Source organism: Tauraco erythrolophus, chromosome 2 (genome assembly GCF_009769465.1).
Source record: "Tauraco erythrolophus isolate bTauEry1 chromosome 2, bTauEry1.pri, whole genome shotgun sequence".
NCBI lineage: Eukaryota > Metazoa > Chordata > Aves > Musophagiformes > Musophagidae > Tauraco > Tauraco erythrolophus.
The window spans coordinates 39,500,393-40,653,825 of record NC_141466.1 but is presented as its reverse complement, the minus strand read 5'-3'; the positions used below and the strand labels follow the sequence as shown (position 1 = coordinate 40,653,825).

The 1,153,433-nt window shown below is 38.0% G+C and overlaps 2 protein-coding genes across 3 annotated transcripts; one reads left to right on the top strand and one right to left on the bottom strand.

The window, feature by feature from the left end:
• Positions 1–500,906: 500,906 nt before the first annotated feature.
• On the top strand, positions 500,907–971,061 carry ADGRB3 (adhesion G protein-coupled receptor B3). Of its 2 annotated transcripts, XM_086608298.1 has the most exons (31): positions 500,907–501,660; positions 691,116–691,226; positions 693,537–693,566; positions 696,415–696,576; positions 703,832–703,996; positions 707,441–707,605; positions 708,478–708,642; positions 715,026–715,127; positions 715,679–715,785; positions 734,921–735,115; positions 742,202–742,270; positions 747,194–747,302; positions 770,560–770,706; positions 771,455–771,530; positions 778,301–778,403; positions 787,651–787,694; positions 871,290–871,416; positions 873,091–873,194; positions 876,396–876,498; positions 928,095–928,245; positions 928,807–928,876; positions 933,626–933,692; positions 935,872–935,957; positions 939,402–939,500; positions 939,848–940,019; positions 945,515–945,610; positions 946,991–947,030; positions 949,595–950,238; positions 961,411–961,446; positions 968,828–968,932; positions 970,873–971,061. In XM_086608298.1, the coding sequence occupies exons 1-31, from the start codon at positions 500,907–500,909 to the stop codon at positions 971,059–971,061; spliced, it is 4,593 nt and encodes a 1,530-aa protein (XP_086464424.1). The 2 variants fall into 2 exon arrangements, with proteins under 2 accessions (XP_086464424.1, XP_086464425.1); XM_086608299.1 differs by lacking the exon at positions 693,537–693,566.
• Positions 971,062–1,065,716: 94,655 nt separating this feature from the next.
• LMBRD1 (LMBR1 domain containing 1) lies at positions 1,065,717–1,153,083 on the bottom strand. Its single transcript, XM_086608297.1, has 16 exons — positions 1,153,004–1,153,083; positions 1,152,270–1,152,446; positions 1,141,037–1,141,097; positions 1,135,031–1,135,128; positions 1,134,009–1,134,076; positions 1,127,628–1,127,716; positions 1,123,641–1,123,714; positions 1,105,534–1,105,659; positions 1,102,597–1,102,749; positions 1,093,072–1,093,136; positions 1,092,227–1,092,329; positions 1,090,968–1,091,072; positions 1,089,586–1,089,735; positions 1,082,700–1,082,775; positions 1,067,827–1,067,918; positions 1,065,717–1,067,663 (listed from the first exon to the last, which is right to left on the bottom strand). Exons 1-16 carry the CDS (start codon positions 1,153,061–1,153,063, stop codon positions 1,067,544–1,067,546), a joined length of 1,617 nt encoding a protein of 538 aa, XP_086464423.1. The 5' UTR covers positions 1,153,064–1,153,083; the 3' UTR covers positions 1,065,717–1,067,543.
• Positions 1,153,084–1,153,433: the final 350 nt, after the last annotated feature.

Genomic DNA, 1,153,433 nt, shown 5'->3' with positions numbered 1-1,153,433 from the left:
ACAAAGAGCAAGGGAGGTATCTTTGCTACTGGCAAGGAATGGAACTCTAGGAAAAAAGAAATCTTTAAAAGGACAATACATTATTCATTGTGTACAAAGGTTAAATATCATATCAAAGAGCTAATTAGTGTGTTACAGTTTTTAACCAAAATTTGCCAGCTCTAGAGCAAATAGTGAGAAATCTGATGCAGAAATCATTTTTCCAGATTTAGAAACCGACATTCAGTTGCAATGGAAAAGCAAAACAAAAATAACAATTCAAGAAAACTGAATATAAATCAAGTAGAAATGAAAATATTAACTCAATAGCATATCTTCCCTAATGTACATACAGGAAAACAGGTTGCAAATCACTATTTGAACATTTTTGAACAGCGATTTATGTAATTACACTATTCACTCCACTAAGCAGCCACTCCTCCTAGCATGAGCAAAAGGTTTATAATACAGCCTTCAATTATTACTTGAAAGACTTTTATCTCTTACAAGTCGAAGTCAGGACTACAGGGTAGAAAAGATTATCTTTTTTTTTTTTTTTGTATTAGTGCATCGTAGTAAAGTTGGTATAAGAACAAAGCATATTAAAACTTTCTACAAAAATGAAACAAACAGAATAAAGGAGGAATGAATGAAAGGGCTGAGAGAGAAAGTGAAACTGTACAGCTTATAAGAACACCTTTTCACAGCATTTGTTCATCAGTTTTGTAAAATGGCCATTTCACCACCTTTTTTTAACTTATGCAAATAGAATCAGTTTTCCTGGAATCAATGTGTTTACACTAGCTCTAGCACAATGAAAAGTGACCATCAAAATTATAACTCCTTCTGGAGTTCAAATATCACTAAAGAGTAAATTTCAGCAATATTTACCTTTCCAAAGAGTGAAATTTTCAGTCAGTATAAGAGTCAGTATATTAAAATATTTCAATTTCCATGCTGAAAACTAAGGTCTGAACAATGTAGGCAAGACTATCATCTATTTTCACTCCTTGAAGCTCTGGGAAACTATGAGCAACAGAAGCATTGTAGCTATCCATTTTATTTGCTTCCTAGTTCTCACAGGAAAAAGGAACCATTAATATTGAGGGAAATAGTTATAATTTTAAACTAAAGCAGCATAATGGATAGCAAGCTGACCTTGGCTACAAAAAAAAACAGTTCAAAACTGTAAGAAATTGTTTTTTCTTTCCCAGAAATTTATGTTTTTTCTTTCCCAGAAATTTATTATAAATAGATTGCTGTTCCCAAGAATTTGAAACTGCAACATTAAGAAACAATACAAACGTTTTAGTTCCACTTCTGAGAAATTATATATTGATTTTAATAATAACCAAAAGGTCATTCCTCTGAGCTAAAACGCCCTATTTAACAAAAAATAAATCAATAAAGGTAATTAATTATGGAAAAATGCTATAGAATTTAATGATTATTTACTTGCATATTTCTTAAATAAGAAGTAATTATTTTTGTCAGTAGCAGTATTAAGTCTTCATTAATTTAACAATGAAAGTAAGACTCCAGAGAGAAGCAAACGTGTTTTAACTGCAAATTGTAAGGCTAAGAGAACCAAAGAAAGGTGTAATTAAAAATATTTTTACCACCTTGTCAATTACAAAGGTAAGCATAAAGCACTGTCCTGGTTCGGCTGGGACAGAGTTAGTTCTTCTTTTTAGCAGCTAGAAGAGCTCCATGTTTTGGATTTAGTCTGAGACTTGCTCTGAGAAGAATGTTGATTGTGCACTGAGTTTATAGTTGGCACTGAGGCCTCAAGGGCTTTTCAGCTTCTTATGTTTTTTGCCAGTGTGCAGGAGCACACAGGCTGGAGGGGAGCATAGCCAAGACGAAGGATTCACAACTTCTCTTATGATTTGAACTGAGATTTAGAATTGAAGGCTAAATTGGCCAATGAAGTATTCATATCATGCAACATCATGCCCAGTATATACACGAGGGTTGACCGGAAAGAAGGGCTTTTGCTCTTCCGGGGGCTCTCACTCTCAAAGTGCTATCTCTCTCTTACTCTCTTTTTGGCCTCTTGCTTGTCCAGGATTGTAATGATGGGATTTATCTGTTTTGGGATCATAACTGGGATGGGACAGGCGTTGGTCATCAGATGGTGAACAATTACACTGTGCATCACTCATTTGTTTATGGTATTATGATTATACATATGTATGCTATATTATTTTATTTTATCAGGTTGTTCTATCTCAACTCATGCATCTCTTTCCCATTTCCCCCTTTAATTCTCTTCCCCATACCCTCGGGGTTGGGGAGAGTGAGCGAGCGGCTGTGTGGCGTTTTGTTGCCGACCAGGCTAAACCATGACAAGTACCCTTGGAGAATGTAAAAGAGAAGAGAGCAGGATCATTAAGCTTGAGTATTCAGAAAGAACTCCAAATCAAATCAATCTGAATAATGTTATTTTACAAAACTTGAAAAAAAAACCAAGCAAATAACCACTAAGCCAGAGGGACTTCTAGTATTTTATCTTCCCACTCCTGTGATTCTATAGTCTTATTAAAAAAGTTCTAAATTTGAACCAAAATGAAACCCATGCAAATAACATACATATAAGGCACAGGTACAAGGAAAGCACAGACATAGTCATAAAGTATTTAAATAATTGAAGTAACTCTTGCTAAATAGAGCACATTAACTCAGTCATGAAAGAAAAGCACTGGTTTATTACGGAACACCAAGAAAAATCACTAGGATTTAAGTTACAGTGAAAACTCATTTGAGTTCATATTTCATAATGTATGAGCAGGTACAACAAAGCACATACAAACTTAGGAATGTGTCCACTATGAATTGTTTTAGCTTTGTGTAACAAATTTTGACTGTATACACCAAGTTTGAAGCAATATAGGCAAAATATCCAAAAAGGTAATTACTGTAATGCAAAGAGAAGACTAATAGGATAAGCCATCTGTATGCAAAATATGCTTTAAGGATATGAGGGTGAAGAGTGCTGTGAGGGTATTATTGTCCTCATATTTTAAGAGAAATTTATTTCTGACTAAATGCTTAGTGATAAATAAGCTTTTAGCATAGCTCTGGATCAAAAGGAGAGAGAATGTCTACAGGCTCATAGGAAAAATCTTATTGGTTAAAGATATTTGTTTTTATTGCCAAATGATAGTGTTCAGCATAACACAGTGCTTACATTTCCCGCATATCATGTTGCATTCACAGAATCACAGAATGTTAGGCATTGGAAGGGGCCTCAAAGGATCATCTAGTCCAATCCCCCTGCCGGAGCAGGACCCACCTAGATTAGATCACACAAGAACACGTCCAGGCGGGTTTTGAACATCACCAGAGAAGGAGACTCCACAACCTCTCTGGGCAGCCTGTTCCAGTGCTCTGCTACCCTTACTGTGAAGAAGTTCTACCTCATGTTTAAGCGGAACCTCCTATGTTCCAGCTTGTATCCATTTCCCCTTGTCCTATCAGTGGATGCCACTGAGAAGAGCTGGCTCCATCCTCATGGCAGTCACCCTTTACACATTTATAAGCATTAATGAGGTGCCCCCCTCAGTCACCGGCAGATCTGGTCCTAGCTAGAAAACGCTTCAATAAGCCCCAGAAAAAGGGCTTTCAAAAACTAACAAAAAAAGGGCTTACTCAAAAACATACTGTGGGTAAAGGGGACTGCCTTATGTGTGCAGCCAAGAACTTGCTATTAATCTAATTCTCTAGCAATCAACAAATAACTAATGAAAATATAACAGTACAGTTATTATCAGTGCTATTGCAATGTTACTAATACAGTAACTATTGCTATTGCAATATAACATTTAGCAATATAACTATTGCTAACATTTAGCAATATAACTATTGCTATTGCAATATAACATTGCTATTGCAATGTTACTAATACAGTCTGTTTTATAAAATTAAAGAAGAAATGTCTCCTTTGGAAAGTTTATCACTGTCATACATGAGCAACCATTTTCCTCTATCTATCTTTTTTTTCTCTGGTGCTATATTCAACCTTTCACTGCCTGTCTAGGTCCTGAGATTGATTGCACCTGCCTTATTCCAGACAGATACAAGGGACTGCAAAGATAGTGATACTAGAGGTTCTTCACTGGGAGAATATCATTTTGAGGGAGAGGGATTTCTTCCTACTCTGTCTTTGGTCTGCTTATGGTTCCTTTCACATCTTTGCTAATGCAGTCCGCTTACTTGCTCTTTCTTCACTGATCCCCTACACAGATTTGTTAAAATTTTATCATATACAGTGTTCATGAAGATAATCAAAATATGATAGTCAATCATTATCTGACCATTAAACAATTGTTATGATAGCTTAAACAACCTGAATCAGCTTAGGCCAAGACAAGTCTAGACAATTTATCAGGCTTCAGTGGTGACAAAAGCGTTTATCTTTTATTAGTCATAGCAATGACATATTTCTTGGGCTATAGGACTACAATTTCAAATATTAATTACTCCTTTAAAATATTCTTTTTATGTTCATCAGGAAACATTAGGGAAAAAAGAAAATATAGTACCAGATTGTCCATATCTAGAGAACAGTGCTTAGTATTTTGCAGGTTATTTTTCATACAGACAGTTCATAAGTGAACTTCATCTTTGAAGTAGCCTTGTTTGCAGTATTATTTCGAGTTGATCTGGTGAATTAAGGCATTATGAAGTTCTTAGAACTGAAAGTTTGTCTTATCAAACTTGACCTTCCTCACAACTGTACCTGAATTTTCAGGTTTCTGGTAACAGATTCCTGTGACAAATTTTTTGTCATAGTCTGACAAGGATGGGATCATATTTTTAGATATGCAAATATACATAAAATTTTTAGTAACCAGACAGAATGGCTTATCAGTCCTATGTCATATTCCATGTCTTTTAATCTGTGGACGATAGTAAGAATTTTCACATTTTAATCATGAGGGATAATAGTCTTATTCTGTAAATGGAAAATTTATTGGGATAATTAGAAATTTTATGCTGGCATCTAAGAAATGGTCCTGTAGAACTGAATTACACTTTATTTTCAGTCTCTTTCTTTTACCATCATAGTTTCAATGCTATGATTGTAATTAGCCTTCTTTTTTTTACTCTTGACAAATTATAGACCACACGAAATCTGATCTACAGATCAGATCAAAAAATTCCTACATCACTTAAAAGTAAAACTTTTCACTCACAATTTATCTAATTTATTTCTCATTACTAACCTCGAGAAATTATTTTAACTTAGTCTAGAATAAAGCTGTCCTGAGAATAATAAGAATTCAGGAATAAAATATTTTTTTTTCATTTTAAAAAACTCAATATTTATTTTTGTAATAACCTCAGGAGTTTTTGTAATAACCTCAGTGTTTCTTATTCCATAAGTTACATAGTTGTGAGTTTTATTTATCTGGATAATTATGTAAAGATGAGTGACTGTTGATTTAGTATTGGGTGTTATATATACTTCTATGAATCAGTGGTGATTATTTTTATAAATATGACAAAGAGAAAGAAACATCTTATAGGTGATAATAATCAAGCTTGGTGTATTCAATCTTGAAAAGGTAGAACTGAAGTAAATGACTGAAACTTGTTTCATGAAGTAAGAATGGAGAAAATACCTTTACCTGTTGCAGGACGTGGAACATTTATAGGTTAAAATCCTATATAATGCATCTGATATAAAATTATTAGATTTTACTGGAAGAGAAGATAACCATTCCTTAAATATCTGCTATAATGTATGAGAATAATAACAGTAGTGAGATTTAATCCACTTAATTCAAATACATATCTTCTCCATTCAGTAAATGAAGAGATTACAGTGTCTTTGAATGCCTTCTGAACTAGACTATATAGGGAACTTAAGCAATAATACAGGTGTTTTTTAAGAATTCATATACTTCTGAAAATAAAACCTACAAGCATAGGAAACTTCTGCCCTTATTTATGACCATTTGTGCTAGTTTTGCCTGACATAGAGTTAATTTTCTTCGTAGCAGCTAGTATGGGACTATGTTTTGGATTTGTGCTGAAAACAGTGTTGATGATACAGGGATGTTTTAGTTACTGCTGAGCAGTACTTACACAGACTCAAGGCCTTTTCTGCTTCTCACATCACCCACCACTGAGTAGGCTGGGGGTGAACAAGAAGCTGGGAGAGGACACATCTGGGACAGCTGACCCAAGTGACCAAAGGCCTGTTCCGTACCATAGGACATCACCATCAGCCATAAAACTAGGGGGGAGGTTGACGGGCAGGCCACTGCTTGGGGACTGGCTGAGCATCCATCGCTTGGTTGGTGGTAAGCAATTGTTTTCTATTTGCACCATTTGTCTTTTTTGGGTTTTAGTTCTCTCTCTTGTTATTTCCATTATATTGTAATAATATTTTATTTCAATTATTAACGCTTCTATCTCAAGCACGAGTTTTCTCACCTTTACCCTTTCGATTCTCTTCCCTTATACTGCTGGGGGCAAGTGAGAGAGCAGCTGTGTGGTGCTTGGTTGGAGTTAAACCATGACACTATTAGTTCACCAAGACTGGGATTTAGTGCCTAACAAAGACACTTAACTATGATGTTGGCATGTTGTTCCTGTTTTCATATGATATTTGTACTATAGGAACTCCTAAAGTCCCTTCCAACCTGAATGATTCTATGAATCTGACATTTTACTATGCAAATTATGATTTATATTATAGGTGCCTAAACCCTCATTGTAGTCCATAAATCCAGCCATTGCAGCCATTGGAGTCTAAAAAGCTACTTATCCTAGCCTAAATTGGATATTAGAGTTTGTAGACAGGGACAAATGAAAAACAGCAGATGAAAAGGAATACAGTTACTTTTGTAGAGTTAACAAAATTTTCTTAGTTAAATGCTCATAAACAAGCAAGGATTTGCTTTATTACAAGTAAATATGAGACGGAATAGGGTGAAGGGAGAATACTGTGAAATATAGGGAACTGTACTGTGAAGTAAAGAGCCAGGGCAACTTGCTCTTGGAGTTTGGCGCAGGAATACTCAGCATAGGGCTATATATTTGACTCACTGTGCAATTAATTAAAAAAATATTAACAAAAATTATATTAACAATAATTATGAAATTATTATATGAAACATTTGCTATGGAATCATTAAAAGAAACGTGGGCAGCAGGTCGAGGGAAGTGATTCTGCCCCTTTATTCCGCTTTTGTGAGACCCCACCTGAAATACTGCATTCAGATCTGGGGCCCCCAACATAAGAAGGGCATGGAGCTGTTGGAGTGAGTCCAGAGGAGGGCCATGAAGATGATCAAAGGGCTGGAGCACCTCTTCTCTGAAGAAAGGCTGAGAGAGTTGGTGTTGTTCAGCCTGGAGAAGAGAAGGCTCCAGGAAGACCTTCTAGCAGTCTTTCAGTACTTAAAGGGGGCGTACCAGAAAGATGGAGAGGGACTTTTTACAAGGATGTGTAGTGATAGGACAAAGGGCAATGGCTTTAAACTGAAAGAGGGTAGATTTAGATTAGATATAAGGAAGAAATTTTTTTATGACGTGGATGTTGAAACACTGGAATAGGTTTGCCCAGAGTGCTGGTAGATGCCCTATCGCTGGAAACATTCAAGGTCAGGTTGGACAGGGCTCTGAGCAACCTGATCTAGTTGGAGATGTCCCTGCCCATGGCAGGGAATTTTGGCTAGATGACCTTTAAAGGTCTCTTCCAACCCAAACCATTCTATGATTCTATGATTTTATGAATAGGAATGAATTCAAAAGCTATGAAACTAGCATATTTTGTTTCATAAATTAGTGTGTTTCCAAGAAATTTTAATAAGATTCAGGATATTAATATTAAAGGAAAGAAAAGAGAGTTGCTTATCAAAGTCTTTCTCAGTGGGAACATATTTTCATGAGCATTATCCTACAGACATAAAAACCAGAAATCATACTGAGAGTAAGTCAGCTGTGTGCAGAAGGTTAGAATGAAGTACATGATCTAAGCACTTATTTCTGTGAAATTTTATGCATTGGTTTTACTCCATGGGTGTTCTCACTGGAAAGTAACTCATAGTAATGGAAATACTAAAAATGGTGAGCATCCACAGAATGATATTTAGAATCAGTAGCAATTAAGATAGATGCACATATGCATTCTGGAATACCTATCTGTTACTCCGAAAGCCTCAGAGTTTTTAGAATTTTTCATGTATTTCTAGATTTAAATGAACTCCAGAAATCAGTGTAACAACCTTTCTCAGATCACTATAACAATCTTCCTAACTGCCATTGTAGAACAAAGAAGAATTTATTCTCCCTGACAATGTGTAAAAAAATCAACTAGAATTATGAACTGATGTATAATCCAGCACACCTGTGAGAGCTTTTTTTTTTTACATTGATTTCGATAAATTTGGCATTAGTTATGGGATAAATCCCTGTAGTTGACACTGACATTCATGATGGACATAAAAGATAAAATTTAACCTGACTTCCAATGTTGAAAAACTACCAACACCCTCCAAAATACAAGATTTTTATTAACAAAACAAAGGAATACTAGTTAAGAAAATAAGAAGTAAAAGATGAAGCTCAATTCAATAACAATAAACTACAGACAGATCCTGAACTTCTTGGTGTTAAACTAGAATAGAAATAGTTTATGAACTGCTGAATTCACAAGAGGAAAACTAAATAAGTAAGCAAGCAAACTTCCTTGGCGTAACATTTAATGACCTAGAGGACAGGAAAAATAGAAATAATGTTTAATTTCTAACTCTTTCTTAGGTCTCAAAATCTGGATCCTTCCTAAATGACATCTTATCTTATGAAATGAAATGAAATGAAATGAAATGATGAGAAAAGAAGGACAACTGTGTCCTGGGACATTTCCTGCTCTAGTTACTATAACCCCAGCCCAGGGTAGTTAAAAAAAAACCTCAAAACACCAAAAAGACTCACAGGCCTCTTGGCTGGTTTCTTGATACTGGCTTCTCAAAAAGCATTTTGAAAAGGTCTCAGTTATATTTTAGGAATAAAAAAAACCTAACAAAAACCACAAAAAACATTTTCAGAACTAACAAAATGAGTGAAGACTTTTTAAATATGTTATATAAAATATTAACAATAATTATTAATATCATCAGCTAATTATGTCATGTTCTTATAAAATCATTACAAGGAATGGAAGAACTCTTGTCCATAATGTCATTTCAACTTCCAAACCTAGTTTAAAATACTTAAAGATATTGTTTCATTATAGATTAATATTGTTTCATTATAGATTAATATTAAAGAAGGTGCCCCAGAATTGTGTGGGTGAGTTTTGATATAAATAAAGCCCTTGAGTATGTGGAACTGATCCACTAGTTAGAAATTCCATGGTAATAAATATTTGAGATATTTGAGGTATTTATGAGGGGCAGGGATTATCAGGATTCAGTTGGATCATTTATGTGAATTAAGACCAGTCTCCACACCGTTTAGAAGGATCCGATGGCATAATGGCAGGCAGGGCACCTTGATGCTCTGGTCAGGGACCTGAGACCGAGGGGACTCTCAGCTCGAGGAGCCAGGAGCCACCCCGCACCAGGAGTCAGTGGGGATGGCTCTCTGGGGCACCTCGCAGTCTGAGGAGGGTCACTACTCAGGCGTATAGGGCTCATTGTGGGATGCCAGGGAATGGAATTGGGACTTTACACAGGACTAGTCGTGGGACGTTTAGGGGAGAAACTGGAAGTGGAGAAAGGGAGAGATTGAGGTGGGCTGGGGAGGAAAAGGTGAGGAAACAAACAGGCGCATAGAAAAGGACAACCACATGTTAACCGTGACTGGTCAGTACTCTGTGCTCAGTACCTGATCAGCATAGTCTGTCCTCTATTTTTATTAAACTCCATTTCTAACTCATTTCCTTGGTGAAGGACTCTCTATTCTGTGCCCTTGTGTGTGTGGAGTGTTTGAGTGCCAGCAATGGAGTGGAACCGCGGGTCAGAGGGGCTATGTGTCTGGGGTCAGCAACTGGAGAGACTGAGGTGCATGCTCATGGTGTGAGTGCTTATGTCAGTGTGTGAGCACTAGGAAACATCAGATTGAAGTATTCAGTGAGCAGGGTAAGAGACTTGGGAGACAGGTATTGGAGGTGCCCTAATTCTGGGCTGAATACTTGAGAGACTACAGGGTAGGCCGGCTGTCCTGGCTGTCGAAGGCAAATTACCGGAGGGGTATGCGTGTGTCTGTGTGCTTGTCTATGTGTGCACACATGTGTGCGTGTCTATTGGAACACAAGCTCAACCTCATTACTTTGTGAATGTGGGGACACAAGGCTGTGTCAACCTCATATCCGTCAGGTTTGCCATCTTCTAACACAGCTGATTAGTGAAGCGACACAGAAAAAATACCGCTTAAGTCTTTATAGGATCATAGAATCATAGAACGGTTAGGGTTGGAAGGGACCTCAAAGATCATCTAGTTCCAACCTCCTTTCCATGGGCAGGGACACCCTCCACTACACCAGGTTGTTCAAAGCCTCATCCAACCAGGCCTTGAACACCTCCAGGAATGGGGTATCTGCAACATCTCTGGGCAACCTGTTCCAGTGCCTCAGTACTCTCAATGTAAAAAATGTCTTCCTTATATCTAATTGAATTCTACCTTCTTTCAGTTTAAATCCCTTGCCCCTTGTCTTATCACTATATCCCCTTGTAAAAAGTCCCTCTCCAGCTTTCTCATAAAATTCAAAATATTTAGCTGACATCATGATTAAAACAAATCATGAACTACACTATCATACAGTAAATTATAGAATACAATTGCAAAAAAAGAATGCCTATTCTAATACCTCTTTGGAGTTATAAAATAATACCAGTTCAAAATTTTATTCAAGAATGGCTCCTTTGTTGTGCTGTGCTGTTCCTTTGGAAGATTATTAGATCCACTTTTATTTTACAAATATCAACATAAACACTTAGAAGCTACAGCTATAATGATAGTGATAAGCCCTTGCCTTAACTCATCCACAGCTTGTGCATACGTCTCCCATTTCAAAGCATTTTATAGATGAGGAATCTCTGTATAACAACTGGGGACCTGTGTACATTCATTCCACGATCAATAAGAACATGGACTTTCAGAGTCTCTGTACGTACTCAACCATCCTTTTAATCCTTAGAGTCATAGAAAACACAGCTGGCAGAGGCCTTAAGAAAACATATTATTAATTTACTTATTCTTTTGCCAGTAAGCTTACATATCAAAAATTTGTATTTAATAAGCATAAAGGTCAGACAGGGAACTGAGAGCTGAGTGTTTGAAAAGTAGCTGAGCAGTGTACTGTAAAGATATAGTAGGGTTATTTAAGACTTTATTTATCAATACAAGACATAAGCTGCTTGGCTTAAATGGGTATATCTGTTACGCAAGACATAAAGACTGCTGCACATCTGACAATAGGTCCATAGGGACCAGTATAGTATCTCTGACAGTGACCACTGAGATGACTTAGAGAATTCTATAAGAGACAGACGTGTGACAATACTTCACCAGAAAGCTTTCTCAGTCTCAGCAATTTGTGGCTTATGAACTTCAAGATCTTCTCTTTCTGCCTGGGAATGATAAAAGGCTTTGCTTCTGTATATTTGTCCAGCAGTTTTTTCAGAACTCCCTGAAATTGCCTGACATTTTTAGAGATTTTTTGTTGTTGTTCTTAATTTTTTTACATATAATAAAATTTAAATGAAATAGGAAAGGTGCTTTTAAAATATCTGATATTGTTGCAGTAGAAGATCTCTCCGCTAAAACACACTGACATTTTATGATGTTAGTTATGAACAGCATAGTTGCATACTTATTTGTCTCCTTTAATAAACGCGTGGTAGAACGAAGCTATCGAAAGAGTAGTATTTAAAGTGGAGAAAAAAGAATTCAGTGGTATACAAAACAATGAAATTAGTGTTACATTAACGAACAAGAGAAAGCTGCACTGCGGAACTGCTGGCATCAATTGATGGGTTTGTGACTATAACTTCCTATATTTCCTTCGTGTGGGTCAGCTATACGTTGGTGATGTGAATGATTTAAGTAGAAACAATAAGTGCTTCAGAAAATCTCTCCTTAAATCCTTCAGTGAAATCTTCTGTGTATGTCTCAAATGAAAGGCACATAATTTCTCTTTGTGGAAGGCAGAGAGCAAATATTCACAGCATCGCAGAACAGTAGTGACTCAAAGAGGTCTCTGGAGACTGCCTAGTTCAACCCCTGGTGATGAAATCAGGGTCGGCTACAGCAGGTTGCTGAGGGATACGTTCAATTGGGTTCTGAGTATCTCTAAGAACGGCGACTCAACAACGTGTTACTTGGCAACCTGTTCCAGTGCTCAACCACCAACTTTACAGTAAAAAAGTACCGTCCTACTTTAAATGGACTTCCCTGTGTCTCGGTTTGTGCCCATTGCCTCTTGTCCTGTCACTGAATAACACTGAGAAGAGTCTATCTTCATCTTCTTTACCCTCCTGTAAAGAATTTATACACATTTCTCCATGCCTCTCTAAGTCCCTTCCTAATCATAAATAAAATTTAGGAACCTTGTTGCTCAGTGCTTTTACAGGTTATTTTGTTGTTATTTTACACAAATACCATATGGTTTATATAAACTACTCTCTTGTATTCAGCTCAGGGAGTGTTTAGAATATTCAGCAAGTGTCTGGAGAAAGTTGCACTGTTTCAAGGTTTATGTTCTATAGACTCTTCACTGAAACTTTATTTATACATTTATTATGTATGTATGCTTATTGATGTTCTAATTAGTGAAATATTTGCTATAATAATAATTCCAAACCTTAAAAGAAACTGTAATTTCTGTGGAATATCTCTGCCTTTTAGTGCAGAAAAAAACATACTGAGTTCAAAACAACCATGTCATTTCATTTGTTTTATTTTGAAAGAAATTTGACATTTAATTATTTCAATTAAACAGATCAACTTTAAAAAACAGGAAAGAGAAGATGACTGACAGGCTATTAAAGATCACAAGCTTTTTGAAATTGATATATATTTTTTTTGTGCTTGGGAAAGTTAAAGAATGCTTAAAATTGATTATAGCAATTTGAAGGTGCCATTTTGAAAGCTTCATTTGCAGTATTTAACATTTCATTTGTCTAAAGCGCACTAGAGTACTGTCATTGACATGTGTGATGGATTCATTTATTTAAATGTATTAGAAAGTGTGTGCAAGTCCATTACGTACACAGGCAGATCCTTACCTCTAACCCTCTCTCCACTGAAGTTACCCTCTATTTGCACTTGTATGAATAAGAGCAGAAAGCACTCTAACAGGTGGGGGAAAAAAAAAGGGTTTTATATACAACTATGTACAATATATCTTTATATTTATTACAGAATGTCCTGATTTTTTTTCTTCATCTTAAAGCAAGTATACTGTGTATTTTTCATGCAAGTGCTATTTTTTTCTAGACACTTATATCTCTGACACAATCTTATTAATTAAAATGTCCATCATGGTGTGCTAGAAATGGCTACTCACCTCGCATTACTTGCCAGATAGTCACTAGCAAATTTTTTTTTTTTTTTTAAAGGGCATATAGAAGAAGGAGTAGCCTTTCTAGTATTCACAGAAGGTAAAGCAGACTTTACTGAGACAAATTAAGGAATGAAAACCAATAGATGACATCTTGTCAGTAATTGCCTCCCACTTAAAACAAGAAATATCAGCTCAGAAGTTGCCACTGGCATCAACTGCAAGACTATGTTCATGAGAGAGCAAGCCAAACAGAGGAGCTGAGACATAATAGGTATATTATAGGTTAGGACAAAGACCCTGCATAGCCTGCAGAAGCTTTTTGAAAGCCATTACTTTTTAGAAAGTGATGTGATGTAATCACAACATGAAACTGCAGCTAACAAGCATGATCCACATGTTACATTGCTTCATTGTCTGAGTAGCCTCAAGGTGGTAAAAAATATCTATTTCATTACACCTGTATAATAAAAGGATAACAACATCATGGCAACATGTAACAGTCTCAAATGAACAAGATGCATTTTTTTCACTGTACACAGACTAAAAGTTTGGGCTTGGCTACAGTTGATTAACAATGAAGGGAAAGTCCTGAGTACATCTTAGGGTACCACTTTATGATCCACTTAAGCTAAACTAAGGCTGTATTTTTGCCAAAATAACACTCTCATCTTTCTCAGCTACAGCTTTTACTGCCTCCCTTCAGCCACTAGCAATCATGTGGCCCTGCACAAAGTCAAGATTAGCTATGACTGAAAACTAATTGTGGGGACAAAAACAAAACCCATCACCAAAACTAAATGTTCTGACTCACCTGATTGCAAGAGCTGATACAAGAATGAGAACAGGAAAGAACCCTTTTCAGCATCAGGCGGAGTTAATTTAGCTTAAATCAATTGTAAACCAATAAGTAGCCTTTAAAATGGTATAACACTAAAAATCTACCAACTCTTCTTCTTCTGTTTTTCCTAGACTAGACCTAGAATACCTCTGTTATTTCAGAATAAGTTTAAAGGTCTCTGGGAAGTTCGCATAAGCTCAGGAAAGAATTCATAGATACCTGACTAAGCTGAATGAAGAATTATCTAAAATATCTGAAGTCATATATATGACTTCAATATATGAAGTCAGATTCATTTGGGGCCCAACTTAAATGCCTCTGCGCTAATGCACGCAGCATGGGGAACAAGCTAGGGGAGTTAGAAGTGTGTGCCCACCTGTTGGAATATGATCTTATTGGCATCACAGAGACGTAGTGGGATGAAATTTATGACTAGAGTGTCAGAATGGAAGGATACAGGTTCTTTAGGAAGGGTAGGCAGGGGAGAAAAGGAGGAGGGATTGCCCTCTATGGCAAAGACCAGCTGGAGTGCATGGAGCTGCACCTGGGGATGGATGAGGAGCCAACTGAGAGATTATCGGTCAGGATTAAAGGGAGGTCAGGGACAGGGGACATAGTAGTGGGGGTCTGCTACAGACCACCTGACCAAGAAGACCGAGTGGATGAGACCCTCTACAGACAGATAGGAGCAGCCTCACGTTCATGAGCCCTGGTCCTCATGGGGGACTTCAACCACCCCAATATCTGTTGGAGGGACAACACAGCAGGGCATAGGCTATCCAGGAGGTTCCTGGAATGCATGGATGATGCACTTCCTTCTCCAAGTGGTAGAGGAACCAACGAGGAGAGGTGTTTTGCTGGACTTTTGTTCTCATCAACAAAGAAGGGCTGATGAGGAACATGACACTCAATGGCAGCCTTGATTGCAGTGACCATTAAATGGTGGAGTTCAAGATTCTTAGGGAGGCAAAGAAGGTGCTCAGCAAGCTCACTACCCTGGATTTCAGGAGAGCAGACTTCGGACTCTGCAGCGATCTCATTGGTAGAGTGCAATGGGATGAAGCCCTGGAGAGAAGAGGGGCCCAAGAAAGTTGGATAATATTCAAGGATCACCTCTTCCATAATCAAGAGCTGTGCGCCTCAACAAAGAGGAAGTCAGGTAGGAACACCAGGAGGCCTGCATGGATGAACAAGGAGCTCCTGGACCAACTTGGGCACAAAAAGAAGGCCTACAGAGGATGGAAGCAAAGACAGGTAGCTTGGGAAGAATACAGAGAAATTGTCCGAGCAACCAGAGATCAGGTTAAGAAAGCTAAAGCCCTGATACAGTTAAATCTGGCCAGGGACATCAAGGGCAACAAGAAAAACTTCTATAGATATAGAAGTGATATAGAACTTTTATAGATATGCCACTGGCAAAAAGAATCATAGAATCATAGAATTATAGAATTTCTAGGTTGGAAAAGATCTTAGAGATCATCCAGTCCAACCGTCCCTAATCTCCCATTAAACCGTATCCCTAAGCAGTACATCCACCCTTTTCTTAAGCACATCCAGGGATGGGGACTCAACCACCTCCCTGGGAAGCCTATTCCAGTGGCTGACAATCCTTTCAGAAAAGAAATTCTTTCTAACATCCAACCTGTACCTCCTCTGACTAAGCTTATACCCATTTCCTCTTGTTCTATCACCCATCACTAATGTAAAGAGCCCTTCCCCCACCTCCCCACCATCCCTTCTCAAGTATTTGTAGGCCGTAATCAGGTCTCCCCTCAGTCTCCTCTTCTCCAGGATAAACAGCCCCAACTCCCTCAGCCGCTCCCCATAAGTTTTATTTTCCAGCCCCTTGACCAGTTTAGTCGCCCTTCTCTGGACCTGCTCCAGGAGCTCAATATCTCTCTTAAAGCAAGGGGTCCAAAACTGGACACAATATTCCAGGTGCGGCCTCACCAGTGCCGAGTACAGGGGCAGGATCACTTCCCTGTTCCTGCTGGTCACACTATTCTTGATACACGCCAGTATCTCATTGGCCTTCTTGGCCACCTGGGCACACTGCTGGCTCATATCAAGCCGGTAGTCAACCAAGACCCCCAGGTCCTTCTCCGCCAGGCAGCTCTCCAGCCACTCTTCCCCGAGCCTATAGCGATGCTTGGGGTTTTTACACCCCAAGTGAAGGACACTGCACTTGGGTTTATTAAAGTTCATGCCATTGGCCTCAGCCCAACAATCCAGTCTGTTCAAATCCCTCTGAAGGGATTTGATCTAGGGAAAATATAAGCCCTCTCCAGAAGGAAACGGGGGACTTGGCCACCTGGCATATGGAGAATACTGAGGTACTCAATGACTTCTTTACCTCAGTCTTCATTGGCAAGAGCTCCAGCTGCACAGCCCAAGTCACAGAAGGCAGAGACAGGGAATGGGAGAATGAAGAATCGCCCACTGTAGGAGAAGATCAGGTTCAAAACCATCTAAAGAACCTGAAAGTGCACAAGTCCATGGGACCTGATGAGGTGCATGCGCGGGTCCTGAGGGAACTGGCAAATGAAGTTGCTAAGCCACTGTCCATCATATTTGAGAAGTCGTGGCAATCTGGTGAAGTTCCCACTGACTGGAAAAGGGGAAACATAGCTCCCATCTTTAAAAAGGGAAAAAGGAAGACCCAGGGAACTACAGGCCAGTCAGTCTCACCTCTGTGCCCAGCAAGATCATGGAGCAGATTCTCCTGGCGACTATGCTAAGGCACATGGAAAATAAGGAGGTGATTGGTGACAGCCAACATGGCTTCACTAAGGGCAAATCCTGCCTGACAAATTTGGTGGCCTTCTAGGATGAGATTACAGCATTGATGGATAGGGAAAGAGCAACTGACGTCGTCTACGTGGACTTGTCCAAAGCATTCGATACTGTTCCACACAACATCCTTGTCTCTAAACTGGAGAGACATGGATTTGACGGATGGACCACTCAGTGGATAAGGAATTCGCTGGATGTCTCACTCAAAGAGTTGTGGTCAATGGCTCAATGTCCAAGTTGGAGGCCTGTGATGAGTGGTGTTCCTCAGGGGTTAGTACTGGGGTTGGTGTTATTTAACATCTTTGTTGGTGACATGGAGAGTAGGATCAAGTGCACCCTCAGCAAGTTTGCAGATGAAACCAAGTTGTGTGGTGCTGTGGACACGCTGGAGGGAATGGATGCCATCCAGAGGGACCTTGACAGGCTTGAGAGGGGGCCTGTGAGAACCTCATGAAGTTCAACAAAGCCAAGTGCAAGGTCCTGCATGTGGTTCAGGGCAATCCCAAGCACAAGTACAGGCTGGGCAAAGAATGGGTTGAGAGCAGCCCTGAGGAAAAGGACTTGGGAGTGCTGGTGGACGAGAAGCTCAACATGAGCCGGCAATATGCAATTGCGGCCCAGAAAGACAACCGTGTCCTGGGCTGCATCCTCGCCATCAGATCGAGGGAAGTGATTCTGCCCCTCTACTCAGCTCTTGTGAGACCCCACCTGGAATACTGCATTCAGCTCTGGAGTCCCCAACACAAGAAAGACCTGGAGCTGCTGGAGCGATTCCAGCGGAGGGCTAAAAAGATGATCCGAGGGCTCAAGCACCTCTGCTATGAAGATAGGTTGAGAGAGCTGGAGCTGTTCAGCCGGGAGAAGGCTCCAGGATGATCTTGTAGCAGCCTTTCAGTACTTAAAGGGAAAGTACTTAAAGGAAAGCTGGAGAGGGACTTTTTACAAGGACGTGTAGTGATAAGACAAGAGGCAATGGCTTTAAACTGAAGGAGGGTAGATTTAGATTAGATATAAGGAAGAAATTTTTCACTCAGAGGGTGGTGAGGCAGTGGAACAGGTTGCCCAGAGAAGTTACAGATGCCCCATCCCTGGAAGTGTTCAAGGCTAAGTTGGATGAAGCTTTGGGCAACCTGGTGTAGTGGAGGGTTTCCCTGCCCATGGCAGGGGTGTTGGAACTAGATGATCTTTGAGGTCCCTTCCAACTCAAACCATTCTATGATTCTATGATTCTATGCTCAGTACATAGAGGAAAAGTTACCTGAGGGCCATTGCTCAGGAACTGACTCGGCATCGGTTGGCAGGTGGTGAGCAATTGCATTGTGCATCATTTGTTTTGTATGTTCTTATTCTTATTCTTATTCCTATTCTTATTCTTATTTTATTATTTCCCCTCCTTTTCTGTGCTATTAAACTCTTTTTATTTCAACTCATGAATTTTAGGTTTTTTTCCAATTCTCTCCTCCATCCCATTGTGGGGAGAGAGGGAGCCAATGGTTGTTTGGTGTTTAGCTGCCTGCTGGGTTAAGTCATGACAACCCATACCATCACTAGACATATAAACTAAGATAGTTATATACAGGGGAAAAAAAGAAAGAAAACAAAACATAACGGTGCATTCCATTGTACATCCAGTGAAACAGTGACTATGGTGATTACAGAATAAAAACAGACATCAGTTTAAAACTTAGGCTTTGTAGAGGACATAAATTTAAGTCTCCAATGCTCCAGGAAATTGCACTAAATAGTGAATGTTTTTGACCTACATTCCTATCAATCTTTTCTGGGGAAACTGTTTTACCTGAACATGTATTCATAGAACTTAAATATATGCACTTGCTGTCTGCCCAACATCTATTTGTGACAGCCCTGAGCACTGAGCTGTGGAGGTGGTCTGTTAACCCTCACTCTTACTCATCCTTCTTCTTCCAGAGCAGTGAACAGAAGCTTGAACTCTGCTAGTATCAAGGGCTAAGCAGTTTTGCCTGTGTCCACTGGATTAGGTCCTCAGATCTGACATGTAAACACACTCTGCCATCTGACACTCGACAGCAAAGAATAACATCCAGACAAATTTCTAGTCAGGGCCAACCTGCGCAGAGTCAAAACAAATCCATCAATATCCATTTTTATCTGAACAGCAAACTGGTATAATTTACACAAGCCAATGTAATGCTCACAATAATAAATTAACTATGCAAATTATTACATTATGTACACATATCAATTCACTTCATAAACAACCAATCTGTCATACAAACCTTGAGTTCCTTAGCTTTAATTGACCTGTCACAAGCCATTAAATTTGAGACATAGGCAGTAGCAGAATGTTGTGGACTGATCAGGCCATGAATTCCTCTTTTCTCTAAGCCACTAATTCTCAGTGGAGTCTTAGACATGGCACTAAGGTCAAAAGATAGAGATTTCAAACAAAATTAAATCCGTATATAGGCATCTAAATGAATCTACCTACTTTTCAAAGACATACCAGAGATTCTGTAATCTTCATTGATCTTGATTTGAGTTTCTCATATAACTATCAACCACTGGAAGCTATAGGTATGCAAAAAGTTTCAGAAGTAAGGCTATTTAATGATATAATATGGATTTTAGTGCCTGAAATTAGATAATTGTAAGAATACTGATCTTATTTTCAAATTAGTATATTTACATATTACAGACAATAAAAATTAATTGCTTATAATTGCCTATTTAGTTTTGATCAGTGTATCTATTTTATCAGTATTTCACCTGTATTTCATTTATACATTAATTTTTATCTGTATCTTATCTGTATTTCTGAGGAACTTGTACATACAGAAGTCGATGGGATCCAATGAGATCCATCCCAAGGTCTCAAGGTAATTGGCTGATGCGGTTGCCAAGCTATTCTCCATCGTATTCAAAAAGTCATAGCAGTCAGGCAAAGTCACAAATTTGACTTTGAACTTTTAACTTGGAAGAAAGGAAACATCACATCCAGTTTAAAAAAGGATGAAAAGGAGGAGAACCCTGGAAATTACCGACCAGTCAACCTCACCTCCGTGCCCAGTAAGAACATAGAACAGATCTTCTTGGAAGCTATGTCAAGGCATATATATGACAGGGAAGTGATTAGAAAAAAGCCAACATGGCTTCAGAAAGGGCAAATCATGCCTGACTGGTCTAATCATCCTTCTGTGATGGATTGATTGCATTAGTGGATAAAGAAAAAGCAACTGATGTCATCTACCTTGACTTCTGTAAGGCCTTTGACACGATCCCACACAAAATTAGAGTCCTGAGAGAGCTGGTGGATGTCATTGCCAAACCCCTGTCCATTATCTTTGGACGGTCTTGGCTCACTGGGGAAGTTCCACTGTACTGGAGGCTGGCGGATGTTACCCCCATTTACAAAAAAGGGCGGAAGGAGGATCCGGGGAACTACAGGCCTGTCAGTTTGACCTCGGTGATGGGCAAAGTCATGGAACAGGTTATCTTGAGTGCTATTAATGAGCACATACAGGTTAACCGGGTGATCAGGCCCAGTCAACATGGGTTTATGAAAGGCAGGTCTTGCCAATCAAACCTGATCACCTTCTATGACAGGGTGACCCGCCTGGTTGACGAGGGAAGGGCTGTGGATGTAGTTTTCCTTGACCTCTGTAAAGCCTTTGATACAGTTTCTCATAGTGTTCTGGTTGAGAAACTGATAACTGCTGGCCTGGATAGGCACACCCTCCTTTGGGTTAAAAACTGGCTGGATGGCCGGGCCCAAAGAGTGGTGGTAAATGGGGCTAAATCCGGCTGGAGGCCGGTCACCAGTGGGGTTCCCCAGGGCTCAGTGCTGGGTCCAGTTCTGTTTAACATCTTTATCAATGAACTGGATGAGGGGATTGAATGTACCTTCAGTAAATTTGCGGACGACACCAAGCTGGGAGGCTGTGTTGATCTGCTTGAGGGTAGGGAGGCCCTTCAGAGGGATTTGAACAGACTGGATCATTGGGCTGAGGCCAATGGCATGAGCTTTAATCAGGCCAAGTGCAGAGTCCTTCACTTGGGGTATAAAAACCCCAAGCATCGCTATAGGCTCGGGGAAGAGTGGCTGGAGAGCTGCCTGGCGGAGAAGGACCTGGGGGTCTTGGTTGACTACCGGCTTGATATGAGCCAGCAGTGTGCCCAGGTGGCCAAAAAGGCCAATGGGATACTGGCGTGTATCAAGAATAGTGTGACCAGCAGGAACAGGGAAGTGATCCTGCCCCTGTACTCGGCACTGGTGAGGCCGCACCTGGAATATTGTGTCCAGTTTTGGGCCCCTCGCTTTAACAGAGATATTGAGCTCCTGGAGCGAGTTCAAAGAAGGGCGACTAAACTGGTCAAGGGGCTGGAAAATAAAACTTATGAGGAGCGGCTGAGGGAGTTGGGGCTGTTTAGCCTGGAGAAGAGGAGGCTGAGGGGAGACCTCATTACAGCCTACATCTTTTCTCTACTTGAGAAAAGATGGTGGGGAGGTGGGGGAAGGGCTCTTTACATTAGTGTTGGGTGATAGAACAAGAGGAAATGGGTATAAGCTTAGTCAGGGGAGATTCAGGTTGGATGTTAGGAAGTATTTCTTCTCTGAAAGGGTTGTCAGCCCCTGGAATAGGCTGCCCAGGGAGGTGGTTGAGTCCCCATCCCTGGATGTGTTTAAGAATAGGGTGGATGATCTACTTGAGGATATGGTTTAATGGGGATTAGGGATGGTTGGACTCGATGATCTCTAAGGTCTTTTCCAACCTAGAAATCTATGAATCTATGAATCTATGAATATCCATGTTGCTGAATTGGAGGGATATGGATTTGAAGGATTTTGAAAGATGAACTATTCAATGGATAAGGAATTGGCTGGATAACTGTGTCCGAAGTCAACTACTGGGACCAGTACTGTTCAACATCTTTATAAATGGCATAGACTGAGTGCACTCTCAGCAAGTTTACGAATGACACCAAGCTGAGTGGTGCAGTTGATATGCTAGAGGGAAGGGATGCTGTTCAGAGGGAACTTGACAGACTTGAGAGCCATGTGAACCTCATGAAGCTCAACAAAGCCAAGTGCTGGTGTTTTGCCCTTTCTTAAATACTTTTTCCTAGGTGTGCCACCATATTGGCTGAGGGGCTTAGCTGTGCCCTGCAGTGGGTCTCCTGGAGACCACATTGTCCGTGTTTGGCATGAGGCAGCCCCAGCCTCTCCTCACATAGGCCATCTCTGCAGACCTCTGCTGCCAATACCTGGACATGGACACCCAGTACAAGTGCTTAAACTGACAGTAAATAAACTCAGTAGATGCATCCAGTCTGCAGTACATGTTGACCTGCTCAAGACTGAGGAATCATGGCTGAACAAATCCAACTTGCAAGAATGTCTTCCTGGATAAGAAATTCAACTTTCTTCTTTGAGTTGAGTTCCTCCTTAGAAACAAGTATGTTCTAGTCCCAGGGATAAGAACTTGTTCTTTATTGACAAGAAAGTAAAATAGACAAAAAATAGCAGAAAATCCTAGCAAACCCCAAAAATTCTGTCTCTAGCAAATATCTTAATGTCTTATGCTACCCTGATTATCATAGGCATAGTGAATTAACTTTCTAGTCAAATCAGATTAAAACCAGATGTTTATTATGGGTAGATTAGTCTGCCTTGCATCCTCATAGCTTGTTATAACTGAAGAGGATCTTTTCTGTAGTAATTATGTGATTCAAGGGCAAGACTCCATAGTTTATGAATGTCCTCTAAAATAAATACGTATCCTGCCAACAAAAGAACAAGATTTTATGGGACTTAACCATTTTTTTCCCATGTTAGAAAAACAGATACAAAATTTATGAGTGGAGATTTATTATTTAAAAATAATATTCTGCAGTCATATACTTTACACTCTTTCACTTGTATTTTAGTGTTACTCAAAATGCTTTTAATCCTGGTTTGGTGTGTAAATTTTTCTGCTTCAAGTTTACTGGAACATCTTGAAAATTCAATGTTAAAACTTGCATGCACATAAACCAGACTTTCCTGAGGTTTCCTGGCAATATGAAGAATATAAAAAGAGAGGAAATAAATGTTCTTCAGGCATTTCAGGACCTGAGGAATAACTGTAGGTTTGGCATGCAGAATTACACAATGGTATTGGTTTCGTAAGAGATTAATTTTGTAACCTAACTCCCTCCTTCTCCTTTATAAGGTTCTAAGAATCCAGCCAAATGAAAACAAATTATTTCTTTTTGTCAGCAATTCTTTTGCTTATGCATGCTTTTTCAATGAAGGCCTGAAAAGATCAGCTACTACTTTGATTAAAAATAGGAGTTTTGTATAAAATAATGTTTCCCTTCCAGTCCTGATTTCAACTCATTTTTTTACAGAATAAATGACTAGATGTTAAATATCACATCATGATTTGTACATTCACTTAGGATAATATCCTTAAAAAAATAAAATAATAAGGCAGATAAGCAAGAATTATTATTATTATAAGCAAATAGTAAACTTTTGGTTTTTTCTAAAACAAAAATTTTACCCTCGTCTGCAACCAATAGTAGTTACACTGCTCCACTGGAGATCCAAATGTAGAATTTCAATATGTTGGTTCAGTGGTATTCCAGTGTAGCTTTGCTGATAGCAAAAGAGAAACTTCCTTGTAAAATTTTGATGATTAATTCATTCTACCGGATACAATCTTGATGCTCTTTGGAAAACATTAACTTGTTTCTGTAGCTGAACATTTCTGAACATGTATATATCTGCGTAGGTAACACAAGCTCTCAGAAACTTTTTGTATGACAAAACACAACTGTTCCTCTACTTTCCTGTAGCGAGAAAGACAGTATGATTCTTTTTTCATCTGAAGTTTTTAAATTTCCTATATTAAAAAAAAAAAAAAAGAAGCTTTTGTAAAAGTGAATAAAGAGAATCATTTTGACCACTAATTGTTTTCAACAAAAATTATGCAATAGTCATAGGACTACATATATTTAATTTACTAATATCATTTTTCTCTTCCTCTACAAATGTACATAACATATAAATAAACTTCTGTTTATTTGACGTTTGTCTTCCCAAGTCACCGTTATGTGTGATGGAGCCCTGCTTTCCTGGAGATGGCTGAACACCTACCTGCCAATGGGAAGCAGTGAATTAATTCCTTGTTCTGCTTTGGATATATGTATGGCTTTTGCTTTATCTATTAAATTGTTTTTATGTCAATCCACTAGTTTTCTCACTTTTACTCTTCTGATTTTGTCCTCCATCCCACCAAGGACAAGGAATGAGTGACTGTGTGGCTATTAGTTGCTGGCTGGCGTCAAACCACAACATGGTGGATAAGATGAAAAGAAAGCTGTTAATCTCAACATCTCTCCGTATTCAAAGTAAATGGAATTCACTGAAACTAGTAGGTGATCAATTAAAAATCAATTTAAAACAGAAAATCCATCAGAAAATCAATTTGAAACAGAAAAAATAAAATACATCTTTCCCTAGTGAATTTCTGGAATGTGGTTCCACAAGAGGTTGTGGAGGCCAATAATATCGCTAGATTTTTGAAAAATAAATGAAAATTAAAAAAAAATAGACAGATTATTAGGCAGCAGATTCATATACAGATACTAAGGAGAAGTAGCAGGAACATCCTCGGGAAACAACTGCAAGTATTAGAGGAATACAAGGGTAAAAGACTGCAGAAGACAGTCATGCTCACAGGCTCTTTCTAAACAACATATGCTAGTGCCAGTGTCGGAAACATGATACTCAGCTAAATAGTTGACAATTAGTCCAACCCAGCTGGACATTTGAAAGCTACATGGCTGAATATCAAAATGTGGACAAAGAGATGAAAGTGAAAGCTATTTACATCACTTGTTACTTCCTCTCCTTCTACAACTACCATCAATAATTATATTCGTTTATTTTTTCATTGAACCTTCAGTCAAATTTCTCTCCATGATATTTAAAATGTATTTTGTATGCAGCCATTTCCACCAATACCTTTTCTGCTTTTCTTGTGCTTCTAATTTCACCTCCCTATCTCCTTACCCAGGGAGAAATTGAAGAAAGGAAATAAAAAAGAAACTTAAACATTAATGATCTAAAAGTCACCCATGTTATTTTTCTGCTAATGATTTTCTTATGTTTCAGGACCTGAATTTCTAAGAAATATATTCACATCAATTACCTATAAAAAGAAAAATTTACTATATGTTAGCAATCACTGGAAGCTGAATAACTGCAGGTATTTCAGGTACCCAGAATATGTTTGTTAGCTTTTGTCAAACATTGACATTTCAGTGACAGCACCATATATTTCAGGGAACAGGTCAAGCTTAAAAATTCAAATTTGAATTCTATTTTTCATTTCCCATAGTTTGAAAGTATTAAAATGTAAAATACGGCTTTGGTGGATTAGAAGCATGGTGTACAAACACAGTAGCACAAGTAATCCATAAATTTAATAGTTGGCATTGAAACACTGTAGACAAATGTTGAGTGATTCCTGTTCACTTACGCTTGTTGCTGACTATTGTAGTGTACAAATGTTTGTAAGAAATAACTGTCTGTTCAAGGAGATGAGAAGAATTTGTGTCTGCAAAATAAAGGCCCTATAGAAACCTGGCTCTATCTTCTCACCTCCAGCCATGCAGGAAGATAGGGAATGGGAGTTGCAGGTCAGTTCCTCACACACTGTTTCTGTCGCTCCTTCCTCCTCAGAGGGAGGACTCCTTACACTCTTCCTCTGCTCCAATGTGGGACCTCTTCCCATGGGAGACAGTTCTGCGTGACCTTCTCCAAGGTAAGTCCTTCCTGCAGATTGCAATCCTTACCCATCAGATTGCTCCAGTATGGGCTTTTCCCACAGAGTCACAGGTCTTAGCTTCTTAGGGTGCAGCCACCCACTCCAGCGTGGAGTTCCTTTCCACAAACCGCAGGTGCATCTCTGCTTTACCATCAGTCTCCAGCAGCGTGGGAGTCCTTTCCCACAGAGACAATCCTCCACAAACTCCTTTATGCACAACCATCTCTGCTCCCGAGTGGGGTCCTCTCCCACAGGCTGCGATGGGTCTCTGCTCCACCGTTAATCTCCATGGGCTGCAGGGCAGCCACTGCCATCTCACCACAGGCAGCAGGGGAATCCCAGCTCCGGCACACCTCCTCCTGCCCCATCTTCACTGACCTGGTGTCTGCACAGTTGTTTCTCTCACATCTCAGTCCTCTCTCTGCTGCAGTCATGCCGGGCCTGACTGCCCCAATGAATCTCAGCAGTCCTGGCAGGAACAAACTCCTTCCAGCAGGCACCCCAGGAGCAGGGCACTTCTGAGCTCTCTGAGCCACGCCTGTGTGGCCATCTTCAGTCGAGTGGTGGTGGTCCAACGAGAGCAGCCTCCCCCGCCTACCCCCTCTCTTCACTGCAGGTCCTGCATCACACGAGTTCCTTTGTCCCCTTCTTAAATATATCATTCACAGAAGTGCCGATCGGCTCAGCCCTGGCCAGAGTTGGGTCCGACCTGACCAGAGGCAGACCTGACCCGTTTTAGAGCTGGGGAAACTTGTCACAGCTCGTTGCAGCAACTGTCTCTGCAGTCTCTCTCCCACTACCAAAACCCCACCACATAAGCCTGGCACAACATGTTAAGTTTGAAGTCACTCAAATCTCATTGGTAATAACAAAAAAATAATTTTGCAATACCTCTTTTTGTTGTTTTTCAGATATAATTTTAAGTTGATGATCAACAAGTATCCTTTATCTAGGATATTGGAAAGGCCATGAGGGAAGAGAACTTGTCATAAGGGCTTCTCTGGTACATCACGGAGAAGATGAGAGCTCAGGCTGCATACAAAAAGATGTTAGTGTATTTACTGCTATATAAAGACTAAATAGACAGCAGTGGTCTACTGACAAGTGAATTCTTCTTGCTCCTTTCTGCAGTATGGCTTCCAGTGTCTGTGGTGATAGTCCTCATCTCCACTCAAAACTACCAAGGCTGCTTCCTGTAGGTTCTTGTTCATATAACTTAAAAGAAGGCTTTTTAGGAAAGAAACATTTTGGGCTTTTTATTAATCTTTTGCAGTGATGTGTTTCTCAATTTGTTTAAAGTACAGCAAAACTTATAGTTAAACAATATCCACTGCTGTTTTGCTTCTGCAAAGATTGCTTCCTCATCAGGTCATAATGCACCATAATATTAAATTTACAATTCTAAGGAAATTATTATAATTTTTCACTGTTGAGTATAGATTACATATGGAAAATTAAGAAGTTTAGCATGATTGGTTAGCGTGGGAGAACTTGCTGGTGCAACGCTGTGTGTAACACAATTGCAAAATAAGCTTTCCGTTTAACCATCATACTTTCTACTCTGTCATTATAACAATTTTCATAAAAGTGTAATATGTCCTAAAATCACAAAGAGCTACAGTCAGAATATTTTTCTGATGAAACATTTTAAATAATTTAGCTTCAATGATCCTTTGCATATCTAGGTTGCTGGGTTTGGATGTTTAATTTAATGAGAACTGATTCTTACAGTACATCTATTGTATGCACACAGCATGAAGAGCATGAATAAACTACATTATTGCAAGTGCATTTTTAAATAACTGTTAAATATGCAGGAGTGTTTTGTTATCATTACCTCCAGCTCTCATGATATAAATGTTCTACCCACAAATTCTTTAATTTTTTTTTTTACTTGTCACAATTAAAATAATATAAATGGATTTTTCTTTTTTTTTTTTTTTCTAATTTTATTAAGGTCCTACATCTGGGTCGTGGCAATCCCAGGCACAAATACAGACTGAGCGGAGAATGGATCGCGAGCAGCCCTGAGGAGAAGGACTTGGGAGTACTGGTGGACGAGAAGCTCAATATGAGCCGGCAATGTGCTCTTGCAGCCCAGAAGGCCAACCGCGTCCTGGGCTGCATCAAGAGGAGCGTGGCCAGCAGGTCGAGAGAGGTGATTCTTCTCCTCTACTCTGCCCTCGTGAGACCTCACCTGGAGTACTGCGTGCAGTTCTGGAGTCCCCAACATAAGAAGGACATGGACCAGCTGGAGAGGGTCCAGAGGAGGGTCATGAAGATGATAAGAGGGCTGGAGCACCTTTCCTATGAGGACAGGCTGAAAGAGTTGGGGCTGTTCAGCCTGGAGAAGAGAAGGCTCCGGGGTGACCTTATAGCAGTCTTCCAGTACCTCAAGGGGGCCTACAGGAAAGATGGGGAGAGACTGTTCAGGAGGGCCTGTTGTGATAGGACAAGGGGTAATGGTTTTAAAATAGAGGGAGGTAGATTCAGATTGGATATTAGGAAAAAATTTTTTACCATGAGAGTTGTAGAACACTGGAACAGATTGCCCAGAGAGGTGGTGGATGCTCCATCCCTGGAGACGTTCAAGGCCAGGTTGGACGAGGCCCTGAGCAACCTGATCTAGTTGGAGATATCCCTGTTCCTTGCAGGGGGGTTGGACTAGATGACCTTTGAAGGTCCCTTCCAGCCCTAACCATTCTATGATTCTATGATTCTATGATTCTATGATTCTATTAAAAAGAGCATTAGTGCAAACGTAACATTGTTGAAAAAATTTTTGTCCCCATCCCCCTCCCCTCCTCGAATATCTTGCTATAGCCTAGCTGGTAATTAAAATTAAGTGTGTGTATATATGAAAATGAATCTGTGAATCTTCTGAATTTTATTGGCTGAAAAATGAAAACACAAACTAAAGGTATCCCTCAAGATAAATCTGGCTTTGAAAAATTAGTGTTTGCAACCAAAACAGCATGAGGCCATTTAATTTTGTACTGTACTGCATGTAACTGTGGATGCAAAGATGCAACAGGAAGGCTTGTTTTACACGATTTTATAGATATTAAAAAAACTTCAATACTATGAAGACCCTGTTTGATATAATTACTCAAGCAACTTTCTACTCTACAGAAAACTTTTTTGTGTACAGGTATTAATTAATCCTTACTGTAATGAGTTAGTAATAAATAGAGAAATTTATGTTTACTCGTCTTTGAAGCACAGCAAGTTTTCATTCCCAGTAGATAAAGAAAATATATATGCATTCATTTAGTCAACTCTCTAGGGCACAAAGAAAGTAGACAGTCAAGATGAAGGAGAGACAATAGCAAAATATAGACTACGACCTCCATTCAGAACTCAGTGGGACTTCACATAAGTGCCAAAATCTGTGCAAGCAGGCTTGGTTGGAAGGTCTAGGCCAAATTAATAACAGTACAACCTGATAATACTGATTTGTTAACTCACCAATGCCGTGTGCTCTACTGCTAAGGCTGGACATATAAATAAGACACTGACTTATGTGTGTATCTTAAGCAGCTATTAGCCACTGGCAATCCAAATATCTAAATTAAATTGCTCTCTAGCAGACGAATACCTGCAGTTTTCAAAGAAATTCAAATCCCTGGGTGATATAGATATATGTACATCCCACAAGTGAATCTTTCTTACCAAGACACCTAGAAAAGTCTGTTCAGAAAGAAAATGGCAACATTTGCTCAAAAGATATCTCCTACACCCATCGTAATCATATGGTATCTCTTCTGCAAGAATTTTATTACCATTATTAGTCTCTGCTATATTGGGATAGGGAAATTGCCCTTTTCACAGTGGTAAGATCAGGATCATTAGAAACTGCTTAACCTCTTGTGTCTTTTGTAGAGGAACAAACTGTCAGAGTACATACGCATGAATTTAATCACCAGTCTCTAAAGAGTGTATTTTCTATGAGAAAACATTAAAACAAAAATCCTTAGTACAGAAGTGATTGTGAAAAATGCCGTTTTTTTTCCTCTAAGAGGCATTCAATGAGGTGGAGTATTACTGAAATTTTAATAAACTTGTTCCTTAGGAAAAAAGGAAAATTCTTCACATCTATGAAATGCAATCTGAACTGTCCATTTCTTGACATTACGGAAACAAAACTGACCAAAGTTTTAAACAAGATGCAAGATTTTTTTCCATTGCTGCAGTAAATTGCATTATCTACAGTTCGTTGATAATGAGATAGCCTACATGGAACCAGGCTTTCTGGCACCAGATGAGATTCACCTTTCTCAAAGGGAGATGAGGGTCTTTGTTCATCAGCTAGCAGGGCTCATAGACAGGGCTTTAAACTAGACTTAAAGGGAGAGAGGGATAATATTAGACTTTCCCGTGATAAGCTGAGAGGGTCTGAAGAGCAGCAGAAAGGAATTCCAGCTACTCCAGCCAGTAAGTCAACTTCATCAGGGGCCCAACTTAAATGTCTCTATGCAACTGAATTAGCATGGGAAAAAATACAAGAGGAGTTAGAGATATGCGCACTCCTGCAGGGCTGTGATCTTATTGGCATCATAGAGACATGGTGGGATGAATCCTATGACTGGAGTGTTGGAATGAAAGGATGGAAGCTCTTTAGGAAGCACAGACAGGAGAGATGAGGAGGAGGTGTTGCCCTCTAGGTAAAGCACCAGGTAGAGTGCATGGAATTCCACCTGGGGATGGATGAAGAGACAACTGAGAGTTTACAGGTCAAGATTAAAGGGAGGGCAGAGACAGCTGGCATTGTAGTGAGCATCTGCTACAGGCCACCTGACCAGGAACACCAAGCAGATAAGGCCCTCTATAGAGCCTCATGTTCAAGAGCCCTGGTCCTCATGGGAGACTTCAAATACCCTGATATCTGTTGGAGGGATAACACAGCAGGGCAGAAGCAATCCAGGAGGTTCCTGGAATGCATTGATGATAACTTCCTTTTCCAAGTGATAGAGGAACCAACAAGGACAGGTGATATGCTGGACCTCCTTCTCACCAGAAAAGAGGAGCTGATGAGGAATGTGAAGCTCGAGGGCAGCTTTGGCTGCAGTGACCATGAAATGATGGAGTTCAAGATCCTTAGGGTGGCGAGAAGAATGCATAGCAAGCCCACTACCTTGGAACTCAGGAGAGCAGACTTTGGCCTCTTCAGGGATCTACTTGGTAGAGTCCCATGGGAGAAAGCCATGGAGGGAAGAGCCCTCCTTGTAGTCTTCAGTTATTGTTTTGGTTTGGGTTGGGTTTTTTTCCTCCATATTGACTGGTATCTCTTCTTTGGCAGAGTACCTCATGCATCTGAGCACTGTAGAGAGTGATTTTTGTAGCTTAAATTTTTTTCTAGTTAGCACTTCGAGTTCAAGGTCAATTGACTACTAGGAACATTCTTATTGTCAGCAACAACCTCAGCTGACAACACAAGTTTTACTAAGTATTTGGCTTTTTCAACAACTTAGCAACAAAAATAGCAGCGAGCTTTTGTTATCATCAGACAAAATAAACAAATAAACAAACCCAACAAAAAGAACCTGGAGATGTTGATCCCATCTCCCAACAGATACATTTGTTAGCTTGGTGTCCAAGCTCCAGCTGAAATTCTGCACTGAGCTTGTAAACACACTGCAAGTCCAAACTCCCTCTAATATTTGTGAAGCAAATTCCCTCTCAGTAGAATCATCCTTTTCTTTACCTCGTCATTATTAGCTGAGAGTTTGTGGTATCAGTATAAGATGTCATTGTAGTCCAAATCCCAACCCATAAAGAAGAGTTACAATTTGAACTCATTCTCCAGACACAAAGGTTTAATTTCCCAGCACAGAAATGAATGTAACTCTGGATATTAAAACAATTTAATTTCTTCAACTAGATGATAGATTTTTTAAAACCCGAACTTTTGAGCTGACCCTTAGTAAAAGCAAATAAGTATCTTACTTCTTAGAATGTGCTATTATAGTGCAGAATCTTACAGAACAGCAGCCTATACAGCCTGCCTGAATTCAGCCTTCAACAATTTTCCTTATTATGTGAAAGAGAGAAATTCTAATGATACAAAATACATTAAGAAAGAAATTCTAATTTAATTTTGGTGGAGAAAAAGACAATGAAGAACGTTTATAGTGGGACATCTTTATAAATTTTAATTTTTATGAATGACAAAAGTTTTTAATCAAAAATCATTGCTACAAAAGTGACTGTAGCTGAACATTTATATGATTAACCAAAACAGAGTTTCATGATCAGTTTATCTGCTTCTGGAGTACTGTAAAGTCATACCCTAAGGACATAGCTTCCTAGCTGGAGAGACACAGAAAACAACCTGTGAATAGTTGATTAAATGCTTACCTTACCCGTAAATGCTATATATATTGACGTTTGAAGACATATATGTATCTGATATGACTGTGCATGAAAAATGAAACTTTTGTTTACGCTAAATCAATTAGGGCAGCATTAGAAATTACAAAACAGTCAAGACTGTTTCCATCAGATAACTATCTAGTGATGCTTTCCCACTGCTGTTTTCTATTACATTACATGCTTGGTCCCATCTAAGCCTGATGGTACATAATATTGAAGTATCCTTACTCTTCAGTGGTTTTTCTCGGTCATGTAAGGGGACAGAAGCAATCAGAAAAAAAAAGGACCAAGTATCCTTATAATGCATGTGATTCAAAGGTATGAGAAAGTAGGCTATCTCACAACATTTACTTCCTCACCTGCAGGCCTGTCTGTGAACCCCACAGGAAAGGATGACCATACTGCATTACTCTTACCATCAACCATGTAATGGCTTTCATCCAAGAAGATTAAATAGTCTTCCTATTTGTTTTCTAATTATATTTTGGGGCTTTCTGCCTGAATCCACTCCTAATTCTGAGCTGGTCAACATTCAAATGAAGATGTCACTGTTAGGGTAATGGTGGATTCTTGGAGAATACCCCAGACAAAGTGATTCTTGTCATCTTAAACTGCTTTTTGTATGAGGAAAAAACAGACATGGAAATTTCATGGAAATTTCTACTTCTGTGACAGCTTTGCAGATGGTAAAGAGAGGTTCATCTGGCTCCCCTGCATCAGGGCTAGCAGGATCTGCCTAGAGGCATAGTTTGGCAGCTCTAGACACAGGCATTTATCTGTAGTTCACAATCATGTTTGGTACACACAGAAAGATTTAATTTTGCTATGTATCACTCATTTTTTCAGACTGTTCCATCAAGGACTGATGGTACATTTGATGCAAATCAAAAGAATCTAGTTTCTGTGCATCAGAACTTCTTTGTGAATAAAGACAAGTCTCTCTAAATAAAACAACTAGGGAACCACTTTGAAACAGCTCCAAAACAAAACATGGATGTGGATACATAATGAGAAAATGTTTTGGGTGTTTTTCTTGCTTTTTATTTCTTTTTTATGAAGCTGGAGTATTTATCTCCAGTTATAAAAAATACATACAATAATCAGCAGTTATGTAAAGTTCTGTTAAATTGTTCTGGTAAATTGAGAGTGAGGTGTGTTAGAATGCTATATATCATTTAAAAATTTGGGAAAATACAATACGTGAAAATGCTGGAGCTTTTTAGAATTGCACTGTAAAGTATTTGCATTCAAAATCATCAAGTGGAAATAATAAGTAAGAATGTACTGTCTTTATTTTCTTCTTTCCTTTTTCTATACTTATTACTTTTGATTTATGCACTAATTTTAGCACTGTCTACTAAGGTACATCTCTCTATGTATGTCTGAGTTTCAAGTTTAAAGAGTATTTCTGTGCTGTCATGATAATTTTGTGATCTAGATAACTTTGCAGTGATACCTGTAAAATAGCTTAGAACTTGTCTTCATTTCTGTTGCATGAACATACTGATAAAAATCTTTGAACCAAAATCAAGTGCAAGACTGAGAAAATAAAAAAAAGCACCAAACCTGCAAATAATTGACTTTTTATTTTATCAGTGTAGTTCTAAGAAACCCTCATCCCAAATAAGTACCCTTCTTTATGACCCAGAGCAAAACTTTATTTCCTTCTGCGAAACTATACAAAAAACTGTATATTATGCACATTGATTAGTACAATGAGAAGCAGCTGTATGGGACAGTGAAGAATCTTTTCCTAATGTCTAGTCTGAAATTTCACTGATGCACCTTCATTCCCTTTCCTTGTGTCTTATCACTAGTCACCACAGAGAGGAGATCAGTACCTTCCCCTCCACTGCTGACCTTGAGGAAGCTGTAAACAGTAATGAGATCACCACTCAGCCTTCTCTTCTTCAAGCTGAACAAACCAAGTGACCACAGCAGCTCTTCCTAAGTCTTGCCCTTGAGGCCTTTCACCGTCTTGCTCACCCTCCTCTGGGAACACTCTAATAGTTTGATATCTTTTTTTATTGAGGTGCCCCAAACTGCACACAGTAGTTGAGGTGGGATCATACCAGTGCAGTGTATAGTGAGACAATCGTCTCCCTCGACTGGCTAGATATGCTGTGCTTGATGCATCCCAGGACATGGTTGGCCCTTTTGACTGTCAGGGCACAATGTTGACTCATATTCAACTTCCCATCTATCCAAATCCCCGGATCTCTTTCCATAGAGCTATTCTTCAGCCTCGTGTCTCCCAATTTGTATGTATAACCAGGATTACCCCATCCCAATCTGGTATTTTCTTTTGTTAAATTTCATACAGTTGGTGATTGCCCAGCTCTCTAGCCTATCCAGATCTCTTTGTAAGGACTCTCTACCCTTGATGGACTCCACAGCTCCTCCTAATTTAGTATCAACAGCAAACTCATTGTACATTCGATATGTGTGTCCAGATCATTTATAAAAGCATTTAAGAGAATTGGCCTTAAAGTTGAGCCCTGGGGAACCCCACTGGCGAATGGCCACCAGCCTGATGTAACTCCATTTATTATAACTGTTTGATCCTGATTTGTCAGCCAATTGCTCACTCAACATATTATAGACTCATCTAGCTGTGTGCTGGACAGCTTATCCAGAAGGATATGGTGAGAGACAGAATCAAAAGTTTTGCTAAAATCCAAATCCACCACATCTACTGGCTATCTAGGGTTGTTTTTTTTTTCATTTTCAAGGAAAGCTAACATCTTTAAAGCCTTTAAACATCTTTAACACCTTTGAAATTGCAGCTTTGCCTAAATACCTTCCTTTACATCAACATCTTTGTTGTTGTACTAGGGAGCCCAAAATTTGGACGTAACACTCAAGGTGTGGTCTCACAGGTGTGAAATAGAGGGGAAGAATCACTTTCCTGGATTCACTGTCTTCTTGCTAATGCAGCCCAGGATGTTGCTGCAAGGGCACACTTCTGGCTCAATCTAATTTCTTTTCCATCAAGACCCCCAGCTCCTTTTCTCCAAAACTGCTTTCCAGCTCATCACCCCCATCCTGTACTGCTGCATGGGGTTATTCTCTTCAGATGCAAGACTTTACCTTTCTCTTTCTTATTTTGTGAGGTTCCTGTGAAACCAATTCTCCCACTTGTTCAGGTTCCTGTAGATAGAAGAGCTGCCCTTCAATGTACCAACCATTGTTCCCAGCCCCTCCACACCTCTCTTCTCAGTTTTGTCTCAGCCACAGATATGCTGAGAGTGCACTCTATTCCACCATACCAGTCATTAATAAAGCCACTTAATAATATTATCCCCAGTATTGGCACCAATATCAATCCCTGAAGGATCTCAAAGTTCCCTCTGCAGTCAAAAAGAAAAAAAATGTACTTCCAGAGTCTGTCTCAGATCTAGAGTAGACTGACCATATTAAAGGATTGGAAAAACTCTGTGGCATGATTTCACTTAAATAGTCTATAAGACTACACAGATTATTTGAGATGAAGGTTTTGTAAGGATCTGGAAGTTTCTGAAAATACTTCTGTGAACAGATGTCGACTTTAAAACAGTCCTTTATGTGCAGACATGCAGTTTTTTCTCATATCTCTAGTTGCAATCTAAATTTGTTGCCTTCCAGTTCAACAACAGTTTAATTTCTATATTAAAATATACTTAAAGAGAAGAGGAAGAGGGAGAAACTTATATCTAGGAATAAGAACTGAGACTGTGAGTGTACTTATAAATCATAAAAATGATGTTACCATAGCACTTCTCTTTTTCCTATATATTCATAGTTTTGTTCTATGTAGAAGTACAACATCTACCCTAATCTACCTATAAAGTTACTATTAGAATAATTGAAATTGGGCTACCCTTCCCATTTGTCTCTACATGATCTATCCATAGTTACTGTATTAACACTTTCTAGGGCAGGCCTCTGCTGAATAAAAAGATAGTTACAAAACAGCTTCCTATTTGCAGCTTCCCAAATAAGCTATAAGAGAAAGAAATTCACAATGATTTGATTTGTAGAGCTGCTGCTAAAATATATGAGAAAAAAAAAGAAAAGAATATGGCTTTTTAAAATTACTTTATTCTAAGTCTGCTTCTTAAATAATATTTTTTATCTTTATTTCAGAATGAAATTGAATAATTAGTAAATGTGTCAAATTAACTGATCATAACTTTTCCCTTTTCTTAAGTTCAGTAAAAAAAATAGTCTTGTAGAGAGTTAGTACTGCATGTATGTCGTGTGCATTACAACAAATTTTGTTATTGTTAAAATGCAAATCCATACTAAAATCATAAAATCAACCATATATTTTGGTTTTTTGTTTACAATATGCGTTTTATTTTACTTTTCCTAAACTATTTTAAAATAAATCACACACATGAATATTCTCACAGCTATAAACATAGACTACAGAACTCCTGGATGTTCTTTGGGTGGGTGTAAAATTGCAGATCTCATTATTGTCCATTGTTTTCATCCTTAAAATCTGTTATGCATGCCTTACCAGTAGCAAAAAAAGAATGTGTGTGTTCTCTTTGAGAGAAAACAATGAAGAAATGTGGGCGTAGCATTTATTTTAACTAGCACAAATGGATTATTCCTATCACTGTCCCTGCAAAATATTTAGAAATGTCTCTCTTTTGTACATGAAGTAATGAATTATTGTGCATATATTTTGTAATTTTAGTGTAGATGAATATAGCTGTGGCTCTGTGGTTTGCTTGTTTTTTAAGGTGATTAAAAATATTCATATATTAATATTTGTTAATGTGTATTTTTGTATTCTTGTTTCTGAGATAAATGCATATTTTTCAAAATGAAGGTAGAAGTGAAAAATCTACACAGCACACAAAATTGAAGAAGAAATTGTCTTTACTAGGTATCAGAAGTTGAATGAATTAGGATTGAGTATTTGATAAAGAGCTGGAGATAAGAATTGAGGAGAAACAGAAATCTCAAACCAGGGTTCTTTCAACTAGTTAGAAATATAGCCAAGAAAAACAAGCAGCTCTAGTACACGGTATAGTAACATAGAGAAGTAGAGATTGTCAGGAACTTGGTTTTGTCTTCTCCTAGGCGGGACATCAAACAATTCATCCCCACACTGCAGCACTAGTGAAGTCCTTGGGGAAGACGTGGGAGTGCTGACTCATTCTACTTCCAGGAGCTCGTAGTCCTTCGAAGGACTACGGTATAGATGTTGGTCACGCCACCTTGTGTAGCTCACGGTTCTCCCTGGCAACACTTGTAAGATATCAATTGAGCCAAATCCTATTCCAGCTACTGTATTGCAAACATTTCTCTGATGTTGCATAAGTCATATGTAAAAACATTGAAGTTTGTGACACAATTTTTTAAATATACTTTGGTTTTATCTCTTCTTTTTGGTGGTTAGGTTATTGAATGTCAGCTGGAGGTCTGATGAATGCGTTAACAGAAAATAAGTGCCTTTGAACAAGATGAGAGCTCACTTCTTTACATTTTGCCACCTTGCAACGTATTCAGGAACTTCTTAGCAGAACTCAGTAAGCATTACATGAATTATTGTATTTTTAAAATTTGATAAAGCCTCTCAAAAACATCCCACCTCTCTTCCTCCCTCCCCCCCAAAAAAAAGAAAAAAAAAAAAAGAAAAAGAAAAAGGAAAGGAAATGTCTTCTGATAAATAGATATTTCTTTCAGCCCACTCTATATAAACCATATATAGGGACTTCTTATTTGTCTTCCTTGGCAAAGTTACCAATTTAATGATATCATTGTTTATTTTGCTTTGAGAATTATTTCCTCCTTAGAATAAATATTGAGGTATAAAATGCTGATGACACTATAAAGCATGAAAGAGATACAGCAGATCTGGGAAAAAATCCAAAGTGCTTCAGACTGACTTTTCTGCCAAGCTCAGGCTTTTTTACTCGAAGCTCTCAGTTCTCAAAAACACAGAGTCATCTTAAAGATAATGCAGGTGTAGTCTGAAAATATTAGACTTGTGTGATTGGAATGCAATATGTCAGCTCCTTTCATTGCAGTAGAAAAAAAAAATCTTTCCAACATCCACTGCTTAATAATTGTGTAGCCATTTATGGCTTAGAAACATAATTTTGAAATTGTTTGGGCTTTTATTTTCACCCACCAATAGTAGATATTTATAAGTCTTTCCCAGTACTATGCATATCTCAGTGAAGGTGTGTATGGGGAGGGAGGAGGGACACATTTTAACATGTGCTTTCTCTTTAGGAAACAGTTTCAAAGTGCAATCAGCAAAACTACATGAAGAAAGCAGTCAGACATTTAAATTCTACCATTAGCAATAAAAGGGATGTCAAATAGATTTCTTCCGAGAGAAAAAATGGTCTGCTGGATTTCAGTACTTTCATTGTAAGTCATGCAGCCAGAGAAGACTTCAGGTTTAAAGCTAACTTGCAGAACACTGTCACAGAGAATGAGAAAAAGTTGGACTGATTCTAAAGCACAGACTTATTTTTGTAGCTTTATCAAACAAATGAAGGGGGGGAAAAAAAGTCCTTGCTTAACTGTGAACTTAGGAAATCACCTAACAAGTTGAAAAAAAAAAGAGTCTCACATTCCATGAGGGGAAAATAAAATTGAAAAAGAAATTTGCGACAAATACGTTCCCGTGGAGCACAGTTCTGAATAATGGATTTATAGCAGATTTTCAGGTATTTGTAGCTGTCACTACCTTTCTTCTAAGGTCTTCTGCTCAGAGATGCCCAACACCCTACCAGAAACTCATGGGAAGCACTGCCAAAACCTACCCCAGGCTGGCCTTAGTAGTCACTCCTTGAAATGTTAGCATTTATTTTTTGTGCAGTCAAAAGCCGCTTTTAGAAAGATGCTTGCTGCTTCTGAAGAGGAACATGCATTTGTAGTCAGAAAGGATTTACTTTTTCATCCAGTAGCAGATTGGGTCAGGATATTTATGTAATGCAAAACACAGTAGCTTGTAGACAGTGAACGGGGAGGAACTCAAGCCACCCTCTGCCTGTGAAAATGCCACCATCCCTCTAGCTTTTGTGTTTAGAGAGATTTCACTCATGTTTGGAAGGCATCTCCTGCCAGAACAAGACTCCACGTTCTGAAATCCTAGGTGCACAGTAGGCACCTGCTAGATTCAGATATACCTGTGTTCCTTGTATTTTGAGTTGATTAGCTTAAGTGGCTGGAAGTATAGGCTCCCAAGACAGTCTCCAGAGAAAGTTCAGTGCCTTTCTTACTCTGAATTGATCTACCACCAAGGCTCCTGTACAAGCTCTGTATACAAAAAACAACTAAAGAAATGTGAGAACCTAGGTCAGGCTGCCTGCCTGGGCCAGGTACTTGTTTTCTGACATTGCAAAAGCTGAGATGCTTAATTCATCTGGCCTCTGAGCCCTTCAGCCATAAAATCTAGGTATGTTTCTGTGTTCCTTGCTTCAGTTACTTTACTAGTGGAAAAAACTAGTGATGGGTACATTTGAAAAGGTTCAGAGGTCTGGTTCAGTTCTACAAAACTATCAAAAGTGTGTATCTTTCTTTGTACAGTGAACCTGTGTGATATCTGAAAAGGTTCACATTTGCAAAAAGGTTAGATTTGTTCCTTTTTTTTTTACTTCTTTATGATGAATATTAGAAAAACACAGGAATTTTCTTACCTTTTGTTTGAAATTTAAATTGGAAAATCATGTCTTTTATAGTTAGACAACTAGTCAACCAATGAAGTAACAATATCATTACAGCAAGAAATTTGAATGGCAAAGTGAAAAAGCTCCAGTGAGGAAGATAAAATGCAGATTTGTTTGTTTGTTTGCTTGTTTGTTTGTTTGTTTTCATCTGTCCTTAAATAAATCTTGGAGATAAAACCTTCAGGAAAAGGTTTAGTACTCCAACTATTTATTTAAAGAGGTAGAACTCAATATTCTGAAGCTCCGAAGAACTTCTAAGAAGAGAAGGGAATAGCAGAACTCATTGGCACTCCTGATATATTTTAATGATTAAAAGCTGAAAAAACATAGCTTCTTTAAAATAAATCAAGTTTTCCAAATGTGATGTAAAGAATTTTTAAAGGAAAAGGATCTGTTTATAGCTCTAATTCTTTGTAAGCTAACTTTCATATTCCTTGTCTGAAAAATCAGACTTCCTTCAACAGATTGTCACAGGACATACTAGAGTGATCAGACAGGTTAGAAAACTATATTAACCAGCAGCCTGGTTATACCTGAATGGCCTTTTTTATTCTCTGCCACCCCTGTTCTCTGTTCTTTTTCCCATGCTTGTTTTTCTCACATTCACCTTTACCTATGCCTTTCTCTGTCCTCGTCTTTTCCTGAGAAGCCACTCCTAATTACTTTTTTGCCATTGGTCTCAGTATGTCTACCCCAATTTGGTATTTCTGTTGTGATTTCCCGAGTAATCTTCTCCTTTTGTGGTATCACTGATAGGTAATTCTGTTCTTATCAGATTCCCCTCTCAAAAATGTCCTTAATATTACATTTAATTATCTGAGAAGTTTTGCCATCTCTCTCAACTCCCCTGAATCATCTGTGAAATTGGCCGTATCTCGTGGCATTATCTGCAGCTTCTGTGAGCTTCTTAGCCTGTTGTGCCCATGAGTTCATTATGCCAAATCCAGTAGTTTCTCATGGTCTTTTCACTTATCTGAACCTCAGCTCAGCATCTAGTCATTCTCTGGGTACCTGAATAGTTTTCACAAAAGGGAAATAAAAGACTGAGTCTGACCGTTTCTGAAACACAACCCAAAACCCATTCTGCAAAAATATCTATACAAAGGGTCTGTTTTTTTTTTTTACAGTATAGGAATCCTCAATGGTCGCAGAAACAATAACTGAAGAGAGGGGACTTTCGTGTCCCGTACCCTCAACTGAACAGGAATGGGTGGTTAGTTATACCTATACACGCATAATAATCCGCAACAAAATCAGAACAATAAATGCCTTGGCATACTTCATGTGAAATTTAGAAGCTCAAATTAGAAGTGCTAATCAGTAGCCCTAAACAAGTCCTTTACTTAAGCATAGGTATAACACTGCCATTTGATACCTAGATTATCTAAGATAATATAGGGTATTTTAAGACATCCACAAAGTCTGCATGTATCTAGAAGATGCAACAGAAGAGCTAAGGGGAGATCATGCCCTTTGTACTAGCAGATACAAACCAGGAAGGAAAGCCAGAACATCTCAAATGATATTGTGCATAGTCAACTGAATCAAGACCTAGTGATGCGATGACTATACTGGTGGAGTTCAGACATTTCACTATGTGATAGTTTGATGGGGGGGGTGTTCTGGTGGCAGGGGAGGGGATTTGCTCCCTGTGCCACCAGATCTGAGTCCCATCCCCCCCCCGGGGGAGGTTGAGCCAAATTGGCGCCTCTGTGAATTGCCCTATTTAAGTTGGGACAAAGGGGCGGGAAAGGGCTTTTTGGCTCAGGAGCGAGGAGAGAGCAGGAGGGCGCTGCCCTCGCTCCCGGCTCCCGGCCGAGCGGCCGCTCGGGCCCGGGCCGGTGCCATGTGCTCAAGATGGCGCCGGGGGAGCCGCATGGGGGACTCGGTAAGCGCCCCACTCCCGGGGTGCCCGCCGGGCCGAGCTCCCCCAGAGAGGATTAAGATCTAAGAGAAAACAACCACAACGACCAGGTCAGTTAAGGATGGAGCAGGAGGAGGTGTACTGGAGCTGAGGCTTCCCTTGCAAATCGGTGTGAGATGGCAGGCGGCCCCCCTGCAGCCAAGGTGTACTCAGCGGAGCAGAGACCCACTCGTGGCCCGTGGAGAAACCCACGTCGGAAAAGAGATGCCTGAGCCCAGGAGAGGTCGTGGAGCAGGGGATGCGCGACCAGGTACTGTTAATAATGGGGCATGGAATGCACGACGAGGTCGTGGAGGCATCTGGAGTCCGTGGGATGCCCCACGCCGACGCGAGTGGCAGCAGCTCCCTAAGAGGCCGAGACTGGTAAAGCCCGAACTGGTGCAATCCATGGGGAAGGATTGCAATCCTGCGGGCAGGACTCACGTTGGAAAAGTTTGGGGACTTTTTTTTTCGTGAGTAGGGGATCCACCGAAGCAAGGGAAAAATGGTGTAAAGGCTCCTCCTCCTTTAAGAAAGGAGCGGCAGTTAACAACACGGATGAACTGACCTGCACTCCCCCATTCCCTGTTCCCCTGCGCCGCTGGGGGGAGGTAGAGCCAGGAACGGAAGAAAATAGGGGGGTGGGGAGGTTGTTGTTTTAACATCTGGCCTTGTTTTCTCTTTTCTCCTCTCAAGTAACCAGTTTCGTTCCCTTGTGTCTCTTGTTTAGTAACTGTTAATAAATTGTTTTGTTTTATGAAGAAAGCCTGAGTCATGTTTTTCCCGGGACCATGTTTGGTGGGTGCTCCCTTTCGGTTCTTGTCTCGACCCTCAGTCCAAAAACCACGACACACTAACATGAAGGTTTCTAAATCAGGGACTGAAACCTCATTCCTAGTAGATGATAGCTGAATTTCCCATTGACTGTATTATTATGATACAGTCTTCACTGATTATAAAATAGTAAAAACGTAGACCTCTCCATTTGGAGTCTTCCTCTCAGATTGAATTTCACCCTTGCAACATTATCCAAACATCTCTAGCACACTTGTCATGTTGGACTCTTCCTCTGGAAATACTGAGAGAGTGAACAAAGTGAAAGTCCTGGAAGACTTCATATACCATACAGGTGCAGAAAATCATGAGCAGATCCAGTTCTTAATGACACTGTACATATATGAAGCTCAGTCTTAGAAGCCAAACTTCCATCAACTCATTTCAACCCACACTGTTCAGCTGTACACACAGAAGCTATATCTTGAGATAAGTTTTCTCATCACCTACTTTTTCAAATCTTAAAGTACAAGAGCTCCCTGACCAAAACCTCCTCTTTCTCAAGTGGGAACTTAAATGTTCCTGGTTATGTACCCAGGCACTGAGTGCAGCTGGTAGTAAGGAGCCTGTATCTATGTTAGTACAATGTTTTAGACTTCAGAAGAGTGTGGCTGCATGCTAAACACATTGGAAATGATCTATAGAGTATTCTAGCTCCCACATTATGTCCAGGAGTCATTTTGGAGAGTTCTACTTTGCACAGACTGAAAACATCAGACCTCCTTAGCAGTTTAGCAGCAGAGATGATTGAGTTTCAGCACCGAGGAGTATTTCAGGCAATGTTTAATCTACAAGTAAAACCACAGCCATATGGTCTCCAACAAGGAGTAGCGCCTCATCATTCAGTCTCGTTAAACTGACATGTAAATCTGCTCACGCTGACCAGGAAAACCTGGAGTTTGCTATCCTCATGTTTTAGAGTAGTCTCTGGAAGAGTAGGGTAATCTTCAGCACCTGTACATGACTAGATAGATCTAAAAAGGCCATATAAATGTAGCACAGGAAGAAGACAAAAGGGAAGGGGTAATTTTTTCTACATACGTTTAAAAAGAAAGGAAAAAAAGAATGCTTTGAAACTAATCTCCTGAAATGACTAGGAAAGCTACTGAAGACTTTTTTTTGTCCTTGCTTAGTTGAGCTTAGTATTTCACTGAGCTTGTTAAAGGAAAACAAAAATGCTTTGAGTACTATATATTTACTGGCAATTTGTTTAGCTTTAATTTACACATTCAAAGCAGCATATCTGAAAATGGAAAGTGAGCTTTCTGTTTTTGAAAGGAAGAGCATGACATATGTATCTATATATAGTCAAAAGCTGTACTTAATCTAAGCAGTTACATATATGTCACCAGTTTGTCTGTCATATAATTCACTTCAAATAAACAGTACAATTTAGATGGATATCAGCATGATAAATTTGCTAACTGAAAAACACATGCTAATGTGATATTGGCTTCTAGTACCTAATAGAGCTTATTTTACTTGAAGCATGTGCTACATCTGTACAATAACTTCGCTTATCAGGTCACCCCTGGGTCCTTGGTTGTCTGAAGTACATGTGTTTTCATTTACAAAAAGAAGACTTTTGGAATTAATTAATTAGTGCTTTATACAATTAAAATATTGTATGGTCCTGGGTCAGTTAACTGCTCGCAACAGAAGCATAGACATCCTGCCAACTTTATCTCTTTTTGCTCTAGTCTTTTAACATAGGGCATACAACAAATATCTCTTTTTATGCTACAGAAATACTGCTCTTGGGAACAGTACTCTATTCCCGTACTGATCACGAACCTCCCTACACAGAATAGTAATTACATTTTGGAGAACAACACATAGACTCGAGAAGAAATCTGGATCAAGTGCTGAGCAGACTTCGTTGTGAATTGCTAGGCACTAGCCACACTTTAACATATGGAGCCGGGAACCCCAAGTTATCAATCCCTAGAATATACATGTAGCCACAATACTGTGAAGTACAACATAGACGGTTTACCTTCAGTGACAATGAAAGAAATTGTTCCTATTGTCTGCCAGGCTGGCAGTTAAGGTCTGGTAAGAAACTGAATTTATAAAGCTTTGTCGGATTTGTGTGGTGGGGTTTTGGTAGAGGAGGAGGGGATACAGGAATGGCTCCGGTGAGAAGCTGCTAGAAGCTTACCTGGCTCCAAGTCGGGCCCATGTCTTTAAGAAGGGACAAAGAAATTTGCACCATGAGGGACTGCAGCAGAGAGAGGGAGAAGCTGCAGGTACTGTCTGTGCAGGGACTACCCCTTCTCCCTCTCCTAGTGGCACAGAGCAGGGCAGTGGCCATGGCTCAGAGAAAATTGGAGCAATCAGAAGCTCCCCACTCTCGGAGTGCCTGTTGGGTGGAGCTCATCCTGTTGGGGCCACCAGAGTTTCTTGGGCTGGTCGTGACTGCAGCAGAGAGAAGAGTGGAATGTGAGAGAAACAGCTACACAGACACCAGGTCGGTGAAGGTGGAGGTGGAGGAGGTGTGCCAGAAGTGACATTCCCCTGCAGTCCATGAGGCAGCAGATTGTCCCTCTGCCGCCCATGGAGATTAACAGTGGAGCAGTTCCTGAAGATCTACAGCCATGAAGGACCCCACACCGGAGCAGGGAAAGAGTATAAGGACTCCTCCCCCGAAAAAGGAAGGAGTGACAGAAAGAATATGTGATGAACTGAACTGCAATCCCCATTCCCTACTGCGCTGCGCCTTTGGGGGAAAGAGACAGAACTGGGAAGAAGCGGGGAGGGAACGTGTTTTTAAGATCTGGCTTTGTTTCTCATTATCCTGTCTGAATGAACTGGTAACAAATTAAATTGATTTTTCTGCAAGCCAAGTCTGTTTTGCCCGTGACCATAATTGGTGAGCGATCCCTCCCTCTCCTTGCCTTGACCCTTGAGTCTTTTTTTCTGCTCTCCATCCCACCAGGGTCGGAGGGGGAGTGAGCGATTGTCTGTGTGGTGCTTAGTTGCTGGCTGGGCTAAACCATTAACAAAAGCTTTTTTTATGTTTACTTGAAATGAGACGTGTATGTTAAATGATGGGTTCTAATCTATTTCTATATCAAAACTCTTCATTTAAATATGTATCAGACTTAAAAAAAAACCAAATGCAAGATGTGTATCTTTAAAAATTCAATTACTATTCTGATAATTTTAAAAGCTAATATTTAGGATTTTTTTTCATGAGACAGAGCATTTAATGAAACTCATTTCACCATCCCTTTACAAAATACTGGCTATGCAAGTTTTTTTAAATGCTGTATGATTCACAAAAACAATATTCCTTTTTTTTTCTTTTTAAGTAACACGTTTTTCTGAAACAATGAAATACTTTTTTTCTTTAAAACTGTATGACTGAGGTGGCTTTGATTTTATTTTTCATCATTTTATGGAATTTTACACGCTATTCATATTACATAAAATCACCATATGCAGTAACCACACCAGTCACTGAGAAAGTCTCCAACCCTACAGGAAAAAATAACTTTTCTGATGTTGAACAGCATGAGGCAACTACTGATGGAAAAGGCAGTATGTAGTTTTCAGTGGCATTGCAAATCCAAGCATGTATGAGCAAGCAGACTTCCAAGTCTCTTACACTTTTAATAGTAATGTTATGAAGTTCTTCTGGGTTTTCTAGATGTTTTTTTTCTGTGCAAAATCAAGCCTATCAAAGCTCAGTTCTCCTAACACATTTATAATTTGAAGGGAATAGGCAAATTTGAAAGATAGTATGATGGCCTTTCTTGTTCTCATCCAATACAGGCGATTTTTTTTGATAGTTCATTGGAAGAAGGGAAGAAGAAGGTTGTTGTTATTAGCATTTAAGTAACCTTGAAGAAGCAGTGTTTACACTTTCGTAAATATAAAAACTGCAAATTTGCTTCAGGCTATGGAGGAAAAACATGGAGAATTGAATTTTTCCTTTCCTGTACCCTGTCATGCCATACATGACGTTTTAGCCTCGACCCATTTTTACCTACTAACCTACCTTGCAGCTGATCAATGCTTTTTACTTTTTTTTTTTTTTTAATACTCTTTTTAGTGATAAAAAAAGTTTCTTGGGTTTTGAAACTTTCATACATATATAATTATTATTTATTTATTTTTAAGTAACATGAAGCAGCCATCTAAATGTTTCAGGCAGCTTCCAATCTGAACTGAGAAATGCAGTTTGTTTAGATATGTTTCTTAAGCTTCAAGTTGATGTTACTGATTCATAAGTTTGATCTTAATAGAACAGCACAAGTGAATCAGACAGATTATCTAGACCAAAAGGCACTGTAGAACCAGCTGCTTGTTTCAAGTGAGAAATTCCAAAGACAAATCAAGGCACAGCATTCAAAATATCAGTGTGAAGTGGAACTGTATTTGTATAGACTTCAGTCTATATTCTTTATTCCCATCAGAGTATGTGAGAGGTGAAGTTGACTCACAGTTTGTTACTTTAAATAGATGAATATGGATGAATTCTTGTAATAAGTGAAAGGAAAGCCATTCAAATGCATGTTGGCATTTCTCAGATTGCAAAAGAAAAGATATGTCGAAGTGTAGAGGCAAACAGTCTTGATTCAAAATTCATCTTCATATTCAAAGCCTGTCTGGTCTTGTTTATTAATCAGAAAAGATCCCACACTTTCTCAATAATTTAGTGCAGTGATGTACAGGCAGCTGATACTCATGACATAAATATTCTCTTGTAAAGGCTCTGTGGGTGCCTTAGTGCAGCTATTAAGAAATTGCTGTACTGTATGTCTACCTTTCCCTACAACTGTATATCCTGAAAATAGTATAAAGGAGTTCTCATTATCTTCTGTTTCTCCATCTTATTGAAACTTTAATTTTCTTTTGGAAATAGTCTTTTTTTTGTGTGTGTTAAACAATATCTGTTTCGACAGATTCTTGTACATCGTGTTTTCAGCTTCTTTTGGAAGTTTTAACTACAAAATGGAGAGTATTAAATGGCTTTCTAATGTCTCCTTGTTCTTATACTACACCTAATATTCCTGGCAATTTGAAATAGATGTATGGTTTTGGTTTGCAATGTATCTTTCTGGCAGATATTTTAACCTGAAAGATTTTTGTAGAGTGGATTTGATTGTCTCATAGTCTTTATAGTATTTGTATGTATATATAAAATAAATTTTTAATAAATGCAGAAAAACAGCCATAGATGGTAATTATAAGAGAATAGGTTCATAATTTTAAAAGCATTTTGATAACTGAATTTGTGAAGATTATTCACTTCGCCTCTGACAGACATCACTGGGTTGGAAGGCAGCACTTGTGCTGCCTTCATATCTATATATAAGTGATCGAGTCCTGTAGCACTACACCTCAAGAGAGACGGCAGAGAGTACACATGGCAGTCACGCTGACAACAGCACAACATCTGGGATAAATATGTTGGTACTAGTGAAATGATACAGTTGGCAATATGAAGAGGCAGCTCACTCTATCTCCTTGTGCGCAGGTAGTCCTCAAAGGAAAATCTGCAAGTTGAATCTCTGGGCATTTTCCTAATTCTCTCACCACTGTTTCGTTAACACTGGGGAATAAAATGTGCCCACTAGCTTGGCATTATACATCATCCAGACGGTGTATAGTCGGGAATGACATGGATTTGGTGCCCAAAAACAGTCTGACTAGAATAGAACTTTGGTTTCCATTAATCAAATTCTTAAAGCATTATCTCCCACTTACTGAGCAGGTGGGTAAAGTACAAAAAAAACATGGCACAATTTCTGTGGTAGTCGTGGTTTTTTGTTGTTTTATGTATTCATATAAATCACTTTCATCTCTCAGTATGGCAGGAACAGGTGATGGCGAGATAAATTGCCAGCACAGCTATGCTATTAGCACATAAAATCCAGCTTTACCACCATTCAATAGGCACTGTAGGAGTACAGCTAGAACAAAAGCAAAAGTGGGAGAACAGGTACAGGAAACTGCAAATTCTTGTGAACCTTTGTCTTCAAAATAGCAAAAAATTATTAGCACCCTTGTGGATAAAGAAACTATCCAAACCAATAGGTTACCAACAACATTTAATGTCTTCTTGGTTTGGAATATCCAAGATAGAGGTTATTTTACCCTGAAATATATCATTGGCTTGTAGAAATGTGTATTATCATACTCATAGGAGCTTTTGATTCTTGGTTTGTTGTTTGTTTTTTTTTCTGGATGAATGCTCACTCTTCAGTTCCAACCGCTTGTTTGTATCCTGTAGGACTGTAACCTCCAGAGGCCAAGTGGTTTCAGAAACACTTCAGCCATTGTTAGCTATCCATAGAACAACAGAATCACAGATTGGTTGAGGTCAGAAGCAACCTCTGGAGATCATCCAGTCCAACTCCCCTGTGCTCAAGCAGGGCCAGGTTGCTCAGGATCATTTCCAGCTGGGTTTTGAATATCTCCAAGAATGCAGACACCACAACCTCTCTGAACAACCTGTTTAGTATTTGACCATCCTCACCAAGAATTTTTCTTCTAGTGTTTAACTGGCATTTTCTGTATTTCAGTTGTGCCTGTTGCTTCTTGTCTTTTCACCAGGAACCACAGAGAATAGTCTGGCTCTATCTCCTTTACTCTTTCCATCAGGTATTTATATACATTGATAAGATCCTCCATGAGCCTTCTGTTCTTGAAGTTAAACAGTCCTGACTTTCTCAGTCTTTCCTCATATGAGAGATGTTCTAACCCCTTTATCATTTTTGCTAGACTTGCTCCAGTACATCCACGTCTTTCCTGTACTGGGGAGTCCAGACTTGGACCTGCCACTCCAGATATGTCTCATCAAGGCTGACCAGAGAGGAAGGATCACCTCTCTTGAAGTGCTGGAAATGCTCTTCCTAATGCAGCCCAGGATACTGCAACTGTGCTGGCTTATGTCCAACCTGTTGTCCATCAGACCACTAGACTGTTTTTTCCAAAGCTGCTTTCCACATAGTTGGTCTCCAATCTACATGGCATTATTTCTCCTCAGGTGCAGAACTGGACTCTTTCTTCTGCTTAACTTCATGAAGTTCCTATAAACTCATTTCTCCAGCCTGTCCAGGTCCCTCTGAATGGCGGCACAACCCTCTGGTGTTATTGACGACTCCTCACAGTTTTGGATCATATGAAAATTTTAAAACTAATTGCTATAAATATTCCTGTATGCAAATTCAATTTTTTTTTACATAAATAGTCATAATCATTAAACTGAATAGCACTCATTTGCCCTAATGGGCAACAAAAAAGGTGCGTGGTGCTTTTGGTATGTTCTTTCTATAGCTATACAGGACTGTATAAAATCTGTATCCAAATACATTAAAAACATAAAAATGACACATAGGTGAATATTTTTTTTCTTACTTTAGTACTAAATAGAAGGTTAGAAAAATAAGAGACACATAATTTAAATTTCATATTGTCTTTAAGTAGAAGTCACCTATGTACAAAGGATTATCTCCAAGCCTATGCACAAGTTCTTATACAAGGCATATAAATGAAGTTTACCTTGCTCTATGTCTCATCTATTAGCTATTTCTGTATTGCTTTCTTGGGTCTGCTTCTATGCTATACTCGCTAGAGAGAACCTTACTTTCCATCACTTCCACAGTATAGAGAAGATGTAATTGCAGGGATTTCTTTAGAGGTATTTCTGATTTTCCTGCCACCGATGATTGTTGTTAAGCTCTGAATTTCCTTCACAAGTGAAAAGCTGTCGTAAGTATTTTCTCTACTAAACCAGGGCAACTCAAGGTGAAAGCAAATTACAGTAGATGAAAAGGTTAGAAAGAATTCTTAAATTATTTTTATGTTTTCCCCTCTTTTTTCTTTCCAGAAGGCCATGGGTTAGAATAGTTGTTACTTTAGTAGGGAAATAAGAAGTATGAGAATATAAGCTAAACACAATTCCCAGTCTAAAAATACTGTGTTGTGTTGTTTTTTTTCCTCAGTAAGCAATTTTAATGTAATAAATGTTTTCACTTTTGTCACCTAAGTATGTAAAATGATGGCGTATTAGTTTATAACTTCGGCAACTGTTTTAGAGTTTTATGTCTTATAGTCATGACTTGCTATTTGTATTACAAAACGTATAATACCATTTATATATCTAGCAATACCACTGCTGGCATTGAATACTATTAGGGAAGTTGACATACAGAGAGCTAACTGATGTTGCCAATAAGTTGCTGATAATTCAGCAGAGCTTCATATACAATAGCTTTAGAAAAGTTTGAGTAACCTGACAAATCATACGTTTAACATTAAGCATTTGTATGAGAGCTTTTCTGGAGGTGGATGCTACAATAATTCTGTAGTCATACCCTGAAAGTTATTAGAATTGTTTTTTTCTCTTTTTTTCCTAGAGAAAAAACCTGTCTCCTTTCAGTACTTTTAAATGTTTTCTTTTAAACCATTTTTGTAAGCTCTAGCTTCTAATACACATGAAGCAATATTACTCCTTTCTGAAGCAGAAATTTTTATAATTGAAGATATTTTTTCTAGTGAAAAAGAAAGGATTCTGTGAAATATTAACTAATTAAATGACATCTGTGCATATTTAATATGCTAGAACTAAATATTAAAAATATAAACACATTTTTAGAAGTTTGCAACAATCATACTGACTTAGGAATTTGAAAGCCATTTGATACTACTAGAAATTGTATGTGTTAGAAATAGGTATTGGAAACTTTGTTTCTGGTATCCTTCTGGTTTATCTTTCTGATTATATCTTAAAAAGTCAGTCAATGTAAGTTGGATTTATGAAATCATAAATGTATTTATTTCAATTATATTGTCAATTATAATGTTAGACAACTTAGTTTTTGCCCTGAAGCATGTCCTAGACATCAAAGGGTGAACTGACAATGTGAATTGTAGGAAATTGCACCACCATTCCCTCTAACAGCAATGACAGTTACACATTTAATTCCTTATTCATCACACTGAAAAATTCCCCCTCAAGAGTCATGAAAGCCAAGAAACTTACCATGGAGGTGAAACCCTTGTAATGGACTACTTAACTAGATTTTGATACCTGGAGAGAAAAGAAAATGAAATTTCAGGAGCTGTATTTAACTGATAACATACTACATTCCAAAGAAGGCTGTACAAGGATAAGCAGCAATGTTAGAAAAATGGTGCTAGAAGCAGTGATTGTACAGAAAGATAAGGTATAAGGGATAAAAGGAACAGGTTGTTACCCTTGGGATTAGAAAGGAACATTAAACTGCTGAGGGCTAAACATAAGAGCAGTTATTCTTGGATCCCTATTCATGACAAGAGGGTATCCTAAAGGAGCTTACTTATAAAAAGATGAGGGAAAGATGGAAAACTAGGCAAGGAGGTACAGCAGCCTTTAACGATGATCCACAAAGAGGAGGAAAGTAAAATGATTCTGACAATCTATTATAGGCATATGTAGGAAGGATGAGGGTAAGTGACTGTGAAGGTCTTTACCTGCAAGTGAATGTGTTAGGATGGGCAATGGGAACCTGCAGTGAAGTCTTCTGCTTTTACAGAGTTTGGGAAATGCTAGTCTCGTGAAAGTGAAAAGGCACTTTTGTAGGTAGGATTTTGTCTCAAAATTTCTTCTAAATCTTTCTTTTGTCTACATGTTTATTGCATATTCACCCTGCACATTTTCATCCATATCAGCACAAGAACCTCTCCTTTGCAGTCATATTCTTATGTGTCATTTCAATGTTTTGCTGAGTTTTACTCATTTAAAATGGCAGTGGAATAGCAGTTCCTTAGTCTTTGATTGTTTCTTCCATTTTATTCATATGGTTTTACATTTACTGTTAATACTTATTCCGTTAAAGTTTTTTATGTACAGTGATCTGAAAGTTACTATAAAAATAAGTATAGATGTTCTCATGTATGCATAGACATGATTTATTAAAATATAAAAGTAAGTTTAGGGTCCAAGTCCCATGTTTAACCCACCAAAGTGTGTTCTAACTTTAAATCTTGAAGATTCATAGACTTAATGGTAAGATTTACTAAGGGTCTTAATTATCAGATTAAAGGTCATCTAAAATAAAGACAGTTCCCAAAATTGAAATTATGTATTCCATTAAAAAAAAAGAAATGTCAAGTCATGAGTGTAGAAACTTCTGATTAGCTCCTGACTTATTTTGAAGGTAATGAAAAGTGATGAGTACCGGACTGTTTTTATTTTGAAGTTTCCTCTAATGTAGGGTTTTAAGTTTCCAGAGTGCTGTGAGTATCTAGTGTACAATAAAACAAACAGGTGTTATTCCTCCCTGTTGACTGTCAGCAAGGTAATCACATCATGTAATTTAAGGCATCTAATTTAGCTGCTTGGAGTCACCTACTGATTCTATAAGAAACAAGGACTTCTTATTTTAGGTAGTCTCTTTCACACCAGAAAGAAACACTTGAAGTAGGGGACAAGAATAACCTCACTCTTTGGCTTGATTCAGCCAATTTTAAAAAGTTGGTGATGTACCACCAAAAGCATTCAATAAAATAACTACCTGGCATCAATCACACTTACCCTTTTCTGTAACAAAACTTACTTTTTGAATTATCCTAATTGTGAAAATATATTAAAGTATCTGTGTTGTGGGTTTGTTGTTTGGGTATTTTTTTTTCTTTTTTGGGACCTCATTTGGGTTTTTAAAGAGTAAAATCCTGTAAAACAGTATTATGTACATGTAAACAACCTCACTGTTTAACAGTGAGAAAATTATTTTTTTTCCCTAGGGTTGTGTAGCTCTTCTAAGTTTCTACACAGACAGGTATCTCACTTGAGGACAGAATGGATTGGTTTATTTCTGGTTTTAGATGATAAGTTCCATGTTTTTTCTCTGAATAAAATTCTGATTCCACTGAAGTCTCATGATATTGGTCATGGATTTCACCTTCTGTGTTTAAAACATTGAGCTTTGCTTTCAGTTCAAGAGTAAATACTTCCAGTTAATTCCTCTGGGATCAGGATGGAGCTCAATATCTAATTCTTTCCCTGATATTAAAATACATTACTCAAACAATGGAGTTTTCATCAGCAAACCATAAAGAATTCAGCTGAGCCACACAGGAATAAAAATGTTTTTATTTTGGCACATAGTGTACAATAAGTTCTGCTATTTTTGTGACAAATACAGGAAAGAATCCCTGTATGGATACAGAATAAATCATCTGTATTAGGTAATCAAGATGGAGAGCTGATGCTGTTGCTTGTTTTAATCAATCCATGAAATGAAAGTGATTATAAACCACACCAGCACAATGTATCCCCATGAGCCTCTTGTAATTGGAATGATCATTTAATTGGCACATTCTCCTTCCACTGGGATGTGCCATTTAAGAGGGATACAGTTTACTTTGCAGTTACAGAGTTTGTTATATGATCTCCTCAGCTAATATTACTTGTATTGTGAAGAAAAATGAAAAAGATGTATAGACTTTTCATCTCTATTTTGTCAACTGCAGGAACTACAGGAGCCTTGGTTCTCACACTGAGCTGAGGAAAAAAAAAAAAAAGACTATTATGCTGTTGAGAAGGAACGTACATTTTTCCACTATGTTAAAAGGATCAAAGGAAAAATCTTCAGTAGCTGCACTCTTGTGCAGTACAATTGACATAGCTGTATGGCAAAAAGATGAACAGGGAAAACCATGAAGAAAGGGTAATATAAGTGGGAAAATGACTGAAAAAATAAGTAATTTAAGATAAGTACTAATTCTTGTGCATAGGTTTGGATTTATTTTTTTAATTTGTTTATGAAAAATATCCTTTTAAATTTATGGAAACAGCATAATCTATTTTAAGTATATTACAATAATTATGTCAAAGTTATAGCATTAGATTACTTTTCTTGTTCTCCTTGCAAAGCGGGTAAAGGGGGATTAACATAAACAAACTCATCTCAATCATCAACTTTCAAGATCTGGTGAAGGGACAGGGACTTACATAGGTAATATAACTCCAGGTATTCAGATTGTCTTCCAAGAATCTTCCAGCTGACAAAATAAAGAATTAACACACATGCATTTTATGTTCTTTAGCTCACACATTCATTGCAAAATTAAAACAAACAATAAAAAAATACAACCCACAAACAATAAAAAAACCACCACACCACAAAAAACTTCATGTTTTTTTCTTTCAAGGAACATCTTTCATTGTATTTCCAAAGGTATATCCTTCTACAAAGCTAAGATAATTTACCATTCTATTTATGATGGAAATAAATTACAGCTAATAAGGGCTGGAATTTGACTTATATAAAAAGTAATTTACAAATAAGAGAAATGATCACACAGTTGTCTATATCTCCTTTATGGATAACTTTTCATATTCTTTCAACTCTTTCATTTCTAATTAGTATTTCCCACACTTTTATTTTGACAAGCTAAAGGCACCTTTTTCCAGAGCTCCATAACTTACTTTCTACACAATCTGGATAACCTGTCTTCAGGATTATTAATTGTAAACAGCTTAGAGTGATTTTTAGTAGAGCAAAATTTTAAAAATATGCTTATATGGCTGAGTAAAAAAGTAAAAATTTCAGCTCAAATGCAAGTTGAAATCAACTCTGGAAGAAATAGAAACTTGATAGAATTAATATGTGAATTCCAGTTTGTGAAAGGATAACTGTATCCTATAAATACACCTTTGGTATATAAATTTTAAATGTACTTGTTAATGTTTTTCAATGGATTTCAGTCCCGAATTGTCCCTGAAGCCTGTTACCAGACTCTTACCAGAGCAACACCATGTCATTTGTGGCCACTGATCTTCAGTGGCTCCCCATAAGCCAGACTGTTTGTCTCTTCCACTCTGAAGATATGCTGGTGAAGAATCTTATTTCCCACATCCCCAGTAGCATCCTCTGCTCTGCCCACGTTTTTAAGCCAAGAGGAAAAACCTTCTTCTTCACTTCTCAATGTTGGCCCCTACCTATGTACTAGTCACCCAGACGACTTCCAAATTCCTTCTCCAATGGATTTAAAGTCCATTATACGGATTTTGTATTGTAGCCACCTAGGACTTAGATGTCATGTTTATGTGGATGTAGGTGATATCTTAGCAACATATCTTTAGTGGACATTACTTACATGATGTGCACCTTCTTTGTCTAATTCATACTTAACTGCAGGGTACACCACAAGTCTCTTTGTTGCCTTGATTGTCACTCTCACTTTGCCTGGTTTCAGCTTCCCACTGCCATTTCCCATTTGGATACACTCCCTCTCGCTTCTTGCTTTGTTTTCATTTCATTTAACTTGCTTCAACACACAGATGCTTTCTCAACTATCAGTCATTTTGCCTGCTCCTGACATTCATTAGTAAAGAAAAAATATCTATGAAGGCCAGACTCTCACAATCTATGCAATCTGAAATTCCCAGTACTTTAACAAGAATGTAATTTCAGAAATGTTGAATAGCAACACTGAAGTCAATAGAATCTATGCCTACCCAGTAGCTAAAAAAGAAAGCATCAGAGGTAGATTTATGAGAATAATACTGTGTATATAGCCTTGTAAACAAAGAAACAAACAAGAAGAGCAGAAAAATGTAAGATGAAAGTACAGAAAACCATCATTTATATCAGCCTTCATTTATTTCTCAAAGTTATGCTACATGCTTGTTTTCTAAATATTTTCTTTCTGACTGTCTTTAATTTTTTCCAGGAGAATGATGACATCAGTTGCTGTTTAGAAAAAGGTAGTTTGCTGCTAGATTAATAACAATGTCAATATTATCTAAAAAAAAAAAGAAAAAGAGTGAATACGAAATATTTTCTCAGTTCATTAATATTAAAAAAAAATAGATTATTTTACTTAAATCAGGTATACCAATAAGTACATCTGAGGGACATATTCTTTGCACTGGATATATCCTCTGCCACATTCCAAATTGTCATGGTTTAGCCCAGCCTGTAACTAAATGTCACACAGCCGCTCGCCCACCCTCCTCACCTCCAGGGAATGGAGAAGAGAATTAAAGGAGAAAAAGAAAGGAGACTCGTAGGTTGAGATAAGAACAATTTAATACTACTACTACTATTAATATAAGAATATATATATGTATAACAATAATAATATATACAAGCAAGTGATACACAGTCTGATTGCTCATCACCCGGTGACCAAGGACTGACTGCCCTGGGAGAGCAAAAGCCCTTCTTTCCAGTCAACTCTCATCTTTGTACTGAGCATGACATCACATGATACAGAATACTTCAGTGGCCAATTTGGCCCTCAATCCTAAATCTAAGTTCAAATCATAAAGGGAGTTTTGTATCCTTTGTCCCAGTTATACTCTCCCCAGCCTGTTGTGCTCCCGCACGCTGGCAAGAACATGGCAAGCTGAAAAGTCCATGAGGCCTCTATGCCAACTATAAACATCAATGCACTACCAACATTCCTTTCATAACAAAGCCCAAATTAAATCCAAAACACAGAGCTCTTCCAGCTGCTAAAAAGAACTAACTCTGTCCCAGCAGAAATCAGGACAATATCCACCCCTTAGTCCATACCATGCACATCATGCTCAAGTTTCACATATATACAGAGATACTATTCCCTTAGTCTATGGGTCATCTCTTCAAAATGCCTGTTGAGTTCATTTAGTCCATAACTCTGGCATCCATCTGTCATGGCAGTTTCTCCGGGCAGGAGAGATGATGTGAAGTTCTCTCAGTCGATAGAACACATGACATGTAGTGTCTGTTGCATGTGGCATAGTTGGTGTATCTGGCACAGTCCATGTCCACAGTCTGCTGGTTGAAGATGTCGTTGTTGAGGAAGTTACTGGGCTTCAGTTGTTGGAATCAGTTCTAGTTCTGTCAAAATTCATTCTTCGTTAACCTGGATGATTCTTAATATAGTGTCATTAGAATAATATATGACAACCATAGCGATGATGGTATGCAGTGACAGGGTTGTTCGTCAATTATCATACAATTCAATTCATTGTCTATTTTCACTCAACGTCAAATCCACTTGAGGTACACATCAGACTTCCTCGTCCTTCTGCATCACCTACCAAGTTCACTCAGGTCCTTGAGCAAAGCAATCCCATGAACGGATTTACCTTTACCCGAGGCAGGAATAACCCAGACTGTCTTCCCCACCATATTCCTAATGTGCACTACAGGGACTTTATCCCCTTCTACAGTGCGTAAAAGTTCTCACTGGGCAGGACCAGCTCGACTGGCAGATCCTCTAGTGTTGACTAACCAAGTGGCCTTTGCTAAATGTGTATCCCAATGTCTGAAAGTTCCGCCACCCATTGCTTTAAGTGTGGTTTGTAGCAGTCCGTTATATCGTTCAATCTTCCCAGAAGCTGGTGCATGATAGGAGATGTGATAAATCCACTCAAAGCCATGCTGTTTGGCCCAAATATCTATAAGATTGTTACGGAAGTGTGTCCCGTTGTCTGACTCAATTCTCTCTGGGGTGCCATGCTGCCACAAGACTTGCTTTTCAAGGCCCAAGATAGTGTTTCGAGCGGTGGCATGGGGCACAGCATAGGTATCCAGCCACCCAGTGGTTGCTTCCACCATTGTGAGCACGTAACACTTGCCATTACAGGTTTGTGGAAGCGTGATATAATCAACCTGACAAGCCTCCCCATACTTATATTTTAACCAACGCCCTCCATACCAAAGAGGTTTTAACTGCTTGGCTTGCTTGATCGCAGTGCATGTTTCACATTCATGGATAACCTGTGCAATAGTGTCCATAGTTAGGTCCACCCCTCGATCGCGAGCCCATCTGTATGTTGCATCTCTTCCTTAGTGGCCTGAGGCATCATGGGCCCAACAAGCTACAAATTTTTCACCTTTATGTTGCCAGTCCAGAACCACCTGAGCCGCTTTAATCTTAGCGGCCTGATCCATCTGTTGATTGTTTTGCTGTTCTTCAGTGGCCCGACTCTTGGGTACATGAGCATCTACGTGACATACTTCTACAGCCAGCTTCTCTACTCGAGCAGCAATGTCTTTCCACAATGGGGCAGCCCAGATGGGTTTGCCTCTGCGTTGTCAGCTGCTCGCTGCTCTGTTTCCATTGCCATAGCCATCCCTACAGGGCATTTGCTACCATCCATGAGTCAGTGTAGAGATAGAGCACTGGCCTCTTTTCTCATTCAGCAATGTCTAAAGCCAATTGGACGGTTTTCAACTCTGCAAACTGACTTGATTCACCTTCTCCTTCAGTAGTTTATGCGACTCGTCGCGTAGGACTCCATACAGCAGCTTTCCACTTCTGATGTTTTCCTACAAGACGACAGGATCCATCAGTAAACAGAACGTATTTCTTCTCATTGTCTGATAGTTCATCATATGGTGGGGCCTCCTAAGCACGTGTCACCTCCTCCTCCTCCAAAGTCTTTACCTTCAGTTAGTAATCACTTCCAAAATTCCTGGGCGATTGGGGTTTCCCATCCGAGCCCTTTGTGTGATCAGTGTGATCCACTTACTCCATGTAGCATCAGTTGCGTGATGTGTAGAGGGAACACTCCCTTTGAACATCCAGCCCAGCACCGGCAGTCGAGGTGCCAGGAGCAACTGTGCTTCCGTACCAATCACTTCAGAAGCAGCTCAGACTCCTTTATATGCTGCTAATATCTCTTCATTTGGAGTATAGTGGGCTTTGGATCCTTTGTATCCCCAACTCCAAAACCCAAGAGATCGACCTTGTGTCTCCCCTAATGCTTTCTGCCAGAGACTCCAGGTAGGACTCTTCTCCCTGGCTGCAGTGTAGAGCATATTTTTAACATCTTGACCTGTCTGGACGCATCCAAGGGCTACTACATGGACTATTTCTTGTTTAATTTGTTCAAAATCTTGTTGTTGCTCAGGACCCCATGTAAAATCATTTTTCTTCTGAGCGACTTGATAGAAAAGGCTTACAATCTAGCTGTAATCTGGGATATGCATTCTCCAGAAACCCACAATACTTAAGAAAGCTTGTATTTCCTTTTTGTTAGTTGGTAGAGACATAGCTGCTATTTTATTAATCACATCCATTGGGATCTGCCGACCTCCATCTTGTCATTTTATTCCTGAAAATGGAATCTCCCTGCAGGTCCCTTGACCTTACTCTGTTTTATGGTAAAACTGACTTTCAAAAGGATTTGGATTATTTTCTCCCCTTTCTCAAAAACTTCTTCCGTGGTATTGCCCCATACAATGTTGTCATCAATGTATTGCAGGTGCTCCGGAGCCTCACCCTGTTCCAGTGTAGTCTGGATCAATCCACGGTAAATGTCAGGGCTGTGTTGCCACCCCTGAGGCAGTCAATTCCAAGTGTACTAGACGTCCCTCCACGTGAAATCAAACTGTGGCCTGCATTCTGCTGCCAAAGGAATTGAGAAAAACGCATTAGCGATATCAATTGTGGCATACCACTTGGCTACCTTTAACTTCAGTTCATATTGAAGTTCTGACATGTCTGACATGGCAGCACTCAGTGGCAGCGTGACTTCATTCCCATGATAGTCTACTATCAGTCAGTCTCCACTCTCCATTGAACTTTCGCACAGATGAGCTAGAACTCCGTGTACAGATGTAAGAAATTTAATATTGGGAATAAAAGTATTTTTATCTTTCTTCTCAGTAATAATGAGCTTACAAGATGAAGCAATGTTTTGATTTTGATTTTTTTTTCCTGTAACAGTGTGTGCTAGAGATCAAACACAGAAAATGTCAGCTCAATTGGTTAAATTCTGGCAAAATAATAAGCAAATCAAAATGTGTTCTACAATTTGAAGTGGAATACTTTCTAGTCACTTACCATCTCAATTACAGAATATATATTATAATTTGTTTAAGAAAATGGGAAGTTATGATTTCATAAATTTTTGAATTGTTAGTGAAATTCTAGACGTTAAACCTAACAAAATTTTTCAATAGCAAAGTGAGAAGCTGGAAACACTGAAAGCGTTAATATAAAACCTGGAGCTTTGAAGTCTGTTGCCTTCTGGAATGAAAGGTTTCTTCACCTCAGGCATCGCTCCCTCTGTGTTGAGTATCCTTTAAACAATGGACACACTTGATTTTATGCAGTTTTATCAACTATCAACATTAGTTGCAAAACGGCCTTTTTCACTGTTGCTAATAACCCTTGAGTGTTATTTTTATTATTGTTGGTTTTAATGTTCTAAGTAGGTTAACAATTTGAGAATTGTGTTCAGTGATTGGAATCTGCCATCCCTCATTATACAGAGATGTATCAGTTGAGTTGCCTTTGACTGCAGTAATTTCCAGAAGGGCTTTAACAGTTTTATTGACATCAGAGCATTTAGGGCTCTGGTAGGCATAATGCATAGAAGTTTGCCAACTATTTGTTTTTTGATGTATTTCTCCCAGTCATCTCCTTTGTTTTTGAAAAATCAAGTTGTAGCTTAGAACTATACTTGATTACAAAAAAAAAAAAAAATCACACCTAACTTTTTAAGAAAAGTCATGAGGAGAGCATAGGCAAGCTGTAAGTTGCAATCAGTATTGCTAAATAAAAACTGCAGTGAGCAATAAAACCCTGCAAAAGAAATATCTATATTTTATATTATGTTTGCCCTGTCAGAAGCTACGGTTTAGCATCCCTCAGAACAAATATGACCAAATAACAATGTTTAGTTTATTTCTCCACAGGATCTGAATAAGCTGAACATTCCTTTAAAATAACCACCAGAGATAATAGAGCCTCATTTATATACTTATCACATATATTCGTACATATTTATGCTCAGTTAAAATTCAGAACTTCATTAGGCTTTCACACCATGGAATAACAGTAAGAGAGGGTCTACATTTAATACACACTAAAGATCTTTGTATGTGTCATTAGATATCAATTCATGGACATGTATCGCTTTCACCTTCACCAGTTAATGCCTGTCCCTTGCTCTTTGGCCTTGTCCCTAATATTTTTCTTTCTGTAGTTCTTTTGACTACTCTTTAATGGGAAAGGATGCTTCTATCCACAGCAGCTTTGGCTGAGGTCATACACAGAGGAGAAAAAGGAAGAATTAGCATTCAGAAACTCTTTACTTTTCAGCATCTCAGCTGAGGATTATCATGAATTTTGAAGTAGTCTGTGAAAGCACAGTACAACTACTTATGATATGGTGTTTACTAAGAGCACTTTCTTAGATGCCAACCTATTTATTTGGTTGTACTATTTATCCCCATAACACTTTAACATTTTTATCTCTCATTTATCAAGTTCCATTAGTAAATGACTTTCCTTGCAACTTTGGTGTGTGGGATCAGAGAAAGTGGTGAAAGTGACTTTTTTTTTTTTTTTAAATCATGAAAGATTCACCTGACATAAATGACTAATTTCAAGAAAGGTTATTCACAGAACTGTGGACTTCCTTTTCCCTTACAGACTGCTTGTTATCAGTTTGGTAACTAAAGCTTGTAGAGATGTGATCTTTAAAACCAGCCATCTCCTTGGTGTTTTGTGTTAGTTATTTAATACAAAACTTGAAAGAGTGGCTGGCACACCAGAGGACTGTGCTGCTATTGAGAGGACCTTGACAGGCTGGAGAAATGTGCTGACAGGAACCTCATGAAGATAACAAAGGCAAATCTTTACAGAAAAAGACCTAGAGATACTGATGGAATATGACCCAGCAATGTGCCCTTGCGGTAAAGAAGGCTAATGGTGTCCTGGACTGCATTAGGTGTAGTTTTACTAGCAGGTAGAGGGAGGTGATCCTTCCCCTCTACTCAGCACTGATGAGGCCACACCTAGAGTATTGTGTCCTATTCTGGACTCACCAGCACAAGAGAGACATAATGGACAGAGTCCAACAAAGGGCCACAAAAATCACAGAATCACAGAATGTTAGGGATTGGAAGGGACCTCAAAGGATCATCTAGTCCAATCCCCCTGCTGGAGTAGGACCACCTAGATTAGATCACAGAAGAACGCGTCTAGGCGGGTTTGGAACATCTCCAGAGAAGGAGACTCCACAACCTCTCTGGGCAGCCTGTTCCAATGTTCTGTTACCCTTACTGTGAAGAAGTTCTTCCTCATGTTTAAGTGGAACCTCTTATGTTCCAGCTTATATCCATTTCCCCTTGTCCTATCATTGGATGCTAGTGAGAAGAGCCTGGCTTCATCCTCATGACAGTCACCCTTTCCATATTTATAAACATTTATGAGGTCCCCCCTCAGTCTCCTCAAGGCTAAAGAGACCCAGCTCCCTCAGCCTTTCCTCATAAGGGAGATGCTCCACTGCCTTAATCATCTTTGTGGCCCTGCGCTGGACTCTCTCTCTCAAGCAGTTCCTTGTCCTTCTTGAACTGAGGGGCCCAGAACTGGACACAATATTCCAGATGCGGCCTCACCAGGGCAGAGTAGAGGGGAGGAGAACGTCTCTCGACCTACTAACCACATCCCTTCTAATACACCCCAGGATGATGAAGGAACTGGGGTATCACTTCTATGGCAAAAAGCTTAGAGATCTGGTTTAGCCTGGAAAAGAGAAGGTTCAGGGAGGATCTTATTAATGGATATAAATACTTGGCGAGAGTGCAAAGAAGACAGAGCCAGGCTCTTCTCAATGGCACCCAGTGACAGAGTCGATAGGCATAAACTGAAACACGGGAGGTCCTGTCTGTACATCAGGGAACATTTCTTTTTACTGTGAGAGTGACTGAGCACTGGAACAAGTTGCCCAGGGAGGATGCAGAGTGTCCGTCCTTGCAGATATACCGAAGCCATCTGCACATGATCCTGGGCAATCAGCTCTAGATGACTGTTTCAGCAGGCGGGTCGGACCACATGGCCTCCAGAGTTTCTTTCCAGCCTCAACCATTCTATGGTTCTGTGATTCTACGACTACAAGGCTCCCTGATCCGTTTACTGGATTTGCTATTGCTCTAGTAGGGATTCAACTCTTACTGTGCTTTGTATATGAAATTTCGTATGTATATTTACCATGGTGGAGATTATCTAAGGAAGATCTGGTTTTCCATGAGTTATCATCTTATACTTGCTTACTCTAGTTGTAGAAACTCATGCTTTTCCACCAGATCAGTGTTATTTCTTCTGACTGATCATCCTGCTTCTCAGATGCTGGTTACATTCTAACAAAAGCTGTATTCAAGAGCTAAATACAAGCCATTCCAATGAGGAAAATCGAAGAAGGAAATCATGAAAGACTGTCTTGGAAGGCAGTGACTAAGAGATCTAACAATCTCAGCATAAGCTTCTACTTCAATGTTCTGAGGATTAATGAGATTCCTGGATACAGAAATGTAGGAGTAAAATTTATACACAGGGAAATGCTCCTACTTCGGTCATTTTGTAGCAAAGCTATTGTACCTTCTGGAATGCCATGCTGTGTATAATTTTTATGTCCATTCTTTAAAGGAAATACAGAATATCAGAATGATTTATAAATATTACTAAAGAAACAGTCCTTGGACTGGAAAATAAATCTTATGATAGAAGTCTTTAAAAGTTTGTCTTTACCAAAGAGAACTTCAAGAGGTGACTCAATCACTAAACAAAGGAACACATGACAAAACATATTAGTGAATAGAGGTTCTTCACTGCTGATGACAAACAAGTAGCAAGATCCAGGGGCTGAAAACTAAAATTAGACAAACTGAACCTTGAAATAAGATGTAATTTCCTAGCTCTGAGGTAATTAGATATTAAGTAGAGGGTTAGGGATCTGGTGTTGCTTTCTGCTGAAATTTTCCTAGGAGAGATTAGATTTCTTTAATGAAGAGTAAGTTTTACTCCACTTTGGTAATCAAAATATTCAAAGGTGCAAAGGATTTGGGTCCTTAGTTGTGATCATCCCCTGGTTTTCAGCAGTGTATGCCTGTACCTATGACTCAGATATTCAGTGATTTGCATAAATGTAACTACTGTAAATAAATTTCCTGTTTAAAGACTTCTAGTTGTCTGTAAGATTGAGAAATCATTTTTTCTCTTGATGAAAAGTTGGTCAAATAGATCTTATTTTATGTTATTTCTCCATACTTTTTCATATCAGAGAGAAAACATTTGCCAGAGGTAACTAATATATGGGATTATATAGACAACTCTGTTTCTCAGAAATCTAATCTTTTTTAAATACTAAGACTCATGTTAACCAGTTAGTTTATGGTTATGAAGGAATCTTTTAGTCATGATTAAGAAGTCTGCAACAGATAATTTGTGTTGCAGGTTAAGATCATTTTGGTATATCTCATATAAATGAAAGCCTACCATAAAAAGATTCTGGGGAATTGGTGGCACTTTGATCTTTCATTTGGTTGATCTACAGCACACAGCTGTTGTTTTTTTTCTAAAACAGAATATAAAGTAAAGTAGTTGGTCAAATGTGAGCACATTAGGGATCTTGCTATATAGGAGGTCAATGGGACTTTGATATATAGAAAGAACATCAACATATCTGATCTAAAAATGCGTTGTAATGAGGTTTTATGAACTATGAGCACATAGCTTAAAATTTAGATTCAGTCTGATGTACAAATTATATTGCTTGAATGGATTAAAGGCTCAAAATATAAATACACTGAAAACCCAATATTAGTATAATGATTATATATATTGTGTATCGAAAGAACAAAAATGCACAGATTGTTTGAAAGAAAAATTATGCAGAAGCCATCAAAGCAAAAATGAAAAAATGTCTGATTCCATTAATTAAAATATTAATTTTTATTTTGAATAATAGTAAGAGACAGAAACAATAATTGGGAACAAAGAAGAGTGGAAATTTGTCCTAGGTTTGGCTAGGATAGAGTTAATCTTTCATAGGAAAAGTGGGAGGGGGCTCAGCTCGAGCAACTGATCGGAATTATTCAGAGGGCTATTCGATACCATATGCATCATGCCCAAAGACTATAAATTGAGGGAGCAAGCCGAGGGAAGGACTTTTTTTGCATCTTCAGCGATTGCGAGCAGGCTGGGCTGCGCACTGTTGGCACAGTAAGCATTTGTACCGCTCATTTTGTGCTGCTCTCTTTTTATTATTTTTGTTATTACTCTTTTCTCATTTTTTTTCCACACTGTTCTATTAAATCGTTCTTATCCCAACCCACGTGTTTTACTCTGTTTTCTTCCAATTTTCTCCTCCCATCCCGCTGAGGGGGAGGAGTGAGTGAGCAGTGGCGTGGTTGCTTAGCTACCAGATGGGTTAAACCGCGACAAAATTTGAGGGTAATTGCTCTAGATTTAAGCAAGGATTTTTTGAATCTGTTGAGAATTTCTTTTTAAATGAACTTTTGACTCTTTAAAAGGCTATAAAATTATGCCAGAAATATTTTACTGGGTTTGATCCAAAATATACTGAAGCCTTTACAAATGTCTTATGTATTGACATTGACTTTTAATGAGTAACTGTTGGTTCACCATAGTTGTAAATGATGGCAAGCATGTACTTCACAGTGTGCTAATTTTAGTTCACAAGCTTGCTGCCACTAGGCCCTCAGGCTTACTCTTCATCTGGATTTTGAAGTTTTCTGTTAACACTGTCATAAACAATCTGAAAAAAATGTACAAAACATCAAAGCACTCATGTGGCTGAAAATATAACTGAGAGAGCTGCTCATAGATATTATCCATGAGAACCATTTTTAAATTAGTATATTTTTCTTTTTATTATCAATTTGGGGCTATTGAGGCAAACTTGAATATTATCACATGGGAAACAATGCAAGAGAAGAGGAAATGGTGTACATGAATTGGTACAGAACTGCATCCCTTCACCTTACAGAGGCGTGAGATAGAAAATACGGTGTTATTCGTTACAGAAACTACAGGCATTTTGGATACAGGATTTAAATGCAGTTGTCTCAACTATAGTTTACATTCCATATCTGGGTTGCAAAAATGAAGAAGATAGCAAATCGTTTTACGAAGAGCTGTAAGCTTCTGTTCAGCACCTCTAAAGTGAGAGAAGAAGAGAAGGAAAGAAAAGATCTGAAATTAGTTCCTCTGAACACAAGTTTGTAGGATAGGAAATTCTGACCACCTTTAATTTGTGTCAGAATCTCTCTTTTTTTTTGGAGTGAACACTTGAAATCTGTAAAATAGATTGCTTTTCTCCATCATTGAGGAATTGAACTACATCCTTATCCAGGAAGTCCTGCAACAAGAAATAAAGAAAGGATAGCAAGACATAATAGAGAAGAAAGGATGTACTCCGAAAATGATTGAGAATTATCTTACAGAAATAGATAAAAAATTATATTAAAATGAAAAGAACAGAAAAGTAGGAAAAACACAAATTTTAACCTGGAAGCATTCATCAATATTACAATATCTTCAAATGATGAAGATAATGTATCTCAGATGAGATATTCTCACACAAAGAAAGAGGGAAGAAATATGGATATCAAACAATCTTTTAGAAATTCCAGACTCTAATTGTCAAGTAAGTATGCTGAAGAAGGCAGAAGGAGGACTGGGGTTGTTTCTAGTACCTAAAAAGAGCTAGGAAATCAGAAATAATCTGAATCTTAAACACAAATTTTATGGTAGATCTCCCAGGGTTTAAAAATTTAGGAATTCCCTCTTTCCTTCTCTGTCTCCTATCAGAATGACATCTTCAGTTTAGTGTATAGACAGTAATAGCTACAGAACAGTAAAAGTTACCTCATCAAAAGCAACAAGGGAGAAATGTGCCTGACCTAAAAGTGCTAGACAGCCAAGAGACTGCATAAATTCTAGATCTAAAAAAAGAAAGCAACAACCTATGAACATAGATGATAAAACTCAACAGCACGGTGTAACCATATCCACAGCAAGGAAAGATGAAAGGAGTACAAAACAGCAAATATATCGCACCTCTGGTGGCATCTGTGGGGGCTGACAATCAGGAAGGAGGAATGCAAAGGGTGTCACTTAGAGATGCTCACCCTGACAGATACTTAACTCTTCTTTTCTCTTTCAAAATCCCTGGTCTGTCCTATTAAAATGAATTACCCCTTATCTGCAGGTAAGTATGTGAAGAAGTTACAAAATTCCCTACATTTATGAAATGTACTCAGAACAGACCAGAAAGCGAAGCCCTTTAAAATCAACCAATCAGTAAGGATAACGTTATTTCATAACCAAGGTAGAAGCTCGGCTCAAAGAGACACCAGCTAACAGCTAAGCACTCAGCTGATCTATGTGACCTTAGGATTATAAGGAAAGGTTGTGCTTCTCCAAAGAGAAATGGTAATAGAGTTGCTCTCAGGAGGAAGCTGATAAAAGTGTGCTAGAGAACTAATAAAGCAGTGCTGTGCAGAGACTTTCTGTTGCAGAAATCATCCTTTAAAAAAAATCCTAAAGTCTGAAGAGAATATAGCGGTGTATTCTCATCGCAATAATTTCATGAAAGGAAAATGTAGGGTGGGTCTCAAGGGCTATTCGATCATGACTTTTTTTATATGCACTGAAATTGTCACACTTGGTGTAAGCTCATAAAATAATGTATACGTTTGGGAATGATGGTGAATTGTACTTGGGATGTAGGTTATTTGCCTGTATCTCAAGGGGATCAGATGACAGATTAAAGAATCCCTTGAGCATCTAAGCATCTCAGACAGCTTGGAGCTTTCTCTTAAATTTTCTTTATACGCAATGAGCAGTTTGAGCTTGAATTATTTACGCTGAATAGGGAAACAACAGGAAGGATATACAAGAAAGAAGTATTTGTATACACATGGATTCTTGAACTGCGTAGGGGGACCTTACTGGGAAAACTATATTCACCCAGAAAGAGCTCATTACAATGAAGATGAGAGAAAATGAATCAAATAGCTGTGCATTCTCTTACAAAGACAAGTTGTTGTAACTTAGAGGTCAAATATCTGCTGATCTCAAGCTCCATACAAAGCTCTGAGAAATTAAAGTGGCAGTAAGTATACATTGCTGCATTGAGGCCTCATTTTAGCTGATTGAATGCCATCTTCAAAAATGAGTCTTCCCGAGACAAATACTCGCTCACCCTAAGGAGTCTTAGTCTGATCAATGATCGAACATATACACTCTGTTTTCCCCAGTAACTGATGTCTACATTGATCCCCTTAAGGAAAACTTAACTACTAAATACCTTTATGGACTGGGCCACTGGAAACTTAACAGCTTACTTTAATCTAAAACCTCTCTTCCTGTTTGTATGTGCATTTCGGTCAGCTATAAATTGCTTCGAGGTCTCTGAAGTCATTATTTGCAAAAGAGATTTTCTGGTTAAGAAAGATTTCTCAGTGACCACATAAAACCAATTTGCAAGAAACTCTTCTGTTTTTTTCTTGGAAGGAAGGTAATAACATTTAAATTGTACGTTTATCCCATGATTCCTAACCGTTAGAAGTTGCTGAATCTGGTACCCAAACAGGGGCAAGGCTGTCATAGCTCCACATCCCCAGGTCCAGCTAAGAGTGAAGCTGAATGTGCGTTCCCAACAGGAATATGTACACATACACACTGTGCATATACACACGGTTGGCTGCCCAGATTAACACAGACAGAAAACACAGCACTTGCTCAAATGCAGACAGCACTAACAGCTTCATGCTGTTCCCTTCTCTCAGCATAAAAACCTGTTAGCAGAATATGTATACATATATATAAATATATACAATGTGAATTCCTTCAGTAACTGGTCTTAGAGATCCAGCAACTGGCCCTTGGATTCCCTGGTCTCCCAGTTGCATAGACACAGGCATACAGATCTCTCCAGTAGCTGACCTAGACCCTTGGCTACACCAGGAGCTGAGCCCCAGGCCTCATGGACTTCACAATCGGTGACTTGAACATCCTGGTCTCTTCAGTAGCCAACAAACAGACTTTTTGGTCTCTCCAGCACTCAGCCTAGAATTAGGGCACCTCCAATACCTGGCTCCCAAGTCTCTCATCCAGCTCACCCAGTCTGATGTTTCCTGGTTCTCATACACTGACATAAGCATCCACACCATGCATATGCACCCTGGTCTCTCCAGTTGCTGACCCCAGACACATGACCTATGGCCCCTCCGGCCCACAATCCCATGCTCACACTCAGACCTACACCCACACTCACACACAGATTCACAGAATAGAGAGTCCATCACCAAGGAAATGAGTTAGAAATGGAGTTTAATAAGAAGAGAGGACAGACTATGCTGATCAGGTTCAGGGTATAGCCAGACACACGTACTGACCATTCCTTTTTATCCCCTCATTCTTCTGTTTTACTTTACCCGTTCCTTCCCAAATGACCTTGATCCTTCCCTTTCTCTACCTTCAGTTCCGTCCCTAAACATCCCATGACCAGTCTTGTTCAATCTCTCAATGCCATTCCCTGTACCCCTAGGCAGTGAGCTCCTACAGCCCATGAGATGCCTTTGAAAGCTGGGGCTTTGAAAGTCACTGGGGCTGAGGATCCCCTAGGATAACCCTGAGGGTCCAGGGAAGGGGTGGTGAGGCACTGGAACAGGTTGCCCAGAGAAGTTGTAGATGCCCCATCCCTGGAAGTGTTCAAGGCCAGGCTGGATGAGGCTTTGGGCAACCTAGTGTAGTGGAGGGTTTCCCTGCCCGTGGCGGGGGGGGTGGAACTAAATGATCTTTGAGGTCTCTTCCAACCCTAACCATTCTATGATTCTATGATTCTATGATTCTATGATTCTATGATTCTATGACCTCTGACTGGGGCACTAGGATGCACCTCCCCACCATTGAGACTGTGTTCTCGTTTACGTGTGTGGGGACAAATTTTTTCTCTCATTGCTGAATGTTAGCCATGATTACGAGAACAATGACCCATTTGTTAAGGTCCGTAAATAACAGTTAAGAAAAAAATTGTGATTTTACTTTTATTGTATCTGAGTTGCTCTAGACTCAGGATAGATTGTTAGTTGGCATGCTATAATCACCATTCCCTTGCCTGTTATATACTTCTTTTTTTCCTAATAAGTTTTATAAATTAATTGAATGTTCTATCTTCGAGTAGTTTTTGAGATTCCATTAGAGCTTTCATAAATTTGGACAAAGATTTTTTTTTTTTTATATTGAAATCCTTGAGAAAATTGCTTCTTAAAATTTTCAAAACCAAATGTTCTTTTTTTCCTTATACTATAAAGCTAAGACGCTATTTCTAGTGTAGGTTTTTATTATATTGTTTCTTACGTTTGTTTTTCAGTAGTCTAGAGATTAAAGCACACACCGGAATTAAGATCTGATCATAAAACTGAGACTACAAAAGAATTTTCTAAAAGTTTTTGGGAGGCTGAAATCAAATCTGAATATTCTAATTAGTTGCAGAAACATATTTTTGTACGAGATGGCATTTTTACACAGACTGTTGCTTCTCAATGAGGCTGATACACTGTGTCACATTTCGACTTCAGAAATGCCTATACATGTGAAAAATTGGTAATGGCACCATCTCTGTCTCTGCGAAGCCTATGATGTTCCCAGAATAAAGGCTTCACTTCCATCTCAAAGATTGATTTAGAATTTCTGAATATGTTACATACAGAGAACAAAGATGTAGATCTTTAAGAGTATACATTTCAGATTATTTAGCATTTCCGTAGAACGATCTATAGTCTGCCCATTGGGAGTCAACATTGTCATTAAATATCTCAGGAGACACATGCATACCAACAAGGACCACTTACAGCTGTGCTTTAGATACAGAAAGCTCTTTCCTGCCATATGTAGTGTATGAAAAAGGTTGTGCAACATTCCCAGTACAATAAATCAATTAATATTGATCTGAAAAATATGTAACTCTAGCAATATAGGAACTGAGAGAACAGATCAGATCAAAGGTTCAGTGACAAACACTATTGAATGGTCACCAGTAAAAACTACTTCAAAGGAAGTTGCAAGAAACTGAAACTATTAGTTATGGAATAACATGTTCCCAGGAAAGTTTAATTCAATCCCCAAAGTTTACATAACTATGAAGTTGAGCTGTAAAATATGAATAAAATATTCAACATAAAAAAAACACTTTAAAATTACTCACTTTTTTTGTTTGAAAAACAAATTCAATGTTCCAATTATAATTAAATTATAATCGAGGTTCTTCATATATTTAACTGACAAAATTACTAAATAGTACCTTTGTTTTTCTGTCATTGAGAGAGGGTAGAGGGGAAGACAGAGTCCAGTGCAGAAACATTAATATAGAGGCCTATTGCTGAAAGTCCAGCAAGTGTAAGTTGAACTTACTCATCTATTAGGATCAGCAAAATCTTTGCATGCATTTCACTGAAATGCATTTTTCAAATCTTAAATCATGATTTGTGTAGTTCTTATTGAAGATGCATATTTTTGACGAGCTGAGAAAATTAAAAGGAGAAATTGTAAAAAATACTTCAGCATAAGACTTCACTCTTTGTAGGACCATGGAGAATCTGAACAAAACCATTACCACTTAAACCTTCCTCTAAATCACTGCTACCTTTTTCTCCAACATTAATAGAACAGTATCAATTAACAATAGATTGAATTAGGAATTGTTCTTTGGCTTCATTATCAAGTTGAGGCAGTTGTTAACTCAGTTTCTGATTCTCTGTTGCATGGCAAAGACTTCTAAAAGGCTCACAATAAAATCTTTAAGATAATGAACCAGAAGTACTGAAGCAAGTCTTGCCCGCAATCGTGTTCATGATACTTGGAGGCATAAAATCCTAAAAATTGCTTGGTCTTTTGTATTTTGATTGTCTCTCAGTATAACACATTCAGGATTCACCATTAAGAAATTATTATTTACCAGTCGTTACCATGGAGTTACTATAGTTACTTTTTGTTCATGAACTGCTACAGGAAAAAAAAACCAACTCCCTAAAAAAACTCTTCAAGAAAAACAAGCCACAAAGGCAGCTTACATATCGAAGGAACTAATGTGAGAACACTTTTTAACAGTGACATTAAATGTCTTTTTAAACAGTATTTAGTATCTACCACAAGTCTATGTTGGATTGGACTTTATGTGTGGTGCTATGCTGGGGCACTCTGAGCACTTCTCTTGAGTCACCTTCCTTCTGACACTTCCCAAAGCAGTAGTAAAACTCAAAAAGCAGGTGTTTTCTGTTCACTACCACTTTCTAGTATCCATCTAATAAGTGCAGACAATTGATTTCCTCTTTTTGGGGGAATGATACTCACTCTAGATCTTAGGAATCAGCAGCATAATGTCATCAATCAAATTGGTTTTCTGACTCTGTAATTATTATGTGGTTTTTAAATCACTTTCTTTATCCATCACATCTTTTTTTTTTTTTTCATTGTCAATTAGCTTTTGCTTTACAACATGCACATGCACACCCAAAAAATCTTCTTCAGACCACCTTGTTTGTAGACAACACCAGCTATTCCTGGTGAGGATTTTGGAAGTCAGCTAGAAGAGGAAGGGATGCCTCAGCCATTTTCCTTATCACTGACAATGCAGTCAGTGGACTCTGCCATTGAATGAATTAATCAATACATATTTAATGCTGTGTACACTCCACCGTGGGCTATCGTCAGTCTGAGCCTGAGGTGCAAGCCAATGACTTGGCAGATTTCCCCTTTGCTCCCATCTTAGTCTGTCAGCCTTCTTATTCAAAAAGAGATATTAATAAATTGTACTACTACTGACAGCTGCTTCTGCCTACTGCTAGGCATGTCAGACTCTGTTATATCATTGACAGATAAAAGAACTCTATAGTTTTCCAAATAGTTTCCTGCAAATAGAAACCAACCACTGCCACCCACTCTCCTTTCCTGATTTCTCATCACCCTCCCCTTTGCAAACTAGGCAAGTGAGAAGAAATGCAAGGCAGTGCAATGACAGCTATGTATGAAGTAGGCCCTTTTTGAGTCATTTAGTGCTGTAGGGAAAAAGAAAATGTATTATCCTTGTAAAATGGTGGATTTTGAAACAAGACTTGCTGTCATTTGAGCCTTTGGAGGAGTGGACAGGCATGTGCATGTGCATGCATGTTCACATGTATGTGCATGTGACTTGATTTGTGTATGTATGCTTGAGAAAGAAAAAGAGGGTACAACACAAACATGAGGGGAAAAACACCACATTTGACAAAATATTATTCTTCAAGAGGACTAATATATGTGGTGAAAAATTACTTCAGTGCAAAAAGGAGAAAAATCATACGTCTTTGTATAAAACTTCTCAAAACCATAATAATCATGCATCACTACAGTTGACAACTGCTTCTTTTTTCTTTAGGCACTTCAAAATTTTTTATATCAAAAAGTGAGTGGAACTGCTAATATTTAAAGTGTCTGTTTTTCTTGAAAACTAGCCTAAATAATCCTAGTCAGGAATTCCCCAAATGGAGCAATTTTTCACTGGAAAATATTGATTTGTCAAATAGAAATGTGTTGTGAGAATACTCTGGAGTCCATTAACTTCTGTAAAAGTAAAAACTGTAAAAAAACTTCTCCTGCTTTCCTTGGTGTCTTACAGGCAGCTTTCTTGGGATGCTAGGCATTGAGAGCCACAGTTTGTTGGTCTCCTCCCTCTAGGCGCCTTCCAGGTCCTCTAGCTTCCAACAAGCCTCCCTGAGTTTTCTAGCCCAAGGGAAAGGTGGGTGGATAGGAGGCCCACAGTCACAGGAGATATGAGCGCAGATGTCTGAAGCTGTGGAACAGACCTACAGCACCTGAAGTGTGCTGAGGTCTCAAGAGTCCTCCTGTTTTGGTGATACTACCTCATGGTGCTACTTACTTAACATATGGTGCTATTTATGATTTGGTAAATACTCTTCTTACTTATTAACTGCTTTTATTTTATAAAGTTTTCTTTCTTTTTTTTTTTCCCTTCTTCTACTTGAATTTCCTGCTTTGCTGATATTCTTTCATTCAGTTGGATGCAAAATAGATGGTTGGATTAATTTTTCTTTCCTTTTCATGTCTATGTTCTTGCTTTTATGATTCAGATTCCCTGCTTTCCTTGGGGGGAAGGTAGATATTAAGAACAGCCTTAGCCAGTTAATAACTTCTGTCTTGATTTTTATTTTGCATACCCTTTGACAATGTGATCCATCTCCTAGGAAACAGTGAGCACTAGCAAGAAAACAAAGTGTACCTGTTTGAAAGCTGGTGCTAGGAAAATGTTGTACATTTTGTTCATATTAACAGTAGCTGTAAATCAGGAAATATCTCCTCATTTGCGTTTCATCACCTAAAAAAAAAAAGGCACCACTTCCTATGAGAAATGATAATAACAAATGTTAGTGATATCAGGGATTTTGAATCAGATTTTCTTTTCTTTTTTTTTTTTTTTCTAAATGAACATTTTGTGTTAGTGAATACACTAGTGGTGTTAGTGAATATCAGGTTCTGCTAAATATAAAATTTTTAAGCATTTTGATAAAACTTTAAAGTAGAAGCATGACAATATTTTAAAAATGCAGAAAATAAAAAAAAGAATTCTGATAGCACAGACTTTTGAGAAAAAAAATCTTTCTGAAATAGACATTTTTGAGTAAGATACTTTATTAAAAAATTCATAGAGTTGCTAATGATATCCATGTCTCTTTTTTCATTTGCTTAAAGTTGCAGCAGAAAAATAAAAATGCGAATATATCTCATTGTTTATTTATCTTATTCTTTCAGTATCTGGCTAGCAGATATTGACCAGACTCCTCATTGACAAGGAGTTTCTTTAAAATGATTCATGAGTCTCATGATTAGAAAGTTCACAAAACATTTGCACTCCTACAATGTGAATGTTTCTGTAGTTCAGAAATTTGGGGTTCACTGTTTGTGAAGTAATTAGCAGCTGAAAAAAATGCCCCAAAATTTTTTCACCACAAAACTTACTTAAACTGTTCTTTGATTTTTGTTACCTAAACAGCAGAGTTAGAGAAAATTTTGTTCAAATAGGGAAAAAAACCCCGTACGTTCTTCTAGTAATCAGGAAGCCTGGTTCGTGTAAGAAAATGCGGCAGAGTTCTGTCTTGGAGGGATTCAAACATGTTATGAAACATTAAATATTTTAGGGGGCAAGTTAATCAGAAATGTATGTTGACCACTGAGCTTCACATAGATGTGTGATAAGAAAAAATTATGGTTATTATGTTCTCATGTACATCAAAAAGTAATAACTTAAAGTTATAAGGTTGCATGGGGACAATTTGTGTCTGTAGTAAAATACAAAAGTTTACTCTCAAGAAATTAAAATCTTTTTTTATGTCTCTTCTCTTCATAACATACTTCAACTTAAATTGAAGATTCATTTAGTGGTGTATTTTAAAGCTGCTTTCTCAAATGCTCAAATGTTTTGGCAAGTGCTCAAACATATTGAGCAGATTCTTTGCTATATGTAGAAAAATGGGGAATACTGTGAGGGCTATGGGACGAGTTCTGTACTGGTTTCTGTCTACAACGTCACATAATTTCAGAATAAGCATTAGAAGAGTAATAAGCACAGTAGTCTATAGCTTTCAGAATGGACTTGTGTAAACTGACAGAAAATGCAGAAATGTTTACAGTGGGAATTTTAAGATTTTGCCACTGTTCGCAAGCACTGAAGGCAATAGCAAAACCTTAGAAAGCATAAATTAAAAAAAATATCCTAAGCTTTGACATTTTAAACAGTTTTATATTTAGATGATGTAACTTTACAGTTCTCTGTAATACAGGTCAAAGTATGTAGAATAATTCTTTTCTTTGAACTGTGAAACAAGAATTTCAGAATTTAATTTAGAAATATAGAAATATGAACTATATGGCCAGATATTGTACTGGTCTGCTGTAGTCACTGTTTAAAATGTGACTCTGAGATTATCTACTTCCTACTTGCAAATCGTCAATCTTGGTGTGATGGATTGTTTGACTTCTCAGTCGAGTGTTCTATCATTTCTTTAAAATTGCTAACAATCAGAAGGGATAATAGGTTGTGCCTAGTCCCCAGGGAACAAGTGAGCCTGCTTAGCAGGGAAATGCTTCCAGACTGCACCGCATTTCTGAGAGGTTGTTAGAGAGGGAGACATAGCAAAAAGCTGAAAGTCTGTAGCTCACAAGAAGTCCAAGAGACTCTGAAAGAAGCAGCTAGTTAAGTTTCTTCCCAAGGACCTGTCCTGGTTTTGACTGGGACAGACTTAATTTTTCTTTTTAGCAGCTAAAAGAGCTCTGTGTTTTGGATTTAGTCTGAATCTGCTCCGATTTATCAATATACTACCTATGTTATGGACACACAAAAGCTGGTTATATTTACAGAAGTACAGAAGAAATTTTAATTTCTTACTGCAACTAATAGCTTTCATAAGGATTAAACTACTGGTCTTGGCCATAATACTGAAGACGCAGTACATGTTTAGCTGGTTGGTTTCAAAGACTGCTGAATTCTTTTCAGAGTCTATAACTCACTGTTAAAGCTATAAGAAAACAAGTACTACACATTCTCCAATTATATTCTGCATTCTATTTGTATGGCTATTTTTATGGCTTTCTATTTGGCTGAATTGAAATTCACTTTGGTTCATTCTGTTCATGTGAACAATCAATCTTTGTGTATCAGAAATAAAAAAGAAAGGAAAAATAAATAACATCCTTAGGCAAAGTTAAATTCTGCTTGAGAGAAGAACTCTAAATAGAGTTTAGTTAGATTTACATTATTTTTATCGTTCCAAAATAAATTTTGACACAATTTCCAGTATGTTTCTCCAAGTATGCTAACACATTATCTTCTATACAACATTAAAATAAAGAATATCCCACAAAATTTGAAAAAGCACCAAATAACTCACCAACAGAGTTGTAATACACAAATCTTCTCACCAAACTCTTAAATTTTTCATAGAATCATAGAATAGTTTGGATTGAAAAGGACCTTAAAGATCATCTCGTTCCAACCCCTCTGTCACAGGCAGGGACACCTTCCACTAGATCATGCTGCTCAAAGCCTCATTCAACCTGTCCTTCAAAACCTCCAGGGATGGGGCATCCACAGCTCCTCTGGGCAACTTATTCCAATGCCTTACCACCCTCAGAGTCAAAAATATCTTCCTTATATCTAATCTAAATCTACCCTCTTTCAGTTTAAAGCCATCACCCTTTGTCCTATCACTATGTGCCCTTGCAAAAGGTCCCCTCTCCAGCTTTCTTGTAGGCCCCCTTCAGGTACTGGAAGACTGCGCTAATATCTCTCCAGAATCTCTTCTCAGAGTTCTCTTCTCCAGGCTGAACAGCCCCAACTCTCTCAGCCTGTCTTCACAGCAGAGGTGCTCCAGCCCTGTCATCATCTTTGTGGTCTTCCTCTGGACCTGCTCCAACAGGTCCATGTCCTTCTTGTGTTGTGGACCCCAGAGCTGAATGCAATACTCCAGACGAGTTCCCACAAGAGCAGAGAAGAGGGGCAGAATCACGTCCCTTGACCTGCTGGCCACACTTCTTTGGATGCAGCCCAGGATATGTTTGACTTGCTAGGCTACAAGTGCACATTGCCGGCTTATGTTGAGCTTCTCATCAACCAGCAACTGCAAGGCCTTCTCCCCTGGGGGGCTGTCAATCCATTCTCCGCCCAGCCTGTACTTGTGTTTGGAATTGCTCCGACCCATGTTCAGGACCTTGCACTTAGCCTTGTTGAACTTCATTAGGTTCTCACAGCCCCACCTTTCAAGTCTGTCAAGATCCCTCTGGATGGCATCCCTTCCCTCCAGAATGTCAACCACACCACACACCCTCTTATTGTGCCTTCTTTTATGTATCTTCATAGAAAGTGTAAAACTCATGTAGTTGAGCTCTTCCTAATCATAAAGTCACTATATAAAACACATTTTCTTAAAAAAGCCCACTAGACATGAAAAGTGGTGTCAGGTCCAGGCAGTCATGTAATATAACTTCAAAATTTGGTAGAACTATTTGGTGCACTGTTTAATGTGACATCTGCTTTTCTCAACTACAAAGTATTTAATAAAAAAGAAAAACAAAAACTAAGTAATATCACAAAGTCTATTTAGGGATTTCAAATAACCTTTTGACGTTCTTAAAAATGGCTTTTGTATCATTCGACAGAAGAACAAGCTCCAGGTCATTTAACTTTCCTTTAACAATAAGATGTGGCTAAAAGTAGAGGCTATTCCAGGAAGGGAAGATTTCACTGCTACGCTTTTAACCCATCCCACAGACTTCACTGCCAGATTTCACAACTAGCCCACAATGGGTCCACCATCTGCTTTGTGAAGAAGACAGGATCAAGACTTTGAGTGATTCATTGTGAGGCAGCATTGCAAATATCCATCTTCCATTTCTCAAATAAATATTTTCTCATTTATTCAACTACAATGAAAGAGAAAAAGCTTAAACCGATCCGAAGAATTTTAGAAACTCTCTTGATACATGTCCAGGAATTTTCCTATGGTTTATATTTAGATAACTATAGCTCCCTCTGATATTATTCCAATGCCCATTCTGTGCCATACACAAATCAGAAAATTTTGATCAATTTTAATAGACTAATATCAGTCAAAACCAGGTATATTTTTTCAGTGTTTTGTTCAGGAATTCTTTCCGTAGAGGCTTAAATGCCACTGTCTCCTCTTTAGGCCTGTGTCTAGGGATTTTTAAGTGAAATATCTTTGGATTCAGACGTTTGCAATTACCCAAATGAATGATTCACTTTTTTTAAAGGTTTTCAGAAGGAAACTGATCCTATAAATAGATAACCAACCAAGAGTCAATTATTTCATATATTCCATCCAGTTTTAGATTTAGCAATACCACCAAGGAGGATCTCAATGGGATTTGTAATGACTTTATGCCACATACCGAGTTTGTTACTCATGCAGCTTTGATTCTTCTGCTCTCTTACGGCATTGACTTCAACGAGACACTGAAGACAATTAAGCTTTGTTCATTTTTTAAAGTTGTTTCCAAATGCACCTAGAGTTAATCATATTTTTAACATATAATTTAATTGTGAAACTGTCTATGTGTGATGTTCTTGATTCTCTGCTTTCTGCAGTACTGGATAGTAAAAATGATCTCTTTCAAACACAGAAATCCAGCTTATACAGTTCAGTGTTGTGGCTCGTTTCTTTTATGAACAAAATTTTATTGTTTAATGCCCTGTGAGTTATGCTAAATCACACTCGATATCATAATAAGTTCTCATTTTTCAGCTTCCTTTTTCTCACTATAATACTGTTTATGAATGTGAACTTCTGTTTACAGAAGGTAATAATAAAGGTTTAATACCTTTCTGTCCACTGTTTTGCTATTGCTCAATATTTTTCAGAAGAGCATATTCTTCTCCCATTGTAAGGAAGGTTAAGTCAATTAAGTAAAATACAGCCCTAGAATATATACAGGATTTATCCCTTAATGTTCTCAGTGACAGCTAACCTCAGTCAGCATGAAGTATTTTCTGTTGCTAAGACAGTGTGAAAAAAGCTTGATATAAAAAGTAGATACCTATGATCTTCTTTCTTGTTAAATCCCTCTCAGATTGTGTTATTATTGATAAGTAATTACAGTGACCACAGCTATCTTGTAGGTGTGGGAATGGTGAACAGCCAAGGTCTCTTGATATCCTGCCAGAAGCCTGATTTGGGATTTGTCATAAGGCCTACTGTCAACTGACGTAAAGAGAAGTCCAGGCTTTTGCTTATATATCACTGATTTATTTCTATTATTTATTTATTTAAAGCCTTATGTTTTACTCGGACTAAATTTATTGACACACAGAGATTTTTTGAGACCGTTTTTCGTTTTGATGAGTTTTTTTTTCCTCTGGAAAAATAAAAAAGTTTCTGCCCCTTTCTGACACACATAAATCATGGAAACTTGGGATTTTGTTATTACAACCACTTTTCAATTTGAATTTCATTACAGTATATAAATTATTCTTGACTGTTGTTTTTAAATGGCAGCCTGACTGTTACATGACATAGAAGTTCTTACCTGTCAGAGCTGGATTGAGGTTGTCTTATTTACCTTGCGTAACTCTCATATGCAATATAAAGCTGCTCCCACCAGAGAACATGCAGCCTTTGGTGGGACATCGTGGCCTTCTAAAAAAAAAAACAATGAAAATCTCCACAAAGCAGACAGGATGCAGAATGGTAGAATCGTAGAATGGCATAGGCTGGAAGGGGCCTTAGAGATCACCTAATCCAACCTCCCTGTCATGGGCAGGGACGCCTCTCAACTAGATCAGGCTTCTCAAGGCTCCGTCCAACCTGGCGTTGAACACCTCCAGGGAGGAGGCATCCACAACTTCTCTGGGCAGTTTATTCCAAAGTCTTACCACCCTCGTACTGAAGAATTTCTTCCTAAAATCTAATCTAAATCTGTTCTCCTTCAACTTAAACCCATTTCCCCTTGTCCTAGCAGTGGACACTCTTGTAAAAAGTCCTTCCCCAGTCTTCCTGTAGGTTCCTTTCAGGTATTGGAAGGCAGCTATTACGTCTCCCCGAAGTCTTCTCTTTTCAAGGCTGAACAATCCCAGCTCCCGCAACCTGTCCTCGTAGCAGAGGTGCTCCAGCCCCTGGATCATCTTCGTGGCCCTCCTCTGAACATGCTCCAACAGATCTATGTCTCTCTTATGGTAAGGATATCAGAACTGGAAGCAATATTCAAGGTGGGGTCTCACAAGAGCAGAGTAAAGGGGGAGAATCACCTCTCTTGACCTGCTGACCACACTTCTCTTGATACATCCCAGGATGTGGTTGGCCTTCTGGGCCGCATGAGCGCACTGCCGGCTCATGTGGAGCTTCTCATCTATAAACACCCCCAAATCCTTCTCTTCAGGGCTACTCTCAACCCACTCTGTGCCCAGTTTGTGCCTAGGATTGGCCCGACCCAGGTGAAGGACCTTGCATTTTGACTTGTTGAAGCTCATGCAGTTAACACTGGCCCATTTCTCAAGCCTATCAAGATCCGTCTGGATGGCATCTCTTCCCTCAAGTGAGTCCACGGCACCACACAACCTGGTGTCGTTGGCAAACTTACTGAGGGTGCACTCAATGCCGTCATCCATGTCACTGACAAAGATGTTGAACAGCACTGGACCCAGAACAGACCCCTGAGGAACACCACTTGACACTGGTCTCCATGTAGACATTGAACCATTGACCACAACTCTTTGAGTGTGACCATCCAACCAGTTCTTTATCCACTGAGTGGTCCATCTGTCAAATCGATGTCTCTCCATTTTAGAGACAAGGATGTCATGTGGGACAGTGTCAAACGCCTTGCACAAGTCCAGGAAAATGACATCCGTTGCTTTACCCACATCAACCAGCGCTGTAGCTTTGTCATAGAAGGCCACTAAATTAGTCAGGCACGACTTGCCCCTAGTGAAGCCATGTTGGCTGTCACCAACCACTTGGTTATTTTTTATGTGCCTTAGTACAGCTACCAGGAGAATCTGTTCCATGATTTTACCTGGCACAGAGGTAAGGCTGACTGGTCTGTAGTTTCCCGGGTTGTCCTTGGTCCCTTTTTTAAAGATGGGGGTTATATTTGCCCTTTTCCAATCTGTAGGAACCTCACCAGACTGCCAGGATCTCTCAAATATGACGGCTAGTGGCCTAGCAACTTCAGCCGCCAGTTCCTTCAGGACCCATGGATGTCCAGTGCTGTTGAACATCTGAGGAACTTGAAGGTGCACAAGTCCATGGGACCTGATGAGATCCATCCGCGGGTCCTGAAGGAACTGGCGGATGAAGTTGCCAAGCCACTGGCTATTGTATTTGAGAAGTCGTGGCGGTCTGGCGAGGTCCCCGATGACTGGAAGAGAGGGAACATAACCCCCATTTTTAAAAAGGGGAACAAGGAGGACCCGGGCAACTACAGGCCGGTCAGCCTCACCTCTGTGCCTGGCAAGGTCATGGAGCAGATTCTCCTGGGAACCATGCTAAGGCACATGGAGAGCAAGGAGGTGGTGGGTGACAGCCAACATGGCTTCACCAAAGGCAGATCGTGCCTGACCAACTTGGTGGCCTTTTGTGATGGGGTGACAGCATCAGTGGACAAGGGTCGACCAATGGATATCATCTACCTGGACTTGTGCAAAGCTTTTGACACTGTCCCACATGACATTCTTCTCTCTAAACTAGAGAGGCATGGGTTTGATGGATGGACCACTCGGTGGATAAGGAATTGGCTCAATGGCCGCACTCAGAGAGTAGTGGTCAACGGCTCAATGTCCAAGTGGAGACCGGTCACGAGTGGCGTCCCTCAGGGGTCCGTGTTGGGCCCGGCCCTCTTCAACATCTTTGTCGGTGACGTGGACAGTGGCATGGAGTGCACCCTCAGCAAGTTCGCCGATGACACCAAGCTCTGTGGTGCTGTCGACACGCTGGAAGGGAGGGATGCCATCCACAGGGACCTCGACAGGCTGGAGAGGTGGGCCCGTACCAACCTCATGAAGTTTAACCAGGCCAAATGCAAGGTCCTACATCTGGGTCGTGGCAATCCCAGGCACAAATACAGACTGAGCGGAGAATGGATCGAGAGCAGTCCTGAGGAGAAGGACTTGGGAGTACTGGTGGACGAGAAGCTCAATATGAGCCGGCAATGTGCTCTTGCGGCCCAGAAGGCCAACCGCGTCCTGGGCTGCATCAAGAGGAGCGTGGCCAGCAGGTTGAGAGAGGTGATTCTTCCCCTCTACTCTGCCCTCGTGAGACCTCACCTGGAGTACTGCGTCCAGTTCTGGAGCCCCCAACATAAGAAGGACATGGACCAGTTGGAGAGGGTCCAGAGCAGGGCCACGAAGATGATAAGAGGGCTGGAGCACCTTTCCTATGAGGACAGGCTGAAAGAGTTGGGGCTCTTCAGCCTGGAGAAGAGGAGGCTCCGGGGTGACCTTATAGCAGTCTTCCAGTACCTCAAGGGGGCCTACAGGAAAGATGGGGAGAGGCTATTCAGGAGGGCCAGTTGTGATAGGACAAGGGGTAATGGTTTTAAAATAGAGGGAGGTAGATTCAGATTGGATATTAGAAAAAAATTTTTTACCATGAGAGTTGTAGAACACTGGAACAGGTTGCCCAGAGAGGTGGTGGATGCTCCATCCCTGGAGACGTTCAAGGCCAGGTTGGACGAGGCCCTGAGCAACCTGATCTAGTTGGAGATATCCCTGTTCCTTGCAGGGGGGTTGGACTAGATGACCTTTGAAGGTCCCTTCCAGCCCTAACCATTCTATGATTCTATGATTCTATGACTTGTGCACCTTCAGGTTCTCCAGGTATTCCCGGAGCTGATCTACTCCTACCCTGGGTGGTTCTTCACTCTCCCAGACCTAGCCAAAATCCTCTGAATGTAATGAGGCTTCTGAATGTAATGAGGCTTCATGGAGCTTCTCAGTGACATCAAGTCTACCTACATGAGTGTCACCCTTGCCTGTATAGTCAAGCATTAAGAAATATTGCATGTCTTGGACTTCCGGACGGCAGACTTCAACCTTCTTAGGAGACTGGTTGGAAGGCTCCCTTGGGAGTTGGTCCTGAAAGGCAAAGGGGTCCAGGAAGCTTAGACAATTCTCAAGAGGGAAATCTTCAGAGCCCAGGAGCAGGCTGTCCCAGTGAACTGCAAGACGAGCCAGAAGGGCAGAAGACCAGCCTGGCTGAACAGAGAGCTCTGGCTAGAGCTCAGGAAGAAAAAGAAAGACTATGACCTATGGAAAAAGGGGATAATCACTCACGAAAGCTACAAGGATTCTGTGAGACGATGCAGGGAGAAAATTAGAAAGGCAAAAGACCAGCTGGAGCTTAATCTGGCAGCTAACATAAAAGACAATAAGAAAAGTTTCTATAAATACCTTAACAGTAAAAGGAGGGTTAGGGAGAATCTCCACCCCTTGCTAAATGCAATGGGAGAAATAGTGACTGAGGATGAAGAAAAGGCTGAGGTACTCAATGCCTGCTTTGCTTCAGTCTTTAATGGCCAGACTAACTCACTGGGTGATATGCCTCTAGAACCAAATGGTGGAGATGGAGAGCTTTATCAAGGTTTCTTTCAAGAGGAAACGGTAAGCGAACTGCTGCACAGCTTAAATGTGCACAAGTCTATGGGGCCGGATGAGATCCACCCAAGAGTTCTGAGGGAGCTGGCGGAAGTGCTCACCAAGCCACTTTCCATCATTTACCAACAATCCTGGCTAACAGGGGAGGTACCAGCTGACTGGAGGCTGGCAAACGTGATGCTGATCTACAAGAAAGGTAAGAGGGAAGACCCAGGGAACTACAGGCCTGTCAGTCTGACCTCAGTGCCAGGTAAACTCATGGAACAGATCGTCCTTAGTGTTATCATGCATCATGTACAGGACAGCCAGATGATGAGGCCCAGTCAACATGGATTTATGAAGGGTAGGTCTTGATTGACCAACCTGGTCTCCTTCTATGATAAAATGACCCGTTTAGTGGATGACGGTAGAACTGTGGATGTTGTTTACCTCAATTTTAGCAAAGCCTTTGACACTGTTTCCCACAACATTCTTCTGCAGAAGCTGGCTGCCTATGGCTTGGACAGGTGTACGCTTCGCTGGATCAAAAATTGGCTGGACGGCCAGGCCCAGAGAGTGGTGGTGAATGGAGTTAAATCCAGCTGGCAGCCGGTCACCAGTGGTGTTCCACAGGGCTCAGTGTTGGTGTCTGTTCTCTTTAACATCTTTATCAATGATCTGGATGAAGGGATCGAGTGTACCCTCAGCAAGTTTGCAGATGACACTAAATTGGGAGGTAGTGTTGATCTGTCTGAGGGTCAAGAGGCTCTACAGAGGGACCTGGACAGACTGGATCGATGGGCCAACTGTATGAAATTCAACAAGACCAAGTGCTGGGTCCCGCACTTGGGCCACAACAACCCCCTGCAGCGTTACAGGCTTGGGGAAGTGTGGCTGGAAAGCTGCACAGCAGAGAAGGACCTGGGGGTGCTGGTCGACAGCTGATTGAACATGAGCGAGCAGTGTGCCCAAGTGTCGTGGGTTAGGCTGCTCCAGCAACTGAACCCACAGAGCCAGTCACTCACCCTCCCCCACCCCCAGGAATGAGGGAGAGAATTAAAAGAGAAATGGGAAACCTGTGGGTTGAGATAAGAACAATTTAATACAGATGATTTAATACACAGTGTAGATGCTCACCACCCCGTCGTATGCAAAGCCCATCTAGTCCCGAAGCTGCAATCCCAGACGAACGTGAGGCCCCGAAATAGAGAGGTGCAGAGAGAGAGAGATAGTACTCAGAGAGTGGGAGTACTGGGAGAGAGGGAAAAAAAAAGGCAGAAGAGCGAAAGCGCAGCAAGCGCGAAAGAGCAAAAGCAGCAAAAGAGCCAAAGCGCAAAAGCCCTTCTGTCCGCCTGTCCCTCACTTTTATACTGGGCATGACGCTGCATGATATGGAATACTAATTGGCCAGTCTGGCCCTCAATCTTAAGTTCCACCACAAATCACAAGGGGAATCGTGGTCACCTTGTCCTGGCTATGCTCCCCCCTTATCCCGCCGTGCTTCTGCACTCCGGCACACTGAAAAGTCCTTGGAGTCTCACGTCCAACCACAAACATCAACTTGCTATCAACATTCTTCTCAGAGCGAGCCTCTGAGCAAAACCAAAACACAGACCTCTTCTAGCTGCTAAAAAGAAGAGCTAACTCTGTCCCTGCTAAAACCAGGACACCAAGCGGCCAAGAAAGCTAACGGAATCCTGGCATGTATCAAAAACAGTGTGGCCAGCAGGAGCAGGGAAGTGATTGTCCCCCTGTACTCAGCAATGGTGAGGCCACACCTGGAGTACTGTGTCCAGTTTTGGGCCCCTCACTTCAAGAAGGACGTTGAGGTGCTGCAGCGGGTTCAGAGAAGGGCAACAAAACTAGTGAAGGGTTTAGAGAACTTGTCCTATGAGGTGCGGCTGAGGGAGCTGGGACTGTTCAGTCTGGAGAAGAGGAGGCTCAGGGGGGACCTTATCGTCCTCTACAATTACCTGAAAGGAAGTTGTAGGGAGATGGGGGTCGGTTTCTTCTCCCACATTATGAATGACAGGACGAGAGGGAACGGCCTCAAGCTGCGCCAGGGAAAATTTAGGTTAGATATCAGGAAGAATTTCTTTACAGAAAGAGTTGTGAAGTATTGGAACAGGCTGCCCAGGGAGGTGGTGGAGTCTCCATCCCTGGAGGTGTTTAAAAACCGTGTAGATCTGGTGTTGAGCAATATGGTTTAGGGAACCTGACAGTGCAGGGTGAATGCTTGGACTCGATGATCTTGAAGGTCTCTTCCAACCAGACGATTCTATGATTCTATGATTCTATGATTGAGAAATCCTCTGAGATTGCTTATGTTAATGTTAAAACAGCAGATCAAATTATAATATTTAAAAAGTATAGTAAGCTGTAGTGTCAGCATATATCAAAAAACTATAGGGCAATGTCCAGTAAGTTTTATTGATTTTATTATGCAAAATCAACATAATATCAAGGCAATCAATATAGAATAAACTAATAAGAAAGGGATGAAAAATGATATAATAAGTTAGTGCAATAAAAATATTCAGGACCAGGCATCATAACAATGTAAATACTGGAAAAAATAGATTCATTTTCTTTATATTTTATTCTTTCTGTACAGCCATCAACCCACAAAATTGTTTCCCAGATATACCAAGTTTGAAGCAATCACTAGACTTACTGTTATACTTCATGACATTCTTATAAATTTGTTCAAGGCTTATGTTATGGTTTAACCCCAGTCAGAAACTAAGTGCCACACAGCCACTTGCTCACATCCCACAGTGGGATGGAAGAGAGAATCAGAAGAGTAAAAGTGAGAAGACTCGTGGGTTGAGGTAAAGACAGTTTAATAGGCAAAGCAAAAGCTGCATGCACAAGCAAAGTGAAACAAGCAATTAATTCACCACTTCCCACTGGCACGCAGGTGTTCAGTCATCTCCAGGAAAGCAGGGCTTCATCATGTATAACGGTTACTTTGGAAGATGAACGCCATCACTCCCAAAGTCCCTCCCTTCCTTCTACTTCCCTCAGCTTTATAAGCTCAGCATGATGCCATAAGGTTTGGAATATCCTTTTGGTCTGCTGAGGTCAGCTGTCCTAGCTGTGTCCCCTCCCAACTTCTTGTGCACACCCAGCCTGCTCGCTGGTGGGTGGTGTGAAAAGCTGAAAAGACCTTTGTGCTCAGCAGTAATGAGAACATCCCTGCATCATCAACACTGTTTTCAGCAAGTCAAAAACGTTGCCCCATACTAGCTACTACGAAGAAAATTAACTCTATCTCAGTCAAAATGAGCACACTTAACCAGAATAAGCAGTGTTCCATTATCCTACATTCTCCTATAAACAAATAGTATTTCCAATTAAGCTAAGTGCAAATTGTAATTAATTCTATTAAAGACTGTTTTATCATTTATCACCATCAGTAAGTTTAAACAAAATATTTCCATTTTCATGGAAGATTATAAGTAATAAATACTGTAGCTTTTCTATCTCATATTCCACTGACTTTTAATGTTTCTGAAAAACAGCTGAGAACTGCAAAGACAGTTTCTAAGGTTTGCATGTAAAGTTCCAAGTGATAATTGATTTACATGATAGTCCATTGTTGTATGAAACATCATTTTAAAGTTCTGTTCTCTAAACTCAGCCTTCTACTTTTGGAAATTAAGGTTAAATGTTCAGGTATTTTTTTTCTTTGTCTTTTTTTTTTTTCCTCCCTTGTATTATGGCACTGTAACCATTTCACATATCAAGATTACATCCAATAGCACTGTTTTATAGCTCTGTCTGTAAGGTAATCTTTGGAGTACAGCAAGAGAGAAAAATAGTAAGAGAAATCTTTCCTTCTGACATCAGTTGATTTATATGGAGTTGCACAGAAGTAAATCATCATGCAGCTTAGCCTCCTCTGGTGATTAAATCAAGTAATATAGATTGACTGTAGTAATTAGAGCACTCTAGGTTCATTCCAGATATTAAAGAAGGATCAATATCTGGAAAGACAAGCATTGAGAGGTTGAGGAAGAAAATTATGTTTTTCTTGTTTCGCTGTTAGCAGTATCCAGAAATACATATGTTATGAAAAACTTAACTATGAACCAGGATGAGACTGTGGAGACTGATTAGAAAACTCGAATCAGTCATGTGAGCTACATCAGAAGTATAAAATAATTTAATAATAATAATAATTTTATAGTAAAGAGATAAAATACATCACTACTGCAAAGACAAAAAACAGTGAGATGCAGAGAGTTAAATATAATATAATGGCAGATTAGGGACCAGTAGAGAAGTTTTAATAGAAGATACTATCATTCAAACCAACAGGCATAGGGACTTCTGTTGACATCATGAGCTGGGGATAAGCTTAACTTTAAACACAGGTGAGATAAGCAACACAACGATTTCCATTCATATTTTGGTGATGTGAGTAGAATGTGACGATCATATCTTCAGATTTCAACAGGGAAAAAGACTTGTTCAGTCATCTCAGACTGAGTAGTTTGTGTTTTTAATCCACTCCACTCTTAATCTATACAGACAAGAATGGAGTTTATATAAATTATCCGAATCCTTCATCATACATTTTTCCATTTTATCTATACAGGGAACATTACACAAAAACTCACAAAAAAAACCCAACAAAGGAACAAAAAAACAAATCAAAATAAAACTGGAAAGAAGAGTAGAGTTATAGAAGGAATTTTTAAAGAATTCCTCAAAGTCTTTGAGACCTATCCTGACAATTCAATACAGCTGGAACTGCAGTAATTTCTGCTGGAGAACCTCTTCTTCAGAAGATACTGAACATTTGTTCATATAGGGCTACTTAATAAGTGAGACATAAGATCTAGGGCTCTATAACACTTTTTTTTTTTTTTTTAATTTAAGAGGTTATATAGGAAACAAGAAATAAAGCTCATTTGTGACATGAGTAGAAAATCTCTGTATGATTTGTATATTCCTTCGAAAATTCTGATAGCCAGGATGATCTCCTTTCAAGTAATATTTTTTGTCCTTCTCGTCCACCACATAGTGATTAAAATATAAATATTGTTGCATATTTGAGCTCTGGTTAGCTTTACATAGAGCAATGCATCCTATCAATTATAATAAATCTACCTCTCGGTGAAATTCACTATTCATCTACAAAAGCAGACATATTCTAAATTACAGATACCGTTTCTTGATAAATACTATGTGATTTTTTTTTTTTGTTCTCTCATCGATTTATTGTTTCATGTGTTATTGCTAATATACTACATATAAAATTGTTCTTTATTTGATATTATATGAATTTTAAGCTTTTACATTTTAGTGACATATCGTTATCAACTGTCTACCAACTCTGATTTATTTCTTGGTCAGAAAAAATGACATGAACTTACTGAAGTTCTAAACTATGATTTTTCCTAAAAGCTTTTAATATACAATATAGATGAAGAATAAAGTGACAAAATTTTATTGAGCATTATGAACACAGGTAAAGGAAAAGGAAATGAAACACATCAAAAAGTAGCTATCCACCTTGTTATTGAACCTCTTTCTTCATACAGAAGATTTTCTATTATCCTTTGTAAGAAAAGAAAAGAAAAAAAAATCGGCACAGCTTACTGAAGATATGTGTATATAAAATAAGTTCAATAAATTCAATTATTTTCTTCTTCTTTCGTCCATCTAATAATATCCAAGGTAGATTTGAATGAAACTTCTTTCATAGCTTCTTTCAGCCTATGAATGGGCAGTAAGATAGCTATTCGTGGTTTGTTTTTTTTTTTCTCCTAGTATCTGTAGTTCGCATTATGCCTGGAATACAAAACGTATTTGTTTATTAATCCAGGGAAAATAAAACATATTTATTCTTTGGTCTATGAACATGTCACTACATTTTCCTGAGTTTTTCCTTAAAGCGATTAAGGAAAAAAAAAAAGAGAGAGAATGAAGCTTCCATGGACAGTTTTATAGTTGAGTAATTCCCTTTGAAAACACATTTACAAGAGTAAACAAAATCTATGATGACTATTTTGCCAGAGTAGGGTTGTCTGGATTCTACTTTTTCTGGGAAATGGGCATGACTGGGTGCCTCTCTAGAGTATGTGTACACTGCAGCATGGGGAGCAAACAGAAGGAATTAGAGGTCAGAGTGCTGTGGCAGGGCTACGACTTCTTAGCATCATGGAGATGAGGTCGTACAGCTCACATGGTTGGAGAGCTTTGTAGGAAGGACAGGCCAGAAGGGCAAGGAAGTGCCCTTTATGCAAGAGAGCAATGGGGATTCATGGACCTTTTCCCAGAATTAGACGATGAGCCAACTGAGACCTTAGGGATGGGGAACAACGGGCAAAGTTCTGGGTGTCAGCTACGGACCACCTGGTCAGAAAGAAGTGACTGAGATCTTCTTTATGGCTTTAAACTGAAAGGGTAGATTTAGATTAGATATAAGGAAGAAATTTTTCACTCTGAGGGTGCTGAGGCAGTGGAACAGGTTGCCTAGAGAAGTTGTGGCTCCCCCATCCCTGGAAGTGTTCAAGGTCAGGTTGGATGAGGCTTTGGGCAACCTGATCTAGTGGAAAAAGTGTCCCTGCCTATGGCAGGGGTTTTGGAACTAGATGATCTTTAAGGTCCCTTCCAATCCAAACCATTCTATGATTCTATGATTCTATGATTTTCAGATTTTATGATTCTATGATTCTTCAGACAACTGGAAGAAGCCTCACATTTGCAGGCCCTGGTCTTTATGGTGGACTTGGACCACTACAATACCTGCTCAAAGGAGAACAGAGCAGGGCACAAGCAGTCCAGTTTCTGGTGTACATTGATGGTAAGTTCGCAATTCAGGTGACAGAGATGATGACAAGGGGAGAGTCATTGCTGAACCTCATGCTTACAAATGAGGAAAAACTGTTGAGGGATGTGAAGGTGAGAGGCAGTGTAGGCTGCAGTGATCATGAGATAGTGGAGTTGAGGATTTTCAGAGGAGAGAATAAGGTAAAAAGCAGAATAACAGCCTTAGATGTAAGGAAATGGACTTTGGCCTGTTCAGAGATCTGCTTGGAAGAATATCAGTAAGAAGAATTGTGTTTCTGATTGGGTTACCGTGGTTCCCCTGCCTGCCATTGCGCTTCTTGTCCCCTGTCATTTGTGGAGAGTAGTCTTTAGTGACATAACCTAACTCTATTTCCTTTTTGATAGGAGAAGTGTTGGTTTTGGAAGTATATGTTAACTGGCAAGAAAATGCCATTTTCCATGGCTCTCTGAAAACCAGTAACTTCAATTGCCACCTCACCTAACTTCACTGCTAGTCAGTTAGACACTGTGGATATAAAAACTGGTGAGATAATTTGAATAGTGCTATCCACAACATTCTTACATCTATTTGCTGTGGTAGAGTGGTAGAGAAGAAATTCAAAGAGATTCCTCTCAATGCCTATCTCAGTTTTGTCCTTTTCTTCCTGCAACTCTCTTATGATTGTACATTAAGAGAAAGGATATTTCCCTGTCATATTTCAAGCCTTTGTGGATCAGCACAACTTATTGCACTCATTAATTGCTGCACCAAGTTTCTGACGTTCTTATTTCCACAAGTCTTGCCCAGTCAAAGAATGTATGAAGACAAATATATGCCCTATTGAAACGAATTTCTCATCCTCAAATTTATCTCACTGTTACTGTCTTTCCCCAGTTTGCACTGTAACTATTACCAGTCCTGTCTTTTCCATGATCCCTAAAGAAAATCAGTGCGGGTGTTTCTATGTTGTCTCCCCTGTGCTATTCAGTGATCACACCTATTGCATGATGCCTTGGCAAATGAAATCATTCACTGGGAACATTGACTTCCAGCAGAACTTCCTCAATTACTGCTTCAGCTGCTCTTTGGCTTCACCAGTGAGAATGATGTGCAAACATCTGAAAACAAAGTGTTGTTTTTTCTCTGTCAGGCTCAAGATTGGTCCTGTCCCTTTACTGTTTTCTGCAGAACTAAGGGGTGCAAACAGCAGAAAGCTGGGGGCAGGGAGTTGTTCTGAGACGTCAGCCTCAATCAGGGCCTGCTGGCACTTGTTCTTGTGACTAGAAGAATCAGCAGGGCCAAATTGTACTTAAGACTCTGGCAGATTATTTCATACAAGATCCATGACTACTGCTACACATTTTGATTTCTAAGGAAAAAAAAATGCTGCAAAGATCTTGACTTTTGACTGCTTTCTAGACTGTTCCCGGTTCTTTTTTAGCCTAGCTCGGCAGATCTGTATTCATTTCTTTCCTGCCCATAAAGACCTCTTCCCTGCACAGCAGATCAGACCCATAAACCTTTCATTCACTTAGGCATGCTAAAGGAAATTTATCTGCTGGACAAAAGAAAAGTGCAAGCTTTTGCAAATAAAAACAAAACCAAAAATACACTGCCAGAAAAGGAATCTTATCTTCAAGGAACGCTTTATTTAGAGCTGTTTGCAGATACTTGTAAATGTACAGTGGATTAAAAGTCACTGAGGGCTGGGGATGAAGGTGTTTGATGTCAAATCTTGCAGGAATATGTCAAATTTTCCCATCACTGCTATCATCTACATTAGCTCTCGGATATTTTTCTTCTTACGCTGAATGCAAGCATGCATTAGTTCCACTGAGGCATCTGAGGGCTCTGCTTTCTTCCTGTTTGCTTTGACCTACTCTGACCATTCTTTGATTGCATGGATAGGTAGAAATAGCCAGTAAGCCTAAGGCACAGTACTGGATATATTGTCAGTAAGAAAAATATACTGCAGAATAAAACAGCCATGTGGAGCAAGTCAAAGCTATGGGAATGAATTCAGAGGAATCCAGCTTTTGGGGCAGATCAGAGTTTGCAAGGTGCCATTCAGTTGCTCTTCAAATCTTATCTGGTGCTATCTACATGTCTTGAATATCCTGCGTGGCCTCCACCCGATATTCCGGAATGGTTGAGGTCATCTACAGGTTATGTATGATTTTTGCCAGTGGATGATTGGATACTTTAAAGGGCCTATAAATTATAATAGGTGCTTATCTAAATACCAAAATCTATTTTGTACACATAAAAATATTTGTAAATGGAACTACCTACAAGGTCTCATCTATTCTGTTGTGGGTAACCTGCTCAGTTTCTGGAATGTGGGCACTTTTTCAAGATGTCTGCATTACAATAAAGTAGGGAAGATCATCAGTAGACTGTTATATTTTTTAATTTTTTTTTTCCCAAGCCAAAGGAAAGGCCAGGTAACATTCTGTTCTGAAATCATATTCTAATCACTCAGTCTTGGAAGGATTTTTGAGATCATGTAGTCCAACTTCTCACTTAAAGTGAGATCTGGTCCCTCTGGATCCTAGCCAGCCAAGTTTTGAAGCTCTGCAGCACAGCATGCTCCACAGCCCTCCGGATTATTTATTTTAGAGAAATGGACAGAAGTTCATATTGAGGTTCCCACCTGCAGGGGTCAAGTGTCTTTTGCCTATTCTTAGTGACCATCTGCTGGGTAGACAAGTTTTAGCTCTTAAGAGAACCATCATGTATTTGTCTTTCTTAATGTCTTATAAATCTATATGTTCTTCAGTATTAAGTTGATTTTGGTTTGGTTTTGGTTATTTTTAATGGCTTATAAAATCAGAACTATTTTTTTCATACAATATTTCCAGTTGTTTTGTTTCGCTGAATGAATTACATAATAAATGTGATCTATAAAGTTATTTTAAAATATTTTTTTCCTAAAATGTTTTTTGTTTGTTTCCTTCCTGGTAATAGTTCCTCAAACTCTTGGTTCCTGGCTCAGGTCTGAGGGTCAGCAGTCTACATACCAACAGATGCTGTTATTCTTCTTGCAATACAGACAAAACATCTTAGCAGCCCAGATTTATCAAATCTATATTCTACTAACAGTGTATGGAGTTGGCATAATATATTATCCTATCCTTCAAACTCTAAGGAGTTTTTGTCTTTAAGGAGGCTTTTTTTTTCCAGCAGCTGAGACAATCTAATACTTGAGTTTAGCTGGAATTATAAGGGCACACAAATCATTAAGTGGGCAAGATGCATCCTGGATGATTCTGGCTGTTCATACTGGCAAATCTCAAATGGTATTACACCTTTAGGTTATAGAGACATATAGATCTGGCTGTCGAGCTCTGAAGCAACAGACATCAAGACAGCTTAGGGAAGAAAAATCTTCCTCTAACAGAAAGAAAAAATTGGACCTAAGTGAGTGAATGTACAGAGGGGATGTGCTCTCACAAATGAGGGCAGTAACACCTTACTGACATTAGAGGACTTGATTTTTTATGAAAGACAAGGAAGTTATAATGCAAAAAGCCTGCAGCATACCAGAGAAGGTTCTAGTTACAAATTATGATGAACACATGATGAAAAGAGTGTTGAACAAGTCAGCCATTCAAAAATTTTAGATCACTTTTGACTGAGCAGAATGCTTTTGGCCATTTTGCTTTTGCATCACATATCCTGGTACCATGACTGAATAAATTTCAGTGTGTGTAAACTTAACATCACATGGAACTATTACTTTACTGTAAATAACATAAAAGCCCTTCATTTTTTGCAGCTTCCTATAATATTGATTTCTGACCAGTTAATATCTTCATTTCATTTCCAGTAGCCTATTAAATCATATTGTATGCTGCATAGGTTTTATGTACATATGTTTTAGCTTCATCTTTATTTATTTATCATCTACTTTAAAGAAAAATAATCCAACTAGTGCAGTGTAATTTCTGTAAACTCCCATTATTAAGCATGGGTATAAGGTTTAAAATGCCAGTCTTATTTTAGTTTTCACTTATCAGAACTGAACTTGCAGACGAGGTAAAATAAATGTATAATGCAATTTAATTGGAGAAAAGCTTCCCTTGCACCTTCTGTGACCTCAGATTAAGTTGATTTTATTACACTCATTAAAACCTGAGTACAAATTCAGTTAAGATTACGAAGCTATTGAAAATCCTGGATGAATACAGATGCACCTAAACCCGTGTTTTACTCTGAAATACCTGGGAGGAAAAGAAAATTATGTTTTGAGTTTTTTCTTCCATCTTTTCACTTTTGTTTTCCCTCTGTATAGTGGTCCTAGGAAGACAGAAATTATACATGTCAGAACACAGCCCTTCTGAAAGCCCAGCAGGGATTTACAGAAGGAAGACGCCAAGAACCACTTTCTTCCCACCCTTAGTAACCTCAGCAGTCTTCCTCACATGCATCTTAGCAAATCTTCAAAATTTTCTAGTCCTTACTGAGGGTATAAACCAGTTTCTGTGTAAAAACCTGTAATCTCAATCCATTGGCACCACTATAAACTGCTTTAGATGTTTTTTCATTTGTTTCTGTCACACATTAATACATCTTCAGCCCCTCTTTAATTACCTGTGACTTTCCTGTGACATCGGCAGAGCAGGCCCTTGATCTAGTTTTTATTTGTCACTCTAAGAAAGAATAAGGATCCACCCTCCTACCCTGGGAAGCCTACCAAAGCATCAACCTGAAGGAAAGAATTCCCTTCATCTCCTGCTTAAACAAGACAAAAATTACATGAAAAATTACTTAAATACAGAAAATCTGACAACTGGAAAAAACTCATAACAAAAGCAAAGGGAGCAGGAAGGAGAGATCTATAAAAAGCTTCAGGCAGACCCTAGAAGACTGGCAAAGCTCCAATCCTCTGAAATAGAAAAATCAATTAGATACACCAAGCAGAGATACGATGCACCAGGGGAAAAGGGAAAAAAATCCTGTTCTACACACAGACAGAGACAGTGGCAGAGACAGAGAGAAGTAAATATGCACCCACATCTTTCTCATCAGGAGCAATTTGAGGCAAATCCACACTAATCACTCCAAAAGGCACAATCAGATCCATGTGGACTTCTGCATGAGTCTCAATAAATTCACGGCTCAAGATTTCAAACCCTGAAATGAAGGCATTCCTCACAGTCATCAAATGCCTACATTCTTAAATCCACAAAAAGACAAGCCAAACTCTATTTGCAGAGGAGGTGGTAATAAAGGTAATTAGATCAGGCAGACAGAAAAATCACCCAGCTGGATAAGTTGTATACTGTGCAGAATTCTAACTCCTTTACCTACTCAGAAGCTGTACAGAGCTGTGTTAGAGCCATTATCCTCTGAAACTTAAGACAGTAACAGAAACTTAGACAATAATAGAAACTTGGACAGAAACTTAGACAGTAACAAAACTGTTACTGACAATTGTTCAGTCAGATATCACAAAAAATTGAATGAAGAATTTAGTATTAATAATCGACCAAGTGAATTTACCCCCATTCTGCATATTTGGAACAGCTGCAAAAAAAAATATTTTAACACCGAATATTAAATAAATGGATTGGAAATGGAATGGAAATGTTTAACCTTAGAAGGAGCTCAGGGATAGAGTAGTGACTACTTATGGCTGTGGACAGTAAATTATTAAAGACTTGAGACATCTAATGCATCCTCAAACTCCTTGTGGTATAGTGAGAATTCAACATTCACCCAGTATGGAAATCTACATAGAGATGCCACCAGTTCTTTATTAAGACTCTCTACGGAAGAGAAAAATGCAAAAATTAAGATACAAACTCAGCAGCTAAGTTTCCTGGGCAGAACACAGCTAGCTACTGTCTCCCATGATGCTAAGCAGGTCAGATGTTCCTGAGAAGTATTCTTGTTAGGTGTCAAAGCTCTGCATCAGCAGAAAACCTACTGCAATTGTCTTCTTGATAGGACTGTTTGAGGTTCATGGTTTAGGTATTCTTAGTGCTATTTTCCCTCATGGGCTCCATTGACTAGACATGCTCTGAGTGAAGCTAAGATATATTGACAACACTGAGTTCAGCAGAAAATGCAAGTCACAGTCCATTTTATTCAAAATAAGGACAGACATCCTCATAGAACAGGTCTTTCTGCCTTGTGAGCAGAAACAATTTCTGAAATAGGTTTAACAGGAAAGTAAGTGTTGTGGTTTAGCCCAGCCTGCAGCTAAGCTACCACACAGTAGCTCGCTCACTTCTCTCCCTCGGTGAGATGGAGAGGACAAAAATATAAAAAAAAAGCCTGAGGATGGAGATAAGAACAGGGGTGGATCACCCACCAACCATGGCCCAAGGAAAAACAGATTCAGCTTGGAGACAAATCAATTTAATTTACTAACTGTTACTTGAGAGGATGAGAAGAAACAAAATCAGATCTTAAAACACCTTTCCCCTTCCTGACTCTATTTCCTCCTCCCAGTAGTGTAGAGGGACAGGGAATAGGGGGGTCGCAGGCCAGTTCATCACGTTTTTTCTGCCACTCCTTTATTAAAGGGAGAGGACTTCTTACACTTTTTTCCCTTGCTCTAATGGATCTGCTCCTCATGGGACACAGTCCACAGACTTCTCCAACATGAGTCCTTTCTGCAGGATGCAATTCTTACCCATCAGATTGCTCGAGCACAGACTTTTTCCCAAAGAGTCATGGATTCTTAGGGCACAGCCACCCGCTTTGGTGTGGGGTCCTCGACGGACTTCAGTGTTTTACTGCTTTATCATTAGTATCCAGCAGTGTGGGATCCTTCCCACTAAGGCATTCTACAACCTCCCTTAGGTATAGGCATCTCTGCTTCAGTGTGGGCTTCTCCATGGCCTGCAGGTGGGTCTCTGCTCCACCGTTAATCTTCACAGGCTGCAGGGGGGCCGCTGCCATCTCACCACGGACTGCGGGGGAATCTCAGCTCCAGCACACCTCCTCTCACTCCATCTTCGCTGTCCTTGCTGTTGCATAGCTGTTTCTTTCAGGTGTCAGTCCTCTCTCTGCTGCAGCCACACTGAGACCAATGACCTCAACAGTCCTGGCAGGAGGAACTCTGCCCAGTGAGCAGCCTAGGAACAGGGTTCTTCGGAGCTCTCCAAGGTGCACTGCTGTGGCCATCTCCAGTTGAGTGGTGGTGGCCCAGCATGGGCTGCCTCTCACCCGGGAGCCCAAGGGAGCCAACCTTCCACCTCCTCCTTTTCTTCACTGTAGATCCGGTCCCCTGGTTCCAGTTCCTTTTCCCCTTCTTAAATAGGACATTTGCAGAGATATTGATTGATCCGGCTCTGACCAGAGGGGAGGGGGGTCCAACCTGGCCAGCGACTGGTCTGACTGGTTTTGGATCAAGAGAAGCTTTTTCACAGCTTCTTACAGGGGCTATCTCTGCAGCCCCTCCCATGCTACCAAAACCCCATCATGTAAGCCCAGCACAGAAAACAACAGTCCAATTTTGTGGCATAAGCACTTTTTTGAGAAGGAGATCTCATGCCCGTATGTGAATGAGGCTACCCTGGCTGGACATCTGGTGCTCAACAAAGCTACTCTGTCACTCCCCCTCCTCAGCTGCACAGGAGACAGAAAATGTAAGAAAAGGCTTGTGGATCAAGATAAGGACAGGGAGATCACTCACCAGTTACTGTCAGAGGCAAAATAGACTCAGCTTGGGGAAAATTAATGTATTACTAATCAAATTGGAACGGGACAATGAGAAACAAAACTTAAATCTTATAACATCTTCCCCCTAACCCTCCTTTCTCCAAAGGCTTAACTTTACTCTCAATTTTCTCTCCTTGCTCCCCAGCAGTGGTACAAGGGGACGGGGAATGGAGGTTGAGGTCAGTTCAGCACCTGTCATGTCTGCCACTCCTTCCTCTTCAGGGGGAAGACTCCTCACACTCTTTCCCTGCTCCAGTGTGGAGTCTTTCCCACAGGAGACAGTTCTCTGGTAACTTCTTCAACATAGGATGCTCCCACAGGCTACTGTTCTTCATGAATTGCTCCAGTATGGGTCCTTTCCAGAGGGTGCAGTCCTTCAGGAACAGACTGCTCCAGTGTAAGCCCCTCAAAGGGTCACAAGTCCTGCCAGTAAATCTGGTCCAGCTTGGACTCCCTTCCATGCTGTCACAGACTCTGTCAGGAGTCTGCTCCAGTCTAAGCATGACATGGAGTCACAGCATCCTTGAGGTGCATCCACCTGCTCCAGCATGGGGTCCTCCACAGGCTGCAGGGAAACAGCCTACTTCACCATGGTCTTCATCATGGGCTGTAGGGGAACCTCTGCTCTGATGCCTGGAGTACCTCCTTTCCCTCCTTCTTCACTGACCATGGTGTTTGTGAAGTTGTTTCTCTCACATATTCTCACTCCTCTCTCCTGGCCTCAGTTGTGCAGCAGTTTTTCCCCCTGCTTAAATATGTTATCACTGAGGTGCCACCACTGCCACTGATGGGCTCAGCCTTGGTCAGCAGTGGGTCTGTCTTGGAGCCAGCTGGAATTGACTCTATTGGACGTGGAGGAAGCTGCTGGGATCTTTTCACAGAAGCCATCTCTGCATTTCTCCTGCTACCAAAACCTTGCTACCTAAACTTAATACACCGTTTGAACAGAAAATATATTCCTTCTTTAGGAGGACGGTGTCCCTTCCCAGTTCTAAAACTACTTGTCAGAATGGTTTTTAGGGTGCTGTCCTGAAAATTGAAAGTTGTGTATTTGAATTCCCCTGGAGTGGAAGTTAAGACTGCTAGTCAAGAAACACTTACATTACTAAACATGCATTTGTACATATGTATGTATATGAACACATATATATGTTACTTTTCATACAAATGCCCAAGGATATTTAAAATATGCAGGACCGAGCCCAGTTTCACAGGGATCAAATTGCCCTTGCACCTATGTAGGAGAGAGAATTTTAGATACCTTTATTTTTTTAACTGTTTCTGTTTTTTTTTCTTTCACGCGTGCTAACACACAGCTTGCAACTGTTGTGGAGAACTGCACTCAGTCTGGAGGAAAGTCAGGCATCCAATTGAGGACTGTGAGCTCTGTTACCAGTCCTGGAGACCTCATTAATAGTTTGAGTTAAAACTGGAATAGTAACATCTAAATCCCCTTTTAGATTTGGCTCAAAGAATTGAGGCAAAGCAAGTTGTCTTGCTGCCTTTCTTAACTTCTGAAATTCACTCCTTAATGTCTTAAGATAAAATGAAGTGGTAGCAGGGATGCACTTTGCACTCAGTAGTGCATAGAAACAAAAAGCTGGAAGCATTTCAAGGAACATTCTGCTCAGCCTAACAGGCTACCTAACATTCCCAATCCTCTTCATTTTCCATTTGCATGTTAATATGGTGCACAAAATGTACAAAAATAAATATTTTTGACAGCTTTGTGCACTTAACTACTGTTTAAGTGGCCTCTAGTTCTAATGGATATATGATTCTTAAACATGGTGAAAACTTTTAGCTTTTGTTGCACATGGCACAACATTTTGCAACACTTTGTTACATAGTTAATTACTAATTAGTCAAAATTAAATTAATTGTCTTAGAAGAGGTAATACTGAATGAATTTCCTATTTTTTTCCTTTGTTATACCTATGTGGATTCCAAACTCATTTATTGTATTTATAACTGAATATCTGCACAACTATATGTGCAGTATTTAAATTCATTTAATTGGCATCTAAAATGTAAACCAAATGTTGGTCCGTTAACTCAGCAAATACCTTTAAGGATAAGGCCTGACTAGGGTATAACCCACTAAAACTTTTGTCTTCCCACCTTTATTTTTCCCTCAATATCATATAGCGTTTCTTTGTATGTTTTTTCTTTTTTTTTTTCTGACCAAATAAATGGCTGAAGTGAACTTTTTTTGCAGGTAATTTGAGTTGACCTGCCAGCTGTGAATAAATATTTACTATCCGCTGTACAGAAATAGGTATATCTATACCTGCCCATCTGTAGTTTTGTAGAACGAGTCCTTACTCATAAATGTGGCAGCTGGCTAGAGTACCAAAGGTATGATTTTTTTATGACTTAGTAGGCAAGACAGAACATAAAACCTACACACAAGTCACCAAGAGATTAGTTACTTCAGCTTCAGGCTGCAGAAACTTTTGTTACTAACTTTTGTCAGAATCTCTCCACCTTCCCCCTCTTTCCCACACACATCCACACTTTAAGTGGGAAGGAAAGCTTTATCCATTTTTTATATCTTTCAGTCTTGAGCATTGAATTTAAGCTGTGAATATATGATTTCCATGAGTGTTGAAGACAATTATTTTATGCACTCTGATAAATGAGGGGATCTAAATATGGTTGTAATGAGTCATATTTTAGATCTGTTCAAGGATGATTCACCAAAACCTCATAATTAAGTTAAATGTTTACGAAGATACAGTGGCACTGTACATGAGAGATCCTCCTAGTCTGCCTGCCATAGCATCTTTCTTCATTGAAGACAAATTATATCTGTTGTCAAAATACATTTGCATTACATTACCATAAAAGGAAAAACACAAAGCCACAATACCATTATCAGTGCAAACATACACTTGAATTAAGTATGCTATTTGCCCTTTAATAAGTAGTCTAAGGAAAAGTTTCAGGGAATAGGTGTTGAGTGGTTATTCGGAATTATACTGTTGAATTGTTATCAGAAAATGTGATGTTTCCTTTTGCGAAGTTTACACTAATAATTTGTCCTTTGCTGCTTTAGATTGAAAGATGTAGAGAGTGGAAAATGACTTTTTTTCTCTTTTACCTGGTTCCCATTTAACATCATCTCACATGCTAATTTTAATTGCTCCCTATACAAGTTTATATGTTTGTTTCTAGGGAGGAATAAAATATTCTAGAGATCTTTTTAGGAAGAAGGTCCACGGAAAAGGAACAAGGTAATCAGTTCATTTATAGCTTCTTTTTTATTATATTGGTAGATAGATTAAAAAGCTCTACCAGCAAAAGCTTAACAGTAGACCGATTTTAGTGAAGATGGAGTCCATATTTTCCCTGCATCCTACATCACTGAATAAATAGGCTAGGAGTGCAGAGCAATCTCTGCCTTTACTTCTTAAAAGAATATTACTCTAGCTAAGATTTCAGAATTTTTTTCTACATGTTGTATGATATAGCACTTTATTACACTACAGTATTTTAATTAAAGCCATTGGAATTTATTCCTAAGCTTATTTTCTATGTATGTTCAGGAGAAGCTACACAGATCCATAAAGCACTTTACAAATAAGACACTTATCTTCCTCATTAGTACTGTTTATTATCTTCACCTTGATTCCTTTTTCACCCTTTTACACCTTCCCTGCAACTTTATGATTATTTTCCTATTCATTGCATTACTTTTAACCAAAGCAACGTACTTCTCAGACATTTCCTTTCTCAGTTCTCCCAGTCAACTTAAAAGCAATACAGCCCAAAATAAATATCATACTTCTCTTCAGTACTTTTTTCATTAGTAAACTTCAGCTATTCTTAACAGCACTGCACCTTGTCCATGCTGTTAAGAAAAGTCTTTCAGCTGATTGGTCCAAATCCAGCCTTTCCTCTCTCTCTTTCCTCTTTGCAGACATAGTTTATATAAGAAGTTACTCTTTTTTTTTTTTTCTTTTTTTCCTGTGCCCTGCTGTGATTTGTTTAGGTTCTTATCAGACTATATATCTACTGCAGATGAACCTGTCTCCTCTCTGTCTCTCTTCAAACCCATTGTATATTATCTTTATGCACTGAGAGAAATCTTCCTATATAAATCAATCTATATCAGTCAGTATACTTTCTAAATCCATTCATTGACTTCTCCTTCACTACAATCTGTAATTTAAAGATTCCTTTAGAATCATAGAATCATAGAATGGTTAGGGTTGGAAGGCACGTCAAAGATCATCTAGTTCCAACACCCCTGCCATGGGCAGGGAAACCCTCCACTACACCAGGTTGCCCAAAGCCTCATTCAACCTGGCCTTGAACACTTCAGGGATGGGGCATCTACAACTTCTCTGGGCAACCTGTTCCATTGCCTCACCACCCTCTGAGTGAAAAATTTCTTCCTTATATCTAATCTAAATCTATCCTCTTTCAGTTTAAATCCATTGCCCCTTGTACTGTCACTACAGGCCCTTGTAAAAAGCCCCTCTCCAGCTTTCCTGTAGGCCCCTTTAAGTACTGGAAGGCTGCAATAAGATCACCCGGGAGCCTTCTCTTCTCCAGGCTGAACAGTCCCAACTCTCTCAGCCTGTCTTCATAGAGGAGGTGCTCTCGGATCATCTTTGTGGCCCTCCTCTGGACCCACTCCAGCAGCTCCATGTCCTTCTTGTTCTGGGGACTCCAAAGCTGAATGCAGTATTCCAGGTGGGGTCTCACAAGAGCTGAGTAGAGGGTCAGAATCACCTCCCTCGACCTGCTGGCCACACTTTACTTGATTTCCAGTGTGTAACTCTACCTCTTCCTGTCCAAACCACTTTGCACTTTTGTCTTGCCTCTTGCATGTTATTTGCTCTTTAGGGAACATAACACTAACATTTTCTTCACCACATACGCCAAAATTGCATTCAATATGGAACGCGGATTTCTTATGCTGACATGGGTTGTTGATCATCTAGGCCATAGTACAATGGGCTGATATTCAGCTCTAACACCTCTCCTCCTCACCTCAGAGGGAGTATTTATTTTTTTTCTGTTTAAGTTCTCCATCTATAAAAGAGAGATTAAATTTGTCTTCTGTATCAATAAATGTATACAGTATAAATGTATATAGATCTATATATACATAGTATGGACATTCTAATATGTACAAATATTGTAAAAGAGGTCATATAGATATATTAAAATTCAGTTAAAATCTTTCCTTAACGCCACATCTGACCCATTTTTTGGTCGGTGCCATGGCAACAAAGAGATTAAATTCTATATTTCTCTATTTCGAAGTAGAAAATAGCAGCATGTCATCCATTAATCTTCCATTCTATAGAGGAGGATGGGATGTATAAAGTGAAAGAACCTCATTCCAGATGTCACCTACTTTTCTCTTGTTCCCTGTTTGAAAAAGATTGATTTAGTAACTCTTGCTTCTTTATGGAAATATAGCAATTAAATATTTATCAAGAATATATTTTAGAAAGAGAAACTCATTAATAAGCTAGTAAATGGCGCTTTAGAGATCCTTTGGATCACCCTAGATTAACTAATAGTTTATTAATTAAACCAGAGAGGGAATATTAGTCTGTCTCTAACATCCTAATCAAATACTCACACATCTGTTGGACTGGGTTGGGTTACAGGGACAAAGAAAGGAAGAAGTCTCTTAATTTTTGGGGAACGGTGCTTGCTCAAGTCAGAATCCTACCACAAAGTCTGAAAGATCTCATATTCGTTTCAATGTCTTCTGCTCTGTCTCTGTAGAGGAGTTCCTGTCTTCTTACCCTTCCCAAGGTGCTATTCAGCACTGGTACATGCTCCAAATTTTCCTGGTTCTTTTGTACTTCAAAATACTATTTCTCCAAGGATACTTGAAGGAAATGCCTAAAGAAATTATTTCACGCTGGAATTTCACCTCAATATTTTATATAATTATTCTGACATTTGGCCTTTACAGTCCGGCTCTATAAAAGAACTAAAGTACTGTAGTGGTTTAGCCTGAATGGCAACCAAATGCTGCTCTCTCACGCTCCCACATTCCTAGGGGATAAGGGGATTGGGAAGAGAATTGAAGGGGAAAAGGGAAAGAGACCCATAGGTTGAGATAAGAACAATTTATATTTATTATTACTATTAATAAATTATTATTAATAATATAATTAATATTAATATTGTAATTAATTATTATTAAAATATTATCAATGGCAATAATTTATATTTTTATATAATGATAATAATATGTACAAGAAAACGATGCACAGTATGATTGCTCACCACCCGATAACCGAGGCCTGTCCCATCCTGGCTAATGATCCTGAAACAGATAAATCCTGACACCACAATCTCAGGTGAGCGAGAGGCCCAAAAAGAGAGCGAGAGTGAGATTGCACTCTGAGAGTCCAAGAGTGAGAGCTCCTGGATGAGCAAAAGCCCTTCTTTCCAGACAACCCTCATCTATATACTGGGCAAGGCTGTGCATGATATGGAATACTCCATTGGCCAATTTGACCCTCAATCCTAAATCTAAATTCAAATTATAAGAAGAGTTGCTGACCCTTTGTCCCAGTTATGCTCCCCCCCAGCCTCTTGTGCACCTGCACACTGGTAAAACATAAGAAGCTGAAAAGTCCTTGAGCCTCAGTACCAACTATAAACATCAATGCACTATCAGCGTTCTTCTCATAGTGAATCTGAGATTAAAACCAAAACACAAAGCTCTTCTGGCTGCTAAAAAGAGCTAACTCTGTCCCAGCTGAAACCAAGGCAAGTATAAATTTTCACTTCCTCCTGTTCTTAGTCATTTTTATAAATGAATTAGTTTAGTCACTGTATTAAAAAATTTAGATAATTAGTTACAATAGCCAACAAAGTATAGATGGGAAAACAGTACAATATATCCAATACGTTATTAGACAAGAGAAAACATTCCTGGAGTTATCAGCATATGGCACAACTGTTACACGCTCACTGCTTTTTGTTTCTAGTACATTCACATAAATCACACTAGAACCAACAGCTTCAAGAACGGTCTTGAACTGTATTATGAAAAAGGAGGTCTTGGATTTCCTAGGGGTGTAATATTCCTTTTAATATATCAGCTGTTTTATAAAAAAGAAAAAAGAAACTTGTCTAGATTCCTCTGCAATAACCGACTTCAGAGAATTGAAAATACCCATTTTCATTTATTGCTAGGCTAATCAGCAATCCTTACTTCTGCTCTTGCCACTCTCCAACATAATCTCCACTTTAAGCTTATCTTGTAACTCACTCAAGCCTCTGCAGAGCTCAGAAACACTTGTTTCCAACCAGTGTTCAAAAAATAAACAGGAAGAAAACTAACCAAAAAAGAGACAGAGAGAGAGAGAGAATGAGATTTATAATAGTCCCTGAGACTGAATCTAGAGACTGGAACTATAATTATGTCCACCTGAGTGATTTCAGTTCAACACAGAGCTGGTGTAAATGTGTTCTTAAATTGATTTATTTGGAGAATTGTGGTGTATCATTAGACCACTCTGTGGTTAGTTTTGTTCGTGCTTTTATACTGTGACTGTCTTCAACGAAGGTCTATGTATGTTTCTCAGTCATACAAAGCACAGAGCATATTTTCGGTCTTCAAAGACTTACAGCTGAAAGGGTATTTTAACCCTTCGGTTGTGACATCAAGATTTTTCATCTATAATTCACTCTTGATAAGAATGTCTTTATAAATGATAAATTTGCCTTAAAGACCCAACAATCAAGTGAAAATTACCACTTTTCATAGGTCTTCATTTTGGTCAAACTATCAGAAGTGGTGGTATTTTAATAACCGGATGACATTTAAAGCATAAGTTTACTTTTGCAGTGATATATGATTGTGTAATATCCTCTCAGCTGAACTACAGTAGCCTAATGGCTTCAAAACACTTATCAAAAATCTGTCTGTGAGTGTTCATACAATGTATGCTGAACATCAGGCTGTGAAGCTTTTAAAAATATTTTTATTCCCTAGGTGGAGAAAAAGAAGAGGAAAAAAGGATAACACTTCTGTTATGCTCAGAAGGATTTGTGCTTTTGTAACTGAAAGAAAAAAGAAAGAAAAAAAACAGCTTTTCCGTAAGGGAGTACATTTTAAAATTAATTTTTAAATTCACTTGAGTAAATCTATGCCTGTTATTAAGTAGCACATTATTCCAGCATACAGAATGAAACTGGATTTGTTTTACTTAATGTCTAGTGGTATATGGCCATTTTTTTTGGGGGGGGGGGTGGGGGGTGGTTTTTTTCCCCCATTCTGTTTTTGTCTTCACTCTTGTCTGTCAGAGGGTGTCAGAATCAATCCTGAAGACCATTTCCAGATGGTCCTCTGCTTGGCAGATTTGATATGCCACGTCACATAAAAAGCTCATAAAACTGAAGTGGCATTCACTCCATACAATGCTTTGATTATCAGCATACATACAGGGAATGGCACAGCATCTCACTGCCAAGTACTTAGTGCCCACTGGTTCCATCATCCAAGCAGAGCACAACACTGTTTTAACGTTATAAGCCTTTTTGTCACACTTGTGTCTACTTGGCTTTTTTGGAGTCTAAGAACAGATATGTGCAAATAGATGTTTGGCATAGGAAAAACAAAAAAAGAAAACCCAAAAAACAACAGAAAAATATGTTAAAAAGAAATACCAGTATAAACTATTTTAAATTCTATTATAATATAGAAATGATGACATTTCAAATGCTATCTCCATTCTGGTTTTGGTTTAATCTTTGTCGTGATGTCTGTTTATATCTACATACTAAAGTTTGGGCAGAACAGAATTCTGCAAAATTTGTTAGAGAACATGGCTACTTTATTAAAGAACTTACTATTTTTACAGCAGAAGTTTGAATTAATATTTCAACAAATAGTATCAGTAAGACAGCTCTTTTTGTGTACTTTAGTTAAGCACTATCAGTAGGCTGGCTGCAGTAGCCCAGAATTGTTTTAGTAGTATAATTCACTACAGATACTTTTAAAATATGTGAGCCCATTCATTATGTGCAGAAGCTACATTCTGAATTACATTCTGCTGCTGGAACAGCAGCAGGTTTACCCTTTTCTAGATTTAACATAGTCAATGCCATCTTTACTGGCCTTATCAAAGCAAACAAGAATTAAAACAGCAATGAAGATCTGGCTTTCCCAATGAGTATTATACATATGTAAGTTTTAATTTATCTGAGTTTTTTTTCGTGTTTTATAGGTCTGACCTGGAAAGTAAAGGGCTTAAATGACATAGTCGGGTCCATTCCAAGAGACACATATATTAGTAGCCCTAAAAACTTGGATACCTGCCTGCTTCTCTCTCTTTCCATGAGCAATAGCTCTAAAAATAATGTGTCAGTTTAGTGGTTTTTTAGTGTTTCTGTCATTTTGCCTTGGAAACAGACATGAATGCCTAATCTGAGGAGACGACCTACAGTTCCCCTGGAATCAAGGTAGAAAGAGAAGTTTTCTTGAATATTATTCTGCTGCTACAAAGTCACCCACATCTTTCTCTTTGCCTTGACTATGTGCACAGCAACTGGGCTTCTAATGAAGGTATTCCAATAAAATGCCTAAAGTTAGAGGCAATATAAATCCAAGTCATGGAATGTGAAAATGTGAGCAAAATTATATCCTTCTTAATCCTATTGTAATGTGAAACAATCTGAAGAGGGATAAAAATGATCAATGTCATTGAAATAATGTCAGATTCATGTTTATGTAAGAAGAATTAAGATGTGTTTATTTATTTATTTAGCTATCTATTTTGAGAGCAACCTACAGATGGCGACTTCTGAGGTTAAAACTCATCAGTTGAGAAGTAGGGAAAATATGAAAGAGAGAAATTTAGACTTTCTCATTGCTGCCTATTATGAATATTGTCACACTCGTTTTTCTAGTTCATATTCTAAATTTATTTGTTTTCTCATCTATGAAAATATGAAGGCTATCCATAGTAATTGAATAAATATTTTAAAATACAGAAAAAATATTATGTATATGAAGTCCCTTTTTAGATAGATGTATCCCAAAACATTAAGCATACATTGTTAAATTGTTTTTGTTTATTTCTGTTATTATTCCTGTTGTGATCACTCTTTGTCCTGCAGCATCTATTGCTATAGCATTCGAAAATACTATCAATGAAATTAAGACATATGGCATTTATAGGAACAGATCCACCAATCATTACTTCTACAGATCAATTAGAGGTTTTGTACATCAAGGAGACTCTCCTAGTAAGAGAGCTTACAAATAAGCACTGTATTTTACCCAGATCCATGACAGTATTTTGAAAAATGTTCATGTTGCCTTCACAGAAAATTTCTACTTCTAGACTATAAAGCTCCATAAAAAAAATGTGAAATAATGACTGAGACAATAGGAAAAAAGAAAACATAGAATCCTGAATGAAACTGAAAAATAATATATGAGTAAAAAGTCAAACATAAGACTAAATCTGAGTTTTCAGTTAAATGTATGTTCTTTTGAAACCAGAGGAGAAATTTCTGATGCATTTACTGCACAGAATGGAGTGAAAGAGCTTTGGTTAGTTAAAGTGGAAAGATTATGGGTTTTCATCTGAAAATTAAGAATGGATAGCTACATGAGAGGTGTTTTCAGCAATGTTAAGAGCTCTATCCATAACAAAGTCACCATGTAGATATGAGACCATCCTAACATCTGTGTTGCTGTTATTACCATTCAAATTAACCTAATTTCAAAGTTCTGAAATCTATGTTGAGGTAACGAATTACATAATAAATTACTGCCATTAAAAATAAGCTATTTCTCCCCCTCTTCCTCTTTATATAATTGGATGAACCAAAAAAGATCTATATTTGTTACCTGACCAAAAAGTAAAAATTAAAAAATGCACCACTAGGAGTGTCATCCATGTCCGTCAATTTTAAGGCAATCTATTTTTTTCCCTAAAAGTCTTCAGTTGCGGATAATAGAAGGCAATCTGACTGTAACACAATTAGAAGCAGAGAGTAAGAGCTGTGGCCTTGGCTCAGGTACTTAGGTTCTTATTGGGAAGAAACATTGCAGCTACTGCCTACAGACATGACTTACTCTATTTCTGTCTGAATCAGCTCTCACTTGAAAATTTGGCTATGTAAAAAACTTAAAAGCAAACAGCTATATACCAGATAGGCACAACTGTATCTGTGCCACTGCTGATCCATCTGTATATTGTTCCAGTGCCAATAGCTTTTTCTAAGCTGTGTTTGGGATCAAGAGACATAATAGGAATATTCTAATGAACAATTAAGGAACACAATTATTCCTCTTCTTCTTTCATCTGTAAGTTCTTAATTTAACAATGGATGTTTAGGCTGACTGATACGCTTTAATTCCCTGTGCTGATAATTCCAGAAATACCAGTGGTTATTAATAAGTCATTATGTACTGGGGATTTTCTCTTCACCCTATCTTTTTCTTCTCATTTCCTACAAGAACCATTTAGCATCAATGATGGTTGCTCCTAGAATTTTGGCAGAGAATACACTACTTGATAAAGTGTGTATAGAAAAGGAATCTTATGTTCCTGCCAAAGATAACCATCAGCAAAATAAAAAGCTTAAGCAGGCCTACAGTAGTTTATTTGGCTGTTAGGAGGCAGGCAGTCATGCTTTAACTCTGGCTCATTATAGTTCCCACTTGACATTACCTATCTTTAGTATATCTCTTGTCTTGCATCAGTAATGACTGTCTTCAGATGCCTCAGGCTTTTCTTAGACTGCTTTCAACTCTTTTTTTTTTCCCCCACTTCTTTTTTTTTTTTTTTATTTCTCTCTCTTCTTAATTTTTCATGACTTTCAAATTGTCTATTGACTGTAATTACATGACTTCAGGCTTTTTAGCTTGTTTTACCTGGAAAGACTTTGTGAGAGTATACAATTACTTTACTTGATTAAGTATTTTATAAATTATAATGTAATATCAGATATACCTGTCAACGCAACAGTTATTATTAACTTCACAAACAAACAAAAAAATGCAGGCCCTATATATAGTGAGAGACTTTTAGATACAGAATGAGAAATGTGCAAGCCATATAACTAAAATTAAAAAAGAAAGTCCAAAAAGCTGAAAGAAGAATTTCACAATACCATGTTTCCGTCTACAGGAATATAAACGTGAAATGCAAGACAAATTACATAAAAATAATTCCATGTTTGTCATATCTATCTAAGGAATAATCTAAAAGAACCGTAATTGTGTCAAGAGGAAACCAGTATTTGAAAATTACATTCAACTTTTTTTTTCAGAAAACAAGTTTATATAAAAATAAAGCATTGTATTTAATAAAAGAATGAATACAAAAGAATGAATGCAAATACAGAGAAAGTATACAGTCATATCTATAAAGTCTACCACTTTCAAGAAGCCCATTCCAGCAGCAGCAATTTTTACCAACTCTTATAATTAAACTGTTGCGATGCAGGCACCACTGGTTGATAGTCTATGTTATGTATTCTCTGGAATAGACACCAACACAGATATCCTTTTTCTCTTTTAAATCTGTGGAGATAGTTGTCTTTTTTTATTTTGCTTCGAACCTGTGAAAAATGCTTCAGGTTTCAAAGTGATGAAATCTTTTTCTGAATATTATTGTTATTAATTGACATTATGGAAAGACTGAAAGTATTTATCAAGATACCAAAGCTGGTTTGTACTACACTCTGTATATCTTTGTCATTAAAATATATCCCTTGCCCAAAAAAGTTATGAGTAAAATGATAAAACTGGGTAGATACAAGAAAAATATAAGGACGTCACAAGGTAACAGCACAACAATTATGAGAAGGGTAAGAAGCAGAGGTCACAGAACTCCACCTGCCTAGACACAGTTGTACATGTCTTCTTTTCCCACATTTCTTCCTCTGTCTTTTAATTAAAAATAAGTGTCCTGATTTTCAAAGGTCTTGAACACCCGAAACCTGCACTGATTTCACAGGCAGCTGTGGGTGTCAGCACATTAGAAAATTAGGCCAAAAGTATTTTTATCTTCAGAAACTTCATAAGATTTACCCTTTAAATGTAAGTGACTAAGGGAAAACCTTGATAGCTGTAACTTTAAAGAGTGGAATAGTGCGGGCTTCTAAAGAGCGTGATAACTTTAGTATGCTATAGCTATGTTTTCTCTCAGACCTCTCTTTCTTTTCCGGTGTTGCATCTCATGCTTAACATCTTTCTCATCCATTTTGATTGAGGAAAAGATCTAATAGTCCTGGCCAAAGTTCATAATGTTTTCTCCTTATGTCAGGCAGTGAGGTGCTAGGCTTGGAAATTTAGCTCCAAGTTTAGAATTTCAAATAAATGTCAGATAAACAACCTAAAAGTATCTATATTATCCTAAGATTTCTTTTCTTCTTTATACCACAACTCTTCAATGGTAAGATATATAGGGGATCCCCACCATTAAAATGGTACTCGTTTGCTTTAATATATTGGAATTAAGGGTAACAAGAATTAAGGATGTCAAGCTTTTGACAAGAAGCTACGTGAAATTTACATTATTTTTTAAAACATTATTTTTAGGAAGGGTTTTTATAGAGTGTTAAAAATCTATTTTCAGTTAACTGCAGGAAGAACTACTACACTAGTGATAACAATGAAGATTCAGAAAGATCTGGGAAGATGAGTGAAAATAAAGGGAACAGTAATATGTATCTGTAGTCTCGTTATTGAAACACACCCAAAGCTGGCAAGCAGTCTTTTTTATTTGAACTGAAATTATTTGTCTGTCTTCATAAAAACATTACGTTAATGTAGGACGTCCTAGCTTCTTAGAAGGTTCTTGCATACCTTCAGTATGCACTTATATTTCATACCTTAGCTTCTGGTTTATTTTAACATAAATCTTTAGAGATGTTCTACCAATTCCATTATAAAATCTTCCAAAAATTGCTAATACTGTCACTTTTCATATCAGACACTTCATACTGCGGGATCAGCTGAACTCCCTGTTAGACTATTGCATAGCCCCTTTTGAGAATTACTTTGTCAGGGAAGGAGGAAGAGCCATCGCTGTGACATATTACTTCATTTTACTCCTTCTTGTTTTCCAGTGTTTTGTATTTAGGTGTGTATGATTTCTGGAGCTTCCATTTTTTAACTGACTTCGGTATTGACATTCATAGTGATAATACACTTCACTGCTGCTGTATTCATATGTACGGTATTAGCATAGTAATCTTAATGGATATTTTTGCTAGGATGTCTGGCAAGCTTCAAATTCTTATGGCACAGCTTGAAGCAACTCATCTGATGGCCTTCACTATGAACAGAGATCCCCAGAGGTCATCTATACATTTTCTAACTACTAGAATTCACCGAACACTGACAATCCATGTTCATTAATATTTGTGTAAGTGAAACAGATAAATTCATTTCAGCTGCACTTGTGTCACTTTTGTGCTCACTTTCTCTGAATATTGAAGTGACTAGTAATTGATTAACTTTTGACTGAGAAGATGTACTGATAACATATCTAAAACTAGAAAGAGATGCATATTTCATATTTTCAGCATTATGCCAAATGTTTTTTATGTTTTCATGTGCATTGATCATAAAGTATCTATTTTGCTTTCTTATTTCAGATACATAAAAGTTATTTAAGTAAATTAATTAAATAATATTTATTTATTTAGTGGCCTGGGAAGTAAAAGTGGTTTGTATCTTTAATGTCTGTAATTAAGAAAGAAGCGAGTATCCCCATCATAACAAGGACATGGAGCTGTTGGAGTGGGTCCAGAGGAGGGCCACGAAGATGATCCAAGGGCTGGAACGCCTCTCCTATGAAGACAGGCTGAGAGAATTGGGGCTGTTCAGCCTGGAGAAGAAAAGGCTCCGGGATGATCTTATTGCAGCCTTCCAGTACTTAAAGAGGCCTACAGGAAAGCTGGAGAGGGACTTTTTACAAGGGCATTTAGTGAAAGGACAAGGGGTAATGGCTTTAAACTGAAAGAGGGTAGATTTAGATTAGATATAAGGAAGAAATTTTTCTCTCTGAGGGTGGTGAGACACTGGGCCGGGTTGCCCAGAGAAGTTGTGGATGCCCCATCCCTGGAAGTGTTCAAGACTAGGTTGGATGAGGCTTTGGGCAACCTGGTGTAGTGGAGGGTGTCCCTGCCTGTGACCGGGGGGCTGGAACTAGATGATCTTTGAGATCCCTTCCAACCCTAACCATTCTATGATTCTATGGTCCTATTTCCCAGAACTGAAGATGATAAAATCTTTTTCACATATCTCCGTCTACAAAGTCTAATTCTTATTCAAAGCTATAAATATGATTATTTTTAATATAAATTCTTTTGGTCTAGTGGGAAATACGTTTTGCAAAGAATTTTTAACATTGAATTAAAGATTTGTTGAACTCAAGCAAATGAACAAAACTTTGGCTTTAATTATCACCAAACTTTTTACATTGTTCTCTATTCAGTTATTAAATGTCATAATATGCCAGTTCTCATTACACATTTGAATTTGTCTTTTTCATCTTAACTCCAAACAGGATATGTTGAAAGGTCACAGAAACCAGCTGATCAGCATTATCAAAGGCCAATTTAATTCCTTTTGCAGTTAAATGAACTTAGAAGAGGATGGTATTTAAAGCCTATAATCATTTATGATTCTCTGTCCATCCAAAATGAGCTTCAAATTCTTTCCAATAAAAAAATACAGAAGTCTGAACCACAATTTAAAAAATCTTGATACAACGGGTTATAGAGTGCTTTGAAAAACATATCAGAAAACTAGACAAAGTTACAAACGTATTGACAAAATTTGTATGTTCTATGTCATGACTTTGAAAATAAGAACAGATGAGTGACAAAGTTTGTTTTAATTCAGAAATCCTGTAGAATGGCTTAACATTGGAATGTCAAAGGCAGGTGATGCATTCATAACATTACTATAGAACTAATACTGCTGAATTATCTATTTAGATATTTTCGTTTTGTTTGCCTCTTAATTCTCACTCTGCCTGGAGAACAAAATGCAGATTAACAAGCTGCAGCCAATATATTGGCTATTATAATACCTTGTGCTTTGGCCATTTCCTTAGAGCAAAATATTAAACTAATTTAATTAAAAAGAAAAAAAAATACATCTAAAAAAAGGTTTTAGGCATAGTTGCAATATCTCAAAACAGTGGGACTATTCAAATATAAATAATTTACAACTGATGTATATAACCAATTGTATATGTCAATGACTTGCAGTTGAGCTGTCTGGTTAAAATAGAGATCTTCATTGACCATGGTTTCTCTAATTCTTATAATTCTATATAATTCAATATATGTGATTGTCAGAACCCATTCTAAATAGGTTCATGAAGTTAGACATTAAATACATGTTCTAATAACCATATATTTTTCAAGAGTAGCTGAAATCCAACCTATAACACAAGTATTTAGATCTACACCTAGAAAAAATTTCAGGAAAAGTACTTAAATTAATAAAAAATTGGACATTACGATCCCACACCACACGATTCCCTAAAAAATTAAGTTATTTCTAAAGATCCAGACTGTGTGTCATACATGCATTTAACAGGTACTCAAGGTTCAGCAGGTCATCTTTTTTCTCTACAATAAGTCAGAACCAAACACCTCAGGTTTCCATCTGGATACTGAACATATCAAAACATCCATTTTGACATTACACAATAAAAAACTATTATCTCCTTAAAAAAAAAATCTGAAACCGCATTTCATGTTTTATAAAATATATTGAGAATCAGAATGAAAGCAAGCGATACAAAACTGCAGCAAAACTGTCAGAAATCATTTGCGTATTTTTCTGGAATATTCCTTCAGAGAGTAATTTGACACATTCAAGTATTATTCTTCATTGGAACAAGAAATAATCTCAGAGTTCTTGAGAATGGAAGTTTGGTTTTCCATCTGGATGTACAGAATATTCAAATAAGGGAAAGTAAAAAAAATAGTCTGAAAGCATCCTTTTTTCATTAACATGTTCAGATAGCATTTATTTCAGGCACATTGAATTTGAACAGATGCCAATATGTATTTTCAAATCCACTGTTACTCTTTCAGGAAAACTATCAGTAAAAGTTCCACCTAAAAGCATTCCTAAAATTTAAGTTTTTAATGTTCAAACATTGGATTAGTTTAATTGCACTCAAAGGCCTGGATGAATCCTGCCTAACCGCATGTAATTTTGAAACAAAGAACCATGAAAGAACCAAAGTTGAATTCGTTCCTATCTCAATCACCTTTGTTAACTTCTTGAAGTGGAGATAGACTAAACTGTCACCAGATGTCTTACAGTACTTGAAATACCTCCTCTTTAAATCTTAGTGTTGTTATTTACTATACCATTATCCATTATATTTGAGAAGTCGTGGCAGTCTGGTGAAGTTTCCACCGACTGGAAAAGGGTAAACATAGTCCCCATTTTTAAAAAGGGAAAAAAAGAAGACCTGGGGAACTACAGGCCAGTCAGTCTCACCTCTGTGCCTGGCAAGATCATGGAGCAGATCCTCCTGGCGACTATGCTAAGACATATGGAAAAGAAGGAGGTGATTGATGACAGCCAACACGGCTTCACTAAGGGCAAATAGAGCCTGACAAATTTGGTGGCCTTCTATGATGACGTTACAGCATTGGTCGATAATGGAAAAGCAACTGACATCATCTAGCTTGACTTGTTCAAAGCATTGGACACTGTCTCGCATGATATCCTTGTCTCTAAACTGGAGAGACACAGATTTGATGGATGGACCACTCGGTGGATAAGGAATTGGCTGGATGGTCGCTCTCAAAGAGTTGTGGTCAACAGTTCAATGTCCAAGTGGAGGCCAGTGACGAGTGGTGTTCCTCAGGGATCAGTACTGGGGCCAGCGCTATGTAATATTTTTGTTGGCGACATGGATGGTGAGATCGAGTGCACCCTCAGCAAGTTTGCAGATGACACCAAGCTGTGTGGTGGTTTGGAAACGCTGGAGGGAAGGGATGCCATCCAGAGGGACCTTGACAGGCTGGAGAGTTGGGCCTGTGAGAATCTCATGAAGTTCAACAAGGCCAAGTGCAAGGTCCTGCAAGTGGGTCGGGGCAATCCCATGCACAAGTACAGGCTGGGTGGAGAATGTATTGAGAGCAGCCCTAAGGAAAAGGACTTGGGAGTGCTGGTGGATGAGAAGCTCAACATGAGCCGGCAATGTGCGCTGGCAGCCCAGAAAGACAACCATATCCTGGGCTGCATCCAAAGAAGCGTGGCCAGCAGGTCGAGGGAGGTGATTCTGTACTCTGCTCTCATAAGACTCCACCTGGAATACTGCATTCAGCTCTGGAGTCCCCAACACAAGAAGGACATGGAGCTGCTGAAGAGAGTCCAGAGGAAGGCCACGAAGATGATCCAAGGGCTGGAACATCTCTCCTATGAAGACAGGCTGAGAGAGTTGGTGCTGTTCAGCCTGGAGAAGAGAAAGCTCCGGAGTGATGTTATCGCAGCCTTCCAGTACCTGAAGGGGGCCTACAGGAAAGCTGATGAGGGACTTTTTACAAGGGCATGTAGTGATAAGACAAGGGGTAATTACTTTAAACTGATGGAGAGTAGATTTAGATTATATCTAAGAGAGAAATTTTTTACATTGAGGGTGGTGAGGCACTGGAACAGGTTGCCCAGAGAAGTTGTGGATGCCCCATCCCTGGAAGTGTTCAAGACCAGGTTGAATGAGGCTTTGAGCAATGTGGTGTATTAGAGGTGTCTCTGCCCATGACAGGGGATTTGAAACTAGATGATCTTTGAGGTCTCTTCCAACCCTAACCATTCTATGATTCTATGATTAAAAATTTCTGTGTTCCTTTCTTTTGATTTATCCCCCCGTATATGCTGTCATTCTTAAATAAATCTTTCCAATATCAGCTGCTCTATCATAGTTATACCAGTATATCTTCTCACATTTCTTCACACATATATTGCTTGAGTACCGCTTTTACAGAAAAGAAGAAGCAGTAGATCTACTAAGTAAGTGCAGTAAGATATTTATTCAACTCTTAAAATAACACAGGGTAGTATAAGAATAAATGCAATAGTTTTTAATGTCCATAATACTTCTGTTTTGTGTCACAGGCTTGCCCAAGTCGTTATATACTTGAATAAAAGTTAGATGAAACAGAAATCATCTGTACTATGGCTATTTTTATTCTTAATCTAAGAGGACAGTTGCAAAGTTACTGAGCAGCACTTATATGTTGGTGAGAGACAGTAAAATAAGTAACATCTTAAACTGTCATAATTTGGACTAATACATGGATGCAGAAAAGTGCGATAAAGAATCCAAAATATTCAGGAAATGCATAAAGGAATCATTTTAATATGACTTCGATTGGTTTGATTTTTTTTTCTCAGTTTTTTATTTCATTGAACTGAACGGCAATGTTCTGAGGTTTTGTTTCATTAGTGTCACAATCAATATCCAGATCACTTTTTCAAGAAGAATAATTCTCACTACTGCCTTTTAAATTAATGCAGGACTTCAGGAATGCACATGAATGGTGTGTATGTCATCAGCAATAGATGCCTTTGGACTTTTATACTGGATCTTCAACTATGAGAATCAGACTAGTATTAAAAATGACTTGGTCATTTATTCATGTTGCTCTATTAGCTTTCTACCATCGAACTTGTGAAAACTAGAAAATGTTTCAGCTTTGATGAAGATGATGATGAATCATTATGAGGTGGCAGGGATCCAATAAATGTGATACTGTGAGTTTGTATTGATTTTCTTATGTTTAGCGACTTGTGTTGCTCTACTTATTAATATCGGTACTTTAATCTTTGTCAATGTCTTCTACATTTTTATTTCTCCCCATGTTCCTATTCTGCCCAGAAAATATTTCTGTGCAATATCATCCTTGCATAACTCAGTAGAATTCTGATTCCTGCTGTAGTTATGAGTCTTGGTTGTTTGTAGGTGCTTGTCACATCTCTTATAACTTAAACCTTGTTTGAATTTCTCTGTAAGGCCTGTAGTCAGAAAATGTGACATTTGGCAACAAATACCATAGTTTCATTTCACAGTGGACAATAACAGTAATCTGGTGAGCACAATCAACAAAAGTTCAGGTATTTTATGTATTCAGACCTAGGACGACTTTTTTTTTGAAACAAAAAATTGATCCTAGTCATGGCTAAAAATCTTATGGATCTTCATACTTTAAATTTCCCTGTGAGGTGGTCAGACTTTTGCTCCAGAAGTCTGTAAAGGAAAATTATTTTTATCATTATTTAGCTGTGTTGTTATGCATATGCATTACAGTGCCTATTTGCCTGGAAATGTTCAACGAGTTAACAACGTCCATACTGTATTCTGTATATACTAAACAATAAGAGTACAGATCATACATGTATCAGTAAAATAACTTGTTAGTCTGTTGCTGGTTTTATTTGTTTGCTGCTTATTTTTCCACAGCAGAATTGGTTGTGATATTACCATCATAAGTGTAGAGCTACCAAATTCTTAGAATCCATGTTGATGAAGTCTGGTTGATATCCCAAGAAAATGGTTTTCACCTCATTACACAATCTGCAAGTATATATATTTCTGGTGAGAACTCAGATTTTAGATTTATACATACAAATTAAGATGTCTAGATATAAGTGCCTATAAATCATAGAATCATAGAATCCTAGAATGGTTAGGGTTGGAAGGGACCTCAGAGATCCCAAATTTGTCAGGAACAATTTGCTCTTAGTGAAACCATGTTGACTGTCACCAATCACCCCCTTTATTTTCCATGTGCCTTAATAAATGAAGAATAACATCTGATTTTTCTGTTACAGAGAACAGTGATGGATTAATACTCTGTGTCTCTTGAAGAATTTGTTCAACATGATGAAATTATTTTTGCACAACTTCTAAAATATCAAACTGTGTGTATTATTAAATCCCAAAGCTAAAATACTTTGCACAATTTTCCTATATGAAAACCACTCAAATGTTCTTTTATTCATTGTCTGACTTTAATACTTTTCAGAGCACAAACTCTACTAATTGGCTTTGTCATTTCACAGAGAATGAATATGCAGATATTAGAAATCCTAATCAACCCAGTAAAACACCAAGGATTTTGAATAACATCTGACATTAATGCACCCTGTAAGATGTGTCTAAATATTCTAAAACTATTTAACTATTAAACTATTCTAATTCTATTTATTGTCTGTGAGTATTTGTTTTCATAGATCTGGTTACAGTACTTATTAAAGTGATTCTCATTAGTGGTGTTATAAAAGGTCAGTTTCCTGTTTCCACTGTGATACCTGTTTATGACCTGGCTTTTTTCCCCTGATTTCACACATAGTGTCAGCTTCTTTCAAAACTAGGTGATCATCTATGAAATAATTCCATAGACAAAGAATACTAAAAATCTTTTCTATTGGTTTAAAATGTCTATAAAGACAAGAGATAACATTATTATATTATTGTATTATTATATTGAGAAGATTATTTTCAGATTTCAATAATTTCTTCTGAACCTCTGATTTTTACAGGTGAAAAGAATTAAGATGGTTGTTATTTAGTGTCAAAAAATAGCTCCTGGGCATACCAAGCAGGTAGCTTTATTATGCTTTACCTTCTGCTTAAATAGCTATAATAAATCAGAATGGAACTGAAATTATTCCATTGACATTTGATTATCCTAAAATCAACCACTTATTCTAAATCTCAATGGGAAAAGTATGTTTTCATTTTAAATTGCCATTATGCAACTAGATGTACAAGAAATAATAGCACTCACTAGCCAATTATTCTGACAATAAAGGAACACCATATTGACTTTTTGGTTGAAGAGGGGTCATTATTTTAACAGTAAGTGAAAGTAGTTTTTGAATTGACATGTGAGCATTATCACTTCAAAAGCTTTATACTGAGACAGTATTTTTACTTGTTTTTGTGTTTCATACTTTGGTATCAGTAGGACATAAGAAATTGAATGATAAAAGTTATTGTGTAAAACTAAGTTGGGCATGATTTAGAGAAAACACTCAGTGTAAAACTCTTAACTTACTACGTATATGATGCTTCCTTGCCTCAAACATACTTATGCTCATGGTGATTGACTACTAGAAAAAAAACAATACTGAGGTAGTTTAATATATTATTCAAGGCAAGGGGTGGGAGGGTGGAGGTGTCAGTTTTTTCAGTATTTCCCACCAGTCTCCTCTGTCATTGAAAATAAAAAAAAAAAAACAACACATGTCTTTTTGAAGATAGGTCATATACTATTCTCACCTCATTATAATGTTCATCCTCCTTGTATTTTAGAGCAGAGATGTCAAACTGTGCAGATATTTTTTCCTCAGCAAATTCTTTTGACTCCCTAGCAGAATTCTCAGGCATCCGGGCTGGAAGCTTTGGTGTTATCTCTTGGACTGTCATGTAGATACGTTGCTGATTAGTTCTTCTTGCTGCTGTATTCACCTTATTGTCATTGTCATTTGTCTTGTTTATGTCATTTTTCTTTTACTATAACTGGTGCTCTTCCATTTTTTGAAGGAGACTTTCTTGCAACTACCCCCTCATAAGATCTGTGTGTTAGATAATTTTTATCTGAGCTTTATAATAGCCTCATGCCAACAAAACACAGGTAGAAGGATCATTTGCTCACCTCATTTTCTCAGAGACAGAAATGCAGTCTTCCATTGTACAGTGAAATGCCTATGTAGTCATGTACTGTGCAAGAAAAAAAACATCTTGCTGTGAGTAGAGGCTCAACTTTTAATAAATGTAATGCATTAAAATTCATATTTGGGACTGGATTAATAGTTGAATGTGCTTCTGAACTCCTCTTAAATTAAAAAAAAATATTGTAATGATTATTTGCAGGGAAAGACTTAGATAATGCTACAAGATGTAAATAGTTTAAGTTTACTAATATGACTGCATCAGTAAAGTGAAAATGTACATATCTATGCTTATAGACATGACAGGGAATATGGAAAACTGTAGCAGTTTTCTTACTGACACTTATGTGATTCAGTCATTTTATACTCTTCTCTAGATTTTTTTCTTAAATGTATAAGTTCTGCTGCTTTTTGTTTTAATAAGTATATTTGATTGCTACTTACATTAGATTATTGTTTATTGATGGTAAGATTATTAGATTATTAGATTTTTATTTACAGTTAAACTTCATAATAGGAAGTAAATTGATGTGTGAATCCAAGAGCAGAATAACAAAAAAATCTAAATAGGTGACTCACAATGCCTTCCACATCTTCTTTCTTAAACACAAGAAATCTCTTGTTCAAGGTTCAAGTAATGGTATGTTTGATGTTAGAATCTGATTCAGATGACAGAAAATCATGTTAAAAGTTTGAAGATTATTAAATCTGCTACACAAATATTGTAATAACAACAGAGAGGTAAAATGGATTTTGTTTTTCTGATAGAGTCTGTCCTTCCTGTTTTCCCTTACATACATAAATAAAATTTTACTGAGAAAGGAAAACAAGTTAAAGTCAGTGAAAATCCTGTGGAAAATTGTGATGTTTTAATATAAATCAGTATTTGGCTGAAGGGAAATGCTTGAGACTGTATCTGATGAGAAAGAGAAATAATGGTAAGGTCTTCCTAGGAGAATCACTGAAGTGTATTAGAGAGGCTTTTAGCCAGTTGGTCCACAGGATTAGAGCAAAAGAAGAATAACATTTCAAACAAAAACCAAAACAACAATATATGGTTTCTTTGAGATAGAGTAAAGAGGTATAGCAAGGATAACAGATCTAAAGGGCTTCAGGGGAATTAATATAAAGCATAAGGTGACTGTGAGTATAAGTCACACATTGCTTACATGGGAAAACTCCATCAAAACAGTGTTGTCTGACTGTGATGTCCTAATGTAAGTTTAAAAATGTGTATTGATGTTGAAAAAGGGAAGAATTGCTTGGTGCAAGCAAGATATTGTAAAAAAGATTTGGAAATCTAATAAGACAAAAAAAGACAGGTAACAGGGGCAAACTAAAGGACAACACTCAGCATGAGCTCCAAAACTAACAGTATGAGAAAAGATTAATTTAATTCTTTTATGTGTTAATGAGAAAGCAGCATTTAGAAAGCGTATCTTTTTGCCTATGTACAGCACTTCTGAGTTGAAATGAAAACCCTTTTAAGATCAGTAGCAAAAAAAAATGAAAAACTTTTGCTGTCACTAAGCAAATCCATGAATAAAAAGAGTTACAGGTACACTTCAGGGGGTGGAGGATAATCCTTAAATTCTGGAGAATTAAAAGAGCTTGATCAGTTTTGTTTATGAGCATAAGATTAAGAAACATCATGATAACATTAAAAAAAAAAATCTAAAAAAAAATCCAGCAGTCAAAATCTATACAAAATATTTCAATGTTGTTGCTTACCTTGTGAAGTACATTTGTATTTGGTTTTGGTTTACATTTCAGAATCTTTCATGGAATTATTCTCCTAAACTTTTTAAAATGACAGAACCTTCTATGAGATAACAATTTCCCTGCCAAGTCTAACTATAGTGCATAAGTACTTTATAGGTAGGAAGCACTAAAGCTTTTATTAATGAAACAGACAAAAGTGTAACAAGAATCAAGGGCTGGAAACTGAAGCCAGACAAACTCAAACATGTCAGAAAACACAGATTTTTAACAGTGAGAATACTTAACTACTGAAATAAACAACTAACAGAAACAGATTTTCCATCACTGAACATTTTTAAAAATTATAATTGAGGGCACAATTCAAGCCGCCTCCTTTGTCTTGCAAGCCCATAAAGACACCCTCTTTGTGTACCTTTTCAGAACACCCGACTGATTGTCCTTTCTATAAAGAATATAAGGGCAGAAATACTACAGCTCTAGACATGATTTGATGGAGTTGACACAAGCCTTCATGTTAGCCTCACGAACCAGTGTGATATTTAACATGAACATGTAGTATGCTGCATGACTTAAGTCAAATAACACAATACTGATGTGAAGGTTCATTTCTCAATACTGAAAGGAGCTACTTGGACACAATCAACAGTAAACACAGAGATGCTTGTGAATATCTTACCAAACTGCAAGATTTTCCATCCACTTCAGATTCAGAAGACTGAAAGCTGTCCTTAGCATAGTCACCTAAATGATCATTATTCAGCTGTGAAAAGTATTGCTGTACACATGAACTCGATACTGTAAGAAGGAGGGGAGTAACTCAGAATGTGGGAAACTTGTGCTGAGTATGTGCTCTGCAGTTTGGGTTTTTTGTTGTTTGGTTGTTTTGGTTTTTTTTTTTTAAATATAAATGCCTTATATGACATGCATAAATAGCTCTGGGAAACAGAGACTAGAACTAGAGATACCTATAAGAGTGTTTTTAGCATGAAAACAAAGTGCTTCCTCTTTGTCTCCTGCTTAATACATTTCTCCCCTGGCTAAATTAATTGGTAGGGCTAGGCCACCTACTGAACAACCTTTTCACCTAACTAGTTTTAAAGTGTCTTTTTTCTTTTTTTCCTTTTTTCTTTTTTCTGGTCTCTGTGTTGATATGATTTTCTGTTGAGGTCAACACCTCCTGTTTTGCTTTAGAATTTATTCACAGATAGCATCACACTTTGATGTAGCTGAAGCCAAGTCAGCCTTCCTCTTCCTTTTAAATACATGAACATTGCACTCCGAATTTTTGTCAGCTAAGTCTGCTGATCTGAGTATGTATCAAAATGCCTGTGCAGCATCTTTGAGCTGCATGTTACTGTGAGTTAAAGATTAGATAGTGGAGATTTTTAAAGAAAGTATAGGAAGCCAGTGAAGAAGAGATGGTTAAATATTGCTTTTCTTTTTTCGCTAAATTATTACTGTTTTATAAAAAAAAAAATAAAAAAAACCCAAACTGTGTTGAAAAGTAGAGGTGTTTAGATCATTGGAGTAAGCTCCCTCAACACCCAGAAGTTCCAAAACTGTTCCAAATTTCTAAAGTGAAAACAAACTAACTACTTTCAACAGAAAGGATGTCTCAGAGGCCCAGGTCTGACCTGTACTGCACATTCCTTTAATTTTTCAAATACAGCTTTTTTTTGTTGTTACTAATGAACATGATTGTTGTAGGATGGTAGCACTCAAAGTCCCCAGTGAGGATAGTGCTGAGTGCTGTACAAATACAGATACATAGACAGCTCTTGCCCAGCAGAGCTTATGATGTGAAAGGCACAAAGAGTTGGGGGTTGCAAATGGAGATATAACTTCCAAGCAAATGAAAACAGTGATGATGATTGGCAGAGCTTTGGTAGCTGAATCCTTTCTTGTTCATTTGTCTTTTCTAATAGGAGTAGAGGTCAAATAGAGGGAATGACAGGGCTGTGGAAGTTAATAAAAAAAAAAGAACAAAATATGAAAAAGAAGAAACAATCACAGCTTGCTATCTGTCTGGTTCTGTTCTAACTACAGGAGTAGGTAGGCATGATATTAGAGGGAATTTGAAGAGATTTAAAGGAAATTTGAAGAGATTTAAAGAATTTATCAAGTTGCTTTTCAGATATAAGCAGGTTCTTTCTTTAAAATTGCAGAGGAAATGTGGAAACAGGTTATCCTGAGCCTCCAAGCCTCTATGCAAATATTTCCTTAAATAGATAACTTAGTAACAATGGGTAAAAAATGTGTCTAACCAAACCCTCAAACTCTAAATGTGAATTTGTCATACAGCTGAATAACAGATTTCTTCTCTTCAAGCAGTCAGTTACTTCAACCCAGTCTATAACTGAAACTAAAAATAAAACAAAAATCAGAACAGATGTAATTTTTAATATGTTTGAAAAGCAGAAATTGTTAGCTTAAAACCACTAAATAAGGGGAAAACCTTCTAGAGTTAATTTAGAAACCTGTGGATGCCAAGAGAGATTGCTTTATCCTCTATCTTACCATCTGAGGTCTATTACAATTCCTTTAAAGACTCCCATTCTGTTAAATTGCAGATGTGGATTGAAATCTGTAAAATAAGTACATCAGAAGTGGGAGGGCACAGTGCTCTACAATCCACCTGGCATTCAGAAGAGAAAGCCAGTTAGGGCCAGCCAGCAGAAAAAGCTTAAAGACTGCTTCCTTTCAGCACATAAGTGCCTCAGTCTATTCAAGTGAGAGTAATAATCTTGTCCCTGGTAAAGATCTATAATCCCCTAAATGGAGTTTATAATTCTTAAAAAGCTATCCATACCTATCCTTTTGATATGACAGCGTCCACAGTACTCTGTTTTCCCAGTGATTGGAGTGCCTGTTTAGGATGCAGTGCACAAGAGCTAAAGCCCCTCTTGTGTCTGAAGAGATTCAAATCCAACATCCCTTGTTTTCTATGAAAATAGTGTAAATTGTCATAAAACTGGTTAGACTGGTGTGATGAAGAGGTGAACTCAATTTTTACTGCTAAAACTTCTTTACTGTGCAGAAAATGTAAAGATAAAAATGATGTCACTGTTTAGTGGGACTGAAACTAACACCTACAAAATTTTAAGTGTAAATTCCGTAGGTATACTATTAAAAAATTGATGACATATGTTTTAAAAAATTATCTTTATCTTTCTTATACTTTAATAAAAACAATGAGCACACTGATTTGTTGTACTAAATAACAATAATAGCATGTCTTGCCTATGGTTCTAACTTTAATTATTAATAAAAAAATATGCGGTATACTAAAATATGTCAATGTCTGAAGTGTAATCAATTGCTCAATCACTATTAAAGAGGTAGAATACATTAAATTCCTAAACAACTTACAAAAAAAAAAATTAAAAAAAAAACACAAAAAAAATCACTTCAAAAATATAACATTTAAACCTGAAGGAACATGTACTTGTGTATTTTTCAGCTTTGGTACTTGAATAATGGTGAGGAATTATTTTATTTAGCAATTCCACTTCATATTCAAATTGCCTTTAAAGGGATCTATTTACAGAACAAATAAACAAAGGAAGAATTCTACCTTTTTTGTACACATTCTTGTGAAAATATGTAGCATGTTCTGACACTTTTGAAACCTTTGTTATCATAAGTGAGTATCTAAGATTTTTCTTTATAACCTTCCTCTTTCCATAGATACCAGAGTCAGCTAACCATAGGCATGGCAATTAAAAATTATATTACAGGAACAGGGAACAAGGATTAAAGACAATAAAGAAGTTAAGGGACTTGATCATATATCATGTTAAGTGTTCAAAAGTCTGAAAGTTAGACATCCAGTTTAGGAAATGAAATTCATAAACCTGGATTAAGAGCCTAAGGGTGGTGTTCATTGACGCTTTCCTCTAGTTGTAAAAGCTGCAGGAACTTTCTGCTCTATCCTCTCTCCCGGTTATTTATTCTTAACCTACACAACAGTATGCTGTTTTCTCAATCTATTCTGATGCAGCTGTGTGCCGAGAATATTGTACGTGTGTTCACTGGATTTTAAAAAAATGAGCTTAACAACAGCAACAACAGTAAAAAGGATTTTTTTTTTTAAACTAACCGACATCACTTCAGCGATTCCATTTATAATGTGGCCCCACAAACCTTAGCTCATCTGACAAGACAGTGAACTACGGTGTCAGGGTGCATGGCATTTTTACTTTCTGTGCTGCCAGAGAAAATACGCTCTCGAATCCACACCCAAGAATATGATTTAAAAGAGGCATATCTGTAAAAGGTGTGGTCCTGTAGTCATCTGTGTTATGTCATTTCATAATAATTTCATACTACATCTATTACTGGATCACAAAGCACTGCAGATCAGCTTGGAGCATAGGGTTATATTTCCACCCAGGTAATCAGAGCAGATGATATGAATTTTATGCTGACTTCATACTTTCAACCAAGGTTTATGCTTGCTGTAAGTTGGTAGATGACACCTGAAGCAGCATAAAAACAAAGTGCTACAGACAGATGATATTTTATCCAGCATAAGGCCAAAAAAGAAAAAAAGTTATTCCTTCAAAGGCTTATAAACCTGCTTGGTGAAATAGTCATGTGGCTGAAGACTTTTGATCCAGTAGTAGATACTCTAAACCCATATTTATTATCACATCAAAACACGGCATGAAATGGCTTAAGTCAGCACTTAGCTCAGCCAGTTCGAAGTGTTAAAAAGGGATCTGGTTGACTTTTCCTCACATAGCAAGCTAAATCTGCCCTTTGAATGTGAAGAATTTTCTTACTGTTTTCTTTATAAAAATACCCATTGAGGATGTGCTGTTTCTCTGTTTTGCGTATTAGCCTAGCTGTTAAATTATTTGATTAGAAACTTGAAACTGTGTGCTCCAGTTTATCCTGGTGCTAAAGTACTGAAACTTTGCAGCTGAATGTTTACCTATTGCCCTAATCAAGATGCTGCTGAGGATTCTGAGTGGAGTATTTCAGAGCGGGACAGCTGGGTGGCCAGAAATGATTCATTCAACCAGAGAGAAAAGCAGATGAGATAACATGCATCCATAGCCTAAAGATTAAAAAGCTCTCAGGGGCAACTTGGGAATACTTGTCCTTACTCCTAACACACATTGTGACTTTAAATCCAGTGATTTTTAGAAGGATAAGGCAGTCTCTGGATTCCTATCTTTTCTTTTCTGCAGTGTGTGAACTGTTAGTACATTGGTATTCTCTGTACAGATATCAGGAACTCATACTGTGCCTGTTTTCTCCAGAAAAAAAAACCCACAACTCGAACATCCCCACCCACCACCCGAACAAACAAACAAACAAAAAGCACAAAAATAAAACAAAGCTAAACTAAACAGAAAAACAAAACAAAACAAAACAAAAACGTAACACATCTTTTATCATTTAGGTGGTCCCCATAGTACCAATGATTTACCACAAGGTAAACAGAAATAAAAAATGATCTGTTCTTAGTACAGACAAAATTTCTTTCCCAAATTGTATTCAGTGTTCCTCTGGACACAGTAAGGGTAGATACAACCCTACATACTTCCTTTTCCTGGCTAATCCCTTTCACAAAACTATAGACTAGCACAGTTATTTTAGCTACAGCCAGAGGTGACTCCTTCCAGACCTCATTAGTGCCATTCGTAGGTTGGACAGGGATGATCAACAGCAACACATAGCGTTTATTTCTCACACAGACAATACAAAGATAACCCTTTTCTTCAAAAGGTGATTTATGACTGTCTAGAGTCACTATCTTAGACAGCCCACCAGGGCGTTTGTAGTATAGAATCATAGAATCATAGAATCGTCTGGTTGGAAGAGACCTTCAAGATCAGTCAGTTGCCGAAGGAGCTGTGCCAGAGCAGGACCGACCCACTGCGGAGCGGCAGACCTCGGCACACACACGGGCTTTTCTTGAAAAGTCGGGAGACACCAAGGGAGTGAAGTGACCGCTCCCCAGGAGCCGGCAGCTATCACGGGAGACGCTGACGTGTCCTGGGTGTTGCCTCCTATATTTGAGGTGGTCACTTTAGACTCTATTTGTAGTTGGTGGAGAAAACTTAGTACTTTCAAGTAAGTTTCATCTCATAATTGCCGCAGACATCTAAAATGCTGCAGGTAATTCATCTGTTTAATTTGAGTCTAAGGTGATTGGATCAGATGTAGGTGTCATCACTGTAGATATTAGCTGATATGAATCACATCCAAAAATTAATTGAAAAGGTACCATATCTTCTATTATTTCTATACAATAAACAATATGTTAATATAACCAGATGTGAAAAAAATAACTGTTCGTTGAGGCTACCAGGGAGAAAAATGAACAAAGAAAACAAAGGAGCACTACAGAGAAGATGATATCGGAAATATGTAATACCGGGAATTACTCTTGAAAGGTAAAAAAAAATAAGGCTACTGTTAAGTACTGAATTGGCAAAAAATATTTACTATTTTCATTCATTTCTAGTTATGATGTTGATGTAATTAATGAGTTAGCACTGCTGATGTTGATAAATCACTTTTTTGGGCAATGATCATCCTTTTCAGTGCCTACGGTTGTTGACTGGGCAGATTCCCTCACTGTACAATAAGGCTTGACAACTTTTCTAGAAAAGTTCCAAGGAAATTTGGGTGCCTGAGGAATGCGAATATAGATTATGGTTTTTTTGGTTTGCCACAAAAATGTTTTCACAAAATTCCGGGAAAAAAAAAACAAGCTGGAATTTCATTACATTAGCAAGCAGAAAAAAACAGAAGACAGTGATAAGCATTTCCCACCACTTGCGTTTCATAGAGCAGATTCACCTCCTAAAAGGAGGTGCTTTTGACATTTCCTTCAGATGAAAACCAAACAATATTTACTGATTGTATTGGGTTTACATGACACAATTTTGGTAGCGGGGGTCTGCAGGGTTGCCTTCTGTGAGAAGATGCTAGAAGCTTCCGTTATGTCCAATAGAGTTAATGCCAGCTGGCTCCAAGACAGATCTGTCACTGGCCAAGGCTGAGTCAAACAGGGACAGCGGCAGTGCCTCTGTGATAACACATTTAAGAAGAGGGGAAAAAAACCCAAGAAACTGCAGCTAGAGAGAGGAGTGAGAATATATGAGAGGAACAACACCAAGGTCCGTGAAGAAGGAAAGGGAGGAGGTCCTCCAGGCATCAGAGCAGATATTCCTCTGCAGCCTGTGGTGAAGACCACAGTGAGACAGGCTGTCTTCCAGCCCATGGAAGTTAATGGTGAAGCAGATATCCACCTGCAGCCCTTGGAGGATGCCATACTGGACCAAGTAGATGTCCAAAAGAGGCTGTGACCCTATGGGAAGCCTGTGCTGGAGCACGCTTCTGGCAAGACCTGTGGACATGTGGAGAGAGGAGTACATGTTGGAGCAGATTTGCTGGCAGGACTTGTGAGCCCATGGAGGACCCACACTGGAGCAATCTATTCCTGAAGGACTGCATAATGTGAAAAGAACCCATACTGGAGGAATTCATGAAGAACTGCAGTCCATGAGAGGGACTCGTGTTGAAGAAATTCAAAGAGAATTGTTTCCCATGGGAGATATCTCATGATGGAACACGGGAAGAGTGTGAGGAGGAAGGAGTGGCAGTGACAACATGTGATGAACTGACCACAACCCCCATTCCCCATCTCCCTGTGCCACTGGGTGCAGAGGAGATGGAGAAAATTAGGAGTAACGTTGAGCCCAGGAAGAAGGGAGAAGTTGGAGGAAGTTGTTTTAACTTTTACTTTCTTATTATCCTATTCTGATTTGATTGATAATAAATTAAATTAATTTTTCCCAAGATGAATCTGTTTTGCCCATGATGATAATTGGCGAGTAATCTCTCCCTATCCCTGTTTCGACCCATGAGCCTTTTGTTATATTTTCTCTTCCTTGTCCAGCTAAGGAAGGGAGTGATTTGGTGGGCACCTGACATCCAGCCAAGGTTAACTCTCCACCCTGGTGAACTACAATAGTAGGTGGAGTTGACATTAATACTTTTTTTTTTCCCACACAGCAGTTGAAAAGTAACATTCTGTTTTAGCTCATGGAAATGCCAATTTAATATCTGTCTCTACCTTATTAGATTCAAATCCAGTAACTCAAAAGTTCTTTAGCCACTAGCTTTGACTGTACTCTTGAAGAAGGACCAGGGTATTCTTTGCATTTCCTTTGGACTTGGTCCAAACCAATTTCAAAGAATGGCTTATTTTCTGGTGCTGACTTTAAGGGTCACTTATACATTCTACCTTATAAAAGCACTGATAAGATATTAAAAATATATGATGAACTGCCACCCATTAGTCCTCAGATGAACATATTGAACACGCATTAGACAAGATAGCCAGGCTTACATAAATCACCTCTGGTTCCAACACATTCTTCTTTATCGTATAAAAAGGGGAACAGTTTGGGTTTTTTTATGTTAACTTAATAGTACTGACACCTTAAAATAAGACATCTGGAGATGTGGAACATAAAGATTTGAACTTTGGTCCACAGACATAAATTGAACTCAGGTTTCTTATCTGATCATAGGGTCATGTTAAAAAAGGAGACTTCTATATCTTTGCTTTGAAAAGACAGGTTTACACTTCATCCACAGGGAAAAATTCCTGCTTATCCTTTCAAAAAGAAAGAGAAATTCTAAGTGCAAAAGAGTCTGGCAGAATTTATTTTTGACACAGCCAAGTTACTCTACTGTCAAGACCAAGGTATTTATTTATATACGTAGAAGCAGTATTTCTGGAACGTAAGAAACTTCAATGTAAAACTGTAAGAACTTATGCACCTACCACATCTCTAACCATCTACGTAAAGACTCCTAACATAGTTTGAAATGCTTTGATATCTTGAAATACAGAAGCTTAAGCTTGAATGACTATACGTAGCTGTCTATTGCTTCACTGGATGTCTGAGATTTTATTAATGATCTCTTCCCATAATTTCCTCCCTTCTTCTAGGCCAGTTTGCTTGGGCATCTTTAGCTAGGTACGAAGACACTCTTCAAGTAGGATGTTTACAGTCTAAAAGTATGCAGCAATTCTGAGTGAGTTCACACACATAAATATAAATAGGATCTAATAAGCTATGATGCCACACTTTGTCATAATATTCAGTGAGCTTTCACCAGCTGGGCAGATATCAGTGAGGAGGGAAGGGTCAGTGGCTGCAGCTCCTGGGAGACACCTTCAGGGATGTGGAACTGCCATCTTCCTCCTGTTGACAGCTTCAATGTTTTGACACCAGCCCAGTAATTCCTGATTGCCCGGTCCTGTGAGCTGCCCCAGCCACTGCTAGTTGATGGTAAAGAGAAAAAGGGCTAAGGAATGGCAGGTAAAGTCTACAAGTTGTACTTGGTAGCTGCACATAACTCTTAAACAAAATAACACCTAACACATATAAACACCGAGCTGTTCTGCTCATCATATTGGGAGTGGTAGTATGCCCAGATCTTAGAGGTGGCTCATTCATAAGGCGTGGATTGCACACCAATCAAAAGTACAGTCAGACAGTAATTCTAGTGCTAGTTGTCTAGGTCAAGAAGGAAATAGAAAGAGGAAACACTATGTTTGTGACGAGACACTACCACTATGGCTCTCTGTTTATAAATGTGTGATTAATGTATCTTCTTGCTTCTGCTATGAATTTTGCTCATGAGCTTTTTTTTTGGAGAGAAATGCTAGTGTAGCAGTGTCATTGCTCCAAAAAGTGAAAGATTACCACCCTGTGTGTCCAGTACAGTTTGTGAAGCCATACGTCGTATGTGAGGATACAACAATGAACCTCTCATGGCCTTGCAAGGTATTCGTTAACAGACTGGAGCAGCTCCTAGCTGAAACACTCTCTCAAACTGTGTTTGCCAAATGGAGCCTGAAGAAGTCCTAGCAGGTCCAGTAAAGTAGTCCTCACTTTCATCTCCTGTTGTTTACACGAGTCTTTTTTAATTTCAGTGTTCACAATCCACTTCAAAGATAGACAGATAAGCAGAGATAGAATGAGGATGGGGGTGCTCCTCAACACCACCTGCAAGGAAAGTATAGATGCAGTCTATAAAACTCTTTTTTTCCCACCTAACTGATGTGGTGGTCTATTATTTTTTCCACACAGACATACACTTCAGTAAGCCACTTAAACTCAGTGTGTTTCTATCCTCAAAGCTGTCGCATTTAATGGGAAATAATTCATTTCATTCCAGACACTCACATCAAATGGAAGTAAACTACCCAACATGCTTGCTGCTAAGATTTTCATCTCAGTGTATTGATTTTAAAGCTTGTACCGATTTCTCCCAAATTAACCTTTTATTTTCTTGAGTTATATAAATAAATAATGTGAAGGAAAGCAAGTGGAATCTAAGGGAGAAAAATCAACAGCACTGCTTTGAGATCCTGAGCAAACCACTCAGAGCTTTCTTCAAGGAAAAACGTTTCTATGTCTCTGATCTTATTTTGCTGTTAGATGTGTCAGTTTTACTGATACCACTAATATTAACCTGACCAAAATTTAACAAAGATAAATAGAGAAATCACATATTTAATGCATGAAATAAAAATGCATGCACTACTCTGCTGGAAATCTTTTATTTTGATATAATTCTCCGATATTCCTTAAGATTCTTATTTCAAATGTGAATCAGATAAAGAATTTATGATCAAAACTCTAAATCTTTCCTCCTGTGTCTTCTGATATACCCTTAAAGAACTGATTAGTAACACTTTATCTTGAAACAGTCACTGAAATATAAACAATTTACTCATTATTGTGTCCAGGTGGTTATGTAAATTCTAGCTATGAAAGAAATGGAGATTACAATCAGAAATGTTCTATGCCATGCCCACTAGAAAAGAATTTGTCAAGTACGCTGGCAAAATTAGTCTAACCTCTTACATTTAACTCAGTAGTGGATTCATATTTTCTGCCAGAAATACTCTACAGAACTCCAAGGTCCCTTATCTTGCCTTTTCCCGTAAAAGAGCCACAGTCTCAGCATCCCTTTTCTCTTTCTTTTAAGTGAGTTTTGTTACTGCAGGGCAATATGGTACCTGACCTGAGATGGCCTATATTGCCCTATGAAAACATGCCTTAGTAGAGAAGTGGGTAGGGAGCTTAATATCTGTCAGTGTATCAGGAGAAGATACTGTTTGAAAGGTAAGGGAGCTTCCCTCCTCCACCATCCAGCATTGTTTTTCTTCACAAAGATATGGAGAAAAGCTGCAACCTGGGAGAGCAGAGAGAGAACATTTGAAAGCTTGAAGTGATAATTAGTAATAATTTTGAGAGGGAGCAAGAGTTTGAGAAGAAAGTGGAGGTAGAAAAAACTGGGATTTACATGACTGGCCAAGAATCTCTCACATTTTATTATTTTTATTGTGCAAATTACCTCATTTTTTCTCATTTTGTTTGTATCATCTGACAGTTCTGTCTTGTACTTATAATTATTCCCCTGTAGAGTCTGCAACACTATACAGAATAGGATTGGATACATTTTCTTTTGCCCTTTGACTAATGTTCTGAAAACTTTTCTGCTTCTGGCTGCACTTCAGGGCTTACAATCCTCATTTCTGTTCTCACTTCAGGGATCATTTCTAGACTTGCAACCACACTTCTGTTTACATGATTATACTCATTACCCTAAGTGGGATCATGACTCCTTGCATTTTAGAATCCCTGTCCTAGGAACTACTCCAACATAAAGGATAAGTAATGAGGTGAAAAAAGGGAATAGGAAAAATACCATTGAGAAAAGTAAGGTCATATCAGAACAGAGAAGAAAATGACCAAATAAACAGAAACTGCAAGGAAAATGAACAAAAAAGAAAAATTAAATAGAAATTATATGGAGGAGGCTACATAACATTTTTAAGAGAGTGCTTTGAAAACGTGTCTTGTAATGTAAAATCGTTTCTAATTAGCTTCCAAAACAAAGAATTTCATATTGACATCCATTAATATAAAACTTTTTTGTGTTATTTACACAGAAACATACTGCATTACCTTGAATGAGTTTTATTATTGCTCTGGAAATTGCTTTGTTCCATAAGTAAAATGCCTGTGGCCCAGCTTAATTTTATATTACGCCACTTTTAAGAACAAATATTTTGAGTTTTATTCATCCTTTATTAACTGACACATACTTTATCAACATGTTCACAGTATGTTTCTGATTCTGATCTATGTGTATAATCCTCCCCAAATGTGAGCCCCTACCTTCAAATACTGTTAAATTATAACTATAACTGAAAAAACCCAGTCATATCTGCCTTCAGACCTTTTATTTGTTAGTATGCAGAGTCAATTAAAATATCACATTAATGAAAAAAATCTGAAATATTTCCACTGCAAGAGATTACTTCAGATATATCAGGATTGAATTTGGTAGTAAAAATCATGTAAGAATGATCATAGAAAAGAATCCCACAGATGAATGATTTCTGCTATTACAAGATTTAATCGACTTCTTAGCAACACATATACTATTTCAAACTGGTAGATAGTAGCTGTATAGCAGAAAGTAATAATAAATAATAATTATTAAAAAAAAAGATCCCTTACACCGATCAATTCTGGTGACAATGAGTAACAACTGAAAATAAGAGAGCTTAAAAATATTGTCTGTGTAGTTCAGACACTGTTACACTCCAACAAAATGCCACTCTCTTACTGAAAAGGAAGAGTCTTTCATTTCCTCAGATATCCTGAAAGAAATAGTCCCTTAGCATCTTAATCTGCACCCTGTAAAAATGTATACTGGTTCCTTCACCTTGTTCATATGTATTTCATGCTGGACAGTGTGTTAATTCTAAAAGCTGGCGTTCAGTATCTCAGATTGACTTTATCTCAGAACACAAATGTTCAAGGACCATGAAAAGGACAGAAAGGATCCCATCAATGGTGTATAGCAGAATTTCTAAAGGACCTGTGGTGACTATTTTCCTGCCAGTAGTAAATAACTCTCCAAAAGTGCATGTAGTTGAGACTTTAAACCTCTGTTTTTTGCAAAGGAACAGCTAGCTAAGGCATTAGAAGGAAATGCTAACCAAAGGAAATCTCACCACGTCTTTCAAAGTTAGTTGATTCTGTGTGATCCCACTAAGTAGCTCTACACTTTATTTAAGGAAGGCCCAAGTGAAACAGCAGGGAAGCAAAAGCTGATGCTATGAATAATAAATCTATCATTCCTGCAAGCAGTTATAAGAAAGTGATATTCCATCCTCTGCTAATTCTATAAACAGCTACCAGCTAGCTCATGAATCTGGCCCCATCCTCTATTTAATGGCCTTGGAAAGGAAGTCTGCCTGTCCCTGTGGCACGCTGACCTGCAGAGTTGGATCTTAAATGTTAAGACTATTAGACAGGAAGCAAAAGGCTGACATAATATGCAAAGATAATGAATTTTGTTTATGCTGAGAAAAGTTGGACCTATTATACATGCTGCTTCAGATAGCAAAGCAACTGAGATAGTGATAAAAGTCCTGACCAGCCCACAAATGAGACTTCTCAGATTAAGAGGTGAAAAATCTCTTGCCCAAGCCAAGGATGATAATTAACAATTCTAGTCAAAGTATTGCAATAAGCATGATTTACAACATTATATGCAACTCTCTCCATCTTCAGGTATTCAGATACCAAGCAATTCATTCTCCAGGCAATCCTTTGAACTAGACAAACAGCTCCATGATACATATAGGGAAACTAGTGGACACAGAAATAGGTTATGATCAGCTAGACATAAGTGACTGAGGGTTTACAGCTTAAGAAGTAATGACCCCCTCATCTCAGAAGATATGACTTTTTTCAACCACATTTGTCATCCATTACAAGTTATATAGTTTAGCTTTAACTCTCCTGAAGTTAAAATGATAAACTGCTGAACATTGTGGATTATTTACAATGGTAATAAGCACATCTTAACTGCAAGGAAATAATTTCTGTTTGAGGGACACCAGCCTTCTGAAATAGTTTTAACCTCATCTTTAAATTGATTGTACATAACCTTCATCAGATCTTAGTGGTAAAGATAAGAATTAATTTCTGCTATCCTTCCTTTTCATTATTAGAAAATTTAAACCACTAATGTAGTTTTAGAAAAATATACATAAACATAAATCTAAATTTAAATATAAATATATATAAAATACACATACAGACACACACACGTAATCTGAATACAAAACAAAACAATTCAGACCTAAAAGCTGTTCACATTATCCACTAGGAAAGTTTCCAGAAAAGCTTGAAAATTATTAGTTATGCAAGGATATTGAGTATGCAGTTAAGAAATTAAAAATCACATATAAGCTCTATCACACGGTGTGTATCTACATATTTACAAAAAAGGGCATTATGCCTTGCAGCCTAGCTTGTACAAAGCCAACTGTTTAATCTGGGGTTAACCACTGTTGGATTAGAACTAAGAAGATGTTAAAGTACTTTCCTGTCCAGAGCTGAAATACAATGTCTCTGTTATTTCAGCCTGCAAGTGCAAAATCTCAGAGGTAGTAGTCTCTTCTGTTGCCTTGTTGCACCTTTTAAAACAAGCTCCCACACTGGTTCACCGGACCAGTGGTGGTTCTAACCAGACCGATGGCACTTTTGAGTATTACTTTGAGAAGTGGTATTAATGCACACAAATTATATGTATCTATGTTATGATCAGAATCAGTCCTGACCTATATAGCATCTCAACACTGTGTTATTGATGACTGTTCCCCTGCAGCTAATTTATTTTGGAACAAGCACAAAGAGAAGCTTGGCATTCCTTGGTGTTTTGCCTAAGACAGAGCGTATCACTCATCTATTCTAAGAATGTTCTCATTCAGAATCACCCCAAATATATTCTTGATAATATGTCTTCTGATTCAGCGGAGCAGAAGAAATCTGCCACATTTAACCTACATTTGGCTACACTTCAACTGCAAGTGAAGTGAAACTTACCTATTCTTTATCCAGCCCGCAGGGGTAATTTAAGTCTCAATTAACAGATGCTAGTATGTGACTTTGAGAACATTAGGAACTATTACTCTACAGTTTAAGAAATAATGATTAATTTTGCATAACAGCTTTAAATACAAAGGAAAGATATGTTAAGTGTATAGTTTTGGTCAACATATCAAGACACTTGCAAGTAATTTAGTTGAGAATACAAATTATATGTTGTGATACGTGTTCACCTACATTTTTAGTTATATATTAAGAAAAAAGGTAAAACCTTAAAAAATGCAGTTACAATCTGTTTTTTTTTCTGCACACAGATACAGACTTTGTCATTATAATATTTGAGTGCTTTATAGTAATGAATGAATGCCTTATAATATTTTTTTCTTTGAGGAAAGAATGCCTCATTCTCAGTGTCGTAGACATGAGAGACAAATGCTCTGAAAGAAATTTAAGAATGTCTAAGTCTAACCATGGGAAAAATCATGTAGACTACACTTGACTATCTAGACATGCAAAGAATGGATGCTCAAGAATCTTACTGAGTCAGAAGCTAAATGACCTAATGACAGAATATTTATCTGTCATAAAGCCCATTTATTTTAGATACTTCTGTGATCCATCACCATTTTATCTGAGCACCTCACAGAACTTAATCATTTTGATGCCCACTCAGATTTGAGATATTCCAGTTACATTCATGCAGCGTTGTGTTTAGAGAAGGGCATACTAGTGTAGGTACCTCAATGGGCCTATATTGTTCCAAAGTCCAGAGTCATTGCTGCTGGACTGATTTCAGTATTTGTCAATTGTCCCACTATCAAATAGCAACCACACAACCACACACTTAACTTTGCACTAACAACTTCACCACCTATTAATGGGGCGGGGGGTGGGAGGAAGTTCCTATCCACATATGCTTTCCTATCCTTTGATATGCTTTCTACTACCAGTCTTGTGATCTGTTGCTATCTGCCTGTAGGCTTAGACCTCTTTAAGAAATACCACTAAAAGCTTTTTAGTATTTTAATCAATGCTACCTATCAGGATTGGTGACCCACTGATGTGTTTTACTCTCTGCTTGATGGACAATGTTACCTAAGGAAAGTTTTTTACTCTAGTTCTGTTTTGTATCAACACTGTATCATTAAATAAAATGATTTGAAGGGAGTGTTAATGTCCTGATGTCTCAACAGATACCATTTCTGCCTTACATAATTGTCCGCTATGAATAGGTGAAAGACTCCTTAAATTAAAAATTTACCAAAAGACATTCAACACATTCCAGACACTGGAAAATATAAAAAGTTTTATGGAGTAATTATAGATTCTCCAATCTCTGGAACAGGAGGTTCTGATTCTCTTTTCACTTGTGCTGATGTATTTAAGGAACAGTTTAATTTTAAAGGAATTTAATTAAGCAGTAATAAAATGAGAGGAGACTCCGGCACAAGTTTTCCAGTTCCTTCTCTAGGCTATATATTTTTCTTTTGACTTTAAGACATGTAATATAGCTTACAATGTATCAATTCTTAAGACCTAAGGTTATCCAGAAAACAAACCATTTATTTCTTGACTGATTTTGAAGGTTTTTTTCATTCCACCTCAGAACAAAGTGGGTCATTTTTGTAATTTTGTAAAAAGAAGGCGCGGAGAGTGTAAAATGCATATGCAGACAGCAGCTCAGCCGATATGGTATTCTGAAGTAATAGGAAGCCTTTCACTGAAAACTCCTCTTCCAAAGAAAGCAGTATGGATTAATATCATCAGCTTGTTGAATAAGTCTTTGTCTCTCCATGAACATTTAAACTCTGGACCTGTAGCTAGTTTTGATTTATTGTCATTTGCCAGTACACATCTGTCAAAGAGGTCTCAGGGAGGTTTTAAACTCTTCAAGGTAAAGGAATTTAATCACATTACAAAAGTTTTTAAGTAAGTATAATGATAGCTTGCTCCTTAATGTCTGTTCTCTATAGAACAATGAGAGGGTAGTTGTGTATTTTGAATTTTTATTATATTAACATACTGTAGTGTCAGATTTATATTCATGGCTTTTGTTCTGCTACTTTACATATAAATCTTTGGAGATTTTGTTGTATTTGACTCAAGTACATTACTTGAGTAATGTACTCATTACTTGAGTACTTACATTACTGCAAGTACATTAATTGGTTGTTTTGAAACATTTTGTTGCAGCAAAATAATATTTTTTTACTTCAGTTCATGAATGAGATTCTATCATCGATGTTAAAAGAGCTCAAAAATCATTCGTGGTGGAAACGCATGCTATTCAGAAAAATCTCCTTTACAAAGGCTTTGTAGCTAAGCATATCTAGAAGAGTTATCCTTTTTGCTGGGAGTCAGTGTAATGTCAGCATGCAGTGTTTACATGTCCTGCTCCAGCTCTTATGCAATAGCCTTGGGCAGGTTTGCTGTACACAGAGAAAGGATGCTCCAGAAAAAGAATATTCAGAAGGCATGTAACCACTGTGTATTTACTTTGGTCATTCCAGAATTGTAGTAATCAAGCACAAAAATATTTAAAAAAACATTCCATGTTCATTTTAAAATACCAATATCTAGAGCTGAGCAATTGAGTTCAATGAAGTTAACATCTTAAGAAATTTTTTTAGGGCTTCTTTTATGGCTACACAAGAGAAGGTCTCCATACAGGGAGGAAGGTACAGCTAATACTGACTCAGCACCACTTATTAAATAAACTATCTACATCTAAAAATATACATTTCTAAATGGCATTTAAGAGATATAGAATGTAATAGAATCCATTGATACCCTCTGTGTGGGTACTGCTCATTTTTTAAATGGTTGGCTTTTTATATGAGAAATGCAAAATATTTTTAAGGATTTGCTTGCATATATAAGCAATTAAGTGATAAGGAATTAATTATCCATTTTCTGATTTATTTTTGCCTGAATGACCACATCAGCTTTGCCTATGACTGCTTAAAAACTTACCAAGAAGCAAAACATCTCCTTTTAATGTACAGAGATTTCCCTTTTTAGTCTCCTTTATCGCCTGCTGCAGCAAGACCAGAAAAGTCAGAACACAGGGAAAAGAGAAAGAGAAGTATTGTTTCAATGTTTCTGTTATACTTTTTAATTCATGCTTAAGTGAAAGTGCCACTAGGTTCCTATGAGATACTCCTACTATTCGTTTTGGTAGAAAAAGAAACATTATGTTGCCATTTTAAAGATGAATGAGTACCTAAATTGGAACATGGATGCATCTGAGCCTTTATGTTAGAGAAAATGATAGCCTAATTGTAGTTACACTCCCACCCAAAATTGTACAATCTGAATAGTACATGTTGTAGCTCCTAGACTCAGACTGCAGATCTTTAAGTACTCTAATACATATACAGCTTTTAAAACTTGAGAGACATGAGGATGGCGGGTGTGGGGGGGGGGGCGGCGGCAAGTTTAAACCAGCAGACACCGGGATGTTTGATGCTATGCTATAGTCTTGTTTAGGGCAAATTCAGTGATTCACTGAGAGTAAAACATCCAGAAAAGTATCAGTCAAACCTGTAATTGTAGTTAAAAACCAGTAACCTTAGAGAGAAAAAGAATGGAAAGGGGAGATATGTGCCTGCATGATGATATGAATCTAATTATAATTTTTCCAGAAAAATGAATGCTTTTTTAAAATATTTTTAATATGCTGCTTCTTACATATCTTTACTCATATTTTGACAATAACTAACAAGTCACAAAATTACCCGACCCAAACACTTTCTTCCACAGTCAGCTTTGAACCAAACACTAGTATCAGAAAATACTTTAAGGATGTTATATATTATTTTACTGATGTTTATAGGTTTATCAGCTGGCTTAGACTTTAAGTCTTAGAGTCTGAGCTATGCTTTGATTAGAGGATGAATATAGAGTTTGAAGAGGGAGAACAGGTGTTCTTATTTAAAGGGCAGGATTTGTATATTACATCAAATCGATGTAGTAATTGATTACATGAAATATACCCTTTTAACTAAAGTTTTGGGATGTGTCTCAACCTTCTATCTAGAATGTCTTCTAGGAAAATACAGAAACAAAACAAAACAACTGAAGCAATTCTATTGAATTGAAACTCTGGAATAACACAAAATCTAAAGGGCAATCAAATCAAAGCCAAAAATCTCCTGATATACTTATGGTAATTTTGATTCGTTTGGGGAGGAAATGTGTAATTCAGGATATTTTTAAACATCATAAGAGAACAACCAATATCTCTCTATCCCATTGATTTAGAAACAAAACAAACAAAAAAAAATCAAAACAAAAAAAAAATATCTACAAAGACCTAAATAACAATCCTGGTATTAAAAACCAGAGATTTATTGTCCTAGGTTACAATGTTAAGATGTGCCCAAAAGTATGTATTCTATCACCATCTTCATGAGCTGTTGAGACCAGGTGGGGCAATGTTTCCCTTGCCTCCTTCCAGACTACCTTCTGTTAATGCGCCCATCAATGCCTTGCCGCATGACTCATGGATAACTCCCTCCAGGAGCCATCTCTATTTAATGGGCGATCAAGGATCCACCGCCAGACTCACAGAACAACACCAGCCCCACTGGGAGATGCTCCATTCAGGAGGGGAGGGGGCACCTTGCGACTGCACCCGTTCTGCGGTCGGTCGGGCTCTTGCAATCACCGGGGGAGACGGGCACTTCTCGCTGCTTGTTGATGAGTTGGAACAGAGCAGCCACTCGAGGCTTGCTGTGTGCCTTCCTCTCAGACCTGGGGGGCCTGGGTCGGTCGGCATTGACACTGCAGAGGAGCAGTTTTTCTTCTCCGCTGGGTTCCCGGAGGAAGACCGGGCCCCCCCGCAGCACCGCCGGACCTTTGGAGGAGGCCTGCGCCCTTCTGTGGGATCGCTGCTTCAGTGGAGCCACGTCTGCCGTTCCAGGAGGACTGCACCCACCATTTTGATTGGACTGCTGCCAACACGCTGACCTGCAGGGTGTCAGGTCGTATTCTGACTCTGTCAGTGGGTTTTGTTTTGTTTTGTTTTGTGTGTATTATTGCATTTGTGTGGGTTTTTTTTCCCCCTTCTCTTTACTCTTACTAGTAAAGAACTGTTATTCCTACTCCCATATCTTTGCCTGAGAGCCTCTTAATTTCAAATTTTAGTAATTCGGAGGGAGGGAGGTTTACATTTTCCATTTCAAGGGAGGCTCCTGCCTTCCTTAGCAGACCCCTGTCTTTTCAAACCGAGATGTTTATCAAATAAATAATCATTGTGTCCCATTTTCCAACTGTAAAGACTGCAATTTATGTATGTTCTGTGTATCTCCATGGCTTCTCTTTCGCACTTCAGATGTGTTATAGGTTAATTTCAATAGTTTGGCAAGAAAATGATTCTCAACAGCCAATAACTGTAAAATTAATAGTTAAAATTTATTTTGGGCAAGCAAGCAAAACAGCGCTGGGTGCACCGGGAGTCTCTGCTCCACCAAGACGCACACCTGCCGTAGCAGTTTTTCTTGTATTTATACAAACATACTCATAGCCCCCCCCCTCCAACGTCAGTCTCTCCCAGGAAATCATTTCCATAGTCCCCGCCTCAGGATCCACCTCAGGCTCCTCCTTGACACGCCTTCTGGTGATCGTGGGCGGGGGTCTTTAGGATGAAGGTCAGAGGTCTTCCTCACTGTGCACTTTTCACCTCTTCCTTAAAATCTCTGATTTGGCTGAGCTTGCAGTGCCAAACTGGTTCCAGCCTGGTCTGTCCTTGAGTGGACATCTGGTTGCCTTGCCTGTCACTATCTGAAGACAAATGTTAGTTTTTATTAGTCCTTATCTGTCCTACATGGGCTAGTTTCTGTGTATCCCTTCCTCCCTGCAGAGGTGTGAGACGTGAGTCACAGCCTTGCCGGAGTCCGTCTTATCTGTCTTGTCTTTTCTCACCAGCCTCCTTCTGGGCAGCTTGTATTTTACAGCAGGGACTAGCACTTTACAACTTCTAACATTTTACAGCAATAATCCATACAACAGTTAATGTGACAGTTAGTATTTAAACGATAATTGGTTAGTATTTAATATTTAAACAACAACTAATATATATCTTAGCTAATATTTATAACTAATATACATCTATATATAACTATATATAACTAATATATATCTCAGGAACTATCCTGAGAGTTGGTGGTTTCTATTTGATTGGCAAATTCTAATATATTACTTATTACAGATGGACATAGCAGATGTAGTTGATCTGTTTTCCAACCATTTGCACCCACAACCATGTACACTTCTGGAAGAGGACAGAGATACTTCTCCATCATGTGACACAATCATGGTGATCACATCTCTTCACCTCTTCTTTTGAACTTCTGCTGCATCTGTCTGTTAGTATGGCACACTGTGAATTTTGCATCAAGCCATCAGACAAAGAATGTCACTGTATGAACTGGAAATTGTTTGCCAACTAGTTTGTACACACATTTCATATTAATATTTCTGTCAGTGATCCTACAGCCAACTCTTTCGACATTTGTGGTAAATATTGAACATCTCACTTCTGAGAATAATCATCTGAGTTGCTCTATACGTTTGTTCTCATAGTTCACAAGTCATTAAATGAAGTAAAACCAAGAAGTTAATGATTGTCAGAAGTGATCTAACACTTGAAAATCTGTCTCCTATATAAATAAATACACGGAAATTATATTGTACCAAATTTTATAGATCTGTCTTTATATATTCACATATATTAATATCTCTCTGTAATAAGTTGGGAGAGATATCACTTGTTTATTTAACCTCAGATGAATAGAGGTTTTCTGAAAGAGTGAAGGATTAAAATAACAGAAATCGCCTTTTCCTCATGCTATGATCCAATAGATGATTTTCTTCTTTTGTTGTTTGGAATTCCAATGGAAGTCACTGGCATAAGTACTTGAAATAGCTACACAAGATTAAGATCTTTTAAAATATATTTTTATAATGTCAAAACTCCCTGAACGAATGTTTTCCATGTATGGTCACTGGGAACCCAAACAAAATAACAAACAAGAAAAAAAGTCTTTCCATTTCATGCAACTTGTATAAGTTATTTTAACAGAAGAACACTTTTGGTTTTATAACTTCTGTCTTCATAAAGTACAAGGGCTCATAATTTAATTGTAAAATCACATCAGTGCAAGAAAATTTTTTCTGATATAAACCTGAACTTAGAGCTCAGCCTTGAAAATACCTACACACACAAGTAATTTTATTTTAATGTTCATACTGCTGAACAGAGTATGACTAATCATGCTCATATTGTTTCTTTTCCTGAGTGAAAATTTGTTGGAATCAAGCTTCAGAGCTTTTTTAATTATATCAGTACCTTAACTTGGGGAGTAGGGTTAAAAGTAAATTAAATTCTAGGAAGTGATTTTGTTACTGGCACAAGTTATATATTTCAGTAAAAAAATTCCTCAGGTACTAATCAAAGAAACAAATCAGAACTGTATGAAACAGATAGATATACCTCTTTCTAAGGTTAATACTTAGATATTTTTAAAAAATGATCTACTTATTACTCCTGAGTCTTCAAGATTTTCTCAGGATCTATCTGACCCTCAGAATGATCACATGGCTGACTCTGCTCTACTAAATTTTTAAACACTGAGATCTAATACTGTGACTATAACCAAGTAGCATTTTTAATATTCTCTAGCAAATCAGTGTGCTGGAAGGCTACTCAAAAGCAGCAACAACAATGAGGAAGTTAGAAGTGGTAACAATTTCCATATTTCTAGAAATAAACACTGACAAAACTTGCAAAAGTGTTTTTGCATTCTGATTGTGTCAATGTTCACTCCTTTTACTGTTTTACATTTGCTAATGGGTGAAATGAGATAATCGTTTTACCTTCTTGAGAATGCATCTTTCATGGATGGAAGGTGGATTTCTTTTATCTTTTACTTTGTATAAAATCCTATTTCTTGATGAATAATTTTACCAACTTGTCATAGCTGATCTTTGTTTTAATTTTCTTGTAATGTAGACCTCAACAATGTAGACTTTAATTTACATTGCATCATATATAATGAATGTTTCAAAGTTGTGAAGTGCATTTACTTGTAATAGTATGTTACTTATGAAATGGCGTTTTGTGAATGTTCTTAGTGCAACTATAATATAGGAAAGTATACTTTACAACATCACTATGTCCAATATAAACTTATGAAATAGTCAAATGAAAGCCAGAATTACTGCTCTGCTTTGCTTATCCTCTTTGTCCCTCAGTAATGCAGAAGCTTCCTGATTCTTTTAACACATTAACATGCCAACTGTATTACTTTATGTAACTACAGCAGGAAAAGGGGAGAAGAAAAATAGTTAATGTGTATGAATGTGTAAGAGGAGGGAATGATAAAATAAAACTATGTGAATCAAAATTGGCTGCATACTTATATCAAGTGACATAGAGAAAAGGCCAGAAAGCCTAACCTCTTAAGCTCTGGTGCTTGGAAATTAATGTGAAACAAGTGCTACATCTCTGTAGAACTGTGGACATCTGCTCTCTGCATAACCTATTTGTCTCCCTCTCTTTCTGAAAATATGGTTGGCTCTGTGACTACAGGGTTGTGGTTTCCCATCCATACGATATTCAACAGCAGGCAAGAGTTCAAAATCACCTCGTTTGACTCAAGTATTCTGACTGTATTGAATTGTCATGGCACAGGAATTGCAGGCACAACAGAAATGTCTGAAAACCTTAATACATGCAGTGGAGCAGAGTCCTGAGCGTTATGTCAGCTGAGATATTCTTTAGAGAGAGGTGAAAAAACCACAAAACACATCAGTTTACTTTGTTAAAATCATCAATAAAAAGTGAATGATGCAAGAAGAGAAAAATAAAAGTGAAAAACAAGATTGATTGCCGTGTCTGGCAAAAATAATTAAAATGTGGAGCTATTCCAGAACAAATAAACAACAATATATTGTATTTTATTTTTTGGGAAAAAAGTCAGTGTATCTAGTACTGAGATCAAACTTTGAATCAGCTCTTGAGTGTTATCCAATGTGAATAGGTTAGACAACTCACTGAAAGGATTTTTACCTTTTGTTGATTTAAAGTTCTGAACTGACATTTCAAATATTTAATATGTTCTGGATTTTAAGCACAAATAGTACCATGAATGTTAACATGTCTGTTAGCCTTGTGTTTAGGTGTTTTACAGGTTCAAAACCTGATGTTCTGTGGCTCAGTTGAGAAATTTCACCAGTTTCCTTTGAAGCATGTTCGACAATGTGATTCAGTGACAGACCTTCTTGCCGTAAGACCTATCAAAACAAACTTTTCTTTTTGAATTGCTATGAAGATGAGTTATTTTCTGTTTATCTAAGCATTCAGTTCCTCACTGCACAGCTGTGCTTCTCAGGCAGAGCAAATGGGACACGTTTAGCATCCTGACCTTTTCATAAGGATCCTGTTAAGAATGCGAGTTTTAAATTGATGGTAGTTTTGTTCACATAGAGTCTCTGCTTCAAGTGCTGAATTTGTGTACTGAAATTCTCCAGATCCTCGCCTCTGAAGAGTATTCACAGAAGTGAATTTTGTCCTCTAAAGGCTCGTTTCCCTAGATTTCTTCTTAATGCAAGGGGAAAAGATATGTTTTCTGAGAGACAATTCATAGTGGTTGATTTAGACACCTCCTCCGAATCACTCTTCCAAGGACCTATCGTTGTCCATGGATTATGGAGGAAGCCAAGGGAGGATTAGCCTCATGAGGCCAGTTAGCCTTTATGATTACTGCCTGTAGCCTTATATTTTATCTATATATCATGAATTACAGCTGAGCTGGTGTTGCCAGGTGATAAGACTTGGACCATTAGTTCAGAAGACAGTAAAATACTTCTACTTGATATCACTTTCTTTGTACCATTTTATGAAAGACTGCTAAATAAACAACTACACATTTCTGTTATTAAAATAAATATATATTATGTTACAGTTTAATCAGAAATTATAGTAATGTACATTCTTTGTCATATATTTGCAGTCCTGCATATTCACACAGTGTATGCTAATAATGTAAATCTACAGAAAGCATACAATTTTGGATTACAGCCATAAGCACGAAGGCAATAGTCTTTGCTGTTATTTAAAAGGTATGAAGATTTGAAGCATAGTCAAAAGCTCCAAATGGCTAATCATCTTCAGAATGTGAGAAGAAAAACTTTGCAATAATGACAAGTAAAATTGTAGATCTAGAATAAGCAGTACTATAATAGGAGCATATCAGTTATTCAGTTATTTTAAATCTAAACAGTTTGTCAAATTTATACATCTATTATAAATGCAGTATTTTCCCTAAGCTTCATGCTAAAACAAGAGTGAAAAAAAAAATTCTTTTCAAAAGGGTAATTAACAGTTGTTAATCCAGACACCTTTTTTGAAATGCTCTTCTTCAAAAAACTAATTCTTGAAGAAGCCCATGGATGGTAATTACACATGTATTATATATGTAACGCTTTCGGTTTTCAGGTAGGTGTTTCCATAGGGATCCTAAGAAAAAGACCTACATGCACATGCTTTGGAATATAATTAATTAGATTACGTTTTCTAAAGCAAAGTCAATATAATATATGCAAAGTATAATTTATCTACAGAATTATCTACCTTCTATCAGTTAGAAAAATTAACGAGATTAACAATACAACAAATGTCTATAATAGCTCGATTAAACAACACATTTCTAATGTCAATGTGCAGAGTAACCATGAGAATTTTTACTGACTTTTTTATCTTGTCTTGTAATGGAAGCTCTTCGCTTTGAAACAAACCAAAACAAAACAAATCATGACATAACAAAGAACAACAAACACATTTTCTTCCTCAGTCGTGTACACTCACGTTACGGTTAGCAGTGTGAATTCATTGCCTAAAGACATGTTAAGCTTTATCTACCTAGTTTAAGCACTTTTATTAGTTTGGTCATGGGATCTTATCTTAAAGTACAGGCCAGAAAAGTGATTAAGAATCTTTGGTCCTGCACTTGCATTAATCTTCATATTACCATGGATATGTTACAGGTTTCCAAATAGGGTAATATTAAATGAAATACAAAACTATCCTGTCCTTAAAAGTACATTGCTGAGAATCTCACAGCAGAAAGTGAATGTAAGAAATCTACATTCAACTAGAATATCTATTTGTCATAGTATTTGTTTAATTTAAGTATATAAACATTATAAGAAAATTATTCCTTTGCTATTTGTCACTAGTCCTAAGGTGGTAAACTAATAACCTCTACTAGAATCCTGCCAACCTCCAGGACTAATGGAAGGAAATGAACAACCATACAAACAAAACCAAAAAGCAAACAAGCAAACAAACTCCCGTTTGGTTCTTACAAACTTTTGGAAAATACAATTTTTCATACCATGATACTGATACAATACATTTATATTTAGATATTGTGCTGTAACAACAAGCCACAAATGTAAAAAGTATTTCTCCTATTTGGATACCTGCAGGTTTGATTGAAATAGCTACTGACACAGGTCAAGCAATGTTGTCAACCAGGGCCATGCTGCCCAGTCAACTGGTTCCTTTCTTACCCTTGCAAACTCAAGAAACAAGAACCAGTACAGACCATACTGTATGCTGAAGGAAATAATTTCTAATGGACTGTAGTTACAAGATGTTGCAGAAATATGTACATAAATTCATTGCTAGAAATATGTATATCTTTTCTTCCACAGAGCAGTGTCCTTTAATGAGAATGGCCATATTCACCTTGATCTCCCTATACTCCATACCTCACACTGCTTTAATATTTATTTGATATCAGAAAGTGTCAGCACATTGAAAAACAGTGCCTGAAAATCACAAAAAAAATTGCACTCTTACCTGCAGGAAAGATCAAATGTCATAGCTCATCTTTTGCATATGATACGTTCATGAAAAGGAAGACTGTTTGTTAATTCTTATTTTTATGCAAAGCAAGTACAAAAAAAAAAAAAAAAGCACGTCCTGTACAAATTGAACTCATATAAGCAAACTGGCTAGAATTAGATTTGCAAAACATCCAGCTAAAGTGTTTACATTGTCACATTGATTAATGTCCAACATCTGTGCCAAGCAGGCTATAAAACTATCTTTTGTTCAAGTCCAGTTGATACTCTGTGTTCAGGATAAGAAAATAGGTGCCATCTTACTCCCTGAATAATAGCTTTATCCATGGTGACTTGAATTGGAGTTTATTTCCCCACAGACCATATAAGTTGATGATAATGTTCCATATTACAATTCCGCATGGAACTTCACAAGTGGGAGACAAAAACGTTATTTTTCTTCAACATGATGTGATAGCTTGGCCTTTATTTAAGATGAAATTTACATGAATGACCTTAGTGTTTTGATATTTCACTTTATCCCCACAGCTGCAGTGCAGATTTTAAAACCTAACTAATTCATTCTCTGTTTCAAGTTATTTTGTCATAGCTTGAAACTCTGTAGAAAAATTGATACACTTAAACATAAGCAAAAGGTAAACAAATTATCTGAAGGAATTACAATGATAAGAGTTTTTAACCCACAAACTAGAGAGATTGTGATTAATGTGATGGTCAGCTCTGTAGGATGCAATTCAGTAAGTTGCACAACTGTGTTTTAAGTTCCAGAAGTTTGTAAATGAGTTAAAATTAAATGAAATAGAATTAATAATTACCATTACAATTGACATTTCCTTCTAAAAACTAATATCATTTGTAATTAATACAAGGGTAATATTAGCCTAGCTTTTAAATTATCAGATGTACTGTTTGGTAAATGATTAATCATTTCATATTAAATTACTGGTACTTCAGAAATATAGAAATTCCACCTGTGCATACAAAGAAAAGTATTGACTGTATGAGAAAATTTAATTAAAAATAAGAGAATAGTTTTCCTTTAAAATCCTCTTTTGCAAATTAAGACTGAATTTTCCTAGAATCTGCCAAGTACTTGGAGATCTAGTTCATTTGCATTTGAATCTTTGTTAATACCAATAAAGGAAACCTGCTGAGTCATCTCCTCTTCTATTTGCATTTGGTTTTCTCAGAATTGAATCCTGACCCTGCAAAAATTTCTAAGTTTAACAGAAGTGGTCACACTGACGTCAGAAGGACCATTCACTTAGAAAGCCTAGCATGTGCATAAACATCTGTAGATTCAAAGCTGTAAAAGGTCAAAGTCAATCCTTCTGTAATTTGCCAGCATTTTGCCTAGCAGACCATCAAATATTCAGACAAAACAAAACACAAAGTGTGATGCTGAAAAAAACCAGAAAGAGGTGAATGTAGAATGTTTTAAAAACCTGCGCTAAAATAAATTTATATTCAGAGTAATAGAAAACTATTTGAGAATAAAGGATCTATACAGTAATATGCTGGAAGAGTCAAAAAGTAACATTTGATTTAGATATCATCATTAATTTTACAGGAGTATTGAAGTTGTTCTTGATCATATGAAGTTATACCATGCTGGATGATAAAAATTCATCTGTTAGCTACTAAAAACCGCATCAAGTACAAACACCTCTGAAGAGCACACTTTTTCCCCTTTGTGCTAGATTGCACAGGAGTGAGACATTCCTAAAAACATAGCATGCTCTGGGTTATGCATCTATAGTATCATGATATATTACCAGTGTGTATGGAATAGTTTTGAGTAATAAAATTTAGAAATTATCTATGATGTTCTTCATGGTAGTTTATTTAACAAGTGATTCTACTTTTCATCTTGAGAAAAAAAACAACAAACTTGTAATTTTACTTCTAAAAGGACAAGATTCAGTTTGGCCCTATAACCCTTGTTTGCCTAAATTTGCATGAGTAATATACAAAAGCAATACCAAATATTTTATTTTCTTTATTTGTGATTTTTATGAGACTGCATTTTAAATGTAGTCAAACCTCAAGTGTGGAATGTTAAACCAAACACAGGCATTAAAGATATTTCCCTTTAACAATAAACACCAAACATTGCATGATATCAGGATCATTAATTTTACATAACCAATTCTGGAGCAGTTACACGTGTACAATTAATTGCTGTTGTTGTCTTAAACATTTCCAACCAAGTTATCGCTATAGGCAGCTTCATTAGGTTGTTACACCATTCTATATCAATAACAGACCACTTCTATATATATTTAGTCCTGAGACCTCTGGCACCATTCTCTGCCCGTGTACCTGCAATGCCTCTGCTATTATATGCTGGCTCCTCCATTACAGTCTTGAGATGGTTCGCTTTCACACACATTCTTATTCTGGAGTCTTTAACTTCAGTTTAATTCTACACACTAGAGGTTTCTAAACTTATTTGTATGTACATCTGTAGCCCTTTCTCAACTATTTGTTATTGATAATTGATTTTAATAATACTAATAGAAATCATCAGTTGTTCACTTAAATTCCTTTGATACTCTTCAAATTACAATACCCTTTATTAAAACATTGAATTCATAGTACCAATGAAAAGAATTATAAAAATCTTATAGGAGTGAGCATTAAATAATGAATAGTGAAGCAGCTGACATTTGTAATGATTTACAACTGATTTTGAAAAGCTGTTATTTCTCCATTCTCAAATGGCTATACTTACGTTCATTTCCAACTGATGAAACAAGAATTACATGACAAGCTAATGACACTTAAAGCTTCATCTTTTAAAATTATAAAAAGGAGAAATATCTCTGAGAAGAAAAAAAAAAAGAAAACAAATTTTAGGCAGATTTTATTTCACTTTTGCTACAGGACTACCCCAAAGCATCCAGCATAGGCATGTGTACTACCTGACCGGTGTGAGATGTATTCTAAGAAGCATGTGCAGTATAATAACCTGTCTAAATCCACAGTCTATGTTTCTTTTCTTCATGTCTACATCACTTATTTTGTGAAATAAGTGAACATAAACTGCATGAGCTGTTGATTCTACTTAAAAATGTGATCCAGTACCTCCAAGGTTACAGAGACCTATAGATAGATATTTGCTGCATAGTTCTTGCTTTCTAAAAGATGAAGCAACTTGAAGGTCAATTAATTTCTGAATCTCATTTTATAGGACCACTATATACTGTATATTAGAAAATATAACCTGCATATCATAGATCTAGTAATACTCCCACTGAAATAGCTAGGCATTTATGCATTGACTCCAGTGGGAGTTCAATGAGGCTCTTAAAATAATTTCTATTCTATTTTCTTAATTTTTCTGTCCTCCTCCCAGGTCAGATCATCCTTCCTGCATGATGGGAAACTGAAATGCTTACAAAAGTGTAGGAGAGACATTATTGATATTGCATAATTGAAATACTACTATCCTCTAACGTTTATATTAAATCTTAAGACAATGTCAAGTACTTCTTGAAAAGAAGTAATTTTAACTCTTGTTTGTTTGAAGACAAGTTGACTAAGCAAAGATTTTGTTATGGATTCTGATCTCAGGGATAGCATGGAAAGAAGTAGCTTTTCCATCTTTCCTGTCTACCAAAGTTTTTATATGGCACAACCCATTCTTGTTCTAGTTCTGCAGAAGTAGCCAGTGAAATTTCCTCTGTTTGCACAATTACATAAAAACAAGCTTTGACAACTTCCTCCAGTTACAAACCAGAAAGGAAAAGAGAAATTGCTTGAGACCAACTACCACTCCTACAGGCAGACCTAGACATGAAGTGGTGGCTAGTATAGGCCCAATTGGCAAGTTGGATGCAGCTGCCCTGTTTTGAAGTACAAGAGTTTGCTTCACTGACTGCAAGTAGTATCGTGTCACTTGGTCTCGCCATCAGTGAGCAGCATACGACCCATTTTATGTAATAATTCAAATGTATCCTTTAGTACAACCTTTAAACAGGAGACAAGAAATAACCCAAAGGGACAGAACAAATTCCCAAAAGATTTCCCAAAAAATACTTAAGACTTTTAAACATAGAAAGATGTTTCCAAGCCTAAAACATGATTCACTGTGCTTTCTGACAGCAGCTCTGAAGTAAGCTGTCTTCCTCACTGAAGACACCATGTATTAGTTGCAGCATCTTCAGAGTGGATTCTTTTAGCTGATTTAAGAATTGCAGGACTAAAGATGTTGGTTGTTTGGGCAAAAATCCCTAATTTTTCAACAAATTCTATGGAAAATTCTGCATCTTTGGTAGGATTCATTGTACTTCAGATGTGCTGCGTAGTTGTCACATTTGGGTGTTGACTCTGGACACCATTCATAGTAAGAAAAAGAGGGACACTTTATGATATGAGCCACCTAATGTCTAGATTTGGATGTGTTGAATTGTACCATAGAAATCTCATTTTTGCTTCACTGTTTATAAATGTCTTTTATTATTTGTTGACTTTGTTCCCCAAAGTTGACAAGAATCAACAACAAGGTCAAGTACAGACCCTGACTGTGATCATGTTCATATACTGTGAGCAGTGAAAATACTAATTGATTTATAGAACTTGAGGAGTTTGCCATTTAAACGAAAATATTGTGCTTAGGAACTGAATTGGAATATTGGAGCTTAATTGAAAATGAGAATTCACAAGTTATATCTTTCCTATACTTTCAAAAACAGAGCTGCTAAAAAAAAAAAAAAGAAAACATTTTGAATAAAGTGTTAAATGACATTAAATATTTTTACCAAAGGAGAAGGAGAATAATCTATCTTAGGAATATGAATGTTTAAATAAACTGTCTTGTTGGAAGTACAAACTAGTTTTAATTAGAGAAGCAATATTCAATTTTGATGTTTGTATGACAATTTAGTTAAAGCACTGACAGCAAAATTTACACTCCTGATGTTAGAATTATGAGTGTTCTTTCCACTGTATGAATCAGATTATAACTCAGTGGTTTCAATTGTTTGGAGCAGTATTTTAATTTTTCAGATAATTATATTTTGCATTGAATAGGTTATTTCGTTTTTGAAAGACCTGTTTCTGACAATTAAAGTTGCTCGTAAAGCAAATAACCATAAAGCACTGGTGCCAGTCCTTCCATTTTCTTGCAGAAAGATACTTTCTTTACAAAGCATAAGAAAAAGAGGAAACATTCCTTTGCATTGCTTTTTTATTAGCAATCCGTGGAGCATCCTTCCAGAAGAATTATGTGAACAGGCTCCAGACAGTTTGTGGAGAGTCATTGCCTCTTTCCCTTTGTGGCTCAGTTTTTACGCATAACACAATTCATTACTCTGGAGCCTACATTATCGTCTTTGTTTCTTTTTAATGAGATTAACGTAAATGGGTTCATGCATGACTTGTCAATCTCCTGTCTCTTGTCCATCATCCAAGTGTAAGATAAACTCCTGCATATATTTTCTATTTTAGTTGAAGTGTCAACATTATTGAGAATTCTGCTTTTTACCTTTAATCCTCATTAAATTACTGGTCTCTTTGGAAGACAAAACGGTCTGATAATCATCCTACAAAGTCTCATCAGACCACTTCACAGTTTCCAGAAGATTGGAGATTCACTGTTGCTTTCACTAATGAGCATCTTTGAAGTAGGCAAATGTATGCACCAATGTTCAGTTATGAGGAAAACAATAAAGGAAAAACAACTCTTGCTCATTCAAGAAATCCCCAGACAAGATGGAGCTGTGTTTTAGAAGTATCTTGAATGAGACACAACCAGGAAGGACTAACTGAGCACAATATCTTTGCAGGAAGAGTAGAGAAAGGAAGTTTCACAACTGCATTTTGGAAACAGTAGTGTTTTGGATGTGTTTCCGAAATGAAATCACTTAATCTTCTGCAGCTGTCTATCATCCTATAGCATGGCTATAGCCTCTAATACAGTCAGTACTCTTTCACATAAGCAATGTCAATACAGTAAGTAGTGCTATTAATAATAACACATTAAAGCCAATTGTTAGCTTTGCTTATGAATTCTTTCAGTTAACTCACTTTTCAGGGGCAATATGTTTCACCAAGAGTATCTTATCTAAAAGCTATTGTCATATTGTGGCCTGGCATTTAATTGTTCTAAACCCATGCTTGCTACGTGCTACTTTGATAGCAGTCACCATATCTTTCAGAGATAATTCTAAAAATGTATTTCACCAAAGCTCGAAGTCTTTTTGAAGAATATAGCCTCTCCTTGATGCATACATGTATCTCCTAATAATGTTACTGACATTTGATGCATTCATTGATAGAGAACATAATTTGAGGACACAAGATATTTCCATACTATATAGATAACCATATCTCAAAGTGCTTAATTCTATCTTTATTTACAAGGTAGCTCTGAACTTTAAGTAGTTTGATATTAAGAGTCATTATTCAGCTCACATGCCAGTCTATCTACAGAAATTATCGGCCAGTTTGATTATCATCACCTGCATCACAACCATCTTTCAATCATATTCTTAATTTCATAAAGCTGGGACAGATCCTTAGCTTAGGTAAATTGAATCAAAGTCTTTTTCAATGTAACACGTTTCTCATAAGAATATACAGGATAGAAAAGGAAATCCAAAATATGGTAATGTCTCATGTTGTTTTCAATCCTTCTCAAACTGTTTCTAAGCTCCAAATTTTGATTTTAGGTGCGTGGGTATTACTCCTGCTGAAGACAGTGAGTCATATCTCTGCTGATGCAACTCTATTGAAATCAATGGCATTAAACCAGAAAAGAAAAAATAAATAGGCCAAATAGAAGCCTCAGTGTGTGTCTTGGAGCAGAATATCTATCTTCTAGTGAATCCATCATTGTTACGTTTGTGTGTCAATTTGACCCAAAGGGTTGTTTCACGAATGTATGTATGCATATGAGTGAAAAATTTGAAATTGCAATCATAATTCATTTTGCATTGAAATAAATTGTTCAGTAGGTGCTGTATACTTATTTTGCCAGGTAGAAATCCATGTATATCAATAAGGAACATAAAAATCTGCGAAAATGCTTACAATCAATGACTTCTTATGAAGATCAAGGCTAAATCCTCTGCGATATGCTTCTTCTCCTTATACGTCAAGGAACTCCCTTTGCTTACTGTCTTATCTTGATTTCTTCGACTTTTTCTTTTTGTATTACTGGGCCTTTCTCATGCTTTTTACACTATTCTTTCTCCTATCCCTGAAACACAAATGTCACTGAAGAATAACACAACTTAAACACTGCCGGTAGCTTAGGAGAATTCCGTTGGAGAATCCATAATGTACCTGTGCATGGTTGTGCATGCGTGTTTGTCTGTGGTTGAGAGGAGTCTGCAACTGAAGTGGAACTGTGGGGTTTGTGGTCTCATAATACACGAGTCAGCAACTGTGGTGTCCTGGCATCCAGGGGACAGTTACTGGGCAGACTGGAGGGATCCATATTGTAGATGGTCCCTCAAAGGGACTTTCAATCTGATCAGCTAGAGAGCAGAACAAGATGAGGCCATTAGTGCTGTTCGTGTCTGTGTGAGTGCTGAGCATATTGTCTGTGTTAATCTGTGTGCCTAGTTGCATGTACATGTACTCTGTTTATGTGCATGTATGCCTATTGGGAATATAGTATCACTACTGGCTGGACCTGTGGACATGGAGCCATGGCAGCCTCAGCTCTGTCAGCCTATTGGATTCAGTGACTCCTGATGTTTTTATTACTGATCTTCCACTCTTTCTGTATAAGCACTTGTAGCTCCCATAGTCCAATCCTAAAGAATTAAGATTTATCCATTAAGCTTTGCAAGAACTGCAGCAGCTTTTGCAACTGAATACCAAGCACTTTTCAGTTATTATAGGTTATTTTTTCTTCAGAAATAACCATAAAGTGAATCAAGAAAAGTACTTTTCATTAAATTCTTTTTCCTTTAAGTAAGTTTTAAGTTGCTCTCATAACTCCAAACCTTCTGTAGTTATTTACATCAATATAGTCTGAATGTGATGTGGATTATGCATGGTGCTAGATCAGAATAGCTTACTTTGCACAGCAGATGAAGAAAAATGGATAATAGTATTTACGTGTTCATATTTTGTTTAATAATTATGAAACCAATTTACCATTTATATTAAGAATAGCAGGCAGGTCTTTTAGCTATTGTAGCTTAATAGTTGTTACAAAAGAGACCTCTAGCATCATCTGTAAATATTTCTGCATCTAGCATGCACTTGGGTTTGATGTAAAAAGGTGTATCTCAAGCCAGTCATAGATATTTGCTTCTGAAATATCATTTCACTAGTGTTCATAGCATTCTTGCAGTGAAACAGGAGTTCTTCTAAAGATACATTAAATCAACATTAAATCATAAGTATTTTCAGTAATGAAGCGCATGATGACTCCCTACATAAATTTTACAGCGTGGTGAATTCCATGGTGATGGCTTCTGTTAAAAAAAATACGCACGCACACACACACAAAAAGCCAAAAAAACACAAGAACATAGAGATGGTGGGAGAAGAGTATACTCTTCTTTTGAATCACTCTATACTGCTCTCTGGCATAGGAAGAGAAAGGTAAAAAACACTTTTTTGAAATCTAATATATTCAGGAAATACTTAAAGTGTCAATCCATTTGTAATGCTACCGCAAGCTTTTTGATATGAAGTGGTTATGTAGTTCCAGTAAGGTATTACAGGAAGATAAAAACATGCTGTTATAGTTGCTTAAAATTTATGTTTGCCTTCCAACATAGTCTTTTTTACATCCATGCTCGTGTCTGCAAAGTACCAGCTTTTACACCTAGCAGATAGGAAATTGTGAGAAACCATACTAACTTCTCACAGTGTTCCAGAAACATGAAATGGGATAAAGTCTCTCCTCGGCAATGAAGACATACCAGGCCAGTATACTGGTATCAGAAACCTTAATGATGTAAACTGTGGTTTCCCATGGCTAGCTGGTGTGGGCTGTTAGTAAGAGCAAATAAATAGCTCAGGTTCATACTGCTTGCTTTTCAGAAGAGTCATAGGAAAATATATTCAGCTTCCTGAGACTTAAGACAGTTAGGAAAATTCTGATTTCTTCCCCGGGGAACGTTCCCCCGTTCTTAAAAGACTAAATAGCTAGACAAATTTGCTTATTGTGAAAGTCTGCCATAGAAAATCCGTTTCCATTGATTCCTGAAAAATACCAAACCCTTAGAAAGAGCCATTTATTTTATTCAAAAGTCTTAAGATAAAAACAGCTACCTCCTCAATTATCTGTTTGCTTGTTTGCTTATTTTTTTCCCCGTTGTAACTCGTGTTCTTTTGGGAGACTGTCAAAGCCATTAGCTCACAGGTCTGTCCTCAGCCCTCTTACATCCTATTAAAATGTCTAGAAATTTCTATCTACCTGCACTACAGTTGTAGAACTACAGAACTATAGCTTTTATGGAATGAGCTTAACCCCATTAACCATCATCCCCCTGTGCTGTTTGGGGAGCCAGGAGGAGGTAGAAGAGCTGTGAATGACTGAGTGAAGTTGAGCCCGGAAAAAGGAGACTAGAGGAAAGGGAGAGGAGGTGCTCCATGGTGGGTTAGGCACAGCCCTTTCCCCTTGAAAGGAGGGGAGCCCATGGAGAACCCACACCAGGGCAGAAGAACAGAGCACAAAGAATGGAACAGCAGACAGAAACCTCGATGTCCTGGCTGCAACCACCCACCGCAATGCCCATTGCCTCACTGAAAGCACTGAGTGTAACCCGCAGTAATAACAAGCAGGGAGGAGATGTGTCTGGATTGAAGCTGAGGCTGGGAGAGGAGGAGGAAAAGCTGTTTTCCCTAAGTGTGTAAATGTTTGTTTCTGGTGGTTTTTTTGGTTCTGTTTCCCATTACCTGAATCAGTAATTAAATACTTATTTTAATTGGCAACAAGTTAAGTAAATCCTTCCAAGTCAAATCTGTTTTGCCTGCAACAGTAACTGTAATCTCTTTATCTCAATCCACAAACTTTCTTGCTCCTGTTCTTTCTATTTTCTCCCACTGTATAGCTGAAGAGGATATAAGTGAGCAACTTTAAGAATAGGGTGGATGATCTACTTAGGGATATGGTTTAATGGGGATTAGAGACGGTTGGACTCGATGATCTCTAAGGTCTTTTCCAACCTAGAAATCTATGAAATCTATGAAACTAGATGGGCCCTTGGCTGCCAGTCAATGCTAACCCACCACAAAGTAAAATTTTGGTTTAGAGCAGATGTCAGTTAAAAAGCAGACGTTAAAAACTTCTTTCTTAGTTGAAATAAATTTAGCTACAAAACACAAAGCAAATGGGACTCCCTGACTAGTGAGTAAGTACTTTTCCTTGGCTACTTATACTAATCAAAGCATTCTTACCAATTATAAGGAATAGAAGAGATATCATCAAACCGGTTTAAAAAAAAATAATAAAATCTTTATGCACTGGAGGAGAAATGATACAAAACACAAATGAAACTTACTGAGATGCAGCTTCTGATTAGTAAACAGTTATTAGACTGCTCAAAAAGGTGTATGAAACCTCAGTATCTTTTGCATAGACCATGAGAGAGCCTTCAGATTGGGTCCCAGACTTATGCATACAGGAAATAATGAGAACAGAGAACACTGCAAATAATATCACCAGTTACTAAGTATGACCTCCCAGAAGACAAACCTTGCTCTAAGTAGCCGCAACATAAGTTTCACTCTAGGGTGATCTTATTGCAGCCTTCCAGTACTTAATGCAGCCTTCCAGTACTTAAAGGAGGCCTACAAGAAAGCTGGAGAGGGAATTTTTACAAGGGCATGTAGCGATAAGACAAGGGGCAATGGCTTTAAACTGAAAGAGGGTAGATTTAGATTACATATAAGTGTCGTGGTTTTATAATAAAAGGACTGAGGGTCGAGACAAGAACAGAGGGAGCACCCACCAACCATGGTCCTGGGCAAAACAGACTCGGGTTTCTTAAAACAAAACAAAACAGTTTATTAACAGTTGCTTAAAAAAAGACAAAGGGAAACAAAACTGGTTACTTGAGAGGATAAAGAGAAAACAAGGCCAGATCTTAAAAACAACACCTCCCCACCCCTCTTTCCTTTTGTTCCCAGCTCTACCTTCCCCCCACCTGCATAGGGGGACAGGGAATGGGGAAGTGCAGGTCAGTTCATTCATTTTATTACTGCCACTCCTTTCTTAAAGGAGGAGGAGTCCTTACACCATTTTCCCTTGCTCCAATGGATCCTCTACTCACGAGGAAAAACTCCACAAACTTCTCTCAGGCTGAGTCCTACTCACAGGACACAATCCTTCCCCATCAGATTGCTCCAGTGCGGGCTTTACCACAGTCTCGGATTGTTAGGGACTTGTGGCAACTCGCTTCAGCGTGGATCATCCCACGGACTCTAGATGCCTCATGACCTCATCGTGCATCCCAAGCTCCATTGTTAACAGTTACTTGTCTTGCATCCCATGCCTCACGACCTCTCTAAGGCTCAGGCATCTCTTCCCCGATGTGGGTTTCTACACAGGCTGCAAGTGGGTCTCTGCTCTACCGAGCCCATCTTGGCTGCAGGGGGGCTGCTTGCCATCTTGCCAATGGTTGCAAGGGAAACTCAGCTCCAGCACACCTGCTCCCACTCCCATCTTCATTGACCTGGTGTCTGTGTGGCCGTTTCTCTCAGGTCTTAGTCCTCTCTGGGTGAACTCAGCCCAGAGGGCACCCTGGGAGCGGGGTGCTCCCCGAGTTCCCCAAGCGGATCCGTCGCCGCCATCTTGAGCATGTGGCGCCAGCCCAGCGTGGGCAGCCACCCAGCCAGGGCCAGGGAGAAAGGGCAGTGCCCTCCTCCCTTCTCCTCGCTCCTGGGCAAAAGCACCTTTTCTGCTCCTTAGTCCCAACTTAAATAGGGCAATTCGCAGAGGTGCCTGATGATCAGCTCAACCCCGAGGGGGATGGGAATCCGATCTGGTGGCACAGGGAGCAAACCCCCTCTCCTGCTACCAGAACCCCCTCCCCCACATCGAACGATCACAATAAGGAAGAAATTTTTCACTCAGAGGGAGGTGAGGCACTGGAACAGGCTGCCCAGAGAAATTGTGGATGCCTCATCCCTGGAAGTTTTTAACGCCAGGTTGGATGAGGCATTGAGCAACCTGGTGTAGTGGAGGGTGTCCCTGCCCATGGCAGAGGGGTTGGAACTAGATGATCCTTGAGGTCTCTTCCAATCCAAACCATTCTATGATTCTATGACTCTATAAGCATTGCTTATATATACTGATGATACAGGGAAAATGCAGCACTATGCTGTAGAAGGATTTTCTGTTGTCTTTGCTGCCCAACTTATGCCTCCTGTCTTCACCGCTTCAAATAAAAGAAATCTGGGTTTAACCATGAAGAATATTACTATTGTCCACATCTCTTTTATCAACAATTCTTGTAATTAATAAGTCTTTCATGTTGTATCGCTCTCTGGGGACCTGGCTAACTCAAGCTACAAGAGGAAATATTGTCATCAGAAAGACAGTAAGAATAGTTCAGCATCAGTGAGGATGGTACTTCATTTAGGATGCTGATGTTTTGCATTTTCCTTCATTATTTAGAGCTGAGCTTCTCAATTCTTGTTACTACACTAAAATAGCTGAATCTTGAAGCTAAATGCATAGTTTTCTATTCTCATTCTATCTTCACTGCAGTTTACCAGTTTCTCTTTTTCCTTTTTATTTATAGTTTATTATCCTGACAGCAGCCCCCCAAGAACTTAGTATGTCCCATAAGACTGCCATGACTCCTGTGTACCTCATAACTCTATTTTGTATATAAATTAAAAAAGAAGAATGTTGTGAAAGTTTTAAAATATACTGCATTGAATAATTTTATCAATGAGACCAAGTTCTCAAATCTATTCAAAGATACAAGTGTTTTCTCAATATTTTACGTGAGAAGTATGCTATATGCCTTTCTTTTTCCAAACAACACTATTAGAAATTGAGTATTTTTTCATGCTTTTCTCATGGAACAGTAGACAAGGAAAGAGCTACGGATGTCTTCTATCTGGACCTTTGACACGGTCTCCCACAACATTCTTCTCTCTGAATTGGAGAGATATGGATTTGATGGGTGGACTATTTGATGGATAAGGAATTGGTTGGACAGTTGCATCCAGAGAGTAGTGGTCAGCGGCTCAATGTATGAATGGACATCAGTGACAAATGGTGTCCCTCAGGGGTTTATGTTGGGACCAGTACTACTGTTTCATATATTCATCAATGACATAGACAATGGATTCGAGTGCACCCTCAACAGGTTTGCTGATGACACCGAGATGAGTGTTGTGGTTGGCATGCATGAGGGATGGGATGCCAATCAAAAGGACCTGGACAAGCTTGAGAAGTGGGCCCATGTGAACCTCATGAGGTTCAACACGGCCAGGTGCAAGGCCTTGCACCTGGTTCAGGGCAACCTCCTGTGTCAATACAGTCTGGGGATGAAGGCATTGAAAGCAGGCCTTCAGAGGACTTGGGGGTACTGGTGGATGAAGAGCAGGACATGAGCTGGCAATATACACTCACAGACCAGAAAGGCAATCATATCCTGTGCTGCATCAAAAGAAGTGTGACCAACAGGTTGAGGGAGGTGAGAGGTGAGTAGAGGCCCCTCTACTTCACTCTGATGAGACATCATCTGGAATACTGCATCCAGCCCTGGAGTCCTCAGTACAAGACAGACATGGATCCGCTGGAGCAAATTCCAGCGGAAAGCGACAAAAATAATCATAGAATCATTGAATGGTTTGAGTTGGAAGGGACCTCAAAGATCATCTAATTCCAAGCCCCCGGCCATGGGCAAGGACACCCTCCACTACACCAGGTTGCTCAACCAGGATGGAACACCTCTCCTATGAGGACAGCCTGAGAGAGCTGGTTTTGCCTATCCTGGAGAAAAGAAGGCTCCAGGGAGAATTTATTGCAACCTTTCAATACTTAAATACTTATAAGAAAGATGAGGTAAAACTTTTTGGCAAAGTCTGTTGCGATAGGGCAAGGAGTAATGGTTTTAAACTAAAAAAGGGTCAATTCAGACTAGATATAAGGAAGAAATTTTTTAGGATGAAGGTGATGAAGCACTGGAACAAGTTGCCCAGAGAGTTTGTAGATGACCTGTCTCTGAAAACATTCAACGTTAGGTTGGACAGGGCTCTGAGGAACCTGTTCTAGATGTCCCTACTCATTGCAACGGGTTGAAGTAGATGACCTTTAAAGATCTCTTCTAATCCAAACCATTCTATAATTCTATGAAACAGCTCAGGAAATTCTCACTTTCCCTCAATGTGAGAATGTTCCTATCTGCTATATGTTCACTACTCTACTCACTGTATTACTGCTTATGTTTATGGAGTCATAATATAGACTGATACGAGAACTAGTGATCCAAGCTAAAAAGTTATATATTCACCTGTGATTGGAACATGGCCTTCATAAATTGTGATTCTGAGCACAAAGACCAGAGCACTCACAAGATCTTGTCAAAAAGCATGCATTTTACGTTTGCAAAGCAGAAATTATTCCCATTGTCTTTTTTTTTTTTTTCTAAGATGCAAAGCATCAAGCTGTGAATGCTAGAGAAATATGAAACATAAGTCCAAGCAGACTCTGATTCTGCCAACGGTTCTACATAAACCTAATGCTAAAATGGTGCATATTCTCACATATTGATGAATTTATTTTTTTGCAGAACTGAAATCTTATATTTCACATCAATTGCACACAGTGCTTTCCCTCTAATAATTATTCTATTTTAAATATTTCCCATCTACTATTTCTCTAAACAAAGAATTAGTCTGATTACATTTTTACTTTGCATGCATTTACAGTAATAGACCTACTGCCAGAAGTGAAAGTGATCTTTAAAGTAAGGTTTGTGGAAGAGTAGATCTTTAAGGTTATTCTTTTTTTCTCAGTACAGAAATCAAATTGTCCTCCCACTTACTATTCTGTTTAATACCCTAATGAGAGATTTTCTATTAATTATGTGATGCAGTGATAGAAACAATGTAAAATGTAAATGTGTAATACAAATCATTATTATCCATAGATCAGACTGTTAGTCAGGATTTATGTTAATCAATAGATGTGCTTTATATAGTACCTTCCTATGTAAAATTGAGCATATTGCAATACATCACACTCTTTCTTAATTACAGGATTTTAAAGTTTTCTCCTGAGGCATTCCTCTCCACAGAACACTATCTTTATCATTTTGATACCCATTAGTGCTGCCATTTCCCATGTATTATGATGCTGTTGTAAGCCAATGTTATTTGCAGGGCTTATGAGTCAGCTAGACAAACTCAGTTCAAGTTAAAACCCATCACCAGCATCACTCACCTGCTAGGTTATCTATTGCCGTTGTTGATTTTTGTGCAAATTGGCTTAAAATGTAAAATTCTGGAGCCAATCCTGACTGCATTTATCTTATACAATAGAAAATTTATATGACAGCAGTCCGTCTGATTTCAACTTACATTTTGAAAATTTAACAATAATTAATACTGGTTTTCCTAGCTCTTCTTTTAATGCCTGTCAAATGTGAAAATAACAGATAAAAAATATGACATATTGTTGGACTTTTTTGTAACATCACCATTAATAAGTTGTTTTTTGGGGATTTTTCCTTTTTGTCTTCTGTAATAGTGAACTTTATGATAAAGAGAAAATACCCGTCATTAGGAGTTTGTGAAACAGACTAAAAGGGCTGTATAATAACTGAAGGGAGATCAGATAGAAGGGGTATAGTAAAAGTCTACAAATCTGTGAGTGGCGTAGCGAGCATAGAGGAACTGTTCAGTTGTTCACTCTCTGTACCATTGCTCAAGTTAGTGATCTTCATTGGAAGTCACTAGAAGCCGGATTCAGAATAACCAAAAGCAGGTGATTCTCCACTTCATAGCAAGTAGATCTCTATTACTGAGCTTGTTTGACTCACAATAGGGCTAATCCAGTGTAACCATATACCCAGCACAAAATAAGCAAACTCTATAGCTTCACTCTAAATCACTATTACTTTATACTTTATATCCTTTTTCAGCTCTTTATACACCTGTGACCTGGTACCTACCTTTGCTGTTGCCTTTTTGCTATAATATTATTCTTTGTCCCATATGTGGATTAAGCTACTGATTTCCTTCTGTTTCTTAGTATGCAAAATTGCCTGGATTCCATAAACTCTTTGTCTTTGTAAAATTCTTAACTAAATCGTGAAAAAAAAAAAGCAGATACGGCAAAGGCCATAATAATAATTTTCCTGACACTTCTTATTAGTGTTTTGTGAGGGATAATTAACACAGTGTCTTAAAATTATCAGGATAGCTATGATCAGAGCGAGCTGGATATTTAATAACCCTAAGTATAATCCTGAGGCACTTGAAATAGTAAGAGCTAGGACGTTTGCTAACCATGCCCATCAGCCAAGGAACGGATTTCCTGCTGTTATCTACAAATCTTAGCCTGTGTTAGAATATGAAAGCAGACTAAAGGATTATATGTTTGCTGTTTCATTTAAGTACTCTTGATCACAAGCAATTTATACTAAATATACTGTGCTCCAAAGTGATAGGGGGATAGGTATAGGAGTAAGCATAAGACCACATAAAACTCTATTAGCTATTATTTCTATGGATAAGTATAAGAATAGGCATCAGACTACATAAGACTCTGTGAAATAAATAGCTCTGTGAAATAACTCTGTGAAATGTTAGAAGTTATCAAATAGTAATCCCTGCTTTGATACACTAACTACCCAAAAAGAAGGCCGGTAAGAGAGACGAAATAAATAATAAATGCTAGCAAGGTTGTAACTCGTGACCCATAGGGAGAAAGAAAAGACGAAGAGGAGAGATAAGGACTAACAAGAACTAACATTTGTCTTCAAACAATAACAAGTAGGAGACGACCAGATGTCCACTCAAGGACAGGCCAGGCTGGGAACCGGTTTGGCTCTGCAAGCTCAGCCAAAACAGGAATTCTAGGGAAAAAGTGAAAAATGCGCAGTGAGGAAGACCTATGGCCTTCATCCTGAAGACCCCCGCCCACGACCACCAGGAGGTGTGTCGAGGAGGAGCCTGAGGCAGATCCTGAGGCGGCGGCTATGGAAATGATTTCCTGGGAGAGACTGCCCTTTTGAGGAGGGGGTTATGAGTATGTCTGTATAAATACAAGAAAACTGCTACGGCAGGTGTGCACATTTGTGGTGGAGCGATCCCCCGTGCACCCAGTGCTGCAATAAACATACCTACTTTACAACTTTCCAAGTTGTGGAGTCTGTTTCCGCACGTCAAAAGGATTTTATGAGTGACAATTTCTGAGATCAAAGTTTTTATTATTGTGTTTCATGAACAGATTGTGATTTGTAGAAAAATGTAGCCTGTCAAACAATGTCATATGTGTCAAAAAATTGAAAGATAGAGAGGCCTACTTGAGTTCTGTTAAATTATGCAACTTCTGGCTATGAGTCTGGAAAGTATGAGAAGTATATGAGATATAGCAAGAGCCACTAATTACAGGCAGCAGACATTTCACATGGAGATTATGTAGTAAAGGGGGAAAAGTTGTAGGATATTCAACTACTGACTTCAGATTAAGGGTAAAAAATTGAGCAATCAGCCCAACTGGCAATATTCTTTTCTCTAAGAGCATGCATACATCCAATGTACCACAGCTAACAATTAACTGTTAAGTTACAGTACTGCAAGTATACATCTGATCTTTAACTGGCAGCTGTCAAAAAGTTTTATATTTAAAATTAAGTCATTTTACTTATTTCTTAATAAAAGAAACAAATTAGAAAACTGAAACATTGCTCCAATGAAATGTATGGCTTCAAATGTACATATATACGTACAAATAATCAAATAAAACCTGTGTCCAAAAGAATCAATAACAGCTTACCTGGTTCACCCCATTAGCCTGAAAAGATCAGCTAGTCTGTATTATTCTTTTCTTTAAAAGATACTTGGAGTGACAGAGGTCGTATAGCCTCTCTAGCAAATGTGTTCTGTTGCTTAACTATTCTTACAGTTACAAAAAATATTCCCGACATAAATAGCGCTTGATGTAATGCATCTTACTTCTTACCTATTTACAGGTGACATGGAGAAAACAGTTTATTACCTTTCTCGTGGTAGGTATCTTCTCTATATAAAGGCTGTTATATGGCCTCCTTTCTTTCTCCTTTTTGCCTAGATAAAATAATCCAATTTCTTCAATAATTTTTCCAATTATTCTCTGTTCTTATTTCATGCAGCTGATTATTTCTGCCTTGTAAATGTCCTTGCAGAATTGTGTGGGTTTTTTTGATTGTTTCTCCATTTTCTCAACTTCAACATGCTTACAGACTCCAGAAGGTTGTTGTCACCTGTGTATTTGCCATTCCATTAGCCAGGCTGCTAATAAAACTGTTGAACGTTGCTAGAGCCATCACAAACTCTCTTGGAATTCTCCCCAGTCCATTCCTCAAGTTTCATGGTAAACCTTTAATAACTTTTCTTTTTGTACAGCTTTACAACCAGCTTTTTCCTCACCTGATAGGAATCCTATGGGGAAAATATTGTCGGCAGCATTAAATAATCGCAAAAATGAAGCTATATGGCATCTCCTCACCTGTAGTTACTACTTTTTCTTCCTTTGAAAGAAAATAGCTGGAGTTTAATAGTTCTTGACAAAGGGAAGTTAGTGGCTTTCTATTCATCTGGTCATCTTTGGAATGATCAAAAAGTTAGATTATTTTGGTTTTTTGTCATCATAGGCACAGCACAACAAACCAAAAAATTCTTATACTAAATATATTCTTATAACTTAACTTTATAACTTAAAACATTCATAGAACTAAATATATAGCTTCAAAGTATATGTTTCAATAATATACTTTCAGTAAGACAACTCTCCCATTTCTTTTTAAATTTAATTCCTTTTAATGATGTATATTACAAGTGCCATTCCAAGTTTCTGCAACCTTGCTCATCTTCCATATTTCCATAGGTAACCATTAAGTATCATCTTGTAGAGTAGCCTGTCAACATAATATGTCATATTTGACTTTTAATAGCATGCTGTGATAACACTGTAATTAGAATTTATACTGCCAGAATTACAAATGCAGCAAATTTACTTAGCTTACATATTGTGTAATCATATGTCATTATCTTCTCTTTGTTGGTCTGTGTATAAACCAGAGAAATAAAAAATAAATCCAGTCAATTAAATAATTAATATGACATATATTTTATGCAGGTAGAATATTAAATTGTTCTTTGCAAAATGTACCTTAGCAAAGCTTAAAGTACTTTTGGAAAATCCCAAGTTTTTTCAAGTGCGTGTTACCACAGACAACGTTAAAGTGGTTTTAAGTCTTTTAAAAACACTTTTGTTTTAAAAATAGATGAGTTAATAATTTATTTCTGAATAATTTCTGAAGAATCAGTGTAAAAATGACATAAACATACAGTATAATGTAATTGTTAGACAAAAGCACTAGAGCAAATATAATTGTTGAAAATTGTTGATGCACTGTTTGCAAGACTAAGACTAGGTGCTTTTCTTTAGGACTTACTTACGTGACTTAACAGTTTTTCACCTCATTAATGTAGCTTCTCCAGACTGGACTGAAGTCGTTAAATCAATTTGATTAAGTATTTCATTTGAGGTGGGGCAAGAAGGGGAACGGTCAGGCTAATATGGGATTTCTTTATATTATGGTTTCATAAAACTATTTTGTGCAATAAGTGACTAAGCAAGCAAACAGTAGGTAGTATTTTACCAAAATAGGAATTCGTTTAATGTACTCTACAAGAAAGGAGTTAATTGAAATATTAGCTGCAGATTTATACCAAACAGTTATGCTCCATAAAACAATAAATCTCAATCTTTGATAAAGAAAATGTCATTCATCAAGTCTGTCAAATATTTTCCAATAGATTTCTCCATTGTAGGGAGAAAATTTGTGCGGCCAAAGATCTATTAGAGTTCAAACTGGCCAACACCATGAAGGACAACAAAAACGGCTTTTTAAAAATTATGTTAGCAGCAAAAAGAAGATCAGAGATAACATTGGTTTACTTGATGAGGCCGATTACCTCACAAATAGTGACATAGACAAAGAAAAGACATTTAATGTCTTCTTCGCCTCTGTCTTCAATACTGATGATGGGCTCTGAGACCCCTGGAACTCTGAGTTGGAAGACCATGACTGGGGGGATGATAAATTCCTAGTTGACTCTGAACCTGTTGAAGACGTGCTGCTCCAGTTGGATATAAATAAATCTATAAGGCACAATGAAATCCATCCCAGGGTTCTGAAAGAGCTGGCTGATATTGCCACGGGACGTCTCACTATTATTTTTTGTCATGGTTTGATGTGGAGCGGGGGGTGGTTCTGGTGGCAGGAGAGGGGTTTTGGTCCCTGTGACCTCCCCGGTCTTGGAACCGGGTTAGGCTTAGTTCTGGCCACCAGATCAGACTGCCATCCCCCTCGGGATTGAGCCGATAGGGCGCCTCTGCGAATTGCCCTATTTAAGTCAGGACAAGGGAACCGGAAAAGGTGCTTCGCCCAGGATCGAGCAGAGAAGGGAGGAGGGCACTGCCCCCGCTCCCTGGCTCCCGGCCGGGCAGCTGCTTGCGTCGGGCCAGCGCCGCCCTCGGAGAATGGCGGCGGCGGAGCCAGCTGGGGAACTCGGGGGCACCCCACTCCCGGGGTGCCCACTGGGCTGAGTTCACCTGGAGAGGACTGAGATCTGAGAGAAACAGCTGCATCGACAGCAGGTCAGTGAGGATGGAGCGGGAGGAGGTGTGCCGGAGCCGAGTTTCCCCTGCGGCTGATGGTGAGATAGCAGGCTGCCCCCCTGCAACCAGGACAGCCTCAGTGGAGCAGAGACCCACTTGCAGCCCGTGGGGAGAAGATGCCTGAGCCTGAGGATGGTCGTGTTGGGGTGCACGACACGGCAGAGAGGCATCTGGAGTCTGCGTGACGACCCACGCCGGAGCGAGTGGCTACAGCTCCCTAAGTACCCGAGACTGTGGTAAAGCCCACACCAGAGCAATCTGTGGGGAAGGATTGTTTCCAGTGGGCTGGGCTCACGCTGGAGAAGTTTGTGGATTTTTCCTCGTGGGTAGGGGATCCATTGGAGCAGGGGAAAAGGGTGTAAGGACTCCTTCTCCTTTAAGAAAGAAGCAGCAGTAACAGCACGGAATGAACTGACCTGCACTCCCCCAGTCCCTGCCCCCTGTGCTGCTGGGGGGAGGAGGTAGAGCCGGGAGGAAAAGGAAGTGGGGGGGGAAGGTGTCGGTTTTAAGATCTGGTTTTGTTTCTTTCTGTCCTCTCAAGTAATCGGTTTTTGTTTCCCTTTATCCTTCTAAGTAATCATTAATAAACTGTTTTGCTTTGAGAAAAGCTCTGCCTGTTTTGCCCAGGACCATGGTTGGTGGGTGCTCCCTCTGTTCTTGTCTCAACCCTCAGTCCCTTTGGTTTTTTTTTTTCCTCTCCTCTCTACTTTACTGGAGAGGAGAGACTGTGTGAGTTTTATTTGCTGGATCAGCCTAAAACCACGACATTTTTCAACAGTGTTGGGAGTCTGGAGGGATCCCATTTGACTGGAAGCTGGCAATGTCCTAATTTTCAAGAAGGGAAAGAAGGAAGACTTCAGTAATTTCAGGCCCTTTAGTCTCACTTCAGTGCCTCGTAAAATTATGAAACGCTATTGAAAAACACTTGAGAGACAACGCAGTCATTGGTCATAGCCAGCACGGGTTCATGAGAGAAAAGTCTTGCTTGACTAAATTTCATGTTAGGACAAGGTCACCCATTTTGTTGACCAAGGAAAGCCAGTAGAAATGTGTTGTGGGTTGTTGGTTGGTTTTTATTTTTATTTTATTTTAACAAAGCTTTTAACACTGCCTCTCACAGTATCTTTCTGGACAGAATGTCCAGCACATAGCTGGACAAGTCTGTAATACATTGGGTGAGCAACTGGACGATGGGTCAGGCTCAGAGTTATAGTAAATAGGGTTACATCAGGCTGGTGATCAGTCACCACTGGAGTTCCCCAGGGCCAAATTTTAGGGCCAATACTCTTCAATATTTTTGTAAATTATCTTGGTGCAGGAATAAAATGTACAGTAAATTTGCTGATGACAGTAAATTAGGAGGAGCTGTGCACTCCCTTGAGGGTAGAGAGGCCTTACAGAGAGGTCTGTATAGACTAAGGAGCTAGGCAATCACCAACCGTATAAAATTTGTCAAAGTCGAGTGTCGTATTCTCCATTTGGGATAGAATAATCCTGGTTATACATACAAACTGGGGAACGAGAGGCTGGAGATCAGCCCTGTGAAAATAGATCTGGGACATGGGCTGATGGGAAGTTGAATATGAGTCAACAGTGTGCCCTGGCAGCCAAAAGGGCCAACCGTGTCCTAGGGTTCATCAAGCACATCATAGCTTGCTGATCGAGGTAGGTGATTGTCCCACTCTGCACTGCACTGCTATGGCCCCATCTCAAGTACCATGTGCAATTTTGGATGCCTCAATATAAAAAGAATATCAAACCATTAAAGTGTGTCCAGAGGAGGGCAACCAAGATGGTGAAAAACCTCAAGGGCAAGACTTAGGAGGACTGGTTGGGTTAGTTGTTTTTTTCAGCTTGGAGAAGAGAAGGCTCAGCGGTGACTTCATTGCAGTTTACAAATTCCTCAAGGTGGGCAGCAGAGGAGGAGGTGCTGATCTTCTCTCTGTGGTGATCAGCGACAGGACACAAGGAAATGGAATAAAGCTGCGTCAGAGGAAGTTCAGATTGGACATTAGAAAAAGGTTCTTCACTGAGAGGGTATTCTGTCATTGGAACAGGCTTCCCAGGAAAGTGGTCATGCCATCAAGCCTGCCAGAGTTCAAGGAGCATCTAGATGACACTTTTAGTCATATGGTTTAGTTCTAGGTAGTCCTGCAAGGAGCGGGGAGTTGGACTCAATGATCCTTATGGATCCCTTCCAATTTGAGATATTCTATGAAAATATGATTCTATTTGAAAACTTTTATGGGCAGTTTGGGATCACAGTATCATTTAGAAATAAAACAAAATTAAAAATCTTTTGTATAATATATATTCCATAAGTCAGCTCATTGGTAAGGTCCCCAATTTCATTACATGTAGCACTGCTTGCACCCTAAAAGTCTAACACAAGGAGATCATCTATTTCTTCCAGCTCTCAGGAATTTGCTACATTATATTATAGACTTCCAAATTGCCTCTCAGTATTTTCTCTCTTCATCTGAACATTACACTAAAATGAGTTCTGTAATTGGATTTCCACTGATGTTTTCTTTTCCGTTCCTTATTCTAAAATCATAAACCTCAATCAGAGAAACTGCAGCAAAAAAATAAGCTATTAGATAGCCTACTGTTTAATAAAAGTCAGATATTTATTTGTTATACCCTTCAGAGAGCCTCACTGTAGATTTGAGAGTGGAACCAGCCCTTGAATTAAGGTAATCCAGGCATAGGACAAAGGATTAACTCAAGAGGTGAAAACCTCTGCACTGGTCTGTGGCAGGTAACAATGTGTGAAAAAATTTAGTGGTCATGAGTCATGCTGGATAGTACCCTTTAAACTTTTCTGCATAAGATCAACTTTGAATTATTAGGTTAGGTTACAATAAGAATGTTGAATTATGGTAAATAATCAGCCACTTCATTGCCCATTAAGGAGGCAGCTATTCATATCACCACCCTTGGTAAAGCTTGACTTTTTGATCAAGATAATTCTTTCTAGTTTATTTGTATTGAGAATTTTATGAACCAGGGGTTTGTGATACTTTTTTTTTTTTTTCTCAAGCAGGTTATAAATCTTTTCTGAATTATATGGAAGCTATCTTCTGTTAGACTAACACAGAAACAAAACTTTGAAGTCTCACTTTCCTGTTTTCTTGAATAATGCTAATGCAGTCTTGTTAAAATAAATCATGTCCATTAACTGATTCCTCAAGTTTTTCTTCTTTCTTCCTAACTTTTTTAGGCTATCAGTCCCTTTTAACATTTCTTACAATACCAGCACAAACACTTACAGAAAAAAATAACTAAAATCAATGTAACTCTCACACTAAATGCCTGAGATTTCTAATACATGCTAAACTCTGTACAAATAACAAACATTAATAATGAGAGTGTTAAATCCACTGAACCTCTTCAGGCATGCTGACATGCTCTAAAATTAAAGATATGGAGATGATAAAGAAGGTCTGAGGACTGTAAGGACTGGAATAGACTGTGATGAAAGGAATTTTGCAAATGAGCTGACTCCGGTCAGACAATTCTCATTATATAGGATTATTCATTGTGAGCCAAAACATCATAATGTGTTCAAAAGACACACTGGATTTAAAAGGAACATTTTAAGCACTTCATAGCTAAATATAGAGAATAACTTGTTGATACTAAATCATACAGGACTAATTTGGTCATGTGTCTCAGGGTATCTGTTTGAAACATTGCACTCTTTACACATTATCCAGAAGGCAGTGGAAAAAAAAAGTCTGGAGTCACAAGAGATCCTATTCACTCTTTTCCCACTGATCAAAATATGTTATTGTCTGAGCATCACTTTAATTCTACTATTCCTATGCACCTGACAGAAAAGCTACACCAAAATTAAAGTGTGCACTACACTAGACACAGATCTGTCAAAAGAGACTCTCTCCAATAGGAAAGACATAACAATCTCCCTGAGTTCCATTTTCCTCCTAAGGGGCACCGGGAGTAATGTAAAAATATGGTGGTCCTGACCTGGAACACATCATAATCTTTCAGTCTGGCTAATGAATCATAGAGGAATAGATCTGGGCACATATTCAATGTTTTCTTCTGTGTGTATTGGCATGCATTTTAAAATGTATTCACTAAACAGTTTTCATGTCCCTGTCTGCAGAAATATTTGAAAAATTAGTGAATGTTGAGCAAATATTAATACTATGAAAGAAACAGAGGAGTGATTTCATAATATTGCCTGATTAATGTTCTTCTACTCAAGAAATCAGTCTCATTAAATGTGAGAGTAAAACAATGCCATGTCACTTAAACTGTTGAATAAAAATTAGACAACAACAAAAAATGCACTTACTAAATGAGACAGTACTTGTACTGGTTTTAGCTGGAATAGAGTTAATTTTCTTCATAGTAGCTAGTATGGGGTTATGTTTTGGATTTGTGCTGAAAACAGTGTTGATAATACAGGGCTGGTTTTGTTATTACTGAGTGGTGCTTACACAGAGTCAAGGCCTTTTCTGCTCCTCACCTCACCCACCAGTGGGTAGGCTGGGAGTGCACAAAAAGTTGGGAGGGGACACAGCTGGGACAGCTGACCCCAACTGACCAAAGGGATATCCCGTATCATATGATGTCAAGCTCAGCATATAAAGCCGGGGGTAGAAGAAAGAAGGGATGAACATTCAGAGCGATGGCATTTTGACTTCCCAAGTAGCTGTTACGCATGATAAAGCCCTATTTTCTTGGAGATCGCTGAACACTTGCCTGTTGATGTGAAGCAGTGAAGGAATTCCTTGTTCTGCTTTGTTTGTCTGTGCAGCTTTTGCTTTACCTATTAAACTGGTTTTATCTCAACTCACGAGTTTTCTCACATTTACCCTTTCGATTGTCACCCTCATCTCACCAGAGGGGGTGAGTGAGAGACTGTGTGGGGCTTAGTTGTGGGTTTAAACCATGACAATACTAAAGACATGACAGAGAATTATCTTACTGTTTATAAAAAAAAAAAAAAGAGGAACAACAACAAAAATAAAGAGCAAGAGAGACATGGACAGCTTGGACATAACAGGACCAAGTCCATCAAAGGGTCATGAAGATGATTAAGGGTCTGAAGCTTCTTTCATATGAGGAGGGGCTGACTGAGCTGGGACTCTTTAGCCTGGAGAAAAGAATTCCTGCGAGGAGTAAAGAAGACAGAGCCAGACATTCCTCAGTAGTGCCCAGTGCTAGGACAAGAGGCAATAAGAACAAATTAACATACAGAAAATTTTCCTTAAACTTAAGAACAAACATTTTTCTTGTAAGGATGGTCAAACACTGGAATGTGTTGCCCAAACAGGTTCAAAACTCACCTGGAAAATATGCGTTGTAACCTGCTGTAGTTGGCCATGCTTAAGCATGCGAGAGGAATGAGAGAATCTTTGGAGGTATCATACAACTTCATTGATTCTGTGAGTACATTGCATCAGAGCTATCGAATTTCCTCAAAAAAACCCAAAGAAATTAGGCCAGAAGTAAGAAACAGATACATTGTTGAAAATAAATATCAATGAATATGTGTATTAGCAGGGGTTTATCTGTTAGGGGAAGCAGTATACCACCTGCTCTGTTGTGTTGTGCTGAAAATACAGTGACCCAGCTGGGCCACCATACTATATAAGCCTGTTTTATGGTTTGAGAGTCTCATAAGATGTGGTGACTAAACATAGATCATCTAAATCTCAGGAATTATCCAGAGGACTTGTTCGATGAAAAATTATGTCACAAGAATTCCTTGGGTTTATTGTAGTTTATTTCATCTGAGACAATACATGAAGAAGCATCTGTTTTCACACAGTTGTCATCTCCAGCTCCTCAATAAGAAGTTTCAAAAAGAGGTATATTACTTTGTTATTTTCAAAACTGAATATTCCTTTTTCTGTTCAATAGTTCCCAACAACTGAATTAATTTGTCCTAGAGTTTGACCACTCCTACAGTAAAAAAGTATATTCTTGTGTTCAGACTGAGTTTCATGTGTTTTATTTTGTGCCTATTCATGAGATCCCCTGAAGCCTTCTCCAGACTGAGTTGTCCCAAGTCTCTCAGCCTTTCCTCAAATTGAAGATGCTTCAGTCACTTCATCATTTTAGTGGCCCTTTGATGGGCTCATTCCATTCCATCCATGTGTCTCTTGCACTGGGGAGTTCAGACCTGGACCAACACCTCCAGATGAGTCTGAACAGCACTGAGCAGACATGGAGGATCACATTACCTGGCCTGGAGGCAATACTCATTCTTATGCACCCCAGGATGCTGTTGACCTTCCTTGCCATGAGGGCACCTTGCTGGCTGATGGTCAGTTTTTTGTTTATGAAGACCCCCAAGTCCTTTTCTGCAGAGTTGCTCTCCAGACAGTTAGCTTCTAGTCTGTACTAACGCCCGGGGTTATTCCTCTGCAGGAGCAGAACTTAGCATTTTCCTTTGTTGAATTTTGTGAGATTACTGTTGGCCCAATTCCCCAGCCTGTCCAGGCAGCAGATCTATCTGGTATATCAATCATACTTCCCAATTTTGTATCATCTGCAAACCTGCTGAGAGTGCACTTCGTGCCATCATCTAAGGTCATTAAGTAAAACGATAAATAGTGTTTCACTTAGTAACAGCCCCTGGGATACTCCACTGGTGACTGGCCTCCAGTTGGACTTTGTGCAACTAATCACAAGAATCTGGACCGAGCTGTTCTGCCAGTTTTCAATCCACTCGAAATCCACTTGTTTCAATACACTTCACTGTGTACTTATCTGACCTGAACTATCTAACAGGAGAGTGTGAAATGCCTTACTAAAGTCAAAGTGAACAACAAGCACTACTCTCTCCTCATCCACCAAGACGGTCATCAAGGCTATCGGGTTGGTTAAGGACAATTTCTCTTTCTTAAATACATTGTGACTATTCCAGGTCATTTTCTCTTCCATGAGTTTGGAAATTGTTTCCAGAATTAGTTGCTCCATCACCTTCCCAGACATTAAGGTGAGTCTGACAGACCTGTACATTTGTAGCTGCTCCTTCTTGCCTTTCTTGAAGAGTGACAGGAGTGACAATGTCTTTCTTCCAGTCTTCAGGAACGTCTCTCAATCATATGACCTTTCAAAGATAATCAAGAGTGGCCTCACAATGACATCAGTCAACTTCCTCAGCAGTTGCGGGTGCATCACATCAGGTCCTGTTGACTTATCTATGTCCAGGTTTTTTAAGTGCTCCCTGACATAATCTTCTTCCAAAAGTAAGTCTTCCTATCCAATGTCATCCATATATACAAGAAATAATCGATTTTCCTCTATAAATAATTAGTTGTGAATTATTTACTCAAACATAAAAGTATCCACTGAATTATGAAAATCAGTTTAATTGTTCTAGAAAAAATGTACATAATGTTGATATTCTGAATATAGAAAATATGATATGATTTACTTTTTGGACATAGGATATTTTAATTCTTCAAAATTATGTTTGGAAATAAAAAAAAATAGAGGCATAATAGGGTTTTGGGTTTTTTTCATTTGAGATAAACAAAATTAGATTATACTGTAGCTCTTTGATATGTGAAAACTTATGATTATAAATATAAATGTGCTAGGCTATCATGTCATCTGAAGTCAGCCTGTAGAGAAAAAAAAGAACATCAATATACACTTTAAGTACCTTTAAAAAGCTTCTTTGACAAACTCTTTAAAAGCAATCCTAAAAAAGATGGTATCAGGCTAAATTATGTCACATTTACATTTTGCCAAAAATGAGAAGTGACTGATAAACACTGGTACTCACTAGGCAGTGATAATCACTCATCTGAGCTTATTTTACAACCTGTATGATAAAGTCCTCTAATATCTCAGCCAAAACAAAAATGTTCTATGACATGTTTCTTTTAAAAACCAAAATGTTAAATTTAGATCATTTGCAATATGCATTTCTAGGGAAAATTTTGCCCCTGCTATTTTATATTATAACTAATAAAATTTGTTATACATCTTGTTTAAATTCTGAAAAGATATACTCTCATTTTGGTGTGCCAGAAGTCTAAAAAATGCATTGAAATTAGTGTTTGGGGCATGTTCTTTTCTCATACACCATCTGTCAGTGAAGTTATGAGTTCAGTATGAAAGTTTCTTCAGATTTATATTGTTTTAAGTTAGATTAAATTTCAAGTGTACATATTTATGGCTAATAATTCAATTCTACATTACTCCAATTACTAAACTACTTTTATATAATTATAATCATATTTATTTTTCTTCCTGTGTTTTCATTTGCCATTTAAAGTTCTGTAACACATTGTGGGTATATTTGAGTTTGTGGTTTGTGGGTTTTTTGTGGATTTTTGGGGTTTTTAGGGAGCAGTTTCGTTTTCTTTTGTTGTTGTTGCTCTTCCAGTATATCTTGAATTCAATTGTTCCTTTTAAAATGAAAGCTTGGCTCACGTGAATATTTTACACACCGTGTTTCTAGTTGGAATATCCTGATTTTTTAATTTAACATTACTTCTCCTTTAACAATCTTTACATGGGATTATATTTTCAACAGTTGTTATACAACAATGACCTCCAAAATTTTTGAGCAAGGATGCATTGAAACTGATGATATCTTGCTAAACAATAAAGTTTCAGTTAAAAATTAAGATAGACAGTTAAGCGGGAAGCAAACATTAGGCAAAGAGAACTTCAAACTCGATCTGCTTAACTTCTGATTAATTCAATAGTTAATCTTATACAATGGTCATTGGAAACAGGCAGTATTTTACATATATGTGTATATTTTAAGAGGCTGTGCATGTGTACATCAGGTTTGGTATCTTTTGTGGGATAGCCCCAGTAGGCAGCTAAGCACCACACAGCCAGCCACTCACTTTCGCCCAGTAGACCAGGGAAGAGAATCAGAAAAGTAAAAGTGAGAAAACTCATGGGTTGAGATAAAGACCTTTTAACAGGGAAAACAAAAGCTGTATGCTCAAGCAGAGCAAAATAAGGAATTCATTCACTATTTCCCATCAGCAGGTAGACATTTAGCCATTTCAAGGAAAGCAGGGATTCAGGTGCAACAGTTACTTAGGAAGATAATTGGTGTAACGCTGAACACCCCTGCATTCTTCTTTTCTCCAGTATCATGGTTTAGCCCCTGGCAGCTACTAAGCCACCACTCAGCCAATCACTCACTCTTTCCCACTCCAGTGGGGTGGAGAGGAAAAAATGTAACAAAATGCTTAGGGGTCGAGATAAGAAAAGAGAGGGGTCACCCACCAGCCATGGCCATGGGAAAAACAGACTCAGCTTGAGGACAAATCAATTTAATTTGTTATCGTTTCATTCAGAGAGGATAATGAGAAACAAAGCCAGATCTTAAAAAAAAAAAAAAAAGCCTTTCCCCCACCCCTGCCTTCTCAGCTCTACTTTCGGCCCCCAGCAGTGAAGGGGAATGGGGAATGGGGGTTGTGGTCAGTCTGTCACACATTGTTTCTGCCACTTCTTCCTCCTCAGATGGAAGACTCCTCACACTCTTCCCCTGCTTCAACATTGGGTCCCTTCCCATTGGAGATAGCTCTTCATGAACTTCTCCAACATAAGTTCTTAGCGCAGAATCCAGTCTTTACCCATCAGACTGTTCCAGCACAGGCTTTTTCCCACAGAGTCATGGATTCTTAAGGCACAGCAACACGCCCTGGCATGAGGTTCTCTCCAGACTGCAGATGCATCTCTGCTTCATTGTTTATCTTCAGCAGCATGAGGTCTTTTCCACAAGAGACAGTCCTCTATGAACTTCTTCAGGCCCAGTCACCCACTCTGGCTTGGAGTTCTCCATGGTAGATCTCTGCTCCACCATTAATCTCCATGGGCTGCAGGGGAACAATCAATGTGTAGTTGACCACAGCTTTCTGAGTGTGACCATCCATCCAATTCCTTTTCCACCGAGTGGTCCATCCATCAAATCTGTATCTCTCCAATTTAGAGACAAGGGTGTTGTGTGGGACAGTGTCAAACGCTTTGAACAAGTCCAGGTAGATGATGTCAGTTGCTCTTCCCTTATCCACCAATACTATAACGAACTTTATCAGACACTATTTGCACTTAGTGAAGCCACATTGGATGTCGCCAGTCACCTACTTATTTTCCATGTATCTTTCCATGTAAAGCATAGGTTCCAGGAGGATCTGCTCCATGATCTTGCAGGGCACAGAGGTGAGACTGACTGTAGTTCTCTGAGCCTTCTTTTTCTTCTCTTTTTAAAAATGGGGGCCGTGTGTCCCCTTTTCCAGTCAGTGGGAACTTCTTCGGACTGCCACAACTTCTCAAATAGGATGGATAGTGGCTTAGCAATTTCATCTGCCAGTTCCTTCAGGACCTGTGGATGCATCTCATCAGGTCCCATGGACTTGTGCACCTTCAGGTTCCTTAGATGGTCTCAAAACTGATCTTCTGCTACAGTGACCAGTTCTTCATTCTCCCAGTCCCTGCCTTTGCCTTCTGTGACTTGGGCTGTGCAGCTGGAGCTCTTGCCAGTGAAGACTGAGGCAAAACAGTCATTGAGTACCTCAGCCTTCTCCATATCCCAGGTAACCAGCTCCCCCATTTCCTTCCGGAGAGGGTCCATATATTCCTTAGTCCTCCTTTTGTCACCGACATGCCTATAGAAGCTTTTCTTGTTGCCTTTGATGTTTCTGGCCAGATTCCATTCTATCAGGGCTTTAGTTTTCCTAACCCCAACTCTGGTTGCTGAGACAATTTCTCTGTATTCCTTCTCTGTATTCATCTTCCTCATTCTCTGCGGGTGAAGGAGGGTGTGCGAGCGGCTTTGTGGTGTTTAGTTGCCAGCTGGGTTAAACCACAACAGTTCCTTTTGCAGTTTCAGCCTAGGTTGGCTTGCACTCTTCCTAAGAGCTCTGAATATGGTTTGGGAGTTTGGTGGGTCCATGGATCATTCCCAAAATGCAGTTTGCATATGACTGTCCTGATCTGGAGGGTACAGAAGTTTAACAGTATGGCTGTATGTTGTGTCTAGGCTCGTGGATCAGAATATAGCTCTTGCACTGTTTATGAGTGTAAGTTCCCCACACCCCCCCCAAAGTACAGTATATATCAGTATATATCTCCAAATTGCTTCCTAAAAAAGCTGTCCCGATTGTTCCAGCAATACCTAAGTTCCTCTCAAAGGTACGTACACTTCCTTCTCTGAAACCTCTTCATAACCTAACTGATCACAGATAATATAGAATGTGATCCTTTCTCTTTTCCACATCAAGTCCTTTCGCTAACGTAACTACCATGAGAACATTTGCCTGAGGTGTGGAACTTATATATAAAATCAATCCATTTCCTAAGCAGACAAAACCGTCTGTCCAAGGAGTTCCATCTCAATTTCCACTAGTTGGTTATTAGCTCTTCTCAGAAGAAGAATGAATGTTTTCTGGCTTTACCAGTGTTATCCAGTATTCAGTGGAGCAAGTAGTGAAATGCAGAATATCTCCCTCAAGACTGATATTTTTAAAATGTGCTGTAGAGTCATTCCCTTTCTTCTCCTTTTTTTACCTAACAAATAATTAAAATAGTTTATTTTTTTAAACCAGAGATTCAGTTTTCATATGCCATAGACTGGATTGTCTTTCTTTTTCACAAAAAATTCTATCCAGACCCAAGGATCAGGACCCTTGTTTTATTAACATTCTACTAAGCCCGATATATTTCACGTGTAGAGATTGGTGCCAAGTGACAATGTCTAGCATCACTGAGTTTAAAAACATTATTATTTTGTTTTCTTTAAAAGTCTTTTTTTTTTTTTTTTTGTGCAGAGTAACATTGGAATCTTAGCAGACCAAAGATTTGAAGGCAATATATATGGTACAATGATGAAAAATGATAACTCAGTGTAAGAATCTGATATTATTGAAACACGTTTCTGTTTTTACCAATAAATTTTTTTTTTTCTCTCTCCACAGGAAAACAATTTTGACATTACTCTTCTGCTTTCTTCTTTATAGTAATATGTTACTTATTTTGCCTCTCACATACAAAGTTAATTATATTTGATGACAGATGAGAGGGTAGAGATATGATAAGATCCTCTATTGCTTGAGTATTGTTCTAGGATACAAGAAGCTACCAGAAAATCTTCCAAAGAGGATTGATCATGTTGGAAAGTCCTATGCAAATTACACAAAGGATCAGATTATCCATTGAAAGAACACATCTATGTGGAGACAGGTTCCTGTATATCTTGTGTCCACACTGTGGTGGTTCTGCTCTCATTTCTTCTTTCTAGCCTTGCTTCAATTCTGTAACACAGTCTATCTGTGTCTTTTAAAAATGAGAAAGGAAAAAGGGTATCCTAATCAACATTAGGCTCTTCATTTTCTTATATTTCTTAAAATAGTCTAAGATCCTCAATTCTTTCTAGTATATCTGAACCTCTTTCAAACACACTGTTCTGTTCTACAATCATAATAATGGTTATGCCCTGGTGACCCAGCCTCAGACCACGAAATGTTGCACTATCCCCACATTGACCATTACCTCTATCCCAAAATATGTACTGTGTAGCAGAAGATGTAATAGTAGAATAGAAACAGGCAGAGGAGAAATGATCAATGTTGGCTCGCTTTTAGGCTAAGTTTGCTCATCTTCTGCTTAAGAGAGGTAGGATTGACAGTGATAATAAATATACATTTAGCAACTACTGACCACCCTGTTAGAGGACAACTATAACAGACTTGTATTGCTCCACAACAGTGCACCTAACAGTATCTTAAGCACTTGTACTCACAGTAAGGGCTAATGGCCATTCGTTATCTTTGGAAAGATGGACTGATCTTTTGTATAGGACAATGAAGTTGGAACTAGTCCTCTTTTAGTAAGGACAATGAACCATGAAATTGGGCAGAGATAGCAGTGAATCAATTTAGTTCATACAGAAACACAGAGAGACCAGTGCTGGACAGCAGAAATGTTTGTGGGGTTTTTTGTGTGTTTTTTTTTTTTTTTTTAAATTTTCATCCTTTCTGTTACCTGTTCTCCCTATGGGCATTTTTGTCTTTCAAATGTTTTACATGTACTGTATCAAAAAATTGAGGACTTTTATATCTGAAATCTTGACTAATATCTACATTATAATTGTTCTGTATGTAAAGAAATATTATGCTGCTATTATGCTGCTGTTCCCGTGAGATCTTGGGCTCCATTCCTATTTGGATAGTCATGTTGTCTTTCATATTTTTCCCCCTCTTGTCATGTATATGTCTTTCCATCCTTTTGTTTTCTCCATGCTATCTTCTTCTTGAGAAACACAGCTCTAATGGCTTCCTAATTCCACCGTTTCTGTTTCCTGCAGGAAAATACAGGGTTAAATGTTTTCCAGAGTGTGGAAACAGGGAAGCCAGATGGCCATTTGATCAGAGAGAGCATCTGATGGCTACCTGCCTATCTGTTAGCTGTAGAAAGTGACTCCAGTGTGCTATACTGGGTACTCAGTGGAGCAGAGACAAGAACAGAGTTTTGACACCAGAATGAGGGACCAGATGAGACGCTGACAAAAGCAATAATGGAAGGCATTTGTCCAATATGTCCTATTTCCTGAAGTGAAAATAAAAATTCAACAAAGGTTGACCATTTGTTGAGCCCTGCAGCCACTATGCATTTTGCCTTTGTTTTATTACTAGTTTTACTACTCAAGTCCATAATCTGACTTCTCATATGTCTCTCCTCTTGCTCAGTTGTGGTGCTCTTTGGGTTGATGTAGGTTTCAAATGAACTAAAATAAAAAGAAATTACTTTTCTATCATTAAAAACATTTTCCAGAATGCTACAACCATATCTATAATTAGACAGTAAACGATCAGAGGAGATGAAGTCAGGGGATCTCTCTATAAAGACGAAAGTAGGCTTTGATTGTCTTTCTCATCAAACATAATAATATGTACCTAGAAGAAGAACCTAGAAAAAAATGTCTAATAGACTTTACCCCTATGAGAAAATGCCTGTTCTTCCGTGTGCAATTGACATCTAAGATACAGAGAAATTGTCCTAGCAACCAGAGATTGGGTTAGGAAAGCTAAAGCCATGAGAGAATTGAATCTGGCCAGAAACATGAAGGGCAAGAAGAAAAGCTTCTATAGGCATGTCGGTGACAAAAAAAGGACTAGGGAAAATGTGGACCCTCTCTGGAAGGAAATGGGGGAGCTGGTTACCTGGGATATGGAGAAGGCTGAGGTACTCAATGACTGTTTTGCCTCAGTCTTCACTGGCAAGAGCTCCAGCTGCACAGCCCAAGTCACAGAAGGCAAAGGCAGGGACTGGGAGAATGAAGAACTGGTCACTATAGCAGAAGATCAGTTTTGAGACCATCTAAGGAACCTGAAGGTGCACAAGTCCATGGGACCTGACGAGATGCATCCACAGGTCCTGAAGGAACTGGCAGATGAAATTGCTAAGCCACTATCCATCCTATTTGAGAAGTTGTGGCAGTCCGAAGAAGTTCCCACTGACTGGAAAAGGGGACACACAGCCCCCCTTTTTAAAAAGGGAAAAAAGGAAGTATTATTTGGATTAGAAATTAAGATATCTGGTATATCAGTATCATCAAAGGAATCTGTTTCTTTAGCCATACTTATTCTTTGTTAAGCCATGATTTGAGATTTTTTTTTTTTATATGGAGGCCAGAGGAGACTTTATTTCCCCTCCATAGTTTTTTCCTGTATCTTCCACGCTTCTCTGACATCTTCACAGAAGTGTTCACAGCCAAAGAAAAAATGTATAGACAGGTATCAGTATGAGTATTTGCAATAACATTTAAACTTTTAAAGTCTTTAATTTCTCTCCAACTAATATGCGCAGGTTAAATTGTATCATTCATCTGGGGTGATTTTTTGCCTCCCAGACAAGACTGACGGGGTACAATAAATTATTTTGATCTATTCTGTATTGCTGGATAGTTTGCTTTAGGACTGAGATTGTTTAGGATTCTTTCATATCTTTTTGGCATTTTACAGTTTGGTCTTGTACTATAGTTTTTTATGTTACTAAAGGATCATAGGCAGCATTTTATGGTCGGTAATATGTCAAGTAGATATGAACACCTTCATAATGATAACCTATGTTATGTTGGATACAATGGCAAAATCCACTGACAGTCCTGTTGTTGTCTTCCAGTCTTATGTTCCAAGGAATAGTTGCCACTTCTTTGAATTATGAGAACTGGAGTAGATAGCCTCTGTTAGTCATCTCTGGAATTAGTTTCTATAACTTCCAACGACATAAATTAATTTCAACAAAACCAAATTTTGGTCCTCGTTCTACGGAGTGCTGCTTTGTGTTCTTCTCTTACATTTCCTTGACCATTAAAGACCCGGGACAATCCTTCACGGTTTCTGATCAACATATGGAATACTGAGGCTTATACTAAATAAGATGTGTTCATCAAAAAAGTATATGTGACCAGTCTTGAAACCCGTATACAAATTTCTCTTGTACCAAACCCTACTGACATTATATCGCCCACATATATTTTTTTTATTTCTTCCTGATCAAGATTACACAGCCATTGTATCCATCTGTTGTACAGAAAAAAATAAAAAACAAAAAAAACCCCACAAAATACAGTTCTCACTGGATAAGTGAAATATTGGAACAATCAACACATCAATGTTCAAGTGGTGCAATGTAGTCTTCCCACTCCCATTCAACTCTACTACTAGACAGAAAACTTCTGATGCATCCACAAGTGTTATTCAGTTAATGAATTTCAAATGAATGATTGCTAACAGCCAGATTTAGCTGTATTTGCCAGCAGATTACTTTATAATCAGATTATCACCACCACCACACTGACTCTTATGGCTGTATAAATTTTACTGTTCTTCAGTAACACAAAACTTACTTTTGTCTATGACGTACCAAAGTACAAATAAGCTCAATTTTAAATGGGAACTATCTTATATAATCTTTAAGTATAAGCCATTAATGTCATTCAGGAAGTGTCACAGTTTAGTGCTCAACACAATGTCTGTAAAAAGCCATCATCTAATGAATATAAAGCCAATATTGATTTACAGCTCATTGAGCTCATTGATATTTGTCCATGGGTCATTGACGGTAAAACAATTTACATCTACCATGATTGTGTTTAGATACATATTTATGTCCAACAGTTTATTGTTACAGTTATATAGAAGACTTAAAATTATACTGACTTTAAAGCAGCCTGTGTTAAGAAGATTCAGTTTAAAGGTAAAGTGATATCCTCATCAGAATCTTACAACAGGAACCTGTTATTATCCAATACTACCTAGCTCCATAGAAAAATGAAATGCATGTTTTAATCAATACTTTGTTTATTGCCTGAACAAAGCTTAAAAATGAATAGACTACTGTTGAAACCCCTGGATGATGGAGAATATTTTACAGGACTGACCTCTCATATGTATTCAAGCAATCCCATAGAGGCCTTAAGTCTACTGTTTCTCACTGGTTTCTAAAAGTCGTTTTATAAGTCAATGCAGTAGAACAGTAGGATTTGTATGTACATCAGTGTTATATTTTTATTTGCAAAAGACATCTGTATAAAGAAAGCTTTAAATATTCATTTATTTATATGATAGGATTTTATATCGTTACATAAAGTACAGCTATTTGTTACCATACAGTTACATACAAAACTTACCCTGAAGCTCGATAAGGTAGAGAAACAAAGACTATCTTCAAAACTAACACAGAGAGAGTGTAATGGCTTTAAGAAATGAAAATTACTGAGATATGTAGAAAGAAATTATAAGGTTATCTCAACTGTGAAAATATTATTTTTGTTTCACCATCTAGTTTATGAATCAATAATGCTCTGCTTTAGTGATAGAGATGAGTCTAGTCTATCAACTGCCAAATGATAGGATAAAAAATGTTTTAATCACAGAAGCTGTGTTTTCAGACTTCGGAGGGGTAACTAAAGTTAAAGGTCTAGGAGTTGAAAAGTCTCACTTTATTACAATAAAGTGACTCAGTACAAATGGACTGACTCAAATGACTGACTCAGTATAAACGGAACTGGAAGGATAAACCTGGCCATCTAATTCACCTCCACAAAAATGACTGTTATCTACAGAACTGCCTCACAATTCTTACCATAGAATTAATACAAAGAATTGTGTTGTTTTAAATAAAGAAAAAATTGTTTTTTCTTCTCGAGTTGAATAATAGTCTTGCAAAAGTCATATATTCTCACAATTAACAAATAAGACACCTGAATTCAACTCTCTTAAATTTCATTGCTCCACGTAGACATTTAAGTAAAATCTCTAATCTTAGCTGGGATGAGTCTGGTTCACATCCTTAAGTATGTCTGGAAATTGAATGCAGGTGAGTTTTATTTCCTTCTGTCCTTGCTTGACCAATTTTTATGTGTAAACTTACATAACTCACATAACAATTAAACAGAGATGAAAGGTATACGTGTTACAATGCCCTTTTTCACCTCTTTCTCTTGAGTCAAGATGATCAAGAACAGTTGTCATGCAAATTCTGTTAAAAAACTGTAAAAGCTGAAACTACAAAAGTCTAAACAAAAGAAATTCGCCTCGTCGAGTACTAGTACACCCATAGTACTACTAGTGACGCCCATAGTACTACTAGTGACGATCGCTAATAAGTGGGTGAAACACCCTCCGACCTACTGAGCTGCCAAGAGAAGGCAGGGGGAGTCGGACCCAAGGGTCTCGCCTAACTTGGGAGCTGGTATACTGGCCAAATTACCTCCTGTTTGTCTATTAGTGACGGATCCCACGATAAGTCAGACGAATCACCCTCCGACCTACTGAGCTGCCGAGAGAGGGCAGGGGGAGTCGGATCCAAGGGTCTCGCCTGACTTGGGAGCTGATAGACTGGTCTTTTGACCTCAAAACGTGACAGTAAAATTGGCATAGTCGGCAGGATGGCCATGGATAAACTGCTATGAAAACATAAATGTGCCCCTTCCCCAGTTGGGAAGGAGTGGGCTCAAAAGTTTTGGAAGGATAAAAAGAAAGTGGTAGAATGCATTGAAAAATGTCAGGCTGAGCAGCAATTTAAAGAGGGTAAAGCAGTTGTTTGTGCAGTGCTTGGAGCCCGTTTGTCTTGTGTACAGCAAGAAGCTAAAGATTTTTCTGCCCCCTCCAAACAAATTGCAGATGTAGAATACACTGCTTTAAAATCAGAAAATGAGACATTGAAATCATCATTAGCTTTTGAGAGGGAGACAAAAGAAAAACTGAAAAACCAAAACGATCATCTTAAATCAGAATTGGACCACCTTAAAACTCTGCTTGCTGAAGCACAGCGCAGAGAGAGAGAGGTGCTGGAAAAACAATCCTCTGTTTCGATCGAACAAGTCCGTAAGTCTGTTCAGTACACAGGCGCTGAGACTTGGGACGGAGAAATCACAGGGACCCCCGATCCCAACTCTCAGCCACTTTCTTTAAGACCGTTAATGAAGATCGAAACTACTGTTGATAACAGTGAAGAAATTCACGCCACTGTGCAAACAGTCCCCCGGTCCCCTGCTGAATCGGCAAAACTAAAACAAAAATACTCCAAACGTCTCGAGGAGTCAGAAACAGAATACGTGTGGCGAGTCTCTCTTACAGGGGGAGATCAGATTTTACTAAGTGAGGAGGAGGCAGAAGGTTTTTGGCGTCCTGGTGTGTTTTTAACTACTATACCTGGAAACCATTATTGTTCTTTAACTACACAAGTGGCATACTGGGCAGGTGGTATAGATCCTCAGAAAAAACGTGATCTGTTGAGAATTACCACTATGGGGTTCTCTCATTTGGCTTCCTCAGTGCCAAAGGTGGCATGCACACAAGCAATGCATGAGAGAGATCCGGCAAGAAAATCCTCAGTGTCAGCTCCCATTGATCGAGCACAATTAACACCTCTAATTCGTGGTCTCCCTAATAGTTTAAAAACATCAGTAATAACTGAAAAAGCTGCTGAGGATCTAAACATAAAACCCAGTCGCCACAAAGTAAAGGTTGTTGAGACTAAAGGAGAACAACCAACAGCAAAAACAGCTCTGTGGCTTCCAGGAGATAAAAAACTAACCCGTGCTGAAGTGCCAGTCGGTGCTGCCTGCACTAACATATTAAGCTTTGATTTGCTGTATGGCTGGTCATGGAAATTGCCTGATAGTTCCTTAAAGAGTTTTGCAGGGCGGCGTAATGAAGATCGGCTGTGGGTCGATTCTGATTTTGTAAAATTGAAACCCTTAAAAGTGTCTATTCCCCTGCCCCCATCCCGAGTCACAAATACAAAACAAAATCCTCTGCCAGCTGCAGCGCAGGCAGGAATTGACGGGGTGGTGAAAGAGGAGCGAGCTATTATTGCTCACTCCCCCTACAATTCTCCTGTCTGGCTGCTTGAAAAGCCAAACGGACAGTGGAGGCTCACCATTGGTTACAGGCAATTAAATGCCAACACTGCGCCTCTAACAGCAGCCGTACCAAACATCACAGAAGTAGTGACTCAAATTCAAGGAACCACTTCTGTCCCTCCGGACGCTCTGGAAAAAATAGAGCATGGACAAAATCCTTCCAACAAAAAGAGCTGCAGCAAACCCTGGGAACTTTAAGTTACTGGCGTAAACGCATCCCCAATTTTTCCATTGTTGCTCGTCCCTTTTATGATTTGCTCAAAAAAGGCAGATCATGGGGCTGGACCAACCAGCATGGAGATGCATTAGAGGTCCTAATAAAAGGACTGAGATTATTTCAACAACTCGGTCCCATCCACCTGATGGATCCTATCTGTGTAGAGTGGGAGTTCAGACCCTTTGTAGTGGTTTTAGGCTGATCCAGCAACTAAAACTCACACAGTCTCTCCTTCTCCAGTAAAGTAGAGAGGAGAGAAAAAAAAAAAAAACAAAGGGACTGAGGGTTGAGACAAGAACAGAGGGAGCACCCACCAACCATGGTCCTGGGCAAAACAGGCAGAGCTTTTCTCAAAGCAAAACAGTTTATTAATGATTACTTAGAAGGACAAAGGGAAACAAAAAACCGATTACTTGAGAGGACAGAAAGAAACAAAACCAGATCTTAAAACCGACACCTTCCCCCCCCCCCTTCCTTTTCCTCCCGGCTCTACCTCCTCCCCCCAGCAGCACAGGGGGCAGGGACTGGGGGAGTGCAGGTCAGTTCATTCCGTGCTGTTACTGCTGCTTCTTTCTTAAAGAAGAAGGAGTCCTTACACCCTTTTCCCCTGCTCCAATGGATCCTCTACCCACGAGGAAAAATCCACAAACTTCTCCAGCGTGAGTCCAGCCCACTGGAAACAATCCTTCCCCACAGATTGCTCCGGTGTGGGCTTTACCACAGTCTCGGGTACTTAGGGAGCTGTAGCCACTCGCTCCGGCGTGGGTTGTCACGCAGACTCCAGATGCCGCTCCGCCTCGTCGTGCACCCCAACACGACCATCCTCAGGCTCAGGCATCTTCCCCCCACGGGCTGCAAGTGGGTCTCTGCTCCACTGAGGCTGTCCTGGTTGCAGGGGGGCCGCCTGCTATCTCACCATCAGCCGCAGGGGAAACTCGGCTCCGGCACACCTCCTCCCGCTCCATCCTCACTGACCTGGTGTCGATGCAGCTGTTTCTCTCAGGTCTCAGTCCTCTCCAGGTGAACTCAGCCCAGTGGGCACCCCGGGAGTGGGGTGCCCCCGAGTTCCCCAGCTGGCTCCGCCGCCGCCATTCTCCGTGGGCGGCGCCGGCCTGACGCAGGCAGCTGCCCGGCCGGGAGCCAGGGAGCAGGGGCAGTGCCCTCCTCCCTTCTCTGCTCGATCCTGGGCGAAGTTGAAGATTATTTCAACAACTCGGTCCCATCCATCTGATGGATCCTATCTGTGTAGAGTGGGAGTTCAGTGAACATGATTCCCATTGCCACAAAGACCCGTTGTCTCTGGTGCGAGCAGAGAAGTGGGTAGCCACAAAGGCACACCACTACCTGCTGGCATTGCTCAGAACATTTTAACTAAATTTGCCGGTTGTATTAGCAACCGAGCACGTGTTTTTCTTTTTCTTTTACAGGTACTTTGAATGATCTGCACGTGGACAAGTGGATACACCTACACAAACATTGACTGTATACAGGGCATCTAAATATCATGGATTCTGAAGTATTGATGAACAAACTAGTCACCACAATCAGTGACTTGAATAAATTGGAGCATTCTTTATGATTTTCCCTATTGGCTTTGGGAACTAATCAATAGTTTTTATAAGGGAAGGTGAAGAAGGCACCTTACCCACTGAAATTAGGAAAGTGATTTGGGAAATTTCACTTATGACTCCACCACCAGCAAAGCCACAGCCTTTGTGCTAACTATATACAATGCTTCAGTATTCACGGTACACCCCATTATTGCATTAAAATTAAATCACAACGGAACTATACTCTATCCTCTAGAGCATAGAGTATGGACCCGGAAAAATGGAGTAGATATGAAAAACTATTCAAATCTTTGTGTGTGTAATTTTGTTGAGATTGTAGGATGTGACTTTACCTATTTAGCACCAGTCATATCTTCTCAACTACTGCAAGCAAATCTTACCCTGATTCGGGAGCTGTCACCAGTGCCTGTTGGAACGAAGCTGCTACAACATCAGGATTTAAAGGACTCTGATTACCATACATCAGAACACCGATGGCGGGATACCCTTTTTGGACGGTCACCCACTGCCACAGGAGTTTTCAACAGAATGCTTCACCCTGTTGTTGTTCTTTTAATCCTAACTATGTTTTGTTTTGTTCTACTGGCAGTGGTGTACGTGAGAATTTGGAAGAGCTTAACCTATCTAGAATCCATATCTAGTGTGCATAACACAGTTGATGTCCCACACACTATGGGCATCTCCAAACCTATTCAGGCATTGTGAAACTCGAGTGACTATAGTCACGGGGTGGATTATGTGGGAAAATGACTGAAATTGGAGGGGAATGGGAGAATATTGCTCCCCAGAATTCAGCTAATATTAGAGCAGCTCTGACATGAAGCACAGCTGCTGCTCTCAGGAACAAACAAGGCCTCAATATCCTTGAAATGGGGAGGAGAGTGATACGAAGGTATCATGGCTCATCCCTGTTATCGCGGACAAGAAACAACGGACAAGGCCCACGCAATACCCTTGAAATGGGGAGTAGAGTGGTACGGAGGTATCACGGCTCATCCCTGTTATCAGGGATGAGAGGCGCCTGGTAAAGATAACCATAAAAATGCCATCGAGGAAAGTGAATCACAACCGCTGCCTCAGCAGTGATGGCGAAATTGTGCCCTTCAGCTACTAAGTCACACCTCCGCCCGCCTCCGAGCTGCGACCACCCCTCAAACGAGCAATTTACACCAATCCCAATTAGTGAACACCCCTCACGAGAGAAATTTACACCAATCCTAATAAAAGTTATGTATGACTAGAGTCACTCGAGCTCCACCTAAAAGATATGAAAAAAGTATAAAATAGCGGCAAACAAAGGGGATGTTAGGGAGAAGCTCCCCCATCGGAACATCTGGGATCAGTCGACGGGCTGAACCTCTCTTCTCCCCCCCATAGGGATGTCTATTGGGTAAGAACTCTGTGTTATGTGCACTTACTTAATTACTTACTAACATCTTGCTAGCTATTTAGTATTATCACTGATCAGTAATCGTTTTATATTATCACTGCAGTATTTCAATTAAAGTTGTTTTTGTAGTCAGTCACTATCACCGGCTATCCTCGAACCTGTATTCTGTCACAAATAAAATATATATGCATGTTTCCGGAAACTTTTGAATTATTATAAGGAGTTGGCCCATAGTACTACTAGTGACGATCGCTAATAAGTGGGCGAAACACCCTCCGACCTACTGAGCTGCCAAGAGAAGGCAGGGGGAGTCGGACCCAAGGGTCTCGCCTAACTTGGGAGCTGGTATACTGGCCAAATTACCTCCTGTTTGTCTATTAGTGACGGATCCCACGATAAGTCAGACGAATCACCCTCCGACCTACTGAGCTGCCGAGAGAGGGCAGGGGGAGTCAGATCCAAGGGTCTCGCCTGACTTGGGAGCTGATAGACTGGTCTTTTGACCTCAAAACGTGACAAGGGCAATTCGCAGAGGCGCCCTATTGGCTCAACCCCGAGGGGGATGGCAGTCTGATCTGGTGGCTGGAACCAAACCTAACCCGGTTCCAAAACTGGGGAGGTCGCAGGGAGCAAAACCCCTCTCCTGCCACCAGAACCACCCCCCCCTCCACATCAAACCATGACACCCTTGCACACATATTTTCTCTTGACTTCATTCATACTACCTGAATCTTTTGCAATGCACCAAATTAATGAAAGTTCTCACAGTCTAACACTATTGGAGGATTTTAAAGATTGCTCATTTTCACAGTTCTAGGAACTCTCTCATTCTACTTGATTCAGTTCATTCCTTAAAAAAGAGGGGAAAAAAGTTTCATTCACATTTCATCACAAAAAAAAAAAGTGGAATTATTGCAAAACCAACTCTAATAGGTATATAAGTATCAAAGAAAAAGATAGATGTATTGATAAGCTGTTTTCATAGTTATACTTTATTTAACAGTGAAAAATTTGGCAACTCTTAGCTTTTAATAATATTTGAATATTTGAGTGTATTAATGTAATATGAATTGTATTTTTTCTCAAGCACATTGGAGTTTCCTCAAAAAATCTATCATGTTCTTTTTATTTTGCTTTTTCTTTATTAACTTTGAGATCTTAAGCTTCTGATCATAGACAACGATTGCAGAATCAGTATCTTATTTAATATAATCCTTCTTGATTTTCTCTTATTTTGAAATACATTTATGTTTGATATGAAAGTAGATCATGAATACAATTAAATATTTCAATGAAAGTTGAAGCTGCATAAAACAATCTTTAAATTTTACCAAATTTGTAGCATTTGCTCCTATAAAAATATAAAACATTACTAGGTCATATTATATATATCAATGTATTTCTATTTGTAATTTATACAGTCCTATAGTGATTTATATATCTCTATTTTAAAAGTTTTTAATTAAAATATTCAAATATCTTTCATATTGATCTTCTTTAATATTTATGTAATTGCAAAGTTAGTATCATTCCATCTCTACTGTAAATTAGACGATATCCACAAAGAAAATTGTGATATGGTTAGTACATATCTGAAGTTATAAACTGAGTGACATTATCCTGTTTCTATTCACAGATTTCAAATCCTTCACTGGATTGCACAGTCCTAAACAACAAAAGACTGGGTTAAGTAAGGAACATTTTTTGCCTAACAAGTAACTTGAAACATGACATCTGGCTGTTCTCCAGATTATCACCATATTCACCATTTCCTCTAAGTGAAGTAACTGATGGTCTCCTTACTAAATTGCCCAATGCCCTAATTTTCCTATTACTTGTCATTTAGAATTAGATCTGGTTTCTAATAGGAAGAACCAGCCCAATTTGATTAAAAGTTATTTAATGATTAAAATACTCTAAAGATTTGGTTGGGGTTTTCCTTTTTCTTTTATTCAGGTGAAGGCAAAGAAGAATTTTGTCATATTATTGAAAAAAATCTAATACATACTAAGCAACTTATGATGAGTAATGTGGAATTCTTCTCTGCTGACCTCCTTAAACTTAGGTAAAATTCATTAATTCTATTTTACACATGCAGAGATTGTGACACAAAGTGGAGTGACTCATATAGAAAATGCACTCTATAATTCACACTCCCACTCCTACTTACTGTATCATATGGGACTTGCACTAAACAATGTCAAAATATCCAGTCAGCAGGATTGTTTTAACATTATTTAAATGGTAATAATAAGTATATTTAAATGATGATGGGCAGCTAACTTTTAAATTATAAGGCATACCACTGAAATCAACAGAAAAGAAATGCTGACATGTTTTGTTGTTCACACATCACAGGGAGGACACAAAACCCTCAAAACCCAAAGGATTTAGGGTTTTCTTTGCATTGGCTTTAGTGCTGCTGAAATTACAGAAGGTGCTAAAATATGGAATTATGATAGAACGACTGAGATCAAGACTTACTGAATTTTTGTTATGAAATGGTTTTGCATTGGTATTGATTTTTCCCAAAGACTGGAAAAGGGGAAACATAGTCCCTATTTTTAAAATGGGAAAAAAGGAAGACACAGGGAACTACAGGCCAGTCAGTCTCACCTCTGTGCCTGGCAAGATCATGGAGTAGATCCTCCTGGAAACTATGCTAAGACACATGGAAAAAGGAGGTGACTGGTGGCAGCCAACATGGCTTCACTAAGGGCAAATTATGCCTGACAAATTTGATGGCCTTCTAGGACGGGGTTACAGCATTGGTGGATAAGGGAAGAGCAAATGAAGTCATCTAACTCAAAAGCGGAAAGCATTTGACACTGTCCCACACAACATCCTTGTCTCTAAACTGGAAAGACATGGATTTGACAGATAGACCACTAAGTGGATGAGATTTTGAGCAACCTGATCTCATGGAAGGTATCCCTGCCCATGGCAGGGGGCTGAAAGTAGATGATCCTTAAGGTCCCTTCCAACCCAAACCATTCTGTGATTCTATGATTCTATAAGGATTTGCCTTAATGGTAACACTCACAGAGTTGCAGTCAATGGCTTAATGTCCTGGTTGAGACCAGTGACGAGTGATGTTCCTCAGGGGTTGATGTTGGGTCCGGTGTTTTTTAACATCTTTGTTGGCAACACAGACAGTGGGATTGAGTGTACCCTCAGCAAGTTTGTCAACAACATCAACCTGTGCATTGCAGTCAACTTGCTGGAGGGAAGGGATGCCATCCAGAGGGACCTTGACAGGCTTGAGAGGTGGGGCTGTGCAAACCTCATGAAGTTCAACAAGGTCCAGTGCAAGGTCCTGCCCATAGGTGGGGCAATCCTAAACACAAATAGAGGCCGGGTGGAGAATGGATTAAGCATAGCCCTGAGGAGAAGGATTTGGGCATGTTGGTTGATGAGAAGCTCAACATGAGCTGGCAATGTACGCTTGCAGCTCAGAAAGCCAACTGTCTCCTGTACTGCATCCAAAGAAGCGTAACCAGCAGGTCGTGGAAGGTGATTCTGCCCCTCTACTCTGCTCTCATGAGACCTCACCTGGAATACTGCATTCAGCTCTGGGGTCCCAACACAATAAAGTCCTAGACCTGTTGGAGCAAGTCTAGAGGAGGGCCACGAAGATGATCCGAGGGCTGGAGCATCTCTCCTCTGAAGACGGACTGAAAGAGTTGGGGTTGGTCAGCCTGGAGAAGAGAAGACTCTGAGTAGACCTTCTAGCAACCTTCCATTACTTCTAGAGGGCCTTCAGTGAAGCTGGAGGGGACTTTTTACAAGGGCATGGAGTAACTGGACAAGGGACAATGACTTTAAATCAAAAAATTTTTATTAGATCTCAGGAAAAAATTTTTTACAATGAGGGTGATGAGGCACTGGAACAGGTTGCCCAAAGAAGTTGTGGATGTCCCATCCCTGGAAGTGTTCAAGGCCAGGTTGGATGAGGTTTTGAGCAACATGATCTAGGGGAAAGTGTCCCTGCCCATGACAGGGGGTTTGGAACTAGATGTTCTTTAAGGTCTCTTCCAACCCGAACTATTCTATGATTCTATGATTCTGTGATTCTATGATTCTATGATTGATTCTATGATCGGTAGAGTGAGTACTGACATAGCAACTAACAGTTGAGAGTAGTCTCTCGTGTATCTTTTTTATTGTACTCTCTCATCACAGAGGATTTGCACTTGGGTTATGTCTGGATTGGTACTAACCAAGTACAGTTTTCTGACTTCCAATTATCTTCTCCATTTTTCTGCTGTTATTCATCTCTTTTTTTAAGTGTATGTTAGAAGTGTTTTGCTCAAGTTAGCTTTTAAAAGTTCAACGATAGGATCTATGCCTTCTGTCCAGATAGGTTATTTCGCAGACTGAAAAGGTGCACTGTCTTCTGGAATGTTTCCTTATAGTCAGTCTACTCTTTCTTTTATTTGAGATTATCCAGCTTAACCCTAAACAATCTCTTCTCTTTCTTAGTGTTATGTTTATACCCTTCAATTACATGTCAGTCTGGCTTCACTGATTATACTGAGGTTTCATAGTGTAGGTGTTGTCATATAATAAAATTGCCTCTATTCTGAAAATCCTCTGTGAATAATAAGTAACTCCAAGGCACAATAAAAAAAATAATGGATTATTTCTTAAAACATTATCAGAGACTGGTCAATATATATTATTATTTTTATTTTACCAAAAGAAAAGCTAAGACACAGAGGGCCAGATATTTGTTGAATTCTTTGAACAGAATTGTTCTTAACTTTGAATGATGTGAACAAGACCAGAAACTGCCTCCAGGATCTTCAGTTACTGACTCAAAGCCGTCAGTGACATAGACGGGTTGAGAATACTTATTCTGCAGCTAATTCACGTTCTGTTTTATCATGCTGCCTCCAAAATGACTCAACAGCAAGAAAGCAATTTTGAAAGAGTAGGAAGAAGTGCAAAGAAGAAACACCAACAACCAGTGTTGCTTTACCTTTTCAAAAACAGTCTCCACCAGAACAGTTATGGAGTCTTCCAAATAAATCTGAGATTTCTAAAATTGAGCATGTGGAAGGGGTTTGTTCATTCATTTGTTTTCCTTTTTTTGTTCTTATATATTCTCATTACATTATGGAAAGTATAATAAATGTAATTGAAATCATCTTTGGTTAGTCTGTAAAATCTTTTGAACTGACTCAAGAGATTTAGTAGTATTCTGAGAGCTACATAATCTGTTTGATTTTGTTGTATTTTTGATCAAGGTTTGAGGACAAGAACTTCTTTAAAGAACAGTCAAGTAGCTAGCTGTGACAATTCAATATGGACTAAAATTGTGCATATATATAATGTCAGGAGAAAGCATTAAATTCAAGAATCATCAGATTATGCTTTTCAAAGCAGAATGGGATTATTCATTTGTCTGCAAACTAAGGAGTTTCTGTACAATATTGCAGCACTACAGCACTTCCTAAAACTATTTTGTAGCTCCTAAAAATGAAAGTTTATATGTAGAGAGGTATTGAATGAAATAAGTGTGATCTTAAAATATTACTAGCATTTTTATTTACATTAGTCTTATTACTGTTAGAATAAGAGTATCTGCAGATCCTAACAAATTGTGCTACATTAATATGTTTCACTTACAAATGATGAAACCAAAATATGTAGAGCATAGGTATACTCTATGCTTGTATTGAAACTATCTACTTGGAAATATAAGAAAAACAAAGAAAAATACTAGCAATGACACACTAAATCCAGCAGTCCTTACTTTGATAAAATAGAAGGGACTCTCATAAAAAAATCAAAATTGTAATCTAATCTATAAGCATTACTGGGGACACAATTATTTTGTTATTCCATGAACCTGATTGATGACTATTGAGTTCTGTATTGGTGACAGAACTATTGAACTATTGAATGATTTCCTCTGAATTAGGACTTATACAAGTATATATCAAAATTCTATGTCAGGCTAAACCAGGAGAAAGACCTTGATTACCTTTTTGGACATTTTTATCCAGACAGCAGCAAATATTTCTCAAAAAATATTCAGTCTTTCAATTATATAATTTCCTGTTACCTATGAGTCTGTTGCACCAACAAAGTCAAGATAATGAAAAGGGTTGATTTTTTTCCATTTAAGTATATATTTTCTTTCACAATCTTCTGTAATATAAAAGAAGTATTATGAAAGACAAGGATTGTTGCCAGAAAACACATAAATTGAGGATGAACTCATCTGTGGTGACTTGGCAGCCCACGTATAGTTGTCTAATGCCATTTGAGATGACTAAGGTACTGTGTCTGGCCTTTAGGCTCTGCTTCACAAGGGAACAGTTCTCCCATCCGCTCCAAGTCATGTTTGTTAACCTTCCTAATAACTTTAATATCCTATGCCATCTCAAATGCCAATTAACACTGACATCTGGGTGAGTGAATCAAGCTTGTCCTGTAGCCTGCACAAAAATTCCTGGGCTGATTGTTAAGTGAACTTTTGACTTCTTATTAATAGTGGTGTGATCATCATGCATCAGTATCATAAGTTCCATTACATTCTCATCTACAGAATTGTCCTAAACCAGATGTCACTCATACCTGTTTAGTAATTCTCTGTGGCCTCAATGGCTAGCAGGTCAAGGAAGGTGATCATTCACCTCTACTCAGCAGTCGTGAGATTCATCTGGAGTCCTGGGTCCAGGTCTGGACTTCCCAGTACAAAAGAGGCATAGACATACTGGATTTGGTCCAGCAAATGACCACAAAGATGATGAAGGGACTGGGGCATCTGTAATATGGGGACAGGCTATGTGAGCTGGAACTGTTAAGCCTGGAGAAGAGAAGGCTCAAGGGGGAGTCTTATCAATATGTGTAAACATGTGATGAGAGGAGGTAAAAAAGATGGATCCAGACTCTCCCCAGTGGTTTCCAGTGTTAGGACAAAAGACAATGAACACATTTTGAAATACAAGTTATTCTATTTAAGCCTAAGAAAAGGAAAACACTGTGAGGGTGATCTAACACTGGAACAGATTGCCCGAACAGGTTGTGGAGTCTTCATTTGTGGTCCTGAGCAACCTGTTGTACCTGACCCTGTTTGAGGAAGAATGCTGAACTAGGCAATCTCCAGGGATCCCTTCCAATCTCAGAGGTTCTGTGATTTTTCTTCCATTAATTGTCAGTCTCCACCAAACTTGTTAAACTTTTAACAGGTACAGCTTCCCAGGAAGAAACAGCTTGAGAACAGAAAATAAATCCCTACCCTCCTTGCCCCCTTGCCCACATTTTCCATTCCCCTCTTGATACTATAAACCTCTGTTAAGTCCTTCTTTACTCATATTTTGTTCATAATGAAGACTTCAAGTTTATTTGGTTGTGGCTTAGTCATTCTTTTCTCAGAAGTCATTTCATATATTTTCGCTTATTTCCTTTTCTGAAGCTTTCCATTCCAATAAATCTTTTTTGACATTTAGGAGTGTAGCATGTACATCCATTTAGTGAACTAATTCTTTATAGTATGGTATAATAATTCTCTATTCCTTTCAAATAATTTTTAACTTTACAATTGTTTGCTTGCATTCCACTGTTACTAAATATCTAACAAATGTTCATATCAAACAGTTTATCTTAACACTCAGATCTCAGATTAGGTCACAGTGGCCAGCTCAGAATACACCATTTTGTATGCAAAGTGATATGCTTATTTATTTATGTATATATATTGGTTTACATTTGTTTCTAATGAGTTTCACTTATCAGTGAATTTATTGCCCATCAGTATTTTAAGAACTTTTCATGATTCTTCACAGACAGACCTTGTACTTATTATCATGACGAACACGGTATCATCAGAAAATTTGTCACTTCACTATTATCAAAGGTGACATCAACATATCTTGCATAAATAGCAGCTTTCCAGTACCTAAAGGGGGCCTACAGGAAAGCTGGAGAGGAACTTTTTACAAGGGCGTGTAGTGATAGGACAAGGGGCAATGGATTTAAACTGAAAGAGGGCAGATTTAGATTAGATATAAGGAAGAAATTCTTTACATTGAGGGTGGTGAGGTACTGGAACAGGTTGCCCAGAGAAGTTGTGGATGCCCCATCCCTGGAAGTGTTCAAGGCCAGGTTGGATGAGGCTTTGGGCAACCTGGTGTAGTGGAGGATTTCCCTGCCCATGGCAGGGGGGTTGGAACCAGATGATCTTTGAGGTCCCTTCCAACTCTAACCATTCTATGATTCTATGATTCTATGAAATGGCTGTGGACCTCCCCTGTGAACTATGTCCACTGTGAAAATTGGTCATTTATCCAGATGTTCTGTTTTCTATCTTGTAACCATGCAAGGATCTTCACTCTCATCTAACACCTGCTAAAGTTTTTCTACGATTCTTTCCTTGTCAAAAGCCTTTTGGTAATCTAACAATCCATTTCAATGGGATTAATCCTATTCCCAACCTTGTTGACCGCTTGACAAAGTAAGTGAGGTAAGATTTCATTTTCCAAAAGCCAGGCTGATTTCTTCCAGTATTCTATATTCATGCACATAACAACTACTTCCATTCTTCATCTACCAATTTACTTAGTACTTGGTACTTGGTTTTACGAACCTGTAGGTCATTGCATGTCTCTTCAAACTTTTCATCAGAGGTGCATTTGTGTTTGTATAGTACATTTCCCATAAACAAAGAAATATTCTTAAGTATTACTGGAGTAAGTAAGCTGCAAAAGAACTACAATTAAACAAAGTTTAATACATAATATGAGAATATTAGTTGAGGTGGAACCTTAATGGAGCCTTCAGGAGTCTCAGTGCAGGAACATAAATGGAACCTCTGACTAGACACAATCAAAGTTACATTTAAGATTTTATTACACTTTCTAGTTGAGAATTGTTTCACAAATATTTTAGCTGTTTCAGATTTCTAACAGCTTGCAGTATGCAAGATATTATTAATCTAAAGGTAAATGAATCATCACTTTTGCAAACACACATTTTCTTCTTTGATGCCAATGTAGAAGACAGATCATCGCTCTGGGTCAGTTTCGTTCTAGTCTTGTAAAGAGCAAAGCCAAGTTAATCTGTACTTTACAAGGAAGAAGGAGAAGGACTGAAAAGAGACCAGGCTGGACATGCAGGGCTGCATATGTTAAGTGTCCTCTGATTCACTAGAAAGGGACATAGTGTCTCCAGGAGGTGTTAACCTATACAAGTAATCAAATCACGCCAGGTTCAATTCTTTAAAAAAATAACAGAACAAGAATTCAGCTGCCTGGTGTGTTGTAGAATTTCTTGTTAGTCCAAACTTGTGTTTTGAGCACATACTTTTTGATGGTCTGTTTGGTAATTCAAAAGCTAACTTCTCTTAACATTCAAGTTTATATTCGGTTAATCACTCTTAATACTGTTGTGTGCCAAGTATGTGTCTTCTTATTGAGACCTATTTCTTCTATGAACTGTGTAAATACATAATAAGATGCCCTTTGTCTCAGAGATATGATAGTATAAAAAGGAAGAACAGTATAAGAATGGGACAGGAAACTGAGTCTTAAATTAATGAAGAGGGGAATTAACTTCCTGTATCTTGAGTTAGCTACAAACTGAGCATCTACATATGATTCAACTCACTTAGCTTTAGTCGTCTGAATTTGTCTAACTTAAAGTAGTTGTCCAGAATCCATGTACTGCCGGTAAAGGAAGATCAAACTTATCACAGATCCCTACTTATCCCATTTTCCCAAGACTATGTTCACCTGAAGCAACAGAATGTGCACTGCCATTTGCCTGTGGATACTACTTGCTTAGTCTTTTAGTTTGGGGCATAAGCTGGATGTACCAGAACTGCCTTTCTGTCAGACTTCTCCTTTCGTAGGAACGTAGGTTTGTCCATATAGAAGAAGAAGATGAAACTGAGTTTTTCCATGTCCAAATTCATTCCAAATGTAGGATCAGGACATGGTTACAGAACACTCTCAGATTTAGCTTGGTAATATTACAGATTTCAACAGTTTAGTCACAACCACTGCAGATTTCAGCTTCAAATTATTGTAGGTTAGGAATTTGTCTTCAAAAAAATTATCTTGCCTGTCCATATCTTCTAAAAGTTACCATTTCACAACCAGATAGATGCCTAACAAAGATTTTCTGGTTACCTGTTATATGCTCATTTCTTTGTTGTTTATGTTTGGTTTTTTTTTGCTTTTGGTTTGTTGTCCTTTTTTTTTTTTTTTTTTTTAATTAATCTTCCTGAACAGCCTAAGGGAAAGACATGTTTCCTGTCAGTTTGCTCATTAGCCATTGAAGTACTAAATGACCACTGGAAAATGGTGCAAAAGCAGACATTTTCAGTTTGATAGTCATACTGAAATAAGTATAGCAAGGCATATACTTCTGGAAAGCAAAAATATGAAAAGATTATTTCAGTCCAATGTAAACCTTTTTGATCATCAGGGAAAATCTCATTTAATTTGGGAAGTGTTTAAAATATATCTCATCTGTAAGATAGACCATTTTAAAAATAAAAAAAAAACCTTTAATGAAAATGTAAAATTTATTTAAAGATATCTACATGTTCTGGCACTTCTTGAATGAAATGCTATTTTGACTTGGAACAAAAAAAGGTAAGTATTCATTAAGCTTGTCCTCAGAAATAATGTTTTGAACATCACATTAAAGCTGTTTACTAGAATGATATACATGAAGAAAGTAAAATATATTTCTATATGCCTGAGGAAAAATTTACATTTCAGTTCACTATGAAGCCAGAGTAACTCAATTGACAGTAGATCAGAATTGGCACTTACTTTGGGCTTTTTCAACCCCCAGTGGCATTTTTTATTTTTATTTTTAATTACAATTCTGATGAAAAATTTAATTCGGCAAAGTAATTATTTTGCTTGTTCCCTTGCCATCTGAATCTGTCATCTGACAGTGCCTCAGTATATTCATCGCAAGGGGTCAAGCATGGGTAATGAAGCAGTTACGAGTTCACTGGCAACTACTGTGCCAGTATTGTTACTGAAATGTAGTCTAATCCACTGATTACGGTCGTCTCTATCAGGGCATTGAATTTCTTCAGATTCTCTGTCTTAGCTGCATCATCATCATCATTCTCAATACTACTACAAATATTTTTCCTCAAATCAAACTATGAAGCCTTACTTTGTCTACATGTCAAAAGAAAGCCTTTGCCTTAAAGAGGCAGATAAAGAAAAAGGCCAGAAGGAAAAAGGGTTGACCTACTCATGGGATACTGAGGCATATTCTGCTTCAACTCTTTGTCCTTTCAGAATCACTCTATGTTTTAGTAGTCAAAATTGTTTTCAGATCCTTTTCACTTAATCTTCCTGAGTAACTTAATTAAAAGAAACTTTTCCTTCTGCAGAAATATTAAGCAGGGAAAGATTAAAGCAGGAGATGTTTTTCTTGTAGTTTGAGTTGTGGTTTGAGATAGCCTAAGTACGATATAGATTCAGCAATTATCTCCTCTGAGCTGAGGACAGTACATTATTCCCTAATCCTACTTCTCTTCTGAATGTTTTTGTTGAAACAGTTTTGAGGGACATGTTACTTTTATGGAGACTTTGTAGTCTAATGCTTATGAATCCTATGTATGTAACTGTGTAACAGTATTTACTAAGATTCAAATTTTCTTTTGAACTTCTAACCTCCAAAAATTAGGGAATTTTAAAATGAAGTTATTACGTCCTTTTATATTATTAACTGTATTCTTTGAGGGGAAAGACAATTTGAAAGACAGAAGAAGAGACATATCATATTTAATGTATCATCTATGATGGTATCTGAGTTATCAGTCTTATTTAATCTTTTGTGAGTAGTGAAATATTCGTTGCGAGTACTATGTTGTGACAATTCTATATTAATGATGATGCTAATAATACTGTATCTCATTTCATATTATGTGTATGGTAATGTGCCTTATTTTGGTTACAACTAGTATCTTATGCAGATAGATGATTGAGATGCTTATAGTATAAAATATATTCTTTTAGTGGTTTTATTTTCTCTTCATCTTTGCATAATATAAAAAAAATATCTCTCACAGGAAATAAAAAAGTATTTAATATCGCTCCTTTTTAAGTTCAGTGACAAACTCGTATTGAGTTCAATGAAGACAGAAAAGGTATAAAAAACTTGTCTTTCATTAGAAGTTTATACATCTCCTGCTTCAAAATCTTATGTGATATATAGTCTACTACTCTTCAAGAAAGCATTGTTAGGAATTGCAGTTATCAGGCATGACAGTGTGGTATTTCCCTGTTCTCGATGAATACAAGCCATTATTCTTTATTTTTCATGATGCTTCAACTACACTATTAGCTTCCTCAGAGGACTGAAATAGCAAGTCTCCTTCAATGAAGGATTCCTAAAGGAGACAGAATGTGAGTTTCTCTTCTTCTGGGAAACTGATTATATAATGGTGAAAATGTCAGATGTAATTAAGATGAATGATTGTGTACCCAACTAAACAAATTATTTCTTTGTAAATTTGACATTTTTCCTATACTGTTCATGAGTCTAACAGGAACAAATCAAATGCATGTCTTCTAGCAGGAGTCAGACACAGGATAAAGTAAAAGTGCTAAAATCACAGAAATCTGCAGACTTTCTTCAGACATAATCCTTTCCTTCCAGTCTTTTCAACATAAATTTTGAAGAAACAAATTTTATGCTTTTTGACTTAAATGTGATTTATATGAGAAATTTTTTCAGATTTCCTCATTCAGTTAGGATAGTAAAAAAAGTACATAGATTCTTAGTCACACTAACGACTCATTAAAAAGTTAACAAAGCATAATCTGACATTTAGTTAATTTAAGAGATAAGTGAATAAGACAAAAAATAATGCCCACTGCTGTTCTCTATTTTCTCTTTATCACTTTGTCCTGGTAACCTTCAAAACAATTTTGTGGCTTTTTTTTTTTTTTTTTTTAAGAACTATCACCTAATCCAGTCCATTACAACAGTTATTAAATTAGTTTCCAAATTAATTTCAGATTCAGATGAAGATGATCACATGCTTATTGTTTCAGGAAAAATGGAAAGTAGTTTACAACAACCTTGCTATCAATTATTTACAAGCACTACATAATCTAATAAATGTGTCTAAGTGTAAAGTACCTAGGGAAGATCTCCAGCTATTGTTAACCACTACCAAATTTACTGGAGAATTGTTGATTTATATTAAGTATTGCTCTGACTAAATATTTGACTTTAAGAAGTGAGCAGCAACTACCAGTCCTCAACATGCAATGGTCCAAGACAAAATAGTGTTATCTTTTGAAAGCCTGATTTCAGGAATCAAATAAAACCAGACACAGAGATGAGAAAGAGAACAAAGAAAAACATCCAATATATTTAAAATATAACATATACAGTAAATTCAGATATGACATGGAATTGCAAGCCAATGAATTGTAAAATCATAGAATGTTTTTTGTTAGAAGAGACCTTAAAGATCATCTATTTCCAACTTGCCTGCCATGGACAGGGACACCTGCCACTAGATCATGTTGCTCAAATCCTCATCCACTTCCAGGGATGGGGCATCCACAACTTCTCTGGCCAACCTGTTCCACCGCCTCACCACCCTTAGAGTGAACAATTTTTTCCTTAGATCTAATTGAAATCTGCCCTCTTGCAGTTTAAAGTCATTACCCCTTGTCCTAACACTCCATGTCCTTGTAAAAAGTCCCTCTCCAGCTTTCTTGTAGGCACCCTTGAAGTACTGGAAGGCTGCTAGAAGGTTTCCCTGGAGCCTTCTCTTCCCTTTCAGTCCAGTAGGGTTGAACAACCCTTACTCACTCAGCCTGTCTTTAAAGGAGAGGTGCCCCAGTCCTCGGATCGGCTTCATGGCCCTCCTCTGGACTTGCTTCAACAGATTCATGACCTTCTTCTGTTGGGGGCCCCAGAGCTGAATGCAGTACTCCAGGTAGGGTTTCACAAGAGCGGGATACAGGGAGAGGATCACCGCCCTCAAAGTGCTGTCCATGCTTCTTTGGGTGCAAACCAGGCTATGGTTGAGTTGCCAGTTCATGTTGAGCTGCTGATCATCCAACACCCCCAAGTCCTTATCCTCAGGTCTTCTCTCAATCCATTCTCCATCCAGCCTCTATTTGTGCTTGGGATTTCCCCCACCTATGGGCAGAACCTTGCACTTGGCACAGGCCCATTTCTCAACCCTGTCAAGGTCCCTCTGGATGGCATCCTTTCCCTCCAGTGTATCAACTACACCACCTACTTTTATGTCCTTAGTACACTTCCTGAGGGTGCGCTTAATCCCACTGCTCATGTCATTGACAAAGCTGTTTAACAGTGCTGGTCCCAATACTGACCCTTGAGGAATACTACTTATAACTCGTCTCCACTTGGATGTTGAGCTATTGACCACAAATCTTTGAGTGCGATCATCCTACCGATTCCTTATCCACTGAGTGGAAGAAAAGAACAAAAAAGCAGATAGTGCTATCAAAAATGTATAAAAATTATCTTAATGTGATCCAAATGAAGAGGAAGAAATCATTAGCATTGGCATAAGACTCCTCCTGGCAAAGAGCTTGGGATGATAATTTGCTATGAGCTACCTCTTCTTCCTGAAGAAAACTGGTTTCATCATCCCTGGGTCCCAAGGAATATATGAAGAGTAACCATATATGACCATTGTACCCTCTGCTTCTGAACCCTAGTAATGCGGTTAGCATAACTAATGCTGTTTTATCAGCTAAGTAGCCATACTTTGTGACAGAGCAGGTCACATATTCATTCCCTTTCCTCTTATTATCAGGCCCCAAAGGTCCTATGAATGAAGTAGACAAATCAAATAGATTTCTTCTTCTCCTCCCTACTAGTCTCAAGATTCCTGGACACCAGGCAAATTAGCCCCTTCCTTATCGGCCTTGAAGGTTCCAGACACTCAGTCAACTAGGTGTTGTTATTGACCCTATCACAGAAGAGGGAAGCGTAACAGTACACAGAGCACTGTCTACAAAATCAAGCAGTTACCAGTCTTAAGTGGGGAATTTGGACTGGAACTGCTGCTGGACAATAAGACTTGTGATCCTCCAGTGGCCAGGGACATCTGCACAATCCTCTGCTTCCCTCAAGGACTGAGTTACTCATATTCTTTTATATGATTTTCAAGTCTAGATATGGCTGGTATATTGATACAGCAAACCATGTATTAAGATCTAACCTGACCTGCAGAGGGTCCAGGTGATTAGAAGTTATAAGTTAAGTTACATTAGAGTCTAAGTGATCATAATTCATAAGTTAAGTTGTATTATAAATTCTGTATCACGCTACTTATAGATTATGTTATACTGATTTTGCTTGTAGAAATCCTGTACCATTCTAATCATGAACTCTTTGCTATACCAATCACTACATTCTGGTAGGAAAATAAAGCTTTAATTGTAATGATGATTTAGTGCCGTCATCATTCTGCCAGGGATCCCTAAAAGAACCTATCTGTCCCCTCAGTATCCGGTGACATCATAAAAACAGAAAAATGGCTAGATACCAGGAAGGTTTTGTATATAAGTTTGATCTGTATAATTATATGAGATGACCTGTAAAGATTAGGGAATTTGAACTAAAAGTGCTAACATAATTGCAACTGAACTCATAACTTTGGTTTGCCTGATAGTACATTAATTAGATTATTTGTATACAAGTCATGTTTTCTTTTGGTATGTTTGGGCTGATACCCTTGCCTTTGAGATCCACCAGTTAAAATTTCAATGTAACAAATGATAGAGAATATGGCTAACCCTGCTGTGACATCTGATAAGGCTGTTTTCCCGGAAGTATTTTGCTTGAAGTGTGACAACTGATTTTCAGCCATCCAGCATGTAAAACGTCTATTGGTGAAGCATAAAGACAATCTAGGCTGTAATTTGCAATACAACAGAAGACAAAGGTCAGTTATGCAGAGCTACACAATTAAAGTTGGCCTAGGAGAAACACACAACAAAGTAGCATGTCACTGTGGTCCTCTTCTCTGTGACTTAGCATAGGGAAAGATGTGGAAACATAAAAAATGGGGCAAAGATTTTTTTAAAAAACCCCAAAACCAAACAAATCCAAAAACCTTTTATCAGCTGTCATCAGAGAAAAAGGAAAGAGAAGAATTTAGGTCATGGGATTAGTAGATAAAGTTCAATATATCTTCCTCTCCCTACCTTATCAAAGGGACGTCATGGCTTGCCTGCTCAGTACCAGAGACAAATTTTCTAAATGGCTAGTGTCTTTAGAAAGTGTGGAATTCCAGGACATATTTTCTGCTCTTAAAAATGATCTTAAAAAGATCTTTAAAATGGTCACAGTACAACTGACACACCAAACAGAAGTAGTGCGTCCCCGTAATCAATATTTCAATTCTACTCTTTAAATTTTTAATGCAGAAATCTTCATCACACCTAATGAAACACAAACAGAAGTTCTTCAAAAAGCAAACACAAAAGTTACGGCAGAACAAAGAGTCAGCATCTGACAGCTGGCCTGTGGTACCTGCACGGATATTCAGCCTTGGCCTGTGGTCTCAGGTGTGGGAAAATAACCGAAATTGGGGAAATGGAGAAATACCGCTTCGCAAAGCTCAGCTCAAAAGCTGTAATATTAAAGGTAGCTCTGAGGCAAGGCGTGGCTGCTGCTCCCAGGAACACAATGCGGTTAGCATCAACAAGGCCTGCCCCAGCCAAACAGAATGTATAATGTCCTTGAAATGGGAAGCAAAGTTGTACCAAGGTACCACGGCTCGTCCCTGTTCTCAGGGATAGAAGAATGGCTGGCAAAAGTAACCACACCACTGTCAAGGAAGACGGCTCACGGCCCTCGCCTCAACAATGATGATGGATAGAGTAAGGCCATTTGGGCATGTCGATGTTCAACAAGTTGCCAAATGGCTGGCCTTTGAGGTGAACTTTGCTCATTATAATATCATTATAATACCAAAGCACATCTCCATCCCAAAAGCTACCCGCTCCAGGTAGCGATCACCCCTCACTGAGCATGTGTCCTGAATTTAAAATCTGGACCAATCCTGACAGAGATATGTTTGACTAGAGTCACTCAAGCCTCATCAAAAAGTATAAAATGGCTTAAGAGAAAGGAGTGTTGGGCGAAGGCCTCCATCGGAGCATCTGGGATCCATCAATGTGCTGGACCTCTCTTCTCCCCCGCTAGGGACGTCTGTTGGGTAAGAGCTCTGTGTTATGCGCATTTACTTACTAACACCTTGCTAGCTATTGAGTATTATCACTGATCAGTTCTGGTTTTATATTGTTCTAAATCAAAAGCTGTTTTCGCAGTCAGTCCCTGTCACCGGCTATCTTCGAATCTGTATTCTGTTGCAAGCATATGTAATAAAATTTATCATATATATATATATAAATATGTTTCCAGAAACTTCATAATTGATGTAAGGGATTTGGCCCATTGTACGGCCCATGGGATCCCCAAATAGGTTAGGCAAACACCCTCCGACTTAGCGGGCTGTCCAGGGGGGGCAGGCGGGTCGGGTACAAGGGTCTCGTCTTTCTTGCGAAGATGGTAGACTGGTCAAATTGCTCCCTGGTCTCTGTTGACCTGACCTTCTGTCATAATGTGACATCAGGGAAGTAATCAAGGTGAACTTTTGTCTCAGTAGAAGATTCCGTGACCTGATGATCCACGGTGGAGTGTTATTTGATATTGACCATTATACAATACCAACTCACGAATCTCCACTATAAAGTTTTATTAGTTTGTTTTTTTAAATATCTAGCATGTCAACACCATTTTGGACTTTGTCCAGTGATCAGGAAGAGAAGATACATACAGATATTTTCTAATTCAATATTTAATATTTCTAATTTAATTTTCTAATTTTTCTAAATGCTTTCACATAGATATAGCTAAGAACATTACTCAGATAGTAACAGCTTTTTGTGTTAAATTCAGAGGCTCTAGTGTCAATTCCTGCACATGAGCCAGCTGGGATCAGTGTCATATTCATAAAAGTACCTCAGAAATATCATACTGCTCAATACTGAAAACTTTCACAGCTAAAAAACATTGGTAGATGACAATATGAAATATTTATAATCAGCTGTCATCTTGATTTCAGTGGGACAGCTCACATCAAACAGATCTCGTAAGTGTTTAGGATCAGCCTCGGGCTCTGACTCTAAACTTTTGTTAGGCATAATCAGTGTCTCACACGCAAAAGCTTTAAGATATTTTTCAATTGCTGTAATGTGTGAAGTAGCATATATTATTTTTTAATCTTTTTTTCCTAAGAATTATGGAATAAAATTAAGGCAAGGTTGTAAAGCTAAAATTTAAATAAGCATTAAACAGATTGCTCAAGGAGGTTATGAGATCTCTATGACTGAAGGCTATTAAGAATAGATAACATAAAAAAGCTTTGATATAGTTGATTTTACCTTGGGATGAGATGATGGACTACATAGATTCTTGAGGTCCTTTCAAGAGCTAATAATTATGTTTCTGACATGCCCATGTAGAGGAAGCAAAGAAATATAAAGCAATTCTTGCTTCCCTGACAGGGCTGCAAACCTGCAGACTGCAGGGCATTGAGGAGAACAATGTCTTTGGGTTGGCGAGTTGTTGTGAAGAAGCAAATAACTATCACAGCTATAATTCAGTTGCAGACTGCTTCCTCCCCAGAGCAGGAAAGAAGTAGAAAATTTATTGCAATTCTGAATCAAAACTAATTCTCTAGCCCAGTCCTGAGTTCTAGACATACCCTTATTGCTGAAAGAAACTTTAGCATTGCAACCTATCCCCTAGAAAGAATATAAGGGCATAAAGGATACATTTATATAATAGTTATATATAGCCTTATAAAAGATGTGAGTAGATATTTGACTATGTCTGAAATCAGATTTATGGAGATGTATGATTAGGAATTAGGATATGTGTAGAGTATGTCAGATACAGTTATTATAAGGTGAAATGGCTTTTAAAATTGATAGGGCCATGACCAAACAATGTATGTCCAAAAGGGTTAAGGAAGTAAGGAGAGAAATTGAAGACGCTTTGGCAGACATTTTTATATACTGCTCTTCAAAATAGATCAAGTGAAATCTGAGAGGGCTGGAGAGTAGCCAACATACTGCCATTATTTTAAAATGGCCTAAGGAGAGACAAGGGAGATGGAAAGTCAGTAGCTCATTGGAATTCTCAGAGGATATGGCTGTCAACCTAGACAAAGGAGATATGCACATCACACACACTTTCAGAAAACCTTCAGTAAAATTCTGCATTGTAGCTACTGTCTTAGTTGCAAAATCAAGAAATAAATTAAAAGCAGACATATTAAACTGAATGGAGTAAACCAGATATAATAAATGCATGCTGAAAAGAGAAAATAAAGTTAATGAAGATGTTTTGGACCAAGAAGGCTGTTAAAAAATATATATAAATGAGAAGTAACACAGCTAGACTGCTAACTGCACTTCTTCTTCAAGGAGTCTTCCCAAAGGAGATTACTTACTTGAGATAGACTTGTTAATGTAGCTCCTTTCAAGTTTGACATGTTTGTAACACTATTGTTATACCTGCTGCTGTCAGAGCTCCCTCTGCTGTACTCCCCTTCTTCACTCTGTTAATAACAAACTGGTGAATTTTCATGCTCATTAAAACTTTTTCCTGGCATTCCTGGGAAAGAATTACTCTTTATTTTCACCATGGGGAGCTGCAGCATAAGGTTCCCACACTGTCCTGTGAGACTAGGGGGGAAGAATTCTTTATCTACACCCATTCAGTCCATGACAACTTTGATACTACATGCAACAGGACAATTTTATAGGTGGGGGATGTGCTATAGGTGAAAGTCACAAAGAAGCATAACAAATAAACATATTCCATTGAATTGTTTTTTAGCAACAACCTTTGGTAACTGGACTTAGCTAGATTTAGATTAGTAGGAAAGAAAGAAAAGACTGTGAATCTGATTACTAACTCCCTGAGCTATCCAGTCCTACTATGAATGTTATTTATGAATCATGTTTTTATGCAGGACTTCTTTTAACAAGCAACAGGTTTTATGGTACCTTTGCATGTTCTAGTCACCAGCTTTGTGAATTGTAACATTCTGTTTGTATCAGAAACTCCAGCAAGGTCAAACAACTAAATAATACAGATCAATTCCCATTCTTGCAGTAATTTATATCTTTTTCCATTCCATTTGAAGAAACCATATTAGTGGCACCAGCTTCACTGATCTGCAGAAATGCATGAATTGTTTCTCTTGGCATCCTACTCTCCACAGCGTTTTCAGCATAGTAGACCTATGTGAATAAGAAATTCTTTGATTCGCTGGATGAACTGAAAAAAGCTTTAGGAAAATTGTCTAGCTGAAATGAAATAATTCAAATATTTCACCAAAATTAACCTCCTAACCAAAAAGTCATTTTAGATTTCACAGAAATATTCAAATTCAACAGAAATAAACACTTTTTACTCTAGCGTGCATTTGATATACTGTTTTTTATTTCACATTTTAAAATATTTTGAATCAAATAAGAACCTTAACTCCAGAAGAATATCAAGGATCCAGTCGACCTAATTTATATGGAAGTATCTAGAGTAGGAGATTCTCTATATAGTTAGCAGAGATAGCTAAATAGTCTGAAGGTGTCTATAAGGAAGTCCCATCTGTTTCAGGAAACTCAAAGAAAATATATATTTGGAGGTCTGTTTTTTTCAGCGCACTCAGTCCAAGGCCTGGAACAGACAATATAGTGCAGACGATGTGAATTCAAGTCTTACTTGTTATTGGATCCGTGTGTATATTTTTATTATGCCACCAGAAGGCAATAGTATTCTGCTATCAGGTATTGTTACCAAGTCTGTCTTTCACATTTTATAGCATTTAGTTTCTTGTGGGGCTGTGTATGTGTTATACACATGCAAGTATAATTTATGGTCCTAAAAAGTCCTCTCCACAAAAAACACCCCATCTCCTATATGCTTAATGACTCTGTCTCAGAAATTTATTCACGTTACCATGAAGATATTGTGTTGTACTGGGCATAGTTGGCAAGGTGTTGGCAGAGGAGACATTGCAAGGTGGCCTCTGTGAGGAGAGGCCAGGGCTGCTCCATACCAGACAGCCAGTTCCAGTTCCAGTTCTCCACCACAGGGCACAGCTGACCCTGGAAGCCAAAGTGGTGGCGCCTCAGGGAAAATGTATTTAAGAAGGGGAGAAAACACCACAGAGAGAAGAGGAGGTAATGATAAGTGTGACAAATGTCCTGCAGACACCAAGGTCAGAGAAGGAGGAGGGGCAGGAGGTACTTCAGGTCCTGGAGCAGAGATTCTCTTGCAGCCCATGGAGAAGACCCTGGTGGAGCAGATGATAACCATCCGAATTGCAGCCTGCAGAGTATCCCACATCAGAGCAGGTAGATATTTCCTGAAGGACTGTTGCTAATGGGGACCCCATGCTAGAGCAGGGGAAAAGTGTGAGGAGGAAGACATGGCAGAGAGAAACTGTTGTGGATTGTTTGCTATGTGTCAGTTGGGGTGAGGAAGAAAGTAGAGGAGTTGAGAGTGAAGGAGTATTCTGGGAAAAAATGGGGGGAAGTGTTTTGTTCTAATTTGTCTGTGCTCTCACTTTCCAAATCTATTTTAACTGACAACAAATTAAATGAATTTTCCCCAATTTGAGACTGCTTTGGCCATGACAGTACTTGGTAAGTGATCTCCCTGTCTTTACCTCAAGCTTTTGCATCTTATTTTCTCCCTGGTCTTCTTTGACAGAGTGGCTGGGTAGTGGCCTAGCAGCCAGCTGAGGGTGATCCATCACATACATATGTAGCTTAAAATGCACTTCCTCCACTGGCAAGAGAGCAGCAACTCTGACAACATGAATAGGCAGAAGAAATGACTCCCTGAAGCATTTCTGTCTCTTTTCATTGTCCCTAGAGGGAGCTAAGATTAAACAATCAATTTATAAAGTCTAAGGTTACATGAGATTAACTCTGCTGTGGTTGGCACAATGAGGGTTAGAAAAGGAACAGAGATAGAATTAGTAAAAATAAAAAGTTCTTTAGATTTACCTGGTTGGATATGGTATTTTCCTATATCTGACACATGTCATAAGATTACATTAAGATAAGTGTGCTAGGTATTTCACTGAGAAGTGTTAAAAAAAGTAATAAATAAATCAGCAGATAAGAGACCTTCAGTCAGAGAACATATGCTACATACAAGACTTTGGAAAACCTTGACCAATAACTGAGAGATAAAAGGCCGCTCAACTCCAAGCTACTGCATTGAACCATAAAAATAAGAGTAGCTTGTGCTGTTTAAAATGGAGAGATATCATATACTGAAGTTAATGTTGCAGTAAAACAGAGGATTCAGCTAAAAATGGAAAATTCATGCTTGTTTCTATTTCAGTCTGTCTTTGTCATTAACTCCTCTCACTAAGCATAGGTATTTTAGGAGTCTCACAGTACCACTCAGGTAGTTATGTACATTTTGACCATCAGTGTCTCAACACCTGTCTCTAAATGAGAAAAGTCATAAGGTAAGTTATGTTGTTTTGCTTTTTTTTTCTTCATTTGTTTAAAAGAGTTTCACAAAAGATAATTTTTAATACTTTCTGACGCGTAGTTACTATGTCTGCTTGCTCGCTTCTACATAACAGAGATAGCCCTGTGGCTTTGCACCTAGTTTTCAGATCTGTCATCCCCTCAAGATCAATTACCCAGCCATGAACTTTACTAATAGGAAATCTTAATTCGGTAATGTTGCAATATCAAAATGAATACAAGGGAAGAAATGAAGATCACTTTGTAAGGAAACCCATATTTCCAATAGCGTACTTCATCACTGTTACCCAGAGCTTCTAAGGTTTGACTTAAAAAAAAAAAAAAATTCTTTTTAAAGCATATATTTGGAGTATTTACCCCCAAAGAACTACAATAACAGAAAGTTTTCCTCTAATTTTTTCTTCAATGGGCTAGCATTTGTTTGTAACTCAGTAATAAACATGAACTGTATATACACTATAGAAAAATAAAAAATAAAACCTTCTCTTCAGCCATAAATATATATATAGTAAATCATTAATTCCCAAATCGTAGTCTTTCAGTGCTATATGCTTAAAATTATGTCTGAACTTCAAACACGCACTCTACAGAATTATAGCCCTAGGGAAAAATATACTGACTTTTCATTTTGATAAGATATTGAATATTATAATTAAAGTAATGGCATAATGATATCATCTATAGTCAAATGGAAGCACTGGACTGCAAAAAAAAAGGAATTAGAAGACAGTAATTCCACAGGGATTTATGTCAGGTATTCCTTTTTTTTGTTTTCAACTGCAAAATAATAAAAAAAAAAATAAATAGTTGTACTGTCGAACTGCTTAGGAAGAACCAGTAAGGGGAGTGGACATAATATAAAACAAATATCACAAGTATTTCATATCCTATAAATTACATTGAGATGTATGATACATAAAAGCACTTTAAAGTATTGCTTTTCAGCACTTCAACATGCTGCTATTTTTTGTTTTGCATTGTGGCAATTTGTAATATGTAACAATCTTTTCTTTTTTTTTTTCCACTTACCTTGTTCAAGTAGAACTTCAAAATTACCTCTCAAGGTTATTTCTCCCTTAGCTTTTTCATGTTCCTAACATGAAAATAGGAAGAATTTTAGAGTTCACATTTATTTTCTTTGAAGAATATTAATGAATACTGGCACAGAAATGCCAAAAGTCTCTGACCAGAATGATTAGAAAGAATACTGAATAATGTTAATCTTCTATCAGTGGCTATCATCCAGTCCCTTCTCAGTCCTAAAGAACAAACTTCATATATCCTGACTGTGCCCCTGAATGTTTTTAGTTGGAGCTTTGACTTCTTGTTTATTTGAATGGCAGATATAAATATTATTCTCCAGCAAATTAAAAGGTCTATGTGAACTACAAAGAACTTTTGTATTCTAATAACCCTCATGAAGTATTAGAAGACACCAGGGAACATCACATAAGACAATTAAGATATCAAGCTGAGTCAGCAGCCAGCTGAGCATTATGTAATTTTTAACATTTTTTTCAGCAATGATAGTAAAAGAACTTGATGTAATCCTTGTTTCAGGCAGTAGCTAAAGCTCTATAGCACTTACATTGAAAACTAAACTCAAGAAAACCTGTAAGTTGTTCTGTTCTTTGTTAGCTACTAAATAATTGTACTAATCTTGCCTCCAATGAAGTGAATCAATTTTTATAAACTGCATACTTAAACATTCAAGAAAAAAAATTAAAGCTCATAAATCTTGCCAAAAAAAGACATCACTAAAGATATACTATACTTTAGTTGAAATAACACATAGAAGTGAATTTCTGTATAGAACCCATTGCTTCAATTTTCCAAAAAGTCTAATAAGACTAGTAATATCCTATATTAGAAGTACACTGATATTCCTGATATTCTTACAAAGTAAATGTTTTCTGCATAGATATATAGTACAACACACAATCAAACAAAAAACACTCACAAAAAAGCAACCAACCCCCCCAAAAAACAGATAGGCTTAGGTATTTCTAGTTCATGTATTGATAGACTTAATTTTATTTCAGAGCTTGTGAAATCTCTAGTAGCTGAGTTTTAGACAGTTAAAGATGTTCATGCAGTCATTTCAAAAAGGTATGATTTTTTCCAAAAGTTATATATTTTTCTTCATGATGCTTCAATTGCTGTCATATTTGTTGTGTTTACCATAAAGCTTTTGTAAAAAGTGAGTCATTTGTAGTTCATTGTAAATGGCCATGTCAGTATTTTCTGCCATGGCAGGTTGTTCTACAATGTCAAGTCACTCTCTCCTATGACCTTCGATAAATTTTATCTTCAGTATAACTTAGATGTCTACTTAAATCATCCTGAACATTAGCACTCATGTGCAAGGCCAGCCCATCATCTGAACGTGAAACTGAACATCTCCCACAGAGTCTTACACATCTCAGATGTGAATGACAGAGAAAGTGGGAGATGTAACAGTTGTCTGTAGCAGTGCAATTCAGAGGTTTGGTTCATCATCTGCTAGTCATACTTAGCTCCTCCAAAATACATTCTCCTCTTCAAAATACTCACATACCTTGTCCTTTATTTAAGCAAATAACAAACAAAAGTATTGGCATGCAACTAATCAAATCGAAAGATACAGAGTGCAGTCATCCAGCAGCTTGAATCTAAAGATTGTTAGCAATGGCTTTCCTTGTGTATAATTAAAGTCACACATATCCTCTTAGATTAGTTTTCTACCAAGAGTTTTCATGTTTTTCATCTCTCTTCCAACATCTTGCTGCAATTACATGCGTGGAAAACTTCTTGCTCTCGTTATTTGTTGAATTTTAAAAAGCCGGTTGCAAGTAGACGAGGCATATAAGGAGTTAATCATATTTGGCATTCATGTACTAGTAGCATATACACCCCATGTTTCACAGACTGCTACAAGATAGCTTTCATTTATTTATTTATTTGTTTGTTTGTTTATTTATTTAGTCATTCATTAATTTACTTATTTATTTATATATTTATTTATTGTCCTGTTTATTTATTTGTTTGTTTGTTTGGGTGGTCTTTTTTATTTATTTAATTAATTTTTGCTTGAACACCAATGTAAAACTGTCTTCTTGTCTTTCAAGCACAGGTATTTGTAGCACAAATATTAATACGTCACTTCGTAATACACCTGGCCTATACTAAGAACATTTTATGTGACTACATCAATGTGAACATTTTATTCATATTCTTATGAGTGTTCTTTTGTGGGGACAATTATGCAACAACATTCTGTTCACAAATAAACATTATCAGTTAAAATCATATGCTCACTTAAGATCTGCAATATATGAGAAAACTGATCTAACTAGTAAAAAGAAAGGAACTGCACAATGATCTGGTGGCTCTGAAGAGGAGAAATGGGCAGACACAAACCACATAGTAGTATGGAAGAGAGAGAAATCCGTCCAGAAACCTGGGAAAAGATGGAGAGGTTTCCCAGTTAAGCTTAATAAGTTGCTTCTAGATTTAAACATACTTTTAATTAAAATTCAAATTGAGACATTTTTTCAATAATTACCCAGATATTCACAGAGAATAGACTCTCCACATTTCTTCAGCAAATAATCATGAACCAAAGTCAACTGTCTTTATTCTAGGTACAGTACAGAGTTGAAAGGCTAATAAGTGAAAATAAACTTGTATAAAGAACACTGGAACAAATTAAAATAAAGCCAAAACAGAGGTGTTCATACTTAAAAGAGAAAATGTTTGATAAACCAAAATGATAATTAAAATAATTGAGAATATAGAGTATCAGAGCTTGATTTTTCAGCAATGCTTGGAGTTTCCTAAAGATAATTGTTATAATATCATCAAGGATCTATATTGCAGTTAGATGGATTTGTCTTATTTCTTTATCAGTTTCTATGTTTCTTTTTTTGAAAAGGAAGAGTTACTAGACAAAGCGAACTTCTTCAGAGTCGTGGGGACATGGATTCAGCTGCAAAAGAAATACATGTCCTAGAGAAAAAAAAAAGAACCACAACTAGTAAGTTGTGGTCAAGTGAAAGGATCACAACATTAGCAAGAGCAAGTCACTTACAAACATAGAGATTACTGAAAGGACCAGAGAAAAGGTACCTAAGTCTTAAAGATGATGGAAAACTGGAATTTCAGGCTCTATCGCAGATGGTTTCTGTAATTTCATGATGTCAGGAAGGTACTATAAGATTGAGAAACTGAAAACTTTGTACCTTCACTTGCAATCAGGAAAACTATGATCTGAGCTGTTATATGTCTATAAGTTTTATTTCAGGGAGATTCAAAATCTTGGACAGTAGAGAAGACTTTAAAGAAGATAATACATGGAGGTAGATAGAAATTTAGAGAAAGTGCTACACAAGTTGTCAGTAAGGTCAGTCAGTCTCACCCCTGTGTCTGACAAATTTTGTGGCCTTCTAGGACTGGGTTACAGTGTTGATGGATAAAGGAAGAGCAACTGACATCATATACCTGGACTTGTACAAAGCATTTGATACTATCCCACACAACATCCTTGTCTCTAAATCGGAGAGACATGGATTTGATGGATGGACCACTAAGTGGGTAAAGAATTAACTGGATGGTCGCACTCAAAGAGTTGCAGTCAGCAGCTCAATGTACAAGTGGAGGCCAGTGATGAGTAGCATTCTTCAGGGGTTGGTATTAAACATTTTTGTTGGCACATAGACAGAGGGATTGAGTGCACCCTCAGCGTATTTGCTGATGACACCAAACTGTGTAGTGCAGTCAAGATGCTGGAGGGAAGGGATGCCATCCAGAGGGACCTTGACAGGCTTGACAGTTGGGCCCAAGCAAATCTCAACAAGTTAAACAAGGCCAAGTGCAAGGTCCTGCACATGGGTTGGGACAATCTCAAGCACAGATACAAGCTGGGTGGAGAATGGATTGAGAGCAGCCTGGAGGAGAAGGGCTTGGGGTTGTTGGTTGATGAGAAGCTCAACACGAGTCAGCAATGTGTGCTTGCAGCCCAGGAAGACAACAGTCTTCCGGGCTGCATCCAAAGAAGAGTGGCCAACAGGTCAAGGGAGGTGATTCTCCCCTTGTATCCTGCTCTTTTGAGACCTCACCTGGAGTACTGCATTCAGCTCTGGAGTCTCCAGCACAAGAAGGACATGGAACTGTTGGAGCAAGTCCAGAAGAGGCCACAAAGATGATCCAAGGGCTGGAACACCTCTTCTCTGAAGACAGGCTGAGCGAGTTGGGGCTGTTCAGCCTGGAGAAGAGAAGGCTCCAGGGTGATCTTATAGCAGCCTTCCAGTACTTAAAGGGGGGCCTACAAGAAAGCTGGAGAGGGACCTTTTACAAAGGCATGGAGTGACAGGACAAGGAGTAATGACTTTAAATTGAAAGACAGAACATTTGAATTAGCGATAAGGAAAAAATTCTTTGCTCTGAGGATGATGAAGCAGAGGAACAGGTTGTCCAGAGTAGTAGTGGATGCTCTATCCCTGGAGGTGTTCAAGGCCAGGTTGGATGGGACTTTGAACAATGTGATCTAGTGGAAGGTGTTCCTGCCCGTGGCAGGGATGTTAGAACTAGATGATCTTTAAGGTCCCTTCCAACCCAAACCATGCTATATATCTATGTATCTATATATCTTTATGTTCCTTCCAACCCAAACCATTCTATTATTCTATGATTCTAAGTTTGGAAAGGTGAATTATGACAGATTAATATCACAACATTCTTCAACAAAACTTTTTTTTTTTTTTCTGGGAAAAAATAAAAGAAGGTGGCAAATGCTATCAACCTGAAATTTAGTAAAGTATTTTTATGTGGTACAACATGGTAAAAATTAGCTTCATATGTGTAAAAAGTCAGAGATTAATAGAGCAATTATAGAGTGAATAAACATCTCATAACAGACATGAGGTAAATAGGTAGTACTTTGTAAAGGTATTAGACTGATTACCAGCAGATCAAAGATCACCCCAGGGATCAATCTTATTTAATAATTTCATTAGTGATCTTGGCATAGATATTAGAAACATAATAATGATGTTTGCCAAAGACATTATGTTGGAAACATCATCAAGCAGCAGTTAAGAATATTGTAGAAAGAACTTGGTGACCTTGAGAATTATGGTAATAGAAACAAAATGAAATGTGTATAGCTCAGATGGAAAGTAACACACTTTGTGCTTAATAAGCAAAAGTTTTTGTCAGCGGAGTTATTGCCCGAAAATTGAGAAGGAAGAGAAGGACAAGAGTTTGATCATAGAATGTCTTTGAACTGCCAGCATTTTCCATCTGTGAAAGAGAAATGCAAGTGTAAGATACATCAGTTGATAATTTTTTCAGTAGAATTAAAGAAATATTACTTCTATAAAATATATTCATCAGAATACAGACCTGGTCAACCAGTTTTGAGAAAAAGAAGTCAAAGGGAAACAAGCAGAGGAAAGAGATAAAGTAGCCAAGGGAATGGAAAGTGTCTTTTACAACAGAAGAGAAGAGAAACTTTGCTCTTTTAACCTAGTAAATGAAGTCTAAGAGTTGCATTTATGCCACCCAGAGGTAAGATAATAATTTAAATCAAAATAAAGAAGTGCCAAAATTAATCAAACAAAAAACCCACAATCAAACTCGAGCTGCTTTTAACACAGAGATTTCTGTGTTTATGGAAAGGATAACAGTTTTTAACGCTAGATCAAGAAGCTAGAGTCAGTGAATTAAGGTATTCCTTCCAGGTTTGAGTTTCCAAAAGGAGAGTCTGTAGAAATTTCAAATTATTAAAGAAAGTAATACTGGATATGTTTATTTAACCATAACTGTACAGCAAGAATGATAATCAGTTTTATACACCGAGTATGTTGAAGTTGTAAGAATATTTTAAGACATGGCTTAATCCTTAAGTGATAGTAGTATCCATGTAAAGATCTTAAGTAAGAGATCAGAAATACACAGATTTTTGACAACTGTCTACAATGAATTCCAGTAAAACCGGTCATATTAAATAAGCTTCCATTGAAGGAGCTTTTTTAGAGTACATTCCATGAACACCTTCAAATTTTTTATTGAGGAATGCACCTTTTTAAATCACTTCATTTTGCTTTATATTTAGTACAAAAATAAAGGTAGAGAGGTAAGTCAACAGGATATATAATGATTTTATGAACAGAGCCATAAAGAAGGTCTATAGGGGAAGCAGTCATCTGAAGTAAGTTTACAGTGCTAAAATTATTCCTTTGCTAAAATTATTCAAAATGCTAAGCAATGCATTATTAACTGTATTCTGCTGGGTGCTACATAAAAACATGCTTCTCGTAGAAATAATGGTACCCACAGTACATCAGTCTATAAATTGCTACAGCTTTGTGAATGGTTACAGGATTTGGGAAACATGAATCCATGCTGCAGCAAGTGAGTTATTTTTTTCTTTTTATGGGTTTGCTGAAAAATGACCACATGAAAAATACAGGTGGAAATAAATGGAGTCATGATGGCTTAATCTGATGAGATCATCAAGACATCCAAAAAAGCTATGGGAGGGGAAGACAAGGTCGGAATACAACATTCTGCTAAATCCGGCAAATGTTAAAGTAAGGGGATCTCAGTGTAGGACTTATTTGAATACCAAATACGTTCAAGTTATTTGCATGATAGTCTCCCACTTGAATGCACGGAGCACATCTAGCTCATTTAGGTGCTGATTCAACTACTTTGATCCTTAAAGGAAAGGCAAAACTGTTGTAGGCATAAGGTATCCTTGGAGGAACTTTGTTTCCTATTTGGTTTCATCTTGTCAAAACAGCTTTCCATCACCTTCCAGAATCAGGACCTTTGATCTATCCTTCTGGTGTAAATAGAACAGATATGTCTAAGAGGCTGGAGTCTGAAAGACAGCATTGGACAAAGGATTCAAGTGAAAGGTGAATGTATATTGAAGGAAATAGGTTGGGACTGGGAAAAAAAGGCATGATAGACTTGCCTTATAGATGTTCCCAGGAAGATATGGTACCAAGGAGATTTTTTTAACACATCTTTTTTTTTAAAAAAAAAAACCACAACACACTAGAAAGAGGAAGAATGTGCACAGGATTCTGTTGATTTAACCATTTGTTTTATGTGTTCTCTATCTTTTGAGCCAAATAATAGACACAGCTTTGTTTTGAAGATACTGATACACATTTTGGAATGTATAATCCTAGAAGGAGACAAGAACAGTGCTTTGTCCAATAAATATCAGCTAGCCTGTGGGAAAGATTACTGCAAGGTAAGATTTGGGACTAGGAATCTCCTGTGCCAGGGACTTCTGAGACTGAGCTTGAGTTGTTGGAGGAGTGAAGAAAAAGAGAAACTGAAACAAGCTTGCTAGATTTTTCTTTTTTATTTTTTTTAACAATCAATTTTACTGTCCAAAGTCAAATCACCTCCAATAGTTATGACTCTGCACCTATACATAATAATATATGTATTTTAAACATATTCATCTGATTGAATATATATGGTTCATCTCTGAGCTAATCAGCATAGCCTCCTTTCTGTATATATAGTAATACTTCTACCTGAAAGCAGAGATCTAAATCGCATTAATCATATCTTAAAAGCAATTATTTTCAACTTGACTACAAAAGGACTAGAGATTGACGGACTCCGACATAAGTATTTATATTTAGTGTTATCAATCTCACTGCTGTGGACCTCTGTGTTCAAACCTTGAAAAGTCCAATATTTTTCTAACACACCTTTATTCAATCATGTTTCCCAGTTCATATTGTGAAGAGTAATGCTCTTAATTCTAACAATCTCTGCCTCAGCTCTTTATATAAAATGGTATAATTGGCATTTAATTTAGTAATTCCAGCGTGACAATTTTTTTAAAAAAAGTCATATTTCTTATTTTTAATATCTGTCAATATTGAGACGGAGTTAGCAATGCAGTGGTTATAACCTTGGAATAAGTATATGCATGGTGTTCCACTTAGCATATTCACATGAATATAAATAGAAGTAGTAACTAAGCTTACATATTTTTATTACATGTTGATGTTTTATGTATTTAAAAACCTACAGAAACTTGAAAAATATTTCTGTACATTCTTCATTTTTTTAAATTCTTTCAATATGATACACACTGGCTTTTCTTGTAGTAGTGCTTAAAACAACTCGTGATATAGGTTTCTATCCTTTTGCTTGTTCACCTGAAACACTGCTGGTGCCACTATTGCTTCAAGCTCTTTAAAAGTAATGGTTAAGGGCCAGAAGAGCAAAGACAAGGACAAAACACCATTGCTTCAGGGCCCTATTCAATTCTCTTTAATCAGGCGGAGCTGCCATTGAAAACAGTGACAGCTTTGCTTGAATAAGAAGGGCCGAATAGGGATTTCAGTAGTTTCAGTGTGTAACTTAACAATCTGCCCTACATGGCAGGAAAGGACTACCACTAAGAGCAAAGAAAGAACAAACAGTTTCTCTCTGTTAAAAAGTACTCTTTGTATCCTTTTTCTCTGGAACTGAAATAAAATTACATAGTTTTTTTTTGTGGAACATGTTCTTTTCTCTCTTTCTCCTCTGTACACATACAAACATCCCATATGGTTCATGATGTACTATAACTCAGCCAAAATCGCTCATCCCTATCCCCATATGTCTCTTATCCAGTGCCATGCTCACTTTTGCATTGGTGAGTTGTCTCATCTAAGCAACAGTCCTATCCTAGCCAAAAGGGGAATAAAGAAGAACCTAAGTGGGCTAATAACATGACTTAAGTAACTCTACTGTAACCAAAGTACTCTGATAATGTACCCCATAAAATGATGTAGGACAGAGATTTAAAATGTTTCCTCTTAATAGAAAAAAATTTTGTTTTCCTAAAATATATTCTGAAGTCTAAGGATATTCCCCAGCAGACTGCTTTGAGAACCATCGAGTCATGATATGAGTCTCTTCTTTAGAACACTCCTAACTAGTACTGTGGGAATAAAATGCCAATGGTTTATTGTCAGAAAATACAGAAAGATAGCAACTTGGTACTCTCCAGGGTTTAATATATACATTTCTAGTATCCCTATATTTACTCAGGCTTATAAGGTTTTGGTGAAAAATACAGTAGCCGTAACACACTTAAAAAGAGCCTCAAGTGTGAACTTCCCTGCTGCTAAATATGTTGTCCTTATTTATTGACAAGAAGAGTCACCTGGCATTCTCTGGTGAATTATAGATTATGCAACTTTTAATCAGTTATGTAATGCGCAAGCCTTCTTCACCCAATTGTACCAATTCAATTTAGGTCATTAAAATTGCCACAAGGCAGCCTTCCTCCTCTGACATTGACTGACGGTCTGGAAAGTCGTGATTTTCTAGCAGTACAAGTCAGCAGGCACCTGCTGAGAGAGCTGGTGTGGCTTTTAAAAGCTGTTTCAGCACAAGAAGAAAAAGAGAGCTGACACTAACTGTAATTGTCAGAAACTCAAGCACTGTGTTTTTAAACATCTGAGTAAGCCAAACTGGAAAGGAGAAGAGAAAAAGTCTATGAGAATGGTAAAAAAGATATCTAAGAAAGATAACCAAAGGGAAAAAAATGTTAAAAAATAAAACAAATGCAAAAAAAAAGAAAAGAAAGTTTGAACCTTAACTGCTTGATAGGAACGTATTGAAAAATAAAGCAGAAAAAAAATAGTCTCTTCGTATTTTGAAGTGCGTCAAAGCTTAGACTAATGGGTAATACCTCTAAAGAAAAACATATATTTTAGGGTTAACACTGTACGGAATTGGTCAAAGTTCATTGAAATCATATTAATATCTCTGCTGACCTCAGTCTGTATCAGTTGCAGTCTCAGGCAAGCAAAGAACTAGAATGGTAGAGGAAAAAAAGAAAATAAAAAGAGGAAAAAAGAACAATAGATAGGTAAACGTAAATATTAATGATTTATATATTATTGCATGAGTTTTCTGAGGCTGATTTGGCCCCATTCACTTGTAGTTTCTCAAGTAATATGAACTCTTGTTGAACCCGTGTATGATGACAAAAACTAATTTAAGTTATCCAGAGAGTTGAATCTTTTTTTATCTAAGAACCTACACACAATATGCTAGCATTGTGCTTGAAAGTACAACTACAGCAACAGAATACATGATAATATCCATGACTACTGGGCATTAATTCGAGATAATGTATATTTGCTTAGAGAAGATAAAAATATTAGTAAATATGAACTGCTTATTTGGATATGTTGTCAATGGATTTGAGAGGAGAAGAAAAAGGAAGAACAGGCTACCATGAAGGGAAGGAGGTGAGGTGGGATAGGAAGAAAGATTTAGGCTTGAAAATTCAGCCTCTGAAGTTAAAGCAAAAATCCTACATATCAAAGATAGTAGATGAGTTCATAATTGGTCTGTTTTTCACCTAGACTAATTATACCACAATAAGCACTAGAAAAGATATCTTGCAAATGAAATTACTAAAATTATTTTTTTTTTTAAATAAGAACTAGGTCAAATGAATGGTTTGTGGGACATTGGTTTTCAGTGAGCAAGTTGTTCTGCCTCAAGGCTGATATCTTTATTGCATCTGTGTACTGTAGTAGTTTTCCAAGATGAAAAAAGGATGAAGCTCTGGAGATCTCTGAAACACGACATCCTAGAAAAAATGTTAATTGCTAAAGCTAAATTGTATCTGAAAAGAGAATGGATTTTTCACTCGGATGCTGAACACTTGTCATGAACAGAAACAAATAAACATGGAATGAAGGTAGCAAAGCTAGAATCAGCAAAGAGCAACTCTATGATAGCTACTTTAGAGGAAGACTATAAAGTGTGAAAAAATAAGATGAATTCTCAGTTTCTGTGTCATTCTGGTGTACAGGCTTGAATATTTCAATGAACACTTTATTCAATGCTCTGGCTTTAGCACAGTTTTCCGAAGAAGCATGGTATGGGTAGATAGCAAAACAACTGAATAGAAACTATTGCCTTTACAAGTGGTTTATGGTAAGCTTACATCTGAAGTTGGAAAAAAAGTGAAAAGAAGAGTTATCACCAAAGGAGGCAATTTATCTAAGATAAATTGGTGAGGTGATCATTTCTAAAGGTAAGAGAAAGCTGACAATATGCAGAATTTCCCAGTCCTCCTCACTGCCAAAAGTGTGCAGAATTATCAAGATTCTATATGTTTTTCTCCCATTCTAGATAATTTGGAGTTTGGGTGAGAAAAAAAAAGCAGTTCTGTCACCCAGATGCAATTTATTTGTTTCAGACTGTGAAATACCTGCCACATTGACCTATTTTAAAATTTCCTTTCATACTGGGCACACATATGCTTCTAACAAAGGACTTCATAGGATGGTGGCTTCTTACAGCAAAATGTTTGTGTTCCAGAGTCACATTTCATTTTCTGAACAGAGAATCTGACTAGAACAGTCATATTGCTCCAGGCCAAAAACCTTTCTTGACCCTGTCTTGTGCACTGGCCAATATAAATGGTGACACTAGGAATGGTCTATCTGGTGCCACACCTCAGCTTTCCTATATTTGCCATTTTCAACAATGCAACACTCATGGTCCCTTTTGGTTTAAGTTATTGTCCCTTGTGATCATTTGGTTTCCCTCAAGTCTCTTTTTCTGTTCTTCACTGTAGGACAGAAAGCATTTAATATCTTGGAGAGATGATCTATTGTGTGTTGCTGCTTGGTATCAGTAAGAACTCTGGCCATTAGTAGTGAAGACTGACAAGGATGCTCTGCCTAGTCCCCTATCTGATATGGTTGGGTTTTTGGGGGGTTTGTTTGTTTGTTTGTTTGTTTTTTTGTGTAGAGGTGAAGGTTTGATCTTTTTTGTTCTACTTTACTCATTGTTTGTTCAGTCCTAAGAGGAAAATCAACAGGAACACTGGTAGATGAAGATGTCTAGGTAAATAAAAGAGCACTACAGTAAGGACAGAGGAATACTACTCTGGGTCTGCCCTCTCCTTTTCAATATTCTATGGCTTAGGGTTGTCCACCAATGATATCCACAATTTATGTTTAATAACCTGTGTGGGAAAATGACTGAAATTGGAGGGGAATGGGAGAATATTGCTCCCCAGAATTCAGCTAATATTAGAGCAGCTCTGACATGAAGCACAGCTGCTGCTCTCAGGAACAAACAAGGCCTCAATATCCTTGAAATGGGGAGGAGAGTGATACGAAGGTATCATGGCTCAGCCCTGTTATCGGGGACAAGAAACAACGAACAAAGCCCACGCAATACCCTTGAAATGGGGAGTAGAGTGGTGCGGAGGTATCACGGCTCATCCCTGTTATCAGGGATGAGAGGCGCCTGGTAAAGATAACCATAAAAATGCCATCGAGGGAAGTGAATCGCAACCGCTGCCTCAGCAGTGATGGCGAAATTGTGTCCTTCAGCTACTAAGTCACACCTCCGCCCGCCTCTGAGCTGCGACCACCCCTCAAATGAGCAATTTACACCAATCCTAATTCGTGAACACCCCTCACGAGAGAAATTTACACCAATCCTAATAAAAGTTATGTATGACTAGAGTCACTCGAGCTCCACCTAAAAGATATGAAAAAAGTATAAAATAGCGGCAAACAAAGGGGATGTTAGGGAGAAGCCCCCCCCATCGGAATGTCTGGGATCAGTCGACGGGCTGAACCTCTCTTCTCCCCCCCATAGGGATGCCTATTGGGTAAGAACTCTGTGTTATGTCCACTTACTTAATTACTTACTAACATCTTGCTAGCTATTTAGTATTATCACTGATCAGTAATCGTTTTATATTATCACTGCAGTATTTCAATTAAAGTTGTTTTTGTAGTTAGTCACTATCACCGGCTATCCTCGAACCTGTATTCTGTCACAAATAAAATATATATGCATGTTTCCGGAAACTTTTGAATTATTATAAGGAGTTGGCCCATAGTACTACTAGTGACGATCCCTTAATAAGTGGGTGAATCAACCTCCGACCTACTGAGCTGCCAAGAGAAGGCAGGGGGAGTCGGACCAAGGGTCTCGCCTAACTTGGGAGCTGGTATACTGGCCGAATTACCTCCTGTTTGTCTCTTAGTGACGGATCCCATGATAAGTCAGACGAATCACCCTCCGACCTACTGAGCTGCCAAGAGAAGGCAGGGGGAGTCGGACCCAAGGGTCTCGCCTGACTTGGGAGCTGATAGACTGGTCTTTTGACCTCAAAACGTGACAACCTGTATCAGACTTCTATCACCTTCTAAAGTTTTAGATCTGGAGTGTTTGCATCTAACCTTTATAGGAGAAAGCTTCTGAAAAACTTTCTTTTTCATTCAAGAATATTAAAAGCCAACATGCAAAGAAGTTCAAACAAACCTGTAAAGCTAAAATTCTGTAATCATCCAGCAGACTTGGAAATGTACATCTCTTTGATGTTTGCAGAAAACGGAGCAAGGTGAAGAGAATGGACTGGGGTACCCAAAGGAATTCACTGTGTACATAAACTGTTCTCTTTATTCCTCTTTTTTTAATCCATGCTGGTTCATCTGGTGTATCAGTAGACATAGATTTGCTGCAACGGACTAGAGATAATAGAAGCTTTCCAATGATGAGATCTTTTATTTAGAATAAAGTGCGATTGTAGGTTTGATGTACTGTAGCTTATAACACAATCATAGCAACTAACAAAATGATAGCATTTTCATTGAAATTTGGGGGGGGGGGGGGGGGGGGTGTCAGGGGGAAACACCAACAAACCCCAGTAAACTAAAAACAAAAGAGAATCGAATTATCACGTAGAAGATATTAAAAACATATTTTGATAAGTACTGATGCCTATTGCAAAGAGATTCTCAGGTGGTGCCATTTCTCAATATGTTCAATCATTTCAAGTTTATAGGATCCCTGAGAAACACAGAGAAAATTTCTCTACAATTAGATATTGGAGAGATATACATATATATATATACACATTACCCAAAGAAGAATGCAGGAGTATCTTATGTAACTAATAGAGTGCATTACAGTCTATACATTTCAACTTTAGCCTGAAAAAATAGCAATTAACAGTTGTTGTAGTCAAATTTGTTGTTTCACAAAATGGGCTGAAGTTTACTTACTAATAATCATGTCAATATGTCAATAGCAGGAGTTTAATGGATGAATTCTTTGCCAGTTATGGGTTGTGAGATAAGGAGAAATTTGGACTCAAAGTAGTTTGTTAGGATTCTAAAGAACAACAAAGTTTCACTATCCAGGAGGTAAAAATATTTAGCTGAATGTTGTGGTTTAAGCCAGTAGGCAGCTAAGCACCACACAGCTGCTCGCTCACTCTTCCACAGAGGGATGGGGGAGAGAATCAGAAAGGTAAAAGTGAGAAAAATTATAAGTTGATATAAAGATAGTTTATTATGGAAAGCAAAAGCTGTATGATCAAGTAAAGCAAAATAAGGAATTAATTCACTATTTCCCATGGGCAGGCAAGTGTTCAGCCATCTCCAGGAAAGCAGGGCTTCATCATACACAACTGTTACTTGGGAAGACAAAGATCATCACTTCGAACATCCTCCTCTTCCTTCCTCTTCTCCCAGCTTTTATTGCTGAGCAAGATAACACATTGTACAGGATATTCCTTTGGTCAGTTGGGGTCAGCTGTCCCAGTGATTTACAAAACACCAATAAATAACTCTAAGTTCCTGAAGTTTTGGTTATAAACTAATTCTATTGGATCTTGGGAAAGAAATAACAGTCTTTCAGACCCCTGAGACTGTATGGAAATCCTTTATGGGAGAAAAAAAAAAAAAAAAAGACACTAAAAATACCTCAATATGTTGTTAGAGAAAAAGTAACATTGTCCTCAAAAAAAAAAAAAAAAAAAAAAAAAAAAATTACATGGCTCCAAAACAGGAAACTGGCCTGACCGGTAACTAATGAAGGAAATCAGAATCCTATTCTGGAAAAACTCTGTGAATTGTCTGGTACCCTACTGAGCGGAATAGTTTGTAACTATGTTACAGCTTGATTCAACACTGAATGCAACAGTTAATCATGGAAACAGTCCAAGAAGGTGCCAGAAGGATGGAGCCCTAACTTCTGAACTTGAGTTTGGATGATATGAAAACTAATGTATTTCTTATTCTGACTAAAGTGGATGAGATCTATGTTATATAGATCACTCAGTAACTGACATTTGTAGAAGCTTATTAAAAATTTCTCTTAGTCTTTGAAAACAAATTCAGAGGATGAAAACATGCAAAGAATTTTTGGTTCCCCAGTGTTGACAGAAAAATGTTTGGTAGAAAAAAACCTAAGTAAATAGAGAAGATTCTGTAATGGGTAAATCAAATCTTCTCTTTATCCATTCTAAGTTATAGGCTTATATAATTTTAAATGTCATAATCATCAGACCTGTCGGAATTGGCAACTGTCTACTGGTATAACTTTGGTATGTCCAGTATATCTTTGGTATTAACTAATCAGTCCTCTTCACAGCTAATTGAAAATATTGCAACTTTTTGTTCACCTTGCATGGAAGATGCAATTGTGATAACTTATAGAATATATAAGCTATCTGAGTACTATAGACGCTTTTCTGGGGACTGTAAGGGATGCTACCCTGCACAACACATGATTAAGCCAAAGTGGAAAGAGGCAGGTTTCTCCACAAACTGATAGTAAATGTAAGCCGTACAGTCGTGACTGATTATATCTGAGGGTATTAAAAGTAGAAAGCAAACAGCAAACCAAGAGAAGCAATCATGACTGTGGTACTGAAAAAAAAAAAAAAAAAATAGAAAAGAGACAGAGACAGAGGTCTGGTAAATTTGCTGTTGAAGTATGTATGGAAATCATTAGGTAGAAATTGTTTTCTGTTTGTTCATGCTTTATTAAAGGAAGAAAACCCACAATCCCTGGTGCAAAACTGTTCTGTCACAAAGAAGGTGAAACAAAGAAAGGCCCAGCTCAAGCAACGTCTGCTAACAGAAAACGGGCAGTGATTCAAAGCCAACTAATCACTTTGGCCACAAGGAACAATTGTTTTGCTTTGATTACTCCATGGAAGAAAGATTTTGAACCTAAGCTTCCTAAAGTTCAAAGCAGGCACACAAATTTATACATATAATTTATAAACATAGAATTTGCTGATATTTGAATGTGGTCATCAGGAACTGTAAGTCAGTAGCACTACTTTCAAAAACAGAAAGCTGTGTTAATATACAGACTTCTGCTGAAGAAATAAATCAAATAAATATTCATCTTGATGCATCTACTCATTTTTCAATCTATGTAATATATTTTCAAATCACAGCTTCTTCAGATTTATTAATTAATCTAACATATTCCCCAGATACATTATGAAATTGTGTATTATATGAAATAAAAATAAAGAATTAGAAGCCAGGCAGACCTGGTTCAGGGTTACATTACACATCTGAAATCTTCTGTCAAGAGAGCTGTCCCAACTCACTCATTCAAAAAGAGGTTAATGGAGAAACTAGCATCAATAAACCAGTAAAATCCCTTTTACACCTTTCTAGAATGATCAACACCTCTGAACAATGTGATCCACTGTGGACAAAGATTGTCAGCCTACTTATATCAATAGCTAGACTGACAGAGGAAAATGTCTGCAAAACAGCCAATGGATTAGAAACTGCTTGTATTAATCTTTGGGTGCATACAGATAATCTAGTGAAATAGATTTAATGCTTTATATTTAAATTATACTACTGAAAATAATATAATTTAAAGTAATATTAGAGGCATGGCCGGTGGGGAGGTAACAAAGTTAGAAATCCTATCTCTGTAATTTACTTGCTTTTACAAAGCTCTCAGTCTGCACTTTACTTATAATTGGTCACTCACATTTGCCATCTAGGATGCTTTCCCTGTGCTTCCTGTCAAAATATCTACTGATAAGTCAAGGACTCAGAAGCTTAATGCTATAACGGCCAGGCTTGTATTTTCAGTTTTACATTAAGGCATTGCAGACTCCTGTGTTCAGAGATTTCCTGCCTTTGAGGAGACCTAAACTCAAAGTGAAGGGAAGTAATTTAAAATTGTGGGTAAATTTAACCTTGTGCAAACCAGTCTGAAGTACTGAGCAACAGCATATTACCTCATCATGTTACACATTTTGAAGCAGGATTCTCTCTTAAGGCATCCCATTGGGAAGTTCTGTGAAAAAAAAATAATGAAGAACAAGTCGGGCAAAAAGACCAGGAGGCCTGCGTGGATGAGCAAGGAGCTCCTGGACCAACTGAAAATGAAGAGGTTAGCCTATAGAGGGTGGAAGCGGAGAAAGATAGACTGGGAGGAATACAGAGAAACTGTACGAGTGACCAGGGATCAAGTGAGGAAGGCTAAAGCCCTGAAGGAATTGAATTTGGCAAGGGATATAAAAAGCAATAAGAAATGCTTCTATAGGTATGTAGGGGACAAAAGGAAGTCCAAGGAGAATGTAGGCCCCCTCCGGAAGGATACTGGTGCTCTGGCTACCCAGGACATAGAGAAGGCTGAGGTACTCAATGAATTTTTTGCCTCAGTCTTCACTGATAAAGCCTCTTGTCTTACCACCCAAGCTGTGGAAAGAACTAGCAGGGACTGTGAGGATGAACCACCACCCACTGTACTTGAAGAGCAGGTTCGGGAACATCTGAGGAACTTGAAGGTGCACAAGTTCATGGGACCTGATGAGATCCATCCGCGGGTCCTGAAGGAACTGGCAGATGAAGTTGCCAAGCCACTGGCCATTGTATTTGAGAAGTTGTGGCGGTCTGGCGAGGTCCCCGATGACTGGAAGAGAGGGAACATAACCCCCATTTTTAAAAAGGGGAACAAGGAGGACCCGGGCAACTACAGGCCGGTCAGCCTCACCTCTGTGCCTGGCAAGGTCATGGAGCAGATTCTCCTGGGAACCATGCTAAGGCACATGGAGAGCAAGGAGGTGGTGGGTGACAGCCAACATGGCTTCACCAAAGGCAGATCGTGCCTGACCAACTTGGTGGCCTTTTATGATGGGGTGACAGCATCGGTGGACAAGGGTCGACCAACGGATGTCATCTACCTGGACTTGTGCAAAGCTTTTGACACTGTCCCGCACGACATTCTTCTCTCTAAACTAGAGAGGCATGGGTTTGATGGATGGACCACTCGGTGGATAAGGAATTGGCTCAATGGCCGCACTCAGAGAGTAGTGGTCAACGGCTCGATGTCCAAGTGGAGACCGGTCACGAGTGGCGTCCCTCAGGGGTCCGTGTTGGACCCGGCCCTCTTCAACATCTTTGTTGGTGACGTGGACAGTGGCATGGAGTGCACCCTCAGCAAGTTCGCCGATGACACCAAGCTGTGTGGTGCCGTCGACATGCTGGAAGGGAGGGATGCCATCCAGAGGGACCTCGACAGGCTGGAGAGGTGGGCCCGTACCAACCTCATGAAGTTTAACCAGGCCAAATGCAAGGTCCTACATCTGGGTCATGGCAATCCCAGGCACAAATACAGACTGGGCGGAGAATGGATCGAGAGCAGCCCTGAGGAGAAGGACTTGGGAGTACTGGTGGACGAGAAGCTCAATATGAGCCGGCAATGTGCTCTTGCGGCCCAGAAGGCCAACCGCGTCCTGGGCTGCATCAAGAGGAGCGTGGCCAGCAGGTCGAGGGAGGTGATTCTCCCCCTCTACTCTGCCCTCGTGAGACCTCACTTGGAGTATTGCGTCCAGTTCTGGAGTCCCCAACATAAGAAGGACATGGACCAGTTGGAGAGGGTCCAGAGGAGGGCCACGAAGATGATAAGAGGGCTGGAGCACCTTTCCTATGAGGACAGGCTGAAAGAGTTGGGGCTGTTCAGCCTGGAGAAGAGGAGGCTCCGGGGTGACCTTATAGCGGTCTTCCAGTACCTCAAGGGGGCCTACAAGAAAGATGGGGAGAGGCTGTTCAGGAGGGCCAGTTGTGATCGGACAAGGGGTAATGGTTTTAAAATAGAGGGAGGTAGATTCAGGTTGGATATTAGGAAAAAATTTTTTACCATGAGAGTTGTAGAACACTGGAACAGGTTGCCCAGAGAAGTGGTGGATGCTCCATCCCTGGAGACGTTCAAGGCCCAGTTGGACGAGGCCCTGAGCAACCTGCTCTAGTTGGAGATATCCCTGTTCCTTGCAGGGGGGTTGGACTAGATGACCTTTGAAGGCCCCTTCCAGCCCTAACGATTCTATGATTCTATGATTCTATAAGTAGTGTAGAAGTGAAGACCACCATTGCAAGGTGGTCTCAGCAGGGAAGTTCAAGATTGTTACAATATAAATGCGTGCAATGTAATTCTATTATTTCCATGTAAAATAACTAATGATAATGAATATAGGACTGGGCTGAAGCCTCCCTTCTCCACCTCTCTCCTCCCCATATAACTACAGTATGGCAAGCCAAACGGCTGTAACAAAATTAGGTTTCATGAGGGATCAAGATCTTTTATAGAAATCAGGTTCTTAAACTGTAAAGACTCTGTTATTCAATCACAATGTCCAAAAAAAATTATTTCCTGCATATCAACCTCTACACAATCTGATCTATTGTTACTGCCTTTTCGTGTTAGTAATCTGCATTTAAGTATTGTCTTCTCTCAACACCTGGAAAAATGTAAATTACCCTATAGAGAAAGGGAGTACAGAGACTGAAAACGTGGTGCATTAGAAACAAAAGACCTCTCCTACTTACATTACTTTGATAAATGATTTGTATTTAAAGCTATTAGTTTAATCTTTTATAATCTCCTGTTTTATTTTCCTAAAGAAAAGTTTAATTACTGTGTCATACCTACTTGTCAAATGCAGATTTAGTGTTCTTAAACAGTTCAGAGGACATAAGAGAATGTTGAACAATTGCATATAACTTTTAGTTTTGTAATGCTAATTTCTGTACAAGAACATTATCCTTCCCAGACACTAGTACAAATACAAACCAGCTCTCAGGCTACATTAAAATTTTAAGTGTTTATCTGTTTCATTAGTAAGAGAGAAAGCTGTTTATGAACAGACTGTATTGCACAAATTAAGGTACTTATAGATAATACAGCAAACATTTCCTTTCTGGTAAAAAGAAGCCATCTTCATAAAAAGTTGTCTCTATTTACTGAAAAAAATCTCAGAAGATTATTAAAAAGAAATAAAGCCAACATTTTTGTTTACAGACATTGTGGAATACTAAGTATAAACCACAAGAAAGGATATTTTGTACAGACATTCTTGTTGGTGCCTTGAAACAAATCAAAGAGGGTCTAACCAATAATTTCCAAATGGAAACAGATATATTTTGTGTAAAGAAATACTGAGAATTAAAATACAGCTTAAACAAAAGAAAACAGTTGTGACGCTAAATGCACCCCAGATAAGTGCTCTTCAGGACAAACTCTGTAGCCATCCTATGTTCTGGGGAGGGCCCTTGATTTGAGGAAGTGACTTCGAAAATGGAGAATGCTGGGGGTGAAACAACAACTAATGAGACTGCAAAGTCTTCATTTTAAATCCCCTTCAAGTTTTGTTTCACTGAAACTGTCACAGGCTGTCTTGGAGTGAAAAGCACAGATCTAGAACTAAAGACCCCCTTTCTAGCACTAAGACAGAGAGAAATGGAAGAGAAACTACTGGTTGCACGGCCATTCTGTGACCTGGAGGCACTCTGTGAGAACATCCTGTGCCAAGCACCTCTGGAATTGCTTCACTGGGAAGCACTAACCACTTCTCTGCACATGGACATGTTTGAGTCATCCTAGATATATTTTGTGATACATCATGGACTGGATTTTGTCAGAAAAGCAAATTTGAAAACACCTCTGAAAGAGAGTAAAACTCTTTCACGGATCATAACCACGTCTCTCAACTGCCTTTTTTTTTGGTCACTAACTGCATGACTTTGAAGCTGCAGCAACACTTCTTTTTCCCTCTTCAGCAGCTTCTTATCAGCAGGGTTGAAAAGGGTAGATCTTTAAGTAGACTTCCGCACTTAAATCGGGTATCTATACATGGTTGCTATGTTGTCACAACTGTTCAGTGGGTAAACAAACATACACAAAAATAATAAATACTTGATTATACAAATAATTGTACCTGACTCCTACTCTGCCCTTTCATCTAAATTAGATCCTCCTGGTTTTTGTGGTCATTACATTTTCAAACCGAAATACATATCTCTGTTTAAATAACATTGTTAACATTTTAAGACGTTTACTAACATTAAATTACAAATGTGCGCAGCACTGCAATGCAGCAAGTTTTAGCCAGTACAAAGAGAAGAGGATAGTTCTGAATTAAAATATATTTATGTAAGAATTGGAATCTGCAACAGCCTTTAACAATAAACACTGCTTCACAGTGCCTTATTTTTATAAAAAATTATTTCAACAGTTTCTTACAGAGTATAAGTCACATTTTAGATATTTTTTATAATTTTTTGTTTCATTCATTTTTTGATTTTTTAAAAAACCCCACAGAATAGTTAGAGCAAGAAATCCTTGCAAGTGGTTCTTCTTCAGTCCTTATTAAAAATATATGTGAGATCAGGAGCTCTCAGATATTACCAGCTTTACAGCCTGATATCAAATGAATCTCCACTAATCTTTTATGAAGGATCCTCTTCTGTGATGCCAAGTCCCTCATGATTTCAAGAGCTTGTGAAAGACATGCTACTAGTCCAAAAGACATCACAGGTAAAAAGGTAAAAACAAGGACCTTAAGATTCCCCCCTTAGGATTCTCAGCCGTATTGACTGTATTATACGGCTCAAGAGGTTTCTGTAGTATCTATGAATTTCCCTGGCATTTTTGTGCTGTCTTAAGCCAAAGCATTTTAACTGATTGTTTTTTTTTCCATTTAACAATTGCAAAAATTTGACAACACAAAACCCACAATCTTTGGAAAGTTAGTGAGAAAAATGCAACTTTCTCTTTTACGCCTTGTATGTTGGACAAGATCCAAATGAAGTCCAAATAGTGGAATTAGTTTCTATTAAAGAGAAACGTAGCAACTGAAAGCATTAAGCATGTACTCGTTAAGTTTTCATGGTATATAATCCTCAACCCTGTTGTCCAGAGTGTTAAAAGATTATTAACCCCAATATGCATGTTTAAAGAACAATCCAGGACTGTAACCTTGGAAGCACTGCATAAGTTTAGTTAGTTAGTTAGTTTACTTTGCAGAACCTACTTTTGTTTAAGGACTTTAACAGGGCATATTCTCATAATGCTTTCAAGTAAGATAACAGCATGTAACTATAGTCAACAAGGAGACTCATTATTTGTTTAAATTTAGCTGATCGGAATAATGAAGAACCAATAATCCAGCAATTTTATCCGGATGATCCTTTTTCTTGTCTGATCTTTCATTTCATGCCTTTTTATTGTGTATTTGTTTCCTATGACTTGTGAGAGGTCAGACAGTAATCTTTTCAAGATGCAAATTAATTATTATTGCTGTTACACTATTATAGAACTTAACCTCCAGTAACAGTATTATCTTAAACTTGTAGGCAAAATTTAAAGAAGTTGTTCATCATTAATTGCTTTTTCTGTAAGTGAATAAAATTTCCATTAATATTGACAAATATAAATTCTATTAAACCTTCACATATATACACAAAGAGCTGTAGCGAATTTTAAAATTTAAGGTGAATTTTATTTCATTTACCTTCATCTAAAAGACATTATCTCCCTCAGTTCTAGACATAATGTAGGAATTTCTTATGTCACATTGTTTATATATCTTTCTATATGGAGCACACGAGGTAACTACTTCTTGCTTTTAAAATCTGCCTTAAGTTATAGGCTGTGAATTCCCATGGAATATCATGAGAGGTACATGAACAGTAGGAATTTGTTATCTATAGAATACATTTGTTTATTTAGCTTTATATAACAGGCATATTAACAATATTGCAGTCTAATTCTTCGTGCAATTCAACAGAAAAACTCTAATGCCACAATTTTAGAAGTTAATTTTTTTCTAAAAAGTTCTGGCATATTAAGAAACATTTAAAATAACCTGAAGATATCACTAACAATCTCTCCTCCACTAAGATTCAACATTACGGTTTATGGTTAAATAGAGTCATGGGATCACAGAATGGTTTGGGTTGGAAGGGACCTCAAAGATCATCTGGTTCCAACCTCCCTGCCATGGGCAGGGAAACCCTCCACTACACCAGGTTGCCCAAAGCCTCATCCAACCTGGCCTTGAACACTTCAAGGGATGGGGCATCTACAACTTCTCTGGGTAACCTGTTCCACTGCCTCACCACCTTCTGAATGAAAAATTTCTTCCTTATATCTAATCTAAATCTACCCTCCTTCAGTTTAAATCCATTGCCCCTTGTCCTATCACTACATGCCCTTGTAAAAAGTCCCTCTCCAGCTTTCCTGTAGGCCCCCTTTAAGTACTGAAAGGCTGCAATAAGATCATCCCGGAGCCTTCTCTTCTCCAGGTTGAAAAACCCCAACTCTCTCAGCCTGTCTTCATAGGAGAGGTGCTCCAAACCTTGGATAGTCTTTGTGGCCCTCCTCTGGACTCTCTCCAGCAGCTCCATGTCCTTCTTGTGCTGGGGACTCCAGAGCTGAATGCAGTACTCCAGGTGGGGTCTCACGAGAGCAAAGTAGAGGGACAGAATCACTTCCCTTGACCTGCTGGTGACGCTTCTTTGGATGCAGCCCACGACACAGTTGACTTTCTGGGTTGCCAGTGCACATTGCTGGCTCATGTTGAGCTTCTCATCCACCAGCACTCCCAAGTCCTTTTCCTCAGGGCTGCTCTCAAGCCATTCTGCGCCCAGCCTGTACTTGTGCTTGGGCTTGCCCCGACCCCGACTTATTTTACATTATAGATTATTTTGATTTTTTTTGCGTATTACTGCAACTGCTAAAGTATGACTACATCTAAACCACAGAACAGAAATACTTGATCACATTTTTTGGAGCCTTCACCCTCTGAAAATCTAGATCAAATACCTGGCCAGAGTTTGCTGTGGATACCATGTTTTTTCTTCTTGGAATTGTTTTGATATTGACCTAACAGAAAGACAGGACATAGGTAATGTGGGCACAGACAACTAAGACAGGGTGTACTTAGATCATATGTGTTTTCTTTAATAGATTAAATTTAATTGTAAATTATTATCTTGAGAGAAAAAGCTGAAATCTAGGACCAGAGTATTTCAGACTTTCTATTTCAAAACTGGTAGCTTGAACTGTATCTGGAAATCACCTAACAGTCAGCTACGTCAGGCATGCATATTCTGAAAATGTAGTTGTACTCTAGCCACCTGACCTTGAGATGACAAAGATAAAGACAGGTGTAGCCAATTTCTTATCTGAAAGTATAGGTTGGTCATTACTTTCTTTCTTCAAGAATAGCAAGCAGCTGGCTTTTCACCTGGCATTTCCCAGATCAATGGATCTAAATTGCAAATCTTGATCAAAGATGATGGGAATAAATTATGGAACAGAGATACTGATACATTTTCTTGCAGCACTTTGTCTTACCCTAGAAGAATTAAAATATAGGAACTTGTAAGAGTCTTTTCAAGTCATCAGTTCTTGAGCAAGCAACAAATAAAGACTGAATTTGTGTTCTGTCCCTGCATTACCTCCAACTAGAATGACTAAGGCTAGACACACTGTTGTCATCAACGTTGTCAAAACACTAACAAAAAAATTGAATTATCACAGCCTTTGTTTCTATATAAGAATTGTATTGTACTCTTGTGCAATCCATTCTTTATTCATATGTAATGTTCCTGAGATTTAGAAAAAAATCAGATAAATGCTTGAAGGCAGTTTCACTTCTTTGACTCAGTCAGCATTCCATATCAACACCACATTTAAAGACTAAATAATGAATTGCCCTCGTACTTGGAAATCAGGATGAATATAATCATCAGAAACTCTTTTCCACAAGAACTTTGTTTTAAAAAAAGCCATAAGGATGGCAACAAGAGATGTAATACTCTGCATATTCTTGTACTAATTGGGCTGGAAAAAGAAATAAAATATATATTCTTGCCTAATAAATGTAAAGGGGAAAAAAAAAAGAGTGTGGCTTAAAACTTAAAAATGTCAACCCAAAAATATGCTGGTTTAGTGAATCTTATATTTAAAATATGGCCTTTTATATATACATACCATATTAATAATTGCTTGCTATTCACTAGAAACATTATTTTCTTCCTTTTTTTTACAGATCTTAACTAACCACTTAGTACTGGTTTTCCATGTAAATAATTTATAATTCTCCTTTTAAATTACAATATTGTATATATAATGTACCAAAATATTTGTGGTTGGTTTTGGAGTTTCTATTTGAGAGGTCTTTACTGACTTGCTTTACGCAAGATATTCCTACAACGTGAAAGGACAAACGGTGACATATATCTTTCAGAAAACACAGACATTGAGTAAGGGGATTGGAAAATAAAGAATTAAAATAAAAATATGCACTGAGTTCTTAACTATTACAGACTAACATAACTTCATTGATCATCGTCTCCATGTGTAAAAGATATCAAATACCTCATTAATGTCTTCAGCCTGCTGCTTGTTTCTTTATCTATGAAAGACTTTGGGAATTTATTTTTATTTCAATGGCTAGTTCCCTGGATCATAGCAGTATATTACATATGCATTTGCTTTATGTAGCAAGAGTTCATACATGTGACAGCATAAAGGTTTGTGTAGCTGGAAGGTGAATGAAATCTCTACATGGTAATGGAGCGACAACACTCAGGGTGATGTTGCAAATTGACCAGTCTGCAAAAGGTTGAAGAAGTGAGCCATATAGTTATGAATTGATCAAACCATTTCTTTCACCAAGCCTGACCCTGTCTTATTGTTGTGGTTTAGCCCAGACAGCAACTAAACTCCACACAGCTGATCGCTGAACTTCCTTCACCCTCGGGGAATGAGGAAGACAATTCAAGCAGAAAAGGGAAAAAGACTTGTGGGTTGAGATAAGAACAATATAATAATAATAATAACAACAATTATTACTACTACTGCTACTATATATATGTCTGTATAATAACAATAATATATACAAACAAGTGATGTACAGTATAATTGCTTACGACTTGGTGACCAACGCCTGTCCCATCCTGGCAAGCAATCCTGGAACAGGTAAGTCCCAACACCGCAATCATGGATGATCAAGAGGCCCAAAAAGAGAATGAGAGAGAGAGACCAATCAAAGAGAGAGTCCAAGAGAGCTCCCAGAAGAGCAAAAGCTCTTCTTTCCAGTCAGCCCTCATCTATATACTGGGCATGACATTACATGATACCAAATACTCCATGGGCCAATTAAGCCTTCAGTCCTAAATCGAAGTTCAAATAATAAGGAGAGTTGCGAACTCTTTGTCCTGGCTACACTCTGCCCCAGCCTATTGAGCTCCTGCACACTGGCAAAAACACGGCAACCTGAAAAGTTCTTGAGGTCTCAGTGCCAACTATAAACATCAGTGCACTTTCAACATTCTTCTCATAATGAATCCCAGACTAAAACCAAAACACAAAACTCTTCTAGCTGTGTAAAAAAACCCCTAACTCTGTCCCAGCCAAAACCAGGACACTCATTTTCTCATCTTCTATGCAGTTAAGATGCAATCTCTTCTATTTATGACACTCAGAGATGGAACTCAGTACTTTAGCATAAGTAATTATTTCTGTAGACTAAAAATAAATGAAGCACACTCTTTTTTGTGGGTAAAAACCCCCAAATTAAACCAAAAAGAAACCTTTACACACCCAGGAGTCCTTATAATAATATTTGAAATTACACATGTACATCAAAAGAGCAATTCAACTAGGGGAATAAAGGCTTCAATTTTCCTCTCAATAATTCTTGCTTTTGTTAATAGAAATCTGCATAAGGTCTTAAAATAGAAAATGCATTGTATAAAGCTAAAAGAATAGTAATAATAAACTGCAACATTTGAAAAACACTTGCCAGTATGTAATTTTGTTTACTGAATTTGTTCCTCAACATATTCTGCAAGCAACAAGTCCTTTTTTAAAAGAGAAACAAAAGTTACAAACAGCAAGCACAAAAGCTCAGATCTCTAAAAAGCTATTTAGGCACTTAATTCTGTTTGTTTTGACAGGTGTTAAGTGCTTAAACACTTGTGTGGATCTGAGTCTTAATATTTACACAGCACTCTACATGTTCAAAAAGTACCTCAGAATGTTCACCTAATTAGTCCACAAAACACATGTATAATTCCCATTTGATAGACAGGTAAACCGTAGCACCAAAAAATGACTGGTGACATACACAGGTAGGTAACAAGTACAGAATTAGGACTCAAGACCTGGTTACATTCACCAAACACGTATTCTCTCACTCCATACAAATTTCTTGTAATTGAAAGGTAAACCAATAAAACTTACAAACGACACAATGACGCCTTCCCTGCTTCGACCAATGTCTAAGCACAGCAGACTGCCATGTTAATGAAATTCATATTGTATCTAAGAACATTTATGAGTTAGAAAACACAGAGTGTTTCATTCATAATCGAATTTCCTTGGGTTTGGGGTTGGGTTTTTTGGGGGGTTTTTGTGTTTTGTTTTTTTTTCTGGCACTCAGCTTTAAAAGTCTCCCTCTGTGTTTTTTTTTGTGTGTGAATATAATTACAGCCAGTTTTTGTTATCTGAGACTTTATATTTTATATTCAGTAATGTAATTCAATTTACAGTGCCTAACAGCAAGGGGTGAGTTTTCTCAGTGACTAAGTAAAGAGGCTGATAGCCATGATTATTCCTGAAGAGAAGAAGGAAAGAGAGAAGTGATTCTGGGAGTGCAGTTCTGTTTGTTTCTAACAAGGGGAGTCATGATCAATAAAGCTCATCAAATGAAATATAATTATGAAGAAAATAGTTTTGATCATGTTTATAAAGAGTTTGCTCTAAAATCTAGAGCACAAACAGGGAGAATCTTATAAAGCAGGAAAACAAGTTAATTGCAGCAAAGAGAATAAAAGTCTTCCTTGTTCAACAAACACTAGGAAATGGAAGCGGCATTTCCAGACATCAAGACATTTGCCTACACTGCAGTACAGATATGCCTGATAGTTGAATTACTGGGATCAAACCATATAGGATCTACAGCACCATTAAATGACTGAGCCAAAAACCTACTAAGAAAATATAACCAAATAATCCATATTTTTTCAGACCCTTCTGAATACTGCATCAATTATCCTGAAAATTTAGAATTGCAATCTTTTGTTCGATTTCACAACTGCAACAGCAATGTGACCTGAAGAAGGATAAGGGGTGATCCATGAATGACACAGCTAAGCTGGAAGAAACCTTTAGCAAAGATAAAATAGTATCACCAAACTGCACTTTACAAGGAGAGCTTGTTTTATTTGAAGTGATATAAATAACAATTACAGGGCAAAGTGCAGGTTTCCTGATATAATTTTATCTATACTAAAACAAGACTCCTTTGCTTGTATCACATGAGTGTGTTATGATTTATTTGTAGTATATGGCTGTCCAACAACAGCAGAGATTCCGAAGGATGAAGTGGCTGTGAGGGGAAAGTATCAGAACAGGGAAAAAAAATGAGTGTTTTCGGTTTTCCAGTCCACTATTTCACAGACCAGACAAAGCATGTGAGCAGCAATGATGAACTTATTCAAAAAGGTTACAAATGTATATATTCTATATTTATATATATTTTAATGTTGTGTGTGTCTTTTTACAAAACTTTTATGAGAAAAGATCATGAGTGCAGTAACAGATTAAAGTCCTGATTTGAAGAGGCCCAGTAGCTATCTTAAATGAGATTAATGGTAATTTAAGTAAAAACACTCCATAAAAGCTTAAGAAGTGTGTGTCTAGCCCAAAGCCTTCTCTCTGACAGTGGCTAGTAGCAGACGCTTTGGGGAAGAAAAATTATACAGTGTAAGTATAAACATATTAGTTTCCCTTAATGTTCTGCTTCAGAGTAGGAAGAAGGACCTTGCAACTGTTGTAAAATGCAAACTCACAGAACTTTGAATGAGTGCTACTTCCACTCAACTGACATAATGTATGCTGTCAAGTGAACAGAAAAGTTTTATCTTATATAGTAATATTCTATAAAATATTTACCAAATTAGGGGCCACCTGCCTTTTTGACAATATTTAAGACTCCATTTACTTCAAAAAATCAAGACTTTAGTCTTAATTTTTCATATTTTATTCAAAAAATAATGTAAAATATGATGTGCTTAGTACAAGCTGCATATTGTAAATCAGCATCTATCTTATCACATACTCATACAAGAATGATTAGCTCAAAGGACCAAAAATTATCAGATAAGATGACTTCTCAGTCATTTGCATTTCAGTCCTTCTGCCACAAAAGCTAGGATTTCCTGCCTTGGAAATAAATGGGGGAAACAGATGATCAACCCACCTCTATTCATGTGTACTGCACTTCAGAAAAAAAACAGTGTTCGCTGGGGCAAATTAATTGCTGTCGGCAATATTTGCTGCTGTTGTTGGTACAAAGGGCAAGTTAAGGCTGTAGTATTTTACCAGTGTCAGATAGCGTTGTGCAGTAAGAGGCTAGGGCAATTTAATGCAATGCCATTTATTTATAATGGAAGCCTGAATCTCCATCCACTGAGCTATAAACTTGCATTTTGCTGGATATAGAGTCTATTTCCCTAGATCACTGAAGCTATTAAAATCTGAAGACTAAGTTATTGATATGGAAACCTGTTGCTGAGTTCTTTAGATCTATCTAGTTCTCTAGCACATATATTTTGGAGGTATTAGATGTTTGCTTCTTTTTTTAGGCTTTATGGTATTCTTAAGGCTGTCTCACAGTCACTGTTTATCTTATTGATGATGTAATAGAAAATATAGTTTTAATAGCCAAATGGGACAGAAATTCTAACATGGTATAAATTGATTTGTCTTCAAAGTCAGCATATTCTCACTGACCCTGCGTGTTTTAAGAAAAAGGTTAGATATAATTTTGCAAGACAAATGTTCACTGGCAGTCATACTTGTATTCTGTAGTGGAAATGGGCATATAATTGTCATCACTGAATTGAAAAGTTTCATAGCGAGTAATATATGGAAACAATGAAGAAAGACAGTCAAAATTTATTTTTGCAGTTCGTAGTAATTTAAGCTACAATGCATGTATTGTAATGCTCTCTCTCTTTTCAAAACACTTTGTTACAAAGCATTATCCAAGCATCATACAGGAATGGAGATGAACTCAGATGTCTATTTTCAATAGGTCTGACGTACTCATGCCCACTGGACAATAAACTATGGTTACAATAAATCATATCCTGATATGGTTTACTAAAACAGTTTTTCTATATCTCACTAAACCTTAGCAATACCTACTGTGTCTATAATTTTCTTTCTCACTGCCAAGGATACTGCTCTATCAGGTCGATTTTATTATTTTTTTTACTCAAGGCAAGGTACACTTATTTAAAAGTATCTATATGAAACAGAATCTGTTTCACAGCATCTAGTAGGTAAAGCTTTCACTGAACTGAATATATCAAGGGCATAAGATTTCCAAGAATGGAAGTAGTAACATACGCATGGTGTGAGAACAAAATTGTCCAAGTTGTTTCTCCTAATGCTTGTACCAAGCTTGTTCCCACAAACCCAGGCATATCACAGTCAATACTGCCATTTTGGACATTCTTCCACTAATTCTGCTAACAGCTAGATAGAATTTATTCACAATCTGCCCACAATCTTAAATTTTAAAAACCTAGCTCAAAATTCGATCTTGGAAAGACCAGATAATATACTGAAAACTAAGTCAAAATTACCCGTTATTACTGTCTCTGGTGATGCAGGTGACCTCAGATCCTATTGAAGTCTACATTAGTTCTCTGCATGCGGAAAGTGTAGATAAGAAGTGTAAGCAAATACATTCAGCGTCTATTCATTCTCTTTTTTCTCTAGTTACAAACTTCTCCCTATTGAAGACATTGAACTTGTTGGATCAAATTAATTTTTGGTCTAGGACCATTAAAATCAATACAACTGAAAAAAAAAATTAATTTGATGAAAGTTTGGAGGTCTCTTAGTGCTATGCCTAAGGCTGAATCACAGTCAGTTGTTATAAAAAAAAAACAGAACTCCTACATTTATCATCAGGAGTCCTTGGCTTTCAGTCAACGTTAAACAGAACTGCCTGTTCCCCCAAATATTGGTTAATGGGCTTTTGTTTTCACCAGGACTTTCAACGTTTGCATATCACACGTCAATGATTACAGCTCAGGTGCATTGCCCAGAAGGCAGCAACATATACTGCTAGGTAGTACAAACCTATGTAACTTATGGACAAGACCATTACAAGGAACAAATTGTATCTGTGGAAACATGTCTGTTTATATCAGATAAGAGTCTAATGTGCAATGATATTCCCAGAGGTGATTACCAACCGTGAATTAAGAATGCATACTCCGTTCAAGGAGCACTTTGTTCCTGAAAGCAGAATTTGGGGTAACTACGCTTTAAGTACCTTTTTATTTGTTCATTGCAATTACAGCAATATAGATATTGACAAAAATAAAAGCAAATAGAAATGTTATTATATCCAAGTGCAAATTTAACAGGAAAGTAAAAGGGCTAGAGATCTTTCCTCTACTCCCAGTTAGTAACAATCAGTTTAATATTAGTGCTCTCAGAAAGTTACCGTGGCTGTACTTACCAAGTTTGACAGCTTTGCTTTTCTTTTCTTGTATATATTATAACTTCATGTGCCCTATTATAAATCATAAAAATCATAAATCATAGCCATGCCACCTATTGGGTACACAGACTTCAGACTTCTTCACGAAGATCCAGACGAGAAACATCTACAGGTTTTGCATCATTACTGCCAGCAGCTGGCTGTTGTTTCTTCTCCTTCTTTTCACCTTTTTTTTCTACTTTTTCCTTCTTTTTCTTTTCTTCATCTTCACCTTTAATTTGATCTTTCAAACCAGGAGACGGTGCGACTGCTGTAGGTTGGGGAACATCATCGGAAAACGAAGCTGTAGAAACGGTTGTACCAGGAGGAATTGCGACCTGTTTTACTCCATTTCGAATTTCTGCCTGAATCAGGCCTGACATCTCCCTACCAATGGAGCTGAGACGATAGATTCCATACCTTGACAGAACAAAGAAGTCAGTAGCATAGAGGGTATGCCAAAATGAAATAGTTACGATTACTCTGATTAAGTTAGACCGTTAGGTGATCATGTATGCAGGGAGCATGGGGCAAGATGGAGAAAAGGCACAAAGGAGCAGAGACTCATCCCTGTGAGTTAACTCCTTCAGCTGAATGATGAAGGTTCCAGTACTTTCTCCCTTTATGAGAACGATGAATAGACTGTTATGCTTTGGGGTGTTGTTCCTTTTTTCAGTGGTCACAGCCAAAAATCTATGATTCCTGCTTTTTGGTCCTCTGGACATTTTAGGAAGATATGATTTAGTATGAATATTATTAATATTATGAGTATTATATGACATGGCACAGACCTACTTTGTATTCAGACCTCAAAAAATCAAAGGTGCTTTGTCTCTGTAATGAAGACTGTAAGGTATGATATAAATGATGAAAGTAAGAATTATTCAGCACTACACATTCATTCAGAAAAAAAAAAAGAAAGCCAGTCATGTTCAGACATATATATTTGAAACATTTCTACAGATGAAGTCATGGCTTATTCTCACAGGAACAAGAAGTAAAAACCATTTTTGTTCAAGCTTAAATGAAAACATACATTCTTAACTTTAGTGGCAGTAATCTTAAAATTTAGAACACAGAATAATGCCAACTATTTAATAATAAACATCTCAATTGACATTATAATTTTAAGGACCAGACACATCTGTATTCCATCAAATTTCCTTCTGTGTACAGAGAAAGATGTTAATAAAGAAGAAGAAAAAAAAAAGTTTCAAATCAATGCCTGCCTAATTTTGTGAAACTATTGGGATCTCTCAGTACTTTGATGCTTTATGTATTAAGTCGCTCTAAAAGATTGCAATGCTTTGTGAGAAGTTTCAAGGACAAAGTGAAGGAGAACTAAATTATTGAGTAATGTTACTGCTTGTTCTTATATTTACATTTATCCTGGATGAAGGTAATTTATTGGGGGGGAAGGGGCAAAGAGAACCATACATCACACTAATGCAAAGTCCATGAAAAATTTATCCTTCATGCTGTGACTGGACACTGTCAAGCGAGGTTTATAACCTTTTTATCTGTATCTAAGAAAAGCTGCAGTATTTAGTTACCTCAGTTGTCACTAGTTACAATATTTTTCCTCTGTTTATATTTATGAGGGAAAGGAGGAAAACAATTCATCTGTTAAAAAGAAATAACCTCTAAAGCATAACCTCCAGAATCTGATGTATTGATTCTCTTATGTTTCCCCAGGTGGCAAAGTGGTGAAACAGAACCAAGAACACCCAGAGGCAGTTGCTGCGGCTTCTCTGTGGAGAATTTCAGGAAGGAGAAGCTTGTGCTTTCATTGTCCATGATATTGCCTGGGTTCCTTTTACATTACATGCATACAAATTCCCCTGTGAAATCTGTGAGAAATGAGATTTAAAATATACTGCAGTCATGACTAAAGAGCTGTCGGTGAAACCCTTGGTCTTAGTGCAACACTGTAGAGTAGATACTCAGACTCAGATTGAAATCTCACCAACATAGAACAGAACAGCACTGTAGAACAGACTGCTGGACAATAAGATTATGACAAATCTATGATGTTTTATTTTTGCAACAATGGGTTCATTTAAATTCAATTTGAAGAAAATTTCCTGCAAGAAAACTTAATCTTATTTTCATTGATATTCTGCCTACTGTAGCAAAGGCTTAGAATAGAAGCTTTGCTCCTGATAATTTACATTGTATTCTAAAACACGTGAATAATCACACATTATTTGTCTTCTTGAAATTAAGGAAGTATTTTTAAGATAGTGTTTACATACTCTAGTATTCTAAATTATGAAAGGAACTAAATTGAAATGAAATTAGAGGGGAAAAAAAACCCAGCAAAATCAACCCTTTCCAAAGACAGTAAAGTGTTCAGTTATAGTTAATTCTGCCTCTAGTCACATTATTTCCCACTGTTTTTTCCAGCAGTATTTCCATCTCTGTCATTTCATCTCAATAGCTCTGTCTGTTTCAAACGCAGAGATGCTGTTTTATGCCTGCTGCACCACAGAACTCTGAGCCATATGGATTGTTCCACAGAGACCCCTATGGGCTCCTAGAAAGGCTTTGCAGCCCACATGTCGTCTTTTGAAAGCCATTTTGATCCTTTCTAGACCCATAAACCTCATAGCTAATATGAGAAGAGGACTCAAAAAAAGCCCCAGTGCTGCTACAGATCATAAATGAGTATAAACAGACCGTCTTCATGAACATCCTATTTATTAAGAGATATAGAATCAATAGGATCAGTGCATCTGCTAATGAGTCTGGAATTTTTTATTCTCCACCCCCCCCCCCCCCAACAGGGCAAAGACGATAGTAGCAATAGTGAAAAAATTTATGCTTTATGCACTGGATAATTTTTTTCTGGCAAGAATTATTACACAGCTCTAAGCAAAACCTATTAAAATGTGGGAAAAAGACCAATACTATACAATATATCTTGTGAAAACACTCTGGGGAACTTATACTTTTAAAAGGGTCTTTCATTAAGATAGGATCACCTTTAATTGAAGCATCAATGTTCAGTGTATTTTCATCTCTTAATTTTATTGTGGAACATCACCTCTTGAAATGGGCCATGTAAATGCATTCAAATATCAAAATGAATGATATATGGAACTGTTCAAGAAGTTGATAATTAGCTATAGAACTTGATAGAACTTGGCATTTGTGAAGTTTAGCTGGTTCTCCCTTACTTGTGCTGGGTTACTGGTGAGGTAGAATTACTATAATTTTTTTCTAGGGATTGCATACTTCTCTTACTAATTCCTTTCACATTCCTTCTCAAGTCAGCATTTGGGTTTCCACTCCTTAATGGATGCAATACCTTTTATCTTTGTTTGATGAACTTTGGTAACAGACTGTAGAGGTTCGTGTGCAATTATGCTTTTCAAAAACAAACAAACAATCAAAACCTCGGTACCTTTACATTTCATGGTACAAAGGCTTTCGTTAAGTATTTCAGTAAACTATAAAAATAGTAGTATATTGATCTTTTATCAATTTAAATAATACTTATCTACCTTTAGATTACCAGGTTCAAAATAACAATTGTACTGGCCAGAACAGATATATAGGAGTCTTGGGTAAGGGATGCTGGAGCAATTCTGTGGGAAGCATCAATAATCATCCATTTCCCTTCTGAACAGATGTAACACACATATGGAAATGTACATCACAGCCTCATGGTATTTCTTGTACTGCAGCAGTAGTAAAACCATAGGAATAGTATAGGAGCACAGACTTATCAAAGGGCAGCTCTTCTCTGATCCTTCCTTGACCAAATTTCTTACTCTAAGAGAGTTTTATACTACCAGTGGCATCAAAAAATTCTGTTGCTGTAAAAGTAAATTCACCAGATCTTGAAAGTCTTTTTATGGATGTAGACCTACTATAAATTCAGAACATTCAGTTCAAGTTCTGCATTTACTTTTAATGGAACAGTACCACTGAACTCTTAGTTTGGTATTTTTGCTGTCCAACACCTTTCAACAAAGTCTGGATTTGCTCTGAACTGCTTTGTGTAGAGCATAGTTCTTTTATGGCCTATGTGCAGAATTATGTTAATAGACTGCACTCACCACTATCAAGAGAATGTCCCCTTATAGAAGCTAATGCCGTAAGTGAGTGATTAAAGAGTTTTGTCATCAAAACACTGGATAAGTCAAAACAGTATAATGTAATACTGCAAATATGTGCTGCACAATATGTAAGCACCGTTTTGTATACTTAGCTGTCATATAATTTCCATGTTTACATGTAATTTTCTCATTGTCTTGGATTTTAAACTTATGGTCTTCCTCAGACACGTGTTGAGAAGGGAATAGATAAATAGTTCTGGTTATTCCACACCGCGACACAGGTCTAAATCTGAACCAAGTCAGATCTTACAGTCTTCCATTCAGTAACTCCAAATTATTCTCCTTCTTCACAATTTGGAACGTTGAATTTCAAGTAGCCTCCTCATGAATTAATTAGCTGAAAAATTGCCTCTCAATCTTACTTTGTGATGTGGATTTTTCTCTAATTACCCTTCAGAAATGGGTATAATCAGACTAAATTTCCATTTTTTTTTTAGATTATAGAATCATAGAACCATTTAGGTAGGAAAAGACCTTTAAGATCATTGAGTCCAACTGTAAACCTAATATTGCCTGGTCCACCACTAAACCATGTCCCTGATTGCCACATCTACAAGTTTTTTAAATACCTCCAGGAATGGTGACTAAACCACTTCCCTGAGCAGCCAGTTCCAAATCTTGACAACCCTCTCAGTGAAGAAATTTTTCCTAATATCCACTCCAGACCTCTCCCAGTGTAACTTGAAGCCTTTTCCTTTTCTCCTATCACTTGTTACCTGGGAGAGGAGACCTAGAGTCACCTCACTACAATCTCCTTTCAGATAATTGTAGAGAGTGATAAACTCTCCCCTGAGCGTCTTTTTCTCCAGACTCCAGATTTTTTTTGTCTGATTAATAATATAAGAATGACCTCTAAAATGAAGATATAAATGATGATTGCATTGCAATATAATTGTACAAAGCCCTTAAATATATTACACTGTTTCAAAATGTCACAATGAGATCACAGAAGATTCCAGATGTTGTATCAGCAACTAAATCAAAAATAGGTACTTTTTTTCTCATAAAAGTATAATGGAATCCCATCTGGTACATCTAATCAGCTTGAGAATTATAACTTGACCTGGACCGTTTTCCAACTATATTAGCTCTTCATTAAGAACTTTGCAAAGTTTCTCTATTCATAGTGCAATAGGTATGTCTGAACTTACATGCCAATCATTTGAAGAGCCATGCAAAGTGATTTTTACACAGGTACGTAGGTAACAATTTCAAAACATAACTTACACTTCTCTGTATAAAATGAGACAGATGCCTGATTATACAAACTCATATGTGATGACAGTCAAGGTGAAGTCTTCTCTATTACTGTAAAATGCCGAAGTAAATGCAGAAAATTTTTTCCTCATTCACTCTTTATAGAGACTTGGTAACTGCAGACAGCAGGATATCACTTCTTCAGTTTGACACATTGTGCATTTCCGTCAGAAAAGAGAGCTTGTGCTAGTACATGTTTCAGGACCAAATCTTTGGGTCTTTCACTGATGAGTGGTCAATTGTCACTCATCTCTCTCCTGTCCACTAAATTAAAACAATTCAAATCCTTTCTGATATACTTTTAATCATTAAGTTGTTCAGATAAACAGAATTCTGGATTTCCATCAACTGTCCAGACACTAAATATCATCAGAGCAAACAACAAAAGAAATCTATATGGGTTTATGTTGTGCTTAATGCCACCTATGGCGAAGTTGCACTAATTGGGTCAGGTGAAAGGAGGAAAACTTCAAAACTGTCAGTTTGACCTGATGGTCTCTTCTGAATTTGTTTTACTCTCATGATTTTCTAGATCTACATAGGAATCACTCCATTTATCAAAAATCTTTGCTATATAATTTCAAAATATTGTTCAGGAATATACATATCTAAATAATTTCTACTGCTGCTATTGAATGAACACAAAAATCAAGTAGAGCAAGCATGTCCTCACTGATTTACTATTGTACATCACATAATACTGATGAATTTAATTGAAAATGTGGAAATATTACTCAAAAACTGCTATGGGGAAAGATCTTCTTTTCTGAGACAGCTGTACTGTGTGATTGTTACAGTCCCACTGTTGTACTGAGAATGCCAAAATGCCCTGAACTCCATTGTGCCAAATATGTAAGCTACAGGACAGCAATGACTCATGCAGATGGGACAGGATTTATTTGTAAAACACAGGTGCCTAGAGCTATAAGGAAGTCCCTAAGTATCCATATGGGGCTGACATACAATATGGGACCTGTGAATGACCCAGTGGCTGCTGGAAGTGACTTGAGCTGCCCACCCTAAGTTACCTAAACCAGCATTGGACATCCACATTTAGGTATCTGAATGACACACAAGGTGTGTGAAATGCCTGAACAAGCTCCTTTACTAATAAATTTAATTATACATATAATGGTTTTAAAACTTGAAATAATTCTATACAATAATCTAAAATGTGTATTTATATCTTATTGAAATAAACCTATTTCACGATTCCTTTAGGAAAATATTTGGCACCTTTGTTTGCTTTTGTAGCAGTTTAATTAATAAAAATGAATACCAGACTTGAAAAGCTAGAAAATCTGAAATATCTCAGTGAAAATAAAAAATTGAGCAGAGGGTTTATGTGATTTCTGTTTCACATAATTTCCTTTATGCTTGCACTTTTTGCACAAAATAACTATTATTTTTGTGCACAGTGTAGACAGAAACTGGATGTATTTCATCTCTGCTATGAAAGAAAACAGTTCCTAATACATGCCATTTGTCTTGCCAACTCTAAACTCCTTAACTCTAAAATGCTCTGTCATATATTTAGTATTTATACCTCTGTTTGGTATCTATACTCCAATTCTAATTTTATTCAGAATGTGATACCTTTTGCAAGGTACTAATGAAAGAAAAATAATGTAATCTAGTTGCAGACTGGAATAATATCTTTAGCTCTCCTAATGGCACACAGACTCTCTCTGCACCTTTTTTTCTTTTTTTTTGTGAAGTCTGACAAAACTCACAGTATGAAGACTGAGAATTAATGGTGCATCTACTAGCTCAGTTCCAAGTCTAGTTATTGTATTTATCTTAGATATATTTAATCATTGAGCTCATTATGAAGACCTATATAAAACTGTCATAATGGATATATAAGGACTGAATTTTCTTTCTGTATTATCCTAGTGTTTACAATAAAGAAAGAAATTACATTTATTTGCCATGGTGTACTCTGTTTAATTTATGCTGATTATTATATATCTTTATTAATATACAATTATTAAGCAACATTTTATGTTTCCCCAACATAAATTGAGTTTAACTCCTCTTGCTTTAATAGATTTTTCCTGCACATACTGTGGTGGCACAGAGAATAGCGCTTTGCTCAGTGACACTCTGCAGATGCTTTCAAATTTCTTCCTGTATGGAATCAGGACACAGGCAAAGCGCGCAGTGTGCATTTGGGGCTGGAAAGCTTCTCTAGGAGAGAAAGTTTGAGCGGTCCAGTGGAACCCACATTCCCGACTGGCGTCAAGAACAGCATAGAGCTTGGAGGTAAGGAGTCCTGATACACTAAAAATATCCGAAATATTACATGATATACGATATGCACAAAGGCTAACCTTTAGAGATTTCTTATACAATAATCAGACACAGGTTTTATTCCAAAAGAAGCATAACTTTTCTATTGGTTATTTTTGGTGATATAAAATGAAATTCAAATCTAAACAGGAATATCAGATTCTTCCAAAAAATGAAAAGTAGCAAGCTACCATAAGAGAGAAAAAGTCCCTTTCCAATTCCAAAATGGCTACCCGCTCCATAGGAAGCTGACCTCTTGAGATTTTAAAGTGGTGATGAGAAACATAGCTCATGCCAAAAAAAAGGGAAAAGGCTAAAAATTCAAATTGAAATATTCATTTTCTAGTAGCATGTAAATTAATAAATTTAAAATAAATAATTAAACAATTCTTAGCTACTGTGAACTTTTACATTTGCTTTAGGGTTATTCTGACTTTGTTGCATATTTGAATGAATGGATGCTTATGCTGTTTATGCTTATGGGATGGTGAAAAACAAGGACAAAACTGAAACATCCTAACCCCACCTTCCTTATTCCATAGGATAATGGATTTAAACTGAAAGAGGGCAGATTTAGATTAGATATAAGGAAGAAATTCTTGACTCTGAGGGTGGTGAGGCACTGGAACAGGTTGCCCAGAGAAGTTGTGGCTGCCCCATCCCTGGAAGTGTTCAAGGCCAGGTTGGATGAGGCTTTGAGCAACCTGGTGTAGTGGAGAGTGTCCCTGCCCATGGCAGGGGGTTGGAACTAGATGATCTTTGAGGTCCCTTCCAACCCTAACCATTCTCTGACTCTATGATTCCCAGCCTCAGCTTCACTCGCTTCACAGCTCCTCCCCACCCTGCGTGGTGCAGAGGGATGGGTCACAGGGGCTGTACTCAGTGCATAACAGGTCCTCTCTGCCGCTCCTTCCCTCTCACACTTTTCCAGGCTCTGTCGTGGGCTTTCCAAGGGCGACAGTTCCTTCAGGAGACATCCACCTGCTCCAGCGCGGGGTCCTCCTCAGGCGGATATATGCTCACCGTGATCTCTCTGTGGGCTGCAGAGGAATCTCTGCTCTGGTGCCTGGAGCACCTCCTCCTATCCTTCTTCACTGACCTTTGTGCCTGCAGGGTTGTTTCTCTCACATTTTCTCATTCCTTTCTCTCACAACTGCAGTGCAGCATTTTTACCCTTTCTTAAATGTTTTTCCCAAGGCACCACCATCGTGGCTGCGGGGCTCCGCCATGCCCTGCGGTGGGTTGGTCGGAGCTGGACCCGGCTGTGCGCAGCACGGGGCAGCCCCGTCGCTCCTCACAGCAGCCATCCCGCACCCCACTGCCGGCGCCGGGCACTGCGCCCGGTTCAGTCCTCAAAAATGTGCTTGATTTCCTTTAATATAAATGAAAGTGTTTTTTCAAACAGACTCATGCTTAATAAGAGTCAGCTTTAGATCTGTCCCTACTATCAATGGATCCTGTCAGCAATCTCACTGAAATTAGGGAGGACTTAAGCACCTAAATCTACATATAAAGCTGCTTCATAAATACTACTTAAGTTTTGACTGCTGTAAAAGAGATTATATCCATTACAGTTAGCAAAGAAATTGCATGAAACTGTGTGTGTTTCCTGCAAGGCTCTCGATGGAGACCTGATTTATCAAGGTCCTTCATACCATCAGCTGAGTCATAACTGTGATTGAGAAGACAGAGTTGGGGAACACTGTGAATCCCTTAGATATCTGGTATAATTGGAAAGTTCTTGTATTTGCTGATTAATTCTAGAAATGCATCATTACACACAACATTTTTTATTACAATCATAAAGTGTAATGTTGACCTGTCATCCAAGATGAAGAAATATTTTAAGTACAACTGGACAATCCTATTCTCCCTAGAAGTATCTTCTTCTGACATGTCTTCATTATGCTTTATGGCATTAATTAGAGACACAATATAGAAAGAGATTTCAACTGTCTCAGATACTAGACAAAAGTAATATACTTTCCTCACCAATGTGAACTAACCTCTATATTGAAAGTGCCACTGGAGCACATGAGAATATTGCCTTGATTGTCTATACTCCAAACTATTTATGCAATTGTAATATAGGTTGTCACTATTTTATTGGATAGATATCTTGTATTGTGGAGCAATGATGAACGATATCTTGTATTGTAGATTACAGAAGTTTGAGTTGTTTTGGGTGAACTTAGTGTCTTTAATAACAATAGGAACCTCAAAACTCTTATTGACAATAAATTGATTAAAAATTTTTTTAGCCCATGTTCACTTAGGAGAATACCTCCAACTTGGAGAGACAAGCCAGTCACAGGCAGTTTTCAGTCAGAACAAGATAATGCACAGTTACCTACGTGTGATAATCAAGCCTTCAGATACAATATTCTTTCCCTTTAAATAATAATTGGTCTCTAACTGTGTATCACATTGTTAATTGTCTGGCAACTAAGGTGAAAATATCCACACGGCCAAAGAACTCTGCAACGAACACTTTAGCCTTTAGCAGCTCTCCCCTAGCTATACCTGCAGAATAAAACAACTAACTGCTGTAGTCCAAGTGACCTTGATGCTGAATAGACTCAGCCAGCCATAATTATTCTTTTGCAGCTGGAAGGCTTGGCTCATTTTTTGCTAGAAACATTTAGTTATTTGTATGGCAGATTTTATGTGCAAATTAGCCTTCAGATGATCTGGACTGTGTTGTGCAGACACACACAGACAGAGTGTGTGTTAAAAAAAATATTTTTGTCATCTTGGCACTAGGAAACTTTTGCATGAAGAATGAGACTCTCAAACAGGACAATCAGTTGCTCTACAGATGGAAACAAGAATCTCTGTTGACTGCATCCTTTCAATGGTGTCTTCAGCTGGATCGCATAAGACTTCCCAAATTCATGTTCTGCCCAGCTCATAAATTCCAGCTGGCCTGTGGTCCTACATGACCGCTCCAGCTATTGGCTATCTTAACTACACATAAAACCTCTCCTAACTGTCCTCCCTACGTACAAAAGGCTGTCCTATATGACTATTTCTGCATCTGCTGCAATGCTCTCTACTGACTATTTACAAGTGCCTTATCTATGTACAATTTGGTTAGTTCTACAGCATAAAACATCCAAGGAATTTCTTGAAGGGCCAGATTCTCCACTTGGGATTTCAATTAACATATTTGAGCAGATGAAATTAGTACCGCTGGAGCAGGAGTTGCCTAGGGGAAATATTCTTGAAAACCTTATTGAAACCATCTTGAAATCTTCTGCCACAATTACTCAAATATTTTGTTGTGAAGTATGTGGGATCCCAGTAAATCACCTTGTCTCATGTTCAGTGTGTTGTCTGCAGAAGAATGGCTGGGAGAGTTTCTCACTCCCCAAGGAATTCGTGATCCAAGTTAACTGAACATGTAAGAGGCATCACTCTGATACAAAGCTATGCAATAATTATTATACGTAAACTTGAGTTTTGTACTTTTACCTAAAATTCTATAGTTTGCTATAATTGCAATACTTCATAAAAAAAGACTTGAAATATCACCAATATTTTAAGTTGTTCTATAAAATAGACTGTAACTAGTTTTGTAGCAGAACTAGAAATAAGGATGTTCAGAATTAATTCTCCGTTACATCTCCCAGAAGCATTTAGCTTCCAATTGCAGTAGATTCCTAAAGTTCTCCAATCCAGTATTCATACACCTCCACAGAGGCTATACCTGGACTCTGAATAAAAATAGACATGTAGGAGACTTTGCAGAAGGCAATGGACATGAAAGCAGTTTTAGCTCATACTTTAATCCCAGAAAACTTGGTACCTGCACATATTTCTATAGAGACATGGTCACATCTCTGCAGGTCTTTTACTTCAGGTCTTTTACTTCAGGTTAGTTCTTTGATCTAACACTACTGCTGCATATCAACAAAAATTTTGAGCAATTTTAGTTCCAGTGCTAGTCAGGTACATAACTAACTACATGAAGCATGGAAAAAGCAGTTGACTTTCCTTTGTTTAAATGAAGAACTCTTAAATTATGTCTAAACTGAGAGGTTCTTTTCTGCGAAATAGTTTTTCCAGCCTGGAATTATCTTCTGATCCTGACGCCAAACACTTTGCCTCCTCCCACAGTGATCTTTGTGGTCTCCCCCCACAGAGAAAGTAAATCCAATCTGGCTATTGAGGACAATCCTTCACGCATGATATTACTAGATTGCGCATGGGCATTGTCTGGAAAAGTGGGAATAAATACAACAAAACAGTACCAGGGACCATTTAACAGCTGACATACACAGAAGTATCAATAAAAGAAAAAGAGATGGGAGTTTTCAGAAGACTGATATGTTAGGTTAGTTATAAACTTTTGTGGAGTAGCACTCATTAACAACACCCTTCCTACTAACAGCTAGTTCTTCTTATCAGTCATTATCATCATCACTATGTATTAAAAGCAATCAGTCCTTAACAGTCACAGCCAACACTAGCTGCCAAAATACAATACCAAGGACCCGCTGCCACCTAAATAGCACTGATAGCTACAACCCTGGACTATCTTAGTCTCCACAGAGAAGGTAAGATGGATCTGAAGTGGATGTCTTCTCTCCACCTACCAAATTTCAGATCTTTTATAAGGCTAGTCAATTCCCAGCCCTGAGCCTCCACCCCAGGTAACTGGGGTGAATGCTACTTTTCCAGGCTGTGGCAGGTATCTAATCCTGCTGCTCATCTGTTTCTTTCCTTGCTCATCCACTTCTGCTTTTCTTAAAGCAAAATAAGTCTTTTTCCATTTCTCCAGGTTGCATTTTTTCAATGAGCAGTAACCACCCATCAGTGTGTTGTTAATAGCTCTGGGGATGCTCTTCTCATCCAGTGTTCATATTTTCCAGGTCCTTGATGTTAACCTACACTTAAACTGTGCATCACAAGAGATACCTGGCACCAAGCTGAGTTCACCTCACAGTTTCTCTGATAACAAGCTTAACAGGTCAGGTCTGGAACTTCATGTAGTTTACATGAAGCTCAATAAGCATAAGGCTTGTTGCTAGCAATGATGGTATTATTTTTACTGGGCTATTAGGAAAAAAAATGTTTGCACAGTTATGCTATATTACTGCGTTTCTGTCTGGGTTCAAAGCAAGCTACTATTAAAGTCTACTTTGCGTGCTTCTACATTTATAAGTGCAATATGCCTCTGCTTTAGCTACAGCTGTTTTATTGACTAGTGTAACTGTAGCATCAGGGACTAAATACTACATAAGGCTAGGCAGTTTTGTTAAATTTATAGCTAGATAAGCTTCCTTAGGAAAGGAGCAGCTTCTCAGGCTGTGTTTACCAGCAGGGGATCCCTTGCACATATTGATGGCATATTCTCAGTGTTGACTAGATTAGTTTCAGAAATAAAGCCAATCTAATTTCATAGAATCGCAGAATCATAGAATGGTTTGGGTTGGAAGGGACCTTAAAGATCATCTAGTTCCAAGCCCCTGCCACAGGTATGGACACCTTCTACTAGATCAGGTCATGCAAACCCTCATCCAGCCTGGTATTGAACACTTCCAGGAGTAGGGCATCCACAACTTCTCTGGGCAATTTGTTCCGGTGTTTCACGGCCCTCATTGTAAAAAAATTCGTCTTTATATCTAAATCTACCCTTTTTCAGTTTAAAGCAGTTCCCTTTCAGTCCTTCTTCAGCTTTCCTGTAGGCCCTCTTCAGGTACTGGAAGACCGCTGTAAGATCACCCCAGAGCTTTCTCTTCTCCAGGAAGAGAATTTCATACGTCTCTAGAGAATCCTACAAAAATCAAGTCTCAGATCAAAAAGCAACACTGTCCTCTAGGTCCTGCTACACCTTTACTAAACAGCTACAACTACCTTCTGCCTCTTCTGTTACTCCCTATTAGGCAAAGAAGCTACCACAGTTGTCCTTGTACATGTTAGTTAGCTTCAAGGTACATTCCTGTTCCAGTGCCATAACCAAAGTCCCTTTTGTGACTGAGAGTGTCAATAGCTATTGAAGAAGAGAGTAATGAGCTGCTATTCCTTTTTTTTTGAGTGACATACACTGCGTGACAGTTATATCACTTAAATTTCAAGTATTCACTGGTTGTATCCAAGCATTTTCTCAGCCTCATATATTTAAAACTCTGTAGAACAGCTAAACAGTGTGCAGCTGCTTAGGACAAAATCCAAAACATCTATTTAGTGTTCTAAAAATAGACATTTGAATTTACTTAATTACAAAGTACTAGGAACCCCACAGTACTGCAGCTATATAACCTGAAGGCAACAGAAATTCCCTATGCAGGTTAATTTAAATTCTCGCATCAGATCACCCAGGCACAAAGTATGTAGAGGAGCCCAGGCCATTGAACTGTTTCCACCTGCTTACTTGTAGCATTTCTTTCTCATCTGATTTCTACTTTCCCAGAAAACAATCACCTGGCTTTCACACCCAAGTTTGACAGTATTTTTACACACAGAATCTTCTATTGTCTACTCACGTACATCCTGTGTATTACCTGAATTACTGTTCATAATATTTACTTTTTCTTGGTTTTACACAAAGGACATAGAGGTTCATCGTGCTAAAGATTTGGCCTCAGGAGAAGACCTCTCCCATGCTGGCTTCCTAATGGACAGAAGTTAACTCCCAAGAGTTTTTAAGTCTAGGATTTGGACTCCGGAGTTTAGTTTCTCTGAAGTTCATTCACGCTCTGCTCTTAGTGATCTTGGCTCCCCTGGGGAGCTCACCTATAAAGAGGGACAATTAATCTTTTAGAGATATATAAATGTCTCCATCCACTATACCTGGAAATCAGCCACCTTGTTTCATCATTTTGCCTCACCAAGCTGGTGGGTTGACATTACAGTGCTAAGTATAGAAGTTGGGGGTACTCATTTTACAAGTTATTAAACAGGACGTGATCCCAGTAAAGGCCAGAATAGCTGCAGAACGAACATGTTGCAAGCAATCTTCCCATTAATTGAAGAATGGTGTATTGCATGTTTTCCTTTGCTGATCAATGCATAGTCCATCATTAATGTCTCCTAACAAGTGCTAATAGGGATATCTTATTCATTATTTTATCTGCACTTTCCATTAAATAACACACCTTGGAAAACAATTAGTCTGATTTTTTTTAATCTCATATATAAAAATTATCTTGATTTATAATAGTGGCAGTCCAGGAAATATGTTAGAAGTTTAAGAGAAAGAATGATAATACTCAGCAAAGGTAATCCTTCCGCTCATGTATTTCTCTGGCATTAAATATGTTTCCATTGTAATCAGTATTGTATCACAGTCTTTTTCTTCTGGTTTTGTTATGGCTCATCTTAATCAGGCAGTCTTTTTAGTATTCACAGAGATCTAGTGTCAATGTTTAGCTCATGCCAGATGAAAGTAAATGGATTTCAGTTAGCTTCTCAGATGCCAATCTAATTAAACACTTACTGTAGAAAATGAAAGTGACATATGTAACAGAGCATAGAGGTGTTCATGTAGTTTACATAGCAGTTTTCAGGTGTAAAACAACAATGATTAAAGGACTACACTGTTTATTTACTCATTATGAAGCAACTGGGCTGAGTTTTATGCAGAGCAAAGGCAGACTTTCAGTTTAAATTACTCTTAAGGGAGTTAAGTATCACTCAATAATGAGAGTAGGGAAAAAAATCCTGCTAAAACAATCCAGCTGCAAATTAAACAATTCAATTATCCTTTGCAATAGCTGGGGCAAGACCAAGTGCTAATGGGCACTAAATGAGAAGGTGACTTTTTTTCATTCGCTTGTTGGTCATATTCCATTGCTCTTGCACTTTGTCATTGTTAAGGGAGGACTGAGGTGGATTACATCAAGTAGTTAAGAATGTAGGCAGAAAGAAGAGTATCTAGAGTCTCAGGCTTAGGTTTAAGCTGCCTGGAGTGTCAAGTGGCCTGGGATGATCTAGCCATTACTGGTTGTAAAAGAAGCAGAGACAGGAAGCCAGAAGAGACTAATAAACACTCCTTAGAAAGGAGTAGATTGGTTGTAGTTCAACTACCATCTGGGTATCTCTCCTCTTTTAGACTCACAAAATCTTTGCATACCCAGCAAAATCCAAGCTTTCTAAGAAGCAGATCACACTTCTGCATCTGTCAGATATCCTCTTTCCTCTTGCCTTCTCTGAAGCATGTTTTTTGTGTGTCTCCATTAGGACTCCTACCTGCCTCCAGTGCAGCATCTTGCTCTCCAGGAATGCATTGGGTTCACTTCCACTTTCTAATCAAAAGCAGCTTTTTGGGACATCTGTTCTTCTCTCCATCCTATGCAACAACTCATTGCTAGTTAATTTGTTCTTCCCTTTTAGGGGAGTCTATCCTTCCTTTTGTTTTCTGGATTATCTTAAATGTGAATATCATGGTGTCCAGCTGTCCCGGACATTTCATCTCTTATATTCTGCAGTCTTCAAACAAAACCAAATGCTCTACATACAAACCTGGCCTAGAACCCTCCATTAACCTTTTACATCCATAAGTGTTTTTTCTACTCTATCTTGTCCCTGTAGAAACAATTTTGCATTTACATTTGTTGCTTCTTTCCTTTCAGAAATACTGTTCCCATACTGATTCTTGAAATATTTGGGTTGGGCTATATACACGGCCAGCAAATCTGGGCTCTGAAGCCCTGCATTCACAGATGGCTATCTTCATTGCCTGGCAGGTTGTCATGTTTTGAAGCTGGGGGGGGAGGGGGGGGAGGCTCTGGTGGCAGAAGCTGCCCATCAGACCGGGCTCCCATTCCCCTCGGGGCTTGAGCCAATCGATGCCTCTGCGAATTGCCCTATTTATGTCAGACAAAGGAACTGGAAAGGTGTGCCTTTGCCCAGGAGCGAGGAGAAGGGAGGGGGGCATGGCCCCCCGCTCCCCAGCGCCCTGCCGGGCAGCGGCCTGTGCCGGGCCAAGGCCATCTGCTGGGAATGCCCCCGAACAGAGCCACTTGGGGAGAGCTCTGCTCCGGGGTGCCCACCAGGCCGAGTTCACCCAGAAAGGACTGAGATCTGAGAGAAACAGCCACACCAACACTAGGTCAGTGAAGATGGGATGGAACAGCGTGTGGCCGCAGCTGAGTCCACCTTGCAAGCGGCCCCTTTGCAACCAGTCCTCGGTGGAGCAAGCAGAGACCCACTCGCAGCCCATGGAGGACCCACATCAAGAAGAGATGCCAGAGCCTGAGTACGGTACGCATCTAGAGTCCATGGGACAGCCCCCACCGATGGGGAGCTGCTTTGTTAAAGGAGATGCCTGAGCCTGAGACTATTGTGAATCATGGGCACAGGTCGAGGCGCATTTACACATCTAAGTCTGTATGGAGACGCATTTAAGGTTGATATGTTGACCCACGCCGGAGAGAGTGGCTACGACTCCCTAAGAACCCGAGACTGTGGTAAAGCCGCACCTAGAGCAATCCGATGGGGTAAGGATTTGCCTCCTGCGGGTAGGACCTCACGCTTTCCCTGTGAGTAGGGGATCCACTGGAGCAAGGGACAATGGTGTAAGGACTCCTTTTCCTTTAAGAGAAGCGGCAGTAACAACATGGAATGAACTGACCTGCACTCCCCCATTCCTGCCCCCGTGCGCCGCTGTGGGGAGGAGGTAGAGCCGGGAAGAAAAGGCAAAGGGGAGGGAGTGGTGTGTTTTTAAGACCTGGCCTTGTTTTCTTGTTATCCTCTCAAGTAACCGTTTTTGTGTGCTTTCTCTTTGTAGGTAGCTGTTAATAAACTGTTTTGCTTTAAGAAAACAGCCTCTTTTGCCCGGACCGTGGTTGGTGGGTGCTCCTCTGTTCCTGTCTCGACCCTCAGCTCTTTTATTATATTTTCTCCTCTCCATTTTACTGGAGTGGGAGAGCTGTGTGGGGTTTAGTTGCCGATCGGACCTAACCCACGACACAGGTATAGTTTATTCAGTTCTTCAGAGCACCTTCAGTTTGATTGATGAAGACACTAAATGTAGAAAAGTTAAAAATAATTTTTCCACACTTACTTACTAATGGCTTCTTGCAGTGGACTGTCTAGCATAGTTTAGGCTTGTAAGCATTAGCATCTCTTCTTTTAGCATAAAATACAGATTTAATTTATTTTTGTTCCTCTTTATATTAGCCTGTATTTAATATAGTCTCTGATCTCTTGGAGCATTTCCTCCAGATGTTCTAGATGCTTCTTTCAAGTGGTGTTAGATATAGGCAAATCACTAAAATACACAGCTGTATACCCTTCATATGTCTTCAAAGAATATTCATTAATCAATGAAACACTATTGGAGTGCCTTGCGATCTAATTGAAAGGACAGTAAATAAATAATGCCCTTTCCTAACTCTCCAAGTTTTAAATGCTACATTAATTTGACACTTGAGAGAAAGAAGCCTACAAATAATCTTTAAATTCAGAGTTCAGGACCTCCAATCTGTTCAACTACTTGTCTATAAATCTTGGCCATTCCATTTGAGGGTGTCTTCATCGTCATAGCACATTTATATGTAAGCTATACTTTTTAGGATTTTTGAATCACAACTCTCTCATACTTTAGTGCTCTATACCTCTCCAGGTTTTCATAATGCCATTGCTGTTTAAGCTTACTTTTTGAGACCATATGGCAGCATGTCAAGTCAGCAAATGCTTCAAAATAATTTCTGATCTGTCTAGAATATTTCATATGATATTTGAGCTTTAACTGTCTACTCCCTGCTCCTCAAAATGGTGTTATATCTGCTTCAGCTACAAGTTAGATCTCCTTTATGACTTCTAACACACTTTACAGCCTCCTGGAGCTTCTTTCCGTGGGTATAGACAACTAGAAGCGCAAAGAAACAACATCTTCCTTCTTACAGAAGGCTACACCTAGCCTTGTCATTGTTAAGAAACATAATCTCTAACATGTTAGTAAAACATTTGCCATTTACTGCTAATGGGCACTGAATAGTTCCTGGATGTTTGTTTATTTGTCATTTGCAGTTATCTTCTTTCTTCTCACTTTCATAGACCTTATTAAAAGAAATTAAGAACCATTTCTCTTATTTCAACCAACACGATCTCTCATTTGAGATGTTAATTAAATGTTCAACTTACTCATCTGGCCTCAGCCTCCAAATTTTTTCTTTTTTTTTTTTTTAATAATACCAAACTTAGTTGACACTTGCTGGTCAACGATAAGTTCAAATTATGAAAAAAATGAGCTTTTTTACATCTATTCTTATATATAAAAGCCAGAAATAGCTTCTTTTTGTGTAAGTTGATCCTGTGTAAAAACAAGGTTCAGTTATTTCAATTGATTTATATTTCTTCATCTCTTTCTGCTTGAAGAAAAATTAGATGATCTTTCCAGGTTTTTGGGAGAGAAAGGGGCTCGGAATGGGGGCAGAGAGGGGCAGGTTCACAGCATGACTATACCATGAAAGTTTTCCATCTGATTACTTAGAGCATTTTCTGGTTCTCCAATCCAGTTAGGACTACCTCAGCCTATTGGCTATTTATGTCCCATAGACTATTCTTCAGAGTTTCAGATAATACAGGATCAGGAAGCAAATGTATAGGAGGGCTTTTCAAGCTCAGTTTTAGCCATATTTACTAAAGATTACACTCCCTATTTTCATACTGCAGTAACAACTATGTATGAAACTGCTGAGAGAAGAACAACGGAGATAGTTCTGCTTTGTGGGGCTGCTTTCTGATGCTCAAAATGATTTCCAAATATTTATTAGTACAGATATGTGGTAGGTCATGAAATCTTATATTTGAATCAGTTTTCTTTTTTCCCCTCTATATTACAAACAGAGAACTGTATGTCCTCCTGTAAGGATTATTTCCTTATGTATTTTGTATGTTACCATTGTGATGATTCTACATTAAATCATTCTACTCGTAGAATAGTTTCCTGTTTTACAGCCCCGTTTTTTGTAGTTTCTATTCATGGTATGACTATTTGGATTTTCATCACTTTGAATTGTTATAATTTGAAGGGACCAATCTTCACCTGGAATACTGCATTCAGCTCTGGAGTCCCCAACACAAGAAGGACATGGAGCTGCTGGAGTGGGTCCAGAGGAGGGCCACGAAAATGATCCGAGGGCTGGAGCACCTCTGCTATGAAGACAGACTGAGAGAGTTGGGGTTTTTCAACCTGGAGAAGAGAAGGCTCCGGGGTGATCTTATAGCAGCTTTCCAGTACCTAAAGGGGGCCTACAGGAAAGCTGGAGAGGGGCTTTTTACAAGGGCGTGTAGTGACAGGACAAGGGGCAATGGATTTAAACTGAAAGAGGGGAGATTTAGATTAGATATAAGGAAGAAATTTTTCATTCAGAGGGTGGTGAGGCAGTGGAACAGGTTGCCCAGGGGAGTTGTGGATGCCCCATCCCTGGAATTGTTCAAGGCCAGGTTGGATGAGGCTTTGGGCGACCTGGTGTAGTGGAGGATTTCTCTGCCCATGGCAGGAGAGTTGGAACTAGATGATTCTTAAGGTGTCTTCTAACCATAACCATTCTATGATTCTATGATTCTATTATTCACCTTAAAACCCTTCTGCTTCTAGTATCTGATTCCACAAAAATTCTGCTTCTAACATTTTTACCTTAAAACATTGTTATTTGTTTAGAATCATAGAATCATAGAATGGTTAGGGCTGGAAGGGACCTTCAAAGGTCATCTAGTCCAACCCCCCTGCAAGGAACAGGGATATCTCCAACTAGATCAGGTTGCTCAGGGCCTTGTCCAACCTGGCCTTGAACGTCTCCAGGGATGGAGCATCCACCACCTCTCTGGGCAACCTGTTCCAGTGTTCTACCACTCTCATAGTAAAAAATTTTTTCCTAATATCCAACCTGAACCTACCTCCCTCTATTTTAAAACCATTACCCCTTGTCCTATCATAACTGGCCCTCCTGAACAGCCTCTCCCCATCTTTCCTGTAGGCCCCTTGAGGTACTGGAAGACCGCTATAAGGTCACCCCGGAGCCTCCTCTTCTCCAGGCTGAACAGCCCCAACTCTTTCAGCCTGTCCTCATAGGAAAGGTGCTCCAGCCCTCTTATCATCTTCGTGGCCCTCCTCTGGACCCTCTCCAACTGGTCCATGTCCTTCTTATGTTGGGGACTCCAGAACTGGATGCAATACTCCAAGTGAGGTCTCACGAGGGCAGAGTAGAGGGGAAGAATCACCTCCCTTGACCTGCTGGCCACGCTCCTCTTGATGCAGCCCAGGACGCGGTTGGCCTTCTGGGCCGCAAGAGCACATTGCCGGCTCATATTGAGCTTCTCGTCCACCAGTACTCCCAAGTCCTTCTCCTCAGGGCTGCTCTCGATCCAATCACCACCCAGTCTGTATTTATGCCTGGGATTGCCACGACCCAGATGTAGGACCTTGCATTTGGCCTGGTTAAACTTCATGAGGTTGGTACGGGCCCACCTCTCCAGCCTGTCGAGGTCCCTCTGGATGGCATCCCTCCCTTCCAGCGTGTCGACGGCACCACACAGCTTGGTGTCATCGGCGAACTTGCTGAGGGTGCACTCCATGCCACTGTCCACGTCACCGACAAAGATGTTGAAGAGGGCCGGGCCCAACACGGACCCCTGAGGGACGCCACTCGTGACCGGTCTCCACTTGGACATTGAGCCGTTGATCACTACTCTCTGAGTGTGGCCATTGAGCCAATTCCTTATCCACCGAGTGGTCCATCTTATTTCTCTCTTGTTTTAAGTCATTCACAGGAATCCACCGACCAAATTCTGTTTCTACTAACTTGCCATTCAGTTATAAGAGAGAAATGTCATTATCGTATTTGTGCAAACCAATTTCTTCTCTGGTTGTGCAATTTAACCTTCGATCTCTTAATAAAAATATTGTTCCCTACATACAGCAAGAGCAAATAAACCATGCAACAAAAAACCTGTAGATGCTTCAGTATACTGTGGTGTTAGCAATGCTACTGAATATTCAAGGAAAATATTATAGGGGCTCAGTTCTGATTTAAAGAGTGACTTACAAAAAAAGTGATAGACGGGTATTATACAGATGGGGTACTACAAAGCAAAACTGATCAATTGTACTATATTCTGATGGTGACCGTGACATAATGAAGGAATTGGTGTCTGGTTACTGACAGCCATCTTCTCTTCCTTTCTTTTCTCCTTTTGTCTCTCTGACTTATTCCCTAGGCTATACAATTGCTGGTCTATTTTCCCATCACCAATCATTAGCTATCTCTTATTAACAACTTTTTGGCCATTACAACACTATAGATGTCACAATATTACATATCCTTTGTTACTGCATTTCATCCTGCAATTTTTTTTAAATTGAAATGGGTGCTGAAGTAATTTAGGCTAAGGCAATACCAAAATGGAAGAGGAGACAATGGAGAAATATCATCATGAAGAGGTAAACGAATAATCTAGGGTCAAACTTATTAAATCTTAATTAAATATCCCAATAGACAGCAAAGAAACTTGAGCACAACTTAACTTTTATTTGTATTCCCTCTTAATTATCCTTGTATTGAATATTAAAATTTTCATAGCATAAAACCTGAAGAGAACGTTATTAAATACACATACATATTTATCCATATTTATTTACATGTGTGTGCATATGTATATCTACCTTATTACTAGTGAAATTTGTGTGCTTAAAAATAGTTGTCTTTTTCTCTGTCAAGTTTAATTCTTCTAGTCTTGAGTGAAGTATCATTCACCGTTTTCATCAATGACCTGGTTGACTAAGGACAGAGTGTTCTTATTAACCATTCCGAAAAGCTTAAGTCAACAGGAGTAACTGATATGCTCCTGGATTGAAAGAAAACTTAAAATTATTTTGAGAATTTGAAGAAACAATTGGATGAAATTCAACATAAGCAAGTGCCATGAGACTAATCATCTACATAAACATGTTTCAAAGGCACCTGATCAGGTAATAGTTCTGTAGAAAGGATGTAGGGGTTGTAGTAGATCATGATCAGAACATGAGTCGAAATACTGCCAAGAAAAGCCCAACCAAAACGAACTAGAACAAAAAGAGCCCAGAAATTATCATGAGGTATATGAAGAGCAGCGTTGCCTGTAAGATACATGTAGTATTTTTTTTCATAGATTTCATAGATTTCTAGGTTGGAAAAGACCTTAGAGATCATCCAGTCCAACCGTCCCTAATCCCCATTAAACCATATCCCTAAGTAGTTCATCCATCCTTTTCTTAAACACATTCAGGGATGGGGACTCAACCACCTCCCTGGGCAGCCTATTCCAGTGGCTGACAACTCTTTCAGAGAAGAAATACTTTCTAACATCCAACCTGAACCTCCCCTGACTAAGCTTATACCCATTTCCTCTTGTTCTATCACCCATCACTAATGTAAAGAGCCCTTCCCTACCTCCCCACCATCCCTCCTCTTCTCCAGGCTAAACAGCCCCAACTCCCTCAGCCGCTCCCCATAAGTTTTATTTTCCAGCCCCTTGACCAGTTTAGTCGCCCTTCTTTGGACTCGCTCCAGGAGCTCAATATCTCTCTTAAAGCGAGGGGCCCAAAACTGGGCACAATATTCCAGGTGCGGCCTCACCAGTGCCGAGTACAGGGGCAGGATCACTTCCCTATTCCTGCTGGTTACACTATTCTTGATACATGCCAGTATCCCATAGGCCTTTTTGGCCACCTGGGCACACTGCTGGCTCGTATCAAGCCGATAGTCAACCAACACCCCCAGGTCCTTCTCCGCCAGGCAGCTCTCCAGCCAATCTTCCGCAAGCCTATAGCAATGCTTTTTCTCTACTTGTTGTTGATAGGTCTCAGGGCTGCAACACTGAGACCAGAGGGTACAGGGAGAGCAATGAGAATGATCAGAGATCTAGAAAACATGACCTATGAGAAAACATTGAAAAAACCAGAATTGTTTAGCCTGGTGAAGACTAGGGTGGGTTGAGATAGCCTTCAAAAACATAAAAGACTGCTGTTGGAAAGAAAAGAATGCTCTCTTTACATGTTGTTATGTTACTTCTTTGAATACAATATATATAAAATGCAGAGATGTTTGTAGTAGAGCAGCAGAGCCTTTAAAAAGTACTGCTGTGGGACAGGCAAATGACAGCAGTATTTAAATATTTTTGCCAGATTGATACGGGTGGGCTTTACTTTGTGTCATGCCTCTTAAAAATCAAAAAACACGAGGTTGTATCCACCAGGCTGGATAATTCACATATTAATGCACAGCACTAGAGCATGTAAAACTTTAAACAAAACAAAATTTACAGGAAAGAAGCATCATGTCAATCCTTCCCTATCTCATGAATTTTCAAGCTTTTTTGAACTTCTTGAAAAGTTCACAAGCCTTTGAGCCAGGCTTACATGGCTCCAGTTAAGTCCCTGCTGTGTTGAGTATGTCAAAATCCATTGAACTGCTGACTGCAGCTGGCTTGATAAACTGAGCTGTTTATTTCTGGGAATTTTATGCATTTGACCAGTTTTGCATTTTTAATGTAACGCCTATGGCTTAGCACAGCAGAAAACAATAAAGTGAATCGTGCTGATTCTCATACTGCTTACATCGGTTTGTGTTTGAATTAACTTCACAAACGTCAGTGGAATTTCTTCTGGATTACACTAATGAAATCAACTCAGAATCAGGAAAGCTTTTTATAACAAAACAAATCTATGTTTATTTTTAAAAGTCTTCATCTCCAAGTGCTTTAAATACATAGTTAAACACCAAGTTAATAGCACGCAGCATTGTTCTCCCAAGCCCTGGCTCAATTTTCTCACTCTGATTAGCTAGCAATTTGTACAATTACACCTAAATGAATGCAATGCTGATTTCACCGCTTATTTTATTATAGCACTAAAGCAGGTACAGAACTATCTGCAATGCTTGTTTACAATATTACTCATAAACAATTTTTTTACACACTCTATTTCAATTTCCCAGCTTGATTAGCTACCAATCTGCACTAAAACACTCAAGTTAAAAGGAGAAGATAATTGCTCTGAGTTTTTCAGATCATTTACATGCAACAGGATTTACTGGTGCTAATGAAGCTCCAGAACAGGATGGCTTCTCTCTCACAGCATTTTTCTGCCTTTCTACTTAATAATAAAATACATAAAAAATGTCGATATGAGAAAGTGCTTTTAGGCTTGTAGAGTAACTGATCAATCTGACAATACCCTTAAGTCTGTGAAAAATCCACTGAAATCAGTGGAACTCTAGGAACTTTAACTGAAAAGATATATTTCTGGACTAATTATTTCAAGAAAAATACACAGTTACTTAAAAAATATCCTTTCCCAATTCCAGCATATGAAGTTACTCTTCCTAGCAGAGTTCGTCTGATTTTGATGCAAATCAGACTTACTAATTTGAGATCTTCTGGGCTCATGGCTCAATTTTACAGTGGTATCAATAAGTTTGGGGGTTACATTGTTTTTCCTTTTTCTTTCTTTTCTTTTTTTTTTAAAAAAATAGACAGGGGGAAGCAAAGTTGGAAATACTAAAAGAAGAGGTCTTTAATATAATTTTTACAATTTTTACAATTTTTACATAACTAACCCACAGTAGTTTGAACCAACCCTAACCATTCTATGATTCTATGATTCTGTGAAAATAATTTGTTCACTTCAGCAGAGGCTAATTTTCACTGCCTAATAGTGCTTTCTTTTCTCTGCCTTGACTGTTGTGCAATGTCCTGCAACGTGCAACATATTTCTCCTGCTGTGCAATTTCGTATTAGCTCAATAGAAGGGACATAAGTCTCCCACCAACCACAGCACAGTTCACGACTTGAAAAGCAAAGGCTTCTGAGTCTGAAAAGGCAGAGGCTAGGGAAAACACAGAAATCAGGTCTTGGACAAATAACGTGATCACTTACAACAATCAAGTCTATTTGTCCATTCACAATCTAAAGTTTTACTCAATTTTAAATTTTACTCACGTAAAACCAAGTCAGTTTTCTAAACGTTTCAGCTGGCCAGAGCAATGCACATCTCAGATGTGCAGTCCTGATGTAATGAGAGAGAAAAACAAGAACGAAGTCCAAAAACATGAAGGGGCTCATCTGCCTCTGAGGTGCACCGCAAGGGAATGAGGAGGCCACAATTTGCCTGGTACTTACAGCACTTGCTTGAGAAAAGTGAGACCTGACATCTAAGATCATCTTGGGCTGATGAAGTTAAAAGCTATAACCGCCTGAAAACTCTCTGCTGTCAGTTGTAGCTACCTTCTGCTTTTCCTACTGGAGAGGGAATGATGTGGAACAAAGTTTTTAATAATCAGGCCCAGAAAAAGCAAGAGAGAATTTGACTTTTGTGCTGGATCTGGCTGGGATGGAGTAAATTTTCTTCATAGAAGCCCTTATGGTACTGTGGTTTGGATCTGTAACCAAAATGATGTTAACACACCAGTGTTTCGGCGATTGCTGAGCAGTGCTTGCACAATATCATGAGCTTTTCTGCTTCTTACACTGGCCCCAAAGAAAACCCACTGAGTTTATCCTGTTTTTTTTTTTTTTCCTTTTTTCTCACTCTGCACCCTGAGTGAGTAGGCTGGAGGTAGGCAAGAGTTTGGGAGGGGACACAGGTGGGACAGATGACCTGAATTGATCAAAGGGATGTTCCATACCATGTGATGTCATGCTCAGCAATAAAAGCTGAGGAAGAATGAAGAAGGGGGGGGAAGTTTGCAGTTATGGTCTTTGTCTTCCCAAGCAACCAATAGTGTGATGATCTTTGCTTTTCTGGAAATGGCTAAACATCAGCAGGTGGATGGCATTCACATACTAGTGAATGAATTCTTTATTTTGCTTTGTTTGCACATGCAGCTTTTTCTTTCTCTATTAAACTGTCTTTATCTCAACCTACAAAATTTTTCTCACTTTTGCTCTTCTCATTCCCTTCCCCATCCTGCTCATGGAGAGGTGCGTGGGTTTAGCTGTCGGCTAGGGTCAACCCATCACAACTTTGTAGCCAAGTCATGAGAGCTGAGCTGAATTAGAGAAGCATGAAATACTCCTCCACACTAGTGTGAATCAGATAAATTCCTCAAGGATGACATAGATCACTGACAGTGTTTTAAATCCAAGAAAAAAGAAAAAGGATTGTTATAACAAAAATTTTAAGAATTTTAGGCTATTGGACAAAGACCCACTGGCACTGTAAAACACTTGCATTCTCCAAGCTGAAAGCTGTTCTTTAAATAAAGAGACTAGAGGGTTTTTTAACTGATTTATTCATAAGTAGAACATGTCCCTGACATATCAAAGTCACTGGAGAATATCAAACAGAAATTCACAAGTGCAATTTTTCAGAATTAGAATACAGAAGTTATCCTCTTAAAATTGTCATGGATATTCCAGAGAATCATAGCACCTTAGAATGGTTAGGGTTGGAAGGGACAGGAAAGATCACCTAGTTCCAACCTCTCTGCCATGGTCAGGGACATTTTCCACTAGATCGCATTGCTTAAAGCATCATCCAACCTGGCCTTGAACACTTCCAGGCATGAAACACCCACAACTTCTCTGGGCAACCTGTTCCAATTCCTCACCACACTCAGAACGAAGAATTTCTCAATTATAGCTAATCTAAATCCATACTCTTTTAGTTTAAAGCCATTGTCCCTTGTCCTATCACTATATATCTTTGTAAAAAGTCCATCTCCAGCTTTCTTTAAAGCACCCTTTAAGCACTGGAAGGCTTCTAGAAGGTCTCTCCAGAGCCTTTTCTTCTCCAACATGAACAACTCTTGCTCTCTCAGCCTTTCTTCAAAGGAGAGGTCTTCCAGCCCTGTCATCATGTTTGTGGCCCTCCTCTGGTCTCTGTCCAACAGCTCCATGGGCTTCTTATGTTGGGGGCCCCTGAGTTCAATTCAGTACTCCAGGTGGGGTATCATGAGAGCAAAGTAGAGAGCGAGAATGATTTCTTGACCTGCTGACTACACTTCTTTTGAAGCAGCCCAGGGCACAGCTGACTTTCTGGGCTACAAGTGCACATTGCTGGCTCATGTTGAGCTTCTCATCAACTAACACCCTCAAGTCCTTCTCCTCAGGGCTGCTCTCAATCCATTTCTGTGTCTAGCCTGTGTTTGTGCTTGAGATTGCCCTGAAAAAAAATTTCTTAGAAAATGTATGAGATGGGATACATGTATAGGAAAAGAATCATCCTTTGATACTTAGGTGATTACAAATGTTTATTCAGAACACATTGGACTGAATGATGTTACTTGTACATTGGCAGAAATAATCCTAGCAGTAACTAAATACATGTTGTGATGCCTAAATCCTAGAAAAAATATCACAGATGAAGCTATTGTCAGTTAACAGGTTATTTTGATATGAGCTTATTTTATTCAGTTTATACAATTTATTTTGATATGAGCTCAGAAATATCTTCACACAGACAGACCAAATGTTAGTGGTTTTCCAAAGCGTTAAAACTTTTTGAACGCAATATTATGATGACATTAGAAATTAATGAGATAAGCAAGCAGTTTCAGTAAATTCCATCCTGTTAAAATGTCAACAGTTAGACAAGCAAGACCAAACTATACATGTTCTAATATGAATTTGTACACAGAAAGAAACTTTACAGTTTAAAAATATTGTGGAATAACTCTTTTCAAGCAAATTAAATGAAATTCTATTTTGAACCTTTCCAAAGCCTGACATATTTGCTAGCCTTTTTTACTTATGTCAAAATATGGCTACTCTTTTAAAACTCCATAATAAAACTAAATAATGATAAATATTCTAAGCAAAGACAAGTTACAGATGCTGTGATAAAGAACAATATTCCAATAAATGGGCTATGGCCCCTATTATAGAGGACATCAAAGTAGATATTCTAATTGTCCCTCCAAGCTTCAGCAAAATCACGATTTTATAAATCTCTAAGAAAAAATATAAAAGGAGCTTAAAGTTAAAACGTGATATAGTTGAGGTTGTTTCAGGAAGCACGCTGACAATCATACCAGAAAACAATGGAAGCTGATACTCTTTGTCAAGTAGTTCATAACGAGTTGAACAAATCAACAAACTCGATCTGCCAGTTATACGGAAACTAGAGTCAGATGTAAGCACCGCACAATAATGCTAAGACACTAAGTGTCAATAGGGAAAGCTGAAGAGAAGAAAAGAATATAAATAGAGTTCTTGACTCTCTGTGATACCATCTGATGTTAGTCATATAGGGACTTGTACCCCCTGAAATATGAGCTTTGTTCACTAAGTGTAGAATTAAGACTTTGAAAATAAATGCATTTAATCCCGCCCAATACCCTAAAACCAGGGAATTTTTTTACATGTTAAAAAAAAATAATGAAGTATTATAATGAAAATAGCTAATAAACGTTGAAGATTTTTTAATTTTTAATTTCCAAGTAGAAAGTGATTACGAGAAAGCATGTTTATACCAAGTGAATCAAATGTCAAATGGGAATTTTATCAAAAGGCCTATGTAAATTAACTGACGGCAAGCTCATATAAGCTTGGGATGAAAAAGTTGAAACATATCACAGCACCAGACATCACAAAAGAAGTTGTCTAGATGGTGTAAAAGTACTTTTCAAGGATTTTAGTCAAATGGCACACATTCAAAAGCAGAGTTTTATTTAAAAACGGGTCTCTTCATTGTGGCATATTTCACAGACTAAGTCAAAGTTTGTAAATGAGAAAGAAATATGATTTTCTCTATTTATAAACCAAATAGGGTAGAAGATCATATACATGCTGTTGGGCTATTTCAACACCCTAGGATAGAAACAGTGATATTCTAGAATCAGTTTCAGGGCCTTTGTTTCAAGATCCAATTTATTCTTCAAACAGAACAAATCTAAAAGGAATACAAATCACTGCAGCTTCCTAATTAAAAAAAAAAAAAAAAAAAAGCGGTAGTTCCTGCAAGGACTTTTCCACTTTTTTTTTTTATACGTACTCTCGAAATAATACTTCTTACTTTAAGAGTTTATAGCATCCTCTGGCAGACAGGGAGTATTTAATCTTCTTTTGGGTTATTTTAACCTGTCCCAGAGGATATGTCCACACTGCAAAAAAAAAAAAAAAGGTGTGTTTTTAACTTTCAGTGTCTCATATGTCTTATGTAGTCTAAGCTAAATTAAGAAAAATCTTTTATTTCAAGGTTACAATATCCTCAAGTACTGAAGAAATAATCTAAACATAGAAAAGATATTTTAAATTAACTCTAGGCCTCAACCCCAGCAGATCATTCCCTAGCAGACATTTTCTCATTGTTTGTCGTTTTTAATTCAAACCATCCAAAACATAATATTTGGTGAAGACCTCCCCACCTGGCAAGAGGGATGTGGGAGTGCAGACAGAACTCCCATGGAGGGACATGGCTGTCCAGGTCTCAGGCTGTAGGGAGTGCCTGAGTTTCTCCACGGTAAGTAGTGAGAGCAGCTGTGTGAGGTGTGACCAGGTGGAAGATCTGTTTATCATGGTCGCAGAGCTGTGGGAGGAAGTAGAAAGGCTGAGAAGTATCAAGGAGCCTGAGAAAGAGAAAGATCGGAAGTGTCGGGCACTGCCCAACCTGAGGCAAGAACATAAACAGGAAGACCCAGAAGAGGCAAACCAAAACAAAGGGCAAAACAAAGCCTGGGACAGCTGGTAAGAAGATCTGGGGCACAGGTAATCTTTTCATCCATCCTTCCAGTTGCGAGCAATGACACTGGAAGAAGCAAGTTCATTCAATTAATTAATAAGTGGCTCCGTGGTTGGTGTCATCGCCACAATTTTGGCTTCTTTGACAACGGCATGGGTCACATGGCACCAGGCCTACTGGCACCAGATAGAACTTGTCTTTCTCAGAGGGGAACGAGGGTCTCAGCACAAAAGCTAGCAGGGCTCATTGACAGGGCTTTAAACTAGATTTGAAGGGGGAGGGGGGGAATATCAAGAATGATAAAGATATGCTGGAAGTACCTGTAGAACAGAAGAAGGGAATTCCAGCCGCTCCAGCGAGGAAGTCAGATTCATCTGGGGCTCAACTTAAATGCCTTTATGTCAGTGCACGCAGCACGGGGAATAAGCAAGAGGAGTTAGAGGTGTGTGTGCGCGCCTGTTGGGATATGATCTTATTGGCATCACGGAGACGTGGTGGGATGACTCCTATGACTGGAGTGTCAGAATAGAAGGGTATAGGCTCTTTAGGAAGCATAGGCAGGGGAGAAGAGGAGGAGGAGTTGCCTTCTATGTCAAGGACCAGCTAGAGTGCATGGAACTGCACCTGGGGACGAATGAGGTCCCAACTGAGAGCTTATGGGTTAGGATTAAAGGGAGAGCAGGGACAGGGGACATAGTAGTAGAGGTCTGCTACAGACCACCTGACCAGGAGAACTGGGTAAATGAGGCCATCTACAGACAGATAGGAGCAGCCTCACGTTCACGAGCCCTGGTCCTCATGGGGGACTTCAACCACCCAGATATCTGTTGGAGGGACAACACAACAGGTCATAGGCAATGCAATGATAACTTCCTTCTCCAAGTGGTAGAGGAACCAATGAGGACAGGTGTTTTGCTGGACCTTGTTCTCACCAACAATGAAGGGCTGGTGGGGAACTTGACGCTCAAGGACAGGCTTGGCTGCAGCGATCATGAAATGATAGAATCCAAGATACTTAGAGAAGCAAGGAGGGTGCATAGCAGGCTCACTACCCTGGATTTCAGGAGATCAGACTTTGGCTTCTTCAGGGATCTCTTCACTAGAGTACAATGGGACGAGGCCCTGGAGGGAAGAAGGGCCCAAGAAAGCTGGTTAATATTCAAGGATCACCTCCTCCAAGCTCAGGAGCGGTGCATCCCAACAAAGAGAAATTCAGGTAGAAACACCAGGAAGCCTGCATGGATGAACAAGGAGCTCCTGGACCAACTCGGACACAAAAAGAAGGCCTACAGAAGGTGGAAGCAAGGACAGGTAACCTGGGAAGAACACAGAGCAATTGTCTGAGCAAACAGAGATCAGGTTAAGAAAGCTAAAGCCCTGATAGAGTTAAATCTGGCCAGGGACATCAAGGGCAACAAGAAAAACTATAGATATGTCAGTGATAAAAAGAGATCTAGCGAAAACGTAGGCCCTCTCCAGAAGGAAATGGAGGACCTGGCTACCCGGGATATGGAGAAGGCTGAGGTTCTCAATTACTTCTTTTCCTCAGTCTTCACTGGCAAGAGCTCCAGCGGCACAGCCCAAGTCACAGAAGGCAAAGGCATGGACTGGGAGAATGAAGAACCACCCACTGTAGGAGAAGATCAGGTCCGAGATCATCTAAAGAACCTGAAGGTGGACAAGTCCATGGGACCTGATGAGGTGCATCTGTGGGTCCTGAGGGAACTGGTGAATGAAGTTGCTAAGCCACTATCCATCATATTTCAGAAGTCGTGGCAATCTGGTGAAGTTCCCAATGACCGGAAAAGGAGAAACATAGCCCCCATCTTTAAAAAGGGGAAAAAAGAAGACCCAGGGAACTACAGGCCAGTCAGTCTCACCTCTGTGCCCGGCAAGATCATGGAGCAGATCCTTCTGGCGACTATGCTAAGGCACATAGAAAATAAGGAGGTGATTGGTGACAGCCAGCATGGCTTCACTAGGGGCAAATCCTGCCTAACTATTTGGTGGCCTTCTATGATGAGGTTACAGCATAGATGGATAGGGGAAGAGCAACTGACATCGTCTACCTGGACTTATCCAAAGCATTTGATACTGTCTCACACGACATCCTTGTCTCTAAACTGGAAAGACATGATTTTGATAGATGGACCACTCGGTGGATAAGGAATTGGCTGGATGGTAGCACTCAAAGAGTTATGGTCAAGGGTTCAATGTCCCAGTGGAGGCCTGTGACGAGTGATGTTCCTCAGGCGTCAGTACTGGGACCAGTGCTATTTAACATCTTTGTTGGAGACATGGAGAGTAGGATTGAGTGCACCCTCAGCAAGTTTGCAGATGACACCAAGTTGTGTGGTGTTGTGGACACGCTGGAGGGAAGGGATGCCATCCAGAGGGACCTTGACAGGCTGGAGAGGTGGGCCTGTCAGAACCTCATGAAGTTCGACAAGGACAGGTGCAAGGTCCTGCACGTGGGTCGGGGCAATCCCAAGCACACGTACAGGCTGGGCGGAGAATGGATTGAGAGCAGCCCTGAGGAAAAGGACTTGGGAGTGCTGGTGGATGAGAAGCTCAACATGAGCCGGCAATGGGCACTGGCAGCCCAGAAAGCAAATTGTGTCCTGGGCTGTATCAAAAGAAGTGTGGCCAGCAGGTCGAGGGAAATGATTCTGCCCTTCTACTCAGCTCTCGTGAGACCCCACCAGAATACTGTGTTCAGCTCTGGATTCCTCAACACAAGAAGGACATGGGGCTACTGGAGCTAGTCCAGAGGAGGTCCACGAAGATGATCAGAGGGCTGGAGCACCTCTGCTATGAAGACAGGCTGAGAGAGTTGGGGCTGTTCAGCCTGGAGAAGAGAAGGCTCCGGGGTGATCTTATAGCAGCTTTCCAGTACCTAAAGGGGGCCTACAGGAAAGCTGGAGAGGGGCTTTTTACAAGGGTGTGTGGTGATAAGACAAGGGGTAATGGATTCAAACTGAAAGAAGGAAGATTTAGATTAGATATAAGGAAGAAATTTTTCGCATTGACGGTGGTGAGGCAGTGGAACAGGTTGCCCAGAGAAGTTGTGGATGCCCCATCCCTGGAGGTGTTCAAGGCCAGGTTGGATGAGGCTTTGGGCAACCTGGTGTAGTGGAGGGTGTCACTGCCTGTGGCAGGGGGTTTGGAACTGGATGATCTTTAAGGTCCCTTCCAACCCTAACCATTCTATGATTCTATGATTCTATGATTCTATGATTCTATGATATGTTTCCAATAGAATAGATATTCAATAAAAAATATAGACTTTTCTTCATTTCTTAATATACACTATTGGACGGTAAAATGCATCTCCATGTATGTCAGAGACAGGTGCCTACAGATTAGTAAGGTAGTGATTAGAAATATTTCAAAATGAAAGGAATAACGTGAAAGAGCATATCTGTGTACAGAATCTGATACCACTGAGAGGCTCAGTTCAGTTGGTTGAAAATTACTCTTACGCTATTTGATTCTCGTGGCCTTATTTGAATTTAAATGATGGTTTTCCCAATTTTACAAAGAATTTCTGTGATTTTCTCTCAATATCTCACCAACATTTACTTAGTACAAAATAAGCAGAATCTGTCTGTGCATGGCATCTAGACACTGATGTGGAGCTATGTTATGCTCTGACTGAAGAGCGTATTTTTGGAGAAAGAGTATACCAATTCTTAAAATTATTGTGTGGGCTAAGCTCTTGAAAACTTTGTTTAGCTGCAGGTCACTGGAAAGTAACAGAAACTCCAAGGTGTGTGGCAATGAGCTGTCAGAGACTTCTTGGCATGATTAAGTGCCCTGTGCACATAGAACACGTGTGTGTGTGTTAAGAGCTTGGTGCTGCTTGTCTGGTGTTAGATGCCATTGACTATGACTGATGTGGGAACCTTATAAATGACTGTGGAAATGAACACTTATGGAAGATGTTGTCCAATTCATTGACACACAGGCATTTAGCTCACTATTAACAGTCTATCTGAAGATGGAAAAAGACAGAGCATGAATATGCAGAAGTTATATTATACTCTTTGCATTTTTAATCTGGGTAAAAAAAGCTTTCAAGGTGTAATACAATATTATTTTGCAGAAACAGGACAGTTGTTCAACAGAAATGTAACAAATTTCCTTTTGATATTCATCATTGTTATTGTAATGAAGAAGAGGGAGCAAAGGAGTGTGAAGATGTTAGTTGTTTAAAAATAATTGCTTTTAACCATCTTGTAAAATATTGAAATTCTAAACAAAGTTGAAAGATACACTTGAAAAATACACTTGAAAAGTACACTGAGGAATAATTCTAAAAAATTGTTGACTGTTTTGTCAAGAAAATCAGTCAAGCCAACATAGCCAGGAGAGTAGCAGAAACTACAAGAAATATAAGGCTATGGATATAATTTTTTTTCCCCCTGTTAGGACACATGAAATTTAAGCTTTGCGTCCTTTGAAGCAAGCTAGTACTGCATTGTTTGGCCTAATCCTAGACTGAATACCACTTTACTAAAATAATTGAAAACTCTGGCATTATTTTCTCTTAAAAAGAAGAGAACAGAAGGTTAGGAGTGTTCTCGTGTTTTAATAAATCACCTGTATAACGAAATGATGCAACTGATACAGAAACCAAGCCATTTCTTTTTACATTCAATTCAATATATTTGTATTCATTTCATATTTACAGTTTGCTGATTATATTTCATATTTACAGTCCACTAATCTGTAGGTTTTGACAGTAAAGAATTGTGTAAGAAAGGGTTTTTTTAAAAAACTGGAAAACTGGAGATCATAGAATCATAGAATCATAGAATGGTTAGGGCTGGAAGGGACCTTCAAAGGTCATCTAGTCCAACCCTGGACTGGCAATGAAGTAGAAGATTGATGGATTTTATGAAATTATGATTGCGTTATCCAAATGGTATTCTCAAAACAACCAGCAGCAATTGACAGTACTGGTTTACGTAGCTGAGACTTTCAAAGATGGCACTGGGATTAGGCTCCCAGTTCCCATTAATACTCATATGTCTAATTTTTTCAACTTCTTTTCAAATCTGTATGATTTACAGTCAACTTTATATATCAAATAGGTGAAATAAATGAAGCATTCTGTGAGTAAATCTCAGGAAGATGGCATTTAATTTTTTTTTTCTTATTTAATATCATTTTCAGTAATCTCCATACAGCTAGAAAGAATGATGATATTTTCCTAATTTACAGTTTTTCTGATGAACAGCTTTCTCAGCAGTACAATATGTAGAAACACATTTTAATAATGAGAAAAGTTTTATTCCTACTCAGCTTAATTGTTAACAGAACAAGACCAAAACGCTTGGGCAAGTCAGCAGAAGCAGTTCTTGAACACAACCATTTTATAATTACAAAGGCAAAATGGATATTGGAAGAACAGTTTGGTTGCAATTTACTATTCCCAGATCTCAAAATCCTATGAATTCTCTGCTTTCCTAATGGTGTTTCCTTCTCCTTCTCCAGTGGTATTATGATCACCTAACTGTAGACCTTTATACTGTAAGCTCATATTTCAGAATATATTAGAATCATCCCACAGTTAGTAGACAAAAAAATTTAGTTTTGATAAAATATTTTAATATCGGATTTCAAATAAGATGAATGAGTTTTTGTGCTAATTCTCTCTATTGACCATAACGAGAGCCTTGTGTGATTAGTTCATACACAGAAATGTCTGTGCTTGATCAGATGAGTGTGTCTTACATTGATCCAAAAGAACTGCAGTTTCTACATACCTAGATCCGATCAAGCTTTAAGGAATCAGTTGAAAATACATCATTCTTCCTTTCCAGGTGCAACAGGTTGTTCTCCCTGATCTTACTAGGTGCTCCTGGCTGCAGCTTTCTACAACAGCATGCTGCTGATCTCTGCATAGAGGATACAGGACACATTCAGAAAGACCCTTAAAAGCAAGTCATATGTTCTGTCAGTACAAAGGACGGAACATGAGTAGATGGAAGAGTAAGAAAAATGGTTATCTTTTGAAGAAATGTAAATATGTTTGACAACAGTAGATAATTAGGTAGATTATTTTTAAATATAGTTTAAAAAATTGGTTTTGAACTGTTTTGTCACAACTATTTGTGATGTTTCTTCTTAGAAAGCAATACTTAATGAAAATAAAAAATTGTATACAATAATTTCAGTGCAATATGATAGAATCATAGAACAATTTGCCTTGTAAGGGACCTTTAAAGAACATGTAGTCCATTCCCACTGCCGTGGCCAGGGACATATTGCCACTAGATCCGGTTGCTCAGAGCTCTATCACTTTGAACACTTGGCATGATGGAGCATCCACAACTTCTCTGGGAAACCTGTTCCAATGTCTCAACACTCTCGTCGTAAAAGATTTCTTCCTTATGTCTAATCTAAATATACCCTCTTTCAGTTTAACACCATTATATCTTGTCCTTGAAAAAAGGTCTCTCTCAGTCTTTCTTATAAGTCTGCTTTATAGACTGCAAGATCACAGTAAGGTCTCCCTGGAGCCTTCTTTTCTCCAGGCTGAACAATCCCAACTCAGCCTTTCTTCACAGAAGTGTTCCAGCCCTCTGATCATTTTTGTGGCCCTCCTCTGGACCCACTCTCACAGGTCCATGTCTGTCTTGTACCAGGGACTCCCCAGCTGAAAGCAGTACTCCAGGTGAGGTCTCATGAGAAATGAGTACAAAGGAAGAATCAATTCCCTTTACTTGCTGGTCACTCTTCTTTTTATACAGCCCAGGATATGATTGCTTTCTGGGATGCAAGCAGACATTGCTGGCTCACGTTCGATTTTTCATCCACCTGTATCCCCAAGCCCTCTCCGCAAGGCTGCTCTCAATTTGTTCTTCCCGTGCTCTGTACTGATCTCGGTTATTACCCCTATCCATGTGCAGGACTTTGCACTTGGTCTTGTTGAACTTCATGAAGTTCGCATGTGGCTACTACTCAAGCCTGTAGAGGCCCATCATCAGCCTTCAAATTTCAAGAAATCATGAGACAAATTTTTGCATAAAGCAAGATTGGCTTAAAACACAATTAAACGATAACAACTTTCAAATCCTTTTAATTGTCCTCTGATACTTATCTTCATGTTTTTCTTATTTTCTCTGCATCCATAAGGACAAGAAAGTGTTTCCTATTTGTTTTTAAATAAAGCTCAGGCCAAAGCAGAGCAATACACAAGCCATAAATAATTTGCATTTCTAGAATGGCTGAAGCTATCATCAAAGAACTAAATTTAACAATATGATAAATTATGAGCATTATCAACATCAAATTAGACATACTGGAGAATGAGCAATGTAAACCATTTTGTTAAGCAGCTGCTTGAGACAATAATGGCTGATGGATGGGGAAAATAAAAATCTAGACAGAAAAATATCCAAAAACTGCATAACAACAAAGATTTCAATTTCCCAGTCACTTGCATACCCAACTATGTCAGTTCACTCAGGTAGTTTCAATGAGGGTAATGGAACTGTTAGTGGAAGACATAGCTGTCTGCAAGACTGGGGCCATAGAAGGTGATTCTATTTCTCTAATAGACAAGGGGACAACGATTTTATTACAGAGGCTGGAATTGTTTCAGAAAATAAGTGGGGCAGACTAATCTTCAGTGGCCACCAATTAACATCTTACAAAGCATGTTCCAAGACTGATTTTATCTCCCTCTTTGCTTTTTGTAAATATTCTTTACACATCGTTTAAATTTTTCAAAGGCCAAACTCAGAATTTTCAGTCATGATAATTGTTGCAGAAAGGCATAAGGAGATTCAGTTCAAAGAGCATACAGTCCTATAAAGCGGAGAATGAAACAGAAGGAAAAAACGTACAAACATAGGGACTAACATAAAATTGCCAGAGCCTGCACTTAATAGAATAAAACCAGTACGTGACTAAATGAGAATGATTGAACAAAATAGTTCTACTGGAGCAAATATTTATTAACAATATTCAAAAAGTTTGGAACTGATGTTAGAAATGGCTTGTTGCAGAATAAGCTGCAGGAACATATGATTCATTTACAGTAAATATTTTTTTTCAAAAAATTTATAAAAGAAAGCATTAGAAAAGTCTTTATAAACAGTTTATTTACTGGTCAATAATCAAATTTGAGTTAATTCTACCATTGTCTCCTGGTTTCATTTTCCAGAGGGAAAACTGAATGCATCTCACTTAACTCGTTCATTTTGAACTACAAACATCAAATCCCAAGGCTTTAGTCATTCTGTCCTTTCAGGGTAGGAGTGGTAGAAAGCTATGCCATGAGTAGCGAGTGCCATCTTTTGCTGCATCCTCTGCTGAGGATTTAAGTAGCACAGCAATGTTTATTTCCAACAAACATTGAATTTTTGCCAGGGAAGTAAACTGTTTTTCTAAATTAAGGATCACAGAAAGGGTGGGTGTCACAGCCGTACTTTCTAAATTCATTCCTCTGTGGAAGGGTTAGTGAACCGCCTGGAAAGTCTCCGGGCCTCCTCCTCCTGGGTTTGAAGCCTGGAAAACCGAAAAGCTGTATCTACGATTTTATAATGGAGGCGAAGTAGTGCAGTGTCCATAAATGTCTGCCAGTGCTGGGATGCAGTATGAGGATATGTCATTGCTGCTTGAGTGCTCTGCAATTTACTGCTATGAGTGTTTTTTGTGGGAGCTCAGAAGGAGCTTACTGTAGGTTGTTCACGAAGCATGCATAGGTGTCCAGGATGAGAACCGTTGAGGTCTTGCTCCCTGACATAACAGTGGTGGTATTTTTATAGCCACTCAGCAAACTTAAAATTTGTCTCTAGACCCAGAAGCACCTTTGAAACACTTCCTATAGGACAGATGGGTAAAATGTCAGACCCGAATTCCAAAACTAGAAGACACATCAGAGGGAAAAGGGAACTTCTGAGATTTTTTTTTTTTTTAAATAAAGCTCCATTAAGCAACAAATCACTTGAGAAGCTCTTGACTCCCATCTTTTTTCCTGAGAATCCCAGAAAGTAGTATCCTGCCCTTCGACACACTTAAGCTGTCTCTAATGCTCCCTGACTTCCAGGGTCTCTCTTGGCCTTTCCGACTGTTCTCTGATTATCCTCAGCGCTTGACTTCTTCTCTCAGATACTCACCTTCATCCTTTGCGACAGACCCTCTGTCTTTGATACTGTGATTTTCTGCCATGTCTTTTTTCACCTTTGTGCCTTTCTCACCACCCTCAGTCTCAAGGACTAAACTTTTCTCTCAGATTCTATCAGCAGGGATTTAAGGATTGGTTTCAAAGAAAATTATGCTCAGATGAAGCTGATGCATCACTTAACACAGACTAAAGCCTACATATGTGTAAAAAGACTTTCCCCCACACCACCAAATGATGCTTTTAGTAAGCACTGAAATGTGGAAGTTTAATATGCATTGTAAGTAAAGCAGCGGAAATTATATGCTTTTGTTTCAAAGTGCCACACTGCCATGGCAAGCTAATCTTTAATGCATTGTCTAAAAAAAAAATCTCAAAATCTCTTAGAAGACATATCTTCTATTGGTTGTAAAGTTTTTTAACATTTCTTTATTTAGCAAACTTCTGCAAGCCAGGAAAGCAACCAGTAACTCCCTCTCTTTACCCAGTCTTTCTGAATTCTCTGCATTGTCATGATCAGGTTGTTTCCTCAGCTGCAGCTTTTAAATGTTGATAAGCAAAGGTTGCCCCACAAAATGGTTATTACTGTGGAACAGACTGGGCCTAGGGTTGCCTTAAAACTACCGTAGGGGATTGGGTTTGGTTTTTCAAGAAAACATAAGTAATTGTAGCATTGTTTACTGTGCAAGGTGTCATGTCCAATCAGTGTCAAAGGGAATTTTAGGGCTGCAACAGGAAAGAAGGATTGCTTACACTTGTGTATCCTTATAGCTGCTAGCTACAAGTTCAGTTTATTTCCCTTGTAAGTAGCTGCTGTACCTGTGCATGAAATTTCTTCATAAAAGAGGCAGACAATTTTTTTTTGTCTTGACCTACTTTAGCTCTTAGGAAAACGAGTAATTTCTCTAAACACCTTCTTGCCTGTCTCCTGACAAACTGTTCTTGCATCTACTAAACTTAATCCAAACTGGTTTTTTTCTGTGCCTCGGAAGACTGCTAGAGTTTGTGTTTGGGAGATCAAACACAGTCCTTCACAGCTGCACAGCATTCCTTTCTTTATGTTTTCCCTCACTTGGAAGGTGTTTGTGATACTGTATTACATACTTAAAATTGACGCTTGTAGTGTATATATGAACATGAAAGGAAACAGTGAATCCCTTTTAGCCAGTTTTTTAAATTTAATTACTCCTTATTAAAAAGCAATACTTTTTATAGGTATTTTTAGGTTAGTGCTGCAGGTTTCATCTCTAGGTCCAAAATTTCCTGCAACTGCCATGGGAATTCTTAATGAATCGTATTAGCCAATGTCAGCAGTATTAAAGAAAGAACCACACAGAGTCAAAATTTAATTTAAAATCTGCACTCTCTAGAGATTCAAGCTCTGCCAGACATCTGGGGAAAATAAACTACCCCTAGGCACAGTTAGCAGGTAACAGGTTCTCCTCATCCTGGCACCTTGGGCCTTCCATATCGTGCAAGCCGTTACTCTTCCAAGAAATGCAAATTTATTTTTTTCCTCTGTTATTGTTTGCTTGATCCTTTTTGAGCTTCATTTACCCACTGATACGTAACTACAGTTCAGTTATAGAGCATGTTAATTAGAGTGCAGTTGCCCTTTACTAGAGGTTGTAATATTTCAGGATCTATATGGTCAAAAGCTACGCTTATTTTAGCCCAGATGCTCCCCTGTATATTAGATCTTGCTCCTTTAAATTAAAAAGGTCTAGTTAATGTATGGTTAAAAATTGCTTTTTTCTATGAGAACTTTAGGTCACAAGATTACACAAGAATCACCTCAACTTCAATGCCTCTATGCAAACACACGTAGCATAAGGAATAAACAAAAGGGGTTAGAGATCTGTGAATGCACGCAGGGCTATGATCTTACTGGCATCACGGAGACTTGGTGGGATGAATCCTATAAATGTACTGTTGGAATGGAAGGATACAGGCTCTTTAGGAAGGACAGGCAGGGGAGATGAGGAGGAGGTGTCGCTCTCCATGTCAAAGACCAGCTGGAGTGCATGGAGCTCCACCCGGGGACGGATGAGGAGCCAACTGAGAGCTTATGGGTCAGGATCAAAGGGAGAGCAAGGACAGGGGACATAGTAGTGGGGGTCTGCTACAGGCCGCCTGACCAGGAGGACCAATTGGATGAGGCCCTTTAAACACAGATGGCAGCAACCTCACATTCATGAGCCCTGGTCCTCACAGGGGTCTTCAACCACCCTGATATCTGTTGCAGGGACAACACAGGAGGGCATAGGCAGTCCAGGAGGTTCCTGGAATGCATTGATGATAACTTTCTTCTCCAAGTGATAGAGGAACCAACGAGGAGAGGTGCTATGCTGGACCTTGTTCTTAACAACGAGGAATGGAACGTGAAGCTCAAGGGCAGCCTTGGCTGTAGTGACCACGAAATGGTAAAGTTGAAGATCCTTAGGGCAATGAGGCGAGCACAAAACAAGCTCACTATCTTGACTTCAGGAGAGCTAACATAAGCCTCTTCAGGGATCTGCTTGGTAGAGTCCAATGCGATAAAGCCCTGGAGGGAGGAAGGGCCCAAGAGAGCTGGTTAATATTCAAGGATCACCTCCTCCAAGCTCAGGAGTGGTGCACCTAAACGAAGAGGAAGTTGGGCAGAAAGGCCAGGAGGTCTGCATGGATTAACAAGGAACTCCCAGACAAATTAAAGCACAAAAATGAAGCCTACAGAGAGTGGACACAAGGGCAGGTAGCCTGGAAGGAATAGAGAGAAATTTTCTGAGCGACAAGGGATCAGGCTAGGAAAGCTAAAGCCCTGATAGAATTAAATCTGGCCAGGGATGTCAAAGGCAACAAGAAAAACTTCTATAGGTATGTAGGTGGCAAAAGGAGGATTAAGGAAAATGTGGGCCCTCTTCAGAAGGAAATGGGACACCTAGTTACTTGGCATAAGGAGAAGGCTGAGGTACTCAATGACTTTTTTGCCTCAGTCTTTATTGGTAAGAGCTCTAGCCACACTGCCAAAGTCACAGAACGCAAAGGCAGGGACTGGGAGAGTGAAGAACCATCCACTGTAGAAGAAGATTAGGTTTGAGACAATCTAAGGAACCTGACCATGCACAAGCCCATGAGACCTGAGGAGATGCATCCACGGGTCCTGAGGGAACTGACAGATGAAGTTGCCAAGTCACTATCCATCATATTTGAGAAGCTGTGTCAGTCCAGTGAAGTTACCAGTGACTGGAAAATGAGAAACATAGTCCCCATTTTTAAAAAGAGAAAAAGGGAAGATCCAGGGAACTATAGGCCAGTCAGTCCCACCTCTGTGCCCAGCAAGATCATGGAGCAGATCCTCTTAGAAACTATACTAAGGCACATGGTAAGAAAGGAGGTGATTAGTGGTAGTCAACATGGCTTCACTAAGGACAAATTCTGCCTGACAAATTTGATGGCCTTCTACAACAGGATTACAGCATTGGAGGATAAGAGAAGAGCAACTGATATCATCTACCTGGACTTGTGCAAAGCATTTGACACTATGCCGCACAACACCATTGTCTCTAAATTGGAGAGGCATGGATTTGATGGATGGACCACTCAGTGGATAAGTAATCAGCTGGATGGTCACACTCAAACATTTGTAGTCAGTGACTCAATGTCCAAGTGCAGACCAGTGATGAGTGGTGTTCCTCAGGGGTTGTATTGGGACCGGTGTTAACATCTTTGTTGGTGACATGAACAGTGAGATTGAGTGCACCCTCAGAAAGTTTCTTGACAACATGAAACTGTGTGTTGTGATCGACACACTGGAGGGAAGGGATGCCATCCAGAGGGACCTTGACAGGCTGGAGAGTTGAGCCTGTACAAATCTTATGAAGTGCAAGGTCCTGCACATGGGTCAGAGCAATCCCAAGCACAAGTACAGGCTGGGCGGAGAATGGATTGAGAGCAGTCCTGAGGAGAAGGACTTGGGTGTGTTGGTCAATGAGAAGCTCAACATGAGTCAGCAATGTGCACTTGCAGCCCAGAAAGCCAACCGTCTCCTGGGCTGCATCAAAAGAAGTGTGGCCAGCAGATTGAGGGAGGTGATTCTACCCCTCTGGTCCACTCTCATGAGACTCCATCTGAAGTACTACATTCAGTTCTCAGGCCCCCAAAATAATATGGACATGGAGCTGTTAAAGTAGGTCCAGAGGAGGGCCAGGAAGATGACGAGAGGGCTGGAGCACCTCTTCTCTGAAGACAGGCAGAGAGAGTTAGGGTTGTTCAGCCTGGAGAAGAGAAGGCTTCTGGGAGACCTTCTAGCAGCCTTCCAGTACTTAAAGGGTCTTTATGAGAAAGCTGGAAAGGGAATTTTTACATGGGCATGGAGTGACAGGACAAGGGATAATGACTTTAACCTGAAAGAGGATAGATTTAGATTAGATCTAAGATCTAATTCTTTACTCTAAGTGTGGTGAGGCAGTGGAACAGGTTGCCCAGAGGAGTTGTGGATGCCTCATTCCTGAAAGTGTGCAAGGCCAGGTTGGATGATGCTTTGAGCAACATGATCCAGTAGAAGATGTCCCTGCCCATGGCAGGGAGGTTGGAACTAGATGATCCTTAAGGTCCCTTCCTACTCAAAGCATTCTACGATTCTGTGATTCTATGATTAATCAGTAAATGTTATTCCAGATACTTAAAAAAATATCTTTAGCATAATGGTATAGGAACAATCTGTTTTAAAAATGAAAATTATCTATAATTGCTAAAAGAGTAGACAAGATGTTAAGTGCAAAAAAGTAGCAGAATTTCTCATCCAGAATAATGTAGTTCACTTCATTTCACTGCCTTAGGCTCTGTTAAATAACATCACACATTTTTCCAATTGGCTACTTTAGTACACTTGCATATTGGGAGAACTCTTGACAAAGACAAAGACTGTGTAAATAACAGCCATTGCTAAGTCGTCAGGGAAGTCTACAAAACTGATGAAGACATAATTTTTTCCTGAGCTCCAGTTTCTATCTTTATTGCCCAGAAACACATTCAGTCTTTGTCAGGTTCGTTGTTTCCTTTCTCATCTTTTCCCCAACAAACATTTGTCTTAGAAGATCATCTTGAATGAGCTACTCTCAAAATTCATTCGTGATTTTTCTGTTGTATGTTAACTTCAGTCTGTCCACAAACACTGGTATAGTTCTGGATCTTAGTATCTTTTCTAATCCGTTCACTCAAAACTTCTCTGTTCTCAAATCCTGTCTCTATCTAAAGAGGTATTTTCAATTTCTTTTGTTAATTTGACTCTCCCTTCTTGCGTGAGTTGAAAATAATTTGTTTCCTTCAGATTTTCCTCTATGATATTATTCCACAGTTATTTGACTATGCTGTAAACTTGAAACTAATTATGAAACAATATTTACTGTGCATCCAGTCTACATTATAATCCCTATTTATGCAAATATTCCACTCATTTTAAACATCCAAACCTTAGAGAGGAAAAACTAAACCAAAAGCAACAAATCCCCTCCCCCCCAAAAAAACACAAAGAAAAGTCCAGAGTTTATGACCTTTACTTGAATTGTAAATAAGCATTAAATGTCTTCGATAATTTTTTTTCATTTAAATGACACAACAGAATATAAGCCAAGAAGCAAGGAAGTTATAATCAAAGAAGAAAAGCAGTATAGCTCTTACTTCTGCTTGCTAAAAGAAAGGAAAAACATATATGTGCCAATTTCTTCAGAAAATTGCAAGCTTTTATTCCATTCTGGAAGAAGACAGGAGACTGTAGACAGAAAGTATTTCTACATTCATGGTCTTGAGCAAAGCATCAAGGGGTTTGTGTCCAGCTTTGATGAGAAAAGAAATATGAGAATATAATTGAAAGTCAAACAGGAAGTAGAGAAATTCAGTTCCCTGTTTTGCACGCCTCTTACCATGAGTTCATATCCTCAGATGTTACCCTTGTTGCCTCTCTGCCTTGCAATAGGCTACAGGTGCCCAGTCCCCCATGGAGCTGAAGATCTCCCTGACTGTGGGGTATCCTGTACAGAAATCCAGTTATGAAATAGTGCTTTTGTTTTCTTAACTCTGCTGAAAATAAAAAAAAAAGAAAAAGAGAATTCTTCAGAAAGGCTTAAACATGTATACCAAATGATTTCAAAATTAAGAATAAGTACAATGATTAATTGTGATTTACAATAGTTGCGTATGTGATAAAGATTGTGATGTCAGCATAATAACATAGTAGTACTGACATAGCTTACACCATTATTAAAGTTCTGTTCCTCAGATGTGTTTACTAAGCAGTTTAAAGCTACTGAAACAACACATACACAAATGCCCACACAATCACAAACGTTCACACACATGTATATACTCATTCCTTTCACTTCTCTCCAGTTTTTGAGGAAATACTGACTTGTTGCTCACCAGCCTGGGCTGTGGCTCCAAGGATGTCATTGCATCTTCCACAGCAAGGAGGAAATGGCCCAACTTTTGTAGCCAGGGTCTAAACCTTAGTTAATTAGTTAACTCCATTCATTTCAAGCCAGCTGGATAATAATAATTGGATGCCATCATTCTCCCTTTTTGTTTTACAGTTTTTTGTTTTCAAGAAGGCTTTACAGTGAGCAGAGACCCAGTTCATTCATTCCAACTCCAGCTCACTTCCCTCTTTTAGGGTTGCAGCTTTACCTTCTTTACCAAAGGACTCTCACTCCAACTCTGGCAAGGGAGTCAGGGTCACTGTCTTCAGGGTCTCTCATGTTCGTATCACATCAGGGTCACCAGTTGTTGCTCACCAGCCTGGGCTGCAGCTCTAAAGACACCATTGCATCTTCCACAGCCAGGAGGAAATGGCCTGCCTTTTGTAGGCAGGGTCTAAACCTTAGTTAATTAGTTAATTCCATTCAATTCAAGCCAGCTGGATAATAATAATTGGATGCCATACTGACTTACATTTTATCATGAAAAAAAGATAACAATACTTTTGCAAGTTGATGTGAACCTGAAGTGACTTATCAACAGTGACAGCAGTATGTGTAAAGGAGACTCTAATGCGAACCTGAAAGCAAGGCAAATGTGGGTTTAGCTGTTGGCTGAGTAAAAAGGAAAGAGGGAGGCTGTGGTCTGCCAAATACAAAGCACGTGTACTGCTAAGAAAGCAGAGAAAAATATGGTTGACCTACTTATATCTGATCTGCTTTAACACTGTTTTACACGCAGTTCTTTAAAGCATTAGATGTTTTCAGGGTCCTCAGTGCATGCCCTGCAGTCCCCAGGGTTTGGCTGCTTGGGCTTAAGACCAACTTTGAAGATGCTCCTCTCTGGCCATGAGAAGCCCCAGTGGTGACCTACCCCCCTGTGCCTAGGAGCTGCTTTTAAGTTCAGGCTCTTGCCCTTGATCTCTGCCTGAACAATACTGCAGAGATGCCTGTGCGCAGTCCTGTGCCTGCTTGACTTTGACCCAGAGACTAAATTGCAGACATGACTTTGTGACTTTTCAGCTTCACCTTGGACCTTCCTCATCACTACAAACCGGCCTGACATTCTGGACTCTTGGTTGAACCCAGTGACCACTGCCAGAGCTACTCACCTGTGTCTTTCCTGTGTGGGCCCTGCACTGCCACCACTGCCTGCCTCCAGGTCACCTGCCCTTGCATAAGCCGCCTGCTCTTGCTGCTTCCTGGCAGCTGTAACAGCTGGAGCAGCATAAGCATCTGATTAGCAAGTGTAACCACTTATAGAGCATAAATTTCCTATAAATGCTGGGTGGAAGGTTAAAAATAAATAAGCACAAAAATATAACTCTGTCTAATGTAAAGAGAGCACTAGATGACTTGAACTTCTCTGTATCTAGTCTGTAATGGATGCCTGCCCAGTCAGTAGGAAGGAGATTGGGTGGTTTTGGTTTGATTTCGCTTCGTTTTCCACTTGTCATACTGCCTAAATAAAGGAGCTTGAGTGATGAAGCCAGCATGGAAGTGATCTGGTAACTGGATGCTTTGGGGTCCCTGAAAGAGATGGGAGGATCTCAGAGCTGTTGGCCACTGCCCAGTATATGAACAGCTGTGCTCTGGAGTAGTCGTCAAACAGAGAGGTCCCTGAAATATTCTGAAGAGAGCAGCAACAGCTTTCATATTAGAAAGGCCACATGTTTCTGTGCATGGCACATGCACACATGCATCATGCACTTATATCACATCTAGAAAAAGTTCTGAGGTTCTGGCAGCCTCAACATTTGCAGTATTGAAGAGCTTGTGACTAGAGAATTTAGATGAAAACAGAAAAAGAAAAAATTTTTTTTTTTTTTTTTAAAGTGTGTAAGTGCAGAACACCCAGTGGGTGAATTATCTCATTACAATTGCATCCTTGATCCAGCTGTATAATGCTCTTTGACACTCAGGGGATTCCCTGCAGTTTTCTGAGACTCAAAGACTTTCTACTTGTGGGTCTTCTACTGGCGTACTGACCTGAGTTGTCTAGCCTGAATCTGGGCATTAGTCTTCATTTAGCTGACATCACTGGCTGCAATCTCTGCTGCGACACAACCACAGTGAGAGTGACGATCAGTTCAATGCTCAAGAAAATATGAAATAATTATCATAATGGGAAAAAAAGTAGAGAAACCTGGGTAGATGAAGCCTACAAGGGAAAGCTTTTTTGTTTCTGTATTCTGTTCAGGGCTATTGTTTGGGAGAGGATTTTTTTCTACCTTTGGACAATATTACAAGGCTGACTTATTAAAAAGAAAATGTAATCATTCTCATGGTAGTGATTCTGCCTAGCAGGCTGACAGGTTGAGCACACATATATAATGCAGTCTCTGAAAAACAATCCATCTGATGTCAGGTCACATGAATGAGTCATGAGTATTTATCAGTATGTCTGAATATTTATAGTAGAAAAACAAGGTTGGATTTATATGGTCCCGTACTCTGTGTCAAATAGACTTATGAAACTATTAGACAGTCTAATACTGTCATTGCTGTAGATATCTAATTTTACACACCATGTACATATTATATGTTATACAATAAAAATAACATTCTATTGTCTTGATTTAGATACAATTTCTGCTGTAGCCTGTGATGGATCTGTAAGAAATCTTAATGCCACTTCCTTTAATACAGTAGTAATCATAAATTGCCTCATGTCAAGTATGTTGAGAGTCCTCTGTGGGTTTCATTTTATAATTTGGCTCTGCATATACCTGCAGCAAAAGCAGTGTTCAGTTACCTGGGGTCATTTTCATTCATAGGTATTCTGTAGACTTGTCATTTATAAATACCTAGGGTCCTTGTACACTGAAGCATAAACTGTTCATTATAGCTCCAATCATTTCACACTTATTAAAGTCAATAAAATACTGTATAAAAGATGTTGTCTAAGAAAAATGTACACTACTAAAATACTTAAACTTATTTATAACTTCTTTTTAAACATTCAAATAAGCACTCAGTGCCTGAATTAAATATATCTCTTGTAAAGGCTTCAGAGATTTTTTAATGTCTTTATATGAAAACCAGAAAATTCTTAGTTTAAATTTATTTACGCAGAAGTTCTCTAGACTTGCCTTTGAGATTTAAAATCATAATGTATTCAATTATGCTCAGAAAGTTCCATTCAAAGAGAAGACTAAAGAAATCAGCTCTAACAATTGAAAATTCCATAAGGCCTCGCTATTTTTCCAATGTTACAGGAAAAAAATTTGAAAATCAAATAGATTGAGGGAAATAATTTAATAGAATTAGTGGAGATATGTTCAGCTCTTGCTGAGATCACTAATTTGTTTGCGAACACTATTCTAAACTCCCACATTTTATATCACTATTCCAGATATTATTATGTGCCTTAAAAATAAGAAGAGATCCTGCATCTTAAAGCAAAATAGCATTTAAGTAGAAAAATGTGTGAACAGCTTTATTTGTTAAGCTTTAGACATACTGTCTCCAAGGTATTTTAAAACACATGCATTTGTAGATTTTCCGCAAATGCCTAAACAGATTATTAAAAAAAAAAACAACTCCCCATACTTTTAAATTATATTCATATCTTCCTTTGGCTTAAGATAAACACTTCATACTACTCAGGTTTTATCCATGCTCAACTGCTGATAGCAGCCCATTCAACCTCCTCATATATTTATCCTTAATATTTTTCTTACGTAAAGAATTATCTGCCACATAAAAATCAGTTTCTGTTCTGGTCTTAGTTTTCTCTTCTTGTTTTATAAGATATAACCTTTTATAAGATATAACCATGGTAAAGAGATATGGTCACTTATGAGTGCAAAGGTCCACCTGGTAAATAATTATTTAGTTGCTATAAGGACCATTTTAGGTCATCTTATTACTTTCACAGTAACAGAATTTTCTTATCTTGCTAACAGCTGCTTTGCAACTACTATAAACAAGATACTTATCTTCTTCAAATATCAAGCTTAATGCTACTTCAATACATATGTCCAAACCTTGTGTTTGGATGTGAAATGACAAACTCTAGATTTCTAAACATGATTTTTAGCATAATTTTGTTACATCTGTAAAAGCCCTGTCACAGCCCATTGCACTTTATTTTATTCTTTTGGTTTTGTGGTTTTGGTTTTGGTTTTGTGGTTTTTTATTATTTAATCTATCTGTCAGAAAAGAGAAAATGTGGGTGTAAAATGGAACACATTTTCTGTACTATCTTATGAATCATAGTGAAGACCTTATCTCTTAACTTTTTCTGTGTGGGTGGTCAGTCACAGCCAGTCTTAATTCTTGATCCTGGCCTACCACAGCTCATATACTGATTTTCTTTCAGTCCAAGTGATATTTTTCTAGATGTTCAGTTTGCCATTGGCTATACAGATTTAACATGCAGATGCTCAATATTTTTTTGCAGGGCTTTATGTAATATGATAATAACAAGAGAGGTTGTTGCAAAATCTTAAAAACCTACTGCAAAAATACACAATAATATAGCCTCTTCTAGGTTCCTAGAAATCCAGATAGAATTATTGTTAAAGGACAAAGTTGAGAGGAGTGAAAAATTCTGTTTAAAAATAACTTGTGAGAAAAAAAAGTAAAATTCTGTACACCAAAGAGACTGTGTCTACTATGTGTCTAGCAGCAGCTGCTAAACAGTGAAAAATTTGTTTTTGTTCTTAGCCAAGATATCAGATGTGTTTGTCTAACAAAATGTGGATGTTCCATTTTCAGGCTTGGTCTCCTTTTCTGATGCGAATTTAAATGAAATATTGTTGCTGTTCGTTGAGAATGTCTCAAGGCATTTCTTAACTCTGTGTATTATGATTTGAAGAATCTTGCTATGATTTCTTATTTTTACTCTATTATTTTTCCTCTGTTCGCATCTCTTCTGATGTTATATATTTTATTCTGTCTACACTTTAATTGTGAAAGTAGCTGTCACCATTAGCTTAAGAGCATGGGTCAAAATAAAGTAAAACCTGTAATGTTTAAATTAATACTGTGGGTAATATCTGTAATTTGAACAATAAAGACTCAGCATAAAGAATAACTAATCTATTTTCCTCTTGCATTGTCTACTATGAAACAATAGAACAGCTGGAAATTATTAAATTCTTTTCCATTGACACAAGGTCATTTGTTATTGTCTAACACAGAAAGGAAAGGAGTATATTTAAGTAACTGTGGACTCTCTCACACACACACAAACATGCATACACATTCCAAAAGACAAATGTACCCATCTCCGGTCATAGCCTTCTCTTCAGCTTCTGAATCATTGATTTTGCCTGTAGGACAATTTTGATCCTTCTTTGTTCTCTTTCCTAGTCAAGAGCATGAATTGTTTTCCCCAAGAAAGAACTTTACTGTCCAAACTCACTGTATAACAACCTTATTTTTAGGTGAATCTCATCATTGGTAAAGGAAACAGCTCAGCTGTGGCAAGAACAGGGACTGAAGCTGTTTTCAGACACTTCTCTAAAGAGAAATAAGCAGCAAGACTAAGAAATCTGTCAGTACTGCTGCTAAGAGAGTCTTATCAAGAATGTCTCAGTAAATATTGGAGTGTCCCAAAAGGAAATTAGATAGGAGAACGTATTAGTTCTGTTTAGCTGCCTAACAAAGGCAATGCTTTTGTAATTTCTCCAACTTCTGTTTTGATTTTAGCTACAATTAATAAACAGTTCCTGTGTATTGTGTTGTCCATCCTACATGATTATACCTGTACAGAAAGAAGATTCAAAGATCTTGTGTCATTGTATCAAGAGTGGTTGGTGATTTCCAATTTACCAGGAAAATAGCTTTTTTTGTTTCCTAATTAGAGTTGTTTGAAAGTAAAGTTCCAATTACTTCTGTTCTCTAGTATGCTGGATCTCACTTGAGAGTCTGCCTCTGGCTATTCCTTGCCGCTTGACTGGTAGTCATCACTGGACAGTGTTGAGGCCAAAGGGGCATTGGTAAAAGTCATTAATATGTACAGTTGTATTTTATATTTAGGAAGAAGACTGAAGAAAGAAAAGCCACAGCAAAGACAGATGTTGACGGTGGTACTGGGGAAAAAAAGTTTAATATTTATGTAATATATATGTAAGAGCTAGGCACTAGAATTAAACTTTCCACTTGAAAGTTGCATCATCTAAAACACCAGCCTGAAAAAGTAGATATTTCTGAATTTCTACGCTACTAAGGTGTTCATTCCATTCCCTGTCACTTCTTGCTACTTTATGTGTTGCTACAGTGGAACCTGATTTGGGAAAGGTTTTACAGCACACTTCAGAAAAATATGTCACTGGAAGATAGAGTGAATTGAGAAATAGACTGTACCCATAGAAGCAGCTGATTAAACAGCTGTTTACCAATTGATCTTCATAAAGCATCTCTGTTGTTTATATGTGTATCTGGCTATGCTCCACCCTAATTTGTTTCTAAATTTAATCTATTAGGAGTTTATATTACAACTGTGCCTGAAGATGATTTTCAGAAAGAGAACTCTGCATTTTTTCTTCCTACAGTTTCTTATCTGTGCAAGAAAATTCATGTTTTCAGGAAACATTTGCAGTATTTCTGCAGAACGATGCAAAGCAAAGCCATTTTTCTTTCAGCTGGCTGCAGTGTCATTAGCTTAAGTTTCAATATATCTCTTTTGACAAAAAGAGTGCGGTAATTTGTTTTGTCATTATTCCCTCCTGTTCTGTCAAATATATGACTATTATCACGTATTCTTGTTAATACTTTCCTCAAAAGTGCATGGGTCCTCATACAAAGTAACCTGCATGTATACATGTCTTTTCCTTCTTTTATGCTTGAAACTGGGTTAAGCCATGTTGAAACTGGTGAGAGTAATAAGTGCCCATCACTGAGGCTAAAAACAGGAGGGATAGCTTATGGAAACAGTGGTTAGCTTCAAAATGCTGAATGCTGTCTGCTGGAGCTGTTCCTGTTTGTTAAAATGAAGACATAAGCTCAAAGGACACACATGGATAGAAATGCTGGATACAAACACATGCAAACTTGAATAGTATCCGGAGCAAAGACCTTTGGGATAAGTGCTGGCTAGAACATGTCTTGGAATCTGAGCAAAATAATGGTCTCCAGCTGTTTGATTCTCCTTATGTAAGAAAGAAATAAGATTTTGCATATTTTTTTGTAAATATAATAAGCATCAAAGACCTATCTATTTTTAGCCATTTCTTCTGAAAACAGGAGCAATAGGCAGAACCAAACACAGGTGGCACACTTGGATGTATACATAAGAACTCTTGAGGATAAGCATCATGCATTCTTGTTCTTTTTTTTGTGTATGTGGGTTTTGTTGGGTTTTTCTTTTTCTGTCTGGATTACTTTCAACTGTATTTAGTAGCTAAACAAATCTACCAAAGACAAATTTAAGTACTGATTAAATGCAATTTTAAAGAAAGTACTGTAATGATAGATTGCCTATGTCATCATGATCACTTCAGACGTAAAGTCTATAGAAGTGCAAGTGAGAGGACTCTTATCAAATTCAGCATACTTTCAACCCAAAGATGGATGACTTGTCCAAGACCAAAACAGTAAACAAAGATCAAAGCTACAATCAAAATTCAGGAACTCCTGTTATTTTTATGCTTGAGCAGGAAACTATAAAGTTATAGGGTCTTATATTTATAATGCACTGAACCTATAGCAAGTGGAATTCCAGATTGTAAAGCTTCACATGTCAGTGCCAAAATCTTATTTTTAATTATGTAAACAGATTTACAGCTTTATATGATATAGAAATAATTTTAGAAATTCTATCTCATACATGTTTAACTATTCTGGACATCCAGTATCTGTTGGACTGATTTGAACTGCAAGTCTGACACTTTTAAATTGTTTATAACCCACACAGAAATTATGGATGCCTCTCAGATGCCTTGTTGTTGCTCTTTAGGTGGCCTGACCTCACAGACGTTTTTTGCTACCTCAGAAAACACAGGGAATTATAGAGATTTTGAAACAAGTGCTCAGGAGCTAATAGCATATTTTAGACCACAGAAAAAATGTTTCCTGTTAGAAACATGTGTTCAGGTCAGATAGCTGAACAACAGGACAAGACTACTGATTTCTTTCGGTAAGCATTTTGTCCCTGTGTTATATGAGAGTGCCATGGTGTATCACAGATTTGCACCAAAAAAAAACCCTTTGGATCTGCTCTAATAAATCTTTCTGGAACAACGTTTCTGAATTTTAATGATATTTTGTGAAATGTAGGCCACACCTGACATGAAAGAAAAAAAGTAATATTTAAGTAGAATTATTGCATCAGTCTATTGTCAAACTACCTTCACCCAAAGTTTTCTGTGAAGACTATGGTGAAAGGACAATAGGGAAGCATTAAAATAATTAAAGGTGCAAGGTTGAATTTTGAAAAGCATATGTTTCAGTCTGGCATATCAGAAATGTGACTAGTTTTTGTGCATCTTTTTTAAAATGTTATATTGAAACAGAAAAGTTCAAAATAGATGTATTAAGAAATCTTGATTAGCTGATGTTTTAAAAATCTATACGATACAAGAGAAAAATATATCATAGTTAATTGAGAAATATAGAAATGAAATTTGTCAATCTTAAAGAATATTACTGCACGCATTCCAATTTGCCAGTTAACTACTGTGTCTTTTTCAGCTGTGTAACTGCTACTAACTTTTAGGAAATTCTATAAAGCAAGGTTTGACAGAATAAGGGAATGTGCTTTGATGTCATTTCTTGTTGTCTCCATTATCTCGTACTCTGCTTCCTTTCTGCCCTTTGTATCAAGCTCAATTTTGTTTTCTCTTCATTCAGATCATCCCACCAGGCTACCCTAGTCTGTCTATGTGATGTGTTTCATTTTGTTCTTCTCCTTCTTCTTCTTCTTCCATGAAGCCAGCCTTGACTTCTCCATTTTTTTACATTACTAAGTTCGTTGTGGTTTTTAGGTCATGGTTCTAGTTTTGTGGTTCATAGTTCCTAAATTGTAGTTCTCCTAGGCAGCACCTTCTCTTGATATAGATACATCACAAAAATGGCTTCCTAAATACTTCTTCAGTTAAATGTCCATAAACTAATATAATTAACTTTGATGTGATGATCAAGATGTGGACGTATTACAAACGCATAGTTGTGCTATCTTATGGACACTCATTGTCCTTTCCCCCTGGTTCCAAAAACCCTGAGGAGTTCCAATTCTTCCTCTGGACGAGAGACTGGCAGCTTCCTAAATGTGGTGCTGATACTATTGGCTTCTTCCTTTGAATCTGTTTAAATTTCAGCAGTGCAGATGTGCATACATTTTCTAAGGAAATAAAATTTGGTCAGAAAATGATTCTTTGTCAGAAAATAATAATTCAATTATTGTCTGCTAATTACAGTGAGAACACCTCAGCCGGAGAAACTGTCCCCACATTCAGTTCAAGGTTCAAAGTTTTGCATATCAGGTGAGAATAACTCAAAATAGAGAGCTCCCTCACTTCCTCAGCTAAATGCGTATTTTCAGCTGATTAAATTTCACTTTCGTCAGCTCATGAGGATGCACTGCATCAAGTAATGTGCTGGTAGAGCAATTAGAGTACTAAAGATGGAGCACGACTGGAGAGTCATGTGGTTACATGATGAGAGAGATTTTAAGACACACAGCAGCCAAATAGTATGTCTTCTAAGGGATCTTTTCACCATAAACGTTTCCCTGAAATGCATTGCCCCAGCTGTTGTGCAGCACTCTGTTTTCTTGTCCATCCCTTGACCCATGAGCAAGGAGCAGCTGGTTACCAGATTAACCACCAACTAACTCTGTCTGGCATGTGAAGTAATGGAAAAACAGTAAGGCCAAGGTACCATGCTAGAAATACATGAGGCAATTATGAGAAGGGAGTCAGCACTGTGCATCTTACAATCAGTGCATGCAGTTTGACAGGTTTTGCATTCTTGCCAGTATCACAGCTCAGAATTCATTTCACTGAGCAGCTGCAAAGCTTGGGAAACTTCCAGCTCACAGGAAATTCTAAAATTTTTTGTTTGTTCATTTTGGGCTGTTTCGGAACAAAAACTTTTTTTTTTTCCTAAGAAATTTTCTGGAAATCATAATGCTGTTTGTTAGCCAGCTCTGCTTCATGAACTACTATATGGCAGCATGGCACACCAATTACTGACACTCTCAGTTTGGCTTGAAAGCAGAGTCTAAGCGCTGATGGCTATAAATGTCACTCTGAGGAAAGTCTGCCCAAATAAAATTATCCAAACATGAACTATCTAGGCTGTCCACTCAGTGTTCATAAATTTTAATAGATGTTTTCTCTTGCTGATTTAAAAAAAAAAAATTGTGCCAAAATGGAAAAAAAAAAAGGAAAAATATTCTTATCTTTGAAATAGTGCTCCTAATCTCTTTTGTCAAAGAAAGACAATAGTTTAAACCTACAAATTTAGTTATTCTGTAATGTATTAGATATTTATAAGAAAAACAAAAAATTGTATTTGGCATAGATTCTTCAGCAATTTTGTCCAGACCACACAGAAGTCCAAAGCAGAAATGGAAAACTTTCTAGCATATCACTTTAAAATTTTACAGGATTTGCACTAGAATTTTTTTCTGCAACCTCATGCTTGAATGGCTTTATAAGAGTAGAAATGCTCATCAACACTTCTCACGTACAGGGTAAATTCAGTGTGTTTCATCATAGTTTTAAACCAGCATAGTTTCCTCTGCAAAGTCAGTGATGCTTGTAACATCAGTGTCATGTATTACCATGAAAAATATTTAAACAAACATGCATTATAGCCCCAAACAACCACAACTACCACAGCACTTCTGTAAGACATTGAAACTGTCAAGAGATTTTGACATGTTCACAAGAATTGAATGAGCTAGTCATTTTCAACACAGCCCATACGAGCACAACAGAAGCAACATTTCTGAGGGTATGTATGTCCTACAAGTGGAAAGGAGAATCACAGAATAGTTGAGGCTGGACAGCATCTCTGGAGATCATCTGGTCCAACCTTTTTGCTGAAGCAGGGTCAGCTACAGCAGGTTTCCCAGGACCATGTCCAGTTGGGTTTTTAATATCTCCATGGATAGAGACGACTCAAAATCTTGGGACAGCCTGTTCCAGTGTTTGGCCATATTCAAAGAGAAGATTTTTTTTCTTATGTTTAAGTGGAATTTTCTGTATTTCAATTTGTGCCCATTATCTCTTGTCCCATCACTGGCCACCTGCGAGGAGAGTTTATCTCTGTCCTCTTTACTCTTCCTAGCAGTTATTTATACATACTGATAAGATTCCCTTGAGCCCTCTTTTCTCCAGGATGAATCATCCCATCTCCATCTTCGTATGTCAGGTGCTCCAGTCCTTCAATATTTTAGTGGTTTTTTGCTGGACTCGTTCCACTCTCTTGGACTCTCCACTGTTCATAACCCTCTTGTACTGGTGATCTCAGAATTGGACACAGCACTCCAGATGCGTCTCACTAGTGCTAAGCAGAGGTGAAGGATCACCTCCCTCAACCTGCAGGCAACACTCTTTTAGTAGGTGTCACAGTACCATATGTACCTCTGGAAACCTCTACTACTTCCTTTGTGTTGTGATTTAACCAGGCAGGCAGCTAAACACCACACCCCAAGTAAGATGGGGGAGAAAATTGAAAAAAAAAGGAAAAACTCATGGGTTGAGAGAAAAACAATATAATAGGACAGAAAAGGAAGGGAAAATAATAATAATGATAGAAGAATATACGAAACAAATGATGCACAATGCAATTGCTTATCTCTTGCTGACCGATGCCCAGCCAGACCCCAAGCAGTGGCTGTCATCCTCCAGCCAACTCCCCCCCAGTGTTATTGTTCAGCATGACGTCATATGGTACAGAATATCCCTTTGACCAGTGTGGGTCAGCTTTCCTTGCTGCGTCCCCTCCCAGCTTTTTGAGCACTCCCAGCCTACTCTCTGGCAGGGCAGTATGAGAAGCTGAAAAGTCATTGACTTAGTGCAAGCACTGACCGGTAACAACTAAAACATTGGAGTGTTATAAACATTATCATCCTAGATCCAAAACACAGCACTATGCCAGCTACTAGGAAGAAAATTAACTCTATCCCAGCAGAAACTAGGACACTGTTGTAAAGCTGTTCCTATAGCAGAAGTTTTCAGCATCAACTGTTATCTAGTATTTTCATGAACTATAATAAGAAATCAATGCTTATGAAAAGTAGGACTAAATATGTTGCAACTAAACATATAGTTGTTGGAGTCTGGGCAGAGATCTAGAAAACTCATGTTTGTAGACCTTCCCAATCCTCCAAACTCTGACTGCTAATGTTGGTTTTATTTTATCTTTAAATGTAGGAGTTAACTTCTAGCTCGTGTAAGTCTAGAAAATTTAGATCAAATTATGAAGTTAAAATTTCATCCTTTTCTTCTCATCAAATAAAGTTATTCCTTCCACAGTCCTTGAGGTATATGAAATCTGGTCAGTAGATCCTCAGTTTCAACTGGAGAGTGACCTTAGACTATTTGCATCAGTAGAAAAGTAAGCACCAAGTAGCTGTTGGTCACACTACAGCCATAATGCCATGGCCACTACTCACTCCTGTCATTGTCCTGATCCCTGTCCCAATTGTGCACATGATCTCATTAATCTCCTGACTTGCTGTTACTAAATGCAAATTGCTACATCACCAAGCACTTGTCCCAGGAACCAAGCAAAATTAACAGGTAGGCAGAAGCGAGATGTAAGTCATTTTTTAAACTGCCATTCAGTTCTCCTATCCTAAACTTTCCTGAGTGTGTTAGAAATGCTTACATTGGCAGACAAAGATTTGCATAGCTCAGCATTGAATAGCAGATAAGTGGCAGGATGCTGAACCTGCCTGAGTTGTACTGGATGTGGAGACCATCTCAGCCTGTTGCAAAATCAGGCAGGTTTGCTTAAACTGGTGAAGTCTTTTCGTCATCTGCCTTCAAGATATTAGATATTTTCTGTTCTATCCATTAGCTCTCAGGGAGCTGCAAGACCATACGTATTTTTTCCTAGACAGTTTCAGTGTAGTTTGAGAGACGACTGTTTCCTGTAGATTGGAATAGCAAATCTGAGGTTTGGACTTGTTTTGTTTTCAAATTGTGACTATTAATTATCAGATATAATGGTCAACATCATTAATGGAATTGATAAAGACACATAGACTTAAAGACATATAACTTAAAGACTTAAATCAGCGTATCACAACTCAAGAAAAACACCTGGACAGTTATGTGAAGTCACCAGCTTTCTATTCATTAGGAGTCAAGGCAGAAAATAAAAAATATTAAGATTTTTAAGAGGAATAATAATAAAAAAAAAGAAAACATTAAGCACCACTACACTGTTTTAGCTCTTCCTATAGGAACATCTTGCATGTAATTCTCTTCTATCTCAAAAGTAAACTCAAGCAGGTGCAGTGAAAGATTGCACAGAAGATCAATGTTCTGACTAAGTTTTGATTAAATAAATTAGGATACATTTTTCTGTAAAAAAAAAAAAGGAAGGTATTTTATGAAAGGTGTACTTGGACATGAATGAAAAAAATGAATAGGGAATAACTATATATATTCTCTAAGGATATCCTAAGGATGAGGGGCATAAAATCCCCCATATTTTAAAGGAACAAAGGGAGTGTTTTTATACACAGGACACTCCTGAACAACAAAACTGATTGCCACAGAATATAAAGGAAAAAGTATATATATATAAATTATTTCAAGGGAATGAGATGTAGCAACGAAAAATCTATTAAGGGTTGTCATTTAATGCTACATGCAACCACTAGCTCAGAAAATCCCTAATCTATAGTTTGAAGGGTAATATGGGAATTATCATTGTTCCCGTACTCATTTCAAAAGTTTCAATAGCAAAACAAGCCACCGTCAGACACAGGATATGTGAAAACAGTGTGGCTGTTCTTATGCTCCTGTATTTATAATCATCCCTCCGGATGAACCCACCAATGGCCATTGTCAAGTCAAAACAGTCAAGTCAATCTTTTATGCAATACAGATATAGACTATGATTTGCACAGAACAACAACAAAAAAAAAAATCACCTTTAAATAGCTGATCATGTTTCTGGTTGTAATTCAGACATGTCCTAGTGCTGTTTTTCCTCTTCCCCCAAAATGATTTTTCTTGAGTGTGAAAAATGTTTAACGGACTTCGTTGAACTCCCTCTCCACCTTTTTTTTTTCCTTAACAGATAAATGTTTAGTAAGGAACATGAACATTTCAAATATTAGTTTACCAACTGTATGTGATAGAATCTATTTAGTAGTTTCTAGAAATGTCATCTACACAAATTAGGGGATAAATTTTGTGGCCAGAACAAAAGTAATGAGATGAAAATGTATGGGTTGTGTCACCATCGCTTGCCCTTTGCCAAACAGGCACTGGAAAATGACTGTAAGAAAAGATTCCTTCCCTTTTTCTAGCATGTTACTATCAACCTCTGATCTAAATTGCAGCTTTGCGGAATACTTGAACTTCAAATTCTCAAATCTGTTGTTACCAAAGGATTTGTCTTCAACCCTAATTTATTTGGTTTTGTTATTATGGTGAATTAAATTGTGATTTCTTGGGCACGGGTTATTATATTTGTAATATTAGAAAAACTTAAAATGCAACCAACACATTTTACTTTATCAAAGCACAGATTTCGGGTTTTGATTGTATAATTGGAAACACAAGTCACACACAAAAAGTAGATGTTAAGAAAGCACAAACTAAAAATATATCTGAGATCAAGCTTTTTCTCCTAACTGTCATGCAAAGATCTCTGAGGCTTTTCTCAGCTAGGGAAGCCAAGGTAACAGCTGAATAGTATTTTGCTGCCAAAGTACTGCCTTTCAGAGTCCAATATGTTTGGGATTTAACAGGTAAGAGACAATTGAATAGTACTTCAGACTTAACATATAAAGCTAACTGCTAGCCTAGCTAAGCTAACTACTCCAATAACTACTAGAATAGATTACCTGAAAGAGGCTATGACTCTCCATGAATGACACTTTTTAAGAATATAAAGAAATATTCATCTATAATTAATCTTACGTTATGATAAGGGGAGGAGTCGTAGAGCAACGTAGAATCCCTTCCAAACCTATTTTCCTATGAACTATTCTTTTGTCTATGCTTTGCTGACATACATGAGCAGCCTTTTGTGAGACTCAGCAAAGAAAAAGGAAATTATTCCCCACATTTACAACTTTTATCACCAGAAATACATAAGAGATCACTACTTCCTCTGGAACATCTAATAAATTGCTGTGACATAATAAGTACAGTGGGAAATAATTTCTTAGTTGATATTTGAAAAATTCATACCATGATTGTAATACATTTTTTTTGTGTGTGACAGTATGACTTGCCCTCAATGAAAAAGTTAGCCAAATCACACTAATTATGCCCGATAAGCTTGCCTTATGAATCACATTGTTGAACATCATTCTTTTGATTCTCCCTTATTAATTATAGTGTTTTTCTTTCACAATAATTACAAATTCTACAAAGTGAAACAAAACATGTCATTATATATCTGGATTATTTACTCTGGATTTAAATTTTTACAGCAAAAAGCAGAAATAAGCCCCTTTTTGTTTGGTTGGTTTGTTTTTCTAATGAATACAGTGATTTTTCTTTTCCCCAGTATATGTCTCACTAGTAAAATCACAGGGATTTGGAAAGGTCACTTTTATTATTGGATTCATGTTTTATCACTGATACGTAAGGAAATAAACAATTTTGATTTAGTTTAGATGAATTCCCATTGATTCACTTAAATATTCACTTTAAAAAAAAATAATGGCTGATATTGATAGTATTTTAATTGATCTAATGATTTCCAAAGTTGGATTAGACATTTTATGAAAGACAAGAAACAAGAAAAATCCTGTTTTGTTTTATAAATTTTGTATTTATTGTCTTTTATTTCCTTTGAGTGTACTGCTTTGTCGATACTTTACAAGAACAAATATCCAATTTGCTTTTCTAGATTTGTATTATTTTGTGTATCAGCACAGTCATGTCCTATTTTATACATAAAATAAACAATCTCAGATTTCTATGAGTCAGAGAGCAATAATATTAAAATACTATTTGTCTTTATCCTAAAATGTCGTAGAAATACTTCTATATACTCATTGAGGAAAGCTTAGATATACTTTAACACAGGGTCACAATTTTTTCATTTTCTTATCTTAAAGCAGCTTTCCATTACCATATGGTGTTGCAACTCAGAATGAAGTAAATTGGATAAAAAAGCAGAGGAAAAAAAAAAATCAGCTCTGAAACTGAGAATTTAACACAATGAACCCAACTGGTAGAAGTTAACTGAAGCAGCATTCCTATGTTAGCCTGTTAGCAGGATACTCTTGTTCACAATTTTGCTAGTATTTCATTTGCTAGTATTTCAAATTCTGGTTACACTAGACATGATTTTACCTAGTGGGGAAATCAGCCCTGCTTCTTTGCCTCTAAATAGACAGATTTGTGCTATTCTATATTTCTCTGGAAAAAAAAAATCCCAAAAACACTGATAAAACCCCTCAAGCATTCACATTTCAAGTGCACTAAAATGAAGTGTCCAAGTTCTCTTTTTTCATTTGTCAAATAAAAGCATATTTAGTTTTTTGCTGTGCTTGCAGTAAAACAATAATTGATGAACACCAGAAGGGCTTTCTGGGGCATATTATACATTTGACAAAGTCTAAGTAAGCAGAAGAAGAAACCACAAAGGTTATCGATTTTCTATGAAAGGCCAAGACTGATATTTCTTCATTTGAAGGTTTCACTTTTCCACTGAATATCACAAAGGAAATTCAATGTATAAGGAAGGAACAGAAGAAAACATTATATCATAGAAAAAAAAAATTCAGAACTAAATCACTTCACATGCCATCCTACTGTCCGTAATAGGAAGAAACCCATTATGTACTTCAAAAAAGACACTTAATAAAGACAAATAAAGCCATTTCACATGTGTAAAAATATTAATCCATCCTTCTCTGCCACATATCCTTTCTCAGCTTGTGTTTGTGTTGACAACAAAAAAGATGCTCTCAAAGCATCCAGAAGTGTTTGTTTTCCTTTAATGAAGCAAACACCAGAACTCACCAGAACATCTGTGATGAATGGCAACTTTAACACCTCTAGTGTGTTTCCGAGAGATGTACTTTTTCCTCGTAAAGGTTTCACAGGTAAGGTAGAATGTCAATGGAAAGAGAGAAATAATAAGACTTTTATGTCTGATGGCTAGTGTAAAAACATATGGAAGGCTGAGGATCCAGTTCTTATCCTGCTAAATTCAAAACAATTCATAACCCCTCAGACAGAAGGGGACGAGAGCACTCACCTCATACTGGAAGCCCTGGCTTTGTCCTGAACGTCAATCTAATATTGTGCTCCACTAATTCTTCTGTTTTCCTTCCAGTGGAAAACAAAAGTAAATTTCAGAATCTCAGAAGTCACCATGCAACAGAACAGTCACTCTGCCGTCAGCTGAATAGGGTACAGACCTTCGAAGTCAAAAAGTGGGATGCCTTATGCCATTTCCTTTTGTAGTCACAAAATACTTATGTGCTTGGTCTTTTGGCTCTCTTCTTTGGGTTGGTTAAGGAAATCTCCTTCAGAGCAGTAAAGGCATCAAAGAAAGTCAGCTCTACCATTTTTCCAACTTTTTTTCCTATGTCCCTTTTGTGTATGGGCTTCTCAGTCACAGGGAAGAAGAACATAGAGGGCATGGAGACCAGTCTGTCTCTCTTTAGTCTAGTTCCTTTTCCTTCCTGAATGGCAAACTCAGGAATTCTGCAGTGATTAGACTGAGCCATACTCAAATATTAATGGTTCCTGCTAGGTAAGAAAAGAGTTAAACATAAACTGGTGCAGTACTTAGACTTGCTACATGAGGAGTGGTTGCTGTAGCAATAGAATCACATCATGGACAATCACCACAGCTGATTTTTAGGAAAAGTAAAATCACATGAGGAGAAAGAGAAAACTGCGGCAATTTAGATAGCCTTTACTGATCATGACCTCATATAAAAAATGGAAGTGACTATAATAAAAGTAAGACATAAAGCTTCTATGTCTATAAATAAAGTTTCATATTTTCATTACTATTTGTCATCAGAAAGGCCTTTAAGCTATAGCTTATACTTTCATGAAATATACAGCTCTGGCCTGTAAGTGTATAAAATGCTTTCTTTAGTATGAGATTTGTCATGGTTTAGCCCAGCTGGCAGCTAAGCTACCACTCTGCCGCTCACTCACTCCTCCGCCTCGATGGGGTGGGGAGGAGAAAACTGGGAGGAAAGGGCAAAACTGGTGGGTTGAGATAAGGGCAATTTAACAGGTCAATACAAGAAAAAATTAGAAGAGATAATAACTATAATATTACAAGAACTATAGAAAACGAGTGCTACAGCTGCACACCACGCGGAACCCAGAACTCAGCCCGCTCCTGATCTGTGAAGCGAACACACCTTTCCCAGCTATTTCGCTCAATATGCACTCTGAGCACGACGTCACATGATATCAGTCCCCTGGCCAGCCCAGGTCAGCTCCCTGTGCTGTCCTCTCTCTCAGCTTCCTGCAAAATAGTTAACTCTTCCCCAGACAAACCCAGGACAGATCAAATAAGCAAAATAACTTGTTTGACCTATGGTCAAGAGCCACTTCTAGGTAGTCAAAGAGAATCATACTAATTACTTTGTACCTGGCAGAAAAATGCATTATTTAAGACAGAAATCTGAATGGTATCTGTAGCACACTGAGTTTGTGTATATCCTAGTGTTTTATATGAGAATGTTTTTGAAGCCAATCTCCAAATCTTCCCCACTTACTGGGGTGGAAGACCACATCACCTTGTAGTCTTAAAACACATGGACTGGATTCTTTTCAGATTAAACTAAACTAGCAGTGTACTGCATACTCCAGCCACTGATGAGAATTCAGTACATGTGTTCAGACTAGAGCTAGTATAAGCAGGACTGCTAGAAAATACATGTCACATTAAGATACGATGTTGGGTCGATAGACGTCAATAGAAAGATGTTCAACATCTTTCTTCACTGCTTCTAGGACATGATGTATTTCATCGGTGTCATGATAAAAGGTAATCAGGGCCTTTTTTTCTATTGTCCTGAACTTGTCTCAGCAGTTCCTTCAAATCCTGGTGTGGTAGTAACTTTCTCACTAAGGTGAGGTTCATTCCAATAGGTACAGGTAATAGTTCTTGAATCAGGGTGTAATTTCATTGCAACAGTTGCGAAGATATCACAGGTGCTAGATAAGTAAAAGCACATACTACAATTTCAATGAAATTACGGACACAAAAGTTTTAATAATTTTTTATCTACAATAACATCGTCAATGGCTATGGAATCACAAAAAGTTCTTAGACACACACAACATTTGTCAATATATACCAGCATTGCTTTCAGCATTCTCATTAGGACAAATTTCAAGATGACGAATATTTTGTTCAGTGTCAAGACAAATGTCTCGAGCCTGGATGGTGTTACCTTCACAAATGAATCCTTGTTACTCTCGCACAATGCATGAATTGACATTAAATTTTTGCCATTTATTCCCATTTTTTCAGGTCTATACTCTACGCTCTAAAAGACAGAGTATAGCTCCATTGTGATTCAATCCTAATGCAATGATTTTGTATATTGTGTATACTGAAGCATTGTATATGGTTAGCACAAAAGCTGTGGCTATGCCTGTAGAGGAATCATCAGTAAAATTTACTAAATACCACCAAGATTGGAATTTCTTTTTGAAGTTAATTGCATTGTCCCAAATTATTTTTCTAATTTCAGTGGGTAAGATACCTTCTTTACCTTCTCCTATAATTGCAGCTGTTATTGATTACATCCAAAGTTGAGACTGGAAACAGCTAAGAGACAAGGAAATGTCATTTTGAGCTGCACCAAGTGCATCTATGATCAGGTCACTATTTGTGGTAACTAGTTTGTTCATCAATATTTCAGAATCCTTGCTGTTTAGAATTCCTAATTCTGTTCCCAGTTAAGTCTCTTTTTGTTCACCTTGGGATCTGTTTCAGTAGCCAGGTTGTCCACCTTTCATAGGAGGTTTTTAGAAATGATAAGCAGGCTGGCTGAGTTTCTGAAACATTATTTTGCGTCAATAATTCAACTCATTTGAGAGACCATGATGGATTAAACAGCATTTGTTGCTGACCTGTATTTCTGATCACATATGGTCTGATTTCAGAAATTTTCAGGTTGGTTACAATGGGTGGTTTGGTACTAGATGCTGTAACATTTATTTTTAGTTCTCCCCAGTATTTGGTGTGGTTTTTATTACACATGATCATATAAGGATCTTGTATGGAGGTCAAATTTAACCAACAATCTCGGTTTTAGTTTTCACATAATATAGTAGAACCTTGTGGTCCAGTTCCATAACTATCTACGGGTTCAACAAGGGATTCACTAATCGATCTACATCGTACAGTAATGTCATCACCATGAACTACAGTGAAAAAGGGTATAACTCCATCTTCATTATTGAAGGTGATTGGGGTATCCGTACCGTGATATGTGACTACTGCATCAAGCGTCATTAAGGGGTTGGCCACAGCATTTATTTTAAATTTAAATGTTAGACCCAGCGGAGTAGGCTGCTTTTGTTGCCAATGGCATGTCACATAGACAGGTTTAATCAAAGTAAAATTGTGACAACGATTCCGTTGTTCACTGATATAAGTTTTGATGTCTTCAACGTTTACCTTACTGGGGTCTAATGTGTCTTTGTTGCTATGCTGTTAGAATTTAGGTTTCCAGATTACCATGACTGGAAAGAATAGTATTACAGCTAAAAGTAATATTAATAGGCCATGTGTACATTTGAGGTAGGTGTATTCACTCTTCCACATGCAGTTCATCCAAATTTCCTGTAAAAGAGAGAAAAAAGGAAACATGCTCGGTTGCGAATACAACTGGCAAATGTTAACTAAAATGAAGGCATCATCCACCATCTGCAATGATGCTTGGTACCATCGCTGTTAAAGGTGCAGTGTTGGTATTCAATTGCCTGTAATCAATGGTGAGCCTCCATTGCCTGTTTGGCTTTTTAACCAGACAGACAGGAGAATTGTAGGAGGAGTACAAATAATAATACCTCACTCCTCTAAGTCTTTTACCACCCCATCAATTCCTGTTTGTGCTGCAGCTGGCAGAGGATATTGCTTTGTATTTGTGATTAGGGCTGGGGGCAAAGGAATGGACACTTCTAAAAAATTCAGGTTTACCTGAATTCAGTCATCCCATGCCAGATCTCCATCACCCTGTCCACAAAACTCCATACAGAACCATGAGGTAATTTCCATGACCTACCACAGAGCAAATCAAAGCCTAATATGTCAGTACAGGCAGTACTGACTGGCACTTCAGCACAGGTTAGTTCTTCCTCTCCTGGAAGCCACAGAGTTTTTTTGCTGTTGGACATTCTTTTACAACTCCTTCGATTCCTACAACCTTCACTTTGTGGCGACTGGGTTTAACGCCTAGATCTTCAGCAGTTTCTTCAGTTATTACAGACATTTTTAAACTATCAGGAACACCATGAATTAGGGATGTTAGTCTTGCTGAATCGATGGGAGCTAACATTGAGGATTTTCTTCTTGGGTCTCTCTCATGCATTGCTTGTATGCATACCACCTTTTGCACTGTGGAGGCCCAATCAGAAAACCCTGTAGTGGTAATTACCAGCAGATCGCCTCCCTCCTGAGGATCTGTACCACCTGCCTAGTATGCCACTCGTGCAGTTAAGGAATAATAATGATCTCCAAGTGTAGTGGTTAAAAACACACCAGGACCCCAGTAACCTTCTGCCTCCTCCTCACTTAGTAAAATTCGATTTCCCCCAGTGAGAGAGACTTGCCACACATATTCCATTTCTGACTCCTCTGGATGTCTGCAGTATTTTTCTTTTAGGTTTGCCAATTCAGTGGGAGACCAGGGAACTCTATGCACAGTGGTGTGAATTTCTTCACTGTTATCAACAGCAGTTTCAGTCTTAAAGGAAGCGGTTGAGAGTTGGGATCAGGGATCCTCATGATTTCACTATCACATCAAATGTCCCCATCCATCTCAGGGTCTGAGTAGCGTACTGAGTAATGGATTTGTCTGACCAAAACAGAGGTTTGTTTTCCAACAACTGTTTTTCTCTGTGTTCTGCTGCAGTGAGCAGAGTTTTAAGGTGGTCCAATTAACTTTTAAGATGATCATTTTCAGTTATAAGTTTATCATTTTCAGTCATAAGTTTATCAATCCAGTTTCCTAGTTTTTCTTTTGTCTCTCTCTCAAAGGCTAGTGATGATTTCAGTACCTCATTTTCTGAATTTAAAGCAGTATACACTACATCAGCAATCAGAGACAGGGAAATTTTTAGCTTTTTTTTTGTGCACAAGACAAACAGGCTCCAAGTACTTGACAAATACCCTTACCCACTTTAAATTGCTGCTCAGACTGACATTTTTCTATACATTCTACCACTTTCTCTTCATCTTTCCAATACTTTTGAGCCCACTCCTTCCCAGCTTGGTAAGGGGCGTATTTATATTTTCGCAGCAGTTTATCCACAGCTATCCTGCCAACTATGCCAATTTCAGCTCCGGAGCTCCCAACATAAGAAGGACATAGTGTTGGAGTAGGTCCAGAGGAGGGCCATAAAGATGGTCTGATGGTTGGAGCACCTCTCCTCTGAAGACAGGCTGAGATGGTTGGGGTTCTTCAACCTGGAGAAGAGAAGGCTTTTGGGAGACCTTCTAGCAGCCTTCCAGTACCTAAAGGGGGCCTACAAGAAAGCTGGAGAGGGAATTTTTAGAAGGGTTTCTAGTGATAGGACAAAGTGCAATGGATTTAAACTGAAGGAGGGTAGATTTCAGTTAGATCTAAGGAAGCAATTCTTCACTCTGAGGATGGTGAGGCAGTGGAAGAGCTTGCCCAGAGAAGTCGTGGATGCCCCATCCCTGGAAGTGTTCAAAGTTAGGTTGGATAGGTTTTTGAGCAATGTGGTCTAGGAGAAGGTGTCCCTGCCCATAGCAGTGGGGTTGGAACTAGGTGATCTTTAACGTTCCTTCCAATCCAAACTGTCCTACGATTCTCTGATTCTATATGAAGTTATTTTTATGTGAGATATTTTGTAAAAGTCCAGAACGTAAGTTACCAATGTAATTACAAAGCAATGCTGTATTTATTCAACCTCAGGGACTATATAGTTTGAGAGAAAAAATGTTCCACAAAATTATGACTATTTTTCTTTATATATAAGTACTGTGTAAGTGCTAAAGGTTAACTACATTTTAAAATATCATTTCGTATCTCTGAGTTCTCTTGAACAGTTTTGAATCTGAATTTATTTTTACTTAAAATTTAACAACCTACATACTTAGACAGCAACTTCATAACCTTTCACTGCTGTAACAGTTAGCTCCAGTACTTTGTTCTCATCATTGTTTATTAATATTGCTCTGATGTAACCTAAGAGTACATTTCACTGCTCATGCCATACGCACACAAATGAGGTAAGGTGCTTTGAGTCACTGTCCCTGGAGGTATTTAAAGGAAATGCAGACACGATGCTTAAGGACATGGTTTAGTGGTGGAATCGGCAGTGTTAGGTTAATATGTTGGATTTGATGATCTTATAATAGTTGGATTTGATGATCTTAAGGGTCTTTCCAACCTAAATAATCTTATGATTCTGTGATTCTATGAGCAAACTCACTTCATAATAAGAAAGGAAGTGAAGGAAATGTCTGTGAAGTCTTCGAGATTTCTACAACTATTGCCCTACTCAGTTTAATAATATAGAGATTTAATGAGTTTTCAAAGTTTCTGTAAAAATTTAGCTAAGTATGCAGAACTGGTACCAGGATTGCAGTAAGCTAGACTAAAAAGAATACCATTGAAAGTGTCACTATTGTATTTTAGGGTAGGTAGACTGTATCTCACAAGAAACTGAGAAGTTTGATAACAAAACCTCGAAAGTAATAAACAAACCTATGAGCACTCAAGCCCTAAGACGCAGTTTGAAAATAGAGACAATTCTGCATGCCCAACACTCACAATCAGAAGTACCGAAAAACTGAAATAAAGCAATAGGATATAAAGTCCATAAAGTAAAGTGAATAGTAAGATTCACAGGTCTAGCAGCTAAACTAGCGCAAAGGAGAGGCATTCATTTGAACTCAATGGATTTATGACAACTTGCATCAGATGCTATCTTTGCTATATTTGGTTGTTATTGTTGTTTAGATTGAGAAAGGATTTTTTTTTTCAATACAGAATACTGGCAAATTTAGGACAGAGAATACGTATCTACTCTTCTTTGCTTAGTTTAGTGCAGCATTCTTACGATCACTTTTGATAGGTTCATGCTTGATAAATAAATTTCTTCCATAGATAGGCAGATGGATGGGTGGATGGATGGATGAATGTATCTGTGTGCATTTGTGTGCAGGTTTTCATAAACTAAAATCTAATGCATGTATGCAATAGGTAGATTTACTTAACATATGTTACAACTGAAAGTTACATGTAAACATAGATATTACCTAAGAATGATATTCAACTCACTAAATGGGGCTCTGACAAAAAATGTCAGTTCTTTTAAAACTTACCTCTAGTGCTGTGTTATTTATAGTTAATCTTTGATAATTTGTGATCGTATTTGAAGACAGATTTTTTTCTGAGATTTATGTAGTATATAGGATTTGTGTGGGTTTTTTACATACTTAGGAAAAATAGTAATCGTTTTAAGAGCAAATAATTCACAATAGTGAACAACTCTTTAGTCCAAATGAACAGGTATTCTTTACTTAGGAAGAATGCCATTATTTGGTATTATGCATTTTTTATATATATTCTCAGGGTTTTTTTACCAACTCATATCTGAATTCAAAAAAGACTTAGGTCTGAAGAAGCTACAGTGCATTAATCTTACCTTTCCCCTTTTTATGTATTATGGATATAAAATCCAACATCATAGCTGGTGGAAGTTCTTTTTAAGTCAAGCACTTCATTGAAACTGTCAACCTGTTCAGGAATGAGTAATAGTTTATTTTGACTTCAGATTCTAGTAAACAGACATAAGGTAACTTATGAGTTGGAATAATTTTTATGCTCCTCTCAGTTCTTCTTGTGTAACACCTCCATCTACAACTGCTGGAGCTTTAAGATGTAGTAAAGGAAAGTAAGTATATTTCTGAAGAATTACGTACTGTTACTATTGCTATGTGTACTGCAGCTCCATATGTTGTTTTTTTAATGTTAATGAGTGTTTGTATGCCTCATATTTTTTTATTTGTTTACATCTGTAACATAAGAATTAGCAAAACTATTAGGATTCTGACATTCTCTCTTCCATAACTCTATTGCTCATCTGGTAAATTTTTCATGCATATTAATTAATGTACCCTATCTTAAGCGTTTATTAATTTCCTATATGTTCATTGCCCTCCAAGTACCTATGAATTGTAAAATCACAGATTAGTGAAACAATTTTTGTTTGAAGGAATCTCCAGAGATCATCTAGATCAATCCCAAGACTCAAAGTTTATGGATCTCATTTTGAAATTATTTCTATTTCTTGGTATTACTTAGTATTTCAATCTGTATATGTTCATATTGTGTATTGGGATGTTTTGGTGTATAATAATATTTATTATAAAGTGCCTATAAGAAGAACATGTGCTTTATCCCGATGATTGTCTAATGTTTTTTACAACATTCATATGAATAAATATGGCAAGATCTCCAATTGACCTTTATCCTCCCTAAAATAATTTTTACTTGTGGACACTGTGCAAATATCAGATGAGTGATTTTAGTTAAGGTGAAGTTAAGTATGTTAGATTTTTTTCCCCTCCAAAATATACATGTACAGTTCTTTACACCATACAGGTTTTGTATGTGTTCCAGATCCATATGACAAACAGCAGAACTCAGACCTGAAATGTATTGTGTCATATTCTAACTGTACTAATGATTTGGACTATTAGACAGTTAAAACACTAAGCGGTATATAAAAAAAAATATATTAAGCATGTCCATATTTTAAGTTTAACATCTACATTTGATCAAGTGAAATATACGCATCTAGTCTATACTAGTCAACCTCTTACCTTTAGATAACAGGAATTCTATCTGCAGGTTAAATATTTTTCACAAAACTTAGCATCCTTTGATGCTGTTACTATTCAGTCAATGAACTCTTAATAATACACAGTGATATCATATCTACTTAGCTTTTTTAGAAAATTCATAGTGTGTTATGTCTTTACAACAAAGATGAAGACAGATTAATCATCACACAGAAGAGTCTATTATTATCCATTTACAAGGACTATATTGGCTTCCTAGGGATTTTCCACAGGATTGTTTTCAATAAGTTCTAATTACACATGTGCATGATTCTTGTCGCTACCTCATGTTTACACATGAAAGACTTTTGTAGATTTTTTTTGTCACCAAATTGCTGTTTAAAGAAGTAGTTGTTAGTAAATCCACTTTTTCAGACGAGGAAGTCTGCAAAAGTACTTGGTAAAATATCTAACTAGACCAGAGCTGCTCTCATGTCTGTGAGTCAGCTGAGTACAAAACCTCATTTTTCTAAAATCACTAGTAAATACATTAATTTGAAAATATCCCTGCCCTCTTCCCAGGAGTTGAAAACATCATTGACATTAATATCAAAGCAGACTAAAATATTTTCTCATTTTAAGTCCTTCAAGTACTTCAGAAGCCAGACTAGGGAGAACTACAAGGATGAGACAGAAGATAGTGTGAGTAAAGGAGGAAATTTCTGTGTGGATCAGCAGAGCATAGGAGAGTTTGTTTATTTTTTAACATGTTAGAAGGTATTGGTTTCAAATTGAGTAAATCCTTCTCAGTTCATGGATCATTGACTGGGTAGATTGTAACAGCTCCTTTGGAGCCATTATGGTATGTCATTTCAATCCAGCCATTCAAAGTGTGTATTCAGCTTCTCTGTTCAAACTCCACATAAAATGTCATTGAAATCATTACTCTGTGTGCTCAGCATATGGTTTTTAAACCTTCACCTATTAGGTATTTATTTCTTTAAATATCATAAGTGGTTAGGCCATACTGTAAATGAACTGTTAAAAATGTATACTTTAAATACAAAAGCAATGGTATTAGTGCAAAAAACCCTCTAGAAATCAAACAAAAATAATCCAGAAACTTTTTTAAATTGTTGTTTAAATTAAAAAATATATGATTAGCAAAGTGGAAACACCTTCTTACACTAGAGCACTTTGCCAGGTTACATGAGTATGGAGGTAGTTGTCATTAGCATGCTGAGCATGCCGTAGCTCTGACCTGTTTGCTAAACCTGCAAATAAAGTCATGATCAGATTCAACAGAGGAAGCTTAAAGTACCTGAGAGAGGCCTCACAGTTGATGAGCATTTGGAAAATCTTAAAAAAGGAACTGAACCGTGCAAAGCAATTCCATCTTTGCCTTTTAGGTGTAGCAGATGCATCATCAGTCTTCAAGGTGAACAACACTGGACAAAAATAATCATTAATGTTGAAAAACAGATGCTTTTCTGGTGTCAAGCAGATCAGTGAAGCTATAGCTGTTTACATCCTCCAAAAAGACAGTTCCTTACCTTCCTCTTTCATCTGAATGTGCTCTTTGACCAATACATATATGCTATATTTTTGTATGCTATAACAAAACATTAAATAATATTAAATAAGAATATAAGAGGACAGCAAAGAACTATGGAAGACAACAACATTCATTACCTTTTCACATAACAAAAACTACAGCATAAGTCAACAGTACTTGCCCCTGTACTTGGCACTGGTGAGGCTGCACCTGGAATATTGTGTCCAGTTTTGGGCCCCTCGCTTTAAGAGAGATATTGAGCTCCTGGAGCGGGTCCAAAGAAGGGCGACTAAACGGGTCAAGGGGCTGGAAAATAAAATTTATGAGGAGCGGCTGAGGGAGTTGGGGCTGTTTAGCCTGGAGAAGAGGAGGCTGAGGGGAGACCTGATTACAGCCTACAAATACTTGAGAAAAGATGGTGGGGAGGTAGGGAAAGGGCTCTTACATTAGTGTTGGGTGATAGAACAAGAGGAAATGGGCATAAGCTTAGTCAGGGGAGATTCAGGTTGGATGTTAGGAAGTATTTCTTCTCTGAAAGGGTTGTCAGCCACTGGAATAGGCTGCCCAGGGAGGTGGTTGAGTCTCCATCCCTGGATGTGTTTAAGAAAAGGGTGGATGATCTACTTAGGGATATGGTTTAATGGGGATTAGGGATGGTTGGACTGGATGATCTCTAAGGTCTTTTCCAACCTAGAAATCTATGAAATCTATGAAATCTATGAAACAGTAAACACTAATCATACATCTGCAACACAGAAGACTTCAAAAGAAATTCTTTAATTCTTCCAAGTTTTAGCATATGTTATTTTAAGATCTTTTCATGGCAATGGAGTTCAAACTATGTTTCTTCTCTTAACAAAAAGGAAAAGAAAGAGCGCTATCACCAGAAAATACATGGTAAATATTTTCTGCCCTGCATGTGTTGATTTTTTCAACCGAAGGTAGATTCTGTTTTCTGACAAACATAACCAGTACCAAAATATAGTATAAAATGATGGTTTATAATGTGAACCAATATTTTCTTATTATATCTGAGAGCAAATGATAGGAAGTGTTGTCTTCAATGAGGTCAAAATAAAAAGATTTAGGAAAAAAAATCTGATTTCAAATTCTACATCTTTTGAAAAACAAAGCACATCAGCTAAAAAACAATTCAAATTCAACTTTTAAATATTTCATGTTTTCCATTAGCTGCCTCCTCTTTTTATAACACGTAACAATTGGTGTTTTGATGTGGTTCTAAACAGTTGTATTTACAAAGGAATCCTGTATTTTTCTATTGATTACAGAAAAAAACTCCTAATAGAACACAAGCTGAGGCACAGAAAAGGAACTCCCATAAGTGGTGTATTGCTTGTCTGCTTCCTCTCTTTCTTCTGAAATTCCAGCCCCTGCAACCTTTCACTGAAATCCAACCCCATTAGATTCATATTCAAAAGGGTTAACAGCGTACAAAATGTTATGCTCTCAGAAAAAAAGCAGGGCTTTTACTTGTCTAGAATTTAGAACAACATTATAAATGTGGCTGCTTTCCTGAAGCTGTTACAAATTCCAATATTCCTTTGAGACTACTGCATTATTTCTGCTAGATCTTAGAGCAGAAGCCCAGAGTCATTCATCATCTCCCAAAATGACATCTCTCTGACCAAGAAGTCACTTAGCAAAATCTCCCAGCTGGTTGGCAGTATTATATGCAAAGAGAGCAGCAAATCCCAGGGGGGAAACAGATCCTGTCCTCCCTCTTTTCTCTTGTCCAAAGATCACAGATTGCCTGGAAAACAGTTTTCAGGCATCTGTAATTGAATGTGAGATGAACTTCCACAAGCTTTAATGAGGAGTAATATTACTGCCCAGGCAGCAGAAGTTAGTGCACTGCTCCATGTCCCAAATTATTTCATTAATATTAACCAAGGTTTCCAACTCTCCCCGGGCAACAATGCTATAGCAGGGAAGAAAGATGCAAATAACTCTCACAGCCTCCTGACTAATCACTAGAACGTGCAGGAATAACAAGTATATAGAAGTGATGTTTGTCAGGTAAGGGGAAAAGGCCTTTTCCACAGGGAAAAGAGCTTTTCTTACTGTACTTACATGTGAAATCCTTTTGTACAGTATTTTAGCATTAAAAGAGCACTTTTCTTTTTTTGCCTTTGGCACTTCTACAAACAAAAATAATTCCAAATAACAAGAAGGCATTAATATTGCAAACTTTGCATTAAAAAGTATAAGCAATAAGAAAATCCTTTGTCATGGCCTCCCAAAGTACTGTGTTTAATGATAGATTAGTAGGACTTAATTTAAAAAGTAAATTTGAATTTAAATATAAGTATATATAAAGAAGACATGAAGTGCCATGAAAATTATTTTGAAGGGCAGGCAAGTGAGCTCTCATGGGCAGTGGAAAACCTTAATTTGTAAAATAACTGTGCAAGTGTTCAACATGGGACTGAGAGAAATCCTTAAGTTTGTGATGGTCCAAATATACACTGACATTATGTTTGATTCATGCTATGTTTTGAATATTTCCATACTAATCTTTGTGTGGAACAAAGTGGATCTAGAGACTCCCAGTAATTTGTTAAAATAGTTTTGTATGCATACTTCCTTAAAGTTCTCTCTTTCTTTCATCATCTTACCTAATAGATAACCATGTGATTGCAAATCACTTTTTAATGAAAATACTTAATATTTTACGATTTTACATCAACTATTTGACACTATTGGTAACCAACCATCATACATTTGTAATGAAGAGGCTCAGCATGACAGCAGAAGCGTATCTATCCATAGCATATGGCTATGTGCAAAACATATATCATTTGTATAGTGAATGTGTGCACACATTGCCAAAATCTAAGTATAATAGAATAATGTTTGTTCCATTCTAGTCATAGAGGGCTAATCTTCTGTGGTATTGTTATCTAATTACTTTCACTATTTCAGAAGACTTCTGGAGTCTCGTATGTAAGTATTTTAAAAATAATTTTATTTTACCCAGTTTGCCTTCCTTGGAGTAAGGAAGCAACGACTCTGCACAGTAGCTGGCCTGGTACATAGGATATTTTCAAGCACAGAGTCTATTTCTTCAAGCCATAAATTAGAACAAGACCTTCTTTCACCAGGCCCTGTGATAGTCCCAGAATAAAAAGTACCATTTTTTTTAAAAAAAAAATTACTTGATTTGTCACAGCAGGGTTGCTTTTTTCCTAATTTAATACAATTGATACCATTGTCAGAAGTCAAAAGTTTTGCATTTTTTTCCAGCAGTCATTTGTGTATTTAATTTATTACGAAGTTTGGAAATACTTTATAGGAATGGATAATGAACTATTCTACACTCCTACCCACAATCCCCATCTTCCAGGAGAATAGACTGCATTTGGGAATAAGGATGAAGGGGAAGGATTTATTACCAATAAGTGCCTAAAAATGGATTGTCAGTTATGTTAGATATATTGTCAGTTACTGCAGGGCCAGAGTATAAAACTAAAAGACTCTTGGCTAGAGAGCAGGAGCAGCAGGAGGCTGTGCTAATTTTGCATCTCATCCAGGGACTGTTGTGTGTCTCTCCCAATTTCCCTTTGACCCTCTGATTCCTACTCCCTTCTGAACACTCCCTTACTTCCTTGTCTTCATCCTGTCCTAGCCACATTTTCGTCATTACATCTCCCAGCCTATTTCTAGGAGATCCCTGGCAGCACATCACCCTTGCACAATTAATTTCTTACCCCCTCCAGTCTTGAGAGTTGAGGAATATATCTGAAAATTTCCTTCTTCAAATACATGTGATAAAATAATTTATTAAAACACAGACACATACACATTAGAAAGGATGTGAGCAATAAAGAACATAATTTTTAGCTGAAAGCTATACACATTTGTGCCTTGGTCACTGCAATGCGGTTGCAATGCCTAACGTCTAGGATCTTCCCTCAGTATCTGAATCACCAGCTTTTAGTCAGGTGCAAAGACATGAAGCATGAAAAGCATCTAGAAAAAAACACTATGCTAAGCTGGAAGCCATCAGTAAACAAAAACATTAAGGAAAATCCTTTCCTTTCTGTGCCAAAGGGAACTATTCTTTCAAGGATAGGCTCCCCTCTTCCCTCAGTGGTGCCTCTTTCTCCCTCTTTCAATATTTTTGACAGAAAAGCAACCAATCAAATTGCCAGGGTCATTCTTTTAAGGACCAGAGGGCCAGAGGGCTGGGGCACTAACTCTCTTCTTCACATAAAGCTCTGTGTGAGGCTCAGTATGCTAAAATTTGCCCAGGCTGTGCTCTCTTCTTTCTGCAAGGCAAAACAGCACCGATTGGAAGGCCTGAAAATGTTCCCGTTTCCTGAGCAATCTGAAATCTGGTAGCTGCACTGCTCTCTAGAGGGTTAAGAAACATAGGTGCTCTTGCATCTAAGACTTCAGCTAGGAAAATTCCTTTTTTTTCCCCTTTGTCCTTTCATTCAGATTTTGGGTTGAGTGTTTCATCCTCTATCATTAAGCTAGCATCCTTGCCCTGTTTCATGCCACAAACTCTTAATTCCATTCTAAACCTAAGACGAAACTGTTTCTCCAGCACCCTTAACAGCTTTTAATCTATTATTTATTATTAGACCATATAATTGTATTATTTATAGCTTTTCTTGTAAAGTATCTTGGGATGCATTTGTATGAAATGCTATTCAAAATAAAATAGTATTGCACTAAAGAACAGTTCTCATTTATTTTTTAATAATTATTTGATCTTGCCTTGATTTACTGAGTCACTAAGGCATCTTATTCCTGGTGATTTAAGGGATGCTGTGAAGTTAAAACTCATATAAACTCAGATCCTCAGCTAATGTAATAGGCAACGTTCCAACACAATCAATGGAGGTCTGCCAATTCACACTAGTTCTATCCTACAGTAGCTTTTAAAAATCCCTCCTCATCTATGTTTTAAATGATACTTTACATGCCGAATAATTTCTTTTAATCTACATTGCTTGTCACAATATACAGTTTATTTTTTGCATTTCATCTTACTTAGACAGGTAAACGAGACTGGTTTATTTCTAAAAGCCTTCCAGTTCTGTCTCTGATATAATACTACAATTCTGAAATGTTTTCACTGTTAACTCTGCAGGGAAATGCAATAAAATTGAAGCTATATGTTTTGAAATTTTTATGGAAACATTTTTGTTAAATCATAGTCACTGAAAACTTTTATATTAATATAACATCATAGTAACCATTCTCAAACAGTATAAGAATATCAAATAATATATACCTATGACAGCCTAAATTTTTGAGTGAATGAATGATTTTAGTTGCCTCCATTTTCAGACACGCAGCTTGAGAAATCATGGGGATGCCTGATTCAGCAAGATTCTGAAAAGTAGTGTAAATTGTGAATGCAAAGAGACTGTCAGGGTGAGAAAAATACAGTGAGAAAGACTTTCTTCTGTGTATTAAAAACAAGCTAGGTATCATTTGAATTTTTTCTATCCAAACTGTTTTTACATTTTGTTATTAATATTGGCAACAAATTGCTGCTAGTGTAAACGGAAGAACAGAAATCCTAAGCAAGGTCATCTAGTGATATGAAGTACAGTTTTACATCTTGATAACTTACATAACTGCTTCAGCTGAGCTCTGCATGTCTCTTGCTCTAGTAGTAAACCTTCACCTTTTTCTCCAATTTCTTATGTTTGAAAAACATATTTTAATAGTGAATTGCCACAGTTTAGCCCAGTTGGTAGCTAAGCTACCATACAGCTTCTTGCTCCATCCTCCCTCCTGGTGGATCAGATCGCTCCAGCACGGGCTTTCCCCACAGAGACACAGCTTCTCAGGGTGCAGCCACCCACTCTGGCATGGAGTCTGTTCCCACAGACTGCAGATGCATCTCTGCTCTACCATCAGTCTCCAGCAGCATGGAGGCCCTTTCACGCAGAGACAATCTTCTATGAACTCCTTTAGGCGCAGGCACCTCTGCTCCAGCGTGGGGTTCTCTCCAACGGGCTGCGGGTGGATCTCTGCTCCACCATTTCTCTGACAGGTGGCAGGGGAACCGCTGTTGTCTCACCAGGGGCTGCAGGGGAATGTCAGCTCTGGCACAGCTCCTCCCGCTCCATCTTCACTGACCTGGTGTCTGTGTGGCCGTTTCTCTCAGATCTCAGTCCTCTCTCTTCTGCAGCCATGCCTGGCTCAAACAGACTGAGGATCCTCAGCAGTCCCGGCAGGACAAAGTCTGCCCAGTGGGTGCCCTGGGAGGGGGGCGCTTCGGAGCTCTCCGAGCCGCACTGCCACAGCTGTCTTCAGCCGAGTGTCAGTGGCTCAGCATAGACAGACGCCTGCCCAGGAGGCTGATGGATGGGGGGCAGCTGCTCACCTCCCCGTTCTCTCTGCTGCAGATACCACCTGGCTCCTTTGTTCTGTTCTCAACTATGGCATTCACAGAGGTGCTGACTGGCTCAGCCCTGGCCAGAGGCAGATCCAACCTGGTCAGAGACTGGTCCAACTGGTTTTGGAGCCAAGGAAGCTTCTCACATCTCCTTACAGGGGCCATATCTGCAGCCCCTCCCCTGCTACCAAAGCCCCACCACATAAACCCAGAATATCAACAGAATTAGGTTTTATATTCTTTTGCCCTTGGTATAATATCTGTCATAGCCTGGCATCAGTAGGATCTCTAATGTCGTCCTCTCTCTCTAACATGACCACTGATTATTTCAAGCAATATTATTTTAACAGTACTTGTAAATAGTAAAAAACATACAATTTACTTCAGCTATAGGATACACAATTCACATGAAGACAGTAAAATTTCCTCAGTAATAAAGCTGCTTCTTGGCTAGCATTATTTTAAAACTTTTTACTATACTGAAGGACTAAAGTCAAGTATAATAGGGATTAGTGTTTCAACTTAATATAAGACAGGGAAGTAACTAAATTGCACCATATGTCTTTAGACTAACATCAGTACATAGATTTGAGGGCTTTTTGCTTCATAGAAGGCATATTCTTGCCTTGATTTGTATTATTTTTGCTATAGAACTGGAGATAGAATTTTAAAAAGGTTTTGACAATTTTCACACTTTTATTTTTGGGTTTTGTTTTTTTAAATAAGATTTCAGTTGGAACTGTTATCAATAGAGCATTTTGGGGTTTGTCACTTTTGTGTGGAAGGTTGGTTACTGGTACTCTTTCAACAAACTCTTTTAATTGGTTAACATCAAATGTAAAAGTCTGGTAAAAATATCAGTAGGATATTTAGGAAGTAGGGAAAACAGTAGACAGTAGAAACATGCATGCAGCCAGTAGCTCCTTTTCGTCTTGCAAATTCTGTGGAAAGAAAAATATATTTTAACTTTCCATAGTCTACTTTCTAGCACACTAGTGCATTTGAGGATGTTATTAAAGTTAAGACAGTGAGCAATCTTAATGATAAAGGAAATTAGTGAACGACTAACATGGTAAATTTCTGGAACAAATAAATATTAACAGCTAACTACTCACTCCAGAGTCTCTTTCGAGTAAAAGGAGAGAAATAGGTACTCCTAGCACACATTTTATCTAGTCAAAAGCAGAACTCTAAAATGGACCTAAAATTTCCATTCACTCTAAAAGGCTTTGGGGTGTCTGTCAACATCTAAGAGTAAATATCCAGCTGTTAACATCTAAGGAACTAGATGATCTTTGAGGTCCCTTCCAACTCTAACCATTCTATGATTCTATGATTCTATGATTCTAAGAGTAAATATCCAGAGCAGGATACAGTTTCAGATTGAGACATTTGTATTTATATGTCTACATTACAGATATATGTGGTGTCAAGGCTTACATTGTAGACAATGGAGACCTAGTAAATGCAGTCGATAGATTCAAGACAGCAAGCTAAGAAGCAATATGGTGTTTACTTTAGAATCACTTGTATAGTGAGCAGAACTGCTCTCCATGCTATACCAGCTAAGCTTTTACTGTCTGATATGGAAATTTAGTTGGCTGACTTACATGACTACCCACTGTCACACAGGTACTTACATACACATTACTTTATCTCAGATTGAATCTTGTATCTTGGAATAGGGTTCATTTACCTAAAGATAGATGTTTCATACCATTAAAGCAATATATTTATGTTTTACTTCTGCTGGGCTGCAAGCTGCAACACAGGACCTGTGGGGGCCTGTGCCCTTTGGGAGCAGCAGCTGGAAGCTGGGAGGGTACCCAGTGGCATCTCAAATGACACTAGACACCTGTGTTTAGGCAAACTTTTTTGGTCTTTCAGTTAACCACGTGCTGAATCACTGTATAATATTGATTGCTATATATTGTGGAATGAGGACTATAGCAGAGAATGACAGTCCCACTTCTGAATTCAAATTGTGTGGCTTCCCTGCTGACAAGCCTGTCTCAGTGAGTCTATGGAAAGTGTTGAGTCGTATATCGGGCAACTAGCCTTCAGTATTATGAAAATGGTTTCATATACATATAAATATTTTCATAAATTTTAAATGTGGTGGTTTTTTCAGTAATCAGTGGCTAAGTTTCTGCTGTCTGTGTGCAGAAGACTGAAAGAATGAATGACTGTCTGTAAATTAGAACTGTGCGAAGCAACCACACACATAAAATACAGCATATTAGGGTGTGTTTTTTTCCTCATGTGTATCATAGCATATTATTTCCATATTTGAATGGAAATATGTATCTCATCAACAAAGTCAAATATATTTTATCTCTAGAGAGGCAGATAATTATCATTTCTAGAAGGAGGCAATAATGGAAAATCAAATAAAAGCTTGCACTGCTACTATATTTCACAATTTCATATTTAAAATTCATGTTAAACTGGCACAGAGTCAGTATTGTGCTTCAGAAGTGAAATGTCCAGTTGCACTGGGTACTGGACAGGAACTTTTTGCTTTAGTCTCTATTTCTTCTTACAGTCATAGAATCATAGAATGGTTTGGGTTGGAAGGCACCTCAAAGATCATCTAGTTCCAATCCCCCTGCCATGCGCAAGGAAATCCTCCACTACACCAGGCTGCCCAAAGCCTCATCCAACCTGGCCTTGAACACTGCCAGGGATGGGGCATCTACAACTTCTCTGGGCAACCTGTTCCAGTGCCTCACCACCCTCTGAACCCTCTGTTCAACACTTCCTTTTCCTAAAGTGCTGAACAAACATTAACTGATTTACAAGGATCTTAAGCTTTTTTGGTACACTAGCGTAAGTTCTAGTGTAGTCTTGAAGTATGTGTACACATATATGTATATATAAAAAACAGTCAGAGTTACTTAGAAGCTTACAACTGAGTTGTTATCGGCTTACAACTAAGCACACTATGTACAACGACGTCTAAAACTGTGATCCATAAAAATTAATTTACTCAATGTAGAGTTGTTAATCTGCAGAAAATATGGATGAGAGTGTTTCTTGCCAAGTTTTGCCTTTATCTCTTCTGATTTCCATTAAAAAAAAGTAATTCTGTTTCAGTATTCTCTACAAAGGTGCAAGATGGAGCCCTTGCAGACATGCCTGAGCTAACTTTCAAGCAGCTAATCCAGGAATCAAATAGTATAAACATAGCATAGTTAAATGAAGTTCAGCAGACTCGTTTTGTTTTTAGGTAATATCTCATGATGAATTCTTTGCTACTAAGCAAGACTATATGTGGTACATAGATCAATAAAAAACTAACTCAAGATGTGTACACAAGATTCAGGCACACATTCAACTGGATCATCAATATACTTTTAATTTTGCCTACTGAATGTGCTCCACTTTGCATGAAGTAATTAAATAATCTTTCAGCCACAGAAAGAGAGTAAGTGTGCATTATTTCTCATTTCTTTAGAACAGCCAGCTGACAGACAGAGACATGGATCCAAAATCATGCCTCATTGGAAGTTTGTTTTGTGGACAGGGTAGAGGTAAAAACCTTGGTGCTCAAAATTTAGCATCTAGCTAGTCAGTTTGGCATAAGCTTAGGAACATATACTTAAGTGCCATAAAAACTCTCCCTTTTAGGGAAAAGAGAATAGCACATCATCTGTTTAGATCTAGAGAAAACCTGAGTGATGATTTTAAGCTCTAAGTTTTAGACTCAGAAGCTTATTCTGTACCACATACATATCTGCACCTCTCTTTCCCCTTTCATCCTCTGTCTGTCTAAACTATTTAAAAAGTAAAATCTGTTTTTTAGTCAATCTTCATCATATTGATAGGTATTATCACAGTAGCTAATAACTGTAAAAGTTCCTTTTATGACTGGTAGAGCGCTAAGCGCAAAGCCATAAATTTGGCCCAAAGTGACCCCAAGGATCACTGCAGTCTGAAATCCCAAATCAATGTCATCGAAATAATAAGTGTCTCCTAACTTCTAATTAATCTTTGATTAAAGCAGAACATCTAAAGAGATACATGTGGGAGCAGCATTAATACAAAATTAGTTCAGTCAGATCAGTTCTTTTGCTATGCATATAAAATTAATTCATCATGACAGGACACTTAACTTGTTACCAAACTATTTCTGAACCTGACCAAATACATCAAGTAAACAAACAAAGCCACCTATAGTTTAAGAAGTAATTTAAATTTTGTCACTTAAAGGAGCAGCGTTTGCTTTCCATGATATCAGAATAAAACCACAGTATGTACTTACACCAACTTTATGGGTGTTATAACTGTATTACACTAATGATTACATCTTTATTTTCTTATCCCAGCAATGTAAGCAACATTTTAATGTATACCAGTTGGAGCACTAAGGCACTGCAGTCCCTCAGAAGTCCTTTCCAAGAATCGTCCTCTCCAGTCTGGAAGACCAGACTACTTCTAAAGCCCTGAGTCTACCCATCCGTGGTCCAGAGATGGCATGAGCTGCACAAACTTCCATTGTACTCTATCTCACATGTGGAGTCCATCTTCAAAAATGATCGTGGTGGAGATAGGATGAATTACATTAAATTATATCTCCCAGTGCTTTAGGCAGGAAATGATAGGTTTTGTCCCCCAAAAGAAGCAGAATATACTCTAATAATAATTTTTCCAGCTATTTTCCAAAGATTTAATATGAAAGGGATAAGCTCTTCCCCTCTTCCTTTCTTGAAGAAAGTATGTTTCCAGGGCAAAAAGTCTCAAATTTCTTTTTCCAAGCCGTTTGTACATCAAAGAACTGAGTGGGCACAGTTTTATTTGTTTACTTGAGAAGAAAATTGTTTATGAATCAAAAGAAAGCTTGTTCAGAAATTTCCCAGTGTTCACTGTAGAATTATAATCCTTTGATAACGAGGAATAAAAAGCTAACTTTGACAAAATTTTAATTATAACAGCACTGCAAAGACCTCCCCCCCCCCCTCAGTTCACTGATGATTGTAGTTGAAAATGTTTATTTTACTCTCACTATAATTGTACATCTAAATCCTAAGGAGCCACAGTCTTTGGCTTGTGAAGATGTGTTTTAATACCAAGAGAACATAATGTCAGAAAAGGGAATAATAAATTTGGCTTTAGATGGATAAGCTGTGCTCAAAGAACTGCCTAAGCTCCAGTTTAGCCTGAGTACTAAAAGTGAAAATCTGTCGCCACCAAAAGAAATGTAGTTTTCTCAACGCTGTGGTTGTAATGCAACCAACTCCATTAATAGATAATTTTAAGACCATGTTTGTAAAGGTACCCTGTTATGACAGTAGAGTGCATCATTTACAATTTTGCCATAACGTCATATGCCAATAATATGTTTCACACAATTAAACGTCTCAGATTCCAACACTGCTATCATGTTCAAGACATTTGTAAATAAAGACAATGCCAATGTGAATTCAAGGAATTTTCTTTTTAAGATGTTTATAAAAATATATGTGGACAACTATGATTACAAAAATGCATGTCCTGTTTGCAGAGGCTTTGAGAAGGTAGTATATAAGTACACAAATACCAAAATGCAAAACTCTGGAGTTTTGCCTCCCTAATCTGTTCTGCATTTGATGCTTTGGGATCAAATTGCTGCTTCAATCTGTAATTCAGCAAGACTTGATGGAAACAGCTTTATACCCAAGAGTTCATTGTGGCTTTCTAAATACTAAAGTGTATCTTAAAGACTGGCTTTTAAGAAAAGAAGTAGCTAATTATGAAATGGTGATACCAAAACACTGATGACCATAATATTTAATGGAAAGTTTGATTTTAAGACCTCGAAACCATGATTACTACAGGATTGCACACCTAGTCCTGCTCTCATCTGAAGTGTCAAAATTCTGCTATCTGAATGTAATCAGGTCCTAAATCTGCTGCTTAGGGGATTGGCTGGGTCCAAAAAACACTTTTATGGAAGAGATAAAAAAGCAAAGAGATTTTCAGAGACTTTAAGGAGTTAAATTCTAAATAACGTAGAAAATGCTGCCTTTTCAGCATAGCACATTTTGTACTGGTTTCTGAAGTGGATCAAATCTCTAGTAAATAAAATTGATATTTCTGAAAACAAAACAAGAGTGACAAATTCATGCATGGAAGAAACTTGAAAGGAAGGGGAACTAGAGTTCTTTTTTCAGTAGCTTAGTGACTTACTGGCTCCTGTATGGTTTGGTTCTCCTCATGTTCTTTCCCTCTCTTTCTTTCTTTTCAATTCTGCTAGAAGATAAACTCTCAAATAAAAATCCTTCTGTTCAGATTTTCTAGATAGCAATTTGCATCTCTCACTTTTTTTTTTTTTTAACAAAAAAATATTGTATTACAGGCATTCTGGCTTTTGACGATGCCAGAATACCAGTGAACATATGTTATGCAGTGCATCTAACTAACTCAGTATTTCTTAAAATAAGGTGAAGTTTCTGCTTTTTCCTCTGTAGAAAAGCTTTCAAATTTTCAGTGTTTCCATTTTTTTTGACTGTATAAAAGAAATTCATTTATTTTATCATATTATTCTTGCAGAAGAGGTTCGATCTTTACACTCGTAAGGAACCTTTGAGCAAAAAAGGAAGTAAAGGCTAGTATAAACTAAAATTCATGTTTGCTGATGTGCTACCAAAATAAGCTATATATCCCATAAATATACTTTAATTCTTGTATTTATTCATTCATAACACCCTAAATTTCTTTTAATTAATGGTTAAGAAATGTTAGGAAGGCTAGATTTTATGTCTGTTATGAAGATACATGCACATATGTTCTCACAAAGTTGGTTCATATGGTCACAGCTTCTACTTTCCTCGATATATTAATCGATGTCAGAGGTGTTAAAATGTAACAGTTTCATGTTAGGATGTGGTGAAAATTATATTTAAAAATATAGAATAGATATCTATTTTACATATTCTAGATTATCACTGAAAATGGCCTTCACTTGCTTTACCCCATTGAAGTGGAACTTTATACATCTCATTTCATCAAAACCTAACTGAAAAATCCCTGCAGAGATTATATCACTAATATCACTTGCCTCCAATCAGCCATGAGTACAGTTCACATTTCCTCATTTTCTCCCACAGAGTGACCCTCCTCTCCCATTACTTCAGGCTTTTTTTCTAGTCATGAGTGTTATTCACCTTGCTTTCTTCTTATACCAATTCATTTGTTTTATGCAACTACTACAAAGTGTATTGCCATTCTTATTTCACATTCCTCCTTGAAAGTCAGTTTTATTTTTCTCTTTCTTTGCCATACCTGGTCAGGGCCAAGCATCAGACTAGTAGATGCAATAGTAAGAAGCAAGGAAAGTCATGTTATAGTTTTCTTCATAAAGGTTTTAAAAAATACATGTATGTCCTGAAGTTCAGGTTCTGGTCCTCCAAGGCCAGTTTAAAGCAAAACCAGACTTTAGTATGTTAATTTATTCTTATGTTTCCTTTGTTAATCACAACAATGTTCATGCTGCTCATGAAATTAGTATTTTATTAAAAGAAAAATACTCAGGTTCTCTCCAGAGACATTTTAAAGTAAAGATCTTGTGTATAATTACAATTAGTAATGTATTGATCAATCTCTTACATATAGTAACAGTATCCAGGTTTTCGTTTAGTCTATTTCTAAATATGTTAACTTTAGGAATTGCTCTTTTGTGAATTACCTCAGAGCTGAAACTTCACAAAGCTCTTCAAAGACAGGCGATTGATCAACTAATATTAAGAACTTCATCAGCAAGGGATCAGAATTTGCATAAATTTGATTCCTTATACTCACTGACAATAAAATATTTCCTGAATACAAATTTCAGATGACAATATTTTTCACTCCTAATGAATTGCCATTAAATTAAATCCATAATAGAATGGAATATGAGCTATGCTACCAAATTAAAGTGAAAAGGGCTCAGAAAATAAAGAAAAAGGGTATGAAGATGGGAGACTGACATGTTTTATAACCACAGAGACTAATTTTCAATTTCTACTTCTTGCAATATCTACTGGCAGTAATAGAAAATTATACGCAAAATAGGAAGTAGAGATATAGTACAAATCAGTGCAAATTTTGTGGTTTCACTACTTTGTCTTATACTTCAGGAACTGTGCTAGTGAAATGAATGGAATATTTGCTTAATCAAAGATATGGAATTTAGTTCATAATACACACATTTCTGGCAGTGTAAGTTCTCAAGCAGCTTTAAAAAGAAAACACTGAGGAAAAAAAGCACAAATGTAACCTGTTAATATACTCTATATATCAAATACACCGTTATCCAAAAAGCCATCACAAGCTGGCATGTATGACAAAGTACTTTGAAAGAGTTGTTCCTCTACAAAAAGCAGTTCAAGGGTTTATAAAAAATACTAAGTGTTATTTCAGCAGTATTAATTTCATTCAGTTTCCCTGACCTTGAGAGAGGTGTTCAAATTCTTGTCTAATAGGGTCATAATTCTGCATCCTTGTGCAACATTAAAAAACAAGATTACAAAAGTAGAGTTGCATTATAGACAAGGAGATAGTAACAAATCTCACAAAGTTCTGGGATTTGGTTAAAAATATTGAGTTCACAAACATTTTCCATTTCCACACTTCCCTCTGACATGCAATGGATAACTGACTTTCACTCTTTGCAACTACATGAGGGAAGAATATCAGACTACAGGAGGAATATCAATAACTGGTTTTTAACCTCATAATTCATCTTTCAAAATCGTTTTCAGAGTTGAAGATATCTCTATATGTGCAATGTATATTGAAGGATGCAGATTAGAAAAGTTTACAAAGTAAGCAGCTACTCAGTCACACAAACTGCTCCAAGCCCATTATCTCTGCCATATCACTGAGAAATATTGTGTTTCCCAAGCAAACCATGGTTGAGAAGCTGGATCAGTTGTGTAAAATGTGCTCACCACCACTGCCACGCTGCTGACTGCACCACCCATAACAGGTATTTCTGAGAAAGGAGCACACACAGACTGTAGGAAAAATATGGATAAAAAATGCCTGTTACGGTGGCCACTAAAATCTGCTGTTGTTTAGAACAGGGCTGAGAGATTATGAGACTAAATATAGAGACTCTTTCCACTCCTTCCCTAGCAACTTCCCCTATTCATGCCTCTTCAGAAAAGGACTTGCGAAATAAAGCAGTAACGATGCAAGGAGAGCTCTATAGGAACATAACTGACTAATGAAGTAAAATGTTTTATCAGTTGAGCAATTAGAATGAAAAATTGAAACCTTTACACAGAGAAAAAGGAGGAAAAGCTTTTGTTCTTTCAGGAGCTGAGAAGCTGTTTACTACAGAGATTTGTTTGCTTAACCTACTAAGTGACTCATTGCAGCAGAGAATTGAGCCCTTCACCTTAAACCATCTGCAGTGTAATAGAGTGTAAGAATTAATAGCTGGGTTCTGTGATCCAAAGTGATACTTTTCTCTATAGTGCCAATATATAGGAAAGTTTTTTAAGAGAATGGATTTAAAAACAGCTGAAATTCTCACACCACAAATTCTCCACGTAAAAGACATTTACTGAGTACCCAAAACACAGAATAGATAAAAGAATAATATTTCTTACCAAAAAGTAAAGAATATAGAGGAAGGTAAGGCAAAACCAATACTTAATCCTAATCTATGTGTTCTGAAGAACTGATCAAGTAATTTCCTTTCTTCAAAGACTGTCTATTTACAAAAACTACAAATGAGCCAAAATGAAAGCTTAATTTAAAGTTTAATTTTTATTTTCTCTTTTATTTCCAGGATTAATACACTTCATACAGAAAATACTACCCAGTATCCAAACATATAAATTACAGCGTGTCGTGGTTTAGTCCAGCGGGCAGCTAAGGTACCTAAGGTACCGTGAGACCACTAGGTCACTTACTTTGGGATCAAGATAAGAACAGCGAGGGATCACCCACCAGCCACGGCTCCAGGCAAAACAGACTCAGCTTGGGGACAAACCAATTTAATTTGATATCTGTTATTTCAGAGAGGATAACAAGAAACAAAGCCAGATCTTAAAAACACCTTTCTCCCACCCCCCCCCCCCCTTCTTCCCAGCAATACCTCCTCCCTCCAGCAGCACATAGGGATTGGGAATGGGGGTTGCAAGCCTGTTTGTCACACATTGTTTCTGTCACTCCTTCCTTAAGAAGAGGACTCCTCACACTCTTCCCCTGCTTAAGCGTGGGGCCCTTTCCCACAGGAAACAGCTCACCACAAACCTCTCCCACATGGGTCCTACCCGAGGGATGCAATCCTTACCCATCAGATCAGCTTTCCCCACAGAGTCACAGCTTCTCAGGGGGCAGCCACCCACTCCAGTGTGGAGTCTGTTCCCACAAACTACAGATGCATCTCTGCTCTACCATCAATCTCCAGCAGCGTGGAGGCCCTTTCATGCAGAGACAATCTCCTACGAACTCCTTTAGGCGCAGGCACCTCTGCTCCAGCGTGGGGTTCTCTCCCATGGGCTGCGAGTGGATCTCTGCTCCACCATTTCTCTGACGGGTGACAGGGGGGCTGCTACCATCTCACTGGGGGCTGCAGGGGAATGTCAGCTCTGGCACAGCTCCTCCCGCTCCATCTTCACTGACCTGATGTCTGCGTAGCCGTTTCTCTCAAATCTCAGTCCTCTCTCTGCTGCAACTGCACTGGGCCAGAACAGTAGTCCTGGATAAATGAACTCTGCCCAATGGGCACCCCAGGACCAAGGCGGTCCAGAACTCTCCCATCTCCGCTGTCACAGTTGAGTAGCAGCAGCCCACATTTGGCAGCCGCCTGGCTTGGAGGTCAGGACATGGCAGACCTCCCTTCTTCCCCTGTCTTCACTGAAAGTCCTGCCTGGCTCAGGTTCCTTTGTCTCCTTCTTAAATATGACATTCACAGAGGTGCTGACTGGCTCAGCCCTGGCCAGAGGCAGGTCCGACTGGTTTTGGAGCCCAGGAAGCTTCTCGCATGTCCTTACAGGGGCCATCTCTGCAGGCTCTCCCCTACTACCAAAACCCCACCACACAAACCCAGCACACAGGAAAAAAAATTAAAATCTTTTTTTGATTGTAAAAAATAAAAATCATATAATTCTTCTTGTTTAAAGCTATTGTTTAACGTAATTATTGCATCATTCTCTCTCAGTATACTGATCACCTTGTTTCTGAGAACAGAAGCGTTACTCTGGACTTGTGTAGAGTATTTGACACAGTCCCGTGCAACATCCTTGTTTCTAAATTGGAGGGACATGGATTTGATGGATGAATGACTTGATGGATAAGGAAAGAGTTGCGACCCAGTCTTCAAGTGGAGGCCAGTGATGAGTGGTGTTGCTCAGCTAACAATATTGGGACCAGCACTGTTTAACATCTTTGTTGGCGACATGGACAGTGGGATCGAGTGCACCCTCAGCAAGTTTGCTGATGACACCAAGTTGTGTGATGTGGTCACCACGCTGGAGGGAAGGTATGCCATCCAGAGGAACCTTGGCAGGCTGGAGAGATGGGCCTGTGAGAACCTCATGAAGTTCAACAAGGCCAAGTGCAAGGTCCTGCACGTGGGTTGGTGTGGAGAAATCTTTTGGCTGCTACAGCATCTTGTGAAAGTTCTTTCCCTATGCAGGCTAACTAAGAAACACCTGTGGCTCGTTACACTGGGAAAGTTGCCTTGAAAAAGGTGCTGTAGCATTCAGCCAATCATTCTGGGAGATGGATGGTTAAGTGACCAATAGCCTTGACCCATCTAGTAAACCACGTGACTCCTGACTATTTAAGGTGGGGCGTTTACTCCTAAGGGTGAGGTATTTCCTTCTGAGCCTTGGAGGGGTGTGGGCTTGCTTTAGAGTAGAGTCTGAAGCCTTACCTTTGGCATTGGAGCATTGGTCTGCTTGGAGCTGCCTGAAGCCTTCCCGTTGTGACGGGTTGGGGCAATTCCAAGCACAAGTACAGGCTGAGTGGAGAATGGATTGAGAGCAGCCCTGAGGAGAACAACTTGGGAGTGTTGGTTGATGAGAAGCTCAACATGAGTCAGTAATGTACTCTAGCAGCCCAGGAAGCTAACAGTATCCTGGACTGCATCAGAAGAAATGTGGCCAGCAGGTCAAGGAAGATGTTTCTGCCCCTCTGCTCTACTCTTATGACACTCCACCTGGAGTACTGCATTCAGCTCTGGGGTTCCCAGCACAAGAAGGACATGGAGCTGTTGGAGCAGGTCCAGAGGGGGGACATAAAGATGATGAGAGGGCTAGTGCACCTCTCCTATGAAGACAGCTGAGAGAGTTGGGGCTGTCCAGCCTGGAGAAGAGAAGGCTCCGGGGTGATCTTATTGCAGCCTTCCAGTACTTAAAGGGGGCTTTAATCTGAAAAAGGGTAGATTTCAATTAGATAAAATTAAGACATTTTTTACAATGAGGATGGTAAAACACTGGAACAGGTTGCTTAGAGAAGTTCTGGGTGCTCCATCCCTGAAAGTGTTCAAGGCCAGGTTGGATGGGGCTTTGAGCAATGTGATCTAATGGAAAGTGTCCCTGCCCGTGGAAGTGGGGTTGGAACTAGGTCATCTTTAAGGTCCCCTTCCAACTCAAACCATTTTATAATTCTACAATTTTATTTAATATTTCAAGCCTAATATCACTGTGCTGTTTCTGTTTCTTCTTTCTTTTGATGTTTTATTTCACATCCTTAGTAATTTGTATTGCTGTCCTCTAAACTCTCTCCTATAAGTCTCTTTTTTTTTTTTTTTAAATCCATTGCCCAGTCCTAGAGGCATTATGCCAGATGTCTCCCATGCCAAACAAAGCATCATAATTGCTTTCTATGTCTTACATGCATTATTCTGCTTAATGAAGCAGAGGTTGCAGGGAAAGGTAAGATGTTTTATTATCGCCATGAATATAATTTAGATTATCACAGCTGCAATAGTACCATTATGCACTTTTGTAATGCACTGTAGAATTTTCCCCTATAAAGGAATTATTTCTGATTTATTTGGGCAGAAGCATAAATAACACTGCTAATTTACAATAACTTTGCCGTCCATTGAAACATCCACTTGTTTTCTGCCATAATACTGCCTGTTTAGTTACTCCCCACTTTTATTTTACCATTGTATTGTGCGTTTTTCCCTTTCATTGTTTTTTACGTTTTTGGCTTTTATAAGACTTTTTAGTCTTCCCTCCTCGCCCCCAGCTGTGGTACTCTGTTTTATTAATCCTTGCTTTCTCTTTATTTACAGATCATTAAAAGGTCCTAATGCACCATTTAGTTTCTCATTATCATTCTTCCATGTCAGCATACTTTTGTAAGTTTTCAAGTTTCTGAAACTTTTGATTTTATTATTCTGTAGTGTTTTCTGACTTATGTCTTCTAGATTACTAACATGGAAATTATCTTCAGATTAGATTTTAACCTTTTCTCCCTTCCATTTCAGGTAGTTATTCTGCTTTTCAAAGCAAAGTTATCTCGTATACCATGCAATAACGAGTTTGATAGTATGAATAAATAAAATCTTTTATTTATTCATGCTGTCAAATTTTAGGAAACCAGCACAGGTCTTTGAATTGCCTTCTATAGCCAATACAGGGAGTTTAGTTGCCATTATGCCTTCTGATTCATCTCTATGGCGGATATCTATAGTGGACTAAAATGTGTTAAATTCCACTCCTGTTGGGCTACATTACTTTCCTAACAAATACCATAAGTTACAGAGCCTGTCCTTCTGGTTTTTTTTAAAAAAAAAAAAAAAAAAAGAAAAGAAAAAAAAGAAAAAAGAGTAACCACTGCAAACATTTCAGAATATCATCTCCTGCATCATTTTGTACCCAAAGGAGTTTTGGTACCAGCAGTTTTGAGGATTTGGGAAGGAATATGGAAGAAAAAAGAAAAGCAAGCTTTAAATAAAAACTCAGATGAAACCTTGACTATGCATCATGTCCTCTTCCATAAAAAAAAAAGTAATGGATTCGTTTTATTTATTTTGTGTCCTTATTATGCTAACGCATTATAGTGCTTTTATTTTCCAATTCTATTGCATATTTATTCTAACAGGAATAATGGGGGAAAAGACATACCTGTTCAGCAGTCTGAACATGGTGGATTCCACTGTCACTTTACTGTGGCCCAAAGATCACAGCAATAGTTTTCAGTAGTTTCCAAACTCTCAGTGGAATCTCATAGAACTATTTTGAGAGATTCCTACTCTACACAGTCTAAGGCTCTTTTGGCTTTAGTTGTTCAAGTGCCAAAAGCAGATGTTTGCCTTTCTCATTGAATCTAGTTTTCACAAAATCATCCTTCTATGATCTCTTGCATTCACTTTCCTTCATTTAGTCTTTACTGAAATGAATCTTAATATTTCTATACGAGTACAGAGTTAAAAATTCAGTAGGTATGACAAGCTTTCCAGGAACAGACAAGACATTGTAAACTTTGTCAAAATGATAATAGATATTTCTCATTTTTTACCTTTGAAATAGACTCCTTTGTGTCCTACAAGAGATACAGACAGTCACAACCAATTTATTGACTGTTATTTGGAAGTCACTTTCCCTCAGTAAAACATGAGTGCTCCCAAGCATAATGTACTCTTTTCAATCCCAGTAAGAAGAAAACCCCACAATTCCACACAGTTGTATTTCTTCTTCAACCTGAAACGTGATGCATTTCGGGTAAAGAACACTAGTCATTCTGACAGTTATCTGCGGATGTCCTACCAAACCTTAAGTCTCTCCAAAGTAGTGTATATTTCTTGGGTACAGATACCATTTTGCAATACCCGTATTCTCTAGTATTGCAGATGCGTGAAGCATCTAAATCTGCAACTTTAAGCTTTGGTAGTTTTGCCGCACAAAGACACAGCAAACTTTGGGGCTCAGCTATAAATGTACCTGGAGAAAATAATTACATATATCTCCAAATTCTTTTGAATGACTCATAATCTGGATTTATACTTCTTTTCCTGTTGGAATAATTGAGCTTTAATTTTATAGCAGCCAATCTATTTCAATCTTTCCTCCTTTTTAATACATATCTTAGAGTTTCTTGTATTATATCAGTAAGATAATTAATGTTGTGCATTTTTTTTTAGACTGTTCAATCTGTTACGGATTACTCCTAGTCTAAGAACAGTTTGTTCTACTTGAAGCTTATGTTAGGCTCTCATTTTTAAATTGGGATGTTTCTTTAATAAAATCATGTTTTCAGAGATGCTTTCATATAGGAATCATGATATATTTTTATTGGCATTAACTTTATATTAGATAATGCATATTTCAAGTAATATATTTATGATAAATATATTATTTAGCAGTATTTTTATTAAAAATTATATATTACTTAATACAAATATAGCACATCAATTTTCAGAGAATAGAAGTGCAGCCAGCCATATCGTTGAACTGTGACTCTTCTGTTATTCCATTTAAAATAGCAGCTACACAGATATGAATATACTAGATTTATGAGTATTCGTGTGAGTTAATTTCATTTAAAAATGTATATATTTTGGAGCACATTTTGAAGAAATACTATTTTTTAGTGTCAGTATATGAAAGGTTGCTGGATGCTTCACTATCATTATTTTAAAGGCAAATATTTAATCTGGCAGTAAAATTCCTGGGTTTATTGATTTACTTTTTAAAAAAAAAAATTTGAATTTTTTATTTTGTTTACTTCTAACCTGTGAATTGTGATATGCATCCAGTTTTTATTTTTAAAAATGGGACAGGACACTGAGGTATCTTGAGTTAGCATAATGGTTAAGATAATTTTGTGATCTAAGAGGTTTCTTAAAAGATAAGAAACAGGGGATCCTGTCCCCTTTTAATAATGAGTGAAGCCACGTCTATATTCAATTACTGTCCATCTGTTATGATTACCTGGTTTTATACTAGCAGATGTTATTTTACTGAAACCAACGGAAACACCACTATTCACTGGATTTAGATCAAACATTCATTTCTTGTTTGAAAAATCAATTCCATAAAATAGTTCTTTATGCATGTAAGGCTTCAAACCATTTTTCCTTATTGGGTACTATCTTGCCCTCCTGCTTTTGTGGAAGAACGTTCTGTAATTCTCTCATTTTATTTATTTGTTTGTTTATTTGGTTCCAGTTTCTGAAGACAGGGCTTGGACCTGTGGAATATTCAGCATCACTTCGCTACTGTTGGCTTTTTTCTCCAAAATATGGGAAAGAGCAGGTTAGGAGCTCTTAGTGATACAAACAGGCCTATTCTGTGCTGCAAATTCTGACTTATTGCACTTTCTGAAAGACTGTAAATTAATAAATTGCTTTGATAAAGGGCTAGATTACACCTATTTTATTCTGAATTTTATCTGCCCAGAAACTGAAATTTAATTCAAGGAATAACAAAGTAATCCTTAATTTCTTCTTGCTTCAGTTTGGAGAATAACGTGTGCTAAGCACTTACATAGCAGAGGTTGCTTCCCTACCTGTTCTGACATCTGAGCTGTCCAAGGCACTTACTGAAAAGTGAAAAAAAATCCTAACTGCCCATGTTCCTTCACCTTCAAAAGAAGAGTAGCCCCACCATCACAAATGCTGTGACTCACTTCAGAGCCTACAGCAGGGGCTGTGCTGAGAGCACCTACACACCTCAGCATCTCTTGCAAGCATCGTCCGTTTAAGGAGTGCTCTTATACAATTTTTCTGGTAACACACACAATACTTCTCCAATGAGATGTAAACATTACTCAGTAGTACAGTTGTAAATTCAGAATGATGCCAGTAAAATGAGGGTAATAATTCCATTTTCACAGGATTTTTAATATTAGCATGATCTGTCTATATTGAATACAAAATTGTATTAACCTTATTAAAACTAGGATTATGCTCAACATCAGCAGCTGCAAAGTTGCATTGGCAAAACACAAGAAAAGCTTCATATAAGAAGATTAATATAAAGTAAAATAAATTTTATATTAACAAAACACTCTATGATCTTAGTTTCGACTCAGCAATTCCATTGTTAATAAATATTGAAATAAAAAAATTCAAAACTTTTACTTTTTCATAACAGTGTACTATATTTAGAGTCCATAAAATTTGGGACATCTGAGAAATATGACATACTTATACACAGTCATTCCAAGGTATAGAGATTTATGTACAGAATCTCAATGAGAAGTGACACAATGAGCTAAACTTAGACTGATTCATATAACAGAGATTTTTCTATTGACTCTATTTTTTTTTAAAAAAAAAAGAAAAGGAAAATAGAGAGAGGATATTGATAAAATCTGCTACAAATATTCAGTCATAGTTTTATCTCTACTTACTTTATAGATCTCATATCGCTTAAACCGACATTTAATCTTTTTTCCAGATAATGGATTTTGTAAGCGTTCTTCTTCTTGCCTTACCTAGTTCTAGAAAACAAATTTTAGTCTGCTATACAATTGCCACAAAATCATATTTCCATATTTCATCAAAACCAAAACAAACAGAACTCCCAAACCCCACATTGAACATGTGACACAAATAGACCATAAAACACAGCAGCTGTGTTTTCTTCCATTGAAAAACTCATAGCAATGCCTCTATTTTGTATAAATATTTAATGTTATCCACAAAGAAAGCAGAACACCTAGCATGATCTGAGCATCAGTAGAGTTAAATACATATTTTTTTTCTTTTGTCTTTGCAAGAGCAAAGGATACCAGGATATGTCTCCATTAGTCCTCTACCTCTTGCCTAGTTGCTAGACTACTTAGCTGTCAAGAGAAATCTCTAGTATGAGAGCTCTTCTTATTACATAGCAAATTTTGCCTTTAAGTAGTAATCAGGGGACAGGACATAGGAACACTCACTGGACAACTGTGTCAGACTCACCGTATTTTCTCAGTCCTAAAGTACTTCTTGGAGTACAAAACTATAGAACTGCAGAAGACAATCTTCAAATATCTAGAGTGATATTGTCCTTCCTGTCCAAAACTGATATGACCTAACTAGTAGTCTTCAGGTTTTTCTCTTCTGTTCTTTCTGTTTGTTCTCTGATCGAATGTATTTGCATTTCCTGCTGCATATTTCTATATCATCTTCAATTGGTGGGACACAGAGTTTATTCCTCCTAGTATATGTAAGAAAGACAGTAGTTAGGAAAGAGTATTTTGGCCATGAAATGCGTGAGTGTTGTTGCTCTTCAATAAGAGAAGTAAGTGTTTGTGTACCAACTTCTGAGTAAAAGTTTAAACAAGTAGATTATCGTGTAAAAATACATATTCACACAGCAATTTTTTTATTGATAAAAAATTGTTGTAACACTGTAGTAGTGGACCTGTCTGTGAGACAGGTAGTTTAATGGATTTGGCCTCTGGAAGTTTAGGTTAAGAATATTTTGCCCATTGATAACTGTGCTACACATAGAGGATGTGCAGCACCCACAATGGGAGTGAATTAAAGATTCCTCAGTTTACACATATTAGGATGTTGCAAGAGGAAGAAAAATGTATCTCAGGTGTAAAGTAAGCAGCAGTGATGGTCTTGCTGGACTGAGAGAACATGTAGACACTGGAAAAATGCTTCCAGTAACACAGTATGGGCTCTGGATCCCTTCTTCAGTAGCTGTAATACAGAAAGGAAATCAACAGTAATATAGCTACAAAACTCTAGAATATTAATTCACACCATGTTTCCTTTCCCATACAGAGCTGATCTGGGAGCACTATGATTTCACGGCTATGAAGGAGGTAACCACAGAGCTGTAGGTCCTGAGTGGACCAAGGATGCATCTAGAATACTTGTTGGAGCATCTATGGTAGCTGCCCTGCCACATCCGATCCTCCCCCACCTAATGAAATTAAATTCCCAAATATTCCTATATAGACTGATACTCAAGCTGTCTTTAAATGGGAACACGTATGCAGAAAGGGAAGATAAAAAAGGAAGGGAACTCAAAAATAAAATAGTCAAGACCTAGATAAACACAAGCAGTCTTCTCTCCAGTGTACGGACACTACCTTTGTGCTGCACCTGGCAGAACTTACGGGCAAAGCAGAATTTAAAATATTTCCCTTAAATTTTACCCCTCACCTCCTTATTTTCTTACTGAATAGTCATCCTGAGTTAAAGAATGAATTCACTTACCCATTGTAGGAGAAGATCAGATTCGACACTATCTAAGGAACCTGAAGGTGCACAAGTCCATGGGACCTCATAAGATGCAACCACAGATCCTGAGGGAACTGGTAGATGAAGTTACTAAGCCACTATCCATCATATTTGAGAGTTTGTGGCAGTCTGGTGAAGTTCCTACTGACTGGAAAAGGGGAAACATAACCGTTTTTAAAAAGGGAAAAAAGGAAGACCCAGGAAACTACTGGCCAGTCAGTCTCATCTCTGTGCATGGCAAGGTCATGGAGCAGATCCTCCTGGCAACTATGCTAAGACACATTGGAAAAAAAAGGAGATGACTGGTGACAGCCAACATGGTTTCACTAAGGACAAATCGTGCCTGACAAATGTAGTGGCCTTCTATGATGAGGTTGCAGTGTTGGTGGATAAGGGAAGAGGAGAGGTGGAAAGGTGCAAACCTGATGAAGTCCAGCAAGGCCTAGTCCAAAGTCCTGTACATGATTCAAGGTAAACCCAAGCACAAGTACAGGCTGAGCGGAGAATGGATTGAGAGCAGCTCTGATGAGAAGGACTTGGGTAAATTTCTTTAGGGGGTGATAAATACTTTGGATCCCATTCTAATGATTCCATTGAGGACCAGCTAACTGTAAGTTAGGCCTTGCAACACATAGTAGTTGGTCTCTCATGTCCGTAGCAATAAACACAACAATTATAGTTTATAAATTTATGTAGGATTATCAACTTTACCATGTTATCTATAAACCACAAACATATCTCGGATCATGGCAAAAATTCTTCCAGTGGAAACATTTTTCTGCCTCCGAATCTCTTTGACTGACAATGTTTACCTCCAGCTTTCATACTATTCATTTGGGACATTCTCTAAGAGAAAATTCTTTAGAAATATGCAAAGAAGCACATTGTATTAAAAGAGTTTGAAAAATCAGAACTTTGAACAATCCTACAAATGAACAGAAGTATTTGGTCTTGATAAGAATGTACAACCTAGCTGCTCGTGTATGTACATCAGAAACCAAGCAGCACATGAAAAATTTGGATATTGATAAGCAAATATAACATGTTGAATTTATTATAGTTTTATGCTTATATTCATGTGTGCTGTATCTTCAATAATAAGTGTAAAGTATGTGATCAAGTAGCATTACTGTTTAACTGCATGTTTATAGTATTATATAGAATATTGTTTTCAGAACAGTGTCACTTAATTGTTGCACAGGTACCTCTGTACATTTAAAGAAATGTTAAAGTGTGATAGCAAATTCTGTACCATACTATTTCTATCCTGACAATGTGGAAAAATATCAGTACTTTTCTGTAGAATTCTTGGTTTATCAAGAGTGTTTTAATTGCTCTTTTCAGAAAATGGGAGCATTTGCATATCTATGGCAAGGTGTCACTTTAAGACATATCAAGTCAAGCTATGTGAGTCATATCGTGTCAGAATAAAAAGCACAAAGTAACTTTAAGTAAATGCTGCAACCTGACATTATAAGTCAGAATCAGATGCATCATTACCAAGGTAATCCAATCTATGACAACTTCATTACTCAAAATTTTCAATGCAGAAAAAACACGTTAGCTATGGATTGTAAAGGTCTCTTCTAGTTTCAAAACCTCTATTTCTTCAGTGCAATATTGGAAGTGATTTATATGTTATGCTCAGAACTAGCCTTGTACAGGGGAGGTAAATTTTTCTTTATGCAAATAAACTAGTTACAACAAAAGAGTAAGATATAACATTGAGATAACATAATACTTGTCATACATGAAAAATCCTCAGGATCAACAATACAACACTAGGAGAGATGTAATTAAAAATAAAAAAAAGCTTAACAACTGCATATGGTCAAATATAGCTTTGCCTTAACAATACAAGAAAACATTCACACAGCCTTGTTTGGGGCATTTAACTTTGGCTGCTATTTTAAGGTACCTACAATCTGTTTATAGAGTTTCTAAGGCACCCAAAATTCATTTAGAAACCTAAAATCACAGTACCTTATTGCTTTTCTTAGGGCCCATTGCCTTTATAAGAAACAGACCCTTAATTCAGCCACCTAGATAGACACTTAAGCATCTCCTAATATCTCCTGTGGTGATTTGTATGTCCTGAGGGAAGATATTTCTTGTTTTTCTATTAGCAAAATTATTCGACTTTACTAAGAAAAAATATTGTAGTATGTGGGAATAATCTTATGCAAACACATCTCATTTGACATGCTTCCAACAGTAGTTCATTTCTGTGTGATTTTGAGACAGTGGGTGCTGAGTACATTACAAAAATCCATTTCATTTTAAATTTATCTAGTTAGACAATCAAGGTACAAACCTATATACTTTCTAAAAAAAAACCTTTCATGATGACTATGTCAGATCATGGTTTTTAACCACTTACTTGGGACAATTCTTACAATTCCAGCCATTTCAGAAAGAAAACTTCTGGAAAATTTTCCCAAAGGCTTTTTTGTGAAGCGAAATTTGAAGAGAACTGTCCTCATGGAGTAGCCTTGGCTTAAGAGAAAAAGAGAGACAAGGCTCTTCCCAAACTTTGATTGCTTGAATGTTTGTGGTTAAGTTGGTTCAGCTGATAATTTGGATTATTTATTTGATATTTTGCCCATTTTATTATAAGTTGAGATCAATTTGGTTTTGTGCGAGCACTCATGGTCTAAAGTCAGGTGTGAATCCAACAATAAAAAACAATCCAAAGGACAGTCCATATAGCTAGGCATACGTCTTAGGAAATGTCCACTCTTTATGAGCAAAATTGCAACATAACCAAACTCCTTGAAAGTTAAACTCTAACTTTGTTGAAGTGCTTCCCAAGGCTGTGGAAGCTAACTTTAAGCAGAGAAATGCCATAAAGGAAGTGCTGCTCAGGGGAACTGCAATGACTGGTTTAACAATGCTGGAGTTCATGGGAAAAGGGAGAAGAGTCATAAAGGGCTAAATCTAGCTGCTCTTTTTTTAGGAGAGAGACTTAGAGATGACAATTACAATGGATCTTTCTCTTGTTCATTATTTAGGCTATCATTAGGTTCTTGATCACTTCAGTATGACTACTAATGCACATGCCTCAAATCCCATCACAGACTGCATCTTTGTATCCATGTTCCTTTTTAACACTTTGAAAATTAAACGACTCTTTTATCTGGGTACATTTGGTACATATGTCTATATCTTGTACAAACTGGTTGTCCTGTTGAGTGATGCTTACTCCCACTGACGTCTGCTGTGATAAGACTGAATGAGTCACACTAGGTGTTTGTAAAGGTTAACAAGTAATATATTCAGAGCTGCAGATAAATCATGATGCCCTTCTAAGTGGCAGATGCTACAGAGCAAATTGCTTAGAAATGCCTAAAAGGAGGTAAATAAATAGGTAGAATCAGCAGCTCTAAAATAACTTTAAAGGTGTGCTTTCAGAAAGCTGAACATTCTCTCTTCACAAAATCGTGACACTGTGAATGACCACTGAATGTTATTTCGTTGTTAAAGATCTGGATACACCACAGAAAAACCACTTTTTTTAGTGTCTTGTCACTGTGTACTGGCAGTGTTAGACACTGTTCACATCCTGATTTTGCAGCTTTTACACCATGCCAGATCTGCGTCCTCTCTAGAGAATTTGCTAGCCAAGACAAAGCAGCATAATGGTTCTGCTCTAGCTCCCTGCATCTCTGCTACAAGAAACAGAAAGACAGACAAAATATTTTTTTTCTTTCTTTTCTTTTATTTCTTTTCTTTCCTTTCCTTTCAAAGGAGCCAAGGAAATCACTGATCATTCCATGTAGGATTTGGTAAGTCAGTATGTAGCATCTGTGCTCTGAAACACCACTGAAGAAAGGCTTTAGCACAATCTGGAGAGGTACTGTAATGTTTTGTTAGGACAATTTTCAGAAGTCATGCAAAAGCGATGCTTCTGTTACAGTCACTGCAGATGACTGCACAGAATCAAACTGAAGACATTTTCAAGCCAAATTCTAGTTCTTAACATTTCATTCTGTCAACCAGACATTTTCCTCTGGTTTCTACAAATACGTTACCCAGTCTCCTCCCTACAAGAAGTCATACAGTTCTACCACAGGAGTGCAAGTTGTTACATTCTGTCCTTGCGTTGGCTCTGTTCATTAACTCTAACTCTGGTCCATCCTTTCCTGATATGGGAGTAAAAGATACACAGTCAAGGCTCTGGATTTTCTATGCTGATGTAATGGCCCATAGAAAACGATTGCAAACTGCTAACCATCTGTTCTCCGAAGCAAGGTCACCAGTAAATTTTGAGTGGAAAGAGGAGTATTTGCTCCACATTCCCATATTCTAATATACTCAACACCTTTTGTTTGTTATTTTTTGGGCCTAGACAGGTCCCCGAGCAGTCTATGAAAGTATTATATCACTCTATCGGTGTCTCTATCACTGAGACTGTCTAAAATTGTACTTCAGAGGTACCCATTTTCTCTGCTGATTGGACAGGGAGTCCATCTGTTTAGCTAACGTGCTAGGAACCAGGCTGCCAAGCCAGCATTCCATTCATCAGACATTGCAGTATTTACTTCAGATGAAAATTTCACATTTTGAAATGCTGACTACTTATACTGAATATAAAAGCTTTTACCTGCACACTTATAGTATTGTTTATTGTAATAAAACATTCTAGCTCAACCAATCATTATAAATCTGTACACTGAATCATCTGATAAAGGTATTTGTGGAAATTGTCAAAGCACAAATTCGGTTAAGCACAAATGGGCACCAGTGCTTAACTGAAAATGAATTTCAGTAAATTAGGATAAAATGCTGCAGTTTTGATAGTCATCTTTAGGACAGTTTTATTGCTAGGTACTGTTGGTGCTTGGTGTTTCAAATTGTTTCTGTTCAGTGTGTCTTCGCAACTTCAGTCAACTTATGTTGCACAGTTTACATCATGCTTTAGTTTCTCATTGAGGGCCTGTAAATAATGTAAGATTGTTTTAATATAACACAGGTGAATTTATATAAAATAGATATAAAAGCAAGAAGGATAATACTTCCAGATAAAAATACCATAATTTTCTAAATTATTATTACATAAAATTACAGAATACAACTGAGCTAAAGTTGTAATAATACAGTTTAATGTAACAGTTGCTTTGCTTTGTGTACAGCATAGTTCTTACAGAATACAAATGATTTTTCAGAAACGTGTTCATGTTTCATTTTCTTAGTATCATTTTCTCAGTATTCAGAATAGATATTTAAGAAATGTTACCTTGAAAACACTATTGAGTCATCTATGGTAAGTATAAATTAAATAAATAATTGTTTTATCAGTCTTAAGATGACAAATGTAACTGGATTACTGCCCTATTTTAAAATGATAAAGCATTATAATCGCTTATAAATCACTGACATAATCCATTCTCCTTACATGGAATTGTCCAATCTCTTCTGTTTTCAAGCACTTCCTTGCTATTAAATGCTACCTTGTGCTATTCCCCCAAAGCTCAGATTTTGAGAAGGATGAAATGTTCTAAGGAACTAGAATCAGCCAAAAAAGGGAACTTTGCTCCAGTACCACTAAAAGTTTAATCTTTTGGTCTATTATTTCTTGAGATACAGATTGCTGAAACCTTGGAGAATATGCTAGAAAAGCATCTTCAAAGGCCTATCCCAGTCGTACTCTTCCTGAGTCATCATAGAAATGACCCTTGAATAGATAGATCTTTATCATTTCTAAAATCAAACCTTTCAAACTCACCTTGTTTCAAGACAACTTGGTCCTGCACATTTGTTTGACATTTTCAGAAGTACATAAACCCTATTTTCAAAAGTGACTTAGATATATTAGTCCTTAGTGACATGCAGGTATCTAGGTGTTTCAACACAAGATAAACACTTTAGATTTTTCAGAAAGCAATAATCTTAAAAAATTGTTGCAAGTGCTCTCCATGGGCAGAAATATACCAAATAGAGGAAAATCAGCAAAGGGAAGGAAATCTCCTCAAGCCGACTAACCTACTGCTTCACTAGAAAAGCTATAGATTGTAAAAGATGTTTCTTTTCTTGTTTTTCCTGTATGAGGAAAAAAAACATAATTAGTTAGATATGTAGTGCTTGTGTCGCTGAAAAAAGTCTTTTATATATATATAAATAATTATATTATTATACCCCATTTGTTATTACAATAAACGAATGCCAGCCTAGTAAATTTGTTAACTGCTAACTTAAAGCAAAACAAGAATTAAAGCTCTTTATCAAGAGCTGTATTCTAGAGCCAGATGTGAGCTTTCTCCCACTTTATGTCTAGCAGTGCTTCACAGTACACCAGAAGAGGCACTGTCTTAGCCACTGTCATGCCCTATTTAAAGTAATGGTGGTGATGCTCAGTTTACATTTCTTCTTCAGCATGTGCAACCCATGTTGCCACATAGGGGTCACAGTGTCTGCTAGAGATAAGCATCCGAGGAAAACAGCAGTCTCAGCCAGGAAGGGCCTAAGTGCTGCTCAATAAGAGATCATTTTTTGGGGAAGCTGCACAGATCTCGAGATTACTTCATCTCAACTCTCCTTCCTTCCCACCATTTTCTACCACATCATATTTAATCCCTTGCCCGTATTTACCACCCATTTATAAAAGCAATATCAGGTCGCAGAATACAGTTAAAACTGCCTTCGTCCCTAAAACCCAGATTACAATAAAGATTTTTCCACAATAAGAGAGGATGATGAACTCTTCTAAGAACAGAAGTTAGTAAGCAAAATGTGTCAGCTCATGAAAGTATATCCAAAGCTATCATCGAAGCTAGTTAGAAAATCAAGTTTCTCCACTATCGCATACATCTACCCCTTCAGACCAGAACAGGACATGCCATCACAGAATTATTTAGACCTTATAGACTAATGAGAAGGTTTAACACAAAAAGTCATTAAGGGCAACAAAGAAAGAAATTAAAAATTTACATTATTTCAGAAACCTGATTTCACTTTCTGTTAGAGTGAGGAAGAAGAACCTTACGTTTTCCTATTTGGGAGCAAGAGAAGTCTCAATATACAAAAAATATAATTCCAGCTTCATTACTGAAGAGACAACGCTACTAAAGGCATTAGAAGGCTGTTAGCAATATAGTCAGAGAAGATAGGTGATGAGGACCAAAAGAGATCAAAGTATTGTGATAGGGTGATTTCAGACTTTTATAGACACAGACTTGTACTTGCCTATTTGAGAAGACAGTTGATTCTACAGAAAATTTTCCAAATAAAAAATAAACACTTTCAACATGAAGTCTGGGGGAAGAGGGTTAAAATAAAGGATGTATCTTTCAAAAACTGTTATGTCTCATTCTTGTCCCCATCCTCACTGCTTTGAGCAGGTCATTTTAGGCTATGCCTTTACTCCCTTTGACTTAGGATATTTTTGGTGTTATGTAGTCTTCTGTCGGGCTTCAGCTTGTGCCCTGGAACTACCAGCCACAGAGCTTGCTCAATCACCTTGTTCCTGTAAATAGATGAATAGAAAAAAAAATAACAGGTCATTATGTAAATTAAATAGTTGTCTGACTCTCTAACTGTAATCTCTGAAACAAAATTAATAGTGAATTTTTTTTTTTTTCTTTCTGGAGCATGTAGGGAACTCATTCAAGGACTAAGTCCCAGGCTTCAAACAAACATAAAAATATTTTAATTTAAATAACTTAAAAGACTTCTAAAATTATAATTTTCACAAAATGATAAAAAAAAAAATAAGTATATGTAGGTTAAAAAAAGTTTCAGTAGTCTCAGTTCATCATCACTAGCTCTTCATCTTTTGTCCTTGGGCAATTTTTGGTCATGGATTTCTCTGTACTCATACTTTAAGACATAATTCTCAATAAATATCAGTACCACTACGGCTACTTTCAACACTATTATCTGCTCCTCTCTCTGTTTTCTTTTTCTTCTGTCCCTAAATACATGTCTAGAGGAAATGGGGCAACAGAATACCTCATTGCTTTGCCTTCATGGGACAGGTTCTGAGCAGATCTAAATGCCAAATCTAATATAATTTTTAATTTACAATAGTTACTTATAAAGAATAGTATTTATTAACATACTTGTATTTGGATTTGTGTCATCTTTTTTACTTAAGCATGTGTTTAAAAAAATATTCAGTATTTATGTGAGCTTTTAGCAAGGTAATCTTTCTCTTCACTTAAACTTGAAAAATAAATGTTTAATTCATAACACTATTATTTCAATGCACCTATAATAAAGCTATCTATAATAATTAAAAATAATAATTAAATCCTACAAGAGATCATTGTCTTTCCTTTACCTGATACACCTTGTGGCAAGGAAAATATTCACATTACACTGATTTGTATGAATATTCATAAACAAAATACAGTAACTTTCAAAAATGGTCATCAGACTTTGGCCTTCCTTTTGTATAAGGCAGTGACCATACTTCTGTAACATTTAACTACTTTCCATGGGAAAGCCTTTCTAAAAAGTATATTCTCCACTTTGAATAAAGGTGTGCAAAAGCAATCCACTCCAGCATTTAACATTCTAAGTGAAACAATCAATTTCAATGACAATCTGTTATTCATCCATAAAACATATTAACTAATGAAAAATGGACGTTTCTCCACAATATTACAGTCACATTTCTGTAAGAGACTTAAAACAACTGGGACCTCACAACCTTTAGATACAATTAAATATTTGTATGGCTAAATCAGCAGTAAGTGAAATGTGTGAAGTCTATTAGGGTTGAGTGAGATAGCTACATAACTAGAAGCTGTGAACAAAATGAAAAAAGACAAAGACTTAATCACTAGTCAATTCCTTTGTGGGCAGAGAGAGAGAATCTAGTTATTTGACAGCTTTTATTTATCCAAAGGCAAGAATTAAGAAATAGACATTTCATAGAAGCATTATTTCAATAGGTCAGGGAACCTATTCCTTCTTATAGATATATATGCCATGAAGCAGTACTCATAAAACATGGCCCACGATAATGAAAATGGAAAAGCAAATATTGTGTATAACAGCAGAGTCAGAGTCAATTTACTGTTCCAGTGCTATATTTGATACAGAACTGGATAAACAATTTCCATCCCCACTGCACCAGGGAGTCTTCATGGCTTTTTTTTAAGTTATAACATCCCTACATTAAGACCTTAGGAAGGTTGTGGTGAAAATAAAAATATCCGATATAATTTAACTAATAAAAAGCTTTCAGCCTCATGATGTTTTAAAACCACTGTTGCAACACACTTAATTAGAATTTCATTTGCTCTTTTGAGACGCAAGTCAAGCATTGAAGGAAGAAAGAAATAGCATGAATTTGTATGAAACAGCATGTCACAACCATAAAAGAAGCAGTACAGTAAGACAGCACACCTGTAGAAGTATTTTTTAACCAACAACCTAGGTGAATAACATTGCCATTACTAATTACAGACCACAGGACTTATGTTAATTCTTAACTCTGCAGGGACTGAGTCCAGCCTTTTAGGTTTGTTGTTAGCTTGCTGGGTGGACTGAGCACAGCCCCGTGTGCCTCTTGTTACAGTTTAAGTGTGGGATAACAGCAAAGGCCTTGAAAATAGGGGCACTGGTTGAGGAAAGAAGTCACAGAACACCTAGTAATGGGCTGATGGGTTGTTACTTATTGTAGAAAAAAATGCACCTGTGAAAAAACTGCTTCTGCTTTAGGAAAGGGAGCAGCAGCCAAGGAACAGGATGAGGCCTCTGCTGCAGCCTGGAAAATATTTTTTCCCCGGGTTCAAGCAGCGTGTAGCGCAGGGTGGAGGCCAAGGGCTGGGAAATGCCTTGAAACTCAACTGCCTTATAAAAAGACATGATCCTGAACTTGGAGATTGGTACGAGTAAGAAGGTGTTTACTTCACTTCTGTGTCTTCTATTTGAAGAGATCTTGGGCCTGATCACCTGCACTGTGGTTACCAAGGACGGGAAGGGCTGTTGCCATCAGTGTTAGTTACGCAGGTGAGCCCTGCAGTGCTGGTGCTCACAGCTAATGTTGGTTATGACTGCTAAGTAGCAATGGCTTTGAGTATGCAATGATAATGGTTGAGAATGAAAACAAACCACTTGCGTAAAAAGTGCTGTTAATGAGTATCAGTCTAGAAGAATTTTGTCTTACAGTTACAGGCATGATTTATCAGTTTTTTAAACATGCCCATTACAGTGATATGATTCCCTAACTCTAAATGTTATGTGCACAGTAGATGGATGTATGTGTGTATATATATGCATACGTGTTCGGGTGCAACAGATGTTTCATCCCTAAAAGTAAGATGCATTGACAGGCAAGTGAAGGAAACCTAGTCCATGTTGTGTTCCAGCATGGTAATGAGTGAGTGAGCTCTAAGAAAAGCTCTCATTTGCTCTATGTGAAAAAACAATTTCTGTAGTTCTCATGGATGTTTAAGAAAAACATTGATTTCAATAATGTTTGGATCATTTATGAAATGAGTTGTGCAGCGCTTCTATAGAACAAGACTCTGTTGTCATTTTAAAGTATTTCCACCTGACTCAACTCCAAGAAGCCAGGAGCTCTTTAATATTTGAAGGATACTGAGCATATGAACTGTTTCTATCATGAGGTAACAGAATCATTGGACAGACTTCAGATACTATAGATCTGTGCTTCTTCATTAGTTTCAGACCAGCTATGTCAGTTTACCATGATTATGAGTAGGGCCTAATGATTATAGGACTAAGCCTAGACCAAAAAGTTGGCAAGGAATTTAACAAAAAGTGATATGTCTGTAAGCATGAATGATCTGACAGAATTAAAATGCTTATCTTTTGGATGACATTTTCTAGTGCATTTTGGGATAGTCCTTTAATATTAACCATCAGCCTTTCAAAAGTCAATACATAAGTAGTAGTCCTACACTGTAGTCCTTCCTCATTCTTCTAATATTATCCTGAAACTGTTTATACTGAGGAACTGCGAATCAGCAACAGGTTTATGTTTGCAATCGAAGAATTTAGCAGTCATACAATATAAAAATAATATATATAATATAAAAATAATATATATCATATAAATGATAATAGACTTAAGACCTCTTCCTCTTAGTTAGCTTTTTATCCACATGAAAATTATTTGACTGGTTCTATCTTGTGCAGTTTAATATTTTCCCATAATTAATCACTTCAAGTACTTTATTGAAATAAGTTAGATCTTCCTCTTCTTTCATATCTAGGGAATCACTTATTTTATCAAACAAAGATACCAAGTTCTCTCGGTATTACCTATATTTTTAAAATATAGGTAATATGATTTTCCATTAGTTTCTATTTTCATAACTAATTTCTTCATCATTTATTCCAAAGGTTTCTATTCTATTGAAATCAAGAGATAGGCTTCTATTTCTCTGGGTTATGTTTTTCTTTCTATTAATAATAGTACAATATTTGTTAATTTACAGACATAGTTATATTCTCAATTTGATAAATTAGCTACTCTTATCAAAATTTAAAAGTGTGCCAGTTTTTTTTCATTATTCTGCAATGATAATCATTAACTATCTTGATCTGAGCACATTAAACTTTGAGTTCTGTTTCCTCCTCAGATGTGGTAATTTCCGTTACTGTTCTGTCATTGCCATTAGCCATCTTATTTCTGCTCCTGGATATACTTTGCTCTTACTGAAAGTCATGCAAAGTATTAATGACTTTGATTATTAATAACTTGAATAATTTTAATCTCCTTCCAAACTTCTTTTCTCAAGCCCATGTCTTCCCTTTTTATATCCATGTCTAAAAGAACTTCAGCACTAAACAGAGACCAATGACATCTCTAAATATTAATTCACTCCAGCTAAGATCATCAGTGACATGCCCCTTGGAGGTGCCTGACTTTCTCTACTAATTATTGGGACAACCTGAGGGCTGCTTAATTTAACTGTTAGCTGACATAAATTTCTCTAAAAGGGTTGACAGTTGAATAAACAAATAGTATGGAGAAGAACTGTTTGCTTATAAATTTCCAGTTCTTGTTGCTAGTGTTTCAGTCCCAGATGTCATGGGTTCAGTCCAGGTATCACCAGACTCAGTGACAAATTTTTTTATGAACTTCACTAACCAGAAAATTGGGATGGAAAATAAGCATTTTTTTTTCAGTGTTTCAAGTAGATTGCTATGCATTCAAGGAGCTAAATAGCAAAAAAAAAATCATTTAGAGTATGATATAATTCATCATTTGAAGCAACAATTCCCTGCTGAATTTCACATGGCACTGCATAGGTACTTAGAAGATTGAATCATATATTTTGAATAAAGAATATTAATTTCTCCATTGTCATTCGTGTATTATATAATAGTTTAGCTGCTGACAGAAAAGAAAAGGTGTTTTGGGAGTAGTATAGGAACAGAAAATGGATTTGCAGTTATTAGCCATATGAATTGCATTTCTAGTATTGACATCAGTAAATTTTGGCAGCGAAAGTGGTATTAATGTGACTACAGTAAGCAACTCTCCTAAACATTCAAAGATTATTTTTCTTTTTACAGAGAATATTGATCACAACATACAAAGATAGAAGTATCTGAGTAGAAGTTGAGATTGCTTATAATATGGTTTGATTCGGTATTTGAAGCTGAATCAGAAGGGTTCAAACTAAGGGAAAGAATCAATAGTATGGAAATTGTTAGAGCTTTTCTTCTAACATTTTGACCCAAAATTGCAGAAGGCAAATGAGATCTCTTGTTCTAGTCAGCATATTGTGATTCTGACAAATGGAGGTCTTGTAAGACTAGCTTTCTTGAAAAACCAGTACCACTGTAGGCCAAAATTTTGTTATTAGTTATTCAGAGCTTGTCTAAATTAATTTCATCCTGAAAGAGCCAGTTTCATCTTCTCAACCTCATATTATAGCCACCACTAACTTGTGTTTTCTAATGTAGCTACTGAATCCTTATAATCTGATCATTGTGATTTACTGGATAGATATGTTATGGGTTCATTAATACATATTTGTACACATTCCACTCTGATCGCTATTTCCTTGAGCACTGCTCTGAATTAAAGGAGCTTAACCCATCAGCTACTTAGCTGCTTAAGTAGCACTCGAACAAATCTTGGATTTCAGCTCACTTAATTACAGTAGAGAGGTAGGAAACAAGAAGATCAATGGAAGAAGACAGAAAATAGGTCAGCTGCACTAAATCAGCCAATTCCTATGTTCTTTCTTATTTGCCCATCTGGAAAATGTTGAGTATAAACAATTTTCCAGCTGATGGGGAAAGAAACATACCTTTAAGTGTGATGTCTATTAGATCCATGTCATACTACTGTTAGAAAAACAATGCATTCATCCTACCTACCCTTAAGGAAAAATAGAATAAAGAAATGCAATTAGGACATTTTGAATATATACCTGCTGTTATTTTCAGCACGTTTAAACATATAGATAAAATCTGTTACATTCATTAATGGGTTTGGTTTTTTTTTCTTCCCCCTGAATGTTTTCAACTCTTTCTTGTAAACTGTATGTTCACTGATATATCTCCTCATAGGTTTATGCTAAATGTTTGGCTGGAACACTCGAATCTAACTTAACTACTGTTTGAAAACAATTAAGTACGTTGACAGGGAATCATAGAAATAATAAATTAACTAGAGAGTAATGTGTACCTGCCACCTTGTGCACCATAAATTTTCTTCTGTGTATGCCTTAATTGAAAAACTTATAAGAATTTAAGCAATGAAAATTGAAAACACAGATAGAAATTTGCAGTTGGGTAAATAACTCAGTGGGAGATCGTACTGGAGTTAATGCTAAAAAGTTAATATGAGGCATCAAAATGTTGACTGTGGCAATTAGATCTTAAAATCCATTTGTTTTTATTATCAGCACTTATCTAGCAGCCTCTCAAGAAGTTATCTTGCCTGTACTGATGTAAAAAACATTCTGTTGTAGTCATGATTATACAAACTGGAAGCGTAATCACACTAGAGTAAGAATAGCAAATCAAACAGAAAATATGAACAAAACTCTATAATATTGTAAGACCATATGTCACAAATAAAATATGGTACATACACAGTCACTGCAACAAACAACCTATGGCTAAATCTATACATCTATAAATGGTTATAAATATCTAAACGGCGATACAAATAAGAATATTCTTACAAAATTCCTAAGCAAACGTGTCACCCTGACTGAAAACACAAGAATAATGTCAATTATTCAGAGGAGCCAGAGCTTCATTAAAGAACAAATAAACTAGTTATATTTTTATTAATAATAATTATCCTTACATAGCTGACACTTGTTTTTACTGGAGCAGACAAACTCTTGTTATTTTTCTTGACTTCACATGTTACTGAGAGACAAAAATCAGAGAAACTAAAGGAAAAAAAGTAATGCCATAATCTGGGAAGGAAGACCTAGATTATGACTGTGTTAAAAGTCCGACTGAATTGCTCATTTTACTGTCCAGTAAGTGCTAGAAAACATTCACAGTTTACTAACAAATCTGTGCTAAACAGAAGAGTATTTCTTGTCCCATGCAGTGCATTTCTATTTATTGTAGAGAATGTTGATTAGTAGGTCAAGAGAGGTTCTCCTCCCCTTCTAATCTGCCCTGGTGAGGCCACATCTGGAACACTGTGTCCAGTTTTGGGCCCCTCAGTTCAAAAAGGACAAGGAACTGCTTGAGAGAGTCCAGCGCAGGGCCACAAAGGTGATGAAGGGAGTGGGGCATCTCCCTTATGAGGAAAAGCTGAGGGAGCTGGGTCTCTTTAGCTTGAAGAAGAGGAGACTGAGGGGGGACCTCATTAATGGTTATAAATATGTAAAGGGATGTGTGTATGTCATGAAGATGGAGCCAGGCTCTTCTCACTGGCATCCAATGATAGGACAAGGGGAAATGGATATAAGCTGGAACATAGAAGGTTCCACTTACACTTGAGGAAGAACTTCTTCACAATAAGGGTAATAGAACACTGGAACAGGCTTCCCAGAGAAGTTGTGGAGTCTCCTTCTCTGGAGACGTTCAAAACCCACCTGGATGCTTTCTTGTGTGATCTGATCTAGGTGGTCCTGCTCCGGCAGGGGGATTGGACTAGATGATCCTTTGAGGTCCCTTCCAATCCCTAACATTCTGTGATTCTGTGATTCTCCTGTGATTTATTCAGACACCACAATAATGATGGCTAAATAAATTCTAATTTCTCTTTAGAGTACATAGTATCTCTGCTAGAATCAGTCACTGTTCATGTTGTAACACCAGCATTGCAGGCACCAGTCTTTGGGGATGAACAAAATTAAATCTTTTTGTTCTTATATATACATATATACGCGTGTGTGTGTGTACAGTTGGGCATAATTTAAAGCACATATGCACATGCACACACATATATACCTTAGCACATTTTGCTAGCCATTAATGACTCCTTCAAGTAAATTCTGGTGAATCTATGCTATACAACTAATTGAGGTAATCAAGGTACTCAGCATCATAAAATTGTGTCTATTGCTTCCAGAAATGATCTTCTGATTTCATTAGCTTTTAGAATTGGTACTCATCTTTGACTTTAAATAGACTACAAGCTGTGTACCTTGCATATAAATGTTCAGTCTGTCTGTTTAATCATTCAGTTTCAGTATTTTGCATGATGCCATATGTTCCTGTGACTAAACAATCTGCAGTTGCTGTTCAGCTGGCTTTTATTTTTGAGATCTCTGGGATTTAAAATTTCTCTACCAGGAATGCCATTCCCTCCATACCCTGATCTGCCTTTTAGCTTTACAATCAACAATCCATTTTTATATTCCCTAAACAACAACATGGATGGCGTCATTTCTCCATATGATGATGTTAATTACTGTCACCCTATCACACTCTTTTGTTTAAAACAGAACCTGCAGGGATACATCTGATTAACTTCTTCCTCTTCTGTATACCTTTTCAAATGACAAGTAGCTTTATTTCTTAATGATCTCATCTTAGTGTAAATATATTTACAGTATTTCAAAGAGACCTATTAAAATTTGGAGTGCCTTTTTTGTTCTCATAAAAAATAATTCTATTTAGCTTCTTTTTTATTTTTTTTTTTTTATTTTGGTAAATCAAAATTGTAAGATCACTTTGGAGTCACTCCAGTGTAGACAAATTATAACCAAATAATAATTATATCAAAAATACCGTTTCCATCACTTTAAAAGTAATAAAGAACAAACCCACTAACAATAATTACACACAACTATTGAGATGGCACAGTTTTTCTTCGTGCTATGACTGAAATGAGAAATAATTGAACTAAACTGAACATCACATTCTTATTTCTATTGAAGATATAATTATTAATTCAAGGCATCCATAGGTTAATGACAGATTATAGCGGCTTTCACCTACTACAATCTTGATTCAGATAGGAAATCAGCCTGGCCATCAGAAAGAGAGAGAGGTAAAGATGTGCAAAGTAGAAGCTATCCTTGCACCATTTTAGTTTGCATTCCAGGAGCAAAATGAACTATACCTGAATCATGTTTCATGCTATAGCCCATTTAAAGCAGCAACTGTAGCCAGTTGTCACTGTCACAGCAAATAATAAGTGCCCACACTTCTTAAAATAAAATGTGTCTTAGTGATGAAGATTATTGAAAACATTTCCAAAACTATCTCTCCAAAAATCAGGCTTTTTATGATTTACACAGATAAACTAGAAGGCACCTTTATGGGCCCTAAAAGGAAACAGTTGTCTCATATTCAAAGGTAGTTTACTCACCAAAGGCAAAATTTACACTTTTCTTTTATGATGGAAGCCAAGAACACATTACACTGTAATGTAATGTAATGTAAACTGCAGTTTCTAAGGCTCATTAGACCAACTAATCTGATTCCTTCCTAAATTAAGTTAGCACTGGTTATTTCTTAATATCTTTTTTCTAACTTTTTTTAAAAAACTTTTTTTGCTTTCATTGTTCTCATAGTTCCTGGTTTCTGGCAGTACTTAATTCAGCAACGATGTTTTCTGAAGTGTATCTTTAGTCCTTGTGTCAGATTTAACAGCTTCACTTAGTGTTTTAGTTAACTTCTATGCTCAGCTACTTTGCTGTTTATAGTTTCATCTGCCTCCATCTGCTCTGAATAAAGTTGCAGTAAATCTGGCCCCTTGCCTTTTCTGTCAAGTTTTAAGCAGAAAAAAAGACTAGAGGGCAGCAGCCTTGGAAGGCTTAGTGGAAATCCTCGCTCCCTCACAGACCCATGTTACACTGAATAAAACAAAACTGGTCCATTAAGGACTTAGGATCCTTAAGCTTCATGATATCTGCTGAGGAGCTGCGGAAAGGAGGAAAAAAACTTGTCAAAGAAATTCTATGAGAATAGGAAATTATCTTCTACATATGATTAAAAAACGATTCATTGATTTTAGATACCTTAACCTTTCTAATTTGCTGATCACCTGTAACTCCTGTTGATTTCAGTTATAGTAACAGATGTTCCTCTCCTTGATACATCAGATGCTAAAAGTTTTGACCTGACTGCTAGACCTAGCTTCTGAAAACTTGAATTTTTCTAAGAATTCAAATTTTAAAAAAAAAAAAAAGGGAATCTTATTTCTTGATTTCTCGAAGAATGTGCATGAACAAAACATTCTTGTCTTGAGCTGGCCTACTGAGGGAATTGTGTATTGCTTATATGGTCTATTTACTGGAATGTGGTCTGATGAAAGCAGGTAAGTGTTCATTTAATTAAAACATTGTTTTATTTCATCAAGAATGGAAATCACTAGTATCTCAGGATGAAAAGGAAAGAGAGGAAAAGACAAATGTCTACCTTCAACTGTGAAACTTTTTTTATTGAATGTTTATACCAGTTACTTCTCATTTTCTCCCACATCTCACTGATGGGGGAGTAAGCAAGCAGCTGTGTGGTGCTTCTCTGCCTGTCAGGGTTAACCCACAGCAATATTAGGACAAAAAAAAGGTCCACAGACTGAACTGATCAATTCTATCTAAAACCAAACAATTCAGAAGAACCCTCTTATGACTTCTTGGTGCGATACAGGTCTGTATCAAGACACATGAAATAAGAATATATTTGTCTTAGTAATCGTAAAGTGGCACAGTTTTCAGACAGCATTAATGCTAACTTTGAGATACTACTTTGGTTTTGTTGCAAGCTCCCAAATTTCCACTTATCCAGTAAAGATCTGTTGCAAGCCAGAATTAGTTTTATATTAGAAAGCTGAAGGAGTCATTACAGAGATATCATGAAAAGCTGAATTATGCCTTGAAAGCATTACATAGCCTCTTTAAGGAGGTTGTTTAAGCAGTTAACAAATAAGATAACAATATACCAGTAGAAGACTCATCTAGCATTGCCTAGTAGAGGAACAACTTCTATTGGGGGATGCTGGCAAGAGGAATTGGACATGAGGTGCTGTGATTTGAGTGAGCACCAGAAAATTCTGTTCTCTTCTTGCTTCTGAAATTCTTTTGTGCAGGGCAGAGTACTCCACATCGTGACCTTCTGTCAGACCTAGCGAGATCTCTGTCACCACTGACACACCCTGCTTTCCTCTGAAATAATCCTATGAAAGGGAGAGGCTTCTGTTCACTCTAGTATGTCCCTGAGGGTGGACAATAAAAGCATCGCAGTTGTGGAGCACACCATAGACCACAACTACCTCGCAGTGTATACATGCTTATTCACTGAGCAGCCTTATCTTTCCTCTTTTTAACCGATGTCTTCCTTATATAGAAAATTGAAGTAATTATACGTAAGCTTTCCTGCAAGAAGGTTCCCTTTGACATTGAGAAAATGTAACATGAAAGTACTAAGTATTTCAATGCAGGGGAGAGAAGAGAATGAAAAAAAAATAAACTTCTGGATGAGAAAAAAGCCAAAAAAAAATCACATGAAAATTAATTTAATAAAAATTTACATATGGTCATTCCCATTCAGCATGGGTAAATATGCTTAAAAGGTCAAATACTAAGCTCCTTATATGCAGTACTGGAAAAACTTCTAAAAATAGGAGGTAACATTATAGATCACTAAAAAAATAAGTATTAGATACCCAAATCCTACTGAAAAGACGTTTGCTATGTTAGTCTGGGACTAGGTAGAGAAGGGATATTCCTTTCCCTCTCTCATGGAAGTGAAATATGCTTTTCTCCTACGCATCTGAAAGACAGGACTTGGGAGGAAAAACTGCTTGGAACTGTGATTAAAAAGTTTTTAAGATGCTCCATTATTGTGTAATAAAGCAACATAGGCAACTGAAATAGAGCAAGTAACTCATAGCACTTTTCTTATAAGGAGACGAATACACTGGATGTTATACAGAATTATTTTTTAACAGATGAATGATAGAGTATAAATGCTACAACCACATTATTAAATGGTAGTCATTAGTCCATTTTTTGAGGGGTCTTCCACACTGCAAACTACAGAAGAGAACACAACCACTGTTTTGTCACTTGCATGCCCAATAAGTGATCCTAGAGAATTCATTCTGTCATGGTTTAACCTGGCCAGCAACTAAAAACCACATAGCCGCTTGCTCAGCCTCCCCCACGCCCAGGGGATGGAGAAGAGCACAAAAGGAGAAAAGGGAAAGAGACCTGTGGGTTGAGATAAGAACAATTTAATAATATTAATAATAATACATGAATATATATGTATGTATAATGATAATAATATATACAAACAAGCAATGTACAGTGCAATTGCTCACCAGCCAGTGATCAATGACTTTCCTGTTCCTGCAAACAATCCTGAAAAAGGTAAGTGTTGACACTGCAATCCTGGTCAAGTGAGAGGCTCGAAAAGAGAGCAAGAGAGAGAGCTAGCACTCCAAGAGTCCAAGAGTGAGAGCCCCCAGAAGAGCAAAAGCCCTTCTTTCCAGACAATTCTCATCTATATACTGGACATGATGATGCGTGATATAGACTACTCCATTGGCCAATTTAGCCTTCAATCTTAAGTCTAAATTCAAATCATAACAGGAGTTGTAGACCCTTTGTCCCGGCTATGCTCCCCACCAGCTTGTGCTCCTGCACGCTGTCAAAACATGAGAAGCTGAAAAGTCCTTGATGTCTCAGTGCCAACTATAAACATCAGTGTGCTATCAACATTCTTCTCATAGCGAATCCCAGGCTAAAACCAAAATACAGAGCTCTTCTAGCTGCTAAAAATAAGAACTAACTCTGTCCCAGCCAAAATCAGGGCACGTTCAAAGATGTAAAAAGGAAAATGCAACTGTTTGGCCAGGAAGTCAAGTGCTCAGAACAGGGAAAAAACAATGTTTCCCAAATCTTAGTATTATAAGACTTCTAATGGAAATATAATGCAAACTAGTGTACAGAAAAACTTCTGCAAATTTTCAGCTTCCAGAGACATTTTCTGCCACACTGAATCTCTGCTAGCACCATTTTGATGAGTCCTCACTAGTAATGTTTAATGGCTTTGTTTCACAGCTGAAGACTGACGCTTTGTATACTTTGTCTGTGTGAGATTTGAATAGAGTTCACCACCACGCTAACAAACATTTTGATAAATCTTTGTGAGTAGATTATTTTTTATAATGATTTTCTTCTAGGCCTGTCATTTTGTTTTTTCATGATCTTACTCACAGATTGCAAAAGATAAGTAGAAGAAATTGGCTAAATGTTTATTCATAGAACTAGTGTGGGACTATTTTTATCTCAGTAGGCACATCGTAAGCTCAGAAGTAAAGTATCTACTTTAAAATGGGATAACACAGAGGAAATAAAGTTCAGAGAACAAAGGGGGTTTTTTTTAATGTTGAATTTTTTCTTTTAAGAAAGAATATCTAGTGGGGAAAAAAATCACGAAAGTTAAATTTATAGATAGTAGTCGTATTGAATTAGTTTGTTAAAGGGAAGGCATAAAATTCTAGTAAAAAAATGATTGAGATGATGAATAGTAGTAAGCAAGGTCAGATCTCTGCATATAATAAAAGGAAATTCGGTTTACCTATGATAAGCATAACCCTAAGAAAGGGGCAAAAACATATAATCTTCAGTTAGTGTAACATTTTACATGTTTGTACATATAGTGGTGGTTATCTAGAGAAGATGGTGACCTTATAATAAAACTGTTCTTTTCTGACAGCTAGCTGCATCCCTGGCTCCAGGCTACTATTAGCCTTTAAATGACTCAAGATTGAGAGGTGTTATCTGTCAGTATTTATTCATTACTATAAATTTGATAAATTTATTTATATAGTCTGTTTCTTGCTGTTGAATATCCAACATGTGAAATTTAAGTCATTATTATCTGTAACCATCCACAGAAATTAAATTCAAAGGGAAAAATGAATGGAGACAGAACTAATTATCACTTACAGTGAATTGAACATTAATGGATTGGTTTTTTTCTCATTTTATTTATTTGATTTTTTTCTGTTGGCATCACTCAATAAGTTTTTACCATAGTGAAAGACAACGCTCATGATCCGAAAATAAATTCCAGAAGCTCTGACACGATTTTATAAAATGAAATGTACACACCTGATGAAAAATACTCATACTGACAACTGAATAGTTGAAACTGAGGGAAATAGATCCAGGTATCTTGAAGGATAACCTTTAAGAAATGCACAAATTTGTTGTGACAGAAAAGAATGTGTCACAGAATATTGAACAAATTGGTGGAGATACGGCCTCCATTCACAATCTATGCAGATATAGCTATGAGAGAAAGTCGCACGGTACTTGTTGTCATGATAGATGGCCAGCTGTGTTAGATGCTTACCTTCTCAGTAGGAAAAAAAAAAAAAAAGTAATATTATTTCTATGGAAAAAGCACAATATCTCGGAAGAGGAAAGTTTGAAGATAAGGTTTAAGAAGTAGAAAGCTATTGAATGTCTTGTGGTAGAAAAGAAAATTTTAGAGAAATGGGGAAGTAGAACTGAAAAAGTGATACTCAGTTGTGATTTGTCAGTGAGTAAGATGCCAAGAGTGCATAAACAAAGTAAGTAGTAATGGGAGAAGGTTTATTATGTGAGATCAGAAAAATAGATAACAATTCTGCAAAGAAATGTTAAACTCTTTCTGGAGAGGTTAGAAAGGATAAAAAGCCTGAAAAATAGGCAGAAAACAACACTGATGCACTTTCACTCTTTAAGTGATAAATCAGTCTGGACTTGGCAACCTAGATTTGCTGAAATTTATTTAAGAAGTGCTTTTCAGTAAAAGTTATAGTGATATCTTCAGGAAAGAAGACTACAATGTAGGATACTATTGTATTGAAAGGAAAATGCCAGAGAAATATATACATAAATATGTTAAAAATGAAAGCAGAGAAGTAGGAAACTTGTACTAGATAATGATCTAAGCTCTAAGGGTGCACTGAAACTACTCATCATTATCTGCAAGCTAAAGTAGTCTGTGTTTTTACAGACAGAGGCAAGGTTAGTGCTGCTGGAGGAAAAAAGAAAGTGAAGAAACTGAACAGCAATAATGAATGAAGGAGTATGAAAGAGTTTGACATCATAAATATTACTTTGCAACAACATTGGCTGTTAGAAACACTATTAGAAGGGAAAAAATAGATGCAACGTATATTTTTCCACAGAGATGTCTCTACAGTAGTGACCTTCAAACTGTGTTGTTTCCTACTTGGCACTAATTTGCTTTAAAAAGAAAAAGAAGAATTGGCCATTGTTTAATTTAATACTTCCTTAATTTAACAGCTCCTGTCTCCAAAGCAATGTTATTTTATCATAATATGCAAACAAGCACACATAGAAAAACAAACATACAAATGGCATATCATTTTCTGGTGTTATTTTTATCGTAATAACCATTATCAAGTCTCTCCTTAAACAGGTGCCCATTTGATTGTTCTCTTAAATTTTTGAAGATACTTTTAGTATTATTTAATGAGTGTTTCAAAGCTATAACTACTTTTGTTTTCAGCTTAAAAGAGTTCTAAATCTACCTTATTACAATTCATTTTAAGTGTTAAAAAGAGTGTTAAAATAGTGAGTAGACTGACAGAGTTTTGAAAATTCAGCAGTAGTCTGATGGAGTATAGGAAAAGATTAGAAGGGAATAGGTAAATCCTTTCTTCTTACCTGATTTGGATAAGGAAAATGAAATTTAATCTTCTATATTCAAAGTTAATTTTCCAAGTATTAGATATTTTGTGTTAATATGCTATCCCCCACAGAAATAAAAACATTAAAATTCATTCAAGAGGGAAAAAAATATTTCTTACCAAGCCATACAAACCATTTTGCACCATATGTCAAATCCCACAGCTTGTTTACTACAATTCTTTTGTTGTTGTTGACTAAATTCTACCTACCTGATTGGCATTCTTCTCAGTATGAAATGAAAGGATTGTAGAACACTTTCTACCTGTGCTAGCTTTCACTTGCTCCTACTTACAGAATCATAGAATGGTTTTGATTGGAAGGGACCTTAAAGATGATCTAGTTCCAAAACCCTTGTCATAGTAAGGGACATCTTCAACTAGACCGGATCGCTCAAAGGCCTGTCAAACCTAGCGTTGAACACTTCCAGGGATGGGGCATCCACAACTTCTCTGGACAACTTGTTCCAGTGCCTCACCATCCTCAGAATGAAGAATTTCTTCCTTATATCTAATCTAAATCTACCCTCTTTCCGTTTAACGCCATCACCCCTTGTCCTAGCACTACATGCCCTTGCAGAAGTCCCTCTCCAGTTTTCTTGTAGGCCCCCTTTAAGAGCTGGAAGACTGCTAGAAAGTCTCCCAAGAACCTTCTCTTCTCCAGTGTGAACAGTCCCAACTCTCTCATCCTGTCTTCATAGGAGAGGTGCTACAGCCCTCTCATAATCTTCATGGCCCTCCCTTGGACTTACTCCAACAGCTCCATGTGCTGTCCCAAAGCTCCCCTCTTTATGTTGGAGGTCCCAAAGCTGAAAGCAATACTCTAGGTCAGGTCTCAACAAAGCAGAGTAGAGGGGCAGAATCACTTCCCTTGACCTGCTGGCGACACTTCTTTAGATGCAGCCCAGGATACAGTTGGCTTTCTGGGCTGTAAGCGCACAATGCTAACTCATTTTGAGGTTCTCATCCACCAGCACTCCCAAGTCCTTTTCCTCAGGGCTGCTCTCAAGCCATTCTCTGCCCAGCCTGTATTTGTGCTTGGGATTGCCCTGACCCACATGCAGGACCTTGCACTTGGCCTTGTTGAACTTCATGAGGTTCTCACAGGCCCACCTCTCCAGCCTGTCAAGGTCCCTCTGGATGGCATCCCTTCCCTCCAGTGTGTCCACAACACCACACAACTTGGTGTCATCAGCAAACTTGCTGAGGGTGCACTCAGTCCCACTGTCTGTGTTCCTGACAAAAAATGTTAAACAGCGCTGGCCCCAATACTGACCACTAAGGAATGCCACTCGTGACTGGTCTCTGCTTGGACATTAAGGCACTGTCCACAGCTCTCCAAGTATGACCATCCAGCCAATTCTTTATCCAGAGAGTGGTCAAGCCATCAAATCCATGTCTCTCCGACTTAGAGACGAGGATGTCATGTGGAGCAGTGCCAAACGCGTTGGACAAGTCCAGGTAGATGTTGTTAGTTGCTCTTCCTTTACCGACACTATAAGCCCATCATAGAAGGCCACCACGTTTGCAGACACAATTTTCCCTCAGTGAAACCATGTTGGCTGTCACCATTCACCTCCTTTTTTTCCAATGTGCCTTAGCATAGTTGCCAGGAGGATTTAGTCCACAATTTTGCCAGGAAAAGAGGTGAAACCGGCCTATAGTTACCTGTGTCTTCCTTTTACCCTTTTTAAAAATGGGGGCTATATTTCTCATTTTCTAGTTGCTGGGAACTTTACCAGACTGCCACGATTTCTCAACTATGATGGATAGTGGCTTAGTAACTTCATCTACCTGTTCCCTCAGGACCTGTAGACTTGTGTACCTTCAGGTTCCTTAGATTGTCTTGAATCTGATCTTCTCCTACAGTGAGTGGTTCTTCATTCTCCCAGTCCCTGCCTTTGCTTTCTGTGACTTGGGCTGTGCAGCTGGAGCTCTTGCCAGTGAAGACTGAGGCAAAGAAATCATTGAGAACCTCAGACTTCTCCATATCCCAAGTAATCAGGTCTCCTGCTTCCTTCCGGAGAGGGCCTGCATTTTCCCTAGTCCTCATTTTATCACCAATTTATAGAAGCTTTTCTTGTTTATAGATTCATAGATTTCATAGATTTCTAGGTTGGAAAAGACCTTAGAGATCATCCAGTCCAACCGTCCCTAATCCCCATTAAGCCATATCCCTAAGTAGTTCATCCACCCTTTTCTTAAACACATCCAGGGATGGAGACTCAACCACCTCCCTGGGCAGCCTATTCCAGTGGCTGACAACCCTTTCAGAGAAGAAATACTTCCTAACATCCAACCTGAATCTCCCCTGACTAAGCTTATACCCATTTCCTCTTGGTCTATCACCCATCACTAATGTAAAGAGCCCTTCCCCCACCTCCCCACCATCCCGTCTCAAGTATTTGCAGGCTGTAACCAGGTCTTCCCTCAGCCTCCTCTTCTCCAGGCTAAACAGCCCCAACTCCCTCAGCCGCTCCCCATAAATTTTATTTTCCAGCCCCTTGACCAGTTTAGTCGCCCTTCTTTGGACTCGCTCCAGGAGCTCAATATCTCTCTTAAAGCGAGCGGCCCAAAACTGGACACAATATTCCAGGTGTGGCCTCACCAGTGCCGAGTACAGGGGCAGGATCACTTCCCTAATCTCTATATATCTCTGGTCAGATTCAATTCTATCAGGACTTTAGCTTTCCTAACCTGATCCCTGGTTACTCCGGCAATTTATTTGTATTCTTCCCAGGCTACATGCCCTTTCTTCCTCCCTCTGTAAGCTTCCTTTTTGTGAATTAGTTTGTCCAGGAGCTCCTTGTTCATCCATGCAGGCCTCCTGGTGTTCCTGCCTGACTTCCTCTTTGTTTAGATGCACCACTCCTGAGCTTGGAGGAGGTGATCCTTGATTGCAAACCAGCTTTCTTGGGCCTCTCTTCCCTCTGGGGCTTTATTGCAAGGGACTCTACCAAGCAGATCCCTGAAGAGGCCAAAGTCTGCTTTCCTGAAATCCATAGTAGGGAGCTTGCTGTGCACCCTCTTTGCTGCCCTACGGATCTTGAACTCCATCATTTCTTGTCAATCCAGACAAGGCTGCCCTTCAACTTCACCTTCCTCACCAGCTCCTTGTTGGTGAGAAGGAGGTACAACATATCACTTCTCCTTCTTGGTTCCTCTATCACTTGGAGAAGGAAGTTATCATCAATGCATTCCAGGAACCTCCTGGATTGCTATCCCCTGCTGTGTTGTCCCTCCAACAGATATCGGGGTGGTTGAAGTCCCCCATGAAGACCAGGGCTCGTGAACGTGAAGCTGCTCCTATCTGTCTGTAGAGGGCTTCATCCGCTTAGTCTTCCTGGTCAGATGGCTTATAGCAGACCCCCACTACTATGTCACCTGTCCCTGCCCTCCCTTTAAACCTGATCCGTAAGCTCTTTGTCAGCTCCTCATCTATCCCCAGGTAGAGCTCCACGCACTCCTGCTGGTCATTGACGTAGAGGGCAACACCTCCTGCTGATCTCACTACCTGTCGTTCCTCAAGAGCCTGTATCTTTCCATTCTGACACACCAGTCATAGGATTCATCCCATCACATCTTTATGATGCCAATAAGATCACAGCCCTTCAGGCGTGTGCACATCTCTAACTCCTTTTGTTTATTCCCTATGCTACATGTGATTGCCTAAAGGCATTCTTGTACAAAGCAAAAAAAAAGTGAAACTTTTTTATTATGGTTTTTAAATTAAAATAAAATTAAACTCTGTCACTATATACCAACCAAGAATGATGGTAAGGCCTCTATGTTGTCATTCTGGATATTAAAATTTCCAAAGTTGTGTTTTTCAGGAAAGCCTCCTGTTGGTGTTTTGTGTTGACTTCCCAAACGCTTGAATGTGCGGGTAAACATACAACCAGTTGAATAAAAGTCATCCTTGGCTCCCAGATAATGTAAATATAATATTATTTAGAAGTTTAAATTTTCTCATTTGAGTGGAAGACATAAGAGTTAGAACTGAAGTTCTCTCTAGTATTGCTAGGACATACTTTTAAGTAGGCCTTCCATAGAAACGTTTCTCTAGAGATACTCATTGTGAGACCGAAAATGAAATCAGGCACTTTGGTCCACAGAGGCTACAGCAGGGTGTGCAGCGTAGCAAAAGTGTGTCACCAGAGTGGAAACAGTGATACCAAGAACTGTATGTGCCTCAAGAGACTGACTTCTGACAAACCCTATTCTCTTCCCCTTGACTGAAACCTTTGTCACCCAAGTCGGAGTACATTAAGTGCGCTCCTGTAGTACATCTTCCACTTTAGTTTTGTCCAAAAGGAATTCAACTTATGTTCTCCAAGAGCAGTGTACAGAGTGAACAGAAGCATGTCACTGAAGACCATCAGGAAATTCAAGTCAGTAGTGATCCAAACTGAAGCAAGAATGTTGTTAGCCCTTGACTTTGACTGTATTCAGGTTTTGCATAGCACAGGCTTTGAAATGGTGAATGTCCAAAGATGTAACACACAAAATCATTTTTATGACACTAAAATAGTACTGTCTGAATGAAAAATACCTGTGTGACACTTTGACATCAGTTTACAAAAGGTTTGGCAACAAAGCTGGAAGTCTGATATTTTCGGGTTTTTTTTTCACTAGACTTTCTGGTCACAACAGAATATTAATACTTTCTAAAATCTTGAATTCTCTTTGTTTTTCTTCTCTGTTTAAGAATGTTGTTTAAATATGTAAGTATATATCTGGCAGCATAAGTGTATCATAAAAATGCATATATAAATATATAGCTATGGTAAGAGAAATGCCTCATGCTCTTCCTATTTAATCTGTGGAAGAAAATCTTTAAGACCTGAATATTACTTTATGGAGAGGAAACAGCTCTCTGTGAAAGATTTCCCTGCAGATTGCATCACTAAACTAAAGAAATCGCAGTAAAAGATGGGGTTACTGATGCTGCATGGAAATAAAATAATAATTAAAAAAACCCACACCACCATCACCCAAGCATATCATGTTCATATTTGGGGAACCCTCCACTTCTTTCTTCCTGTGGAATAATAGGATGGAAACAGCAAAAAAAAAATGGAAGAAACTGTGAAGTGGTCTTCATCCCTTTTGAGACATTTTTCAAGTTCAGCATAGCTCCAAATACATCGGAAAACTGTAAGTTATAGTCTTAAATGAAGGTAATTAAAAATCTTTAGGTAGTTTTAGGATTGATGATTGTCATTGTTGTTCTTATTTATTCCTTATAAGACTTAATTAGTTATGCTAATAGTGGCCTTAAATGAAAATGCCTTCCAGAGCAATTCAACAAACTAATTGTAATATGCCAATGACAAATCATTGATAAAGTATTAAATAAGATAACTTTTAATAAAACAGACAACATTGCATCATGTAACAAAATGAAAAGATTATAAACTATATATAGTGACCTTATTGCAAACTTGAGTAGTTTAATCGGTTGATAAACAGATTTATGTATTTTGAGCATGCAAAGTCACATACAATAACTTTTTGTAACACTGTTGTGATTTAACCCTAGGCAGCAACTAAGCACCACAGAGCAGCTCACTCACTCCTTATGTTCTTCCCCTGCTCCAAAGTGGGGTCTCTTCTCATGGGAGACAGTTCTTCATGAACTTCTCCGATGTGAGTCCTTACCACAGAAACCGGTCCTTACCCATCAGATTGTTCCAGCATGGGCTTTTCCCATGGAGTCACAGCTTCTTAAGGTGCAGCCACTCACCCCAGAGTGGAGCTCTCCACGGATTGCAGATGCATCTCTGCTCCATCCTTGATCTCCAGCAGAGTGGGTTCCTTTCCCATGACAGACAGTCCTCTACAATCTCTTTTGGGAGTGAGCATCTCTGCTCTGGCGTGGGGTCCTTCATGGCTGTAAGTGGATCTCTGCTCCACTGTTGCTCTTTATGGGCTGTGGGGGGAGCAGCCTGCCATCACACTACAGGCTGCAGGGGAATCTCAGCTCTGGCACATCTCCTTTCACTCCATCTTCACTGACCTTGATGTCTGCATAGCTGTTTCTCTCAGATATCAGCCCTCTCTCTGCTGCAGCCATGCCAGGCCCAATGAACCTTGGCAGTCTCAGCAGGATGAACTCTGTCCAGTGAGCATCCCAGTAGTGAGGCGGTTCAGAGCACTCCAAACTGCACCACTGTGGCCATCTCCAGTTAAGTGGTGACAGCCCAGCATGGGCAGACACCCATGTGGGAGGCCAAGGGACAGCCCCCTTCTTCACTGCAGGTCCTGAATGGGGGGCGGTTCTTTGTACCATTCTTAAATACGTTTATCCACAGAGACGCTGATTGGCTCAGCCCTGGCCAGAGGTGCATCCAGCCAGGCCAGGGGCAGGTCTGATGAGTTTTGGAGCCAGGGAAGCTTCTCGCATCTCTTTACAGGGGCTATCTCTGCAGCCCCTCCATCACTACCAAAGACACCACTGCATAAACTCAGCATAAATACTTACATATATTTACTTTACAGGTGAAATCTGTCTGAGTAACTGTTTAAATGACAACTCAAATAGATAGAGATTAATAATTATTTATGAAAATTGCTTTGTTGCTTCTTTGTCTTTATAGTGTTAGTTTGTATGTCATCAGTGTTTCAACATTATCTGTGCCAAGTTTGTAAAAAGCCCATGCAACGGACCACCTTAAGTCATTCAAATGTAAAAAAACCCCCAATATTCTCAACTTGGCTTTGTTCAATTAGCAAACTATTTACATTTCAAATGACTCCAATACAGAAGCAGCCATATTTACCCTTTTCTACATCTAATTTCCACTTTTACCTACCAGTCTAAAAATAAGTTTCTGAAAATCAAGTATTGTTGAAAATACCTGTGGCATTACAGAAATAATAAAGAAATTCTATTTTCATATTTCTAGCTTAATACTTTTTGAGCCATGAAAATATGATTCAAGCATATGGAAGAAAGTTTTTCATCATTAAATAAAGCTAAAAACTGGGTATTAATTTTCCTCAGCTTTCGATGAGAAACATAACCTCTGTGTTCTAAGAATAACTTTATATTGCATGAACTTAAATATGCCAGTATGCCATACCGACGTGTCAAGTACATTTTTTCAGTGACTGATCATATACATGAGATTTCTCTTCAAAGTACTATAAACACTACTAGGGATGATACATTTGTGGTTAAAGCTGCAAATCAGCAAAGATTGGTTATATTCCTATGCTACTAACTTCCTTTCAGACCTAGGAGAGCTCAATTAACCTTTAATTGACTCTGTTACCCTATCTGAGAAATCAAGACAATAATACTTGGCTGTCTTTATAATGCACTTTGACATCAGTTAAGAGAAAAAAGCTGGGTAGGTACAAGACTTTTCTGTGTCACAGAACTACTGCAAATGTGTACAGCTCCAGGGACACACAACGTGAGATGTATAACTGTTCTGCTTACTTCAGCTAAGCATTTTTTAAAACTTTTACCAATTTTAAATTTTGTACTCATATACTATATGACTGGAAGGAGCTTTATATGGTTATTTGGTCAACAGTTCTATGTCAAGCCAGGATCAGCTGACATTTGAGCTTATGAGTTTCCATCTTTTTTTTTTTTCCTGGTAGCCATAGAGAATTTGTCACCTTTCATTTTACGGTAGAATGATCCAAAAAGGAACCAGCACCAAACAACTTTTTGCTTATGATATTTTGTAATTATTAAAATTATTATGTTGCTGGAAAAATAACAGATCATTTTTCCTGTGTATCTTGCATCAAGTCTTTCATGTTCTGTGAACTTCTTTAGCAGGATGCTTAATTTACATGAACAACTAATTAGTCCTGATTTATGTAAGATATTCTTGCCTGTTGTTTGGCATTACTTTCACCCTTAATCATTCTTTGTTAATAATAGGCAATGCTACCATGAACTTACACAGTAAATGCTAAATAAGGCAAAGCTATCCATTTCTTTATCTCCTTGTCTCTTCTTTTTTTTTGCAATTTTGCATATTATGATTTATTATGAAAACCAAAACACTCTAGTTTGGTATATTTTTTCAAGTACTTAGATGCATTATGGCCCTGTGTGATGCCTTTATAGCAACTGGATTTTAGACCATCCTTTGTGTAAAAGAACCCAGCTGGTCACAGTGGTATTTTTTGACATCGTATAGCAATAGTATTTTAGTTAAGATTACTTAAATATTTTTAAACTCAATGGTTATTCAAAAATTGTATCTTCAAAAGATGACATTTGCCCTGAACTTTCATAGATTGATTTACTATTTCATAACACATACGATCCTTTCTATAACTTGATGCTGAACAATTTTCCTGGAGAAAGAATCTACTATAAAGGTGAACAGTCACTTTATTAGACACTTTGAATTCTTATATTACTTGTAGTAACTTAGGTTACTGCAAAACATTAAATGATAATGTCTAGGAAGTTGAACTGAAGCTTTATTAATCAGTTTTCTGAAGTCTGTTTACACATCTAGAGAGAACATTCAACGCTGGCCTCTATTAAGAACACAAGCAGAGATGACAGATCAGTTCCTGATTATAGCAACCTTTAAGAAAGTTATAACTATTTTCAAATATATATATATATGTGTGTGTATATATATATGTAAAGTGAAAACTATTGTTATTTTGGTTTAAGTGGATTGGTAAAAATCTCAAACTGTTGGAATAGATTTCTTCACCAATACAATAAAAAGTATTTTACCTCCAGTAAAAATAAAGCACTTATTAAACAATGCAAACCATGTATGTATCTCAAAGTACTCCATCAAAATTTAATAATTTTACACCAACAGTGATAAACATTATTAAATTTGTATCACATATATGGAATTTGAAGCAAATATTCTAATGTGATTCATCTGCAGAATTCAGAAAAGAAATCAAAGATCTCAGAGGATTCCAAAGTTCCCTCTCTAACTGTTAGGTCATCCTCAAAATAAACCATAAATATTTCTGTTTCATATGCATCAACATTATGTAACAATTAAAATTCCAAACAACTATTACATCTAGCCAAAGTACAGACAAGTTACAAGAAATATTATTCTTTTCTTATAACTATGTATAATGTTAATTATGCAAAAGCGCAATGCAAAAAATAATCTTAACACGACTGTATTGTTATTTACATTTTAATTAGAAAAGAACTATTATTTTTTTTAGAAATACGCATTATTCCATGAATGGTTAATACAGATGAGGATATTTTCTAAGCATTTTCAGAGGTTATCCTGATGCCTTCTGTTAATGTTGACTATTTAATGCATATTTTGCATATACTAGCAAAAGGCTGAATGACCTAATGAGAATTATTTCACTAGATTTCTTTTCATGGAGTAGGAAAATGTAGAATTTGGGTAAATTGTTATTACTATATACAGACTATTAGCTGGATAAGTATTGTTTACATAAACAGAAATTTTACAACTAGCTGTCTGTTCAACGAGCTGAAAAGCATCACTAAGCTATTGAAGAAAACTTAATGTGCTGACATTAGTAACTACAAGGAACTTGCTTTTAAAAGTTTCATTCATAGGATGTAATCTGAAAGAATCTTGCAAGTTTAGGTATTTATTGTGCTGAAAGCTGTTACAACTCTAGTTGTACAGTATTATTGAACATGCAAAAGAGTTAGTGCCACCAGCATTTTTTCTTCTTTCAGTTGATTGCTGGTCAATTGCTCTTCTGCTGACAATTGTTCACATTGAGCAATAATCTCATGTATTTCACTATTTAATTTAGTTAGTACCTGCATTGAATATTCTAGGTTTGGCTTTCAACCTGAGACTACCTGTAACCACTTGTTCTTTACTTTTCTGGCAAAGTGTTCACCAATGGAAGACATGTCTTAAGGCTGTTGTAAATGACATAACCAAGTAATGGCCTGAATCTAAAAAAAAAAAAAAAAAAGGGAAAATCCAGGCTAGTCATTTGGAAACTATGTAATCAAAAAAGGTAATTTGACAATGGATAACTTTTCCTACATTTAGATAATTCACAAACATTAGAGTCATTTGACAGCTACAATAATAATGCTATTTGGCAGTTATAGAAATAAATGTCGTTCTCAGATTTTTAATGTCTAGGGGGAAGTTTAGTTTGGTTTTTTTTCCTCTTCAGTTTTCACCACTTTATTTTGTTAATGATACGCTATACTTCTTTCCCTTTAACCACTTGATGTCTACATGTTGTATGTGTGTGAGTGTACACACGTCCTTACACAGAGTTGTATATAAACACATATGAGTTTCTGCGTATCTGTGTATATGTTTAAAAAATGTTTTCTGTTAATCTTTTGACATTTTTCTTTGGTATTCCTCATTAGAATTCCTGTAACTATATTTGGAGACCTACTATATCAGGGAAGCCTGTACCCACTATGTTTGCAGAAATAAGCACAATCACAGAAAATTATTATAAAACTTTTTCAAAAAGTATTGTTTTTTGTTATTCCAGAGCTTGGGACATATAATACAGAATTCCTACCAGTCTTCCTGTGAGATGTCTCACTACAGAGACATCACCAGGTGTTATGTATATGCATCTCTAATGCTGCTGTATACCATGCAGATCACCAACTGTCCTTATTGAAACTGGAAAATAACTGCACATAAGGCTTAGCTCATAGATCATAGAGCAGGGGAAGATAGACATTATTATGAATAATTACAATCATTTATAATTATATTGCTAACACTTTAAAGAAAGATACTCTGTGTCTTTATTGCTCATCATCCATGGATGCCTGCAAGATACTCTGAAATGATGGGTCTGGAAACTAAATTTCACAGAAAAACAAAAATCATGAGCTCAAGAGAGACATTAGTTTTGTTTTCTGATCTTCATTACACTGTACTTCCTAATAGTTCATCAGCTCTCTGATCTACAGTGCTGACCTAACAGACTGTTTCCCTCTCCCTTTCACGTTTGTATCTTATATTTACATTTGTTTCTTAAGTTGTCTGTTTGACTAAAAGAGGTAGAAAAATAAATACATGAAGCATTTTGATAAGCCATCTAGTCTCTTTTCCTACTCTAAAGAAACAATCAATTATTCCTACGTCATTTTCAAGAGATATTTATCTAGCTTTTTCTTGAAGCCTTCTAAGTTTCCCTAATCTATGGACTTCAGGACTTCTATATCATTTGGAAGTCTTTCTTATTACCACATTGTGCCATTTCTTCTTATGCTTTAAGAAGAAATGAAGAATAGATCAAGCTTTTCTTCTTTGGAATACCTCTTAGGTTGTGTGATAAGAAGATCATCTACATTCACAAAAAGGCACAGAGACACAAGGCAGATGGGGAAGCCTGGATAATACCATGCCCCAGCTACTCCCACCCCAGCAGCCATCACCCCATCATCAGCCATTCTCACAATCCCAGAAAAGCATAGAGCCCAAAGGCAGGTAGGAACCCAAATTATGGACTTAGAGGAAAGGACATCCTGTCTGAGTGCCTCTCAAGGCAGTCCCAGAGACTCTCAGCCCACGTCCGGGTGTGACAACCATCACAACAACTCAATGCTGAATCACCTTTCGGGCAGAGTGGGGTGACTGACTAGAGGTATGGGATACATTATGAGATGCAGGGGAAGAGGATTTAGGGATTATACGAGACTTATTGGAGGATGTTTAGGGAAGGAACCAGAGGTGATGAAAGGGAATCTAGAGGATCTGCATAGGAACAAGTTTGAGAAAACACGGGAGTAAGAAGATAAAAAGTGCTGGTTGCATGTAAATAGCCTGCTGGTCAGCATGCTTTGTCTGGCTGTGCTCTGCATTTGATCAGAGCAGTCTGTTCTGTCTTATTATTAAACTCTATTTCTAACTGTTTTGCTGGCTGAAGGACTCCCTTCTTCTGTGTGCATGTGTGTGGGAGAGAGTCTGAGTGCCAGCAACAGGCGTGGGACCACAGGTTGGAGGGTGCATGTGCCTGGGTGCCAGCAACTGGACTGGAGAGACCAGAGTGAGTGAAACTCAAGTGCCAGCCCTGGGGTGGGACCGAGATCAGAGGCCCATGCGTCTGTGGTGCAGCACTTGGAGCAACTGTTGGTGTGGGAGTGCATGTGCAATCACCAGTGAAGATTCAGCCAGACAAGCTAGCAAGCAGGTGACATGACCTGGGAGCTGAAGGGAAGAGCATATCTCAAAGGGTGAGACCACAGGAGGAGCTGACTTTCAGGGACCTAGGGACTCCCAGCAGCTGATGGAGAGACCATAGGGTCTGGAGTCTCTAGGGGCAAGACCTGCTGTTTTTTGTCTGTAAGGATGAAAGGTTGGGGAGCTTGATTACTGGGGACCAGGAGAGTTTCAGCCAGCTCTAGGTGTGCATGTATGTATGCATGTGTGTGAGTGGCATGGTATGTACCGGCAAATGAAGAGGGGCTGTAGCCTCAGAGGCTGTATGTCCAGGTGCCAGAAACACGGGAGACTGAGATCCAGGCACAGCTACTGGTAAAACTGAGTGTCTGAGCCCAGCTCCTAAGGGGGATTCATGTTGTACGTATATATATATTTATATGTGTGTGTGTATATGTATATACACTCTCCTTAGCAAACGTCCACCCTGCTCAGCTAGAGACAGAGGCAGGATGATGCTGTTGATGCTGTCTGTGTTTGTGGGAGTGCTCTGTGCATCTGTGGTCTGTGTGACCGGCTGTGTGTGTATATGCGGTGTATACATGTACTTTGTGCATCTGTGCCTACTGGGAATACAAGCTTAGCTCTGCTACTGGTTGCACCTAGGGCATGGAGCTGCAGCAGTCTCAGCAGACTCTTGGGCTCTTGGATCCCAGCACGATGCATTTTCCTATAACAATAACTTTTTTAAAAAAAACAATTTTTTGCATACTCCCCATAGTGTCTTGTTCACTAGGCTTACTTTATTTGATGCTTCCTTTTACATCATGATTTCTACATCTCCGATCTGTATCTGAGATTGCTTTAATTTGAACTTCCTCTCTTTAGAAGGCATACTAGTTGAAGGTGACCTGCCCAGACAGTGCTCTACCTGTTACCCTGCTAATGAGTAAAGTAAGTCGTCTTATTTAATACATTTTGCAGACTACACTCTTGATTATACTCTGAGTACGGTGTTTGATTTTTTCACAGCAGGATGATTTTACAGATTCAAATTCAGTTTATGATCCACTATAATCCCTGGAAAGGTGGGGAATGAATTTCTTAGCAACCATTTGTTTTTCTTCCCACTTGCTCTGTTAATTATATCTGCCTAAATGTAGTTCCTTGCACTCGTCTCTGTAGAACCACATCTGTTTTTTTTCCAGACCATTTCTCCAATTTGTCAAGATCATTTTGAATTCTCATCCTATCCTCCAGTATGCCTACAGTCCCTCCCAGCTATGTGTTGTCTGAAAATTTAATCATATGCTCTTGATTCCATCATCTCAGTTGTTAATGAAAAACCTGAATGAAGCTCCTCTCTGCACATCTTTTCGTTCTGGCAGTGAACCACAAATAACAATTCTCTGGGCACAGTTTCCCCAACCACTGCTTAAGGCCTCTGTAGAAGAGTCAACAAAAATCTATTTCCTTACCTGGAATATTTTAATGGGGAAAAAGAAATTATAAAGGTTAAAACCACACTAAATTCAAGATACCATAGACTTACATCCAGAGTTTTCCCAGAGCCTCTGACTTTGTAATAGAAAAAAATTTAGGTGAGTTTGACAGATTTTTTTTTTTTTCCAAACTGAGATTAATTCATCTGTGCATTATCTTTCAGAAGCTTGACATAGCCTTTTGATTCAGAATTTTTTCTTTATCTGTATAATTCTATGTCTGTATCCTCTATATCCCTCCTCCCCACAAAATCTATGATCATCACTGCACAATGTCTTTCCCTGCCTTTCAGGGTAAGATATATGTCAATGCTAAGCATATAAAGATATATTAACATGTCTTCATATCTACATATAAATTTCCACAAATATCCAAGGTATCTGAGCTCCCAATACAGAGAAAATAGATCTCCAGTGTGATTAAGTTACCCACAGAAGTATCTAGTGTCATGTGAGGTCATGCAAGTTCTCAAAGACAGCCGTTGGGGGCTATAATACCAGATCAGTGGGAGACCTATGTCCTCCTTAGCTAGCTTGAAGATCATAGAATCATAGAATGGTTAGGGTTGGAAGGGACCTCAAAGATCATCTAGTTCCAACCCCCCTGCCATGGGCAGGGAAATCCTCCACTACACCAGGTTGCCCAAAGCACCAGCCTCATCCAACCTGGCCTTGAACACCTCCAGGGATGGGGCATCCACAATTTCTCTGGGCAACCTGTTCCAGTACCTCACCACCCTCAATGTAAAGAATTTCTTCCTTAAATCTAACCTAAATCTGCCCTCTTTCAGTTTAAATCCGTTGCCCCTTGTCCTATCACTACACACCCTTGTAAAAAGTCCCTCTCCAGCTTTCCTGTAGGCCCCCTTTAGGTACTGGAAAGCTGCTATAAGATCACCCCAGAGCCTTCTCTTCTCCAGACTGAACAGCCCCAACTCTCTCAGCCTGTCTTCATAGCAGAGGTCAAAAGATCTCAAATGATACTAGAGGCTTAAGTTTAAGCAACTGAAATGCACTTTAGATTCCATTGGCTACAGTGGGAATTTAGGGCTAATAACAACTATCACTATTTGAGATGCTGTAGGGTATTCTCACCCTGCCCCAAATATCTGTTTCAAAAGGACCTAGGCCATTCACAGATCCAGTATCATATCTGGAAGAGTATATGGAAGTCTGGATACTGAAGAGCACTTCAAATGGCACCAGATGCCTAAGTGTGGGTATTTTGATCTGACACAACTTCAAATATTTACATACAGAAATCTGAATTTAAGGATTCTAATCTCAAATTGAATCCCACTCTCAGTCCTAGATCTTTCTTGAGATGACAATGAATTGCACTGAGATGATTTCTAAACTTCTGAGTTATGTAAACAATCTCTAGTCTAAATCCTCTATTGTAGGCTGATGCCTTGACCTAGACTCAGCTCAAACACACAGTCCTTGATCAGACTAAGCACTAAGTATCTATTGCCGCTAAGATACTTCTAAGTGTCCTGACTGATCTCCAGATGTCACTCCAGGAGGGCTTGTGTCATAACTGCTAGGTCTGTGAAGATGTCACAGATACCCCAAAGATAATCAAACAACATTGTAATCTATATTTGGGTAATGTAACTGATTTTTTTATTCTGCCTTCACTGGCATTGCTTAGTAAGTGGGTCAAGTAGCTCTTTTGGGAAAGACAGAAGCAAAAAAAAATCTTTAGACATTTAATCCTTCTTGTTCCCACTGAACAGTAGACCCACAATTTTAAACTAATCCACTAACAATTTTACGACTACTGTTTTTGATGTCTTACACTACTTGCATCTTGTCCAGTGTCTTAGCTTTTCTAACCCAAATTCCTACATGCTTGTGCTAATTTTATAAACCTCATTGATACTTGGAACTAGTTTCTATATGACTTCTTCTTGTGTTTAAATTTAATAAAGAACTCATGACTTAGCCACATTGATTTCTTACCTGTACTCTCTCTTTTTCCATGTTGGAATAGTTTGTACTTGTGCTTTTTATTGTTCCTTTGAGGAACTTAACACTTTTTACCCTTAAAAACTCATTTAGCAAGACAATTTTATCTAACGGTGTCTTTTACAGATATGTCAAAATGTACCTTTTCTAAATCCTTTTTTTTTAATTAATTCAAACTAAGAAAGCTAATTTGAAGCTGGTTCAATAGTTTAATATGTTATTTTAAACACTTCTCATTTACTTAATTCATACAACAGTACAGAACCAGTCTGTCCTAGAGAGAAACCTGAGACAGCCTTCCAGAGTTGTCTCTCTGGAAGGCAAATCTGCCACATGCTGTTCGTGAAGACTGAGGAAGAAAAGGCCCTTGCAAATACATAGGTAGACATGGGTTAAGACATGAATTACAGGTTCTTGTAACAAGTGATACTCCCCAATGAATGAAAGCCAGAACTCCTTCAGTAAACAGGAATTAAATATTGTCTTGAATGATTGATCACTTGACAAACCCAGGAGGGCTTCCTCTGTCTCAATGACAGATTCCTGGCAAAGATAGATACAAAAGATTGTTGAATCTAATCACCATGATCAACAGTTATATCCTCAAAACATTTTTAAAGTGCCTAAGGGGATCTGGCAGATAGCAAACCATTATTGGCTTCATTGTTTCAAGTTTAAGCCTACTTTATTTGCCCAAATTCTACCACAAAGTGAATTATCTCCACGTTTCTTTTCAGTCATAGCTTCCTGTTTTAGGAAGTTAATCCAAAACCATCAATCCAAGTGGGATTCAATATGAGATTAAGATACCTAAATGCACAGGTTGTGTAGATATCTACAAACACACCATGTGTCCAAGCTCTCACTGTAGCCAATTGAGATATAGGGCTTAATTCATTCTCTAAAGCTAGGTCTCTGTTCTAATTGAGGAGAAAAGAGGAGGCTCCGGGGTGACCTTATAGCGGTCTTCCAGTACCTCAAGGGGGCCTACAGGAAAGATGGGGAGAGGCTGTTCAGGAGGGCCAGTTATGATAGGACAAGGGGTAACGGTTTTAAAATAGAGGGAGGTAGGTTCAGGTTGGATATTAGGAAAAAATTTTTTACCATGAGAGTGGTAGAACACTGGAACAGGTTGCCCAGAGAGGTGGTGGATGCTCCATCCCTGGAGACGTTCAAGGCCAGGTTGGACAAGGCCCTGAGCAACCTGATCTAGTTGGAGATATCCCTGTTCCTTGCAGGGGGGTTGGACTAGATGACCTTTGAAGGTCCCTTCCAGCCCTAACCATTCTATGATTCTATGATTCTAATTGGAGATACTATAGGATATGCTGCCTGGCACTCATCTATTATGTCAGCAAGACTTTTTGTCCATAGCCTTTCATAGGCTTGTCATCATAACTGCCAACACATGCAGATGTTGAGATCCTCTTGGTCCTCTCAAATGAAAATGTTTAGGCAACTGAAGTGAGTCCCTAGTGGCCAAAACTTGGATAAAGGACAGCTCAAGCAAATGTATGAAATAAATGTAATTTTTAGGTCAAAAAAGAACATTAGGACTTTTCCACAAGACAGCTTAATCCCTTTTCTCTACAAAACATAAAACAGTCTCAAATTCAAGAGAAAACTATTGAATTTGTTCATTTTACATCACTTTTAGAACACTTCAGGCTTGACATAAGTTTCACTTAGGAAGCCATAAGATTTCTCTTATAGTTTTTTTTTAAACTCTGTTACTTTCCAACATCTCTCAACTCTGTTGCTACATTGATCTGCTCACTACAGCCCTTTTTCATACACAGTGTTTTTCTATTATCTTCTCTTGAAATGAAGCGCTAAACAATACGGCATCCTATAGATTCCCATCAAGAAAGTATCTTACAATGGCAAGTGGTCAAGCCAGATTAAATGTATTTCTAGACTCAATGAATTACAAGTATTTTGGGGTCACATTTTAAGAGGTTCTGGTATTGGCAGTTCTTAGCAATGCATCAAGTAACTTTATCACTGAACACAAATAACTTTAGCACTGGACAATAAAATGCATTATAGCAGAGTCGTAAATCTGCCCTTGTATATAATGGAACATCTTCTAGATGCATTGGGAAGAATAAGCACTTATTTATCTGACTGTGTGTAGGTGTTTATATTTAGTAATTAGCCAGGAAACATAATAAGCCATTGGTTCCTTTGCAAAGTTTGTTGTCTGGTTGCTCAGAAAATCCAAGCATTTTTATTTCTCATTCTTGCCACTGAAAAATTTCTGTCAACTTATCAGCCTGTAAGGCATTTTTGCCTTTCCAGGTTTCATGCTGTGGCAGGTGCACCAGTTTTGACAAAACCAGAGCTTTACGACCACTACATCCTCACTTTCACACCCTTACTTTTCGCACCTTTATAGTGTGGTCCTGTACAACCCTAGGGCAAGTGTCAACCATCATGTACACACGATGAAGAATGAGGGAGGTTGGGCCCTCAGCCAATCACAGTTGATATGACCATAAATAATCACAGATCAGATTCGACTATGGTATAAGTGGAGTCTCACCAAGGGCAAATTGAGTCAGTCCTCCTCAGAGCAGTGGGTCTGCAGTTGGGGACTCTCTCCTTGGGCTGAGATGCCATCCAAGGAAACTCCTGCAGGTTGAGAGGCCTCATCTTATAGATGAGTTATTGTTGCACGTTTTGGATCCTCACTCCTAAAGCTTAAGAATTCTTGAGTCAGTAGTGCAGTATTACTTCCTTGCACATCCTGAACCTGTGGTTTACTAAGGATTTTGAAATGCTGAATAATTTTGATAAACCTAATTTCTAGTTGGTCCTGCTAAACAATTTTGTGTTAGAATAAAGTTTATTTTGAGTTTATCACCTATAATTTGGCTTTTGTAAGCCTCCGTGACACATGCTCAGAATGCTTTGCATAATATCAGATGAAAAACAGACTAGGTACCCTTCATCAAGCCATGTGCTATATATCCTTCTTGATATTTTTTCATCAAACTTTATGGTGCAACATAGTGTTAATCCTGCTCCTTCACTGCTTGTATGGGTTATTTTCTGAGGATCTTCTGTCAATTCTTCAACTGGATGTGAAGCATCTTCAATGACTTTTCTCTTTATTGTTTATGTTGCTTCATTGTCTACTGCAAGAATGTGCCAGTAATCATAGAATCATAGAATCATCGAATGGTTTGGGTTGGAAGGGACCTTAAAGATCATCTAATTCCAACGCCACTGCCACAGACAGGGACACCTGCTAGATCAGATCACTCAAAGCCTCATCCAACCTGGCCTTGAACACTTCCAGGGACGGGGCATCTACAGCTTCTCTGGGCAACCTGTTCCACTTTCTCACCATCCTCATTGTAAAAAATTTCTTCCTTAAATCTAACCTAAATCTACCCTCTTTTAGTTTAAATCCATTGCCCCTTGTCCTATCACTAAATGATCTTGTAAAAAGCCCCTCTCCAGTTTCCTTGTAGGCCCCCTTCACGTACTGAAAGGATGCTAGAAGGTGTCCCCGGAACCTTCTCTTCTCCAGGCTGAATAACCCCAACTCTCTCAGACTGTCTTCAGAAGAGAGGTGCTACAGCCGTCTGATAATCATCTTTGTGGCCCTCCTCTGCACTCACTCCAACAGCTCCATGTCCTTCTTGTGTTGGGGACTCCAGAGCTGAATGTAGTATTCCAGGTGCGGTCTCACAAGAGTAGAGTAGAGGGGCAGAATCATCTCCCTCAACCTGCTGGCCACGCTTCTTTAGATGCAGGCCAGGAGATGATTGGATATCTGGGCTGTCAGCGCACACTGTCAACTCATGTTGAGCTTCTTATCAACCAATACTCCCAAGGGCTGCTCTCAATCCATTCTCTGCCCATCCTGTACTTGTGTTTGGGATTGCCCGGACCCACATGCAGGACCATGCATTTAGCCTTGTTGAACTTCCTGAGATTTACATGGGTCCAACTCTCCAGCCTGTCAAGGTCCCTCTGGATGGCATTCCTTCCCTCCATCGTGTCTACAACACCACACAGATTGGTGTCATCAGCAAACTTGCTGAGGGTGCACTCAATCCCAATGTCCGTGTCACCAACAAAGATGCTAAACAGCACCAGCCCTAATACAGTTCCTGAGGAACACCACTCATCACTGGCCTGCACTTGGACATCAAGCTGTTGACCACAACTCTTTTGAGTGCACAATTCCTTATCCACTGAATGGTTCATCCATCAAATCGATCTATCTCCAATTTAAAGGCAAGAATGTCATGTGGGAAGTGTCAAATGCTTTGGACAAGTCCAGATAAATGACATCAGTTGCTCTTTTAATAAAAGAAATCCCTAATCTTAAACTGGATAACAACTGAAATTTTTATGTCTTCTAACAGGCCTGGAAATCTGTGAATTAGAGAACCTTACTGCAATGACCCACTTTATTTGATAACTATTCCTATTATTAGTAGGAATCAATATGAATTTAGTCTAATTTAGTCTCTGGCTAAATATGCCTCTTCCACATTTTTAAATTATTTGAATGATTTAAAATGCATCTTCATAGCAAGAGTGCCTCCCAAATATATCGAATGAATACTTATTTTGAGGTTTGATGCCATCCCGGCTTGAATCAAGGACGTTTGATTTTGATGATGGATATTTTAAACCAGTATACATTTAGGAATATTTTAGTTTTTTAAATAGAAGTTTAAGCTTGGTTTGAATCAAGTGCTGGAGCACCTCTCCTCTGAAGACAGGCTGAGAGAGTTGGGGCTGTTCAGTCTGGAGAAGAGAAGGCTCTGGGGTGATCTTATAGCAGCTTTCCAGTACCTAAAGGGGGCCTACAGGAAAGCTGGAGAGGGACCTTTTACGAGGGTATATAGTGATAAGACAAGGGGCAATGGCTTTAAACTGAAAGAGGGCAGATTTAGATTAGATCTAAGGAAGAAATTCTTTGCTCTGAGGGTGGTGAGGCACTGGAACAGGTTGCCCAGAGAAGTTGTAGATGCCCCATCCCTGGAAGTGTTCAAGGCCAGGTTAGATGAGGCTTTGAGCAACCTGGTGTAGTGGAAGGTGTCCCTGTCTATTGCAGGGGGGTTGGAACTAAGTGATCTTTAAGGTCCCTTCCAACCCTAACCATTCTATGATTCTGTGATTCTATGACAAGGCCTGAGCTTCCTCTTCTCAACCCTTCCATGCTGAGCTTCTCTCTCTCCTGTGAAAGCCTTTCCTCCACCCTCAGCAGCTCTCTCTGACTCCAATACATGAACAACCATGCTTTTTCTGCCCTTAATCTCCTGCCTACACTTCCACCATCAAGAACTATCACTCTCTCCACTTTGTAGAGTTTACCTACCAGGTCCTTCCCAGAACCACTTCAGGGCAAACACTAATCATTGCTTTCTCAATAGTCCTGTTACCTTACTGCAGCACATGGTCAGGTGAAAGAAAATAAAAGGAAATGGTTAAAAAACTTGAAGTACATTTCAGATACCCAAATACAAGCTTCTGTCTCTAGGGCCCCTTCAAAAACCTTAGGATATCTGAGGTATCTTCAAGCAACTCCTGCATATGAAGTGTGATCTGCAGGAGATATCTGAACAATAGGAGACTAGGCGGAATTTTATATTTATTGTGAAAAATGCTTCTAAAATTCTGTATTTAAGCAAACAAATCTCCTATTGCTTTCCAATATGTGTCTACCTAAGCATCAACTAACCTCAGCCAGGCATATCTAAATTCTTACCTACTTCCCTCAGGATATCTTCTGTGACTCTGCACTCCTCTCCATCCACCTTGAGAATTGCTCACATTTGCAGTAGTAGGTAAAGTTTCGAAGAGGTTTTAACTTATTATTACTCAGTTGGATGCCAACAGAACATTACAAGTAGATAAAACAAACGATGTAGGAAAGAGCAGAAGTAGGTCACAAAACAATTAGCAGTGTTCAGCAAAGAAATTGAAGTTTAAGTTTGCCATTTATAGAACCAGTAGCAGATTCTAGTGATTTATTGACATCCCAATCTTCTTATATCTAAAATATATGCAGCTATAATGCCGATAATGTTACAAAAAGCCAGACTTTAGAAATATAGGGAAGTGTTTTTTTTCTCACAATCATTCAGGGTTTACCTGATCCTAGAGCAGCACAGTACACTAAAACATACGGTAACTCTGCATAACATGATTCAGTGTCGTACCAATGGTAACTAAGCTAAAGCTCCAGGCTAAGTAACCTAGTTCCTATTGAAAGATGGATAACCTTTTTTAGTGTTATCCAGTGAGTGATGTATAATCCTATGGGAGCAATACATCAATAACAGATCCTGTACAGGTACACTAGCAAAGTGGCAGAGTATGTTTTTTTATGCCAGTGGGCTAGAAGTCTGAAGTGCTGGATATCATTTTTGACTGTAATATTTGTGTGATTTCCAGTAAGTTACTCAGTGATCTCTCTGTCACTGTTGTTCATGCATAAAATGATGAACAAGTTATTCTTAGCTTTAAGTATCTCTAATTATAGAAATTACTTTTCTTCCTTACACACTGTAACTATACTACTTGTATTTCTTACAGATATGTGAAGTCTCTAGAACAAATATTGCCTTCAGTTTTACCTAAGTACCATTTATGAAAGAATGAGTTCTCACTTTGGTTTGGGACCTGTAAGTACTAGTGTAGTGTGAGTATAGGATCATGTCTCTGTTTTGTTTCATGACTTTATGAGTAATGAAGAGTTTTTCATGGTGATCTGTTTTTTTTTTCTATTACTGCTTCATTTATGTCACTGAATCTCCATATCATGTATCAGCACTGAATCAATAGCTTCAAATTCTCTGTTCAAACAGATGAAGCAAAAAATCCAAAGCAACAGAAAGTAAAAGAAGTGTTATACCATTCCACATTGTGCTTGTCAATAGACCTGTAAAAATTTCTGCGGTCATGTAATACCGTGAGGTAAGTGTGCTCCTTGATGATTTCTTGATGCACACACTCTGTCTCAACACGAGAGATGTTCTAGAATATGGTCCCTTCTTTCCTGCATGCTCTAGTTTCCTGGCATACAAAATGCCAGTTTCCTCCAGTTGAAAAATGGTTTCACAGGGGAAAATGAGTGTGCTTCTAGCTCTATGGAAGTAGACCAGAGTCAGACTTCAACATCTACAACCTGTAAACCCCACAGTGACCATCTGTCTTGCAATACAGACATATCTGCTACACTCAAAATCTTGCTACGGACAACAGAAAACATGCTATATATTGTAGAGTCAAGAGTTTTAATTAATTAGTCTAACTAAAATCTTGACAGTCTCATCAAAACACAAAAAAGCCTGCTGCTACTAGTCCAACTGGAAAAATACTGGCACTCATAACCCAAATCAATACAGAACTTCAAAATATCCTTACATTTATTATATAAAAAAACATATGCATATTTACCCCTTTTCTTTGGTATTATACTCACTCTTCCACCATCCCACTGAGCCCCTAGGTTGATCATTATAGTCATCCTAAAGAAAGATGGTGAGAAGGGATATTTACAAGAAGTCACCAGCATCCTTGAGGTCTTCACCAGGTAGAGTATCACGTTCATGGTGGCCATGAACCATTCTATGATTCTATGATGCTATGACAGCAACCATTCCCTCTTTCTTCCCAGTACTGGGGTTGCTTGGATTGCTTTTTATACACTTTCTTAATACACTCTACTTTCTTCTTAGTGGGGGCAGTGGCCTCTAGCCCCCCAGCTGCAGGTGCACAAAGGGCTATGGTTTATCAGACAGTGACTGTGTCGTGGAGGTGTCATCGCTCCCCAGCAGGGCCACCCCCAGAGCTGAAGCTGGAGCAGAGGAGGCAGCAGTCACTGGCCCTGGTGCATGGGTTAAACAAAAAAAATTGTAGGTTTTCTCACTGAACAAGACAGCTGAAATTACAAGTTTCTGAATATATCCTTGCTAGTAGTTCAAAACCCTGTGTAACATTTTAATGATATTTTTTCTTTTGATTGTCTTAAATTTGGAGAGATATGAGGCAGTGATCAGTTCATCTGCTGACAGCTGGTAAATAAACTAAATAAAAAAAGGTTTTAAAGTTTTGTAGCTCCCAAGACCTGTTAACATTTTGTTTGCACGTACTTTGGCTACTATTGTCGCTGTGCTTGCATTTCTCTGTCTTTTTCCCTAGAGAATTAAAGTTAGATATCGTTCTTCTTCATGTGAGAGGTACTGTACTTACTAGGAATGCCATGGACACTTTAGAAAATGGGAGACTAAGGTCCTAAAGCATCTCATTTTATGACCTATGTAGAATATTTTCCTTCATAACTGCTTGCTTTTTATTGTACCTTAAAGCTTGATCCTGTAGACAAAGTAGGAAGTTTATGAAGGAATCAGATCTGTTAATTCCTTGTTTGATTGTCATGGTAACTGCTATTACTATGGTAAACTGCAAGCAGTCCTGAAGTAAAAGCAGTCAAAACTTTTTAAGCTTTTGACTTCTCTTTTTATTCTCAAAATATTGTTATAGTAGAAAGAAAACATATATTATATATAAAGCCAAGATTTTACTTGTGGTGTAAATGAAACCTTAATAGTCCAGTCAAAGAATTATTATTAATCTATTTTTGACAGAAAAAGAAATGTAATTGGTACAAGTGTCAAGAAATTAGCAGGGGGTGCTGCGGGGTGGCTCTGTGAGGAGAGATTGCGGCTACCCCATGCTGTGCACAGCCGGTTCCAGACGGCTCCGACTGACCCACCGCAGGGCGCAGCGGAGACCCACAGCCAAGACAGTGGTGCCTCAGGGAAAGTGTATTCAGGAAAGGGGAGAAAATGCCAAAGAGGGAGAAGGAGGAAACAAAAAGGGTGGGAAACAGCAGAGGGAACACCAAGATGAGAGACAAAGGAGGGGAGGAGGTGCTCCAGTCACTGGAGAAGAGATTCCCCTGCAGCCCGTGAAGAGACCATGGTGAGCAGATACCCGCGCTGCAGCCTGTGGAGGATCCCACACCACAGGATGTATCTCCTGAAGGAACATGGACCATGGAGACCTCACACTGGAGAAGGGGGAACAGGGAAAGAAAAGGGAGTGACAGAGAGGTGCTGTTACGGACTGAGATGGGTTTGAACTAGAGGATCTTTAAGGTCTCTTCCAGCCCAAACCATTCTATGATTCTATGATGCTATGACGGCAAACCCCCATTTTCACTTCCCCTGTGTTGGTTGAGGTGGGAGGAGGTAAAAGAGTAATGAATGAAGGAGTGAAGTTGAACTTGCAAAAAGGGGGGCTGGGGAAAAGGTGGTTTAGATTTTGTCTTTGTTTCTTACCATCCAACTCCATTTTTATCGGCAATAAATTAGATCAATTTTCCTCAAGTTGTGGCTGTTTTTCCCATAGTGATACTTGGTAAGTGATCTCCCTGTCTTTATCTCAACCCATAATCTGTTTCATTCTATTTTTTCTTATTTTCTCCCTCTGTCCTGTTGATGAGGGAGAGTGAGAGAGCAACCAAGTGGGCATTTGGCAGCCAGTCAAGGTCAATCCACCACAAGAAAAATAACGTTTTAAAAAAGAATCCTGTTGTACAGAGAAGTTTTAGGTAACAATAGCAACACATAACTTTGTTTTACACACACTTCCCAGGTCTTACCTTTCCTGTTTTGTTTTGGTTTGGGTTTTTTTTATTACCCTTCACTTCTTTCTGGGGTGTTAACATTGATGGCTTCCATCTGTTGGGGTAGCAGGCAGTGAGTCATCAGAGTCCCTTGTCCTTCACCAGGTATGAGTATGATGCTGATGATTTCTTCTTTCTCCCTCTAGGATCTGTTTGAGGTCATTTTAACATTTGCTAACTTACTTTTCCATCTTGGTCTTTCTTCATTGGTCAGCAAGTTCACATTATATCCAAACTTTCTAGATATGGTGCATTTTACACAGATTAACTATATACTCTTTGTTCTCCTTGTTACTCCTCAAATTGTTTTTGTAAAATTCCATGTCTGCAACTCTTCAACTGACCACCGGGGAGCTGTTTGTAATGATGGAGTTAGTTATAATCAATGCCAAGCCAATGTCCCATCTCTTATCATCCCATGCCTGTACTCCCCCATGCTGCATCCTGTATTCCCACATCTCAAAGCCTCTACTGTTATATGAGGCATATATTTCTCCACATTACATTATTAAATCACAGTTGTAAATTTTTTGTTTTACACAGAATAACTGCCTGTAACTGTTACTTATGTAAAAACTATGGTAGCACAAAGATAAGCAAAAGTAAAACACCTTAGATGTATACACTTGCTCACAAAAAAGTTGCTGCTACAGCTAAATCAAGTAAAAACAAGGCTCCATGCAGGTCTAGACACGTTGAGAGTGAGCCTGAAAAGCTTCAGTCCTATGGTCTGGCAAACTCCGTACAAAGCCTGTGGCATGTGACTAGTGATGGCAATACAGTATTAGTGGTCTGCAGGGCCACCTCCAGAGAGGTATCATGATAAAAGTTTGAAGAGAAAATAAAATTTTCCAATATTTTGAAGTTATTAATATTTATCAAGGTCATAATATTAAATAACCTAGTTCTCTTTATACTAAATAAGCAAACACAAGACACTTGCAGTCTATACACATCCACTCCTCTTGACTTAGCCACTCTCATAAATGTGATTATGGAATGGACATAACCGGTTCTGCTTTTAGCTGCTTTGCCCAAACAGGCAAATTCTTGCCCAGACAGGAAATTTCTAGGACTAAATCTGTTCCAGATGCTAATGCGTGAGTGAAAAGAATAGCTTCTCAGAGACACTAGTCGGAACTAGAAGAGCATATATATTGCCTCACGATCAGGACCTGTGGCCCAAATGGTGATTACCTTTGTCAAGGCTTTTCTTTGTCCAGACTGAATGCAAGGTATTTTTCACACAGTTTTCACTAAGGCAAAATCATGTGAAAAGAGGAAAAACAAACATATTAGAGCTGCATAACTGAAACAATTGTCTTTATTTCATTAGAATTATCTTTGTCAGATAGTAGATTTCTATCATTTTAGTATATGTGAAGACTGATTAGGCCACAATGCCCAGGAAATTATAAAAAGTAACATATTTAATTTTCAAAAAATGAAACCTTATTTTTTGTTCCAAAGGAGTTTACATATATTTTGTTGGCCTTTGATTGATTGTTCAGGTATTTATACAAGCCAGTAAACTGACTATGCTTTTTATCTCATTAATGAGAGAGGACACAAGTGGAGAAAATAAAGTTTTTATTACCAAATGAATAGTACAGCAGGGTATGATTTGATAAATAGAACATTTCATTTTACCACATGAGCCTTTCTACTGCAGATCACATCCCCTGAGTAATTTAATGAACTGTGATGTTTGAACCAGTGCCAGTTTTAATACTCAACATTTTAATCAGCTAGCAAAATAAGTAACAACTGAGCAACACTTGAATATCACTTGAATGTGTAAAGGAATATGTTGTTGAGAATGATGACATGCACACACTTGCAGGGCTGTGATGTTATTGGCATCAAGGAGACATAGTGGGGTGGCTCCTATGACTGGAGGGTTGGAATGGAAGGATACAGGCTTTTTAGGAAGGACAGGCAGGGGACACGAGCAGGAGGTATTGCCCTCTGTGTCAATGGAGTGATACCTGGGGATGGATGAAGAGCCGACCAAGAGCTTATGGATCAGGATTAAAGGGAGGGCAGGGACACGTAACATTATAGTGGGTTAGTCTACAAGCCACCTGATCAGGAAAATTAAGTGGATGAGATCCTTAATAGATAGACCATCCAAGTCACAGAAGGCAAAGGCAGGGACTGGGAGAATGAAGAACCACCCACTGTAGGAGAAGATTAGGTTCAAGACCATCTAGGAAACTGAAGGTGCACAAGTCCGTGGGATCTGATGAGATACATCAGTGGGTCTTGAGGGAATTGGCAGGTGAAGTTGCCAAGCCGCTATCCATCATATTTGAGAAGTCATGGCAGTCTAGTGGAGTTCCTACCGACTGGAAAAGGGGAAACATAGCTCTTATTTTTAAAAAGGGAAAAAGAGGAAGTCCTTGGGAACCACAGGCCATTCTCAACTCTGTGCCACTGGGCTTCCAGAAAATTAGACAGTAGATTTTGGCTTTCTGCTCTCAACCATCGATTCAGTCCAATGATGGAAATTGCCATCAAAGTGGCCTAGAGGCTATTAAATTTGGCAGAATCATTTTGCAAAAGACTGTCCTACTTTTCCTCCTGCTTGTTTTAGAGAATAATATGAAGGGGGTGGGAAATAACCCTCTGAGGAGACAGTGTCTGTCTCTTCAAGCAGGAAATGAACAGAATCCATTTACACAGCTATTTTTTACTTTATGTCTTAGTCACTACAAGAAAAGGGAGGGATGAGAAGGAAAAGTGGAAGAAAGAGTTTTCATTCAAATTAAATTGAAGGGATTACAACAAATTTATCCTTTATATTTTTAATGGGAAGCTGATAGGTTGACTTTTGTTATTTAACAAATCCTATAGCACTAAGGATCATGTTTTCCCTGACGAGAAGAATGAATGTTTGTCAGACATTCATGCACTTACTGTTAGTTTTGATACATCTCACATTTCAATTTGAAATATTTGCATTGATCAAACACTATTCAATCAATAATTTCTGGGATTTATTTCATAGCTATTTTCAATCATTATTTCTGATGCATTTCAAAATTGCTGGAATTGTATGTTTGGATACCTGTCTCACAGCTGTAATAGCATGTCATATGTATTTCTTTTGTAAAACATTATGAAACTTTATTAACTCATTTCAGAGATGTGTTGACAAAAAAGTTAGACATTTATGTGATATTCACAATAGGTCTTTCCCAAACAGCCTTTTGGTGTAATATTGAAACCCTCACACACATAATAATTGTACTGTAGCCATAAACCATTGTATATTTATTCTGAATTTTCTCCTCCAGTGCTTCCTCCTACCCTATTATTTGTCACTTTATTTAATTTCTGTGTTTGTTACAATGCCTATTGTTCTAATGGAAAGATTGTAATAGCCTTCAATGGGTGTTGGATTGCACTATGAGCCTTTGTGCCTGAACAAAAATACACATGACAAGTTAATCCGTAAATCAATTACTGCAGAAAAAAAAATTAAAACCTGAAATTAAAATGATGCTTGCTATAGATGCATAAATGATAATACTCTCCTTATTCAATTGTTAATCTATGATTTAGCAAAGAAAAATGCTTTATTTTTTGAGTATTTGCTTCAGAATTTTCAGTATAATTTCAAGCCCTTTTCTTAGTAGTAATTCTACTGTTGACTCAACTGTATTGAAATGCTTAACTCAAGAATTAGTCTATTCCTTTGAGATATGTTATTGTAGATAGGTAAGCTATTGTGATAAGACCTTTGTTTCTCATGGTTTGATTATGTTTAATACCACAAGGGACTATTAGCTCGTGTTTATTATAGGCTATTAAATTTCACATGGTTACTACCAAACTGCATCCAAGCTTCAGCTTACCTATTGCAAATTGCATGTTTAGCTAAAGCATATGTCTTGGAAAACTCAATTTTGATAGTGAAAGAACTTATCACTTTGACAAGTTTTCCATATTTTCAGTCTTTGTTAAAAATGAGCCTACATTCTTATTTTGTTTTAGTGAGCTTCATATTTTTAGATCGTTTTTATGCCTTTCTCCAAAAAAATTAGTTAGTCCTTTTGCACCCATAACTACTTTTATCCTTATGAGGATAATTATCATTGCAATTAACTTTGTCTTGGATAGGCAACAAGAATGCATACCAGAAATATATGCAATACTTTAAAATCAGTCTCACCAGGGTCAAGTACACCAATGAAACTACCCCTGTGATTTTCTTCTTTTCCATTAACAGAAGTCAATTTTATCCAATCAATTTTATAATTTCAACAGATTTGTTTGACAAAATTCTATTCCTACAAAGCCTACTCACTTTAGTGCGATGCCTGTTACCTGGCTTCTCATCAACCTAGTCCCACATTTAACTTCTGATTTTTGTTTGTTTGTTTTAAACTATTATCTAGATATTGTCCTGTATTTGAGCTGATCATTTGGTTTGTTTTTTCTCTTTACAGCATTTTAGATGCATGTTACAAGATGTATTAAAAACTGATTTTAACAGACAGAGGTTTGTGAAAGATTCATATAAATTATCAGGACTTGTCAATGTATAACTGTAATGCTGTTATCCGGCATTCTCCCAAGTTACTAATTGTCTTGAAAGTACATCATCAAGTTTTAGATATTAATAGCAAGCAAACCAATATTAGAATCATGGAATCATAGACTGATTTGGGTTGGAATAGACCTCAAAGATCATCTAGTTCCAAGCCCACTGCCATGGGCAGGAAACATCTTACACTGGATCACATCGCTTAAAGCCCCATCCAACCTGGCCTTGAACACTTCCAGGGATGGGACAACCACAACTTCTCTAGGAAACATGTTCCACTGCATCACCATCCTCAGAGTGAAGAATTTCTTCCCTAGATTGAATCAAAACCTACTCTTTTTCAGTTTAAAGCCATTGCCCCTTGTCTTGTCACTCCATGTCCTTGTAAAAAGTCTCTCTCCAGCTTTCTTGTAGGCCCCCTTTAAGTACTGGAAGGCTGTGATAATATCACCCCGGAGCCTTCTCTTCTCCAGGCTGAACAGCCCCGACCAGGCTGACAAGGGAAGGGCTGTGGATGTAGTTTTCCTTGACCTCAGTAAAGCCTTTGATACAGTTTCTCATAGTGTTCTGGTTGAGAAACTGATAACTGCTGGCCTGGATAGGCAAACCCTCCTTTGGGTTAAAAAACTGGCTGGATGGCCAGGCCCAAAGAGTCATGGTAAATGGGGCTAAATCTGGCTGGAGGCCGGTCACCAGTGGGGTTCCCCAGGGCTCAGTGCTGAGTCCGGTTCTGTTTAACATCTTTATCAATGACCTGGATGAGAGGATTGAATGTACCCTCAGTAAATTTGCAGACGACACCAAGCTGGGAGGCTGTGTCGACCTGCTTGAGGGTAGGGAGGCCCTTCAGAGGGATTTGAACAGACTGGATCATTGGGCTGAGGCCAATGGCATGAGCTTTAATAAGGCCAAGTGCAGGGTCCTTCACTTGGGGTGTAAAAACCCCAAGCATCGCTATAGGCTCGGGGAGGAGTGGCTGGAGAGCTGCCTGGCAGAGAAGGACCTGGGGGTCTTGGTTGACTACTGGCTTGATATGAGCCAGCAGTGTGCCCAGGTGGCCAAAAAGGCCAATGGGATACTGGCGTGTATCAAGAATAGTGTAACCAGCAGGAATAGGGAAGTGATCCTGCCCCTGTACTCGGCACTGGTGAGGCCGCACCTGGAATATTGTGTCCAGTTTTGGGCCCCTCGCTTTAAGAGAGATATTGAGCTCCTGGAGCGAGTCCAAAGAAGGGTGACTAAACTGGTCAAGGGGCTGGAAAATAAAACTTATGAGGAGCGGCTGAGGGAATTGGGGCTGTTTAGCCTGGAGAAGAGGAGGCTGAGGGGACACCTGATTACGGCTTACAAGTACTTGAGAAGGGATGGTGGGGAGGTAGGTGAAGGGCTCTTTACATTAGTGTTGGGCGATAGAACAAGAGGAAATGGGTATAAGCTTAGTCAGGGGAGATTCAGGTTGGATGTTAGGAAGTATTTCTTCTCTGAAAGGGTTGTCAGCCACTGGAATAGGCTGCCCAGGGAGGTGGTTGAGTCCCCATCCCTGGATGTGTTTAAGAAAAGGGTGGATGAACTACTTAGGGATATGGTTTAAGGGGGATTAGGGACAGTTGGACTGGATGATCTCTAAGGTCTTTTCCAACCTAGAAATCTATGAAATCTATGAAACTCTCTCAGCCTGTCTTCATAGGAGAGGTGCTACAGCCCTCTGATAATCTTTGTCGCCCTCCTCTTGACCCTCTCCAACAGATCCTTGTCTTTTTATGTTGGGGGCCCCAGAGCTGGAAACAATACTCCAGGTGCGGTCTCACGAGAGCAGAGTAGAGGGGTAGAATCACCTTCCTCGACCTGCTGGCCACACTTCTTTGTATGCAGCCCAGGACACGGTTGGCTTTCTGGGCTGTAAGTGCACATTGCCAACTCATGTTGAGCTTCTCATCAAGCAACACTCTCAAGTTCTTCTCCTCAGGGTTGTTCTCAAGTCATCTTCTGCCCAACCTGTATCTGTGTTTGGGATTGCCCCAACCCATGGGTAGGACCTTGCGCTTGGCCCTTTTGAACTTCACGACCTTCACACAGACTGATCTCTCAAACTTATCAAGGTCCATAACTGCTTGCTTGTGATCCCCATTCTGTTTTAATATTATCACTGTTGCTGTATTTGAATAAGTAAGAGACTGTATTGTATTGTAAATATTTTTTTATTTCAAATAAATTTTATTCAGAGCATGCCTATCTTAAAGCTTAATTGGAGAACACAAATTTTAACATAATGTACATAATAAATAACGACAGAATAAACAAACAACATGTAGAATAGAATTCCTTGTCAAGGGAGAGGCTTTTGCAATATGACTATTGTAGACATCTGTGTCCCCCAACATTTTCATTGCCTTCAGTGATGCTGTTTGCATTACCACTCAGGCAAATATCTGAATATCACTAGATCATTTGTAAGACATCTATTTAAGGGAATATGAAACACTATATAAAAGAATATTCCAAGTATATTCCAAAAGGATGCTGGTGTATTCTAAGAAATTATGGTTTTTGAAGGTTATTTCTGACATAAATATCTCCTGATTGTCTATCTGTTGTGAGCACAATAAAGGACTGTGTACAATTAGCATGATCAGTCTCTTACTTCTGACTTAAGGTACTATTTTAATAGTAACTATGTTGTTTGTTTGGTTGGTTGTTTAAAAAAAGCATATAGGGTAATCTTATTCAAAAGAAATCATATATTTCCTCCCAATATTGTACAAAGTCGGCAGAGCAAAATGCATATATATCTCATTTGCTGAAATGTGAAAACATTTGGCAATAACTGTAAGTGATTTATTCTGAGACAGAAAGCATGGAAGACAGATCAGCAGAAAGTATTGTAAAATTCCTTGCAGATTCTTTGTCTGATATCATTTATAAGCTGTTTACTAAAATATTAAACCTTTATATCTTGGAAGATTAAAGACAGCTAAATTAGATTCTGGCACATAGACTTGTAGAAGAATTAGATAGCTTTGTTATTATAATGAGGTCAGAAATAATGTTTCTTGAATTTTGTGAATTGCTAATTTAATTCTTGAAAGCAATTTACATTCTGGAACATTCTGTAGTTCTATTTTTAGTGCAGAAAAATCAATATTTTATTCTCTTTATTTAAAATATTGCTTACAAAATATACAACTAGTTGGCTTACAAATAATAGCTTTTACTGAGTCACCTGCCAGCTGTCAGGTTTGGATGAGGAAACATGATCAGTAATTTATAAATGAAACACCATAATGTTGCTATGAGAACTTAGCGTTTAGGCTAAGTTTGAAAGTTTTTTTGACTTTAAAGCTGACCAGACTTGCCAGACAAGTAAAACATAAGCCAGTCACTGAAACATGATCTCTGCGTTACTTATTGTATGATACAAGGAATAAGTTTACTTTGCTATTAATTTTTTTTTTCTGAAATGAATTTATATCCACTTGTCCCACCTATAACTATAATCAGGTGAAAGAACTCTATCCACAGTGGAACATTAGGGGAAAGACAAACGAATAATCATTTCTTTGAGGTGTTTCCTGCAAATTGTACTGTGAAAGAAGAGTCACCATCATAACATGATAACAATACCACACTGCTTCCCAGTCTCCTTTGGTCACCCTGAGGCTTTGTCCTTGGAAGACAATTTTGGAGGGTGGTGTATGTGGGTCTGTGTATTTGTAAATGTAAAGGAATTACACAATTTGTAGAAAGCTTGCACTATACTGATACTTCTGAACTCTTCTCACAAAAGTTTCAGGAAGATTGTGCATTTGGTTTGGCTTCGTTTATGAAGAGCTTGTAATCTGTGTGGCCGTGCAACAGAGAGAAACTACATGGCCATATGCTCCTTCTGTGTGCAGATCTCCAAGGAACAACTGGAACTTAATTTTTTTACACATTTACACAGAAAAAAAAAAAAAGTACAGCACAGTACAAAAAGGCAAAAATGAGGGAGTAGGATACATTAGAGTGGAATGGCAAAGAAAAAGTAAGAAATCTATCAGCATTTTTTGTTCTTTTTAGAAAGTAATTGGACAGGTTTTCTCGAATTAGTATAGATATGAAAGATGCTTGCTTTCCTTTAGATGGATTAAAAGAAAGTGGGAATTTTCTTGACTATCTCCTCCCGAAAATCTCAGAGCCAGTAACCATCATGAAAATATGAGTTAAGGTATTCAAAGTATTCATCCAGGACTAGCAGATGTAATAAAATGCATGCTGCCTTTTGCAACTAAAGACTAAGTAAGATATTCTAGATTGTGTTTAATAGAACAAAACACTTGAGTTCAGACAAGTGAATCATTTTTTTTCAGCTGCTAAATCCTGAGGGATTACTGAGAATAAGAATGATCAACAAATAACCATTGTTTTCTATATATATTTTGAATAATTAATTGAAGTCGATATAGTCTTAATTGATTGATTGCAATAGAAGACATAATACCAAAGATACAAAAATACTCCAAGTAAATGAGACTTTCTATATGGTAAGGGATGGAGTCTAAACTTATATGGATATAGACCACCTGATAATCACTTTTTTTTTTTAAATAAAAAAGGTTAAATGAAATATCAAATCCATAAATCACAGGTGGAAAGGTAACGTTAAACTGCTTATTTTACTGGCAAGACAGTCTTACTCTCTAAATTATGCCTCCTGGGCAGAGATTCAGTTGTGTAAATACCTAGCAACATGCACTTAACATGCACTGAGGCACCTGAAACATTCAGGTGCGTAGTTCCCCAAGAGGCTAGAAAGGCGTGACAGAAGATCTGCCGGAAGACCTCTGCTCTTCTGGGATGGCAGCTAGGGCCCAGCCAAAACACAGTCAGTGTTTGAACACCTGAATGCTTCATCTAGTGTTTTGCTCATTCTCATTTAAGCATCTCAGATGATGATTTGTCAGCTCAGACTATCAGCAGAACTTCTGCAATTCAGACTGATTATACAAACTCTCTCTTATTGTTCTTTTCCTATGTTCTTATATCTTCTCTTTTCAGAATAAGTTTAATCCTGTTGTCTGCCTTAGACTGGAATGGATACAAAAGACTATTAGCAGCTGAACAGACCTTTCATAACAGCACAAGGAGTCAACAAAAGTCTGGAAAATATAGATCCTCCTTAGGCATGTTAACCTCTGCACCTTGCAGGGAGAATTTTTACTTCCCGTTCTCAACATGTTTTCACATTATTATTTGTCTTGTATAGTCTGTACGTCAGCCACATTCTGATGAAATCTACTTTAACTTTCTCCTGCAGGCACACATTATCAAGGTTATAATATTCTCTTTGACCTCAGATCTTGGTTAGAGAACAGGATTCTTAAGCAGGTGAACTGGGACCATGCCAGGATATTTTCCTCAATTAGTAATTTCACCTTTATTTCCTCAGAAGACTTTTGGTATGCTTTGGCACAGCTTTTCTTTCTCTTTTTTTTTTTTTTGTTTTCTTCTGCTGTCTGCCTTACAGCGTATTTTCTTTTAATTCAAAGTGTTCAAACCAGTTCTCACATAGATAACCTCAGCAATATATGGTATTTATCTTAATTCTACAGATGTTTCATTTTTCATATATTCTAACCAAATTGTTGTTTCTATAACGCTGCTCCAGTAACTCTACATATATTGTCTACTAAAATGTGTTTACTGCCCATTTTTAACACATTCAATGTGTTATCTTTCTACAGCTATAAGAATTATCTTGAGTTTGTGCACATTGTTTTTTTAGGACCATGAATTGTATATGAGGAATGGGAGATCTAATAATCGAACAAAAAAAAAATTTGTTTTATATCGGTTTTGGCTGGGATAGAGTTAATTCTCTCATAGTAGCTTGTAGGGTGCTATGTTTAGGATTTGTGATGAAAAAAGTGTTGTCAATACACTGATGTTTTACCTGTTGCTGAACAGTGCTTGTAGAGCATCAAGGCCTTTTCCACTTCTCACACTTCTCTGCCCTACCCCACCAGCGAGTAGGCTGGGGTGCACAAGAAGTTGGGAGGAGACACAGCTGGGACAGCTGACCCCAACTGACCAAAGGGACATCCCATATCACATGAAATTGTGCTCAGCAATAAAAGTCTGGGGGAAGAAGAAGGAAGGGAGGACATTGGGAGTTATGGTGTTTGGCTTTCCAAGTAACTGTTACGCGTGATGACACTGCTTTCCTGAAAAATGGCTTAGCACCTGCCTGCCAATGGGAAGTAGCAAATAAACTTCTTATTTTGCTTTCCTTAAGCATACCGTTTCTGCTTTACCTGTTAAACTGTCTTTATCTGGAACCACAAGTTTTTTTAATTTTACTCTTGCTATTCTCTTCCTCATCCCACTGTGGGGGAGTGAGAGAGCGGCTGTGTGGTGCTGAGCTGCCTACCAGAGTTAACCCACAACGTGATCTTAAGAAGGTAGTGTGGAGTTCAGGGAAAGTCAGTACTTTTGATTTAGCTATCAAGGGCTTTGACCAGAGTTCTACAGAGAGTGAGAACAGCAGGAATAAATAATTTCAGAATATGTCTGTGATGGATTTACTTTTGTATGTCCAGGTGCCAAAGTGTGAGGGCAAAATCATCTGAAAGAAAGAGAGAAAGCCAGAAGAAATGTGTTCTTTCCTGGTGTTATGGTTTGAAGTGGGGGGGGAGGTCCGGGTGGCAGAAGCTGCCCATCAGACCGGACTCCCATCCCCCTCGGGGCTTGAGCTAATCGGCGCCTCTGCCAATTGCCCTATTTACGTCGGACAAAGGAACCGCAAAGGTGTGCCGGTGCCCAGGAGCGAGGAGACGGGAGGGGGGCACAGCCCCCGCTCCCGGCTCCCGGCCGGCGGCCTGTGCCGGGCCGGCCGGGCCTGCTCCGTCGAGGATGGCGGCGGCGGAGCCGCTTGGGGAACTCGGGGAGAGCCCCGCTGCCGGGGCGCCCACCGGGCCGAGTTCACCCAGGCAGGACTGAAATCTAAGAGAAACGGCCACACAGATAAGAGGTCAGTGAAGATGGAACGGAACAACTTGTGCCGCGGCTGAGTCCCCCTTGCGAGCGGCCCCTTTGCAAACAAGTCCTCGGTGGAGCAAGCAGAGACCCACTCGCAACCAGTGGATGACCCATGTCGGGAAGAGATGCCTAAACCTGAAACTATTGTGAATCATGGGCACAGGTAGAGACACATTTACGCATTTTACGCATTTAAAGTCTGTACGGAGACGCATTTAAGGTCGGTATGACGACCCACGCCGGAGCACATTTAAAGTTTATTGATGACCCACGCCAGAGCGAGTGGCTGCAGCTCCTTAAAAGCCCAGGACTGGTAAAGCCCGCACTTGGGGCAAATCCGATGGGGTAAGGATTTGCCCCCCAGCGGGTAGGATTCACGCTTTCGCCGTGAGTAGGGGATCCACTGGAGCAAGGGACAAAGGTGTAAGGACTCCTTTTCCTTTAAGAGAAGCGGCAGTAACAACTTGGAATGAACTGACCTGCACTCCCCCATTCCCTGCCCCCCGTGCGCCGCTGGGGGGAGGAGGTAGGGCCGGGAAGAAGAGGCAAAGCGGGGGGGGGGGGGGGGGGGGGGGGGGGTGTTGATTTTAAGACCTGGCCTTGCTTTTCTTGTTATTCTCTTAAGTAACCGTTTTTGTGTGCTTTTCTCTTTTGTAGGTAGCTGTTAATAAATAGTTTTGCATTAAGAAAACAGCCTCTTTTGCCCAGGACCGTAGTTGGTGGGTGCTCCTCTGTTCCTGTCTCGATCCTCAGCTCTTTTATTACATTTTTCTCTCCTCTCCGTTTTACTGGACTAGGAGAGCTGCATGGGGTTTAGTTGCCGGATCGGCCTAACCCACGACACCTGGAAGAGAAAAATAAACCTCCTTTATTTCATTTCTGAGAAAAGTCTAGATAATTTCTTGTCCTGGTTTCGGCCAGGACAGTTAGTTCTTCTTTTTAGCAGCTAGAGCTCTGTGTTTTGGTTTTAATCTTGAATTCACTGTGAGAAGAACGTTGATAGTGCACTGATGTTTACAGTTGGCACTGAGGCCTCAAGGACTTTTCGGCTTCTCATGTTTTGCCAGTGTGCAGGAGCACAGCAGGCTGAGGGGGGATCGTAGCCGGGACAAAGGGTCCACAATTCTCCTTATGATTTGAACTTAGACTTAGGATTGAGGGCTAAATTGACCAATGAAGTATTCCATATCATGCAACATCATGCCCAGTATATAGATGAGTGTTGACCGGAATGAAAGGCACTTGCTCCTCCAAGGGTTCTCACTCTTGGACTCTTGGAGTACGCGCTCTCTCTCTCTCTCTCTCTCATTCTCTTTTGGGGCCTCTCACTTGTCTGGGATTGCGGTGTCAGGACTTATCTGTTTCAGAATTGTTTACTGGGACAAGACAGGTGTTGCTCACTGGATGGTGAGCAATTACACTGTGCATCTCTTGTTTGTATATATTATTATCATTATGCATATATATATTCATATATTATTAGTAGTAGTGTTAAATTGTTCTTATCTCAACCCACGAGTCTCCTTCCCCTCCACTTTAATTCTCTTCCCCATCCCCTGGGGGTCGGCGAGGGTGAGCAAGCGGCTGTGCGGCATTTAGCTGCCGGCCACGCTAAACCAGGACATTTCTGAAGTAAAAAATTACAGTTAATCTGTATTCCCTCTTTTGTAGAATTACACTATGGCCCTGCTAAAAGAAGTTGTGTAGAAGTGGAGTGGATGGTCTCGTACGTATATCACAGTAATTTCCACACTGTTGAATGCAAGACGTCAAGGACCAGTCCCTCGTCCATAGGCCAAATGGCTTAGACTTGCTCCCACCCATGCTGTTTAGGATTAGTTGTGCTCTAGAGCAAACTGGGCTACAGCCCATGGCAATTGGCTCTCCTCTGGTGCCTTAGGGTGACTCTTAAAGTATGGGGGTTTTTTCCTATGCTTTTTCAGTTCAAAGTGCTTGAAACAACATGAAAAGTGTGCTGCAGACCACCAGAGCTTTTGTAGCACAAAACAATGCCTATGCTGGATGCTCTAGCATGTGTTACAGGAGTAGTATAGCAGCATTGTGGAAGGAAGGAGCAGTAGACTCTTCTGTGCTAGATTTTCTTTTTTTTTTTTTTTTTTCCTGAAAGGAAACAGAGAAACATGACTAGCCCTTGTCTGGCAGAAAGCTAATTGTAGTGATCTGGATGACAGCCGGGAAGCAAGCTGACAATTAAGCAGTATGGACGGACAAGGGTTCAGTGTTTGAGTTGGCTCCCTGGTGAATGTAATTGTCATTGTAGATAGACCCATCTACCTCTATCAAAATCAGCCGTGTGGCATGTGCCACCTAAACGAAACATACCAGCAGAGCGGGGTATGCAGACATCAATTCAAAAGTACGTTTCCCATACTAAAACTGTTTTCATAAAGTCTGAACCTAGAAGAATGCTGTCATTTAACCTATACACACTATAGCTGTCATTCTTCAATAGCTTTGCACCTATTGATGTAAGTTCTGCCCAACTTAATCATTTGGAACAGCTGCTGCTAAGGTACACTTTGTTTCCATATGATTTCTGAAATGCAGAAACCTTTCCATATGACTATCACTTAGTAACTTGCTTTGAACTCCTTTGTCCTCTTCTCCTTAACCAGGAGGACAATAGTGCTAGAAAATATTTTAGGAATTTCATCTTTTTTCATGTAACTATCAGTGCCAGCTTTAAATGCAAGAAGCGTTCCCAGGAAAGCTTCTTGATTGAAGACCTCAAGAGTTTTTGTTCTTCCCGTAACAAATATGCACTCTGCAAACAGTGGGCTATGTTTATTTACTGTGACAGGTTAAACCATGACACTATAGCACCCCTGGGTTACACAAGGGTCAAATTTATGCCACATATGTAAGCTCCCATGAGGATCTTCATGGACATTATAATAAGACAAATTTCACTCAGAATGACAAGCATGATTAAAATGTGTATTATGACCATTTTTCACTTTTAGCCATTCTTCTGTCATCAACTTTCACACAAAAGGGTGGAGAATCAGAGAAACAGACTTAAGTAGATTTGATCACACAGCCTTTTAATGAAAGGACATTCATGTGTAGCAAGCTTAAAGTGGTGAGAAAGTGGTTCAGTTTCATTAAAGCAAAATTTGAACAATTCTCTGTGATGGTGAAGCTGTAATGAGCAATTTTGCATGAATTTATTTCACACTAGGAGGACAAAATGTATTTAAAAAAATCTGTTAATAATTATTCAACAGTGATTTTTAAAGTGTTAAATTAAATAACCCTACAAGTATAGTGTTTATTCAGTTAAGGTTTTATCTACTCATTGTAGAATTTTTGCTGCATGTTTTTAGTCAATATTATGCCTATGATCATATGATCAAATGCACTTATATTTCCATGGCTTAACGAGCTACTGCCTAGCAACTGAGACAGCTGACCACATTCTTGATCTTAATCGGTGCCAATTATAAGTCACATATATTGGTCTCCATTGTATTTCATTATATAATGTAGGGGCAAAAGAAGTTTTGAGATTGTAAATGCACTTGCAACAAAATTAAGAAAAAAAGAACTTATCTTATGAAAGAAGTGGAGTTATTTACTTGGCGAAGCTGAATACTCAGCTTAAAAATCTACATTTTACAGCTAATGATAGATTTTATTATTTAAACAGTTAAAAATATTTGATCATGTCTTTCAAAAGCTCGGCAAAGTAGTGTGGTTTATTATTAGGTAAGTTTCACATGTGAAAGAAGGTCTAACCTTTCTGAAGATTTTTCCTTAATTCCATGAGTAGTAAGTAATAACTTTTTATTGAGATCATACACCTACATGAATATAGGAACAATTAGAGCATGGCAAAAATAGTATATGATTGATCTATTATTTTCCCCAAGGCAATAAAATACTATAATGTAATGAGTGATAATGGCAGAAAAATATTTCCCTCATATTTAAGCTTAAAAATTACTCGCTGATATCTGTCATGTTTTAGCCCAGCTGGCGGCTAAGCTACTACACAGTTATTCACTCACTCCTCTCCCTCCACCCCCTGCACACACATATACACACACCCCCAGTGGGATGGAGAGAAGAAAAATGTAACAAAAGGTCTGAGGGTTGATATAAGAACAGGGACGGATCACCCACCAACCATGGCCCCGGGCCAAGGGACAAATCAATTTAATTTGTTAACAGTTACTTCAGAGAGGATAACCAGAAACAAAGCCAGATCTTTAAAACACCTTCCCCCACCCCTCCTTTCTTCCTGGTTCTACCTCCTTCGCCCAGCAGTGCAGGGGGACCGGAATGGGTGTTGCAGGTAAGTTCATCACATGCTGTTTCTGCCACTCCTTCCTTAAAGGATCAGGACTCCTTACGCTCTTTCCCTGCTCCAATGTAGGGCCACTCCTCACAGAAAAATAGTCCACAGACTTTTCTAACATGAGTCCTTCCCACAGGATGCAATCCTTGCCCACCAGATTGTTCCAGCATGGGCTTGTCCCACAGAGTCACAGCTTCTTAGGGCGCAGCCACCCACTCCAGCGTGTGGCCCCTTCTCATGGACTGCAGATGTATCTCTGCTTCACTGTCAATCTCCAGCAGCATTGCAGTCCTTTCCCATGGGAGACAATCCTCTATGAACTCCTTCAGGCACAGGCATCTCTGCTCTAGCGCGGGGTTCTTCATGGGCTGCGGGTGGATGTCTGCTCCATTTCTCTCACGGGTGGCAAGGGGGCCGCTGCCGTCTCACCACGGGCTGCAGGGGAATGTCAGCTCTGGCACACCTCCTCCCGCTCCATGTTCACAGACTTGAGTGCCTGCGTAGCCTTTTCTCTCACATCTCTCTTCTCCCTCTGCTGCAGCTGCGCTAAGCCCGACCAGCCTGACAAACCTCAGCAGTCCCAGCAGGGTGAATTCCGCCCAGCGGGCACCCTGGGAGCGGGACGCTGCAGAGCTCTCCAAGCTGAACCACTGCAGCCATCTCCAGTCAAGTGGCGATGGCCCAGCCTGGGCAGTCACCGCCCCCGGAGCCCAGGGAAACCAGCCCCCCGCTTTCCCCCTGGCATCATGGTATGTCCAGCCAGATTCAGGTTCTTTTGTCCCCTCCTTAAACAGGGCGTTCTGAGGCGCTGACCAGCTTGGTTCTTGCCAGAGTGGAGGGGGGTCCAACCTGGCCTGACTGTTTTTGGAGCCAGGGAAGTTTCTTGCATCTCTTTACAGGGGGTATTTCTGCAGTCCCTCCCCTGCTACCAAAACTCCACCACATAAACCCAGCACAGTATCATACATCAAAACTAAGTAAAAGTGTGCATATGAAAGCATACCCTGACTAAATTTCATGTTTGACTGGAGCCAATGAAACCCCCGCCTGCCAGCTTCCAACATTTAGTCAGAGAGATATGATTTTCTCCAGTAAGTGGTGAATAACTACTGGAATTTTAAAAGGCAATATCTAAGGCAAATACGTAGTTGTATATATTATTTATGAAAACATTTTATCTGACATTTAGGGATATGTTAGTACAATGATTGTAGAACATGAAAGGCAAGTAATCACTTCTCCTGGAGGTTTTTCTATTAGGAACACTAAAACTTTAAACAAAATTTCAAAGATCTTCACTTTGCAGAAAAGATTCTTAACTATTTTAATAAAAGAAGGCTTTAGCCATAAAGACTTTACACCACTTATAGGATTATTATATCTGCGACTTACATGAAAAGCATTAGACAACATACATTTTATTTTTACTTTAAAATTGCTATTGATCAACAGTATTTTCAGTATACTGTAGCAAATTCAACCCAAAGCCAGAGACAAGAATAAGGAGAGGCAACAGGGTGCATGTATTCTAAAGAAAAAGTTACCTGTGTAGAAGGAAGTTCTTATCAAACCGGAGGCTAACTGCTCATTAGAACTGCACCAGGCCTTAGAATCATACGTTCATAGAATGGTTTGGGTTGGAAGAGACTTCAAAGATCATTTAGTTCCAACTAGGGACACCTTCCACTAGATCACATTGCTCACAGTTCCATCCAACCTGGCCTTCAACACCTCCACGGATGGGGCAACCACAACTACTCTGAGCAATCTGTTCCACTGCCTCATCACCCTCAGAGGGAAGAATTTCTGCCTTATATCTAATCTAAATCTACCCTCTTTCAGTTTAAAGCCATTATCCCTTGTTCTATCACTACACGCTCTTGTAAAAAGTCCCTCTCCAGCTTTCTTGTAAACCCTCTTTAAGTACTGGAAGGCTGCTAGAAAGTCTCCCTAGAGCCTTCTTTTCTCCAAGCTGAACAATTACAACTCTCTCAGACTGTATTCAGAGGAGAGGTGCTGCAGCCCTCAGATTATCTTCATAACCCTCCCCTTGACCCTTTCCAACAGCTCCATGTCCTTCTTATATTGGGAGCTCCAGAGCTGAATGCAGTACTGCAGGTAGGGTCTCATGAGAGCAGAGCAGCGGGGCAGAATCACCTCCCTCGACCTGCTGGCCACACTTCTTTGCATGCAGTCCAGGATATGATTGGCTTTCTGGGCTGCAAGCGCACATTGCCAGCTCGTGTTGAGCTTCTCATCAACCAGCACTTCCAAGTCCTTCTCCTCAAGGCTGCTCTCAATCCATTCTCTGCCAGTCTGTACTTGTGTTTGGGATTACCCCAACCCATGGGTAGGCTGTTGTGCTTGGCCTTGTTGAACTTCATGACGTTTGTACCTTTCAACCTCTCAAGCCTGTCAAGGTCCCTCAGGATAGCATCCCTTCCCTCCAGCGTGTAGACTACATCTCACAGCTCGGTGGCATCAGCAAACTTGATGAGGGTGCACTCAATCCCACTGTTCATGTTGCTGACAAAAATGTTAAGCTGCATTGGTCCCAGTACTGAGCCCTGAGGAAGACCACTCGTCCCTGGCCACCACTTGATCATCAAGCCGTTGACCACAACTCTCTGAGTACGACCATCCAGCCAATTCCTTATTCACTGAGTGGTCCATCCATCAAATCCATGTCTGTCCAATTTAGAGAAAAGCTCTTGTGTGCCAGGATCTGCCATTCTACAGCTGATGGGGCAGCCTACAGAGCAGCTCCCCTCAGTGACTGACACTTCTGACTCCCGTCAGCTTCTGATACTCAAATCTTATTAATTTTTCTTTAAACAGTGTAACATGTAGGCTTCCTTTTGCATCAGTTGTATCAGAATATCAGTCATCCTTTCTTTATTCTTTTAACACAGCTTTTTTAATTATTCCTTTAACATAGGCTTTTTAATTTAATTTTCTCTGCAGTTCAAAATGTTCTTCCTTCTGTGTTGCTGTCTTCTCTTTTATAGAGAATTATTTTGGTATTAAGCTTCTTTTTCATCCATTCTCTCAAGCTACATTACTAATGTTACTTTACAATTTGGCTGCCTTAAATCTTGAAAGTTCACCTGTGTCAAAACCAAGTTTTCTTAAATACGCTTTGAGAGCAATTTCTATGATACATACTGGATCTCCACTGCATTCTGTGACAGTCTTTCTGCAGCAGAACTCTGCTTCTGCTGCTGACTGCTTTTAGGATCTTCAGGACAATTTGTAAAGTCAGTCTACATCATCTCATTTCTGTCACTTTATTTTACAGTAAGGGAGATGAAAATATCAAAATAAAGGGAGCAGTAAGTGCTATAACTTGTGGCATCCAGATTATCAGGGCTTTGGTAGGTCTTTTACCTTCTCTCTCAAAGCCAGTTGAAAGGCTTTAAATATAATTTTGTAAAAGATTACAGAGCATTCAAGGAATTTTAGTCACATATTTTGGCCGGTCAAAGACAAGGAATATTTCAAATGTTCACTAATATGGTTACTTAATCAACTCTTCACATCCCCAGTAACCACCAATTCCAATAAACTTAGCAGCATCCAGTTACCCTTTGCTACTACTGATAGCATAACTACCCATCTATATAATGAACTCTCAGAAGAAGAAATACAGGCAGCTTTGATGAACAAATCTATTAAAGACATTCCTAGAGAAATGTGACTTATTTAAGTACAGTACATCTATGCTTTTAAATTAACTAATCTCTCAGATCATAAGTATTCTGATATTAGAAAATTACTCTCTTGGCAAAAGACATTTTCCTTCCAATTCAAACAAGACAAAATTCCACTAAATCCAAATATATTGGCATAATCAATTAGGTCTTTCTTTAAAAGAGAATAGGCATTTTTTATCTTCTTTTTGGAAGACGAAAATTTAATATAGCTTAGATTTCTGCCATAAAACTATTCAATACTAATATAGGTACACCTGTGAAGTACTTTGTAGGGTCCAGCAACTAATATTTAAGGGGCTTTTCCACTTAAGCAGTTTTGAAACTGTATCCTTCTTCCCACCTGTAATTTTGGTTTTGCTTTGGAAATTCACAAAAAACAGAAAGATATGACAATGGGATTAACTGGGTGCTCTACTTGTGTGCTTCCTTTTGGGAATTCCTATGGCATGGGTCATCACCAGAGAAGGTGAAATGGAGATAGACAGGATCTTTTCTGAGACTCAACAGCTTGAAGAACCCCCACTATCATGGTAAATGCAACCTTTGGAGAAAGTGAAAGATGAAAGCTGGTGACTTCTGGTACCAAGAGGAAGGCTCCTACCCCATCTAAGGGCTTACAAATGCAAAATACGTTCACATCCCTGAAAGTTGAAGAGAGGTTAGATGAGCTTACAAGCAAAGAACCTAGTTCACCTAACCCTAAACCATGTAAGACTTCCAGGAAGAAATGATGAGTCATGGTAAAGGATGACTCCCTGCTGCAGGGGACAGAGGCACACATATATCAATCCAACCAATCATCTAGAGAGGTTTGCTGCCTACCAGAGACTAGGATCCAGAATGTTGTGGAAGGACCGCCAAAGCTTGTCTAGCCTTCTGACCGCTCCTCAGTTACTTCCCTCTCTAGAAACTCAACATGCTCGAGTGCCTCTCTAAAGTGCCTGTATACTAATGCACGCAGTTATGGGGAATAAACATGATGAGTTCAAGATTTATGTGCAGTTTCAGGGCTTGTTGGAATGAGGGGAATATGATGGGATGACACCCATGACTGGAGTTGCAACGGAGGCATACAGGCTCTTTAGGAACAACAGACCCTGGTCCTCAAGGAATACTTCGACCCCCCCCTGATATCTGCTGGAGGGACAACATAGATGGCCGTAAGCAATCCAGGAGGTTCCTGGAGTGCATCAATGGTAACTTTCTCCTCCAAGTCACAGAGAAGTCAATGAGAACAGGTACTCTGCTGGACCTCATACTTATCAACAAGGAGGGGCTTATTAAGGATGTGAAGATCAAAGGCAATCTTGGCCACAATGACTGTGAAATGGTGGAGTTTAGGATCCTCAAGGCAGAGAGAAGGGTGAAAGTGGGCTCAGAACCCTTGGACTTAAGGAGCGCAGACTTTGGTCTCTTCAAAGATCTACTTGGAAGAGTCCCATAGGATAAACGTCTGGAGATAAAGGAGCCCCAAGAAGGCTGGATAATATTCAAGGATCAGCTCCTCCAAGCTCAAGAAAATTCTATTCTAACAGACACAATGTATCGCAGAAACGCCAGGAGGCCTGCGTGGATGAACAAAGACCTCCTAGCCAAACTCTAACACAAAAAGAAAGCATACAGAGAGTGGAAGCAAGGACCGACAGTCTGGGAGGAATACAGAAACACTGTCTGAGCATCCAGGGATGAAGTTCAGAAAACTAAAGCCTACATGAAACTTAATCCGGCCAGGGATGTCAAAGTCAACAAGAAGGACTTCTATACGTACATAGGTGACAAAACGAAGACAGGGGAACATGTGGGCCTATTGCTTAACAAGTCAGTGTATCTGGTGACGCAGGACATGGAACAGGCTGAAGTACTGAATGCTTTCTTTGCCTCAGTCTTTTCTAGCAAGATTGGCCTTCAGAAATCTCAGGTCCCAGAGAGTACAGAGAAAGGTTGCAGCGAGGAAGATGTACCCTTGGTGGAAGAGGATCAGGTCAGGGAATACTTCAATAAACTGAATATACGTAAGCCCATAGGCCCTTATGGGATCCACACACAAGTGCTGAGGGAGCTGACAGATGTCATTGCAAGGCCACTCTTGATAATCTTTTATCAATTGTGGCAACCAGGAGTAGTGGCTAGAGACTGGAGGAAAGCAAATGTCACTTCTGTCTTCAAGAAGGGCAAGAAGGCCCAGGGAGCTACAGGTCAGCCAGCTTCACTTCAATCCCTGGGAAGGTGATGGAGCAACTTACCCTATAAGCCATTTCCAGGCACATTAAGGACAAGAAAATCATCAGGAATAGCCAGTTCATGAAGGGAAAGTCATGCTTGACCAACTTGATAAACTTCTACAATGAAAGGACTGGCCTGGTAGACAAGGGGAAAGCAGTGTATACTGTCTACTTGGAATTCAGAAAGGCCTTTGACACCATCTCCCATAAGATCCTCATACACTAGCTGTTGATGTATGGGCTGAATAAGCAGCCAGTAAGGTCAGCTAAAAACTGGTTGGATGGCCAGGCTCAGATGGTGGTGATTATGGCATGAAGTCTCACTGGAGTTTAGTTAATAGCAGTGTACCTCAGAGGTCAACACTGGGTCCAATTTTGTTCAAAATCTTTATTAATGATGTGGATGAGGAAGCAGAGTGTACCCTCAGCAAGTCTGATGATGACAGAAAAATGGGAGGAGTCACTGGTAAGCCAGAGGGTTGTGCTGCCATCCAGAGGGACCTTGGCAGGCTGGAGAAATGGGCTGACAGGAACCTCACGAATTTCAAAAAGGACAAGTGCAAAGTCCTGCACCTAAGGAGAAACAACCCCATACCACCCAGCTGCAAAGTAGCTTTCCAGAAGACCTGGGGATCCTGGTGGACACCAACTTGAACATGAGCCAGCAATGCGTCCTTGCAGCAAAGGCAACTTACTGTATCCTGGGCTGAATTAGGTAAAGTATTGCAAGCAGGTGGAGGGAGGCGATCCTTCCCTTTTGCTCAGCACTGGCAAGGTCTAACCTGGAATACCGTGTCCAGTTCTGGGTTCCTCAGAATGAGAGACAAGGACATATTGGAGAGAGTCCAACAAAGGGCCACAAATATGACTAAGGGACTGGAGCATCTCTCCTATGACAAAAGGTTGACAGAGCTGGCGCTGTTCAGCCTGGAGAAGAGAAGGCTCAGGGTGGATCTTATCAATGTGGATAAATGTCCAAAGAGAAGATGCAAAGAGGACAGAGTCAGGCTCTTCTCAGTGGTGCCCAGTGACAGGACCAGAGGCAATAGGCACAAATGAAACAAGAGAGGTGCCATATGAACATCAGGAAACACTTTTTCACTATGAGGGTAGCTGAGAACTGTCACAGGTTGCCCAGGGAGGTTGTGGAGTCTCCCTCCTTAGAGATACTGAAAAGTCATCCGGACATGGTGCTGGATGACTGGCTGTAGGTGGTCTTGCTTGATCTAGGGAGTTGGACCAAATGACCTTCAGAGGTTCCTTCCAACCCCAACCATTCTGTGATTCTGTGATAATTCCTTCCTCACTCATGCTACCTATTTAGATAACGCTACTTTCTCCCACCTCACGGACAGGAGTTACGAACTTGGACCATGCCAGCTTGTAGAATCCCTGGTGGCTTTTCAAATAACTCTGGCGATGCTTTTCCATAGACAAATTCTAATTCACTGGACATCTGTAAGTTAAAGCAGCATATACGCTACTGCCTGAACTGCCTTTGCAGGTCCTAACAATAGATAACACTTTTGTCTATAAAGACGCTCTTGGAAGAACAGGACGAATTTGTATCTCTCTGCCAAGTACACAGTGATCTAATGGTTAACCTGAGCTTCTCCAGTCAGTTCCTCTTTAAACTATCAATCAAAAAAAAAGTGAGGTTGCTCTTAACAGAGGCACAGCTATTTCTCCTTAGCAAAATAACACATCTTCTACCATTAAGGCTATTGCTTTCATTTACTCAAATTATAGCTTCATCATAAATCACTCCAATTAAGCAACCTGTTTTCTTCTTTCTGTTATTTAAAGCGGAGGGATTTTTGCTTATAATGACTTGCAACATAGATTTGTCTTCTTTATTTTTTCTTTCTTTTCAGTTCCTTGGTACTCCTCCTGGGTGCCGTTTCCTCCTGCAGGACTTCTCCTGAAAACAATATAGCAAAAAGGTAGCATGTGCAGTCCCACGGGGCACCTGAGATTACAAAGAATTCCTACTGCAACATAAGAAGCCAATTTTATACTGGGAGAAACCTGTGATATAGTTTTCCACCTATGGAAGCATAAAGACATACTTGACAGTCACAATTTGGCCCTGTTATCAAGATAAAGAAATGTTTTAAGCTGGCCATGGCAACATATTACTGTCATTACATCTAACATTTCTAGTAACTCTTAGTCTGTACCTTTGCAAATACTCTGCGAGTTGAGCCTTACAACATCCTCATAAATCATGTAAATATCTCATTTGAAAGACGAACAACCTCAGGCGCAAAGCTCTCAAATGATTTGCCCAAAGTCACACAACAAGTAAGTGACAGAGAACAAAACCGAGGAATATTGATTCTCAATTCTGTATTCTATCCACTAAACTCACTCTTTCATTTTGATGCACCCAAACTCAAACACAGTAAGACTGTTAACCTGATTAAATTTGAAAATACTCACATTAGATTTATTTTCTTCTTCATGTATAACTTTATTCCTTCTGCGTGCATACAAAACATTTCCTACATTGCTGTTTATTAGCAATGTATTTATATCCTAATATGCTAGTTTTGCAGAACATTAATGTTTCATAAAAGTGGTTGCCAGTAGAGTCCTGCTGTGAAATACATGTTCCTTTAAGCACGAAAGCAACAGTATGTTCAATTTTTTGAAGCAAATAAATTTGTCAAAGATATAGCTTAGCTTTTGAGGGCCATTTGTCCGCAGTAAAAAAAAAAAAAACATTTTTAAGACTTCCATTGTGTGCTGTGTGGAGAAACATTCCATACTTCTCCCAGTAGCAACAGTGTATCAGTAAGAATATTCAGATAGTTATTATTTCGAAGGCATTTGTTTTCTCTCCACACGTTGGAAGCTTATAGTCATTGTATTCCAACCTTATCTTTATTATAGCGGGTTTTATTTTACCAGTCATTACTGATGCTTCAATCAAGAGTTTTTAGGATCAAATTCTTCAGTTAGGACATTTTGGAGGACTTTAGCAAAATCCAAGTTTATTGGCATATCTAAATAGATAGTGACACTTATACAGTCTGACCCTTTATCTGCTGAGTTGAAGCCTAGGAATGGTTCTAACAAGATTTTCTGAGACTTTATCCTTTTTTTTTCTCTTTCTTTTTTTTTCTTGCTGAGCAGCTATAGCACAAAATGACTGGTTCATATTGTGCATGTCTGAGTTAGCAGTGTTCTATTTTCTACAATATCTCACCCCTAGGAATGGAACATCTACATTTCACATCAGCTACAGCAGGAAGAACTGGCTGCTCAGAAAAGCAGTAGAGATTATAGAAGTAACTAAATCACACTTTTTTTTTTTTTTTGTGATTTTCAAATCAGATCATGAATGGCTCAGTCCTGTGTAGTTTTTCATTTCTCAGAACAACTGCTGGCATAATAATAAATTAAATGTGTCACTTTCTTTTCACATTAAAAATCTTAAGAGTTTGCTGACTATAAAAACAACACACTATGTGAACTAGAGTAATGTTTTGTGGCATTTTTTTTTTTTTACCTTTTCATTATATTGCTTTTCATTTACTTTCTCATTTTCTCTATTCCCACATGGCTGAAAGGCAGGGAATTGGAAGGTAACCATCTGTAAAACAAAAGATTTTTTTTATACAGAGATAATACTTTCTTTAACTTCCTTTTTTATCAAGAATTTCATGTAAATGGTAACTAGTTTGTTCTTTGCTTAGTTTTACCATAAAGCAGAAGCATATGTTTTATACCTTCATAGTAGTTTTAATTATTTCCCTTCTTCCATTATCTACTTTTTTGTTTCTAGGCATTTGTCTCCTATCACTCGTAACCTCAGGACAGTATTGTTCTTTCTTAATTCCAAGAGTATTGTTATCACAGAAAACACAGAGGTGAGCATGGTTCCTGTATTTAGGAAACTGTGATTTTTAAACTCTTAATTTAACACCCATTTCACAGCTAAACTATCTTTCAAGACATGCAACGCTTTGGCATTGCTCATCAGTAGAACTCAAGAAGAAAAAACTTTCTTTCGTATTTGCCCTGAGATTAACTTTGATTTGATAGGAAAGACCTGTTGCGATTTCATTGTTTCCGCAGCTATGTGGGTAAAGTGTTGTTATCTTTCTGCCTCTCAGACAAATAATATGGCCATTGACGCATTTGGGGACAAATCCTGAGAAAGCAGGTGTTGCAATCATGTGTGCCAGCAGATGCGTTCTCTGTTTCACTAAAGTTGCCAACTACAGTATAATTCCACCAAAGAGAACCTGGGGAATTTGCACTGAGTGGTGCATAACTTAACCCTGCCACTGATTATTCATTATGTGTGTAAGCTCAGCATAAGGAACTGTGAGATATGGACCAGTGTTAGAAACCAGAACCATTATCCCTTAAGCACTACAGAAAGAGATTCACAGATCCTTTGCAAGATTCATAAACCTTCATTTCTCTTTAGACTCTCTCGCCTTCCTTCCTAACACAGTTAAGAGAGGATCTGTGTTTTTGCTTAGGGCTGTTATTTTGTTCTTTGTTTCTGTAAAAATGCTATCGCATTCAGACAGAAATAAAATGTGAATTTTTTTGAATAAGATATCTTAGTGTATTCTTGTATTATAGTCCACTGTAGAAAAAAATACGTATGTGTATATGGATTAAGTTGTCTGGTGTTTTCTTATTTCTTTCCAGGGTGTGAAGAATATTGAAACATAAACCTCTGAAACCCAGGGAATAAAGTCTGAAGGAAATGGAGGCAGCTGCAACATAAATGGCGTGTTTTCTGCATTGCAGCCACAACTGCTGATTCTCCATCATGCCTACATCTTCTCACTAAACCTCAGTAAGATATGTGCAATTCTCTTGACTCAGGGTTAGTTGCAGCAGATGTCTGGTACTCGCAGTGTTCTCTCATAGGGTTTTCAGTCAGTTGAAAAACAGGCTTAAAGCTTCCAGGGCTGTTTTATGGGAGAGGTCAGAGTAAACGATCACACTAGTCTCCTTTGACCATAAAATCTATGAGGCTTTGAACTGTTCCTTAACATCTTCCAGCAGCTCTCTTCTTCATTTTCCCAGCGTATCCTCCACAGCACAGGGAGTGCTATAACATTATGATCTCCCTGAGGAACATCACAGTCTAATGATCAAAGGAGGGCAAAATCAGAGGAAAATGTTAGAAACCATACGAAGACTGTAAAAATGAGTTAAGATGTATAAAGTATTTAAAAGATTTCACTGCACTAGCTTTCCCGTCATTTCTATCTTTTACTTTGTTGGAAAGCTATAGTTCTGTGATCTGCCACAGGGAGTCATTGGGCCATCACCAGAAGGTCTCTGGCTTCCTACCTCCTCAATGATAAATGCAATGAGTTTCTTTCATTGCTCTTCTCTGAAGTTATCTGTACAAGTTTACTGATATATTCCACAGGTAAATAGCCAAATTCTAACTAATGCTGGCAAAATCTGCATTACAGGAACAACAATGCTGACCAGCACCAGAAGAGATCTCAAAAAACTAACAACATGGAAAAAATGGTAAAGACATAATTATAGAATTGCTATTATGTCTTATATCCTTTTATTTATGAAACTTTCAAATAGGGCTCAAAGTCTAGTTAGTTTGGTTAGATTTTTGCCATTCTGTAAGACTGAAACGGACTGAATAAAGATTTAAAACTTCTAACTAACTAAAATTTAAAGTTCTATCTTATAATAACTGTAACACATTATTTAAAGTCTTGATAGAGGTGAATATTTTCCACAACATTTTAAGGAACCAGAAGGTATAAGAGAATCCATGTGATACAGAGAACATACAATTACAATAAGGATCTTAATATAGCAGTAATATAGTTTTTATGAATGTTTTTGATATGTCTGGAGAATAAGAACAGATTTTCATCATGGTTGCTTTCCAACTATCTATTCCCTTTCATTGTTTCCTTATTGACAGCGGCATTACTCCACCCTGCTGCCCTGGCTCTCTCCTTAGCTTGTTAGAGGAGGGTTAGATCTAATTATTGATTCAGTCATCTGCCAATTAGGTGCTAGCATACCACGGGTAGTGGAATGGTGTCCAAACCTAAGAATCAGACACTCAAACTCTTACACCATGCATGCCCTGCTGCAAGCTATGTCCTGGAACAGAGACAGAGTGCACAGAGGAGGCACCCTCTCTCCTTGAGGAGCATCAAAAGGTTTTCAGGATGAAATTTTGGGCACCATGTCTTTTGATTTTTCAAAAACAAAATGAAAGTATTTTATGAAAAAAAAAAAATCCAGAGAAAATACACATGCTGTGAAAATCATTTTTGTAGAAAACTCTTCATCAATTTAAATAGTTCCCTATAAACAATTTCCTATGGGGAATTTTCTAAGAGAAGAACTTCCATTTTTCCTTGTTATTACATTACTATAAAACCGCAGACTTTAAAAATAAAACACTTAAAATACCCTAGGTTATGTGACATTTTATTTGTTACAATAGCTTTATCAAGGACATTTTGCATTAAAAAAAAAGGAATTATGAAGTTAGAGAAACTGTCTGGAGAATTAAGTCTATTTGAAGAATCCTGGACACTAGCCCTTTGAAAAACAACTCATCGTAAAAGGAAGCTGTTGCTAGGATACTATAGCTACTGTCATCAGGATAATGTGGTGAGCTTTTTTAAAAAAATATATTTTAAACAAGAATTGCTGATTGATGAACACAACAGATTATGAACACTGGCATCAAAACTAACTGGTGTATTAAAGACTGAGGGGAACATTCAATTTCATGTTGAAAAGCCAAAGTGAAGTTAAAGTCTTTAAAGTGAAACCCATCAAAAAGTGTCACAAGAAATGAACGACCACAAGGCTTGTTAACCGCTTGAATAGAAGAACACAGACACGTAGCTCAGAAGTGAGCTGAGAACATAAGCCAGAGAGACTAAAGAAAAAGTCTGAACAGATATTGCTGTAGAGGTAAGTGGAGTGTGTAGCCATTTCATTTTGCTAGGGTCAAAGACAACTGAAACCATTAGGAACAAAAGTGGCCATAAAATGGGTGCTGAAATAGTCTTCTGATTGGGAAAGGTTAGCTAATTGAAATAATAAAAATAGAAGATCAAAGGAGTACAGAAACCGTACAAACCTGAAGTCAAATTAGGTTTATGGGTAAAATTATGACTCTGTTAAGACATCAATAAAGATCCTTCAACTAGAAGTGACCCTTTGATAGATTTCTATGCGTTTTCCTGTCAAAGAAAGCATCCAAGGTTCTCCAGGTTATTCAGGTATCTATGCTATCGATTTCAGTGCAGTTTTGCCTTGGAGAGTCTGGCCTACAGTCAGAACAGAACAGTTCTCAAAGAAAATCAGCTAGCATGACAAATTTCCCACTCTGCCTGAGGAAGAGTGCAAAGGTATTCTCTCCTAATTAAAATATGAATGCTGTCATCTGATAATCTTCCTTGTGAGAAATAACAAGCTCACTAATTAAATTTGAGATTTCTTGACATTTAAACAGGTCAATTTTTTCTTTTTTTTCCTGTGTGTCTGATCATTTATTTTAGGTGCTTCTTCCAGGCATGTTTGTTATACTAACCATAATTAATAACCAGCACAAGAGACCCTTCTAAAACAGAAGGGTAAATAATGTATTTTTTTCCTTTTGCTCAACTGAAGTTATTTTAAAATAGACAATAACTATAATTAAATAGAGGATAGAGGTTTTATTCTTATTAAGTCCTCATCATCTGTCCAGGCTTCCCACATCTGTCTTCTGACATCTATATTTCATAAGGTCACCTCTTTATTCCTTTTGGCTTTAATGAATAAAATGTTATTGCATAAAACTTGAAGAAGATGACAAGACAGTCCAGCTTTGCTTTACTGATATTATATCTGAAAAGGATGCTGCTGCAGAGAGATTGTAAATTGTGGTGTGGATAGAGTAGAAGACCTGTGGTCACAGACTTTTACTTTTCAAGCTTATGTGATTCCTACAATTGCAATAACTGAAAACAGATCTTGATTTTTAGCATGAGAGATATTTTAAGTGTAGTATTCAACAGGTCAGTCAAAAACTAAATTTTATGTTTCTCAGAAAATTCAAGTCTTTTTGATATTTCTTTTAGTCTGAATGGGACTGAAGAGAACAAGTTTCCAAGCATTCTATGAATCAAAATTTTCCAAGAGGCTTGCGACAGATCCCAGTCTCTGTGAATTTATCAAGCTATTAATCAAATCTAAACTCCTTATTTCAAGGAGTTATCAAGAAGTATGAGAAAATTGTATAACTTCTTACAGTTCTAAGTTCTTTGAACAAAGGAATGATCTCTCTCCACAGCTTTCTAAAGACAACTTGGCATTTATTACCATCTGCTTTGTTATTTTACAATATGAATTTAATTTACATGATCCTTCTGTTAAAAAAAAAAAAATGTATGCTGCATTATTGCTTTGGTATGGCTTGGGGTTTTTTGATTGTTTTTTTCTCCCAAGTGAGATGTCTGCCAGGGGTTTGACTCATTATCTTTGTATTTATGCTGCAATTTACTAAGAGGTTCCAATACTTAACTGCTCGTTATCCTACTGCAGGGACACAGAATCGGCAACGTGTCTATTACGTGGCATTGCAGTTCTCAGCCCAGGATGATAATTGCAATCAGCGACCATTTGAGTTCATATCCCAGGTTACGAACTGCAGCAGTGAGAAACAGATATACTGCCTGCTCAGGACAGAGAGCAATAACCTCATACACTGCACCACTGGGAAATGGCAAAACATGTCAGAGCTCTCAGAAATTACAATTTTCTATGTGTATCTAAGGTCAACAGTTGACTTTAGTATGATGAAGAATGAATTGCTCAGAATCAAAATAATGCTTTCTTTTCCTTTTTAATTCCTCTTTTTTTTGGACGTGTGATAACAGACTGAACACTTTACCATCTCTGATATGTTTCAGAAGCATCACAGCAGCAACAGCGTCCAGAAGGTAGCTCTGCTTTTTCAACAGCGTCCGTGATTTAGCCAGTGCAACAGTAGACATTTTTCATCCAACAGTCTTGGCATTAAAGTGTCTATTATAAAATTACAGTTTCTAACTTGAGGCACTGAGCTTATAGAAGTCTTTCATCATAACTAGGAGGGTGGTTTATTTTCTTTAGTCTTTTGGGAAAACATTTTCTGTTTGCCAGAACAAAAAAAGGGGGAAAAAAAAAAAAGGATTTGTTAAGATAAACATTTTGCCAAAAAAAATACTTTGAAAGAAAACTATTTTCGTCTTAGAAAATGGTAACATTTGGTGTAAATTTATTAATGATGAACCACTATAAGTAAAGCTACTGTCTTTTCTAATCACACGAGATCATAGAATCATACAATGGCATAGGCTGGAAGGGACCTCAGAGATCATCTAATCCAACCTCCCTGTCATGGGCAGGGACGCCTCTCAACTAGATCAGGCTACTCAAGGCTCTGTTCAATTTAGCCTTGAACACCTCCAGCAAGGGGGCATCCACAACTTCTCTGGGCAATTTATTGCAAAGTCTTACCACCCTCGTACTGAAGAATTTCTTCATAAGATCTAATCTAAATCTGTTCTCCTTCAACTTAAACCCATTTCCCCTTGTCCTATCAGTGGACACTCTTGTAAAAAGTCCCTCCCCAGCCTTCCTGTAAGTTCTCTTCAGGTATTGGAAGGCAGCTATTAGGTTTCCCCGAAGTCTTGTCTTTTCAAGGCTGAACAATCCCAGCTCCCGCAGCCTGTCCTCGTAGCAGAGGTGCTCCAGCCCCTGGATCATCTTTGTGGCCCTCCTCTGAACACGCTCCAACAAATCTATATCTCTCTTATGGTGGGGACACCAGAACTGGACGCAGTATTCGAGGTGGGGTCTCACAAGAGCAGTGTAAAGGGGGAGAATCACCTCTCGTGACCGGCTGACCACACTTCTCTCGATATATCCCAGGACATGGTTGGCCTTCTGGGCCGCATGAGTGCACTGCCGGCTCATGTTGAGCTTCTCATCTATAAACACCCCCAAATCCTTCTCTTCAGGGCTACTCTCAATCCACTCTTTGCCCAGTTTGTATTTGTGTCTAGGATTGGTCAGAAAATGTGAATTTATCTTCTCTTTCTTAAACTATCTCAAAAATAAGTATTTTGCTTTAAACTCTGAATCTTATCTTAAACTTTTAATGTTTGGAGAAATCTTATTTGTATTGGCTTTCTCCACAGTCTGATGACTCCAAAAAGAGTTAATGACAGCCTAAGGAGATATCCAAATTGGGCGGAATGAACCCAATTGGTAAATAAGCACTGGCATGTGCTGAATTGCACTTAAGTCTGTATCAACTATATTCCATTAAGAATCTTGGCAGTTGAACTGGAAAATTCAATTGCCAAAATGACACCTGTTGTCATTTGAGATGTCCTAAGTTGTCTTAGATATCTGCACAGAAATGATACATATGCCACATGACAGAGGTAGATACCTAATTTAGGTATCATAGAATCATAGAATCATAGAATCGTTAGGGCTGGAAGGGACCTTCAAAGGTCATCTAGTCCAACCCCCCTGCAAGGAACAGGGATATCTCCAACTAGATCAGGTTGCTCAGGGCCTCATCCAACCGGGCCTTGAACGTCTCCAGGGATGGAGCATCCACCACCTCTCTGGGCAACCTGTTCCAGTGTTCTACAACTCTCATGGTAAAAAATTTTTTCCTAATATCCAACCTGAATCTACCTCCCTCTATTTTAAAACCATTACCCCTTGTCCTATCACAACTGGCCCTCCTGAACAGCCTCTCCCCATCTTTCTTGTAGGCCCCCTTGAGGTACTGGAAGAACAATGTATCAACATTGGAATTCAATGTATCAACATTGAATTGAATCCTTCTTTCAGCTTTTTGATGGCTAAAGTTAAATGTCATAAAATTTGTCCAAAGAAGATAATACTGTTGACTGAACACAGATCTCTAATGCCATTTGCAATATCCTAGGATCTCCAAGACACCTGCATAGGACTGTCAGGTATGCACAGACTCTATAGGAAACCAACTCAGATTTTGGGTTAGTGGCTGAAAATCAGGCAGGATCGCAAAAGAAATCTTTTACAAAGAAATCTTAAACATAATCTTGAATCACCCTATGCCACCTCAGATGACACTATGTCTAAGCTACCACGTGAAAAAAAGTACAAATACTGGTAAAAGGAGCAATGAAAACTCTGTGCTTATTATGTCTCGATATTAAATTTGCTTTACTTTGTTTCACTAAGTTGTAAACTTGGAAGATTCTGCAAAAATTTATTTCTTTTTGGACATCATGTGCTGTTTTAAATTTCCCTGTGTTTTGACCTATTTAGAATTAGGATTTATTGATATCTCAGGTCTGATAGATTCCAAGTGTTCCCTATGTTATACACTGGAATTTATGACAAGAAAATGTTTTGTGTTTCCTTACACACAAACTTATATCTTTCAAAATCCACAAAAAGCAAAGCATGTTGTTAATCTATATATAATAAATTACTTTTCTTTATATCTAGGAAATCATATTTTGTACAATGTTAAAAAAATAATAAATTGTGGATATCTGAGTGTTTTATTCTGAATTCTTGGTCACTCATTTCCCTATTTAATTTAATTTTTTAACCATAAACATTATTGTCCAATATTTCTCTTCACTGTAGAAAGACTACCAGAAAAGTAAAAGTCATAGAATCTAACTGAAACATGCGGGTCATTAGCAGCTAAGAAAATATAGTCTTAGAGCCATTAATATATGGAATGCACAGGAATGCATTATTCCTGGACTTTGTCAACCACGCTGCTCCTATAGAGGACAGTCAGTCTGACAGGTAATGAAAAAAAATGTGGTCTTTCAGATAACTATGATTCAGCACATCGAATATTTGAAAAATAAATTGGATACAGAACTGATGTAATTGCAATATACATTGGTCATTTGTTGGAATATGCAAAAAAAAAACTGTATTAAAATGTAGGATAAAAATCAAAATAATGTCAAAATTAGAGACATATTCTATACCCATGCATCCAGATACAGTCATATGTAAGTACATATAATCACATACATACGTATTTAAAAAAAAAAAATCAAATTAAAATCAAATTCATAGCTACATGTCTGATTTTCTTTCTCGCCTGAGAGGAAAAGCATGTGCCTTCTAAACAAGTCTGTGCTTTTTATCACTCAGGTCCCTTTGTTGATCTTGATTTGTTGTTGTTAAATGTTTAAAAGAGGGATAGGTTAATTTTGTAGCATTGTATTTTGAGCCAAATATTGGTAATAAATACTATGCTTTCATAAAAAATAAAAATGTGCTTAACTACATGAACCCACTTTCCAAAGTATATTGTTTTTAGTTTTAAGTTATGATCCTTTTTACAGTTTGTGACACTTCTTCCTTTCTCCGCTCATCAGCTAGGGCATAGTAATGATGAAAATGCATTTCAGTCACAAGAGTAATAGAAAGAATTACTGTCACCTTCGGACCATGCTAGACTGTGTGGAAGTGCACATCCAGGGATGCATGCAACTGACAGTTTGTGCACACAAATCATTCTGGAAAGTTAGCTCAACCTCTTCAATGATGAAGTGACATTCATGTGTGCATGCCAAAAATGGGATTCAAATACCTTATGCCTGGAAAAACAGCTACCGTCTCTATTTATTTCCCATTTAATATAAAAATGGAAAAGTAACTGAAAGCAATTGAATTATGTGAATAAGATTACACTCCATTGAGCTACTAGCCATCAGATACTGCCAGACATTGCTTACTAACCAATACTCAAATTTAAATCAGTCACACTCACTAGAATGCTAATATACATAACGTATTAGTTACTTTCTTGTTGAGTTGTTTGTGCACTAGAAAGGACCACAGGAAATGGGCAGTGTAAATGGAAGTGTACACAGCTGCAGTGATGCCCATCTCCCAGATGAAATGGAGTCAGGCCGTGCTGTGCCAGGGCTCTGTCTCCACTACCAGATTTTGAGGTTTTTATGAGACTAAGCTACTTCTCCATTTGCTTGTTATTGTCAGTATTTCAACATTATTGATATTTGCATGCTCTGGTACACATTAAACAAGATCCTACAGCAGTGTTTAGAGGGAACATCCAATACACTAACAAAAACACTATACACGTGGGTGGTTCCTGAGCTTTCTAGCTGGAGGGGTGGAAGATGGGGGGAGGGAGGGTATTCCTCCCTCCAAGGGTTACTGCATGGGTGCAGAGTATTTCCTCCAGTGGGCTGCAGTCCTGGGCTTGGTGGTGGCTTTGTTGCTGCACTAAGTGAAGGGGGAAGCGTGACTCAGAGAGATTCTACCTAGAGTTAAAAAATTCAATGGAGGATGGACCCCCACAAAACCCAAAGTCAGAGTTTCCCCTGCGTGCAAGAGGCAGTTCTCTAACTGTGTGTGTGTGAACACATAGGTATGTGCAGGCTGGAAAATCTTACAGGATTGTAAAACACATTTATGAAGTCTGATGCAATAGGCAGTTTTGCCAATGGATAAAAGATTTAAAAATAAAACACGTTTGGCAAGTTCCAGTTCCTACTTGCCAACTTGGAAGGGAGCAGGCTGATCAGGGTAAAGTCATTAAACATTTTTAGCCTTCGTTTTCCATGTTATTGTCTTCATTTGATTGCTCAGTGTTAAGCTAGCCTAAATATTGCTTCAAAACATGAGCTCTGAGGTCCTCCCCTTCTTGCACTCACACTGATGGTTCTCAGACATAGTCTCTAGTCACCGTTTGTGAGTAATCATGGACTAGCACAACTACCATTAAACACAGCAGAGCACAAATCTAGTTAGTAAAAAAGACTGCACTTTATAGCCTTTAGCTCAGCAATAAGATGTTTTTGAGATTCCTCCTTGTACAGCGCTTTGTAATGGGCTGCGTGATTAACAAGCACCACTGCCAATGGAGTCAGACACCAGAGCAAAACATTTCCCTGCTCTTGCCAAGCAACAAATTTAGGGCCCAATTCAGTTAGAGTACAGCCAGTTTCCTTGCTACAGAAGCTGGCTATGATTTTTACTGAAATAAGCCCTTTGCTTTCAGAATGCAGATGAGAATTCAAGACAATCTAATTAAAAACATTAATGTTTTTTTTCCAATTGGTGTTTGCTTCTGCTTGACATGATTTAATGTCAGGTAGCTCTGAGCGTCAGAGCTCTTTTAGACATATGGCTGCAGCAAAGTATTCTTCATCATGCCAGGGACACTTACTGTACTTCCTGCTAGATGAAATTCCTTTTTCCTTTTTTTTTCTTTTTAAGTCTACAAATGTAAATAGCTTCTTCCAAGATCATGTTCCTTTCCTATTATGTTGCTACTTTCTTAAACATGCACATTGGCTTCCCAGCATAACAATAAAATCGCCTCTCAACCTCTACAAAATATTTTTATAGTCAGTTTGTTTGGGCACCATTAGCCTGGCACAAAAAGACTCTGCAACCAGAATACGGGTAACTCATAAGTACAAAGTAATTATTTACTGGCCAATGTCCATGTTGTGGTTTAGGTCCAAACAGTAACTAAGCACCACGCAGCCGCTCACTCACTCCTTCCTGCTCTGGTTGGGGGAAGAGGAAAAAATATAATAAAAGGCTCAAGGGTCAAGACAAGGACAGGGAGGGATCACTCACCAATTATAGTCACGAGCAAAACAGATTCGACTTGGGGAAAAAATCAATTTGATTCATTACCAGTCACATCAGAGAGGATAACAATAAGAAAAACAAGGTCTTAAAAACACCTTCCCCAACCCCTTCATTCTTCCCAGGCTCAGCTGTGCTCCCAGTTTCTCTGCCTCCTCTCCTGCAGTGGTGCAGGGATACAGGGAATGGGGGTTGCAGTCAATTCATCACATCTTGTTTCTGCTGCTCCTTCCTCCTCAGAGGGAGGACTCCTCACACTCTTCCCCTACTCCAGCATGGGTTCCCTTCCCATGGGAGACAGTTCTCCACAATGTTCTCCAACATGAGTCCTTCCCACAGGCTGCAGCTCTTCATGAACTGCTGCAGCGTAGATTCCTTCCATAGGGTGCAGTCCTCCACCAACAAGATTGATCCAGCATGAGCTTTCCCACGGAGTCGCGGTCTTCTTCAGGTGCAGCCACCTGCTCCTGTGTGGGGTCCTTCACAGCTGCAAATCTTCACAGACTGCTCCACTGTTAATCTTCATGGGCTGCAGGGGGACAGTCTGCCATCTCTCCACAGGCTGCAGGGGAATTTCTGATCAGGCGCATCTCCTCCCCTTCTCCTTCACTGACATTGGTGTCGGCATAGCTGTTTCTCTTACATCTCACTCCTCTCTCCATTGCAGCCACACTGGGCCAGACTGGCCTGACAAAGTCTGATGGCCTGAGCGTCTGATGGGACGATCTCCACTCAGCATGTGCTCTGGGAGTGGAAAGATTTGGAGTGCTCCAAGCTGACCCAAGCTGAGGCCGCCATCCCTGTCATCCCCAAGTGAGGAAGGAGAAGGTGAGGCCAAACACAGACAGTCACCCGTGCCTTCTCCCTCTCTCCGCTGCAGGTCCTACATGGTGCAAGTTTCTTTGTCCCTCCTTAAATATGTTATTCACAGAGGCACTGATTGGCTGGACCCTGGCCAGAGTTCGACTTGAGCTTCTAGGTGCTTCTCACAGGAGCCGTCCCTGTGGCCCCTCCCCTGCTACCAAAACCCCACCACATAAACTCAACACAGCACATAAAAGACTGCTAATATTTAGTGAACTATGAGGTTAAGCACTGGTGTGCCCACACCCCAGTACGGCACCTGGAGAGCCTTCATCAGCCAGGCAGGTGTCAGTGAGGCGGTAAGGGTTGGTGGCCACAGCTGCCAAGAGCCATCATCAGGAGGGCAGATCTGCCTCCTTCTTCCTACTCTGTCAGTGCTTACAGCCCTGATGGTGCAACCCCAACCTGGCAGTTCCTGACTGTCCCTGAATAGATCACTCTCCAGGTACCCTCTCTGCATTACTTTTCTTTAAGATTTTATCTTTTCATGATGTTTTCTGCCTTGAATCCTTGACCTCCTAACAATCACAGCTCAGCAGTCCTACCACTCTCAGTAATTTTTACCTTTCTTATCTCTGTACAGACGGTCTCACAGCTCTGTCTCAGCAGTCTGAGTCAAGGTTACACAGTTGATGTGTATCAAAGTTGAATCCCTTAAATAAACAGCAAAAACCTCAGAGGTGAAGGGCAAACTGATAGCAGAGACTACAGAGATAGGGTTACAGTGTGCCATGACATCGTCTGTTTCTTTCTTGGACATAATTTTATTCCACTCAAGCCTCATTCCTGATTACTTCCCTGATCCTGACTCCACTTTATGTTTTTCTCTCCCACTACAGAGTTCTGAAAGAGCAAGCCTACTTCAAAATTTCTCCAGTTTCGCAACACTTGCTATCCAGAATTGCCACCAACTATTTTTTTTCAGGTGTCTGGTATCAATTTATGATCTACTATTCATAAACCCTTGTGACAGAAACAATGTTTGGCACGAGTTTCTCACTGTGGAGTTACAACGCTCTGTCAGTAGGGAAAGGATGTTATTCTGGACTTTTTCCCCTATGAGTGAGCAGAATTTTAGCCAAGGAAATATGTTTTCTTCTCCTTTAATCCTCTTCACAGCAAAACTCAAAAGGAACATTCAGAAAGGACACCATATGCTTGAGAATATGCCATCATATAATTTGTGAGCCCTGTAGTTGTGCCTGCCCTTTAGCCATTAAAACTGCAAACAGGAGTGTATCTAGGTAGCCAGGTCATATATATTACAGTACATAAATCCTGCGTGTCCAAACTACCTGATCATGAAGCGCAGCAGTCATTTCTCTAGGGCTTCCTGAAACCTTCAGCAAGTCATCAGATTCCTCTTTCCTGGGCAGGAAAAAAAAAAAAAAAAAGAGGAAGACAAAAAAAAGACATGATGATTTAAACCCAAATGATATATTTACTTAGGTGATAAATGGGGATCTGTGCTTGAACCTAGTTGTAGGAGAGATTCCAACTTCTGTTGTGTAGTCAGCCAGGATATAACATATATTCAGACAGGGTAATATTGATCTGTAGTGGTACACTGTGAATCCAGAATACTGTGGCTTGCTTCCAGCATTTCAAACATAGAACTACTTAGGAAAAATACAACCTATATTCAGATGCCTAATTCAAGAGTCCAAAAATATTCAGGGTAGAAACTATATCAAAATCAACCAACTGATTTACTATTCTTCCTCAATTTCACAATATTGTTTCTGTGCACTCTTTATACAGAATGCAAAAAGAGCAGAAAAGATATATACAATGGAAACGTTAAACTGAATTTATGCCAAAAATGAACACATAGTGCATAAACATCAGCCCCAATCTGACAGTTTTGCTCACCTAAGCAGAACAAAGCAGTCAGTTACGCCTTTCAGTAATAGCAGCCATCGAGTGATGTAGCACACAAATATCCCCAGTGTCTCATCTCAAGGTCCTCTTCACCTGATTTAAGACACAAAATCCACATTTTCACATCCATTACTTTGGGGCCACCCTACAGTGGTCCACACTCTGGTCCTCAGAGACCTTTTAGGAATGGACCTTCTTTCTCTTTCCCTGCTTGCTCTAATGGCAAGCAAAAAAAAAAAAAAGGGTTTGTAGAAGGCTAGAAATGATGGATCAAGAAATTGCAGAATCGTTGTTGCTGGATTTACTGCATTTACAACTTTAAGTACATGGATAAATTCCATACACAGCAGGAAGGGCCAGTAGACATCGCTGCCTTGCATTTGGACACTCCATATAGTGCTGAATTTGAGGTATGTCCAGCTGTTGGAGGTTGATCTAAGGTGTTTTTATCATACAAGATCAGCAGTTCTAAGTTTAAAAGTAAATCTACTGTTAACTCTAACATTCGATATAGATGTTACTAGAGCCATACAGATGATCATGGTCTTGTATTGGGGAAGAATTTCTTCTTCAACACCATAATCATTTAAACAACTTACTCTCTTCTCTCCAAAATACTTCTCAATTTAATGCAAATTTCCCACATAATTTTAAGTGGAAGAAATGAGAGGAAAGATGAATTACAGTTATAAAATTCTGAAGGATGTTTTGTTCTTTGCTTGTTCTGCAAGCAGAGCACATCTTCAGGAGCAACAAACACTTTCAGTTCTCTTTTCCAATTGAGGGAATCTGAAACCACATCTCACACTAGTTATATGAATCTCCTAAAGACCAACTGATTGCTCAATCATTGATCAGTGCAGGAAGATCAACCACAAGTTCCTACCTCTGCATTGAATGTGCTCACAAGTAAACTGTTTACCATTATGTGGCTTCCTCAGACATTTAAGTGAAAATAGGTCTTTAAAAAATACCCAATCATTTTTGAGATAGATGGCAAATATTATCCTATAGCCCAGCACTTAGAAAGTTCACCTTGAGCTCAAAGTTACACTAAATACTTAACTATTTCAGGATATGCAGAGGAAACAAGTTCTAATCTTAATCAAACACTTCGCAAGCCTAAGCAAATTTTTTTCATGTTTAGAAATGCTCACTAAAAGCTAACAGATTCAAGAGGCAGTTCTGTGTCATTTGGCCCTACACACTATTTGTGTTTATTAATGTCAGTGTAAGAGTGTGCTGACTATAATCTTAATTTCAAAATACTAATTTCAGCATTTCGAAATGAAATATTAAAAATGTACATACTTCATTTTGTTCTTAAAGAAGAGTTTAACATTTTATTGTTTAGATTTCAAAAGAAATAAGAGAATTCTGAGGGGTTTTTAATATTAATTCTGCCAAAATATTCCATGTATGCATGTATTCTAGGCTAATAGATGACCATGAAATAAATCAAAACTTAAACAGTACTAGTTTGTGATTTCATTGCTATGTGAAAAGCTGATGAAATCGAACTGTTGTGTACCATGCCATTTTGCCTGCATAATATAATAACTGTTTTATGGAAAATAAGTTGAGAATCTCATTACTTGACCTAGTTTTATGATGGAACTTCTAAATGTATTTGCTTTCAATAAATCTGACAGAGATTGACCACCATCCTTGTTAACATTTTGACAGACATTCTCTTTTAATGGCACTTAATTACAAAACAGCCAGTGCAATACGCTACTAAGATAAAAAATTGGTCTAGGAATAGTAATAACTGCTAGATTTAACTCATACATTTCTTTTACGGAGAGCAGAAATAGCACTTCTCTTTTTTGACATTCATATTAGAAAAGCTACTTAAAAAAGATCAGAAAAATTTCCTGGAAAAGGATAAAATCCATCTCATCTGTTTGACTTTAGTATTCCTAAAGCACTTGCTTCCATGATGTCAAAGTGTGAAGAGCTCCCCTGCCTGTCTCCTAAGGAAATCATACTGTTCCTGTTACTGAGTGATGTAGATTGGTGTGGTCTGCAAGTGAGCCATTCCTGGAACAGGCTAAAAAGTGCAGGTGACAGATTACCTGTAATATAAGACATTGTATTCAATATTATATATTCTGCAGACCAACCTGTTTTACTTCATTTCCTCAAAATCTTCTTCCTCAATTTGTTTCACAGTATGAAGGTGCACTGCAGCTATTCTCTTTATTAACAGCACTAGTGTGCAAAGATCAAAGCCATGAAATTGCCTTTAGAATTTAACCTTTTTCCTAGTAAATCCTCAGTTTTATCAATACTTCAGATGCCAGACATAGACAAAATTCCAAACTGGTAAACCAGGTAATAGATGTATTACAAATTTATTTCGGCAAGCGCCCAACAAAGTAGCATTAAGAGAAAGTTAAATACATTTGAGGGTTGTACATATATAAGTTGTTGAAATAACAGCCTTTAAAACGCACTCCAATGGCATATGTTTAAAATCCCTTATTGCATCAATTCACAGGGGAAATGGATCAGTTCAGTAACTGACAAGTGTTTCTGCAAGGGGAAGTCTAACTCAGATGTTCCAATTTCTTTATTCAAATGTTACAGCCATGTCTACCCTGGATCACACAGACTGAATGATCAGGAGTCATAGAGTACTCTGGGTGAATATGGAGGTAATAAAGAATGAGAAGTTTTAAAATGTGAAAATATATAAAAAGAAACACAGACATTTTTGATCGAACATCTTGTTAGGAAATTATCAAGAAAACCTTCTATATCTTGCAAGGTTTAGGGACTGATTTTACATTAGTCTGAGATTTGTCGTTTGTGCCATCGAGTTGTACTGGATTGTCTTCACTTTTTATCTTAGTTAAACTAGTGTGTCTTATGTGCAGCCATTTTTATGCAAGTTCAAATCTGGTTTCATCGAGCTAGATTCAGATTGTTAACTAAACCACGATTAATCATGCATCCAATTACACTGCTGTAGCCTTGTGCGCAGATGAGGCCTTAGCATTTTGGGGACTTTGTTCCCATCTTCCGTAAGTCAATTTTCTGTCTCCTGTCTGAAATCTATTTTGCACAGTCTCAGGTTCAGGAAATAATTTCTTTATTATTTTGTGGTCAGTTGACCTTGGCTAGATGCCAGGTGCCCACCAAGCACTCTATCACCCCCGCCTTCTCAACAGGACAGAGGAAATAAAATGAAGAACTCATGGCTTGAGATAAGGACAGGGTGATGACTTACCAATTACTGTCATGCGGAAAACTGACTGGACTTGGGAAAAAATAATTTAATTTGTTACCAATCAAGCAGAGTAGATTAATAAGAAATAAGAATAAATCTAAAAAAAAAAAAAATACCTTCCCCCCACACCTCCTTTTTCCTAGGGTCAACTTCACTCCTAATTCTTCTACCTCCTCCACCTCAAGTGATGCAGTGGGATAGGGAATGGACTCAGTTGCAGTCAGCTCATACTGTGTCTGCCACTCTTTCCTCGTCACGTTCTTTTCCTTCTCCATTGTCAGGTCTTGCCCACGGCTGACAATCTTTCACAAACTTTTCCAACGTGAGTCCTTCCCACAGGGCTGCAGTTCTTCAAGAACTGCTCCAGCATGGGTCCTTTACAGGGTGCTGTCCTCCAGGAACAGATTGCTCTAGTGTGGGTCCCCTATAGAGTCGGAGGTTTGCTAGCAAATCTGCTCCTTTTTTCAATATGTTACCGCAGAGGCGCTCCCTCTGTTGCTGACAGGCTCTGCCTTGGCCGGTGGCAGGTCCGTCTTGGAGTCAGCTGGATCTGGCTCTGTCGGACATGGAGGCAGCTCCTGGTGTCTGCTCAGAGATGCCACACTGCAGCCTCCCCACTACCAAAACTTTACCCCATGAACCCAATATGTATTTGTTTTTTTGTTTTGTTTCTTTTAATATAATAATCACAGAATCACAGAATCACAGAATGTTAGGGATTGGAAGGGACCTCAAAGGATCATCTAGTCCAATCCTCCATTCTGTAAGAGACTACAGAATGCAATAAAACTGTTTAGAAATGTCTAAAATACGTAATTTCACAGACTGTAATACCAGACAGTACTATTGTTTCGTGCAGTCTGACTGCTAGCAAAAGTGGTCACATAGTTTCATCCATTGCTGCAAAAACTCATACCCAGTTCCTGACTTACTCTGCTGCTCAAATTTATAAACTTTTTCATGATTCACTGTATTTAACCATATTGAATTATTCACAGTGACTTCTGACAGCAGCCAAAGCTCCCAGATTCCTCTGCAAGTATGAGGAACACATCCCATCTTGAGGGATCTGAAGCTTTGCTGTAGCTGCCATTCGTCCTATGGATGAGATTCACCTCACGTAACTTTAGCTGACTAGTATAGTCCTGGACAGAGACAGGAGCTTTCAGGCAGGAGTTTATCTGTCTTAGATGCCATGGGCTTTAGATATCTCTCTTTATCTTACGGAATAGTCTATGAGAATAGCTTGGATAAGATGACTAACTTCTAAAGCTCTAAGATTAAATCCATACTTTGGATCAGAAAAAGCATTCCTCAGTGGTAAGTGAACACTAGCAAATCAGTGGTCTGCAAAACAAATTCTTTTAAATCTGACGAGAAATATAATATTACAAATGTATTTAAGTTCATATGTTATCATAGTAGATTTAATGTCAAAGTCCCATGGTGAAGGCAGAAATATTTTTAGTACATCAACAATAAACTATAACTTGCAAGTGGCAGCCCAGTCTACTTACAGTGTAAGAGGGCTACACAGTAGTGCAGCAGATACATACACTATATGGTATGTGGACTACACAGGCACAGAACAGTCTCAGAAGTTCCCAGAAATATGACTGGAGATACTGCTGACTATAAAAAAACATGGGTATTTTTGGTCAACATTTTTACATTGTAAAAGCTGGAATATAAACCAGCAGAACCACAGGTCTGTAAGGCCCTGGATCACTATTATGTATATCTTAGATGTGTTAGACCTAATGTCAGCATGGGTCTACTCTGTGTTTGATCACTAAAACCCTTTAAGAGTATTAGACATAATTCCACAATTCATCTAATCTGTGCTGGAGTTTAATGTAAAGCCTGTTATGTTCAAAACATCCATCTTTTTCCAGTGCTTTGCACATTAGGATGACTGATTTTAAAGTAAGCACTTCCATCTAATATGCAGCATAAGTAAGAAAGTTGAAATATGAAAGTGCAGAGATGGTATGCAAAGGGTTTATACCAGAATATATGAAGTGGTAGGAAAGCCAGAAACTTACTTTCTGACACTTTACCCTTATTATGTTCACAGATATTACAAAGATTTCCTTGGCATTCTATTTTTACCACATAGGCTAAAGGTTAAAGACTAAAATCAACAAAATCATTGATAGCTAAATGAGCAGAAGTTACGTGCTAAAGGGGTACTAGGTATTTAAACACCCTGGAGATGAGACTATACTCACAAATGTAACAGAAGACAATTTGCTTAGAGTTGCTTTGGAAAAACATAATTTTTATTCCTCCTTTCAGATAATCCATTTGTCCACTGAGAGTAGTATTAGGTACCTATCTCAGGACAGTCCCATTGCCCTTAGCCCTCAGCCCTCATTATCATTTCCTGTTTTCTTCTCCGTGAATCAAACAAGCTAAAATAACCCACACAAGAACAAAGTAGTGTGGAGCTAAACTGCATCTAATGCTTTTAATGGTTGCTCCCTGATGCTTTCCACTTTGCTGTGCCAGCCAATATGCTAGGTGGTCCTAGAGCTGCCTGATGGACTCTCTCTGCAGGACTTGAACACTTTCAGAATGGAATCAGTCACACATAGGACTCTCACAAGTTACGGATTAAAAAGGTAGACTTCTCAAAAAGAGAGTTTTTCCTCTCTTTCAAGAAGACAACAGAAAACTCAAGACTCTTTTTAGCTGAGTGCTGTGGTTTATCCCAGCTGGCAACTAAGCACCAGCAGCCACTCGCTCACTCCTCCCTGTTCCAGTGGGAGGGAGAGGAGAAAATATAACAAAACACTCAAGGGTCGAGACAAGGACAGAGAGGGATCACTCACCAACTAAAGCCACGGGCAAAACAGATTTCACTTGGGGAAAAAATCAATTTAATTAATTACTAATCACATCACAGAGGATAATGAAAAATCAGATCTTAAAAACACCTTCCCCACTCCCTCGATTCTTTGTGGGCTCAGCTGTGCTCCCGATTTCTCTACGTCCTCTCCCACAGTGGCGCAGGGGGATAGGGAATGGGGATTATGGTCAGTTTGTCACACGTGGCTTCTGCCACTCCTTCTTCTTCAGGGGGAGGACTCCTCACACTTTTCCCCTGCACCAGCCTGGGGTTCCTTCTCATGGGAGGCAGTTCTTCACAAAGTTCTTCAACATGAGTCCTTCCCATAAACTGCAGTTCTTCATGAACTGCTGCAGTGTAGATCACTCCCATGGGATGCAGTCCTCCACCCACAGACTGATCCAGTACGAGCTTTCCCATGGAGTCACGGTCTTCTTCAGATGCAGCCACCTGCTCCGGTGTGTGGTCCTCCATGGCTACAGGTCTTGACAGACTACCCCCACCATTTATCTCCAGCTCCAGTGCAGGCTTCCCATGGAGTCATGGCTGCCATCCTCGCCCCTGCCAGCAAGGAGGGGGAAGGTAAGGCCCAGCACAGACCGCCACCCGTGCCTTCTCTCTGTCTCCACTGCAGGTCACTCATGGTGCAAATTTCTTGGTCTCTTCTTAATTAGGTTATTCACAGACGCACTCACTGGCTTGCCCCTGGCCGGAGGTGGATCTGACCTGGAGCTTCTAGATGATTCTCACAAAAGACATCTCTATAGCCCCTCCCCCACTACCAAATCCCTGCTACACAAACCCAACACACTGAGGCACCTTCATCACCCCATGAGAGACTATAATATTGGGTTAGCTGTCCAGCTCTTACAACATGGAAAGGTGTTCTTGAAAATTCTAGCAAAAAAGAAAGTGATGAGTGCAGAAATGTTCTTGTTTCCATTTTTAATAGTTTTCACAGAATCTTTTTTTTTTTCATTTACCTAAAGAGAATTTAAATTAGCTTATTTTTCATGCACCTAATCTTCAGTAAAAAAAGAAATTGATCATGACAATTTTGAAAATATCTTATTTGGAAGTAAGTTAACACTGGAATTCCTCGGTCTATTTAAACTTGTCACCTTCAATTGTTCATAGTGACAGATTTCCTAATGCTCACCAGGCACTCACGCATTTTATGTTTGTTGGAGTGTGCATCTTGTAATGTTCACAGCTGCACTGATTCGATCATTCCTATTTTTGCTACTGATTCGGAAAGACTTCACAGTATGGGGGAGAATGAGGAGACTGAATAGGTGATGCTGATTTCATCCAAGCATTCTTTCAGGATTTATAAATATACAGAAAGCTTAATCTCACTATTTTCCTGAAAGTTATTTAATTTTCATCATTCCCTTGTCTTTTATCAGATTTTCTCTTATTATTATAAAGCATGGAGTTAAAAGAAAAAGAATAAAAATAATACAACAGCATCTAAGCTCTAGACAAGCATCTATTCAAGCTGTTCAACTTTGTCTAAATAGTTCCATACTTATTTTTTGCAGATACTTCAAAGACAAGGGCATTATCAGCCTTTGCCCTTGCCCTGTCAGTGAATACATAATCCTTCCTACGAAGTGAAACAATTTCATCCAGAAAACATGAGTTTCCAAACAGTGTGAACTAACACACCATTGAGAGTGACTTGTTCAAATTTCCAGTCCAGAGTTTTTCAGTCTTTTTCAGTTTGTTTACCTGCATAAATTTCCCAAAGGAGATACAGAACCCTTCAGAAATTTCACATCTGTACAGTTCTACAACATATGTGGACTCGTCTCTTTAGTTACTGTTTTCCCAATTACAGAGGTCTACAGAGCAAAGGCTGAAAATCACTGTTCTGGTCTAAATCAGGCATAGCAGAGATGTGAATATGCATTTCCCCATTTACACAGCAGCATCTTCCTCATCAAATGTTCACAGAGGAGATTGTATGTGAGGACAAGATTGTGAATCAAATACTCAGTGGGCAGGGAGAAACTGTGGCTTATGCAGCATCCATGAGGGGAGCAAAACTTCCTTGCAGTTTCATTTACTTAAAAAAAAAATCCAAAGGTTGTAATTTCAGATGATTCACAATGGGACAATATTTATATCTTTACAACACATGAATAGAAACCTGTTTGTCATTCAGACCTAGTTATGATCTTGTCACATAATTTGATCTGGTGAGGGCTTAGAAATTCAGAGATCTCCAAGGACAAGAAATGCATGAACTACATTGTGATCATAATATATTTTAAAGTATTCCTGGAATTTCTTTGAACTCTCTTCTATTTTTTAATTATTTACTTATTCTTCTTATAGAATTTGGTTTTGGGGCAATAGGGAGAGAAATATAGATTTGGAACTGCATCCAAAGGTGACGGTGACTTCCAAAGGCAATGCAGCTAAATAAAGACATCCAAGCCTCACCAGCATGTTTTATGAATGCAGTATTCTGGTTGTGACTTTAAACTCAAGTAAATTGAGACTTTTTCACTTAATACTCTTATGCCTATCATTCTTTCAGCTGAAAACACTCATTTTGGTCTATCTTTTTTCTTTATATTACCACAAAACAAATATAGATATATGGGCCATATCTTAGAACGGAGCTTTGAGGAAAATGTTTTGACTCCATTAACAGGAATCCTAAAGGAGACTGTAGTAACAGCTGTGGCTGTACTACTGATTTTGAGGGCTCTCTGTGAAGTCTTTGCTTTTCACCATTGCACATACAAGTCCTTTCAGGATTCAGGTGAAATATAAGATCATAGAGCTGTCTAAGATTCACTTAGAACTATGGAAGGCATTTTTTATCTGTCTAAGTGCCTAATTTAAGAGTAAGTTTCTTTCACACACACAAACACCACTAACACATCTCCTACCTAATTGCACAAAACTCGACAGAAGTAAATCTGATCAAGCACTCACATATCTCAAAAACCAAAACGTTCACAGTATCAGAACAATAAGAATAAATCAACAAAAGAATAATGAATAATGCTACCAAATGTACCATAGAACGTCAAATGATCATAATGCAATACCTGTATCGTGCACATGGCAATGTAAATAAACATAATAAATTTAAAATTGTCAAATTAAAACTCATAGATTGTGTTCTCTTGTTTAAGAAAGTTTAAGTGAGAGAAGTTTAAGTTTTATCTTACATAAAACTATGGTGTTTAAAAAAGTAAACTTGTTACTCCTAGGATGCTCAAACAATATCTTTTATTCCTCATATCCTTTTAGTGCATAAATCATTAGAAGAGTTAAATGTAAAACAACCTTTAAGGGAGCAGGACTTAGCCAAGGAGTTAATGAAACAGAGGCAAGTAGCTAGCAAGCAGGAGAGCAGTAAAAAGGAAAGATTCATCAGGGATCTTAGCTAATGAAGACAGAAAAGACCTTGGAGTAGTTAGAGTAGCTGTTATTTGAGGCTTTCAAGGACAGGTTAATAAGTGTCAGCATTTGTCAACAACGACTGAAGTACAAATGATTCTGCTTTCTATATGGAGTTTGCACCAGGTTGTCTCTCACAGTCCTTTCCAGACCTCTTTTTCTAGGAATTCATAAATTTGGATTGGAAAGTGACCAAAGACTCTTCATGTCAGAACAAATGCTGAAAAATATTTCCACAACGTTGTTCTTTTTGTGTCTGTTATTCCATTGAACAAGGTACTGGAGCACTTGAGAGCCTGTTTTCTCACCTGCATCCAAGCAGATGTCAAAAGAAAGGAAAAATGTCAGGAAACCTATTGTGATTCTGTGATCCCAGATCACCACCAATGAACAAGATAGGACTGGACTGACTTTCTAGATTCAAGTTATGTGTTGACCTTGAGAGAGTATACAAGAGTAGAGTGACAGGTCAGAAAGTCCCTCCTCTGTTGTGACCCTTGGACAATGGTCCAAGAGTGCCCCTGCACCTTTTGTCCCTGACAGAGGAGGGCAAGAAGTAGGAGAAAAAATGAGCTCAGTTACCTTCTACTCCGATCTTTTCTATGAATGAATATAAACTCTTTCTATTTCCTCATGTTTATTTTAATTTATATTTATCTTAGAACTACTCCCCCATTTCCAACCCCATTTTCCCCAGGCATTTGAATATTTATGAAGCTATACAAATAAGAATATATGGAGATATAGCATTCTTTTATACAAAAGCAGTGGTAGGATTGACAGAATATTTGTACCTTTCAGCGACTGATGTTGAGAATTGAAAATATAATTTTCCCAGAGGGGCCACGTGACTCCTGAAAAACCTGCTAGTTTTATATTTCACATTTGAGGAAAAAAAAACTAAATAAAGAAAGAAAAACGAGATGCAGGGAGGAAAGCACTAAATACTTCGTGAGGCTGCAGTTAGTACTTGCCCTTTCCCAAGAACTTTTCCTGCTGCCATTTGAGAAGCAGAAGCTGCACTGCCTAACGAGTCACAGTGTACACAGTTACAATGATCACCATCAGTGTCAGGCTTTTTAAGATGACAGTCTCACACATCCTTTCGTGTCATCCTTGTTAGTAATAATCCAGCAGTACAGCACTGCATGGTACAGCTATGTGTGTGGCAACAAAACTCTGATTTTATTTCTTTTTTCCTTTGTGTTACACCTTTAAATATCTACAACTTCCCTGCAACAATCTTCTGGTTCTCTACAGTGCTATCTAAGCATCATGTAAAGATTTCAGCTGCCATTTTACTCTCAGAGTTGCTACTGCCAGAAATTAAAGAACACAAATCGTGCTCACTCTTGAGCTGCTAATTCAGTGCTGATACAATGCTAACGACAGGGTATGTTCCCCTGCAGTTAGGACTCAGGAATTTTTGCACAATGCTATGAAAACTCTGTTCTTTTCCAGGGAGTGCCACCACTTAGGCTTTTGCTAATAACAGTGCTGAAAATTTGGCATGAGATTTGTTCATGCAGATGCAGCCACAGAGATCTCCTTGCTTTTGTGCTTCATTATTGCTGTTTTCCTTAATTCAAAAATAAGTCATTTAGATTGAATGTAAATGTTTTATTCTTTGACTATGGAAACAATGAGATGACAATCCAAGACTAAACACATTTTCAGTAACAATAACTGAATAGGTTTACTCAGCATGCATACATTTTAAAAGACAGTTTTGTAACTGCATTTTACTAGAGGGCAGTAAAACCTTCTGCTTCACTGAGCAGATCATGTGTCCAAATCTTCATTTACATCCCTGTGTGGGCTGTAACACCGCAAACTTGGATTTGAGTACACTTTCCTCCCACCTTCATCTTCTCCCAGCCATTAAAGTTTATCTGAAGAACAGCACTAGATCTACACTGAGCTAGAAGCAGTATTGCTACTTGTGGGCATCTTCTGTTTTCTTGCATTCTTAGTTAATCTATGTATGTGAACGCTTTTATTTTTTCTCTTAATTTCGGTGGACTGTTTCAGATTTTTTTTTTGATCTTTATGCTGAAACACCATTTTATGAAATTTATTTCTGAAAGAAAAAAATATCTGTGAGCCTGCTTTAAATATATACTAAGGACTGGCATCAGTTCTCTTTTTCTGCACCGTATCATATAGTTAAAGAAACAAGGGACTCCCTTTTTACAAAGGCAGCTTACTGCTATTTGCATCTTGCTTCTAAGATGTTGAGCAGTTTTATTCAAATACAGATTTTCTGATAAAGTGACTTGTAATATACTCCCTACGTGAACGAGACAACCTCAGCTAGGCATGATAATCTTCTATTGTTCAGATATTTTTCCCATTATGCAATACCCAGTGTTGCATTCCCAACACAAGTATATTCATTAGCAGAAAAAAAAACCAAAACAGTTTTATTAGCAAGAAATATATATTTTTGAAGCATTTGGTTACTTAGCAACAGCTTCAGGTATTAAAACTTATTTTACTAACACTCAAAAAAAAAAAAAGATACTGCTTACCACAGTATATTAGATCAGCATGCTTTGTGTAAAGGATTTTAACAGTCAAGAGATGTGACTGTGTTTAAGATTCCTTTTTCCAGTCACTAGTTCATTGTCAGCAGCAGCTACAGAGCAGCTTTATGTGCATTCAGAGACAGCCAGGAAATTAGTTCTGCATGACTGACTCAGCACTGTAGCACTGAGAACAAGTCTCACCCATTTCCTTAAACAATTGTTTGTTTCTTGGTGTGATAACAATGTTAAATATCACAATTCTAAAGAAAAAAGCTCAGAGACTTCATTAGCATTCAAGGTAAAAAAGTACTAGCACTAGCAAATTGAAGTCCTAGCTTATTTCTGTCATTACAAGGGCTGGGCTTTTTTAAAATTATTATTCAAAATTCAGAATAACCCCTGATAGGTTGTTTAGTGTTTTCTTTGATGCTAAATGGAACTAAGAAGCAAAATGTCAGCAAACTGAAATGAAGTGAAATTAATAGAGCATTTTTAAAGTGAGAAATCTGAAACGAAATAAAATCCTTGAATCAAAAAGAAGGTTTATTAGGCTTTTTATGACAGGAAAACAAGTCAGATCTTTTTAAGGCCTGTATGCATGGAGAATTAAGATGATTCATGGCAAAAGCAAAGACTTAGGGTTCAGAAGATAGATATGCAACAGATTCTTTCTGAGTTACCTTTTGCTCCAGCTGCTTGGGATTCTCTAATCCTGGTGTTTCACCACTTGGCCCAAGGTAAGCACTGAAAGTCCTAGGCAGGAGTTTGGCACCTTTGAACAGTTTGCTGCCCTCCAAACGCAGCATGAAGCAGAGCTGTCTCTAAGAAACCACTGAGAGCAGAGTGCATCCAGCACCTTGCTCCTCTGCACACACAAATTTATGAAGACTCATGAAGTACTCAGCATTCATAGCATTGAACCCATCCCTGAAAATAGGAACTATATCCTTGATCCTCGAGCACTGTCAAGGCTCACTCATTTCTTTCAAAACACATCCAGAAGAAACCTTTGTTTTCACTATCAGGATAGTGGTCACAGTACTCATTCAGGAAGGTGCAAAGGTGCAACTCTTAAGCTTGGGAAAGCTTAAAGGAAAAAAAAAATGAAGTGCATGCAAAGCTTATGAAATTCCAGAGCTAAGCAGCAACTGAGTGGTTTCTCAGCAACACCACTTTGGATTTAGTCAATACATTCTCTCTAAGGCCTGCTGAAAGGGCCTGAACCCTTTTATTGGATCCTAATAATTTCTGCTACCTTTCTAGCTATGAAGTTAAACTGAAAATGTTGTTTGTCTGTGTTTTGTATTCCTCCTCTCTTAAACAGAGAGTTCTTCAACCAGGGGTTTGCTTTCTATTACAAGTTTCAATAATGTATTAGTGGATAGTGCTAAAGGACCACTAAAAGCAGTGTGCTTCTAGTAAAGCTTACTGTTACTAATATAGTTTTGCTCCAGCCATATACAGAATATTTTCCAGCCTGTTTCTTAGCTAAAGCAAAAAGTCCACTCTTATTTGTGGATTTATCTATTCAGTTGGGTACATTTGTTTCCTGTAGCAACATGCACTATTTATTATTAGAGAATGAAAGAATATTGCTTGCTGTTGTGATAATTCTGCATTTCCTTTGATGTCTGATAAGAGATTTTTTTTCTTATTAACCTCTGGGACAGCAAGACAATTTCATGCTGTCAGTGAAATAGTGACAAGATTTGGCTCAGAGTTTCCTTTTTTCTATCCTCTTTCAAAAAAATAAAAGCAAAAATAAAATAAATATCTGATCCATAAATATAGATTTCATGAAACATACAGGACATGCCATATTGACTATATGCAGGGAAGAAAGATAATGACACTTTAGTTTGAGTTTTTTTAATACATTTTACTAGTATAAGTAGCTGAGTAACTTCAGTTTTCAATCCTGAATGAGTCAGTAAGGAATTCCCAAGTGATGGACTAAGTGATATGTGAGGAATAAAGAATATTTTTGTCATGGTTTTAGGCTGATACAGCAAATAAAACTCACACAGTCGCTCCTTCTCCAGTAAAGTGGAGAGGAGAAAAATATAATAAAGGGACTGAGGGTTGAGACAAGAACAGAGGGAGCATCCACCAACCACGGTCCCGGGCAAAACAGACGTGGCTTTCTTAAAAGCAAAACAATTTATTGACGGTTACTTAAAAGGACAAAGGGAAACAAAACCGGTTACTTGAGAGGATAAAAAGAAACAAAGCCAGATCTTAAAACCGACACCTTCCCCCTCCCCCTCCTTTTTTTCTTTTCCTCCCAGCTCTACCTCCTCCTCCCAGCAGCAGAGGGGGCAGGGACTGGGGAGTGCAGGTCAGTTCATTCTGTGCTGTTACTGCTGCTTCTTTCTTAAAGGAGGAGGAGTCCTTACACCCTTTTCTTCTGCTCCAATGGATCCCCTACTCACGAGGAAAAATCCACAAACTTCTCCAGCATGAGTCCAGCCCACTGGAAACAATCCTTCCCCACAGATTGCCCCAGTGTGGGCTTTACCACAGTCTCGGATACTTAGGGAGTTGTAGTCACTCGCTCCAGCGTGGGTCGTCACGCAGACTCCAGATGCCTCTCTGCCTTGTCATGTGTCCCAACACGACCATCCTCAGGCTCAGGCATCTCCGCTCCACAGGCTGCAAGTGGGTCTCTGCTCCACCGAGGCCGTCCTGGTTGCAGGGGGGCCGCCTGCTATCTCACCATCAGCCGCAGGGGAAACACAGCTCCGGCACACCTCCTCCCGCTCCATCCTCACTGACCTGGTGTCAATGCAGCTGTTTCTCTCAGATCTCAGTCCTCTCCAGGTGAACTCAGCCCAGTGGGCACCCCGGGAGTGGGGTGCCCCCGAGTTCCCCAGCCGGCTCCGCCGCCGCCATCCTCAGTGGGCGGCGCCAGCCTGAGGCAGGCAGCTGCCCGGCCGGGAGCCAGGGAGCGGGGGCAGTGCCCTCCCCTCCCTTCTCTGCTCGCTCCTGGGCAAAGCACCTTTTCCGGTTCCTTTGTCCCAACTTAAATAGGGCAATTCGCAGAGGCGCCCTATTGGCTCAACCCCAAGGGGGATGGGAGTCCAATCTGGTGGCCAGAACCAAGTCTGACCCGGTTCCAAAACCGGGGATGTCACAGGGAGCAAAGCCCCTCTCCTGCCACCGGAACCCCCACCCCCCTCCACATCAAACCATGACAATTTTAGTGTAAGAACGGTGTGTTATGTGGCAGGAGCGAAGCTATCGATTTGAAATTTATATCACTCTGTCCAGTCCAAAACATACCCTCTGAAATGTGTCTGTAACATGCCTTCCTTCAGCAAGGAAGACATGTCATTACAACCAATGTGACCACCATGACATTTATTGCTGGAAAATTTACCTATCCAGTAACATGTCAATAAAAAGTCAGACAGAGAAATAAAAACTTTGTCAGATTATCATATTAAACGTTAAAGCTAAAACCTATATGCCAAGCATGGTTCACTAAGATCAGGCACGCTATATAATTCCACTGACACTGACACATCCTTTAGAAACTTTATAACAGACAATCCTGAAAAAAAAATACAGTTGATTGTAAACATAGTAATGGATATCTCATTGTGGTTTTGAAGAAAAGTACAATAATGTTGTTTATGAGTTTTATCACCAATTAGTAAGACAACACATTTAAATGAATTCTGAACTAAGCATCCTAATGTAATAAGAAATCAATAAAATGAGTCAGCAATGTGCTCTGAAGGAAGGAAGGTCAGCAGTATCCTGGGCTGCATTAGGAAGAACGTTGCCAGCAGGTTGAGAGAGGTAATCCTTTACTTCACTCACATCTGGAGTACTGGGTCTAGTTCCTGACTCCCCAGTACAACAGAGATATGGACATAATAGAGCAAATCTGGTGAAGGGCCCTGGAGATGATTAAGTACTGAAACACCTGATGTATGAGAGGAGGCTAAAAGACCTGGAATTGTTCAGCCTGGAGAAGAGAAGGCTCAGCGGGGGGACTCACCAATGTTTATCAATACCTGATGAGAGAGAGTGAAGATGAAGGAACCAGACTCTTCTCTGTGGTACCCCGTGACAGATCAAGGGGCACTGGGCACAAACTGAAGTACAAGAAATTCCATTTAAACTTTTTTTTTTTTTTTGAGAAGGTGATTGAATTCTAGAGTTGGTTTCCCAGAGAGGTTGTGGAGTGTCTATCCTTGGAGATATTCAGAACACGACTCGACATCCTGTTGTAGTTAACCCTGGCGTTGAGCAGAGCAGTTGGACTAGATGATCTCCAGAGATGCTGCCCAGCCCATTGGAGACAGACTTTTTGGTAGGGCCTGTTGTGATAGGACAAGGGGTAATGGTTTTAAACTCAAAGAAGGTAGATTCAGACTAGATATAAGGAAGAATTTTTTTATGAGGAGAGTGGTGAAACACTGGTACAGGTTGCCCAGAAAGATGGTAGATTCCCTATCCCTGGAAACATTCAAGGTCAGGATGAACAGGACTCTGAGCAACCTGATCTAGTTGAAGATGTCCCTGCTTGTTGGAAGGATGTTGGACTAGACAACCTTTAAAGGTCCTTTCCAACCCAAACCATCCTATGATTCTGTGATTCTGTGAAAACGGAACCCACAGCATAGTGTTGCACCTAGAATTCATCAATCGGTTTGCAAGTTAATAACCGATACAAGCAAACGTGCAAGTCATATATATAACATATGACTGATTTCTATAAAGTACTAATTGTACTAACCTAATGAGTCATTCCGTTGATACAGGAATTAGACCCTGCAAATCTACAATTTATTGGCTGACTGATATTTAAACCTTTGTTTTCCTGCTTTAATTTAGATGCAGAATGATTACAGTTATTAGTTTTACCTAGTTCTGAGCTGGTGTCGCACATGGTGTTTTACAATTTAGGGTGAGCTGAGGTTGCATTTGCATATGACATTACATAAAAGTATAGTAATTCATAGTTTTAAAAGTGTTATTAAAAAATAAGCATTTATTTTGCAGTGTGCTGGGGATTAAGTTACCTCTTCCTGTTCAGATATAGGAAATTCTCTAAAGGCATACAAAATCAAATCACAGTCAGAGGCATGCATCCCCTTAGGATGCTTGACCTAGAGGGAGTGAGCAAGAGGAACCTTTCAGAGGTCAAGAAGAAAAGCAAAGAGCTGGCCAATGTAGCAAAATTCCACATCTATATGTGCATCCAGTTGTGCAGTAAGGGGTTATATAGGGCAGTGGCCTGAATCAAAGCCTCAGTCCAGACCCTGGTTCAATCTGTAGATGTAGGAACCCTGCTATTTACATAGTAGTATGAGAATTTATGAGGAGACATGAGTTACTTGAAGAGTAACACTTAGGCCGCTTATTTCTAGGGGGTAGAGGAGAGTAATTGATATAAAATGGTTCAAAACACAGGCTTTCTCACAAGAGCAACTTTTGTGGAAACAGTTAATCAAACAACAACAGCAGACCAAATGGGAGGTAATGGGCTTTATAGTAACTCAGAGTGTGGTCCAGATGGGAAGCTGAATGAATTCAACCCCAGGAAAAAACAAGCAGCTTGACTACACCACAAATAACGGTAGACAATGATCCTGAAATGTTTTTGAAGCATAAAATGCTTTAGATTGCAAGGGCTCTCACTAAGTCATTTAGCCTACCTGCTTCTTGAAGCAGGATCATCAAAAAGTTAGGTCAGATTCTTCAGGGCCATGTCCAGTAAAGTTTTGAATATCTCCAAGGATGGAGTTCTCACAGCCTCTCTGGGCAGCCTGCTAGTGCTTAATCCCTTTCACTGTGATTTTTGACTTTTCTTTTTTTCTTTCTTTATGTGTCCAGCTGGAAGGTCTCTTGATATAAATTGTGTCCATTGTCTATTGTTCTTTCACTGTGCATGGCTGACAAAAGTCTAGTTCTTTCTTTTCTATAAACCCCTTTAACTTTTGGTAGACTGCAGTTAGATTCCTTGATCTTCTCTTCTCCAACCTGAATAACTCCTATTCAGTCATCTTCGCATCCTGCATCATATGCTCCTGCCTCTACTCATCTTGGTAGTCAATTGTTGACTTCCTGAAGCTTGTCAATCTCTCTTTGGTACAGGAGGGGGAAATACTGGGCATAGTATATATATATACATATATATAAGCATATATAGCCTCAACGTATCAACAAAAAAGAAACAATTGACTTGCTGACTACACTGCTACTAACATACTATGCAGTTAGCTTTCATTTCTGCAAGGGTGTTTTGTCCACCAGGGTTGCACAACCCTTTTCTGCAGTGCATCTTCTTAGCTGGCAGGCTGTAATTCTCCATGAGTTCGTTCCATCTCAGATGGCAAGACTTCTGATTTGTCTTTGATGAATTCTTGAGTTTCTGTTGACCTCTGTCTCCAGATTGTCAAAATCTCAATGGCAACCCTGCTATCCAGTTTATCAAGCAGTCCTCCCTCTCTGAGGTCTCACATTGACTTCATGAAGAAATATTCTGTCCACTAATCAGGCTGTTGATTAAGATGTTAAATAGCATCAACTTCAATATCGCCCAAGGAACACTACCCATAACTGGGTGTCAGTTTAGGTTTTGAACCACTAAGCCTAATGGTCTAGCCATTTTTGCACCTGCTTTTAGTTTAGCCATCCAGTCCGTATCTCCCCAGATTGGATACAATGATGGTATGGGAGACATTGTCAAAAGCCTAGACACTGCTAAAGCAAATGTCATTCACTGCTCTCCCCAGTTCCAGCCATCTTCTCAGAGAAGGTATAACTATTGGTATGGCACAGTTTGCCCTTATTAAACCTATGTTAGCTGTTTCAAGTCACCTTCTTGGCCTTTATGTGTCTTGAACAGGCTTCTAAGAGGTTTTGCTCCATAACCTCCCAGGGACTGAGATGAGGCTGACTAGCTTATTGTTCCCTAAATCTTCCTTTGTTCTTTTTGAAGAAGTCAGTCTAGTCAGCAGGAAAAATCTACTAGTGTCATGGTTTGATGAGGGGGGGGTAGAGTTCTGGTTGCAGGAGAGGGGCTTTGCTCCCTGTGACCTCCCTGGTTTTGGAACCGGGTCAGACCTGGTTCTGGCCACCAGATTGGACTCCCATCCCCCTTGGGGTTGAGCCAATAGGGCGCCTCTGCGAATTGCCCTGTTTAAGTCGGGACAAAGGAACTGGAAAAGGTGCTTTGCCCAGGAGCGAGGAGAGAAGGGAGGGGAGGGCACTGCCCCCGCTCCCTGGCTCCTGGCCGGGCGGCTGCTCGCGTCGGGCCGGTGCTGCCCACGGAGGATGGCAGCAGCGGAGCCGGCTGGGGAACTCGGGGAGCGCCCCACTGAGTTCACCAGGAGAGGACTGAGATCTGAGAGAAACGGCCACATCGACACCAGGTCAGTGAGGATGGAGCGGGAGGAGGTGTGCCAGAGCTGAGTTTCCCCTGCAGCTGGTGGTGAGATAGCAGGCGGCCCCCCTGCAACCAGGACGGCCTCGGTGGAGCAGAGACCCACTCGCAGCCGTGGAGAGGAGATGCCTGAGCCTGAGGATGGTCGTGTTGGGACGCACGACAAGGCAGAGAGGCATCTGGAGTCTGCGTGATGACCCACGCTGAAGCAAGTGGCTACAAGTCCCTAAGAATCCGAGACTGTGGTAAAGCCCACACTGGGGCAATCCGTGGGAAGGATTGTTTCCTGTGGGCTGGACTCACGTTGGAGAAGTTTGTGGATTTTTCCTCGTGAGTAGGGGATCCACTGGAGCAGGGGAAAAGGGTGTAAGGACTCCTCCTCCTTTAAGAAGGAAGTAGCAGTAACAGCACGGAATGAACTGACCTGCACTCCCCCAGTCCCTGCCCCCTGCACTGCTGGGGGGAGGAGGTAGAGCCGGGAGGAAAAGAAAAAAGGGAGGGGGAGGGGGAAGGTGTCGGTTTTAAGATCTGGCTTTGTTTCTTTTTATCCTCTCAAGTAACCAGTTTTGTTTCCTTTTGTCCTTTTAAGTAACCGTCAATAAATTGATTTGCTTTTAAGAAAGCCACGTCTGTTTTGCCCGGGACCGTGGTTGGTGGATGCTCCCTCTGTTCTTGTCTCGACCCTCAGTCCCTTTATTATATTTTTCTCCTCTCCACTTTACTGGAGAAGGAGCGACTGTGTGAGTTTTAGTTGCTGGATCGGCCTAAAACCACAACAACTAGTCATCATGACCTTTCAAAGACCACAGAGAAGGGCCTCAGAATTACATTGGTCAGCTCCCTCAGCACCCTTAGATGTATCTCATCTAGTTGCACGGACTTCTGCATATCCAACTAGATTAAACAGTATCTAACTCAAATCATTCTCTGCTATGGATAGTACCTCTCTCCCTCAAGCTCAACCACTAGGCACAGAGGTCTAGGAGGCCCAAAACCAGTCCTTATCAGAAAAGACGAGGCAAAGAAGGTAGCAAGTACTTCAAGCTTTTCAGTGTCCTTCATCAGTGACAGACCACCCCATCCAGCAGGCCAAAATTTTTCTTTTACTCTCCTTTTGTTTCTGATGTATCTTTAGCAGCCCTCTAGTGCCAAGGGAAGTTCAGATTGGACATTAGAAAAAGGTTCTTCACTGAGAAGGTGGTTGGTCACTGGAGCAGGCTCCCAAGGAAAGGTCATGGTAGAAAACCTGTCAGAGTTCAAGGGGCATCTGGACAATGCTCTTAGTCATACGATGTAGTTTTAGGTAGTCCTGCGAGGAGCAGGGAGTTGGACTTGATGGTCCTTATGGGTCCCTTCCAACTTGAGATATTCTATGATTTCTATGATTTCTTATTCTCCTTCCTATCTTATTCTCCTTCCTATCTCTCTCCATTTTTAATTCCATCTGAATTTTCTTCTTTCTAATTCTATTTCAGCATGTCAGAGCATGATTTTATATCCCTTCCTGGTATTCCATCTATAGTTCCATTTTCCACACATACTTCCACATCCTGTTTGTATAGGCAAGGATATCTTGTGGGTGATGACCACCTTCTTTCAGACTAGCCTTAGGATAACAAGATCTCAGATGATGGATCTTCTTTACAGTAGTCATGAGAAACATGATGTCTTATCTATCTCTCACTTTATTTGTGATTCTAGGTTGTTTTTTTTTTAATTGTAACTCTCTGAAGAACTTCTGAACAAACAGAACAGAACATATAATTCTCTCTCAAACCTTGTTTAAATCTAGGTTGAAGGATCAAAATTTACCTGCTGTCACTGTAAAATTAAAAGAACAATTAGATCTTTCTCCTGGCAATTCTGATATAGTATCCTTTTTAACTCTGTAACAGATGTGCTTTAAACATATCATGAGAGAAAGGAACAAAGTTTCCTGGGTGAAGTTTCATTTTCCTTCTTCCTCATTGAGAAACAGCTGGAATGCAGATAATGTACACTCCTCTAGTTTCCTATACACTCTCATTATGGTTAATGACCTAGTCAGCACAATTTTTAACTTCATCTATACTTTGCACATATCTAGCCATGTCTTCATTTTCTCAGCATTTTATAAATTATTTTTTATTTGTTTTACTTGCAAATAAATCCTTATCTGGTCACAGAAAGATCACTTCTCAAAAGCAGTCCTGTCTAGTTCCATTCCGATAAAGATTATTTAGGTTAAAGAAACTAGAATATTTCAAAACAAGCGAATTGAATCTTATATGTATAAGTCTTCAATTAAATAACCTGTTTTCTTCACATCATTAGTCTCACCTTAGTATCATTGTCAGAGTGCAAGGATTCAAATGGTATGGAACAGATTCATGAGATGCATATTGAAATAGAGATACTGGCCCAGACATAAGGCAGAGAAACTTTCTGGTTCATGATGTTTCCTACTTATGGATTTCTGAACAAACATAACCATTTGGTTTTATGGAACAAAGTTTTTCTGATTCCCTTCCAGCTCCTTTGAGACAATTTATAGCTGCAGGGTGTACTGAAGGGAAAATTCAGTGAACTGTCCAAATGCATAATTGAAACTGCATAACCATAGGACTTTGTACAGGGTCACAATAGTGGTGAGATATTTTACCATTTGGATCTTAAGTGCTTCACTGGCTTAGATTTTATAGAATGCAAATGTAGAAAAAGAAATTACAAAAAGAGTTACAATTACTGTGACAGGAAGTTCAATGTTTTGACAGTGATCCAGAGATGGCAAATTAGATGTACGTATAAGCAAAACCAATAAGGTTCACAATTAAGTAGCAGAAAGCTGATCTGGAAGCAATATAGAGGTCAAAATCAAGAAAAGGCCTAATGGAATTAATCTCATACCCAGACAGACTTTATCCTGAAGGATCAAATAGGAATGTTAGATGCAGTCAAACAATGAAAATGCATGAGGTACATTCTTGTAGAAGTGAAAGAAGAGACTAATTACAATTGAGTGTAATGATATTTCAGTTCCATACAGGCTGGCTGTTCTCCATCATAAAACAACCAAGAATGAAATGAACAAATGAAGATGTTTTACTGTAGGAAGCATTGTAGGGTAGTACAGAAGAGAAAAAGTTGTAAAGTCACCCTTAAATTTAAAAATAATAATTAAAAAATCAGCATAAAATCAAAATTCAAAGTAGGAAATTAAGTATTGTCATCTTATAAAAATACACAAAGAGAGAAGAGTAGCTTTAAATTCAAAAATGTTAAACATCGAGTATTCTGAATATATGTCCAACAAAATCAGAAGATCTATGTTTTATGAAAGCTCAGTAGTCACATTCAAAATAGCCTAAAAGACCATCCCAAAGCACACATGAAGACAAAGAACAGCATCACCTCTAGTGATTCCGTAAACTTGCTTGAAAAGGATAGTTTAGCAATAGGATCATCTCAGGTAAAAGACTATGAAGATGAAAATGTGTTTTTTCAGAAGGAATTTGAATAAAGCTAATAGGTATCAAGATACAATATTGTGATAAGCCAAAGGAAAAATGAGTAGAGACCGAACTATTGAACTATTGGATCCCTTACCTGTTATTCAAAAGGGAATCAGTGATTTGCTAAATAAGATTCAGAGGCCAGATGTCTAAGTGTTTGAGGGATCAGACAGAAGCAGAGAATGATTTAGCAAAAGGAAAGTTGAGTATAAAGAGAAGAATGATCATTAAATGAGAGACTCAGAAACCAAGTTAATGAGCTAAGGTGAAATACCAGGAAGTGAGGGAAGAAAACATACGGACTGTGAGGTACTGACAAATTTTTGCTGTATCAACTTACTGCCAGCTGAGCATTTTAACCATACACATCCAGTACTATTTTCAGTTATTTTGCTTACACACCAAAATTGCCTCTTTATGATAACATTTATATATTCTACAGAAGTGTTGAGTATAAACATAAATTAAATATTTTCCCTTGGAAAAATAATTAAACTTCTTATTCATTTTAGAGCATATCACAGTGCATTTTAATTTGGAAAGAAAAAAGGATAACACCAAATTACACTAATAACCAAAGTAATACTAATAATTTTGAAATTAAAAAGATAAGAGTTCATTGATTGTGAGCAATTAGTCTATAACAGCAGGTAGCAGGAGATTTCATTTTACTGAAGAAGTTCCATTTTGTGCCTTCAAGGGATTTAGTTTTTTACATTTAATTGAGTTTAAAAAAAAATCCTGAAGCATCATAACATGTACATTCATAATGTCACAGTGCACTTTGTCGTTTCCCCGTCTAGCCTACAATTCCTGGGTGACGCAAACGGCATGCAGAACTTAGTTTGTACTGTTCCCAAGGAAGTATCCAACTCATTTTTCCTGAAACCATGTAGCTGAAAACTACACCTAGGTAGTATTCCTGGACCTGAACTTCCTGATTTGTGCACGTGGAGTTGCTAAGATCATGTGTGAATATCTATGATAGGTGGTGGGTTCACCGTGGATGGCTCCAGACCCTCAGCAGCCGATCTCTGTCAATCCCTCCCCCTCCTCGGCAGGACAGGGGAAGAAAATGAGATGAAAAGCTCATGGGTTGAGATAAGGACAGAGGGATCACTTACCAATCACTATCATAGGCAAAACAGACTTGACCTGGGGCAAAACGCTTTAATTTCTTGCCAATTAACATAGAGTAGGATAGTGAGAAACAAAGACAAAAACTAAACCACCTTCCCCTCACCTCCACCGCCTCCTCTGATCTTGGTGTTCACAGAGCTGTTTCTCAGTATTTTTTTTAACTCGCTCCTCTCTGTCACGCAGCGTTTTTTGCTCCAGGATTTCTGAGGTCATAATCGAGAGCAGGAGGTTCCCATCACTCCTCTGTCTGGCAACAACAGGCTTTGGTTAGTTGGCATGTACATTTAGGCAGTGGTCACATACTCCTTTCCAGTTGTTTCTGCAGTGCAACATATAGATGCATCAACACAGCCTGAGAAGCTGTTTTGGAATTTCATTATTTTAACTAATCCAGCCACTTTGTGAGATGTTTTGACAAAATACATTTGTCTTTCCGAAGGCTTTCTACAGCAATATATCTAGCCAGTTCACCTGGGACACTTCCAGCTCAGCATACTTCTTGCTATGAATCCAGCCTGTATCCAGATGCAGGAGTAGCTCAACTGATGTACTTTTCCTATTTGTGGTTCAGTAGCTATTTTAGCAGGATGTAGGAAAATGCTGAGGAAGATGCAGAATATCTCAGTGATATTTTTTACTTACAGATCTTTAAGAAGAATTAATTCACGCTTACAATAAGGATGTGTCATGACTTCCCACGTGCCCACTGGAGTGCTTGAAGCATGAACCCTGCACAGGTGAGTGAGACTGCGTTGTCATAACCACTGCATGTGGTCACTCATGCTAGAGGGACATTTATTTGACACCCACCTCTACCAGCTTCCTCAAGATATTTTAATGCCTGAAGATTTCAAATGCTTCTCCCTAAACCATGCTGCTTGCAGGACTTGCAAAGGTAAGAAAAATCCTGCTGTACCCTTCAGTGCGGCAAGACCGCATCTTCTAATAGTTGCTTGGCTCATCTCAGCAATTCAAATGATGGCTGCATTTTCATTACAAGGTGGACAGAAAAAAAGTCTTCTTTAAAGGAAAATCATGGTCCCCTTCCATACCTCCAGCAATTGCAATACTTCTGTCAATATCTCATGCAGTTGAGTCCAGAGTCGAAGCACATACACACTGGACGTAAAGGTTTTACACTGAGGCAGTTAAGAGGAAGCAAAGAATAAAACACAGGTTAGAGCTGAGGATAAGCTTTTATGGGATATATGCCTGGACATGACAATGCTATAGCAATAGTGAGGAGAATGACAGATGTACTGCAGTGGCTGGGAAAGAAAATTAGCTTCCTCAGGATCTAATTTGAGTCTGCCTGTTTGTTTTACCAGAGCTATGTTATAAATATATTCTGAAGAGTGCCAATCACTTGTAAAGCAATCTCAGAATGATATGCATTCAATTACAAAACAGTGTCCTGGTGTGAAATCTGGAAGACTTTTTCTTAAGCCAGTTAAAACTGGACTGTATAAATACCTAGACAGCACTTTGTAGACAGAATCATACACTGAGAAGAGCATTACCTTAATGACCCAATAGATGTTTTGATTGTTTAATTTGTATGACAGAGTCATCTCATAGTGTACATAACTAGAGGGCTGCAACAAATACATGCTTTTTACTTACTATATTTAGTAACAGCCTCTCAGGAACCTGGAAATATTCATTTCCTTATTCTTCTGTGCTTCTGAAATGTTTTTCATTATATTTCAAGGGCTATATTTACAAATGAATTATCTAGATGTAATCTACATTATTCCAGCGAGAAATTAATCCCTCTTTTACTAATGGCAGCATTCAAATGTTTGTGGAACTGCTACTCTTTAACCAGTGATCACGATCCCTAAATTCTGGCAGTAAAGACTGAGAAACAGACCCAAGGTTCAGGCAATACAGATAACCAGGCTACAGTTACAAGTAATTTGCCTTCTGCTCTTGCACAACAATGCTGCTGGTAGTTTCATTGGTCTTGCATATTTTTCTGGCGGTACAATAGCCACTACTGGAGGACAGTTCACTGCCTTTAAAATTAGCAAGTAGTGCTGCATAGTACGAGTAGGTTGGTAGAGCTAAACGGTCAATGCTGAGGACCTGATGTTGATGCTATATATGTTCAATAGATTGTTACGCTAAAACTAAGTTTGGTCCCATGAACTGGATGCTTTTAAGCAGCTGAAGTGCCTGGGAACACATGGTCAGGTTAGTTTCATCCAAAAGGAGTTTCATTTGTGCACAGAGTGACTGTTCCGTGATGCCAAGTGCCTCCGTGACACCAAGTGCAGTAAAGGAGTTAATTGGGAGATTCACCTCAAAACCACTTCTCTGATCTTAACTAAAATGCTAAGGTGAACATGTCCTGTCAGAGATTCCTCACACAGAATTTTGGGCTTCTTTTTGTTTCTATGTGACAATATCATATGGTGACCAGTAAATTCTGTACTTAGTTTCTTGGCAACACAAGGATAGTTAGGAATAACACGATTCTTCATAAAAAAGAGTGCATATAAAAGAACTTTGTTAACAGAGCATGATAGAGTGCTATTTATATTATGAAAAAAAGTAATAAAAAAGGACTATTAGATGAGGTCAGCTCCAGGCTTAACACACAAAAAATCTTCATGATCTTTAGGTCAAAATAATTCTCATTTTAACCTTCATTGCAAATGTTACTGAAACTCAGAGACTGCAATAGTGTCAGCAACTGCTTGAGGGGAAGCACTAACAAGTGGATTCTGCCTCTAATATTCCTTCAATGGCCTGTTGTGCAGGGAATTTCTGTGAAGTTGTGAAGTTGATCTGGAAGGGGCAAGGAGATGAGCCACATAACCTTAACCCTCAAACTACTAGACCAAACAGCTCTAGGTTGGTGAGTGTTTCCATAAGTTGGAAACAAAGGGTAAGACCTCCCCGGAAGTAATACAATAATGTCGAAAGTTACTTCACTATGTCAAAGCCTAGATAAAGAAAGCAAAGAGAACAAAAGAGGGGAGGTTAGTTGATTTGCTTATTTGTTTTTATATTCTATGTAAACAGAAAAGAAGGATTTTTTGTTTTCTCTGATAAGGCATACAAATGCTATCAGAACCACCAATTTCCACAAGAATTATTACCTCAGTGTTTGTATATTTTTCAGATTTCGAGAGAAGGCAATAAGACTTCCTTGCCCAAATCAGGCAGAATAAAGAAACAGAAACTAAAATGTTTTACATTGTGATATATTGAGATACCTTTGATCTGTTGTCATTCTATAAGATTATGCTCTACTACACACTATTATACTTGTGTGGATATACATACCTATATAAATACACAACCATGTAGAACAGAACTACGTAATATTTTGTTCCTCCATTACAGCTCAATGACTACAAGGTGTGCCCATTCAAAAACATTTAGGAGTTCAAAAGTTTCAAACTCAGTCCACTTTCCTCCAGACTCTTTTATTTCTCATGTGGAATTCTGGTTTAGTTCTCAGCCAATACCCGACGACCTGTGAGAACAATCCCTTTTTCTTGTTTTTGGTGAAGATCCAGGTCGGATGAGGTGTTGAGCAACCTGGTGTAGTGGAGGGTGTCCCTGCCCATGGCAGGGAGGTTGGAACTAGATGATCTTTGAGGTCCCTTCCAACCCTAACCATTCTATGATTCTGTGATTCTATGACATGTAATAAACACTTCACACTTACCAGTGGTGATGCGAGAATGTGCCATGCTTGAAGGATAGATACTGCATAATTCTGCTCTCCCATTAATCACAATTCCTATGTTTTCCACGTCACACAATAAAGCTCTTTTCTAAAAATGAAAGCTTCGAGTTCTTGTCCATTGTCAAATTTTTGCTTTGCATTATTAATTGTCAATTTAAAATAGAATTTTAAGATTCCATATATCCATTTACTCAGTAAAATAGGAGGAGTTTCAATATGTGCATAAATTCTTTAATGTCTGTCGTTGTTTATCTGGCTTATTCATTTAGCATAAGGGATATGGATAATTGTGAAAAGGAGTTAGTTAGCAGTGGGCTGAGAGGCTGTAAATATTTTGCCTACATATATTCTGCATATGAAAAGATTGCCAAAAAGGAAACATAATATACAAGCATCCTTCTTTTTACATATAGTTGCAAGCTTTAGTTCTGAAGGCACAGTGTTTTTAAATTGTTAATTATAATTCCTTTCCATTCTTCACAGAATAATGAGGAGCAATGAAAAGATAGTTCTGTGGAATATTTTAATTTATGCACATTTTAGAAACCAATTTGGTAAATGAGAAATTGCAAGACATCTTTTTCAACATATTTTCCAACATCTCCAGGGCAAGTCTGATGCTGTTCATCATCACCATTATAATTTAACACTTACTATCTCCAACTTTCTCCATATTTTACTGTTTTGTGCATGTACATAATCTAAGTATGTCTTACATTTGTTTCTTTTTCACTGATGTAATTAGTCATTGCAATGAACTTACTCATGACAACAACTCCATAGTATTTTCAGTCCTATTGCAATTATTCCAATTACATCTGGGTGGAAAGAATTAGAATTCGGAATAATAAAGCTGAGAAGCTTTAGCAGCTTATTTTTAAAAATATGGAAAGAGAATATGGAGAAAATATGGAGATTGATCTTTCAGCACAGAAGGCAATGAGAAATTTGCCTTTGAGGGTCTGGCATTCAACGTATTAATTCCAGGAAAAATATTTAGGATAAATAATCTTAAAAGAGAAAAAAATATTCTGCAAAACATGTTTTAAGGAGTTGGAGAGCCCAAGGTTGAGAAAAAATAGAAGAATTGTGCTCTTTATCTTCAACAAAATAGTGAAAAGATGCAAAGACAATTTGGATCACCTCCTGAAAAGTCTTCACCCGCAAACAGCAGAAGATCAAAGGTGCTCAAATCACTTTTTTAAACAGGCATGATATTTTACTCAGCCTTTGTTTTGTAAAAATTCAGACAAAGACTTAAGTTCATTTAATTGCCACCAAAGGTAAAGAGAATCAGAAAACAGAAAATGCAGAAAAAAAATAGTAAGGACTGCAACAGTTTGTCTTCCAATTTTAACCATGCTGTCATTTTAGATTTGACTTGCAGATAGGAAATAAGTGAATTTTCCATTAGACGTTTTTTCTTACAAGAATTAAATAATAAGTATTAATCTTTCAGTAGTTAAATCCTTGAAAATGGACATTTAGAATCATAGAATCATAGAATCATAGAATGGTTAGAGTTGGAATGGACCTCAAAGATCATCTAGTTCCAACCCCCCTGCCATGGACAGGGAAACCCTCCACTACACCAGGTTGCCCAAAGCCTCATCCAACCTGGCCTTGAACACTTCCAGGGATGGGGCATCTACAACTTCTCTGGGCAACCTGTTCCAGTGCCTTACCACCCTCTGAGTGAAAAATTTCTTCCTTATATCCAATCGAAATCTGCCCTCTTTCAGTTTAAAGCCATTGCCCCTTGTCCTATCACTACACGCCCTTGTAAAAAGTCCCTCTCCAGCTTTCCTGTAGGCCCCTTTAAGTACTGGAAGGCTGCAATAAGATCACCCCGGAGCCTTCTCTTCTCCAGGCAGAACAGTCCCAACTCTCTGAAATTTACATTACAGGCTTCAGTTAATTCAAAAAAAATATGGGCAAACTCCCCAAAATTCAGTTAGAATTGTACTCACTTCTAAAGGCAATGGATGTGATCTAAAAAAATGTCATTGAACAAAATTACATTGCATTTGAAAAATCCATGTTTGTGGGATTTCACTATTAATACTTTCTGACCCTTCTCTACTATGAAATTACCCTATCACCTTTTGCCCATCTCAGATTAGCACATAGTAACTCAGCAATAACTCCAATAGATTTTGCAGTAACAGAAGTTTCAGTCAGTTGCTTATTAAATCAAAAATTATGAAAAATGTGCTGCTTTGACATAAAGTTCCAAAAATTACCAGTTAATACTGTATCATTTATAACTCTTATTAATGTTGTTAGGTAGTTTTCAACATTTCTGCAGTACCAAAAATAAGCTAATTGCTAATTCACCTCTCCATGATGTATCACTATGCACATTCAGATAAGATGGCAGAATTATGGAAAATTGTATCACAAAAGAATACAGATGAACACTTCTGCATGTATATCTCTGTTGGTTCTATAAAACGCTTTTTAAATATTTTTTTGTGTGCCATTTTGTCTACCCTTTACAATTACAAGAACGTAAAAAAAAAGAAAACCTCAACAGTTTGGTTCTTATTTGGATAGATATTTAACATTATGTTTTTTTCTTTAATCAAACCAAACTTCTAATTATAATTATAAATATGCAGATTAATGATACAAGAGGACAACACTGACATAATACCCTCAAAAAATGGGTTATACAAACTGCAGTTGGAGGATGCTTGAGTTCATGTAAATCCTTAAAAACTACCAAGTCATTTGAAAAAAATATATTTCTACAATTGTATTTGCAGCTTGTTGAAAATAGTATTAATGGGCTGTTAAATTGTATTCTTCATATTTGCTCTCCTTCACTGTAACTGTGGTTTTACAGATGTGGGGAATGGATCTGCTGTGACCATACTCGTATCTTAAGTTCATCACAGACAATTTGGTCTTGAATGAAAAAAAAAAATCACACACCACTGTGTAGACTATTATTATCTAGTTTTTTTTGTTTGTTTTAATCTGCTAATGAAGGGATGATTTTTAAATTATTACTACTAATGCCATATTATCACAGACTATTATTAATAGTATTTGGTCAAAGGTATATGTTGCAAGCAACCATATTACAGCTAGATCTGATTAATGTGACTCATTTTAGAAATTATTTTTCAACTTCAACTCTTTTTAGAACACATATTTTTGATCTGCTTAGCGAAATCTTCTGGACGCTAAGATATATGGATATCTTTAATGCAAGTTAACCAAATGTGAGGTCTTTTTCAAAAATCTCCTCATTTCCATGACATGTAAAAATATAAAAACATTAACAGGTCAGAGAGAAGGGTCTTTTTGTGCCCGTTTATCCCGGACTGCCAATCATTGAAAATCCTTTTCAAGGAACCAAGGATTGTGGAAATCCTGTTTATTTAAAAAATCAGCTGACATCCTTGATATTTGTCTATGAATAGCTTTTCTGCTTTGTGCAATAATGCACTAAAACCGCTTAAATGGTCATCTTCTTCTACTGGGCACTCTGATGAAAGGATCTAGACTTTGGCCTTTATTGTTAAAGAGTAGCTGACTCTGTTGACCTCAGTAAAGCTTTAAAACCTCAGCTGAGACATACAGTGAAACTTCAAAGTTGCTTCCAAAATGTCCTGCCAGGTTGCAGAGAATTGCAATAGAAATGAAACTGAAGAATCAATGGGAGTGTCTGGATGTGGAAACAGCAGAAGAGGGATGTAAGAAAAGCAGTGTCTATAGCACCTATATGAGCAGGTCAAGAAGATCACTGCACTGGTGCATGCAGTGTACTCAGGACAAGAAAATTAAGGACAGCCCACATCCTGAACAGGATGAGCACCTTAAGATACAAAAGTACGGAGACAAAGGAAAGTGAATCAATCCAAATGACACATAGAGGTTGGACAGGACTGAGAGAAAAAAAAAAACCATAATTGAGGTCAGCTCCTAACTGATATAAAAAGGAAATCCAAAACTACCATGGCAGCTAATCTAGGAAGAAGCCAAGAGACATGATAATGACTCAATAGACAACTCCACGTCATCACAAGGAATCCTGGCCAGCCCACCTGGGTATGTGCCCCTTAATCCTTGAATGCTGGACAGACTACTTGGATAAACACGTGCTCTGTTTGTTATGAGAATGTGTTTATAAGACTGAATGAAGCATTTTTTTGTTTTAAAATACAACTCTGTTACTCTCCCACAAGGCTTCAAGATAAATTTTGTCACATTGTGGTTACCAGAACTCAATATTCTTTCCTATAAGGTCTCAAAATGCCAAGTGCTAAAAAGTTGTAATCACCTGGTACTAATGGCAACACAGTGATGTTTAATTGAACTGCTTCTTTCCTGAGTGCCAGGCCTTACCACAAGATCCCATAAATAAGTATCTGTGGTTGGTTGACCTTGGCTGGACACCAGCTACCCACCAAGCCGCTCTATCGCTCCCCCTCCTAAACTGGACAGGAGAGAAAAATATGACAAGAGGCTCATGAGTCAAGATAAATACAGGCAAATCACTCAGCAGTTACCGTCATGGGCAAAACAGACTCGACTCCGGGAAATTAATTCAATTTATTACCAATCAAATCAGAGTAGTGTAATATAAATCCTAAAACATCTTGCTCCATCCCCTCCCTTCTTCCCAAGCTCGACTTCCCTCCCGATTTCTCTAACTCTTGCCCCACAGTGGCGCAAGGAGATGGGGCATGGGAGCTGTGGTCAGTTCATTGCATGTTGTCTCTGCCGTTCCTTCCTCCTCACACTCTTCCCCTGCTCCAGTGTGGGGTCCCTCCCATGAGAGACAGTTCTCCTGGAACATCTCCCATATGGGTCATTCCCACAGACTGCAGTTTTTCACAAACTGCTCCAGCATGAATACTTTCTACAGGGTGCAGTCCTTCAGGAACAGACTGCTCCAGTGTCAGCACCCCACAGGGTCACAAGTCCTGCCAGCAAACCTGCTCCAGCTTGGACTTCTCTCATGGGGTCACAGGTCCTGTTAGGAGCCTGCTCCAGTGCAGGCTCTCCATTGGGTCACAGGATCCTTTAACGCCATTCACCTGCTCCAGCATGGGGTCCTCCATGCTGTGGATCTTCATGGGCTGCAAGGGAACAGCATGCCTCACCATGGTTTTCACCACGGGCTGCAGGGGAATCTCTGCTCCAATGCCCGGAACACCTCCTCCTCCTTCTTCACTGACCTTGGTGTCTGCAGAGTTGTTTCAGATATTCTCAAACCTCTCTTCCGTCTGCTGTTGCACAGCAGTTTTTTCTCCTTCTTAAATACGTTATCACAGAGGCACTACCACCGTCACTGTTTGGCTCAGCCTTGGTCCATCTTGGAGCCAGCTGGCATTGGCTCTATCAGACACGGGGGAAGCATCTCGCATCTTCTCACAGAAGCCACCCTTGTAGCTCCTCGCTACCAAAACCTTGCCAACCCACTACGTTGTCTAAAGAGAGCCTGCAATTTTTCCATACGCATTTCAGTATGTAAAGTTAAAAACAGTAGTTCTTCTTACTGAGTGTCCAAAAGAATTCATGCAAGTTATTTGTATAACAGAAAAATCTGACATCACGCACTAGAAGTTTCAGCAACTTAGCCTATTTGCATGCTGTCTTTGAGCTGTTTCTTTCGCAGTATTCAAAAGTTCCAGTATTTGGTTTTATTTCCTTGTAAGTCTGTATAAAATGTTCAGTACTTAAGAACAACAAGGGCACAAATCCATTACCATTTTCTTTCAGGGAACAAATGCTTCACTACTATTTTAATGTTGTTTTGATTTAGAACTTGGTTTTCCATGTTATTTATTTGTTTCTTTATTTAAAGCAAGAAAAGCAATAAACACCTGCATTTACATGCCTTTTTGACCAGGAAAAAGCTAATTTATGGGTTTTGGAAAATGTCTTGTGTGAAAACTAAAATGGTAACATGTAAATAGGCACTATTCTTTTATTTTACATAAACGCAAATACGGAATGGAGAATGTTTTACACTTGGACCGTAACTCCACCTGATTCTTCAGACAGCTATGGATAGCCTGTGTATACATATAAAGAAGCAATAGGATCAATTTTGTTTCAGATGAAGGCATCTTACACACCAATCTGTCTAATAGAATTGATGTACTTCCGAGAAGCATCATAAAGCAGCACTTCAACAAATAAAGGTCTAGCTGCAAAGCTGTGATATGAACAAAAAGACAAATACATGTAAATTAATACTTTTCAAGTGCAAAAGAGGGGCAAAAATATTATACTCTAGCAGGAAGTCTTATCAGCTTGTTGTGAGAGAAAAGAGAAAAAGCTCCTGCAAACACGTCATTGCCAGTAACCAGGAAAATGGCACAAAGTTCATTTATATTCACTTAGATTAAGAAAATAGAGTCCATAAATATGGAGATCCATGAATATAGCTGGATCTTGCATATTCTCAAGTTTGCCTAAAATTAAAAAAAAATAAGCAAATAATAAAGGTCAAAGAGGGAGATACTACAGTCAGCTAAGCGCTTTTTGCACGATGCAAACCAGAATTTCCTCAAGTGGCACAAAGCCAACAGAAATAATAGACACTACCCATATCAGCAACCTGATGATTTACTTTATACAAATGGATAGGGAAAGAGAAATTTTTGTTATTTCCAATACTTCATTGATTTCAGGTCACAGAGCACGCTCCTACCAGAGGTACAAGATGTTGAACTCATCCTGCAACTGCAGCTTGATTTGGAGTCAAGCAACTATGGACCTCGTTAATGCATTTCCACTGAAAGTAAGTAGTTTTTCCTTCAAATAATAGAATGTATAGAGATACAGGCAACTTCACAGCAGCATTTTTCTCTCAGGCATACATATGCATACACATAAGCACCACTGTCATCCGAACAAAGCACATTTGCCTTCCTTTCTCCTAAAATTACATCCATTCATATTCACAGAGCTAGTGAAGTTCAAAATATAAAAGAACTATTACATTATTTAAACTATCCTTTTGCCAGTGCTGGGTTGTAACTTATAAATTATTTCCTTTTTTGTTTCAGTGTTTCGAATTTTTTTTTTGTTTTAAAGTTTCAAGTCTAATTGATACCACCATGAGAAAACTATTTCTCTTCTTTCAGTCTAAATTTTCATTTTCTTAATTTCACACTTTCATATCCATTTATAATTTCTGTTATTATTCTTTTGAGCCACTTTTTTCTATTAATTTACAACCTGCAGACAGGCAAGCTGTCTTTCTTCACATCTGCCTTTAGAAAAACGCTCGACCAAATTAATCCATTTTGTAGCAAACTATTATTCAGTGAAGCTGTTAGACAGAAAAGGACTTTAGACCATACATAGGACTAGTTCATCATAGCCAAGGCCTGACTGTTACAAGACTTAATTTCACTTTTCTTTGGTCACAAATCATAAACCAATGTATCTCTCTACAGAGACCTTGTGGTCTGTACCAAATGGAGGATTTAATAATGTATGCCACAATTTTGCCTTGAAACTAGAACCTTCTTTTTCAAAAAAATTGGAAAAAATGATGATTTGGTTTGATCAAAACATAGTTTGTATATGAACTGTTGATCCATCACATCCTGTCATGCTCTGGAGAGCAAGGGAGTCTCTTTATCTCCATATCATCTGCATTTGTGATGGCAAATCTCTTAAAAGGAATACATTTTGACAAAAGGTAAGGGAATTTCACATAAAATCTTGTCCTTGTGATATTATCTGAAACAAGCGGATCTGGAACCAATTTATTGAGTGTAAATTACTGCCAACTTTGCTTGGAATAACAAAATGCTCCAGAGATTTCTGAGATATGTAGCCATAGGGAGCTGTCTGGCTACATGAGGGTTTTTATATGTTTTTTAACACATCTTTCAGCTTACTCAGATACACAAAAGCACAACCTAGCACTCAGAGAAATTATGTGGATTTGTCACACTGCCTGAAGGACTTTGGGATCTGTGAACCAATGAATGGATTACATTGAACCATGAATGTAATTTGTTCATCTGTTACAGATAAAATATGGATATTTGCCATATTAATGTTTAAGAATCTCATAATAATAAATAATTCTAATGGAATTTAGTTTAAGTTATTCATTAAAAATTAGCAATATTCTCTTTATTATCCAAAACAGAGTAAGATAGTATGTGCGTATATGAAAAGGACTGTAACAAGCACAGCTGATAAACGGTATTGCTGAATTATTATGCATCTCCTAATTGTAACAATTCAAAATCTAGAATAAAACATAAAAGCAAATGCTTTATGTGTTAAAATGCCTGGTAAAAAATGCACTGATAAAACTCTTTTGTTTCTGTAGTCCACACTTGGCATTGTTTATCACTGATATAATACTAATCATAGTCACATGCTGGTCTGTGGTATCAGGGATTCTGTGTCACCCAGAATAAGACAACTAGTTGACTTTTAAAAAGCATATAGCAATGTTGCAAACTGATAGAGAACAATTTAATTCGGCAGTACATATAATTTTAAAAAATCACTGAGCAAACTTTTCTTCAAATAGACTTTAGTTTTGAGGATTTGTAGCACAGATTTTAGCAAATATAAGAGGGGAAAAAAATGAAAGAAAGGACAGAAGTAGCAGCACTCAAGCTATGATCACATTCTTGAGGGGCAAAGGACCAACTTTTTTCTCTTGTCTGTATTTTTCTCTTGTCCGTCTTTTTCTCTTGTCCGTCTTTTTCTCTTGTCCTTAATGTTTTCAGAGTTAGTATAACAGAACTCCTTCTACAGAGAAGATTCTGCTTTGTGATGATATTTTGAAAATTTGGTGGGAGAATTCATAAAACTGCATGTTACCAACATGGTTTGTGGTTTGGTGTTTTTTTTTTCACGAGATTTTTTCCCTATGCTGGTTGGTGATTTCTTTAGATAATTTTCTTCAAATGTTCTTAAGAGTTATTCACTGAATATTTTGGATGAATTTTTTTTTAAACTAGCTGTCCATATATTTATTTACACTATGGATACTTGTAACTTGAGTGACCCACTTCAAGCACTTTGATCGATATTTTCCAAACTAAAAATACCATTACCTTTTGTAGATCTGTAAACTCTGTCTCTACTTTATTACTATTTACAAACTCTGCTTGCAAAAGAAAAAAGTCAAGAATACTAGTACGAAGTTAACTGCATTCTGGATAATTGCATATTCATAACATGAGGCTGTTCATATCAAGCCAGTAGAGTTACATCTTTCTTTACCTTTTTACAGTTTACGATGCATCAGATTTGTCCTTACTGGCAAAAAAATAGATCTCATTTCTCTTCTACTTTTGTAAATCAAGATGATCATGACTGAAACTAGCAGAGCTAAAACAGTACAAATAGGAATAATTGACATCAGAATCATCAGTGATAACTGACCCACAAGTAAAGCTGACAAGGAACTTTCAGATTATTTTTCCAAATTAGAAGTAAAATCATGCATAAAGACATCATTTTTTGTCATAAGATAAATGAAAAGTTAAAAAATCCATTCTTGTTATAATATTGTAATAATTTTTGAATTTTAATTTTCAGAAACACTTATTTCAATTTGTTTCAATACTATTTGCAAAATACTGACATTGGAATGAAGAAATGTGATTTTTTCCGAAATTAAATGTTTCAGCTGACAAAACGGAGAAAAAAAAAAATCCACAGGGAAATTAAAAATAATTTGACTGCTTTCTAATAATTCGACTGTTCCATAAAAGCAGATGTTTGAACTTTTCTACACTCCCAACTAAGATACAAAAAAAATGGTTTCCACATTGATATACCAATAGATTTCTTACACCTTTTTCCTCTTCTGGAATAATGAAATTTATTTGGTTTGCCCCATAATGTTTATCAGTAGTTCAATTTTAGTTAACTAATATTCCTGAGACACACCTAAAGCTGCTGTCCTTGGCATTGCTTGTTTTCCATTGACCAGAGAAGAAAAAAAATCTCTTCAGTGAATTGTGGGACACTTTTGGATTACTATGTCAGTTCAAGTACTATAGAAACCCTCTTCAACCACTGTTGAGGACTTCTGTATCACAATATAATTTTGTCTCACAGTCACGACATTTAGTTTTGACCAAGGCCATCAAAGTTTATGTAACTTGAAGCTGAATCTCCCAACATATTTTCTTAAAAACACCCCAGTCTCACACAAACCCACTAATGGTTATTTAAAAAAAAAAAAAAAAAAAAAATAACACTAAGAAAATGAATACTATTTTCCTAATCCAGAAAAGATTCCATATTTCAATAGTGTCTGCACGTGCTCAGGTATATGCATGATGCATATGTTCATAATTCTAAACTGAAAGATTAAGTATTGACAGTTTACAAGAAAGATTCTTTGCTGTACAAAACCTTGACAGTCTAGGAGAGTATTTGCCAATCTCTGGGCTGCCACCTTTTAAGAATATGCTCTGCAACAAGGACCTCTCAAGGGTGGTAAGATTTTCAGGCGTTTGGATGAACTTCCACGTTCCATAATATGAAAGTCATGAATGGGAAGCTGTATCGACATTTTTAACATGCTGGGCTTGCTGCAGATCTGAGCATCAAAATCAGGTTATAGCTGTGACCGGGATCACTTGTTTGTTTTTTTCTTTCCTCCTAAAGGGAGCCTGTAAACCCTCCCACTTCTGAGAAACCACCAATGTAGGACTAGATGATACGTGCCTACAGGTAATGTGAAGAATTTTGAGGGGTCATGGTAGTTCAATTGAGCTTTTTAGGATCTTAAAAAGTTATTATGAGTTTATACAGTTAAGATACTAATTAGGACCACTAGATCTGTTTTAAATTGTTTTGTTTATCTAGATATTGGTACCAAAAATGTTATAAAAAATTATTCCTGCCTAAGAAATATCTAACTGTCTATCAACATCTTTCAGGATGTGACGTTCTGGATCATATTCTAGTTTGAAACAAGATAAACAAGCATAAAAGATAACTGGAAAAGATGTAGGAAATAAACATATCCCATATGAATACTAAGGATTGTACTATTTCCATTTAAAAAGCAAAGTATAGTAAGTTCCAGCAAAATACTTCATCAAATAAAAACAGTAGTCCTCATGTCAGAGGCATAAAAGAAGGAATAAATGTATAATACATCTAAAATATCAAAATCACAAAAAGGAAACAAACCTCACAAAGCCTAGAATTCCAGTGAAAATAACTGACTATTGGTTTTTATTCTCTACATTCTGGGAATACAAAAAATTTAGAACCCAAACAACAACAAAGTATATAAGATTAGCCCTCAGATGCTGTAAATAAGCAAACCTTGCTAAATATTGACCTGAATCATTAGAGTTTGTTGAAAAAACAAAGCTCTTTCAAACATGTCAATGAATATAATGTCACCTCTCTTGGGCAGCCAGCAGGTCTTAGTGGGTCTCAAGTATGTCATCCAATAAATGAGAGACTGGCCAAAATCTTTGTAAAGCATACCAGATCCATCTGCTTATTTTATCAAAGTTAACAGTTCATGTATCACATCTACATAAAGAATCGTTGACAAAAAGAAAGATTTTTTTAAAGGCTTATGTTAAAAGTTCACACATAATAAATTGAATTATATTCGATGTATCCAATTTTAAAAGCGTAAGAGTCTGAAATGACCTCAAGGACTAACACCTGTTGGTCCTGGTATAAATCTGAGGCATAGCTTCCTTAAGGAATCATCCAGCCTACTGAAAACATGATTCATACAACATTAAAACCTCACTGCCAAAAGCTAGTTAATGTTAATATAACACAGATAATCACCAAATCTGTCTTGCAGTAAATCTATCATAACATAAAGAAAGAAAAAGATGCTACAATTTTTAGGCAGTACTATTTATTTTAACTTCTTCACTTCTATGTAGAAGTCAAACTATTGACTGGCTCTGGGCAGCAAACACTGGACAGCATCAGATGAGCTGCTTAAACATTGCTTCCATGTCTAAGACACTGAAGGAGACCAAGAGTGACCTCCTTGGAGATGAGTTGCAGATAGAGGAGGGACTGCCAGAGACAGCTAAAATCAGAGCTCCAAAACCACAGACACGGAGATGAGCTGCGCCTACTGCAGAGATCGGGGCAGTGAGGTGGTGGAGTAGGAAGGATGAGCTGAATTTGATTTTTCCAGAAATCACACATTTCAAAAAGTAGGATAGTTTGTGAATTCAGTGACAAATCAGTGAAACTTAAAAATACGCAGATGTGCTATTTATGGTTCCTTATATTAGCATTACAGGTGTTTCATCTCTTCACCTGGAAAAACATTCAGTTCAGCATTTTTCATCCTGCTTCCACCAGAAGGAAAGAATAATTAATCCTACAGAAGTGGGAAACACGTTGCCTCTGGAAGTTCCTGTGGTGCTTAGAACTCGACAGAAGCCTCAACCCAGATGCTCTGCCTCTTACAGGAGCAAGTGTGACATTTCCATAAGACTAAGAAATTCATGGCCTCCAGCTACCAATGGCTTCAGCACTTATAGACCCCATGCCTCCCTCTTAGATAGTTTTTTACCTATATGAAAACAGGTGTTTCAGCTCTCAGCTACTTCTGACTGCATTGGTAGCCAATTCCTGCTGAGTTTGGAGCCATACCTGCCTTTTATATTTTTTTTTAACTTCAAGCCCTGAAGATAATGCATGATTTTATTAAACCAAGCCAAAATTGCTATAAAAATATGCAAAACAAATTATGGATCAGAGCACATTTTTTTTTTGTACAGAGAAGGCAACTATACCATAACACTATTCATTCTTTGATTTATGAGACTGAATTACAGAGGATGGGCTATGTAGTCTTAGTTAACATATTGTTCATCTTAATTGTGCAAACAACATCAGCTAGGTGGTAAGTAGGATGCCTCACTCCTTTGTGTAATCATAATCACAACGTAGCCATCAGGACAGTCTAAGAATAGTGCTCATCTCCTCCAAAGCAGTTAGGTAACCATGGCCCCATCTCCACCCTGTCACAGTTAAAATAAGAGCAAGGGAAAGAATTATTTTTTTTTACCTCTGAGCTGTAAATATTTTTTACCCATGTGTTTTACTCGTATATTTACTTTAGAGCTGTATATTTACTTTAGAGCTGTATATTTTTACCTCTGAACTGGGCTGTGGGGAAAAGATAGTGTTTAACACAGTCTCAGCTAATTGGAGATTCAGTGAACTATTTGTATGTTGATCTCTACACTTGCAGCACTTTGGGATAGGCTACAGATTTTTATTTCGACAGTGAGTAGCAGTTAACCATCGATCCAACAGAGAAAAGGCTGCTATTTGCAGAAATGCTAAACCATTTGCTGACAGAATTCTGAAATTGTCTGGAAAAGGACTGAGGTGATGCCTTACTTTTCAAGTTCTCCTATATCCAGATGACATATATCACGTACAAGAGTTGCTATCTAAAGACCGAATCACATCTCGAAAAAATCTGATAGACAAATGTGCTTGTATATGTGTTCATAAACACACATGGACGCATGTGAGCTGAAGTCTATAGGTTATATTGAAACATTATATATGGATAGATAGAAAAATAGAGTGGAGAAATCTGTGGAAGGAGAACTGACAAACTTTAGATACAGCTTATCTCATCTCATTTCAGCTGTCTAAAACGTTGGCATCTGATCCCAGCTGGGCTGCCATTATGGTCAATGGGCAAAGAAGGGAGCCCAGGGAAGAGACACATCCCATGATAGGACTGGTATCTAAGAGAGGTAAGATGAAAGAATGAATGTGGGTCACTAAATGACACCAGAGACCCCATTTTGCCTGGAGTCAGCCAGGGTGATTCTCACCCTTTTTGTTCACCTAATTGCTAGCACCGTTTATTACCTCGGTGCCATTGTCATTTTTTTCTGAACACATCAAACATGTACTCATTTTTTAAAAGTTGCCTTGGAACTATTAACAGCCATTTATCAAGGTTTTGTATATACAGCATCGCACCAATACGCACTCATGCAGGACATTCCCAAATGCTGAACCACTGAACAATATTTGTGCTGCAACAGTGGGTTAGGCTGGCACATAGGAAGAAAAGAATTTTAATAGTTTACCCAACACTGCCTCAGCAGGCCCCTGTCTCATTGCACATACCTTTAGACTCTCTACCAGAACGCGCTGCTCTCGAAATGGATGAAGGCCTCCATCTTTCATCTCCTGCAGCGTTCTCCTTTATCTTCCTGTCAGCTTGTCTCCCTAAGCAGTTTGTAACAACTGACCTTCGCTTTCCTAGAAATCAAAACAAATAAAGATATTTACTAACTGTTTTATCCCTTCAATAATGATATCTCTGTCAAACCAAAGTTCGCACCTTGTCAAAACCAGAATTGCTGACACTGAGAAATTGCAATACTGTCCTTCACTTGTGTCTTGGGAATGCTGACAGGGATGGATTGTGCATTTTGTTTAGTTATTTATTTATTCTTGCTTATTTTGCACATAGCTTCCTATTAAGTTAATCAGTGTAATACTATAGGGACTGTTCATAACCCACCATAGATATAAAGCAGAGATTTCAGTGACCAAGGCAACTTGATCAAATAATGCAAAAATAATATGAAATGCTGCCAAAAAAATGCAGTATCCAATACATTTTAATCAGTATTTTAGATTAATACCTTAATACATACTAATTTCATATCTATCATAACTTCTAAGTCACTCATAAAAAGTGATCTTATAAAAATCCCAGCCAACCTCCTCAAAAATCTAATTTTTCAAATCTTTCATTACTATAGATATTTATTAATAAAGTAACCTGACAGAAAAAATGCTAAGTGACTTCTATTGGTTCTTATCCCCTGAAGTACCACTGGTCGCCTCAAATACTGCTACAGTGTGGCGTACAAAAATCTCTTCTACATCTCACCAGGGGCCATAACATATTCAAAATTATAGCAAACTTATTTACAAAATTAATCATAATCAGTAGTTTGAACTGACTTGTTAATTTAGGTTTTTATCTTAATTTAATTGCATATGAAAGTTGTCATGTAATATTTTCATGGGCTTTTTCAATAACCTTGTACCAGATGGTGTTCCCTTAAAACTACCCATTTTAAACCACTTACACTTAATCTTTTCAAAGGTAAATTTAGTTATACCAATTTTTACCTTGAAAAATGGCTTGTGAAGTATATTAAAGTAGTAAAAATAGACAAATTAACAAAAAGACATGAATGAGAGCTCTGTAAAAAGGCTGAGTATTTATGTACTTAAACTAAGACTTATTCTTTATATGGAAGCCAGCAAAGGCTTTGGTGTCTTGTTTGTTTTAACTGTACGCTATAACTTTCCCATATTCACAGATTTTCATAGTGCATGTTATTTTTCATCTCACTCTGTTTTCATCGGTGTCAGACAAAATTATATTCACCTAGTACAGAGGACAAGGACTAGTTGTCCCCTTATCTTGTGACAGTTCTTTATGAAGGAGAGCCAATAACAAACAAACAAAAAAATTACAATCAAATGTCAAGAGTATGGACTCAGAAAGAAAACAGAACACAACTCTGATAATGTTAACATTATCCACAACAAGTTTACATCCCAAAGGTACTTAAATCTGTTTCACTTTATGCACCAAATGAGTAATCCCATTGAGTTCTGAGAAATTACTCCTATGAATAAAATTAAACTTGTGCATAAATGTATAAAGAGGTCAAGGCATTCATTTCCTTTCTATTATGGAAGATTTTAGTTTTCTTAAAGGTCTTCTGTGAACACATCCCAACTTTTTTACATCCAGTGTCATGGTTCTGCACTAAGAGCACCACAGATTGTAGCTGAAGGATAGAGGAAGGAAAAGGTTCTGTTCTCATTTTTATTATTGTTCCCTCCTTAGTTACCTTGGTAAAGTAATTTAACATCTTTGTGTCTATAGAACAAAGATAGCTACTGTGACATTATTTGAAACACTTCAAATCTATTGTTGAAAAATATATGATTATTCAATAACGAAGAGTGAAATGGGAAAAAGAGGAAAACTGTTTAAAAATAAACTGTTACACTAGAAAATTAGAGGGAGAAAAAGTAAAATAATGCAAGGTTACTTCATTCACAGTGTTGAGGTTCCCTCACTCGTGAAATCAAACTTTAGGGAATTGCTTCTACTCCCCATCCCTCATTCCTAAGAAAAAGATGATCATAACACAAAAATACAACAGAACAAAAAGTGACACTTTTGTTGGCAGCAGTAAAGATATGCCAAATATTGCAAAAATAAGGAAAAAGAACTCTTAATTCAAACTGAATGGCAGTTCTCTCAAAGAAAGAGGGCATACACTCATTACTCAAGCAGCCTAGCCCATTGTATATTATCCCTATCCCTGTATAATCCCTGATTAGAGCTTTTTATACAGAAGAGTACATCACCCAGGTTGTCTGTGACTATGTCTATAGCATGCTTTAAGACATTTCCAAAAATCAGTCCCATAAGGCGTGTTCATTCTCTTCAGGCCTTCATGCTCACACCAGCATATTGCAGGCGCATCCACAGAGCACAACAAGGAGTCTTCAGACATCATACCTCTCCCACAAGAACTAAGGAATTAAGGCACTCCTTCATGGTGTCAGTTTAGGAGCCAGTACCGTGTACATTTTATTTCTCATGGGATTTGAAATATATTACAGGATAAAATACCTTTGCTGTTTTCACTCATGGAGCTCATGGCCAAAGAACAGGGCTAATCTGGCAGACAAAGAGATACTGGACTCAGTGTCCAACTCTTTAGGCCCCGTGGTTCTTCACAGCAGCTGCTCAAGGCAACATGCAGAGGACTCCATTGACACCCCCAGCTTCAGCTCGTAAGCGAGCACTGACTGCTGAGTCAGCAGGGAAGATGAAGACTGGAAGAAAGACATCATCAAGAGACAGGTTTCTAGCAGTCCCTTGAATTAATTTGTAGCAATAGAGTATGTCCCTAAGTTTAGAGAGAATTGACCAAAGAATCTACTCAAATCTACTCCTCCAAGTAACGCTCTGAATCAAGACAAGATTTGTCCACTCAGGTTTTTACATGGCTAATCATTGAGAAAACTGCACGGGGCAACCTACTTTCTTTAAGGAAACTCAAACAAACAAAAAAAGCCCTTCCCTTATGCTTAAAGTTATTTTCCTGCATTCCTGATTCTTACCTCACAGTGTGTCCTGTAGGTTAGCTCCTAACCCATCGCAGGACGGGGCCTCTCAGAAGTTCACTTTAACATTGGTCCAAGACAAATCTGCAAAAGTGTGTATTTCAGATGTGTACCTGAGGCAGAATGCAATCCACAGCCATTTGTTACCTACTGACTTGGTCACTAGAGGTGGTTGCAGACTAACCGTGATACTTTTGAGTCCAAACATAATTCTAGTCGATTTCCATCCCTTAGAGTCATCTTACTTGGAAGACACATAGAGCTGAGGCAAAACCGAGAATATTTCTTTATTTTCCTCCCTGCTATAGGAACATAAACAATGGAAATAGGTAGAGTACAAAAGTCTGGAACAGGAACCTAGCTGTTGTCCTGGAAGATGGCTTGACTGATTTGTTAAGTAGGAAGGGAAAGAGAGGGATCATACAGGACAGCAGCTAGTAGCCACAATCCTGCTGTTGCACAATTTTCCATAAGGTCCTCTTTTCAGTGAACATAGGCCCTACATTCCTACCTTTGACATTGCATTTGAAAATGCTAAATAGAGGAGCACTGTAATAAGACAGTGAATTTGCAGCTGCAGGGAATACTTCAGGAGTCAAACATTGTTTGGTGAGCTCAGGGTAGGATGAAATGCCTGGATATTATGTAGTTGCCAAGACTGCTATTCCAATGCTTTCCAGATACTTTAATTGTGTGTATAGTCAATTCTTTAAAAATACTTGTGTCTTCATTGGTGCTTTATAAATTGCTACTGGAAAACACACCACAGCACTTTACTTTTATTTCTGACTAAAGACACCTGTGTCACTTTGCTTTGTATGTCTTTTAGTACAGGAACACTGTGAATCCAATGGTCATCAATTTATTTATCCACTGCTATGGTTTAGTCAAGCAGCAACTGTCAAATCCATCAGTGAAATAAAACACCTGCTAATTTTGTGGCATAAGCTCAATGTGCAACGTTCTCTTCTCAACTGCAAAATGCTTTTAGAAAAAAAAAATAATCTGACACTCCTACTTAGGTGAAATATTTTTGAACTACTCCTTTTCCCTTTCCATTCCAGATAATCGTGTCCCTTTGCCTCTTCACTTATTCCTCCATCTGATTTACCTGGAAACATATATAAATAATGTATGTTCCACAGCCACCTCTTTATTCCAAACCCTCAGATTTTACATCTATGTCTATCTAACTACCAACCAGCTGGAATAAAAAACAAGTGAGCAACTGTTTTAACTTATCAAACAATAAGTCAAGATAAAAAATGGGGAAAATGCTTTTCTCTAATATGACAAAGGAAGTATATTAAAATGTAGTCCGGCAAAAAAAAACTTCATGAAAAATTGAACTGAAGTGTACTGGAGCATGCTAAGACATCCTTTAAAAGCAACAACATGCAGGAGTGCCTTATCCCTCATCTGCTTTATTATATGGCTTAATAATAGAAGTATTAGTAATTTTATTGTAAATAAATGCATATGATTCATAATTGAGCTTTAAAATTATTTTCATTTTGAGCCTATAAAAAAGGTTGAGATTTCTTATGTACTAAACTTTATTCACCTTTCTTTGCACCAAGTGAAATGTTAAAGTTTTCTAATTAACATCCTGTGTCTAAAAATACAAGAAGAAAAATCTATATGAAATTTTAAAATATATGTTTTCATAAGAGACATGGCTTCTATATTAAACCACAGAGGTAGGACTTCAGTGCAAAAGTTCAACCTCATAATTAACGCCAGTTGGTACCTCACAAGACACACCACCCACATCCCTATTTCTAAGTGCCTAATAGCAATTACTCTATTAAAGTTAATTGTTCAAAAGGATTTTGCATAATACAGATCAGATTGAAGAAAAACTGCAAATTTAGAATCATAAAGAGTTAATTAATCAATAAACCACTTAGACCAGTATCCATCACTGCATCACAAACCAAACCTTTTAACCTACCAAGAAATGAATTTATGGTGAAGTTTCCTCCTTTCTACCAGTTACATTTAGGGTGTCTAGATTATTACTAATTATAAAATGGGTAGTTAGTGGGACAGACCTTTGTGGTCAGTGCAGCTAATTCTGCTAGTATCGGTATGTTCTGCTTTCAACTGGACATTTCCAACTGTGGCCATGTATGTGAGTGCAGAGTTTTATTGTATCTCGTTAATATTTTTAAATTTTATTCTGCATGGTAAAAATCACTTCTACAGCACTTCCTAGATTTTAACAAGACATGTCTCTGGTCCCAAAGGGTTCACAGCTTAAAAGAAACTTGTCAAGACATGTTGGAAGACAGCAGCTCGGGAAAGGAGAGAAAGGCAGAAGAGCACTGCATTACCGAAGACAAGCAGAGAGAAGAGAGTGAACCCAGAATATCATCAAAGCTTTCTCTGGACCAGCAGGAAAAAAAAGACATGGAGTCCTGCAAGTCCTTCTACAGCAACTGTTGAGCGCGTAGGCATCAGAAGGCTTCATATGAGCTGATGTGTGATTTCCTGACTTCAGGTATGCCACATTATCTCCTGAATTCAGGAATGTTTGCACAGGCTCATCTTAAATCATAACAACTCCTCTTCCCAAGCAGATGAACAATTGTCAGTCATCCATACTTCTGATATTTGATAGTTTATGTGCAGGGCAGTGGCAGATTATATCTATGCATGGAGGATCCCAGAGCACAAGCTGGGCTTGCTTATACCATGCCAAGCCTGTGGCTGACTCCAGCTACTCAAAGAGACTGGGTGGTGTTTTTCAGCCATATGCCATTGCCTTGCTGGAGGAATGGGGCTGCAAGCGCTGCAGGAACAGAGAGATCCTACCTGAGCCTCAGCAGCCCCCTGGGTTTCTGCCACACATGAAGTCAGCATGCATCCTCCTGCCTGTATTCGTCTGCTCCAAGGGTCAGAAGGAGTCCGAGCACTCTGCCTGCCCCTGGGACACTCAGACAGCAACACTGAGAAGGGCATGGGACAGTGGCCCCACTGTTGCAGTGATGTCCTACCCTGACTTGGTGTGGTGCCACTGGAAACACCAATAGATACAGAGTGGAAAGAGAAGAGGGAAACAGGGTGAGGGTAACTATGCTGCTAAAAGGTCAAGATACTGAGACAAATGTGAGCATTTTTCTCATCGCTTACTAGGACTTGTGTGGATTTTTCCTCTCTCCCAGACTGACACGACTGGATCCCATATCAGGTCAGAGACCCTCCTGGACAGGTTCAAAGGTACAGTTTAAGTATGTCTTGTTACAAATGGCAGGTCTCCAACAGAGAGATTTTATAAAAGGTCTGACTTCCATTCAAATTAGAGACATAAACAGATTTAGGGAAGGGGATACTCAAAGAAACTGGGGAGTCAAACAGACAATTACCTCTACCAGCACATTATCCATTATAAGAGACAGCAGAAATAAGGTTCATCTCACATAACTTCAGACATTTACGTCTGAACAAGGAAAGGGGCAACTATCAGCATGTGAATCATTCGATTTACTTCAGAGTTCTACAGTAAGATTAAACGAAAAATATCATAGAAGCACCTGTTTCTATTTCTTGACCATACCAGGAGACTAAGCAGCCCAGATATAGACATCTACATTTAAGACATCTTCCATCTGTCTACATTTTAGCAATCTGTCCAAAATTGGATAGATTAATTCCAACCCATATCCGATTGATGGACAGTTTTCTGATAGGAGAAGGAGACTGAGAAATACCTCCATCTTGTAGAAACAGTCAAGGAAGGAACCTTGTTCTTCACTGTCTGATGTTTTCAGGTAAGTTAAAAAAGTTACTGTTTAAATAAACAATATCCTTAACTTCTTATCTGGATTTCCACGTAGCTGAAACAATACTGTGGGGATAGAATTCAAAGAGCAATTAATAGAGTGTAAAATTAGAATATGGAAAATATTCTGATAGTATAGATGCTTATGAGAAGCCATTAACACAGGAGCAAGAGAAGCAAATCAGATGAGAAAAAATACTGAGCAAAGGAAATACATGGCTGAGAGAAAATGAGTGCAAGAACTATATATTAAAAAAAAAAGACTAGGTAAGGCTCTGTAAATGGGATGAAAGGACTGTGTTAAATATACTAAGAGAGAAGCCAGCGGAGGCATATAAAAGAAAGGAAGAGAGAAGATTAGAACAGCTTCTTGTCAGTGTATTTGAATATCATATTTCAGTAGTGTTGTCATGAAATATTTCTCAGTCTCTCACATGTTTACTGAAACAATTTTACTGAAAACAAGCTACTGATTTTTGTTCAACCCTATGTCACTTTTGAACACAGAGCACAGTGTAAGTGTTTGAAACTATTTACATTTGATGGCTTCCTCTTTGCATGGTGACCTACTTGCTTTTAAAAGCCTTGTATGCTAAACAAAAAATAAAGCACAGACAAAAATCTAATACTAATAAACAAAAATAAAGTTTATGAACATTAGAAATATTTTCTTTTTCTTGGATAAATTATACACATGTATGGGCCTCCTCGTTTTGATATCACTCTATAGCCTCTCATCTCATGTTCTCATGAGATAGATATTCATAAGCCAATTTCTTCCTGACACAGAAAATAAGCATTCAGTCAATGTTCTTCCTTGCCTACATGTATTTATACATCATGCACAGGTGCTATATGCAATCATATATATATATGTGAATGTTTACTTCAATAAGCACAAACACCCATGTATTCATGAGTCAAATAAACTTGAGTATGACTTAATTTTCAGGCAGATTCAAACATCTTTTACTCTCCTTGTAGACACACATATGTTATGAAATTGTATGTGTGCATTCAGGCACCTAAATCAATAAATAAGGTGCTGTTGCCAGTGAAAGAAGCCAACTTCTGGTACAAGTACAACTGCAATACCTGAGATTATGCTAAACTGATGGGACATCAGATAATTATTCTGATACCTATACATTGGAAACTCAAAATTTCACATGGAATCTAACATTAAATTTTACCATGATTAGTTATCATGTCACAGGAGACCAAAACCAACTAAATTTTGAAGCTGAGTCACTCTGTGTGAAGGCGAGATCCTCTAAAATAAACAAAATGTGCAGTTAAGCCAGTTTGAAGGAACCTATACTGAGTCATCCATTCAGGATCCGTTGCAAGCACACAAACGACTTCATCATTGATGACTCTTAGGGCCAGATTCCATACTGATTAATTCAGCATAGACCTGCTGACTTCAGTGACACTACTTAAATTTACTGTCATAACAGTCAGCAATGTTCATAGAGAACAGGAGTTTTTACAATACCAATAAATTCACCAGTAATTTTTCATTATATCACTTCAATAAGAGGTCTAGGATTCACTGATTAACAACAGTGAAACAATAGATTCAAGCGTACATATTGGAAAGGAATTGGAAGGAGGGAAGGAAGGAAGGAAGGAAGGAAGGAAGGAAGGAAGGAAGGAAGGAAGGAAGGAAGGAAGGAAGGAAGGAAGGAAGGAAGGAAGGAAGGAAGGAAGGAAGGAAGGAAGGAAGGAAGGAAGGAAGGAAGGAAGCAGGAGAGAGAGAGAAAGGGAGGAAGAGAGAAAGAAGAGAGGGAGAAGGGAAGAAATAAAGGGGAAAAAAAAATCAGTGCAACCAGAAGATCAGGAATTTATGAAAGAGAAAACCCTATGGCTTTTAGCAGTAGACACAATATATTTAGTGTAGCTGCTATATACTGTGTTGGGGTTGATTCCCTTTATTTATTGCCTATTTTTGATCCAGTGGTAGATAGCTATATAAACTAGTGCATCTCTGTCCTTTCATTCCTCTCACCCACCCAAATATAGTTTTTCATCTTGAAGAAAAACAACAACAACAACAACAAAAAACACCCTGCTAATACTCTTTTCTTGTGCCTGACAGTTTGGGAACTCTCTTTCTTGCACTCTCTCATATTTTGGATAGTGTAGTCGGAATGTGTTTCTCAGAACGATGACAGCCACCTACAGCTCTTTACAGAAACACCCCACATTTTCACAGAGTATTCTGCCCTTTGGTAATATAAATGTGTTCTCTCCTCTCACTCTTCAGTTTGAGCACACAGTACATATCAAGAGCATGATTCTATTCTCACATATGTTGTACACTGGTACAAGGCCCTTGATATGAGCTCAGATACACCTCTCTGACTCAGGTTTTACATTTCTTAAGAATATGAAGTAAACTCAGCTATTTCTCAAAATTCCATGCCAAGAGTATTTCAGAAGACTAATACAATAACCTGAACCACATATTTCAACACATCCAAAAAGCTGCGTTTCTTAAACTTTAACTGTATGTTCACATCTGTTTTCACCAAGTAGTTGAGCTTCACAGCACCTCCTTGTAGAACTGTGGACTACGAACCACATACTGACAGTCATCCGAGAAGTCCTATCCATTTAAATAAGCAGCATTTGACATTCATGCCTTCAGCTATTAGTGTGTGACATTTTCTTTTCTTTAGATAATTTTATAGTTTTTATAATACGTCGAAAGTGTATATGACATATACATAAACTTATGAACAAATTGTTTCAATGAAACAGTTTTCTCTGGATGTGCACTTTGCAGCCAAGGAAGTGATTTGGTCAAAAGAGTGTATTTTTTTCTTATTCCAAGTATCTTCTTCCATTATCATAAAGTACGTCACTCTGACCTATATGCATTTATTCTTCTAAAACATGCCTTTAGCCGAAGATAATCCTTGCCATGTTCAATCAAATTTTAGACACTAGACAATTTTAGAAAAGTTTTTTAAAACATTGGGGAAATGCAGCTAATTTTAATTGTATGTTGTGTTCACATTTCATTATTACATTTACAAAACCAATGGAGTTCAGATTGAGAAAAAAGACCTTGAGAATTTCCTTCCTGGGTATCAACTTGATCTGAATCTTGATTATATCCTTTCATTTTTAAATGTGTGCACTCACTTTAGGCAATTATAGGCACCCAGCCAATATTTTCAAACTGAAATACTGACGTCTCGACATTTTGGACATTGATGTCCAGTGCTTGACTCCAAATTCCAACTGATTCCACAATCTGCACCTCTGAAAACCTGCCTCTAGGTTTTTCAGTATTAAAATACCCAAAAATACTGAAGATAAAAACAATCATATTAGACTAAGCTAAAAGTTTACCCAGCCCTGCATTCTGCTTCAGAAATGACCGCAAGTAAATGCTGAAGGAGTAAGATCAGGGCAAGATTCTTCCCTAACACATTCCCAACCTCCTATTATTTTCAACTCAGGAAAATTCCTGAAGTGGATATGATTTTACACACTGACAGCCCCCTCATCAGCACCACCATTGGATTTCTCTTTCATATGCTTGTCCAGTCTCTCCCTGAGCCTATGAAAATTTTTAATTATCCACAACATCCTTTGGCAAAGAGTTTCAAAGATCAATCACCTGCTGCCTGAAGAATCACCTCCTCTGTTTTGAGTATGACATCTTCCAGCTTTATTTGATGCCTGCTGTTCTGTTTGCTAGAAAAGACAGTGAATAATCAATCCTTATCCAGTCATTCCTTGCCAATCATGAGTCTGTAATACCATAGTCCCATAATCTGTCCTTTTTTTCCTCTTGGGCTGAAGTTTCCTGGCTGACTCAGCTAATCCCTGAATGGCCTTTCCTTGGAAATACTGTGTATTTGAGAAAATACTGTCCTTAAACACACAGTGTATTAACTTATTTTTATTAAAATGTATGCATTTGGATCGAAGAAGCATGCAGAGAAAGACTATGGTGAGACTTCATCTTCCACTCTTTAGCATGGAATTTGGAAGTCTGAGCTAGCATGAAGGTTTTCCTTACAGTAAGGTTCTTCGGAAGAGTTATGTGCCTCAGCAAGTCAGCATGCTTAGCAAGGGACAACCTAAAGCCCCAGATAACTGACGATAATGCTACAAAGGATCTGCCTGAAACCTCTCAAAAATTAATTTCAAACTACCACTTCCTGATGCTCAGGACACACAGTTCCGAATCCTCTCCTCAAATCAGGTTCATGGAAGCTTTCTTTTAAGGAAATGGGCAGTCCATTCTTTGCCAACAGCAGTAAAAACAGGAAAGGTGCCATCATACTCTTTGTATTTCCATTCACTAGAACCAAAGACATAAGGGAATAGAGAGTCACCTGAATTCTGGTCCTAGTTTAGAAAATCCTTTCCGTATTTCATACTGAATAGACATTGTAGACCAACTCTCCCTGGATGAAGCCTAAGAGGAATAACAAAAATTGAGGATACCCTTGTCAGCCCTAACCAAATGCTGCTATCCTTTTTGTTGGCTTAACAAGTTATGAGAAGGAAAAACTGTACGTTTCACACTCTTGAAAAAGGAATTTGAATCCACGTCTTCCATTAATCTTAAGATTCTGTATTTGTACCTTGACCTACATCTTAAAACAGAGACCACAGCTGAGCTTGATAGGGAACAAACACTATATTTTGTGCGTTTTAAACTCCTACTAACAGCAGAAAGCTAAGGAAAAACTCACCAAAAGACACCATCTTTAAACACCACCTTCTGTGATTATGGATCTCAACAACACACAAAAGTACGTAAAAATCACTGTTCTCCAGACTACATAAGCAAAATGAAGGACATTAAAGATTGATTCAGCATTAACTCAGAATTTCTTTCTTTTTAGTAGAGCAAGCCAAAACAACACAGGATTTTTGTATTTATCACAGTTCAATTTGATTAATGACTAGGCAATATTCTAGATTAGATTAATAACATCAGAGATGAAAGGACATTTTTAAAATATTCATCCTCCTCTCAGTATAAAGAGGATTTCAGTGCATTTAGATAATTAACATGAAAACAGTGACCTTGTTTTTATTTTGATCTTTGCACAAATATTCTTCAATTAATTTGGTAAAGCTTATGATATAGCCTACATGAAGAGACTGCAATGAGTTCTTCCTAGATTTACAGTCATACAACAGTACAACTAGTAGAATCTCACCACCAGAGCACATGCAAACATGAACTAGTGACAAGTTTGTTTTCAAATTGCAACTATTATTTATGCAAGATATAAAGCACTGAAAATATAGCTTTCATAGATTGAAACAAGAGAAAAAACTGTTCTGATCACATATAAACAAGAATCAAAGAATGCCAAGTCATCTACAAATATTACTGGTAATAAAAATACTTCTGAGTATCCATGAAAAATGCAACTGAAGAAGCACAAAATCAGGAAAGATGCCATAGACTGACATCTGGTCAAAATAAAGAACTGCAAATATTTATGTGAAATTACAACTTAAAAGCAAAATAAGTGAAATAGAAGGCTTTCCAACGTAAAAAGGCTTTATGTTATTGTCACAATGGAAGTGTGGTAGCATAGGAATATCACTGGACAAATACTTTAATAAATTAATAAAAAAAGCCCTACAGTGCTTTGTTGTAAACTATCCCAGAATAACAGAATAAACCAGTCCTACAAGGAATTTCACTCTGTATGTAAAAGATTCAATAAATTCCAGTGTGTAAAAAACCTCTTAAGAGGGTCGTACTCGAGAGAGGAAGCCCAGGGCACAGAAAGGCATTTGCCAAAGAATGCACATCACAACTAGGATATTAGGTGTGGAGCATCAAAAAGGAAAAAAGCAAGAAAACGCAATGAAACAGGATAATAATTCCACCTGGAATACTGTGTTCAACTTTGGAGTCCCCAACACAAGAAGGACATGGAGCTACTGGAGCGGGTCCAGAAAAGGGCCACGAAGATGATCAGAGGGCTGGAGCACCTCTGCTATGAAGACAGGCTGAGAGAGTTGGGGCTGTTCAGCCTGGAGAAGGCTCCTCGGTGATTCTTATTGCAGCTTGCCAGTACCTAAAGGGGGCCTACAGGAAAGCTGAAGAGGGACTTTTTACAAGGGCGTGTAGTGATAGGACAAGGGGAAATGGATTTAAACTGAAAGAGGGCAGATTTCGATTAGATATACGGAAGACATTTTTTACATTGAAGGTGGTGAGGCACTGGAACAGGTTTCCCAGAGAAGTTGTGGATGCCCAGTCCCTGGAAGTGTTCAAGGCCAGGTTGGATGAGGCTTTGAGCAACCTGGTGTAGTGGAGGGTTTCCCTGCCCATGGCAGGGGGGTTGGAACTAGATGATCTTTGAGGTCCCTTCCAACCCTAAACCATTCTATGATTCTATGATTCTATGATTCTATGATTCTATGATAATCATAAGTCTCAGACAACCCAATTAGAAACAAATCAAATCTTTAAATGGCAAAGCTTAAAGATACAATTTCTCAGAACAATAGGAAGTTACTTCTTGAAACAGTGCATAATTGAGAGAAGACTATTCTGAGAAGTGGCTGTCACCTTGGTAGACATGAGATAGCCTTAAATCAAATAGCTCAGCTTGATAAGATGCAGACCCATATTCAAGCACAGTTTAAACACACCTTTAAACTTCAATCACAATAAACAGAAAGAAGTCAAGGATTAAGAATATCCAAACTAATATGTAAAGTGACCCTAAAATAATGAGATTAAATTCATCTTACAAGAGATGATATACATGAAATGTCACGAAACTAACCTATGGACAGATGTACTCAATAAAATGGATATTAGTAAAAAAAAAAAAACAACCCTGGTATGAAAATTAAAAGCAGTACAGTCCTTAGGTGTGGCATGCATGTTGCTTCCAAAACCAAGAATATTTCCATTGATAAGAGCACATATGGGGGAGGGGAGGAGACAAACAAGGAAGGTAAGTTGCAAACCAGTGGAGTGAAATGAAAGGATTTGAGACGCTACTTGAGCTAAGCAGGGAACTGCCAAAATCTGCAAAGGCAGCGTTAATGAAATGAGGAAAACGATCACAAGCTATAATAGTAAAGAGGTAAGAAGGAAAACTGGATAGCAAAGGTAGCTGCTGAAAAGCAAACAGCTAAAAATATAAAAACAAACTAAAATAAATTCCTTAAATAACTTCTTTCAAAAGCAAGAAGCATAGAAGACTCATTATGTCTGCTGGGAACTTCAAAGAATAAAGACAGCAATTAAGGAAGAGAAGGACGTTGCTAGGAAAATAGAAGATTTATTTGCATCAGTCTTCACAATTGAGGATGTTAGGGATATATCTGCTCTTGGGTAATAAAAATGAGGTACTATCAGATGAAGAGGTGCTGGAACAAATCAATCATTTAAAAAGCAGGAAGCCACCATGACTGAAAATCCTGAACAAGTAGTTGAGCTATGCAATCTCTAATTGAAAAACAACTCCTGTACTGGAAGGTTAGAGAGTAGCAAATGTTTCACATATATTATAAAAAGACATTAGGATGATTCAGGGAATCCAAGATTCATAAATCTTACATCTGTACCTGGCAAATTAAAAATAAGAAAATAAAACACTCGGAAGACCATGAGATGATAGATCTGTGCAAAGGAAGATGATGCTTCACTCATCTGTTAGCGTGGTTTCAACACATCAGTAAAATATCGTAGTGGACAAAGGAGAACGAATTGACATCATTTATTTAAACTTCCCAAAGGCCTTGACAAAGTTTCTCACAGGAGACTGATGAAGAGACGTAGACAGTTAACTGAAGACCTCTGTTTAGTGTAGCAGCTATCAGAAGAAAGAAGCAAGATATTAAAATGAATCAAGAACAGGACTGAGATAATAAAGAAAAACAATGTTATATAAAGCAGTGCTGCAGCCTGATCTGAACTACTGTGCACAGTACTGGTTTCTACATCTCAAAAAGATATCGGAAAACTAGAGGGTGTTTAAGAGAAAAATGACATGAGTGATAGGAGTTCCTTAAAAAGCATGGTTTTGTGGAAATAGATTGGAATAACTGGAATTATTTTTAAAAGGAAATTAAAAAGAGGCATGATAAAAATATGTTAAATAATCATTAGACGTAAGCCAGAATCTCATTTATCCCTGCCTTAATACAAGAATATGGTGACACACAATTAAATCAAAAGGCAGTAAATTTAACAGAAGTGATACACATCAATTTTCACATAGTATATATTCATACTGTGGGACTCATTAACTGATAACGCTGAGCCAGAAAAAAATATAAGATTGAAAAGAACTAGATGCTTATGTGGATAACATGAATGCATGGAGTTAAACTAGCTAAATGAGTATTGCTGGGGAACTGAAATTTATTTGGAGACTTAAATAGATCTCTAAATACTAGAGACTAAGTCTGATTCTATGAAGCCAAAATGCCAAAAATATTCCTATTCTGGGTTTTCTGCACCTTGCTCAGTAGTGTTCAAGGGCCACTGTCTGAGGTTAGATCCTGCATAGGCCTCACATGCGCTTCAGATCCCTTTTGCCCATGCTCCTGGTGTCACCTATTGCTTTAATTTCACTGTTTCTAGCCCAGTAACTGTGACTGAAGAACAACATCAAAATATTTAAACTGAATAGCAGAATTTACAAGTTCTGGTAAGAATCTTCACTGAAGAAGCCATACAAAGAATGAAAACAAACAGACAGGTAAGCGAATCACTGACTTTTTCAACTTGAAAATTATCAGCCAAACAAAGGTTTGGTTGAAATTTGGACGGAGACATTGTTTTCTGATTAAAAATCAACTTTTCAAAGGAAAACCATCCTTTCCCTGAAATTTTTAAATTTTTAAATACAACTTTTCAATCACCTCTACCCTTCAGTTATGCTATATATTCTTGAGCACCATCTACTGGTGCTGCATTATTAATTAACTATTTATGAAAATACAAATCACTTCTCTAATAAAATTCAAATATAATAATAAAATCTTTCAAAATATATTTAAAATTGAGAAGGTAGAATGTAACCTATTATTTATTAGATTTATATTTCCTCTTGATGACAGAGAAAAAATTAATGCTGGTGAAATTCACTTAGAATCTGAACTCAGTAGAGAAATGCAACTTTTCTTAATTTTTTTGCAACACAGTGGACCAAAAAACATATACAAGTCAATGAAATTATTTCCAATCTGCACTCGCTCTCAATCTGTTAGAGGAACAAACGGGTTTTCTTCTTTTCATATTTAGGTATTTATTTAATTTTATAATTGCTGTGATGTGGCCAGCATCTTCCCTTTTATTTCTTCACTTCAGACTAAATTAAATAACATTTCTCTTGAGATGGTCATACCAGCTTTCAATTTAAAATTTTCCCTGTCTCATAGCAAGGAAATACTGTTCTTATAGAAATTTGGTGTTACGCAGCAGAACCTGTGATGCAGACTAGAAAATCTGTGCTTGCCAAAGGGGACTCTGAAGGGCCCTGCATGCCTGCGTGGGGCAACAGATGTGGTGGGAACAGACCACTGCCACTTCTGCATAAGCTAAGGGGCTCAGTAAAAATAGCACTTGACTCCTACCTGTACGTTGGCTTTATACCCATTTCCATTGCTGTGCATAATAAGGTGACAGATCTAAGTGTCTGTAGCTCTGTAGTCGGTTAAGCATAATGATAATAATAAAGAATTAAGCATAAAATATTAAAGTCTTTGTTGAAAAACCTTTTTTATGTTTTTTTTTTAATAATGCATGCCTTCAGCGTTAGAGATAGACTGTCTTTTATTTGCTCAAAGGAGAGACACTGCAGGCTGCAACAGTGACCTTGACTTGAAAAGCGTCCCCCTAAGGGTGACAGGTGATTGAGTGAGAGAACAGTCCATCCTCCAAAGTCACTTGCTTTGAACTGTGTCCTCTTTTTTAAAATTTGCACCAAAAATGTCAATAAATTATAATTTAATTGTGTTGAATTTTGTGCTGTGTTCAGTAAAACCTGGACTGAAATCATCTAGCTGCTGTGACCAAGATACCAAAGATCTCAAAGTGCTACTGTAGATTGAAAGGAAAAAAAAAAACCAACCACAAAACAACTAAACCAACCCTTTAATGTATTCCATCCAACATATTAAATTGAGTAAGCCTCATTTTTCTCACTAATACAGAAATTACTTAAAAATATTACTCTCCTCCCTCTTTCTTAGTTTGGATCAAGCCCAACCTTGCTGAAACAATTGCATTGAGTCTAGAAAGCAGCACTGTATATTTAGCATTCACTATGTTGTTCCTATCCCTACCACACTACTACTGAGCGACATAACACTTTTTTCAGTGCCTTGTTACTTTCTTTGTGGTACAAATGGCACCACATGTGCCATGCAGTTCCGACAGCCCTCCTGTGAAACAGTGCAGGATTGTATTAATACCTTATTCCTAGGTTTTAACAGAAACACCCAAACAAGTTGGACCTACTCAATATATCTGAATGATGTGTATAGGTTCACTTTATGTCTACCCTTCAGATTGTAGTTTAGCACTAAATGTACACTCAAACCAGCCCCATTCCAAATGCAAATGATCTGCATGCCCAATTTAAACAAATATATTGTCACATTTCTATTAATTTATATTTTGTAGACTTAAACATACCCTGACTCTCACTTCCAGACTATCAAAATTCCAGGTTTTTGTTATCTCAAATGCAGCTGCATGACACCTGGCAAACGAATTATTTTTAATAAGGATAATATTAAAATCTGCAGAGTGCTCTGTGCTGCCATCCCATCCCTCTGTTCTTCAGCTCCCACAGCTAACCTAAGTATGACTTGGGCAACTTCCATCCTTTCCTTCCACGTGTAGACAAGAGGCCAAGGAGTCTTCCGTCCCAGATTCCTCTCTGGCATTGCCATGTCTTCACAAAATTGAAAAGCAGAAGTTAATCACCAGGATGAGACACCTAGGAGGTTGCTGAAGATGACAATGGTTTATGATACATTGTGTATTTATTAATTTTCATTTCCACTCGCAAGTCAAGAAGCTACAACTTGCCAATGCCATACGAATCAGGGCAGGGAGTTCATTCAGGATATTTTTTTTTCTATGACTTATCCTCATGTTCTTCTTTTAATATAAAGGGAGTGAAAAAGTGATTAAACACCGCATTGTATATATACTTTTGATTTGTTCTGCTCGTATCAACCTATCAATGAACAAAAATTTCCTTGAAGTATTTCAGCCAATATGATGATCACTCAGATAATATGGAGTGTCATCGAATGTGGGAGAATACGATTATTTCTAAGCCAGTAACAGTTCGGTTTTTCATTGCATTGTATTTGCTGGGCGTAGATCAAACACATCTCTCACACCTTCCTTGGTTTGGGTAGATATTTTTTGTTTTATTTTGACAACAGAGGCATAAAGTATTTATGTTTGTAAAAGCTAGCAGGGATGTGGTTTACAACTTGTACCTATGGAAAATACAGTAAAAAGCTATAACCGTGCTTTCGTTTACTTTGGTCAGAAGTGGTTTGTGACCAGTAATACCTCCGATCAGAATTTGTGCAGCGTGTAATTATAACCATAAAAGCTCTGTATTACAGGAATTCAAACCTTTCCGGGGCTATATGGCGGGGGTGTAGGGGAGAAAACTGTTTGCTTTAAGGACTGATGGGTTTGGACGCTGACCAGAAGTTCAAACTTTCCTTTTATCGGGGTGGGTGGCAGAGAGCCTTCAAACCCACGCAGTTACGTTTCCACGTGAACTTGGAAAGCTCCGAGGGGCTGTAACAGGGATCCGGACCACACAGCCTCGGCCAGGCTTTGTTCTCCTGCCTGAATGGCAGCGGTGGGAGCGCACAGCAGCCGGGCTGCGAGCTGCTGACTGACAGCAGCATTTATTAAAATGTCATCTCCTAATTTTCACGCCGGATATCTGCTGTCGCGTAGACTGCCCCGATCTCTCGCGCCGGCGGGAAAAGCCAGAGGACAACGTAGCCCGTCCTGGGGAGCAGGAGAGACACAGCCGCAGGGGAGGGAGAAAACGCGTATCCAACCCTACCTACCTGTACTAAAAAAAAAAACCAAACAAACGACAGAACAACCCAAAAATGCGAGTGAGGGGGTGGTCTGCCCTCCATGTGGCAAGGCTCCTTCCGCGAAACTCCTCCGTCTGTCGGGCCCCACCCGCCGCTACCGGCGCCACTTCACCCGCTGTCGCCTCGCAAACTCCGCTCGCAACCCGGCGGCCAGAGCCGCCAGCGGGAGCCCCCCGGGCGGGGCCACCGCGTCTCCCGCGCCGGGTACCCGGCACCGGGCACCGCGCTTTGGGCACCCCCACCGCACCCACTGGCTCCCCAGCCCTCCCCGTGGTGGGCCCAGCGGCACCGGCCGCGCAGGGCGGCCGGCCGGCGGCAGCCGGGGGAAGGCAGGCAGCCGCGATCCGGGCACAGCCTTATCTCTGGCGGGGAACAAATAACGGCGTTAATTGCAGCCTCGCTGAGAAAATTGCTATTGTTTCCAGTCAAAGGCAGGCGGCAGTTTGGAAGGGTTTATCCTCGGAGCCCTGTATCGGTTAATCTGCATCGCGGTGCCGAACTGACAGCTCATGGGGCTGCGACGGGGGTGGGAGGAAGGGGGGGGGGGGACGGGGTGTATGCTCTAGAAGAAAGAACAAGAGGAAGGAGATCAAGTGCGGGCTTCCCGCCCCCCCCCCTCCCCGCCGTCCCCGTTTCCCTCGCTCCCCGCCCGCCAGTTTCTCTTACGCCGGGGCGCAGCCGGTCCCAGCGCTGGGAACCGAGGCCACGAAAACCTCCCGGACGCAGGAAACAACGTTTCTGGGACGCGCTGGGTGCCGAGAAGCCGTGACGTGGGGAACGCACCGCGGGGCCCTGCAGCCGCCGGAGCCGGGAGAAGCGCCTCGCACACGCGCACAGGCGCGGAGCAGGGCGCAGGGGCGCGCACGCCGCCCCGGGAGAACGAGGCGCGCAGCCGCCCCCCCCCCCCCCTCCCCCGCGCCCAGCGGGCGGCGGAGGGGCGCGCAGGGGGGGCGCGCACGGGGCGCGCACACGCGCGGACTCGCACACCGGCACCCACGGAGGCTCGCCGGCTGGCTGGCTGGCTCTCGCACACGCACACACACGCACACACACACACACACGCACGCACACAGACACGGAGGCAGCGGCGGAGACGCGCTCTCGCTCCCTCCGTACTCCCTGCGCGCCCGGCGTTCACATCGCTTCCCGACATCGGCAGCCGAGGACCCCCCCCCCACCCCGCCCCCCCGCTCCCCCGCCGCTGTCCGGCCATTAGTGCCTGAGGGGGGAGGAGGAGGGAGGAAAGAGGAATAAGTCTATTAGTAATAACAACAACAACAACAACAAAACCCACCAACAAATCTGCACTAGCGCCTTAGTCCTCCTCTCAGACCGTCGCCTGCCTGGCATCGCCGCTCATCGGGCTGCTGTGCTGAGACTTTGTTTCAAGTAAAAAAAAAAAAAAACAAAAACCAAAAAAAAAAAAAGCCTTCGCTTGCTCAGCCACTTCCATTTTTCCCCCCTGCAGTCTCGCTGGTTTGAGGTGGTTTTTTTTCTTTTTTTTTTTTTTTTCCTTTTTTTTCTTTCCCTTCATGTGGTTGGATTTGGTGGATCCGGAGCCAAAGCTGCTTTTTTTCCTCGGTGGGGTGTGTGTGTGGCGTGCGGGGTTTTCTCGCTGCGTTTTTTATCTTCTGCTGCTTTTTTAAACCGTGGTTTTGAACCTGAGCCGGGGAAAATGGGAAACGGTGCTTCCGACAGAAGGGGAATCTCTCCATCACTGTTGTTGGGACGCGTGCCTGTGGTGCTAGTGTTTTAGAGAAATAGCCTGACAGCTTTCGGAGTGGAAGGTAAGGGTGCCCGGGGCATTTCCATTTCCCATTTCCAGGGATTACGACTGGAGAGCTTCTGGCTTGGGATTCCGGGGAGGAGGCGGGGGGGGGGGGCGGGGGGGGGGGGGGGGGGGGGGGGGGGGGGGGGGGGGGGACAGGCTGTTGCTGAAGGAGAGAGAGAGAGACAGCACATACAAAATGATCTCCGCATTTACTTCAGCGCTGCAGTTTAAAAGTTAGAGAAGTCCGTTTTGCGACAGGTTTGCTTCCCTGAGAGTGATTTCCAGCGAGACCGAGAAAACCTGAGGTTTGTGCACGATTGGGGTAATTTGGGGGGGAGGGGGGGGGGATGGAGGGATGGAGGATGTTAGGTTAATAGGAAGTTAAAATAAGAGAAGTCAGTGGGTCTTCTGTTGGGGGAAAAAAATAAGTGGAGTGATGGCGCCGTCTATGTTCGGCTAAACTACAGTGTCACCTAGAAAATCAGTTTAGGGAATATCCAAACTAAACGCCCGTTTGCTTTTCAGCAGAAGAGGATTCTCCCCCTTCCCAAATGGGCAACCTTAAGCCTCTGTGGCCGTGCTTTAACCCCCTCCTCCATGGGAAAGAAAGATCTTTTTAATCTGAGTGCCTAATCCTTTCAGTGAGCAGATTCACTCTTGTATTTAGCAATACTGCAAACTAACCAAAATGCTGCCAGCACACCCAATTCGGGGGTGTGCGTGCATGTGTGTGTGTGTGTGTGTAATGCACACAGGCAGAGAGAGTTTAAGACAACGTTGTGTTTCAGCAGCCTTGCATGAACAAACGCACAACTAAAATGAGGGCTATTTGATTACATTTCTTCGTAGAAAACAGCCTAGCACTGCAGACGTCTTTATTTTTCTAGTGCAAATACTACATAGGATGGGAAAAGTCAGAGGCTTTTTTCCTTTTCAAACAGAAAAGCAAATAAGCCCCCTTTTTGCTTTCCAGCTTATAAAATTAATCCTTTTTCATGGATGGAATTCCTAATTTAGACACTTATTGTCACATTGGCTTTCAACGCCTACACCATCCTGAATAACACTGCGCAGAACTGCATTGCCTGCAAAGTGCTTCAGCAAAGGGGAAATTGTTTCCAGAATTCCTGATAACTTTCTCTTTTTTAAAACCTTAAAAGCTGTACTGGCACTATTTGGAGAAGGAGGACCATGTTATTCATTGAGATGGACGCTCAGAAAGGAGAAAATCTGACCGTGTGGATAGACCCAGCAGCAGCTCTGCTTTTTTTTTTTTAAACCTCCGCTATAAAGAGGGTTAGAGTTGGTGCTGCTTTGCCCATTTCAAGATTCAGAGTTTGAATTATAATCTAGGAGATAAGAAAATCTCTTCAAGGGAGCTTAATCCGGTGATTTGCTGTGTGTTACGCAATGGGAGACAGAAGATGCTTTGCTGTTTGGTGAGGAGATGAAAAGCTAGGCAAAGACACACATCAAAACTCAGTAACAGTGCCTGTGTGTGTATGTCTGCCTCTGCTTACAGAGCAACAGTGGAAGAGACTGCAATCTAGAGAGTTTTGAAATAAGCTTGGCATCGCTTCTGTCTGCTTGCATTCAAGAGCAGAAGGCGAAAAGCTACTCATTTGTAAGAGATAAGCAACTTCTCAAAGGTTAATGCTGGAATCGTTCAATTTGAATTTTTCGGATAACGTTACAGAGGTAAATATAACTATGGTTCACTTGATTAACCTGGGCCACTGTTAAGAGAACAGAGCATGTGGAGGCTGTAACGGTTGACAGGTGCAGTAAAACAGCTTTATTTGGAGATACTAGCTGAGAAAATGTAATATGTCTTTCATCATTCAAGCTCGCATCTGCAAAACACAGGAGCTAATCAGACAGTGCAAGATATTTGTAATAAGAGGACAAGTGCAGTCCAATAGGTGCAGAGATCCTGCCGTAGCACTGCCAGCTATGTAGAGCTGCTGGTTGTAGATACTAATACAGTGATCCATTTTATATATCCTAAGAGGTTGTAGCAGATTGAAATTATTATCTTAAACAGCTGGCGTTTAGTGGTAGCGTCAGCCCAGCACTAGTTTCATCTGTCTGTCTTTGTTTCTTTCTCCAATAGTCTCAAAATTTTATTAATACGTTAATCTCAGTATTTTCTTCCTGGGTTTTCTTTTTATAGAGACCTCTGTATACCAGGTGGCCAGGGTGAAGGCATGTAGGCATAGGGGAGATAATGTTCCATCTGTAACAAATAATAATTTGTGCGGTTTTAAATTACGGCTGTAATTCTTCACAGTCACTTCTCAGCCTTAACAGAAAAATAATATATAACAGCAGATGCTGCTGGCTTCCTTGTTCTGTTCCGGTGAAATTCTGCGTGTGCATATTGTATATGCACATACATGACTACAGCAGACTACTCATTTACTTTTTGAGGCGACAAAGAAATAAATTGCCCTTTTCTCGGTCTGTCGGGTGAGGCACCTAGGTTTTTACCCTAGTTGAGCAGTTCTAGTCCACGCCATGATGACTCCAGCCTAGACAGGAGAGGACATTCCTATTAATAATCTAATAGATTTTTTTTTTTTTTTTTAATTTGGCTGTAGAAGACTGGGCTGTGGCGGGGGCCACGTGATGGCGCTGTGGACACAGCAGCGAACCCGTCCGTTGCCTTATAAAATAAAAATTACCTGCCCTTCTTTCTGAAAGGGGCTCTAACTGCAAGCTTGAAAACAGCTGGCTCGAATATTGGAAGGAGTTTGGTTTTCAATGCGTGAAGAATTCTACTTGCATTTTTATTTCGTTTCGTCTCCTGCAGGCCAAATGACATAGGATGAAGGCTGTTCGTAATTTGCTGATTTATATATTTTCCACCTATCTACTGGTTATGTTTGGATTTAATGCTGCCCAAGACTTCTGGTGTTCCACGTTGGTGAAGGGGGTCATTTATGGATCGTATTCTGTAAGTGAAATGTTTCCTAAAAACTTCACAAACTGCACTTGGACGCTGGAAAATCCAGACCCGACCAAATATAGTATTTACCTGAAATTTTCCAAAAAGGACTTCAGCTGCTCCAACTTTTCCCTCTTGGCTTATCAGTTTGATCATTTTTCCCATGAAAAAATAAAGGATCTTTTAAAAAATAACCATTCTATAATGCAGCTCTGCGATTCCAAGAATGCTTTTGTATTTCTGCAGTATGATAAGAATTTTATTCAGATACGCCGCGTCTACCCTATCGATTTCCCAGGATTACACAAAAAAGAAGACGACCAAAAATCCTTCTTTGAGTTTTTGGTGTTGAACAAGGTGAGCCCCAGCCAGTTTGGGTGCCATGTATTATGCACTTGGTTGGAGAGCTGCTTGAAATCCGAGAACGGGAGAACCGAGTCCTGTGGGATCATGTATACAAAATGCACCTGCCCTCAGCATTTGGGAGAATGGGGAATAGACGACCAGTCCCTGGTGTTGCTCAATAACGTGGTGCTGCCCCTCAATGAGCAGACGGAGGGCTGCCTGACCCAGGAGCTGCAAACCACCCAGGTCTGCAACCTCAGCAGAGAAGCCAAACGGCCGCCAAAAGAAGGTAGGTGCTTCTTGCAGGGGGGGCTGAATCTCACGCTGGTGTGTAGGTCCTGCTGCTGGCTCTCCTTGATGCTCACGTTCATTTGACTTGCTGTCTGCTCCAGCTCGCCTCTAGACCAGGCGAAAGGGCTGGAGAAGATGCACGCTCCCTCAGGGCAGGGAGGGCTGTGTTTTCATTTCTAAACTGGCCTGACCTTCAGTATATAGTTCTGCTGAGCACTGTTGAAACTCCTCATGAGTAGGATCCATCTGTTTTCAGCCCCCACTTCCAGTAATGCCCGCAGGTGGCAAGCCAGGAATCGCTCTCCCCCTCGCCACGTCTTTACTGCAACCACCCGACTACAAAATCTTGGCCCTCTAGATACAACCCCCTTGACTTTGCAAGGAAAACGTTTCCAAAGGCATGCAGGCAACTGACTAAAAGACCAGGAGATTAACCATGGGCAGGACACCCGGTCTCAGCTGGGCCAGACTGCAACAGCCTGAAATTAAACCAAAAGCAAATGCAGTTCTCCAGGGTGAACCCTCTGCCCGTGATGATGCGCAGCACCGCGCAGAGTCTGGATGTGCTGCTTTGACCTGGCCTGGGAGCTCTGCAAAGGGGCCACAGGGCTGCTGCTGCCCACCTTCTCCACGCAGCCTTGGCTCCAGGAGATGAAGGCTCTGAATCTCATAGCAATATTAGGGGGAGAGGGGGGTTGATGTGATAGTTCTAGCAGTTGCTTTGTGTCCCTGTGGGAAAAAGGGGGGTTGTGGAAGGGTGGGAAGACAGGGCTCCAGCAATTAGAGTGGCAGCCTCTGCCTGGTCCGTCGGCTTCACACCTCCTGGTTTTGCCTCCTACTTTGGGGAGGTCGGGGGGGGGAGGGGTGATTTTGGGAAGCACATCTTGGGATTGAGAGGCAGAGAAAGCTTAGGCTGAACCTAGATGGGGGGCTTTGGCTGCAATTTATGGGCGAGGGGATCCTTCAGAGCAGCCAGAAGGGAACGGGGGAAGGGGGGGATGTGCCCCTGCGGCAAGGGATAAATCCTCGAGCCCAGGGTATTGCATTTTAATGCAGGAAATGTTCCCTCTCCCCTTGTTTTCTGCATAGCCACAAAGCTCCCAGTCTGTGGCGAGGCCGCGCCAAGCTCCCAGCCCCCCTAATAGAAGTTGCTTTGTGGAGGAATGTAACATTGACACGTTGTTAGGAGAGGATTTTCTTTAAGGGCAGCCAAGCCCCAGTGCTGTGGGAGAAGAAAAGCTGAACTTGCTCCAGCTGCCGCCGTGCCAGAAGCCGCGGGCAGGGCCGGGGAGGAGGGGAGGGCTGAGGGACACTTTTGGTGTCCTGCAGGTCAGCGCCTCTCCCAGCACCCAAGAGCTCGGAGCCCGGCCCGGAGAGCCGTCTTAAGTGATGGGGAAGGGGGAAGCGCGTCTCCTGTTAAAAACAAACAAACAAACAAACAAACAAACAATCAAACAAAAAAAACTGTCAGGGAAGCCTGTGCAGCGTCAGGGATGGTTTTTAACATCGTTTAGAGCTAATTAGTGCCCTGGGAGGCGGAGGCAGCCCCGGGGGCGCAGCAGGCAGAGCCGGGGCCGGGCGGGCGCTGCGCGGGTGCGGCCGCCTCCAGCCCGGCGCTCGGGGCGCTGCGCGGGTGCGTAGGGGCTCGCACCGCCCGTAAGCGGGACGTGGAAGCTGGGTGGGAGGCGCTGCGTGCAGCCCCCGCCGAGCGTGTCGCGGGGGACACGGGGAAGCCGCGCAGCCCTTTCGAAAATCTAAACGCCGCAGAACCCAAAGGCGCGTAGAGGACGCGGCCGCGCTGTGGCGGCCGCCCCGCGTGAGCAGCCCCGGCGTAAGTCCCGCGGCGCGGCCCCGGGAGTCGCTCCCGCGGTGGGAGAAAGGCGCATCCCCCGCCCCTCCCCTCCCCGGCCCCGATTTCCGTCCCGAGGTACCACCTCGTCGGTGGGGCCGCCGGGGGCCCTGCGTACCGCTCGCAAAAATGCGCTGAATTCCGGGGGGATGTGCATCTCCCAGTTCAAGCACCTGTTTCTGAAATGTGCTTAGTGGAAAGGACTGAGGAAGCTTAGGGCAAACACTTTTTTTTTCTTCTTCTCCCCCCCCCCCCCCCCTTAAATTTTGAAACACGTTTCCAACGTATTTTGCTTCCAATTTCAGACATATTTTGTTTCTTGCCGCTACTTGCGCGTTTTCCTGGATATGAGCTTGAGAAACGGCATCGTTAGAGGGGGTGGAAATTTGGGTTGATAGGTGGAAGGTTTCCTCCACTTGTTTTTCACCGTATTTAGTGGTTTCTTTGGTGTTGCTGAAATTTTAACAGTAATGCAGTTATTCCAGTGTTTCATTTAATTACTTTAATGCACTTGGAAATTGTTCATCAGATTGTTATTAAAAGTTATAATCAGTTAGCAAATTAAGCCTCACGGTACTTCTCAGTAGTAGTACACTCTTCGTCTTCCACTCAATGTTTAAAACATTTTCCCCCTTTCCTCAGAAGGCTAAAAATCTGCAAGAAAGGTGTGTTGAGTCTTCGTTTTCTATAGAAACAGTCACATTTATCAAGCATGTCAGTCAGTGTATTTGTACATATAAAGCTGGTTTGTGGTTCAGTTGGAGGCTTTGTTGGGGGCTCAAAATGTAGAATATTCCTGCCACAAACATAATGCAATTCATCACTTGTGTCAGCAAACATTCAGGCAAGAAATGCAGATTTTGTTTTCACAGGCAATCTGGTTCAAGTTAGATCGGCACAGGTAGCAAAAATAAGGTTGACCGACAAATAAGGGTATGGTTTCTTGCTGTTAGAGTTCATAGCGGCAACTGAAAGTACAATTTTGTGAGTGTAGGTTGAGTTTTAAGGGGAATGGAGTTTGCCTAATGCTGTGAGAGCATTCCAGACTTGATAAGATTGCGTTTTCTGAATTCGTGTATTACTTTGAGGTTTGGTACTGACAGTGCCTAGCAATGATTTTCGGAAAGAAATTGCAAAGACCTGACAGCTTTCTACAGTATTTTGCATACCCTCCCATCCTTCAGATTTCCTTTCATCAAGCTTGACTGTATGAAGTGCAAAATCTTTTCCCAAAACTATTTCCAGTCATATTTTAGAACCGTCATGTAGATAGAGAGCATTTAGATTAAAGCCTGTTTCTTTTTTGAACCTCTGAAGATTTTTACAATTTTGAATATGATAAATGGCTTAAGAAAATGGATGAAAGTCAGTATTTTTCCTTTTCATAAAAGTGTTGCATTTTACAAAAGATGTGACAAGTATACAATGGATGATTGTGTTTCTAAAAGTGCTGAAGTGTTGAACAATAAAAGGAACTAAGTCAAAAAAAGGAAGTTGTAACTATTATTTTTTTAATAAAATGGTTTGGAAATATGTGGTTTAATCAGCATTTCTTCCTTAGGCAGATCGTCTTTGGTGTCATTGATTAATATTGAAAATTGCCACATTTTCACTTAGACCCAGTTTCATTGTATCTTGATCTTTTTCCATAGCCTTACATCTGAGGCACTTAGCCTGGATCAAAGCACTGGCAAATAGATCTCAATGAACACTCTGGCAGGGTCCTGAATTTAAGGGCTCAGGGGAATTTGTCCTCTTGATCTTCGTTGCTGTGACTGAAGTATCTCATGAAGTTTCTGTCAGTAAGACAGGGCTCAGTTCCAACTCTAGTGGACATGGAAAGCGTGTAGTGAATCCATACAATTTTATGAATGATGACAATAAGAATGCAACAATATATTTTCTTATTGTGACCATTACAAAGCTGTAATATTGTTGTGGAGTTTTATAATAGTTACTTAGACAGAAATTAAGAGAGAATTTTCCTCTGTGTTTTACTGCTGTATCTGACAGGAGCCCTCATACAACATTGAAAATAGTTCTATCATCCTCTTATTTTCATTCAACAGAAGAAAAGAAGAGAGAGGGTATTCACATTAATCAAATCTTGGAATTTGGAGGTCCAGCCGTAATCTTGTCTGTCTTGTTCAGCCAGTCTAAAATAATTTTAGTAGGGATTTTTTAATATGCTAGAAATGTAGCATTGGTCTACTGTGTTACAGATTCTAACAGCTCACTCTGTACCAGCATCTCAGTATTTAGTGACTGACTTATTTATTTTTTCCTGATTTCAGATCTGAAAACAACAGGGATATCTTAAAAGAGGATTTAATATAATAGATATGTCTTTTAAATAGTAATTTATGTCACATTTTTGAATAAAAGTAAGATGTAGGATGCAGATAGTTTTATGAAGCTTTCATGACATCTGTGCATTTATTTATTTATTTATATGTCGTCCATGAATGCCCATGTCCTGTTGCACACATTTAAGATGAATTTATAATATTCATCACATACTCAGAGATCACTAGCTGGCCGAGTAGGCTGAACATCCCTAGTCAGAAAGTCATAGACGGTAATAATGTGTCATAGCACAGCTCCATCAGAGGATTTAAACTGTTAAATCAGTGCAAAATCTTTCTAGGAAGATCAAAAATTAAGAAATGAAGTTTAACAATTATACTCTTCTACAGGAATATTTAATATTTGATGTGCAACAAGTATTTGAGACTAAAGAAAAATTTAGAAAATCCAAAATAAATAAAATTTATCCAGAATATTGAATGAGTACAGTAACATAATCGGAAGATTCTTAATAGTTTTTATATCCTGCTGCTTGCAGTGGTTCTTTTAATCATGAGTTCAAGGGGACGAAGGAAAACGAGCACTAATGGAAGAACAGGCTTTTTAATTTTGCATGAAAGGTATTCTTCATTATGACTTATAAAATATTGTTTACAAACTTGGAACTGATAGACTAAAACAACCTGTTACCATGCAGATTGTAAGCAGTTATCAACAGTTTGTTATCACATCATTATAAGCAGTTTGATATCAGTGAATATCTGGAATGTAAAGAAAAATAATTTCATTTAAAATAATTTTTTACAATAAATATTATTCTTCCTGAAATATTCATGGCCAAAATCATCATAGGGACTTTCATAAAATCAATTAGAGACATTGTACTTCTTCTTTATGAGTCTGGTTCCCAGTTGAAGGAAGTGTTTCAAAATGTCCTATGGATTCCAATATGCTTCATATAATGCCCTTTTTGACTTACTTCGCTGAAAGAAAATGATCATCCTAAACATTTTTACTCTTAGTACATATTTAGGTCACTCTGAACATCCCATAATAGTGTGCTTTATCAGAGCCACCCAAGTTTGATTCCAGATTCTTTTTTTTTTTGAAGTGATACACTGTAGAAAAAGCATTAATGATCAGAATCTCTTTTAATCCATAAGTCCTACCTTTGTTTTCAAGGATTATGTGCTGTTATCACTAATGATTGTACTTCAGTTTGTGCTGTATTGATCATTTCCACCTGATTTAGCTCAGTAAACTGTGAAACTTCTTGTTTTGATGTAAAGTTTAGAAGTCTGTGGGCAAGAGTAATCAGCACTTCACATATGCATACTGAATTTGGTGGGATTTGCATCGATACATAAGTGAATTTTCTGATGCCTTCAAAAGGGAAAATACTCAGAAAATTTCCTTTACAGTTGGAAAAGCCTATATAAATGTCTTTGCTTCCAGTTATTTAAATGCTTTATTGGTAGATATAGTTGGCTTTATATATATGTCTGAGTAGTAAGTTCTTTGGTATCACAGATTCTATCAGTATTTTATTCGGCACTTCTCACGCTAACACGATGGCATATTACTTATTTTGTGGGAAAGGTCAGCCTACTGCAGTCAGGTGTTTGCCCTGCCTTCAGCGAGATCACAAATGTACTGTGTAGCATCTGAATACCAGTTTCTCATGAGCTCATCGTGCACTTAAACCATTCCTGGCTTCAGTGAAATAGTATGTTGGAAGCTCTGTTATAACCAAAACCAGGATTTGGGGTCCCCAGACTGCCATGTTTGTTTGAATTAAACCTGTGCATTATTGCACATCAGATGTTGTGGAGACCTGCCCTCAGCTGGGGACAAATGCTGCTAGAGACCTCAACTCTAAAGAGCACAGAACGTAAACAGGAACCAGTCATAAAGAATGGGGAAGGTATGTAAAGAAATTAAATGTTCAGACTGAAGTCAAAGCATATCCAAATTAGGAACAGAATTTGGACTCTCTTGTTGCTGGCTCCAGTGAGCAAATATTCGAGAGTACTGAGTCCTGTACCATCAAATATTTCAAGCCAGTCATGCCTTCTTGACCAGTAAGCCGTGCCTTTTCTCTTCAAATACTTCTATTACACTTTGTGTGGGTGGGCAGAGTATACAATATATTTACTGTGTTTTAGACCTTGTCCTCTGATTTGCTTGTGCTTTTGACAAATGTGGAAGTGTTCACGTGTAGAACAGCCATTAACAGAAGCTAATGGTGATTCTGTTTACATAGTGGGATTTCAGTTATTAAGTCTCAAGTGACATTACATGGAATTATATTATGACATAATGCAGGTACTGCATTTCTTATTATGTAGTGTTTTATACCTATGTATTTATACTTTATATACTTATATAATACAGTGATTACATGATCTATTGCATTTAATACGTTCTCCTGTGCTCTTTCTAAAGCCATTTATCCTCTTCTGTTCAAATCTATCCATATTGCTGTTTTGTTTAGTTTTCTTTTTGCAAAAGCTTGGAAAAATCTGCTTTATGTGTTGGTATACACAGAGGAATTTTCACAGGAGACATTCTTTTTCTCTTCTTAGGGAATTAATTTTATGAAGTTTATTCAGTTGTGTTTTATCAAAGGATTCCAACTCAAAAGTTGTTGTAGTTCTCAAATTGAAGTTTAGTTGTTCATTTATAAATATGCAGTAATTGAAATAAAACAAAGGTCACTGCAGAATTCCATGGAGCATTATTTGCATTCACTGTTAACAAGAAATATAAAATGCTCTTTAGGATAGAGAAAGTTGTACATGATATAAAGTACAAATTTACAAATTATGCATCACTGATTTATGCATATTTCAGAGTTTGAGCCCTTTCTGATGCTAGCTAAATCTCAAGAGCAAGACAGTCAATTTTTTTCAAAGTTATTCTCAGTTTTGTTAATCTCTTAGAGAAGTTACACGTAAAGTTTTTGTCAAATTACTGGTACATTTTTCTGATGGACTAGCTCATATCTGAATTAATAAAAACAATCTATAATAACAGTGTATGAGACCAGTGTTGTTATTTTACTCTTCAAAGGCCAAATTATTGTCCTTACTCAAGGCAAATTCCCCATGCTATCAGTATAATTTGGTCTAAATGGAGATTAGATTAGAGCCCACAAAAGAGATGTGAAATAGTTATGGCATGTGTTCTTACTATCAAAAGCAAATTATTTCATAATTTGTATTAAGATTTTTTTTTCTCGGTAGTTTTACTTTTGAAACAATCCTTGACATTATTGGTATAGTGAAGCAGATGCACTTTAAAAAAAGCAATTTTGTAACTACTTGCTGCATTTCTTTCTGTTTTGCCTGGTTAGCCTCTCTTTTTATGTGCTTTACTTTAGTTTCTTGTTTTTGTTCTTCTTCATTATCTGAAGGGGAAAATAGGCATATGACGTACTCAAATTAGTATTTCTTTGATGGTGCTGAAAATGTGTGCTACTGAAATTTGGAAGCAAGCTATTTTCAGTTATTCAGTTCAAATTTTATTTATATCTCCTTGAAATGGCAAAAACACAACAAAAATATAAACTTTGAATATCATCCAGTTTTTGGTAGCTTGATAGAAAATTGGTGACAATGGGGAGAACAATGTGTCATCCCCTTCTAGGCAATTTTCACCAATTTACTCTCTTTTATTCTTCAGGAGATACAAAGCACTTTGGGAACTGACTTTGGTTCCTGTTATTCTTCTGGATATACTGTTAGCTAATTCATCAGTTATGCAGAGACTGTTTGTTTGTGGCATGATTTATAACTTTCAGCCATAGCTGATAGTTGTGTGATACTGAACAGCTTCGCTGAAGGATGATGGGAGGATGAAGGATCAAAAGAGCAATTCTCTGACTCTTAGCTGTGGAAAATCATTAACAGGACTTCCAACGTTACTGCTTCTAACTAGTATTGGAAATAACTTTACGTTAAGTGGGAATTTGTTACCCAGTGTCTTCAACTGAGGTACATTACCACAAGTTGCTTGTGAGACTCTGAGAACCCATTGCTGATGAGATGGCTCTGGCTTCACTCCTTTCCCTTTGCTGAGCTATGTCAGTACACTCTCCAAGCAGAAAACTATTCACCTTGTTTTTTTTTTTCACTTGGATGATCTCGATGTCCGGTGAGTGTGCTATGATGGCCCAGCTAAGGCTCCATCAGTACCAAAAAGTGGCACAAGAAAGAGCTGGAGAGGAACAGTGATGCTGGTTCAGCCAAGTTTAGATTTGCTTAGGCAAAAAAAGAGAAAGTCTAACAAAAAGTGGTCAATACTTGTTACCCTTGCCCGCTCTTCTGCATGCGATAGCAGCCAGTTACATCATACTGTGTTTCTAGGCAGCTATACCGGGTTTGGTTACAGGATTAATGGTGGATCCTTCAAAATAGAGTCCAAGATACATGTTTACCAGGGCTTCCTGCTGACCATCAAAGAGTGGTGCAGATTGCTGTGAAAGTGTGCACAGAGTGCTTGGGGATGAGTCTGCAAAGCCCTTGGAGCTCATCACTGGAGTACAACTAGAAAGGGCTTAAATTACACATGAGAAAATCAGGGACTTTAATTCATGCTATTTATTGCTTATGAGGAATAATATTGTACATGCTTCCTGCAAGAACAATTCTTCCCGAAAGGGCTTTGGAAAATCTTAAGTCTGGAGATTTCATGTGGAATGTTTCTTTGAATCCTAAATGGTTCACTTTCTCTTATACAGTGATTGCTTCTCTACCCTATGAATATATTCTTTGCGGTCCCTTTTGTACTGTATGCATAGAGGATTTCAATTGTCTGCAGAGATGGGCACTTCATCTTGAACTCTAACGAGTTACGTTTTTATCCTTGGAAGTGTTTTGTTTTTTCTGTGGCATTGGCTGATATCTGCAGTGATTGGCACACATACAGATGCTCCGTACTGGTAGGTTTGAAGGTTGATAGATGTACTTCATACTGACAAAGGAGAGGAGGAAAAATGTTCAGCACTGCAGGTGTGATGTGAGTACAGAGCCGAGTCCAGCTGGTCCCACCTGCACCACATGTCTAGGAAGTCACTAATAATACAAAGAGTATCATGAAGGTTCACTCTCCTTGGAAGGGAGGAGGGTGCCAAGGCTGGGATATTAGCCAGTCCCAACACCTGATAAAGTTGTGGGAGTTATGTATAGGGCCATAGGGCTTTGACTGATTATGCTATTATTTGGGTTCATAAATGCAATAGTTATGAGTTTCAACTCTTGAAATAGGATTATGATCAGAAGAAAAGTTTGATAGTTACTGTTCTGTGAGAATGTGATATACTTAAAAATAATTTGAGCCAGGCCTGGAACCGATGTTTTCCTATCTCGTAATTGAATGTTCAAATTATTACATTGTCGTGGTTTAGGCCGAATCCAGCAACTAAACTCCACACAGCCACTCTCTCACTCCTTCTCCAGTAAAGTGGAGAGGAGAAAAAAAAATGTAATAAAGGGACTGAGGGTTGAGACAAGAACAGAGGGAGCACCCACCAACCATGGCCCTGGGCAAAACAGATTCGGCTTTCTTAAAAGCAAAACAATTTATTGACGGTTACTTAAAAGGACAAAGGCAAACAAAACCAGTTACTTGAGAGGGTAAAAAAACCCAAAGCCAGATCTAAAAATCGACACCTTCCCCCCCCCTCCCCGCCTTTCCTTTTCCTCCCGACTCTCTCTACCTCTTCCCCCCAGCGGCACAGGGGGACAGGGAATGGGGGAGTGCAGGTCAATTCATCCCATGTTGTTACTGCCGCTCCTTTTCTCAAAGGAGGAGGAGTCCTTGCACCCTTTTCCCTTGCTCCGGTGGATCCCCTACTCACGAGGATAAAAATCGACAAACTTCTCCAGCGTGAGTCCTACCCACAGGATGCAATCCTTCCCTATTGGATTGCCCCAATGTGGGCTTTACCACAGTCTCGGATTCTTAGGGAGTTGTAGCCACTCGCTCCGGCGTGAGTCGTCACACAGACTCCAGATGCCTCTCCGCCTTGTCGTGCATCCCAGCACGACCGTCCTCAGGCTCAGGCATCTTCTCTCCATGGGCTGCGAGTGGGTCTCTACTCCGCTGAGGCAATCTTGGCTGCAGGGGTCCGCCTGCCATCTTGCCACTGGTTGCAAGGGAAACTCAGCTCTGGCACACCTGCTCCCGCTCCATCCTCACTGACCTGGTGTCTGTGTGGCCGTTTCTCTCTGATCTCAGTCCTCTCCGGATGAACTCTGCCCAGCGGGCACCCTGGGAGTGGAGCGCTCCCCGAGTTCCCCAGCCGGCTCCGCCGCTGCCATTCTCCGTGGGCGGCGCCGGCCCGACGCAGGCAGCTGCCCGGCCGGGAGCCAGGGAGCGGGGGCAGTGCCCTCCTCCCTTCTCTGCTCGCTCCTGGGCAAAGCACCTTTTCCAGTTCCTTTGTCCCGACTTAAATAGGGCAATTCGCAGAAGTGCCGATTGGCTCAACCCCAAGGGGGATGGCAGTCTGATCTGGCGGCCAGAACCAAGTCTGACCCAGTTCCAAAACCGGGGAGGTCACAGGGAGCAAATCCCCTCTCCTGCAACCAGAACCCCCCTCACATCAAACCATGACATGCATATACATTCTCTTCAGACCACTGAATTTTTAATTTATCCATAAAAACTGGGGCAGCTTCCAGTTTTTGGAAAAATTAAGAATATTCCTATTCCTTGGCCAGACAGAACCTTCTGAGAAGCAGAGCTACTGAGTCCAGATTGCCCCAGGTGCTGCAGTTGTTTACAGGGTGTTCAGGTCTGGGTTGGCAGTATATACACAGAAGACTATAGAAGGAGGATACCATTATGAAAGGAGGATGCCACCTCTGACTGTGGGTTGTGCAAATCTTGGTCAAGCAGGTGTGATCCAAGCCCACCTTTTGGATTAGACCCTACTGGCAAATAGATGCAAGTGACTCTCAGGATTTTGCTATTTCTCACAGCTATGGCAATGCCCAGACATATGCATGCACCTTGTGCATGTTGCTTGTGGCTCTTACACAACCAGCAGGCATGGGCTGCCCTGGAATGGACATTTTGGAGATTCTCATTTTGGATGTAGGCCTTGAAAGTGATGATGAGATGTGTAAATTTATTTGATTTGTTTTGTAAATAAAGCTTCTGTGCTTCACTTCCTTTCCCCATGGTATTGTTGTAACAGTGCTGCCTTGCCTTCTGGTGATACTGTGAGGATAAATACATCAAAGTTTATAGTTTGCTCAGTACCCAGTATCATGCAGATACTTAAAATATATAGATTATGCCATCACCGCTAAACCGGAAACATTTTTTTTTTCCCTCATAGTTCAGATGAAAATCAAATCCATGTTCTCTTCGGGTATTTTCTGGTGCTTAAAGTGAAAGTGATTTTATTGGCTGTTTTGGAGATGAAATATATGACAGGAATGAAGGACTCTTACATTTATCTCCTATTCCATGATTTTAAGGTTTTGGATAATGGATTTTTGTCCATGTGAAATCTGAAGTGTTGCAAAAAATAGATTTCAGTTTGATAACATAATGCATACAGTAACTCTACAATAAAAGGATTTCTCTTATAAATGCGACATGAAGGGGAACCCGAGCATGCCAGAGTGCAGCATCTAAATATTTTTCAGACATAACTAAATTCCTGCTTTTGTGTTCACTTGTACATAATTTATCTCATTGAATCAACAGGATTATTCCTGTAAATGGGATTTAATTAAAAGCAGGCTTGCCAGTAATTACCGTCAGTTGAAAATGTGGGTACCTTATTTTATTAGTAACAATAATTCATCTAAATATTATTTTTAAATTAATTATAGAAATAAATAATAAATAATAATAAATTACAATAAAAATAAATATTAATTAACATTAACAAGACAATAATAACTAATTCACTATATATGGACTTTCTTACATAAGTTGGATAAATATTCTTTGTTCTTGTTAGCCTAGAACCTAGTTTTGTCCAGTTCTGGGTCTGCACTGCTTTACCTGATCATAAGTGTATTCTTCATTAGCTCTGGGATCGCCAGTGTCATCCTGTGCCTCTCACTGACCCTGCCCAGACCTGTGCTCCTCTGCACTACATCCAGTGTCTCCTGCTTGGACACCTCTGCTCTCAAACCGTTCTCTCATTGCCATGACTGTGTTCTTCTGCATTGCGTCGTTATGCTGGGGTAACAAGTATGTAATTCTGTACAGAATAACTGTTGCAACCATCTATAAAAAGAATATGGTTCTACAAAGATAGGCAAAAGTTAAACAACTCAGTCAATAGCTGGCTGGTCATTAAACAAGCTAAACAAAGCTCCAGGAAGAACAAGACAAGTTCAGACAATACTTGACATGTCCCAAGAGTTTTTGATGGTAACGGTGGAGCTGTATTTATTGGGATACAGGGCTACACTAAAAACCATGTAGAATTAATCAGCAAGAATGGCACTGGTTATTGTCATTCTTTTTTTTTTTTTTTTCCTTTCTGTTGAATGTGTCCAGGAGCTGCCATGCGATTTGTTACAAAATTTCAGCGTTCTAAAGCCTGCATCTTTTTTTTCTGTTGTTAGATGAAAGAAAAAGTAGTATCACTTTATTGTTTTATATTTGACAAATAGTATCACACTAGACATGTCTGTATAAAAGCGAGAATTGCTTTAGGAGCAGTTGGCTGATGTTTGGCTATGACTGACATAACTACTGTAGGAATAGATGGTTCTTAATTCTTGTTTTTGTGTAAATTTAGGTTTGTATTTATCTCTAAATTTTTCCTTTCACCAGACGTTTATATGGTATGTGTTTGAACATGAAGTTGACAGTCATTTAAGATGACAGCCACTGTCAGGGAGTTTCTTCCTAAGAAGGAGAAGGCATTAAATTATGAAGTATTGGAAGATAATATTTGTTGTATTATGAGCAGTGGAAGAATATGTGGCCACGAAGGATGTGAGTATGCATGGTAAACGTTATAAAAAAACATGAGAAAAAGATCATCTCAAAACCAGAATTTATAATTTACTTAGATGGAATGAGGTGAGAACTGCAGAAGTAAGCACGTAGGATGTTTTGGTGTTCTACCAAAACATTGTCCAACAGTTATTAGATCTCAGAGTTTGATAACTGCCGTTTTTTAAAACCCTAACTGAATATCTCATAATAATGCTGTGGCATAATGTCAAAGGATTTTTTACATTTCTAAGGTCTGTTTTCTATTGCATGTATACTTCAACCACAATATTTCAGGTCAAACAGTTGGGTATGGAAGATCTTAGAGAATCACTTTGCACTAAAATCAATGTGGATCTTTTCAATGACCTGGTTACTATTTTTCTGGCTAAGAGAGATCTGAATTAAAAGATATAAGTTATTTTGCTAGCAGCACAGGATGTTGTGAATTGCTTACCCCTGTTAACATGGATCTTTGTTACAAGTCTGGTACCAATCAAGGATTTAAAAGTCTTGTCCATTCAGGCTTTCCTCACAGCTCAGTTATTATTACAAGTTTTGAGCTTATGTTTTGTGACTGCTTACAGTCTTTGTACATTTTAACTGTGAATACTCTTAATTAAATGTGATCTTTTTTGGAAAATTCAGGAGAATCACTGGTATTCTGAAGAGAAGTCTATGCGGACCTTTACACAGGGAGAAAATTAGATTCCAAGTCAGCTGAAAAGATGAAAAATTAGAATGCATTTGTGTCTGTTATATGGATTAATTCAAAATGCATAAGTAAGTTGAACAATAGAGACTAGACATAAGGTACACTGGAGATTTCTTAAAGGAAAAAGATACTGGAGACGCTAAATCTCTTCTATTGAAAGGCATTATTGGGATATGACATGAAGACGGTGTCTGGTGCAGTGATATAGTCAGGAAACCTGCCATTTCAGGACAGGGATCCTTTTGGCACGCAGGCAAAAAGACCCCCGGTATTCTCCTTTGTTCCTTTGGCAGACACACACTGCTCATGGTAGTAGGGATGCGCTGGCGAAGACACAAAGTGCTGTGTTGATCAGAGAATACATTATGTACATGCTAACTTGAAGGATGATCACACACTGTTCCTCTCACAAGACAGACCCTCAGGCCACAAAGTCCATTTCAGCATATTTGGTATTTGTAACTTGTAGCTCTCTGTTAGAAATTGTCACGTTGCCCTGATGGAGCTCACAGCTAAATACTGAGCAGGCTTCTTGGTTTGCAGCTCATAACACAAGGTTTATACGTACTTAAGCTTCCCTTCAAATTATGCTGGCTCTAAGCGTGTTTTTTGCTTTTTTTTTTTTTGCCTTGCTCTCCCCGCTCTTTGTCTTGTCTCTAGGTTGTTAGCTCTTTACATTACTCTTTCAGCTAAACCCTCAGATTTCCCAGAAGCTTGCACTGTCACAGAACTCTAGTCTTATTAGTACTCTAAGCTTACAGTTTATCCCTTCTGGGGCATAAAATAGGTGAAGTAAACAAACACAGAACCTTTGTAGGAATTACACATTAAAAAAAAAAAAAAACAAACAAACCAAAACAAAACAAAAGAAAAACCAGTCTTTATTTCAGCTAGCCCAAGAAATGCACAGGCTTGGACAAAGAAATAAAATCCCTGTGTTTAATTCCCTGGTTTTGTTTCCTCATCACTCCAGTCACACAACCAGTTGAAGTTCAAGGTCTGTGAAGAGTCCAGTATTCCCAGCTTTATGCTCTGCTTTGTTATGAATTCTCTTCAAGTCTGTTTCTTTTCTCCCATTTCTCTGTGCCATCAGTTTCCACTGGTTTTCTCCATTGGTTTTATGCACAACAAAAGGTCTCAGTCATAAATAAAAGGCAGGATGTGCCTTCCAGCCCATGCCCTATTCGTTTCTGTGAGTCCCATTACTGCTGTGATGGTAGCGTGTAGGCAGGCACCCAAATTGCAATGGGTCAAGCTAGGATGTAAATGAAACGTGTAGGTTGCCCAGAGCCTAGTCTTCCCTCAGTCAAGAAACACTTTAACCACCACTACAGAGTGGGGTTTCCCCTGAGTTGCTTCTACTGACCCCATAAATCTTGCTTGCTTATTTCTTGCAGCGCTGTAGTTTCACAGGGATATCAGAACGTACCGACACTTAATGTGAGCCCCTTGCCTGCTAGTGAGGGCAATATCCCAGGAAGAAGAATGTATCCAGGAAAGAAAAGTGAGGGCTTAAGTTTCCTCAGGCTAAGGATGACCATGAACTTGTATCTCCTCCTCCTTAAGAGATACTTACTTTAAATAGCATATTCATATAGGAAAGGCGTATTCCATCTTTTTCCATAGCTGGTATTTTTTAATGAAAGTGAGCCAAAAGTCTTTGCATTCAGGTCAGTACTCTCTCAGATACATAGCATTGCCTGAGAGCGTGTAGAGGTTTGGTCATCAGCAGGTTAGATGCCATTTTCCAGTGCAATGGAGACTTACGTGGTCACCAGTCAGGCTTGAAGAAGGAACGAAGTACAGCATGCAGTCCTGGAAGCCTTTATTTAGGCCCATTGGGAGCAGGGATGTCCCCACATAGACAATTCAGGAGCTAATTCCAGGCCATCTGCACCACTTTCTTGAAATGAAGCTTCCAAATCTGCTCAGTCCCCTTTTAGATACCAAAGCAGGTATCTAGACCACGTACAAATATTGTGAGTTAATCCATTTGCAGTCACCTTGAAGATTTTCATGATGTCGCTTGTCAAGCTTTGCTTACATTAGTGTTTAATTTCCATGGATGTCAGTAGGATTGAAGGGGACAAGGTGAACCAGGGCTTCTTTCATGTTCTCCAGTGTTGGGTTCTTGACAGTTCAAGAAAAGCCATACACACTCTTTAAAATTAAATTCTCAGTGAAATGTCTAGATTTTATTTATAGCAAATATTCTTTTTTCTGTTTATATAAGAGCACGGTTACAAGTTAGTTACTCATTAGTGTAAGAAAGACAAAGGCACAGGTGTCATTTAATCAAGATTTTATTTTTCTTACTGCAGTGATTTTACTGTCACAATTGATTACTACATTTTTAATGGATCTGCTGTGTGAAAATGCACTGGTCTGCTCAAATGTGACAATACCTTAATCTAAACGACATAAGAAGTCTTTGAAATCACATGAATTATAAACAACATTGAAATAGTTTCATTTATGAGTACAAATGCATAACAAATGGAATGATTAAAATAAATAGTTCAATGTATGTTATACATTTTCTTGTTTAAATTATTTATAACGAACCACACTATAAGCTCAGAGAAATGGAAATAATTATCTACATAGAGACAATTGAGTCTAATGATATCATAAATCATTTACATTTTCACTTGGAGGATCTAGCTTATCAAAAACTGTTGAAATCAGTGCTTTTTACCACAGAATAATGACTGTGTTCCTTCTAGCCCATTGTGTCTGCAATAGCATAGAAATGCTTTAGATTGTCCCCTAGATTTTTATGGGATTGTTTCTGTTTGGTTTAAGGATTATGGAATGTTAAATACTGTTAGGAGAGAGCAATCCATGTAGGCCGGTTGTCACCTCTGCCAAAGAAACAGATGGACCGATGACCTTTTCAGGGCAATGTTAGATCTATGTGCTTTTGAGTGGCAATGGTGCTGGGAGCACTCTCGCTCTCTGAGCTGTCTTTATTCAGTTACTCTTCATTTATATCGCTGAATAGCTTTAATGACCAATCACAACATTATTTTACTTTTTTGTTTGTTTTGTAGTCAAGAAAATGCACTAAAGTACTTTCTCCCTTTTTTAGTCACCCTGTCTTCGGCACATTTGCCACAGCTGAATTTGTCCTAGTTCTCCCAGGTGAACATTTAGCAGCATGAATTTTGAACTCTGGCCAGATATCGTACATAAATGTCTTTGTCCACACAGGTGTCCCCTACAGCCTTTGAGCACACATTTCTATTTTCCAAGAAGTTTCATTTTTGTGTACACTGCTCATTAGTCACTTGAGCACAACCGTATAGTACTCAGTTTTATAGTACTAGCAATTTTGTGTTCCATTCATGTACAAATCCATGGTAATCTGGAACAAATTAATGCCATCTCACTGAGAGATATGCAGTTATAATGTTTAAACAAATTTCCTAATGATGTTAAAGAGTATCTTTTGAATTTATATTTTTTTAACCAAATTTACATAGATGGTGTCTTTCCTATTCCTTGGTACATGTATTAAATTTTTTTCCTATATTTTTTTGGATATTGTTGATACACAGCTATCAAAAGGCAATTTATGCTTCCACCAGTAAGTCTGGGAAGTTTCTGAGGCTACCCTCAACCATTTCAACACTAATAAAATAAATTAACAAAGTGCTGGTGTTCTTTGTAGCAGTCCTTATATATTTCTCCATTTAGAAAAAATATTTGTAAACATATAAGCTTTACATTTTTTTTAAGATTTTGCTCTGAATGGATGGAAAATAGCTGTAAAGTTAGAATGAGGAAACCTCTGGAAAACATTTGTAAGTGAGGTTGGAAGCTTGAACCATTTCCAACATTAGCTGGGTGAGAAAAGTTAGCTGGACGACTCTTCTGTTGCAAGTTACCTTCTAGAACTGATGGCAGTCCCTGGAAGATCACTTAAGTTAGGAGGCCATGTTGCTCACCAGCCTGGGCTGCAACTCCAAGGACGCTGTTGCATCTTCCACAGCCAGGAGGAAATGGCCTGCCTTTTGTAGGCATGGTCTGTACCTTGGGCTAATTGGTTAATTATATTCAACTCAGTCCAGCTGGGTAATAATGATTGGGTGCCATAATTCCCCCTTTTTGTTTTGCAGTTTTTTATTTTTAGAGGTTTTTCAAGAAGGCTTTACAGTGAGCAGAGACCCAGCCCATTCATCCAACTCCAGCACACTTCCCTCCCGCAAATACCACATCAGGGCTTGCAGCTTTACCTTCTTCACCAAAGGACTCTCAGTCAGGCTCTGGCTCCAGCTCTTTTGGCTCTGGCTCTCAGCTCCAGCAATGGAGTCAGGGTCACCAGTTGTTGCTCACCAGCCTGGGCTGCAACCCCAAAGACACTGTTGCATCTTCCACAGCCAGGAGGAAATGGCCTGCCTTTTGTAGGCAGGGTCTGTACCTTGGGCTAATTGGTTAATTATATTCAATTCAGTCCAGCTGGGTAATAATGATTGGGTGCCATAGAGGCCATACTTATGGTTTAGTTATATTTTAGCATTCCCTGGTGTGACGTTGTGTGCAGGATTCAGATATTGAGCAGCCCTGGAAGACCAGAGCTCAAGCTTTCCAACTTAACTTAGGATCGAAATAGAGATCTTTTTAATGCGTAAGTGCGCATTAAGACTTTGACATTCTTTCGTATTTGAGAGTAGTTCATTGTGTTTATGTAACCGGATGTAATAATAAATTCAAGAGATTTTAAGGAGGGTGCCTTGATGCTAACATTTTACTTTCAGTCCGATTTATGTGAACGGATTCCAAAACACTTTGGAAATTATGTGAAATAGACTCAGAGAGAAATTCGGGTTTAAGGGGACTTTTGAAGGTCATATAGTCCAACGACTTGCTCAGAGAAAAGTAATTGAGTTGCATACTTTATTTCAGTCTTCTCTTTGGTTCATAGTGAGGGTTTCTTGATCCCTAATGGTTTGTACATATGTCAGTATTCAGCAAATAGCTAGACCCATAATCGGAGCTAGTGTGCATGTTGTCAGTGAGTTTTGTTATTCCTGTCAGTCACTGTAAGGGTCGATGGTATTTTAGTTACTCTTTAACATGCTTCAGGTTGTATTATTCTAATTAGGAGTAAAATGACCTAAAACACACTGACAGTGCGCAGAGTGGCCAAAATAGTTGATCTGAAGAATAGCTAATAAATAATTCTAGACAAAGTTTTCCAAAAATAGTTATGGCTATGTCAGCCTTAATCTATAGATTTTTGTAACACTTTGGTATTTACCGAGTCAGATTCAGTGTTACCAAGAGGTTGTACTAAAAATAAATAATTAATATTTTCTTACAGTATTTTACATCCCTCCCCTGCACGAAGTGAGAGACGTGTTTGCGTGCCTTGCCTTTTGCTTGTGATATGTCACAGCTGTACCGTGCTGTTGGTAGCTTCTGGCACTGAAAGACAAGATAAGGAATCACTGCTGAGTAGTGTTCTGGAAAGGGAAAAGAGAAGAGGCAGCCAGACAAGAATATTCAAAGTTAAAGCTTGTAGGGGAAAGATAAGGCGGTATAAAAAGAGAAATAGATTAATGCTAGCCAAAGGGGTTAAGATAATAAGGATTTTCTTACAACATCATAGGGAAAAAATAAATACCGGAAAGACTGAAGGGGATGATATTAATTTATTTAAAATATCTGAGTTAAAAAGCTTCTTTTTAGGAATAAGAAATTAAGGCTGATTCTAGAACAATTAAAAAGTAAGAACTTGAGAAATAAGGTCATCTGTGGGAAATCTGAGTAGGCAGGAATCCAATGGCACAGGGAATATGCATTTTGGACTATTAAACTAAGTATATAACACAGGATTGTATAAACATCTTATAAATTTTACAATAAATTAATTAACTTTAGTGTTTTAAGAATCTAATTTCTAGACTAGTAAAGCTATGGAAAGAAGCTGAAGGGATATCACTCTGGAAATAAAATGTTAATAATTATCATGACTTTCTTTAAATTTATTTAAATTTATTCTAATACTATTAAATGTTACTCAGCTTTTTTTTTTAATTGTAAAATGGATGAGTGAAAGGAAGGTATTAAATGAGAGTGTATGTGCATATATATGAATTTTCTATTACGTCCCTTCAAAACTTAATTCTGATTCATTTATTTTTTCGCAGTTTGTAGAAGTGGAGTCTGGACTATACAAAACACTATAAATTAATAGTGGTGAGGTAATGACATCTACATGAATTCATATTTATACTTACCTCTTCAGTAGTGATTTAGCAAAGGAAATAATCTACTTGGTGAAACTTGCAGTTCAACAATAAATTAAGAGGAGAGGCTGAGAGAAAATAAAAATACTAGTGGGGACTGAGAGAAAATAAAAAAGACATATCAATTAGAAACATGGGCAGGACATATGATAATAGAATTTAGAATACTGTAAACTTATGCTCTGTCTTGGGAATAAATTGAAATCAAATGAGAAACAGAAATCCTGAAAGTAATGGTGAACGATAATTGGAGGTGATTGCAGAGAGGAAGAGATGTCTGATACTGATTTGGAACTCAAAACAAAGGTCGCTACATAAGCAAAGACTGAAAATGCAGCTTCCAACTCTAATTTATTGTTCTCGTGAACTGAGTATACAGTTACAAGTCTTTGATTTTTATACCAGAAAGATCATGGTATTTCAAAGACTTCAGAGAAGAGCAGCCACAATGAAGACACTGAAGTGAATCGTTTTAGGATAGAAGATTAAAAGCAATAAAAAAAAAAAATCTAGCTAAAAGATGCCTAGGCACAGTCAGCAGTATATCACCAAATAATTGAAGGGTATTAAAATACCATTTCAAGTCAAGGAGAAGACTTATTTATGAAAACTCCAAGACACAGAATTAAAATAAGCAATTGAATGAAAAAAGTAGAAAATCTAAGCTGAATACCAGAACTAACTGCAACATATATTTAGATGCAGTATAATTTTCAAAGCCACGAACATAAGCATCATCACTAGATAGAAATAAATTAATTATAAATAAAATTAATTATTCCTAGTATGCTAGCAAGGGACTGAAGCAGTTGGGAAGGGAAGGTTAGAAGACAAAGACCACACTTTCTGAAGTTTACTGCCTGAGTATGCAAGCTTGAAGAGACAGTGGTAAACATGAGCAAAAGAGAAGGACATTAAATTAGAATAATAGAATTATAGAATTATGTAATATATGGGAAAATTTAATGCAGCACTACTTTTTTTTTTCCTCAGTCTATTATGCAGAGGCATGTTGTTATACCTTCTTCTTTAACCAGCAAAATATTACAATGAATTGCATTATATATCTTATAGACTGTAATATATATTATGTATATTATATATACACATATATAGGTACTCATTGTGTTTTTTCCATTCAAAGCACTATGATCTGATAGTAAAGGGTTTGTATATTTTCATAAATATATATTTTAGTAAAAGAAAGGAAACTTTTGTCCTCCTAAACATGAAAAAAGCAAGGCATGGTAGGCAAAGTAGGCTAATTTAACTCTTAAATTAATTTGGTATTTTTAGTGACAGATAAGGATGGTCCATGAATGACAGAAGGACCAGTGGGCATGAATGACAGAAACTTAAGTGTGGGTAGGAAGGTTTAATAGCTCATGGGATAGCAAATTGGACCAACTATCAACATTGCCCCAGGGTGAACCTTTCTGTTCATTGAGTTTTCTGAGTATTAAACTGTCATGTATCTCAGAATAAAAAGAGAGCTCAATAATTATATATTTCAGTGCTTACAGCAAGACTGACATGGGACCTAACTGGTGCATAGCATTTTTCCTGACTCTCTGTTGTAAGGTGAATATTATCCCAAATATCTCCAGAAAGCATTTTGGACCTCCAAAGCAAACCTAACCTTTCCAGGATCACCGTTTTCTCTCATTTGCATAGCAGGCTTCCTTCACCCAGGAGGGATTCTTAAGGGGACACAGGATATATAGAAATCCAGTTTTCTTTTGCAGAGATTCTTAAGGGGACACAGGATATACAGAAATCCAGTTTTGTGTTGCAGGATTTTTTTCTCTTGTATTTTTCCCTAGTATTAAGGTAAAGACAGTCTTTCAATCAGCCTCCAGCACTTTTTCTTGTTTGTCTTCTCAATTTCTCATTGCAGGATTGATTCCTTCAAGACTAGAGAAGAATATACTCTGGGGAAAGCCTGCAATGATTTCCTGTGTCACCCCTAGATTGTCTTAGGGCTAAATACACCAAGCATGTCACACCAAAGCAAAGAATTAATTCACTGAGCCCAAGATCTTGGTAAAAAGGATTAGACAGCTATAGGAATAGAAGAGAACATCCCCAGTTACACAAGAGAGAAGTTTAATTCTTTTCTTATGGCACAAAATAATTACTTTTTAGATATTTGGGAAAAGCCTGTCTGCTTTGGATTTCTTCTACCGTCATAAGGCTTATCTTAGATTTAAAAGTGTGTTTAGGATGTATATTCTTACATGTTCCAAAACTCAATGCTAGAGAAAACTTTAGATTCTGACATACGGCTGTTGAGTTTTATTGAACTCTGGAAGGCTCGCTTTCCTAGCATATAGAAAGTTCAAAAACTGTAATGCATGCTTTATTAATTTGGAGCCACACTTAACGTATTTTTAAATCCTAGTCAAGACACTTGTAGTAAGAGGATACTAAATTAGATATATCTTTGTTAGATCCACTAAGGTATTTCCTACCCTCCTATGAACAGATGTGCATGGTGAGGCTATATTTGAAGAAAGAAGAAGTCTCTATTAGTAAATACATTAAAATAGATTAAGGTCATGTATTTGTTCACAAAAACGTGGCTTTAAAAAGTATTTTTTTTTTTTCCCTGAGGGAATATGAAGTGCCATTTATAAGGACACAATGGTCTTTGAAATGAAAGGGGTATAAAAGATGGAAGAATGAGTCCTGGAAATAATCTACTTTGATATTGTAAGCACAAAGAGAGCTACATTTGATAGAAAATCTTAACTTTTCTGTTATTTTTACAGTACGTCATTCAAAGGACCTGCATATTTTCAGCTCTTCTCATACACAAGAAATAAACAAACAATACTGGTTTTCTTTCCAAAAAACTGGAGTCTTTTGCACAGTAGCTTGCTGGAGAGACATAAAAATAAACTTTGTGCCTGGAGGAATGTGTAAGAGTTTGCAAAATGTCAAGGAAATATCTTTTAATTTTTTTTTTCCAGTATACTGTGGTCTGTACAGAAGAACCATATAGAAATTTCTTAATTTAAGAGAAAATAGATCTTTCTGAAGTCTTTGCTACAGATAAATGCCAGATCTCATCTTTTTAGCAGATGTCATTGCAAAACTCTTTCCAAAGAGAATTATACTTTATATTGAGTACTTCATTTACATACATAGCTAATTAGATCAGCGGAGAAACATTAAAGCAGTGTTTTGTATATAATCTTGGTTTACAAAAGACAAATTACCTTGCATTGTTTGTTTATTCTTCTATAGTTCAAGAGAACAAGGAAAGAAGAATAAAAAAAAAAAATCCATGAAGGTTAATACAGAACATAGGTACATGAAAAGAAATAAACAAAAATCCAACATTATGTTTGAGAAAAAGAAAGAAATATATTCTTTCCAGACTTACACATGATTCAGTAACAGGCTCTTTTTTTCCTGTGTATCTTGGAGATTGTTGGTAACTAGAATTCCACTTCTGCATTGTCGATGTAGTCTCAGATATATCCTACCTTGGGCTTTTGAGGTGAAAGCATGAATTACATTTCTTCAATGATTTATCTGCAGTAAAATTCTGCCTTTCACTTTAGATTCCATCAGATCCACAAAACCGATACAATAACAGACTTTCTCATCTAAACATGCTGAAGACTCTATGTCAAACAGTATCCTAGCTATATATAACTCCATTTACTCTAAACCCACCAGTAAATGTATTAATTTTTATTATCAATTTCAGCGTCTAGGATGTAAACCTCCTAAAAAAGGTCCAATTTCAATCTGTGCTACTGTTCATGATACTCAGTCCAAGAGAAGCAGGCTTTGAAACAGAGCAGAAATGTGACATTAGGTTTTATGCAACAGAGTATAGATGGATTTCTTAACCTTTTTATTGAAGATCATATATTAAAAACACAGTAAGTAAACAAAATTAATCGTTGGAATAGTGCACAAGCTGTAAGCTTACATAATATTAAGTCTGCCGGCATATTTTATTTCTGGATAGAGTTTTTATCAAATCTATTGCTAAACAAGCATCTTATGCATCATTTGATTAATTCATAAACAATTTATGGTAAAATTCTCGGCAATTTATGAATCACATTTTTTATTCTGAAAGGTTTTGCAACCTCCAGAAGTATTACATAATCATTTTTTTAATAAATCCCAATCCTATTGTAAACTGTTCATTCCTCTTTTCTTCCCAGTGAAGACAATAATAGTGAGATTTGATACACTAAAGTACCAATAAAATAATTTAACTTCTTACAGATAATATTTATTAGCACAACTCAGGGAATGGTCTTTAATGAGCAAGTTAATAGATAGGTTTAACCCATCCTTCTCAAAAGCAAACTTGTGACCCAGTCAGGATTTTATTAAATGTGCTCTTTTGTAAATATTGTGTTACGATTTTTATTATCTTCTGATCTTTGATTTGAGCCGTTTGCCCTTTAGTGATTTCTTCTATAACTGACATGTAATTTCTTCTGTTCCTGTGCTAATTTTGGCTGGGATAGAGGTAATTGTCTTCATAGTAGCTAGTATGGGGCTATATTTTGAATTTGTGCTGAAAACAGTGTTGATAATACAGGGATGTTTTTGTTATTGCTGAGCAGTGGTTACACAGAGTCAAGGCCTTTTCTGCTTCTCACATCACCCCACCAGTGAGTAGGCTGGAGGTGAAAAGAAGCTGGGAGGCAATAAAGCTGGGACAGTTGACCCCAACTGACCAAAGAGATATTTCACACCATATTGTACTGGAACGGGTACTGGAATGGGTTGCCCAGAGAAGTTGTGGATGCCCCATCCCTGGAGGTGTTCAACGCCAGGTTGGATGAGGCTTTGGGCAACCTGGTGTAGTGGAGGGTTTCCCTGCCCATGGCAGGGGGGTTGGAACTCGATGATCTTTAAGGTCCCTTCCAACCCTAACCATTCTATGATTCTATGATTCTATATGACGTCATGCGCAGCATATAAAGCTGGGGGAAGAAGAAGAAAGCAGGGGGGACGTTCAGAGTGATGGTGTTTGTCTTCCCAAGTCACCGTTATGCGTGATGAAGTCCTGCTTTTCTGGAGATGGCTCAACACCTGTCTGCTGATGGGAAGCAGCAAATGAATTCCCTGTTTTGCTTTGCCTGGGTGTGTGGCTTTTGCTTTAGCTGTTAAACTGTCTTTATCTCAAGCCACAAAAGTTTTCTCACTTTTACTCTTCTGATGAGCAAGTGGCTGTATGGGCCTTAGTTGCCTGCTGGAGTTAAACCATGACGGTTCCTTACTTGAAAGAATTTAAAAACTGTTCAAAAAATAGTATCAAATCAGTTCAACCAAATCCTTTAAAACCCCAAACCAAGAATGTGTGAGTTGCAATACCTGTGTAGAAGACAAGTGTATTTTTATTTCATAATCTAAATTTTCATTTCTGTTTGTGCAACTTGACTTTGAAAATCCTGAGACATATGGATTTTCATAGCTGTCATTACATCTATCTGACTGTGACTTCTAAATAAGCAGTAGAAGATAATTTTCATCTTAACCTTCTGAATCTGGTAGAAGTAAATTGAACTACGCCATACTTTCTTCAGAAGATCAGTTCTTTAAACTTAGAATGTCAGTACATTGAGTTTTATATCCATATCAAAAAATTATTGTAAAAATTTGGTCCTTGTATAAGCAATATTGATATCTCTACTCTTGCACCTATGGAACTCTCCTTGTCATTCTATATATAGTGACATTTGACTGTATTCAGTAGATTTCTCATTTAGAGATTTTTAGAAAAAAATATGAAGCTATTTTTGGACCTGATTTAATGTTGCACAATGTCTTTTTTTGGTTGGTTTGGTTTGGTTTGGGTTTGGTTTAATTACATGTCTATCCTTAATTTTATAATAATAAAGGCATTTATGTCAAGGAGCCACTCACCGGAATGGTTAGATATTTTTCAGTGAAGTATTTCTCTGAAAAATGGCTATTCATTTAAACAGGAAGTTTTGGGGGCTGTACAAGTTTCTGTCATAAGGGTTGTATTTTTCTTTGGAACTAGACAGAGAAAGAACGAGATGTAAATAGTCAGATTGGAATGGGGGAGGCCCATGTTCAAGAACATGAGATTTAATCTGCTGTCTCCAAAAGGCACTAGATTTCTGGTAAACTCCTTCCAGTTTTTGCTGTTAAAGCAATTTTCTTTATAAACACAGATCCCTTGTAGGGGAAAGACAATAAGCCTGTGGTCCAATAATTTGGCAACTTACTTATAGTGCAAAATACTAGCAATTTAGGGATGTGAATGTGGTCTCCTGTATTGCCCAGGAGTAAAACAATCAAATGTAGGAAATTCTGTACTATGTCTTTTAAGGAAAATCTGTGGATGTTTAGGTCTGTCTTGTTCTCATGTACACGTTGGAAAAAGAATACAAATGTTCTAGGTTGTTTTTTACAAAAGATAGAATATCTTCTACATCTGATCTTTAGTACTTCGTATTGTAATACCTGAAGTGTTTTCACTACCTGAGGGAGTTGGTTTAAATTGGATAGTCTAAACCTGTCTTTGATTAATAAAAGAACTTGAGAGGAGCTTGGGAAGTCATTGTATCTTTCCTCCTTCTCCCTCCAAAATTCTGAATTACATCGAAATCATTCCTGAGATGTACATCTAACCTGTTCTTAGACACAGCCAAGAACTCAGATTTGTCAGCCACCCAAGACAAGCTATTTTACTAGCTTTCCTTAGTAAATGTTGCGGGGTTTTTGTTTGTTTGTTTGTTTTCTATTTCTAACAAATGTTTCTTGTTAACCAGTTCTTTTATTAATCATTGTGGATATGAAACAAAAACTATTCCCTTCTTGGTAGGTATCTTTTAGGTAACTGAAGACTGTGATCATACTGGACAGAACCTTGCAAAAATCTGTTTAATAAATCCTTGCATCCGTAAGTCTTCCTTTTTCTTGGCTAATTATCTCAAATTTCTTCAGCATTTCCGTGTGGCTCACTTGCTATAGCTTTATAATTCCTGTTTTTCTCTTCTGGATTGCCTCCAAGTGAACCAACTTCTGCAAGAGCAATTCTCAAAGCAAGATGCAGAACTTAAACCAGCTGTCAGTTCAAACATATTACTCCTCATGTCTCACAGATGACACAGATGACAGGTATAACATTGAGCTTTCTGAGAACTACTGAGTATTGCTGAGTCTGGTTTAGGTAAGATTCCAACATGACCTCCAGATTTCCTCCTCAAGAATTGCTACCTAGTAAGTTGTTCCTCCAATGTCTATGTAGCTGTTGCTTAAATGAAGAATACCCTTACCCCAAGAAAATCGTGAACTCTCATTGTTTTCTACCAGCTTAGAATTATAGCATGTAATCTTTAGAGTATTGTTACCCAGCGTTATTAAAAATATGAATAGAATCAGAACCCAGACAGGACCCTGCTGAATTCTGCTTAATAAATCCTTCTATTCTGAAAATGATCCTTTAATCCTCTGAGTACTTTTTCCATTAAGTTTTGCATCTATTTTATCATATGTTAGTTTTATCTGGACCTTTTTCTTTCTCCAGCTAATTTATAGAATCATAGAATCATAGAATGTTTTTTGTTGGAAGGAACTTTTAAAGATCATGTAGTCCACAGCCCCCTGCTGTGGACAGGGACATCTTTCACGAGATCAGTTTGATCAAAGCCCCATCCAACCCAACCTTGAGCATTTCCAATCATGGGATATCCACAATTTCTGGAGGAAATGTGTTCCAGTGTCTCACCACTCTCATCATAAAAAATTTCATCCTTATGTCCAATCTAAATCTACTCTCAGTTTAAAACTATTGCCCTTTGTCCTGTCACTAGAGGCACTGTTAGAAAGTCTCTCTCAGTCTTTATTGTAAGTCCCCTTTAAATATTGAAAGGCCACAATAAAATCTCCCTGGAGCCTACTCTTCTCTGGGCTGAACAACCCCAACTGTCTCAGCCTTCCTTCACAGGAGAGGTGTCCCAGCCTTCTGATCATGCTCATGGACCTTGCCTGGACTTGCTCTAACAAGTCCATGTCCGTCTTGTACGGAGGGCTCCACAGCTGGATGCAGTACTTCACATGGAGTCTCAAGAGAGCAGAGTAGAGAGGAGGAATCACCTCCTCAACCTGCTAGCCATGCATCATTTTATGCAGCCCAGAGTACACTTGCATTTCTGGGCTGCAAGTGCCCATTGCTGACTCACATCTAATTTTTCATCCACCATTATCCTTAAGCCCTTCTCTACAGGGCTGCTCTCAGTCCATTCATCCCCTAGTCTGTATTGGCATTGGAGATAACCTCGACCCAAGCACAGGACTTTGCACTTGACCTTATTGAACTTCATGAGGTTCATATGGGCTTGCTTCTCTAGCCTGTCGAGATCCCTCTGAATAGCATCTCTTCCCTCAAGTGAGTCATGTGCATCATTGAATTTGGTGTCATCCACAATTTTTCTGAGATTGTGCTAAATCTCACAGCCTATGTCGTTAGTAAAGATATTGAACCTGGTCCCTGTATGGACTCCCGGGGGACATCACTTGTTATTGATCTCCATTTGGACATTGAGCTGTTGACTTCAGCCAAATACCAAATAGTTTCAAACACCAAATAAGTTTTTTTTTCCCAGAGTAAAAGGTTGTTTTTTTTTTCTTACTGTAGATGTTGAAGACTTGTTAATACAAGTTTGGGTTGGTTTTGGTTCTTTTTCCTACATGGTAAGCATGAGAAGTTCACATGTAGATTCCCACACTGCATTTTCCTCCATCTTTATTTCTACATCAGAGGAAAGAAACTGTCTTAGAGGACAGTATGCAATTTTCTACCAAGTGCTGCAGTTGTTCTACTGGTATCACTCAGCCAACTGCTTGCTTTCTTGTTCTTTTGGCTTAAGGTACTTAACCAGTGGCTAAGATTTGGAATTCCTAATTGTTGGCAAACACTTTGAAAGGTGCCCAGTTTCCTCATTCTTATAGTTAGTGTGGCAAAATAAACAGCATGTAGAACAGTGTATTTTTTCTTTAAAAAAAAAGACTAATAATATGCAATTTAATAATATAGTTTGAACTTTAAGAAGGGAACAATATCCTCATCAGTTGTATAAATCCGTTTTCATGTAATGAGTATCCATTCGTCATGGTATTCCTTTTGATAAGTAATAATTAACATATTATTAAGTAACAGTTATACAGCTCTGAATATACTGCAATTTATGTGTTGTTTACACTTTTAAAGTTAATTCCCATTTTCAGTGAAGCAAATTATACCATAATTTAGGAGCTGTTAGTGTATAGGATGTGTACTGACCCTCTGCACTAGCGTTTTATTGTACCCTGGTTGCTTACCCTGGTTGCTCTGCTGTGAGAAACATTACAGTTATACTGTCAAAGAGCAGAAACAAAGCCATATGACTTCAGGCACATCCACATGAATGGGTGTGGGGGACCTGAGCTCCTCTGCTTACTCTCTGAGCTCTCTGGATACGAGCCAACTCTGATCCAAAAATGATGCAACCACATTAGTGAATTTCTGTACCTTTTTGTGAAGCCCCTTTACTGGAATGTGGCAGTTTTCTAATGCGACTAAATTATTTCTGGTCCTAAATGGGCTCGTGCCTGACTATATGGAGTGTGAATGGCATTCTGTCTGCATCCATCCATACAGACAAGACCTTAGGTAACCAACCACATACATCAAGTAGCAAACTGGGAACAGAGCAAATCGTTCCCAGAACCTATTAATCTGCATGTAATGAACATAAAACCGTTAATTGATTCCTATGAACAAAAGTGAGGCTTGAAAATAAAGTGTGATGGTTTTCTATCTCCACTCACAAAATAATTTTTTTTCTTATATTTGTCACAAAAGCTTCTTTTAGCAGATTGCATAGATATTCAGAATATAATCAAACGTGATTTTTTGCTTCCAAAACCACTTCTGGGCATGGTTTTGATGAGACTTAGACTGTGCTCTTTTATTCAAGTAAGCTGTTTGGTTTTGATTTCTTTATACATAGGAAGAGTTGAGCTAGAGGAGAAGGGGAAAATATTGGTATTTTTAAGTGCTCCTGCTTGTGATTCCAAATACAAAGCAATTTCTCTAACTTATAGTCTTGATCACCACTGTACCTCATTTTAGTAGGGATAGTTAACAATACTGACAATTGAAATAGCTAAATTGAGCTTCAGAATTAGCGATTTATAGAAATATTTAAGGCTGTTTGAAGGTACTTTCAGATTTGTTTCCCCCTTATCCTCTAGCTTGTCTGGAGAGACAGTTAGACATGCTATCTTTGTTGTGTTTGGTTTGATTGCTTCATGATTTCTTTGCAGGCACAACATTTAAAATCTCAGGCCTTAGTGCTTATTCACTTTACAATTGATGGGAGTCGTTTAATATGTAATTACCCACTGGCTGCCTATTACCATTGGCTAGATGGAGTTTGTCACCTCTGCAGAAAAATGTAATGAATGATCAGTCTTATGTGGGTTTTTCCAGTTAAGGTGTCAAGATGGTACTGTCCTGCTAGTGGGCAGTGACAAATAGATGGGAGTAGTAACAGTAGTAAGTAGTAACCTCCTCCAACAGCTTTGGTAGATCCAGAAGAAGATGCTAAGCCTTTCCTTTCTGCTATTTAAATGAATGCTTTGATGGGTTCGGGGCAGGAGGAAGCTGTTGCAGGGAAATGCTGTTATGTAGCAGTATAGATCTATCCAATGCAGCCCAGGTTTATGAAGAGTGAATACAGTTCAAAAACAAAACCCAGAATCAGTGTTGGGTTAGATCAAAACCAAAACTCAAAATCAGTGTTGGTATACAAAACAAACATGACCTTACATTTGTAATAAATGATATTAATCATAAAAACTGTGATAGGAAGGGAAGATTATGATTATGGCTCTACAACATGCAATAGTTTCCAGATTACAGAAGCTTGCACTCTATAACCTTGTCTCATTGCAACCTCTAATGTTACCTCCCTGCTTGCAGGGGTTCAGCTCCCCACACTGCCTGGATCCAAGGGCCAGCTTTGATGTGGCCCCACGCCTTAACTGGCTCAGGCTGTTCGGGGAAATTGTGAAGTGGCGAGAGAGAGGTCTGAGAAAGTCTGTAGAAAGGTAATGTGAAATTACGGTTAGAGGCAGGGGTTTTTTGATGGGGTTCTTAGAAGTTCAAGGGTTCAGGAGTGAAAACACCAGTACGATGTTGCAGCTGAATATATGCAGACATATATATTAGAGATCACTGCGATGGGAGAATTCAGAAGATCAACAAATCAGGACAGCTTTCAGCTGTAAAACTGGACTTTACTAAACAAGTTAACTAGCAACACACTTCTTGCTAATGGTCAGTTATTAAACCATCTTATCACCGCATGTACCAAACTGTTAGTCTCTAACAATTGTATCATAACTTATCTGTCGATATACAATACCATGGAGCTGAAACTGTTTAATTAGAGTTGATGTCTACGGTCCTTAGTGGTTGTTAGTCATAGAAGCCCAGAAGATCAGTCTTGAGAGCTCGTTGACAAGAAGAGTCAGAACTGAAGTGAGTCTGTCTTCTTCTTCTCTGATTTTCCTCGCTTACACCTGATGTTTTTATGCTATTGCCCTCCTTTGTTCCTGATGCTGCTTATCTTGAGGTTTCTTTTTGTCTTGCCAGTTATCCTCCTTGTGTGTATGGGAGCATATCTCACCTGCTTGCAGCCCCATCTGTTTTCCTCTCTGGTGATCACACTGCTCACGTACTGCCTGGCTGTGCCATCACAAAATACCTACATACCTCTATTAGTTGCATTATTTTAGTATACTCCTATTCAGAACTGAGGCAAGTGAATATTAATTGTGTCCTGATTAGTAGATTTATAATTAACTGGTGTCACAGGCCTCTGGGTCAGAAAAAAGCAGGCAATTGTGTCATCAGTCTGATCCCAGTCAATGTCATTGATGTGGACTGGATGCGGTGAATGATGCAATGTAGCGATATTGAAGATTTGTCTCTTAGATCAGCAGAAGCCAGCCTTTTTTCCTCCAACTGATGCCTGCCGTGCCAGCAAAGACTCTTGAGGTGTTTTATTGGGTGTGGTGAGCATATTAATGCTTACCTTGATAGCTTATTAAATCTGAGCTGTCTTTTGTGTCTGTTTGTTAGGCAATAAATAATTACTGTATACTTTAAAGCTGCATGTATTCTCCTTGCCAGTTTCTTTGCATATGGTTAAAGATGTCTGACCAAGCTGATCTAAGCAGGGATCATAATACATCAGAGGGAAAAAAGCTCTGAAGAATTTAGCAAATTAAAAATATGAATATAATGGCTTTCATTTGCTGCCATGTATAAAAGAGGGAATCAATACTTTTTCTTAAGGCTCACTTACGATTTTTAGATAACATAACCAGTTCTTAAAGTTGTTATTTTCTCTTTTCTTCTTGTAGGTCTAATTATAACAAATTCATTGTTTTGCAGCATTCACAGTAATATTTGCGGACCATTCCATTGACTTCAAAAACACCTCCTTTTGAAAACAGCCTTCTTTGAGTAATGGAAATCTTTTCAGCTTACTTGATGAACATAATACTATAGTGTAATTGTTATTCTTTCATAGTATGTAAAAGATGATAAAGGTTTTATGGCAAGTGAATTATTAATTTATTAAAATAAGGACATTTCGGGAATAAAACCCTCAGGTTTTCAAAGTTTCATAAATTCAATCAACTTTTCTATGTTAATTAAAAAACCCACTAAAAACCACGATAAAAATCCTATCAGTCTTCCAAGAACTTATATAGAGAAAACGTGATTTAAGAACCAAGCAAATAAGTGGAGGAGGTCAAAAACAGTTTTGGTGGTTTGTGCTCTGTGCAGCGGGGGTTTTGTCTCTTCCTGAGATGTGGTCACCAGCATGTCAGCAGCTCACCAAAACTGTCCATGGCAGAACTGGGCAGGGACAAGATCATGAGACAAGATGGACAACCGATTGGTAAAATACTGTTGAAGTTGAGTAGCACCACTTTACAATAACAAATTTTAAAAAAAACTACATTGAAACCTCAAAATATCATTTCAGTGCAATTTACACTATGTGAATATCTGTTCAACAGGTAGAGAAAATCTGTTAGCATATTAAGAACTACCACTTTTTTGAACCTGGAAAGCAAAATAGCTGAAGAGAGATGAATCGATTTTGTTGCTCATTTCAGTCTTTTTTTGTTTTGTCTGTGTACTGATTAATAACCAATGTACTCCTCTTCCTAATACCTAATTCCACATTCCTTCCCTTGTTTATTTATAAAAAAGAGGATCGAAATACACTCAGCCTTGAAGGTGCGAGTGAAGCCCCTTAACGTGTGCAGCAGAGCTGCTCTTTAGCACCTTGGTAAGTGGAGCTGTGTCTTGGTGGAGCTTTTGACCAGCCGTTGCTCTCACTCCTGTCACTGTCACGGCCCCCTGATTCTGCAGCAGATTATCCCTGCTCCTCACTCCTGAATTTAATTTCTGGGAAACTAGTAGCACTTTAGAACAAGGGGCTGCTTAAAAGCTCTTTTATGTTTTCCTGGGATAAATATTAAAATTGGCAGGTATGTGCTGGCTGTATCTTGCGGGATGATCCAGACAGCTGAGTGGTTGCTTAAGGATCTGAGTGACAACTGGGGACAGCTTAATGGATGTTGACGTTACTGCTTCCAGCTCTTTTCACCACCTGCACAGCACAGATACTGGACTGGCTGTCAGTCAGCTGATGAACTGTCACAGCTTCCATCACGGTGTTTTACACTGAACCACTGCTGTAAACCACTGGGGTTCAGGATGTGACTGCTGAACAGCTCTGAGACCCCGAGAAAACACAGGCTGAATCCTCACCCGTCACTATGAGTTAAGCCGTCCCTAATTGTCACTCAGTCCTCAGTCCTGGTCATCAGAGAAAACATATATTCTAGACTAGAGAAAGATGTTTTGGAGGATGAATACGTATTTCTGCCTTGCTTCTTCATCAGAGCAGTAGAGACAAAAGGGGTGATTTTCACAGGAGCCATTTTATCTTTTAAGAAGCTTTTAACTCATCCAAAATGGAAATCAGAAATTAAACTAATGCCAGACTTTAATGTGCATTTAGAAACCTCATTGATAAATCTATAAATTCTGAGAAAGTAACAAAATGCATGAGATTTTAGAGTACTGTGAACTATTTTATCTACTATACCTAATAATTTTTATAAATTGCAAGATACTCGGAATAAAACGTCTGCAGTAGGGAGGTTTCAGTACGGTTTAATTTTCTCTAAAAGCACAAGAGTCAATACCACAATTGCACTGTCAGTAAATTTTACTTGAAAATCCTTTCAAGAGATAAAAGGATTGCAGAGAAACTAAGCAAAACTAGTGGAAGATTTGAGGAGGGGTAAGAATGCTACTTATGTGACCTAATTTGGTGAGGTATAATCATACAAAGAAAATGTTCAGTAATGAAAGGCATTGTTTTGACTATTCAGTCTGTTTTAAGATGAACTTAGGTGGTATCAGTAATTTCCATTCATCAAAGAAAACATGCCAGTCTCATATAGACTAAGCTTTAAACTAAGCGTGATTCTTTGCTTCTCTAAAAATTAGGTACTTTTTTCTCTCTTATTAAAAAAAAAAAAAATAGGAGATAGCAGTAATATATCAGATGCAGGACTGGGGTAATTGTTGGTAGACACTGACTTTTTAATAGTAGCCTCTTTACAGAATAAAATGCAGTTATGTGAAAGATTTTAACCTTTTTTTTATATTGTTGTTTTCTTCCCTTTATCAGCTTTAGACTACCCATAGGCTATTCCCGGATAATTTTTAATCCTCTATTTTTCTCTTGTGGAAAAGCAGTGCAGCAGTTAATAATACCATGGCCATAATTAGAAAGCTGTGTTTAATTGGGGGACTTTTTATCCCTATTAACAGCAGTGACAGACTAGCAGAAGGTGGTATTTTAATATTAGTGTTTCTGCAAAGGTAACTGGCGAGTGGCAGAGAGTCTTCTGAATTTTTGTATAAGTGCAAATGGATGTATGAAAAAGACTTGAACCCGTGCCAGAAATCGAGTGGCTTTTGTAATATTCCTGGCAATTTGTCCTAGTGTGTGGCTGCTAGCTTTGAAAGAAAAAAACAGGAATAGACCACAGTTAGAAGAGCATGAGAGGAAAAAAAATATCCAGAAATGGTAACTTAGCACTGTGAGCTTACTGACAGTGTCTCTATTAACTGAGGTTATCATTTCTTTTTAAGAGACACTGTTTATAACCAGATTTACATCTTTTCACTGAGAGAAATCCCAGCTAAAAGGCTTTCATAACTAAGACCCAAAATCCTAAGGGGAGTAAAATACTCCCATTACCTTTGATGGCTGTTGCACATTGTCCTATCTCTTCAGAAGTATTGGATAATTCATCACTTACTTGCTTTCCCTCTGAATTCTACTTTCCGAGTAGGTACAGTGTTTTATTTGGGAATGAGATTGAGCATACTCTTAGAAAACTGAGAAAATCATTTTGTGTTGAGTGGTCTAGAAAGTAATTACTGCTCCTGGAGCAAATCAGGATATACAGTAAATTTAATCTTAAAATAAACTGTGCATCTCTACCATTTTTTTAAAAAATAAAAATAAAAGAGGATTCTTGGTATTCTGAAATCAGTAATAGGTAGTGAAGTCTGTAACCCTACCTACCTGCGATCCTTAGCATAAGTTAACTTCTAAAACAGATGAAATTTTAGGGCTTTTCCAGAAGAGCTGAGAGGAAAGGTACCCCTCTATATGTAAGAATAAACAAAAGATGGTTCCATTTAAACGTGATTATTGTCATGGTATTGCTGAGGTTAGCTGTGTCAATGTGACTGCAAGCTATGCTGCCTGGGTTGTAGAATAAAATCAGAAAAACAAAAAGTACATGTTCTCCTTTAACTGATGCAGGACTTTCTTATCTTGTCTTTATGTGCTACATAAGAACTGTAGGATTTCAACTTCCCTGATTTGAGGTGAGATGCAAAGACTGATCTATGGAAAAGTAGGTAAACAGGAAAAGGGAGGGTAAAGAGAAAAAGTGAGCAATAGGCTTTATAATGCATTGAGATCAACTTATTTATCAGAGATCAGGAGAACAGAATTAACAAATCTGTAGATAACCTTGTGTGATCACCTGTCTCCAGGAGAGTCCCCAAATCTGTCAGCTTTGGATTCCTGAATGAGCACAGGAAGCTTAAAGATGATGTAAAAAATAGACAGAAGGCATATTATCAAAAATAAGACTTTTTCTTATTCCTCTCTAAACCTACCTTGTGAATCTCAACTCATCAGTTATTGAACTACTGAATGAAGAATATAAATGAGACTAATTTATTATGGAACTAGTCAGCATGGAAACAAGAAGGATGAATTAAGTGCTCCCTCCAGGCAGGAGAAATAGAGCACCTATACCAGTTATTGTCATTTAGTGACAAGGACTCCCTGTGTGTCTGGACTGATAAAAAAGTTTATCCAAATAGGTGCTAGTTAGGATATTTGATCTGCTGGAACTCTGTTGCTATAAATTTCCTTTGACTGCGTACATGGCCGCAGCAAGTTATTGTTTGTGAGCTATGAACCCTATGAGTGTAGGAACCTTTGTCCTTCTGCCAGAGCTCAGGGGAAGATACTACTATATGGGGAGGTGGAGGTACAAAAAGGTTTAGTAAAAGGTCAGTGGGAAAGTTTGGAAGTAATTGCTGTTGAGAGAGGAAAGAAGTTGTGCAGACGTGATGATAATGATGACTGTGCTATAGATTTTTCTTTTTTCTTATTTACCTAGGAGAAAAAGGGGAATTAATGGCTTTGGTAAGCAAAGAAGCTATAATTACTCAGAAATCTTTAAAGTGTGTGCCTTCTAGTTGAAAATGTAGACACATTCTCTGTTGTATAAGATTTGATGAAGAGGAATGTTATTCTCTGTCTAACAACTTGTGAAAAGGTTTGGGTGGTGCTTGGAGGCTTGAGCTCTGGTAATCAAATTCAAATGAAGCCATTATGTCAGAGATGCAGTACCTTTCCAGGCACAGGTGATACAATAGCTTGGCTTAGTCAGGAAGAGAGAATAGTGAGAAACTTCAGTGGGAAACAGAACTAGTTGAATAAGTATTTTGACAGTTAATTAGTGGTACTATTTATAGACACATGCTAATGCAGGTTGGGAGGAGTAACTTGAAATGCTGTTTTAGTTTGTTGCATTCTAAATGAACTGTATCTGCTCAGAAGAGAAAAAAAAAAACAAACCACAACAAAACCAAACAACTGTAGCTCATAGTAATGGGTTACTTCTTTAAGAGATGAAGGGTTTCAGAGTTACATTAAACTGAAGAAAAAAAGACATGTAAGCCTTTATGCTTCAGTACTTCAGCTAACTGCTGGCTGAAGGGGACCAGGAAGATGTGAGTACTGGGAGCTTCTGACATTTTTATTCTGAAGCAGAGAGACAGAATATTGGACTAAATGGATACTTATCTGTGTCCTAGAAAGTTTCCCCTACTCTCCGATACTTTATTCCAAGGAAATAGCTAGCCGTTAGGTGTGCTGTGACCCGTTAATGGCAGATCATCTCGCATCGCTTTCAAAGTCGTGGCCGCGCTTTTCCTGCATCTTCCTGAATCCCTTCAGTTTCTGAGAAGTGTTTCACTAAGGCAGAGCATGCCACAGTCTGTTTGCAAAAGCAAGGGGACGGAAGAATACTACCTGCCACATTGTCATCATCCTCTGTTTGTCAGTGCTCCAAGGAGGAACCCCGTGATGTGATTGAAGCAGCAGAATGTGCCAAATGCATGCAAGCTCCCGACACACAGCCGCATGTTCCTCTTTTGGGTCCTTTGCAGGGTCTCAGCCCTTTCCCTGCTATGATTTCACACTCCTGATGTGACAAGCTATCATGGTGTGAGGCTGCAGAGAGTGTTTGTTCCTTCTTCTGTATTCGTTCCTCTCAAATGCTCTGAGTAGCTGGGGGTTAAGTAGAATATCAAACATTAGGAGATGTTGTAGTGCCGCGATAGTCTCCAGACAGCGGGGGAATTACAGGAGTACAAGGCGGCATGTTTGTAATTCACAATAGGAGGCTACATCTTCTCTTTTGATCTCCATCCCCAGGAAAAAAAAAAAAATTAAGATAAGGGCTCTCTCTGGTTGACAGCTGCAGCTCAGTGACAGGGAGGGACAGAAACCTGCTCCTTCTGGAATAAGAAAAACCTTTTGTATACTCAGATAGTTCACATTCACTGAGGTATTCTAAAATTCACAGTGCATTCCCATTAGCTGTACTCTTGTCCTTATGTTTAGTGTTTCGATAACAAATACATGCAAAATGGTTACACCAGAATTTATTTAGTGTTATAAAATTAGATGCGTTTTTTAACTGATTAGCTTCTAGACAAGTGTATTATTAAGTGGTACTTCAAATTCATTTCAGTTTCCACATCATATCTGATATTTAAACATCACATTTGTACTGTATACTGATTTTTTTTTCTTCATTTAAAAGCTTCCATTATCTTCAACAGTTTAGGAATTTACAAAGCCGTTCTCCTAAGGGGCATATTGTTGTGTTGCACTTATTAATGAATCCTGCTTACAACAGGTTGTTGGTTGGGTTTTTTTTAAAGGATAATTTTGCACATTTGCCAACCAATATAAGAGGACCTCCTCAACTAATAATTAAAATGCTTATTTTGTTATGCAGTCATTAAGAATGTGTGCTCTCCAGGGGTATTCTAATTTTGTGTGTGACAGATTTTCATGTTTCTGTTTAAATTTCTTTTGAAGGCATTTGTTTGTTCTTAGCATTTTGTGTCTGTTTATTTTTCTAGTTTCTAATTATTTCCATCTGTATTTTTTTCAGTGTGGCCTACATATGCTTCTTTTTCTTGCTTTAATCTTTCTACTGTTTGATGAGTTGCAACATCTAACATTACATAAAAGTTATATTATTAACATATGATAAAAGCTTATGTGATGAAAGAATATCAAAGATTAATCCTTGATCTTGCTGATTAAAAATAACTTGTTATATGGATGATGAGATCTTATACACTTGCAAATTATATACTGACGTAAAATAATATCCTGTCAAACCTTTTTTGTATTATTCATCTTAATCAAAGTTTTTTGACCTCTGAATTCTAATACTCTATGCCTCATGTAAAGTAGATGAGCCTATTAAACCTATAACAGTAAATAGAATTTTTTATACAGTTCATAGTACTGGTGTCTGAGGATATGAAATACATCTTGGGAATATAAAACCCAAGAAACACAGTTTTGCAGAAGTTAATATAAATGTAATGTATTCATAACTAGTTCCTTAATGAAGAACACTGGACCTAACCTCTTGATAACAGGTTAAATTATAAAAAAAATCGTGCAGTAACTGGCTGAACTTATATTTGCGTGGTGCCTACCAACGCTGTTGATCCTGTGCAAGGAGCGCTAATGTCATGTTTACCAGTGCCTCACTCTTATTCAAACTAGTGATGCTTCTGTTTTAGTTTATACATTTGAATGTTTCTGTAATGCCTATTTATTTCGAATATAAAGATAAGAATGAGATCATGGGTTTATTTTAAGTTAGTAATTTATAAGCACCACTTAAGTTATCTATAGACTTTTAACTAATTTTGAAAGCCTTCTTAATGTCAGTTTTTAATTTGAAGGAAACAAAATACTGTTCCCTTTAACGTGTGTTCACATGGAGGTAGATTAAAGATACCCATACTAGATACATTTCTAATTAGCTAGGTCCACACGTCCTTCAGTGCTACTAGGGCACCTCAGTGACTAATACACTTTTAAGGTTTTCACTTAGAAGTTTTTGAAAGTTCTTCCCAGTGTAAAAACATTTTTTTCTTTTGGAAGGACTCACATAAATCATTATGAGCTAAATTTACAGTGCTGCTCCTGTTCTGAGACTAGAAGATTTGCCTGGTAGCAGTGTGACATCCCTTGAAAGGGGATGCATGTCACAGCGATCTCTAGCCCAGAGGGCCAGTGGCTATCAGCACAAGGGCATGGGAGGGCTATTGTTCCAAATTTCTTTATCGTTCCTGGTTTGTATGTTGCTCTTGAGTAGAGAACTCGACAGTAATCCATACACTCCTTTGAGTGCTGGCTAGGACTGCTGCAATTCTGCATCACGTTTGCAGAGGCCTTGGAGAAAGACAAGACTCCTTATTCCCTTCCCATTTGCAATTGCTTGAGGATTGGCTGGATTCCAGATACACAAAATTAGTAGCAGTTATTGTTCAACGAATGAAGTTTGACCAGACATCATATAACACTTCATTTGTGTTTGCAATTTGGTATAATGGTGGAAATCATCTTGACTGCAACACAACAAAAACGCCAAGTATTTTTCCTTACATTCAGAATAAATATTTTCTTCAGCCAAGTGATCGTTAAAAACCAGCTCTGAGATTAATTGGGACTATTAGGTCTGAAGAAGTAGTACCTGATTCTGAACCAAAAGCGTTACACTGCTACACAATAGAAAATGGGTAGGGTAGGACCTCTGCCAACACCACACCATTGATAAGCCTTTTTATGAGTTAGAACTTGCTGCAGAGATTTTAGAACTGGATTCTGTATGTTTTGGTTCATAAGGAAGTAGAATATATTAATGCAGTAATTTGAACAGAGAATTTCTTTGTCCAAAAGGGAGCTTCTGTAGTGGCTCCTTTGCCCAAATCTGTGGGTCTTCCAATGCCTTTATGTTTTGATATGTGTAGGTCCTTTTGCAGTATTTAAAAACAATTAAATGCAGTGAACTGTGTTTATGGCAGAATCTACTAACTTTCCAAGTACAGATATATCCGCTGAAGGTAGAACAAAACTACATTTTTCTTAGTGCGTCTGATTAGTTCTGTCTCTGATTTGCTCTGGTTTTGACTTTTGCTTTATGCTCCATGAAGGAGACAATCTGGCTCTTTTAATAACCTTTACTTTCTTTTAACATTGTTTAGTTTCAAGTGTAGCAGAGTTATTGACGAGAGTATCACAAGATTTTAATTTACTCTATTTCATCGCAGTCCAAAAATATTCTTCAGTGATTGAAAATAAAAGAGGAATTCTTCTGACCATTTGAGAAGTGAAAATTAACATTGTTGGTCCTGGAAAAATGCGATAGCATTACAGCATGTTACCTTTTGCTCTTGATACACTCAAGCCTTTTATTGCATTTCAGATTCAATGCAAATTCGTAGATATGTGTGTGCATTTTGTCGAATAAGCAGGTTTAATGTGATAGAGGTGACTACAGAACTAATGACCGAGGAAGCCTTATGCAACTCTGACAGACTTGGGCAAACACTAGTACTTCTGCCACTCTGTATATTCTATGTATGATACTTATGCAAAGAGAGATTTAAAAAAAACCCCCACAAAATAATATTCGTTGTCCATTATTACACTGTAGTTCTTCAGATGCCTTAGTTTTCAAACCTACAACTACAGACATCTCAGAGGGACATGTAAAAATCATTGTGTAATTGTGTAACGTGTTTATAATGTTGTATTTCACAGACTACAGGCTGAATTTATGACTATTTTTAATACTGGAAGTAGATATTGTGTAACTTGTGCTGAGGCTGGGATATTCCTCTTAGGGATAATAATTTCACCTTGAGAGCTTGGTCATAAGATTTCAAACCTGTCATTTTATAAACATAAAATATTTTTTAAAATTTTTTAAAAATATTTCTGCATTTTTAGTTGAAATCTGGTGGGGTTTTTTAAAATTTATTTTGGTTGTATGTTTGAGGGTTGGTGTTCCAGGCTGGGAAAAAAAGCAGAAAATCTGTGTCAGTGCTACTGTTTTCCCTAAAAGAGTGTATTTGCAGGACCTGCCCAGATAATTAGAATATCAGACACCATCCTTACAAGCAGCGGGCAAACTTCAGATAAGATAGCCAAGGATGAATGAAAAATGTTCCATGGAAATACTGCGCGCGTTACACAATGTTTGTATAGACTCTGTAATTTTCTGGTGGCAGAGATAGAACTCCAGCTATAATACAGAACAGATAGTTTATCTATCCTGTTATAGTACTACATACCACAGTCTGACTTGGCAATCCAGCAAATATTTAAAAAGAAAGGTGTTATAGCTCAGAGATGACAAGTCACCTCATTTAAAACTGTAGGTAGAACAGGCAAGGAAATTTATATCTGACCTTAGGGGTTCTCCCAAGTTTTATTTTGGGTTCATTGGATTTTTCCATAAAAGACATATCCAAATTACATATTCATTATATCTTAGCTTTTCACAGTGGGTACCTGTAGAGTAAGTGGTAAAAGTCTCCCACAGCATGTTCATTTTTAATGAGAACAGAGCACTTACATTGTGTATCACAATCAAATCACTTGTCATTCTGTAATAGGACAACTACCAACTGAGCCCTTCTCACAGAATGCCTTTTTCCTTTGGGCTAACAGGTACTCTGTGCAAATCACTCATCAGGTCTTGGTTGTGCCCTGTGTACAAATTGCAGATCTGGAAAAGAACCGTACCATCAAGCTGGTGTTCACTTTGCCTATTACTTAGGGTTATCTAAATTGAAATTAAAGTTCTCATGTCAGTTTTCAGGCATTGATCCCTTCAGTTTCTCTTTCACATATGGATTGTGATAGAGTGCTTATTATGACTGATATTAGCTCATGCTTTAATTGTAAAATCAGGGCCGGCCTTTCCTGGTGTAAGTTGGTGTAGTTCTCTTGGGGTAGTAGAGCAAGTTTGTATCTGCTGAAAAATCTGAATTTAAATTGTCTTATAAGATTGTGGAACCACAAAGGGTTGAGACACAGCTGTATAGTACTGTAGCACCAAACTCGTAACCTGCTGATATCTAAATCTGTGTTACTGAAATATGAAGGCTTTCTGTACAATGTGTATCAGAGTTAAGAGTCTCAGAAAAGGGTATAGAAAAAGCAGCGTGCTGAGCAGGAAGCCTCTGAGGTAGCCTGTAGGAAATGCTGAACACAGAAATACATCTTAAATTACCTATCTCTGTAAGATTTACACACCTTACTCAGCACTACTAGGAAGCATTACCATCCTCTTGGGATTTGAGTCCTGAGTCATTTCCTTACCTAAGTATTTCTTCAGTACAATAAGTAAGTAAGTAAGTAAGTAAATAAATAAATAAATAAATAAATAAATAAATAAACAAACGAACAAGCACTCTTCATACTTTCTTTCTGGGAACCACCCTCATGCCTTCCTATCTTTCTTCAATAGCCTAATGTTTAGATTGCTCAGATGTTGAAGGGATTCTAACCTGTATTTCCATTTTTCAGGAGAATGGCCTAATGGTCAGGCAGTTGATGTGTATAGGATGGGGCTGAATTGTGTGTTCAGTACCCCTCCCGGTGAAGCTCTTGCATTCCTTATAAAAGCATTCAGGATCTGTTGGGCAAGAGAAGACTGCTGGGGAATTCAGTAGGGTTATGGAAGACTTGCAAACTGAGAAGACCTTTCAGTCATCTGCATGAACTACGGTTTCATTACTTTAGGTTTAAACAGCCATGATTAAATTACTGTATTGAATAAATAGTAGTGGCAATGCCAGTATTTTTCAATCTTCTTTTACTCTTTGTATAATGAAGTCTGTATAGTACCTAGAGAAGAAGAAAAATCTCTTATGTTTCTGAACCCATTTCAAATTCCTTTTTCTCTTTTTTAATGAGTGCAATGAAAATCCTTGTAACATAGGCTTTGGACAAAAGCCTCTCATCTCTTGCATCCCAAGCGTGCGGAGTTGTTCTGTACATCTTTTCTAATGTATTGTGCAGCAGCAGTAGATAATAAAAACTTCTTCAGTTATCTTCTTAGCATTACTTTGATTTACTTGTGGAAAGAAGTTTACAAAATGACCACAGGAAAGCAGTTTTCTTCTGAAGGCAATAGAATGAGTGTTAATAGATCTGTCACAGAAATTCTATCTAAAGGCATATTGAATAGTCTTTTCCTTGGTATCCTGACTGCAAAATTGGATGCTTGCTGAAAAGCTGTGACAATAAATGCTTAGACAATTAAGGAGCTGCTGTCTTCTCGGGAGGTCACAATGTCTAGGCAACCTATGCAAGCCGATGTTATAAAGCAAGCCAAAAAAAAAAAAGAAAAATCATCTCTTTATACGAAAGACTCTTCCTTATATGTCTTCTAATACATATTCCATTACCAATATCATTATTCCAGAGTTTGGAAATAAAAATATTTTGAAAATTAGCATTATGAAGATATTAAATTTAGCCTACAGGAAGAGTTCAGTCTCAATTTACATAGTAAACGATGATTTTCTGTCATGCGAGCTGTGCTGCATTATTCTGTCACCTGGCTGGTGGTCATGGTTGTGCCAAGGTCATTAATGTCTCTTGTTTGGGCTGAGCTGGTATTTTCTTACTGCTTCTTCAGACAAGGAGAACTTATAACTGATACTTTGCTATGGCAGTTTTATCCAGAGGACTCATGATTTTCTCATTATGATTGAAGACATCATAAAAGCAAGTCTAAACCCAGAATGAATTTGCCACTTTGTTTTGCTTTGTTTTTCTTTTTAATATTGATTAAAATGTAGTTTTGAAGACACAGGTTTTATGACAGTTGTAATTTACAAGGGAAGATATTTTCAAACACTTAGGAGTGAGTACACTAAACTAAATTATTACCTTTTTCTGAGTCATTACTTTCTCACTTATCAAGTGGTGCCTAATACACTAATGCAGGGATCTTGAGCCTTCTTAGCCAGGCAAAATTCCATTAAATTTAGTGGAAGTTTTTCTGTGTAAGAAGTGAGCAAATTTTCTAGGATACGAACTTAAATACAAAACCATTTGATGGACCTCGAACCACTGCTCACTGAACTAAACCATAACAAGGGTTTTCTAAAGTACCATTTTGTAAAAACTTTTTTTTTTTTTCTTTAGGACATAGGAATTTCAGCAATTACCTATGCTGTTTAATTTTCAGGCAGTGGATTTTTTTTAACACGGTATCTGTTATAGCCGTGTATCAGAATGTGATTTTTTTAAGTCAAAATATTCTTGCTGTTGTTCAATATGTTACTAATTTAAGGTCATAATTTTTGTTTGTGTGGCTTATTCCTACCATGATTTTGAGCAATGTAATAGTTCAAGTAGTACGATACTAAAAGGATGATCCTTGAGGCAGGTAGACCTAATCTCAGTAAAGCAAATGAAATAAATGCTGAAGGAAAATATAAAAATTGATAACTTATTGCTTATTTTCCCAATGAAATTAAGTTCAAGGAATTTTTGGCAGATCACATTTACTAATATTTTTACATTAATTTTATTTATACACAGATGATTAATTTCTTACCTATACTAAAAGTGCACTAATTTTAATACATTAGTATAAGGTGAAATAAGATAATGTATTTATTCAAGAGAGGTATCAGTTTTGCATCAGTTTTACAGGTTAAGAAGTAGTTACTGACTGCAACTAATTGTAAACCTATTATTGAGAGTTCAGCTACAAATTATAATGAATTTTCAAAAGGTCAGTAGACATTTTGACTTGTAAAAAAATATCTTTCCTTATGAAAAGTGTTTTAGCATATACCACAGTAACAACTAGAATTCAGTAAACTAGATGATGTTTATAGATCTCTCAAACTAGGAATAGTTTTTGGTTGTCTTTTTAGTTTAGAAAGTGTTTTTGCTTTGAAAAGTTAATCCTATTGCTTCAGCTTCATGAACCACCCCTAGTTCTGTGTTCTGACAAAACAGCCATCTTGTAACATGCAAACAATGTCTTTCAAATATCTTCTTTCCTTTTTGTCCTTGTTGGTGAGTAGTCTTGGGGGAAAAAAAAAAAAAAGTCTACTGGGGTCACGGTCTCAAAGTATGGAAGATTCCTTTCAAAAGAAGTAATACAACTCTTGAATTACATTTCTCTTTGAGTAGAGAAACTTCATTATGAAAGTGGTAGTCAGGTCAAACCTTTTCTGTCATCCTGTCAGTCCTTAGGATATATCGTGCTTTCAAAACCAGCTGAACTAAAGTATCTACTGAACTAAAGTATCTACTGAAGTAGGAGCAGGCTGTGGGAAATCAGTGAAAATAATGAAATTGATTTTAGTCTACCAAATTAACAGAAAGATAACAATAAGTGTCAGGTTATATTTATTTGTTTGATATACGACTTCCATTTATTTTTGTTTTCTTGATGCATAAACTAGCTGGGGATTGATTCTATGTCATGAACGTCTCATGCATTTGTTTTGTTTTATAACAACTTCATAAATATAGAGCGTCTGTAAAAGATGTGCTTAAAAAGTGCTTCTTTTAATGAGCTTCTGATGGCGTGCACCCTGTTTTGTTTTTTATGGTATTCCCAGTTCAGGATTTAACTTGTAGAACAGATGGATTTTGTGACAACAGCAACACTTGGAAAGTGTATTTCAATTTAATTTTGCTAGTCCCAGAAGTAAATTTTATTCCTATATATTTGTAAATCGGATTGTTTCCCCATTGCTTACCAAAGAAACTCAGACGTCACTTTTTTGTAAATTTCCCTTTCTTTAGAGAAATACAATATTGATGATTTAGTTAAGCATTTTTCCAGAAACCACAGTGTCACTGGCTATGGGCTGTGTTGAGGCCCTAACTTAGAGGAAATGAGTGTCCAATGAGATCCGTACTTATATCTGGCTTTACTGAAACCCCAACAGCAATACATCGTAGACCTCATATTAAGCTTTCTGCTCAATGCTTAGTTGTTGGCAGGGTTTGAAAACCTCTCGTGTCTTACCTTCCTCCCCTAGTGCAGACAGGCACGCTGAGCCAGCACCAGGTTAAGGCTGATTCTGGGAAATGTTAAGCAGGGCTTCCACGGCATCCTGCCTCCTGCCAGCACTACGGCAAGAGCAACCTTCATGCATGATTTGTGGAGTTATGGCTCACTGGTTATAGAATGACCATTCCTGCCGTGAGGACTGGGAGGAGAGAGCAGCTGTTGAAAATCAGGCAGCCTCCTGAATACCGTTAAATCCCCAGCTGGAAGTTGCATTGAAGTTATTACTGCATTAGAAAAAAGAGGGCAAATGGCAAATGTTCTTCATGGTCTCAGTCATGATAAGCAGGTTGAAATTTGTGATATTTCTCTTTTTTTTTTTCTAACGCAGTTTTTACTTCTGACTGGCTACTGAAATTATGGCATAAGATATCTGAAAAAAAAAAAAAAGGCATAAATTTTCCCTTTCTTCCTATAGCTCTTAGTTCCTGTTTCCAGATCTTCTCTAGGTCTAGGCATGGGCTGAACTCCTTACCTAGAACAGAAGAGCTGCAGTCAGATTACCAATGCTACTTTCTATTTATGTAGTTGGAGTGAGTGGTACAGTGATCTTTTTCCTTTTGCTGTTATTTATTATAAGATGGAAACAATAAACAAGCTGTGCCCAGGCTGTAAGCAAAGGCCAGCTCTTCAACCCTGGAAAATGCCATAAGCGGGAGCAGGGTGACAGAGCATTCCAGACTGTTCCTCGGGATGCAAAGAGGGAGGAAGGGAGAAGCGACTTTGAGTGCAAATGCAATGAAAACTCAGGACATTCTGGAATACGGTCATAAAAACAGAGAGGACATGCTGATTTTTGATCTGTCCGTGCTGCTGCTGTCCTCCACTGGTGGACCTGAAAGTGGTTTTTGCAGCAGCCACGATATGACTGTTCAAGTCCCCAACAGCCAGTGGCTACAACATCCTGAATTCTGCCAGTCTGAAACGTCTCAGAGCTGTGTGGTGTTGTTTGTGCAAGAAAAACAAAACAAAACAAAACCCCGAGCAGCAGAATACTGCTTGCGTGTGCATTTCTCATTCTGAAGCACCGTTTTGATCACTGCTGATGTCACTGCAGCAACAGTGACAGTTTCCATAGCAGTTAATACTGCAGCTAATGCTGTTAAAAATCTTGTACAAAGAGAGGGACTTCCAAAAGGCTCTAATACTTCTGCAGAAATCCTGTTCAGTACATTTGAGGGCTTTGTTTGTTTGTTTGTAGTGGAGGGTTTCCCTGCCCATGGCAGGGGGGTTGGAACTAGATGATCTTTGAGCTCCCTTCCAACCAAACCATTCTATGATTCTATGATTCTATGATTCTATGACATCTTCCACTAGATCAGGTTGCTCGAAGCCTCATCCAGCCTGGACTTGAACACTTCCAGGGATGGGGTAGCCACAATTTCTTTGGGTAACCTGTTCCAGTGTTTCACCAGCCTCATTATAAAAAATTTCTTCCTTTTATTTAATCTAAATCTCCCCTCTTTCCGTTTAAAGCCATTAGCCCTTGTCTTATCCTTACCTCTTATTATATACCCTTGTAAAAAGTCCCTCTCCAACTTTCCTGTAGGCCTCCTTCAGGTACTGGAAGACTGCTATAAGATCACCCCGGAACCTTCTCTTCCCCAGGCTGAACAGCCCCAACTGTCTCAGACTGTCTTCATAGGAGAGATTCCTGCATAAGCTGCATCATTCAGAACTGGTGTATGCTAAGACCCTGTTGGAATTTGCATTAATTACTTGACTATTGTTACACTTAAATATTGGGCAGAAGGAAATACATCATATGTTTGTGGAGACAAGATTTATTGTTAGCCTAACCTAAAACTGAATAATCCCACCAAAACACACCAAACTGTTTTTTGTCCAACTATAATAATGCAAGTCCTTTCAATAGCCAAGTACTACAGTACAGTTTCATTAGGAATACTCCCCTCTAAATTATTATGCAACAGGGTTTAAGAATATCTACCCTTTCTCTATGCTGCTATGCTGGTCCTTCTGAAGTCCCCCTGGGTGCCAGGGTTAGGAGCAGCAGTGCTGCTGGAGGAGGATGCTGGGGTGTCTCAGGGAGCTGGGTGTTCCGCAGAAGGAGCTCATCAGCTCCTTCCCTTCCAGCCTTGCATCTCCCTGCAGTGATTTTTACATTTCCCTGTCACAGACTGCACACATAAAGGGCTATTGTTTGTCAGGCAGTGACTGACTGCCAGGGGAGTGAGGACATCACCGTCTTCTTAAGACCTCCAGGAACTACTGGGATAGAAAGGAGATATAATTATATGTGGTAGTCTGATAAAATTGGCAGCTTTTTGAGGACTACTGCTGGACAGATGTAAATCGAAAGCATGGGATATTGGCAGCAAAGTAGAAATGGGAGTATGGCATCTCTTTGTGGTTTTGACATTCATTTTTGCCTGATTTACCTCATTCTGATCCTATTATTCTGGACAATTTAGGATTGTATTTGTTGGATATGGATACATCTGCTCCATTGTATTGCTGCTACTTGCTGGGCAAATCAAATGTATTCACATCATCTACTCTTTTAGAAGTCTAGTTTAGGTATTCTGAATCGCTATCCTACAAACGTTTCAGTCTTGCTGTATGAGGCTGCAGGGAATTCCTAATTTCTCTTAATACAGTCTGCAGAGAGCCCTTCTCTCTCCTCCTATGAGTGATTCATGCAGTTTGATAGAAGTTGCTGAGTTAATGTCGCTAACACCTTATCAATTTTGTCAAAGAAGTTTTCTGTAATTCATTCCTTATATGACCATCCTGCACAATTTAAACCACGATAATCCAGTCTGAAACGGTGCGATGGGCCTATGCTTTTTTGCAGAGGTTCAGTGACTTCAGAATCAATTGGAAAGTGTATAAACGAATAAAAGTCCATCATCGTAGATCCAGTTGGAAAACTGGAATGAAATTACCTAAATATTGATTGCTTTTAGTTCCTTATGAATCTGTAACTCAGAAATAGTATTAGCAACAGGGGACAGAATACGGGTGTTTAGAATGTCTCAGTATTTTGAATTCTAACAAAATTTAAACTAAAGAAAGTTATTAGTGTGGCACAGGATCTACACAAGGGCAACATATGCTGTGGCCCTTTTTTTAGGAATGATATTGCAAAACAACCTTGAAAAAAAAAAATTAATTAGTTAAAGAGTGGATAATTTGTTTCTTGATGTTTCAGAACCAGAAGTGTAAGAAAATTTGTTTCAGCAAGTAGCAGAAGGGGCCAATAATTTCCCAAAATATTATTCTTAAAAGAAATACTTTGTGAAAGGAAGGAGGAAAAGAAAATGAAAGATAAGAGGAGACAATTGCTTAAAAAAAAATGCTGGACAGTGTTTCTGACAACATGAAAAACATAACACTGCTTGTAATGATGTCACCTTTGGGGAATCAACGCATCAGTATGCAATGTCTAACAAACTGTGGAGGAGACATTCATCCAAGAGAAATGTCATGCCCAGAGGTGCTGCAATTCTGACAGGCTGAGAAAAACATTGTAAGTCAGATAGGAATGCTCACTATCATGGAGCAAGAAACTTTTTCCTTTTTAGCTTCTCTTCTGTATACTTAATATGTAATACTAAAAATATTTAAATATTAAGAATTTTATGTGTTTTTATTTATAATTGTTATTGCAAATTATGGTTAGGAAGTAAAAAATATGTAATTACTGAGATTAAACTGTTGTGTCCTAGTAGATTGCTGCCATTTGTGGAGAAAAATGAAATTTTGCTGTAGGCAGGCAGAAAAAAGGTGAAAGAGTTAGCAGCGTTTTTTAAAATCAGACTGTGTGTCTTTACTGAAAGCCATGACAAAGTTTTTAATGTGAGCGGTGGGTCTACACAATGGAGTTCTTTTGTTGTAACAACTACATTCAGCTATTCACAAAACAAACTTTTTTGACAGTTTTTTTTCTCAAAAGAGTTTTGAAAAGGTCAAAGCTTTTTGACCTTTTCAAAATGAAAGACCTCACTTTTTTTCACCAGCAAATGACATTTTGAAAAATAAGCTAATCCTAGTGAAACAATTGTCTTAAAGGTCATAACCAAATGACCTAGACTAAATTAAAAAAAATACTTTGTGAAAATTTTAAATGTTTTCTCTTTTACATTCTGTTAAAAGACAGCAAAAATATTTGAGATTTTTGAAGTGTTCCTAGGATGACAAAAGAATTCCTTTTGCAGCTGCACTGTGAGCTTTTGAAGATTCAGGTTTCAGACATGTCCAGTATTTATTGTTTCTCCACTGAAGGCAACCGATTATAAGCAGTTGCTCAGAGACTTTTACAGCTGAGTTTTAGTATCTCCAGGGGCATATCTCCACCACCTGTCTGGATAACCTGTTCCAGTGTTTGACCACCCTTATGGTGAATTTGTACATAAAGTTGGAATATCCTCTTTTTCCTATAAACAAAAGCTGAGAGAGTTGGGGTTGTTCAGCCTGGAGAAGAAAAGACTCTGAGGAGACCTTATTGCAGCCTTTCAATATATAAAAGGGGCCTCTAAGAAAGATGGAAAAAGACATTTGCCAAGGCCTGTAGTGGCAGGACAAGGGGCAATGGTTTTAAACTAAAAGAGGGTAGGTTTAAATTGGATAAAAGGAAGACACTTTTCATGATGAGGGTGGCGAGATGCTCATTGTCCAGAAAAATTGCCCAGAGAAATTGTGGATTTCTTAGGGACAGGTTGCCCAGAGAAACTGTGGATGCCCCATCCATGGAAGTGTTCAGGGTCAGGTTGGATGGGGCTTTTGAGGAACTACATCTAGTGAAAGATGGCCCTGCCCATGGCAGGGACACAGAACTGGATGATCTTTGAAGGGACCTTCCAACTCGAAGCATTCTATGATTCTATGTTGCAGCCTCTGTCTGTTGTCTCTCATCATACCTCTGTCCACCTCTAAGTTTGTCTCCGTCTTTGGTGTTTTCTGTAAACTTTTCAAGAGTGAGCTCTCACCCACCATTTGGGTTTTTAAAAAAGACTTTGAATACTTTTGGCCCTACTGTCAGTCCCAGCGACATCTCTTGATAACCAGCTGCCAGCTGAACATTGTGCTGCTACTTGCAAGCCTATGAGGTTAACGTTCGAACCAGTTTCCTACTCACGTTTTTACCTCCTTATCCAGTCCTTATTTCCGTTATTTGGCTACAGGCATATTATGGGAGAGATTGTCAAAAGGTGCCTGGTTAACATAAAGGCATGGGACATGCATTCTCCTCCCATCCACATAAATCATGGATCACATGATACAGTCTGTGTTCAAGAGCATGATAGAATATTATATCTCTTACAGTAGTTTTGAATGCATAGTGCTGCACTGAAATAATCTGGTGAAAGGCAATTAAAGTTTTTCTATGTAAATCTTTATAACTGATTTCAGCTCTCTAAAATATATTTTTTAATACAATCCATTTAAAATGAGACCTCAAAGAAATAACCTTTCAATATTTAATTAGACTGCTTCTGAAAACAAGTGACCATTGGAATTATAATGAAAGTTTGTAAATTTGTGAGATGTGTATCAGTTTTGTATCTGACTTTTTAAAGGATAGCAAAATATATTTCACCCACACTGAGAACTATGATATTACCAGAATTGTAGCAAGAGTTTTAGTGTTAGGGCCATTTAATTCCAAGTTTATATGGCTTTTGTGTTAGACCATAGTAGTATCAGTGTTCGTTATGATCCCAGTAAGAAATGTGCTCAGACTCCATAAGGTATTGCTGAGAGTACTGTTTATTGTATTTATTGGAGCTAACAGGAAAATGAAAAAGGAGATAGGTAATCTCTTGGTCCTTCACATGTGAGAACGCCAAGTTCTGCAGTGTCATCGAGTGGACCTCCAGTCTGGGCACAATAAGCAGTGCAGATCCTGTCCATGGAGAGGTTTGCCGGCATCGTAGCCTTTAGAGTTCTTAAAGTATTTTCTTGGAGGAAAACTACTCTATTCATCATTTCTACTGTGAAAGAAATGGATGTTAGCATAAGAACTTGCTGCTTCGCTTGAAGGCAAAGACAAGGGCACACAGGTGATGTAATCACTGGTACCAGGTGTTGCGCTGCCTGCAGCCTCCTCTGTTACAACTAGCCATCTAAGTTTATCCTGCAGCCAAGGGATAAGTGCAATGCAACACAAACCTGAAAGCTGTGCTGCATATGCAGTGTAGTACAGGACAGCATAGGTCTGTGGATACTCGTGTTACCCAACTCCTCAATGCACAACAGTCTTCTGGGTAGGATCACTATGCCTCCCATGCTCCATTTCATGTTCTTTGGGCTGCTTCCAGCCATTGCTGTCAAATAGGTGTCCTTCCAACCGGAGAAGCACCAAATGCAACTGAAGTGCATAGACAATTTGTAGTCTTCAGCCCTCTCCTTAGAGAATGCTCTCACATCATCTTTGCTGTGTCTTGTCTTTATGTGAAATGCTAAATAGATATCTGTAATCCAGAACAGGGTGGTTTTCACCTGTATGGAGAAGAAATTAATACCAAATGAATGCCACAACTGGTTTTGGCCCTCAACTACCTATAGAGAGGAGTGGATGCACACTGGATGGCTTCTCCAAAGAATAAACAATGTTGAAATGAAAAAAAAAAAAAAAAAAGAATTTGGAAAAGTTCCATCATTTTCTGGTTTGTAACACCAGAGTAGTTACCAAGAATTCCAATAAACAGACACAGATGAAATTCAATAAAGTAGAAAAAGTATGGGCTAAATTTTTATTCTTCTTACATTACTGTGAATCTACTCCTGTCAGATTAGTCACTGTAATTTACACACTACAGGGAACAGAAGAAAGAATAGTTGGAATCAAGTTTAGTTGGTAGCAGGTTTATTTGTCTGTCTTTTGCTCCTTTCAATGCACTTTTTACTTTCCCAGTAATTAACTTCCATAGGTATTTAATGTAATTCTCTCAGCATCAGCCTTTCTAGATTATTGTTTTTCCAATATTTATTCCCTGTATGATGGGAGTCCTGGCTTGTTCAATTATCCTTAAGGGTGTTTCAGTTTTTCTTACTTTTTTTTTTGTAGTGCTTTACAGCCAAGTACTGCAAGTTTGATTAAAGTGGTAGTTTGGTCTGACTCATTTATGGGCTTTGTGTGCCTTTTTCTCCAAGTGCTACAACTGAAAGCTTTTTGTGGAGGGCGGAAGGGAGGAGGAATTGTCCATTTATTTTGAAGTGTAAGGACTAAATTTAGTCTTTATGCAAACAAACTTTAACTGAGATCGATGAGTAAAGACTGGAGTATTTGTATCCAAACCAATGGATTTTTCATGTTTGTGCCATCAGTACCTATTAAGAACAGTGAAATACATTGTGCTGCAAATGAAAAATTTTATGAAATATTTCATCTTCAGTCCTTATGGTTTTGATATCTTACGATGCCATGAATTCCTGTCAGAGGTACCAAGTAGAGAGAAATCCAGGACAAGATTAGACTGGAGCAAGGCAAAAGCTGGCACAAGATTCAGCAGATCATAGCCCTTCCTCAGCTGTTTTTGGTGACAGATACCCTGCATCGTTCGTACTGGAGTGAAAGCTTTCCCCTTCCATACAGCAGGCCTAGGGACAGCAAATCCTCTGAAAAAAAGGTGAATTGTTAATATATCTCTGCATTAGATCTTCTGTATTAAGAACATTGTGCTCAAATAAAAAAGAAAGACTAATTCTGTCTTCATTTAAACAACAGTAAATGAGGACTAATTCTGATGAAGGAACTGGAAATGCAGAAATGTCAGTGAGAAAACAGAGAAGAGTTTTAGCTATTTGACTTAGTAATATATATACTTTTAAAGCTTAAACTTATCCTCGTATTTGTTCGTCTTATCTTTTGTTAAGGACAAATTTTTTTAGTATGTTTATAATTTCTGATTTTGTCTTTTTTCTTAAAAGCCTGTTTATTGTATAATAAATGCTGAGAATAGTCTCATTCTTAATATCTGAAAAATCACATCTTCATGTTGAGTCCAAAGGCTTAAAATAATGACTTGGCATTTGGTTGATTGGTGGACAAATATTGAATGACTGAATCATTGCCCCTAAAGTTAAATACAGAAATACTGCAGATGCAGCTTTTGCTAGTTATGACTTTCAGATATTCCTTGGGACTCCTGTGCCTCCAAATGCAATTGTCAACTGACCCAGAAATATCATGGCTGTTTATGTAATTAGGCAGTTCACTCATGACGGTATTACTGCCAGCAAATACAATAGCATAGAGAATGGTTTTGTAGTTTTAGCAAGGGATCATTTGAGTAGCATATAAGAGTAGGGACATTTTTACTTATCCACAATTCTTTTCCATGACAGATCCTCTTACAAAACACATATGAGCCAAATGAATTTTGGACAGGCCTCAAAAGAAACCTTTTTGTAGAATAAAAGTTAGATACCCTGAAGTTTCTCATGACTTTAGAGTTTGTTTGAAATCAGGAAGAAAAAACACATTTTCTGTGAGAAAAATACTGAAAAAATATTTTTTAAATGTTTAGTTTAGTTGTACTTTGATCTTTATCAAAAATCTGGGCAGGAGGTAATTAAAATAAAATTGAAAAGCTTGATTTAAAAAATTACTTCAAAAAGAATGTTTCAGAATTGTTAATTTGCCTCTCATTCTGAAAAACATTGCAGTGACATTGCAAATCATGACTATTGTGAAGAAAATTACTTATTATCAGCTGCGATGCTGACTTCCTTATGAAGAAAAAACAGGTAAAGTAAGTGTTATAAAAAGTTATAAAAAAAAAAGTGGCTTCTTTATTTACTCACAGTGGAAAATATAATTAATATAAAGCAAGATATATAGAAGAGTGTATGAGATGACAAAGAAAGTTTGAGAAGTAATTATTCGAAAGAATGGCAAAGCTCATATATGTTGAAATGCTTCCTCATAAAAGACAGAACATCAGTCTTAAAAGCGTATGTGAAAAGCAGCCACCAGTTTTTACCAAACATGAGATGTGAGATAGGCACGATCTGTAACTTAAGCTTTATGTTTGGATCTCTCCCACATTAACCAGGGAATGGTCTGTCATCAGAATTTGTATCTATAATTACAAAAAAAAAAAATAATTGATCAGCTGTGCTTTCAAACCAGACAGTACTGAGGAGGTATCTGTGTCGGTTGGACTTGGAAGGTAAACTAAGTTACCTGGGAAATACGTGGGACTTCCATGGCCATGACACATTGCATAACGGAAGCTTGTGGGATCAAGGAGGATCAGCACTGGTGGTTGTATACATTCATATTTGAAAACTTTACCAAAGCTGATAGTATGTCTTTAGGTAGTGACCATGTCTTCTATCCATTTTGCAGTGTGTATTGTTCATATTTTGATGTTGTTTTCCATACCTAAAATAATATTTTTTTTTTTAAGAGAGTTATAAGATGTTGGTAGGTTTAAGAGAATATGAAAACTGGAACTTTAAAGAAGAAAATATTATGTGAGACTCCCTGTAAAAGTGCAAGAGTTTGGAAAACAGCAGGATTAGTGAATACCCTAATTCTAATTTGTTATGGGAGGAACTATCAAAATGAATAGCACTTGTATATTTGTTAGAGGGTTTTCTGGGCTAAAGATAATATGTTACAGAATTACTGATGCAGATTTTTCAAAATTATGATCAAGAGGATAGCGGTAGAGCCTGGACTTTCTCTCCAGGCTCCACTGGCTGTACTAGCTTCCCAAGGGCTATAATCAGAGTTTAGACGCATCACTCAAAAGTAGACATTTACATTTGCATATCCTAATTTGGAGCTGAGCCCTACACAAAGTGCTGAGAAATTCTAACTGCTTTTTTTCTTGTTTTAAACATTACAACGTGTGACACCATTCACTGTTTCAATGTGGGACTCAACCTTGCTGCTCTTGTTTGCGATGGACTTAGATCATGCATATTTTGTAGTCACTTCTAAAGGAATTGCCCTATGAAGTATATGAGGAAGGGTGTTTTGGGTTTTTTTTTTGCTATTCCAATTTTAACGGTGTTTTAGCAATGAATATGGATCGAGCTCTTCTTGTTATGTTTTATTAGTTTTCGTCAAGTCTGCTTTTGTGGTTTTCAGCTGTCTAAGATTACTCAACCAGAATGGCCCCTTACACAAAAGAATTATTTCCTAGGGCTATGAATAGCGGGACACAGACCTTGAACTGGACTCTGAATTCAGAGGGAACTAACACAAAGAGAATGCAAAAGTGACATGTCTGTGACAATCCCTTTTGCCAAGCAAAATGGGTTGCAGTTAAACTGTAATGTTTTGTACTAAATGGAGCTTCTCTCCGTTTTTGAGAATGAGGTGCAGGAATCAAATCTACAGACCAACAATGAGTGGATCCGCCTGTGAGGTATTATATTTGGGTCAAGAAAATTGAGCAGAGTTCTGTATAACATGTGCCTTTTTTTCTCCATCATGTCGTCTTGTCATCTCATCTTTGGTATGCTCAGATTTTTTAAGGAGATGAAATGTGTTAGAACAATGGAATAGCTCTACCTATGTTTGGCATTTTAGCTTGTGTTATCTCATCATCTTTATTGACTCCTGAACTTATCCTGCCCATCCCCTAGCCGTGAGATGCACTGATCTAATTGCAAACTTGAACTATCACCAAGAAAATAGATAAGTTCTCCTTTTTAACATAGAAATTTGAGTGTCTGCTTCACAGAAACTTATTTGATTTGTATTTAAATTTTAGGCACATGCATTGTACTTAGCATTTGAAAATCTTCCTTTAATTTTTTATTAGGATAGTATCTTTTATATATGCAATGATTTATTTTCTGTTTATCTATAGAAACAGCATGGGCGATAACTATGTTCAGCCTAACGGTATTCAGGCAAAATGTAACAGACTTAATCGATGGGTAGTGAGTGAAACTGTTTGAATTAATTAGGAAATAGGTACCTAAACCTGGTGATGCTGCCACTTTTACTGTCTGAAGTATGCTACCTGCATATCTTCTGCTGCTGTATCTCAGAAGTAGTAGGGAAAGGGGCATGAAGTGGATCTTCACATGCTGATTTGATGATAATTAATCAAAATCTCTTAAGAAACGCAGCTTACCTTGGCTAACATCGTGATAAGTAGCAATGGCCTGCTAAGCATCCCAAAATACTGCTAAGATCGCAAGATGCATTCTGTTAATAGAATGCAGTGAAATAATACCCAGAGAGAGAACTACTGACATTTCTGAAACAGTCAAATTTCAACTGATAATACTACAGCTTTGCTGCAACTGGAATTATGTTCGTCAAAGACAGGAAAAATCTGAAGAAAGATAATACTGGCATATATCCTGTCAAAGGAGTCTCTCTGAGCCTGGCTGAAGAAAACTGCATTTCAGTGACCCTCAGAATGCTGCCAAGGTCGTCCAGTCATCCAGCCCTTCGCTTCTCTGCTAGAGCCATTCATGCAAATTAAAGCCGCCCCCAGGCCGGCTGCAACTTGCAATATGCACATAGCTCTTCAAAGATTTCTGAATATGCTCAAGCAGATTATTTGGGTTACCTTTCTTTTCCAGTTCTCCTTTTATTTGTCAGTTTAATATTCCTGTTACCTCCACCCTTCTTCATCTCATACCATACATCCAATTTGCACGTTCTACAAGAAAGAATGACTTTTTTTTGATGTAAAGTGAGATGTGGTCAAAGGGAAAAATTACATCTAGGGAAGAAGAAAGCCTAGAGAAAGGACTAGGATGCGGCTGTCACAAAAAGCTAGAATATTCTAGTTTGTTTGCTTGAACGGTTTCAGTGTTTGTTGTTGCTCTCATAATTTTGTTATCACTGCAAGCAGCAATGTAAGCAGCATTTTGAATTTCACTTGTTATGAGCTACGTTCTAATTGTGTTGTTGCTCATTTGTGGCTGCATAGTGACTGAAACAGATGTGGCTTTTGGGGGTGAGCAGTGCTCGGGCTTATATATTTGTGATTGCTCAGGGGGCTGATGGATTCGAAGGAGATGGCTCAATGTTATGGCAAAAAAAAAAAACTTAAGCGTGAGGGCAAAGAAAGAACAATATAGCTCTGAGTGCTGGGGCTATCTACTCTTTAATCTGTATCTATATTCATTTCCACATGTCCCTGTAGAGCTTCACATGCAGCAGAAATCATAATAGAGCTGCATTCCACAACAAAGCTGTCAGGCAGCTGAGCTCAGGTTTTTGTGCCATTTCATGAAACTTTTGGGGCTAGCTGTCAATGAGTTAATCAAATCTCATCTTCCAGTGAGGGTATGGTAACCTTAAGGGCACCCTGTGCTTTTTTATGGACAAATAAGCTTTCATTTTTGACTAAGTCATACAATTATCAAAACTTACAAAGCAAAAGTCACTCTCCTGTCATCCCTTTTTCCCTTTTTGAAAAGCTGGGAAACTAAGCAATATGAAAGCAAATTAACACCAAAGAATGGCTATAATCAGATAAATCAAGTTAAGAAAACCGACTCTTGGATGGAGGTCAAGGTTAAGCAACCTTAACTCTCTTGAGACAGAAGAGGATTAATTTGTTTCTTACTGGACATCTGCTTTGAGCTTCCTTTGTAGCTCATCCATCTAGATTTAGTATCGCAGGACATCATAAGAGGGAGTCACCTTCTGTTTCCCATTTGGGACTATAATAAAAGCATTACTTGAAGCTCTGTTTCCTTCAGAGCCCTCTTCCTGCAGCAAGCTTCTTGTAATTGATGCAAACACATTTCTGAAAACATTATAAGCTCTTCTTGCGGTACTTTGCCCAAGTGATTTCCAGTGCTTCTTGGCATATCTCTGTGTAAAGTGATCACTTCTTATAAACATAGTCAAGAAAATGCCAGCATAACTCCACAATCTCAGCATAGCTTCTTGGGGGGTCTGTCAGTGTTTTGGAAACAAGCTTTTTTGCCTTTGCCAGACAAGAAGGCAGCCCCTGCAGCCGGGAACACATGCCTGGTGCCCTGCCTGCTCCCCTTCTTGGAACTCGAGATCTCAGGTAGCCTCCTTTCCTCAGATTTTGCCAAAAGTTAACTTGATTCCTGACTGCTTGTAATGCAAACTGTGGCAGATAAGGAGACTGGAAGAAAGAATATCCTTGCTTCTTGGCTGTATTCCAGTTTTCTTTTCAAGCTTGAGGAATGTCAATCTCTAAACTAGTTGAGAATTTTATGTGTAGTTTTTAAAAGCAGAAAGTGGAGCTTAGGCAAAACTAAGTTTCCCAGAAAAAAAAAAAAAAAAGATTTGATTTTCTTAAATTTAAAAAATCAATAAAAATTGCTTTTAAGTCAGATGGAAGGCAAGTTAAATGTTTTGACCTGATGTACCAAGCTGAAATGTTTTACTTCAGATCAGTTGGTCACTTATTTATTTCTGTTTGAACAAGTACTTCATGAAAGCTAGACCTGGAGTGCCTTCCATCCCTGGGCTTTATCTGTCAAAATCCATTGCATTTTTGAGCCGGTTAAATCACCTCTATGCATTAGGGGCAGGCTATGTCTGTGATGCAGCACAACTTTTGCACTTCTTTCCCAAACGTACAGAGATCAGAGGCATGAATGGTTCTCAGACTGCTTCTGCATCATTGTTAGTAACTCTCTAATTCCTACTGTTAGTTGTAGGAAGTCTGAGGATCATTAATGACATGAAAGTGATCCAAGTGGTTTGAGAGTTTTGTCTGTGGGAGGGAATAGACGTATAAAGAGCCATGGTAATTGGCACTGACTTGAGCCTATGCCAGTTTAAATGAAATATTTTAAATCGGAAAAAATTCCTTTCAGTCAAAAATGTCAAAATGAGATACTTTGTCATATCCGTACTGTCATTAAGAAAAAAAAAAGTTTTAGATTAAACAAAATATTGAACTACCAGGTTTTCTTACAGGAGGGCAGCCCTTACTCTGTATAGATTCCAATTGCATTCTCCAGCTCAACTTGCTAATACTAAAGGAATCTGATCTTGGGAATAATAGTCAATTACTAAGAGCTTAATTATTGTCACTGGTGTAGGCTTTTTTCGTCGGATGGTTTCGTACATGACATTGGAAATTATTTCCGAATATAGTTAAAACTGCTGTAGTTTACATTTGCTATTGTTGCATGATGTCCAAAGTACTGCAAATTGAAACAACACACAGAATTACACATGTCAAGAAGGGTTTTTAAATTAATTGTGTGGGGTTTTTTTGTGTGTGTGTTATTGATCTCCCTTTCTTGGAGAGTATCTTTAGTTGAACAAGAGGAGCCGGTATTCACTCAGATCTCTAGTCCTGCAAATGCAACAGACTGAGTTTGAATAGCTGTTTTAGATCCTCTACTGCATTACTGCTAGTCTGTACAAATAATATAAGTGTTATGGAAAACAGTCTTCTCTTAAAAAAAAAAAATTACTTGGCTGTTTAAATTTTCAGGTTCATCTTAAAAGAGTCATATGCAATAAGGTGTGTCAACCTCTCAAACTAATGTTTGCTTTTCTGTTTTAGAGAAGAGGGAGTCTTTACATTTCACACTAGAGCAAGACAGAGACACACTCGGTTGTCCTGACCTGGTAGGAAATGTTAGGCTAACGAAGTCTAGAAATTTCACTTGTACTTTGTTAGCATAACTCTAAAAACAAGTTAATATAGACAGTCTGTTTAGAAGAAATGTAACATCATGTTTTTGTTTAAATGACAATTTTTTACATTAGGCAATAAATTTTATCTTTTAAAATTTAAGGCGTTTTTATACAGCGGATAATATGTACCTGCTTTATAGACATGTATATCATTCTTTCTGCTACTTCAGCACTCCCTGTCATTTAGCAACCTCCCCAAACCTGTGCTTGCATCATCAGTGATGTTTTATTCACAAACTTTAATGGAGCTTTCCTATTAAGGTATAAAAAACTTTTATAGAGTTTTTTTCTTCTACACTCATAGTGCCAGATCAAGCACAATACACCCACAGCCTTTCTACACAGAGAGGAGAATTTGGCTTATCATGAAAAGCAGAAAAAAACCTCACAAAGACAGAGCAGTGCAGTGAGGGGGAGTGCTGGAGCTGTCCGGAAGAGAACTCCGGCAAATAAATGCTTCCCACGCTCAGTCTGCTGTACCCCTTCTGCTCACACCACTGGGGAGAGGCAACGATGGGACAGTTATGGCCAGGAGGGAGAACAGAAATGGAAAAGAAAAAGTATGTTATTACAGCAGCATAGAAGATGCAAAGATAGCCAAAATGCTTTATGTTAAATATTACTGTCTAAAATCAAATTACAGATGGAAATAATGGACAGTACCTTTTTCCCAGTCTGTAAACAATATACATTTCTGCTCTGATGATACTCTACTCAAGCATTAGTACACTTGTGCCAGAGTTGTCTGGTAGTGCTTTTCAGCTGTTCCCATGTTGCCTAGGGCACTAAATGAGTCCTGCAGAAGTTTTCTTCACTATTTCATTGAGCTCTCTTTGTGAGGCGAAAGTGCCCATGCTCCAAAAGGCAAAATACAATCTTTCTACCCATTCAGGAAGAAAAAGAAGGGAATAAAGAAACTTGATGTGTAGGAAGTAAATGATGTAATCCATTTCTGCCCTCTAATTTGAAGCTATTTGGAAAAAAAAAGGACTCTGATGCAGCCAGTGACAATCAACAGGCTCTGCAACGAAATGGCCATGCGCTTACTAACCTGTGGGTTTATTATTGTCAGAGTTCCCGTTACAATTTCAGGTGAGAAAATGTTTCAATTTCTGGCCACATTTGTATTATAGAAAGCAGTAAACTAACTAGGCAGAGGACAGTAAGTGTAGGTAGCTGGTTCCCATCTTCCTTAGTTGCATGGTTGAATAAGCATGCACGTATTAAGCAAATAGCAGTGCTAGAGTCATGAGGGTCTAAGGATAGAAACATGGGAAGATTTGTAGGAAAAGGTTGTGTCTTTTATGTCTTTTATTGCACAAGCTGAGGGGACTGGGGTGTGGGGGAGATAGAGCTGAGTTTTCAGACATACAAACAGGTCTAAGTGAAGATCAGAAGTGTTGCTGCAATCTCAACTTAATTAGATCAATCAGTGAGGCGAGTTACCATGCATTTGTGTGGTCATTTTAGGGCAGATTGGGTGTACACTTTTAAACAGGATCTCCCAATCATCTCCACTGACTGTGCTTGATGCATGGCAAGGAACGAGCTCAGAATTCATACCAGAGATTCCTAAGGAATAAAAGCAAACCAGAAGATGAGTTCCAGGAGCGCACCTTAATACTTTGGACCTTCAGTTTTCTGCATCATACTAAAACTAATCTAAAGTAGCCCCTCAAAATGCATGTAGTGTGGACACCTAGTCCTTTGTACTAATTATTTTGCTCAACAGATCAGCTTCTAATGAACTACTTCTTAAGACAGATATAAATTTACCATTTAAGTAGTTGTTCACAGATTATATTTTAGTTTTAAGCTTGCTATCTCTGCTTCCATTCAAGGCTTACATGCATAAAAACCTAGAGTTAGGGAAAAAACAGGCATCAGTTTGCATAATAACAATAATAATATCTGCCTACAAACTTCGTCTTGCTTTTCTTACCTCTTAAAAGGCACTCTTTCAAATGCTAACGAAAAGCAGTGGTGGAGGGGTTAAATATGTACATTCACAAAAACATCAGAATTATTCACTCTGTGTTCTGAGACATGCCAAGGTAAAGAAATGTGTGAATTATCTTTCACTAGTGTGAAACTAGGAAGAAAAAAGAAGACAATATGTTCAAAAAATCAGTTTAACAAGATTTGGAATCACAAGCTCTGAAAATCTTAACAGAAACCAAATGGTTTCTTTGTGGTGTTACTACAGTACAAGAAATTAAGATTGCATGGGGATTATGCTGTGTGTTTCTCTCTTAATATACTTGAATTTCTTTTCAGTTTAACCTTCATATTGACTTTTAGGGGTATTGAAACAATTACAGTTTTTCTGTCGTGTGCTTTATCCTAAGTTTCTGATATGCACTCTCAGCTGTAACTGACTTTTTTCTTTTTTTTTTTTTTTTTTTTTTCTGAGGGAAAGATAATGAAGGTTATAGCAGAAATGAAAAGAAGAATAGTTTTCATGAAGGACATGTATTAGTTTGGACTAAGGGCATAATTGAAGTCGGTTTTGATGTAGTTGGAAACAGCAGAGTCTGAACATGCTGTACGCACATGAAAGCTCTGTTTCTTACAGTTGTGCTTACTGAAGCACTATTCATTGCAGCACTGAAGTCTGAAGTACTGAGATGTCTGAATTTTACAGCAGAGAGACAAACCAGAACGGAGATTCAGTGGACATGGCAACCTGAGGTCATAGATCTCGCTGTGTAAAAGAGATGACTATAAGGAGAAAGTGTTGGTTTCTCTAAAGCTTGCCTTTGCTTCAGTATTGGGAACTGAGAGCTTAAAGTACTTGTACAGATCCTTAAAAGAATCCAATGCAACTATGAAGGAATAGATCTTCTGTACATTGTGAATAGTTCTTGTCATGTAATGTGGTCATTTTAAGGAAACTGATGTAGGGGACACCATTCGAAAGACCATCTGGTCTGAAAGAGGAATCTAATCTTAAATCAGTTTTAACATACAAATATATTGAAAGAGAAGAATTAAAATCCTGGAAAGATGAGTAAACAAGACTAGTCAGGTGTTAGCTTCTCTCCCAGTATGTACAAATGACAGTCAGGAGCCTCAGGTGAAATAGAGACAAGCCAGGGAAGGATTTCACCAAAATTTTATGTGGAAAGAGTGAGGTATCAGAGAATGACCTCAGTCCTACATCATACAAAGATTAAATACTCTGGACAGGAAAACATCTGGATACGATGTCAAAATTAAAACAGGAGCAGTAACAGTAAATCACCATCAGGTTATGCTTCCACAAGGCAATCCAGTGTGACTCCTCAAGAAAGAATTAGAACCAGATACAATTATTTTAAAAAGAGTATAAATCCAATAATAATAATAAAAAAAACTCATGAACTGCATATGTAAGCTACACAAAATGAACTCTATACAACCATTTTCAAAGGAAATTGCTCTTTCATGGCAAAGCTGTGATTTGAAGTCTGTGGAAGACCATTACCATAGAATCAGAAGATAACCTTTCCGCGTATTGGCTAATCATTATGGCACTTGTAAAACAACTGCACAGCAAATTATAGATCTACAAACAACTGAAGGTACTGAAATGGACACTGTTGTCACTGTCTGCTTCATATATTGATGATGATCTTGCATGACCTTTCCGGAGAGGGAATATTTATATCCTGTGGAGTCATAAATCTGGCACCTGACATTTGGCTTTTGCACATAGCGCGAGATGAAATGTTCAGTACAGTGATGACTTTTGCAATGCGGTTTTGTCACTACAGATGGCTCTGCACAAGCAAAGAGGAAAAGAAAAATTTTGGTATGTTTATGAGAGTATCCACGTCCATACAGGAGAGGCTCCGTGGGATGAAAACTTTGTAACTAACATCCTTCCTGCACATGGCGTAAACTGTGAGAGTGAGGCAGAAAACAGAAAAGGACAGTAATGCTTACGAAGAGGGAAGGACAAAGAACTAAAATTAAGAGACCTCTTCTTCCCCAGATACTAGGATTTGGTAGCCTATTTATGAGAATAAAGAAAGTGAAGGCTGATTCTAGTGGGTTAGGACAGATAAAAATAATGCCTGCCCCAGAAGTGGAAGTGGAAAACGATATTATAGTGATATTATGACACCTGTCTAAATTTTGACCTCATTTGTGGGCAGAAGAATGTAGACCAGTTTCTGGGCAAGATTAAGGAATAACAGACCCCAGCAGTGCAACATGGAGCATTTGAAGCTGCCAGATATGTGACTGATCTCATGATATTCCTGCTCTGAACTCCTGGACAGGTGAATAAAAGGAAAGAAGTAATATTGATAGCAGGAAAGGTAAAGGAATAGCCGGATGTTTATGGAATGTACTGTTTATTGGAATTCAATGCCCCTACGCCTGTATCCTTGTGATGAAAAGAGACTGGACTACAAGGTCCAAGCAAATGGTTTATTTGCACTGCACTTACAGGTTTAACTGTAAGGTCCAAGATAACAATTCACTTGAACTGCACTTGCAGATTCAATACGCCACTATTACAGGTTCTTATAGATACAATGGAGGAATGCACTACTGCAATTTAAAACCAAAATATACACTATTACAATACACTATCACAGCACACGAGAGTCACGGGATGTACTAGTACAGCACAGCTGAGTCCCAGGATGCACTATTACACACACAAGAGCGAGAGAACACACAAGCGCACTAGACTTAAAGCATGCTAAAAAGAGAAAAAAAAAAAAAAAAAAAAAAAAGAAATCACTTACCCCCTCAGGTAAGGGTTCACAGTTCCAGGGAAGTTACCTTGGCCGGTGTCCCGATCAAGGGGGAAAGAATCTCCTCACAGACTAGCTGTGTACTTGGAGAAGCAACTCCCCATTTCCAACCCAAATCGTAGGGCTTTTATCTCCTGATGTACCTGACTGTGTAGGTACCATGCCTAAGGATGGTCTTTAAGGGTGTGACAGGGAGTTTCCCCTTATCGATTGTGCCTGAATACCTTATCTCAGGCAACTGGACAATGGTTGGATTGAGACTCAGGGCATATTCTTTGTTGAGGGATTTCAAGGCTCAAATCAAGTTTTGGTTCTTTGTATAATGCAGCACTGACTCATCAGACAACTCAGGGCTGAGTTGTCTACACAGCTCCCCGTGCGTCGTAGGTCGTCTCTGCCTCAATGCAATACAAAGCTGGGTTGCTTCTACAACCCCCCGTGTCACCTGTGTGCTGGGCATTGCCGAGAAACTTGATTTGGATTTATGAGCGGGATGATCCATACAACCCTAATATAGAAAGAGCTTTTGACTTAATCGTTTGGGATGAAGTGGTACTACCAGCTTAGCAGTGGTTATCCTACTGTTAAAACTGAACCCTCAAATTACAAATGTTAATTAATGGCAACTATCAGCAAGGCTTCCAAAACGATGACATGGTATGTTGCTGTATCCCAGTGCTGGGAGATTTCAATGATATGATACCCTGTGTCTTGATGATAGTTTTTCCAGACCCTGAACATTTCTGGACAATGGTAAGTTGCTAAAAAGTTTATTGTGCATCAGCCTGATTGAATCAATTTTTCAGTTTTGAAAAAATAAGCAGTAAGAACTCAAAATAGCTATTGAGTGACATGACTGATTAACACAGCAGGCATAAGTCATGTAGAGCAGAATATGCAAAGAGTGTTATATTTTCTGAATACAGAGATGTAACTCTGGGACATTTTAATCAGGAGGCACGGCAGAAGCATATGTGTCCCACTGGGATTTGCAGATGCTAGTAACAGATTCAAGAGGGTTAGCATGAGTGCGTGCAACAGTTTTTGATAGGTTGTTTGAAAAAAAAGAAAAAGCAAGTATTATGGTAGTCAAGTCGGAGCAGGGAAAACCAGGGAAGGGCAAATATATTAGAGATTTGAAAGGGATCTGTTATAGCTAAATGCTTTATGAAACTGCAAATCAGAGCCAGTCAATAATCAGTAGAAACACAGAAGTGATTGCAAACAGTCTACCAATATTTAGTTGTGTTAGGGCCAGAGAAAGACTAAAGTTTGAATAAAAGAATTGGGAACTATATTATGATATCAGCATATTAGATGTATACAACATGATCTGTGTGAATCCATCTCCATATTGCTGCTTTCCTTGTAGAATAATTTTGATGTAAAATCTGCAGGTTTCGATGAGAATAAAATGTTACTAGATAGCGATGTTTGATCCGGTCAGAAAGAATGCAGCTGAAGTTCACTTTGAAGTAAGCTGAAGTAAAAGAAAACTTTATTCTGACAAGAATTCTCTGACCTGTAATCACTTTGTTGGGTTGAAAATGAAAAATGGGGAAAGGGTGACAGTGATGAAGACAGAAGAAAAAAAATCAGGTTTCAGTAGGGAAAGTATTTAGAACAAGGTCAAAAGTCAAAATGTAAGCAGGGTAGGAGAAAAAGAATGTAATCATTTAAAGCTAACCTCATCATATTTGGTAAAAAATATTCTTTAAACCATCTGCCTGTGACTGTTCCCTGATGCTCAGGGAACAAAGCACTTTTGCTGTAGTCCTGAGTCATCTTAAATTCTGTGTGTCAAATATATGATGTTATATCTTATTTTAAAAAAATAAAAATTCAAAAATTTAAAATGTTGATGGTCTCTAATGGCCAAATAGAAATTGTCAGCTTGAAAAATACCAAGTATTTCAAGCTTCTACAGGCAGCAGAAATGGCTTACCAAATGGTACCAATCAGTTGCAATGTCTCAAACTAATCCTTAGGGAAATAAGTAGTGTAGGCTGAGGTGCTTATAATAGGTTACTTAATAATGACAAAATGTTGTCAATGACATAAAAAAAATTAATTTACTTTCTTAGGGAACATCTTATCCTGGGTTATGGATATGAGTGTTTCAGGGCTATAACATAGTTATGCAGGAACATCTCCATGGGCTTTGGGGGATTTTTAAATTGCAAATCATAATAATAAGCATTTATTTTAAAGTTTCCAGAGAACATTCTATAATTCAAAATCAATTATAAATAATTTTAAGAGTATTGTTTTTTAAATAATATATGTTGAAGACATATAATCCAATAGGTATTAGTTAGGAAATAAAATGTTAATGTTTGTACACAGCATTATTGAAAGAATGTTTTTTACCATCTAGATAAATTATAAACAGACCAGAACACTTTTATTAATGTGCAAGAGAACTGAAAGCTTGCTGTGACAGACTTTTCTTCTTTCTTTGTCTTCAAATTAAACGAGCATTTACATTTTAAATGATGGCCTGATACAGCCTAAATGGCCAAATGCAGCAGAAGAACTCTTAATTAATGCCTGCATTTATTACAGGTTTTTAACTTAAAACCATTGCAATTTGTAAAAATTATTATAAATCATTTGAGTGTATACTCTGCATTTGACAGGATAAAAATGCATTTAACTTTCAGTGAGGATCGATTTTTAAAATAGTTTGTTCTACTTTAAAGCCCAGTGCTATGGACATTTTCAACCTATTGCCTCATTAACTGCATTCATATTAAAATACCACTCCATTTAAATGAGAAGATAATTATAATACCTTGAAGCAAATGAGATGTTATTGCAATAATTAAATCTGAAATGAGATGCAGATAGTTTGGACCTGCTGCTTTCCTGGCTATTTAGTACCGAATACCATTTCCATTGGTCACACTGAATTACAATATTGCATACCAATAACAGTGTAATACCTGTTAGATTAAAATTGCTCCTGGAGACTATAGGATGAGAATTTGTTGATCTCAGGATGTTTTGTTAACCATTTGTAATACTTCACCTTTTTTCCTGTGTAGATTTTCAGCTGTATGCTGCCTTTCTGTATAGAAGAGGAAAAAGAAGGAGGATGCTGAAAAGCTCATCCTCTTTCTCTCATTTCTATAGTCATGGCGATACACCTCTGCCTTGAATGGCTAAGGGTGACACTGGAGGAAGAGTCAAGGAAAAAGTCACTTTCTATAGGTTGTTCCCACCCCATTGCCTCAAGACAAAATATACTAATCATGTCTAGCTCAGGCAGTATTTTTTCCTGCATTTTTCCTAGCTCTTAGACACAGAAATGTGGGGTTCAGAGTCAGGGCTGTTTCTATGGAGGAACAGTGATCCGCATTTTTTTACGATCAATTGATCTCATACACCATAAATTTTTCAGTTTCTTTTGTCTATATTCTATCTGTAAATGGCTCCTCTCTTTAGGAGGGGAAGTAGCAGAAGATTTTTTTTGCAATTGAACATGAGGAAGGAAATCTGTCATTAGCAAAACCTGCAGCACTTTTTTTTATGCTCTTTCTTATACAGCATGCAGTTATACTAAAACATACAGACAGATTATTTCTATTCTATACATTAGTTGTTGATTGTAATTTTAGTGCTACTAAACAGCATTGCGTAAAGACCCTATTAGACAATTTTGCCATATTATTGCACACATGTCCTCATAAAAGCAGTGTTTGTATATCAAAATCCTGTCAGATTATTATACCCAACATTGAAGTAGCTTGCAATAGATAATCATAACCTGATTTTTTTATATGACTCATTGTTTAACTTGTACCACATATAGGGCAGACACATCAGAAGACGATAGGAAAAAAAACCCATATTTTGTATTTCTTGTTTTGTATATATCCCATTGCCGGATGTCTGCCAGCATTATCTCTTGATGCTCAGAGCATTACTGTTTAACATGAAAGGTAAAAAAAAAAGTAAACCCACTAAAATTGCAAGCAGAGATTAAATGGACAACACAGAAGGAGATTTTCAGCGACGTGATTTCCATTTGGCAGAAGGCTATTGCCTTAACAAAAGATGTGATTTTCCCCAGAGGCAGTCTGCCATAAAATCAATGTTTGTAAAAGTTTTATCATTTCCCAGTTCATGGCAGAACTGTGAATATGCAAGTGGTATATAAGCAGCATGTACTACATTTATACTACTTTAACTAATAGGCAATCTGGTAACTATCAAAGGAGAATTCATATCAGGTAGGCAAGTGCAGCACGTCTGAGTTCCCTGGTGGCACAGCACAAATGGCGCATTGAGACATCACAGAGAATTAGCTTTCATGTTAGAAACCAGTTACTCTAGGTTTAAGGCTGTATCTAGGCAATCCAAACACCCCCTGCTCAGCAGCTGCCTAACCTGGGAAGTGCTTAAAACTCATTACGTGTCTTTCTGGTTGGCATTAAAATTTCCCAGCAGTCGATCTGCAGCTGTGCTCTGCTCCCCAGCTGAACGTCATCGCCAGGCAGGGCCAGGCATTCTCCTCCTGTCCGAGTTTCACTGGGGTCTGCGGGATGGGCAGAGGATGGATGTTGCTCCTTGGCCTCCTAGCGGGGTGGAACCTCTCTTAAAATTCACCTGCAGCTGGTTTCATATTGGAAGTAGTTTCAGAGAGAAAGGAGAATTTGCTGTGCCCATGCTGGAAGACAAGGATAAAAATCACAGTGATTAAAGGGCTCCAAGACCAAAGGGAGCTTCAAATGGGGCTGAAGACACATCCCAGAGGAAAGCTGGTCATGGCAGCACGGAGCTTGGTGTGCCACAGGTTTCCCCCTACGCCGGGGAACAAGACTGCTCTTTTCAGACTGGCTGTGGCATTACTGGAAGGAGAAGGACTGGAGAAAGCATGGGACTTCATGCCTGATGGTTCAGGATATGTTTGAAAATATCCTCAGATCATTTTGTCTCCTGCTACTTTTGGTGACTGGAGAGTATTTGTTTAGGAAATCCCACCTGTTTTTTTCTGTTTACCCACCAATAATTGGAATCGTTCTAATCAAAGACAAAAGCAGGCAGTGACACATGCCAGTTACATGGGAATATGTGCTTAGATGTAATCTGTTCTTTGTACTAAATTTATGAAGTCTCTTCTGCTTTCTTTTGGACCAATGGCACACACATGACAGATTTCATGACACAGCACAAGGCTACAGATTTTGTTTCCTTGTCTCCCTTTTTAGGTCCACAAATCTCATATTCCTTTCACCATGTTGCTACAGCTTTAACAGAAAAAGAAAACAAAAGAATGCTCTCCTATGCCTAAAACCTTAGGATCGCTTGGTGGAAAGTCAATGCAATGGATTTACTCCTGAGTGGACAGAGGCACCTGTCCTCAATATGAGGTCAGGCACCCAAGTGGGAAGGAACACAAGCAGGAGAACAGAAACACCTGCAGTTGGCATTTTTTACTGGCTGATGGAGGAGAATACTCTCTGCAGTGTGTGAATTTTTTTTTATAAACTCTTCTGAAGGTTTTAGGTCTCCCCCACTACTTGTGGAGATGCTCAGCAGGTAGCTGTGGAAGCTCAAACCCACTTCACAATTTCAGTGGCTGAGTGATTTTGCAGTTGCAGATATGCGGGAACCTTTCATGAGATCTATCTGTCTCAAGACAGGGTCAACATAATGATTTCTTTCATCTACTGGAGAGCTTAATTGGATAATCTTTTAATGATGAAACATATAACTGACTGAGAGGGCTCTCTGAAGTCAACTGTCATTATTTTATGACATACTATGGTGTGAGGATTAAATTTCAGATTTTAGGGTGCACTTAAAATTATAGGACTCTCTCAGAGAGCATGAACTCCTTTATTTTCAGTATAAAGTAACTTGCATTGATTGGAAAGGGGTGGTAGAAAACCTCTGCATGTTGTCTTTTGATTCAGATATCTTTGAAACTGCTGCTTCTTGGACTTTAAAAATCTCAAGACCTCAAAATCTGAGGCCTGTCATCTTTCATTTTTGATGCGAATAAAACCAATTTCTTTTGAACACAGAGCTAAGTAAATGTGTTTGTAATGAACAATTAAACTTTCAGTTGCTTTTAGTATTTTTATCTTAAAATTATTTTTTTTAAGTTTAAAAATAACGCTGTGAGTTCATTGCAAAACTATAAAAACTATAAAGATAGTTACATTACTTAGAAGGAAAAAAAAAACAAATAAGAATGTTAGAATTGTTTTATAATTGTAATGGAGGCCCTGTAAGGCCATTCTGCCTGAAACAGAACATTTACAAAATTGCCTCTTCTGAGGTTGTTTATAGAATCATAGAATCATAGAATGGTTTAGGGTTGGAAGGGACCTCAAAGATCGTTTAGTTCCAACCCCCCTGCCATGGGACACCCTCCACTGCACCAAGTTGCCCAAAGCCTCGTCCAACCTGGCCTTGAACACTGCCAGGGATGGGGCATCCACAACTTCTCTGGGCAACCTGTTCCAGTGCCTCACTACCGTCAATGTAAAAAAAATTCTTCCATGTATCTAATCTAAATCTACCTTGTTTCAGTTTAAAGCCATTGCCCCTTGTCCTGTCACTACATGCCCTTGTAAAAAGTCCCTCTCCAGCTTTCCTGTAGGCCCGCTTTAGGTACTGGAAAGCTGCTATAAGATCACCCCAGAGCCTCCTCTTCTCCAGGCTGAACAGCCCCAACTCTCTCAGCCTGTCTTCATAGCAGAGGTGCTCCAGGCCTCGGATCATTTTCGTGGTCCTCCTCTGGACTCATTGAAACAGCTCCATGTCCTTCTTCTGCTGGGGACTCCAGAGCTGAAGAAGGTATTCCAGGTGGGGTCTCATGAGATGTTTCTTTGGCCCAAACATACACAGCCAGGTAAACAGCATATAAAGGAAGGAAAACACACTTTCCTAAACTACAAAAATGATAATGAAATATTAAAAGCTCAAAGCACAGAAAATATACCTTTTATAGTATACTTTTTATAATCTCAATCTAGTATGTAGTAGGAAAATGAAGATCAGAACCAAGCTCTTAAAGGAGCTCTGGGTGTGATAATTGGTCTTTTACTGAGAAATGGTTATGAGAATAAGGCGTCTTGCATTTATTTTGATGTGTCACACATGATAATTCATGTATCTGTTTATGCTATTTCTTTAACTCACAGTTGGCTCATCTGTGCATTTCTAGAATTTATGACTTAAACAGCTCATGAAATTAGAATCTCTGAACATTCCCTCAGTGAAAAATCAAGTGTAAACGATTATTACTTTTTAAAGTAGGATTTATGTTTGTTATGATAAGCCTGATACCCTCAGAAAATAACCTCAAGAGGAGCCTATTAATTGTAACTCAGCCTTTCCTGTTCAACTTTCCTCCTCCTCATCTTCATTCTAGCATCCTTATCTTACTCAGCTGCCAGAGAGATACTACAATAAAATGAGATTTCAAAGCTAGTTATGGTAGGACTGAAATGCATTAGTTACTGATGCCAGGAGGGGTGCTTGGACTTAGTTATACATCCTAGCTTCTGTCTATATCGTATGTTGGTCTGGACTCTGGCATGAACCACTGGCACTCAGGCTTCCCCACAGAAAATGCTTGTCCTGGGTCAGAATGTGCAAACAAACAAGAATCCATGTAGTATGAGCAACAGTAGCATTAAAACCCCACTGCAGAAGTGCAAAGACTAACATCACAGCATGGAGGCACCTAATGAAGACTTACTGAGTCATTTAATAGACCTACAGAGGCTCAGTAAGTGTTTTATTGTTGTTGTGTGTTCGCAATGTCAATTTTAATTTTAATTATCTTTAAAACTTTTGGAAATTAATAATTAATCATAGTTTACCTGCTGTGATTTTAAATGAACAGAATTCTTTTACTTTGGGCTTTAAATATCAGCTGTAGCTTCATGACCGCAAAAAGGTGGCAAAAACGTTGCTCAAAACTTCATGTCTTGGGATCACATGAAGCAAGAAATAACCTAATTTTTGCTTATAGGTTTGAAAGATTTCCTGTTGTGCGTCTTTACCTTTTGAAGATTATCCTGTACAAAGCAGCTGCCTTCTATGTGAAAAATAGATGTTCTATTTTGGGTATCTCATGGGACATTTTTTCTCTTTCCTAATAGTTTTTCCCCTTAAATTAAATCAGTAATTCAGATATGAAAGTATATACCCTTGCTCTGTATATATGACCAAAAAAAAAAAAGAAAAAGGAAGGAAAATCCCTCTTCTTTTCACTTATCAAATGCCCCTTGGCCATTGATAATTGATTATTTATTTCAGTTTTAGTCCTTTCTACTCAAGTCTGCTTTCACTAGCTATTTCATCAACTGGTTTTTACTGTCACCTTTTGTTCTTGTTTCAGCGACTTTGTTTTGCAGCTGAACCTCTTACTGTTCAGGATATAGCTGCCTTTTTGTTTGTTTGTTTTTAATACTGAGACTGATAAAAGCATATTAAGGTTAATGAATGCAAAAATTCTCCATCAGTTTTAGGAGATGAGAATGTCAGAGGTTCAAATTGGGTAAGCTCCCTAGTAACAGAGACATAATAACATTCAGAATAATATAATCTGAGGTTGAAGTCAGTAATGATAAATTCATTGCAGTGCTTTAAAGTGTAATCTTTGTCTTTCCACTAGCCTGGATTTCTTTCCTTTCGCCATCCTATTTCCAGTTATTTGTTTTTCACTATTCATTACTAGATTGTGACGGTACCAGTTATCATTGTTACCTTTGTATTAATGTGATTTGAAGCTTTTTCCTGAGCTGTTGTCATCTCCAAACAGATTGTTCTGGAACCTCATAATACCAAAATACTGAAATCCTGACAGCCATAGCTGCTGCACATTTTGAATCTATCAGATTAGACCAGCTCCCTGACTGGCTCATGGTTCTGTGGCCTCTATATGCAAACATATAGTAGCATGGCATATTTTGAATAACATGAAATAGTAGGGGTTAGTTCTGGAAGGGTCCACTGAATGCTTTGTGGAATACGTATTGATATGTTTAGACCTATTAGCCTCAGTTAAAAACTTAATTTAAAATTAAAAGCTTTCTTGATTGTCCTACATAATATACTCCATCTCTGTCTATATATATGTCAGATGCCATTATCTTTGCTTTTCTTGCTCTAATATTTAATAATTAATATCACACAATTTTCAGAAATGTAGAGGTCTAATTAAAATTAGAAACTAGTAAAATAACAGTTCAGGAAGGCAGGAGTCATAGAGGATGAGTTAGATGCCTTAATGCACTTTTGTGTCCTGCTAGTGGTAGGCTAATGTTAAAACTAGCAATGTAAAACTAATTTAGCAAACTCAGAAAGGTTTACACAATAAAACTACTGAAGGCTCCCTACCTACCAGATTGCCTGTAGCACCACATGGCTACAGCTTTACCGCTGGCGTACTTTTTCTTTCATTGTGTTATGACTCTGAAGTCAAACTTTTCATCACAGTTTGCAGTGTGAGATTCAGAGGTAGGCATTCAGTGGTGCCCCAGCAGAGTCATCTGTTGGCTGAAGTCCTGAAATTTGGGAAGCCCTTTTTCATCGGTGTAAGCCTTTTAACTAATATATGGCTGCTGGAACAGGAGTGAAAATGTTAATGCTTGTGTCAGTATAAGCCATGAAAACTGCCTTCTCCAAAATGCATAGTACATTACACTTCTGGCCAAGCTGGAAACAGCGAGAATTAAGGCTCTCTTCTCATCCTGTGGCATACTAGAAGATTTCTTTGAAGACTAAAATGAAATTAAGACTAAAATGTACAGCTGTGCACAGTGAAATGGTCATAGGTCTCCATTTAAAAAAGATAAAATTATTTGCTTTACTTTAATCAAAGATTTTAGCATGGAAAAATAAAGCCTTACTTTTACCAGTTTTATTTGCCTCTTGCCTTACTGTTAACGGGTGCACTGTACCTTTTTCTATTTGTTTGGTTTAGTATACAAACATTGTGAAGACATATGTCTCACAGTGAAGACCTGTCATTAATTGTCTAATTTAACTCATGTTTATAGAGTAATCCCAGTTAAACAAACGATGCATAGAAAGATTTTTCTTTCATTTTACTTTCAGGCTGCTCATGTTATGGATGATAGAAGACACATCCTATTTGGTCTTTTTGTTGTCCAGGCTGACAGCTTTATCCATCTAACTTTCTAACAAACCTCTTTTTCTAGATACCTAATAATTCATTTCAGTACATAAAGGTTTAATTTATTAGAGATGTAATGGATGGACATAAAATATATTTTTAAAGGAAGGCATCGGAGCCTTAATGGTTTAAACTAGGAAAGAAAAATTTAGTTCTTGATGTTTTTATTTTCTTTAAAATGAAGATTAGCAAAGTCACCTTGTTATGACAAAATCTGTTCTTCATCATGTAATGTTTTTTCAAGATAAGCCAATTCAGGTAGCTCTCATCCATTGTGATTCAAGTATGACACCCTAACCTTGAGCCAGAAGAAATCTTAAGCCTGAAAAAAATTGTAGTACCACATCAGAATAGCATAAAGAAATTAAATTGAATTCTGTACCAAAGTCTGTACATTAGTCCAGAACCAGATCAATGCCAGATCAGCTCTCCACCTCTTCGTGACCTGCGGTCACAGAAAAGACATGCCCGATTTTGAAAGGTTGTTGAATCCATTGGCCATGTATGTGCCAGTCTTCGGGTCTTTTACTGCAGTGCCAGTAATTGTCAAATACAGACGTTTGAAGTAAGGAAAACCAAAATGTCTTACTGTGTTTTATCAATACAATTTATTGGTTAAGATTGCTTTTGTCTGGTTGAGAGGCACACCTGAACAGCCAGAGTTAGGTTTATTTGATTTAGCTTTTTTGTGTAATTGTGTAGCAGTGTGACAGCAGTGTCAGTCCACCCTGACAAGCACATGGGGCTTCAGGAATTCAAGAGATGCAATAAAGGTGTCAGTGGTGCCTCAAAAATAAGTGTCATGTGGCTAGTTGTGGCTGTCAAAGAAGAAAAATGTACCTTGATAGTGTTTAGAAGCAATGATGTTCAGTTTGAATTCTCAAGAGTTCAGATGGTGAGAATAAACAGTAATGACAGAACAAATATATAGTACGTAACATTCAACTATGATGTATATGTATTTGTAACTGCATTATTTACATTTTAACCCAACGCGTTCCCTGGAAACATTCAAGGTCAAGCTGGACAGAGTTCTGAGCAATCTGATCTACTTGAAGATGTCCCTTCTTATTGAAGGGGGTTAAACTAGATGACCTTTAAAGGTCCCTTCCAACCTAAACCATTCTATGATTCTATGATTCTATATTATCTTTGTTGTTAAGAATTTTTTCAGTAGAAATATAACAACTTGGAGAAATTCAGTGGGAAGAATTTACAGCATACTGATGCAATTTAGTCACTTTTGGATAGTCATGTTATGTGGCAGGCTTTCAGACTCCTTCCAAAGAAAATTGTAAAGATATAACAGACCACCAAGAGCTCTTGAGTATTTGCTCAGAGCATCATTGGTTTTTTTCTCTGTATAACACTTCAGGCAAAGGTCGAGCTAGGTATGAATTGTAAAATCTTTAAGTGGTCCCATTTATAGAAATGTTTCTTTCTTTCTTTCTTTCTCCACACATGTAAAGAAGAGAAATATTTCATAATAGTGTTAATCAGTATTCATGGTAGTAATACCCATAGTATTCCTGATGCCTTCCAAATTAATGAAAAACTTTTCCTTTTAATAATATAAGAAAGATTATGAAAAGCAATTTTTTTTTTTAAATATACGCAATTTAATCTGAAATACAAGTAAGAAATTGTCTCAGATACTGTCTCATAGTTCCTGCATAGTGCTATGACTCAGGATTAAAACCATTTCAATCTTTCAGATGCATTTCTGTATCTTGATGTGTTTAGATTTCTGTTAAGTGTAATCATTATTCTGCTTTGTAATGGCTGGTATTGGGATAATTGCAACATATTATTTCTTTTTCCTCTAAATTACTGATACTCTTAAACTTAATTTCATGCAAATATATGTTTTTGCTGGGAATAAATTACAACCATGAGTAGGCAGATCAGTAATCATGGCATTGCTAATGGTTAGAAATGGGATGTTGTACAGGATCTGGCTGGGATGGAGTTAATTTTCTTCATAGAAGGCTGTATGATGCTTTACTTTGGATTTGTGACTGAAATAGTATTGGTAACACACCAGTGCTTAGGCTATTGCTGAGCAGTACTTGCACAGTGTCAAGGCTTTGACTTTTCCCACTCTGTTCCCCACTGAGTATACTGGGTGTGCGCGAGAAGCTGGGAGAGGACACAGTCAAGCCAGCTGATCTGAACTGACCAGTGGGATGTTTCATCTCCTGCTCATCAATAAAAACTGAAAGAAGGGGATTTTGGGGAGGTAGCCATTGCTCAGGGACTAGCAGGGTATCAGTCTGTCACAGCTTCACCTCAGCCAGTGGCTAAGACCCACACAGCCCCTCTCCCACTCCCCCATGGCAGGATAGAGGAGAGAATTGGAACAGTAAAAGTGAGAAAACTCATTGATTGAGATAAAGACAGTTTAAAAGGTAAAGCAAAAGCTTTGCATGCAAACAAAACAAAATAAGGAATTCATTCACTGCTTCCCATGAGCAGGCAGGTGTTCAGCCATCTCCAGGAAAGCAGGGCTCCATCATGCTTAACAGTGACTTTGGAAGACAAATGCCATCACTTCAAATATCCCCCTCTTCCTTCAAATATCCACCCCTTCCTTCTTCTTCTTCCAGCTTTATATGCTGAGCATGATGTCATATGGTATGAGATATACCTTTGGTCAGTTGGGGTCAACTGTCCTAGCTGTCTCCCCTCCCAGCTTCCTGTGCACCCCCAGCCTACTCACTGGTAGGGTTGGGGTGAGAAGCAGAAAGGACCTTGACTCTGTGTAAGCACTGCTCAGCAATAACAAAAACACCTCTGCATTATCAACATTGTTTTCAGCACAGATCCAAAACACAGCTCCATTACTAGCTACTACGAAGAAAATTAACTCTATCTCAGCCAAAACCAGCACAGTCTACTTGTGAGAGGCCTTCTCGGCCTCCCGGGCACACTGCTGGCTCATATTCAGAGAATTGCAAACTGCTTATCATAAAAATTTTCCCAAAATTATGATGGATGGTTTCAGACATAGTTAAGTAGGCTTTCTTGAGCAGGGCTACTTTTAACTATTCAAAGGAATGTACAAAAGAAAGCAAGTGAAAGAATATGTCTGTTAGATGGTATTTAGGTATGCAGAATGAGATTAATCTCTTCAGTTCAAAGATTTCTACACCCCTTTTATTGTCAATGTCTTACATAGGAAGAGTAAATTTATAGAATCGAGAATCCTAGAACAGCTAAGGCTGGAAGGGACCTCAAAAGAACATCTGGTTCAGTGTTTAATTCTGAAGTGCAGTTCTTCCAAAACAGGCATGTAAAGTAGTTAAGATGAATTGCACTTTAGAACAGTCTATTTCTCTTCTCGGATTGTAAAAGAAGCCAAGGTTGAGAAGCTGAGATGCAGCTATCTACAGTGTAGCCATTTAAAGTTAGATGCTGTGAATCCTATCCTTAGTGATACAGGGCAAAAACAAAGGGATGCTCAGCCTTACTCATGTCATTGGATGATGAATGAAGTACTCAGATTTATATAGAGCCTATGTGGAGTTATTGTTCTTTGAATGTTCTTTTGATAGCTACAAAGAATAATTTCTCCTTTTTTTGTCTTCCTTTTAGACTCCTTAATTTTATTTCAGCTAGGATCTACCATAGTCTCTCAGTTTAAAATTGAGGGCCACAGAAGAGAATGCATTCGTTTTCAGTGTTGTAAAGTGCTTTTATTAAAAAGTGCTTTTATTAAAAAGTATTTAATAATACATATTATTATTATTAAAAAAGACATAATTCTTCTCATTCAAGAATACAGAAGTATAACTATTAAGGTGGAACTAACAAGCCAAGTGACATAATAATAAAAGAAATCAAGTTGCTATCTCAATCAGAGTTCTTCAGGTGTAACTTAATCAATTTGATGTATCACACCTGCATTATTGATGGTTCCCATCAGTTGTACCAACAGACAGAGGTTTAAAGGATGGTGTTTCAGATAATACTTTCCAGTAGGAAGTTTAAAGAAGAAATCAAATTTAGTGGAAACAGAAGTATCTTAAAATAAAGAACAGTCTATAGACATGGAGAATAATATTTGAACCATCTCAAAAAACTTATCTGTGAAAGCAAATAAACAGAAAAATGAGTGTCTGGTATGAAATAAGGGAATAAGGAAAATTTTGCAAATTACTGACAGTCCAAAGCTAATCAAGATTCTACAAAATAAGCTAATTAATCTGGAGCATAAGTTCAGATGTTTACTATTGAAAATGCTTAAACAGTAGGAGAAGAAATCCATCTGAGCCTCTGATGTTAAAAGTCCATTGGTCAATTGGATTTTTCCTCAAAGTAAGCTATGAGATTGATTTACAGAAGCAGCTTTGAAGCAATAACTACTTGGGGTTTTTAGCTTAACTGCAAATACACAAAACTACACAAAACTAAAGAACATATTTCTATGTGGTTGTATTAAAGTATACTTTGATAAATCTACATAAAGATAATATTTTGATATATTTGATTTCTTATAAAAGTATTTTTTAAATCCCTCTCAGATTCATAAGAAGGTGATATCTAAAGACAGAAGAAGAGAAATATTTAAATTATAATGATTTCAAGAATTTTGTTCCATGCTAGTTTATTTTTTTTTACCAGAACAATTTATAGCATTTTAAGAAAACTAAAAACCTGAAGATGTAAACAATGGGATAGTTGTTAATATTTCTTCATTGAAAGGTAATTTCCTGTTTGCATTTTAACGTTATCTTTTGATTTTAAATTTCTGCTTGATGCTAATTTCAAGCTAAATAAATGCGAAGTGTCCAGTAGAAGAAACAAAGCTACCATTCTGTCACAGTGCTTTTCAACTCAAGTGTGGTGTGATCACAAACACTGAACAGATCATGGCTGTGCAAAATTATCCTGAAACACAGGCTGGTTGAGTTACAGTTTTTCATTAAACTTCAATGGCTATCAGAGGTTCTTCTGATATTTTTTATAGCATGATGGATGGAGGCTGATGCCTTTTCTTTTGTATTGCATATATACTGCATGTATATGAACTCAGCACTTTGTGCACTTTGTGCTACTTAAAGATAACTACTGAAGCACTAAGTAGTTTATCTGGGCTTTTGCTGTATCTTAAGACCAAAGTTACCAACATGAGATGCCAGGGACAATATGCTAGCCATACCTCAAGCTTCCTACTTGTTCATCTCTATAGCACTTGTTGGAGCTCTCGTTTTATGAACTGTGAGGGCAAGTTTCTTTGTAGGGCTTTATCTGTACCACCAAGTGGAGCAGAAACTGTTCTCTGAACCAAAGACTGACTGGCATGACACTCCTCATGTTCACACAAGTAAATCTCTTTCTCTGCAAAACATGATCTGCATCAGCACTACACAATGAGAATGTCTCCTGACCCAAGACAGGCCATTCTTCAAGCTGAACCACAACAGTACCAGGGTTGATGCTGGTGGTGTGACAATATAGGTAATCATGGGAATGTGCTTTTTGAGTTGATGCAGTTTCTGTAGATGTTATTCTGTAGATGTTGTTTCTATTACTGTAGATGCTTTCTAGGAATCCCAAGTAGCCTCAGTGCTTTACATAGCAGTGGCCACTCCTCTGCTGTCTTTTGGCACCTTTCTTTATTATGATTAGATGTCTTCCAGTCAAAGTAAAGAGAAGTCATTGCTACTGGCAACATCAAACCCAAGCTCAAAGCACAGATTTTCTTTCTCCTACTGAATTGGACTGTCGGGCTCAAGACTTGCTTTTGTTGCCATGGTCTCAGACTGAATAAAGGAAGTAATGAATATGGATCCATTTCAACATAAGCTAGCTCATGTCAAGTAGATAAGTTCCTTCTTCAAATCACATGGAAAAAACCCAGCTCTTAACATGCATTGTTAACTGGATTCCTAATTGAGGGTTTACTGTATACTATGTTTTCAATTAGTTCAAATATAAAATTACTTGTTTACAGAGTTGCCTTTAGTAGTATTATTTTCTTACGCCACTAGATTTAGATTTTTCTCTTAAAAAAAAGATTGTTTAGATTTTTCCCTATTATCATAATGGAAATTAAGCCTTCTTGCAATGTTAGGCTAAATTCTGTTACACTTATCAAAATATTTTTCTAAATTGTATCCCACCTGTGAGATTGATTACGAACTCAGCTATTCACTGCCATATGGGTATTAAACTGGATCTTCAATAGATAGTATCACTCAGTCTTTCATGCTTTATTGGTACATACTCACCATCAGGTACAGAAAATAACATTAATATCTTTTTTACGATTACAAGTACTGATTCATGTATGGAGTTTTCTCTCTCAAAAAAGGAGCATCACTTATGAATGAAGGTCAACAATTACTCCCCTTACTAATCTCTTTCTCTATGATCTGAATCTAAACCCATTCCCCTGTTCTTTTCACTTTCTAATCAACTAATGATACGGTATTACTCTCTAATCCTTTCTGTTATCCTTATCTCCATTCTTCCATCAGGTTCCCTTTGGGCTGCATGTAAGCTTTTTTTCGTTGCCCGTGACACAGAAGACAGAGGATTTGTTTTGGTATTTTAGAACAAAAATTGTGTGATATTAATATGAATATATGATCTTGAATTACAGTCCTGCCCTTCAGCTTGTGTTGACATTAGGTGGTAGGCAACCTACCTAAATCCTGCTGACAACTTCAAAATCCAAGATATCAACCTATCTGTCCAGTTTTTAGGGCTGTGAATTGCATGTATACCTAGAATTGATTGATACATTTCTACTCAGAAAATGCTTCTCCCAGGTCTGGGTTTTTGTTTTGTTTTGTTTTGTGTTCAATATGCTGAAATATGTAACCTTTTGGAGAATAGAAGATCTGAACATATGTGCTCCCTTGGTGATTACTCTTACTACTAGAATAAGATGCAGGCCAGCTTGTGGCATTCTGTGTCTGGACCTATGATTCTTGTATTCTCTGTTGTACGCTTCTTTAGTTTCAACAAGAAAGAAGGAGAGAGCAAGCTCTAATGAAGGATTCCCATGGGCTTGTGTTTAGATACTCAAGAAAAATGGAAGATGTCTGTTTAATCTACAATTATAGGACAGATCCCAGGGCATCCAGCGCCATAGGTCAGGCTAGGTTCAGACAGATTTGATTTCAAGAGGCTGGAAAACCACTTATTGACTATCTGTACTCATGCTTGAGTAAGCTGGCCCCTCACTTTAGTGCGCTGGGCTTATCTCTGGAGATACCCCAATAGTACTTGAATGTTAAATCTACAATTGTAAATTTTCTGGGCTTTTCCTCTGACTGCCTAAGGAATTTAGATCATTGGATTAGGTAAATGAAATATCCCCTTTAATACCCCTAAATCAAATCATTTAATATACAGCTGAAGTGCCAGCCAAATTAGACACTGTCTAGTTTCTTCTGGGAAAATTTTGAAAGAACAATGCAAGATTTGATCCACAAGGTTGATATTGCTATTCTAAAGTAGGCAAATTTTTGGATTCCAAAAATAATAAAATGAATATTGTTTGGTGCAAAAGTAATAAATAATTCAGTTTCTTTTAAATGAAAAATTCTGACAAAGACAGTACTTGCCTGAATGAGCATTAGTTTAAGGAATAATTTTAAAGGGACTGCCTAGGTCACAATTCCATTCAGCCCATTATTGCTTTACCTTTAAATTACGCTGAAATTCAGCAATTAAGGAAAGTTTGAATAACTGCAGTGATCTGCACCGTACTGTCTGATACCTTTGGAAGAAAAAGCTGAGTTAATGAGCACTCATGACATCAAAATCACTTGCTCTGAGCTGCTCTTTCTTTTTCCTTCCTTTGAAGAATCATACTGACAGTTTGACTCAATAGGTCAACTTGATGTGGAGCTAGCTTTTCACTAAAGATCTGAAAATCCCATAAATATGGGGATGGATTGAACCTCAAACTATGATTACTTATAATTCTTAAAATATACCTGTTCATACAGCTGAACAGGAGGAAAATCAGTACAAGTTATGGTGTAATGGCAATGGTTTATAAATAATTTATACAAACATATTATTTAAAAGGCAAGAAAGCTTTCTAGGCTGATATGACTGTATCTCAGTAAGTGGAGTACACTGGCTGAAAAAACATGAATTAAAGTAGTGAATCATGTAGAGTATTCCTTTTGTCTGTCTCAGGCTCTTGGTCTTTCTGAGGTTGCTACAGGTAATAAATTTAAACAAGACAAGAGATATGTATTCAAGATGTCATCTGAGAATTATTTAAAATATAGATAAAGCAACTCATAGGCTTGAACATGAAGTTCATAAGCCATGTTTTTGCATTACTACAGGGTAAAACAAAAAAGTCTGCATTTTACAGATCCATTTCCATTCTTGTTTGCAGAATAAAAAAGCTGTATGCAACATGCAGGCTTGTCCTGTGGTTTACTACATATGGATTAGATTCCATTGGCCATTAATTACTGGGACCAGTAATTTATTCCAGTGGCCATTAATTACTTCACTGCACAAATAGTCAGAGCCTTTTCTCAGATGACAAGATTTCAAGTAAATTAGAATGTTAACTATCTAGGTAACCAAATAACTGTTTGTAAGTTTCACCAGCAATGATATATTGTGTAGTGGTTTTCCAGTATGAAGATGTTTCTGTGGGTAATGAGTACTTTACTTAAACTTCATTTTGTTTATTTGGTGGGGGTAGGGAGGAGGAAAACTGCCTCTCTATATAGGAAATCTTTATAGTAATATAGGAAGGTTCTGCTCAGTTGTCTGTATTAAAAATGCAGATTACTGTGTAAATATTTTGCCAAGAAGTTGAATATGTTAAATAATAAGAAGGTGAGGCCATTCCTTTTTTCAGATTCTTTCAGACTAAATTTTTGGGGTTTTATGGGAGCTTTGTTTTGTTTTGCTTTTTAAAATGCACTTCTATTGACTCATTTTCAATGGTTTCTATACCGGTCCCACGCTTCCTTCCTCTCTCCTTTTTCATAATGTTGTGGCATACACTTTTATTTCAAAATGAGCTGAAACTATTTTGTTTTAAGGAGATTTTCAAGAGCAAAATGTCTTTATAATCTTTCAATTCCTGAACTATTCAGCTTTGGTAGCATACATACATGCTATTTTCTTCAAGGCGCATATTTTGCTTTTGCACTTACAGTGCTTCTTTATTTTTTATCTGCCTGAAATAAACAAAACCAAAACCGAACAAACCCCAGAAAACACCACCCCATAGTTCTAAACTTCTGCATCCAGATTTGTTTTGAAGCTATGATTTCAATCCGTGTTATTCAAAACCTTTTGAAAATGAAACATGAATAAACATGAACTGCAATCTTCCTTCAACATTTCAGATATGTAAGTTTAGGAGCCTGCTGGCAAAATTGGCAAGACTGAGCAGTGTACACAGTGGGATTGTGCACAGAAGCCTTTCCAACCATCCTATTCTGTTCATCGCTTTTGGAAACAGATCACTGGAATATTCAGCAGTGTAGAATCTGTCTCCAATCTGCTAAATATCAGTGTCATGATGGTACCGCGAAGACTGACTAGCTGCAAACAGGGAAGTAGATTAACCATGATTTCTTGAATGGGAGTATACACCTAGCTATTCCTCAGCTGGCATCAACAGCAGTATTTATGGAACTTGGATATGCCACGGCCTTTCCTATACATCAGCAACCTTTCCTATCTGTGGTCCAAAAATGATGCGTTTGTGTTACAGAGCAAAGTGAAAAGGAGCATGCCCCCATCGAGTAGTTCAGTTTCACCAAAGGAAGCAAATCTGGACATATGACAAATATACAGCTATACTCAGCACAGGATTATATAGATCAAGATGAGGAAAATCCCAACTGGGTAAAGTCAAGATATCACATACTAGGGAAAAAAAAAGTTACTTTGTAAAAGGTAAAATCACATTCTCAGACAGTCTGAAGAATAGAATCGGTGTTGCCAATTTTAGCATTGAATCACTAACCTTAACCCAAATAATCCCATGAGGACTAGAATGTCATGTCAAGAACTCATTTGAATAACATTCAAGCCATTAAATAGTTCATGTCATCCTGAAACTGTTGAGAGAAGAATCTGCAAACAACAGTAATCACCTCAATGAGAGAACAATTCCCTGAAGACGCTGAGAACTCAAGAGAGAAAGAAATTTAGGGAGGAGAGCAAGGCTGAAGCTGAGACTCCACCAACAGAAGCAGATATTGAAACAACTGCTATATGCATCTTGAAGATCATTGATGTCATCAAGCTATTATCTTTTTTTCTTTTCCCTTGAACATGCTTATTAGCTACCAACTAGCTATTCATTCTCATTGAAAAGTTTATTACCTCAAATTAACTCCTCCTTTCATAGTCTACTTTTCCTTCTTCCTCATTCTTTTTATCTTCCTGTTTGCAGTCTTTCAGAAACTCATAAAATTATTTAGACTAAAAAGGCATTTGTGAAGGTCATCCATTACACTCATCTTCCACTCAAAGCAAAATTAAAATCAAAGTTAGATCAATAATCTCCAATACTACTTTTAATTTATTCTGTCCTTGACAATGAACTTTCATGGACAGTTCACACCTACGGACTGTAGCAATACCCTTAGCCTTCTTGTCTTGTAGGAAATTGTCTTATTATATTCAAAATGAATGACTATTCCCATGGCAATGTCCTACTTTTGTTTCTCTTGCCTCTTATCTTTTGATATAACATTTATTAGACAATTTTCTCAAATTTTTTCAGTAATAAATGTATTCAATTGGAGACAGTTTGCATGGTCTAAGTAAAGGTATTCAATAGAAGAGAGTTTGAATGGTCTAACTGCTAAAGATTTGATCATATTTTTGAAAGTCTGTAAAATCTGAAAAGATCAGTGTTTGCTGACAGGCTGGCAATGACAATTTGAGCACTTGAGGCTTATGCTGCCATTTTGTAAAAACTGCATTTTTCAGTTTTACATTTTTAGTGGTGCTCTTGTACCCACAGTTGTGAATAACTGTAGTGCTTGATTAGTCTTTTAGAAGGAACGTGTGATACAGTTTGAAAGAATGTCTATTTGGCCAATTCAGCTGTGATAGTCAAGGAAAAAAGTAGTACCATAGAATTATCATAATTCACTGTAATGTAATCATTGCAAGAAGTTAACATAGTCCTTTGTAGAAGCTTCTGTGGGATTTACAGAAATAGCATGTTTAAGACTGAGCAAAATTTTCTGTTAAGAACTATTTGAAATGTAATAAAGCATATACAGCTAAGGACCCTGAGTAAACATGGTGGTATAACATTGAACTGAATGGTGGATAAACTTGATTTGTCTCAATAGACTGATGTGGTCACAGATGCAAAGTTAGTAAGAGTATACACCATTTATAATGACTGAAACCCAAGATGTTCATTCCACTAATCAAGCTAGCAATCAGTTCCAGGAGGAATTCCCTGAAAGTACTCAGCAACAGTAATGAGGTATAGCCATCTACCTGCACAGCTGCAGAAAAGCATTTCTGCAATTCCCGTTCTTCCTGCCAAAAAAAAAATATCTGTATGCTGTTCACTCAGAATTTTATTTTTATCTATTTAAAGCTAGCCCTGGTGTTTATATGCTCCTGTTACAGAAAATAAATAAAGTCTTCGGAGAGGTTCATATTTTGCCTCAGATATTGCTGCTGTGATTGGCCATATTGTCTGTCCCTCCCAGCACAGAACTGAGAGGAAAGACTTAGTAATGGCAAGTCTGAAAAAGTTTGTTGGCTTCCACCTTTGTCCTAGGCTGGTCTGTCTCTTCTCTTGTTAACAGAAGGCATGGGTATTCTGAGGCAGGAAATGGAGTATTTTAAGAAAATGCAGGAAGAAGTATTAATGACAGGAGTTAAAGTCATGTCGGCAGCAATTTCTTCACCCCTGTCGGTGGGAGACAAGGAGAGGAGGAGAGAGAGCAGTAACGATCTGCTGCATAATGGAAGGAAGAGCACATGAGTCCAAGTGCTACATTTGTCTTCAGAATCGTATCAGGAAAAGGTGTTACTTCTCTCATACTGGGACGCAGACATGGCTGGTTTAACCATTTAGAAAACTGAGGGACTGCTGAAGGCAGCTAAGTGAATGGATAATCCTGTCCGATAGCAGCTGTCTAGTGCACTGGCTTCCTTGTTACAGCCTGATCACCTGATGCTGGATTTAGGGAAAAGGAGCACTTTCTAATCGCTGCTGCTTTTCTGTGTAACGAAGAGGGTACTCCCTTTTCCCTGAACCATCACACAAAGTGATGAAGAAGCTTCGCACGGGCTGAGGCCAGCTGTGGATGGGTCATGGGCTGATGACAGCCTCTAATGGAGAGGATTGATGATTTTCACTGTACAAGTTATTGCTTGCTAATCCCTAGATGAATTAGGTTAATAAGGTTGTGAACCTAGCTAAACCACATCTGTATACGGTGTCTGTACTTTGCGTGTCAGGCTCAGTGATTAAGATGCCTCTAGCATTTCACGGATTTGGATAGCCTTTCATTTTCAGCTGCTCGGTTTCCCATCAGCTGCTACACAGTTGATAGGTCTCAACATGCAACATACAATGTGCAGTGTAATTAATGAATGCATGATAACCCTCTATTTATTACTGTAGTTTGTAAGTAAAAGATAAATGAGTAAAATTCACTGGTGATGCAGAGACTGCTGTGCCAGGCCTTTGTCCCACTGAGATCTATGGCATATGCAGAGTTTCATGTTGGTCTTGATCTGCAGAGAAGTATCTATGCTTTCGGTCTGGAAATTCAGCTGTTAAAACGCTCAGCTATCTGTTTTTGCCTAGCATAGTGACTAATCCCCATCATGAATGATGAGCATTACATATTTATAATAGTTCTATGTTTGAAAATATGTAAAAACACTATGGAAAGGATTTCAGAATTCAGAACAATATTGTTTAAACAAATTTGAGTTGTATTTCGTAGTGGATTTCCGCATTTGAAATGTTTTAATAATGTATATTCATACATGTATAAATTTTCAGTCTGGGACACTATCATTTCTTTTTTGCTTCTGTTTGTTGACAAAAAGAAATGAACCAAATATAATTTGTGTTATTGTAAGGAAATGTCTACTTGCACTTAGAAAACTGTCCAGCATATGCAATTGCAGCCTACCACTTTAACATAGATATTCACTCAACTGTAGCTCTTCAGATGTTTTCCCCTTTTAAAAGGTCATACATCCAACGCCAAGAATGCCTGCGTACTTGGTAGAACAATGTCAGAGAAGATGAGTGTGTGAGAAACTGAGCTCTCCACCTCAGACCTCCTACACTAACCCCAGAGAACTGCACCTTCTCCCCTGTCCCCTCAGGAAATGCATAAGGAGCTGGCAAACAGCTCCTGCAGTATATGCTGAATAAGAAATTATAGGGCTTTGATAAATCAACAAAGAGATCAAATCCTGAAATTGAAGAAGCATGAAGAACATTCTCCTTGTAGCACCCTCCCAATACAGCCAAAGGGCTTAGAGGCTTTGTGCTTCTCTGACTTGATGCTGGCACTGAGAGCTGCTTCAGCAGCATCCTCTGCACTGCCAGTGAAAACCTTTCTGTAATTCATTGCTGAGCTACTGCTGCAGTTCATAATGAGATGCTCTTCTTGTTTTACTTATCCCGATGTACTAGTTCATAAATTTTATTCACATTTGTATTTATTTAAAGCACTGCCAAAACAGAAGAAAACTTTTTGCAACCTATACTCCAGTAGTTCCCTTGCAAAATAGATATTTGCAACATGTTTGTTTGTACTGTGCACAAAACATAATTATAGCTCATACATACATTTCTTAAAATTCATCCACATAAAAAAACTATTCATGGGAAAAAGTATGATTGTCATACCAAAAAAGGGAAATTATATTTTCTGTCACATATAATATCATGACTGTTGCTGTTGTTGAACTAATGCATGTATTAGAAAATGCACCTTTTCTTCCTTTCTTACTCCAGTGTTATCAGGCTGTCAAGTAGATAGCGATTTGGCCTCTTAAATTTTTGCAGTAGCTTAACATATTATAGAAATCTTTTAAAGCTTATGTGGTGTATTGTGTCACTAGTTATAAATAGTTTAGGACTCATTACACCATCAAAGTTAAGGGGATAAGCCAAGACACACGTGTTAAGTTTCCTTGACTCTTTTATAAAGCTGCTTGTTTAACGTGAAAATCTCAAGGACATGCATCCCCAGGGGTGGTTGTCTTATGCTCCAGTAATGGAGATTAAATTTGTGGTAGTTAGCTAGCTAGCTCTTTTTCTAACAAGGAAACTAAAATTCATTAAAAACTAATTAGGAATGTATAGGAGGTTAATACTCCATGTTAAGCCTTATTAATGTTAGATAAGTAATTCATAAAGTATCAAAGGACTGCAATGGACAGAATTAAGAAGAATTATACCACCAAAAACTACATTAAAGTAACATTAAGGGTCTTGTTTAAGCCTGAGAAAGCCAGGAAATTCAGAGTTAAAACTAAATCCCTGTCGTTAACTTTTTTATGCTGGGGTAATGCACACGATGGTCCTCCATTAAGAAGACTCAGAGTACATCATTAGGTGTTCTTTTCCTACAGCTGAAGCTTCAGTATTAATTAAAAGAGAAATAAATCTTAAAGAATATGAATTATTGACTAAATGGTTTCACGTTCCTAGGATGCTTAACATGCAAATTATTGGCTAGATCTGAGAAATGTATCTTCATATCCTGCTATTACAGCTGCTTTCTAAGCCACAGTGACTTGCAATTTTAGCAGTCAAAAAAGCTATTAGGCTGTAATACTCATTTTCTGAAGCATAGTCCTTTGAATCTCAACAAATTTCTAAATTAAAGAATTAATTATCAAAATCTGTTTTGAATTTTGTTTTGTTTAATAATAAGCTTCTTTCAGTCTGACTTTACTGAATAATTTAAAGTGAACAATATTTCATAAAATCATAAAATAATGTCTAGAAAATTATTTTCATTGTGATGCTTCAACCTCTATACCCATACCCAGCCCCAATTGCAACTTCAGACCTAGAGCTGCAGTGAGGGCACATATGCTAATGCCCCCCCCACCCCGCCAAGCACTTCTGTCCCCTTTGAAATCACAGAAGGTGCTGACATAAATGTCAGCCACAGTCCCATCACACTAAAGCACTTAACTAGGAAGTCTTGTACAAGCTTTCTTCAGCACTGTTGGAATTACTGAAATGGCATTTGGGTGAAGGATTAGAAAACGGCATTTGCGGCGTCCTATACTTAGTGAAGCCTTGCAGAGTGGGAGGAGAGTGAGGAGGAACAGGGGAAAGAAAGTACGCGCATAACGAACCCTTGCATATGTTCATTATTCTGGTAGCAAGTCCTGAAGAAGAAAAGCAGACGAATCCAAATGTTTTTTTGACCCCAGCAAAAGGATTTTTAAATCGTGAGTCAGTCAAAAGAACTGCTTGCTCCTGCACATGGGTAGAAATGCCAAGGAAAGCTGGCCCACCACGGCATATTGCCTGAGTAGGATTGAAGGGGGTTTTTCTACCCGAGCACCTGCCTCCATTAAAAATGATGTGCAGGCAAAAGATTTTTAATTGAAGTGAATTAGCATTTGTGGGTTTCACTGCGAAAGTGAATTTTAAAGCTAATTTGAATGATAAGAAACTAAGAAGATTTGACAACTTAAACACGTAAGAAATACTAATACCTTACATTTTTAAGTGCTTTTTATCCCAAAGGAACCCTAAGTGCTTTATAAGCTACACAGATGAATTACTTCACGCATCACAGAAATGCAGCTACCTCTCTCACTAGAAAACAGGAGCAGCTCTACAGTGCACAGCGTTATGATGCCGTTTCGCTAAATGGGCAAAGGAGGATGCTGTAATGGCTCTGAATTACTTCAGCTCTCCACTGTCTGCTTAGACAAGAACATCTTTAACACCTCTGTTTTTGTTTGCACTTCCTGAATGAGGTCCAAGGCATTTTTTTCTATACCAAGAGTGATGGCTGGGCCAATAGATGAGCATGAGCCTTAGGAGAGAAAATTCAAAACTGTGTTTCATTAAGAAACTGAGTGGCAGCTGCCTGCAGAGGTATGCCCGCTTTTTTGCCAGAAAGTGTGCAGGAAGTTGTCTGAACTTATGTAGATGGAATGGCATAGGCTGGAAGGGACCTCAGAGATCATCTAATCCAACCTCCCTGTCATGGGCAGGGACGCCTCTCAACTAGATCAGGCTACTCAAGGCTCCGTCCAACCTGGCCTTGAACACCTCCAGAGAGGGGGCATCCACCACTTCGCTGGGCAATTTATTCTAAAGTCTTACCACCCTTGTACTGAAGAATTTCTTCCTAAAATCTAATCTAAATCTGTTCTCCTTCAACTTAAACCCATTTCCCCTTGTCCTATCTGTGGACACTCTTGTAAAAAGTCCCTCCCCAGCCTTCCTGTAAGTTCCCTTCACGTATTGGAAGGCAGCTATTAGGTCCCTCCGAAGTCTTCTATTTTCAAGGCTGAACAATCCCAGCTCTTGCAACCTGTCCTCATAGCAGACGTGCTCCAGCCCCTGGGTCATCTTTGTGGCCCTCCTCTGAACACGCTCCAACAGATCTGTGTCTCTCTTATGGTGGGGACACCAGAACTGGACACAATATTCAAGGTGGGCCTCCCATGAAAATTCTTGTAACTCTAAAGATCCTTGGGAAAGTTGTGCAGGTTTTTTGATAGTGTAGAAGGCAAGTGAGATGAGATGTAGGAAGATTCTCAGGGGGAATTCTCCTTTTCCAATATTTTTTCTTTGTACTGTGAATCATTTTAGCTTTTTATGTACATTGCTTAATTTTATCTGTAAAATATTTCAGTTTATTGACAATATGCTCTGTGAAAGGTAGAAAAATGAGATGTCTTCAGACTACAAGTAGGGAGATCTAAATCTAGATCATTATGGCTTAAAATTAACATATTTATAGCCATTCTAACATAAAAAGTTTAGACATGTACTAAAAAAACAGGATTTATTTTGCCACTGAAAAGAAAAATATAATTCAGTGAATTTGAAGTGGCCAAATGGATTTATTTTTCAAAAGGGTGCAAGAACGTTGGCAAGTCATTACAGAATTTGTCTCTTAATTACTGCAAGGATAACAACATATTATTTTATCTTATTAATAATATATACACCACACCCTATTAGTTGTCTGATTTTCAAACGAATTGTTTAATAGTGTTTAATAGGAAGCCAGAAGACATCTGAAGGTTCATTTTGCTCAACTTTTGCAGAGGAAAGGGAATAGTATTTATCTGTTGCTCCTATGTAGAATCTCATAATTGGCTGCTTAACTAGAGTACGCTTTAGAGAAAAAAACAAACAAACAAACGAAACCAAACCAAAAAATCCCAGGATACAGAACCCACTTCATCAGACTGTGATAACATAAAATCTCTATTCCAGGTATACACTTCATTTTCAGACAAAATTTGTCTCTCCTGACCTTTAAAGGCCACAGAGATCTCTACTTTGTCCTCCTATAGTGCATGATCAAGTCATCTTTTAGATGGCATTCCTCAACATTTTCATTTGATTTTCTTTTTTACAGATCTGAAGTCATTGTGGCATTTCTCTAAACCCTGTCCAATTTTTCAATATTCTTCTACAGATCAGACCTCAGAGCAGCATACAGTACACCAGATACGAGTTCACTAATTATGCATACAGTAGTCTCTTCGCTCTTTTTCCTTATTGCTTTAGACTTTTCAGCTTCAGTTTCACACAAAGTGATGCATTTTGCACAAACAGACATGCACATAATACATATGCACAAACTTCTGCGGACAATAGTAATTTTGCTCGTCTTCTAGAAACATGGTTATTGAAAACAAAGCCAAGGAGCAAATCTTAGTTTTACAAACAACCTCCCTTAACCTGTAGGTTTCTCCTGCAGTTCAGAACTTGGCTGAGCGTTTTTCCAGCATGTTGAGGAGCTCTTAAGATGACCAAAAACCAGTAAATCCCTTTCCTCAGCTACACATACAGAGACTTGCCTTGAAGAATGGCTGAAGGATACAGCACTTTAAGAGAGAGCTCAGAGGATCCACCGTCTTAAAAGCTATTAGGTTGGTATTCATGGGTATGGTAGGAGTGTCTGTGGGCTATGGTAAGTCAGATCTAGCTACAGAAAACATTCTTCTTCCAAATAAGACTTCCAAAGATATTGTCCTTCAAGAAGCAACAAATGGTTGAACACTTCATCATACTGAACAGTTCATCATTTGTATCCACTAAATATCAGAAGATTTATAGAAACAGATGATCTTAAATTTGTAGCTTTGGGCATAAAAAATTAAATCTTTTAATTTTTATTCTATCCTAAAAGGAATGGTTCATTCACTTAAATATCCTCAGCAGATTGCTTAAATTCCATTTTTGTTGTGGAATTTCCAAGTAAAGAATAACAACTACAATTTGCTTATATTGTTTTCATAGATTTTTACTATAAACAGTACAGAAACTCAGCAAAAGAGACAGCAACCCCCCTGAAAGACGATGGTAAACATGAGCTGCTTTGTTTACGTTGTTTGTGCCATTTGCAAGTAGACTCATAAAATGTACTGTGGCACATACACTGTGCATATAGCACTGCTTAGCTACCTGAGAAACACAAGAAGCGAAATACACTTAGAATATGCTTGAAGTCTGAAAAAGAGGGCTAGTTTACAAAAATGTAAAATTCGGATTCTTAAGGATGCAGGTAAGCACTTTTCTCAGACATATTGGATACAGTATCGAAGTAGAAACTCAGGCTGTTCAAGGGCATTTGTCAATCTCACTGTGGTCTATCTGCATTTTCAAATGCCTCAATAGCTTTGAAAAACAATTGCAGAATAAGTAAAGCTATTGTGTTAATAAAATAGAAATTTAGGAGGATTACTGCTCCAGACTCTCATTCAGTCACTGAAATGAAGGATTTTCAGAGAGAGAACAATATGAGAAGAATATTCCATATAAAATTTAGTCTCTCCCTTGGTTCACAGAAAGTTGATAAATCAATACTTTTCTCAAATTTAAGTAAGATATAGACTTCAAATTAGATAGAATGACTTACTGGATCTTTGAAATCCTTGTGAGGAGCAGAAGATGGGCTAAATATACTTACAGGAAAAAAAAAAAAGCAAACCTTAAATTCTTCCTTTTTACCACAGAAGCCTCACTCAAAGTCACATTTTCAGAAAAAAAAAAAAAAAGCTGCCACAGGAGTTATTGGCTGGATGCAAAGTTTGAAATTAATTTTCAGTCATGACATTCACACAAAGTATTGTGTGGGGGTGAGCAGTTCTTACTGCAGAGGGTGTTGGCAGAGCCTTGACTGTCTCATTTAATTGCCTCTGCATCAAGGGCTTTTGGTAACCCTGTCATCAAGTTGCTTTCTATCTTATATGAAATATATCACCATTCAGTGCAACAACTCAAGTTCCAAGTCTAACGTGGTTTCTTTGACATCTCTGCGACTAAGACTCATTTGCTCAAAATTTGAACAACATTGCAGAATTCCTTGGGTGAACATCTCTAGAAATTTTTGTGGGGGTTTTTTGGTATTCATTTTAAGCCGCAGTAAAAATATTTTGTTGGTAAGCAAGTAATGATGCACTTAAAAGTTAGGCCTTGAATTTCCATTCCTTTTGAATGGAAATCAGAGTACTGACTAAGGAAGATTTAGCATAGAAACTGCATAAACTCGGCTTGAGGAGTTGACCTGTTAGCCAGAATATTCAGAATGAAGTTACCTGACATGAGGTAAGGCAGTCAAAACAGCTCACTTCTGGCAAAAGGGAAATTGTCCTTTTCTCCCAGTCTTTTCTTCACTCCTGACATGCACTTTCCACCTGCTCTGTAGCTCATCAGGGTCCTCTGAGAGCTGATTTCATTCACTATCCTACAAGAAAATTAACAAGAAAAGAAGGACAGTTTTCCTTGAATTCAGTGAGTTGAAGTTGCTAACAATGAACTCAAGTGAAAACCAGAGCCAGTGTGAGGGAGGAGGTCTGGCAGCACAGCTAGGAGCAAAGAAGGAGGAATAGGAAGATGAGCTGATGTGTTTTGAGAACAGCCAAAGAGACACATTGCTGTCTTTCACAGACTTGGGTTTCCCTGTCAGGGAAAGCAGCTACTTGCTTTTGTCAAAACCTGTCCAGGGTTTAGTTACTACATCACTTTTATTTTTCTCTTGAAATACAGCCAAGGAGGAAGACAGAAAAGCTGTGATCTTGATATAGTTGGGAAAGTCAGCTCTTTCACCAGATACAGGAGTACCACTTGCACCATTCTGAGCAGTTTTAGGGAATAATTAAACTATCCAGACAGCAATATAGTTTTAACTTCTTATAAAAGATTATGTCAGCTAACATCAGATACCAAAGGATTTAAAGTTCCTAAGCAGGTTATGCTTCCTTCCTCCCCTCTTTTTTTAAGAATAATTTTCCTAAACTTTCTGCCTAAATTTCACTTTAGCTGCGTCCGCTATTTGGGTCTTGTCCTTTGCTCTATTTATAACTCTCCTGAATTGTAGTGTAACAGAATGTAAATGATACTGCAGAGGCCTTTAGAAGGTGAAAAAATGGTTCTCTATTTAGAAAGCATCCATCTAGCCTAGAACATGGCGCCTCATGATAGCAAAAGACCAAGCAGCTCCTGCTCATTACCTATTAAATAGCTTCTAGGGGATCCTAGTCACTGATAACATGGGAGTTTCCTACGTGAGCAAGATTATTTCAGAATAAAAGGCAGCCAGATCTCTTGGGTGCAGGAAGGTGAAGTTTCAGGTGTACAGAGCACAGACTAGAATCTCCCACACTTTTAACCTTTCTCCCCTTAGAGCATCAGTAAAGATCACAGCCTTTTGCATTACGCTTTATCATCAAGATGAACATTTTAGGTATTGCACAGTGTTTCTAAACTCATGATTTCTTTTGCTTGAGAAAAAAGCAGAAGAGATCACAGAGCAGCAGAAAACTGGAAGGTGCCTCAATGTGATACCTAAAGCAGCCCAGGAGGCACCAGGACAGGCCCTGCACAGAGCCCCAGAGTCCTCCAGCTCAGTCATTTCCCTGCAAGATGATGTAAAAAGAGACATTTCTCCCTCTACACTGAGAAAAAAAAAAAAATAGAGTTACAGCTTATTTTGGTAGGTACTTACTGTATTAGATCCCTCAACTCAAGCCATAAGGACAAATTGCTATTCTTTTATAATGATCCAATCTTCTTCAGCGCGAGTCCCTGATCAGCTTTCATCAAATGATAACAGGCACCTGCCAAATGCCTGTTACCAGGCAACCTCTGCACTAATAAACCAGCTCTCCTCAGCTGAGGCTTCTTTATTATCTGGGGTGATTACATCTCAATGGCCTAACACATATGTCAATGCCTTTGCTTTGTTAGCCATGTACTGAGACCGTGTATTAATCTAGTCCAAAGTGGAGATCAGGCAACACCAGGAAGGACCGATTTTGCAGTCCAGGTAGAGATGACCGTTTGCAGCAGGATAGTGTCCGTAGGCTGCTCGTCACAATGACCAGGGTAATAATAAATGGACCTAATGTGATTAGTACAAGCTAGTTTTCTGATGCCAGCAAGAGTCAATTAAAGTTGTAGGCAGTTCTAGAGCGGAGCATATGTTTATGCGTTGACCTCCACATTCATTGCCTTTGGTACCTGGAACCACTCTTTGCCTGTGGTACTTTTCTCATAGACAGAGACAATTATCATATCATTTGGAGGACTCCAAGGGTAACCAATGTTATATATATTAGATTAAGGAGTAATTAGAATTAAAAATAATTCATGAAAAAAAAGCAACAGAAAACCTGATTAAAAATCACTAATAATACGTGTGACTCATGTTTCTACAGGCATTGTATTTTGTTTAGCTTGATATCAGGGAAACTACATGGCAGGCTGGAAGCTCATTTTTGGGCTCACTAGCTGTCTGACATTTATAAATGCATGAACCTTGTGCAGGTCTGTGTTGCCTCAGCCTGATCATTTCCATATCCATTCAGCCTCTCAGCTGAAAGATGCTATCAAGTACCATTTGCAAAGGATTTGTGTGTGATTTGTGAAAGCTTGTTTCCTAGGGCCTAAGACCACAATCAAAGTTTACAATCTGAACTGCCTTCTAATAAGCAACAACTTTTGATTATTAGTCATGAAACTACCTAGGAAAAAAAAAAAGTAACACATCATCAATACAGTCAAATCTGAGAAAAGCGTTAATGTTTAAAATTTGTTTTCAGACACAAAATTAGACAAACTAATATCATTCAAATAAAAATGTTCATGATTCAGAAAATGATATATCAAGAATGAAAAAAAAATCTAATTAGGGAGTTCTGGTCTAAGTGAAGCCAGGGGGAGGAGAGAGAAAGTTTCAATTCTTCCTTTCAGCTCTGTCAGAGTAACAAAGACCACTTTATCCATGATGGTAAGGCACGGGCTGAGCTTTAGTTACTGATTTAAAAGATAGCCAACTAAGTCTGAAATTTGTGCCAGCAAACACTTCTTTTTTACAAGAAAAGTGGTTCCCTGTGTTACATATGCATGTTTGGAAGACTGCCAAAGCATTAGATGTCTATGAACAGATAATAAAGAAAGTGCCTGTATACTCTACCAACTGTAGATCTCTGTCTTTTCTGTAACTTTTGCATTGTTCTTAGGGAAGGGCAGAAAAGTAAGTTGGATTTTTCCCACTGCCAGTTATCCCCTTTCTCAGCAAGTGCTTTTATCGCCAAGAAATACTTGTACCCACTTGTCTGCAACCAGCTAAACAATAAACCTCAGACACATAGGATGTTGCAAAAATTGAGAGATGGAGCTAGATTGAGAAAGGGAGAGATCGCCATCCAAATGATGACCGTTGTATATAAGCAAGGAACAAAGGAAGCTGATAAAATGTAGCTTCAGTTTTATCATCCTCACATGTTTATCCTTAACATGGGATAGAGCTTCAGGCTTTTCCTTCTCTTTTCTTGGCTATTTTTATGCATATTTAAACAGTTCTTGTGAAAATACCTAAGTGATTGAGTATGCACAGCCTATATTCCCACAGATAGTTGATCACTGATTCTGTTACATCTTCTGATTTGTGAATAAAGAGATTGATAATGACTCCACAGAGATAAGTTGGTTTCTTCTTAGCAACACAAAAATATTAAACGGAAGAGTAAATTAGGAAACCAACATATGATATAAACAATACTGATATGTTCAAATTTCAGTTTATTGTTTTGATCAAAATGGAACATTGGTTTCTAGTATACATGCATTTTTTAGGAAAAAGTTTTCAATGCTTTGTATTACTATAGTCTTTTGCACTCTATGCTGGAGTACAAGTAGTTCAAATAAAATATCCTCGCAAAGGTATTACTTATTTATTATGCCTTGTATTTGTATTTAGTTTGTCAGTATATTGATATAGCTAGAAACACAATGAAGCATAATAAAAATATGTGAAACATAAACAGTTTTGTAATTTGGTGATTCAGTGTCATTAATTTTGACAATAGCATTGCAGTGTTTTGACTTGTTTCCACAACTGCTTACGTGTTTCTAAAGCTATAATTCAGACCTTTCTAAAGAATGGAATTAACATGTGGAAAAATTACCATATGTATCTATAAACTCTCCTACAAGGATTTCTTATGATTGTATCACTTTATATTGAGGAAGACAGGAATTGGATGACATGATCAAAATCCTATGTTGCCTAGGCAATTAGATTGTATCTGAAATTTATTTTTCTTACTTCATCTCTCTTTTTTAATTACCATTATGATTCTAAGAATGAGCTGGTACGTTTATTTACCTACCTGTAGATTTTTCTTATCTTAACAATTAGTTCACCATGCTACAGTGAAACTCTACATACTGCTTGAAGGAGTACTCAGGCTTAAAATAAAATATATTTAAAAAACATATAGATTATGTATTAAATACCAAAACCAAAGCAAAATAAAAATGCTTCCTCTAGCTTCATTGTGTAATGCAAGAAAATGGAATTGTTGAGTGCATCAGTTGCCTGTCTCCCTCACCAACCATCTGCCAGAGCTGAGATAACAAGCTGTAAATTCTGATTAAGTGGAGTATGGGAAGTGACCATCTCTAGGTAGAATACTTGATTTATTTTTCTTTTAAATCTACTTATTCATGCATTGCACAAAGCAGAAAAAGATCTCAAGCCTTGTGGTATGCACACATCTCTGTGAGTGATAACTGAAACAGCTCCTTACCATAAAATAAAATTGAAAATAAAAAATAATAATTTAAAGTGACACCCACAGTTATCAAGTGTCCATTTTATAATAAGAAAGGTCAGTTGAGCAAGAGACAGCTTTTTTTCCTGATCCTCAGTTATGTATTACAACTAGGAAGAAACCAGCAGTAAAACAGTAAAACCACTCCCCTACCAAAAAGGGAAAGTAAAAATGTTAGGAGTACAGCACCAGAACAACAGCTGCTACCTGAAAGTGATTTGTCTGCCTATCTGTTGCCTGGGAATTTTGGCATTTCTTCTTCCTTTCTCCACCATATGTAAGGTATTACTGAAGGAAAACCAAGAGAGACTGTAGATCTCTTATTTCAAAGTCACAGAAGACAATGTTTTTCTTTTGATAAGGTAAAGCAAATGCAGTGGAGACAGGTGGACATGCAGAAAAAAATTACTTCCTTTTAGCATGAAAACATTGTAGGTAGGACATCTGTCTGATGTAGGAAACATCCACATGGCACATACTAAATGCTTTTACAAGCAGGTTCACAGTCCTCTAAAATGCTTGATTATATCTGTTTGAAGATAGGGTCCTTAGATGCTTGCCTTCCCTTTATTCATCATACCATCAATCCTTGATTTCTATCCAGTTTTCCTTTTAGAATATGACAAAATATAAATATATAAAATATGACAATATATTTAGCTTGTTCTCTGGAATATAAAAGAACTTTGCAATGCAAAAGCAAAAAAAGGAGAATTGTTTCAAAGCAGAAGATTCTAGTGCATATATATATACACAAGTGTTTTCTATATTTGAACAGCATTCATGAATTATCTGGAATATTCACTCTCCAGAAGCCAAAAATCCCTCATATTCAGTCCAAAAGGCCTCCAACTGAAAAATTTCAAAGGTGCAAACTGCTCATTAACTATGATTCAAGGAACATGAATTTCCGAACGGTATTATTCTTGTCAAATGCATGGGGAATCATTGATTTGATCGTTTTCATTAAGTCTTTTTTTTTTTTTTTTTTGTTCCCTGAAATGCAGGTCACTAAAACTTACAGATGTGGTCAAGTTTTAAGAGCAGAAAATTAAAATTACTTTAAATTCTTTCCAAGAATACCAGCATAAGAAACAAATCGTATTTTCTTCTTCAGGAGCAAGACAATAACTTGTTCTTCATACAAGATTTTTAAAATGTGGAAATGTTAACACATAAATTGCTTAAATCAAGAGAGAAGGTTAGAAATCACACTTTTAACTTCCTGTAAACTGAGAAGATTTTACTCATTAGATTCTTGAATCTTGAACTGGTTGAGCTACTCAATTGTATGAGAAACAATTTTCTGATTATAGAAATTTTATCTACAACTGGAGGAAATCCTAAATTAGAGACATATATCATATCTACGGGATAGCACATACATCAAGCATCCATTATGCAACCTAACTGGCCTCTAGCAGGACTTTTAGAAGTATTTATTTTGAAACAATTTCTTGGTCACACTGGTTAGACTCTAGAGTACCTCTGTAAACTGCCAATTTATAATACAATTCTTAGGAGCATCACCAAAACTAAAAGAAAGAGCAAGAAAGAGCAACATTTCTTAACTGAGAAATTAGGAATTTCATCTGCAATGACTGGATCTTTCAGACAGACAGTGGAATTTCTTCATATTTTCAATGGATTAGGATCTCCTGAAGATATTCTTGATTACGAACCACTAAGGATATGCAAATTTAGTCTGACGAATTCAAGCCCAAGAGAATCAGTGCTATTACATAAACCCTCAGGTTTGTTACGGAGTGCATAGAAGAGGTGAGAACCTTAGGCCTTCAGGCAGAAATTGTATCTAATTTTGGTATAAACTTACTTCTTTTGCTGACTGCTTGATGCTAGAGATTTCAGCATTAATTTATGTTATTTTTAATGCAAGCCCTTGACACCTACTTGTGATTATATACCATTTAATGCCGTTCCATATTAAAGCATAGTGAAAAAGGGATAAAAGCTAACATGTATGAATTCTTACAGATGTAGCTGACACTTTTAGGTTTACACATTATCATTTAGTTCCTGAAGGGTCAAAGAAAATAGAACTTGAATTTAACATCCTATCTGAAGTCTAATCCTGTCATGTCATGTATTTGGACATTTTACTCAATACTCCCTAGAAAGGATGTTATTCACAACTGAATCCCAGTATCAGTTTTTGAAGACTGAATGGAGGTTATCACAAGGGCTTAACCTGCTCTATTGGTTGCTTTTGCAATTTAAAAATATCCAGGCATGAAGTGAAACGGTTACTGTTGTGTAACAATATAGCTCTCAAAGTGATCATCTCTCTCACTATCATCCTTCATTGAACCCTGTATCTTTCTCTTACTGATGTTTCCTTTTTTTTTTCTCCTAAGCACCAACAATAAACATTACTATGCAAAAGATTTTGTGCTTTTTATCTTTCTGTCCCTCTGCTAATCCTCTGGTTTTGAATAGGTTTTTTTTAAGTAAATATAGTAGAACTATTTCAGTTCTGCAGCTTTACATTTCTTGATCTTGTTCGTTAGTCCTTCTTTGATCTATAGCCTTGTCTTTGTTGTTTATTGGTACAATTTGTGGAATAGACCAGTATATATTAATAGCTTTAAGCAGTGACATTTCACTGGTACAAATTCAGTGTCAGAGATGACACATTATTTAGTAAATAGCTGTTGCTAATATTTAAAAAAAACCCAGACGTTTTCTGTTCTTTCTGTTCTGAAAAACATTATGACTGAAAACACAGCATTTTCCTCCTTTCTTAATGTACTGTTTCTCTACACTAGTTTAAAGAAACGTATATACTCTCAGGCAATGCTGTAGCTTAATTTTAGCTCTGCTCTTCTCTCCTTCTCGTGCAGTATTACTCTTTAATTCAGTAGATACCTGAGTCTGCTAGTTTTGTATTGCTGTCTTATTCTTCAAACACAAAAATCCATGTATGCATGTTGCCTAGGATTAGAAAACTGTCCTCTCAATGTTAATCCAAGCAAGTGCTATATGCTTTCAGGTACCTCACAGTTTCACGAAAAATTTGATCTGCTCTTACAGTAGTGATGTCTCACTTAATTTTTCATGTATAAGCACAAAACCAATTTTATACTACAGTTTTTTAGGTAGGGTAATCCCTACAGTTTTAATTAAATGTACACCAGTGTACTTTACCTTTAATCCAGAAATTGTTTAATGTTATTTAAAACTAACATCCTTTGGGCTAAGATTTTACTTCTCCTGACAAGAATTGCACTCTTCATGCAGATCCCTGTTCTTATCGTCGAGCATGAGAGCATTTGTTGGTAACATCACCAATCTGGAGATAGGCATATATCTTACTTTTATTCCTTTGTACGCTGCGGAGCAAAGAAAAAGTAAATTGTCCCCAGCAGCTGTATTTCCAGGAAAAAGAGGTCTTTGTGAAGTTACATATTTATAGTGGTGTGTAAGCTGGCCAGAGGGCCTGTTAGTCCTGTTCGTTCCTGTGGTCTGATCTCGCTCTCATGAAAATGTTCAGAAAGGCTTGTATTGATTTGAGAAGGAGTTAGCTTGCTGCCATAATGACACTGCTGACTGAACGGCCGCGGTTAAATTATCAGGAGTAATTGTAAAGAATGAAGGAAGGAAAAAAACCTCGGAAAACGTGATCCGATGTGGCAATGAGAGATCTCTTACAAAGTGCATACCCCATTTGTAAAAGCTATGCTCAGTGCCAGAGCTCTCAGACGTGCATTGATTTCCCCGAGAATTCCAATAGTTTCTAATCACAAAGAAATTATTCAACTTTCCTCTGCAACATAAATATGTGGGAATAACATTAATGTGCTATATACACATAAAATTCAGTCAAATTTTTAAGTTGCCCTTCGGCCAGTAAAGTAATAAGATATAGTGACCCACTTAAGCAGCTCGTACGAGAAAAAATCCTGCATTAAGTCAGCAAAACCCCTTTTCTTTGCTGAGATAGTAGTTGTAGTGTGCTAAGCCTGCTTTTTTTCAGCAGCATTGACTTCTTTAAATGCATGGTTTGGCAGTCTATTGCACAGAAGCTATGGAGTTAGGCCACCTAATTTACCAGCTATGAAAATATTTCATTGAAATCTTTGACTGAATTTAGACAGTTTATATTCAAGTGCTGAACAAATAATAAATTTTTTTAAAAAGTATGACTGCGTGTATATCTCCTAATGTACTTCAAAATACAAGAAAAATAGATTAAGAGCTTTCTGTATTTACGATGAGTGGGATCTATGGTTAGTGTAAATCTCAAAGATAAATACATTTTCTTATAAAATTCAATGTTTGCCAATACTACTTTGTGGTACCAGAGAAATTACAGTGGTGGAATTGTTATATCTATCATTAATATGAACTGCAAAAATCCACGATGATCTAGACTTATGGCTGGACTCTGAGTACAGCTGTGAAAATAATAAGTTGTACACTATAATAGTTGGGGAGAAAATGCAAAAAAAAAGTGTTGCATGAGTAAAAAAGCAAAACATCACTCTCAGATGAAATAAACACTAATTCTCCCCTCCTATAACCAAAGCTTAAGGATGAGTTGGATTAATTGCCAATGTAACTTTTTCTGAACACCAGTGCAGCTAAATGTTGTAGTACAGGACTACATATAGATAGATGTTAAAACTGTTTAACATTAGGCGGCTAATGTGATTGCTGAAGGGCCTGAATTTACATAGATTTAATGGAGATAGGTAGGAACCTCAAGAGCACATGCCAGCTAGTCAGAAGTTGCAGTATGATACTAGTAGGACCTTAATCTTTACAGTGGATACATGAGTGATTAGGGGCACACTATGGGTTGTATCCATAGATTGGATTAGATGCTACCTCAGTGAATTTAAGATAATTGTTACCTAGCATCTTGTCTTTTGAGAAGCATTTGTACAGGGAGGAGGGGAGACCTCCATAAGGAGTTCAAGTGCCCCAAGTAAGCAATGTGGCATCTCAGCTTGCCAGTGAGAAAGAATCTCTCCTTTGCATTCATACAGTAAAAGTAATCTGGAAAAAATGTCCACAAAGACCTTTTAAATGCAGCAGTGCTTTGCAGATGGTAAATTACAAGCTAAGGTGACCCAAGAACCACACAAGGACTTTAAAGAAGAATGAAATATACACAACTTCATTGAAGTTCATTCAGGTAATAATACATGAGATAAGCTGCTGATGTTTCTAGAACACACATATCCTTTCAAAAATTATATCTTGTTCTGCAGTGTGCTATTTGGCAGCACCTTCTTTAAACAATGTCTTGAGGGTTATATCTTTTACTTGGTGCATAGAGAATGGAGCATGAAAATTCCATTAACAATAATAGGAGCTGTGTGCCTAATTCCTCATTAAAAGTTCTCATTAGTGTACGCTCTTTAATACTAAGGTATGGGTTAGTGTAACCTCCCCTTTCTTTAATTACAAAATGCTCTCCAAACCAATAAAACCTTTACAATCATTAAGTCCTGTATTTTTAAAAACAATTCACCTGTAGGCAATGTAATGTATAAACTTTTCCTTGACTGGCATTAAATTATCACTTTAGATACTGCAAATGGGTAATGTAAGGACTGATTTAGAAAGTGGCTGTGTTGGAAACCTTTGGTTAACTTTCTTGTGTCTTAAGCACAAATTAATTTGTTACTATTTATTTTAATTTAATAATTTTCTAAACTTCATTTAGTAATTTAAATGTTTCACATGGCACAAAGACTAAAATCTTTGCAGTGCAATTGTAAACCTCTGTATGTACATAACATTATACATGTATTATATCTATATCTTGTTGCCTTTAGCTATGTGCTTGAAAAATATTTATCCCTTCTGGAAAAGGAAGGAGTACTTACAGATCTAATATAGACTTCCTTAGTCACCTATTATTTATGAGACCGCTTTAGGCAAGTGTTTTCAGACATTGCTACCTAGAGCTAGTCATATTTTCTGCATGTAGGCAACTTGACAGCAACCTTGCTTAGAAAAGTGACTTCAGTTTCCATTGTGTGTGTTGCTTTTGATGCAGGGGAAAGTAGTAATTGTTTTGTCAAAGAACTTCATGCATGGACCTTGGTTTATAGGTCCCATAGGGCAATTTATATGTTTAAAAATGCCTGAAAACTTTACTTGGCTTGTTAAATACATTCCACAGATTGGTAAAAGAATTTGAAATAGGAACTCCTATTTCAAACTACTGTTCTACCTTTTTATGGCTGACAAATTTATTTTAATATGGATGCCTGAAATAGTGATGATTATGAAAGGACAAGCATCCAACTGAAAGTTAACCAGTCAATAAAAATATAAGTGATGGTACTGAACTTTCCTAAGAGAAGGGGTACATAACACTGCATCATAATAATGCCTTATTTTTATAACATCCACAATGTCTTTTCAGATAAAAGGCTGAAAAAAGAATTAATGTGTCAAAACACTATGTTTTGCAGCCCATAAAGCAACAAAGCATTTCTTTCAAGGGTCAATCTTATCCTATATTGTAGATAAAATTGCACTGACCTTTTATCTATATTGACAAAGATTTCATTCAACAGAACTGATTTCTGACTTTTATACTTGAAAAAATTGTATACTGTGACACCATGGCAATCAGACCTTTTCAGCCCAGACAAAATACACAGGCAACTAGGAGAAGATGTTGGATGCTCTCTTTGATAATCAACAGAGAAAGGCACTTAGAATATTGTCAGACTTCTAAGATTTTCATACTGCTGTGGTTTTATTTCAATTATTCTTCTCAAAACTTTTTTTTAACCCCAAATAAAGCATAAATATACCAGGGTTATCAAAGTTTATATACAACTTTGAAATGTGAAGTTGATCTGGTTTTTTTTGTTTTTTTTTAAGATCTGTGTGATAATGGCTAAACATTATTATTTCTTACTCCTTAGATTTCTTTCTCAGGTTACAGCTATTCTAACTGTATCAAAAGCATAATTAAATTGTGAACCAGAGAACAGACAGATAGTATCATCTGTCAACTTGTCACTAGATACCAAGCAGAGTTGAAGTATAATCTACTTTACATGCTCCTAGCTTGTCTGCTGTAAATTGAGTGCCTACATACTCTTTATTAATGAGTCAGATGAAGCCCTTCCTTTTATGATACCTGGTAACCTGTATTTTTACTTTCTAGATACTTTTAAAATGCATTTTAATAATATGTGAATTGTTTGTTTTCCTGGAAAACAGTGTTTAGTACATTTCCTCATATGTACCGGATTAATAGCCAGGAAATTCTATTTCTGCCTTCATCACTGATTCACACTGTTACCTTAGATATAGAACTGAACTACTATATGTTTCAGTTGCTCATCTTTAAAAAATAAGTTTGAAAAATGTAATTTAATGGCTATAGATTGGATCTACCATAGAAGTGCTAGATATTAAGCATAATTAGTTTCACCTCACGAAAACTAGACTAGGGAAAACGCTTGTTATGAATATCATTTTAAGCAAAGTGCTGCAATGACAGACTGCTGAACCGTAAAAGTGGTTTTGGTCACTTTAGTGGAGTTTTTTTCCTCACTCTCTCCTGCCTTATTTAGTCAAACAAGAATTGCTACTGGTTTTCTGAAAATCTTGGAGTAAAATCTAATCTGTTCTTCTGATTCTCTTATTTGAAATGTTGACAAATTAATTTGAAAAAAAAAAGAATTTTTGCATTATGTAAGTATTTATTATCTCAGATTCTCAGATTACAGTGATAATTTTCTAATTTGTGTGGATTTACATCCTTTAATACTTATGTCCATAGTAACTTGACATATGCAATGGAAAGTTGTGTTAATAACGTATTATTAAGCTAGGTCTTTTTTAAAGTCAGGTCCTCAGCATAAGAATATTATGTAAATCAGGTCAATTCTTTCCAAGCAGCGAAATCTAATGTCAGAAAATACATATTTTAGCATAAATTATTTAGTGAAAAGTTCAGTTCCTTTATAGTAGTGTGCCTGAAGCATTCGAATATGGGTATTTTGTCTGGCCATAGTTAACACATGCCATAGGAGATTTCACTTCCTTCCAGACATTAGCTTCAAGACTTTTGCCATTTGACACATTTTTTTTGAGTAACACAACCTTTCTTCCATTATATTTTCCTTCTCTGTCAACATTCTTGTATTGCCATCTTGCAACATATATCACCAAGTGTATTGGCAATTGCATTTTAAGTTGTTCAGACATTTGAAAGCCTGTTGCAAAATTGCTGTAAGTGTTTCTAGGAGGAGAGAAGGAGAAGGATGGAGGAAGGGATTGCTGAAGAGTTGCAGGGATAATTTCTGTCCTTTCTACTGTTTCCAGCAGGAAGCAGTCTTAGTTATATTAAAAAAAAAAAAAAAAAAAAAAAAAAAGTTACATTTTTATTTCCTCTACATAAGTAACTCCTGAATTTCAAGTGCTCAGATTCATATATCTGGGCAGTTATTTCTAGTTACAGCTGAAGAATTCAATTGACAATTTCAGCCTACCAGCAAACATTAAAAATAAAACTTTGGGGAAAATAAGCCTTTGAACTCTTGGGAGTTTTGTCCCTAAGGAAAAAAAATAATCTCCCAAAACAAAGCAATAAACAAATGAACATCATATATTCATAATAATAGGACTGAAATACACCCTGCAAAGCCACTAAGTCTACTTCTCTACTTCAGACTAGAATCTGCTATGACTGTCATGCTTGACAGGTGTTTTCCTGAACCTGTCCTTAATGACAGCACCACCACAACCCTTTTTAAGCATCTATGGGCAATATATTGTAGTGCTTCACTACCCTCATCATCAGCAAGTTTCTACCAGTCTTTAGGTTGAATCCTAATTGCCGTTTGATTTCTCTTTGTAATATCAGTTCCTTCCTCTATCAGCTATGGGCATTCCTTCTTTTTGGCAAGAATTTGTTACGTTCTTGAACACTACTATCCTATCCTCCTCTTCCTGCAACTGAACAAATTCAGTTGTTTCAGACTTTGTTGCCAGATTCTTCTGATCCTTCTCATTATTATCCTTTAGCTGGTACATATTTCTTTTTTGAGTTGCGGTGCCTAAAACTGGACACTACTGTATTTGAGTTCTTACTCATCTAGAGACTGATGAGTAAGTCTGATGATTTTGTATGATGTGCAAGACACATTCCATTCTAAAAAACATAGTATGGTGTATGTATTCTCCACAACAGTGTGGTATCTTTTATCCAGCAGAAGATCTATTTAGCAATTTTTTTCTCTGTCCTGTGATGACATAGTTGATTTTTTTTCCATGTAGATCATCTTGCATTTCTCTCTTCTGGAAGTTATCCTCTTTTTAAAAGTTCTCCAATTTTTCAATATGCTTTTGAATTCTAATCCGGTCTTCCCGTGCATCTGCGATCTCTACACACCTGGTGTCATCTGCTGTTTTAGTAATTATTTTCACTTTTCCATCATCAATGCTGTTAATGAAAATATTTTAAAAAGAAAGCCCAAGTTGAAGTGGGTCAGGATCCCTTTGATATTTCATTCCATGATAATAAACCACTGATACTTAGCAGGTATGGTTATGTCATCAGTTTTATATCCACCCACACAGCTACCTTTTTGTCTCTCTGTCTCCCATTAATCTCTTGTTTATTCATATTCTGGACACACAATTTTTATCATGAACATCTTCATGAACATGTTATTTCAGTTAAGTAATTATCTTCATCATTCTTATAATCTGTTAAGATTTCCTGCTCATGTTTTTCCTGCATTTGTATGCCAGCATCTAGAGCATTGAAAGTATCACTGCTGTCTTCTTGACAAAGTCTCTTATTCTGTCCTCTTTCTCCTTTCCAGGTCCATTTCCAAGTTTACATACCTTATACTTAAGAGAGGCAAGGGAGAATATAGCATATAATTATGCCTGGTGAGCTGTAGGTACACACTAAGTACTGAGTATACTTGGGCAATATGGAACTATAGAATCACTGTGTCAGAAAAGCTGGTCGGAAAGGGACCTCTACTGTACCCACCTGCTGAAAGCATGAGCATCCCTGCAGAAGATCAGATCAGTTATGGCTTTGCCTACCTGAGTCTTGGAAAACAACAAAGGTGGAGGTTCCAAAGCCTTTCTGGACTGCCTGTTCCATATATTTTAATGTGTTTTGGGGTTTTTTTTGACTCCTAATGTTCAAACTGAGACTCTCAGGTTTCAATTTTTGGGCATTGTCCTTAACATCAAAAAGAGTTTGGCTCCAGCATCCTCTTTACTATTATGCTTTGGGTAGTCATAGGCAACTATATCTGAAAATACTGGCATTTCTACTAGCTGGAAGAACTCACTGAAATAAAATCAGTCACAGTTCCATATGTTAAAATGGAATTATATTGTAAAATTCCCTAAATCTACAGTTTGTAGTTTAGAATGTCCCTCTCATTGTATAAACTAAAGCATTTGAAAAACTGGACAATATTTCTGTTCCTTCCTTGACAAAGAGACAATTAAAAACTTGGCTGAAAAATAGTAATGTAAAAATAATTGAGTGTAAAGAAGCTCCACCCTTCACTAAAAAATGACGCTTAACTTTGTGACTTTTTATTTAAAAGATACAGAAGTTATAAGTCTTTATTTTGAATTGAATTCCTTTCTTTCTGGTGATCAGAGTGTTTTTTTAAAGTAGGAACAGGTTAAATTTAATTTTATAAACATACGTGAGACTCTGTCAATATAGCTGTAGCTAAACCATAAAAGGACTGAAGTAAAAATTATGCAGTATTTAGACCTCTGATAAACCTTCTGAAATTGTGACAAAAATACATTATGATAAACAGCACAGGGGATTTTACTAGGCTAAAATAGTACAGTTTAAAACTGCCTATCTGCAAAGTAGTGATAAAACTGAGCTAAAAATTAAATTCTAAAAATACAGCTAGTATGATATTAATATTTATACTGAACTTAGTGGCAGAAAAAAATGCCCTGAGCAAATTTCCTGCTTAAAATTTCATGTTATAAAATACCTTCAAGGTAGGGTCTCAGACAGTACTTTGAGTCCACACTTAATGATATTAAATATGACAGATAAATTATGTATAAATCTGTAAAAATACAGAAATACTGAGTGTATTGTAGCTCTCTGTCTGATGTAAATCAGAAGAGATTCCACAGACAGCAGCAGACTTACATCAGTGTAAAAAGAGTGAAGAAAAATCAGAACAATTTTTAAAATTTAGATGGTAAATATTTTTGCTAGACCTTGCAGCAATTTTGCTCTTACTTCTTGAAATATAATATAAAACAAAAAAGAAAATCATATTCTCAGTTGCCACTTACTTTTGTGTTTCTCTGAATGCTTCATATACTGCCTGCATACAAAAGGACCACATCACTTAACTTAGGGATAAGCTGATGATAACACAAAAGATTTTCGGAATGCGTAGCAATGTGAAGTGTAAAATATTTAAACTGTATTGCAGAAAAGAAGCTGATGGTGGCTATTTTAACTTCAGAAAGGTACTACAAAATCTTTTACCATAGCAAAAAGAATGTATAGCAAATGAAAAAATATCGTGAAACATTACAGTGGATGAGCAGAAATTTCGGTCATGGTAGGTGGAGCTGCATGAATGAAGCATGAGTTCTAATGTCTGATGGTAGAGGTTAGGTGAGGTGAAATTAGTAATAAATCACACCTTCTTAGAGTGAGAATAACTAATCATTGAACAAAGTAGTAAATTAATCACTTGGGATCTTTACCTGTAATACAATTTATTTCTAAAACTATGTTCCAATTTATTGGGATTGATAGTACTTATTTATGTAGAAGAGAAGACTATTTCCCTCCTATGCAAAATCGATGAACTAGAAATGTGTTCTGTAACAGGTAAGTCTAAATGACTCTAGGAGATTTTTTTCTATTTAAATTCTGTTATTTTATTCTGAGTGGTTTTGTCTAAGGAGATTAAGATAAAACTAAAAAACTGAGGCTTTTAAATTGCTCATTTGAGCCTATCCTTGGAGTTACACTTACTTATGAATATTTAAATATTTTATTGTCTTATATATTGCGTATGTACAGTATTTTTCCATGACAATGTTATTGGTTGTTTACATTCTTATGAATGTTTCTCCAAACAGTAAATTGTCTAACTGCGGTTTCTGCGTCCATATATATTTGAACATGCACACACACACTCTTTCTATTATTACAGCTAAGGGATAAAAATGATAAAGGTTTATGATTCTTTGCCTCCTTGTTGGGTTTCAGATCAATGACATCTCTGTCTTCCTGAAATAATTAAAATTTGTGCTTGTCTTGGTGTATGACTCAATTCTTTCATGCTTTGTAAATTAGATAAAGGTTTTTATGATTTTATTGGATCATGGATAGCACTATTTACAGTCTGTGAAGGAATCTGGCAACTTTCTGTATGATTTGGAATGAAAATTTAAGATATTGCTATTTTACTATGTTTTATCTCAGTTATTTTCTTCACTTCAGAACTGTGACAAATTCTGTTATTGTTCTTCAGTGAAAGTCCACATATACATTCACAGAGATGTTGCTCATCTGCCTTGTCGCTCAAATGCAAAATTTTACTTTTTAATTTTGTGATATGTGTAGGGGATCCCTCAGTTCCTCAAGCTTTCAGCCTGAACAACTTAAGCCAAGCGCACAAAGTGCTGTGACAGATCCTATCAACCACTTAGTCGAAGCCAAGTTCTGCATGATCAGTCCTTGTGGGGACCCAAAAATATTTCGTGATGGAGTTGTTTTTCCATCTAAAAATTCTTCTTAAAAAGGTCCTTCACTCTTCTTTTTTCTTCCTTTTTTTTTTTTCTTTTGGTCCTCTGTTCTTTTTCTTATCCAATACTACAGCCTTTTTGGTCTGGGTTTCTCATCTGCAGTGTGCAGTGTACAGTGTACCCTGTCTTCACATCACAGAATGATAAGAAAAAGCTATAGAGCCCTAAAAAACAGCACTTGAAAAACACCTGAGAGTTTCTCAGACCCCAGAGGCCATTCAAACCCGAAATAGTGCTGAGACTCTGTCAGATGTGTTCCTGGCTTTGTGATGAAGCAGACGAGTCTAATTTTCCTTTGAGACCTTTGGGTCTAAAGGCCCTGGTCACAGTATGTCAGCAAATGGCACTGATGATCCCATGTAGCTGAAAGAAATTTTGTACCTGAGCCTTTGACAACCAATGAGGAGTCAAGGGACTCAGCGTAATTTTGCACACCACCTATCACAGACTACTTCACTAAGCAAATTAATCTTGTTCTATAGCATGGTACAAATGTAAATACACAGATAGACCTTACTAATGGAGAATATTGATCTCTTGCAGAAAGGTTCATCAAGAGTAGTACACCTACCTGGCTAAACAAGCCATGTTCTTTGCCTCGTCTTTCCACAAATCAGTTTCCCACCAACCTTAAGTTAGTGATATCCTCCACTAAAGCAATATGGATTTTCTTCATTTTGATTAAGTTTCATATATCCACCTGTCATGAGCCTGTAGTTACAGGCTACATGACCTATCTTCAAGTCTCAAAGGGTACCGGTTAACCTATTACCCCAATAGCAACTCTGGTCTCCTGCAGAATCTGCCCCTAGAGCTCCCAGCATCTCTGTCTTTGAGTTGCTGGCACTTGGTCCTTGTTACTCTGCTCACTGAAGGTATCCTTTCTGGTTGCAGTTACTGCTGCCAAAAAGATGACAGAAATATCAATCCTATAGCTGAACCTTGGTGAGAACAGTTATCTTAAGATAGGAAATAGTTTAAAAATAATTCAAAGTTTGAGTTCCACATTAAGCAAGATAACAACATACTTTTTTTTTCATGAAACTTCTTCAGCTAAAACTGTTGTTCACACCCTCAATATCAAGTGATCCTTGATGTCTATATAATATTCCTACACCAAGTATGAACTGAAGTCTGTAATGAAACTTATATAACAAGAAAATGACAGTTAGGTATTTCTCTGTATTTCAAGCTATGTCTATGGCTTTCCCAGGAAATGTTTTGAGGACTGATATTTGTCTAGCAGATACTTGGAGCTCTGTCTATATCTTAACCTTGCATTATGCCTGTCTGTGGTATGCAGAGCTGATGCAGCACTTGTTAAATTGATCCTATAGTTGTGACTTACATGAAGAATCAGAAACTCCATAATTACTGAATGTATGGGTAGTGCTGCTGGGAATTTCACAGAGTGTGAACAGAGCTGTGAGACAGTAGTGGCCAAAAGACAGAAAGGACATTGTATTCACTTACTGCGCTACAAGACATGTTGTTTATATGTTGATTCATTTCTCATAATCTTCCTCCTACTGTTCAGAGTGAGTTCTGCTCAGAATTTCCCTTTTACATTCTGTATTTGAGAGGAAACTGAAGTGGTCATGGCCATGCTTTGCCTTATGTGGCTGTATGCCTCCAAAGAGGGCCATAAGGGCTGGGACAAATCTGCCTGTCAATCACACATCCCAAAGGACTCTACTTACTGGTCAGTAATCTTTCTTTAGATAACATCAGCCTTCAGTTTATATTTTCATAGAATCATAGAATGGTTTAGGGTTGGAAGGGACCGCAAAGATCATCTAGTTCCAACCCCCCTGCCATGGGACACCCTCCACTACACCAGGTTGCTCAAAGCCTCATCCAACCTGGCCTTGAACAATTCCAGGGATGGGGCATCCACAACTTCTCTGGGCAACCTGTTCCAGTGCCTCACCACCCTCAATGTAAAAAATTTCTTCCTTGTATCTAATCTAAATCTGCCCTCTTTCAGTTTACATCCATTTCCCCTTGTCCTATCACTACATACCCTTGTAAAAAGTCCCTCTCCAGCTTTCTTGTAGGCCCCCTTTAAGTACTGGAAGGCTGCAGTAAGAATCACTGTGGAGCCTTCTCTTCCCCAGGCTGAACAGCCCCAACTCTCTCAGCTGGAGAGGTGCTCCAGCCCCCGGATCATCTTCGTGGCCCTCCTCTGGACTCATTGAAACAGCTCCATGTCCTTCTTCTGCTGGGAACTCCAGAGCTGAATGCAGTATTCCAGGTGGGGTCTTGCAAGAGCAGAGTAGACGGGCAGAATCACTTCCCTCATCTTGCTGGCCACACTTGCTTGGATGCAGCCCAGGAGTCAGCTGGCTTTCTGGGCTGTCAGTGCACATTACCAGCTCATGTTGACCTTCTTATCCACCAATACCCCCAAGTCCTTCTCTTCAGGGCTGCTCTCAGGCCATTCTCAGCCAAGCTTGTATTTGTGCTTGAGATTGCCCCGACCCATGTGTAACTTGGCCTTGTTGAACTTCATAAGGTTCATAGAGACATTTGTAAATGCTGAGATGAAAATTCATACTATGTTCTGAATTTTGGAAAAAAAAAACGGAAGGATTCTATGTGAATAATGTGCACCTGAATTCTTCAGATAGCTTCAAAAAACAGTGGGCATGAATCTTATTGTATCATTAAAATTTTAAATGTTAAGGCCAGATTCTGCAATACTGTCCAGTATTTCTTCAGCAAGCAATGGTTGGTTCTTGCCGGATTGCAGGATTTGGCCTACAGTGATAAAACATCTCTATCAAGCAATGATACTGTTAACTTAAGAGTTATTAGAAAATATTGCTGAGGATATTAATATCTAATTATACTAAACTGATTTGTAATTAACTCCACAGGAGCACAGGAATAATGCATGCAGAATTAATTAGGACAACATTAAATTGAAGACGTTTTTCTTTTCTATTTGTTTGGTTTAAGAAATCAATATAGTTATTTTAGAGGGTTTCAATGTTTTTATGTCTTTAAACTTCACAGACATGCAGATTCCTATAGAATAATCTATTTCTTTTTTTCTTTTTTTAATCTAACCGTTTTACTTATATGCCAATTTGGAACCAAACAAATATAAGGATTGCAAGACAGGATTTATTCTTCACCTTAATTAAAGATTCTCCTAGTCCCTCAATAAATGTCTCTTAATTTGTCCTATGTAAGATAATGACCGTTTAGGACCTTGGCAAGCCTAAAGGGTTTTTTGAGCTGTTCTTTTGGGCTGCTTAGCTTGATATAAATGCAGTTAGGCATGACCTCATTTACCTCTTGTGGAAATAGATAATAGTGGAAAGATGTCAGTCCTTTATTTAGCTGTTTTTATGCCAAGTTTTACTTTCTTTTTGCCTTCATTGCTGACCTTCAGGATATGCTGCAAAGCCCTACCTGTTTGCCAGGTTTTCCATACGAGTCGAAGAGAGAACATTTAAGAAAGGAGTGAGAAGGATCTCAATTTCTGTGTATTAAGGAAGGGCTTAATTGGTGTTGTCTCAGCTCCTTAGCTGCAGCTGGAGGGATCATAGCACACAGAAGAGGATACATAGTTAAGAGGTACTTCAAGACACCTCTGTGCTTTCTTAATCCCTTATTAGCACATATAATTTTTCTCAGGCCTCATGAGTTTCAAGGGATGTGCACAGTGCACACAGATGTCCTGATGGCCTTGCAGGACCACCAATTAACGCCCACTTTAGGGTTGCTTAGTTCCAGCTGTACATAGAAAGTAGTTGCAGTACGTCCCAAGGTCTTTGCCATATGATTAATTTATATACACTTGATTTTGTAAGATGTGTTTTAACATCTGTTCATTAACTTCAGTCCTTTCAATACAGTGTTTCCTGTAAAAGTTATTTATCTGTATCTGTATTGCACAGAGGTCTAATCTTCACAGAGCCTCACTGGAATAAGTTATCCTACATCTACAGAGTTAGGTGTAATCCTCACGTGAAAGATTTCCCTCTCAAATAAGCATTTGTTTTCAGATGTGAACATTTCTCATATCTATGCCTGAATCCTCCCTATATCCCTTTGCTGTTTTGCAGCAAACTTTGTATTTCCACTTTTGTATTTGAGAGGTGCACAGATCAGATGTTTTCTTGGGCTCCGCTTTCTTTGATAGGAAAGAGAGCAGTTGTTTCCAGGCTCCACAGCTCTGCACTGAGATACAGCTGCCTCATAGAATCATAGAATCATAGAATCATTAGGGCTGGAAGGGACCTTCAAAGGTCATCTAGTCCAACCCCCCTGCAAGGAACAGGGATATCTCCAACTAGATCAGGTTGCTCAGGGCCTCATCCAACCAGGCCTTGAACGTCTCCAGGGATGGAGCATCCACCACCTCTCTGGGCAACCTCTTCCAGTGTTCTACAACTCTCATGGTAAAAAATTTTTTCCTAATATCCAACCTGAATCTACCTCCCTCTATTTTAAAACCATTACCCCTTGTCCTATCATAACTGGCCCTCCTGAACAGCCTCTCCCGATCTTTCTTGTAGGCCCCCTTGAGGTACTGGAAGACTGCTATAAGGTCACCCCGGAGCCTCCTCTTCTCCAGGCTGAACAGCCCCAACTCTTTCAGCCTGTCCTCATAGGAAAGGTGCTCCAGCCCTCTTATCATCTTCGTGGCCCTCCTCTGGACCCTCTCCAACTGGTCCATGTCCTTCTTATGTTGGGGACTCCAGAACTGTGAGGTCTCACGAGGGCAGAGTAGAGGGGGAGAATCACCTCCCTTGACCTGCTGGCCACGCTCCTCTTGATGCAGCCCAGGACGCGGTTGGCCTTCTGGGCCGCAAGAGCACATTGCCGGCTCATATTGAGCTTCTCGTCCACCAGTACTCCCAAGTCCTTCTCCTCAGGGCTGCTCACAATCCATTCTCCGCCCAGTCTGTATTTGTGCCTGGGATTGCCATGACCCAGATGTAGGACCTTGCACTTGGCCTGGTTAAACTTCATGAGGTTGGTACGGGCCCACCTCTCCAGCCTGTCGAGGTCCCTCTGGATGGCATCCCTCCCTTCCAGCGTGTCGACGGCACCACACAGCTTGGTGTCATCGGCGAACTTGCTGAGGGTGCACTCCATGCCACTGTCCATGTCACCGACAAAGATGTTGAAGAGGGCCGGGCCCAACACGGACTCCTGAGGGACGCCACTCGTGACCGGTCTCCACATGGACATCGAGCCGTTGACCACTACTCTCTGAGTACGGCCATTGAGCCAATTCCTTATCCACCGAGTGGTCCATCCATCAAACCCATGCCTCTCTAGTTTAGAGAGAAGAATGTCGTGCGGGAAACTAATTTTCAAAAATTAGTGTTTTTTTTTTTGCCTCAAACTAATTTTAGCTGTTAAAAACACGTCGTCCATTATTGTCTGAAAGCCCCTGCGATTTAAAACCTACTATGTCTACAGTCCCAGGCTGTTTGGCTCACTTGCTTGTCTAGAAAAGATAGCCATTAAATCTAGTTTTAATGAAGATTGCTCAGCAAGAAGAAGGAAGCTCAGAAAAGTGGAGTAGACCAGATAAAGAGTGGTTATTGTGTCATGTATTTTCATGAGCTTTTGAAGGTGTTTTCTACTTGCTCTCTTCAGCTCTTCTTATGCAGAACTTCATCATTGGTGCTTATGAGTAACTGTTTCTAATGTACAACCACATTTCCATTCTTCTTAAGGGTATTTTCATCCCCAAGCTGATCATGCCACAGTTAGAAAACCGCACAACTGCCTTGAACCGAATGGTGGGAACAGGTAGCAAAGTTGTTTACTTTTGGCGTCTTTTACTATAACTTGCATCACAGAGATCAAAGCATATCTCAAAAGAGAGGTGGTAATAATTACCTTTCATAGGTATTATAAGGATTAGTTGATGTTCTGAAGTAGGTTGAGCATGAACTATCCGTAGCACCCTGTGGCAGAGAGTTCTTAGAGTGTGGCTTCGTCATGCTTACAGACTGTTGTGCTGACTACACGAGCAGCTGCTACAGCTCGAACTGGATAGCGTAGTACAATTGTAATGCCCCCAAAGCTAAAGGTTTTAGATGCCACACACAGCACTTAAAAATAATAATTGCTTTCCATAATTGAATGCTCATTTATTCGTCCATTAGCAGCATTACTGCTTATGTGACATTGTATTGTGTATAATATTAATGGGGTTGGGAGGGAGAGATAGGTGGTGCACACATATGAATATGTGTGTGTGCATATGTGTGTGAAAACACATATATGTATATGAAGGTTCTCTGTATGTATGAGGGTAGAAGGCGGAAATGGAGACAGAGTAAAAGGTATTCTGAGTGTTCAAAGAGTACAGAAAAAGCCCTTCTCTTGCCCAAGAAACTCCCAGATGCTGCCCATCTGCAGTACCTCACAGCTGCACTACCTCCAGAGAACACATCTGTCTCGGTTAGAGACAGAGCAACACCTCCAGTGAGGGGCCACAAAGATGTTCGAGGGTCTGCAGCATCTCTCCTGCAAGAGTAAGCTGAAAGATCTGGGGCTGTGCAGTCTAGAGATGAGAAGAGTCAGGGAGCATCATCAATTTATATAAATGCCTGAAGTGAGAGTACAAAGAGAGCCAGGCTCTTTTCAGTGGTGCACGGTGACAAAAAAAAAAAAGGCAACAGGCACACACTGAAACACAGGAGGTGCTGTCTGAATATCAGGAAACACTTTTTCTCTGTGAGAGTGACTGAGCACTGGTACAGGTCACCTGGGCAGGCTGTGGAGTCTCCCTCCTTGGAGATATTCAAAAGACCTCTGGACTTGGTCCTGGGAAACTGGCTCTAGGTGACCCTGCTTGATCTGGGGAATTGAACGAGGTGACCTCCAGAGGTCCTTTCCAACCTGAACCATTCTGTGATTTCTGTCACCTTGAGTAAAGGTAAATTTTAGCAGACTAATTACTAAATGGAAGGCTGATTCTTCAGGTAACATCTTTTTAGTTGAATTAAATCATTCATAAAACTGCAACTCATGTAGTTTTTCATTTTGATTTTTGTAGACTTTTTATTATGGTTTTCTATAGTTTATGTTTTACCTCTGGAAGCAAGGAAATCCAGAACCTTTGGTGGTACCAGCTGCAGTGTAGCGATATTTGAGGTAATTTTGACTACCTCAGGTTCTGGAAGTGGTCTCACTTCTGACTGGGGCACAGTAATTCAGGATAGACCTCGTGTTGCTTTGGATAGATTGCTTTTGGTGCTTAAATTATCATGTTGAATGTTGCTTCAAAGATAACTGTATTTTGAACTGCACTTAGTCATGCTGGTATGCGGTATGCTTGGCCACTAATTTTTTTTTTTTCTTTCTGGTACGGAGTATTATATGCCCTTCCATTTCTGGACTGCATTCATCTTTTGTCCTTGCCAAGGCTTGCTATTTATTTTGCTTACCTTCTCCAAGATGACTGTTGTGTTCCTTGGAATTATTTTACCCTGCAAATCTAAAAATAGCTTGAAAATGTTTGGAGGAGATTTGAGACCTGCAAGAAGTAGCAAATTGCAGGATAGATGCTCTGTGGCCTATTTCTAGCTTAAAATGCTATTGCACAGTTGCATAACTGAAGTGGTGAACTCATTTCTCTTGTCCAGTTGTTTCCTCTGAGGCCCATGCTCATATACTTGTATAGGAAAAAAAAATTACACTTTTTAAAATATCCTGATAGTTTTCATATACTAAAAAAATGGATTATGGTAAAAACTTTGAAATAAAGTTGTAATTAAATTCAAAATATCATTCTTGAGGTTTCAGTCAAGAAATTGTTTAGTAAAACACAGAAGCCATTTTATTATTGCAGCAGCTGTGGAGTTTGACAATTTAATTTTTTTCTCATATTACAGTAGCCAAATTGCAATGTGTTAGCTGAAACTAAGCAGCTACAATTCATGGAAAGTAGGGTCAGATCTGAGTGAAATGTGACTGAAATACCACCCTACAGTTAAATGAAAGAAGGAAATGTAGACAAAACATTTGGACTATGTATAAGCCACATTTTCAATTAATATAAAATCTTTCTTTGCTCTCTAATAATGACCCCTATTTGGAAAAAAAACCTTTAAAACACTGCCAGAAGTCCTATGATGTTTTTTTATGTCCTGTGATCCTTTATTCTGTACTTTTTTACTGCTTTCATATATTTTTCGAATTGCTTTTTATTTTCCATAAACGTTTCCACCCTTTCAGCTAGGTCCTCTGCGGCTGCTCTTCCTCTAATCGCATCGCCTCTTGCCTCCCTCTGCTACTGCTGAAACCCATGCTATGCAGACATGCGCTGTTAAGGTTCTGCGTAGCACTCTTCCTCAATCTTTTTTTAATCAAACAACCATTCTTCCAACATGCTATTTTATAAATCAAGATTCAAGACTTACTGGTAAAAGTGAAGCCAAGGAACACAGGGTCAAGAAAAGGGCTAATAGAGTTTTATATTATTTTCTGCAGTGTTAAGAGAAGGGTTGGTGCTGTAGAGAAGAGTATAAAATCGCGGACCGTTGCTTGTGGCTGCTGGAGATGAGAAAGTTAAAACTGAGGTTGACAAGGAAAGGAAAGTATGATGTTGCCTGCAGTATACAAGTACATCGGTGTTTTTCTTCACAGGAAGCTGGAGACACTCGTCTAAAGGCTTATCTGATAATGGCTACTGTCAGCTACAGACTATCAATTTACAGGGACCTCTTATCTGGTGTAAGGCAATTCTTAACATTCAAGTTTCTGGACACTTCATTCTCTGTGCTGCAATTTCTTAGGTACCAAAATATGAATTATCTGATTCTGGAATTTAAAAAGTGATGGTACTGGGGAGGGAAACGAGGGGAAGGCTGAAACCGGATGCCAATAAATTGTGTATTATATACTATAAAGCAGATCAGATTTATTGACGGTGCACTCAGCAAAATCAATAAAGAATTCAGAGGAATTTAGTTTAATATGTTTCTAATCTATAAATGCCATTGCTAACCTGCACTAGAATTCTTGCTCTCTTAGGACATAAATATTTCTCTCAAACCTCTCATGTATTCTTTATTTTAGATGCTTGGTTGATTAAGTGAGTTTCTAAATTTTGAAGCTGATGATAGCTATTTATTTGTCTTCATCTGGACTGCCAGAAAATTGTGAGTTTCTTCTGCTCCCCTAACCTTTCCTTCATGGTCCTCACAAAGCTGACATGATAGCAGTATTCTCAGGCTCCTTAATGAAGTTACAGCAATTCACCTCTAACTTAGGAAATAGTTCTATTTTGGGGGCATTTTGATTGTTTGCATGATTAGTATCTTAAAATAACAACAGTAGTGCATTTGTATCTGTTAGGATTTTCTCAGTCATTACAGAACAAAACGAAGCAAGATAAAAATCCACTGTTTTGCTCCAGCAGGAAATTCCAACAGATTTTAAGATCTATTTCAAGAAAATAGCTAATCAAATATATAATTTAAATAAACAACAGGAAATATTTTCTCATGAAGGCTTTCTTGATAGTTGCTAAATTTGTTGAGGAAAGTAACTGGTTTAAGAATAGCTGCTTTTTTTTAAGTACTTTAGTTTCCCTGGCTATGTATGTGCTAGTAAATGAAATAGGCAAGGGACCGCTCTCTGGCTGGCTGGTAAAGCACAGCTCAAATCTGTACGGGTGATTTTACAGCCCAAAACAGAGTGGTCACACCAAAACTGCCTACTGGAAATGGATCCTGGCCCAGAGTGTTTCCCAAGCCTTGCTCTGGGTTTCCTGAAAATTTCTTCTAGTGGACCCAAGCCACATCTGTGCCAGAGAACATGCTAGCGTCTTAAAAGCAGGGATGGCTGTATTACAGAGCTTGAGCCCTGGTTAAGTTATTAGTGTAGACATTGACTCTTTGCCACGCATAGTTTTCAGCAAGGACTACTGCAAATAGCTATTTCCCTTCTTTTTTCAGTACTTTTTATCCTTCCAAATCAGCATGGCAGTGATATGGAAGTTATTCTTTTCAGTGTCAGTTGTCTCAGTCCTGTTTCCAAAACACCATGTTTATGAATTAATGGTATAGATGCCATATGAAGACTTTATACATTTCATCTGAAAGACTATCCTAGTTTTCTTTAATATAAATGTGCACATCATTGGTCTGACAGTAAAAAACAGTATTTCAGCCTAGATGATAATTTCTTGCAATACTTTTTTGTGCATGCTTCTCAGGTACAGATTGCAAATGCAAAATCAGGGCACTGTTTGTCTGGCTAATATGCAGTCTTGTCATCATCAAAATCACTACTGGGCGGCAGAGGAGTACTCATACAGTGATATGCTCATTTTTTCCTACACAGTGATTTGCTGAGATAAAACCAAATTTCTCAGGTTTTTGTCCATGTGTCTGCGGACCAACAACTAGGCTTAAAAGAATTGTTTTCTGGACAGAATGTACAATCTCGACAGATGCTAGACTCTTCTTACCTTGTTATTTCTGAACCTTGATACACATTTTCAAAGCCATTAGACAGGTTGAGAACTCAGGTACATCTGTAGGCAATTGCTTTAACCTCTGTTTTTCAGAGTGTGTGTTCACCCAGACATCCCAGATCATAAATTCAACATGAGTGAGAACCAAATGAAAAGCAGCTAGTACTGGGTGGGAGAATGATTACTGTTTGAGCTTACTGTGTGAACAAAGAGTTGGAAGGAACCTCTGGAGGTCATCAAATTCAATCGCTATCTCCAAGCAAGGCAAACTTCAAAGTTACATCATGTTGTTCAGGGCTTATCCAGTCAACTTTTTAAATTCTCCAAGAACTGATGTTCCACAGCATCTCTGAGTCATCTGTTCTGAGGCTTCACTATTCTCATTGCACAGGGTTTTTCCTCATGTCTGGTCAGAGTTTCCCTTGTTGCTCGTGGCCATTGCCTCTTGTCCTTCCACCATGCATCTCTGAGGTCTGCCTCCACCTTTTTTATAAATACTTTTTTAGTAAGAAGAAATCTATTATACATTGTAGTTTACCCCTGCTTTATCTCAATTAGATTAACTGAAAAACTGCAAGTGGATGGATTTTGGGTTTTTTAATACATTGTCAAAAAATGAAAACGTCAAAGCAGCCTAGAAAACTCTAGGGTATACCCTACTCGGATATGAAATAATAATAATGATATATGAACAAAAATCAAGAACAGGAAAAATATTTTAAGAGAAAAATAGGAATGTGGGGAGAATATTGAAGCAAGAAATAACCTTGCTCACTACAATCTGAGGTGGAGAGACTGGGTTATTATGGATTGTAACAGAACTAAGATGCAGTCAAGATTCATTTATAATTTTACCAAATGCACAAATATTTGAATAATAGAGAAAATAAAACGCCACTTAAGTTTCAGAATGTTCCTAAATTAAAATTATTTGAATCTGTAGTTCAGCTGGTTTAGATCAACCAGTAAGTTTTGTTTTGCATATGTTTGCCATTCAAGAATTTTCTGATCCTGTCTTCTTTCTCTGTGGATGTATTTCTAACATCAGGAATATGGGAACTCAAGGATTCTTACTATGGCATTAGCATTATTTTCTTCACTTTTCTTTTTACCTACAAGCTTTCATTATGTTTTTTTTTCTCATCAGTTTCTGGTCTTCAGAGAGATTCTCATTTTGAGCTCAGTGCAATTTTTATGGGTCAGATTCTCCAGCTTCATATTAGACCCTGCCATTACTTACAGTTATCCAGCTACTAATATATAACATTATTTGTGCACCAAGGGGGGCAAAGTCTGTCCCAAAAGATCTCTTCTTGGACTAAATAGGAGAATGTGGTACTCAGGTGTCAAAAAAATTTCAATCAATGTCTATGCTTCTTTTTTTCCCACTGAAAAAAATAGACATTTTCATGGGGAAAATAAATTTTTATTGTGATAAACTTAAGCCATCATACCACACTGATATGGCAATGATATTCATATCTATGAACTAAGATGATTTGCTTTATACTTATTTATATTAGAATTAGGTCCAGTGCTGGTAATTAAAAAAGAAGAGCACTTCTTTCAGAGATGTACTGTGAAACCTCTCTCTTTTAAGGGTTTTTTAAGAGAAAGAATAAGAAAAACTCATTTATTTTTTTTTCTCCTTAATATAGGGTTAATATCAAATGGTGATAATGTAGAAAGAGAAGCTATAGTTTTAGAAAGCATTCCACACTATCTTTCAGACACAGGCAGCACGACTCATGGTAGTAATATCTGCATAAATGAGCTGAAAAAAAATTAATGAGAAAAGTATTTGTATATTTTTAAAAAATGTTAATTTTCAGATACAGACAAAATTACATTGAACTGTTCAGCTTTGTAATAAACTTTCAGTAAAATGCTTTAAGGCATAACGTTGTAATTGAATAAATATTTTCTTGGCTTACTCTTTATAAATTCCTATGCCAGGTGCATCGTATTGCTAGCATCTTCCAGTAGTATATTAAGTGTGTTGAATACATCCTGACATTTGATGTTTCTGTGGAATACTCAATAACAGTTTGTTTATTTTATGTGTCATACATGCACATATACCTGCAGTATATATAATGCTTATATTCATATATATATGTGTTAATGTTACAGAAGACAAGTTCAGAAGTTCAAAGGGGGTTTTTTCCTACTTAGAGCAGAAAGTGGCAAGTCTGTTTGTGATGCTTTTTGCCTTCTATGGGAAGTACCTTCAAAAAGGCTCTATTGTAGAAGGTTCCATGACGCCGTTCATATTTCTTTTGTATGATCAATTTTAACTAGTGGCTGATGAAACAATATTTTCATTTTTTAAAAAAGACAGAATCTCTGAATAAGATTGACCATAAGTGACAGCTGAGGCAAAATTTTGTTGGAAGTAATACTGCTTGCTATCTTTAATTAGACTGGCATTCAAAATTTCTATTATACTTTGTCTAAAATATAAAAACACTTGAAAAAAAAATTTACCTTGCTGAAGGTCAAGAAATAAGCAGTACAGTAAGCGCCAAGAAGCATAGTGAAAAAATAGATGTGTTTAAAAGCACTTAAATGCTGACCTTCAGAAAGAATAGTGGCAGATAATGCTTTTATTTAAAACAAAAGGCTTTATCTTTTTATGAATCAGGTGCATTATCATAATCAGCATCAGTTAGCAGTCTTCACTGACAAATATTATTTTTGACATTTCTAGACTTAGCCTAGTTTCAGCACATAAAGAAAAGACCTTGCCCTTCTCTGCCTTTGGAAGAACAAAACATCAAAGGAAAAATATGTGTGAAAAGTTACTTAATAAACACATGAATTAACTTTGAATGTACTCCCTCTTGAAGCAGTTCTTTAACATCTGGTGTCATAACCACTGTACAATTCATACTAGTCTTCAGTGTAAAGACCAGGTCTGTCAGTACAGGTCACTCAAACTTAACTAATGGGCTTTAAGATGCAGTTTTTCTCTGCATGGTGAGCTCAGGTGTGTGACCATGTGCCACTTGCAAACTGCAGTTAATCACTTTGATTTCTAAAAGAGTACATGCTTAGTTCTTTAGTTTTTATATCCTCACTGAAGTTTGGTATTATACAGGTCAAGGAAAGCATCTCTCTTTTTTAGTGTTTGCTAACTCCCAGTTTATAGTCCAGTCACATTTTTTCCCAACTGGATGACAGCGTTAAAATGCAAAGAGTGAAACTTAAAAAGTTAGATTTCAGGTTATTCTGCCCACTTACACAAAAAGACAGTAATGAATGCTGACGGGTTGGTACCTTTCTTTTTTTTCCTGTAAGGCATAATTCAGTACCTTACCTGGTAAATTGAATATAACTATGTTTCTCTGCCTTTCTTTGGCTATTCTCTATACCTGTAATGTAGGCAATTTGTATTAGAAAAGGTGGGTACAGTCTGAGTATCGCAAAGTTATAACCATTTAGTTATAACACGAATATTATAAATTCTTTCTTCTTCATCTGCTTGCTGCTACTTCTCTATTTCCAAAGCTATAAATGTGAGCAGAATCTTAGAACCATAGAATCATAGAATGGCATAGGCTGGGAGAGACCTTAGAGATCATCTAATCCAACCTCCCTGTCATGGGCAGGGACGCCTCTCAACTAGATCAGGCTACTCAAGGCTCTGTTCAACTTAGCCTTGAACACCTCCAGAGAGGGGGCATCCACCACTTCTCTGGGCAGTTTATTCCAAAGTCTTATCACCCTCGTACTGAAGAATTTCTTCCTAAAATCTAATCTCAATCTGTTCTCCTTCAACTTAAACCCATTTCCTCTTGTCCTATCAGTGGACACTCTTGTAAAAAGTCCCTCTCCAGCCTTCCTGTAAGTTCCCTTCGGGTATTGGAAGGCAGCTAGTAGGTCGCCCCGAAGTCTTCTCTTTTCAAGGCTGAACAATCCCAGCTCCCGCAACCTGTCCTCGTAGCAGAGGTGCTCCAGCCCCTGGATCATCTTTGTGGCCCTCCTCTGAACACGCTCCAACAAATCTGTGTCTCTCTTATGGTGGGTACACCAGAACTGGACTCAGTATTTGAGTTGGGGTCTCACAAGAGCAGAGTAGAGGGGGAGAATCACCTCTCTTGACCTGCTGACCACGCTTCTCTTGATACATCCCAGGATGCGGTGGGCCTTCTGGGCCGCATGAGTGCACTGCCGGCTCATGTTGAGCTTCTCATCTATAAACACCCCCAAATCCTTCTCTTCAGGGCTACTCCCAACCCACTCTGTGCCCAGTTTGTATTTGTGCCTAGGATTGGCCCGACCCAGGTGAAGGACCTTGCATTTTGACTTGTTGAAGCTCATGCAGTTTGCACTGGCCCAATTCTCAAGCCTATCAAGGTCCCTCTGTATGGCATCTTTTCCCTCAAGTGAGTCCACGGCACCACACAACTTGGTGTCATCGGCAAACTTACTGAGGGTGCACTCAATGCCATCATCCATGTCACTGACAAAGATGTTGAACAGCACTGGACCCAGAACAGACCCCTGAGGAACACCGCTTGACGCTGGTCTCCATGTAGACATCGCACCATTGACCACAACTCTTTGAGTGCGACCATCCAGCCAGTTCTTTATCCACCGAGTGGTCCATCTGTCAAATCCATGTCTCTCAATTTTAGAGACAAGGATGCCATGTGGGACAGTGTCAAACGCCTTGCACAAGTCCAGGAAAATGACATCCGTTGCTTTACCCACGTCAACCAGTGCTGTAGCTTTGTCGTAGAAGGCCACTAAATTAGTCAGGCACAACTTGCCCCTAGTGAAGCCGTGTTGGCTGTCATCAACCACTTGGTTATTTTTTATGTGCCTTAGTACAGCTACCAGGAGAATCTGTTCCATGATTTTACCACCACAGAGGTGGTCTGTAGTTTCCCGGGTTGTCCTTGGTCCCTTTTTTAAAGATGGGGGTTATGTTTGCCCTTTTCCAACCTGTAGGAACCTCACCAGACTGCCAGGACCTTTCAAATATGATGGCTACCATATCTGAATCTGGTACCATATTTGATCTTGTAGCTCCAGTAGCAATTATGCTACAGTTACCAGATTGGTTTGTCAGAGGTGATTTTGCTGGAATTCTGAGAGAATATTAAAAGGAATCATGCTTTATCTTTAAGGAGTTGGAAACGAGCAACAAATACATGTAACAACATTCACAGATTGATTAACAAAATGTTTCTCTTTTATGTGCACTACATTTTCCTGACTAAATCACAGTAGTCTCCTGGTGTGGCATCAAAGAGATGTTCTGGAGAAAGAATTATTTCATACTCATCATAGATGAGCCCAAGTGCGGGCTTTACCAGTCCTGGACTTTTAAGGAGCTGCAGCCACTCGCTCTGGCGTGGGTCATCATACAAACTTTAAAATGCGCTCCGGCGTGGGTCGTCATGTCGACCTTAAATGCGTCTCCGTAGAGACTTTAAATGCATAAGTGCGTAAAATGCGTAAAATGCGTAAAATGCGTAAAATGCACCTCGGCCTGTGCCCATGATTCACAATAGGCTCAGGCATCTCCTTTAACAAAGCACCTCCCCATCGGGCGGGGGTTGTCTGATGGACTCTAGATGCGTACCGTGCTCAGGCTCTGGCATCTCTTCTCAACGTGGGTCATCCACTGGCTGCGAGTGGGTCTCTGCTTGCTCCACCGGGGACTGTTTGCAAAGGGGCTGCTGGCAAGGGGGACTCAGCCGCGGCACACGTTGTTCCGTTCCATCTTCACTGACCTCTTATCTATGTGGCCGTTTCTCTGAGATTTCAGTCCTGTCTGGGTGAACTCGGCCCGGTGGGCGCCCCGTCAGCGGGGCTCTCCCCGAGTTCCCCAAGCGGCTCCGCTGCCGCCATCCTCGACGGAGAGGGCCCGGCCCGGCCCGGCCCAGTCCGCCGGCCCGGCCGGGAGCCGGGAGCGGGGGCCGTATCCCCCTCCCGTCTCCTCGCTCCTGGGCAAAGGCACACCTTTCCGGTTCCTTTGTCCAACGTAAATAGGGCAATTCGCAGAGGCGCCGATTGGCTCAAGCCCCGAGGGTGATGGGAGTCCAGTCTGATGGGCAGCTTCTGCCACCCGGACCTCCCCCCGCCACTTCAAACCGTAACATCATGGTAAATACTTTATCACAATGAGCAGCACTCTTTGCAGCGGTAAATTTCAACTTCAGTTCTCATTTCCTTTATATTTTGCATGATGACATTACACATGAAGAATTGTCAGGCCTGTGTAGAATATAGCATCACTCAAATATACAGAGACCTCTCCAGACACCATAAATTACAAATTAACCCCAGAACCACAGTCATGTCTTTCCCAATCTCTTGCCTATTTCTAAAGGGAAAAAGGAAAGTAATTGGACAAAAACTACTGTGAAGAATTACCTCCCCAAAATAACTTGATTTTAGCCCATATCATTTTAGTGATGCAGGTTGTGGCACAGCTCCAGAAATGACTGTACAAATGTGGAAGAGGAAACTTTAATCACTAGAGCAGGAAAAAGAAGATTGAGGCAGGATGTAACGCAGAAACATTAATATGTTTGGTCATCACTGGCAAATCCAGTATCTCTTTAAGCCACGTTCCCAGAGACTTGCAACATTTAAGACTTCTCTATATGGCTCTCAGGCTTCAAGCATACCCTCTGACACCTCACTTGGGAAGCTTTTCTAATCCTGGAAAATGAGCTGGTCTGGGCTCAAGACTGGCTGGTAGCTGGGTATAAACTGGCTGGATAATGGATCAAGCTTTCTATCAAACTTTAAATGTCTGAGGACAGAACTACTCATCCTTTCTAGCACCAAGACACAGCAGGGAAGAAATAATTCTTCCTCTTTTTTTTGTTTTGTTTTTTTTTTCCCTCTAAATTGTGTTGCTACATAAGAATAGTTAGAAGTGAAACGATGTGTAACAGACCACTCCTGACAGACACAGTGATAAGGAGCAACAGGGACTACATAGCTGGTCTTAACGGACATGGGAGATGTCTTTTGTCCTGTATGAGGCAGCATGGAATCATCATTTATTTTCAAATCAAAACATCTGAACTACCCTCCACATGGCTTGCTGATCAGCAGATACAGAAAAGAAATCCAGTCAGGAAACCACATACATTCTTTTCTCAGCTTCTCGGAACTTTCTTTTTTAGAAAGATATTGCTAGAGTAATTTCTGTTTATTGTTTTCCCTGTTTCTAGCTGTTCAGCTTGCCAGATGAACATAATTACTGACAGAAAATTACATTTATTTAAAAGTAAAATTGAATTACCCATACCATCCCCTCCCAATCTGTATCTGAAAGGATTAGAAGGGTGTAGATTACAGACCACTGTACCATTATTATAGAAAATCCTATATTCCTCCTTCTTCCATTCATTGATTGGTCATTCCAGTTGTTCCAAAATATGCGTATACTGCTTTCACTATTAAGTGATGTTAAATTATGCATTTTGGCAAACCCAGTTTTAGCATCTGCCAAATGCACATCTCACCTGAAAACCAGCTAGCTACTGCTAGGTGCAGCACTCACCTACATTATGATTCTATGATTCTATGTCACATATTATTCTTGAATATCTGTCCACGAAGGACAGATTAGTTATTATTTCCTGATAGGGTAATAATTTTTGGTACTTTTTGGTCTCAATAGCCTTCTTTATGGAAAATGCATTTTGCAGTTCCTGTATCTTAAGTATGATTGTATTGACATTACATTATCAGGAGATGTTTGTATAGTTTATCTGTAGTTTTGGAATGCAAGTTGATGTGGAGCATTCTTCCAAAATATGAACTGTTTGAACTAGCGGATTTCTCTAGTGGATATTTTTATCAATTATTCCTACAGTGAATAACATGAAGCTCCATCAACATGCCTCCATCTGTGCATCAGAGACACAGCTGCAATTTACAGTCACCTCATGGAATTAAACAAAATGGAGGTGGTAAGAATGAACATCTGTAGCACAGTTCTTTTTCCTTTTACTGTCACTCACAATCATTGACTAAAGTGTGGAGCATCACCAACACTGCCCAGATAAGAAAACATCCTCTTTACTTCCATGTAATGTGGCATCAACACACTGAGTGAAGCGATCAAAAAATGACTAGAGATACTGTGAAACATAAAACGTGAAAAATAGCTCTATGAGAATTTGGATTTGACTCTACTGCTGTTATTTTACATCAGTACCCTAGGGATAAGCATTCTGACTTCTGAAGTTTTCCTAATAGGAAAACTCTGATTCCTGACACTAATTGTAGTCTTTGGCACTCAGCTTAGCACAACCATGGCTGCAGTGGAGGTTAGATCTAGAGATCCTCTGTTTTCTAGATTACTGATAAAGAACAAATATTTTATCTAGGTTACTAGAATTTACATCAGCCATAAGCTAATGGTTACAGAGCTGACACATAAGATGGATGCAGTTGCAAAAACAGGTATTCAGTTCCATTTTACATTGCTTTGGGTGCCATGTCTGGTCTCACACTTTCTTTGCAACCTTGTATACACATTTGCAACCTTGTATACACATATACAAATACATATGTAGATGTATATATCTATATTGTATATATATTACATATATTTTTAAATACAGCCCAAGATTTTCTGTGGAATGATAGTTAATGTAAAGAGAGTGCACAGCAATCCATTTTTGCAGGTAATAGATACAGAGTCATTGATGCAGGTGTTCCCAGTGCTAGGTATACAAATGTGTAAGTGACTATTGTACAATAACATCAACTCTGGTCTTCTTATAGACATTACTTTTTTTCCAGTTTTCAATTTTTGAACACAGCTTGGGTGAATAAAGAAGTACATTTATTTATTTTTAAATAAAATCCTCTTCAGGAATTAACACAGTAGGCAATGTGTATGAGTACAGAGCCAATGTGGAGACACTGCTAAACAAAGGCAAAAAGCAGAACGGCAGGTCCCTTTTGTAATCATAAGCAAAGGGTTACTCTGATATTATAAAGTGCTTCATGCTGAACTGTTATAAATCTGAAAACTGACAGCAAATGGAGATTTCCTTATACCTTATTTTTGAAGAGGATATTGAAAGTCTCTTTTTGCATTTTTTTCATCACAGCATCTTCAGTATGTAGCTCTTACGAGGCAGAAAAAGACAAGGCTTTCTTGCTCCATCTACTCACATTAGGAACAAAATTATCCTCTTTTTACTGCCTTCTGCCTATTCCTTCTCAAGACATCTCAAATATTGCCATATTCATGCTTTCCATTGCTAGACTGAGCTTCTCGTGCTTCTGCTTTCCCAGAAAATCTTTGAAGGATTCTGCAGTTCTCAGAAGATTCTTTTTCTTAAAAGATGCTTTCATAAGCCAAACAAGTTTCCAATACAATGGTTCCCATGGAAGCTCTCTTCTCTAATGCACAACATGGCCAGGATTCCCCCTTTCTCTCCACTAGGCTTTTGGATCAAGCCTGTTTACAGGCAACGGGGATGACACTTGGCCTTTCTACCCTGAAATTTCCGAAGTATTCAGGTTCATAGTTTTGATTTGAATAGCTCAGATATCTTTTCTTTGATTTGAAACGAACAGTAATGTAGACCATCAGCTAAAAAAGTTCTCTGTCAAACTAATTTGAAATGTTCAAACCTAGAAACGGAAGATCAGAGAGCTTATTCCAGATATGCCATGAAAGACTAAACCAGGAGAAGAATGTCAGGCCAGTCACTATTACCAGATTCCGCTTCTTGTTAGAGCATAGCGATGGAAAGCTACCATGCTCTGAGAAGTCTTTAATCTTGTTGTGATTACACGTCAAATTAAGGGGTTAAGAAGGTAAACCTTTGTACTCCGGATTAATTTTTTTCTCCTTTTCTTAAATTAATTTTTCATATTAGAATTTATTCATTCATGGGTCCAGGGCAAAGCAAAAGTAAACACTTTGGAGCTGAGACAATGAGTTGAAAATGTCCCATAATTAACTTTGTTTTATCAAAGTAATGTTTCAAGTATTTTAAAGTAATTAGATTCACAGAAGTAATCTCACTGTATTTTAAAAATAAGTTATATGCATGCTTGAAATGACAGGAGGGAAATCAATCTGGTACAACAACAGCATCTCAACTTGGAAAACGCTAAACCTGTGGTCCTGTGTACTTGTCGCTTGACTTGAGTGAGGTTGCTCACATCCTTGAGTTCAAGCCGAGTAATGATTGCAGGATTAGGGCCTATGAATTTGCCTTGACCAGGAGTTCAAGCTTACTGAAAACCATGATCTTTGAAGATTAAGACTTTATTTAGTAAAGTTACTTCTATTTGTATAGGCTGTTTAATACAATGCATATTGTATTTGTTCAAAATAAGTATGCACTAGCTAGACTCAATGCAGAACTACTGCATACTACTTATCTTTTTATTCTCTTTACCTACAGTTTGCAGCAATCAATTCAAATTAAAATCCTGTTCTGGAAGTGGTTGAACCTTTTTTTTTTTTTGCAAAGTAGTTGTCAAAAGACAGCGTTATGTAGTGGTTAAAAATGTTATCTGAATGTAAATGTGCTTATCCTAAGACATGTCAGTACTGCAACAATTTAAGTGATGCTTTGATTAGACTTCTTTCTACTGAAAGCAATTAAATTCATAGAGAAAGGATATATTAAAGAAAAATAGCCATTAGCAAAGCTAGAGAAGAGGTGATAACATCAGCTAGCTGTGTAGTTAATCAGAAGAATATAGGATTGTACACTTTAGATGGGTAAGGTGGAAACATTATCAGAGAAAAGTGTGAATTCCTAAGTTATAAAGGTATATAACCAATAAAATATATGAGTTTGGGTGATCCTGCAAAAGTGATATGCATAGAAAGAAAGGTCCATTTGAAAGCAATAGAAGTTTGTAATGTACCCACAAGATTTAATTTACTTCTGTTGACATCACTCCATATAAGCTTTTTCTCTCTTTCCTTACAATGGAAAGCTACTATGCTCTGAGAAGTCTTCAATCTTGTTGTGACTACATGTCAAATTAAGGGGTTAAGAAGGTAAACCTTCCTACTTTGGATTAATTTTTTTCTCCTTTTCTGAAATTAATTTTTCATGTCAGAAATTATTCATTCATAGGTCCAGGGCAAAGCAAATGTAAATGCCTTGGAACCAAGACAATGAGTTAAAGATGTCTCTATAAAAATCACTACATGTTACAAGAAGTTAAGTTATTGTAAGTATGGTAGTAACATACCTTTTATTTGTGGTGCTGAAAATATTATAGTAACATCACTATAAAATAGGAAATGTTTATGTTTAGATTAAACATGGTACACATTCCCTGTAACAGAACAAAAAAATCTTCCCTACATAGATTTTTACAGAAGCAGATAAATTTGCTCAGATGAACACATTCAATACATTTCCTGCATAAATTACTTAACTGATCATTTTCAATTCTTAAATGATTGCTAGAGCTAACAAACATTAAATGTTCTTTTGAAATATCAGGCAGAGCTGAAGTGTTTGGGTCTGGATTTACCTGTACAGGAAATTGCTTCCATCCATTTTGAAGTGGCATTTGTCATCTATTTTTCATAAAGGTCTGTTCATTTCTGTTCTGCTGATAGTATTCTTCTGGAAAAGCTAGTGGAGAAAAATAAATTAATGATGTTCAATTGGTGCTTAAATACTGCAACAACTGTGGAATCAATGTAGTTGGTCTGCTGCAGATATGTAGTAATGCTTTCTGGTCCATTCAGTCACAGGTTTGAGTTATATTCTTTGTTCAATCACGTAACCTCTTTGTGTTCACTCTTTAAGATACTGCTCTAGAAAATGATATAAATGAAAATATTTGTGTAAGTGAAAGTTACTTAATTAGATATGTTGTGTTTCACTCCCCATATTTAAAATGGGATAACGAAGTCTGCAGAAAATTAGGAGCCCTAGTTCATTTGTATTTGTAAGGTGTTTGGCGATCTTAAGCATTTAGTTTTGCTGAGGTGGTATAATTAGGAAGAAAATTTTTATTTTCTTGAGCATATCTGTAGGTCTCCAACACTAAAGGTTAACAGTCTATATAACACAGGGACCTATTTGATTTAGTAGTAGCAGGAGCATGAATGTTCACTCTGATGTAGCAAATGAAAGTTACTTCTCTGTGTAGGTTAGGACTATAGCCATTGTTACATGAAATAGATAATTTATCTTAAGAATAATTTGCATCATATCTGAAAGTAATATTGTAGTACTGCTGGCAAAGACACTCTCTATTTGACATCATCCTTTTCATCACAATCTGCAGTCTTGACATATGAGGTAGTACACTGACCTGAGAGCAGTGACAGTTTAGAGAAAAAAACTATTATAAGAATGATCTTTCAAAAGAAATTTAGAAAGTCTAAATTATTACATAATTCTACATAATTCTAAATTATTGTCCATCTTACTAATTTGAGTTTTGCTTCTGGAATACCAAATATTTTCCAAAAGATATTTTTAAAAGTTTGTATCAAGGTAATATATTTTCAAAGACATAAACAGAAACCTTCCTGAAACTACAACCGAAAAAAGAAGAATAAAAATTACCATAAGTAATGCAGTACATGCTTATTGACAGAATTATCACAATACAGTCCTTCTCCTTAGTGCCTGTTGTGGTTTAACTCCAACTGGCAGCTAAGCCTCACCCCGTCACTCACTCAGGCCCACACAGCAGGATAGGGGAAAGAATCCGAGCAGTGTAAGTGAGAAAACTCATGGGTTGAGATAAAGACAGTTTAGTAGGTAAAGCAAAAGCCATGCATGCGAGCAAAGCAAAATAAGGAATTCATTCACTGCTTGCCATGAGCAGGCAGGTGTTCAGCCATCTTCAGGAAAACAGGGCTCCATCCCGCGTAACAGTGCCTTAGGAAGACAAATACCGTAACTCCAAACATCCTCCACCTTCCTTCTTTTTCCCTCAGCTTTACGTGCTGAGCATGATGTCATATGGGATGGAATATCTTGTTGGTCAGTTGGGGTCAGCTGTCCCAGTTGTGTCTCCTCCCAGCTTTTTGTAGAGAAGAAGTCAGGGACAGCATGAAAAGCTGAAAAAGTCCTTGTCTTAATGTAAGCATTGCTTGGCAGCAACTAAAACATCAGTATGTTATCAACATTATTCTCAGCACAAATCCAAAACACAGCCCCATACTAGCTACTATGAAGAAAATTATCCCAGCGAAAACCAGCACGGCACTACATTTTCAAATTAAAAATAAACATTTCATATATAGGAGGCACACCAGAGTTAAATATGTTAACATGGAAAAAGAAAACTCTTCATGATTCACTTTTCAAACCAGTCAAGATTAAGTTAAATGAGTTATTTTCTATCTACAGATACAGGATATATCTTGTCTGTGTTGCAATGCAATACAGACGAGCAACAACTCTCTAGATATTTACTAGTCCATCAATAGGAGACCATTCAGTGCATCAGAGCCCAGGTCTCTGACTTGTCTCCCCGGTAAAGGAGAAGGGCATCATTAAAACCTGTGGGGAATCTGAGAAGAAAATACTATGGATTTCTGTCTAACGTTATTGATGAAACTTAAATGTCTGCTCAGAACCATAATCAAGCTCAGGAGGCAACAAAACATTTTTGCAAGCTGTTTAAGTAGAAGTGAGGTGAAAAGGAACCCTGTTGTGAAAAAAAAAAATGCACTATTTGGGGTTTGGAACTAACAAGTACCTGGTTCTGGAGAAAAGGAAAGTGAGACGAGAAATCACTGAATGCTTTAATAAATTAACTGCTTCCAGCAGTGGTGTCTTGTAATTGCTTTTTTTTTTTTTTTTTCTTCCACATAACTTGCATCAGCTGTAAAGGTTTTTAACTCAGGGTTCAAGGCATCATAATGAACCTATCCTTGGAATCACAGCTGAGTTTTTCAACTTCAGTAGTTTCAACAACATTTGCAGCAGGCCACAATGTAATTCTCACTTTTGTTTGTTTGTTTGTTTGTTTGTTTGTTTTTAAATAACAATCTTTCAGTTCAAATGGTTAAAGTCTTAATATCAAAATTTTTTACTTCTCAGGGCTGACTTCTTTACAGGACGGATTGGAATTGTATGTTCCTTTCTGACTTTTTTTTAATCTGACAGTTCACTTTCAGCCAGATGGGACTGCCTCTCCTCCCATGACTAAGCCAGATGTTGATTTGCATCAAGTTTTTGGCAAAGAGTTCATATAAGCTTTGTACTGACTGATTCATCTGCCTTATTAATAATGTATAGTCCCACTGAAGTGAATAACCATGACTATCTTTTCTGTATAATTAATCCATATAGGCTCATCACTGCCCTAGATAAGTGTAGTGGTACCTACAGGTATACTAAGCAGTAATACCACTTGTGATCTGCTAAAATCAGACTATGAGAGATTTTAATCAGTTATTTTAAGCCTTTATAAACTAAAATCCAAAGTATCCTGATTTAAAAGAAAACATGCACCTCCATGAGATGTGTCCATCGCCAGCATCAGAGGAACCCAGGACTTAATCAGAAAGGGAGAAATCAGCTGCATAGTATATGTTACAGTCTTAATTTCCTCCTTTGTTGTGTTGTCTAAGACAAATACGGCAAAGTATTCTTTCAGTTAAGTTCTTCTGGAGCATTGAGAAGAAATGGTGGTGTTTTCTAGACTGAAAATCCATTATGAGTCAAACGGAGGAGTACAGATAGACCACAGTTCAGGGCTGCCGTTACCCCCAGGCTTTCAAGTCATCTGCTGGGCATCAAACATCATGAAATTGGCTTGAACATTATGCATTTTGGTTTGGTTACCTTTTAAAATACAGTTGGTATTCTGTCTCTGGCTTCTGAAATTTAGAGTGTGCATCTAATTTTCAGGCTTTCCTCTGTATCAGTGAGGGCTAGAAACTTAATCCTTTTAATGATAACTAAGATTCTGCCAGGGGCACAAGTCTCTAGAAGCTGTAACTTAAAAAACTCACAAGTGGAGTCGGATGAAAAACAAAAATAAAAACTGTTGATAATGCTGCTAGGGAAGAGGCTCTGTAATGTACCCAGATCTTGAAAGGTTCAGTTAGCCCATGAACTGACCTTATACATATATTTCAGTTTTGGAAGAAACAGGTCTGCCTTGGAAGCCTGCCAGAATTATATACCATGTCAAAAAATGATTATTTTTTAAAAAAGAACAGGGCTTTTTTATTTGATGCAAGACCTACATTACTAAGTAGTGTTATGTTTCATAACTCTTGGAAATGAAATAGTTTCAGTTCTTTCTAAACTACAGTTGCTGAAATGATTTTAAATAATATATTTCTCTCCCTGATAGCATCTGTGGATATGTCCAGATTTCAGGAAAGACATATTTTATGGTACCTGGAGTCCTGAGCTCCTGATTGTTCAGATCAGGGAATGCTTGTGATTTTCTTCCAGGTTTGGTTTCGTTTCCTCCTTTCTGGGAAAGCCTGGCAGTACAGCGGCATTGGTGCATATTGATGTCTTGTCCCATCATTTAGTTGGGAACATGGCTAATGAGGTCAATATGGATCTGAGAACTGGGAATTATGCATATAATCTGTCTGTCTACAGTCAGTGGTCTCTCATGTTGGATGGGCTGAAAATGAGACTTGGCAAAGCTGAGGGCTTGCAACATGCCTTCATGATCAGTTATTCCAAAACTGGAAGCCTATGACTAGTTTATGGTATAGTGGCCATAAACTAGGGAAAAAAAAATACTGTATTACTCATCTAATAAACCTGACACACAGCTCACATGAAAGATATTGTCCATGAAACCCTACCACACTACCCAGACCCACAAGAAATTAAATGGGAGAGTAAAATCTGATTTTTGTCTACGGCATGTGTGGATGAGCTGCCCATGAGCTAGGCAGGCTGATAATCAGTGCTGTAACAGGAGCTACCTTCCTGTATTTTGGGGAGTAATAAGAGTTGTTTTCTTCACGCAAACTCTTAAAATAATGGCTGTCACTCGCATACAGTTCAGATATTGAACTTTTCTTCTGACATGATTCCAGCAATATCCTTTTAATGAAGGGTTAGAACTAGCAGCTTTTGTATCATTTGAGCAATTGGAAGCTCAGTTTTTAATTATATTAGCGCTGTATTGCTATTAAAATGTTCTCTAGCTTTAGATGAGTCAATTAACCCATTGCTTCAGTTTCCTTGTCTAAAGGCTGGAATAGTAACTTCACAGGAATGTTTAGAGTTCTGGTTAATTAGCCAATGCTGAAGTGTAAGCATGAATTTTCCTATCCTTGTCTCCAATAGTTAAATAATTCCTTCAGAGAAATAAAAATTGCATTATTCAAGTTACAGAATGAATTTAGATTTGCAGATGATCCCACATTAGAATTTATTCAAGACACTATGAATAACACATATTTCTGTGAAAAGTACATATGGAATTGTAATAGAGGACCTTTGTTTTCTTGTAACTTGGCTTCATTTCACTTAGTACATACACATTTCACATATAATATACAATTCTGCCCTATAAGTGTATGATTAAATATGAATCTATAGATAAAAATATTAACAAATTTCTTTTACTTCATATCCTAGGACAGAAGTTGCTTTGTTCATAAGACATAATGAGAAAACCTAAATAAAAGCAATTTGTATAGAATTTTTATTTAGATTATCTAGGCAACTTTTGTTCAGAAAATCTTATCTTCAGTGAGGCCTTATGTTTTTCTGTCTTCTCCACTGAATTGACTGAAATTTAACAGAATAAACTGTAATAACAACTGACGGCCTTTTAGATTTTTTTTTTTTGTGAGTTTTTGGTGGGTGTTGTTTAATTTTGGTTTGTGGGTTGTTTTTTTTTTTATTGTTGAGTTGTTTTGTTTGTTTGTTTGTTTGTTTAAAGTTAATCACCTGTCTGGCAAATTCTCTGTTTTACTTACTATATCTTCTAGTGGGAGCACTATAATTTTACTTTTTTTGGATAGCCTTATGTGCCTACTGAAGAAGGTATTGCTAAATTTGCTAAATTGGTAACTTTATAGTTGGTATTTTTATAATGGACTCGCTAGTTGCAATTTTTCTTCTGTACAACGTATCTGAGAAATAGCTGGAATAGCAAACCAGCAGGGAAGACAGTGTAATTGCCATTTAAAAAAAAACACATTTATGTCTTATTTGTGCAACATGCACAACAGTCATATTCATATGAGAGATAAAATAATCAAATAATGTTTTTCGTTATTGTAGTCCTTCATTTAAGCAATGATCAAAAGAAAAGTTGAAAACATTTTATAGCAATATTTAGTAAAAAGATGCAAATGATATTTGGATGATATAGGATGAAAGGTATACATATAAAGTTAGTTATGTGAATTCATGACATTAGTTTACATTTACAGATACGGTGTCTGTGTCCACTGTTTCTCAAGTTTTAGTTTGAGGTAATGTTTTATAAGAGAAAAAAATTTATTTGTCGTATGATTGCCAAAAGAATCCCACAATAGCTATCAGGAATTACATTTCAATGAAGTTAAATAAATATATTTAAGCCTTTCTCAGACCTGAGTGGTATGGATTTTCTTTTAATAAAATTTGAAATGTAGATACAATCTACTTGTGTGAGGGCCAATGCCAAAAAAGGAACTATTACATCTTCTTAAAGTACCCTGCTCTGTCCATAATGCTGTCTGTGCATATTTCAATAGTAAAAAAGCTCCCCTCTTTTTTATTTTTTTAAGAATTCTCTCGCCTGCAGCATTGCACACAGAAACAATACAAGCTGTCAAAAAACTAGATAACCAATTTACTTGGAAAATGAATTAATGCTCTCCTCATCTGACATTAATTTTGTTGGAATTGTGTCTCAAGTGGAAAATGTTGGCTTTGAGTGTGGAATAATAACAGTTACTTCTTTAGACTCAACAGGCTGAAATGCCAGGAATGGGAAGCCATGTCCCCAGTGTGACTGGAATATCAAGTGACAACCTTGGTGGGGTGTTTTACTTGCACTGTTCAGTCCTGTGTGGGAAAGAATGAACAAACTCATCAGGATTAACATTTGCGGTGCATTAACAAAATTTAATGATGAAGGAATCCATATTTCCATATATTTGCATGTTGCTTCATAGAACCTAGGACATACTCAGTAGACTGTCACTAATATTTTGTGGTAGGTCTCCAATTTGCATGAAGACACTTCTTATTCATGAGCGAGTAGCTACTGCTAGCTCTATAATGTTGCAGCTAGGCTAGTCTGTAATTGGTTTATTTTGTGTTATCTCTTGCCCTGTGAATAGTGCAGCAGCAGTGAGCATGGGGAAGTTTTTCTCTACTGGATATGCATCTGCTGGAGAGATATTAGTTTATGACTGGAAATGTGCATTTGAATCATCATTTATTAAGCATTTTTATCTGCAAAAATGATCTACGTATTTTTCAGTTTAGCCCTTGAAACCTCATTTTTACGCAGACTGGCTTTTTCAATACCAATTGCTACTCGAGTTTTTACTGTCACATCCCTTTCTATGAATACCAGCAATGTTTCTGGTGCTACTTAGCAATGTGAAGGATGACAGTATTTCAGAAGATGGGCAAATTGAAAGTGGAAAGCTTCATGTAGCAAAAAGAAACAAAGAACGAACTGCAAATTTGTATTTATAACATCATCTGACTCTTTTTATGTAGGTAAAGGATAACTGACTTTCTAGTTGAACAACCCAGTCCTTCAGAGTACTTTGTATGTAATGCTTTTCTTCCAAATCTGGCTGCTAATGGCTGTGCTCATCTGGCATATTGGGCAGCCAACAAGATCAGTGAGGGTGGGTGTCAGCGGAACCACTGAAGGACTTTTAGGATCTAATTTGAGTGGATCAGAAAGCTTAGCATGTAAATAAGAGAATGACAGGCAGTTTCTCTAGAAAATTCTTGCAATTCTATTAACTTATTGTCTTAGTATAGTCATTAAAATTGTCACATTATCCTTGTGTTATGGCAAAGTTTAAGAAAATTCCTAGAGATTTTTCTAATGGTAAATAGTGTATAGTTTCATAGAGTGCCTTAGAGCACTTTAAAATTGCATAGCAAATAAAATTAATTTTGGACAAAATAGTAATTAAACTGCAGTAGATTCAATTTGACTTATGTAAAAATAAACCTGTGTCTTCATTTTTTTTTTCTAATAGCTTATTTGAAAAACGTATGGTTTATAGTCATCTGTAAACTACAAATGGTTCACAGAAGATTTCCAAGAGAAAAAAAAAAGATATCCAAATGAATGAAGAAGTTGATGTTTCTCTGCTACTCAGTAGCTTATAGGTTAGAAAATTTGTTCCTCCCTTGTTAATGGTTTAACATCTTTTTTTTTACAGAATTACAGTAACAGAGTACAAGAAGCTATGTAATACTGCAAATGTTATTACAGTCTAATAGGCTTTAAGTAAAACAGTGACATATACATCTATGTAAACATAATAATCTATAACATATGTCAGTTGTCTATGTGCTAGAATTTAGATTTACACTTAAGGCCTCCAGCAGGTTTTTTTGATGATGTGTGGTTTGCTTTTCTCAACACAAAATGAATCACAAGATGAATCAGGACCTAAAAATGCCTATTTCCATTGATTATAAAATGAGTCTAGTCATCTAGCTCGTTTATAGATACCTACTTTATATAGGTAACCCACATTAAATTGGATGAGTCTTACTCTTGTTTCAAGATCAAAAAGTAATATATCGTATGAGTACATCTAGGTTAAAGTGTCAACACACTCGATTTGCTGATCAGACATTTTTCCATCACTAGAATGTTGTCTCAGCAAATTACTTCAGACATTAAAAAGGTCTTGCAGCTGAAAAAGAGTTCAAGTCCATGAGTTTAAACAGTCTAGACGCTTGCATTTATGCCACTATCACTTTCTTGATTTGTTGTTTCTCACTGTTCCTTCTTGTTTTCCGGGAACCTTCGGGCACAATAAGCAACTTGTAATTTTATTCTTTTTTTTTTTTTTTTAAATGTAGGTAAGGAAAAAAATACAAAGTATGCAGCAATGTTTTCATTAGAGCTTGTTATTTCTTAGAAACTGAACTGTCTACTTTATTTAAGTTGAATTTAATTTTACAACATACAACTCCTTAACAGTTTGTTATTGTATTTGCAGCAGTAGTGTATTATAATTGAAAGTAATGAGCCAAACAAGCTAATCTTAACTCTTCAAAATTACATACTCAGAGATTTCTTTAGAAATTGTGGGGGTTTTATTTTTATTTTTCGTTCATACCATAGTGACTAATGTCAACAACAACAACAACAAAAGTAATTTCTTAGTATTTGAAGGCATGATTTTTTTCAAGTGTGTTTAGCATCAAAGCAAGCTCTGAGGTGGACACCACTGGAAATGGAAGACTTGTGTTGTATTTCTCCCTGCAACAGATTGCATGGCAATGCAAATAATGCTAAACTTTCATAATACAGCATCTCAGCCACACCCTTGAAAGATTATCATGTAAGAGAAAATAATTATCTTTGCCAATTGAAACATTAGACCTTTTAGGAGAGTGGCTGTTTAAATGTGTTTTTTACTGACCTGGTTATCAAATAATTTCAGATGGTAACATGACCTATTCAGAAACATACTTAAATAACGTACATAATTTCAGGCACATGTTTCAATCCTAGCCTCTTTCACAGGAAGTAATCATATGCTTGAACATTTTAGTAAAATGAGTTTTTCTTATTACCGACCTCAGCCAGCCATCACTCAGCGATCAAAAATGGGGAATGTGTCCTCTCACCTGGTCGCCTGCTGTTACAGAACACACTCTGTGCTTCTGTTATCTCCACTGGGAACTGGGAAGCACAACTGAAGGTGAAGGCATAAGGAAAATGAGGGCAGGAAATGCACGGTTTTTGTAACTTTTAACCTCTTTTTAGTTATTACCTGCGTTACTATCCAGATTACTTGAAACTGATGCCTTTTTGCCTAGCAGATACCACATTCTTTCACTATAGGAAGCCATGGAACTCATACTCAGAATACGCTCATATTTTTTTAATGATTATTGAACTCCTGCTTAAAAAAAATCTGTAGCTGTAAAATAGACCTTGCAAACAATGCTGAAAGTAGATGGTTTCACTAGCAAATAGAGTTCACGTGGTTATAGGTTAGTTTGGGATACGAGGGAGCCTCACTTTCCTCATCTTCTAAGTATTTTGACATTTTGCAAGATATGGTATTTAAGCCACTATTTAAGAGTCATGGTCATACTTTCATGTTCTCTTTGGCCTCAAAAATTATTATATGCAAAGTGGGATAGCCTCAGCAGTTACAGAATGCTGCCTTTTTATTCTCCCCCCCTCCTCTCCATTAATATATAACTATTGTGTAGAATACTTTTATAGGAGATAAAAGTTCAAAGTCCTTCTGACAAATATACCAAAGAAAGCTTTTGTAAACTGTATTGTGACTGAATGCTTTAACTCTTCAAATCCCACCTCTCATACAACTTCATTAGAACAGAGCACAATAGGTCTGCTATGGTAGGGCTTAACAGATTGAGTCCTTTCTGCAAATACAGTAGAGAAAAATTCAGTTTGTGAAGCCTGATAGAGATTAGTCTAAGATCAGTGCTTCACTCGTTAGCAAATCCCAAAGTAGAACTTTGTACCATGAGAGCTTTAATTTTGGAGAGGTACCATGAGAGCTTTAATTTTGGAAACTTAGAGCTGTGCAGACTTGAGACATTAGTAGGCAGGAGCAAAGTAGATATTTCAAGCATCTGTGTTTTGTATTTCAGCTCCTAAATCCTGATTATGTCCCACTTTACGTGCCTATGCCCTTTTTACAATGTCATCTATAAAACCCAGATCTCAAAGGTATAGCTCTGTGAGAGTATTAGTCTCTCACTGGATTCAATAGACATTTGCTATCTATCTATCTATCTTTGAGTATCACAGTTTCAGGATGTTAAATCTCATTGAAAACCATGAGACTTAAATTCTTAAGTACCTCTGTGTTTCATAAAAAGGAAGTTTAATTGTGCAAGAAATTTGGAGTAACTTTACGTTTTTAGGTATCCCGCTGTCTACCAGAATCAAATCATTAGAATTGAATTAGATGCCCAGATTCCCTGTACAATGCCTCACAGGAGAGAAGCACCTGAGGGAAAGGTATGTCTATATCATGTTTGTGTGCTACAGAGATTTCCAGTGTAGAAATACCTAGCTTGGGTACTGAAACTGTCCACTGTACGGCATGTTGTGTGGACTAATGTACCTTGAGAATATAGGCTCCCTGCAGTAGGAAGCTAGATTGTTTAAAGTGGACTTTGATATCTTCACACAGCACTGCCAGACTCTGCAGTAAAGCCAGATACTGACAAGGGGCTTGACAAGAACTTGACAGAACTCAGCATGGTTCTGAGTAAGGACCTGATTAAGCCACTGTAGAAAATGCCGTGGAGAGAAGTAGGGATAAATTCTACCCCTTGAAGGTCAGAGTAAGGCATGTGTCTCTGCTCAGGGCTTTTGGATTACATGTGAAAGCCAGGTCAGGTCTTTCCAGAGAAAGAGGTAGTTCCTGCCTGTTGTACCCAGTGGTAAAAGATGTTAGTTTTAAAATGCTTTGCTGGTCTGATTTCAAACAGGTTTGCAGGTACCAGGCAGTTAGACTATTCAATTTCATGAAGGTCATCTTTTTTTCAGTCTCCGTCGGTTTTAGTGCTGTTTCTTTTTGCACAATTAACTATTCATTGAAGCAAAACTTTGATTCTAATTTTCACCCCCAGCTGTGACGTTTAACAGGTGGATTAGAGAATCAGGCAGCAGCACGATGTTAAAACTTCCGTAGAGGCAAATGTGTTTTAGGAGGTTATCACAACTCACCTCTTTTAGCCATGTTTTCTCACCAGGCATCCCAGCTCACTCCCTCTCAGTTCTGTCTCTGCAACTTTTGCATGATTGTGCTGCAAACAGGAGTAGCAGAGCACTCCAAAACCCGGCGCTTTTGACTCCTGTAATTTTAGCACTGATGTGCTTTGCAATGCAGTCCCAGAAAAAGTAACATCAAGGTAAAGGAGGGTGGGGAACCATAAAGAGGTGTAGAGCAGGGCTGAGTGAATGCCCAGAGGCAGGGGAACGGAAACCCCTTAAACTGGATTGACCAAGAAAAGCATACTAATGTAGGATTAAAGCCTTTTGGCTCAGTTAATGGTAAAAATACAGAAGGGAATCGACACTAAAAAGCTGTAGCAGTTCAACTGCAACAGTACAGTCAAAATGGTACACGGTTTCTGTGTAAACTAGTCCTAAAAATGTATAGGCTCATTCATTTAACATGATCCTTACAGGACTGTTGTCCATATTGCAAAATCTTTGCTGTTGGCAATCCTGACAGACTGACCAAGAACTGAGTGGATATGGAAAATGAATTGACTCGGTACTACAAGGAGTGTTTTCTCCAGGGTCAAGATTTGAAGTACATTAGTGGAGTAGTGTCTACTTCCAGTGTTCAGGCTGAAATTTTCTGCAGATGAATAAGACGACTTTGCTGCCCAAGGCTGTCAGTTCAGCAATTTGCCACAAAATAAAAGGAAAAAAACCCCTCAATACTGAGCCTTGTAACCTTAATGGTGTTCCCTTCCGGAGATATTAACTGATTTTCAGTTCTTTTTTTTTTTTTTTTATAGAAAAGAATGCTCGAAGCTATATTGGTATCAGCATAAGCAATGGATATGAAAGCTGTGCTTTCATGTTAGCATCTTTTATAATTTTTTGTTAGTGCTCCACAGACATTTAAATCACTAGTGGATACAGTTCAGCAATGAGGAATGTGAAGTTCTGCATGTAGGCAGGACTCATCATCTATTTAGCGCAAGACAGGAAACAACTAAGTGGGTAGAAGTTCTGCAGAAAAACAACTCAGATTTGGAGTGGATGACAAATTCTGCATGAGTCAATGTTATTAAGCTACTGCAAACAAGGCAAATATCCTACTGGGATATGTCAACAGGAATATAACCTGTAGGAGTAATCCTTCCATTCTGCTTAATGCAGGTAAGGCTTCAGCTCAAGTACTCCATCAAGCTTCGAGAAAGACGTAAAGCAACTACACAGAGTCCAGAGAAAAGCAATGAAACAGGTCAGAGGTCTAAAAACTATGGTCTCTGAGGAAGATATCTGAGGTTGTTAAGTCTTTAAAAAAAAGTGGAGAAGATACAACGGTTTTTGAATAGGTAAATAGTTGCTATGATGAGAAAGGTGATATAACGCCCAAATAACAGGTTTCAAGCGCAGTATGAGACACAGGGGAAACCATTCTAAATGAAAGATTGATTGGATGTTTGAGTGGAGTGCAGTGATGTAGAATTTCTGTTACTGGATGTTTTTAAGAAAAGGTTAGACAAATACCTGTCAGGAATTATTTAGGTCACTAGGATAGCCAGAAGAATCATAGAATCATAGAATGGCATAGGCTGGAAGGGACCTCAGAGATCATCTAATCCAACCTCCCTGTCATGGGCAGGACGCCTCTCAACTAGATCAGGCTACTCAAGGCTCCGTCCAACCTGGCCTTGGAACACCTCCAGAGAGGGGGCATCCACCACTTCTCTGGGCAGTTTATTCCAAAGTCTTATCACCCTCGTACTGAAGAATTTCTTCCTAAGATCTAATCTAAATCTGTTCTCCTTCAACTTAAACCCATTTCCTCTTGTTCTAGCAGTGGACACTCTTGTAAAAAGTCCCTCCCCAGCCTTCCTGTAGGTTCTTTTCAGGTATTGGAAGGCAGCTAGTAGGTCGCCCCGAAGTCTTCTATTTTCAAGGCTGAACAATCCCAGCTCCCGCAACCTGTCCTTGTAGCAGAGGTGCTCCAGCCCCTGGATCATCTTTGTGGCCCTCCTCTGAACACGCTCCAACAAATCTGTGTCTCTCTTATGGTGGGGACACCGGAACTGAACTCAGTATTCGAGGTGGAGTCTCACAAGAGCAGAGTAAAGGGGGAGAATCACCTCTCTTGAACTGCTGACCACACTTCTCTTGATACATCCCAGGATGCGGTTGGCCTTCTGGGCCGCATGAGCGCACTGCCGGCTCATGTTGAGCTTCTCATCTATAAACACCCCCAAATCCTTCTCTTCAGGGCTACTCCCAACCCACTCTGTGCCCAGTTTGTATTTGTGCCTAGGATTGGCCCGACCCAGGTGAAGGACCTTGCATTTTGACTTGTTGAAGCTCATGCAGTTTGCACTGGCCCAATTCTCAAGCCTATCAAGGTCCCTCTGTATGGCATCTCTTCCCTCAAGTGAGTCCACGGCACCACACAACTTGGTGTCATCGGCAAACTTACTGCCGAATGATTTTTTCAGTCGCTTTTTATAACTATGATCTATATTTCTCTAAGTAGATATGTGACTTCTCTTGTTCACACGATAGATTCTTTGAGTATACACCTCAAGAATAAACTAATACAATTTCTGCACTTGGAACAAATACATATATTTCTGACTTACAGTTTTAAATAACAAATGGAAATCACACAGTGACTGTCAGGTCTGTTGAACAAATAATAAGGTGAGAAAAACCAACTCAATGAGTCATCTGTATGCACCAGAACTCTTGGAAGGCAGAGTCAGTTCTTAGTATACTAAAATCTAAACTTAGTTACTGTCATTGCATTAAATCTGCAAAAGGATTTTTTATTGGATGCATTTGATAAAATCAATTTTCTAATAAAGAAAAATTAAGAGGATAAGTAAAAGGAACCAAAGTCATAAAGCATGATACAGTTGTGACTGAAGACTTTAAAATGATCTTTATAATCAGAATAAGACAAAATTATTTACTACTTGTGTAAAAAAAACTTCGGAAAAAGCTTAACAGCACGGTAGAGTCCCTGAAGAAGTAAATAAAAAAAAAATATTATATGAATGCAATCAAAAGTAATGAAATTGTCTAGGACATGGAGGCCAAGACCTAGTAATGTGCATTGCAGGAGACGGAGTGAATGTACTATTATGCATAGTGATGCATTCTTAAGTACTATCAGTAATATATTGTTAGGAGAAGAATCATATTTCATAATTTGTAGTCTTGAACTATCTACTGAAATATCGGGACATTTTGTTGTTAAGACTGAAAACTGAGCTTTCTTATTTAATTTTGGGAAAAATAAATGCAACTCCATCGTTATGAAACTGAACATTGCCCTAGGGCTATAACCTTCTGCAGTTTGATTATATCCCATTGTATTTGGTCTCACATCACTTTGTACTGAAATAAAAATCAGAATGAGTTATAAAGGAAACACTGAAATATAAACAAAGATCTATTTCAACTTTAATTTATTCAGAGCTATGAGGTAGTGTTTATGAAGTGGGTTAAGCTGCATGTGACAGAGCAGCCCATACCACCTAAGCACCCTATTTCATATATGTGTCAAGTGAAGGAAGCAAGCGGGAAGGATCCCTGTGTCACACCTCAAAAGTCAACAGGCTGGTTGTCTTACAGCTGCCTGGGATGGTTGTTTTCTTGGTCAGTGCCCAGCTGTCTCAGAACTTAAATGAATGTTTTCAAGACACTGGATTCTTATGTAATCTGCATATTTATATATGTATAGAATTATTTATTTTATAGCAATGACCTAACTCCTCAGGCATGCCTGGAAGAGGGAAAATACTCATGCTTTAAACCATTACATAAGAATTTCAGCTAATATAAATTTAAATAGAGAGTGATTTTAGGGTGTACAAGTCAAAGTATTAGGAATATACTAGCCAGTTTGTTGTGACTATGTTTGTACTGGTGTGCTGGGTTTACACAATGGGGTTTTGGTAGCACGGGAGGGGCTGCAGAGATGTCCTCTGTAATAGCTGCAAAAAGCTCCCCGGCACCAAAACCGGTGGGATCGGCCTCTGGCCAGGTCAGACCCCCTTCCTCTCAAGCCAGGCCGTGTCCGATCAGCACCTCTGCGAATGCCCTATTTAGGCTCTGTGTGACCCACGCCGGGACAGGGACACTAGGAATGCAGCATCAGGAAGCCATGAAGTACAGGGCAGTAAGCACTGCGTGAAAGACTTGGTCGTAGGGTGGCAGAAAAATATTTTGCTTAGAGCAGCAGAAAACTGCATATATCACCTCAGCCTTCACACTGCCTGTCCCCTCCCTGGTGAAATTTTGGAGGACTGAATGTAACCAGTGGAGAAAGCATAGAAAGCCGCGATTGTGGAGAGCAGAGGATGATGTTTAGTGTTTGTTTAGTTGTTTGTGCTCTTCTTTTTACCGGTAGCTAAAAGAGTGATCAGCACTTTGTGTTGGTTGGCAATTGAATAACTTGAGTAAAATTCCCCAGCTGGTGCCTGGTTTCCCCTTGACCCCCACATTATTCGTCCAGCCGTGCCCAGGAGGTGACTGGGATACCATGATCCAGCTCTGGCCAAAGACACGTCAAGTGCTCTCCGAACAGTATGAATATTCACAGGGCAGTGCTTGATCTTGTGCTTTGGCCCTTTTTGCTTGAGTAGGATAGACTCCAATTAATCCTGGCAGCTGCAAATCCAAGCATAGTATTAACTAACACATTCGTATTTTGGTAGTATATTTATATGTAGCACATCTTTTCTGAAATGGAGTATCTGCTTTCATCCCGCTTGTCCCTTGCCTTAGTTGCTTCAGATGCAGTTTTATCCAAGATCTAGCAGTGAAAATGAGAGTCGCAGCCCTATCTTGGAGCACATGCCTCAGACCTGGCGAGTAGCGTGGCAGGTTCAGCTACTTGTGGCATGCAAATGCCCTATTATCAACAGGCAAAGGAAGAACTGGGGATTGCATTTTCCTCAGCTACAGAGAGCTCTAGAACACAATTTTTACTTCTGTCTCTTGAAGACATGACTAAGAGAACTATTTTCACTAACCATTTCAGAATGTCTTGTCCTTTCTCAGCACAATCAGAAGTTTCAGCTTAGTGGAGATTTAGTTTAGGTTTTCTGTTAAACAGGAAATGTTTAAAACCTCCTAAAACCGTAACAATGCAAACATTTCAATCACTGTGATATTTTAGTAACTTTCAAGATAATTTCTTAAGTATTATCCTCGCACCGTTCTTTCTTTACCACTACTGTTTCTGACTTCATATTTTAAATGGAGAACTTCTGATGTTGCTTTGTATTCTGCATGCCTTCTTTCTCCTAATCACTGCACTGAAATTTCTCAAAAGATTTCTGTGTGCCCTGCCTCCCTGGAGTTTTCTTCTTGTCCTTACTCCACTCACAACACAATCAAGCTAGTGCCTCCCTAACATTATTACAGAAAAAAATAGGATTCTTCTATACGGAGAAGTCTCAATAATAGTAATAATATAGGTTAAATTGTTCATTTGTGGTTTATAACTTGCTATAGTTTAAATTTCTCAGTGTCAACCCTTCCCTGGCATTATGCTCATCCCTCCACTCCTCCTCTGGGTCTTAAGGCCAGTACCTTCAGCAGGGTGTGTGTCTGCGTTAAAGGAGCAACTGCTTGTTACTGTTTTCTATAGGAAACAATGCCTGTGGCATAGAAAGATAAAACAAAGGAAAAACAGATATATTAGCCATAGCCTCCTGGTCTGCTAGAAAAATTGCTGTACGAAAATCCAGCTGCCAGCAAGTCGAGTTCAGACAGGGCAAGCCTGAGGCCTTGCAACTCAGTACAAAGCTTATAGTCGTGTACTAGCGATAGCATTACCATGTCTCAAGGCTACGAGGTAACAGTAGTATCTAATTCTTGAATCTTAATTTTGTTATGGCTCTTTTAAGTGTAATTTCTTCCTTGTACATGCTAGTGAAAGTATTGTCACCAGAAGTGCCTAATTGCCTCTCCTAGAAAAAATATCGGAGACTGTGACAGGCTTTCTTTTCTAATCTCCCCAGCTCCATTTCAACCCATCCTTTGTAGTGATTTTTTGTCATCTATTGTCTTCCTAGCTCCATTATTGCTTAATTCATCCCCAGCTCTCATCATTCTTTTATGCTTACGAAAAGCTCAAACCAAAACCAAACCAAACAAAAAATAGAGCTCTTCTATTCTATACTTGCCACGCGCATGTGAAAACTGGAAATAAGTATCTTCCATTATTGCTTTTAAACAAATTTTTATTCCTGGCAACCACATTAATGAGGCAAATAACTGAATATGAGTTTAAAGTAATATTTCTCACGAATACGTTAAAATAAAGTGCTGCAGTTAGTAGATTTGATTTCCAAAACACACGATTAGAACAGGGCACCTGAAAGCTTACCTTGTGTTATTATGTTTGCAGATTTTATCACGGGAATTGTATTAAAATTTATATTGAGCAATTGTGCTCATGCAGCTACGGCTGTGATCGCACAGGCTTTTAAGCTACGTTTTTTTCGCAACTCTTACATAAAATCTTGGAAGTGTTTTGGGGACAAGGGACAGTATAAATTAACAAAACCTTTTGCACATACTAAGGCCTACATTTAATTCTCAATATCTTTTCAGTATCCTTTGTAAACATCAGCTGCCACGCTGTTAACATTTTGAAAGTTAACGAAGTATTAAATGAATCGCGGGCCAATTTCTACCGTAAAGGCCGCCACCCGAGCCTCGGCACAGAACTGGATATTTACCAGGACTGCTATGGCTCAGGCTGAAGTCGTGGCACGGGGAGCAGCACCGAGAGGCTTTAAAACTGAAGCGAGGCAAGGCGGAGAACATCTAGAAATCGCTAGAGCATGCTGACTTAGAAATAACTGTCTTGGCTCATATTAAAAAAAATAAAAAATAATAATATATAATAAAAAATAAAATCCAGCTGTGACTTCTTCAAGCCATAACCCTCAGATTAGGAAGCAGCAGATTGCATTTCGCTCTCCAAAAGAGGTGCGCAGGAGGGATGCCGCGTCCCCCCCCGGCCCCGCCCGCAGCCGGCGGGCATCCCCCCCCCCCCGCCCCGCCGGCCCCCGCCCCTCCCCGGCCCGCCCCCGCCGCCGCCGCCGCCTCCGCCAGGCGCGGCCGCGCGCGGTCTCCCGGCTCCCACTAGCGGCGGCCGCTCGGCCCGCCCCGCCCGCCCCGGCCGGGCACCGGCGGGCTTGGGGCTGCGGGTTTGCCGGCAGAGGGGGGCGGGGGTTGGTTCGCTAAGGGGCCGCGTTTTTAACGTGTCCGAACCCTCGGTGAGCGCGCCGCGGGGTTTTTTAACCGAATCGCTCAGAATTACGTGGTGGATGGGGTCGCGTAAACGCGTTTTAGGTCGCGCGCTCACGACTTGGTTATTTGGTTTGTTTCTTAGAATGAACTTCTGCGAGTCGTGTGGCGTAGTCACTCGCCCGGGTGGGATGGCCGAAGTTTTCTAGGTAGAAGAGGGATCCTTCTATTTCCAACAGAACTCGATGTTCTTCATCAGTTAATAAATTTATTGTACAAATAATAAAAGAGCTTTTCAATATGCTAGTTATTCTAGTGCAAACACTCTTACATACAGGGCTTGACAGAGATTTTTGGTAACCATGAATATTCTTTTGAAGAAAACTTGTTTACTGAATATTCATGAAGAGTTGGAGGAAAAAGAGGTCATGAATATGAACAAGTCTAATTTCGTGGAGTTTCTTTGCAAAGAAAAAGACAGGCATTCTATTTTGCCGTCGTCATGCAACTCTCTTTTTACCATTTATAATGACATTCACATTTAATTCAGCAACTATAGGGTTTACTGGGAAGCTGAAACTCATATATTTACCTTTTTAATAAATTATCAGTGTTTCTCTACTGAAGGCTGAGCATATCTGTAGTATTATGCTGTCTTTTCAGGGAAATGTGCACAGGGAAACGTGCACAGTACTGTCCATAATTTCTTCAGTCTATGACTGAGAATGAGACAGTTACTTAAAGCAAAAAAAAAAAAAAAAAAAAGCACAGAATTCCTTCTTCCTTGGATGTGTTCACTTTTCTGATGAAAGATATGAAGAGCAATTTTGATCAGAACTTTGTCCCTTTTCATTAAAAAACAACTTTCAGCAGGCTACAGATGGGAAAAAGAAAAGTTTAGAAGCTCCGTTTGGAGTTTTAATTTCCTGACAGTTAAAGAAAATAACTTTGACTTTACTTTTAGTTTCAAAAAAATATTCTTTTTTCTTCCCTCTGGAAATCATGATACTTTTTATGGACATCTAATTTATGATAATTTTGGAAAACTTGGAACATAAATCCATCTGATTTAAAACTCAAATACAGTATGTAGAGGAACAGGGAGAAAAAGGAATGGGTTAAAATACTCCATGCATTGGAGAAGGTTATCTCAGTCAAAGTTGGACATAACATAATTTGTGTTTTTAAAACTCTCAAATAAAGATATTTTAAATAATAGGGTACACATTTAAAATTAGAAATGGCATCACTATTTACATCACTAAGTGCTACTCACTTCCCATGGCTACTGTATGCCCATGTGTGATTTTTAAAATGTCTGCCAATCTGTTTAATTATTTTTAGCAATTAAGGTTGTAATTTGTGGATGTTGCTTCAGCTTCTTGCCATGTTGACTGATGTCTCAATGTGTACAATCTATGTCATGCCATATGTTCCTTGCTTGCTCCTATTAGGCAGAATGATTTTTTTCTTCCTGGTCAGGTTTTTACTGGTACATGTTTCAGCAAAAAACAGAAAATCAAAACGTACTGGGTCTGTTTCTACTCCTTGTATCACTTCTTCTAAATGTGGCAAGTGCATACAAATTGTCAATGAACAGAGAATTCTTGTCTGCAAGTTTTTCTATGCTCACTTTGTCCAGGTAAAAATTGTCCAGAAAGTAATAAGCCACTGAAAGACTAATCCTGTGTGTATGCACTAGCTTTGGTGGATTACTCCCAAGTTACAAGCACAAACCACTGACTTTACCGAGTCCACAGAAGAAATAAGAGCATCTTTATGTTTTTTATACCCACTTTATGACTAAACTCATGTACATTTTTCAAGGTGGTATGCAGTCTTTTTTTTTGACTGTGAAATAGAAACAACTGAAGCAACAAGATTGTACACCTACCTGCCCGTGGAATTTGCTGCGGATAAATGATTGTGCTGGAGCAGAAGCATATTAGGATGAGAGTGGTTTTAGGATGCTTGCAATTCTATTAGTCCAGGATTCTTTTTGTCAGTGGAATAAATTATCTGGTTCACATTTTTAGCATGTTTATATAGAAGAGAAAAGGGGAATATAAAACCTGTCTCAGAGGTTTTGTTTTTATTTTTCTGGTGAAGACTCACTGTATCTTTACATGTTAATACAGTGTCTGCTACAGATGGTTGCTAAATTAATTTTACTTGATGGTGTATAATGGTGCTTTTGATCAAAGATACGAAAATAATACACATGATACTTGGATTGGTAAAATATAGGAGGCATTTCCAAATGTTTTTCAAGCATTGTTTGAAAAAGAAAAAAAAAACACAAATGTATTAGCAGCACTAATTTAGTGAGGAGCCTTGGATTTTCTAGGGTGGAAAACATTTTTATTATTTGTTCAGAATCTTCAAAGCTCAATTTTAAGTGTTTGACTTATGGTGATAGGAACTGGAAGGTGACAGTGACAAAGAGTAAACAACATTTGCATAGCAAAACCAATTTGACAAGTAAATTTATAAATATTGCAAATGAGGGGGAAACTCATTTCATTTTTAAAGCAAGATCTGCTCTAGAATTTAGTTCTTTTTTTCTCTAGTCTTCTACGAAGACAATATTATACTGTCCTTTCATATGAGTATTATTTATGTGAGCATTATTTGAAAAGAAAGCTTAGGTATTGAACTGTAACACAGATCCACGTCTGGTAACTGTTAGTGCCAAAAGCTGCTAAGGACAAAATACATATTTTCAGTTTCACACTACAAATCTTTTTAGCATTAGTCCATATTTCTTGAGTATGTTCCACACCTGCGTACATGCAGACCTCCCACAGATTTTGGTTAAAAATTCAGTGCTATGGTACCAAATCCGACTAAAAGATCTACAGTGAAGACCAAAGAGGGCAACATTGCTATGTTTTAGCAATTACTTTGGCTTACTGCAGGCAATATAACCCTGTAGTAGAGGAGTTGGTTCTTGTTAGTTCAAGTTGCTGTTAATTCAACACCTGTAAGCAGAAAGAAGCTTTATGTATTTTTCAGAAGTAATTTAAATCCCGAATTTAGAGTTATAGGTATGTTACAGTTTGAACAATAAGAAATATAATAGAAGAAATATAAATGTAAATAGTATAACCATAAACATTTCAAGGGATCTCGCTGGGTTTGATCCAAAACACAGTCAAAATGTTCTATAGAAGCAGTCTAGAAATCTAGCCTAACTAGTCTGGCATACAAGGTCATATTTCCAAACCTATGACTAAGTCTATAATATTAAAGTCAGCCTGACTCAAAAGTTTGCTTTGAGACAACACTGACATTCACACATAAAAAGGTCTTGGAGACAGCTTTGACAGCAACATCATAGCTGATAATACTTAAAAAGACAAAACAACAAGGTTGCCATTCTACAGCCTCTTGACTGACAGGTATGTTTGATGTCATCTCGGACAACAACCTGCTATTTTTGATCTATGGGCTAAGTTTCACCGGTATCCTTAGGCGAACATGAACTCTAATGTTTCTATTTCCAATGCTGCTCCACTAAATCAGAATTACTTGGGCAACTATAAAACGAGCCTAACGTGTACTGTGCTAACGATTAACTATTAATCAAGTGGCTTGTGGTAGCGCCTGGGGAGAACTGAGATTCAAGCTCCATTATGTAAGGAAATGTGCAGTTCTTAAAGAAGGCTGTAGAAGCATTTTCCCTTTTAAAACCAGCTGTGCTGTTACTACATCCAGTCTGGTTCCACTTTTTACCCTTCTATCCATCCTTACAACTCCAACACCTATGGCACTTGAACTGCTAAATTCATTTCGTTTGGCTTCGTCTGCTATTTTTTCCTGAAGCCCTAGAGGAAGGGAGAGAGGTGCTGTTGCAGGATGCATATGACTTCAACCTACCTGAGAAGCATTAACCACAGAATTCTGATCTCTTTGAAATCAGGTATTTTGCTGTACTTTTAAGCAGACAGCTTCTCCTACGTTACTGAACTTTTTCAAACAATAAGAAGTTGTAACCTGAAGACTGCTAGATTTACTCCTGTGTGGTGCATTTTGGCAGCTGGTGTCATCGTTGACAGGAGGGATGCTTCCAAACAACCATGCTCAATACATTTTTGGCACAGTCAGGTGGCCGTCGTGAGTCACTAAGGCACCTGCTGTAAATCAGCCTGTTATACTGGCATTCTCAATTGCCTATGAATTCCAGATCTCACTTTCTTATGTTATTGTTTTTTTTGGCAGATAACTATCAACAGGTGTGACTATCGGTGATAGGGAGCATGTAGTGATGATGGTTAAAAGCTTTTGTAAAGTCCTTAAAAGGCGTGAGATATTTTATGGTTAACAGTTGTTTTTGATTAGATTCAGACTCTCTCCTCCTGCTGTTACCCTTCCCACTCATCCGGAATCTGAAAAATAAGATGAAAACTGCTGGAAGAATACTGACTCTGATGTTATTTTCATGAATACTGTGGGAACAGTTCTGTAATAGAGCGAATGACAAAGAGCCGTGTTCCAGCTGGCAAGAGGAAGAAAAAGATGGACGAGAAGGGAGGGTAACTGGCTTCAGAAGGAAATATTAAATGAAGAGGGAGAGGAGAATAAGAATGAATAAAGTGTGAAATGTCAGAGGGAAGCTGAGAAACATAGTGCATTGAGAATGGAGAGAAAAAGTTTCAGAAGAAATGGAGAGATAAGTGAGACAAGTAATGGTGGAGTTTTTTGTGATGATAGTCTAAGAAATTCAACAGAGCCTCAGAAGATAGGGCAAAATTAGGTGTTCAGAAGTAGAGGAAAATCAGCAAGTAAAAGTGCTTAAAAATGGAGAAGATGTAAAAGAGCAACAAAAACTCTTGAGAAGTGATATCTAAAAAGTGTTTGATATATATATATGTAAAATAATAAAAATTTAGAAACTGGCTATATATTTTGGGAAAGTGTCATAATTACTGACTTAAACTAGCATAGCAGACAAGAGAAACTCTTCAGTTCTTATTCACCACTTTGGAAATGTTTCCCTTCTAAACAGATCATTCACAGGCATCTAAGCAGTCACCTTTCATTGCTTGACACCTATATCCCCGGGGAAGGGTTTGATGAACTTGTAAACAAGCACTCTGCTTTGAGGTTGAGAAGAGCATGAGGGTAGACAGCAGACATCACATATGTGCACCAACTGTAAGAGTTCATAATAGGACTCCTGTCAAAAAAGTGACTGTTTGCAAGGATATGCCACTTGTACTTTTGCTTTCAACTGCATCAGCTTTGGAAAAAAAAAAAAATCAAAGAAAACAACTGCAAATCTACACTGTGAAGCTGCTCAGAGCTTCATTTAGCTCCATTTCTTTAGGAAGTTGTCAGGTGTACCCATATACTGTTCCTTCAAAAAGGTGAAGCTGTTGACTGACCCTCAGCAATGCCTGAGGTGTACCTGAACACACAGAGTATGACCAGTGCTTGTCTAGATACTCCTGGGGCCATGTGAGAAAAAAGCGATGACAGACAATTCTGACACCTCAACGTGGATCCCTTTGCCAAAAAAAGAGAAGTTGTAAGAATTTATTTTCCAAGCCTGGAGTGTAAATACAAATCTGCTTGAAAGCTTGAAAAGTGCCAAGGTCTGAACTCCCCTGAGAATGCATGGATTCATTCCTGTGATGTGAATCAGTAGGTAATCATATGGGGAGAGGCAATAGTCAACGTGCTCTGGTGGATTCAGTTCCTGAAGGCCCACGTATTTTATTTGCATGAGTTACAAGTTTTTCAGGGTTTTAGGAAGCTCATGACAAAGTTTTTGGTTCTGAAACAGTATTGAAACATAATGAGAACAGATTTCTTCATAAAGTTGACGATGTTCTCCACAATCAGTGCAACTTCCCTCATGGGTTTTGTTCTTGCTTTAGGTTATGGCTGAAATTAGTAAAATAAAAGACAGGTGATAATTTTGAAAAGTTAATTGAAGTTTAATGAAGTTCAGAAGTTTCAAGTTAAATTGAAATTATATGTAGAATTTGGTTGCTTTTTATTTTCTTTTGAATTGCTTATCATTCAGAAATAGGTGAATACCTGAACAAAGTATTTGGGTAATGCCTATTGCAGATATAATAAGCAGAGACATCTTTAACTTAAAAAATGGTGCTGTGTTAGCCTTCCTTTCTCTGTCATTCTCAGCTTGGTTGCCAGGGACTGTAAGTCCACACTGTATGATATGACTTGAGATTCTAGGAGCATGAATGAGAGAGAATATCGCTCCGCGCTCTCTTTTCATGGTAGTTAATACTTACTAAATTTCCACTTGCCACCAGCTAGTAGAAGGTATCTTCCAAAAATGAGAACACTTGCTTTCATCGTTAAAAAACACAGCTCAGTAAATTTTTATACAGTTATAGAGAATCTTTTAAAGATATTGCAATTTTGGAGGCCTGTTGTTACATTGTTGTTATAGTATTGTTATTATGTCCAAGGCCTTGCTATGAGGTACCAACTCTGACAGTCTTTTTAATACATCCAATGACAAGATGTGAAATACTAAGGTAAATATATGCACTGCTTTGAAAATAACAAATAAAAAGGAAACATCTTAAAGAAAAAAAATCCAAGTTTTAGGTTTTATAAGTAGCTTTCTTTTGTTTGCATGTTTTCATAAAACTTTACTATGAAAAACTGTCAAGGGAAATAAGGTGATGTTTAGATGTTGTCAGTAGCTTTTTGCAGTTTGATTTCTCACAATACTATAACTTGAGAGGAATTCAAGCCACAGAGTTTCAGTATTGTTCTCAACATCCCTGCAGTTAGGAGTATTTAGTTGCAGAGTTTCATTTGGGTTATGAAAATGCTGCAGATTATCTCCACACCTATATCTTTGCAAAACTCCTCTGGTAATTTGAGCACAATTGTATACTACAGGAGTAAGCTTTTCTGTCTCAACTGGGATGAGATCCAGTCAGTTTTCTCAGAATTCCTTGAGGGAGAAATCAGGGAGGCATCTGAAAGATGTCCAGAGTCAATTCCCCAAAGGATTCCTTCATCAAATTGTAAGAAGCAGTTTCAACTAAAACACTTTAAAGGATTATTTTTTTTCTCAATGGAGATCTTGGAAATTTGTTGCTTTCTATTATGACTTTGATTGAAGTCAGACTTTGAAATCTGCACGTAGTACTGTAAGATGAAAGGAAACCTCAAGGTACTGGAAACATTTCCTGGATCATTGAGCCATTGCCCTGTCTTCTCAGGCTGTACATCTGATAATCTTATGTGAAATAAATTTCCATCCTTCACACAGCTCTGCCCGGGAGCAGTTCTGGGTTCTGGCTCACTTCTAATAAAATGTGGTGAGGAATTGTAAGAGAGTGATTAATCCTTCGGGTCCCTACTTGATACCAGAAAGACTATAAACTATGAGGAAAACATAAAAAAGAATGAATAAAAAGGTGAATAGGCTAGTATCATAGTGAGCTATCACCTTTATGCTGTTACTTGGGATGAGACATTGGTGTTCTGCTGCTTCTGCTGCTGAAAATGTTCTGAATGGTAACAGTTTTGGTCCCCGAGGGACAGAGTAGAGCAGCTGAGACAACATTTAATCCAGCAGATGAAGGTACAGTAAATGCCACAGGCAGTGTTCAATTTTGTGTGTTAGCAGCAAGGGATAGACATTTAAAAAGTGGAGAAATGGCAACCTTGTGTGATGGGATGTGATGGGAAAATATTGCATTTGTCCTGAATTGGCCTCTTATGCAATTAACTATGCTTTCTTTTGCTACTTCTTTGTGATGGAAATGGATAATGAGTAGAAAAAGATAAATTGACGGTATAGACATGTTTCCCACAAAACATAATTAGATATGTACTGTATGACACTTGAAAAAGGTATGTGAAATACACCTATGCGAATGAGACAGAAACTCATGTTCAGTGCTAAGGGCCTAAAGGACATTCCTTCTAAGCCAGAAGGAGGGTTGCAGGATAACGCTACAAGAATGCTTATCAGTTCTTCACAGTACGTTATCGAAACAATTAAGTTTGTACAGGAAAACAGCTTATAGGATAAGATCTTCAACTGCAATGTAGTATAGAACACTTATATTTTAGTTTCACTTTGTTTTCTTTAGTCATGTTAGCTCTGGGAACTTGAAACACCTGAAATCTCACAGTGGTTATCACAAGAAGAAATCAAATCAGAAATATTCAATTGTATATTCCCTGAAGAAGAGATTAAGCCTTCTTATTCTGTTAAATACATACACATACAACACACATACTAAAATCTGTGTTCTGTAATCTATGCTAGTTGCTGTGCTTATTCTGTTAAATACATACACATACAACACACATACTAAAATCTGTGTTCTGTAATCTATGCTAGTTGCTGTTTTGTGTGCAGAAATGTCCAAATGGTTCTTCCTGAATATCCTCGGTGTCCGAATCAGTAGGGTGGCATTCATAAAGCACCCAAACTACTTAGCCTTGCAGAGACAAAATTTCTTTAATGACATCTGGACCCACACTAGTGTATCTATACATACACTAGTGTACTATATTGGGCAAGCTTAGAGCTGGATTGCTGTTAGATTGAGGATTTACGCAGTGCACACCATTACAGACTGCAGAAATGTGCTCTGCTGCACAGCATTATTAATTGGTTGTTACTAAGATCTTGAAAAAAATTCTGGCCAAATGATAACAGTGGAAAATAATGTCATTAACAAAAATATTGAGCATCATATCAATTATAGAGAAAACTTTTTTCTTATCTGGATCAATTGCCAAAAAAATCCCATGTTCTAGGAAACAGCATGCAATATAATTTATCTAAATAATATTTTTAAAAATCTGTTTGATTTCCCAAGTTGGCAGAGTAATGAGTCCTTTTTTCTATACTGCTGATTCTGTCAAAACTATTAGAACCTGGAAGCAGATTCCAGTTTTTTGTCCAGATTTGTCCTCTGTCAACAACCCAACCCCACAGGGGAGGAAACCAGACACAGGTGCCAGAAGTACAGGGACTTTCCACATAGAACTGTCAGGGTCAGGGACTGGAGTACACCTTGAGTATCCTGCCTTACCTACTTTACCATCCATCATGTCAACAGCGCTGTGGGCCAGCCCCATCAAGTACCTGAAAGGACAGCATTTAAATCTACTGTTTTTTTTTGTGGGGGAGTATTAGCTTGGATAATGCCCTAGGAGAGAAAACTGGAACTGAAATAAAAATAAGGCATATTCCTTGGTAAATGAAGAACAGGGTGTTCATATACAGCATGGAAGTCCCGTAGAGGCTGTCATCACTGCAGTGATTTAAAACAGGTATTCCGTAGATATGATAAAAAGGAAACATTTTTGCTAATGAACAAGGTTTTTCAGAACATTTCATGAAACTCCTTGTTTTCCATTGATTGGCTGCATGACACCGTTTTTTTATGGCATTGTTTCTTGTTTTGGTTTTAAAGTATTTACTGAGAATAATGTGCTAAATTCAAGGCCAAATCAAGGAAATAAAGCAGCATAGCCAGTGAAATCTTGTATCAGCCTTTCTTCATAGAAACTGAAATTGAAATTTAATTTTAGCCTGCAAGTAAATAAATCTGGATATTCTTATGCCTAAGTTCAGTTTTTACACATCAGAAAGCTAGCAACTGAAGTGGCAAAATTACACTTATTTGGCAGACTCTTCCATATCAGTACAACTGGATAATTGTTGATCACAATTTACAAAAAGCCAAACAAATTTTTTGTTTCCCTCTGATTTAATTTTGCCTTGCTCATAGTCAAGTGTCCCACTGTGAAATAGTAGGACACTGAAAAATAGGGATGCAAGTCAGGGGCAGGGAAACTACTACTATGAATGTCAATATACTGGTCTAAAATGTATGGCCTGAAATAGTGCGTCAAGGTTTTGCAGGGGAAGGTATTAAATCATAGAATAGAATCATAGAGTGGTTTGGGTTGGAAGGGACCTTAAATATAATCTACCATATGCAGGGACACCTTCCACTAGACTAGAGGTTGCTCAAAGCCTCATCCAACTTGAACACTTCCAGGGATGAGGCATCCACAACTTCTCCAGGAAACTGTTCCACTGCCTCATCACCCTCAGAGTGAAGAATTTCTTCCTTGCATCTAATCTAAATCTGCTCTCTTTCAGTTTAAAGCCATTACCCCTTGTCCTATCACTACATGCCCTTGTAAAAAGTCCCTCTCCAGCTTTTCTGTAGGTCCCCTTTAGGTACTGGAAGGCTGCTAGAAGGTCTCCTTGGAGCTCTCTCCAGGCTAAACAACCCCAATGCTCTCAGTCTGTCTTCACAGGAGAGGTGCTCCAGCCCTCTGATGATCTTTGTGGCCCTCCTCTGGACTTGTTCTAACAGGTCCGTGTCCTCCATATGTTGAGGGCCCCAGAACTGAATGCAGTACTCTGGATAGGATCTCATGAGAGCAGAGTAAAGGGGAAAGATCACTCCTTTGACCTGCTGGCCATGCTTCTTTTGCAGCTCAGGATACAGTTGGCTTTCTGGGATGCAAGCACGTTATGCCGGCTCATGTTGAACTTCTCATCAACCAACATCCCCAAGGCCTTCTCCTCATGGCTGCTCTCAATCCATTTTCCATGCAGTCTGTATTTGTGCTTAGGATTGTCCCTTGTGCAGGACCTTGCGCTGGGCCTTGTTGAACTTTAAAATCAGCTTACAAAATTGGGAGAAAAAAGTTTTCAGTGCAAAAGCCCAAAATTGTATTTATTTTTTCTGACTTCATTAGATTGGTATGATTGGTATCATATGAGATATTGCCTTTCTCTGCAGAATTTACTTTGCTTTTATTCTCAGTGTGGGCTACAGTGGTACATGAACTCTACACTTTCAAGCTTCTCAGCCTTCATTTCTTTCAATTGTATAGTTAGATTTCTTCCTTTCATGCAAAGCCTAGTGATGACATACTTGACCTCTAAATAGGTAAAATCTGCAAAATATTACATCTGTCGATTACAACATTCTGTTATTTGATTTTGAGATAGTTTAAAGCATTTCAAAGATGGCACACGTAAATTACTTTTAAGAGGAAGTTTAGTTACGTTTCCTATGATGTACAACAGCTTTCCTATGAGAGAAACCACCTTTCATCAGGGTTATGAAAAAATCCACTTAATTTTAGTGACTGTTTTAAAGCCTCTCTTGAAAACTACTTTATATGGAAAACCTATCTAGTTCTAACACACAATCTGTTAGGCACGATTTTCAGATTTTCAGTGTTTTGTTTTGTTTTTTTTTTAATTACTAATTCTTTAACTTAAAAACATTTAGAGCCAAATCCTCTTTTTTTTTTTGCTGCTTATGATATTTTCCTGCATATTTAAGAGAAAATCAGAATTACGAATGTTTAAATATATTGTGCATTCTTTTTTAAGGAGTTGACATGAATTACATATTCAAATCAGAGGAAGTGTATTTTTCAGTAGAAAGCAAGTTTGGAGATTTTCAATGGTGTCATAATTCTCAGTCATTCAGCTCATATAAATAATTTTGGCTTATGGTTTAGTTTTGTTTAATTGATTTATAAATGCAATGATGTTTCAGTAATATGACTACTGAAGATACAAATCTTAATGTTGACCCGTCCATTGAAAAAACTGTGTCCCCAAAGTATTTTCGGGTGATTATCCATATGAGATTAAACACAAATGCATCTGATATGTAATATCCAAGCAAAAACTCTGCAATGATGTATTTTACTTCCCACGGTGCGCAGTTGTGAACTTTTATTTTATTTCTCATTTGTTCATTTTTACTGGTTTTGAGAATGTTAACACATCTCTACAGTTGTACTTCACTTTAGCCTTTAGGTGGCAGCATTTGAGAAGAGTTGTAGACGTAGGCTTGCCACCATCTAGAGTGCAACGCAGCGACAAGAATTATAAATAGATAGGACCAGGCACGTAGGTACTCTGCTCAGTATGCAAGTCACAGCAAGGTTTATTCAGAAGCATTCAAAATGTAAAAAATGTGGGCACACATGACCACTTACTTCATAACATTTCTGCTCTCGTTTATGCTTTTTTATCAAAAGAGGTGTACTTCTACACATAGTATGTATATGCATAGCTTTTGAAAATACTTTGAATCGAAATGGAAACAATTCTTCCAATTTACTGGATGTGAAATCCTTTATTCCATTCCTACATTCTCTCTTCTTTCTTTATTTTTTTTTTTTTTCTAAAAAGCAACTTCTGTCTAGGAAAGAGATGAGAAATAAAGGACCTTGAGTTTTTTTTGCCTGTTATTCCTCTTTTCAATTATCTTTCAGTCACTTTAGGATGCCTAAATCCTGATCACTGGAATATGATATGATCAACAGGAGTGTTTTCAAATATACACAAAATACACAAATCTTTTCTCCATTTTAATTCACTGAAAAACAAATGAACAATGTATATCTAATGTTGGATTGTGTATTCCATACATCTACAAGATTTATTATTTCTCTTATGTATTGTATTTCATGGCAATATGTAAAAAAAAAAAGATATATCCTAGGTTTTATGGAGATTGGGGTGTCTGTGTGTGGTGGACAAGTGTGGTGGGATGGATGGAGTGAACATCAGTAATGCTACGTTTCATTCTACAGATATACTTCATAATAATATCATAGGGAAATTTTGTGTCCATATAGTAGCAGAAAAATAACAACTGTTCCAGTATTTACACTTCTTCCTAATGCAAAAATAGTAATAGAAGCTTTTATTGTTAAAGTTTCTTAATGCTTAGGGTTGTTTGGTTTTTTTTATTATTTTGTGGGAGATCCAAGGACTCTACCTTGTAATTCATGTTAATAAATAAGGCTGTACTAAATTATGAGGCTAAATGCATCTATGCTAGAATTTGCTGACTGAACTACACGATGAAAAAAATTCAATGAGATTTCGCAGATCTACTTCACGATCCGTAGAAGAACACCACTGGCCAAACGCTGGAACCTTTCCAAGGATAACCATGTATCTATTCCACATAGGAACAGGAGAAGAGGAGACCAAGGTTTATCTGTTAGGATCTAAAAAACCAAGAAAGCCAACCTGATAATTTGAGGTAGTATTGTTTCAATCTGTCCTATTGATATACTTTGACTCAAAAGAGAAATGCTGAGAACAGACCTTCTTTTTTCATAATCTTTGCCTTACTAATATTTTCTTTGTGGCTGTGTTACAGTGGGTCATGCTGAAAAGCTCTCACTGACTGATGAGCTCCTTTATTTAGATCTCAGAAGAGAGATTTTGTGACCATGACAAAATGACTTGATTGATACACTCCAGGTTTGATCTTTTTCCTTTAACCTAACTCCTATTCCCAGTTCTACATGGGAATCTGCTACTGAAAAAAGGGAATTTTAAAGATAAGCATTCAGCTTAGTATTCTCTTGAGAATCATGTCAGCATCCTGCAGAAGTTTAATAGCAACAAAACCAGATGTTGCAGGGAAAAAAAAGTAAACAGATAGCCAGGTTGTCCGCTAGTTGTTGATGTCTATGTCTGTTACTGCTTTGCAAATTATAGAAATTTAAAGTCTGTCATTCAGATATCCAATACTTACACATCCAAGAGAGAAGGAAGACATTAGAAGAAAAAACCCAAATATCTAGTTCGAAGAAATAAGAACTGCAGATGGGGAGACAGATTCCAGGCTTGTTTTTGTGGGAACACCATAGAAAACTCTGAATCAGCTGAAGGTATGACCCTGAAATAAATTACTTGTTCTACTTTGTGGACAAGTCTCATTCAGAGTTAAAGTGGCTTTAATTCTTTTTAGCTTAATTTACAAAGTAAGCTAAAATGAATTAGGACCACTTTAATTCTGAATGAATAATTTAGTTCACCAATTTAAGTAAAGTGCTTTGGTAGTTATTCATGAGCAAACCTAAACCTAGCATCTAGACTGTTTAATGGCCAGTGGCTTTAGGCAGCAAGAGGCACAGTGAACTTGTCCTTTTCATTTGCATTTGCAATCACAAAAGCAATCTAAATGAAGTGGAAAAGTTATCTCTTGAATTACATTTTTCGCCAGTGGTTAATATGATATGCCAGATATGTACTTAACTAAGTCTAACATGCATTGAGGAACCTGATACATACAGATGAATAATTAATACAGGTTTAAGAGCCAACATTTTATGCCATTAAATGTAGTACTTCACATTCTCTCTAATTTCATACTCAGTATCAGCATATATTATTACTACAAGAGAACGCTTAATTATATATTTAGACAGAAAGCTGGGATGATAAGTCAAATGGAGTTATGAAAAGGAGCAGTGAGACAGGAGGATCAGAGATGCATACATATTGGAATGACAGTATGCAATATTTTTACCCACTTGGTCACACTGAGATGCACACATAAGTATATTAATATGCATATTAGATGTTTTCCCTTTAATTTAGATGATAGCTGTTCAGAGAATGAGACTGACATTGATGGCTTCATTGCCATGTAGAATATGCAATGTCTTGACTTCTACATCAATTTTAAAGGCAGAGTAACATAGAGTAAAGGTAGGAAAATCTCTTACTTAGTAGTAAATATTGCTAAAGAATTTAGCTGCAGTATTCACATTTCTTTTGATTACTTATATGTTTTAATACTGTCAATCAGGCCTAGTATGACAAGTATGATATAGGGTCATGCGTAACAGGTTAAGAAAATGTGATGATGGTTATTATTGTATCTTGGTTTTTATTCTCTTTAGCGAAAGTACCCTAAGATCTGTTTATTCAAAGCATAGAATTATTCAAAAAGTTTAAGGAAATGTATATGTTTATAGGCAAACATCTGCCCATGAAGGCAGGTTTGAGGGAATAGGTATGTAAGTAAAGCCATGATTCAGCTGTAGAGCTCTTAAGTATGTTTCTGCTGTGAAGATACAGTAGTGTGAGAGACATTTCCAGTAAGCGAAGGAAAAATCACTAAGATTTTGTCAAAGCAAACAAAAGTTCTTTGCTCTGACTGTCAGCTCTGGCTCACGCTGTGGCATGTATATTTTGAATAGTCTTAAATAATTAGTATATTTACTGATCCATAACATCGTGTGGAGCTTATTTGTAATAGGATGTCTTTGTATCACAGGAAGTGCCCCTAAAAGAACAAAACTTCTGATCTCAAAATTTCTTCAAAATATATTGTAATGGTATAAACATTTTAATTGAAATTATATTTCTGGTTCTTAAAAATTGAAGTCTTGATTTTCATATACTTTTGGAAAGAGGATTCTCATATAACTTTAGAAAAAGAGTTTTTAATTTATTTCCTGATATCATGTTAGGTATACTTCTCTGTAATACCAAAATAAAATAAACTATGGTCATGGAAGAAACTATAATGAATAATGTAATAGATAAAATTTCTCATAGATATGCTCTATTTTTATAAAACAGGAACAAAATACACATAACTTGATATATGAAGAATACAAAAACTGTTTATATCCTTCCAAAATGTAAACACACAAATGTTTTGTGTGAAGAAGAGACATGAGGTGAGCAAATGTACATAGGTCATGAAGAGAAAACCTAAAAAATACAAAAAAACTTATTGTCTTTGTAAACTGACAGCTTCGCTCCCATAACATTGCTTGGTTTGTTTTAGTCATCTCTGTATAATGATCTTGACTAATGCAGAAGACTGGACAACAGAAAAGAAAGGCTAAAGAGCTATGGAGCTGTCAACATTACATTCCAACCAGCTGCATTTATTCATTTTAAGTGGGGAAAGAATACTGCAAATATAACACAAACTGATCCACATTGCTCCTAGTGTTTCAAAATTATCCTAATTGTCCACCCTTTATAGCTCCTTGTCATCTTCATAAGAACTTCCTGTTCTCCATTTTTGTTATCTTACGTTTTTTCTCTATTTACCTAGTGTGTTCAGGTGTTCATATTTTGGAGTAACACAAGAGCAGAGAAGATAATTCTTCTGTCTTTGGGACACAACTCTACACAACAATAGAGCAGGAAATACTCCACAAATTAAATTTTTCCAATCTGAAATGTGTTACTATCTCATAGGATTACTGATGACTGTGAATACATGTTTCAGCATGTATACTTTTTTAGTTACTGAGCAGCCAAAAGTAAAGTTACAGCTCTGTCTAACTTTTCTGTACTGATTGGTTTTCTATTTCTACCCATTCTTGATGTACATCGATGTGTATGTCAAAGTTGCAGTATATTACTTTGGTATCATAGGAAGGAATGATAGATAGAATCATAGAATGGTTAGGATTGGAAGGGATCTTAAAGATCATCTAGTTCCAGCCCCCCTGCCATGGGCAGGAAATCCTCCACTACACCAGGTTGCCCAAAGCCTCATCCAACCTGGCCTTGAACACCTCCAGGGATGGGGCATCCACAACTTCTCTGGGCAACCTGTTCCTATACCTCACCACCCTCAATGTAAAGAACTTCTTTCTTATATCTAACCTAAATCTGCCCTCTTTCAGTTTAAATCCATTGCCCCTTGTCCTATCACTACCTTTGTCTTATCTAGACAAACTAAGCAGGGCTGTTTAGTATACATTCAAAACCAACCACGCCAAATAAAAATAAACCAAATTGATTTCAGAAGAAAGAAAGAATCTCCTAAATGTGTGCTGTAGATACAGGATGTGTTGATATGGGTAGACACCTAGGGCTATTTAAAATGTATGTATACATGTTTTTGAAAGTTTACAAGAACAATCTCCTGTGATTGAGATCTATGTGTTCTGTGCCGAACGCAAGTGTGGAGCTTTCCTTTATTTTTCTGAAGTCTAATAATGAAGTTTTGTGGGCAAACAACTGTCAGATGCTTTCCCTACAAGGAGATTACAGAAAGCCTTTGAGGAAATGGAACTGACAGTCAAGAATGAATTTTGGCTTAATGTCTAATGAGGATGTGTCCTAATTCTTATTTATAGATGAGAAATACTTATCATTAAAGAATATATTGAAAATGTTACCATTATTAGTACAACACTTATGAAGTAGTAACTTCAAACTGAACTGTGTTTCATGGATTCTAGCTTGGGAAACTTTAATTGTATGTGTATATGCGGTAAAAATAATAGGCTTTCGAACCTTCCTTTTCCCTCTTATTGATATGGAACATTTCTTATCCTCTTCTTACACAGTCTAAGTAGTTCATAAATATACAATTGGTCCTTCTCCATTTACTGCTCTAGTACAGTGACATTTTCTATTCTTTTCAGATAGGCTGTGAATTCCAGCTAGTTAATTTCTTGCATTTTGACTGTCTTCTTCTAACAGTAACTCAATAGTTTATCCTGTTTAACACACTGGGCTAATTTAAATGTTCAGATTTTGCATCATCATCCCTACCTAAAGTAATTTTTGTATTTTTCTCATGAGTATTCAATTTCAGTGTAAAACATAATTTCCACCTAATACTTCATTCTAATCCTGACTATATTTTAGCAAGTGTACTTGCTCCCAATCTAAAAGACCTTCAATTTAAAAAGCTTTTAAAAAAAAATATTTCAAAGCAGAATGCAGAATATTTAAATAATGAAATACTACTACCTTAGCATTGATATTAGAGAAAACATCTGGAACAAATCTGATGAAAAAAAAAAAAGAAATTTTATATTACTCTTCTTTTCTTCAAATTTTTCATACTTTACCAACCAAGTTTTGGTAAGCCAAAGTGTAAATCTGGACATATTAAGGAGATTTGTGTTTCTGAAATACTATATGTGTTTCCCAAGATAAATGTAGAAGCAAATAGTTTACTGTGGAGTTTCTAATACTGCTTTCTATACAGGAATACAACTAATGCTGTTCAACAACAGAATTGTCCTGTTTTCAGCTGGGACAGAGTTAGTTCTTCTTTTTAGCAGCTAGAAGATCTCTGTGTTTCGGTTTTAGTCTGGGATTTATTATGAGAAGAATGTTGATAGCACACTGATGTTCATAGTTGGTACTGAGACCTCAAGGAATTTTCAGCTTGCTGTGGTTCTTGCCAGTGTGCAGGAGCACAACAGGATAGGGGAGAGCATAGCCGGGACAAATAGTCCACAAGACCCCTTAGGATTTGAACTTAGATTTAGAATTGAGGGCTAAATTGACCAATGAAGTATTCCATATCATGCAGTATCATGTCCAGTATGAAAATGAGGGTTGACCAGGAAGAAGGGCTTTTGCTCTTTTGAGGGCTCTCACTCTTGGACTCTTGGAGTGCTATCTCACTCTCTTTTCGGGCCTCTTGCTAATCCAGGATTGCGGTGTCGGGATTTATCTGTTTCAGAATCATTAGTCTGGGACGGGACAGGCCCTGCTCACCAGGTGGTGAGCGATTACACTGTGCATCACTTGTTTGTATATATTATTATCATTATACATATATATATGTGTATTCATATATTATTAGTAGTAGTATTAAATTGCTCTTATCTCAACCCACGGGTCTCTTTCCCTTTTCACCTTTAATTCTCTTCCGCATCCCCTGGTGGTGGGGCAGGGTGAGCGAGCAGCTGTGTGGTGTTTAATTGCTGGCCAGCCTAAACCACATCAAGAATACAAGATGCAAAACTTCTCCTTTTGCTGTTATCTATCTTTAGTTATTTTACGTGTTGTGGATAAGTGTACCAATACATTAAAGTTAAATAAAACACAACTTGACTCACCAGCAGATCTTAAAGTATGATTAACAGTGGGTTTCCCCAGTGTTCAGTATCAAGTCTGAGTCTTTTCAGTATCTCATAAAGACTAAATATAAAGTCACAGCTGACCAAAACAATTAGAGTGATAAGTGTTGCTAAGAATGGGGCAGATTTACTGGATGACTTCAGCATCTTGGTGTCCTATGCTTTGCTTTAACCATCAAGAGTAAAAATCTACACCCTCTGCTTGTAGTCGCACCCTGAGAATTTAGAGAGACTAATAAAATATTGAGTTAGATTAATGGAGAGATTTAGAGAGATTGACATGAATAACGTATGATGCTGGTACATTAAGGGGAAAAACAGACTAGGTGTACAAACAGAAAGTTGGGGGGCAGATAGAAAGTCAGATCTGAAGGACGTGAGGTATTTTTGTGGCCACATGTAGGACTGTGGAAAACTGTACAGCTCAGAAGCTCTTACGTACCAGAGAAATCTGAAAATTTAAGAGGATGCAGAGAAACACCTCTGAAATTAAGTGTTTTTAGAAGGCAATAACAATAAAAAAGAAATTAATATCAATGGGTGAGAAAGTAAACTTGAGGAATTCAAGCATAAAATTGGGGTCCTCTAGTTCACAATAGTCTATGTAGCCTGAGTTGGCTGGGCAACAATTTTCCAATAAAACAGTCACATGAATACATTCACTGCATTTATCAAAAGGAAAGATTTCTAAATGACACTGGTGAATCCCAAGCACTACCACTGGGATAATTTTCTTCTGAAAGAAAGAATAATAAATACGCAAGTAGAAGAAAACAGGCCTCGTCTTGTTCTTAAGAAAAAAAACCCACCCTACTGCTATGTAAAAAATATCTCTATCTTACTTTTTCTGAGGTCCATCTTCTATGTCAGATGCCATATTTCTAAACCAATATTCCTCCGTGTTTGCGCCGTATAGCTAACAGCATGAAACTTTATATTTTGCCTTTCCTAACACCCCAGGGCCATAGCAGTGGCAGCTTCCTGCAGATGTGAGCATCAGTGAAGGAAAGCCTGTTTGTTGTCCTGGTGCAGATGCTATTCGGGCACCTTTGACAGTCAGACCGACTGACTCGAGAGAAGTGGGCGTGTTGCTCCCTTTTTCACAATCAGATCTGCCACCATAACTTTAGCCGTCTTGGTCCAAATGAGATTGTACGTATTCACAAGGGACATGATAGCACTCTCTTCCAGAGCTTGGGTGGTCTCATTGCCTGTAGATGAAGACCACTGGATTCGCCAAACTCTCAATAAGCAGCCCTGTTCACAATTTGTGGACTCTGGCTGAAGAAGAAAAAGTCTTGTTATGATTCTACAGTGACATGTACAGATCTCCAGAACCTTGCTGTGCTGCAATTGATCAGGCTTTGAATAAAGTATCTACCACCGGCTCTCTAACAAGCACCCCACAGGCCTCATCTGTCACTGGTTATTTATATCAAAGTGACCTTAGAGTGATATACAAGCAGAAGATGCTTAGGGAACATTATATTGATGATCAAGGAAAATGTCCTACCAGGCTGTCAGTGGCTGCCGAATAGGCTCCTTGAGGGCAGCCTGGCACTCAGTCATCAGTCTCCCCACGCTGAGCCCTGCAGTAAGTCCCATGGCCCTGCAGAATCGTAGATTGTCTATCTGCTCAAGTCACCGAAGCAAGCAGGAGCAGTGGAGACAAACACACACTATTTACCCCTTCCATTACAAAACCATTCCAAAAACAGTATTCAGAGAGATCCCACTGGAAGGGTTATGAAGATGCAGAGCTCCTGGTTAGGAGCAAAAACTGAAGAGCCAGATTGTTGTTCTGTCCTGGGCCAAGTCAGAAAAAAGACACCATATTTAATTTGATAGGTTTCATTCTTTAATTAACATGTTGAGTGATCGTGCTTTATAGTCTAATAGATCTGCTTTCATGTAGGTTCAAAATGCAGCTAATATGTCTGCTTTTAGTTCATTGCAGCAGTTTTGAACCGTAGCAGAATATTTATGAACTCCTACAAACCCTAGCGTCAGCTGTAACTCCTTTTTCCTAATGAAAACTGCAGCTGACAGCATCATCAATGATTGGACATGATAAAAATTCACAGTCATGAAGCAGCATGCCAGGTCTGAAGCAGAATAAGATGACAGGTTTTAGGTACTCACTTTCCCGGTGGCTCAGTTTATTCATCCTCAGCACATGCAGAAAATATCAGCAATTTTTCCATCAGTGCGTAAGTATATGGAATAGGAAATAATAAACAGATACAGGCTTTCAAAGATTCTTAAGTGCTATTGGTATAAATTTAGAAATGTTCATTTCTTAACAGCCTTATGGGGTGGGATAAACAGGATTTGGAGTTGGTTATCATTTGGTTATTGCCTTTAACATTTTATCCCTGTATATGCTCAATGTAATTAAGATTCTTGGATTACATCCCACATAATTATGATTCTTTTATTTCTTTTTCACAAGGTAAAGTTGCTACTATTTTTTTATGAAGAAGCTTAATGTAGGAAGTAATAATTTACTTTGAATGTAAATCCTAGTGCGCTTGAGTAGATAAAGTTTTTTTAATTTCTATTTTTCCAAATTCATTCACTGATGTAATTCTAGAATAACTGATTTTTTGCTTCGTGAGACAGATGAAAAATTTAGGTCTGAATTAAATGTGTAACTCAGGGCTTTTGTTTTATTTTCAGTGAGTTTTTTTTAATTAGAATTCAAACTGCAGTTATAATACAAAAAAAAAAGAAATTCAGCTATTTCAACTTTTACAAAATGCTATTCTTGCTTTCTCCTCTTCTCTTTTGTCTGAAACTCTTAGCTTAGTTCAGATTAATCAACTAGTCTGGCCCTGAAAAAGCTTTTTTATTAAGTAAACCCTTTATATCAAAAGTATCACCTACTGCCAACTGGAATGCACTGGTACAGCATCAGTGCAGCCTGTTGTGAATTAGGTTTAGCGTTTACCTGTTCATTTGCTGCATATTGTTGCAAGGAACCAATATAATTACCTGCAATTGTGTATGACTTTTTTCTTCTAATAGAAGTTATTTAGCTTAGGGGTAATAGTAAATAGCGATGTAAATAAAATCAAAATATATCTATATCTATATATAACATACTAACATTTTAGTTAAGCAGAGCAGTTAAAAAGCAGTACCTCAGCTTACATACCCTGAGGATGCTAATTAAGTTATCCTCTCTCTTCCTCAACACTACAGAGTCCTCCTGCAGCTCACAGAGCCAGACTGACCCTGATCAGACATGTATACATATGTGATTTCTTTCCTTCTGAAGAGATGTTTTGCTTTTTTATACCCTTGTTTTCCTTTTTTTTTTTTCTTTTTTTCATTTTTTTGCTTGGCTGGCATTCTTCAGATATTATTTAGTTAAGAATTACAGGACTCCTGCTTTTCTTCATGCCCTGAAGCCTGCAGCAGTCTCCTTTCCACTATTCCAAATTCTGTGTCCTACGAGTAACTTTGTAAGTTTTCCAAGACATATGAGGATCTACTCCTTGCAGAAGGCATGAGGGGAACCAGAAGGAACTCACTCCCAACAATTCACACCTTAAAGTAGTGGTGTTTTTTACAGGCTTTTTACCTCTTGGCCAGAAACTCTCTGCAGATCCTCAAATACCTTTTAGGTATTTTTATTTAGAATCCATGAACTTTGTTTTGACTACCAGAGTTAGGGAGCTAAATGGCTACGGAAATATTGCACCTTTCCAACTAGTAGTCCCATTTCTGGATCTACAGCTGGTTTGCAAACCCGGCATGGGACTCAAAATTTGCTTCAACTGTAAATACCAGATAAGGGATTGGTCTTCCCTCACACAATGCAAGAGTTATCTCTAGGGCTAGCAAGAATTACCATATTTAATGATTTATGTCCTATTTATATACTTAGAATAGCACTTCTTTTCAGACTAATATTTGCGTTCTTGATTACTACAGACATTTGTCCAGAAAAGCACCAGTAGTCCAGTGATCACACATAATTTTTTCTCTCCACAAGTGCTTGACAGTTTTTAAACAATTCTTACTTTTTTAGCAAACCGCCCAGGTCCTGCCACAGAAATGTAACAAAGGTATAGTGGCTGACGTTCCTAACTTCAGTTTAGTCCGTACCCAATGCATACAACCATAACGTTTTCACGCCGGTAACAGTGATGGGCCTTGGGGAAATAGGAGAACAGCAGAGGGCACCACCAACAACAAAAGATTTTTCCAGCTGGCGCTTTTTCTCCTAGATTATTGTGTTGTCCCATTTTTAATATTGGGAATAATTTTTTGTCATTACTTCTTAGAAGACTGCCACTTAGATGCAAATCCGAGCTGACCTCATCATGAATAAGGATTTAGTGAAATCACACTTTAACTAGCTGTAATTGTTCCTATAGTCTAAAGGATTAAATCATATGGATATGCATAAGAATCCATATGGTTTAACAGAACATAGGAAAAGGAGCTAGAAAATCATAACATTTGTCTAAATCTATCAGTCCTGTGTGCTGCTCACAACCACAGGAGTTAATCCGTCTTGAGCCAGTTGTGGTCACAGAGCAGTTATACCCACATTTAATTCCATTATTTCACGATTTTTGATTTACACTGGTGGAGGTGAAAGTACTGTCATTTGTAGGTGATGTTACTCCAATGTTCAGTATTAAAAACACAACATGGGGAAGAATGAGACTTCTCTATTCTTTTGATAATGGGAAATAATAATTGAAATGCACGACATGAAGTGATCAAAACTATATGTTAAGTGCTAAATGTGACTACCAATATAGGGATTGTATATTAGCATTAATAACTTATTTTTGGACAGAATCTGTTGCATAAAAATTGCTTCTTCATGTCTTTTGGGAAACTTGTAATGATTTTTTAAATATATAAATTACATGGAAGTAAGAAATGAGAACATCTGTTCTATGGCCTAAACTCTATACATGTGCTGTCATGTGGCACCGAGCCCTTTTCCCAGAGGTAGATCTTGTGCACCCAGACTATCCTTTTGAGATGTTTTACATATGTTAGCATGTGGGCATTTGTATAACCATGTCTTGCATCAATGGGTTCTGCAGTTATCCTGGGAAATAAACTGCTCTGACTGTAGATATAACTACCTCGGGGGCTCCAGAGTCAGTTCTGGCACAGAGCACTCCAGTTCAGTCAGGCTTTGCAGACCCGTTGCTGCAGCACTTTCAAAACCTTCATTAAAACTAATGGAACGTTACTTTTGAAACCTAGCATTCCTTGAATAGATTTTAGTGGAGTTTGCTACTTTGATATCAAGCAAATAATGATTTTTAAAAGCCAGAATTGTATTCTCATTTGCTGAAAGTTGCTTCTAAAATCAAAATATTTTAGTTTTTACAAGTACTTTACTCTGAGAAGTGAATGAATATCAAGTTGAAGTAACCTTTCCGAATTAACTCTTTTATTTTTATTTTTTTTAAATAAAAAAGAAAAGATCAAACTTAAATATGTTCTAGAAAATGTAAAAATTATCCCACAAGATCAATACAGAACGAGTTGCCTCTGTATTAGGTCTAAAGCTAGGATTCTTTTTCTGTGGTCTTCTGACAACTGGTGCCTTGTGAGCTTCAACATTACCTTTTCCCTCTACTTAAGAGACTCTTGATGACTAGATTGAGGCAAATAATACACACTACAATTTTTGTGGTCAACATAGACAATGGGTTTTCTTCTGAATTTTCTGAATTTATAATCTCTTCTGCCTTAGTCTGTTTTTAAAGTTAACTGTTAACCACTTCACTGAATGTGAAACATATCTAATCTGTTAATTGTGTAGCAGTGTTGGAGCCATGGTAATCTAAGTACATAAGCAAGGCAGGGTTTGTAAGTGGCAGTAATAAAATACCTAGAAGCTTTAAAGTTGGATGCTTCTACTTTAGAGCTGAAAGCTTGTGTGGCCAAATCCACTATTTTTTTCCCCCCAGTACTTCAAATGCTCTAAAAATTTGCTTATGTACACTCACAAACACTTCTTCTATTCCCCAGTACTCACTGTTTTTTTTTATTTCAGCTTACAGTGCTTATTGGCTAGCTGTGACTAGACATACTGATTTATAGTTCTGATTCTGATTCCTGATTGGACAAATCTCTAGTGAGCATAATTTAATTTATTGGTTCAGAATTGTTTACCGTAAATATTCATGATTTTTTATAAGCATTGTACATGCTTACAGTCGACTATATTTGAGAACAGTTCTTTCAGGTAAACTAAATCATTAGAATATTTTCAGAGAGCCAACACACAAAAGACAAAAACATAATTTGAAGCAAATACAATTTTTTTTGTTTGAAAATATCCTTATATAAAATATAATTTTGCAGCTATTTTACTGAGCTCACTAGTGAGCCCATTCTTTTCCAGTCGTTTCTAGACAGCCAGAGTAGAGGCAATGGGAGAGATTTATAGGATATCTGTGGGCAGATGTGCAAGGAGCTCTGGTGAGAATTCAAAATAGGTTCATAGGAGCAGCATAATGAGATTCCATTTTAAGTCTCTCTTAGAAAGCCATGATATACATCCCAGTGTGGGTCTCCAGCTCTTAAGAGAAAGCCTACACTAAGTTAAAACACCACTAACTGCAGACTTCTCCATGAATGAGATACTACTTTATCTATGTTCCTAAGTAACATGTCATTCTGAGAATGCATTTACATAAGTACAGTCAGAGTTCCCAGCTTAATGAGTATCACAAACTGTGTAGTTCTAAGTCCAGAACACCTTCACTGAATAAATCCATGCTTGCAATCTCCAGACATCATATACATTGATTATTGACATCATTTCTTCAAATGATGGACCATGATGAGCTAGGACAGATTTTAGGTAACCCATCACATATTATGCTGATAAGCTGAAATGAGTTGTGCAGCCATCAGGGATGCTTTTTAATGATTCTTATTATTGACATCTTTAGTGGAAGCAGCAACAATACTTCATAGAGTACACTTCTATTAATCACTCTAGATGTCAAAAGTTATAGATGATTGCAGTAATATTTGCAGGAGATGCATGAGAATTTTAAAAGAAAATTATTCAAGTGTCTGACATGTAGGGATTCTAGATACAATAAGGATACTAAAATCAGTTACTTTGAAGCTTATTGATGGAAGACAGGCATGCTTTTCCACCTCTGAGGATGATACTACTTCAGTACTGTCATTCCCATCGTTCTCCATAGTATGAGTATCAATGCCATGTTGACTAGATGTGTTTTATATTGCTTTCTAATCTAATCAGAAATACTGGACCAGGAGGCACTTTGTCATGATTGAGCAGAAATCTCTGTCACAGCTACAGGACAGCATTTAAAAAGTTTTTAAAAATATGTATCTTGCAAAAACCCAAGTATACTGATGGTTCTCAGGAGTAATCTCTGTATTTTGTAGGCCTGTAGAGGCATCATTATAAGAGTCTCACTAATTCTAATGGATTTATTTCTCAGCCCAGTAAAGTGCTGTGTTCCTGTGTTAAGAATAGTACATTATATCAGATAGAGCATGCTCATCAAACATGTCTGCTCTTAGGTCAATTTTTCTGCTATAATTTTTTATATCTTGGCATAAGGTATGCGATCTGGTGTACCGAGGACAGAAATCTTGCACATGTACTATTCTTTAATTAGGATTAAGGGTGGATTTCCCTCAGAGGTGGTTGACAAACTATGCATTGCTTAATTCAGATCTGCAGCTGAACAGTGCATTTGCTTTTACAGAGTATTGCATGGACAATACCTGTCAAATAAGCCAACTATGTGGTCCTCTCTGACACCATAGGCCATAGAGGTAGGAAGGATGTATTAGCAAACGAGCTCAGATATTTTTTCTAAGTGTGGATTATGCAGTAAGAGTGAAGGAGAACACTGCTTTTTAGCCTCAGTGTGATATCTGAGTCTTTAAAACCATAAATGAATTGCCGAGTCTGACCCTGAAAAGAGAATCTCAGAGACCTAGAAAAGTGTGCTTTTGCTAATATCCAGTGGATTAGCAGCTTTTACTAAATCTAATGGATTTTAAAAAAATCCCCAAAGATCTAGGTCCAAGTAATTTTCATTGACAGTTTTTGGATAAATCGCTTCTGTGATTTCCTACTTAAAATCCTGTGAATGTATTTCTGAAGGAAGTGTTTAGTTATCATGAATATCTGTTCTGAGGTTTAACATTTTGAACCACTGTGTTTTTTCCTTTCATTTGTGTCATGTTTTTCTGATTACAGTAATTCTGTTGACTAGAGAAGAGTTATTTATGGTCATATTTGTTATGGTCATAGGTATCACCATAAGAATTTAGACTTTCTAAGAGGTCCAGGTCCATTCTGGCAACCATTGCAACCACTTTACCTGTCAGGGGGATGTGCCATACACACATCTCCGAGGCTGAACTGGGTTGGAGTATATTTGAAATGCATGCATGTGATCGTTAACCTGCCAGTGCTGGTTGGCAAAGGCTACATGTCCTTGCAAACAGGTTATATAAACCTCTAGCTCAGAGTAGACCTATGGTTTTGGAAAAGACCTTCTAGATCATGTTCCCCAGCTTACAGCAGCCAAGGCTCTTTGCCCTCCCCTCCCCTCTTAGGTACACAAAATTTAGCAGCTACCCATGATGTCTGTATAAAAATGACCAGCTTTTCGGTACAACAAATGATTAAAAATATAATATCCGGAATTCAGATCCAGTGGACACTTCTCCCATTTTTTTATTATTATTTTGTAAAAAAAATTCAGGAGACTTAACGAGGACAAGAAAATGCTCTTAAAAGGCACGCAATACCATTTAGCTTCACCTAGAAGCTTTACCATTCTAACCCCCGCCCCTACATTTGGTTTAACTGTGCTTAGTGAGTAGAGTTTGCAGCACTTGTTATTTAAAACATTGATTCTTGTTCCTTCTCTTCATATAGCTTCAGAATCTTTCACAGACTGTAAACTTCCCTGTCATAAAGTCATAGATAATTCATCTCAAATTTAATGAATGCTGCTATCATTTAGAGAAGATTAGGCAACCATCTGCAGGAATGTCTGCAGTAAATAGTTGCAGGGCAAGGAAATAGTCTGGATGTCCTTGTAAATGCTGCTTTCTACAATTACCTTTACTTTTCAATGTTTCTAGAACAGAAAGGAAAGAGAATGAAGTATTGAATGCAAGACTAGCTTAGAAAATTACAGTTAATCCTCAGTCATCTTCTCTTGAGTTGTAAATGTATAGAGCAACAAAGAGGCACATACTAGCCTGTGTGTAATATCTCGGTAGCTTGCTGCAGTATTCAGTAAAAAGAGACTCTTTATATAAAATGCTAATGTTCTGAAATAACTACTGCACTGGCTAACAGTATCAATGATTCAATTAATTAAATATATGACAAAAGCAAAATACTTAATGCAGAAGTAAAATAGTATGAAATGTAAAAAACAATGAAGGTACCAAAGTATTATTATGATACTAAGATTTAAATTTTTAAAGGCTACACATGAATAAGTTATTATAGTAGAAACACTAAAATGATGAGAATACTACAAGAGAATGCATTTAAGGTATTTCATGAAAAAAGCAAAATAAATAAAGGTAATCCCCTATGTTTTCATTCTTTAATGTGTTATTACATCCATGAATCTCTTGAGAGAACAATAGGTAATATGAAAGAGCAGTATCCTGCTGAATTTAGAGGATTTTAATGTTAAACTCGATAATGTAAATTTCTTTTATCACTGTTACTATTTTTATTTGAATAAAAACATCATGGGTTGGATTTCCAGGGAACTATTTGAATGGGAAAAAACATGATCTACAGAGCATCTTCTGCATACAAGCCATGATAATTATAAAATATGTCAGATTTAGTAGAGATACAAATGGGTAAAGCTGCAGTTTGGGCTTTCATTCACCCCTCCTTTTCCTCTTTGCTTAGTTACAATTCTGCAAAGTGCATGTGAAAACACCATACCTGCTGTGGTGACATTTTACATTCATTTTGAACAGGTATGAGTCACTTCATTAGATTCACATGCTCAGTTTCTCCTGCCTGGGTGTAAGATGATGAGCAATTGGGCCCAGGAAGGAAAGTAATAGAGCTTGCACAGTTTCAACAGTCTGTGCACATGCAAAGTGAATAAATATTAGATCTTCATGATTTTCTTCACTGACCAAATCTGTAACCATGAATAAACAGGTTCAGATCTCACCGAAGATAATGGCCGGCCAAGGGAGTCACTGCAGAGATGCACAGAGAGACAGCAGATTGCATTGCCATGAGAAAGTTTAAATCATCTGTATTTGTGCTATAATTTGTATTTTAATTCGGTAATATTTCATTTCTTATGTCATTAAAAATAGACGCAATAGTATTAATCCAACATTATTTCCTAGGACTAAATAGGTCTCCCTAGGGACAAACACAATCTAATTACCTATGTACAATATGTTGACTGTTTAGAATACTAATTATTTTTCCTCTTTTTTGAAAGATGAAAGAGAGCATATGTATATGTATTAGTATATGTCTGTGTGTGAGAGAAAGCAAATTTTGTATCAAATTTATTACAAATGTTAACCTATTATTTTCTTTTACTTGATAAAATGCAAGAGTGTACTATAATCAAAAAATGACTTTGTTAGTACAAATGCTATTGCCTTTCATATTTTCACTACTATTAAAATCCTCTCCATGTTTTCATGAGTAATAGGATATCTTTCTCACTCTGTTCATGAATACAGCTCAGTTCAGATCTTAATTCACTCTGGTGAAAGAAATTATTCCATTCAGTTTGAAACTGGTCAAAGCTCTTCTATACTGTTTCAGAGAGCCAAAAGAGGACTTATTATGGGACCAGGATCTACGTAGGAAGTAGGCAAAGACTGTTCTAAGCACGTTTTCCACATTTGCTAAGGAGAGGTTCCCATGGAAATCCAATTCAGCTAATAGCTATGTTACCATTTTGGCAACTTGCCTGCCTGGTGAGGAAATATCATTTTAAGGGGTTCCCATAGAAAGCCATAGCTTAGTCTCTGCTGCAGAGTGGTGATATTCACCGGAGCCCTGAAGCTCTGTGTCCTGTCAATACAGCGTTTGAGAACGGATACTTCCTCCTGGGGCCTGGGTGCTCAGCTGCAGCGAAGCAGGGCTGGAGACAGGGAAGGGAGTGCTCCCAGGATTTTCTTCTTTCTTGTCACAGGGTTTACTGTAAAGGAAAAACAACTGCAGCTTGTGTTTTGTTTGGTTCATTTGTTTGTGTGTTTTTGTTGTTTTTTTTTTTTTCACTCCAGCCCTACAAAAGAAGAACTAAAAAAAAAACGCGAACAAAAACTCCTCAGTCCTTTGAATGTAATGAAAATGATTTTTTTTTCTTTGTATGGAAGGTAATTTTATAATCAAAAAGAAACAGAAAATCCTGACTTCTCAATTCAATGCAAAATTGTGCTTCCAAGTCAACACACATTCTGCCATCTAGTGACCAGAAGAAATTGTACTGACCAGCTGCGAGTGTGATGAGAAATCCCAACTACTGCTACTACTGCGTATTGCACTAATATCTTTGTGTGAGAAACTGTAGCGTGGGCTATGAAGACATTAAATGTACAGGAAACTTTTTCAAGCTCTTGGAAGTCTGCAATTAATCAGATCTGTTGAAATCTGTTAATAGTTCTGTCCCAAAACTAATTGAAACAAACTGGTTCTTTATATATTTCTAGGGCCCTCCTCTTTCTTCCTTTTCCCCTCTGCATCCCCTTCTTCTCCTTCACCTGGGACTTACATCAGCATTTTGCATAATTCCTGGGAAAAACATTTGTATGTTGTTACAGAGAGGATGCCATCCTACTGCATGTGAGACATTTTGCATTAATGCACATTCTGACTGCAAGGTCTTTAATATTAATTCCATAGTCAAGAGTACTTGAAAACACTCATTTGACTATTTACAGTTCATGAGAGGTAGGACAATATGAAGTAAACTGCCAGAGTGCTGTGGGTGAGAGAAGAAAACGACAGTCACTTTGGGGAATCAATTGCCTCTTCTTACTTTTAAGGTTCTGATCAGCCTTCAGGGAGCTGCTTGCCATCTCACCTCCCAGCGGTTCGGTACAAGCTGAGGATGCTCAGCTACTCTCAGAGGTTGCTTTGTATTTTACACACCCTGAAGGAGTAACCCTAAAGGTCTCAGAATCACTTTTTTTAGTTCAACAGTTCATTCATGCTGTCGTCATCTACTACTATGCTGAAAAAGGCTTTTTTTTTTTATTAATGCCAGTGTGTTCTGTGCCATTAGTAGTACAATTCATACTAGATCTTACACCTATAACCAGCTCAGTACGTTTACAGTGCGAAGTTCCCATGAAATGTGACATAAAAATAACCATCAGTGCCAAACTAGCTTGGTTTATAATGCCATCTGATGACTAGGATATATATGTAACAGCCTTACAAATATTATTAAACAGTCTAGGCATAAAATCTGTTTGACATGTACCTTAATTTTAATGATTATCCATCCACTTGTCAAAAAGCAAAGACTAGCCATTGGTGAGTAGAACCTTGCAGAGCTGTATTTTTCCTTTGTATTGCTCAGTCTTCCTACTTTGCATTTTTATACTGTTAACAGATGTTCTTTCTTCTTTGTTCCTACAGAGAGCACATGGCACCTCTCTTCTCTCCTAAAAACGTACACCTACATTGGCCGCAAGATTTTAGCTTCTCCTTTAAAAACTAAAAGGTTACTCAATAGGAATAAAATTCCCATAACATAACATAACATAACATGAAAAGAAAGGTAAGCAAATGGGACTACAGATAAGAGTTGTTGTAAATAATACTCAGTTGTAACCTTTGGAATTTCAGAAATCATTGTTGTTTTTTTTTTTCACTCCCAGAAGGCATGGAACTATATTACGTGCTTCAGAGTTATATGTAAAATGAAATTATAAACCACGTGGATATTAAGACATATGCATTGCTAAAATACTTTCAAGTATTGATCCATTGTGTACAGCTCAGGAGAGAAAGAATACACATGCTATTGCAGGAAACTATTGTACTTCCATAGGCCAAAGGATCTCTGACAGCAAGATAAATTATTTTATCAGATAACTAAACCTCACATTTTCTACCACAAATACCTGGAATATGTTATGATTTGTTAGAAGTCACGTTCAGGTTAAAATGATCCATTCAAGGTTCCCCATAATGCTATTTGTCATTTACATTTTGAGGTATTTCTTTATGAGTTTTATTCTCATGCAGGTAGATTACAGCATTAACAATGTAATAAAAAGCATTAAAACCCTTCAATGTCTACAGGCCTAACTTAGAGTCTCACTGTTGACTTCTGGATCAGGCCATATACTTGTCTGCTGTTGAAAAGATTCATTGTCCCTCTTTATTTAATGAAACAGTCTGATTAATATCAATGTTTGAGGTAAAAGCAGAGAACGACTGTCCTGTTTCACCCAAGGGAAAAGTAGAACAGACATCACAAAAAAAATTCTGTTTGGAAACCGATGTCTGCAAAAATGCCTTCTTCTGGGTTAGAAAACTTATTTTCAGCGGCAAGAACTAGGTAAGAAGAATGAGAATGAGAAAAATTCCTTCACTCAGAATCTCAATTCAAACATCCAATACAATATCCCAGGAATCAGGTCTTGAATCTTGCTGACTTGAGTTTGCAGGATGCCTCTATGCCAGATACTGTCAGGAGTAAGACGGTCCCTTTCACCTTTCCCACACAAACAGTCCTGGAAACTGCTGTGCCATTTAGTCAGACTTCAGGCTGACTTGGGTTGAAACGCTTTCCCAGCCCAGAAAGCATTTAACTATTTCTCCTCTTTGTAGCGTTGAGGGAAAACAAATGCGTTAACTGGTTCATCATTCGTTATTTAGCTAGGATCTGAAAGTGAAGGAAAGTTCTGTTCTATGTAGTATTTATTTTAAACTATGGCAATCACTAAAGTAAGATATTTTATTATAAAATGCTTCATAAAAAAAGCATTACTGTTGAGCGTCTTAGATGAAACAATTTTGACAGCACTGTTTGTACTTATATGCAGAAACTGGACACTTCTAATCCCATTACGAAAATGTTCTTGACCTTTATTTTTCTTTTCTCATGAGGCCTGAATTTTAATGAGGCCTTAAAGTCCTCACTCACGCCCGTCCACTGCATTTCCTGTTACCACTTTTGTTCTCATGCGGCATTTGGTTAAATACTTCAGCTGAATATGAAAATAAGAGCACTGCATAAGTCTGGTTCCATTTTCTGACAAAATTTATAAAGAAATATTTTTATCTTTGTTATGAAACTTTTATCTTTAACATATATTTATATATTTACTATATAAATGCTTATTATATCAAAGGGAGATTAGTTGAAAAGTGCATCTCAAAGACCATCAGCAATAGCCGAAGTGAATTCAATGTGTAAATTAAAAATGTGTTGTTGCTAAGCAGAAAAATAAAAAAGTTGAGGCATGATTTGATCTTGCATCAACAACTTGCATTTTATTTTGCTTGGTGATATTTGTGAGTAACTCCATCATTGTGAATGGAGCTACACCAAGTATAAACCACAACCTTGAAAACTGATCTCCCAGACTTTCCTTTGCCTCTTCCGCAGAGGTCTGTGTCCTGCGGGACGCTGCATGTGCCTGCACCCAGCACAGGATGCTGCGGGACTGGGACTGGAGCATTCACCACCTCCCTGTATGCCTCTGGAAAGCCTTCCTCTAGCAAGGTCTCCCATTATTGCACTCTCTTTTTTTACTTAAAAATAGAATTAAGTCTTCTGCAAGAATGGTGCCATATCCTCTAAATTGCCTGACACGCAGGCAGCATGCAGGCAGCAAACTCAGAGTAAACATGCCTTGTTTCACAGCCTCTTCAAGGGAAAAGCTACATAAAGGCTCTTGTGCTTCACCATGTTGTTAATTACAGTTTAAATGGTCGTCTGTACTACACCTTGTAAAAATTGGAGAAGCATCATTCTAATCTTAATTTGCATTAGAATGTTGATTGTAAAACTTTAATTATAGTAAGAGATTTCCCACAGAATAAAAAACTATCTTAAATCAGAGGAGCTGTAGGTGTATTTTGTAAAAATAAAATTAATAAACTTTATTACACACATATGTATGTATACACATACATATATATGTATATATATTACATATATGTATGTATATATATAATTTAATTATCTTTTATCTGTATTTCTAGGATGTCTTAAAAATGTTGAATGTTTAATTCCCAAAATATATTTTATTAATTAGATTTTCAAATATTCTCTTTAGAATGCGAACTGCATTGCTGTTCTCAAATGAATAATTAAGTTTATATCTTAAATGGTGTCATTAATGAATATTTACAAAAAGAAATACTAATTTGGAGAAATATATTAATAATTCACTAGAAAATTAAAAAAAACCTCTCTCTCTACTGATTGACCCTGTAAAAATATATTTTCCTTTTATTATATCTTTACTCTAAATAGAAATTTAAATACCTGTTCTTTAATGATTTATCAGAACAATGTGTTTGCAAATAATATTTATTAGTAGCATTTACATCTTATATAATGTTTTGCATCTTTTGAGGCAGGAAGGTAAGTTTTGTTATCTTAATGACTTTACGAATTGGGGAGAATTTTGAATTTCGCATTCGTAAGGACACCTTCCAGTAGAAAGGTCTTTTTAAATGTTTATATTCCTAGTGCTTCAGAAACCTTCTACCTCATCAGAAACTTCATGTGGTTTTAGTTGAAGTATCTTCAATGTTAACCCACGGTTCCCAGCACACACCTCCTAAACTTGGAGTCCCAACAGAAGCAGAATATTTAGCACCACGTCACAGACAGCTGTGTGTGCCTGGGAGGACCAGAGGGAACTGTGCTGAAGACTCAGCCTTTCCCCTTATAAGTGTGAAGGGCCCTCCACATTTCATCACAGAAAGGAAAAAATGGGCTCTGAGGTGGAAGGCTAGGAGGTCTGCCCAGGACCAGAGAGGGAAAATGACAGCAGTGGTAGATTAAAAAATGAAGCACTCTTGTCTCCCACAATCTGGGTCTTTGTGTCATTGATTTTTGACATAGATTTCCCTATTAAAATCAGTGGGAACTCCCTTCTAAAGGCTGAGGGCAAGATATAACCTATAATCTTTAGAACTGAGAGGTTTCAGAAAGGAAACAGTTCATAAGCACTTATTCTGCTGGATTGAGCCTAAAAATTAAGCAGTTTGCTGGCTAAATTGTTATTATTTGCATTGCCACCATTCCCAAAGACGACTCCATATCTCTGTTTAAGACTTCGTCAGCCTGAAAGATGAGTGCAGAAATAGAAGTCCTCTGGAGGATCAGCAGGCTCTGCTGTAGAACAGCAATGTCTAACACTTTCACAATCATGCTCTGGTGTGGTTTGCACTGATTCAAAATATAGGAATAAAATTTCTGCATTTGAATAAATGTTTTTTGTCCCATGTCATACAGCTGATTTATAGTATGTGTCACTACCTTGAATGTTGTTTCATACAATAAAATCATGTTTGAAAATCTGCAGACACAAATTTAAGTATTTATTAAAAGCTGAGTGTAGCAAAGTTAAGTTGATGTTAACTGCCATGATCACTTGCCTGACTTTTACCAGCAGCTTCCAGGTATGTTAGGAACATATTGCATGAGACATTATGTGACTTTTGAGAAATGTCTACACACAAGCTTTCATAAACCTTTATTCTGTCTTTAGAATTTGGAATGATGGGAGATCATACAATTAAAAGTCAGCGACCTCGATCTGTTCATGAGAAAAGGGTCCCTCAGGAACAAGCTGATGCTGCTAAATTTATGGCACAAACTGGTAATACATCAGTTACATTTTTCTATTTACTGTTGTTAATTTTAGCAAAACCACTGCATGTTTCCATAATCTTTTGCTGCATATTTGTCAGTTTTCTAAGCTGATACTTTTTTTGAATCATTTATTTTTTTTTCACCAGTTAAAGTCCATAAATAAAGTAGCTGAGAATTAGGTAGATCATACAAAAACATGAACTGTGAATGTGGATACAGAATCATTTAGTGTTAGCATGAATTTCTTTAGTAGTTAAAGCAGTCTCACACATGCAAGGCACAGGACAGCTTACTGTGACATATTAACTTTTTTCAAAGAAGATGTTAAGAATAATGCTTCAGAATTTCTTTATAAATAGACTGAGGTCTAATCCCAGCTTTAGGCATTTATCAAATTAATTAATTACTAGGGTGACTGTAATGTGCATACATTCAACATTTACTATCTTTGGCCCAGCACAACGCTCTATTCTCTAGTTTCCCAATTCATAATTGCTAAATGAAGTTGGCCGTAAGTAGCTTTTAATTGGATGTGCAAATTATCTAACAGTTTTTCTTCTAAAATGTATTTTCTAATTTTGTTTGAGCAACTTTGTCTTGTTTAGATAAAGATACCAAAACGATATTACAAACCTAGAGCTGAAGTAATTAAAAAAAAAAAAAAGCTTGTTTACCAACAGTTACCACAGCTGGCTTGAAGTCAATGATAAAATTTCATTGATGAGTTGAATTAAGCTTTCATACACCAAAACTACTGCCCATTTTGACATGAGTAATGATCTGTGTATCTGTTGGTAAAATCTAAATCTTTAATGATTCCCTACGCACTCCATTCCAGTAAGTTATTGTGTTGAAAATCTTGTGCCCCGTAATTATTGTATGGATTTGAAATTACTTACTCTGTATTCCATAGTTAACTAACCTAGAAAATATGCCTGCATCAATCATACGTAATGCTTCCAGTTTTATATTCCCTCTAGTAAAACAGCTATAATTGCTTCTAGTTATGTTGCATGTTGACTTCCTTAGTAGTAGGGTGCTTTATTTAACAGATTTGCCGAAATCAATATATCAAGTAATTTAAATACATGTATAGCTAATCAGCGTAGATCTGTTTGGTAAAGAATTTAGAAGGGGAAAAAGTCTGTTTCCCTGCTGTTAATCTACAGGACTACTTTTACGGCTAACTCCCAGTTGATACTACTGTAAGCAAATGTAGTGGAAGAAAGGAGCCTAGAACCCTCTTGGTCTCCATGCAGTTTTTGTTTAGGCAAGTAGAACTTATTACTTACATACTTAGCTTAGACTCATAATGTTAGTTGCTTACTACATAGAATAACACCTTTGCTTTTATGCTGCTTCTTGAATTCATACAATTACTCCAAAAAAAAAGTAAGGTGATCTGGTTATTTTCTCATATAAATCCCTAAAACTTTTATATTATGAGATAAAACTTGTACTTGATCATTTCTAGTCATACATTGCAGTGCATCTATTATGGGTGTTAGAGAACTGCATTACAAATGCAGCACTTATAGCATCACTTTCTGATAGATTGTGTGTGTGAAGTGGGAGATGAACGTTCAAAATTACACAGGCTTGGTTTTCAAGGTCCTGTTCTGAAAGCATGTGAGATGTATCAGCAGAGCATATAAATTTACATGCCAAACTTTGAGGAAATCTATATTTTACATACTGTAGGTTAACATATTTTAAGTAATACTGCGTTCTTTTTGGACATACTTACTAATTTTCATCTCTTCTTCATTTTGATTTTCCTTTGTAGTGATCATTGCATATTTTCTTCACCTCTAATGCATTCATTTTCTTGTGATATAATTAATGTGATAGCTTCTTAAACTGATTCATAAGGTTTTTTTCTAACATATCTCTCTCATTAATTTACCCATATACTAAGAAATCTATTAGCCTTTAAAGTAAATGGATTCTGAGTTTTCTTATATTTTAAGCCTGTTTAATATTTTATTTTGTGTAATAATAAAACACATGCAAAAGTGCAACAAAATGTTTGTATAGTTTAAAAAGGCAGAAAGACAGGAATAGAGAACTGTCCTGGAAAAGATTTATGAAAAGCATTTAATACTGTTAGAATAGTGGACTTAATCCACCAAATTTTGCTGGGAATGGAGGAGTTTTAAAATGTGGTACTAAAATATGGATTTCCCTGTTTGTTTGTGAGTGATATGAGGCAGCAAAATATTTTGTTGTTTTTTTTTTTAAAAAAAAGATACATTGTATGAATAATTTATTGTGCTATATTTGTCATTTTATGTGTTTGGACTGATCCTTCCCTTAGGTGTTATGGGATTTAGAGAGTATAATACAGGTAAGTGTTACACAGGTCAATGAGGCCTTCCATACAGTAAGTTATGTTTCCTCTTACATGTTGAGCAGCAGGGGAGAAAGGGCTTGGTAGCTTGCCAGTAGTTAATTTAAGATTGTAGTTTTAATACGATAGATATAAAAATTCAAGGGTTCTCAAGTAACCGAAAACTAGAGTGAAAATAAAAAGTAGCCCTTTTGAAATTTTCAGTTCAGAGAAGAAAAAAATGGAAAAGAGGTAAAGAAAAGAATAGATGACGTATTTGCAAATTCTGCAGGCAATCTAGGTTTAGTCTAGAAAATAAATGAGACTTTATTTGCTTAAATTAAAAATGGTTAACTATTATATGTGTCTATAAATGTTTTTCTCCTTTAAAATATTTTAAAATAAGTAATAATTATATGGACAGCAGTACAAAATAATCTGAAAAATTAAAAATTACCAAAAAATCATGATGTATTGTGCAAAAGGAAGTGAAGTAGCTGGTGAGATAGATTTGTTTGTTATTTTCTCTGATTTCACTCTTTTTGCACCATACATCATGTTAATGTGGAGGACCTTGCTCCAGCAAATGTTTAAGCCTTCTGTCCTTTACATATGTTGAAGTATATTGCTAGATTCTTCCTTTTGTGAATGGACAATACATATACACTCAGAACTTTTAATAATTAGCATTAATTTTGAATTCACTCAGTGCAATCACATGTATCATGTTACTGCTATTTATTGCTATCATGTTACAGTATCATGTTACTGCTATTTTTCATCATATTCCAAGGGTTAAGAGCAACTTTTTATGCCTTTTTATGCCTTTAAGATATCAAAAATTTTAGATTTTGAATACTTCATTTCTGTATTTTATTAGCTATGCACTGTCACCATGTCTGTGTTGGATAATGGATAATTTACACTGAGTATATATGACTGTTTTACATAATGAGGAACATCTTGAGAAACATAGCTTTGACTTTTTCTGCTGTTTGACCTTTCATTTAAACCATTTAACAAAGGCAAAGTCAAACTTCAAACATGGAGGAAAAGACAAAAACCATTAGCCTAGAAACCCATAGTAATACAAGTATTTTTACCATGTACCTAGGGCTTAAAGTACACATAATGTGATTGTTACTGTCTACCTAGATATTAGCTATATTTACCATACTATATCATCTAACCTGAACCCAAGCCATGTAACAACTTAATCAAAATGCCGAATTAATATCAGAAAAATTATTAAAACAATATTAAGTGATTAAATTTCTCCTTTTTTTCACCTAACAAATAAAGAAAACGACTACAAAAATCATTTTGGTGAATTTTTATATGTAAAAATTCTCTTCTTTTTGTCCTTGTCTATATAAATTGTTAGAATTGTACATCATTTTATGAGAAGCAGAGGAATTTGTGTGCTAATTATAAAGCATTTTGTCTTGTTACTGAATAAGAAGCACATTTTTCTTTAAAAGCATCGAATAGCCTTACAATTGCTTCTTAGAGCACTAGCAGAGACAGGCATTTTGCAAAGCTTTCATGCTTGGCCTCTGGAAACAAACAAACAAAAAAAATTGCAGGAAACAGTAAGAAACAGTATATAATTTACTGCATTCTTGGAAGATAGCACCAGAGTCTTCCTGGTTTGCAGGCATTCCCTTGATTGCGACCAAGACTTTTGAAAGACTAGAGGTATATTGAGATAATCAAAATTTTAAGCAAGCTATTCCAGACTGAAGGTTGTATCATGCCACTGATTTTAATGCAGAAAATCCCATTTTTTTAAAAAAAAAGACTTAGGTTTAAAAATCAAGGGTGTAATAGAGGCTTCAGCACACCATTTATACATATTTTATGGAAGAAGGTGAACACGAATCCACATGTACTCAAACTGTTCAGTGAGGTATATTCACATTATTTTTGCATTTGCTTTCTGAGAATACTCAAGAGATCCAGTTTTCTGAACGTGAATGCCTTTGGGAAAGGAATTCCAGAATTCTATGTATGGCTCTTCATAGAAACTATATTTTAGCATTCTTTCCTGAACATCCATGCAAGACTGTGCCATACTTGCTTTCAAAGAATAGAAATAATACAATGTGCTATCTCTCAACAATAAAAAAATAACACTATTCAAATGCACAATATTAATAAATTACATCTGACAATTTAAAACATAGTGGTATGTACTACATGAAGTAATGAGGTCTAGTGCATCAAGAATTTAGCACACCTGTAAGTCAAAAGCAAGGAGCAGATCTGTTCAGTAAAAGATCAAACCAAAGTTACCATCCCATTGTTCACGTTAAAATTTGGTAAGGAAAGCGCTTCTTTTTGCCAGGGAACTTCTCTCAAATGCTAGATGACCCTGCTGAAGAAAAGATAAGAAATTAGGGGGTTCATTTGTTGGGTTTTTTTAAAATCAGAATTCTCTTACTGACAGAGTTCCTTAAACTATTACCTAACCTTCATTCTAGAGTGAAAAGTATAAATATCAAAGATAAATTCTTTGCTATTATGTGAAAAGTGTTGTTTATATTCTTTTAGCATCCTGAGGGCAGTGTTGTTTCTGAGATGTTGAAGGGCAGTAGTTCTCATAAAGTTATAAATGATGGTAAGCAATCAGTGTTTCCCTCTGACAGGCATTATGTGACTGCAGCATTGTAGGTGTTTTTATTTTCTATTCATTGCACATTTTCACAGCTGCTTTACTCCATGAACTCTTAAATATTTCTTTTGGTGTGGTACTTTTTTTTTTTTATTATTTGTAAGAGCAGACGATAATGAGCTTCAGCAAAAAAAAAAAAGTCTCACTAATACTTATGTCTATATTCATGTTTGTTTGTTGTCTTGAATACAGGTGAATCTGGTGTTGAAGAGTGGGCCCAGTGGAGTACGTGTTCAGTTACTTGTGGTCAAGGGTCGCAGGTGCGAACCAGAACTTGTGTATCACCTTACGGGACACACTGCAGCGGCCCTTTAAGAGAATCAAGGGTTTGCAATAACACTGCCCTCTGTCCAGGTAGTGTTAGCAGCCAATAAATAAAATTGTGGATGTTTTTGAACTGTATAATGATAAGAATTTGAAACTATATATTTTTTAATTATTATTTTATTTTTAACATTGATTTCATAAGGGTATTTCAAATAGAAAAGTGTAATTCTATTCAGCTGTGAAATATTGTCATGTAGGTTGTTATTTTTACTTTCAGAACAGTGGAAAGATATGGAACAAGAGTCCCTTTTTTTTTCTGACAGTTTCAGATTTTTAGAAAAAGTCTATATTATCTGATTTTTACTCAGAAAAGAGAAGGTATAGCACCAGTACAAAGTCCAAATTAGGGAAGAAATCCAGATCATCAACACATTAAGAAGCAAAGACTGTTTAACTGGATGAGTTAAGCTAATATATATTATTCAACACTGCAGTTGTTTCACCGTTTAGAATACCGTCTTCTAGGCAATGGGCCAGACAATGTTCTCTGCACAGTAATGTCTTCATGGACTTTCCTTTACGTTGTTCTGGCAAGAAAGGGCAACAGCTACCCATCAAAGGAAGAAAGATCAGACAAAAAGTAACTCTTTTACATCTGACACAAAGTAAAGGTCATCAGTATCTCACATCACAGTTTTCCTACTCCTTTTGTCTCAGAGATCTGGACATAGTGAGAGTTCAGCAGTAGTTATACACTAAGGAGAAGAGACAGGCATGTTCAAGTTAGTTGCTGAAAGGGCACATCTCATTTCTTTAGACTCTACCTGTGGATCTGATTAATCTGGGAAGGGAAACAAAAGGGAAGGCATATGTCCTGTGAATGCATTCATTTTTTTTTGCTGTGTCTGAAATGCAAAATAATTATATGCCTCCCTTCCTCAGCTCTTTGTAACATTTGATCCCAAAGAGGCTGGTGAGCCATCTTCAGCTTCTGTGGAAGCTCACTCCATTTTTGAAGTAAACTAAACTGTCATACACAGAGAATCCCCTAAACTTTATCTCAGTGAATAGTAATATGCAGAATCAAACTCTCATGTTATTAGTGTGTTGAAAAACATCCAATGGGAAGTGCATACATGTTCCCATCAGAGTTTGTGTATCTGCATTTCAAGTATTTAGGGAACACCTGTAATGGAAAGCTACTTAAAAGATTGTATCTAGATAAACCATCACTGTAGTAGGAACTGCTCTCAACACCTAAGGCTTTACTACTATGTTTTAGGTAAGTAATTCACATGTAATTTTCTAATATTTCAGGGTAGAAACGCTCAGCCAGGGCTGAATTCAACCACTTGAAGTGCTTCCATACAAAAACAGCAGCTATTTCTAAAAAGGTTATATGCTGCCAGAGGTGGGGTACATTGCAAAAGAACTCTCAACTTGAAAGTATAAAAATAAGAAGTAGAAAAAAGAGAACTATAAAAGAAAAGAACAAACTTTTCAAACCATCATAGATAAAGATTCCTTTGAAACTGCATGAAGTATGAACATGAAAACACGCAGTCCAGCACTCACAAGGAGATGCAGTTCTGCCTGCTTTCTTGCTCATGTTGTATTACCTAAGAAAAGGCAAGGCGTTTAAATCACCTAATTTTACAGAACTTTATTGTCATGCTCTCCAGTAAGGAATGAAAACAAAAGCAAAAAAATCCATGTAAAGCAAAAGCCAAGGTAATTAATGTGCTGACAAAGTGAACTGGAAAAAAGTTAATTCTTAAAAATCACATTGTCTAGCAAGCTTCTAAACACATTCACATGAAAAAACTGCTCTATATTTCTCTGGTCACAAAGGAGCTTCTTCCTTATAGATGAACTCCCACTTCAGGGTACAGCTTTTCTTTCCAGATACCTGGTATGAGCAATGGCTACCAATTCTCACTGGCTAACAGTGATATTGCCAAGATATTTTCCTTTTCAGATCACCACGGCTAATTCTGAGTTACCTTTCCTAAATAATTAGTCTTCTGGGCTTAATCTTGCATGTTGTCTCACATAATTACAATAACCTTATTAATTTATGTTGGTCTCTGTCTGGCTACAGGGTCACTACTGTGTGGCAGTGTGCAAGACTAGCAATTTAGAAATGTGCTTTTCCTAGTCACAGCTCCATTAATTTTTCAAACATTCCTTTAATTATTAGCCTAAATATTCTCTGTCCTCATTATATTATGTATCCTGACTCCGAGAGTTGCATAGTTCAGGATTATCCCTAGTCCATGCATAACAAAATGCCTAGTTTGTACACTGGTATAATTAAAACACATTTGACAAAACAATCCAAACATATGCATACATAGCTAGGATCTGGCCTGTGCACCCAGACCTGTACCACTTGTTCCATACAGCTTTTAGATTCTGTTAACACAACAAGATTTTATATCGTAGAGCATAAACTAGAAGCAATAAACGTACAAAACTGTAACAGTGGTCTCTCCTTGTAACCTACAAATACAAAATCTACTGGGGCATATTCATTATATGTTTACATGATTAGTAAATAGGAGAGGGAGCATTTTGAGAGCTGGAATAATGTTTTCTGATCAAAAAGTTGTCCCTTCAAAACAAAAAAATTATGCAGAATGACCTACTAGACTATACTTCAAGCATCTATCCGCAAGCTTCAAAGGAACCTGTGGAACTTGCAAATAATAATGCATGGCTTCCAGAGTATTTTCACCTGTTGCTTTCATATACTCCCTTTAGTGTCCAAGATACTAGGATGTTAGGGATCTCTCTGATCTTGCTGTCCTGGACAATTTTGAGAATGGAATTCACCACCTTCATTTTATATGTATGTATTAATACTGAAATAAACCCTTACATTTCAAAATAGTGTTCCTCATAATTCAAGTAAAGTCATGAAGGAACCATAATTTACATAGGTTTTGGTTTATTTATATTTGTTCCGAATCAATACTATTCTGGGGACAGAAGTCCATTAGGTAATTCAGTCTATCTTGGAATCAAGAGCCTTCTAGAAAGTGCAGCATAGTAGGCGACAAAACGTAGCTCAGGCTACCATTGCTGTTCCTGGTTCTTTTGTGAGCAAGGGCATCTCAGGATCCAGTACTGCAGTGCCACCGATTTGTTTCAGCTTAGTGGATCATTTCTAACACAGCTAAAACTTCAAGGAGAAAGAACATGGAATTTCCTTGCCTGTAGATAATCTCAATTAGTTTCTATTTCTCCTTCTCCATTGCCTTCAGTAACTTTTACCACAAAATTTAGCTGAAGCTCAGCTCTTTCAGGCTTATGGGTAAAGCAAGACATGGCAGGAGCGAGAGCACTCTAAACCATTTCAAACATTTTATGCTCAAAAGCTGTATTTTGGCTGGTGTGATATGCTAAGACTGCTTTATTTCTCTCCCTTTTTTCTCAGGGCTCATATCAATGAAGTTTATCCATGCTGCTGAAATGTTGCACATTTTGATGTATTCTGAGCCAGCATGAGACACTAACAAAATCGTTACAGAGAAATTAGCCCTTTCTTTTTTAATTCCTGTAGCTTCATTGTTAGTAATCTATGCTCTGAGAGTTCAGACCTTCACTTGACAGGAAGAAAATAAGAGTAAGGAAAATTTAGATTTATCATTAGAAATAGACACTGCAGAAATAAAGTAGTTGTGTGGCTTAAAGGTGAAGATTAGGGGGCAGCTGTCAGAAAGTTTGTCGAGTTTACACATTATGAGTTTAAGAAAGATTTTTGACTGGACAACTTAAGCTCTACTAAAGGAAACTATAGCATTTAAGTAAGTCTAAATATGTGCATACAAACTCTCTAATTTAATTTTTAAAATTCCTTTAATGTAGCATCTGCTTAGATGCAGTTATTCAGCCGTATTAAACTGTGATACCACTTATAATGAAACGTCAATGTCCATAATAGCTTTCCCATATCTGTTCAGTTTAAAGCTCAACAAATCAAAAGCATTTAAAGGCCAATAAAAATATCCCCAAATATGCTTGTAGGATGAAAGCCAGCATGGCCTTACACCTCCTCCCACTCCACAGCAGTTGCGTATTGTGAACACTGTGGGTGTTCACTTCAACATGATTAGGTTCACAGAGTGGCAGAGAGAAGGGAAAGATGCTCTGCAGTAATCCAAACTCGTTGTGCTAGCAATGTTTTTGACAGATAAGTTGGCAATAATCTGATTTTTTTTTTGTCCCAAATAATGAATCTTGCATTTGAAACTGTGTTATAGAAAACAGTAACTCCTCTGTGGGCCAGCTCTCCATCTGGTGTAATTTGGCATAGCTCATCCGGCTATAATTCATCAGATGTTATAGGGCTTTTTGCATGTAGAAAATGGTATTAAAGAAAGAAAATGTAAATGAAATATCAGGAAAAAAATATTCAAAGGTAAGAAATTTTAAATTAAGATGTTCTTTTAAAGCCGATCTGGATACTACTGGACGCTTTGTGATGCATTGCACAGGTTCATTCGCCTTGATATTTGTTTGCTGATGTTTTTTTTTCTTAGTGTTATGCCTTTTCTGTCCTTGACTTTATTAGTTATCTACTAGTTTCAGATATACAAGTCTATACATACAAGAAGATACTGTGAAATTTTTACTTAATGAGGTAAAATTTATCACAGAAGATGATTTTGGACACAGCTTACTTTAAACCAGAAACAGAGACTGCTGTAAGTTTGAGTTCACCCAGAGTGAAACATTTTGGTTTGGCTTATGTTCAGATCCAAAATCACGAAATAATTATTCTGTGTTGCTGCTAATATTCAGTCACTCTTTCCAGAAGACATATAAAGCCTTTTGGCTCAAGACAGTATCCTTAGAGAGCCCCTCAGCACATGTTTTTGTCATTTTTAAATGAAGACAACTAACTTATAACATTTTGACAACATCAAATCAAAACTCCAAATTAAACATAGACTTAAACTCATATGCACCCTGAATAACTTCAGCCTGCATCTACATATTGCCAAGACCTTTCTAATTCATTATTTTTGACAGAATAATATTTTTCTAATTTGGATTAATTTTCATTTGTGATGTTTTGTACTTTTTGAAGTTCTTTTTGCACCTGAGCATCTTAAATCAACGATTTTGGTATCAGGAGATGAAATTATATCGTTGTTATTACTGACTACTGTTCGGACTCTGATCTGACAAATTGGTTTCTCATTCGTTCTTCTCATATGATAAAAAATTTGGAGTGTTAGAGATACATCTGGATTCAGAATCTAATACTTTGCCAACAAGAAAAAATCTTCAGGTCATATGGCTGGATCAGAGTAGCTGTCTAAATATAGTACCTGTTGAGAAAAGATGAAACATAAGGGATTAGATGCAGATATAGTAATTAATTTACTAGTTTTTAGAAGAGTTAGGTTTCCTGAGTTTGACCAAAATGCTACACTTAATCAAGGTTTCTAAAATAACTAGACTAAAATCTGTCACTTTAACATTAATTTAGAATGTTCCTGAGGAGTTTTTTTAGCTAATATAATGTGGACTGATGTGATATTTAGAATAAGATAATTTTAATGAAGCTAGCTATGTAGCACGTGGAATAACTATTGTGTTTTTGACCACTTGTACGTGATAAACTGGAAAACCTTTCATCAGCTGAGGTGTTATCTAGTGAGTTAAAATCTTCCTTGAATGAAGCTTGACATTTTCTGTCACATACAATTTCTCAGAAGTTAGCTAACAAACTTTTTACCTCAACATAGCATCTGAAATGACAATTTACCTTACTTTTAATCAAATGCAGTAGAACTTACTGACATGCAGAATTTCTCTTCATCTTACTGATGATTTTGTGATAATATGCCAGGGAGCTGAACCTCCTTCCATACCTTAGGCAACTGAATTTCACCTCAGGAAATGTTATTCTGATCCCTACAAGATTTTATTTGTGGAAACCGGGCAGGTGATAGATGCCTTCAGGGCAAAGGAAACCTATACATGAGAAGTTCTTTCACAGTGATGAAAAAAAGTGAGGACAAACTAGAAAATCTGTTTCTTCTGCAATGTTGTCAACCATTAACAATGACACACTGAGATGCTGTACACTATTTCACCCTCCAGACACCCTTCAAACAGACAGAGTTACAGAAACACAGTTATACAATACCAAGTGCGATGCTCAGTCTGGGTACCAAGTCTATAGATTTTACTTAAAAGCCTAACATTACTACAGTTCTAATTACTACATACCTGTTCTCACACAGCCTAATTTAAACCTATGCAACTGCTTTTATTTAAGAAGAATAAAAATAACTAAAGTTTGTTTTGCAGTATTTTTCAGTTTATAAGGAGCTATTTACCAATGCATGCATAGAATTGTCTTACCAGTACATGCTTAACTATTACATATTAGCGTACTTTCTGAAAATTTAACTTGAGTTGTTTCTGAAAAGGGAATGCATATGGTATATAATCTCATATGGAGATTGTATATTAGTTTCTCCTATAGTGGAAAAAAATTAAGGTAGAGAAAGGTGCATCTTCTATGATTCTTTATATTAATTTTATGAAATACTTGTAAATAAAAATATTGGTATGGGTTTGTAATTTATTGTTTACTCTGAAGGTGTCTGAAGTATGTTGAGTGTACATTTTTTAAGATAGAATCATGCATGTATTACTGTGTATGTTAAATCAGTGAATATGTTCATGTAAGGAAATAGCACAAATGTCTTTTGCTTACGAGATTTTGGTCTTGGAGTTTTTGAGGAAGCTAATCAAGCATATGTGCTGCCATGTTTCCATCAGAATTTAAAGTGAAACAATTGTAAGATAACAGCCCCAATTTATGATGGTGACGCAGTAATAAATTATTGCATTTATTCCCATACTTTCAGCAGAAAGCTTAATTTTGATTGCTTCAATTTTTTAGAGTTGCTTTGAGACATAAAGTATACGCCTGATTTTCACAAAGACTGGTGTCCTGAAAGTCAGCGCTATTAAACATATCTCAAGTCAGGCAACGAAGATATCATAACTAACTTTTTAAAAGGGAAGCCATCTTTCTTAAAAGAATGAAAGAAAAGAAAATGTGGTAGTGAGATTAGTTTAAAGATTAGAGAACATGGTTCAAACTTAAATATATTTCAGAGAAAATATACTTTTTAAATTGAAATTAATTAAATTTCACAAAAGATTTGTTTGCTAATGCTAAAGATTACCTATGTACTGATTTCCTTGAAGTTGGCAAAATAATTCCTGTTTAAAACATTGATCTTGTCTGTTTTTAAATCCTTCAGTTACTTGTGTGTCTGTTTCTGGTTAAAATCTGTTTGGTTTGTTGCAGTACATGGCGTTTGGGAGGAATGGTCACCTTGGAGTTTGTGTTCATTCACATGTGGTCGAGGCCAAAGAACTAGGACGAGGTCATGTATACCTCCCCAGTACGGGGGAAGATCATGTGACGGACCTGAAACACAACATAAACCTTGCAATATTGCACTCTGCCCTGGTGAGCTCATATAGCAACTCTCTGCTTTGTTACAGTGCATTCGATGTGGGTTGTTTATGATTTCTTTTATTGCCCTTTGCACACAGAAGAAAAATGTTATGCAAAGTGAGTAGACAGGGTAATATTGTTCCTAATCCTGACCGTAGTGATTAAAGGATATGATCAGGATGGTATCTCTGTTCAACATACTACACAAGCAGAACATTTTTAGTTTCTTCAAGATACTCTTGGTAGGACATGGGATGTTGTGTAAGAAATTGTGGAGGAAATTTTGTTTCAGGATGAGTCTTGGAGATCCAAAAGGCAAGCAACTTTCTGAGTGTGGCTTAAAGGGAGGCATTCAGAGGTCACGGTTTGTGTCCACCATATCTGTTTGAATTAGATTTGCTTGGAGGTGCACCATAATTATTTATTCATCATACAACAAACATAATTGGGAAACCATGTAATTTTAATTGTTATTCATTTATTCAAAAAGGATATTATTTACATGTGTGCACAGAGGAAGGCTGACACAGCTAAGGCATTATTTGAATCCCAGTTAAGCCCTTATGGTAAGAATTTTAAGTGCCTCGTTTTGGTGAGAATTTTAAGTGCCTCGTTTTGGCGAGTTTCTAAACCACTTTCAAAAACTACCCCTTAACAGGTAAACAATGTGTGGGCTGCATGTTAAACCTTCCATCCACTGAAACTGAAACTAATTAAAAACCCCATCTATTCTTTCAAAATTTATTTTAAATTTTTTGTCCATAGGTTATGATTAATTTTCACAAAAATTTTCAGTATGTCTATATGTATATATGTATACACACATATATGTATATGTGTGTGTGTATATATATGGATATAATATCTAAGTAGTACAATGGGTTCAATAACCATAAAGAAGATTATATATATAATTATTGAACTCATGAGTTCTGTCTGACAGTGTGAAGGTTGCCCTTGCAGTGGGCTTGCTGAATATCCACAGTTCACAATACTACTGCAAATAGGTTTTCCATGACAAGAGCTATTCCTGAAAAGGGTTGATGGACATTTCATTAGTAAAAGTTTGTTTGATGATTTCCTTTCACAGAGATGAAGGAAAAAATGGAACTTAGTGCCTCACAAAGTTAAAACTAAATTTCTTAGACTTTATTAAACCTGAACTTTGCTTTTCTTCTGGTCAGCAAAGTATACTCCAAATTTAGGACAAAATTTGTGGAAAAGTTTAGGTCTTGAATGCAGCTGCAAAAATTTTGAATTAATCCAGTTTTTGGCCAAGTTGGCAGCTGTGCAATTTTACACGTGCCTACACAAAAGTAATTAACATGATATATGAGCATGAAGCAGAGTTGACAACCAGAGAAATGCCAAATAAAAATAGCAGAGAAGAAATTAATGCATTCAGTTCACTTCAGTATTGCAAAGAAACACAAAAGATATTATACCTAATCTGTCAAAATAAGCAGGTATTTGAGGATTCTGGATTTTGAAGAGTCATTTGTACCTAAATGACTTTCACCAGAGGAAGTTATATACTGGTTTCATTTAAAAGCAACAGTTTAAATCTTTGCTGAATATTAAGATTTGCTGTAATTTGAATGTTCAATTTCATAAGGGAATCTTCATGTTGAATTCTTTAGTCTTTTAACAGTATTTCTGAAATAGAAAACTCACACGCTATTTGCTCCTAAAGATAAAGAAGATGTATGATATATACATGAGAAGCCACAGAATGAGTTTTCTCCAAAGACACTATAATAATTGATTTGATCTTTCTTACTGTAAGTAATACTATATAGAAACGAATAAAACTGAAGAGGGTGCATTGAAATGTAATTTCCATAATGTTTTCCTCTTCACATAAAGCTTTTATGATTAATGAGTGCAACTAGCTTCCACGTTTGGAAAGATTTCCATTTTCTGCTGAATAAATTATCAGGGTGCAGCTTCATAGCTTGAGAGGCATCTGCATTGAGAAGTGGTTCACAACCAGGCATTGCATAGAATATTTAATATAGAACTTTAGGAAGAAGCCTCAAAAACTCCCGTCCTTTAATTCACTGGTTGCTGAGATCCTGGGCATTAGATACAGATAGTGTCTCTGAATTGTTAGAAATGTTCTGTGGTTACTGTCAGACAAGAGTAAAATAGTTCACCTCCGTGTTTTACTAAACGGTGATACACCCATAGACACGTAGTGTGTTAAATCACTAACTTAAAGATTCTACTTCCTATTTTAATTAGTAACATCACCAACTTGGGAAGCTGCCATTTGAACCCTCCTTTGGGAAAATGCTGAAATCAGGGATTGACAAGTGCACCAAGTGAAGTTACTAATTTTTCAGCAGCAGTGCCTTTATTGCAATAGTAGTTATAAAACCAGGTTTTCAGGGAAGATTATTAATCAAAATTGTATTGCAACCTACATTTTGAGTTTATACTGAGTAACTGCAGGTGCAACAAGACACTAATGATTGCTGAAGTCTGTAGGAACACAGGATTCTGAATTAGCACATTCAGTAACGACACATTTCATAATGCTTACCTGTTCTCAAAAATACTGCCTAGTCCTATGATTTATTACAGGCCACATAATTTTTCACATGTAAACCAAACTTAATTGGTTTATATTTTTTATTAGTTTCGGTTTTAATACTTTCATTTACTTCAAGAAGCTTTCTGATATATGAAATTAAAAGAAAAGCACAACAGCAGCCCTAAATCTTTACTCATGGGAATATTCATCCAAACTCAAATGTATGGGCTAACACAAAATTATAAATACAGAACTGGTCACCGTATCTACATTGTTTAAAAATTCAATTTGACAAATTCAGAAGAAGATATGCAACATGCCAACACAGAAGCAGACCTGAGGAGGGAGGCAGGCCGTTTCCATCCTCCTACATTTTATCTCAAAAGAATGTTGAAGAACTGGGATCATTTACCTTACAGGGTGGATGAATGATAAAAGTATGTTCAGTGTTGTAAGTGCAGAGAACAGAAACTGTGTGTGAGGCAAAGTGATAACTCCTGTTTTTCTATCCCACTAAAGAGACCTAATTTCAGTCAGACCCACCAGAGTGATGGCTGCAGCTGTAATAAATCTGTTTTGAAGGGCTCAGGGTTTGCTTGATGCAAAACCGGCCCATACTTTTGCCTAAAGAGACAAGACTGGTCTTTTTAATAGGGCCTCGTTTTTAATAATAATTGATCCTTTGTTAGTGCACAATCAGAGGAGAGGAAGCGTCCTTTACTTGAAGAAAAACAGTTTTAAATTAAAGTAGCTCATAACGGTGCTTTGTGTGTTTGATTGCTGTAAGCAGCCAGGTTTCTGGCCCGAGGGGCCGCATCCATGCCCGGGCTGGAACCCCGTACCCGGGCAGGGAGCGGCGCGGCCCGGGCTGGCTCAGCCGGTAACTGCTGTCTCCATCTCTTTTGTGCCCGCCGCCGCAGTGGACGGGCAGTGGCAGGAGTGGAGCCCGTGGAGCCAGTGCTCGGTGACCTGCGCCAACGGCACGCAGCAGCGCAGCCGGCAGTGCACGGCGGCGGCGCACGGCGGCTCCGAGTGCAGGGGGCCCTGGGCCGAGAGCCGGGAGTGCCACAACCCGGAGTGCACCGGTGAGTACGGGCTGGCGCGGGCAGCCGCCGCTCCGCCTCTCGCCTCGGGACAGGCGCCGGGCCGCGCCCGATGGCAGCTCCGAGCAGGAGCCGGGGGCGCGCCCCCAGAGTCCCGGGGCGCCGCGGCGGGTGGCGGCGGGGGGGCAGGCTCCTTTGTATTCCGTGAGCCACCCGGGGATAAAAAGCCGAAGAGTGCATCCAGAATGACCGCGTGCCAGGCTGCAGATCAGCTCTTCGGTTTTACCGCCCTTTAAAGGGCGTTCAGCAGCTTTAGGAAGATATGTTGGAGGCCTAAAAAAACTTGAGACAGTGTTTTGCGAGCCTGGAAAGTGAACGTGTGTGGAACCGATTCCCTTCTACGCTGAGAGTGCTTCATGATGCTCTGGCAGCATAAAAGCAGCTCTTCAGGGTGGGTAAATTACATTTATACCTACTTTTAAGCCTCATTTGCGCTGTCAGAGCATGTGAAATTCAAGCTCCTAAAATATCACATGCAAAAAATGTTTTTATTTAGTTTTTTAAAGGGTGGTTATGCACATTGTAAATGTGTATCGTTACCGTACAACAGCACTTATACAAGTATATAGAATAAAAATACAAAAAGGACAATGTCTGTTTTGCAGTCTAAGCGTAAGTTAATATGCACCAATTCTTTTTATTTTATCTCAAGATGCAAGTCATTTAGACAACAGTCTCATATTTAGGAGCCGAGTAGAGACTTCCTCGTCTTCCATGCACCTACATTTACCACTTCTGTCACTGTTAGTTATGTCGGGGGGCTTTCTTCTCTTACCCAAGTCAAGAATAACCTGTATATGTCCTCCTTCATGATTGTCATTATCTCACCACTGCAACTATATTTTTCCAAACAGCAAATGGCCAGTGGAATCAGTGGGGCCACTGGAGTGGCTGTTCCAAATCCTGTGATGGTGGCTGGGAGAGACGGATAAGGATCTGTCAAGGTGCTGCCGTGACTGGGCAACAGTGTGAAGGAACTGGAGAGGAAGTTAGAAGGTGCAGTGAACAGAGGTGTCCCGGTGAGATGCAAATATAAAAATTGCTATTATCTACACTGCGGTATGGCTTACTTTAACAGTCGTCTTTAGGAGAGACAAGATCAATGTCCATAGAGCAAGAGCCATGAAGATCCACATCTGGCCTTGCTTTAGACAAGTCACTGCTGTTTTTCTCAGTAGAGTTGTGTTTATGTAGCCAGGTGTCAACTAGCCTTATTAGATATATGAGAAATGCATCATGTTTTAAATAAATCAAAATACCATAGCAGAGAAAGTTATCAGGAAAATATTTCATTGCCTGCATTATTTGGAGCAGCAATGATTTGCTACTGAAATTCTCTCTGAATGCATTGTTTTTCAGAATATCAGGGCTGGTTTTGTAAATCATGGAATCCCTTTATTCCAGTGTACAAGAGACTTCTTTGTAATACATTTGGGGTGAATTTCAGTGCAGTAAAGATAAGGGAAAAAGCGGACCTTACTGTAGTGTATAGAATCAATGAATACATGAACAACATTTTATAAGAAGGAAAGTAATTTAAAATGAAAAAGGTACGTCTTTCCTGTTTTGATATGATGCTTAAATATATTTCTTTGCAGCACTTTTTACTTTGCTGTCCCAACAAATTTAAGTCTTTCACATTGAAATTTAATAAAAGCATACTTTTAAGCTTCTTCGAAACTGATAAATAAACAAGAACAGCTGGTGAATCTGATCTTATTTATCTGTGAAGACTCATTGTCCTAATGTAAAAGAATGCAGTGCTAGATAGGTGTAAGATAACAAAATAAGGTGTAAGTAGTGTAGGACATCTTAGGTATTCACTTGGGAAATTGTGTCTTCTGAACTGCAAGGCAGGAAGCAGCAAAAATCAACGTAGCAATGTCTTTGACTTCTGAACGTTTCGATGACTGTGTCCTCTGGACTTAAATGGTAGGGATACCATTTTGGGTCAGGAAACGGGAAATATATCAGATGTGAATTTTATGTTATCAAGCCCACATTTTCATAAGCGGCATGTTTATCCCTTGACAGCCATCAAAGAACAGTTTTCAAGGTATTTGCAGTACAGTAGAGCAATTCATCTCATTGCATTTAAAGAGCAACAAAAGGACTATTTGTAGTAATAAAGTTGTAATACTATAATGGAGAAGTTAAAGAAATCTAACTTCTCAAATGATCTCTTTAATTTTAATAAAACATTCATTATTTGAAAACCAATGCAAAACAGTATTTGTATTTGATTCCTAAACAAATTTTAATTTCCATAGTTAATGCAGACTTCCTCTATAAAAGCACAGCACTAAGAGGAGGTTAATGTGAATCTTCTCAATAAGCAGACATTCAGATCAACCAGCTTCTGCTGATAAAACCGTTCTTGAAATAATTTGCATTTGTATGTTTAAAAGTAAAACCATGCTGCGGCAGTCCAATTTTCAAAGGTTGCCACCTGCTGTTAATAAAATATTTTACAGATGTATTTACAAGTCAAATGCACACAGAGCTTTATTTGCCTTTTGGTACATTTATTTATTTACTTGATTAATTCCAGATTAAAATCAGTATGCTTATAGAAATCATAACCTAAAGCACCTTTTAACAAGCTGTACTTGTGCAGAAGATTATACATGAATAACAGATTTAATTTATTTGTTTCAAGACTTACATTTACTAAAGCATCTCAGATTTAACTGTAGACAGTGGATAATTTACCAACATTTTATAAAATTATATACAGATTTACGTTTTACAAACACCAAGCAAAATTGAAAAGTACTATACAGAGATGATTGTTCAAAGTATAAGCAAATTTCATTATTTGTATGCTTTTCTTCCATAGCCCTAAAATAGTTAAGAAAAGCTATTTTTTTGTCTCAGTGGTTTCTTGTTCTGTGTAATTCATTGAGAATCATGAGAGAGTGAAATGTTAATTTTTTTCTTATATTAGCATTGCTTTGCCTTTAGCATAACACCAGATCCTCAGCTTTATAGATCTGCATAACATATTTGTAAGTGGATGAAACTGCACCTGTTTATATCACCCAGATGTCTATAGACTTACGAAAAGTTAAATTATAAATTATAGCTGACTTTAAACTGTGGAAGCAAAAGGAGAATAAAACCTTTCCCTATCATGCTGGCCACTGTTAATAAGTTACTTTGCAAACAGAGCTGTTCACTTGTCTGACTGAAAATCTTGATGACTTTTTGTAGTTTGAGTTCTGTTTTATCTGAACATTATACAAGATTTTCTTCATAGCTGATCAGTGATTCTCTTCAAATGGTTCAGGCAGGGACTGAATTATATCCAACACTCGTAGAAGCTGAATATAAGCAGCACTAAGAAAGATAGGCTGAGAAATATTAGCTGAAAGTTGGTTTCTCAAACAGCTTGGTTCTGGACAAAAGTTGAGTATCTTTCTTTGTGCTTTATTTATGTTCACAATTATAATTTTTGATCCTGTGGTTGTTTTGTTTCCATAATATTACACAATGGAAGGAAAACCAAAGATCTGAAGATATTTTGGCTTCAGTTATCGTTCCTTTGTTGTATCCCAAATATCTAAAGTTAGCTTTCTCTCCTAGTACGTCAGCAGTGTTAAGGATTTAGTACTCTGCACTCAAAGTATCCTTTTGTGATGGATAACTTCAGAAAATTGGAAACAAATCAGAAAAAGAAAAAACCTTCCAGATTGGCTAAGCAGCTAATCATGCAGGAATCACTGCAGAGAACTTGCACGGGGTGAACGAACAATATGTCTGTCCCATAGGAACAGAGGAGACAGCTAGGTAACAAAAGAAATTGCAACCCATGACTGATAAGGAGTTATACGGCAAGCTGATCAGAAACTTTTAGAGAAATGTGTAAAAGAGCTAAGATAAGTTCCATAAAATGTGTCAGTAAAAACTGGGAGATGTGAGAACTGAGAACAAAGTACAGTATTATTCAGGAGAGAAGACTTCTGTAAATTTAGTTCTATGAAAATAGGGCCATGTTGTTATGACAGTTTTAAGAATATCTTAGGTTCCAATCATATAGTATTGGTTTCCAGAAATACTTAATTCCATAATAGTTAATTCTATAATAATTCTATGCCTGTTCCAGTATTTATGCTTTACCCAGATTTTCCTCAGAACAGATCCTCAATATTTTTCTTATAAGCCTGTTGTCGCTGGTAGAAAACATAATATTGGAATTGTTTTGACCAAAATATTACCCAAAACAATGATAGACTGTGTTGCTTGTTGACAAAAAGATAACAGTGCCTAACCACTGCTGAAGACTAGCTAATGATTTCCTACTGACGGTAGATTTCTTCAGAGGCAATGCTAGTTACAAAAGATAGAGTATGAGGAGAGGAAGATTCAAATAATTGTCAACAACTAAATAACAAAATTAAACCTCTGGGTTTTGTTTCGTCTCTGATTGCAACACTATTCTACAAGATGTTCAAAAGCTTTTTTCTATTGCCTTTAAGATAATTTTGCCTGTGGCACCGAATTAGGATTGAAGTGAGGAACTATAGTTGTAGATTCATTCGTGAGCTACTGTGTACTGTTGGCCAACTTGCTTCACCCTTTCGTTACCCTTTCCCATGTTTAGTAGCTGCCTAGGTAGATTGTAAACTGTGAGGTTGTGCGTGTCTCTTGCTCTGTCTGTGGGTTGTACAGAGCTTCCTCAGATCCCAGGTGGGTGATTGCCTCTTGGAGATGCGTGTCCTCTCACCAGTAATGTCAGAGGGAGACCGTGCTTCTATACCGCTGACTTCGCTGCGTGTTTGTGCTTAGGTGGGATGAATTCAGGCCTGTCACAGGGGTATAATGTGGTAAATTTGAGTACATGCTCTGCGTGGGAAGATATTGCTGAATCACATCGTCAGTGAAAGAGAGATCTGCTCTTTATTTGGCAATTTTAGCAAATTTGCCTGAGTATTTGCTGTTTGCTTCTAAATTTTAGCAATTCTCTATCATTTTGTACAGCTAACTCACATTTATCTGTGGGTGTGTTATGAATTAATTGTGCCGTAGTTACAGAAATACTTGAACTAGTCCTGAACAGAGCCAGCAGGGTCAATGGGGCTTTCTAACTCAGATATAATACCACTGCAACATGATTATAATATCTCCATGGGCAACATGGATTGGAGCCTCACAGATGCTTTTGTGTGGGTGGATGCCTGATTAGTAGGCTCTGTCAGATATACTTTAGCTTTTGTTTGATTTTTTTCATGTGCAGCATTCCTTGATCCTAGGTATTTGTAGAATACATTGAAAGGCACAGAGTCACCCAGGGAGCAGGAAAACTTCTTTGCCTGGGTTAAGTGATACCTCTTCCAAGCTCTGACTTGCTCCTGCACCTCTTTCCTGATAACTCTGCATCTTGAGAATGCCTTCTACTTTGAACACAACACACAGATGCACAGATTATCTCGGGCACTAGGCTAAAGTTAAAACATAATAATTGAGTTTTGGAAAGTGTGGCGCAAAAGCACACAATCAGTACCCTTCCAATTAGATGGGAAATCTCTGATATTATCTATGACTTACTAACATAAAAGAGAAAGTATGGTGTATAAAAGTATGCATATATATGCATGTATATTTTTTTTTTTCAGAAAAAAAACCCAACACATTTAACATTCAGTATTTGGAGGGAAAGTAAGAGTTTTAGTCCTGAGAATCAACACCTAAAGTGTTGATTCGTGAACACAACATGATTGAAACGGCCACAGCTGCATGACAAATATACTTCTCAAAGAGCTCTAAGCTTTAGCAAATTTATGTAGTTTATAATATCACCTCCTTATTATGTTAATTTAAGCCCCTCAGATCGGAACATTTATTTTGTTTACAAGGCCATAATAGGAAGGTAATTGACTTTGCTTATGTCACCAGATGGCTTATGTTTACCAGTAATCTGGCATTTCCCATTGTAACACTGGCCTGATGCATTCACTTTTTGGGCATGTCTGAAGCAGTATTATAGATTATTAATATAACCAACTTTCTTTGGGTTTTGCCATTAAAGTATCTCTTGCTTTTTTTACCAGCACTAACTGTCTTGATTTATGATTCAGGAATGGTGATAGTGACGCAAATTTAGCAGGCAATTTTTATGCTCAGCTGTGATTCATATTAGTATTACTGAGCCATCTGCAAAGTATTCTTTGTCCTCCACAAAGAGAGGGTACAGCTTTGTGCAAAAGTCTCCTCAGTTCCCTTACCTCACTTTTCCATCAGCAGAGGTACAAAACAGGAAAGACGGACAGTTTTATGGGTTGGGTATGGGACAGGCAAAATCTGTAGTCTGTTCCTGCCTCTGCTGGAGGTTTCCCATGCAACCATGGGTGAATCATTGAATTGCTTTCTGCCTTATCCCTCCATCTGCTATAGTGATAGAATTTTCCTTCTCTTTTCCTTTTTCTTGTTTTGTATCTACTTTGCAATAATACAGTGGGGTTACAATTTTCCTGAAATACATATAATAATACTTTTAAACAACTCATGACTTTTCTCTGCTGAACTTGGAATGAATTAGATTTCATTAACTAGTATTTGTCAGTGCTTTAAGTTGTGAGATGACTTCAGCCAGATGTTTGCTGTGTTGACCTGAGTTTCTCAAAAATCATAAACTGGGAATCTACAGTAAAAATACAAAGAGCAAAAGGAATCTGTAAGTTATGACCCTGTGAAAATAAAACACGAAGCATTTGCAGAAGCTTCTTTTTCCCCATTCAGTTCTGTTACTGCAAAACCGTGAAAATATTTTTTCCCTTTAAACGGTATTGCAATAACCAGTAAAAGGTCGTATTGTTTTATAGCCACGCAGTCCAACATTATTGGCTATAGTTGCTTAATTACCAACTTGTACTGAAACACATTTCAAAGGAATAACCTGCTTTTTGGTCTTCAGAAAATACAGATCTCATTTGATACCTTCAGCACATTTATGTGCTTCAGCTGTGGTTTCAGAACTGATTCTTTCACATACAGTTTTTTAGAAAAATCTTTAATAATTTTAGTGTAAGATAAGCATCACAGCGTATAACATTTGAAGTATGACCATCTTCTGATAGATGCTTAACGTTATTGATGAAAATAGAGCAATAAGAAAAAAATTCAAACTTATTAATGTTGCAGCTACAACTTAGAGTGTTTGTTTGCTGAAGAGAATAAAGGCACAGACCATATGAAATAAATACCATCACAAAGACAGATATTATACAAAATGACAGGGTTTATATGTTTTGCATTTTTGTACTTCATTCTTAAAATAAAACCAAATGTTGTTAATGTATGAATCGCAGGAAAATTTAGGATGAGATTGAAGACTTACTTTTCTGATACAAACTATTTGTTTTACATTAACTTTTCTATTTAAATTCTCATTTCTAAATGGCAGCACCTTATGAAATATGTCCTGAAGACTATTTGATGTCAATGGTATGGAAAAGGACCCCAGCTGGGGACATGGCATTCAATCGATGTCCTCTCAATGCCACAGGTACAGAATTACTTTTGAAATTATATGATTATTAAAAAAGGGAGAAATCTTTTGCATTGTGTTCTAGACATATGCATATATAAGACTAAATGCATATACATATGTATGCATGCATATATATGAATATATCTGTATAAACCCGATATATTTACATATGCATATACATAAGTATAATATATACCTGCACATCTACTTTGTCTCTTATAGCTTCCATATATGCATGGGTCTGCAATGTATACACATACATGTATGCATTATAACCACAGTGCAAAAACTGAGAAGAAATCAATTTGAAAGGACCTATCAAAGTGATGAAAATAAAGCAAAACATAAAAATATTTTCAATTAAGAAAACACTGCGAAAAACCCACCAACTGAACATTGAAATGTGTTTCAGAATCTTATACTACTCTCTATATACTGATGACCATTGCATGAAATTGTTTCTGTGTGTGCTTTTAAAATAGCATGGAATGCAGTCTAAATATGCTTCATTCTTTTCAATTGCTCTCACTTATATAAATATTTTGTGTCTTCCTTGTGACTTACAGGCACCACTAGCAGACGCTGCTCTCTCAGTGTTCATGGAGTGGCCTTCTGGGAACATCCAAGCTTTGCTAGATGCATATCAAATGAGTACAGACACTTGCAGCATTCAGTAGGTGCAAAGCCAGCTTTAGTACTTGCTCTGTTTATTCATTACTAATCATTGGTGTGAAAAAAAAAAAAAGACACTCTCGAGTCAGATTTCTGATAAGAAATGCCAGGGGGAAAATAGACCTAAGAAGTAATAATTTATATTAATGTATATTATTCTGATCTTGTATATTGCTGATGTTTGAGTGAAAGAAGCTTTGTCTTACTGTAGAAATGGAAAAATGAATCAGATTCTCTTTTTTTTGTGTCCACTGTGTGAAATGTTTATAAAGATCAGAGGTAAGACATATTTTGCTTTATTAGAAAATGAGATGTGAATAAAAGGGATTTACTGGAAGAGTGACCTGCTGAGTAATTTTATAATACCTTGAATTCTTTAATTGCACACTAGGAAGTCAGAAATAATTTTTTTTTTTGCTATCAAATTTAGAACTTCACCTTCAAATGTAACAATAGGAAATGATTATAGGGTAAAGCTTTTGCAGTGACTTGGAAAAAGTAAAGTAACTCTAGATGAAGAAAGATTATAGTGGTTTTTTAGTATGCTTAACAAAAAGTTTCTTTGCAAAGCATATGCATTAAAAATTTATCTACTGCCTAAATATATATATATATATATATATGCATAGATGTAATACATTGCTTATATTGCGTTATAAATATACTACCATGGTATATGCTATGTATCTTTATTCCATTCTATTTCCATAGCCGATGTGTTCAGCCAGGTTAATACTATTGTGGGAAGAGCTCTTTTGAAGAGTCTCGTGGACAATCGTTTTTGACTGCATGATATATTTTACTGACATGCTTATTACTCTGCCTCCTTTTCCAAAGGCCACTACTCCATTAATCATTCAGCAGAGGGGCATGCACTAATATAGCCATGTGCTTCATAACTTCCCAACCTTTCAACCAAGTGCAACACTTCTGTAGCATGTTTAAAAGTCTTTGGTGGCTTGAAAAGTAGTAGCCTGGCTGTCATTCCTCAAATCTGGCTTGCCACTTAGAGGAGGTTTTGATAAATTCCTTTGAGCTGCATTTCTGTTTCATTAGATTCCAACTAACATGGACAGCAATACATTTGTATTTAATTTGCTTAGAATCTGTATTTTGGTAAATAGCACAATAAAGGAAATGACTGTAGGTAGTATACATTCAGTTTTGAATACTAATAATATCATATTGCAGAACAAAAAATTCACATTTTTTGATTGAAAACATGGAGATATTTCAAAGTAAAGCAAATTGGTTCTCTTTACTTGCTATTTTTGCATTTAAATATTACAATATTCTGAAATATTTAAAGGATTTCGAAATACCTTCAGGGATTTATTCATCTTGACCTACCTTACCAGAAGACTGTCTCTTTAGAGGTTTTTTTTGTCTATTCTTACCTTTTTACATTTCATATCAACATTTATTCAAAGTGTTGATCCTCATGCCACTAACTCTGTAGTAATATTCAACCTTTTCTTTTTATGTTAGAAGTCATTCATAAGCAACTCAAACAGTGGGAAATGCTTTTTCATGTTATTCAGTGGTTTGACTTACCTGTCTAACTTTGATGAGGCACTGATATTTTTTGCAGAGCTGCAAGCCTGCCCGGCAGGAAGGGGTCATTGTTGAACAAAAGAAGGCATTTCTAACCCAGATTAGATTTATCTATTCTTCTATATTTCCTTTTTCAAAATATTAAATACGATTAGACCACACTGTGAAATAATCTTTTGCCAAAGAACATTTAAAAATAGCTAAAGCTTCTTTAAAATTACACAAACATCTAAACATCGCCTTATTGCTGCACAAAATTTTGGTCCAGTTTACATGCATATAAATTAAAAGGGAAAAGTGTGTTTCTTCTACACTTGGGAGCTGTTCACAAAGAAAATCAGCTTGTCTTACATCTTACTGCTTCTCAAAGTGAACAGCACAGCATATTTACAGAATCGTAGAAAATAGAGGTAAAGACCTATAAGGTTATTGCCCTGCAAATGTAGGCTTGTCCCCCCACGATACATATGTCAGCTCTATAAATCCCTGAAAATAGGGCTTTATAAGGAAGCTGCTGACAGACGGTGTTGCTATAATAAATATGTTTGCTTATGAAAGCATTTATGAGATGCCTTAGTGTGCTTGACTTACCAATAATGGTATTTCACCAACTCAGACCAGGAGTAGTGGGGGTTGTCACTCAGTTCTGTGAATGTTCCTGTAAAATCTGAGTCAGAGCTGAATCTCTTTAATTTCTTACCTGGAATACATAAAATAAAAGTAGGTGTATAGTCTTCAAAAGAGGGACTTTTCACAACGGCGTGTAGTGGTAGGACAAGGGGCAATGGATTTAAACTGAAAGAGGGGAGATTTAGATTGGATATAGGGAAGAAATTCTTCACTCATGGTGAGGCACTGGAACAGGTTGCCCAGAGAAGTTGTAGATGCCCCATCCCTGGAAGTGTTCAAGGCCAGGTTGGATGAGGCTTTGGGCAACCTGGTGTAGTTGAGGGTTTCCCTGCTCATGGCAGGGGGGTTGGAACTAGATGATCTTTGAGGTCCCTTCCAACTCTAACCATTCTATGATTCTATTTCTGAAACTGATTTAAAGCAGTTGATATACATAATGTACATACAATACTTAATACATTAAAGCATGTCTACCTGGAGGAATACAGACAGGTCCCTGCTTTTTTGCCCTCCATACAAGCCACTTACGATCCAGAACCAGCCCAGAAGTCATGTAGTTGAACTCACATGGCGTTGTGCCCAAGCGAATACTCTCTAAAGAAAAACGTTTCTTACGCCGGGGGCCAGAGAATACTGCCTTGGCCACAGACCCTGCTAACCTGGCTACGCAGATTCTGGTCTGAAAACTTACAGTTGGACTAGTATATAAACTCAACAGGCTTAAACTCTGTCTTTGCAGTCATCTACTCTGTTTAACTGTTTATCTATTAACATACTCTCTAACATCATTTAAGTCCATGCCAATGAACACTCTCCCAGACAATGCCTAGCATCCTTTAGAAGATAACTTTACAGAGACATCATTCCCAGCAGGCAATAAAACCATTGTTTTCTGGGGCAGAGGAGAGAAAGAGAGTTTAGCTTGAGGGATACAAGCTGTGCTCGCTGTCCTCAGGTCTAGACAATATTCCCGTGGCTGTTTTATTTACCCGTATTTACTATTTATATAGTAAAACCACCTTACATTTGGGCAGCTTGGACTGTGAGTAGAGAAGTTCAGGGCTGCGTGTGTTCATCAGGGAGGTCATACCTGGAGTACTGTGTTCAATTCTGAGCTTTCCAGTACAAGAGAGAGATGGTGTTAGTGGAGCAAGTCCAGCAAAGGGCTGCTAAGATGATTAAGGGCCTGGAGCATCTCTTCTGTGAGGAAGGGCTGAGAGAGCTGGAGCTGTTGAGCCTAGAGAAAAGGAGGTTAAGGGGGGATCTTATCAAATGCATGTAAGTACTGGAAGGGAGGGTTCAAGGAAGGTAGAGCCAGGCTCTTTTCAGTGGTTCCCAGTGACAGGACCAGAGGCAGTACGCACAAACTGAAACACAGGAGGTCCTGTCTCAACATCAGGAAACACTTTTTCACTTTGAGAGTGTCTGAGCGCTTACACAGTTTGCCCAAGGAGGTTGTAGAGTCTCCATCCCCGGAGACATTCAGAAGCCATCTGGACATGGTCCTGGGCAGCCTGTTCTAGGTGACCCTGTTTGGGCTGCAGGCTTGGACCAGATGACTTGTGTTGTGGTCTAGAAAAGTGGCCTGTGCAGTGGGTGGGGAGCTGGCTGACAGGCTGCACTCAGAGGGTGGTGATAAATAGCTCTTTTTCAAACTGGCAGCCTGTCACAAGTGGGGTCCCCCAGGTATCAATATTGGGCCCAATGCTGTTTAAGATCTAAATAAGTGATATGGATGATGGGATCAAGTGTATCCTGATGAAGCTGGCTGATGATACCAAACTGAGTAGGGAAGTAGACACTTTAGAAGGGAGAGCCACCTTGCAGGAACACCTGGATGGGTTGAAAGAGTGGGCTAACCTTATGAATCATAGAATCATCTGGTTGGAAGAGACCCTCAAGACCATCGAGTCCAACCATTCACCAACCGTGCACTGTCAGGGTCCCTAAACCATGTTCCTCAACACCAAATCCACACGGTTTTTAAATACTCTCCGGGATGGGGACTCCACCACCTCCCTGGGCAGCCTGTTCTGATACTTCACAACCCTCTCTTGTAAAGAAATTTTTCCTGATATCTAACCTAAATTTCCCCTGGCGTAACTTCAGGCCATTCCCTCTCATCCTGTCATTCATATCATAAGAGAAGAGACCGACCCCCATCTCCCTACAACTTCCTTTCAGGTAATTGTAGAGAACGATAAGGTCCCCCCTGAGCCTCCTCTTCTCCAGACTAAACAGTCCCAACTCCCTCAGCCGCTCCTCATAGGACAAGTTCTCTAAACCCTTCACTAGTTTTGTTGCCCTTCTCTGAACCCGCTCCAGCACCTCAACGTCCTTCTTGAAGTGAGGGGCCCAAAACTGGACACAGTACTCAAGGTGTGGCCTCACCAGTGCTGAGTACAGGGGGACAATCACTTCCCTTCTCCTGCTGGCCACACTGTTTCTGATACATGCCAGGATTCCATTGGCTTTCTTGGCTGCTTGGGCACGCTGCTGGCTCATGTTCAATTGGCTGTCGACCAGCACTCCCAGGTCCTTCTCTGCTGTGCAGCTTTCCAGCCACACTTCCGCAAGCCTGTAACGCTGCAGGGGGTTGTCGTGGCCCAAGTGCAGGACCCGGCACTTGGTCTTGTTGAATTTCATACAGTTAGCCTCGGCCCATTGATCCAGTCTGACCAGATCCCTCTGTAAAGCCTCCCTGGTCCTCTCCTCTTGTTCAACAAGGACAGGTGTAAGGTCCTTCACCCTGGAAAACGTAATCCAGGAGTGCAGCACAGGCTGGAATCTACCTGGCTGAGGAGCAGCTCTGCAGAAAGGGACCTGGGTGTCTTGGTGGACAAGCTCAATATGAGTGAATAGTGTGTTGCTGCGGCAAAGGATGTCAACAGGATGCTGGGTTGCATCAACAAGGGCATCACAAGCAGCGATAAAGAAATCATCCTACTCTTCTCAGTGCTTGTCAGGCCACACCTCGAATACTGTGTTCAATTTAGGTCCCCACTATACGAAAAATATGTGGACAGGCTGGAGAGGGTCCAGAGAAGGGGCACAAAGATGGTCATAGGACTGGGAAGCATGTCATATGAGGAAAGGCTGAGAGAACGGAGTTTGTTCAGCCTTGAGAAAAGAAGACCTAGGGGAGACCTTATCATCATGTTCCAGTATTTAAATGGTTGCTACAAAGAAGATGGAAGCTCCCTTTTTAAAAGGAGTCATGTGGAAAAGATGAGGGATAATGAGTGCAAGTTATTCCTGGGGAGATTCTGTTTGGAAACGAGGAAGATTTTTCACGACGAGAACAGTCAGCCATTGGAATAACCTCCCTAGGGAAGTGGTGGATTCCCCAAGAAATGTTGGACCGGATGATCCTTAAGGTCCCTTCCCACCTGGTATTCTATGATTCTATAATTGTATGACCTCCAGAAGTCCCTTCCAATGACAACCATTCCATGATTCTCTGATTCCCATGACTCTAGGAAATTGGAAATTCACACAAAGCAGACATCCTGAAAAGTTAATTCATAGATGTCCACTTTAATATCGGTATGATTTTTACTTTCTTCCTAAAGATAACCTTTCTTTTTTTTCCCCAACAAATATTAACATAGGCTTTCAGCAGGAGTCCACATAAAGCCGGAATTCTATGCTATATATGGTGTAGAATTTTGCCGCATAACCACAGGTGATTGACCCCTGGAGACTGTTTCTTTACTATGTGTGGCTACAGTAGGTTCACTTCCTCATGTGCAAAGCCTCTTATATATTTACGGTTTACTCTATTACTCATCTGGAAATGACATGGGACAAATTTCAACCCTTAGTAGGAGAAACCCAACCAGTGCTGCATGTTCTTCAGCTTGACTCAAGACTTGTATGGAGATCAATACGGTAGCTACATCAATCATGCTAAAATGGCACTGTCTTTTAATCTCAAAAGCCATTTGGAAGTCTATTTGCAAAAGGTGAAGAGCCAGTAAAGTTAAAAATACACTTGTAATGCTAAAGGTAATATCCTTCACTCATAACCCCCATCACGATGAATAATTTAGCTCTTTTTCCAGCCACTTACAGAATGTGCCAGGCAGAATTACTGTCGCTACTTAGGATAGGCATGTACTGGCACCTCAGATGCAAGGTGCTGGCATCTTAGAAGAAAGCAGCATTTTCCATTGGTTAAATGGAATTGCCTAGGTATGTGGACCATTTTTTGATACACATATCAATAGTGTACTTAATATTCTATTACAATAGTTTCAGAGTATTTCACAGTCTTTAATTAATATGTCCTCAACATATGCTTGAGATCAAGCTCTACTACATCTCCATTTTTGGTTGATGGGGAACTGCAGAAAATTTGTTTTTTATCTTCTGAATTAATGTCTAGTCACTCTTTCTTCTCAATGTTCATACTTCTCCGTATGACAGCACAAAAAATCCCTGGCATGGTAAAAATATAATAACTACAGGGTCTCTGAAGAGACTATACACTGGAATATGATAAAACAGTGAAGGAGAATGGTTTGGCTTGTAGCATGGAGATTGGCAGTAAGCTTGCATCTTTCGAGGGCACAGTGCCCTACGTGATTCATGTATAGGAGCTTGAGTAAAAGCAGTTAAGAGGATGATGCACTTCAGCTATGCCACAAATGTACAGCCTGTACTTTTGTTAGTTTATTTTACCTTGTGTACTATGGAATACAGGTCCCTTTTAAAACTAGAGATGATAATTAGATCTCTTTGAATAACGGAACTAATTAGTCATGAATAATTTATCCAACATTTGGTACAAATCAGTCATCAAATGAATTCAACAAATACTGTTTGACCAGCTTATACAGCTGGTTGACTAATATGAAAAATTATTCGCTGAACAAATTAAGGGACAAAAATGCCAAAATTCATGAATTAAACCCTTGAGAAATTATTTGGTTAGCCCTAATAATAATACTTAAGTAACCTAATTAGGATTATTCTTACTAAAGCACTAGAAGTGGAAAATGCAGTGTGATGAATAGGTATGTTTTACCTTCTAGAATTGTGACCTAGGGGATCAAGCAATAACTTGATGACCAGAAAAAGAAACACCCCAGATTATATATCAGGTTTTGTTCTGGATTTCTTCTATTGCCCTAGTGTGTTGGCAGTACCTGCAACTTTGCTTTAAGAAAATGCTCTTAGTCGAGCATGGTGTTTCAGGACTGTTACCAGTCATCTTTACATCTAAGAAGGAATATTTTGCCCAGTGATACACAATTTGTTATATGTGTTTCTTGAAAAAGAGGAGATTACAGCAAAGAAATTCTTCCAAGTATCTGTTTATTATGAATGGAGATGAAGTAAAGTTATACGGTTGAATAAGGTTTACTGGCAGGGAATAACCTTCCTTCAGTTCCTTCTGGATAGTTCTTGGTCGCATACTGATCACCAGATTTCATAGAATCATAAAATCATAGAATGGCTTGAGTTAGAAGAAACCTTAAGGATCATCTAGTCCCAACCCACCTGCCATGGGCTGGAACACCTTCCGCTAGACCAGGTGGCTCAAAGCCCCATCTGACCTGGCTCTGAACACTTCCAGGGATGGGACACCCACAACTTCTCTTGGCAACCTGTTCCAGTGCTTCACTACCCTCAGAGTAAAGAATGTTTTCCTTATATCTAATCCAAATCTACCCTCTTTCAGTGTAAATTCATTACCCCTTGTGCTATCACTCCATGCTCTTCCAAAAAGTCCCTCTCCAGCTTTCTTCTAGGCCCCCTTTAAGTACTGGAAGGGTACTAGGTCTCCCCAGAGCTTTCTCTTCTCCAGGATGAACGACCTCAGCTCTTGCAGTCTGTCTTCGTAGGGGAGGTGCTTTTATTTCAGTTGATGGGGAGCAATTTCCCTGCTTTCTCTAAGTCTAGATTATATTCTCAAAATTTGGAGTTTTTTTCCCCTTTGTGGGATAGACGTGGTTTGGGTTTTTGGACCATTTTGTCAAATCAGTTACTGATATAGCAGAAATTATGGCCCTTGTTAAAGCCTATTATCTCTTTCTACCTTTGGCAAATAGTTTCATTTTCTAAAAACTGAACTCCTTTGGTCTAACTAGCATATTCTAATCTCTTTAAAGGGTATCTGTTGGTAGCTTAATGGACTGCTATATACAGAAAGGCAGATTAGATGATGATCTAATGACCCAAACTTAGACTGTAATATTATGAAGTATTTTCCTCATTGCTTATGATCTTCCTTTGATCTGGAAGCAGAAAATGGTCTGCCTAATTATTTTACCGGAATTTGTTTACTTGAGCTAGTACTTCAGACTGGTATTTTCTGAGGTATGTTTTCATAAAATAAAGATATCTCAAAAATATGCTAATGTATTATCCTACATACTTGAAATTTCATAAGTAGGTTAGACATTACACAAGTCCACTGACTGAATACACTGTCAAGTTAGGTTTAGCATCACCATGAGAGACTGCAAACTGAATCTTGTGCCACAAAGAAATTAAAGCAAAACACATACCACATGTATGTATTTTGGCTGCCACAATCTAGCCAACTGGGCTGTGTAACTGGTACTTTGAGACAGACCAAACTTTGAACTTAGTCTTTAGCATTTATTTAATTTCTAGGATTTCAAGTGTATGTTAGTAAGCTATTAATTGTCCTTAATGCAACAATTGTTTGGTGTATAAGGCAATATCTAATTTCTGGTTTGGTCTTTATTAATTTCTAGAAGTCTAGAAAGGGACAGTTGAGACTAAGTAGCATGACTTCCTGTGTGATCTCTTATTGAACTAGAATATGTCTCATAGGAAGACATTGTCTTGACTCTGAAAAGCAGTGCAATGGGGAATGCATTGTCCAAGACTTTTCTTTTCAATTTTCAATTCTCATGTTCTTGCAAGTTTCAACCAGCACACCTTAAGTGAGTTGGATCTGCTGAGAAATTTCATGCTCTGCTTTGATGTTTTGATTTCTTTTCTTTTTTTTTTTTTTTTCATTTGGATAAACAGGGTAAAATCTTTCCTGAGAATAAGAAATTCAAGTATTTGTACTATGATTGGATATGAGTGACTGCAGGACCGAGAACAGACTCAATGATTAGGAGCCCACAGGCGTACCTCAGATGATATCTGAGAAAAAAAAAGAGTCATGGAATCATAAAATGGTTTGTGTTGGAAGGGACCTTAATTTCATTTTCATACTCTCTTAAAGCCTATGAAATTTGATACACTACAAGCAGGAAGACTAAGAAGCATGAACAAAGGCTTCTGAGACACATAGCTGAAGACTTCTTTGAGTATTCTTGATCCATTCTATGGATGATAGTAACCTAAATTAGGAAAAAAAAAAACAACAAAGAAAACCAAACAAAAAAAACCAAACAAAAACAAAGAAACCACTCACCCCCTCCCCTAAACCCTCCAGAAAAACCAACCAAAAACCAAGAAACAAAACACTTCAATCAGAGCTAATGGAAAATGAGATTAGAGTGGTTTGGTATGGAAGAGCAATGAGTTTTCATAACTTATGAGATCTTTATGAAATTAATATCGGAAGCCTGTATGACCATTTTTAATGAAAACAACTAATGAATAAGATCTTACCATGGAGTTTTAAAACTGATTTTATGCAAATGGAGAAAATACTTGAATATATAGGACTATTTTTATTTTCTACTCTGCTATGCATGTGTTCTACGTGATAGGATTTATTGAATCAGAAAAAAAGATAGTTTTGTGAGGGTGTGCTTAAAAAACATTGGTAATATATCACTGACTCACTGCGCACTGGAGTAGTCCTTTTGCATAAAGTGAGACTTCCTCTAAATGACTTTTGGACACCCCAGTTTGGAAGAGATTTGTTCTAAGCTCATAAATAATGAGGAAGACTAAAGCCTGTCCTCAAGACACTTTGTCTCTGAAGGCCATCTCCAATATTATCAGAAAATCTCTACTAGTACACCCAATTTTCTAAACCTATGTAGCACTCTCTTGAAACCTGGATGATGTAATTCTACATTTAGTTGCTTCAATAAAAATAAGGTACTAATTTGTGCCAATTTGAGTGATATAACACCTAAATCAAACATGCATTCATGCAAACTGGGCTGCTTTTCTATCAGAAAGAGGAAGTTGGAAAACCGAAAAACCTCTTAACTCTTGAGAGTTAGAAAGGAAGAATCTGCATATGAAATATCAAACTGGTGTCAAGATATTAGCACTTACGAAGGAGCATGGGAACTTATGCAGGTGAATCTTTGCATATCGAACTGATAATACAGCCATAAAAATGCATTTCTGCTGCTGCTAGTTCATACTATAATTTTATTTCCCCTTTTTCCACAGCAGCATTATTCACGATTTTGCAAGTACTTGGCTAAAATATAATTTGATAAAAAGAACTCTGAGGTGAATAATGATTTGCTCAGCTGCAGCTCATTAGAGATGATTTTGTTTTTCCAAATTATATTACAAGGGCAGCGTATCAGCCTGTCCATGTACTCCTCAGTGAAATGACTGCTGCACTCTGGGGAATGAAAGGCTTCCTCCTAAAAAATTTACTGCTCCTTTTTTTGCTAGTTTAGTGCTTCATTTCTTTTTATGTAGCTGCAGAGCAAAGCAGCCAGGGTTAGTTTTGTAGATTTAAATGTACAGGCCTCAATAACAACATTTTTGTTCAGCCTCAGTCTATCCTTGTATTGGTATATACCAGCTCTTTTGTCTTCACCTTCGCACCTTTGATAGGCAAGGGAGTTAGTTATATCAGTAAATGATCTGCTTTCCTTGCCTTGCCTCCCTTGTAAGCCCAGAATCTGCAGGAGTCGGCTCTATTTTGCCACCTCCATATCTTGACAGGAGGATGGCAAACTGTTTTCTCTCATCAGAAAGCAACTGATCAAGAGATTGTGGCAGGCAACGGTTTTCTCCTGCCTCACTGATGTTTTCCCATTCTGCATGGGAGAATGTTAAAACTTCAGAAAAAAGATAATGACTTCAGTATTGCTGTTTGCTTGATGGTGAGGGCATTCGTTTACTTGTGAGAAAGCACTGCCTGCTCTGTCCTGCCCAACTTATTGCATGGACTGAAATGTTGGGGTTTTGAGTGCTTTTAACACCATGTTGTAAAGCGAGTATGACTTTCTCAGTTTTGTAACAGATCTGCTTCACTCTCTCTATATAAATATACTCTGCCAAAGAGAGGAAATAACCCAATACTTCAGCCGCTCTTCTGAAATATGCAGGCCAGAAACCAACTGCTTCGTCTCAAGTGAATTGCTGCTTTTTTCATGACTGTCCGTATTAAAATAGGCACCAGAAATGAGCAGCTTAGGATCAGGAGAGTGAAATGTGTTTAAAGCTACTGTGGTACCTTCTCTATTCATGAAATTGTAATGCTTAATCTCACCAACATACACATGCACCCCAATCTTAGAGATGCTATGCAGTGGGAGAAAACATTTACCTGCTATTCTGCATAAGCACGTCACAACTTAATTCAACTGGATAAGTTGCTTTTCTTCCTTTCTGCTTTTGAATATCTGCTTTTTAATAGCCAATCAATCCCACTTGTTAAATTCAAAGAAAAGTCCCCGCTCTCATCTCATCATCCATAATCATCTTGCCATGTCTGGTTTACCAAAGAGTAATCTGTGTTAAATGGAATGTGCTCCTCTGGTTTCTGCTGCTGCTGTGTCTGCTGCAGCAATGAGCAGCTGAGTGTTCCCTGATCGCATTGATATTCCAGACCAACCAACACTGCAGCCAACAGGTGAACTCCACTAGGGTATGGCCAGAGGGAAAAAAAGAGATGAAGACCATTTAGGAACTCGGTAAAGAAAGAATGTGTCTAATTTCCCCTTAAAGTCTACTAGAACTGCAGGAACATTCACTCCAGCACAGATGCAGAATGACTGCAGGAATTTGGCTATGCAGCTAGCTGCAAAGTAGTGGTCACAGCATCTTATGCCTACAGTCATTCTCCTGTTGTTTTTTTTTTTGTCTACTACTTCATTTGCTGCATTCCTCCAGCATGTTTGAGCTCAGATTTGTTAATTATGTGAGGGACAAAGGATTCTTCTCTTGCCTATTACTTAATGCAGTACTCCCATGAAGAGATTAGACCTCCTCAATAATGCTAGTTTCCTTGAAGAAACCATTCCGGTTTGTCCTGCAAACAGAAGTGGGTGTCATTGGAATGACTGTATAGAAACACAAAACCAACTAAATACAGAAATCGTTTAAAATAAAATAAACATATAAATTGAAGCAATCAATCAGAGCTTTATGTTTTAGGGACACATACTTACCAGGATGACCATGTACTATAAAAACAGAAAGACAACTCATTCGTAGTATGTCACTTTGTGACCCTCAATCTCAGCCATTCAGTCAGTATGGACAGCCAGGAGACTTTACCTCAAGCAATGTTATGCCTGTCATAGAATGAAACAACCGTCATTCTTTTTCCTCTCAACTCTTGCTCTTGTCATGTTGCATTATACATAGATAACACAAATCTTAAAGACGTGCCCTCTACTTAAAAAAGGAAACAACAATAACAACAGCAAGATCTCTCACACAGCATGCCAACGTGAGCAGGATTTAATCACAGATAATCAGAGCATTTAATAGCAGTACTTAATAAAATAATAATGGAAATCCTGGTCAACAAACACAGTGATAAGTACAAGAAGAAAAAAAAAACACAAAACAACCCCAAAAGAAGTGATCTGTTTAATGATTTTTCATTTCTCATCCCTAGAGTCATTTGTTACTCTACTGAAGAGCAGTCTTATCTGTTGAAAATATTTGTTAAGATATTTTGTTGAATCCATGCGGGAATCAAAATACTGAAACTTTATAATTACTTTCTCTGTCACCTATTTGATGGTTATATATCAAAGACTAGAATAAGGGGCAATATTGATGAGTTATGGAATAAGTTAAAGCAGAAAAAAAAAGCCCTCTTGAGCAAAATAATAGGAATCTATTTGTGAAAGAGGGTAGAGAAAGATGATACAGAAAGACCCAAGCATCCCTCTGAGCTGTTCACATTCTTCTTCTGAAAATATGTTAGACTTCTACAGATTCCAGATGATTTTTTTCCAAGTTTCTCTAATAAACCTCATCACGTATAGAAGAGCACATACAATTTCTCTGGTGTCTGTGCAGAGATTCAGTTTGCCTGAGATGAATATCTAAAACAGCACAAGATTCCATGTGATTAATTCTGCTCCTTTCTCTAAAAACAAATCACGGTTCTGAGGAGTATTTTGCCTAAGAAATTTAGAAGTATATGACAGTGGGACGACGGTTTCTACACAGTGAAGCAATTATCATTTTTCTTTTCATCAATGTAAACTTAGAGATCTAAGATCCACAGCATCTGCAGGAACAGATTGCGCACCATGACAGTGGATAAATACAGGAACGTAAAAGTACAGTTTCAGGACACTTAAACTTTTGACGTTTCTGGCTGGGGTAAATTATGGGAGGCTTTTGTTTGGGTTTCGGAATATTCACAGGAACGTGTTACAGAATTATAGAACTGAAAGGAAGTTCATGAGATTACCCAGCCCAAACTTCCATCCCATCAGAATCAGCTGCACTTGTGTTATTCCAGTGTTCTGTTTTTCTTGACTGTTATTAAGGCCTCCAATATGGAAGATTGCATAGTCTCTTCAGGTAAACTATGATAAATCATTTTCTTTACAGTTGAAAAGTTTTCCTTAATATGTATCCTTAATTGTCCTTGACACAATGTATACCAATTACTTTTTCTTTTTTCTGTTATAAACAAAGGGAATATATGATTTCCTTCTTCTGTGCAGAAACTGTTCATTTATTAGTGTGTTATCATGTTCTAGATTGAGACCACTAACTAAACTCACTGATGACAAAGTGAAAAATTATTTTGTATCATTTTAGCAATCTCTTTTGTAAAACATTGAATGTATAGAAAAGGAAAAAACTCTTATATGACATTAAGTTATAAACATTCAGAAGATACGTACCTGAAGATGCATGGCTGTATCTTTAATCTTACTCTGTTTCTTTTAAAAAGTGAGTGAAGTCATGTTCTTGAACACTGAAACAGCCTGAGAATAAACAAATAAACTGTGAATAATTAATTATATTAGGGGAAAATAAATGAAAATCTAGATTCTGTGTGAAAATTATTAAAGGACGGTATGCCAATAATCAGAAAAAACACCCTGTAATGAAGTTTTTCCCAATTCTGAGAAGAAGAGCTTTCTCACAATGACATCATTTTACAGTTTAAAATCAGCATGGTGCATGAGTTCAGTTGAGCACAGGATCGTACCTACGGGAATATTTCAGCTGCCAATAATATATTTTTTAATTTATGTGCCTAACTTTAAGCGCATAGACTTCAGCATTTTGGTTCCAACCTTTCTGGATCTCAATGCTGGTAACTATAGAAGTAAGTTTAATGCAAAATCATTAATTAATATGTATTGAGAGGCTACTATCAATTCCAGCCTGAAGATTAGAAGCCACAGAGGTCAGGTAATGTAATTCAGAGCATTCAAGATAAGATTTCAGGTAGTTTGGGTTGTTCCCTAGAGAAACCAACACTCTCAAGAGCTTTTAGGTTTCTAATACAGTTGTTTAATTCAAGTGGCTATGCAGCTGAAGTGAATATTCCTTCCTGTTCTGCTTCTTAAGAGCATTATGAAAAATATTTTACAAAATATTGGTATTGGGTTGTGGAGGTGCAAAGCAAAGTGGCTTGCAGATTATGAGCAGTTTCAGAATATATTTTCGTATCAAACTATCTTTCCACACTTCTGTCTGAGGCTTCCTATAGTCTCCACTATCATAAAAGGTATTAATGACATCATTAGTAATACCTAGCCATGAATCCAACATCATCTTTAAAAATAATGAAAAAAGGATGATGTTGTAGTTACCTTCAAATTAATCATTCTTTTCAATCTTTTATGGGTTTCTGGAGAGTTCATTGTTTTCTGTCCCTTTAAACCATGTCTATCTGTGAAGCTTGCGGTAATTATTATGCAGTAATAAATTTGTACTCCGATGCTGGAGGCCTAGGAGCTCTGACTTTGTAAAAGGCATTTTTATTATATCATACTTTCTGATAAATCGAGGGACAAAGACAGTTGGACCCTGAGTCAAAGTCCAGTTAAACATTTCAGTAATTTTTCAAGTATGCAGCCATATAGTGCAGGCGGCTAGAGGTTGGGCTGACAACTGAAGTATCACTTTAACAGCTGCTTCATTTCACTATCTCTCGGCTCATAAACTTTATTTTTAATGAGCCTGCCTGTAAGACCACTAAAAAATGACCTTCATAGAGAACTACAAGGACCTACAGTGGTGACCAAAATAGCTTTCTTGGACAGTGCATAATATCGCAGTGACCATAGCACAGAAAATAAGCAGTATGGTGAGAAAGACATTATACTAAATACTGATGAGAATATTCTGTATTTTCACACTGAAAGATTCTTGTGGTAGCTGTGCAAGTAATCCACTACCTTTGACTCATACTAATCTCGGCATCTTCATTGACTTTAATAGTGTTGCATCAGTTTATATCAAGTGAGTGAATGACCTGTGATTTTAAAATTGTGTTTAGGGGCTGTAGGATGTCTTACAACAGCAAAATACATTATGTAATAAACTGGTAATAAAAAGGCTGCTAATTCTTACCCTGCCCTGCATATTCCTTGCTGGTGTGCAGTCAAAACTTTCTACTAATTAACTCTAATTTTCACATGCTTTCCTAACCTAAACACATTGCAACCTTCTGTTTTGTTATGCTACTTCTAAGGGCATGCTGCTAGTCTGACTCAAGGCAGTGTGGGTCTGGAGGGGTAGCTAAGGATCAGGGAAAGGAACTTCTGGGTTGGAGCTTGAGAGGATGAAGAAAAGGTGCTCAACAAGCTGTGTACGAGTGGTGTGACCCAAGAGAGGAAGAGTACTTGTGCTAGGAAGCTGAGCTTTCTGAGTATGCCATTTTTTAAAAAAATAGTTCCAAATTGAGCTGTAATTTTAAGAGCCAATAATTCTGAGGTGCTTTAAACCACCTGCACCACAACCCTGGCTCCTTCTGAAGTGGGTGTAATAATTTAGTCCTTTGGCATTGTGGGGACTTGCTGGGTCTTTTCTATCATTGTACTCAAAAGTAATCAAAATGTCTTGCTGAAAGCACTAAAGGGTATACTACAGCTCCCACTTCTGCTGCTAGAGATCTGTAAAGTTTTTCACTGAAAACAGAGCTTTACTTGCTCAAAAGCTTAAAAAACAGTCAAAACTAGGATCATTTTAATTTATTATTTGCATTCCAAAAGCAGCTGAGACCAAGACTATGCATGCTATACATGGTCCAAAACCAACAACAAATTGGCCCCTGCAACTTTAAAATGTGAGTTTGAAGTCTATCAGGAACATGGAAAAACAAATGGGATGTGTGAACATCCAGATGAAGCAAAAGGAAGCAAAGTAATGCAATATAAAATAGCATGCCAAATAGTTTGACAGCTTTCCTACCAGTGTTTCATACAAGAATAAGAGTGCAGTAGAGTTTTTATGAGGACTCATCACTTTGTTGTTGTTCCTGGAATTAAAAGAACCACTTTGTTCTGTCTTAAGCTCTGCTCTCAAGTTGTGTGATGCCTTTCCTACAGTACATCCTGAGGCAAGTGTATACACTTGCCTATACATCCTGAGCTGAACTCGGGAGTTCAGCTTTATGGACTGTCTTTTACGTTATATGTCTTTTGGGCATGACTAAAGGCATACTGAACATAATCCTCAAAAATTGGAAATACTCGCTGGGGTCAATGAACAACTGGTTCAACAAGTTCCAGCAAAAGTTCTGCTATTCCGTGTTACTGTGCTAGCTGATGCTCTTTTAATTTGCTACCCAGGCACAGTGTATGAGCAGATGAGGTAAATGGCAATGTTTTACAAGAAAAATCCCAAATCAAGTTATTGTTTGCTTTCACTTGTTCCCAAAAAAGTAGTTCATAATGTTATGTATGCAATATCAGATCCCTGAATATACTCAAATGAATTTTGTTCCGTTCTCACACCTTTTTCTCCACTATTATTTTCCTACAAGGTTGCTTTCAAAGCCTCCTTCTGTAATGAATAGTAAATGCACAAAAGGATTTTGGCAAGCAAGCTTCTTGCCTTGTTACTTATTACAGTATTATAAAGACTGAGGGAACTATTTCTGCTGAAATATTTGTTAAAAAAAAAAAACAAACAACAATTAACTGCCTCCGTTCTCCTCACTGAGATTTTTGTTGAAAATATTTGATTGTGTAATTATGCTTGTACCTGTGTTCTCATGGTATATAGCAAATTCATTCCCTGTCCACACTGCATCAGGCAGGTATTTTCCCTAGTCTTTAAGTATTTCTGGGGTTTGGTCAAGCTTGTTGCTGTCCATAACAATCCCCAGCTGCTACAAAGATGGCTTAAGGCCATAGACATAACTTGAAGTAGCCACTTCAAGAGAGCCACAGCTCTGTTACATATATCTAGTTTATCTCAGGACCGGTTGAGAATCTAATCTAATCTTTAGAATCTAATCTAATCTTGTTCATGCTGATCCAACAGCATGAACAAAAAGTATTTAGATCGTGTGTGTCAGAGGATGATTGGATTTTTTAAATTGCTTTCATGAAAGTTATTTTGAACCTTTTAATCACTGTACTATTTTACTACATGTTCTATCCTTTTGTTTTGTTTTTGTGTTTTTTTAAACACAAAGTGGCTAGGGAGATCTGGAATTGACAAAAGGTGTCTTTACACTCTTCCCTCCACTTCACCACCAAATTATGTCACATTGGTCATCCTTCCCGTTATATGTCAGTAGGAAGGCCAAGTTAAAAAGCATTGAAGGTACAGGTACAGAGATAGCATCAGCATTTTTGTTGCCAGTTGCACAAAATTTGCTTTTTAACCTTCCCGCTTAGACTGAGGTCTGTCTCAGATCATTTATCTTTTTTTTTAAATTTAGCTTCAATTTGGAAGAACTTGTGTTTGTATACATAAATTCATATGCTTATTTAAAAATAGGTTGTTTAAACCATGCACTGTTTTTCAGCCTTGGCTGGCCTTGTGACATCTTTGTGATACACTATGCATCTTCCTGGGATGCTGAGTCAGCTTTGACAATTAATCAGATCCTCAAGTTCAGCTTCTTATCAGGAGGATTCTTCTACCAGCATATGCATTTTGGATTACCTTTTCCACTGACCCTATACAGATCTACTGGGAGAGCTACCACTAAAGTATGCTCTCTTGACTGATGCACAGGATCAATTAATAATTTCATTTGCATTTCTTGCAAAACCAAACAGAATTGTTCCAAGTTATCACTTTTGTGTTGTTAGTACTACAGAAGAGAGCATCATAATCATCTTTCACCTAAACCATCGCTCTTGTGTTGACTAGCCAAGCTGGGCTGGCAGAGATGAAGGATATAGTTCCCTGTAGTAAACAAGATTACAACAAGGACTGCCTTAGCATTTACTCCTTTGAGAGCTCTTGGTTGTTTAATGAGTGGCAACAGTGGTTGCATAGCTGTTCCTCTGGAAGACCAGTTCCTCGTTACGTCATGGCAGCAGACTAAAGCTGTAGTCCAGCTCAGGGAGTTCCTTTGAGAACATGGATGTTGAGAAATTATTGGTGTCTAAAGAGAAGCAAATGGGTGAAACATGACGACTTCAGAATCTTTCAGAATAAAATCCATGATTCTCTGATAAACATAATAATTCTGTCATCATAGTCTACTACTTTGTCTTCTCTTTAACAGGATGTACTTTGTTATAATGGCTTAAATATTTAGTATTATAATAGCTTTAATATTTAATATTTTTGGCTGTGTTAAGAATTTATTGTACCTTTTTATCAGTAAAATAGATTCTGATACTCATTTTGTTCTTCTGATGCAGATTAAAGAGCACCTTGCCAAGGGACAGAGGATGTTGGCTGGTGATGGCATGTCCCAAGTAACCAAGACACTATTGGATTTAACTCAGAGGAAAAACTTTTATGCAGGGGACCTTCTTATTTCTGTGGAAATTCTCAGAAATGTTACAGACACATTTAAAAGAGCAAGTTATATCCCGGCTTCTGATGGGGTGCAGGTAAGAGAAATATTTTAAGAGTTTCATTGTTTCAATTAATGGAGTTTATCTTGATATACTTACTGCATGTCACTTATTTTACTCACTGAGAAAACTAAATCTTCTGAACGATAGATATAAACATTGTTCACATAAAACTAAGATGCAAGTGTAAAATAAAAAAAGACTCAGCTACATTTAGTGAGACAAATATCCAAAACAATGCAGCAAGTGAAAAATGTAAAATCCTTTCTTTGTAAAATTTTCAGTATCTTTCTCTTTCAAGGTTTGGTTTGATTGATAGGCAGTTTTTTGCACTAAGCAAATCACTAGTGTTGTTTGTTCTAGTTCATTTCAGTTCAAAAATCTGTCCACACTGTTTAGTTATGTAATTCTGGCATTGCTTCTTTAATTCAAATAAATAGAGCTCATTAAAAGTGCACAGGACTGGTGGATAGTACATTTGATCTGAATTTTCTATTTCACGTGTTAGATGAACTCTTCTTGTGCAAGAGGCTAAATTAAAATACTATCAATCAGCAATAAAAACACTGTAATTATTTCTACACAATGGGCTGCACAATTCGTTGTGTAATGTTCATTAAAATAAGTATTTCACAGGACTTCTAGATCAGGTTATTGGTTTCATCTATATCTGAAAATTTTAGACACTCTTCAAAGACTATAGATGTACTGAAAAAGAATACTAAGAAGGCAGATGTATATATTATTTATGAAAAAGAGATTTTAATGATCATTCATTAATTAATAATGAAATTATTAATGCAGGTCATGTATATATATTTGTTTGTGAAAAGGTAAGCAGAGATTATAAATACACTTGAAATATATGCATGCAGATAAATGGAGGTATCTTGGAAAAGACAATTTTCTGGTTTTAAGTTTTCAAGAGCTTGCTATTATATTTTCAGTTTTCTTGGTTTTCTGTAACAATGAAAAATGAACTTCCATATAAAACCAAAGTTTCTTATGTTGGACTGTAGCCAGCTGAAAGGAAATTTTTTTGAACAGTGCTTTTCAGAAAGTATTTTGGATGGATTTTTTTTTTTAATTATATGAGTCAATATCTTTTCCTACTTTCAGTAAGTTTTACTGTTAAAAAGGGTATTATTTACTGCAAATTTTTCATGCATTCAACAGTCTGACAGCCCAATGTGACTTCTTCATGGTTCACAGGCACTACAAAAATCTGTGCTAGAACCAGCCTTGAGAAACTCCTTGGCACAAGTGATTTTGTTCATGGGCTTAGCAGATCAAGTCATTTGCAGTTTGCGTATATTAGAGAGTATTTGATTCTTTTCCTGCTAATGGCAATGCCAAAAGTTCTGTTATCTTCATCAATGTTTCCAAAATAAGTAATAGTATTCTGGCAGAACTTGGCAAAATGATTAGTACTATTTTAATAATTTTTTATTAATCATTTTGAAGTGGAGAAATGAGAAAAGGCAAAAATTGGTAAACTATATTGTGAAGAAAATAAGGAAGGATTTTGCAAATCAAAAAATAACTGCATTTCAGGATTTAGATGCCTAACTACTGAGATCTGTAAATCCCACTGGAAAAAAGGCACTGAAACTCCAAAAAAAAAAAAAAAAAAGGTTTAACAAGTTGCAAACTAAGGTAAAATCCATAAACCAATGCATAGTGTTCAGGAAAGTATGTGAAATCAGAATGAAACATATGTTTTGCACAGAGGATCTATTAAGCAATGCTTCTGTTACTGACTTCTGATGATATAAAATGAAATCCTGGCTCAGTAACATCAGTTTAAAATTTACTGTCAATTCCAGAGAAACCAGGAAGCCTCCTCTTCTCCAGGCTAAACAGTCCCAACTCCCTCAGCCGCTCCTCATAGGACAAGTTCTCTAAACCCTTCACTAGTTTTGTTGCCCTTCTCTGAACCCGCTCCAGCACCTCAACGTCCTTCTTGAAGTGAGGGGCCCAAAACTGGACACAGTACTCAAGGTGTGGCCTCACCAGTGCTGAGTACAGGGGGACAATCACTTCCCTGCTCCTGCTGGCCACACTGTTTCTGATACATGCCAGGATTCCGTTGGCTTTCTTGGCTGCTTGGGCACGCTGCTGGCTCATGTTCAATTGGCTGTCGACCAGCACTCCCAGGTCCTTCTCTGCTGTGCAGCTTTCCAGCCACACTTCCCCAAGCCTGTAACGCTGCAGGGGGTTGTTGTGGCCCAAGTGCAGGACCCGGCACTTGGTCATGTTGAATTTCACACAGTTGGCCTTGGCCCATCGATCCAGTCTGTCCAGATCCCTCTGTAGAGCCTCCCGATCCTCAGGCAGATCAACATTACCTCCCAATTTAGTGTCATCTGCCAACTTGCTGAGGGTGCACTCGATCCCCTCATCCAGATCATTGATAAAGATGTTAAAGAAAACAGGCCCCAACACAGAGCCCTGTGGAACACCACTGGTGACCGGCCGCCAGCTGGATTTAACTCCATTCACCACCACTCTCCGGGCCTGGCCGTCCAGCCAATTTTTGATCCAGCAATGCGTACACCTGTCCAAGCCATAGACAGCCAGCTTCTGCAGAAGAATGTTGTGGGAAACAGTGTCAAAGGCTTTGCTAAAATCGGGGTAGACAACACCCACAGTTCTTCCCTCATCGACTAAATGGGTCATTTTATCATAGAAGGAGATCAGGTTGGTCAATCAAGACCTGCCCTTCATAAATCCATGTTGACTGGGCCTCATCATCTGGCTGTCTTGTACATGTCACATGATAACACTAAGGACGATCTGTTCCATGAGTTTACCTGGCACTGAGGTCAGACTGACAGGCCTGTAGTTCCCTGGGTCTTCCCTCTTACCTTTCTTGTAGATTGGTGTCATGTTAGCCAACCTCCAGTCAGCTGGTACCTTCCCTGTTAGCCAGGATTGTTGGTAAATGATGGAAAGTGGCTTGGTAAGCACTTCGCCAGCTCCTTCAGAACTCTTGGGTGGGTCTCATCCGGCCCCATAGACTTCTGCACATTTAAGCTGTGCAGCAGTTCGCTTACCCTTTCCTCTTGAAAGAAACCTTCATAAAGCTTTCCATCTCCACCATTTGGTTCTAGAGGCATATCACCCAGTGAGTTAGTCTGGCCATTAAAGACTGAAGCAAAGCAGGCATTGAGTACCTCAGCCTTTTCTTCATCCCCAGTCACTATTTCTCCCATTGCATTTAGCAAGGGGTGGAGATTCTCCCTAACCCTCCTTTTACTGTTAAAGTATTTGTAGAAACTTTTCTTATTGTCTTTTATGTTAGCTGCCAGATTAAGCTCCAGCTGGGCTTTTGCCTTTCTAATTCTCTCCCTGCATCATCTCACAGAATCGTTGTAGTTTTCATGAGTGATTAGCCCCTTTTTCCATAGGTCATAGTCTTTCTTTTTCTTCTTGAGCTCTAGCCAGAGCTCTCTGTTCAGCCAGGCTGGTCTTCTGCCCTTCTGGCTTGTCTTGCAGTTCACTGGGACAGCCTGCTCCTGAGCTCTGAAGATAACGTAAGCAACATTTTGGGACAGTTTCCAGAACTGGTCTAAGAGTGCTTGAACTACCTTCTAAAGACAGGATGGCAGGAAAGGAACTACCTTTCAGGACAGGATGGCAAAGTGAGTTGTGCAATCCCTTGATCCAGCTACCGACAGGAAACCAGGTTTCGCTTCAGAGAATCTAGAGCAGTATAATCCCATTTATATTAGCTACAGGGACCATTGCTGTCAGTCAGGGATTAACAGGATCGCCATTGCTTTTTTCCCCCCACCCTCCACCTCCCACACACATGCTCCCTATGCTGAAGTCCAAAAGTAGAAGTGACTTAAGGGTATCCATTAATTCCTCCTAGGAAGGAATTCTTCTCTAGCTGTATGAAAGTATTTATGACGGCTTTATTCCTGCAGAGAGGGTCAAAGAATTTTGACTGGAGGAGAGAACGGCAGCCATTGTATTATAGAAGCAAAAGATTGAAAGGGAGGAAATTAAATTAGGAAAACATAATTGTCCATTCCTGACTGTAACTGGCATTAACCTCAGAAAAGCCTAGGCGAAAATAAAGGAGTTCAAAATTTGGCTTTGGCTGTCACAATATTTCCATAATGGCCAGTTCAGTAATATGTAAACCCTGCCATGAAAGGAAGGAGCTTGATTCTACAAGGAGGACCAGTGTTTACTGCAGTAATACCATCAGAGCACATCTATAATGCTTCTGAAATTTAGCCTTCATACCTGTCAATCATTTTGCTGAAGGGCAACGTTGTTTCTTGCAGCATTAGTGCAATGAACAAGAGAATAGTCAAAGTAGGTGAAAGACCCCTATTCCTATGTCGCATTTTTGGAGTGAATCTCGTATCTATTCGTTATTGAAGCAGCAAAGGCATTTGATCTTCTCTCTGTTTAATTTGCAAAGCACTGGTATTGCTGACTGAAAAATCTTCATACATCTGATTTTCCACTACCACCATAAATATGACATCATCTAGAAGTAGAGGAAAAAAAAACTCTCAAGAAGCAAGATATTCTTGTCACTAGGTTCATATATATCATTTATGGTTTATTGGCAAGTACAAAGTACGTATTAAATCAGTTATTGCTCATCTTGGTTTTGTGCTTGAGTCTAGGATTATTTATAAACTTTTTCACATATATTTCTATTAATTATAGGACATTTTAATGCTTTCATGTAACTAAAATAAACATAAGATTTAATGAACACATAACATTTTTAGCAAAACCATGTAATTTATCATCTGCAAGAAACATTTATACCTCCTGAGTGATTTTCAGGCAATCTAGACTACTCTCAGATAGTTCTCATTACACAGACGTGGATACTTTTGCAATTAAGGCTTAGGCTGTTTCTGCAGGGGAATCAGGAGCTGCAATGTAGTGCAAAACTAGCTTTGAATCAGCTCCTTAGTATGATAAATTATCCCACGCTGAGCTCCATGCTGCTGCAGCTAGACTACTGCTAGCACCCTAACAAGTTGAAGTTAGCTAAAATTTCTGTCCACTGCATCTCCACGGTATTACACTGGAAGAGTGCGGAACTATCACGCTTTCAAAGTGTTTTCCTCAGGCAAAATCACCCTAAGGCCGACTCTACCTAGTAGAACTCTTTGCCAAAATCATAATGTCCTAGAGTAGATGTGGTTATAGTGCCATCAAACTACTTTGGCCAGTATAGTTTATTTTACTTGAGGGACCAATAAAGCTGTACGTTTTTCCTAGCTGAAATTACATTTACACAATTATGGTTTCCCAACCTGGTTAAACTTGCAAATCCTTTGTAATAAATACTAAACATAGCTCTTTTCCATATGTTTTATTTTGCTACTGAATACCTGAAAGAGATTAAATGTGTTCTTGGTATTCAAGCAATACATAGCTACGTTTTCCTCTTCTCATCTTCAGCTTGACTGGAAATTTCCCTTCTGTATCACTGCAAATTGGATGAAACCATGAGAACGTTTTTCTTTTATGTCTTGACTTTAATCCTCGTCATCCCATCCCAGTGCATACTTGTCATTTTCACAGAAGCTTACTGAGCCATTTCCTTTCTTTTCATGAAGTTTTGTGTTACTGAAGCTTATGCTGACTTCAGTGAGAGAAGAATAGTGCCCTCATTAATATATGGGATTATTTTGCCCAAGTTCACCAAAGTGTCAGTCATCTCTATATTAAATTTGCCAAGTTAAAGCAATTTTTATCCATGTAAATTTTGTGGTTAGCATAATTAACTTCCTAAAGATGAGGCAAAGATGGATCCTTTCACTTGTCAAGTAGTTAGTATTAGGACTAGATTTAACTGGTAAAAATGTTTTTATGTAAAAATAGTTTTCACAAGTTTTATTCAATTCTGTATCCTACAACGTTTTATTTATATGTTTGTGAGACACCTAAAATGTCTGCAATATCTCATATTTTGAAATTAATATCTTTTCAACCACAGTATCCGTAGTACACTAAGTTTGGAAGTTATTTCTGCTCTCATTTCAGTCAATGTGCACTCAAATGCTTTGTACTTTCATTGAATAGTGAGTTAAAATTTCTTCTTACTTAAACCTTATTTAAGCCATATTTATCCTCCCAAAATGGCTGAAATGTAAGTGCAGGTGAGGGAATGACCTTTAATCTGAGTTCCACTAGGGTTTTATGATTGGTATTCCACTTAAAGTTTTTTCAGAGGTTGCGAGGATCTTAATTGTACTCTTCAGATAAGATCAATGGAAACTACATGTATTTTATGAAGGAACAGTTAAATTATAGTTGACAGGCTGTAGACAAAATTGATGTTCTACACAAAAAGTGGTACAGAGCTGAGAACACTCTACACAAATTCCTAGCTTTCAAAGATGAAGTTGGGAATACAAATCTGTAGAGAGAGCAGACAAAATTAGAAAGGAAAGTTCTCCACAAACACTTGGAAGAAAGCAATTTTTAAAATGCATGATTTAAAACCTGAATATCCTGGCTTTTATTTGTTTTTTACTTAAGTGAACAAGAGAATCAGATAAAGAAATTAACAATTTAAGGTCAAAGAAACAGAAATTAATTATTCCATTTCTGTTGAAATTACTAAAATGACAGAGGCAAATATCACTTTTTAAAAGTAAGCTGCATCTGGTTTCACACCGCATTTATCAATGAAATACCATTGTATGCCCTATTTATGGTCATTAAGGATCATTTTCATGTTTTGAATAGAAACTGGTGACCCTAAGCCTAGTGTTTTCTTAGTGTACTTTGTTTATTTGGAAAACATATAGTTGTCTAGTTTCTGCAGTTAGAGCAATTTGAAAATAGAACACCATCACGTTTGGAAGTTTAGCGAGTTTAGAATGATTCTTTTATATAAAGCAGTAATATGGAACCTGACTATATAGCCAGAAATTAATAATTAACCATAAAATCTATGTGCCCTTTCATGAGTCTTATATTTTCTTATTTCACCTCTTCCACTGACAGAAAACAGGCTGCAGAACTGCATCTGTAATACAGAAAGGAAAATTTTCTTAATGTCAACTTAAGGATATGGATGTTTATGTCATTGAAAGTCATTTTGCATTGTCTTTTATTTAATTGTTTTTCCAGAACTTCTTTCAAATCATTAGTAACCTCTTAGACGAAGAAAACAAGGAGAAATGGGAAGATGCGCAACAGGTAAGATTTGCACTTTGTAACTCATCAATTTGAAATATTGAAAACTATGTACCTTATGACATTCACTGTATCAGAAGCCACACATTATTTCAGTAAGTCATGATAAAGTGGAATGTATATTTTTAAAAATTAGTTTAAGCATATACCCTCATGAAGGTGAAAGAAAATCAGAAGTGAAATGTTATTATGGAAATAACTGATCCTTTTCAAAGAGGAGTAGTACCTGAACTCATTGGCTAATTCCTTACATTAAAATTGTATTAAGAATATAAGGTGCTTCTCTTGATGAACAGATTTCCATTGCATTCCATGCAATTGTTCATTATGTCTTTCCTTTTGATGTTGTAATGAAGCACACACAAAAGCTGAAAAATGCTACTGAAGGTTAGCTACAATGATACTTTTATTATAGAGAACACATCACAACTCAACTAAAGAACTCACTACTCCGCCAAACAACTTACAGAAATTTAAACAGCAGACTTTTTTAAAAGGTTATATTTAGAAGAACAGTTCTGATCCCTAAGACTGAAAATTTCAGGACGAATTTAGATATTATGGTAGCACTTCATAAAATAGTAAAGTCTATCAGAAATAATTAATTTATAATAAAAGAGTTTAAAATTCAACTGAAAACCTTTTTTTTTTTGCTTGGATATAAGCTTTTCCTACATGCTTATACCAAGAGCATTATAGGACAATGTTAATGTTTATGTTCATGAACATAGAACTTTAAAATTTACTCAGGTACAAATAACAGTGCCAATGGGGATGAATAGATAATTATGCACAGAGAAAAAGTTATGGAGGCAGTCAAAGGCAGGGAAACACTTCTATATGAAAAATGATTAAACAAAAGTAAGATATTTCAGTACAAAAAAGAGTCAACTGCACTTACATGCAACAGAAGCTTTTAAAATCAGGAGTGGATTGGAGAATGTGATGCGGGAATGATTAGTCACTTGTGCTTCTTGTAAAATAACTAAAAAACACCAAATAGTGGCAGATTCAGAATGAAAACTAGGAAATACTTTTTCTACAGAAAGTCAGGTTCCAGAACTTCCTACCGCTGAAAGTATACAAGTATAAAAAGTTAATAGACAAATTAATGAAAGAAAAGTCAGTATAGGACTGTTCATAGAAAGTTTTTGCTTAAGGAAGTCCTTTGGCAAAAAAGGGCTAAAGGCTGGGCAAGAATTTCAGAAGAAGTAACACTATGTCCCTGCCCCTTTATACTCTTCCTTAGACATTTGCTATTTGCCCTTGTCAAAGGCGAGAAAACAGCTTACGTAGATCTTTTGTCTGCTCTTGTAAGGTTGTTGCCACTGTGTTATACAGAAACTTGACATTTGTTTACTTTTAATGTGGTTCCTAGTAAATCACTAGGTGTTTAAAGGTCTTTGAAGCTGTTTAACTTCACTTTTGTAATCTTTAATCTTCATAATATGACTAAGAAGGGAAGATCAGGACTTTTTGCTACCAATTTAAACCTTGCAGTAGACATGTGATGCTGCCACTGACCCATTGTAATTTAGCCAGGAATCATATTTTTCTTTTGTTGTTTTTCTGTTCCTCTGTGTAAAAGCCAGCTACAAAAATAAGCAAAGAATGTCATTTTCCTGAGTGGTGGTGGATGGAAAATCACATGCATGTGGGCAGTTTCCATAAACAGCACCAAGACAGGGAACCAGCATTAAGCAACTGTTTTAGCCCCACTAATGGACAGGATACCACTCCTTATGTTATCAGCCTTATCTTCTTCTACCTCCACCCTATCTGTTTATCCCTGCCATGTCCACCATCGGTTCCATGAAGATCAGGGGATAATAGCACCTAAGAGGAAATGATGAGAACATGGTGGTAGAAGAGGGAAGAGCAGATATCCAGTTCCTTCCCCTCATTGCTGCTAGTAGAAGAAGCGGTATTAAAAATGGGAGAGGAGGGAAGTTATTTCTACTTTTCCGTAGCTCCATCTCTCTGCCTCGGAATTCATTATCTCGCAGACCTGAGTACAGGACTGGTACGCAGGCAGGAACCCCAGCAAGCTGAACGCAGGAGCAGTGGGGTCATACCTGCCTGATGACAAAGCTAGGGAATTCACTAAAACTTAGACTCCTGAGCTATGACACCTGAAGAAACCATACCACTCGTCCTGTTACAGTTCTTAGGCAGTTACACAAGCAGTCTCAGAGAAACTATTGAAGCAAATAGCTCTTGATACCAGCTAGGAACGGTGAGCTGGACTCCTAAGTACTCCTAAGATTCTTTTTTTTTTTTCACTATTGTAAAAAAAACCTTTCCTATACAAAATATGTTCTATCATATTTTGGATAAAACACTGAAAAGTTATGGATGAATAAAATTGGATTTTAAAACAGAAACAATATTATTTGAAATTACTACATTCTGTATGAAGATTTTTTTATTTTTTATTTCAAAATCAATGTAGGAATTGAACTTGAAAAGAATGTGTGCAAGTCATTATGTGCTGTGAACATGATCTAGTTCAAACACTAATGGCTTATTAAAAAAGAGTAAAGATGATTCTGTTTCTGGTTCAGCTGCTCAGCTGACTTTTATTTTTTTGTAAAGAAACATTGCAAACCGAGGGGAATTCTAACCAACTTTTTTTGCCAGCTTGCATGGTTTTCTTGAACTCCACAGCTACTGTTAGCATAGATCTCAGCCTGTTTTCTGGATTCTTCGCTGGAAAAAAAAATTTACTCACTGTCAGCAAATTGCTGACTTTCTGTCAAGTATACAGCTGCAATGCCTCAGCACATGCTTTTTTCTAGATTAAATGCCAGCAGTTGATACCATTAATTACAGGTTATATAGCATTCAGATAAGCAGCACTCTACTTTAATACTTGCCTTTTGTTAAGAGCTGATGTGAAGCAGTGCACACAGGAAACCACTTCAAGTCCACAATGCATAAGTTTTTACCGGCGTTTCAAAACACAGGAGCTATTCTGCATATTCTTCATCAGCATCTGCTGGCATCCTATTGATTAACCAGTAGCTCAGATAACTAAACACGAAGAATACCTCTATAACCCTGCCTGTTCAACAGTTTCTGCTAAAGTTATTACTGTAACATTTTATGTGCAAGAACTAGAGTGAAAAAATCTTTTCACTGAAATTTATCCTTAGTACATAATCTGTGAGTGTGTGTGCTATAAATGAGATGGATGCAAAAACCACACTTACTACCTCAGTAACTCATCATTAGGAAAATGGAAGTTAAGTCTCCTTCACGTGAAGCAGCATTTGCAACCTGTTAGGATAAGAAATGTCACAACAAATTCTTCATAAAAAAGGTATTGCTGCCATACCTTTTATAAAAAGATCCATGTAGAAAACAAAGCACACCATGAAATTCTCTGTCCTGAACCAAGTAGCTATGGATCTAGACAGATAAAGCAAGATGAAGATGGAGCACAGCATGCTGGAATTTATTGTCTCTATAAGTATTTTTTAGAGTCTGCAGTCCCAGTAGTGAAAAGAATGGGTTGAATGTTGCTCATAAAGTGAAATTTGGACATCTCACTGATATGAAGAAAAAAGCACTGTGAACAGATCATCCATTATTTTTCTATTGCAATACACTGTATTACTGAAAATTGTTCTGTTCATAAGAGGCCATGACAACCAAAAATTATTTTTTGTGTGTGTGACATAAGCAGAATTTTTAAGCTTATTAATAACTGTTTTGACCTTTAATGCAGTTTTGATGGTGCATTATTGTTGTTGAATATAACATTTTTTCATGGTTTTGTGATCATCGTAGCTTACAGCTTTGCAAATAAATTACATTTCTTGGAAATGTTCTAGTCCTTAACCATTTTTGAAGTCATATTAAGAAGCCGCATTAGCAATGCAAAGGCTACTGCAATATTTTTAGATTACTGTGTCCAGTTCTGGGCTCCCCAGTACAAGACATGGATGTAATGGAATAAGCCTAGCAAAGAGCCATGAAGATGTTTAGAGGACTGGAGCATCTGATATACAAGGAGAGGCTGAAAGAGCTGACACCATTTTGCTTGGAAAAGAGAAAGCTCAGTGGGGATCCAGTCAATGTTAAAAATTCCTGAGGGCGGAGAGTGAAGGAGACTGAGCTAAACTCTTCTCAGTAGTGTCCAGTGACAGGACAAGAAACAAGGGGCAAAAATTAAAATATAACAAATTGCATTTAAATATAAGAAAAACTTTTTCACTGTGAGAAGGATTGAATGCTAGAACATGTTGCACAGACAGGCTCTGGGGACTCCATCCTGGGAGATGTTCAAAATCCAACAGGATGTGATCCTCAGCAATTTGCTAGAGCTAATCTTGCTCTGAGCGAGAGGTCAAACAAGGTGATCTCCAGAGGCCCCTTCAAACCTCAGCTGTTCTATAATTCTACTACTCAATATCAACAATGAAAATAGTATTGCTAGTAACAATTTATGTTACTTAAATATTCATTAAAGCAACAAGGGTTTATCGTGCTGGAGAGGCCATGGTAAGATTTGTGTTCAGCTCGTTGTGTCAATGGTTCTGAAGTTATTGAAGGTATCTTCCAGAGGAAGCAAGAACATTTTAATTAGAATTATTCTAGAATATGAAATGCTTTAACCATTAAGGAAAGTAATAGACAATAAAAATTTTTTTGATAAGTGCAGTGACTTAGAGCAAACATTCCACAGTTCCAGTGCAAAGTTGATTTCATGTAGCTTTATGAGAAGTAGTGTCTGTTCACATGAGAATCTAATGACGAAACGGTTGTTTCACAGTGACAGAAAATATTTGGTATTGAAACATGGGAAGAGTAGTTTGGCCGATAAGTCTCACAGTTCATTTGATGGCATTTAGGTTATTATTTGAATTTGCTGCTGTAGAGATTTTGATATAGTTAATGACATGTGTGACCTTCCTTTGTTAGATCTATCCAGGCTCAGTGGAATTAATGCAGGTGATTGAAGATTTTATACACATTGTTGGAATGGGAATGATGGACTTTCAGAATTCGTACCTAATGACTGGAAATGTAGGTAAGAAATAGGAATTTCATCTATCAAATTTATGACATATTGAAAATCAGAAATTGCAAGTATGTACTATAGAGTTGCTGCTTCTATCACGATTCAGATTGGGCTGAAGCGTTTCATGTTTGCTTAGTATCTTCCTTATTCAATTAACTTTCTATAGCTGCACTTTTAAAATGCCAGGAAAATATTAAATAGTTGCATGTAATGAACAAATTCAAAATATATGTTTGTCTGGTAGCAAAAGTTCTGGTGTCAATAGATTCTTTCAGATTTTCAGTTGGCATCTTTCTGCATCTATGCGTCAGTCAGTTCTTCAGCAAGTAATAAGAATCAGTTAGAGAATAATGGTAATTTAGAAATCAGTTGGCAGAATATAGCAGGGAAATTGTTGGAATGCCTCTATTTAAATCTAACTTGCTGTGCAATAATAAACATGTATTATTGTTGTCCAGTTCATATTTAGATTGACAGGACTGTAAACTCTAACCACTGTAAAGCACGGCCTTGTATTGGACACATGTCAATGAATTCACCAAAAAGAACTCTTGCAGTCTTAAAATGTTGAAAACATTTCTGTAGGCAGCATGGGGAACTTTCTCTTTAACCAGTGATTTATTATTTCTGTTGTTTACTGTTTGTACTGTAGTACCACTTAAAGCTTCTTCCAGTTGTCAGTCCTTCATTATGCTAGACCTTGAACACATTTATAAAGAAAAGACAGTATCTTTCTTGAAATGCTTGTTCCATGGCATTTTCAAGACAAAATAAAAAGATGAGCTTATTTAAAAAGCACAGCCTGTGCTGCTTGGCATATTGTACTGCATTCTGATCTGTTTGTCCTCTGAAAAACGTGAAAAAAACACTGGAAAAGGTTTTAAGATGCATTCAAATAATCTGTGTCTCTACATATTCATGGCTTCAAATGGGAAACAACAACAATTTTCCAATTGAATCAGAAACCGTGCTGTGCACTGGCTAGTCTAGATAACTGTATAATCTTAACAGTCTTTCTTTTGATTATCTTTCTGTTCCCACATATAAGGTATTTTTAGGCACTCAGGAGTAGATCTATTCTTAATTATATAACCATCAAAGGAATAGAAAGAAACTGAGAAAAGTAAAATGAATTTATGGGCTTATTCTGACTACCTAGCTCTGTGTCTTGACATATTGGTGTGAGTTTATCCTCTCTTTGCTCAGTCAACCATCAAAAAAGGAGAGAGTCACTGCTGTGCAACTCATTGACCAGAATACTTGAGCTCAGGAGACAGGGTGAGATGGGTACTGAAGGTTCTTATCAACAAGGAGTAATTTCTTATTTTTACAAACAGGGAAAGAATGTATCTGGAATAATTCCGTGTTAGTGTAATTATCCTCAGGGGTTGCTGTAATTGTGTCTGACTGGCTATGTACTTGGAACTTAGGGAAGGTTTATGTTGATCTCAACTGAGAGAAGTGAACTATGCAATTGTTGTTGTTTTCTCTTAGCGTTAATTCTGCTGTACCAACAAGAGTTTAAAAACATGTGAGATCTTGTTTATAATTTGTAATAACATTCTTGTCATTTAAGTTAGCAAACACATTCCATGCAGGAAGCAGATATGCGCGGAAAGGAGGCCCAATTTTTACATACTCAGGAGTTATTCCGTAGTTATTTACCATTAAATGTTCCTTCAGCACCTTCAGATATTTTAAATGCCTTTTGCCATATTTTCATTTTAGAATCACTTTACAGTTCAGATATATGATAGAAAGGATTCAGTACTAAAGATGAGCTGCTGCTTCTTGTCAGAAAAATAATCCAGTTCTGTCGCAAATTGTTCAGCATTGCACTGACTTCTTGGTTTCTTTCTGCTAATTTGAGTTTACAAGTCCATTTCTAATTGAATGGCACTATAGTGATCCATACACAGTTTGAACATCTAGTTGTGTTTGACAGATATTTTAATCTCCTGAGATCCTCTGCAGATGGAATTTTATTTTCTCTTTCTTTCAAGGCACAGAAGCAAGTAACTGTGGCTTAACAAGTTAATACATAGCAGCCATGCTGCAGTGGCCATCCATTGCACATTCTCTGCTCATGGCACTTAGGAAGTGATGAAAGTTACCTTAATTATATGATAGGCTATACTAAGCCACATGATTATACATTTGGAAGTAGCTAAGAAGATCCGTAAGGACAGTTGCCATGCCACTGTTAAACCTTTCAATGTAGTGGCTTTTAATTCCTATTTTTCATTGCTTGTGAAAAACACATCAAAGACTGGTTCCAAATCCAGATGATTCAATATCTATGCTTTGGGATTTATTTAGGCAGCTCAGTCAAATCAAATGCATTTCTAATAAAGCAAGGCCTACTTCCTCTTAGCTCTTCTCTCAAGGATAGGGAATATGCTAGGAAAAACTTCACAAATATAAAAGCATCAATTTGCTTCGATCATGTATGTCTGAGACAGATGGTATTTGTTTTATTTGTGTGCTCTCAGTTCTATATTATATTCCTTTAAGAAATGATTAGGTGAAATAAAAGGCTCTGTTAGGAGGTGGAAGCCTCCTTCCTCATCCTGCTCTCTCTCTTCCTCCACCTCCACCTCCACCTCCACCTCCTCCTCCTCCTCCTCAGGACCAGCTGAGCAGGCACAGGAAAAGGATAGTGTGAAAAAAACAAGAGCTTTTGCTACCACTCAGAGTCCCTGAATTAGCTGAAAGTACAGATCCACCTGCAAGGATACAGCATGCAGTGGGAGAAAAGCTTTTACACCTTATTACCATTCTGTGTTAACTACTTGTTTTCAGTTTTCTTGGAGAGCTAAAGGCATAAGTAGGTCCACCTCAGAGCTTCGACTGATTGAGGGTCCCATCACAGTAAACCGTTAGAGTTCTGAAGAAATGTATTAAAGGTGGCTGAACTGCTTTCAAGAAATATTGATCCTTTAATATAAAAAAAATACTAGATTGAAGTATCGGAGTGCCACAAGCATAACTATCTTTAAAGATATACGTAGAATGTGAAACTGGAAATAGGGAGCAGTATTAGGAGATACATACTCCTATGGCAGATTAAGATTCTTTCATAATGGAAAATTTCCCCTGTCTTCCTTTAGAGCAGCAGCCAAAAAGTGGTTAAAGGAAACTCTCTTGTCAAAAATCAAGCTTACAGCTCTTAGAAGATATTAATGAGAACACCAAATAATCTTGAAGTGCAGTGTGTTGTCATGGATGTTATTTGGAACTGACAGAAAATAAACAGAATTTTCAGCATGAGAAAAGCCACTTTTTAATGTTAATTTTATGAATACTGATGTTTGAGTGATCAGTAATGTTCTAAAATATGCAGATATCACAAAGTTATTTAGACTAGTCAAAGACAGGAAAAACTGAACATCTCCAGGGAGTACAGCAAAATGAAAAGAAGGGGATATCCACTGGCAGATTAAATTCAGTGATGACAGAGAATGTAAGAGGGAGTAGTTCAAACCATACATAACGTAGGAATCTAAAAGAATTCAATAAAATCCCATGGTCACTTTTCAGCAGGGCTCAGAGAAAAGAAGAGCATTAGTTTGCAAAAAGAGCAGTCTAAAGAAAATACTGAATTTTTTTTTTTTTTTTTTTTTTTTTTAGTTTTAAGTAGCCATCAGTTGAAATGCTCTTTTCAAAGGAAGTTACATGGTTGAGATTCATTTTACTTGCTTTAACTATCACAGAATTTGCCAAAGTCACCTTAAGCTTCCTTTATAGTCAAGGGAAACTACTGCTCAGGAGAGCAATTTATACTGTCTCAGACATCTGAAGTAAGTGATGTAAGTAAAGTAAGTAAGTTATGGATTGCCTTCTGGAAGTTCTTCCACTAGTTCTACAGACAGTCTAGTGACTAGTTTAGGCTTGAATGATTCAGGTCATATAAAGCTATTTTGTGAGTAAATAAAACCTGTGAACAAAAAGAGATTGAGAACTGCGTGATAAAAAAGAATAACAGATTGAGAACTGGAATGGTTAGAATGGATATTTGAGAACAGATTGTTAAAAGGGACTAGTTGTACACAACTGAAAACTGAATGAAAAGAGAAACTAGGCTGACATCTCTAATCTTGCTGATAGAAAAAACAAAGATTCTTAACTAAACTATACATTAGCACATTTAATTCTGAATGCGCATGAGGCCAAGGTCTTAAGAGGAATAAAATAAAAAGAAGTAGATGTCTACACAGTGAATGCAGCTGGCTATGATATTATATGAAAAAATGAAGAGATGTAAGCCATGGTTCCGTGCATAAATCAGCTTCTAACTAACAGTCTGTTATCTCTTTACTTAAAAATGGCTACGGTGACGCTGGCACTCTGATGAGTAATCTGATCCAGTATAGTAATTAACATAATTTTAGAAAGAAAATTATTTTAAAACAGTGTCCATTGTCTTCTGTCTTCACGTACTTCCTTGTTCCCCCTTTGATCTTCCATTCCGTGTTCATATCCATGAAATTTGTACCAAAAGGTTAAATAATCCTGTAGGCTTATGGAGTGTGTCTTAAAATTTTCCAGTCCTAGCTAGAGATATGTAGAAATGTTAGTGACCAAAGGAGCTTTCAGAACTACTCTAGCTATAAGACACAAGCAATGGTACACCTGCTGAGCTTAGGGAATCCTTGAAAATGAGCAAGCTGGATTTCTGTCTGTTACTGTGGGTTCATTCACCTTTTCCTAAGGTAAGATTTTTAGGTCTGGTAATTTGCAGATCCTCTTCATACTCTCTAGAAACCTCTCCACATTATAGCATTCATTTAGTTATCCTAATGACATCTGCCTAGTCTACTTATCTTTTTTGTATCACTGTTAGTGATGTGTATCTTATATGCAGCCCTCGAGATCTCTGACTCATATACCATAAATATCGTATTGGCCTAAACTATATCAAAAGACTGAATTGATTTTAATGTTTTAAAGGATTTTTTTAAAAATCTGTTAAAGAAAGCAGAAAAAAAGCCACAGCATTGGTATTAACTTGTTCAAAGTTGTAAAGAAAATGTCCACATTTTTCTATCAGGAAGCAACTGTTTTAATAGATACATACGCATAAACCTGGAATTAATTTGTAATGAATTACTGCTTGTTCTGAGATTGTGTAGTGCTAAAGAACATTATTGTGAATTTTAAAGTAGATCTTTGTGGTTTATAAAAATTCAGCTGGTAAAATTTCAACATTTTCTCCCAAAAGAAAGAAAATTGGACCCGTCAGAAAGATGAAAATGCAAATTCCATAGAATGGCCCAAAATAGCCGTTAAGATCTCTCTCCCGTTTCTATCAAGTTTCTCGAGATTGCTTTATGTTTTTACAAAGGAAAATTTAAGAGTACAGCCTTTAAGGAACCACTGTATGGATTGTACTCATTATTTTTAAGAACAGGAATCATTCCTTGTAGTGTATCATAGTTCCTGTGTAAATATCTCTGAAGTGATTAATATAATTGTGCTTGGTTTTGTCAAAAACTAATTTTCAGAAGGAAAAAGTGAAACTTGCGTAGTTTTGCAATTAAATACATTCCTAGTAGATATAAAAACACAATTCCCCTTTAATTTATGGAGTATTTCTGTTCTTTTCAGATTTCTACCTAGCTTTTGAATAACTAGTAAAATACACACCGAAGTAAGCAGTATTTTAGCTCACAATCTTTTCTTTTATTACATGATTTTGCTACATAGATTTTTGCCAGTTTCCATTGTCTAATATCCCATTTCTTCTCAAAACAGCCTGAAAGAGTCAATGCCATCTTTACATTTCAGGCTAGGATCTGCCTTTTATGACTGTGTCTATAAACATGAACTAAAAAGGACTAAATGCAATCTTGAGAACTGTCCCACAGTTGTCCATACTGTTTAATTCCTGGCACTTGCCCAAACAATGTCAAGGCATGGTTCAGGGGACAGTCCAGGTGAGAAATCAGCCCTGGTAGGCATTATTAATGCTTTTCTTGTTGCACTATGGTTGGTCACACTGTTCTTGGACAGTGAGCAAGAAGTGTGACCAGCAGGTCGAGGGAGGTGATTCTGTCTCTCTACTCTGCTCTTGTGAGATGCCCCCTGCAGTACTGCATTTAACTCTGGGGCCCCCAACAGAAGAAGGACATGGAGCTGTTGGAGCGAGTCCAGAGGAGGGCCATGAAGATGATCCAAGGGCTGGAGCATCTCTCCTATGAAGACAGGCTGAGAGAGTTGGGGTTATTCATGCTGGAGTAGAGAAGGCTCCGGGGTGATCTTACAGCAGCCTTCCAGTACTTAAAAAAGAGCCTACAGGAAAGCTGGAGAGGGACTTTTTACAAGGGTATGTAGTGATAGGACAAGGGGCAATGGCTTTAAACTGAAAGAGGTTAGATTTAGATTGGATATAAGGAAGAAATTCTTCACTCTGAGGGTGGCGAGGCTCTGGAACAGGTTGCCCAGAGAAGTTGTAGATGCCCCATCCCTGGAAGTGTTCAAGGCCAGGGTGGATGAGGCTTTGAACAACCTGGTGTAGTGGAAGGTGTCCCTACCTGTGGTAGGGAGGTTGGAACTAGATGATCTTTGAGGTCCCTTCCAACTCAAACCATTTTAAGACTTGTGATTCTATGTACAAGATTTATTGATTGTCCTTAAAGGTAAAGCTAAATAAGTTAACCATTGATTATTTTTAAATGAATGCTATAGAAAACTGGAATAATGTAAGGAGTTTCCCTTTGCTACCTTATATAAAGTAAGATACAGAGGAATAAAAGCTTCTGAAGCATTGGAAACTATAAAACATGAAGACATCTGGGCTTCAGTCTAATTTTTAAAAAAATACCTCCAACTGAAACAGAAAGCAGTATTTACAGCCCATTTGTGGGAATAACTTTTTAAAGCTTTTAAGTATGTGTATCTTAGATTCTTGTATCATTCCTAAATTTCTACCTCTGTAAACTCTTTTCTGAATTATAGGCCCCTTTTTACATGCACAATTAAAAGCTGATGTTTTTGAAAGGAATCATCTGTTTTATGACAGGCCATTTTTTAACAAGTGTACTTAAATATTGCCATGAGAAATTAAACATCTGAGTTCATTTACTCCTTTGTCTTGGACAGCTGCATCTTTAGGTGACTCCCAACAATTTCCAGGTAGAATGAGGCTTAAGGGATAGAAATTAAGAGTCTGTGGTGGTAGCTTTGCATTAATGGAGTAAATGCACACCCAAGCGAGTATTATCATTTCAAATTAAGGTAGTGCCAAGAGGTGACAATCATATTCAGTGAAGTATAGTATTAAGATATTCCAGACAATATATTTCTCCAGTTATGGTTTATACCAAGCTAAGGATGTGGCATACCAGCTGCCGAAGTTTGGTGGTTTTTTTCATTTTCTGGCTTCTTTTCAGGACAAACATGCAAACAAACAAACAAACAAACAAACCTCAAGCAAAACCCGAAAACCAAAAGCCAAAAAAAAAGAAAAAACCCACAAACAAACAAACAGAAAAAAACAAAACCAAAAGCAACCAAAAAATAGAAAAGAGAAAGAACTTCTATCTAGAATATTAGACAAATCAACCTGCTGTGTTGAAGAAGTATGTGATTTCGTTGGTGATGACTGTAGGTTTTTGTGCCAGATAGCAGGACAGATCTGCCTCTTTCTGCATAGCCTGAAAGTAATGTAACAATTGAGGTAACAAACTGGATAAGCATTTTTAATTTTCAAATTCAGTTTCACAAGGGTATTAATAGATTATTAATATGAAAAATATTTTTATGGTAAATAATTATTCTGGCAGTGGAATTATACAATATCATTGAGATCAAACTTCAAAGCCATGTACCATATGCAGATGTAATTCTAAGTAGTTATATTTGTGTCCGTGTAATTATTTATATTTTTTTTAATATGAAGAGTTAGACTTCTGTATATGGACCAAAGATATTACGTATGTCACTGCAATTCTGTTAAGATCAGATTGTATAATGGTGACAGAGCTAACAGCGTCAATAAGATCAGTTCAAAGCATCCCAAAGCATCCATGTACTGTGTTTACTAAAATCAAGAACAAGGTTTGAAAGTTATGAAGTATTTTTTGTGATTTCTGAACTTGTAAGTTCACTTATTTCATGGGTTTTGTTTTGCTTTCCCTTGACTTCAGCTGTGAGTTTTAGGACCCTGTTTGCTGCTCTGGCTCAAGGCTGAGATAGAGAATCTTTGATAAGGTTTGTGATATAAATCAGAGGATCTTTCTACCATGGATGAATATAGCATTTTCCCATCTTGGAAAATTTCAGGAGGAAGCCTGCAAAAGATTATTTCTCTTTTTTTTTTTTTTTCTTTTTTCTTTTTTCTTTTTCTACGTCTCCTTTATAATGGGAAGAAAAACTTTTTCTCACTCAAAAGTGTGTGGTACAGCTCTGTGGTCGATGGTGTAGTGCCAAATAGCTTCATATTGTTATGGTTGTTTTTCTTTTTTTTTTTTTTAACAACCACTCTCCACACACATGGAAACATGTAATCAGCCATAGGCAGCATACTGCTGTAAATCTTTTAAGAATATATTTTGGGAAATGGTTTTATAGAAAAGGTATTTGCTCTCATTACAGGAATGACTTTTCATATAATGTGTGGTTCAAAGCTTATGCTGTTCTTTAATTATTATGATTTTATGGATTTTCCTTTTCTAACTTTTAAGGTCTTCTGCTTTTAGTACCAATTAAATTAGATAACACTTATCGGTGTTAGTTATATGCCATTTTTTGTAATACATTGTTATTAAAATCTTATGGCCTCAAACTATCTTCTGCTACTCAGTAGTCAAGAATCTTAAAAGGAGGTAGATTTCAAGTAAATCTATGGGAAAATAGTGTATTAGTATAGTAACTGGTCCAGAGCATCCTGTTTCTGATCCTCTTGTAGAGCAGCATGGCTATAATGTGAACTGATCTCAAAGGCAAATACTTGGAAACCCATTCATATGTGTATAAATGGTGCCCTTTGGTGAAACATATTTCCTCCCTATATTGGCACCAAAATCTCATCTCCAATAAAGCAGACGAATGCAAAGCGACTGGCCTGCCCAAGGGAAAGAAACTGTGGGACAGTCATGAGCATGATCGGGTCTTCAGGGACTGGTAGTCAGGCAGGCTGCTGCATCTCCACGTACCAGAATTCTCCTGTTTCTGAGGGAAACATTTATCAAAAATAGAGCAAGCTTATCCCCTCCTTTCTCATTTTTACCTCAAGAGGGTACAACATGTTCATAAAGATTAAAGGGAATGTCTCATTTTGCCATTAGGTATCTTAGATTGTTCATTGCAGAAGGATACAATGAATGTTTTTAATGCTCATTTAAGCTTTGAAAATTGCATCACTATCTAGGCAATGAAAAATAATGGTCTCCATTCACAGTCAACAATGTACAAAGAAAAGTTAATTTCTGCAAAATGACTGTCATTTAACTTTGCCAAACTGAACTTATGCCTGATTTTTGGATGAATAGTTCCACTACTGGAAAACATGGTTGGTGATTTTATACCGCATCATCTATTTTACATTCCTGGCTGTACTTAGAAATAATTTTCAGAGGTTAAAATTATAGATATCAAAACCTCTCATAAACTGAAATGATAGAGACTGCACATCCATAGGGTAAGACATTCAAATATGGCACTAGTTCATCTACTTAGAAATGGTATTCAGCAGCAGAGCTCAGAGTTTGAAGGGTTTATGTTTATACTGTTTATCATTTTATTTGACAAGATACTAGAGGGAGTTCGCTGAATATATGTGTTTGTTCCTCGAATGTGCTTGAAGCATGCATTTAGGAATTTTATTTTAAACCTTTCAAAATAAAGAGGCAAGTAGCTATGCAGGAATTTGGCCATTTTTTCTTCTTGTAGACATTTGTTAGAATATTTTCTTCTGTTCATAATTTTGTTAATCTTTAATTTATCTAACAGTATATTTATTCATGAGCTTTTTAATGTGTGGTTTGACACTGTCTAGTGATTCACACTCATGCTTTTTACAGATTTTTTTTTCTATGGATATAATTTCTATTGATAACACCAACTGCTGCATCCAAATTTTTACCTGTCACTCAGCATTCTCTATGTTCACATTAATCTTCACTGTCACTGGTTTTAGCAATGTGTCAAGTCTCTCCTAGCTATAGCTGGGCATGAAATGGAATTGTTCAACTTGCAATTTTTAATTCTTTTTTGATTTTTTTAGATTTAGTGCTTCACTGGAATAAAGCCAAACCTTCCATTAAAACTGCTTAAGTAAAGTTATGTTACCTTCCAGCTGTGGTGGAGAATTGTCACAGGCTGTCTGACAAGCTAAGAATTGATAAATTGCCAAATTACCAAAACACTATTTTGTTTCTTCACAGCATTTGAACCTCTTGGTGGTACAAAACATTGGGACTCAGTGTTTATATTGTCATCTTGATCTTTTGTGTTGAAGTAGTTTCATTTAGTAGAAGTATCTAAATGGGTAGGATTTTTTTCATCCAGATGAAGTCTATAGTATATTGAGGTTTGAACTAAAGAAGAAAATGATTCTGTAGTTGGTGGCTAGGGTTTTCTCAGGAATGTAAGAAAAGCAGGGTCAAGTTACTGTTCCAGTGAGTTTTCATTGTTCTCAGTTTAACCATTTGGGCCCAGGTTGAATTTAATCTGTGACAGAAAGAACTAAAAATGAAAGAAAGCATAATATGAAAATTCCATAAAGATAACCTAAATATAGCAGGTTGTTCTTAAAATGCCCAAGGAATTACTTGTCAAAACATACTTGTAGGTTTTGTTTAAGGGCTTCTATCCCTACTTCTCCTATCTTGTATTTAATTTCCAATCTTATATACCTCTGTTGAATAAGAAAATTTACTTATACCTATTAGTGTGATTCAATTAGCTGCTTTACTTAACTAATTGTACTTCTTATATTACTTATGTTCAATTCTTATCAGTTCAATTTTTAATGTTTATGTGAATGTTGTTGTAAGTTTTGGGAAAAAATTTATTCTATGTCCAATTAATTTCTTGCTTCAAGCAGTACAACCAGTATGTTGTTTCAGCACATGCACCAAAAGTCTCATTTGCTGAATGGTGACATTGAGCACCTTTTGAAAATGCTTCATTACCATTCAAACGTCCCTTTGCAATACAAATAGTGTAACTGTAGAACTCAAATGTTTAAATCCTCAAGATTTAATTAACAGCCACAGTTAATATCAAGATAGGTCCAGATTATGCTGTCCACATCTGTGCTTCTGAAAAAAAAAAAAAAAAGTTACTACTTTGAAATATTATCAAATAACTGAGCATCCTTACACTGACCCTTAACTTTGCTCCTCTTTCATTCAGTTTAGAAATTTTGTTATGAATGTTTGCCACCAGAGTGTACTTAGTTTGGTTTCCAATAAAGCACCATTTAGATGTTTTGGGATTAGGGACAGAAAACCCATTTAGTACATCAAAAATATCCTATAAAAGCAATAGCACTGTAAAAACTACACAGAACAGAGAGGGGAAAATAACTAAAGGGAAAAAAATAAAAGCAATTTTTCTTCCAGTATCCTGTAAAACACTGTATGTTGGATAACAATGCTATAATTGAGATCTAGTGGGGCAAAAGGAGACTATAAAATGGCATCTTTTGATTGGCCCTATCCCTGGTTCCAGAGAATGATTTTTACTAGTAAAACCACCTTGACTGTGCATTATAATTTGTAAGTGGTCAAATACTATTGGAAGGCAAGAAATTATATTTTTCCTGGCTATCTCCTATGTTTGACTGTGGAAATAATGACAGTTATCCCAAATATAGCATGGCAGCAATAGCAAAAGTGGACTCATCTAGAATACTTGATGCTGAATGATTTTGCAAGACTGAAAGCATATGTTATTTTCTAACAGAATTTGCAGGAATTTTCGGTAAATTAGTAGCTTCTCTGACATGTAAATTCAGTCACTGTGTTAGTGCTTTCAGGTACAGAAAACTAATTGAAGTTTTTGTGTTGTATTGTTGGGTCCCAAAAACTGTGGTTCAGTAGAAAACAAAAATTCCATCCCTGCTTCATATTTCCATATTTCACATTCATGATATTCCATTTAAAAAGATTCACTATGATTTTTTATGAAAAAACATGAACAAACAATCTGGAGCAAACTCCTCCTTTCTGCTTTGTATCATAGATATAATTGTGTTTTCTGGAGTATTGCACATTGTATAATTGAATTTTAACTTTACAGAGCTTCCACCTACAGGCAATACTTCAGGAAATAAGGGATAGTTAGCCAAATCAGTATAGTTTGGGGGACTCCCATACATATATATTTTATAAACATACTGCAATGAACAGCACAAGAAAAGAAATAACAATAGCAATAAAACCAAAATTCGTATTGAAATAACTGTAACAGAGAACAGGTTGCAGATAGGATGTAGTGCCAGAGAGCAGAATCATATCAGGTATATATGTTAGTAATGCAATTGTTGAAGAGCCAGGCATGGTGATCACTCCTTTTCATGGCATCTGTCATGCCTTAGGAAAACCAGAGATGTTTTCTTATTCACAGTAGTTTCTGCAGATTGGATGTCCAAAGTGGTAATTCTCTACTGCATGTAAAAGCAAAACTGAAGGCGCTGCAAGGGCATCTGAAAAGTCAGCTGAATCCAAATACACTTTTTAAGAATAGAAGCCTATCTGCTGCAGGTATAATGCTTTGCTATTTCTTGAGTTAATATTTTGACCAGATGCTATGATTAGCTATGGCACTGACCACGGGAATAATGTGCTTGCATTTTATGTGCTTGATCACAGGCAAGGGTTAATCCATTATTCCTAAAATGTGGTTTAAGCTCACTATGCAATATGTGCAAATTTCAGATGATTTTTTGAAACCCTGAGAAATCAACCCAAGCAACCCTACATAGACATCTCTATCTTTTTCTGTCAACTGCACTCAAAATTAATGGACGTGTAATGCACCTGAATTCAGACGAGTGAAACTGCAGTGGTATAACATTTCATTTAGTTGACTCTTGGTTTTCATTCCTTGAACCTTTTTGATTCCTCCTCCCACAACTTTGACAAACATGAAAAGCCTCTCATTTGGGGGAAGTGGGAGGGAAAAAGCAGGGGATGCTGGAGATGGAATGACCAGAATTGGATAACAAGAGCTGAGCAAAAGGTCCACATGCCATATTGATTCATGTGATTGCATTATAACAGCTCATAATAACCAAGCTCTGCCATTCTTTACAGGCCCAATTTTCTAGTTAGATGTTTTTTAAAGCATCTCCTCATTGTGCAGTTGTTCTATTGAAATTACCATAATAACTCTGAGATATTTCTCCTGAGTTATTAAAGTTAATTTAGAATTCAACAATGTGAACAAGTAAATCAAACTGAGGCTAATTAGTATTACTTACTACTTATATTGAGTAGTGTCTATATGTCCCACTGAGGTACTGAGTTTTCGTTGTGCCATGCATGATGTAAACAATCTAAATAAAGCATGTGTGCATTACCCTGACAATTAGATTTCACAGTGCCCCAGGATAACTTTTTAAAATCCCTTAAGCAAATCTTAATTCACTTTATCCCCTCCATGGAGAACATTCAATATGAATTAGACACGCCTCCAGAAAACAGAGACCTAGTTATGAATTCTGTGAGGAAGGTTAGAATCATGGCTTGAACATGAAACTGGGACACAGGAGACCTGTGTTCCTGACAGTTCTGTTTCGGATTTTCGGTATGACTCTGTTCAAGCCTATCTTGAGGGCATTTACAAGGTAGACATTGCAGCATCTGCTTATCAGGTGCTGCATTCAGGGAGAAGCAAGAGTGGACTGCTCTGTGAGAGAAACCAGAAGACAGTAGGGCATGCACAGTAGCCTCGCTGTGAAAGGCGAGGTCCCACAGCACCCAAACAAGAAGAGCAGAGGAGGTCTGTGATGGTAGCCAGGCCTAACTAATATTCCAGATCACCCGATTAGTCCATAGTGACGAAGCAGATCTGACATCAAGCCAGGAAGTCAGGTCACAGCGTCAGGGTCAGGATCCTGTCCAGTGGTGGTATTCAGTTCAGTGATCTCTCGGCAAGGCCATAGTGAAAACGCAGGTCCAAGGTCATTTGACCTTGATACCAAATCTACAGGTCAAGATTCAAACATGAAAATACATGCCCATGCACAATCACAGCTGATTCAGCTTAAGTGTAGCTCCGGAGTGAAGGGATGCAGACCCCCACTTCTGACAGCCCTTTTCACAGTAGTTTGATCTGAGTCACAAAGTTGTATTATATCAGAGGCGATTTTGAGCATGAGCAGCTAAAGCTGTAGAGGGGTGCGTGTAATGGGGGTGCAATGGCTTAGGACAGCTGGGTCTCAAGGTTGAATGGAAGATACTCACTAGAGAAGTAATTTGATGCTGATCAAGAAATGCTAAGATTATAGTATCTAATATCTACAGTATGCTAAGATTGTAGGATGGGCTCTGGGATTGTTTGGAATCGCCTCAGCCCAGGTGCAGGACATTGCACTTGGCCCTGTTGAACTTCATGAGATTTTCATGGCCTCTCCTCTCAAGCCTGTCATGGTCCCTCTAGATGGCATCCCTTCCCTCCAGCGTGTGGACCACACCACACAACTTGGTCTCATCAGCAAACTTGCTCATCAGCAAACCCCTGCCCATGTCGCCGACAAAGATATTAAACAGCACTGGTCCCAGTACCGACCCCTGAGGAACACCACTTATCACGGGTCTCCACTGGGACATAGAGCTGTTGACCGCAGCTCTTGGAGTGTGACCATCCAGCCAGTTCCTTATCCACCGAGTGGTCCGTCCATCAAATCCATGCTAGTTACTATGAAGAAAATTAACTCTACTCCAGCCAAAAGCCGCACATCATGTCTTCATCTTCTTCAGTATAACTCCCAGAAGATGGAGTTATCTTCTAGTTAATGAAGTACAGCCTCCTACCATGTTTTGTTTAAAGCATTTTTCTGAATAACCACGTATTTGAGGAAGCATTCCATTTATCATGAGAACGTTTTGTTCTGACTGCTCATTAAAAATTGTTTACATTTTCACTAGTTCAACTGGGTTTTCTTTCAACTTGTGATTCAGATTTGCAAATTTAAAAGTGATTTTGTTCTTACGTTCCACATTGGCCAGCTGCAAATAGCCATATTTCTCTTATAGCATGCATTAATGGTAAGTAATAATAAATAGTTTCCATAGTATTTTTTTTGAAGAAAGTTTTTATTGTCTGTAACAACAATTCTTAATGCTCTAATTACTGTTTGAGCTTTTAATTTTTTATTTTCCATTTTTTTCCCATGCATGGAACAAGGAAGAATTTGGAAAAAGAATAATTGTAATCTTACGCTTTACCTATTTTAATTTTATCAAGCTAGATTTTTTATCATAACAAATGTGCAATCAAAATCACTCAAAAGAATGCATATGCATATGTGATATTTCATGAGTCTTTGAAAATAGTATATTCCTGAGTTCTTCCCGAAGTACAGAATTTGGTACTGAGCAACAAATGTGCACAGAAACAAAAGAAAACACTTGCCTGCTGCCTATTTTAAATTGTGTAAGTAGCAGAAGAGATCCGAGTGTTTATTAAATGCATCCCGATCGTTGCCTGAAGACATGCTCCTTTCTAACTTGTCCTAAATATTACTCTGGTCATGTTACTGATATGGTAGTGTATTGCTGGCATTTGTTACAGGCTTTTGGGAGCACATTCAGACATATGGACAGAGGAGAGAAAATATAACTGAAAGCTCGTGGGTTGAGATAAGGACAGGGAGATCACTCATCAATTACCATCATGGGCTAAAAAGACTTGACTTGAGGAAAAATTAATTTAGTTTGTTACCAATCAAATCAGAGTAGGATACTGAGAAATAAAAAATAAATCTTAAAAACACCTCCTCACCCCTCTCTTCTTCCCGGGCTTAAATTTACTCACAATTTTCTCTACCTCTTCCCACCAAGCAGTGCAGGGGGATGGGGAATGGGGTCTGCAGTCCATTCATCACAAGTTGTCTCTGCCACTCTTTCCTCTTCAGAGGGAGAACTCCTTACACTCTTCTTCTGCTCCACTGTGGCGTCCCTTCCATGGAGTGTATTCTTTCAGGAACAGACTGCTCCAGCATGCACTCCCCATGTCCTGCCCCCTGGGTTGCAGGGGCACAACCTGCCTCACCATGGACTTCACCATGGGCTGTAGGGGAATCCCTGCTCCAGCGCCTGGAGCACTTCCTGCCCTTCCTTCTTCACTGACCTTGGTGTCTGCAGAGTTATTTCTCTCACGTATTCTCACTCCTGTCTCTAGCTGCAGTTGCACAGGGGTTTTTTTTTCCACCTTCTTAAATATGTTATCACAGAGGCACTACCACTGTTGCTAATTGACTGGACCTTGGCCAGCGGTGGTTCCATCTTGGAGCCATCTGACATTGGCTCCATCTGACATGGGGGAAGCTTCTAGCAGCCTCTCACTGAAGCCACATCTGTAGCCCCGGCACTACAAAACCTTGCCATATAAATCCGATACAAGACATTGTACAGTTATGTGACTGTGTGTTTACTTATTCTTCATATTGTTTAAAGGACTACAGTGGCTTGCAAGATCAAAGTAGAAATGAGTTTACTAGCTCCCTAAGTTGCTTATTGCTGATAAATGTGTTATTTTACAACCAAAAGGGTAAGAGGTACCTCTCTTCCCTATTGCATTTTCAGTAGAATACAGAAGGGAAATATTCAGAGATCACTGTTAAGGTAGCTTCTTAATTAACCTAAAGCATTATTCTTAACCTTCAAGCGAGCCCATTTAAGGCACAGTTTGCTTGACACCAAAGGAGGGACTCATGCAGAACATATGGCTGATTAGTGAAAATATCTACGAAATGTCTACTTCTACTTCTGTGTATACCAGTAGTGCGTCTTGCTGCCCAAAGCTTGAATAGTCAGAGGGTAGCTTCTATGGGCTGATGAGATTCAGGGATGCAATTGCCCAGCAGGCTTCTGGAGACATTCGTCTCTTTTCTGCCCGTGGAACAGTAGGACATAACAAGGTTCTAATTTAAGAAGACGTCATTTCTGTGTTGATAGTCATAAGAAGTAGTCGATTTGTTAAGTTATAATTTCTTAGGAACGTTTTTCTGACCATTGTTTGATGTTGATTCACTGCAGGGAGATTTCATGAGTATTATTTGCAGAGGGAAAATTACCAGGTTGTTCTTCTTATGTTCATATAAGAGGATGTCACTTCACCACAGTCCCTCTGTTATACATAATATTCTGAGTGGTAAGAGATGGATTTTATCTTTGTACTGAGAGAAGGATTTTAAAGGAGATTGTTGAGTCTGCTAAGATACAAAGTTCCATAGCAAATCTGGAGATCCACAAATTGTTTTCCTTGAAAAGGGGGTTCCACCAATTGTGTTTGTTGCAGATTGTCTTTAAAATGATGGTCTTTAAGTGGATAGAGCAAATCTGTTATGAATATCATCTTCGATATGTCCATCTCACTCTTTGATGATGAGCCAGACAAGACTTTGTTCCCCATGTATCCAACATGAGTTGACTTAAATAAGCTTATTTATTCTATAAAAACATTTAGAGTCAACAGAATAATTCTAAAATGTATAAATATTATTCTAATTAGGTCTTCTGAACAGAGATGTTTGCAGAAATGCTCAATATTCTGAATTTTAACAAAAAAAAACCCTTTCATACTCTTTATTCTTAACATCTGTAACAATGGCACTTCTATTCATGACTATTTTACCCAGAAATCAATTTAGCAGTAGCTGTCCCAGAAGGGCAGTATAATATCCTCTGTCTGAAAAATTGAAACTTGTTGTGTGATGAACTCAAGTTTACTAAAGGATGAATAATATCTGTCTAGCATGCAGTCAACGGACAAGCCAAAATAGGACAGGAAAAGAGCGAACAATGCTGCTAATATGCATAGCCATTCTCTGTTGTTTGTGGCTCAAATTCAGTCAGAGCTCTTTTTTCTTGCTCTGACAGGGAGGGTTAAGCAGAAGTTGACATTTTATGCTAATCCCATAGATTTCTGTATCTGGTTTTCCAATTCAGTCAAGGCACTGATGACTTTTAAAACAATTAATTCCTATTCCTCTGTATCGTAAGTGATTATAAATTAGGGATCAACATAGTTACTGTACTGTAAAGCACAACAAACCCAGAATGTTATAACTTACGAGAAAAGAGAATCATAACCAATGTTGTATCCTCTTTTGTAAATACCTGAATGGTACAAAATTCAGACTTAGATTTTGAGCATCTTTTCTAAAAGTTTTGGTTCCATCTGTGATAAGGATAGGGATCGACTGTTTAATTTGACTTGTGTTGCAATTTTAAAACTTAAATCTCTAGTGTGAGAGCTGAAGTTGTATTTAGTCCATGAGCAAACAGTTGTTTTTCTGTCATGCCTTTCAGTGAATCTGGTTTCCTGTTCTAAGCTGATCAGTATTATTCGAGGGGCTGATTCTGAAATGTTACCAGTTTTTGTTCAACATGGGAGGCTAATAGGTGGATAGTAAAGAGAAGAGGAAGATGATTTGTGCCGCTTACTTGGTTGCTTTATCTTTTATTATTTAGCCACCCAGATCAGTCAAAGAGCTACTGAAAGTTGCACGGAGTAGCTTATAATTCGTTCAGGGTTATAGGGATTGTAGCAATACATTTCATCTTTTCTATTCTAGATGATGATTTGCAAGGGCTAGTGGAAAAGAACTATACAATTTTTATTTTACTCAGAATTTTCTTGACACATTAATTAACCACTTTTGTGATGCTTTAAATAAACTGCTTAAATATCTTTCACGTATTACTGTGTGTAAGACAATCAGATCATTTGTATAGTCATGGAAAATTCTCCATTCCTATGAGTTTGGAGTTAATCAGTTCCAACAAGATTTTATTTTACTCAGTAAGTAAGAACAGTTAGTAGTTGCGAATTCTGAAATTTTCAGTAGAGCAGTATTGAACAGGTTGTCTACTACTGCAGCATGAAAATGAAATAAAGGTTAAATAGAGATATGATTGTAAAGGATATTAAAATGAATCCGTTAGGGGTCAAAACAATCACTAAACTGATTAGACTAGACTACTTAAATAGGTTTTTCTGAATCAATAGCTATTATGGAGTTATCAAATAGGTATGTGTTCTTATCTGTAATTGAACCACTGTCTTGTCATTTATACTAATGCGTATCAAAAGAATGCTCAAAGAATTCTAAAAAGAAAGGATTTTTCTCCATGTTCCAGCTTGTAGCTAGGTAAGCATTTCTTCCATCTAGGACATATAAATTTCACCTGCAAGATTCAGAAGTATGATTGTGCCATTTTTTTAAGAAATAAAGATGATATTCTACTTCCTGCATTCTTCAAATGTGGAATACAGTCAAATGCCATGGATGCAATTCCTTTTTCTACATTATTTTCTTTTTCAACATTTGGGAATCATTAAAATTTTAATTGAAGGTATATAGGAGCCACAACAAGAGAGGCTGTCCAGAAAATGAAAGAATGCAACATACTCTGCACCCTAAACATGTTTCTTTACATTCAAACATTCTGTCTCTGAGTTTTTTTCGTGCCAAGACCCCTCTGGATGGCTTTTTCATTTCTGGTTCATGCTGGTTAAATAAAAACCAAAGAATTTTTCAAAATTAGTGCAAGCTCTGCATATTTATTCTTTTTTTTTGAGCAATGCCATAATTCAAATAAATAACAATGAGAATTTTCCATATTGGAAAAGTTTTGATTGTGTCTACAGTAGGGTATGTGCAAACTGTTAAGAGTGATCTGAGTAATGAGGCTGATTACTTGTCGATATTATGTCTTCAGCTTAAACAGTCCATAAGATGTATTCATATTAGAACAGAAGAATGTATTACAGCAATAAGTCAAATATGGTTTTATGTGAGAGAATTAGACATGTCATATATGGTATATATGGGAAGTTTGTATTTTACAGTTCCTTAATTTAATATGACACATGCAGATTTTCTTCAACTTCAGCTTAGATAATTTTTGGTTTAGTTTTCTTTTTCTTCTCTTTTTTCATCCTTTTTTTCACTTTAGAAGGTGGTTCTTATTAATATTTCATTGAATGTTTTTCCAGTATTATACAGTTTCTACGTGTGTATAAACAAGCAAAAATACTTCTGCCACAGTGCCTGTGAATGTCCGTATTGGCTAGTGTTCTGTCTCACAAATTCAGGACAAAATATTTTGATTTGTTTTAAAAAAAATTAAAAATGCAACTTTTGTTTTTTTCCAAATGAGAAGACAGAGTGCTTGTGTGGCAATTACAGAACTGAATCATTTGGATTCCAGTACTTGAAGCATCATTTTCTAATACAAACCCAACATAAAAAGAATAGAATAAAGTACAAAGTGAGTTACGTGTTATTCTGTCTCATTATCTATGTATAGCAATTGTATAAAAAACTGATATTTGAGTTTCTGGCATGTGAGTAACCCAGTACCTGGATTATACACATTCTCCCCTAAAAGGCCTGTTGATTTTTATGTTCACAATAAAGTGAAGATTAAAACTGAATTGGAGAGCAGCAAAGCCACATTTCACAGTGGAAATACAGCTGGTCATGCTCCAAGATCTCACTGAAATGAGTTGTATATTAATATTTAATAAGAATATTCACTTCAAAAGAAAATACACTTCACAGTGGCACTGAAGAGGTGGGAACTGTGTCCTGTATCCACCTGGCCATGTTGATGGACTGAACTAGTTGCCTCCAGTCAGATTGCATTAAATTATCTTATATCTTCAAATGTTAGTGCCATGTTTTCAATTAGTAGACACATCCTTCTGGAATCATTCAAAAAGTGGCTAAAGAAGGACCTAATAATCTGTGTGGATCTGTAAGAGGCAGACTTTGCAGGACATGGAGCAAGTATTTTGGAAAATCTGTTTCAATTATTGTTTTAGTCTGAGTGCTGTGTACTGTCTCTGTCTACGCAGAGGTCCTAGATCTCCAGCATGTTAAGATTGCATCTTCTGTGAAATGAAATAAAAACACTTTTGTTTGTTTGTGAGTAGCATAAAAACTTGTCTGAACCATGAATGGGAATATATAGAATCATAGAAACATCTAGGTTGGAAAAGACCTTTAAGATCCTCAAGTCCAACTGTAAAATTAACACTGCCCAATAAATAAATATATTTATTGCATGTAAACCATAGCCAAATGTTAAGTTTTATGTTTAGTTTTTCTGTTATTCATCACATAAATGCTAACAAATGTTTTGGAATCTTTAGTTCTAAGTAGTGCTTAGGTACTATGATGAATGGCCCTGTTTAAAATACAGAGATAGACAGAGCCCAGAAAGGTACTATCCTAGATAGACCCTCACCATTTATCCAGTCCTAAAGTGGTTTTTTGTTTTGCAGAGTGAATTCCATTGAATAACATTGATTTCCTATTTCAATAAAGGGAACTGTCATCTGAAAGGTGGATGAAATATTAAGGCTCTACTAGCTAATTAGATAGATAGATAGTTAGCTACACAGATGAATACCGTGCAAATAAAAAACCCAATATTGTCTTATACAGGCTGTGTTTAATTTTGAAAACTAAATAACTGTGAGTTTAATTTTATTTGTGTAGAAAATAAAATTCTTTTTAGATTTTAATAACTATGGAAAAAATCCATTTTTACAATATTAATATATTCTGTATAGCCATTGATTGCATGTGAAAACACGCAATCCATTTTATGCCCCAGTAATTCTGAAACACATGAACTCTTCTCCCTCCAAGTACCGCCTGAAAATTCACAAGACAAGCATCCCTTTAGGGCTAGGAATGTATTGCCAGTTTCAGCCCAGAGGGGTTTGTAACTAGCATTGTAAAGCCCTGATGATAGTTTTATAATGGAAAGTCTGAGATAACCTCAAGTACCACCTCACTAATGTGATTCTATAATACAAAACCAGTCTAATTTGAAACTAAGAGTCAGTTATCAAGGAATGCATTTGTGGAGTTAATATTATTAACCTCTTAATTTTCCTCTTCTCTTGGATTTGAATTACAGTTTCCTTTCGAATAAAATCCACTGATGAGACATCTAATGGTTTTCTACTTTAATTTTGCTGTTCTGATTGTTTTTACAGCTGTCCCCCATTGTCTTTATATTTAAGTCCCCTTGCAGAGTCCGTGCAGTGAAATCATTATGCAGATCAAAGTATAGTCCTGATGTCTGAACTCTTCCAACTACATTAGCCTCTTCATAAACTGATTAGCAAGAGCATTGCACAGGAAATGGCTATCAACATGGTTTACATTAGGAACAGAGCTAGGGCTCCAAATGTGGTGTTTGTCATCTCTCTGAGTGTACGTAAACACTTGCAGCCCTGTCAGTTCCTTAAAAGTAGTTTGAGTCTTACTAGACACTGACAGTGTTGCCATGGAGTCATAGTTAGATTTCACAGCAAAGCTGAAGCTGATTTCCAGATAATAGTTGAGTTAGAGAACAGAGAGAAAATGGGAATGAGTAAACAAAAATCCAAACTGCCTATTATTAGATTTGATACCTATTTCTTCTGTCTTTCTATAACTGTTACAGATATAATAGTGATGTTGTTTGGGGCTTTGGAGTTTTTTAGATGGAAAAAAAATATAATTAAGAATTCAGAATGGGGATGACTCTTTCAAGGAAAAGAAATCAAGTGCTATACCACATTTTTCTCATTTGTGTGGAAACAATGAGGTCTTTTAATATGTGAATCTCCTTAATGAGTCTATCTTGAAATTGTGCCTGTATAGGGGATAAAAACTCTGTTATTGCTTCATTAGCCTGCATCTAGCAGTTTTGTTTCCCAAAGCAATTTGCAGCATCCTTTTCCTTTCACTGTCACATTTGATCATTTTAGAATTTGCTCTGAAGACACGACGATGTCCTTGTGTATGAATTTCAGGGCATAAACCAGTACATTCAATAATCTCTGTTAAGAAACTTAATCAGAATCTGGCTGACAAATGATACAATCAATGCGACACAATTAATCCATAGTAGAACGGCATAATAAAGAGAAGATTACATTTTCTGTGCCACTTAATGTCCTATAAATTCCTGGTTTACTTGAAATGTATTATTAAACATTTTTGTTATTGCTGTACTGTTATCATCATATGATGCTTTAAAGTATGCAACACAATTTTATCTGATTTTGTGATTTCTCTTACTAGTGGCTAGCATCCAGAAGCTTCCTGCTGCATCTGTTTTAACCGACATCAATTTCCCCATGAAAGGAAGAAAAGGAATGGTTGATTGGGCACGAAACTCAGAAGATAGGGTTGTCATTCCAAAAAATATCTTCACCCCTATGTCAACAGGTAAAGAAGCATATCAGTATGGTAATTTTGTGTTAGCTTTAACAGGGAAACTCAGAATCTGTCTCATAGGACCACTGTATGATACAGAAGTGATTGTTTTACTCATTTTCAAAAGAAATGCAGTACCCACAGCTTATCCCAGAGGGAAATGTTGGGGCTTAATTTCAGCATCTTGAACAAAAAATGTTGCAGAAACCCTAGACATTATTTTCTACACCAAAGAGCAAATGCTTAGTTATTGTGCATGGGATTGTACCTGTGGTGATACGAGATGTCCTGAAGTACAGCTCTGCTGAACTCTCTGAAGCTGCTTCACTCCAACAGACTGGGTCATTCCAACAGGTGACCTAATTTTTGCCAAAGGATGCTCAGCAGGCAAATTATCCTGGCTTCAGATGGAATTTACAAACACTGTTGCCGTGCAGATCTCTGACATTAGAGAATTTTCTAACTAGGCATTAAACTAAAGAGTCTTTGATGATACTTAATTTTAAAGGTAAATGAACTCACATGGATGTCAGTACACAATGATGGATTTTTTGATGTAATTTTCAGTGACTTAAATCTTTTGATGTATTACTGACAGTGCTACATCTTTATGACAGACTTCCAGGACATAATTCAAAATTATGATCGTTTATTTAAAATAAAATTTCTACTGGAAAGATAAATGATATTCATAGTTTTTTGTGCTGATGAAGGCTTGGGAAAGAGAGTTTAAAAATCTTTTTTTCCTTACTCTTTTCAGAACTAGATGAATCAACTGTATTTGTACTTGGAGCAGTGCTATATAAAAATTTAGAACTCATTTTACCCACTTTGAGGTAAGAAATTTCATGAACACAATGTGAATTATACTATTTCACAATCATAACTACACTACATGTCAGAATAAAAGCAGACAACCAATACTGTTTGCATATTGGTATTGTTGGATATTCTTTTCTATTATCTAAGATATTTCTGTGCATATTTATTTTTCTTTCATGCTTAGTCATTTGTATGATGGAATTATCCTTTTTATCAAATCAGCTTAATTTATATTTTATGTCATATATATTAAGCTTAATTACAGAAATGTTTGATTAGAGGTATGCACACTGATAAACATCAATGCTCAGGCCACTTGTGCTTCAAACTACTGTTGTCCAGTTAGTACAAATGATCTAGTGATGACATCATAATCTGATGTACTAAGGTTGTCTAATCTACAGAGGTCTTTAGTTTTCCAAGTACTTTTCAGTGCAAGTTATATTCAGAAGGGACAGCAGAGCTATAGAGAGGATCCATTTTAGAAACAAGACATGCATGTGCCTGAACAGCTGTGGTGTGTCAGTTATGAGGGCCATACAAATTCATAAAGACATAGGAGGGTGTCTTGTTTCATTTTTGCCTTTCTGTGCTTGATAACAGCCAATTTGAAAATAAAGATTTCCTCCCCTCTTCTCAAATTACTGGTTAAGATTATTTCATGGTCCATTAATACTGTCTTATTTCACATGATACTGTGCATCATTGGTCTACTAATGTCCTTTTACAGTAAAAGAAACGGGTGCAGATTGTGTCACAATAGCTGTTAATGAATTCACAATAATTAGAAAGGATAGTAATTAGGAAGACACCAGATCACCTTTCCCTCCTCTATTTAACCAAAACTTCAGGAAATGAAACAAAGGATGGAAAAACAACAGGTTTTTGCCAAAATCCATTTGAAAACAAAAAAGACTCAGTCCTAAGGAAAAAAAAACACTGCTTCCCAGTAAAGTTGCAATGCACTGTGCAATGAGTAGCTGCAATGTTGGGGACAGAAATCTCTCTGAGGTAGAGCGCAATTCAAACAGCGATGTCCTGGCAGGGCACCTGCAAGCCCAGGGAGTGCTGGCGAGAGCCATCTACACTTAAGGCGTGATATAAATGACAGGTCATCCACTTCCGAAATGTCACTAAGCACTTTCCATTTGTTGTGGTGGTTCCTGAAATTAGCCAGAAAGGAAGAGATGTTTGTGAGAAATATTTTTTCTTCTCCTCTCCCAGATTCAAAGAAACAGAGCCAAATGGCTATTGTGGTCAGTCCTTTTTGGCAGACCTTAGAGACAATCTGCCAATCCTAGGAAAACATTGAGGTGGCCATGTAGCTTTCAGACCTTTATATTGTAAACCATAATATATGATCATATATCATCAATAGATTTAGTTTACAGAAAACAAGTGTGTACCCTGAATGCTGTATATTTACTTATATGAAAAGCCTTTCAGGGCTTTTGTTTCATCCATTAGAAAAGTGAGATTTATAGGCCTTACTAGATTTTCTCTAGAATCCATAGCATCCCAAGTATCAGGAATAGGGGCAGAATAGGAACATAAAAGTACAGCAACCTAAGTACTGTGCACTATGAGAAAGTGCCTCTCATCTCCTGAATTTTTTGCTTTTATCTGTTCTACTTTCAACTGGTTACTGATTTACACAGCAAATTTGGCTATTTCTCTGTACAATTCAGTTCATAGAGAGGTTTTCTAAGCTTCTAAAGCAAAATGGTCTAATAATCTATGTATATCTATTCATAAGTGAAGTCTTTAGAAATTCAAATATGAAGATATCCCACTTCGCCTCTGAATATGTTCAGTATTATTTGAATCCAATTCTCAGCTGCCCAAGAGAAGGAAATGAGCACTATTACTGTCTCTTACATATGTGAATAAGGAATAAAAGTCATTATTAGTCTGTGATATGAAAATATAACACCTATTCTCAAGTATCTCTAGTCTCTTCTTTGTGCAGAGTACAGTGCCTCAGTACTTCTTTGCACTTCTTTAATATTTACAATCAAGTTATACTGAAACTTTTACAGCTTACATCTCTTACCTCATCAGGAAGTGTATCATGCTGGATTCTTTCCCTATCGCAGTTGTATTTGATCTCAAGATCTTAAAATAGTACCTCAAAGATGGCACAATTTCAAACTGTTTTCATAAAATCGTAGAATAAGTGAATAGTTTTGTTTGGATGGGACCTTCAAAGATCATCTAATCCACCCCCTGCCATGGGCAAGAACATCTTTAACTAGATCAGGTTGCTCAAAGCCCAATCCAACCTGTCCTTGAACACTTCCAGTCGTGGAACATCCACAGCTTCTCTGGGCAACCTGTTCCAGTGCCTCACCACCCTCATTGTAAAGAATTTCTTCCTTATGTCCAAACTTAATCTACCCTTCTTCAGTTTAAATGCATTGTGCCTTGTCCTGTCACTACAGGCCTTGATAAAAAGTCTCTCTCCGTCTTTCCTGTAGGCCCCCTTTAAATATTGAAAGCCTGCTTTTTGTAATTTTCACAAGAACAAAGCTAATGCACATTCCAATACATTCCTTAATATCGGTACTAAAAGGTATGCAAGCTTCTGCTTCAACACAAGGAACTTTGTTTAAAATAAACAAACAAATAAATAAAAAATATCTTGGTATATCTTTAGGGAAAATCTTTCAAAGCACCTAATCACAGAATCCCCATCTACTACATCACAGGTGTTCTGTGAGTAAAGTAAGGATTTCATTATCTTAGACAGCCTATACAATATATTGCACAAACTCCAAAATTAGCTGTGTTTTACCATATGGGCTTGATTTTTCTTGTTTTTACTAGCATAGAATCTGTTAAAAGTCAGTCTTGTAAACACAGTGTGAGGTGAAAACTTGGCAATTACATTAATATAGAGATTTTTGGAAAATGTGTTTAATCCTAATGGTACATGTATTTTATTCAAAGAATTTTGCCAGGACTGTTTCAGTAAGAGGTTAGGGAGAAGAAGAGAAAAATACTTTATTCTTCCTTATAAAAATAAAATTTTATTTTTTTTCCATGTGCAAGTAAATAAACTTCATCAGATTCTATTTCTTAATATACTTTGCTGCATTGTACTGTTCTTGTAATGTCATATGGATTTTTAAAAATCATATATTGACATATTGAATATTTTGAGCGCTATAGACTGAATATTATTTCGATTGCTCTTTCATCCCTGAGCACATTTATGTTATTGTTAGGTTCACAGAAAATTGATTCTCAGTATAATACTCATCTAAAAGATATTATATATTATGACTCTTCTGGGCACTCTGAAGGAATATATTGCATATTGCCATACTGTAAGATAGTTTTTTAACTTTTCCCTTAACAAATAAAAACAAATAGAGAATCGATGATTTTGCTGTAGCAAGCTTTTTTCCCCATCACTTAAACAACCACCATACCTTTCCTGCTATAATTTCCTGCACTGAAATGTTCTCTTTCCCTATTTGAAAGATCATTCCTGACCCCCTCCTTTGGGTGCTGTACAGTTAAAAAGGCCCTTAAACTTCCTTTGGTCAGCTTTGTTAGACTGAGGACAGAGTACTTGAGACGCGTTTTATTGCATAGCATTACTGCTATAGAATCCTTAATTTTTTGTATTGTATACAACATTTACACGTTGAATTATAACTTTTTTCATACTGTCTTGAGATAGCAACATGCCTTATTCATAAGTCCGTTTTTCTTGACCAACATAGAGTCGTTCTAAAAAGAAAAGAAAACCTGACTTTCATGTCGCATAGAATCAAGATGTATACCCTTACATAAAAGAATACTCTCAAAATATTTACCCAGATAGCAAAAAAGCTTAGTAAAACAACTATTTTAGTAATATTGTTATTAATTCAGATCAGAAAAAACACTAGGACAGCAGCTCTGGAAGTTCTTCTTGACCTTTTACTTAATGTTTGTTGTCTTGAATCTTCAAGGATTTATTCAACCGTAGTTCCCAGGGAATTTAATATATTTTTTGAGTAATTGATTTCAAAATTTAACCCCGATGTGCATTTTTCTGGACCGTCAGTAGAGCACTATCCTGTACAAGTTCACTTATCATTAAAGATAAATTTTAGATAAATTTTATATTTTTTTTTTTAAGAAGGAGAAAGAGGTAATGGTGAAGTCACTCTCCACCTGCCACAGAAAAGCTATAAGACAATGCATTTGTCCAGGAAGTGTGAGATTGGTCATTCCGATTCTGTGTCATTCCCAATATGAAAGGGACTGAAACCCACATATTCCACCTCCCAGGATGTTCTGGAAAAGCTGATTACTTAAATTCCTTTGTAAGTGTTCTCAGCATTAAGCTGTTGTTTAAAAAATTATCTTCAAAAAACGTATCAATGGCACAGTGCTAGTGATTTTGAGGGAAATTCTCGTATCTACAATGCTTTGAGCTTTAATTCCGTGGCATTTTAACACGTTATGTGAGTTTAGAATTTACTTACCAGCCTGCATTCTTCCAGGGACTATCTGAACAGTTAAATATGAGATACACAACTAGACATTCAGCCCAGAAAGGACAGCAGTGAGTGATGTAGATTTCATTTCACAGCGATATAGCCAGTTACGTTTATTTTCTGATGAAACAGTCTGCTAGGGGCTCTTCAGAACTTAAGTGGATTGGTAGGGTTTTAATGAGACTGAAGTAAAATTGATGTACTGAGGTTACAATCTGGGCACCTTAAGTGCTCTTTTGGATCTCACCCTAGAAGCATCAGAACTGTACCAAAATTAGATACAGTAAGGAAACATTTCTCAGTTACAAAGACTGACTCTGAACAAGTATTGAAATATCAGTATTTACATTAGCTTATGTGAATTTCCAAAATGGACAAAGTCTTTTAATAGCTACTAAGCTGTATTTCCACCTGTCATGATCTGTTAGAGAAATCAATTTTGTATGTATCTGGAGTTTTGTTTGTTGTTTTCTTTTTTTAATATTTTTATTTATTTATGCCTTACTGGGGAACATTTGTAGATCATAGAATCATAGAATGGTTAGGGCTGGAAGGGACCTTCAAAGGTCATCTAGTCCAACCCCCCTGCAAGGAACAGGGATGTCTCCAACTAGATCAGGTTGCTCAGGGCCTTGTCTAACCTGGCCTTGAACATCTCCAGGGATGGAGCATCCACCACCTCTCTGGGCAACCTGTTCCAGTGCTCTACAACTCTCATGGTAAAAAATTTTTTCCTAATATCCAATCTGAATCTACCTCCCTCTATTTTAAAACCATTACCCCTTGTCCTATCACAACAGGCCCTCCTGAACAGCCTCTCCCCATGAATAGTAGATATTCAGCTACTGTATGTACAGTAAGGTACTGTCATTACTTCCCCTCGACAGAATGAACTGAAAGTTTGCTGAACATTAAATGTTAGTCTGATAGAGAGAGATGTTTTCATCAACAATGTGTGAGACTTTAAAATGCAACTAAAGGGAAGAAACAGAAATTAAGTAAAATAGAAAGCCAATACTGTTATATTTCCATTATGTGTTTTGACTGAGTAAAACTGGACTAGAATTCATACCTTTCCCCAGAAGAATAATTTTATTTCTCGTGCTGAGTAAAGTGCCCACTGAGTTAAGTTTCTATTACGGTAGCCATGGCAATTCCTGTTTCAATGATCCAGCAAAACGGAATCCATTCCTAAATACCATTTCCCTTGAGAAATAAGCAATTAAACAACAACAATAACAGCAACAAAAGAATATTTATACTGTCTATTATAATTACACCTAAACTGCCTAGTTTCTTCTTTGGTAACATCTACCTGTGAATATGTCTGTCTGTGACGTTTTATGTTTATGTGCGAATAGGAGAAGGTGTTGAAAGCAGCATGACATATAAAGGAAATACCATAATCATGATCAGAAACAGTCAGGCTGATAACTGATGATTGTTCTAAGCCTGACGGGGTCATAAGAAGCAAGGATGTCAGACATGAACATCATGTCAACGTGGCTTTATGCCTGTATTAGCATAACTTTGGCAATACTAGGTCTGTCCTAGAAAGGTAGCTACAAAACATAGTGATCCACATTTTACATGAAAAGAGAGATTGATCATGAATTAGACAAATTGACAGAAAATTATTTGAGTAACCTAGTACAATAACATAAGACCAAATCTAATCTCTCGTATATAAGAAAAAATTGATTCCTTTTGGTGGGATTTCAGTCAGGGCACAACTATGAATTATAATTTTAAAATATTTAGATGATTGATTTGCACTTATACTAAATGCAATCATTTTTCAAAAATTGGAAGCAGATAGGGTTTTTTTGTGAGCACAGAATTAACAGAGCTGTAGAATCTCCCATTGCACTCATCCGTCTTCACAATTTTACAGTTAACAGTCGGAAAAAAATCCAACAGCACTTTGGAAGAAAAATGACTGTCTCTTATTAAACATAGCTAGTGGGTCTATGTTGAGAGAAGCGAATGATATACGTTCAAACATTGACAGAATGTTTGTGTCATCAGTACATTCTTCTAATTAGTAAATTGTACTTTAAGGAATGGCACTTCTGCCACCATTGTTGCTCTTCAGTCTTTAATGTGTCGGGTATGGTTGATAACAAGTGAATGTTTCCACTACATCCAAACAAATATATTTTCTCCCTGAATATTTGTCAACTAAGGTCAGGGAAAATACCCACGACATACTTCTTTAAATGTAATATCAGAAGCCTCATTTAACTTCATACTAAGTTATATCTTTCATTTTTACTCGGCTTTTTTTCCAGGAATTTTACAGTTGTTAATTCAAAAATCATTGTTGTTACGATACGACCTGAGCCCAAAACTACGGATTCTTTCCTGGAGATTGAACTGGCTCATCTGTCTAATGTAAGTATGAGGATAGTTGATAAACTCTTCAAAGAAAATTATTCAGATTGTATGAGAGAAAGAAATGGGATTGTTTTAAGTATCAGGTTATAAAATCCAGTTTAACTGCTAAAATTTAAGCTCAGGAACAGTCTAACATAGTTTGAAGGGAACGTATATGTGTTCCATGCATGCGTATGTGCAAAATAAAGTTAATTGTTGTTCCATGAGTTTTGAGGTTTTCATTTAAACAGCAGTTTTTACCAAAAACTCTCCATTAACTGCTTTGATGAATACAATTGAAAATGTAGTATTGTGCTGAATGCTTAACCTTTTGCATAGGTCATAGAACTACATAGTTCCTCAGGCCTTTTCTTCTTTTCTTTCATTTTTTAACATTCAAAAGCCAGTATTTACCTAACCTGTTGTAGCAGACTTTGAAAAAAAATGCTCTAGTTCCAATTTAGCTTACAATTCTTACCAATGTTTGAGATTTTTTTGTGCAACTATTTTTAATTCTGTACTTTTCAGCCTTTAATATCACATAGAAAATGTTTGAAATCTGAAAAAAGGGATTCTATGTCTAACTATATGAAAAATACTAACAATTTTTCTTTCTGTTGTCAGCAATCTCCCAGTAGTCACAGGGAGATAAAATATATCTTTTGCAAGAAATGTTTGTCATGTACAATATTGGGGAAATAATATTAAATAAAAATATTTTTAAAATAATATTAAAAATAATATTAAAATAAAAATAAAAATAATAAACATGGGAGTAATTTATGTCAAGGCATGGCATATAAACTCTATCTGTTTATGTTGCTGAGAGAGTTTAAATTAAGTCAGAAAGAGACAATTAGAAGAGATGTCCAAGATGCCCAAGTCACGGAAGGCAAAGGCAGGGACTGAGAGAATGAAGAACTGCCCACTGTTGGAGAAGATCAGGTCCGAGACCATCTAAAGAACCTGAAGGTGAACAAGTCCATGGGACCAGATGAGGTGCATCTGTGGGTCCTGAGGGAACTGGCAGATGAAGTTGCTAAGCCGCTATCCATCATATTTCAGAAGTCGTGGCAATCTGGTGAAGTTCCCAATGACTGGAAAAGGGGAAACATAGCGCCCATCTTTAAAAAGGGGAAAAAAGAAGATCCAGGGAACTACAGGCCAGTCAGTCTCACCTCTGTGCCCAGCAAGATGATGGAGCTGATCCTCCTGACAGCTGTGCTAAGGCACATAGAAAATAAGGACGTGATTGGTGACAGACAACATGGCTTCACTAAGGGCAAATCCTGCCTGACTAATCTGGTGGCCTTCTATGATGAGGTTACAGCATTTATGGATAGGGGAAGAGCAACTGACATTGTCTACCTGGACTTATCCAAAGCATTTGATACTGTCCCACATGACATCCTAGTCTCTAAACTGGAAAGACATGGTTTTGATGGGTGGACCACTCGGTGGATAAGGAATTGGCTGGATGGTCGCTCTCAAAGAGTTATGGTGAATGGTTCAATGTCCCAGTGGAGGCCTGTGACGAGTGGTGTTCCTCAGGGGTCAGTACTGGGGCCAGTGCTATTTAACATCTTTGTTGGCGACATGGAGAGTGGGATCGAGTGCACCCTCAGCAAGTTTTCAGATGACACCAAGCTGTGTGGTGTTGTGGACACGCTGGAGGGAAGGGGTGCCATCCAGAGGGACCTTGACAGGCTGGAGAGGTGGGCCTGTGAGAACCTCATGAAGTTCAACAAGGCCAAGTGCAAGGTCCTGCACGTGGGTCGGGGCAATCCCAAGCACAAGTACAGGCTGGGCAGAGAATGGATTGAGAGCACCCCTGAGGAAAAGGACTTGGGAGGTCTGGTGGATGAGAAGCTCAACATGAGCCAGCAATGTGCTCTGGCAGCCCAGAAATCCAACTATGTCCTGGGCTGTATCCAAAGAAGCGTGGCCAGCAGGTGGAGGGAGGCGATTCTGCCCCTCTACTCTGCTCTCGTGAGACTCCACCTGGAATACTGTGTTCAGCTCTGAAGTCCCCAACATAAGAAGGACATGGAGCTACTGGAACGAGTCCAGAGGAGGGCCACGAAGACGATCCGTGGGCTGGAGCACCTCTGCTATGAAGACAGGCTGAGAGAGTTGGGGCTGTTCAGCCTGGAGAAGACAAGGCTCCGGGGAAATGTTATAGCAGGCTTTCAATATTTAAAGGGGGCCTACAGGAAAGCTGGAGAGGGACTTTTCACAAGGGCGTGTAGTGATAGGACAAGGGGCAATGGCTTTAAACTGAAAGAGGGGAGATTTCGATTGGATATACGGAAGAAATTTTTCAGTGTGAGTGTGGTCAGGCAGTGGAACAGGTTGCCCAGAGAAGTTGTAGATGCCCCATCCCTGGAAGTGTTCAGGGCCAGGTTGGATGAGGATTTGGGCAACCTAGTGTAGTGGAAGATTTCTCTGCCCATGGCAGAGGGGTTGGAACTAGATGATCTTTAAGGTCCCTTCCAACCCTAACCATTCTATGATTCTATGATTCTATGTAGTTACTAGAGCTTTAGTAAACAGTATTGTTATGCAAAAGACTGCAAGGCAGTAATTTTTTGTTACAAACAGTTGCTCAAGTGGTCATGCAGGTACAATTTAGCTGGAGGAGTTCCACATATTTCAGTCAGTAGCAAATTAGGATTAGTGTCTCTGGGCAATAGCATGAAGAAAATTCTTTGAACTCTAGATCTTTGATTTGCATTTTATTCAAGGTTAGAAAAAATGGACTATTTTGCCCTCAATGGTCATTATGACCCACCATTCAGTTCCCAGAAAAATGATATCACAAAGAATATCTCAGTGAAATTTACTGCAAAATCAAGCAGAAAAAAAGAAAGGAATAGAGGAACATAAAATGAGCTGGTCCTTACCTTTCAGTAATTTTAGAAGTTTATTGATGAAGAATTGTGGACATTTTGGGTTTTATGGTTCGCTGTTTCTATTTAATTTTAAGGTGGTTTAAGATAGGTTTAGTTTTTTGTTTTGTTTTGTTTTCCAACCTAAGTTATATCATATATATTAAGGGAAAATATCAATCTTTAACATAAATTTTGTTCCTGTCAGAAATTTCACCAAAAATGTAATAGACTATTTGCTAAAGTAGAACACAAATTAATCTCATTGTCATGGTTTGATGTGGAGGGGGGGCTGGTTCTGGTGGCAGGAGAGGGATTTTGCTCCCTGCGACCTCCCCGGTTTTGGATCCGGGTTAGGCTTAGTTCTGGCCACCGGATCAGACTGCCATCCCCCTCGGGGTTGAGCCAATAGGGCGCCTCTGCGAATTGCCCTATTTAAGTCAGGACAAGGGAACCGGAAAAGGTGCTTCGCCCAGGATCGACCAGAGAAGGGAGGAGGGCACTGCCCCCACTCCCTGGCTCCCGGCCGGGCGGCTGCCTGCGTCGGGCCGGCGCCGCCCACGGAGAATGGCGGCGGCGGAGCCAGCTGGGGAACTCGGGGGCACCCCACTCCCAGGGTGCCCACTGGGCTGAGTTCACCTGGAGAGGACTGAGATCTGAGAGAAACAGCCGCATCGACAGCAGGTCAGTGAGGATGGAGCGGGAGGAGGTGTGCCGGAGCTGAGTTTCCCCTGCAGCTGGTGGTGAGATAGCAGGCGGCCCCCCTGCAACCAGGACGGCCTCGGTGGAGCAGCAACCCACTCGCAGCCCGTGGGGAGAAGATGCCTGAGCCCGAGGATGGTCGTGTTGGGGGCACGGCAAGGCAGAAAGGCATCTGGAGTCTTCGTGACGACCCACGCCGGAGCGAGTGGCTACAGCTCCCTAAGTACCCGAGACTGTGGTATAGCCCACACTGGAGCAATCTGTGGGGAAGGATTGTTTCCAGTGGGCTGGACTCACGTTGGAGAAATTTGTGGATTTTTCCTCGTGGGTAGGGGATCCATTGGAGCAGGGGAAAAGGGTGTAAGGACTCCTTCTCCTTTAAGAAAGAAGCAGCAGTAACAGCACGGAATGAACTGACCTGCACTCCCCCAGTCCCTGCCCCCTGTGCTGCTGGGGGGAGGAGGTAGAGCCGGGAGGAAAAGGAAGGGGGGGGGGGGAAGGTGTCGGTTTTAAGATCTGGTTTTGTTTCTTTCTGTCCTCTCAAGTAATCGGTTTTTATTTCCCTTTGTCCTTCTAAGTAATCATCTGTATTAAATCACTCTTATCTCAACCCACGGGTTTCACGTTTATCCTTTAATTCTCTCCCTCATTCCTGGGGGTGGGGGAGGGGGAGTGACCGGCTGTGTGTGGGGCGGTTCAACATAACCCACGACAGTCTTAATTGGCGCCCCACGTTGGGCGCCAAAAGGACTGTCGTGGTTTTAGGCTGATCCAGCAACTAAAACTCACACAGTCTCTCCTTCTCCAATAAAGTAGAGAGGAGAGAAAGAAAAAAAAAACAGCAGAGCAACAGCGCAGCAAGCGCAAAAGAGCAAAAGTGCAAAAAGAGCAAAAGCGCAAAAAGCCCCTCTTCCCGGCTGACCCTCGCTTTTATACTGGGCATGACGCTGCATGATATGGAATACTAATTGGCCAGTTTGGCCCTCAGTCTTAAGTTCCACACAAATGACAAGGGGAATCGTGTCCCCCTTGTCCCAGCTATGCTCCCCCCTTATCCTGCCGTGTTTCTGTACTCCGCACACTGAAAAGTCCTTGGAGTTTCACTTCCAACCACAAACATCAGCTTGCTATCAACATTCTTCTCAGAGTGAGCCTCTGAGTGAAACCAAAACAGGGAGCTCTCCTGGCTGTTAAAAAAAACTCTGTCCCAGCTAAAACTGGGACACTCATATATAAGGAAAAAAAACAACCACTTTTGAAGTAAAATACTAGTTTTGATCTTACTAAGATCATTACTAGGAAGAGTTTATGGTATTTCTCAATGCTAGATTTAATTTCCATCATTTTAACAATGATTGTGGGGCTACTTACATGAGTTGTAGATAAGGAATATTGGAGAATTATTTCTATATTTTGAAATTGGAATTACTACTTGCACAAGTGTGGGGTGTCAGATAGGAAAAATAATATTGTAATTGCTTTGGTCACTTCTGCTAGAAAACAAATTTAAAAATAAAAAAACAAACGATACTAGTAAGCAACATGTCAGCATTGGAAATATTTGTAAGTGAAATGCAAGCTATTAAAATCAGCACAACACAAGCAAGGCTAGACTAATGAAAGGTTGAAGCACTGTCCTCAGAAGCTGAAATTCTAGAAAATACTTGGAGAGGAATTTTTTTAAATTTTTTTTTTTTAAATCCATTTCTTTGGGTAATTTATGCAGCAAGTTTTTGCCAAGTTTCAAAATCTCAGAAAGGAAATTAAACTTCATTGTTAAAAACAGTCAAAGTAGAGACATGGATTGTCACCTCGCTTTGTCAATCTTTCAGTAACAGAATATTAATGAGTATTGCATTAGATCATGTCTTGACAAGGCGAAAAGACAATAACCTTGCCTATAGATATCAGAGCCAATTTTTTTTTTTCCCTTTGTCTCAGTTTTTGTGCTATAATTTAATCCAGAGAAGCATCAAGTGCTTGGAACAAATTTTCACTCCTTAAATTGAACTTACAAAGTACATTTATATAGGATCTCAATACACTGGGATAGAAGAGCTAGATCAGCAAAATATTGCTCTAGAAAATCTGAAATGGAAACCAGTTTTACAATTTTAATGTCTTCATATGTTTGGTGATTTTAATGTTCAAGTCTTAGCCTCCATAATGGGACTCTGATTTAAAGAACTAAGGCGTGGATGCACAGAAATACTATTTTGTAGGTTTGAGTGTTTCTCATCTTCAGACTGAATCTGATTCTAGTCTTCTTTGCTATAATTTTCTCAGATGAAAATGAGAATTTATTTAATTATAATATATTACTATAGAACAAGCTTTATATGTCACATATAGAAAGATAAAACTAATATTAATGTGTCTGTAGTGTTTGAGCACTATATATTAATGGCTCAGATTAATCATGTTAATTAAATAGATTAATTATTAAACAGAAAATAAAATACAGGCATTCTCTTTCATCTGATCTTTTAGGAATGGCTCTTCTTGTTGTTATTTTTGTTCTTTTCAAACCTTTGTTCTTGAAATGCTGTTTATTATTCACAACAGTTTGTTTCCAAATTGATTTAATGACTAATTTTTAAGCAACGTCTAGAGCATGCCTGCTAATATATAGGAGTGTACTCACATATTTTTTCTTTCACCGCCCCATCCACTGATGAAATTAAGTAGATAAGACATTCTGAAAAAAAGATGGGCAGATGTGATCATTTAATAAGAGTTAATATGTTTAATTTAAAGTAGCCTTAAAATATCCATTTATTCAAAATTTTTCATCATTACTTCATTTTATATCAAAATTAGCCAGTTTATTAATAAAAGCAGAGGATTATTTTTTGGAGGAAGTGTAAATCGCAGTTCCATGTGCTGTTTGGAATATATAGCATGGTATTTGGATTCGCAAATAAATTAAAATAAAATAGACAGTTGACCACAGTGAGATTGTGGGTTGCAAAGCATGATTTAGGGAACGTGATATTTGGTCTGACGCACAGTGAACATGTTGATGAATGTGATCACATTTTGACAGTAGTTTGATTAGAGAGACACCGAAGTAATCTTTTAAAAACTGCACAACTCCAACAAAATCCTCTTTGCTCCAGAGAGAATATGAACTCTCACCTTCTGACAGCACAGAATTTTACTCCAGGGACACTAAAGTGACGAGCCAGCAGTAGCGTAGGACATGAAGCTTTCAATGGGACTGAAAACTCTGGCTACAAAACACAGTTGGCACTGTGCTGCATAGCTGTCAGAGTTGCCAATCACATCTCGAAAGTTCAGTTTTATATGCCAGGCAGAGATATATATACGTACACACTCACACACATATGTCTATTTTTGAGATATCCAAGTCCTGTACTGTAGCGTATAAATCAATACCGCAGCAGTCGTAAACATTAATGGACACAGTAGCTGCTTCCTTAGCTGCAGCTAAGTAATTAACTGGCAAGAGCTGTGATGAGATTGCTGCCCTCACGGAGAGCAATGGCTGTTGGAGGTAGCTCAACAGCAGCAGTGTGAGGATACATTGCCAGGAGGCCAGACTCCAAAAGACTCCGAAAAAAGGAGCAACAGGTTAAGGGCGAAAAAGAAAATAGGAAGACTGTTTCTTTGTGGTCCTTGCAGGGCTCGAAGGGTGTTTGATCAGGATATCAAAAGAGGAAAGAGTCTGAAAGGCTGCTGTGCCCTTGCAAGTTGCCATGCCTGGCAGAGCAAACGTTCACACAAGACCTTCTTAAAGAACCGAAGTAATATTTATCCTGATTTCCATATTTCTGCTTAATCTCTCATTAGTGACTGCAATGGCCAAACATACTTTTTTTTTTTTCATTTGAATACATTTCAAAGAGAGTGAAGCATGTGATCTGAGAACAGCAGTTCTATCATGTTTCAGCTTTCTACAAAGGCTTTTATGTCCCTTTATTTTGTAGATTTTTTTATAATGGATATTTTTTCTGAACATGTTTTTGTATTCTGTCTACTTGCACTGTGGGAATAGAGCGCATAGACTGTATGATATCTGCTACTAGGAACGACAGGTCTCAGGTCTCAGATATGCAATATCTTATTACAATTCAACCATAGGAGTACATTTTTTAATATGCATATAGCTGTATCAGATTGCAAGTAGAATTTCTTCACTCAGTCTTAGGATACAAATTAATACTCTTTATAAAGGGAATTTTAAAAAAAGGTTAATTTTGAAACATCATTCCATTGTTTTTAATTCGTACTCTTCAATGTATCTGAAAGCTTTTGGCTAACGATGCATGATCTGGTCCCTGAATCTCAGTGGGCCTGTTATTCAGTGGATTCTCCTGTGCCCTCTTTCCTTTCCTCTTCTTTATATTATAAATACTTCAGGGAATGGAACAACCTTTATTTATGTTTGCACAGCGCTATGTTAATATAAAGTGCTATAAGTATATGTTGGCTTTAAATATTTATACTCTACTTATTAAATTCAAAGCAGTCAGCAAAATGCTGAAGTAGAGGATCAAAATTTCCCTAAATGCCTCCCTCACAAGCATCTTCAGAAGGACCTTTTTTATGTTTGACAAAGAGGTAGATGGAAGAATTTAAATATTTAATAGATTTTTACTTCACAGGCTGCCATGTTTTTTCTATAAATAAAACACTTGTCAGAATGAAATATCAAGATGTGTTTTTTCTGTATGAAACTATATCTACTGCACCAACACTGTTCATCAGAGAACTGCACTAGCGTTGACATAAGAAATAGTATATACCACCTGTTTCTTCAAATCACTTGTGATTTTATTAAAAAATACATTTTAATTCTGTATTTTATAACTAATTTATTTATATAGTTTATATCCAGTGTTTATGATGAACCACAATGCAGTTTTGATATTTTTAGCCAGTCAAGAAATTGTAAGCCAATCTGAGTATGATAGAGGAAGATTTAGAAGTTTAGGGACAACAGCTGAACTTTAATTTTGTCTCAGGTCTTCATAGGCAGTAAAATAAATGTGAGTAATAATAAAGACATTTCAATTTCCCAAAACATTACCCACAGTTTAATGATGTATAGTAAACATAGATTCCCATCGTGTTTTAAATCAAGTCAGAATCTTCCACTGACTTTGAAGAAGTTGGATCTGGGATAAAGCTCAAGAAAAAGAAAATATTTTTAGCAAAAGTCTCTCCTGGTTTAAGACCTAATTGACAAAAGGACATGGGTATTGAATGTGGGGTTATCTGAAATCCCAGCCTCCAGACATTTTGCCTAACACATGCTTAAAAGTTTTAATGGCATTACTGGTTTTGACATCCAAGTTGCTGAGAGGCCTAAGGTTCTGCTTCTAAATACACCCAGAAATGTTCAGTCAAGTCAATTGTCTTAACAGATTAACTCTCATTTCGTATTTCAATTCTACTAGGGTATTCCAAATAGACAGCTTTATCCTTACCTTATCTAAGAGAGTGAATACAGCAAATAATCTGCTTCAAGGTTCAAGTGCTTTTTAAATACTCCGTCAGAATTAACCTTAAGCTTTTGGAATTTCAGTGGCATCAATTCATCAGAGTATAAGTGTGATCTCGTAGGAGGTGACCCAAATAAATGTTTAGGTCAAGCATGACATATATTTTTGTATACCAGTAACTAATAGGTTTGTTTGTTTTCGTCTTAGGGTACATTGAATCCCTACTGTGTGCTGTGGGATGATTCAAGAACGTAAGTGACACGTTTGCTTCTATTGCTATAGCTCAAATATTTCAAATTATGTAACAATGTTTAAGTAGTTGCTCAGTAAACGGGTCGGTACGGGGGCAGGGAAAATGAACCTTTCACAGGGTGAAAGTACTGGATTCTCCAGTCACTTGGCTTCCTTTCTGCACCTATGTAAATTGAAATAATACAATATCTCACCAGAAAGGGATTACTCACATAGTAATTTTAATCTGCTTTTTCAAGATTAAAATGAGGATGTCTAAGAAATGTAGTTCTTTGATGGTAGTTGCTGGGCAACAAGCAAGTGGTAAACAATCAGACAGATAACTAAGGAAGGCTCTCATTTCTGTTACTGCAGAGAGAAATGTGGTTTTCAAGTGTGACACTCACAGCAATCTTCATTTGATTTGGTACGAATTTTTGTTTTAGTTTAGTAAAATAATAGCTGTATACTCAATAGTGAAGGCTTGCTAGGAATCTTCTGCTGCTTTTTCCAGTGTGTATCCCTTCTGTAGCAAAACAAAAAATGTCACTGTAAAGAAGTAAAGCGGTAAAATCAGTGTGGTTTAAAAAGAATTCCAAGTTTATGCACTTGTAGTTTGCCGAATTAGTCTTTTACAGTAAATGTCCTGTTAAAGTCAAGGTGAATTTTGTCTAAATACAGATTAAGTGTTTCAAAAAGGATCCCTGTGTAGTTGTCATATTAATTTTTTTTTGAGATGATGTTGTACTTCTTGTCCAGGTATATTATTTACGTCTTATACTACAGACTAATCTGCAGTGCTAGAAATTATATGCCTTTGATTTTGTGAGTGTTTTTATCCTTGAGCCTGGGTTTACATCAGTGCACTGATGGCTGAGAAACAACGTTACAGTATAGGAATGAGAAACTTTGGACATGATACTAGAATACAAGTAGTACCGTGGTCAACGCGTCTCTGAAAGAATCATAATGCAGTTATTTGTCAGCAGCATCATAATGTTCCAGTTCTGTAAAATGTGTAGAATAAAGAACAAGAAAGACTTGATATTATGTATATTACGTACACATGGAATGCAAAACATTTGGAACATATTCTTTGTTTCCTCTTCACAACGTTTTACTTACACAGTAGTAGTACAGTGCTTTATTTGCCATTTTTTACATGCATTACTTTAAGCACTGTGTATTCAGAGCACATGCTCTGATTTCACTGCTCTGAAATATCAAAGGCATATTTGCATGGAATTAGACTACCAAAAAAAAATGCTGTGGATTTAACAATAGGATTGAAAGATTTCATGCAGGTATTTGGGATGAGTGTGTGAAGCAATCGCAAACAAATGTATTTTGTGCTTGCCACTTGTTTTGCATGCATTTCTCGTTAGTATTTATAGAGAAGTTTAGTGCTACCTATAAGTACTGGTTTCAGTATGCTTCGGAATTTCAATGGAAAAGTGAGCTTTTGAAACATCTAAAATTTAGATAAAGCTTACATCAAATAGTCTGAGATTTTGAGAGAGAAAAATGCTTTTGTATTCTGAAGGATATCTGTTCTAATCATATTATTTAATAGTAGCTATTGAAGATGTTACAATATTTGAAGATTGGTAGTATTCTTGGAGATTTATCAGTTTTGAAAAGTGATATGAGCTATCAATTCACAGTAAGATGTGATGTATCAGTAAGGTCTGCATGGACACCATCATCATTTGTTTTACACATGTTTATGTGTTATTTTATAAGAACGTTTCATTATTTCTTATCTAGTGTGTAATAGCAAGAGCAAAATTCTACTTTTTTCCTCCATCCTTCAGGAAAAGATCCCTAATGTTAGCTGTGGGAGCATTAGTTGATTCATAATTTTGTTTTTGTAATGCTATTTCTTTTTCTTTTGGAATATTTTATTTGTATTTACTCAGTAATAGTTCAGAATTTGTATTCTGACACTGTGAGTTTTAAATTATCATGAAAGCTCAATAATGCTGAATCAGTTCCTATAATTCATAAATCTTAGTAAATAAATATGTAGAGGACTATACAATTGGTTAGGTGCCCATGATGATGTTTGGATCTTGGTGGTTTGTTTTTCTTTTATTTTTTCCACTTTTTTTCTAAGTCTCGGGAATTAGCCATTCTCAGCAGTAGGCAACTGGATTTAATGGATTAATAGCCTCATCCACATTGCAGATCCTACAGAGCTGTGCTGTGCTTGTGTCCTTCCAAACTGGGTAATTTTTGCATAACCAGGATTTGACAAGGATTTTGGAATAAACCCAACCAAAATAGACTGCTTTTAGTTGAACATACTTCACTAATGAGTAGTCTATGCTGAGACAGGTGTTTTAAATTAAAGGCTTTTCAGATGAAAACTGTGTTTGCTTTTATCATCAGCCTACAGCCAGCAGTAACCTTTTATGCAGTTTACCACCTTTTTAGCTGCTTCTCCCACATCTTTATCTGCCTGCATTTCAAGTCCACATTTGGTAAATGATTCTTCTTCCACGGATCTTGCCAGTTTAATACTTTTCCAACAGCAGGGCAAACTTTGTCTATATGGGTTTCAGGCATGCTTCTCAGGAGATTGATCAGTGATTAAGAGTTCCCTGTCATCCATCCTTGAAGAAAATTCTGAATCTGTGAGCTGTTTAATCAAATCAGGTCATCAAACCTATCCTACTGCCATTGCTATTTGTGACAATTTGGTCATCCTAACTTTGACAAAAACAGTTTAATCCGTTATTTCTATGAAATTCAGTGATTCTTCCCTGTGATGATACTTTATAAGGTTTTCCATTTATCAAGCTGGCAGGCTTGTGCCTTCTCCATAGGCAGCTAGTCAAATGTGTGTGCAATATTAAGACAGTGCAACTAAAGAATAAAGTATTATGTCAGGTATTATAAAGGGCAAGCTCAAATTCAATAATTCAGCATTTTATTTCAGTTGATTCTCACAAAATATAGAACTTATCTGTCTGTGTTGAGTGAAACCAAGCTGTTAATGAGTTCTGATGTTTCCTTTGATATTTCCAACTTCTCTACGTGAGGCTGGTAGCGTCAATGGTATGCAAGTGGTGATTTTTTCTGCCTCAGAAATCTGAGTGATATCTTCATCTGTTCATTTCAGAAAACATATTCTAAATGTTGCCTTCAGTAAAGTCTTAGGATACTTAATGCTTCTTTTGTCAGTGCATAGGAAAACGTGGAATATTTCTAATTGACGTTCTGAGGAGAAACAATTTATTTCCTTAAACCAACGAAACAAAAACTGAAGAAAGAGATGTATCTTTTCTGCTTTGCATTGTCTGACACAAATAAACTATCTCTGCTGTCAGGAACTGTTTGTGATAACATTAATTCCAGTGTCTCAGTCCACAAAGAGAAAGAAAAGAAATTGGTTAGGTACTAAGGCTGACTTTCCCACCCCACAGAAGTGATTTTAAAGATTTTAAGATGAAACCAAACTTCTGAAAGTTTTTCTCTTGTCCCTCCTACCTTTCCGGAAAGAAAAAGAAGAAAAGAGAAGGAGATGGCAGAGACAGCCTCAACCAGCAAATAATCCTGGGGACCTCAGGGACCAGCCCTTCAATTTTTTTCTTTACAGAAGTTACTTGAGGAGTTTCAAACACACTTTTCAGCCTCACAGGAGCAGCCCATGCCCACCGAGCTGTCAGCTCCTCTGAAGTGTGTTACTCACAATGTGTCCTGCTGGAACTCTGCCATATTATTTAGGAAAATATTCATGGGCTGAGAAGCTGATTCCCAGCACCTCTATATTTAGTTTTACCACTCTTTCCATGTGTTTGTCACCATGCCACACCTAAATCTTACCCATATCACTGTCAGTGTTTTTTTCCTAGTGCTGTTTTGCTTTATGTAAGTCTGGGCAAGGCTGTGTAAGCACAGGGAATCAAAGAATCCTTATATACATGCATACATTTCCATTTTAAAAATGCCATTTACTGTGGCAGTTTTGTAGGCTATCTGAACAGTCCTCTTGAACTTTGTTGCTTTCCCATCACAGATAGCTTGTATGGAGCTCTAGGATCTGTGAAATTTTGGCCTGACAAAGTTAGTCACTCATCTTAGTGGACCCAGCCACTCGACACTTGAATCAGGGTGCAGAATTCAAAACACAGTAAAAGTCTGGAAGCTGGGTGCCAGAGTACTGAGCATCACAAGTACCACCCTCACGTGCAACCCTCAGCTAACACCATCACAATGAGGATGTGGAAGATGGGGTAGATGTGGTGGGTTACTGGAGGGAGGTGACATCTCACATGGGAGTTTCAATAGCCATCGACTGGTTAGCAAAACGATGTAGCTGGTGTTTGTTCTTTTAGAAATGTGTTGGACGTGATGTGGGCACATGTGCTCTCCACAGGACAGTGTCAGTTGTTGCTGGCGTGCTCCACAGCTGTATGCGGTGTAACATGACATCTCACAGCACTGGGTAAGGAAAGAGCTTTAGCATTCAGGGGCTCTTTTCTGCCAGTTGCTGCAGAAGGATGTTGTAACAGTATGACAGCCTTTTATTTGTCCATATGTGCACTCATAACAGTTTGTGCCTGCTGAATATACAATTGGCAGAAGTACAACACAATTAGCTGAAGTTTTTAATACTGCAAGGATTTTGACCTGGTTCAGTTTTAGTTTAGGACAAGTGGGAGATTTTCATTGCCATACAAATTTACGTTAATGGTAGCTTAGATTTTTCTACCCTGAAGCTATGTGAAACTATAAAAACCTATATATGAGAAATGAGAAATTGTATACATTTATATAACTTCAGAATTGCACTCCAGACATATTATAACATCCTCAATTAAAAAAAGGGTTAAATAAAGTTTACACTTACTTTTTGTTAATTATTTCCTAGAGCTTTTAATTATTTTTCTTCCATTGTCTCTGGATACAATTGTGGAGAATAATCCATGATCAGATTTGTAAGAGTCTACCAGTTGATTTTGATTTTCTCACAGATTTGCTTATAAGGCAGAATGGGACTCAGCTTTAGGATGCAAGCTTACATGCGTATCAGCAAAACAACTTTTGCACTTTGCTGCTTCATGATAAAATTGACAGGGAAAACTCATCTACTTTGTCCCTTTCCTCGCCACTTTAGTTTTTCAGACTACAATGATGGACTGTACAGTTACTCTTTGTTTGGTCTAGCCTTGCAGGCCTTTGAAAATACGTTCAAGAAGACTCTTTATAACACATTAAAATGTCTCAAGCTAATAATCAAATAATATATAATAATATCCTAATTCAGAATTTACTTCTGGAAATATGAATAGTAGCCTCTCCTTACTTTATATTACTTTATAGTTGTATTATTTTTGTCACCAGGAAGATATGGAGGCAATAGATTTTTCTGTAAGTAGGATAAAAATTGAATGACAGCAATATATGTAAGTATAGTTTGGCAATATATGCCAGCTGAAGCTTTGCTTGTTCCATTGATTTCAGCCAGACTGGTTGGTCCAGCTTTTCAGACTTTGCTTCTTTTGTATTTTTCAAGGAAGAAAATTTGCTTTCCATGTTAGCTTTTATGTTTATGTTTGTGGATATAATGGAAGAGTTAACGTTCATGAACTTATTCAAAAGATAAATGCCTCCTGGAGTGCCTACTTTTATGATAAACTTTCCGTAATGGAACATGTGTAATAGTACACTACAAAATCTTCTGTTCCTGGTAGTCTTGCGTAAAGGGTTGGAGGACTCTACAGAATAATATTCTTTTACATTAAAACAGTATGGAATGAAAGACCTGATCCAAACTCCCTTGCAGGCGGCCAAAAGGCATTGACTGATTTGAATCAGATCAGATCAAGTGGCAAAACACTGCTCAAGCCATGCAAGACCTAAATTTAAAAATTTTTAAATTTACAAACTGCTAAGATTATGCAGAAGAACTTGGTTCTGAAATATGTAGATATTGTACAATATAAAATGGAGTGTCTTTATGTTGAAAAAGAGTCAGACCGAAATTTTCTTTGCTTAAGTCATACACAAAATGAATCAGTATATATGGGAGGAATTTATAATTTAGTTCTTTTTTATAACACTACTCTTCACTAACACCTACACGTCCATGAACAGAACTTACATGGCCTGCTGAGATTTATACCAAAAAAAGGAAATCAAATTAATTCTTGCTAATAAGTTCACTTTCTTTTTAATTTTTGCTGGATGATTAATCAACTCCCTTTGTTGAGAACTCAATTGCTATTTATTGCCTTTATGTAAATGTAGATTTTCAGAAACTAAAAATAGTATTTTCTCGTAATATCTGACAATTATAATTCTGAAATGTGAATAAAAAGAACTAGTGGTTGTATCTTCATAATCAAATTTAAAGATCTGAATTGGACTTTTGACAGATTTTTTAGTGTAAAATAAGGGCAGAAATTAATTAAGCAGTTTGAATAAACTTTAGAACAGAAAACAAATTGGTCATCATTTGGTTTTGTATCTATATTCCCAGAAAAATTCGTGGATGCTATCAAGTCAAATAAAATATGATCATTGTTTTCCCTAGTAATACCTCACCAAGAAATGCAGCAGGTGAGATCCGTGAATCCAGCATGGTGCTGGACTTGAACTGTACGGGAAAACAGCATTCACTGAATCCAATACAGCTTCCAAAAGTACAATATAATGCAATTATAACTGCAAAAGTTTACCACCCTTTCTCATTTATGTCATGTAACTCTTGAAGTGTTACACCTGTAGATTTAAAAGCAACGTAACACAGAGGTTGGTATTGTCCTCCCTGGTGTACAGACAGGGGAAACTAGGGCATAGTGGAACAAAGGTGTTTGTTCAAGGTCACTCATCAAACCCTGGTAGAGTTAGAGTTCCAAATTCCTGAGTCCTAATTGAGAATGCTGTCTAGCTGTTCTCAAAACCATTATCGTTTCTCTACCATGATGCAGATCTCTAAAGGTTAAATAGTTTTATAATGATATTTCTGTGTTGTTTTTTTTTTCTCATTCATTCTGATGAACTCGTGACTGTTGCCAGTCCTGGAGAATTTAACTCTGTTTATCCAACGGGAGTAGTGCAGCAGCACTAAAGGTCCTTGTATTATGCTGTCCTTAAACAAAAGTGAAATGTACTTGCATCACCTAAGAAAATGAAAAATCTGGGGAATAATGCTTATCCATGTGAGAAGAAGCTGTGGGAAGTATCCTTCTGCCATTCTCTCCTATTCCTTTGGCAATAGGGGCACAGATCATGTGCATAAATTGCTTGTAAGTAGATCATGTGTAGTTTTGCACAGACATGTATTTGTTTCTTTTAAACTTACTTGCAGTCGGTATAAAAAAGACAGAACTACAGCCAGTACAAATATACCCATTTTTAGTAATATTATGAGGAGAATATAACACAAGGCATTTTTGAGCATTTGCAGAGTGTAGGATTGCTTGTCTTTGCTTCCAAATGCATGGATCTAAATCTGATTGAAATCTTCTGAATTAATAACTATTCTCTCTGACAAATCAAACATCATGTAATTCATCAAAGTCTGGTCTGTCTTTCTACAAGAAAGGTGTTTATGTGGCAAAATGGTCTTAAAAGACATGTTTGGAACAGTGTTTTGAAATGCATCTTAGAGAGTGTCCCCAGTTGTTCTTGAATTGTCAAATCTGAAATTGTATCTCTGCTTGATAAAACTGTAGAACTTCATCAAAAACAGTCGAACACATGTCCAGTTTAAATCTGCCATATTTTATTAAATGCTATCACAAGTATACACCTTTAATGCTGCATCAGCATCTCACTGACCTCACAGGTATCTTAACACTAAATTAATCCTTTGCTGAATCTTTGTACCATAGTTGAGCAACATGAGCAGATTCAGTTAAATCTCTTCCTGGACCAGTCACTAGAGGGAAGCAAAGACCTTCACGTGCCTATCCATGACATCAATCAATGTCTTTATGTCCTCACTGGCAAAATCCGGTCAGTATTCAATCTAAAATTTTGGAAAAAGCCTATCTAGGGGAAAGCCATCCTTCGAAAAAAGAAGACAAATATATATATCTGTGTGGTTGACTTTCAGACACCATTGTCATTAAAAGATAGAGTTATTTTCATGAATGATGTTTTGAGAATTTGAATCTAGACAAGAAGATCAGTGCAGCATGGATAAAGAAGGTGCGTTTAAGACTTTCGTCCTTTGAAACGTGCCAATATTCAGAAAAATTCATTGAAATGTTGGTAGCATAGTAGCTATGCACTTGTATCATTCATATGTGGCAAAACCTAAGATGAGATAAACCAGTTTCTTGATATCTTTTTGTTGATCCATCCTTAGTTATCCATGCTTCCATGCCATAGTGTTTTTTCTGTGGTACTCGGAATCTCATTCTGCATAAACAGTTCTGAGTATACCGGGTAAATAGATCAAGAGAACATCAAGTCAATAAATGAGGACTAGTTCATCGTGCACTCCATTTCAGCACAGAGAAAGCATAAATTGTATATGAACTTCTATTTATCTTCCAATATATGAGGGGTTATATGTGGGGTAGGTTTACCATGTACTGTGTTTTTGCTATATTTAAATCAGCCTTGTTCTACTTACTGAGAGTACAAAACTTACCAGCTCTTCTATGAGCTAGGCTGGTTGAATTCTTTTAGAACAGGAACAGTAGAGGCCAACATCACATTTTCTGACGTTTAATTAAAGGAATATACCTGGTATGAACTGGCCATTAAATTGAAATGCCCAGAAACAAGGATAAAATATTTAAAATAATATTTTGGGGGTTTATCAGTTAAAATTCCAAATGTTTTAAAGATTGCAAGGACAATATTTATACTACTTACCACTTAATTTGAATATAATATCTTTTATTACGCTTAAGCTATACAGGATGGCCAGACCTTAATGAGAATAATACGAATGTACATCAGGATTTAAACAAGTTTAAATGGAAGGTAATTTGCTAGATGCACAGCTCCAAGCAAAGCAATTTCACAAAAAAAAAAAACCTGTTGTGTAGCTGCTAGATAATAGCTGAATAAATTTTTAGCTGAAAGCATGATATATTTGTGATGATTTTTTAATGTTATCATCATTTCTGATAACCTTGAGTAAGAAAGATTTCTTGCATAGTTAACTAGATGTAATATACATATGCATGGAAGTTCATGTGCTGGGGATAACCTCCTCCAATCCATGCTATTATTCTAAGCAATGGAGAATAGAATTTTAAATTTCACAGGCTATGGTTATGATTCACAATGCTACATGTTATTCCAATAGTGCATTTTCTAGCAGTTGTCTTCTCTGTTCCATCTCTCCGTAACTCTGTGGAAGCAGAGCAAAATGTTTGCCCTTTTAAATTACAGAAATATCTTGTTTATATCAAAAACCTGATTTAAAATGCTATCACATTACTATCAGTTCACCACTTAACATAAATATGTTCCTGATGGCAAGTTTACTAATAGATCCATTGAAGGCCCAGGCTTAAACAGCATGCCAGATTGGGACCGTAGAACCAGAATTAATCCACAGGTATTGGCACAAATCCAGGAGTCTGGCATCAACTTAAATGTCAATAATCAAGGGATTGCATATATGAACCTATAGAGCAATACATAACCAGAAAAACAAAGCCACTCCTTATAATGAATTTGATATATTTGTGAGCTTACCCTGTAAAGAGTACACTATTTTGACTAGACTTAAAACTAAATGCTTTAGGTTTATGCTACTTCATGACTGCAATTTTGAACACAATATAGATCTGTTCAATGTCTTTTTAAAATGTCAGTGAGTACTGTCTTTGATATCACCTCAGCTTTAAATGGTTATTCACAAAAAGAAGTTATGGTTTTAATATAGTATCAAAATAGCTTTGACAGTAAATATGTCAAATGTCAGATAATAACACAAACCAAAAAGGTTTATTTAAAACACAAAAGAATTATTTCATTTGAACAACTTCTGATTGCATTTAACCAACACAGTGCCATGCAGCTAGTACAGGAATTATATAACGAGAGAGTCAGTAGTATTCAGGAGACAGTCCAATCTCTTTTTAAGCAGATTATACTTTAAAAGTTGTAGCATGTACAGGGAAAAAGTCAATAGTATCTTTTTCTACACACATCATTCGTCTTCAGCCCATTTTCCGGCATCTTCTCCCTTTTCTTGTAGGTGGACAGTCAAGCATCTGATGTTTTAGATACACAAATTGTGTGTGTACTCACACACATACTCCATCATTTCATGTACACACGCAGATTAAAATCTTTGAGGAATAAGCATACAAAACGTATTTACCACCATCCCCCCAAGAACAACAACAGAAAATATGAAACATCATTTTCTTTATTGTACTACACAGCAAGGCATGCTAAATAGTGCAGTAGATATTCATCTGATGTCAGAGTCCAAATGCTTTTAATGTTATTTATATTAGATACCATATAGCAATCTTGAAATAACACACCTTGATGTGAATTATATTATATCTTCTTAATTGTAAATGCAGGAGAAAAACTATGCTAAATTTACCAAAATCATATGATTTTTTTTTTAATATATATCTATTTCTATATATATCTCGTTACTTACTTTCCCTGTACAATCAACTGCTGGGAATATGTTTTATTTCTGTTTTTCATCTGAAGCAGACCATTCTGTTCTCGTATTTTTGTAATTGATTTACACAAAAAAACTCTGATCAGACACAACTTTCTTCTCCTCTGAGGTTTTTCCAGTAAGTAGAAAAATTTTCATCAAAGAAATACACAGATGTCTAAATATCATAGTGGGTCAGTGTTTCAGCAAAAATTAGAGCATAAGGTTCTCTTAGGTCCACAACCCCATGACCTAATGACTAGAATTATCCATCTTTCTTTAGTCTAGAAAATGTCTAGCACTTGTAAAAGAACACACGTGGTCCCAGTTTCACTCATCTTCCTGCAAAAATAGAAACATCTTTTGTATGTCATTTTAAGGAATCATGAAAAACTAGTGTGTAGGTGCACGACTGTGTAAGAGTGATGGTACAAGTTGAAATCCCAGACACTATTTCATCACTTAGTCTCAGGAGAACAAAGAAGTTTTCTGTTCAGACAGTTGTGAGAAAGAACCAGGGAGGACTGGAAGTGAGGCAAGAATGTAGTTTCAAACACATTCTGCTGTGTATGGAGTTTCTATATATACTGGGCATGCTATTTCAGAGAAATTCTTCTTTTACAACGTTTCTGTGCTGCTGCCAGCTTAAACTGTTGACCAAATGTCATTTTGTGACCTACAACTATTTTTCATTTTGATTTGTCTAGACCTTTACATTTTCAGTTAATTTTGATTAATGCAATTGTTTATGACAAAACATATATCACAAAAATCAAGGAACACCCAGATCAGTGTTTTGGGGATGTAAACAACATTTTGGTATTGTTTATATTTGATTTTGAAGTATCGACCATCAGTAGCTAACTTTACAGCTGGTGTTTTTAATACTTTCCCTTCTGAATTTTTTTGTTTAGTTTTGTTTAGAAGGAGGCATTTTACAAATGCAAGTTGATAAAAATGTGAGAATGGTATCTTGTTAACATGAGAAAAGACTCAAGCACCTTTTTTTTTGCCAGATTTACTGCATTTCAAGTGTCCAAATGAAGTGTAGAAGTCCAAAACATAGGCCACTGAATGCAGCAGAATGATTTATTTTCATTAAATTTGGTGCCAAAATGTACTGGACAGCCAAATGAGAGAGAACTACAAGAAATGACTCGTAGCAACTAAACAAGACACCTACCTTTTTCTGTTAACCAGACTGAGCCAGAAATCTGCATAGAACTAGGAAATTGGAAATAATTGATATGTAAATATGTTTGAATAGGCCCTAGAATTAAGGGTTAATATTAAAGGCTCAATTTAATTACCTTAATACAAGTGTGTAAAACAATTTCAGGATATATCTACAGAAGACAGGGGAAACCTGTACCCTTCAAAGCAGATGAGGACAAAGCCGGCGTTGGACATCTCTAGTAGTACTGTATGTAGGAAATTAAATCAATTGCTGACAGCAGAATTAACTGCAAAATTACGAAAATAAAAACACTAAAATGTATATGTTTGCCAATGCCACAGTCATTGGGTATTCCCTGGAAGTGTTCAAGGCCAGGTTGGATGAAGCTTTGGGCAACCTGGTGTAGTGGAGGGTTTCCCTGCCCATGGCAGGGAGGTTGGAACTAGATGATCTTTGAGGTCCTTTCTAACCATTCTATGATTCTGTGATCTACTACAGGGAGACTGTCCTCTAGGATCTATAGAGTGCACTGACAAGATCTGCATATACTGTTGTGGAAGCTTAGACACCTTGCATACCTATAGGTACCTAAATTCAGAACTTTCAATATCAATCTGAATGGTGCCTATGTATCAATTTCCACCTCAAGATGTGGATTGCCAAATTACATCCTCAGGGTAAACACATACTTAGTAAAGACATGAGGACAACTTTTTTGTGAAATAACCTAAGGTTTAAACCTGCGCGGAGTTCTAGGGCTTTTAAACCCTCTTCAGTCTGAGGGGATTCAAACTCACAGCTTTTCCTTCCCAATAGAGAGCCCTGACTGTCAGACTATAAGCAATGATCTCATAAAGCTGCTTTCCTTGCAAGCAAAACTAAAAATAGTAAGCATGATTAGAAATATTGGAAATGACAATTGAACTCAAAGAACTCAAAGAACTGGATACAGAAGAACAAAGTGCAGAAGTAAATTAATGTATAAAGTCTGTACTTTTTGGAGATAGACATTTTCCAACTTTTTTTGCGTCATTAAGTTCATAGTGACAACCAGTGACTCTATGGAGAAAATATCCTCCAATGACAACGTACAATGTATCAGTATCATGTCAGGGCACAGGCAATGCATTTAATATAGTTAATATTGGAAACACAAAATGTAATTGATAGACATTTCTAAATGAAATAAAATGAGAAGTGACTCCTCATTGGGACTAAGACATGCTCTGAGACAGAAAAAAGTTTGTAGTGACAATCAGGGGTTAACAAAATAATATTTTACTTTATCTCTGCTCCTGGGTAAGATAATAAAAAATGGGTATTTGTGATCCTAAAATGTTGCTTATGTTCCCAAAAGCACTTTAGAGGCATTTTCTGCCCTCTTTACAAGCTTACTTATGAAGTAAAAGAACTTTAATATACTATCAGCCTTCCATTGTGTTATCACAATTACCAAGCAGAGATTATAATGAAGGTAGTAAGTGCTGCATGGCCAATCCATTCTCATGACAACAGCTGTAATGTGAACACAAAATGGTCTAATATTTAACTTTTGTGGCATGTTGAAAACCATAATCTTTTGTAACTTTGTGAATGTCATAGTTGGTATTGAATAGACTTTTCACTATGTGTTTAAAAGCAGTATAGATCCTACATTCTATATTATCAGTGTGCAGACAGGCCCAGGATTTCATATATGTGATAACTTTTTTTTTTCCTTTTTTTTTTTTTTTTACTGCAGCACAATTTATTGTGTGGTTTTAAGAAATTCTCTTTTTCAGATTTCAGTTCCTGTCATAAAATGTAATACCATGGATCAGTTACACAGGCAAAGAATCAATCAGGCTAACTCTTCAGCCTGTATGATTCCTCTGCCATATTTTCTTAGTAATGAGGAGATCTGAAATTTTTGAAGCAGCAAATCTAGTCTCATTCTGCTTAGTGGCACAAATAAAGAACATAAACCTCTCATGATTTATTAATACCAATTGTATCTCAGTATTTTTGATTGCCTTTTAAATCAGTACCTGAAGGCTAAAAACCCAGAAATAACCTTTTTGCTATCTTTCTTAATTGAAGTGGGTGATCTAGTCTAAAACTTAAAAGCTAGAACTGCATGACATACATCACAGTCCCTTTTCCCCTACCCGCTGATCTGGCATCTTTGTTTTATCATGTATTGAAATGAATTTAACAACAGATAGAACCCACACATACAAAGCAGAATCCATTTAGGTGCAAACATCTTGGTTGCATGGATTACCTGTGTCAGCAGACAGGACAACAGAGCAAGAAAGCTAATTAACAATAAAACATTATCTGATGCATTATAACAAGATTTTTGTGAATCGTGTCTTATAAATATTCAAAACCAGGTTTTCTGTACCGTGCACTGAATAATTGCACATGCTATTAAGTTTGGGTTTTGCTTGCTCTCAGTTCTCCCTTAGACCTTATATTTTAGCCTCTTCTTCAGTATGCTGTATAGGACATAAATTCTGATCATCGTTAAATCACATTTTTTTTATTACATATTATGCAGTCTTTCCAGAAGGATGTTTAAAAATAATGAAATCTTAGTTTGAGGAATATTTCGCCCTTTACAATAATGTAATCAGTGAAACGTGTGGAAACTCACAAGCAGTTACTTGAGGGGTAAAAAAGCAATAACGTAAGAATCGTACTTATTTCCAGAAAAAAATGTTCCGATTTCAAATAGTTCAATATTTACTTATTTTATTCTTGTGCACACAATCAGTTAACTTAGAAATATCCAGCTAAAGTTAATTTTACTTCAGCTTATGTACTCTTTTCTCAATCTTTTGGGATATTTGCATATAAAATAATTTTTAAATACCAAAGTTAATGCACCTTGTGTTTTCAACTTGTTTTCCAAGTGGGTCAAATTGCTAGAATTTTTACAATATATGATGTCAATGACACTTTTAATTTTTTTTTCTTCACCTAAGTACAGATTAGCCCTTATTGCTAATTTTTAGTGGAAAAATGTAAAACTAAACCATAATATAACAAAATGTTAAATAGCATGTGTTCAACTTCGTTATATAAGTAGGTTCATTATCTTCAATCTCTGCAAGTTTAGTTTGATATCTGAACATTAAATGTGCATGTCAGTCAAATTATTGGCACTGTTTGTCTCCCTAAATTTAAGCTCTTGCTTTGCTGAACTGAAAGTCTCTTTATTATTTAGCTGCTGAAAGAAAACTTCAGTAGGTGGTTAAAAAGGTCACAATATAACTGTAGCTAAAGTTTGAAAGAAAAAATAGATATATTTAATACCAAGAGTACTCTTGCCTTAAAAAGCACATCTCAAGTAAGGACAGAGAACAATGATGCCATGCAAAAGCTTGGAAATCTAAACAGACACAAGAGTCTCATTTATGGTTATAAAGAAATAGTTTAATTTTGGCTATTATTATAACTGAGAACTGCTTTTGCAGGAAAAAAATATTTCTAATAGTCTTACTGACCATCAAAGACTTAATTTTTTGGTTTACTTGTACACTTCCTTCTTCAGTAAAACTACAGAACAGCCATCTAGAAGCCTTTGAACAAAACCTAATTCATCAACAGACACAGTGGAGAACTTAATACACTGAAACCCTGTGCTCAAATAAAGGCAACAGAAGTACAGCACTTTTCTGAAAAGAGACTGCATCAGAATGGCATCATGGAGTGTCACATTTTCTTTCAGTGACTTCCATTTAACTTTGGGCAGGTTTATGACTAAAAACAGCCAACCAACCGACAAACAGCCTATTCTTACTGTAAAACCTCAGACAGAAACCTGAAAGTCAAGAGGTGTCCTTTCTGCCTATCAGTGATTCTTCCCATGGGAGTGAACTGCCAGTACTGGAAAAGATGCACCAGAGCTGTGCACCAAAAGGTGATACCTCGTGTACTAAAGTTACACATTTTATCTAATTCACTCTCCCTAGTTATAAGAGGTCTGTGATGTTGAAAGAAGTACTGCTGCCACTAAGATGATACTGGTATCCTAGCCCTTGTCAGCATAGTTTTAAAAAGAAAAATAATTACTGCTTTGCCGATGAGAAATCTGAACCCCACATTGTTTGACTTCCACAGTGGTCAAAAAGTAGGGAGAGGGCAGAGATGAACTTCTCATTCCATGTGAACTCGCAGGGATTCTTTAGTGCTGAATGTATAAGAAGTCCTTGAAAGAGGATTCCCATGTCTTCCAGGGAAGAGGCATCATCATTTCATTTGGAATGGTCTCCGTATCTGTTAATGATATCTTTACACACAGACCATGGCACAGTTCAACAGGTTGTAAAGAGATGGACCTTCAATGTAGAGTTGCCCGTCCTGGAGATAAGATGCTTCTGAACTCCTGGTTGATGAGGATCTAAAATCCAGGTCTCTCTCTTTGGGGTAAAAGGTGTTTGGGGCAGCACTGCTGCTATCTTTCTGGCAGTTTCATTTAAAAGGGAATCAGCCAGTCATCTGTGTGACAGTTATCTGTGTATGGAAAGTGGATTCAGGAGTCAATCCCTGCAGATGCCAACGAAGTGGAATTTTAAACTTTTCATTTACTAGTTTTCTATTCATTGTTTTATGTGTGCTTTACTCAAGGCTGCTGTGAATGCTGTCCTCAAGCGCTTAACTCTCCCTATTCACTGTTCAAAGAAACTTAAACATCTAACTCTGAGGTTTGTGAATTTTATTCCCAAATCCATGATTATCATGGTATTTAAACACATGGCTTTTTTATACTTACCCCCAGCAACAATTTCTCTGCTCTCTGGGTGGAATCAGTCTAAATCTGAACTGAATTAGACATTTTTCTTTTAGTTATTTGGTGCCTTTTACATATCAGATAGAAGTCAAAAAGATTCTGGTAGTATAGTTCACCAAAAAATAATTCTCAAATGTGGTTTTCCTGTTTCATAATTTCTCCTGAGACCAACACCTCACCAAAGTATTACATTAAGATTGCTGAAACACATCTTGTGAATAGTCTAGCTGAAATCTACAGGGAGGTAATATTCAAGAACATCTGTAAGTTTGCACAATTGAAGACATCTTCAATTTAGAACTAGAAATCTTGAGATGCTGAGTAAAAATTAAGTTAGAAGGATTTCTGAAAGATTATTTAAAATCCTCAGTTGTATATCCTCAAACCTTCTAGATCCTCCCATATGTGTACAGAGATGCAAATTTTCTGAGTATATTTGCTGGTATATATTGTGTTGTTTTCACATTCTGTGTGGTTTTGAAAATGAGGAAAACTCTCCCTTAGAGAGAGAGGAGTATTAATATCAAGATTACGATGATGATGATGATGATGGTGATGTTTAGTTTGGAAGATGGTTTTCTCCTCATTTTTAAGTCTTTCCTGTGTGCATAAAAACAGCAACAAGTATATGTGACTAATGGCAACATTTCGGTGTTGTAGTTGTGATGAACTGCAAAATAACACCTACCAAGAAGCATCCCACATTTTGCTATTTCTAGTTTCCTTGATTTTCCTATCCAGTGCTCTGTAACGTTGATCACAATATTTCAAGTATCACTGTAGATGCCAGCTGTCTCCAAAGACATCTAGATGCAGAGGGAAAAATAACATCCACAAACTATTTCTACACCTAGTCACTGCAGTGTACTGCAGTGTAGAGTCAGTACACCTACACTGCCTTCATCTACCTGGTTTGGATACTGGTAGCAGCCTAGCTGTGGTTGAAACAGCTCAGCACAGGCAGAATGGTTTTCTCTGGTTCTGTAAACTGGAGCAAATTATTTCAGGAACTGAGACAAATCACTGCTATATCATGGCAAAGGAACAATCTTTCTCAGACTAAAATAAAAATACTTTTTGAAGGCATAATAATTTCTGAACTATATCTGCTTATGGCCTATATAATTAAGACTATGATACATGATTAAGATTATTTAAGTGCACATTCTTATAAATTAATTTCATTCAATATTAAAGACTGAAATAGTAGCAACTTTTGCCTTGCTAAGTACTGGTCAAATACTTTACTGTCTGCATATATGTGCACACACTTTACCCTTGTATTAGACATCTAGTTTCTGACTACTTGCTTTTTTGTTTGTTATAGGGAGAGGGCTCTCAGACATAAAGCTGGTGGTCCTGATCAGTGTTCACATGTAGAAGTGGGACACACTAAAGGGAGAATCTGACCTAAGGTGCTGCATGTGGGCAATGCAATTGCCTGCCTTCCTTAAGTCCTTGATCCAGAGTAGTAGATGTGGGAGTACTGTATAAAATGTTGATATGAATTGGGGCCCAGAAGTTAGAAATGTATTATGCCATAAGACTTCCCCGTCTTCCACCTAAAATCAGTAGGTGTTCAGCAGATATTTTCCGGATTATCAACAGTGATTTCAGAGAGAAATTTTGGGGTAAAAGAGTTACTTCAACATTGCAGTTTATTTCCATGTTAAGATTGTGGGCATTCAAAAAATCTCTAAGAGTAACCCTTAGGTGGAATTGGACAGATTAGATTTTATATTTAGAGACTTTCAGGCAAGAAAACATAGAAAACTTCTTGACTCAGCAGTTCTTTAAAAAGTCATCTGTTTCAGTCCACTGCTAGTACAAAACATACATTTGCTTTTTCTGGTCAGCAAAAGCTGCTCTAAGCAATATTTTTTCCTGATATTTCAGTTCATGTTGCATTTCTTAAATCTTCCTATATATTTTTTTTTAAAAATATGTTATCTCTCTGCTATAAAATACACATATCTTCTCCTCTCTCTAGATGCATATTTCTGCCTCTTATACTCCAACAATTTGTGTAATTGAATTTCACAGTTTGACTGAAAGTCAGAGCTTACAAAAAAATAAATTAAAGTTAGACTATATATATAATAAGGTACATTATTACAGGCCACTTCTATCCCCTATATTGTATACGAATAGACTAAATCTGGTTCATTCATTAGGATTATAAAACATTTGTCTTATCGTATTTTCAAATAGATTATGAAAATACTAATATTCTTCTGTTTGCTGTTACATTCGAGAAAGAGTCCTGTAAAAATCTGAGTAAAGGTTGTGATTCGAGTAGCTACAATTATTTTTTTTTCTCTGAGAAAAGCTCATATTTCTCATTTTCTTAGCTTTTCTGTAGCAATATTTTAGGTTACATCTTCCTTACATTCCTCCACAGCAGCTAATTTCTTCTTTTTTGTCTTTCTCTTTTTATGGTAAAATCTTCAAGATTCAGATATTTGAACTATAGTTTCTGATCTAGTTTAAGCACACATTAATGTCAGCCAGACAATGCTAAACATCAGTACCCTGGTGCTCAGAACAAATACTTTGTATTTCCTATCATTAAAAAAAAAGGAGGTAATGATAGCTAAGCTGCTATCCATCATGTTTCAGAAGTCGTGGCAGTCTGGTGAAGTTCCCAATGACTGGAAAAGGGGAAATATAGCCCCCATCTTTAAAAAGGGAAAAAAAGAAGACCCAGGGAACTACAGGCCAGTCAGTCTCACCTCTGTGCCTGGCAAGATCATGGAGCAGATCCTCCTGGCGACTATGCTAAGGCACACAGAAAATAAGGAGGTGATTGGTGACAGCCAGCATGGCTTCACTAAGGGCAAATCCTGCCTGACTAATTTGGTGGCCTTCTATGATGAGGTTACAGCATCTATGGATAGGGGAAGAGCATCTGACATGGTCTACCTGGACTTATCCAAAGCATTAGATACTGTCCCACATGACATCTTTGTCTCTAAACTGAAGAGACATGGACTTGATGGATGAACCACTCGGTGGATAAGGAATTGGCTGGATAGTCGCACTCAAAGAGTTGTGGTCAACAGTTCAATGTCCCAGTGGAGGCCTGTGATGAGTGGTGTTCCTCAGGGGTCAGTACTGGGGCCAGTGCTATTTAACATCTTTGTTGGCGACATGGAGAGTGGGATCGAGTGCACCCTCAGCAAGTTTGCAGATGACACCAAGCTGTGTGGTGTTGTGGACACACTGGAGGGAAGGGGTGCCATCCAGAGGGACCTTGACAGGCTTGAGAGGTGGGCCTGTGAGAACCTCATGAAGTTCAACAAGACCAAGTGCAAGGTCCTGCACGTGGGTCGGGGCAATTCCAAGCACAAGTACAGGCTGGGTGGAGAATGGATTGAGAGCAACCCTGAGGAAAAGGACTTGGGAGGTCTGGTGGATGAGAAGCTCAACATGAGCCGTCAATGTGCGCTGGCAGCCCAGAAACCCAACCATATCCTGGGCTGCATCAAAAGAAGCATGGCCAGCAGGTGGAGGGAGGTGATTCTGCCCCTCTACTCTGCTCTCGTGAGACCCCACCTGGAATACTGTGTTCAGCTCTGAAGTCCCCAACACAAGAAGGACATTGAGCTACTGGAGCGAGTCCAGAGGAGGGCCACGAAGATGATCCAAGGGCTGGAGCACCTCTGCTGTGAAGACAGGCTGAGAGAGTTGGGGCTGTTCAGCCTGGAGAAGAGAAGGCTCTGGGGAGATGTTATAGCAGGCTTTCAATTTTTAAAGGGGGCTTACAGGAAAGCTGGAGAGGGACTTTTTACAAGGGCATGTAGTGACAGGACAAGGGGCAATAGCTTTAAACTGAAAGAGGGCAGATTTAGATCAGATATAAAGAAGAAATTTTTCACTCAGAGGGTGGTGAGGCAGTGGAACAGGTTGCCCAGAGAAGTCGTGGCTGCCTCGTCCCTGGAAGTGTTGAAGGCCAGGTTGGATGAGGCTTTGAACAACCTGGTGTAGTGGAGGGTGTCCCTGCCCCTGGCAGGGGGGTTGGAACTAGATGATCTTTGAGGTCCGTTTCAACCCAAACCATTCTATGATTCCATGATTCTATGATTCTGTGAGTTATTTGACTTCTTAAATATTCCTAAAGCTACTGTAAGTGCTGTCCATTTTATTACCTGAGCAAAATGTATTATTAATCTATCAGGATTTCATGTTGATGAACAAGATATTTAATCAGAACATCAGTGCCTCTAAAATATGCGAATACCTAAAACAAATAAACTGTTCCTTATGGCATGGCCTCATCAAGCCTTTTTGTTATGGTGGGTACAAGACATCTGTTGTGGTTTAACCCCAGCTGGCAACTAAGTACCCAGCTGCTCGCTCATTTCTCCCTGGTGGGGCATGGGAGAAAATTGGAAGAGTAAAAGTGAGAAAACTCATGAGTTGAGATAAAGACATTTGAATAGGTAAAGTAAAAGCCGCACACGCAAGCAAATCAAAACAAGGAATTCATCCACTGCTTCCCATCGGCAGGCAGGTGTTCAGCCATCTCCAGGAAAGCAGAGCTTCATTATATGTAACGGTGACTTGGGAATACAAATACCATCACTCCAACCGTGTCCCACTTCTTTCTTCTTCCCCCAGTTGTATATGCTGAGCATGACGTCATATGGTGTGGAATATCCCTTTTGTTCAGTTAGGGTCAGCTGCCCCAGCTTTGTCTCCTCTGAAGTTCTTGTGCACCCCCAGCCTACTCATTGGTGGGGTGGGGTGAGGAGCAGAAGAGGCCTTGGCTCTGTGTAACCACTGCTCTGCAATACCAAAAACGTCTCTTCATTATCAACACTGTTTTCAGCACAAATCCAAAACATAGCTCCATGCTAGCTACTATGAAGAAAATTAAGTCTATCCCAGCCGATACCAGCAGAACATCCCAGTAAAAAGATTGAGCTAAGAGTTACTTATAGTTCTGAGTGATTCCAATAGTGGAATGTATTCTCCTAGCTAGGACTTTTGGGACTGCCAATGATCTTTTTTTTTCATTATTATACCATATGCAAACTAAGTATAAAACTGAAAATAACCAGGTAAAACACTTCATCAGGTAACCTGCTGGTGAGTTTTGGGTTTGTTGTTGAGAGAGAGCTGCAGGAAGAGAATCAACTGCAGAAATGTCACTGTGACTTACATGGTCTTAAGTAGACATGTAACATTAGGATAGAAAATGCATAATTCCCAACTGAGCAGGGTACAGTTAAGTAAATATAACTATTTCTATAAAGGATGGACTATATAAGATACCCAGTGTATATTTTTGAGTGAGAGAAGATTCACCATTTATAGATGCAGGAGAGAGAGATTAAATCAGACAGCTATGTAGCCATAGAACTGTTTTTCTCCTAATATTCTATCTTGCCACCACTGGGTAAAAAATGGGTGGAAACCACTTCCTTTTATTATGAGCTACTCCAGAAACTTTCTTGCTCTCCATACTTGAAAGTGAAAAATGTTATCTGGACTTTTACTACCAAAGTAAGAATAGTAAGCAGAAAAATTTGGAGAGTACTGCTAAGTCTTCTTCTCCCTTACACCTCCCACTTTTTTCTTTTTTTTAAAAAAAAAAATCTAAGTCTGTTTACAAGAGAACTAAAAAAACTTGGCTAAAGCAACATCCCTGTGAGCATCAGTAAGGTGAGATTCTAGAAAACCTGTACATTACGTGTGCATAATGGCATACTCGGATAATATCTCTGTGTAGGCCATCTCTTCTCCTTTACTACTTAAGTGCATTTAAAACAATTTCCAAATATATAAACTTCTTTTCTGTATATGTAGGATGACACTTAGCAGGCAAGTGAAGGCATAATTGGGAATTGTCTGCTTATATCATATGCTGTAGCACTTACAATTGAGTAGCAAACCTTCATGCTGCCTCCTTCCCCCAAAACTTCTCCCATGCGTACAAAGTCACATGCAGAACATGATTGAAAACTGATGACTCAAAGGCAATAATTGAAAATTTGTCTCTTCTAGCTGTTGTAAAAGCATCCAGTTCTATGGCTATCTCCTCCTTTGATGGATGTGCTGGTACTTACGACACTGCCTCTGGCACTGCTTCAGGATCACTCTGCTGCAGAATTGCTCAGGCAGTGTTACACTCCCATGTACCACTTTCTTTTAATTCACCCTTCGAAGTTTACAGGTGCATACAATATCTTGTAATTAAATATACATCTATTCCAAATGGAAGCCAAAGACATTTTCACTGGGACAAATAATGCAGCTTTCACTTTTCATTTTCCTCGTCCACTTTTATGTAAATATGCGTGTCACAGCAGGCTACCTTCAAGTGTCAGAACAGAATCCTAACATTAAGTTGTAACATACACATTTCTGTTGCAAGGGTGCCAGTGAAATGAATTTTGAATCATTTTGAATCCAGATGTTATGAGTCTCTTTAATCGTAGACTTTTCCTATGATAATTATTTTAAAATTGTCCAATATTTTTTCATAAATTTAACTTCAAATGTAAGAAGTTTGAAATAAGTTTTAAACTTCACTGCAATTAAAACTTAATTTATTATATAAAATATGCGTAGTGGATATAACAACTTTCACCTGCCCCATGGAGGCTTCAGGATAGACTGATCTGGATTTTAAGATCACATGCAAGTGCATAATATGGTTTACGTTCAGATATCTGTTTCTCAGAAATTCAGGTACATCTTTGAAGGACCTAACGTTTGTTTTACTTGAGTAAATTGCTAACAAGTTTCCTACATACGTGGTTCATTAATTAAGCTTTTTTACCCTTTGAAGAACTGAAACCCAGAAAAGAATTAATGTATACTACAGATGTCTTTCCAAAATAATGCAAGAAAAAGTTGCACTGGAAATTCAAAGTACCAGTAAGAAGTAAAAGACTCTAATTGCAACAAAACATTATCACAGTGTTTTCTGACTCTGTGTCAAGCAGGGTTGGACAGGGCCTCCTGGGTCACTGCGTACAGCAACCGGCTTTGGCAGGCAACCACATCATAAGATTCTGTTATTGAAGCTCTATCACAAAACCTGTTAGACTGTGACTTCTCCATTTGCCAATGTGGTCCAGGTTAAACCACTCTTTTCCCTCATTGTTTTCCTGGTGGACATAACTGCTGTTCTCAAATATCTCTCACTCTTTGTTTTGCCACATTTAACAATTAAAGGTCTTCTAGTCTTCTCTTTCAGAATGGATAGTCAGGGCATAGAAAATCTAATAACCCTTTTCTTGCACTGCTTTCAATATGAATTCATCATTCTTGAGTATGAGTGACAAAAGTGGGGCATGTAGATGCAATATTGCAATTTAATGATGTGGAGGAGGACAAAGAAGTAAGTGGTAATCTATATGAGTCAAAATTGATTTGGGAAAAGCTGGTAAGGTAGCTTCTAATGAAATAGAATTATATATCCTTCTTAAATACAAATGTCAGGTTTGACCTTCCATGAGGCTATTTTAAAGTTACTAGGTATAAAACTATGGCACAAATGGTAGGACCTCATTATTTCAACATATCAGAGCTGATATAGATTTTTATTTTCATGAACTAAATGTTATATATTGTCATATCAAAAGTTAGTTTTGGTAAGCAGTAAACACACTGATTGCAAAAGAGTTACTTGCATGAAATAACCTTGGATTTAGTGATCATAAATTGACTCAATAAAATCAAACTAAATAGGGAGGAAAGTTATTTTCTTAAATTTTCTCCTGTTGAAATTGAAGATATGAATGATTGTTACCTGATCTAAAAGATTATTCACCTGAGAGAATAGCCAGATTTGAGTGAAAGGTTTTCTCTGGGAGAAAACTTGCATCAGAAGCTTCTAGAACAGCTGTTCTTCTTCTGCTGATGGTCCAAACACTAAAACGTGAAGAGTCAAATCTTAAAAATATTGAATTGCCTCTTGTCCTGCTACTTTCCACAGGAAATAGCTCTACAGAAGACTAATATCTAATAAAAGAGATACGAAATAACACAAATATAAGCAACCTATGTGTTTTCTTGCAGAAATTGCTTTTTTCGTATTTATTGACTAGTCGTCAATAATGACACTTGGCTTAATGAATTTTAATACATGAATTTTAATACACGTACAGGAAGATTCTCATCTGCTATAATTAAATGTAGCTTGAAATCTGACAAGCAACACCAGACCATATCAGATGAGAATGTGACCTATAACCTTTGTGCTGAATATGTCTGAAGTGTAATCACATATATGGGAACTTCAGCACTGTGTATTTTGAGTATCCATTTCCAAGTACAATTGGCATGTCCTAACATGATTGTATATTATTAAGATTACATTCAAAAGAGTATTATAGTGGTCATGGTATTTGTGGATATTCATACTGGAAAACCAGGAGTCATAAAATAAGATTAGTGTTTTTCACAGGCTTAAAAAATTAGTCACAGAAAGGCTTTATTGTTGTAACATTTTCCTTTCCAGTATCTTAATCACGGAGTCTAGAGTTCTCTGTAGATACAGGAGGAAAGAAACCCTCAACCAAATCAATCTGAAAGTGTATTTTAGTAGACCTTTTCAGACACTCATCTTTGTCTCCTGTGACAAACTGACCTTTCAGTTTGACCAAACTGATATCAGGAAATGGGGCTCATGATCACACCGGTTTTCTCTCTGTTCAGATATATATGTACCTGCATGTGTCCCTATCCTGAACTAGGATTTCCTTCCTACAAACTTCATGTAGGTGCATGCCTGGGTAATCAGAGTGGTAAGTTTCAGACACAAGAATCTGCCCAGAAACAGACTTACAAAAGTATTTATATCCGTCATATTTCAGAAGTCATGGCAATCTGGTGAGGTTCCCAATGACTGGAAAAGGGGAAACATAGCCCCCATCTTTAAAAAGGGAAAAAAACAAGACCCAGGGAACTACAGGCCAGTCAGTCTCACCTCTGTGCCTGGCAAGATCATGGAGCAGATCCTCCTGGCGACTATGCTAAGGCACATGGAAAATAAGGAAGCGATTGGTAACAGCCAACATGGCTTCACTAAGGGCAAATCCTGCCTGACTAATTTGGTGGCCTTCTATGATGAGGTTACAGCATCTATGGATAGGGGAAGAGCATCTGACATGGTCTACCTGGACTTATCCAAAGCATTAGATACTGTCCCACATGACATCTTTGTCTCTAAACTGAAAAGACATGGACTTGATGGATGGACCACTCGGTGGATAAGGAATTGGCTGGATAGTCGCACTCAAAGAGTTGTGGTCAATGGTTCAATGTCCCAGTGGAGGCCAGTGACGAGTGGTGTTCCTCAGGGGTCAGTACTGGGGCCGGTGCTATTTAACATCTTTGTTGGCGACATGGAGAGTGGGATCGAGTGCACTCTCAGCAAGTTTGCAGATGACACCAAGCTGTGTGGTGTTGTGGACACACTGGAGGGAAGGGATGCCATCCAGAGGGACCTTGACAGGCTGGAGAGGTGGGCCTGTGAGAACCTCATGAAGTTCAACAAGACCAAGTGTGAGGTCCTGCACGTGGGTTGAGGCAATCCCAAGCACAAGTACAGGCTGGGTGGAGAATGGATTCAGAGCAGCCCTGAGGAAAAGGACTTGGGAGTGCTGGTGGATGAGAAGCTCAACATGAGCCGGCAATGTGTGCTGGCAGCCCAGAAAGCCAACCGTATCCTGGGCTGCATCAAAAGAAGCGTGGCCAGCAGGTGGAGGGAAGTGATTCTGCCCCTCTACTCTGCTCTCGTGAGACTCCACCTGGAATACTGTGTTCAGCTCTGAAGTCCCCAACACAAAAAGGACATGGAGCTACTGGAGCGAGTCCAGAGGAGGGCCACGAAGATGATCCGAGGGCTTGAGCACCTCTGCTATAAAGACAGGCTGAGAGAGTTGGGGCTGTTCAGCCTGGAGAAGAGAAGGCTCCGGAGTGATCTTATAGCAGCGTTCCAGTACTTGAAGGGGGCCTACAGGAAAGCTGGAGAGGGACTTTTTACAAGGGCATGTAGTGATAGGACAAGGGGCAATGGATTTAAACTGAAAGAGGGGAGATTTAGATTAGATATAAGGAAGAAATTTTTCACTGAGGGTGGTGAGGCAGTGGAACAGGTTGCCCAGAGAAGTTGTGGCTGCCCCATCCCTGGAAGTGTTGAAGGCCAGGTTGGATGAGGCTTTGAACAACCTGCTGTAGTGGAGGGTGTCCCTGCCCCTGGCAGGGGGGCTGGAACTAGATGATCTTTGAGGTCCCTTCCAACCCTAACCATTCTATGATTCTATGATTCTATGATTTAACACAGGAAAAGCATCAGCTGGATCTGAGAATCAGCCACCAACACACAAATCCATAGCATTCATACTTTTGTAGTTCCATACTTTTCATATTTTTTTTCTCTGTAACCCGAAGAGTGACATCTCCCCCACCGCTTCATAGTCCTTGTGTACATTTTGGGTATTCCTGCTGCTGTTGTGCGCTTGTGCCTCTAGGTGGAACTGAAGAGATTGAGAAGACTTTTTGGTAGGACCTGTGCAAACATACATCCAGTGTTTTACAATTAGGATCATCTCTGCCTTGAAGAGTTTCTGTCTAAACATCCAAGATATATTGTTGAAAGAGAAACAAGCCCATAAGTCGAATGGCTTGCTCTGAGCACAAAAGCAGGGATTTATACAGACTTCAAGGTGTATTTATTAAGCAATTGTTGACTCATTTCATCAGTACCCAGCACCAGCAGCTCCTCCTGAAAATGATGGCACTGTTTTGTGTCACTGTCTAGCACTTATTTCTCTTGAACTGAAGTCCTGTTAAACCCTTCAATATATATGCAAAAAAAATTCACTAGTTACATACATATTTTGTTTTCTGCATAGTTTCCATGATTTAGTGGTGGCAAATGCACTTTTAAATAATTTGCAGGAGAATGGACAAAAAGTTTAAAGTATGTGGACTGACCATGATATTTTATCTTTGTCATTTTTTTTCCTCTTCAGTACGGATTTAAAACTGATTTAGAAACACTAGTGTTACAGATACCTTTTAAGATATATAAAGTAATAAGCTATACTCTAAATATTTGAGAGTTACTAAGATAATTGAAGTTACTAAGATAATTCTTATTATTGTTCCTCATTTCCATCACTCCATTTAGAAATAAAGTCAACTATATCCACATTTAGTGTATCATTTTTAAATTTTTGATCACACTGAGAAAAGACAAAGATATTGCTACTTTTGCTATGGTCTGCAGGAGGAATCTAGTGAATTATTTAGTATTGCTGCATAGTTGTCTACAAGAGAGATTTTTATGATCTTTTTCTATTGCATAGTTTGTGTGAGAAAGGGACAAAAAACAAGATGGCTTAACTTTGTCTTCTTTATAGGATACGTTTATCTTCCGACATGTCAACATTTTTCATGGAAGGGAAATTCACTTGCTGGCCATTTCTTCTGGCTTTTTTTAGTATTTGCTTCCCACAAAGTCCAAGAAAACAAATCTTTAGTGCAGAATTTTGTGTAACATCTACAATTCAACAAGAGGAATTGTACAGACTGGTTTATAGTGTTGCTCTCAAGTGTGCTTAAGGCAATCAGGCTTATTCTGCTGCTTATATACTGTTGTGCTTTACCAGTGGTGCTTCTTTAATTTCTGATTGAGTGGGTCATAGAAAAAAAGTCAACTGTTCCTTCATGTGTCTGAGATTTTTCTCATAATATGTCAGGAGTGGGAGGTGGAGAATAGGAGTAGGAGTGGAAGGAAAAAGTCCCTAAGTTGTTTTTGTTGTTTTTTTTCTGAAATCAAAAGGAGTGTTATTAACTACAGTGTTGAGTTGAGATCAGGCCCTTATGGTGTACTGCTTCAGCTCGCATCTATGCAGTAGATTTGTCTACATTGTCCTAAACGTTCTCGATTGTCAGGTGAAAGCTATCTGAGTTACTGCAGATTTAGTTCTTTCTCCTTCAACATTAGCTCAGAAAAGTCAGTCATGATTAATCCTGGTGAGGTTTAAAACTCCATTCTCCATGCCTAATTTCGCCAAACGGGAAGTGGCATTTCTATTCTTCTTGTCAATCTTACTTTATTAAGGGGATCTTTCCACTGCAATCAGGAGGTCGAAAGTGTGACACGGGGCACTTGCAGCAAATATAGGCTGTGCTGAGAGGCAGGAGCAACTATCTTGCTTGCCTGTGGCCTTGGGTAAATGAGCAATAACCCGACTGTGATAGCGGGCATCCATGTGAGCCAGTCCAACCGCCGGGGTTATTCCTAAGCAGTTGGACCATACTGGCAGCCACGCCATATTTATATGTTCGGCGAAGATAAAGACTGTCATGTACTGCTATTTCACAGTTGCAAGGAAGACATATTCTAATGGCTCTGGAAGCTTGTTTGGAGATAATATTTCAAACTGTAGTTCTAATTTGGTCCTTCTTCTCTGAGAAATGCTCACTATAGATTTGAGATCCTTTGTGTCTATAAATGCCGTTCACAGTTTTGTCCCAGTTACTTACACCAGTTAGCTCTGAGACAAGAGAACAAGAAAGCTGAATAAAATAGCTGTTCTTCCCTCTCCGTTTCTCTTTCCTCTCTCTCTGTCATAATAACTGTATGAGCTACTGCAGATAGGAAAATACAAAATCTGTCTTCCTTGCTGCAACAAGTAGACACGTACTCTGCAGTGATTCAGACTACAGTCAGCTTAGATTATTTGTATTTCTTGTATTAACCATGGAGTCTTGATAACTAACATTTCTTTCAACAGGACTTTTCAGAAAATAATATACTGTGTATTCATCAGCCCATTGCCAGCTTCCCTCCTGAGGGGTTCCTAGCAGCATGATTACCCTGCCTGTCCAGAAAGCAATAAAAACTCTGTGTTACCATTTAGAAAATGCTGCTGTGTATCTAGAAGGAAAACCAGTTAAATTAGATTTATTTATGAATACCAAAGAAATCACACACACACAAAAATAACCTTTATATTACATATTAAATACAATTACTTTAAAAGTTAGGCTGGAATTAGAAAAAAAGCATTGTTTATGTTGTGTGTGAACGTGTGGGTGTATTTTACACATTTGACTGAGATCCATAAAACAGACATCTATTCGGAATGTTTTAAAACTACTCTTTTTTTTTTTCCTGAAATCTAGGTATTAAAAACAACATAAATGATGCATTGTGTTGACCTTCTCCTTATTATTTATTATGTTCTGTTTATGTCAGGAACAGGAAAATAAGCATCGTGTCCAAGGATATCATGATAATTGTCTGTAAGAAGCTTTCCAGTGACTTCTTGCACTTATGAGTTTCTAATATTTCCCTTTTATCACCGAAGCCTAGTAAACTCATTATTTCTGCATCATCCATACCATTCCTCAGTGCATGAAATGCATTAGACAGTGTCTTTTTCTCTTGCTTTACTTACATTCTGAGAACTTTAAGGCTGTAAAGGAAACAACTTTTACAAACTCTGATTTATTTCCAACAGAATAAAATAACATTAGTCTTGCTGCTGCCTAAAGTCTCAGACTTTCATCAAGAAGGCAAAGGGTGCAGGCACTGCTGCTGCACTTGGTGTCAGGGCACAGTGGGGGCCGGGGGCTGCCTGGGGCTGGGGGCTGGGAGCAGCAGGGGCTCCCCAGGGCCCCGGGGATCTGCGATGGGGTCCTGGGCTTTGCATAGTTGAGGATGCCCCCAGGCCAGGGAGCTGGGCAGGGACATGATGTCCCAGCAGTGCCCTCAGCGCCCTAGCCCTTACCACTCTTGGCCTCAGATATGGTTTCTCCCCAGATCTTTTTTCTTTCTGGTAAGGAGAGAACCTAGTCCTTCGGAGATGGGAATCTGTATCTCAACAAACTGGCATTTCTCTGCAGTACCTGGTAGGGACTCAGGAAAGAGACATTTTTAACACTGCTGACCTCCGATTCAGCTCCTTAGAAATTTTCGGGTGTTTGTGTAAGGGCAAGAGGAAAAAGTCGTACAGAAACCTGCAGAAGTTGACACAGTGTGGGAAAGGATGAAAGTCCACGCATTATGAGACACAGGTATCAACAATCTGATTTTAAAATTGTCTTCTAATTTCTGTTATAAAACCAGGTTTTCATTTGTTTACAACTTTGTCTAAATGTGACTGGACCGATCATTGTAGGCGCATCAGATATTGTTCTCTACCTGAAATGTAAAGGGGGTAAAATTTCAGCTAAATTAGCAGTCATTTCTTAGTGTAGAATTTATGATTATTTCTTTTTCTGGTACCTAAAGTTGTCTCTTTGAAAAGATTTAGGTCTCACACACTATGGTGCGGGATACGCAGTGGTGTCACTGTCAAATACATGCGTGTAGGCACCTCTGTGAAAATATTATCCCATATACAGCCAAAATAAGAATTTCTGAAAATTTTCAGACTGTGTTGAGTTTTATTAGTGATTGATTGCTAATTTTTTTTTTAATACTGACTCTGTCCTAGGCATTTCAGGTGTCCCTGAAATGATTTCTGATAGAACCAAAACATCAGTGTAGAGGTTGGCTATAGGAAATCAAAACAAGAAAATTCCTGTGTCTTGGTGCCCAAGGAAAAAAGCAGCAAAGCTTGGGAGTGAAGAAGAAGACTTGGGGGAGTTATAAAGAGGGAATATTGGCATGATGAGTAGGAGAGAGAGAGATGCTGGCAAGAGAAACTAAGTGGGCAGATTTGAAGCAGTAGAGGGGGAGGGAGTAAAAGATGTTTAAGGAGGGAGACTGCAGTAGAAACGGGGAAAGAAGAGAGGGGAAAAACAAGTGCAGTGAAAATAAAACAATGTAAAATGCAAAGGCTGTGACTACTGGAATACACTCCCCTTAAAAACCTGAGGGAAAAAAACACAATTCTTGAATTTTAGAGGGTTGTCAGTAAAATATAGTGCAATTTCAAAGTAGGAGGTTGGGAAGGAGTCTTTCTTATTTATCTTTTAAACCTAAGAAGCTCCATAAACCCAAAAAGCCCGAGGAGAAAATAACAGTATTATTTCATTTGACCACTTGAGTTCTAAAAAGTTGGAAAATGCCAGGATTGAAGTTTTCTGTATAATCTTAATTCCATCATGTCATACAGATGTGCTTTGATGCAATTTTAAATTATATAATCTTGTACTTCTTGTTTACTGTAAGACACCTACTTCACTCAGTGCATAGAGCACGTTCAGCATGTTTTGGTATGTTCTCTGAAAATCAATCAAGAGCATTAGAACATCAGTTCACTTATTCCAGGAATTGGAGATATATTGGGCTTTCCTGAGAAAGAACTGAAATCCTTCTCATAGGCTTCATGAGCTTCCAGAGCTAGAAGTCCAATTGACGAAAAGGTCAAAAAGGTGATAAAGAGCAAAGAAAAAACCACGCAAGAGGCTCTGAGAGAGTTTAGAGGAGAGTGCTGCTGGTTGCCAAGAGGAGCAGTAAGTACTGCCCTGGAGCTGGGTATTGGCTGTGGACAGAAATACTTTGCATGGAGAAGGAAGTGATCATGGAAAATATCACACGATTTCAGCAGAGGAAAGAATAGCTTCATATATAAGGGAGTTGAAGGTTGCTATGGAGAACTGGATTCTTATCTTCCCTCCATCCTCCCTGTGCTGAGTCATTTCAATCAAAGTCTTCACGGGTGGTGTTACTTGTATGGTCCTCAACCGTCCCTCATTGCAATGCATCCTCAGGTTCAAATCTTTGAAATGATTGACTGACTTTTGCTTGCCAGTCCTGTGTTCCAAAACTCATCCTGTTAGTATGATTAGTTAAAATTATTAATAAGTATATATTACAGAAGTTCCTAGAGACTAATATAGGCTCCGTTGGATTAAGAATTTAAAAAGTGATAAAATGATCTCTCTGCTCCAAAGAGAGATCATCGCTGTCTAAATACCTAAGACTGGCAGACCACAGGAGGGGAGGCGACCAGGGCAGTGGGGAGGGGAATAATTTGCTCAAGGTCACTCTGGAGGCATTTAATGGCAATGCTGGAATGAGATACTGTTAGAATCACAGGAGTTCTGCTGCTAGCAGTCATTTGTCTAAAAAGATTGCTATGCATTTAAATAAAATGATCTGTAATGGAAGCCTGTCACCTGTGATGTGAGCAAAGTAATTTATTATGCAAGAACCATACAGATAATTTACAATAGTTCTTCTATGCCTTTAATGTATAGTAACTGTAATCATGGAATTGCTTCTGAAATCTCTTTTATGCTACTTGGCACTCCATATGGTAGTTGGATACTGCAGGAAAAAATATCCTCCAGGAATCATTGAGCCAGGCTTTAAGCCAGGCAATCTCCTCTAACGCTTTCAGAGCAAGCCATACTATAAAAATGTAAATGTGGTAGCAATGCTTCTTCTTCACACCATTTTTCAAAAGGTAAACGTAAGTGTTGTTCAAACCATGGTGCAGCTTGAGAGCATTTGTAAAGGACATAAAAAATCCGAGTTACTTTGCGTAGGTGGCTTTACACACCTGTGACTGTGAAGGCTCTCTGATTCAAACATATATCATCCAACCACATCAGTAGAAAGACTTACAGTAATTGCAGCTCCACACAATTTTCTTTCCTGTTTCTCCTCTCCCCCTACTTCTATTTTAGACGTCTTTTGTTACAAGCACTCAGGCATTCTCCCTCCCCGAGGCATTTGGATAAACGTTAGTTACCCACTGAGAGGTGTGGTTTTCTAGTGTGTTCACTGGCATAAGTGAAGCACATAACAACAAACAAGTAGCAGATGAGATAACAGAGAGAGGGGGGGATGGTGGAACAGAAAGGAAGGACAAAAATAGGATAATAGAACAAGAAGATGTACAAGTACAGGGAAGGAATAATTCAAAGGGTAAGTAAAATGAGAAGGAAAATTAGGGGGGGAAATATAGGAAACAAAATTTGGTAAAGTAGACCAGAAATGTGATAAATGTGAAGCAGAGAGATCCAGCCTTGAAGAGGAAAGCAAGAACTCCTACTGCAGCTATGGAGCAACCAGATTGGTGCCTCAGATCCCTTTTTTTTTTAAAAAAAAAAAAAAAAAAAGAACGGTTAGTGCAAATTTATCTTTTCTATGTTGTGAGGGATTGGAAAATTATCACCAAGCATATTAGCAAACACTGAAAGATTACATGCTTATGTGCAATCCAGAAAAGAAGGAAAGAGAAGAAGGGAAATCAAGAGGGAGGCAAGAAAGAGAAACTGAGAATAGAAAAGAGGAGACAGGCTGTTGAACAAGCTGTTAAGAGGTACAAAAGGGAAAAGTAAATAGAAGGGGAAAGAAAAGAAGCAAGGCTGCCAACCTTCCCTAAAGAGGATATGAAGACTAAAAGGACTCAGAAACAAGAAATGGGGTGTGGGAGTCTTTCACGAATAAGGTAGTAGAAAGAAACGGAATTTTCTCCTTCTAAATATCAAACCTCCGACTTAGACATTTGAATGAGTTTTACATGGCTGAAGTCTTTTTGGCTTTTTTCTATTTTTCCTTCCCTGTAATTTACACATGAAGCATCAAGAAAAATCAGTACCTAGTTTTAGACCCTATTACCTAAATTAAAATGTTGTAGTATTAGCTAATCATTGCATTGATCCTAGTGCAACAGTGTTTTCTCATGAAATTACACAAATTATATTCAAGAGCTGGAACTGGCAAGGTGAAAGCTGAAGGAATCTATGACCTGCGCTGTGTTATCCCTAGACCCCTTGGCTCCCTGTCCCTCGCCCTCCTTCTGGACTCATGCTCTGAATTCTCGCTTCCAAAGTCTTCATTGTGTGTAGATATGTACCAAACAAATATGCCACTTTTCTTTTTTGATCTCATTCTGTGGTTAATTGCTTCTTAATATTATGTGAGAATTTGTTGCATCCGTAAGCATAAGAGGAATTGAAATAACCTTTAAATAAAGGAATACAGAACGATTTACAATCCCAGTAATCAACATAAATACATTTTAAATGCCTTATTTATTTCTTTGGAGTCAAGCAGTCTAATTGGGTTTGATTTCCTAATAGAGGCATATACCAGGAACATTATACCCTTCATACATGCTGCAATTAATTTGGGCTAAAATTCAGATTGAAGCTCAAATCGACAGAGGTCAGGAAGGAAAAAAGGGGAGAGGGCCAGAGAGCAGGCATGTATTTACAATTTTTTTTAACAGTAAGGCCTCTCTTGAAACTGAAGAGTCTGAGGAGCACAAGCTATTCTAATGGTATCACCCTGCTTAGTTTTTGTTCTGTAGCCAAGGAAACTGTCAAGTACTGAGGCTTATTTAAGTATAGTTGTCCTAGCCAGGATTTGAGTAAACCGCTTGTGGTGCAGGGTATGTTTAGGTTTCAGGGGGCAGTACCAATTCTGAGTTCCCAGCTTTTTCCAGGTATGTTTCCCAAACGTGTTTCCAGCTCATGTCCCATACTAAGGCCAGATAAGACCATGCACACACCCTCTGTGCGCTCTGCTCCTCATTGTGGAAACCACGTGAGTTCCAGAAAGGAGCCATGGTGCAAGTCATAAGATTCACAGACTGGATCATTGATGTACCCAGGCACCAGGGTATGCCAAGACTCGCCTCCACAGCCAAGCATAGATGCTGATTCAAGAACTTGTATACTTTGGCCAAGTGGAATGTGACAGTTTTGCATACTGCAGCCTTCACCACTGTGACTCTACCTAGACTTCTAAGCTGAAATTTAATGTGCAGAATCTGCTTATACTTCTTTATTAACTGCTGGGACTTTAAGGCTCTTTTAATTTTTCTTGCAGAGAGTACTGAATGCCTAAATTGCTGGAAGAATGCATGTCTCAGACACTTTAGGTATTTTGAAAGGTGCAAAGTGGAGATTAAGTGTTGGGAATGTATTGTTGGGAATGTATTTTAAGTGTTATGTACTAGAGCAGTAGTTCACAGTCCTCAACTCAGTTTTTGGCATATTTCAAAAAGATCAGTTGCTTTTAAGCTGAAGTTTGCTATTTTCACATTAATTTAGTAATTTACTTCCTTAATTTATTGTATACTTACATACACAAGTTCCTTTGAAACATTACCTTTAGTGTGAAATGCTACCTTTGAAATATACCTCACAATATAAATATAAACTTTTCAGAAATTTTCACTGTAGAAGTCCAATAAAACTCTTAACACTGGTAGGTTTGCCTAGACTTAATGAATTTTGGTTTATTTATAAATTAAGAATGGGAATTGCTGAGTAATATAGAGTCCATCTGGAAACAGATTTGGTTTGGTATTTAATAAATACCCTGATCCATCTTTGTGCATAATTCTGCTGCTTTCTTGTAAGCTTCATTGTGCTTTTGAAGAAAGATAATTTTTTCCACATACCGGTATTGAAAATTCATATCTTGAGAAACACTTCTGTTAGTTACATCTGACAGCAGTGAAAAAGAATTAAAAGGATTCTGTGGAATAATGTCATAGAGTTTCAGGTCTTTTGCTAGCAGTTCATGTCAACTTTGCTCAGTCCATAAGTTCAGTAACTTCTTGTAGCCTAAAAGAGGGTCCAATAAATGTTCAATTTGGTTTCTTAAAGTGAACCTGGATATTTTCTTTTCCTTTTTAAATATATTACTACTGATCCTAAAATTTCCACAAGCTAAGTTATGCTGTTAGAAATACCTATGTTGTTGTGAAGTAAAAGGTATATGAAAATACTACAAATAGAGAGAATTCAGTAATAAGCAGTCAGATACAATACATATACTATAATTTTTTATAGTGACTTTTCAGAACAGGACCATGCTTTAAGGATTTAAGTCAGTTAATTATTGCATTGGGAAAAATGTTCAGCTGTAGTTTTGCAGTCGTAGTTCTTTAGGGATGCTACAGGGATTTTCTGTGTCCCTATGTTACCTTTACTTCTTTCTCCTTTTAAAACTTTAATTCCAATGATATTCGTATGGATCAAGAGAATCCTGAAGTAATTGTAATGGACATGTAATTTTGTTTCAAATAATACTTGACCTGTAATGATTGTAACCAAAACACATTTTATTCTTCCAGCATTACAGCTAACATTTAGGAAACTCTTAGGACTAGCTTTTAATTTGTATATCCAATCAAAGCAGGTTTGATGGCAGGTGCATGTCTGAATGTTAAACACAGAGATTTTCTGCAGATGTCAAAGGGGCTGTTTTAGTATGTTTTTTTTTATCCATAGTTACATAGCTGAGTTATAAACAGTCTGCAAATCTCTCCCTAGACATATAACTACCTGGCTTGCTAGACAAGCATTTTAAGCAATTATACATCTGAATTCAGTGATTTATACTCACAACTAGATGTATAAAATCATGTCACAAAGATGATTGCAAGCACAAAATTGCAAGTCAGTTGTAAAGGATCAACAATGAACTTTTTTCTGAAATAAATTGCGAAGTTCCTTTCAAACTTTAAACCTCTTATAAATGTGTTACAATACGAAAGAAACAATTGCAGATATATTCTGTAGTGAGATGAAAGTAGCTGCTGTTGGGATGAGGAATAGGGTGTCAGACTTTAAAGATAACTTCATGTAGGCCTCAGCAGGACTGATTTTCTTTTAGAGTACATGGTATAGAGCTAATAGTGCTAAGTTTTCATCTGATTTAAATTTGAGCAAATGGCTTATATCAACTGCACATTGATTCAAAGCTATTGAGTCAAAGTCATGCTCCCAAAATGTAGAATACAGTTAAGTATATATTTTAGAAACAACTGATGTATTCAAATCTAATTTATGCACACATTAGGTCTGTAAGTGTATAATGATGCACAAAATTAGATGGGAATATAAAATACCCGCGTTTGGATTATGTATATTCAGGTTCGTGTTGTATTCTTTTTGGCCTATGTTCTAATTCAATTGTCAGTGATTGAAAGTGATTCATAGAGGCTTTTTTAAGAGAAAAAATATTGAGGAAAAAGGCAGAGAAAAGAGATAAAATCAATGCCTAAAAAAAATGAAACAGGAAACACCTTTCTAAAAATCTGTTATCATAGAAAATATGTATAAACCAAGGCTGAAATCATCTCTCTCACTTTATATTTATATTTAGGAATAAATATCAGGAAAGGAGAGTAGCACTTTATGTACAAGTAGCACTGACACAAGAATAGATGACTATAGGAAGTTCATTAACATTTCAGATTGAAAATGAAGCTTTCAATAAATGAAGTTGAATAAATCACAGAATCATGCAAGTTGCAAGAGACACCCAGAGTTCATCTAGTCCAATCCCCTGCTCAAAGGGGTCCCTGCAGGTTGCTCAGGACCGTGTACAGTCAGATTTTGAATAATACCGAGGCTGGGTTATTGCCTTTCTTAGCAACCTCACCCAGTGCTTAGTCACACTCATGTTCTAGCCATCAAGTGTGAGTGATTGCATTGCAATGAAGAGTGACAATTAGCATACTTAGTCTCAAGGAAGTATTGATATATTTGTAAACAGGACCAAATGTCCATGGATTAATGTTCAGAATATACCACCTAACCCTGCATCCTATGTGTCTATGACAGAATGCCCTCTAAAAGCTCTATTTATGAAGATGTTAATGATATACTCCAAACACAGACAAGAATGACATTCTGTCTTTGAGATCAAAAGAATTACTGACTTCAGTAAGCCTACAGATGCTCATTTCTAAAAACTTATAGATGAAGGAGAATGTACTAGATGGATGGGGAAAAATAAATGTGAGTTTTTTCCAGAAAAGAAAAGATTGATACTGACAACTATGATGCCATAAATATTATTTGAATGCCTTGTAAAGCAATGAAACAAATATTCCATCATTAATAGCTGGGATAAGAGAGCCATGAACAGTAGGCAGTGAGGCTTTAGAAGAACTGTATCTCATCAGTCAAACTTCATTGCTTGTTTTGATGCAATTACAAAATTAATGGGCAATGTGAATGAAGTAGATCATATTTATGTGGATTCTAGTGAAGCATTTGATATGGCATCATAGGAATTTTCAGTTTTAAAATTTAATTCAGTACTGCCTTCGATAAGATCATGACCATGCAGGCAGTAAACTGCCTAAATGAGTACAAAAAAAAAAAAAAAAAAATTAATAAACAGCAACATATTAAGAGGAGGAATCTGAAAGAGTTGGCATTTGTTAGCAAGAGCTGGCAAGAGTTAGTTTTGTTTAATGTCTATATTAGTAAGATGAAAGAAAAATTAAAGAGCACACTAAGGAAAGCTGAAGATAGTATTAAATTGGAAGGAGTGTGCATATCATTAAAGACAAAGATAGAGTGGAATTTGAGAAATTACAGATGTGGTAAAACTGAAAAATGTTATTCATCTTAGAAATGTGAAAGCCCGTTCACCTTGAGGAAATAATCTGAATCACTTGTATGCTGAAAGATACTGATATTTGTAAGTCACAATAAAGAAGATAAATTCAGAAGATTCCTTGATGTTTTCCCATTGGTACATATAAAAGTAATTTTATGGGACAGTAACCATAGTTTCTCCATATGTGCATAAAAACAAGTTTCAATTCAGATGATGGAACTAGGCTGGAAGAAACATTGCAAAACTAGATGTATTCAGAGGAAAGGATAAATGAGGAGGCTGAGAGGAATGATGTGCAAGTAGTGACCAAAATGAGACAGAGTTCAGTTAATTTACTGAAAAGTCTTAAAATGAAAAGATGATAGAACATACTTAAGACAATCTCGCCACATTTTATATATTTTCCAGTGATGAGAGATTCCCTTGAATGGACTTTGGAACCCGTGACTAGGCATTGCCTAAGACATTTTATGATTATAGGGACCGTTCTTTTACTATTCTTAGAAAACATGGGATCTCAAAAAGGCAGAATCAGGAAGAGCAGTTATGAATCAAGTACCAGTCTTGTGCTCTAATCAATGAAAAAATCTACCATTAGCAGGAGGAATGAAGTAAGAGAGAAATATCATCTGCGATATAAAGCAATGCAAGAAATTTTAAAAAGTATTAAAAAAACGGAAAATAAAAAGGCATATCCTTCATTATAGCAAACTGTAGTTCCCGCTGGGTCCCCAGGAAAAGTCCCTTCTAAAAAATCTTAACTGTGTGTCTGCTCCTCCTCTTTTCAAGAGTCTGTAAATACCCAATCTTGTTTCAGGCTGCCTCCTAACTGAGCTCTCACATGATCTGTCACACAGAAGATGTTTTAGGTGTGTATGCCCAAATACAATGTGATCATCCTCTTCGGAAACTCTCTTGCCACCTTGGTTGCTAGGACAAAGCAAACAGTCACATTTCTGCCAGATGACTTGCCCCATTCTCATAAAGAAATATAACATATAATAGCTCCAAATAAATAAAAATGAAACAAGATTCATCCATCAAAATGACAAGCCTATTCTCATCTGCATTTTCTACAATTGTACTATGTGACTGACTCAGAAGCGTGAATTACCTTCACCCAACTTCCCTCAATATTCCCTCTCCTGCAAATACTACTAATACTCTGAAATTTAGTCTGTGGATAATACCAGGAGGGGGCCTTCGGAAGATTCTGTAGTTACCATTTTGGTATCTGTAGTAACACTCAAAATCTTGTTGCAGGCAAAAGAGAATACATATATGTAGAGCTAAGAGGTTTTTATTAGTCTACTTGAAACCTTAACAGGCTAATGAAGGACATGGACCAGTTGGAGAGGGTCCAGAGGAGGGCCACGAAGATGATAAGAGGGCTGGAGCACCTTTCCTATGAGGACAGGCTGAAAGAGTTGGGGCTGTTCAGCCTGGAGAAGGGGAGGCTCCGGGGTGACCTTATAGCGGTCTTCCAGTACTTCAAGGGGGCCTACAAGAAAGATGGGGAGAGGCTGTTCAAGAGAGCCTGTTGTGATAGGACAAGGGGTAATGGTTTTAAAATAGAGGGAGGTAGATTCAGGTTGGATATTAGGAAAAAATTTTTTACCATGAGAGTTGTAGAACACTGGAACAGGTTGCCCAGAGAGGTGGTGGATGCTCCATCCCTGGAGACGTTCAAGGCCCGGTTGGATGAGGCCCTGCGCAACCTGATCTAGTTGGAGATATCCCTGTTCCTTGCAGGGGGGTTGGACTAGATGACCTTTTGAGGTCCCTTCCAGCCCTAACCATTCTATGATTCTATGATTCTATGATTCTATGATTCTAATCAAAAGACAAATAGCTATTGTTAGTTCAGTTACGATGCTACCAACAATCGCAAGCCAAACTAATACAGAAAAGCTTCATTAATAATACAGGTAAAATTGTTGTACAAAAGCTTCCTGCTGTCTGCCCTTTTTCTCTGGTAATGTACTCCCTGTACAATGTTCCTCTGGGTCCTAAGCTGATGATGTCTATCTTCGTCAAGCAGAACAGGGGGATGGGTTACAGTGAGACATCGACGTCCTGGGGCATCAACATGAAAAGTGAAATGTTCAGGGTGGGGGCTGCTGCCTTCTTGGTGTTCTGTACACTTGGTTTTATTTTTGTACATGTTTTAACACAGTCGGCTCACATGCCCTTTCTTTTCTTTGTTTCCAATAAATCAGTTTTCTGTTAGCTCCACAGCTGATTTTACTTGATTTACAAGGTCATAAGCATGTAGTGACCTCTAATTGACTGTGATTTGTGGTGATTGTGATTTGCAGTTGTATTAACTGCACTTTGTGTTTCTCATGTGAGACCTCTGGTATTATCCTGTGTCTGCGCTCTCCCACATTGCATTTTGTTCTGCAGCCAGAAAGTTCAGTTGACACACAGAATAACTACTTGTTTTACTGTAAACTAAAGCTAAGCTAAAACACATTTAGGCTGCTATATAACACAAATGAAACAATTTAGTATGGGGAGACAAGTCCTGAGTCTCCACACTGTCAGGTCAACATAAACCTTGTGGCCTTTACTAGTAATGGCATATTTACTGAAAAATATCATCCCCGCAGAAGACTATGCCTTCCATACTTCAGCCTAACACGCTGCAGCCAGAGTTACCAGGCAGATATTGCTTGTTTGCTCTGCCTGACAAACTAAATGACAGCACTTCTTGGAGAGCTTTCTTAGCTTTGCGTAAGATGTAGTAACTGATGTTATGCTGTCACTGTGTTCCATAAATATATCTGCTTTATTAAAAAAAAGTGCTTTGTAAAAGTGCTTTATAAACTCCACATCATAAAGAACAGTAAGCTGCCACTTTATTAAGGAAAAGACACTAAAGGCAAAAGAAAAATTGAAACATTACTGAACTGTGAGTGTAGAGAAGTTTCTATCCATCTTATTCAGTCAGTCTAATGCTGGTATCTAAAAGGAAAACAACTTTCATGAACTCTGAAGACAACCATGTTTTCTCATCTGACACTGCTAAGTATCATTTATGATCCGATACTTCGTAAGACCTGGCTCTTCATCTCTTTCTTTCAGTCATGTGTACTATCTAGTGAACTAGTGGATTCTTAAAAGACAAATTATGAGTTTCAAAAATGAGAAAGGAAGATAAACGGCCATATATATACCATCTCATTCTTGTTCGTCATACATCTGTAAAATTTGGTTATATTAGCTATAGTTTAATTGCCAGCTCCACGATGGTCAAAAAGATTATTTAAATAACTTTTTTTTTCTTTTAACACTATAGTTCACAATCATCTTCATTGTTAATCTTGTAATTATTGGAGTACAGTTGCAAGTGGCAGTAGCTAGGAATCATTTAGTGTATGAGTGCAAATGATCATCGTCATCTTTTCACAAGACAATGGGCTTTAGGATAATAAACAGATATGGTCCCATGTAAATTTTAAATAGAGAAAAATATTCTGGTTTTAATTTTTAGTTAAAAAAATAAAACATTTTTTCAAATATAAACATTTTCCTTTACACATTTATATGACTGAGGGAAGTCTATTGATGAAAATTATTGAAGTGGACAGATTGCAAACAAAAATATCAAAAAAAAGGAAGATAAATACTTAACTACCTTGTTATAATGAAAGAGACCTAAGAATCTTCATTTCTTCTTAATATACACTAATATTTCTTCTTCCAAGCCAATCACACTGTGCCTAGCAGCCTGTTTTCTGGCTATAAGTGGTTGAGTTACATGGGAAGCGAACATCACTGCAGCTCGGTTATACCCTTATCTTGTGGGACCTACTCAGTCAAAATTCAATGGAACTGAATCAGTCTTTTGATTAATAGACTCACCATAAATGGAAAGCCCATATTGCTTCTTTCACTTCCTTAGAACACTCCTAGGAGTGTTCTCCTAGGAGAATGTTGTAAAATGTTGGAAAATTACTTTTCTTTCTTGTTCTACATGCTTAATGCTTCCAGCTATCAGATACTGGAGTGTAATAATGAAGCATCCAACAGAGCACTGGACTTTTTGAGCATCTCAATATGATTGAAAGAAGTAGAGTTATTGGTCATAAAAAAGTAAAATCTTACACACAAAGAGGAAAAAAGGAAGTTAGTTTATTTTTCATTCATATCAGTAAAAGAAAAACACAGAATCATTTGTCTCTCCATTTCAAGGGAGAGTCTTCCAAAACTGTTGAAACCACTGAGGAAACATTAAAAAAAAAAAATTTCTTTTTTGTCATAAACCATTTTTGGTGCTGCTGGAGAGAATGACGTGAATTTAATACCTTTCTCCTGAAGCTGTTTGAAGACATTGTATTTCTTTTGTTTCTGAACTGTTGTTCTGAAAATACTTTGAAGGAGATGGAAAACAGACAACTACCTTCAGAATGAATTTGTTACTTTCACTGATGAGAAGAGTGAAATATTATCTGTAACATGTTTTAGATAAATAACTATTGGTGTAACGCACACAGTTTTGAATAGACTATATAGCTTGAAATCGAAGTGAAAGATATACTGAAGAAAAGAATTCTGCATATTTTGCATCACATGCTCTTGAATTAAAAGTAATTCACTGAGCCTTTCCCCTTCCTGACTGTTCTAGTCTTTACCTGAGTGCCGCCACCATCATTGCCCTTACTCTTGCATGATCATCAGATAAACCACAATATCAAAACAGCATTTTATGATTTTCTTCTGTGGCATGTGTCAGTGTTCAAAATATTAGATCATAGTGGATCAAGCCTGAGATCACAACAATGCAATGTTTTTCACTGTTGTACAAAAATATGCTTTCAAACCATAATATATTTGTGTGCTTGTGTACATGCGTGTATTTCTAAAGAAGATAAATAAATGTTGTAGTACTTGTGGTAGGCAATTCAGTCCTCAGCAACAGGGAGCGAAAGAAGTCAGAGAAGTAAGTAAGTGAATCTTTGAAGAACATCAGTGAACAGGCTGAATTCCATCATAACAGTCTCAGGGTCGTTAAAGAAGAAGAAAATCGTGCAGCATGTGGAGTTAAAGATAATATTATCTCATAGGAGGGCTCCCATGGAGGATCCTTAGACTAAGGAAGACCTATATATTCTTGCACTCCGCATACTCCATACTGATTAGAACAGGTAGGCTGTAAAATTAGGTGATCAGATTATATCAGTGACATAGATAGTTGGTTTCCAGTGAGGACTGTATGAATGACTTCTGCACTAAATGAAAACAGGCCGGAGCATCCAAAGACTTTAGGCATTATCTTCACAAGGAACTAATCACTGTAGTGAGTATGATGTGTATGGATATTGGACATAAAAAAGAGTAGAAGGCAACACCCAAAAATAAAATGTTAACTAAATCTAGGCTGAAGATGGGAATGTCTTTGTAATGAGGTTTGGAATGTTCTGTTTCATTCGCATGATGTAGGGAAACCACATCACATGTAGGGAATCATGCACATTTGCTGTAGGTGAATTTAGGAACTAGGAAAACATTTAGACTGAATCCATCCAAAATACTTGGACCTCACCTATGTCAGAATAGGTTAGGCTACTTACACTGTAAAGAAGGTTAAAATGTAGGGAAAATTATCAGATATAGAACAGCATACATTTAATAAGAAAACATACCTGAAAAGTGAAGTTAAAGCTTTCTATCCTAGAAAAAAGAATAGTGGTGAAGAACTACCCAAACAAATGTAATCCAAATGAAGATGAAATAAGTAGTAAAACAACACCAGAGGTATCAGTGATTCTATATATGTGTTGAAAGTCTAAAACGTAAGATGCGAGAATTGAATTGCAAGTTTCTGTATAATAAATATGTCAGAAATTTGATGAGCGAAAGATTATTAGTGAGGTAATGTAATAGCGGAGTTCACTATACCTTAAAATGTAGCACAGGGTGAGTTAAATTTACTGTATTGAAATGTAACATAGAATCTCTATGAAATGAACTTTCATGTCTGAATAGAAAACGCAGTATATACGTCATGTTGTCAATTAACCAAATGAGATGGTGGCAATGGCTCTGGAGCACTGTGAATAACTAGACACACTGCAAAGGCAGAAAACATAACAATAATGGAAGATGAGGAGGCACTTAATGAAATTATCAGGTAAGAGGTTTAAAATAAACAAAGCACTTTTTCACTTAGTATGTAATTAAATTATGGAGCTAAATGTGCTGGATGTTCTGCAAGCCAAAAATCTAAATTAATTCAAAAACCTCTTAGACATGTTCACTGATGACAGGTCTATAAATGCTATTATGTACAGTGGTCCAACTGCAACCTCCAGGTCATGAAGTCTCTAAGTCCCTGACACCTCAAAGGGTATCCAGAGATATATCACTGTAGGCTTGCCTTGTTCTCTCTTCTTTTCCACATCAGAGACAATGCTGAGCTACATCAGACTTTTTTCTGCTCCACTGTGGTAGTGTTATGTTCTTACAAGTGTTGTGTAAGATTCCTTCCAGAGTCATTCCTATCTGCAGTATTTTATCTTTCTTCTTTCATTCCAAAATTACTTCGTCTTAGTAACAAACAAACAAACAGACCTTAGTAGAGTGTTTACTACTATGGTAGCAGTCACAGAGAACTTGTTCTTACTTCATCCTAATGATGTGAAAGTATTGGTAAAAAAGTGATGCTTTGATCATTTAGCTATTGAGGGAAGTAGTAGTTTGATTTGGAGGGAGGGAAGCTGGTCTGCAGATTTTTTAATCATTTTACCCCGTGCACATCCAGTCTAGAAAATGCCTGCAACATTCACGCTTATAGCCAGTGAGGCAGATAAGTATTGTTGTGGGTCCTCCATAGTTTTTCCAGATTTGAAAGATGAGTGAGGTGAGTGCTCTGTCCTACTATTGTGCATCCTTCCAGCAAGAGAATAACTATCAAGCAGAAAAGATACTTAACCCTGATGAAATATATATCCTAATTGTAGCTTCAGAGCTCAGTTCGCTGGTATGCTCTTGCTGTGTTGCATTGTCACAGCAGTGGAGAACATCTGTAAGCCCAGCTGCAGTCAGATCTGTGCAAACCAGGTGGAGTGAAACTCATCTGGTTTGCCCCGAGTAGAGAACATTTGCATTTTTAAACTGCTCAAACACATCTTCAGCTCTGTGAATGAAGATACTGCATTTGACTCCAGACCACTGCAGTACAGTACACTTAATTCCGCATGTCAGATCCAGATAAAGTTGTTGGCCTTATGCTCAGGGATGCATGGAAATTATTTTGTTCTCTGAAGATACCAAATTACCTCAAGAAGAGATCACTCTAAATTTTATCTCCTCAAAGTCTGCACAAGCATTTGCACTTCTGCTATCCAGTCCAAATCCAGCATCCAGTGCTTTTTAGGAAGCAACACATCTTACAGTTGCCTCTCCAATGGAGAGCATTGTATGAGATAGCCTAAGAAATGCCAGATTGACTAGTCTGCTTACACAAATGTGATTATTACATGGAGAAAGTAACTCTTATGCACAGTAATATGGGCAAGAAGGAGACTGCATTCCACTCTGTTAAATTTGTCGGCACAGTTGTACTAGATGTGCACATCACTGGAGTTGCTGCAACTGTAAATGTTATTTGAGAGAGAATATGGTCAATTCCCTTGAAATCAGATTAGATGTGGCTGATACTGGTTTAAATTGTTCCAAAGTTATTGAAGACTAACATAAAATCAAGATAACTCATGCTGAATTCTGTTAATCTTAAAAATATAACTTCCAGTAAGAATTTATCAAACTAAATATCAATTGAAGAATGGATACAGTATGTATTTAAAATCTTTTTGCATTCATTACATGAATGTAGTAACAAGTATAACAATTTGTTGCTGCAGAACTGTGTATTGCATATTTCAGCAAAAGCATTTCCTTGGTGTCTCAAGTACAAGGGAACAGACAGAATGCCTCTTACAGCACTGTTGTATTGCTGTGCTCTCCCTCAAACCTCCTCATGCAAGTTTCTAACTAAATATTAGAGCAGGACCCTAGTCAGTAGCTCTTGTAGAATGAGATGACAGAGATCTTCACTTTGCATAGGAGCAGGAAAATTGTTTCAGACTCATGATTTCTGTTAACTGGTTCTTCTGTAGCCCTGAATAGGAATGTGAGAGAGATCAAACGTACAGTTTCATTTCCAACCATTATCTGTCTGTTTTGTTTGAGTCACAGTGTGCTTATAACTAGTAAATTAAGTGTAAGAAGAAAAAACAGTCAGAATGCAAGAAAATTTGGATAAAGTGCTGCAGCAGTGTTTACAACTAAAGAGAGTTTGTGTTCATATTTTTACTGTCCAGCCAGCTTTCTGTTACCAAACACTAGAACATGGAAAGACGAAATACAGCTTGTATGAATTTGTCATTAGAAGTTTGTATCTTTAGATATGGGTATCTTTAGACTGTGCTATTTCCCCATGGTCATAGAGTGAAATAGCTTGCTCTTTTTGCCTTTGTGTGAAGGAAACCTTTGTCTCCTTCTATCAAGTGTACATCACTGTCAGAAACTTGGATTCTACTGCTCTGAGTCTGAATTCTGCAGATTCCCAGAGCTGAGGAGCCACTTTGTCAATGGATTAAATTGCAGCCAGTCACAGTGGAATGATATCCAATTACAGCTTTCTGATAAATGCATCATAATGTCACACAGACATACTGCAAAACTACCATGTATCAGTGCTAGTTTCACTCAGAAGTGTTGAACTGCAATGTCAAGATATCAGTCCCTGATTATTTTGTTATATTGTTTCACTCCGTTTCACACAATCTTCCTCATGAAAGTAAAAGGTTCACAAATCTCTCCATGGTGAAAAAAAAAAAAAGGCACAAAATCTGCAAACTACACTAACTGTGGAGTACCATGAAAGAACAAACGCTTCTGCAAAGTGACAAGTGCCTTTGTATTTACAATAACTACACTTTGTGGGTGATCTCGTGAAAGCCAGCAATCTGCTTCCCCAAAACTCTACGTCTCAATTACACAATGGTGAATTGAATTAGGATCATGAACACATTTTGAGGATGGAGAAGAGAGGAGAGCTAGTTAAGTAAATGGAAAAGGTAAAAAGACGTGTTTGAAAATATAAACAGCTCTTACTGAACTGAATTAATGGAATGGAAGTGGGAAGATGAGCTCAGTGTCAGTAATAGTAGAGCTCTGTTTCATACCTATGATTAAAGATTCACTCAAGGATAGACTGTAAGATTCCTCCCTCTAACATGGGAAATTACCTACCTCCTAATTTCTAGGTAAAAGTGCATGTGAAACATTCCTGTTCTCTGTCTCGCTGACTGCTGATGTATTTTGCTTCAGCCTGAGGGGCTAAGAGGTTTTGCTCCATGATTCCCTTTCAGAAAAAATAAAGTGCTCTGTTAGGAAGTAGGGCATACAAATTCATATTCCTCCAGAAATGTGGAGGAATGAGACCCAAGGCCTTCTGTATCGTAGGGGAGTGCTTTGACCCAGGGGATAGAAAAAAGAGAACTACCATTTTTGTGAATTTTCACCCAACTACATTTTTCAGATAGAACTACTCAGTAAATTCAGCCTGCCTTTGCAAATAGTTTCAGGATATTTTCACTGAGTTTGCAGCATTAAAAGAAAGGAATAAAATGTTCATACTAATCTAAATGCATATCTCCAAGTATCATTAATCTCTACCTCTCTGTTTGACGAAACTGTGCAGATAGTGCAGTGATGGCCACATGAGAGAAGTCTACTTGAAGTTAATTTAATGTTTGTATAATGTTTGGTGTTCTAAGATTTTTACTTTATTAAGTGTAATTTTGGCCAGCTCACTAATGAGAAAATATGGTCAAGCTGGAGATGATCCAGAACACCTCAATATAGTTAATACAAAGATAGAGTACTATGAAAAAGATTAATAACTACATGTGAACGTTTTAATGTTTTCCAAACACTTTGAGTTCAATATATTTTCATTTTGGTCAGCTGTTTCTGTTCCTTGATCACAACTCTGTTTATATAAATCACTGTGCTTCTTTACTAGGAACCTAGTATACATTGGAGAGAGATGGTATATAGTAATTCTGCAAAATCTCTGCTTAGTGACAATTTGAATTTTCCTTTATTATATTTCTTTGAATTCACTTAGATTTCCCCATAATCATTCAGTTTCCTGTGACCATTTCTTTTCTGCTGCTAGCACTGAGCTAGTCCAATGACTCCATCTCCTCTAAGCTATTGATCTGTACGACATCTGATTCAACCTGTTCAGAGTTATCTGGAGTGCTCCAAAGACCAGAAAGAGTCGTTACCTACTTCTCTGACACAAAATGTCTGGAAATATGACACTTTTCCTCAGTCAACAGGCAAGTTAATTTTTGGAGATTTGAGGAATTTTCTTTTTAATTATTAAAAAGAAAAAATTATTCACTTGAAATGCAAAATGGCATCAAAATGCTTACAAAAATGAATTATGTAAATAGAGCTCTCTATGATGAGGCCGTGGCCCAATAGGTTCTCCAGTGTACTTCTTCTCTAGCTAAGTTAGATGCTTAAAATGAAGATGAATCACCTTTGAAAAAAAGCTATCTAGAATCTTAATGGAAAAAAAATACACAATAAAAGAATGTATTTTTTAAGATTAGCTCTCATTTTTTATGAGTACTGAACTGTTTGTGCATATTTCAGCACATAGATTCATTACACCAATGTATGTAAATGGAAATTTACAGACATGAATGGAAAGGTCATTGCTGACTCCTATGGCATTTTGCTCAGATCTTCAGTGGTCTTGTGTTATAATACATTTGTAAGTTCAATTACAACAACTTTGTGAAGGTCTAAGTACCTAACTGGTTATAGGGATTATCTAGTGAATAAGAATCTGATTCTGGTACACAAATGTCTCTATCATTGGCTTCGGAGAGGTCAGGCCTACATTTTGTCTTCGTAGTCAAACTCTCCATGTACAATTAAAATTAACTGAAATTATACTCTAACTTTGACAATACTGTACCTACATTTTTTACTACTTCTACTGTATTAGTACAAGACTTGTAATATATGTGTTGGTCTTCTTAAACAGATCTGAACCATCTTAATACACATAAATTAAATGCATTATAAAGAAAACAGGGAGGTTTTTATGTGGGAGTCAAGGAGAAACTACTCCAGGGGAAAAGGTGAGTCATAGAATCATAGAATCATAGAATGGTTAGGGCTGGAAGGGACCTTCAAAGGTCATCTAGTCCAACCCCCCTGCAAGGAACAGGGATATCTCCAACTAGATCAGGTTGCTCAGGGCCTCATCCAACCGGGCCTTGAACGTCTCCAGGGATGGAGCATCCACCACCTCTCTGGGCAACCTGTTCCAGTGTTCTACAACTCTCATGGTAAAAAATTCCCTTGTCCTATCACAACAGGCCCTCCTGAACAGCCTCTCCCCATCTTTCCTGTAGGCCCCCTTGAGGTACTGGAAGACCGCTATAAGGTCACCCCGGAGCCTCCTCTTCTCCAGGCTGAAGAGCCCCAACTCTTTCAGCCTGTCCTCATAGGAAAGGTGCTCCAGCCCTCTTATCATCTTCGTGGCCCTCCTCTGGACCCTCTCCAACTGGTCCATGTCCTTCTTACGCTGGGGGCTCCAGAACTGGACGCAGTACTCCAGGTGAGGGCAGAGTCATCAATATTTAGGTCAGTAGGAATAAACACACAACTCATGATGGCAGATAAACAGGAGGAAAGGAACAGAAAGGGTGGATGAGGCTGAAGGTAGACTCAGAGCAAGACAATAGACTGGACTGACTCCAGACACAGCATGGAAATCACCAAGTACAACACTGACAAGGTACATCGTAATGTACACTGATGTGCTAGAGGCAACGCTGAGAACCTGTCTCTGTGGGAAAAGTGTCTCATACTGTAATTAACCAGGAAGTAGTCAGGAAAAAAAATTCAAAGCAAGGCTGAATTTCTGTGGAAAAACAGACTCTGCTAGCTAGATATCTAAATTAACATGCTGTAAGCACATTTGAAACTGTATCAACTGAATTACTTTAAGATGTTGAACGAAAGAGGTAACATTTTGTCTCTCATACTGTAAGATTCTGGAAGAAGGACTTTTTTTTTTTTTCTCAAGCACCTAGAGTTTCTTTGGTGATGTATTCAAGAGGTGCTTGAAGTATATGGCAGAAACTCTCCTTAGTATAGGTCATACAAAGGGGGACATAGATGAGGGACATAGATGAAGGACACATAACTTTGAAATGAAAGTGACTCAAAGCAAATGACAAGACACTTCCAGACTGGTAGGATAGAAGTGAAATTTTCACCACCTACTCGAAGATGAGATATGTAGAAGGGAGAGACCTGGAAAAGAAGTGTTAATTGAATGAATGGCAGAGAGAGAGAAAAGTGAGTTCACAGTTAGCCATTGTAGTTAGAAACTGGAATTAGGAAAAGGAAGAAAAACAGAATATGTTTATGATTTTTGGCCTCAGCCTGAAGTCTTTACCTTTTGGAAAATATATCATAACATACATAAGGGAAATTTAATGGGTTTTAGAAATGTAACATTGTTAGTCAACTATGGAGTTTCTCAAAGGTGCAAAATCAGTTGTTTATTATGCCTATCAAGTCCTTCATTAATACACTCCAGTCCTTTTCTGATTCCATTTCCCCCAACATCATGAAAATGAGGTCAGCATTACCATTCTTTTTTTAGTCTTTCCCTTGAGCCTTCTTGAGCATATCAGGAATTCACTGTTAAAGCAGTTGAAGCAGTGAATACTTGTTCACTGCATGTTATTCCTGCCTCTGCTTCCTCTAAAGCCTGTAATTTTGCAGGTGATATTGATAGATTGCAATGAAAGAGGGGGAAACTGGAAGCAGAGTTGCTGAGAAAAGAGGTCAATTGGCTGGGAACACACTTTATATTCCCAGCAATACTGAATGACCCTGGGAAAATCACCTCCCTTTTCTGTTCAAAAGCTTTCCCACCTCTGACATAAAAAGAATGTTGACCTCACTTGCAAAATTCTTTTGAGATACACTGTTGTGCGACTCTATGTTATTTTCCCTCATTTGATATTTTTTCCCCCATATGATTTTTAGTGACTTCAGTGAAATGTTGATAACCAGTTTGGCTTAAGCTCTTAATTCATTTCAATAGCAACTTACTTAATAAGCTACAAGCTAACTCTGCTCAGTGGTCAATTTCTTCAAGTCAGTTTTATCTGCGGCCCGCTTTACATGCTTTGCCTCTGTTATTTTTTTCAAATCTTTCTCTCACCATTTGCAAAAGAAAAATCAACTTAGTTGAAAGAGGTGCAAATTCAGCGTGACCTGAAGGAATGTGATATTCAGAACTATGCATGCAGGTACAACAAAGAAGAGGAGAGCTTTCAAAATTTTCATAATCAATGAGGCAAAGAAAACAGGAATGCCAAAGAAACTGCTGAAAGAACAGTGAGGTGAGGCTCAAAAGAGACGAAAAAGCTGTAGATATTGACCACTTTCTTGAGATACTCAAGAAGGATCAATAATATTGAGAACTACACAGAGATCACACACAGTGGAAGAAAAAAAAAAAAAAAACAGAAAACTGTAATCAGAGTCACGTGTTAGATCATAAAGAACCTGCAAAAGAAATGTTGAGACCAAAGTGAAGACTGAAACCAAGGCTTAAAAATCATCAAGGAGTCTGTTGCAAAAGCTAGTCAGAGAACGTGGAGGAAAAGATATAAAGAGGTTAGAGACTATGAGGTCAAACATGTATGGTTTCCAAAACTAGGGAAACAGCGGCAGTTCTAAATAGAGAGGAAAAGATCAAGTGGAGCTTAAATGATTAATTAATAACGAATGATATCTTTTCGTATGGCAAGATAGTAACATACAAAATATAAACTATGATCATACTGATTTAAAGATGATGTTTTCCAAACAAAGCTAACCCAGAACTAATTCCAGCAGACACAGGGCAAGTTCAGAGACATAGAACAGAGTTGTTCCTTTGCCACTGAAGATAAATCAGATCTTAGACTACAGTATTGGGACTGTTTTATCTTTGTATTTCCACTATGAGCTGTCTTTGATCCGTTATCACATCACTGACTTAGTGTCGCTCAAACATGCATAGACTTGTTTCTCATACCTTGTATTATCAGTGAGGACCACTATACTTTGTTTCTCTCCCAACAGTGAAGTAAAAAGTGCTTTTCTTTATACACATGTATGTAAATGTGCAGGTAAAATTAGACATAGATACAGAGCAAGCCTATAAATCAGGAAAAACTAAGCTAGCAGCTATATTCACATACATGGATGTTTTTTGTGTAGTTGCATCTGAAATGTTTATGCACCCTTTTGTGATATGCATGTTGCTTATATCAAATCAGTTCAGTATGTCTTCAGTTTTGCAGAGAAGAAACTCTTCATCTTGCTTATATTTTTAAGATTGAAGGTCTTCCATAAAAGAGAGTGTAGCACTTCAGTGCCTTACGATCGCTCTGCACCATACTCACTGATTTGAAATTATTGCAGCACTTTACTTTTTGTTATAAGTGTCTTTCTTTGTAAATGGTAGGGGTTCTGGTCTTGCAAACTAGAAAATAATTTAAAATTATCGGTGTGCTTCACAATTTTAGGAGACCTTCATTCTTCCAAATTAGAATTCCAATTTGTGAAGCGCTCCAGTAACTTTAAATTGCTGTGTACTCTAGATCCAAACCCTAATCTTTCCAAAGTGAAGAGCTTATAAAACTGTTGAAGCCCTTTAATAATTCTGAATTAGATTACAGATACATGACTAGAATTTCAATTTAGTTTTATTTTAAATACTTAATTAAAAAAACTCTAACCTGAACCAACCATGTAAATATAAACTCACATTATATCTTCAGAATCTGATGTCAGCTCTTCAACTGTTAGCAGTATCATGATAAAAACCTTTTGTTTAATTATTGTGAATGTCAAAGTATTACTGAGAAAAGCTGGGCTACTAAGTCTTTAGTAGCTTTCAGAAAGAGACACTGTCTTCATTTTGTATCACACACCAAATATGTATAGAACTTAGACTACTTTCAGGTTATTAAACTTTTCTATATACAGCCTACAAAAAAACAGCTGTAGTTGTCATTGATAGAACCAGCTGATGATCTACTGTGCTAGGCTGGGAAAGCCAGTGGCAGCAGCTGATCAATGTTTGGAGAGCCAGCTGTTTCCTCAGTTCTTCCTTTGATCTTGTACATCAGCAGGAATGTATTTTGCAGGTTTGTTTTTAAGGCTTTGCAATGCAAGACTTGGTCGTTTATGTGCATGATTTCTGCTGTCCATCCACAACCTACCCTGAATTATGAAGGTCTGATATATAGTGTACCAGTGTTTCTGCATAAAACAAGTATAAAGTCAGACAATACACTTTGTCTACTATTCAGATGCAATCTGCTGGATGCTCAGCCCAATTATGCATATTTTTTGTGTAAAACCATTGACCCAAAATTTTCTGGCCGTTCGCAAACCAGAGACTGGAGCAGCAGCCCAACTAAAGCCAAAATTTTATGCATAGCACCTCTCTAACTCCATACCAAACCATCTGAATGCCCACAAATGTGAGGGAACAAGAATGAGATCTGTATGCACACTTTTTTGAATTGATGTATTGGCATCTGAATTTGATATACACATACAAAAATATAATTTTTTTGACATAAATATGTTGAATTGCCCAAACTTTCATTCAAATACAAACATATTTCCATTTTCACAGAAAAATACAAACGGATCTGTGAGCTTCTTTATATTTAAAATGAAGAACATCTTTTTCCTTAGCCTGCTAAAGAGTTGGAGGGGAGCTCGGCACTTGACATTGATTTTTTAAGCAAGGGCCACATTTACTGGTACATTCTGTCTCGCAGGGCTCCATTGATGCCAATCACCTTAATCAGCTGGCTAAACTCAGTTCATGCCTGCTGTGCATAACTGAAGAGGTACAAACAAGCAAAGCAAAGCAAATCACGCCAGTGAAACTGGCTCAGTATGTTACAAATAAAATTAACACACATTAGACTTAACAGCTAAGCAAATAGAATCAAAAATGAAGAGATATGCAGGTATCTTTATATTGAATTTTATTTGACCCTACTTAAAAATGGATTTCTATGTCTTCTTTTAAAAAGAAGTGCTTGGAACAAAGAGATTGTTCATTCTTCTGTTAAAGCTTCTTTTACATGAATATGTATTTTTTGATACCTTTAAAAAATATGCTAATATAAAACCCAAAGGTTGCTAAAATGTGAATTCAGACTTTTAATCTGAATAAGTGATCCAAATGTATTTAAATATTTTTGTCTTGGAATATGGGGAAGAACCCCTTTCTCAGCTATCTGCCTGCTCTTTCAAGCCTAAACTCTAAAGCAACTCTGAACTGCCTGTGGCTAACTTAAGACTGTGAATGGCCAAAAACTAGTGTATAGATGTTTGTTACAATGCCAAAGCTACTACAGGTTCCTGTTATGAATAAATTCCAAGCATATCGATGCATAACCTGGTTGTTTTTACAGTAGTCATGGAAAGTTTATGGTCTAGGTCTATGACATGAGAGCAATACTTTTACGTGTACTCAGTGACACTTCTTTACACAAAAGGCACCTCCAAAATACTCACAGTTCATCCTGGAAGTGGAGATGACTCCCTCCTTTTGCACCATGTCTGTTAGCAGATAGGATTTATCAGTTCCCAGCTTGCTTAGTTCCACTTCTTTTTTCTTGGGAGTCCAGCTTCTGTCAATAACCACATTACTCACTTCGTCTGCTGGCTTTAACCCGAAGTCTTACAGTCAAGGATCATATAACATACAGCTGAGAATCTTCCTGATGAGATCCTGAGGCGGTTGCCATCCTTATCACCTCTGGAAAAGAAGGGCACTGTTTGTATTATTTTAAACTCTTCCACTCTGCTGACCCACCAGTGTGAGTCCCCAGCCCAGCTGCATGTTGACACTCTGCCACCATCAGTTCTGTTTGAACAGGAAGCTCTACTTTTGACACAGAGATCAATATGTTAAGCAATGGGATGTGAGAAATGACATGAAGGCAGTCTTTTTTTTTCCTATATTTTCTAGCCATTTTTTTCCTTGTTCTCAGCTACAAAGAGAAGCGTTAAGAAAATGAGCAAAAGGAATGGAATGACCAGAGGGAGAAACAAGTACTCACAATAATTAAATTTGTTCTTAAAACATTCATAGAATCATAGAGTGGCTTGGGTTCTAAGGGACCTTAAAGATCACTTAGTTCCAACCTCCCTACCATGGACAGGAACACCTTCCACTACACTAGGTTGCTCAAAACCTCATCCAACCTGGCCTTGAATGCTTCCAGGGATAGGGCACCCACAACTTCTCTGGGCAGCCTGTTCCAGTGTTTCACTACCCTGAGAGTGAACAATTTCTTCCTTATTTCTAGTCTAAATCTACCCTCTTTCAGTTTAAAGTCATTAGTTCTTGTCCTATTATTCCACGCCTTTGTAAAAAGTCCCCCTCCAGCTTTCTTGTAGACGCCCTTTAGGTACTAGAAGGCTGCTAGAAGGTCTCCCCAGAGCTTTCTCTTCTTTAGGCTGAACAACCCTAACTATCTCAGCCTTTCTTCAGAGGAGAGGTGCTCCAGCCATCTGATCGTCTTTGTGGCCCTCCTCTGGACCCGCTCCAACAGGTCTGTGTCCTTCTTATGTTTGAATAAATGTATTTTCATATACATATAGGGAGACAGAGCTTAAAGGCAATGAATAGCGTCATATAACTGGGATATTTTGGCCTAATTTTGGTTACATTCAGGAATTTTACATCTGAAAGGAAAAGACTCATTTCCCTTTAATACCTGTGACTCAAAGCAAGAATATAAAAGAATCCCTCTGTCATGCCAACAACAAAAAAGTTCTTGTCCAGAAATCTGTAAAGGGAATCTTCTTGCATTTTCAGTAAACCTTATGTGAGAATGCTCGAAACCTGTTACATGAAAAACACATGTTGTATTTATTCATAGCAGATCATCTGAACACACTGTTCTTGTCCTGGCATGTGAGATGAAAGCCTATAATCAGCTGACCTCCTTTCGTCTAGAGCTAAAACACTACTTTTATGAATTTTCATATGTCACTTTTAGAAATTATTTCACATATTCAGAAAGAGATGGCTGGAAACGAAGGCTGTGCAAATTTTCTGCAAACTTGAATTCCAGACCCTATTGACAGTAACATTGATTTTCAAGTTTAAATTATACTAAAATTCCTGAGGTTTTGGCTGGTTTCATTTTTAAAAATATGACTCAAATTTCACCTTACTTCAAAAAAATAGGCCCTACTTTTTGTCAAAACTAAGTGAGTGTTCATTCAAGAGGCCAATCTCAACATACAAAAGTGCTTGCTTTGTGTTTCAGATTCAGATAAAACACAAAACCAGAAAAGGTTCACCTGGCTTCAGATTTCACTGCAGACTTTTCAAAGTGCTCTGCCAAAAAACAGTCTATTTGAGAGGCAGTCTTCATTGTATGTTCACTGGGATTGCACCTCAATTTGGCCCTGATGCCCACAGCTACCATTAATCTAATTTTTGTGTGAAGATCATCCTAAGAACTCTGAGAGTCTCCAAGTGATTTTTAAAAAACATGCTCCAAAAGTCTCCATCTATAATTACATAAAAATTAAAAGATACTCTGAAAACTGTGCCAAAGTAGTTGTTGAATTTAAATTCAATTTCTCTAATTCAAAATTTCCAGTGGCTATGCTGACCATTGGTATTGGGTATGTATCATACTGGTTTGGAGCTCTAGCGCCTTGTGCTTGCCACCAGTTTTTGAGATATAAAAATACACATATTATTTTAGTGCTAGAAGATCTGGAGTTTCAGTCCTCGCTATTGCAGAATTCCTTGTAGGGAGCCCACAATGACAGCTTTACAAAAGAGTGGTAATTTGAAACGGTGTTTATTCCCTGTGAAGCAATGTATATTTTGGAGGCATTAAATTGTATGAAATTTCTAAATATCCAGACCTTGTCATCAGCTTGGCAAGCAGGCAGCACAGACATGGCAGAAGGAAAATTAAGGGCTAATTTTATAACATCAATCTGTTTGTCATCAGCATATAAATGAAATTTAGGCCCACATTGACAGATCAGATTATTGAAGAGAAACAGGTACAGATTAAAAATCAGGGCCTTGAGAAGAGAAACCTGTGTGACATGGGCAGAGAAGATTTTCTGGAGCTCATTAAGCCATAGGAGGTACGCCAATCTCATTTGGATAGAATGAAGCAGAACCAAGAAATAATACAACACTTCAGAACAACTCTTACAAAGCATTTGAGGAGAATTGAGTGTCTACTTATGTCAAAGACAGCTATTACAGGTAGGAGGCTAACTAGAGAAAATTCTGCTTGGGTTCATAAGGAATTGCTGATGACTGTAATGATGAAAGTTTGGCACTGTATTGTGGCCTGAAAACAAACTAGACTTGGAAGAGCAAGTGCTCATCAGAAGACAGAACAAGAGAAAAAAAAAAAAAATCAATGAAATAAATAAATAAATTGAATTCTAAGAAAAATAAAAGTTAAAATTAATGTCAGGGCCCTATACCAATTTTTATAGGGACCAGCATGAGGGACAATCAGTTTTGGTGAGACAAAGTTAGGATATTAATAGAGCACATGAAGCAATGTGTCTAATCATATCAAATTAATAATCAAGTGTGATTACACTTGACATAATGAATATTTCCTTGGTTTTGAATTGATGTTTAGTTTAACTGTCAGCTGAAGTTTTAGTACAAGAAACAGGAAAAATAGAAACATGTGAATAGTAATGGGGACATGGCTCGCCTGCTATTTTGAACAGAGAAAGAACTGAATCCTAGCTAGAAAAACAGGAGCATCAGTAAACATGTTACTTTGTTGCTAAAAGAATCCAAGAAATTTGTCACAGATGCCAAAAAGCAGTCCCAGGTTACCTTCAAGATTTTACAACAGTAGCAGAGGAATCAATCAGTCCATGCAAGCGTATGCCCACAAGTGAAAGCATTTTGCCATGCTGTAATTAGTATAATGACTGATAAATATCCAGTGGTAACACATTGATCATAGATAATAAAGTGCTGATTATTGAGCCCTGGGGATGCCTCAAGTCTGACTCCACATGAATGATTAAAAGTTGTCCACAGGATGTTAAATCTATTAGAAGCATTCAAGTGTAATACAAATAATTCCCAAACATGTTTCAGAAGTAGAAAGCAAAATTTCATGGTTTGTAATTTCTAATGTTGCAGTAAACTCTCAGAGATAGGAAAGGAAGGGAAAATCCTTGCCAGTGTTTGCCAGCAGACGATTTTTTATTCTGTAGCTGCTAGGAGGGACTTGAAAGCAAGCTTGAAATATTCTTCGCCAGCTTTGTTCCAGTTCAGCAAAACCCAAGCAGCAACCTCATGCATGAGAACTTCAATGAAAATTAGGGAATTTGAAATTAATTTGTGCTATCAAAAAAAACCCCAACTATTTCCTAGCCCTTTGGATTAAAGAAAAGAGTGGTTGGTGGGTTTTTAGGCTGTTTTTCTTTTTTTTCTTTTCAGAATACAGCTAATTGCTGCAATCATAAAGTACAATTTCACCTGCAACATCCACAATAGTGAGAGAAGGAGAATAGATGTGTATTACTTAACGAATATTAAGTCTCTAAATTAATTAATAAATAAATAAATAAACAAACCAAATTAAAAAAGCAGTTCCAGACAGGCTCTTTCAAGTGATTAATCTTAATAAGTACCCCTAATTTGTTTATTCTTGGGATAATGTTTTTACAGACATATTTTTCTTGGGCTTTTCTTGTTTTCTATTTAAAGAATTTATACATTGAAAACTAACTAAAATACTGGAGCTATGACTCTGTTGTATCACACAGGCTTTACTCTATGCCTGTAGTGGATTTTGGTACTGGAGTCAGCACTAGCAGTTGTGGCAATTTAGAGCACAGTTGTCCCAGTTGAATAAAGGAAATGGGAGATACTCAGTCTCCCTCAGTGAGTCATTGATCTACAGAAAAGGGGGAGAAATGGGTTCCTCAGAATGTGATTCATAACAGTCAATGCAGTGGAGAGAGAAACTACATCAGACAACGTGAAATATTAAGAATACATGAATGTTTTCCTTCTTCAGTGTAGGGTACCTTATTAGAAATAAACAAGGAGAATTAGACATCTCAATGAAGCTGTAATTCAATACTTCCCATTTGTAGATGACATCTACATGTTTATGGACAATTGGCTCATTGCTTTCATTGAGGAGGGCCACTGAAGCACCTATCTATGATAGTGATTTACATGATGGCCTTTTATATGACGACTTATATGATGGCCTTCAAGAGTGTTTGCTTTTGAAGCTCTAATTCTACCCTAGTTTTCCTTCTGAACATCTGGAGAAGACCACCTCTTCCATCTCAGAGAAGAAAGTTTCAACCACAACCCTATTCACTGTTGTTGAAGTTGAATCATTCTGAAGAAAGAAATGAAATTTCCTGGGGGTAGAAGGATCAAATTAAAAAAAAACACTGTTTCTGTAGCCAGATCGATTTCCAAGAGAACAGAAGGAGGGGAATGTTCTGGATTCTGAGCACGTTTGCATCATGTTTGCATTCTGGATATCATCTTCTGCATCAGCAATTTTGAGATAGCCTTGAAAGCAGGCCACAGTCCAAGATTGTTCCACATTGCAGAAAGCGGGTATATCTGTGTTTCTGCAGACAACCATCATCTACTGTATTTACTGGTTCCATAATTCTTGTGTTCTATCTATGGCTCATTTCAGCCTGAAACATGCATAGTGCTTCCTGCCTGGGGCCGTGCTTGCAGCCTGGTGCTGCAAGGCTCACCATCCTGGCAGATGAGATACGGGCAACTCAGTCCCTTTACACAGCACCAACACCTGAGGGTTTCTCTCTCCCTTATCATACCCATTTATGTTTTAAAACATTATTTTTTTGTGCTAATGCTGGCACAGATTCTCAGGGGCACAGCAGAGCCCACACACCCCAAAACTTTATGAGCCTCTGTATCTGCCTTCCCTCCTGTGCTAAGCACAGCAGTAAATGTGCCAGGACTACATACATACACTGTGCCTACACAGTAGTCCTGGATCAACCAGGATTCATCCCAGCCAAAAAGCCTTAGATCTACCACAGCAAGCTGAGGGTGCTACGCACTCTCCAAGCATGCTCAGGGTGGTACACCAGAGATGCCTAGTATCTACATTGCAGTCCCACTGTGTTTTAATAGGGAGAAAAGGGAAATTTTCCGATGCTCATTTCACCTCCATTAGCAAAGCAGTTCTCTTCTACTAATGCTGAACCTATCGGTGGTATCGCCAGGGAAAAAGATCATGACAGAGCCCGTGTTTATGGACCTGCCTTAAACCAGCGTTCAGGAGAGAAGTGCAAAGCACGAGTGATAGGGAGGATTCTTCTTAGATGAAGAAAAAGAAACCTTAGTGGTACAAATAGAAAACTTTAAATTACTTTGGGGTCAGCTTACAGAATAAGGTGCTTTGGGAAATGATCACTGTGCTGCTAGTATGTGAATGTGTAAAACTGTTTTGTCAGCCTAGGGTGGTGGCACCCTATCCTGGCTGCCTGGCCAAGATTTCAAAGAAAGCACGAGAGAGTCAAACAGAACTTGAATGTTTCCTGTGAGATAGGAGAGAAGCTGTAATTAATGTAATTAGTTAATGGACTTTTTAAGCCATTCTTGCAATACCATAGCAAAAGACATCTCAAGGTCCTTCCTTGTTCAATGTATTGTACTAATTCACAGTACATTCACTCTGTATATTAGATAATACAGTTTTTCCCAAAGCCGGTTAATAAGGTTCACAGCCTCTTCAGAAAGGTGGTGAAACTTTTGATTGCCCTCAATGAATTGAGACAAAAGTAAGAAGTTTCATTCAGTGCCCCTGTCATTAGACTTATCCCCTATCAGTATGTATTGAATTATGGTACAGCACCTTGACATCAAGCAGCAGCAGGAGTAGGCATCTCCACAAGGGAAAGTGACCTGGGAGCTGAGACTGACAGCGAGACCTTAGGTGAAGAGTGCAATCCCACAGTATGTGAACAAGAAGAGCAGAATGGGTCCAGGGTCAACCACAGCCCACTGATCATCAGACAGCCTGTAGTGATGTGACGGGTCTGAGATCAGGCTGGGAAGTCAGAATCATAGAATGGTTTGGGTTGGAAGGGACCTTAAAGATCATCCAGTTCCAAACACCCTGCCATGAGCGGGGACATCTTCCACAAGATCAGGTTGCTCAGAGCCTCGTCCCCGAGTCAGCAAGACGAGGTGAGGACTGGCTTATTGCAAGGCCAAGCACAGCATAACTACAGCATAGCACAGATATGGACCAAGGGCAGGAGCCTGAGCTTAAATACAACCCCTGAGGCAATGGGTGAAGCATGTGTCCATGGAGGTCCCAGCTTTTCACACCTTTTTTCTTATGGTATAGGTGTTTTCCAGCAGGCAGATAAAAAGTTAAACAGTTCTGGCAGATCAGAAGTGACCCTGAGTGCAGGAAGCCAAGCCTCTGGGAAAGAGTGGGAAAAGAGGTTACAGAGCAGGATTATGGAGAAAGACGATTATAGGCTCGTCAGGATGATCAGAGCCTGTTGGTGAAATCAAGACTCTGACACTTGATAAGAAAATACAACTTTTATAAAAAGTGTCCTTTCTAATTGCCAGTCACTTTGGCTTTGTTTTTTTAATTGTTTGTACACAATATATTACAGTATTAGTATGTACTTTGGTCCACAAAGTTCCTATTTAACTCAACAGGAGTTGTATGCACAGATCAATGATAATAAAAAAAACACAACGTTTTTTGCAGAATTATAAAATGTACAATATAAGGCCTTATCCATCTCCCGGGAGGTAATATGGCTTGTCAACTCTAAATAACTTCACAAAGAACATTGTGCCTTACAGGAGGCCGTTGTGTAAGAAACTCAGGGGTTGGATCACTGACCCACTTCACGATTCAGTTTAACAGCCTGAGTTTAACTCTGTAGGGGAAAGGACTTTGCTAATATTGCTTGAACTATTTATTAGTTACTTTTCAAAATCTCATTGGTTTCCAATATGATGAATACAATGCTTAACAGGGGAACTTTTCCAAAGAAATAAATTTTCTGCAATATTATTTTGTCCCTGTGCAGAACAATAAAACACTGAAAAAGATCACCAAAACTATTTCTTGTTATCATTGATTTGATGATGGTATGCTTTATAGCTCAGATTTCTCAGTGTGTCAACTAATTAGCTTCACAAATTACTAAGAAAATTCCACTGCTTCCAATCGACTGGTATGAACATATAAAATAGTTTCTGCATCATCTAAAAATGAAATATGACCTTTTAAATGTTTTAACTTTAGTTCCCTTTCTTGTGAGTCATGATACTCTGGTTTATGTTCTATATTATGTTCATGTTGAAGCACTACTCAGGTGCTTAAGATAAGCCAAATGCTTAAAAACATGTTCAATTTGATTGTAAGGTATATATTCAGATTATAATAACTGTTTCATATAAATATAGAGATTAAATCTCTTCACTGGCATGTGGGGAACCTATCAACCCCAGAGATTAGGAAGATTCACTTTTTCTGTCTTGAACCTAAATGCCACAGTAATTTCAACTCCTAAATTAGGCAGTTTGAGTACACCCCTGAGTCAGCTACACAAAGGCAACATTTCAAAGTCAGGGTAAGTGACTGTACGAACATCTCCTCACTGCTCTCCCCAGCACACTCGCAGAGACACACATACGACCTTGGACACACACACCCCACAGACCTGCTTCAAAGCCATCAAAGTCAGCTGAAACTCTTCTGCTTACTTCAGCTGGCTTTGGATCTTGCATTTGTGTTTGCGTAACAGTTTTGTTCAGTTCTGAAATCTAATCACATTTGCACAAATCCTGAAACATGCATATCACGATTGAAAAAAAAAAAACAACAAAAAAAAGTTGTACAGCTCTCTGAGCCATGCTGATAAACTGCCAAGCATTTATCTTGTCTGGTTCCCAATTTTGTGCCCAAATGTACAAGCCGTAGCACAGTCCTATTACAATCATTGGTAGCGGAAGGCACTTCAGCATTTTCAGGAGCATGCAGCAAATCCAGCTCTCTTTAGAAGAAATCACTGGCTTGTAGCATGTGGTGAAGAAGGTCACTCAAGAGATCACTTGCCCTGGCCTCTCACCCATTCCCAGCAGTCTGTTCTGTAACCTACTCTTAAAAACTTGAGATGATGGACATTCCATGGCTCCCCAAGGCAGAATGACCAAATCTTTACTGTCTCTACAGCTGGGAAGTTTTCCTAGTAGCCCCTGCTTCAGTCTAAGCTCAGCACTTTTTTTTCCTATGGAAAAGAACAGAACAGTACTTTCTCTTTCTGGCAGCCTCTTATATATGAGGAGACTGTTGTCATGTTTCCTCTCAGGTTCTCTTTTCCCTCAGTTAAATATACCAGTTCTTACAGGCTTTCCCACCACTCATGTTTTCTGGATCTGTGATCCTCTTTGTTACTCTCTTCTGTACTCTCTCCAATTGCTTTGCTTTTTCATCAAACATTACATGTTAAATTGGACATTGCCCTCATGCCTGGTTTCAGTAGAGTGGGAGGATTAAACTATCAGAATCTCTCTAGACCCAGATCTATTGCTTTTTTTCATTTGACTTGCACAGGAAGAGGTACATTTACTGTCTCATATTTCTTAGGACACTAAGCAGAATAGAAGATACTAAGTCTAAACATCAGATCACGGAGTTTGTCAACAATATATAACCAAATGCTAGGTATTTAGCTAGGTTTCCTTTGGCATCTTCAGATCTCAGTAACCGAGTTTAGCATGCCCTTGGTTGTCTTTCAGGTGTTAATTTCTTTCACATATCCTCCAACTATCCTATCTCTTGGATGCTTGATTTTGCACATCTGTCAGTCAGACGAATTTGAAATCTGTGTAGTTTGCTATTTTTCATATTAATCTTGAATTAAAATACCTAGTACCTTGTGACACGGAAGAGAAGGTGGGAAGGAATAGATGTTCTCTTAGCATTAAATATTTAAAATATATCAGAGGAAGTGAGTGCAAAAATGGTCTTGCTTTCATATGTTGTAAAGTTGACTCATAAGCTGACGAAGGTGGTTGAGAAATATGATCAAACAATATTTTAGTGACCAATTAGGCTAATGAGATTTCAAAGAAGAGCTACAGAGATGAAAGATTAGCTGGAAAGAGGAGGAATTGTGGTTGCTAGTGAATACAAAATTAAATACTCTATGTGGCTGTAACTTCATAGCTTGAGTCATAAAAATACACACATTCTGTTTGCATGAGCTTTTCATGCAATTCGCTTGGGACATAGTAAGGAATTTGCTTTCCAAAAGAAAGCTTTGGTAATTTTATATACTGTCTCTTCTTTTATGCAACCACCTCCTTTCATTTACCCAAAAGAAAAAAAGGGGCACTTGAAAGAATGATTTTCGTCCTCTAGTATATAAAGCATGCTGCCCATTCATGAAAGGACCAAAACTGGTAAAGGGAAAACTGTAGGAGTCACAAAATAGCTGGATAGCTGGAGGCCTCTTCCCTCCAGTAATATGATGACTGACTTGTCATGGAAAGCCGTGCTTACAGTACATGCACTTATGGCAGTGTTTGATATATTACTTCATGGACACAAAGGCAACATATCCAGAAACACCTTCACAAGAATTTAATGTGACCTTTGTAGTTTCTGGCAGCAATTTCACAGAAAATCTGTGAACACAAAACGGACAAAGAAACAGACTTGTGTGCTGTCTACATTAGCAAATACTCAGATAAATTTATGTATAAAATGTATGACGCTGTCCACAAGAGTAGCACCCTACAACTAGATTGCTATTGTAATTTTCATTTCAGCTGGCAAAACCGCAGTTTTTATATACATTGTAGTATTAGAACCAGATCTTTCAATGACTTACATATCATAGAATCATAGAATCATAGAATGGCATAGGCTGGAAGGGACCTTAGAGATCATCTAATCCAACCTCCCTGTCATGGACAAGGACACCTCTCAGCTAGATCAGGCTACTCAAGGCTCCGTCCAACCTGGCCTTGAATATGTAAAGATCGAACTATCTACAGGCATAACATTGCATACACAACTGTGTGAGTGCTCAGAATCTCAGCCGTATGAACAGTGGTGTGTCTTGTGTATCAACGTTTCCGTTGTCAGTTTAAGGAACAAAAATACTACGTAACCAATTTAATTTCAAGAGGAAAACTCAAGATTTAATGGCAAGCTGTTTTTTGAAACACCAATGAGATCTAATGTTGCAGCTGTTTTTTGAGTCTTTATATTATCCCTAAAGTAATTTTTACAGAGTTATTAGAAGTCTATATCAATGTAAGTTTAAATCAGAAATTAAGTGTTTTGAGGAAAGCATAGCACTTATGAACTCAAATGTCTTCCAAAATTTGAGATATATTCCTATTCACATAGTTTTGTTATTTTTTCTAATTAACTTTAAAAAATTAATATTTTCTGTTTGAAGAGATCTACCAAAAATATATTGGCTCCAAACAAAAAACACACATATCTCTATAACTCATCCTAAGAATTATTTTACCTGTGGAGAGGAACTGTTTACTGCATCTTTTTCTCTGTGCATGAACACGTGGGTTTTTTTTCAGTGAACATGGTGCTTTTAAAAATTGTTTTAAGGGGAAAGAAAAACAAATATGCTAAGATGTTGCATTCACTACTGAAAATACTAAAATCAGGGGCATCCACAGCTCTTTTAAAAATATTTCCTAATGTAACAGATTAATCAATATGTCTTTCTGCAACATAAACTTGTAATGCAATTATAAGCAAAAATTGGTATTAACTCTATTTGTCATAAAAACTTAAATATTTGTTCTTCGTGTCCAAGAAAATTTTCTCTCATGTTCTTATCCCAGTCCTCAATTTTGCTATCATACTTTGTATATATCACAGTTGCTACAGGCTTGACCACAACGTATATTAACATCATGCAGCTGGTGCTCAATTCACCCTTCATTTGTGGAGCAGAAGGGCTCATGCATCATTGTTAAATAAGGGTAAAATATTTGAAAACCTGTTAATTTGAAGGGGGAGGTACATGAACATGCTGAACACAGAAATCACAAAGATGTTTTGGGAAAGTTTACAGAACCTTTAATTAAAGTGCCATCTGCCTTGTACAGTCATAAAAGAATTTGTTGGATAGAATATACGCAGAAACATTATGCAATAAACATCCTTTTTCCTGACACTCAGCTCAAACACTGCAGTGTTTCTTTTCCTTCTGGCTGCTCCAGTATCCTGGCCATAGTCCTTCTTGAGCTGCATCCCCATCCTTGTATCCCCAGCAATGCCCTGTCAATAAGCCCTCCCTTTCCTGCCACACTTACCATTCTTACACCATGGGGAGCACAAGGGCAGTTGCGGCAATAATATTTTCTCTCAAATGTAAGCGTTCATTTTTCTGGTAGCTACTTCCATGGAACTCTCTCCAGTTGAACAGTTTCACGTGAGAAGTGAAACGTTTCATGAGTTTCACATGGTTTCACTCATGGAAGAACTACAATATCCAGGTAGAAATACTTGCAATCATGCTGACTTCTGCCAGGACTTGTACTGGGATTTCTCCTGATAAACACACCTTTCCCAATGACATTGAACAGTAGTGACTAACAATTAAGTGGGACAATGTTAGAATGAACTTTACTTGACATTTTTTGCTACTACTAGCAAATATTTAATTGCCTATTGATGTTGTCAACAAATAAAGGGGAATCTTTTCCTGGGTATTCAGCACAAGTCGTACTCATGACCTTGTATATGTACTCTGGACATCAAGTGACTTCTCTTAGAAACTGTAGTATTTGAGAAACATCAAGCCAAATAGTTCTAGATCATGGAAATGACGAGATGTATTATCATTTTTCTTTTAGAAGTTGGAGGAGAGGGGATGATAAGAGGAACGAATTACATGTACAGAGAGACCTTTAAAACAAGTTTTGATAGAGAAGTATGTTTCTGTGATTATGATTATTATTTGCATTTGAGTTGGAATTGATTCCTAATTCGGCTAAGTGTTGCAAAAAGATATTCAATTAACATAAAACTGTTTACAGTTTTTTATTTGACTCTGTATCAGTTTATTCATGAATAATAATTTATATTATTAATACAAATCATACTGATACTATAATCATCAATTATTTGAATGAGTAATTAATTCAAGAGAAAGATCTTGACCATAGAAGAAAGCTGGAGAGGGACTTTTTACAAGGATATATAGTGATAAGACAAGGGGCAATGGATTTAAACTAAAAGAGGGCAGATTTAGATTAGATCTAAAGGAGAACGTTTTTACCTTGAGGGTGATGAGGCAGTGGAACGGGCTGCCCAGAGGAGCTGTGGATGCCCCATCCCTGGAAGTGTTCAAGGCCAGGTTGGATGAGGCTTTGAGCAACCTGGTGTAGTGGAGGGTGTCCCTGCCATAGGCAGGGGGGTTGGAACTAGATGATCTTTGAGGTCCCTTCCAACCCTAACCATTCTATGATTCTATGATCTTCCATAGCCTAAGTTAAAACACCATATGCATAGTCTTCACATTTTTTAAACATTGTTATGATTTAAAGGACAGAAGGATCTGCTCTGATTATCTTGTACAGCGGCATAGAATTTTGCCATCTTGAATATGTGACCAGTGATCCTTGCTTACTTCAAAGGCCTATTTTGTGGTTTAATTAATTGATATTTTGTGATATTGAGATGGAAATGGCTGTGATTTCACAAGAAAGTTGAGCATCTCAAAAAAGTTGAGGTTGACTACCTTTGAGTATATGAGTAAATCTACTGAAATCACTGGCATAAGAAGTTACAGACATATGTAAATATTATGCTGAACCACAGTCTTAGAGAAGCAATGGATTATGGCATTTCTGAATTCCATTTCCTACAATAAAAATCTAAATTTTGTCATAGAGAGAAAGTTATTCCAGAGTTAAAATTGCCAAAGTGAAAAACAAACCAAACTTAGAAATCAGTTCAGTAGAAGTGACGTTAATTCTGTTTAAAATGTATTAATTTTAATTTTTTATATATATATTTAAGTGAGTTCAGAAGTGGAAATTTGTGAAATGGAGCAGTAGAATATTTGCAGTTTTAAAGCAAGTGAACCAATATTTTTTAACATCACATCTAAGTACTAGTACTAGTATTGTTATAACTCTTTTATAGGAATCTGTAAGAAATTCCAATTTGCATTGTACTGCACACTGGTATTAATTAACATATCATTGAAAATGAAGGATAGCTTAATTCAACTAATACTGCAATCATTTTAATTAATTTTAATGTGAGGTGATCAGAAAGATAAAAAGACACTAGACATTAAAACATAACCGTAAGGGAAGCTGCAGCTGAGACCATTGTTTCTGTATTTCTGACCTTCAGTGATTCATTCCTCCATTTTTCCACAAGTACTAACGTCTTTGCGTGATTTTATATCATATAACCTTTAGAATAAATTAGACTCTTTAAAGCATTTACTAGTACTATTTTCATATGCATCCACCTGAAAAAACAGATATCTTACTCATTTAAAGTCTAGTGCAAAAAAAAGAGCAATAAAACTTTCTAAAAGAAGCTAAAAATGGTTTTCTGTTCCTATAAAATAACTCCTCCGTACATTTTCTTTAAAATGTCATGACTTCATATTTTGATAGCTGACAGCCCTGCAGGGTCAGAAGCAAGGTCTGTGTGTCCAATTGGAAAGTTGAGAATTTTTTCCTTTACAAGTTATTGCCTCTGGCCCTGCAGGACTACTAGGTATTGGACTTAAAAGCAGTGACATTTTTAAATACAGAATAGATGTTGCTGGCTTGGGATTAAAACTTGACCATTCTAAGGGTCAGGAAGTATAATTTTATATGGAGAATGGCAACATTGTGAAGAAAAAAAGCAAATATTTTTGTAAGTGTCTGCTTAACAGTTAAGATCATGCACAGAATAAAAAGTGTGAAGCCACCTCTAGGGTAAATCTAAAAGTAGATCTTATGAAGTGTATCAAAATCAGATGAGATACAATAACAAATATTACCATTGCAACACCTATCATTTATATTTACTGTATATATATACACACACACATATTTTCTATCTATCGTGATAGAATGCTATGAAATATTTCAGAATGTCAGTACACTTGTAAAATCCCAATTTTACACTATAAAGTTAAGGAAATAAGAAATTCTCTTTCATATGAGATAAAACATTAATGCAAAGCAATAAAGATTTAATTCTGTTCAATGTCCACTTATGTGATGCCAAGAAATTCAATTTGTAAATTTAAGATGTCATAGTACCTCAACACTATATTGAGACTCAGCAAAGATACTGCTGTCTCAGCACTATGTTTTGGGTCTAATATACATACGCAATGTGAACAACCAGCAAACTGAAATCTGATTAATTTGGAGCAAAACCTTTAAATCAGGAATAATAGTTAAAGTATAAGCTGGACTGAACAGACAAAAGGTTAGGCTAGCCCCAGCATCCTGCCTGCCACAGTGGCTGTTAACAGATGCTCAGAAAAGTACTTAAGAACAAGATACTCGTTTAGTAGAAATTCTCCTGGTATGGCTTTCAAATTCCAACATGTTTGTGATGTACAGTCAGATTTTTTATCTTTATGTGCTGTAGCCTTAAAAGATCTTTTTGTCCGTGAATTTATCTAATCACTCTTTCAGTTTGTGTAATCTTCTGTCATTTATGACCTCCTGTGGCAATGATTTCCACAGTTTAACTACGCCCTGTGAGAAAAAATGCCTCCTATTGTTTGTTTTGAATATACTGCCTAATAATTTAATTTAATACCCTTAGATCTTATATTACAAGGAGTAACAAACAATCATTTCTGGTTCATTTTCCCCGTGGCACTCTTACAGACCTTTATCGGACCTCCCTTGATCACCTCTTACCCAGACTGGAGGGACTTACCTTATGGAAGCTGTCCCTTATCTTCTGTCACCTCGTTCCCTTTCCCTGTGGCTTTCCTTGTTGCACTACATCTGTTTGAGTTAGGAAGAGATGAGAACTGCATACTGCGTTCAAAAAGTGGGCATACCGTAGACTTTATTTTAGAGTGGTATAGTCGTATTTTCTGTTTTGCTATTTCCAAACCCCTTCTGAAAACTAATATAACTGAAGAACACATCATGCGGTTGACATGCTCTAGCATCTTTGAATTAAAATATACACATAAGTTTTCTCCAATGCATAGTCAATAGAAAGATGTTTGCTTATATGTAATTTCAGATATCATTTAGCTGTCTGGGAGATCAAAATATAGCGCCAGGTTCTGATGTGAGTTATACTGAGGATACTCCATTGAAGTTGACAGCTCCAATCAATATACGGCATGCACCGACATGAAGTGGATTCATGACATTCCCTGAATACTGTATATGCATAGACAATGATTGCAATTGCACTCATCATTATGTAATTTCTAGGAGATATATTCCAGCTAATAAGCTTCATGTACTAAGTAGTCTGTATATAATTCAGATCAAGTAGTGTAATCTAAATTAATTGTATTCTTTATTTATTGCACTGTTAAAATATCAAGTAGCGTGAGAACATAACAGAATGCAAATTGCTTCAAAATGTAAGAAGCCACTGTAGCAGTTTCTACTTGCAACACTAAGTCTGACTGAAGGGAAAGGCATTTCAGATTTGGATTTTTCGACTAAAGCATGCCACATCTATGTGACGCATCACAGATAGACAGACAGACAGCTTGTGATATCCCTTTCATGCCAATGAGAGTTGATTACATTCTGCAAAAACTGCAGCATTAACTGAATAATATGACTGTATATGGATTTAGATATGTATGCTTTCAATATTCTATATGATGTAGTGTTGTAAACATAAAAAAATAGTCTATGAGACCTCCATATAGAGATAGAAGGAAATAAATATAGCACTGTATTTTGTTGCATTTTGTTCTGAGCCTAGAAGCAATTTACCCTTGTGGTTTTATTTTGTCCTTTCATCCTAGAGACGTCCCTTAATTTTCCTGTGCCTGATGTTGAGATTCAGGATGACGCTGTCCATCTCTGTGTTTTAAGGCTTTCAGCTATGACGTGGGTAGACCATTAGTGTATTAAAGCTAAATATTGTGGGACACTTTTTTCAGTCTGTTTCTACCATACGTGAAGCCTTGAGGCTACACCAACTTTGTCAGTCCACAGAAGTCCGTTATTACAACTCCTGTACCTGCACCTGCAGAGCATCCGGAATTCTTGTGCCGTTTCCCACAAGGAAGCCATATGCAAACAAAAAATATTCTCAGAAGATTGAAGAAAGTAGATAGGCTACTAGCTTTTCTCATTTGTTCAGACAGGCTTTTTTTGGCATATAGTTAAGGCACTTACTCCCCAACACCTCCTCTATCCCCTTTTTTTAGACTGGGAAATAAAAACCCTTACCCAATCTCTTAACCAATTTATATAGTTTTTAATACCAGCAGTCACATTTGTCTAAACACACAGTCTAGCTGACATGTGACTAGCTGAAATGGATTTACCAGAGGAGTAAGAGGACTTAAATCCTGTATTGCCACTGTTCAGTGCAGTAAATTTTTCTGGGACTTCCAGATACACGATTGTTACAAATGCACGTTGTCTGTTGCATTGTGGATGCATCAGACATATTACACGTGTGCAGATCGATTTCAGAGCATGTCCGCAGAATCCGCTGGACCTTGTGCACCACAAGTGGCCTCTTCTGCAACATGCACCCTTATACTATGTAGCTGTCACAATCCCTGGTACATTAAATTCACTGTCCAAATATGGCACAGTGCAGACCCTCATTCTTTTTTCAGCATTTTCCAGATGAAATACGAAAGTGTCTGTTTTTGCGTGTTGAGATGCAGTGTGATGCACACCTCCTTCTTGTAACCTCTGTACTAGGCACTCGTAGCAAAAACCATGGAACAGTTTAGATGCTAACTACAGAGATTATTATCAGCTGACTTTGTTTCGGACAACCTTACCCTTATATAGGTGTGAAGTGATATTAAAAAGCGTGTCACTTAGGTGTAATTTACTTTACTAGACAGTTTGTCAGTAAATACATCCACTCAGGAAGATTCAGATGAGCAGTAGCTCACATAACTGCACTCCAGAGTGGCTACATTCAAACCATTTTGAGTCGGCAAGCTGAGCAGACACATTAAGTCCTGAGGTAATAAGCCTTACTGAAATGTAAGAACATGAGGGCTAAGACCATCTTAGAAGAGTCTAAAATACACATTAAGGAGGTATCTCTTACATCTTTTTCTTTTAACAAGAAAACCGCCATTTCCTGTGTTTGTACTTAACTTTATTTGACTCTATAATCACAATGATTTTCCCACATCTTAAAAAAAAAAAAGTGGAAATTATTAATACAAAAAGATGCATTACTTTGTAATGTCATAGAAGTTAGCTCGGTGAATTATAGAGTTTTCAATGTACAGCTTACATCTGTCAGCTTTAACAATATCTGTGGTTTTTAGTTTTGGTTTTTAATCAGGTTGTAAACAACACCGTAAGTGTTTGTGTTTATCTATATGGCATTTCATTTGCTATCAGCTAGGCATATACGAAGTCACTGCATCTCGACTGCTTGCACAGATTTGTTGCATTGCCCCATTTCAATAAAGTCTCAGTCATTATATGAGATAGCCAGATACCTGCCACTATAGGTACCTCAATCCTTAATGGACTTCGTCAGACCTCCTTTCCAGTCACTGTACAACTTTGGAGAATCCTAAATCCAGAGGTTCTTATGCATTTTATATTAAGCTACTTGGCCACCAAGTTTTCATTCTAATATGCTCAGAAGAACCTCAGCATTAACTCTCATCAAGATATGTAAACAGATCATCTCTCTGTCATTCTTCACTGTGGCCTTGACTTAGTAAATTGGCTGCTACATAAAACGTGGACAGCACATGTATGAAGACCTATACGGTAGTTCTTTTGTCCAATATTTCAATGGTTAGAAAATTCACCCAAAGCAGGAGAGACTTACCCAAAGTGAGATGTTATCTGTGCTTGCAAAATTCAGAACCTTTTCGGCAGGAACGACCAAATCTCCAGCCTGTATGGCATTTTGGAATAAGGAAGCTTCTCTAATTCCCTCTGTTCACCATTAGTCCTATTTCATATTGTAGCTAAACATTGATAGTCTGGAAGGGAAAGATTACTCACTTTTGCGATCTATAGTTAAGGTTTTCACTGAAGAAGAGCTATCCCACCGAAGATGTTAAGCATCAGTCACTACAAACCCCTTGTCACCTCGAACTGGCCAGTTACTGTGTGTCTGATCTCAGTCAAGAGCCAGTAGCAAGCTGTATGCCTTTGTCCTTTTGAGGTATTTGTATGAAATGTGGTTTTAACGTGCAGCCTGATAACCAATAAAAGATTTGGTGCAGGTTCATTCAGGGTGCACTCTGACTCACCAAAGAGAGAATAGGGAGATAAGCATTACTCTTATTGAAGCAGTTGTTAATTGGCCAGTCAAGTACACAAGATAACATCTGATCTAACAAAGAGACATCTCTAAGGAAGAAAAAAAATACTTATTTTAATTAAGAGGGATGGCCAGATTATCTCCCAAATAAGAAAGAAATCAATCCATTTGAGGAAAACCAGATTAGATCTGTTTAGACTCCTGGGGAGGACTTACAAAAGAGGGTTGGTTATAAAAAGCAAGTGTCTTACACAAGGAAAAGGACATAACCTGAGGCCTAACATATACAGAAAATAGAACTCTGTACAAACTGGATGTTTAGGAAATCTTGCAGAATAACAGCTGGATAGAAGGAGAGACATACTGCTGACATAATCTCCATGTCAGTAGAGCAAGTATCAGTTTTATTTTATTTCTTAGTTCATGTCTTATAAATATTTGTAACTATGTCCTATTTTCATTTGTTTGTTTTATCTCAGCCTGGCTTCAGTTAAGTTTCTTTTCAAAGTGCAAGCTGACAGAAAAAGTCTTTATTTCTTTCTATAAAAGTGAACGCTGAGACAACTTAGCTCCAGTTGCCATAGCTCCATAGCATGTTCTCCTGAGAACCCAACATGTCACAGAGTTGCAGGATACACAGTAGAATTGTGTAGGAGCAGCAGATGGCTATCACAAGATCCAGGGGAGAAGCTGATAACCAGGAGGGTACTTAGTCATGCATCTAAGATATGAAGGAACATTTATGGAACCTGAGGATCTTCAGAGATCATATGACACTGATGTTCGACTGCTCAACCTGTTGAATAAGTAATACTAGTGGAGCAGGAACCGGAACGCAGGTGCCAATCCCTGTCTTCCTGCAGTTTGGCTACAAGGTCAGTGCTTTGCTTCACCTTCTGGCCCAATGCATAGTTCTGTTCCTCGAGCACCTACTTCAACAAGAAGGGGTGAGGGTACTCTCACAGCAGAATATTCTGTAGTCTTGGGATTAGGTCATCTGCTGCAAAATAACTATTTAACACTCCTCATGAAGAGAAGGAACTGAACTCAGCTTTTCTATCTCACAACCACTGAATTGTTAGATAAAATGGGGACTCTCCACTGAACATCCTTGATATGAAACTTAACTTCACATTTTGAAAGGTATCATGTACACATCAAGCTCCAAGAGAGCTTAGCTCTCTTTTGCATCACCAGAGCAATGAGCATCATTTCAATGCATGACCACTTAACATACTCATATGGAAGTGGATATTAATGCTTGGGGGAATATTTCATTACTTTTTATAACTTCCTTGTCCATACAGTATCAGGCATGATCTAGCATGCAGTGTGCATAAGCTGTTCTGTAATCAACTGTTGCCCTGTTACTAGCACACTGCAAGTGTGCAATGAGCATCATTTCAATGCATGACCACTTAACTTAGAGGGTTTCCCTGCCTATGGCAGGGGAGTTGGAACTAGATGATCTTTGAGGTCACTTCAAACCCTAACCATTCTATGATTCTATGATTTTTGCTTCTACTGTTCTCATGTTGTGTCTTAACTTGCTTCCTGCCTCATGGTTGGCATCTCCAGAGCCTAAATCAAAGCACTCTCTGAGGAGGCTGGACAGGTACTGATTTTAGTTTCACCTGGCCCTTCAATCTAGAATAGCATAGGATGTTGTAACAGCAACTGTGATGGAAACCTAGCCTCTGTTCTCTTCATTTCCCTTTCACACTTGCTTCTCTCCTTGGTGGTCATAGCTGGCCTTGAAACTTCAAATAGTGATACTATGCCTCATTGCTAATCTTGTCATTTAGAAGAAACAGTAACAACAGCTACAACCCTGATCCAAGCTTTGACATTCTTAATTTCCAAGATAAACTTCTGAGCCCCTAATCTTTTCAAGCCCCTGGCAATACACAATTTACAAGGATCGTTTTTGCTAGAGTCCCTGTGAATAATAGCACAGTGTGAAAGATTTCAGAAGTTGATCATTGGGAAAGAGCTATATGGCAGTGTTTCCTTAGATCACTGTAGACTTACAAATATTTATACAGTCTGAACAAATGAATACGAAAGATTTTACTGATTTCATGCGAAATGAAAGCTAATAAAATATTTGTGGAATTCTATCTTTTTTTTTTCTACTATGAGATAATATTATCCTATAAAATCAACCCAGTTGAAATTGAACAATTTTATACATATCCAAAATGCTACTAAGCTCACTACTGTGAACTTTCAGAGTATACATTTTAACATAGCAAGTCTCTACGTGAATTTGCCCCAAGAAACCAAATACGTCATACAGCAACTTAAATGAAGAGCCCAATCTCTAAATGTACCCACAGTCAAGTAATGCATGCTTGTAAAATGTAACACAATCCTTGTTGTCTTGGTCATTCAGCGTTGTCAGGTGTATCTCCCTTTCACAGTGAACAAACTTAGCAAAACTGTATTGAAATGAAAGACAAAATTAGAGTACAGACTGATGATAAATGAGACCTAATCAGGAAGGAAGTGAGACAGAAGAGTTGGTCAGTTTGCTTCAATTATTGTTTTTATGAAAATAAGAAATATCCCTCTGTTGCTTCCTGTAGTTTCTATGAAATCATCATCTTGAGAGAAGATACCCTGGAAGACAAGTGTGCCGTTGTTTGCTCCCTTCATTCTGGAGGTCCATAGAGAAAGAAGTCATACTTCTCATAAATCCTCAGCAGATACCTACATCTTTTGGCAGTGTTTGCGTAGAACGAATGTCCGATACTTACTCCTATGCTACTTTCTCTGAGAGCATCTACAGGGTCAGACAGAGGTGAAGCTATGGAAAGTGACTGGTTTCCCTCAATTCTTTTAGTGTATCAGTACTCATCCTCTTAGAAGATTTTCTCCATGATCTTCTGAAAGGAGGGAGAATACGCTTGTTCAAATGTCCATCCATTAGGCTCTTTAAAATACAGAAACTGTAGTTTGTCTGATGTCAGGTGTCCCTGCCCATGGCAGAGGGATTGGAACTAGATGATCTTTAAGGTGCCTTCCAACCCAAACCATTCTATGATTCTGTGATTCTATAATGTAATTAAAAAAATAATCTATGATGTTATTAAAAAAAAAAAAGAAAAAAGAAAAAAAAGAATCCAATAACTCCAGTAATGATGAGTCTGCATTATAGCAGTAGTACAGAGCACCAGTACTCAAGAACGATACAGTAGGAGACTGGAAACTCCTAGTATTTGTCTCATCCCATTTTTGTCATATCAATCCTTTTGAGTTTCTTTTCCTTTTCCACTTTGATACACTTGCAGTGTGCTAATAACAGGGCAACAGTTGATTACAGAACAGCTTATGCACACTGCGTGCTAGATCATGCCTGATACTGTATGGACAAGGAAGTTATAAAGAGTAATGAAATATTCCCCCAAGCATTAATACTCACTTCCATAGCTCCCCTTTTGATGAATCATTTGTATATAGTAGTCAAACTGATAGCCAAGGCAATTTTTGATCTTCTCTCGATTTATTCTGAGTTGTACATTATTAGAAAGTTAATGTAACAATGTATGCTTATAATTACAATGGCTCTGTTATAAAATCTACTTTTTAGGATTTAATATCTCATCTAGTTTAAATCACATTGGAATAAAACTTGGTTTCCAGCCCAGATGCTCATTTGTTTAACAAAAAAAAAAATTCAAATAGGATTTATTTTTGATATAAAGATCAGTAAGAAAATTAATTTTTCAAAGATTCCTACTTTCTTTGGCAAAGAAGTAAATTCACAAGTATGTCATTGAGGAAAAATAAACAATTCCATTTCTGAATTGGTAAAGTGGCCTTATTCTTTAGGAAAACAAACTCCCCGTAGTATTCTGGTTGGAGATCCAATTGCAAGATATTAATCACACAGCTTTTTCTTCTGATACCACACAAATTCAGATGTCCTTTTTGGGACATTTGCAGTATTTTAGACATGTAGTCATGAGACAGTTATTTTTGTCCATTCTATTTCTTTTAATTTCCATGATTTCATGCATTAGTTTTTCTAAATGATGTGAGGGGAAAAAAAGCCCTAAGTCATAAAGATATAATGTTAATCATACTAACAATTTCAGGATAAACAATACTTTTTGAACTACAGTTCTATGTTTGACATTATTGAGTGTGTTTGCATCCACCTTTTCTTTGTGTTTTGGTTTTTTTTTTTCTTTCCTTTTTTTGCTCTAGGAAAATGTATGGAGATAAACCAGATGTTGCCATATACTACTGGTAGGAATAAGATTGATCACAGTAGAAATTATGCATACTAAGAGTTAGGTCATGTCTCAGACATATGGACGCGCACAACTGAAAGGAGACTGCTGTGGCTGAGCCTTCCCTATGGCTTCCCTGGGATTTTAATTCCAGGTGTAAAGAAGTAAGCAGGTGTTGGAAGGACTTTATCTTCACTAATGTGCCAGCCAGCACATCTGAGCAGGCACAATGGTGTACATAATCTGCTACTCATAAGAGCCATAAGTTTATTCCTTATCTTTTGCTAGGCTAAAAAGTTCTTATGTCTGCATTTTCCCTTTGCTTCTCATCATTATATATCATTCTATACTGAGAACAGAGCTGGAATACCGAAGTCTGTCCTAAAGTAAAAACAATACCTAGTTGAACAGAAAAAAAGGTATAGTGATGTACACACTCAAGAAGTGGGGAGAATTAGAATTATCTCAAGAGAAACATTGTAATTTCTTAACTTCTGTGTAGTTTGCTTTCTACACAGCTGTTACTAAAAAACAAGTTTCTTGCTGTTATTTAAGTAATGCAACTTAGTGGTCAAAAAGGTTTCTCATCCTACTTTAAGCACAGATACCAATCATCACAGAAATTGCTAAAGTGAGCTACCATCATATATATATATAGCCAAGATGTTACCTCTTCATCATGATGATCAAAACTCAGGCAACTACTTGGATCACTGGTTGCCACAATGGAAACAGCCTCTGTGTCACAGCATCTCCCTCCAAAAAAAAAATCTTTCATTTGAAAAATAATTCTTCAAAATAAACTAATAAGGTAGACAGTGCACACTATGAGTTGAAGTCCTTTACTGAGTGATTTTCACAGCAATGACATAGCTGATATTTATTCATCAATATGTTAAAGTAAACAAAACAATACAATTAGTAAGACATGTATATTATTAGTTTTAACAAAATATGTCAATAGCAAGTGGTAAACCGTGTCATGAGACCAGGAAAAATACTGCAAAATAAGGGAAACATAGTTGCTAGCATATCAAATGTGGCTTGATCATCAGCCTGTGTCTGATTGGCAGTTGTGTCTGTGAATAAATCTTTTATTCCACAAAAATGCTCCTATCCTATAAACTACATTTCCATTTCAATATCTAAGACAGTCATATCATTGTTTTCAGTAGTGAGCATCGCTTACATATCATGCCATACTGCATAATACATTATTAAAGAGTAAAAATCACATTTTTTCTATGTCATAAACAATTAAAATTTGTTTCTGTACATCATTTGAACATCATTTTCATTGCACTATATGCTCACAATTCTTGATTAGAACTAAGAAGTTTACAATAAATTCCAGAAGGGTTTTGAAAAGACACTCCAGCATTCCTCTAACTGTAAGACTGCTCTGAGAAAGACACACTCATAGGCAAATGTTGGAGCTGAGTTTTTTTTGGTCCTTATGCCATATTAGCTCTAGATCCATGGGTCCAAATTACATCTTACTTAGACTTTTCCCCCTGTTTCCCTGCTTCCCTTGCTTTTTCCCCTGCCTCAGCTGCAGGATGACACAGGATCTGCAATGGTGAATCTATGCTTCTTGGGAATTCCTTTGCTCATATCATGGGAATTCTGCCAGGTTGATTATATCATCTGTAGCTCAGTGGAACAGTACAAAATTGCCAATAATGGGCATGAACCTACATCTATATTTGCTGTGTATTTTCAATTTGATAATTTTCCTTGATATAAATAGAACATGTGTTAATAGTACCTGTCACTCCTTTACAGCTTTCTGCGTAACAAGAAAGATCCACAGGAATAATAGGTGCCCTCCTGCATATTCATATGATAACCCTAAATGTTAGACACATAGTCAGAGAAAATCACACCAAACAGGAATGAAACTTCCAAATGTGGGATAGATTCTGGTGGACCCAAAAGAGTTTCATTGTAAGAGGAACAGATCACAGATGGAGGACTTCATAAAAAGTGTAGCTTTGAGATGTACTAAATACAATGCATCTGTTTTAACTCCGTATTTCCGTTCCTTATTTACTTTATACCTAAAGCCAAATACTGATTTTATGTCAGCAAGTCAGAACGTCCAGCATCTCTGAGTGAGTTAGTAATCATACATTTACTGTTCTGCAGGCATGAGCATCATGCGACAAATTGCAGTTACACTTTTCTTCCGGATTCTGCTCATTATTCTGTCTCCTTCATGGACTTAGCATAATATTCTGCATAGCTTCTGTCAGCCATCATTTCAACAGGCTACAAATATATTTATTAATGAGGCTTTTTTTTTTTAACTGCATTGGTTAGAAAAGAGAGATAGACCATATTTAATAACTGAATTTTCATCTGTTACATATTCAAATATAGTGCTTCTAGGCAAGAAATTGAAGTGTATCACTGAAAAAATGAACAATGAAATGTAAAAAGTGTCCCTATTAGACTGACTCTGCTCCTGCCTCGTCAATGGATGTCTTATTGTTAAATTCAATTAGAGCACTTTCCTCATTTCAGAGTGCTTTCGGAAATTCCAGTAAAATTTTCAGTAGTATGCAAGAAGATTTGCAAAAGATGTAGTGTATTGTAATACCTAGTGATATAGTGCAACAGTGAACTGCTCAGCTAATGTATGACTGGAATTTTGTATTTGAGCAAGTGACTTGAAGAACAGAATGAGTCCCTCTAAACCTGGTAGACTGCCCATGATTTACAGTAATTTAAACATAATTATAATTATATCAGACATTTTGTTTTAAATTACACTGGTCTCTATGATTTTCTATGTTTTATAATTAGAACTTGTCTAACTGTGCATTGGACACCATCTGCAAAGATATAGTGCTAACTGTCTCTGTTGTGTATCCAGTACTATTCAGCATAGGGTGAATTCAATATATTAAATCATATTCTTGGGATGAATAGTACCATCTCTTTGTTTTAAAACATGCCAATTTCTCTTAAACTATCATTCTTTAATATTTAATCAGCACAGATAAATGCATTTCATTTGGCCTTAACTACGTGTCACAATAAGACAGGAAAGCTAATAAAATAAGGTGGTTACGTTATCCGGAAGATAGATTCAGAATTTAGAATATGTAACTATATTTTTCGAAGTGGATGTTGATTTAGCCTGTGGCCCTCTGAAAGACACAATTTGTGAAGCAAAGCTAATAGCTTTGGTGGCTTCAAGCATTGGCGATTTTCTCTCAATTGTTTCCCTCAGTTGCTGTTTGTTTTGGTTATTACAGGATACTGTTCTGAAGACAATAGTGTGTAAGGGTTACATCTGGTGTGTGCTCAGAAACTAGCAGCGCAAAATGCCGAGGTGGGCTGCTGTGAGCTGCACTCTGAGAGCAGGCTTGGGATAACAAATTGCCCTCGGATGAGGGCCCTGGCGTATAGAATCACTCACAAAGGTGGGTTGTCGAGGCAGGAGAGGTGAAACAAGGGTGATCACAGGGAGTGGAAATTATTATTCCCCCACCTTGTTTCTTCCGCCTTCGTTTTCCTTTTTTCAAGTCATTTAGTGACCTCAGGTGAAATGGACAGGAGTTGACAGCGCACATCCTGCTGCTGGCAGCGCAGTCGCTGCAGTTGCTCCCTGGACATAAAAAGGAGGGAGAAAAGAAGAAAGAAACCCAATTGTTGTTTTCTAAACATAACATATGTAAAGATAATAGTTGAATAGCTGAACCCAACCCCTTTTTCCTGTAGAAATGATTATCCCCCCACTGCAGTTCAGGAAAAGGGAAAGATGATTTTTTTGTCTCTCCCTCTCCTTGCCTGCACAAAGAAACCGTGGGTTGATACCATTTTTATTGTTCTGCTGGGGTGGGTTTCAGACCTCACATTAGCATATTGAATGTCTAATTGAATTCGAGGGCTGTGTTAATCATCTTGTTTTGTTTAGGGGCGGTGTGTGAAAGGTGCCAGAAAACGATCGCCTTGGCTTGGGGTTAGCATGGTGCTGCCACCCCAAGAAAAAGAAATCGAGAAGGGGGAGGGAGCTAGGGAAAGGCGAGTTGACTGAGTGATGTCTGGAGGGCGAACTCGTGTGTCTCTTTGGTGATGTGTGCTGCTGTACTGAAATCCACCCCTCTGCTGGAGCTAAGGCAAGAGTTGGAGGCATCTGATGCTGCCGTTTCCAGGGTGAAATTTCTAAGGCTGATCACTAAAAAACAACAACCGAAAAAAACAAAAATCCTCAGCAAAAATAGCTGTCAGAACAGAAGATCCGGCATCTCCCGATCCAACTGGCATAACCCAGACAGACGTTTGAGAGCCATCTGCCTTTAAAGTAGCCACACACACACGAGGTTGGGGGGGGGGGGGGGGGGGGGGGTGGGGGAGGGTGAAAGGACCGAAAAAAAGACACTACAACTACCGACCATCACATTTTTTACAAAAGGGCCAGAAACAAGAGCCGGTAGGAAAAGGGGAGGAAAAAAAAAAAAAAAAGAAAGAGAGAGAAAAAGCCTCCCCCTCTTCCCCCGATGAGTTTTTCGCAGTGCTCTGGTGAGGCTCGGAGGTGGCTGGCAGCGCAGGGGGCGGCTGCTGCCGCGGCTGGCGGGGCTCCGCGCAGCGCGGCGCGCCGGGCTCTCAGCACCGCCGCGCCGGACAGCTCCGCTCCGCGCCCCGCTCCGCGCCCCGCTCCGCGCTCCCCGCTCCGCGCCTCTCCGCGCTCCCTGCCCGGCCGCGCCGCGCCGCGCCGCGGGGGCGCCGCCGGGGCCGGTCCTGCCCCACAACAAGTCCCTCTCTGCTGTCCGGGAACTACACTACACTCTCTCGCGATTAAACTGCATTGTCTTCGCACGGAACCGGCCGTCAGGCGTAATTATCCCGATTTTCGCTCCCCACCCTCCCCCTCCCTCTCTCTCTCCTTTGCAGGAACGACTCTTTGGGAACCTGGTCCACCCAGGGATGTAAAACTGTGCTTACCGATGCATCCCATACGAAATGCTTATGTGATCGTCTCTCTACCTTCGCCATTTTGGCTCAGCAACCTAGAGAAATAGTAAGTAACAAAGGGGGGGGGAAAAATCCGGTTTTAATGCAAAAGGCAATGGGGGGCGGGGGGGCTGCGGGGCGGGGGGGAGCTGGTCGAGCTTTCCTCTCAGGTATATTTCAGACGTTGCATTGAGGAATTGTTTAATATTGCAGGTTGGCAAATGTTAGTTTCCTGGTGTCTACAGTGTCTCAGAGAAATGAATTCCAGATTCTGTGATACAACTATGTCCTAGTGAAATTTGCATGTTCTCGAACTCTGAATTTTTCAGATAAAGCCTTCTAATTGTGATGCAAATGCGTTGGAAACTTTTGTATTGAACAATTATCAACTTAACAAGCTTTTTAAAGGTTGCAAGCCATTCCAGGGGAATGTGCAGGGCTTTATTATTGCTCTTGGTAGGGAAACCCTGGATACTGTAGTTAAACAGATTGCAGATCTGCATTGGACATTTTCAGCACAGATTTTCTATGTAGTCTGTTGATATGATGTAAGGAAAATAATCAAGTTTTCATGAGAAAGAGGGGACATTGAGTGTATAAGCAGACACTCCCGTACTATTGAATGTAAAAATAGTTAAAAAGCAAATATTTGTGAAGTTATCCTGCTAAGGCGTAATTTCATTTTCCTGGATTTGGAAACATATGATCAGAGTCTTTTTAATAGCAAAGTAGATCAGTTTGGAACAAAGTGCTTGAAATAAAATGTTACTTTCTGCCTGAGATCTGGCCTAAAAGTACATCAGTCTTATCTCCTATTTGGGTGACAAGAGATATCTTGATAAATGTAATTTACAAGACATCCCTGAGGCTTTAAAAAGCGTTTTGGTAAACGAGGCATGGTATCTTTTCAAACTTTTAGATCTTAATTTTTTCCGTTTGTGTTAGCAAATACCATGTCGATTTCAGAACATGAGCACATATGTACATGGAGGAAAAACCTTACCTGATATCTGATGATAAGAGTTTCTTTTACAGCAGGGAAGGCTAGTTTGTTTTCAAGGTCATTCATTTATTTTCATTTTTTATTAATACACAAAGTACAAATGAAATAATTCTAAATTTTCAGCTTCTTTACAGAAGGCTTATGATGTTGTTGCCATAGATATCTTGCCGTTTCCTCTAGACAATCAGAGGCCCAAGGAAATTAAGTGTGTGAGAACAGTGGATTGAAGTCAAAGTTATTAAAAGTCAGAAAGTTTGATAATTCTGCAACAAGCATGACTCAAACTCTGGGACAAATTACTGGATGATCTTTAATATATTACGGTGAAACCAAGCTGTTTGCTTAATACATGATTCTAAATATTGGAGTTTCTCTAGAGAAATATATCTTTTAATTAATTTTAACTTGGGAGTAGTTTAAACTTGTGCTAACATCATAGTCTTCTATTACATTGTAATATTATTACTTTATTTTTCAAAATATCGTGCAGGTATTATAAAGCATTTTAAAGCTCAAAGGCCTCTGGAGAATCTATCAATAATTAAACAGATCTCAGAGATATGTATGGGTCAGTTTTCGAATTAAGTTGATTTCTGCTTCTTAAGTAATATTACTGAAGCTATCTGTGACAGCGTGGCTGCTTTTATAATTTTGCTTTTGTTGCTTTTTTTCTTTTGACTTGTTGTTTTAATTGCTGGAGGATAGTTTTTCTTCATGGTTGTCTGTTGTAACCTACAGATCATGGAATCATCTGGTACACCCTCAGTGACCTTAATAGTAGGCAGTGGTCTTTCATGCTTGGCCTTGATCACCCTCGCAGTCGTCTATGCAGCGCTATGGAGGTATGTAATGGATTGGCAAAGCTGAATGCGAATACAGAGTTATATTTAGTTGAATTAAAATTTAAAGAGAGCATTAGATGCAACATTTATTATTTGGAAAAGGAAAAAAGGAAGCAAAATGCAATGCATGTTTTGATATCTAAATTTGTTGACGTGATTGAATAGTTTTACTCTCTTGGCCTACTGGTGATGGTATAGCCCACTCTTTCCCCTCTTCAGTATTGAATGCTCTTTCAGTGACGCATTCATAGTGCTAATTAACATTTTACAAGATTCTTCTATATGATCTATTTCATATGAGGCTTCCGGCCTATACTTTTGACTGCTTTTCTTCCATTTACATATTAAAACAAAACTTCTATGTGATAAAAATGACATATCAAAGTGCCACATCAGATATTGCAGATTTAAGGTGGTTCAGTCAAGTAGTTTTGAGTTTGTCCACTTCAGTTATAAGTTTCAATAAAGTCCGCAAAATTAAGTACTCTCAGATAGTGTGGCGGTACATTCCAGCAATAGACTTTCTTTCCATCCTGAATTTTACTGTATTGACTTAAAAGTGTAATAGATATTTATGGAGTAAATTAATCTGCAAAGTGATGAGATATAGCGTGATGTCTAAGTGCAGAAGAAATGGAAAAATAAGAAGAAAAGTTATGCAAAGTAATAAATATTTCTAAAAAGTTAAATGGGTTCCCATTTAACTTTTTCCATAATAAAAGAAAAATAGATTCTTATGCAAATAAAAAGAAACACATGGAGCAAATAATAATTTTGACAGTAATGTAATAGAATTTTGCGTTTAGAATCAGCATGATAATTTTACACCCTTTTCTCTTTCACTCTTTTATGTAGCCACAGAGACTCACAGGATTAGACATATATGTAATAAATATAGAATATCTAGTTACATAAGTTATAATAAAAAGAGTATAAAAATTATCAGTTCTTGTCTGTCAAAGCCAAGAATGAGAGTATTTCAGGATATAATTCCCATCTGAAGAATTATAGTGTTATTTTTGCACTCCCTGATATATTTAGCACTTGGACAGAAATACTGTCATGCTCAGTGGAACTGGTCTTCTTCGTTATTTAAATTACATATAAGGAAGAAATTTTTACTATGAGCATGGTGAGATACTCGAACAGTTTTCCCAGAGAAATTGTGGATGCCCCATCCCTGGAGGTGTTCAGGCCAGATTGGATGGGATTTTGAGCAACTCGATCTAGGGAAAGGTGTCCCTGCCCATGGCATGGGGGCTGGAACTAGACAATCTTTAAATGTCCCTTCCAAATCAAACCATTCTATGATTCTGTGATTATGGTAACTTCCAGGCAGAGAAAAAAAAAAGATATGTGATGTGTTAGGGAGCTAGTGTGGGTTCTGCATCCAGCTAAAGAAAAGATAACTCGTACAGATCTCAGTGTTCTAGCCATGAGACATTTCAAAAGTTGTCATAAGACAATTGAGTGGCCTGTCATTTCAATCATTAAAATTTGCCTTCAACAAGTTTCTCAAGAGCATGTAATAACCAACTATAGGGAGAAGACTGGCACTGAAACTTATATTTATATATGCTTCTTTTTGCAAATACAGGCATAGGGAGTAATTTGATATTTTGATCCTATGTCTGTATTTATATTTCGGAACACTCACCTTCCCTTTGAATGGCAGAGCCTTTTCGGGAGTGATATGAGGTAGAGGTATACTGATTCGAAGAAGGCCTCTGTGAGCATTCTTTTATGGTTGATAGATTTGATCCCCTCAACTGAAAATTCAAACTGAAAAATAAATTCAATGTCAGTCAAATATTCACCCTTCCTTTCCCTTCCCTCTGTCACCAGTGGGCTGACAGAAAAACCAAAACCTTCCTAGCATAAATCAATGCTATGAGCTCCTGCTTGGACTGTATTTACTCAACCACTAAGTTCCTTTATAGTCCATAAATACTCAGTGTTGGGAACTGAATCAATAGTTAACAAGTTAGAAAGTAGCAGCATACTGACTGTGTAGACAAAGGCACTAGATATTTGTTTGCAAACACGTAGAACTAGCCTTAAGAACATTGTTATATTTTAAGGAAAGATTGTTGTTTAAGGAGTTGTTCTGTCGTCTTAACTAAAAAACAAAGCTCAGCATTCCTCATGGGTTCAAGACTCTTTGTTATGACCTCCTCAGAGTGTCAGCTATGGGTGTACAGCTCAGCAGGAGACAGCAATATTAACTAAGCTCCAGTGAGAAACATATAGGATGGGTCATAGAATATGTAAGGATATGGCATTGTCTTCAGACGAACTGAGTACCCTTAACTTTCAATTACTAGTCAACATTTAGTCTGTGAGTAGCTCAGAAAATCAGGTCAGTAAGGTACTTCACTTGAAACCATAATCATTCTCTTTCTGTACTGTAGCATGTAAAAGGGTGTATATAGAAAAATGTCAGCTTTTGCATTTTGTAAGGAAACAGGTGATAAGAGTATTTGACTTTTTCATCCTAAACATACTTGCAAAATGAATATGATAAGTTTGCAAGAGAGACTGTATGATGCTCACTGCTATAATTTAATCTTTCTCTACAAACTTAGCTATTTTTTGGCATGAGGTCTTACGAAGATGAAGATATTATAGTATTATTGTTTCTTCATACAAATTATTTTTTTAATGTGGTGGAACTTCAAGATTAATGTTATCATTATCCCAATAATGTGTTTCAAAATGCACTGCCATAGTATCATCAACCAACCTGCATCTTATTTATGCATCATGGGCCAGATCTTCTGTTTATGTAAATCGCTATATTTTTGCTGAAGTTAGTTATTGTGAGTGGTCTATGCCAGCTGTGGATATTCCCAGGGATGAGCACAGAGCATAAGAAGTTCCTGACATGAATGCATGCAAACCCGTTATTATCAGCATGGTGTTGGAACAGTGTTGCCAGCAGTTTTTAAAAGAAGCATTGATAGATTATTTTTAAAATATAAAAAGGTACTAAGAGGGGATTGCAGAACATCTATCAAAATATCATCATTCCTATGATTATAATGTGATAGCTCCCTGATACTCTTTTTGAGCACTGGAAAGAGTGTTTACCTTTCAGAGTATCTCCAATATTTAATGCAAGAATTGCATCAAAGCTTTGTACAACTTACTAGTTGTTTTCCTTTTAGAAAAGTTGTACCCTCTCTTTGTTTCTTTGAACAGGTACATCAGATCTGAGAGGTCAATAATTCTAATCAATTTCTGCCTGTCTATTATCTCATCAAATATCCTTATCCTGGTTGGACAAACTCAGACGCATAACAAGGTATGGTGATGGATTCTATTAAATTCACAGTTAAATATTGATATCTTTGTTTTATTTGTGCTTAGTTTAAAATAATTACATCCATTTAGTCCTATACTCATAGGACTTGGCATTTTTGGTAAAATATTAGCAGACAAGGGAAAATATTTACTGTCTCTCATAGTCTTTTTGTCCCTTCCAAAAATCCCTTTTGGTATTGTTCCCTCTGGATAAGCTGTGTTCTCTGTGGTAGACTTGTATGTTTTATAACTAAATTTCAAAGCAAAAAAGTTCAAAGACTCAACATCAAAAGCACAAATTCTGGTTCATTATAATAGTTGTAATAGGATTGTGCTGCAGTGTTTTTGTCTTTTTATTAACACACTGATACTCAAAAGGCAAGTAGAAATTGCTTAGAAGTTAGAGTACTACTCTTGAAAATGTGCAGAAACAGACATCATAACAAGCTATAGAACTGTTAAATCTCTGACTGATGTAGCTATAAGAAAGTATTAACCCTGCATACCTTACTTAGTGATATATTGCTGATTTATTACTAATCTGTTCTCAGACTTTCTGAACATAGTTGTCATTTGTTGCTCTCCTGTAGAGCAGGGCTGTGTCAGTGTTCTGAGGCATCACCCAGTGCCTAGTGACAATAAGTGGTTGATTAAAATTAACTATAGCTACATGATAGTTTGGAATGGAAAATAGGATGTAATTGGTGAACAGGGCAGTATGTGATAGAATGCTGTTAAGTTTTGGAGTGAGCAAGTATCTGTAAAGTAATGCTTTATCTGTTAAACTACTTAATGCGCTGTTCATCTTAATTTTTCCAATATCTAATGAAATATGTTCATCATCTGCTATAAAATAACTGGTGTTTCTACAACACATCATTTATTCTTTTCAAATGAGTGCTTAGAATTTTAGCTGCCAGAAGTCTCATAAATTCAGTGCAAGTCACGTAGCTATACTTTGTAAAACATACCCAAAACATAGTCATTTCCAGCACATAATTTAACAAAATTATTAAAATCGAGATATTAATATGCTTCAAAGTTTTGAAAATGTGTAGAGATACAAACGAACAAAATATGGATTTGCAGAAGAAACCCATGTGACTCTCACAGATTTTATTCAGGGAAAAAGTCAGAAATGCACAAGCAACTTCAGAGTGCCAGAGTGTAGAAGAAGGATTAAACCTCTCGAGTATTTCAGCACTAACATTCATAGTCATATATACTATTTTATTATGTATTTCAATAAGAAATATGGTTCAGTAACAGAAAGTGTATATGGCCACTGTGGAATCAGAGTTTGAGGGCACCAGAACAACCGTGTTCGATAGCATGCTCCCTAGGTATACTGGCAGCCTTTCTCTGATGCTTGACTCGGAGAACTCTGAACTAAAACATGTCCTTAATCCAGTTCCTTGCTTTTAATCTTAATCTCCTTGAGCTCACTCACTTCTGCTTCCTGAACTGAAAGTACAGAGATATTATATTGAATTATTTCTGAGAACAGCAGAGCCTAAAAATTGAGACATTCAGAGGAAATAATTGACAGAAAAAACAACACATCACCAAGTTTACATTTTGAATATATTGCTTTAAAAATGGCTCTAAAATACCACTTTTTACTACACTTGTCTTCTTTTTGAGTCCACATCTTGCTTTTGATACATGTACCACCCGGGAGCTTCTAGCCAGGGAGTACCGCTAATGGATCAAAGGCAGAATACATTTTTTATACCAAGGAAGATATTCCTCATTACAGACCAAAAATCTTTTTATCACTATGTCCACTGATATGTGACTGTATCTCAGCTCCAAGAGGCTAGCCTGTGAATGCACCATCAACAAAACAGCCAGCTAAAGCTACTGTTTAGCTAAAGCTTATTCGAATTAAAGCAATCAGATCCAGGTATGACTTCAGTATGTTTGTAAGTAGGGATGTGTTTTGACATCAAATGTGTTTGAATTCAAGTTCTGATTTTTTTTTTTATTTTCAAAGGTCATGTATGACCAGAACAAGCCAGTGTTTGATTTTTAGTCCATAGACTAGATTGCAATACTGACATCTGTAGGAAAAATTATGTTGTCATTTTGCTGAGCTGGAAAATTAAATCTGTAAATGGGAACTTTAGAAAGAAAATCCTTACTTATGGTTCAAGATGAAAAACATTTTAGATTTGTTTCTGAGGGTTTATTATTTGCAAGAAAGCAAAACATATGCGTTTGTAATGTTTGTTCAAAATTTTTTGGGAGAAATCTTGGGAGTATTTTATCAAGACAATGTAATATTCAAGTCAACAGAAATTATTTCCTGAAAAAAAATCTGAGGTGGTGTTTTATGGCAAGAAGATGAGCTCAGGTTTTCTAATGTATTGGAGAAAATTTGAGAAATAAGATTTGCCAAGTTTGAGAATTTATTTACTGCATTCTGTTCTCGTTTTTATGTTCACACTATTGCCATATTATTGGGCCACCTAATGAACGTCCAGATGATGCTGCTAATATTCACGAAGTTGAAGAACGACCCTTTTATTCATACTTTAGTTTGGCTTTGCTTCTGAGTATAAGTTGTCCCCAGCTCTATATTTGTGTATATTCCCTTTGAGAATAGGTGCTTGTAAATGTCGTCAAAGGTGAATTCCAGTTTGAAGTTGAACAGTGTGGAAATTAAGCATATTGAAGGTGTATTTATAACAAACATCATATTGTCAGTCTGTTTGCAGTTAGAGGTTTTCTCTATCTGCATTAAACACTGCACCAACTACTTTAATTCATTTCAGTGCTATTCAATCTCCAGGAAATTTCTGTAGTTCATTTTAGTACACCCATTAACATCTGTGACAAAGAAAAAGATATTGAGTCTCTTGGTCTGGATGAGTGCAGGTTTTCTCTTATTTTCTTTCTGGTTTATGTAAATCGTAAATACTTAGCATGTTAGGTTTAGCTCTACGCTTTGAAGGCTGAGTATATCCTTGATGTTTTTACAAAAGCTTCTTTTAGTGAAGACTAAGTGAGTTTGAATATTGCACTGTCTTTGGTTCAACTAAGTTCTGCCTTTTTTTGGTAAAAAAGATCTTGGTCTTTCCCACAGGCAGAGATAGACAAAATAGTTACAGAGGACATGTAGAAGTAGTGTAAATTCTTTCAAGCTACCAGAACTTTTCCATTTCTAATATTCTCTGTTTAAAAGTTATTTTTTCTCCACTTTCAGTAACTCGAGAATACCAGCATTAGATCAGAGGTCTAGGTCATGGCATTTTTTGGCTTGTTTTAGGATAGTTTGTGATGGGAGGCATGGAGGGGGGTATGATTTCTCTTGGAGAATTTGGATTGGGATAGCAAAAAAGCCTTTTGTCAACAGAAAAGCGTTGCTCCTTTATTTCTTCTTAGCCAAACGAGTTATGCATTTTACTGAAGGACACAGCTGAGAAATGTTCTGCTTTTTCCAGTATGTTTCCCCAATCCTTTGAAAATGCAGAACTTTATTCAAAGGCTTCTTAATGTTTCATACTGTGTAAAAGATTTCTGTTTTGCAAGCTCGTGTTTTGAAATACAGGTCACTGAAGGCTGAATTTACAAGAATATTATGAAATTAATTATATATCTTGTTTAAATATACTCAGTATTATACTAGATATGAGAAGCATATTAATTCGCTTTGATATTTCTTTCTGCCTCTTGTTTTCTTTTCAGTGTTAAATGTTAGCCACATAATCGTATGTAAATTTGAGGCTATGCAATTGATAACACTGGAGATAGCCCTTTAACAGCTGAATTTAGTTGTAACATTGAAATTAAGTCTCCTGAATTAAAGAAGGGTAGCATTTTTCATGTATAACCTAACTACTCAAATATCTGTTGTTTCACCAATACTATGAGATGTCCTTAACATCTACAAAAGCATTGCATATTTGCTTTGAAGAGACTGACAGTTTTCTTTGAGGAAATATCTATCAGTGATTTGTAGGTTTCACTGTAATGTAACTCTTGCTATATTATGTTTCCTAATGTTCTTCTTGCCATCAAGAAAAATGGTTGTATTTCTCCTATATGCGGACCTTTAAAGCTTAAGCTATAAATCTTTACTCTGCTTCTGATCCCATTTAATGAATAGGTTCTCTACCCCCAATAAATTATTGATTAATATTATGTGGATTTTTTCATAAATTCTCTTTCCTTTTGCATGCATCCAGAAAATACCTTGTTTTTTCTCAGTTCTACCTAAATAAAAGCTCATTAGCTGTTTGATGTAAACAATTCTTGTTTGCCTATTTTTCCTGTGAAGAAAACAAAGATGAATACAATATAAAATAAACCGTAGAATTCATTATACATACGGGCAAAAGTTAATTAGTTTCTATCTTATCTGTTTCCAAACGTACTTAAGAGTTCGTTGCTGGAGTTTGGGTCACTTATGAGAAACAGACATATTTTTAGAAATGTCATAGTCAGGTTTATGTGTGCCTACCAAGGGAAGAACAGGGAAGATGTTAACTCATGAGGCATGATTTAGCAACCCTGATATTCTGTGTCATCCCTGTTTAACTGCAATATTCAGTTTATTATGCTTACTTTTACATTTTGGAATTCATCTCTTAGACCATATCTGAAAAGATATGAAAAAGACATGTCCTGACCACCAAAAGCAATAACAAACAATAAGTAGTTTTGATAAATGCATTGTGAACAAGCAAAAACCCCATAAAATTTTGTAAATAATAAGATTAGAATGCTCACTAAGTAGACTGACTGGAAAAAAAAAGACAACCTACTTTAGGTTTGTTGTTTTTTGTTTGTTTTTTGTTTTTTTTTTTAAATAGAGGTTCTAGGCTGAAAGAAGCAAATAGAAGTGAAAAGGAGTTGGGAAGCCACAGCATCCCATTCCCATTGCACTCTGAAGCAGCTGGCTGTGTAACTAGAGCTCTCTCAGGTTTGAGAAATAGTGGGTGGGGGGATCCCCTGAGAAACCTGCAAATGTTCAGGTGCCTCTAACCACGTGGCTCTTGCCCCATATCTGCCACTGCCTTACAGATGCAGGCATCATGGCAATATATCTCCTAGGAAACAGCAGAGGAGACCTAAGAGCAGATGGAATGAACAGACAAATGATGCTAACACAGCATTAAGGTTGTGTTAGAAAATCAATGAGGAAGTAGGGAATTTAGTATGTCAGGCAGTAGCACTCCGTATTTCAGGTCTTGCCTGGAGAACTTTCGGGGGAATATCCCCCATTTAAGCACCTGAAGCCTGGGAAAATGTGTCCTTCCATTTTTGCCAGTACTCAACTTCCAAATTAACACCTACTCTGCTGATTGTCGTCTCTTTCTTTGTGTAACACCTCTTTGAACAGCTGAGACACAGAGCCTCTGGTATGGGTCAGCCATCACAGAAGCACACCAATAAATAGGTCAGCAGTCAGAGTGCACTGCAGTGCACACATCTGCTTGCTGCGTATTCCAGAACTCGGAGACAACAGAACAAGAGCCCACTTAACTGAATAACTATTGCAGGAGTAGGTCTGTTTGAGCAACACTGTTTCACCATGCCAAATTCTGACAAAACCAGTTAACATCAGGTGAATTAACTACCTGCTTTTAGATTCTCAAGGGAACCTCTGGGAGCAGATCTTTCTTACCCAAGATCAGTAAACATTGTCATTCATGCTGTTGTTACCTGCCTCAGAGGAGAAGGTAACATTCTTCTCAAAAGTGTCTGCCAGTCTGTTTCTCAAAATGCATTAACTTTATCATTCAGTTTGCTATTTCTAAACAAAACAGACATTTTGATTGTAGGTGAGTTACAGGGAAGAAATTGGGTAGATATTAGTAGCATGTGTTCTCTGCCTCCAATCCCCAGAACCTTTTTAAGAGCTCTGTGAACTATTTTAGAATCACAGAATTGTTCAGGTTGGAAGATCATCTGGTCCAACTTCATTCTCAAGGCAGGGTCAGCTGTCAGGTCAGAACAGGTTGCTCAGGGCTTTATATAGTCGAGTCTTGAAAATCTCCAGGCATGGAAACTGCACAGCTTTCTTGGGAAACTAGATCCACTCTTATCTGTCCTCATGGTTAAAGTGTTTTTCCATATATCTGGTCTGCACCTCCTCTTGCTTCAGTTTACACTCATTGTCCTTTGTCATTCCTCCACATATCACTGTGAAGAGCCTGGCTTCATCTTCTCAATGACCTCTCTGTAGGCACTGACAGGTTGCTATTAGATGCCCCCGAAGCCATGTCCTTTCCAGGGCCAAACAAGCCCACCTTCCTTAGCCTGTCCTCACAAGCTAAGTTTTCCAATTCCCAAGCATCTTGGTGGCCTCTGCTAAACTCAGTCCAGTTTATCAAGTCTTCTTTGTGTTGGACAACACAATTGTATTAGACACAGTATTCTAGATGTGGCCTAATGAGTGCTGAGCAGGGGAGGACAATCCATCCCTCAGCATACTACTGACTGTGCTTCTCGTGATGCAGCCCCAGATGCAGGGGAACAGGGAACACTGCTGACTCATATTCAGCTCACTGTCCATCCCTCCAGCCTGTATAGGTCTCTAGACGGCAGCCATGCCCTTCAGCATATAGACTATTCTGTCAGTTTGGTGTTATCTACAAGCTATATGAAGAAGCACTTCACTGCTTTCTTCAGGTTACTGACATTAAACATAGATCCCCGGACAGATCCATGCAGTAATCTGCTTGTCATCTATTGCCAGGTAAAATGCCACCCAATAGTCATTACACTCCAAGACAATCATCCAACTAGTTTTTTACCCATCTAGTTGGCCACTCATCCAACTATGACCCACTAGCCTGGTTACAAGAATATTTTGAGAGACTTTTTTGGAGCTTGTTTAAATAAGCTTTATTTTGAAAAGCAAAACTTACATTTGTTTGGAAATCTGAAATTTACCGAAGTTTACCCATGAAAGTCTTAGACTGTGTCTGACCCATGACTGACACTGGTGCAAGCTGTAGTGTCTCTTGGCTGGTGAGGGTCTTCTCTCACCCACCCATCCGACAACCCATTGAACACATGTGCTGAGGAATGCTTCACAGGTGTAGTCTACTCCCTCCTTCCTGGTTTAGTGCTGGGCTTTGTGCTGGCATGTGTGCCTCTCCTGTCCTGCCTTAGCTCAAAAAAAAAAAAACCCACAACATAGCTCAGAGTTTCTTTTTTCTTTTCTAGGATTCATCCCCACAGCCCTGAGGAAAATAGCTCATTCTCTCACAAACACCTGTTTGATTCATTTCAGACAATCTGTTGATGACTCAAGTTGCTATTTTGGGCTTCACACCTTTTTTCTACTTCTCTTTTGCTTATTTGTTGAATTTCAGTGGAAATAGAAAAACAATCAATGGGAAATACATCAACTTACAAACAGTTAAATGCTCATGTCTTTCATTTACATGATCTTAGTTTTAAGAAAAAGGAAACCATAAACACTTCAAAGTGGCAATAGTAAAAAGGATTTTTAAATGAAGATACCATAGGAATAGACTTTGCAAGACTAAACAGTTTAAGTAATAACGATAACAACAGCAACTCCAAAAATCAGCATTCAGCTACTTGGTTATTTTCATTCTAGTATGAAAGCTGGATTTCCTACATGGATTTTCCTATGTGGATTACCATTTCTAAGAATGTAGGCATAGAATCTATTTGTCATATGAACCAAAACAGAAACACAGTAAGATGTTTTTGATATAGACATCTGGTAAAATAATACATTAAAAAATACAACTCTGAGATAAATGCAATGTAAATCTTATGCCCTGCTACAATAATTATTGCATCATTACTCTTTCTCTATAACAAAATGAAACGTTAGAAAGCACAGTCGCTTTTAAAAAAGACTTTCATTTATGAACAGTTTGTAAATTTGGTGCAAAAGATTATTTACCTATTTTACTACCTCTTTACTACTACTATTTTTCTCTACTACTCCTTGTTGTGTCTGCATATTTCCAGGAACATATGTTATGGTTTAACCTTGACATGCATTGTGAAGTTCCTTTGTACAGTTTTACATTTTTCCCCTTGTATTATCCTAGGTCAGAGTTTTTCGGCCCCTCTATCTTGCAGTCAGGTCAAGGAGAACATTTTATAAGGGAAAAACTATTGTATCGGTCTGATTCTCAGATTGGTCTGATCGGAAGCTGTAAAATGAGTATTCTTTTCTTAACGCTACCTACTTCACTCTGTAAAAGCTATGGGGCTCAGTCCTGTGATTCTTAGACATGAAAGTATTCTCTAGCCCTACATTTACTTTAAAGTTTTAGAAACAGTGTCACATAGATGTTGAGAGAATCAGGCTCAGAGGTGGTTTAAGAGTCAGTATGGAAATGAATCGTGGGGTTTGTGTTTGTTACTTATGGCTGAAGTACACTCAGTTCTGAAAACAGAGCTTGCTAGTGAATCAGTTCACTTTTTGTGCTGCAGTCCTTCTTGCTTTTGCAGCAACTGAAAAAAAAAAAAAAAAAGTGAATCAAGTTTTGCTAGATTCAATCAAATTAGTCCAAGACGCTATTTGAACAGCAACCAAATTCAACCACTCCAGAAGTACAGGAGGCCTGTCCTGGGCAATTGTGAGTTAACCTACCGTGTACCTTACTAGACTGTTTAATTTGTGATAAATTTGAAGTCATGGCCAAAATAAACTTCCTATAAAATGATAATTGTTCTCAGGTGCTAAGATTAAAGTCTGGGTTCCAGTGTCTATGTCCAGATCTGTTTATTCATTTTATATTTGTCTGCCTTTGGAGAAAAAAAAAAAAACTGTGACAAGAGTGGATATCAAGTTCCTTCCTTCCTTCCTTCCTTCCTTCCTTCCTTCCTTCCTTCCTTCCTTCCTTCCTTCCTTCCTTCCTTCCTTCCTTCCTTCCTTCCTTCCTTCCTTCCTTCCCTTTTTTTCTTTCCCTGTCAATCTTGTTTGCCTGACTACAGGTAGCCAGGTTTCAACAGGAAAAGCATATAGTTTTTTTCCCATTTCCACCTTCTAGTACTTCTACAAGGTGATAGTGAAATTTCATGGGATGTGGGACAAGCAGGATGCAAATCTCCATTCTAGACCGAGACCGACAATCAGATGGAAAGTCAAGAATGATCACACAAATTCTGACCTTTCCTGCTTTTTCTTTCTGAGAAAGAAACTGTGGTCACTGTGTGCTGAACTCATTGAAGTCAGCACTCAACTAATCGAGGTCTGAGCACATTTATTACATCATGAGAAAAAATAATGTTAGACACTCTGGATCACAGCAGGACTTCGTCATGAGAGGGATGCTCAGCTTGTCAAATAAAGAAACTCTTAGATATGGTTAGGGACTCAAAATTATGTACCCAGATATCCTTCTAGTGTAAAATGCATGTAGTGCCTCTAATTCTAGATCGCTGTTGAAACATGACCTTTTTATATTTGTTTTCGTGGACATAAATTCATATGTTGAGTCTCAATGAGTCACACCATAGACATCAAACCTGGTACTGAAAAATTTGACAGTAACTGTGTTCTAGTATTTTCCTCTTTTGATGGTTTTGTCAAAATTGATATAAAACTGACATTGTGGATAAATAAGTAGGTATTTTGTGGAATTTAATGGAAAATTATGCTCAGAATAATTGTTGAAAGAAAACTGTAAAAGTAAATCTACGAAGCATGCATTTGGCTATAATCATGGACATTTTTAATGAATGTAATTGTAAGATTTCCAGAACCCTGCAGGGAAATGTACATGTTTGTAATAAAAAGGCCTCAAGCTGTTAAAACTGATAGAATTTCTGAAATGTCAAGAAAGTTCAGTTTGCACTAGACTTCTAGGTTTAAAAACAGGATGGAAAACATGTTAGCATCTCTCTCTTCTGAAGAAAACTGAAATATATCTGGCACAAGGAGTCCAGCATTTGGAAGGAAATATGAATAAGGTTGGCACAAAATGTTGTTCCATTAGTAAGTGATTACATATCTGTCTCTAATTAGTAGCATGGCATATAATTTGTGCTCTATGCACTTTATTTCATAAAAACTCACATCTTCAACCTATCCCATATTTGCTAAATAATTTCTTTAAGCTAGTAAATCTAAATGGATTTATTATTCTTTAAATACCACTTAAAGTTAGATGAAAGCTTAGAATCAGAATGGCTTCCTTAACAGGCTTAGCTGAGCCATACAGGACAACAAAGCCCAGTGTGTCAGAACCTACAGCTATTGAAACTTGGGTTTTAAAAATATGGGATTAATTGTAAAGCTGTTGTTATTTGCATTGAGATTTTACACTTCTTATATTTAAAAGGGCTTTCAAGTCTCTGTCTTTTACTGCATATCCTCGTATGTCAAGTCAGTCAGAATTCAGGCTTGACTGTTAGCAATTTAATTATTGCTATAAACCCTTAATTTTGGCACTGCTTATTTTTTAAAGTAAATACAGAATAGTAATAACATTTCACTGAACTAAATGATTCCACAAGGCATTGCATTGGAAGAAAAATGGTTTTGCTAGGAATCATAGTTAGATCTCAGTATCAAGACAGCATTAATGATGGACAAGAACTGCTGCTAGACTCAGAACTGCTTGTCTCTTGTAGCTATGCGTAAACCTCATCCCATGAAATCACGCCAGAGGCAAATACGTAAGAGTTTACACCTGACCAGGTGTCTGTTTCCATTCATTTCTAAAAGTTTCTTCCTTTTGGAAAGAAGATTCAGCCATAGCATCTAGCACCAGCAAAAATATATTCTCGTCAGATTTTTAAACCTTAGTGAGAAGACTCAATCGCATTCCGTGAATACCTAAATAACATATCTTAGATAAACATTAGCCATTAAACAATCAAACATGTCTTTTTAATTGTAGGAAATTATCTGTCAATTGCAGATAGGGAGCTTACAAAACTTGGAGTTGTGGCATTAATCCCTGCGCACACATTTTGCCGGTCGCAAAAGCAAAGCCTGAAATGAATTAGAACTAAGCCAAATTGTGTTGCCTTGCAGTCACCATGGCTAGGAGCATGCACACAAGTTATTGATACAGCTCAGCTGACTCTTGTTATGCCATGATGACTTGATTGTGTGTTTGAGCCCCTGAAGGCTCGGTACTTCAGTGAATATGCATGATAAGCAAAGCAGAGCCAAAGAGGCACTTTGAGGTTTCTTTGTCAAAGAAGCATTTTGCAGGATTTCCATTCAAGATATGCATATACTGCACCCAGCACAACTAGACCTTGGTATCTCTCAGTGTTACACTGTATTAGTGTTAAATAATAAGAATTCATGTAGGCTTTGCTAATCTCAGCTCATGGTTCTTCTGTTCTCTATATTTAAACCTGTCGTGTTGTGTCAGCTAGAAGGACTGGTTTGGGTCACTTGGATTCACTTGTCTCCCCTAGAAACTGGTGAACAGAAATCTGCTAGTGCGCTATGAAAGCTTAAACTTCTGGAAAGAATTTGTCTAAGTGATGTTGAAGAAAAGGGAATAAAAAATGAATGATTATGAATGCACAAAACAAGTAACCTTTCAGTGCAGTGTCTAGCTTATTTCTTCTCCAAATTTCTTGTTAGGCTGGTATGCACGGTACTCCCCTATGACAGTCTGGTTCTCTCACTATGGTTTATTAGAGGCTTTTGTTTTCACTAGTTTCTAAAATATAAGAATAGATCTATAATAAAACACTACCCAGTTTCAAAATACGGTAAAAAAAAATAATTAAAAATTTAAAAATCATGTGCCTTCCAGCATCTGAAAGGGAAGATTGTTTTCCTACAATGATCTAAACCTGTCAGTACAATTGGTTTAGAGATGTTGCTGTGTGTACAGAGAATGACACTGATTTCAGTGGTTGGCTCTGCAGGCAAAGTTATCTGATCTGTGCAGGTCATAGAGCATCCACTGAGGGAATTCCCAGCAGAGGAGCAGAGAGAATACAGATAAACTTTCCAAAGATAATTTGGCTATATCATGTCATCCAGGGTGTGATGGATATGGATATAGTCTGGGAGGTTTTGTAGGAGGAGACATTCATGCTAAGTATTAGTATAATTTAAAATGCAACATTTTTTACTTGCTAATTTTAGTTGCCAAGATGCATCTGAAAGTCTTGTAGCATTAATTATTAATTATTGTTGTTGTTGGTAAAAATAAACCTATCATTAAGGCTCTGGGAGTATTTCCAACATCAACAAATTTTCAATTTGATTTATTTACAGATATAAACATTTTTATTTTATTTCTCCCTCCAGTCAGAGCCTCAACTTATTTCATACTCGACCATCCCATAGGGAAACACTTGTGTAAATGTATCAACCTTGCACACTGTTCTCAATGTCAGCACATCTAGATCCGTCAGCTCTCTTGTAGAAGCATGGAGTGAGGGAAAGAGGTGAGGACATCTTCAGCTGTAGTAAAACTTTTCAGCTTCGATTTCTGGGCATTTTAACCTTAGAAATGTTAATTGGTACACAGAAGCAGTGGATGTTATGAAGAAGGCTGGATGTGAAACTCTGGCAGGTAAAATGAAGCAAAAAAGATGCCCTGTTTCCACCCAGCAGCACAAGTGAGGGTGGTATAGCCTACAAGGAAAAGCTGCATTAGAAGCAGTAGTGTTGTGAAGGTGATAAACTTTGCTGTTATTGAATGCAATCACACGAGTGGAACAAAAGAATTCATTCATTTTTCACATTAGCAGAAGCTTCAGACTGGTCTCAAAGTGTCACCCACCAAGTGCTCTGCATGTTGAGCAGATTAGAGCAGTTAAGTATATGGACCTCAAAAGCTTGTATACCAGTGAAACACATACCAGAAAAGAGAGGTCACAACTTCTACTCAATATGCAGACGGGAACAATAACAGTATTATGATAAAAACCAACATTGGGAAATTCAGGGATTTCTACACAGACCTTCTCCATTTTCTGATAGAGAAGACACCTTACAGGATGCAAGATTTACTTTCTGATCATGTAGGTTTTCTTCAGTATTTGAATTTCACTGGTGAACAATTATCTGGTGATTGCAAGGCACTGAAACTCATAAGAGAGAGACACAATATCCAACTACAGTATTCGAATCTTCAGTGACTCTGACTATTTGGACAGGTTTTGTTTCAAGGTAATTTCTTACAGAGGAGCCCACCATGTTCCTGGACCATTGGAGGGTTTGCCCAATGCTCCAACTGGGAGTCTGACAGAAACAACTTCCTCAAGGATTTATATGTTAGGAGTACAAGTTGGAAGGCCGCACATGCAGTCACAAGTGGAGCACATTTCTTCCTTTCCCTAAGATACTCCCTGCTCTGTCTTAGATGTTCACTGATTTTAGTACATTCTACACAGATAGCTCTGTGCCAGATAAAAATTCATCTCCTCCTACTGAGATACTATTTTTTTCTGCAGATAGTCTCTTAGTACATATTGTTTTATATGAGAACTGTTTGCATCCCATATACATTAAAGATTTAATATGGGACTTAGTGAGACATAGAGCCAGGGGTTAATTATGTGGTTAGCCATGTGGTTAATGACTTAAAATAACTGAAGGGATTTTATTTCCTTTAAAATACTAGTAATGCATTATTTAATAAGTCATAATTTGTATATAATAAAATGCCTAGGCTCAGCCAATGGTAATTATGTTACTTAGGAACAATTTGAAGTCACGCACACTGGAAACTATACAGTAGCATTTGCTTTCAATCTGAAGCTGTATGGTAAACATCTAGGTTTCTTTGAGCTTTATGTGCAATGTTGCATTTTGCTTAATATTTTTATGGTTATTTACCTTTCAAAATAACCAAATCTAAATTGGAACAAAGCTCAAAATGCTTTGGCAAACAAATGTTTATATATGCTAATGATTTCTAATTAGGAAGAAAAAATTGCTAAAAACTAAGATAATGTGTTACTAGCAATACAGTTACTCTGTCTTTAATTATATACAGAGTCATCCAGACCATAAAGAGTTTGAGTGGAGAACAGTAGACCAATATGTTCAGTAGACAAGACAGCTGCCCATTCTCCTCTTGAATGCCAACTCTTGGTTCAAAGGAAAATCCTCCTTGTGAAAACAGAGCTGTGGTACTGCTGGCTTTGTGGAAAAGAGGGTCACAGTAAAATTATTTCACTTCCTAATTACTTTGAAAAGTGCAAGTCATTTCTTGGGCAGGAGTAAGGTGCTTCTTGAGCTCCATAGGCATGGTGTATGTCACTGAATTTCAGAAAGGAGGAGGTTTAGGTAGGAGCCAAGAACCTCTTTGCACAGTCCCTGCTGTGTGACATGGGGAGGGAAAGGTCTTAGTTTTGAAGACTGCATTTTCCTTTCCTGTCTCCTTCTTGCAAGAAGTGTTCATAGTGAGTGGAGATTTCTCCTTCAGGCCTTCATGTGGAAAAAAAATAATGTTTTCAAATTAAAGATTACGAAAGTAAAACGATCATTTCGTAGTCTCTTCTTTCCCTTTATTTTTCCTTTCTTTTCTTCATTTCTTGTATCTTCTTTCTTCATTCATTACTTGCCTTGCTTTTATGATTTGTGATCTTCTACTTTTGGTTTGGCTTTCCTCACCCTTTCCTTGGTTTGGCTTAATTGAAATTGTTTCCTTGTTTTGTTGTCATCCAACTTTATGATCAAAGCCAACATTTGGGAATTCAGGGACCTCTACAAAGGTCTTCTCCATTTTCAAATAGAGAAGATAGCTTAGAGAATGCAGACATTACTTTCTGATCATGTAGGTTTTCTTCAGTATTTGAATTTCACTGGAGAACAATTTTCTGGGGATCGCAAGGCACTGAAACTCATAAGAAAGTGAGGCAGCACTCAACTACAGTACTCAAATCTTTAATGACTCTGGCCATTTGGACAGGTTTTATTTCCAGATCATTTCTTACATTTCTTACTCACCAAATTCCTGGACTATTGGAGGGTTTGCCCAATGCTCCAACCTGAACTCTAACAGAAACAACTTCCTCAAGAATTTACATGTTAGAAGAAGGAAAGGTCCTTCTCTGTTCTATTTTCCCCTCCTCTCTTCTTCCTCTCTTCATTTCCTGCTCGTTTTGTCCCTCTACATTTCTCGTCCGCTTTTTCACTCTGTTGAAGTTCTCCTCTACGTTGGCTATTAAGCTTCTCCATAGCTAATCTCTTTAGTGTAATGGCTGTCCTCTCTTCTGTTGTTGCTTTCAAATTATCAAATTCCCTTTCTCAGGGAGGATAAGCTGAACATTTCAAGCTCAGTTATAACACTTGAATGCAGTAGCTTTGCCTCATAGATAGAAAAATGAGAAATAAAGGAAATTGTGGTTATGAGATGTGATAGCGCAGTAAGACTCTCATCATGTACCAATGGGACATACATTGTGTGCAAGCAGTTCATTGCTGTGCTTCTCAATAAGCAATGTTTTGGCTTTCTTTCTGTTATTGAGCTGTAGTTTCAAAGACAGTGGGGAGCAGAAATTATATTACTATATATTTATCATAGAATTATACTATGCAACAATGCTGTATATAGTATTTTTTACATATCGTGGAATTATTATTAAAAAGACTTCCACTCAAAATTCAGTAGCTCTAGCTGGGGAGATATATCCTAAACCAGACGGCAATCTAATGCATCATTGACATGCTGACAGCCCCATGGGACAGAATAGGACTGAGAAAATGCCTTGTGCGCGGATGCAAGAGAGCCCGATGATCTAAAGGCTCGTTCCGAAGTCCCTTCACCAAACCATCCGTTCTGTGATGCGAGTGCCCTGTTCCTGTGCGGCTTTATGCTATTATAGGAAATCACACTATGTAGCTTTTTTTTTTTGTTTAGCAAGCTGAACATCACTCTCTCTCCCGTGCTATACTCATATCTTGAGCTACTCTGTCAACTTTTAAAGTAGGCCAGGCATTTTTTAATTAATTTATGATTAATATTACCTTTTAAAAATCGAATTTACCTTTATAAAATTGTTATTTTATCCATTAAAAGAATTAAATATTTTAAACAGAGAAAATTGAACTCAGTAAGTAAATAAACAGACTGTTTATTACACACCCGCCTTCCAGACTGATCTTAGGCCTTTTTTTATCTCTGTGCTGTCGGAGATTGAGAACGTTAGATTGATGCTGAGAACATCATGTCACTTCCCTGTATCTGGCACTGTATCTATGTTTACTAAAATCTGTCTTTTAAAATCCGTGTTAAACTGGGATGGGCAAAAAACATTGAACAGAGCTGGGCTCTCGATTGGCTTGTACCTGCGGCCAGTAAACCCTTGCAGAGTGGCGTGTATGGTGTAACAGCAGAACTACTTGAAAACCATCGCACTCAGCACACGTAGGTATGAGTCACTGGATAAAGTTGAAAACAGTGAAAATCAAGCCTGAAGTCTAATTCAGCTCCTTTGCATTCCTTTCAAAATGCAAAGGGGCCATAAAACCTCTGCTGCCTGCTTAAGCAGTTGGTGTACAATTGCTTTGTACCAAGCGCTCGGCACAAAGTATCTCGAATATATACCAGAAAATATATCCCTCTTTGTTTCTTCTAGCTACTTCTCAAAGAGTAATAGAATGGGTGCTGTTCTTTGGCTTCTTTAATTCCAAAGATGGGATTCATTCCCTCCCAACTCGTATTTAGGGGTAGATTTTCCATACAGTGCTTTCTAAGCTGCACAATGCCCCCGGATTATAATGGAGGCTGTGCAGCATAAAATCCTGCAGCGCTTTGAAATTAAGCTTAAAACCCTGCAGTGATTTGGAAATTATGGATATTTATTCAGCAGTATGTGTTGGCACCAGAGTGGAGAAAGGCCCAAGGAGTTTCACAAATGTCACTGGGACAGGACTAAGGTGTTTCACATAGAACTTATCCAAGGAACACCATTTTGTATTGACAATGCCTGCCAAAATAACAACGTACCATACATTTGATATACACAGATAATGTCATGAAAGTCTAATTATGGCAGGACCAACACAGAAACAAAATTTTTATTTGTCACAGTATTAACCTGTTTATTTCTGGGATGCTCTTCTTTGACTTGCATATAGCAATTTTTTTTTTCTTTAGTTATTTTTAAGCTATTTTTTCTGATGGGACAGTTTTCAAGATACTGAGTTGCAGAGCGGATTTGAAATGAAAAGATCTGACCATTTGTTACACAGCTGTAGTAAACAGGACATTTAATCAACAGAATTTGATAGATGATAGTGCCTGCAACTGAATTAGACCCTAATTCTGAAGTGAATTCTTTGGAACTCCAGCAAAGCTCTGGGACCTGTGCAATAATTTCCTTTAAGACAAGACTTTTGTTGTAATGATTATGGCATTGTGAAAAAAAAAAAACAACAAAGTAACCATTATCACCCAGCTCTGAGGACCAGTTAGTTTTTAAATCATTGTTCCTGAACAATATTGTTCACATACTTAAAACCCGTATGGAAAAGTCCTGTGTGTTTTATTCAAATTGTAGGTTTTCTGTATTTCCATTATTCTTAAAAAAAAATATTGTATCTTTATTTTAGATTTTTGGAGAATATTCAGTGCATCTCTTGAAAATATACAATTCCAGACAAGTTTGGAATAAACTCTCAAGAACTCCATTAAGTCCTAAAAATGTTTCTTTGTGCCTGTATGTGTGAGTGTGCATGTGTGCCTGTGTGTGCATGCTGATAAGTGCAGGATTTTCCAAATAGAAATCAGTCGTATATTGATTTTGACTTTCAAATACACAACTTCCTTGGGTTATAATGGGATCTACGAGTATGTATGAGAGTAGAATACAGTCCATTAGTGATTAAATCTACCAGCTTCAGAATCCTGAAGACAAAATGCAACATCTTATTGATGCATTTCCAATATGAGCAAATGATGACAACAAAGGCAATTTGATAGATACATAGATAAAGAAATTCACCAAAATATCTGAACACGAATGCATGAAAAACTCACAATGTGTGTCATTGATTGAAAAGTTAATATACTATTTTTGATTTTTTTCTTTGTTTGAAGATATGTTTGAAAAATATTAAAGTGGTTATAATCCTTTGGAAACCAAAAAATACATTCAAATCATTGTTATTTTTTATATGACAATATTCTGATATGCATCAATGCATATCATAATTTATATATTCCTTTAGTCTCATTTAAGATAATATTTATTATTTGAACAATTCAATTAATAATAAGCCTTCCTTACTTAAGAAATATTTCAGAGTCGAAAATAATGTTTAGCCTTTTAATAAGGCTGACAGTGGTAGGTGAAGTCTTTACTGTAAAACCACATTGGATATTTTTCTGCGTATTTGACATCTGGTTCTATATATCATATGATTTCCTGTGTCACTTGTCTTACATTCATGGCATTTTAGTTTTGCTGGAAGTAAGTATCAGCAGCTTTTATGGCAATAAGAGGCTGTGAACGTGTTATGGGTCCATGAGCAAGCAGCTTGAATTGAATCTCATTTTGCGCAATGATACAGTTGCTTTTCGGTGCGCTGAGAATCAAGTCATGTCTTATGTTAAGTAGTCATGACATTATATCCAACTGAATTTATTACTCTTTCTATTAAGTTTTTCTGTGAGCAATCACAATACTGACAAGGCTGCCATGTTAACATTTTTAAGCAGCTAGTGGGGTTTATTTGCCTACAGGCTCCCAGGGGATAGTGGGTGTTCCAATCATTTTACAAAAAGAAGTGACAGGTTGTATTCTCTCGAGTGACTGTACCACTTTCTTTATGCCTCTAGATTCTTCCATCTCAGCAGGAAACTTAATATTTAATCAGAAACATTAGTATAGATTCGCAATGTAATATTAAACTGATTTAACTTTAACCTTGCAGCTCTTCACTTAGTGGTCTTGCCATGTATAAGCACAAGTTCATGTGCCAAAGACTTAACTTAGCCTGATTTTCAGTACCTTCTCTACCTTTAGGATGGAAAGAATTGATTTAGTTCTTAATAGAACCAGAGGGTTTAGGATGATATTTAGCACTTAACCAGGGACTTTTGTTAGTGCACTAAAAATACACCCTTTTCTTGAAAATACTAATATTCAAGCACACTAGCCATCAACTCCATTTACATTGTAACAGCTTAATTTAAAGCAGTTGAAGATATTACAGATGCATAGACTATTATCTTTAAAATTGTTTATATTTTAAGCATTGAGCACACTTCCATGGTGTATCCCCCAATAATAAGTGTAAAATATAATTCAAAATGCGGTAGTCTAGACTTACTGAAGTCAGTGAGAATTCTGTGCCAGCTCTAGTAGCTTCATGGTTTTGCCCTTTGTGGAAGGACTCAAGCATTTGAAGTTGCTGCACTACATTCAAAAATGAAATTCAGGTATCTTCAATTAAAAAAAAAATAAAAGTAATTGCATCTCAAGACGTCCAGAGTACAATTTCAAACTTGCTGCAAAATGCACCCTCTCTGTGGAGCTGAATGGCTCAGCATGTTACTTGCCTCCAAACCCATGATACAGAAACCAGATATTCCCCCAAGTACCAGCTCTGAAGGGCATAATCTGTTCTATGTTGTGAGAGTACATCTAACCTACAGTGACAGACCCAGCCTCCTAACAAAAAGTGCCTAACACTGCATTTTTTTCCCTCTGGGAGCCAGGCTTTGAGTGAAGAAGAGATAAAATCATAAATTCCCACTGTCAAGTTTTGTACTTCAGGTCTTCAAGATAAAATGTGGTTAGGAGTCTTCCGCTTTTCTGAAGCCAATGGAAAGTATAACTCAGAACTAATTTATACCAAGAAACATCTGTGGAGTTCAAATGCTGTCTTGAGATAATCAGAATTTTAAAAAATGTTTTCCCCTCCTGATCCTGTGTGAAACCAAACTGCCTGTCAGTTACACCTTCTTAAACAAAGATTATAACATAACAAGAATTTGTGCATGGAAGTGTTGATATTAATTATCATTCCATAAAAGGAACGTGCTGTTGATTGTAATAGGATGTAGTTATATGTTTAGAGAATTTCAAGCCTACCTAAATACACATCAGCTGCACTCCTTCAGCAGCGGTTAGACTGGTCCTTGGTCAAAGACTTGTGCGCAGCAGATGATGAGAGTGCTCGTACATCCCCAGTGCTCCCAGTGATGGAATGGTGCATCCAGGGATGCCTTGGGATCAGTGTACAGCACTGCTCCCTGCCACATGGAGAAATGAACTGTAGGTGCTCCATTTTTCATGCCAATTGGTCTGCACGCTTATCTTAAGAGGCTGTTTTCTAACACTGGTTTCTATACACATTTTGTAACAAAATATGACCTCTGAAATGTTACATTTATAGAATCATAGAATCATAGAATGGTTTGGGTTGGAAGGGATCTCAAAGATCATCTAGTTCCAACCCCTCTGCCATGGGCAGGGAAATCCTCCACTACACCAGGTTGCCCAAAGCCTCATCCAACCTGGCCTTGAATACCTCCAGGGATGGGGCATCCACAACTTCTCTGGGCAACATTTTAACATATATGTCAGATTTGTTTGGGTTCTTAACCACAGTGTCAAGTTTCATTTAAATGAAAAAAAAAAGGGATCATGCTGATAAAGCTGTCTACATTCAGATCCTTGTTAAACTTTCTGTCGTTATCATCTCTCCCTTGTGATGTGCTTATGACATACTGTGAGGCGAAGAAATATGCTTAGAAAATGTGAACTTTTGGAGTTGTGTTTTAAGCCAGAGGTCTTATAGATTTCCAGTCACTTAAATAGTTGAAAAGTATCATTTAATTCACAGAAAGATAAAGCTTGGCTATAGACTACACAATAAAGCAGATGAAAGCAGTTAGCCTTATTGAGCCTCATTTTCATATATCATATAGCATGAAAGGCAACATTTTTTCATTTTTGTGTGGTCTCACACTCATTCCAGGGTTATGGGCGAGTTTATAGTAGGTTTTGAAAAGTTTGTGATGGATTTATTACATTTAATGAGCATGCAATATATGGCTCCTCAGCCTTGGCTGACATTTTGAAATTAGACTTCCAGCAGTGAAATCTTGTCAGGGATGGGTTTTAGATTACTCAAGCTTTCATGATTAGAGCTTTTCGTACTTAATGTCAAGTACAATCGTCAGTTAAATGCTAAATGAGCATACCATTGTTAATGCAGTAGCAGTACAGAGAATAGACTCTAGAGAGTTTAATTTTTTGCTGACTTGGAACTTTATTCTGAACTTTATTCATAGTTCTATTCTTGAATATACATGGAGACATAGAGGAGAAAGATCTCTTCAGAGTTTTAAAAAGTGTATTTTAAACTGTTTACAGTGTATATGATATTAGAACAAGTTATTTAATTGAGTTACCAAGATAACAAAATATTATTTCTATCTTAATTTCTGACAGATTATTCAACATGTATACATGTGCCTTCTGTATGGTAGATAGATATATAATTGTACATAAGTGAACTGTAACTACTATACTCTTTTTCAAAATAAGGCTTTTTAATATTTCTGTTTTGCAAAGCAACATCGAAGTTGAAAATTTACAATTATGGCCAACGTGAAAAGCAACTATACATTTCAGGGTAACAGAGAAATGAAATACATAGAGAAATGAAATAATATGTGCATAATATATGTTCTTATGTTGTGCACATTAATTTGTACTGAATTAATTCAATGACTGTCTTAAGATCCCAGTTGAATCTTTTATATGGATAAAGCAGCATTTGAGCCAGCTGCATTATCTCAGGAGCGGATCCACAGTAAGAATGTAGGTGTTAACTCAGTAATATGGAAATTTTTAGTCAGAAAAGCCATAAAACATAATGCCATCTGTGTCCTTACATAATATGGCTATACTCCACTGTTCAAAGTGTAGAAGAAGTTAAGATACTTGAAAAAATTTGTGCACAGATATTGGTGTGCTGAGTCAGCAATGCCTACACCAAAAATGAGAAAGCACTGAGAAGAGGTTTACAGCTCACCATTGCAAGCTTAACACTTCCACCTGTTTGAAAATAATAATTAGAAAGCCCTCTCCTAGTTCAGGTCAGTCCTCCCCACTTTTTACATCATCTCTAAGAGTTGAAGTACTTAGGTGGGATGTGTAGAATGGATTCAAGTCCTTCCGCCTCTCAGTTAGGAGCAAGAAATATATGCTCATGTGCCAAGGATTCACCAAACAGCTTATTGTTGGGTGTTTTGAAAAGATTTCCTCAGTCATTTCTGTGGAAGTTTCCGTTTATGTAAAATACTTTAATACTAGTTGGAACACAGGCTAGAGACCTGGTCTCACAGGTAAGTATCCTATTAACAAGTTTAGAGTCATTCTCCTTCCCTTCCTTCTTACTATCAATCTAAAACTTTTTGTCTCACTGAATAACTACCATTGTCAACAGAGGAAAAGTCTCCATAGAAAAAGGAAGAGAGGAAAAGTCTCTGCCAATTGTGGCAGTTATTGACATACAGGTACCTCCTCACTGGAGTAACAACTTTTCTCTGCAATTGCTATAATGTTGGGCAAGCACAGTGTCCAATCTGTAAGTTTTATTTCGAAATTTTAGGAAGAGGAACTTCAAATTTATGAAGTCACCCGTTCAAATTCTGGCCAACATCAGAACTTAGAAGGCTCTGTACATTCCTTCTAGTGGAAATCACCGTGCCTTGGGAACCATACTGCCAGAGAATAAATGCCTTCTAAATTAAGCAGTAGCAAAGCAGGAACTGTGAAGATTGCATTTTGGCACCTGAAGGAGTAGGGATCTAGGTAAATATGAGTTTAGTTTGCCTGTATTGTGGCAAATATTCATACAAGAGCTATAAGCTTTATCCTACAAGTATTAAAATTAGATCTATCTGAATTAATTTTATATACTCTTTCTTGGATACACTATACAAATGAAAAGTTAAATCTAGGTAATTTGTTTGTATGACTGCCGTACTCATGACATATGTGAACAGGGAGCGCAAGGCTGAGTGTGTCGATAAACTGATACAGTTTTCAACATTTTGCTGCAAAATGGAATCCTCCTGCCATTTAGGAAAGAAAGAAACAAACAAAAACCCAAGACTTTAGAACTGTGTTAGTTTTAAGCTGGTTTCTATTTTTTCACAAGTTTGTGAGTTGCTTTTTTCTGTGCCTGGCTCTCATCTTACCTTGTCATCGCTGTGGGCAAGATTTGAGTTCCAATCAGACAAAACATGACTTTTCAACTAAAAGATTGGTCTTTGTTTTAACTGTTACAACTCCACCATCTTAGCACCAATTAATTAGTTTTGTTTCTTTTTTAATTGATTAATTCCTCTAGTATAGTAGAAACTAAGTAATGGTTTAAATATTTTGCTACTGGTTAATGTTTCTTATTTTGAAAGCAAATATCCTCAGAATTTGTCTGTCAATGGGAGACCATTATCCTGTGACAACATTTTAATCCACTGAAATCTCTTAATTGCCTTGAATCTTAATGTGTGTTTGATTTTACCAACTATTACCAAGCAATGTAAATATTTTTTCGCTGTTCTGTTTTCTACACTATTTGGTGACAACATATTTTCAGAAATATATATTTTCTACTTTTGTATATGATCACTGTTCTTTAAAATGTAACATTTTTTTAGTGCTATGAGTGCCCCATGAGGCAAGACCACAAAGCACTGAGCCAAGTAGATTACTGGAATAAGCAGGCCAACTTCCATTGACTTTGCCAGCATTGGACCAATTTATACTAGTGTCAGATTTGGTTTATCTGATTTTATCTGACAAAGAGCATCTCATCAGTCTACATACTTTGCTTTTGATTTAACAATTTTAGGTTAGTAACTGATTGTGGCAGCTTATGTTGTGGGTTTTTTTTTTTGTTCTGAAATGGTACAGTCCTCTAACGTCAAGTTGCAGAGCTATATGTCCAGAAGGCTTTTTCAAGGCCCTTGGAGGATCATTTCAATATGATCTCCTTAGGCCAGCATAGTAATATTGCACTAACGTAGGACCAATCTCAAAGCCAACAACTGGACTGGCTGACACTATAGTAATCATAAAAGGAGACATTATTCTGTGTTCCTCAGTCACCCCCACCCAGTAGTGACCAAGGGCTCCAGGTTGGACACATTGCAGTCCTGTTTGGAATACACACATTTGCTGGGATATTGCAACAACAGCCGTGTGTAGACCAGCACCAAACTTATTACAGTGAAAACATATTTTTGCATGTGCATGCTACTTCTTGAATTGTGCTCTATACACTGTCACCACATGCGAAGAACTAGGCTGGAACATCTGAGATTTACTGAACTAGACACACAATAAAGTAAAGGCCACTAAACATTCACAGAAGTTTAGTGCCCAAGGGAATTAAAACACTCTGCTAGAGTTCGCTTTGTGTGAAATTAGCTAAGTCCATTGACTTCAAGACACATACATAGGCTGAGGTCAGGCTGGTCTGTGCTTCTTAAAGCAAGACAGAATCCTGAAAAAGAGAGTTTTCCTGAAAAAATGCAGGGAAACATTTGCAAAGCCTGTAATTACTTAAGGGTACAAAGGGCATGCATTGACAGGGCACTGTGTCGACCATAAGATTAAACCACTGTTTGTATTGTGAAAATATAGTGACAAGCAGAGAAATGGAAGTGTGCAGGTTCAACCAGCATGCAACTCATTAATGTGTCAGAGCATTTCTGTCATTTTATTTTGAGTTTGAATTTTGAACAAATGGCGGCATGTTTTAGGGTAATCAGTGACTTTATGGCGCCTCTTAGTACTGATGGAAACTGCAGAGTTAAAGCCTTAGAGAACACAACCTATTTGGAAAATACAATTTAAAATCTCAAAAGAAAAAAAAAGATATTAAAGGCAGTGATAATATCAGGTTCTGAACAGAAGGTCCTCAAAGTGTCAAAACGGGCTGTTCTGGATCAGAAATCATCCGTTACTGGGAAGTTGTATAAGCAGGAAGTTAAATAGAAATGAACAATGAACTCCAGCTCATTCCATCTCCATTTTTTTTTGGCTGCATTCTCAGATACCAGAGAAAAACTGCCTTTCCTACCTCCTTTGGAGAGAGCTAACAAGTTCCCTGCCAAGGCAAGCCAGTGAGGCTCAGTCAGTATCTCAGTTAGGCTCCCAAGAGTCACAGAAGAATAAAAGTCACCTTCTTGCAAGAGCAATTAACAAGAAAAGATGCATCAAATTTTCATTTTAAATCATTAAAGTTAGTGACAGAGAAGTAAAACTAGAAAACCATCTTGTAGGAAGCACAATATTGTATCTCCTGTTTTATATTTCTAGGTCAATTTCAAGATTCCCTGCACTCTAAGTTTATCAGTAAAAATATCAATCATGATGTTCCCTGAGGTTTCCAATATCTCTTCCAGGTATGAAAATAATGAAGATTAAAACATTCTGACATTTAAAGAGGGGAGGAAGGGAACTCTGAAATGATCTTTTTCTCAAAATCAAAATTATTTAGTTATTGCCTGAATATTTTCCATATATGTCAAGTTTATTCTCAAATTATCTTGAAGACAAGTTTGAGCATAAACTACTGTCATAGTTTAACCCCAGCAAGCAACTAAGCCCCACACAGTGACTTACTCACTCTCTCCCCAGTGGGATAGGGGAGAGAATCAGAAGATGAAAGTGAGAAAACTCATGGATTGAGATAAAGACAGTTTAACAGATAAAGCAAAAGCTGCACACGCAAGCGAAACAAAACAAGGAATTCATCCACTACTTCCCATCGGCAGGCAGGTGTTCAGCCATCTCCAGGAAAGCAGGGCTCTGTCATGCATAATGTTGACTTGGGAAAACACCATCACTCAGAACATCTCCCCCTTCGTTCTTCTTCCCTCAGCTTTATATACTGAGCATGACATCATATGATATGGAATATGCCTTTGGTCATTTGGGATCAGCTGTCCCAGCTACGTCTCCTCCCAACTTCTTGTGCACCCCCAGCCTGCTCACTGGTGGGGTGGGGTGAGAAATAGAAAAGGCCTTGGCTCTGTGTAAGCACTGCTCAGCAGTAACGAAAACATCCCTTTGTTATCAGCACGGTTTTCAGCACAAATCCAAAACATAGCCCCATACTAGCTACTATGAAGAAAATTAACTGTATTGCAGCCAACGCCAGCACAACTACTGAAATTGTAGGAAGAATATTGCTTTTACTGAAAATCTTCTCAGCCATTTATAACTAAATCAGATCAATGGCACCATGTTCCTTTCAGGACAGTCTTCAGAATCCTCTACAAGTCTTTAAAGCTTTCTTGAGTCTCCAGCAATTACTTGAGATTACACTTACGCACTTACTTGCATTCATCCCTTCCAACATATAGACTAACGTAACAATGGGCAGAAGATATGAATTTTTACCCAGTTAACTGAGAAAAATGGAAAGCCTGAACATAGCAGTGTCAGAAACAGATACCACAATATTTCAGAATGGACTTGTACAATGACCATTTTCATTATCCACTTCTGTCCAGGCAGAAAGGCTTCTCTGTTTGCTTAGCTCAGCATTACAATGGCAGGAGCTACCTTCCTCTTCCATCCCATCCAAACACAATTAGAAGACGGTGCAACTAGCATGACTAGAACATCACTAGTTTCTCTCGCTCTGCTTTTTTTCTGCCTTCGTTCTTTGTCAAGTCAAGCAAAGGAAACTCATTTATACTTGATGAATATAGACACACCATACACAGATTTGTGAAAATATCTATTCTGGGATTGGGTTGCAGATTTATTGATAGTATATATCCTACTACCCTGCTGTAATAGAGTACCTTTCAAGCTGCATCCCAAAACTACCACTTTTCAGTTTTCTCCGAGAAAAGACCCACATGTGAAATATTCACTGAAGACACATAGCTGCAAACTCTGAGTAAGGACATGTCCTTGACAAAGGAGGAGCAATATTTCTTAGACAACCTGCCCTATGTAGCCTGCAGGGAAGAGGGAGCCTCCTCAAATCCAAATGTAATCAGAGTGTCCATTCTGGACCACTAGCTTTTTAAAGCTATTGGCTAAGCCTGCTAGTAAATGAGGTTTTGAAACTCCTCCCTGTTATGCCTGAACCATTAGCAGTGTCTTGGTTTAATGCAGGCTACTGGTAGTCTTATCAGCTACGCTTGATTACACTCCATCAACTGCTGGCAATTTTTTTTACAGCTGTAGTCTCTCTCTCTCTCTCAATTTTCTCTTTGGTCAACTGGCAAAGACGACTTGTTGCAATAGAAGAGAGCTCCCATGCATGTGAGTCTTGAAGAGGAATCTTTGTGTAGTAAATGTCTCTGAACTAACACTGGGCACTGACAAGTTCTTAGAGCACTAACAGATTCTTTTAAAAATCAAAATTATCTTATTTATACATTATATACCTTAGTGATAAGATCCTGCTATCGGCTTGGCTGTGTTTCTTTCATATACCGAAGTCATCCTTTCCAAAGTAGAGGATGACAATTGATCTTTATGCGCTTACAGACTAACGGCAACCATTCAGAGAGAAGCATCTGCCAATACTGAGAATATTGAGTTCTCTCTCATACCTACAAATCCCTGCTAATAACAGTCTTTGTCCTTATCTTGACACTGTTCCACAAGCTTTTCCATTTCAAGATTCAGACTTTCCGTTTTCTCTCTGCTTGACCACATATGCTGTACAAGTAATATCCCTTGTATTTCTGTCATTACAAAAAAAATCACATCGCTCACATAAGTAACATACAAGTTAAAACTGGTAAACTCAATACTTAAACTATGGTCTTTTGGAAATTATGACATTAAAATATTCCCAGGCTGGCTTTCCTAACTCAGGTTTCATCATGTGAGGGAAAAGTAAGCCTCATAGCTCATCATTTATAGAGACTAAGTAGTAAATGTGGGGAGTTTTTTTTTGGGGGGGGGCAGCAATGTGTTCCATATACTTGCAAAAGACTTAATCAGTTAATATTTTCATCACTTGATCATAGCTGCGTCTGAAGTTTAACACATAAAGTACTTTTTCTTACAGTCATCAGTTCAACGGTAGGACTAACTAAAGAGCCTTACAACACTGAAGTCAAAATTTAACAGATGTGATCAGTGTGAAATAGTGTGTGTGTGTTTTGTACAAGTCACTCTGAACTCTATTTGCCCACCTTTCTGTGTACAAAGCAAAAGGAGAGTCTGCTGTCTGTCCACATTTGCTTGATTAAGTTGCTATGTACGGAACATGATATAATGTATTGATTTTTTTCACTTCTCATTTGCCCATTTATCTTACAGCATATAAGTTACATCATTTCCTAAAGACCTCATTACAAAAAGTTGTGTAGACACTTTGTTGTATAAAAAAGACTATTGTGATCAATAAGGAAACTTAAGATTTTTGAACTTTTGAAAGAAATAAGATATAAATGTACTGCATTTTTGAGACCAAAAAACTTTATGCATTTCATTATAATTCTGTATCACTAAAGAGTTCTACAAGGAGTTCTTTAAAAAAAAATTATAAAAATCTGTTTCTTGCATTCATTTAGATTTATCAATTAACCTGCACAAAAAGAGTGAGGAGCAACTTAACCTCAGATCAGTATAATTAATTGATTAGACAAAAGTCCATTTATATCTGTGCAGTTTTCCAATATCTTATGCAAGTTTTCTAACTCTGAGGCAAGGTCACGGCACCATTATGTTTCTTCCTATTTTTGATTAATGTCAGCACATCATACATATTAGCATTTAAGCCACAAGGCAAGCCAAAATTTAGGAAACAGCTAAAACCAGATTAATAGAGGCAGTCTAAATTCCTACCTAACCAGCAAGGTAATCATCATAATTGAAAGAAGTCTAACATGGCATGATCACACTGAGAATGAGGGGAGAGAGACTCAAGAGTTTCAAGTGAAAGCAGGGAAGAGGTTGTAAAATAAAATGGGTGGACCATTAAAAGAGAAAGAGTCCCAAAACACTGACTAGCTGACTTGGCACTCGGTGCAATTATGTGTTATCCATCATTCATGAAACCTGGTTTCTGGAGCGAATACAATAACAAACATAGAACAAGTAACAGCTAGCAGCAGAATATGCAAGCCTTAGGCTTTTTGGACAGAATATTAGAGTGCCAGGATATTGCTCTTCTTTAGTGATTACAGGACTGGATTGCTTATGGTCGTATCTCCTGCATGGTAAAAGATGAGTTCTTTGTATAGGACATCTTCCCAGAATGAAGCTTTAGATAAATGTCCAAATACGCCTTTTCTTTGCTATGTCCCTCACTGATTAAGGATATGAGATTTCCTTGATGCATACTAAGGCTGGTTTCGTATGACAGAGGAGTATGCCTGGGGCATGAAAAAATGACACAGGAAAAAAAAGAGAGTGGCAATACTGAAGAATCTATTCAGAAGAGATTGATAGCTTTAGCAGAAATAAAGGAAAGAATACAACAATAAAAGTTAAATAAAACCTAGAAAGATTAAAGGAAAGGTAATTAAAAATATAGAAAAAAGCATAAAATTAAATTAAAAAGTTAATGTTGATGTTAAAAGCACAGAGAAATATATTAGTGCTTTAAACTGATATTAAACCCCTGAGAGCATACAGGTATCAAAAGTGCCCAAAGCCAGACATCAATTTTTATTGTCTTCAAGGCAAGCTTATATTTTTCTATATGCAGTGGAGGGTAGAGAATATAAAATTCTAGACATAAGAGATAGAAATATCAGGTGAAGTAGCAGTGGAGCTGTATTTGCATAAAATAACCAATAATAACAACAGTAATAGCCAAGTGACTTTGATTAGTATAACTTTTAGAGTTGAGTAAACCATCTTGCACTTTATTTTTAATAAATGGCATACGTTTTCAATTATTGTACATGAAACTTTTGCATGAACAGAGTATAATATAATTTTAAATGTGAAGTTGCTAGACCAGCAACTGAGTTAAAGCGAAACTAACTAATGTAGAAAAGGAAGAAACGATGTTCCTATTTTTCTTGTGTAACAAAGTAAGTTGTCATCCATTCCAAATACAGATAATAGCTTTCAAACAAGGAGAAAACTGTAGAATTTAAGATGATTTTACATGCAACTGCTTACATAAAAGCTTTAATAATACTTCTTCAATTTTTTGTTTAGCATCATCTTATCTATCACATTGCACCTGGAATGACTTTATTAGTCCTGAATTATCTCCTGTAGAAACAATGTCTATTTTTTAATATTGATGCTTCTGTAATTGCCCGCGGAATGTATTACATTACTAAAAGCTTTTTCCTATTAGATGACCTAATTTTTTTTCCTGCTTTCATATAAGCTTTTTTTTGTTCTGTCTGCAGTGAATAAAGAGAATAATTGATCCCTGGTACTTTAATAGGAAAGGTCAAAGCACTTTTGTATAGTATCCCAGTTTAATTGCTTCTATACTAGTACCTTAATACGTTTTGTATAGTATCAGCAGTTATGAAGAGTAATAAACTGCAAGAATTCAGGCTGTGAGGTTTGCTATATTCTTAACCCCTATTTAATTCTGTAGTAATCTCACACAACTGTGCAGGGGTGAAAAAAAGTCGCATTAAACTATGGGGATCCGCCAAACACATTGTAGTTGAAAGTACTGCACTGAATAATTTGACACAGTTATTTGGAAGCCTTAAATAAGACTTGACTCTTTACTGCCAAAGACTCCATGTAAGCATTTATTCTTATGCAAAGAAGGTCTCAGTGCCACAAAACTGGAACAACAGTATTTGCTCCCACTTTGCACTCCTATCAAGCAAGTGTAAAAAACCCCATATATATGCAAAGGTACTTAGTGCTTGTTCATCAAGTGGATGGATAAGTACTAAGGCATGCAAGGGCCGGAGAAGTTCAAGTAGTAAAAAATATTAAAAGATTTCAGCTTTAGTTGAAACACACACAGGTAATACAAAGTCAAGATAAGGGGAGAAGTAGAAATGTTAGTATTGCTGAATCTGTAAAACTGAAAAAGAATCTGAGTCTTTTACAATAATAAACTTTACATTACATTAAATTATGTAAATGTAATGTATAGATAAATCATTTCATGACAGCTTGTCTGTGGAAGAGGACAAAGCAAGCTGCCTGTTTTTATAACATTTTCCATGAAGATGTTAGTGATAATTAAGAAATGCATTTAGTTTGGTCTTTATCTTAAAATTCCATATAATTCTCAGACTCAATCAAAGATATGTGTGGTTCTCATAATTCAGTGCCTGGGAGTCTCACAACCACCTCTGTATTTGTCCTGACAGTGCTTCTGGAGGGAAGTATTAGTTTTCCCACTTCAAAAATGCAGTAGGTGAGAATGACCACCAGTAATATTTCATATAATAGTTACTCAGGCATGTTTGAACGAAAAGAAATCATAACTCTTCCGCAATTTTTGATTTATAAAGTAAGCTTTGAGGCAGTAAGGGAAACATTGATCAGAACATTTTTAGAGACAGAAAATGAGACCTGTGTTTTGTTACAAGGATTTCAGAAGCTCCGTGTTTTGTGTACAAATCTATAATTAATTAAATGGGCCAGGATATGTTCTCTGGCTCTGAGGACAATCCATACAGACTCTTGACTTCCAGAAGAGGCAGGCTGCATCCATACTGCCTGTTGGCCTGTGCTGTCCCGTGGAGTGTGATGGATATTGCGCAGGGGGGTGTTGCTTGGCAGAGACCGTGGCAGGGGTCATGCTAGTAGTTCAGCAGTATGGATAATCACCTACCAGGTGCTTGGACTCATAGCATGGCCCTGCTTAGTTTGCTAGTATAGACATAGCCTGCATTTTGCAAATATTGACTTGGTTTTGGTGTAATATGGTGTGATGAGATCTTGAAACTGCAATCAAGTTGATATATCTAGCAAAGTCACTGCTACGGGAACTTTCATATGTTCTTCCTAGGAAAAAAAAAACAAAACCAACCAACCAAAACAACAAATCCAAAACCAAAGTCTGAAATAGCAACACTAAAAACACTACATACCCCTTGTGAAAGAGTTTTCTAGAATCTGATAAAGTATGTTTTTTACGTGCTTACATTCGTCACCTTCTCCTCCTTGTGTCTGAACTCAGTCAGGGCAAGCCACCACACAGGTTATTGTTCTTGATGCACTGACTTTGCTTGTATCCTGGTGTCACTCAAATTTTGGAAGGGATCTCTGCCTGAAGTACAATATGTGTTAAACGGTGGTATGACCTCAAAATTTGTCCATCAGTTCAGTGCAAAACAATTCAGTCCTTCCAATACAATAGTAAGTTTGTTAGATGCTGACTTCACTGATACCTCCCTCTTTGGCAGAGTTGGACAGGTTTCTGGCAAGTCTAGTCCCTTAGTTATTCATCTGTAATTTGTTGAAATTAACTGTCAGATGCTGGATTGTTTCCAGGACAAGATCAACATAGACCTGAAAATCTTTCTTTAAAGCCTTTTGGTCTTGTGTCGGTAGCTGCTTAATTTAAGCAATGGATAATGGCCGCTGCCATGAGGTTTTTTGCCTTTGCATTCAGTGCAGAAAAAAAATTAGTCAAAATCTTAAAGTCTAATGTGGAATGCCATGAAAGAATTTTGAACCCAAGAATTATATCAAATGTTTATGGCTTTTTTAATGTTAAAATACAAAAGGAAAAAAATCAAGGCTGAGAGAGCTGGGTCTCTTTAGCTTGGAGAAGAGGAGACTGAGGGGGGACCTCATTAATGTTTGTAAATATGTAAAGGGTGACTGTCACGAGGATGGAGCCAGGCTCTTCTCAGTGGCATCCAATGATAGGACAAGGGGAAATGGATATAAGCTGGAACATAGGAGGTTCCACTTAAACATGAGGAAGAACTTCTTCACAATAAGGGTAGCAGATCACTGGAAAAGGCTGCCCAGAGAGGTTGTGGAGTCTCCTTCTCTGGAGATGTTCAAAACCCGCCTGGATGCGTTCTTGTGTGATGTGATCTAGGTGGTCCTGCTCCGGCAGGGGGATTGGACTAGATGATCCTTTGAGGTCCCTTCCAATCCCTAACATTCTGTGATTCTGTGTAATATCTCCTTTTCCACTTGAGATTATTAGTCAATTTCTGTAAAGGCATTTCCTATGGCCATAACTGTTGCCTGATCTTCTTCCAACTGTTCGGTGTTTATCTACAGCGTGCCGACCACAAGAAGCTGTGCCCAACATGGTTGTTTTTATAGAATGACTCTGTAAAAAATCATAAAGATTCTTAGAACTGTTTTTTTATTTTGTATTTTCCTGTGACTTTTTAGAGTCATATATGTCACTATAAATATAAGAATTAAAAATAGTCTATAAAAATTTCTCAATTTTTTTGTTGTAGTCAGGTATCTTAAATTAGAAACACCCTAGATAGTAGAGATTTATCTAAAAGTACCTGAATTTCCTGTTTGTTCATGTCATACTTACGAATTTTCCAATTCATATTCTCACTCAGAGAGGTATCAGCTTGTTGGACCTCATATCTGCATTTATTAATCTACCATAATCATTAACATCCCTGCTGTAAAGGTGCACATCCTGGTCATATATACAGATATTTAGAACTCTAAATGAAACTGTCTCTGAGCCACAAGCAGTTCTGTTTAAGAAGAGGGGAAAGACACTGGCAATTTGACAGTCTGAATGACTATTCTGGAGGTGCTCAGGTGGTGAAGATCCACCACCAACATTCATTAGATGCACAGCTTCCTAACAAGGGCTTCGTTGCAGGTGTACAATGAAACAAATTCTTTAGCTAGGTGGTTTTGCCAGGACATAGACTAACATCTGACTGTGATAATGCTTTGTCCACTGGCATTCACATTAATGCCCAGTAAGCCACAGACAATACTCGTTCTTGTCTACATGTCCTCACAGACACACAACTTCCCTGATGGGCTTCAGTTAATTCTTTCACAGTTGTGACTTTCTCTTTTCCTAAATATTGCCTGATAAAATCCCTCTTCGCTGCTGACATGTAAACCATGTTGCTATTTTTTAAGGCTTCGTGAGACCTCAGTTTTCCTAGTGTGAAATCTGGGTCTAAATAAAGCTGTGCTGGCAAACTAGTATCTCTGATGCTATCAGCTAGCTTGTCTTTTATTAGTGTCTGCTTTTAACATTCTCTATTTGTAGGGTTCAGGAGGACAGAACTGCATCAGCTAAAAGCTGCTGCTTTTTTTTTTTTTTTTTCTCCTTTCTTGCTCCTGGAACCTTCCAATAACTTTGGTCTTATCAAATATAACATTCTTTCTGCCTAGCCTATTAATATGAAAAGTCCTTTGCATTTTGTTGTATCCTTTTCTTCCATTGTCACTCTGGGAAGGGACACATAGGGTCTTCAGCAATGTCATCTGTGGCATACATCAGAACGTTTTCCTGATATTGCCAACTATACTACAAGCTGCTGATGTTGCTGAAGTCTGTAGACGGAGCAAAGCTCTCACAACGACCTTTATAGTACAGCCATTTGTAATCTTGGCTTCATTATCACAGAGAGCTAGAGCTGTGTTTCCTTCAGAAGTTTCCTCTTTCCCTGTTAATTCACCCAGCAGCAGTGTTGCAAGCTTTCTTTTTCTTTATTCCTCCTTTAAACAGTGTGATTCTTTCCACTCTTTGTGTCACTGTGGGTGACCAAGTAAACAAAGATGCCTAATACTTGAGCTTCATCTGAAAAATTCTCAGATATTCTTTCCGCTTATTGTCCTCACCCTTCTGCAACTTGGAGTCCTCTCCTCTGGACAACTGCACAAACTACTGCTCAAACCACTGCTTCAGCTGTGGATATAAAGACACAGCTCATTTCTGGTGGTCAAACTGACGTTTCTCAACACCAGAAATATCAAATCTATTGCCTAGACAAAACATGCAAAACCTGCTGATCAGGATGAGCTTTTCCCTCAAACCCATCTGTACGTAGCAGTAAGGTCTAACCCAGGCCTAGCTGCAAGGATCTTATGAGCCTTGCAAACCTAACATGACCAAACCTCAACACTACAGGGAAAGGGGATGAAACATCTGTCATTATTATGGCTTTAGAGTTGAGAGGTGAACGACTCCCTTGCCAGTACAAAAAGGCACACAGACAGCAAAGATCTGGCCCATTCAGTTTCAGTGGCACTAGGAAGATTATTTCATTAAAATATAGCACCACGTTTTGGCAGATATAATTCCATTAATTCTAGCTGCTTTGCTAACGCAACAAAGTAAATGTCTCAAATCCCTCACCTCTGGAAGAAGTGGTGTATAAGTATGCCTGTCATATCAATTTCAAACCAGAGAGTAGAAAAATAGGATTAGAACAAGGTGAGCCAGTCCAATGGCTAGGATAAACTAAACAAGTGAAAGGCTCACACGGTCCTGTTTAATGGGGTTAAGCCACAAGAAGAGTGGGAAGTAGTGCAACAATTACTCTCAGTTGTGCTTTTTTACTACAAACATATATATCCCTACTCCTTTTTATTTATATCAGAATTGTTTTTTTTGAAAATGTGTATTTCAGCGACTGAAACTTTCCTTTCCTAAAAACTTCTTATTTTACAAGTGAAATAAAAAGAAATACATTTTTAAAAGTAAATTCTGAGAAATGTGTCTAGCACATACAAGAAAGACTGGGCAATGATTCTTGTATCAAAATCGAGCGCAAAACTCAATATTTCTGCTAACAGAAAATTAATCCTAAATTAATGTCCTATTTGTCAGTTTGTTAAACTCCCACTCCTAAAAAAAAAAGAACCTCCATATAGCTTTTACTGGCTATTAAATGTTTAATAAGACTGTAAGAGATATGTACCTCCAGTCAGCAATTTCCAGAATGTTACTTATTTTTTCAACACACACAAAAAAAAACAAACCAAAAAAAATAAGCACATACACAAAACAGTTTTAAAACAAGAGCACAGCAACTTTGTCCCTAAAAAAAGATTCCAGTGATTATGAAGGGACAGAAGAGTGATTTTACTGATTTTCATTTTAAAAGAAGAGAATTTATATAATTGTCAGGAAGCTGCTATATAACAAAAGAGCTTTAAAGAGACAAATTTCTTGGCCTGGATTCCAGGAGCTATGTTACTATTTGCAGATAGCCACAGATTCAAAATAACCTGGGAGATCCTCCATGGACTTGCTACTACTTTGCTTTTGACGACTCTGGGTGTCTTGCTGAGGCTGACTGCTTCAGTCAGGTAGAATACCAGAAAAGAAAACAACGATATCAACAATACATAGAGCTATTTTTATAGTGTCTGAATCAGTCTCTATGGCAACATTCTTTAGCCTATTTAGATGTTTTAAAAAATCTCTGTCTCTCCCCCTTCTTGCATTATTCTGTTGAGTGACATCACTTCTGTTGAGATATAACTAGAAAAATAAAACATAATGTCCACATACAAACATCTGTTGAGTTTGGAAGAGTAGATGGTTTTTTGCTTTATATTTGACCTTTCCCTTTATCAGATATTTCAAAGACATTCCACTAAACTTCTTTCCTTTTCTTTGAGAAAAAGTTACTAAGAAAAAAAGAAAGATACATTCTACTTGAAATCCAATTGCTCCAAATATGCACAGATTTTTTTTTTCCTCTTTGAGTCTGTGTTTTATGAGAGTGGTGTGTGTGTCATCACTACAGCTTTATAGTTGGGGGAAGGCAAGTGTGGACAGGAAAAGAAAAAAAATTATCCAAGGTCAACCAGCAAGCTAACAGTTTCAATGACTGTAGTAGCAGATTTACAAATTTTCAGTACCTTAACAAGTTGTTTCTGATACTACACTTTATACCTAAGCTCTCCTTATTTGGAAGGTTTACATTTCTGACTCAATATATCCCTGCCTCTCTCTTCTGTTGCTATATGACCACAAACAAGGAGGAAATAGGACTTTACCCTGAGAACTCTGAAACTGGCTGCCTCAAAGGCCATTAAATTCACAGAGAAAAAGAAACCTGTATGAAAGTAGAGGAAATTTGTTTTTAGAAATTCTGTTCAGTTATATTAAATCAAAGTATTTCATGTAAGAACAGTAGGTCTGAAACTTATGTTCTTTATTGGAGGAATAAAATGATAAGACCGAAGAGAGATGGCTATAATCAAGCGGGGATGATATTCCTGGGCAGTATAGGAGCAAAAGCAGCTGGTGGTTTGGGCTACCTGCACAAAAGAGTTTTACTGAGGATCTTGGACCTTTGTGTAAACAGACCAGCAGAGGAGTGCCTGTTCTTCTTCACAATTATGTAGATAAAAGAGATTTTCTTCACACTGACAGAATTCTTCTCCCTTATGATTTGACCTGATTTTTGAAATTATCTGATATAATTTTGCTACCTGCCAGCTTTATAACGTAAGAACAGCAGTATCAGATCAGCTCAGTGATCTGTCTTATTCACTGTTCTGTCTACATTAAGCAGACATATAGGAAAGAGTATAGGAACAGGGAATAAATGATCCTATCTCTGATATGCCTTCCTGGCTTTTTGCAATCAGCAATTTAAAGATTTTCTGATCCAGGGCTGCATGCAAAGCATCCAGCAGTCAGTCTGTTCTCTGATCCATTTTAAACTCATTTATCTCTTTGGCTACCTTCAAATCCTAAAGCAGTGAGTTCCACATTTCAATGTTGTGATGTATCAATGACATAAAAATAAAGTAATATGTTGAGCATCCTAGTTCTAATACTTATGAATTTTATGTGAATGCAAATCACATTATTTGTATCCTGAGCAGAGTTGTTTGTCTTTACAGTCCCTCACAATAACTGGAAGTAAATCTCATCACCACAGATGAGACTGATTCATGTGTATCCAACACTCAGGCAAAATTGCAGATGATCGGCTGCATCCTGTTGGCCGTTGTGTTTCAAGCAAAAACCAGAGTGCTGTGATACAAGCCAAAGTGTCATCATTTCAGCTTCATCAGAATGTGCTTATATTTTTAAGCACCAGCAATTTTCTTACAAATATTATAAACTGCAATTTCTTTAGTTGAAAATTTAATATTAGATGGTTTGTGATTTAGAATAAGAAACTGTAAGAGGAAGTCTTGAAATGTATATGGTGATAGTTTATTGAGATCAATTGAGTAATGAGTGTTCTCACCAGAAAAGTTAAAAAAAAAAAACAAACAACACATTAGTAATATTAACCAAGGCTTTTGTGCAATATATAGACAGAAAGCTGTCTTACAATTGGTCAACTAAATGTAGAATAAAGTAGTCAAAAGTATTCTTAAAAATTGTTTTTAATGGCTAAAAATAGCAAAGTTATTTACAGGAGAGAGAGAGAGAGAGGGAAAAAATGCTACAAAATATCCGCCTCATCTGGCTGAAGTTGATTCAACAGTAGTTGTAAAGTAATTAGTAGCAAGCACTTTCCATAAAGCTGTCACAGCATTACCACCTTGGAGGGCTGAAAACAATTTATCTTTAGAAACTATGTGCCTAGCGTGGATTGAGAAGGCAATATTAATGAAGGAAAGAACCAGGAAATAGCAGCACATTTAAAGCTGACTAGAGCTAAAATCGATGACAAGAGGCAGTCAGAAACACATGAGTAATTTATTAAGAAATGATAGATTTGGGTAAGTAGCACTGCAAAATCACTTCTTCTGATATGTGGGGTGAAGATAAATTAGCAGTTTTGTAAACTGAGCAGTTCTGTTGGCTTCTTTGACTAATATATAAAACAAGCCTTCAAGAAATGCGTTTGCTCTTTTCCTACCTGGCTTTCACTGCTGTGCTTATCCCCAAAGCTGTATTAAATCTCCTGGGGTAAAGACACTGCTAGAATTAAACTCTGTCAAGGCATTGCCCTGAGTGATTATGTTGCTAGCAATCATGTTTATCGGGTATCCCGGAGTGCTCAGCTCTGTACCGACATGGAGGGAGAGCACTGGGGGCTCCTCTCTCAAGGAGACTGCAGTCTCATTGGGGTACAGAGCACAGACCATTCGAAACACTGAACTAAAAGCAATAAAGATGTAGTTTTATTTAAGTCCATCCTCTCTTTGGTAAAATGTATGTTCATTCATACAATGATCTTATACACTTTGTTAGGGAATACAAATCACCTTCTTACGAAGCATTAATATATTTCCCATGCATGTGCAAGTGAGGGATCTGCTATTCTGTTATGAGTGGAGCAGAAGATTAAATAGCTCAGATATTCTCTCTCTAGTTTATCTTGCTGAAATCTCTCTGCACGCTCTTCACTGTCCTTCCACAAAATTTTTCCGTCCTCATTTGGAAACTCATTTTTTCTCCAGCAGGAGGCTCATGCTCTTAAACTCCCTAGGAGTTAAGCAAAGGTGAAACCAGTAGATATGAGGCCTTGCAGAGAGCTTCGAGGTCCTAAAAAAACTCCTTATATTGGCTCCCATTGGAAGAATATATTTAGAGCATATACGAAGAAGAACTTTGTGCTTGCTGGTATCTATGAGGAATCAGTGCTATCCAAATAGCAAAGATGCCGAACTCCTCCACCAGATTGTGTTGACAGGAATGGATTCACCTCGCCTTACATCCCAAGTATGAACTAAGTCAGCTAAACCTTTTCTGTGGATCCAAGAGAAGAAACAGAGGGAAGTGGAATACAGCAAGAAAGCCAGGACCAATAAAAAGCCTGCTATTCTCCTTAATCAAGAAATCTGGCTTGAAGTAATAAGAAAGAGGAGCTTTTACTAGTTAAAACTCCTCCTGCTGCATCTGATCCCTCTACAAAATCATTTTATTCTTTGTTCCTTTAAAACTCACAGGTTATTATAGTGTTTCTCTGTAATAATCACAACTTCACAAATTTTTAGAATTATGTTAAAGGAATCATTGTGAAAGATTCCACACTGCTTTGTCATAAATATTATTTTGTCATTACCACAAATCTTTTATCCTACTGTTTAATACAGCAGATAAAGAGAACTGAATGAATGTAATACCTCACAGAATTACCTCCTTGCTGGAAGACAATGCGAAGGTATAAGCAGCATAAGTGTTTTCACCTTTTATATTACAAAAATCTTGACATTTTGCTTTCTCGTGCAAGCGATGAATGGAAGCTAGTGTCAAAATATTAACCAAGTGGAGAAGTTCACTTTCCTACCTATTCTTCTCCCTCCCATTCTTAGTCAATCTTCCATGTAAGTGTGTGGTCACAACCTCTTCTCTCTGGTTGTGGGTACTGTTGCTTTTTTTTCTTTCAGCAGCCATAAATAATCTAATTACTCACCATGCCAGAAGCCATTGTATATGATGACCAGAACTGATGGTCAGACAGAGATGCAAAGTATCCCAAGGAACTACCTCCTTTGATTTCCTCAGTGTGCACATGCATTCATTGCTATATAATCTTTCTTCTATGTGATAATCACTGAGCTTTCATTAATATAATTAGAAACCCATAATTACTCAATGTTTTCGCTCTTCTGTATTTAAGGGACTCTAGTTTTTTCTATAAAATAGAGCCCTCTGTTAGGAATTTCATCCTGTAGATGAGGCAACTTCATCGCCATTACGTGGATCTCTATGTGAAGTGAAGAAAGAGATGGATGGCCTCTGAAACAACCCATGGCTAACGCATTAAAGGCATTACAAATTAATATCATGACCATAAGAGAAATTAATGTGATTCGTGATGCTGTTGTATAATAAGTTTGCATTGACTCTGTTGTACATGAACTAGGGCACTGTTGCTTGCCTAAATTGGAGATTCTGTTCTTCGCCCCTCACTCTGCATTCACTCTCAAGTATACAGGTTGACATGATCTGATATAGAGATGTAAAGCAAAATCTCCTCTGTCTTCTATCTGCTGAAAATATTGCTTTGCAATGCATAAGTAATCCAAGACTCTCTCTGCCTCCACTTGCTTTTCTAGTGTGACAATGTGTGCTCTGATTCTAAGGCTACAGGGAAAGAGTACATATTTCTGAAAAAAAAAAAAATCAGATTTCAATTAAATGAAACGGTAAAAAGTGGTAAACCGCATGTGCACACATATGTATCCCATTAACAACTTTCTGATGCATTTCCATCAATTTTTTAAAAAGTACCTGTCTCTGTGTGTATGTCTATAGGTTATATGAACACTGCTTGATTCTCCTCCTTCATAGGCATGCATGGACAGACACACACTGCAGTTGGGTTCAGTGTTAGGCTCCTGTGCAAGGTCTGGCTGGGATGGAGTTAATTTTCTTCACAAGAGCCTGTTAATGGTGCTGTGGATTGGATTTCTGACTAAAACAGTGTTGCTAACACTCTGATGTTTTAGCAATTGCTGAGCAGTGCTTACATAGCATCAGACCTTCATTTCTCAGTTGCCCCACCTGTCAGTAGGCTGGAGGTGGGCAAGATGTTGAGAGGAGACACAGCTGGGACAGCTGAACCCAACTGACCAAAGAGATATTCCATACCATACAACAATGTGTTCAACAATACAACTGGTGGTGGTCTTTCAAAGGTAGCTGTTGCTTGGAAACTGGCTGGGCAGCAGTCTGCTGGTAGGAGGTGGTGAGTGATTGCCTTTGCATCACTTGGTGCAGGTTTTTTTTCCTTCACTTATTAAACTGTCTTTATCTCGACCCACAAGTTTTTCTCACTTTTACTCTTCTGATTCTCTCCCCCATCTTGCTGGGGGGAGTGAGCAAGTGTGTGAGTGCCTAGCTGCTGGCTGAGGTCAGCCCATCACATTTTCTCAAACCCATGTTTTATTGGATAAGAGAACAAAGCCAAAGTGTTCTACATGCCTCTGTAGATGGGCATGACCCCAAGCATTGCCATGAAGTCATCCATGCTCTGGAAGCATTAGCGTGCCTCCTGGCACAATGTTGTCCCATGCTGACTAGCATTATCCCAGTCAATGCCCTGAGTCTGGGGTAGTTGGAATTGGCAAGGGACCAGTGACAGCAGGTTGTTTGGATGTGGCCACCTGATTTTAGAGTATAAAGAAATTTACTAATACAGACATTTTCTGTATCATTCCAGCTGGTCACAGGATGAGTGAATGCTTTCTAATCCACCTTTTTTGCAAGTACAAATGGATGTAGCCATAATACATCTTCAAAAATTTTGCTTTATCAGTTACTTTTGAAAAATAAGCTGAAGTTGTGAGGTATTAGAAGACTTTGGATAACTACCGTAACGTAGATACTATCTCCCTTTCTTGGATTATTTCTCTTTTTGACTTAAACTACTTCTCTCAAAAAGGACCATTTCTCACTGTCTCCATACTGCTAATCCTAAAAGACACTGTCCTTTGAGGAAAACTGCATATGCTTGAAACTGAGGGTACTCTTAGGGGCAAAATCATCCTTTTTCTGTTATCATTATTCTTATATGAAGACTTTTAAGACCTATGTATATAACTATGATTAAAAAATAAGCATAAAAAGAATAAGAGTAGGTGGCATATGGCAATGTTGTCATAGCTTTGCAAAACTATTCCTTCAATGGTTTCAGTCAATCATGTAAAGGGATGAAACTCTTACAGTTATGCAGAGAAGGAATATTTGCTGACACCAATATCCTAGACAAGAAGATGGACTGTTTTCATATGGCAGGATTATAATCATCACAGTCAGACTAAGTGAAAGGTAACTGCAGGCTTTGTTGTCGAACTTCTCATTGTAGTCATCATTTTGATTGCAGTGGAAACTCCCTAAAATTACAGCAATTTTATTGTTAGCAAATGAGATCAAAATTTAAAATAGGGCGAAAAGATGATCTGATTTAAGGGTAGAAATACTCAAGTGACAATCACATTTTCCTAAAAGAAAAAATTCTTTGACAAGTTTTTACTCATGTAGCATTGAGGGGCAACACAAGGCATTATTTTCTGTCTACCCAGTGAGGGCTTTCCTGGTAATTTTTCCATCAGGACATGAGTTTGCACTGGCTGCACTTGAATCCTCTTATAGGAATTTGAATTCTCACGTATCAGGCTCCACTGTCTTGAACAAATCAGGATCCATTCTCTTACCCTCTGATGCTGTGCCATCTCTTCAAGGAAGCTCCTTCTGCTACCCTCTGATGTTATGCCATCTCTTCAAGGAAGCTTCTTCAATTCCTTGCTTTGGTCAGTGCCCAGACACCTCCTCCTCTTTTTCTCAGAACTCCATGGGGAGCTCCCTCTCAACTGTGCTCTGAACTACTCTTTTCTTTAGCTGCAGTCATTGCTGACTCATGTATAACCCTTGTGCTTAGCTCAGCCACCCCTTCATTATCAATCCTGGCTCATTGCCCTTAGCTACTTACGCAGTCCCCCCCCCCCGTAGTGAACTTTTAAATAAATTAAAATTAGGAAGACTCAGGACCTTTGGAACACTCTAGCACAGGTTGCTCATCATTCTAATTGACTGTTGACTCCTGTATCCTTCATTCTTCTCCAAACAGGTATAGCCATGAGTATGCTAATGTAACCAAATATTTTTGCTTGCAACAACCCAAAGAGAGATCTAAAAATCTGAGTATCTTTTTTTTTTAATAAGTTGAAATGAACATGCCACACATTGTTGTATGTTATAGCCAAAAAGTTTTTGTTTGCTTCATTGTTGATGCAGTTGTCTCATTATATCTCTTCGAACCTGCCAAGAGCATTCATCTTCATTTAAGAGAGCACACTGCACGTTCCACGTTTTAAAATTTAACCAATATAGAATTTTCAAAGTCTAAAAATGGTTCCTGAAAAACAACTGTCCTGGAATCCGAAGTCTAACATCAATGAAGCTTGTTTATTATCTAGCCATAATCTCCACCTTAATTTACATAGTTCCCAAGTAAATAGAATTGTTTCTGACAGTCCAGAAGAACCAGTCTGACAGCCAGCATGCATTCTCTTCTCTTTTAAGGCCAAATTGCACTCTCATCAATATCAATCCAGTCCCTTATGTTTACACTGCACCTTCAGTTCTGCTTCTATAATACTGTTACCCTCAATGGTGTACAAGAACATAAGAACTTCAATGGTTTTCAGACACCAGGTTGATTTTGCTAGCCCATCAGTTAAAAAAAAACTATATTTTATCCACAAATCTATATTTTATCTACATATCTATATTTTATCCATCTTTAAATAAGAAATCTTTCAGACTTGATAATGCGAAACCTCACAAAGTTATTTTTATAGAGTAATTTTTAAGTATAGCATCACCTTCAGTTTAATTTTTTAATTGTCATTCCTCAATAGTTCACTAATGAAGAAGTAGTTTTAACAAAGCATGCCAGTGATATCATTTTTTTTTTTACCTGAACTAAGCATGATCACTTTATACTCAAAAGGGTTGATTTTTCAGAAAAAAAAAAAAAAAACAGAAAAAAAAGAAAAAAAAAAGAAATAAGAAAACTAGGAAAGGGTATTCTCTGACACAGTGAAACATCACTATTACAACACAGTGATAGCAATTTGGGATTTAATCAGTCAGGAAGAGGTTGAAAAACTTGTATTTGAATTGATTTTATACTTCAGAGTTGTAAAGGGCTTGTTTTCTGTCTGCCTGAAAACCTGCTGTTCTGAGCTTCATAAACTTCACAACACATTCATGTGAAGACATAGTTAAAATACTTAGTTGTTTTATCTTGAGAGAGTTGTCATTTACCTTGTTTAAAGTGTTTAACATCAAAGCCAATAGAATAAATTCATGATGTGAAGTAGGCCATATTCACTTACTAGAAAAACATTCATCCAATACTTTGTGAACATTTAAAACACTTAGGATAAGATGTAAGTTCACAAGCCTCTGCTCATGCCCCTTTCATCCCTTATTCTATATATGCTATTTATATCCCACAATATAAAGCCCACTTAAATTAATGGGAGTCTTTCCATTGACTTTTGAATTAATCCTGTAAACAATTAGAGGATCCTATTCCTTCGTTTACTGCCTGTCCAGAAAAATATACATGTCCTGGCTGAAAACAGGACAACAGCACAAAGGCAAAAAAGGAAGAGCTTCCCTTGCCAGGTTTTGTAATCGAAGAAATTAATTTGCATCTGAGTAACCTGTTCTATGATATTGCTTGTGCTGAGCTCATTTGCTTGAATATAACCTAGCAATAACAATCCAAACCAAGAGGAAGACTAAAATGAGTATGAGCGTAAAGAAACTGTATGAGAACAGTCTCCCAGCTGGCTTTCAATTTACAGTAGGCATGTCACCAAGAAAGCAATTTCGAGTTAACACATTACAAACCTGTGCATTGCTCTGACAATCTCCAGAGAATGCTGTAAGTGACACAGAATGAATTTTACTGTCCCGTATGTTAGTAATAACTGAGCATATTATGAATTATCCAGTTGGACGTCTTGCCGCTATCCCAGCCAGTAACCGAAATGAGCCACAAATATTTCTGTAGCCCCGAGGCAAATCAGACCAATATGGCTTGCATCCAGTACAACCCAGCCCTCCAGGGAAGGAGGACAGTTGTGTGCAAACTGACCATCAGGCAGGGTTTCTGGCACAGGCTCTCCTTCAGTCTGTGCATGGACCTGGTCTGGGAGAGCACATTTTGGCCCAGGTCAAAACTGTGCCAAGGAAATCACTAGCAGTTTAGCAGCATGAATCACATACCAGTGCATAAAGGATGCCTTTACTGGTACGAGCGTAGACAGATTCTGCCATATGACAGAGCAAGGAAGGTTTGCATATGCAGCAAACTACTTTCATGAATTCTTTTCCATCTGAAAAATCAGGAGCCTATCCCTTCACATCCAGTTAATAGAACGATTTTGTACTGTGCACATTATAAGGTCTGGAGAAGAATAGCGGCTAGTCAAGGAATTCGTTTGGATAAAATCCAGCAATTCTCTACAGATATAACCAAGGGATACCGAAGTACAACTATATGGTATCAAATTTAAATGCAGAGTTTATTGACATGAGTGATAGAGGTGACAACTATCAAAGGAGAACTTTGAAGAAAAGTAGCTGTAAAGGAAAGACACTAAAAAGAAGACTCCATATACTTTTAGTGGATTAGATATGAATAGCACCTCTGTTGCTGGACTGTTGAGAAAAAATGGGAGACATTCTGACTGATCTTCATAAGTTAAGTGTTAGTACAGATTGTGAATGCTTTACTCACAGAGAGGTAATTTTCAGAAATACCTTAGAGGTAAACGTTGGAAAAAGACGAGCAGGAATTGAATCTGTCAGTAAAGCATCTAGAGAAACTTTAGGTGAAAATAAGAAGACGGGTATTTAAAGTGTGTCTGGAAAGTGCAAATGCATTGCACTAGGATCACTAAGGTTAGACTTCAGATAAGAGGACAGACTACAGAAGAGAAGACAAGATATGACAGACAAATAAACCTTAAATCAAAATAGTTTAACAGATTATACTTCACCCTGTGACTGGGCACATGTAGTGGCCCCAAAGTTTAGCTACAGTTGTGATAATTTGCGCATGATATCAAGAAAAAAAAATCAAAACTTGATACTGACAATATCTTCCTGTGGCATTGAGGTGCTGTTAATGATGCAGATGTCCTTTGTGAGACTGTATTTGTAATCTAAACCAAAGGAACTGCAGAAACAGCCGGGTCATTTACAGCCAGCTTATAAGCTATGTATCGGCACCTAGAAAGGCATCTTGCTTGTTGTAGGCAAACAAAAGTGATTGAGTGGAAGAACAAAAAATTGAGTGTTCTTAGTTCTATCACCCATTACCTGTACTGAGGAGATCACGTAACTACTCAAAACCCACTGCTGTTGCACTAAAAAATTAGCTTGCTCTAAAAATCCAACTAAGGGTAGCTATTCACATTGTCTTGTACATCATGCAGAATCCTGCAGTAGAATAATTGTGCATATCTCTTCACATGAATGTTCATGAAGTCAAATGCTAATTATTTTGGGTTATCATGTCAGATATCAGAACACAATGTGATGAAATTAAACCACTTGAGCCTTCAAATTCTAAGTACATTGGAGAAGATTTTTGGAAGATCTAGAAGTTCGTCTATAGTTAATTAAAGTAAATAGTTTCACAGCTGTTGGTTTAAAATATGAATTACATTATTTTAGAACCATTCCTTCCCTTATAGTGCAATTTCCAATCTAGGGTATCAGATTTTCTCAACTCTTTGCTTTAACAAGTAGGGTTAGCAGTATTCAAGCCTGGCAAAATAACAGAACATGGGAGTTTCTAAATGAATCTTCAAAGCTTTATGCTGCCAGTAATATTAATGATCCTGGAAGGGAAACCTGAAAGTCTACAGCTATGACTTCTCAGGTGTTTTAAGATCCTAACAGTTTCAAATATGCTTGCAAATGAAGAGACAGCCTTCCTTACCATGTTTTTGTGACATTGAAAATCTTTCCTCCTTTCTAGAAAAACACTCCAGAGATGCAAACTCTTACTTCTTTGTCCCACAGCATCTGAAAGTCTATCTACTAATTCATCGCAGTTTAGTCTAGAAATTAAGATTCAATCTAGAATTCAGTATTATTTGACCAGTATACTGTATCCCTGTATTCTGACAGTGTCTGCCACTCCTGAGACAAAGGTACTGTGTTGTACAAATAATTTTAAATATAAATAATAATTAAAAAGCAAATAAAGAGTAATAAGCAATATGTTCCTTTATGAATTTATATTGCTAATTTAAAGAAGGAAAAGATAAACTATTTTATAGTTAAGGACTTGAGAGTCATAAAAAGACAATAAAATATATGTTTTGACATAGAGTTGTATTTCTGCGTTTTGCTATGTCCTTTGCATTCTCTTTGTTTTGTTTGTTCATTGTTTCATATATTCTTTATTGTGGTCTTTAAGTGCTCTTTGTTTATGTATTCAGTGCATGGTCAGAACTTCATAAGAATAAAATTAGCACCCATTTAATTTATCTGCTTAGGCTTATCTCCTCGGAGCTAAATCAAGGGCAATTCTCTAAGGAATTTCATTATTTAAGTGATTCTCTACTAGCTTTCATTTCTACTTCATGACAAAATCCAGCTGAGTGGATTTTAGCCCTATTCATTTAGCTATCACCAATATAGATTTCATTTTCATGTTCATTTTCCAGTAGTTTTGATTCTTATACTATTTATCAGAACCCAGAGACAGGCAATTAGTTTGTTGAAGGAAAAAGAACCTGTTTCAGGGCAAGAAGACAAATCAGGTGTCCTTACTTAACCATCTTTGTCTTTGTGTGGAAGATCTGTTCACACTGCTATTAAAAAAAAAGCACTGTTCTATTAAAAAAAAAAACAAAACAAAACAAAACAAATAACCAGAGGCTCCAAAAATAATGATAAATTATTATTTTGAGGTTGCATTTATGATCTACTTTCTGTAGTTCATAGAAAAGGATAAATGTTCTCTATAATATTCAGCATTATTACATTTAAGAAACTATTGCTAGAATAAGTAGCTTTGAATTTGCACTGTTTTTTACATTTCTCCATGGTGCTTCAGTACCCTCATTCAGAGTGGGTGTCTTACAAGAATGAAAGAAGGAATAATTTGATACCTGATGTGAGCTCTTGCTTTCAATAGTATGTTGTTTATTAAAAAGGGGTGAATGGTCTTAGTTGGATAGCCAAGGTAGCTAAACACTTAAGGCTCAATTAAAGCTTATGAAATTGTGCATTCTGAGGACAGAAAATATCCCTTCCCCCACTTGTAATTAGAATTAAATATGGGGAGCTGAAAACAACAGCAATAGGAGGAAGAGGAGGTTAGAGTAACAGTCTTGACTTAATTTCAGAAGCTTGAAGAAATAGTGTTAGGCTGTTAGAATTAGGCTGTTAAAATTCATTTTCTTGCAAGTTGACAGGTGCTCAGCACAGGTAATTAATTCAGTGAGTTTTAATAAACTAGAATTAGAAATACATAAGAAACACCTCCTTCTAAAGCAATGGGGAAGATGTGTACGGCTGTCTCTTGGCACTGACAGGTTGACACAGTGCAGTTTTCTGTGACTGATGGGCCAGAAGGTTTTAATGATGCTGCTGCATGTGCAGCAAGGTGAGGGGAGGTGGCGTCCCCTTGGCAAGGGAGAAGAGGGAGGAGAGATTGGGAGTAGTCCATGACCTGGTGAGAAAGAAAAAATACCAGTAAACTACCTGCTAAAATTGTGGCTCAGTGACCTAGAGACACTCAATGCCCCACTTAATAATAGACTTTCTTGAAAATTAATTTTTGTTCGTATTTGGAAACAGATTTCCCAGATATAACACTTTCCTAGACAGGACAGCATTGTTTGTTTATTTGTTTATCGAAGGGGAAAAATACAGAAGTACATAAAAGCCAGATTTCCAAGAGGGTGTTGGTCAACCATGCTGAGCCCATGGCTATACCTAGGAGGTGAGAGAGGATTTCCATGTGCCAGGACTGCTTCTCTGGCTGGGGAAGGAAGGAGACTGAATTCACTTCAAGCTCTGCCTGCACATGATTCCATCATCACAATCCCACAGCAGTTGTTAGGTGATGTTTTGAGGCTGATTTGCATCTTTCTGATGGTATGTGATGCAAATATACAGTTATACCGGTGATATAGACTTACCATCAGTGTTCATCAAAGACCCCAGTCTGTCATTCAGAAGAGTAAGTTATAATCAGCAGTCATATATTCCAGCCAAAGCACGGGTAGCTTCTAATAAAACTTGCTTCTGTCTTCTCATTTTGTGATCAACATGATCATTAATATTTCCACCACAGTTCTTTCTTCCACCACAGCCGTGTCCACATTTGTGTCAGATTATCATCATCTATCTTTCCTTCAAAGCAGGGAATAAATGATGAACTCAATCCTACCGTCTATACTCAGTCAGCCATAAATCTTTCACCCAAAAGACCAGGATTTGTTTGTATTTGCATTATTTATAAGGGAAATAGTGTATTTACATTCTTTTCAGGGTAATACTGTGTTTTACCTATGCAGTTTCTCCCTAAAAGATTCTGTTCTATTCCTCGAAAGTCATTTTATTGTCAAATTCTCATTCCAACAGAATGTGCTATCTTTTACAAAAACATTTATAGGAAAGCATATTAAAGTTGCATAGTGGGAATATGAGCCAGTTGGTAAAAGAAAGGACATTTCGGTATTTTTTATTGTATTTATTATGCATTTCACTGCATAGCTTTAATTTTAAATAAGGTATATTTTTTTTCATATACAGGAAACGTTGCTATCAGTCAGGCTTTAACAGGAAAGATTTTATGAATCTACGTACTTTAGGGACATCTAAACATAAGAATTGATGGCAAAATCTGGAATGGAATTACTAGTGCATTTTCAGGATCTGCTGGATTTTTCCAATTTACATTCTTTGCTTCTTAAAAATAATCAATAGTTCTCTTACATATAATTATATAGAACTCTCTTCCCCCAGATTTAAATAGACAGTTTGACTCAGGATTAGAAAAGAAGGTGTTTTCACATTTCTAATTTCATAGCAGAAAAAATCATTAAGTTTTTACTCAAGTGCATAAATTTTAGAAAGTTCAGAGGTCAGTATCAGCTATCAGCTATGCATTTGAGATGGAGCGAACCAACACATTTATTTCAGATAAGAATCTGAGAAAACGAACCCAGTAGAAAATTCAAAACAAAAAGACCTGGAAGTAATTAGGAATATAAAATGAACTAAAAATCATGTATGGTGTCATATATATCATATCCTTCCCAAATTTTTGTAGCTACCAGTCTTGCTTCAATAATATATGCAAGTACCTATAAAATTAAGCACTTGCATATTTTGTCCCTGAATAGTTTGCTGAACTGGGATTTTAGTTAAAAAAAATGACTAACCTTTTATTACATGCAAGTAAGATAGCTATCAGATTTGTATGCAGCATAAAGAAATAATCACAAAAATAATATCTACATTTGTCAACTACAGTTTTGCATTGTTAATATTGGGTGTGTGAAATATTTTTTTTTCACCTTGGTATAATTTTGACACTTCAAATTATGATAAGGATAAATTGTGATAAGGATATTCTCCACTTCACTGGTGTGGTTTTGGTTCTGCAACTGGCATTTTAAGCAACACAGTGGAGGGCAGATCATCATTTATGCCAAGAAGCTCATTTATATGAGCTATAATGTCAAGTTTAATTAAGGGCTACAGTGACAAAAGAAAGCTGGTTGCATGTGCTCAAAATACTGTTCAGATGACAAATGACCGACACCAATAAAAACTATTTCCAGGGTAATTGTTAAGGTTATGATACTTAAACCTGACTAAAAAGATCTTAGGCAGTCTATTCCAATACGTTAACATTCTATAAGATTTAAATAAAAAAAATAAAATAAATAAAATATAATCTATTGCCTTAAACTCAGATTTACAGCCAGGGTCTTTCTGCATGGAGGGAAAGAAAATATAAATGGCAATTAGGAGCTTTTGTGTATTCAGCTCTGTTAAATTTTATAATTAGTAAGTTTGTGACTTGCTTACCACAATGGCTTTATGATGATCCCTGGTCAAAGTAAATGTGTAGAGAAAAATCTGGTGGCATGATTTATTTTGTGTTCTTTGTCCCTGCTCTGCACACTCAGTATTTGGGAAAACAGTCAAAACCTCTTCTGCCTAATCCACATCAACATCATTCTTTCTTTCTCTCTCTGTGGCAGCCACGTCATAAAGGGGGAGTTGATGTTAAGAATAAAGGTCAAGATGATAGAATATGACAACTCTTTGAATTGAAAAGAGAAATGAGTGTCCCTAAGTATTCAGCATGAGCTTCTCTTTGCTCCCTGCAGGGCATCTGCACCACAACCACGGCATTTTTACACTTCTTCTTCTTAGCTTCATTCTGTTGGGTTTTGACAGAAGCGTGGCAGTCATATATGGCTGTTACCGGAAAAATTAGGACACGGCTCATAAGGAAACGTTTCCTGTGCCTTGGATGGGGTAAGTCCATAAAATTTGTTTCATCGGAATCATTGGAATGAAACGTTTAATGCAGCGACAATGCCAAGAATATCATCTTCTTCAGTAAACCTGAAAGACAGTAGTCAGCACGGTACTGAAACAAAACTAGGTTAGGAGCCTTTCCAGTTTACCTCAAGATCAAGCAATGCTGGTGCATATTTTAGCATTCTTTTTTAAATATGTTTTAACAAAATTTTAGAAGATTTTCAGCAAATAATGTAATATCAAGAAATCAAAATAAAACAAGAAAAACATTCACTGAATATTCATGAAGCCTATTCCTAGTTCACTTTAAGGCCTGTTAAATGTACCAGTAATTTAGCTACATCAAAGTGGTCCGCCGTGGGCAGAAAACAGTGTCCTCCTTCCTGCCAGTGCTTCAGAAAAACAGATCCTGCAGTGGCACTGTGCTTCATTAAATGATTCATTCCATGTAAAATTGGCCATTTTGCATTAACTTGCCCTGTCATTTTCTGTCCAGGCAGAACAGCAATATTTTGTTCAGCATCTAATGGTTATTACTGGTTTGTTTTTTTCCAGGTTTACCAGCATTGGTGGTTGCGATATCAATAGGCTTTACCAAGACAAAAGGATATGGAACAGCCCACTAGTAAGTCAATCTGAAATGATAAATTATGTTTTTAATCAACGAGACTGCCACACCCTTCCGGAATTACATAGCGTAGTCTAAAGGCCTTTCAGGTATCCATTCACTCTTGGAACTGCTCTAAGGGTCACTGAATGGACCACAAAAGAAGAAAAAGAAAACCGTATGCCTGTCTTGGACTGAGCTCAGCAAAGCACCAAAGAACCAGGATTTCTTGTGAGAATTTGAAGTAGCAAACCTTTTAGAAACTCTGATGCTTAGGTCCACTTAGATACCTAACATTTATATGGATTTACCAAAGAATCATAGAATCATAGAATGGTTAGGGCTGGAAGGGACCTTCAAAGGTCATCTAGTCCAACCCCCCTGCAAGGAACAGGGATATCTCCAACTAGATCAGGTTGCTCAGGGCCTCGTCCAAAGAGAAGCGTAAATGTTACGGTTAGCTTTTTCCAACCTCTAAACATGTCTAAAACTGTACTAGAAGTGCCCACTGGCACCCAGGTTTCTGCCCACCTAGCATGTACCTCGGCCTTAATGCCCCTGAGCTGCTTGGAGTCAAAGCCTTGTAGAAATCTCAAAGTAGCTCTCCTTTCCATCCCCTCTCTCCTGGAGTGCCTGATCCAGCCAATTTCCTGGGCGGGGCAGTACTTGAGAAGCCGCAAGGAGATCTGTGTACTTCATTTACGTTTTATTAATAGAGTTTCTGTTTAGCCACCTGCCTGGTTACAGTGTGTGTTTAGCACCCTGGAAAATTCACTCCTCAGCAAGGCTGCCCTTCGGTTGTCTCCTGCTGAAGAAGGAGCTTGGGCTGAGCCTCCCTCCTGCCAGCAGACTGTTCCAACCTCCAAGACGTTATGCATGCGGGAGTGCTTTTCCTTCAGTCGTCCTGTTTGGAGCTCTCCTCACGTTGCCTAAGAAATTAAGTATGCATCTGGACAGAAAGAGAGGAAATATGACTCCATTGCCTAGTAATGAGGGCATTCATCAGAGATGAGGATGAGTTAGGTCAAGTCCTCGCTTCAATGAATATTTAATTATTCTCCTTTGCATCATCACTGAGTGAGATCAGGATTCCCCCTCCCTCTTGGCACATGGTGGAGGAGGCTTCAAGCCCTCACTCCAGCTCTGGGTGGGTAAAGATTGAAAAACAAATCCTCTCCTGAGTGTCGGCTCTAAACACTGAGCTCTTTAGTTTTAAATTCTGACAACGGGCATCTTGCATTTCTTTTTTAATGAGAAGTGACTTAACTGAAGTGCTTAACTGTGGGACAGCACTTACAGCTGGCAATCATTAGTGAAAAGCAGTCTTAGACGTCTTTTGGAAGTTATATTGAGGACCTTCTCCTCTTGCATTTTTTCTAACTAATATGTGCTCATCTTGCTGGCTTTTTTATTATTTAGTCCTTGAATCAGGACTGGAGAACCCTTTAGGCTGTGAAAATTACAAATCACAATATTACAATGTCCAGACCCCATTGGGGCTGTAGCTCTATCCCTTGTAGGATCAATCCCATTGCATTTACTCTACTGAAGTTATTCGTGTGTGACTACTCGCTTTAGTTAGTGTTGCTTCCTGCTTCCTTCCTGGGCTGAATGCATTTTTAAAAGAGGATATACTGAAATATTCAGTCATAGCAACAAATCATTCATTAAGGGTAACCTGGAAAGTGAAGAAGAGCAGGTCTCTGTACACCTAACAGCTCCTCTCCCAGGATCTAAATTCAGCTGACACGGTACCATGGGATGAAAGCACAAAAGGAGGTGTACAAGGGACAATCAGAACCATAATGCAGCTTTCTCATCGTCTTTGCAAATACATTTTCTTGGCATTTGACATCAGAATTACTTAAGGAACACAGGGAATGCAAAGAATGGAGCTTCCTCCTCCATCATCATCTGATGTGCTGTCTCACTCCAGAAGCCAGCAGAGTGTTATGTGTCTCATAACAACTATTGGGCAGTGTAAAAGCAGAGCTCCTGTCCTGCTCCTCCTCCTATAACTAAAGCACTTGTGTAAGTTTTTTAACTGCTTACACTATATTTAGCCTGTTTGGTTGCAATTAGTTACACACATACTGCCATCAGAAATGCATCCTGTTGCATACTATTCCTGGTTTGTAAGATGCTATTTTTGAAAATGACAGTTTCAAATGGAGAAAATTAAGAGTGAAGATGAAGGAATTGAGTCCGGTCCCGTAGTCCCGTACACAAAGAGATTGACGGAAAGGGAGAAGACCCAAGGATCTTTGAAGCAGATCTCAGTTTCATAGGATATATTATTGATGGGGGTGGCTTGAATTGTTCACGCGCGAACCAATTCTGTGTCTGAAAGCTTTATTTTTTCCCCAGCTGTTTCTGTGAATCTAATAAATATTGTTGTTACCTCTCTTCAGACACTCAGAGCTATGAAAGCACCACTACTACAAGTTATAGATAATAAACCTGCACGACCTACTCATTTACATACAGTGCTAGATGTTAGTGAGCAGTGCAGTTAACTTCCAGGAATTCATTATTCGGTAAAAATTAAAATTCTGTTATAGTCATGCTCTCCTAAGAGAAGGAACCATTCTCCTGGATAGCATCAAACAACTCACAAAATGTACAGGACACAGGAGCAAGTCTACAGATACTTCATCACTCAGCAGAATTTTATGACCATGTAACATGGTTGCATAAAACCACTAGTGGATGCTCTTAGTACTAATTAATTTATATGCCTTTCTGCTATGTGGGCATCAGAGAGAAAGAAGACAGAACAGGAGAACAAAATAGAAACAACTATAAAGCACAGGAAAAAAAAAAAGCTATCAGGACAAAGAAAAAGAAGAAGAAGAGGAAAAAAATAGCAAAAAATTGACAATTTCCTTATGGTATAAAAAGATACGTGAGAACCTGCTTTCAGAAAGTCTTCAACAGAAAACGATTGGGAAAAAGTGCATTTCAGAGTCATCAACTGACAGATATTGAATACACTGCAATAATCACATCACACATTGTTGAAAATCCAGATTATTGACAATTCAGAATGTATAAAGGAAAGAGGACAACCTCTTCTCCAATGGAAGTCACTCTTTTGAAGAGCTTTTTTTACTTGAGGGCATAGGAAAGGGAGGAAACAATTCTTCGATCTTAAATTTTTTATGGTAGAAACTGTTTTTATTTTAGAAAAAAACTTGCTGACCCTTTTTTTCAGCACAGGTAACTGAAATTATGTTTCAAATACAATACATCAACAATTTCTATGAACTGATGTTTCTGTCTCTCAATAAACATGAAAATTTTAATTACATGTCTTAGTTACGCAGAGTGGTCATCTTCACTAAGTTTAGAAGTTCATACTGGTAGGGAAATGCACTGCGAATGCATTCCTCCCTCTTAGAAGCCCATGTTCTCAGTCTCTCACAATAAATATCTTAGCTTTTGGAAAAATAGCAAGAAAAACTACAGAAAGTCTTGAAAGTATTTTTCTATGACATTACATAAAAAAAAAAAAAACAAACCAGCATTATCGTTGTAGTTGTTTTTTGAGGTAGGATATAGAATACCCTGACATGTATTATCTTTTTAACAGTGAAGCAGGTATGAACTATTTGCATCAATTTTTCATTCCAGAATTTAGCACACTGATGCAGTTGGGTTCATGTGGCAGATTTCACATGGCTTCATTGCAACGGGAAGCACTTTTATTCTTTACAGTTAGAATTCCAGTCATAACAGACCGTTAATATTATGATGTACTTGCATTTAATTTACTTGGTTTCCAAAGTACAAAAACAAATTGGAGAATAAAGAAGATATGTATGACTCTGATGTGAATGTTTCTGGATATGAGATCCAAGTAAATTATTTGAATGCATATACTTGAGTTTTCTTATATGTAGGTGTGATCATGCATTCAAATAAACATGCAGTTCTTTGAATGTGTAATCACTGGGAAAATAGCACAGCTGCATTTACTTCAGTGTGTAAAGCTCCTGATCTTTTGCAGATATGGAAGGCTTTATATCATGGCGTATCAGATATTTAGAATTTGATTCTGTAAGCGCTCTGTGTTTGGAAATCTGATGGTTTTCAGTGAAAGCCCTCATGCAGTATAGCAAACTCTGCAAGATTAGTAGCTCACCAGAAAATACAGTTTCCAGATGCTTTAAAATATACATTTAAATTGTTTGCAAAATATTCCAGAGAATACAGAACAGTTAGATCACTTATGATTTTTCTTTAATGGGAATATTGTCTGTAAGATCTAATTCTAATAGCAATTACTAAATGATGTAAGAGAAGATATGTAGAAACCTGTTTTTTCTCAAGTGCTATGTTACAGGTACTTGACCTTTCATTGCTTTAAGTATAGAACTGTCAGACATTGTAAGCTGGAAATGGTTCTAGGTGCCTACCTGGCAGGTCCTGTTCAGTTAACTTGTCAAACATAGTCAGAGGAGATTCAATGACGATTTGCAAACTTATTTTCTATTATGCTCTTAATACGTTTTAGGCATTTCAGTATATGTATAATTTACATTAAAGCTTTTGAAACATTAACAATTGGGAATGGAAATAACTCTCGACTCTCTACATCATTGTATCAATCAAGTAATTATTTTTTGTGTATGCATATGAATCTCTATATGTAGGATTGAACATACACCAGAAGAATTTTATGCTGTAGTAATTATTCATCTTTTCTTGGCAATGTGTTATACTTATTTTTAATTTGTGTTAGTTCTTCTCTAATGTTCTTTCTAGCTGTTGGCTGTCTCTTGAAGGAGGGCTGCTTTATGCTTTCGTTGGACCTGCAGCTGCTGTTGTCTTGGTAAACATTAATCTAATTTCCAGTATTTTCATATTAAATGTTGAAATGTGGTATTTAAATTCTAAAAGCTTAGCCATACAGTAGCTTCACATTTTGCTGTAAATACTGAGCTCAGTATTGTTTAATTTACCTTCAGTCTTTTGAATGCATAATTCATTTAATTGTGTCACTTCTTTATAACAGTTATCCCTCCATGTTTACACAGTTATTTGTGAAAGAATAATGTACTGATTAGTGGCACATAAAACTTGTTACAAGTGTCACTGAGTTACTATCAGTAGCATCTATGCAGTTGTCACTGCCTTGTGAAGTTCAGTGACAGTCTTGATAGAGTGCTGCTTGGCAGTGTATCTCTGTGCCAGCAAAAGCAACAGGAAGAGTGGAACCAGCCAGCAAGTTCTCCATGGCTACGGCTTTTGAAGGAAAAGAAAAAAATCATTATAGCTGGGAAATGTTATTCATTTGTGTATTAATCTTCCACATCTCTGGAAATGCATTTAGGTGTAGGATTCACTTTGCCTAATTGTAGACATCTGCAATGTAGATTTCTGCACCTAAGCTAGTTATCCCAGCCATATTTCATTGCGAGTGGAGAAAAAGATGCACTTTTAGGGCTCAAACCATCAGTGGTATTTCAGGTGTCTACTTTATAGTAAGATGAATGGCACCGTACATGTGCCATCAGCTATCAGTCATCTTCTCTGCAGTCTGTATGGATTTTTTACAATAATTTGTCTAGCATTTTTCCCTTACAGATTTTGGATCTAATTCTTCATTTCACTCAACCATTTTTATACTAGGATAGCGCTGGCAACACTGGTTGTTTCTGATTTTCCCTTGCAAAAGGGAATCAGTCTTAGTAGTCATCAAAGATACAGCCATTTAGCCACATAGATTTTCCTGAAATGGATATTTACTACTCCCATAGAGTTTGTCTCATCATTGCCTGGAGTCAAGCCAGGATCCTTTTGTACAACTCACAGTCCCTGTCATGATAGAGGAGCCAAGGTTGTTTACGAAAAGCCAGTCATAATTTTCACATGGAACTGTATGTTCTCTGTGTAATTGGCAAGCTTTGTTCAGAGATTTTTGAAGTTCACAATCAGAATTTGCCCTACCATTAGCTAGTAGCTGTGGAAGGAGCTGTTCCATGCAGCTACTTAAGCCTAAGTGTACAAAGCAAAAGAATTATATAACGTCAGCTGAAAAATTTAAGTAGTGAAAATAAAGCGATAATAAGGAAAGCTGGAAAAGAGTTGGCAGTACAGATTGGCAACAATTAGGTATTTTGGCACAGGTCTTGAAAAATGTGTTTGAAAGAAAAAAAGGGATTACTCTTTTCTAATAAAAAAATAAGGAACATTTATTTAATAGATTCAAAACTTGGTATTACCTCTTTGCAGGCCATACAGAGACAGGTTCATAGAGTTCAATTCAATAATACAAATGGATAATAACAGTCATTAAGTTGTCCATTAAATGCCATTAGTATATCCAGTGAGTGCCAAAGTCTGACTGCTGAAACACTTGAATTTTTTTTTAGGTTAGGCCTTCAACCCATGTATGTGATCATAACACCATTTACTTTAATGGAGCTAAATAGACTTACCCCAGGCATTCCTCTGGCCCACAAAAAGAAGGGAACTGCAGTCAAACAAGGCTCAAGACTGGCATTTTGGTGAATGACATGGACAATGACTAATGTGCAGGAGGATGTGGAAAACCACAGACTGGTTCTGCACAAGTGGGAACACCCACCTGTGCTGTAAATGCTTGAAAAGGAGCATGGCTACGGTCAGCGTGTGCTCCGAGTAGCTCTTCCCTGCGCACACAACTCAAGTGCAGTGGTTTTCCTGGAACAAGATATATCATTGCAATTAAAACTGAGGAAATATTACAGTTGTTTTACTCAAGCTTCTGGCCAGCAGACATGTACCTCTATAACTTGATGCCAGGCGTAATTCAAAAACGAGCCTGTTGCAGTGTGTGTATGTGTTACCCATTTGAGAATACACACTTTTGGTATGCTCAGGGACAGCGTTACACAATTTCTGATGGAATACTCGGAAATGTAACAGGAGGCATTTGGCAGGCCTGCAGGAGCCTTTTTCTGAAGTAACAGGATGAAGTATTTCCTTTCAGGCACTGAAAGAACAACTGTTTGTTTTCTGTTTGACAGGTCAACATGGTGATTGGCATTTTGGTATTTAATAAACTTGTTTCCAGAGATGGAATCCTAGATAAAAAGCTCAAACACAGAGCGGGGTAAGCAACAATTGGGTTATTTTAAAGTACATTAAAACTGTATCGCCAATTTTCAGTTACAGATGTTCACCAAAAATGCTTTTGATTGTGCTTTGAACTTTTATATCAGTGTAACAGTGTGTCTAACAGATTCCATTCATCTAAAAAGCTGCTGTTGCATTATCCTGAGGAAATGCAACTAAACAAACTAAACATAATAAAACACAAGTACAACAGTATTAAGTTAATAACAATGAGGATTAAACAAATCCAAGCAGAGGTGTCACAAGAATGTCACACATGTAAAGTTGTTGCATTTAGGAAAACATTTTTATAAACTGTGTGTGCAGAAGGAACTGATTATTATTGTCAGCTGTCAACTTTAATTACTATTGTGGGAAATGTTACTCGTTTGCGTAAACTGTTATAAAATATATTTTATAGCAATATATGCCTTACAGAGGTTAATGTTATTCTGCCATTCTGACTATGTGAAGAATTTGCCTTTGTTTTTACATCCATATCTACATAGATGTATGTTCTAAATTAATGTAACAATTTCAAAGTAAAAAACCCCATGTTTTAAAAGCAAAAAAAAGAAAAAAGGTAAATGGAAATTCTGTGTTATTGATTATTTACTTACATTTACATGCAAATTCTGTTTGTTATCATGAGAAGAAAGGATTATGACAGTGGTGGTATCAGAAACTGTTTTTCAGGGGATGACAGTGATTTGAAGTACTGCAGCAGCAAACCTACATTCATTCTGTATTGGATAAAAATATTTCACAAGTGCATCATCATCTTCTTAATGCTTATGAAAGTATATGTAAACTTTGCATAATCATTTTTTACAGCTATATGTTCTATTGTCTTTTGGGCCAGCTTGTAGTTAACACCACCAATATCTGCATTTCTAGCAATGATATCTTTATTTTACTGTGTATTACTGCTATAAGTATATTTATTACAGCTTCACTTTGAATTATTTTACCTTTGCACTAAAAGTAGCATTCCTAATAAGTTCAATTCACTGGTTAGATGAGCAAATTTATGATAAATATTTCAGCTGGTGTGATTTGCATTTAATATTAATTCAATTAACTCTTTCTGGTTTTCAGCTCTTTCACCTTTATTCTGATAAATATAAACCAAAAACTTCCATTTTCTTTCTGCTCTTTTACTCTTTTTCATTAGAAAGTATTAATTTCTTAACCTTACTTTTGTCTGCATTGCTCCACCAACATTCTTAACTGTGTAATAACACTGATGATCTAGAATATTATAAAACTACTCACATTATTTCAAGAGTAGTAATAACTCAGTAATCACTAATTCAAATTCACATGTGCTCTAATTCCAGTGACTTAAGGAGTTGGAGCCGAAACGAGTTTGGCTTTGTACATTTTCTAAGGATGTTCAAGCTTAGATTTAACTGCATCATTATTTTTTTTCAGCTATTCAATTGTCAGGTATAGAAATCTATTTGCTTATAGTATACTTTCCTGATCAGACAAATAACTTGCTTTCTAACAGTGCGCAACTTAGTAAAGAGGTATTTTATTTTAAAGTAAATGGATAAAACCCTCTAAATTATTCTGTCAGAAACAATCCAGCTATTCTGAGAAAGCATGTAGATGCCCTAACAGAGAAACAGTCTTAACTTTTGTGGTAGTATGAGATGGTGGCTTGGCAACAGCATTCCTTGATACTACTTGGCAGATGAAGAATCTTGAGTCATTCTTTGGGACATAGAAATTGGTGCAGCATTTGACCTCCAGTAGAAAGGAGATTGTCACTCTTTTCTCAAATATTTCTTGCCAGCCATGCTCAGGAAGGCAACTTCATTCTTTCTGGCAAACATTGGACTTACACCTGTCAAAAGTTCAGCCAAAAGTTCAACTGTAGAAATAATTTATGTAGGATTTAAAGCAGTGAATGGAGCAAAATACACTACCTCCATATATTTTTTTCCACCTTAAGCATATGAAGAATCAACAAGTGTCTTGACAGATATCAGTTATTTTCCTGGCATAAGGGTTAGTGCACATATACACACTCAGCCAGAAAGATTGTATTTGGTCTATATACACATCAAGTTCTATTATTTGCAAGATCCAGAACAAATCTATAGAGGTAAAGAGAATAATTCAGTCTGATAACATTGAAGTATTGCCAAAAAAAAGACAGAAAGTATTTTCCCAAGCTTAGATTAAGCTTACCCAAGGCATTATTCTAGTTCATTCATTAACATAGATCTTTAATTGGTGTAAACTGATGTGGATTCACTGAGTTCTTTTCACATCCCACAATCACCTTATACAAGGTTATTGTTCTTAGTGTTTTTTCCTGGAAAAAAACCTGCATTTTAATGGAAAATATACTGCACCTTTTTTATGGAAAGTCATCATTTGGTTTACCAAAACGGAAACCACTGGATTTTAATGTTGTTTTGAACAGTGTGTTAAAAGTCTTGTGAATGCTGGGTTTGGTAATAAAAAGGAGTTCCGTTGGTTGAAACAGCTGGGAAAAAATTGCAGTGTTACCTATCTTCACTATGTTGACCACTTTCCAGCTGGGAATAGGTAAAGCACCCTTCCCATTTCATCTCAGTCAGCTCTGTTTGTTTCTGGTTCTGATAGCAGAAAGAGAGGGAATAGCAAGTCTTTATTTAGTCAACTTAGGAGGTTGAATGCATGCTGTATGTAAAACGAAATTTAAATTCCAGGTATTGCCCTTTAACTCTTCTGACAGGTGCCGAGGTACAATTGTCCATACAAAATGCTTTGAGCTTAATGCTTGTGTACTGTGTTTTATTAAAATGCAAAACAGGTCACCCGTTTTTTAGTACCAATTGATATTTATTTCATCAGATTCCATACGTTTCAAGCCCTGTATTCAGACCTTCATATGGCATGAATAAAATCACTCCAGGTGTTAGCGAACCATTCAGATCAGTGGTACAAATCTGACTACAGAGTGCACCCACACCGATTTGATGCTTCAATACATTTTGCAGGTTTCTTTCCCTATTAATGCTCTGTAATTGTACATACTTCATACTCCTCCTTTAAGTGTCCTCTACTCTTTCTCAAGCAAGTTTGGATACAACAGTCTTTTAACAGGTCTGAATAGAGGGATTTCACTTTGTGTGTCTATCCTAGCACGTGCTTGTGTTTCCTCAGCATACTGAGCAGTTTTGATCACTCGATATCTGGGGCCTTTTTAGCTTAAATGGAAGAAATAGAGTCTGCATGAAATGAAGCCCCATAGCATTAACATTTAAAGCTAATAATAGTGTAAAGTACAAAGTACAGTTTTGCAACAACATAGAGCATTCATCCTGAATAAGTCTACTTACCTTTTCTGCATGACATCATATTTAAAAGCTAAATCTCAGTAGCAACGTTTTTTGGTGACAATTCAATATTTTGTTCTTTTTGTGGGTGTTCTGTTTGTTTGCAGTCAGATGAGTGAGCCTCATAGCGGTTTGACGCTCAAATGTGCCAAGTGTGGAGTAGTTTCAACAACAGCTTTGTCAGCCACCACCGCCAGTAATGCCATGTTAGTCCTGATCATTTACATCTTCTTGTTACAAATCTTATACAGTGCATGTGAGACAATAGTTTGATGATGACAACTGTGTTTGCTAACACTGTATAGAGTGCTGAGCACATTTAAATACTCTTTTTTAAAAAAAAGAAATTTGCAACTGTGTTTATTAACTGAATACAGGATATTCTGTAGAACATAAAGTACCGACACTGTTACAGTCTTGTCTGTGATTTTCAAGTTAACTTGATAAAACGTGATCCTTAAATGTATTTTATTTTAATAGTTTTATTTTAATCTTTTTCTTTTTTTTTTTTTTTTACAATATTACAGTGCTGCTTTTCTCTTTCTTTTAATAGGGCATCCCTTTGGAGTTCCTGTGTGGTGTTGCCACTTCTGGCCCTGACTTGGATGTCTGCAGTTCTGGCCATGACAGACAAAAGATCAATATTATTTCAGATACTTTTTGCAGTATTTGATTCATTACAAGGCTTTGTAATTGTCATGGTCCATTGTATTCTCCGAAGGGAGGTGAGGAATGACTTCCCAGTTTTCTGAAGGGCTGTGCTCCTGTTAATCTCTCAACTGTTCTTTAATGTTATATACAGCTTGCTCTGCGGAAATATATTTCATAGAAATAAGTCTTTTATGATGAGATGTAGAGGAGCAAGTGAAAGAGGGGGAAGATCAGTTAACTCTAGGTGCAGAACGTCAGTTTCAGTATAAAACTGTACTCATTTAATTAAAGCTGGCTTTTAATCAATCCCAAGTTCAGTTTATTTTTAAGTGTTAGACTTTCCTAGTATTATGAGTACAGGGAAATACTTACTAGAATGCCCTTTTCCTGAAGATCAAAAGCTAAAGATTTTTACAGTCTCTAAAACTAATTCAAACACAAAATGATGGTTTTATGTAGAGCTGTCTTGCTATCCCCTTATTTTCTGCTTATACTGTCCCTGAAAGAGGACACAAGAAGATGAGGTGTTATGTTGGTGAAGGTCTACACTTTCAGTTCTACAAACTCAGATATATACTTCAGGTAACACACTGAAGTTATGGGAGCAGTGAGGATGAAGACAGATGAATGCTTTGAGAATAGCAAAGAAAAGCTAGTACTCCTGGCCTGCCCTTCACAACTCAGTGTCACCCAGTGCAGAATTCATCACCACTGAAATCTGATGTCAAAGATATCACACAAGTGCTCTTTAACCTGGCTCTGTTGGCAGTTTCTCTAACCTATCTAACCCTATATTTTTATCGAGGTAGATAGATTTGATGCATACGTGATTATCTTATCAAATAATTAAGTTACCAATTTTTAAGGAAAAAGTTTATCAATAACTTGCAGAAAATAGCAACTTCCATTGTTCTGACTCCATCCCACTTTATTCAAGCTGTTAGAGGCTATGAACTTTTGTTTTTCTTAGTTGATCAGCTTTCGTAGTGGAAGGGGCTTACCTCCTTTAGTAACTTTTTTTTCTTTTTTTTTTCCCTTTTTTGGGGATAAAATGTGTCCAAAATAAGAGCTAATACTCAAGACAAATCTGTTTTATGTACAGCTGTCTTGCTATCCCCTTATTTTCTACGGCATTTTCTTTCACCATATGATTTGCATCCATGAAAAAGAGTATTCTCATCTATAGAACTGAAAGCCATAATTTCATATATTCTTTTAGTAAAATGGTAAGACACTGCAACTATTTTTGCTTAAACTCTTTGTTAGGAAGAATGGCAGTTCCATACTGGTTTTCCTTTCTATGAAATTTATATTTCCTTTGGGATATATTAATTAGCCTGGAAAGAGCATACCACCTCCCACTTACTGTCCTGGGACATAATTTATATTTTTGCTTCAAAATATACATCTTTAGCTCAAGGTTGTAGATGAAACCTTCAGAATCAAAGCAGTATAAACAGCATTATCTTTAATAGAATCATGGAATCGTAATCTATAGTTGGAAGGGACCCACAAGGATCATTGAGTCTAACTCCCTGATCCTCGCAGGACTACCTAAACCTAAATCATATGACTAAGAGCATCATCCAGACACTCCTTGAATTCTGGCAGGCTTGATGCCATGACCACTGCCCTGGGGAGCCTTCACCAGTGACCAACCACCCTCCCAGTGAAAAGCCCTTTCTTAATTTCCAGTCTGAAATTCCCCTGGTGCAGCTTCATTCCATGATGTCATTGGAGTAGCGAACTTGTCTTGAATTCAAGGCTTAGGGCATTATGGGAAGATGCCTGTTCAATTTCATCTTAAGCAGTCAAAACATTTTTTCAAAACAACAAAATGAACTCTTGTATTACTGCACTGAGGCAGGCTTTAATGCCAGATTTATTTATTTTTTTATTTTATTTTATACAGTGCTATGCTATGTTACTTTTAGAATTTCTCATGGATTTTGGTCTGTTTTTTGACAATGACTGATAACCAGGTATGTGTTGCGTTTTCTCTGCATCCTCACAAAGGACACAAGGAAATGGAATGAAGTCGTCATGATAAGGTCATCCCTTATCAAAAAGGGGAAGGAGTTTTCCTTCAGTCATGATAACTTAGACGGGACTAAATGTACAGAGACAACTTATTCACTAATCAGTAGATTATCTCCAGTCAAGATAGTGATAGTGGCGGTGGTGGAAGACAGAAGCCTAGGCAAGTTGCTGTTGAACTCTATTTGGCAGAAAACATTGGATCTTCTTTAGTCCTCCAGATTTAAGTTGTAAACTTGGCGAAACACTTAAGGAACTAATTAATGTAATTTTTTTTTCATATGGGAAAAGAAAATTAATAGAAAGTTCTTCAAGAACAGCAAAGAAGTAAAAGTTGATGCACTTGAAAAAATTTTTGTTTCAAAAATGTATATGGTCTACTCTTATATGGACCAGTTTGCAGCAGCAAAGATGTAATTGTTTACCAACATGTTCCTACACAGAAGGAGATATAGCTCCAGTAAGTTATGTTTCAGTCTGGCTCTAGAGAGTCTGGCTTTCTAGTTCCAGACACCCTTAGGTGAGTACAAGCCAAGATAGTGGCCATCATGTACAGTGTGCAATGCAGTCTTTGCACTGCACAGGGTACCTCCCAGATGAAAGAAAAGTCTGTTACTTTCTGTTGTCTACAAAAGCATTTTGCTCTGCCAGGGCCTGTCAGGGAAACCCTGCCAACGTATTTGTCACTCTTGCTGACAGCTACAAAGCTATCTCAGTTATAGCCTATAGGATTGATCTAATATTTATAGCATGCCAGCACAGGCAAAACAATAATTCTGACTGTCAGGAAAAAAAATATGGGGTGGAATATATCACCATAAAATTCAAACAAAGAAGAGGACAGCCCTGCTTTACTATGCCTTTATTATTGTTACATTACAAAAAGACAGAGACTTTTACAATTATATATCTGAAACCCCCATTTTTTCCTCTTAGTTTTATTGATATAAATGATGGAAACATTTTTTACTTTCTCTAGTATGCTATATCGAAGATCTTAGGTGATAAGGGCTGCACTAGGAAGCCAGAGACATTCACTGAGTAAGACATACAACTAGAAGAGAACTAAGCGATGTGTTGTGTCTATTTCTGCCCTCCATCAGTTGAGGGTCTTTTGGAAAGACATTAAATCTTTCTATACTTCCGTTTCCTATCTTCTAAGATAAGTATAATACTTCTTAAGCATGAGACCTCTGATAAACCATTTGGAAATTCAAAAAGAAAAGCGCACAGTAAGAGTTAGGTATTATCGCTTTGTGTTACCTTCTTAGCCCAAGAGAGCCTAGTGGGTTTTTTTCCTCTTCTTGCTGTTTAAATACCTAATTGGGCATTGGAAGACAGTGAGGTATGTGTCACAAAACAAAGAATGATAGGAGAGGTTAGTGCTGAAGCTTCTCCATCAGAGCAAAACGATTTGCCTGACCTGCTTGAACACAAGATGCTCTAAAGTGAATTTGAATCACACTGAGTAACTCCTGTTAATGCTGGTGATGGGAGGAACCCACATGTATTTTCTTCTTTTGCTGTGCTCTGCTGACTACAGAGCATTTGGATTAAATGCATCGTTGGCGTCTAAAGCCCACATTTCATATTGCAAGAGAAAAATAAAGAGTACATGAGTAGGGAGCGGGTAAGTTAGAAGAGCTTGGAGTTGGTTACTGTTGCTAAGGAAACCACTTCCCTGGTATCCGCACGTTCACCACATCTGTCTCTCCTGCTCTGCCTGGCTCTAAGAAAATCTTGTAACTTGGTGTTAAAAGGCAGGGGGAAAAAACAAGATTATGTTTCAAAGTAAAATGTAAAGACAGCACAGTCTTTGCATACTCAAACAACAAGTTTGAATAAGCAGTTTAGAAAAATAAGCCGGTATTTAGTTCAGCCTTTTTGTTAGTGACTTGTGTGAGGACACACAGAAATTGCATATCCATATGTCGATATGATGGATAAAGCTACATTTCACATTCTGTTAACGTGTTCAGATGCTTGCACTTCAGAAACATTGTAAGAAACATGCACATTTTAGAGGATCCTAACATCATGCTTTAATATAGAAGATAGTGAAAGTAGGACATGAGATTCTTGAGATCTCTGGAGCTACCTGAATCAGGGAAGCTCCATGAACACAGACTCCCAAAAATAAGGAGGCCCACTACACAGAGTGAGATCACATAGTACGTTCTGAAGTAATAATGCTTTGGGGTCAAGCATCATGAGGCTTCAGAGGAGATTCAGCACAGCTGGGGTTACTTTGGTGGGAGGGATTTTTATTTTTTTTTGTCAAATCACTGTGCCAGTGCTTATCCAAGAGCATAAAATCTGAAGTGTGACCTGACTTCAGCATTAATAAAGTGAGAGAAGATTTGGATTAAATTTACAACAACTGGGAGATGCCAAATTAAATTAACGTCAAACACATGGAAAACCACAGCAAATGTAATGCCTAAAATCAGAATCTTACTCACAGTACAGTTCAAGCACACTTTACATTATCACATGTGGGAAGTCTCAGTGTTTTGAAATCAATCCAAACCTTCCCACCTTGCTTCTTTCTTCTTTCTGCTCTGTATTAGTCTTCCTCCACGTGCAACAGTCACTTATCAAGACTGCAGAGCACTCTTACTCATTTAAGGGTTGAGCACTTTAAAATAATGCTTTCTAATTGCAAAAATAAATATTTTTTTCCATTTCATTTTCCCTTTTGTGAAAGCTCTTAAACAGCTTGCAGTAGAATACCATGTATTGAAATGGGATGGCTTTTCATCAGCAACAATTAATGAATTGTCCTCTTTTGCTGTTCATAAAATGTCCATGAGTGGAATACAATTTTCTCCCTTTTAATTATTCTGAATAAGACATCAAATTATTATTTTTTTTTTAGTTTCAAGAAGTAAGACTCTGTGCAAACAGTCCACTTTTCTTCTTCTTCTTGTACTCACATTGAATATATTTACCTGATCTGAAGAGCTTTACTCCTAGAAGAAATCCATGATATTCCCTATACATGGAGTTAAAAATTATGATTGGAAACTAACATCTTTCAAATGGATTTATTCTTTAAAGTATGATTAGGAGAGCACTATATGTCCGATTATAGTAACTGTTAAGAATTGTCTTTCAAGAATCTTACATTTATCAAGCAGAAGATAATTTTATTTTGTCAGTGGTTGATAGTACAGCTTTTAATCCTGCTATCAGACCTGTACCAAACTGAATGAGAAGACAAAGCGAAATACTATCACCCGAGACAGATTTGACTTGAGTACGAGATCATCACTGACTACCAGTTAATTCTGTCCATAGGCAAATCTAAGTCTGTGGTCTTGATGTGATAGGCTGACAGAATTTGCAACAGGCACAAAATATAGCATATGTATGACATGGCAGAAATAAGCGTTTCTGTTTACTGCTTCTGTTTTATTAAGTACACTAAAGAAAAGTCATGCATTATATTCCATACAGTTTGATTTAATTTTTAATAGGAGTAGAGTATGTGATGTTGCACAAGAATCAGTATAAGATATTGTTTTCACAGGTTCAAGATGCATTCAGATGTCGACTGAGAAATTGCCAGGATCCGATCAATGCAGATTCTTCAAGTTCTTTTCCTAACGGACATGCTCAAATCATGGTTAGCTTTTATTTCCTCCTTTGGCTAGTAATTTAGTGTTCCTATCCAAAAGAAAAAACTTACCGTATTTTATGTGGCAAGTATGCACAGCTGAAATATTAACACCATTTTCAAGTGTAAATCTGTTTAGGTCATTATCTGCTTGCTTAAATCTCTTTGCAAGTTTTAAATTATTGGTGTGATCATTTAGTGGAGCACAGTGAATTAATATCTTCCACCAGTGTTCTTTATGACAAAAGATTCTTACATAAGAGAATGAGAAAGCAATCTAATAATTTATCATGACTTTTTCTACTGTTGGTGTAAAGAGCACTGATGCAATTGAGAGTCTTCCGTTCATAAACCTTGAAAAATGTTCCTCTAAAACTGAGTCAGACAAGGAGAAAGTGCTAGAGATTCTAGAGTGGGAATCTATTTCTTGTCTTGAATTAGGAGATAGTGAATGGCTCGGTATGCCAATGTGAATTTCCTAATATTGTTAGGTAGTATATTAAGACAAAATATTGGTCTCTTTACTTTCAACAACAGTTTGTCATTGATATAATGGAGATGGGATCAGGCCTTGAAAAAATGACAGGCTCAGTAAGCAGATGCCCTTCAAAATTGATGACTCAAAAAGAATCCAATGTTTGGACTTCGCAAGCAAGAAAGAGATCAGTTTTATTAAACATTTTTCATATAATAAACTTTTTGTGGAAATAAAAACAATTAAAAATTACTTGAATTCTCTAATAGGATAAATAATTTTGTTTAACTGGGAAAAGTGTGCTTAGATTTTCAACTGTTAAAATTCATTCTTAGGTCTTAAAGTTCATTTTTTGCCCAATGAAATAAATAATAGTTATATTCTGGAAGTACAAAGTTTACGTGATTACATTAGTGCAAGGATGGATAGAATGTTACATAACAAATAACCACTTCATAACAAATTAGTGACGTTCAGACAGGGTGGACTGACTGAATTACACTTCTTCACAGTAATTTGTATTGCAGGGTATTTTCCATACTTCTGTTTATTAAATTACTATGAAAAGCTTCCTTAAAGATGATCCTTCGATGAGATGTAGAAGTTAGTCTTCCATATACATAAAAAACTATACACTGTATCGTTTTATTAAAATTATATACTCCCACCTATTTTATTTTATTTTTTCTGGTCAGGCAGCATACTTTGAAAACCACCCAGTTATACTTTAGGAAACTTTGTAAAGCTCTGCTGTTGTAAAACAATACACTTCACCTTCTCAGCAACAAGAAACCACTTTTAAGAGACTATGACTCTGTAAGTAGGACATTTTGGAAGCGCTAGTTGGCAAAAAGGTATTGTGGTTTAGTTTTCAATTAATAATGGTTGTCCTGTTTCATTGTTTCTTTTTACAGACTGATTTTGAAAAGGACGTGGACATTGCTTGTCGGTCAGGTAAGAACATTGAGAGGTTATTTAGTCAACAAAAAGAAGTCATGTACTAGTTCCTGGGAAAAGTAGAGAAATATCAGGGTTTAAATGTTTACAGCTCGTATTTATAAATGTAAACCAAAAAAGTGATGACACTGTACAAATATGTTTATTTCATTTTCTTACAAAAGCCTTTTGCTAGAATTCAGCAGTTGGGAATCAGCCAAAGGTGTGTTTGTCTATTAGAAGGCAAATGGGTTTGGAAAGATCAGTCTTAGCACACAAAACTTTCCTTGCCCTCGTACACAAGCAAACGTGAAATAGCCATTTTGCTAATAAAAAAAATATAATAAATGTATCTTAACAGCTATGTATATGAAGTATGCATCAATTGGCGTTACTTTTAAAGCGGGTACATTTCTTAGGACTCTAAGTGAAATCAACAGTAACTTAACCAACATGATATCAGGAAAATGAAATTTTATTCCACTTTACTGGAACAAATTGGGTTTTTTCTAAGACAGTTCAGTAGCATGATCTTTAATTTGTCAGCTATGTCTGTTTCCACATATTAAAAATAACACATTTTTAGCTATTTATTTGCCAGCCTTTCTTAAATGAAGTACAGTGTAAAATAAATGACCATTTAAACCCTATAGAGATTTTTACATCTAGAAGTTATTCCCAAAGGACAGTTTTTCCTAGGGAGGCAATCCTGCCTAGATACCCTCAGTTTTCAATGAAGACAGAAAGAAAGAGAGAGAGGATGTCCTCTCCGCAGGGTGAGTCAGGCCAGAAGCCTGACTTAGCTATTCTGCATCATCCATCTGAAGGACACTGTCTCTCTTCAGTGATTATATGGGGAGCCAAGAAGACTGATCTCATTAAGGTAGAGTCTGAGTTTCCAGTCGTCCACCTATAAAACACTGCCAGTTCAGTTTCTTGCAATATGATAATAGTTCTTCCATACTGATTAGTTTTAATATGCACATGTATTTTGAAGGGAGCAGGATAGCACATTGTAACATAAATGCATGTCTGGCAACATGCAATGCAGACACAAGTCCAGCATTGATCCATGCAGCACCTACTTCTTACCTTTGCCAATATAGCTCTGCAGTACGGAGAGCCTTGTCAGGGGCATCCTTAAGGAGATGCACTTTGGACACAGTTATAAACAGGCTTTACTAGATAAACATTTCAACTCAGTTTCTTTTAATGAAAGTTTTAAGGATAAGTCACTGGTTGAAGTGTCTTAACAAGTGTGACTGGAAACATTGAAGCAGCCACACTGAACTTGGGTATTTGTGCACTGTTGTTTAGAGGCAAATTGTTCTTTTCATAGTGGAAAAATGAGAGACAGTTTTCTGTGAGGTAGGAGAGTGGGATGCCTTTTGCTATGGAACATGGCAGTGAACTGACAGGTACTGGGGGATCTGGGTCATCGGAGCCCTCAGGCTACCAAAAGGGATGTAAATATGACACCTGAGATACTTCAACTTATCTTACTATCTCAGCTGGATTTTATTGCACAAACTAGCACTGGTGTGAATTAAAATATTTTCAACTGGGACAAAAAAAACCTTGCACCCAGCTGGAATAAGCCCAGTAATTGGTTACTTCTTTTTTTTTTTTCTTAGTATCGAACCTTTTCCTTTCATTACAAATGTTGAATTATAGACATCTATTTATTTTTTAAGATCAATATTTATGATTGAATAGATGCTTTGTTTTTGAATGCATCTTTCAGTGCTCCTGGAAATATTCTATTCTATGACAACGTTAATAACTTTTTCATGTGGAGCTTACCTCAACAAAAAATTGCTGGATGTTGCTACAAATTTTGCAAGGAAAGTCTAGGCCTACACCAAAAGTGGATTATAACTGTTTTATAAGACGTTTATATTCTTTATAACCTTTTCAGATGCAGCAAAATATGTTTTTCTGCTACCAGTGGAATTTCTTCCCAATGTGGTTATTTTTATTGTCACTTTTATTTAAAGAATAATTTAACGTAGAAGAGTTTTTAAGTCACTGAAAAGTGAAAAGATTTAGGAGCTCAGGAACACATGTTCATACTCTTAATTTTATGGTAGGTCATTACAATGGATTGACAAAATGATTCTGCCTTACAATCTGTTTGAAATTTTCCAGGAGGTTATGTGGAGTTAATAACGGCAGTACAGATATCATAGTGTATTTTTTTGGAAAACCCTTAATCGAGTTCTACATGGCAGGCTTTTGCTTAAGCTGTAGGTCATCTAAGATTTATGTAAGGCAGTAAGAATAAATGAAGGAGTGTTTTTAATTTATATAAATGACTAAGGCTTAGTCAGAGATCTGTGTCAGTTATACACAGTAGCTTAAGAGATGTTGATTTAAAAAAACCCAAACCAAACCAAACAAACAAAAAAAAAACAAAAAAACTTCCCAAAACAATATTTATACTATAAAAGTTATTAAATGGATAGAAAAAGATTTAAGAAGATGCTCTGGTAAAGGGAGCGCTGCTAAATAAAGCCGCAAGAAAAAGTAGTATTAGACAGACATGGTTTCATGTTGTAAGAATTCTGTTTTCTGACTCACAGTTCTTCATAAAGACCTTGGACCTTGCAGAGCAGCTACTATAACAGGAACACTTTCTAGAATTTCACTAAACGACGAAGAGGAGGAGAAGGGACCAAACCCTGAAGGAATGAGCTATTCTACCTTGCCTGGAAATATCATCTCCAAAGTCATCATTCAGCAACCAACAGGTCTCCACATGCCTATGAGTATGAGTGAACTGGCCAATCAGTGCTTGAAAAAAGACAACAGTGAGTTGCGGAGGACTGTGTATTTATGCACTGATGATAACCTGAGAGGTGCAGATATGGACATAGTCCATCCTCAGGAACGGATGATAGAAAGCGACTATATAGTCATGCCGCGGGGCTCAGTAAATACCCAGCCATCACTGAAAGATGAGAGCAAAATGAATATAGGCATGGATACATTGCCTCATGAAAGGCTGTTGCACTACAAAGTCAATCCAGAGTTCAATATGAATCCTTCCGTAATGGACCAATTTAATATCAATTTAGACCAGCATCTTCCCAGCCAAGAACATATGCAGAATTTACCATTTGAGCCCCGCACAGCAGTGAAGAATTTCATTGCCTCGGAGCTGGATGACAATGCAGGATTATCAAGAAGTGAAACTGGATCCACAATATCAATGAGCTCTTTAGAGGTCAGTGGTGCATAAACAAATTGCATGCTCTGTTGTTCTAATTATATGATAAGACAATAAATTGTGTCTTGTGTCTAAGGGGTGAAGCTAATGTTTGAATTCAATATAAATTATTTTTGGGGATCAAACATGGCTGTTCATATTTTTCTCATTATCAGAAGTGTTTATACCTAGAAAAGAAGATTAAACTTTCAGAGCCATTCTGTATGAAACTGTAGAGTTCCGGAGATTTAACATTCCTCGCAACTGCAAAGGATTTCATGACCTGCCAGATAAAGTCCACTGGAAAATACTGTGTTACTATGAGAAGAAAAACAAGATACAAGTGATAACTATTGACTTTACCTGCAAGCACATGCAGTTGAAAATATTTGCCATTTTATTGCTGACAGTCATATCTGTGTCAGATATGATAGGTCTGATTCTGTTCTTACCAGTGTAAATCTTGGATTCTTCCATCCAATAGTTCACCATTTGTTTGCATGTGTGTGCAGGCATTGGTACAGCTGATGTGTGCAATAGGTACAGGTGAACTTCATGTGGAGTATCCTAGATCCCAGTCAGATTGCAAAAGTGAACTGAAAAGCCTTTGAAAGGGATTCAGTTTATTACTACAATCTGTCTGTGGGATTTAAACATTATAGAAGTGAAAACCAATTATGTCATTTCTTAAGACCTAAGTGTCAAATACTGCCATTCCTATTAAACTTATACTTATCAAAACCACCAGTGAGGTGGAGTTAATTTCATACTTGGGCCTCCTTAAGAATTGGAAATACATTTCACCAGCATTTCAAATGTTATGAAACACAACACTTGGTAGGAAATAAAAAGACAAATGAGAAAAATATGGTACTTAATCGTTCTCTGAAAGAAGTTACAGATGGAAAAAAATTCTACTGTGTGTGCAAACTTGAAGCCATTAGCTATTACTCTACAATGTTTGGACTCATCTGTGAAGGGAAACAGACTTTACCTGATTTTTCAATTATTAGACAGAACTGTAGCTGATACTTCATAAATAGGGGATACTTATGGATATTTCTTTTTAAATGGAGTTGAAGTTTTATGCGTGGATCGACCAGGGAGTTTGGGCAGAAGATCAGAACCTAGTTTCTTTTCAAGAGATGCCTTTACAATCTTTGAAAGTGAAATATTTTCCATGCTGTTTATATTGTGGTGTACTATCATAAGTTTTTACAAGAAATAATTTAACAAAAAAAAATGAATAGAAAAATGAAGTTTGGGACTTTGCAAGTAATCAAATAATATCTACTTTTTGTTTGTTGCTAAAGTGAATATGTGTAATCTTGGGACAAACTTTCAAAATTATTTCTGAGAGGTAGTGTAAGTGCTTGCCCACTCAGTGCTCAGACAGACAGGATCTTTCAAAGCAAGTTTGCATCATTGAAGAAGTTACTGCCCTCAGCTCAGATATATTAGTTAAGATATCTTAAGTGATGCACAGGAGTTCTGCAATTTAAAGCAACTCTGGAAGCAGAATAGCTAAGGTCACCTTCTAGTAGTATCCTCTCCTACCTGTCTTTCAGATACTTTTTGTCAAATATAGAGACTTAAATCCAGTCCAGTTAAGATTCAACATACGGGTGAGATATATAGGGAAGGTTCGTAATTCCTTCAGAAGATAGACACACCTGCCACCATACCATCCACTCCACCTGAGGTCTAAATTAGTCTCTGATGATGCCTCTTTCTTTCCATTGGTCACAAAGGCCATCTAGGAGACTTAAAAAAGGAGACCTTAAGTTGTAAAAATTAGAACAATAATTATTTCACCTTACACAGAATTCCAATTCCTGAGGCCACTTTGGAAAATGTGCCTGAAAATCTATGAGTATAATGTGCTGCTCCTTTAGAGTTAACTTCTTAAACTGTGTTTGTATCATATTTTAAGCTTACCTCTAAGATGCGGTGTAGACACCAAATCTGAATCATCTTTCTGCACATCATTTTTATGCTCAGAAGAGACCACTAAGTATGTAGTAGAAAATGTAGTAAAATGTAATAAAATATGGTAGTAAATATTTAGCCTCTTCTAACTTGGTAAACATATTAGATATAGAAAGCTGTATTTTGGTCCAGAAAGCTGTAAGCAGTTCTGTTGCTAAACCTAACCAAATCCAGCATAATTCCATATATTGGGAAAAAACATCAGAAATGAAAGGAACTGTTTTGGCTTTTATGTCTGCCTTTGTAGTTGTCAACACTTGTTGATTATATAGCTTTATGTGATCTTTTGGTAAGAATGTGCTGCTAGGAATTGTAGATGGGAATATGAAAAAAAAACTGTATATAGAGGAAAATCAGAGCCTCAAGCAGATCCAGATAAACAGATCCAGTCAGATAAAGAATGTGATCATGTCTTTATGTATGCAGTGTGTAAGAAGCAAGGGTTGAGGTAAAGCCTCAAAATGCTATTGGCTAGACCTGACCATCTGGACTAACTTTTATTGCTGCCATAAACAAAATAAAGAGAGAGCAAGGGATTTTTTTTCAAAATATTTTTGATATCCACTACAATATAATTTTAGAAAATTTCAAAACTTTTCAAAAGACAAGGCTTTGTCAGACACTATGGAGCAGCAAAACCTGTAGCAGGACATTCAAGATCATTCGGCCCACATCTTTCCAGAGAGAGCATGACTAGACCATCTTTATGAGAAGATCTTGAGCAGTAGGAAGCCTCCCTCTTCTGTCAGATCATACTGCTGTCCCATCTGAAGTACTGGATTTCTGCTCTATAGGGGCAGTCCCCCTTTCATTTCTCTGAAGAATCAGAGGTGTTGGAGGCCTCCTTTTGTGTCTTCTGCATAGTACAGGGACTTTGGTTTCTCTTCTGTTTTCTACTTTATGTTTCCAGGTGCTTTCTCTGGAATTAGCATGCTAATATAATTTTTATCATGTAATTAGATATTATCAACCATGTGAGTAAAACATACTTGGGCAGTTGTAACCTGTGTTAACACAATTCTTCCTTTTCTAAAAAAAAAATAAGATCAGTAATTATTAAGAACATGATAATGGGAATAGCTTACACTGCAGTTAGAGAATTTATCATCTTATCAGAATGCCTTAAGGTGTTGTGTGACACATTTTCAGCCAAGATCCAGCCATGATTCTGAGTTCAGAAGTGTAATTATGAACCTACAAACACCTCAAGCCACAAACATACCACAGGCATAACTGGATACCCAGTAAAATACAATATATTGACATACATACAGCAGTTCTTATTTGTCCACTCATTTTATGGTAGATCCTTGTCTTTGTGGCCATAAAACTGAACCAGCAGAATTAGAGGACACTTTGGAAAATATAAACCTTAAGTTTTTTCACATTGTAAAATAATATTATTTCTTTTAAATTTAATTTCCATCTTGCTAGTGAAACAGTAGAGTATTTGTTGTGTTTCAAGGAACCAGTTTGCAGAAATGTATGCATTATCATTCAAATAATTCAGTACTTCTGGAAAATTTAGCTTTTGAGCAACATCTTTACCTTCTTAAGTTCATTAAATCAATTATTCTCTGTATTTTGCCCATTCCAAGAGATGTTCAGCCCTATGTGTCTATTCAAATAATTAAAAAGTGTGTATAGAGATAAGCATATAGCCAAAAAAGCCAAAGATATTGAAAGTGAAGACTGAAATGTCAGGTCTTTTTCTTTTTTTGTTTAGACTTTGTATTCATTATGATCTTTGGAGATGTTCTGAAAGATAGCTATAGCATCAGCATAAAAACGTATGTCCTGACTTTTCATTCCGCAGGATCTATCGCCTCTACCATTAGATATCTAAACGTAGGCATTCCTCTTCTGATAGGGAAAAAGAGCTTTTCACATTTGGCTCCCCTTTAGAGTCAATTGAGAGAAATAGACACTTTTAGGCCACTTTTAGACATCTGCTCCAGGACGAAGTAAATCACATGCCTTCGGTGCAGGTGTTTCTTTTCAGGTGCCATAGAGGAAGCCAGAATGAGTAATTCAGATATAAACATCAAAAATGTTGATGTCCTAAATTCAGTCAGATGAATCCTACAGCATGTCACAAACTTTCTTCTAAAACCTTTTTCTAGTTTTCGTGTCTACATATCTTTTCTCAAGAAAATGCTTAGTTGGGAACAATCAAATGCTTTGTTATATATGGAAGAATTTCAGTTTTCAAAAGATAGTCTGAGAATGCCATAATATATACATACAAGTATTGCCCAGATAAGTATAAATTTAAGGATCTGCAGATTCCCAATGTGCAAATCGGTGATTTTTTAATTTTATTTGGTATGTACCCAACAGTACTCATGTGATTATAGGCACAGGCAGGCATATTAGTACAGCACAGAGTTGCTTAAGAGGAGTAATTTAACATCTGGCTGATCTCCTGCACATCCCTTATATGCATGGATTAAAACTGGCTTTGCTACCTTGGCATCAAAGTGGCTTGGAGTGTGCTCCTTCAGTTCAAAGTGTTTTGATTTTAATGAAGAAAACACTCTCGATGCACTCTTTTGGAATGGGTTTTGTTTTGAAAGTGTACTCTCAAAGTGGTGTGCTCATTAATATAAAATTACTTGGAAGTGAAGTAGTGCATTCCCAGCCATTTAGATGCAGGGAAAGGTTAGGAGGTTTAAATGCAGAAGCAGCAGCTGATCTGTGCAACATATCTCCAGGATAAGTAGTTCTTTTCTTTTTATTGTGCAAAAAAAAATGCAAGAGGGAGTAGCTACCTGCTGCCTGACTGCGAGGAGACTTGCATCGTTACCTGTGTGGGTGAAGAATGACGGTTCTTTCAAGGGAACTATATTTAGTGTAGTGTGAGCAGAAATGGAAAACAGCTGAAAGAAGACAAAGACTTTTAACTGTTATAAGAGGAAGGACATGCAAAGACAGGCAATAGAAATATTTATTAAAGGGAAGAAAGAGCATCTGCTTTATAAGAAGAGGAGGGAAAGGATTTCACAAATTGCCATGTAGAGGACTGGAATTCTCTTTCCAGTCTCATATCTTCCTTCTTTATTTTCCTGTCTCAGTTTCTGCTATGAGATCTTTATGTGGAGTAAGACATAAAGCCCTGAGATGGGAATTCGAATGTGTGACCAAAATAATCCTTCTGTATTCATTCATGGGAGCTCTTTATACATTCAAAGACAGTCAACTCCAGAGGTCCTTGGCCGCATCACTGATGGGAGACCTTAGGAAGAAAATATTGTTACAGCCGAAAAAATAAAGGGATATGTTAAAGACAGCGAAGTGCAAAGAAAAAGTAAAGGTATACATAAAGAGGAGAGAAAAGAAGACAGACACATCAAAAAAAGGAAACAACAGCAGAAACAGAGAAGCAGGAAAGTATTAGGAAGAACAAAGTAAAAGCATCAGGGAAGGAATAAGGTCTAAAATTTTTTAAAAAAAAGACCAAAAAGAGAAGAAATACGCAGTTAAAACAGTCAATCTGGTCAATAAAGTACCAGAGCACCAGGCAGAACAAAAGCAAAATGGTGTGAAGTCATTTTGATTTATGATATGAGAACTAAAAAAATAAAAGAGAGAGAACAAATCGAGAGAGACGAGCACCATAGGAATTTCCTCTTTATCATGTTTCCACATTGCATTTATTTTCAGGCATTCTGTATCTCAGATTTCTATCCCTCCCATTCCTCATTTCATTCTTCAATAAGCTGGGAGACAGTTCTTGCCAATTTTGTGACTCTTAGAAAAATGAAGTCTAGCCCTATAACAACCCTCTCTTTCTTTCACTTGAGTGAGTAGGTCTCAGATTCCTCTGACTTCAGAAATTGATGCAGCTTATTTTCAGGTTACTGTACAGGAGTGAGGGTAGAATCAGGTAAAGTTGACTCTAGTAACTGAAGATGTAAGGAACAGACATTTCAGTCAGTATTATGAAATGTAGGATATATTTCTGACTATATTATAAGCAGCTATTTTAACTGCAGACATCTTTTTAATTTCTTGTCCATCTAAGAAATGTTACATTTCCCTCTAAAGCCTTCAGAAATACAAAACAAGTGGTTTTGGTTGATTGAGTAAATGCATATGCAGGTTACCCTAAAAAACAAGGGAGCAGCAGAGTAGAATAATTTGACAGAATAGTTTTGAATCGAGATCTCTGAAGTTATGTTTGTGGTGTGTGTTGATGTGCTAAATTTTCTAGCATATTTTAAAGACTTAAAATTCCCATTTTAAAGAGCTAATTCACTTTTTCAGGAAAATTTACTTGCTTTATGTCTAGCTCACGTTATGAACTAATAGCCAACATAATCTTCGATTCAGAAACTAAGGATTTTTTCAGTTATATACGCACAAAAGGCATTTTAAATCAAAACTGTCTGTCCCCATTACACTTTTATATCTCTGAGGGCCAAAAAAGATTTTCCTTTAATTTTGTTCTGGGAAAAAATCCTCCCCAGGCTAAGATCTTGTATGTCAAATCTAATCTCAGAGTGAATTATAAACTGCTGATAATAAGGCTTTATATTAATGGAAGCATGGTTATAGCCCTCACTATAATATGGTATCTCTGGTTTCAATTATACTTTGCACAATGCAATATATCTTCAGGAGTATCTAATGTAATTAATCAGGTAGTGGTGTAATGCAGACTAGAATAAGGAGAAAACCAGGCATTTGTCGTTTTACAGAGATGGAGAGAGATTTTATTAGTCATTTAGTGAGAGCGCTCTTTCCTGGTGCCAGCGGATTAGTGCATGCTGGTGTGTGGAAATTATTCTTCAGTTTTCTATTTTTGTTCCTCAGCGAGCAGAGTTTGAAGTTGCTCTGGAATTACACGGAGAAGCTGTACATGATTAGCACAAAGTAAAATTGATTTAAAATAAATTACTACTGCAGGTCTCTTTTCAGAGGTTCACTTTGGTCCTGGCATGAAGGGTGGAGGGATTTTTTTCTCCATAAACTAGATTTTATCAATTAAGATCAAAGAGCTGTAGAAATCAGAGATGGAAAAAATTCTGTCAGGTCATCTCTTCTATCAATGCAAGAAAACTTTCTGCATGTTTCTCTAATACATAGTCAAACTTCACTTTCAAGACTAGAGTTAAGAGCTTCCACTGATTCCCTTAGCAGATTATTGCGTAGTTACATAAACTTACTTTATTCCCTGCAGCATCTCTGAAATTTCCTGTATTGTTTTTTCTATCTTTTTTTGAATTACAACTTTGCAGATTTTTCTCAAGCCAGCTTTGTTTATCAGAGTTTATATCCTTCTAAGGTTTCTGAACAAGCTTTTGTGTTTGCCTCTTCCAGAGTCAGTGTTTAAACAAACTGTGTCACTCTTTTATCCTTTCCTCTTGGTCCAGTATTATTAACTCCTTAAAAGTACTTTTTACTGCTTTCCTCTGAAATTTGCTTGGTTTACAGGCATGATTTGCTTTCTGTCAGTGTAGCGCTCTAATGCAGAACTGTCGCTGGAGTTGTTCAGAAAGGGCTATTCCCACTCTTGCCCACTTAAATGGAGACATGACTTCTGCAGCATTTGTAGTTGTGCATGGGTTGCAGTTCACTACTTACTCATACTCTTCATTTTTTTCAAAATTATACCAGCTAACTCCCTGCCACTGAATAACTGTATGTGTCTTCAGCTTTTTAGGCAATCGTTTTATTAGTAACCCTTGCAGGTCTCCAGCATTTTAGGCTCTTCAGCTTAGGGAACAGATGACTGAGTAGTGAATAGGGAACAATTATTCATATTTCCTACAATTTAAAAACCAGGAGCATCAAATAAAATGGCAAAGGGATAAATGACATGATTTCCTTTGTCATGTTATGTATATTTAAATTGTGGAATTCTCTACCCCAGCACATTTTGGACGTCAAAATTAGAAATAATTATAAAACATTATTAGACTAATGCAATAATGTAAAAAAGTATTATTAAGCTCAACAGAGTAAACATCTCCCAAGAAAATTCCTAAACAACTGAAGAACTGGGGAAGATATTGTGGCAGAAATGTCACTTTATACTTGCTCTTCTCTATATCATTCCTGAAGCATCACTGCAGAACCTAGTCAAATACAAACTACTAAATGAGGCAAGCTATTGATATTATCCTTTACAGTTGTTATTTATATTCTACTAATATTTATACTCAAGCAGATCTCCAACTGATCCTTGAAAAAAACACCAGCTTCCATTCTAATTTTTATGTTGATTAAAATTCTTCTCAGTTTTGCAGGTGGGTGAAAGGACCAGCTTTTTGAAAAGAAACATATTGGTGTGACCAGTTCAGCAGCTTGTTTGATACAAGAGATTTATTTTTTTCCCCCTTACTCCACTCAGCTGCTGACTTCTGTTAATTTAAATTGTAGAATGAGCCAGATGATTGATTTCTGAAAGCATTTAGGTATGTCTGGAGAACCCCATTTTCCTCAGCCAAAAGAGACACAACAAATAAACTTCATATAAGCAAAAGAAGTATATATACAGTCACAATTAAAGTGATGATTTGCATGGTTTAGGCTTCTTGTATATCACCCCGAAACTAGGAGGAGAATTTAGTAAAATGGCAACTTCCAGTTGGGACTGAAGGGGAAACTATTCCATCCTTAAAAGATTCCAGATGACTGCATGCTTCTGAATATGTTCCCTCTCAAAAAATAACACTGCAATGATGTAGTTAGCCAGGAGGACCTGATTGTGTACCTAGTGGCATCAGTGACAATATTGCAAATAACTTTCAGTTGTGCTGGATCACATTCATAACCAGCATCGTTTGCCTTTCAGAAGCTCCCAGAACTTCACTGCTACTGCTTGGACCTGTGTCAGTTACATATTTTTTACATCTTAGGAGAACAGGCTCCTACAGCACTTGTGCTGTATTTCATCATATGCAGTCATAGAAAAAAGTGAAGCACAAGCATGGAACAGATGTTCTTTACTATATACGTTTAAAATAAATGTGTTTGTGATAGATTCATGTTGAGCCCTAGAAAAATCCTCACTGAGATAAACGTGGTATGCCCAGTTTGGTCATAACTGGTGTGATCTAACAGCAAAATTGCAATAGTTACCTCATTCTGACAATAGCACAGTTAAATATGTTGCAGTCTGTTAGATATGTCTTTTTACCATGCAAACAGTGATAGAGTTGTCTGGCTGCAAAGTCTAATAATCCAACTATGCCAGGAATATTTTCACTGTGGTCAAGCAGACTTAAGGCAAAATACAAATGTTTCAATTTTATAAATCACAATATCTAGCAAACTACACAGTTCTTCCTAAATTTTCAGAGTTTTCACTTAAGGTTCTCATTCAGATGGTTCAATGATACCAGGTTTATTACTGAACGGTAGCTTAAACATAACTTTAAGCATTTTTTGAAGCTAGTCCTGCAAACTTCATCTCATTATCTGCTGAACGTTTCTTCTTTTGTAACCACAGAGCCTTTACAGTGATAGATGTGCTCTAATTGCACCTTAAAAAAAAGATCCTTCCTCATTAGAAATACATAGATTTCTTCAGGTGCTGATTTACTGTGGAATGACGAAGGCCTGTGTCAGGGCCTTTGTACCATGGCCCCTAATATAAGTGAGAAGTATGAACTTAGCTACTTTAAGAATTTGAGCATAATGTCCTCATATTTTTCTTACCTCCAAGACCTTTGTTGTTTCCATGTTTTCATTATACTTATTTTTGCATAATTGTTTAAGTTATTTTTAAATACTGTTTTCAAAGTCTGCTAGGTTAGATCAAGCATTGCTGATTAAAGATAGCTTCACCAAAGCTTGTTGTTGGTTGTTTTAAATATATTATAGACTGTTCTTTTAGCCTGCCTCCCAGCTCGGTATGTGTCAGAGTGTGTCAACGGTGCTACAGCAATCTTCATATTATTGTGGATCGGAACATCAAAATTTTGCTGCAAAACCGGACAACATGTCACAAAGTGGTATTATCAAGGGGTCAAACACCAAACATTTTCTGCTTTCTACAACTGAAAGACTTGTAAAATTATTTCTTTCAATTGCAAGAAACAAAGCAGCTTACTAAAACCTGTATGTTTGTTAAACCAAATAAAATCAAAGTCTAATGCAGTCAGTAACATTGTTCATCTTGATATAATGGGTTTGATTTGTATCTCACTGCAGAAATTAGGTGCATTTCGAAAAGATTTATTCACCATGACTTAAAGCCATCCTATCCTATCACATAATTAGGGTTAAATTGTAGCAGCAAGTCTTTTTCTTTTCTTAGGATACTTTTCTCTTCCTTTAACTCTCTCTCCTGAAGGGGAGTGTATCTTTTCTTTCCATTGATACGATGTTCGCACTCTTTTTTTCAGCTCTTCCCACCGCTGTTTCTACATCTCTGTAGTCTATTGCAAGTCATTCCATTTCCAACCTTAGGAGAAAAAAGATATTTTTATCTCTTCTTTATAATATTTCTGTTTCTTTCTGATATAATTTGACTTTATAATTGATTTATTTTAGAATCTGTGAAAAAATCCGTGCTAAATTATTTGTGATATGTCTAAAAAATCATATTTTGTTGCATTGTACACAAGTGATTATTTCACTAGTAAATCATTCTTGCTTTGTAGCAGATGCTTTGAATCAGATTTGTTGTAAGTGTAAAATAAAATCATTGCTTTCTCCATCCAGATTGTCATTGCAAACAAACAAGCTGAAGCTATGAAAAATATAGATGGCTTCAGCTTGATTTTGTTATCAGTTATTCCATTAAAATCAATGGAGTTGTACCAATGTAAGCCTGATGTAGGAAAGAATTTCTGTATACTTATCCAAATCTAAATCACAGACACATATAGACAATGTTGTAAGAAGTATAATTACAATTATAATTTGCAAATACCACAGAAAATATAGAAACAGATGTATTTTATACACCTACAGGTTCAATTGCATGAAAATAACATGCACATTATGCATCCTGGTGAAACACAGTCTGGTTTATTTCCGAGAAAATAATATGATAATGGTCTAATAAGCTGTATGCAAAGTCATGCATTAATCTTAAACTATCAAGATAAAATCTACAACCTCTCACAGAATACCTAATATATATCTGATAGAAAAACAAGAATGTTATTTAGACTCATTAATATGATCCAGTGAATAGTCCCCTTGTTAATACAACCTCTTTTTTCTTTCTTTTTTACTGCTTAATAGAGAAGAAAATCACGTTATTCGGACCTTGACTTTGAAGTAAGTTTTACTGAATTATTCCTGATTATTAAAGGTATTTTCCTAAAAGTAATGTGAAGTGATCATTTAGCAGATTTTAGCCTTCTGACATAGTAGATGTCATAGGGTTGTTCAATTGGTACTGTAAAGAACACGATGAGCAATTCATTAAAACTACTTTGGTGCAACTTATTTATAAAATATTCTGAGATCAAACTCTCATATTGCAATATTAACAGCCATGGTTTCAGTTTTTAAATTCTCTGCCTCTTCATTTTCATCTGATTTTCTTTTTTTGTTTTGTTTTGTTTTGCTGGCTATCTATCTATTGAAAAAGTGTGACACTTCTGTAGGACAGGCCACGTTGTTGCAGAAAGTTGCTTTGTTCAAGAGATTCTCAATCATTTGTTCTATCTCTCTTCAATACTAATTTACTGGGATATGAGTTTTACATCAAAATAGCAATTACAAATGTACCAAATTTTGAACTATGATGGATCACATGCTATGTAAAAAAAATCAAGTTCATGTAAGGTTCTTTAGGTTGGATATCCACAGTTTCAGACTTAGACCTTGTTAATGTGAAGGTTTGGTTGTTGTAGTTAATGGCCATTTTGTTCTATCTCAGTCAGCATGATTAAGTCTCTTGGAGCTTTGTTTATTTGAGGTGTTTTTCTCTACTCTCTACCAGAAACAAAACAGCAGCTAGTTTTCAAGAGGATGTTAATAATTTGTGGATTTGGGGTTTTATGCATAGGTTGTCTGTTCATGCATATTAATAGTCTGATATAATTCATTATGTGTGTCTCCGGAGAAGTTGAACAATCACAATATTTGCATGGAACCTACAGATGTAGAGCTAAACTTTTAACATCCAGTGATCAGTATGTATCAACCGTAACTTTAAAAATCATCCTCTCTGTTTGCATGTGCAAACAAAAGCATTTTATATTATTATTTGTGCTGTAAGCACAGCACATGTACTTTCAAATTTCAGATTCTAGTCCATAGAAAAAAAAGAGGCAGAACTAGCAAAATGCAGCCATAACAGTGGTCATAGAAGCTTTGCAATGAGAGAAGGATTGTTTTGGTGACCTGCTTTTGCTGAAATACTGTCCTGCCATGTCCGATTGTGGTTTCTTGGTAGTTTAATGTCATACCTTAATCTCTTATGTCATTTTCCATCAGAGACTGTAGCTACCTTAAGCAGTCCTGTAACATCTCAAATAAAGCACAAAAGATTCCTTGTAAGTTTAAGGAAGATAAAATGAAAATATTATCCTAAATAATGCTTTAGGATAAATGTCTAGAAAGGAAGAAGAAAAACATGAATCAACAACAAAATTCTGATAAGCAAGCAGTTCTAAAATTAGATGCAACCAATATGAACAAAAGTTTTATGATTATGATATAAAGAATTATGAATTTTACTGTTCTTTATTGAAAGGTAGGAATATCATGCCAAAGACTGTTCTCTGTGGCAGCAGATACTAAAACGTTCTTCTTACCGCTCAGGAGGGCATAATCCAAAACCAAATAAACACCAACAGTCCTGTACACACTCTGCTCTCAAGAATCAGGTTTCCTATTACATGTTTTCTTTTGGCTTACATAGTATATTTAAGATGCTCACATCTTGCTTTTGCCTTGTTTGCAGCATTGTTGCTCCATGGCCTAATATTTTTAGAAGTATGATTATAATGCGGGAAAATAAATTTGTTTGTAAAAAGGGAAGGCCATTGGGAGAGACTGCTGAGGAAGTGAGAGCGGTAACAATACTGTGCCAGTTGCTGCTCTGATTTAGAAGTACTGACTCAGACTAACCCCATCTCACCTCCCTGCTTTATGGTTCCTCTGATTAAGCCTGTGGGCTTTCCTCTGTTCTTACACACAGCGTGGCCGTCTGTCTGAGGTAAAGCGAAATAAAAAAGCCATAAAATGTTCAAATGCGCACCCAGATTCCTTCGCTCGGCAAGGCATACTGATGAAGGGAATTGAGATAGTGTTGTGTGGCCAAAACACTGCTATTCTGATACTTCAAAGCAGCCTGACCGCAAAATAGAATAGAGCCTGGAGGTGAGGTCGAGCTAGAGGGATTGGCCATACTACTTAAATGTTTAATACTTTCCCTGCTTTGTCTGTGACCAGTGCCAGCTGGTGCTCTCTGACATAATGTCCTTCCACAGTTCTGAGGATAATAAATGCTATGGATGTCATTCTGAGGATAACAAATGCTAAATATGAAGTATGGACAAAACTGTGTCAAGCTTGCCTCCCTCTGTCCCTTTCCTTTTGACACGCTCCTAGCAGTCTCTACACCCTCAGCTTCTCGCACATGTCTCTCTATATCCATACAAGACAAACCCTTAGGCTGTGCCTATCTTACTAAAGACATTCAAGGGAATATTCCTGAGTGCCAAAATACCAGGTGTTATATGGATGAATTTTTAGAATTATCATTACTACTTTAGTCTGGAACACTTTTATCTCTCCAAACAGTTCCTGAAATGTCCTTAGGGAACCAGTGCAGCCTAAGGGCCATTCACAATAAGCAATTTGGTTGTAGACTTCTAATTTTGGACACTAATATAATTTTGTTGCATTCCTTGGGAACATTCCGTGCTAGATGGTGCCAGGGGATGGTCACAGTTTCACTGTTTGAAAAAAAAAACCCAACCAAACCCTGTGGTAGTGGGCTGCAATGCAACACTCACCTTAATATAGACAATTTGAAGTAAAAACAAAGAAACACATGAAGAGTAATTCTTTTTTTTTTTTTTGAGCGCCACAATTGAAACTCAAAGCTAGCTTCTATGTAGTGTGAACACAGGCAGAACATGATTGTACTCAATGCCATAAAATGTCTCTGTGCCTGTTACCTCCAAGATATGTAGAAATACAGGTTAGTTTTAAGGGCCTTTGCAACAGACTATAAATAATAGAAGTCCTGTTACTGTGATGGGTAGTGTTATAGAAAGCTTATGTCTCCAGTCAAAGGAAAGGGAGAGAGAAAAAGATGACATACAAACTGGCCAGCCCTCATCATAGACCTTGGAGAGGAATCTCTCAAGAACTGGGCAACCTGTATTGTGTTTTACTTTTTAAATAGTTTACCATTACATTCTTAAATTATCCCTTTATGTAGAAAAAAGGCGACCGACTGTAACATACTGGGTTTAGTCTGTAGGCAGGAAGTATTACTGCTAAATAATATATTGTCCACTAGGAGATTTTGCAAAACACTGACTAATCTATTTGAACTCTGAAGTTTGCTAAAATGAGCAGTCAGCGTGTAACAGCTTTACAACTCTTTTCTTGCTATTGCCGAGGATTAGTTTAGACTCATTCATGTAATCTGGTATCCAAAACATGATCAAAATTCATAGGTCTGAGAGTTTTGGATCCTTGCCACTTCTGGCTGTGGTAACTCCAGTTAAGTGCCCTCCAACTCCAGTCATTGTGTTCTGTTTTTTCCTAAAGCTGGACAGGTAGCTTTTTCATGAAGGCTCAGCACTGCTATTTCGCTGTCAGGTCAAATAAAATTCATTCTAATTATGTTGAACAAAAATACAAATGCTGTGGAAATTCCCAGGAGGACTTTATAATAGGTGTGCGCTGACACTTACAAAACATACAGGAGAGTTAAACTGTATTATTGGCATGCATTTTAGGATTCAAGATCACAATCACCTTTACATTCTATAGGAGAGTCTGACTTCTGCATTTCTCCAGCCACCCACTCCACTCTCCCCTTTTTATAAGGCATTATGAGGATCTACTCTGTTAATAACTTTTATGTCAAATAATTCAGAAAAGTGCCTTATTACCCTGCTTCCCAGGATTGAAATCATCGCTGGCTCTGTTTGAGCTCCGCTCATGAGGGAGAGCAAGGATACACAGGTCAAGTGTGAATACCAGAATGCCTTCTTTTCTTTCCACAGAGTGGTAGACTCTCTCCAGCAATAATGCTAAATTGATTATCAATTGCTGGAGCCGCATTCTTTCAGAATTTCATCTGCAATAGCTATTCATTGTAACAACATTACAAGCTCGCACAAAAGTTTAAAATCATTCTCTTTACTAACCTGAACACATCTCTTGAAGACAAAGGTGAAAAGAAATATGCCTGCAGGGAAAAATCCTTTCCCATTCGTAAGTTTGGCAACTGATCATACCTATAACATCTTGAAACCACAGCATGTTTCCATTATAGGGCTGGGAAGGCATTCCTCCATCTGTTCTTTTCACTTGACTGTTTCATACAATATTTGAGAGAGAGCGTTTTCACCTGTGACAATATAGAAAATCTTCAAGGCACATTGAATGATGATGACGATAATAATAATAATAATAATAATAATAATAATAATAATAATAATAATAATAATAATAATAGTAATAATAGTAATAATAATGCCATATTATTATTATTAATGTCCCTGTTACCTCCAAGATATGTAGAAATACAGGTTAGTTTTAAGGGCCTTTGCAACAGACTATTTATTTTTTTTATTGTTGTTGTTGTTGTTGTTATTATTATTATTATTGTTATTATTATTTTGACCACAAATCTTTATGAGAATATTTGTGCTTGAGCTAGAGTTCACCTAAAACCCTGTCATAAATAAAAGAGATCTGGGTATATATATGTTTGAAGTCCTTCCCATCTTGATGATAGCCATCCACACTCTGAATCCTCTTCGAAGAGGAGATGCTCGTCAGAGTGAGGCTTAGTCTTTTCAAAACATGCACTTGATGTTAACTTGTGAGTGAGGGTAGAAATGTGGAAGAGGTGTCAGTTCAGTGGGACTCTCTTTAGGGTGTGGGGCACAAGAGTTACAGAGCCTGTAGGAAAGATCACAAGAAGCTGCACGTTAGCCTGATGGCTAACAGGTGCTTCTGGAGGGGATGCAGCATTAACGGGTGAAGAAGGTGTGCAGCATGAGAAGCTCCTTTTCCATCCTGTACAGGTCTTGATGCTGCTATAATCATCCTAGTATATATTGGTCAATATCTCCAGCTCTGTATTGATAAAACTTAAGTATTTCTAAGGTTGATAAAGCTGTGTTTTCCACATTGCCCTTTTAATAGAGAAAACTGGTTAAACCCCCACAAATAACTTCCCATAGAAGAGAGTTACCCAACGGAGCATATTTTCTAGAAAGGAGATAATATGGTGCTTTCTAAGAAGGAATTTAAAAGAAGACTAGAAAAGAAGAGTTTTTTGAAAAAAAAAGTTGGAAATTTAAGTTACTGCACTTTCTGTTCAGATCGTTCTTCATAATCGGTGGGGAGGGGCGAGTGGGTGTCAGTGGATAGGAATTATAGAATGGAAGCCAGGAAAACACAAAGCAATGAAAAGATCCATAGGTACATGTGCATACCAGTCATTCTGCTATTAAGAATAAAATTTAAAGCCTTTTTTCTGGCAGACTTCCCACCTCAAGTATTTAATTTCTCCTCCCACCTGCTTCTCCTCAGGAATAATGTAATGAACTGAGTAAGACATTTGCATTATTCATATTTGCTATTTAACGATTTCTTGGGTACACAATTCAGAAAAATATCAAAAAGTAGCATTCTCTGTATTCCTAGCCTTCTATTAAGAAGTTTCCAACTGGAGATACTTGTTTCGCAGTCATGTGCTATTTCCTGCTTTTACAGCCAGTATTTTAGCCCACCAAATCTGTTCTATTCCTATGAGCATGTCTCCTTATTTCAGCCAATAATAATCTTTGAGGCAGATGCTTTCTTTTTTAAATTCTATGTATATTAATTTTGCTACATATCCTTGTCTAGCGTAAAAGCAATAGCTTAAAAGAATCCCTAGGAAGCCACTTAAGTGAGACTCCTCCCATAAGTTTAGATCAGCTATCTCTAGTTAAATTATGTTTTGCAAGGACTTCCTGACTAAATCGTGGAGAATTTTTTCCCTTATTCACCCCTCAATTCGTGTTAAGTTAATAGGTCTTTAATTACTTGCTGTATATCATGTCTCTTTTGTGAATAATGTTGCCTATTTCGTGTTCTCAGAAGTGTATGCTGTAGCTTTATTAAGGATGATATGCTTGTTACAGCTTAGCAGTAGAAATGCGCAACCAAGGGGCAGCCACATTTCATGAAATTTGTAAGCACAGAATGCAAATGAAAGATAAAAGTTAAAATTGGTATTGGTAAAGCAGTATTTGAGGGTCAGCTACTGCCACTCCATTTTAACAGATGCTAACCCAGACCTGGCAGAAGCATTACTTGCTGAGAAGGGTCACACTCAGGCACTGCACACATAAGTTTACAGGGTTTGTCATGTACAACGACAGGGAAAATCATGCTTGTCAATTAGCGGACATGTATAGAGGCTGATGTCCTGCACCTTTTCTGTCAACGTTATTGGCTGCTGCCCTGGCTGTAGCTCAAGTTCAAAGAGTTACAAAAGCTTAAGAAAAGCCAAGCCGAGACCATCTGCTGTTGGACTAAGGTGAAGCATCCTCAGTCCCTCCTGTCCCTCCTGGGATCCACCCAGACCACAGAAGCATGAGATTGTTTGAACAGTAAGCAGCCTTCGGCTTTGCTCCAGAGGCCGGTCTGGATCCGTAGCTGAGCATGAACTTGTTTGGAAACAACACAGATGGTGGGCTTGACAGTCTAGGTTTGACAACGGGCTTCACTCCATGTAGCTGCCAAGATCGATACATGGCTGAGTGTCTCCTCCAACTGTGGGGGCTGTTTGGGGTCTCCACCTCTTGCACAGGAATGCCATATAATTAGTTTTTGTGGAAGAGTGCCCTGTGCATGGCTAGGGGGAGGGTGGTTTCCAATTTCCCAGTCCTTGAAATAAGAAAACAAGTAAAATTGAAAAACTGTGTCTACTTTTCTTAATATGAATGTCATTTCAACTGCATTTTATCATGATCTGAATGACAAGAAGTTGTCTAATTAAAAAGACATAACATTTGGGGTTTTTCCATTTTGAGCCAGAATTTCTGAGTTCAGTGTTCTCATAAAAGTTATTCCTATAAGGACAATTACAAACTGCTGTTGTATCCTATAGTATATTAGCATCCACGCTGAAAACAGAAATTCTAGAAAATATTCCTAATGTGCAAGAGAAATATCCTGAGAAACTGCCATCACTTTCAAAATACTTGTAGGCTAGCACAAAAACAGTGTCCCTTAATTTCAGAAACTCAATATATGCAGAGTAAAACTAGTGTCTTTTACAGAGGGAGAACATTTAATAGAGCAGAGAGAAGTTTCAGTGCAGTTCATTTCCATTGGTCAAGTCTAGAGGGAAAAGATGGCCCAGACAAATTCAATTTACTTTATTATGTTGGGGAAAATAATTCTTCTCTTAAAAAAGCCTAGATTCAATTATAAATATAAGCAATTATGTTCCATTTTACAGAAGGTCATGCATACAAGAAAGAGGCACATGGAATTGTTTCAAGAGTTAAATCAGAAATTTCAGACACTGGACAGATTTCGGGATGTACCAAAATCAGGCAGTATGGTAAGTTTTTCTCTTAGATATTTAAAATGTGATGGATCCTGAACAGCAACAACGAAACAAGAGTCCTTTGAATTCAGTGTTATTTCCCAAGAAGACTTCACTTTGTGCTACCTTTAGGTAGCCTCAGAAATCAGAACAAAAGATATTTTCAGTAATCTAGCCTATGACGAGACTCATTAGGTTTTACAACTAGACCATAACTAACTCACTGACATCATTATATGACAAGTGATTGAACTGTAGGGAACAGATTTCAAATCTGTATGTGTCTCCCAAGTCTAAAGACACATACAGAGAAAGCAGCTCACTAATGTAATTTGATCAATTGGACTTTTCCTCTAGCTAGGCAAGCAGATATTAAATGAGTTACTAGGAACAAGTCCAGCTAGATTCACCTATACGTGAGAAGGTCCAGAAAGCACATAAGGTCTCTGTAAAGCCACATGTTTTCCATAATAGATTTATAAATATTTACCATGGGAAAAGCAAAAATTAATTCATCCTGAGTTGACTCTATCATCATAACTCAAATTTATACACATACATTAATACACGCATGCATAACGCCCTGACTACATTTGATAATGAGAGCAAAGAAATAGTTGGTTCTGCCTAATTAAAACAACTAATTTAGTGTGACATATTTTTAGCAGTAATATTATGATTATTAATAATTTTATATATAATTTTATAATGTGAAAATTTTATGTTAAATGGAACTGAGCTAGAATCATTGTATTCTATAACTTTTTCAGAAAAGCTGCTCTCAGACATGAAGAAGAGGTATTAAACAGATGTGAGGCCAATGGATTTACATCATTTACGTCATCTTAATCCAGCAGAAATTTGGCCCTGATTCTTTGATGAACCTTTAGCTGTGATACGTGTTATTTTGTATCCAGTTCTCACTCACTGTCCCTTCTGAGATTTGCTGACGTGTAGAGTTTGCATTCACCTCCTATTTGAGATTTGCTGTCCATGTAAATCTTGAATCAATTCAAAATCTCGAAGGGAATGTCAGTCGAAGAGTTATGTTTACTCTGTTTCGCATCGGCGCTATGTTTTTGAAATGTCTGCTAATAAAAGCTGCCTAGAGGAATGGTCTATCTGTAAGACAGTCAGAGAGTGATCCACGTACCTATATATAGGCATCTCAGGCTATTTTAGACAGCCTCAGGTGTCTTAGTCTACAGCACAGTACAAGCAGTGATGACACAAGTCTCAAGGAAGACCTGCACCTCTCATCAAAGATAGTTGGAGATCAGGCAGAAAATCCAAAGGCATCTAAAATGGTGCAAAAATGTTAGGTTTTGGCAGCTAAGTCCCACCCAACATGTTACAGCAGAAATCACTAATTAAATTGGTCTTAGTACGTGGTATCTTTTACCCTACAAAACTTAGCATTCAAAAAAAAAATCATTCAGTAGAAAACAACGAGCTTGCAGCCTGTTAATCCTAATATACATGAGCTCATCAGCCTCTAAAACAAGGTGGATCTCACAGCATTTTCAAAGAGTAGGTTCCGTGGTTCTGTCACGCACCTGCCCCAATTTAAAATCCAGCTGTCAATCTCTGTTCCAAACCACTCCATATTTCAGGCAGCAAGCTCTTCTCAATTGCCTTCCTTTCTCTTCTTCTCTACACAAGTGCTATTAAAAAGATGGCTATTGGTACTGGATCACTCGGCCATTCCTCACGTACATTGGTTTTTGTGAAAGAAAGGGCTTAGCTGGCAGCTCAGGTGAGGAGCCTGCCAAAGTGTTGATTGTTCACAGAGAAAGAGTCGCACCGGTGGTGAACACCCACCAGCCTGGCACCCTGCAAAGCCATTTCCCCTCTCTGGTTTCTGTGTCTCGTGAGAGCACGTTAGCGATCAGCCTTATAAATGGAAAACACTTGATTTCATCCTTGGTTTTAATCCTTCTTTCTTTGGTCTTCAGGAGAACTCAGCACCCAGCAAGGCTCCATGGGACAGTTTCAAAACCACAGGCGACTACCAACACTATACAACGATAAACGTATTAGACACAGAGGCAAAAGATGCTTTAGAACTCAGACCAGCAGAATGGGAGAAGTGTCTGAACTTGCCTTTAGACGTGCAAGAAGGTGACTTTCAAACAGAAGTTTAACAGAAATGAAAAAAACAAAACAAAAACTGAACAAAAACAAAAGCAAAACAAAAATAATTCTTTGCACTGACAATAAAGAGACTTTGGGAATCCTGACGCTCCTGTCTGAACATTGTGACTACTTTATGTCAGGCTCTTCCTGTGCCAAATGTCAGTGGTTTTTTTCGTACAGTATTTTCCCACTAGTGCGGCTAGTGGAGAACCAGGTGTACAATTCTTACCATCGTGTGTTGTAAGTACCCGTGGAATGGATTTGTAAGGTAATCTTTATAGATAAACCTCAAGCAACGATTCATGTTGTAACAGCTTCATTTGGTTTAGTTTTCAAAAAACTTCACCATGAAGCACAATGTATATATTTATGCAGTTTTTAAAGTTTATAACAGTCTGTTTGGCCATTACTACACTTTTTACTTTATAATATAAAAGCAAAGTTTTTGTCATTAAATGAATGTCTGTTGAGCTACATTCTTCATTGCTTTAAATGCAATAAAGTAATAATCTCACTTTTATATGAATAATATATTTCACATCTTTATTATTGCAGTTTTCTCTGGAAAGCTCAGAGTAGCTTTCTCTGCTGCAGCTGTGTATAAAATATTTAAAATGTTGTATGGTGTAAATAAACCTTTGTCTACATATCAGTTTCTTAGTGCATTTTATTCTGTATTTGTTTATCAAATTTGCATATTTATAATGTTTTCTTTAAAAACACACATCTTGAATATGTATTTGAACTTTTAATAGTATGTTGTTCTAGCTCCTGCAAAGAGTTTCTAAACCGTATTAATAGGTTTGTATAGACATTCTGCTTTTTCTTAGGTACTCTTTTGTGACAATGTACCATATAAATTGGACTTGTCAGAATCCTAGTAAAATTGTTCTGTTTTATAAAAATTTTTTTCTTGTTGCAGAAAGACAAATAATGGAAAATAAGTTGAGTTTCAATGCACAGCATCCAAAGAAAATGTTGATTCAGAATCATTACATCTTGTGCATGGTCTTGTTGCTGTATAACAACAAGAAAGTCTTTAAAGATAAAAAATTCTGAAGTATTTTAGACAAAAAAAAAAAGAGTGTGTTTTGTATTATAAATTAAGAGCAAATTTATGTTGAAAATACAGCTGAACAGTTAGGAATAGTAAGACTAAATCCCCCTTTCCATGCTTAGAACCAAAAGCAGATTTTCAAAATCTCTCCTCATCTACAGCATAACTGAGGGTAGGGCGTGGGGAAGAGAAGAGTATCTCAAATCTTCAGATGTCATATTTCTAGAAAAAAAGGTTCCAAAACTATTTTAGTTCCCGCTGTATGGAATTGAATATGCTGCAGCCTACTAGCTGAAGAGCTCTTAGAGTGGAAGAAAACATGACTGCCAGTCTGCTTAGAAAGAAAAAAGACTAGAATAGAGGCTTGGCAGCAAGAACTTAACCCAGAGAATCAGTAGAAGGAGATTGTCTTCCATCTGCTGAGAGAAAAGTACTGAGGACCAATCCTAGGACCAAACTTCAGGGAAGTATTTTGGTTTGGAAATCGTTTCTCCAGGCCTCGATAAGGTACTTTAGTCACAAAAAGGAGCCTGACTTTGCCTACTTTGAGTGAGCATCTCATGCAGCGTGTGGACTTCTCTAAACTAATGCTTCACCACAAATACAAAATAACTAGCTACCAAACAAGTATCAAGTCCATTAACTGGCTTAGGTGCCTAGAAGTTAGATGATGTAGTACTCAATATTGCAATGTATCAGTCAATCAGAACTGGCCCTTTATCAAAAGGCTGATGCAGAAGGAGGCAGCTGGCAAGGCTGGCTATGCAGCCTACTAACATCACACCTCTGAGATCAGATAGCACACCAAAAACCTCTCTCTTGTTTCATGTCAAGTTCTAATCTAAGGGGTTTATTTTCCCTTTAGATGAAGACATAACAGAAACTGCACATTTTTTAAGGATTTCATCCAGTACAGCAGGCATCTCTCAAGCAGAGCAGGTTTTACAACATTTCTTATTTTTGAGACCAAATCTAGTATCTTAGGCTCCTGAATCCAGATATGAACTTCAGCATCCTCCTTGATTGATCTAAACATAATAAAAATCTAGAGCACCTTGGTATTTCAATAACTATAGTGCAGAGATTATTTGCATAAGCTTTGTATCACCTAACTCCTGTTCAATAGTGGTCTAGTTAAAACTCCAGAAAGTTTAGGGTAGGCTGCAAACTTATCCAGGAAACATGATAAATCAGTCTGCACTCAATACACTGCTGACCCAGTTGTGCTGTTATTAATAACTGGGTGGATTCAAGTTTAACAATAGCGTGGCTGTTTATGTGTCACACAGCAGCCACAGATGTGCTTGCAGTGTATGAGGAGCAATGTTCAGTGCCTCGGTATTCAGAGCTTGTGCTGGCCTGCCTAGAAAGTGCTAGACATTTTTATTTTCCTATATATTTCATATTTAGAAATGTTAAGAACATGCTGAAATCCAGTGTATTTGCCTACTGATTTGACTGTTTCATACTAAAGCAGAGTTTGTTTTCCATTAGCTACTGGAACAGGACATGGAGCTACTGGAACGAGTCCAGAGGAGGGCCACGAAGATGATCAGAGGGCTGGAGCACCTCTGCTATCAAGATAGGCTGAGAGAGTTGGGGCTGTTCAGCCTGGAGAAGAGGAGGCTCCGGGATGATCTTATAGCAGCTTTCCAGTACCTAAAGGGGCCTACAGGAAAGCTGGAGAGGGACTTTTTACAAGGGCGTGTAGTGATAGGACAAGGGGCAATGGATTTAAACTGAAAGAGGGCAGATTTAGGTTAGATATAAGAAAGAAATTCTTTACATTGAGGGTGGTGAGGTACTGGAACAGGTTGCCCAGAGAAGTTGTGGATGCCCCATCCCTGGCAGTGTTCAAGGCCAGGTTGGATGAGGCTTTGGGCAACCTGGTGTAGTGGAGGATTTCCCTGCCCATGGCAGGGGGATTGGAACTAGATGATCTTTGAGGTCCCTTCCAACCCTAACCATTCTATGATTCTATGATTCTATGATTAGCAAAATGCCACACATATGTACAGATTGCTGCTCAATGTCTCTGAAATGGTGCAAGTCAGAATGAACACAGCAGGAGAGTACAAACATGTATGCCCTGGCTTAAATGTTGGTAGAGCACTGATGAGATGTCTGGCATTATATTGTATGCAAATAGAAACAGAGTCAGAACTCTCTTACACTAGACACAGAGATGGCAGGTGGGTCTGCATTTACCTGCCAGGGTGGGCTGGTGCTTCTCGATGTGCCCTGTGCTGCCTCACCTGGCCTCCAGCCGCAGTTACAGAAAGGTTCAAGTGTTTGAGTGCTCAGCTAACCAACCTTGCTGCAGCTGGCACTATTGAGGCAGTTGAGCTCACCCTAGAGTTTATCTTGATCGAATTTAAAATACATATTCCCTACACATATAGAGCAATATATAGCAAACACTTTTTGGGGAAAGGCTTCATTTTATCAACAGTTTAAATATATGTTAGTAATCACATAAGAACATAAGCAGTTCCTCTATCTCGCTCTTCTTCTTACATATATATGCAGAGAAAGAATTTTTTTCCGGCAAATCAATGCTAAACAAAAGATGGTCTGGACTTTTCAGTGTAGGGAAGCAGTGCAATATAGAAAATCTAGCTGAGCAGCCGTAGATCACTCAGACTGCAGTTCCAGATATCCATGATTTCACGTCTAAAGCTGTGTAAAAGGGTTTGGTGTTGCTGGCATAAAAGCGCTAACAAAGTTATTTGCTACATGGACTCTTGCCAATGTGATGTTATTTAACCCAGAATCTTCTGGGAGGTAAACTCTGAATTAGTCATTATTGAACTTCAGCTCATGCTCTGCAATCTCTCTTGGAAAGAAGAAGGAAAGAAAGACTAAGCGCTGCTACAAGGGTTGAGAGGAAGAATAGCAGTGCTGCCATGCTGATGCACCTTAGGAGTGCCATGGGCTTAATGTTGGCATGTATGTAATGCTAATGACTCCCTATGATGAAGAGTTAGGACAAAGCTGTAACACGAGACACAAACAGGATCTTTGCTGTTTCAGTCACTACTGGGCCTGAATTTCTTCATAATCAGTGAAACAATGCTCTTCTCTGGAAATGTTGTCCTGACACTCCTTCTGTGAAGCACACCATTTGCTTCTATGATGATAAGACATAAATTGCCTAATATTGTTTTACACAGGATTAATCTGGGATAGTTTCTTTTAAAAACAAACAAAATCCCAACCAAACAAAAAAAAAAAGCCCAAGCTACACCAGGTGAAATGTTCTTTGATGCTTTGGCTTGTCACTGTTTCCCATAGTTGCTAGGCAATGCTGTACTTAGAGACTAGATTTAACCAAAGGTCTGCTTCCCTCTTGGAAGCAGGCAGCCATCTGTCGCAGCATCACCAGTGTGCTTTCCATCGGGTTATGCAAAAGGATATGGAAATATCTGTTACCAATCAGCAGATGGAGACATTGCGTATTGATAGTAGACCTTCAGTTCCTTAGGCATTAGCTCGAGGCTGTTCTGTATCTCTGGATAAGTCACAAGAAGCTGTTTATAGCAGCAAACATGATTTCCCTCTCTTGAAAAGTGTTATAGGGCTCTCTTCTGCAATCAAGCCCATTCTCATGTGCTGAGGGAAACAAACAGGGAAGTACTCAGTTGAATGTGTGTTTGGGGGGCTGTGATTTGTTTTGAGCCTGGTCTCAATGAGTGTAATGTTGTAGTCCTTTCTGACTTTTCTGGAAACATTTTTCTTTGCAAGGAAAGCAAAAGAGGCCCCACTAAGAAAAATTCAATTGCTGATAAGATAGGCATGCCTAATAACCCTAGCACTCCCACTGAAATGTTCTGTCCATTAATTACGATTCTAAGGTAAAGAACGAGCCATTTATCTGGGTTTGACAAAATTGACTCTTAGATGACATTGGATCATCCAGTGGCAATGAGTTACTCAGATTAACTACACTACAGTACTGCTCTTCTTGTTTGCTCTGAATTAGTTTCATTTTAGACCTCATTATTTCTTATAAGGAACAGTTAATAACTTTTAACAATTCAGCTTGCTCTCTTGACTATGCAGGCTTCTGCCATAGGCCCTGCAGTTACCCTTTTTCAGGATTAGAAATGCATACCCAGTTAGTCCTCATGTGGAAGCCCTTCCCTGATTTCTACCATCCTTGTCTTCTTTACAGCTTTTCCAGGTCTGCTAAAGTTCTTATATAATCCTCAGTAAATCCTGAAGTCATTAGAGCATTCTGTCATTCTGTTTGATCCCTGCAGAAAAAGGAAAAATTCAACCACGAAGCTTCTCAAATGTCTTTTCATTCAGTAGGAAAAAAAAAAAACAACCCAAACCAAAACTCAAAAATATCTGAATTTTAACTTTAGTATCTCACTGTTTAATGGAAAACAGATGACCATGTCTTTGAGCAAGAAATGGGCACTAGGCAGCTTCTCTTAAGTAATTGACTTGACAAGTGGACTTAAGTAATTTATTTTCTGCTGCTCCTTCCTTCTGGTGCTGTGAATGTAGACTTTCTTTCTAAGTAGTGCTGCTGCAGCAAGACTTGTAGAAAGCTGTCTACAGCCCACTGGTTGAGTTTTGCAGTCGGAAAGTGAGCAAGGACTGGGTGAATCCTTTCAGATGGAATAGTAGCTGTTTCCCACATCCTGAAAGTCTGCTGAATTCTGAGTTTTTTCCAGTTTTCGGAACCCCCCCTTCCTCCAGTTGTGTGTTTAAAAAGTGACATCCACTCACTTGCTGACTCTTCTTTAAAACTCAGAAGAGGCACCTGAGCCAGGGAGGGGGTTGGGAACTGCTGCTCATGACTGTTCATTCCTATGACTAAGAGTTAAGCACCTGCACCTCAAGAGAGCTGGGATTTAAGGAACAGATCTAGTCTCAGTGTTTTCTCGTTGATTAGCTTAGGCAGCTATTGGGAGATGTCTACTGCTTTGCACACATTGTATAAGCAGATAATATGCCTTGTTCAACACATGCAGTCAACCTTAGGAAACAAGCATCTAAACCTTACACAAGCAATACTGACAATTAAAAAAATCTATTTCCTTTTGTGGATCAAACCCTTAGAAGTTGAAATACTTTTAAAAATCTGGTTTCCAGAATCCAATTTTAAGAACAGCAACAAGCTAGTGTTTTTTCCCATCATCAATTCAATGATTTATTGTATTATGTCCCTAGGCTGTTGACTCAGGAAATTGCAAAAGGCAATTCCTGAAGGACCTCACAGTATAAAAAAGAAACTGAAATTGATTAGTATGTATGTTCAATTTCTTATTAGGTGTCTCCTTGGACCAAACCACTTTATTTCCTGCTCTCCTCAAGAACTGTGTATTAGGAAAAGATTTTCAGAGCTCTGTTTTTAGTAATCAGGTTTTTAAATCAAGCAGGAATTAGCTATGGTTTCTAAAGACAGATGGGTAGAATCCGTTCTATTTAATTTAGAATTCTAACTAAAAAACTATCTTGCCAATGTTTCAAGCACAGAACTCTGCAGAGCAATCTAACTCTGCCTATCATAGCTGTCGAGATTCTTCCTGTAATCTAAAGAAAAAGGGAGGCACCTCTGAATCTCAGCTAGACCCAGTCAGTTCTCCAAGTTAACTATTAACATCTTTCCGTTGATTGCATACAGAATTTAAAAACCCCCTGAGGGCAATAAAATTCTTCTAAATTAAGCACTGATTTCAGCTAGATTTAGTCATCAACATGTGAGCTAATGCCTAAGCTTCCATTAGAATCAGTGGAGAATGGGTCAATACAGTCAATAGAGCCTAAAGAACAATTCAGCTGTCCCATTACTAGAGGAAGGATGCAGTTAATATGAGATGCCTTATAGCTTTCGAAACATTTGCATGGAGACTGCAGATATGAAAAGCAGCTTTGGATACTTCTGGTCCAAGTAGTACCCCATCCCACACCTAAAATGATAGAAGACGCTTGTGTTTGGTGAATCCAGCTCCAGGAGAAGATTTTCTGAGATGCTCGTGGATATCCAGCTTCCAGCTATCACTCCAGAGAGGCGTAGGGTTATGGGTCTTCTGTCAGGTTTGCCAACTTGATATCAATGTCATAAGGTATCCTCACTATCACACATTGTCTCTGCTTACTCAGAATCCACCTTTCCTGCTCCTCTTCTGAACATTTGTGTCCATTCAAGTAGAGGATTCTATATATCTGAATATATCTTCTCTATAATTTTATTGTTAGACCTCTAAATTCTGGATGTGGATTAGCCAGGTTCTCATCCTCCTGAGAGGTAAAGGACACACAACCCAGGACAATCTAATCTGCCAAGTATCAGTAGACTGAGAAAACGCACATTCTGGAAGATCATATATGGGTTAGCCAGGCATACAGGAGTCACTGAGCCATGAAAACTAGTGTGTTATGCTTTGAGCTGGTATTAGATTTTAGTCACAAAAGTCTGAAGTAGAATATGAATGCTTGCCATATCTGGCATCACCTAGCACTACAGTATTGCTTTGTCATTCAAAGAGATTCTCCTAACTATTGGGCAACCATCAAGCTACTTCTTTTTTGTGGTCTTCTGTCCTTCTGGTATTCATTTTTCTGGTGACACAAAGATCAGACTTGAACTGAGAAGATGACAAGTGTGTTCACCAGGGGTACTATCTGATCCCTTAACTTCCAGCCTTCTCCTGAAAGTTAGAAGGTGGTGGTTCAAACCTTTCTAAGATGAGTAGAACAGGGAAGCTTTCCAGCTTCCTCATGCTGGCTTCTGACCAGCAGATAATTATGCAAAGAAGGAAAGACACTCCCACCTTCAGAGCAGGCAAAGTCAGTAGCAGCCAGTGGGTAGACTCAGGCCATGCATTCAGAGAACAAATGTACACGCTATTTTTGCCACACAAATGTTAGCATGGTCTCTCAACCTCTCCCTTAACAAATCAATTTGGGCTTGAGATGCCACAACAAAACCCCGATCAATTCCCAAGGGAGATTACTCAGAAGTAGAAAAAAACAGCCTTTTACACCATAAAAACCAAACAATCGTGACAAGAGAAAGGAGGGAAAAGAGTTCTGTTTTATAGCGTAGCCCTAACCGCATTGTGAATGGTGGTTTTCAGGTACTATATAGAAAACTATATTAAAAAAAAAAAATTCTTTATTTCATAACTAAGAAGGTAAGAGAAAATTACAAACTTTTAATAGCATTCTAAAAGAAGAGAATACACATTTTGCTCTGTTACATCTACAAAGCCAAAAAAACACCCACACTTAATTCTTTGTCTGAAATAACTCTGCATAATTCCATCATACGTAATTTCAAAAAACTAAAGGGTCAGAATAATTTGCCTCAGCACTATCCTTTGGTTATAAAAGAAAAAAACACAACCGATGACTATTTTTGGGGAGAAATTAGCCAACTGACTAAAAGGTATTTTAACATTTATATATATTGAAAGTGAAAAGAGAATATTTAACTTTGACCTCCAAATTTATATGGAAATTATGTTTTATAAAAAAGTTCATTACAAAGATATGTGTATTGAATGAAAAAATATTTGAAGTAGATTTTTTTTTTAATTTAGCAGTGCCACTTAAGACCCTATGTTCTTCTAAAACTGGGACAGCAATAAAGAAATTGATTAATTTTGGTAGGGGAAAGCAAGATCATTCTCTTCCCAGCAATTAATGTTTGCAGAGCAAGAGGTCCCTTATTTTAATAAAGAAAACTGTTTGAGGACCACAACCTCTGTAGTATGCATTGGAACTTCAGATCTTAAGAACTCAGCATAACAGATCTCCAAAACCTAGAAAGAAAATGTCCTTTTTCATCGTAGAACATGTTCCAAAGACAAGGTCCATTTTTTGCATCTGGATAGAAGGTTGTGACATCTATTAAGAGGATCAGGTATGAAGATCTCTTTTTCCTTTTCAGTCCACCTAAAATCACAAAGTGCTAGAGAGCTTTGGAAACTCCAACGATCTGAAGATACCAGAGCGCTCACTGCAGCTACTGAATCAATAGCGTATTTTGAGTATTATCTGGTAGGTACTTGGCAACAAAATCCTGGACTCTGAGGTCATTTTTTATGTTTCTACTGTTTTGAGAGTTCGAGTCCACAGTATTTACTTCCAATCTTGGTCAGCTATGTGCCACAGCTATTATATCAGCAAGGAAAGACATACACAGAAGATTTTATGGAGAGATATAGTTTCTTAACACCAGTCCCTAAATATTTTTTTTTTCTCAAGATATGTTCTCTAACTGATTTGGAATAATTTAGAATAAAAGGTATCAACCAAAGTTAACATAATTTAAAAAAAATCTTGAGATGTTGTACAAGAAATTTAAGAAAACAAATGGCTATGGGGAAGCTTGATATCTGTCTATCTCTCTGATCCCTTGTGAAAAACAAGGATAAAGGGCTGGAGCACCTCTGCTATGAAGACAGGCCGAGAGAGTTGGGGCTGTTCAGCCTGGAGAAGAGGAGGCTCCGGGATGATCTTATAGCAGCTTTCCAGTACCTAAAGGGGGCCTACAGGAAAGCTGGAGAGGGACTTTTTACAAGGGCGTGTAGTGATAGGACAAGGGGCAACGGATTTAAACTGAAAGAGGGCAGATTTAGGTTAGATATAAGAAAGAAATTCTTTACATTGAGGGTGGTGAGGTACTGGAACAGGTTGCCCAGAGAAGTTGTGGATGCCCCATCCCTGGCAGTGTTCAAGGCCAGGTTGGATGAGGCTTTGGGCAACCTGATGTAGTGGAGGATTTCCCTGCCCATGGCAGGGGGGTTGGAACTAGATGATCTTTGAGGTCCCTTCCAACCCTAACCATTCTATGATTCTATGATTCTAAATCTGACTGAGTACCCAGCCATAGGACCATAGACTACTCATAAGATCATAGGAAGATCCAGGTTGGAATGACTGGGAATGGTACTTAGGTGTGTCCCACCCCGAAGCGACCATTTATTATCTGCCTCTCAACACACAACCTCTCTGAACCCAATCATCACCCAACCGTCTGTCTACCCACTTGATTGTCCATTCATCCATTGCCATCCCATTAGCATCCTAGCTTGGTTACAATCCTTCTAACAAGACTAAATACTACCAGCTCCTGCAGCTGTCACACCTTCAAAACGTGTCAGTTCTGCAAGGATGGAACTAAGCTAATATTTGGAATTTAACAGGCTGCAGCTCACACACTACTTGAATACCTCTTCCACAGAATAGGTAAAAATATTGAGCAAGTGAGATTATTTGAGGAAACCTGTCTGAATGCAAGTATATGTTTCGGGTAATTAAGTAGCTGTTGCCATATGAGCTGCTGTGTCAGGAAACGCTTGTCAGCTTGTGTCCACATTTGACTTTATCACACACAGCAAAGACAACAGAACCTATTTATCTTTCTTTAATGACTGTATTTTGACTACTTGTGACCTATGCTGTGACTTAGATATTGATTTTAGTCTTAATAGGGTAAATATTGATACAGTTACAACTTTTATCAAACTCCCAGATTGCCTTTCTACACAAGTTTTGTGACCTGTAGCTAGATGACTTGTTTAGCATTCATTAAATTGTTTACTAAGATATCTTTTTTACAGTGAAAGTGAACAATTAAAGTGTTCTCCATTTTTCCGAAATATCTCTTTTAGAAAATGCTATCAGTTATTAGAAGTTAATGATAAAAACTTGTTTGAATGATATTTCAGGATAACGATTTACTTTCAAATATAGATGATGAACATCTTGGACTATTATTTTACAATAACTGTGTTGTATCATATTGCTATTAGCCGTACCTGACTATGAGATTATCTAAAACAGAGGTAGTGACGCATTAACTCATTTCACTCATTTTCACATTTCTGAGGGGGAGGGCGACCACATCTCCAACTATCTCCCCAGTCAGGTCTGTCAATGGCTTCACATCAAGACTCTTGGCCTGGGCCTGCTAACAGTGGCCAAGGGCGAGCAGTTAGACTGGACTGCCATGGAAAATGTGAAGACTGGGCAGAGAAAGTTTTTGCTCAAGGTCCCCAGAGCCTGTTCTGGGATGGAGCAAGTGTGCACTTCAGGTGATGCTGTGTCCAGCACTCACAGCAAACATATGCAGGTCTTAGGCGTACAAACATGTCAACTGCATGGCCTTTCTTTCCCTTGTCTGACAGCAGAAGGAAGCACAAAGTGTGTTTTTTATTTCCTACCAGGATGCCAGGCCAGAGTAGGTGAGGGAGGGCCAAGGCAGATGTGGTATCATACAGAAGGGATGGCCCACTAGCAACATAACTGTCCATTGCCAGGATGTTGCTTGTTCATTTTTCCAGAAATGGAATCTTTCTCACAGTTCCTGAGGAACAAGACACTGCTGCCTTCTCATACCCAGATTCCACCAGGAATACAGCCTAAGCTAGAGGTGAGTTCAGAAGGAGTGTGTCAACATGTCCTTCTCCACCTGTGCTGAAGTTCTTTCACCATCAGCTCTAAGTTCTTGTCCTGAGTGTAGGCACAAGCCTAACTCCATCTCCTTCTTCCTCTGCAGGCTCATGTAGAAGTGAGGTAATTAGCCACACTGTAATTCGCTTTGATTAGAGAAAGAAAAAAAATCCCAACTCAAGCATATCCTACCATTGTGTACCCTCATTCTTCTGAGCCCGAAGGAGAGATGACTGGATACCATTGCTGCACTCCAGCACAAAGATCGTGTTAGTGCCAGCCCTTATGCTTTAGCTCTCTCAGGCCTAAGACTGATGAAGGGTGTGTGTAACCCTTTGCCTGGCACCATTGCTTCTCTGTGACGTACAGAAGAAAATTGATGGTTCTACCTCTGCCATTGACCTTCCTGTCATACCTTCTTGACAGCGGTACTGATTATCTAGACACAAGAAGGATGAGAAAACAAAGTGAACTGTCTCAGCCATTTAGCGGAAAAAAGGAGTTAAATATCCCATTCTCCTTTCTGAAGAATTGAGAATGATGAAATCGCTAAGGGTTTTGTTGTGGACTCTTATTTGCTAGCCTGCTGCCTGAGGAAAGGTACTGAGAACATTGAGGGGACTGTAAGAGAAAACAGTGTAAAATAGATTGCAAAAAGACAGGAGGACTTAAGTAAGGCTGCTAAAATTGTCTTTTTGTCTCAAGAGTCTCTCCAAAAAACCTTTAGCAATTCAAGTAATCAAAGGAATTTTATGGTGATCAGAAACCAAATTATTACCATTCATTGATTTCCTAGCTCAAGGAGCGACTATTGCAAAGTTTACTGCCATTTCAAAGGGATGTCTCATCTCAGCAGTTGCTTTTTGTGTCCCAGATGTCTATCTGCCCTCTCTGTGAACTGAGAGACAGTGGTATGCTAGTTAGTCCCACTTCTACATCAAAGCTAGTAAAATCAACCCACAGTTCTCTCCAGGATGTGAATGTTTTATGAAACATCAGCCACCAACTTTGATTGACAACTCCTCCTGCAGCCTGCGGCATCTATTTGTGAAGCCAGCAGGCTTTTTAACTTCATACTACACAACCACAGTGTCAGAGTCAAACCTCATGAAAACTAAATTAACCTGGATGAGAAAAAGACAAGCCAGTGAGTTCTTCTTGCCAGAGAATGCTTCAGCTTTATTGCAGCCATGTTGTGATCTGTGTCACCGTAGATGGACGTGAACCAGAAAAATGTATCCCATATTGCCTAAGGAATTCTGGACAGGCAGAAAGGCTGATGGAGAATTTATTTTGGTGACAGCTGGAGGGGGCCGGAAGGCTGTCAGCTCTAATACAGTCAGGTTGAGGATTAATTCCCACATACAAGATGCAGGTATAGGCATGCAAAATTTGGAACCCGCTCAATCAGGGGAGAAGCAACGTCTGCTCTGGTCAGCAGGGGATGTAACATTTGCTACTGTACTCTCTGAAATACACTAGTTTGGGGATTGCACTTCAGCAGAGCATTCTTGGAGACACGTATAACTTGACAGTTTGAAGTTCCTGAGTACTGAAAAAGCCTTCTCTTCTACATGTGAACAATATAGACTTACTCCCAAATGAAAAAGAAAGATTACAAACTAAATTACTTTAAGTGCAGGTAAATCACCTTGCTTGAAAAGATAAGCAATTTAGGCCAGGTTTTGTTCTTTGCTATACCACCATAAATTTGAAATAAATCCATGAGTCTCATCAGAACTCTCTCTTATACAAACTAGTGTAAGCAAATCAAAAGAATTCTAGCTATTTTTTCCCCATGCTAATGTAAACATAGATTCACACATCTGATGTGTATGTAAAGTGATTAACTTTCTTCTATCATTCTATATAATAGATGTGAGGCAAATCATGCCTGACAAATTTGGTGGCCTTTTACGACTGGGTTACAGCATTGGTGGATAAGGAAAGAGCAACAGACGTTGCCTACCTGGACTTGTCCAAAGCATTTGACACTGTCCCACACAACATCCTTGCCTCTGAATTGGAGAGACATGGATTTGACAGATTGACCACTTGGTGGACAGGGAATTAGCTGAATGGTCACACTCAAAGAGTTGTGGTGAACAGCTCGATGTACAAATGGAGACCAGTGAAGAGTGGCATTCCTCAGGAGTTGGTATTGGGTGCAGCGCTGTTTAACATCTTTGTCGGTGCACACAGTCCAGGGCAATCCCAAGCACAAATAGACACTGGATGGAGAATGGATTGAAAGCAGCCCTGAGGAGAAGGACTTGGGAGTGCTGATTGATGAGAAGCTCAACATGAGCTGGCAATGTGCCCTTGCAGCCCAGAAAGCCAACTGTATCCTGGGCTGCATCCAAAGAAGCATGGCCAGCAGGTTGAGGGAAGTGATTCTCCCCCTCTACTCTGCTCTTATGAGACCCCATCTGGAGTGTTGTATTCAGTTCTGAGGCCCCCAAAATAATAAGGACATGGACCTACTGGAACAAGTTCAGAGGAAGGTCATGAAGATGATCCAAGGGCTGGAGCACTTCTCCTATGAAGACAGGCTGAGAGAGTTGGGGCTGTTCAGTCTGGAGAAGGCTCTGGGGACACCCTCTAGCAGCCTTCCAGTACCTGAAGGAGGCTTACAGGAAAGCTGGAGGCCTAGCTGCTGTTAACTATATACCCTTTGACAAGGGTATATAGTGATAAGACAAGGGGCAATGGCTTTAAGCTGAAAGAGGGTAGGTTTAGATTAGATGTAAGGAAGAAATTTTTTACACTGAGGGTGATGAGGCACTGGATCAGGTTGCCCAGAGAAGTTGTGGATGCCCCATCCCTGGAAGTGTTCAAGACCAGCTTTGGATGAGGCTTTAAGCAACCTGATCTAGTGAAAGGTTTGGAACCAGATGATCTTTAAGGTACCTTCCAACTCAAATCATTCTATGATTCTATGATATATGTATATAGTTCTGTCACTAAGTCACGAAAAGACATCTATACATTTGTTTTCCTCTTTTACAGGAAGACTCTGGTAAGGACAGGTTTTTGGCAAGAGACAGAGGCTGAACTCTAGATATTGTTATTGATATCCCAAATACTTTATGAAAATTTCCAGAAACAATGAGAATTTCAATCTTGTTTGGAACTTTTCTACAAGCTGCCCTTTCAGACAGCATCAAGAAAAGAATTTGTATTACCTGCAGTTGGGGCTTTAGCAATTTCTCACACTTATTAGGGAGAATAGATTGGCTTTTAACAACTAGTCATAAGGTTTCCATAATTGCAGGATTTCCTAGACACATTATGTCACAGATACACCTCTAATCTTTTATTTCATGCATTCAGTCTGTCTTTAAAAGCCAGCAGATGGAAAAATAACACTGCCTGCACATCAAAACTGTTACTCTGAGTGTCAAGCATTAGGATTCTCGCAACCCGTGAACCTATAATAGGTATGAACAAGATTATGTGGAGAGTTGGATCCCGAATACAATCACTCAGTCCATAAGTGGTTTTCAAGAGGTTGAGGAAAGAGAGACAAAAACATTTTTTCACCTGAACTTCTGTATATTTGAGATATCTTTATTTGAATAAAAATTTGCTATATGCCAGGTTGAGATGATTTTAGCTCAATTTGAGGTTCTCTTTGAGAAGCCGGATCAGTGCATGCATCATCCGAAAAGTCTGAAGGGAATATATAATGGGCTCCTCCAGTTCTACAGAAAGACCACAGAGCAGAAGTTAACCCAACACGCCTCCAGCAGACTGACACTGCAGGTATGAGATATTCTGAGAAGGGGAAAATTTCACTGGTATCCTGTTCCTTGCTTCATAGCAATCTTGGAAGATTCTTTAATTCCCTAGGGCAAGTCTGACCAACTTGAAACTATGCCATTCTAACAGATCGGTACAAGTATGAGGACACGAGACAATGTACAATACGTGTGTGAAATGTGCCAATCCTCACATAAGCTATGAAAAGTTTCTCGTCCTGGAGCTTTCATAACTCTTACAGATAACATAAATGCTCAGGAATTGCAGCAAATTTAAAATATTAAAAAAAAAAAAAGAAAAAAGAAAAAAAGACAGTGAAGAAAAAACCCTAACTTCCACAGTTGCTGGAGACTTGACTCTGACCTTTCTATGTGTATGTGTTTGTCAGTGTGTGTCTTTGCAGAAAGACATTGGAGAAGAAACTAAAATGTACTTTCTTGGCCCTTCCGTATCTGACAGCAATTTTATTATTTTTGTGTGAAAAGCTGTTCTATACCCTTTGCAAGCTCATGAATGAAGAACAGATGCATTTATAATAAGTGGGTTTTTCAATGACTAAGAAATAAATCACTTTTCTTCTGTAAAATCAAACTTCACGTGCGACCATACCAAGTGGGTTAGTCTTTCAAAAGAAATTCATTAGTGCATGATCAATGGAAGAAAAGGAGAAATGCATCTTTGTAAGGGAACAATTTTGGTTCACAAATAGCTCCAGAAAGCCAAATTCTGGTATACTGACTTTGGGGCTCTTCATCACAGTCAAGTTACAAAAAAAAGTGTCAGACATCCCACAGCCAGCTACTCCTAGACTGCTGCAAGCAAAACTGTGAACAGGCTAGACAGAATCCTCCCTGCTGGTAAGCAAGATACTACTGCTGAAATTCTCCTGCATTTTTCTTTGCCCTAGCAGTAAATCACCAGGGTGCTTTTAGCAATAAATACATCTAGACTCAGCCTCTAAAAATCACAGTTTTGCACTCCTGCAGTAAATTACACTTAGAGATATGCAAACTAAAATATTTACTTTCAACATCATCCTTAAAAGGTAGTTTTGCATTGTCTTTATTTGGCTTTGGTCATCTTTGTGGGTTTTTTTAATAAAGTGAACCTAGGTGAAATTGAAGACCTCAAGAAATCTGAATCATATAATGAAAAGCAATTTACCATTCTGCCTGGAGAGGTTTTCAATCAGTGTGTCCTTCCTGCAGTGACTTATGGATTAGAAGCACAGAGGCTATTAAAAAAAAAAAAAAAGAAAAAAAAAGAAAGAAAAGGGACTAAGTGACTAAGTGAAGATGAATATAATAAGGTGTAGGCTGAGAATAGCACATACATACAGACAAGAAAACAAATGAGTGGTTCTGCCAGGGAGGCTCAATAGAAAATAAAAAAAGAATAGTCCTGGGCCAGACACTCTGCAAGAAAACATGATAAAAGTTATAGCAGATGAGGTACATGATAGAGCAAGATATAGATGCAAAAATAATGGAGAGGTGAAGCAGGAGAAGTACAGGGGTAGCCAGTCACAGATAGGTCTGCAACAGACTGGCATACTGCACAACTGACAATGTATGCTTGATTCCATTGGCTGCTGTTGCAACAGATATCTAACATGTCCATAACGTGTTTCTTGACATCTTAAAATTACTAAAACAGGTGGTGCTCCAGGAAAACCTTGAATTTTTACAAAATAATTCATTTAAATATATAAATAATAAAATAGAAAATATTTTCATTATACGAATCACGAAACTTGCTATAAAAATACATGATTGCTAATTGTGAAAGACATGACCTACTGTTTGAGGCAGTTTGCAATCAGGGATCCACAGCCTGTAACCCAAAATCTCAAGGTACAGAGGAACTCTCTGTTCATTCAGCATGAGATTATTATAAACGTATACACTGCCTGCAGCCTGAGCACATACAGAATTTTCTTCCTACTCTTAATTCTACACTAGAGTCTTACCTTAGTTAAGCTAATGTAAAAAGGATGCCCACACTGGTGGTAAGAACTGCATCCTATGGGCCTGTTGTTATACTGTGAGTTCATATTATGTTCAGTTGTGTTAGGCATAAAGACTTAAGATGGTTCAAACGGGCAAGACTAGACTTTAGTTCATAAAATCACTGCAGTCTTATCTGCTCGCTCCTTGTAACTGTGAGTTCACTCTTTAGAAGCTCAGTTAGTGCCAAGTAGTCATGTTGTTTTCAGTATCCAACCTTCCTCTGAGAGTATGTTCAGGCACAAGTCATGTGTCTTCCCAGGTAGCTTGGGAAGAATACAAAGAATTTGTCTGAGTAACCAGAGATCAGGTTAGGAAAGCTAAAGCTGATAGAGTTAAATCTTGCCAGGGACATCAAGGGCAACAAGAAACACTTCTATAGATATGTCAGTGATAAAAAGAGATCTAGGGAAAACGTAGGCCCTCTCCACAAGGAAACAGGAGACCTGGCTACCCAGGATATGGAGAAAGCTGAGGTTCACAACGACTTCTTTGCCTCAGTCTTCACTGGCAAGAGCTCCAGCTGCACAGCCCAAGTCACAGAAGACAAAGGCAGGGACTAGGAGCAGTTTCTAGTGCCTAGTTTTGGGTTCCCTCAGTTCAAGATGGATGAGTAGAAAATGGAGAGGATCTGGCAGACGATCTCCAAGACAGTCGTGGGTCTAGGGCACATGACCTATGGTGGAAGTTGACCTCCAGAGGTCTTTTCTTATCAACCTTCCTGTCAAGCTCGCACAAGTATGATCCATGCTGCTTTTGAATCATAAGAGGGAGAGAAAATCGTGAAGGTGTAGGACAGAAGGGGTTGTTTCATTTTTCTGATGGATAAGCCAGGGTTTATAAGGATGAGAGTATGATAAATGTGGGACAGAGTCAAAAGATGCTTCGAAAGTAATTTGCGATTCAAGCTTTAACCCCTAGATGTTTCTAAAAGGGGTCAAAAGGAATTCCATACAGTTGAAAGTCAAATACATTCTATGAATAAGAATAATGCAAAAGTGTCAGCAAAAACCTGGAAATCATTCCAGGAAAAATGAAAGGACACTCCAAGAAAGCTAAAGAGTGAGAGAAGTTCATTACAAAAGGCACAAAAAATGGCATAGCTATGTTCTGTAAATATGAAAGTTCATAAAGAGTTGGAGTTTGAAATGGAACAAAGTAGCAGTAGCAAGAGTGACTTCTTCACAATATTTCTCTTTGTATTTCTTCATATTGGGACCCTTGACCAAAATTCAAATAGGTAACAAAAACATTCTCTTTATTCCACACAGGCTTGAAGCTTCTGCTGCTTTACCCAAAACGTAAAATAAAACTCTTCTGGATGAAAGTAGACATAAGTGACTCTGGCCATTTATGTTATTGACATTTTTTCTAAAGACTAGTTTAAAAATCAAGCTTGCAATTAGATTATATTTTTAGGCATCTATCTACCTCCGGTCTAAGCAAAAGGGCAAGGGATGATGAGATACCACACATGAACAAAATGCTATCATTTCCTCTACATTTCCCTGAGTTTTTCTATCTTTTTAGGCATTGTAGAAGACAATAGTAATTCATGAAGGGAGACGGGTCACGCTACAGAACGATTTACTGCAGTAAGCATGATAAAAACTTATAAATACTTGTATAAAACATATGAGGTCTTGACAAGTCCCAGTCGTCTGATACCTCAACTATTTCAGTTCCACATATATATACATGGTAAATACATTTTACAATATTTAAAGAGATAAGTGAATCCATAGATATGCATTATCTATTTCTCCCTGAAGTCATTAACACTCAGAAAACACTTCCGTATTTCCCAATTCACAGAATTTTCATAAAACAGACAGCTTAGATTCTTGATAAGATCTAACACAATTTGGAAAATATTTTACGTTTTTTACATTCTACTGAATAGGAGCGTGAGGGACTACCAAGGAATGGAAATATTTCAGTACAAAGGGAAACCAGAATTGTAGTTACAAATCTGTAGTAGTACATCTCCAATAGATTATACTAGGACTGTTGCCATTTACTTATGACTGCCAGAAAAAAGATTCAAAGTATAGGAAGTTCAATGGACATGAAGTAAGATTCACACTAATCCATCTGTCAATACGATGTTGATTAGTTTTCTTTGAGTAAAGAGGTTGTCTTCCATATCAAACCTTTACAAGCCAGAAATTATATACAGTTTCACTGCCAGCTTCACCTGTCATACAATCCTCACTAAAGAAAAGAAATCTATTTTTCTTAATGCAGGTACTTGAATTTTCCTCAATACATTTTGCTCATGTCAGCACCCAAAAACTTCTCAGAAGACTCCCTAGAGCTCTACGGTCCATTTCTATTCTTTTTTAATCAAGTCTGATGTATGCTAAGATTGCCAATGAGCAATTCAGCTACATTTTTTTGATTGAAGCAAAATTGTAACAGGTTCTCCTATACGGAAGAGAATTGAAACATCCAGTTAGTATGACTGGTTTTGATTCTCATTTCCATCCCCTCCATCAATATGTGAAGTCACTAGGTAATGACCTCACCAAAATAAAAAAGTATCAAATTTGTCTTCTAACTACATTACTGAATTTTATGCTAATCACATTTCCAGTGGCTTATTAAGTTATTCTGTCAAAATGAGATCGACTTGATCTCTTTAAAAACAAGGAGAGCTCTTTCACAGAAGAAGAGATTTATTGTTTGCCTATCTTTAGTTGGGAACACAGAGGTGCATATCCCAATGAGTAGACCCTGAACTGGCAAAGTAATAAGAGAAATATCTCCTTCAGTTGCAAACTCTTCCATGTCAGATACTGTGAATGACCTTTGAAAATGTTATCTTGCCATGTAATCTTGAGTCTATTGAAATAACTTCAATTTGTTTGCTGCAGAATGACAACACATCTCTTTTATGCCTCCTAGACCTTTTCAGGATTTCTAGAAAGATTTGCAGAGATAATGTAATGGAACAAGTACTATGCTAAACTTTCCTTTAAATCCACACAGCAGAAGAGACTGATATCTGAATCCACTTTTTAAAACAGCAATTAAATGAGCTCAGGCAGTATGGGTGTTTGGATAGTATGACAATAAGATCAATTGCTGCAGACTCAGGTGAATATGAATAGATATGTATTGCCATAATGCAGTTTAGTTTGCAGGTATTTTCTGTTCTATAATGCCACAGCAATTTTATTTAAACACAAAATAGTTTAGTTCCAGCACGTGTTTTCTCATTGAATTAAAATAAGTGTTGGGAAATGAGTGAATATCTCATCCACTTTACTACAGCTCAAGTCGATTGCCAACTAGTAGCCTGATAATCACTTTTTCAGGAAATTTTGTGTAAACTAGCATGCTTTTAAACTGTTTCTGTTTGAAGAAGGTGTAGCACTCCCTACCATTGAATGATAGGGGAAGTTTAGGAAATGAGTACCTGTTAATGTTGGGCAAGAATGACTGGCAGTTAAGTCACATTTAGATGATTGTCTGGAGGAGTTAATGGTCTGAGGCAATGTTCACTGCTCAGACAGTCATTAAGCATAAGAATCTACTTGACCTGGAGGTCATTACTGCTTATGTTAATTACTGCAATGACGAATACTGCATGTGACGCCCTACCACGTCTCCCTAAAGCTTTTTCTGCATCGAAACCTCCATCAGATCTCAGATCTATGGTGACATCTGGCAGTCAGGAACATCATGTATAAACACATTTATTTTATTGAAGATAAAATACCAAATCTTTGAACTGAACAGAACCACTGTCTAGTCGGAAGGCTCAGCCTGTAGTTTTCTCATAACCCTAAACAACCTTTCCCACATAGTCACTTATTATTAGCTATATATCTCCCATACTTACGTTGTTCAGGAAGCAGTGCATGTGCCTAAGCCTTTGTACTTGACCAGTCTAAATATAGTTTTTCTACCAGACATAGATTTGCTAGGAGCTGCATTAAATAGATTAAGGTGAAATGGCTGAGTGCTTGCTTGAAATTAATTACACGAGGAACAACTTTAATTACTATTGTTTATCTGACAGTAGAAGTTGGGAATATCCACTGTACCTGCAACTCATACATCTGCAATAACTGCATCTTACAAGAGGTCTCCGCTCCAAAAAGATTTGAGTCCTCATAGGTAACACAAGCAAAGGATGGCAATAAAACATAAAAAATGCTGACCAAAAAAAGGTAAGCATTTAAATGTCTTTAAAAATTTGACCTAAAGAGACATGCTCAAAATTTAGTCTAAGCTGAGATAGACCCAAAACCCATGTAACCTCCAGGAATTTACATAACAGCTCACACATCTGTTTGCAGTCATGGTGCCATTACACCGTTCTAAAAACCTTTTAAGAAACACTACAGTCACGGTAGGGAGACTTTCTCAAAGTTGGAACTCTTTCTAACTAGCCTTTATTTAGTATGTTTGCATTATATTTTGAATTGTTTATGGTATTACTCCTCAGACAAACTGAAAGTTTATGATCTCCTCATGTCCTTAGTCATGTAGGGACCAGCTATTTGCTTATTACCATCGGCTGAAGTCAGAGAATCTACTCCAGTGAGCAGCTGCTCCCCAGTATACGGAAAGGTTGACAGCCTAGCACTAACTGGTAGACATCTGAGCCCTTTGCAACATCCCACTTCTGTTTTACAATGCAGTGCATTGCAGAACTACTACATAAAACAGAAATAAGGTCTACTTTCCTTCAGATCAGTTAAAACTATTTGTATCTCTGGATTATGGCACACAAGAACTAAAAGAAGAGGGTATAGATAACCATTATCAATACATTAATTTTGATAGTTTTCATTTATCTATTTCCAAGACTGTAGATGTCAATGCAAACAAGGTCTCTTTATTGGATATAATAGATAAAGCAGACAAGTTTCTGCAAGAAAATATATCGAAGAATGTAAAAACCTCTCTAAACGATCGTTAGTGAAAAGGTGAATATTCTTGCAATATATCTATGGTTTTTATAGTAGTCTTATGCACTGCTTGCTGCATGTACCCTAATGCAAAATTTGTAATGCGAGGTCTCTCTGTTCTTGATGTGTTGTATTATAAATGATTATACAAATCTCCAGTGCTGCTGGTAAGAGTGTGAGCTGCTTTCCTGAGGTGTTTACTGCAGACGTTCAAAAACTGCTATGTGACTTAAGGGCTAGACTTTTTTTATGGCCGTGGTGGCTTTTACAGGACTATGACAAGGTGTTTTATTAGTGTACTTTCAAACGTTTATTAATTCAACAACAACAGTTTGCACTGACTGGCTGTACAGCCCCATGAAATTACTGAGATTTTAGAAAACGCAAAGGGGAATGGTATTTGATACAAAATCCTAAAAGGAATTCTCTCTGCATTTGTAATAATAGCATCTAATATTTTTTGCAGGTAAGAGGGCCTAATTGGATCATTAATTATATCTTTTCTCCTGTTTCATGCAAACAAAAGAGCAACACCTTATAGTCAGTCCATGTTTTCATGCTTTCCCCCAAAACAAAGGACAGCTTGAATTAGGAGTAGTTTCAGCTGTTTGGTAACCTCTAGACCTGTCATTCTTAGACAAAGTAGAAAGATGAATGTAAGCAAGACTTTCATCTTGACCTTTCTGCTTTAAAATACGAATGTAAATGGTAATGTGCATTTACATTTTAAATGAAGGAAAAACTAAAATCCACTTAAGAAATATATGCTCTTGAATCTAAATACTTGACTACTCCTTAAATTATTTGTTTGCTAATGTAAGAAACTCAGCTGTCAGATAAACAAAGTGTAGATTCAGTACATGGTGCTTTTTTTAAAAGGTAGAAAATTAAAGTATGCTAGTATAAACCTCTAGCAGGTAAGTCCAAGTGTAAAAATAGAAACTTTCAGGCACAGAAAGAAGTAATTAGATAAAGTAAGGTGAAAATGAAGTGACAGACCAAGGTATCTAAAACTCAACATTAGCTTTAGGGACTTCAAAGAATGTCATGTCTAGTAGTATCTGAAGTCATAGAAAATGCCTGGAGGATGAGAATAGAAGAGTCAGTGTCAAACAAGGAAAGATTATCCCTATCAAATCACGTAGGAGCAGTAGGAGAACCCAAGACTGGCTAGAAACCAAAGGGTGAGGTGGAGCGGGGTTTACACGTGTTTACCTGACAGTTCTTAAGTCTTCGTGCTAAATGCTTGGGTAAGAGACATTACATTGAAGGGAAAAACAAAAGACTGTCTAGAAAGCAATTTCTGAAAGGCAGACTGTAGCAAAAAATCTTAAGATCATCTTGGATGAGGCTAAAGAACAAGCAAGGAGTGTGTTTCAGGGCTTTGTCACATAGGTCTGTCTCAAACTCAGCAACAAAACTGAGACAAATCAAACAAGAAGTCCATTTTTTTTGCTCCATAAAGGTATTTGATTGTAACAGGAAAAACTTCATCTGCTATAACCTTTCAGAACACTAGCTTTTTTCAGCTAGAAAAATATTCTTGGTTAGTTGTCCTCTACATTCAGGACATATGACATATGTCTTATTTTGAAGTTATACAAGTATATTTTGGAGTACAAGACCTTTAAGAATTGTATATTAGGATATATATTATTTTAAGGTCTTTTACATCTTATTCAAGTTCGAAGAGCCTTTATCACCATAATTATTTCACATTACTTTTAAATGATTTTTTTTTTAATAATATAAGGTAAATATAGAGGTTTATTCTTTAATTTTGCCATTCACATTTATTTACAAAATGTAGGGATGGGCAAAGAGAATTGCATTACTTTAAAAGTATTTCACAGACAAATGTTATTTCGCAGTTATGGCAAGTAGTATCTTTTTCTTCATTGTTTGTAATATGTTATGTTTGTAATATGTTATGTTTTAGAAAAGGATATTATGCATGTCTGGGCAAGTCAGTACTGGCTGCTGGACCACAGGTCAGGCAAAATGCTTAGACGAGACAGGGAGATTGAGCCTTACTTGTGAGTGTCTGAACAAGAGCATCAAGAACATCTTCTGTCACTCAGGAAAGTGTGAAATCTCAGCAAACAAGGGGCTTGCAAAATGCGTCAAAGCCAGCAGGCTGGTGAGAAAGGCAAAGAGCAGATGCACAAACAAAGCTCAGAGGGGACTGTCATTCTGGAAGTCATTGAAAGGCTATTGGTCTCAGAGAACACCCAAAGAAAAAGACCCATGCCTATCTTCTTGTGGACAGGAGTCTTCCTTCTGAGCCCCTTTATTTCTGTTCTTTCTCACTCCACGTTTTCTCTGATATATGTATTCTGATAAAACTTAGTTACAGAGATTCAAATCCTACTCGTGTTGTCAGAGGAAACACATTAAGAAATAAATCTCCCTCGATACAGTAGCTAGCTCAGGGTCCACACTCATAAGTGTGATTTAAATTCTGTAGTTAAACTTGAAATCCGACAGGAATTATTTTCAAATATTGATTACCTGTGTAAGGAAGATATTAAATTTTCTAGGCACATTTCACATCTTTTCAGGACAACGTTTAGAATTTGAAATTAAATCCTTTTTATCTCATCTGTACATTCCTAAATTCATCATGTGAGATGAATCCACATGCTTCCAGTGTCCCAAAGTGGTTCAGTCAACAAAGACTCTTTATACTGGCAAAACAAGGACCAACCCTTGTACCCCACTCCATGCTATTTGACATTAAAACAAACAATGAGTTTTTCATCAGCATGTCTGAGAGAGGAATAAATCATTATGGATAACTCTCATTCTCTCATGTAGCCTTCACTCTTTCACTAGACTTCACTTCTGGTTGCACACTTCCTTCCCCTTACTAGGATGTTACCCAATTCTTACCATAACTGCTCATGTCTTTCATTGTACATTGTGTTTTTTCTACATTTCATGCCTAGCATACCCCATCTCTCAGCTCTTAGTAAGGTTCTTGGTAAGGTCAGTGAGAGCAGAGTTCTTCTCTGGTGAATCAGGAAGGTATGGCAGATGGTGCACTGATGTGTTAATTAACTGGCTGCTTTGCCTGTGATCTTCCTATTGCTGACCTCCTGCTGTTAAGAGCTGAGAAACAATGGAAGGGGTTAATGAGACAGAAACCTATCCAGGTGGTCAAGACTTCATTACAGCTCCTGAACTGTAAGTGCCATCTCAACAGTCAACAGCAAAAGGGATGAAAGTGACCGTCATCATTTGCACCTACTTTGCAAAACCCAGCAGACTGTTGCAGGACTTGTGTGTCTGTGCAAATTTTATAGAATAGAAGTAGGCTAATGCTGAAGAAGAAACATTGTCAAGCTGATGATACCGCTAAAACACCAAAGGGGAGAAACTGGAGTACTGCAACAGTTGAAAGGAGAGGGACAAAAAGAGAATCTTCTATCAAGTAGCCAAACCCACTACCTTCCATCTTTTCCCAGGGTACAGAAAAGAACTGTCCCAGATTAATTGCTCATACACCTATCTCTTTCCTATCTACCACAGTTTCAACACATTTACTTTTACAGAGATAGCAGTTACCCAGGGGTAGCCTCAGCTTCCTCCCTTTCATTCGTGATTTAACCCTATCCAGCAGCTCAGCCCCACACAGCCGCTCACTCACTCCCCCCTCACAGTGGGATCAGAAGAGTAAAAATGAGAAAACTCATGGATTGAAATAAAGACAGTTTAATAGGTAAATCAAAAGCCACACACCCAAGCAAGGCAAAACAAGGAATTCATCCACTACTTCCCATCAGCAGGCAAGCGTTCAGCCATTTCCAGGAAAGCAGGGCCCCATCCCACATAACGGTGACTTGGGAAGACAAACACCATCACTCCGAATGTGTCCCACTTCCTTCTTCTTCCCCCCAGCTTTTATGGCTGAGCATGACATTGTACGTTACGGAATATCCCTTTGGTCAGCTGAGTTCAGTTGCCTCAGCTCTATTCCCTCCCAGCTTCTTGTGCATCTCCAGCCTACTCACTGGCAGGGTGGTGTGAGGAGCAGAAAAGGCCTTGGCCCTGTGTAACCACTGCTCAGCAATAATGAAAACATCCGTGTACTATCAATACTGTTTTCAGCACAAATCCAAGACATAGCCTCATGCTAGCTACTATGAAGAAAATTAACTCTATCCCAGCCAAAACCAACACACTTCCAAACAAAAGTCCTTTGACCTCCAGCTAACAGCCCTTTACATCAGCCAACAGGGAAACTTAGATATAATTTTGTCCCCATCTTACTGTGTCTTCACTAAAACCTTGCGCTATCACATGACAGTCCTGTGATGAGTGTCGTATCATTAGCTTATGCTCAGCATAGGTGATGCAAAGCTGTTATTCTTTTTTCTCAGATCTTACTTCAATCCCATTTTTCTACCACAAAGGAGAACTCCACTCACTGCTTTTCTAATACTGTGATGCCTACAAAAATTCACAGTATCCTCTAGTACCCTGACAGTCTTGCTTATCCCTCTGCTCAATGTCATTTTATTGTTTCTTTTACTCCCTCTTGTGTTTATATCCATCTGCTTTCTATTTCCTTATTCTTATGCTGAATTCTGGTTGAACCAGGGATTATTGCTTTGTTCTGCATTTGAAACAGTGCAAGGAGTTGAAGTAGGTCCTCTGGTTAATGATTACAGCTCCCAGATGCAATGGCAATATAAATAAATTAAACAATGTTAATCATAACCTTACTCACTTCATTCTGGGAGTTGAACAATATCCAAAGACTTTACAGTACCTCTACATTATTTCTGAATTTCTGGGGATATTTATAGGGATAAAGATTTGAAATGGTAATGACCTATGTGCAAATCAACAAGTATCCAGGCTGAAACCAAACCTTTCAAGCTCAGTAAAGCAAATCTCTGGTGGATTCATTAATGACAATACTTGGCAGGCCATCAATCATTGTACATCCTTCCAAACAAATCTTTATATGCATTCTTGCTTCACACACCACCCCCTGAGCTTGAATACATTTTAATGCACATCTATCTACTTTTTGTCTCGTAAGCAGTAACAATAGACCTAAAGCTATATGCTCCACTCTGTGATCTTGTAAGTGAAAGCCTGCCTGGGAGTCAATAGGACGCAGGTCGAGATTATACTAGATAGTTAAAGAAGCTGCTAGCTGCCTGGGTAATTTTGAAAACATCTCTAATCTATCTATTTTGGCTCCTGAATTCCTTGGAAAATATGACTAATAGCTATCTTGATTGACTTTGGGCAAATTACTCAATCTTTGTATTTGGGTCAGATTTTTAAAGATATTAAGATACAGAAAGGCAGCGTATAGTGGGTAAATCTAATGTTGAGAAACTGGAGAGAGTCCAGTATAGAGCTACTGAGACAGTCAAAGGCCAAGAGCACATGGCCTACAAGAAGGTGGAAGGAGTTGGGCTGGTTTAATTTGATCGAAAAAAGGGTAAGGGATGAGTTAATTATCACTAATTGAAACAATTACGGATACGAAGCTAAGCCTGACTAGGAAGTGGCAAGTGATATAAAAATTGGCAACCAGCACAAGTTGTGGCTTAGGAAGTTCAAATTGAATACTAGAGGGGAGAAAAATTACGAGAAGGTCAATGCAGTACTGACTCAGATTGCCTGGAGAGTTTACGGAGTCTCTGTGCTTGCAGCTTTTCAGGACTTAATTGGACAAATCTATGGCTGACTTGTTTTGGTACCAGCAATAGTCATGCTTCAGGAAGTGAGGTGGACCCGAGGCTTTCAGAAGTCCCTTCCAGACAACATTTCTATGGTTCTGCAATTCTATAATGCAATTTTTTAAAAGCATCAAGACAGCAGTCTTTTTAGAAATGTCAATGTCTTTAAAAAGCATTCCTTTGTACCTTAGTTGTTCATCCGTAAAATGAATATCATACCTCCCTACCTCCCAAGGGGACTATCTGGATGAAACAGTTAACTAATCATCTGAAATTGCCATCTACTACAGTTATGGCTGCCAGAGTAAAAAACAAAACCCACAAAAAAACTAAATAAAAACGTGTGACAAAACCCTCCACTGGCCTAAACTGCTATAGCTCTAGTGACTGAAACAATACTACACTAATTTACTCCAGCTGAGCTACCAGCCCATGTTGTTTATTCATCCAAATGAGCAATTGTTAAGTTGAATGTTGCTCAGTATGAATTATTAAACTGAGGAATTTTTGCACTTTAAATATTGGCTTTCTAAAAAGCGATGTTTGCCTCAATTTAGTATCACCATTGAGGAAACTTCAGAGAGTTGTGAAGGACTCTAGAAAGACCAATGTTCAAAGGACTATACTTACTGAAGACTAGTTATAGTAACTGAACAAGGGATAAATAAGCATGCATACTTTGCAGGAAGAGAGACCATTTATCACATTCTGTTAAAAGTGTAGCAAAAATTAAACCCGGGAAATTCTAAGCTGTTATGTTCCTTGAAAACCATTTCTGTTTTGAAACTGCAATCTCCTATGCAAATCTAAAGGACAAAGAAAGGACCTTTACCATAGCCAATTGGCGTCTGTGTTTGCCTGAGAAACACTGAACAGTCAAGCAAAGCACCGTAAGTTTTCAAGCACACCTCTCAGGAGACAGAAGAAAAGTTCATGGAAAGGTCAAGACTACAGTCATCAAAGTAGTGGAATCAGTGCCTGAGGAGAAGACCATCATTCATAGGGAATGGAAGGGTGCCAGATAAAGACGCTGCTGCCCAGACTTCTTCAACCCTTCCTTAAGAAGATGGCTAATTTCTTAAGGAGCTGTTAGAGGATTATGCTGTCTCCTTCAAAATGGAGCATCACTCAAGAAGTGACTTCCCAGGAAAGAGGGGAAATCTCTTTTTTGAGAAGCCAGGTCAACTTTACAGATAGTCTGGTAGAGAGATTGAATGTGATAAGCATTGTAAAAGGGCTTAGATTAAGTTAAGTAACTCTTTATTGCTATAGAAAGCTAGCTGAGCTTTGAAGAAAGAGCAGGTGATTAACTTAATAGGGTAAAAGATACTGCTAGGACTGGTCAGTAATTAATTAAATTGGAGACTGGTGCTCAGGCAAAAGACTGAGCAAAATCCAATAGACTTAAGAGCATGCACCAGTGAATTAGCCACTGGCAGTTTGAACAAACTTCCATACTGTCATGTCTAAACCTTATTTGTTAGATGATCATGGCACGCTGGTACAGTACAAGAAGCAGGTGACAGTGCTACTATACATAAGTAGCTGTCATTCAGAACTCCCTTAGGGAAGACAGTAGAAATAGAGCCTTTTCTTTAATAATAATAAAATATATTCATAGCATAAGAAATACAGGATAATGTATCATTAATAAGAGAAAAGAAGGCATAAAATACAAACCACTATGTCAGCTATAACTCAGCCTCACTCTTTGCAGACCACATGACTCTGTCCTCTTAGCACCCCAGGAATAAGAAGGGAAAAGCAGAGGGGAGCACAAGCAGAGCACGGTTGTGCTGCCAAACTGACAAGCTCACAATGACAACTTCCTTCAGAGCTGCTATGAATGTTTCTACAGGGACAGCTACAGCCGGCCTCATGTTCACCTTACCATTATAAGTCAGGGCTGAGTCCAAACCACAGCTGCCCTTAGGGCTTACTCTCCAGTGAACACTCCTGCATCCAGGTGGGCTTGCAGCTTCCAGTGCTGCTGCATCTGGTGCTGCTGGGCACCAGCAAACTGAACACACTAGCGTCTACCACATGCATCTAAATATACTTGGTATAACTCTGATTGCTCTTTGGTTCTCTTTATATATAACCTCTTCCTCTGATTGAGTTTTCATGATTTTCCCTACAGAAGTCTAACAAAATAACATCTTCAGTTGAGTTCCAGTACAGTCAGCAAAAACTGCTGTGCTTGGGCTGTAACAGAAGCTGCTTACTAGAAGATACTGTGATGGCTATCCACATATTGAGAAACCAAGGCTGTCTACTGTATGCATCTAGTGAGGCAAATGTCCTGGGAAAAATAGCATGCAATTATGTGGTTGAAGGATATCATAATGTATAAGCATTAGAGGTACTCTGGTATTTCCAAATTTTTTGAAAGCTTGATCTTGCAGCCTTAGTAAGGCACTTTTAACATAATTTCCTATCTTTCCTCACAAACTGCTTTCTGCAGCGTAATTTCAACTATCACATGGATCAAGAGGAAAATTATTATGAAGTGAAAAAAACACATGCAGCCTGAACTAGGTAACTGATCGCAGTAGCAAGTTACCATCATTCGAGACTGTGTCCCTAGTAGTAAACTGAAGTGTTCCCTGACACAGGCAACGACCCTGAAACTTGTTCATCTATACATTATAAACTGTTAGAAGAGCCCTCATTGTGTTTTAGTCTGGGCCAGCCAGCCTTCCCTCAGATCAGCCACTGGGAAGGTCCATGAGTGGCTAGAGACAGGTAAAAATCAGATTTGGTGCAGCCATTGTGTTCTGAACCATGAAGGAAAGAAACAGTTAGATGTGGCCGGACAGTACTAGTTGACTTCACAGCCAGAGCTTGGGCACTAGCTCTGTCTGGTTCAATAGTACAGGGGTAGCCTATCAGCTCTTCCTTCATAAGCTGCTTCCACCTTGAGTGACATTTTCCCTCACCTTTCTCCTCGTTACTCCCTTTCCACTAGGCTTCCTGATCCAGTCTCCCAGCTCAGTCCGAATTTCCCTTCTTATCCATCCAACACCAAGCTCACCACCCAGTTTTCTCCACAGTGTCCATGTCCCGGCTGATAACAGCTGACACAGTGCAAGGCTAGAAGGGAGTACGGAACGTGTGAGTGCTTCAACAGCAGGGTCAAAAACTCTTGGAGCCCAGTCAGGGGTGCTGCTCACAGCAGACGACTCAGTCTACATCATACACCAGCCCACAGTATTTTTTTTCACATACCAGATACCAGCAATGTAAGCACTTCCTTTGGCAACTGCAATAGCGGCTGTAGCTCTGGCAGTCTTCTAATCACAAATCAGAATGAACCTGCTTCCTAACAAGCTATTTATTGAGTGTCCAGCAGACTAAGCATTATTTATGGCAGAAAATCAGGAATAAATGCACATTTACAAACATGAGTGTTTTCAGTTCTTGACAGCACTAGTTTCCAAATCAAAATGGGGAAAAAATACAGAATACATTTCAAAGTTTTCATTTAGATCTGCTGTAATATTGTGAATGTCCTCCCTTTTTTGTGCTGAACCTGCTTTCATTAGCAAACTAACAGTTAGAGGAGGTGAGCAGTGCAGAGAGCTGTATTTGCTCCGTTGTGGATGGCAGGACCACCATTCTGATATAAGACAGCGAGCCCATGTTCCCATTTCTTTGGATGAAAGAATTCCTTTCAGTTCTGTTTTCAGGTTATCAGAGGCTCAGGTAACAGATATAAGATTTCTGTGAGTACAGAAGGCAGCAGGGAAACATCTCTATCTACTCCTAGAGAAGACCGATATGACAAGGAGTAGTCGATGTGTCACAGTGGGGACGAGAAGGAATTACTATATAAAACTATGTATCTATAAATGTAATTTTGAATAAAGACTAGATGAGTTATGTGGAGTGCTGTCTTCATCTCAGAGGGATTAATAGGAATAAGTTAGATACCAGCATTGTAAATGTCTCTTCTGGCAATTGCAATAGCTACTGTAGCTCTGGCAGTAACTTACATGAAGTTTTAGGCTTTAAAGTCACTTTTATTGGCAGATGGAGGAAAGGCCAGGAAAGCTGTATTTTCCCCTCCTCTCTTCAGAAGGCACAGAGAGATCTTTTAATATTCACTTGAATAATCACCAGAAACAGGCACAAGTCTGGTTTTGGCTTTTTTCTTGTGCCTTTTTTAAGTAGGTCATTTTCTCAGATGGCGTTTGAAAACCGTTACCTATTTGAAGCGTGTCCTGATAACACAGTTGATGCCAATTATGCACTCTCTGCCCTCTCCTCAGCAATTCTGTTCATTTATTAATTTGTTCTAAAGTGGCTAATACATTGTGCCCTTAACGCCTGAGAGCTGCAGCAGTGGTCTGTAGACTGCTGAATATTATATTCCACTCTATTCAAGATCCTCGTCTTCAGCTGAGGCACCATCTGGGCCACCCACCATATCTGGGTTTGAGAGCTCCCTCAAGACGAAGAACACAGCATTTCTAACAAGGAGGTGACAGCTGACAAGTTGTTTTTTTTTTAAAAAAAAAAAAACACAACAACAAAAAAACACCTACACAAATCCCTCCATTTATTTATCTTGAAGACTTGTGAGAAATAAATATGGAGTATGCAACAGGTAAAGACAACAGTTTTTGGCACTGATGTATCCCAAAGACCTAGATTGTCAGACCAGCACTTAGAGCAACCAGAGGCTGCAGCAGGTTTAGACTGTAGCTTTCAAAGAGAAGGGCACAGTGTTTGGCATTTAAATTAGCATAGCAAGGGGGAAGGAAGACAGAGGACCAGGAAAGGGAAGGACATTTTATTTCCTCATCTCTTCAAAACTGACCAGAAATGCAGTGAACTCTGAAATCAAACATTTTAGCTAACATGAGATGACAGCTGCCACTCTTTAAAAACTGTAACTGCTAGGTAAAATGACCATAGATGTTGTGTTGCACAAGCCGTTTTAAGTTAGAGAACAGAAGTTATCCCACAGTATATTGTCAATCTCGATGATATGAGCAGGGAAAACAGGCTCAGCAGTAGTGCACGTTAGCAGGAACCAGCCGTGCTTGACCCAGCTGAGCTGCCTGGGAGCAGAGGCAGCTGGTTCCACAGAAGGTTCATGCCATCCCAGTGCCTAGCACCAGCCACCAGCGCATGAGGCGACACAAGTAATGTTGGTCAAGTTTGAAGCTTTTAATCCCTTGACTTCTCTGAAGAGGAAGGCTTTTACTGGCAGAATAAACTTCCAGATTGTCAAATTTTAGAGGTTTGTTTTGTTGAGAAATATACATGCCACATACTTATTCTGGAAAACTGAGGGCATTAAAGCAGTAGCTATAAAAGTGATTCCTTGTTTCTAACAAATCTTGTTCCAAACAACCTCTGAGAAACCTTCATCTACTGAACAGATGAGCTGAACAGATGGGTTACTGATCTCTCTTGTACCTGAGGAAGGGTACTAGTAAGGAGACCTTTTAGACTATGCCTACATGGAGCAAAGCAGTGAAGGTCTTTCTCTGCAGGAGCTGATATACATCCATGCCAGGGTATGCATCCATGCTGGTGTCCTGAAATCTGTCATCTTGGACATACTGCAATATTACCACATCTATTTTCCACCTCTCTGCTAGATGCTTTGGCGCAAGCTGTGGAGCCACTGCACTGAGTTCTGCTATGTAATGCTGTCATACCCTTAGATCCTCTGGGTTTAGACTAACCAGAGCTATGTAGGCAGGGATCAGGACATTGAATTTGACTTAATATTATGAGGAGCCTGTAGGATCAACATTCGTAACATGTTACTGGATACACACACCACAATGTTCCATATCAGTAAGAAGTTCCTAAATGCTGATGGCAAATGTATTGTATTATCATAGGTCATATTCAGTAAATAACAAAGAATGGCTTTATAAGGCCCACTGACCTCCACCCAGATGAGACAGATGGTTCTAGCCACCCAGGCACAGCAGAAAGCATTAATCGCAGACAGAAACATCACAGAATCATAGAATCATAGAATGGTTAGGGTTGGAAGGCACCTCAAAGATCATCTAGTTCCAACCTCCCTGCCATGGGCAGGGAAACCCTCCTCTACACCAAGTTGCCCAAAGCCTCATCCAACCTGACCTTGAACACTGCCAGGGATGGGGCATCCACAACTTCTCTGGGCAACATGTTCCACTGCCTCACCACCCTCTGAGTGAAAAATTTCTTCCTTATATCCAGTCTAAATCTCCTCTCTTTCAGTTTCAATCCATTGCCCCTTGTCCTATCACGACATGCCCTTGTAAAAAGTGCCTCTCCAGCTTTCCTGTAGGCCCCCTTTAAGTGCTGGAAAGCTGCTATAAGATCACCCCAGAGCCTTCTCTTCTCCAGGCTAAACAGTCCCAACTCTCTCAGCCTGTCTTCATAGGAGAGGTGCTCCAGCCCTCGGATCATCTTCATGGCCTTCCTCTGGACCTTCTCCAGTAGCTCCATGTCCTTCTTGTGTTGGGGACTCCAGAGCTGAATGCAGTATTCCAGGTGGAGTCTCACGAGAGCAGAGTAGAGGGGCAGAATCACCTCCCTCAACTTGCTGGCCATGCTTCTTTTGATGCAGCCCAGGATACGGTTGGCTTTCTGGGCTGCCAGCACACATTGCCAGCTCATGTTGAGCTTCTCATCCACCAGCACTCCCAAGTCCTTTTCCTCAGGGCTGCTCTCAATCCATTCTCCGCCCAGCCTGTACTTGTGCTTGAACCAAAGTCTATCAGGAGAGAACAGTCTGAGGGCAAAAAAATGGGCTGTTCATTCACATATTATATCCGACACGTGACAGAAGAGAAAGCAAACTCAGTTGGGGATCCACTGTTTAGCAGATTTAAGTTTGATTAACCAGCATAACAATTGATAAGACCATCTTCTCTTCCTGTTTCTTGAGACTGGTAATACTTGCATTTTCACTTTATTCTGTGTGGACTTCTCAGTATTCAATAGTATCTCTTCATATTTCAGAAAATTCTTAAGAAAGCACAGCTAAACCCCATGTACACTAAGATAACTAATAGAACATGGCATTGACCTGGAGGTATTTAATGATTCTGAAAGTAAAACATTATTTTTTTTCTCATATTTATGCAATAGCTAGTAACACATGAAAGTAAGGAGACTTGGTATTCTCTCTCAAATGGAGAATAAAGACTAACACCACAGAAACATGTAAATTTATGTCAGTACCTAAATAATGAATCGTGTCAAAATACTAAATCAATTTCATTTCTTATAAATGATAACAGATGTGATTTGAAATGTCTCTGCCGTGAAGTACTAAAGCGATTGCTATAATTAACCATCTGAAACCAAATACATTATTTGTAAACTTATTGAAGTCAGGCAACCCAACATACAGTTTTTCTGATCAGTTCCCAAAGGATTTTAAATAGCTGCACTGTTTTTGTTAAAGTCTTGCCACACTTGACTCTAGAGATAATAATCCTTCAGGGAGAGAGTGAAGCCATTACTATGTGTTGTGTTTGTTGCACATCCAGAGCTACCGATGCAGGCACAGCAGCTCACATTCTGCATTCAGATGCAGTGGTGTAAATCTGACACCGCCATTAAAATCCATGCAGCTATTATGAACTGACATTAGTGCAAGCGGAATTTGGTCACAGTGCGTATTCCTTTTCATTAAAACTCTAAGGCATTTTGAAAGCCCTCAAGTAAGAGGTACTGAAAGAAATGTAAAGTATATTAACTGTTATTGATGTACACGCTTTCGTACATAGCAAGAGTATAAACTGCAGAGGACTATGAAAAGAGAAATCTGGAGCCTCTGAAAGACATAGCACAACTTAGTTCAAATGCTGGGGAATGAAAACACGCTCTGTACTCCCACACCTGCTCTAACATACGTGGTGCGCCTGGCCCAGCTCTGACGCCCTCAGTGGCTGTGTACATTTAGACTGGAGCTGCAAATCTGGTAGTCCTGTACCAATTTAAAGTATGTGATGACTGACTTGTGATCTCAACGGTGCGCACATCGACAGCTACTGATATGGCCTCTGTTTTCATGTTTATTCAAATGGACATGAATATTCAAAAGCATCAAATTCACAGAGCGTAGAGGAACGCTCCGAATAGTTTTACTCCTCTTATGCTCTTCCCATCCTAGAGTATTGGAGCTGGGATACAGGTCACTAAAGCATGTCAAGCTCATGGCTGGATGTCTGCTGTGCAGAGGCAGCTCCCTCTCGAGCCCACACAAGTGTATGAGTGAACAAGTGCAGGGATAACTGCACGTTGGGTTGTGCAAATGCACATATTCAAATCTTTCCTATTCATGTCACTTCACATCTACCATGAACAATTGTTTACTGTAATTGCTTAAGGATGAACATTAATCATATTTTCTGGCCAGAGTAACTGTTTGACTGGAGTCCTAATCATCTTTATTTTCTGTCTTGCTTTTCCCTTCATTTGTGTTGCTCACCTTTTTGTATTTCTTTTCTTCTGTGGGAGTCCACCATCCCTTTCATCAGAAGGTCATCCCACCCTCTCTATCGGTAATTTTGAGTTTTTGTCATCCCTTTTCTCCAGCTGGTTGCCAGAGCTGCCAGCTAGGGTGGCTCCGTCACTCATCTGCAGATCCCTTGTCAATTCAAATGGACTCCAGCAGCCACTCCAGCTCTCTGTATCATGTTGCTAAGCAACACACTTATCGGAAAGGTTTTTTCTTATTATTATTATTTGGAGAGGTAAACTTTTTGTTACATTGTAACCATTTTAAACATACTTTCAGGAGGTAATTCCCTTCAGTTCAAAATACAGGAAAACGTTGCTCAGGGGAGTGAGAGAGCAAAGCAAATGAATCCTGCTGTGGTGCAGAGATAATGTGACATTTGTCTGCATGGGTACTGCTATACAAAAAAAATTTGACAGGTATAACAACACAGCCTTATGTTTTGTGACTCAGAAATCTTTGCATACAGAATCTCATCCTGATACTAAGTCTTCGCATTCTTTGCCAAGTGACTGGAGGGGAAAGAATTAAAATTAGTCTTAGTTAGAAGCTAAGGAGACAGTGGGAATATTAATGTTCTAATTAAAAGAGAGGAATCTTGTATGCCTAGTGAAGCCTCTCTGTAGACCAAGTCCTTGAAAGTAGAATAAAAGGAAGCTGCAATAGATGGGTACTAAAGAGATTTGGGGTTTTTTTTTCTTTTTTCCCTAATGTTATTAGATCAAAGCTGTAACCCCATTTTAAAGAAGGTAGTTTTACTATAAGCAGTTACTTATATTGGGGAAAGCTAGCAAGACAAACAGTTGTGAGTTAGGAGCCTGTTTTTTAATCCTGGTTCTTCAGAGACTTTATGTGTAACCTTAGATAAGTCATTTATCCTCTGTGCTAGATTCTCCTGATATGAATTTTAGGTGTTTCCTTCCTACCTCATAGGTTTCACCACAGCAGAGTCAATTAGTGCTTCTACTAAATCTGGAGATCTTTTAGTGGAAGGCACTACATAAATAAAGTCATATTTTAAATGGATTAGAACTTCCCACAAAAGTATTCTCTGGCTCGTACAAAGCGCTTTTTCTCTCCACTTGAGAGATTATTTTTGTAACCATTTCTGCCCTCCTCCCCTGAAATGTTCAACGTAAGTACATTAATTTTGTGTTTATGAGAGATGCTAGCTTGAAAAGTACAAAGATGGAAGCAATCTAACCACCGGAGAGATCCAAAGTTAGTGTTAAAAAGGCAGAAAGTCACTTATTATGACTAACAGACAATACCGCTCTTAATCTCGACACAGTAGTTTTTCTTGTTTAGTTATCTCTATTAATCCAGACATTTAGACACTTGCCTCATTCAAAGGTAAATAGTCTTATGCATCTCTAAGGGACTGTTTCTTTGCTTAGATTTAGGCGTGTAAGAAGGAGGAAGGATGAAGAAGATTACAGTCTGTCAAACAGGATTTATTTAATCTATGAGTAAAATATATTTCTACAAATACTAAAAGAAGTCTCTTGCTCTAAAAAGTTAGAGGACCAGGAAAAAGAGAAATGACAAGTGATGCAGAAAATTTGTTTATATTATGGGCTTCACTCCTCCCAAAATTAGTTTGCTGAGGCTTAACAAAATTAAATTTAACAATCAGCAGGAAAGTAAGCCAAAAAAGAGGTTCAATATTTAGTAAATTAATGTATTCAATTCAGCAGGGTTGTATGGCTTTCACCATATGCACTAGGGAAAAGGAATTAGGACAAACTGTTTTTATCCCTTTGGGCTCAAGAACATTCTCAGAAATCTACTAAGTTTCAACCAGAGAAGTCCCAAAGGACTGGAAAAGAGAATCTTTGAACAGAGGGGGACGGGGGTGTGGGGGAGGGATCCAGAGAATTACAGAGCAGTTGACTTCAATTCCCAGAAAGATTCTGGAACAAATTCTTAAACAATCAATTCAAAAGCAGCAGAAGACAGTAAGATGATAAAAGACAGCCCACTTGAGCGTGTTAAGAACTGATGATGTCAAACCAATCTAATGTCCTTGTCTGCCAATATAATTGGCATAATGGATTAAAGGGAAGCAGTAGATATAATGTATCTTGCTTCAGCAAGGACTCAGAAACTGTCTTGAGACACATTCTTCTAAAAAGGCTGAAGAAATATTACCTAGATCAATTGTTCTTACACCGTAAATATAAATATCAGCAGTGCTACATGAACCACTTCAAAGTGATATGCAGCAGCAGCCGCTGCTTCTGCGCCAAAAGCAGTAGGCATGAGATGAGCGCTTCAGGCTTAGCTGTAAGAGCAGGGTGAGACAGAAGATGCGGCTGTAGAGGTCAGACCGGTTTAAGTGAGTGAAAGGAAGGGAAATGGGAAATTAAGTGTGACAAAAGGAAACAGGGGAAGTGAAAATTATGGGTAGGATTCTGATTTAAGCACTTAAAGCATACCTAGAGGAGCAGGGCACGTAGCGAACATCAGGTTGCAGAGGCAGAGGTGGTCAGTGGATTATAGGTTAGGAATCTGGACTGGTAAATTAGAGTGTACATGAATGTATTTTTGTCTGGACAGTAGACTCACCGTATTGGACCATGCTTCCATTGTAACATTGATCTGTGCCTACATTTTCAAGAGGTTTAGAATTTGGCAACTGATCTGAGTGGAAGCTAGTGCCCTATTGCTCTATCAGAGCTGCCCACAGTCCATAAAACCTGGACAAGTGTTTGAATATCCTACATTTCAAAGGCAAAAAATAGCCTAACTATTATGACAAAATCTTTAATGGACACAGGCAAGTGAAATGCCACCTAGGAAAGTTGTAGAAATGCTTTCTTTCAAGGCTTCTGATGATTCTGATATTCCATCTGTGAATGAATCTATGCTGCTTCTGAAGAGAGGATTATGCTGGATAATCCTGTGAGGTCTTCTCCAGCCCTCCATTTCCGTGGGGATATTCTTTTATTGGCAGTTTAAAGTCTGAAGTGACACTCTCTGGACAAGGTCCAGTGAAACAAAGGACAATCCTGCCACCAAAGCCCAGACTTGCAGGAGACAGGCAAACTGAAAAAGCTGACCTCTGTTCCTTGGAGCCTCACCTGACAAGTATGCTAGCGGGAAGTCTGCCTGTTATCTGCCCTCCTTTGTTACTCTTTGTTAAGAGCAAAAAAGGAAACACCCTATATATGAGGAGCTAAAAGTTTGCTGCCAAGCCAGTGAGTGCTTTAACAGTCAAATAAAAATATAACAGTTACTGTTAGTCCAGTTGCAGGAATACCAACACTCATTGTCCAAATTTATTTTTAAAAAAGCCTGCTTAATACCCTTAAAACTGCTATGCAGGAAAGCCTACAAATTCTAACCCACGGCAGCCACCGTGCCCACCACAGGAGTTAACCCAGCCGTGCCCTGTGCAGGGGTTAACCCAGCCGTGCCCAGCGCAGTGGTTACACCCAGCCGTGCCCAGTGCAGGGGTTAAACCAGCTGTGCCCATCTCAGGCCCTTCGAGGCTGAGCCCTTGGTCAGCGCACAGCCCGGGGCTTGTGCAAGCAGGCAGAACACTCTAAACTCGTGGAATTTTACTTAATTGAACTTAGTGCCAGTTTATGTAAACTTTTAACTAGTGATTCAGGCATTTAGAAATAAACAAAATACCATAATGCACCAGCGAAAACAATTATCTTCTTTCGCCTGGCTCAGCTTCAGTCCAACACGTGTTCTCGCTCCAGCACCTCTCCTCCACCCTTTCTTGTCCCAGCTCCCTCGTTTTCAGCGCACATCACACTCAGGCTCTCCGAATCCCTTGGGTGAGGCGATGGGTTGGTTGCACAGGAGGTTGGAGTCTAGCAGTAATGGTTTCTTTCTGCCCCTCCTTGCTTCTTACTCATTTTCCTCCACTGCTCCTTGCTTCTTACTGCTGCTCTGCTCATCCAGAGACCTCAGTCCCTTTGGGGATGGCCCTGTCTCACTGTGGGTGTCCCATGGCTGGAGTCCCTCAGGAGTGTCCCTGCTCTGGCACAGGTCACCCATGGGCGACAGTCCCCTTAGGGACACTCTTGTTCTGTCACAGAGCACCTCTTCCCAAGAGTACATTTCCAACTGTGTCCCCAGCAAGAGTTCCCTTCCACACATCTCCTCCTGTGTCTCCTCAGGTGTGTCCTCACAAACTCCTCAGGTGAGTCCAAATGTATCTCCTACCTTTGGCAGCTTCCACCCTTTCTTAAACACATCCAAGGACCACACGCTTCTCTGACTGGCTGCAGTTTTGGGGCACAGTGTGGTGTTTCCAGCTGCTGCCGAGCTATCTGGAACTGGCCATGACTCTGCAGACAGTTCCTGCCTCCTCCTACAACAGGTCACCCTGCAGTCCCAGCTGCACACACCCCACCAGGTGTGTCCAATGCAACCTTTAATAGGAAAATTGATATTCAAAACAAGCCTACATGTCCTAAGAAAAAGAAATGGGCTTCAGGAGACATTGTGGTCTAGGAATCGACTTCGAGATAGCAAAAAGGTCCTCTGTGTGAGCCCCCTGAGCCTGCTCTGAACATAGAAATCAAACGGATCCCAGAAAAAAATGCATAGGATTTCAGCTCTGAAGATGAAGGACTGAGGGCTGAAAGTCAGGTTGAGGCTGGTTAAGAGTGACAGAGCAAAGTTCCTTTAGCAACCTGGGGTTTACATTTTTTACTGTTCTTTAAAGCTTTGGGAGACATCCCACTGTTACAGTGAATGCTCTGTGAATTTCTTCTTCAAGTACTGCAAATATTTGGCATGACATCTTTAATTAGTCAGTCTTTATAGACTGAGCAGTACATCCATTTGAAGCTGGCAACAGCATAGCTTATTATTGAAAAAAATATATCTGTTACTAATGCCCATGTACATTCCTTAAATGAAGATTAATCCTTTAGAATAGTAAAAGTCTATATAATTAGGAGTAATGGAATCCAATTAGGAGGAAAAAATCAAGGAATCAGCAAATATCCCTGACACTGACACCTGTCTGGCTCAGGAATGGCATCTTAAGGAAAACGGTATGCATTCCATCTTTTGTTCAGTTCTCATTTAAATGCCCAGAACTTCAATAAACGTTCAATATAAAGCAACCCTGCACTGGCAGAGTGTGAGTTACAGCTTTACTTCATCTAACTTCTGTTTTTATATCATATTTCTTGATTTCAAAAAAGAGAGGTTTTCACATAAACCATACAAACCATTATTTATATTCTCAATATAGATTAGACTACAGTCAGAAATAAATAGCTATAGATATCTACAGCAATTTAGGGCCTTTTTGCATTGATTTATTGATGGCTACTCCAGATTTCAGCTGCACTAGAAGATGCAAATTTCCACCTGAGGTTGCAGTCATTGCTTTCAAATCACCACGTGTGTTCCATCAATATTTACAGATATTACCTCCAGAAGGAAAAAAAAGTACAATGTAAGCATCGAATGGGTCCAAATCTGAAGCTACACTAGAATATATCTTCCTTTTGGCTTTCACTGAAATAATCATGTGTTGTTGCTATAAATTAAAGCTGTGTCAGTCAATCAGTTTCTTCAATGACTGCCTCTGATCTGCTGGCAATTTTTTAGAAACGGGTGGCTTCAACCACTCACAAAGGACAATCTGTGCTCAGTATCTCACCAATTTATTCTTACCCACAGCCAATGAGGCAAGTGATTTTCCTGCTGGGTTAATGACCTCTGATTGTGCTGTTCTTACAGTTTCACCAGCCTGGCCTCACATCACACATTAGTCTGATGCAGATGCTGTCAAGAGAAGGAATCCAGGTTATAGTCAGCATTTGTTTTGGCAAAAATACGCTAGGATATTTTAAAAGGGAATAATATGAAGAAACATACCACTTATAAAGTGCTGTTCAAGAAGAGAGGGTAATTTGTGAATTGTTTTAATAGACAAGATGGTCTTCAAGGGTCAAGTTCTCCCATGCTAACATAAGTAGACTGGAGTGCAGCAGAACAGAACCCTTTACCATCTCTGCATGCTGGCAGTGGGTTACCTTTCCTTGACCCTGCTTTGCTTGTGTGCAGGCCTATAACTTTGCTGGGACAAGTATTTCACCATAAATAGAAGAAAAGGAAAAAAAAAAAAAAAGAATCTATATCATAAATCAATTAGTCTGGTAAAATTAAATACTGAACTTCAGATTTTATAGCCATTTTATATTTCCCATAGCCTCATTTGATCAGAGGAAAGCCATTTTGGTTGAAAGCTCATGGAGAAGAACAAAGTTATTTGAAAGTCATGGATCAGCAGTAAAATCCTTTCTTAGTCTGAAAACGAGGATTTATTTCCAATAAGAATACCCTTAATTTTATCAAGAGATCCTTGTGCAGAATGTGTGGCAAATGCAACATGATTCTGTAAGAAAGACCTTGAAATCTAAAGGCACATATATAAGTCAACAGGCTTCAGCTAAAATCTGTTATAATTAGAGCCAATTGAGGGAGACAATTCATATTTATAGGCTGAGACTTATTAAGTTTAGTATTTTCAGACCTTGGTTCAATAATCAGTTGCACGAGCCAACTTGAAACACCTTGGAAAATATGCCATATGTATCAAATGGCAACAAAAATAATGGCATGTTTACTTACAAAAAATGCAGTGGTTCTCAGGGACTTATTGGGCACTTCAGAAAAACAGAAGAGAATGTTTCTATACAATGATGGTAAATTATCTTCTTTATTGTTCCACCAGCATTTTTTCCCCTTTACCTCGTCTTAATCCAGCCTGTGTATTAATTAATCACCATTATATAAAGCTTAAATCACATTGCAGGGTACTTTGGATTCAGCCCATTGGTTAGTAATTAACCTACCTTGCCTTTAGTCATAAACCTTTACATTGTAGTCTTGCTTTTTATATATGAATCAACAAGTCTGAAAGACTGAAACTCAGTGCAGATTAATAGCTGACCAAATATAAGACAGATTTTTCCATTTAAAGACACCCCTTACTCTTTGAAACTCACTGCTTTCTCAAAGGTAGGTTAACATGGCATAAAACTGCGACTTAATGTGCCATGAAATTTAAGATTTCACACACAAATGACAGTGATAAGATTCCTATTGATTTACCACCTCTTGCAAGTCGGTATATTCAGCATATTCCTGCTGGGAAAGCTCTGCAGGTTTCTGCTGGTCAGTTAGGGTAACTCAAGGCAGCCATCTGCATCTCCTGTTTGCTTCCGTGGGTACAACCTGTCAGTTTAAGAAAGGAAGGAACACTGAGCATGTGCATTAAATCCTTTCAGTTAAACAAGGGACTCCATGTGCTCACTCATGACATGTCTTGACCATTCCTCTAGACTCTGAGCACCTCTGGGACCATTGTTGGACCTACAGGGAAGAGATATTAGTAAGACCTAAGCCAAGTAAGGTTCAGATTAGATCACTTCCATTCTACCTTGCCACATATTTAGTACCTGCATTTGCAACATTTCCTCCACCTAGGACAGAGTTGGCTAGATGCTTTTACCAGGCTGTGGCATCTTACTTCTTTTCCAGAAACCTTTCAATTCTGGTAGCACCAAAAGAAGTTCTTCCTCGCTTCTCTCCTTTTCGACATGAGGCTGATCTTCCCCAAGACAGGCTGAGTCATTTCGCTGTTTGTTTATATTCACTTTGTGGATGGGGTAGTGTGCAAGCAGCACCTGGCAGATTTTAGTAAGGCAGTGATGGGAGCAGACAGAGCAGCATATGGAACTACTAGCAACTGATGTAAAGAATAATCATACCTGTTTATGCAGCAGGGGCCAGACCATAAAATTGAAACAATTATCTTCTCTAAGCCACCACTTTTTGTTCCCTCCCTTTGCTATGAATAGGATTCTGGGAAGTACGGATTAAACAAAAGAGGAGGGATAAGTAAAGATATATGGGAAAGAGAGGGAGGGAGAGAGGGGTTTAGGAAATGAAACAGAGCTTCAGCTCAAGGCATTTGGTAGATGTCACAGTAGCAAGCTCTAAACAAGGCAAAATCAAAGCATAATAATAAATATTTTAATAATATTTCTGAAACTAGAAATTTTGGGGACCTAACTGGATCTGGATGAAACATCTGTATTTTTCTTGATTAGTCGAACCTCAGAAAGAGATCTGTGGCCCATTTAAATTGCTAATATCTGAATTACATTTAATTCTCTGTTGACTACAAACAATTGATTTTGTTTCATCACAATGAAATTACAAAGATTACTTAAAAAAAAAAAAAAAAAAAGAGTAAGGGAAGGGAAGATTTCTTGGCTCCTGCACAGATATTAAGGGGAAAATAAGGGCATAAGAGCTATAAGCAGTTATTATCTTATCAAATTTCTCCTGAAGTGAAATATTTAAAGAACAAAATAAATGCTCATACAACTAGGGACATTTCCACAAGATTAGAATGACCTTAAAACAAGATAATGTCTAAGTGTATTTATTTGACTATATCCCTTTAAAAAAAAGAAGTCTAGTGCTATGAAATAGCAGCTCATTAGATCATTGCTTAGATCAGCTTTTTTTGGACTCTTTATTGATATTTTCCACCTCTCACAGCCTCATTACCAGACTGGCAAGATTCTTGCTTATTTTTTTTAATTCCTTGTGGAATATATAGATTCTGGATCATTTTTATCCTGTACTTCACTTTCTTCCCATACTGGAATTAATCATTCTTTTTACACACTTGAAAAACTAGAAAAATGCAGCACCTCAGATTTACCATTTAAAGTAATTACCTTCAGTATGATTAATAAATGAGTACACTACCGACACGTGGAGGTGGTTTTGTTTATTTTATATTCTTTGCCTGACCTGCAGTAGCATAATAGCAGGAATACTAAAAAGCAACGGAACTAACATCACCCTGCTTTTACAGGACAAGCAAGTATTCTTATGGAAAAAGAGGAAACTTTCCCTGGAGGAAAAGCATGTTGTTGGAAAGGCATTGAGCTGCGATTCAGGGTAGAAAAATTCATTTTCCTGTTCCGCCATGGATTTCCTCTGTTATCTTGTACAAGACTGCTTAGGCTGCTTGCCTGAGCAAAAGATAAAAATATCTTCCTTCCTTTGGCTGCTGTCATGACTATTTTTCATATGCTTTTCAAGGGAAAAAATATTTCATCTCTTTGTGCATGTCTGCGAAGGGAGAGACTGAGCTGCCAGACAGGCGGTCGTAGCCTATGGTTGTCCCTCTGCTCGTCATAAGGGGAACATGAGATGCAAAATTCACTGCTCAGCTAAGTCGTACTCAGTGAGCACCAGCAAGTCCCCCAGGCTCTTTGACCAGCCACGTTAGATGCCCACAGAGTGTTATGGTAGATTTTGGAGCAGAGTTCATACATATTTTTGCCATTTGGAATACTTAACCAACAAACTAATTGTTCTCATAAAACAGTTCTTTTTTTTCTTGATATTGCCACAATTCAGCCTAATGCCATATTTTTCTAAAATACCAGTGGGAGAAATAATAATTATTAATTATTAGGAAGCCTTTTGTTTTACTATTTTCCTCTAATTACATATAGATACAGCTTCAGCCATAGATATAGATATGTTTCTCAAATCCAGGGTTACTGTTGCTGTTAATTTCACAGTTGAAATGAAGGCTTACTTGCTCTAATATTTAAACTTAAATACAGAATTTTCCAATTTAAATTATGTTTAGGCTAAAGTATAGATACGGACACTACAACAATTAGTCAGAAATACTATTTTTGGTTTGTCGTCTTATGATGCCCACTACAAGAAGTGTCTTTGCAGCATGTATAGAATTTCACATGACATTGGATATTCTAAACCTGGAACTGAAAAAATAAGCTTAGGAAAAATATTTTCAGCTGAAAAGTCTTTCTTTTTTTGCTAGGGGTCAGCCTCTGCTGGTTCTAACACTATCAGAATATGATCCAGAAAGGCAAATTGAGATTCAACTCCAGACTGACACCTACCTTTAGATGTCTACGAGAGTGTCCACAGGTATACTAGGTGTTTAAGTTCCTACTATAATCAATTAAGATCTATCCAGTACAGTCAGTGGCAACTCAGGTTTGGTTCAAATCACTTAAAGCATACATCTGAATTTGGTTAGCTAAACTGCATTTTAAACTTTATTATCTGCATTGATTAGATATCCAATAATCTGGGCTGAATCCTGCCTTTTTTATCTCCAGTTCACTAATCCAGTACCATTTGTGTTTTGTTAGTGAAAATGGATGTCTTGCAATCACCTGAAAACCACCAAACAGTTTGTGTAGCCTTGTAATAAGCAGCATTGCAAGGTTTTGCTTCATGAATGGGCTGCACCTGTCACAGTTGTTTGCATTTTGAACAACTTATATTCATAGCTACGCCTCCAGGGCTAATGAAGCCTTGAAATGGTAGATTCAGAGCTCATGGGGCAAGGTCTACACACAGAAACCACTTACTACTGCCCATAAAATCTTGCCCAGAATGCTGCAAAATGGTTATTTAAGAGAAAATAAGGATCCAGTGTCACAACCAGATGCAATATCAAATCACAAGTTTTGATCAAAATTTGTCAGAAGTCTCATCTCAGCCTTTCCTCCCTGACTGATGCTTTCTCCAGCTCATTAGCATCAGCACAATATAGTCCATAACTGGCTAGCTGTCAAACAAGTCTTGGTCTCCTTTGGAACAAGAATTTATTCTTGCAGGTTGAAACGGTGATAGAAAGCTGAGTGTCAGCAGAACATTAAAATCACTGCAATCCTTTTCACATCGTTACCCTCTCTTGTGGCCCAATACAGAGATGGGATGTTGAGCACACAGTTTGACATGAAGTAAAGTGGGCCAAATATCAGTGAAACTGTTGGTGACATTCATAAATCCGTGATGTGAATAAAGTAGAACAAATCATGTAAAATGGTGTTAACATTGTCCATACAGTTGGAGACTTTCACATGAAACATCTTCAGCCAATCTCCAGCACATAACACATCGCCAATATTTTTTTCTCTACTTGGAAGTTACCATAATCAGAATGGTTTGGGTTGGAAGGGACCTGAAAGATCATCTAGTTTCAACCCCCGCCTGCCATGGGCAGGGACATCTTCCACTACACCAGGTTGCTCAAAGCCTCATCCAACCTGGCCTTGAACACTTCCAGGGATGGGGCATCCACAACTTCTCTGGGCGACCTGTTCCAGTGCCTCATCACCCTCAAAGTGAAGAATTTCTTCCTTAGATCTAATCTAAATCTACCCTCTAAGTTGACATTTTTTAAAGTGTTGTAGGAAATTGAGAAGTCTTACTCATTCTGGGGTGAGTTTTGCCACTGCTTTTAATGAGAAAGATTGTGAAGGCCCAATAATCAGATGAACATGAAGGAAGATATTGATTAGCAAGTTTAGGGACTGAAGAGTCTAGGAGATTGCAAGCCTAATAATTTTTTCTTCCAACTTGGTGTTTGCTTTGGCTTGCTTACACAATTACTGTGGTCTCCTACTGAACATTCGAAGCTGGAGAACTCCCCATCTGTTGCTGTTAGCTGTGGTCCCAACTGTTCACATTTTCGGGAGTGTGCCAAAGCGTTGAGTCACTCATTTAATATCTCCAGCATACTGTTCTCAAAAGCGTTTAGGGAGCCCAGTCTCACAAAGTCATTGCTAAGGCTAATCCTTTATATTGGTGAAGACTTTAAAAGGGAAGTTCGGAATTTTTTATTGTTGTTATTTATCTTTGCAGGAGGTGGAAGAGTTATGTGTAAGTCAGGTTCACAAAAATTATGTATTCATCCTTCATATGTAGTTTATTTGATCTCGGCAAACAAGTAGTCTGGAACTTGTCTTCTCATTTTAGTTGCTTGTCCTCAGCAAATGGTCTTTTAGGACTAGCATTGATTATCATGAATTGTAATGAAATGACGCACTGTGCAAAAAAATGTAAGATACAACACCAAAGGGTTGCAAACTAAATAGACCATTGATTTGGTGTTTGTTCTTCAAGTACATTACTCAGCCTCTTACAGCATTATTTTGGTCTCTTTATTACAGTTCTCCTTAAAGTGTAGCTTCTTTAAACCCGGTACTTATTAACAAGTCACTGACCTAAAGCGTGTACTGTGTCTCACAAGTGTGCCTGCAAAATTCAGTACCCTTACACAATACAGAGGCATATAATCCAAGGAGACATGTAAACATATGGTTTTGATATTCAAATTCACTCATATAGCCAGCTATCAATACCTTAAAAATAATTTGAATCAAAATAACACGTATTGATAGGATAAAACAAGCAGCATCTATCAGGAATCTTTCTTCATTTCAGAAGAGATCAGAATCTATTCCCTTCTAATCCGGTCTAGGCTGACAATACTTGATGTATACAACAACATTTCACTTGCTTTCATGCATGAAGATTGGTGCAAAATCTCTGCACCAAGGGAGATTAAGGCTGTAAGTCTATATAGTACCATTAAAATATAATATGGACATCCAGCCAAGATCTGAAGGCGAAATGTGCCATCTGACACTTTATCCAAGGTAAAAGGCCATCTCAGCTTGGATGTGTTTTGTGCAAAAAAGAGATACAGGGCGTCTAGATCCCACCTGGCTCACACAGAGTGGGGGAAAATAACAGAAGATCGGTGAGGAGGATCATAAACACACTCAAGTGACTTACAGCTGGGGTGTAGAAAAACACATATATCATACTAATTGTTGTTTGTCCTTGTGTGTTGGACAAGTAGTACATCTGTGTGTAGATAACATAGGCCTGTGATAGACTTAAAGGCTTGAGATTCCTGCCCTGCTGTGGGAAAGATCAAAGCACAGTAGTAAACTATGCCTGCACAAATCCCTGAAATACAGGCGAAAACAGAAGGTTTGTTGATTCTCTAGCATGGACTGAGCTCCATGGTGCAGGCATCGTGCTTGTGTGCCTCTGCCCAGGTGCTGCTTCAGGGATCCCCCAGCTGGTGAAGTAACAAAAATAGATTTAGTCTTTGCATTTCATGTTGTTCCTGCGTCCTGCCTGTGCTGGCTCAGAAACAGAGCCAGTTTGGATTTGCCTTCACTGCACTTCAGAAGGTTCCTGTATATGCATATCCTTAGAGAGTGGGGTGGGAATACCTTATCTTAAGAATATTTATGTGTCATTACCATAGTATGTGCAGACTTCAATCTTTAATTAAGCAAATACTTTTGTCTGCTTTTCTGTAACTGAAGAACTAAGGCATTGAGTGGTCCTGTGACTTAAGTCCAGTAGGTTTGAAGTTAGTGCATAACTTCAGCTACTGGCCTATCACATGATACTTCTCCTCATATGTCTTTATAAGAAAAATTCAAATTTACATGACGATATGAAGCGTTTTACATAGTTTGGCAAAGGCTATCAAGTATGATTTCTTTTGCTTATGAAACTTTTCCAGTCATTAGAGTCAAAGTAACTATTTCATCCACATAACAAGGTCCTCAGACCAGCAAGTACTTACAAATTCCCTTACTATTTTATATGAGTTAACAGCATTGAAACCAATAAAGTTATGAGAAATATGCAATTATGCACATCTGCAGGATTTGTCACAAACTCTTACAACCAATAAATCCAACTCTTCTCCAAAATATTCCATTAGCAATCACAATTAGTGCCAATAGCTTCAGGTCAGAGCCCTGCCTCAGTCCTTTGCCACAAACACCATGCCACATGCCCTTGTCTGGCATGGTTCCTGTATAAAATTACATGATCGTGGCCTCTCTGCCTTCCATTTGATTTAGGATACATCTAACCTATCACTCATGTGAGGGGAAAAATGTCAAAAGATTCAGGTCTGTAACAGTAATGCCCGGACAATGTGGTGAGTGTGCAAACAATGTGTATGTATTCTGAAGTCAGTTACTGTCATAGCGTGGAGTAAGCAGCACATGGAACATGCAAGATGTGGATAAAATTAACACCTATCCCTCCCTTCAGTGGCAGAACTTGGAGCTCAAGGGCCGCTTCCGCAAGTTGCAGACAAAAGAATAATTTTATTTTACTTGCTGCCATTACCATATTTCTTTCACATCACTATCCCGTCACCTAAAGTTGCATGGAAAGTGTCCCTGCCCGTGGCAGGGGGGTTGGAACTAGATGATCTTTAAGGTCACTTCCAGTCCAAACCATTCTATGATTCTATGATTTTACGAAATCAACTGATGGAGTTCCACAAATAAAGCATCAGCCTGAATAATACACCATAATTTTGGTAGTCTGCTACTGCCTATAGAAAAAAAAAAAAGTTTGATCTACATTACCTTAGTTAATTCTATTACCTCGGTTTCCTGAATAAAGTAGTAAAGCATATGTCTCTGAGGATTCTTATTTATTTCTAGGTAAGGCATATTTCTGTACATGATTCAAAGCTGTGTGGCAGGAGTTTTGCTAGGACCTTGCACTAAAAGGCTGTTATCTTGACTCTTTAGTCAAATAGTCATACAGCCAAAATCTTCAGGATGAGATGTCTTCCTGTACAAAGAGTGGGAATTGTGGGATGAGAGAACAGGGAAGTCTGCCATCCAGCAGTGAGAGAGAAAGGCTCCCAAACAACAGGGATCTCCACTCCATATCACAGAGAGGTCGTTCCACTCTGTATGTACTAGGTAACTACTAGGTAAGCTACTTTCAACTGCTCATAATCCATCCAGATCTTCAGCTGGTGCATGAATCTCTGTTGGACTCAGAGACAAGGCAATTTATTCAGCTAAGGAACTGGCTTAAATTCAACCAAAGGAAAACAGGGTGGTTTGTTTTAAACAACTCTTCTGATGATACAACTGGATAGCGCATAACTGGAAGAGACAAGTCCTTCACTCTAAACCCAACATGTGCTTCTGCCCAGTGGTGTGATAATACTGCCTTGGTTTCAGGATGAATACCAGCCTGGATGCAGAAGCTCGCATAGCAGGGCTTGTATTTTCTAGCATTGTAATTCTGTCTTGTTTCTTACAAGTTTCTGAGTTTGGAGGTCACATATAATTACCAGTCTTATGTGCATGTAAGGGAGAGATACTTTAGTTATAATTAGCATAAATAATTACAGGTACATCAAAAGGCGAAAAACGAAACTGACTCATAAGAAAGCGTTCTTTGTGCCATGTGTTCCTGTACTCCAAATTGATTTTCAGTTCACACAACCTCTTTCATTTCTCCAATTACCAACCTCAGTTTTATTTGGAGCAAACACGCACAGCAGGTGAAGATGAGAAAAGGGCACTTGCGTCTGACAAACATTGTGAATCTCCCTTTTTTTTTTTGTAATACTGAAACATAATCTGCACAGATGATCAGGTAATTAAAGCATAATGGAATGTAGGGTAAATTGTAATGACTGGTATGGCTCAGGAAAAAGATGCTTCAGAGCAACTTATTAATGCTTGTGAACAGGAGACGCTTATTATGCCTTACTAAGGCCACTAACAGATGGCTACAAATTATAAACCATTAAGGAATTTTCAAACTGAATTGGGCATAGTAATCTTCATAAAAGAACCACCAAGAAAATTCTTTATCCTGATTGAAACAAAGGCAGACTTGTGCCTTAAACTGCAAGATGTAATTGTCTAGTCATTGGGAAAAATGTATTATTCATCTTCTCCCAAGGCACCAAATCACTTCCTAACTATGACCCTCTGTGTACTCAAGAATATACCAGTTGCTTTAGGTCAATCCCTGTCATGGTGGCCATTAAATTTCAAATTAGTCTGAAACAACCATCTTTTTCCTGAACTCTACAATGATCCAGAGCAAATGGCCTGTGACAAACCAACACCTCACAAGACAAAAAAGAGGCAGCCAATGTGTAGATATTGGCACTGCTGTTGCTGCCTCAATGTGTAGATATTGGCACTGCTGTTGCTGCCTCAAGCCCTTGTGCATTCTGAGAGGTGACCACATCAAATTCTGAATCCAGCCTCTGAGAGGAGGCTTTTAGAATAAGCACAGGAGATTTCAGTTTAGCAAACCTAATGGTGGAATAAAGGCTTGGGAAGCAGACAAGGGAGTTAATGCATCTGTCCGTTCTTACTCATTTAAAAGCTATGGCTAAATGAAGAGCTCCACAAAATGGTTTCAGATATGCATAATTGAGTCTAATAAATGTTTTAGTGTATTATTAGTAATTCTTAGAGTAGGAGTTCACTATAATGTAATATCACTAAGGATCTTTGTTACATAATCTCTTCTTGTAAAATTTAGCTGACAATCCTCTTTAATTTCTTCCTTTGGCACCTTGTTTAGATTTCCATCTTAACAAGGACTTTAAGATACACTTTGGCACAAAGCTTCCCTGCACAGAATGCCCCATTTAAAAATTAATACCTTGCTGCCTCAGCTAATCATAGCTGGAAGAGTTTACATTAGCGTTTTAAGACCAGAGTGCATGATTCACTAGAACTCAGCTTCACTGGGCTTAAATCAGAGGTGAATGCAAACGGGTGCAAGGGAGACTGAGCTGCTGTCACTTCTTTCCTACTCCCACAGAATCTGATTCATACACATTGCAACTGTTACACATGACCTTTGTACTTAGGCTCACTATGTGTAAGAACAAACTTATCTCTGCTGTTATATATTTTATATGATCCCATTCTAAAGGAGAATATAAGAAACTCAAGGACCATTCTTTTAAATTAATGCCATTCTGCTTTGACTATCTCACACCATTCTGCAAGACTCTGAAAAAATAAATTATAAAACCCTAGTGTAAGCATAGTGATTCGATTTCAAAAATGTAATATACACAGGCTAAGAGATGCAGATTATGTACTAAAGAAAGTTATGAAGATGTAAATTCCTCTATTTAAACTTCAATAGATCATCTCTGAATTTGGTTTATGAGTCCAGAAAAATCACTCTCATAATGTATAGATATATAACTTTCCCCACTGTAGATTATCATGATGCTTCTTCCCCATATTTCTAACTCATTGCGTGAAACTCCAGTCTATGTACACTGAAGCTGAAATAATTATTCTTTGCAAGTATGTTGTTGGCATCAGCAAAGGGCTCAGTTGAACTATCTAGAGATTTCCTCTGAAAAAAAAAATCAACTCAAAGCACGACTATTTAGGACTCAAATTTACCTCTGTGAGTAGTGTTACTTACTACACAGTCCTTGTCCATACTGCAAGCATTCTGCCCCCCCAAGACAGAATTCAACTTCCTAAACAAGGGTCTCAGTTCAAGTCACCTGTACACTGTTGAGCACCTCAGAGCTCCTTCCACGTCCAATCTGTCACCGCCCTGTAGCTGCCTTAGCTATGCAGATCTACATATAAGACTTATGAAACTCCTTCAGAACAGGAGAAGACTCCCTCAAGAGAGAGGAACCTCTTTTTCTGCTGTCCTCCAACTAGAATGAGATTAGACAGGGCTCAAGTAACATCTGTTACAACAGATGGATTTGTCACTGACCAGGCAAAATAAAGTTATTGCAAATACTGCAGGAATTAAGTAATGCATTTACTGCTCAAAGGCTAGATCTAACTTGTTAGTTTACCTTGACATGTCCTAGCAGAAATAATTCATAAGGTCTAGGAGCATTAGTGATGTAAAAACTCTTTAAAACCACCATATTTTGCGTAGTTTTTGTCTTAATTTGTCTACTGAATGTGTTCATTTTCTAAACAACTCTTCGTTTTATTAGTTAATGCATTGAATCTGATTAAAATAATTGAAGAATTACATGATTAATTATGGAAATTGTCTTCACCAAGCTGATGTCAACACATTAACTTGTTGCCATGTCAATATTCACCTTGGAATTTTCCATATACAAACAATTCTAACGAAATCAAACACAAATATATCAGTTTTATTCGTCTTTAACTAAGGCTGCCACCTTATTTTAGAAGACAAGGTGAATTCTGTGTCAGCATGCCTAGTATGCAACTTATTTACATCAGGTGGGTTTCTTAGGTCAATGCTTTCCTGATTGCATTTCTGTAAATTTAAGAGTTGAGTTTCTTGTTTAAGCTCCCTGATTCAATTGGACAGATTGTGATATAGATTAGAAAGACCCTTTGCCAGGTGAACATTTGATGCTTTTCGTAGTCAGCACAAACAAAAACATTTTATTACTCCAAAAGCAAAACAATTTCTTACCTATAATGTTTCAAATCTTACATAACTGAACTGCAAATGGGGTCTATTCCATCTGTGGCAGGTGGAGAGTTCTTGCTCCAGTGGAACCTGCCTGCTTTGAGTGCTCCAACAGCTTTGATTCTCTTCCTTTCCATAAAAAAAAAAAAAAAAAATAGAATCATAGAATCATAGAATGGTTAGGGTTGGAAGGGACCTCAAAGATCATCTAGTTCCAACCCCCCTGCCAAAGGTCGTGCTGCCTTCCAGAAGGATCTCTATAGGCTGGACAAATAGGCTGACAGGATCTTCATGAAGATCAACAAGGGGAAGTACAAAGTCCTGCACCTGGGGAGGAACAACTCCAAGCACCATTGCATGCTGAGGAGCAGCTGAGGAGTAGCTTTGCAGAAAGAGAACCTGGGGGACATGGTGGACACCATGTTGAACACACGCCAGCAGTGTGGCCCTTGTGGCAAAGAAGGCTAATGGTACTCTGGGCTGCATTAGGAGGAGCACTACCAGCAGATCATTGGAGGCGATCCTTCCCTTCAACTCAGCACTGGTGAGGCCACACCTGAAATACTGTGTCCAGTTCTGGGCTCCTCAGTGCAAGAGAGACATAGACATACAGGAGACAATCCAGCAAGGGGTCACAAGGACGATGAAGAGACTGGAGTATCTCTCTCATATGGAAGGACTGAGAGAGCTAGGGCAGTTCAGCCTGGAGAGAAGTCTTAGTGGGGAAATAGCTGAAGGGAGCATGCAAAGAAGACAGTCAGACTCTTTTCCCTGGTGCCCAGTGACAGACAATGGGCACAAACTGAAACACAGGAGGTTCCATATGAACATCAGGAAACAGTTCTCCTGCGAGGGCGATCGAGCACTGGCACAGGTTGGCCAAAGATGTTGTGCAGTCTCTGACTTTGGAGATATTCGAAAGCTGTCTGGACATAGTCCTGGGCAACTGGCTCTAGATGCCCCTGCTTCAGCACAGATGTTGGACCAGATGACCTCCAGAGGTCCTTCCAACCCCAACTATCCTATGATTCTCTGGAAAAAAGTGCCAAAACCAGCTTCCTTAGCTGCTCAGACTTCAAACTGGATTTCCAAATTGTCGGATTAAAAACCCTTCGCCAGGACAGCAAGTTCTGTCTCCAGCTACTAAAGGCAAGGAAATGTTATTAAAAGAAACTAAGAGGTTAGTCTGTGTGGTGGGTTAGCCTCAGCTAACAGTCAAACTACTACCCACCTGCTCACTCTCCTCCTTCCCCTTAGTCAGCAGGACAGGGGGAGAAGATAGGACAAATAATACGAAGTCTCATGGGTTGAGACAATGGCAGACACATTGATTGCATGCCGATTACCATGACAGGCAAAACAGACTCAATACAGGGAAAATTAATTCATTGCCAAGCAAAATAGCTATTTAATTACTGATTCAGGTAATGATAAAAAAAATATAAACACCTAAACACCACCTTTCCCCTACCTCTCCTCTTCCCAGGCTCAGCTTCACTCCTTCACTGCCAACTGTTTTAACTTCCCCAAGTGGTGCAGAGGCATGGAGAATGGGGGTTGGGTTCAGTCCATAACAGCACCTCTCAGCCACTCCTTCCTCCTCACTCTTTACTCTGATCCAGCATGAGGTCTCCATGGTCCACAGTTCCTTCGGGCCATATCCACCTGCTCTGTCATGGGGTCCTCTGTGGGCTGCCACATAGATATCTGCTCCACCATGGAGCACCTTCTCTTCCTCTGACTTTGGGTTGCCTCTGCTGTTTCTCATGTTTCTTGTTCCCTCCTTCTCTCCCAGTGACATTTTCTGCCCTTTCTTAAATCCTTTTTCCCAGAAGCACCACCATCTTGGCTGCTGGGCTCAGCTGTGCCCTGTGGTGGGCACTGCACCCAACACAGCCTGCCATTATGTCATTTTGGAAAACTATATTGCATTTTACTCCTTTTCACCACGAACACTTCAATTACAGTTTTCATCAAAATTGTTCCTGAAGTGTGGCACACTGTTGAATCCAGTCATAGGGTTTGTAGCTGTCTGGTTCATTTGTTTTCTCTTTCTTCAATGCTAGAAGTGCAAAAGCACAAGAGAATAGATATAGAATAACTATATATATAGGTAAGTAACAAATATATAGATGTAAGTAACAAGGGACAGAAATAGCAGTTACAAGGGGACAGTCCTATGAAGCTTGGATACCACTCACAGTACTGTCTTAAGAAGCTAGGATAGACTGTCACTGTGTAAACCTAGAGAATCAACACTGCTTATCATTAGACATAGTCCTCTAGGTGTATAAGTAAGTCTTAAATAATCCCATGTAAATAAAACAGTCCATTAGAAATGGATGTTGATTAAGTGTACAATACAGGAGGAGAAAGGACAGTTCTTTGCTGCAGGAAGATATTAATTCTTTGGAAATTGGCAGCTATTATTATTGAATGCCTTAGTTTCACTTTACAGTAGTCTTGCAAAAGTCAATAGAACTATTTGCACAGGAAAATGAGCAAATTTTGTTATTAAATCTCATTTGCTGGTTCATGTCGTGCTCATTTTTTTTAATCTGTCAGTACAGGTTTTTTTTTTTTTTCCCAAAATACAGAATTCCAGGGCTCTGAACCTTCTACCAGTTACCAAACCCATTACTCTCCTTTGGCAACTTAACAACGAAGATAATAATCTCTTTTCCTCTTAATCCCTTTTTATTTGGTCACATGAAACTGTTAGGATTGAAGAGTGTGCTGGAACACGTACTTTATGAGCAGAATATCATGTAAATCAAGAAAAATCTATGGAGGTTCTTTTACGCACTGTATATGTGACATTTCCATTGATTCAGATTTGTGATTTCTGATGGTAATCACATATTTTGAATAATGATATTAAAAATAAAGATCTCTTTAGGTCTCCAAAGGTCTCTTTATTAATTTCAACTGATGAATATTTCATAAATGTATTACTCATCCAGGAGCAGAAGTCAAAGTTAGGCCTTCTCTCACATAAGGAGCCAGGTGGGATATACAGTCATGGCACACTTACAGGCATAAGAGGTCTTGAATTACTTCATCACAGTGATAAAGCTTCAAGGGCAGAGAATGGAGCTCTTTTTTCTCCCTACCATTCACCCTCAGACAGTTTGGTGGTGAGACATTCTCCATGGAGATGGGTCTGGGAAGGAATGGGATTGAAATCCCATGTTGAGAAATGAAACTGAGTCTCCTACATCCTGGATAAGTGTCCTACATGCAAAGTTGAACTATGCAAGGGAGAAAACCTAGCATGGTCCTTCTGTGCCATGAAAAAAACAAAAAAGTGATCCTACTTTTGTTATTTGGAAGAAACTGGTTAAGCACCTGTCTTCAGGACATCAATTTCCAAGTCAATGCAGTTTCCAAGAGAGTGCAATTCAAGATGCACTTTGTTACACTCAAAATCCTCTTGAGGGTAGAAAAGAACACACCAAATATATGGAGCTAAGAGCTTTTTCTTAGGCCAGGAGGAGCAAACAAGGAGGTGATTTTGAATGTTATCATAGTATGTACCCTATTGTGGAAAACGAGTAGAAGAGTGAGCTCAGGTGACAGTACTTGCTGGCAGGAGTGCTCTTTGGGCCGTCTGATGGTGTCCCTGGTGTTGCTGTGTGGGGTTGAACTCTCAGGAGCAGCACTGGCCAGTGCTTCTCGTCCAGCCCAGTGTTCTTGGCAGCCTCTTAGTCTCCCAACTTCCCACACTCTGACAGCAGAACTCAAAGGTAACCAGAGCCTCTCCCTTGCATGTGACCTGCTGCAAGAGCTGGTAAGACTTTTAGGCTCTACAGCTATTTTAGTGACCTGCTATCCAGCTTGGCTCCCCATAATGTATTCAATGGTTAAATGAAAACTTCCTGAATCGTTTTGGATTCCACTGAATTTTTCCCTAGAGGAAGGACATAATCACTACCTGTAAGCAACTTTTATTTTGGGAGTGACACGAACTAAAAAGTTCATGTTAGAAACATGACCTTTAGGTTTTATGTTATGGACATCACTTGTCATGTATTGTGAACTATCTAAGTAGTGCTTGTGTTTCTTGACTAAGTCTTGACAATATTTAAATCAGACAATGAAATAAACATTGCTGCTGCCAAACTAGAGACTGGCCAGAACTATAAGCCTAGATCAGTAAAACCTGAATTAATCAGAAATCTGTGGCTCAGGACCAAATCTACTAGTGAGAAGCCAACTAGAGAATAACATAAAATAGAGAGACACGAAGAAGGAGGATAACCTGAGCTGAGTGTGGCTGGTTTAACCCCTGCGCCAGTGCCAGTGACTGCTGCATCCCCTGCTCCAGCTTCAGCTCTGGGACTGGTCCCACTGAGGAGGGGGAACATGCTCAGCCTTGTCCTCCCCAGTCACTGCCTGACAAACTATAGCCTTTTGTGTGCCTGGGGCTGGGGGCCACTGCCAAGGCTGCAACTGGTGGCCCAGGAGAAGGAGAACCCCAAAGACAAAAAAGCCCTGCCATGATTATCGTCCTCCTGCCTCTGAGGACCACAGGATACTGATGCTTTATCGTAACACCTTCTGTCCCTCTGCTCCAGGAAGCAGGAAGCTGAAAGCCTGCATTTTCCAAGCTATGCTGGAAGGATGCACATGATATCCAAGAAAAGGAGTCCTTATTTGTAGGCTTTTTTGTTTAAGCCTACAAATTTTTTTTATTGCAGAGACTTTTGGGCGTTTTTTTAATCAATGTGGACGAGTGTTGGTATTCCTGCAAATGGACTACAAAAATTGCTTGTTGTATTTTGATTAGACTGTTAAAGTATTCTCTGGTCTAATAATAAATTCTTTGTGCCATATATATATATATGTATGTATGTATGTATATGTAATGTGTTCCTTTTTGACGATAAAAAGGTTTTCAGTGCATCGTCTGCTGCTTCTTGCCTGGGAGAGCTTTCTGTCAGCTTTTTGGCCACAAGGGATCTTATTTCAGCTTCCTGACTGCTTCTGTGAAGCACACCTTCATGAAGACAGTGGTCTGCTACAGGGACCATACACAAAAACCTGAGCCTAAATAAATTACCTGTAACTACTTGGGAAGGGTCCAAAAGAAGCAGGAATTGAACTGAGATCATGTCTGTGCTCAACATAAATTCACCCTAACTGTCAGAGTAGTACTTCTGCATCGTGATTTTCATCCCTGGGGCTTCCAAGACACTTTACCTATGAAATTTGCATGTTAATGATTCATTAAATTCTGGATTCATCTTCCTGATCTTTGAAAGACAGTAGTTATTCTACAAGACTCAGCAAGAGCCAACAGAAAGTGTGGGTAGAGAAGTAAATCGTTAATTATATGAAAAGTGAATCATAAGGCAGAACATAGTTACACAGATTAATGTATTTCCTAGCTCAAAAACAGCACCTTCAGCAACATAACACCTGTGAAATTGTCCTATGTATCAATTTGTTAATAAAAAAGTGTGTCCTATTGAATCACTGACACTTTTTACAGCACAATGTACTTGATGGCCATAAAGCTCTTAAGGGGCATGACCTACCAGTAAAACCCTTGCAATTAAATAATCTTTCCCTTAGATTAATTCATAATGAAACTCTTCTATTTTGATATTTGATACGTGGAATCGGGAATTAACTGAAATTTTCTCAGAGGCCACACATTTCCATTAGAGGGACAAATTTTCAAGAACAGTAGTGAGTCCTTGGCATTTGGTACAACAGCATTTTAGTATGATTGGACATGCCCTAGAAGAAAAATATCATTTACCCTCCTCAGTTGGAAGAAAAATGACAAAAGAGAAAGCTGCAAAAGAAACCACAACGCCAGCTTTGTCAGCGAAAATTTACATCTCTACATTTTTAATGCAAAAAGCTTTTTTACATTTTTCCATTTGCAGATTTTCACATCTGAGCTGGCAATTTGCCTGAAGGACCGATCCTCTGACAGAATTATTGTCAAGGAGGTCAGCTGTAAATTTCAATCAGTCAGTGCAGGGCACAAGGAAAACACTGTCAGGAATATTTCCCTGCAGCTTGTCATCAGATATAAACACTGAATGTATGGCTCTAAGTGTAAATCTTCAAATAATAATTCACCCTGAAAATTGATAATTTTAAATTCTCACTACAACCTTCTACTTAGGTACAAATTCTCCACTGATAGCTGCTTTTCTCTGCTGTGGAGAAAAACCTTGCCATGCTTACTGGAGGCAAAGAACTTCTTGGAAAACAGAAATCAAACATTATTTTAGTACAGATATTAAACCCCGGGAATTACTGTGATAATCACTTGCTAAGCAGTCAATTAATAGGAACTATGATTATAGACATAAGAATTCTATTGTACATTTGTATAAATCATGTCTAAAGTAAGACTAAATTACAATATTTGCATCTAATTTTTGGTGTTGCCAGCTCACAGGTCTTAATCATGGGCCTTTATCGTATAAATTTTATATATGACATTGTTTGAACACATCAGAACATTACTACCAATTTAAATTAAGTTTAAAAAGCAAAGCCAGAAAAAAATCAGAAAAAAAAAAATCCAACTCACTTTATATTCCTAACCCTTCTGGTTACAGGGAAGAGCTTGAAAATGGGCCACTGAGCTAGAAAGGTCAAAAGGGTATTGTCAGAAGGCATATATCTGAATTTGTTATGACATATCTAAATGTATCATCCTATTACCAAACTCATGTCATGATTTTCTGAGTCCTGACTCACGGCTTTTAAGGCCTTGAAGGAGCAGTTTGGGAATTTTGATCTCCACAAGGCTTGGTAGTATTCAGCCCCAAAATATTCTTTCAGGCCCATTCTTTCATATCAGCTTCCAAATCACAACCAGGGTCAAACTGAGATACGCAGGCAAATTGAGAAAAAGCAGCATCGTCTTTAAAATCCTGACTTGTTGAAAACACCCTCCCAGAGATCCCGCTTGGTTTTGGAGGTGGGAAACAGCTTTCAAAATCCAAAAGCAAGATGGCGGGGTGGGAAGTATAGAACAGAGGAGCAAAGGCCATTGCAAGGGGAGGGGTGGCTGCTGCCACCTTGCTCAGCAATCGAGCCCGTCACCTCTGTGCATCTCAGGACTCAGCTCAATAGCAATTCCAGACAACACAAGCTCCACTGAACTCGTTCCAGTTTATTGATTTCTTTCTTGTACTGGGGTGTCCAAAGCTGCGCGCAGTATTTCAGACGTGACGTAACAAGCGCAGAGTAGAGGAAGACAATCCATCACTCTGTCTACTGGATGTGCTCCTACTGATACAGCCCTGGATGCTGTTGGCTCTCAGTGCTGCCAGGGCCACTTCTGGCTCATGCTCAGCTCACTGCCCACCAAGACCCCCCAGCCAGGCAGCCCCAGGCTGTGTCACAGCAAGGGGTGCAGGACTTGGCATTTGTCCTTGCTGAATTTCATTAAAGTCACTATCGCCTTGTTCCTCCAGCCAGTCTGCATCCCTCTGGATGGCAGCCATGCCCTTGAGCATATCTATTGGTGCCACTCAAGTCTGGTGTCATCTATAAATTTTATGAGTAAGCACTCAGTCTCTTGCTCCGGGGTGAGAGATAAAGGTATTAAATAAGTGAGTCCCATCCTGCTTCTGCAGGTTTCCAAACACCTTCAGTGCAAACCACTGCTGTTGTGGGGACTTTGGTTCAACAACATAGGGTCATCTGTGTGTCCCCTTGGGAAGACAAAATCTCAAACAGCGGGAGTAGAGTTAACAATGCTGGGTCAAGTTGGGAGAGAATTTGTGACAAAACTTTCTACGATGTTCTCCTGTTACACAAGCCCTGAATTATGATGTGAGTGAGGAACAAGGCCTCAACTCATAGCACAGCCCCTGCTACGGGCAGTAATATATCACTCTGACCCCTGTAGCTTCGAGGGTACAGCCATCAGCTTTTAGCCAACTTTGCACATTCTTGCTTAAAGACCGAAAGGGTGAGCATCAAAGGCAGAAAGCTAAAAGCAGCATACGTAAATCCTCACAGATAGGTTCAAACAGAGTCCTCCCAGTGCAAGAGACCTCAGGAAGAGGTTCACACAAGGTCTGAACGTGAATGATTGGAAGAAGTTCTCATAGTTCTCATAAGGGTTCTCATAGTGCTGTGCAGCTAACTTCAGCTCTGCTCTGCTGACACAAACCCAAGGCTTATGTTAACAGGATAAACCAAACTGTTTCACTTCTACTTACCACTTAAGACAAAAATAACTTCTGTGGTTCATTTTTTCCTCTGGGTACAGAAGCCCTGTCTTGCTTGGTGGTTTGAGGATTGAGGAAACACAAACTGAAAGAGAAAGGCAGTTGCTATTGTATCAAAAGGCTTTTACATCCTTCTCTGCAAAAAATAATCAGCTATTGTTGGATATATACAACAGCTAGGACAAAAGCTTAGTTTCCCTCCACCAACAAAGGCGGGCAATGCAGACAGGGCAGAAAAAAAAAGATATAGGTTCTTTAAGGATTGTCTTCCTCCTTCAGGGCTGGGCACATGGGGGAGACTTTACAGTGTTGGGCCAGGATCTTCAACTGGCCAATCTCCAACTGAAGTCCCATCTTCCACTGTGCACCTGCCGTAAGACAAAAAAGACCTTATTAAGACACAATTAACATAAATCATATGACATTATTAATAGCAAAAATTCACCTACAGAGGGAAAAAATATTTTCTTAAGAGTGTTAACTAGCATATTCCTTGCCAACATATTTACATGGAAAGCATGAACTGCAGGGTCCCATCATAGTTCCTCTCAGCCCGTCCTGCCCTACACTCCAGTCCGTTCCTTGGGGAACAGACTGTCCCAAGCTGTTCTTGAGAAAGCTACACGCTGCCTCTTCCCCTTTTAGGCTTCCCATTCGAAGAAGGCTGCAGCATCAAAATGTCTTTTTCTCCCCCAGGTACATCAAATTTTGTTTAGTGTTTTTTTTTTTTTTTTTTTTTTAACAAAACATATAGGAGTTCTTGCCACCACAAGAAAACACACAGAAAAGCTGGTGGCTCTCGCACCAGGAGGAGCTGGTGGGGAGACGGAGAGGTCCCAAATAATTACAGTCTCATGCTGGGTCTCAGCCTCAGGACATTTCTTAAATGGAGCAAGAGTCCATTTTTTACAGCAGGGTGCTGTGGTTTGCTAGTGAGAACATAGCTATATGCAGTACTTGAATTAGGAACTAGAAATAAATTAAACAGCTTCCTCCTTTGTGCGTCACAGTTCATAAAAAATCACCAAAAAAGCTGTCAGAAAGCAGGCAATTTTTGAAGCGTGCTTTCTCTGTGCTTACAAGTTGGAAGCAAGCTTGGTAACGAAATAATGTTTATATTGTTTTCTTTCTCCTAAAGGGCTCAATTATTAAAGTTGTGCTAATAAAGCCCACTTCAACCATCTGAACAGTCTCCTAATAAATCAATTAAGGGACCAATTTAGCACAGTGCCACATCACTGCTTCACCAATAGACAAGAGGAGACAAAAAAATGTTAGTAAATAACAGGAAAAATCTATAATGTCTACTCCTTTTTGTTTTCTTTGCATCACTATAAATAAGTCTTCATGTATTTTGAATAAGATTAATGTTAAACAATTTTCTCTCTTCTCCTTATCTTAAGTGTTAAGTGGTTGTGATGAGGTTCTGCTATTAAACTTCCAGCAGAGTATTCAGGCAACAAGGTATGCACAGGTTGTGAATTACTGGTAATGGGCCACCTGAAAAAAAGTTTAGTTTGAACCAAATGTGATTTGCAGAAAGGATTCAAGCCTACCGTGTTCATTCCTTTTTCAACATTAAGTAAACAGATCAGACAGAAAAAGAGATCTAGCAGGCTGTGTCTACATTGAAAAGTAGTGCTGTACAACAGGAGAGATTTGTAGAGTGAAATATTTGGTGCTGAGAACACGACACAGGTCCACAGTATTTGCATTTTGAAGGTTTTAACTCAGACTACCTCTCAGCTCATCCAACAGACTGAGCATTCCCTACTGGCTGGAGCACATTAGATTTGCTCCTGGAGTACATCTTAGATTTCATTTCATTTCACACAGTCTGAAACTTCTCCACAGTGTAACTCAAAGCATAGTGAGTAGGAACAGTCAGAAAATTCACATCAGAAGCACGTTCCTGATTTGAACATAAATGTTAATATAGTTGCTACCACAGAATCTGTCAGCTAAGAGGTTCTGGCATGCAGGAGAATTTCTTGGCCATTTTCAGTGGCATAGCCAATGCTACTTTCTATTTGGAAGCTATGCCTCCTACTCTCTTGCCATTAAAGGATATTGAAAGATTGTGCTTGCAAAGACCAAAGGTAGATTTCTGCATCTGTGCAACAGATTATTTTCCTGAAAGAGAGAAGTTAAAACCGGAGCTATAGGATTGTAATGCAGAGGTCTGAAAGAAATGCAGAACAGATTTACATGAAAGCAAGTTTGCATCCTATGTAAGTGCTGATGAGCTAAAGATTTGGTGGAATTTAAACCATTCAAACCAGTGCAACTACTGTGTCTAAAACAAGACAACACCAGAATATCAATTCTGGAATATACTGTAACAGTTGTCTTGATGTTATTATCCATTTGCACTCACTCTAGTGAGTGAGTTTTTCCCTCACTCTAGATCTATGCACAACTAGCTATACCTTTTGCCACATTTCAGTCAAACCCCTGAATGGAGTCTAGTGAGTCTATGGCTATGCCTGGGCTCTGTTTACCTTTTAAAATATTGTGCCATGAAAACACATTACATCATACACATTTTTGAAACAGGTAAGCTTGTTACAAATACAATTGAGTTGCATGTTCTGACACAGAGGACAGGACAGATGAGGAACTCCAGATGAAAACCTTGAAAAACCAAAGAAATGAGCCTGCTGGCAAAAGTATCCCACATATTGGGACTGCTTCATCCCCATCCTGTGCAAAAATTCAATAGCCATTGTAATGTTTGCAAAGCTCATCATTTCCCTGTTCAGCTGATAGGTTAAACTAGATATTCACAGGATATGTCTTTGTTTATTTTGTGCTACTCACTTTATGGAATGGTTGTGTCCAGTGTTCTGGAAATCTAGAATATTATTTTAGACAATGAAATAAATAAACTGCATATTTAAAGGTCTTGCATTTATACTGCTTTTGGAAAAATATAAGTTATGAAGTTGTGGCATTGCAGATATATCTCAGAAGTTTAGTCACTACAGATTTTAAAGAAACTATTAAACTATGAACACGATTGCAGTATTCTTAAATGTAAGAAAACATAGATAAAATATTTTAGAAATTAAATGAAGTGAAATATTTAAAAGTTGGAAAAAATTGTATGTCTTCTTGAGGTCTATCCTAAAAAAAAAAAAAAAAAGAAAAGGTAGGTATATTTAATTACCTCCTTAGGAAGAACTTGCTGTCTGCTTTTATTAAACTTCCTATGATAACAGGAAAAAGAAAGGCTACACTAAAACAGGGATTAAAGCATAAGGCATCTATTTGGACTTAAGTGCTGGCCCTTGCTATAAAAAACAGATCGGCTTTCATTTTTGCCTGAAACATTTTTTTTTCTATCCCAAAGTCCAAGTCTCAACATTCAGTCAGATCACTTAATCACAATATTTCAAGTAAATATTTTTACTTCTATAATTTTACATTGCCAGTCATTTCCTATTTCTGCCCACACAACTCTCCTCCTACGTACGGCACATCTTGCTTTTGAATCCTCCTATAAATCTCCAATTAATTTATTCATCATTAATAGTACTGTATATGTCTTCAGGTTTAAAATGCACTTCAGACTCAAAATTTAATTTGAATTTGTCTTAATCTTGCCATCTGTGGGTTTTATAACAAATCCACAAAGTAAAGACATAACCAAATTTTCTCTAGCTTGATGCAAAAGAGAAGACTTCTACACTTGTGTCTGCCTGTGAGGCTCCTTCTTCCTCCCTCTTCTCCCCACTGTGCCAAAAATGATGGTGTCTCTTTCCAAGAACCTGTTTTCATGCACAGTTTCTACAGGTGTTGGGTTATATAGGAGCAGGATTTTGCACAGAAGTGTGTAACCAGTTTAGCTTACACAACACACATGGATACATAATTTCAAGGTTACCACATTAGCACTTCAATCATTTGCATGTACTTAGAATCATAGAATGGTTTGGATTGGAAGTGACCTCAAAGATCATCTAGTTCCAATCCCCCTGCCAGAGGCAGGGACACCTTCCCCTAGATCAGCTTGCTCAAAGCCTCATCCAACCTGGTCTTGAGCACTTCTAGGGATGGGGCATCCACAACTTCTCTGGGAGACATGTTCCAGTGCCTCACCACCCTCAAGGGAAGAATTTCTTCCTTAAATCTTTTAGAAATCCACCCTTTTGCAGTTTAAAGTCTTTGTCTTATCATTCCACACCCTTGTCAAAAGCCTCTCTCCAGCTTTCTTGTTGGCCCCCTTTAGGTACTGGAAGGCAGCTAGAAGGTCTCCTGGGAGCCTTCTCTTCTCCAGCATGAACAACCCCAACTTTCTCAGCCTGTCTTCGGAGCAAAGGTACTCCAGCCCTCTAATCATCTTTGTGGCCCTCCTCTGGACCTGCTCCAGTAGCAACACGTTCTTCTTGTGTTGGGGACTCCAGAGCTGAACACAGGACTCCAGGTGGAGTCTCACAAGAGCAGAGCAGAAGGGGAGAATCACCTCCCTTGACCTGCTGGCCACACGTCTTTGGATGAATCCCAGGATACAGCTGGCTTTCTGGGCTGCAGGCACACATTGCCAGCCCCATTTCCTTTTAATCCATAAGAAACTGTTGAGTTTTGACCACTGAAGGTCGTCAGGAATGAAAAAAGCAAACATCCTTAAGAAATAATCTAACCGACTCTTGAAGCAGAGGGTAGATAAGGTGACCCCTCACATTTCCTTCCAGCACATATTTTATGGTCATTAGAGATTTGTACTGAATACTCAGTTCTGGAGAAGTTGCCATTATTGTCATCTTATGAATACACGTCCAAGGGAAGTTTAATTATTACTTACCAATGAACAACTTGTGTCCTAAAGAGTTGGAGAGGCAGAGGCAGAATATCATTGTTCGTTGGAAGGTGTTTTAAAGAGGGAGCCAAACCCAGCATATTAATGTCTATTTTGTATCACATATTTTAACACCTTTTTAGAGATATTGCCTAGATTGATAGTTTAAAAGGAAGCTATTTACAAATACAAAGCAAGATACATCTGCAAATATTTCTTTTCAACCACACTGGTACAGTATTTCATTTAGCATTTGTGAACATTTTATACACCATATTTTTTGCTCATACGAAAGCTTAAGAAAGGTCTTGAAGCATACATTTGTTCATTAAAAGAATAAAATGGTAAAAGAACAAAGCTATATTCAAACAACCCCATATCACCATGGTAACTAAACACAGGCTAATTTTTGTAACCAAATTTTACTGGAAGGGCAGAATAGATCATTACCTCTATACCACCTAATCAAACATTTAAAAAACTCTCAAACAATAAATTATAATTCTACAATAACTACCTGAACACAGAATTCTAAAAAAAGTAATGAAAACCTATCATTTCAAATATGTTTATATGATATCGTCAAACATTTTCAGACAAGCACTTTTGTTTTAAACCTTTCACAGGCTATTTGTGAAGAAGAAAAAGTGTGAAGTTAATAATTACATTACTTTCAAATAACAGTGTAATGTCTAAAGGCTGACTGCTTGTGCTGTATAAAACATTCCCCCCCCCAAATTGTTTATAAAGGATCAAAATTGTATTCAGTGTTTTGCACTAAGACAAAAGTAGCAGATGCATTTGACTGGCAGAACTGCATAATGAGTGATTAGTTGCTCACCTTACCTACGCACCACCCACCAGTGCTCCAAAAGTATGAGAAGCGGATGTGATTTTTTTAAAATGCCTCAGCTCAGTAAAGAGGGGAAAAGATCCATCAGACTAATTACTATCAACAAGCAAGAAAGAAATGTTAGATTAATTTCTTTGTCCATTTAGGATTTGACCTTTCAGCTGAAGCTACCAACAAAGGTTTCCATCTAATGGCAATTTCGGTGGCAGTTTCTGTGACATGTCCATCCATCTACTGCCTTCTACCACTTGCATCTTCCCAGTAACTGAATACTCACTTTGTTATTAGGACCTGGATTGAATTGAACAACACATTTTCATGAGTTACCACCCATTCACCACTCACAGAAAGCCTGGACTTCTCCACTGTAATATATTGCCTGCTGTCCTGTACATCATGCATCAAAATATTAATGTGCAGTATAACAATTTCCCCACAAAAATAAATTAGTTTGATGCTCATCACTTCATGGTACACTGAAAATGTCATTATTTCTTTTAGAAAAGAAAACTAGGTGCTATTTCATATGCAAAGTCTTTTTTCAGTTCTGGTACTGACCAAGCTGTTATTAATGAATATGTCTCCTTTTTTTTTTAATTTTTTAGTATGGTCCCATCAGGCATAATAGAATGGAAATAAGTTATAGGTTTTACATTATAACAAATATGTATTATTTTAAATTCTTAATAAAAACCCAGAAAGACATTTCTCAATAGCACCAGTGGCAAGTTTTCTTTCAGCATTTCTTAATAACCAGCTTATTATAAATCGCCTCAGATGTTGGACCTTTTGTCTTCAGGCTCACTGTAGGATTACCTTCACTTTAACTTCATGCAATCTAAGATGACTTCTTATGTGGTCAGATACCATTTCTACTTACCAATGAATATTTCAGTATCTCATATTAAGTATTCATTGGAGCAGGAAACAAAATGATGGTGTTTTGCTTCCCTAGTGGGTGCCCTAACTGCTGGTCTGTGCAGCCCAGTCTGTACAGTTTGCTTTCTGCCTTTCACTTAATGAATATTTAAGTTGTGTGTGCAAAGTGGATTTAATACAAGACAATAAAACTTAAGGACTAGTGGAAAAACATCGTACACGCTGATTCTTAAATCGATGGTTTCTAAAAGAGGAAGGGGACGGAAGACATATGCTTAATCGTGTTAGATGACATCTGAATATGTATCAGAACCTCTCTCTTCCCAAAGCGAATGTCTATTTTGTCAATTCTGCCAGTACTTTTATACAAGATAGGAACTAAGTGACTTGAAGCTACCAGAATTTAGGCAGTGATGAGTAAAATTTAGTTGCAGAGTCAGCTTCAGTGACTGCAAGTTTAATGTATATTCTGTGAACATTAGCAGGAACCAAATGTTATACTGAGGCACTTAGAGGAGCATATGAGTACATCTTCTTTTTGATGTATCCACAACAGGGTATCTAGACTCAACAGGATTTATCTGATTGCTACGAAGACAGCAGATTTCTGTTTCTTAACGATCCTTAGTATAAAAGTCATCCTCAGGAGCTCTGTGGAATTAATTTTCACATTTCACTCATTCTTTTATGGGCGATTTCCAACTCCAGATGAAGTGCAAGTGAGTGAGGGCTAAGGAAATATTTTGAAGGAAATGTTCTGAGCTCTTAAATGGAAAAGAATTTTCCCTGGTTTCAATTATTTCTAATTTTTATGACAAAAATAATGTCAAGTGAAGCATATTAAGAATACAAAATCATTTAATCAGAATGTGCTATCATAATTCAAATCCGCGCTGTGGATGAAACAATGGGAGTATAAGTCAGACTACAACAGCAAGTTATTTTAGCACAGAATTTCAGACGTTCTGTTATGACCTCCAAGAAGCAGTAAACATCCTGGAGCAGATTTCATTAAGATTTTGTTTTCAAAAGTGCAAAAGCAAATAAAACATTGAGAAGACAGGCCAACCGAGGTATCTATGACACCAAGAAAATGGAGGTCTGAATTTGTTCTGCCACTGTAGCCTCACCTCACTGGACAAGAGTAAAGCAGCACAGTCAGTCAGGGTAGGGAATGCTCTGCTTTCCCCAGTGCACAATTAAAACATTGGGCTGGGAGAGAGACTGTCAAGAGTCAGAACTACTCTATACACGATAAGGAGCTGTACGATAGGGTGACAGGGAGGTGGGTGAAGTAGCTTGGTTTTACAAGCTTCAACTCCTGAGAAACAGGAAGCACCTATGGAATTACCATGCAAATCTACGGAAGCCTGACACGGGACTGAGTAAATGCTAGTTCTGCCAAAGGCCTACTTGGTTGCCCAACTGCCATAAGGCATACACAATGGTGGACAGGTAAAACTTGATGGACGGAAGATGATGGAAAAGTCTTCACATATTTGAAAAGACAGTTTTTCAAGAAGTCAGTCCTTCTCCATACCAACTTTACAATGAGAAATTACTCTGTGAAGTATCACTACCAATAACCTAGAGGCAGGCCTCTCAAGAAGCGTAAGATAATCAACACCTTATTCTTTACCTCTGCACAAAACCCTTCACGTGGGAAGTGTCTACTCATTAACAGAAAAGATGGCACTGGTAATAAAATGGACAAAAGACAGGCTCAGATAGAGCTCACTCATTGAGTAAACACCTTCCATTAAAAATTGAGCTTTTCCTGATTGAACAGTAGAGAAAACAAGAACGTGCATTCCAAATACAGATATTTGGCATTCTAATGCCATTGTTTTTTATGAGGAAAAGGAGGAAAAGACAACATGAGGTAGCTTTTTTTCCCCTAGAAATCAAAAAAAAACTGGGTCTGAAAAGGAAGCTGCAGGTCTAAGCAAGTGTCAGGGAAGAGAAAAAGAGATGGCCATCGGGCAGATTCAGTCCTCAGCTGCTGTGAAAGGAAGAGATTAAATGGTGTCTCATCAACTCAGAGCACCCATGCCTGGAATGCCTGATTAACTTGACTGGAACAAACAGCATCCAGAAAGAGAAATGATGGGGAAGGAGTCTTGCAGAAAAGAACTAGACACTGTACGCTCTGTTCTTTCTTTTCTTGGACACAGAGGCAAACATTCCCTGTGAGGAACATGTCAAAATATAAAGTGCAATCTCTCCACGCTCAGGTAAAAGAAAAAAAGGCTAGTTGTGCCATGAATCCCTCTATTCCTGACAGTCAGGGACTGGAGAGATTCTCTTGGATCTACACCAAGCTATATTGCACCTTTTTCCTAGCTGCAAGAATATGGCCCTTCTTTTAGAAAACTACATATTTTGATTTTTAAAATTCCACTTGTGGATTATTCCTGCTATATTAGACTGAAGACATATTAGTTGAATCATAAAGTTACCACTGCAATTGATCTACTCCTATAAATTATTAAAAAAAAAAAAGGCATAGCCATCTTCCAAAATATTCAGCCAAGTAAGGTCTTTATTTACTGCTGTTGGTTAAGTTCCATTGTTGGGATTCGTAACTAAATTATTGCTTTGTTTAACTCCCAGCCTAAAAGCCATTTAAACCTTCCGGCATAAATTTCAGTTTATATATAGACTGAAAGACCTTTCTCATTCCCTTTCCCACTCAGGTATCCCTCTCTACTAGAGCATTCAAAATAGTAATCAAACAATCCTTATAGAAAAATGTACAGATGATACCTTTCCTTAGATTTCTATACAGATAGTAAAAATTTATACTCTGCTTTTCAAAAATACACTTAATTGAAAGGAATTTTCTTTATGGCACTTTTCTCATCTGGGCTATCCAAGTGTTCCTAAAAGTGTGTACATATGCAGACAACCAAAGAATTATTTTTTTTGTTTTGAATGTCAGTAAATGAAACAGAAAAGGGAGATGAAGGAGGAATTATGATTTAAGATAAAAGGATGTGCAAGCTCTCTGGGTTTGTACTTGTCAATAAGAATGACTCCTACAAGTAGTGCAGTTAACACAAGACTTTATGCTGATGAGATTAGGGGGCAAAAAGAAAATATTTGAAGGTTGATAGACCTTATAGTGGTGGCGGTACCTTTCTTCCACCAGATAGCTAGTGTTGTGTGCCAGGGCTTGAATCTTCCCTCTAATTACTTGCTGACCCAGTGAACAAAACACATTGGTCACACATCCAAGTCTTAAGCACTGTGATTTACCCTGCTTTGGAGCACTATGCTAGGCCATTAGACAAATCATCCATAGCACTTTCTAAAACCATGAGTCAATGACTGGGATTACTGCCAATTCAGAAAAGTCCTGCTAAAACTAGCTGTTAAAAGTAATTCAGTGGAGCTCCTGAATTTTCTAAAATTATCAGGACCAGAATTTAAAGGTTCCACTTCATTTACAATGGCCCCTTTTTGAAAACCAAAAATAAAAAAAAAAATCATTCTTTTTAAATAACTGATTGCAAAACCCCTTATAAGAAATGTTTACTACATATAAGTCATCTCCCTTCTCATGACAGAAGTTACCATTTTCACTTGCAAATGAGACCATCTGCAAATCTAGAAATTAAGACCAGATGATAAATCATAGTTTAGCTCTTTGAAGAGCTTATCGTACCAAATTTTTCTTAAATTTCATTTATTTTAATGAGTTTTACTTTCTTTATACACCCAAAAAAAAAAATAATCTGATTTCTTGAAGTACAGAATACCTTATTGTTCCCACAGGAGTTAGAGGAGCTGATTCGTTCTGCATATACATAGACTGATTGGGATCCCTCAGTATCATCCAGCCAATTAAAAAAACCCACAATCATCATCATCAGGAAACGGTAAAATAGACACACTTAACTGTATTGATTTGTGTTTTAGATGCCACTGTGACGCTTTCAGCACTGTAACATGAACTTGCTAGGCTGTGTCAGCCTCATGTGTTGCTGGGGTGAGTACGTGCAAGAGTTCCATTCAGGATGTACAAGACTTGCGAATTTTGCAGCTCCTTAAACCAGTAGCTTTGAACAACGTAGAGGTTTCTCCAGTGTTGAAAATGCAATCAAAGAAGATACAGGTTGTAGAAGAGAGTATTACAGAAATTCTTCGGTTCCTCAGGAAAAAATAGCTGTCTCAGGGATCCCAAGAAAAAAAGTGTAGGATTCAGACTAGATTTTGAGAAGTGAACTTCAAAAAGGAAGATGTCTTTTTTCTCTGAACAAGTAAACATTTCACCTTTCACACTGAAATGTAATTTTTAACATAAAACATAAGCCAGGGAGCTGAGTACCAAATTAGTATTTACAAGCATCTTATGTCCAGAATTGGAACAGCTGAAGAACAAGCAATTGTCTTCCTAAATACATAGCTAATTGAATACACAATTGTCATACCACTATTATTCCAATTTCACTTATTGCTGGCCTCACATTTCTAATTTTATTTCTCAATCAGGACTTTACAGAAGGTTTATGGAAATCTACAGAGCCATAATCTCAAACATCTTGCTGACTCATTCAATAGCCATAAATTCTCCAAGCCAGACATTACTGAAAAGTGGGCATTCTTTTATTTTATATAGGTGTTTTGCTTGGATGCAGTGATGTCAGTCACTTCAGATAGCGAATATTGCATTCTGATTCACGAACTTCCAAAAAGAAATTCCAAGGGAGAAAACAGCCAAGGAATTTCTACAATTTTTAAGAAAAAACATAAAAACATTTCTTTCTGGTCAATCTTCACTTTTTTGGCATGTTTGATTGCTATTGGAGCAGGGAAGGAGATAGTTAATTTAGATGTGCTTACACTAACTATTAAGGCTATAAAAGGAAATCTTGGATTATTTAATGTGGCTTGATCATGGCAAGTGCTCAGTCTTTTGGGAAGAAAAATCATTAATTTATTGTATTCGTATCACTAATTTCAATTTTTAAAAAATCCAGAACCTTGAAAGTCTCACGTGGTACTTAGTAAAAAGAAATATTAGTTCCTCAGAAAGTCAATACTCTTCCTAACATTCAAAAGGTCTGGTGCAATAATGGAGATACGAAGTGTTGCTAAAGGCACAAAGAGCCAAACATGCGACAGAAAAACAAAGCCAGGCTATTCATTTTTTTTTATATGAGTGGTAGTTTAGACTGAAACTATACTCTCAACAGAAAAGGAAGCACTGGAGAGAATTCTTTAAACAGTATTCAGGTAGAGTTCTTCAGCATGGCAACAGTCTCCTCACACGTGGCTTCTAAGGACCTGTTACAAATAGAATTTGCAAAGCACCACATTTTTCTATCACTTCCTCTGAATATCTTAAAAATCCCCTTGTATCATTAAAACCTTACTCTAAAGCCTATGATAAGCTATAACGATGAAAGATGTGAACAAGGTAGGAAAAAAACCCCACATTTAAATAACAAGTGTGTCATTTACTTAATAGTGAGCAAATATAAGTGGGCTTTGGCTTAATTTCTACTTGAAAATAATAAAAGTCCCTGCACTGTGGGACTGAACAATATAGTAGCAGAAACCATTTGTCGATGCTACAGGAATCCTGAGAGATGTAGATCACGATTGGATTCCATTATTGCTGACATTTCACAACGCTGTTAAAAGAGAGAGCTCTCGTTCCTAGCACTTACGGTCAACCATCAAGCAAATCTCGTTACGAGTACAAATTTAGAATGAGATGAGGACAGGAAGGCTGTGAGGGCGTTTGGGCCAGCATGGAAGTGTTTATAACAGCTAACATATACAGGAACACATATATGTGTGTGTGTATGTATAAATGTATATATACACACACACAAGCATAAAGGCACCTGTCATGAGCACTTGACAGCTAGCCATGGGTTCCTGACTTATTTCACCAAGGTCACTAAGGAAGGATTAACATTGAGGATAAAGACATTAGCACCTAAGGACACCACTTGTCTCAAGTAAAGGATAAAACATGAGACTGACCAGATGATGAATCATGGCCAAAGCGGGAACTGACAGAGAACGTGAGCAGAGAAAAGAAAAGAGTAGTTTTCAAGAGCCTTACTGCTAAGCAGAAAAGGGTGGGACATATGAAAATAATAGTCATTTTCTGTGAAATAGGTTTGTGGATTATAGCAATTGTGGACTGATTTTCAGTAAATGGCTGAGGTAGAAAGGGACTTCTAGTGGTCACTTGGTCCAACCCCCTGCTCAAGCAGGGCCACCTAGAGCCAGTTTTGCAGGACCATATCCAGATGGCAAGGGGTAATGGTTTTAAAATAGAGGGAGGTAGATTCAGATTGGATATTAGGAAAAAATTTTTTACCATGAGAGTTGTAGAACACTGGAACAGGTTGCCCAGAGAGGTGGTGGATGCTCCATCCCTGGAGACGTTCAAGGCCAGGTTGGACGAGGCCCTGAGCAACCTGATCTAGTTGGAGATATCCCTGTTCCTTGCAGGGGGGTTGGACTAGATGACCTTTGAAGGTCCCTTCCAGCCCTAACCATTCTATGATTCTATGATTCTATGACGCTCGGATATATCCGAAGATGGAGACTCCACAACCTCCCTGTACAAATTGTGCCAGTCCTTGGTCACACTCAAAGTGAAAAAGTGTTCCCTGATGTTCAGAAGGAACCTCCTGTGTTTCAGTTTGTGCCCATTGCCTCTGGTCGTGTCACTGCACCACTGAAAAGAGTCTGGCTTTGTTTTCTTTGCGCATCCCCTTCACATATTTCTATACGTTGAGGAGATAGATCTCCCGAACCTTCTCTTCTGCAGGCTGAACAGTGCCAGCTCTCTCAGCCCTTCCTGACATGAAAGGTGCTCCAGCCCCTTAATCATCTTTATGGCCCTTCAGCCATGTGACGACTTCAATCATTACTGTTTATTTTTAAATTTTTCTATGCTTTTTTTCAAATAGTGGGATTTTTATATTTCTTCTTCTGAAGCTTTTTGGTCAGTGAAACTGCTATGCTATTTTCCAGTTACATGATCAAGAAAAACTATCTTAGATTCCAGATGTTCCTATGATTTGTTGTCTTGTGACATACAACAACCCTCCCAAACTGATTGGAAATTCACTATGAAATACAAATATTCCACAGTCTTCTTACTTCAAATCCCTGTCAAAAAAAAAGTGTACATATATGAGCTCAAGTACATTTTATTTCCAATTTCTATCAAAAGGAGCTGGGGTTTACTATTGCATCTAAAAACTAGAACAGAAACAGCTGATGGGAGTTGTGTTTCATTTGCAGCGTATTCCCACATGAGCTCTGTATAGAATAATGCTGCATGACATTTTAAGATTGCTGTGAATCTTTGAATCAGACCAGAGCTTCAGGAAAAGAACTGAGACTTGGGCGACGCAAAAGTCAGGCTAATTTTCTCTTCCTATGGTGATAATTTTGCATTGTCATTACCGCTTTTTAAGACAATTGAGGCTGGCCTGTTGTTCTGATCCTTCAGTCCATATTTTCAGGAATTAAAACATTATCTTGCTACCGATTTCGATAAAATGGGATTCCAAGAAGAAATGAAGTTTTGTTAAAATAAGAAAATAGTTTTCCGCTGCTCATGAATTCCTGTGGTAACAGGAATTGAGCACGTTTGACAGTTTTTCAGCATAACGTATTTCACTTAAGAGTGCAAAAATTTAGCTGTAACACCCGTTCAGATAAAGCAAATAATGTTAGCCTTCAGAGGGACAATTTAATGAAAATGTTATTAGTCATCCCACACAAATACTTCAAAAGGCTCAAGGAACAGAACTTAAAAAGAAAGTGCTGTGTATAAGCTGTGGCTTTGAAAGGAACAGTTGGATCTACATTTGCAGTACTGAAATTCAATACAAATAGAAGTATGACAACTACTGTTTTTCATCCCTTACAGCTTCAGCAACTCAGAATAAAGAGTTAAATCGTTCTGCAGCATCCAGCAGCACTTGAGACGGTCAGGCTGCCATGGCAAAACTGGCTGCCTTTTTTCCGTTATTTAATTTCTGCATTGTTGATTCTGAGCCTCCAGTAAATGATGCTCTGAAATTAGACTGCTGGGAGCTGCAACAATAGGAGGTGGCCACTCATCCGTTTCTTCACAAACTAGTCAAGTCCTTAATGATGCAGTCCAGAGATTTAAGACATGATATTCAAGCATTCCAGCACCAAGTATGAGGTGTGGATCTACATGGTGTTGAATTACGTACTTTGGGTCTTTGCAAAGTGAACAGGGATAATAACTTAAGAATGGGACACACAGCTGCCTGCTTTCTGACTAGGGTCAAGGAAGGCATCCATAAGTGCCAAAGTCAGTCATACCCAACATATCATTTCTTCCTGAAAACTTTGGGTGCCCATGCGAAACAGTTTCAGAACCTGACACATTTTAATTAAGACACATAAAAAGATTTCAGCCACGTACAACCGAGGGCAAAAGAAAACTTATTTGCATCACCATCATAAGGATCCATCATGCAGGATGCAGCAGACAAGAGGTCAGTTCCTTCCTTAATCCGAGTGCTTTCCTCAACATACCACTTCCTGGGCAGTTCTCTAAACTCAGTACTACAGCATAATTGATCAGGGCTGAAGGAAGAAGCACTTTTTGTCCCTCCTGTTGGCAGTAAGACACTATGCAGCAAGAAGTTACATATAGAAAGCTAAAAATACAGCTAAAGGGCTCTACACATTCTTGGAGCCCCATAGAGGTTCAGAACAGGTCAACCACCAACTGTTTCACCCCATAGGTGAAACAGCCAAGGGATGTTTTATTGCCAGCACAAGTTCCATCACACAGACATTGCACAGTATGTTCTATTGCCAGCCAGGTCAGCATGTTTGCACCAACACCAGCCCTTTTAGGTCCTTCACAGGTATCAGACTTCTCAGAAATGAACAACTCATTTTTATCATCGATTCCAAAGACAACAGATGCAAATAGATTACTTTTCCAGTTTAGATCTGAAATACATTTTTTGGTCATCCCACTTACTGTGCTTCAGTTCACACTGCAGAGTCTTTGTGTGTACAAACTCGCATTTTTTCTGAATGAAAGAAGATGCAAATCCAGAGCGAACCTCATGAACTCCAACCACAAACAGTCTGCAGGATCAGAACTACTTTAAATAAACCCTTCCAAAATGCACATAGCATCAACACAAGTGTCTTCACAACAAGTGGTTTGTTCCATGAATCTACTCTTAACCGAACCACAGTACCCACTAATGCAGTCAAAAGAGGAGGACTGAGTCTTTTGGCTCATAAACTAAGATTGAAACAGAGTTAGTTTTGCTGTAGTAGCATCTGATCTGAAGTCTTTCTTTCAACCAAGTTCAGTAAAAATTAGATTGGAACAGAAACTTCAGGGACGCACTTGTGAATCCTGGAGGGAATTTGATGATGCCAGAAATTAGGAGAAAATATATCCAAAGCCTGAATTGAAGCCATAGAAAATGGTACTCAGTTCTTCTCTCAGACTTCCTTTATAACTTCACTTTTGTTGAAGAATGGTAAAACATAATTTTTAAGGTAATTAAGGTAATTAAGCACTTAGAGGAATCTTCAACCCCTTAAAAAGGCCCATAGTCTCCACATAAAACAGGTACAACTGTGTGATATTTACAGGCAACAACGAGCTACACAGACCTAATATAGATGGCAACTACGGCGAAAGAAAAGATCTATTTAAGTATTCATTAGCAAATCTGGCTGGGGTGGAGTTAACTTTCTTCATAGTAGACGGTATGATGCTGTGTTTTGGATTTGTGACTAAAACAGCATTAATAACACCCCAGTGTTTTGGCTATCGCTGTGCAGTGCTTGCACAGCATCAAGGCCATCTCTGTTTGTCATGCTGCTCCCCAGCGAGTAGGCTGGAGGTGGGCAAGAATTTAGGAGGAGACAGCCAGGACAGCTGACAAAAGGGATGTCCCATACCGTATGACACTGTGCTCAACAATAAAAACTTGGGGAGAGGAGGCAGCAGGGAGGACATTCACTGTTATGGCATTTGTCATACCAAATAAGCGTTACGCATGATGAAGTTCTGCTGTCCAGGAAGCAGCTGAACATCTGCCTGCTGATGGGAAGCAATGAATAAATTCCTTATTTTGCTTTGCTTGGGTGCACAGATTTGTTTCACCTATTAAACTGTCTTTATCTCAAGCCACAAGTGTTTTTGGTTTTGCTCTTCTGATTCTCTCCTTCATCCTGCCATGGAGGGGTGAGGAGAGTAAGCGAGCAACTGGGGGGGAGTTAGTTGCTGGCCGTGGTCACCCAGTACAGCTAGGCTAGAAAGAATGATATTCATTATAAGTAAGTGGCCAAGGACACTACTAAAAGAGGGAAGTATAAACCTTTCCTTTAGTATCTATTTATTTTAAGAGTAGAACAACTTCAGAGAGCAGAAGCTAAAACTCTGGCTAAGACTGCCTCCAGTCTGTGTGTTGGGTTTATGCAGTGGGCTTTTGGTAGCACGGGAGGGGCTACAGGGAGGACCTCTGTAAGGAGCTGCAAGAAGCTTCCCCAGCTCTAAGTTGGACCCGTCTCTGGCCAGGGCTGAGCTAATCAGCACCTCTGCAAACAATATAAATTTAAGAAGGGACAAAGGAGCCCACACCATGTGGGACCTGCAGTGGGGAGAGAGGGGAGGTGGGGGCTGACCCCTGGCCCCCCATGCAGGCGGCCACCTGCACTGGGCCACCACCACTTGACTGGTGGCAGCCACAGGGGTGCAGCATGGAGAGCTCCGAAGCGCTCCACTCTATGGGTGCCTGCTGGGCAGAGCTTGTCCCACCGGAGCTGCTGAGGTTCATCAGGTTGTTCAGGCCTGGCACAGCTGCAGCAGAGAGAGGACTGAGATGTGAGAGAAACGGCTATGCACTCACCAGGTCAGTGAAGGCAGAGCAGGAGGAGGTGTGCCGGAGCTGACATTCCCCTGCAGCCCATGGAGATTAACTGTGGAGCAAAGATCTACCTGCAGCTCATGGAAGATCCCATGCAGGAGCAGGTGGCTGCACCCAAAGCCAGCCATGACTCTATGGAAAACCTGCGCTGGAACTGGAGATAAACCATGGAGCAGTCTGTGAAGACCTGCAGCTATGGAGGATTCCATGCTGGGGGGTGCTTTCTGCCTAAAGAAGACCATGATTCTATGGGAAAGCCAGTTCTGGAGCAGTCTGTTGATGAAGGACTGCACCCCATGGGAAACACCCACACTATAGCAGTTCCTGAAGAACTGCAGCCCATGGGAAGGACTTAGGGAGAAGTTTGTGAAGAACTGTCTTCTGTGGGAAGGGATCCCACACTGCAGCAGGGGAAGAGTGTGAGGAGTCCTCCCTCTGAAGAGGAAGGAGCAGCAGAGACAAAGTGTGAGCAACTGATCTGCAACTGCCATTCTCCATCCCCTTGCACCACCGTGGGGAGGAGGTAGAGCCAGGAAGAAGGCAGGGGTGGGGAAAGGTGTTTTTAACATCTGGCTTTGTTTCTTGTTATCCTCTCTGATGTGATTGCTACAAACTGATTTTTCCCCCAGTTGAGTCTGCTTTGCCTGTGACCATAATTGGTGGGTGGTCCCTCCCTGTCCTTGTCCCGACCCTCGAGCCTGTTGCTACATTTTCCTCCCCACCTGGGGAAGGAGTGAGCGAGCAGCTGTATGGTGCTTAGTTGCCAGTTGGGGCTAAACCACAACAGCCTGAAAGACAGAAGAAACAACTGGGATATCTGAGGACAAGGCTATGGTTTAAATAAGACCAAAAGGAAATCCAAAACCAAATCTTCCAAGCAGGGACTTCACCTGTAGTCATACCCAATCTACAATTCCCAATCCACCTCTTTCTCCAATTACTATTACACATCTAGTAGATGAGGTTACAATAACACTCCTCTGTCTAGGCTGTAAACCAACCAGGTACCACACAGTTACATTGCACTGGCATTGTGTGCAAGTCAAAAAAAAGCAGGAAATGGGAAGGGAAGGAAAAGAAAAAAGCCAAGCCTTCAACAATATGGTGTAGGGACTACTTTAGAGCACCAAATCAGACAGATGAGAGGAATAAGGATTTTTACTTTTTTTTTAATACCTATTGAAATATTCTGAAGTGCTCAACATAGTGATAATTTAATACCTAGACCTCCATTGTGAAAACAAGTACCACAGAATAAAGATTCTTCGTCAATGTCTTAGAGTAAAAAAAATAGTAGACCAACTCTTCCAAGTTGGAGAAAACAAAAAGAAGATTTTCCTATAGTTGTTTCACATAAATTGGAAAAAATTATGTGAAAAAACCTTACTGAAAAGGTGACAGTAAGAGGCAAACTTTCACACAAGTAACTAGGGAATGATACTGCTAATGCACCTCTAGTTAGGCAATGAAGGAGTAGCACAGATTTTAAGAATGTAGTTTTCAAAACAAATTTGCTGGCTAGGATAGCTAGGAGACAAGGATAAGATTATGGTGGGGAGGGGAGAGATTTTTCCAGTTCTTAAAGAATTATAGTAAAAGCACAGACAAAAAGAATCCTTGAGAATATAAAGGACAAGAACTCATGAGCTGTTCAGGGGCTTAAATTTTGAAAAAGCAGCTCATGAAACGAAAACAGGTTCCAATTACTAAGTGTAGGAAAGTCAAATGAGAAAGTCCAGGGTAAAATAAGATAGATGTTGTTGCTTGCTAATAATCACAAAAAATTTTCCATACGTATGACAGTCACAAGAGCAAAGAAAGTGAAAAGATGAATTATTTATCTATTCTTATATATTAGAACTGATGAAGATCAGAACTGTGAAGAGAAGAAATTCTGGAAAAAATGGAAAAGGTCATTATCTGTCTTTCACAGAGGTACAACAAAGAGTCAAAAAATCATAAAATAGCTTAAATTCAATACCCAAGAAAAGCCTGGAACATATAAGCAAGCTTATTTGTAAGCAATGCACAGACAGCTAGGATGAATAGTTAACCTTTCAAGAGTAAGTCATCAAATCAGTTACATTTTCTTTTCCAATGTTTTTCTATTTTTTTTTTTTTATACTTTTTCTATGGATAACATTTTATTCCTATCCTTAACATAATAGCTCGTTATCAGTGTCTCAATGTGAAAACAGAAACACAAATGCTCTTTAACAGGAGGATAGTGAAGGAGATGGAAGGCATATTACTTCAGTGTAGCATATTATCACATTTTTGTTATCTCTAAACTGTTTGCTTAACTTTCAGAAATTCTGTCCCCAATCAGCTTTTTTCCATTAGTGATTTTATGTCACTAAAATTGATTTACAGCTTTTCAGAGATCTATTTTTTGACCCAATTTATCTTCATTGCTCAGCAGTCACCAGCAGTGGATATTCAGCCTTGGGCTTCCCTCTTAAAGAGATATCAGCTGAAGTCAGAGTTGCAATTTTTTCTTCATCTGCTCCTTGACATTATTTGAAAAAATGTGAATTACTTGTACAAACCACTGTAATGGGGAATTAACTTCAGATGAGCCACTTCTTTCTACAGTGTGAATTCAGCCTCTGAAACATCCATAACCTGGAACACCTATAACTACTTTAAATCAACATGAAAATACAACTATGCTATAAAATATAGTCCAACACCCCTGCCTCCAGTCTCCTTCTCACTGACTTTCATTTGTAGGAGGTAACAGATAGACTACCAGAAAATCTTGAACAGCAGGTTAGAAGCAGTATCAACCAACAAAAGGCTTTCAAAAGACGGATGTTAATTAGAGAGATGGGCTCTAATTTGTGCTGGTTAGCATGACTGCAGCCTTTCTCTAACAGCTTAAGCATTTGGAAACACAATGCAGGAGGCTTTGAGCAACCTGATCTAGTGGAAGGTGTCCCTGCCCATGGCAGATGGGTTGGAACTAGATGATCTTTAAGGTCCCTTCCAACCTAAACCATCTAGGATTCTGTGATCTTGCAGCTCCTTGACACAGTGGACACACACTTTCTTTCAAACTGTTCTTGCTATTACAACTGTTTTCCCCGAAGTTCATCCAGCCTGTGCCTGTAAGTCATATTTTGACACCTAATCATTCCTGTTACCCTCCTGAGAATTTTCTCCCTTTTGCTTACATGCTTCTGCAATGCAGTACCCAGAGCAGCAGGGTGTTATTCCAGGTCAAGCCTTAAGATTGTTAAGCAGAACAATGACTTCACTTGCAAGTCAGTTATTCATTAATGTGTTCCCACCAATTTGTTAAGGGATGAAAAAGATAGTAGCCACAAGCTTTATTTGTTTAGCTTGTAATGCACAGCAATTTCCTAAACTAGGACTTGTTCTTCATTTTGGCTTTCTGCCTGATTACATCACCCATTCCTGTCATTTGTCAGAACATTTTAAATTTTATTCTTTTATTCTACAGTGCTTGCACTCCTCTCCAGACTTCAACTAATCGCAAGTTTATTAAATCTACCCTCTATTCCATCATCCAGGTCCATCCATAACATTACTATTGTGTAACACTGGATCCAGGACAGACAGAAATAACTAGCTTGACACATTGTTCTTCATTTATTAATGATCAGTTAATATCTTCTCAGTGCAGTTCTCCAATCACTTATATTTGCCCACTAGCAGGTTTCCTGAGATCGCTTATCACAATGCCATCGGGACTGTCAAAATGCTTTCTAAAGCCAGAACTGTCTTCTCCGCCCACAATGCCCATACCTTTGTCAGGGTAGAAAACTGATTTCAGTAAATCTTTATCAATTATTACTTATCTGTTCGCAAGCTTCCAGGTACTTACCAGTTATTCAAGTATTTTTATTGTAAGCCAACTGGGCTAGACTTTTCTGACTACTACTTTCAGCTCTTCAGGTGAAAGGAACACTAGACTTGCTCTTTTTTTCAGTGTTTTGACACATCATCATTGAATTCTCCAAAATAACTGAAAGGGTCTGACATCTCATAGGCACTTTTTATTTTTTTTTTATTGCAGGGGTGGGGAGGGCAGTAGAAGCAGTGAGAGGTGTTACATCTTAGGATAAAGTTCAACAGGATTAACCCATCTTAAATTATCTTACTGAAGTACCCTCTTAATCTGTTCCATCTTTATTCAAAGCTACATTTTACCATTTCATCACTGGATTAAATCTTTCAGCCACTAGCACACAGGAGTCAGTCATGTGACCCTTTCAGGGAAGACTGAAAGTGAAGACTCTGATGGTCTTCACAACGGATGTTGAGACCCATTCTGAGTCACAGAGGAGTCCTTCCCTGTTTTCTTACTGATGTCCATAGGATTACCTTTTACTGTAATAAATCCCTTCTCTTTCACCTTTGTCTCAAAGATGATTCTCAGCCCCTCCTTGGGGCACGAAATTCAGTCTAGCTTACTCCACAGCTAGCTGTAAGCTCACCTGCCCAAGCAGTGCAAATGAACTTAACTTGCTAAGGAACAAGCAGGTGATGACAAGCCAGCTTATCTCTGTCTGATCAGTTCCTTGTGGACCCTCAAGGCACAAGCATGCACTGCAATGCTTCAACACAGTCCAAAAACTATTTTGTGGTGATCTGTCAAAAAGACTTGGCTTCTCTCCCTGTGGGAGAGAAGCTGTTCCCTAGTACATACAAGTCTGTTGCTTTTTGCGTACCCGAACCATGTGCAAGTGAGCTGGGCATTGCTAAGGTATAACAGAGATCTGCTGCACCTTTGTGTAAGAAGCGTCATGTTATCAACTTGCCATTTAGACCACATTTAGTTCAAGTCATGGTACAGCAAAACACTCCAAAATGATTTATTAATTGTGGGAGGTTGTTTGTTTCTTTTTTTATGGGTTTTTCTTTTCTTATTGTTATTTGTTTTTTTAAAAAAAGACAGTACAGACTACCGCTTCAGAAGTAAAGATTAAGTAAGATTAGGGTGTGGCAAGAGACAGAGGTAGAAAAAGGGAAGGGACAAGAAAAGGAGCCCTTGGTGACCAGACTTCCCTAGGACACAGGTCTCCCTTAGCTAGACAAGTGATGTTCAGAGTGGCCAAGAGAGCATCATACCCACCACCTTAATATCCAAGGCTGCAGCCCTGACATGGACCTTCCTCATTTCTGGTAGATCACAATTAGTTTTTACAGCTATCTTTCGGGAGTCTTTCAAGGATGGACAGTCTTTCTTCCAGAGACTTCTGATGTGACCCTATGAGCAATTTTCTGGCTGTCCTGAGAAGGTCAGTCACTATCCTTCCCAGATCATTCTTTCCACTCCAGTCAGGCAGTCTTCCTCCCTCCATTGCACCTCCTAGTCTCTGCTTATTTTTGCCATTACAGTAGCAAACTGAATCAGCTCAGGAATAGATTAGGCAAGCCCTAGATACAGCAGGAATACACAGAGGGGGCTTCTTTTGGCAGCAAGCTATTAAAGCAGTTCAGCATGATTCAGTTTCATCCTCATCTTATTCCTTCCTTACCTAAGGGACAATGTGTGATTGCTCTTAATTCAAGTGGGCATTGTTTCACTTCTGTAGATACACATTTTTGTATTTCACTGCTAAAAAAAAAAACAACAAACTGATTCAAGAGTGAGAACTCCCTCTCTGTTTTTGATAACTTTCACTTTTGATAACCCAAAGTATGCTTAAATGCAAAATAATTTACACTAAACTTTATATACTACATCAAACTATACATTAATAAAATGTTACAGAACTGTCCACATTATGACAATTATGCTTAACATTCCTATCTCTGAGGGAAGATGAGCCATAACAAAAGTAATTTTAATACTTTGGGGCAATAGTTTCCACTTCAGGAACTTTTAAAAATCAAACTTACATCACCACTGTAGAAGAGCATTTTTTCTAAGAACAAGTCATATGAAACATACGACGTAAACAATATGACTCATTACTAGCTCTTGAGAGAGATTAACAACAACAAACAAACAAGTAGAAATGCTTTAAGGATAGTTAAAAACTGGATATGGCTTTCTGGGGCTGGGCAACTTGAGAGATACTCTGCCAAGCTCCCCCCTGGAGCACAATAGATAGGGTTGTTTTTTTCTTTGTATTGATGACAGCCACTGTAGGTGACTACAGAGCAGGATCCTCTACAGAACAGTGGGAACAAGAGCAGCTAGCTGAATCCATTACAGCATGGATAATAGCTCTCATCCAGCATGCAATTTAATAGTCAAGTCCAATACGTAAACTTTTATAACTGCAAATGCTCACACAGGAGCATTACAGATCCGGGAGTACTGGCATATTTCAAAAAATAACGATGCTGTATGAGCTGTGATAAAATGTAAGGGAAATAAAAAAAAGTACATCTGCCAACTTGCGGCATAATCTTTGCAGTTAAAGAGCTGAGGATTTGCAAAAGGATCACTAAGAACAGTTTTGGAAAGAGTCCAAATAATACAGCCATGTCAGAGAACAACAATGGGGCACTAGGTACAGTGAGAGCATGCAGTTTCTTTTATCCATGAGAGGATCATGACTTAGAACTCAACTAAGCAATCAGATTACTTAAATGCAACTCCAACACTACTTGAGGATAAATTTTGCAACATTATTGTACAAAACAAGTGGATTCCTCAAGGCACTTGGAGATCAGTTGCTCACAGGACTGGATGACAATCCTGAAAAAGCATTTTAAAATATAAGTTGAAAAACAAAGACAAAAATCACAAAGACTAAAAAAATTGTCATTGGAGAACAGTGAGTTAAGCCCCATGTTTAATTTAAAATGAATAGGTAAATCTACATAAGACCCTTCAGAAACAGATGGAGTAAGATTAAAAGTAGCACCATCGGCAGCGATATGCTAGTTTTTTTATGAGATGATCTCTTCAATTCAAAACATCCCCATCGCATCAGACAACTAAGAGTTGCTGCTACAAAGATTTGTTCAGGCACTAGCCTAAAACAGGACACTAATATGGAAACATTTCTATTTAGAGTATATTCCTTAAGACAGAAATTCGTGTAGGGGAAGAGCAGCCCTTCTCCACATTGCTCATCCAGCCCAACCGTCGATTTGCCAAGTCTGAATGACGTACTTATCGCTGTGTTTTTGGCAGGGGACCTGGGAGCCTTACTGGGAACTGTGAAGACACATCCAGCAAGCCTGTCAAAACAGGGACTGTTCACACATAGCTAAGAGGATGAGACAGAACCATCCTCACATGACTTCTGCAGTTGCACCGGAAATCTGTGGAAACAGTTGAAAGGCATTAAAACAGCTCCTTGCTCCACCGTAGGAGGATGCCAGCTTGTCGGGATACTGATCTTCAGCTTTTTCTAAAGCAAAAAGTAGACACGCTTCATCTCTGAAAGAAGGCAGCATTCCTGTTGGTGGGATGTGGATTTCTACTGTTACCACTTAGAGCTGGCACCATTTGCCTGCTCAGCAAGTCTTGTGCATCAATGCTGGTTCCACACACTTCACATGGGTAGCACTGGTTCCGCAGCATGATAAATCCTTTGTTCAGCAGGGAAACATGGCAGGATGAAGGATGAACGAGTGCTCTTTTGCTTGATTATGTTACAATGCAGCTTTTTTTTGAGCCTGTGAGACCAATCTAGCTACCCTTGAAATACATCCAAGACCACAAAAATTATCATTTGCTGCTAGCCAGGTTCACCAACCTCTAGTCAGAACACCACCACTACTCTTGGCTTGTGGACACACTGCAGAGCAATTGGCTAGAGAAGCTGGTTCTTCTGCTTCTCTCTTTGATGTCAACAGATGTTTAGAAGTCCACAACGCATCAAGTTTGACAGCAGGGATATAGAGTTCTCCCTCAGAGTGTGGTGATGAGAATTCTTCTCCAGGTGTGAAAACAAAAGTTTGTGGCATTCAAAATGAGAATTGTATCACGATCTCCCAGTACTGGGCAGGCATGGCAGCCAGCTGGTTGTCTGCATGAAGTAGGTAGTCTCAGCTGTATTCCAAACAGTACAAGTGAGATGTTAGGCATATCTGCAGAGAAGGACATCTCTGAACATACAAGAGACCTTAATTACAGATATCTAGGAAGCCTGGTAGCTCAGATCAATCAGTTTTTAAAAACACCTGGGATTAGCCTGTTTAAAATTAGATGGCTCAGGATTTAGATAGGACTTTCTCAGTCTTAGCTCTCCCCACAACTTTTAATCAACCTTTGTTGTGAGGGCATAAGAATTCAAATGCCAGGCCTAATAATCTAGGTTCAGCCCCTACTCAGTTTACCTTAAAAGTTCATCTCTCTGCCACGTTCCAAAATAGGCAATATAGCTCTTGAGATCTAACTCATCAGGAGAATGATTCTATGACTCTATTAAGAGACTCATAGAATAGTTCTGATTGGAAGAGACCTTTAAAGGTCATCTAATCCAACCTCCCCTGCAATAAGCAGGAACATTTTCAACTAGACCAACTGTCCACTGATGAAGTAAAGAAATCTGATTCCTTATCAGCAAGGAAAACCTCTTCATAGATCAAAACTTAGGAACCTATACACCAGGTTTAGGTCCTGCGTACCTGAAACCAGCAAGCTTAGCACTCTAGTTTTGCATACACCATCCTGCAGCATTAACTCTCTCCACAATGAGAATTAGCCTGCAGCAAAGCATCCAACTCAGATACCAGATTGTCTAAAATTTAGGTAGTGTTGAGCTCTACAGTGCAAGCTGGAAGTTCTTCTGTGGATCTAGCTCATGGAAGAGTCTTTCCTCTCAACCTTTGTCTTGGCTACATGTGTTAGGTCTATCTGGTGAGGTTTTGGTAGTACAGGAAGGGGTACAGAGATGGCTCCTCTAAGAAGCTGGTAGAAGCTTCTCCACCTCCAAGTGGGACCCACTTCTGGCCAGGGCCGAGCCAATCAGCACCTCTGTGAATAACATATTTAAGAACAAATAAATTTGCATGTGGGACCTGCAGCAGAGAGAGGGGGAAGATGCAGGTGGCTGTCTGCACAGCTGTCCCTTGCCTGTCAGCGGGGGTGGCCACAGCTTAGAGCAGCTTGAGGCACTACAAAGCTCCCCTCTCCAGGAGCACCTGCTGGGTAGAGCACATCCCACCCAGGGCTGCAAGATTTGTCAGGCCAGTCAGGCCCAGAGCAGCTGCAGCAGAAGGAGGACCTAGATGTAAGAGAAACAACTATACAGACACCAAGGTAGGTGAGGATGGAGTGGGAAGAGGTGTGCTGGAGCTGAGATTCCCCTGCAGCCCATGGTGAGACAGCAGGCTGACCCCCTGCAGCCCATGGAGATTAACTGTGGAGCAGAGATTCACCTGCAGCCCATGGAAAACCCCACACAGGAGCAGGTGGCTGCACCTAAAGGCAGCCATGACTCCATGGGAAGATTGCACAGGAGATTAATCACAGAGCAGTCTGTGAAGACCTACAGCTGTGGAGGATCCCACACCTAGGTGGTCCTTTGTGCCTAAAGACAACCATGACTCCATGGGAAAGCCAGTTCTGGAGCAGTCTGTTGGTGAAGGACTGCACCCCATGGGACTACAGCAGTTCGTGAAGAACAGCAGCTCACGGGAAGGACTTAGGTAGGAGAAATTTGTGGAAAACTGTCTTCTGTGGGAAGGGACTCCACACTGCAGCAGGGGAAGAGTGTGAGGAGTCCTCCCCATGAAGAGGAAAGAGCAGCAGCAGAAACAACAACTTACCTGCAACCACCATTCCCCGTCCTCCTGTGCTTCTGGGGAGGAGGCAGAGCCAGGAAGAAGGGAGAGGTGAGGGAAGGTGTTTTTAGGATCTGGCTTTGTATCTCATGATCCTCTCTGATGCAACTTGTAACAAATTAAAATTGATTTTTTTCTCTCCAAGTTGAGTCTGTTTTGCCTATGACCATAATTGGTGAGTGATCCCTCCCTGTCCTTGTCTCAACCCTTTTATTTTCTCCTGTCCATCTCACTGAGAGGAGTGAGCAAGCAGCTGCGTGGTGCTTATTTGCCAGCTGGGCTGAACCGCAGCACTATGAAAATACAAAAATTGCTTCTTCAAACACATTCTTTTCCTAGACATGTCAGCATCTTCCAACATGTTGTCAGGTAGCATTTGGATAGGCTTTAAATAGCACAGGGCTAGGAGTTATATTTTTAAAATACTATCTACAAAAAAAAAGTGTTCCATCATTACATCTCCTAACACTATGGTCAGAGCTAGCTCAGGAAAGGTGCAATCCAGCTTCTGACAGTACCCTTCTGCTCCCTGTCAGAACTGGGGACATGACCAGTTAAGTCTGAAAACCATTCTACAACTACAGCATTAGTCAAGAACCCATTTTTCAGGAATGAATTTTCAGATACATAAAAACTGCTGGTATGTTAAACTTCACTCATTAAAAGGAGGATTTTTTTATTATTATTGTTAGTTTTCTTTGGGTGGTGTTGTTTTTAATTCCTCCATGAAGTGGGAAAGAAAACAGTTTGTTTTATATTTTCCCTAAGTACTTTAAGCAAAGCAGCATATTCCAAATCACCTAGGATCTGAACTTCCAGGTTTTCAGTAGGAGCTGCATCCCCTATTTTTGAAAATCATACCTTAAAATGATCCTGTTACCAGCGTGAGCACAACTTAAAAAGCATGTTTTTCTAGGCAAGGATATTAATAAATTTATGGTTATTTCTTCGAGATGAATTTCTGAAAAAAATAAAGTACCTGCTCCATAGCTGGGAAGATGAGGATTCCTCTGCAGATTTTGTTGTATAACTGATTTTTTTCTCTATGCACTAAAAGGGTATGTCGATTGCTAAGAACTTAACTTTCAGGTTCAAATAAGAAGCTGTCCTACATTTAGGACTATGCACCTCAAAACAGAGGAAAACACCTTTTACAATTTAAGTTTTCTTCACTGGCCCATTCCAAAGGACTGTTCCAAGCAAATCAGATCACCTGCCATCAGCATTTTGATAATTTTTATTTGGAAAGGATGTAAAGTCAGCAGGTGAAGATAAAGATTTGCACTGTTCTAACTTAAGAGTTTAGAGAAGAACAAGTTCAACTCAGAAGTTAAAGATGTGTAGATATGGTGCTTAAGGACATCGTTTAGTGGTGGACTTGGCAGCATTAAGCTAACAGCTGGACTCGATCTTAAAGGTCTTTTCCAACCTAAACGATTCTATGATTCTAAGTTTAGGACATAAGTGGTACCTTCAAATTATACATTGTCAGAATCAATTATTTCAGTCCCAGGACATTTCCTCAAGTGCTTAATAGAGTAATAAGTCCATAGGCTGCAAGTTTGGGGCAAGGAGAAAGACACCATAGACATTCACACTACCAGAAGTCCTTCTTTTTGTCCTGACTCTGAAGTACTCTCAGTTGAAGTGATACTCCTTACTACATGCAGGAGAGTTTTCAAACTCTATATAGCTCGCAGTAACATCATGATTTATGTTTAAGCAGCTTAGCAGAAGCAGAGGCATTGTTAAATCAATCTATATTTTACTTTCTCGCAGGAAGTCTGATGTATTCTGGTGAACAGCCCCATATCCAGACTTGAATTTCAGTAGCAACTACACACATGGTTCAGCTTCACATTTGCTTTGAATGTTCTCACAGTCTCTACCTTTATGCAAGATATTTGGATTCTCATGATAAGGATTTCGACACCATTCTTACATTTTTTGAGCAATTTTTAAGTTCAATGTTTTACAGGCACCCTGCATATTTTCTCTGATTAAAAAAAGGCAGATACGTTTATAATAAGCAAAATTAAGACTCAACATTAATCAGCTGTTATAATGGAGGGCCCCACACATCCTTCTGTGCAGTAAACACAAAGATCAGGAAACTTAGTGGATCTGTGTGGCTTACCTCTAAAATCAGCCCCCCAGAAACCAAAATTCTTCTGTCTGACCCCCTAAATATATCTTCATTTTCCTAGGGGTGAATCTGGAAGAAGGCTATAACATTGGTTTTGTTGAATGTGCTTAAATTGACTGTTTATTTCAAATAAATAATTACCTTTATAGCTATATAAATTTGATTGAAGTGCTATCACTTATGCAATCTCTCTGAATAGGAGGAGGATGTTAAAGTTAGTCCAAATTCCAGATAATTTCTCTAACAACGACATATCACTAAAGCTGGTCAAGAACACTAGAATTTCTGATTCATTTAATTATCTGGAATTGGCAAGTGTCTTATTTTAGAAGCAGAATTTGTTTTAAAACTTAGACTATTAACACAAAGTGATGTATCTTACCACACTCAAAACAAGGCTTTTACTTCTTTTGAGAAGTATAGTCAATAATACACACTTACAGGAAAAAAGTGATTCTCAGTTTCATATCTCGGCTTTATCTGCTAGAAAGCTGAGTTTGCAGAAGGTTGAAAGAGAACAGATGTACACTAATGTAAGATGTATTATCAATTTGAACTACAATCTTCAACCTAAGAGCCTGAAAACTGTTAGTTTGAGTATTTCAAATTTTTTAGACGATTTTCAAAACCGATTAATCTTTCCCTTGCTTAATCTCGCAAGCAGTGCTTTATTTCCCAATCCCTATCCAGAACTTTCCGTGTTGTCATAATGGGTCAAATATCTACTTACTTACATGGAGACAAGTTACCTTCTAGGCTCAATCAGTTTTCTTAAACACCTGAACCATAACTCTGCTATGCACACGAGTGGTTACCAGTATTTTAGAATAAATGACTTAATAGTTTCTAGAAGGGGATAATGTTTTTCAAAATGCTGTTGTAGGCCACTGTCTAATTCAGGAACTTGTGTTGACAAAGTCAAATAACAAAACAGCTGTGAGCTCAAGAAAAGACAAATTCTGAGTGGCAGAAGACATCTCAGAATCTGAAGAGTTATGTCTACACTGATTATTCAGAAGCAAGACATGAGCATTGAAAAGGGTTCATTAGCTTTTAGCTTAAGTTGTCATGTTATCCAAGCACGAAGTTACCATTCCATGTAGCATGACTGTTGTACAGGTACACTTTACCTAGAAGTAGATTACTACAGAACAAGTAGCAAGGTGAGGATCCATTTGGCATGTGTTGCTGCAGAATTCTATTAAACACTCTCCTGGTGGCTAAGGTTTATGCTTAATGTATCAGTAAGATTTAAGGCTCACTAGTTTCTAAGTGTTCATAAGCCTCCAAAATGGTATAAGCTGAGTAGAGAAGTACAACAACAAAAAATATAACTTAGGTCAGGTCTGAGGATAGCACCACACTCATTGAGAAGTTTTGAAAGCTCACACTACAGAAATGGATTTACAATATCATTCATATAATCAAAGCAGTGAAACAATTCTGATGCCTTTAAGTGACTTTAGTTCAGAAAATTGAGATCTCTGAAAACTCAGTTCAAGATGTTTGCTTAAAAGGTAGAATCTTGTAACATAGCATGACTGGAAAGTTCAAATTTGCTCCAAAACCTGCAGAAAACTCCAGACTATCATTGCACAGCTAACAGCTTAAAGAACTAATTCAATCATACTACAAGTGCTGCCACAGGAGAGATAACTTTGTGGAAGAACAGGAATTCATTGTTTTAATTGCAAGTATTTTATCAAAGACAGCACAACAGACAACTAGGAAATAACATACTGGAAGTTCTGTTTCTTAGAGTTCCTATAAGTAGCGATGAAAGCCAAGTATTTATTTTAAGCCAGGCCTGTCTTAAATTTCACTGGGTGATACGAGATGCACAAATCCAGTTGGTGAGTTTATCACACAGCAAACTTCAAAACCACCTCTAGTTCATTTTAAAGACACAGTACCCGTTAAAAATGTCAAGTTTACATCACATGAAGTGTTGATCAGAGATGAATTCTTGAGTGTATATTCATTACACTAGTGCATACAAAATATTTCAAAACCTTGTCAGTCAAATGGTTCATTGAACTCCTGAGAAACTTTAGTGAGGATGTGGCAGGTGAAGAATAATTCTGATCATAAATGCTGACAGTTATTTACTGCTTGCATGACAAAAGGTGACAGCAAATGTCTGAAACAACTTCTGAACTCTCATACAAAAACCTGCTTCTTGCTTGCTGCAACTAGCAATGGCCTGGTTGTAAATCTCATTCACACTTGGATTTAAAAAAGTGGTACTTATTGAATCTTCCAATTAAAGAAACAAGAGACAAAGTCACCAATTCAAAGGCCGATCATTGGATTTCTGCATATAGACTATTTAGACAGGAAACTGGACTGGGAAGAATCTGGAAATGAAGAAAAGCCTGGACACAGGGGAGACCTATCACAAAATATACCTAGAGACTGGCCAGGCATCTTGGCCAGTAACCCTGAAAGGCTGCATGCAACATGCAAGCAGCTACATGGCATGAAACCAACACCTTCCTGCCAATCCTCCCCAGACAAGCAGTGATCGCCCCAGTAAAAAGTTAAGATAGAATGGATACAACTCAGAAATTGGGTATTGCAGCTCAGTTTTACACCTAGAAATATAAACAAATCCATACATGATACAGCCAAAGAAGGAAGTGATAATCATAACTGGTTAAAGCTGAAGACGAAATATGAACACAACCCACAAAAGGAGAACATCTGAGTAGTTAACTTTATTTAAATTAACTCATTTAAGTTTTCCATTAGGGCATCCACAAAGAAGTATGCTGTAACTTCTTGATATTCTCTGGATGCAGCTTCCAGACAGGCAACATCAGGTTCCACCTTCTGTTTGAGTCCCTTGAACTTCTTATAAATAATTCCTTTCAAGTTTCCCCAATGGTCATGTTTAAATAGGGTTCAGCTAATTCTAGTCAAAGGGAGCTCAGACTGCCTAGTCAAGTTTCACAAGCTACTATCAGTGTTTGGACTCATTTCTGTCCTTTCAAACATCTCATTGGTAGCAAGCAGGTTGATTGCTATTAGTTGAACAGACCTGACTGCATACTTGCAGCTTACGATCAAGCTACAACATCAGACCTTCTTCTAGGCTGCCACAAACCTGCTCAGTATTGGAGTAGTTGGCACAGAAGGCTTGTTAAAAGACTTCAGTTTTGTTTGTTCCTGTAAGAGTTCGAACATGAGTTCCCTGTGTTCATGTATTAACTAAGCAACTCACCTAAGACTTCTTGAAATACTGAAACAATGAAAATTCACAAGTTCCTGAGAGCCTGCTGTTCTGAAATACTGCAAAAAGAGGCAGACTGTTTTTGAAATAAGTGAACAGATGCCTGTCAGTTTTAAGAGTTTGCAAACATGTAAGCAGGACATTGTATTAATAATTGGCACATTTCAAAAATTATTTAACAATTAGTCTTATAAAAAGATTCCCTAAGTTACATTTCCATGTGCTTGCATGGACTACGATTTCCCTCAGGTAGCATTAGAAGTTGAAAAACCTGTACTTGTAAACATTTCTCTTTCAGAGTCTGTCAAAGACTATCAGAAGATATCTTTCAGTCTTCAAAATATAGCTCAGTAACTATATAGCTAAAATAACTTTACAAAGACAACAGAAATAAAAAAATATTTATGAACTGTCTTTATATAAACATATTGGCTTGTAAACAAGTTGACAACATTTACAGTAAATATTGAAAGAAAACCTCAAACTACACAATTTGCATTAAAGAGAAAAATAAGTTAAAAATTAACCACATCTTAATTATTCCATTGATTATTACTAAGTCAGGCACCTGGCAGTTTCAGAACTGAACCATATCAAAACACTGCAATACTCAATATTGTCCTTACCTAATGATTTTCTTTGATAGCACAAAAGCCACCTCATCGTTACCTGAGGACTCCCATGGTAACTCAGTGGGATAACAGTATAAAAACGACTTATTCTTCACAGACTAGGAACTCGCTGCTTCAACGGATGTTTTTGGCATACTTTAAAGACAGTCTCCTGTTACCTACAGTTTCATAAGAGAAACCCAAAAATGCCAGCAAAACTAATGTAAAAGTTAAGTCACATCCTTCTGAAAGTGTAAACCTCATCTAAATCTCATAATGTTTGCATCAGCTGCTTTACAGGATTTTAGCTAGTTTTATTTATGAGTTTGAATAAAAAAAATGTCCTACAAGTTAGGCATGAAAGAATTTAAGAAAAGTTAGCAGAAAAGCATCACGAATTATGAAATAGTTACAACAGTTGAAATTATACATCAGTTACACATACGTTTAATCATAAATCAATATTTTCTATATATTATTCAAACCCAGTTTCAATATTTGTTTGAGATAACAGTGGATACTCAGTGATATTCATTCACTTTTTACCCCTTTAAGTGAGTGCACTTATTTCCTCTATTTTTACAGGTGTAAAGATGCTTATTTGGATACTAATACCACATAAGTATGACTTGCAACATAATTTTAAATTACATTTTTCCATCTTGAAGGCAAAAGGCTATCAACGGTAATAAACAGGCAGTTCATCGTCACTCATATCTGAATCTTCTTCATCCACTTCACCTTCAATGACTGATTTCTTGCCTTTGCAGCATGAAACAATTAATCCAATTAAAAAGACCTGCAAATTTAAAATAAGAAGTGAAGGTTATTGTTATTCAATTAAGAGGCATAGAGGGCAATATACTAAAACAAAATGGCAGTGTTGTGATGCAAATGATTCAGTGACAATTGCTGTAAATTATCCAACTTGACTCAATGATCTCTATAATCAAAGTACTTACTGCAATGAATGCCCAGTTACCAAAGTAATAGGCAGCACTGAAGAACCAAAATTTATGAAGGAAGAGGTACGTTCGAGTAACAATACACTGATCTGAAAGGAAAGCAAATAGTACTGATTAACACAGAACCAATAAAAATCAGCTAATTCAAATTTATAGGATAATTCAACAGTTTTGGAAAGTATTCAGCTCTGAAGAACAATTACACTCCATTAAATCAAATTTACTCTCCTCTACCAAGAAGGTATACAAGACGGGTATTTGTTGCTATGGGAGAGTGACTACAGGGCCTTATGTGATGCAGAGAGCTTATTTGTACCCAAGATCTGATAGTGCTGATTAAATCTTACTCCATCTCTAAAACCATAAACATAGCCACATCGAAAAATACTGCTTCAGTATTCTTCTCCATTACAAAGTGGCAGATTTTAACAGAATTAAGAATCAATTTGTCAAGGCATTTTTAGGACTGCAGACAGGTAGCATAAAGGCTTGCATGGGACAATGAGCCTGTAACATTCCAGAGGTCACATCAGAGGGCAGCCAGAGCAACATGCCAACCAGGTGATGGAGCTCTCCAGTGCAAGGAGGGTTGTGCTGAGTTCATGTTAAGGTATAACATGATCTCCTGGTTTGCCTCATTTACTGCGCTTCAAACCTCACCTAAAGCCCATTTCAGAGCAGAAATTGGTATTTAAACAATTTGAACACCAGAGAAAGTAAGCAACCCAGAATTTGCCTGTTCTTCCCTCAGTGCCGACCCCAGGTTTAGAAATACCAGCTAGGTGGAGTTGAAGCATAGACTTCCCACTTCCTAAAGGTGACAGTGATATGCTGCTGCTTACACAGTTTAACTTTTAGCAGCCATCTAACAAGCTGACAATTATCAGTTTCTGAAGGTAAATATTTTATTTAAAGTTTCTATTTCCACATTAGATAACAAGTTGCTTTAACAATATCACACACTATAGCTCACTATTTCCTGAGGAGAGAAGAGTTGGGAGTTAAGGATAAGTCTTTTTTGGGAAAGCCTTCTGCTTGACCTTGCCAAGACGATCCTCCCAAACCAAATCCCTGCAGTGTCTAGAATGGTTGTACCTAAACAGAGAAATAACTCCTTCAACAGTTCTCCAGTGATTTATACCTTATAAAACTAACAGAATAATTTATATACTAAGTTAAATACTATTTTATGAAGCAGTTATTTCTGGAATCTTAAATCTCAGCAGACAAAAAAACCCTGGGATTTCACAACTACTAGACACAAGGGATGCAACACACAAATACGAACATTCTGCAGATGATTAAAGTACAAAACGGCTTAATTGGAGAAAGCATGCCTCTCCACTAACACATACAAAGTGAAAGCACAAGGAAAGAATTTGGCTGAAGTAAGCCTTCCTGGTTTTCCAGACCAGATCTCAGATATGCAGAGAAAACTGCTTTCACCCCACCCCCCCTTCCTGTTAACACCAGTCAATAGTACTTAAACTACAAAAGAGGAAAAATTGTAAAGTAGCACACCACTCACAACATTCCATTATTTGCTAGCATAGCATGTCCATAGAAAAGTTTCTGACAAAGTAAGAAATGCCAGTAAAGTGAAGATGTTTCATAATCACAGATAGTATTGTCAACACCATCTGCAGCTCTCCAGCTGGTTACTTGAATTAAAAAAAAAACCAGCTAAAGACTTTCAGATGGCTCTCTACAGTAATTGGATTAAAAAGATTATGGTAAATATTTTAGAACAGTTTGACCTTGAAAAAGCAGTTCTATGGAATATGTCACAAGTTCAGCCAGCAATTTTAGTTATTCCTTCCGAACGAAGATATTATGAAATAGGCTGACATGTCATAACATGACATTTTAATCCACTTATTTCCCCTTATAACAATTTAGAATAAGTTCTGATGAATAACCTGAATTAAGGTAACTACTTTTTATCTGGAATGATAATTGTGAATGTCACTGACATATCTTGATCATTTGGAACAAAAGTACACATGGAAAGCCATCAAGCCTCCGACAATTAACTGCCACCACTTTAGGAATACAGCATATCACAAATGCTGATGAAGCAAAGCCAAACAGGCATGATTCAAGACAAAACAATTACTTAAACAAAGGACGACAAATACTAATAGCCATGACTACCTAAAAAGTCAACTATATTTTACTTCAAGTCCACTGATGAAGTTTTTAATTCCAGTGAATTAGAAAACCCTTAGGCTCAATGTAGTGATATTTCCAAACAAAGGCTTCTTCTGAGAAGTGAGTTAGCTAGTTGCAAGATGAATTAAAAGGATAAACAAATCTGTTGATAAACAAATCTTAAAGTCCAAAAAGTCATCTCATGCACTGAAAACTCAAATTTTGAGAACTTGTTTACAGATGTTCTGGTTTTAGCTGGGACAGAGTTAGCTCTTCTTTTTAGCAGCTAGAAGAGCTCCGTGTTTTGGTTTTACTCAGAGGCTCGCTCTGAGAAGAATGTTGATAGCAAGCTGATGTTTGTGGTTGGATGTGAGACTCCAAGGACTTCTCAGTGTGCCGGAGTGCAGAAGCACGGCGAGATAAGCGGGGAGCATAGCTGGGACAAGGGGACACGATTCCCCTTGTGATTTGTGGTGGAACTTAAGATTGAGGGCCAGACTGGCCAATTAGTATTCCATATCATGCAGCATCATGCCCAGTATAGAAGTGAGGGACAGGCGGACAGAAGGGCTTTTGTGCTTTGGCTCTTTCGCCGCTTCTGCTCTTTTGCGCTTGCTGCGCTTTTGCTCTATTGCCTTTTTTTCTCCCCCTCTCTCTCCCAGTACTCCCACTCTCGGAGTACTATCTCTCTCTGCCCCTCTCTATTTCGGGGCCTCACGTTCGTCTGGGATTGCAGCTTCGGGACAAGACGGGCTTCGCATACAAGGGGGTGGTGAGCATCTACACTGTGTATTAAATCATCTGTATTAAATTGTTCTTATCTCAACCCACGGGTTTCCCATTTCTCCTTTAATTCTCTCCCTCATTCCTGAGGGTGGGGGAGGGTGAGTGACCAGCTGTGTGGGTTCAGTTGCTGGAGCAGCCTAACCCACGACAACAGATAATGCAGATTGTCTTTTCTGCATCTCAAAATACTGTGAGCTTTCACAAAAGCATGTAGAAGGAAACAGTTTCTTATGGAAGAGTTACAGATAGTTATGAAAAAGGTAATGTTAAAATGCTGGCATTCTTTGGGAGTCAATACTGAGGTGCACACTTGTTTTACTTCTTCGTTAACGAGCTGGACAAAGAAACAGCTTACATTCTCTGTAAATCTGTAGATCAAACTAGGGAGAAGCAGGGAGCAGCGGCCTAACATGCTAGATGGTAAGATCAGAGGGAACCTGTTTTTCCAGCCCCTTGAAATCAAGGAAGTGATCACTTCCTTCTACTCCCTCTGGAGCTGCATCTGCAACAGTGCCATTTTGGGCTCCCCAGTAAGAAAGAAGCATTGACACACTGGAGCAAGTCCAGTAGGGGACCGTCACAACAGCTAGAACATATAGCCTACAATGAAGATGTGTTTGCTCAGCTCAGAAGTAAAGGTGTTTGGAGGTGTGTCTCATTGCTCCCTCTGCTATCTAGTGGGGGCCTATAAAATACAAGGTGATATTCTTCCTAGACCTGCACAATCTGTACAACAGATGACAGAGCTGCAGCAAGAAATATTCCTATGAATTAACAGAAGTTTCACCATTAGTATAGTTACACATTGAAGCAGGCTACCCAAAGAGACTTCAGAATCTACATCTGTGGAGACATTTACAACTGGATGGACCTGAGCAACCTGCTCTCCTTGACCTTGTTAGGGAGTTGGACCAGACTACCTCTTGAGGTCCCATATGTGCTGAAAATCATTACAATTCACATTACATGAAGGTAGATATAGAGACACCACAGACAGATCTTACACTCAACACGGTATTTTGGACAGCAAACCCAAACTGAGAATAAGAATGTCATCCACAGACAGATGAAGTTTATATGCCAAATTTTAAGCAGAACCTAGTTTTGCTTAAAGTACACTCAAAACTACTTCCAAGGGAAAACACCTTCAGCTTTACTGTGCTAGAACGTATAAGCATTGCATATTCCAAATCCCAAAAGCATTGAAGGCATGGCTTTAGGTATCCAAGAAAACTTGGTGTTTCATATGGCTCTGCTGCTAATCATTCAAAAGTTGTGTTGCAAAAAGCAGCTGCTGCTTGCAGTCTAACTTGCAACTTGAGCTTCAAGAAAAGGGTTTGATGTGTTTCTAAACTTCAATCATACATCAAGTTCCAAAAAGTTTGAGATTTCACTTGGGAAAGTGTAATTAAGGGGAAACCTGCATTTCTTCCTCACAAGCATTACTTCTGGACCTGCATCTGGCCTCACAGTTTAAACCATCTAACTTGGATAGGAACATTTATATGAGATGATGGTTAATGTACGTCAGATGCTGTCACACTTCAACAGCTGTGACACCTTAAGCATTTTTTAGGGTTTTGTTGATTTCCAGATCAAACTTCTCACTGTGCTACTGAGCTATGACAACACATCTATTTTACCATGTACTGCCATTCCTGTGTGCTTTGCTTGGTTTACATGACTTAAGACAAGCAGCATCTTATATCACAGAACAAAAAACATTCCTAGAGGCCAAGTCAGTTCTAACATTACAATAAAAACAATTTAGAGGCAGTTGTTTTAAAGATGTCCATATTTTCTTACTATGGCTTTCCTGTGACAAAGCTAAAACACATTTTGACAGATAGAGTAAACATCTAGAGTAAGAACAGTTGGCTTTGGATACTGTAACTTGTGGAACACAGCTGGACAGACTACTCCTAAACACCTTCTTAGATGTTATCTGGCACCTACAAGTAGTATTAATATTCATGTTTTTCTCTGCCACAGTGTATCAGTATTTTAAACAAAGTGAGAAAAACACTAAGATTCCTATGAACTGAGTAGGTACAGAGCAAAGATTTCAGGCTTGAAAACAGCCTCAGAGAAACCTGCCTTTACTTACCAGAAACTAACCAACAGCCGAAGATGAAGCAGCCTTTAAATTATTTTGTTTGAAAGATTTATGATAGCAAATGTTTTACTGGATAGTAGAATGATTCCCAGATAGGTATATTCCTTAAGCAACTCACTAAGGTAAACAAAGGGCTCCAACAAAGCCTTGTTAATTTTAAAATGGCAACACTTTCTTTGCAGCAATATATGTAATGCTTTCTCAAACTTCAAACTACAAGGAATTTCTTTGATGGATTTCTCATCTTGGACAAGAAAAGCGTGTTGTAACTCAGACCATTTATGAAAGACTAAGAACTACTTCTGGAATGGCTAAATATGACTATGGAGTATACAAAGTAATAGTACTATTATTTTATTTTGTCTTGCAATTCAACATTTCGCTCGAGAAATCATGCAAAGAGTTATAGTCAATTTATAGGAATCAAACTGACCAAAAAAGTTCAGTAACTTTGCCCATACAAAGAAACCACACAAGGAAGTTAATGGTTAGAAAAAACACACAATACTTCGATGAGGTAGGAAACCAAGTGACATTTAAGGGTATAAGACCCATACAGCCATATTCATCACTGTGTAATCTCCAATTAGTCAAGAAGCAGACACTCCCACTTCTAGCATAAATACAAATTGAGTGATTAGAATCCCTTTTGACCATTGGAGGTAAGGAGTGCTGCGGTACTATAAGCAATCTTGAGACACATTTCCCATTTAATAAAAAAAATTTCCAACACAAAATAGTGAAAATAAGCATCAAGTAATACAATTTGGAAAGAAATATTCTGCTAAAGATTGAAACCTCAAGAGGCAGAACATGGACTTTTTTCCGGCTGTGGCTTTGGTCACAGAACAAACTGTTCAGATGGACAAGACAAAGCTTCAGGAGTCTTCAGATATCAGCAGGTATATGAAAAGTTTTGTAATTACAAGTTTCCCCTTTGCTCTTGTACCTATCACCTCACACCTTAACACCTTCATCCATATTTCTCAAAGTGTTAAGGTCACTCCAGGACTTCCAATTTCCACATAAGTTTATGCTTAAGATTATATTTCATGTATCACTGTCACAGGTTTCTCTGGAAACAGATTAATGGAGTGGCAGTAACAGCTGCACCCAGCCACAAATGCAATCTTTCTTTCTTTTCTTATTGGCTAAATAGGGGAAAAAAGATTATCTTACTTGCCTGTTACTCAGCAGTTTCTACAAAAGTTTTTTTTCCATGATTTACTTGAATGCATCCCCCCTTATTCTATATTCTTCTCTGCTGTGAGATATATACACAGACACGTACATACACACAAAGTTAATACTAGGCTCATTCAGCTGTTGAGCCTGTCTTTGCACTTCACAATCCAGCCTCTCTACTGCTGCTTCTCTGGTTTCACTAGCTAAAAATCAATCTGCTCTATGAAGCTTTTACAATTTTTATTTTGTGTCATCCCATGCCAGTTATCACCTTCCCTCAGCTAACTTTTTCTAAAAAATGCTTAAATCTTCAAATTGTCACTCTTTCAGCTTTCACAATAATGCAAGTATTGCAGAGCTTCAGCACTGCTTGTCTCAAGGTTAGCTTTGCAACAAATTTACACTGTTGACCCCTTATCAGACTGAAAAGCATATTGGAGAACATACTACTGGAACTGGTTCATTCATCTATAGAAAGGATCTGAAAACATTTCCCAGCTGGTTGTGTGTAGCTACAATAGCTCCCCACCACTAAGCTTCCGACATTTCAAGCTGATGGCACTTGGAAGTGCACTACAGAAGCATGAGCATCAAATTACTCAGATGTTAAACAATAGTTTGCAGCTCTCTACATTTTTTTAAAGATAGGTCTAACATGCAAGCACAAAAAGCTGCCTGCCATTTCATCTGCTCTTTGGTTTTTGTTTTTCAGTTGTATTTTTTTGCTTACCCAAAAGCAGTAGCAAGATGGCACCTAAAAGAGACTTGTAGAAATCAAGTGTCTAAATGGATAAAGTCTAGTCCAAAAACATACCATATTCATCAAGAGCTGCTCAGTAGGTTTGGAATCAAATCCTGCCAAAGGAAAACATTTAGCAGGCAAAGGAAGAGCCAGGAACTTGGAAACCAGAGACTAATGAGGAACCTGGACAAACTATCTGGGACAAGCTATCATTTAGAAAGCAAACTCTGCTTTTTTTTCAGGGACTCAAGCTGCAGATAAGTTGTATCCGATACCTCATATTGCTTATCTGCAAATCAAACCCAATCTGATATAAACCTAGACAGTCAGAAAAGTGATGTAATCAACATGCATCAGTCTGGTTTTATAACAAATAGTCAGATCTGATTTTGTAACAAAACTTACAAATCTGGGTAACCAATTGCTATTTGCAGTACATGAACTATTGCAGCAGTCATACAACTTCTTGATGATAATTACACACTATGAAAGTTTTTACACTAAATGGTTCAAGAACCTGCAAGTCTCATCAATGCCAGCAGGACTTCATAACGTAAGAAGACTTCCAGTAAGATCCTCCAAGATTTTGTGCTGAAGGAAAAGAAAAGTCACTAGTCAAAGTTTCTGAATGCTAAATAACGAGAACAAAGTCCTATTGAGTGATCTAGGTCACTTAACAATTTTTTCCAACAGTCAAATTTAAACAAAGTGGCATGTATGAACAGAAAACGCAGGATTTAGCTGCAGAAAGTGGGTACCAGATCTTACAAACAAGCAAGTACAAACAAGCTTTCGCTAAACAGCAAGAGTTCTCACCACTTCCCTCTACGTATTCAGAGTCTATCGGATGTCTTTTGGCCATTTTAGATTTGGGGTTGATCCAAGCACAGCTATGTCATTACAATGGAAAAAAGGCACCCAGAAATAAGTTTATCTTTGGTTACAGAGAATCTGTGAGGGTGCCAAGATTTGCATGTATTAAGAGACTAGAGGAAAGCCATTTAATGAGATTCAAAGAGCTAAACCTGTTAATCTCATTTTTTTCTAAGTTTAAAGGATTTGATTTTAATGTTTATCAAATACCTTCAAGTGAAGAAAATACTAATGCTACAAAGCCATGTGTATAGTGAAAAGGTACAGCATTAATGAACAATTAAAATCTGAAGACATGTTAATTCCAAACAGAGATAATGTTTTTCTACAGGGAAGCAATAAGCCATTGGATCAACCTGCAGAAGGAAAAAGTGTTCTATGTGTTTCTGTTAAAACTAGATACCTTTTGAAACACTTTGTATAATTTAATTACAAACACTGACAGATGCATTTGGACACGAGTCATAATTGCTATTTTTCTTGCCTTTAAATTGCTGACTTAAATCTGAACTTCTGCAAGAGGTGTTTTCCGAGTCTCCCTTGAACATCTTATTTTTAAGTAACTAAAGGCAAACACATCTTAGTTTAAAGACATAAATATTGATAAACTTGAAAGGCAATATCCTAGGGATGAACATGGATGCAAGATTCCAGAAAGCAAGCAGTCAGTGGACAGCACAGCCTATGATAGAACAGTTTCGGTTGGAAGGGACCTTAAAGATCATCTAGTTCCATTTTTCTTGTAATCAAAACACCTTCCATTACCTACCTGCCACATTTTCCAGTGTCAGCTTGATACAAGATTAAACTTACACTAGTTCAGACTTCTCCTTTAAACTACATTACTGCACTTGAACTTCAATGTTAACCTCATTTTTGTCATGTCCTTTCCACTTTTCCTCACACCGTCTTCAGCTGATCACTTACAAGTATGTCTGTCCTGTGTGAAAAGGATTCATTGTTTTCCCCATACTGAGAACACACTAGAGGGAAAAAAATTCAGAGGATCAGGAGAAAAGATATTTTAAGAGACTGATCTTGACCTCTTAATATCCTTACACAGAGTACCTCATATTCAGTCTGTAGACAGACGTATTTATAGCCGGCCAGCACTCAAAGAAACATCTGACAAAGTAGAACAACTATCAGTGCTGGAATGCTTTGCTTGTTCTCTGGAGAATAAAAACAGTTACAGCTATCATTAAGGAGTCAAAGTTAACTCAAAATCTTAAACAAGGAGTTGGATGTGAATTCTAATTCTATTGGGCAAGCCATATTTGAAGATGGACAGGAAACACCTGTATGTAGCTACACCAGTTGTAATTGTTTTCCGCATGGCTGTTCTTGAGCATGTTATGTGGTGAATTAATCAGCTGTCTGTACCAAGATAAAAAGATGACTTCAGTACACCAACAGAAGTAGCTCTGAACACTTAATTGAAAATATTTCCAGTCCATGTTGTAACTAATGTCACTCAGTGATTAAAAGATTTGGTGGCATTGCTACTTAGAGGTCAAATACGATACCTTCTTTTGGTAAGAGAATTGGCTTTATTAAAAGGATCATTTTGTAGACAACGTGTTGGTAGGTTTCTTACTCAAAGAGATTCTTCCACTGGGTTCATTAGTCCTTTTGAGAATGGGTACATACTCCCTCAATCCTTTGTAAGGAGCTTCAACTCTTATTCCAAAGTACTGATAATATCGGAGCTTCTCACTTTACTGTTGGGCTTAAATCCAACAGGTAATAGATCCAGAATGTTGACCCAAGAACAGAATATGTAATTGCTTTACCGCTAAACTCCATTTAACATTTCAGAGTATTTAGTAAATGCAGCCTCTTCTCTTTCTAGTTACAATCTTTCAGAGGGAGAAGAGGGGTAGTTTAGAGCAGCTTATATCTGTTCGCAGTGGTGGGGTGCAGAAAGAGTAGTGTAGGAATTGGTGTTTTTATAACTGCGTATTCACAAACAACGTCCTGCAGGAAAAGATTCACGGCAGTCTTGCCTACTCATACTATTGACAGCTGCCAAACAGAGCTTTCTGCAGTCAAACACACACCATTGTGCTTATTTATATTGACTCCTCATGATTACAGACTTCAATAGTGTTAGGTATAAGTAGAGATTCAAGGTAAAGTACTAGTAAGGCGATTCAATAAAGTAGCAGCAAAATTGACAAAGTCCTCACTAAAATCCCCATTTAGGCGTTTTGTGAAGCGTTTTATAACTTTGCAAATTAATTCATTGAAAACAACCATTTGGAAGTGGTAATCTATGGTCATAAGGTAGTCAATACAAAATAACTAATATTGAAGGTTCTGAGCAACTTGCTTGTGCTTTTACTTTGCATGCCTCCTGGATTTCCCTGCAGAAGAGAAAGAATATGCTCCCGTTTTGGCATCCGTATTTGGGGTTCCTTTCCAGCTTGAGTAATGTAGACATCTAGTCTTGATTCAGGCCGAAAAAAAGCCTGAGGTCTTGCACTTGTTGAATTCCAGCTGACAAAACAGTCCTATACAAGGCACAGATCTAAGCAGCACAGTAAGTCCTGCTCAGTTCAAAGCCTCAGAAATGGAGATAACCTTTCTTCTTTCCCACTTTATACGCAGTCAGTAGTTTTGGAGTCAGTGCAGGTCTATGCAAAGGACTCAGCAGATACACTGTACCCAGCATTAAGCAGGCCTCAGGTAAGGCTCATTCCCCCAGTTAAGGAAATGAGATAACCCAAGGGGGACTCACAGCATGTTACACATTTAAAGTGAATGATGCTTTAAAAAACAACTTCATGGTCTTCTGGTCTAGAAAGAGGCAGATAGTGTTTATCAGATCTCATAATAAAGGCTGGGAAAAGTCTTGTATATAGGCTTGCAGCTGAGTCATTGCTCATTTACATTAAATCTCATTAACCTGTTTAGCTAAACCTATACCAAGTTCTCAATTCATTAGTCCAGCTGCAAGAGTCTTAATCACATAATCAAACTCCTTTGCTTTACTTTATGCTCAACCGAATTATGTACCCAACAGTTCAGCTGGCATTAGTCCTCGAAAGCAATGATCAAATGAGGTCTTTGCCCAACTGTATCAAACACTGAAAACTAAGGCTTGTTTTGCCTATAATAAATATATTTAAGTTTGCTGCTCCAAAAGACTACTTTAAAAGCTTTTAAAAAGCCTGTACAGTACACAAAACCTTTTGTGCAAGATGTTTAGGTGTAACTAAGCAAAGGTATTTTATGGAGTTATAAGATGTAGCCTGCTCTATCACTTTTTGGCTTCTGTTCCATGTAGTTATGCTATTACGGCCTTTGGCATTCACTATAAAGCAGATTCACCTCCTGCATATCAGGAGTAAGAGACAAGCTTTGCTGCATGGAAGCAGACAATACAATGCTTAAACCCCAAGAATTATATATTTGACCATAAATATTTCAAAGTGTGGTTTTTATAAGATTGCATTTTAATTGCCTTATGTTTCTCCAGAAAGTATCATTGTCCTTTTCAAGCCAAACACTGGTCTGAAACATGTATATAGAAAACACTGCCCATTAAACCCTGAAGTATTGAGGCCTGATGTTTTCACAGTATTGAAGTTTTTGAGAGTATTAGTTGTTATAACAGGATCAGATCAGGTATCTTCTACCATCTCAGAAAAAAATGTTCTTACAGTAAGAAGAGATCATATCTACAACATCTGAGTATTCAATAAGAGAGCAGTTTGCTATAAGCTTATCTGTCAGCACAGCCATTAAAAGGTCATAGTTTGTTTTATGTTTAAGGAAAAAACACCTGTTAGAATTAATTCAGTTTAAATAAAATAAAGTAAGTGCTGAGAAAACAAATCAATATTTGCATTTAGTTCCAGTTCATTGGTTTACATAAGATAAAACCCTAGTACCAGAGAATTCAATAAAAACTACAAGTGCTTGGCCAACCTATATCTTAACTAGAAGTTAGTTGCATCTCTTTTTTGCTATGTGTCTAGTATCCTTAAAAACAAAAGAAATTGTATGTAAAAAAATTCCAGTTTCTACCTTCAAAAGTTTCATTTGTCAACATATTCTATCTGATCACAGAGCAGAAGAGTAGCATCCATATTTTAATTAGTTTTCATTATCAGGTATTAAAAATGGCAGGTATTCCAAGGCAAGCATTACATTTCCACTTTCTGAAATTGACTGGATGAAACAATGAATAAAGTGTTTTTGCTAATGCAACTTTTTTTTTTCTGAAGTTCCGCATTACAAAAAAACTTATTTAGAAAAAAACACTTCAATGGCTTGACTGTATCTGTAAGTTAACTTCACTATAGCTTTTTGACCACATTACACTAGGCTAGCACAGGACAGCATATCAATACCTTTGTCACCTCTTTCCTATTAAGAAAGGAGAACATGATTCAAAGATACCCAGTGCAACAACACATGGCAATGATGGCAAACCAAAGCCATCATTTACATAGGCCAAGCTCTTGTGCAGCACATCAGAGCACAAATTTTAAGCATCAGGTATATTGTTTCCATTGATCAAAGTAAATTAAGGAAAAAAAATCTTGCAACCTATTCAAAGTACTCAAAAAATATCAAGCACAGGTGGAATTTAGGAAGTTTCAGTTCAACTCCAGCTCCTACAATAAGCAACAAAGTCTGAGGAAATGAGACTATTTGAATTTCTCCCAGAAAAGTCAAGAGCTTATCAATGCCAGCAAGTATTATTCTCCCAGCAAATACCAGCCAAGCCAAGAAGCTGTTTACAAGAAACAAATATCTGTAGAACCTACTCAAAGTGACCTCATTTTGAAAGATGACAGATTTTGCTCTTCTAAACTCTACCGCAGAAGAGTTCCTATTTTTAATCACAAAAACATGGCAGCTTAAATATGAGTTGAACAATTACATTTGTCAAAAATATCAACATATTTAAAACTGCATTAAGTCTAAAAATAGTCAGCAATAAAGGTGGATGAATGATTTATTTGAAATATAGTGGAGACAGGAGAAAAATTCATTCCCCCCTTGGGAAATGATACAAACCACCAGGAAAAAGATTAACATCTACATACTACACTTGAAGATGAGTTTAAATACAAGGGAACCACCTTGAAAAAGACACCACAGCCTGATAGACTAGGAATGAAGAACTTATGGTCCAGTTATCTCCACTAGTACAAAAATAGTTTTAAATTAAATATTATCTTTCCCAATAACACAAGTGGGAAAAAAACCTGAGGAGCTGCTAAGATCTTCTAGAACCATAGTCAGAATTCAGTAGTGACAGAATATTGATAAGATGAGATAGGACAACTATTTATCTTTTCTATTGTACTGGTTTTAGCTGGGATAGAGTTAATTGTCTTCATAGTAGTTAGTATGGGGTTACATTTTGGATTTGTGCCAAAATCAGTGTACAGGGATGTTCTCATTACTGCAGAGCAGTGCTTACAGAGTCAGGGCCTTTTCTGCTTCTCATACCACTCCACTAGTGAGGAGGCTGGGGGTGCACAAGAAGTTGGGAGGGGACACAGCTGGGACAGCTGACTCCAACCAACCAAAGAGATATTCCATACCCTATGACATGACATTCAGCATATAAAGTCAGTGGAAAAAAAACAGGGGGGGGACACATTTGGAGTGATGGTGTTTGTCTTCCCAAGTAACCATTATGCATGATGGAGCCCTGCTTTCCTGGAGATGGCTGAACACCTGCCTGCTGATGGGAAGTAGTGAATGAATTCCTTGTTTTACTTTGTTTGTGTGCACAGATTTTTGCTTTACCAATTAAACTCTATCTCAACCCACAATTTTTCTCACTTTTAGTCTTCCAATTCTCTCCTGCATCCCACCAGGGGGGAGCAAGCAAGCAAGTGGTGCATGAGGCTTAGTTGCCGGCTGGGGTTAAACCATAACATCTATTAATTAACAAACACTGTCAGGCCTTTTTATAAATATATAAACACATACATAACTCAATTCCTCTTTATACAGAGGAGCTGGAAGTTTGCCAGAGTGAGAACAATTAAGAGCTTCAGTCTGAAAAAATCTGGACCATTCTGAAGGCCATAAATCTTATGCTGAGATCAATTTTTTAAACAAGAGACCAAAGCAATCGATAAAATTGATGGTGACCTTAAACAGCAGTATCAGTATTGTAACGGCTAGTGCAATTCAAACCACACAAAAAATGTTTATATGCAGAATGAAGGGAAGGAGAAAGGCAATGTTGTAAAAAAAAAACCACACACAAGAAGCAAATCCAGCTTGATTTCAATTATCTTTTTTTAATGAAACCAGACTAAAACTCATTCCCAGCTTCAGCCAAGTTTCATAGAGGAATAAAGACGAAATAAACCATTACCATTCTCAAACAAATTCAACAATTAACTCCTGCATAGATGGAAAGTTAAGGAAAGCTCCACAATTTTCCACCTGCTTGCTAGTCACTATTCACAGCTCCAGAATACCCACAATACATCTTCTGTCCAAATAACCAGTCAAAAGGGATGGTTAATAACACAGATGAGCAAGAGTTACACTGGATGTTATATGGAACGATAAATTAAGAGGAAGAGGATTACTGGAAAATAGCCTAAGACGTCTAGTTCCGTTACTATTGCTGCTCAAGGAACAGCCCATATTTACACCTTAAAAACCGCAGAATTCTCTTATCTGTAGAGTTGCACTGAGAAGTTCAGATCTTAGTTTTCCTGAGTACATTGCGAAATTTAATAGAACACTACTCTGTATGTCTGTACAATTAACATACACTGAAGTGACACTTCAGATGCAAAACTATTCACCAGCTAGGATTTATTTTTAAAGTCTTCTATATATGTTTTAAAACAAATGGGAGGTTTTAAAGTTAACTGGAATGCATTGTTTGAATGCACATGATTTCAGTTGTTTTCTGGACATAGCTATCAAAGCTTCATATTAGACTAAAGCAAATGAAAGCCATTAAATGATTGAGCTGCTTATTACAGCTGAGCATGCACATATCATATAGGAAAAAAATTATCTTACCTTCAGGTGCATCTGCGTCACAGTCTTTAGATACGAATGTCGCATTCCTTGGCTGGCCATCAATTGTCTTATTACTCTGCGTTATAAATATGGAAAATTAGTACACTAGTCTACCAGCAACATTCTTCCATACACAATGACAGTCCCTGAAACAAACAACTCTTTCAATAAATTATTAATTTTATAAAAAAGGCTTTGACAAACCTCTTACAATATTCAAAAGCCTTAAGATTGGTTTTGAACAGTATGTGCAGAGTAAGCTGCAAGTGGTACAATATGAACATTGTTAAATGTGCTTTCATAAAAAAATATTAGCTTGCGTTCTTTTGAAGATCTAGGGAAAATAAAAATTTCCTCTCTGAAATTAAATCTTTTAACTGTGCATAAAATGAATTTGGAATTCAACTTTGGTGATGAAGACACCATGGAAGTGTTCGGCTTGCATAATCATAGAATCATTTAGGTTGGAAGAGAGCTTGAAGATCAAGTCCAACCATCAGCCTAACACTGTCAAGTCCACCACTAAACCATGTCCCTAAGCAACATATCTACACATTTTTTAAATAGCTCCAAGGATAGTGATACCTAACACAGTTTACTTCTGGTCTAAAAGCCAGATGACAGTATCCAATATACTTAGCTAGCCAGAGTGGAGGAAGAAAAATTAAGCTGAAGAGAACTATTGAAAACCCAAATATTCCTGTTTAAATGTCTCAAATCTTTGCAAAACAGACCCTTTCAGAGACTACATAAACTCTTTCATACCGTACTTACTTTTGAATAATCAGTGAATAATTTTAGAATAATTTTAGCAGGGTCCAATGCAAATCATTTGTACTACATTGATTTCTTCATACACTAATTCACTTCAAAGGGTCTCATACCTACTGTACTTACTTTCACCCTCATGATTTCCTAAGCAGGAAGCCCTCTAAAGAAATCAGTAAGGGTCAACATCTCTTCTCCTTCAGGCTGAAGAAAAGATGTCCCTTAAAACCTACCAGAAGTCAGTACAAGCTAGCACATAAAACTTTCCCTGGCAAGTTAATTGAGAAAGTTTATCAACATTAAGTAAATTCAGCTTTCACTCTGAACTTTCAAGAGAAACAACCAAGCGTCTAACCTAAAATCAACAGTTGGTATGGAGTTAAATTTGTTTCATGCAAACACATGGAAGCATGGAGACCACTACTGCCTTAGAAGAAACTGATCCAAAATAGTATGATTAGGTACAGAAATCAGGAACTAAAGAGGAACAAAAGTAAAAGGACAATGTGTATATAGAAACAATAGGATAAGAACAGAACATATGACATTTCAATTATTCAGTGTACATTTAGCAGTGGTCCACCTGCAGGAGGTATTCCAGCCAACTGTTGCCATTGCTGCTCAGAGACTGCTTCTTCCAAAAGAACTGTGGTATATATTGTACAATTAATTATATAGGGGCATACAAAAAGCACAGGGAAATCACAATCTTACAATTTCAAAATTTTGTCTTTATTTTTATTAGTTTTAATTTTTAAATAGTAAGAATATAAAATACAACATGTAACAATAGCTAGTCCTGTGGGTTTCCTTTGGCAACATCTATGCTTTTTTTCCAGGTCTGATATCATTCTTGTTCTCCATGAACACTTCTGTAATTTAAGACTTCTGACATACCTGGATTCAACTCTAAATGCTTTCTACAAGCTCAAGACACTGGGCTGTACCTTAAAGTCACAAAACCAGGCTCTCTTTCCCTAGCACTTCTCTTCTCTCCTACACAAGGTAAAACCTTGTAAAAGTCCACTGAAAGTTTTCTACCTTTTCACAAAACAGACATTAAAAAAATGAAACATTCTGGAACAGGGATATTCCAAAAGTAAAGCATTTCATAGTATTAGGCCTTCTTAATAAAAATTAAGAACCACATTTGTCATGCTAAGAAAAACGGTAATCTCATTAACTCTCTCAGCTGAACACCATTTTAATTTTTATGTAGCTAGAATATCTAATATTCAAATTTAAGATTCTTTAATATCTAAGTGGTACTACATAAAGTAAACTACACAAGTACTAAACAAAAATAGTCTTACCCAAAGCTAACTCACACAGAAAAGAAATAAATTGGAAGTTTTCACTTATATTAAAGGATTACTAAAAACTAACAATATTTATGGTTAGACTCAGCAAGAGTTCAGTGTGACTTCATCCAGTGAAATAAGTTAAAGAAAACAATAAATCACACCTTGGCAGCAGAGAATTGGTTTCTACATGCTAGAACTCTTCCAAGCAGGTCCCTGAACAGGCCAAAATCCATCTCCCTGAGTCCAGGGTTGTGATCCTACTATTTGCCTGGTTCTCTCCTCTCTCAGGATTCTGAACTTTCACCATCTCATGCTCACTGCAGCCAAGACTGCCCATGATCACTTCTTCCTTGTTGTCAACACTAGGTCCAAGACCACATCCTCCTACGAGGACCAGGGACTGTAAACACGAAGTTACTTACAGATGTCTTAAAGGATCATCCGCTACTTCCTCCTAACTAGGCAGCCTGTAGCAGACAATATCACTCATGCTAGTTTTCCCTCTAATCCTAATCCATAAGCATTCAGCTGGTTTATGCATCCCAAGGCAAAGCTTCATGCATTCCCACTGCTCTCTCACATAAAGGTCAACTCTCCCTTTTGGCCATCCCAGCCTGGCACTCTTGGAGGCCACACCGAGCCATGGCAGCACTCCAGCTGTGTGAGCCATTTCACCACATTTGATCCCCATGAGACTGCAGACCTGCAACTGCGTGCAAACTTCTAACTCTTCCTTTGTTTCCCCTGCTGAGTGCATTAGTATTCAGGCACTTTAGAGGCACTCAAGTTGTGCTGATTTCCCAGAAGAGCTAAGAGAGCTTTGCTCTTAATGCTGTCATCTCAGCATTTTTGTATTAGCATGCATCCATTTGAGGTAGAGCCTTTTTTGCCCTGCAGGGCACAGAAAATGACCAGATGTGGAAAAGATGCATAAGTGACAGCAGAGGTGTGTCTACAGAACAATTCCTCAAAATAGCTTTCTTAGCAGTACAGTACAGCACTCAGGTCTCAGACATTTTTAGTATGAGTATTGTCAGAGTAAAACTCTAGTGTTGCCGTTATCACATTCAGTTCAAAGCTGAAAGCAGGATGCCTCAAGGACAGGCAGGAGACAAAACCAAGTACAGTAACTCAAGTGTGTGTGCTTCAAGAGCTGACACATTTTGGACACTTAAGGAAACAGCAAGCTATCGTATAAAGGGTTAGATTACAGCCTGTTACACTTTGTTCCTGTTTATGTTCAGGATCAAGAACTTAAAGATGTGTTTGCATACTTGGCCATCTAAGGGATACTTCTGGAGTCCTGCTGATGACAACAGAGATGCTCGGTGTCCTACAGCTTAGCTCCACTCTTCCACATTATCTATGTGAAGGCTGAAGAAGAGAATTGACTGCTGCTGCTCTGGTCCTCAACTGGGTAAGAGTATCAGTGTCACCTAAGGCAAGTGCTGGCCTCTCAGTTCCTGTCTTGGCCAGCTGAGTCTTACAGGTACACTGGGTAGAAATATCAGCAAGCAGTGGTCTTTCTTTCAGACAAATGGAAAAAAACCTCAACCTTGTTGAAAAGTAATAGCAATTACACTTCAAGTATGGACAAGTCATGTTTTTCTACAAAGTTGAGAAGAAGGCCTGGATGTGAACAGAACTTTACTTTTGTGAAAGATTATAAAGAGATCCATGGCTGTTTAGCAGATGTTACAAAGGTTGTCCTAAGAAATGAAACCAAGCATTCCTCAGTTTGAAGAGCTATGCAAGTTGACCAAAGCCCTACACAGGGCCACAGTTGGTAAGGTCACTGTATCTAAAAAACTTTCGAAAATTTCCTAGAGACATCATAGCTGAAGAAACTTTTGATTAACTGAGGACACATACTTTGAACACCCCAATGGTCAAACAGTTAAATAAAGCAAGTAGCCCAGGTCTAGCTAACATTAATTGCCTCACTAGAGCTCCATTTTTCTACACATATTCAATTATCTGGAAAAGTCAACAGCACTTCAAACTTAAAAGGTCTTGTCAAGAGTAACAGTCTCCAAAGGAAACAGTTCAAGATTCTAACCTGTCTAATGCATCGCTATAGATTTTGGTTACAAATTAGTTTGACAGGTTACTAGATTGGGAATTACTGTAGAGCAAAGAAAAGGGGGAAGTGCTCCTTTTACACACTGTCTTTCTCTGAGTCACCAGATTGACATACATGTTTATCAGCCCACTCATCCACCAAGCTGACTTGGAATACTGCTTATTTATTACTTGGTTCTATGGTGTTGGTTACCAGTGGTGTTACTTTAAATGACAAAATTGACTGTGGTATGTGTGATCAATGAAAATCTAGACTGTCTAAGCAAACTGGTGTATACAGCTTCCACTATCAGGAAGCTTGCCATATGCACAAAATGTGTTTTACTTGCTCAGTTCCTGGCCACTCCTCAGTTCCATAATAACCAATTTGTAACTCTTAAGAATCTCTTCATTACTAACATCCACAGAAAAAATCTGTCGCTCCTCTTCATTCCCAGTCACCATTCCTCCTCATATTGAAATATAAAAACTTAACATATAGTTATCTGGATAGTCAGACACAGAAAATGTGTCTGTCTGGTACATTCTGAAAGATTCTTTGAGAAGATGTCTGAAAACCTTGTATTTACTTGGTATGCCAGAGAAATTCAGATGTAATTTACTAGCATACTCTCTATGCTTCATGTTTTTTTAAACAATAAAACCAGTTTATACCCAAGTCACTTTATGCACTTCAAACACAGCTCTTTGAAATGGGACATAAGAAGCCATCCTGGGTCTTTAGCTATCTTGCCATAAGATATTTTTAATCCTTTAAATGAAAAGTTGTAACTCTACTCAACCATTCCAGCTAATCCTTCTTGCAGTGCTGACCACGACTGTATTTCAACAGCTGTTTGAATAACACAAGAGCCTCCCTACTGCTATGCTCCATTCTCTTAATTCTTTTCATTACAAACTATTTATCTATGTCCAGGTACTACTTGTCATAATAAACAGTTAACATGCAAGTATTTAAGTTCCAATCCTTCTGCCCTCCTCAATATACACACGTTTTGTTTTACTGAAACATTGTCATTTTATTCATAAAGCAAAACAAATTGCTAGCTACAGTCTTATTTACTCTTCTCTTCAATCTTCCATATTATCTGCAAGCTTTCTCATGAAAGATTCTTTTCTCAGGTCACTGAAAGGCTTAAAAACTAGCTTGGTAGAATCCTTAATGAAATTGTCCTTCCCACCCTTCCACCCACAACAGTTCTGCACTGTAATTAGAGACATATAGTCAGCCTACAATATAAAAAATCCCAGACATCCTGCATTTTGCAGGGACTTGAGCTCATAACTAATTCAGATACAGCTATATGTTGTTCTAGGCTGCATACACAATGAGCAATCATGCCAGGAGTTCTATGTAAACTCACCACAGAAGCAAACCACTTTCCTAAACTGATTTTCAGCTTAGTTTATTGCTGCTACTACCCTAATTCTGACAAGTTGAGCCAATTTGTAGATACCTAAGCATGTTTATTTTGTATTAGTTGTATCTAGCATAAAATCTAATAAAAATGCATTGAGCTTCCTAAATACCAAATATTCAAGTTGTGCTTGTATTGATATGAGGATGACCAACCTCCTGTTACCAGACACAATTCAGATGTAAAGGCAGTAGAAGTAGCGTTTATTGAATGTTTCACTTTCTGCAGTGACAATTCTACCACATCCACTCAGCACATTTAAGTTGATCAGGTTCCTGTTCTCTAGCATGTTTAACACTACTTCAATTTCAATTTCTCCTTGTAATCCTTTTGCTCAAAGTATTCAGCATCTACTCTGTTTAAACTGAAAGAATTGATAGTGACAAGTTACACGTTTTACTAAATTTTTTTTCAGCTTGAAGGCCAACACGATCAGTTTGGTGGTTTTTTTTTTCAGTTTGTTTGGTTTTGGGTTGTGGTTTTTCTTGTTTTGAGCAGTGTGGGACTTCGTTGTGCCTGAATATGAGTAATCAGTTTATGACTCCGTTAGGTGTTTACATTTGCAAGATCAGATCTAACAAAGCCTCCCCCTGTAGTACACCAGATCTTGGTAAACAGCTGTCCATAAAACCCTTCAAAATGCTTATGATGTGTAACTTCGAACTTCCTTATAAATACACAGGTCTCCACTCAAATCAAGATGAAATAGAAGAATTAAAGCCTTCAGGTACAGAAGACTGAAGTACACAAAAGCACAGTAACAAAAGTAGAGACTAATGCTAACTACTTAAGTTGGTAGAAGATTTCATAGAACAAAAACTGCAATGAGTTTCATGAAGTTGGGCAGTACAAAGTGTCTGAAATGTGATTAATCAGCACATACTCAGCTTTGTTCTGATTATTATCCTCTACTATACCAAGTTATCTTGGTCATTTCTTACAAATACACACATAAAAACTATCAACCATAGAATGGCAACATTGCTTTCAGTCTACAGACAGCCTTACACACCAAAACAAATCCTCACTGCAGTCACTTAGCAATCTAAGTGTATCAGTACAGAATCTACTGGAAGCTAGCAGTTGTCTTCTCAAAAGAAGTAATGCAACATTCAAAGTTTTACACTGTCTGAAGACGGCTTGTGTATGAAGAGACCTACTAGCAGTTAAAAAACCTGGCTACAAAACAGTCTTCAAAATTGAGAATGGGCCTAGCTTTAAAAGTCACTGCAAACATCACATTTTTCACACAGAAGGTAAGATTATTTTATAAAAAAATACTTTTATAAAAATGTAAAAAGTATTATATCTCACCTGTACCAGGTATTTTTGGCTTCCATACATTACATACTGAGGAGCAAGACTGTAGATCATGTAACTTGTATGAAGAACTATCAACAGAAGTATCATACAGAGGAACAAGAGTGCTTGAGGTCGAGTTTTTCCTCGTCTGATTTTATAAAGCTAAAACAGAAAACAAAAATACCAGAATAATGATATTTTTTTTTTTCCTGAAGACATTTAAAATCCTCTTTAACGGCTTTAATTCTACTGACGGAAGTGGGAGGCTGCTAAAATTATCCTCTGGCAATTTAATTCCAGTGAGCCAAACTAGGTTTTCAGGTGTATTTATCTGAATTTCAAGGCACAGCTATTGCACCAAATTAATTGTTTGTATTAACGACCCAGAACGATTCATAAACTAGCAGTAAGTAGCAAGATTAAAATGGTGTTGCTTATCACTGATAAACTGTGCCTTGGTTTGTCAAAGAATATTGTGTCCTCTGGTCAACGTGAGGTATCATCTATCACTCCACCTCTAATCAGATCTAGAAACTGAGGATGGAGTTATGAGAGAGAATTCCCATGAGAAAACTGCACACCAAATGGTGGTGTCTTTTCCACTCCGCTCTGCAGGGAACCACATAATCCCTTGCTGCTACCCTGTAGATACCACACTATTCTATAATCCCCAAAGGGTCAGATGGAGTATCACATTAAGGTAAAGAAGCTGGCACATGAGGTGTAAATGTTAGAACATCAAAACCAACAGTCAATCTTGCAACTCATTGCAAGGACTCAGGGTCACTGTTTATAGCTTTGAGGTGTCACCACAGGAAAGGGTGATAGTATTAAAGGGAAACTAGGCACAGAAGCAGGGGAATATTTAACCAAGCATCATAGGCATGAATGGCACACTATTGGCTACAAAGGCTGTTTTTCAAATACGGTAATATATTATTTGCATCATATTTAGATATGTCATATCATCACTGTACTGTTTTATCTATCAAGCTACATAAACTTGCTTGTCATCAAAAAGCAAGTCAAGCACTACTGACTGTATGCAAATTTCAGATTCTGGTCATAAAATTCATTACTACTTCCAGTGTATCAGAATCATATGGCTTTAACATAGAAAAGTCAGAAGCCAAAGTGTCATTAATTAAACACTTGAAAGAGTCAGCTGACTGCATTGCTTAAACTAAAACATGAGTTTTGGTCTGGTGACTTAGCAAAACAGAACATCTTTCAAACACAGTGAAAATTGTACAACAGGCTTCTAACTCACTAGCCAGACTTGCAACATGTTTATGAAGCAGTACCCAAACAATCACTATTTATTAAATATATTCAATATCACATATTTGCTAAGCATCTTATTATTATAAACTAAACTCTTAAGTCATATTTACCCGTATCCAGAAGAACCATATACCCATATTTCGTATCCCTGCCATTGAAGTGAAGATAAAGTACATAACAATAGTTGTAATAAGAATATAATCAAGTGGAAAAACCTAGAACAAGAACACAAGCCATTAAAAAGACAAGAAAACATTCAAATTAGAATACAAGCTCCTCTTCTACTTAAAGCTAAGTAGTTTGTACTTATAGCACCTGAGGTAGTAAGTGTCCTTCCATTTAAAGGTTTTACATAGCTGGCTCCATATATAGCTAATATAGTTTGCTGCTAATAGAGCTTATACAATTAGTTCGGGAAAGTAACCCGAATTTTTTTTTAATTTAAAACTTGGCTTAATTTTGAAGTGTTATTCATTCTTAGGCCAAGAAATACTTAATTCCCTTCTGAGAACACATTTAAAAAGAAAGTCCACAGTGGCAACGATTGTTTTAGGACTGAATATTTGTGAGTATTTCTGAACATATTTGCATACAACACTTTTAATGTTTACATTAGTAACAGCTTGAGATAATACTGCTGCTGAACACTACTTTTCTCAGTAAACTACAAGCTTAGATGTTTGATAGTTTTAGAAACCACGGGGAAGCAATGCATTGTGCCAACCCATTATACCAAGAATACAGAAAGAACTCAGCTAGGGGAGAGTAAAGCGCTAGCTTACATTAAGGCTTTTCTTTTTCTTAGCTTACCCATGACTGATTGCCAAATTTGTATGTGACCTTATTGTCTTCAAACTCTAATGAAGTTAACAAATGCTTGAACAAGCCCTACATAAGAACAAAGACTACCACATTACTATAACATACACAACTGCACGGAGTGTAACATATCTTCAAGGTGCAAAAAATATATTAAAAAGTGAAAAAGTGCATTTATTTCACTTAAGGGGGATAAGCTATCAAGTATACAAACAACTACAATGTAGCTAGGGCATGAGAGAAAGTGGCTTTTATTCTGTGCATAACTACAAATGATGTCACTCTTCATTACCACTGTTCTCAAAAGAAAATTAATTTCAAGCACCACCTTCCTCTGGCAATTGGCTTCCATCCACCCAAGATTTTCATATCAGTATCTAATAATGAAAAGATTGTTAATAAGGAAGTTGCCTTGCTTTCCCAGAACATACATCTAGACAATTTTGTTTTAAAAAGCTACTTGGGGAGAAGGGTAGTTTGCCTTTTGACAGGTTATCAGAAAGAGAGGAACATCCTTACATACATATATATCACCAATTTTTTTACTTACTGTTTGAAGAACAGGTAATAACATATTCAATGGATTGGTCAGATTAGTTCCTAAAATTATGAATCCTGAGTCAAAGCCAGCTGAATGCAGAGCTTTGTCCAAACTGCAATAATGAAAAAAAGTGGGTAAGTACTCCCAGAGCTTTGTCTTCAGTTTAATTTAAAAGGGCAGTTCAAAAAAAGCTGAACTAAGCCCAGAGACTGACAGCTTTTTCATATCTATATAGACATGCACCTTTGTTTTACCACACTCGTTTCACTTGTACTATGAAAAGGTATATTGATTTCTACATCTCCTTGGCATTTCAGCATTTCCCTAGTTTGGGTCATAGAGCTTATTTGCCCAGTCTGAAAAATTAAAAATGTCAACATTTGAGACTTCTGGTTAGTGTCAATCTTCATTGAAATCCACCAGATTTGCAGCTGGCTATCTTCCTTTCAACACCATGGAACAATTACAATGTAATGCACATCATAATGGATTATACATGTCATTTACTACAAGAATCTAAGCACCTGTTACCCAGCCCAAGAAATATCTACATGCATTAAAATTCGTTCAAGCAATCAGAATACTTCTGTATTCAAAATTAAACTTCCTTAACATATATGCTTAATTTCTCTGCTGAATCAGAACTGTTCTCAGCAGCATACTGTCAATCAAACTGAACTATGTCCTTTAAAACTGTTTTAGCACATTTTGTTCAGTTTCAGTACATACTATCGCAATGAGAAACAGCTCTAGTTACAGAAAAGTGGTTTGACTCTTGAAGCAAATCACCCGATTTTGATGTAAGAGCAGAAACTGTAGTTTAAGTGGTTAAGAAAAAGCTGAAACATACTTACTTTGACAAGAACAGAGAGACAGTGAAGAGCAGTGCCACAATGATGAAGAATACTCCCCACACAATCTAGAAGGAAAGATTTATTACAATTTAACTGAAAGTACTTGCGGATACAAGAAGAGTGTCTAAGTTTCAATAAAGGACTAATGATCTTGGACCATCTCAGAGCTCAAACACACTTGAAACAGTAGCTTTCTGGTAAATACTTGAGAGAAGTGCTAACAAAATGTTTACTCTGATAAACAAGGTTTATGTCAAGCATGTGACAAGCTGATCACCTAAGATGAGAACCATCTCTTCACCTGGCAGATACACTAAGTTCAGAATCAAGTGCTGAAGTACATCACGTGCTATAATGCAATATAGAAGCCTACCCGTAGGTCAAAAAAGTGTCATTAAGAACAGAGAGATGTTACATTAAATGAACGCAGCATTTAGCAGAATGCACAACCTGTACTTACTATATTAAGTGGAAAACCTTAACAATACACATGCATTTGAGTTTAAGGGAAATTAGATCTTCCCCTGGCCTCTACGCCTGTGTGCTCACCTTCCAACAGGAGGCAACCTGGGCACAGCTTAAGGAACATCTTACCTTTCCTGAGCAACAGCTTCCCTATGTAGGGCTACTTGGAAACACTCAGTGATCAAATCACTTTGAGCAAGTGATGTAAAACTCAAGTAACAAAGCCCAAATACCAGGTCTACTTTTTTCTTGCTTCTGCTTGCAAGTCCTCTCAGTTACTCATCAGTATTGAGTATTTCAAAGCAATTTTCAAGGTTCAAGTTACAGAAATCATCAACTACACAAAGTATTTTGACTCAAAGGTTTAAGTCACCTAGAAATTTAACTTTGAAGTTATGTGCAGACTTGAGAATGGATTAGAAAAAAGCTTATGAATACCTAAGGTAGTAGAAAAATACTTGAGTTTCAAGAAAATCTAGATAAGTGCTATTTAAATAATATAATTCTAAAACACTATCTATCCATAAGGGACTGTAATAAGATGAGATTACTACAACCACATCACAACCACGAAATAAGGGCCTCTTCTGAAGAGGGTTCTAGAAGAGTTTCCACACCCCTCTAGCTGCACTAGGCAAGTCATTTGCCCCACAATCTTCCTTTGGAGTGTACACTCTATTCAAGAATTTGAAACCAAAAAGAAGTGTAACAGTTGTGGTTTTTTAGTCAGCAAGTCATAAGCATAGATAAGTACAGGTAAAATTTTTTAAGGGCCATTATACTTAAATCAGATACTGCTATTTTTTTTTTTTAAATCAGCAATAGCAGGCTTTTTTTGTAAGCTTTCGCACACTAATATGGAACTACCTGATGTACAAAATAAAGAACATAATTTCTTGGCTAAGCCAAGTTTGTATATGAAACACTAAACTAAGTTTACCAGGAGTAAATGAAGATATCAGCAGTAAAGTTGGGTTTATGCATTCAGATTTTTCAGGTTTTAAGGGCTAGATTAAAATCTGCAAAAGTTTAACAAGCTAGAAGATTTAGTCCATGAATATAGTCAAAGTATGAAAAGTTTGAGTTTTTTTTTAAACAGGAAGAATTCAGGCAACTTAGCAGTAAGTTTAGAGAACTGAAAGTAATATTCTGTACATTCTGTTTTCCCCATTTCCTTCTCATTTTTGTCTTTAGAGGAAGAAGCCACCATCTTTCAAAAGTGGCTTCATTTCATTTATTTTTTATGAATGGTCTGAATCAAACAGATCCAGAGAAATAAGAATCAAGATACAAGAAAGTGTTTTTATTACACCTACCAAATACAGCACTTGAGCCAGGGACTGAGTTCTCTAAGCTATCCTCAACAAGAATACCTCCTATTGTTTTTTCTGGGATACAGAGTAGTTCAGGAAATCACCAATCTTTTCTTTGGGGGAGGTTAGGGTACCGTGCACAAAAGCAAGTCCAGAGAGCAAACCCATTCAGTTACAGGTCTAACAGGTTAAGTGCATTTTCTGAAAAACCCTAGTCACAGAAAGTCACCAAATAAGCATGCTGAACTTCTCAAAACAGTAACATTTTCTGATTGCTAGACCTGAGACAACCCAAACAGACTTACTTCCAAACTCTGTATGCAGGAACACAATGCATGGTCTTCCACATGAATAAGGGAGTTTCACAGATACTCATTTATTTTATTAACCTTAAAGCTTGGCACACAGCCATCTTGAAAAGGTTAAGATCTTTATTACAACTGCTTGTTAAAGATATTCAGAGTTACGATGCTACTATTGTTCATTAAATTCTGAAGATAAGCTTCCATCTGTAAACTCAATATTAGAAATTGCTTATAAAACAACTCAAATTACATAGGCCTTATTAGGTGTACATTTAGAGACTAATATCAAGGTAAGTATTAACTTGCGCATTTCCACATACTTAAGTTTACTAAGATTTTACCTTTCCACAGCAAACTCCCACAGGTATTAGCTGTACAGAAAATACATATTTAAAAACCATTAAGACCAAGAGTCTGAAGCTTGCATTACTTGATTACCTTCTGCCAACTATGACCAGTAGACAGGTATCCATATCTCCTCTAGAATATGTCTGTCCTCTGAAGTGATGCATAACATTTAGAAGTAGGTAAGTAGTTGAAAAAGCACTCCTTTTCCCAATTTAACCTCAACTCCAGTCCCATTAAATATGAAATTGAAAAGGCTAACATTGAACACCTTCATTCTACCTTAGTTCATCCTGTATTTCCATAGTGCTATTAAGACTACTGAACCATAAGTGATTCACAATTAACAGCAACCTACATTTACGCAATTTCTGAGCATCAGTTGACTCGGGCCTTTCACAGAAGGGATCCTTGTGTTCTTACCTAGATTTGCCTAGTACTTCAACTGAACACAGACCAATCGACACCTTATTTCTAGTCTACGAACCAGCACTTGACCAACGATTGAGAGAATACCAACACTCAGACTAGTAGCTGAGCTTGCAACTTAGGGTTCTGGCTGAGCTGACTTACCCAAGTGCTATCAATCTGACTGAAATTAAAAGCATGCCTCCAGTTTGGTACCATTTTGTACCTGGGTAAGGGAAAAAAAAATAAGTACTTCCTTTCCTTTTCCCCACATCAAGCCTAAGATGGCCTAGAAAAACATTGCAGCAGGCACTATACACTCTGTTGTCTTTTACTTGTCACCTAGAGAAAAGGACAAATCTGTCATTCACAATCTTATTGCGACACTACTATACTGTTGTTTATTAGCTTTAAACCAATTAGAATATCTTCAAATATTCTAGATAAACTTAGCTATGAAAATTTACAAAGTAGTTTTGCTTTATGTCACAGTGTAAATGAGATGGAATCCAAGCCTCTGAGAATACACGTTCAGCTTCACAAAGGACAGTGGTTATTCAAAATTTCTTGTTCTCATAGCAGAACTATTTATCATCTGATGCTGAAAAGCTTTAAGAGCAGGTGAAAACAAAAAGCCTGGGTTTCAGCCAAACAGCACACAGAGGAATTTATTAAGGTCATTACCAAAGGAAAAAAGGGAAAAGGAAAAACGAAAGTAACCCTTGATCCATATTAAGAGAAGTCTAACTTTCAATGTAAGACAACCTTATTTCCTACTCCCTAGTCCTTTTGAAAGCAGGACCTCAATGCAACCATACGTCAAGCTTGATTCAAAGAAACTTAACAGCCAATGAGACTATTAAGCAGATATTCTTTATTGCAGCACTGAGCAGCACTGGGGATTGTTCCACCATAAGTGCTCCGCCAGAGTTGCAAAATTGTAAAGGTTATATGTTACACAGTCATACATATTCATGAAGTTTCTGTGAACTAATTTACTTAAACATGAGATTTCCTGGAAATCATTAATATATATAAATGCCCATCTCGTGTGCACAGTTGTCTGTCTCAGTGGTCTTTAGGGGTCCTCTGGTGGTCTTTCATAGTCTTCCTCACTCGTCCATTAGTTGACCTTTTTCTTGATTCTGTGGAGTGAGAAGTTTTCTATGTACTTTGGACAGCAGGTTTGAAAGAACACTTGTTAGCAGCTTCATTATCTACTCTTCCTTTAACATAAGAAGTGTTGCCTCAGTAGTCTGAGTTATGTGCAAAAAGGTTAAAAGGCTTTCTAAGGGTATTTACAAGGTCATTTGTGTCCTTGGGCAGGTATTACCTTCTGTCATTCATTACTAAAGCAAAGCACAGTCTTTATCAGTAAAGCAGATTCTCCCTATTTTGACATCTTGCAAAATTAGTGGTTTTACAATAGGCCTAGTGTTAAGCAAGCTAAACAATTTAACATATATACCATTTTAGTAGTTTATATGAAAGATATGCCAATACTTTGTTTCAAGCTATGTTACCTCCTCCACTACAATCAGTTTGTACTGCTCTATTGCCAGGCCGCTTCCTGTTCCTCAGCTACAAAACAGACCCCATGCCCACCTGCACTCAATCATTTGCTACAGAACAGGTTTCAGAGCTGCTGCCTTGCACTTACATCACTTTGATCATCTCTAAGTATGTGCTTGGGTCTCCTCATCTACAATTTGTAGTATAAGCTAGTAGGTATACAAGTAACTGTCATAAAACAGTGAATCATGTTTTTATGCAAGACTGTGGATATTACAAAAACAATAACTTGAAATAATACCTACTAATGCAACTTATGCTAAAGTAACTCATTTCAGGCAGCAGCATCTTAATAGAAAAACCTCTACACAGGCAAGGAAGGAAGCAGCAAAAAGCAGAAGACAGTAATAACTGATTTACTTAAAAGCTTTGGTTTACATTTGAACACATAGGATTAAAAGACACAGCTGAACAAAATCAAGACAAGAATGTCAATAAAGGCCTGTCTCAATAGCAAAAATGGAAGCATGCTACTTCTAGGTTATGGTGGAAAGTTGAATGGCATTTCAGTTTAATAAGTCAGACCAAATAATTTAGCAATATTCAATTGATTAGAGTATTGCTACTGCACATAATCAAATCACAAGTTGATAAGTCCTTTCTGACATTATTCATGTTCTGCTTACATCATTTTATCTGGTACCTCCCTTCAACTTTCTAAACCTTCCCCTGAGACTCCTGCATCATTGTTGAGTTATTCAGAGAGTTCCTTTACCTCCTGTCCCTACTCCCAGATCTTAGTCAAGGCTAAGTTGTTTCACCTATCAGTAATTCTAGAGTGTTACTAAGATAATAATGGAACTCAGGACTTAATTTATTCTGAGCAGGAATGACCACATGATTCACAAACTGAGGTAGTACTTCTTTAAAAAGCTTCAAAATTAACCTCCAAAAATTTTTTAATATTCATCCCTCCAAAAGCTAAAAGAATACTCACCTGCTCATTTGTTTCCTACAGTGGTACTCATGTACCAACAGAAAAAGAAACCATGAATCGTCTTAGGACAGCTATTCTATGACTTTGAACCAACACTGAAGAAACAAAAAAATTTAAAGGAGCAGTCATCCTCTCAGGGCTGGTATCTATTAACAGAGTAAAGAAAACTAGTGGCACATTATTGAACAGTTATACTGTCCAAGAAGCAAAAGCTGGATCTCTCATGGGAGACTTAACTATTTGTACTGGTTTTACATGGCAAGATTTTGGTACTAGGCAGACTTTGGGGGTGTCCTCTCTGAGGAGAGGCCTTAGGCTGCCCTGTGCCCAACACCAATGTTTCCAGATGGCTGCAATTGACTCAACTGCTGGCCAAAGCTGAGCCCAGCAGCCAAGGTGGTGGCCCCTCTAGGAAAACGTATCTAAGAAAGAGCAAAATATCAGACAGTAGAGAGGAGCAAGAGGAAAAGTGAGAAACAGCCCTGCAGACACCAAGGCCAGAGAAGGAGGATGTGCTACTCCAGGCACTGGAGCAGACATCCCCTTCTGGCCTAGTAAAACAATCATGCTGAAGCAGATAACCACACTCAGCCCATGGAAGACCCCACACCACAACAAGGGGATATTTTCTGAAGCAAACTGCAGCCTATAGGCATCCCACCTGCTGAAGTAGATTCTTCCAACAGGAACTACAGCCCATGGAGCAGACCCATGCTGGAACAGGGATAAAGTGAGAAGGAAGGAGCACCAGGGGTGTTATGCACTGATGGCAACCCCCTGTTGCCCATCCCCACTGTGCTGCTCCAGAGTCAGGACTGAAGGAGTGAAGTTGAGCCTGGGAAAGAGTGGGTGGGGGGCAGGAAGCTGTTTTAAATGGTCTTTGTTTATTACCATTCAAATCAATTTTAACTGGCACTTTTCCTCAAGTCTATTTTGCCCATGATGGTAACCAGTAAGTGACTTCCCTGTCTATGTTGACCCACACTTTTTTTTCTACATTATTTCCTCCCTGTCTTGTTGATGGGGAATGAGAAAGCTGCTAGGTGGACATTTGGCAGCCACTTAAGACAACCCACTGCACTACTGCATGGCATGACCTACTTTGCCAGGTTACCTGAAACTTCCTGGAAACATGGGTTAAGCATTACAAAACACTTACTAGTAAGCTATCACTATGTAAACTTAGGACATACAATATTCACCCCTCTTGCTTGTCATGCTGCCAACCTCCCTGATGAAGATGCAGCTGTGAATGCAGGAAGAAAGGTTGTCAGTTTAGCCACACCACCTCTGAGGCAGCTAAACTGACTCCTGACAGCACCTACAGTCTTGCACTAACACTCTGCCGTCATGGCTGTTATCCAAACAATTGCCTACAGTTTCCCCTCTTTCAGCTCTCTCCAGAGAAGCAGAGGAAAAAAGAGGAAAAAAGGAATCAAAAGCCCATTTAAAAAAAAAAAAACAGAAGAGGAATATCCTAGCCTTCCACCCTCAAGACAGCATTAACTGTACTTATGCTTCTCTGAAGGCTTTCAGCAGCAGGTGGAGAGACTGACACATCTATACAAAGTTCTCATTATCCTTAAGATTAGATAGGAGAACAGTTTATCTCTCCCTTGCTAGAGTTCAAGTGTACCATTCTCTATTTATCAAGAGAACACTGTTCTCTTTGTGCTACCTTCCATGTACTTGGAGTGATGTCAACGCCTTTAAGTCCTGCTTAAGCTAAGCCACATGAGCATGCTCTGTTCACACAAGTCTCAGTCTTCAAAACTGAGCACTTCATTTTCTTATATTACTCACCTTAGACATCTCTTCAGTTGGTTCACAACTGTTTCAAGTACGCCACAGAAAAACTGATGCAATACTCCAAACTTCAAATTGTTGAGTAGACTTTCACATTTCACAGCCCATAGTCTTGTTCATATATTGAGCAAACATTGTTATGTGCTCAGGATCTTTTTTTCCCTAAACAGTTTTTATACCTATCCCTAGCATATACCACATTTCTCTTGCTGCTGAGAGTATTAGATGAAAGCATAAGCATCCATAATAAAGAAGTAGTAGTAGATTTGCTATGTACAGGAAAGGTTCCATTTTGTAGAAAGAGATTAGACTAGTTGGACGTTACTTGACAACCTCATGCAGACCATTACTCATTTCCTTGGGATCTTCCAGGTGTGATGCTTTTAACTAAATTGAAAAACTAACAGCTTCATCTAAGTTTGATACAGCTTTGAGTAAAACAAGCATTCTCAAGATTTACTTTACTCCATGTCAAAGAATGCCTTCTCTTCAGAGAAAAAAGTTTTGGCTTTGTTTAACAACAAATCACATGCTAATAGATATTTAGCAGTAATAAAATAATTAAAGCAAGAATATAGGAGGACATTATGCAAAGACAATATGATTATCGAAGTCTGAATGTAGACACTAAATCAACATGGTAAAAGACTTCCAAGACTAAGTGTTATTCCTGAACATGTTATTCTGTTCTGTCAGTCCCAGTAAGATTTGCAACTCCCATAAACCTGACCATCCCAAACACAAAGCAGAAATAGCATTCTCCATTTCTAGTACTTGCCCCAAAACAAATGGAATTTCTCTTGAAGCTTGAGAAACAGCCACATTTTTGAACACTAATATACAAGTTACACTAAAGACAGAAGTGCTCTTAAAGCAATAAGCAAAGCTCCAAGATTTTCTGCACTTCTACATTGACTAAAAGTATTATATATGGAAATTAAAAGATTTCCTTCTTTTCATGAAAGCCACTAATTGAATGATTGACAAGTTATATACATGCAGAGACAACTTAAATGCTATTAAAGTAACAGTAAAACAGTCCTGCAAGAGTTAAGACATTATTAATGAAATGATGAACATTTTCACTTAGAATAGGGTTGTGCCATGAAGTGTGTTATGAAACTTGTTTACTTTGACTTTTCCTTGAGCTGTCCTGTGAAGGTGATAATCTGTCATGGAAAATTATCCACCTGCAACTCCCCTTTAGTCTGTGATGCTTAAATCAACACTTCACCGTGACTGTCACAGTTACTGAGAGAATAAAAAAGCATTCAGACCACAAGAACAAAGAGACACTGGAATGCCATCCTGACCGTAAGTGATAATCTGTAAGTAACTAATGATATTGTACACTATCCTATGAGAACACAACGAACTGTTAGAGTTCTACAGGCAGTAGATATGGCCAAAGCATTTATCAAAGTTAAGGGTAATGTGAAAATTTAAAGAAACTACACAAGCTATTTTGAATCAAAGGAAGCATCCAAATTGTTGAAGTGAATAGTTAGGCATATTTGTCCTTTAAATGGAAGGGCTAAGTCTAGATTTCAAATGTATCATAGAAGGGTAACTCCACTAAGAATTTCATACTGAAAGCTTTTGTTCAGCTGCTATTTCAGCCCCTTTCCGTTAGGACTCAGCATTAACAGTGGCAATTATGTTAGAGGAAATTGCTTATAGCCCCCCTCTCCAGCTTTTCAAAGCACAGGCAACAGTTTAAAGTACTGCTATAAATTTATTCCTACATCTTGTTGGCAAAAAATACTTTATATGGCAATACTGTTCCATAAAAGTACTGTTTTTTTAAATCCAGGTATCTACTAAAATCAAAGTCCTAAGATCAAAAAAGAGATGAAGATCAAAGCTTCGCCCCAGTATCAGTTTCCTTTGCACTGGTTAAGTATCAAGATGTAACTTCTACAGAGCTAGCACACTACTGATCAAGTAATTGCTTGGCAAGATGCTAATTCCAAATGCATATATTCTCAAAGTATCTCTCACTTCTGCTGGTTATATGCAATTTAGATTAACCTAAGCTACCTGACTGCTATAGAATTCTTCCTTCCCTTCTTCCCATTTCCACATGCCTGAGAAAAGATAAGATAATCAGATTTTCTATGGCAGTGGCACTATAGTAGATCAGCCAAGACTTGCACCTTTTCAATCTTAACCACATTTTAGTCAAAGTAAACGGTTTCCCAAGAGCTCAAACAGAGCTTGCTATAAGGTTGTCATTGTGTAATATAATACTAACAAAAAAAACCCAGTTGATATTCAAGATGGTAATTGATGAACTTGACCTATGATTTATACGGGAAGAAAAAAGCTGGAAGTTACTGCAATGTAAGTCTCAAAAAGCAAGAAAAACTTTTACCTTTAGAGGTCGGATAGCTTCACAGAACTTCGTCCACCAGCTTTTCTCAATAGACTCCAGATGCCTCTCTCTTCTTCGAAGTGTCCTTAGTCTTTCTTCTAGTTGTTGTACAGTCCGTCTATCCCTTGATGACAGAGGCCGACCATCTCTGCACTGGTTACCAAAAATAGTGCAAGAGATCAAGGGACATTCAATCAAGAAAATAGACTTGACATCTAGTTTAATGAGTTACAGCAAGTCTTAAGACTTTGCAGTCTATAATTCTCACTGTTTCTATGCATAGCAAGAGGATAAAGTGCAAGAGTCACAAGCTGCAACAAGAGGAATTCCCATTACGTGGTAGAAAAACATAATGAGTATAGTAAAAAATGTTTAGCCAGGGTGGGCAGTCTCCATGGCTAGAAATGCTTAAAATGCTCAGATACAATTCAATAACCTGATCTAATCTGAAAGGGGTCCCTGTATCATGTAAAGGATAGAACCTGATGACTTTCAGAGGTCTCTTCCAATCAAATTCTATGTCTAAGTCCATATATTAAGCTTGATATCTGTATTTTCTTTCCAGCATTTCACTACTGATACTCAGCTTCTTGTACTTACAAGAGCAAGATGACTTCCTGCTCCAAAAATTAACCTTATAGAAATACAAACAAGAGGCATCATTACTCTAAGAATTAGTTGTGTAACAAATAATGGTTGGTTTGATGATTATGTTTAAGAATGTACTTCAATTCTGAGCCTCTAAATACTGAGCAGGTGCCATTGCACACTGTTGTAATTTGACTCGCACATCCTTAAATCTCAGTTATACACTAACAAGCAAAAGCAACAAAATAGGCATTAGGTAAGGGAACCAAAGCTGTTTAACATTGATACTACTGTACAACAAACTGATACTTAGATAAAAAAAGATTCTTATAGTTTTAATATATCTGTTTACATTTTATTATTTTTTAAATTCCCTGCTTGATTTTTCTCCTCTTATTTTTAAAGACTCTTCCTGCAAATAGTGAAACGCTTCACGCCTGGTGAAGTTAAAGTAAATCCACTTGAGATAAATTTCTCTAAAAGGTTAGAAAACTAAAACCACATTCTGGGCACATGTAACAAGCTGGAGATCACAATGTACATTTAACAGGAGAACATATTCTCCACACCCTGTATAGCACCTCGGTGACTTGAAAAAGACTTTTTGAAAACAGCCCAAGCTCCCAAGCTGCCAGTCCAAGCTTTGATTATTTAAGACTAATAAAATAAAGCTACCAGGTGTACTAATAGCAGAAGACCATACTAGATACTGCAACTTTTCATTAGATTTAGTGTACTTTCATATTTCTAGTTTTCACTGTACATTACCCTCATAACACTCACTTTCTTCATGACTTCATGCAAATGAAACTGAAGAACTAAGATTTCAATTACACACTGAAGCAGAATCCTGACCATAATCCATAAACCACGGAAAGTTAGTTTATACTACTGGTAGCATTAAAATACAGACATAAGTTAAGACTTTCTACCTTTTGATCCTATTTGCTGTTCAATCTAGCTAACACCACCAGTTGCTTGTAAACTCTCATAATCCAACAGTCTTCTATAATAAGTAATGCTCAATTTTTCAGGGATTTCTCATTTTTCTCATATTGATTTCAGTAACACAGATGCCTCCAATGCAGTAGTGTTTCATACAAAACCAAAACTTTACAATTTAAACTTCGTAGGTTTCATTACGCAACAAAATTTTCAGAACACTGAAGGTGTCCACACTATGTAGAGGTAGCCAAGTATCAAGGGAGGACTGTTGGAATTGTTTCAACATTGCTGAGATCTACTATCACAGCACAGACAACAGCACAGATAGACTGCCCTGATAAAAGTGATGCATCTTAATGTCCCTTCTCTTCTTGTGATAGAACAAGGGGTAATGGTTTTAAAATAGAGGGAGGTAGATTCAGATTGGATATTAGGAAAAAATTTTTTACCATGAGAGTTGTAGAACACTGGAACAGGTTGCCCAGAGAGGTGGTGGATGCTCCATCCCTGGAGACGTTCAAGGCCAGGTTGGACGAGGCCCTGAGCAACCTGATCTAGTTGGAGATATCCCTGTTCCTTGCAGGGGGGTTGGACTAGATGACCTTTGAAGGTCCCTTCCAGCCCTAACCATTCTATGATTCTATGATTCTATGATTCAGTCAGGGCTGTGAAAACACTGGTCAAATCATTATCTGAAATGGGTTGGGAAGAGGGTAGGAGATTATCCCTAGCATCTTGTATATAAAGAAAAATCTTACCCTCCTTCAGCTTGTGCTCTTTGGTCGTTACAAGTGTCCTGCTTACATTAGGCACAGCATTTCAGTAAGCTGCAAAGCCATCATGTGTTTATCACTGGTGTTAACATCTTAGGGATGTTTAGGATTCAGAACAGATTTCCATACATATGCTTTTCATTAAAAAGTGATTTATAACAGCAAGGTACATTAATCGGGAAGCAAGAATATCTAGGGCTGTTATTTATGAATAAAGATGATTAATAGTTTGATGAATCTAACTCATGACAGCTCCATGTGGCAAGTATCCCGTGTTGATAACTACATTGAGTGAGTATCAACAAATTGGATGCCATATCTGGTAACAGACTAAGTGAGGTTGATATTCTAAGCTTCTACAAAGTATGTCTTCCAAATATCCAAGTAGGACTGGAGAAGCCTGAGTTTAGCTCATAAGCACCATTATTAGCTAGACAAAAATAACTGCTGCTGCAGGACTGATAAAGAAAACCTGATCTCCACTACACAAGTGACCACGTTTGTTTCCAAACAACTCAAGTAACTGCAACTCAGTAACTTCTGACTTGCTATTCTTTCTGGCATGACCATAAACTAGTAAGCAAGCAAGAACAAAATTCATTTAAGCAAGCAAGAACAGTGAAGACTATACCTTTGATTTAATCCTTAATAAATGTTGCTCCACTTCTTCAATATCTTCTGTGTTCTCTAAACGTTCATAAGCCGCACTAGTAGTTCCCTTAATCAAGTTTAGAGGCAAAGCTGACATACCATAAGCCTAAAATAAAAAGGAAACATACATACTCAAATTTTCTGTCATACATTTTCATCTGACACAGCTACAACACACAGCAGCCTTGAAGTATCACTGCTGATTTCCCCTCTCACCACGCTCCTTCCACAGACTCTAAGGCAATAAAATACTTTTATTTTTGAGCAAAGCATAACAAATACACTATGCAGATTCTAGTGTCCCGCATTGTTCCAACAGTACTTAAATATCTCACCATCACTGAGACAACATGTGTTAAGACTTCATACAAGCACAGAAGATTTACCAAGCTAGCACTTGTTTTGTCAAATCATTGAGCTTCCCAAAACCTTGACTTTCTCACTTCAGATCATAAAACATTGTATAATGCAGGGATTTCTAGATATTTAAATAGTTTCAGAAGCAAGGTACACAGTTTCTTTGTAGCCAGTAGTGTTCAACTTTCTACATGAATTCATTTTAAAAGTACTTGAGTTAATAAAAAAATTCTGCAGTGAAAAGACACAGCAGAAGCCAGATGAACACCTAAACTCAGTTACAATCAAAAACTGCTCAGATACCCATTCACATTCATAACTTTTGTTGGCGTTTACTCCTAGTTATAAATCCTATACCATTCAAAGTGTTTGCCAGCTTCTACATCAATGTTATGCCCAGGTTTTTCCAATGCAGTCTGTAAGCTTTCAACTAACGTAAGAAGAAACGGATATCTAAAGTGAGGTAAACAAGAAGAAAATGCCACTATTTCCTCCCTGCAACCTTATGAGTCTTACAGATCTAGGCCAAGGTCAGAAGTTTCTCCAAGCAGTTTAGAGGCATTATCCATACGGTTGTTTTTTAATTTGTTTTACTGTGGGTGGGAAGCCATCGGTGACAGGATGTTCTTGGTGCGGAGCTCAGCAGGAAAGTTCCTTTTGTTTCTCTTAATCACAATTAACACATGTAGTTTTACTAGAGTGCTTGATATCTGAACATTTACTAATTCAGAAATGAGCAATTTTATAGGTTTTCTCAAGAATACCACTCCATCCCTGGAGCACAGCTTCACATTTCCTACTGAGAATAGATTTAACACAAATGCTAGTATGTTATAAATGTCACCAAACATGCTGTCAGATTGCATGAGCTTTCTGTACACAAGACTTGATTTGACCTGCTTAAGAACCTACTTAGACACACTAACATCTCATGCATTGTACTCAAAGCAAGACACTGTCCATTTTTTGGGTGTATTTTTCAACATGGCATAGACGCTGCCACCAATACCCATTTCTAAGCCCCTTCAACAAAGGGCTCGTATTTACTATTATTGTCGCTCACAAACACATTAACTATTTAAATTAATAACCAGTTCAACATAAATATCTGACACAACCCACAAACTTCAGTCTCACTTTGCAAACAATATTCCCTGATTTCAAGAAACATTCCTCCAAGTAGTACACTATGAAAGCATGAAACAGAAGTTTAGTAGTCTGACAGTCTTGTTTGCTTACTGTGGAATTAGGTTTATGTTCAGAGTGACAACTACCATAAATTGTTAGAACAGTGTCAGTTCAGTTCAACAAGCAGACAGCACAGGTGTCTCTCAACAGGCTTCAAACCCAAGGAAACAGTGGTATCTGTTGAATCACTTCAAAGCATTTAAGCAAAGGTAGGAGAAAAATATTTTCCTTCAAGTATTTCTTGAAGTATATATTAGTGAAGAACACATTCGGCTAGATCTTTGACAACTTGCACTGCATGACTTTTTTTGCATAGCTATAAAGTATTCTACAAGGTATTAGAATTAGTCTTACCATAGACTCCAAGAGAATAAAGTAGGCTATTAGCTATCTGCTCAGCATTTCAGGACTTCTCAGCTGACAGACTCATTTGTCACCCAAAAATACAGCTAAAAAAGTATTTGCAGCACTGTTTACAGACTGTCCCAAATAAAGTTACACTTGCTAGCTAAAAAAAAAAAAAGAGTTTAACAGGCAATTTCAGCCCCTATGTTAGAGCTTTTTGCAGTAAAAGCTATACAAAGGAAAGACATCTCTTATCTGAGGCTAGTCATGGCAACAAAATCTCATGCTTTCCAAGACATTCTATAAGTTCGGGTTTGAACACAGCTATAGAACCACAGAAAGGCCTATCTACAAGATTAAGTATTTTAAGTAACGAAAAAAATTTAACTTAGGCTAGACTTCACAACTCTGTCCATAAACGCGGCTCAGTTATCCCTTTAGAGCATCTCCTTTGAGAGAATCAAGCTGCTTTGCTATCAACAGGAGCTAAAAAGCTGTCTCCAATCTTCCTCTTCTCTAGGCTGAAGAAGAAATTCCAACCTTTCTTTATAGGTTGTGTTCTAAAGCTCTCTAGTCACTTCTACAAGCCTCCACAGTTTTCCAGTTTCTTATGCTAGGGGAACCAAAACCAGCCACAGTATTCCCAGGTGCAATTTTTGAAGTGTCAAGTACAGCAGAGTAATCATGTCCCTTGATCAACTGGCTATGCTCTTGCTGAGGCAGCCCAGGGCACTATCGGTCTTTTTGGTGCAGGGCACATTGCTGGCTCATGCTCAGCTTGCTGTCCACTAGGACTTCCAGGTCCTTTTCAGCAGAGCCATCCACCAGCCAGTCAGACTCCAGTATGAACTACTGCTTGGAATTAATCTATTCCAAGAGAAGGCCTTAACAGCTGCTAAACCCAATGTCATTCTTGCTGGCTCAATCTTCCCACCTGTCAAGGTCTCTATGCCAGCTCTTGATTCTGTTGCATCTGCTTCTCAGTTTGATACCACTCGCAAACTTGATGACTATACACTCAACCTCATCATCCAGATCATTTATGAAGACTGAATAGTATTGGGTCTATATCAACCCTGAAGAACTCACGCAGGTCTGGCTGCTAGTAGCATAACTTCAGAGTTTAGGTGAAAGTACAGACACCAGTCAACTTCACCACTAGAATGTAGCCTGCAATTCTAACCAAGGTCCCTCTGTGGAATCCAAAACATTTCCAGCCAGAGATAAAAGACATTCAGTACGTAGAAACAAATATGAGAGATTGCTATGACAATAGACCTACACAATTTTAGAAATCTAAGCTTAGAAGCAATTAGATTTCACCATTAAGCAGAGGCTTCCACCTGTTCTTCAAACAGGTACCATCAACTAACAGATATCAGGTATTCACTCAACAGAAAAACTTATGGAATAAGATTCAGAGTTCTAAATCTTCTAAATCTAAGTTTCTACAAAGCAAACTGCAATTCTTGATGTGATGCATTGTTTTGCTGTTTTTGCATATGTGAATTACATACTTGAACATCAAACTTGCTCTAGTGATAAAGGCAGCCTAAGTTCCTTCCTTGCATAAGATAAGAGGAATTGCACTGAAGAGTAAAAACAGTCATCCAAAAGTAACAGGCAATTACAGCAAACATGGTTGTTTTTTCCACATAGGTTCAAGATGAAATAAATCTAGTACTAAACACTAACTGTTCAGGCTTGTGTCCGATAATACATGCTGCAGGGTTAAGTCTTTAAAGTCTCAGGCTGCTATCACTGCTGTTACTAATGCCTAATCAACTTCACTGAAACCCCATTTTACAGTAGGAAAAAATAGTCTAATTTTATAATTAAAACAACTTAATTTAGAAAAGATTCCTCTCTCTCAAATCCCAGCAAGTGTTCCATATAAGATATCACTCCCTATCACTTAGCTTAAGGGCTGGAAAGCCAAACCCTAAGAGCTCGCTACCTAGTAAGTACAAGTTAGAGGCATCATCCTTGAGCAGCTGTCTCATTCTGATTGGAGATTTTGCCCACAGGCAATACAAATAATATCTCTGGATGAAGTTCCTCTTTATACTTCATAGATTTCTTGAAGTAGGTGGCCTCCTACTCTAAAGGAGAAGAAAAAAAAAATCCAGAACAACTTAAGCAAAGCAACAGAAAACCCAGCTTACCCATCCTATTAAAAAACCAACAGTCTAAACAAAGATCTTAATGCTTCTTCCTTACTTGTTATGCACAGAAGTGGTAGTTAAGCCTGAGATGGGAATTTGCAAAGAAATCTGTCATCAGTAATGCAGGAGCCGGTAACTCACATTAAAGCAACAATTGGTTCAATGTAGTTTACACAGTGTCAGTAGGCATTGAAGAAGGGTGAGAAGCATGCTCTAGCTGTTCTCCCAGCATGTCCATCTCCATATTGAACCCAAATATACTCTGTGCTCCAGACAGAGCACTAGTACACCTCTATAGAGGTTACATTAGCTTTGCTTCCAGTTTGCTTGATTTTCACTTGTCTTGTGTCCCTTTCTTTGTCATTCTGTCTGCAGCAGATCCACCTACTCCCCTGTCATTCCACAGTTAAGATTTAGAAGGAAGAGTTGCTGTTCTGATCCTTCGGTCTCTTGCAGACTCAGCATCTTACAACATTTTAAACTCACCAAACTCACATAGCCCATGGCTAGATAAGGGAATAGACTTTCTTATTAGTTGCTTGGTATGTTAATAGTCACTCATAAGCACAAGCTGGAAAACAGGGGAAGTCGAGACAAGATGTAAAAATCACATTTTACAAAAGTTGCAGCAAGCAACTCCTTCAGGGATAAACCCTAGAGTATTAAAAAGATCCAAAAAGGTTTTCCATTGGAAACCATAACCACTAGTTTAACATTTTTAAATTGAACAAGCTACCAAGACTTCCACTGAAAAAGGTGTATTGAGGTGGGAATTCTTAATAAGCACATAGATCTGGCATGAGCACAGAAAAGATACACTGAAATGAATATAGCAAATGCCTTTTTCAGGAAAGAGTTAAGTTAGTTAAAGCTGACTTTGAACACATAATGCAAAAAGCCTGAAACCACCAGGCATTATAGTTTAGTTGGAAATTGATTATGTTTCACTTTTCTACATCAGCTATGCTCAACTAATCAGATATGGTCTAATAGGGAGGTGATTCCGCCCCTCTACTCTGCTCTTGTGAGACCCCACCTGGAATACTGTGTTCAGCTCTGGGGTCCCCAACACAAGAAGGACATGGAGCTGCTGGAGCAGGTCCAGAGGAGAGCCACAAATATGATCTGAGGACTAGAGCACCTCTACTATGAAGACAGGCTGAGAGAGTTGGGGCTGTTCAGCCTGGAGAAGAGAAGGCTCCAGGGTGATCTTATAGCAACCTTCCAGTACTTAATGGGGGCCTACAGGAAAGCTGGAGAGGGACTTTTTACAAGGGCCTGTAGTGATAGGACAAGGGGAAACGGCTTTAAACTGAAAGAGGGCAGATTTAGATTAGATATAAGGAAGAAATCTTTCACTCAGAGGGTGGTGAGGTACTGGAACAGGTTGCCCAGAGAAGTTGTGGATGCCCCATCCCTGGAAGTGTTCAAGGCCAGGTTGGATGAGGCTTTGGGCAACCTGGTGTAGTGGAGGGTTTCCCTGCCCATGGCAGAGGGGTTGGAACTAGATGATCTTTGAGGTCTCTTCCAACTCTAACCATTCTAATGATTAACTTGTGGCCCAAACAGGATAACTTCTCCTCTCAAACAGAAGAGTTAAATCGTTTCTGACCACTTCAGTACACAACCAGTACTGAAACTGAAGGTAGTTCACCAACTTTTTCTAGTTAAAGATATTTTTAAGTATTAAGCTTGTGACTTCAATGAATTATCAGAAAGTACTTGTATTGCATAGCAGAAAGACTTCCTATTCCATTTATTTTTACAGGTCCATATATCAAGCAGATACAGCTTTTAAACGCTATCATCAAGATATGCATGTATATATATCTATAATCTTGCACAAAAAAGTGTAGAAATTAATCCTGACAAACATTTCTTGCATAGCACTGCCCTCTAGTGAAGTCACATAAAACAGCCAAATAAAAAATTATCAAGTCTTATTATAGCACTGTATAAGAGGCATCTAATTTACACAATTATTCTAATTCCTGTTTCTTTTTTTAACAGTTTGTTTCAAGACTTCATCTGAAACTGTGACCATGAAAGACTCGATTCAATTGTACCCTGATCGAAAACGCACTTACTCAAGTTTAAAACAACTAAACTCTAGCTTTGACTCCTACGTAAAGACATAGGAGTCAAACACAAGTTAGATTGTTTCAATACAAACATCCCACAAAAAAACTCAATTTCAATAATATTTTGGTATAGAAGAGACTTTCTTCATTCATAGCTTATTAGCTTTATTTGAATTACGCTAAGCATGAGAGAAGTCATATTAGGATATTTTTTATCCTCCATAGCAATTGATACAGCTCAGTTGCCTATACTGAGGACTGTTACATATGGATACAGTGCATCCTTATCAGCACTGCTTCTGTTGGAGCAGGCAAGCTAGTACAATTAAGACATCTCAAGTGTGGTACAGCCACGCGTCACACCAATACAGGCAACACTTAAGTTTGTGTAAGAGGAACTAGGACTCCACCTTCTTCCTTGAAACTGCACCTTTCACCTCTGTGCACCTAGATTGCACAGTTTTCTTGAAAAGTAATCTGACTCTGTAAGTAATAGCCATTTACTTTCACATTGAAGAAATCTGCCTCCATCTCTGGCTATCTACACCTACTATCATTCTAAAGAAAAACTGGAATTCAAGAATCTTATTTCCAGAAGGCCATCAAGCACAGCAAAGAGTGACAGTGGTTCACACATCCCCTCTAAATCGTGATAAGTAAAGGAGAAAGCCTCCTAAACACATCTGAAGACAGCTGACCATCTCATGGACAGCTGGGCTGTTTGTTTTTGGTTTTGTTTGTTTGTTTTTTTGTGTGTTTTTTTTTTAAAGCTCATCCCATACAGCTTGGAAAATAATTTTAAATGTTAACTAGTAAAATTTCAGTTCTTTCATGGCAAGTTTTACTATCCAATCTTCAGTTACTAAGGAGCATGTAAATTTTTGAATAACATTGTTATGAAAAAATTTCAAAGCACAGAACACACTGACCAAGCTGAACTGCTATGTTCAGTATTGCATTTCCTCCATGACCTGTTGTAAACAACACGAACAGTCCATTGAGTACCTGTTTATCCACGTCTCTAACACTCGTTGCTACAGTATCTTGTTACACATTCACCTTCATTTTTCATATTAATGTTTTCTCTCCACCATACAGATTCAAAGATTGTCTCGCTTATTTGTCAATGTTCAAGTGGACAAAAAACCATAATCAAGGCTTGCAAGACGCAGAAACTAAGTATGACAGGCTCTATACTACAGTAGGTTTTTCTACTATGCACAGCAAGCTTCTGCTTGCTGGACATAACATCTGCAAAAAAGTTAACTCTGACTCAGTTGTGATGCTGAATAACTGTTATGCTCAGTTGCCGTCTTCTGCATTGCTTCATTAGGCTTAGAAGAGCATTAACAGCCAGAAGATTAACCTTTCAAACTGCAACTCTAAACAAAGTACAGAACTATCATTGATCCAGCAGCTTAAGATCTATAGTTGTTCAAGACTGCAGTAGCAATCAGGTTGTTAAAACAAAGACGACACAAATCAGTTTGCTATTTTTGTTATCTACTGCTTCATAGAGAACTGAACATAATCAAATAATTACATTTCTTTTATATTTAAGAACTGATATTGAAGTGATTAAGTGGTAATGACAATGAATGCTACTAACTTGCAGATTTCTCAGTAACTGATGTCTACTTAAAATCGGTAGTAAGCAACTGCTTTTATGGTTAGACATCTTATAAAAGGCTTTAAGGTCTTTGGGCTGTTAATAAAAAAATAAGTCAACTGCAAGAAAACTAAATCATACTCTGGACAAAAATCAGGTGTGAAAGGTCATTACATTTGTCAGTAGACAAACTAAGCTTCGTAACATCTCTTTCAGGATGGAGGAAAGAATCACTTCAGTTTCACAAGAAATCAAATAATGCTTATTAAGTGTTTTGGAAAAATTACAGAGCCAATTATAATCATCCTTCAAGGACATGCTAAATGAGATGCACAAGATCACTCAAAAATTAATCTGCCTATCATTGTATGAGTAATATGCTATTCTGCCTTGAATTCAAATAGCAATCTGGAGCTGACAACAACTATTGTATTAATACCTAAGGCAATGTAAAACCATTTCAATGCAAAATACATTAATGAAAGAATAGATGCAAACTACATCATCTGTGAAACTGTTTCAAACAAAGCACTGCAGCCCTAATTCATCATTTTCTTGTTATATTCCACATTTATAGACATGGAAAGCTGTCAGTATAAATCATCAAGGTCATGGATTTGCAGAATCCCCCTGAGGATCACTTGTTCACATTTCTTACAAAACAATCTTAAATATCAAGTGCTATACTTCAGTATTATGCATTACAAAACAAAGTCTACTTTTTTTGGTGTTCAAGCTTTAAAACAGAACAGCAACAACCAATTCAAGATTATGTTGAAAATTGAGCCATATCAAGAAATAAAAGTTTAAACAACGTTACTCATTTAAATGTTGCATGTACTTGAGCAAAATGACATCTATGTTTATACTCTTGTCAGTAATACGGACTTATCTATCATGTGAACATTCGTAACAGAATTTATCTATGCTTTGGATAAACCCATCATTTTATAGTCTCCCCTTTAAAAGTAAAAAATTAAAATATACAACTTCCCTAGTTGTCTCTTTCTCCCCTTCAGTTTTCCAAAATGCCAATTAATGTCAAGAAAAGACTATTCTTCAGTATGCTCAACAAGCAAATGCAACACAAGACGTGACTTTTAGTATTATATTCTAGAAGACCCAGCGTTATACATGTCTGCTCTGAAGTCTGGACCCAGTATCGACCCTGGCATACACCACTAGCAACTGGCCTCACAGTAGACTTCATGCCACTGATCACCACCCACTTGGCCAAGCCATTCAGCCAGTTTTCAATTCATCTTACTGTCTGCTCATCCAGTGCATGTTTCATGAGCTTCTCTATAAGGATCGTATTGAGACCCTCAATGTGAGCTAGGTTTGGATTCCCAATAGGAACTTGGAAAATGCACGTCACTGGCAAGAGATGTTAACATGTTATAACAGTATACCAGTATGTCAAGAGCTGAAAGCTGAAGTGGAAAGCATTACTCTGAAAACAGTTTAGTTCAAGTGTTCTTCAGAATACAACTTTTGAAGTTTCAGGAGTTAAGCACCATGCATATCTGCTGATAAACTTGCTTTCAGAATTTTGATTTACTTTTTAAACAATGGTACTGTTGTAATATGCATAACAGAAACAGTATTCGCCTAAACTGTTGTTATCCTCAATTTCAAACAAATTGTGCTATTAAAATAATGGTATTCTGCTTTACCACCCAAATTGATTTTTGTTTTGTTTTGTTTTCAGACCTAACCTAAGTTAGCTACATTCTGTAAAAAGTTTTAAGTTTCTGGAAGATTTAGACAACTCAGTTCTGTGCCTACCTCCTAATTAACCAAGCACTTTAGGAAGAAAAACTGCTAATTGGAATGGCTATAATAAAAACCAGAAACAAAGCTAATAGACGAAAAGTTTATGGGGCAAACGTAAGAGGCAATTTGAGACTCCTGTTATGGACTTTTTAATAAGGTGAGAGACTTATCAAATACAACTAAGATGTCTGATCTAGCTTATTCTTACACACTACCTTCAAAACATTTAGCCTTGTGCTAGATATTTTTCATCTCCGTTTGCAAATAAGTGTCAGAAGCTCTGTTTTTCCTACAGAAGGCTAGCACTACTGATACAGGTTCAGACTCAAACTGCACAGTCTGCAGCCAGACACTGTTACAGCTCCAGAGAAGTCACAGTTGCCACATTCTGCAGGACTGTCCTAGATGTCATCACATGGAAAACTAGAGAGAACAAGCCAATTGTCATGGTTTTAGGCTGATCCAGCAACTAAAACTCACACAGTCTCTCCTTCTGTCTCTCCTTCAGCCTCACCTCTGTGCCTGGCAAGGTCATGGAGCAGATTCTCCTGAGAACCATGCTAAGGCACATGGAGAGCAAGGAGGTGGTGGGTGACAGCCAACATGGCTTCACCAAAGGCAGATCGTGCCTGACCAACTTGGTGGCCTTTTATGATGGGGTGACAACATCGGTGGACAAGGGTCGACCAACGGATGTCATCTACCTGGACTTGTGCAAAGCTTTTGACACTGTCCCGCACGACATTCTTCTCTCTAAACTAGAGAGGCATGGGTTTGATGGATGGACCACTCGGTGGATAAGGAATTGGCTCAATGGCCGCACTCAGAGAGTAGTGGTCAACGGCTCAATGTCCATGTGGAGACCGGTCACGAGTGGCGTCCCTCAGGGGTCCGTGTTGGGCCCGGCCCTCTTCAACATCTTTGTCGGTGACGTGGACAGTGGCATGGAGTGCACCCTCAGCAAGTTCGCCGATGACACCAAGCTGTGTGGTGCTGTCGACACGCTGGAAGGGAGGGATGCCATCCAGAGGGACCTCGACAGGCTGGAGAGGTGGGCCCGTACCAACCTCATGAAGTTTAACCAGGCCAAGTGCAAGGTCCTACATCTGGGTCGTGGCAATCCCAGGCACAATTACAGACTGGGTGGAGAATGGATCGTGAGCAGCCCTGAGGAGAAGGACTTGGGAGTACTGGTGGATGAGAAGCTCAATATGAGCCGGCAATGTGCTCTTGCGGCCCAGAAGGCCAACCGCGTCCTGGGCTGCATCAAGGGGAGCGTGGCCAGCAGGTCGAGGGAGGTGATTCTCCCCCTCTACTCTGCCCTCGTGAGACCTCACTTGGAGTATTGCGTCCAGTTCTGGAGTCCCCAACATAAGAAGGACATGGACCAGTTGGAGAGGGTCCAGAGGAGGGCCACAAAGATAAGAGGGCTGGAGCACCTTTCCTATGAGGACAGGCTGAAAGAGTTGGGGCTGTTCAGCCTGGAGAAGAGGAGGCTCCGGGGTGACCTTATAGCAGTCTTCCAGTACCTCAAGGGGGCCTACAAGAAAGATGGGGAGAGGCTGTTCAGGAGGGCCAGTTGTGATAGGACAAGGGGTAATGGTTTTAAAATAGAGGGAGGTAGATTCAGGTTGGATATTAGGAAAAAATTTTTTACCATGAGAGTTGTAGAACACTGGAACAGGTTGCCCAGAGAGGTGGTGGATGCTCCATCCCTGGAGACATTCAAGGCCCGGTTGGATGAGGCCCTGAGCAACCTGATCTAGTTGGAGATATCCCTGTTCCTTGCAGGGGGGTTGGACTAGATGACCTTTGAAGGTCCCTTCCAGCCCTAACGATTCTATGATTCTATGATTCTCCAGTAAAGTAGAGAGGAGAAAAAAAAAAAACAAAGGGACTGAGGGTTGAGACAAGAACAGAGGGAGCACCCACCAACCATGGTCCTGGGCAAAACAGGCAGAGCTTTTCTCAAAGCAAAACAGTTTATTAATGATTACTTAGAAGGACAAAGGGAAACAAAAACTGATTACTTGAGAGGACAGAAAGAAACAAAACCAGATCTTAAAACCGACACCTTCCCCCTCCCCTTCCTTTTCCTCCCGGCTCTACCTCCTCCCCCCAGCAGCACAGGGGGCAGGGACTGGGGGAGTGCAGGTCAGTTCATTCCGTGCTGTTACTGCTGCTTCTTTCTTAAAGGAGGAGTCCTTACACCCTTTTCCCCTGCTCCAATGGATCCCCTACCCACGAGGAAAAAATCTATAAACTTCTCCAGCGTGAGCCGAGCCCAGCCCACTGGAAACAATCCTTCCCCACAGATTGCTCCGGTGTGGGCTTTACCACAGTCTCGAGTACTTAGGGAGCTGTAGCCACTCGCTCCGGCGTGGGTCGTCACGCAGACTCCAGATGCCTCTCTGCCGTGTCGTGCACCCCAACACGACCATCCTCAGGCTCAGGCATCTTCTCCCCACGGGCTGCGAGTGGGTCTCTGCTCCACCGAGGCCGTCCTGGTTGCAGGGGGGCCGCCTGCTATCTCACCATCAGCCACAGGGGAAACTCGGCTCCGGCACACCTCCTCCCGCTCCATCCTCACTGACCTGCTGCCAATGCGGCTGTTTCTCTCAGATCTCAGTCCTCTCCAGGTGAACTCAGCCCAGTGGGCACCCTGGGAGTGGGGTGCCCCCAAGTTCCCCAGCTGGCTCCGCCGCCGCCATTCTCCGTGGGCGGCGCCGGCCCGACGCAGGCAGCCGCCCGGCCGGGAGCCAGGGAGCAGGGGCAGTGCCCTCCTCCCTTCTCTGCTCGATCCTGGGCGAAGCACCTTTTCCAGTTCCTTTGTCCTGACTTAAATAGGGCAATTCGCAGAGGCGCCCTATTGGCTCAGCCCCGACGGGGATGGCAGTCTGATCTGGTGGCCAGAACCAAACCTAACCCGGTTCCAAAACCGGGGAGGTCGCAGGGAGCAAAACCCCTCTCCTGCCACCAGAACCACCCCCCCCCTCCACATCAAACCATGACACCAATTTATTTTCCACTTAAAGTATGAAGCTAAGATCCTCTCTCTAAACTCTTTTTACTTCTCCTCAATCATTTTCCTTGCATCTCATTTCTATTCGCATTTGAATGATGTGGTGTTAAGAAATGCCATAAAACATTTAATTTGCTCCCTTATTAGCTGTTGACTCCTGAAGATATTTCCTACCAAGCATAAAACTTGAATTCAAATCTAATTCTTACAATAACTCCTGCTTTTAACCAAGAGCATCTACTAAAACATACACCATCTTCTGTATTAAGTCATCACTGAAAACAGTTTTGCGTTTTTTGACCTTCCTTGCAAGAAGCAACTCTTACATCTCCTTAAGCTGGTAGTTTCTATGTTAGTACCTTCCCATTGATTTTACCTTCAGGTATGACATGCTTCCAGGTTCATTATATATTACTAATCGCTCTCCAAATTTATAACTAGTATTTCACAGAAATCGAGGAATTCAATTTTTCAAACCACATAAGTTTTATTTCTTTAGCATCTTCTGCTTTAACAGTATATTTCATGCTACTCCATTCAAAAGCTGCAGAGAAGCCTCACAACTCAACAGCTAAATTCTGCTTTCTTCTTCCAACTATGAGAGAAGCTCTTCTCTGTATGTATCACTAGGTCAAACTTAGTGACCCCATTTTGATGTCAGAAGCCATAAAAATGAAAACCAGCAGGCTAATATAACAACCACCACATTGAACCATAATGTTATCTACCTTTCTATTATACCAGTAACACAAGTCCTCAGTTGTCAGCAACTCTGATCCAGCACAATGCTTCCATTTGTGTTGTCCCACATCCACTCCGCTCCCCAAAAATCATACCAAATGGGACACCATTATGTGGTCTATTAAGAAGTCTGTTCTTTGTTGCATGAATAGCTCACCATGTACTTCAGAGTAATACATTAAATCAACCTGGGCTTTAAGAGAGGCCCAGAACACTGGATTGATGTTGATAATACTCCTTAAAAAAAACAGATTTTTAACTAGATTAGTCATTGGGGTAAGCTCATTAGTTCCATAATTTAAACTCTAGCCATTTGAAATCTAAAGAACATCACTCTCCTGCACCCTTCCTCCTGTGGAAGCACAAGGATATGCTTTCACAGACAAAAGCCTAGGAACATACACATGCAAAAGTTTTGCTCCCAGTATCTACTGAAATTCAAGGCTGCCTGCTGCCAGTGCCAAAGCCTCTTTTCCCCAACTTCTCACAGTATTGTATATTACCACAAAGCAGAAGTGCAATTTTAGAACAGCCATAATCTAATTCTTCACACTGAAGGCCACACAAAGCAGTACTGTTAATGTACGTTTGACTAATTGTAGAACAGATAAATTGCACTCCAAGAGACTTAAATAGAATCACATGATTCATCTGTTTCACAGTATTCTTCCAAATAACATTTTAAGATGAAATCAGTCAACTGCAGTCAGTACAGGCACAGCATTTCTATTTACTTTTATAGCATTTTGTGTTAAAGTGGAAGGCATCCAACGTAAAGCCATTCTTAATTAGGTAATAAAGTATTTGCTAACACATCAACTTATTACAACACAACCTTCATTAGACGTTCATTTAGAATAGATTTTTCTTTAGAGTAAGAAGGTGAATATGAGCATACAGAGGACCAGATACACCTGTTCTTTTACTCCCTTTAACAATACAATTGCAATACTGGCATTGGAACAGATTGAGCATTTTCAGAAGTCAGCAGAACAACAAAAAACATCAGTTATGTCTTTACTACAAATCCTCAACTCTTAACCAGTAAAAACCAAAGATCTGAGATCACCTCTGTTCAGAGACAGCGGAACTCTCATACCACACATTCTTTTTTCTCTACCCTTTTTTCCTCATCCTCCACTAAGCATTTAAGGAAAATTTTTAAGTAGGTGTCTTTGTTCTTGTGTTCACCCTTACATAAAGGTATTCTCTTTTTGTGCTTAGAAAGAATAATCTACCACTGATTATCAAACAGCGGTTTGATGACTAAGCACAAAGGCCTCCCATCTTTAGAAACTGGGACAAACAATTTCAGAGGCATACAGAAGGCTGAAAAATACAGGAGCCTAACTACTTACTTGACAGATGTCTGAAGTCAGAGGAAAATATTAAAGACAATGCCTTTGTTTTATCTAGAGGTGCTTTTATTTTTTCATACATTAGTCCTGTATTAAAAAAAAATCTAAACATGAAGTAGTGGGAAGTTACCAAGAGAAAAACAGTTATTCCTTCTGGAATCGTGCTTCTCCTCGCAAGTGAAGTGAGTGGAGTAATCCAAACTGGTAGAGACTGAGAGGCTATACTCTAGGGCCAACCTCTCCCTGAGGCTTCAGGAACCATGACAGCCCAAGAACTTTTCACTACTGAAGTAACTTCTGAATTAAGTTGTACCACTGGGAAAAGCCCAGCCTACAATATAAACTGGAATGCAGGTACATAGCATCCATATGCTGCTGAGGTCATGCTCCCAATTTACTCTATAGAAGATGAGAACAGCACTGCTCATGCTGTCACACTGTTACAGATGGAAATTGCTTACATATGGAAGCCTGACCGCCACTTGCAGTAGGGAAAGAATCATGAAAGCATTAACAATACAGACCTTCTAATAAGTGATTTTCACTGTCTGTGACACATTTGTACCTCAGACCACCCATGTATCAAAGCCAGGTCTTTGTTTCACCATAAGATTCTACAATTGCCTGCAAATAGTAACAAAAACACTCCCATATCAGCAGTGGGCAACAACCACCTCCTGTGTGAGTTCATCCCTAAAACTTCCGCAAAATAGCCTCTCCACTTCTCTCATCCTATCTTAAAACAACTACTGTAAAACAGAAAGAATAGTTTCAGAAGGATCAAATACAGCAGTTAAAAACAAAGGAAATAGTACTTCCATGCTCCAGGCTTTTTCATAGACAGCTCAGTTGAGGTTTTCCAAGTAACAAATTAGTCTAGAATCTTAGTAATTAAGGCATTCAGAGAAGCCTATTTTAGTTTTCATGCTTAATGTTTAACCTCATTTACCACCCAGTATTTGTACAAGTCTCAGATACAGTAAGACTAAAGCAACAACATTGAGGACAGAGGTATTTTCTTAATCCAAGAATCCATAGAGACAACACAGCACACTCAAGTTATTGAACATTAAACGTAAGTCATGTTTCTAGGTTCAGCTAGTTTTGAAGACAGAAGCGTATTGTGTTACTCAGCTGAAGGGTGCCTACAAACAGTCCATGCTCAAAAAAAATAGGGAAACTATCAGAAGCAGGAAATATTAGCAATAAATGTCAAAATTTCCACATGCTTTTAAAAACCATTGTTTACATTTCACTCAGCAATATATCTGTGCAAAATGAAACAATGTTGCATTTTAGATGCTTATAGATATTCACTAACAGTTACAAAAATCATACTTGGGTAGTTGTTTGGAAACAACAGTGAGGATATTCTCCCAGCCTATGAGTTTGTTCTTAATGTTAGTCTCATGAAGGTTAAAAACACTACATGTGTTCTCCAGTAACATAACTGGACAAGAAATTTATCTTTCCTGCCATAATTAAGGGAAACAAATTTAAAAGCTGACATGTTCTTACAGCCTAAGCAAAGGTTTGGATCTTTCTTGACCAGCACATAATCTAGATGTCAGCAACATAGCCTCAATGATTTAGTGACCCATGTCAGTCAGAAAAGGCTTAAAGTAATAAAATTTATGATTTGGGTCAAGTTAAAGCACTTAGGTGAGCTGAATTACTCTCATCCCCATTGACTGCAATACCTACTAGCTGATCTGCCAGACTGCTCTCCTACCTGCTGCACAGAGCCTGATGACCAGTGAGCTGTGTTCTGACACTTACATCTAAGAACCCATATTGAATTGTCTCCTATAATCCTGCTGTAACTTATGCCAGCTGAAGTCACTAGAACAGACAGAAAATCATTAGCTGTGCTTGTTACTCAATTTAGATTTAAGAGTTTAAAGGCAGCATTTAGCAGGTACTTTACCCCCTTACCCAGTTATCACTAAAACACTCTTCCCTCTTTCATATATCCTTGTTCTATGATAGTTTTATGCATTTATCCCTTGCATGACAACAAGCTACCACAGACCACCTCCTTGGCTAGCAATGCTTTAAAGTAACTTACCGCACGAGCTATTGTTACAAAGCCACTTAGAATTCACTCGCAAAGCTACCTGGGATCAACTTTACTATGTCAAAGCCAGGCTGCAGTGGAAGAGAAAGCTATTTTATCAAGGACATGAACTTAAAGATTAAAACCTGTATCAGGAAAACACTGCCTTCTCAGAAGTTTTAATGCTTTGTCTGCAGTTAACTTAAGCTTTAAAGCTTCAACTTTGTTGCAAAATTTTACCTTGATAACAACTTAATACATTACAAGCAGGCTGATTATTCAGTGACTGAAGAAGTGGAACAGATGGGAAAAGCAAATGTACACATGAACATCACACATTGGCCAAACTATCGAATTGCCACTTTCCATAAGAAATGTATAGAATAAGTCATCACATGATGATTAGTTGGAAGCAAGAAAAAAGTTTAGGAGTTAAATGGTTCCTTTCCTTTGCACATAAAAGCAAGAGTCAAGCAGTTGAACTAACATAGCCTTACTCATATAATTTACAGTCAGTTACAGTTTTAACACTTCTGAATCCTTCTAAGCTACAGAAAGAACTGCAGTAGTTTAGTTGCATGCTTAGGACTAACAAGAATATTCCCTAGTCTTTAGAAAACCAGCCTCTAGACAGTTTCAAATTTTATTTGCTTTTACCTTTTCAGCTATTCCTGGTTTAAGGCACACATCACACAAGATGTTACAGATTCTTCATACCTAAAACTGAATCCTGACATGCATAGATATTTACCCTTACTCAAATTTTAAAAATATAGAACTGTGAAGCTCTGTTAAAGACACTGCTTTTTCTTTTATTGAAAGGACAGCCTTTTACAAAAACAGAGAGTTATTATTAAGAACATTCTGCATACAAATCAAGTTATTTTGCCAGACTTCATTGTAAACCTCTGTAAAGATAAAAACAGTGTAGAGAAGTTGTAATAAAGGTTATATTCAGTATTAGAGACTGGCCAGACCAAGACTAGGTCATTCCATAGTTCAATGAATAAAAAAGCAGTATTTAGTTTTCCACTGCTGAATGGGGGGAGGGGGGAAAAAAAAAAAAATCACAAAACACCTAAGAACAGGAGGGGGCAGTGAACATTTGTTACAAGCCATAAGGAATAAGGTTACTTTCCCTTGCAGAAACACACTGAAATTAAGTCTGATCTGTGATCAAGTACTGAAACAGTGGTTCTTCAGTTTGCAGTAAAAATTTATTCCTCTTATTTCAAGAACTTAGTAGTGTTTCAAATCCCAAAAATCCAGAGCTTAGAAGACACTGTTGAAGCTACTGTAGCACGATTACAATTTTCAGTACAAGTATAGTCCATGTTAACTGCAAGTATCATGAATGTAAAGAGCTGAAAAATTTGCATAACGACTTACTGTGTAAGTGATAGCTGCCAACATTCCAATCACAGTCAAGGAACTAATGGAAAATGAAAGAGCAGTCAAGCCATCTGGAAAAAAAAAAAAAGAAAAGCCTGTTGAAAATTCCTACAGTGGAAGTATAAGAATATTTCTTTCTGAATTGATTTCCTGAAGATGAAGATATCCAAGTTCATTAGATTGAAGAAAAAAAAAGATCAAGCTATAGTTACCAGCCATAAATCCTATGAAAAATTCACCTAGCGTAGCTTTGTCACCAGTAGATCCTCCTCCAACACTGCAAGAAGCAGGACAGACATCTCTCCTTCGCTACAAGGTCACAGATGTTGCGTTCAGTCAAATAGTTGACTAGCCACTGATGAACTTACTCCCATAGCTGTCTGTCTAATGCCTCTTAAATACTTATTTCTGGCCTCCACAGCATGCTGTGGTAATTTTCATGATTTACATATGCATTCTGGATGGTTCATCTTTGTTTTGTTTGTTATCTCCTGATTTCTCACAATAAAGCACTATCCAGAAAAATCAGGCAAACATGGATTGTTCAAACAACCAAACAAGCAGACCACAGGCCTCAGCTTCACTCAGACCACATACATCCAGATGTACAAACTGGAAAGTGGTCAGGGGACTAAGGAGTTACTGTAGCCTTACTATCACTCTGGAAATGAAAAGAGATAGTAGTTTGCCCAAAGGCAAACTCCCTGAATCCTCCTGCATAATTTTTTCACAACTGCCCCATCCCTGACCTCACCATGCAGGACACAACATGGCAAGTTTTTTTTAATTAAGTAGTAGCATGAAAACTTACAGTAGCTATTTTAATAATTAACTTTAAGCAATCAATTTCATGTTTGCACCTAGTCATAGTAGCTGAGCTACTATTTAATGTTCTCCCCTCCCTCTAGTTAATTCAAGAATTTAGAGCACAGTTTTTATTCTTACGCAGAATTATTAGCCAGTTTCCATTCATTAGCTGGTTTCCACTCTTTTTTCCTGTTCATCATGTCAAGCATTCACAAATGAGAAATCCTGTTATAGTTATCCTCTATGAGAAATCGCATCTTTCTTCTGACCAATCCTACAAGTCTTCTTCCGAAAATACCAAAACCCAATAGAACAGCACAACTAAATCCAACTTCACAGTTCTAGTCTTTCCTTTACTATTTTCACTAGACAATGCCAAACAACTTTCCCAAAGCTAACAGCAATATGTTCCTAAGTTTCAAATACTGTAGCTATGTTTAAAACTGGAAAAAAAAACAATCCAGCACTATTCTCCCTTTAGTACTTGTGAAAATTTCTGAAGTTTAAGGGAAAAAAAACCACACATAAGCAACCCTTATTTCTAACATATCACAGTGTACTTAAACACCATATCGGATGATCCTCCTGTACGTGTATCTGAAATCAATATTTAATATCCATTTTAGAAGTTTGAACTATGTTCAAGGGAGCATTAAGAAACTAACTGGCTGAAAAATTGATAACTGTATACCAGAAGGCTCTGCCTCAGTGGATGAGCTTGCATTCCTTTCATAATCCCACTACAAACTGAATGGACATAGAACAAACATCAAAAACTAAGATCTTTATTTCTTCAGTGAACTATAGAAAGAAAAAGGATAAGTTAATATAGAAAGAGGACAACAGTAGAGACAACAGGCAAGACTTTTGTCCTCATTTCTCAGCATCTGGAACACAAAAGAACCATTGGAACAATACTGACCAGGGACTTGTTGGCTGTGGAGAAGCGCTACGAAAACCCTGAGGGGTCTTGGCAGAGAGCAAGCAGAAGATAAGCCAACAGTGTGCGCTGGCAGCACAGAAGTCCAACAGCATCCTGGGCTGTAACAACAGGAGCATGCCCATCTGTTAAGGGACAGGATCATACAGGGAATATTGCAACCAGTTTCGAGGCCCTCACTACAGGCAAGACTTATTAATCTGAGCAAGTTAAGGGCAGAGCTAGGTTGGTCAGAGGTTGGAACATATGCTGTGCAGAGAAGTTAAGGGAGCCAGGCTTGTTCAGCCTTGAACAGAGACAGCTTTGGAAGAGACCTAATATAGCCTGCCTGTTTATCAAAGTAGTGGAGCCCAGGCTTTTAAGTGGTGTGTAGCAGTTGAGTGTCAGACAGCAGGTGACAACATGTATGTCTGCACTGAACAACGAGAAAATTTGTTTTTCCACCATGAGTCTCCCTCCTTAGGGACTTTTCCAAAAGCTACCTGATAAAGCCCTGAGCAGCCTGTTGTGACCTTACAGCTTCCTTCTTTGTGCAAGAGACTTGTCTAGATGACTTGAGTTCTCTTCAGTCTGAACTATCTTATGAAATTAAACGTCACAAAAGAACGCTGGCAGAGCCATAAATCTAAACCAGACTTCCACATCTCAACACAGCATCTTAATGATTAAATCTTCCTAGAAATAAACATCAGCTATACTACACTTCCATAGCAAGGACATGTACAGAGCTGAATATTTAACTGACAGCCATATCAAGGTAGCCTGGAAAAATGAGCTTACATCTCATCTCAACCACTGTCACTACCTGTATAAACAGTTTTAGCAACGTTTTATTCTATGCTGTCAGAATCTTTGTGAAGTATGAGAAAACAAACAAGCAGAGTGCCAAAATCTTTAAAACCACCCCTATGGACTTGTCCTCCCTATCTTTTATGGTTGCAAGCACAGCTTACAGTACAGAGCACAGTATGAGTAAAGACTCTGCAAGGATGTCAAAGACAAGAAAGGCTTTTCCCAGTGTGTAAGAGGCAAGACAACAAGGAAAAATGTGGGCTGCTGCTGAGTGGGGGAGGGGACCTGGTGACACAGGACATGGAAAAGGCAGAGGTACTGAATGTACCTTTCTCAGCCACGGTCTTTACTAGCAAGACAAGACTTCAGGAAACCCAGGCCCAGGAGACCAGAGGAAAGGATGGAAGGAAGATGCACCCTTGAAAGAGAATCAGGTTAGAGAACACTTAAGAAAACTGGACAAAGTTGATGGGCCCTGAAGGGATGCACCAAGCGCTGACAGAGCTGGCAACCGTCATTGCAGGGAACTTTTGGTCACTACAAAAACGCCTAGACTAAGGCAGAACACAACTTTACCAAGGCTAGTAGCATTATATTCTAAAACATTCAGATAAAAGCCAATACTGATACATAACAGGAAAGAAGTGCAAATATTAGAGTACTTATTTAATTGGATTGTTTGTTAGGTAACTTCTAGTTGCCATTTTTCTGGATATATTTGGAAAGTGGTATAAAGTCTGTCTTACCTCACTAATAAAACACTTTCTTCACACCTTTGCTCTGTAAGTACACCCTAGCTAAATATATGAGCTGCATAAGCTAAAGGTTAAATACAACTTCATGGAATTTGGCCTTCACAATAGTTCTTAAGCCCTAGCATAAAGAAGTGTAACAAAAGCAAAAAAAAAGATTTTAGAAAAGGTCAATACTAGGAGAACAAATGGAAAAAATCATAACACCCATAGGATTTTCGTGTCTGAATAGACAAAGCTAGTCATGAAATAGTCTCATTCTTACAGTGAACAGTAACATCACATTTAACTAGGTAAGCACTTGAAAACTGTCATACAAGATACACACTCATCATACAGGAGTTGATTGATTTTAGAGTAACCAAGTAACATTTAAAAGCTATGTTAAATGAAGGCTCCCTGGCAGAAAGTACTTTTCTCCCCACCCCATTAATATCATAGGACACAATACTGGAATCCTCACTGTCAAATGGGGACTGTACTGAAAGACGACACCACTGGTGTCTCCTCTGTATTTTAAAGACTGTTCTGATTTTTTTGTCTGAACATAGAAAGCAATCTTATTGCAAAGATTTAGTGTAGGTGAGCAGTTAGAAAACTGTCACCAAATTAGTTTTCTTGTTCAGTCAACGATGAGTATGCCAAAATAAGTTAGTAGGAAGTCATGCAAAGCTCAACAAATCTCAAACTTACGACTGCTTCCAAATTCTTCAAAGAGGAGCTTCACTTTCTCCCACTCTGTGGAATTCTTCTTGTTGGGAATATTCAAAGGAACAAAAGCACTGTAACAAAGCAAAGAAGTGATGTCACTTATCATAATTAGTCTAATATCAAAAGAATTCTACTTCCAAGTTAAGAAAACAGAAATCCATTTATTCTTGAAGAAAAATTATATGGTGTCAGGTTTAAAAAAATTCTGAAGGCAATGCTTTATTTCATTCACATTCCCCTCAAATGCTGTGTTTAAATCAGCAGAGTACGTGTGCAAGTGTGTGCAGAGTCAGGTCTGAGGTCAATGAACAAGTGATTTTCTATTTACCAGCCCTAACAGAGGTAAGGACCCTACACTCAAGCATCATGAAAAGATGTATTAATCTGATTTGCTGTCCTAGTTTGACTTGTGCAGAGGAGCAAAAAGACTTTAAGCATCAATTGAGACAAATTCTCTTATAAAGCCACACTTCTGGAAACTATAATAAAACAATTAATGATTCCCACACCAAGCATTAATAAGAGTTTAAAGGGACATGTTTATCTTCCATTATTACAACTATAATAACAACACACCTTCTGCATTCCTTTCCTTGTTCTGTAGTTGACCCAAAGAACTGAAATGCAGAGAAGTTAAATATTTCTGACCTTCCAATAAGCAGAGACTAGCAAAGAGTGCTCAGAAGAATGTCAGGTAGAAGTCCCCTAGCTGACCTCCTGCTATCAGTCTCCCTATCTGAAGCCCAATAATAAGGGTAACTTCAGCACCTTCTTAGACAAAATAGCTTTCTGTAACAGTTGGAAAACCAGTACCTCCCTACCAACCTGAAACCATAGCTTCTAGACATAAAAGAGAATGCCTACAAGTCACAAGGAAGTCAGATTTGGAGGGAAACTTTTTAGGTAAAGAATGTGAGAACCCAAACCAAACTCCATAAAGAATGCTCACAAGTATCTTTTGGACTTTTGTAAAAAAGAGTACATAATTAGACCCCTGCTTCAAGTCCCAATAAAGAAATGAATAACAAATATGCATCTTCCAGGAGTATCCCTCAAACTTCAAGTACTGAACATAAGCATGTGTTTTGAAGGTTAGCGCTAAAGTAACTCTGATGCTGCTCCTGCTCAAGTTCAACATACCAAGGGCCTCAAAAAGAAATGCAAGAGATAAGATTCCTGCTTGCTTAGGACTAAAATGCTTGCATTTATTTCTCTTCTTTAACAGGGTCTCTCAACTAATAGCAAACTAGTCAGAAGGCTAACTCATTTGATGACTTTTGACCTCTAGCTTAACAGGCCACAAGAAGAACGAGGGAGTTAGCAAGCCTAGCCATCTACGGCTCTGCATCCAGTCCACACTTTCAAAGGATTTCTAGAACACAGCCCATCTATTGCACCAGCACAGCACACAGCAGTTCAGACCTATTCTTCATGCACATAAAGCAAGAAATATGACAAAAGTCTTTGTTATTTTGCGATGTTGACTACACAGTCAACACAGCCCGAGAGTCACAGTAGCCATCAACAGAATGAGAAGTTTCCATGCTAAGTAACTCCATTCACTTATCACTATGATGCAACACAAGTCAGTCCACTGACACTAAGTGAATAAGAGCACAAGTGCCAATGAAAACTTTTACAGGTGTAGGTGAAAATTCAGTTAACACAAGCAAACAGAGCAGCTCAGCTGTGATGCTGTCTTACACTTGGAGTTCTGGACACATAAGAAGTTATTAACTGCAGTAATATTAAGAATAGAAGCAAACTGCTATGCTATTTAAAACACATCCTGGGAATATTATTGTCATGGTTTAGCCCAGCCAGCAGCCAATCACTCACTCCTCTCCCTCAGTGGAGTGGAGAAAAACGTAACAAAAGGCCTGAGGGTTGAGTTAAGAGCAAGGAGGGATCACCCATCAACCATAGCCACAGGCAAAACAGACCCAGCTTGGGGACAAATCAATTTAACTCATTACCAGTTACTTCAGAGAGGGTAATAAAAAAACAAGATCTTAAAAACGCCTTTCCCCCATCCCTCCATCCTTCCCAGCTCTACCTCCTCTCCCCAGCATCCACACAAACCCAGCACAATTATCATTGAGATCTAAATCAATATCTTGGCTGCAGAACAAGGAAAGTAAATGCAAAATAAGCATTTTAAAACTATTAACTTTTGGCAGGGCTAGTAACACAGGTGTAGATGGGTCAAGTTTGATCCTTAAATTGAAGGGTGTCATTAACTGTCATCCTTAGGAAAATAATTTCTAATGCAATAGATTTCAACTAATTTCCTGAAGTGACTTCTGCTATAATATAATTTGCATAATTATTTACAAGCTAATCAGAAATAAATTCATAGTTTTTTAAAAGCTAATGGTTCTAGAAAATTTAAGGCAACCAGTTAAACTCCAAACAAACATTGATAGGGAAACATTCCTTTTAGAACCAAATGTTTGTTAGCCTCAAAAGCAAATATTTTCGTTCCAACCAGACTGCTCTATAAGGGTGCCTTGATGTGGACAGTGTCTCAAGACTCTGGGCTCCAGCACATGACATTTAGAGTAAATAAGCTATATTCAAGGAAAGCAGATAATTTCTGAGAAGGGAAAGGCATCATAAGCAAATATTAGTTCCAAGTATCCCAGTATAAATTGGGCCCATACTTTGCTTTCAATGATACTCCGCATCAAGTTATCTGTGTGCGGAGCATTTAAGCGCTATTACAGACATGCACATTTGTGCCACAGCAAGAGGCTTTGTAACAGACAGCTAGAATAAGATGTATAAATATTACTCCTGCTCACATTTTAGACAATGGAATTCTGCTCATTGAGCTGCGTTATCAACTTAGAAAAAGCGTCTAAGATCATCTGGCACAAAACAGATACTGTTTCCCTAAATCGTCACATAGATCTCTAATGGACCAAGGTAAACATCCAGGTAAAAATAAGATATTCTTAAACTTCAAGCTTAATTGAGCTTTCACGGTTTCTTTGAGGACTGCTGACTAGGAAAGAGGTAGGGACTTCTTGTGCAGACTATCTTTAAAGGAATCAAGCTATTTATTTACCTGATTTAATTATACATATTACTTGTTAAATTAAATCAGAGCAGAGGTTGTCTTGAGACATTAGTCACATAAGCACTTGAAGAAGATAGTCTATTTGCTAAGAACTTCACAGAAAATATTCCAGCCCTTCTTGCTCTTGTAACCTGTGTGCATGAGTATTCTAGTCCACTAAGCCTCACCTCTTAAAATTAAATCCAGTACATAAAATTCTAGTCTGTTTTAATGTTGGTCTGATCCTGACCACTAGTGAGAAAATCTCCGGCTACTGCCAGGTATAGGCAGTGCTGCAAGACTGATCTTCACTATCACATTCAGGTGAACCCCTCATGAGACTTCGGCTCCACCACTGTTTTATCTCTTTCCTATCACACTGGGAAATCTGAGGCTGCTCTTTGCCCTGGTTGTGCAGACAGCTCACTAATGCCAAGACAGATAACTCCTTCACAACAAGCATGTACATAAACATTTAGACAATCGCTTTTTATATATGTTTAAAAGCATAAATATATGTCTATTCATAACTATACTAGAACCAAAGGACTTGTCCAAAGCATTTGACACTGTCCCACATGACATCCTTGTGTCTAAACTGGAGAGACACGGATTTGATGGATGGACCACTCGGTGGATAAGGAATTGGCTGGATGGTCGCACTCAAAGAGTTGCGGTCAACAGCTCAGTGTCCAAGTGGAGGCCAGTGACAAGTGGTGTTCCTCAGGCATCAGTTCTGGGACCAGTGCTATTTAACATCTTTGTTAGTGACATGGACAGTGGGATCGAGTGCACCCTCAGCAAGTTTGCAGATGACACCAAGTTGTGTGGTGTTGTGGACACAATGGAGGGAAGGGATGCCATCCAAAGGGACCTTGACAGGCTGGAGAGGTGGGCCTGTGAGAACCTCATGAAGTTCAACAAGCCAAGTGCAAGGTCCTGCACATGGGTCGGGGCAATCCCAAGCACAAGCACAGGCTGGGCAGAGAATGGATTGAGAGCAGCCCTGAGGAAAAGAACTTGGGAGTGCTGGTTGATGAGAAGCTCAAAATGAGCCGGCAATGTGCGCTGGCAGCCCAGAAAGCCAACCGTATCCTGGGCTGCATCCAAAGAAGAGTGGCCAGCAGGTCAAGGGAGGTGATTCTGCCCCTCTATTCTGCTCTTGTGAGACCCCACCTGGAATACTGTGTTCAGCTCTGGAGTCCCCAGCACAAGAAGGACATGGAGCTGTTGGAGCGAGTCCAGAGGAGGGCCATGAAGATGATCCGAGGGCTGGAGCACCTCTGCTATAAAGACAGGCTGCAAGAGTTGTGGCTGTTCAGCCTAGAGAAGGCTCCAGGGTGATCTTATTGCAGCCTTCCGGTACCTGAAGGGGGCCTACAGGAAAGCTGGAGAGAGACTTTTTACAGGGGTATATAGTGGTAGGACAAGGGGCAATGGCTTTAAACTGAAAGAGGGCAGATTTAGATTAGATATAAGGAAGAAATCTTTCACTCAGAGGGTGGTGAGGTACTGGAACAGGTTGCCCAGAGAAGTTGTAGATGCCCCATCCCTGGAAGTGTTTAAGGCCAGGTTGGATGAGGCTTTGGGCAACCTGGTGTAGTGGAGGGTTTCCCTGCCCATGGCAGAGGGGTTGGAACTAGATGATCTTTGAGGTCCCTTCAAACCCTAACCATTCTGATTCTATGATTTTTCTTCACCAGTTACATCATTTGCTTCTTAAACTGAGCTGTTCAGTTTTGTAATTTCCCTTAAAGGGACAGACAAGAATTATATTCTTCTGCAGCAGCATCTGAAGTAGCAAGAGTGCTTTTCCATTCCAAGGTCACTGGGATGCTGCTGGTGTTTAATTATCACAATCTTAAAAGCAAGTAAGCAACCTCATACATACAGCAGCAGAAAACACTGTTCCATTAGAACCCAGAAATACTAAAATTCCTTTCAGAATCTAAATGAGTCCTGTCTCTCTGCAGCAGATACTCCTGCTATTTACATGTTTCCAATCTCTACCTATGGAGAAGCAGTTCAGAAACTAACTCAGTCTCAGCCCAAGTACTACAGCTGTCTGGTTTGCAAGTCAGTCTCACTGTCATATGGCACAGTATCAGAGAAAACTGTGGAAGCTGCTATAACTTAGAAGTCGCAAAAACTTTAAAGAAGTCATCTAAGAGCACAGAGGACTATTAGGAAGTCAAGAACCAAGTTCCATCTTACTGGAAGAAAGGAACAAACATCTACAGCTGCTGAGCATTCAGCTAACATCTACTGCAAAATTTTCTAAACTGGATATATTATACAGTATGTATATGTACGCCCATGATGTGAGCCAAGAGAGAACCAGGTTTTGTCAGAACCTTTGGTAACATTTCTAGACCATGATTAAGCTAATTCCAACTCCTTTAGTTTCTCGTAATAGCAAATATGCTACTTTTAATTAGAAGGACAATAGGATTCTTAGAAATGTATCTTAAGTGTTTATCAAAACCAGAAACAATATTCCAGTAAGGTAGTATACAAGTTAGAAGCATTAATTTCACTCTAATTCATACTTCACACTCCAGTACTTCAAAATGGATCATTTTAGCATACATGTCATAAATTTTATCAACTTGACTGCTGCAGTCAAAATGCTAAAAAGCTTATGACATAGCATACATTGCACACATTGGTGTGTGTGTCATGCTTAATGGTGATCTTAAATTGAATTTGTAATACTGCTTGGAGTTTCAGAAAAATAGCACTTGCTGCAAACAAGCGACCCACTTCAGTAATGTCTGTCTTTCAAACAAATGCCAGTAAAACCTTTATCATACAAGGCACAACTAAGTATAACCCTACACTATACTTATGCCCTTCACAGAATATCTCCATTTAGGAAAGTACTAAGCATGTGACACCTACTCATATTCTTAAAAGCTGTTTTATGATGTCCATGAAAGCATTGAAAGAGGCAGAAAAGAGAAAGAACACAAATATTTCACTCCCTGGTGTACACTGAGATACCAGTACATTCGTAAATGTCATAACCATCATGTCCTTGATGGACATTCATACTGCACAAACAGGCAGAACTTGGAAGCGCAAGTACCTCCACAGTTAAGAAAACCATTCTAGCTTCTAGTTAAAGTCCTACTTTTCAGGTACCTAATTCTCAGGATATTTAAGCCCTATTAGAAATTAAGTTAGATATTTACTACAGATTTGAGTGCACCATAAGGTACCTTTTAATCTTGCACAGAAAAGTTCTGTTTGGGGCTCTATTTAGTATGGCCCCTGTTAATGTTCAAACCATAAATACTTACCCAATTAAGAGAAGAACTGCACAAACTGTGACGAATCCCAGAGTATATTTGAGTGCAATTTTAACCTGCTGTATATTAAAGAGAAAGTTAATACATTAACATAAAATATATCCAAAGGGATCTTTCCAATAAGTTACGGTAAAGCATACTTAGCATAATAGGTGTTCTACAAAAGAACCTCCACAGAAAACAAGAGCAATTTTAGATACAAGTCAGAAGTATACACTCTTGAAGAGTCTCTGCTTCAGACCTATGAACAGTGATATTGAATTATGTTTCCGTCATAAACTACAAACTTGAGCATCTGTGGCCAGAAGCCAGGGTACATTCGTTCAATGCAGATACACTCAAAGGAAACTGTTACCAATGCTTTATATTATGGCTATGATTAGAAGTCTTTTTTCCATGGCAAGGTTACAATTGAATAGAGGGGAAAATGACCATGATCAATGATTAAAAGGTTCTTTAAGAAAGGTATTTTCATTTAAGATAGCACCTTACTGGCATGCATTTATTGTATTTCCTGGAATGTTGTGCATGTCAAAAACCTTCAGGGCATTACAAAAATAATCACGTTCTAGCTCCAGGTAAATTACTACTGCCTACTTCAAGAAAAAATGCAAACACTACAAGGAACATACTCAAATTTAGTTTCTAATCTCAGAATAAGTATAATCTTCCTGTCCTTAAAACCTGTTCATACTCTTATTTTAAGGAAAATCTAACGTAAGAAGTTTTAACTGTCTGTACACGAAATCAGGTTCAAAGGAAATTGCAGCACGCTTAAAGAATTCACGGCAATACAGATTTCAATTACTTAACTCACTAAAGTTTCATTTCATGTGAGACCACAGTGCTCAGACTAGACTATGTCAGATTAAGAGCTCCCTCACTATTTTAAAGGAACTGTAGTAACAGACTTCAAAATGCTATTAACAACGTAGCATTCAAGTTAGACAATCATTCTTGCCTGTATTAATTTGTCTTTTCACTGCTTGGTGCATTTGCTAGAGCAAACTTACTGAGCATGTGTTGCCATCATCATCTTCCTTTTCCTCGTAATAGAAATAAACAAAGGGAATCCACAGAAAGACGCAGAACAGTATGATGGAGTACAAAGCTAGGAGAAAGAATTCAATTAAGTGAAGAGACAGTTACATTGGCACTTCATTTACTGCGTAGTAATTCAAAGAAAGGAATCCAACATCCGTTTCCTCTTATTCTAGCTCTTACTAATTTCAAGCACTGAAAAGCTCATAAAATTTACTAGTCAGCATATGAACTATTACCGTTTTGTGAACTCCAAAGGACTATAAAATTAACCCCTTCAGACTAAGGATTTCACATCAATTCAGCAATGATAAAAAGACTAAAAGTAATCACCTGTATGCAGGTGACATACAGGACGAGCACTCTGGGGAAGAGGTAGCATAGAAGATACTGAATAAGAGCAAGCTATGCCACTTGATGACACTTATGTCAAGTGTCAAGCCAACTCCTTAGAAATTTGAAGCTAAATATTATCCATCTCCTTTTGTACACTTGTCCCTCAACTATCAAAAAAAGTGCTTCAACTCACCAAAAGCTTACTCAGTAGTAACAGAGTTAGTTTAGAAATTACCCTAGCAGTCAAAATGACTGACTTCTCTTCTGAGTTCAAGTATTACAAAATGCCACTCAACTTCAAGAGAGCAAGAGGAAGCTTCTGGTCTTTACTTCAAAAAGCCAAGCCACATCTGACCAAAGGTATATTTATTTTAAATCAGCAAGATAAAGTAAAAGAGTTAGTTTCAGGTAATACTTGCAGCATAGGCAGCCAACAGCACCTTGGGCTGCTTTAGGAAGAGTGTCACCACCAGATGGAGGAAGGCAATTATTCCCCTTGACTCAATGTGCCCTCACACCAGCACTCCAGAATTGGAGTGCCATGTCCATTCAGTTCTGAGCTGCCCAGAACAAGAGACACACATACTGGAGAGTCCAGCAAAGAGAAATGATGATTAAGGGCTTGGATCATCTGCAGGAGCCAGAACTGTTCAGCTCAAAAGCAGCTTTGGGAGAGATCTTATCCTGTGTATAAATACTTGTGTGGGACTGAAGACTTCATCAGACTTCCCAGTGGTGCCCAGGGAAAGGATAAATGAGCACAAACTGAGATACAGACATTTCCATTTAAACAAGAACTTCTATTCTACCTGCAAACAGAAACTGCAACAGCCTACTCAGAGATACAGCAGATTCTCCATCCTTGGAGATTCTCAGAATCCACTTGAGACTGACATAAATAAGCTGCTGTAAATAGGGAGTATATTGAACTAGGTTATCTCCAGAGTTCCCTTTCCAACCTCAGCACTTCTGTGAGTCAAAGTGAATTTCTACCAGTCTTGAAATTTGGGTTAGCACACCACAAGCATCCATCAAATGCCAACAACAGCCCAAGCAGGGAGGCAAAAAGCACACTATCATGCTGCTGGAAATAGGACCCCTTCTAGCACAAGTAATGCAATTCCATTTCAAGAGAGCATCTAGCTTTAATACTTAAGTGATACTTCTCACGCTATTTAAGTTATTGACTACAAAAACTGAGCCAAGTTAATTTCAGGTGCACCTAAAGCTTTGTTTCTGCCAACTCAATTGTGGAAGTCAGCAGACCTGTAAAGCTATAGTGGTTCTCCTTGGGGGTTATTCAGTTGAAGACCTTGGCAAACCTCTAAGTAGAGACTAATACCTTCAGGCAGTTCACAAGCCTGTCAGGTTGTCACCTCCACCAAAAACACAGAACAACTGACTTGGGTTGCAGTTTTTAGTCCCACAGACATTATTTGAAGCCATTAGACAATTCCTTCAAATTTATGCTTTAGTAAAAGAGTGAGGTTCTCAGCCAGTGCTGACTTGTAACAGATGTTTTGTATTAAAAACCCCAAGCTCTAATAGCATACTCTATCAACTCTGAGACAGGATCTGCATACATAACAAGATTCAGCATGAGACTTATTCCAGAATTTTCCATCCATCATGAATGCTCTGCTGGCACTTAGTCCTTAAGTTCCTTCACATTAAACGTGCTCTCTAGAAGTTACAGGCTTCCAATGCATTTCAAGATAAGATTTAACATTACAACTTGAGGGTAACTATATTTACCTGTAGTAGCATAAATTCCAACTTACACTTACTATAGCAACAGCTCTACTATTTTCTCTGTTGAAAAACCTTGTTACCATAGTAACCTTATAGGACTGTAACACAGGAAAAAAGTGAATTTAAAAACAGCTTTACCTTTGCTTTTCCCAAGCGAAATTAGTCTAAGACAGACCTTTGTGTTCATCCATCAGGTGAAGTCTTAAAAGTTACTGTGATAATTTTCAGTTAGAACTCAAAATTAAATTTACAGCTCACATAGTTAAAGTAGTAAAATATTGTTCTTCCTGTTATACCACAAAGGAAACTTTAAAAGTTTTGGCTAAGTTCTTAACAACAGGACAGGACACTCATCTGGTTTTTGAATTTTATCTTTTAGAACCTATAAAAAAAGGAAGCGCCGCACCTATCATCAGCTCATACAAGCCAGTTACCCAAAGGTAACACCTAATTGCCTGTTGTTCTGCCCACTAAAAGGGCTGTTTATTCCCTGGAAAGTTAGCCTTCAAACTCAAAGGTCTTGCAGCAGCAAACAGCCAGTCAACCAAGTGACAAAGCCATTCCCTTCCCCTGAACTCCCCTGTGACCTGTGGCATGATGGACTGCCTCAGCTTTCATCATTGCACTTCTGCGGACTTTAGTTTTAAAGCAAGGACTGCTCTTTGCTCTTGTTCAGAGGTCTTTTGTTTCAAAACATTTTTCTGGGTTGTATCAGAAGCTTGAAGCACTACCACTGGAAAAGTGTTTCTCTGTATAGCCAGTATAACAATGGTTCCTGCCATAGAGTCTACGCAATCTTCAGAAAGAATCCCTTGGTAAGGTTTGTTTGTTTTAAATATATTTCTTGAAGAACAATTCTCATCTCAAGTCAAAATGATTCATTTTCTGCTGTTTTGTACCATATTAATACAAAGAAACTGCATGAACACACATCTTGTTTTTCCCAGTGAAAGTTAAGGAATACAAACCAGTACTAAATTTCAAGTCACCATCAAACACTTGTTTGAAGCAGGACAGTCAAAGCAGTTCACTATAGTGTCAATACTATATCAGACTTTCAATTTATCTTCTGGCACATTGCTTCTCAAAAATCACACTTTTTAGGAGAATGTTTCTACAGATGTAACTCCACAATATTTGTCAAACACAGCTGCGCAAGTCCTGCACAGTATTTAGTCTGTCTTCTCCTAGGATCAGAGCATGAAAACATGTAGCTGCATTTGTCTCACACCTACTAATTACTAGAAGCCCAAGCCTGTGTTAGCAACTCAGTATCAAAAACTTGCAGTAAGCAGAAAAAACTCCATTCAAAATAATCCAGGTTATATCAGGTATTATTTTGGATAAATTCTTACTCAAGAACTTTAACCTAGGAACCACAATACAGTAACTATTGCTGACTTGAAAAAAATGCTTCTACTTAAGAAAAAGGAAATGGAAAATTGGAAGCTTTAAAGCACACCCAAAGAGATCTTCATAGCATTTAGCACAGTTCTTGCCACACCATAGCTCAGATACACTTAATAGATGCAGGTCAAGAGATCTGTCTACTTCACAGGAAGACTGGGATCTACCAATGGCATCTTTTCACCATTCACAAAACTTTACTGACGGACACTGAACATCAAGCTGACTCCAACAGATAGGATTTACTTACTAGAGGAAGAAGAGCTACAGAACACAGCTCCAGGTTACTGTCAGTTGTTTCAGCCTGATTCTTTGTGGTACAGAAGAAACTGCTGTTGGACAGCTTCCAATTATAACCCTTCCTGAAAAAGAGTTTTCCTTCCAAACACAAGCTGACATGCTGTTTTAGAGCATCTGCCAAGCACCAATCATTCTTCAATCACTCAAGCACTGGCAGACACATTCTACTACAGTTGGTTTTATGAAAATTAACACACTAAGCCACTATAGCTTCAAAGCAATCAGTAGACTGGTTTCCTAAGTAAAGCTTTTAGGCTACTGAAGCCCCACTTCAAAATACAGGCATTTCAAGTTTCATTCTGAAAGTTACCTCATTTTTCATTCTACCAGCACAAAGCCATTCTACTTTTGTATCAGTGCAGCCAAGAAATCTGCTTGGTATGAAAGAAAGAACATTGTTCGTGGGGACTAATGATTTTGTAAAAAAGCTTTTCTACATTTAGTGACAGTTTTCTCAGTGAATTGAAGTATAAGTAGTAAAGTAATCCCTAACATTCTAAAATATTAGTTAAACCACAGCCTCTAAATTCTTGCTACAATTAGAAGTGACTTGGGATAGTTTAAAAGAAAAAAACCACAACATGCCAAAACCAAATACTTTTATAAGAGGATACCAGTAGAAAAAAGAATAGTATTATAGGGCTGGAAGAGTTGTTTAACTTCTTCCTTCTCAGCTTTCATGTCACTATGCTGTAAAACAGCAGCAGGGGACTAGACCTAATGATGCAGGAGAGTCATTAAGTTCTGTTTTTATATAGAAATGATGGAGACTCCTGGAAAAATAAGTTACCTATTACTGTTCACTTCAATGTAACTCTAGCTATAAAAATGTACATCAATTCCTCAAATTAAGATCACGAAAGAAAAATACTTTTAAAAGCATCTTTAAATCTCTACCACCATCTGGAGGATATGCTATGAAATAAAACATTAGTCCTATAATATTTCAAGTGGACCTGTCCAGATAGGACAAAACAAAAGCAGTTTTTTAGGTTTAAGCTCAAATCTATTCCAAAAAAATTAGTTCAGGACTTACCAAGAGATACCTTGCTTCAAAGAGAGACTCAGTTAGCCCAAAACACCTTACAGAAATTAATCAGTCTCAAATCTAAAGAAAATGGTCCACGGAAGAGTTTGAAGACAGTTCCACATTAGGAGTTGTGAAACACTTGGGCTGGCAAACAAGATCTTAGCAGCCTAACAAGAGTAAGAAGCAAATACAAAGCAACTCCACTATTCTACAGTGAAGAATCTTTGTGGAAGATAAACTCATATTTAAAAAGTTCCTTTTTGAAAACAGAGAAGTCTATTAATACTTTTGGCTTTAGGCTTCACTCCGTATGAAACTGCACATCCTAGTTTATGTCACTATAACTGGCAGGTAATAAGTATTCTGTAACTTCACAAGTAAAGTGCACTATTTAGAATCAATTATTTCCTGATCTGAAGATATATATTCAAAAAGCCAACCCACAGTCTTCCAAGAGAAAAAACTTCAAGTCTTAAGAAACATGACCAAAAGCAGGTAACTAACCTGTTCATATCATTGAGTGAGGCAGACATTTCACTCAAACCATGATAAGCATCACTTCTATAGCTACATCTTACATTTGTTCATTAATTCATAAGTTTCATAAGGACAACTGAAATAAACTGATGTAAAACCACACAGAGGTTTGGTGAACAGTTATTTTATGAGATTTGATTTCAGTTCATTTTTTGCTTTGATTTTGTTTAGCATTACTACTCTTGAATCAACTCCTTTGCACTCCTTTACAGCAGCTTTTACTTTGAACACAGTAGTTGCTGAATCTGAACACTTAAAACACAAGTGTTACTCACAGTTGCACAAATTTTACACAGTGTAGTCAAGTTTCACACTGCTGCAGATGTCAAACGTCACAAAAGTTACAGCAAAACCATGTGTTTACCTTAATGGGCCTCTAAATACACACACAGGAAACACCAGACCATACAACAGTAGCCAGAAGCCTTTTGAAATAGTCCATGGATTGGACTTCAGTTTATTTTCATTTTTAGGGACTTTTGAACATAAAATTCACTAAAAGGCACTAAGTATAAGACTAACATTTAACTGAAAAGGGATAATCCAGTATGATCTCTAAAAACTTCATGCCTTCACTTGAAGGACTTGTTAATTAAAAAAAGTTAAAAATACTTACTGTAGTATCCATAAAGTACAGTGTCTTCAATTTGTCTTGAAACATTAGCATCAGCCCAGTCCTAGTAATAAAGGATAGAAGCATTTAACATGAAACGAAACAAAAGAACACTTCATTAAAAAGCATTCTTATAGAACTAAAAAGAACTGTTCTTATCAAATGTCTAAGAAAAAGCATTAAATACTCGGCCCATTTTAAGTGTTGAAATTCAAATTAGGGCTAATTCAACTAACAAAGATGATTAAGGAATGTGCTGCATTTCAGGGGACAGACACTGCAGTAGTACCTCCACTGCTTATACTCACTTTGGCTGTTTGCCAACAGCCTGAAAGCTCTATTTATTTTTTTCTTAGATTAAGAATCCTTAGTTACCATGCATTATATTGTCAACACACAATTGAAGCAAAATTATTAGTGAATACCATTTTTAGCAGCTAACAATTTAGTACATTTATTTTGGCTCTGTACTTAGTATTTAAGTGGCACTCTAAATACTTGTTTTTAATGAAGCTGATTTTTGGTTTCTACATATCAGAAAACTCAGCTACTGAGTCTGAAGCTCGATCTGACCAGTTTTTCAAAATGTTCTGTAAAAAGACAACTGGCATTACAGCTATTTGCAGTTCTAGCCCTTTTTCCTAGACTCTGAGCACTGCAGTAGACACTAAGCTCCAAAGTCAAGTCCTTGCAGGGACAATGCTGTCTTCACAATGAGTTTTCTACAAAAGCCAACATACAATAGGCTTGGAAGCAGCACGGTACATTAGAGAAGACTGCACAGACAACTAAGCTGTACCAGTTGCCTACCTAGTCCAGTAGTTGGATGTGTTGGATTTAATTTTATAATTAACACATTTACATCTGCTTTGCAACTCTCCAGAAAATGTGCATGTGCAAAGTATTAATGGAGAGATCAAGTCAAGGATTCACTCATTTTGAAGTCAATATCTCATAGAATGGTTAGGGCTGGAAGGGACCTTCAAAGGTCATCTAGTCCAACCCCCTGCAAGGAACAGGGATATCTCCAACTAGATCAGGTTGCTCAGGGCCTTGTCTAACCTGGCCTTGAACATCTCCAGGGATGGAGCATCCACCACCTCTCTGGGCAACCTGTTCCAGTGTTCTACAACTCTCATGGTAAAAAATTTTTTCCTAATATCCAATCTGAATCTACCTCCCTCTATTTTAAAACCATTACCCCTTGTCCTATCACAACAGGCCCTCCTGAAACAGGCCTCTCCCCATCTTTCCTGTAGGCCCCCTTGAGGTACTGGAAGACCGCTATAAGGTCACCCCGGAGCCTCCTCTTCTCCAGGCTGAACAGCCCCAACTCTTTCAGCCTGTCCTCATAGGAAAGGTGCTCCAGCCCTCTCCCAATTATAAAAAGCACCAATAATAATATAATAATCTCCCAATTAAAAAAGCACTAGTTTTATAGAAGTAAGGCTGAAACTGGTAATTGCTTAAAGAGCAGCCCCAAAAATCCTACTTGAGGCTGATATCCACATTCCTGATTTTCAGTCACAGAAATGGCACCACAAACTAGAGTTTGGGAACACCTTCTAGAAAGAAGTCAGATAATAAAAATTTTTTTTGACATAACAGAAAAGACAGAGTCAAATTTTATAAGCAGAATTTGTTTTGTTAGGCTTTTGAATTAGGAAGAAAAACATCAATTCTGTACAGATGGTCCTTTCTAAAGTATCAAATATCTACTTTTCAAGCATGTAAATCTAGATATGAATAGTATATAAAGACCTATATTCTTCTGAGAACCTCTACAGCACTTCACTCCCTGTTACTACTGTATTTGGCAACACTACAAGAGAATTACTCACTAAAGAACACAAATATAGATACAAAAAAATGCTACTTTTAAAAAAGTACTAGCTACAGAGTGCCAGCAAAGGTGCAAATGACTAGGGATACAGTAATTAGCATCAGACAGTTTCATAAAAGAAAGATTTTACAGACCAGAAAGAACATAGAGTGGTTTTGGCAGCTCCCAAGTGTGTTGTGCCAATTCCCACAGTATCTTGATAAGAGATCATCATAGAATGGTTTGGGTTTGAAGGGACCTTTAAAGATCACCTAGTCGAACCCTCCTGCCATGAGGGCAGGGACATTTTTCACTACACCGGGTTGCCCAAGGCCCTGTCCAACCTGATCCTGAACACTTCCAGGGATCGGGCATCCACAACTCCTCTGTGTAACCTGTTCCAGAGTCTCACCACCCTCACCATGAAAAAACCCACTTATAGCAATCTAAATCTACTCTCTTTCAGTTTAAAACTGTTGCCCCTCATCGTCTCACTACAGATCCAGGTCAAAAGTGTTTCTCCATCTTTTTTTATTAGCCCTCTGTGTATATTGAAAGCCTGTAATCAGGTCTACCTAGAACCTTCTCCAGGCTAAACAACTCCAACTCTCCGTCTTTCTTCATTGGAGAGGTGTTCCAGTCCTCTGACCATTTTGCGGTCCTGCTTTAATAGCTCCATATCTTGTACTGTGGGCCACAGAGCCAGACGCAGTGCACATGACACAGCATTTCCATCACAGAACAGCTGACTAAAATTTATATACACAGATGCAATGGTATTTAGACAGAAGAATGGCAAATAGCTTTTTATTATGCTCAGCTGTCGCTTAACTTATTATTTATTCACCCAGTTTAATCCATTCTCTCCTTTTTCAGGAGTCTACTTTTTTAGTTTGATCAAGACTTGAATTACACTAACATTAAAGTTAGCTTCAAAAAATAGCACCCTAAACCAGGTATTAGATAAAAGTTATTGGATTATTTGATACTATGCACACAAGCAGAACTTAGACACTAACTGCATGCCACTCAGTTTCTAGCCTAAGCATTGAAACTCTTTACACGATACCAAAGGACAGACTGTCTTCCTGAAGTTCTTATCTGAAAAGTCACATGCTGATCAAGAAGCCATAATTCTTAACAGAAATCAGTAGAGTAATATATGTCTAATCTTGCCACAGAACTGCAGGAGACCTATCCAAGTCTGTTAGGATTTAGATCCTACAATTCCCCAAGCGTAAGAGCACTGATATCCCTTACTTGAACAAGAGCAAAATTTGACCTTTCAGAACTGTGTTACTCAGTCCTGAGGAACTGTTTAGAGAACAGAAGTGAAAATACAACTCTAGCTACATTGGAAACTGCATTCTGTCAGACGGCTGAAGTCAAGTTCTTTCCCCCATTCCTTTTTTTCTTCTCCTGGAGAGAAACTATCGCTTTAGGAAGCTAAATGTTTTGTAACAATCATTGGCAGCCAAACTCAGGGATTGAATCTGGAGGTCTAAGCCTGCCTGTACAGCTTAAATGTTCCAGAATTATTTAAGTATTCTGGGATCCACTCTGTATGTAGTCAAGATCAAGACACTAGTTATCCAGAAGCAAAACTCTTCAAGAGCTATTGATCTTGGAGACGATGTCAACATCATTGAATTGGTGAGAAGAGAAAAGATCCAGTACTGTCAAAGCACCATTCAATTTCTACATCTAAGGTGTTTTTCAAACTGGTAAGCTCAAGCTCTTCCAGTTGTAGTAAAGAAGCATGCATCAATATAGAGCATGTGAAAAATGCAAGCAAGTACACTCCTTAAAGACTGCACATGGTAAGACATAAAATTAGTTTAACACTTGCTTTTTTAGTTCTCTCAGAACTGTCTAAACTCTCACAGAATATGGGCTCACTGACACACCATAAACACTTCCTTTTTCTGTTATGTCAGAAAATAAGCACCACCTTCCTTCATGTTACTATATTAAGACTTTCAGTAGGTCACTTTGCATTAAGCTTTTAAAGTTCACTATCTGAAATAAATTAGATGATCATCCAACTGGAATTTGACTAGCAAAGTATAGATGCATTTTGTCATCTAATCAGATAAAAGAAAGGATGAAAGATATTTTAGCAGAAGGGACAGAAGCAACACCTTAAGTTAAGTGTCTGTCAGGTACACAATAAGCCCAGTCTTTGAAGACTGTCAGGGTCAAGGCCAACAGTATTTCAACTTAAATATTTCTATGCATTTGTATGAAAATACACCATGAAAGAATTTGATTGTAATAACTTAAGAACACATACACAGAATATTAAAGTGTTTATTTTACCGAGTGTTAAAAATTAAGGAAATGCTTGTCTTTAATTATGTCTAAGGGAAATAGCAAGACTGAACTAAACAGGTGGCATTATTTACTTCCAAGTAAGTATTTGAAAAAGGTCTCTCCTGTGAGCAATAGAGACATTCAAAACCCCACCAACCCAGAATAAGCAAGAGAAGCAACAGTAAGATCTGTGGCACAGCCACTTTACAGGAAGAAGTAGCTAGTAATTGAAATACAACTGCCAAAGAACTGCTTCTCCTCCAAGTCGAGAAAAGCATTAATAACATTAGTAACAGGATACAGATGCAGAACTTTAAACCACTAATTGCTTTTTATTTTGTTGCTCATATTAAGTTGTGTACAGGATCAGAGTAATGTACTAGGAAACACACATTACAGCATATTAAAATGCTGAGATATTATCTTACATTAAAGGATGCAAAGATGTGCACATTTCATCATTATGTGCGCCTGAACTTACAAACTTTGCATTACTCTGCACAAGAAGAATCTGTAACACAAGCCAATTTAATAGTATATCCTACCTATTATGTCAGCTTTCAGTCAGCTGCAGAAGCCCCACATTTACACAAACTAAGGAGGTAAAAATCCTTATTCTTCCTGACAAGTTATCCATATGCACACATCATCAGTAACTCAAAAGCAGTAACCAGTTCATCTGAGCTGTTTCAAAAGCTAGTGACAGCAGCACCGTCTTGTCAAAAGCAAGAAGCACTGCCAGCTAGTGAGCATCAGAGCTCTGACATTCTCAGCACCAGTGCTGATATACCAAGTTGACAGGTATATTAATTTACTGGACAAGCACACCCAGAACTCAGTTGAGAACTCATCTGGACAACCTCTAGACCTAGTCTGTTCACTTCTGCATCCATTATGGCCCAAGCTTACGATACATGCAATACCTTAGAAGCACAATAGATTAGGAAAGTGAGAGTTCATTACTGCCTTTAACAGCAGTTTAAGATGTGAAAATGTGATCAGAAATTCTCTCAAGATTCGCAGAATTCAGACACTCTGCACTGTTCTGCTGTATTTCATTCTGTTCCATGCCGTTATATCATACTACCTTTAAAATACCTGCAACAATGCATTGTATTGATAGATAAGGGAACCAACAAACTGCAGGGATATGTGTAGAGAGTATGATGGCCTACATTACTCTTAATTATTCCTTAACATAAGTCACGTTGAAGAATTCAGGAAATGTCAATGCAGTTACAAGTGTTGAAAGTAAATAGATTAATAAAATGTTGCGTAAAATGTTGCTACATAAATAAGTATATAAAAAAGGCACTTTAAGACACTTCCAGTTTACTTAAATGCTAAAACCAAAGCAAAGCTCCCTCACAAGATTCATTTTATAGTTACATTCATAGAAAATTAGTTAACAACACTTGTTTCCCCCAGTAATCACTAAGCAGAATCTTCCTTCTCCCAGTAGCTGTGTCCAGTTAGCAGCTTGTGTTAACATTCCAACAGAACAGTACTATTCAAACTGTACAGATAACTTCCCTAAACGAAAGCGGTACAAGCTAACCTGACGTTTTACCTTCCCCACTTTTTGGCGAGAGGATAGCCATGAATTCCATTCTTTTGTCTCTGTTAAAGGGTATGTTTCTACTGTCACTCCTGGACTCTGCAAGAATTTCATAAGTACCCAGTGAAGATAGCTCCCATTCTCTGCAAGTATACCTTAATAGAGCTTAAAATGGCGTAACTTTCCAAGTTTCAGTATTTGTGATGTTTCACTAGATGTAGATGAAGCCATTATAGGGCTGATGAGTCTCTCCCAAAGCTTAGCCAGCAAAAAGAGGACAGAATACCAAAGAGCGGAGAGAAGTCATAGCATGGTTAGATATAAAGAAATTTCACATCCAGGTTCCAGATCTTCCAGTCTGTTACTTCCAAAATGGGTCAGAGCCAAGATTTTGACTGCCAGATGGAGAGCAAAATCCAGAAACACACATATCTCAGCCACATCTGACTACCATGAATATGTTGGTCAAGTACTGTTACTTCACAAGTAGTATTTCCTACTCAGGATAGGAAGCATGATCTCATTCAATTTCTCAGCTAACACCTTTTTATAGAAGGAAAAAAAATCTGACACTTCTAGAGGCTCTGTATTCTGAGCAGCTGTATAATGAGGTTCCCCTAAGATGCAAAAAACATTAGAAGAATAGTCTGCAAGAAGAATCTCCCATTAAACAGATGCTACTCCTTGAATCATTAAAAAGGCAACTGGCTTCTAACAGCTCAGGCAGACACCCAGGGTTTGTGAGGTCTTCTGTCTAACCAGACTTGAAGTGCCACTGGCTTTTAACTTCATATAGTAGCAATGATCCATACATTTCAAAAAGAAATGCTCTCATCACCTCCCCTGCCTTCTGCTGCATCAACAATAGAATAAAAAGACAGTATGGTAATGATAACATCCTTGTTTCAAGCAGTCTTCCTGCTGCAAGACAGCATCAGCTATGTTTTAAATATTTATAAGACTTGTAGGTCAGAACCAGAGGTCTCGAGTTCCAGCAGCAATCTTAAGTCTTTAAGCTAGGGCAAGGTTTTCTGTTCCTAAGTGCTTGTTATAAATCAAACAAGCTTTCAGATCAAACAGATCAGATCCAACTGGATGTATCTGAAACACAAACTAAAGCACTGTCAATGCAAACAGCAAAAACCTTCAAGGTAAGTGGTGCTGGTGAATACACCTCTGCTATGAAGACAGGCTGAGAGAGTTGGGGCTGTTCAGCCTGGAGAAGAGAAGGCTCCGGGGTGATCTTATAGCAACCTTCCAGTACTTAAAGGGGGCCTACAGGAAAGCTGGGGAGGGACTTTTTACAAGGGCAGGTAGTGATAGGACAAGGGGCAATGGATTTAAATTGAAAGAAGGTAGATTTAGATTAGATAAAAGGAAGAAATTTTTCAGTCTGAGGGTAGTGAGGCACTGGAACAGGTTGACCAGAGAAGTTGTGGATGCCCCATCCCTGGCAGTGTTCAAGGCCAGGTTGAATGAGGCTTTAAGCAACTTGATCTAGTGGAAGGTATCCCTGCCCATGGCAGGGGTGTTGGAACTAGATGATCTTTGAGGTCCCTTCCAACCCTAACCATTCTATGATTCTATGACTTTGCTTACAAAGTAATAATCAAGTTCTTTTGATCAGTACTAGAACCAAAAGCCTGCTTTCCTACTTAACAGCACTATGAATCAAAGTAATCCCTGCCTCCAGAAAAGGTGTCGTTGCAATGAATTCTATCGTACATAGGAATAATGACCACCCGAGTCCATCCACCACTGCTCCTTTCCTAAGGGACTACACAACTACTGTGCAAAACCTTCTAATACCACAACTGCTCAATTTGGTCACTACAAAGAGCTTTAAGATAATATTTGCTAAGTCTCACAAAACACGGTGAAACACACCAACAGGTACCAAATGCCATTTGTTTATAGTGAAGAATAACTAGTCTTCACCAGAAGATGTATAAACAGTACATGGAGTTTAACAGCCCTGTCAAAATGGACAAAATCTCAAGGTTAACAAAGGCTGACCAAGGTATAATACATAGCCCTTGTCCCGGAAGACATCTTGGAACACACAACAGAAGAGAGCTACACAGCACTGTTTTAAGTGAATTCATTCAGAAAGCACCTCATTTTGAAAGCCTTCAGAGAAGGGTAATCAGCCTGGGTACTACACTTTGAACAATTAAGCCAGTCCTTGCAGCCAGGACACATACCTTCACTTGCCACTGAAAGCACAATTCACAATGTGAACTTTGAACCGTTGGACTATGCTTTTAATTTAATCTCTGCTACTAGCATAACATGCTTCTCCCTGAGTTTGATACAAGTTTGTTCACAGAAAAACCTCAAGAATATCTACAAGTTGATAGTAGGATCAGATGCATTAAAAATAAACTGAAAGTCCACATATAGTACCTCTTCCTTGTAAGTTAAGAATCCTTGAATTTCTCATTTCTTGACATTGATACTGGGAAGTACAGTTGGGAGATAAAGGAGAAGAGTACGTATAGCAAAAAAATGGTTTACCTAAGATCTGGGTAACTGCCACTAATCTTTTGGCATAAGCTCTGAAATCATCCAGTTAGAAGTTTTTCTGATGAACTAATGATTTATCTGCAGAGAGCACCATCCATATCTGCTACCTGGATCTGCCTCAAAAATTCAACAAGAACCACCCTATAAAGACTTAACTCACTCTGGGCATCCAAAACAACAAAGAACTCTTGCCAGAGTCATAGTCCTTCAGACCCCAGCATCAGATTTAGGCCCTCGGGGTGCTGGGTTTGAAAGAACAGTCCAGAGGAAGGGTAGCAGTCTCTTGGAAATATTCTGAACCCAATCCGGTCTGTCCTACTTGTGAAGCAGTAGTTGGAAACAAGTACATGTCACCCAGGAAAGCATTAAAAGCTTTAACAATTCATTAAGATCTCACATTAAAATGCTGTCAGCCTCCTAACTTTAGATTACTCCTGAACTGAAATTGCCCAATCAAAGCTGTTTTTACATATAGGTTTGTATGTTCTGACTGACTTCAGATCCACTCAACTTGATCAAGAAGGTCACATTAATATTTCTACATCACAGTTTCAACACTTTTGTTGGATCAAATGTATGAATATCAGAAGATATCATGTTATTGCTGCAAAGCTAGAAACTCTTCTGCAAGGCAGTACACAACAATTTTATTTCAACAGGCTAGTAGCAGAATCTACAAACATTTGGAACTAAACTGGACCAAGAAGCCGCAGAAGCATAGGCAAAAGTACTTTAAAGAAATAAAAGCTTTACCACAAGCATGAAAGTTTGCTTTCAGGTACAATTTTTAACCAGAATTTGCCTACCTCATTATATCACAGCACAGGGCCATTAACAAAGAAAAGCATAGTAATTTTCCTTCTGTTAATTGTACTTCCTTAAATAAGACTGTAGTGACTAAATTTGGCCTCCTATTCTTCTCACAGGTTTGTTTCTCTAATCAGGGAATGCATACATTAACAAAATAGGTCTCCTTTACAAAAGGAAATTCTGCTTAGTTCCTCAGTACATGTGCATTTTTCAGCCAGACCTAGTGTCCTGGTTTTAGCTGGGGCAGAGTTAGCTTTTCTTTTTAGCAGCTAGAAGAGCTCTGTGTTTTGGATTTAGTCTGGGATTTGTTATGAGAAGAATGCTGATAGCACACTAATGTTTATAGTTGGTAGTGTGTCATCAAGGACCTTTCAGCTTCCCATGTCTTGCCAGCATGCAGAAGCACAACAGGCTGAGGAGGAACATAGCTAGGACAAAGGGCTCACAACTCCCCTTACGATTTAAATTAGATTTAGGACTGGGGGCTAAATTGGCCAATGAAGTATTCCATATCATGCAACATCGTGCCCATTATACAGATGAGGATTGACTGGGAAGTTGGAATTCTTTCATTTTTGGGGAGGACTCTCTCTGTTTCTGCTCAGACTCTGAGTTCTCTCTTTTTTCAGGCCTCTCACTCACCCAGGGTTTTGGTGTCAGGACTTATTTGTTTCAGGATCACTTGCCAGGCCAGGCTTTGGTCACCAGGTGGTGAGCAATTACTGTGCATCACTTGTTTGTATATATTGTTATCGATTATCTATATACAGATATTCATATATTATTATATTACTGTTAATTTTATATTATTATTAAACTTCTTATCTCAACCCACAAGTCTTTCCCTTTTCCTCTTTAATTCTCTTCCCCATTCCCCAGGGGCTGGGGGAGGGTGAGCGAGCAACCGCATGGCATTTAGTGCCAGCCAGGTTAAACCACAACACCTTGTTATATCATTGTTATTTCTCTGCCTAGTCAGGCTTAATACTCAGTATTATTCTTATTGAACTGCTAATATCATGACATATGAAAGGTCTCTTCCATCTTCTATATTCATTTTAATTCTGAACAAACACAGTCTGAAGTCACAAACTTAACAATAACATTGAACAATAGCTTAATTTATTCTGTACTACCACTGAGTGATAAATACAACAAAAACCAAGCAAGAGCTCAATTCTGAAGGCTTCTTATGATTTGTATTTACATGAGCACCAACCAAAAGGCACTGTATTGGCTGCAAGCTAGTTCTGAAGCATTATCAAGGACATGGCAGGTTTTGCTTTGGAAGTAGGGCTGGAAGGGAATACAGTCTTTGAGTCTAGTGTGCAGGCACTTACAATCTTCCCACCCTTGATCTAGGTAGGCTCCAAACCAAACTAAGCTGTTATTCAAGTTACTAATAGGCTCTAATTTGACCTATTTTTAATGGTAGTGTCCTCACAACAGCACTGGGTCGCTACCTTCAAGAACCCTCCCTGAAAATTAAAAAGGCCAATGCTTTAAGCATTGGGAAGAACTCTCACTCATAGTAACGCTTAGAGCAGAATACAGTGAGTACTCAGCTCATTAAAAACACATTGCACAGCAACTCCCTACAGTTTAAGTATATAAAAACAGTACTTCAGTTAAGACAGTATCAGCCAAGAAAAGATACTACTGTATTCCACTCCCCCAAGAGTTTTTCCAGCTTTCTCTCTAAAAAAAGTGCTTATTAACTCACTATAGGTAGATTAACCTAGTAAATATTTATAATTCTTAATGTTTCAGTACCAGAATAAAAGAATATTGGCCAAAAAGGCAATCAAAATAAACTGCAAATGGGCAATGCAATCTGTTTTTGAAGAAAGGGCAACAAATTCCACTCTACAATGCCCCATTATGACATACTAAAAAGCAGCATTTAAGAGATTTATTTATGTCTTCAGTGTGGTACAAACACTCCTTCTAGCACAAGAGAAGGAGTGAATGTTTGAAAATAAGTAGAATACTGAAAATAAATAATAGAAGTGAAAATTGAAAACCAGTTCAAATAACAAATGGAGTTCAGTGCTGTAGTCACAGAACAAGCTCCCAGCTTTCCAAAACACTTGGGCACTAGAACAGGTATCAGTATTGGCTTCAAACACTTTGGCAACCTAAGAGCACCCTCTTTCAACACACGTGCTCCTTTTGAAAAGGCAAGTAACGTTTTTAAGAGTCCATACCTTAAATGTACCATTTTGATTTTTCATATATGAAACCAAGAAGATGTCCACTGGTAGCAGCGCTGACGAGATAAGAGCAACTGCCAAGGCAAAGATCGCTGTTATGGTGGAAACCACTTCGCTTTCCCGCCGACTCTGATACTTGCGCACATAAACCCAGCAGAAAACTAGAATAGCCTGAAAGACACAGATAAAGGTAGTTACGAGCTGCATCATAACGACGTCAGAAAGCAGGTGTTGAACTCAGACCCTGTCCTGATGACTGGCACAGCACCAACACACTTTTCACCCGAGCCCTGAGCATCAGCGTTACATCCCCCACACGCAACTCGCTCGTTGTACCTTCACTAAGAACACCTGGAATAATCAGCAAGAGCAGCGCTCACACGCGAAACGGGCTAAAACAGGAAAAGCAGCGCCGATCACCCGGGCAAGGCTGCCCCGCACCCCCAGCTCCGGGCTGCGCTGTGCCCGACGGCGGCACCGCCGAGAGCTGCAGGGAAGCGCCGGCAGCCGGGGCAGGCTGGGGGGACACAGGCTGAGTGAGGAGGGAAGGCAGGAAGCTCGGAGCTGGAGCAGCGAGGAGCCAAAGAAGGAGGAGGAGTAGGCGGCCCGACGCGGGCTGGCAGAGGGGAAGATGGGGATCCCGCCGGCCCCGGGGAGGGGAAGGGGCGTGTGAGTGGGGCAGCGGCGCGGGCCGGCCGAGCCCCGGCCGCGGGAGAGCCGCCGCTCACCAGCAGCGCCAGCCCGAAGAGGCACCATCCCGTCAACAGGTCAGAAGCTGCCGCCGCCATCTTCGCTTCCGTCAGCAACGCCATCCCCGCCCCTCTGAGGCGGGGACTTTTAAGGGGGCGGGCACACGTCACCGTGGAGACTGTACCTAACACCTGCCGGGAGCGTCGCGGAGCGTGACGTCATGTGCCGGTGGCGGTGGCAGCTTTCGCTTTAGTTAGCAGCTGGCAGCTCCTGTCCCGATCTGGCATGACCCGCTACCGGCGCTGCAAGCAGCAGAGAGGGGCTGGTAGCCAGGGCCGTGCCACGCAGAGACTGTCCGCCGCGTTAGTATGTGACGCGGTCGGAGGGAAAGGTGACGAGGGCCGGCGGCCGCGCGCTGCCGGGAGCCCGTCCTGATCCCGCCATTCGCCGCCGTCCCACGACCGAGCG

Coding starts and splice junctions, on each gene's coding strand:
- ADGRB3 (XM_086608298.1), top strand. CDS start 500,907: ATGAAGGCTGTTCGTAATTTGCTGATTTATATATTTTCCACCTATCTA. Junction 735,116..742,201: donor CGGCTTCTGATGGGGTGCAG/GTAAGAGAAATA, acceptor TTGTTTTTCCAG/AACTTCTTTCAAATCATTAG. Junction 935,958..939,401: donor AAGCTCAAACACAGAGCGGG/GTAAGCAACAAT, acceptor GTTTGTTTGCAG/TCAGATGAGTGAGCCTCATA.
- LMBRD1 (XM_086608297.1), bottom strand. CDS start 1,153,063: ATGGCGGCGGCAGCTTCTGACCTGTTGACGGGATGGTGCCTCTTCGGG. Junction 1,152,447..1,153,003: donor TCTTCGGGCTGGCGCTGCTG/GTGAGCGGCGGC, acceptor TGTGTCTTTCAG/GCTATTCTAGTTTTCTGCTG. Junction 1,082,776..1,089,585: donor GCCAAAAATACCTGGTACAG/GTGAGATATAAT, acceptor TTTATAACGCAG/AGTAATAAGACAATTGATGG.